This window comes from Zeugodacus cucurbitae, chromosome 4, assembly GCF_028554725.1.
Source record: "Zeugodacus cucurbitae isolate PBARC_wt_2022May chromosome 4, idZeuCucr1.2, whole genome shotgun sequence".
Lineage (NCBI taxonomy): Eukaryota > Metazoa > Arthropoda > Insecta > Diptera > Tephritidae > Zeugodacus > Zeugodacus cucurbitae.
Window position 1 is genome coordinate 24,820,231 of NC_071669.1, and position 1,153,433 is coordinate 25,973,663.

At 36.2% G+C, this 1,153,433-nt stretch overlaps 35 protein-coding genes and 5 long non-coding RNA genes across 92 annotated transcripts; 27 read left to right on the forward strand and 13 right to left on the reverse strand.

The window, feature by feature from the left end:
- The first annotated feature begins 24,493 nt into the window (after window positions 1-24,493).
- On the forward strand, window positions 24,494-26,972 carry LOC114804410 (uncharacterized). The gene is made up of 4 exons (XR_003752612.2): window positions 24,494-24,665; window positions 25,761-25,810; window positions 25,902-26,094; window positions 26,205-26,972. It is a non-coding gene; the product is annotated as an uncharacterized LOC114804410 (long non-coding RNA).
- Window positions 26,973-36,621: 9,649 nt separating this feature from the next.
- Window positions 36,622-38,180, forward strand: LOC128921502 (putative nuclease HARBI1). Of its 2 annotated transcripts, XM_054229324.1 has the most exons (3): window positions 36,622-36,866; window positions 36,936-37,309; window positions 37,375-38,180. In XM_054229324.1, exons 1-3 carry the CDS (start codon window positions 36,692-36,694, stop codon window positions 38,131-38,133), a joined length of 1,308 nt encoding a protein of 435 aa, XP_054085299.1. In that variant the 5' UTR covers window positions 36,622-36,691; the 3' UTR covers window positions 38,134-38,180. The 2 variants fall into 2 exon arrangements, with proteins under 2 accessions (XP_054085299.1, XP_054085300.1); XM_054229325.1 differs by having other exon boundaries at window positions 36,622-37,309.
- On the reverse strand, window positions 38,162-39,561 carry LOC128921503 (uncharacterized). Its single transcript, XM_054229327.1, has 3 exons — window positions 39,333-39,561; window positions 39,150-39,272; window positions 38,162-39,075 (listed from the first exon to the last, which is right to left on the reverse strand). The coding sequence occupies exons 1-3, from the start codon at window positions 39,363-39,365 to the stop codon at window positions 38,323-38,325; spliced, it is 909 nt and encodes a 302-aa protein (XP_054085302.1). The 5' UTR covers window positions 39,366-39,561; the 3' UTR covers window positions 38,162-38,322.
- A 34,613-nt stretch (window positions 39,562-74,174) lies between these two features.
- LOC105215883 (sulfotransferase 1 family member D1) lies at window positions 74,175-598,510 on the reverse strand. Of its 9 annotated transcripts, none has more exons than XM_029042669.2 (7): window positions 598,369-598,510; window positions 547,294-547,622; window positions 547,105-547,237; window positions 546,716-547,040; window positions 546,583-546,652; window positions 546,374-546,514; window positions 74,175-74,185 (listed from the first exon to the last, which is right to left on the reverse strand). In XM_029042669.2, exons 1-6 carry the CDS (start codon window positions 598,390-598,392, stop codon window positions 546,379-546,381), a joined length of 1,017 nt encoding a protein of 338 aa, XP_028898502.2. In that variant the 5' UTR covers window positions 598,393-598,510; the 3' UTR covers window positions 74,175-74,185; window positions 546,374-546,378. The 9 variants fall into 9 exon arrangements, with proteins under 9 accessions (XP_028898502.2, XP_054085116.1, XP_054085115.1 ...); XM_054229141.1 differs by lacking the exon at window positions 598,369-598,510 and adding an exon at window positions 597,479-597,906; XM_054229140.1 differs by lacking the exon at window positions 598,369-598,510 and adding an exon at window positions 553,764-553,790.
- LOC128921431 (uncharacterized) lies at window positions 184,429-186,522 on the forward strand. 2 transcript variants are annotated; one of them, XM_054229148.1, is made up of 5 exons: window positions 184,429-185,277; window positions 185,333-185,415; window positions 185,481-185,567; window positions 185,639-185,851; window positions 185,915-186,522. In XM_054229148.1, exons 2-5 carry the CDS (start codon window positions 185,389-185,391, stop codon window positions 186,038-186,040), a joined length of 453 nt encoding a protein of 150 aa, XP_054085123.1. In that variant the 5' UTR covers window positions 184,429-185,277; window positions 185,333-185,388; the 3' UTR covers window positions 186,041-186,522. The 2 variants fall into 2 exon arrangements, with proteins under 2 accessions (XP_054085123.1, XP_054085122.1); XM_054229147.1 differs by having other exon boundaries at window positions 184,430-185,415.
- LOC128921432 (uncharacterized) lies at window positions 222,746-225,200 on the forward strand. Its single transcript, XM_054229149.1, has 2 exons — window positions 222,746-224,024; window positions 224,095-225,200. The coding sequence occupies exons 1-2, from the start codon at window positions 223,757-223,759 to the stop codon at window positions 224,193-224,195; spliced, it is 369 nt and encodes a 122-aa protein (XP_054085124.1). The 5' UTR covers window positions 222,746-223,756; the 3' UTR covers window positions 224,196-225,200.
- Window positions 247,806-256,377, forward strand: LOC105215894 (tyrosine-protein phosphatase non-receptor type 23). 2 transcript variants are annotated; one of them, XM_011190085.3, is made up of 12 exons: window positions 247,806-248,012; window positions 248,554-249,303; window positions 249,373-250,594; window positions 250,658-251,613; window positions 251,674-252,291; window positions 252,358-252,957; window positions 253,012-253,605; window positions 253,671-253,799; window positions 253,876-254,057; window positions 254,118-254,305; window positions 254,374-254,493; window positions 255,637-256,377. In XM_011190085.3, the coding sequence occupies exons 1-12, from the start codon at window positions 247,929-247,931 to the stop codon at window positions 255,747-255,749; spliced, it is 5,556 nt and encodes a 1,851-aa protein (XP_011188387.2). In that variant the 5' UTR covers window positions 247,806-247,928; the 3' UTR covers window positions 255,750-256,377. The 2 variants fall into 2 exon arrangements, with proteins under 2 accessions (XP_011188387.2, XP_028898486.2); XM_029042653.2 differs by having other exon boundaries at window positions 253,024-253,605.
- On the reverse strand, window positions 258,814-263,576 carry LOC105215893 (alpha-1,3-mannosyl-glycoprotein 4-beta-N-acetylglucosaminyltransferase B). 7 transcript variants are annotated; one of them, XM_054229132.1, is made up of 4 exons: window positions 263,427-263,576; window positions 263,189-263,315; window positions 260,789-262,214; window positions 258,814-260,625 (listed from the first exon to the last, which is right to left on the reverse strand). In XM_054229132.1, the coding sequence occupies exons 3-4, from the start codon at window positions 261,723-261,725 to the stop codon at window positions 259,712-259,714; spliced, it is 1,851 nt and encodes a 616-aa protein (XP_054085107.1). In that variant the 5' UTR covers window positions 261,726-262,214; window positions 263,189-263,315; window positions 263,427-263,576; the 3' UTR covers window positions 258,814-259,711. The 7 variants fall into 7 exon arrangements, with proteins under 7 accessions (XP_054085107.1, XP_028898490.1, XP_011188383.1 ...); XM_029042657.2 differs by having other exon boundaries at window positions 260,789-262,225; XM_011190081.3 differs by having other exon boundaries at window positions 260,789-262,225; window positions 263,114-263,315.
- On the forward strand, window positions 263,949-266,189 carry LOC105215892 (arylalkylamine N-acetyltransferase-like 2). The gene is made up of 2 exons (XM_011190079.3): window positions 263,949-265,564; window positions 266,033-266,189. Exon 1 carries the CDS (start codon window positions 264,638-264,640, stop codon window positions 265,418-265,420), a length of 783 nt encoding a protein of 260 aa, XP_011188381.2. The 5' UTR covers window positions 263,949-264,637; the 3' UTR covers window positions 265,421-265,564; window positions 266,033-266,189.
- Window positions 266,331-275,159, forward strand: LOC105215891 (uncharacterized). Of its 2 annotated transcripts, none has more exons than XM_011190076.3 (5): window positions 266,331-267,318; window positions 267,391-268,043; window positions 268,188-268,406; window positions 268,497-269,390; window positions 270,844-275,159. In XM_011190076.3, the coding sequence occupies exons 1-5, from the start codon at window positions 267,129-267,131 to the stop codon at window positions 271,660-271,662; spliced, it is 2,775 nt and encodes a 924-aa protein (XP_011188378.2). In that variant the 5' UTR covers window positions 266,331-267,128; the 3' UTR covers window positions 271,663-275,159. The 2 variants fall into 2 exon arrangements, with proteins under 2 accessions (XP_011188378.2, XP_011188379.2); XM_011190077.3 differs by having other exon boundaries at window positions 266,331-267,303.
- On the reverse strand, window positions 278,522-279,553 carry LOC105215890 (pyridoxal phosphate phosphatase PHOSPHO2). Its single transcript, XM_011190075.3, has one exon. It carries the CDS (start codon window positions 279,385-279,387, stop codon window positions 278,644-278,646), a length of 744 nt encoding a protein of 247 aa, XP_011188377.2. The 5' UTR covers window positions 279,388-279,553; the 3' UTR covers window positions 278,522-278,643.
- On the reverse strand, window positions 281,046-291,593 carry LOC105215888 (calcium channel flower). Of its 2 annotated transcripts, none has more exons than XM_011190073.3 (5): window positions 291,433-291,591; window positions 291,065-291,188; window positions 287,836-288,043; window positions 287,623-287,730; window positions 281,046-282,400 (listed from the first exon to the last, which is right to left on the reverse strand). In XM_011190073.3, the coding sequence occupies exons 1-5, from the start codon at window positions 291,433-291,435 to the stop codon at window positions 282,250-282,252; spliced, it is 594 nt and encodes a 197-aa protein (XP_011188375.1). In that variant the 5' UTR covers window positions 291,436-291,591; the 3' UTR covers window positions 281,046-282,249. The 2 variants fall into 2 exon arrangements, with proteins under 2 accessions (XP_011188375.1, XP_011188376.1); XM_011190074.3 differs by lacking the exon at window positions 281,046-282,400 and adding an exon at window positions 286,243-286,988 and having other exon boundaries at window positions 291,433-291,593.
- On the forward strand, window positions 291,656-295,076 carry LOC105215887 (zinc finger protein Xfin). Its single transcript, XM_011190072.3, has 5 exons — window positions 291,656-292,146; window positions 292,204-292,576; window positions 292,641-293,317; window positions 293,373-293,519; window positions 293,587-295,076. The coding sequence occupies exons 1-5, from the start codon at window positions 292,000-292,002 to the stop codon at window positions 294,631-294,633; spliced, it is 2,391 nt and encodes a 796-aa protein (XP_011188374.2). The 5' UTR covers window positions 291,656-291,999; the 3' UTR covers window positions 294,634-295,076.
- On the forward strand, window positions 425,560-426,647 carry LOC128921434 (uncharacterized). The gene is made up of 3 exons (XR_008470892.1): window positions 425,560-426,075; window positions 426,132-426,412; window positions 426,470-426,647. It is a non-coding gene; the product is annotated as an uncharacterized LOC128921434 (long non-coding RNA).
- On the forward strand, window positions 467,868-476,716 carry LOC105215885 (protein commissureless 1). The gene is made up of 2 exons (XM_011190071.3): window positions 467,868-469,028; window positions 475,700-476,716. Exons 1-2 carry the CDS (start codon window positions 468,449-468,451, stop codon window positions 476,383-476,385), a joined length of 1,266 nt encoding a protein of 421 aa, XP_011188373.2. The 5' UTR covers window positions 467,868-468,448; the 3' UTR covers window positions 476,386-476,716.
- Window positions 511,821-517,017, forward strand: LOC105215884 (protein commissureless 2). Its single transcript, XM_011190070.3, has 2 exons — window positions 511,821-512,731; window positions 516,156-517,017. The coding sequence occupies exons 1-2, from the start codon at window positions 512,239-512,241 to the stop codon at window positions 516,740-516,742; spliced, it is 1,080 nt and encodes a 359-aa protein (XP_011188372.2). The 5' UTR covers window positions 511,821-512,238; the 3' UTR covers window positions 516,743-517,017.
- LOC105215898 (glycoprotein-N-acetylgalactosamine 3-beta-galactosyltransferase 1) lies at window positions 530,515-536,798 on the forward strand. Of its 2 annotated transcripts, none has more exons than XM_054229145.1 (4): window positions 530,515-531,207; window positions 536,006-536,102; window positions 536,172-536,447; window positions 536,512-536,798. In XM_054229145.1, the coding sequence occupies exons 1-4, from the start codon at window positions 530,783-530,785 to the stop codon at window positions 536,680-536,682; spliced, it is 969 nt and encodes a 322-aa protein (XP_054085120.1). In that variant the 5' UTR covers window positions 530,515-530,782; the 3' UTR covers window positions 536,683-536,798. The 2 variants fall into 2 exon arrangements, with proteins under 2 accessions (XP_054085120.1, XP_028898498.2); XM_029042665.2 differs by lacking the exon at window positions 530,515-531,207 and adding an exon at window positions 534,574-535,115 and having other exon boundaries at window positions 536,512-536,770.
- LOC105215897 (polypeptide N-acetylgalactosaminyltransferase 8) lies at window positions 539,770-542,610 on the reverse strand. The gene is made up of 3 exons (XM_029042662.2): window positions 541,988-542,610; window positions 541,162-541,930; window positions 539,770-541,094 (listed from the first exon to the last, which is right to left on the reverse strand). Exons 1-3 carry the CDS (start codon window positions 542,350-542,352, stop codon window positions 540,420-540,422), a joined length of 1,809 nt encoding a protein of 602 aa, XP_028898495.2. The 5' UTR covers window positions 542,353-542,610; the 3' UTR covers window positions 539,770-540,419.
- Window positions 587,228-587,839, forward strand: LOC105215881 (uncharacterized). Its single transcript, XM_011190065.3, has 3 exons — window positions 587,228-587,371; window positions 587,445-587,657; window positions 587,724-587,839. The coding sequence occupies exons 1-3, from the start codon at window positions 587,338-587,340 to the stop codon at window positions 587,780-587,782; spliced, it is 306 nt and encodes a 101-aa protein (XP_011188367.2). The 5' UTR covers window positions 587,228-587,337; the 3' UTR covers window positions 587,783-587,839.
- Window positions 594,859-595,768, forward strand: LOC105215882 (uncharacterized). The gene is made up of 3 exons (XM_011190066.3): window positions 594,859-595,222; window positions 595,296-595,508; window positions 595,598-595,768. Exons 1-3 carry the CDS (start codon window positions 595,189-595,191, stop codon window positions 595,654-595,656), a joined length of 306 nt encoding a protein of 101 aa, XP_011188368.1. The 5' UTR covers window positions 594,859-595,188; the 3' UTR covers window positions 595,657-595,768.
- On the forward strand, window positions 598,394-675,385 carry LOC105215879 (uncharacterized). 6 transcript variants are annotated; one of them, XM_011190059.3, is made up of 3 exons: window positions 634,789-635,131; window positions 643,053-643,716; window positions 674,440-675,385. In XM_011190059.3, the coding sequence occupies exons 2-3, from the start codon at window positions 643,314-643,316 to the stop codon at window positions 675,093-675,095; spliced, it is 1,059 nt and encodes a 352-aa protein (XP_011188361.1). In that variant the 5' UTR covers window positions 634,789-635,131; window positions 643,053-643,313; the 3' UTR covers window positions 675,096-675,385. The 6 variants fall into 6 exon arrangements, with proteins under 6 accessions (XP_011188365.2, XP_011188361.1, XP_011188360.1 ...); XM_011190058.3 differs by having other exon boundaries at window positions 634,789-635,024; XM_054229134.1 differs by lacking the exon at window positions 634,789-635,131 and adding an exon at window positions 635,178-635,402.
- LOC128921433 (uncharacterized) lies at window positions 598,795-608,170 on the forward strand. The gene is made up of 2 exons (XR_008470891.1): window positions 598,795-607,736; window positions 607,804-608,170. It is a non-coding gene; the product is annotated as an uncharacterized LOC128921433 (long non-coding RNA).
- On the reverse strand, window positions 659,518-664,810 carry LOC105215878 (uncharacterized). Its single transcript, XM_011190057.3, has 3 exons — window positions 662,701-664,810; window positions 661,527-662,592; window positions 659,518-661,458 (listed from the first exon to the last, which is right to left on the reverse strand). Exons 1-3 carry the CDS (start codon window positions 664,399-664,401, stop codon window positions 660,881-660,883), a joined length of 3,345 nt encoding a protein of 1,114 aa, XP_011188359.1. The 5' UTR covers window positions 664,402-664,810; the 3' UTR covers window positions 659,518-660,880.
- Window positions 675,386-678,796: 3,411 nt separating the features above from the next.
- Window positions 678,797-700,383, reverse strand: LOC105215877 (CTP synthase). Of its 4 annotated transcripts, none has more exons than XM_011190051.3 (4): window positions 699,818-700,383; window positions 681,463-681,633; window positions 680,899-681,400; window positions 678,797-680,719 (listed from the first exon to the last, which is right to left on the reverse strand). In XM_011190051.3, exons 1-4 carry the CDS (start codon window positions 699,981-699,983, stop codon window positions 679,609-679,611), a joined length of 1,950 nt encoding a protein of 649 aa, XP_011188353.1. In that variant the 5' UTR covers window positions 699,984-700,383; the 3' UTR covers window positions 678,797-679,608. The 4 variants fall into 4 exon arrangements, with proteins under 4 accessions (XP_011188353.1, XP_028898485.1, XP_011188356.1 ...); XM_029042652.2 differs by lacking the exons at window positions 678,797-680,719; window positions 680,899-681,400; window positions 681,463-681,633; window positions 699,818-700,383 and adding exons at window positions 681,731-683,260; window positions 683,513-683,662; window positions 683,825-684,039; window positions 687,316-688,871; XM_011190054.3 differs by lacking the exons at window positions 678,797-680,719; window positions 680,899-681,400; window positions 681,463-681,633; window positions 699,818-700,383 and adding exons at window positions 681,732-683,260; window positions 683,513-683,662; window positions 683,825-684,039; window positions 690,385-690,574.
- Window positions 700,384-701,908: 1,525 nt separating this feature from the next.
- On the reverse strand, window positions 701,909-704,553 carry LOC105215873 (glycine--tRNA ligase). Of its 3 annotated transcripts, none has more exons than XM_054229127.1 (2): window positions 704,423-704,553; window positions 701,909-704,340 (listed from the first exon to the last, which is right to left on the reverse strand). In XM_054229127.1, exon 2 carries the CDS (start codon window positions 704,092-704,094, stop codon window positions 702,055-702,057), a length of 2,040 nt encoding a protein of 679 aa, XP_054085102.1. In that variant the 5' UTR covers window positions 704,095-704,340; window positions 704,423-704,553; the 3' UTR covers window positions 701,909-702,054. The 3 variants fall into 3 exon arrangements, with proteins under 3 accessions (XP_054085102.1, XP_011188345.1, XP_054085101.1); XM_011190043.3 differs by having other exon boundaries at window positions 701,909-704,361; window positions 704,423-704,547; XM_054229126.1 differs by having other exon boundaries at window positions 701,909-704,364; window positions 704,423-704,532.
- A 232-nt stretch (window positions 704,554-704,785) lies between these two features.
- On the forward strand, window positions 704,786-709,722 carry LOC105215874 (putative uncharacterized protein DDB_G0271606). Its single transcript, XM_011190044.3, has 3 exons — window positions 704,786-705,062; window positions 705,193-705,468; window positions 706,258-709,722. Exon 3 carries the CDS (start codon window positions 706,399-706,401, stop codon window positions 708,871-708,873), a length of 2,475 nt encoding a protein of 824 aa, XP_011188346.1. The 5' UTR covers window positions 704,786-705,062; window positions 705,193-705,468; window positions 706,258-706,398; the 3' UTR covers window positions 708,874-709,722.
- Window positions 709,723-714,431: 4,709 nt separating this feature from the next.
- LOC105215875 (trichohyalin) lies at window positions 714,432-761,518 on the forward strand. 8 transcript variants are annotated; one of them, XM_029042649.2, is made up of 16 exons: window positions 714,432-714,520; window positions 725,963-728,710; window positions 728,771-729,477; window positions 729,550-729,772; window positions 729,834-729,974; window positions 730,983-731,321; window positions 744,644-744,769; window positions 745,705-746,898; window positions 747,189-747,356; window positions 749,429-749,623; window positions 749,724-749,906; window positions 750,381-750,725; window positions 756,187-756,897; window positions 756,957-759,355; window positions 759,433-759,543; window positions 760,623-761,518. In XM_029042649.2, exons 1-16 carry the CDS (start codon window positions 714,494-714,496, stop codon window positions 760,858-760,860), a joined length of 9,855 nt encoding a protein of 3,284 aa, XP_028898482.1. In that variant the 5' UTR covers window positions 714,432-714,493; the 3' UTR covers window positions 760,861-761,518. The 8 variants fall into 8 exon arrangements, with proteins under 8 accessions (XP_028898482.1, XP_011188347.1, XP_011188349.1 ...); XM_011190045.3 differs by having other exon boundaries at window positions 714,433-714,520; window positions 756,178-756,897; XM_011190046.3 differs by lacking the exon at window positions 714,432-714,520 and adding an exon at window positions 716,447-717,468 and having other exon boundaries at window positions 756,178-756,897.
- LOC128921435 (uncharacterized) lies at window positions 761,135-764,877 on the reverse strand. The gene is made up of 2 exons (XR_008470893.1): window positions 763,447-764,877; window positions 761,135-762,030 (listed from the first exon to the last, which is right to left on the reverse strand). It is a non-coding gene; the product is annotated as an uncharacterized LOC128921435 (long non-coding RNA).
- A 5,695-nt stretch (window positions 764,878-770,572) lies between these two features.
- LOC105215872 (synaptotagmin-5) lies at window positions 770,573-915,647 on the forward strand. Of its 3 annotated transcripts, none has more exons than XM_054229158.1 (9): window positions 770,573-771,033; window positions 815,783-816,214; window positions 911,776-911,994; window positions 912,060-912,146; window positions 912,210-912,606; window positions 912,668-912,948; window positions 913,011-913,160; window positions 913,231-913,371; window positions 915,460-915,647. In XM_054229158.1, exons 2-9 carry the CDS (start codon window positions 816,041-816,043, stop codon window positions 915,604-915,606), a joined length of 1,596 nt encoding a protein of 531 aa, XP_054085133.1. In that variant the 5' UTR covers window positions 770,573-771,033; window positions 815,783-816,040; the 3' UTR covers window positions 915,607-915,647. The 3 variants fall into 3 exon arrangements, with proteins under 3 accessions (XP_054085133.1, XP_028898494.1, XP_028898493.1); XM_029042661.2 differs by lacking the exons at window positions 770,573-771,033; window positions 815,783-816,214 and adding an exon at window positions 911,210-911,702 and having other exon boundaries at window positions 912,210-912,360; window positions 912,427-912,606; XM_029042660.2 differs by lacking the exons at window positions 770,573-771,033; window positions 815,783-816,214 and adding an exon at window positions 911,211-911,702.
- LOC114804409 (homeobox protein Hox-A4) lies at window positions 839,720-841,483 on the forward strand. Its single transcript, XM_029042664.2, has one exon. The coding sequence runs from the start codon at window positions 840,248-840,250 to the stop codon at window positions 841,409-841,411; it is 1,164 nt and encodes a 387-aa protein (XP_028898497.1). The 5' UTR covers window positions 839,720-840,247; the 3' UTR covers window positions 841,412-841,483.
- Window positions 915,648-954,149: 38,502 nt separating the features above from the next.
- On the reverse strand, window positions 954,150-955,248 carry LOC105219351 (uncharacterized). Its single transcript, XM_011195421.3, has 3 exons — window positions 954,968-955,248; window positions 954,785-954,908; window positions 954,150-954,718 (listed from the first exon to the last, which is right to left on the reverse strand). Exons 1-3 carry the CDS (start codon window positions 955,107-955,109, stop codon window positions 954,184-954,186), a joined length of 801 nt encoding a protein of 266 aa, XP_011193723.2. The 5' UTR covers window positions 955,110-955,248; the 3' UTR covers window positions 954,150-954,183.
- Window positions 955,249-956,229: 981 nt separating this feature from the next.
- Window positions 956,230-958,415, forward strand: LOC128921366 (uncharacterized). Its single transcript, XM_054228773.1, has 2 exons — window positions 956,230-956,459; window positions 956,622-958,415. The coding sequence occupies exons 1-2, from the start codon at window positions 956,244-956,246 to the stop codon at window positions 957,624-957,626; spliced, it is 1,221 nt and encodes a 406-aa protein (XP_054084748.1). The 5' UTR covers window positions 956,230-956,243; the 3' UTR covers window positions 957,627-958,415.
- On the forward strand, window positions 958,153-959,803 carry LOC105219350 (uncharacterized). The gene has a single exon (XM_011195420.3). The coding sequence runs from the start codon at window positions 958,332-958,334 to the stop codon at window positions 959,349-959,351; it is 1,020 nt and encodes a 339-aa protein (XP_011193722.1). The 5' UTR covers window positions 958,153-958,331; the 3' UTR covers window positions 959,352-959,803.
- A 112-nt stretch (window positions 959,804-959,915) lies between these two features.
- LOC105219349 (syntaxin-7A) lies at window positions 959,916-962,133 on the reverse strand. The gene is made up of 3 exons (XM_011195419.3): window positions 961,993-962,133; window positions 960,443-960,876; window positions 959,916-960,384 (listed from the first exon to the last, which is right to left on the reverse strand). The coding sequence occupies exons 2-3, from the start codon at window positions 960,782-960,784 to the stop codon at window positions 960,139-960,141; spliced, it is 588 nt and encodes a 195-aa protein (XP_011193721.2). The 5' UTR covers window positions 960,785-960,876; window positions 961,993-962,133; the 3' UTR covers window positions 959,916-960,138.
- On the forward strand, window positions 961,365-1,030,079 carry LOC105219347 (formin-like protein). Of its 9 annotated transcripts, none has more exons than XM_011195413.3 (10): window positions 961,365-961,524; window positions 962,628-963,279; window positions 1,007,439-1,007,522; window positions 1,019,057-1,019,143; window positions 1,021,752-1,023,479; window positions 1,023,547-1,023,760; window positions 1,023,839-1,024,131; window positions 1,024,194-1,024,748; window positions 1,025,772-1,025,891; window positions 1,029,316-1,030,079. In XM_011195413.3, exons 2-10 carry the CDS (start codon window positions 962,998-963,000, stop codon window positions 1,029,553-1,029,555), a joined length of 3,603 nt encoding a protein of 1,200 aa, XP_011193715.2. In that variant the 5' UTR covers window positions 961,365-961,524; window positions 962,628-962,997; the 3' UTR covers window positions 1,029,556-1,030,079. The 9 variants fall into 9 exon arrangements, 7 of the variants coding, with proteins under 7 accessions (XP_011193715.2, XP_011193712.2, XP_011193714.2 ...); XM_011195410.3 differs by having other exon boundaries at window positions 961,384-961,795; XR_008470810.1 differs by lacking the exon at window positions 961,365-961,524 and adding an exon at window positions 1,026,108-1,026,255 and having other exon boundaries at window positions 962,280-963,279; window positions 1,029,343-1,029,534.
- On the reverse strand, window positions 1,026,286-1,028,331 carry LOC128921367 (uncharacterized). Its single transcript, XR_008470812.1, has 2 exons — window positions 1,028,056-1,028,331; window positions 1,026,286-1,027,990 (listed from the first exon to the last, which is right to left on the reverse strand). It is a non-coding gene; the product is annotated as an uncharacterized LOC128921367 (long non-coding RNA).
- Window positions 1,030,080-1,034,113: 4,034 nt separating the features above from the next.
- LOC105219345 (autophagy-related protein 2 homolog A) lies at window positions 1,034,114-1,040,810 on the forward strand. Its single transcript, XM_054228769.1, has one exon. The coding sequence runs from the start codon at window positions 1,034,226-1,034,228 to the stop codon at window positions 1,040,121-1,040,123; it is 5,898 nt and encodes a 1,965-aa protein (XP_054084744.1). The 5' UTR covers window positions 1,034,114-1,034,225; the 3' UTR covers window positions 1,040,124-1,040,810.
- Window positions 1,040,811-1,041,545: 735 nt separating this feature from the next.
- Window positions 1,041,546-1,087,788, forward strand: LOC105219344 (uncharacterized). 3 transcript variants are annotated; one of them, XR_008470811.1, is made up of 15 exons: window positions 1,041,546-1,041,699; window positions 1,041,794-1,041,991; window positions 1,042,132-1,042,252; window positions 1,042,912-1,043,015; window positions 1,043,596-1,043,710; window positions 1,043,771-1,044,814; window positions 1,044,873-1,044,988; window positions 1,045,052-1,045,508; window positions 1,045,588-1,045,784; window positions 1,045,853-1,046,052; window positions 1,053,525-1,053,948; window positions 1,074,165-1,074,268; window positions 1,074,333-1,074,438; window positions 1,074,664-1,074,872; window positions 1,086,978-1,087,788. XR_008470811.1 is itself a non-coding variant. In XM_011195407.3 (13 exons), exons 2-13 carry the CDS (start codon window positions 1,041,899-1,041,901, stop codon window positions 1,074,403-1,074,405), a joined length of 3,048 nt encoding a protein of 1,015 aa, XP_011193709.1. In that variant the 5' UTR covers window positions 1,041,546-1,041,699; window positions 1,041,794-1,041,898; the 3' UTR covers window positions 1,074,406-1,074,615. The 3 variants fall into 3 exon arrangements, 2 of the variants coding, with proteins under 2 accessions (XP_011193709.1, XP_054084747.1); XM_011195407.3 differs by lacking the exons at window positions 1,074,664-1,074,872; window positions 1,086,978-1,087,788 and having other exon boundaries at window positions 1,074,333-1,074,615; XM_054228772.1 differs by lacking the exons at window positions 1,041,546-1,041,699; window positions 1,074,664-1,074,872; window positions 1,086,978-1,087,788 and having other exon boundaries at window positions 1,041,706-1,041,991; window positions 1,074,333-1,074,615.
- Window positions 1,053,959-1,073,521, forward strand: LOC105219343 (fibroblast growth factor receptor homolog 1). 4 transcript variants are annotated; one of them, XM_011195406.3, is made up of 3 exons: window positions 1,053,959-1,064,338; window positions 1,069,110-1,072,288; window positions 1,072,370-1,073,521. In XM_011195406.3, the coding sequence occupies exons 2-3, from the start codon at window positions 1,069,442-1,069,444 to the stop codon at window positions 1,072,946-1,072,948; spliced, it is 3,426 nt and encodes a 1,141-aa protein (XP_011193708.1). In that variant the 5' UTR covers window positions 1,053,959-1,064,338; window positions 1,069,110-1,069,441; the 3' UTR covers window positions 1,072,949-1,073,521. The 4 variants fall into 4 exon arrangements, with proteins under 4 accessions (XP_011193708.1, XP_011193707.1, XP_054084746.1 ...); XM_011195405.3 differs by having other exon boundaries at window positions 1,069,131-1,072,288; XM_054228771.1 differs by lacking the exon at window positions 1,053,959-1,064,338 and adding an exon at window positions 1,064,658-1,064,745 and having other exon boundaries at window positions 1,068,519-1,072,288.
- LOC105219342 (uncharacterized) lies at window positions 1,087,671-1,099,526 on the forward strand. Its single transcript, XM_054229159.1, has 7 exons — window positions 1,087,671-1,087,814; window positions 1,087,894-1,088,036; window positions 1,088,121-1,088,958; window positions 1,089,046-1,091,630; window positions 1,095,828-1,095,942; window positions 1,095,999-1,096,165; window positions 1,096,230-1,099,526. Exons 1-7 carry the CDS (start codon window positions 1,087,706-1,087,708, stop codon window positions 1,099,416-1,099,418), a joined length of 7,146 nt encoding a protein of 2,381 aa, XP_054085134.1. The 5' UTR covers window positions 1,087,671-1,087,705; the 3' UTR covers window positions 1,099,419-1,099,526.
- Window positions 1,099,527-1,153,433: the final 53,907 nt, after the last annotated feature.

Consider the following 1,153,433-nt stretch of genomic DNA (forward strand, 5'->3'; position numbering starts at 1 on the left):
AAATGTAGAAATAAGATAATACTTTCCAGATAGGTGACGTACTTTTATGAATTACTGTGTTTACTTTGCAAAACTATTTAACCTTAAATATATATAATAAGTAAAGCTATTTGGTATATTATTTTAAAAGGATATTCAAAATACAACATATGACAAAGTAAAAATAAAAACATATAAAAAACATATTGCATGCAGTAAAAATATTTTCATAAGTTTTAACTTCAAGTCAATACAATGGAATGGCAACAAAATTGAATACATTGCGCGTTTATCAACAAATATCGCTTATGAAAACCACCAGCAAACAGCAGAGTAATCAAATTCTGGCAACTTTGTATCATTTTTTGCACATAAAGTAACGGCAAGTGTGCAAAAAATAAACGCTTTTTAACGCAATTCAAATGACAATGTATGCGAAAAATTTACGTCGCATTTATGTGTGTGTGTTGATATTTGAATGGTGTTTGTCGCAATTTTTATGGCATTCCGCTGATGATGACACATCTTGCATATCCGGCACATTCGACGCATTCGACGCATCCAACGACACAAACAACAAATGTTACCAGCAACAGTTGCACAACAACAAAAACAAGAAGCGGGTGAATGCCAACAACGGGAAGCCATAACTTGCCGGCGACACGCAATTTTTTATATCCTTCCCTCTTTTTTGTACAAATAACCTTCTTTGTATTTGTGGCGCTGTGGTCTCTACAACTAAGTTGCCATTTTTATGATTGATTACAACTTATAGATAAGTGAGTTAACCGCAATGGGCAGCACGTTGCCCCGACTGGCGCGGCTGGTCGTGGAACACGAAAAGGTTATGGGGCTAAAAAGAAACGCATTTAATTTGTCATAAAAGTCCAGAGTTGGCTGCCACACAGAAGGTGGCAAGTGGAAAAAGTAATAAAATCTCTAGTAATGAAAATGAAGTTGACAGCAGAAATTCCAATAACGAAATGAAGCAGAAATAACACGTTACAAGCGAATTCGCTTAGCATGCAAAATAACGAAAATACTAAGCATTAAGACAGACAAATAACGCTCTAAAATATAAAACATCGATTGCCGCACATACATGCATGGACAGTGGAAATACTGTGTCTGAAGCAGCGCTTAAAGCCACTTAGAGCCATCAATCATTAAATAAAAGGCATATCCATACAGCCTGTCATATCATATTTTACTTTATTTTGTACACGTGTGTGTTTGAGGCTGAAGACACTGCTGCCGGAAGCGAAATATATAAGTATATCCGTTATCCTTACCGTTTCGGTTTTGTGTTTTTATAGTCCTTTAGTCACGCTTGCCATACGTCTTCATGCATTTCTTACGTGCAAATGTCAATTAAATTGGCAACAAATTCAATATTTCAATATCAATATTTTTACTGCCACTCCACAGCACAACACAGCCGTCAAAACACCCATACACATACATTTGTATATACACGTATTTGTGGCATGTATATGGCAGTCATGGCTGCTGGCGCAAAAGGTAGACCGGATGTGACGCAGCCTTAAGTAAATGGGATAAGTAGAATGCCTGTCAGACGGTTGACATCCCTTCGCACTCGCATATTGACAAAGTAGTGACAAAGGACCATTATAATGTCAATTTGAATGCTTGTTTTCCGACCGCATGTTGTATTGTTCACTCTCTCTCATTTGATTTGATTAGGTTATGTTATTTTCGGGCCAAAGCTAAATGTAATAAATGTGTCGGAATTATTGAGTCTAATGCATTTTTTTTTTGCAAAAATATTGAATAACGTGAACAAAAGGAAATGGGCGCTTGAGTGGGGGGTAATAATTCACATAACTGTTTTTTGTAACACCCTAAGATAATCGAGATAGATTTAAAGCTATTTATACATCTCAGAATTTACAAAATTTTAAGACAAATACAATAATCTTTTTTAAAATTTAATCCTCAGGTTCATATCTCAAAACCTCTTATGTTTCCAAAACTCTTGATCTTGACTCTTAATTAAAGCAAAATTTGGAAATAAATAAACTCGAACGACAACCATATATACTTTCTTTGTCAGTGAACTCCAAATACTATATTCCTTGGAGAGAGTGTAAGTAAATTGTATTTATATATTTTTCTGAGACGAAGTCCTGATTATCCTGATATTACCCGTGGAAATGGGCGAACTATAATGGAATAAAACTTTACACAAATACTGTATTCGAGCTGTGGCATCACTTATAGAAAAATACATATAATTTTTCAAGGCCACGGATATCGAACAGGAAGGTTAATTTTCGGTAAAGCTCTGAGATATTTTAATGTAATTCAGAGAGATTTTTTTTGCTAATAGTTTGTTGGTTAAAATCTAGTCATAACTTCCCCTAGTTCCTAATTATATATTTCATGTTTCTCAAAAATACAAATTAGTGAGCATATAGTCTTGGATATCTTGTAATCCAATCGTAAATAGTTGCTTGTTTATTGTACCAGGATTGTAACAGTTTTGGCTTTTCTCAATGATATATTCCAAATCGTAGATACCATAGTAAATTCTTCTGTTTTCAAACTTTGGCTAAAACAATTCCACAATAAAGAAACCTGCCTTGTGTATATAAATTACAACAACTTCAACTGATTTCTCTTGAGATACACTCCGATAGCGTCCTAACATAATCTCTGATTCTTCTATTGTACATATTTATGTATTGTCGTTTATTCTTATATGGTTCATAACGCGGTGGTTAATTGGTGTTAGGAAATGTTCCCGACCATTTCCAACATTTGAACAACAGCTCATCTTTTTCTAATACTTTTTCATAATTTGAAAGTAATTTTTTTCATTTTTGTCTACAGCATACATATGTATATTCACAATATTCTCTCTTCCTGGACATTATAATCAAAACGTATAATTAAAATTCATACTCAGTTTCCTTTCCAAAGTCTATATGCTAATTTCCTTCATTAATTTACGAAAACTCTTCGCCTTGACTTGGTCATTGGATATTTAATTCTAAAGGTGGGATAATTTCGGCTGATATATAACTGAAATCAGATGTATTGCCGCTTTGAGAATTATATAATATATTTATTATAACTAGATGTCGGCTACATTGAAGTGAAAAAAGTATTAAAAATTTACATATTTATTTCTCCGAATTGTATAATATTAAAGAAGCGCTTTCATAAAGTACTTCCAACGACCTTTCGACTGAACAGCAATCGGGTCTACGTAACTGCAACGAACCTGGATTCATATGTAATGGAAATGTTTCCTGCCGTTACAACACCAGCATCCCCTTTATATCTGAAATACCTGCAGTTGCAACGCCGCAGTTAAACTATTATTCAACGGACTACCGACTGTTTTGGCAAATGAACCACCGACATTTGAAATTTCCACCATTTGCTTTGTGCTTAAATGGGATTTCGGCTTCGCACGTCCAATTAATTTCAGCAAACGTCTTCCATTATAACTGTTTAAAATGCCAAAAGATATTATTCTGTGTTAATTGATTCCTTTTGGTGCCCATTTGTTATTATAAGCGCTTGACGTGAAATTGATTTTAATGAACACGCATGCAAATGACGTGTATTAAATGTAAATAATGCCTATATTTGTAATATTAAATTAAAGTCATTCGTCGCATGTGCAAGCTTATCGCAATATTATTCTGTCCATATTACTTAATTTATAATAAGGTAACCGAACTATTTAAATGGAGAGTAATTGCAGTGTGTCCGTAACAGTATAAAGACAAGGAAATTCGAAATTGTAAACAGCTCGGTAAACTGAATACGAGATTGGAAAAGTAAAATCAATTACATTAATAAGACCTGATATCCTGAACCAACTCATTTCTAATTCAAATAAATCAGAGTATATCCTCTCGAAGTTAGACTTCAGTACATACACCCTTTAGAAGTGAATGTTTTTTTTTTTTTATAGTAGGGGGAAGCATCGAAAGCCGGAGTGCGGAACTTTAATCCGCTAAACCTAACCTACTCCCAACTCAAGACTCTCCCACGGAACCACCGGATTAAGTATTACTTCGTGGGAGTGACAAGACAATTTTATGTCTCCTCTATGGCACGGACAGACAGACGCCTAACCTGTTGTACATGTCTCATTTCTGTCATAATTGAAGCTGCCGCTTCGCTAACAGCTTTCCACTTATTTGGGGACTGGCACATAAGTGCAGTCAAGTTTTCCACCGTAAAACTACCCCCAAGTGCAGTTTCCAGCCTGTCCCTTACGTTCAAAAATCGAGGGCAGTGAAAAAGTACGTGATCGGAGTCTTCTATGGACTCCGTACACATCGGACAATACGGACTATCGTCGTGATGGAATTTGTGGAGATAGCTTCTAAAGCACCCATGACCACTTAATATTTGGGTCAAATGAAAGTTCAAGTCCCCATGCGGTCTATTTATCCATGACTGGATGTCAGGGATAAGTCTGTGTATGGTGAAGATATGTAGGATATGTGGAGGATAATATCTCAATATATGTCGAAGAGTACAAAATGGACTATGGCATACAAAACGCCTCATTGAATAACTTAGAGAAGATATAGAAAGCAACATATACACAGATAGGCAGGCAGTGCTGGATATGTCGTCGCCAAAGATTAATTAGATTAGTCAATAATTAATTATAATTATTATAAAGGTTTTGAGCACACTGACAGATAAACTTCACTTGTCCAAAATCTGGGTTCCCGCCCACAGTAACATATTCGGTACAATAATTTGACAAAGTCAGGAGCCGAGACAGAGTTCAAACCATGCCCTATTCTTTAGCACAGATGGAAATATATAACTAAATGCAAGATAATGATTCAAGTATGGCAACACGAGAACCCTAAGGACTAACAGACTTTGAGCTACTATAACGGAGCATCGGAGAATATGCGCCGAACACTTTTCAGGCTGTATACAACAAGCATCATGGATATAAGTAATTTTATTGAACGCATCAAATGGTTTTACGATAGTGAATCGAAATGTGTATCTACCACTTATTGAGCCGGAAGGATTGCATTCACACTTACTTAATATGGGATACGTCAATTTTAATGTTTGGCTGCGATATTTGTTAACTGATTCGTTAGACATACTTTAAAAACCTTAGTTAATTTCTAATAGTCGTTCAATTAACTCTTTATGCCGAAGATATAGTACCCTCTGAGTACACTAGAAAGTATTCCCAAGTTTCCTTAATAATGATATAATCACTCCACTCAGAACTCTGATGTTACGCTAGACTATATTGTTCAAGTAAACATGGCTACTTATTTTCAATACAATTGCGAAGAAATCTTCAATGTAAATATAATAAAGGCAACAGGAAAAGTCTAAATCATTATATCGGATATATTGATGCTGACGAAAGGTCTGGCCTCACTTCATTGACTTTGAGTATTAAGTAAAATATTATATATTATAATGTACCACCCAATTGTGTTAAGATAACTCACACATTTACTAGTAACGAACATAACTAAAGGCGAATACAGTCGCCGAAGAAATAAGGATTTAGTCAGAGGCCCACTACAAATGGCTTAACGAACATGTCAAGAAGGAGGTGAGAAATCTCTATGACACACGCCTCTCTATTCGATTATGGAGACCCCATAATTAAGTTGGAAGCTTAAATATATATATATATATATATATATTATACATATTTCTTTATTTATTGAATCTGCTCTGTTTAAAGCCTAACAATAACTAATAAAATCTTAAATCTATTGACAACTAAAAAAGCTAGGTAGATCTCTAATTTTTAAACGTGTTTGATTGCAGGAATGTACGAAGGCATTAGCCATTTGATTTAGATGTTCACGAAGTTTAGAAACATATTTCTTTCTGCTGTCCTCTACCTCTTTCTTTACCATAGGAATATTAAGATCTTTATGGATATTTTCGTTACGCTTGTACCATGGTGAACCCATGATTGTTCTAAGCATTTTAGATTGGAATCTCTGAATTATATCAGCTTAAATATAAAGGAATTTATTAAATACCATATGTGAATATTATATAATAATTAATTTCTATGTTATTTGCTTGTAAGTTATTCAAATCAGTCAGTTATTGTTTTAAAAATGTTTGTAATAAAGAAAACAAATTGTGTTTAAATTTTAAACTTTCTAATCATATGAGTAGTATACTCTCTAGCACTTTTTAAATCCAGTATTTCACAATATCGTTTAAACCTTAAATTCTTCCATTTTCAACACACTTCACACATGTACGTATGTGTGCAAATAATCGGAAACCAAATGCTTGTCAGCAACAAACAAATATTTTAGGCCATTTAAAAGGAAATTTCGCACGCAAGCGCTGGTAAAAAGCTTCGTGCCGTGAGTGAAAGTGATTGTCTGCCGACAGTTGGTGTTTACATGCCGCACTGTGATTGTTTGTGCTTTTCGCGTGTCGCATTAGACATCCAAGTCGCAGATGCAGCCAAACAGCAGAGTGGCAAAGCAGCCATGCGAGCATGCGCAATGCAGCAAGAAACCTCGGTAAACGACGCTCCTGCAGGCAGCCGTCACAGCAGGTGTCTATTTCAAGCGTGGCATTTGCAGCACGGCAACCTCCATCATGTTCCTGTGTTTGTATGTGTGTAGAACAAATAAACAGAAATGTTGATGGCGTGAAGCCACGGACGGATGTGCCGTGCAGCTGGAGTTGGTGGCTGACATTGAACCACGAAGACTGCAACTGCATATTCGCCAGCGCGCAGAGTGGCAACGTCAATAATCAAACAAACAAGACGTGACACATTCGCTTCGTCTGATTGCCTCACTGCGTCATTCTATTTGTCTCCGGCAAATGCTAATGTGCGTGCGCATCACTGATAACGCCGCTGCAGCTGCTGCCAATGTGGCGCGTTCTATTACCCTCAACATGGCACCACAACAAATTGACAATAAAGCTGCTTCTGTCGAAGAATAGACACTGTCATGGCGTGAACATGCAATTGTCTTTGACTGCAAGGAGGAATATCTTTCGCATTTTTGCATTGCTTTATACATTTTTTAAAGACATACTCGTATTGTTATTAGTATTAATGTGGGTTAAAAATATGTAGAAATATTAGAGAATTGGTTAAATAAATTAAATCGCTGCACATGTGTACACGATATCATACATTTTATTGCTTTGAAATAGTTGTTCGGTTGGCAACTCTGCACCAAATTACTTTCAACTGAGACATATCTTAAAATTCTTCAATTTTTTACTCATATTATAAACGTTTTTTATCTTTATCAATTTTATTGAAGTCAATTTATTAAATAAATGGTAATTCCTCGTAAATATTTTACTATTATTTAGATTTGTAAGCTCTGTAAATAAAAAACTCCAAAGACTGGTAACACTATGAAGCTTTCAATTTTGAATTAGATTGTTATACTAAGTAACACAAATTCAATGACGCCGCCCTAAAAAACGATATTAATACTTCTTCTTTATTTGCCAATTCATATTCGAAAATTGGTGATCATGTACCATTAGTATATATATTTACAATATTTATAGCATTAATAATAGAATGTGTATGAGTGTGTATGATATGTGTTTTTGCACATTAGTAAATGGCAACACACTCCCAACGTTTTGTATTCCTGTCCATTGTCGAATGTTCCGAACTCATAAAAATTATTTCCGACCATTACCCCTTTTTCCATCAATTTTTCCATGGATAATTAATTGTAGGAGCTCGTATTTAGGGTGCCTCAGAAATATCCTAGGAAAGTATTTATGTCTCTCTATTGCGGTTCACTCCTCTCAAAACTTCACTGTTAGTGACTCTGTCTGTCCTATCGTGAACATTTTCGTGCGATCATTTTTCACAACTTTCGACGTGGATTATCGCGACAAGAGTGCATCGATGAACTAAAATCTTTGTATGGCTATGAAGCACAATCCTATAGCACTGTGAAAAACTGGTACAACGAATTCAATCGTGGCCGACGCTCGCTCAAAGACGAATTCCGTGAAGGTCGTCCAAAAACAGGCGTTGTGTTTATTGCATAAACACCTGGCCGTAAAAATGGTTTGTTTTCGTTGGATCCCGCACAATTTGACAATCGCTCAAAAAAAGGCTCAAAAAAAGTGCTTCGAAAATTGGTTTGAGCGCATGCAAAAGTGTATAAATCTTGATGGAGAATATTTTGAAAAACAATAAAACCATTTTCGTTGATAAATATTCCTATTTTCATTATTAGGCCGGAAATATATATAGCAGCCCTCGTATTTGTTTGGAACAATTTCAATTTTCATTGATCTAACAACCAAAGCACTTGAAATTTATAACTTTTTCGATGGCCATATTGTTAATCATAAAGTTGGTGTCATTGTATACATTTTTCCAACTAGCAATCATGTACTTTGTCTTGTATATGTTAATACGTAGGCTGTATTCTTCACTACGGAAGTTATCTCTGTTCACAAGTTCTTGTGTAGTCTAAACTATCGACCATAACGATGGTATCATCTGCATAGCATATATTATTGAAAATATTGATAAATAGAATGCATCCGTCTTTAACACCTAGTGAAATAAATATATCTTCGGTTATATCATCACTGATGCTTAGTTCGTTTGTTGTCAATATATATTTCTTATCCAACGAATCTCTTTGTCATCTATCCCCATAGAATGAAGAATATCTATAAGTTTATCGTGTTTAATGATATCGAAAACTCTCATAGTCTATAAAATAGAGAAATACATCGTTTTTGGACATCCGTGGAGTATTGAAACAAAACATGCATACAGACCAACGCAACGTTCCAAGACCTCCTCTGAAACCAAATTGCGTCTTGCCTTTGAGTCTTCACATTTTCTATATATTCTATATATTGCTTCGCATTATTTCATTATTATAGATTTTAACCAACCTTTGAATATTGACCCTTGTCATTAATTTTAAAATGGCAGCTCATTCGAACCTGTTGCTCTGTTAATTTTCATAGATAATTTATAACTCTCACTAATTCGTCTTTTATAATATAAATATTGCGAAATAAATAATTCCTATTTCGTAATTATGGTTTTTTTTTTTTGGAAAGCACAACATCATTAATATTTGGAACTTGCTAGTTCATTGTCACAAACCAATATTATTCATTCTTGTCTTAGTCAAAATCAAAAGAGTTTTAAAGCACTTTCAATTGCAGTGAGATGAACAATGCTTTAATTTTACTACTACTACTACACTTTTATTACACGCAAATATTTTTTTGTCGAATCCCATATAGAATCCTTAATTAAATTGACTGTTCCCCACCGGTAGTACATAATTATATATATATTTTTTCTCTTTTAGATACTCACATGTACTATATACATTTATTGCACTCCCATAATCGGATTCCCTTCAACATAATCAACTCTGCTAATAAAACTCCAAAAAATGTATACGTCAAGTAAAGCGCACTGGGGCGTATAAGTAACATTGGCCAAATAGTGCAGACAATTGCATTACTTAAGAACATAAGAAAACAATAACTCACTCTCGTATTGCACAGAACTAGACAGTCAAACAGTTCAGCAGTCAAAAGCACACAATAATTCGGAGACTTTATCGGCTATGCAATTTATATTAAAACTATAACATTGAGCACATTTTCGGTGAAGACAGTTGAAAATAGTTAGATATAACTGTATATTTGTATACCACATATGTATGTATATTACAAAGTTCCAACATACTGGTGGTATAAAGTAAGAAATCAAATGCATCGTACAGTTTGGCTGTTATAAAGGGTGTTATTTGAGAAGGAGCGAATACTAATGTCAAAGTAACCAAATGTTTTTGACAGTTATAAATTGACAATTAGTTTATGAAAATGAAAAATTTCAAAAAATTCAGGTTGTTTTAAACTAAAACTTCCTGTTTTTAGAGAACATAATTTCGGGAGGGTGCGCCCAGTGAGCATGATTATCAAGTATATTTTAAATATCTCAATTTTTACTGTACAATGTCTTTACTTTGTATAAGAAACCACATTTTGAATACCAAAATCTCAGTGCACGTGCATTAACGGTACTAAATTTTAGTAAAGCCCCAGAACTGACATTTGCCATCAATGCAGCACTGTTGCTAATACTATACTACTTGCCACCGACTTTAAAGTTATCCGCTGAGTAGCATATTCTTACATAGTATACATAATTCGACGAGTGTGTGCATAGAAAGCGTACATTTCTTTAGTGGATATTAACCCTTCCGAAAAGCGCAATGGCGCGACTTTCATGGGAGCATGTAAATCAATGTTGAACTTTTATTGCAATCATCAGTAGTTACTATCAATAGAGCCAGCAACAACCGGAGTACCATAAAAGAATAAAAAAGCAACAACAACTGGAATGCTTTTAGTTGAGAGATAGTACTGTCATGCTGCCTTGCAACATGCCACAAAATGTGTCCGTTACATGCACACAATGTCGATATAAAAGGGGAGCAAATACGCACAAAAAATTCACAAAATCGTGATAGAAAAGTTTAAAGCACAGTTTGAGTAAAATATTGGGCGGTACGCGAAAAATCATCAGGCGCCATTCACACTCTCCTGCTGGTGGGGAGTGCGAGTTGCAGAGTTGATGTAAACTTGAAGTTTGCGTATCACCTCACCTTAAGGGGTTATATACAGTTAGACGGCCGAAAAAAGTGAATTTTCCAGAATTTTTTGTGAGAAAACTTTTTAATTTATTGATCCAAATATTTATACACATATTATGGTATCTTTTAACTGTATTTTAAGACTTAGTACTAGTAAAAATATTTATTTGAAAAAGAGCTACAGCTGATCTCCAGGAGCTCCTCTCAAAAAAGACGTTTTGCGGTGACCACTATATCTCGGAACTGGATCATCCGAAATTAAAAAACCAAACAGATTTCGTTAAAATAATGTTAAATCTAGTAATTAATCGAAGGAATAAGCAAAATAAAATTTTTTGACAAAATGGCGGTTTCTCAAAAAAAAAAAATCGATTCTTCACCGAAATTTCGGCCTTAAATTGTTTATAAAAAAACAAAAATATTTATCGGAGAGAACAAATCTACGATTAATTACTAAAAAATATATTTAAGAAGGTCGTGTTAAAATTTGAGACTAATCGGTCTAGCCGTTTTCGAGTACTGTTGGTCACCCACTTTGAAAACACCATTTTGAGAAAAACGCGTTTAAAGTTTGGACCTTGTACTTCCAAGCAACTGAAACGCCTTTTCAAATTTGCTTGTAACTTTGAAAATATTCACCGGAACGATTTGAAATTTTCTGTGTATATTCTTAAATATATGTACATTAAGAAAATTAAATAAAAAAAATTCTAACTGTATATAACCCCTTAAGTACATCTGAAACTTCTTTGTTGCACACACTTACGCATTTATCGTATGTATATTTACTGCTATTGTGAATGAGTGCGCACACATAAAGAAATACGTATATCAATGTTTTCCAAAAAGTAAATCAGATAAAGCTGAGCCGAACTAGTTCACTTTCAAGACAAATGTATATTTAATATTTAAGTAAGTTGGGCTGTTGCCAAAAGGTTAAGGGAATTAGAAATTGTGATAGATTAAGGTCTATTTTTCTGGTCGAAGAACTGTTCGAAATTCTCTCAGTTACTACCACAAGATTGATTGAAATATCAACTCAATACATTCGATACGTTAAACCTTGGTGAGTAACGCATCAATTCCAGAATATGATTGTGATTTCAATTCGAGATATGGATGGACTGTCCAACCAAAGCATTTATTTCGACATATTCATCTTCTTTCAGATGGTCTCTTAATGTAGTCAATTAGCAAATTCTTTTCATATGAAACCCACAACAATCATCAGTTAACAATTGGTATGACAGATTGGTGTTCGCTATTATATACCCATTGTTCACTACACTAATTAACATGCTAATTAACGAAAAAGGTTCTTAAGCAATAATGGGTTTTGATACCAAACATATTGTTTACCAAACCTTTCAGATTTCGAAGGATATGCATTTGTTATAATTGTTTGCCTCTGTACCAAAAATGGCAAAATCAGGTCAATAGTTGGTAATATGTGAGATATCAAAATTAAGTGAGCATATACTCTTGGATATAACGTAGCTTGGTGACCAAAATAGTTAAAAATGGTTTAGAAATTACCCCAGTTTCAACAGACTATATATTATGAGCTTCGGTATTGTAAAGGACTTTTTGCGGAATATTTGTGTCAAATTGTGTGTTATCTTAATGAAATTAAATAAATAAATTTGGAGAGTATAAAATGTACGGTTACACCCTAACTTAACCCTTCGTTGTTTATAATAAACTCTATATTTTCGTGTAATACTTCATGCTAATCACCAAAATGGCCAGTAAGCTCGAACTTTAGCTGCATCATGAAAGCATTTTACATATTTTCCCCTGTATTTTTAGCTAATCTGCATATCTTCATTGCCATCGATTTGTACATTTACTCATGCAATCACCGAGCTCATTCACCCGTATTTTGTACATTCAGGTAAACACAACCGCAGACAATAACAAACATAGTCTTCAACACTTTTAAGCACACATGTATCCAATGTTATATGCTTACGATTGTAGCTTCTACAAGATGCAGGAGTGCTGAGTACGCAATGTACGAATTATCTAAACGAGTGGAAAAAAGTTTACTTCTCAAGTGGTACAATTTAAGAGTCTTAGCAATAATAGTTTGTACACACAGCTGGATGGACAATCAAAATTGCAATCTTAAACTTTCCAATCAATATGCAACAACAAGCAGGATGTGGTATTGCAAAATCGGATGCATACAATTTGTTTTTAATTTTATGTTGCGCTTAAATGAATATATATATGCAACACTATGTAAGCGAATAAACACAAATATTTATGCAATTTTTATACTCTCGCAACAAAAGTTGCTAAGAAAGTATTATAGTTTTGTTCACATAACGGTTGTTTGTAAGTCATAAAACTAAACGAGTTAGATATAGGGTTATATATATCAAAATGATCAGGGTGACGAGACGACTCAAAATCCGAATGTCTGTCTGTCCGTCCGTCTGTCCGTGCAACGGATAACTTGAGTAAATATTGAGATATCTTAACGAAACTTGGAACACGTATTCTTTGGCATCCTGAGGAGGTTGCTTTCGAAAATGGGCAAAATCAGACCATTGCCACGCCCACAAAATGGCTAAAACAAAAAACCTATAAAGTGTCATAACTAAGCCATAAATAAAGTTATAAAAGTAAAATTTGGAATAAAGGATGGCACCATGAAGGAGCATATGTGGATGTAATTTTTTTGGGGAAGTGGGCGTGGCCCCGCCCCCAAATCGGTTATTTGTATATATCTCGCAAACCAATAATGCTATATATACCAAACTTTCTGCAGTCGGTTCTCCTACGCACCCCACCACACACCATGAAAATAGTTGAAATCGGATAATAACCACGCCCACCTCCCATACAAAGGTTAGGTTGAAAATTACTAAAAGTGAGTTAACTCACTAAAGAAAAACGTTAGAAACACTAAATTTCACATAAATAATAGCAGAAGGAAGCTGCACTGAGATTTTTTTACAAAATGGAAAATGGGCGTGGCATCGCCCATTTATGAGTCAAAAACCATATCTTAGGAACTACTCGACCGATTCGAATGAAATTCGGTATGTAATATTTTCTTGACACCCTCATGACACGTGTTTAAAATGGACAAAATCGGTTCACAACCACGACAACTTCCCATATAACTAATTTTTGAATTCCATCTGATTCCTTCACTTTATAATATATACATTAGGAACCAATGAAGATAGCGAAATAAAACTTTACACAAACACTGTATATGATCTGTGGCATCATTTGTAAAAAAATTGTCGAAATGGGACTATAACTTTTCAATGCCCCGGATATCGAATATGAAGAACTCAGTGCCCCAAGGTAACTTTTCTCCGAAAATTTCGGTAAAGCTCTTAGGTATTTTAATTTAATTCAGAGGAAATATTTTTCTTCTAATAGTGTGTCTCTGTACCAGAAAAGCATAAAATCGGGTCATAACTTTCCTTATATATGAATATATGAGAATACCTAATTATAGGATTTTCAAAAATACTATGAGCTTAATAGCTTATAAATCGGTTAATATGCGAAATATATTTATGCCGAATATATGGGTCAAATTGTGTGTTTTCTTAATAAAAATATAGCAATAAATTGCGAGAGTATAAAATGTTCGGTTGCATCCGAACTTAGCCTTTCCTTACTTGTTTTGTTATTTTTTTAATCACTAAGAAAATCAATTACTTACTTTATGGATTATTCTCTAGCATCTCGTAAAACATAACACAAATTCATCTAAATAAACCCCAAGTGACAAGATACTGTTTTTTTAAGAAACAAAGATAAATAGATTCTGCTCAGATGGAAAAATTTATATTAGGCACCTAAATCGAAACGAGCTGGACCTTAGCATGGTGGCGGCGATATAATTCTGGAGTGGTTTCAAGACAATTTGTTCTTAGAGTTCAGATTTTAGCCCTATATAAAACCTTTGATCTCAACAGATAGCACAATTTGACCCATATATTTATGTCGAATATAGTCCACTAGAACAACGAAAATCATCATAAATAGTATATGAGGGCTGAGGTAATTCCTGAACTGATTTCATTTTTACCACCAAAGTGCACTATACCCAAGACTATATGCTCGCTTAATTTTGCTAAGGTATCTCACATTTCAATACATCGTATTTTTGAAATCCGGGCCTTGAAAAGTTATAGTCCGATTTCGACATTTTTTTCACAATGATGCCAAAGTTTTATTTCGCTATATTTATTGGTTCCTGATGTACATATATATTATAAAGTGAATCAGATGTAATTCAAAATTGAGTTATATGGGAAGTAGACGTGGTGGTGAACCGATTTCACCCTATTTCCATCGGTAATATCAGGATGGCAAAACAAATATTTTGTACCAAATTTCATTGAAATCGTTCAAGTGGTTTCTGAGGTATAATTTTTGACTCATAAGTGGGCCACGTTACGCCCATTTTCCATTTAAATAAAAAATCTGAGCTCAATTTTATTCTGCAATTTCTCTTGTAAACGTTAGTGTTTTTGACGTTTCCACTATATTTCATAGGCGACTTTTATGCATTTATTCATTTTGATGCAATTTCGAAAGTTTGGCAACGATTTTATATAAACACTAGCAGACCCGGCGAACTTCGTACCGCCTTAGCGTAAATTTAGTGGTAAATTTTCAGGCATTTTTTTCTCTCCGTAAGAAACATCCTCAAACCCCCTGGAATACACACAAAAAAGAATCAGCCAAATCGGTCAAGCCGGTTTCATGCTATGTCGTGACAACGGAAAACGGGTTTAATTTTTCGTTTTTGTGGCTAAGGTATACATTAAATTTGTAAATTTTTCAATGCAGAGAAAAAATTCTTACGCATAAAGACGAAAACGTTATACCTTCTTCAAAGTCGAGGTTGATTTATGTTTAGCAGCATGATAACAACTCACACTACTTTTAATTGCAAGTGAGTGGGGATAATCCAGCAATTTTAAATAGTCTGTGAGATAATTGAAAACGTCATCCTGGTTTGTAGCTGTGTCAACTCTCCTGAAATTCTTAATTGTCGCATTAAGATCGAAGAGATTCTTGTTTTTTTACCACCAATATAGGTCATTCAAGCAGTCATTTATGGTTATCATATTGTGGTTTCATGTCAGGAAAAACACGATGAATAAGCTTCTTCTTTGAGTCAATGAAGTGACAGAAATATGTTGGAAATGTTATTAATCCATTGAGGTGTCAACTGGGACCCTACTATTTCCAACTGCTTCTACAATCGCATATTGATATTGTTGCAAAATTAGTGGTATGTTAGTTGTTTATTGGCGAATCTTTATGTGTCGCCATAAAGTAGATGATTTTAATCATGCGATTATCCAGGAATAATTGGAAGAGTCTGGCGTAAATCACCTGCCAACAGAATCATGGCTCCACCAAAAAAGTTTTGGTTGTCGCGTAAATCTTTTGAAGTCCTTCGCAGTGCCTCCAGCGACTTCATGAATATCTGGAAAATCTTCGCTATAGCGCTACTTTTGACGATTTTGCAGACTGGTATTCCTTCGATTTGCAATTTAGGAATAATTTCAAGGCCGAATGTGACGTTGGTTTGCCTACTAACAGTTGCCAAGTTGCCCCTATTCCCGTTAACATTAGTGGAGAAAATGAGAGAAATTGGTTCAGGAATTACATCAGCCCTCATATACTTTATATGATGATTTTATATTGGACTTTATGCCGAATATATGGGTCAAATTGTGTGTTTTCTTAAAAAAATTAATGTTCGGTTGCACTTAGCCTTTCCTTATTTGTTACAAATTGTTTAGGGCTATCGACACAACCTTATACAGTTAAACACTGACAAAAATATTTCAACAAAGCAACAATGACAACCTTCAAAATGTTATTATTTTTTGTTTTCTTTTTTTCATATTTTTGTTGTCAATTCAAATAAAATGCTCTTTGTATTATCTTCCTCGTAATTTTTCCATATTTACTTTATTTCTAAACCTTTCCTTCCCTTCCCTGAATATTTCAAGACTTCAATTAGCCAGATCGGTTTGGCCGTTCTCGACTTTTTGCGAGACTAACGAACAGCAATTCATTTTTATATCTATAGATTAGAAATTGTTTGTATGAGAATTTAAAAAAGTATGGATTTTAGACTTTTTCAGGACCTTATACTTCAAGGAATATTGCAAAAAAAGAATTAGCGAAATCGGTTCAGCTGTTCTCGAGATATGCGCTTAGCAATACATTTTCCGATTCATTTTTAATTAATTTTTCTTAAATGCGTTTTTTAATACTTCACTATTTAATTTTTTATAATTTTCCAACATACAAACCTTGTCCTAACAATAAAGAATTCATAAAACCAAGAATCATCGGATTTGGTGCAATCGTTCGAAAGTTATGGGCGTACATACATTTCGAAGATCCATTTTTATTTATATAGAAGAAGAAGATAGATGTGTTTTGTTAGAAAAAAGTACAAAGACAATAAGAAAAGCAAATCAAGCAACGGTGCGTTGCTGCAAAATAAGTAACTGTAAAACAGAGTAAATATAGTTGACACTGTATTTACATATCTACATGCATACATACGGCAATTTATGCGAGAATTTGATTGTGCTGTTTAGCGTTATTTCACTTGTTCTGCGATCATTTATATATGCACACTTTTTTGCTTTGTACTTTACTTCAATAAGTTATGTAGTAAAAGATGCGAGAGATGGAAGAGAGAGAGTGCATACATATGTATGTACTTTACTTCATTACGTTATGCTGGAAAAGATGTGCAGAGATGGAAGAGAGAGAGAGTGCGTGCCGCAAACGATAAAGAGCACACGCACACACACAAAGCGCGCTTCGCTGTAGACTGCGTTTGGTGAACGAAAAACCTTATGCTTGCAATATTTTTGATTTTTCAAAAACTTCAACCCGAAAGAAAAAGGATTTGATTTCGGAAAATTAAAAAAATAAGTATGCCACTCGCGAGCCTAAAGCAAATGCTTTATTTAAAAAAAAATTATAAAAATCGCTTCAGAACTTTAGGAGATTAGCCGTTACAAACATTTTTCATATAAGCGATTTTATATAATTAGTATAGATATGCAACAACAAAACTAAATACCGCAAACTGAAAAAAACACGATTATTCATCCGCGGAAAACTATAAAAATGTCTTTAGTTTGCGCCGAAAACCACAATGGCAAAGCGTAATAAATTTAAAGTTTTCCTTTTTGTTGCCTTAATATGGTGCAGCATTAAAACAAAACTCCGAAACACAACAGCAACGAGGAAAGAACAGCTCTGTGAATAATGCAAAGGGAGATAAATACACAGAAGGGTACATGGAGTAGAGGAGCTGCGACTGCTTCCGAGCGCGCTGTGGGCCTCATAAATTTCGTAAATATCAACTTTTCTTTTAATTTGCGCACTAATTATCTACCAAACACCATCTTCGCTGTTGACAATAAATTCATGGCAACAACAAAACAACAACAAAGCATCCAAGAAAGCCGTGGTATCGGCAGGAATGCACAGCGACAAGACACCAACGACAAGTTTCACAGCTGCGAACCAACACACACGCACGCAATCGATGTCAGCTGCTGTTGCCACATACTAAGTTTTCCAACAACAATAATACCAACAACAACAGTTGAATATGTTGCAATAAATAGGAGCATAAAGAATGCGGCAGAAGTTTATCTGCCTTGTGGCAAAAGTGCAGCAAGATCAGTTATGCTCATGTGCGCCCGTGTGTGTGTGTGCTGGTGAAATTATTGCACAGCAACAAATTGAAACAATAATAATAACAACTATGCAACACTTAATATACACTTATAAGAACAACTAGGAAGTGGTAGTGAAGTTTCACGCTCATTGCTGCTGCTGCTTAAAATAACGGCGCATATTCATCTTTCAGCGCTGCCCGAGTGTGTACGTGTGAGTGATTTTTAGTACGTTGCACACAATAATAAAGACATTTTAAACACAATGTGCTCGACACAATATTTTTCAGAACATTTTGGGGGTAGAACGGGTTTTTCATTGCAATCATAATGTTCGCCAAGTGCGATTATTTCAAAGCTTCGTTTTTATTTATCAATATCGAATCACAAATATACCTACTTTCCATATATTTTAGTTTATAATAGATCAGTTTTTTCTAATCCATGTAACAACATCAAAGAAATGAAAATATAAAACAAGTAAGAAAGGGAAGGTAAAGTGAAGATCCTAATGTAAGGTATATGCGAACTAGGGAAAGTAATTACCCAATTTAGTCACAGACTTTGAGGTCCTCATGTGCAATTTTTCCGATTTCGAGAATATTTAGATGAGCAATGTGCTGACCTCCATTTACGGAAAATGTTTTTCTAGCATATATTTGCCCTTACAATGGATTTATCGAACAAAATGTGTGGAGAGTTAAATATTTAATTTTACCATAATAATATCATCCGAATTCAAACCAATTTTTTTAACCCTAACCATGTATGTTCTATGTAATTGGTGTAGGCACCGCTTAATCAATTATAGCCGAATCAATAAAAGCGCCATTCGTTTCACCTTCTTTTAGTTTGGTGCCAAGCGATACCAGGTCGCTCACCACTTGATCCTTCCAAACGAGTTGAGGTCTCTTCCACAAGCAGGTATTGCATCGAACACATTCGCCAGCGTACTCACTGTCTTTTTATTCGCTGAACTATGTCTATGTCGTCAAATAACTGATACAACTCATCAGTGTTATTTGTTATGATGTTCTGCATCAATTCGTAGATATAGCGCATAACAGAAGTAAATACATTCAAATCAATATGTAGGAAACTACGCGCAATCTTAACGTAGTACGTACTGAAACCGTGCAAATGCAATAGATTAAAGAACGTTTAAAGATTATTCCTCAAAATTACGAATAATTATGATGATTCTCGAAAAAATCTGGATAAAATTATCTAAATGAAATTATGTATCCAAGAGATTTATCAGCATAGATCAGTTTGAAAAACAATTTTATTCGTTACCTTAAGATTGATACCACGCATACTATACGTAATCCGTTTGTATAAACTGTATAGTTAAATTTACGACGTATGTATATCTCTGATGAGAAATTACATAACCGTTCATAGCTTCGTAAAAGAGTATTAAAATAAAAGTAATATGTTAAATTGATCTAAAACTTCTTTTAGGATTGTGCCCTCTACTCAAAGTTCGAATTAAATATGTCTCTGAAATATATTTTAACTTGTTCTTTTCTTACTTTTACATCAAATTGGTTCTCTTAAGAATATGTAAACTCTGTATAAAGTTCTAAATTTACATGAAAAGCATTAAAAAATCTAAAAGACACACAAAAATAAATTTTGTTTTTTTTAAACGAAAATAGTTACAATCTTCCATAAATTAAACTAACTGCTGAGCCGCACTTTCTCAGTACGGCTATTTTTGAATACGAAACCACTCCGGCTGAGCGCAAGTGTCCTCACCAATAGACTGCTGCCCTCCATTGTTTATTTAAAATTGTTCTACACTTTACTGCTTACCGAAAATAAAATGCTGCAAGAGCCGAAATAAAGCTGCTTAAAAACATCGTCAAAAGAGAGATTGAATAATTCCATTGTGGAAAGTACGCTGCTAACACGACGAAGTGCATAAGATCAACACCGCGATTACAAAGCGCACAAGCACTGCCTGAGAGGGAGGCTTGGTGAACTGTACGCAAGAGAGGTCTGCCGATGGGTAAGCTTTAAATTACACTTGCGAGCACTTCGGTCGATGCCAGCAATCCCGCTCGGGATGCAAAGCTGTCAGAGGCGCCATGGTGATCATTCTTGCATTCCCGCATTGTTTAAATTGCAACGCTTATCCGCTCCTGCTGCACACACAACACCCACCCATCGGGGGTCTGGCCGACCGCGCACTCCACCGCCAGCGGCGTTGATGTTTGCCAGTTATTGCCATCATCGCCTTCGGCGCGGCACTTTTGACGATGCAGCCTACGCGCCACCGTGCGCTTTGCTCAATACGGCTCGCCGTGCGGCGCCCAAGACGCGTCCGTTGGCTAGGCTAATGTGGCCGTTGTAGGGTGCCGCAGCGCGCCGTAATGTTGATGGAAAGTACGTGCATTGTTTTCGCGCTTTCAGAAATTTCGGAATTTTAATTAAAATCGCATTGTCCAAGCGCCTGTGGGGCAACCGCTTCAGACCCACGCTCAGACACACACACGCATGGTAGGTGCTTGAAATCGAGTGGAACGGCAGCGCGCGCCTTTAAATATGCAATGAGGAGAGTCGCACGGAGACAATGTCGAAGCCATCGCCGAACAGTTGGCCAATTCATTGCCTAGCTGTTGAAGTGCTCGACCGAAAACAAAAAAACAACAAAGAAACAAAACGAACGCGATATGCAACGGTACTACGCGGCATGGCACGCTGCTTAAGATTGCATTTAAATAAATTTCAGACCATTGTATTACTTGCTTTTGTTTGCACTGCATCAATGGGTGTATTTATGAGTGAATATGTGTGTATGAGTGTATGAGTGTGGGAGTGTGCGTGGACTTATGTTCTTTGCTGTCATCTCTTCTGCTTCATGTTTGAGGTCGCCCAATGCACGTTCCGCACATTTTACACCGGTAGTGTAAATGCATTCGCCATTCTCTGGGGATTTCTCAGCTGCGAATTAATAAAACACCGGGCGCCAAGCGTTATGTTGATGCCAGTGCTGATTTAACATGATTATTAAAATTTAAATTCCGTTCAATATCAACGAGGCTAACAAAGAAATACGCGTGTAATTTATCAAAGTAAGACCACATAAAAGGCATCTGTTATAGGCATGTGTGTTGTGTGCATATATAATATATATGCAGATAAGAGTGTTTATCTCACACAGAAATCAATAACTGAAAGTTATCATTTTGTGATACTCAAAGATGACTAATTTTGTTTGTAAAGGGTCTGTTGTAAAGGGTCTTTCTACCGCACAGCGAATTGTAAAAGGTCTGGGCAACTTCCTGCAGAGCAAGGACATTCTCACTTTTTATTCATACAGCGAGAGTAACTGGTATCGAAATTGAACCCCTTAAAACATTTGCGATTAACTCCAGGTGATATACATATAAGGGTAAACGCGTTCTCTCAATCTATAAACACAACAACTAAACTAACCTAATTTGCAAAGGTTCATGAACTAAAAATGCTTCACTCCAAGGACGATCTCTTTAGCCCTTAACAACATACACCCTTTTGCAACATATTATTAGAAAGGCATTGCAGAAGGCATCATATCAATATGTCGTTGTCACAATTCAATCCGTCAGTTATACTGCTACTACTTTGCTTAATCTCTCACCGTTTTATATAGCCAGTTCAAATAACTTCGAAGACCGATAGTCTCCAAACGAGGATGTTGTAGTCTGTTTGGTGAGATTTGACCCTTTCCGTTTATTTTGATCTTTTGGTCGACAATACCACTGTTAATTCTGAAGTGTATTGTGATCAGCTGGAGAAATTGAGTGATGGACTCAAACAGATCTATGATCCTACTATACTATACGTAAATAATACGATCGATATTCGAAGACACATTTTATATATAACTTAAATACTAATTTATTAGCAATTGTATACGAGTATACACAATATATATTTTGGCCCAATCTTTGATTTATATTAAGTCTTTAAAGTGTCCATTGGCTCCATCCATCCATTTTTAATATTTTTATTTTTTTAAACTCTCGTAACAAAGTTGCTAAGAGTCAGAAAAAGTCATAAAACTAAACGAGTTAGATATAGGATTATATATATCAAAATGTTCAGAATAGCGAGACGAGTTGAAATCCGGATGTCTGTCTGTCCGTCCATCCGTGTATCTTTGCAACGGATAACTTGAGTAAAAATTAAGATATCTTGACGAAACGTGGAACACATGTTCCTTGGGACCGTGGGAGGGTTGCTTTTGAAAATGGAATCGGAATCGGACTTATAAAGGTTCATAACTAAGCCATAAATAAAGCTATACAAGTAAAATTTGGTACAAAGGATCGCATTAGGAAGGGACATATTTGGATGTATTTTTTTAAGTGGGACTGACCACGCTACTTAGCGTTTGGTATATATCTCGTGAAATAATAAAGCTATATCAGCAAACTCTCTACAGTTGTTTTATTTAGGTACTTCCATTTACAGTCCGAAAATGGAGGAAATCTGATTATAACCACACCCACCTCCCATACAAGTTTATGTTGAAAATTATTAAAAGTGCGTTAACTCACTAATAAAAAACGTTAGAAACGCTAAAGTTTACAGAAATGGCAGAAATCAGCTGCACTCGGATTAAAAAAAGGAAAATTGGCGTTGCCCAATTATTTAATTATTTAAGAAAAATAAGATAAAATTATATAGTTATTAAAAGAAGTAAATCCCTATATACACATAATATTATAAGACACTATATTCGATCTTTTCTAAACTAAAGTCGTTTAGGTCAAAATATTTCCGAGACAATTATTTTTGGTATGCAATGGAGATTTGAATAACAAGTATTCCCAGAAACAGAAGCTCAAAGTTTTACAAAAGCTGGTTTAGTTAGTCCAACAAAAATGCAGCTTTGTCACTCAAATGTACTTAATTATGCTTTTTCATAAAATTAAGGTAAATATAAAAAAGTGTCATTTAAAAAATGTTTAAGACTTCATCCAACTACTTCATCTACTACTAATCAAAACAGTTCGAAAAACAAACAATATTTTTGTGTGAGAAGCTTTGTCGAGATGTCGAGTGCGTGCTTTCCAAATCCCAAATAATTTCGTTTCATTCAAACAGCAGAATCAGATACATATGTATGTGGGTTGATTTGGAGTGTGGCTATGATTGGCGGCAACAAATCTCATGCAAATGAACTGCGATTGTGCCGACATCAATAAGAAATGGCAATATGCAAAACAACAACAATAACAGCGCTGCTTATGATTGAACACAGCTAGACGGCAATAGTGCGAAACGGCAATGAACCATGCAACTGCAATGGTCGCACCACAAACACACTAACAACAACAATACAGCAATCGCTGGGATCAATCGCCAAAATATGCGAGTGAGTGCGGGAGAGTCTCTTTATAATACACCCACCAAACACACCCACAAATGCGCTTAAGTCTCCGTATGCATGCGTGATTGCGAATTTTGTGTTTATGCGTTTCGGCACAGATTCATGGCAGTGCGAATTTATAGATTTCAACAGATACTTTTTCACACCAGTCACATATGCACTCGCGTTGCGTGTATGTATGTATGTATGAGTGTTGCAATCGGTAACAAACGCCGCTGCGTGCCAATTGCCGTTGTCGTTATTGTGGCAATTTGAATTCTGTGCGCCGCTTGCCGTTGCTCGTTGCACATGCACATTTGTTGCACGCTTGGAAGCCGCCGCTCACGCCTCAGCACTTCAGCGAATGCATTCAATGGCACTTCCGCTGCGAGTTCACACTTCACGGCGTTGCCGTTTCGCTTAACCTTGGAAGTTTTCAATACGTTTTCAAAATTATGCACACAAGCTGCAACGGTATTTGCAGGCATGTATTTAGTAGGTATGCGAGTGTGTTTGAATATTTTTGAAAATGCATACACATATATGAAAGCAAATGACCATATTTCACATTTTTGCTATTTTCAGATTGGAATGCTTTGCAGGTTGTTGTTTCCTCTGGAAATATGGTATAAATAAAATAACAATCAGCTGATGAATCTTACTAACTGCATATGAGCAAACATTTCTAACAGCTGATCGTTTATCTAGTAGCCGGCAGTGCGAAAAGCAAAAACTGGTTTCTAATTATTATCTTAATGCATTAAATTAATTTGGCTGTGTGAAAATTGTATATGACATGAATTATTTACAATTGATATGCACGTTGAATTGACTGAACATATATTTTCAATCGAATGCATCACTGTTACTTGGAATCTATAGTCAGAATTGTACTTAATTGAAGTTTCCAAAAATGTCTAACATCAGTTTTCACTTAGTTAGTCAATATCGTAAAGTTATTTAATATTGACATACAAATATGTAAGATATCGTATATTATTGGTTAAATATTTAACCCTTTATAGCATCATGTTACAGATATGTTACAAACCCTTTTAGAGGGTACAAAACATAGGAAAAATAATATTTCCCATTTTAGTATGATATAGAAGCACTGTCACACTCCGTATTTTTCAATTTTAAAATTCTTTGGTTTTTTATGTATTGGATCACTTATAAAACGGTACTTTCTTTTTGGCTGTGGTAAAGTTAGTGAATGCACGTGCTTGCAATTACCGAAAAGATAAAAATAAGAAAATTTTCAGTGTTTTAATAAAATATTTAGTGGAAAAGTCCAGGTAAGTTCACTATTATGTTTAATTTCTATAAGATAATACGAAAAATGTTCACTAATACAATATATAGTGAAGTTTAGGTTTGTACCATTTCTGTAACATTGAGTAATAAGGTAATAAGCAAGCGATGGCACGTTCGTCTATTTTATCACTTTTTAGACCTTGCAGTGTCTATTGCTTGGCTCTTATACAAAGGAGTTCATAAAGAAAAAAATTAGAGGGCAATCAGTTGTCATCTGCTGATTTTCGTTTAGATGTTGCCACGGTGTTGTGCAAATTGGGTACAAAGTCCCCTATGAAACGAAGAGGAATTGAAGCGGAGAGACAATCTAAAAAGCATAAGGGCCCAGCCCTTCCTCCTATGGCAGTTAGGCAAGATCAAGTTAGACACTTGCCGGTATGGGCAGAAAAACGAATTCGTTGCAAGCGTCCAGGATGTGTTGGAGTATCACAAACGGTATGTGAAAAATGTGTTGTGGCTTTATGCTACAACAAGCAAAACAACTGCATCAAAGAATTTCACACTTTTTAAAAAACATGTAAATATTCACGAAATACAAATATTATTATTTAATGAACTTAGAGATGTTGTTACATAACGTGACATATCTGTCACATACCCTTTTTTGTTGTTTTTCACCCAAATAAAAAAAAAATTGTTTAAACTATAAAACACGTATTTCATTTCTATCCGAAATCTATTAGAAACGATACAGTTTTTCCGTTTTTACTTAGTTGAGTTATAAAGGGTTAAATACAAATTTTATTTGTCAAATTTCAGCTTTTGTTTCAAAATGCTATCTTCATGGGTTTGATTGATGGATTGATTTGGTTGGTAGATAAAAAATTATAAGAAGTCTGGCAATATTTTCTTTAACTTTTTTTTGCTTTAAATTATTCATTAATCATTGTACGTTTTTAGTTATTTTAACCGAACAAAAACTTTAAATTTTTAACACAAATTTCCAAAGAAAAATAAATTAAGCAAAGATTGAAATCAAAATGAAAAGTCAACAAACCGCAGACCATTAAACAGTCGAGAGCAAATGCTGCACAACTACTCGGAAACAAATCAAGAATTGCCACATTTGGTCTGCTCAACGTCGTGCATAAATGTATGTATAGTATATATGAAAAGGTATATTCCATGTCTTCTTGCAACAGCCACCTAAATATATTTTTTGTCAATTTTCTATTTCTTCTACAAATTTACAACTATTTCAAGACAGTGGTCTCGGCTAGGGCAAGTGCCAGCTGGAAGCTGTCAACGCACTGATTTATTATTTATTAACCGAAAACAAGTTGAAAGTTGCAAAAAGCAAACCGAAAAGCTGCGGTAGACGAATAGAGATGGATGGCAAACGTGCAGAGAGTGTCGAGTGTGCGAGAGCAGATGAGCTAGGCGGCGTTTCGCTTGGTTACGAGTACTATACCGAAACAATCAATCAATTATGTAGCATTACTCAAAACAGCAACAAAATTACCAGCACGAAAACAAAAACAATAACAAATTTATTGATTTAAAGTATTTTGAAATGTTCGTTGCGAAATAAACCCAAAGTGGACACACTGACAGCTGTCAATTTGATAAACAAGCCAGTTGTGATAGAGCAGAGTGAAATTGTTGGATGAAAAATTACTCGGACATAAAAAGATTTGATTTGTCTCAAGTTCGGCTGCAGAGATTGCTCCAGCCCGAATAGTTTGTTTGATAATTGAGCAAGGAATTTTGTAAGACGCTCGTTTGTACCCGAAAAGGGTTAACACTAGAGGTTATTTTGAGAAAGGTTACATATACGAAATATGTCACTAACATACCAAGAAACCGACAACGCAACGAGATTTGTATTTGATGAGTAAAAATAGTAACCTTTTGCTGGCATTTGAACCGTTTTAAAATGCATTTGTCACCGAATGAAAAAAGTCAAAATTAATCAAAGATATTTAAGCCCATTTGCTGTCCGTTTGGAATTTTTAATTTATCACTACTTTTGTGTGTGTGTTTGTGCGCACATATAAGCAGTCCTCAGCTTGTGCGCCTAAAAGCACACTTCATGCTCCATTACTCCGTTGTACGGTCCTGTGTGCGTCCGTGTGAAACTGTGTCTAATTGAGCGGTTTTAAATTAAATACTTTTCCTCTCGACTTGGCCGTTAGCGGAGCATTAAGGCAAACATTTACTTAGCAACGTGGCATACCATAAGTAATAATATTCCATTTGCTTAGGTTCAACAATGACCTTTTTTTAAGACTCCTGAAAAGCATAAGTTTCAACTCGGTGATAATATCTGGTATTAAGCGCAGTATTTGTCACATTGGTTGCGTGTTTTAATATAACTAAGAGAGTTGAATTGCTTATAAAGAAACTTGGAGACTTCTTAATTTGAAGCAAAACATCAGTTTATCCCTCCAACCAAAACCAACGAAGATGATGATGTAGTTCGATACATCTTATAGTCAGCTGATATAGTATCCAATATTGGTAAATGATTTACCTTATAACCATCACTTCTATTGCATGTATTAGGGAATAATTAATTCTTGCGGTCAGAGCATCAATAGACCTTCAATACGGTGATCGTCCAGGTATTCGAGAAAACACTTCTCCATAACACTCGTTACTGAGGGAAATACATATATGGAGGAGTTTTTAGAATTAAGGGTCGATTATGTGTCCTAAAGGTCACCAAAACCATGTTGACAAAATGTCCAATATATAAATGTTAAGTTTGAAAATACTAGCAAGGAGGAAGATGATGTTCTATAGGGCTTGGCCAGTATAGAGAGCGGTACGTCAATGGACGAGTTTGAATCCAGAATGAATGGACTTTTCGATGGGGAGCGTGACGTATGCAGCCCGAGCGCTTTTGGAGAAAACGCACGGTGAGCTTCTTCAGATGGGTCGAAGTTGGCAGCGAAGGTAGATAGAGGAGTTTACTGTCGGGAATTTCTTATCAACTCTAGTTTCAAGCTTAACAACTATTGTAGCACTTTTGAAGTGAAAGTCGCTACTATAAAAATAGCAGTGGATTTCCGGAGCACAGCAGCCTTCAGAGAAATGATGATTCACTCTTATAGTAAATCGTTGATACTAGCCTTGAGTTCGTTGATTGTGCGCTCAAGGCTATTGATGGAATGCTTATCTTCACTATCAGTAACAACGAGCTACTTCATGAACAATTAGACTAGTTTGGATACCAGCGGAATGAGCTCGACACGTAGGTCTCACCTACATATAATAGAATGGGAACAAGTAGAAGCACCGCTATCATATTGTCGTATTATATCTCTGGGATGATGGAATGGGATACCTTTGCAAGACCAAGGCAACAAGTTCTCGGATCTCACTTTTTTGAACAACCGCGCAAACTAGTGGATATAGAAGTGAAAAAGCTATGTATATTTATAGTAGCTTCAAGGCACTTTGTCGAATACCAATCTCCAATGAAGGTGTGTAATCTTGGCTTCACAAAGGGCCGTCTCTTATAGTCTTAATTTGGTTCCACCGCTATACAAACTAACCTAAATACAAGGGACTCTAGAGAAATGACGTCCTCGAAATCAAACGTAGCATGATTCAAATTACCGACTACCACTTTGGACAGTTACACAACTAAATAGCATTTTAGAATCATGGATGAATAAAGTCGAGATGACTATTAAAGTACTGAAATGAATCACGAATTAAGAAAATAAATATCCCATATGCTGAAATGATGAGCTCTCTTAAATGCAGTAACAGCAGTTAGTAAAGAAAAGACGGTACTTATCTGATCCCTTTATTTAAATTAACCAACTACCAAAAATTAATTTACTTTAGATTTGATTATATTTTTATGAATATATCTCAAATTTATTAAAACTAATATATTGGCATGGCTCTGTTGTGCCGTCTCCCTATTTGTTGCCACATAAACCATCATACAAACAAACTAAATTATTTTAATCGGACGCTGCTGCAGACAAATGTCATTTACAATAATTCTGCAATCGAAAAAGTTTCTCATTTCATAGCACGTTGCATTCGGCTACTGACCCAATTAAATTTGCATTTCCATTGCTTAATTATCTCGGCGCACGGCACAACTTTCTAATTGCGGCAGACATGAACACAAGCACAAACCTTGAGCTGTCAGTTGAGCGCAGCCTGCAAATAAACAACACACAGACACATCTACGGTACGGAGCTGTGCGCACGGACAGCAAACAACACCTGAGTTGACAGGTAAACACAACAGCCAAGCAATAGAGAGAAAGGAAGAGAGGCACGCCGCCAGCTGCAATTCATTGTTGGCTTATAATTTGCACGAAAAACTTACACACCTCCACTTAGCTCGTCTTGCAGTGATGATTGCTCCGGCAGCATTGGCACTGTGCGAATTAAAAATTACTTAAGTCTCAACAAAATGCCAACACCACTTGTTCATATCGTCCGATTCGGAATGCACACACACACACCCAACTCGTACAGAGTGGCAAATGAAGTGCGAAACAATGAAAAAACTTTTTGCAGCAAGTATTGTAAGAAAATTGTTGTTCTCGTTTTCAGCACCCGAAACTAGACAATGGAAAATGTTCGAGGCCAACACCAATAACAGCAAGCAGATGCACAGTGTCGCTATAAGTTACAATTACTATTTTTCAAAATTTTAATGGATCGAGTTGAAAATGTAAGGATTAAGGCTCTTAATATTTTAGATCTAATTATGAGCAAGCGGTATCATCGGGATTTTTTTCTATGTTCTAAAAAATTATACACCAAGAGTTGTGATTGAAGTGAAAAATAATTATAAGCATTTGGACTTGTGATGTCTAATATTGCGTCTATGTTAAGAAACAAACATGAGAGTTGCATTGCTAAAACATACATCTGTGGAAGATTTCTTTGAGAAACTGCTGACTATTACTAATGGCCGAGTGCCTATCGATCATTTCTTCCGAATTTCTGTATCTTTGTCTAATCGAAAAACGTACTCATCAGTAAACTATTCTCAAGCATCTCTACTAAACACAAAGATATGGTTGAGTGAGCGAGCAATTTTGATGTAGACGACTTGAACTACATAACTCGGAATGAAATCATTCGTACACTTCATTCAATCAAATCTATCGACTGTCTAATAGATGAAGATTACAATTTTTACCTTTCGCTATAGGTCACTTACATTGGGATTTAAGATTAAATCTTCCTCCTTATACAAGTCGTTTAAAACTCGAGTGTCGCGAAAGGCTCTTTCTCTTTGAACATGTCTCCGAGCGGTCAATACATGTATTCATACTGAAAAGTTTGATCAAACAAAATCAGACTAGACGTTCGAGTGTGCACGAAAACTTCTGAATGGTTCAGTTTGCAGTTCATTCCTTTTGTCAGATATTCAGTTTAATTTCCCATTTCGTTCTTCTAGGCAGTTTAGACCATTACTTTTAAATCTTCTAGAAAAAGTTTTGAGTTAAACGAACCATTTCGCCGAATATGTCATGATTTTAATTCTCATTCCAGCTCATTTGATCTATCTGACTTAATCTTAACATCAAAAAAAATATATTTTTTTTAACTCCTTAGAAGTTCATTGAAGTTTTTTTAGATTATACTAATAAAAAATTAACTTAGTAAAATCTAAAATCTGCTGATTTATCCGCTTAGGCGTATCGACGAAACGCGTTGAGCCTATCCTAAACCTGTTGGGGCTCCTAATTTTGATTCTAGCTAGTTCGATCAATTGGTCGAAAGTATGACTATCAAGATATTACGACCTCAGTATAGAGAAAACGAAACAGCCAAAGATAAAATCTGAGAATGAGACTACCGCGCCTTCTTACAGACAACTTTGACAGTTGGCGCGGTCACAGTGTTTTGTCTCCACTTAAAACCGCTTTAATTGCGATGGACCTTACTTTGCAATAAAATGATTTGTCAGCCACACAGCCCTCACAGTGTTCAGTTATCCCGCTATGATCGACCCCTTCTTGGCTATTCATAACTTTTTGTCCAGAGTAAAAAGATAAAAGATAAAAACCGTTTCCCTTTGTATTGAGCAGTTTTAGAGATTCCCAATTTTTGCTCTCTACAAAACACTGTGCTTTAGGTGAGCGACAATGTGAGTTGTGGATCATCAGTGCGAAGGCCAGCGCTGCCTTAGCGGTTGGACAGATTGGTTGTTAGCAGTTGGTGGTCTGTACGCCTGACTCGTCCCTCATCACCGGCAATTGTTGCAGCTGGCGTGCTAATGCCTTGCAACTTTTCGTGCATTTCTGGTGTTGTTCGCCAAAGTGTGGCACAAGTTGCATGCAAACTTTTCACTCATTTTTCAGCAGGCAACCTTTGCACACACATGTACACACAAGGAAGATTTTTATTTAGAACATTAATGCTTATGTTGTTGTTGTTGCACAATTGTCGGTGTTTGTTGTACGTTTTCAGTTCATTACGCTTCTGAGGAATGCAACTGTTTCGTCAGTTTCCAACTTCCGCTGTAGCAACACATGTTGCAACACTTCATACATGCATACATACAGATGTACCGTACATGCTACCGTTTGACGTTGCAGGATCATGTATGAGGTGTGTATGCTGCTGCAAATGCATATGGCGACAGCGCATGAAGAAGTGTCCGCATACTCAGTGTATTTTACAGTTGCAAGTACTGTTTATTTTGCGAAACTTTACGGTGCATTTTTGTTGAGGCAATAGCTCTTTTTTATACGAACACACAAACGCATACACATATACATAGTACATGTGGCAGTGTGACAGTGTGGCAGCTGCGTCCTGATGTGGCCACGTGAATGCTGCCGGCTACTTTTGTGATTATTTTCTTGTTGTTTGCCATTTTGACATTGTTATTATTGTTGTTTTGACTTTTTGTTTAGCTACTCATTTATCTGGACAAATGTTGCTGACATCTGCTTCGTTGCTGCTGTTGCTGCTGCCTTTGTTTACGACTGCCATGCAATGCTATGTCAACACACTTATGTGCATATGTGCGCTCACACGCATCTACATATTTATAACGGTAAATATTTGTATGAAAAAAGAACATAAAATGCAGTTGCTGCCACTTTGGCCACCTGTTCCCTGTTCCAGGGCGTTGCATAAGTTTTATGAAAAATGGTTCGTTGCTAGTTTCGCCCATTTGAAGTCTTTTAGTTGGCGATAACAAATTCCTTGCGTTGCATCTAGTGGAACATTGCAATCATTTTTATAGTCAGCACTTATTTTCATTCACCTTCATCAAATTTTCACATTCTTTTAAGACGTTGTTGACTAAAAGTTTTACATGCATTAAACGCACTTAAAGCGCATACAAAATTTAACAACTTTGATGGCAAAAAATGCATCATAAAAGCAGCTTCTTTTAATTTTTGTTGCTTCTTTTAGTATGAAATATATCTCTATATTTGTAAGAAGTTCGATAAATTGTTTCTTTATTTCATTTTTTTAATAATTAATTATAAACATTTTGACATCTCTTTTGAAGAATTGTACTCGTAATGTAGCATCCCATCTTATTTTCAAAAATTATCTCAACATTTTTCTTACATATTGCTCATACTTCCTGACACACTTATTATAAGACTCTTTGAAAAAAGTAACACAAAAGTTCACCCCGGAGAACAAGACCGACACTAACAGGTTAAGAATAGCAAGACATTCTGAGAAACAAGTTTGTAAAGGCTACGTTCGGGTGCAACCGAACATTTTATACTCTCGCAATTTATAGAAGAAATTTTATTAAGATAACACACAAATTTACCCATAAATTCCACATAAAATTTAATAGAATAACGAAAATCGACATATATAGATATGAGGGCTGAGGTAATTCCTAAAGCGTTTTCATTCATTTTCACCAGCAAGGTGCACTATATCCAAGACTTACTAAATTTTGCTAAGATATCTGACATATTAACCAATACATATATACGGAATAAAGCCCACCGTTTTCGCCCATTTTCATCCGTGTTATCTGGGTGTCAAGATAATATTATATACCGAATTTCATTGCAATCTGTAGAGTAGTTCCTGAGACATGGTTTTTGACTTGTAAGAGTGCAGCTTCTTTCTGCTATTTCTTCTGTAAAATTTAGTGTTTCTGATGTTTTTCGTTAGTGAGTTAACACACTTTTAGTAATTTTCAACCAAACCTTTGTATGGGAGGTGGGCGTGGTTATTATCTGATTTCAACTATTTTCATGGTGTGTGGTGGGGTACGTAAGAGAACCGACAGCAGAAAGTATGGTTCATATAGCTTTATTGGTTTGCGAGATATATACAAAAAACAGATTTGGGGGGCCACGCCCACTCCCTCAGAAAAATTACATACAAATGTGGCCCTTACTAGGACGATCCTTTGTACCAATTTTTACTTTTATAACTTTATTAATGGCTTAGTTATGACACTTTATGTATTTTCGGTTTTCGCCATTTTGTAGGCGTGTCAATAGTCCAATTTTGCCCATTTTCGAAAGCAATCCTCTCACGGTCTCAAGGAATATGTGTTCCAAGTTTCGTCAACATATCTCCATATTTACTCAAGTTATCTGTTGCACGGACAGACAGACATTCGAATTTTGACTCGTCTCGTCACCCTGATCATTTTGATATACATAACCCTATATCTAACTCGTTTAGTTTTATGACTTACAAATAACCGCTATGTGAACAAAACTGTAATACTCTCTTAGCAACTTTTGTTGCCAGAGTATTAAAATGTGTTGCGGTGTCTGCCGAATAACTCAAGGATAAGATGATAAGAAACCCTATATTTCGTGAGAGACCCGTCAAAGTATATATTTTTAATATTATAAATCAGTAGTATTACTTCAAAAAGCCCATTATTCTTTTACATAAGAAATATATGTATGTACATACATATATAATTTTGTATCAACAGAAATATATTTTGTATTTAAAAGCGAAGAATTTTGAAATTTTTTTGTCCAAGTTCCCTAATTTGTCATTGCCATAAACCTTATCTTACCTACCACTACAACTTTGGACAAGTTCAATTAGTTCAATAGATCACGATAGAGCAGACTTTAAGTTTCAAAAGATCCAGAAAATATAGAACACGAAGGATTGTATATCTAATATAATATTACTATATATGTATTCAGCTTACGCTCTTTACGTAAGACCTTTTTGAGTTATTAAAAAAAAAATTACATTTACATCCGCAAAATATCAAAATAGCATAGAAATTGATACCAGATCAATATGCAAATGTTGGATATGTTCAGCTGCTCTACCAACCCTAATGTCAGACAGATTCTCATCACAGTAGATATTCCATTTATGTTAAGATGTAGAATCAGTTTTACCTAATCAAGAAGCCAGAAATTATGCAAAGGTCAAGGTTTTGATTTTTTTAAATTATTTATCGTTACTGAACATCTCTGAAACATATTTTATTGACTCAATTAGTTCGTGTTTAGAAACAAAAACTGAATTCCTTCCAGACAGTGTTTCTGTCGTAATGTTAAGAATTAAACGACAAACTTTGTCTATCCCCGTCATTATACTCTCGCAACATGTTGCACAGAGTTTTATATTTTTGTTCACATAACGGTTGTTTGTATCACAAAGAAAACAAAGAGTTAGATATGGGGTTATATATTAGGAATAAACCAAACTTTCAACAGTCGTTTCTTTTAGAAACGGATAATAACCACGCCTACCTTCCATACAAAGGTTATGTTGAAAATTACTAAAAGTGAGTTAACTCACTAACGAAAAACGTCAGAAACACTAACTTTTGCATAAGAAATGGCAGAAGGAAGCTGCACTAAGATTTTTTTACAAAATGGAAAATGGGCGTGGCGTCGCCCACTTATGGGTCAAAAACCATATCTCAAGAACTACTCAACAGATTTCAATGAAATTCGGTATATAATATTTTCTTGACACCCTGAAGACACTGGTGGAATATGGGCGAAATCGGTTCACAGCACGCCAACTTCCCACCCATATAACTCAATTTTGAATTACATCTGATTCGTTCACTTTATAATATTATATACAAAAGGAACCGTTGAAGATAACTTTACACAAATACTGTATATCATCTGTGTGTTCTAGCTGTACCCTACCTTTACTGCATACATTTCCTAAACGAATACGATACATAATTTATACATTTTCAAATAGACTTACTCGTAAAGGGTTAGGTGGATTTCAAAATTTCAAAAATTATCCAAAACTATCAAATCAATCCGAGTAAAATTCTAAGAAATAGATCCTTGAGAAATACCGCCCATCAGGCCACGTCAGTTTGAATGTAAAACTTTAAACGCGTTTATCTCAAAACTCAATTTTTTAAATCGGTGGACACGATATCTCGAAAATTTATGAAGCTATTTTGCACACATCTTTGAAATAACATTATCTAGCAAAGATTTATTTAAGAAATCAAATCAAATCAAAATCTGTCGAAATTTCAACCAATGAACCAATAATGAGTTATGCTGTCCACGGCAAGACCTTTTTTCGGACATGTCATGGGACCAACGGCTGAGTTTTTTATATTTTTCATTAAATGCGAGTATATTTAGTATACATTACATCTCGTTATGTTTTATTTACACAGTGCTTGCGTATTCTTACATATGCCGAAATAATTCGGCCAATTTGTTATCGCACTCACTTTCATTCATTTAATGCCTCTTCACACACCAAATACTCGTATATTTCCCAGCTTATGTCAAGAAGACTCTAAACGTCTGAACCATACATACAAACGGACACGTGTAGAAACTTACAGATACACATGTATGCATTTGAACGAAGGATTCGAGGGGAATTGCCCACAGGTGACATTATTTAATTGTTGGACAACATTCGAGTAGGCAGAGTCCACTCGCTGAGTTTTGGGTTTGCGGAAACACGACTTTTAAGTTATCACAACTGGACATAACTAACTTAGCACTGTGTATGTGTGTGTGCGGGCGTAATTTGTGGTTATTGCTGTCAATGTCTACTTAATTGTGACCCTTAACCAAGTCGCATACACCTGTGCAGCTGGTCTAACAAATGTTTTTGCGGACGGTCTGGCAACAGCTTGAATCCCAACGTCTGCCTAACGTGGCTTTATTTCGTTGCGAACATAGCAAAAAGTATTAAAAACGTAAACATTTGGTGTTTGAGCAAAAAGCTTCTCAAAAACTCTTGAAATATACATATATTTATACATTATTGTAACTGTATATGTGTCTATGCATATATATGTATACACAAAGCATCTCTGCGCTGCAGGGCAATAATATCGCACTTCTGCCAAACTTTTGCTTTTAACAAAAATAGTTTTGTCTAACCGCAAATACATATGTATGTATGTATATGTGTTTGTATGTTTGCGTGTGAGTACATGCATACACAAGTACATTTTAGACAACAAATGACCTCAACAAGTGATTATGTGTAGGGAAGCAAGTTCGGAGTGCTCTTAATGACTCGGAGGAGAATTCATGATCCGGGCCCAACTAATGTTGCAACAACAATTAGAGTGTTAGCAAAAACAATATGAAACCAACTGTTTATTACCATAATAATACAAATAGCAATTAGTAAAGCAGGAAGTTATCTTACACAGCGTTACCCACAGATGTACAGACATAAATGCATTCGAGTTTACATATGAATATATATTAAGGGTATTCGTTTAAACGTGTAATGTTACCCATCGCATAAATTTATGCAAATACGCAGTGTGTTACATGAACGCACTTCAAATTCTTTGTGTAAATGCCACTTATTTATGTATTAAACAGCTGTTTGGGTGTCAAAATATTAAAATGCCGAAAGTTAGCGAAAAAGCAAAATTTATTCAACTTTGCGAAAAATCACTAGTATTTGATTTGTTAATGTTGGAGCTGTTTGGAAAACATGACGGTAATTGTTTTGCGTCAATGCTACATTTTTTAAAGGCGCATATATACATAAATATATAAATGATTTCAGAAATCCAACGCAAAAAGGAAGATGAAATTATGGAAGACTTTAGCTTTGCATTGGCAGCTGCTGCATATTTTAGATATGGATCTACATTTGTTCATCATTCTGTCCCAAAATCACCCAACTTTTTAATAGATGTATTACCGCATTTGGATGAAAACAGGTTTCGAGAAATTGTGCGAGTCAGCAAAACCACATTTGATTTTATCATTGATCTGATAAAGGATGACGAAGTGTTCAATGGTCCACGTTCATGTAAACAGTTTCCTATCCAAATTCAATTGGCTGTAGTAATGTACCGACTGGGTTCATGTGGAGAAGGAGCAACAATTACTAAAATTGCTAGTTTGTTTGGTATTAGCGATGGTGGAGTAATACAGGTGAGCTATTTACATATGTATCGGTTAAAATTTGTGTTTCAGCTGTATTTTAAATTTCTCAATAGGTCATGACCAACAGGGTATTTGATGCAATTATTAAAAGGAAAACTCAGTTTCTGTTTTGGCCGGACCCTGTAGAGCGTAGAGCTTTAGTTGTTCAAACACTCAGTGAGCTACCACATTGTGTTGGCTACGTAGATGGAACGGAGATAAAATTGGCGGAAAAACCCACTGTAGATTGCGAAGCATATTTTTCTCGCAAGCATATATATTCACTTAAGGCTCAATGTGTGTGTGACCACAAACTAGTAATTCGTCATATGGTATTGGGGTATCCCGGTAGTGTTCACGACGCTAGGATATACAACAATTGCGAGCTATCCACAAACGCCACTGAAATGCTAACAGGATCAGAGTGGTTAGCTGCAGACAGTGCATATAAATTAACTTCGACCCTTATTACTCCTTTTAGAATAAACGCAACGGAAGGCACCTTGAATCAACGAATTCTGTTCAACAGAACGTTCAGCCAGTACCGAATTAGAATTGAGCATTGCTTTGGTTTATTGAAAGAACGTTTTAATAGCTTGAAAGAACTCAAAATTCAAATAAAGAGTGATAATTCGGTAAAGTTTGCATGCCGGTGGATATTAGTTTGTGCGATATTGCACAATATTATATTAAAAGAAAACGACGGTGGTTTTGATGTTGACGAAGAAAGCATTAGTGAAAACAGTGAAGTCGACGAGCCTGGGGATCAAAACTTACCAACAGTTGAAGGTGCATCTAAGCGCCTTTCATTGTTATCACTAATGGAAACTTAAAAATAAAGTATTGAAACTCATGTTTACATATCTTTAAAATCCATTAATATATGCTTTTATTTACAGAAAAATAAAAAGTGCTTCTGTGCCTATTAACATTTAGTTACATTCAAATATACATGTATTTTGCTATGAGATCTTTTAAATTTGCGAAAAAAGTACCATGTGAAATCTCTTAAAGTTTCACATTTATTTTGATTTTAACTTTAACTCTATTTCAAACATTTTAATGCGTTCTTCACTAGCAAGTTTCAGTTTTTCAATTTCCAGTTTGGTTTCTTTTTCTGATTCAGTTTCAATTCTTTTCATTTCTAATTGATTATTCAGTTCAATTCTTTTCAACTCGACCTCATTCTTTTCTTTTTCTTTTTCTAATTCTATTTTCTTAACTTCTAATTCCAACCTTTTCTCCTGAATAAAAATCAATTTATTGAACGGGGCTTCACTCTTTCTTTTTGGTTTTTTTGTTGAACTTCTAAAGTCCAACGAACTTTGTGGTGTAGAAGTTGCCGCGGCGGCGGCACTGCAATCGCTACTTATACTTATAGGTAATATTGGGTCAACTAAATCCTCACAATCGAGCGCACACAAGTCGTAGGAATCGATGGTATCGTTTAACGAACTATCAGCACAAGGGGAATCAGCCAGTACTTCAATGCTGTCAGTGCTTTCAAAAATTACTCCGGGATTTACATTTTTGCGTTGCCCGAAGATAACTTCCAGTAAGTCAAAGTTGGGACAAATTTTGTTGACATGCGCTGATACGCTTGACTCGTCACCATTAGCGAGTAGTCCAGACCCAGTTTTGTTTTTCCAGGCTGCCGCGGCAACGTACAACGCTTTGAGATACCTCATTTTGCTTTTCATAGCTACGCAAACGACAGATTGAAGTGCCGGTGTATTTTGCTGCAATTTTTCGTAAAACCTTTGGGAGGTCGGTTTCTGGAAGATATGCGTAAATTCGTGTTAAAACAAACATATGTACCTAAACATTTTCACTTTTCTAAAACCCTTACCTCAAAAGATTCTGGACTATCTTTAATTGCGTCGGATACTGCTTGCAACAGCTGCAGGGACTGCGACTCTGTCCAGCGATGGGACGGTTTCAGCCGTAGACGCTTTTGCTTTAACTTTTTATCCTGAAATATAAAACAATTGCAACAATTAAATAAAATTTATGTTCCGAGTTTCATTCTTACCTTTTCCATTTTAATTTTCACAATAATATTCATCAGCTGGTCGTTTGGTAGGGTTGCTTTTGCAATATCGTAAATTTACAAGTGTTCTTTACACACTGACATTGGTGCGTAATGTGTTTAAATGAATTTCCATATAAGTTGCTGCCAGATTTTTACGCATTCGTAAATATACACGGTTTAAGAGGTTTACGGGGCTTTTACACGTTTAAACGAATACCCTTATTATATGGATGTATAAACATGGGTATGTATACCAAGTGAAGCTTAGCTTTTACATAATAATTTCCAAAGCGAACTGACATTATATACACATTGCTAACCGTTAGCTTTACCGTTAACCATGTGTATACTGCTTGCTCGTTAACTTTATTTGAATATGTGTACAAATGGACATTTCTTATTTACACTGAAGTCTCAAATTTGGATCTCAAGCTTTCCCAAGAGCTTTAGTATTATTTAAAAAACCTATGATTTAGGCTAAAATATTTTATCGACAAAACCTTTTTTAAAATTTTCTCATTATGTATTTTTGGCGCGATATTTCTTTGTTCATTGATGAAGGAGCTGAGGTCACTCTGAATGTTGGAAAGTAGATCAAAATTTCAGAACAATTTACTTAGATATCTGCGAGTACTAACTCTGCCCTGTAGCTTTAAACTAGTCACTTGTACTTGTTTACAAACACAAAAGCCTGCCTCAAATACAGTTTCATAAATAAACATCAAATTTCAGACTAATAAAAATGGATTATTTTATCTTCTACACAATCCCACTTAGAAGTTCTATGCCTATTTTTTTAACTGTTTGAAGTTTTCTTTTTCTGACAGAAATCTGAAACATAAAAGTCGGTTGTAGGAAAAATAACAGTCGCCTGTTCAGTTAGACTTGCGGAGACTACTATAACTACTATAACAAAGTAGTTTATAACTAGTTATTCGCCCACATACATACATTATATAAGCATTTGAGGTCAAACAATCTTGTTGTCATGTTGTTATCCATCATACACTTCAAAACACAATATCGAAGACAAGTTGGTTATATATATAACATATAAGTAATATACGTGTATACGTGTATACTACATTCACACCTAGGCGGTTCCCACGCCAATTACATTCATACATCCACGGCACTTCAAGTATCACTTTATAAACAAAATCAAAAGTGAATAACAGTTGGTCAGTTTGTTTGCCATTTTAAAGTAGTATAAATGAAAATGGAGCATTCGAATATTCATATGGATTATGTTTCAAATAAAGGATCGCTTGGACATTTATGTACATAAATAAAATTTTAATATAATATATTGTAGTTGGTATCTTTAAAATTCCGCTTTAAATTTAAAAATAGAAGATTGGCTTAAAAACTATAGAAAACATACAATACTAACAAACACGATTAGGACCAGGGTACATATTAGCCTGGCCATTTTTGTAACATCATATGATATCAATAAGCGCCGGCCCCAAAAAATATCTTTTTCATCTAAAAACGCCACCAGCAAAGTTTGAAGTTGATCTGTGAATAATTGATGGACCCAAAAATTGATTTAAATTAGATAATGCAAATTTTATTTTGTGTTTTTTTTAATTTCTTCACAAGAAAGTTTCCTTTATGTATGTATAAATATAGTTGAATAATTATTTTAATCAATAACTTATATTTGGTAATTATAATATTGATTAAATTACAAAAACAAAATTCTGTTCGATTTTGGAATAGATTTCCTAAAGGATAGACTCGCATGCGATTTCCAAATTGGAGTCAATTCCTGGATCGATCGCTTAAGAGAATCGTGTTCCAACCAACTGTCACTATTTCTGTCAAAAGACATTGTAAATTCGGATATCTTCGGAAGTATTCGTGCACAATCGTAGAGAGGCTGCCAAATAGTGTCATTAGCCTTTCAAGATATTTACGAGTTTGTTGTTAAAGAATCTTATATCACTATATCTCCCTTTCTCTTGTGATTTGATCTCGTGTTTAACAGGTAATATATTCGAAATTGACGTTATCTTACTTTGAAAATGGCGAAAGTATCGGATTTATCAGATATGTCGGTGAAAACACGTAAAACCGATGAAAAACAATGACAAATTGCTTTTATTGGGCATGTATCACATGAAATTGTGGGAGCTAAGTAACAGTCAAATAGGCAAGTTTTGGAAGTGTTTTTATACAATATGCGTTTTGTAAAACTAACCTCGAAAGAAAGTGCAAGACTAACGATTGACGCTGTTTTTATATTTTGGCAACAAGCTCATATACCAACTCGAGATTCTCATAAATGTGCGGAAAAGCTACTTAAATTGTACGAAGATTGGAAAAACTTCAATAAAGTGAGAGTGGAGAAAATGAAAGCTGGAATGAAAAAATTGATGTTTTCGTGGATACGTTAGACGATTTTTTTGATATTGCGGTTGCTGATATTTTAACGATGATGAGGAATGAGGAAGATAAGGTACCAACGATCGTTTAGTGGTTCACTGGGACGGAAAAAATTTACCCGATTAAGTCGGCAGATCAAATGTGGATCGTAAAGCAGTTCTCGTGAGCTACAGTGGAACGGCGAAGTTTCTACATGCTCCCAAAATCGAATCAGGCACCGAAAAAAAACATCGCTGAAGCTGTTCACAATACTTTATTAGAATGGGAAATTTCTGAAAAAGTTGTAGCCTCGAGCTTTGATACTACATCATCAAATACTGGCCTTGAAAAAGGTGCTTGTATTCTTTTGGATGACCTTCTAGGTCAAAACTCATCAATCTTGCATTACGTCATCAAATCTATGAAATTCTCCTGAAAAATGTCTTTGAGAAGAAGTACGGTAAAAGCAGTTAACCAGAAACTCTCATTTTCAACAGGATCGCTGACTCATGGGGCAACATGAAACGAGATCCATTCAGTAGTGGCCTCGATGATCCAATTGTTAAAGTGAAAATTTCCGCCGATGAATGCGAGCAGATCAAAAAGTTTTTTCGAAATCAGCTCAAACAGATTCAGATACGTGGTGATTATGAAGAACTCTTGGAGCATACGATTACATTCCTTGGTGATAATGGTGGCGCTTTTCGCACATGGGAACCGTTTAACAGCGAAGGTTCCTGCTATAAATTTTATCAAATACCATACATGTCCAAATTTACAGGATATGTTGGCTTGTGACTTATTCGATGTTGTCTCGTATAAAGCAAAGAGTCTTTTGATCAATTTCGAACTTCAGACTGACTTTTTTGATTTAGACCCAGCTGTGGGGAAGGACAATGAGGAATATCAAACTGATATATTTGTTGTTAATGATGCTGGAGAACGTGGAGTTAAATTTATGAAAGATCCGCATTTTAACACGCCATGAAGAAGAAGCTCAGTTTATATTGCAGGTTATCGAGTCTTACCGAAAAAAATATCCATCACATACAAAATCATCATTGAATAAATTATCATAAAGCTTCTAATGTTTTCTAAACTTGAATCCAAATACCAAATTTACAATTCCAATAATTGTGTGTGCAATAAAAAAACATCAAAAATTTAAAATAAAATCTTTTTTGTTCACCTTTAACCAACTTTTAAGTCCATCAATTATTCTCAAATCAGCTTCAACTTTTTCAGGCATTTTATTTAGATAAAGAAAGTTTTTTAACACGGGCATATCAAATTTTGAATGCTCTCGGGCCACTAAGCAATAATATGTAAAGAAAAATATCTTCTTAGAAAGTACAAAAATACATATGATTTTCGTGGATATTTGGCTCCTGAAAGTTCTTTTTTAAGTCTCCAAGAATAATCTGGTAGCATGCCTGTGCTCTATATCTCTTGCTAGCGCTTCACGATTAAGGAAATGTTCTGATGGAACATCTCGCTTTGTTCGTCAATCACAGCACTCCAATTTTTCAGAAAGAAATCGAGTTCAGAGGCCAACACATGTATTTTTAAGGACATACTACTCCCCAAAGCTTTATATGACATTATAAGTTGATTTACGGTTTCCTAGAACAACGTTCACAAAACATTTCCAGACGATTTTTTCCTAATCATTCAGTTTTTCTTCAAATCTCTTATCCTTTATCAGTTGTCATATTTGTGAACTTACAAATATTTAATCTTTAAATTTTTAATCGCTGATTCCTAAATCCTAATTTTCTCATCGATCGATGTAGGCTAGGTATGTTAGCCGAAGTTAAGTTTCCCCTCACACATAGTATTTTCGCTTGATACAGACGTATAACCTACCAGTTTTGTGTAACATTAAAGAAAAGAGAGACAATTTAGTAATAGGTAACTCATAAAGTAATACTCTCTCCCAAGTTTAGCAAAAACAATTTTATGAATTTCATCATGGTTGAATTTTAATTTATCCATTCAATATAGCATAATTTGATTATGAAAATCCTGTGCATTTAATTTATTTATAATATTTTGATTTGATTTTATGATCTTATTAAATTTTATTTTTTTTTTTGTTTTGAATTTTTCTTATGTCATTTTATTTGACCAACAATTTTTGTTTTATTTTGAATTAAACTACGAAATTGCATTTTTAATTGAAATATTCAGCAGATGCACAAATCTACATGGCTAACACAAACACGCATAGATACCTATATACCTCAACGAAAATATAAGAATATTGCATAACAAAGAAATCCATTCAATAAATATATATTTAATCTTCGAGGACATAAGTAAACAAGAAGTTAACGAAAATATGAAATTTCGTCGGAATAAAAATATTTAAATTAAATTGAGCAGTTTGCAGTTTATCTCAAGCTTTACATGTATGTATATACAGGGTGCAGGTCAAAAAAGTCTTATAATCTCAATAATAACACGCAATATATACATACACATTCTGTATATACAGAGGTAGTTAAAATTATTTACACATCGAACGTTTTTATACAAGTTTCACACAAAAAGCACTCGCTTGTTGTTGTTGTTGTCGCAGGGTAACAAAATGCTATGTTGTTGTAAAGCTTGATCTATTCCTGAGAGAATGAAGTCAGTTTGGCAAGAATTGCTAGAAATATGGCGGAGATATAAGCAAATGAATTACATACTCGCAGTAGTCAAAAGTATTTACACACGGCGATTTAGCCTTTATCCTTGGATTTAGTTTGAGCAAAAGTAGTAATTGGATTCTTTGGCTTTTAAAACAAACTAACTCAGCCTTAAAATATAAAAATTGGTAAATAAAATGCAGAAACCAAAGGAATTAAGGATTATAACTAAATCGGAGACTGTTACTAAGTTTAAGACTGGGGTTTCGGCTTCGGATTTAATAAAAAATTTATAGAATTTAAAGGAATACTGTTTATAATGTTATTAAAAAGAAGGAGACGAACAATTGCAAGGATACTTTAAAGAGAACTGGGCAGAAACATGTGATAACTCGAAGATAATGTAGAAGATTAGTAGGAACTGTCATACAAAATCCCACAATTAGTCCTCTTAATATTGCAGCACCATCGAATCAGCATATTGCATGAACAGTCAATGATGCTACACTGCTCAGGACTTTAAAAAAATTAACATAAACGTTAATGCCTACGTTGTGCATAAAGTGGTCAATATTTCCAAAACCGATCCGATTCCTCTCATTTCACATAGATTGCATCCTAAAGCCTGTCGTGGGCAGATAAGGCTAAGTATTCTTAGTAAAAAAAAATTAGGCTAAATTTCTTTAGTAAACGTTTTATGCATTGACCACGTGAGAAGAAGAATAATGCAGTTTAGGTGCTAAACAGAGTCAGAGGTGACATTATGATTTTTTGGGGAAGTTTTCCTTACTTAAGTTCTGGTGATTTGGTATTTATTTAGGGACCCTAAATCATCCGGATTTATCAGAATTCACATGACCATGCCATTGTGGTAATTAGTCGGCCTTTTCCAACTATTGACCACATTTTACAACAGGACAATGCTCCATTTCATAAAGGATCGTTACCAACAAAACTTTTAAGTGAAGCAAAGTTGACCTCCGCAGAGCCCCGACCTAAACTTTATTGAAAATATTTGGGGTTTCGTTAAATATCAGAGATCAATTGATATAATAACCGAAAACGCCGAAATTATCGACATTTGGTCTAATTTAACAGTTAGCTTAGCGCCCAAATGTGTTGAATCAATTCGGACCATAAAATAGGCTGTTATTGATGCCAAAGACGATGTAACCAATTATGAATTTATCGTCTTAGAATAGTAACTTAGACTAAACATTAAAAATAAAATAATTATCATTAAAAAATAATAGGATAATTCATTTCAAGTTGTATTTAAATACTTTTGACGCAAAAAAAATCTATGTAAATATTTTTGACTACTGCGAGTCTTCAGTTGATTTGCTTATATCTCCGCCAAATTTCTAGCTATTCTGACTTCATTCGCTCCGGAATAGATCAAGGTTTACAACAACATAGCATTTTGTTACCCTGCGACAACAACAACAACAAGCGAAAGCTTTTTGTGTGAAACATGTAAAAAAACGCCCGATGTGTAAATAATTTTGACTACCTCTGTGTGTATATTATATGAAGAACTGGTGACTGTATCCAAGCCGACTTCGCTATCGAGTGCAAAACTGTGTTTATATTGTAAAGTAAATGATTTAGAATTTTCATAACTATACATACACTTATATACGTATGATATGGATTTGTGCGCATATACCTTTATTAAATGGTATTTATAAGTATATAAAGAACTTATGAAAGAATTTAAATTAATATTATGCTTATACATTGTTTAAGGCTTATTTACATTGCAAAGAATTCACATTCGCTTTGTTCGAAATGCCATTCCTTAGATACGTAAGCGAATAAACTACCACAAAGAAACGGGCCATTAATTTCAAGTTTAACGTGTAGGTTAAACGATAACTATAGCAAATTTTTTTTTATTTTGTATGTAGATACTTGTAGAGTTTTCTTAGCTGTTATTAAACTGTTGTCTTATTATATAACAACATTCAAATTTGTCTGCCCACGTAAAGGATAGAAGAAATGCCATATTTTGGTCAAAAAAGAAAAATTTATTAGTAATAGATTCAAGTTGTAAGGAAACAGATTGATTTTGCAAATTGACTTAATAGGACTATTGTTAATTGGGCAATTGTGGCTTTCAAGCAGATATTACAAAAAAATCACAAACAGTGCAATTACTCAGCTCTGATTTTGACGATATGTGGCCAATTCTGTTCAGTGAATTGGGTATACAAAACTGACATTTTAACTTTCAATCTCACGCCTACTTTCAATATATCACGCCAAATATATATTATTTCCGTGCTCCATTCTTAATTTTTTGTAAATTTAAGGCTTTACAAAAATGTTATTCAAAATATTGGCCGTCGCTAGCTACTACTTTTGACCATCTTTCTGGCAGCATGCGTATTCCGTGCAAATGTCGAGAATTCGGCTCACAAAGTGACATTTTCAGTTTTGAGAATATTTTTGGGATGCAAACAGATCTCTACAAATATTTTGTTGGGTTAATGTTGACACAAATGTCCAAGATCGATAATCAATTTAGTCGACCAGTGCTTGACCCTAGACACATCTATTGGAAAACAGCGGAAGCAAAGTTGCTTTCCAATAACCTGACAAATTCATTGTAAACAACTCTACAAATAAATTAAACACTCGTAACTTGAGACCCTATGCTCCTTGCAGGAGTAACAGGAACAAATATATAACTTAGCACATTACTTGAAATTCGAAATCATTAAATGCATATAGAATATGACGGCTGGGGTAAAATTCCTAGACCGGTTCCTTTTCCCTACAAAGCTATACCTTATCCAAGGTTACACGTTCACTTTTTGAGATATCTCATATATTTACCCGACATATACAGTATTAAGCCCATCCGAAGTTGAAAAACCATAATATAGGGTATATGGGAACTAGGGCCAGCAATTTTTAATACATTTACCGATATTTTCAGTAAAAAGAATTAGCCACAAGCACTATGCCCTCTGTTCCATCTAGGAACTATGGGAAAAAAACATATATAATATTAATACCTAAGTCGTCATGCTCGGTATCTTGGCATTGTCCGATAATTATTGTCCGATTTTGACAATTTTAAATATGGAAATGCATTGAAGGTGATTTTTTAAAGAAATTTTAATTACGAAAACTTCATTGGTTATTCAATGGTTTGTGTATTGTAAAGTGTAAGAATCAGACGGAATTCACATTTGTATTATATGGGACGTAGGCGTGGTTGTTAACCGATTTCGACCAATTATCATTTGTAACATCTGGGCATGAAGAGAATAGTCTATACCATATTTCCTTGATTCACTCTCTTAGCTTAACTCTTAAAGCTTAACCCAACTGTGACAAAACCTTAGTGGTTTGCCTTTGAGATCAAAATGGGTTCAAAGTAGCACACTTATAATGGTAAGTAACTCATTCATGTTGCAGGAATACATTTCTTCCTTGCCAATCATAATTTGTGGAGTACTTGGCGTATTGCAAAGAAAGGAGCTAAACATACATTACTCTCCGCCTTAATACTCTTCTTCAATTTCTCCGCCTTTCCGGCGCTTTGCTTGCAACAACTGCGCGTCAGCCGCTCATAACACCTTTTCTGTGTGTGTGCGCAAATTCCCATTTGGGGCTGTGCAATTTCCTCTAAACTCTCGGATCGCTTGCCTCTCAGTTGGCTTGCTGCGTTTTTTCGCCAAACATTGCACATAGTTGCCATTTGCCCGCGGCTTCACTGGAAAATTTCGAAATTGTCAGTGACACATTTTGCAAAGAATACAAATACAAAGAACTGCCAAAAAAAGAAGCCGAAGAACAAACGAAACTTTGCCTGCCGCAAAAGTTGCAAGTTGCGCGCGGCATGCAGCAGGTCGCACGAGTTTTTGACTGGAGCGTACGCTGAGCCGTTTGCGCCTTTTTTATTTTTCGAGTGCCGCCGTGAGTTTGTTGGTTTTTACGGTTTCCCGTGTGTTGACTATTGCACACCTTTAGGCGTTTTCGCGGCTCTTGCGAATGCAGAACTTTGTGGCACCCGTTCGTTACCCAACCGAAATGAACTCGCCGCATAAGACAAACTTATAATTTTTCCTACCATCCATGCATATATTTATACTATTAGTCGAAAGCATAAGTGCAACAACTTCGCTCTGCTGTTTGCTGGCGGCATAAGATTGTTATCGTCTTGCCTCCTCCGCCACCCGCCATCCGGCGTCAATTTGAAAGTGTTTACCGAAGTGCGCTGCGCATGCCCACAGTGACTTTTGTACAGCGTGCAGCATGCAGGTGTGTGTGTGCACAGCCTTGCCACCTTTTGCGTCTACTTTGCGAAATTGCACAACTTACTCAATCACACAACTTGCCTCGCTTTGAGCTGAGTTGAATTCCCTCACTGCATTACGCTGATGATTTTCATTTGCTGCCATTTTTTTCTTTCGCTCGTTTTGTTCAAATTTTGCTTAAAAGTTCATCTAATTAGCAGGTTGGGGAAGTATGCTTAATTTCGGATGTTTAGTTTACACTTTTAAGCTAATTTGTGTATGACACTTTTACTTTGAAACCGAAATTTTAATAACAACGGTACTCGTTAAGTAAAGACCAGGTTGAGTTGAGCTTATTGACATGACATATTAATTAAAAAACGGCGATAAACTTGAGTTTGACAAATCAAAGCTATGTCATAAACTTAGATTAGATGGGATTAGATGGAGAGTTGCGAATGGACTACTTTTTCCGCACTAGTATTTTATGTCCTCCACTCTTTCCACTACTTCATTCAGGAATGAAAATTGTTTGGTGTATAATCGACAAAAAAGTTCTCTTTGTGCACATTTCGTCCTCGAAATTTCTTTTTAGAAATTCTTTTGATAAAAACTTTCGTTTGTTCAAGATGGAATGAACCTTTTTGCCTACAATTCCTATAAAACTACCTTTCAACTATGACGAAAGATATTGCATTGTTTGTACTAAAAACCCACCCTTTTCCGTGAACCACATCTGCTGGAATTTCAATACCTTGTGTTCATAATTTATCTACAATAGTCTTCCTTCTATCTTGTCAACGTCAATTTATATTCTATTACTCACACAATTTCATCCAATGATTTCGCCGATTTCTATTATATGCTCAGCACGCTTGTAAAGGGTGATTTTCGAGGTTCCTTACTTTTTTAAAGAAGAAACCACATAAAATTTAAATTTAATGGGGAATCAATCGAAAAAACATTCTTTGGCATTTATTGTTTTAAGATTCTCACTTTCAAATGTTGGCCACGGTTACGTCTCAGATGGTCCATCCGCTAAGTCCAATTTCGATTACAGCGGTCGAGCATTTCGACTGGTATCTGACGAATAACATGCGGGATATTTTGCTTCAAGGCCTGAATCGATCGGGATTGTCTGCAAACATTTAGTTTTAAATATGTATCCCAACAGGAAAAAGTCTAACGATATGATATCTCACGATCTTTGTGGCCAATCGACTGGCCCAAAACGTGAAATTATCTGCTCACCGAAGTGTTCTCTCCATAAATCCAAGTGGCACCGTTTTGCTCAAACCAAATGCTGCCGAGATCATGTGCTTCATTTTCAGGCATCAAATAGTTGATTATCATGTCGCTATTGACGGTTACGTTCTCACCGGCATCATTTTTGAAGAAATTTGCAGCCATGATTCCAACGGCCCACAAACCACATGGAATGCAGCTCTTGAATCTCTTCAGGTTGCTCTTCGTCCCAAATACGGCATTGAGCCTCATGGCTGAATATAATTGAGCTCGAAAACTTCGGAATTCTTGGTTCTAGCGCAAGCTGTATTTTGAACGCTTCCAATTTAAGATCTCGACGTGAAATGCGACAAGTCGTTCCATACGTCAGTCCGAGTTGCTGCGAACGGCGCCGAATCGACTCCACACGGTCTTCGTGTACACTCTCAGCTACGGCTGCTATATTCTCTTCACTGCGTACTGGATGGGGTATATTCGGTTGAATATTATTCAATAACGAATGAGGGGTCTCAAAATGGGTGATGGTGTTGCGAATGGTACGCTCAGTAGGCCAATTATGTTGACAATAAGTTGAGCGAAGCGCTCGAAATACAACCTTTAGATTAGGTTAGGTTAGTCGGCAGATCTCTGTAAAAACAGAAGATCTCACTTAGACAGCCTTGGCGCTGTCCATTGTGGTACCAATAAAACTCCCTGTGGATCAAAGACCTTTAGGATTCAGCAAAACGCTTTGAATCCGATACAAATTTCTTAAGACGGCTAAAATCGATTCTAGCCAATTCGCTAGGATCGCCGAAAAAGGGCCTTCCGAGGTGTTTCAACCTCAGTCTGGCAAAAGCTGGACAATGAAGAAGGAAATGCTTAGATGATTCCATCTCGCCTTCCTCCATACAGCTTTGGCAACTTGCATCTGTCACGATCCCAAGTGTCACCGCATGGGTACCCATTGGACAGTGTCCAGTAAGCACACCCATGATGACGCTAAGATGGACCCTGTCCAGAGAAAGCAGTTGAAAGGACAGCTTACGTTCCACAGAGGGCCAAAAGGACCTCGCCACTGCACAAGTACTGGTAGTTGACCAGCGTTTGACGAGCTCATGCGTAGTCTGCATGTCCAGCGCTCTTGCGCAGGTGGACCATGGACTACCAATACGCTCCCATTCCGACGTCAATGTAGCTAGGGTACCCTCCCTGGCAAGCTTGTCCACTATACAGTTACCAACGATCCCGCGGTGTCCGGGTACCCACACTAGTCGGATCTCAAAATAGCTAGAAGCTATTGATAAGGATTTAAGACACTCCTTAACTAGCACAGAGCGTACCGTCATCGAATCCAATGCCAGTATTGCCGCCCTGCCGTCGGAGTGAATACATACCTCTCTAAAAGAGGTCACCATACGGAGCAGTGCGTCCACTGCCACTATAATCGCAGCGACCTCTGCTAAATACAACCTTTACAGGACAAGCATTTTTATACTCTCGCAACAAAGTTGGTAAAGAGAGTTTTATAGTTTTGTTCACATAACGGTTGTTTGTAACACCCAAAACTAAACGAGTTAGATATATGGTATAAGTGATCAGGGTGAAGAGTGGAGTTCAAATCCGAATGTCTGTCTGTCCGTCCGTCCGTCCGTCCGTCTGAGCAAGTTGTAACTTGAGTAAAAAGTAAGATATCTTGATGAAACTTGGCACCATAGGAAGGTTGCTTTCGAAAAGGAGTAAAATCGGACCACTGCCACGCCCACAAAATGACGATGAAAACCCAAAACACGTAAAGTGCCATAACTAAGCCATAAATAAAGCTATGAATATAACATTCGGTATGAAGGATCGCACTATGAAGGGGCATTTTTTTGGGGAGGAGGGCGTGGCCCCGCCCCCAAATAGACTTTATAAACCAAACTTTCTGCAGTCGTTTTTTTTTTAGCCACTTCTTAATACAGTCCAAAAATGAAAGTAATCGGATAATAACCACGCCCACCTCCCATACAAAGGTTAGGTTGAAAATTACTAAAAGTGGGTTAATTCTCTAACGAACAACGTCAGAAACACTAAATTTCACATAAGAAATGGCAGATGGAAGTTGCACTCAGCTTTTTTTTACAAAATGGAAAATAGGCGTGGCGTCGCCCACTTATGGGTCAAAAACCATATCTCAGGAACTACTCGACCGCTTCAAATCGCTTCACAACCACGCCTACTTCCTATATACCAGAACTTTGAAGACGATCTGAATCGTTTACTTTATAATATATAAAGTAAGCACTAGTGAAGATATCGGTGCAGAACTTTGCACAAATACCATGTTTATAGTGTGGCAGCCCCATTCTAACAAATCGCCGAAATTGGACCATAGGTTTTTAAGGCCCCATATATATTGAACACGAGGACTAAAATATCTAACATTTCTCTCTCTTTCTCTTTCTACTTAACTTGTGTAGGTCTTAGCGAAGATTCAGTATGTCAACGAAATTTTCACAAATCAAAGTACATATTTCCAAAAAGTATCTTCAAAAAAAATCTAAAATTTAGTTCCCAAATAACCCCTCCCTGACGGTATATAGGACATTTGTTTACTGTTGTTAAAAACATCTAAATGACGTAAACAGCTCAAACATTTAAATATAATCACATCTAGAAAGCACATCAAATGCATGCTCAGTATTTTGGGATAACTGAGCTTATAACGATGAGAGCCGCCGTTGGGATTAAGTCAACAAGGACATACGTAGTAGGCCCCACACTCATACATTCACACTCCATTACGCCGATACTCAGGTACGCATGAGGTGTCTACTAGGCCGTCGCCATCATCAACAAACCGACAACACGTCTGCCCAACCCAGTCCAAACTGGCTTTTCGGCCCCCGACAGCACGCCGTTAAGTGCAAATAGTGCTGGCAAACAGCAACCGCAGCCGCAGCTAAAGAAGCAGTCACTTTTCAGCGACTCAGCCGCTCACGCGCTCAACTGCCGATGCGAGTGGTTGGCGGTTGAAGTGGTAGTGCACCGGAAATGACTTCATTATTCCGCTCAGCCGCCCATTTGCGTTCGCGTCAAGGAGGGCAACGAAAATACACACGCGTTCACAAAAGCGTGAGTTGGAGCAAATGAGGTTGCAGCCAAAGTAGTTGCGGTTTGTGTCTATGACGAGAGGAGAGAAGATTGCAGTAGCGCCAGGGGTACCGTTTGAAGTGCAGCTGTTACCACCTGCCTAACCGAAAGAATCTCCACTTCACACTCTTTCACTCTCTCTGCCGCGCTCAAAATCACACACACTCTCGCTCAAACATAAACAATTTTAATTAAGGTAAACATTTTAAAACGAAAATTAAAATCACAAAATGAGGGAATGAGAGTGGAAGTGGAGAGTGCAGAGTGAAGAGAGTGTTGCTAGTTAATTGGAGCGAAGTGAAATATAAATAATGAACATACGCCGCAGAAGCAGTTGGGCGTGAGCACCTGCGTGACAGCTGTCTGGCTGTGTGGCACGCAAGTGGGTACGGGTACACACATATATTTGCTGTCAAACAGCAGCGGATATGTGGCAAGGAGAGCGGTTCGCTTAGCTGCCGGATATTATAAATACAATTAGTGAAGTTTGCGGTTAAATGAGTGAATTCGCATTATATAAACTTAGCATTTGTGTGTGCAAGTGGTTGGAAATAAATGTATTACATATCAATTGACACCATTAACAGTTATGTTCTGTTTTTTTTTACTCTCACATTTGCTCGCTTTTATACTCGCTTCTCCTCTTCTTTTCTTTAGAAACTCAATTAATTCTCGTTTTATTTGCATATGATTAACACGTCTCTTTAATTTGCCATAAAATTCTTCAAATCAAATGATTCACTCAAGGAATCAAGGAAAGTATGGCAAAGCAAAAGTCAATTATACACAAAATTTCACAAGCTTGAACAATTTCTACAACTTGATTTTCATGCTTGCCTGAACAAACACATGTGTATATGTATATGGTTTTATCCATACTTTGAGGCATATTCAAATTTGTTGGTAACTCATTGAGTTTGCTTCTGTATAAAACTGTATACTAAGGTAGTTAGGAAATTGCTAGTATTTTAAGTGAAATTGACGTAGATGCACCCAGTAGCATTCTAATTTCGGCTCCAACCACTTATCTGTCAACTATCACACTCTTAGCGTATTCCTAAAGTTCTAAACATGTTCAATTAATGTAACATTCATCAATCAGAATTGTAACGGAATTATAATAACCTAAGGATCTAATTCAAGTCGAGGTAAGTCAAAACAAATTTAATTTAATTATTTTATTATCTCGACAATTATCATCCGGAGAAAGTTCGCAATTTACAATCGTTGCAACATGAAGCTAAAGAGTGTTCCTGACACCATAGTTTGAATAAGGTCCAACTTACTTTAAATATCAAGCATTTCGAATTCGTTGAAATACCATACCTCAAAATTATAGACTTCAAATGGGTCACACATTCCTACAGGGTAGCTAAACAGTATAATATTCATAAGTTTTTGTATCCTTTCTTCGAGATTTTATTCATTGTAATAAAGTATGGAACATCTATAAAAAATATTTTGACATTACAAAAACAATAAAATTTGAGTTCAACTAACCTTACTTAAGATTATGTGCAAGAAACCCGAATTTTGCACTGCAACAACTGCAACTATTATGGTAGGCTTCTCCCTTATTACATACCTATTGACATTCTGGTGGGGTTTTCAATAGTTACATTCTAACTTTTGCATAAAATTTTTAAAGTTATAACTGATATAATAAAGAGCCAAAGATAAAAAAGTTGAAGCTGAAAAACAAAAATAGTTGAAAATAACGGATTTCCCAGAACTGCCGATATTCTTGAGAAAAGCCAAGAAGAGTTGTGAATCGAAGAAACTATAGCTGTTCAAAAAGAGTAAGAGTACTTAAATGGCCTAAATTTTTTTGGGATTTTTAAGAAGTTTTTTCGACAACCAGTAAATAAATAGATCTTTAAGCTTACCTACCTATCCATATTCTACATAACCTTTGTATGGGAGGTGGATGTGGTTAAAATCCGATTTCTTCCATTTTTGAACTGTGTAAGGAAGTGGCTAAAAGAAACGACTATATAATATCCAAATATGCTCTTCCTAGTGCGATTCTTTGTGCTAAATTTATAGCTTAGTTATGGCACTTTATATGTGTACGATTTTCGTCATTTTGTGAGCATGGCAATAGTCCATTTCTCCAACAATACCAACTTTCTCATGGTGTCAATTAATATATGTACCAAGTTTCATTGAGACATCACAATTTTTACTCCAGTTATCGCTTATACGGACAGACGGATCCTTTAAATACATATATATTTATTTATATTCATAAATTATATTTTTATTCAAGTCTTGAGTTTTTAACAAATTTTATCTTATAATTTGTATCAATCATTTCCCATTTTAGAAATTTATAGCGGAAAACAAAAAATTTATATTTACTAAAACAGTTTGACCTTCCCAATGTCTAAAATACTTTTAATAGGTGACCTTTCATATTAGCTCTTGATGAATCCTGTCGTTAATTTTGTGTATTAGGAATTGTCACGAACTTTAGATAGCAACGGATTGACCTCAATTTCCAAGTGTAAGTTAACAAATAGATTTGACCAATTTATTGGGATTCGAAGCCAAATATTACATTCAACAGACCAGGACAAATGAAAAAACTTACAGCAGCTGTAAGTAGCTCTTTGAGGTCTTTACTCTGCATTTAAATGTTTTCATATAAGTAATATATGTACATATGTACGTGTCTAAAATGTTCTTCCAATTTATTATACATTTTTACATATTTTATTTGTATTCTTCAAATTAAAGCCAATAAATATAGAAGCTATTTATTGCTTCAACACTTAAATTACTGCAAAATAAATTTATGTGTATTCGGTCTTAAACTTTGCACGTCCATCCAATGGGCCCTCATTAAAAGCATTAAATTTGTGAAATAAATTTGCCGGCAACTGGCTTGTCGACAATTTCGACGTACCCCTCTCTTGTCTATCAAAACAACTCAAATTTCAGAAAGCCTAATATAATTTCACCCAACCGTACATACAAATTTACACACACACAGTGGCAAATTTGTAACTGTCCTGCAGCTGGAGCAAGAGCAAAGCTTAGTTATTTACTTTCACTTAAATCTTAACAAATCGCACTGGAGGTCCTCGTTAGACAACTATTTAGGCGGAAGTTCTGCACCTCATCACGCACATAATACATACATACACACATTGTTATGTATATTTGTATCGAGGGACATTGCCTAGGAAATTTACTTGCAGTGATTTTTCATCGGCCTTACATTGTTCAGCTGTGCTCCGGCGAGCGCTGCAGGCGAACTTGTGCTTTGTCGGCTCTGTCAGCTCTGTTGGGTTTGCTGAAAGGCCGAAAGGCTGTTGGCATCAATGCAATGCTCCCACTGCTGCAAAGTCAACATCCTTAAAATATCATTTTAACAAGGGCCTTCCCAGCAGATTCACCACGTGCTGGGGGTATATAAGCGAGCCGTTCGCGTTTACCAGCTGCCTCTTTCACTTGTGTAAACATAGCTGTAACAAGGCAAATATTCATCTTGCCGGTAGTTTGTCGCTTCAAAGACACACTTCTGTGTCGAGCATGTCGAGACGTTTAAGATGCGAGACGGTGTGGAGAGCTGCTGCTCCGTTGGCCAACAACTTGGCATATCAATCATAATTGCGCTTCTGATAGCGGAGCAGAGGCGATGGATACTTATGCAGTTGTTGTTGCCAGGCGTGGCAGTTAAGTTACAAGCCTTTTTCAGACACTTTTGGCCCCTTTTTAACTCTTTTGTCATTTGTTCGTTGTATTTAGTACTTATTTAGTGCAATCATTGTGGACGTTTGTTTTGCTTTGATCGTATCAATTGTAACTTTGCTTCACTTAACTCGCAGATTTTGACTGCCCGTGGGATTCTTTGTAATACTTCTCCCCGGATTGAAGAGATAATGCGTAGCGAGTGAATATGATCCTTCAGCGCATGATCGCCATGTCTAGCTAATACAGTCGCCCATTACAACCATCCTGGATTTGATTGACCAATGTCAAAAGATTTTCTTAGCAGTATACCGTGACAGACAAGGCAATTATATTTTAAAATCATCCTATTTCCATCAAAGTATGTACTACAAAGACATTAAAGACTCAGCCAAGCAAAAACGGATTAAACGTCAATGATATAGAATATCAAAACAGTTAGAAAAAGAAAAAAATATTGAACTACATCTTTTTGAAGTTAACAAAATCGAGCTTCAAGCGAGAGCTTCATAGTTTGTTAGTACTGAAAATTTGTAGTTAGTACAAATGTTTCCAAATGAACTTTACTAGATAATGTTAATGTTTTCTAACTCTAGTTTTCAGTAGGCAGCAACTATTGAAAAACTACCCGAATTTATATTCAAACGGAAAGATCGAATAACATTTTTTCGCTATACTTAATTTTATTGGAATACATATTCTTGGAGGATGGGATCATGTGTAACGTAAGTGAGGAAAGTTTTTGATTGTCATTCACTTGGGAGTGGCCAGAAACAATTCTTCTCTGATAAGGTGCATGCATCAGCTTCTTTGCAGAATATGGTCGGAAGAAAGCATGCCTGACGATCTCAGTGTGCTCTGCCCAATCCATAAAAAGGGAGATCCCACAATCTGTGCCAATTACCGTGGGATAATCCTCCTAAATATCGCCTATACGGTTCTATCGAGCGAACTGTGTGAAAGACTAAAGCCCACTGTCAACAAACTGATTGGACCTTATCAGTGTTGCTTTAGACCTGGAAAATGCACAACTGACCACAAGACCCGTGAGCAGAGGATCGGCCTACATCACCTTTTTATCAATTTTAAGGCTACTTTCGACAGCACGAAAAGGAGCTGCCTTTATGCCGCAATGTCTGAATTTGGTATCCCCGCAAAACTAATACGGCTGTGTAAGTTGACGTTGAGCAACACCAAAAGCTCCGTCATGATTGGGAAGGACCTCTCGATACCAAATGAGGTTTCAGACAAGGTGACTCACTATCGAATGACTTCTTTAACTTGATGCTGGAAAAAATAATACGAGCTGCAGAGCTAAATAGAGAAGGTACAACCTTCTATAAGAGTGTACAGCTCCTGGCACATATCGGTAGTAACAACCGCGCCATTAATTCTGCGCCAATATATTTGCGGGAGCGTAGCTCAAATGCACTTGTTGCTAAATTGAGTGAAATTGTAGGTACTAATAATTTTCGTATAGTGCCTTTGAAAAAAGGCAATATAGATGAAACTAAAATACAGTCGTACACTGAGAAAAGTTTCATGGACATATTTGTCAAACAAAAATAAGAACTATTATTCTTATCAACTGAAGAGTTCTAAAGGCCTAGTCATTGTAATTAAAGGTATAGAGTCTTCCGTAGATTCAAGCGAAGTCAAAGAAGCTCCTGAGGAATGTGGCTTTGAAATTAAAACTGTTGTAAATATCTTCAACAGAAACAAAGTACCACAACCCATGTTTAGAATTGAACTGATGCCGAATTCTAACCAGCTTAGAAAGAACGAAGTGCATCCAACATACAATTTAAAATATTTGCTGCACCGTAGAGTAACCGTTGAAGAACCACACAAAAGAAATGGTCCGGTACAATGCACCAATTGCCAAGAATATGGGCATACCAAATCCTATTGCACTCTACGCAGTGTTTGTGTGGTATGTGGAGATTTACATTCCACCTCCAAATGCACCATTAAGAAAGAGAATTTAAATAAAAAATGCAGCAATTGTGGAGGAAATCACACTGCCAACTACAGGGGTTGTCCTATTTATAAAGATTTAAAATTAAAGCTGTCACAGGGAATTCAAGCACGTCGTAACCAAATGTTACATACTCCCCATAATGACATTATAGATATCACAGACCATATTCCAAAACCTATTAATATTAAAAATAATACTGAACAAGGGAGCTATGCCCATGTTGTAAAAGGTAACATTGTACAAATGCAACCACCGCAAAATCCCCCAAATGGTAGTATTGAAACCATGATTATAAATCTTACGCAATGTATGACGCAATTTATGTCCACTATCTAAAATATGATACAAGATTTAACAAAATCGCAACACCAAATGCTGCAAACTTTATTAAGTAAAAAATGAGCGTACTAAATATCTGTATATGGAATGCTAACGGTGTTAACCAACATAAACTAGAGATTATTAGATTTCTGTCTGAAAAAATATAGATGTAATGCTAATATCAGAAACTCATCTGAGAAACAAAAATAACTTCAATATACCCGGATTTAGACACTATGTTACAAATCACCCGGATGGAAAAGCGCACGGTGGAACGGCAGTATTGGTTAGAAATCGGCTTAACCACTATGCTCTAGAATATCATGCTACAGCCCAGTTACAAGCTACAACAATATCATTAAAAAATCGGGGTTGTGATTTAAATCTTTTTTTTTATATTACATCCATTTATTTACAATCTGTCGAATGACAATAAGTAAATACAATTATATCTAAAGATTGACACTGATGCTAAATTGCAATTTGTCCATTAAATACATTAAAGGCATGTGATTTGTACTATATGTTACTATTATCAATAACTTAGTTTTCTATTATATTTTCCAACTTATTGAGTAAAGTTAAACTTAAGATCTAAATGGTAAGTCTATGGGATGCAGCCTTTGCAGCCGTCGAGTATCTTCACTGTTGTCAAGTAGGTTAATGGCGTGTATGTTAGGGTGACAGTTCAATCGGTTAACATATCTAGAACTGAGTTTTTGAATCTCGCACTTTATCATATCTACTTCGAGATCTTTGTGTAAATGAATATTTTTGATATATCATGGAGCGTTTGCAATCAGCCGCAGTGCTTTCGACTGGTATCGTTGAATTATTTTTATATTCGATTTGCTTGCAGTTCCCCAGATTTGGATTCCGTAAGCCCAAACCGGTTTTAAAATGGATTTATATAGAAGCATCTTATTTTTAAGACTAAGTTTAGATTTAGGACCAAGTAACCAGTACATTTTTCTGGTCTTTATTTTAAGTTGTTCACGTTTTGCTTTTATATGGTGCTGCCAAGTCAGTCTTCTATCTAAGTGCATCCCGAGGTATTTAGCGCTATTGCATTTTGGTATGATTGTTTGATTGAGATTGACACTAGGACAATCTCCTAATTTCATTGTGAAGGTGACATGCGCTGATTTTGTTGTATTCACCATGATGTTCCAATTACGAAGCCATGATTCTACTTCGTTTAGTTGTTTTTGAACAGTTTCAGAAGCCTCCATAGCGGAAAAGGCTGAAGCAAGAATGGCGGTGTCATCGGCATATATAGCAACAGTTAAATTTTCATCATTTATTACTGGCATATCAGCTGTAAAAATTGTATACAGTGTTGGCCCAAGTACGCTGCCTTGAGGAACACCAGCTTTAACTTCGTAAATGTCAGATGTGTCATCATTAATTTTCACGTAAAAATGTCTGTAATCTAAGTATGTTCTAAGAAATAGGTAAAGTGGTGCTGGAAGTGCCTTTTTTATTTTAAATAACAACCCCGCGTGCCAAACTCTGTCAAAAGCCTGTTGAATGTCTAAGAAAACTGCCGAACAGTACAGTTTCTCTTCCAGACTTCTTAATATGGTTTTAACGATTCGATGGCATTGTTCCGGAGTTCCATGTAGTTGCCTGAATCCAAATTGATGGTCTGGGATAATAGATATAGATTCCAAAATTGGCAATAATCGTCGAAGAAATATTCTTTCGAGTATTTTTGAGAATATTGTTAGCAAACTTATTGGTCTATAAGATGATAATTCATTTTCTGGTTTATTTGGCTTTAAAATCATTATAACTTCGGCGCATCTCCATTGCGTAGGAAAGTGAGTTAGCCTAAAGCTACAGTTAAAGATTAACACTAAGAATATCAGACATTTTTTGGCAGTTGTTTGATTGTCCAAGCATCAATATTATCTAGGCCTGGTGATTTGGAATTTTTTAGGCGCGACACTTCTTCTTGCACTTCCGACAGTTTTACGTAGGGCATTGGTTTATCCATTTGACATGGACAGACAAGATAAGCTTCAACACACTGACGCTGGTGGTCACTATTAAGGGCAAACGGCTTGAAAATATTCTTAAGATGATTGCCAAAAGCGTCGGCTTTGTTTTTGTCGGATCTACACCATGAATTGTTAACATCTTTCACTGGTACTTGTCGCTTCGGAGGACATTTTAAATATTTTGTTGCTCTCCATAGATTACAGTCATCATTTTTATTTTGATCGGCATTCTTAAGAAATTCTGCTATCGATTCTTCTTTCAGCTCTGCTAATTTAGATTTTAATTCTTTGATTGCTTTGTTCAGTCTACTCTTGTCAATCGGATTTCTACCATTCTGCCAGATTCTTCGAAGTCGTCTTTTATTGTGTACCATTTCAGCCACTTCATCTGAATATGGCACTTTGTTCCTAACGAGAGGATTGGATAAATAAGTAGGAGAAGCTAGCGAAGCGGCTTCATGTATTTTTTGGGTGAAGTTTTCCACAGCGTCGTCTAAATCCCTGTTATTATTTATTTCCATATTTAAATTTACGTTAGATTCAAGCCAAGATTGAAAAAATTTTATGTTCGACCTTTTATTTAAAATACGCAGCTTACGAGAAGTGACTAAAACTGGCATATTCATATTGATAATAAGAGCAGAATGATCAGAATTCAAATCTTCATTGTTAAAAATTTCTAAACGATTAGGATCAATGCCGTTGTAAATTGCGAAGTCAATAAGATCTGGAATTTTGTTAGGATCGGACGGCCAGTATGTGGGGCTGCCAGTAGACAAAACGTTAAAGTTGCATTGAGAAACACATTTGTACAACCTTTAGGATTCGTGAGACGTGATCCCCACCATGGATGCTTGGCATTGAAGTCACCTCCAACTAAAAATCTGGAACCCATTTTGTCGAAGAATGCTTTGAAAGTTTGTTTGTTTATGTTGAATCGGGGTGGGAGATATAGTGAAGTTATAATAATCTCACCGTTGATTGTCGGGATTTTCAAAGAAGCAGCTTGAATTGATGGTACTGAAACTGGCTCTGAAACAACGTATTTTAGTGATGATTTTATAAGAATTGCCGAACCACCATGTGCTTTACCGTCAGGATGATTTGAAGTGATGAGATCGTATCCATTTATTCTAAAGTATGACTTATCGGTAAAGTGGGTTTCTGAGACCAGTAAAATATCTACATTATTAGTTTTTATAAAATACTCAACTTCTAGTCTATGATTACTCAGTCCGTTGGCGTTCCAAAGCGCTATTTTCAGACTTAATTGCATAGCTTCGTTAAGAGAGAAGACATCATTTTTATTAATGTTGAGGTTAATTCGATTTGTTTGGCAATCATTTCTTCAAGTTTATCTAATTTTCCATTATTTTCGTTATTTGTAGTAGAACTAAGTTGTCCTCTTGTTATATCTGCATAGCTGACGTTTTTATTGAATGGCCGTTGATCAAAATTCGAATGATTTGTTGAAATGGGCTTTGCCTTATTATAAACCGACTCTCTTTTAGATATTAACTCTTGATAAACTCTACAACCTTTATAATTAGAGGTGTGATTTTGTAGACAATGGAAGCATTTTGGTGGAGTTTCTTTATTCTTTTGACAAAGTGACGTTGGGTGATCTTGTCCACATTTTACGCATCTAAAAGGTTTTTTGCAGTATTGTTTGGTATAGCCGAATTCGTGACAGCGATGACATTGTACCAGATCATTAAATTTTCTAGGTGGCTCAATCTTTACGACAGCATTACACAAGCGATTTACATCGTATACCCTTTTGTTGTTTATTGAAGGTTCAAGGTCAACAAAAAATATTGACATCGGCAACTTGGAAATTTTGCTTTTAGCATTCACAATATTTCGAACAGTATGCCCTTTTTTTGCTATGCCATTTTTAATATCATCTATGGGCGTTGAGAAGTGAATATTTTTTAAAACTATTCGATATGGCGTATCGTCTTTTAACTGATATGTATGAAAAACAAAACCATTTGAATCTAAATAGTTTACAAGTTTTCTGTAGCTTTCACTATTTGATCCTGACTTGTACGTGAAATTTTCTTTACCGATAATAGCTGAAAAGCTACTCAACATCCTGTTAATGTCACTCACTTGTGGTACAAAAATCGGTGGTGGTTTATGCGAAATTACAGCAGTTGTGGGAGAGTCTTCCTTTTCGTTAGAGTTGTGGTCATCAATTTGCACATACAAATCCAGTACTGAAAACCGGTTTGAGTTGTTTGGAGCTTCATTCATCCTTTGTTGTTTTTTTGATAATTTGGGAGAATCAATGTTCGCACGCTTTGTTGCTTTAGGCTGGTATGTGGTTTACCAGCCTTCGCTGTCCACACACGTCCCATTGACTTCAATATCATTAAGCATGAATTGAATATATAGTTATTTATTTATTTTTTTTTTTTTAATTCTATTTCACACTATTAGTCCATAAATATTACACTAGTAATATATAAATTATATATTACAATAGTTCACACTATTAGTTCACAAATATTACACCAGGTTTAAATAAATTCACCCAGAGCTAAGTAGCTGCGACTGCACTCACTAAGCACACATTAGGAACTTGTGATTTAAATCTAACGGCTATATACTGCCCACCTCGTTTTAAAACACAGATAGTGAATTTAAAGACGTTTTTGGAACACTAGGTCATAGATTTCTAGCAGGTGGAGATTACAATGCAAAAGACATGTACTGGGGATCTCGTCTAATTAACCCTAAAGGAAGACAGCTGTACAACACAATTATGAATAAGCACCATAATCTTGATATAATATCTCCTGGCAAGCCGACATATTGTCCCAGTGATCGTAACAAAATACCAGATCTAATTGATTTCGCAGTAATCAAAAATATAGATAGATCGCTTATGACAGCTGATACATGTACAGACTTATCTTCTGATCATTCACCTGTACTAATAAAGTTGTGTGAACAACCCATATTCGTTGATCCAAAAGTGGGTCTAACATCTTATAAAATGAACTGGTTAAAATATAAGAAATACGTGAGTAGCCACATTAATAGTGAGTACAAAATAAATACAGGAAGGGATATTGACGAAAGCATAAGAGAACTCAATGATATAATAACTAACGCAGCTGTCTTAGCAACACCAAACAGAAACTATGAGCCACTTGGTCTCCGAAAAACCACTAATAGAGAAATAGAAAAGCTTGTAAATGAAAAAAGGCGTGCTAGACGAGAATGGCAGATAAATCGCTCCCCTTCCACTCAGCTTCAATTGAAATCTGCAGTACGAAAATTAAAGAAAGCGCTTAAACGCTAGGAAGAATTCAACAATGAAATGTATATAAAGAAGCTATGTCCAAACTCAAGAAAGCAAAATTCCCTGTGGAAAGCCCAAAAGTCCATGAAGCCTCCAGTCGACTCCAACATGCCTATACGAGACTTGGGTGAAAATTGGGCTCGAAGTGACGAGGAAAAGGCTAATTGTTTTGCAAATCACCTGGAAAAGGTATTTCAACCTAATTGCCCAAAGAACAACTTTAAGTTGCCAATCTTAACTAACACAGCAAATGAGTCGCTCGAGTATTTTAAGACTTCACCTTCTGAAATTGCATCATAAAAGAACTAAATCAAAAAAAGTCGCCAGGACATGATAATATCACCCCAAAAATGCTAATAGAGTTACCAAATATTGCTGTAGAGGTGCTCTCTTTGCTCTTTAATGCGATTTTAAGTTTTGGATACTATCCGATTTCATGGAAAAAGTCGCAGATTATCCTGATAGATAAACCTGGGAAAGACCTGACAGAGCCGTCTTCATACAGACCAATCAGTCTTCTACCCTGTATTTCTGAAATATTTGAAAAGGTGTTACTATCAAAGATGTCTCCTTTCCTCCACGAACATAATGTAGTACCAGCGCATCAATTCGGGTTTCGTGCAAAACATAGCACGATAGAGCAAGTAAGTAGAATAACTAACGAAATAAGAAAAGCATTTGAGCACAGAGAGTACTGTTCAGCTATATTTCTAGATGTTGCTCAGGCATTTGATAAGGTGTGGCATGAAGGGCTTTTATATAAGATCAAAAACATTCTACCTTTAGAATTGTATAAAATATTGGAGTCTTAATTAAATAATAGGCAATTTATGGTTAAAGTAGGAGACTTCATATCTGATGAACGACAAATAAGGGCTGGTGTACCACAAGGCAGTGTTTTAGGGCCAACTCTGTACATCATATATACTGCTGATCTTCCAACAGCTAATAATGTTTTGACATCAACTTTCGCGGATGACACAGCTTTAGTGAGTCGTAACAAATGCCACATTATAGCATCAAGAATATTAGCGGAGCACTTAAGATCTGTCGAAGAATGGCTAGCCAACTGGCGTATAAATGTGAATGAACAAAAGTGTAAGCACGTCACATTTTCTCTAAGACCAAAATGTGTCCGGCAGTAAAAATGAACAATATTTTGGTGCCCCAAGCGAATGAAGTTACCTATCTTGGTATTCACCTAGATAGAAGGCTTACGTGGAGAAAACATATATCTAGTAAAATAACGCGCATGAAGATAAGAGCTGCAAATTTAAATTGGCTTTTAAATAAAAACTCTAAACTTAGCCTAGACAACAAACTGCTTTTATACAATGCGGTCATAAAGCCGATTTGGATGTATGGCATTCAACTGTGGGGTACGACCTATGCAACTAATATTGATATAATACAAAGGTTCCAATCGAAAATGCTTAAAACAATCACGTGCTCACCATGGTACATGAGCAATGATAATATCCATAAAGATCTTGGTATCCCTATGGTAAAGAAAGAAGTAGAGGACAGCAGATTGACATATATATCTAAACTCCGTGATCACCCAAACCCATTGGCTAATGCTTTAGTACAATCCTGTTATCAATCACGTCTAAAAAGAAGAGATATGCCTGCATACTAAGGAGCAACGTTTCACCAAAACAACTCAATCACCTGGTTGAGCTTGTCTAGTTTTAATTAGTTTTAAGATTTTATAACTTATTGTTAGGCTTTAAAGAGCATATTCAGTAAATAAATGCATATTGAAAAAAAAATTAATTAATTCTGCTTTTCCCGCCGGGATAAGGAAGCGAAGCGAATGGGTATGGAGGTGAATGAGGACATGACGAAATATCTCCAGTCATCAGACAAACAGTCAGCGCACTCGCGTCTTATTTCCCACGTCACTGTTGACAGTTCTTCTCGAAGTTGTAGATAATTTCGTATACCTGGGAACCAGCATCAACAACACCAACAATGTCAGCCTCGAAATCCAGCGCAGATTTACTCTTGCCAACAGGCGCTACTTTGGACTGAGTAGGCAATTGAACAGTTAAGTCCTCTCTCGACGAACCAAAATCAAACTCTACAAGTCGCTTATCATTCCCGTACGATGTCAACATCAGATGAGACGACACTAGGAGTTTTCGAGAGGAAAATTTGGCGCAAGATTCATGGTCCGCAGAAAATTGGCAACGGCGAATACCGCAGACGATGAAACGATGAGCTGTGCAATTTATGCGACGACATTGACATAGTTCAGCGAATAAAAAGACAGCGGCTACGCTGGCTAGGCCATGTTGTACGAATGGATGAAAACACTCCAGCTCTGAAAGTGTTCGATGCAGTACCCGCCGGACGAAGCCGAGGAAGGGGAAGGCCTCCAATCCATTGGAGTGACCAGGTGGAGAGCGACCTGATTACACCTGGAATCTCCAACTGGCGCCGAACTGCGAAGGATAGAGAGAAGTGGCGCGCCTTGGGACCGTGGGAGGGTTGCTACCGAAAACCTATAAATTGTAATAAAGGATAGCACTAGGAAGGAACATATATGAATGTAATTTTTTGGCTAAGTGAGCGTGGTCCATCCCCAATAAGTTTTTTTTACATTTCTCGTAAACTACTAAAGTTATATAAACAAAACTTTCTGCAGTCACTTCCCCGTATCCCATTATACACCAGTGGTGAAATTGGATAACAACCACGCCCACCTCCCATAGAAAGGTTTTGTTGAAATTTACTGAAAGTGCGTTAACTCACTAACGAAACACGTCAGAAACACTAAATTTTACAGAAGAAATAGGGTTTATGGGTCAAAAACCGTATCTAAGGAAGTACTCGACAGATTTCAATGAAATTCAATATTTAATATTTTCTTGAGACCCTGATGACACGTGTGGAAAATGGACGAAATCGGTTCACAACCACGACAACTTCCTATATAACACAATTTTGAATTCCATCTGATTCCTTCACTTTATAATATATACATAAGAAACCAATGAAGATAGCGAAATAAAACTTTACACAAATACTGTATATGATCTGTGGCATCACTTGTGAAAATATTTTCAGATATCATGACAGATAATCAGACCATAATTTTTCATGTCCCATGGTATTTTTTCACCGAAAATTTCGGTAAATCTCTCAGGTATCTTAGTTTAATTCAGAGGGAGAGATAATCTTTTTCTTCTAATAGTGTGTCTCTGTACCAGAAATGGTTAAAATCTGGTAATAACTTCCCCTAACGCTCATATGGGGCATTCTCTGGAAAAAAAGCCACTTGAAAAAAAAAAGTTCTTTATTTTCTTTGGCAATTATATATCTTATAGTACATGTAAAACCTAAAATAAAACATATGGTTTTAGGTCTGTGTAACGCGGGGTTGCCATATTATAAGGGGCCAAAGTTTTTTGTAAAAAAATTTTCGAACCGCCATAACTTTAAAACTAATGAACAGATTTTAAAACACCATGTGACTTTTTTGTACAGAATTTCTCAAACTTTGAAACTGTATATCGTAAAAATTTTTAAAATTAATAAAGGGTGATTTTTTAAGAGCTCGATAACTTTTTAAAAAAAAAAACGCATAAAATTTGCAAAATCTCATCGGTTCTTTATTTGAAACGTTAGATTGGTTCATGACATTTACTTTTTGAAGATAATTTCATTTAAATGTTGACCGCGGCTGCGTCTTAGGTGGTCCATTCGGAAAGTCCAATTTTGGGCAACTTTTTCGAGCATTTCGGCCGGAATAGCCCGAATTTCTTCGGAAATGTTGTCTTCCAAAGCTGGAATAGTTGCTGGCTTATTTCTGTAGACTTTAGACTTGACGTAGCCCCACAAAAAATAGTCTAAAGGCGTTAAATCGCATGATCTTGGTGGCCAACTTACGGGTCCATTTCTTGAGATGAATTGTTCTCCGAAGTTTTCCCTCAAAATGGCCATAGAATCGCGAGCTGTGTGGCATGTAGCGCCATCTTGTTGAAACCACATGTCAACCAAGTTCAGTTCTTCCATTTTTGGCAACAAAAAGTTTGTTAGCATCGAACGATAGCGATCGCCATTCACCGTAACGTTGCGTCCAACAGCATCTTTGAAAAAATACGGTCCAATGATTCCACCAGCGTACAAACCACACCAAACAGTGCATTTTTCGGGATGCATGGGCAGTTCTTGAACGGCTTCTGGTTGCTCTTCACCCCAAATGCGGCAATTTTGCTTATTTACGTAGCCATTCAACCAGAAATGAGCCTCATCGCTGAACAAAATTTGTCGATAAAAAAGCGGATTTCACATTTCGAACCGAACACTGATTTTGGTAATAAAATTCAATGATTTGCAAGCGTTGCTCGTTAGTAAGTCTATTCATGATGAAATGTCAAAGCATACTGAGCATCTTTCTCTTTGACACCATGTCTGAAATCCCACGTGATCTGTCAAATACTAATGCATGAAAATCCTAACCTCAAAAAAATCACCCGTTATTTCATAGCAAAAAATTAAAAAAAAAAAAGAATTTTTTTTGAAATTTTTAACAACTTATGCCCCCCTTCGAATTTTTTCGAAAATATCTTAAAATGTTCCTTATTTCATCACCTTTTTACCCCCCAAAGGGAATTTTGGGACAGCAATATTTGTATGAGCTACAAATAAAAAACCAACTCAGAACATGATGAAAAATCATTGATTTATGCACTATTATTATCAGAATTTAGCGTAACCCAGGATTAACGGCAGACATTTAATCCCTTTTTGATTTTTTTTATTTTTTAATATTTTTTTTTTAATTTTTTTGTATTTTTCAAATTTTTAATTTTTTTTTTGTTTGTTTTGATGTTGGTGGTGAAAATGATTAAAATCAATTCAAGAATTACATCAGCCAATATACTAAATATGATGATTTTCGTTTTTCTATTGGACTTTATGCCGAATATATGGGTCAAATTTTGTGTTATCTTAATAAAAATATAGCAATAAATTGCGAGAGTATGAAATGTTCGTTTGCACCCGAACTTAGCCTTTCCTTACTTGTTTATAAAGTGCGATTATACTCCACTGCTAGTGAGTTTTTCTATATTTCATTGTAATTCCTATGAGCATGTAGTGGTGATTGTGCACTTATATATGAACGTCTGTCTGTCTGCGGGCATATAATAATTTAGTTTACATTGTCTGACAATGAAGAGACATTTTAATTGGCTTTTCATACTTACCACATGATGTTGCATGGGTATATGCATATGAGCAAACGGTCCTGCACACACTTCCAGATACATGTGGATGCCTGTGAAAGGCGCCTCTGACGTATGCTTAACAATCGCTCTTTTAAATAGCCATAATACAGAATAACATATGCAAGCCATTGCATTAAAGCGCATATACCCCACACACACACACATGTCTCCATGAGTGTTGGTATGTGAGCTCACATGGGATTATCGCGATGGTTGTCAATACAAGTTCTTGTATGGCTATTTTGGCGCGAATCGATTTCGACCACGGACATGCTCATACATACTCGTATATGCACATAAGTAAAAGTAGAAATATACGAGCGCCATCTGGTCCGGTACATATTTATGAAGGCATGCGAACAATTGTGACACATAAAGTATCGCTGAATGGCTGGGATTAACAATAGTGTCCTAACAGGATATGCGATAGCATGCAAATTGATATTGCAGCGTTGATAATACAGTAATGATGCCAACGGCACAATGACAATACATCGTCGCCAGTCATACACTTATACGGACATACACATGAGTGTGTAAATAGGTGTGTACATTGCATTCCCAATGTGGATATGACACGATCCCGGTATTGCGAAAAGTCATTGTTGGCAAGAAACGTTTAATGGAAGCGAGGTGTCATACAATTATTCAAAATATCAAAAGAGAAAGATATTAATAAATACAGTAATCCCCGCTTAAGTGCCTCTTCTTAACATGCAAGACTTTTGAGATACTTAAGCGGGAAAGGCACTTAAATAAATTCCGCTTAAGTGCCTCGAGGTATTTACCAAGCTTTCTAATATTTTTTTTCTTTTAGAATGAAAGTCAAATTTATTTCTTATTAGTAACAATAAATATTAAAAAAAAACATTCCAAAAATATGTATATGTTTTCCTTTTGACAATACTCAGCGCATGTCAAAAATATTAAGAGGCTCTTAAAAGAGGAAAATTGCAAACAATTTTGTTTTTGTGGCTTAAATATTACAGGCATTTAAGCGGGAAAGGCTCTTAAGCGGGGAATATTATATTTAAATTTATTAAAAAAAAAAACAACGATGCTGCAAAATATTGTCACTTAAGCTGGAAAGGCACTTAAACGGGGGGCACTTAACCGGCGATCACTGTAAATGTAAAAATGTATTCATATAATATAATAAATCAATCGTCCATATATTTCTAGATTCATTTGGAATGTGAGTTAATCTTCTTAGTCTATCCATATATTTCCAATAAGGATTGTGAGCTTTTAACTAATTTGATGCATCTGGACTGGGAGGCATATTAAGATTAATTAATGTCGTGACCATGACATAGAAAGATGTGTTATGGCAGTTTAGTCCCGATACCTAATACGGTAAAAATAAAGAGAAGTATAATAATGTCCACAGACCACATTCCGACAAAGCACATACTTTCGTCGGAGTTCACACCAACACAATTCCCTAATTTGACCTTAATTGTTACTAGAAGACTAACTACAATTCTACAAATGAGATCCAAAAAATCTTTTCCAAAAGAAAGTGATGAACGATTCCACATCCGCTAAGATTTTTAATCTGACAGCGTGAATCTTGATGCGACAATGGAAGCCTATGACTAGGGAAAGATAAAATTTGGTACGACAAAGTTCTCCGTAGACCTCTTGCGATGCACCTTAGGCCAGAAGGATAAAACGACTGCCCAAGTACGAGCTGGTCAATGCGTTTGCCCAGCTCAGCTGAGACCCAGTAGAACTACTTCTTCCCATGGTTCTGTTGATGAAACCTGCAAGTGATGACGAGTCCAATCCTAAAGTAGCACAACTACTGATAATGAAGATAAGTTTTCCTTAACTTCCTAGTCTGATACTAAAGATGATAAGCAATTTCCGACAGAAATTCGTCCACCTAGCATACCGTGCTTTCATCGACTCCTTCCTACCGAAACCTCAATCGAAAGAATAAGATAAGAGCAGTTGAATAAAAGGGCTAGTCTCGGCGACATGGTGATGGTCCAATAACCCCGGGATGAAATCGAAGTGTGCGAAGATTCTTGTATGCCCCGGCACGTCCCAGTCGAAGAGCCCAGCTTCCCTGAGTCTGATAGCAGTTTTCGTGACAATACACCTTCCTGCTATGTCCAGGAGTGTTCTGTGCAACATTGAGTGTCAAAATTTATGGGGTCCGAAGGGCGCAGCACATACTAATAGTAACCACTCGTAGAACGATTACTAGCTTTTTATTTTTACTATGTCGTGCTCAATTTAATAAAAAATTATAGTCGCGCAGCGTTGGAAGAAATAGTTCTGAGACATGTATAAGGCCATGCCCTCAATTCAACTCAACATCATGTATCTCTGCTCTTTAAGCCACATGATTGCATGAGAGATTTCAGTGCTTCAATCCCTATCCCAAAACGGTAACAAGATCTCATTCAATATTAAACGAGCCATCTTCATAATGGACTGATTTGGTGAAATAGGTTTTCTTTGCCGCGAGTGAATAGGTTTTCTTATTATTGTTCTTTGATTTAAGAATTGATCTCGAACATACTGTTTTTTTCGTTCCATTAGATAAGAATTCTTTTCAATACCCTCAAATTGATCATTGATTGAAATGTAAATTAATTTTTGGTTCACCCTGTATAACAGTTGAGTAGTCTAATGAAGAAAAAATATGAATTACAGGACAGGACATAAATATACATCTTTTCACTTGTCAAAGTTGTGCGAAGATGACAGAATGCAAATGGTCGCTGAAGTGTTAGCGCGCCGCCGTCTCGTTAAGCCACAGTTATGTATATTTAAATATGTATGTACACATGTAAATACGCTTACAAATGTCGATATGTAAATGCGACGTCTGTCATGTCAGTGTTAAGCCATAAATCGACGTATTTGGCAAATATCGCATGTAACTCTGCCCGCTCTGCGTCCCTTCATTACACTTCACTGCACTTAACCTCACTTTATGCGTAACGCCTTGCACTCTTCGGCACACTAGATACTGCAACTCGTTTATCTGCGCAAATCCGCGTTCTTTGGGCCCCCTCCTATGCAGCGATGCAAACAAAAGCCGACAGGAACTGCCATATGTTCGCACACATGTAATGCCGCCACTTTACATAAGCACACACGCATATAAATACACATAGAGATGTATGTATGTATGGGTGTGCAGTGCGAGTTCAGTCAGACATATCAATATGCATTTTATGTAATGCAGTGCAAATATTCTCTGTTCACTTTGCAAACGTCCAATTCTCGTTAAGCGCAAAAAAACATATGTTCGATGTGGATAAATGTCAGAGCAACGGCGACAAGCCGCTTACCAAATGAAATGCGCCAGTGACATTTGTGGAAAGCTTAACGGAAAATACTACAATTCAAATTCACACATACAATGAAACACACATGCAATGTGCTCTCAAGTGAAAAATAATCGAATTTCTAACTGCTAAATTGAAATTAGAACAATTGTTCAAATGCGACTTCATAACTACGGACAAAGCCCTTACATGACTAAAAGAACCATTAAACATCGGAAATATACAATGTCAATAGCATTTAGAAAATCATTACAAATAGATGTCTATCCAACATTCACGGTTGAATTTTCATTGATAAGTTGCTTATAAAATACGCGAAAGCTTGTCAACTCTTACATATACTGTTATTTTTCGATCTTTCATTATGGCGATATCCTCATAAAGAGCGTACAGCCTATCATTTTATCGGATGTAAAAATCATCACCGCACCGATATTTCATTTCCACAATTGATCTCTTTAAACTGACCTATACGATATTTTCATCTTATCAGCTTAAACATAAAGAAGCAATATTCCCATATGAAGTACACTGAAGATCCATTTCAGAATATTTACATCCACCAGAGTTCCCTGTCTTCCATATCAAGGACTTATGAATCCATACTTTTTAAACAAATTTTTAAGGTCAAATAAGCCAGATAGATCATATGATTTGATCCTGTTGAATTCATTTTTTGGGAGTACATTCAATTGTTTGGATGTCATAAATTGCTTATAAAGCATATGAATCATTTTGTTTGATTTTTCATTTGAAATAAATCTATACCAGCACAATAAAGAGTTAGTTATTCTTAGACCCTTGCCAAATCTAAATCAAATTGCATGTTGTTATATTATTTCCTTAGAGTACTTCCCGATCAGAGTGACCTCTTACTTGCTCTACAAAATAGTGCCAAAAGTCTCGGAATACCCAATTACGTTATGTATCATATAATCAAATGATGCTGTTTCTGATTGAAGTAAATAGCAATTCCCAAGTACAAAATCGTTCATAAGAAATTTATTGAAAATAAATTAATTTTACGTGCAATTTCAACTAATACTATTCCGATACTAACAACAATAACGGATTTGCCGAATGAATTTATATCGGAAATTGAGATCGGACACAATCGAAAGTCTAAGCTATCATATTATGTATCAATTTCTGCCCAATATAAACAGTTATTATTATCAAAAATTTTGATCTCTGTACATTTCGTCTTAGTGGTCTCTAATAGACATATCAATTTATATATACTACCTTTAAATAAGTTTTCATGGATGTACATACATATGTATTATATATTGTATATAACGTACAAAAACTGTTTCAACTTAAACTACTAAATTCGATTTTATTTTTTATTTACGAAATGATATTTCCTCACGCTCCATTGATAGCACCCGTAATTTATAGTAATGTAAACGAGATTTCAATTATCACACAGTGATTGATGGATGCAAAGCGACTTTTTTCAATTAAAACGGGTTTTTATTAAGCATTTTACTCATTTATTTGGATCGGTTTTTTACGCAGCCGTAAATTCGCATGTGTCCAGTGAACACTCTGCTTCCAGCCTCAACAGTTGCCACTTGGCAATAAATCACAGTCGAGTAGTGATAAATTCCCGAAATCATGTTGACAAAAAAGTTGCTGGAAATCGCCGAAGTGCTGAAATTATGCTCTTACTCGAATTTTCTAAATCTCAGCAATGGGTCTGAATTTAAAATTCTCGATGAGTTATTGTCTGTTTAAGAAATTGTAAAATCTCAGATTTATTATTGTAGCTATATCCAAAGCCACCAATGAAGCGTAATGTTTCGATGGTATAAATCCAGAAGAAGGTAAGTTTCTGTTGTCCAAACCATAGGCCAGTTGAACGGGTATTTTCGCAAATGGAATATGTTTATTTTTCAGAGTTTATTTCTCCTCTTTTCCCTAGTGCGGCCTAAGAGTGACTATTTTGATTTTTTTTCCTTGCTCCCAGAAGAAGCAAAGTTTTGCCTATTTTGAGGGCTCCATACAAGCCTAACCCTTTAATGCTTTCAAAATTTAGTAGTTTCTATAATTATGTTATTAATGTTAATTCATTTTACTACAAGTTTACTATTTAGTATTGATAATATAAGAAGTCCTCTCAACGAATCTCATACGACCTTACTTATATGCGTACCGTTAATTTGTTCAAAGTCATTGTTTCTGAAATGAAGGTAATATGCCGAATTAAAGGACTAATTTCGTGCGGCAATAGTGTTATGCTTTTAACCACAAAATAAACATGAATTGTTTGAATAACAGCACATACACATAACAAACACACACATCCATACGTAAATTTACAAATTGTTTTGATTAAAGCCTGTGTGAGTGGTTGTACATGGTTTTCTAATTTGAATTGAAAAGTGGCTTTCAAAAGTGAATTGCTGCAAAATGCTCATGGGCAAAATACAATTGCCGGCATGAAATTACAGATTTCAATCATTTAGTTATTTGTATTCGCATTTTCAACTTTTCAAAATGATTTTCCATTTGTTTGTTTATTTTAATTAACAGCGTTTAATTAAATTTTATAATCACCCGGAAATTTGCGGGTAAATATATACCTAAAGCCATATGCCATATATATATATATAATATTACAAGTTATTCGGAATGGCAATGCAGGCATTAATAAATAAATGCAAGCAAATGTTAATTATATGTGATTTGCCGTGAATTATTATTATTTAGTTTCGTCGCTTTGCGGAGCTTTTAAATTCATTTAGAAAAAGTTAATAACACATTCATAATTAATTTAAGCATATTCCTTTGAGTGCTCTTTTTCTTGTTGTTGCACACATTTTTGATTTGATTAAATACAAAATCATACTGTGTGTTAAAATATGATTGAAAAAAGCTCGATAAGCCATTGCAAATAAAAAAAATAATATTAATTACTTTCTCTCTAACAACCCGCTGCGTTTGAAAAATAAACCATAATCTAATCAAATGTGTGGTGGCCGCTGTAATACAGTGTACACACATGTGTGTGTGTTAGGCCAGTTAAAGAGCTTCCAAGTGCCAGCAGAGGCTTTAAAATTAGTACAAATCAACAGCACTTGCGATCAATGAGATTAAAAGAGAGACAAGTTAATAACAAAATATTTCATTAAATTCCTAATATTCAGGCAGCTTTTGTGCAAAAAGAATTGTTCAATGCAATTTTTTAAATTTTTATAATCATTTAAATTTGAAGGAAAAAACTCCTCCGAGAACAAATATCATCAGAACTTTGCGTCTGTGAAGTAATCTTTCGTTAGAGGCTAGGGGCTACCAGCCACATAAACACCGAAGACAATAAGCCCAGTAGAAATATAATATAAACAATCGGTGAGACTGAGCAGAAAATCGACGCACTACAGATATTGAAAAATTGAAAGAAACAGTATTATTTGTTCATCAGTCCGCTTTCTTGAAACAAACTTCTACAGTAATCAGAACAAATCAGTCTTCGACTATCTCTCTTATTGAGCGGACGTGTTTTCTAGACTGCGATCTTCTTTTCCCTGTGTTTCGCTTTCGTAATCCATCGTGCATATATAAAAGTACACGTGCTTTAATTACCTTGATACGTTGGCAGTGAATAAGAACAGTGAACTCGTGTTTAATTTGTGTTAAAGATGGCCCCAGGGCCCCCTAATCTTGGGGACAATAGGTTTGCTTTGCTTGCCTCTAGTCCCAACCCAAAAAGGAAAAAACTGTCATATAAACCTTTCGAAAACTTTCCAGAACTTCCCCAAGTGAAAAATGACAACCCTAAGTTTGTTACAATATCTGCATCAGATCCAAACAAAACTCTTTCTAAATACTCTTGTTTCGCTGTACACAAAAGCTTAGAAACCATAAGCAAAGATATTTTATCAATCACTGAATTACGAGATGGTAACTTGCTTTTACTTGCTAAAAGCCAAAAAATCGCAGAAAAATTTCTAACAACAAAAAAACTACACGGTATTTGTGATATCACTGTGAAATTACATGACAATTTGAATTGTTCTAAAGGTACAATTTACGCTCCATTCCTGAACGATGTCTCAGAACAAGAAATTATTGATAATTTAAAAGGTCAGGGTGTTACATCTATTTACAAATTTACAAAAACCGTGGAAGGTATTCAAAAACCTAGTGGAGTGGTCCTTCTTTCATTTGACCTCTACAAACTTCCAGAGAAAATCGAAATCACATGGCGTACAATGCGGATTAGAGCTTACTACCCAAATCCCATGAGGTGCAAAAATTGCCAACGTTTAGGTCACACAACTAAACGCTACAATAACAATTCAGTCTGTGACACTTGCAATCTCCCTCCACATCTTCCTTCACCATGTAACCGCACCTATTGTGGAAATTGTTCTGGCGATCATCCTTCCTCTTCACGCACTTGTCCTAAATACCTACAATCAAAAAATATTCTAAAACTAAAAACAGAAAGAAAATGCACAATGCGCGAAGCAATAAGACTGCATAAGGAACAATTACCCCCTACACCCACAAACACTTCTTTCGCAGCTATAACAAAAGATAACTCAAGCAAAAATATAACTAATGTGATTAACCATCAACTACCACCTTCCCCCCCAATACCCTCTACAGACATTGCACAAAAATCCTCATCAAATGATCTTTCCCTATCACAAAATCCAAAAATGAACAAAACCCACTTTCTAAATACTAATACCATCCCAAACACTCCAAATGAAATTACGAAAGAAACAAATAAAAGTACTCAAAGTTTAACACTTCCTGAATCAAACTCAATGCAAATAAGTACTCCACTCAATCCTAACATATCCATAACCGGTTTTCTAAACAGTCAAACTCATTCTCGCACTACAGACAAATATTATCTCTCTCCACCTAATTACACTGCCAATACTTCTACTCACGCAAATATCACTTCTGAAGATGATGATCAATAACTTCCACAATTTTATCACTAAGTTATGTTTAAATTTTTGCAATGGAATATGAATGGTTTCTACAACAACTACATCGATCTAGAAGTTCTCATTAAAGAGCAAATACCAAGTGTCATATCATTACAAGAGACACACCTCCACTTTAACATATCAGCTTCTGTTCCTAAACAATACGCTGCCTATTTTTCGAACTTACCACAAAACCGTACAAGCAAACAAGGAATTGCTACCCTAATAAAAAAGGATATCCCACACAAACTTATACCCGCAAATTTTAATATTGCTACAATAGCAGTGGAAATTTTTATTGGATTTAAGTTAACCATCTTAACAATATATATTCCACCACATCAAAATTTCAATACCAAAGAATTACGCGATATAATCCAACATTTTCAAACACCCGTAATTATACTTGGTGATTTCAATGCCTGGAGTCCTCTTTGGGGTTCCACATGTACAAACCAAAGAGGCAAAATCCTAGAAGATATTATATTAGTGGAAAATTTAACAATTTTAAACGACGGTTCTCCTACGCACTTTTCAACACATAATTCGTTTACGAATGTAGACCTTGTTCTTTGTTCTTCTAATATTGCCCCTAAATTAAATAGCCAAACATTAACTTATTTATATAACAGTGATCATTTTCCCATTGTTACTCATTTATCGACACCTTTATCGAATAAAGGTTCGGCGAAGCCCAAATTCCTATTAGACAAGGCTGACTGGTTAAAATTTCAACAACTCTGCGAGAGTTATTCTGCTGAAAATACTTCAGTCGATAATATAAATAAAGAAACAGCTATCATTACTAAAGTAATAAGAACAGCTGCTCACTTCGCGATCCCCCAAACCGGTAAAAAAATGTTTAAGAGTCATGTGCCATATTGGTCTACTGAGCTTTCGAAACTCAGAGAAAAAAACAGTTACTTTGGGTAATGTACAAAAGATCCCGCTCTATCCACAATCTGATAGCATATAAAAAAGCGAATGCTTTATTTTGTAAAAATGCCAAAGAATCTAAAAGAGCTTGCCTACAAAAACTTACTGAATCTATTACCTCGTTAACAAACCCCAAGAAACTATGGGCTGACATAAAAATGCTCTCTGGCTCTTATTCTCCAGTCAATCTTAAATGTATAAATAGCCCGAATGGTCCCATTTTCGACTCAAAAGACATAGCTAACCATTTCGCCTCTGTTTGGTCTGATTACTCTAGTGACTCGAACTTTCACACCTCATTTATCTCAAATAAAAAAGAATTCCTCAGTAGAAGGTACAAGAAAAACAACTTATCCCTAGATATTACCGAATCTGAGATAACCGTCGCTGAATTCGATTATACTCTTGAATCAATGTCAGGTCACACCCCCGGTGCAGACAGAATCTCATATCCCATGTTGAAAAATTCACCCCCAAACATTAAAAATAGAATCATTAAATTGTACAACAATATTATTTATCAAGGTATCTATCCCCAAAGCTGGAAAAATAAAAATGCAATGGTAATTGCCATTCCTAAATCCGATAGTCCTTCTACTGAGGTGCTTGAGTACAGGCCTATATCACTACTCTGCTGCATTGGTAAATTATTAGAAAAAATTATATCGAAACGAATCTCGCGATTCGCTTTAAGCAAAAACCTGCTCAGTCCAAACCAAGTATCATTTAAAGAAGGGCAAGGTACTATGGACGCTTTACTATTATTATTATTAACCCAAACGATTACCCTCCTCCCGCCCAACCGACGCGTGGGGCGCAGTCCGCATACGAGCGGAATTTGCCGAGTCTAGAAAGGCAAGAGATTTTTAAGCGTCCGGTTCTCAAACTGCTCAGCTACAGAAAGAAACATTTCAACAGCTGAGATTTAAAAATTTATAAAAACAAAAAGTTAAAAATTTCTGAATATTATTTATTAAGAGAAGACAAAATAGTTTTTTTGATGCTAAATATTGAGTCAGATGGATCAAATGTGCTGGAATGCGAATTAAAATCATGACATATTCGGCAGAATGGTTCATTTAACTCAAAATTTGTTCTAGAAGATTTTAGAAATAATGGTCTAAACTGCCTGGATGAACGCAATGGGACATTAAACTTAATATCAGACAAAAGGAATGAACTACAAACTAAACCATTCAGAAGTTTTACTAGAAAAATTATACCTAGCATTTCTCTGCGACTAGTGAGTGTGGGAAGATTTATAAGTTTTAAACGACTAGTATACGGGGGAAGATTCAATCTTGAATCCCAATGTAAGTGGCCTAAAGCAAAAAGTAAAAATTTCGAAGATTTCGCCAAAACGGCTTTAACAAAAAGAAATCATGTATCCACTTTGAGTTTGGATTTCGAAAAAGCCTTCGACAGAGTCGGTGCTCACATAATTTTACAACAACTTCAGCAATGGCAGATTGGTGAAAAAATATTTATTTTTGTTAGATCATTCTTAGTCAATCGTAAAATCAATGCCAAAATTAACAACACTTTTTCGAATACGTACAACATGTACAAGGATCACCATTATCTGTTATACTATTCGTAATCGCATTTAACGAAATTAGTTCTATAATTTCTAAACATAATTCTATATCCCATATCATTTATGCTGATGATGTACTGCTTTTTTCCAAAGAAAAAAAATTAAATTATGTCAAACAAACTTTTTTAAACATTCTAACTAAAATATCTAATTGGTCCAATTGTTCAGGTGCAAATATCTCTATAAATCTTGTAAATACTATTAGCCTTAAATTTTTAGGTTTAATATTTGATAAAAGACTTACTTTCAAAGATCATTGTGTACATCTTCGTAAACAACTAGCTGCTAGGCTTAATATAATTAAGTATTTATCATCCAAACACTGTCTAATACATATCTCATCGCTTATCAACATCACAAGAGCTTTAATTTTAGCTAAGATAGATTATGGTCTTCCTATCTACGGCAATTGTGCGAAAAGCAATATAAAACAAATCTGTGCACCATATCATGCAGCTGTAAGAAGAAGTATTCGAGCATTTCCAACTTCACCGATAAAATTCATGTTAACAGAAGCTGGCCTTCCATCTGTTGAAGAAAGGGTTACACATACTACCCACAAACTTATTTCAAAGCTACTGTTGTGCAATAATATGATCTTACATGAGATAGTAAAAACTAAACGGACCGATGTGGCATACTCCAATGGTTCTTCCACGATATCTAGATGCATCAAACTGGCTAAAGATTTAGACATCGCATCTGCACCCGTAGTAAAATCCAATACATTTACACCATCATGGATGCTAAAAGAATCATCGTTCGAGTTACATCTCCAAGATCATCAAAAAAAGAACACTAACTCGCGGGTTTACCAAAGTTTATTCAAAGAACTCTTAGTGCAACATTATGTAGATTGGAAACTTATTTTTACCGACGCTTCTAAAAACGAATTCCACACGTCTTTTGCTATTATTGACGACATTGGCAACACGTTAAAGGTTGGGCAGTTACCCAATTACTGTTCAGTATATACTGCTGAGGCAGCAGCCATATATAATGCAGAAACTCTTGCTCAAAGCTGCAATATAAAAACATTAATTTGCACAGATAGCAAATCAACGGTCTCTGCTCTGCAGAATACGTCCAACAAGTCCTACCTCATTTCGCAAATTCGAGACATACTTATTGGTAACATAAATATAAAAATTATGTGGGTCCCAGGACACACTGGCATTACCGGTAATGAACGTGCCGATCAGATTGCTAAATGCGCTACAAAACAGCCATTGATTATGTTTGAATATATCGAAAAAAATGATATACTTCGTCTAATCGCTGCATAGCAAAAAATTGTAAAATATAATGCTTGGAAAAATGAGGTACATCATTACGCCTTCTGCAACGAAGATGGGAAAAAAGCTATTTATCCACCCTCAGGACGCTGTCACGACATCAAGGCTTTTGTACGTCTTCGCTTAGGCCATACAGCAATAACACATTCTCATTTATTGACTGGTCACAGATTACAATCTTGCCCATACTGCAACTCATCTTCCTTTTCCACAACTCACTTATTAGAAGTTTGTTCCTATTTTAACTTAACTAGAACCATTATAACTATTTCATAATACTAAAGCTCTTGATCTTTTAAAATCGACATCTATTCAAAAGATTACTAAGATATCTGAATTTTTATCTTGTACAAATTTAAAAAAGTTTATTTAAGATATTCTGTCCTTTTCTAAATTTATTTATAACATATACTTTTATTGCGTAAAAATATTGATTGTAAATAACTTTAATACGATAGAATACAACTTTTATTATTTAAGCCTAACTTAATTGTAACTGCGAGCTGAAAGCCTCTGCAGCTAGTGCTCCTTAAATTTTGTATAATAATAATTGTATTATTATTTTTCATTTAATAAATAAATAAATAAAAAAATCAGAACAAATATCTTCAAAAAACAATAATATATTTATATTACAAATATTTTCATGCCAGACACAGAAAGAAAGAGTTCGCAAATGAGAATTTAGAGACTATAAAAATTTCGTATGTTCTGATTGTAAGTGTAGCAGTAGTGCTAAACAATAAGATAAACAAAGACATAATAAAATTCGACAGCCGTCAATGTCGGTTTCAATTGACGTGTTTCCATGTTCTACTTCTTAGATCTTTGTTAACGGAATTTGTTTAAACTATTACATGGGTTTGAGGGCTTCGAAAATACTTTTTTACTGTCATCTCTATCATCTCTTATCAATTTCAGGTTAACTGCGCTCAGCACGACAAAGCTTTAAGCGCGCTTTTTCTTAAAATAAATTTTCTTTGGTATATCATAATCGCTTCCAAAAAGTTGGGTATAGCTAACATTTTTGCTATATCACTATAGTTCCCAATAGAGGTCATCCACTTTTATGCAAAATAATTATAAATGAGTTTTTCCACATTGCCGAAATTCACCTTGTTAAAAAGATAAGGACTTGTTAACTGCTGATAGAAATTGATTGATTGATTTATATTTCATCGCGGATGGAAATCTATAAATCTTGCGTTTGGAGTTAATGAAACCATAAAACAATTTCGGATTACGCAAGATATTATTATACTCTCGCAACTTGGTTTGTAATAGTTTACTTACATCGCAATGATATTTTGTGAAAATAAGCCAAATCGGTTCACAACCACGCCTACTTCCTATATACCAGAACTTTGAAGACGATCTGGATCGTTTACTTAACAATATATAAAGTAAGTACTAGTGAAGATATCGGTGCAGAACTTTGCATAAATACTATGTTAATAGTGTGGCAGCCCCATTCTAAAAATCGCCGAAATCGGACCATAGGTTTTCAAGGCCCCATATATCGAACATGAAGACCTCGGTGCTTCTAACCTAATATTATGGTTTCCAACTTTCAATGGACTTTATACAATATATATGACGAATATGTGGGTCAAATTGTGTATTATATAATATAAATAAATAAATTGCGAGAGTATAAAATGTTTGGTTACACCCGAACTTAGCCCTTCCTTACTTGTTTTTCCCTGTCTTTTATACCTTTTACCACATTTTTTGTTAAGTTCCGCTAACTGTCGACGCAATTTAGAATGGTTTGAATAGTCAACAACTACTCCAGTTTTTTTAGTTTAAAACACAAGTTTTTATATAATTTAATTTACATAACTTTTTCGAAAACTACAACTTTGAACTTTTTCTTATATATTAAAAATAAGTTTATGACAGTGTGATACATTGATACAACATAAATTATTTTTTAGGGTTGTAACTATGTATACTTTTTTTTTGAAGACTGAAAAGAGAAGAAACAATTTTACATACTTTCTTTTGGTGTTGTTTTTTTGTGATCAAACAAAAACCGTTCTTTTCGGCGGCGCATGTAATTTCCGCTCACTGAAACATCAGAAACCAAAGGGATTAGAAGGAATACATATTTGGCTCTGTTATGAACTAGGATTATTAATTTCGCACAAAAATTAACAAAACGGCGAACCTTTGAAACATTTTTTTAAATCGTCTTTACTTCAGCCATAAATCACGTTGAAAAGTAAAGAAGATCTTCACCGATTTCCTAATTCATACCATAGCTATATATGTATAGAATAACGTATTAAAATGTGGAACCGAGTTCACAATTAATCTTTTTAAAATTAGCTTTCGCAAAGTTGAACCGACAACAAAGGTACTATTTATAATAAACAAGTAATTTTGCTGTGATTCCAAAGTAGGATGATAAGAGTCCTCTGGCAAAACTAATGGATCAGACCGGACAATGAATATTGAAGTATTGTCAACATCAACCGAATCTAAGATCTTAGCAAATTTGTTCGAAATTAAATTAATTTGGTTAAGACCCAACTCAGATATTTCTTCCAAGAACTCATCAAAGCATAAAGCGTTAAAGAGTTATAAGTTTTTACACACTTATGCACACTCCCCGAGACATATCTATGTACTTTCCCGTTTCTTACTTAGGTTCATTTTAAAAAAATAAAATGAGGAAAATTCGAACATGAAATTATATTTTATTTGCAATTAGCTAAAACTTGATTACGACCTCTAGTCTTTGGTGTCCGTTGTCTTTCTCTCTGTTTATGAAGGCATTGGGAACGCTCAGAGTTCGACGCCTTAGTGCGAGCTTGTATATTTCTAATATTTTGTTCTTCAAGCCGCTGCAGACGCTCCGTACTCAATTCTTAAGCGCGTACTTGGGAGATTTTGAAATTTTGTTCAGCAAGCAGCACTCGTTACTTGACTCTCTGCCACGCGATTGCGATGCGAAGAGAATGATTTGCAAGACGATTTCTAGTTTCAGATTGAGATTCTCCACTGGTCTTTTTGATACCCTCACCTGGGAACTATTTCCAGAAAGTTGAGATTCTAGCAATAATTATAGTCTATGTTACTCGGGGTGAATGGGATTTTTGAAATCGGCACATTAGTTTTTGGGTTTATTCATTACAAACATACATACAAATCTTTCCTCTTTATAATAGTAGTATAGATTTACAGAATTAATGATAGAGTTTGATTTGATCTAATTCGTCATTAAAACAAGTTCAATATATACTTACTAAATCTGCTAATTTAAAGCCTAAGAATAAGGTAAAAAATCTTAATTATATTTAAAACCAGACAAGCTCAAGGCAGTGCTTGAGTTGTTTTGATGGATCGTGTTTGATTGATGTAACAACTCATTGGTCAGAGGGTTGGGACTATCTCGGAAATATACTTCTTTCTGTTGACCTTTACTTCCTTCTTTCCTATAGGGATACCAAGATCTTTATAGATATGGTGAACACGTGATTGCTCTAAGCATTTTTGATTGGAACCTTTGTCTTATATCAACATTAGCTGCACAAAGCGGAGCCCACGGTTGAGTACCATACATCTTAATTGGTTTTATGACCGCGTTATATAGCAAAACTTTATTGTCAAGGCAAGGTTTTTTATTTAAAAGCCTATTTAATTGTGCTACTCTTACTTATCCATGCTAAATTTACTAATACTCGCAATATTCTGCCTTCAAAACAGAATCTAACAATAATGAATAATTTTGAAATAAGACATAATGATACAGATAATTACATTATATTCCATTTGAATTCAACTGCTTAGCATAAATCCTCATTGTGGATATTATGTCTTCATTCGTCACAAGCTCACATCTGCATGGTATACCATGGCGTATGAGCGACATTTAATTGCTCACAGACAATTAAATGCGGCGCATGTTTGCACTAAATATTTGCACACACACACACGCTGACAACACGACAAATGTGCATTAACTCAAATGAAACTAAAATTTATCACAACAAACTAACGGTACATGCCAACAAATAACGGTTAAATGTGTGCTGGCAAGCAAACAAAGCAAAGCATATACAAATGTTTGTGCGGTTGCATGTGTCTGCGCTGCCAGCAACAATAATAAACAGCTGATGTTGCAACTAAAACGGCGCACAGCAAATTTATTTCATTATTATGCGACAATGTTGCTTCGGCGGATTGAGGCTTGGCGGTCAAAGGAGGCTGGCGATCACGCGGCCTTAATGCCCCAACGTTTTGTCATTCCTCTATGGCCAACAACAACGAGAACAACAACAACAACAATTGTGAAAGTGAGTGACACATTGCCGACACATAGACACACACACACACAAATTTATCACGTACTAGTGTGGCAAGTGGCAACCATTTGTACGCCATTATGTTGACAATTCGCTGCTTATAAGAGCTAACAAACCTTCTACGAGTCGTTGTTGTTGTTGTGTGGCCCATGAAGTTATGGCCGTTCGCTTTGCACTCAAGCTTTCAATGCACACATTGCACTACCAACCACTTTCCACTTCGGTTTGGTCATTTTGTTATGCTTGCGGTGTTGCATGCCGTATGTTTTTGTGGGCTCTTCATCTTTATCGTTTAGTCCAGTAGGCACCATCAACACCACTGCGGCCACTTGGGCTGGCAAATTTATCTTCATCTCATGCGGCTTTCATTGCAACTTCCACCTATCGTTAAGTTGTTGTTGTTGTTTTTCGCATTGGTTGCATTGGAAGCAAAGGGCTGGCTGACTGGGTCCTCAAATGCAATTCTGCGCTCAGCTCGCTTCTAAGGCCATCGCCAGGCATACGTTGTCAATGACTAGTCTCTCGCTTTCCACAATTTGAACTCGCCTTCTCACTTTCCCCTCCACTTCCTCACTCATAGACACCGACACACACACACATGTTTAGAGTGGTTAAATTGTCGCAATGCCACTAAACTTTGATGCAGTCCGGGCTAACATCGCATGCTTCAATTCAGTTCGGATCAGTTCGGTGCGGTCTGTTGACTAAATGACAGCACTAAAAGACGAAAGGACGGCAAAGCGCAAAGCGCAACGTAACAGCGCCGAGGACATTGAAGGCAGTGACGACGACTCATCGAGTTCTTTTCTGTACAGTCGCAACTGCAGTGCAAAGCGCACTTGACGCCCCTCTCTCCTCTAACTCTGCTCGCCTCCACTCTGTAAGACCTTTATGGCTGATATTCTGCCTGAATTGTCCGTCCTGGCAACTGTGCGCTCGTTGCAGTGCATTCATAATTCTGCCTGAATTTATGTACACTAAACTGTTATTTACGAGGCGCTCCGGGCATTTTGGTCACTCGCAAGTGGTTGCACACACACGTGGACACGCGGACGCACGGACTCATGTCTTTATGGCCACATACACTCGTTCTGTGTGTGCCTTTGTGTGTGTCCTTTGTGCGCGATGAAGTAATCAAATTGAATGAATGCAGCAAAATTCTTTAGAAATAAACTGCATTACGTTGTCTGCATGCTCAGCTTCTTGGGCATCTTATCATTTTTCCTTACCTTGTCAGCTCTTTATGCCTTCAAATTGCTCTACTTTCTTTGAATCTCCACAATTATTACCTAATAAGGTATTTCTTTTACAGCCAGTTACAATTTTGCCGCATGAGCGACATGCATACGGTTCTTTGACAGCAAAGCATGGGGGCACAATTAGATCTTCTAGCTTATTTGGCAATATTTATAAGGGCAATCAGCAAAACTAAATTGAAAAAAATTTGCTTCGCTTATGCGAAATGAGTATATACTCACAATTATGTACTGTTTTAAAATTTAATCTATTGACTTTAGCAGGTTTTCCTATAGGCTCGTAGAACAATAAATAATTTCCAAAGGACACTATAGAAACTACATTTGATGGCGCTCATGCACAGAAATCACTCAAAAATAGTGTTGAATTGATATAATCGAATAAAAGGAATGCACATCTCTCTTCTATCGACCACTTTTCCTGACCAATATTACTCTTCAACAAATTCCCTTAATATCTTAAAGTAACGGGTGATTTTTTTGAGGTTAGGATTTTCATGCATTAGTATTTGACAGATCACGTGGGATTTCAGACATGGTGTCAAAGAGAAAGATGCTCAGTATGCTTTGACATTTCATCATGAATAGACTTACTAACGAGCAACGCTTGCAAATCATTGAATTTTATTACCAAAATCAGTGTTCGGTTCGAAATGTGTTTATCGACAAATTTTGTTCAGCGATGAGGCTCATTTCTGGTTGAATGGCTACGTAAATAAGCAAAATTGCCGCATTTGGGGTGAAGAGCAACCAGAAGCCGTTCAAGAACTGCCCATGCATCCCGAAAAATGCACTGTTTGGTGTGGTTTGTACGCTGGTGGAATCATTGGACCGTATTTTTTCAAAGATGCTGTTGGACGCAACGTTACGGTGAATGGCGATCGCTATCGTTCGATGCTAACAAACTTTTTGTTGCCAAAAATGGAAGAACTGAACTTGGTTGACATGTGGTTTCAACAAGATGGCGCTACATGCCACACAGCTCGCGATTCTATGGCCATTTTGAGGGAAAACTTCGGAGAACAATTCATCTCAAGAAATGGACCCGTAAGTTGGCCACCAAGATCATGCGATTTAACGCCTTTAGACTATTTTTTGTGGGGCTACGTCAAGTCTAAAGTCTACAGAAATAAGCCAGCAACTATTCCAGCTTTGGAAGACAACATTTCCGAAGAAATTCGGGCTATTCCGGCCGAAATGCTCGAAAAAGTTGCCCAAAATTGGACTTTCCGAATGGACCACCTAAGACGCAGCCGCGGTCAACATTTAAATGAAATTATCTTCAAAAAGTAAATGTCATGAACCAATCTAACGTTTCAAATGCGTTTTATGCGTTTTTTTTTTTTAAAAAGTTATCAAGCTCTTAAAAAATCACCCTTTACAATAAATTTGTTCAAGACCCGAAAAAAAGTTTCTATCCACATCCTAAGCAAGTAAAGAGCTTATGAAACCTTTGCACTTTAGAGATCTCCAGTTTATAAACTTTTTCTTTATTCGATAACTTTTATCCCATTTTGAGTATATTTTCATAATCCCGCTCTCATAGAAACCCTCGTCCCTTTTTACAAAAAACTGAGACAGTCGATTTTCACAAACTTCACTTGAGCCGAATTCTTTACCAGCAAAATCAGTCGCCATAGACATAAACAGGTAGTAATTGCTTAGATCCGGATCTTCTGATATGTCACTATCGATATGTAGGGCCTGGCCTGCCTGCCTGTAATTGCTTCCTTCAGACGATCCAAATATTGACAGTACAGCCGGAGTTCATAGCATATGATTATCTGCCAGTCCCAAAAACCGCATAAAAAAACTTCGGTTGGACGTCGGCCAATGAGTTTCTTCTAGAATGCCTCGTCTTCGTTATTTTGCCAAAAATTTTGTGAATCTTAGTCTTTTGAACTCCTTCAAGAACTAGCCGATGTAGAAGTCAAAAAATATCAAAATTCGTACTAGGTTCATAGCACTTTGTGTTTACAAAGGATAGTCTAAGACATAAAAATTGTTTAACAATTTTTTCCTGCACAACTAGTTTTGACTTTCAATATACTTGTTTCTAAAAAAATGCAAATATTATATGGTCGCCGATGTTCCTCATTACCTACTTCCTCTCCCGTATACATTTTATGTCCATATTTTAACTGGAAATATTCTTCCCTTCATCCGAAATGTGGATGCAATATAAGCCGCTAATTAAATACGTGGTTAGCAAAATGTCTAATCATATAACCATGCATCAAAATAATATTCTACTAAACATAATATCGAGCAGCTAACAAACAAGACAGCCCACTCCGAAAACTGTGTACAATGGTCGTTTTAGAAAGCATCGAAATATATACATACATTCATATATATAAATTCATTGGACAACACCTTGCAGGAAAAATAAATTTTTCGCAGATTTCTCGTAAATATTAAGTTGATCAACTTCGAAAGAACTAGAACTAGATAGTAACTTCTGCTCACCTACGGAGAAATAAGAAATGAAAATGAAATAAAAATAGACTCCATTACTACAAAAACCACTTTTGGAATCTGTCTAATGGAGAAAACCAAGGATGTACACAAAATCCGAACATGAATCAGAACCCCAGACGAACCATTGTTCATATGTGCTTCATATGCACTTCAAGTAAAGAGAGAAAGCTAATTACGAAACGAAGAGATAACTGTCGAAATATAACTAATGGTTCACATCTTCACATACGTTTGTAAGAATAATAAAATTCTGTAGAAATATACAAACATTCACTCTCTACGAACTAGTATCAACTAAAGCAGCTCTTCACCAATTCATTTCAAATGAATCTAATATTCCCAATAAACCTAAGATCCATTAACTAATTATTTCCTCTCAGGCCTACAAGGAAGGCATTTGATTTCAATGCCTCTTAACGCATTATCCTTTGTCCGAGATAGGCCAATGTCGGACTCTTGTACTCACAAACACACAAACGAGTAAGTTTGGACGCAGAACACGAGTAATGGCGTTGGCGAATCTTGTATGTCGATTTGTATGTACGAAGAGCAACCTGCAACACGAAGGTTACATAGACCAAGTTGCAATCATAAGGCCGTAGTCGAATCACAAGGCTCTTCAATATGCAAATTCATGTTAATTTTACTGAAATGTTTGCAAAACAAGCTGCAACAAGCCCACTATAAATACGCTCAACGCCCAAGTAGCGTTGTTCTGCGAAACAGGAAGTTGCGTTGGCATTGTCTGCACAGCTGTGGCAATAAGGTTGTTGCTGGAAACCGTAAGCTCTAAGTTGCCAAATATTATTATAATGCTTACGCACTCGTATGACGCAAGAGACACATTAACTGAAAATGCAACATGCGCAACTGTGTATGTGTGAGTATGTGCGCACAAATATTGTTATATGTTAAATATATTTAATGTATTTCCAGTATCAATTCCTCAATTACCAAGGACTACGGACGCTTTGATTGAATTTGAAACATATACTAACACACATATACATACACACTACTTAGTAGTTATCGATAATTAACGCATTGATACTGGAAATACGAAATTCCGTTGCATTTTTTGCTATTAATTTATTGTGTTTACTAATTTTCCACAATAAATTCAAGCTTTTAATTTACAAACTTATAAAAATAATTACTATGGTCGTGGGAGTTAGCATAGAAAGAATTTGTTTAAGGTTAGGAATTTTTCTCATTGGTAATGACAGATACCAATATAAGCGATTTGAATATATTTAATGTCATTTTGCTGGCGGTGATAGGAAAGCAAGAAGTAAACTTGCTGTTTTGAAATGACAGCAAAATGCTAAGCTAAGGAACGACTCTTGTGCTTTTTTAAGCTCTGTCTCACATTACATATGTATTTCTGTTCTAGATTTTCCACAGGCATAATAATCTTAAACCATCTGATGAAATAATTATAAATAAAATTGTGTAAATTTATTTCAATTTAAATCTTAAAAGTGTTTCAAAATTTCCAAATCAAACTTGCAAAAATTAAAAATTAAAGTTAGCGTATGAGAAAAATCATCAAATGTGACCGATTTCTCTTTATACCACCCAAGTTATTGTAATTGTAATGTAACGTAACATTTCGAATAAAAATAACCCATCAGGAAAATTAATAAGATAGCTGATTCGATATTGATTTTTTGTTATGCAAAATATTTTTACACTTTTTAGTGAACATACACTTTTATTATATTATATTTATGTCTATTGTATCTATTATGACATTATAGAGCAACTATCGGAAAGATTGAATAAGCTAAACCACATACCAACTTCTACCGAATGACCGAATGCAAATCGAAATGGTATGACTCAATTATATTGTGTGGTGGAGATGTGTTTCGCGGAAGATTTATGGTCCTTTGAACTTTGACAACGGCGAATACCGCAGACGATGGAACTATACAAGTTATTCGTCGAGATTGACAAAGTTCTGCGAATAAAAACCTGCGGCTACTCTGGCTAGATCTTGTTGTTTAAACGGTCGAAAGCTCTTCAGCTTTGGAAGTGATCGATGCAATACCCACCGGTGGAAGCAGATAAAGAGGAAGATCTTCACTCCGATGAAAAGATGTGGAGAGTGACATGATTTCTCTCGGTGTTTCCAATTGGCGCCAAATTGCAATAAAAAGAGACGAATAAGGTAAGGCTATAATAGTGTAAAGCGGTGCCACTTTGTACATCCACATATATTGTTACATTTTCTATTCAGATATATGCGATATAAACTTCATCAAATAATACTTAATATCACATTATATTATATTTGAAAAATTGAAACAGAAGGGGAAAAATCTACCTATCTACAAGAAGCTAGGTCTATACTTTAAAAGATGTTTCCACGAAATTATATTAATATAAATCATAATTTCACCAATATACTCGTCATCATACAATTATAATGGGAATTTTTGTAGTCGTGTGGTTTTCAATGAGGCAATACTTTTTTACGGCGTTTGTCTTTTTAACAGCTGTTTTAAAATCATATACTCGTATTAACTTCATTATAAAGCTAAATTCATAAAAGTCATAACATTAAATTATATGCAAATTATTTCTTCGTAAAAACCATATGTTTATAAAAACAACATCAATTTTGGGGCTTGAAACCAAACTCACCCATTTCACACGATGCGGTCACTGATCAAAAGCAGCACGTACATTTGATCTTTACGACGCTCTTTAAATAAAATATTTCTTTTGACTCCTTAAATTTCTGTGCCATATTCTCTAACTCTGACCACAAACTGTAGTCCAATGGATTCAACGGATCTGTACTCCCAAACGGCCAATCATCTGTAGATATGAAAGCACAAATATTGCATTTAAGTCACTGATCTTTCCTTGTGTGCTAGACCAGAGTCTTGTGGAAAGATCCAATGCTTAGCATAGAAGAGAATATTGCTGAACTACTTTACAAGCCTTTATGTTGTAATTCAAGGCAAATGAGAGTCATATCGTTGTATTGGTTTTGGAAACCACGACCATTTTATGCAAAATCTTCTGAGCATTACTTTTTAATTGAATTTTATTCGACTTGAAAATGAAATGCGACTCTGGGACAAAGACCGTATTTGAATTATATATACGTTCTTTGTCTACGAGTTTGTTTGTTCCTGCTACAAGACGGTAGATGGCGCTGCTGATGAAACTTACCAACTTCAAAGGAAAAACATAACCAAAAATGTTTTAGAGCTGATCGGTTGTCGAGTAGCCGACAGTGTGAAGAGCAAAAACTGGTTTCTCAATCAAAATTTTAATTGATCAATTTATTTGGCTGTGTGAAAAGGCTATTAGATGCTGCTTCATTATTAACAGGACTTTTTGTGAGATTTTGTACGACAGGCTCCATTAACCTTTTATATGTTCTTTGCATTATCACAGGTTTCCGTCCAGTTCTCTTTAAATTGTCAATACAATTGTTCGTTTAGACTAACTCCCAACACCGAAACACCACTCTTAACCTTAGTAACAGTCTCCGATCTACTTATAATCGATAATTCCTTCGTTTTCTGCATAGTATTTATTAATTTTTATTTTTAAGGCAAAGATAGTTTGTTATGAATACAATAGAATCCAACCATACTCTTACTCAAACCAAATCCAAGGATAAAGGCTTAAACCCGGTGAGTAAATACTGCTAGTCATCAGTTCATTTGCTTAGTTCTCTGTCATATAATTCTCTGTATATAAATAAATTACGGATATATGTACTTAATTAAATATTCAGGAATCTTCAGGAATTAACTTTAAAATTCAAAAAAAAAAAAGTTAACAAAGCTCTCAGATGTAGCATATTGTATGCATCTAAATATAAATTCATATCTTATATAGTATTTCACGACTACAAAGCTCAAGAGCCCTTATCGTTATCGTTTCAAATAATTGTGCATTAATACAAATGTATGTATGTAGGTATACATTTGCACAGTTAACATGCTCATATTACTCAAATTGGCTTGTAACCTGGTGGCCAATGTGTGCGCTTGCGGGTATTGCGCCACCTGCTGGCGTCAATATTTCAATAAAATCAAACTCCCACGCTGCAATGTAAACTTCGGTAACAAGAAATTACGGCATATCTATCGAAATATTAATACATACCGACAGAATTATCGGCGCACATACTTTTGCAAAATCCTATCGCATTCCGAACGATACAAGCACACACACATATGTATTCACAGCGGTGTGTGTGTGTGTTAAAGATTGTTAGCTTAATTGATATTGAATCTGCTGTTGCACACCTTCCCTTCCCCTCTCCCGTTGCGGCCGCCTACACAAAGTACAATTTAGTCCATGCCGATATTTGCTGATTACATCGGTCCGCTCGCTCTAAGTAGCAGCGTGTTTGAGCGGCATTAGCTCTTGCCGTCACCGCCCGCCACCTTTCGCCTCCAGGGCGAATTCTCCGTTACTTAGCCCCGACTGAATAGATTTCAGAGATAAATTGGTTTGCAGTCTGCATGTGTAATGTTTGCTTTGCACAGAAATGCCAGCATTTGGGCATTCACATATATGAGAATGTCTATGTGTGAGTGCCAGTGGGTGTGTGCGTGTATGTGAACCGCATTGACACTAGCGCCGCATCATTAATAAATTAATATGGATAGGTGCCATTCAAGTGTGAGTCATATGCAATTTTTTTAGTCTAATGCTGCTTCTATTTATTTAGAATTGTTTGTTTTGTATTTGTAACGCACATATTTGCCATTTTCATTAGCTTCATTTAATTGCAATGCTTGACAATTTGCAATTAAAATTCATTTCTTTTTTCGTTTCCTTTTCAATTTCAGCGATAATTGCATTTGATAGTCTTACCTTTTGTTGGGCGATCAATTTACGCAGCGCCCCCAGGGTATACCACGCATTATGGAATGCCAGTGTGTATGAATAAGTGAGTATGTTGCCACACCATAAATAAGGTTAACTGCTGTTCCACATAACTGACACAATTCACAATATATTTCAACTAGTTTAACTCAGCAAAAGTGTTCAAATGGACCGATCCACTACTCTGTTCAGGGACTTTAAATTGTTCTATTTATTTAACTAGCCATAAGCGAAGGCTAAAGGAAGAGAAGACTAAATAGAGTAAATCACTTGACATTTTTATAACATTAATTATGACACAATTATTTATGTCCAACACTTTTCTTCCACTCTCCGAAATTTGTTGAATCGCGAATTTTGAATGCAACGGAACAGATACCGATCGAGATTTCTTCTCTTCTGATACTAAAAGTAATTCCTTGCTGCTTATGTATAGCGAACCAAGCAAATTAGAGCATAAAAGTTCTATTCAGACCTCATCAAGATAAGCTCTAAAAGAGTTAGATTTGGCTCTACAGCTCTTTGTGAGTTTTGGCCTGCTGAACAATACGCCTCCAAGTTACTCTGTCTTGTGCTGTCTCCCTCCAGTTTTCCGGTAGAAGTTTCTTCAGATCATCGTTTAATTCATCCATCCATCTTGATATTGGCCTCCCTCTTGCTTTGGCGGTGAATGCTTTCACGTCCATTACCTTCTTCCATTCTTGTAACATGACATAACGATCTTTTCGTTATGTTTTAATAAATCCATATTTTCACCATGAATTAGTTGGTCAGGTTCGTTATTCCATCTTATCCTCTAGACCTATCGTCATCATCGTTACAATTGTCATCATGACGTTGTCTGTTGTAACCAAGGATATATTATATGTATGTGAAACCTATCGCTGCCAACCAATATTTTTTAAGTTTAATTCTTTCTAGTGTTTGCGTGTTTTTTGCTTTGCACATGCGCATTATAAGTATACATACATATATTGACTCTAAATTCTTGAATATGATAAACACTTCCGAATTTTTTGGAGTAAAATGTCTATAAATTCCGCACTCAAATTCTTTGACGTGAAGAATTTCGCTTACTTCAGTGAAAAAATATTATACAGTTGAAATTCCATTACTCGAACTCTCTCATTGGCAATAGCATTTAGAAGTCAAATTTCATAAAAATTGTCTTCCATAAATCGAACTTTTAAATTGGCACGTGATTCTAATAGCAAACTACTTCCGAAAGGCTGGATTTGATCAATATCTCGCTTGGGACATACCTTTAAATTTTTGCAAAACATTGACAATAATCAAAAATTTATGGAAACTGTGAATTATGAATGAGAAATAGTAATACTAATATTCCTTTAAATGTCTCTATTATAGATTAGACTGAAGTGGGCAAAGAGATATGCTCACCCGGATTTGTAACTGATAATTGTAGAACAGAAAACAACAAAAATACAACAAAAAATATATGTTCAGCCAAAAATAAAAAAAAAATGTTTTAACTTATGTACGTAAGCAAAAACCCTTATTGTGAAGTAAATAAATAAAAGTGTGTATAAATGCATGCTGTAAAATATAGATTTTTAAAAAATCATTTGTTTTAATGAAAACTTCAATAACTCTAAGTCTCTCTAACTCAAAGTGTTTTTGTAGAATATGGTGATGCGAGTTAGGGAAATTCAATCTATATATAAATCTCGTAAACGTGATTCAATGAAGTTTGGACTCATCGCCAAATTCAAGCACTAACCACTCCGAACTGCTTCAAGACCTCGTCTGAATCTACTAATACTAGCATAATCGAATTGTCAAAATCTATCATATATTTTCCAGTCCAGTTCAGTTTTACACCAAACACCCTAAACATCTAACAGTCTACTAGATTTTTAGAAAGGTGAAAGGACCTTTAAGTGAGTACAAATAGGATGCAAACACCCTAACTCGTATAGGGTTTAAATTCGGCATTTAATAGTCTTCTTCTTTATTAGAAAAACTTACTTCCAAAACAATTACTCAACAAACTGATGCTGTATTATAACTTGATTCCCAATCTTTATTGGTCATTAAGACCGAAAAGCTCGATTTTCAAAATTTTTTCGAGGATTGCAACGTTCAAATGCACACCGTATGCCATCCGATGTTCTTTCAATGTGCTTTAGGATACTAAATCCGGAAAAGCAAATTCGTTTCTGATTGTGTGTTACAATTGAATAAATATTAGTGAGCTTGCACTTAGAGTTACATCTCAGAGTGCGCCCTAACTAACTAGTTTCGAAATAGTCCTTTCATGAGTAATATACTCTAAAAGTCACTGCTGGGAAGCGCTTCAAGAGAAAGCAGTGTGGGTAATGTTAATCTTTGTTTGTATATAATTATGAACAAGAGCAAATAGAATCAACAAAAAAGGCAAATGTGTATTACATTGCTATTACAGCAAAGTAAACATATCGACAATTAATGAGTGGCAAGTGTCTACTAATTAAAATTCAAATGTGAATTTGTTGCAATAACACAAAAGTGAAAAAAACTACTGCTGCAACAACAAAAGCAACTTAAAACCAGCGCAATCAGAAAAAGCTGATAATTTAAAGCAATTTAGTTTGTTTCATTAATAACAAAAACGATTTTTCTATGTTTCGTAATTGGAAAACAATTTAATTATGCTCGTAAATTATGCAAACCCAAGCTTAATGCGCTGTACGCCATTTAAAATTAGTATGTTACAGCGATTTTTTAGGCATTATTATTTGCAATTAACTCAAAAGCATTTGCAGTTGCACAATTCCGCGCACAAAAGTATGCATGTAATAACATGTTTTTGCTGTAGTATTTTTTTTGTGATTGATAAAACCAGATGATGTTGCATATGGTGCCATAATGGATTTTCATAATTATAAATTCAATTGTAAATACAAATATAAACAAATAATTTACTGCAATAAATTAACGCAGTTTCCGGCAATTCAAACGTTTTTTTCTTTCTAGTGCAGTTATCAATACTGCTATGTATAAATAAAATAGAAATTGTGTATGCGTGCTTTCGACTCCGTCAATCTTAAACATTTTTTCGAGAGCTCTAAGGAAGCGTTAGTCTAAAGAAGTTATATATATGCGGTGCGTAGGCACCTCTTATGCGATTGTAGCCGAATCTATAAGAGCGCGCCATTCATTTCTCCTTCTTGCAATTTGGCACCTATTGGAAACGAACTCCACCTGGTCTTTCCAAATTAACCTAGTCTTATTTAGTACTTGTAGTCTTCTTCTGATTGATTGATAGTGTGGTCGACTGAGGGTATTTGACAAAATCATCCGAATGTGATTTATTCACAGTTTTACGCCTATTTGAAACCCTGAATCTCCATTTAACCTTTCCGCCTGTTTCCTGGAGTATTAAGTAGAATTTTCATTTTGCTGATTATATATTAGTTTATTCTCTTTTAACTAGAAAGTCCATTAAAACTCTCTAGTTACGTGCTTGCCTGAGAAATATAGACGGTATTTCTATAATTCGTATTGATGTGATGTTATACTATATATTCCACAGAAACGATGAAGTAGAATAACTGTCACTAGTTTTATGTCATCATTACTGTAAAACTTACTTAATAATAACCCTCTATATATATTTCTGGAAGGCGACTCGTGTTGCATCATTTATCATAAAATCCATTTGTAGTCGGCCGTTTATGTCGGTTTAGATATCTCAAAATATAGAAAGATAGCTTTAAGTCCTAAATGCCACTGGGTGTTCCGGCAAGCTGCAAGTTTTTAAAAACCGAAGTCTTCACACTCATATGGGCTGAAATTCTCAAAAGAAAATGTGGCTCGGGCATAACACGAGATCCATATACAATCACCCAGAACCTATCGACTTGTATCTACAAGATAGACGAAGAAAATTCCAACCCGTTCTAATCTGGACAAGAAATTTGGACATCGAAATATCTAAGTTGGAGTTAAATCAAGAAGCTAGAACAAGATCGTAATAAATCTAGGAATCTCATTGTGGCCCTTAAAATAAATATAAATAAAGAAGATTTCGTGTTTCGATCTGACAGCATTCCCGAAATGAAGGAACTTTGGCTTTGCGTAAACCTCTTAATAGAATACAGACTCTATCGAAAATAAAAAAGTCAGTCTAATATTAGAAAGCTTATTATTCAATTAGACGATAGGAGTGCTTATATTTAACTGCATATACCTACGATACGCGAAAATGGCCTTAGCATAAATCTTTCCCTCCCCTTTACTGTTCCAATTGGGGTATCGGTTTAACCCAATAAATTCATTTAAATTGCAAATATATCAAAATAAAATAGTTAGTGAAGCTGTTCATGTGCAAGACACGCTATTGGCGACAGAGCACATCTGCAGCTGCAGCATACGTAAAATATCTGCAGTAGCCTAAGCCGAAGGGATCTCCAATATTCACTACTAACTACTTACTACTGTAAAAATGCTGGTACTATGCATTAGAGTGGACACGTTTCCGATTTTATGTAAGTAAGGAAAACCTACAAAATGTTCACTGATTGTAATTTTCATAGTTAGGTTCAACCCACACCGAATTAGTCAAAAACGTATTTGACTAATAAGACACAAAAAAGTATTTTGCTCTAACCCACACCAAGCGAACATGTCTCGTCTTGTTCGATGTGGGTTGTCACATATGTAGCCATGGGATGTTGTCGTATCAGACAAGAAAAGACGTCTTGACTAATCCGGCTTTGGTTGAAGCTTAAACACATATCTACCTACACAGGTTAAGCATCAGTAGAACTCTTCCCCGCTATTAACGTCAGATTATTATCTAAAGTATAACATTTTTTGGATTAGACACCAAGGGTTTTGTCGTCTCAAATGTTTTTTGAGATATCATGTTGTTTTTTGAGATTATGTTATTCGCGTCGATGGCGATTCACGAATTTAGCGATCTTCTTAATATTATTTGAAAAACGATTTGTCTTTTTTTCCAAAATAGGACTCTGTGACGATGAATACCTATTCACTGGACAGGACTTCCATATACAATATACAAGGACTTAAATGAAGGACTTATTAAAAAAATTATGCAAATTTTTCCAAATTTTTTTCGTAATCCAATTTTCACTTCAATAATGGTTTTCCGCCGTCCAAGTTCTAGTTTAAAGTCTTAACTACCAAATTTTCCACTTCAGATGCTCCTACTAGACGGCATGATGGCCGGAAATGACATCTTAGTGACGGAGTTATTAATGTTTTGCTTCAAAAATAAGTATCTTTTAGACACTAAAAATTGTAAACATTTTTTATATCATACACAATAAAATTTAGATAAAATATTCATAATTTTAAAATCATTGAAAAGCTACTCCGCTCTAGTGGGCATTTAATAGAATATACATATGTGTAGATACATATGTCTTATTAAATATGTGGATGACTGTAAAGGCTCCAGTATCGCCTTATTGCCCGGCTTGAGACGCAATTGCATGTGCTGAATGTATTAAACACGTCTAGACTATAAAAACGAAACGGAACGCTGCAGATACGAGTACTTACTCCATAAAGTTACACACATCCACACGAATACATTCAAACATAAGGATATTATATTCGCCACACACACACACACACAAACATAAGTGTATCCGTTAGTATATGAATATATTTATGTAAAGGTAATATGGCGTACCTATAAAAAATAAGTGCTGAAACTAAATAAAATGCGCTCGCATGCACTCCAAAAGTAATCAAAAGCAGTTATTTAACACTCATAGATAACTCAAAACTACGAGTATTTAAAGTGTTGGTAAAGTAGTAAAACAGCTGCTTTTATGAACGCGTTGCTGCACGAAGCATACGAAACGGACATAAAAAAGAAGAAACAGCAAAAAACAAGAGAAAAAAAAACAAGTGAATTAAATTAATTCAATAAGTATATAACTCGTAGACGCAGCATATTGGTTGCAAGTACTTAGGCACTTTACTGCGATGGAACTACATGGGTATTTATTTAAATAATGCGCCGAGATTTTTATGAGCCCACAACACGCACATCCAATCATTTTTATGTGGCCCACAAATACTACACATGCGTTTATGAAAGGATATATGTATGTCTTTGCAACTACAGCCACCGCTTCCTTGCCTTCAGCGTCCCCTCTACAAGGAGCGGGAATAAGACCCATATGGCCACTTGCTGCAACAATGGCTTTAAAGTGCGTCGCGTGGGCGGGGTAAATCTTTGCTGACCAATTTTGCAGTTGAATGTATTTAAGTAAATTGAAAACAATGCCACAAAATATACCACAAATTACACCATACCGAAAGGACAAAACGAAAGGACAATGAAGAAAAAGGTTGCCGCTTACAACAAAAGCAACAGCAATGGTCAAACGAATGCTCATGCCAAATTGCAAAATTTCAGTTACAAGTAAATATATATAATATCTATATATACTATATATATGTATGTCGGTATGTAATCACGAAAACCGCCTTCAAGTTTATCTCCAATGTAATCATCATTTCAATTTTGCTCCTTATGACTTTAGACCGCAACATCACACATAAATATGTTTGAATATATGTATTTATATGTATTTGAGAAGTCCTTGATATATCCTTCAGCGCCGTAAACAATGGCTGCTGTGTGGGCGCTGTGCGAAACAATGCGAAATACAAAATGATTTCGTGCCTTTTTATGCGTTAAAAGCTTTCAAATTCAAACAACTCGTTTGCCTATTTTATAGCTCGGCACACACACACAAAGATATACTATAAAAGCCAGCGTGTTTGCTTGTTTACAATATGTAAATTTGCATGTAAATTCTTATATTATACAGTGAACGGTCCATATGAGCAATAAGCAACGTGCCAATAACACTGATAACTTTTTTGATTAAGCACATTGACGAACAAAATGATTGTGTCCATCACAAACAGTCGCATAAAACATGGCATGCACACATACATACATACGTGATTATATACTCACATTTACTTTTGTATATATGTATACTGTCAGCAGCCGTCTAATAAATTTTACTAGGTTGAAGCTGTCGTGGATGTAGTCAAATATGGAGCAGTGCTGATCCGGTCAACTAACCTTTATAGACTTGATAGTATCGCAACTTTCAAATACGTTAGTGGTTCGGGTATAAATTTCAATCGTTTGTTAACCTAGGGCTGCTTGCAAATATAACTGTATAAATTTTTTTAACCTATGAGGATGTCGATTACTTTTATTTCAATTTCGATTAGTTTTATTTCATTTCAATTTTTCAAAATGCAGAAGGACTTCTTCTCCGTTCCTTACTATCCGCTAATACCGAATAGAATACATTCAAAGGTGTGGGAGAATTAGCTGGAATGGATCCCTTCATTACCAATACGGTCTCGCTAAACTATAAAGTTAATTTTTTTAAAGCTCAATCCCAATGTTTATGAAAATTTGTAGGTATATAGTTTGGCGGGGACGTATTCTGTTCAAGCGCTAGGAACATTACTTTTCCACTGGGAACAACATTTGACTTCTCTCTGTATCCACCTCGCTCATCACATGTTTGGACCGACTACTATTTTATATGCCGTTATGCGTTTTGTGGTGGCAAATAAGCACGAACACAAAGTGAGATAAACATAGAAAATATTCGCATTCAGTCACAAACACAACGCTCGCAACGACTCACAACAATCGAATGCAAATGAACTTTACTAAATATTCTTCTCAATACAGTCTAATAAATGGCGTTTGATTGAAACTATTGTCTTTGCCAACACAATTCTTTTTTCTTTTGACCAGTATTTTCATAGTGCTAATTTTCTATGGCCGGCACTCGATATACTATTATGTATCGACATGCATTGATAGAGACATTGACCATATTAGTCTAGGTCGTAGAGTGAAGTTGACTCAACTCCGTCATTTAACTTTAGAATCTTCAAAAATGTTGGGGAATATTTAAAAAGATTCGTCCCTACCGAATAACTAAGTAAAACTATAAAAATAATATTTTCTTTTATATCATTATATATTAAGAGATATTTATTAAATCATTGGAAACAATTATAAACTTTTCATAAAACTAAAATATCCCTTTGTGATGTATTTACAAAAACCTATATCACCATTTGATAATGGTTGGAGAATCAATATAATCCAAAGTTTCTCTCTCAAAATAACTCCCTCCTTTTAACAACCTCCTGGCGAAAAATTTTTCAATAATATGAGGACTGACCCGGCCTAATATATCCTCACATAATTGTTAATAGGGAACATATACTTTCCATTAAATTTTATTACTGTTTCATGAAAATAGATGGAGAATTTTCATGCTAAAAGAACATTACTCGTATATTTTGCCGATTTTTATAGTACTATGGGAAACTAAATTTGTTACATACATTAAATTTCTAGTAATCATTAAAACATATTTATTCACAAAGTAACTTCTTAGGTTGCATTCGAATTAGGGAGGGTAATTAATTGTCTAATATAGATATTTGTGAGCCTTAAAACGGCAACAATCCAAACTTTAAATCGAATACAAATATTTCGATTTTGGAGGCTAACTTCGTTTTCTACGTTCAATCTCCCAGAAAAAGTGTGATCCAATAGCTAGCCGAGTATTGTACAGTGTAGTTATTAGATTTGAATAATACCGGAACACCGAAATCTTCGATAATTACTCAGTTTCGAACTCGTATAACTAAATGTGTGATTTATCACCTCGAATAATACGATAATCGATAAACAATATGACTCATCATTTAATTGTTTGTATCTCAAGCCAACTTTCGATACGACCGCTAAATTCAGGAAATTAAGCTACTATGAACTAATCAATCCTCTGTATTCTCCAGATTTGGTCCCAGTAACTGTTTCTCTTAGCCAGACCCAAATAGAGGTTCCCTGAAAACAGATTTCACTCAAATTAAACACGCAAGGTGGAAACAAATGCTTCAAATCATCGAACCGGCGTAGAAATGTTGGAGGCTCATTGCAACAAATGCGTTATTATATACTATCCCACAAAAAGTACTCTGGTGAAGTCATACGACCTAGTTGGCCATTTCTCGAAATATTTTACAAAATTTTAAAAGGTTGTATTTATTTTCAATCGACTTTCATAGTTCTCTAGCTAACAACCTAAAAATTCTACCTCCTATAATAAAAAACATCAAGTATAAACAAATCAGAAAGAATAAGGTTCTAGTCTAATATAACGGATTCAATCAAAGCGCTGCTTACTATTAAAGCGATTTCGGTTACTTTAATTATATATATAAAATTTATTACTTACGTTTCACAAACTCGCAAAATATTCTCGAAAGCCGAAATGTCACAAATAATAGGTGCACACTCCCATTAAAGGTAATATGCGATTGTATGACCAGTGAATACCTAAAAGCGTTTTCCAGCTGTAACGTACTATTTTCTTAGCTGTGTGAGTATTTATTAAAATAACTTTGCCATGTGCGGAATATACTCGAAATCTGCACATACAGATGCACCCAAGTATGTATTTATGTGTATTTTCGAATGCGAATGAGCATCTCTAGAGATTTTTCATTTTTATGGTTCGGTAAATCTGTGCGCTCTACTTAAACCATATTTAAATTTTCTCACCAATACTTATAAGATACGTTTCCCGCACCAGTGATTCCTATATGATATATATACCATTTTTTGTTGGAGGCAATAATGCCCTGTAGGAATTAGGAATTGTAGGTATAGTTATTTAGAAAAGTATGTCCTCCATATGTATCTTCGAAAGCTGGACAGAGAAATATAACATTATTTCAAATAAGTCTTTATATTTGGATTTAATCATAATTTGCTCAAAAAGGGTCATCCCGATTTACACACAAATTCCTCAAATTATTCTTCAACATATCTCATATAAATATTTATTTAAAATAGCCTCAACTAACTACGTGTACAGAGTCCTTTCAAGAGTTTTAGATGTAAATTCTTTACAGATCTATAAACTATTTTCGACAACATGAAATCATCAACTAAATTCCGAAGAACTATTTAGAAGCTTTGGTATTAAGGATGTCTTCATTTGGTCCCACTTACTGAAGAAAAAAAGTAATTTCACCAGAAGATCTATGGTAATAATCTCGAGTCGACAAGAGAAAGCTCCCACGTCATTGCTGGTAAATAAATATTATTTCTTGTCTGAGAAGAGGAATTAATATTTGAGCATTCTGTACGTTGATGTCCCCTCTTGATTAATACAAATCCGCGAAAATCCTCATAGAAAAGCTCAAAGAAACGAATAAAAGTATAATCAGTAAATGCATTCCAACCGGGGTTGTCACCAATCAAAATATATATGTGTAAATATGTGTCTGCTAAAATGGTACACATGCTCGTAAAAATGGATATGACATTCGCATATGCGACGGTATTTCCTTGTTACTTACCTCGCACATCCCTCAAAAATTGCAAAAATCTGCGGAAAGCTCTACGAAGCTCATGGCGCTAGCGATTGCGGTTGTGATGGCGATGGCGTTAACGCTGCCAGTGGTAGAAGTAGCGATATCTTCGTTACGTTTCAAAATTTGCATAAAGAAATCTCTATTTTCCTACAAACGCATTCACGTGGCTATTCTACTCACTCGCGCAGAGCTATTGTTTTAGTGTTTGAGTTAGATTTACTTGTTTCCCTATATAAATACACAATACATATGATTAAACACATATGTATGTATGTACGATATATATATACGTTTGCCGTTTGTATCAGTGAATTTTATTTTGTAGAAATGCTCGAACAGACCCTGATGGAAGAAAATTTTAACATCTGTTTGGTGAATGAGTGAATGTCCAAGTCTCGGTGAACGAAATAAGATTTATTCCAAGATACAAGGAATTTATAATTAATTGAGGAATTGTAAATATTTTATTTTTATATTGTAATACGGGACATTATAATATACTTCCCGAATCACAATCAATTATACCTAAATATTACCTTCCCCTCTAGAGGGGAGTGAGATAGGGGTGAGGTAGATAAAGGCACAGAGATAAGTATCCATACGGATGGATCCAAACTAGAAAACCTAGTGGAAGGTGGAGTATTTTCAGCAAAATTAAATACCAGAATTGCCATCCAACTATCAGATCACTGCAATGTCATTAAGCGGAGATCACTGTAATCAAAGAAGCAGACAAACGTAAGCTGTATGGAATAAGCAACATATATGTCAACTATTGAAATTTAGAATAAATAAGTGTTAAAAGGTCACCATCGACTATTTAAATTTAGAATAAATAAGTGTTAAAAGGTCACCATCTGATTGGAAGAGACGCCAGCAGATTGGAAATAACTTTCAATGATTTCTGTAGAAGCTGCCAAGAAGTAGAAGACGAGGAGACTGTAGAACATCTTCTATGAAGATGTATCGGCGGATGTTTATCAAGCCCGCAGAATGGTTTAGAGGAGGAAATGATAACGTAGAGTTCGACCGATTAATCGGCCTTGGCATCGACATCGGCCAGTATCGGCCACAAAATTCAGCATCGGCATTGTCCATATTTGCCGGATTCTTAGCCGATTCTTTCTACTTCTTTTGAATTACACTTACATTCATTTTTTTTGGAAAAAATCATGAACAGTCATCCCAAAACCGCAAGAAGAATGATCAGAGAAGCTGATTTCAATGGCCGCACAGCCCGAAATAAACCATATATCAATGCAATAACTCGAAGTGCAAGGTTATAGGTTGCAAACGAAAAGTTATATAAGCCTGAAAGCTTCTGGAGTACCGTAATTTTTGCAGATGAGAGTAATTTCAACCCGTTATGATCGGATAGAAATAGATATCTATGGAGTCCATACTACGTACAAAATCTACGTAGTGCCGTAAAACATGATGGAGTGCATGTAATGGTGAGGGGATGCATGCCTTCTTCTGGTGTCGGGAATTTAGAATTCGTCGATTATACTATGTACAAGACTGTGTATCTGAACAATTGAAATGAAATTTGTTACAAAATGCTGCAAACTTATATACTTTTGATAACTTTCGGTGCTATCGAGATAAAGATCTGAAGCAAAAATTAGGAGTTGCGCAAATCAGCGCAATCTTCAGATTTGAATGCAATGGAGAATCTGTAGTCAGTTGTGGAACCAGACATGCGAAAATACCAAATTAGAAATACTCCCTGCAAACAGAACGGGATAAAATTGGTGGAAACTATACAAATAAATTGGTAGAATCCATGCTGAAACGTATGAAAGCAGTTATTGATAGTAAGGGGCAACCCACAAAGTACTACTCGACCTAAAAATTTAGTTATGTCCTTAAAAAATTGAAATAAATTTTGTTTTTTTTTTGTTACTGCATCATTATCGCTGTGAGTTGCAATAATATACTGTTGTTTGTTTTTATTGTATATAAATAAAATAACTATAAAATTTAATTTTTTAAAACATAAATTTAATATGTATATCTGCCGCTGTTAAGTGGTAAAAAAGTTGCTAAAGAGAGTATTATAGTTTTGTTCACATAACGGTTGTTTGTAAGTCCTAAAACTAAACGAGTTAGATATAGGGTTATATATACCAAAGTGATCAGGGTGCCGAGTAAAGTTCAAATCCGGATGTCTGTCTGTCCGTCCGTCTGTCCGTCCTTGCAAGCTGTAACTTGAGTAAAAATTGAGATATCCTTGGCACCATAAGAAGGTTAAGTTCGAAAATGAGCGGAATCGGACCACTGCCGCGCCTACAAAATGGTGATAACCAAAAACACATAAAGAGCTATAACTATAAATAAATAAATAAAGTTATGATAAAAAAATTTGGAACATAGGATCGAATTAGGAAGGGCCACATTTGGATGTAATTTTTTTGGAAAAGTGGACCCCGCCCCCAAATAGGTTTTTTGTATATATCTTGCAAACCAATAAACCTATATAAACCAAACTTTCTGAATTCGTTTCTCTTAGCCGTTTCCTTATACAGTGCAAAAATGAAAGAAATCGGATAATAACCACGCCCACCTCCCATACAAAGGTTAGGTTGAAAATGACTAAAAGTGCGTTAACTCACTAACGAGAAACGTCAGAAACACCAAATTTTACGTAAGAAATGGCAGAAGGAAGCTGTACTCAGATTTTTTTTACAAAATGGAAAGTGGGAGTAGCGTCGCCCACTTATGGGTCAAAAACCATATCTAAAGAACTACTCGACAGATTTCAATGAAATTCGGCATATAATATTTTCTTGACACCCTGATGACACTGGTGGAATATGGGTGAAATCGGTTCACAACTACGCCTACTTCCAATATAACTCAATTTTGAATTTCATCTAATTCCTTCACTTTATAAGATATACATAAGGAACCAATGAAGATAGCGAAATAAAACTTTACACAAATACTGTATTTGAGCTGTGACATCACTTGTGGAAAAATTTTCAAAATCGGACCATGACTTTTCAAGGCCCCTGATATCAAACATGAAGAACTCAGTGCCTAAGGGCACTAAATATAGGCAAATCTCTAAATAAATTGCGAGAGTATAAAATGTTCGGTTGCACCCGAACTTAGCATTTCCTTACTTGTTTACTTAATAAATTTGTTCATGTAAGAATCGGCATCGGCTTCGGGCAAAAATTGGGCATCGGTCGGGCATTATGATAGCGTAATGGCATGAAACCGCGTTGGTTTCACAATGGGCCTCCTAAAGACCTAGTTGCGTCCTCAGACATCAAACATGGCACATACCTACTTATGAAGTTGGTGGTTTGCTACCAATGTCCTTCAATCGATCTATGTATATCAACCGTCACACTGTCAAACCGTCATATACACAGCAAGGAAATCGTATTAGTGCGAAAGTTGTTTCGCAGCTAATCAAGTTACTAGTAATCTAAAATTGTTATCTATTTAAGTAACTGATCCCATAAAAATATTTCTATTTACATCAAAAGGTTCTCAAAAACATGTTATTTCATATTTCAACTGAAATATTTGTTTTAAGTCTGCGAATCTTCGATTTTTTCCTTTACAGTGCGTATCTTTCGGGATCATCGTTTCTCGTACGCAAAACTTTATTCTGAAAAGTTTGAATTAGTTTTATAATTGAATCAGCTAAACTGCCCCAGATTTTAATGTTATATGTCCAGAGCCTAAGAGTACCTGAAGAGTGGACGCTCAAAGCCGAGCCGAGCGCAACGCTGATGAATGCGAGATATAAGCTTCCACAAGTAGCGCAAAGTGGACACTGACCGAAGGCGAGCGTAAAGTTGATTTTTAGTTTAAATACCTTTCTGCAGATACCCTAAGTATTAACTTATAAATTAACAACTTGTTCATTAGACTGATATTTGCCTTAGAAGCCAGTATAGCTGCGCCATCTTAAATCAGAGCTGATTTTTCCGCTCATAACAATAATATCTTTCAAACGGATTATTATATAATATTATGTTTCCTTTAGTTTAATTCAGTTCAGCATTCAGTACCATTTCCTTCAGGGTCCTCGGTTCATAAGTGTGAGTCTTGCCTTTAGGTTCAAATTCGCCGCAATGTGTGCCTCTTGCAACAATACATTTCGATGCCCACATGTATGGAAAAATTCTATAATATCGCGAGGGAATTAATTTACTACCATATGCATGAACGTATTCAATGGCGGAGGAAGAGACACATAAGTACTGTGTATATACAAAAGCGGATATTCGAATACTAACGAGTAAATAGAAGCGGAACTAAGCGCACGTACTGTGATTTCAACGGGTAAGCTCTTTCCGCGACTTTCCAATGAAATTGTAAAATTATTAATCCCACTGCGTACAAATTATAGCTCAAATTTAATTTGTGTCAGAAGCATATGTATTGCCAGCAGTATCAAGCGCATGACATTTAATGCATTCCTAAGTGCTGGAGAATATGAGCGTGAACAATTATGAGGAAGTGTCTACTTATTCTAATCATATATATAGCAAAATGATTTATCATCAATATATTAGAGGACAATTGAATTTAAATAATCCAACCTGACCACTGCACAGTGGTTCGGCTTGTATGAAGGTGAGGTCATATATACTTACCGTTGAGATGTCGCTTTGAAATTTTCACCAAAAATCTATAAAATTATTTTAAATATATAGTAAAAAAATTGGCCCCATCGGACTACTAGGTCCTATAGCTCCCATAGAACTGTAATTGCCATTATATGGCAATCATGCCCAAAAATACTTCTCATGGTCATGGTCGGAACGTCAAAACTTTCAGTAAGGCTTTGTAAAAACATTTAAGAAAACGATAAAAAAGCTGAACATGATTTGTCGTTATAGTTTCCCCCATCCAACCCCCACATTCAACCTGTAAGAATAATATCATTAAACAAATCATGTAGGAAAAAAGCAAATTATCAACCAATTTAATACAGTTCATTTCTTCACCGCCATTCAACAGTCATTATAATTAGAACAAAAACTTACAATGCATCCTCTAGTAAACCGTACATAGATTGAAATAAAGATGGTTTATCCTTCTTTCCAAGCTTTTTTAGTCCAATTATAATGAGTTTGAACTTAAAAATAGTTAATTCAAAGGCCATTATTATTTTGACGGTTACTTCTACATCTGCAAATTTCCTCACCTAACTTTAACACTTTTATTACCTTAAGACTCTGGTAAAGACAATGTAAAATAAATCCAACGGGGGATCGCAACAAAAACTTTATGTAAACACATTGAAGACGCAGAAAAAAGGTTAAAAAATAGGTGATATAAAACACTAATTTCACACAAAATAAAAATCACGTTAGTCTTAATTAATTTCACAAGTTAAAATAAATACCTTTAGATTCAAAAGCCATTAAAAATAATCTTGATTCGTTAACATGAACAATTACCAGAACAATTTGATTCGGTTTACATTTTGTCAAAAAATGGAGAGATGGATTTTTTGATTTTAGGCATACGGCGGAACCACTGAACAATTGAAATCTTACAACGATTGTATTTAGTCCAATAAGCAATAATATTTTTGCATATGTAACCAATACAAATGTTAAGCTTTCTCATCTCTACTGCGTAGCCTTTGTTTTTAATGCTTTGTTCTACCAAACCAAATTTGAGCAACAGTAAGTAAGTTTATTCACATTCGTGCACATATGGGCAAATATCGGCTGCTACAGCTAACATTTGTATTACCTTAAAACATTGACAGATACACTGATAACACTCATAAAGGGGGGATCGTGGGGTAACATAACTAAATGTCTATTTAAACATGAAAATTACGTTAAAAAAATACATAAAAAGAGTATAATCAATCAAAAATACACAAAAAATAATAAATCAATAAAATTAATTTCACAAGATGAATTTATTAAAGTAAATACCTGCAACAATAAAATTCATTTTAAATAATCAAATTCGGAACTCTCTAGCAAACGTTTGACCACTTTGAAATTCAATTTTGTTTTCAAAAAAAGCTAACTTAGCGCAGTTTCGCTGCAAAATTGAACAGTTGATCACTCTTTACATTCTATTTTTAGAATGTCCCGTTAGATTTGCAGTAAAAACCGGTTTGCCATGAAGAAGCTTGGACATTTTAGAGACTATTTGGTAACTTTTCGCAAATTTTTGTTGTTATGAATTTTTTGAATTTTGTCCTCTGGGCGCAACCACTGTGCACTGTTCTGCTGATCACAGGAAACCAAAACACTCTCAAGAATCACGTTCGTCGGCAATTCTCCTGTGCCGTCAACCAGCTGGCAGATGTGTGAACTTTATACTCACAGTGACCATCTGGCTAATATGCTAAAAGTCGGATTATCAGCACAGACTCGAAAGAGTGCGTCTACTAAAAGAGTAGGTACAAACGAAGGGTTAGAAGGTATTCAAGCTTTCGCTAGATGATAATCTGATACGTGCAAATGATATAGACCGACAGGCCGAGTTGTTAGTAAAACGCGTTAGCAAAGCATGCGATGCCTCTATGTACAGGTGGAAGAATAGTGCCTATAGAAAACCCGCCTACTGGTGGAATAAAGAAATTGAAATCCTAAGGAGTGAATGCCACAAAGCGAGAAGAGAGTACCAAAGGAATCGGTAATCGACGGAGCATTCGAGACTACACGAATGCTTTAAAAGAAAACGCAATGATCTTAAAAAATCGATCAAAAAGAAATTGACGAAATACATGGGGTAACGCCTATAGGATAGTATTGTCGAAACTCAAAGGTGGTAAAGGTACCAACCTGCCCAACGGTATTGAAAACAACTATTTTCCCCTCAGACTTAGCTGAAATAAATCTACCGATAATCACGGACGTGGAGGAGATTCATATAACGCCTATAACTCGGCATATTGGCCTCATATTATAGACGCTTAGGACGTAAGATTGTTGCCAGTTACCTGTCTGATCGATTGTTGTTACACGATACTGAAGAAGGGCCGAGAAAATATACAGTAACAAGAGGTGTGCCGCATGGTTCAGTGCTAGGATGACTTCTGTGGAGTGTATTGTATAAGGCGGTGTTGCGTCTCCCGCTTCCAAGGGAGGTAAATATCATTGGATATGCTGATGATATCGCAGTAACCGTAGTAGCAAAACTTGACAAAATTGAGAACCTATGTAATTATACGGTAGCAAAAATCAAGGACTGGCTCACATCAACAAATCTGCAGCTTGCTGTTAAAAAAACTGAGCCGTTGCTGATCACAAGCAGGAAAAAGCTGAAAGATATCACGATATGGGGGCCAGCTCTACAACACAAAACGTTGGAACTCAAGAAAGTATATGATAGAACCAAAATCATGACAGACGTCTAACAGCTGAGGAGCGGAAGAAGGAATGACAAGTGAGTCTCAACGAAAGGCAACAACGATGGGAAGCGACAACGACGGCGGGATAGGCTCACAGGCTGATCAGAAGCGTACCCACGTGGATAGAGAGAGAACATGGAGAAATTAATTTCTATCTGACCCATTTTTTGACGTGTCACGGATGTTTTAGATATATAAAATAGATATAAATACGGACATGATGACGAGCCAAATTGTTCTTTTTGCGGCAATTCTTACGAAATTTGTCGAATAGTTTCCGAGATATTGTTTTTGGCCCATAAATGGCTTAGTTGTAACACTATAGGTTTTCAGTTTTAGCCATTTTGTGCGGCAGTGGTCCGATTTCGCCCACCTTCGGAAGCAATCTTCCAAGCAATCTGCCAAGAAACACGTGCACTAAGTATCATTGATATATCTCAATATACTGAAGTTACAGCTTGTACAGACAGACATTTGTTGACCCTGGCGGACAAGATAAACATTATAATAAGAGCCGTTAGCGCGCTTATTTCATTCTTGTCTCGTTTCGAAATGAATCGCAAATTAAATCTTACTCCGCGCAATTTTTTTATTCTCCACGTGGAAAGGAATGTTTCAAAATATAACATTTGAAAAAAAATTAGTATTGACAGACCAAAAGTAAAACCTTTGAGCGCCATGAACATTCGTTGAGTGGAAACGAGTTATCTGGTCAGTCGGATCAATTTTCAATTCCAGTTCGAAAAGACAACCTTATCATAGTGAATCTGGCAACACGTCAAACTGTGAAGTTTAATTTTTTCTCGGTTCTTGAAGTTGTGCTTAAATTTATTAATATAATTGAAGAAAGTTTTTACTTTTAATAAGTGTAATCTAAAGCTAAGTATTTGTGCTAATTTGCTTTTGTGTTATATTTAAATTTTAATTGTATTTTAACTATTTTCTTAAATTCTGGTGCCGAGTCTTTTAAATCATTTGTTGTTGTTATCAATTATCAATTTTATTTCCTACTTTGCAATTGTTTGTGCGATTGCATATTGTTTTTGTTTTAATTTGCTCTTTTTCTTTTGATTCGTCTTTTTTTTCTTTCATTTTTGCTCACAGCTGTTTGCGTGTTATTTTTAAGTGGCTCAGTGCTTCTCAAACTGCTCACTATTATATTGGTTGTGATCTCGGCTAATTCAGTATAACTATTATTGTTTTTCTATTTACTATTATATCATATTTTAATTTTTATTATTATTTACTATTCTGTTTTTTCCTTCAATTTAATTTTTTTTTTTTTCATAATGACTTGCAATTTTCCGAATTGTACTATTAAAGGCGATTTTGATCGTTTTGTTTCTTGTTGGCTTTGTGACGGGCTTGCCCATCTTAAATGTGCTGGATTGACAGGTAGAATCTTAGATTCTATTCTCGATGGAAAGGGTCTGCGCTGGTCGTGCTTAAAGTGTAGACCGACAGATATTGAATTATTTTAAGTTTTTAAACAGGCGCGCAATAATTTTAAAGAAATCGGTCGAGAACTCCGAAAACAAATAACGATAACCTTAAGCGGAAAACTATTCAGGATCCGCCTCCTATTAACTCTGAGTTTGTGGCAAAAAATTTGGTAGTAATACCTCAACGAAAATCAATTTTCGTTTCGAGATTCGCTTCGGATACCACAATCGAAGATATAAAGTTTTACATCTCGTCGAAATTAAAAATTAACGATATTGATATTGATGTCAGAAAATTTAACTTTAAATACGAAAGAAACATATCTTCTTTCAAGATTGGCGTTTCAGCTGTTAATTTTCAATTGCTACTTGATGAATCATTTTGGTGATTGAAATTAAAGTCATCGCTTTTACTGAAACTTGGCTTAAACCTCATATCTTTGATAACGAAATATTAAATAGTGAATTTCAAATCTTTAGATGCGATCGACTGAACAGAGTCGGGGGGGTGTACTATTTGCTGTGCATTCTTCAATTCCATCTGAAGAAGTAGAAGTTCCTCATGCGGACTTTATTGAATTTAAGTGCATACGAATTTGTATTAATAAATGTTCTATTTATCTAACTTTATCTTATATTCCGCCTCAATCGGACTTATCTGTATATACGCAGCATGCTTCTTTAATAAATAATGTTTTTTCAATTGCTAAGAATACTGATTACATAATTGTTCTAGGCGATTTCAATTTACCGTGTGTATCTTGGAAATCTGTTGACGATTGCATTACCCCTTTTTGCACTCGTTTAAGCTTTAATGAGTTTTTGGAAGAAATGTCTGGGATGGGTCTTAACCAAATTAACTTAATTCCGAACAAGTTTGGTAAATTCTTAGATTTGGTCTATGTTGATAATTCTTCAACAGTTTCTGTGGTCCGATCTGATCCTTTAGTTTTGCCAGAGGACTCTTATCACCCTGCCTTGGAAATTAATATCGAAATCATAGACGAATTACTTGTATGCAACAAACAGGACCTTTGTTCTCGGTTCAACTTTGCGAAAGCTAACTTCAAAAAGATTAATTGTGAACTTTCTAAATTGACTTGGCCTGATTATAGTGGTAATATTGAATTAAATGTATCACATTTTAATGAAACAATTTATAATATTTTTGAAAGATTTGTTCCGAAATGTTTTATTATCAAAAGAAAAAGTTCAAATTTGTGGTATTCGAATGAGGTATGTAAATTAAAAAATAAAAAAGCTCGTGCTTTTAAACTTTATAAAAGAACTGGAGCTCTTGTTGACTATTTAAAATATTCTAAATTGCGTCGTCAGTTTGAGGAACTTAACAAAAAATGTTATAAAAACTACATAATCAAAGTAAAAAATAATATTATTCGTAATCCGAAATTGTTTTATGGTTTCGTTAACTCCAAACGCAGGATTTCAAATTTTCCGTCCGCGATGAAATATAAATCAACAATGTCATGTGACAATTATATTATTTCTAATATGTTTGCAGAATTCTTCAAATCCAATTATTGTTCAAACTACCCTATGAATGTGCCATATCATCAAGTGTTATGTCCGAGTACTGTAATTAATACACCAATTATTTCTGAAACAGATGTCTTAAATTATTTAGTTACGTTAAAAAATTCGTTTAAATATGGCCCTGATATGATTCCCTCAAGCTTTCTTAAAAATTGCGCAAAATATATCTATCTGCCCTTAACTAAGCTTTTTAACCTATCTTTTAAACAAGGTATTTTTCCGTCAATGTGGAAAAACTCTTTTATATTACCTTTGCATAAAAGTGGAGTTAGATCATCTGTTGAGAACTATAGGGGGATAGCTAAAATGTCAGCTATACCCAAACTTTTTGAAGCTATTGTCACTGACCAAATAACTTTCTTAATCTCTCCTTTAATTTCATTCTCTCAGCATGGATTTTGTAAAGGGAAATCTACAGTAACTAACTTGCTTGAATTTGTAAACCATGTGTCAATGGGTTTTAGGGATAATAAGAATACTGGTGTTATATATACAGACTTTAGTAAAGCATTCGATAGAGTAAACCACTCAATTCTTTTGCAAAAACTGAATCTTCTTGGTTTTCAACCAAGACTTCTTGAATGGGTATCCTCATATCTTACTAACAGAAAACAACAAGTTTTATTTAATAATACGTTATCCGATTCAATTAGTGTCACTTCAGGGGTTCCACAGGGTAGTCATCTCGGCCCGATTCTGTTCTTGTTGTTCATCAATGATATACCTTCAGTAATTAAGTTTTCAGAAATTTTATTATATGCGGATGATGTAAAACTTTTTAAATCATATACTTCTCATAAAGAAAGGACTGAGTTGCAATCGGATTTAAATAATTTAGTTACTTGGTGTCACAAAAATGATATGCCACTGAATCTTAAAAAATGTAAAACGATGTGCTTTTCCCGTAGAACTGTTGATCATTCCCCCGATGTAATAAATAACTTCAGTTTAGAGCAAGTTTTTAGCTTTGTTGATTTAGGAGTTAATATGGACCCTAAACTAAATTTTAATTCTCATGTAAATTCAATTGTCTTAAAAGCTAAAGGTGCTCTTAGCTTTGTTAAACGTTGGTCTAAAGAATTTAGTGATCCGTATATTACTAAAATTCTTTTTACAACATTGGTAAGGCCTATATTGGAGTATGGTTCTGTGGTATGGAATCCTAGCTATCAATCCCATTCTGATAAGCTTGAGTCCGTTCAAAAACAATTTTTACTTTTTGCTTTAGGCCACTTACATTGGGATTCAAGATTGAATCTTCCCCCCCCCATACTAGTCGTTTAAAACTTATAAGTCTTCCCACACTCACTAGTCGCAGAGAAATGCTAGGTATAATTTTTCTAGTAAAACTTCTGAATGGTTTAGTTTGTAGTTCATTTCTTTTGTCTGATATTAAGTTTAATGTCCCATTGCGTTCATCCAGGCAGTTTAGACCATTATTTCTAAAATCTTCTAGAACAAATTTTGAGTTAAATGAACCATTCTGCCGAATATGTCATGATTTTAATTCGCATTCCAGCACATTTGATCCATCTGACTCAATATTTAGCATCAAAAAAACTATTTTGTCTTCTCTTAATAAATAATATTCAGAAATTTTTAACTTTTTGTTTTTATATATTTTTAAATCTCAGCTGTTGAAATGTTTCTTTCTGTAGCTGAGCAGTTTGAGAACCGGACGCTTAAAAATCTCTTGCCTTTCTAGACTCGGCAAATTCCGCTCGTATGCGGACTGCGCCCCACGTAAAAAGTAATACTATGGGAAAAAAGGTAAAATTCTTAAAAAAAAATACTTGCAACTGCCTAAGCAGATACCACAAGGCAACAATTCCAACAGCTCCCTCCTAGTGAACGACGTTTTTGGAGTCAAACCACCACCCATTGCAGACAACAGCTATAGTTCCCTCGTGAAATAAAAGTAACCCTGGCGCAACTTACTTCAGGATATAATAGTAGATTAAACCCTTACTTATCCAGACTCCGACATACCAAACATATCTTCTGCATTCAACGGTGGCAATCCTCAACTAAAGAAGGTGGACTTGCAGATTTTATATTTTATTTTCATTGATATATGTGCATAGCCTCATCACATGTCTTGCTCGCTGCGAAGTTAAAAGGCATCTGACCTAACAATTGAACGGCGTGCAATGAACTGCCGGTCGCTGCTGTATGCAAATGGAATTAAATAATATTTTCATCTTCAGAATCAGTGTCAGTTGAATTCACAATTGTTGTGAACCAAGATCAAACATTTTTACCAAGTTCAATTTAAATTGGTCGAGTAGTTGTTAAGATATGAACTACCCCAAACGTTAAAAAACTGGAAGTTCGAAATTCATTAAATAAGGAATATAGGGGCTAGGGAAATGCTGATCCCAGTTTCTTAACTCAGATCCTAACTCAAAACATCCGTGAGTTAGGTTAGGTTGTATGACTGTTCCCCAGAGAAAAAACACACCAAGATTATTAAAGATAGTCCTTTGTGAAGTAAAATTCTTCGAATAGTTTTATATCTCATCAGTGTTTTCATTATCTATACCGCTATACTGGTACTTATTATAGTAGTTACTGTTTTTACCGACAAACAATGTCACAATGAAAAGTATCTGCTGACTACAGAGGAGAAAATTCATCAGCTGTTTGGAGACTTTTGTGGCACCACAAAATACATTCAGATGTATATAATGTGTTTTTCGATAAGACGCTACAAAAGTAGACCGATAGGGAGCGTTGGACGCCAATTTTTCCGCTCTTTTGTCTTCAGTAAGGATTGGCACTTCATCGTGGAAAGACATACAAACCAACAACGAGTCGAAATTATTACAATTTACTACCGAAATTCGGAGTCTTTAAGAGCGCTACGTCCATTTAAGGCCGGCCCACTTCTGGCTGAATGGCTTCATCAATCCACTCGTACTCCATGAGTCGACGGCGTCATTGGGCCGTACTTCTTGCGTGATGATCACGACCGGTTTGTTACTGTGAATGGGAAGCGAATTGGATGATATGGACTTGGACAATATGTGGTTCCAATAGGACGGCGCCACAAGGCAAATGTGACAATCGATTTATTCAAAAAAACTAAAATCTTCGCCTAAATGTATATCTTTTGACAAAAACATAAAATCCCAGTCTAAATATATATATACATATATATTCATATACCTTTTGATCAAAAATAAAATCTTAACCTAAAAGTATACATATATATTTTCCCATAGTTCCTAGATGGAACATAGGGCTTCAATTTAAATTGCTATTCGCAATTAAATTGTTTTAAAAGAGAAAGAGGCGCGCGACAAAAAGGTTTTAAACAGCACAATATTTTTAAAACATCAAAAAACATATAGATAGCAATCTCAAGTTGAGAATGAAACCATGCCGAATGCGTCAATCGACGATAATAATCCAGAGTTACTAGAACAACATTTCAAGGACTTACTTTCGGTCCTAAAAAATATTAAAAATGATGTTTTTTAAACACAACCGCTTGATTAATATGCCTTTCCGTCGAACGCTGGAGCGTTACTTTTCGGATATTCTCAAGCATTTGAATGAAGAAAATGATTAAGTGGAATTGCTAGAAATACGCGAACAGCTATGACGTTTAGAAACACTCACTATTCTTGATCCCCACGAGGTCAATTGGGAATAGTCGAAATTCGTATGTCATGCAAATCTTACTAAAATGATTATAGCATTGTTTAAAACCGATATGTTATCTACATTTTTGATTTGGCAGCGTCACACCAACGCAATTATGAAACATTCAAAAGAAGCCGAACTACGGCAACTACTCACACTTATACCGAATCACACGGAACCCTTTCACGTATTGCAACGGCTGCGCCTATTAGTGCCTACCGTCATAGTAATACACATCCCTAGTTAACACCTTACTTTGCGGAAAGGTGAATAAAAAAGACGCGTACATTACAATATGCTGACCATTGGACAGAGATTGGTTTGGAATTGAGTGCGCTTTAATTGTACTAAAGTGTTCGCCGGTGCCTGGGCCAAATACTATTAAAGCAATACTAGATTTATTTTTCCTTCAAATATGCGCATCACACGACTTACTCGTTCCAAAGACAGCAAGCAAGCTGAACTAACGATATATACGGCGTGCAATGGACTGCCGATCACTGCTCTACGCAAGTCGAATAAATAACATATAATTTCATTTTCGCAATCAGTGGCACTTGTCTAAATCGAATTAAATGCAAAAAAATATATTATTAGCAATAATTATACAGAATATTATTTAATTTGCCAGGTTGTGATGTGCTACAAATTCTTGGTTCCCTAGAAGTATGTTCATCCTGAAATGTTAACGATTCACTGATCTCATTTTTTTAAATGAAACTGTAACTTAAAACACATTGTATTTGGTTAGGTTGTATGGCTGTTCCACAGAGAGAAAACACATGTATTCGCAGCACCTATTCCCGACAGTAAACTCTCCCACCTATCTTTTCCGCCAGCTTCGACCCATCCGTGAAAAACTCACCGCGCCTCTCCTCACGCGACTCTATTCCACCCAAACCTCACTCGAAGGAAAAGGAGATGAGAAGTTGTTCCCAGGGTTAGATTCGGCGAGTGTCCAGGCACGTATTTTTTTAAATCACAAATTTTCAGAGTCTGATAGCAGCCATGCACCAGCTTTCCAACTAAGTCAATCGTATATTCCAAGTAGAGGTACTTTTTTCAATAGTCTTCTTTGTTCAGTTTTGTTTGGCACTTCATCATGGAAAATGCCACGCATGAAAAACGTTTCCAAATTTTACAAATTTATTATGACTTTCCACAAAGAATGTGTGTTCGCGCGCTTCGCTCAGCTTATGGTCAACCCATCTTGAGACCCAGCATTCATTATTGGATAATATTTGACCGCATATACCACGTCCAGTACGCAGTGAAGAAAATTTAGCATCCATTAGCACGAAGACCGTGGATAGTCGATTCGGCGCCGTTCGCAGCAACTCCGACTGACGACTTGACGCATTTTTCGTCGAGATCTTAAATTGAAAGCGTACAAAATACGACTTGTGCAAGAACTGAAGTCCTGTTCGATTTCCAAACGACAACGCTTCGCTCTATGAGCTCTTCAAAATTTCCAACGCCAATTTCTGGATCAATGGGAATGTAAACAAGAAAAATTGCCGCATTTGGAACGAAGAGCAACCTAAATAGATTCAAAAGCTCTAATTTCAACCAGAAAAAACAATAGTTTGGTGTGATATGTGGGCCGGGGTCCATATTTCTTCAAAAATGGTGCCGGTAAGAACGTAACCGTCAATGGCGACCGTTATTGCGCCATGATAACTAATTGACTATCTAATGCCTGAAATTGAAGCTCGTGATCTCGGTGATATTTGGTTTCAAAAAGACTCCACTTCCCACACAACGCATCAATCAATGGATTTATTGAGAGAACACTTCGGTGAGCAGATAATTTCATGTTTTGGGCCAGTCGACTGACCACCAAGATCGTGTGATATCACACCGTTAGACTTTTTCCTGTGGGGACATGTAAAGCCTAAAGTCTATGCGGACAATCCCGCTTCGATGCAGACCTTATTATCAGGCCAGTTACCAGTCGAAATACTCGAACGAGACATCGAAAATTGCACTCAACGAATGGACCATCTGAGACACAGCCGCGGCCAACATTCGAAAGAGATAATATTTAACAAGTAAGGAAAGGCTAAGTTCGGGTGTAACCGAACATTTTATACTCTCGCAATTTATTTATTTAACTTTATTTATATTATATAATACACAATTTGAAACACATATTAATCATATATATTGTATAACGTCTATTGAAAGTTGGAATCCCTAATATTAGGTTAGAAGTACCGAGGTCCTCATGTTCGATACATGGGGCCTTGAAAACCTATGGTCCGATTTCGGGGATTTTTAGAATGGTAGTAGGTAGTATTTGTGCAAAGTTCCGCATCGATATCTTCACTAGTGCTTCCTTTATATATCGTAAAGTTAACGATTCAGATCGTCTTCAAAATTCTGGTATATAGGAAGTTGGCGTGGTTGTGAAGCGATTTGGTCTATTTTCACAACATATCATTAAGATGTAAGAAAACTATTACAAACCTAGTTTCATTGAAATCGGTCGAGTAGTTCCTGAGATATGGTTTTTGACCCATAAGTGGGCGATGCCACGCCCATTTTCCATTTTGTAAAAAAATCTGAGTGCAGCTTCTATCTGCCATTTCTTATGTGAAATTTAGTGTTTCTGGCGTTTTTCGTTACTGAGTTAACTCACTTTTAGTAAGTTTCAACCTAACCTTTGTATGGGAGGTGGGCGTGGTTATTATCCGATTTCAACTATTTTCATGGTGTGGTGGTGTACGTAAGAGAACTGACTGCAGAAAGTTTGGTTTATATAGCTTTATTGGTTTGCGAGTTATATACAAATAACCGATATGGGGGCGGCGCCACGCCCACTTTCCCAAAAAAATTACATCCAAATATGCCCCTTCCTAGTGCGACTCTCTATTCCAAATTTTACTTTTATAACTTTATTTATGGCTTAGTTATGATACTTTATGTGTTTTCGGTTTTCGCCATTTTGTGGGCGTGGCAGCGGTCCGATTTTGCCCATTTTCGAAAGCAACCCTCTCACGGTCCCAAGGAACGTGTGTTCCAAGTTTCTTCAAGATATCTCAATTTTTACTCAAGTTATCCGTTGCACGGACGGACAGACAGACATTCGGATTTTGACTCGTCTCGTCACCCTGATCATTTTGATATATATAACCCTATATCTAACTCGTTTAGTTTTATGACTTACAAACAACCGTTATGTGGACAAAACTTTAATACTCTCTTTAGCAACTTTTGTTGAGAGAGTATAAAAAGTAAATGCAAAGGAAAGATCTTTCGAATGATAACAAACATTCCCCATTAAATTTGAATTTTGTGTGTGTTTCTTTAAAAAAGTAGAGAACCGCGAAATAGGTCACCCTTTATATGTAACCCGTGTGTACTTCATTTAATTAACTTCAAAGGCTAACAACATTCAAAGACATATTTTCTCGCATTCCTTTTGGATATATCGATGTTTAATACAGTTTCAGGAGCTCCTTTTTTCAATCGCAAGAGTTTAAAATGGTCAAAGTGCCTTAAAAAATTGCAGTAACTCGGATTTTCCATTAGTTAACAATTGTAACGGCAAATCGCTCATAATCCCAAAGCGGATTTCTATGCCATTACCATTTGTCACTTACGAGTACAACCAAAGTCGACCGAGATGCGCACGGAGTTCACTGAATCACTGAGTTCTTCAGCTTCTTTAAAGTGCATATTTCATTTTAACTCCGTTGTTGATACTGCGCCGATGAAGTAAAAAAGAGCACATAGAGAATTATAAAAAAATGTGACTGCCTAAAAGTATGCTGCCAGGCTAACGACAACAAATCCTCACCGCCTTTTACAACACAAATAGAAAGAAACAAGTAAGGAAGGGCTAAGTTCGGGTGTAACCGAACATTTTATACTCTCGCAATTTATTGATGTAATTTTATAAAGACAACACAATTCGACCCATATTTTCGGCATAAAGTTCAATAGAATAACGAAAATCATCATAAATAGTATATGGGGACTGAGGTAATTCCTAAACCGATTTCACTCGTTTTCACCACCAAGATACAACGTATCGAAGACTATACGCTCACTTAATTTAATATTACTTATAATTAGGTATATGGGATCTGGGGGAAGTTATGACCCAATTTTTACCATTTCAGGTACAGAGAGAAACTGTTATAAGAAAAAAATTCAGAGGGAATGAATTACATTAAAATATCTGAGGGATTTACCTATATTTTTCAAACTGAGTTCTTCATGTTTGATATCAGGGGCCTTGAAAAGTCATGGTTCGATTTTGACAATTTTTCCACAAGTGATGTCACAGCTCAAATACAGTATTTGTGTAAAGTTTTATTCCGCTAGCTTCATTGGTTCCTTATGAATACATTATAAAGTGAACGAATCAGATGGAATTCAAAATTGGGTTATATGGGAAGTAGACGTAGTTGTGAACCGATTTCGCCCATATTCCACCCGTGTCATCAGGGTGTCAAGAAAGTGTTATGTACCGAATTTCATTGAAATCGGTCGAATAGTTCTTGAGATATGGTTTTTGACCCATAAGTGGGCGACGCCACGCCCATTTTCCATTTTGTAAAAAAATCTCAGTGCAGCTTTCTTCTGCCTTTTCTTATGTAAAATTTGGTGTTTCTGACGTTTTTCGTTAGGGAGTTAACCCACTTTCAATTTTCAACCTAACCTTTGTATGGGAGGTGGGCGTGGTTATTATCCGATTTCTTTCATTTTTGGACTGTATAAGGAAATGGCTAAAAGAAACGACTGCAGAAAGTTTGGCTTATATAGCTTTATTGGTTTGCGAGTTATATACAAAAAACCTATTTGGGGGCGGGGTCACGCCCACTTTTCCAAAAAAATTACATCCAAATGTGCCCCTCCTTAATGGGATCCTATGTTCCAAATTTCATTTTCATAACTTTATTTATGGCTTAGTTATGACACTGTATAGGTTTTCGGTTTCCTTCATTTTGTGGGCGTGGCAGTGGACCGATTTTGCCCATTTTCGAAAGCAATCTCCTCAGGGTGCCAAGGAACATGTGTTCCAAGTTTCATTAAGATATCTTAATTTTTACTCAAGTTATCGCTTGCACGGACAGACGGGGACAGACATCCGGATTTCAAATCTACTCGTCATCCTGATCATTTATGTATATATAACCCCATATCTAACTCTTATATTTCTTGGTGACACAAACAACCGTTATGTGAACAAAACTATGATACTCTGTGCAACAGGTTGCGAGAGTATAATGAAGAAGGCTGCGACTGGTTACAGTTATCAATGCATATGGCAAATTTCACATTCGCAAAGTTGAAAAACACAAATCGAAGCATGCAAAAAAAAGAGCGAGCACTTAACAACAACAAATAGACGCTATAAAAACTTACAGATACTAAGAAGGTTAAGTAAGTGAAGCAAGGGAGCAAAAAATAGCTAAAACTCCGACTGTAAGTACTTAGCACAAAGAGGCACCAAAATTGCAATTCAATTGCCTACCATTTTACGATTTGCCACACGCACACATACACATATACACATGCGAAGGAACAGACGCAGACGATGACGGCGACGCACCCTTCTCATAAGAACAACAATAAGTGGAGATTGCAAAAACGGCACTTTTCGTTTGTTTGCATTTCGATGACATCTTCAAAGCAGCGGAAAACAGCAAAAGCAAACAAAAAAGTGCAAAAGTTGCAACGCAACGAAGTGAGTCGCATACCCTCGGGCTTGCTGGAGGAGAGAGAGGGATTAAGGATGGAAAGCTGAAACTTTCAAACGCACATTTCCCATATGCGAAGAACTTTTCACTCAGCCGATGTGCTCATAGGAAGATCAATGCGTGTGTGTTGCATGCATATGAAGCGGTTTGGCTGCTCGTATTTGCCAGCTACAAACTTTTTCCATTAAGATGCTTAAATATCCTGCATTGCACTCGGTAAACAGCCAAAAGTGCAGACTTTTTCCCCAACACCAACACACACATATATACTATGTATGTCTCTCTGTTTGTGCCTTGGCGAATAGGCGCGTCCTTCGATTATCCTCTAAGCAGTCACATAGCGGCAATGGCATTGCAACACCTTGGCGAGCTGGCGACAAACTTGGCTCAACTTGCCACTGCCAAAGCTGGGCGGCAACTGCAACCGCAACACCCAACCACTGTACTTGACTTACTAAGGCGTCGTGCATATGTGACGCTAGTTGCCTGCCACGCCCATCAAATAATGCCTAGCACCAAGCGTTTGCTGCGAAGTTCCTTGCAAGATTCGGTTGCATTTGTTGTTGCTTTTGCAGTTTGTGGCGTGCCGCACGCGTTCACACACATTTCCTATAAATCATCATGCTCGTCATTACCATCGTCATTATCGTCATACGCAAGTGCTAGGCGAGCACCGCCGGCGCGTAACTTAGCCACAGTGGAATATGATAAGTTACAGTTACCACAATTGCGGTAATAATAACACCAGTTGCAGGTTGCAAGTCTAAAGTTGTAACATAGTTTTTAGTTGGTTGGGGCTGGGCTCCTAGGCTTCCCTTCCCAAACAGTTTAGTTAGAAGTTTTCACAGTTTCGCACCTGCAGGTGTGAAGCCAATGTGGGTGTCGCTGTTGTGCTTTACAGTTAGATAGTGGTTAAAGCACTTTAAAAAGGTGTATGCTGCATATTGCAGGATTTGAAATACTCAAAGTTTTCGAGATTTTACTAATTATTATTATTAAAGAACTCTAGTTTACGATATTTCGAAAAGCGAAGTACCGCAAAGTGATTTAGTTTTTCTCCTTCTGAGCTCACAGCGAAGGTTTCTATTAAACTTAGGCTTTTGGCTTCAACCCTTCCTCCATGTACTCGTACACTTTGTTCGTAGTCTCGATTTACCAAAAATATTTTAGGGAGTCCTCTTTAAGTAAATAAATTGTAAAAAAAAAACAAAGCTAAAGTGGTATGAAATTTTCCTAAAAAAGGAGTTCTCAATATAATTGCTTCTGCTTCCCGCAGTGGTATGAAATTTTCCTGAAAAAGGAGTTCTCAATATAATTGCTTCTGCTTCCCGCAGACTAATCTAATACAGGTACTTAGTACTGATGTAAACAAGATTATTGTAAAATGGAATGATTAGGACCTGGTTTTATTGTGATATCTCAACTAATGTCTGACTTATTTATTTTAAACGTATTTTGTAGGGACTCTGTGGAAGAATTATGTGAGATTATGGCACGATTTCATCCTCATAAAGTATTAAGGGCAATAATGAGTGTTAAAACAACAAAATAACAAAGACTCTATTTTTGACACTCAAGTACTAAACTCATCTAGCTTGATAATTACTATCAAAATATAGTATTTGGTTTACAACCACGCACATAGGGTTTTCCGTGGCTGAAATTCAAAAATGGCATGTTGTCTGATTTGAATGAAAATTTCACAGTTTGTTACCAACTATCTATACATTATTTTCCCAAAGTATTAGGATTCTATCTGCATTAGTTTTTTTGTCCAGAACTGCCCAAAGTTGGTGAATGTGGAGAACATCAAAATTAGCAAAAAATTTACTCAAAAGTCAAATCATTGATACAATAAAACAACTATTGAAATTTAACTTTATTATTATTTTTCATTTATAATATGTATCAAAGAAAAAATTTGCATCAAAATCCATTGAAAAAAATAAGGCATAAAAATTTAGTGAAACAACATAATTTGGACGTCAAAATTTCAATGTTCTTCAAATTCAAAGTGGTGCATCTTTTTAGCGCTGTCTACCGCTGTCGACATACATATACCAAATTAAAGCCTGAAGTCTCAGTTAAACGATAAAAAAATTCAGCTGCCCCAAATTACCCTCCTTGAAAAAAAACAATGAGATACTCTAAAATGGCAAGTTACCTCCCAAAAGTATGCAATATATAGCGTACTTTATAAACGTTTGCCTTTGAATGCAATTGTTTTTGGCTCTGATTTCTTAACATTTTGTTGATATGGTAATGAAAATGGCACCAGAACAAACTAGAATTGACAATCGAAATCGATAACTTGCCAGATCTATCTTGACATCGATATTCGTAGTTGCCAGAATGTTCGAGTGACGATAACATGCTAGCAATCTATATAGTCGAGGGCTGCCGGGCTGGCAGCAAGACACAGTTCTAATAAGAGTGTTGTCGAGTGAGGACAATTCTAAGGAGAGAGTTGTCGAGCAAAGTGTAAACAAGTTATAAGTTAGAGTTGTAAATTAGAGTATTGAGTAATAAAATGTTAAGTTTTAAGGAATTGGAAATAAAGATTAGTGAATAGCCATTAAAGTGTGACTTTTATTTGACAATCCAGTGATCGAATTCAGGGTAGAGTTTTAGAGTAAACGATTTATTTTGGAAATCCGTTACAATATTTTTACCGTAATATTGAATATTGTTGAACAACAATATTGATCAAATTACATTAATTTGCGAAGTGTGAAAGTGATTAGAGGTCAAGTGATATCAAGTGCTGCAATGGAAAGTTTTAAAATTTCTTATTTAAGAATATGTGAACTTTTAATGGATACCAATAGTGATATTGACATAGTTGTTGAAATTATTGCGACTAATAATAGAAACATGACTCATGACTGAAGATGTGATGCAACACTTATTAATGTCTTCGGATCCGTACATAAACATTTTTCGTACTAAAATAAAATTAAAAAAATTAGAATGTCACGAAGAAGTAAAAAAGTTGCTAAAAGAGACTTGATAAAAGAGAATTTAGTTGTATGGGAGGTGGGCGTAAAAGTGGGCGGATATTATTGAAATTTAACACCAACATATATAATGTCATAAAAATGCTATGTACCAAAAATCAGTGCTGTAGGTCAAAAATTAAGTTTCACCTTATATGGGTGGTGGGCGTAAAATAGGGGGCGTGATTTTGATTTTTTTCATTTTTTTCTTGATTGGAATCCAAAACAATGATGTACCAAATGTCATTGTCGCAGTATGCACTAGCAGAAACCTATGAGCCACGCCTACTTCCCATATAAATCAATTTTGAATTCCATCTGATTTCTTCACTTTATAATACTCGTATATACATTAGGAACTAATGAAGATAGCATAATAAAACTTTACACAAATTCTGTATATGATGTGAGGCATCACTTGTTGGAAAATTGTCGAAATCGGACTATAGCTTTTCAGTGTCCCTAATATCGAACATGAAGAACTCAGGGTCATAACTTCCCGTAGCTTGGATATACCTAATTACAGGATTTTCAAAAATATATCTTAGCAAAATTAAGTGAGTGTATAGTCCTGGATATAGTGCACCTTGGTAGTGAAAATGAGTGAAATCGGTTCAGGAATTACCTCAGCCCTCATACACTATATATGATGATTTTCGATATTCTATTGGACTTTATGCCGAATATATGGGTCAAATTGTATGTTATCTTAATAAAACTATATCAATAAATTGCGAGAGTATAAAATGTTCGGTTGCACTCGAACTTAGCCTTTCCTTTCTTGTTAAAGTTCCATTGCTTAATTTTTAACATCCATAACTCGAAATTCTTCATAACTCAACTCATGAATTAGCAATAGATGTCACATTTCATAAAAATTATCTTCCAAAACTCGAAGTCGCTCTAACACGAAGTTTTTTTTGTGGATTATGGTGTTTCGAGTTAGGGAAATTATATATTATAAAACTAACGCTAGTGGTGTGCAATTGCAAACCATTGATACCATCGATCGTTTTGCAGCTCAACTCTCCAGATACTCTTGTATCCTGAAAAGTTACACTTGAAAAGTCGCGTGATTTCATCCTGAAGGTTTTATTGCTCCATATTTTGTTATCTGAAGATGGAACCAACGTTACGATCAATGGAGTCCTCTGCGGGCAGTCCGTTAAGTTAGTTTTTGTAGAGGTCAACAAATCAATGATTCTTGTTGATAAAACAGCTGCAACAGAACAGTTGAAAACCTACAAAGGCGAGAAAAGTCTTGTTGTACGAATGTGGATCACTGAGATGTTCTCCATAAAACACAGTCCCATTAATCATGTGAACTGTAAAATAATAAGATTTGGGAATCAATAATGCCAAATAATTGGTTATTTTATAATTCTGTGCTCATTCATTTTTCCATTCAAATTAATGTTCCGTATCTGTTCCTTATTCTTTGTTTAACTAATCATGTTTTCAAATAAGGCAAATTATAGAAGTAATTTAAATATTTTTAAAACGCATACCTGTTAATATAATTTGTTAATGCTGCAAAACTAAATCACTAAAAACCATTTCACCAGCATAATTTGAAATTCCAATGTCATCAGGAATTTAAATACCGTTACGCATAACCGGAATGCCGCTTTGCATTAGTCACGCGCAATTAAGCGATTACCGGCGCTTACAGGTATTGAATACGAATATTATAAAAGTTGTATTCAAATCAATGATTTGCAACAAAATCAACGTTGCAACAAGCGCCATGACGTTGCATTAATTTGAAATATGCATAAGAGTAGATCCGTTAACATGATGTCAATGGAAGGTGAATTCCAGTGAAAAAACTGAACTGTATTGCGATGTTTTAGTTTAGAATCTAGATTCGACTTTTAAATAAAATACCCAATTCAAAATTAAAATATATACATATATAAATTGCAATTGAGAAATTAGAATGTTAGTATGCCCATATTCTGCAATTATTTATTGTGCAAATACAATTTTAAGCGTTTTCAAAAATATATCAAACTCACTCCTTTATATGTATATCGGTATGCATATTTACATCTCTTGTTTGCCACAGCTAACTACTTCCTACACCCTCCGCAATTGCCTCTTCAGGTCAATGTGTTCGTAATTCAAACGAAATTGTAAAATTTTTAAATTCTGATTTTCAACTATAAATGTCGCATGCCTCACTCGGTTACTATGTACTCGGCTATTGCTTCTTACCACATCCAGGCGTGCTGTAGTGCCTGAAACGTGCAAATGTCCTGAACCCATTTTTAAAGTGCCACTTCTCAATAGTAAGCTCGTTGAAAATGCGACAATGCGTTCAATAGTTTTTACTAGCAAGAGAAAAATAAGGAAAAATCGATGAATTGACGCTTTTCAAAGGATTTCATAAATAATGAAACGCGAAATTGTTAGTGGATTAAGAGAGAGTGGCCAATCGACAAGCGGTTATACTTAAACTAACGTTTAATCAGGCTAAACACATGCCTTGCGTTCTGTAGATATCTCTCTACCTATATCTTGATCCCAATCTTCTAAATTCAACTGAAAAATTTGTTATTGAAAAGTTAGATGTGTCGAAATGATATAGTTGTAATATTTGTAATATATAGCTTTAAAGAACAAGCGATCATGCCACATAGGATGTTGGGCCGATCTTAGTATGATCAGCAGCTTCCTGTCAAATAAGAATGGCGCTTTTGAAGTCAAATAACCCATTGCAAACACCGACTCGTTTTGCCTCGCGAAACTAGATTGATCCTCGCCCAACTTCCTTTTGAATAATGAAATAGTTTAAACTCCTACTTATCCAGACTGAACCCCGACATACCTAATTTATGTCCTGCTTATAAAGAGTCCCCGCATCACACTAACCAATTAATCCCACCCATCTTTAGATCTGATCAAGATCTCTTAGGTCCGATCCAGCCGAAAAAGCTCATTTGCTGGGCCTCACGTTAGATAACTTCCATGACTATTGACTTATGCTTACCGGTTCAGGCATGTTTAGGTAACGATTGCAACAACAACAACATAAAATAGGCCAGTCTAATAAATTTATTAGATTGTAATTTCCATCGTAGTATATTCATATTGTGGTAAAGGTTAAAGACACCGATAACTACTCGTATACGAACGATCGATGAAAATACACGAGTTACGAGTTAACTAGAAACACAGATTGCATAGCTTAAAATGGATTTTCTGCCTTTCTTTTGCTCAACTATTAATAACAGTGTTTCCATATTTTTTAGCCTTCTCGACGCTTTTGTCATTTAATCAGCATGAGACAAAACTTCGGCAAGAGAGACTTCAACGAATGAACGACAACGCTGTATTCTGTCATTTTGCGGTTGAATGCAATTCAACAGTCACCAACCGAACGGTGGCGGTTCGGACAAGCCAGGCATGCCAACCTGGTTGTATCAACGGTACCATTAGCGGGGGTAGTAGTACCAACGCCAGCAACAACAACTCGCACAAGCAATGAAATATAAAACGAAGCGCGATAAAGCGCGTGAATGCCACATGCAACCGAAGTTAATTACAAGGAAAGATATAGCCGCAATCAACAGCAACGCCACTGGTGACTCCTTCCAATCGTCGATGCATGCAACATCATGTGACAGAGCCGACTTTTGAACTTTTTGTTTAATTTTCTGCTGTGGTTTTGTGCCGTTATGTTTTTGTTGATTAAATTGCTGATGCCGCTATTAAGTTTAAGTTTCGTCTGAACCCATTGCATTGAATGAATTCACTTTCAAATGTATATATTTTACTATCGAGTTTTTCTTTGAATATATTTCGGGTAAGCGAGGCGGATAACTATTTAAAAACATTGGACTTGTTGGAAATTTAACCATAAAGTTAATACAGCTATAAGAATTCGTTACCATAGTATCGGGTTTAAGTCTAAGGAGTTTAATCATTGCATGGAACCCATTCATTTGCCATTCTATTCTTCTAAATACCTTTTTATTCTAAAAACCAATTTTCATACTTATCCACATCCATATGCATCTATCTGACCCCATGCAATTAATTTTAGTTTTATCGGACCGAGTGACTTTTATCCAATCATCGGATTTTAGGCCTTACGATGTTTAAGTGAATCACTTTTATTTTTTTTTTTTGCTTTTTATACTCTCGCAACAAAAGTTGCTAAAGAGAGTATAATAGTTTTGTCCACATAACGGTTGTTTGTAAGTCCTAAAACTAAACGAGTTAGATATAAGGTTATATATACCAAAGTGATCAGGGTGACGAGTAAAGTTCAAATCCGGATGTCTGTCAAGGCCTTTTCAAGGCCCCAGATATCGAACATGTTGAACTCAGCGCCTAAGGTTAAATTTTAACCGAAAATATGGGTAAATCTCTTAACTAATTTAATGTAATTCAGAGGAAATTGATTTCTTCAAATAGTGTGTCTCTGTTCCAAAAATTATTAAAATCGGGTCACAACATCTCCTAGCTCCCATATACCTAATTAAAGGTTTTTCAAAAATTCGTTGGGCTATATTACGCATATATGTATTGGTTAATATGTGATATATCTTAGCAAAATTAAGTAAGCGTATAGTATTGGATATAGTGTACCTTGCTGGCGAAATTGAATGAAATCGGTTCAGGAATTACCTCAGCCCTCATATACTATATATGACGATTTTCATTATTCTATTAAACTTTATGCCGAATTTATGGGTAAATTTGTGCGTTATCTTAATAAAATTTCTTCAATAAAATGCGAGAGTATAAAATGTTCGGTTACACCCGAACTTAGCCTTTCCTTACTTGTTTTTTGCACAGGTCGTACCCCACAGTTGAATACCATACATCCAAATCGGTTTTATGATTGCATTGTATAAAAGGACTTTGTTGTCTAGGCTAAGTTTAGAATTTTTTTTTAAAAGCCAATTTAAATTTGCTACTCTTAACTTCTTGCAGGTTATTTTACTCGCTTTATGTTTCCGCCACGTGATCCTTCGATCCAGGTGAATCAAAAGATAAGTTACTTCCTTCCCTTGGGGTACTAGCACATTGTTTATTTTAACTGTCCGACATGTTTCCAATCTTAGCGAGAATGTAACATGCTTGCATTTTTGCTCATTAATATTTATGCGCCAGTTGGCTAGCCATTCTTCGACAAAACGTAAGTGCTCCCCTAATACTTGTTACGGCTTACTAGAGCTGTGTCATCCGCAAAAGTGGATGTCAATACGTTATTAGCTGTTGGAATTTTGGCACTCAAGTACTAAACTCATCTAGCTTGATAATTACTATCAAAATACAACCACGCCTACTTCCCATATAAATCAATTTTGAATTCCATCTGATTCATTCACTTTATAATATATACATTAGGAACTAATGATGATAGCGTAATAAAACTTTATACAAATACTGTATTTGATGTGAGGCATCACTTGTTGAAAAATTGTCGAAATCGGACTATAACTTTTCAGAGTCCCTAATATCGAACATGAAGAACTCAGGGTCATAACGGTGGGTCTTATTCCGCATATATCGGTTAATATGTAAGATATTTTAACAAAATTATGTGAGCGTACAGTGCTGGATATAGTGTACCTTGGTAGTGAAACTGAGTGAAATCGGTTCAGGAATTACCTCAGCCTTCATACATTATATATAATGATTTTCGTTACTCTATTGGACTTTATGCCTAATATATGTGTCAAATTGTATGTTATCTTAATAAAACTATATCAATAAATTGCGAGAGTATAAAATGTTCGGTTGCACCCGAACTTAGCTTTTTCTTTCTTGTTTTATTATCGATCTTGCCTTCAGGCAGTCGTTTCTTAGGAATTTTCGAATCGTCTTGTGACAGACCTCAACTTCATGGATCTCCTTAATACGTTTATTAGTTTCCATCGCGATGTTTGTAGCACCTGATAGAATGAATCAATTACTTGTAAGAAAACAGTGTTATGGCACAATTATTAAAACTAAGTGTATACATTTTGATTTAATAAAATGTATAAATCAAAAACCCATGCATGCATCAGCTTATTTGCAAAATATGGTCAGAAGAAAGTATGCCTGACGATTGGAATCTTAGTGTGCTCTGCCCAATCCCTAAAAAGGGAGATCCCACAATCTGTGCCAATTACCGTGGGTTAAGCCTCCTAAATATCGCCTATAAGGCTCTATCGAGCGAACTGTGTGAATGACTAAAACCCACCGTCAACAAACTGATTGGACCTTATCTATCTAAAATCTACAATGGACCAGATATTTACCATGCGCCAAATCTTGGAGAAGACCCGTGAAAAGAGGATCGACACACACCACCTTTTTGTCGATTTTAAAGCTGCTTTCGACAGAACGAAAAGGAGCTGCATTTACGCCGCGATGTCTGAATTTGGTATCCCCGAAGGACGAATACGGCTGTGTAACTTGACGTTGAGCAACACCAAAAGCTCCGTCATGATTGAGAAGGACCTCTTCGAGCCGTTCGATACCAAACGAAGTTTCAGACAAGGTGACTCACTATCGTGTGACTTCTTTAACTTGATTCTGGAAAAAATTATACGAGCTGCATTACTAAATAGAGAAGGTACAATCTTCTATAATAGTGTACAGCTGCTGGCGTACGCCGATGATATTGATATCATCGGAAGCAACAACCGTGCCGTTTGTTCTGCTTTTTCCCGCATAAGGAGGCGAAGCGAATGGGTCTGGAGATGAATGAGACAAGACGAAATCCAGCGTAGAATCACTCTTGCCAACAGGTGCTACTTTGGACTGAGTAGGCAATTGAAAAGTAAAGTCCTCTCTCGACGAACCGAAATCAAACTTTACTAACTTACTTTATTAAGTCGCTTATCATTCCCGTCCTGCTTTATGGTGCAGAAGCTTGGACGATGTCAACATCAGATGAGACGACACTAGGAGTTTTCGAGAGGAAAATTTTGCGCAATATTTATGGTCCTCAGAACATTGGCAACGGCGAATACCGCAGACGATGGAACGATGAGCTGTACGAGTTATACGACGACATTGACATATGTAGTTCAGCGAATAAAAAGACAGCGGCTACGCTGGCTAGGTCATGTTGACCGAATGGACGAAAGCACTCCAGCTCTGAAAGTTCCCGCCGGAGGAAGCCGAGGAAAGGGAAGGCATCCACCCCGATGGAGGGTCCAGGTGGAGAGCGACCGAAGTAAATATTATTTGAGCAATAACAGATCCACTTAAAACACCAGATCTTATATGACCTCTGATCATTCGCCTATATATTTAACACTACACGAACATTTTATACTCTCGCAATTTATTTATTTAATATTTTTAAAATAGCTCATTTTTATCACGGAGACATATTATTAAAAGAAAGATATTCCCTCTGAATTACTTCAAAATACCTGAGAGACTTACATATATTTTCGGCAAAAAAAAAAATATTAGAAGCACTGGGGTCCTCATGTTCGATATATGGTGCCTTGAAAACTTAGGGTTTTAATTTGATGATTTTTAGAAGAGTGGTGCCACACTATATGCAAAGTTTTGTTCCTGGTGCCCGATCTTCACTGATGCTTACTTAATATATTGCAAAACGATTCAGATCGACTTCAAAGATCAGGTATATAAGAAGTAGGCGTGGTTGCGAACCGGGTTGACCTATTTTTACTACAGATCATTGGGATGCAAGGAAAATATTACAAACTAAATTTCATTGAAATTGGTCGAGTAGTTTCGGATATATGGTTTTTGACCCATAAGTGGGCGGAGCCACACCCATTTAAAAATTTCTGTACCTATTTGAGTGCAACCGTACCTTCTTTATAATGAAATTTAAGCTATCTGGTGTTTTCCCTTACTGAATTAAAGCATTTTTAGTAGTTTTCAACATAACCGTCAATCCCGGCTTGACCACTGATCCATTTTTCGTCACCAGTCACCATCCGCTTCAAAAATGGGTCGAGTTCGATCCGTTTCAGCAGCATATCGCAGGCGTTGATTCGGTCCAGAAGGTTTTTTTTTGCGTCAAATCATGGCTGGCTTATCTAATGTGTCGTTTTCACACGCTCTGAATCGTCGAAACCATTCCTCCGCAGTTCGAAGTGATAGAGTACATCTCCCAAAACACCATTAATCTGACGGAACGTTTCTCGAGCGGATTTGCCTTTAACTAAGGAAAACTTTAAAATAGCGCGAATTTCGGCGTTAGTGAACTCCATGTTTACACGTCTATAACTGTTGAACGCAATAACCAAATTAATCATGCATAGCGTCGTTTTGTAGGTTATGTAAATATAAAATATATGCCACTGTAAATTAACGGTGTACAAATGCCATATCACAATACAAAACTTAGATGGAGTGCACATGTAAAGAAAAACAAAAAGTAGAAATCAAATTCAGACACATGTACATATTGGCTATTAGGAAGAAACTTATGGCATTCAACTTTAGGGCTGCTCAAGTCCCAGCATTGTTGCACAAATTCAGCGATTCCAAAAAAGTTCTAAGAGGCGCGCCGTCAATGAACGCGAATCTCGGAATTGGCTCAGTTGCCACAACAATCCATAAATATGGTAAATCTCACATGGAAAGACTTTCTCACCATGTGAACACTTAAGCATTACGATTTACATTATAAAGTTAACATATTTTCTTTAAAAAAATTCAATGGATATTAAAATATAGTTTTTTCTGATTTTAACATTTCTGTGTACTTTCAAGTGTTGAAAGTAATATAAAGTATTAAGAAACGGCAACTCAGCTGCTTGTCATATTCGCAGACAGCCACCCATAATATACTATGATTGTATGGTTGTCTGTTGGTGACTATACTCGGTTTATTATAGATACGGATTAAAGGTGTTAATGTCGACACGAAATTAAAGGAATACGTAGTAGGTTTTTAACAATGAAGTGTGACAAATCCTATAGATAATGAAATTTGATTGTATAAAATAAACAAACGCAGGAGGCAACTTGTATAATCAAATAGAGTTAGAAGTTACAAATGTTATACAACTGTCATAAGATGTTGACATGGGGTCTTCAGATTAATTCAGTTCGATAACCTTGTAAATTTTTCGACATGAGAGCAGAGCATAGTGATGTAATTTAAAGAGAAATAATGAGAACACATATATTCGAAAATAACATTCTTGGGTATTTGACCATGAAAACACCACGAATTGTTGACAACGCTTCCCTTAGTAATTCCTTAATTAATATGCAAGCAATATTCTGCGTTTAGAATGCGCTCTAAGTAAATATTTGAGTGCACTTACGTGACGAATATGCTGTATAAATTCGCATAAAAGCAATATCGTCATATAAATAAACCTTTAATTATGCAATTTTTAAAATGCAAAATGCAAAATGCGAACTAACAAAGGAAGAACATGTTAGGAAAATGCGAAAAATGCAATAATAAAAGACGGAGAAATGTGTATAATAATTTTTATACGCGCAAACGTCCTTCAACGCTCGCATACTTCGTTTGGGTATCACATCAAAAGCTTAAGTGTTTTGCCAAACACACACCAATACATACAACCCACACCTACGGCCAATGCAAGCGCTATAAGTTGGCATATTTGTTGATACGCTTATACACACACACACGCATGCTTGTATGTGAAGGGCTGCCGCGTGAGTGTGTGTGTGTTTACACAGGTGCTGGCAACAACAGCGACGGGTGTGAAGGGGCACAAATACTTACGAATGTATGTGTTGCAGGATGCTCAAGCCACTTTTGCCAACGCCTCTTAGTGTCGTTGTTGGTGTTGTTGTTGTTGAAGTTGCTATTCAAAGTGAGCTGCTGCTTTTTTCATAGCCGCCGCGGTGGCAGCAGCAGTCGCCGGTTTTTCTATTTTAATTGAAACTAAACAAGCATAAAAAGTGATTTTAACGTTTTCCTCTCTTTTGCAACAGCTGACACACCGCTCGAGGCACAAGCGCTGCCACCTTGCCACACACCGCTATGCACGTCATTCATATATGTGTGCACCTTTCGCTCGTATGCATTTGCTTACTTTGCATCTACTGAAGTTCAGTTTGCTGCTGCTGCCGTCGTCACCTCTGCCACTGCCACCGTCGCCTCTGCAGCCGTTGTTACTCATGTCTCTGCTTGCAACATTTGCTCTTTGCATTATGCATGCTGCACTTTTTCCACCCACGACACACTACAGGCCGCCATCACCTGGCTCCTCCCTCTTTGCCGCCTTGGGTTGCTGCTGCTGCAATGCTCACTTCACAGCTTCTGCTGCATTTTTATGGAAGAAATTTGTTTTTAATTAATGTGCACACTTTATACCTTTTCCTTCGGCTCATTGCCGACATTTTCCAACCAACCGTTTCCTTTCATTCGAATTTTCAATTTTCTCGTTTTTCATTTCGCCCCCACACCGCCTTTCACATTTCACAATTTCATTTAGCTGCGCTCATGTACTTAGCTTTCTCTTTTAATGCTTAGGCCACTTGCTTCTGGGAGTGTGTGTGCGTGTATTATTGAAAGCTTCAGCGTATTCATGTGTCGCATGAGTGACATTAATTAGGCATGGCATTGCTCTAAAAGCGTCTGCACACGTTAACGCCAGCCAGCCAGTCTTGTATAGTTGTCCGTCCTTAAATATTTGCAAAATGATTAAAGTAGGAATGTTGACAACTTTCCTCAAGCACATCAGATTATTCTTTTGAAAATATTCTGTTAATTTTACTTATGAAACGTAGTAATGCATTAATGTTGCAAAAGATCTTTGGCATTCACTTGAGTGGCACCACTATTTCATTTGATGTAATCGACCAATGCTGATAGCATTTGAAGGTAAGTAATTTTTTTAAAATTTGCTAAGAAATATAAGGTAGTCATGCAAAGGTGGTGCTTAAGTCACCATAATAAATCAAGTGAATTTTAAGTCGACCAAGTACTACTGAAAGACTAAGACTAAGAAGACTTGACGTGGACAGTGTCACACCCTTTTTGGAAAAATATCAAAACCACATATTCTATTCTAGTACAAAAATAATGAGCTTACCTCAAAACGAAATCGTATTTCCGGCAAACCCTTCGGTATAGAGTAGATGATACACTATATCCCTGGAGACCCCAACCATTTTTAATCTAAATTACACCGATGGCAAGCGTTGGGTGCGATGGACCATCCCTAAAGAAAAACTAAAGAAGCAACAACCCGAGCTCAGAGGAAGTTCAATAATCTGGGACTGGAAGTGGGTCTTAAAAGATATAGAAAGTTATCAACAACTACCAAAATAGTCAGAATATACCCCCAAACTTAAGAACACAACAATCTCATTTTGTGTGTGCAAGTTATTGTAGTAAGGGTTCACTTTGCCGAAGAAATAAATATTTGAGTACAAAAATTTGGTTAAAGAAATGTGAATTTTCTGTAAAAAAGTGATGTGAATTCTATTCGGAGACGGAAGTTTAGATGTTAGGAGACTCTGAAAGAGAGGTGCAGCAAGTTTTTTATAGATTGTATACTAACTATCAAAGGCACGAAAATGATAAGAATAGTGTGCATACCAGAGAACTGCAATTATTCTCTTTTTTAAGTCATTAGTTGAGTAACACAAAAAATAGTATTAGTGGCTAGAAGTAAAAAACATCGTCCACTAATATGCACTAAAACACATTTACGCACAGCACCCGAAGCGAGAGTATGAATAATGAGTCAGTTTCTCTTGATACGAACAAGAAGTGAAGTGCTCAATTCTCTCACGAGTCAATAATTAAACAGGAATAACTCACAGCACCAAGAAACACCAATAGTATAATTGAATGACTTTAGTGGCGTGAGTCTTTTCGTTTAGTTTTCTTGTTACTTCTTTCGCTTCTCATACACAGCACGAAGGTCGTTTCAATTTGATGTAAGCATGATGTTTTTTTTTTGAGTTCAACAATACTTTTGTTCATATGTGTACATCAACAAAAATTTAAACCAAAAATGCAACTAGATAATAATTTTTTCAATGGTTTATATTTGAATAAATAACAAAATGAGATCATCCTTGTTTAAGAAAAGCTTAAATTAATAGAATTCACATTATTGATATTAAAATATATGTATGTATGCACTTGTACTTAAACAACGAATAATTCTAAATCAAAGTTACATAAAAAAGCAAATAAGTTTATGTTTATGATAATATTTTATAATTGTTTGTTGTAAATTGAATTTACAAAAGGAATGCTGTCCACTGTCTTTGGAGCTATTCTGTTCCGCTTTTCAATAATAATGTTGCTGGAAGTGAAAACACTCTCACTGACGCTGCACTGCTAGCAGGAATGGCTAAAACTTTTTCCGCTAGTTTGGACAACCTCGGATAAGGTTTATTATTATTTAGCCACCACTGCATAACATCAAAATTTTCAGAAAATTCTATATCTTCTGCAGAATAGCGACGTATTTCATCTGAAACATTTTCAGCTTCTGTTAAAGAGCTACTCGCACGTAAATGTATGTTAGGGGAAAAGAAACTATATTCGCTATTCGAATTAGCTGTTAATTGATGTATTGGAGATGAATTATCTTCTAGTGGTAGTAAATTTTGTGATGTATACGATTCTTGCGTACATGATTCCGATACTCCATTGACACTTGCTATTTCAGCATTGCAAAACATTTCCATTTCCTTTAATTGGCTTGCTTGGAGACACAACGCCGGTGGATGTAAATAATAAGCCACTTTGTGCCAGGCGTTCAAATTTGGAATCCAAGTTCACTCTAAACCTTCCAAAATCTTTAATTTGAAGACAGAACTCATTTTCATCGAATTTGCATATTTCTTTTATGCGGTTAATTGCAGGAAATATTGTCGTCTGTAGTACTAGATTCCAGCATAAGAAAATCCATCAAGCTACTTGGCTGTCCCCGGATCGAATCACTCGCAACCAGATCGGTCATGTTGTGATAGATGGACGACATGTCTCCAGTGTTTTTGATGTGCATACGCTTCGTGGTCCCAACATCGACTCGGACCACTATCTTGTAGCAGCTAAGATACGCACCCGCTGTGTAGAAAAGGAAGGTTCGACATCGAGAAGCTGCAATCACAACCGACAACCGAACGATTTTCTACTCGACTTGCACTCCTGCTCTCTGAGAGCACTCATCAGCATCTCGGTATAAGGGAGCTGTGGGACGGCATATCAAACTCCTTACGTACAGCTGCAACCGAAACCATTGGTTTTCGGAAAAGTAAAAAAAACAGCTGAATTTTACGAAAAGATCCGGCGACTAACTGAAGGTTTCAAGACCGGAGCACACTCCTGTAGGACCCCCAGAGGTGATCTAGTTATTGATGACCAGATTATACTGAGTTTGTGGAGGAACATTTCTCCAGCCTGCTGAATGGCAGTGAAAGCACAACAACAGGAGATGGCGAACCCGATTCCCCAATCGACGACGATGGAATAGATGTTCCATTACCCGACCATGAAGAAATTCGAATAGCAATTACCCCCTTGAAGAACAACAAAGCGGCGGGGGCCGATGGATTACCGGCCGAGCTATTCAAATACGGCGGCGAAGAGCTGATAAGGTGCATGCATCAGCTTCTTTGCAGAATATGGTCGGAAGAAAGCATGCCTGACGATTGGAATCTCAGTTTACTCTGCACAATTTGCGCCAATTACCGTGGGATAAGCCTCCTCAACATCGCGTATAAGGTTCTGTCGAGCGTATTGTGTGAAAGACTAAAGCCCACCGTCAACAAACTGATTGGACCTTATCAGTGTGGATTTAGACCTGGAAAATCAACAACAGACCAGATATTCACCATGCGCCAAATTTTGGAGAAGACCCGTGAAAATAGGATCCATCTCTTTGTCGACTTTCGCTGCTTTCGACAGCACGAAAAGGAGCTGCCTTTATGCCGCGATGTCTGAATTTGGTATCCCCGCAAAACTAATACGGCTGTGTAAGCTGAAGTTGAGCAACACCAAAAGCTCCGTCAGGATCGGGAAGGACCTCTCCGAGCCGTTCGATACCAAACGAAGTTTCAGACATGGTGACTCACTCTCGTGTGATTTCTTTAACCTGATGCTGGAGAAAATAATACGAGCTGCAGAGCTAAATAGAGAAGGTACAATCTTCTATAAGAGTGTACAGCTACTGGCGTACGCCGATGATATCGATATCATTGGAAACAACACCCGCGCCGTTGGTTCTGCTTTTTCCAGACTGGATAAGGAAGCGAAGCGTATGGGTCTGGTGGTGAACGAGGACAAGACGAAATATCTCCTGTCATCAAACAAACAGTCAGCGCATTCGCGTCTTGGCTCCCACGTCACTGTTGACAGTCATAACTTCGAGGTCGTAGATAATTTCGTCTACCTGGGAACCAGCATTAACAGCAATAACAATGTCAGCCTGGAAATCCAACGCAGAATCACTCTTGCCAACAGGTGCTACTATGGACTAAGTAGGCAATTGAAAAGTAAAGTCCTCTCTCGACGAACAAAAACCAAACTCTACAAGTCGCTTATCATTCCCGTCCTATTTTACGGTGCAGAAGCGTGGACGATGTCAACATCCGATGAGACGGCATTAGGAGTTTTCGAGAGAAAGGTTTTGCGGAAGATTTATGGTCCCTTAAACATTGGCAACGGCGAATACCGCAGACGATGGAACGATGAGCTGTATGTGTTATTCGACGACATAGACATAGTCCAGCGAATAAAAAAACAGCGGCTACGCTGGCTAGGTCATGTTGTTCGAATGGATGAAAGTGCTCCAGCTCTGAAAGTATTCGATGCAGTACCCGCTGGTGGAAGCCGAGGAAGAGGGAGACCTCCACTCCAATGGAAAGACCAGGTGGAGAGGGACCTGGCTTCGCTTGGTATAACCAATTGGCGCCAAACTGCCAGAAGAAGGGATACGTTGCGCGCTGTTTTGGACTCGGCTATAACCGCGTAAGCGGTGTCTACGCCAGTCAAGAAGAAGAAGGTTAATTGCAGGAATTACTTAGCACAATGAAGGTTTGGAAAATTATTTCAAAATCGATATATTTAAATTAGACAGCCTATTCATTTCTGCACTATTGGACAAAATTTCATTGATTTTCAACCAATTATTTGTAATAGATTTTAGCATAAAAAAATGAGAATTCCATCGAGTTGGGCAATGCGTTTTAATGATGTCTGCAGGATATGTTGCATACCCGATTTTTTTAAATATTTAACAAGTTTCTTGCAGGATAATATGATCTCTTTAAGTTTTTCGGTAGACTCCACACTCGATTCTAAAACATTGGAGAAAAGGTGACTTGAACAATTAAGCCTCTTATTATTTTCCAATGCCTTTTTTACATTACTTCCTCTGTCTGTTACGAATATTGTGCTCTCTAAAGTGTTAATGTCGAACTCTACAAATATATCCTGCAGCTTTCTCTTAATATTAAGGCCAGTAACTTGCGTATAATCCATGGACTTTATGACAAGTACAATATCACATAGTTGGAAGTCCTTCGCGAAATGAAGTGTGGCACATAAAAAATCACGTTTAACAAAGTCATCTTTCCACAAATCAATTGTGGCAGATGCGTGTCCTGATTCTACATATTTCCTTACTTCAAATGAAATCTCTTCTTTTTTCTTTCGCTTTTTTTCCTACGTTGCGCGAAATGGTTGTTGGGTCTGGAAGTAAATCGTCTACATCTATATGTTTCCCATATTTCGTGCCAATAGCCACAAAAAATTTTACTAGCTTTCTAAATCCCGAACCCTCCACGGAAGAAAACGGACGACAATCCTCAATTATCCAATCCGCACAAGCTTCTAATGCTAATTTTCTATCATCCTCGCTTACTTTCTGCTTAGACAGTTCACAGGCATGCAAGGTAAAGCATTTATGTCTGCTCAGATTGGAAGTCTGCATGCCACGGCATTTATAAACTGTTTTGCAATTACGACAACATACCAAATCGAGTAAAATACTTCCGTCATGTTTTATTATGTCACAAAACAAGCCCCATATAGGACTTCTGCTCTTTCGTGTTTCGTCGAGCTTATAAGTACCTGAAGCTATTTTCCCCACTATCTCCTCGTTAGTCTTCATTGTATATCAAGTAAAGAAAATTTCATATTTCATATACATATATACATATATCAATATATTTGCTATTAATTTTACACAATATAATAGCTTACAATTATTAATCGAAAATTATAAATATCAAAACACGTTCAGAAACACACAATAGCAGAACAGCAATTTAGCGCACGAAACCACATTCTCACGTTTTGCACATATGCAAAAATAACTCAGTAATACCGAACCATTCACATTTATTTTCGCTCTCTCCAATGAACAAGTGAGTAAAATCAAATTGTTAGTATGCACTAGTTTGAGTCATAAATTGACGGCACATATTAGTGTAGAAATACTATGAGTTTTTTTTTAGTTTGGTGAGAATTTTTTTTTTTTATAGTAGGAGAAGCATCGAAATCCGGAGTGCGGAACTTTAATCCGCTAAACCTAACCTACTCCCAACTCAAGACTCTCCCACGGAACCACCGGATTAAGTATTACTTCGTGGAAGTGACAAACCAAATTTAGGTCTCCTCTATGGCACGGACAGACAGACGCCTAACCTGTTGTACATGTCTCAGTTCTGTCATAATTGAAGCTGCCGTTTCGCTAACAGCTTTCCACTTATTAGGGGACTGGCACATAAATGCACTCAAGTTTTCCAAAGTAAAACTACCCCCAAGTGCAGTTTTCAGCCTGTCCCTTACGTTCAAAAAACGAGGGCAGTCGTGATGGAATTTGTGGAGATAGCTTCTAAGGCACCCATGTCCACTTAATATTTGAGTCAAATGAAAGTTCAGGTCCCCATGCTGTCTATTTATCGATGACTAGATGTCAGGGATAAGTCTGTGAGTCCACCGTCCTTTGGTTGAGGTTTGCCACCGCTGCTGCCACATTGTTATACTCTTAATTCTCTCTTCTCTCTTTTTTGATACTGTGGGTTTTGATAGTTCGCTTAATCTTGCGAATTCATCACCCTGGATATCTATGGGCGGCATATTTGCCAATACTTCAGCTGCTTCGCTGGATATAGTTCTGAAAGCACTTATTACTCTTATTGCTGATAGTCGATGTACCACATAAATTGGTCTAGCGTCTAGGCCCATATTGGGACCGCATACAATATTACGGATCTCATAGCTTTTGCAATTAGAAATCGCCGGCTGGAACGCACGCAGCCTTTATTTGCCATCATTCTTGATAGGGCGTTATAAATCTTATTTGCTTTATTTGATGTGTACGCCAAGTGCTCCTTGAATTTAAGCTTAGAGTCTATTATTCCCCCTAGATACTTCAACTGTACTCACAATCCCCAGTAGTTAGGGTTATTCTTTTTTCAATTTTTCTGGTGCTTATGAGCAATACTTCCGTTTTGTGCTCAGCCAGTTGCAAACTCATGGAAGAGAACCATTGTCTTAGACCATTTATACATTCATTGCATTTGATGCGGAGGTCAGCTATGTACTTAGCCACTGCTACTACTATAAGGTCGTCGGCATATGCGATTAATTTCACAGTTTTTGGTTGTTGTATTTTCAGAACCCCATCATACATTAGATTCCATAAAAGGGGGCCTAAAACCGATACTTGCGGTACTCCGGCCGTAACACAGTAGCTCTTCGCGCCTTCGTCCGTGTTGAATATCAGTGTCGAGTTATTTTCAAAATAACTCATTATTATTTTTATGAGGTATTGGGGGGCGCGTATATCATATAAGGCTTTTATTTTGTTTGCCCATTTCGCTGAGTTGAAAGCATTCTTCACATCCAGGGTATTCAGCGCGCAATATCTTTTTGTCCCACCTTTCCATCGTTTGCCACTTACCGCACATTTAGCTGTGTCGACGACTTCTTTCAATGCGTCAATATTGGACTTCTGTTTTATAAAGCCGTATTGTGTTTCTGAAAGTCCGCCGGCTTTTTGGATTGCTGAATCCAAGCGGTTTCTTATTATATTTTCGAACACATTTCCCATTGTATCGAGCATGCACAGTGGTCGATATGATGAAGGATCTTCTGGTGGTTTCTTCGGTTTAGGAAGTAGAACCAAGCGCTGAACTTTCCAAGGGTCGGGGAACACCCCTTCTTTTATACATGCGTTATACATTTTGACAAAAAGGGCAGGTCTTGAAGTTATAGCTTCCTTTAGAGCCCTGTTAGGTATGCCGTCTATCCCAGGTGCTTTGTAGCTCTTAATTTTTTTCGTTATGACCAATATTTCTTCTTCCGTAATTAAGGGCGGTGATTCGGCCGCTTCGTTTTGTCGTTCAATGTATAAAATCGGCTCGTGCTTCGGAAATAACGTTTCGACGACTTTTCTCATAAAAGCTGCGCTTTTAGGTTGCTGTGTCTTGTTTTTAAACTTTGACATACATGTTTTATAAGCAGTTCCCCATGGGTCTATATTTGCTTCTTCGCAGAGCTTTTCAAAGCAAGAATTTTTACTGCGAGTAATGGCTGATTTCAGGAGTTTCTTGTTGGTTTTAAATGCTTCTCTGAGGCTGTATTCGACATCTCTATCCCGGTTGCGCTGTAGGCGACGTCTAGCTGAGTGACAGAGCTTCCTCAGCGTGGCAATTTCATCGTTCCACCAATATACTGGGCGTCGTTTGTTGTGGTACTTCGTTCTTCTCATTGTTGCGTCGTATGCTGCGACCAGTTCCTTACGCATTGCGGATACTAAATGAGTGACTTCAGTGTCAAACTATTATTTATATTTTTAAATCTGAATAGCTTGTCTCTAATGAGTACTTCACTCTCAGCTTGGTAAATGTAGAGGTTTTTACTGATCATTATATAATCTGTGTCCACGCTGTAAAGTTTAAAATCTTTTCGGAAGCCGGTCCAAGCTGTTTGAAAGACGACGAGTTAGTTGCATCTCACTCACTGCAGAAATTCAGATGAATTGACAGAACTTGAAAAAGCCAAAATATTCAACTACAGGAGTTTTAATACTGCACAAAGGGATTGTCTTTAGCTAACCTAGTAAGATCCAAATCTCTGGAATCCATGAAAATTAACATAACCAAAGAATTACCAAATTGACCAATTCCAACAACTATGTATGTAGGTCATTGAGTTTTGGGCTCCTCATGACACCCTGGCGAAATACTAACTCGTCGAATCAGAGAGCATATATATAGTTCCTGATACTCTTAAGGAAGTCCAAAGGAATTGGGAATTGTTTAAATCCCGCTTGATTGCGCTGAATTTAAGTAATAGCCGAAAAATATTGCGCATATCATATTTCTTCAATGTAAACTGTCATCGAGTGTCCTAATGCATAAAACTACAAGCATATATGTATATTAGGGTGTCCCTTATATGACGAAATTTTTTTTTTTTAGAAATTCAAAACGCATACCCTATATATTTTTTATAAATGTAAATATATACTCAAATATAAATTTTCATCTTTCGACGACGAGTGCAACTCGTGCCGACCAACCCCCCCGCTATTAAATAAATAGTAGTAGTTAGGTTAGACAAATATTTATTAAAAGAACCTTAAAATTAAGCAGGATAACTTCTTTTTAGGGTATTTTTTTTACAATCTGCCTATGTTCCTGGACACATCGTAATAAAAATTGTTTTTGCTCTTCTTCGGCTGTGATTAGTCCGTTAAAGTCTTGCATTAATTTAACGGCCCTTTCAGCAGTGTCATTTACGACTTTTAACTGGCTTTCTTTTCGTAAAGCATCCTGAAAAGCAGCATTACCTTCCCAAGCAATTACCTCGACGTGGAAAAAGCTTGCATCTATTTGAAATCTTGAAAAAAAATGGATGCTCCGCATAGAAACAAAATCATCCCGAGTTTTATCTGAAACAAAACAAAAATATATTAAATTTTAAATAACAAAAATAATATACATACGATCTATAAAAATTAGACTTACCAAACAACGTATTAGATATTTCTAGCGTCGATGGAATGTAGCGCTTTCCAATATTCGGACTTTCCTCTCTGTTTAAGTTGGCAATGATTTTCCATTAGTCTCATTATCAACTTTATTATCAAAAAGTGATAAACTAACAGTTTCTTCACAAAGGTACCATAAATGCTGACTAAACTTGCTTATGGAAGCTTTAGATATAGCTGCATCAACTTTTTCATACGCTTTCAATGCTTTCAAAAAGCACAAATCTTGGTTTGGTGCTTTAGTCGCCACCGAGCATTGAAGCCTTGGTTTAACATACAATGTTACAATAAACAAACAAACATCTTGCAGAGCCTTTTTATCATTGGCGTTCATACGAAATTGAGACTGCAGTAAACATATTTTCAGTGAATATATTGCTCTTGACATCCATCTGGCCTGGTGCATAGCTCCTGGAGGTCTGATTTTTATTTTACGTTCTTTATCTCCTCCCAAAAATACTACACATAGCTCTACCAATTCCCGATAGCAGGGACCGTAACTCTTATGACTTTTATCAAAAAATAAGAGTTATTTTTGATTTTTATATATTTAGATCAAAAATAAGGATTATTTTTGATTTTTATATATTTAGATCAAAAAATAAGAATTATTTTTGATTTTTATATTTTTAAATCAATAATAAAAATCAATTCAAAATTTTTATTTATTTATTTATGCCGTATGTATTACAACATGCTGCATGATTCCAATTTTTATATATGAATATATGCGTTCTATCCATTATCAAGTTCAAGTCCATAACATTTTGTTGTTATTATAACCGTATACCTTAGTTTTACTTTAAAGCTTAACAGAGATTAAGAAACATATTATGTTACAAATTTTGAATTGATTTTTTTTATTGATTTAAAAATATAAAAATCAAAAATAATTCTTATTTTTTGATCTAAAAAAAATAAAAATCAAAAATAACTTTTATTTTTGATCTAAAAAAAATAAAAATCAAAAATAACTTTTATTTTTCATCTAAAAATATGAAAATCAAAAATAACTTTAATTTTTGATCTAAATATATAAAAATCAAAATTTAAAAATCATACAATATTTCGCATATAGTTCACCTAAAAATCATGATGGTGTAATCAAAACTTTTCTACGATGTTCCTTTATGTATGATTTTTTTTTATTAAAAATTGTAAAATAACTCTTATTTCCGGTCCCTGACCGATAGTCATCTCTTACAAAAGATTTGTCTAGTTCTGCCTTAAAATACATCAACAAGGACGTAATATCAGTCTCAACAGTATAATTCTGTATGAAATCAAGGCAGAGTTCAATATTATTAGAATCGATGTTTTTCCAATTATCTCTAAACTTTTTGAAGAAGGGAATGTCAGGACTATTAGTTACTTGTTTCAGTTTGATTTCAAAGACAGATTTTAAGACCAGCTCATAAATATGATGGCGACAAGCAAATAGCAGCAACTCTCTCTCTAAAATCTGCTCTAGAAAAACACAAGCTCCACTGAAACGGCCGGTATTAGAAGCAGTTGTATCGCAGCACATTATTTGTACTTTTTCAATAAGATTCCAATCGGGGAGAGCGATTGAAACGGCATTGGATTGATCCTTACCAGAAGAACTGTCTAGTTTTGGTACTGCGAGAAGCTGTTCTCTATTGTCAAATGAAGCAATAATTGGTAAACGTTCTTCTTTTGAACTTCGCACGTCCAACCCAGGTAAAAGTTTCCCCTCCCAATGAACTGTTACTACATCAGGTATATTGTTCTGAAAGTCAGCTTATATTGCTTCTCCTCTGGATTTTCTAGGCTGAGTACGAATTCGCTGAATTGAGGACTTGTTGATGGTGAAATCATCGCTACTTAGACCAAGTGCCTCTACGACTGCATGAAGAATGTAAACAGAGTCTCTTATGCTGAGTTGACATCGATCCAATGTCGCAACAAGTTTAGGTGTTACAATATTTTTTCGACCTCTTTTTTAGTGCATGGAGCCTCTTCTGGTACTGCGTTTTGTGTATCCAAAATCTCTTCTTCCCCTAAATCATCTGAGTTTATTACATTAATGGCTGTTGAAATTGATAGGACTGCCAATAACTCCCTATGTCTGACATTTCTATCCTCTTCTCCTATCTGTCTTTGTTTAGCTCCTTCTTCTATATCCGCTAACTTTCTGTCCACACCACCAAGACATCCTGGTCGACCTGGCTTCCGTTGTTTCATCAGAAATAGTTTGTCTTCAAAAGCATTAGCATGTGCGATATCAAATAAGTTATCAAGATTATTCTTAAAATCATTTTCACGATTTTTAAACGTAACTTGAGTTTTTTGATATTTTTTTGCAGTTCTCTCCATGAATGATATTGGTCTATTAGTTTCTTTACGCAGTTGGGAAATGCTTTTGTGGGAATTCTTGCCTTTTCCCAATATATGATACACTCCCTAATCACTAAATTTGCACTTTCACTGACAATCAATTTTACTTCTCTTGTCGATTTTAGGCAAACCGATAAGGAAAATATTTTGTTTATCATTTCGTAATTCAACCGACATCTTTATGCATTAAACAATTGCACTCTAATGACCTGAAACATAAATACGAAATGGCAATTGCAACCCGTCGCTACAGGTTGCAGCGCTCAGTTGCGCGGTTCTTGTATGAACAAGTTTCAATCGCAAGTTATCGTTGATAAAACGAGCTGATATTTTTTTTTTAAATAGTATTATGCTAAAGCAAAACTTTTAAGAAGGTATGCATAAAAAATTAAACACTTCGAAATTTAAGGGACACCCTAATGTATAGCAGTATCAACCTTTGGAAAGTCATTTTTACCACGTCAAATCTCAAATAATCCAGTATTTAATATTGCATTATTACCGCGGGATAAATGCATACATATATGTACATCGCCTTATACATATATATGGTATTTACGAATGCATGTATAGTGAAGTGAGTGGTTTGTGTGCACAACCGTTATGCATGCACTGCTCATTCGCAACTACGTTCCTTGTACAACAAATCTGTGCTCCAGCAACCACGAAATCTTATTAGCAGTTACCGAGCGACCGACCGAGGTCACAGGTTGTAAAATTTGATTTACCACATTGCACCGACCCCACCCAACCTCTTTCCAACCACCCACAGCCAACTTCAATCTTCTTTCCTTACTAGTATTTCCAACTTTACTCCCGCCGAGTCGTCGAAAGCGTGCAATATTGTTGTGGTTGTTAGCGGTCGGTTGTCGCTGGTGAACTTGCCGCGCTGCCTTCGCTTTGATTCAATTTGGCTTTGATTTTGGTGTACACACTATACATATATACGGTACTAATGTCTATATGTATGTGGGTGGGGGTGTGTGTGTAAGAAGTTATGGATACACGTACGTTTATATGTATAATAGCCAGCTTTCTGGTTTGTTTGTATTCGTTTTAATACAATTCAGTCAAGTTCAGTAGAATTCAGTTAAGCTGCAGCATCCTTGCATCCTCACCAGGATATATTATATATATATATATATGTAGATGTATATATATAGATATATGTATATATATATTTGTGTATGTTTGTTACACGCTGTACTTCGCATTCTTGCATTGTTGCCGGGGTTAGCGGTGTCACAGTCAGTGAAGCGCATTGGCTGTTTGTTGGTTTTGTTTTCGTTGTTGTGTATGTGTTTTTGGTTTTTTTGCTTTATTTGCACGTAGCAGTCAGTTTTGCAGTTTGCAGTTGTGGTTTTAATGTTATTGCTCCAGTTACCTTGGCTTAATTCATTTGATTTATACGCCACCACTATCCACGCCATCACTGCTCCACCGCTACATTTCAAATCGGTCGTGCTTTCGCCAACTTCCTTTTAATGCATCTTGTAATCATTTCAATATATATTTTCTCAACGTCATTTCTTGCATGCGGATCACATGCCATGATGAATGTAGCATAATAAATATGTTTTTAAATAATCCCATATATGGATTTGAGTTACTTTTTTCACCGTTAAATACAAAAAGTGAAATGAAATAGCGCGCTTTCACGTTATGAATTCGCAATGCATTCAATTTTTACTTGGAAAAGTAATAGGTGAAGTAAGTTATTATGTTATCTTTAAACTCACTAAATATTGATGGTAAGAAATGCCTTAGAGTTATTGTTGAAAATAGTTTTTGAAGTGCTGTAAAGTGAATTTTCTAATTAAAAGTATGAATATCACGATTTAATAATAACTTTGTTAAATCTTTCTTATACATATCATTAATGTATAGGCAACTTCGAAAAAGACTTTCGAATATAAAATATGTTAATTCGATCACTCGCTTCAAATAAAATACATACCATGGATTCCAACAAAGGTAAGATGAACTTTTTTTTCAGTATATTCCCCTTAACAAAACAACTCCAGTAGACTTTTGGAAGCAAAAACATTTCAGTTTAAATTAATTTCCCTTTTAAATATTAATGAAAAACGCTTAAAATTTAATATTTCTTATAACTGAATTTGTACTCCTCTAATTTGATTTCATCCAGATTCCAAAATATCCGAATAGAAAGAAAGAAGACCCTTACGTATCGCCAAAGCGCTTTGAGCCTATCACAAATTAAAAAAAAAAATTTGAATCTAATGTATATTCCGGCAAGCTCGCCGGGTTCGCCAAAAATATAGGTGGTGTTTCCACCTCGCGTTTGACCACATAGCTATGTCAGTTTGTGTCCGACAGTATTCCTAACCACCTATTCCGCAGTGTTTTCATTGAATGTAGTTCCGCCCACCTCTTGGGTTCCGCTTTGAGCCAATAGGATTTTGCAACCGAGCAGGTTTTAATTGTTAATCAGCATTAATCCAGTGAAATAGCTAGGCTCTGCTATCGGAATGGAATGGAGCAATTCATCTATCGCTACCTTAGGTGCGTAGAGATGCAGACGCCTTAACTTGAAATATACTACAGTGGGCTGGTAATTTTATAAACAACTCCCCCTTCAACCTTACCCCCACATTCCGATATATCCGTGAAAATGCTACCCGATGCTCTTTTCTATCGGCTTCGTCCTGACCACAAGTCCCTCGGGAAGTGAACTGAGCACGAGCCGAAAATTATAGGCGCTGCGACACAATGTTCGATATTTTCGGGGTGCAGATAAAGTTTTAGAGAATTTCGAAATACCCTACCCGGATTCCCTGAGTCTAATAGCAGCTTTTGTTATTAAAACAGTATTGGCTTAACCAAGGTTTCGTAGAGCCACCGCCTTTGGTGAGGGAACCGATGCCTTCCTTACCCTCTTCTTTCTTTCTTTTACTTTCAAAGCAACTTCCTGTCCAGGATGAAGCCAAGTAGTTCAACCTGTTAGCAGAGAGCCCCCAATGGACGGGGGAATGGGATTTTATAACTCTTAGTAAGTAATACCAATTCGGTTTTACTTATGTTGACGGCCAGACCACTTCTCAACGCCCAGCTGGCAACCACTTTAAGGTACCCTTGAGTTAACTCGTACACGGTATCCAGAAATTTTCCAGTTCGTTTGTGATAGCTCCAGTAGTTTTTTGCATTAGCGAAACAGAATGGACTGTCTCAGTGATTCTCGTTTTTTACAAAATACTACTGTATCTGGCATGGATGGATATGTTAACATATCAGTGTATTGAAATTGACCACAACAGTGTTATTAGAACATATTAAATGTAACACATCCTAAAGGTCCATCATGATCATGAATCCATAGACATTATGTAATGTATAATATAATAAAATTAAAATAATTGCATAAATCAATTTATTGTTTAAATTCAATGAACACGCACAAAATCGGAAGAGTTCCACAAGAAATGTCATGCCTCATTTAGTATTAATGCAATCATCACCTCTATATTACATAAGTGAGTATATGCCCACCATTCCAGCCAATCTATGCTCATTCCAGCCTGGTGCACTATTATACACAAGCTGACTTGTACTTATGTATGAATGTTATGTGTGTTTATTAATCAAAATTTCAATTTCAATTAATTTGCCAGGCTTTACATTTTCAATTTATTTACGATTATGTCCTGTTATAAACAAGATTAAAATCGAAATTCTCGATTTATTGTACTTCAAATAACATCAAAACATCTTATCACAAATGTCGTACAACAATTTATTTGCTGCACACACAAACACACGCACACACATGCAGATAATGCATTTTGCTGCCGAATACAGTCATAGTCAGGGCTAAAAGGATCAAAAAGCAATTAAAGATATGAACGCCTACCTGACACACTAGTGGCAAATATAATATGTGGTATCTCAGTATTATGTAATAGGTCTAAAAAAACAACCAATATTCTTTCTGTCCTTCTTTTGTTTGCATGTATGAACTAATAAAATCTAGGGAGCAATTAATTTTTGCACTAACTATATTTTACCATACACCATAGATTATTTTATTCAGGAAAATTATAAAACAAAAATCCTTCTTTATTTCATTTTGGGGAATTGATGTTGCAGAAAAAAGTAGAAAATATTGTTGAAATTGAATTCGTATTTTTTGTAGTTAAATTTTATGTAGTAATCAGGGACCGTAAATAATGATTATCGTTGCATTTTTAAGTAAAAAAATCAATCACTTACAATCGCCACACAAACAAAAGGATAATGTCATTGTACTCCTTTTTGGACGATCTATCCATTTCCACAATGATTTTTTAATTACAGATTTTTATGATTTTCTTCACAGATAATGATTAATTTTGAGTAATTTGTAAAAAATCAAAAATAATCATAATTTTTGGGCAAAAAAATAGAAATCATAAATATTCATTATTTTTGAGCAAAAAAAATAAAAATCATAAATAATCATTATGTTTGATTTTTATATTTTTTGCTCAAAATAAAACTCACTTTTGGATTACATGTTTGTTATTAAGTTTTTTGGTACTATTTTTTCATGTCCATGTCCGGCTATAACCGGCTAAACGGTTGCAACGCCAATCACATACATACTTTAGAATGACATGAAAATATTGGAATGGCATCAAAATATCATGGACCAAATTTCATTAATATTGGTCCAGTAGTTCCTGAGATATGATTTTTGACTCATTTAGGCAGTGGCAAAATCATATCTTAAATTTGATTCTTCAGCTATGTTCTAAAAGGACATGAAAAAATAGTACCAAAAAACTTAATAACAACATGTAATCCAAAAGTGAGTTTTATTTCGAGCAAAAAATATAAAAATCAAATATAATGATTATTTATGATTTTTATTTTTTTTGCTCAAAAAAGATGATTATTTATGATTTTTTACAAATTAACAAAATCGGACCACTGCCACGCCCACAAAATGGCGAAAACCGAAAACACATAAAGTCCATAACTAAGGATAATAACCACGCCCCCCTCCCATACAAAGGTTAGGTTGAAAATTACTAAAAGTGGGTTAACTCACTAACGAAAAACGCCAGAAACACTAAATTTCACATAAGAAATGGAAATCTAGCAATGCTACAATCAGATTTTTTTACAAAATGGAAAATGGGCCTGGCGTCGCCCACTTATGGGTCAAAAACCATATCTCAAGAACTACTCGACCGATTTCAATGAAACTTGGTTTGTAATAGTTTCCTTACATCCCAATGATATGTTGTGAAAATAGGCCAAATCGCTTCACAACCTACTTCCTATATACCAGAACTTTGAAGACGATCTGAATCGCTTACTTTACAATATATAAAGTAAGCACTAGTGAAGATATCGAAATTGCGAGAGTATAAAATGTTCGGTTACACCCGAACTTAGCCCTTCCCTACTTGTTTTTTTTTTTTTTGTTTTTTGACAATAATGAATTTCTGGAAGAATTGATGGGCATTATTTCGTAAAAGATTTAAGATTAAATTATATCGTTGAACAAAATGAATGATGGCAAGAGATTTGTACGTAAGCTAAAGGAAAGGATCGTCGTTTTATAAGCATACCAGAAATCGCTGAAAGATCTAAAGGCTATTCCAAAAATCGAGTTTGAGAAATGTCTCGACGATTGGATGAATTGCAATAAGTGCTTAATATCGAATGGGTACTATTTTAAAGGCAACAACATTAATGTCGACGAATGAATAAATATTTTTTTCAAAACACAAAAATTTTCGTTATTTTTATACTCTCGCAACAAAGTTGCTACGAGAGTATTATAGTTTTGTCCACATAACGGTTGGTTGTAAGTCCTAAAACTAAACGAGTTAGATATAGGGTTATATATATCAAAATGATCAGGATGACGAGAAAAGTTCAAATCCGGATGTCTGTCTGTCCGTCCGTCTGTGCAAGCTGTAACTTGAGTAAAAATTGAGATATCTTGATAAAACTTGGAAGACGTATTTCTTGGCACTATAGGAAGGCTAAGTTGGAAAATGGGCGTAATCGGACCACTGCCACGCCCACAAAATGGCGAAAACCGAAAACACTTAAAGTCCCATAACTAAGCTATAAATAAAGCTATGGAAGTAAAATTTAGTATGAAGGATCGCACTATGAAGGGGCATATGTGGATGTAATTTTTTGGGGGAAGTGGGCGTGGCCCCGCCCCCTACTAAGTTTTTTGTACATATCTCGCAAACTACTAAAGCTGTATCAAGGAAACTTTCTAGAGTCGTTTATTTTATGTACTACCTTATACAGTCCACAAACGGAGGAAATCGGATTGTAACCACGCCCACCTCCCATACAAAGGTTATGTTGAAAACTACTAAAAGTGGATTAACTCACAAACGAAAAACGCCAGAAACACTAAATTTCACATAAGAAATGGCAGATGAAAGCTGCACTCAGATTTTTTTACAAAATGGAAAATGGGCGTGTCATCGCCCACTTATGGATCAAAAACCATATCTCAGGAACTACTCGACCGATTTCAATGGAACTGGGTTTGTGATAGTTTCCTTACATCCCAATGAGATGTTGTGAAAATAGGCCAAATCGCTTTACAACAGAGGTGGGCACTCACTCATATTGTTACATTTATACACGCATACTATTACTGTTTGTGTGTGAAGCAGCGAAAGCACGAAGTTGAGCATGTCGTTCGGCACAACAACAGTGTACACTGAGTCTTGCAAGTTAACGTACAAATGTGCTATTCATGATTATTATTTATTGTTATTACTTTTTATTCTTATTATCTATTATATTATATTATTATATTATTATCATTATTATATTATATTATTATCTTCTTATTATTATTATTATTTAATAAGACTATCTATGTCTATTTCTCCTTCGTAGGTCTTAATCCGGAGGAGGTCTGCTAAATGCTGGTCCGTCATTCGATTTCTTTGTTTGTTAAGTATAAGTTTCATCGACGAAAAGGCAGATTCACAGTTGTATGTCGATCCAAACATAGAATACAGTCTGTAAATCTGATCCTTTGTCTTTGGATACTTCTTTTCGTCGATTGCCCTCCAAAATTGTTCGCCAGTTAGCAACGGAATTGAGAAATCTTGTCTCATGTTAACTAACTCTGGTTGCAGGGTCTTGCTTTTCAATATCGCAGATAAGGGTATTTTCGTGCAGATCTATTATATTCTTTATAATTTCAAAATCTTTAAATCTTAAATGATAATCTGTGTATAAGTTTTCTAATATGTTGCAGTATTCTATATTCTTATGAAATGTTTTAAATTGGCTATAGATTTCTGTTACTTTTTTCAAATTTAAAAGATTTCCATTTTTTATTTCATTTATTAGAATTTGAATTTTCCGGCTGAAATGGTGTACTGTGGTTACTAATTGTGTTATTATCTTGTGTTTTCCTTGAAGCTGTAAATTTAATTCATTGAATAATTCTGTTATGTCGCACAAAAAGGCTAGATCATACAAAAAATTTTTGTTTTTTAGTTCTAAAACGAAATCCCCATTATCTACAGACATATTTTGTTCAAAAAATGTTAAGATTTCATTCCGTAAATCGAACAGGCGCTGAAGGCTTCTCCCACGGCTTAGCCAACGAACCTCAGTATATAATAGTGCGTCACCGTATTCCGCTTTTAGATCCTCAAGAAGCGTTTCGAATTTTCGGTGGTTTAAAGAGTTGTGGCCCCCTTTAATTTTATTTATAATTTTTATTGATATATTCATTGTCTTTTTCAAATAATCCCCTTTTGCGAATAACGCTTGCTGGTGGATTATACAATGGAAAAAAAGAACCTTGAAATGATTGTTTAATAATTGCCCTACTAAGCCCTTTTTCGATCCCACCATTACTTTGGCCCCGTCCGTACAAATTCCGGCTAATTTATTTTTATCAACGAAACAGAAGACTTTCTCAACCAAAACATTGTATAAAATTTCACCGGTTACATTGCTATGCAAAGCAATAACATCAAAAATTTCTTCGAAAGTTTGAAAGTTTTGATCGACAGTTTTTACACAAATTATTAGTTGACAAATACTATTTAGAACAGTACTCTCATCCAAACTGAGAGAAAAATATTTGCAATTTAGCAATCTATTTTTAGTCTCAGAGTGGATGAATTTGCTTATATCAGTCCTACGTATGACGGTACGACGAGATAAAGGTACTTTTTCTATAATCTTCAAAACTTCTTGTCCTTTTCACCAAAACATTTCAAAACTTTTGAAGACAAATTTAAGAAAAAAAGGCCATCTTCAAATGGGCGACACTGCTTTGCCAAAGCCAACGCAACAGAAAAAGATGCCTTTATTAAAGGCAAATCAATATCTTTATTATTATTTTTACCATTATCAGTTTCAGTACTAATTAATTAATACTGAAATTATTATTATCATTTGCAATGAATTTTAAAAAAAATTCTGCTTGCTTCCGCTCACCTCCAGTAAAAAATTTAAAATTTGTATGGCAAGAGAAATAATGTCGGCTTAAACAAAATTTTGAATTGCGAATAAGACATTACAAATAAGACATTGTGCTCTTCCATCCAAATTTTCTATAAAGAAAAAATCGTCTTCCCATTCGCGCATAAACATTGTTAGCTCTCACTGTATATTTGAAATAGCGCAGCGTGGTGTTACTTGAACAAGTGTTTGCATGCGACTGTTTTGCTTTCCCATAGCCACTGGTATAATAGCATTCAGTCTTCATTGTGCCGAGGGCTACCGATCGTTCGTTCGTTCGTTCGTTACGCTATAAATAGCGCAATATTTTGTGCTGCTCGTTGCAGCAGAGGCCCTATGCACGCGTGCATAGGAAAATCAACTTGTGCCCACCTCTGCTTTACAACCACGCCTACTTCCTATATACCGGAACTTTGAAGACGATCTGAATCGTTTACTTTACAATATATAAAGTAAGCACTAGTGAAGATATCGATGTAGAACTTTGCACAAATACTACGTTTATAGTGCGGCAGCCCCATTCTAAAAATCGCCGAAATCGGACCATAGGTTTTCAAGGCCCCATATATCGAACATTAGGACCTCGGTGCTTCTAACTTAATATTATGGTTTCAATGGACTTTATACAATATATATGACGAATATGTGGGTCAAATTGTGTATTTATATTAATAAAGTGAAATAAATAAATTGCGAGAGTATAAAATGTTCGGTTACACCCGAACTTAGCCATTCCTTACTTGTTTAACTTGCCTTGTATTTCTTTAATTTTCGCCACCAGTGTCACTTCATGTTTACTTAGAAGCTATTATAAGGGCAACAAATGTTGTTGTTTGTTTACTGCAACAAATTAAAAAAAAAATAAAAAAAAAACAAGTTAACATATACTAATATAGTTTTACAGCAACTGCGGATCTTGTGTAAATCAAAAGAAAACCAATATCCCTTTGAAAGTTCAATCGGAAGCAATAAATTCCTGCATTGACGCAAGCGAACACTATGCCTATCTATCTACATATGTATGTATGTATGCAAATAGTGACACACAAGTAGCGTAGATAACGGTTGTACACAAGTGAGCAGCGCATCGGAATGTTTTCGAAACCCTGGCCCAATTTCAGAGTAAAATCAAGACAAGGTCAAAACAAGCACACGCCACCAAAGCGCTTAGAAACGGCAGAGATAAGTGCGAGTATTGAGGGCGCGGCACTGAAATAACTGAAATTCCAGCAATCAGGGACACCTGCACACAAATAAAATGGCATTAAACGAATGCGAACAAAAGAATTATGGCAACAGCACAGCAAATACATGCGTCAAATGCTTAATAAACACGCTGCCAGCAGGACAGACAAACACACACACACTCACTCAAAGGTACAGGCAGCCAGAGGCGTTCAGAGGAGTGAGAGTGCCAGCGTGTGTGTGAGTGTAAATAAATTGCGTCAATTGCCATAATTCATTGGCACGCAGGGCGCAACCGAATTCAGCAGTACTTTGCACCCGAAAATCGAAGTGAATTATGAACTTGCAACAGCAACAGCAACAACAACAACACAGCTACAGCAATAGCCAGCATGCAACGGCCACATGCAAGTTCTACTAACTCACACACACACATAAACATACGATAAACTATGTGACGAATGCACGCTCATAGTCGTACACGAACGACTACTTTCGTACTGCCGTAGCACGAGTGTCCACAGATACATTGATGCAGTGCAATTTCCCTTTTTGTTGCTTCGTTTCCGTTTCCTCGTGTTGCTGCTGCCAATGCCATGCGCTCCGCCCGCCTGCAGGGCCGCCCTTCGTGGAGGACTGCAGTAAAAACGGCAAAGAAACTGCCACACTTGGTTGCAATTTTATGAGCATAATCGAGTGTGGCATGCAAGGCCGGCCCAGTCCAAGCGAGTCCAAGGAGCAGTTAAGGAATTTAAATGTTTTCAGGAATTTTATTCCTCGCTCGGGCCAAGCGCCCAAGCAGCTAACCAACTATCGATTTAATATTCTAACGTCCTTCTATTGAGCTGCAGCACACACGCGTCGTGTAGATGAAGCTATTGCAGTGGGTCTTTTGTTCTCTTTCGCTTCTTCTTCTTCTGGTGTTGTCGTAATTCTCGCATGTTAAGTGGCGTTCATAAATATTTATGCTGAAAAATATAAATTTGTATAGATTATAAGTTATTCCACTATAAATTCGGAGTAAAGTGCTTCATAGCTTTACACAGCAAGTCTAGCATGTCTTCAGCAAAACGCTTCATGTAAGTCGGCAAACGCTCACACATACATACACTCGTGTACATGGTTGGATTCGATAATTGATGATTTATGCAAACATTCATAAATTTTTGTTATACATAATCGCAAACACTTAATGTAGACATTAAGCAAGTTTGGGTGTGGACTGGGCGATTGGTTAGCACCATCAAAGCTTAGGCTTCAAAAGAATAGTACATGGTACAGTACATATTCACCTTGAAGCTCTAATATAAGTAGCATGAAGTTTAAAGATTAATATTCTAATTTAATAAATGGTGAGGGTGTTGGTGGCCACGATCGCAAGGAAGGTAGTCTCATTCTTCAGATTACAATTAGGAGCCCTTTTCTTGAATCTCGGCTCTTATGCGATACCAATAGAGTGGAATATAATCATTGGATACTTTTAAGATGTGTTGCACAGGGATCAAAGTTCAGATATCTCAATTAATAATCCGACACATCTGAACAACAAGGCGTTTACTCTTACAAACAATAAACATTTTGATCAGTAGATCTCAGATCAGAATGCAAAATTCACATAAAAACAAGTAGGGAAAGGCTAAGATCGGATGCACCCGAAAATTGTATACTAATTTTCACCACCAAGGTACACTATATCCAAGACTACACGATCAGTTAATTTTGCTAAGATCACATATTAACCGATATATGCGGAATTAAGCCCACCGGAAGTTTGATAATCCGTATATAAGGTATATGGTTGCTAGGAAAAGTTATGACCTGATTTTAATAATTTTTGGAACAGAGACACACTTAGAATAAACAAATTTCCTCTGAATTACATTAAATTATCTGAAAGATTTAATAATAATGTAATATGTAGTGTTACTGGGGTTTTCCGTTAGTGAGTTAACGCGCATTTAGTAGTTTTCAACATGCTGCCTCTTTATATTTCAACATTATACACACAAAAAAATTCAACTAATTATGCTGGCCAACTCTCACCCAGAGTACAGGGTAGAATGAAACGTTTCAAGTGTTTTCATGAAAAACATCACTGATTATACAAAATAGTAGGTTGATAAGTATTCTTAGTAATCTACATCAGGCGTTAGTGATTTGCTGAATTTAGTGCAAGCTATATGAGAAAGGCGGAAGCTGTTATCGAAAAAGAATTAAAAAATTCACAAACTGAGTTTAGATGACGTAAAATGAAGTTTACCCAGATAGCTGCTACTCTAAAAATATCAAAAATGCCTTCTCAATTTAAGCTTGCGAAAGATCTGAACATTGTGGTTGTCGCATAGATTCACCATACCCCAAAACCAGCAACTAGCTGATAATTAGAAACAATGTTTGGAGCTTTTCACTGGTAATAAATGTGAATTGTGTCAATATGTAACAATTAGAGCGACATGGTTCGTTCAACTAACAATCATCCGACGGGTTTATACGTGACTTTTTTCTGTTTAGAGACGACAAAGGTTGCCGGCTTGAAAGAAATTTAGCTACAATGAAGATGTAATAGTCAATACTACGTCCAATTATCAAAACAAAATATAAATTTTACTGCAAAATTCCAATTGTTAACTATAATAAAACAATAATTCAACCAATATTTAGTCAGATAGGTTTTGCTCCGGAGACCGACGACACTTCTTCAGTAAACATTTTCCATTAGACCAGTGGTACCCAAACTTATTTTGTCTACTGCCCACTTTGAGAATAAATATTTGTGAGCGCCCCCATTTTTTCACCTATTAAAAAACCATTTAAAATTAAATTAATTCATTATTGTGACCTATATACATATGTATATTAACGAAGAATTCTAAACTAAACTTTTACTATAACCCACAACTTGAAACCTTGTTAAAACATGATAGATATCTACGAGTACTAATAACTATTAAAATGCGAAAGTGTGTCTGTTGCCTTTTTATTTGTTTGTTTGTGTCTACTTTCACTATGAAACGGAGCGACCGATTGATATGATTTTCAATTTTTCTATATTCAATAAAATAGGACAGATATACATATGAACTACGCGGAGGGAAATATAGAACCGAATTTGAGCAATCTTTTAATTCATATTAGTTGATGTTCACAAGTTGTTGTTGAGAGTCGAGAGCTCATGCAGTCGTTGTCTTAGAGGCCTCCTAGCTAAATAAAATTACAAATCACCACTTTAAAGACCAATTTTTTGGAAACTTTTTCCTCTGCAACTGACCTCTTCTACTATATCAATATTTTTTAGATAACCTATATTGCCTTGAATAATACTGTTATTCTTAACAGTGTACAGAAGCATATTAGAACAGATTTTAGGATCAGAGAAAGGAGCAATAACCTTCATGAAATATTATAACCTGAAAACTGCGTATAACACAATTTTAGGTGAAATTTCTATAGCAAATAGATCAGGGTTTTGCATTAAAGCATGTAGCAAATGACACTACTAATTCAATGAACGCAACTGTTTATGTGTGTGTTAATGCATGACACACCGGAATCTTCTAATTAATTGAAAGGGCTTTAGAGTGAAACCATATTAAAAGGCATTGCATTACCACTGACGTTGTGGTGTCTATTGCATTTAACCTTTAGCTGACACTTTCAATACCCACAAAGCAACAGGATTAAATCCTGCTGAACAAAAGTCTCCCGCATAGCCACAGACAAATAGATAGACAAAATTGTTAATGTACAAGTATTTAGGATTTTTGGCAACCACTTCTTAGCTGCTAAGCCAGCCGACAATTAATATGCTGTTCGCATGAACTGCGCCAGGCAGGTGCAACCAGGCAAGTACACACACACGCACGCACACACATAAGGCACAGTCACTTGTGGCATTTAAATCTCCGATTTCAAATTAATGTTGTTTATGTTGATAAATTTATTTAAAATAAATGAGATGCAAATATTTTGTGGTCAAATCACTTTGTCATCTAGATAATTGAATGTGTGCAAATTAGATTTGTCTGCTTCCTACTTGTTGCTGTTGTTGTTAGTGGGAATTATAAACATTTGTTCCACACATAGTTTCATGTCTATACTGTATTTGAAATATTTTATTGATTTTCGAATTAATTTTTTTTATTAAATGCTTATATGAATATGTATATGTGACATAAAGTAATAATAATAATAATATTGCTCACACATTAATGAATGATTTTCAAGTAGTTTAATTAAAAGTGTCAAAATGCCTTGCAGAAATAGTCTTAAGTGTCACATGCATCCGAAATTCTAGTTTGAGGCTTTAAAAAGGCATCTGAAATAAGATGAAGCATTAAAGTGCCTTAAAATAATAAAGCCTATCACAAACTCGTTTTGTGTAGTATTCACTAAGGTTGAAAGCATGGGGTATGAGAAGATCCGTTTTTGAAGAGAGTCATTGAAGATAAATTTTGTTTTCTAATAAAGAAACAATTTACAATGTCAATTTTTATACTTTCGCAATAAAGTTGTTAAAGAGAGTATTATAGTTTTGTTCACATAACGGTTGTTTGTGTCACCAAGAATCAAAAGAGTTAGATATGGGGTTATATATATTTAAATGATCAGGATGACGAGTGGAGTTGAAATCCGGATGTCTGTCCGTCTGTCCGTCCGTCTGTCCGTGCAAACGATAACTTGAGTAAAAATTTAGATATCTTAATGAAACTTGGTACACATATTCCTTGGGGCCGTGAGAGGGTTGCTTTCGAAAATAGGCAAATTCGGTCCACTGCCACGCCCACAAAATGGAGAACACCAAAAACACATGATGTGTCATAACTAAGCCATAAATAAAGTTATAACAGTAAAATTTGGAATATAGGATCACACTAGAAAGCGGCATATTTGGATGTAATTTTTTTGGGAAAGTGGGCGTTATTTGTATATATCTCCCAAACCAATGAAGCTATATAAACCAAACTTTCTGCAGTCGATTCTCTTATCGACCCCACCACACACCATGAAAATAGTTGAAATCGGTTATAACCACACCCACTCCCATACAAAGGTTAGGTTGAAAATTACTAAAAGTGGGTCAACTCACTAACGAAAAACGTCAAAAACACGTGGCATCGCCCACTTTTGGGTCAAAAACCATATCTCTGGAACTAGTCGACAGATTTCAATGAAATTCGGTATATAATATTTTCTTGAAACCCTGATAACACGGACAAAAAATGGGCGAAATCGCTTCACAACCACGACTACTTTCCTTATAACTCAATTTTGAATTTCATCTTATTCCTTCACTTCATAGTATTTAGATAAGGAACCAATGAAGATAGCGAAATAAAACTTTACACAAATAGTGTATATCATCTCTGGGTTCATTTGTGAAAAAATTGTCGAAAACAGACTATAACTTTCAAGGACCCAGATATCGAACATGTCGAAAGCAACCCGCTCACGGTCCCAAGAAACATGTGTTCTAAGTTCATTAAGATATCACAATTTTTACTCAAGTTAGCGCTTGCACGGACAGATCCGGATTTCAACTCCATTCGTCATCCTGATCATTTATATATATATATATATAACCTCATATCGAATTATTTTATTTCTTGGTGACACAAACAACCGTTATGTGAACAAAACTATAATACTCTCTTTAGCAACTTTATTGCGAAAGTATAAAAATACTAAAGGAGAGGAAAAAACTTCACACTGTCAAACATAGCAAAGAGACTGGGAAGTCTACAACTGACCAGATATTCACCATGAGCTAAATTTTGGAAAAGACCTCTCCGCATCGTTCGATACAAGACGAAATATATTCTGGCTCTCGCGTAATTGTTGACAGTAATTGTAGATAATATCGTCTACCTTGGAAACAGCATCGACAACACGAACAATACTGACATTGTCGAGGCTGAATCGAACCCAACGCAGAACAACTCTTGCCAACGGGTGCTAATTTGGACTGAGTAGGCAATTGAAAAGTAAAGTCCTCTCTCGACGAACAAAAACCAAACTCTACAAATCCTCATCATTCCGATGAGATGGCACTAGGGCGACATTAACAAAGTTCAGCGAATAAAAAGACGTGGGCTACGCTGGCTTGGTCATGTTGTTCGAGTGGACGAAAGCGCTCCAACTTTGAAAGTGTTCAATATAGTACACGCTGGTGGAAGCCGAGAAAGAGAACGACCTCCACTCCTTTGGAAAGACCGGATGGAGAAGGACCTGGATGCACTTGTATCAGCAAGAAAAACGCTTCACTTTTTATCGATAGCGTTCGGGTTTAGAATATCGTAATACAGCACGCCCTTAGGATCAATCAAATACAGAACATTTCAATGGCGTTGTAGGTATTCGAATTTGCCGTTGATTTAACTGGTTGACATATGATTGTTTGCACATGGGCTTGGTTCTTTTTATAGTATTTATGCTGCACTTCTGACATACAAAATTGTCTTTCATCATCTCTTGGTTTCAGTTCATATACAACCCAATTTCCTTTTTTGAAATTGCTGCTTGAGTGACTCCCAAAGACTCTGCGAGTTCGTCTTATGTTTGTCAACAACATCGAGTAACGAAACCATTCCAACCATTCCTCATTTTCAGGATGTTCTTCGTCTTGCAAGCCAAAATCATCACTTTTAAATAGAGACTGAATTCGAAATATCTTAGACATCGGGTCTCAAGTGTGAAACAAACTATATCAGAGGTATATTTTAACAGCTGCATGTGAATTTGTCGTTATATTAAAGAGCGCATAATCTCTTGCAGCACTACAAATGCAACTAACTTTAAACGCCGGCGCATGAACTCGTAATTATGCTCCAATGCCAAGCAAAGTATTAAAAATTCTTTCTTTTATTAATCCCGTCGTCATTCTTTAAGCGTTGGAGTATATCAGATGAGCTCAAATGTTGACAAAGTATTTAATTCAATGTTAATTTGTCAGAGCAACGCAATTTGTCTTTTGATGCTGCACTCACATTTATGTGGCATTTTACTCGTGAACACTTACGGAACGCTTTCGTCTGTTTGTTGTTGTTGCAAATTTGTGCCGCTGCACAAAAAATGTGAAAATGTAGCAATTGTGCAACAAAGTTGACTTTTATGAGCAACATTAACTTATGCACATGCAACGATAATTCACTAGTTGCCACATGCCACATGCCACCTACAATTCATTTTGAATATTAGAGGGAATCGCTTTTTTTCTATTCTATTATTTTTAGAGTCATTGCGGATTCTATAAGTAAGTTAACTCCTTTTAAGTGTGTTTCGTTTCAGAAACTAAGTGCTATTTTCTGCTCCTGCTTTTGGTGTTTTTGTTGTAGACGTTGTAATCTTTTTTTTTGCCCGCGAGCATTTTGCTTGCCGTCGTCTTGTGCCACTCCCATGCTAACTTGTTACATGACACGCCCACTCGGCACTCTTTACGACTGGCAACATGATGTTTATGCCTTGTGCAACACTATTATTAATTTCATAATGTAATTTTTACTGCTTTAAACACAGTTTTTTTTTGTTTTTGTTTTTCATACATGTTTTTACACCGCTTCAACAATCGGCGGTTTGCCACGAGTGCAAGCAAGCGCTAATGCGACTCTATTGCACTTGGGTGTGTGTGCGCCCAGTCATCGAACATGCATTCGTACATACCGTTATAGCAGCATACATATATGCATATTATGCGAAAAGACCGTGTGTGTTTTCCACTTGGCTGTTATGTCGCCTGCCCGTGCTGTGGCTGTCAAGGAGTGCATCGCACTCATACCGCCGGATATTAAAAGCAACCGCCAGTGGCATGAAGTTCGTTTAAGTGTGCATAATAAATGAAAAATGGAATAAAAGTCATAAAAATGTGAGTGAATCGCAAAAAATGTGCAAAAGCAAAACGAGAAATTGAATTTATTACTACCCATACGAGGGTTTCTGTGGAGCAGTATGTTGTGCAAACGTTGTACCCGCACTCTTTTCCTCTCTTCCCTCTCACTAACCCTAGTAAAACCGTTGCTAATGTGATACGAAGAAAAATACCTTCTTATTCGTACATTTGTACTTACTTAAAGTACTCACTAAAGTATGAAAACAAACACCCTGTGTCAAATATTAGAATTGGTAAACATTCTCTATAATAATAATTACATATCTATAGATATAGATAATAAATTGTGCAAGAACTGTCGCCGCACGTTCTTCCCAAACGGCATCGCTTCGCTCGATAGGGTCTTGAAAAATTACGAAAAGATCCGACATTTCCGATGCCAAATTCTGTTCAGCGATGAGACCCATTTCTGGCTCATTTGGTATGTACATAAACACAAGAAAAATTGCAGCATTTGGGACAAAGAGCAACCTGTAGAGATTCAAGAGCAGCCATTTTATTCAGAAAAAAACAAAGGTTTGGTATGATTTGTGGTATTACTTCAAAAGAGATGCCGGTGAGAACGTAATCGTCAATGGCGACCGTTATCGCGCCATAAAAATCGACTATTCTTCTCTCACTTCGGCGAGCAGATAATTTCACGTTTTGGACCGGTATATTGGCCAACAAGATCGTGTGATATCACACCGCTAGACTTTTTCTTGTGGGGATATGTAAAGTCTAAAGTCTATGCTGACAATCCCACTTCAATTCAGGCCTTGGAGCAAAACATCACTCATGTCATTCGCCAGTTACCAGTCGAAATGCTCGAACGAGTCATCGAAAATTGAATTCAACGGATGGACCATCTAAGACGTAGGCGCGGTCAACATTTGAAAGCTATAATCTTAAAAAAAATAAATGCCCAATGATTTTCTTTCGAATTCGAATTTTTCGATAGTAACCATTTCCAATTAAATTTGAGTTTTCTGTGTTTTATTCTTAAAAAAAGTAGGGAACTCAAAATGGATCACATTTTAGTAATTGAAGATAGGCTTCTTACGTTTTCCAAAATAATGTTCAGAAAATAAAACAATTACTAGTAGACTTTCTATTAAACCTACTGAACTAGCTATACTATAAATGGACGTGAATTGAGGTTTTTTAGAAATTTTAAATAGTTTTAAGGATTTCTGACTGAGAGAACTGTATTTGGTCAAATATAAATGAATTTATGTATGAGTTTCACAAGTCCAACTAAATGTAAGAATGGATCGATTGAGTCCATGAAACTGTTTCAGGTTCTGATTAACTCTACATAATATGTATATTTCTTTTATGTTTACAAAAGATTTTCTAGGATATTCCCAAGATTTTGAAACTTCTGTGAGCTCAAATCACACTCAGAGAAGCTGATGCATTATTATGGAACCTAGAATAACTTTTACCATATAGATTTTCTTGTCGTGCGAGGTAATTTTATAGTCTGATTGCCACTTCTTCCGAAGTCATTATTATGCCGCTACAAGTACTATAGAAATTATTCGTATCTTCTGGTGTTTTTATGGACCTTCTGGTTTTCGTTTTAATTTTATTAACGCATCATTAAAAGAAAAGTTTCGTTATGTTTTTTTTTTTATTGATTTCAAGTCATTTCGTTTTTCCTTACATTAACTGAATAATAACGTGAGCTATAAAAATGACATTTTTTAACGATGCGAGCACTAAATTATCGGTGGAAAGTATTTAGTATACATTTGTACATACGTGCAAAGCCATACAGTCGCATGCAAAAGTTTTTAACACTCACTCGATGTGGGATTTTTTAAAATGTTAGATGAGTGGAGTTTTGAGTATTTGCTTTCAAGCTAATCATAAAAAGCAGTTTTGCCGTAACAGTGATGAAACATAATAAACTCAGACAGACATATATGGGAAATATTCTTTTGATGATATAATACAATATCTATATAATAAAATGGATTTACATCAGTGTAGACACTTAGAATCGTAAATTTGGGATTTGCTTACAAATATATCGTTATAACTAATTATTTACCAAACATTATACTTTATATCTAATCGTTAGGCATAACAATAACCTCTCCCACAAATATGTATGTATGTATGTGATTGGCGTAGAAACCGTTTTGTCGGTCATAGCCGAATAGATGATAGCGCGTCACTCCTCTCCATCCCTCGCAGTCCGGCGACAGTTGGAGATCCCAAGTGTAACCAGGTTGCTCTTCACTTGATCACCAACGGAGTGGAGGCCTTCCCCCTCCTCGGCTTCCTCCGGCGGGTACTACATCGAACACTTTCAGAGCTGGAGCACTTTCGTCCATTCGAACAACATGACCTAGCCAGCGTAGCCGCTGTTTTCTTATTCGCTGAACTATGTCTATGTCGTCGAATAACACGTACAGCTCATCATTCCATCGTCTGCGGTATTTGCCGTTGCGAATGTTCTGAGGACCATAAATCTTGCGCAAAATTTTCCTCTCGAAAACTCCTAGTGTCGTCTCATCTGATGTTGACATCGTCCAAGCTTCTGCACCATAAAGCAGGACGGGAATGATAAGCGACTTGTAGAGTTTGATTTTGGTTCGTCGAGAGAGGACTTTACTGTTCAATTGACAATCCACAAAAAGGGAGACCCCACAATATACGCCAATAAGCCTGGCGTGGGATAAGCCTCCTTAACATCGTTTATAAGGTACAGTACACTGTGTGAAAGACTAAAGCCCACCGTCAACAAACTTATTGGACCTTATCAGTGTGGCTTTAAACCTGGAAAATCTACATCTGACCAGATATTTACCATGCGCCAAATCTTGGAGAAGACCCGAGAAAAGAGGATCGACACACACCATCTCTTTGTCGATTTTAAAGCTGCTTTCGACAGCACGCAAATCAGCTGCCTTTATGACGCGATGTCTGAATTTGGTATCCCCGAAACTAATACGGCTGTGTAAGCTGACGTTGAGCAACACCAAAAGCTCCGTCAGGATCGGGAAGGACCTCTCCGAGCCGTTCGATACCAAACGCGGTTTCAGACAAGGTGACTCACTATCGTGCGACTTCTTTAATCTATTACTGGAAAAAATAATACGAGCTGCAGAGCTAAATAGAGAAGGTACAATCTTCTACAAGAGTGTGCAGCTTCTGGCGTATGCCGATGATATTGACATCATCGGAAGCAACAACCGCGCCGTTTGTTCTGCTTTTTCCAGACTAGATAAAGAAGCGAAGCGTATGGGTCTGGTGGTGAATGAGGACAAGACGATATATCTCCTGTCATCAAACAAACAGTCAGCGCATTCGTGTCTTGGCTCCCACGTCACTGTTGACAGTAACTTAGCCTTTCCTTATTTGTTACAAATTGTTTTGGGCTATCGACACAACCTTGTACAATTGAACTATAACAAAAACATTTTAACAAAGCAACAATGATAACCTTCAAAATATTATTTTATTGTTTTCTCTTTTTATATTTTTCTTGTCAACTCGAATAAAATTATCTTCAATTCAAAATTATCTTCCTCGCAATTTTTCCATATTTACTCACTTTCTAATCTTTTTATGGCCTTCCACGAATATTTCAAGACTAAAATTAGCCAGATCGGTTTGGCCGTTCTCGTTTTTTTGCGGCACAAACGAACAGCAATTCATTTTTATATCATATTATTATCAAGCGACAATTATTTTTAATTCCGCATACGGCCATTCAGTAGGGAGCCGACCGCGCGAGTGATCTTAACACTTACGGACGCCTACAACTCTACAACGCATAGTTAGCCGCCGAGCGGCTTTTCAAAATTTTTAACGCGTGATATCTTTTGAATGGAATGTCAGAATCTAATAATTCAAAAAGTTATATAAAGGTTTTGAAGCGATCTTAAATAATAAATCATTTATAAGGATTAATACTAAGGTATAAATAAAGAGCCTTTTCAAGTAGTGGTATTTAAATTAATTTTTTTTTATAAAATCGCTTTTTGTGACAAAGCTATAATAGTTAGAGATATGATGTCCGGATAATGATAAGTTCTACAAAGTTGTAGTACATCACTTTGTTATATCTTCAATCGTTTTCGCAGCATTCGCGATTAAAGAAAGTTTTTTGGTATTTTTTTTACATTATCGGAGTTTTGATAAGGAACCCTATTTTTTTTTTTGAAACTAAATATAGCCTATGTCATTCAGGGATAGTATAGCTTTCCAACGGTGAAAGAATTTATCAAAACGGTTCAGTAGTTTCGGACCCTATTCGAGACAAACAAACAAAAAAACAAACATTTCCTCTTTATAATATTAGTATAGATATTCCTATAAAAGTGAAATTTGGCTCCGGAGACCTTTAACAAGTTCATCAAAAGTTGAATTTTCATGGGCCTGCTAGTTTTGACTAGTATTTGTAATAGAAACTATTATAATATTGGGGGTTTTAATAGTCCAGATAGTTCTTTAAGCTTTACAGTAGTATTTTTAATTTTACGTATGGCGTCCTTTTGAGATCGGTTGCACATTACAGAAGTGTACTCAACTTTTAAAGTGCACACTGCAAAAAATTCCAAACGCTTAAAAAAACTAGTTCAATTTCATTCAACTGTTTGTGTGTTCTATATTTTGCTGACCACATAAATGCAATTTAAATCATAAGTGTGTATGAAAGCATATTTTTCGCACGTTAATAAATACTTTTTGTGGCACCTTGTTCGCTTACATACATACATTTTTTCGATGATGTGAAAACCGCCGAAGCTTGTTTACGCGCAGTGAGATTTTTACACAATAGTTGCAAAGGATTGCACGTTAATTTAATCAATGGCACATAAAGTATTCATAAACATAAAGCTATATACATTACATAATTCATATATATAAACGCACATATGTATGTACGTATAAAGTATAGCTTATAAAATCAGCCTACAGTGGGGTGTTTATTATCGAACGCCAACTAAATTTAGTGATGCTCTGATCCTGATAAAACTTCTCCATTAAATTAACTGTAGAGAAAGTCCAGAGAAAGTTTTTGTTCCATTAACCGATTTTCACCTTGTAATTACGCAATCTTTTGTTATTTTACTTCGCTGCCATTTTCTGGAGATTTTTTCAACTTTCAAGTATTATCGCTGCAAATTTCGCGTTGCCTTACCGCGCAAATAAGTGCCGTTATGCCAGATAAGCTTCATGAAATATGTGGTCTGGCTGCACGCACACATATATGTACTTATGTATTACTACTGTATATAAATATAAATATGTATATACATAAATATATATATAAATGTGTTTGTCGCAGCGCATTTTTTCATTTGCATTAAGTGGCGCGAAAATTTGTTGCAAATTGTTATTTATGGTTGCATGCAGATGCGCTTTCATTACAATGCAATGAAAAAAAAATATACTCAAGCACAAAGCCACATACATACATATTTATATATAACATAAGCAATCGGTTTCAAGTCGGCCCGCTTGCAGTCTGTTTATTTGTATTTTATGAATGTTTTTAAATTTATGCGCCTATATGTATGCTTATTAGGGTATTTCGAGTTTGTGGCAATATTTAAATTTATTAAACTAAATCCGAAGCTGACTTTTAAGTTGGAAGTTGGAGTTTACTGTCTGAACGATAAGGAGTTTCCTTGGGCGGTTAAAAATCCGGCTTCGTCCCAGTTACAAGACAATATTATCACGGGAACAGAACTGTCTATGTTCTTCTCTTCTTGTCCTCCCTGTACGCTGAATAAATTTAGTAAACATAAAACTAACAGTAAACCTGGTGTGGAACGACCTACTGAAGGAACTTGAAAAGCAAGGCTGTCGTGCGATAGCTTATGCTGAAGATTTAAGCCTTGTGATAATAGAAAAATTCCTAAATACCGTCCATATCAGATGACCCAAGGATACCTAAATGTGGTAACCTCCTGAGTGCACAGAAGTGGCTAAGTCATAAATCGGAACTAATACTATTCACAAGGAATTAAAAAATCCCTAACCCCACTCTCTACTCACTGGGAGGCAGTCCACAACCCGTGGACAAGGTGAAATACCTGAGGCTTATCATAGATAGGAAGCTCTCGTGGAAACCAATCATTGAGGAGAGAGTGAGAAAGGATTAGGCAAACCTTCCCTCTGTAAAGGAGCTATTGCGGAGCTGAGCTCTCTCACCAAATATCCAAAATCTACTTTGCTCTCCGACTTGTGTGGGTGTCTAGAATTTTGGAATATTCCACGCGCTTTGCCGAATCATGAGGGTCTTTCTGATCCATTAAAAGTTTTTTGGTATCACAAAGAGCAGTGCCCATGACTGTCCAAGGGAGATCTTCCGGCATATGCAGAGATCTGCTTAATAGTCTAACCTAACTTCAGCTAACAGTAATATATGCTATACATATACATATAAGGTAACGAGGTAATTTTGGCGAATTACAGACAAAAACATGGAACTCTAAATATGACAAACACTCATCTCTCGATTCTAGTTGCTATAATTACATAGTATGTACGCTTCCCTATTAAAACTCGTGTTGCTCACAATAATTTGAGCACAATAATTTCAAAAGTGTTGACGGTATCGAGGATGATGTATTCCAAATTATCTTTTTTGAATTAGCTAAGATTTGGTTTTATAATTAAAACCCACTTCATAATATGAAGATATGGTGAAGTTAAAAGCCTCAGCTGCATGTTAACTTTAGGCAAAAGAAATTTGCCATGTTATTTTTCCGTGGTTATTTGGAATGTCCTAATACTCTATTGCCTTTCATTTAATTGTTTACTATATTACTTACTTGCATACTTTACATATATACATATAAGGGCATGCAGAGTAAATACTCTTAAAAATATTAAAATTTCTGTTTTAAATTGCTGATTCAGTTAAATTGATACTTATTCGGGACAAATTTGCTTTAAAGGATCCCAGTGATCTCTCTGCAGTCTGAAGTACATTTCGTTTAGTTTAAATTAAAAAGTGAAATTAAAAATATATTTATTGTTATTTAAAGTGAGGTTCAGTTGAGGATGAACCTTTGAAATTTTGTTACACTCTGACCATTATTTAAGACCTCCATTGTGCTTTTGAATAGTTTGCCACGAAACAACTCACAAAATACTGACGATTTAGGATGAAAATAGTGATTAGATACGACGAAGTTCTGTGTGGAGAACAGAAACTATATAATAGATGCATGGAATTTTAGAAAACGTTTAGAAAACACGTAATAGTCAATGAAAAGCAACGGCTTTTTGACTCCAGATTTGAGCGTATGCTAGTAATTCTTCGACATATGATGAGCTCAAGGCATATATTTTGCCCATCTAATCTATACCTCCCAAGCTGATTTAAGAAAAGTAAAATAAAACGTAGGAAATACATTATCATTAGCAATATGATTGATTGATATAAAAGGAGTTTTCAAAAGGGAACTACAAAAGTAGACCGTTAAGGACAGCAACGACGCCAAATTGTTTCCCAGAGGTCAAAGAATATCTTCCCCACTTTGAATTTTGAAAATACCACGAGATGAAAACGCATTCGTTATGGTTTCATTCTCAACTTGAGATTGCTCATAATTACACCACATTCTGTATAGTTTTTGCTGATTTGATAATATTATACTGCTTTAAACTTTTATGCCGCTCGCTTAGCAATTTAAATTGAGCCCCTATGATCCATCTAGGTACTATGGGAAAATATATATGTATACTTTTAGGCTAAAATTTTATTATGTGGCGCCAGAGTAGTCTCCATACGACTGATGATCTCGGTAAAAACACTAACTAAAATAATAAATACCTGCATATCGGTATAGATAATGAGATCACTGCTGAGGTATAAAACTTCCTAGAATCGCCTTGCCAGATGAGCCTGGCTATAAGAAGAATGTCAATTAAGGAAATAACAACTGAGATAAAGTAAATTTAAAAAATTTACTGGATTTGATAAAATTGAAGGGCAATTAGAAGGGCCATTGAACTCCAGAACAATGCTACGAGTGCTTAAGTAAGCGCAAGAGGTTTTACCCAACATAAATTGGAGCTTATTCGATTTCTGAATGAAAATAATATGTATTGCCATTGTCAGAAGTTCATCTTAGAACGTTTAGAACCGCATGTTACAACGCATTTACAAGCTACAACAATATCTAGAACAGATCGCTGCGGGAACTTAAACCTGGATATATACTATCCACCTCGTTTTGAAATTACAGATAACGGATTCAAAGACTTATTTGGAACGTTAGACCACAGATTTCTAACAGATGGAGATTACAATGCAAAACAAATCTATTTGGGCTCACAACAAATTAATCCGAAAGGACGACAGTTATTTCACACTATTTTTATATAAATAGGCACAATAACTTTGACATAATATCTCCTGGTAAGCCGACATAGTGTCCTAATGATAGTAACAAAATAATAGATTTAATTGACTTTGCTGTAATCAAAAATATAGATAAATCGCAGATAGCAGATCACTCTTCTGTACTAATAAAGCTATGTGAACAACCCATATTCGTTGATCCAAAAGAGGGTCTATCATCTTATAAAACGAACCGATTAAAATATAAAAAATACCTGAGAAGCCATATTAATATTGAGTACAAAATAAAACCAGGAAAGATATTGACGAAGCCTTAAGAGAACTCAATGATATAATAACTGACGAAACTGTCTTAGCCACACCAAACAAAAACTATAAGCCACTTGGTTTCAGAAAAATCACTAATAGAGAACTAGAAAAGCTGGTATATGAAAAATGGCGTGCTAGACGACAATGACAAATAAATCGCTCTCCTTCCACACAGCTTCAATTGAAATCTACTGTATTCAAACTCAAGTAAGCAAAATTCCCTATGTAAAGCCCAAAAATCCATGAAGCCACTAGTCGACTCCAACATACCCATACGAGACTTGGGTGGAAATTGGGCTCGACAAGTAACAAGGAAAAGTCTAATTATTTTGCAAATCACCTAGAATTTCAACCTAATTGACCAAATAACAACTTTAAACTGTCAATCTTACCCAACACAGCTAACAAGTCGCTCGAGTCCTTTAAAAATTCACCTTCTGAAATTATTAAGATCATAAAAGTACTTAATCAAAAAAAGTCGCCAAGATAGGATAATATTACCCTAAAAATGCTTGGTTCCCAAATATTGCTGCAGAGGTGCTGTCTTGCTCTTCAATGAAATTCTTAGTTTTGGAGACTATCCAATTCAACAGTGACAGATAATCATGATAATTAGACCTGAAAAAGGCTTATCACAGCCGTCTTCATACAGACCAATCAGTCTTCTATCTTGTCTTTCTAAAATATTTGAAAAGGTGTAACTATCAAAGATGTCTTCTTTCCTTCATGAAAATTATGATAATAACATTTTAGTGCCTTTTTTTTTTTTATAGTAGGAGGAAGCATCGAAAGCCGAAGTGCGGAACTTTAATCCGCTAAACCTAACCTACTCCCAACCCTGGGCTCTCCCACGGAACCACCGGATTAAGTATTACTTCGTGGGAGTGCCTAGACATTTTAAGTCTCCTCTAAGAAACGGACGGACTGACGTCTACCCTGTTGTAAATGTCTCAGTTGTGTCATAATTAAAGCTGCTGCTTCGCTAACAGCGCGCCATTTATCGGAGGACTGGCACATAAGTGCAGTCAAATTTTCCACCCGTAAACTACCTCCTAAGGTAATTCTCAGCTTATCCCGTATACTTAAAAAACGAGGGCAATGAAAAAATACATGTTCACAGTCTTCTAATGACTCTGTGCACATCGGACAGTACGGACTAGTGTTATGACGGAATTTGTACAGGTAGCTTCTGAAGCACCCGTGACCACTTAATATTTGGGTCAGGTGGAAATCAAGGTCTCCATGCAGTCTATTTATCCACGAATGGATGTCGGGTATTAGTCTGTGGGTCCACCGTCCTTTGGTTGAGGTTTCCCACCGTTGCTGCCACATTGTAATGCTCCTGTTTCTCTCCTCGAGTTTTCTTGTATAAGAGTGGGGCGCTGGTGATTCATGCATTCGCGCGAATTCTTTTCCCTGGATGTCTATGGGCGGCATACTAGCTAGTACTTCAGCTGCTTCGCTGGATATCGTTCGGAAGGCACTTGTTACTCTTATTGCTGAGAGTCTGTGCACTGCGTTTATCGACTTGGCATACGCTTTTATGTCTAGCGCCTGGATCCATATTGGAGCCGCATACAGGATTACAGAGCTCATTGCTTTTGCAATTATAAATCTTCGGCTGGAACGCAAACAACCTTTATTTGCCATCATTCTAGATAAAGCGTTATGCACCTTATTTGCTTTTCTGGAAGTGTACGCTAAGTGCTCTTTGAATTTGAGTTTTGAGTCCAATATTACCCCTAGGTACGTCAGCTGTGGCTGTGAGGTAATCTCACAGTCCCCTATAGTGATGGTTATTCTTTCTTCAATTTTTCTAGTGCTTATGAGCAATACCTCCGTTTTGTGCTCAGCCAATTTCAAACTCATGGAAGAAAACCATTGACGCAGGCCATTTACGCATTCATTGCATTTGCTGCGGAGGTCATCTATGTGCTTAGCCACTGCTACCACTATAAGGTCGTCAGCATATGCGATTAATTTCACTGCTTTTGGTTGTTGTATTTTTAGCACTCCATCATACATCAGGTTCCATAGAAGGGGACCTAAAACCGACCCTTGCGGAACTCCACTCGAAATAGAGTAGCTCTTTGTGCCTTCGTCCGTGTCGAATATCAGCCTTCTGTTTTTAAAATAACTAATTATTATTTTTATTAGGTATTGAGGGGCGCGTATGTCATATAGGGATTTTATTATGTTTGCCCACTTCGCTGAGTTGAATGCGTTCTTCACATCCAGGGTAATCAGCGCGCAGTATTTTTTTGTACCACCTTTCCATCGTTTGCCACTTACCGCACACTTTGCGGTGACGACAACTTCTTTTAATGCGTCGATGGTTGACCTCTGCTTTATAAAGCCGTATTGACTCTTTGATAGTCCGCCGAAATCTTGGATTGCAATTTCCAAGCGGTTTCTTATTATACTTTCGTAAACTTTTCCCATTGTATCAAGCATGCACAGTGGTCGGTATGATGAAGGTTCTTCTGGAGGTTTCTTCGGTTTTGGAAGTAGAACCAGGCGCTGGACTTTCCAGAGATCGGGGAACACCCCTTCTTGTAAGCATGCGTTATACATTTTGACAAACAGGGCAGGTCTTGAAATAATAGCTTTTCAAAGCACGATTTTTTGCTGCGGGTAATGGCTGATTTCAGATGCTTTTTATTCATTTTAAATGCTTCTCTGAGGCTGTATTCGATTTCTCTATCCCGGTTGCGCTGTAGGCGTCGTCTAGCTGAATGACAGAGCTTCCGCAGCGTGGCAATTTCATCATTCCACCAATATACTGGGCGTTGCTTGTTATGGTATTTCGTTCTTCTCATTGTTGCGTCGCATGCTGCGACCAGTTCCTTACGCAGTGCGGATACTAAGTGGGTGGCATCATCGCCTGTTGCCTTTGCTGTACTCCAGACTATATTAAAGACTTCAGGGTCGAACTCTTTTTGCCTCCAGCTTCGCTTTTGAGGAGTGTTTCTCCTCGAGAGCGCCGTGTTTCGAGAGAACAATACTTCCGCAATGATTGCCATGTGATCACTATTTGTGTACATGTCTGAGACCTCCCACTTAATCAGCCTGGTAAGTGCGTCATTTGCAAACATAAGGTCTATTATCGAACCTTTATTTCCTTTTTGGTAGGTGTTTTTTGTGCCACTATTTATCAACGCAAGGTTTGTTTGGCTAAGAAATTCTTGAATTATACGCCCGCGGTGGTTTGTACATTTACTACCCCAAGCATTTTAGTGCCTAAAGCGAATGAAGTGCCTTATCTTAGAAGACTTACGTGGAAAAAATATACATATATCTAGTAAAATAACTCGTATGAAGATAACTGTTGCAAATTGAAATTGGCTTTTAAATAAAATCTCTAAACTTAGCCTAGACAATAAAGTGCTTTTATACAATGCGATCATAAAGCCGATTAGGATGTATGGTATTCAACTATGGAGTAATATTAGAAGAAAAAGATCATCTGAATTACATTAAAACTCTGCGAGATTTACCGAATTTCGAAAATTTTTCCACAAGAGATGCCACAGAACTAATACAGTATTTTTTCAAATTTAATTTCGCTCTTCATCGGTTCCTAATGTACTATATACATATACTATAAAGTGAAGGAATCAGATGGAATTCAAAATTGAGTTATATGGGAAGTAGTCGGGGTTGTGAACCGATTTCATCCATTTTCCACACGTGTCATCAGAGTATCAAGAAAATATCGAGTAGTTCCTAAGATGTGGTTTTTGACCCAAAAGTGGGCGATGCCACGCCAATTTTCCATTTTGTAAAAAAATCTTTGTGCAGCTTGCTTCTGCTATTTCTGTTGTAAAATTTAGTGTTTCTGATGTATTTCGTTAGTGAGTTAACGCACTTTTAGTAGTTTTCAACCTAACCTTTGTATGCAAGGTGGGCGTAGTTATTATCTTTACAGTGTGGCATCGCCCTTCTAAAAATCGCCAAAATCGGACCATAAGTATTCAAGGCCCTGAATATATATCGAATATAAGGACCTCAGAGCTTCGAATAAATTTTTTACCGGAAATACAGGTAAGTCAGATATTTTGAAGAAATTCAGAGGGAATATGTTTCTTCTAATAATATGTGTCCGTGCCTAAAATGTGTGAAATCGGGTCATAACTTCACCTATCTTCCATATACCTAATATTATGGTTTCCAACATTGAATGGACTTTATATCATATACATATATACCGAATATGTGGGTCATATTGTTTGCAATTTATTAATAAAATTAAATAAATAAATTGCGAGAGTATAAAATGTTCGGTGACACCCGAACTTAGCCCTTCATTACTTGTTCTTTTATAACTTTATTTATGTCTTAGTTATGACACTTTATGTGTTTTCGGGTTTCGCCATTTTGTGGGCGTGTCAGTTTGGCCATCTTCGGAAGCAACCCTCCCAAGGAACAAGTGTACCAAGTTTCGTCAAGACATCTCATTTTTACTCAAGTTATCCCTTGCACTGACGGACGGACAGACATTCGGATTTTGACTCGTCTTGATGTCATTTTATTAAGATAACACACAATTTGATCCATGTATTCGGCATAATGTCCAATAGAAAAACGAAAATCATCATATATAGTACATAGGCTGAATTCCTGAACCGATTTCACTTATTTTCTCCACCAAAGTACACTAATTAAGACTATAAGGTCACTTAATTTGGCTAAAATATTTCATATACAATATTAACCGATTTATAAGGTACAAAGTAACTAAGGATAGCCGGACGGCCTGTAGTAGAAGTTAGTTGCGAAATAAGTTTAAACGAATAAGCAATCTCCGACGATGAGCGACAGGAGCGGAGGAAGCGCTAAAAAGACAGCAAACCGAAGATGTTCCTGTGGCAGAGGCGAACCGACACCGCCTCTTAGAAATAGGTGGTTCCCATGGGCATGTTGAGTAATACAAAAATCCACCGGCCCATATTGGGCCGTTTCCTGGTTTCCGATACACTGCGCGGCGCATTGGGAGTTCCTTGAAGTCTTGACAGCGACGTCTCCACTGGAGAGATTAAAAGGATGTTGTGAGCTTGCTCTGCCAAGATGTCAGGGAGTGTGTATTGGACGCAGGAGTAGTAGTGTGCGTTGCTCCGGGCAAGCGCCGGTCCGTCCGTGTTTTCCGGGAATGGTAAAGCGAAGGACAGGCCTCAGGGAACTGGTGTAGGAGCATTTTCTACGAGAGTATACCCGCCCCTCTACACACGATGCGCTGAAAAAACACAAAGAATGGAGAATGAACTGAGAATAAACAGCAGCTAGTAATAGTATAACGAGTAGTGGCACTCAGAGTTCTGGTAATGGTGACAAAATGTCAGAAGTGGAACTGCCCAGGAGAACGCCAAGCACTAGTGGAGTTAGCGCTGAAGCTGACTCCTTCAAACGTACATCAAGATTTGTGCGAAAAGCTTGTCCTCTTAGACTCAATTCAAGACTTGTCCTCTTAGACTCACATCGGTGGATTCGACCCCGCGAGGATGAGCTGCAGAGGCGAAGGACGCCATCTAAGAAAAAAGCAAGCCAAGGGGAAGAGCTAAAGATGGTCAAGGTGAGCAAAGAAAAGGAAAACAACTCTTCCGTAAATGGGAAGAAAGACACGGAAAAGGATAATGTATGGACGCAGGGCAAGCGCAAAACCGCATGCAATAGTTATTGCGCGAATTAGAAACATGTCATTTAACGATATACTCAAAGAGAGTTGCGAGAGGTTCTGGAGAATGGTTAAATCTATACTTTTAAAAATAATGGTCATAGATATCACTTTCGCTAGCAGCACGTTAGTTAGAAGAGCAAGTTGGAATATGTGAGACTTTTATACTCATAGTGACCATCATGTCATTATGGTAGAAATCGGTACGCGAACACATACGCGAGCCAGTCTGAAGAAACACCAAAAAAGAGGATGGAAGATAGAAACGTTAGACGAGAAAATATTTGAATTCATGTTGGATGGGAATCCAGGTATCGTGAACGACTTAGATCGACAAACTGAATTGCTTGTAAAGCATGTGAACAAAGCCAGTGATGTTGCCATGTGCAGGAAAAAAATCAGGCACATCTCGAACGTCCGCATACTGGTAGAACGAAGAGGTTAGCGTTCTAAGAAGTGAATGCCATAAGTTGCGACGTCTCTCTCAAAGAAACCAAGGTAGGCCAGAGTACACAAGAATATGCGAATTGTTTAAGAAAAAACGTAAAGAATTCAAGAAGAAGAAGAAGCAAGTCATCTAGTTTCAAAGAACTGTGTGAGAAGGTGGACGAAAATCGGTGGGGTAACGCATATAAAATTGTCATGACAAAGGTCAGAGGGGTAGAAGCCAAGCACCAACATGCCATGCGCTCCTAGAAAAGGTGGTGAAAACTCTCTTCCCTAGGCAAGAGCTACAATCGCGTAGAAGGTTATCCGCAGTGGTGGAAGCTATGACAATCGACGAGAAACGCAACGCAAAGGCGACTGGACTTGATGGCATCCCGAACAAGGCACTCAAAATCGATAAATATAAAAGAATGTTCACCGAGTTGTATACACGGTGCTTAAACGAAGGACAGGTGGAGTACCGCAAGGCTCCGTATTGGGTCCGTTATTATGGAATGTATTATGGTATCTTGCATTTTGTCCAAATTAATGGATAATTATTATTTTGTAAATAACCTTAGTAGGTACATGATTATAAGTACGCATCTAGTGCATTGTTCCCAAAATCTGTTTACTGCATACATACATTTCATCTGTGTTTTATTTATAGATGATAATGATAGATATATGAATAAAAAAGATTTTTCTTTCTTGTAGTATATTTCTCCAAATCACCTTGCAGTGAAACATTTAAAAAAAATATCAACTGTTCATACCAAATGAACACATCCCTGCATTTTCCTCTAAACTGGTCGAAAGACGAATTAGAGGACAATGCAAAAGTCACCAACTGCACCAACTTAACAAGCAAGTCAAATTCTTATAAGAATAGACACAAGAATGAAGTGAAAATCAGCAGACGAACAACTGAGAACACGCATACACACATTGTATATATGTACATTATACCCCATACGTAAATACAAAAATTGTGAATTAACATTAAAAACCCAATATCTCTTTTTATTTGGCAAGCCGTCTAATTCGAGGTCGCATAACTCGACAACAATCTTAAATTAAATTTTTTTAAATATTTAATACATACATACATGCATATATCAAAATGAGTAAAAAGACAATATCCAATCTCTGAGTAAAGAAAAAGCGAAATTTGAAGCTTCGGTGTCAAAATTTCGTAAACTTTGCGATCTTTCTAAAGAAATTGGAAATATGCCAAGTAGTAGCAGTAGCGTAGATTTAATTATTTCAGACAACGACAAGTACCAGTAAAGGTGTTGTCAGTTTAAAGACAGGGAACGAAGTTGAAGATGCTACTGACTCTGAAAATCAGTATCTCTTTGAATGCACAGATGACATTGAACTGTTAGACTATTCTGAGTTAACAGAAAATAAAAGGAACTTAAGGCATGGGCAATTAGGAATAAATTGGCTTTACAGAAAATCAGTGTAAATGGTTTACCTTAATCATTAAAAACTCTAAATAACATACAAGGAGGAGAGTTTTTGTATTTAGCAATTCAAAATCATTTACAAACTGAAAGTTTTAATTTTTTGGAAAATGTGTCTAAAATAGAAATCGATGTGGCGGTTGATGGACTACAAGTTACGAAATCGTCCAAAAGTTGTGTGTGGCCTATAATAGGAGCAATAGTGATATTAGAATAACATTTCAGTGTTCGATACTTTACTTGTGACTCACCTACTCGTGTCGTGTTATGTAGGAATCATGAAAAAGTTACTCAAATTCATTATTTAAAAAAAAACGAAAAGCTATGTATTGTGGCAAAATTCGTGCCGTCCGAATTTTGTAGAATTACAAGAGATTTTACTGAATCAAATAATTGGAAATCCACAGAATTCCGAAAATTTTTGTTATATAGTGGAATATTTGAAGGGATGTGTTCATGAACATTTTTACTACCACTTCCTTTTATTGCAATGCCGGAATTCGACTTCTGACTTGTGAGAGGTCATCTAATATAGTAGGTATTAAAATAGAAGAAGAAATTTTGAAGCATTTCGTAAAATTGTTTTCAGAATTACATGGTAATCATTTGATTAGTTTTAATGTTCATGGTCTACTTCATTTAGGCGAGTGTGTGAGACAGTATGGTCCGTTAGATAATTTGTCAGCCCATAAGTTTGAAAATTATATGCCACTATTGAAAAAGGTTATTAGAAAACCGGATAAAATTTTGCAAAAAAATAAAAATAGATATTTAGAAAAATAGATATTTGTATTAAAATTCATATATTTATATGATATTCGTCCTGTCCTTGTCAAAATATTAGAGGATATTGAAGTGTGTCAAATGAGCGATGTAGATCTGAAATAATGCTGAGAGTATTGTCCTGCTGTGTGATTTTTATTCCAACCAACAAATGAGAAAATATACATACAATCGTAAATATATTCAAACACTTGCGGTAATGTAAAAATATACAAAGCCAACTACAGAAAAAGTATACACGTACTGACAAATTTTATCTACACACACAATCGAACATATATTGAAAATGAAATATTTTTATGAAAAAAACAGACATATATACACACACGTATAAATGAATATACAAATGCATAAATATGTATCCAAAAGCGCTAAAAAAACTAAGACAAACCACAAACTAACGTACAAATATTCAAATGAATGTACTTACATCCAAATCATATAAACTTCAAACAACGCATTTTCATTTAATGTTTTTAGCAAGTGGCAGCTTTTGTTATGACAGCCTAAATCCATGAAAATTTAAAAAGAAATGTAGCGCCATCTACTGTAACATAGCGCACTTAGCGCCACCAACTGGTGGATAGCTCTTTGCTAATAATAAACAAATAATTTGCAATAAATAAATAATGCGACTATAAGGAGAGTTATAAACTATCCTATCTTTCAAGTTGGACCAAACTGCACACAGTGTTAAAAATTTCATTAAAATCGGTTCAGTAGTTTAGGAGTCCATCGAAAACAAACAACGTGACACGTGATTTTTATATATTAAGATTTTTAGATGGAGGACATATTTGAGATGTCAGAAGTTGCCTCAAACGCTGTCATCATGGAAGGTAATAAATTGTATTAAAATTTTAGGTAAAAAAGGTACACATATTTTATTTGCAGAGACTGTATAGAAAGGCGTTGTTTTTCGACTACTCGCGACCCAGGCAATATATGAAATGAAGTATCCCCAAACAATGAACAAGGTATACATACATATACAAACAAATATTATTCTGATATGATATATTTAAATAAATTATTTTTATAGTTATCGAGAGATATTAAAACAATAAGGGATACTGTTTTAAAAATGGACTCCCGTCTAAATTCAATTGAAAATGTCCTTGCGAATAAGGTAATTTTTATATTATAAACATTTTATTCCTTTTTTCATTCATCCAAATTAAAATCTTTTTGTTATTTCAGATGCCCGAAAAATCTGAGTTCCTGGCCCAGAGCAGATTATTACGGAAGTACAAAGTGCTCACGGCCAGAACCCAAAAGACCATTGGGCGCATCACCGGTGACATAGAAGATGAGGAGTATTTAGTACTATCTGCCAAACTCCCTATGTCATCGGAGGAAGCATTAAGCTCTGTAGCAACCGTAATACAGACGAGGTTCAGTGCAGATGCTCTGGTAGATATTGTGATACCTATAAATTTATTGTTATAAAAACAATTTATTTATTTTAATATGAAGATGCGGCTTTTGGTTAAGGCAAAGGGGCATAAAGGCAATGTCGACGGAGTCTTGCGTTCATTGTTTGGGGACACCCTAATAAATGGCTATAATTTAGAGGGAAGAAGGGAAAGCAGCCGCTGTTAAAATTCAAATGCATTGATCTTCTTTTTGGTAAGCTATATAAAATTTTATATACAAAATTCGTTATAACATTACTTACTAATTTATTTCAGATGTATTTTTCAGATATTCCAAAGGAGCAGATGATAAGGCATTATGTAGCCTTAAGCCATAACAGATTGAAGCAACAAAAATACAAGTTAAAAAAAATAGTTTTAAGTTGTAAATATTTTAGTTGTAAGATGTACACATTAGTCCTAAGTTGTAAATACCTTAGATTTGGTCCTTTATTACTACACGTCTAGGCGACGTGATAACCAAAATCCAACTGATGTTGAATAGCTTAGCGTTAGTTAATTTATAGTAAGGTAACGGTGATCGACAAGCATCAGGTGATGATGCTGTTAATATGTTTACTTACAATGTATTGATATTAATATAATAGTAATTGCTTAATTACTATGTGTAATAGAGATAACAATAGTGTTACTCTTCGGATAACAAGGTATAGTAGAATAAGGTGAAGTGAAATGTAGGATAACTTAATATTTAGTTGTGCTAATGTAAATGATCTTAATATTAACCTGTAAGTGATCGCTTTATTTAAATTTAATGAAATGTTAAATGTGAGTATCGCCACATATATGTATATATATATGGGTGATTCTACGATAAGAGGTAACTTGTGCGGCAATCAGCTTAAAGTATTGTTTTTGTCCTTTATGTTGCTATTTTTTTAAATGAATCACATCATATTGATGTAGTATATTAAATAACATTACAATTTACTGCATAATTAACACATTTTTTTTCTGAAATTCATTACAAAGTCTAAAAAAGTCTCTCCACTGGCTTGTCCCTTGCAACATAATTTATTTTAAAAATGTGCCGAAAGAGCAGCTCATTAGAGACACAAGGCATTATATGGCGTTAAGTCAAAACATATTTAAGCAGCAAAAATATAAATTAAAAAAAATAGTTTTAAGTTGTAAATATTTTAAATTTAAGCTGTATATGTAAATATGAGAAATAGAACAATTATTTTTTTATAATAATAATTTTATTTTTGCTGTTAAAATTTTCTTTTAATTTTTATTTATGTACTTAATATAATATATATATATATATATATATATATACGTTTATTTTTAGCATTAATTATATATTATTTATCCACTTTTAACAGGTTTGTTCTACGAATATGGATATTTTAATTATTTCTAACCAACTATAAATATTTTTCAGGCATCGGATGATGTGCAACAAATTACATCGGACTTTTGAGATAGCAGTTTCACCACTTATTTTCGACGTGCTAAACACAGTGTCTCCTATGATGCCCTTGGATCTACACAATGGATAGTTAACAATTAACAGAGCTCAAACAACAACATTGAGGTGCCGAAGTTGTTCATCTTGCTTCTGATTTGATTATGATGGAATTATTAGGCTGAACTTACAATTTATCATTTTCAATATTATGATTGTTAATTTATGTTTAATATTTAAAAAAAAATTATATAGCGATTATTTTTACCGATTCGAAGTAGTCGGTCGAGTAGTTCCTGAGATACGGTTTTTGACCCATAAGTGGGCGACGCAACGCCCCTTTTCCATTTTGTAAAAGAATCTGAGTAAAGCTTCCTTCTGCAATTTTTTCTGTCAAATTTAGTGTTTCTGACGTTTTTCGTTAGTTAGTTAACCCACTTGTAGTAATTTCCAACCTAACCTTTCTATGGGAGGTGGGCGTGGTTATTATTTGATTTAAACTATTTTCATGGCGTGTGGTGGGGTATGTAAGAGAACCGACTGCAGAAAGTTTGGTTACTATAGCTTTACTGGTTTGTGAGATATATACAAATAACCGATATGGGGGCGGGACCACGCCCACTTCCCAAAAACATGCCTCTTCCCAGTGCGATCTTTATACCAAATTTTACTTTTATAACTTTATTTATGGCTTAGTAATGACACTTTGTAGGTTTTTGCCTTTTTGTGGGCGTGACAATGGTCCGATTTCGCCCATTTTCAATACCAACCTCCTCAGGGTGCCAAGGAATCCAAGTTTCGTTAAGATATTTTAATTTTTACTCAAGGTTTTCGTTGCACGGTCAGACGGACGGACGGACAGACAGACATCCGAATTTCAACTCGTCTCGTCATCCTGATCATTTTGATATATGTATATAACCCTATATTTAACTCGTTTAGTTTTATGGCTTACAAACAACCGTTATGTGAACAAAACTATAATACTCTCTTTAGCAACTTTGTTGCGAGACTATAAAAATGTAGTATGAGAAAGAACAGCTCAAGAAGTAATCCATTTCATTTAATTACTTCCAACATCCAGAAGTATTCCATATATTTAATCAAAATAAGTGAATATTAAAAAAAGTATGTCATCTGTCCAGGAAGAGCCTACTTCTGGGGGAAGGCTGGCAAATTAAACAATATTCTGTATAATTATTGTTAACAATATAATTTATTTATATTTTTTTTTAATTTAATTGGAGTTAGTCAACTGACACTGATTCCGAAGATGAAAATATGAGTTATTTTTTTTCTTTGCACAAAGCAGTGATCGGCAGTCCATTGCACGAGGTTCAGTCATTAGTTTAGTTGCTTGCTGTCTTCGCAATCAGCAAGATGTGTGATAAGCATATTTGAATGAAAATAAAATGTAATATTTCTTCAATATTTAATTTTGCATGATATATGAATTTCGACTATTCCGAATAGACGGTATGAGGTCTCAAAAATAGTGAGCGTCTCTAAGCGTCGTAGCTGTTCGCGTATTTCTACCAAATCCACTTCAACATTTTCTTCATTCAAATGCTTGAGAATAGTGTCCGACCGATACCAAATTTTTGGCCAATGCCGAAAATATGAATCAGAAATATAGCTTTTCTTCTTTAAAGACAAATATGAGCATTAAGGACAATATTCGACAATAGTAGGTCTAGTAAAAAGAATCCGTTTTTTTTTTCAAAGAGATGACTTTTGTAAATTATAACTCGCATTGTGAAGGCGTCGATAGTGACTCGAGTGATAGTGACTCGATAGAAACTTTGGAAGCTTGTTTGAGAGGTTCTTTTGCATGCAACTTGTAGTCCAGGCCAGCACCAAGTGAATATTACGTGATCCCGTCTATGGCAAACTTTAAAAAATAGACTCTATTGTTGTTGCTGTTGTAGCGGTTATCTATCCCTGCCTGAAAAGAAGAGCATAAATCTAGTTGTCGTCGAAATCATCTAAAGGGAGGCTCAAGAAACGTGCTGTTTCGACAGGGTTGGACAAAAGGGAAAGGGGTGTTAGATGAGTAGGGTTCGTTGGGCATGCAAAGAGGTGGTTAGTATCATGCGGGGACTCATGGCATGCGGGACATGTATTTTGTATGTCGGGGTTCAGTCTGGATAAGTAGGAGTTTAACCTGCTACAATATCCAGATCGAAGTTGCGCAAGGGTCATTCTGGTTTCACCTGGCAACTCGAGCTCTTCTTCTGCTATAGATGGTGGTTTGGTTCCAAGGACGCCATGGACTGGAAGTCAATGAAGGTGTTGATAGCTCCACTGTGAATGGCGTTTAGAACGAGTCTAAAACTGTTTGCGTCCGCAGTCTGGTCGGTATATGGATTGAGTTCGTCGACGTGTTGTAGGAATGATCTCTTGATGCACCTAGGGGGCGGTTTTGCTTCCAGCAAGTGACTACATGGGTGATTTCTACGAAAACCACCAAGTAGGAACTGCTTGGTAAGCAGTTCGTTTTGCTCCTTAATAGGCAGCATAATGGCCTCACTGTGAAGATGTGTCATTGGTGACATCAAGAGACATCCTGCAGCTGTTCGGAGTGCGGTGTTTTGACACGTCTGTAGCTTCCTCTGCTGCGTGTCACTGTATCCAGGCGACCATACCGGTGCTGCGTAATTTACGACCGGCCGGCCGATAGCTTTGTCCTATCCGCGAGTGCTACCGGCTAGCGACTTGAGGATTTTGTTGCGGCTCTGTTTAGTGACTATCGCAGTCGTGTGTGGAGTGAAGGAGTGCAGACTGTCAAATGTGACTCCCAAAACCTTGGGATTGTTCACTGTCGGAATTGGTGTGCCATCGATGTGAATATTAAGACTTAGTCTGTACTCCTTCGTCCAATTGGTAAAAAGGGTCGCCGTGGATTTAGTGGGTGCGAGTGCCAGGCTACTCGCAGAGAAGAAGCGAGAAAGTTCGGGGAGGTAGCTGTTCACTTTCGAACACATGTCATCGATGCCAGTGCCCGACGTCATTATCGTACAATCATCTGCGTAGGAGGTAACAGAAATTCCCTCTGGTGGTTGAGGGAGTTTAGAGATATAGAAATTAAACAGTAACGGGGAGAGGACACAGCCCTGTGGAACCCCTTGTTTAATTTTCCTAAGTTTCGATGTTTTACCTCGAAATAATACAGATGATTGTCGACCGCTCAGGTAGTTCATAATCCATCTCTTCAGCCCCGGAGAAAGTGTTGTTTGTTGAATGTCTTCTAGTAGCGGTGTTAAGTTGACCGTGTCAAAAGCTTTTGAGGGGTCAAAAGCCAAAAGCCAACGCTACTAGGACGGTTCTCTTACAGGGAGGTTTTTGATTAAGACCATGACCTATCTGGGCGTTTATGACGCTAAGTGCTGTGGTGGTACTGTGCAATTTACGGAAACCAAGTTGATGTTCTGCTAGGTTCAGGTGATATGTGAGTGTCGGGAGCAGTAAGGCCCCTAGGTTGGCGGGTTTCCCAGGTTTCAGTAGAGGAACCGCTCTTCCGATTTTCCACATATCGGGTATTTTAAGAGTGGTTAGCGACAGATTAAGTACCTTGGCGAGATATCGATATCCTAATTACTCAACAAGTTGTTAAACAAAACTGTGAATATTTGAAATAAATCGAATTTTTCGAGTAACTCTGGATTATTATCGCCTTTTGCCTCATAAAGTGGTTGAAGGCACAAGTCAAACTGCTTGCCGAAACTCGCAGCTTTATCTAAAAGTCCTTTTGATATAAGTTTCTTAAAACGTTCACTAGTATGTGTTTCGGCGACCAAAATCATTTCTATTTCATTTGGTATGCTGCATTTAAAAGATGGATACTCCACAAACTTTATAAGGCGATCACTTCGTCTTTTCAAGCTTGACTTGCCCAGCACAAGCAACTCGATAGTCTCATCATTGTATTCTAGAATGATTAATTAATCATCAATAAGAAGTACGTTATCGTTTTGCATTTTTGGAAAATGTTAAATTTTGGTTTTGGCACAAAATTCTATTAGATGACCGGAGTAAGTTAAAAGTAAAATATAATTCTCTAAATTGAAAATACGTTTTTCACCATTGAAATGTGCGTGTAAAATAACTTTAGAAATACAAATTCGTACGATTTGTGCAGAAAACAGCGTCCAGGTCCAGGCAGGTCCACGTACTGCTATATAAAGCGGTAAAGCTGTTCAGCAACTGTTTCGAAACTGCTCGGCGCTATCAACACTGTTGACGCCAAATCGTTTAAATCATGTCCATCACACAGGTTTTTTCTAATAGCAATGGCTTCGAACATACTTTCATCAAAAGTTACTATGCCATTTTCTCTCACTGTTATATTTCGATTTCCTTCGAGTGGCGATTCGTCGATGTCACTGAGTTGATAAACACTTCCATTTGTACAATTCTTATAAAACTTCCCATCCAGTTGTTGTATACCCACAAAAGTGTGTCCCGTTAAATGCACGTATTCAGTATTCACAGTTAAAATAAATAGCAGTAATTCTCTAATAAATGTGCCGTGTATTTCGTTGTTACGCAAATCGACCAAAATTATATAACCCGTTATAGAATTTGCATCAATATGGTCATTGGAGTTCAGAAAACTGCACTTGGCCTCCAATTCGGATTCTTGCAATATTTAGCATTTATCCACATAAGAATCTTTTTAGTTTGCAATGATGCAAGCACTTGCGGATATTCTTTGACCACTTCCCCACTTTAAATTTTGAAAATATTAGGAGATGAAAACGCATTCGATATGCTTTCATCCTCAACTTAAGATTGCTCATAATTACACTAAAATCTACATGTTTTTTGCTGTTTTATAAATATTGTGCTGTTTTAAACTTTTATGTCGCGCGCCTGTTACTCTTTTAAGCCATTTAAATAGAGGTCCTAGGTTCCATCTAGGAAATATATATAGATATAGGTATACTTTTAGGCTAAAAAGTTTGTGGGGAAAATAAAAGGGTTTTCAATAGGACGCTACAAAAGGGACCGATAGGGGCAGCAAACGATGCCATATTTTTCAGTAAGGTTTGCCATTTCATCATCAAAAGATATACGATCCAACGACGAGTCGAAATGATGAAAATTTACTACCGAAATTCAGTCAGAAGTCAGTTGCCTCAACTCCGAACAGCAGGTATTGAATCAATAAACCAATAACGCCACGTTTGTTTTTAAAAGTTTTTAAAAAGTTATGGAAATGCTAAGGAATGTCCCTTGTTGCCCATGAAACAAAGGGTTGGTTCATAGCGCAGTTAGCTAAAGAGAACCCTCGTCGGCAAGTCTGAAGCTAGATTGTAAGCAAAAGTTAGTTTCAGAACCTCAATTTTATACTTTAGGACAAAATTTTGGTATAATAAAGTAACAAAAAATTTAATACCTTAAAGATCCTCTTCGACCCATTTAATAATAAAAGTGGTTTCGGTTTCACTCTAGTGATATACCCAACCTAATTACAGCGTGTTTGCATTGCTTAACCTAAGGAAACCCTGTTGGGAATTTCAATTCAGTAAATATTGTGTCGGATAATAATAATGTTAACAAGTAAGGAAAGGCTAAGTTCGGGTGCAACCGAACATTTTATACTCTCGCACTTTATTGAAGAAATTTAACCAATACATATATGCGGAATAAAGCTCACCGTATTTTTGAAAAACCTATAATTAGGTATATGGGAGCTAGGAGAAGATACTTTTGAAAAACCAATGAGGTATATGGAAATATTATGACCCGATTTTAATAATTTTTGGAACAGAGACACACTATTAGAAGAAAACAATTTCCTCTGAATTACATTAAATTAGCTGAGAGATTTACCCATATTTTCGGTTAAAATTTATCTTTTATTTAGACGCTGAGTTCAACATGTTCGATATCTGGGGCCTTGAAAAGTTATGGTCCGTTTTCGACAATTTTTTCACAAGTGAAGCCAGAGATGATATGCACTAATTGTGTAAAGTTTTATTCCGTTATCTTCATTAGTTCCTTATGTTTACATTATAAAGTGAAGGAAAAATATGGATTTCAAATTGAGATTGAGTTATAAGGAAAATAGAAGTGGTTGTGAACCGATTTCGCCCATTTTTTGTCCGTGTTCTCGGGGTGTCAAGAAATTATTACATACCGAATTTCATTCGAATCGGTCGAGTAGTTCCTGAGATATGGTTTTTGACCCATAAATGGGCGATGCCACGCCCATTTTCCATTTTGTAAAAAAATCTGAGTACAGTTCCCTTCTGATATTTTTTCTGCAAAATTTAGTGTTTCTGACGTTTTTCGTTAGTTAGTTAACTTTTTAGTAATTTTCAACCTAACCTTTGTATGGGAGGTGGGCGTGGTTATAATCCGATTTCAACTATTTTCATGGTATGTGGTGGGGTATGTAAGAGAACCGACTGCAGAAAGTTGGTTAATATAGCTTTATTAGTTTGCGAGATATATACAAATAACCGATTTGTGGACGGGGCCACGCCCACTTCCCCAAAAAAATTACATCCCAATATGCCCCCTCCTAGTGCGATCCTTTATTCCAAATTTTACTTTTATATCTTTATTTATGGCTTAGTTATGACACTTTATGTGTTTTTCGTTTTCGCCATTTTGTGGGCGTGGCAATGGTCCGATTCTGCCCATTTTCGAACTTGATCTTATTATGGTGCCAAGGAATATTTGTGCCAAGTTTCGTCACGATATCTTAATTTTTACTCAAGTTACAGCTTGCACAGACGGACAGACGGACGGACGGACAGACATCCGGATTTCAAATCTACTCGTCACCCTGATCACTTTGGTATATATGACTCTATATCTAACTCTTTTAGTTTTAGGTGTTACAAACAACCGTTATGTGAACAAAACTATAATACTCTCTTTAGCAACTTTTGTTCCGAGAGTATAAAAATTCTTATAAAGAAATAAACGCAACTTTAAATATATAAATTTCAGCAATATTACTTAAATATGTAACTTTGAATATTATTTTACATGGCTTCATCAATATGTACTCCTTCCTGGTCATGTTTTCCATATGAATATGCACTTACATAGGGAGTAGCGCTCTTTTAGGTTCTTTATACGGCTACAGTAGCGAGCTTTTGGCGAAAAGGAACGCCACGTTTTTCTAGCGTTTGCCATGTATTTGCCAAAATATCGAATTTACGGATTTTTATGCTTTTTATCGCCTTTCTTCACAGCGTGGATAAGATTGCAACACGCATTTGTTGTTTTGGCATTTTCTTTTATCGTTCAAAACAGACGCATTTTTTATGCTGATGAAGCTATTCGCGGATATTGATTGGGTTCATGTTGATATTCTGCCAATAAAGGCAGAGTTCAACATTTTTCTTCTTTACATGCAATTTTGCTTTTAACTTTTTAGTGTTTGCTCCGGAAAAGGGGATATTTAAAAATATTTTATAACGTTGCACTAAACCGCGAAATTGCATTCTTAAGATAGTTGATATAGAAGAAAGGAGAATTACATATAATTAACTTGTTTATTTGTAAATACAGTCAAGAAGTTAGGTGGGTTTCAGAGGCTAAAAACAAGCCATAAATAAAGTTATGAAAGTAGTATTTAGTACAGATGATCACAGTAGGGGCATATTTATATGACATTTTTTTGGGGAAGTAGGCGTTTCCCCTCCCCAAATAGGTTTTTTAGGCGTTTGACCGTTTAGCCGGTTATAGCCGAATCGATGACAGCGCGCCACTCCTCTCTTTCCTTCGCTGTTCGGCGCCAGTTGGAGATTGCAAGTGTAACCACCACAAAGCAGGACGGGAATGATAAGCGACTTGTAGAGTTTGATTTTTTTTTTCGCCGAGAGAGGACTTTACTTTTCATTTGCCTACTCAGTCCAAAGTAGCACTTGTTGGCAAAAGTGATTCTGCGCTAGATTTCGAGGCTGACATTGTTGGAGTTGTTGATACTGGTTCCCAGGTATACGAAATTATCTACGACTTCGAAGTTATGATTGTCAACAGTAACGTGGGAGCCAAGACGCGAATGCGCTGACTGTTTGCTCGATGACAGGAGATATTTCGTCTTGTTCTCATTCACCTCCAGACCCATTCGCTTCGCCTCCTTATCCATGCGGGAAAAAGCAGAACAAACGGCGCGGTTGTTGCTTCGGCGTACGCCAGCAGCTGTACACTCTTATAGAAGATTGTACTTTCTCTATTTAGCTCTGCTATTCTATTTTTTCCAGCATCAGGTTAAAGAAGTCACACGATAGCGAGTCACCTTGTCTGAAACCTCGTGTGGTATCGAACGGCTCGAAGAGGTCTTTCCCAATCATGACGGAGCCTTTGGTGTTACTCAACGGCAGCTTACATAGCCGTATTAGTAAAAGGTGGTGTGTGTCGAGATTTGGCTCGTGGTGAATATTTGGTCAGTTGTCGATTTTCCAGGTCTAAAGCCACACTGATAAGGTCCAATCAGTTTGTTGATGGTGGGCTTTAGTCTTTCACACAGTACGCTCGATAGAACCTTATAAGTGATGTTAAGGAGGCTTATCCCACGGTAATTGACGCAGATTGTGGGATCTCCCTTTTTATGGATTGGGCAGAGCACACTGAGATTCCAATCGTCAGGCATGCTTTCTTCCGACCATATTCTGCAAAGAAGCTGATGCATGCACCTTATCAGTTCTTCGCCGCCGTATTTGAATAGTTCTGCCGGTAATCTATCGGCCCGCCGCTTTGTTGTTCTTCAGGCGGGTAATTGCTATTCGAATTTCTTCCTGGTCGGGTAATGGAACATCTGTTCCATCGTCATCGATTGGGGAATCGGGTTCGTCATCTTCTGGTGTTGTATTTTCACTGCCATTCAGCAGGTCGGAGAAGTGTTCCCTCCATAATCCCAGTATGCACTGGATATCGTTTACCAGATTACCACCTTGGTCTCTACATGAAGATGCTCTGGTCTTGAAACCTTCGTTAAGTCGCTTAATTTTTTCATAAAATATTCGAGCATTACCTCTGTCTGCCAGCTTCTCAAGCTCTTCGTACTCACGCATTTCGGCCTCTTTCTTTTTTTGTCTGCAGATGCGTCTCGCTTCCCTCTTCAGCTCTCGGTATCTATCCCATCCCGCACGTGTTGTGGTCGTTTGCAACTTTGCGAGCTGGCAGTCTGTTTTCCTTCCGCTGAGGCAGTCCTCATCGTACCAGCTCGTTTTTTGTCGTTGCCGAAATCCAATTGTTTCGGCTGCAGCGGTACGCAATGACTTGGAGCCAAGACATGCCGTTCCACAGTTCCCTTATACCGAGATGCTGATGAGTTCTCTCACAGAGCAGAAGTACAAGTCGAGTAGAGTATTTCGTGGCTGTCTGTTGAGATTGCAGCTTTTCGACGTCGAACCTTTCTTGTGTTTGTTGACGGGCGTTTTTTGCTGCACAGAGGCGAATGCGTATCTTTGCTGCTACTAGATAATGGTCCGAATCTATATTTGGTCCTCGGAGCGTACACACGCCTAAAACACAGGAGACATATCTTTCGTCTATCACAACGTGATCGATTTCGTTACGCAAAACCAAATTTGCGCGCCTTTATATGGCCGCTGTAGTAGATGTCACAAGGACCCACCTTCTTCCGTCCTCGTCCCGGCCATCGCACTTCTTGGATGGCGGTGATATCAGCCTTTAGTCGTATGAGGACATCTACCAGCTGGGCATAGGCACCTTCCCAATTAAGGGTCCGGATATTCCAGGTGCATGCCCTTAAATCATTATCCTTAAAACGTTTGCAGGGGTCGTCATCAATAGGGGGGTGTCTCATCCGAGGCTTTCGTAGATTTTTCATTGGTACTTATTTTTTATGTGGTGGGTCCCAAACCCTACGCCCAAACGCAGAAGCGGGTTCGCCTTCTCACTTTAGCTCGCCTTCAAACGTACGTTTGTTAGCTACGCAGAGGATACTTGGTCTAAAACCGTAAGTCGTGAGCTGCTTGAATCATGTGGAGAAGAATCGTTTCTGGCCACTCCCAAGTGAATGACAATCAAAAACTTTCCTCACTTACGTGAACTTCTACACATGATCCTATCCTCCTCCGGACACAAATACAAAAATATATATGTATGTGTGCATTTTTTATTATATAACCTCTTGATACATTTGGGCAATTGCTTGTGTGCGTTTGAAATAACCCCTTATCGTGCAACATATAAAATATATTTACATATAGCCATACACACATACACATATAATTAGTTACTTACGATGTCTTCAAAATTGTATTTAAGCGATGACAAAGGGAAAATAAAATTAGAATGAATTAAATTCTCACCAAGACTAGACTATAAGAGATATTTGACACAGCTAGTCTTATACAGTAAAGTAAACGATTCAGATCGACTTCAAAGTTCTGGTATATAAGAAGTAGGCCTGGTGGTGAGCCGATTTTGGCCTATTTTCAGAACATGCCATTCGGATAACAAGAAAATATTATGAACCATTTCATTGAAATTTGCTAAGTTGTTTCGGAGATATGGTTTTTACCCATAAGTGGGCGGAGCCACGCCCACTTAAAGTTTTGTATACCAATTTGGGTGGAACCTTTCTGTACCTTCTTTATAATGAGTCATAAGATTTCTGGTGTTTTCCCTTACTGAATTAAATCATTTTTAGTAGTTTTCAACATAACCTTTTTATGGGAGGTAGGCGTTGTTATAATCCGATTTCTTCAATTTTTATACTGTATAAGGTAGCAAGTTGCTAAGGAACATGCATACCAAGTTTCATCTAGATATCTCGGACGGACAAACAGACATCCGGATTTCAACTTTACTCGTCGCTCTTATCAGTTTGGTATATATGTATAACTCTATATCTAATTCTCTTAGCAACTTGTTGTGAGAGTATAAAAATAATTTTGGTTACTAGGCGATACTAGATCACCTCTCGAAACATTTCTCATGACTCCGTATCCAGCTGCTTAAAATGAAACTCCAGATAGTAGATAGATTAGAATTAAAATTCAGATGTTTATCCTCCGAAAGAGGCTGCATTACATACCCGAAAAAGCAACGGCAATTATCAATTAATGTAGTGCTATTTATAATATCGGACGACGTTTCGATTCGAATTTTGCAGAAAATGGCATTAACGACTATAGTGGAGAGATTGATATAATGCAGAATTCGAACCCATCATAACTAATCGACTTGCTCAGGAAATAATTTAATGAATTACTTTATCTAATAATGTTTTAATTTTATGAAATAGAAAATAAAGACCTCATTTTCAATGCAAAAAATCGTAAATATCGTATCTATTTTGTCCATTTATTAAATAGAAAACAAAAATATCACATTATTTTGAAAAATCATTAATATTTAACTTCTAAGGCTAAGATACAAATACAAATAAATTTAAAAAAAATTATGAAAATTATTAAGAAACAAACCACAAAATATTCTTAAAATATAAAACAAAACTTAAGAAAACACTAAACACTTTCAATATACGTATGTACATATACTATGTTCAGTTATACACATTGCTTAGTTGAAAATCTAACCTTTGAATTTTTTCTTTTTTAATTCAATTTCCCAAATCCAACTTTTCCTTCCTTAAATTATATGATTTTTCGGCATATTTTCCCAACTTGTACAATGGACATGTTCCTTGCCATTTTTTTAGCATACCGTCAAGTGCTTATTATTATGCGTTTGCAATCGCAGCATTTCTACCTTCTTTTCTTCTTAGATCTTCCGTTTTTTTCCTGCACGCACATATGGCAAAGCAACACTTCCCGAAGGCTAAAACTCCAACATTTCCTCTGCTCCAAAGCTACTGCCAGAAGGATTAACAACTGATTTTGTGTGTAGTATTTCGGAAACAGTTTGCTCAAAAGCAGATAAGGTTAACTCATACGAGGGTCCTCCTCCTTTGCCCTCAAATAGATCGAGTTCGCTGAAAGGTTTTTCTTTGCTTTCGCCATGTAGTTTATCAATACCTACAGAAATAGATAAAAATTTATAAATTGCTTGAACTTATTATATCAATAAAACATTACCCTCTGTCATTGCTTTCCAGTCCTATGCGGTGGATATTTATGTATTTCTGTTACAAAACTGTCCCATTTTCACTTCACCAGTTGTTTATTCTATCCAAATGTTCGCGTTCCTCTTGCAATTTCCGGACGGTTTTGCATTCAATGCACCAACCGTTCGAATTGTTTGCTATCTGTAACTTTTCTTAAAAAACGTTTATTATAATTATATGTAAATGTAAATTCATATTTTATTAGTAGTTACAATTTTTCCGCCATCTCTAAATATGTACTGCTTTACTTAAAACCACAAACTGTAATGAAGAAACTGATCTTGAGCAGTAGCCAGATTCTGACTTTTTTGTATACTATAATAAGGGTTGATAGTAATAGATAATATGTCAGTTGCTTGTGATTCGCAGGTAGCCTCTCTTAATGTATTTTTCGGTCTACCGTAGCCTGTAGACGACTAGACTCTGACTATTGTAGATACATAATAGATCTGTAAAGCTTATCATTAATTCATATGATCTGATTGAGTCCCCGTTCCCACGACGTGCGTATAACCCGCACGAACCCAGATATTTATCCGACCAAGGACTGTCAACTCCGCAGTATTACTCAAACCTATTTGGAAAAGTGTTCGTGTTGCTATAACAACGAAATCAGCAATACCAGCTTTAGCCTCTGAGAAGCAAATGTGCGAAGTATCAGCAACACATTTTCGAGCACTCTTATAGGTTTTTAGTGGCGCTACACAATACAATAAAATGAAAAAAAGGCTGATTGCGTTCTCTGTGACAAAGGATACCAGCCACCAGCGTGGTACTTAGGTGAGTTGGTAAGTTAATTGTGCACATGTTCTCACACGTTAACCAGAGGACTCTCTAAGCGTTACGCTTGTTTAACAGAAGTACTCGCCAACAATAGTGGGAAAGCAAAATCAACGGCGAATACTGGCGCAGCTGTACTGCAAGTGCATGGTCTAAAATCACAATACCATCATCAAGTGGCAGGTGTCACGCGGTTTGCCAGCGCAATTGTATTGTTGGTGAACATGAGTTCATGGCGACCCTATAGAAAATAGCTGACGAAGGCACTCTTAATCTGAATTCCAGTTATTAGACAACAATTAATGAAGGTTAGGCGGTGTAAAAAACTAGTCGAAGTGGTTCCCAAAGGGAGTATTAACTATAATGTTTAGATACCAAAGTTGCATAAACTGAATTCTATGACCTGTACCTGTCTCATTTCCCGCTGGGTGAGTTCGTATCTCGTCGTTTTAACTCGCACGTAAAATCGTCGTAGTGTATCCAATAGTCGGGAAAATCGACAGTTTGCCATTCAGCAAATTGAACATTCAAATGTCGAGACTTAATTTTCATGAAGCCACAAGCTGTCGCAGTCTAGTGTTTGCGAACTTGATTTGCACAAATGTCAATGAAGTGGTAACACACATATCCATATAAAAAAGGATAGACCCTTGTGAGCATACCTTTTTACATTTCCTTAATGATGACGATGTGAGTGTGGGTGTGTTTACATTAGGATAATTCACTTACACATTTGTACACTTTTGCTAATTTTCTTCGTTTTAATGCCACAGTTAGCTAAGGGAAAAAGTGAAGAGGGAAATCGAATAATTTCAGTTTGCACTGATGGAATTAATATTTATATCCAAGAGTTTCTAAACAGCTTAATTGATAAGGAGACCCAGAAAAAGTATATTAGGTTAGGTTGAGTTAGTCTGGTAGGCCCATAAGAATAAGCCACAAATAGACCAGTTTTGGTCCTTTGTGATACCATATGGAGTGGTCGTCACGTAGTGACTGTGATTGAAAAAATTTTGTAAATAGCAGTGAATTACAATCGCAAGGGAGTTCAATAATTTGAGTTCGATCACAGTGGCTATGGAGAATATCAGTGCGATCACAGTACAAATAAATAGGAGTTCAGTAATTATAATTCGATCACTGTAGCAATAGCAGTTCAGTACTATTAGCAGTTCGGAAAGTAGTAATCACAGCATAAGCATGTGTCGCCACCAAACAGTAAAAATTCCAACCATGCCCCTACAGTTGCCCCGGTATACCACTGGATATCTAAAATCAAACAAAATAGTGACTCTGCAAACAAAATTTGATCAGAGAGATTCCATTTTTTACGTTTTGTTGGCAGATCGATCACTTAAATATACTGTTTCTAGGATAATATACTGATTTTGAGTTTGAGAATGGCCAGTTAGAACTCCTATGACTATGGAAAGATTGTGCTCACTGAGGGCGAAGAGTTCCCTTGACCTCTTGCGATTTAGTTTAGGCCAGAAGGATCTAGCGATAGAACATGTGCTAGTGACTGTCCAGCGCTTGGTCAGTTCAGCTGCGACACATTAATCCAAAAGCAAATTGCCAAAGGATAGTGGTGTTCCTATGATGTTCCCATTCCACTATAGGTGAGACCGACGTGCCTAACCTAGCAAGCTCATCACCCTTTCAATTTCCTGCGATTCCGCTCACCTAAACTAGTCTGATTGCGAAGTGATCCGATGCAACTGATAGCAGAGATAAAGAGATGTACAACTCTCATACCACTGGAAGTGAGAGCGCAATATTAAACGTCAAAACCACCTAAACTTTGACAGTTTGTCGAGATGAGGAGGTTTTGACGTTTCGCAATTGGGAAATTGGAAAGGCCAGATTGAAATATTGCCAAAAAAAATAATGCGATGGAGACATTTTTAGCCGTCTTGCAAGATCACTAATAAGAACTTAAAACAATAAATATAAATGAAAACTCGTAATTTAAAAGTGGTTTAAGAATATTTTTGTGAATTGCAGCATCGAGAAACTAATTTTTCATGGAAAATTATAAAAGAAATTGATTTATTTTCAGTTGACACTTAATAATTGACCTTATTTATTACTGAAACTTCGAAACCCGGCTATTTTAATATACTGTTTAATCGCTAAATGAAATTGAAATAAGTTATTTTATATTAAACATTTAGTATATAATAATTTTTAACCATAATAAATGTTGGGTATTTTAATTTAAATGCCCAAAAATTAGTATTTTGTCTGATCTGGTAATAATGCAAAATGTTATAAAAAACGCAAATTTTGAGGCGCTCTCACACTGGAATAAGTTGAACATCCCTTTATCCCTGCTGATAGCGAGAACTGCCGCCTTACATTTATAAGTTAACATCAACCAATAGAATATGATATAGAACACAGCTCTAAGAGAAGATCATCCCTTTCGATAGGTCTCTCGATAGCTCTCTTCGATTCATCATCCGTTAGAGAGCCTATACATGCTGTTAGATATCCACATATTCTTCTTTAACGAATTTAACTCGTTAGCTTTATTATTGCTTCTGCATGCAACATTTTAGAAGAAAACAGCATACAAGGGTAGTGAGCAAAGAGTTGGTGATCGAAGACGTCTGAATGAGTAAAAATAATATGTTTAGTACTCTTCATAAAGTTTACCATCTAGTTAATAAAATAACTCGTTAATCTGAACTTAAAAATAGTGAACTGTTATCTTGAAATATTGGGAACTTGTAGTTTATGTAACATTTTTGGAATACCATATTTGATTGAATCACCCTATCATACTTATACATATACGTATATATTCATACTCATACACCTGCACTAAAGGAAGTAAGGAAGGAAAGCAGGAAGGATAAATTGACTTTCACTTTGGCGCTTAATTGAATGGCATTTGTGTAGCAAAACCTGACTCCCCGTCGCTACTCTTTTGCTGCCACCTTTAGATTCACCGCAAAATACCTTCTTTGCTAACAACAACTCGCATAACGGCAGCAGTATTGTCGGTGGCAATAGGCTTTAGAGGTTTAGCGATATAATAAACGTGCAACAGCGCGCATTTGCAACACATTCGACTTTTAGTCACTATGGTGGCGTTATTCTTGGCAACAGCGCACTTGCAACGGAGTAACTCAGCGCGCCACCAAGTTAATGAAATTTGTTGCCTTATTTGCGTATTTGCAACCAACCAGCTGCACTCACTCTACGAAAGTATAAATGGCTTTGTGAGCCCACCCTTTTTCCCGCCGCTGCGGCTTACTGTATTGAAATTTGCAAAGAAAAGTGAGCAAATTTTGTGGCAACATCTTGTGCATTCGCTTACATGCCGCGACTGCATTTGCCTGGGAAATGACGTATTTGTTTTTGCTAATTGGATTAATGTACAGCAGCGAGCGAACGTTCACAACATACTTGCGTTAATGTGCAACTTTGTTGCGCGTTGCGGCGTCGAGGGAAGCGCAAACTTTCCCGCTTATGAAGATTGAGTTCAAAAGTCTACAACTCGTGCACAATACGCATCTAATGCGCCTATTGAGGAAACTTTCAATTGAATCAGCCAACTCATCGGCTCACACATCGAAAATGGTTCTGCAACATCGAATTTGCTACGCGCACCACATATACACATTTATATAAATCCTCATATGTGTGCGCGTATGTGTGCTTGAAGGAATAATATGAAAACTTGGCTTTTGCACCCACGGCATTTGCACTTTGCTTTAACGATTTCCCTCGCAGTTGCGGTTTATGCCGAATAGACTGCGAATATTTAGTAAAGACAACGCTGTCTGTGGAGAGGAAGCAATAAGCACGCATTTCCAGAAATTACTAAATTACTTTTGATTATATTCATGCAACCATGTGGAAGGGATCGGGATCTTGTGAAAACTCAACATAATGATCTGTTATATGCTGCAGCCTACGCTTTTTCTTCATGAAATGTTGTGTGGAAAACTGTTACTTCTTAGATTTATATTACCATGGTAACACTGTCAGCTGCATTGGCTTTGGTGTCGGCCAAATTTGACGAATCTTAGCTGATTTTTTCTACTTCTTTTGAATTATATATATATATATATTTGGCGTAGGAACAGCTTTAAGCGATTATAGCCGAATCCACCAGAGCGCGCCACTCATTCCTCCTTTTTGCTTTTTGGCGCCAGGTCACTTTGCACTTGGTCTTTCCACCGAAGTGGAGGTCGTCCTCTTCCGTGAATTACACTTACATTAATATTAAGTCTTCTGTTCACCTGTTATGTTTTATAACAGTTTGATCCATATTTGCCTGAACCAATCATTCCTCACGATTATGTTATTACATCTAGTATAAAGAACTTCATTATTATACTCTCGCAACAAATGTTGCTAAGCGAGTATTATAGTTTTGTTCACATAACGGTTGGTTGCAAGTCCTAATATCAATATGATCAGGGGAAGAGTAAAGTTCAAATCCGTATGTCTGTCTGTCCGTCCGTCTGTGCGGTCCGTGCAAGCTGTAACTTGAGTAAAAATTGAGATTTCTTGATGATACTTGGAAAATACGTCTTGGCGTAATCGGACCACTGCCACGCCCAAAAAATGGCAATAACCAAAAACATATAAAGTGCTATAACTAAGCCATAAATTAAGGTATTAAAATTTGATATAAAGGATCGCAATTAGAAGGGGCATATATGGAAAATCACCAGAAGCCTTAAATTGCATTATAAAGATGGTACAGAAGTGCTGCACTCAAAATAGTATACAAAATTTTAAATGGGCGTGGTCCGCCCACTTTTGGGTCAAAATCCATATCTCCGAAACTACTCGACTAAATTAAATAAAATTCAGTTCATAATAACTTCTTAGCTTCCCAATGATATGTTGTGTAATAGACCAAATCGGTTCACAACCAAGCCTATTTACCATATACCAGAACTGTGAAATAGGCCTGAATAGTTTACTTTGCTATATATAAAGTAATCACTAGTGAAGATATCGGAACAGAACTTTGCAAAACTACTGCATTTAAAGAGTGGCATCGCCTTCTGCCAAAAATGATTGAAATCGGATCATAACTTCCCTAATACCTAATATTATGGTTTCCAACATTGAATGGACTTTATACCATATACATATATGCCGAATATGTGAGTCAAATAGTATGTTATATTAATAAAATTAAATAAATAAATTGCGAGAGTATAAAATGTTCATATTTACATATAAGCTGATGTTTTACTTATGTATTTTGTGCATCGACATCGGCAAAAATTGGGTATCGGTCGGGCACTAACTGTCGCATAATTCCATCTAAACCTTTGTAGTCCTTGAATTTCGTTCCCGCAAAGATTCTATTGGTGCCTGATAACAGTAAAATGACACTGAGCGCCAGCTCCGAGGAATAAAGTGTAATAATTCTTGAAAGCTTGCCTTGTAACACGGTTGTCTTCAAGAAACAGCATTTTCTTCTCCAAATGGGGCCGGTTTTACGCGAGGTTTTTGTCTTTTTAAGATAGTCGATGAAAATTATGTCATGCGCATTCCAAAATATAGTTGCAATAACTTCAAAATTTGTTCGAATGACTGTCGTTTAAGGCTCTTTAGTGAAATAATGGAGCTTGATTTCGGGTTTCTTTCGACTTTCATTCTCAAGGAAGCAGCTCCAAATTGAAGTAGCATCCAAAGGGATGAACACAGGGGCAAGGGGACGTATTTTTTGTGCGATCTTAGGATTTCTGAAAGATAATCCTAGTTTTCGTCAACAACAACGCTATATTTTACACCACAGCTTTCGGGAAACTGGAATTTTTAAGGGGACACTAAATCTAACGAAATATATAAGTTCATGAGGACAAGTTGTTGGCGAAATTGAGGTATCCACCGTTGCTGGATCAGCAAAAATTAGTGAATCTATCGAGCATGCAAACAAATCTGTAACCGCAGACGTAGTTCAAAACAGAGAAATCAACTTAAAACAAAAAAGAGAAGAAAAATGGGAACTGCCAAAGATGGAATTACAAAAATTCTCAGGTGAATTCAGAGAATGGCAATCATTTAAAGCTCTTCGAAGAGTATGTCCATAATAATAATAAGGACATTAGAGACTCCAAAAAGCTGAGTTATATTATATCATGTCTGCAAGGTGATGCCAGACTAATGGTTACTCGCCTGGGTGTTACTAACACGCAAGCATAAACAGTTCAGTGCTAATCAAGAAAAAAAGAACATTAGAGGAGTGTTAGCACAGCTTCACTTAAAAAAAACATCATACCATCCCATTTATATAAATGGTGCACCTATACCACATCACAATAATGCTATGGAGCTCAACTATGGGGTTGCTCAAGTAAAAGCTGTATTGCCTGCATTCAGCGCTTCCAAAATAAGGTACTAAGAAGTATAGTTAATGCTCCTTGGTATGTTAGATCTGTTGACCTTCACCGTGATCTTGATGTGGATTCGGTAGTAAACGAAATAACCAAACTTGCAAAGACTCACGAAATGAGGCTTAGACAGCATGTAAATTGTGAGGCATCCAGACTCATCGGAACTGCTGAACGAGAAAACCGACTGAAACGTAAGAGGCCTTCAGACTTAGCAAGGCAACTGTAGCAGCAAATGATAATTATTTTTTTAACTTATTAGAATTTAATTGTTGTTAGTATTTAATCATTGTATACTAGGTACAATTGTATAAAAAAAAATTCGTGAACTGAAACAAGCAAACAAGCAGGAAAGATAAGTTCTCGACAAAATTGTAATATCGTCAAATATGACCCAGCAGAAAGCAGAAGAAACATTGTTAGCAACCGCAACCATAAATGTGGGAACCCCAAAAGGAGCTTTGGACCGAACTAGCTACAGAAGGCGTATATATGGAAAAATAAATTACTTGCGGATCCAAATTCCAACAAACCAATTCACATTAATGTGGTCATTGGAGTTGATTTGTATTAAAAGATAATATATAGGAGATACCTAGCAAAAGTGCAATATATCTGGAGGAAATTGGGGTAGTTGATATAGAGATATCTACGTAGAATTTATAAATTCAATTGCAGTTAGTTTAAGATGCAGTTCCACAGTTCCCTTATATCTTCGCTGCACTGACTATAGACTTCCAAGTGCTTTTTTGTTTGAGTAATTTGAAAAACACATTTCGAGATCATACAGGAGAAGGAATCGTCCATCTCGATAGTATCGAACATTTTTTAAGCACTAAAAAGACCAAGTCAAAAATTACATTACATTAAACTTAATTTTATTTTAGTACATAAAAATAACATTCTATAACAAAACAAATACTAAATAAAAACTATTAATTTATGAGATCACAGATAAGTTTTTTTAACTAACAAATCCAGATTTTTGGATTAAAGTGAAGCAGCTTAGCATACCTTTAGACCAATGTAATATCTTCTGATTATTTGGTTCTTAACTTACAGCTACTTTACTATTTTTTCAAAATCACATGTGATGATTTTCTTTTATTTTTGGCCTAAAAATGTGCTTTTTGGTCATCAGGTTAGCATCTGAAGAGGGAAGCGAGACGCATTTGCAGACAAAAAAGAAAGAGGCCGAAATGCGTGAGTATGAAGAGCTTGACAAGCTGGCCGATAGGGGTAATGCTCGAAAATTTTACGAAAAGATCCGGCGACTAACTGAAGGTTTCAAGACCGGAGCACACTCCTGTAGGACCCCCAGAGGTGATCTAGTTGTTGATGACCAGAGTATACTGTGTTTGTGGAGGGAACACTTCTCCAGCCTGCTGAATGGCAGTGAAAGTACAACACAAGGAGATGGCGAACCCGATTCCCCAATCGACGACGATGGAGCAGATGCCCCATTGCCCGACCGTGAAGAAATTCGAATAGCAATTACCCGCCTGAAGAACAATAAGGCGGCGGGGCCGATGGATTACCGGCCGAGCTATTCAAATACGGCCGCGAAGAGCTGATAAGGTGCTTGCATCAGCTTCTTCGCAGAATATGGTCGGAAGAAAGCAAGCCTGACGATTGGAATCTCAGTGAACTCTGCCCAACACACAAAAAGGGAGACCCCACAATTTGCGCCAATTACCGTGGGATAAGCCTCCTCAACATCGCGTATAAGGTTATGTCGAGCGTCTTGTGTGAAAGACTAAAGCCCACCGTCAACAAACTGATTGGACCTTATCTGTGTGGATTTAGACCTGGAAAATCAACAACAGACCAGATATTCACCATGCGCCAAATTTTGGAGAAGACCAGTGAAAATAGGATCTACACACACCATCTCTTTGTCGACTTTAAAGCTGCTTTCGACAGCACGAAAAGGAGCTGCCTTTATGCCGCGATGTCTGAATTTGGTATCCCCGCAAAACTAATACGGCTATGTAAGCTGACGTTGAGCAACACCAAAAGCTCCGTCAGGATCGTGAAGGACCTCTCCGAGCTGTTCGATGCCAGACGAGGTTTCAGACAAGGTGACTCACTCTCGTGTGATTTCTTTAACCTGATGCTGGAGAAAATAATACGAGCTGCAGAGCTAAATAGAGAAGATACAATCTTCTACAAGAGTGTACAGCTACTGGCGTACGTCGGTGATATCGATATCATTGGAAACAACACCCGCCCCGTTAGTTCTGCTTTTTCCAGACTGGATAAGGAAGCGAAGCGTATGGGTCTGGTGGTGAACGAGGACAAGACGAAATATCTCCTGTCGTCAAACAAACAGTCAGCGCATTCGCGTCTTGGCTCCCACGTCACTGTTGACAGTCATAACTTTGAAGTTGTAGATAATTTCGTCTACCTGGGAACCAGCATTAACAGCAATAACAATGTCAGCCTGGAAATCCAACGCAGAATCACTCTTGCCAACAGGTGCTACTTTGGACTGAGTAGGCAATTGAAAAGTAAAGTCCTCTCTCGACGAACAAAAACCAACCTCTACAATAGACATAGTCCAGCGAATAAAAAGACAGCGGCTACGCTGGCTAGGTCATGTTGTTCGAATGGAGGAAAGTGCTCCAGCTCTGAAAGTATTCGATGCAGTACCCGCTGGTGGAAGCCGAGGAAGAGGGAGACCTCCACTCCGATGGAAGGACCAGGTGGAGAGGGACCTGGCTTCGCTTGGTATAACCAATTGGCGCCAAACTGCCAGAAGGAGGGAGACGTGGCGCGCTGTTTTGGACTCGACTATAACCGCGTAAACGGTGTCTACGCAAGCCAAGAAGAAGAAGGTTAACATATGCGATTTGTATTTGATTTATTTTCGGAGTTTAAATATGTATTGACACTAAATATTTCGCAAATGCTCTATTTTCTTGAATATGGGTAAAATAAATTTGCTATCAATTAAAGAGAAATCAATAAGGCAAAGTGTCTCTATCTTAAATAAACTGGAAACAGGCTTTTCTTATTTTAAATTTTTTTTAGACATTTGCTATTATATTTCCATCATAATAATGTACCTATGCTTAATGAAGCAAGCAGTAGCAGCTGCGATCGGAATTGCCGTTCGCCAATGAACGGGTATTGCGTTGAAGGTGCTCTCAGTAAATTCTGTGAAGCCGACCCAGTTAGCTTTTTTAAAGTTAACGAAGGTACGGTTATCCACAGAAATAAAGTCAGGAGGTTTTTCGATCGAGACAATTATGGGCAAATGGTCTGATTAGCATAGCATATCTCGTGGTTTAGTGCTGTTTTCTGAGCATGGTTTCCTAGCAACATGAATTTTTACTCTTCTGGACAGGTTCAGTGAAATATTCATAGAAATATTCATGAAATATTCATATTCATGGTCTTTTTGAAAATTATCACAGGAATCTCTAGTCCACCTCCATGGTCCATCCACACACTGGATGCTCCGTTCGGTCGGCATCCCATATAAGGAAGCAGTGGTCTTGGTGGGAGAAGTTTAGAAGGGGTTGAACCTCGAAGCGGTGGCTAAACTGGACACTTCACTATTTTCATTATTAAAAAACAGACGATGTACGATAAGCGATTTCTATTCAGAATATTGCAGAAAGACTCCTCGAAGAGTCGATTATACTTGATTGTTTTCGGAAGAATACATCACAATTATGAATATTTAAGTATATTATTAAAAAATATATCGCCTAATGAGACAAGCTAAAACCACAATGTTTAAATACTTTTGCAATAATAATACCCAAACTTTTGCGAACATTAAACAAGAAAACAACTTTAAAACAATTTTTGCTTTTTTAATGTTCCAGTTGAACACCGCAACGCCGCTTAAATGATGACATTGATAAGAACTTCCAAATTACACCGAGTTCATTGTTTCACTTCGATGCCGACAAAACCTAACAAATTGCTATTGCCGCTGTGTTAATGGGCGACAATGCCGTTATTATTCTATTTGTTCGGCTGATTAAAGGCAGCATGAGTTTGGGTAGACATTTGGTGGGATTTCTTGTTATTAATTATCAAGTGAACTTTTCAAATTGTTCCCTGAGTCCGTACAGTTTCACCACATTTTTGTTGCCCTTGCTGCTTACAACAATTGAAAATACAGAACGCATTGGTTGTTGAATGTTTGGGCGGTCGCTAATATTCACCCACTGCTAGACATCGGGAAAAAATCAAAAAGAACGTATACATATATGTAAGAGTATGTTTTAAACGACAAAAATTCTATTGTAGTCAATAAGAGAGTTCTACTTCGTATGTATGTTTGGTGGTTCGTATATATATCTATATCGGTATTTATGTACATTTGTAACTTTTGCTGGCACTGTTGGTGTCATTCAGAGAAATTGCGATGGATTTTAATGACTTTACGCTTTTTCTGTTGGCATTTTCAAAGAGATAGTGTTTTCAATGACTGAACTTTTGCTCCCACAGTTACAATAGAATAAATTCGATATGGGAACGAATGTATGAACACGACATACATATATATATATATACAAATTAATACCACCAACAACATGAACATGCAGTCCGTTAAATGGACACATGCTACATATATTCGATTGTAAGATTAATATTTGTATTTGATCTTAATAATTAGAATATGTATATAAAGAATAAAAAATAAAGATAAGCCAGTCAGTCGGGAAGTTAATTGGCGATTGGCCCTGCCAGGTGACTTTCTGCGCAACGTCGGAATGATTAATTTACATCCATATATCCGAACAATAATAATAGTTACCCAGCAAATATTCTTCTAGAACTAGCCACTAAAATCGATTACGGAGGTTTTTTGGATTGCAATGAGTTTTAAAGTCAAAGACGGTCCAAATCTTGGTCTGATCTTATTTATGACTTACACAAAAATTTTCTTCTCCTATTAATATATAAATATATCAATTGATATATATATAAAATATTCTAAAGACATTAAGTGATACAAATGTATTATCTTCGGCATAATCTGATTTACTGTAAATTACAAAAGTCGAGCTGCAGCTGATAAAGCTTCAGACTTGTCAAAATTATGGACGATTTTAGGTTTTATTCTATTCCTTTGATTATTCACTGTTTGACTTCTTCTTCTTGACTGACATAGACACCGCTTAAGCGGTTATAGCCGAGTCCACAACAGCGCGCCACGCATCTCTCCATTTGGCAGTTTGGCGCCAATTGGTAATACCAAGTGAAGACCGGTCCTTCTCCACCTATTCCTTCCAACGGAATGGAGGCCTCCCTCTTCCTCGGCTTCAACCAGCGGGTAGTGCACCGATCACTATCAGACCTGGGGCACTTTCGTCCATGGAGGATGGAGAAGTTCACGTAAGTGAGGAAAGTTTCTGACTGCCATGCACTTGGGAGTGGCAAGGAACGATTCTTTTATATGTGGCTCAAGCAGCAAACGACTTCCGGTCTTAAACCAAGTATCCTCTGGGTAGAGCAATATTTTATGGCAGCAAAATAAATTGATTTCCAAGATCTCCGACCCGCGATAGACCAACATTCAGCTGGCCATGAGTAACACATTATGTTCGTAGGTCAATCCCTACTAATTCGAAAGTTTGCCTCTGACAGTTAGAGCAAAATATGTTTTCACAGGAAATTCTTCTTCTTGACTGGCGTAGACACCGCTTACGCGGTTATAGCCGAGTCCAAAACAGCGCGCCACGTATCCCTCCTTCTGGCAGTCTGACGCCAATTGGTTATTCCAAGCGAAGCCAGGTCCCTCTCCACCTGGTACTTCCATCGGAGTGGAGGTCTCCCTCTTCCTCGTCTTCCACCAGCGGGTACTGCATCGAATACTTTCAGAACTGGAGCACTTTCCTCCATTCGAACAACATGACCTAGCCAGCGTAGTCGCTGGACTATGTCTATGTCGTCGAATAACACATACAGCCCATCGTTCCATCGTCTGCGGTATACGCCGTTGCCAATTCTTAAGGGACCATAAATCTTCCGCAAAACCTTTCTCTCGAAAACTCCTAGTGCCGTCTCATCGGATGTTGACACCGCTTCTGCACCGTAAAGTGGGACGGGAATGATGAGAGACTTGTAGAGTTTGGTTTTTGTTCGTCGAGAGAGGACTTTACTTTTCAATTGCGTACTTAGTCCATAGTAGCACCTGTTGGCAAGAGTGATTCTGCGTTGGATTTCCAGGCTGACATTGTTATTGCTGTTAATGCTGATTCACAGAAAATTGAAGCCGTTTAAATGGGATTGGCAGATCACTTGGGATCATCGGTATATGAGCTAGTTGACCAGCTGCTGGGCCGATGATAATGGTTGCCGCAATTAAATTGTCCTTCAATTCCTTAATCAGCAGTCTCGTTCCGCTACACATGCTTGGATGCCTTAAATTTCTCAGAAGCATAACTGGAATTCCAAATTTTAAAGTCAATTCATGTGGTAACAGTTTTAATGAATTTATAAACTCCTGAGGATAATTGACTGCGTCTTCGATATTAGTCACGGTGTCTATCGATTTGTCTTTTTTTTTCTCAGGGAACTTTTTGAATAATTATAATTATTTTAAATTTGCAAGAAACTTTTTGCCAGTACCACCTGGAGCAGTAAAAAAATGTTTTTGTAATTATTCACGCTATCGGCTATAATTTCAAAAGCATATTTTTGATCTGGGACTAATTTTGGCAGATTTTCATTGACAGCGGTCAAATTTTTTGTATTATAGTGATTTATAATTATGTTTGTATCTCTGTTTTCTGAAGTGAACTGAATAAGGTAGTTCAAAATCGTTTAGGTTTTTATCATTTAGTTGCAATAATGTATTTTATATTTGTATCAAGCCTTTGTTACAAATGTCCTCTATGTATGGTAAGGTGAAATCTTGATTTTGCTGTTGTGCTATGTATAATATCTTGACATAAATCGTCTTTGAATATTTCCAATAATTTTAATGGTTCCGATGACTGACAGCATAAAAGTATGACGACAAACAACTCTCTCAGTTTAACTGGTCAATGCAAAATTGACGCTTCTCTCAGCGTATTTTCCCAACGATCAACGTTTTCAAGTAAACCTCTGGCACGGCAAGCTGCTTGATAGGTCCTTTTGAGAACTCCGTCAACGATTTTTAAGTAGTCAAATGTGGTTGGGCCGCGTATGTGATGTGATAACATCCTAAGGTAAAAACATTCTACTTAAAACGGCTTCTTTTTTATGGCAAGTCCATGGTTCCTTCCTGTAAATTTATTATTAAACCATGTGTAGTATCGGAGGTTTAAAGGAAATACCCTTGAAATTATATTCTGACGTTGAAAGGCCATATTTTATTCCACTCGGAGTTATACGTAAAAGTAACAAATAAGTCTGCTCTCTCATAATTTCGGACATAAGTCATCGCATCTTGGATTTTTTATTTTCATGCAGATAAAGTTTAGAACGTCTCTGAGATGAATGTATTGATCAGCTCTTAAACTTTGTTAACTACGACATACATATGTAAGTCAATCTTTCTGATATCATTTTTGCCATCATATCGACAATATGATGTAAATCTCTGTAATACTGTAATGGATTGGATTAAAACGACGTCATTTGAAAAAGGCAATTGTAGGATGACATCGCAGTAACCGTAGTGGCAAAGGAGCTTGAGCTAATAGAGAATCTGGGTAAAAGTAAAGCATTAAATGAGCTATGTAAATTAAAAAATAAAAAAGCTCGTGCTTTTAAACTTTATAAAAGAACTGGAGCTCTTGTTGACTATTTAAAATATTCTAAATTGCGTCGTCAGTTTGAGGAACTTAACAAAAAATGTTATAAAAACTACATAATCAAAGTAAAAAATATTATTATTCGTAATCCGAAATTGTTTTATGGTTTCGTTAACTCCAAACGCAGGATTTCAAATTTTCCGTCCGCGATGAAATATAAATCAACAATGTCATGTGACAATTATATTATTTCTAATATGTTTGCAGAATTCTTCAAATCCAATTATTGTTCAAACTACCCTATGAATGTGCCATATCATCAAGTGTTATGTCCGAGTACTGTAATTAATACACCAATTATTTCTGAAACAGATGTCTTAAATTATTTAGTTACGTTAAAAAATTCGTTTAAATATGGCCCTGATATGATTCCCTCAAGCTTTCTTAAAAATTGCGCAAAATATATCTATCTGCCCTTAACTAAGCTTTTTAACCTATCTCTTAAACAAGGTATTTTTCCGTCAATGTGGAAAAACTCTTTTATATTACCTTTGCATAAAAGTGGAGTTAGATCATCTGTTGAGAACTATAGGGGGATAGCTAAAATGTCAGCTATACCCAAACTTTTTGAAGCTATTGTCACTGACCAAATAACTTTCTTAATCTCTCCTTTAATTTCATTCTCTCAGCATGGATTTTGTAAAGGGAAATCTACAGTAACTAACTTGCTTGAATTTGTAAACCATGTGTCAATGGGTTTTAGGGATAATAAGAATACTGATGTTATATATAGAGACTTTAGTAAAGCATTCGATAGAGTAAACCACTCAATTCTTTTGCAAAAACTGAATCTTCTTGGTTTTCAACCAAGACTTCTTGAATGGGTATCCTCTTATCTTACTAACAGAAAACAACAAGTTTTATTTAATAATACATTATCCGATTCAATTAGTGTCACTTCAGGGGTTCCACAGGGTAGTCATCTCGGCCCGATTCTGTTCTTGTTGTTCATCAATGATATACCTTCAGTAATTAAGTTTTCAGAAATTTTATTATATGCGGATGATGTAAAACTTTTTAAATCATATACTTCTCATAACGAAAGGACTGAGTTGCAATCGGATTTAAATAATTTAGTTACTTGGTGTCACAAAAATGATATGCCACTGAATCTTAAAAAATGTAAAACGATGTGCTTTTCCCGTAGAACTGTTGATCTTTCCCCCTATGTAATAAATAACTTCAGTTTAGAGCAAGTTTTTAGCTTTGTTGATTTAGGAGTTAATATGGACCCTAAACTAAATTTTAATTCTCATGTAAATTCAATTGTCTTAAAAGCTAAAGGTGCTCTTAGCTTTGTTAAACGTTGGTCTAAAGAATTTAGTGATCCGTATATTACTAAAATTCTTTTTACAACATTGGTAAGGCCTATATTGGAGTATGGTTCTGTGGTATGGAATCCTAGCTATCAATCCCATTCTGATAAGCTTGAGTCCGTTCAAAAACAATTTTTACTTTTTGCTTTAGGCCACTTACATTGGGATTCAAGATTGAATCTTCCCCCGTATACTAGTCGTTTAAAACTTATAAGTCTTCCCACACTCACTAGTCGCAGAGAAATGCTAGGTATAATTTTTCTAGTAAAACTTCTGAATGGTTTAGTTTGTAGTTCATTCCTTTTGTCTGATATTAAGTTTAATGTCCCATTGCGTTCATCCAGGCAGTTTAGACCATTATTTCTAAAATCTTCTAGAACAAATTTTGAGTTAAATGAACCATTCTGCCGAATATGTCATGATTTTAATTCGCATTCCAGCACATTTGATCCATCTGACTCAATATTTAGCATCAAAAAAACTATTTTGTCTTCTCTTAATAAATAATATTCAGAAATTTTTAACTTTTTGTTTTTATATATTTTTAAATCTCAGCTGTTGAAATGTTTCTTTCTGTAGCTGAGCAGTTTGAGAACCGGACGCTTAAAAATCTCTTGCCTTTCTAGACTCGGCAAATTCCGCTCGTATGCGGACTGCGCCCCACGCGTCGGTTGGGCGGGAGGAGGGTAATCGTTTGGGTTAATGATGATTACAAATTAAGAATTGATTCACTGCAATAAATCTCCAGCCTGCTGTCCGCAAATCGAAGCGGTATTAATAACAAGTAGGAAGAATCTTGAAGATGTCACACTAAATAATGACGAGCATAACATCACGACACAGAAGTCACTGAAGTATTTAGAAGTTCTGATTAATCCGAGACTCTGCTGTAAAATGCAGATTGACATTGTTTGTGAAAAAGCGGACGCGTAACGCTAGGATAATCGCCTACATTAGTGGACCAAGTCACAACAGGCGAACATTATTGCCCAAGATGAGCGTATCGACACTGATGTATGTGGCACCCTTGGGGACCAACCCTGTTGCCCAATACATACGCCAAGAAAGTAAAGTCGGTAACTCGGCTCAGTGCTATCAGAGTCGCTAGAGCCACCCGAACTGTATCGCATGAAGCAATTGAGATTATTGCTCGCATCATTCCGCCAGACATAATGGCGATGTAACTGAAAATAATATTTGACAAATGCAAAAGTATTGGTAGACCACTCCCAGCGCAGGAGCGAAAATACAAAAGACAAGAGAGTCTCAATGAATTGCAAAGGTGATGGGACACACCGACTCATGGGAAGTTACAAGCATTTTGAGGACATGCGAAGATTGGGGTACGAGTTAAACACAGTTGGCTGAAGAATGCGCGACCCCACTGGCCATAACCACCATTTTTTTTTTTTTTTTTTTCATATAATTCTTTATTTATTGAATCTGCTCTTTGGAGCCTAACAATAAGTTATAAAATCTTAATTCTAATTAAAACTAGACAAGCTCAACCAATTGATTGAGTTGTTTTGGTGAAACGTTGCTCCTCAGTGTGCTGGCATATCTCTTCTTTTTAGACGTGATTGATTACAAGAATGTAATAAAGCATTAGCCAATGGGTTTGGGTGATCGCGGAGTTTGGATAAATATTTGTGTCTGCTGTTCTCTACTTCTTTCTTTACCATGAGAATACCAAGATCTTTATGGATATTTTCATTACGCATATACCATGGTGAGCACGTGATTGTTCTAAGCATTTTTGATTGGAATCTCTGAATTATATCGATATTGGTTGCACAGGTCGTACCCCACAGTTGAATGCCGTACATCCAAATCGGTTTTATTATCGCGTTATATAACAGAACTTTGTTGTCTAGGCTAAGTTTTGATTTTTTGTTTAGAAGCCAATTTAAATTTGCAGGTTATTTTGCACGATATGTGTTTTCTCCACGTGAGCCTTCTATCCAAGTGAATACCAAGATATGTTACTTCAGTCGCTTGGGGTACTAAAATATTGTTCATTTTAACTGCCGGACACGTTTTTGGTCTTAGAGAAAATGTAACATGCTTGCACTTCTGTTCGTTTACATTTATACGCCAGTTTGCTAGCCATTCTTCGACAAAAATCAAATGCGCTCCTAATACTTTTGATGCTATAATTGGGCATTTGTTTCGGCTCACTAAAGCTGTGTCATCCGCAAAAGTTGATGTCAAAATATTACTAGCTGTTGGAAGGTCTGCTGTATATATTATGTATAGAGTTGGCCATAAAACACTGCCCTGAGGTACACCAGCTTTTATTGGTCGTTCTTCAGATATGAAGTCTCCTACTTTGACAGTAAACTTTCTATTTTTTAAATAAGACTCCAAGGTTTTATGCATTTCGAGAGGTAAGCTTTTTTTAATCTTATATAAAAGCCCGTCATGCCACACTTTATCGAACGCCTGAGCCACATCTAGAAATATAGCAGAACAGTACTCTCTATACTCGAACGCCCTTCTGATTTCGTTAGTAATTCTATTTACTTGTTCTACAGTGCCATGTTTTGCACGGAAACCGAATTGGTGCGTTGGTATTACATTATTTTCAAGGAGGAAAGGAGACATTTTTGATAGTAACACTTTTTCAAATATTTTAAAAAGACAGGGTAGAAGACTGATTGGTCTGTATGAAGACGGCTGTGTCAAGTCTTTACCTGTTTTCTCTATCATGATGATCTGCGACTTTTTCCATGAACTTGGATAGTACCCGAAACTGAGAATAGCGTTAAAGAGCAAGGAGAGTACTGTTAAAGCAATATTTGGTAACTCAATTAGCATTTTTGGAGTAATTTTATCGTGTCCTGCCGACTTTTTAGGATTCAGCTCTTTTATGATTTTAATAATTTCAGAAGATGACGTTTGAATAGACCCAAGCGACTCGTTAGCGCTATTGGAGATGATTGGCAGCTTAAAGCTGTTCTTTGGGCAATTAGGTTGAAATACCTTTTCTAGGTGATTTGCGAAACAATTTGCCTTATCCTCGTCACTTCTTGCCCAGTTTCCACCCAAGCCTCTTATAGGCAAGTTGGAGTCGACTGGAGGCTTCATTGACTTTTGGGCTTTCCAAAGAGAATTTCCTTTGTTTGAATTTGGACACAGTTTCTTTATATAATTGTGAGTGTGGTATTCTTCCTCACGTTTAAGCGCTGTTTTTAGTTTTCGTACAGCATATTTTAGTTGCAGCTGAGTAGAAGGGGAGCGATTCAACTGCCATTCACGTCTAGCTCGCCTTTTTTCATTTACAAGCTTTTCTATTTCATCATTAGTGAGTTTTCTGCGGATAATCGTTTTCAATATTAATGTGGCTACTCACATATTTTTTGTATTTTAACCAGTTCGTTTTGTGAGATGTTAGACCCACCTTTGGCTCAACGAATATGGGTTCTTCACACAACTTTATTAGTACAGGTGAATGATCTGAAGATAAGTCTGTACATGTATCAACTGTCACAAGTGATCTATCTATATTTTTGGTTACAGCGAAATCAATTAAATCTGGTATTTTGTTACGATCACTGGGCCAGTATGTAGGCTTACCAGGAGATATTATATCAAGGTTATTGTGGTTCATAATGGTTTGGTACAACTGGCGTCCTTTCGGATTATTAAGACGTGACCCCCAGTACATGTGTTTTGCATTATAATCTCCACCTGCTAGAAATCTATGACCTAGCGTTCCAAAGAAGTCTTTAAATTCGCTATCTGTAATTTTAAAACGAGGTGGGCAGTATAAAGCCGATAGATTTAAATCACAACCACGATTTTTTAACGACATTTTTGTAGCTTGTAACTGTGCTGTAGCATGAGAACCCAGAGTAAAGTGGTTTAACCGATTTCTAACCAATACTGCCGTTCCGCCATGTGCTTTTCCATCCGGGTGATTTGTAACATACAGTCTAAATCCCGGTATTTTAAAATTGTTTTTGTTTGTCAGATGAGTCTCTGATATTAACATTACATCTATATTTTTTTCAGACAGAAATCTAATTATCTCTAGTTTATGTTGGTTAACACCGTTAGCGTTCCATATACAAATGTTTAGTATGCTCATTTTTTACTTAATAAGGTTTGCAGCATTTGGTTTTGTGATTTTATTAAATCTTGGATCATGTTTTGCATCGTAGACATGAATTGTGTCATACATTGAGTCAGATTTAGAATCATATTTTCAATACCACTATTTGGAGGATTTTGCGGTGGTTGCATTTGTACATTGTTGCCTTTTACAACATTGGCATAGCTCCCTTGTACAGTATTATTTTTAATATTACTAGATTTAGGAATATGGTCTGTGATATCTATAATGTCAGTACGGGGAGTATGTAACATTTGGTTACGTCGTGCTTGAATTCCCTGTGACAACTTCGATTTCAAATCTTTATAAACAGGACAACCCCTGTAGTTGGCAGTGTGACTTCCTCCACAGTTGCTGCATTTTTTGTTTAAATCCTCTTTCTTGAGGATACATTTTGAAGTGGGATGTAAATCTCCACATACCACACAAACACTGCGTAGAGTGCAATAAGATTTGGTATGCCCATACTCTTGGCAGTTGGTGCATTGTACCGGACCGTTTCTTTTGTGTGGTTCTTCTACGGTTACTCTACGGTGCAGCAAATATTTTAAATTATATATTGGATGCACTTCGTTCTTTTTAAGCTGGTTAGAATTCGGCATCAATTCAATTCTACACATTGGTTGTGGTACTTTGTTTCTGTTAAAGATGTTTACGACAGTTTTAACTTCAAAGCCACATTCTTCAAGAGCTTCTTTGATTTCACTAGAGTCTACAGATGACTCTATACCTTTAATTACTACAGCTAGGCCCTTTGAGCTCTTCAACTGATAGGAATAATAATTTTTGTTTTTATCCGACAAAAACTTGACAACATCCATAAAACTTTTCTCAGTGTATGTCTGTATTTTCGTTTCATCTATATTGCCTTTTTTTAAAGGCACTATATGAAAGTTTTTTGTACCTACAATTTCGCTTAATTTAGCAACAAGAGTATTTGAGCTACGCTCGCGCAAATATATTGGGGGCGGTTTGGCATACGCGACTGTGGTGGTACCCTTCGCATCATCATCAGAACCATTGCTTAGTACGGCAAATCTGTTGCCATTTAAAACGTCAGGTTTATTCTTGGTTGGCGTGCCGCCTAGAAATTTTTTAGGATTAACCGCTGACTTCACAGGACTTAATTTCCTTTTAATATTGACGTAGCGGTCAATGCCAATCTGAACAGATGGACCTTTTTTGATTTGTGCATTCTCACCTTGCGTTTTCTTCGCTGTCTGCTCGCTTGCAGGTACCTGCTTATATGTTGATGCGTTCGTGTTTGTTGCTGGCCGTTGTTGGCTGCCGTTCTCTGCTACTATTGGTTTGCTAAGCTCTGCTTAGGGTGCTGCTCCGTTGATCGCTGAGATGTCTCATCCTTCTCGCCTTTGCCTTGTTTGTTGGTAGGAGCTGGTTTTGCAGGCTCGACAAAGCTAAAGTAGGCATTCAGAGAATGCCTACGGCCTTGTTGGTGAGGCTGCGCAGCGCTCATGTTATTGTTTATTGTTAATTTTCTCGCACTTAGAATTTGTTATTTTGTATTTATTATTGTTTGTACACTTTTATTTTTGTGATTTTTTTTAGTTTTGCTAACAATTTCGGCGTTATTGACTAACGCTTTGCTTAATGCACTGTTTAAGTTGTTTTGTTTTTTACTTATTTTATTTTAATTTTAGGTTTTAGAGAATAATCACGGAGCGCATAAAATACACGTCCGTATAGGTTGAAAGCTCTCTCTCTCTAACCACTCTAACCACCATTTAAACAAGTAAGGAAAGGCTAAGTTCGGGTGCAACCGAACATTTTATACTCTCGCCACTTATTGAAGAAATTTTATTAAGATAACACACAAATTTACCTATAAATTCGGCATAAAGTTTAATAAAAGAACGAAAATCGTCCTATATAATGTATGAGGACTGAGGTAATTCCTGAACCGATTTCATTCATTTTCACCAGCAAGGTACACTATATCCAAGACTATACACCCACTTAATTTCGCTGAGATATCTCACATATTAACCAATACGTACATGTATGCAGATTAAAGCACACCGCATTTTTGAAAAACATATATGGGAGCTAGGAGATGTTATTATCCGATTTTAATAATTTTTGGAACAGAGACACACTATTAGAAGAAAAAAATTTCCTCTGAATTACATTAAATTATCAGAGAGATTTATCCATATTTTCGGTTAAAATTTACCCTTAGACGCGAAGTTCAACATGTTCGATAACAGGGGCCTTGAAAAGTTATAGTCCGTTTTCGACAATTTTTTCTCAAGTGAAGCCAGAGATGATATGCACTATTTGTGTAAAGTTTTATTCCGCTGTCTTCATTGGTTCCTTATGTATACATTATAAAGTGAAGGAAGCAGATGTAACTCAAAATTTAGTTATATGGGAAGTTGTCGTGGTTATGAACCGATTTTTCCATTTTTCACATGTGTCATCAGGGTGTCAAGAAAGTATTAAATATCGAATTTCATTGAAATCTGTCGAGTAGTTCCTGAGATATGGTTTTAGATCCCTACGTGGGCGATGCCACGCCCATTTTTAATTTTGTAAAAAAATCTGAGTGCAGCTTCCTTCTGCTATTTCTTCTGTAAAATTTAGTGTTTCTGACGTTTCTCGTTAGTAAGTTAACCCACTTTTAGTCATTTTCAACCTAACCTTTGTATGGTATGTACCTCTGTTCCAAATTATACTTTTATATCTTTATTTATGGCTTAGTTATGACACTTTATAGGTTTTTCGTTTTCGATATTTTGTGGGCGTGGCAATGGTCCGATTTTGACCATTTTCAAAAGCAACCTCCTCAGGGTGCCAAGGAATACGTGTTCCAAGTTTCGTTAAGATATCTCAATTTTTACTCAAGTTATCCGTTGCACGGACAGACGGACGGACGGACAGACAGACATCCGGATTTCAACCTGTCTCGTCATCCTATATAAACCTATATCTAACTCGTTTAGTTTTATGACTTACAAACAACCGCTATGCAAACAAAACTATAATACTCTCTTAGCAACTTTTGTTGCGAGAGTATAAAAATTGCATTTTTCTATTGGCATTGCATGTAAAATCAGAGAAATTATGATCCCTATTGCCGAAGGGATGGACATGGACTCCTGAGGCAGATCTGATAAAACTAAAAACTCCTTTAGTATGGTAAATTGGAAGATAGACAGAAATAATTTGTTGTATATGTCAGACAAGCTATCCATATACATTTGTGCACTCTTAGGCTAGCAGAAAACCCGTTGGAAATTTGGAACGATTTAGAAAAACAATTTACTGAATTACAAAAAGTAGCTTTCAAATACAAAAGTAACTTAATTTGCGGTTTTAATATTTTTAAACCAATGCATCATATCGAATGAAACATCAAAGTTTTTGTTAATGTACATCCCTAATATGTATGTAAGTATATCTGGCAGTATTTGATTACTTTTTCAGAGTAAATGCAATGTCCATAAATGATGTTTGCTTATTTGCATACAGTTAAATGAAGACTTTTTAAAATAGCTACGTTGCATTCAATAACAAAGAATGTGTGACTTCACCAATACTGATTTTCTATCCAATTATAAACCTTTGACAAAGCTTGATTATAGGAGTTAACATTTATACATTTATTTACTCGCTTTCTTGTTTATACTAAGATAAACAGTTATAAGAGTATTACACGGTTTGCGCTAAGGTCGCTTTTATACAGAAATTTATTGCAATTTGTTTATATTGTTTATGCGGACATAAAAAATGCAGCTTCAACAAGTACAAATAAGCGTCCACTCCCTCTCTCTCTCTCGAATGCTGCCATCTCTTGACTTCATATGATTGTTTAGGATGGGAAACATTCATACAAATATATGTACATATGTATGTGGGTTTGAGTACTCATAGGAAAAGTAAAATAATAATGCCCGGTTTCACAGTCCATACTTAAGTTACGCGCAAATAAAATCTTAGCTAAGCATTGTTGCAGACTGAGTAGTCGTTTGCGTTTTACAGTCAATGCTTAATTTCTATAAAATTTTATGTTGATATATGACAACGTTATGGGAAACGTTGACGTCGCATGGAAGCGCAAGCATGGAATTCACAGTGTCCATCTGGCTGCCATCGCAGTGAAAAAACATTGAAGAAAAAGTATCTTACTCTGAAAAGAGAGGTTAAAAAGCGAGCTGCAGATGATAAAAGATCTCTTTATTTAACTGGAGGAGGACCACCATCAAAGAAAATGTTAACTGAATTTGATGAAAAGCTTTTGAATGTGTTGAATGAGAAGCAAGTTAGTGGCATGCAGAGTGTGTATGACAATGATGTAATTGCAGTAAATATTGATAGTTAGTTTATACACTTGATTTTATTTGCATTATATTTCAAATGTATGATTTTATCAATTCTCTAAAATAGAATCCGTGATATTGGAGGCAGATACATTAGAAAGCATAGTGGATTTCGAAAACACGACTGAAGTGGAAATTGATAAAGAAATAAATGGTAAAGAATGTTAAAGTAAAAAATTACCAGAAACATTACAAAGAAATATATCTTTTAGAATCCGACAACGTTGCATTAAACGTTGAATCAAGCCAGCGTTGGAGCAAATATGATCCAAGCAATTTGAAAGCAGCAAAAAATGTAAAACTAAAATTTGAAGAAAAACCACAAAGATCTGCGAAAAATGTTTGGACAAAGTTATCAGATATGAAAGCAAAATGGACGGAAGAAAAATATAAAGCGGAAATAAAAATAATATATGCGGAGCACGAACAAAGAATGAAGTTATTAGAAGAAAGCAACAACTTATCAACAAAGTTGATGAAAGAAAAACATGATTTGGAAATGAAAATTTTAGCAGTAGATTTGGAACTGAAAAAAAGGAGCTGGAAGGGTGAAATAAAACATAAATCTATGTAAAATTATAAACGTATTTATTAAATTACAATAAACTGAAGTAACTATCTATTAAACATTTTCTGATAACATTATTTATTGTATGACTTTCAGCAGTGCGATTATTGGGTATATTAATCATATTGTTTACAACATCTTCAATTTCATTTGAAAGTGCCGGAGCCACTATATCGCGATTATTGCAGCAGATGTTGTGTAATACTGCTGTTGCAACAATAATGCTTTGAGTTTTTGCTAGGTGCAAGCGCAAGCCCAGTGATAATACCGGAAACCTACGCTTCCAGACTCCATATGACATATCACATAACGTCTGGACGTTGATGGAAAATATACCTTTTATATTACGAAACAGCTCTGCATCTTCCCCACCTGTATATAAAAAGGTTTTGAGAGATTTGCTGCAAACACGCTAAGAAATTTAGCTAATTTAAAAAAGTCTCTTTAGGACTTTTTCAGATCTCTTTCCGTTTTTGGCATATAAATGTGATGGGTCTTTAAATTGGGCTATGTGGTGCGAAACTACTGTTATAACTCTTGATACCGTACTTTTAGATACTCCAAATAAATCTCCTACTGTCCTCAACATACTTCCCGTAGCATAAAAGCGCAATGTACGCAAAAACATTTGTTCTGGCGATAGTGCATGATTCCTAAAAGAAATGTATACATAATTGAGTCGTATAAGGCAAGATGTTATGTCGTATAATTAGATGTACCACTTGGTTTTGTGCTCAATTTGTAGTCGAATACAATCGAGCACATTCTAGGCTGTTTCTTTGCTAATCCGAAATCTGCCGCGGAAGTCCTTATCATCATATAGCTTGAAGAATTTTTGGCCGATTTTTGTCTCCCATTTGCAGTACTTAAGTATAACTTAAGTATGAACTGTAAAACACTATTTCCCTATTTTATCTTAGGCACAACTTAAGTATGGACTGTGAAACCGGGCATAAAAGTTTTATTGTTTTTTTAAATTAAATAAAAAAGAGTTTTAAATTAAATAAAAGAGAGTCCCTACGCGCGAATGAAGTTATACTTCTTAGTGATATTCCAAGAAATGCATATCATTTTGTATGAAAGAAAACTAGCGAGAGACACTTTCTTAAATTCACATTTTATAAATTTATTATGCACATATTATAAACCAAAGTCCAAATTAATTATCATTTCTGGGTTCTGACGGATTGATATCTATACTTTTACAATTGGATTGTTGTTGTTGTTGTTGTTGACTGGCGTAGACACCGCTTGCGCGGTTATAGCCGAGTCCAAAACAGTACGTATCCCACCTTCTGGCAGTTTGGCGCCAATTGGTTATACCAAGCGAAGACAGGTCCCTCTCCACCTGGTCCTTCCATCGGAGTGAAGGTCTCCCTCTTCCTCGACTTCCACCAGCGGGTACGGCATCAAATACTTTCAGAGCTGGAGCACTTTCATCCATTAGAACAACATGACCTAGCCAGCGTAGCCGCTGTTGTTTTATTCGCTGGACTATGTCTATGTCGTCGAATAACACATACAGCTCATCGTTCCATCGTCTGCGGTATTCGCCGTTGCCAATGTTTAAGGGACCATAAATCTTCCGCAAAACCTTTCTCTCGAAAACTCCTAGTGCCGTCTCATCGGATGTTGACATCGTCCACGCTTCTGCACCGTAAAGTAGGACGGGAATGATGAGGGACTTGTAGAGTTTAGTTTTTGTTCGTCGAGAGAGGACTTTACTTTTCAATTGCCTACTCAGTCCATAGTAGCACCTGTTGGCAAGAGTGATTCTGCGTTGGATTTCAAGGCTGACATTATTATCGGTGTTAATGTTGGTTCCTAGGTATACGAAATTATCTACAACTTCAAAGTTATGACTGTCAACAGTGACGTGGGAGCCAAGACGCGAATGCGCTGACTGTTTGTTTGATGACAGGAGATATTTCGTCTTGTCCTCGTTCACCACCAGACCCATTCGCTTCGCTTCCTTATCCAGGCGGGAAAAAGCAGAACTAACGGCGCGGGTGTTGTTTCCGATGATATCAATATCATCGGCGTACGCCAGGAGCTGTACACTCTTGTAGAAGATTGTACCTTCTCTATTTAGCTCTGCAGCTCGTAGAATTTTTTCCAGCACCAAGTTAAAGAAGTCACACGATAGTGAGTCACCTTGTCTGAAACCTCGTCTGGCATCGAACGGCTCGGAGAGGTCCTTCACGATCCTGACGGAGCTTTTGGTGTTGCTCAACGTCAGCTTACACAGCCGTATTAGTTTTGCGGAGATACCAAATTCAGACATCGCGGCATAAAGGCAGCTCCTTTTCGTGCTGTCGAAAGCAACTTTAAAGTCGACAAAGAGATGGTGTGTGTCGATCCTATTTTCACGGGTCTTCTCCAAAATTTGGCGCATGGTGAATATCTGGTCCGTTGTTGATTTTCCAGGTCTAAAGCCACACTGATAAGGTCCAATCAGTTTGTTGACGGTGGGCTTTAGTCTTTCACACAATACGCTCGACAGAACCTTATACGCGATGTTGAGGAGGCTTATCCCACGGTAATTGGCGCAAATTGTGGGGTCTCCCTTTTTGTGTATTGGGCAGAGTACACTGAGATTCCAATCGTCAGGCATGCTTTCTTCCGACCATATTCTGCAAAGAAGCTGATGCATGCACCTTATCAGCTCTTCGCCGCCGTATTTGAATAGCTCGGCCGGTAATCCATCGGCCCCCGCCACCTTATTGTTCTTCAAGCGGGTAATTGCCATTCGAATTTCTTCACGGTGGGGCAATGGAATATCTGCTCCAACGTCGTCGATTGGGGAATCAGGTTCGCCATCTCCTGGTGTTGAACTTTCACTGCCATTCAGCAGGCTGGAGAAGTGTTCCCTCCACAAACTCAGTATACTCTGGTCATCAATAACTAGATCACCTCTGGGGGTCCTACAGGAGTGTGCTCCGGTCTTGAAACCTTCAGTTAGTCGCCGAATCTTTTCGTAAAATTTTCGAGCATTACCCCTGTCGGCCAGCTTGTCAAGCTCTTCATACTCACGCATTTCGGCCTCTTTCTTTTTTTGTCTGCAAATGCGTCTCGCTTCCCTCTTTAGCTCTCGGTATCTTTCCCATCCCGCTCGTGTTGCGGTCCATCGCAACATTGCGAGGTAGGCAGTCTGCTTTCTCTCCACTGCGAGACGACAATCCTCATCATACCAGCTGTTTTTTTGACTTTTCCGAAAACCAATGGTTTCGGTTGCAGCTGTATGTAAGGAGTTTGATATGCCGTCCCACAGCTCCCTTATACCGAGATGCTGATGAGTGCTCTCAGAGAGCAGGAGTGCAAGTCGAGTAGAAAAACGTTCGGTTGTCGGTTGTGATTGCAGCTTCTCGATGTCGAACCTTCCTTGTGTTTGTTGACGTGTGCGCTTTTCTACACAGAGGCGGGTGCGTATCTTAGCTGCTACAAGATAGTGGTCCGAGTCGATGTTGGGACCACGAAGCGACCGATCTGGTTGCGAGTGATTCGATCCGGGGACAGCCAAGTAGCTTGATGGATTTTCTTATGCTGGAATCTAGTACTACAGACGACCATATTTCGGGACCCGACGAAGTCGATCAGCCTCAGACCGTTTGGTGATGTTTTGTCATGGAGGCTGAATTTTCCGACTGTTGTGCCAAAGACACCTTCTTTACCCACCCTAGCGTTGAAATCGCCAAGAACGATTTTGACATCGTGGCGGGGCAGCGCTCATAGCTACGTTCTAGGCGCTCATAGAAGGTATCTTTGATCACTTCGTCCTTCTCTTCCGTCGGGGCGTGGGCGCAAATCAGTGATATGTTGAAGAACCTCGCTTTGATGCGGATTGTGGCTAGACGTTCATCCACCGGAGTGAATGCCAGGACTCGATGACGGAGTCTCTCTCCCACCACGAATCCCACACCGAATTTGCGCTCCTTTATATGGCCGCTGTAGTAGATGTCACAAGGACCCACCTTCTTCCGTCCTTGTCCCGTCCATCGCATTTCTTGAATTGCGGTGATGTCAGCCTTTACTCTTACGAGGACATCAACCAGCTGGGCAGAGGCACCTTCCCAATTAAGGGTCCGGACATTCCAGGTGCATGCCCTTAATTCGTAGTCCGTTAAACGTTTGCAGTGGTCGTCATCAAAATTGGGGTCTCTCATCCGAGGCTGTTTTTTTCTTTTCATTGGGGGGTGTTTTTATGTGGTGGGTCCCAAACCCTACGCACAACCGCATAAGCGGGTTTCGCCTCCAAACGGATGTCTGTTGGCTACCCAGAGGATACTTGGTCTAAGACCGGAAGTCGTGAGCTGCTTGAGCCACATGTAAAAGAATCGTTCCTGGCCACTCCCAAGTGAATGACAGTTAGAAACTTTCCTCACTTACGTGAACTTCTACATATGACTCCATCCTCATTGGATTATGATAACTAAAATACGATATGAAATGTCTTACATCTATTTTATCTATTTTTCTCGCAAATACCGCATCAATAGTCGTACCTCCTTTTGTCGTAGGATCATTTCTTCTTGTTGTTTTTGTAGAACATTGCTTTAGATTTTTGGTGGTTGACAAACTTACGTGAACGCATATACAAATGTAAGTTTATGTGTTTGTTCAATGACGTACATATGTATGTTTATGCATAATGTTGCTGTTGCGCAACAATTATCGCAACTGTTCCGAACTCGTATAAGGGTATAACTTCAAAAAAATATAAAAATAAAAAATTAACAAGTAAGGAAGGGCTAAGTTCGGGTGTAACCGAACATTTTATACTCTCGCAATTTATTGATGTAATTTTATAAAGACAACACAATTCGACCCATATATTCGGCATAAAGTTCAATAGAATAACGAAAATCATCATAAATAGTATATGGGGACTGAGGTAATTCCTAAACCAATTTCACTCGTTTTCACCACCAAGATACAACGTATCGAAGACTATACGCTCACTTAATTTAATATTACTTATAATTAGGTATATGGGATCTGGGGGAAGTTATGACCCAATTTTTACCATTTCAGGTACAGAGAGAAACTGTTATAAGAAAAAAATTCAGAGGGAATGAATTACATTAAAATAACTGAGGCATTTACCTATATTTTCGGTGAAAAATTAACCTTAGGCACAGAGTTCTTCATGTTTGATATCAGGGGCCTTGAAAAGTCATGATTCGATTTTGACAATTTTTCCACAAGTGATGTCACAGCTCAAATACAGTATTTGTGTAAAGTTTTATTCCGCTAGCTTCATTGGTTCCTTATGAATACATTATAAAGTGAACGAATCAGATGGAATTCAAAATTGGGTTATATGGGAAGTAGACGTAGTTGTGAACCGATTTCGCCCATATTCCACCCGTGTCATCAGGGTGTCAAGAAAGTGTTATGTACCGAATTTCATTGAAATCGGTCGAATAGTTCTTGAGATATGGTTTTTGACCCATAAGTAGGCGACGCCACGCCCATTTTCCATTTTGTAAAAAAATCTCAGTGCAGCTTTCTTCTGCCTTTTCTTATGTAAAATTTGGTGTTTCTGACGTGTTTCGTTAGGGAGTTAACCCACTTTTAGTAATTTTCAACCTAACCTTTGTATGGGAGGTGGGCGTGGTTATTATCCGATTTCTTTCATTTTTGGACTGTATAAGGAAATGGCTAAAAGAAACGACTGCAGAAAGTTTGGCTTATATAGCTTTATTGGTTTGCGAGTTATATACAAAAAACCTATTTGGGGGCGGGGTCACGCCCACTTTTCCAAAAAAATTACATCCAAATGTGCCCCTCCCTAATGGGATCCTATGTTCCAAATTTCATTTTCATAACTTTATTTATGGCTTAGTTATGACACTGTATAGGTTTTCGGTTTCCTCCATTTTGTGGGCGTGGCAGTGGACCGATTTTGCCCATTTTCGAAAGCAACCTCCTCAGGGTGCCAAGGAACATGTGTTCCAAGTTTCATTAAGATATCTTAATTTTTACTCAAGTTATCGCTTGCACGGACAGACGGACAGACGGACGGACAGACATCCGGATTTCAAATCTACTCGTCATCCTGATCATTTATGTATATATAACCCCATATCTAACTCTTATATTTCTTGGTGACACAAACAACCGTTATGTGAACAAAACTATGATACTCTGTGCAACAGGTTGCGAGAGTATAAAAATTTTGGGTTCACCTAATTAATATTATATATAACTTAATATATATCACAGGAATATACCATCAGTGTGCTTATTCATATTATTATCAGAAATTTAAGCGACAAGTTCTGCTAATGCAAAAATAATCTCCCGCTCATTTCCCATGACTCTTTTTTCGACTTGTGCTTGCATTTTGCAAACAATTACTTGACAAACTATATCTATATGGGAATTATGTAAAATCAAATACGTTTTACGTTACGAATAGAATGGCTAGCCAACTTAATGAGCAAAAATGTAAGCATGTTACATTTTCACTCAGATCAGAAATATGTCGGAAAGTTAAAATGAACAATGTGCTAGTACCCCATGCGAATTAAGTAACTTATCTTGGGATTCACTTGGATCGACGGCTCACATGTAAACAGCTTTAAGATCAAAAAAGCAGATCCAATAAATAAAGAAATATTGAAGAAATAAACTAACCTGGATTTAAATTTAAAATGACAAACGCAAGTAATCATAAATTGTTCGTCGAGACGATAAGCTAAGTTTAGTATTTGGACTGATACATCATAAGTTAGTAAAAAAATTATAAAAAAAATAGAAACAATTTGTTGAATATGTCAGACGAGCTATCCATATATTTGCAAAGTTCAGTTGGAGGGCTAGTAAAAAATCCAATGGTAATTTTTAAGTTTTGAATCTGCCACTTTGCCCGTAAAGAGTATATCCCCTGTAAAAATAGACCTAATTAATCTCTCCTCTCATTGTCCTCAAGGAGAGAAGCCTTCATCATCAAAAGTGCATAATCCATCGAAAATAATTACTGATAACCTTAAACGGAAAACTACTCAGGATCCGCCTCCTATTAACTCTGAGTTTGTGGCAAAAAATTTGTTCGTAATACCACAAAGAAAATCAATTTTCGTTTCGCGATTTGCGAAATATAAAGTTTTACATATCGTCGAAATTGAAAACGAAGAAAATCTAACTTTAAATACGAAAGGAATATACCATCTTTTAAGATTGACGTATCTGCTAATAATTTTCAAATGCTACTTGATACATCATTTTAGCCACCCGGTGTTTTCGTGCGCGAATTCGAGCATAAGCAACAAAATCCAACTGTAATTACTCAAATTCCAAAAAAGCCGCGGAATCAAAAAACTAATTATTAATAATTCATTCCAAATTTACAATCAAACTGTAAGGGGTCTCAAAACAAAATTAACAGAATTGCAATTGAATTTAAATGCATACGAATTTGCATTAATAGTGGTTATACTTACATAACGTTATCTTATATACCTCCTCAATCTGACTTATCTGTATACATATATGCAGCATTTTCCTGCTTTGGAAATTAATATCGAAATCAAATCCGATCTTGATTACAATAAACAGGACCATTGTTTTCGTTTCAACTTTGAGAAAGCTAACTTTAAAAAGATTAATCTGGAACTTTCTAAATTGACTTGGCCTGATTATAGTGGTAATATCGAATTTAATGTATCACATTTTAATGAAACTATTTTTAATTTATTTGAAAGGTTTGTTCCGAAATGTTTTGTTTCCCAAAGTAAAAACTCGAATTTGTGGATTTCGTAAAAGCTAAGTAAACTAAAAAATAGAAAAGCTCGTGTTTTTAAGCTTTATAAAAAAACTGGAATGCTTGGTGACTATTTAAAATATTCTAAGTTACGCCGAGAGTTTGTGGACCTTAACAAAAAATGTTATAAACATTACATAAACAAAGTTAACAATTTACAAACATACTTTCCTAAATTGTCGCTACATCAGTTCCTACATCAGTTTTCGAAAGACATCCAAACAGTGAGCAATCAAAGAAATTGAATAAAACCTAAAAGGTTAAATAAAGTTTCATTTTTGCAAAGCTTAGGAAAAGTATTCTGGTTTGTTAAAACTAACTAAATTTTAAGCCAATCGAACAAACTTTCCAAATTACCATACAAACTGGCAGCACTGAAGTCGAATTGTATATACTTGGTCGCACTGAACTCTTCAACCACCGTCTATGTCTAACGTTTTCTGCAACAAATTTAATTTTTATTAAAGTTTTTTATTCAATAAATTCAATACAAAAATACTAACGATTTTGCTTCGCCTGCCCTTTTCAATTTCAAATTTGTGTATAACAATTTTTATAATTTTGACAGTAATTTGTCCTTTGAGCCGTTCACAATAGTAAAATGGTTCTAAAATGAATAAAACAAAACTTGGTAGCACTCAGCAAGCGACTATTGAAATTTTAATGAGGTATTCGCATACTCTCCAGCACGAATTCAACTAGATATCTTTGTTGTTGCTTTCACATGTAAAATTTTTGACAGGCGAGCAGCGCCCAAAGATAGCGAGCAGAGAAGTGACCAATCGATGGCAGCTTTTATAAACTTAAACTATTGAATAACATAATTTATTATACTTTAATGAAAATGGTTATAGTAATATTTCAGAACTTAATTTACAGTTCAATTTTTCAGCAATTTTTAATAACTTTCGGTAAAAGTAATAAATTTTCGATGCATCGATGTCAAAAGCATCGAAATATCGATGCCAACGTATTCAACACATAAAGTGCCATAACTAAGCCATAAATAAAGCTATGGAAATAAAATTTGGTATGAAGGATCGCACTATGAAGGGGCATATTTGGAAACCCCCCGCCCCCAAATAGGTTTTTTGTATATATCTCGGAAACCAATAGAGCTATATAAACCAAACTTTCTGCTGTCGTTTTAGCCACTTCTTAATACAGTCCAAAAATGAAAATGAAATCGGATAATAACCACGCCCACCTCCCATACAAAGGTTAGGTTAAAAATTACTAAAAGTGGGTTAACTCACTAAGGAAAAACGTCAGAAACACTAAATTTCACAAAAGAAATGGCAGATGGAAGCTGCACTCAGATTTTTTTACAAAATGGAAAATGGGCGTGGCGTCGCCCACTTATGGGTCAAAAACCATATCTCAGGAACTACTCGACTGATTTCAATGAAACTTGGTTTATAATAGTTTCCTTACACCCCAATAATATGTTGTGAAAATAGGCCAAATAGCTTCACAACCACGCCTACTTCCTATATACCAGAACTTTGAAGACGATCTGAATCGTTTACTTTCTTCTTCTTCTTCTTAACTGGCGTAGAAACCGCTTACGCGGTTATAGCCGAGTCCACAACAGTGCGCCACGCATCTCTCCTTTTGGCGGTTTGGCGCCAATTGGTAATACCAAGTGAAGACAGGTCCTTCTCCACCTGGTCCTTCCACCGGAGTGGAAGTCTCCCTCTTCCTCGGCTTTCACCAGCGGGTACTGCATCGAAAACTTTCAGAGCTGGGGCACTTTCATCCATTCGAACAACATGACCCAGCCAGCGTAGCCGCTGTCTTTTTATTCGCTGGACTATGTCTATGTCGTCGAACAACACATACAGCTCATCATTCCATCTTCTGCGGTATTCGCCGTTGCCAATGTTTAAGGGACCGTAAATCTTCCGCAAAACCTTTCTCTCGAAAACTCCTAGTGCCGTCTCATCGGATGTTGACACCGTCCACGCTTCTGCACCATAAAGTAGGACGGGAATGATGAGGGACTTGTAGAGTTTAGTTTTTGTTCGTCGAGAGAGGACTTTACTTTTCAATTGCCTACTCAGTCCATAGTAGCACCTGTTGGCAAGAGTGATTCTGCGTTGGATTTCAAGGCTGACATTATTATCGGTGTTAATGTTGGTTCCTAGGTATACGAAATTATCTACAACTTCAAAGTTATGACTGTCAACAGTGACGTGGGAGCCAAGACGCGAATGCGCTGACTGTTTGTTTGATGACAGGAGATATTTCGTCTTGTCCTCGTTCACCACCAGACCCATTCGCTTCGCTTCCTTATCCAGGCGGGAAAAAGCAGAACTAACGGCGCGGGTGTTGTTTCCGATGATATCAATATCATCGGCGTACGCCAGGAGCTGTACACTCTTGTAGAAGATTGTACCTTCTCTATTTAGCTCTGCAGCTCTTATAATTTTCTCCAGCATCAAGTTAAAGAAGTCGCACGATAGCGAGTCACCTTGTCTGAAACCTCGTTTGGTATCGAACGGCTCGGAGAGGTCCTTCCCGATCCTGACGGAGCTTTTGGTGTTGCTCAACGTCAACTTACACAGCCGTATTAGTTTTGCGGGGATACCAAATTCAGACATCGCGGCATAAAGGCAGCTCCTTTTCGTGCTGTCGAAAGCAGCTTTAAAGTCGACAAATAGATGGTGTGTGTCGATCCTTTTTTCACGGGTCTTCTCCAAGATTTGGCCCATGGTGAATATCTGGTCAGTTGTTGATTTTCCAGGTCTAAAGCCACACTGATAAGGTCCAATCAGTTTGTTGACGGTGGGCTTTAGTCTTTCACACAGTACGCTCGATAGAACCTTATAAGCGATGTTAAGGAGGCTTATCCCACGATAGTTGGCGCAGATTGTGGGGTCTCCCTTTTTGTGGATTGGGCAGAGTACACTGAGATTCCAATCGTCGGGCATGCTTTCTTCCGACCATATTTCGCAAAGAAGCTGATGCATGCACCTTATCAGCTCTTCGCCGCCGTATTTGAATAGCTCGGCCGGCAATCCATCGGCCCCCGCCGCCTTGTTGTTCTTCAAGCGGGTAATTGCTATTCTAATTTCTTCACGGTCGGGCAATGGAACATCTGTTCCATCGTCGTCGATTGGGGAATCGGGTTCGCCATCTCCTGGTGTTGTACTTTCACTGCCATTCAGCAGGCTGGAGAAGTGTTCCCTCCACAAACACAGTATACTCTGGTCATCAACCACTAGATCACCGCTGGGGGTCCTACAGGAGTGTGCTCCGGTCTTGAAACCTTCAGTTAGTCGCCGGATCTTTTCGTAAAATTTTCGAGCATTACCCCTGTCGGCCAGCTTGTCAAGCTCTTCATACTCACGCATTTCTGCCTCTTTCTTTCTTTTTCTGCAAATGCGTCTCGCTTCCCTCTTCAGCTCTCGGTATCTTTCCCATCCCGCTCGTGTTGCGGTCGATCGCAACATTGCGAGGTAGGCAGTCTGTTTTCTCTCCACTGCGAGACGACAATCCTCATCATACCAGCTGTTTTTTTGGCTTTTCCGAAAGCCAATGGTTTCGGTTGCAGCTGTACGTAAGGAGTTTGATATGCCGTCCCACAGCTCCCTTATACCGAGATGCTGATGAGTGCTCTCAGAGAGCAGGAGTGCAAGTCGAGTAGAAAATCGTTCGGCTGTCGGTTGTGATTGCAGCTTCTCGATGTCGAACCTTCCTTGTGTTTGTTGACGTGTGCGCTTTTCTACACAGAGGCGGGTGCGTATCTTAGCTGCTACAAGATAGTGGTCCGAGTCGATGTTGGGACCACGAAGCGTACGCACATCAAAAACACTGGAGACATGTCGTCCATCTATCACAACATGATCGATCTGGTTGCGAGTGATTCGATCCGGGGACAGCCAAGTAGCTTGATGGATTTTCTTATGCTGGAATCTAGTGCTACAGATGACCATATTTCGGGCCCCGGCGAAGTCGATCAGCCTCAGACCGTTTGGTGTGTTTCGTCATGGAGGCTGAATTTTCCGACTGTTGTACAGATGACCATATTTCGGGCCCCGGCGAAGTCGATCAGCCTCAGACCGTTTGGATGTTTCGTCATGGAGGCTGAATTTTCCGACTGTTGTGCCAAAGACACCTTCTTTACCCACCCTAGCGTTGAAATCGCCAAGCACGATTTTGACATCGTGGCGGGGGCAGCGCTCATAGGTACGTTCTAGGCGCTCATAGAAGGTATCTTTGGTCACATCGTCCTTCTCTTCCGTCGGGGCGTGGGCGCAAATCAGCGATATGTTGAAGAACCTCGCTTTGATGCGGATTGTGGCTAGACGTTCATCCACCGGAGTGAATGCCAGGACTCGACGACGGAGTCTCTCTCCCACCACGAATCCCACACCGAATTTGCGCTCCTTTATATGGCCGCTGTAGTAGATGTCACAAGGACCCACCTTCTTCCGTCCTTGTCCCGTCCATCGCATTTCTTGGATTGCGGTGATGTCAGCCTTTACTCTTACGAGGACATCAACCAGCTGGGCAGAGGCACCTTAAGGGTCCGGACATTCCAGGTGCATGCCCTTAAATCATAGTCCTTTATACGTTTGCCGTGGTCGTCATCAAAAGGGGGGTTTCTCATCCGAGGCCTGTGTTTCTTATTCACTGGTTATTCGTTTTTATGTGGTGGGTCCCAAGCCCTACGCACAACCGCATAAGCGGGGTTCGCCTTCTCACTTTAGCTCGCTTCCAGACGGATGTCTGTTGGCTACCCAGAGGATACTTGGTCTAAGACCGGAAGTTGTGAGCTGCTTGAGCCACATGTAAAAGAATCGTTCCTGGCCACTCCCAAGTGAATGGCAGTCAGAAACTTTCCTCACTTACGTGAACTTCTACATATGACTCCATCGTTTACTTTACAATATATAAAGTAAGCACTAGTGAAGATATCGGTGCAGAACTTTGCACAAATACTATGTTTATAGTGTGGCAGCACCATTCTAAAAATCGCCGAAATCGGACCATAGGTTTTTAAGGCCCCATATATCGAACACGAGGACCTCGGTGCTTCTAACCTAATATTATGGTTTCCAATTTTCAATGGACTTTATACAATATATATGACGAATATGTGGGTCAAATTGTGTATTATATAATATAAATAAAGTTAAATAAATAAATTGCGAGAGTATAAAATGTTCGGTTACATCCGAACTTAGCCCTTCCTTACTTGTTTCTTTAACGGTTGTCAAATACTTTTGTCCTAAAAAATTATTATAAGAAAAGGAATAAATAAATTGTTTCATTTCTTAACAAAATTAAAATCAAAGAAGTTCCTTTTCCTCTGTGTTTCTTTTCCGCTATTTATTTCAGTATTTTTTTACTTACTATGTCAATAACTTCTGATTTTGTAATCGATTGTGTATGTATAGATGGATTATCTGCAATTCCAACTTTTCTTAAGTATAAAATTAATTTGTATTTTAAATAATTAAATTAAATACTATTTAAGTACTACATCACAGTTGGACTCTCCCACCTAAATTGAATATGCTGATCTAAAAATTGAAGTACCGAGAAGCACCATAACTTCGGAAAATATGGATCATTAATACCAACTCCAAACTCCCTTAAAACTTGGTAATTGGTTGGTAAACACGTCTATTGTTTAATTCAAAAAATAATATATAGTATATTTAGTTCTTCTTCATTTTAATTAAAATCTTGAGCTTTGCGTTATGGTCTAAATATACCGGTTCTTATATATTTGAAATAAGCGTTTTACTCTTGGAATCAGAATGACAAGATTTTGCAAGAAAGTACAATAGAGTGGACACCCTCCAGTCATCTTCAAAGAGACTATCTCTTTGTTCAGTTCTGAGTTTCCCCATAAAGTGTGCCTCGCGTTGGCATCACCCCCTATTGAGACATCTTCCTTTTTGTTTTCCTCGATAAGTCTTTCGATTGATGCAGGGAGTGCATCCGTGCCATGAGCCATATATGCTGAGACCAAAAAGAAATGTTTAACCTCTTGCTCCACCTTTACCACCGTGGTATCTGCTGTAATTTGGATAAAGGAATGGATTTATATTTTTATAATACTTTTATAAGAATGCATGCCCTTGGATTACCTTCGTTACGTAAGTATATAATTGCTACTGTGTAGCCCTTTGATGGTGTCTCCATTAATACAGGGCTCCTGTATAAGGCTGATGTCGGTGCCCCTCTGATTTTTGAGGGTTATAAGATTCGCTGCACCTGCAGGTTTATTTGCATACATCTAAAACAATTGTTCGTTTGTGCTCTCTTTGATGTCCACGTTCCTTAGCAACTGGCTGGAGCTGATTTTGTTGTCAGTTTTCGTAAGAGCCTCTAGGGACTCATCGGATATGGACACTAGTATTGGTCTGCTGGCTTTATTTGGTTTCTCCTCCTTTATCAGCTGCCACTCATCTATGCCTAGTGTAGACTTATTTTACGGTTTGATGCACCTGAGGAGTTTTTTGCCTGATTTCTACAATTTCCTTATGATCTTTGGCTACCTTTCCTAGTACAAAGACTGCCCTCTGCTACCGGGTGTTCCTCAGTTGATTTTGGGACTTGTTCAGTTTCTTACGTTGGTTGTCTCCTTTAGCTGCTAATGCACTTTGGTTGGTGCTCATGGCAGCTTTGGAGGTGAAAGCTTCCACATCTGATTTGAGTGTTTCTGCTACTGTCACTACCGCCGTACTATGCGTAATACATCCGGTTAGTTTTTGAACTAAGCCCTTCCTTTCTTGTTGAATTTAATATACACTGTAAAACAACAACCATTCGCTTTAACAATCCAATAACTACTCAACAGGCTCTAAGTGTTGCGTTAGCGAACGGTACAAAAATTTGAGAAAGTTATTTGTAATAGATTGACAGAATAATCCGCACCCTAACCCGATCAGATACCGCTGATCTTTGCAAAATAGTTATAAGCGATATTTTCTCAAATTATTATTAGATTTTCGAAAACTGCTGGGAAAAGCAGTAGGATCTTCTCACTCCAATAACAACCGGATTCAATACTCGATGCACTTGTAGTTGAGCAGCTCGATGAGCGTTCGGGCTCTCGCAAACACTTCCTCACACTCCTTTCACAGACTTCACAGCCTTTTGGCACATAGACCATTTTATTTTCTCGTTCTCCCTCCATGAGGTAATAAAAATTATAACTGCCACATTTTGCAGATCACATACGCCGGCTGTCATAAAAACCGTTTAGTGCAAATGAATAACATAAATAAGGAAACAACAAAGGCAACAGCATGCCAAAACAATAATGCCAATGAGCAAAAAGTTTATGAGAAAGTAAACAAATGAACGAATTTCACACATTAATATGCGGACAATGACTGCACAGTGCATGCATACACACACATGTGTGTACGGTGAAATTGACAATACATCGTCTTTAAAGTGGAAGTGGCCATAAAACAAAACGCCAGCAAACAATGGACAAATGATGGTCATGATTATGGGCAGTATAATTCTCGTAAATATCCTGCAAAAATACAATTCATACATATACATATGTATGTACATAAGACTGAGTATGTGAAGATCCATCAGTACTGGAGAGAATTGAGGATTGGTTGTATGGAAGAATTAACATAACTTGAAAATGTTTGGATATTTTATTGAAAATAACATACTAAACTAATTTGTAAAACATAAAAATCAAAATGAATAACACAAGATATCTTTTCAAAATTTATTTAACGCATTAGAAAGTGGCTGACGGCTAAGGCATTCCGATAGCAGTTATTCTCACCATCTGATGACGCACGTAACGCAGAGTGCACTTCGATTCTTGAATGCTTCTCCTTCGATAACAGCCGTCAAAAATTGGAATTCGCCAATTTCAACGTTGCGCATAACCAAGTCCAGGGGCTCCGAAAAATGCTACCATGAAGGATATTGTACAAGAAAGCTGAGGCAGTAAGCACCTCAAAAAACTATATAGTAAGTCATATCCATATCGAAACATTGGACATGAGAAAGCTGCCTACCAGATAGATGCTGTGTTTGTCCACACCGGACAACAAACGCTATCGAAAGGCGTAGTCTTCACCGGTGGCCCTACTCCGAGAAAGGCGTCTTCGAAATGAAATTGGTCGAATTAGGTTCCGAACTGTTGTCCCTTCCAAAATAACCTCCAGTTTCCAAAGAAATTTCTTTTTGTTTCCAAATTTAAAAAAAGTCTCTCTTCGGATAGTGCAAATCTTCAAAAATATAATTTTTAAGACGAGTTAAGGAGGTTGGAGCATTCCTTGGTCAACTTATGTATGGGACTGCCTTCGTATAAAAAATATGGTTCGGAAGTATATACCTCCGATTATAAGAAATCCTTCAGAAACTGTGGCGAATCAATATTTATATCATTGGTTTATGTCATTTTATAGAGAGAAGTGTATAAAGATTTAAAGTCCTTTAACAACAACTTGCTTGGAACACTACCGATTGCAACTATTCGCATATGCAAATACCTTGGAAAAGACACAGAGGAAATATCGTTTCGGCACTCCCAAATAATTTCATTAATTTCCAATGTTCAAAGGTCCATAAATCTTTCGCAAAACCATTAACGCGAAAACTCCTAGTATCGTCTCATCGGATGTTGACATGGTCCATGATTCTGCATTATGAAGTAGGACAGGAAAGATGAGCGACTACTAGAGTTTGATTTTTGTTTGCTTTACTTTACTTTTCAGTTGCCTACTTAGTCCAAAGTAGCACGTGTTGGTAAGAGTGATTCTGCATTGGATTTAAAGGCTGGCATTGTTATTGCTGTTAATGCTGATTCCAAGATACACGAAATTATCTACAACTTCAACAGTGGATGTAGGAACCAAGACGCAAATGCGCTGACTGTGTGTTTGATGACAGGAGATATTTCGTCTTGTGCTCATTCACCACCAGACCCATTCTCATCACTTTTTTACCTAATCTGAAAAAGGCAGACCCATATGATTACCTATTATATTTATGAGCAATTCCGTCACAGCCGTCAAGCTTTAACAAATTTTATTACCCATTTCCATAGCAATTGTATTATTACAGCAATTATTACTGTGTTGCTTCTATTTGCTTTTGTTTCTTTTTTCATTCGTTCATTATTTTTATTTTCACATAACGGAACCTGCGTCCGGTTTCTGTGTAATGTTACCGTTTATTACAAATATTTGGACCACAATTGCATTTCACGTAGCCATGTGTGCGCTCGGTGGCAGCACGTGAACTCGGATTAAGGGCTTTGGATCATTTTAATGAAGTAAATTACTGCTTTTTGAATGAGAATTTCGCTAGAACAGGAAACATGTGTAACTAATGTGTCCACAGTTAGAATTTTTAATTAATTTTATCTTTCCAACACATACATATACATACATACGAGTACATAAGTATAGATAAAGAATAGTTGGTGAAGAGCGAGACTTCCGAAAATTGCTCGTATTAAAAATTTGTAAATTAGCGCTTGCACTAAATGAGGGCATCTCTATTTTATTTTCTACTCTTGTTCACAAACTTTAATCCAGCTCATATCCTTGCATAATGTGGCACACTTTTTGCGCAAAGTGCCACAAGATATCCGATAGCAGCACCGCTACTTCACCCCTAATCGTGTATCGTTTGCTTTAAATCCTATTAAAAACTTTCTAGCATCAACATGCCCCGCGCCGCACTGCAAGAGCATAATTAACTAACTACTTCCAGTAAAATTGCAACCCTGTATGGTCAGCATTATAAAGTTTTAATTTTAATTTCTGCATTTTACCCACTACCAAAGATGCCGCATTTTTTCCTTTATGCTTCAAACTTGATGCCACTGTTCCTTGCCTTTGTAGCGCAACTCGACAGTTTTAAAACTGTAATGACGATGATGATGAGCTTGGTCTTCTCGGTTCCCGCTTCACGAAGTTTGGAAATGAAGTATTGTAAACGAAGAGATTTATTAGCGAAATATTAGAAGCTTACAAACATAGTTGTGTTAATAAATAAAGTTTTCGAATATTCGTCGATCTATGTATATAGGTCAACACAACACAAGCGACTTAGTGTTACCATATTGGAGGATTGCGATACAGAATTAATTTTTGTGATAAGATCACTAGAAAGAACATTCTTTGGCATTTATTTTTATACTCTCGCAACCTGTTGCACAGAGTATTATCGTTTTGTTCACCTAACGGTTGTTTGTGTCACCAAGAAATATAAGAGTTAGATTTGGGGTTATATATACATAAATGATCAGGATGACGAGTGGATTTGAAATCCGGATGTCTGTCCGTCCATCTGTCCGTTTGTCCGTCTGTCCGTCAGTCCGTCTGTCCGTGCAAGCGATAACTTGAGTAAAAATTAAGATATCTTAATGAAACTTGGAACACATGTTGCTTGGCACCCTGAGGAGATTGCTTTCGAAAATGGGCAAAATCGGTCCACTGCCACGCCCACAAAATGGTGGAAACCGAAAACCTATACAGTGTCATAACTAAGCCATAAATAAAGTTATGAAAATGAAATTTGGAACATAGGATACCATTAGGGAGGGGCACATTTGGATGGAAAAGTGGGCGTGACACCGCCCCCAAATAGGTTTTTTGTATATAACTCGCAAACCAATAAAGCTATATAAACCAAACTTTCTGCAGTCGTTTATTTTAGCCATTTCCTTATAGTCCAAAAATGAAAGAAATCGGATAATAACCACGCCCACCTCCCATACAAAGGTTAAGTTGAAAATTACTAAAAGTGGGTTAACTCAATAACGAAAAACGTCAGAAACACCAAATTTTACATAAGAAATAGCAGAAGGAAGCTGCACTGAGATTTTTTACAAAATGGCAAATGGTCGTGGCGTCGCCCACTTATGGGTCAAAAACCATATCTCAAGAACTACTCAACAGATTTCAATGAAACTCGGTATATAACACTTTCTTGACACCCTGATGACACGGATGGAATATGGACGAAATCGGCACACAACTACATCTACTTCCCACATAACTCAATTTTGAATTCTTTTGATTTGTTCACTTTATAATACATATATACATTAGGAACAAATGAAGATAGCGGAATAAAACATTACATATATAGTGTATTTGAGCTGTGACATCACTTGTGGAAAAATTGTCAAAATCGAACCCTGACTTTTCCAGGCCCCTGATATCGAACATGAAGAACCAGTGCCTAAGGGTAATTTTTCACCGAAAATATAGGTAAATCCCTCAGATATGTTAATGTAATTCATTCCCTCTGAATTTTTTTCTTATATCAGTTTCTCTCTGTACCTGAAATGGTAAAAATCGGGTCATAACTTCCCCCAGATCCGATATACCTAATTATAAGTAATATTAAATTAAGTGATCGTATGGTCTTCGATACATTGTATCTTGGTGGTGAAAACGAGTGAAATCGGTTTAGGAATTACCTCAGTCTCCATATACTATTTATGATGATATTCGTTATTCTATTGAACTTTATACCGAATATATGGGTCGAATTGTGTTATCTTTATAAAATTACATTAATAAATTGCGAGAGTATAAAATGTTCGGTTACACCCGAACTTAGCCCTTCCTTACTTGTTTAAAGATTATTTCATTCAAATGTTGGCCACGGCTACGTCTCAGATGGTCCATCCGTTGAGCATAACTTTCGATGGCTCGTTCGACACGCGTGATGTTTTGATCCAAGGTCTGAATCGAAGCGGGATTGTCCGCATATACTTTAGGTTTTACATATCCCCACAGCAAAAAGTCTTGGACCGATCATTCCACCAGCCCACAAACCTTTAGACCATTGTTTTTTTCTGAATGAAATGGCAGCTCTTGAATCTCTTCAGGTTGTTTACATACCCATTGAGCCAGAAATGGTTCTCATCGCTGAAGCAATTTTGGCTCGAACACGCCATTGGGAGCCCATAGAGCGAAGGGATGTCGCTTGAGAAGGTCGAGTGGCTTCAGTTCTTGCATAAGCTGTATTTTGTACGCTTCCAATTTAAGGTATCGACGTATAATTGCGCCACGTCGTCCCATACGCCAGTCCAAGTTGCTGTGAACACCGCCGCATCGACTCTCCCAATGCGACTCTCCGAATACACTCTCAGATACGTCTGCTATATTTTCTAATTTTGACGAGCTCTCACGCTGGAATAAGTTGAACATCCCCTTATCCCTGGCTTAATACATCAAATTATTCCATAATAAGACGTCACATTGTCTGACCTCAAAAGAATCAGCGGAATCTGTATATCACTCTAACGTTATCAAACTAGGAACGTTTATCTTCTTGTGATCCGTCATAGAGGTCTGATCTTCGCGTGAGCTCGGTGATCACTGAGCCACAAGCTGCACTTACGCCGTTGCGAGATCCTTAAGACTTAGCCTTCGCTAAATTGAGATTGTAATATCTTGAATACCATGCTTTCCGTCCTCTTCGGTGTGCGAATGTAAGATTTCACAACGTCAATCAGTGTTTCGTCATTTAAGGACAGGACATATCTAGTCCAAGGGTTTCAAATTTATTAAAATTACCCAAATAAAGCGGTCACTACTATTCCATCGTCTTAAGTTTTCACCCAATCAGCTAATTCACGTTGTCCAGGGTTCGCAAATATAGCCATAACATGGTCCATCCATTGTACCAATAATTCATATAACATTTCCGGGGTTGATCAGACCGCGATTTCTACTTTTTACAATACAAAGGAGTAGGGGTAAGTAAATGATACGCAAGCGAAATAAGTTTGGTAAATAGTACATACTCGTATCATCAAAAATCGAAAAGAAACTGTAATAAAGAAATGGAATGATATGAGTCTCATTCCTTTTCAACTGTAAGAAAAAATTTCACTCCAAAGAAACTTCATTTATTTGCCCCAACCAATTCGTTTCCTTTGTATTTGTAATGTTTTACTCTGCTACCACCGTTATTCACCTTTATTACGCCATCGTGTAACATTTTCACGGATTAAATACTGGCTTTTCACTTCAATTTCGTGTCAATACTGCCAAATACTCATTCACTTCATACTTCATTTGGAAAGCAGCACACAGGCGCGGGAGGGATGCGATGCAGCTACTCCATTTTTAACGGTCACTTTTTTTATTTTACGTCATTTTTTTGTGGCGCCTGCACTTAAAACCTGTTCACTTAATAGTTCAGCGCTTCCCACCCCGCCAGCAGCCCATAGGGCTTTCTTTGTCGCCACACGCCCGCTCCTTTTGTTCTTAACTAACTCCATTGGTGCCTTTGAAGTGTAGCCTCAATGTCAATTCGCTAATTGACAGAAGAATGTTACAAAGTGAACAGGAAACATGTAAGTGAGGACCAAGTTCTGATGCAGCCGATTCAATTACATACATGAAGAATGTTGCACTTTAAATATGTACCTTTATGGACATTGACAAATATTATTTTGACAGTGACAGCAAAAAAACTTGGAAAGCTCGCTTAGGTTTTTAAACATTTGGTAGTAATCCGTGGAGGTCCGATGTTACGCGATTAATCCCTTCGATATAATTTCACGCTTCGTGAATAAGGTGAACATGGGTCAATAATAGCTCTACACCTTTGGCAGTCATGAAAATACAGTTAAATGAATAAAGTTATGACAACTTTGAACTAAAAATTGTGTTGGGGTATAATAACCGTAACACTCCGTGAATGTTCGCGTGTAGAAATAAATGAGAGCAGTAAAATATGGAGCTTCGGGTACAAAAAACACAGCAGCGAAGTGCAGGGCAAGAGCAACAAAAACATTGACCATCATTACTTCATTGCTGTAATTGAAGTGCTTCGTGTGAATTTCATTGGTGGATAAAGTCACGTGTCGATTTTATTACTTCCCAACGATTCATTGTCGCATTTCACACATGGTTCACACAGTTCCCGTCACTTAAAAACCTTTTGTAAAGCATTTTTGTTTTTTTGTTTTAATTTTTTTTTAATAGGACCGTTTTTTTTAAACACACCTACTGGTTAAAACATTTTTTGGATTTGCAACGTAAGAAATTCACTTCATAAAGTTATAATGGCATCTGCTTGAGTCGTACTTCTTTGTTTCCTGTGTACTGCTTGATAACACAATCTAATTAAACTACAATCAATTAACCTAGAATCTGTTAGCTAAAATAAATATTCTTTTAAATTCAGGTCTCACATTAATGTGAATATCCAAGAAATAATTTCAGAACCGTAAAATTTTAAGATTTGTAGCTCCGTACCTAACGTACTCATATGTATTTGATGTAATCATCATCTGGGCCGTCCTGATCGTTTGGATATATATCACACTTTATCTGTCTGAAGTGATAAACTTTATATCAAATTGCTTTATTGTTGCAAACTATCGTCAAATAAACTTTCACATTCACATTAAATTATATTATAATTGAAAACTTTAAAACTATTGTAAATATTTTGTTGTCATCTATTTCTGAAACTTTGCACTAGGTATCGATAGATGTCGCTGTGATTCAGTGCTCTGTCGGTTAGTAGCCGAGTGCTACAGTCTCTACCGGCATTTTGAGTTCGCCGACAGACTGTGCTAATTTGCAATATTAATTTTATAACACGGACATGAACCATAAACGTTCATATACAACAACTCCACACATACATACATTTTCAAAAAGTTGCAAAATATAGATTTACTCACAATTTTATTTATTTTATTCGCATACAGTTTTATGTACAGTCATTAAAACACGTATTGTGTAATTTTGATTGTGTAATTTTGCTATTATTTGGCTATTGAAGTCTCATGGCTATTGGAGCTATCCCATGCCTTTGTTACATGATTTAAGCAATCCATAAGTGTAAAATCTTTTCGCCTCCATACGATATAGAGGGACTCTTAAAATTGTGGCTAGATAGTAAAATTAAAAACTTTGTATTGTGTCCCCGTCGAAAAGTTCGATTTATGGAAGGAAATTTTTATGAAATTTTACTTCTATTGCCAATTTAAAAGTTCGAGTTATGGAGAACTTCGAGTTATAGAAGTTTGAGTTAAGGAAGCAAATTTGTATGAAATTTGATTTCTAAACGCTATTTCCAATTCAAAAGTTCGAGTTATGTATATCTTCGAGTTATAGAAGTTCGTGTTATGGAAGTTCCACTGTATTAATCAAACAATTTTAGAATGTGAAAATATATTTTCTTATCAGCTGTACTCTTTATGAAAAATATTCTTATCAATAATAAAAAAGAAAAAACATTTCTAAACAATAATCAATTGTATATTAGTTTTAGTAAGGCATGCTGATTATCGCCTAATTTAAAAAATTGTAAACCATATATTGTATTTAAATCCATTGAATATAAATATTATAAATATTTAATGTTGCGGAAGATATTTGTAATATTAATTAATTTTTAATTTTGTATAATACTATGCACATGCAACCCTGATTTGTCCAAAATTCAACCCGGTTAAAATTGCATTTTCACTGCAGTCATTATTTGCTAATTGTCAGCTTATCGAAAATTTGTTAATATAGAGTTTAGTGCAGAAATTTCTAAGTATTATTGTTAAATCCGAAGAAAATTATATTATTTAATAATGGAGGCTGTGCCGCGTCTTCATATGCTATGGTTTGTGCTAAAATCCAGTCCAACTGGCACCTCCTTCGCTAATCTGAAAAAGGTGAGCAAATTTAGGTGGATGAATGGGTGTTTAACAATTTATTGTTGAAAATTTGATAAAAGTTGGGCAATAATTTGAATGTTGAAGTAATCCAGAAGTTGGAGTATTATTCCCAAAACACGTAATTACATACATAGTTTTAGTATTTGCAGGCAATATAGTTAATTTTCGGACAAACGAGTATGGAATTTTATGGTGGGGTGGTGCATAAAGAAAATTGTCGAAATGCTAAAAGGACTGAGTCATACAAGTTAAATACGTTTTATTATTGTTCTGCAAAGCATTATCTATTGCTTAAGTCGTATTTGCGATAACTTATTTAACGACATTTCAATAAACAATGCATATACGTAAAGCATTTTCTGTTTTTGTGGTAGATTTTGACTGCCTTAATAAAATTTGTAATGATAAACTTAAATATAAATATTACAAAATCCGGAAACCATCCGGCAAACGAAATATTATGTAAAATAAATTAAGCAGTTAAAATAATTGTATTGTATACAATTAATGATATAAATTTGTTATTTTTATATTTTAGTATATAGCGGAATTTTACCAAGAAGATCCAGAAGCGTACTTCAAAGAAGTTTCTGCTTTGGAAACACTTCGAAATCAAGCTTTACATCCTGGAAAAGACAAATGTGCGATTCTTAAGCGTTACTATTGTCAACTACATTCACTACAAAACCGATTTCCCCAATTGATGGAACGTAGCATGTTCACTTTCACTTGGAAAGATCTGTACCAAAGTAATGTAAGCGAATTTACGGAATTGCGCTATGAGATGGCCGCTGTGCTCTTCAATATCGCAGCATCTCACACACAAATGGGTGCATCAGTGACGCGTGGCGACGTGGATGGTATGAAATTGGCTTGTACACATTTCCAATGTGCTGCTTGGGCATTTGGAGAGCTGCGTGAGCGTTATAGCAACTTAAACGGCGGTGGAGATTTCATGACGAACGAATTGCTGGTGTTTATGCAACAAGTGTCATTTGCTCAAGCGCAAGAGTGTATTTTAGAAAAATCGCTGATAGACAATCGTAAGCCGAATATTGTGGCAAAGGTTACAGCACAAATCGTTGTTTACTATGGCGCAGCATTAGCCGCACTACTAACAGGCGGTGATGATGGACCAGTAGCACAAGTTGTTGATAGTTCTGTGTTTAAACTTTGGAAAAAATATGTGCGCTTTAAAATATCCTATCTCAACTGCATATTATATTTGTATCAAGGACAGCATGCAGAAGAGCAGCAGAAAATGGGCGAAAGAGTAACTCTTTATCAGGTAATTTTTCGTGAATATATTGTAATCACTAATAAATAAATCACAAATAAATGTATTGTGTATGTATAGGCTGCTGCGGATAAGTTGGAAGAAGCGCGCAAAGAGTCGAAAGGATTACCTGATCAAAAGGAAATTAACGAATCTCTTATATTCACCGCTGATGTTGTAGAAGGAAAACGAAAAAACGCTAAGAATGAAAACGAGTTTATTTATCACGAAGCAGTGCCGGAACTGTCTTCAATAACCGCAATACAGGGTGCAAATTTAGTGAACGGCACAAGTTTCAGTGTCACCGACCCAGAGGTAGCTGGAGAAGATATCTTCGCACGTCTTGTGCCGATGAAAGCCCACGTAGCTAGTTCGTTGTATAGTGAAGAAAAAGCTAAATTGTTGCGAAAATTTGGTTCCAATATAGAGGAGAAAGATGCTGAACTGGCAAGTTTCATGAGTTCGCTCAACTTGGATAACCTTAATATTAATGAGGAGAAAGCCAACAAAATTCCACAAGGAATTGTCGATCGCTGTGCAGAGTTAAATGCAAATAAAACCGCAATACCGGATCTAATTTCCGCCATGTCCCAATTGGCTGAGATATGTACTGATGTCGAATCGAATCTGAAAGAGATCTCCACCATTTTAGCCGAAGAGGAGAATCAAGAAAAAGAATTTCAAAAGCTTATTGGCGTGCAACGTACACCTAATCCGCACATAACCGAACTGACGCGTGAATTTCAAAAATATACCGAAGCGCATGCACGCGCTGGCGAGTCCAATGACACACTGCGTAAAGCAATGGAGTTGCACGTTAATAATTTAAAAATATTATCGCGTCCTCTTAATGAGATACAACAATCCGTACCGAAGCTAAGTGCGGAGCTAAACACCACGGAACTTTTTAAAGATGTGAAATTAATTTTAAACAAAGCAAATGAAATGAAAGCGCAACGTTCACAATTCCATGCTGATTTACGAATTGCAGTGAATGACGATGATATTACGGCTAAAGTGATTGCACATGGCAGCGATGAGGGGCTGCAGTTACTCTTCGATCGTGAGTTGGCCAAACATGAGCGTCTAACGCAATTATTGGATCAAAACATGTTGGCCCAAGCGAATATTCTACAAGCGCTAACAGAAGCCTACGCCAAAGCGGCGCCAGTGCTAAAAACTCTCACTGATGTCAAGCATAAACGTGAGGCATTCTTCTCTTCTCTAGCCGCTTCATACGATGTGTACGAGGATTTGTTAGCCAAATCGGCTAAGGGTTTAGAATTCTATAAAAAGTTATCAGGTTATTTATACTCTCGTTTTTTAATAAATGCAGCGTTGCTAACTAATTTCGTTTTTGTTACAGGCAATGTTCAAAAATTATTGACCAGATTGAAGGCCGCACGTGATGTGCAATCAGAGGAACGCCAGCAACGTTTGAAAAACCAACATGCAACAACTAATCCACCCGCTAATACGGCAAAGCCAGCCACACCAATTAGTACGTCTACTACAACAATATCGACTACTCCAAAATTGCGTGATTATCTGAAATCTAAAAATACCACCGCCAGTAGCATTGCTTCAGCCGGCATGTCTGATGGTATAACAAGTAATACAGCACCACAAACCTCTCAATACATTCCGCCAGTTCGCCCCAATCCTTTAGGTTCTGAAAATCCTACACAAGCTGTCTGTTCCTCTGGCAATCCTTATGCTACGCACGTAATGAACGCTAGCGGCGCAGTACCCACGGTGGCACCTAACGAACCGCCACCGCCTTACAGTTTGCAACAACAACAGTATTATGATCCTAATATTGCGGGCTATACAAATCCCATGTACCAGCAACAACAGCAAAACATTGCTCCACCAGCTTACAAGCTGCAAGCATCACCAAACTCCCAATTTGCTAATGTAAATGCAAACGTAGCAAATCTAACGGGTACTGGTTACAATAATACCGCCAATGATACGCTCGTACAGCAACAACAGCTTATGCAGCTACATCAACAACAGCAACAACAATTGATGATGCAGCAAGCTGTCGGTGGCACTGCTTCATATACGCAACAGCCAACAGCTCTGAATCCTATGACAGGTTATGGAACAAATGCAACGCAGCAACCTCTAATGGCTGGTTCGAACATTCCTCAGGCAGTTGGCGCCACCAGCAATGCTTATTCGTATAATGCTAACACGGATGCAACAAAGGCCTTTCCGGCACAATCGACGCCACAGGCAACCTTTTCGCCGCCACCAACTGGTGTAAATTCAACGACGCCTCAGCAGACAAATAATTACCCCAATCAAATGAATAACGTATGAATTTCGAAAAAGTTAAACATTGAGTATCTATATTATACTCTCGTCCCTTTTCAGTACCAGCAACCTTATTCCCAAGTGGCAGCAGGCAACTTTAGTACACCAACATCGCGTCCCTTATATGTATCAACTGCGCAAACTGATAGTGCCCAAGCAACCGCCGGCACCGCACCACTTTCACTGCAAGCGCCTTATGTGGTCAATACTTGGCAGCAAACGGCAAACAGCGCTGCGGCAGGTGCTCAATATCAGCCGAACAATGCTTTCCAGCAACAGCAACAACAGCCGTATATTCAACAACAACAACTACAGCAGTCACAGCACTATCAACCACAGACGCAACAACCACAGCAGCCTACTTATACTGTAGGTAGCACAATTGTAGCTGCCAATAGTGAAATCCATGCAACTGCTTCGCCTGCTCAGCCGGGAGTTCAGTTGACATCTACTCCGCCAAACGTTGCAACTAACAGTCAACCTTACTCCACGGCCACTAAACACCCTGGCTATAGCTATAATCCGCAAACAGGTCAATATGAATACGGCAGTGGCTATCAACAGGCAAACAATAAGTATTACGGTAAATATACATCGTCCAACACATCGCAATCAGTCACCGTCGGCACCACCGATTCGGAGAATGCGAATAAGATGAATGTAGCCACTGGCTTTGATGTAAGTTAAATTAGTGAATTACAAGAAACCTCACATTCACTCAAATCATTACATTTACATTTTTAGTCACCCGTGGTTTCTCACACTAAACAAACAGTGACACAGTCTGTTGCACCAGCAACCGACGCGCCGCACACTGAAGAAACGTCTAATTTAAGTTACTACTCGGCACCGTATGGATATCAGAGTCAAGGTATTGCCTCGCCCTACGCCTTGCAATTGCAGCAGCAACAACAACAACATCAACAGCAGGCACTAGCAGCGGCACAACAACAGCAACAACACCAAAAGCCGCAACAGACTAATTACCAACAACAACATTCCACATATATACAAAGCGGTGCTGCGTCCATAGCGCCCACACAAACAACAAAGAGCGCCGCCGAGTACTCCTACGGTGCAACGACACCTAAAGTAGAGGTGGCTCCCGCAACCACAAAAGATGTAAAATCCGGCGCGGCTGCAGCTCAGCCAAATGTTGAAGCGAAACCCGCTGCAAAACCCGTTAAGAAGTCAACCAATATTGATTTGTTGACTGATATAGACTTCTCAGGCGCTGGCCTAGCTGTGCCACCGCCCATATTGCCGCAGCCTGTGTTGAAGCCAGAAATTGTAGCGAGTCCGCCTGCGAGTCAAGTGGCTGTTGAAGTAAAGTCAAAAGAAGAGGTAACTTGTAACTTGTTGCCACACTTACATAACAATTCTCACTTAGACTTTTAGGTTTCTGAGCAGAAACAGACCGCAACCACATTAGCGGCGCCATTAACGCCAGCCAGCCACACGGCGGTGCCAACAACTCCAAACGCACCGCTTTCACCGCCGCTAACAAATGTAAAAGCCGGCGCATCGCCCATAAATTCGCCGGCTACACGCAAACCCAGTTTCGATAATCTTTCCATATGCTCCGAACTGAGTTCGCTGGATACGAACTTCGACTGGGACTCGGTTTCTGTGCGTAACGAACAGCCAACAGATAAACATTCCAATTTGTCCACAAATTCCACAACTTTTCAATTAAAACCTTACGATCCATTCAACGATGACAAAACTTTAAAGTACTTCCACAAAGAGGTGGAACGTTACGAGAAGATAATCGAGAGTCTCAATGTGAAAATGCTTAATGGCAATACACAATTATCGGCCAAATGGAAGGAGCTACACGAACTACTCGCTAAGGAGCCCAATAAACGTACAACAACCATTGCTAAATTGTTTCCGGAGAAAAATCGTACGCTAGACTGCATTCCATACGATCATGCACGCGTCAAATTGGATAAAGACACTGACGACTACATAAATGCCGCATACATCAAGGTGAAGCTTTGAAACTTGAAATTGTCTGCTTAAGCATATGTATATCTAACGGTAACTGCTTTTAGAACCTTGGTACCGGCTGTCCCAATCTGATTATAGCTCAAACGCCGCAACAGAACACCATCAATGATTTCTGGTCAATGATTTGGTCACAAAAAGCGCGTACTGTCTGTTGCTTGCACACGCCAAATGAGGTGAGTAGTATAGTAGGGTGAAAACCGTTATTTTCTGTAATTATTTATTGAACAAAATTTACTTACACATTTCCAGATGTTGGATCCTTACTGGCCGCAGGAGTGTGAGATTGAAAACCATTACGATGATTTTACTGTTAAGTGTGTTAAAGTGACAATGTTGTCGCATTGCGTCGAATATAATCTCAAATTGTCGATGCATGGTGCGGATGCAATAATCGGTTTGTCAGTGCTGCAGATCAAAGCTTGGACCAAAAGGTAGATAAACTCATATCCTCTGAGGTTGAGGTGATCTATACTAATTCTGCCCTTCTATAGCTTACCGTCGCAAACCATAGGCATAGCACGCAACGCTTTGCAGGCGCATCAACAACGCTGCCTGGAGTTTAACACACCAACCTCGCCGTTAATAATGAATTGCTTAAACGGTTCTGAACGTTCAGAACTCATTGCCATAGCAATTTGTGCTAATCTTGCACTACAAACGGCGCGACCCGTACTAATAAGTATGTGTTTTGGAAATATTAAACATAAAAAGTTATATACTATACTCACTATTTGTATAATCTTGCAGATGTTGTGGATATTTGGTATCGTATATGCATGCAGCGACAGAATGCTTTGCGCGACATGGAGACTTTGGAGCAATCAATGCAAATTGTGCTAAATCAAGCACACGATGTGCTGAATAAACGTAAGTATGCTGTAGATGTTTATCTATATGAGTACAGTAGAATCCCGATTAACGAGTTTCCGATTATCCAAACGAACGGCAACAAACCTATATAGACTTGGTAAAAATTTCAAAGCGCGCTAGAAGGATCTAGTGGGATGCAAAACCACAAAAGTTATATGTACTCGGCATACTCACGATAAATTAACAGTACGATACTCTGAGAGAGATATCGTTAGTGAAACCACATAATTTTTTGAAATTCTGTTTATCAATTGGACCTCTCAAAGATTTTAAAGAAATAACTGAAGCAATAACAAATCTTAGCATTGGGGAAGGTTACGATGAAGATTATATTAAGGAGTTCAAAAGCATGAGAACCTTGCATTCCAAATATTAACTGATGAAGAAAAAACAAGTTGTTTCGACAGGATCGGTCCAAAGGTCGTTAGATGAGTTGGGTTTAGGGGGCATGCAAAGAGGTGGTTAGGGTCATGCGGGAACTCTTTGCGTGCATGACATAAATTTAGTATGTTGGGTTATAGTCTGAATAGGTAGGAGTTTAGCCTGCTACATTATCCAGAATGAAGTTGCGCGACGGTCACCCTAGTTTCGGGAGGAAACTCGAGCTCTGTGTCTGCGAAAGGGGGTGTTGTATCTCTTAATACACCATTCACGGGGAAGGAGTCGATGAAGGTGTTAATGGCTCCTCGGTGAATGACGTTCAGTGCTAGTCGAAAGGCTGTCGCGCCCAAAGTCCAGTCGGTATAGTCCTGTCTGTCCTGGATGTTTTTCTGGAAGGTACTCTTGATGGCTGTGGGAGTCGGCTCGGCTTCTAGCTTGCAATGATGATTTCTACAAAAGCACCCCAACAGAAGCTGTCTAAAGAGTATTTCGTTATGCTCCTTCATAGGAAGAATACAGGCTTCATTGTGTAGGAGCTCGACCGGAGCCATCAGGAGGCTTGGCCGCAATGAAAAAATGTGATTCATTACGTTTATTAAAAGTAAAATATTGTTTGATTTGCTTTGAAATCTATTATCCGGATTTCCGATTATCTTTATTTGATCCGGATAATCGGGATTCTACTGTATATGCATTAATCGCTATATAATATAATAATAATATTGTGGTACTGACCACACTCTCTGTCAAACATTGCAGGCGGCATCATGACTTCTTATCAAATGAAAATTGCACCGCAGATTGCTTCGAAGGAGAAAGAAGAAATTAAGGATCCACTAAATGAGCTCGATCCGCTATGGAAAATGAAGTAAGCACACCTGCTGCATTAGCCAGACAGACGCCGCTTTGACTGATTGTGGCAAGCTTTTAGAAGGCTTTACACTTCTTTACACTTTGCGCATGCGATTCAATCGTTTAGAACTGAACAAAGAAAAAAGTAAATAATTGAAACGGAAAGCAAAAACAACACACGAAAAATCACTGTTTAAAACCAAGTATTTTTATTAAAAACAACAAAAACAAAAACATAAACAAATTAATTAATTATAATCGAAGTTATTAAACATCAAATGTTACACTTCAAATTACATAAACTTTAAAACGATTTACTATTATTATTATACATACATACATATATATTTATTAGATATTCGACGAATGCAAAATAAATTTAAATATAATAAAACGTATAATGGATATTGATGACACAATTAGAAGGTCGCATTTTCAATATTTCACAATTTAATTTTTGTACAAGTGTACGGCCCTCATCTTGTTCAGAATAAAAGACATGCTTGTGGGGTTTTCTAACAATCATTATTGTATTGTATTTATTTATTAATTGTTTAATTCTTTGCGGCGTATATTCCTAGTATATTATACACATCGAAAGCTGTTTGGTTTCTCCGTAAAAAGTTTGAATCACATATACATATTAAACTGTACTCAAGTGGTTTTTGGTACATTAACTCGAAACTCAACGACAACAACACCTTAATTACACAGTTGCTAAAAGCGAAACGCAATTTTGTGCAAAAAAACATTTTGCCTATTTTCGCAACTTTAGTTAGGGAATAAGTTTCGAGTTGTTGCTGCACCACCATACAGCGTATGACACAAGTTATATATTTACAATGATTTTAATAATTTTTATGATTTTTTTTTTAATTAAATATCAGCAGTAAAGCTTTTAAGTGATAATAAATGATCATACAAAAAGTTTAAATTTTTTTGTTATAATAAATTTTCAAAAAATAAATATCTATAGTTATATATTTTTAATTAGTTTCTGTTTTTTTATTCATATATGAGACGAGCATTTCCGTAGTTGAAACTCTACACACGAGTTATGCAACAAGCAAATCCATTTTCATAATTACAAATATTTATTTACGCTTTATTACTATATTACTATCGTACTATTACATAAGTAATGTAAGCTTTCGTTGCCAAATGTTTGAGTAAAACTACAACAGTGTTACTAGCCTCACTTCGTATTGAATGCATGCATTAAAAAAAATTAAAAATATACATTTTAAATAAATAATTATGTAATTTTATACAAAAGCGAATATTTTTATATTCTTCCATATTGGCTATTTCCATTTTTAATGCGCTTATTTTAAGTATTCGAGTACGTTTTTGTATTTCATTAATATCAGGCAAATCTCTTAATTTTAACATTTATAGCACAACTGTTAAATTGTACTATTCTGGCTATTATGTAAGTAGTCTAGTACTAGTCTGTAGTAGTAGAAGGACAACGCTATCACTTGTGTTTGATTTCATTCGTAATTCATTTTTATAATTTTAGCAAATTTATTTAAAATTTGCTTTCAAAAAGGCAGCACACTGTAATTGCAATAGAAATGAAGATAACTTTCTCCATGTGGAAGTATGACGTTATTCGAAAACGTTAATAATAGGTAGTTACTTTAGAAATAGATACCGGACAACTGGTTTTCCAGATAACAAACATATTTTTGAAATGCAATGGTTATATCGGACCTACGAATCCCACTTCTCAATTTTCGAAATATACAAGTTTTTGTATTTGATTATAATTTTACAATGCTCTAAATTGTGATTTCAAAACCAAACGATAAAGAAACTCTAGTATTGGGACCGAATCAAGAATAATAGAAGACAGACTGAATATTATGGAAATTTAACTTGAGCTAATGAGTTAATAATTAACTTGAGTAATGGAATTACAAATGGAAGTGATAACTTATCCACTTAAAAATGTTGGAATGGAAAATAAAATACAATTAATGTGATAGTTTTTGGAAAAAAAATGAGAAAATATTTCTTACTGATATTTGTGTATTTCATTGTTGATTAAAGAGTTGAAATCACATATGTATATACATATATATATAATATATAAAAACTTAAAAGTTTTGAGGACGCAAAAAACGAGTTAGTAAACATATATTAAGCTTAGTGACGCTTCACTCTTAGAAATAATAATTCGAAAACCAAACGTGGTGTTTATTTATTAAAAAAAGTGAACTCATATATGATTTAAACGGGAATTATATTATTAGATACATGTGTACTTGCCCTGGGAGAAATATAACATTTTCATACGGTTTTTTAACTTTTTTTCTGATCATATAAATGCATATTAATACATAAACCAACGCTAGAAACTGCCCGCTTTATTAATATAAAACTTTTATGTTGAGAATTATCAGTAATGTTGAGAATATTGAGTTAAATTAAATGTTTTATATGCGAGTATGTTTAAATGTATGTTACTAATTCACTAATAACAAACAATTTCATACGGGCAATTCAGAATCGTTATAGAAATCTCCTAAAAATTTTATTTTTATAAAACAAATAATATTTAATTCCGCTGTATATAAAATATTTCATGATTACTATAATGAAATCAGAACGATTTTAGAAAACAGTTAAATCTTTCTTTTAATAAAAAAATTATATTTTTTTATTTTTTTATTCCTCTGTATATAAACTCTTTAATGATTTCTATAAATTATAATTTATTTTGTATCACTTTTTGCCTCATCGATTTATGAAAAATTTCAATTATTTTCATATTAAAAGCTTGTTAACGTGAAATGCGAACATATGGACCCTCATAACGATTTCTATTAAGCTTTGAAGTCTCAACTTTCATCAGTTTTGATATTTATTTTTAATTGTGTATTAATTGCCTACATTTACGTATGCAGTTTAATTCAATGTTTTGTTCGTATTTTAGTATTAATTTCGGCTAAAAAAATCTCAACAGAATCTAAATTATTTTCGCAACTTCATGTTTTAATGTAGAAGGAAATACTGACGCATATACATATGTGCATATGTGCAAAGTAATAGTTGTGCTACATATAATTTATTTATTTATATTTTTTTTTTTTTTTTTTGATATAGCTTAGCACATGCTATTGCAATTTCATAAGTGATAAGTGTGAAGCAATCAAAATAATATATTTTTTTTGTTTAAAAAAATATTCGAAAAAATTAAGAATTCGGTTATTTTGGTGTATGTCGCTTTTTTCAACTATGGGACGAGCAAGCCCTACAGTTCCGATATTCGATCTTTTGGCATGGAAATAAACAAATTCACATCAAATAGATTCTCATTTTCGAAATCAAGGCTTTGAGCTAATTTCAATTCCTGCAAATGCAAACGAACCGAAATTCACTATATAATATTAAGTTTAAAATAATCAATTCGCAGAGTTTAAATAAATATTTCGAGTTCAGAGAGTGAGAAAAAATTTTCAAGTTAAAAATAAATGAAGTAACTAATTTCTATAGGGTTTATAAATATCACGAATTTGTTACGGCTTAGCAACTAAGTAAATTAATATCAAATTAATTATTAACAACAGCGAAATTAAGGTCACACGTTACGCAAAATAAGTGAGAATATGACATACATAGTTATATATACTATGTGTATTCCAACAAGTATTACAATCGTTGTTGTATTATTTTACGCATTAATTAATTAGCATATTTTATGCTCTATTTGGACATAACATTTTTTCCTTCAATCATTTATGTCTGTAGCTATACATACATCAATTAATTTCGTATTCACCATCAGTGCAGTAGTAATCAATATTTTTGGTTTCATGCCTTTCGTTTCGTTTCTCATGTTTTCTTACATACCATTTCGCTTGGTGGAAGTTCGTTTAACTAAGCCTATCTAAGAAGAGATACTTTGAAATGTCACCTTTTAGCTCGGATTCGTTTGTATGTTTCCCGCGATGGTATAGCTCCGATGTTGTAACAATCAGCTGTTCGTGTAAGACGTATCGCCAACGCCGGCCACACCGCTATTCGTCTCCAAATCGATCTCACTCAAAAGCGCCCAATTCTCGCTGTCGCCGTGGACATGCAAACGTATCTCTTTGATGGCGCCAATTCTTGCATCGATTGCGCCCTCTGCGACACCGAAACCATCGAATGCACCCACTATGAGAAATTCATCCGTTGTGGTATTGTACGCACTCCACACGGATGAATTTTCGCTCAAAGTATCGGCAGGTAACACTTCAACGGTAGTGTTGTAGAACCGATCCGATGGATGTTCACTATTGCCGCTACGAAAGAGATACCGTCGTAGTAGTGTTGGCTTATCAAATATGAAGCGCACCAAATCGCCCGGTTGCGGCAGTAAACCCCAAAAGTATGTTTCCCCGCGATACGCACGCTTTAGCAAATAATTCTTGTAGGCGACAATATTCGAACGCACGCGTGCCGGTGGATTATGCATGTGCGGATGGAATGCGGGCACCTTGGAGCCGAACTGTTTATCCTTCAATTTTTGTACCTTGCCCTTCAGCGAGGAGCTGGTGCCGATGTGTTGGAAAAGCGATGGGCGATAGTGCAACCAATATTTGGCACGTTCCGAATTGCAGTGCTTTTGATCTTTATCGGAGCGGCAGACTTTCGACTCGACGAAATAGTGTAGCAACCAATCGACCGGCTTGTCATTGTAGAACATTTGGAAATATGTAATCAGGTATGGCAATTCGGCCGATTTGAACATTTTACCAATAAAGCCCAACTGGCAGAAGTCCAACAGAAACCATGAAGGCTGATCGGGTTTCGTTAGTGCGCTCTTTGTTATAGCAAACTTTTTCATGGTCGTAATAAAATGTGATTTTGCCAATATGTCGTCTTCCAATTGGACATAGAATGTGCCTAAAAGGTAAAAGAAACATTATTTCCGCTACTGTAAATTGAACCACGATCCTAAGCGAAACGAAATCCTAACCGACAAAGAAATGTCAAACAAATTTTACAATCACTGGAACCACAACAACATCAAAAACATCACTAAATTGCACTTTTTTTGGGCGCTTACCTTTGGATTGTGCATACGACATCAAGTATGCAAAGTCTAAATTTTGCTTACTACGCCATTTCACGCGCTCCAAGGAGTCCTGCAATGTTATACGTAAAGTATCGAAATTTGGGTAATACGACGGAGATGGCGCTATAATATCGATGAGACCACACTCCACATATGGTTCGAAGTTCAACTCGACTTGTTTGGCGATTGCGTGCACCGCTTCCTCTTCCGATTCGCCAATAAATACAATAATCAAAGTTTCATTTTGCTCCTCTTCATTCATGTTTTCAATGAGGTTCTGCAACGTGCTTACCAGATAAGACTGCTTCTCACGCCGCACCGTCGGTATGCCCAGAACAATGCTAACATCTGTGCGACCCTTTGAACGTATATATGCCGGACGCAGCGATGCCGCATCATCTAGCAAATGTGGTAGAAAGTTGTAAGCCGTAGGCAGACGTATGACAGCGGAGGAACTGAAGCGCTGCGTTGTGTGCGAGTGGGTGGCGTTTTTAATTAATTGCCTTGCTTCTGGGCTCAACGATTTCAGTAGCGTAGGTAAACCTGACGCCGATGGCATTGCCGATGTGCTCGTGTTCAAGTCATTTATCGGCGGCAATGGCGCTACAGACGCCAGAGTCATTTTGGTAGCATTACTAAGATGTAAATATTGTGAGAGTATAGCTACATCTTCCTGACGCGAACGATACATCGACTCAAGATATTGCAGACGGAAGCGACATTCGGCCAATTGTTGTGACAATGACTGTTCGGTGGATAGTTCTGGACCCATTATAAATAGGATGATAAGACAAGGAGTTAGCACCAGCACGGCGATCGCTAGTATACAGTTCCGTTCACGTAATTTGAACATTTTCGTTGTGATTTTACGAGTGCGCGTCGGTAAGAGTAGTGGTATAAGATCTGCACGTTTGCCACCGTTAACCATTAGACATTTGTGTCTTACACGTAAGGCTTAGGCTTATACGCAAATCGTTTTATTCACATTGACAGAAAACTCACATACAATCGCTACTGCAATTTATTTTAGTAGTTTTCGGAGAGTTAAATCAATTCGTATAGTGCGTTATATGAATGTAGACACCGTTCAACAGCGCATATCATAAACTTAACTTTTAATATATTCAAATACAGTTATAAGACAGTTCAGTTTGCTTTAATTTCCAATTTGTTGAGTATAAAAATTTCCAAGTCATCCACTGGGCGCTGTTGCATGCTTTTTTTAGTTTTAATGAGTATTCGTTGCTTGAAATATTAAATGTGTTTTATAGTAGATTTGCAGTTCGCACGCCGACTTTTGTCTCACTTTAGTTAACGTTAAATACAGCTGTGTTTATTCTCATATGCCCCCTTGCGTTGATTACCCAATCGAACGTAGCTGTATGGATGTGTATATGCGCATATTTCGTTTGAAATTCTGCAATGAACCTTAAGAAAATTAGCAGTAATTAGATAATAACACTAAAAACTTGCAAAATGCATATTTTAAGATATGTTGGAATTGCAAATGAAAGTGATAACTTATCCACTTAAAAATGTTGAAATGGAAATTAAAATACATTAATGTGATAGTTTTTGGGAAAAAAATATGAGAAAATATTTCTTCCTGATATTTGTGTATTTTATTGGTGATTTAAGAGTTGAAATCACATATGCATATATATATAATATATATAAAATCTTAAAAGTTTTGACGACGCAAAAAACGCATTTTTGCGAAATGCATTTTTTAAGATATGTTGTTCTGTTACATTGGAATTTTATTATTAAATTACATATGTGTATGTATAAATACATAATATATAACACAAGTAACGTAATGCATGGGGAGCCTCTATGTGTTGCTACAGTGACCCGACCAATATCGCTTAAGCTCATGATCGCGCGGGTGCTGATTGAACTCACACTTAAAGAAAAGAGCTACTTCGAGTGGCGGTATGGGGTGGTGGTGCTTGAACTCCCACTTAAAACAAATTGTTACTTCGAGTGGAGGTAGGCACCACATACAGCAACAGTACAATTTGCGGATATATGATCCCTTGAATTTCGTCCTGCAATCGCTGTGTATTTGAATATCTGAACGCCTCACAACCACCGTGTGCATTATTGCATATGGTGGCTAAGTCTTCATTGAAAAGCTATACAAACGTACAATGTTAGTACAGCCTACTACGCTCCCTTTTTAATCTATACGTATTGTACTTGGTATAAAAAGGTTAATATGTCTGCGTTCAATACTTTTAATATTCTCAAATGGGATTTTTGATTTATTTTAAAATTTAATATATAGTTATCTATATATGTATATTTGTATACCTTTCATTTGTTGACTCCAAACACTGTGTGTGAATGACGGAGAAATAACACTAATGCAACATATGCCCTCTGTACCTTTACATTTCCAATCCGAATACTTCAGGAAAATTGAATAAACGCGACAAGTTAAATAGGAACTTCTTTTTGGTTTTGATGGTCATCACTTGGATTTAGTATCGTACATTCACGCCAAGTATACCTGCTAATTTTCTCATTTAATTACAAGACAATTCCAGAGATCTGCACAATTAATTATAAAATATTTGCATAGTTTCACATTGTATATACTTTTAAGATAACAATTATTAATTACCAGAATTTATGTTTAAAAAGTTATAATGAAATTTTAGATCGAATGAGTAAAACCAATCATACACTATTGCAAATCGCAGGTTGCAGTAAAAACATTGCCATTGTTGTCGTATCAAAATTTTGGGAAATCCACTGTTTACAAAAAATTAAAGAATCATGAAGACAAAACGTTAGACAAATATTTGTATTTACTATTTATAGAAGCTTATGATTTATTAATAAAATTGTAAAGTACATATCTGATTTTATATGAAATAGGTTTCAAAATATGTTAATAAACATTTATTAAAAGTGTGGCAACTCGTTTTTGATAGTGTTTGATTTTGTCAAATTTGTAATCAAATCTTTACACGAAACATTTTTTGAAAGTGCTTATACCAAGAAGAAAAGGTATTCTTATTGAGATAGAGTAGATACACTGGGTAATGTTAATACATATCGCTCATTTACATGAATAGTATCATAACTCAAAAAACACAATTTTTCAGTTGAGTATGCAGAAATATGCGCAATTTCATCATCCATATTATATAAAAAATACATTCTGATGCGTAGAAAAATTACCCGTGAAATAAGAATGTGACGTTATTCAACTTGTTATATTGCATTATTTTTTTAACTACGACTACGACAAATTTCAGTGGTGCAAGAATTAGACATGTTTTTTTTTCAGAAAGAACGACATATTTTGTGTTACAACACATATTGTCATATGGTGAAGTTGGTTTTCTTACAGAACGAACGACATATTTTGTATTAGAACGATATTGGTGAAAAGGTAATTAAATTTTCCACGTTACTTTTTTCCGCAAAAAAGACACATTTCAACTTATGACACCGAAATTGATGTATATTTCTCACAAATAACGACATAATTCAAAAGGGGTCACGTTTATGCCTAAGACAAATCCTTAGTATACTCTTTTTAGTCCACTTATGCTCGGCATTTTATTAACTATATTACATTCCACTAGTTTATTCAATAAATTTATTGCGTTTTTCTATATTCGCTAGATAAGAGTCAATTGAAAACTTTAAACCGCTCTCCTGCAAAATCTACTTTTTTGAGTTGTGACACTATTCATGTAAATGATCGATATGTTTATATATGAAGAGACTATGTTGTTTATGTACTTAGTGTATGATTCGTGAAACCCCCTGAAATTTATAAGTATGTATGTTTGTTATCAATGGTGATTCGATAATAAACATATGGTACGATGGAAATATCTTTTCATAGCAACACGTTTTGCCAGTACTACAGTTAAAGACATAAGACAAAAGACATCTTTAAATATGGCAGGGGACCAAATACAAGAAAATATATCTGTAAGCATAGATAAAAGTTCACTATCCAAATCGGACTGTATACAAATTCAGGTAATACAATTATGTGACCGGGACAAAGTACTAGATTTCCTACGATCGCATTACTATCAGGAAGAACCTTTGACCATTGGTAGTGAACCAAAAGAACAAGATCCGGAAGATGAAAAATTTAACATGTCACAGATTACACACGGAACATGTTTAATGGCATTGAGTGGAGAATATATTGTAGGAGTATTAATTTCGGGACCAAAAAGTAGTAACGAAGCGGAACATCTATTCGAAGATGCCGCGCGATTCGGACCTACTAAATGGGGTGCAGCTCTAACAATCTTGGCATGCGCAGAAAGAGACTCCAATGTCTATAAACGTTATAACATTGCGAAAGCTTTGCATATTCATATATTAGCTGTCGACGCAAAACTTCGTGGTCGTGCGATTGGCTCACGCCTCATAGGAGAGGTTAAAAATCTTGGCCGACAATTGAGTTATCCATTGTTGACTTTGGACTGCACCAGTTACTATTCAGCAAGACTTTGCGAGCGTCTGAATATGGACTGTGTGAATGTTATAAAATATGAAGATTATCTGGATGAAGAAGGCAAGCCTATTTTTAAACCGCCACCTCCGCATGAATTCCTTAAAACATTTGCAACGATATTATAAGTGTTAAAATAATATACAACTTTCGCAGTTACTACGAGCACAAATATAAATTTTGATTTGATATCACACAGCTGATAAAGTATTACATATTGAAAACAAGTAAGGGAACACGTATGTGGGCGGAGCCGGTCATTGATTCGAAATGTAAGTTAATAAAATATAATAAGCAGAAGATATTTTGCAACTAAAATAATATATTATTAAGGTATATTTGCTTCCGAACACGGAATTTTAAATTAAATAGAATTACTTAGATTTAATTTACACGATCGAAAGCAGAATTAATTTAATTTATTTTAAATACTTTTGTACTGCATTATGTGCTGGGTAACACTATAAAACTGAGTGATAATAAAAGCACTATTATAAATATATCGATATATTTATAACGATGTTCTGAAATGTTCGATTGTTCCAATGGTTAATTTAATTACTTTTCTTAAGTTTTAATATGTTTTAGAATTCGCAAAAAGTAAATCAAAAACAATTGCTCTAAAAACTTTATACATATAAATATTGTTTCGATCGATCGAAGTATTTTGCATTTCTTTGTATTATTTTTATGTATTCAAACACATGCCATAATATTATATGTTTTGTTAATTTTTTCAGGTTAAAAATGGAGGGCTCGAAATAATAAATAAACTTTTTATAAATAGATGCCGAACTACAACGAATGGTTGCAAATCCTTACGAAATTGTTTAATATTGTTTTTGTATTTCTGTTCACCTTATAATAATAAAAAAGTGATTACGAGTTATTAGTAAACTTATTTATTTTTTGTGTTAATAATGATTTTTATATATGTGTTTTGTGGATATCATAGGACGGCAACATTGGCAGGTTTAAAAAATTAAATTCCAGTGGCAGCATCGTTTCCAAAGTTTAGTTTTCAGTCGACGACACGCAGTTATAACAACGGGAAAGTGAATTTAAAGCAACTGAAAAGTTTGATATTTGAGTAGGAAACAAAATATTGAGAAGCTTAGTTGTAAATATAGGAAGCTGTGCTACAGAGTGGATAAAAACGAAATACAATATAATAATATACTTCTGTGGGTTCGAAGAAAAAATTTTGTTCCCTGGGTCGCCATTTAGAAAGTGTATAAATATACCAATACTAAAGCAGTGCTTATATTAGTGGAGAGTGTGGAATGTAAGGGTGTGAAGGAGTTGCCATACTCATAGACAAGATACATTTTGGAGATTTGTTTCAACCCTGTATTATGGATAGCTCTCCACAAAATTGGCTCTGAAAGAAAATAAAAAACATAGAAAATAAAAACAAATTGAAATTACTGAAATATCCCATCAAGCCCAACAAGCAGTGAAGTGGATCGGTTGTGTATGTTTAAGTTTGATACTTTTTTTCGGCTACATCGTTCTAAGTGTAGATACTAATAAATTTTTAAAGAAGTTGTGGTGCGTAAAAGAATTAAAATAATATTCAAATCTGGAATTTCAAAGGAAAAACGTAGTTGTATTATCACCTCTACTCGTTTCTTACAAAAATTATAATCGTCGGGTCAAATTAACTCGCTGATATTTTGACGAGAAGCTAATCGGGAAAAATTGCGTTTTTTGTTTTGTTGTTCGGGAAGTTTTTAGCAACAATTTTGCGCGAATTCAACAAGCATTTAGAAAACAAGTCAAAACAATTAAGCTGAAAACCAGAAAAAAGGAAAAATAAGTAGATCTGGACAAGTTATGGAAGTAGCATTAAATTCGGTTGTTGCGTCTTCGACGCATAAGTATACCTTGTTGGATGGAAGATATCCGACATTGTTGGAAAGTAATAATAGTATTTGCAACAAAAAAATTAATATAGCAAATAACGGCGTCAGTCAAAGCATTTTAAATTTTTTTGGGTCACCTCAGAAATGTAGGTATAATGGAGGTAATTACAGTTTAGTAAATGTCTTATACAACAGTAAATAATTTATCATGTATATATTTTTGTATATTTCAGGTTTAACATCTAATGATGCGTATACATTAGAGTCACTAATGCTTAAAAACGCACTGAATATGAATAACAACAATGACGACGTAATCGATGTTCACCAATTGATTGAAAACCAAAAAAGTCAATATAAATTACTCCAGTGCAATAATACTGATCTGCAGCCTAAAACTCTCCTAACAACTACAACTGACTTATTGGCTGCTTTAAAAATAACAAATACAACTAACAAAATAATTAAAAATAGACACAACAGTTCAAATGCATCGAACTTTTCGACATCACCACCATCAACGCCGTTATCAACATCGTTAACTGTAGATACATTATCAACAACGAATTCTTCAATAAGTTCAACATTGAAAGCAGTCTCAACTGGAACACCACCAAGCAACAACTCTGTGGTTAATAAAGTCACCAAGAATGGTTTACAAATTCCGTCCGACATACTTGATGATTTGGCAAGTCGTTTTATTATCAATAATCCTGATATGGAATTGAGCAATTTTATTCGGATTTGCTTTCAAATTGAGTTAGCGCATTGGTTTTACTTGGATTTCTTTTGTGCTGCGGTTGGAGATCAGCCCCACCATGAAGAATTAAGAAAGCGGAAATTACCAACATGTGGTATGAAGCAGTTCGCGATACAGATATTTCAGGTATATATTGAATTAACCCATTAATTCTTCCATTGTACTCTTAGGTACAGAAAACCAATTCTATTTTTTTCTGTACCCAAGGGAGGGAATGGGTTAATATTTTATAGTAAATTTTGTCTACTTTTTTTTATCTTTTCCTTACAGCATATTCCATTTCTACGAGAACACGTATCGTCTATCGATCAAATATTAGATGATTGGAAGAATTATAAACTCGCAGTTCCCACATTTGGGGCTATCTTAATATCTGAGGATCTCAATTATTGCCTTTTAGTGCAATCATATTTTGCAAAATGTTCATGGGGCTTTCCGAAAGGTAAAGTCAATGAGAACGAAGATCCGGTACATTGTGCCACAAGAGAAGTAAGTTTCATATACATACATACAAAAAAGTTAACGGTTATATTAAATGGTATAATTATATGTATGTTTTAATTGTTTTTAAAATAAAAGGTATATGAAGAGACTGGCTACGATATTACGAAATTAATAGTACCAAATGACTACATTGAGGCTGTTATCAATTATCAATATACACGCTTGTATATAGTGCGCGACGTATCACTTGATACGCAATTCTCACCGCGAACTCGCAATGAGATAAAATGCTGTGATTGGTTTCCGATTGACTCGCTACCTATCAATAAAAATGATGCCATATCAAAAGCCAAATTGGGTATAAACGCCAATTCATTTTTTATGATAATACCATTTGTTAAACGGCTTAAGAAGTGGGTGAATGACAAGCGCGCGGGAATCGAGACTAGACGTAAATTTTCAGGTGGTGGCAGAAGCACCTCGCCCGAATCAATGAATTCACCAACATCGCAGTTGACAACATTAACGGCAGCCGCCGGCACTACAGTAGGTGGAAGCAATCAAAATAGTTATAACCAAAAGCAAACAAATGTGAATAATAGCAGTAAGAAGAATAAACAACATACAAATAATAATAATGATGATAAGCATAAAGCTTCAAATAACAATGGTGGCAATAACCATGGCGTAAATGCCACACCAACAAGTACCAATAAAAACAATAGTAATCGTTCAAAAAGACAACGCCATAAATCTATGGGGGATTTGGATTGTAATTCAAATAACAATTTTAAAAATTCAACTCACGCAACAGCTGTTTCCGATGACGTTGAATCGTCGACCGAATTAACAGTAAAGGTCGGAGACTCCGGCAACTGCAGAACGGTATCCAACCACAAACGCAATGGTAACCCAGCAAAACATCTTGCTGCCGGCAGCAACAATAACAACGGTGCAGGCTGCACTTCATCAAAACGCCAATTGTTTCACAGTCAAAGTCAAAATGGCAACAACCAAAGTGGAGAAAAGGTAAATTATATTTATACGATCACAACATGTTGCTCTCAGGAACTACTCCAGCAATTTCAATGAATATGTGTATAATATTTCCTTGTCATCCTGATGTTATACCTTGTCGAAACCAGTTTACAATCACTCCAACTTTCACTACAAGAAAGTTTTAAATTTCAACTGAAACTGAACACACTATCCAATATATAAGATATCCAATATATAAGCGCTAATGAAGATATCAGAATAAATTTCCTTGCTTTCTTTCCTTTCAGCAGGGCTTGCTAATAGTTGATTTTGAGGTATGCACTGCGACCTATGGTCTATTGTGGCCTCCTGATATCTACATCGACTCCACTACACTCCGACAAATTCGCGGATATAGCGGAGTTTCAGCCTAAATGTCACAGAAGCGGCATATTTCCCATGAGTAAATAGTATAGGTGTTTTTACGTTGGATTGTGTTAATTCCATCAGTATCCTTAGTTTACTCCTTGAAAGGTTAATTATACTTGTTTTGCTCGAAGTAGAGCTGCTGTGCGTCGCCAGTGTCCTTCTCTGTATTTCCTTTTCTCCGTACGGAACGTAACCTTTTGTTGGGATCCGCTAATAAAAACTATGGACCAAGTAGTTTTGTAAGTTCGTTACCTGATATATCATTGTGTTCAGACACCCAGATGAGGTGTACACTGTTGTCCATTGATAGCTTGTTAAGTTTGCCGATGTACCCTCTAACTAAGCGTGACTTTGTCTCATGTGTAAAGATGACTTTAAGTGCTGCTTGGTTATCACTTATAATGACAATTCGTTTATTACGATAGTTGCGCTGGAGATTTGGCTCGGCGCACCGGTTTATCACATCTACCTCTGCCTCGAACAAATTAGGAAATGTACCCATTGGCACAATGTTTAGTAGGCGGGGCAGAAGCAATGCCGTCCGGTATTTTAGATTCATCAATGGAAGAAAGACCTTGTCAGTAGCAGCCCGAATGCTGAACTGTCAGAATCATCTATATTGCCTATGGTGACTTTTCTGATAAATTTTGTTGAGCAGAACTATAGGAAGCCTCTCGTTTATCTCCAACGTATTTTGGGTTGATATCGTTTACCCTTTCATGGACCTATATATCTAATAGATATTGTCTATATATTATGATTTTCGTTATTCGGGTGGACTATTTGCCTAATATATGTTCAAATTGTATGCAATTAATATAAAATTCCATGAGAACAGGTTCATGAGTATAGTTCTTCCCTAACTCTTTTATATTCAAGCCAGTCCCCCAAAAATTTATTATATAAAATTTTTCCAAGATTTGACAATGTTTCCATATCATTGAACATTGTGGGAGTAAAAGAAATGTTTGGTTACACCCGAACTTAGCCCTTCCTTGCTTGTTTATTTTTTTATGTTTTTATTATTCATTTTTACTAAGAGAATACTAATGGATTCATTGCATATTGCTTGCAGATTGTCAGCTCCTTCGATTTGATACGCAAAGAGAAACAACAGCAATTGAAAGCAGCTGCTCAAGCTGAAAAAGCGGCAAAAGCACAAAAACAACAACAACAACAACAGCAACAACAACAGCAACAATCGCAGGGCAATGCCAATTGTAATAATAGTGGACGGGTACGTGCCAAATCGCAGGGAGATAAAATGTGCGTACAACAACAACAACAGCACCAACAAAATACGAATAAAAATAATAACACCAACAATAATAATGGTGGCAACAACAAACATCGTGTACAAAAACAACTTTCAATGATTATTGTCAACTCAAATGCAACAGCCAATAATGATAACAACAAGAGCAATCATAACAACAACAATGCCACCCACAACACTGCCACCCAAAGCACTAGAGTTGCAACAACCAGCCAAACAACACCAACGGCAACCTGCTCTGGCGTAGAGCTATTGGCATTTGCTGCAAAATCAGCAGCAGCTCCCAGTATGACCGCAGCGACGCATTCGGCTCAGAAGCCCCGTCCGGCATCAGTAAATTTGCATTTCGCCACATCCCCAACACCGGTGACCGGACAAGCCACACAACAATTGCAACGCATGGCTTCGGGTACGAATCTGCGCATACTGAACCGCAGCACATCCCATCAACCACAGACGGAGCAGCAAAACTCGCAGACAAAGGCAAAGCAGTCACAACAATTCGACAACAATCAAGTGCAACGCCAGCAGCAAGCACAGTTGAAATTCACACCAAGTTTCAATTCCTGGACGAATTTTTCATTTACAAAGAATTTGATTGCAAACGTATTTTGTTAGAAGCACACAACAACAAGTCAATCTAGTGTGTAGAAGCATTACTGATTGATTGATTGAGTGAAGGACGAGTGAGAGGTGAAAGCGGAATTGTATGCATGATTTTTTAGGTTAAGTATGCCGAGCGGGTGTCCCATTGGTGGGGGGAGCATAAGAAGTTAAAATTCTTGTATTTGATAACGAAATTTTTACGATATTTTTACAACGAATATGAGGAAAATTTTCAAAAATATTGAAACGCATGTTATTGAATAGCGATTTTATGCGATGCATGGTGATATCTGCGATATGCGGCAACAATATGTATATAATGTACCAGAAATTGAACGGACATTACTCACATTGAATGAAGCACACTTATTTGAAATATGCTGCAGTGAATTTTAGCTTTTTATGTTTTACCGCGCCAACACTACACTACGTGGCTGTAGCAGTTTTTTTTCAACTAAGTGTACCTACTACAAAACTACTACTTTATTTATATTGATTTTTTTCTCAACTAATTTGATAATTTTTCTCTTCATTTTTCATTTTGTAAAACTGAAGCATACAGACGAAATTCAAGCTTGATTTCTAATTTCTAATTTTAGTTTACTTACTTTACTTTATAATTACAAAAATACTTTACTTTTCTTGCTATTTTTGGGAGAATTACGATTTTCCAATACTCATACACATATGTATGTGTGTGAAACCTTAACATGTAGTACATTGTGAAATTTAAGTTAATTTCCAATGCAGAAATTTTAGGATAATTATAAATCAGTTGTTGAAAATGCCACCTACAAATAGTGAGAAACCGCTAGACGACTAATTAATAGGTAGGCCTAAGCGTATATATGTGTAGCCATAAATTGATGGTGTATATGTAATAATCAACCAACCAACTCAACCATCATTTTCATTCCATCAACGCGCTCTACCAACGCCTTGTGATAGTACAATAAATTTTACTTTTAGTTTTAATGATAAATCATGTATGTACTGAAATGTAAACAAAAAGTGCAAAGTAACTTGTCGTATGCAGAAATGAAATGCCTATTTTTGTCGCTCTAAATATGAACAAAAAGAAAAATGCTCTTATTAAGCTCTTCCATTAGCAATAATGAAGTTTAATTTCAGTACAAATTTTCTTGCTGTTTTCATGTGGCATTTTTGAGCGCAAAATATTAATAATTGTACAAATGTACCTCGAGTTGATTGCATTTTTTACTACTACTAAATATTACTCATATGATTATGTGCAACAAATTTCCATGAACAAGAAACACATATTTTTTGTTTGTGCTTTGTAATAATATTCAGCTTTTACAGTTGTGAGTTCCTTTCCTTTCTAGTTTTTTAACTTTCGACATGAGTTTAAAGTGCAAAATTACTTAGAATACAAATAAATATTGTATAGAAAATGAATGAAACGACGAACACAGCGTAGGCATGTACATACGAGTAATGCGAGCATGAAGTTTAATTACTGTATAGTTTGAAGTCACCCTTTACACGAACACTTGAGTTGGCTTTAAGTTGAATGCAAACATTTTCACACTTGATACAATTTCAATCTTAATTTTAGTTTTAGTTTTAAATTCAACATTTTTTAGTATCATTTTCTACACTTTTAAGTTAAAGAAGTGCGAATATTTTTTGTTATAACATTTATATTCGCCAAAACAAAACCAAATTTAAATTTTATAAATTTGGCGGTAGAAGTCAGGAGGGCGACGGGGTCGGTATCAAATGTGTTTACACTTTTTATTATTTTACACCCGAGTGCAAATTGTTTATTTTTTATGCAATGAATTTTAATCGTTTTGACACGCATGCGCGCAAATGAACGCATGTGCTACTGTTACAACCAAACATAAGTTTTTAAGTATATAGACTGGCTAAGGATAAGGAAGTTTTTTATGGAAATTTTCTCTACAAAAAACAAACTTTATTATAATTGAATTCTACTTTTATCATTTTAGTTTGAAAATGCAATAATACTATCTAATTTTATTTTGTGTATATTTTACTGTTAATGCTAAAAAGTGCAAGCACACTTGATACCAAAATGCGCCAAATACCATGTGTCGGTTGTGGAGAACATTCAAACATTTCACATGCAAAACATATCGTTTGTTAATGCTATGCAATAACACCTGTGTTTATAAGACTACATTTTAAGATTTAGTTTTATAAAAGATTTTAATTACAAATAACATATAGAATGTGAACGTGGTCGCTACAACTGGCACACGTTGATTTGGCGTAAAAAAAAAAAACTAAAAAATCCAAAAAAAAATATGCTCACTCCACACAATTCAAATAGTACGTAAAATAAAACAGTCCACTCATTAAACCATTGGCCAAACTAAAAACCAAAAATCCCACATTTCGCAATAGTTTCATAGTGAGCAAAATCCGACACGACAAAACGAACATTAAAGCAATAGAAAAAATTTGACAAAGTACAAAATAAAAGACGAATTTGTTACATACTTTAATAATTGACTGACGCTTTTTTAAATTCAACTAACAAAATATTCAAATAAATTTGCAGCCAACTTTAAATTCGAAAAATAGTTTTTTTTAAATAATTTCATTAATATTTTGTGCAATTACAAGTACTTAGATATTCAAAGCTTTTAATACTCTTATTAGCAACCTTTTGCCTTTTCAATTAATTTCAATTAATCATGTAAATTAGCAGCAGTGCAAATTTAGTTGTCACCTGTGTGCGTAGAAGGAGTAAATGCTTTAATATTTTTTTAGGTTAAAAATACGCGGAAATATTTCAGTAACACCAACACCTTGTTAACAACAAACACATTACATTGTATATCTAACAGCTATGCGTTAAAATTGCTTTAAGTACGTTTATTTAATAGTGAATTGTTGTTATTGAGCGTAATTACATGCAATGATGTGATAAGCCCAAAGAGCTAATACTTACTATTACTAAATTTAGAAATTATTAAACTCAAATTAGTTATACATACCTATATACATACATATATATATATATGAAAATTTAAATTTTAAAGTTTACATTGATACACACAACAAACAACAACAACAACTATTCAAAATTGCCAGTCACTATTACAAAAATGCTCTAATAAGTTACATACAACTACTTTATAAGAATTGTTCCCCACTATCGGCTTCATTTATTCATTTATACCACTAAAATACCGTTTATGTCTGTAATAATAAGTTATTAGCAACCAGCAACTGAAATATTATGTAAGTTAACTACAACGCCATGAAGCCATGTAAAATTACTTTCCAAAAGTATTTAGACTTTGTTCCTTTTTTTAACGTACAAAAAAATATGTTTATGTGTAAAAAAAATTGTATGTATATATAAACTGTTTTGAGGAGATTGTATTATTGTGACACTAAACTAAACATTGTAAACCATTTCGAAAAAATTCTAAATCATCTGTGTTAATAAAAGTCCTTTTTTATTTTGTACTTTCGATAACCAAAAAAACAACAACCAACCACCTAAATAACTGTTTAAATTTTTATTGGGTGGGGTTGCTCATGAATACTATAATGGGCACACAATTTTAGTGGGAAATTATCAACGTCGTTTGTTTAATCTTCGCTTTTATATCGTTTTAGAGAAGTTACTAAAGCAGCAATACTTCTAGTCTCAGACGCCGTGCAGATCACATCGAGAGAAGTTTGAAGTTTGTAAAATTCTTCCGTAGCAGTAAGCTCGAATATGACTTGGGAGTACGAAATAAATACTCCTTTTGCGGCTTACAACTCTAGCCAGTTTAATTAAATCGCATAATAAGGAAACTGTTTTAGGCAAAGATCCGGTTTTATATTAACCAAACTGGATGAATTCGGATTTAATCACTCGGATTAGTTTATTTTGGAATATATAAATCGAGAACCAATAAAGTTATCGGGTTAAAATATTGTACAAATACTGTGTTGGAGGTGTGAAAATGCTCATTTACTTTTCAAGTCCAATTAACTTTTCAAGGGTCTCTATATGTGAGATATCTTAGCAGGATTAAGAGGATGTCCTGGATTAGGAGGTGGTAGCTTTTGGTTACCGTATAAACGTCCTATCACATGGCGGGTGTGTGTCCGGTTAAGCCTCTGCACCAACATCAACGTGCATACTATTCTCTGCGATGGGACCAAGAGGTCAATTCGGTTTTATTAATAGGGAGCCTTCCTAATACTGGGCCGCCTTGGGAAGTGGCCTTACCGCGCTGGCGCGGCGGAACACAACAACGACAAGACCCTTAATGGCAAGGGAAACGGGCACGACAAGGAATCTACAAACCCTGACTAAAGAGGCACCAAAAGGGGAAGCCATCCGAACACCAGAAACGGCTGATTCCTAAAATAGTTTATAGGATGGCTAACATCTGAGGAGAGAGCTCTATTAGAGGAACACGCTAAGGAGGATGAGCTACCTGCATCCGAAAAAAGGCGGGGTAGCGGACGTATCATCGGACGTATCATGAGGACGGTGGCTGCTACTTCAACGCCCTCAATTCTTAAACGTTCCAAGCATCCTTACTTACTACATCCTAGCTGAGACTGCCACCAAAGCGATGATGATGCCCGAATATACTGCGATGAATGGACACCATTATTTAATAATTTATTAATTAATTTAAAAAAACCTACATATTTCCAAAAATTAAGTTAAGTGAAATTATAAAATACAGTGAAGTGTAAAGAAAACTTCTAAAATTGAAAATAATCGAAAACAAGTAAAGAAGGGCAAAGTTCGGGTGTAACCGAACATTTATACTCTCGCAATTTATTTATTTAATTTTATTAATATAATACACAATTTGTCCCACATATTCATCATATATACATAAATATGGAAATCCTAATATTAGGTATATAGGAGCTAGGAGTAGTTATTACCCGATTTCACCCATTTTTTGCAGGGAGACATATTATTAGAAGAAAAATATTCCCTACAAATGTCATCAAAATATCTGAGAGACTTACCTATATTTTTGGTAAAAAAAATGATTAGAAGCACTGAAGTCCTCATGCTAGATATATGAGGCAATAACGTTTAGAAACCAAATTTCATACAAATTTCCTTCCCTAACTTGAATTTCTATAACTCGAAGTTCTCCATAACTCGAACTCTTGAAGTGGCAATAGAAGTCAAATTTTAGACAAATTTCCTTCCATAAATCGAACTTTTCGACCAGGACATTATACAAATTTAAAAATTTTACTATCAGGGAACAATTTTAATAGAGGCTTTCTATATCCTATGGGGGCAAACAAAAAATATGATTTTATACATATAGATTTCCTAAATCGTGTAACAAAGGAATGAGATATAGACGTCAAGAGCCAAACAATAGCAAACTGCAACAAACAAAATTACAAAATACATGTATTAACGTATGAACATAAAACTCTATGCAATGTAAATAACTAAAACTGTGGGTAAATCAATATTTTACAAAAATTTATGTTTTAATGAACATTCCAATAACTCGAAGTCTCTCTAACTCGAAGTTTTTTTGTGGATCATGGCAATTCGAGTTAAAGAAGTTCCACTGTATATTGTAAAGTAAACGATTCAGATCGACTTCAGAGTTCTGGTATATAGGAAGTAGGCGTGGTTGTGAACCTATTTTCACAACATATCATTGGGATGCAAGGAAAATATTACAAACCGAAGTTCACTGAAATTGGTCGAGAAGTTTCGGAGTTATGGTTTTTTACCCATAAGTGGGCGGAACCATGCCTGTTTCAAATTGTGAATACCAATTTGAATGCAGCTCTTCTGTACCTTCTTTATTATGAAATTTAAAGTTTCTGGTGTTTTTCCTTGCTGAATTAAAGCATTCTTAGACATCATCCTAGATACATCCAAATATGCCCCTTCCTAGAGCGATCCTTTATTCCAAATTCTACTGTTATAACTTTATTTATGACTTAGTTATGACACTTTATGTGTTTTTGGTTTTCGCCATTTTGTGGGCGTGGTAATGGCTTGCACGAACAGACGGACGGTCAGACATCCGGATTTCAACTCCACTCGCCATCCTGATCATTTATATATATAACCCCATATCTAACTCTTTTAGTTCTAGGCGACACAAACAACCGTTTTGTGAACAAACTATAATACTCTTTTTAGCAACTTTGTAGCGAGAGTATAATTAAATAACTTATTGAAATCCAAAATTTTGGGGATTCGTGAGTAGTTTAAGTAAGTAACCATTGGCCCTGAGGACTCCCCGACAATGTAAAAGCAGGGTGATAGCACCCGGAAATTGTGAAAGGAACGGGTAGTAGGAATCGCTACTGGCTGGAATTGCAGAGACTTCCCTACTGCAAATTGTTCCTTGGGGCCACAACCAGAAAAGGTTTATAATCAATGGGGCCATCTGCCCAAACTCGGGATCTGCTCATCAGATCAACGTCGATTCTGCGACCTAGCAGAGACACCTAAGCATGTACTCCTCGATTGTCCTGCGATTGCGAGGAAAAGTAATCAGACAATGGGAAACTTTTATCACCAAAGTGATAGTACCACGTCCATTAGTTCTGGAACAATACTAAACTATCTTTAGTAAAATTGTGTGTAATTGTAAGGAGAGTATAAAATGTTCGGTTACACACGGAACTTCCATACCTATTAATATAAGGTTTTGTCAACACCTGAAAATATTTCAGAATACTAAATTGATACTAAATTAATTTCTTTAATATTAACAGAAGTTATGAAGTGTATCGAATTTTATAAATAACTACCTTAGAGATCAGAAATATAAAACCTTCTTGCAATGGATTACTCAGACATTTCTAAAAAATATGAGGCATAAAACCCTTGTTCAATAATAATAATAACAATAATAATGAGTAATTTTTATGTAATCTTATTTATCCGCATAAAAATAGAAACTTTAATCATTTGCACAACATTTATTTATACCGAGTTGAGTTTTGTTGTCCGTCAAACTTTAGCAGTGGGGTTTTGATTTCTTAATTTTTTTTTAAATTACCAATATCGTTCCTTTGGTCCAATTTGGCAATTATCTCATATCCACTAGCCCATAAATAAATCTCCGGTTTTATCTTCAGCTTTTTACGATTTTGTTCAATCTTTTCGGCCAGTATATCGTCTTTGCGTGCGCACACCAGATCACGTGGTCCCAAACTCAAAGTAGGACAAAAGTCACCGCTACCATTACCGATGTACACCACGCGATCGTAGTTTATTTGCAGACTTTTCTGCATCTTAATGAATTCTTCCATCACACGCCGCTTGCACATGTTCTGTGGACTGTACGGACATTCAGTGCAATGATAACCGCTCACAGTCACCTCTCCGCTGTCATTGATCTGAGATGGATTACAATAAATACCGGTGAAACAGTGGAAGAGTCCATGGTGCTCCAACCAATCGGCGATTATGATGCGATAGCCGTCGCTGATCAAGATCAAGTCATATGTGGGTTCACAAGAATTCGACAGGTAGTGAATCAGTTTCACCATACCGGGAATGGGCGGCACTGCACGTATAAATTGGCACATTGTACTCGTCTGGTAGCCCATGAAATGGAGCTCCTTAAGTGCTTTGTTACAATAGTCGACCCAACCCTTTTTCTGCGTGTCATACATGTGAGGTCGCCGGTAATTTGGTATGAATTGGAGCAGTTGACGCATGGAATTTACACTTATGATGGTCTCGTCAAAATCGAAAATAATTAATTGGCGTGAAGGCATTTTTCGTAGTTTTCGTATAGGTTTTAAGAAGTAGATTAATAAAAGTAAAAAAAAGCACTAAAGAAAATGAGGAAAGAGTTTTACGTAAATTTTGAAATTACAAAAAATTTAATTGTTTTTATTTATGTTTTATGAATTCCATATCTTGACATATGACATGATTGAATCAATCACTGCACCCATATTGATCAAATCGATATTAGAATTCTCCAAAGAGTTAGTAGTAATAATGTTAGTAGAAATGTTTGAATGGCGAGTCGTGTGCGATGTTGGTCAATCCTCGGATCTTCTGTAATTTCTGGTTCCGTTGGAAAGATTTACGATCTCAGAAATCTGTAATACTATAGTAGTGATTTTAATGCAATCCATAAAATAACCTTAACCTTAACAAAAATAAGATTTTATTCACTTTTCAATGATAATAAAAAACCAAGTTCTAGTTTATCTCTTATCACAACATCCAGAACAGTGTAAAAAAGTAAAGGCGACGAGACAAATCAGACGTCTATGATAATTGTTTCTGCATGCAGTGGAACTTCCATAACTCGAACTTTTGAATTGGCAATTGCGTTTAGAAATCAAATTTCATACTAATTTCCTTCCATAACTTAAACTTCCTTAACTCGAAGTTCTCCATAACTCGAACTCTTGCATTGGCAATAGAAGTCAAATTGCATACAAATTTCCTTCCCTAAATCGAACTTTTCGACCACGGCGTAATACAAAATTTAAAGTTTTACTATCGAGGCAGGATTTTATAAGAGCCCCTGTATTATATGGAGGTGAACAAAATATGATATTAAACTTATGGATTTCACATACTCTGTCCAATACATAAAAAGGACGATTGCCCACAATCTGCGTCAATTGTCATGGAATAAGGCTCCTTAATATTGGATATAAAGTTCTGTCAAACGTATTGTGTGAAAAACTAAAGGCCACTGTCAACGACCTGGAACCTGGAAAATCCACCATGAACCAGATATTCACCATGCGCCAAAACTTCGAATAGACCCATGAAAAGAATGTCGGCACACACCACCTTTTCATCGGTTTTAAAAGTACAATCGATTCGTCTTTGTAAATTGATGAGAAGGATCTATCTGTGCTGTTCGATACCAAACGAGGTTTCAGACAAAGCCCTATCGTGTGGCTTTTTTATCCTGAAGCTCGGAAAAAATAATATGAGTTGAAAAGCTAAATAGTGAAGGTACAATCTTTTTAAATAGTGAACAGCTGCTGGCGTACGCCGATGAAATTGATATAATTTTACTAGACTAGATAAAGCTCCCACGTCACTACAGTTGACAGTTATAACTTTATAGTTAACAGGTGGGAACGGCGAATATCGCAGACGATGAAACGATGAGCTGTACGAGTTATTCGACAACATTGATATAGTTCAGCGATGCATGTACCTATGTGTGGTTCTAATCGTATTGAAAATTATCAAAGCTTGTTGTGGTGTATATTTTATAGTTTCAATTTTATTAATTTTTAATTTCAGGTTTTTGTTTTAGATAGTTTAATTTTATAGTATTTATACCTTTAATATGTCTCTATTCATATTTATATATACTTAATAATGATTATTATATGTATAAGGATATTTATTTCATGTCAGTTTTATACTTTTATTTTAATTTTGTTTTTGTGTATTTTTTATTTTTTTTTTGTTTAATAAAATATTACATTTATTTAACTATATATGACTAATATTAAGATAATACAATTCATAGATGCGCTGACTTTTTTGTTTTGTTTTTGTTTCTTAGCTTGCCTATTATATTGTATGAAGATTTTTATTTAGTTTGATCAACATTTAGTTATTTTTTTTATAGTTGTTTACGAACAAGCGAATATTTTAAACACACAAATTTCGGAAATATTCAACTAGATTTTTGCGCGTAAAATATTTTTTATTAAGTTAGCATGAAACGTGAAAAGTACGTTGATGAATTTCACTACGAAGACACATGAAATATTTAATTTGATATAGTTTAAGTAACTTAAGTCAATTTCAACACGTAAGATAGAAGAATAAAACACTTTCGTTAATAAACATTGCAATTTAAAAGACATTTTCCGTAGTTTAGACACAAATTGTCAAATTCTTGCCAGACTTCGCTGCTCTCAAACTTAAGAAGATTTTCACTTGCACAAATGGAATGCAAAAATTTCGTTACGAGTACAATAGGATAACAGCTTACGCAATTATTGGCAAAATGAACAGATTAGAAATATTTTTTTTTTAACAAAACAAAAAATAATATCTAAATATGTATAAATGTGTGATTAAAGCGTATGCGCATGTATGTGTGCAGAGTTTGTATGAAGCGCTTAAAATGTAGATTGTCAAAATGTAAACAATAAACATTAGAGTAATAAACAAATAGAAATTAAGTATGCATTTATATTTAGGAAATTAGCAACAAAGCAATTTTCAAGTTTAACCATCCTCATTACTTTAAACATCCGAAAAGTTATATATTTAGCAAGCTAACAGTTAACAATGTAATGCAGTAAAACCAATGAAGGTGTTTTCAAACGGAGTTGGCAGAGATCTTTCACGCGAATTCCACAAATCATTTCAGCGCCAGGAATGTCACAGCATACTTGCACTACACCTGCAAGGTCGCCACTTAGATTTCGGAGTTATGCAACATAGTCCGGGGCGCACATACATATCTAGTGTGAAGTGAGCAGCGTTTGAGCGGCAGGACAATCCTGGTTTTGTCTGTTCTTATTTTTACTTTTTCATTTTTGTTTGGCATTTGTCAACTTTTTTCTCTCTACAACGCTTCCAATGGTTTGCATTTTGCTTTGTTTTTTGTTTTTGCTTTTGCAGTCATTTCTACGCTATCACACATTGCTGTCTGTGCCCACGGCGCCGGTGAAGGAGAACGGTTGTGCGTTGTTCACAATGCTGGCGCGATCGTTCGTTGTGGCGCCCGTGGGTGTGCCCGCCAGGCCAGATTGTACAGCAGCTTGACGCATTTCATCGGCGGAAGCCCTAAGGAATGAGAAAATGCAATTAGTTATAAGTTCAAAATGCATGAATTAAAAAAAAAAAACTAAAAAATTAAATGTATTAAAATTATTATTAATAAACTAATTAAATGTATAAAATAAAACATGCACGCAGTTGTAGAAGTTTTATAAGGAAAATATTACAATGTTTACTAAACACTAAAACACTATTTACTAACACTTTTACGAAAAAACTGAAAGTCTGCAAAATTATAACTGATATTTATAGAGGAAAACGCTATAGTACAGTACAATATCCGTAACTCGATGACACATTCATCTTCATCATCATCTTCTTTTTATGTATTTGACTTTTTTTTGTGTATATATTTAAGGCAATGGAAGAATTTAATAATAATAATAATAATGAATAAACCTAACCTCTAATAATCTACATAAAATTTTTGATTTCGAATAAATGCAGTATTTATGAATTTATGAAATCTACTCCATCAGTTTATAATATTTAAAGGATTAAAAATCTTTCCCTAACACTTAAAAAATATTGTTTTTTTTATGTAGTTTTTTGATAAAAGATAAAAACATTTGCTAAAAATATTTGGCGACAGTTTTTTTTTTGTCGCTTTAAAATGCTAATATTTGGTTTTGTGATTTTGATTGAGAAAAATATAAAAATAATATTAATTTGGACTTAACACTTGTAATCTAAAATTTTCTAATGATTTTTCGAGCTAAATTCAAGTTTCGAGTTTCCCAGGTTTCAAAAATTCCACTTACCTACGTGTATGATTTTGTTAATCAATTCCTCCCTTCCAATTCTAGAATTAATTTATTTTTTATTTTATCAAATCGGACTATTATTATTATTGTATTGTACGATGTCTTACATGATATTTCAAGCAATTAGGAACAACAATTTAAAGTATTTTTTTTTTTGTTGGGACAAACTGGAATTAATATATAATTGGTTTGAAGACTTAGTACGCGGAGTAGCGACATCCAATTATAAAACATTTCCCAAACAAATTTACTACTATTTACTGGTGAATATAAATTATTCTCTAATCCAGCTGAAGACACGGAAATTTCATTCAAATCGATCCAGCCGTTTATGAAGAGTTTAGTGTACAGAAGAATTTTATATATACATATATAATAACAATAAGCAACAATCGATATATGTATATTACTCGTATATAACTTTCAAAGGCGATATTGCTCACTAGTGGCTAGACCACTTAATTAATCAAATTCCATATATTTAATGGTAGACCGCTAAAGTACAGAGTATAAATCGAGTACAGTATTTTGACACGTTACTTCATAAACGGCACCAATGTTTATTATTATTATTATTAGCTTATTTAATAATAGCTTTCTTCCTAGTTTGTTCATAACATCATGTACCAATGATTGTTCTCCACTCCAAATAAGTAATGGAACTAAACCTTTTATCAAAACAATAATTTAACAGTAATCTCTAGTTTTATAATTTTTGTAAAGTACACATTTGATATTGTAAAAACAAAGGGCGTGCAAAAAAAGTTTCTATTATCTATATAAATAAATATTAATGGTACTGATAATTCAATCATAAATTATTATGTATCGAAAAACACTTATAAAACTATCAATCACAGCTAATGAACAAAGTTGAAAGGAATAAAAAGAGTACAGTGCTGAGCAATAAATTAGTACTGTGTGAAACTACAAACAAATTAACACGAAATACCACACAATTATTTGGGAAATCATTTCTGCCACTACAACAATAAAAACTAAACTGTTTATATTAAAAAAAAATGCGATAGTTGCCTTTTATTCTGACACTCTGTGGACCGTTACGTGGTTATCGCTGACAACTTCAATTGATGATTTCTTGTAATGTTTTTGTATTTACGTGTTGTTTTTGTGGTGTGGTGTAAATTTGGCAGTATATTTAACATCTCAGTGTACCGCCAGCTTTCTTTTTGCCTACCAAGTGCTCTGTCTTTGTGTTCTTCAGGGTTGCTGCATGCTGACGACTTTCGAGGACGTATTCGAATCTTAATACTTTTTTTTTTTGCTGCCAATGAGCAACATTAATATACACCATGCTCATAAGCTTGCGTATTTCGAGTATGTATGTCAAAGCGATTCTTAAAACACCTAAATTAATACCTACGCACTAACTGTTTTGTTGCATAGTATTTAATTGTTATATTAAGAAACTTATTTTATGCCCATTTGAGTAAACACAACTAGATATTTGTCTAAACAGTACCTGAAACACACAAACGAAATTTATAAATTTGATACCTAATTTCGGACAAGGATGAAAACGCGTATTCACATTTTAAAGTACATAAAATCAAGCGATAAATACAAATAAAATAAAATTATAAACTACAAATTTCTTGAATAATACACCGTTGCAAATTTTTGGAACACTCAGTTTGGTTATGGCGCACTTAGCCATAGTTTTTCCGAATGTGATTATTTCGGTTTAACTGAAATTTACATACATATGTAAAGGGTTTTTCAAAAGGGACGCTACAAAAGTAGACAGGGACAGCAAACGTCGCCATATTTTTCACGCTCTTTTAACATTACTCTTCAGTAAGGTTTGCCATTTCATCATGGAAAAACGATACGATCCAACAACGAGTCGAAATTATTAAAATTTACTACAGAAATTCAAAGTCAATGGCTTCAACTATAAGAGCTCTACGTCCAATTTATGGTCGTTATAATCGTCCTGTCAGATGAACAATTGAGAAAGACCCAAATCAGCGTCATTGGGCCATTCTTCATCCGTGATGATCAAGACCGGCACGTTACTGTAAATGGGGATCGCTACCGGTCACTGATAACCAAATATTTTTGGACCGAATTGGATGATATGGATTTGGAAAATATGTGGTCCCAACAGGACGGCGCCACAAGCCACACAGCGAATGTCACAATCTTATTGAAAACCAAATTTGGTGAACGTGTTATCTCACGAAATTACACAGTCTATTGGCCCCCTCGGTCGTCCGATTTGTAGCCGTTAGACTATTTCCGGTGAGGCTACCTCAAGTCTTTGTACTATGCCAACAAGCCAGCAACGATCGATAAACCACGTACGAATATCGAACGTAAAATTGCATCAGTATCGGACGATTTATGATTGAAAACCGTTGAATGGTTTGAAAACCATGAAAGAAAAAGAACCCAAGACCATTCAGCTGCCTTCCTGCTTAACAGTTCTTTAAACACATTCGTCCTTGAGCCGTTCACCAGTTCTCCTCTTTATGTAGGAATTTTATTGATATCCCAAACAATTTGCGTTTTATAAAAACATTTGTAGCGTTTTTATTGAAAAACCTTTTATATGCAGTTAGAGAAAAGTCTCAGAAAAAAATTTAATTTTAAAATAATAAAAAAAGAAATTTTTAGGTGTACATATAACCTAACTCGCACATAATAGTACCGTTAAATACTTTTCTAGAGCTTGTCCGCCTCTAATAGTGTTTGCATTTAATCATATACAATTTTATTCACCACCTTACATACTTATATTCGAATATAAAGGTATGGCCTGCAAGCATAACGGCATCGTTTAAAATTTTTCACGAAATTAACACAATTTAGATTTAAAAAATATACCCCTACTTAAAAACATTCGCAAATAGAATTCAAATAATATTTTTCTAACTCACATTAACTGTATTTTTTCACTTTTAAGTTATATATAAATTACAATATTTCAATATTTACTTGTATCGATAAGTTTATGAACATCACACCAAAACCTTAAAACGCTTTTCTAAGTAACGATGCAACTTTCTAGCACTATTATATTACTATTAATATTTCTCTTTACATACATATTTGCTTTGTTTTCAAATTTTCTTCCACATTGTTTGCTTATATGTACTTATGTATGTACAGCATAATTCTATATGTACGCATTTATTGCTGCTTACGGAGATCATTTATTTAGTAGGCGCAGATATAGCAATAACAACAACAATTTTTTTTTATTTATTTCAATTGATCTTCCTTCAACTTTTGTAAATATGTTTATATAACAATTACTATTTATAAATGGAATGTTGTTGTCAACTGAGTATCTTGTTTAAGGTAATAATGGTCTTTTATTAACTACAAATGTACATACATATTTATATTGATATATATATGTATATTATATGCTTGTGTGTTTGTATCGCTTAACTTGCAATGAACGGAACAGAAAAAAATCTTATTCAGTTTATGCTGTTGTACATTAGTTTTATACCGCTACGCTACACTACCCTTTAATTTAAGATTTTGTTTATCTGGTGGGGCAAGCGACTATTTGAATTTCTAAACTCCTGCTCTCAATGAAAGAAAGCACCACAATTATATTGGCAAACTAAATGAAATATTTTTTGGGACTGATTTGCTATGTATGCATAACTACAGCAGCGTGCACTAATGAGCATTTCTTAATTTAGTTGCTACGAATTGCTTATGTGGGACGCCAGACGTCTGGATCTTCCATTAATGTGATATGTTGATCGGTGCCCATTGGCATTTGGCCACCGTCCGGTGGCATTTGTGTGGGCGATGTTGCGGCTGCAGCCATATCCTCGCGCGATGCTCTAAAGCGCATGCGTAGTTGCATATATAAAAATCGATAATTGAGCAATATTTGAAAGTAAGGCGTATAAGGACGAGGAACGAATCGGTTGTGACAAAAAAATAAAACAAGGACAGTTAAGAGGAGAAAGTATAGAGAATAAAGAGAAACATACATGTGATTAGTTGATTAGCGTTTAACAATTTGTTTAAAAGAGTGTGTGTGTGGAACCTAATACAGCGGGCTTAAGCAGTACGTTACATTTCAGTTTAACCTTTCACCTATTATTTTGGTTACTATGTTTTACGCTAAACATACATAATACATTTTTATTTTGTAATTATTTGCTTTTTTCAAGTTTGGAATTGTAATCAGAATAAAAAACACGATAAGTTAAAGATCATATACAAACTAGAAGATATGACAAAATGCCACAAATACAGCGAAAAGTTTAACATGAGCTTACACAAAATGAAGAAAAATGTAATAAAAATAATCAAAGAATGTTGAAATTAAATTATATTTTAGAAAAATGTTACAATTCCAAACTTGTACTACCTAACATTTAGCTGCACCCTGTACAATAATACTGCTATAACACTTACAACACACACATTTTATTTAAGTTTTTTATATTAAAAATTTGCACTACTTACTTTCTGCCTAATCCCATGAGGCCATATATCACGCCAGTGCCAAATATAAGACCACATGCGAAAATACTACCTAGGCCAGGGCACAAAATTATTGGCGGAAGTGCGATGCTGTTGGGAAACAAATTATATGATAAATTTACAGACAAAATTAGAGAGTAAAATATTACAATAATGCATAATTCATTTGCATACAACTTGTAGGTAAATACTTACGCGCAATAGAAGGCGGCACGATTCCATAAGGGGCGTGCTTCCACTTTATTGGATATATCATTTACATATTCTATGCAGAAGAAGCAACAGGGCGCTTCCAGTGCCATCACTACAAACCCAACCACCATTTGTATGATGCCCGAGATGAGGCAGGAAACGTTGAGCAGGAGTATGCCGACGACATTCCACAGACCAAATAGTATGCAGACTAAAATGGAAAATCTCATGTTCATATCAACTGATTCAAAATTATGAAAACTATTTACTAAGAAATTGCAGGTGAACAAAAGAAATCGCTTCTCTGCACTTTCCGTTTCTTTCTTCTTTTTACTTTTAAATAACAACAAATTAAGCAGAAATCAAAAACACTCTCTTCGTTAAAAATTTCAAATTTCTAAGCTGTTAAAAATGACATACTAAAATTGAGTTAACACTAAGCAACCATGGCGTGACTCATTTATTTGCTGTGTGGTTGATAGTGAAACGATCGTAATGAACTATTATTTACGGTGCTGATTTTATGTCACTTTGACATTTTAAGACAGTAACGGTGCATGTAACAGCTAACTATTTGTGGCGTTGATGAAGAAGTTGCATTTGATTTACCGACTTATTAGGCTCACATACTCCCTACACACTACACCAATACAACAACATAAAAGAAAACTAAAACAAGAACGCCAAGCAATGGTAACACACCAGCTAAATAGACGCATCGCCGTACGAATGAACAAACTCACCGGCGATATTAAGAGCTTACTTAGTAGTGGAGCAATTGAACCGGTTTACTGCATGTTGTTTATCGCCTATGACTCGCTATTGCTACCGCTTGTTGTTCAAGCTTTGAGCAGAGTAAAACAAGTCTCACTGATAAAACTAAAATCAAATGCCGGCTACATGGTCACCCCCCCTCCCCCCAATAGTAATGAGGCGTAAGTCAAAGTATTTGTTCGCATATATTTAATGCAAGTACGCGTGAATGTTTGTTACCCAGAAGCCTTACAATAGCTCAATGGTAGATTAGGTAGCAATATGATGTACAAATTATAAAAAAAATTTAAAGATATGCACATTTAATGCGAAATAAGATGAGTCAGCGCACAAATACAAGAAATCAGCTAATTTCTTGTTTAAATGTATGAACAAATGTTACGGATTAGACATTTCTAGCGCATACTTGTTGTAATCATTGATAATTATTTTGTTATCAGCACACTTTGCGTACATACATATTTAAACCCATTATATTACTCCATCTTTTTTGCTTTGGTTCGTTAAAAGTAAAGAAGATTCGTTTTTGATAAGGTAAAAATATATAACGTGAGTAAAAGTCGTGCATTAACGTACACAAATATATGCATATTTAACTCTGAAAGCAATTTTAATTTGTGTATGAAGTTGGCAGAAACAGTAGTTACATACATATATATATATACACTTTGTTGGTTTAATTATATATTAGAAAGAAGTTTAGAAGATGACGGGCACTTCACAATTAAGTACAAATATTGTTGTTGTTATAGTATAAAACATTCCCCAAATAATTTGAAGAATGCTGCCGATTGGACAGTTCTTTGCCGGATTAAAATCCGGGTCCGTCGCGGTTATGTAGAACCAACTGTCGTTTGCGTAAGTTTTCTGGTTATATTCATAGTTAATTTAACTTGAAAGCACTAGTTGCAATGGTTAAGCATTATTTTCACGTTATTTTAGTGTTAAATCTCGACACAAACTAATTACAAAAACATTTTAATCCTGGCTCAATATTTATGAATTTCAGTATATGAATAATAATAATTTCTCAGCACAATTTACGACTTTACTTTAGCACTTTTTTAGATAACACATTAATGTTCCTCCTAATCAATTGCACAGGTCGATGATCGGTTGATTAAAACATTCATTTCAATCTGCGATGTTGAAAAATATATGGTTAAGTTTGCAAACTACTTACAATAGATACTTTTTCCATATATATGTCACATACATATATCGAAGGAGTCAGACGCATTTGCTCTAACATACTACAATTGTCATAACAAAGGCGCTTAATTTAATGAAATACACAATAACATTTTACATGTTCGTATGTATGAACGGAATTAGAAATACCATTTCTCTTAACTTTATTATTTACGTATCAGTACTGAGTAATATTGCATTTATACTATTACTAAAAATTTATGATCATGCATTCGTGATAATAAAGTTATATTATACAATATAAAAAAGGAATATTTAAAATACAATATCGCAATGGCATTCATAACGTATTTCAATATTGTATGTAAGTTAAATATGTTTCAATTGAGTAATTATGTAAAAGTGAACCAACTTCATTTCGAATATGAATTTAGTTATTATTTCCAAACTATTCGATTGATCAAAACAATTAAATTATTCACATGGCAATTTCCAAGTCGAGTCTTCGGTACATATATATGTATGTATTGAGTGATTAACAACTGGAAAACATCTTACATTTCATTCGTAGGCGATAATATTTCTAGATTTACATCGGATGCAAATGATTACACCTACGTATACACATACATACGTGTATGTATATCATACACGCATACTCAGTATATTCCATAATTTTTATTAGTGAATTAAAAAATAAATAAAAATAAAGCAAGCTCATCGTTTTGCTGTAGCATACAATATTAATTCTTTGTATAATATTTGTCGCAAACTTGACACCAAATATATGATAAAATGTCAGTTTAATACACCACATATTTTGTTTCTATTGATACAGGTTATTTTATCAGTGCCAGTATGTCTCTTGTAGCGGATAAATATGTGCGTATAGAGATGAATACATACATAATTATGTATGTAAGGAATACGTATTGAAATTCTTAGCTCTAGGTGGAGGTGGCGGCAGCAACATAAGTAGGTAGGGGATGCACAATCAACTCCCCAGTTTTGTAATTTTAAGTGCTACAAGCATACACATGAGGCTATGCAAATAAGAAACGTATAAAGATAACGGTAAATAATTGTATACAGCTGTATCTATTGAGTGTGAACTGCTTTGAAAAATCGATTAGAACACTACACATTCTGACATTATTTGTGACATCAAAAAGCGCAACATAACGACATAGGAAACAGCTGGGTTAGTTAAATACGCCCCCATAAGTCTCATATTTTTCAATACTACTTGTGCAGTCTTGAAGCATAAAATTAATAAAATTACACGTGTGTTCAATGCTGTACTTACAGAAAGCGCCAACGATACCCAATAATCGTCCACCATACTTCATGTACCATGGCGCATCTATGCCGCCCATTTGTTCTGCTTGATTCGGCCGCGCCAGCAAACCTGTGATTTTCTCCGCAAAGGACTGCATGTACAATTTGGTTAAGTGTTATGAAATAAGAAGTAAAATGTATCTAAGCTAGTGTCAACAAGATTTATATAAAAGATATGCGAGGAAAACAGTGCGAACATTTTTCCAAACAAATGCGAAGTATTATTATTGCATCGACTTTTCCAATTGGACTATTCGTTCGGTCTTCATTGGTGCAAATTAACAAAGTTCGTTTTCCTGTACGCAGTTTTTCTACTCGCATTCTTTATTTAATTACCATTTTGTTTGGTTTATATGTCACACACTATCTAAAGGCTTTCGAAAATTAACATACAGTTCCGTTTTAAAAAAACACTTATCGCAATTGCATACGAATACAATAAACTTTTTCTCAGACGATGAACAAAAACTGTTTCTTTCTGCCAACAGTCACAAAAGTAGCGAGTTCTTTGACACATCAAAAATATGTAACGAATAAAAAATGACTGACAGTAAAATAACGAGTGAAAGGAATTGTCAGAAATTGACAGAGTTGTCGGACTTAATTTAAATTTGGATTAGAATCAAGCCAATATTTAAACAAAAAAATTTAAATTAAATGTGTTTTTATTTATAATAAGATGCTATAACATAAGGAATATTATTTAAGAATAATGTAATAGTAAAACATAGGGAAAGTTTGTTCATGAATTAAGAAAGCTACAATATCAGAGTATTTGTAGCAGGCTGCTGGGTTGACACTACTAACAACAAACGGCGAACAGGAATAATAGTAATCAGCTGTTATAGTTCATAATTTGTTTTGTTTATTTCAATTGTAAATAATTCAATACATTGCTGTAAAATGGAAGTTAATGAAATTACTGCAAAGAATGGGAAAGTTTGCCGTCTTTGTGGTGAGGTGCAGCACAACGTCATAGAACTCTCTGGAAAGAAAAATGAAGAAATTACATCTTTAGTTGGACGCATTCTGAGCTGTTTGAATATAAAGGTAAGAATTATGCCATTGTTTATACATTTAATGAATATGCTTGCTTTATTCATTTAGTATGAACAAAATGACTACTTTCCAAATCTGTTATGCGTCGCTTGCCATTTGGATGCTGAATCGACAGATAAATTCCTACAAATGGTAGAAGAGGGACAGAGGAAATTGTTGCAAAAGTTAAGAAAATACGAGGCACACAAAAATATAGATCACCCACAGGTGAAAGATAAGAATTCATGTAAGATGGCAAATGAAAAAAACCATACATTGACTGAAGGAGAAAATGTTGTTGAAAAATTTGAAACTCCAACTCAAAACTTAACGAGCAACACTATTTCCTGTAAAAACGCTAAGCGCGTAAGAAAGAAGAAAAAACTTTTTCCATGTGACCCTATCCCTTATCTTGATGATGAACAGAATGACGTCGATTTAGGTAAATTGTTTAACATCATTTTCAAAGTATAACACTATAGTCAATTTAATTTTTTCGCCAATAGAAACAAACTCTGACAATTGTTCCGAGATAAATACAGGCACACTCATCACTATACAACCAATTGCTGAATTACGAGCTGCAAATGGTTCTTCTTTGGCAGAAATAATTTCAGTTGGCTCCGATGCCCGCATGCATCGCACAACACGTGCTGCTTCAGAGATACGTTTGATTTGCGAATACTGTAAAGAGGTTTTTACGAAACAACATTTATTTCTAAAACATTTACGCACTCATAATGAATCAGTTTATAAATGTGCCGAGTGTATATCAAAGTTCGACACACTAGCTGACTTAAAGAAACATCAAAAGATTGCTGCTCATAAAGGCACAACACTGCTGGCCAAAAGTGACACTGAAAGCAATAAAATAATTGAGGAAAAACATTCGTCAGATAAAAAAGCTGAAACCACCATTAACATAGTTGTAGACGATGCAGGACATATCACGTCTATTGATTCGGAATTAAATTCTAAAGAGATTGATGACACTGCTAATGCAACGGAAAACGTTGCTGAGGATATACTGGAAGTACAATCAGACTCTGCAAAAATAAGCACGTTTAAGTGTTTGAAGTGCAACAAATCATATAAAACACACTATTCGGTGTTGCGTCATCACAAACAAGTGCATGTGGGAACGCGTCCATACAAGTGCCAACATTGCACGGCCAGCTTTAAGGTAAAACAGCAGCATACACATTTTCCTATAACAAAAATAATAATATCTTTTATAGCACACCACCAATCTGGCTTACCACATGGCGAAACACACGGGCATACGAAACTTTAAATGCAATACATGCGCCAAGGCGTTTGTACATAAAAGCGAACTGACTTTGCACATGCGCACGCACACCGGCGACAAGCCCTACGTCTGCAAGGTAAGTAAACAGTTATTCTACACAATTGCGGCGAGGAATTCATTATATGCTTTATACTTACATCTAGCACTGTCCCAAAGCGTTTGCGCATCGCTCCAATATGGTCACCCATATGCGTTTGCATTCGGGTCAGCTACCGTTTAAGTGTGAAACTTGCGGCGCCAATTTCAACAGTAGTTCCCACTGGAAACTGCACAAACAAATGCATCTAAAACATGCGCAGCGCGCAGTACTCGCGCGTTTGCAGAATAATAAAGCAGAGAATGAAAAGGCACTCGAAAAAGAGCAGCTTACTGTTGCTGTCCCAACAGCACAGCCAAATAACTCGGACCAAAAATCGGATGCGAATATGTCTTTGCTGCGTTCAAAAGCTACAAACGTAAAATCCGTTGAGGTATTGCCACCGCTCAAAAAACTGCCCGCACCAAACTCTGTTATAAGTAAAGACGAATTGAAAACGCTGATGCTTACAAATATGCATGCGAATGTGGGCGTAGCTTCCGAAACTACGCAACTACGTTATAAATGCGATCAGTGCTTGCAACGTTTCAAATTGAAGTCAGCTTTGACGAAGCACATGCGCACACACACGGGTGAAAGGCCGTATAAGTGTCCATTATGTCCGCGTACCTTCGCTGATGCATCGAACTTTAAACGTCACAAGACGCTACATAAAACTGCCACCGAAGAGTTGCAAAATGTCAGCAAAAAATATAAGCATTCTGATTTGTTGCACGAATTTCAGCGTGATAGAAGAAAAACACTTCCTATTGGAGGAAGTGTCTCGCCAACGCATAGTGTAGCATCCGACCCCGACCCAGATGGTTTGGAGGCGCTCCAATTAACAAACGTTGGTTCGCCCAAAAGCGTTTCAGATATCAGTGATGATGATGATAATGATGATGATGTTAATACCGTGTTTGACATGCTGCATAGCATAGCTGTCGAAAGAAAGCGAGAGTTAACAAGTGGTAATGACAACTTCAACAGTACAAAGGCGCATAATGTTTTACATAGAACCGCAACTCCCAAATCTCCTCAAAGGCTAATTTGTATTTCTTATCCGAATCCTGCGAATCCTAATGATAATAAAATGACCACATTTTATGTTTAAATAAAGATTTTCAGTTCTAAAGAGATATTCTATATGTATATATATGGAAAAGTTGTGTACAAGTGTAAGACAAAACTGTAGTATAGCAGTTGTAAGGGCTTAGGATTTGACACTCATTAACTTTTGTAAGAAATACATACATTCCACTGAAAATGTTAGATGCAAAGCCTCTACCAGGAGATCCTAGTTGATTAACCCTACTCATTGTCAAGGTATATCTATAACTATTTGTACAAAGAAGAAGTTGTAGTTCAGGAAATTGCCTATAAGCTTAAAAAGTCAAGTTCCACAACCATTGAAATTAATATAATTAATTTTAATCAAAAGAGAAATCAAGAAATTATTGTCTTGGAAATTTGTTAAAGAAATCATTTTGAGTATATTTTTAAGCTAATTTTTCCTTACAATAACAACAATAACAATAAAAATTTTAGCGGAAAAGATGGAAACTACGTTTTTATTACATTGCCTCCAACATTTGTAACTACATAATTAGAAAATTCCATGGAAAATAAAACAATCTTCCAACTCTATTTTATTACCTCATACAAATATTTATATGTGCATTTTTGTTATTGTTTATATTTCTTGTTCAATGTTATTTTTTGGAATTTCGGTAAATGTAGAATAAAAGGTTGATAAGTTGCTGTTACTATGCAACGAAAATTCGTTCGTACTTTTCTCGTGCGTTGTACCGTTACATTAAGAATGTCCTTGTGAATTGGGTATTGCATAGTAAATATTTATATGTGCAAAATCAGTTTAGCTGATCATTATTGCTGATAGTGTAGCGGCAAAATCTTTTTGTGTGAAAATTTGTTTTTAAAACTATTGTAGGTGTATTAATTTAATGAACTATTAAAGAGTTGATACTCACTAATTATGGTACAGTGCGACGCAGGGAGCGGAAAACAACATTGATGATCGGTGCAAAAGGATGAAAGCATATTTGAGGTTTGCAAATAAATACGAGTTCGGGGCCGATAAGTGATAGCAAATAGTCTTTAGTGACGAAAAAAAAAATTTGTATTGATTATTATATTATAAATTTGGTCGGCCCAGATCATTGCAAGAAATATTGGAGAGATTCTGCTACAAGCGATGTTTTGGAAGCGGTACCCTGATTTCATGGGCTGCTGTTGTTGTTGTAACGATTATCTATCCCTGCCGAAACGGAAAGCATAAATCTAGTTGTCGAGGTCATCTAACGAGAGGCCCAGTAAACATGCTGTTTCGACGGGGTTGGACCAAAGCGAAAGGGGTGTTAGATGAGTAAGGTTCGTTGGGCATGCAAAAATGTGGTTAGTGTCATGCGGGGACTCATTGCATGCATGCAGGTTCTGATCTAACCCTTCATGGGCTGCATTTTGATGCAGTGGAAAGACATCTATGTACATCAGTGGCGAACGCAGGAAAAAAATTAGGGGGTGGGGGGGGGGCGGGGTTTTTAGGTAAAAAGACAATGTTTCATTATTTTATTCACAAATTGAAGTCTAATCTTCTTTTATTTTGGGCCATAACATTTAAAATCTCTTCCTCCGTCACGTCTATATTTCTATGGATATTCAAGAGAGCCATTCCGTTCAGGCGTGCTTTTCCAGTTTTATTTCTTAAATACGCGAAGTGAGGAAAACGAGCGTTCACTTGAAGCGACAGATATAGGGATTGTTGCCCAATCTTTAAAAAACGATACAATGTTTTGAAAATTTTTACATCGCAACAATTCAACGCGTCTAAAAAAGTTTTGGATCTCTTTGTTTGATTTAACCAGTTCCTGAAAATATATTCAAAATTTTAGTTAGAATATATAATCTGAAGAAAAGATTTTTAACCTTTTCCACATTCTAAATTCAGCAACGAAATCATCGGGATCTTCTACATCAGCGGACCATTGCTTTTCTAAAACACGAACAGTCTCCTCCATCTCAATAACGTCAAGATTTATGCATTTATTTGGCAAAATGTTTTCAATTTTGGAAAGCAGCTCTCGAAGTTTTACAAATCGTTCATTAATTTGGTCCAAAAAATTATCTAAAAACGGTATATAAATTGCTCTGCGGTAATATTCTTCCGGTTCGCCTTCATAATTGTCGCGATTAGTTTGCCGTTTCGCCAAACGCGGAATTTTGATTTCTAAATCTAATTCTGCGGCTATTGTTTTAACTGATTCAAAAATTAGTTTAAACGATTGTACAGAATCCTTACGCATTTCACTAATTTCAGCATACAAATTATTTGCATAAGCAACGCAGCTGCTCAAATCACAGTATATTTGCTGCAAACATAGGCTTATGTGTTTTGATAATAAATCACTTCTTAATTTTCAGTATCAAGCTCTTCCAACGCTGTACAGATCAATGGGAATAAATCGTTAAATAAAGAAAGAGATTCTAAATGCTCCACCCAACGTGTTTCGCAGAATTTAAGTAACCTCACTTGCTTTGAGTTTGGAAAGGAGTCAAGAATAAGATTTTTGAGCAGTGACATCCGATAAAGACTTACTGTCTCTTTCATGAAACCAATACAATTTCTTATAGCAGGTATTTTGCAAGTCGTTGCGATGGCTAAATTTAAGCTGTGATTAGCACAGTGCACATAAAGAGCCGTTGGATATAAATTTTGGATGACAAAACCTGAAAGTCATAATAAATGAGTTTTTATTTTTAACACCCCAAAACCCCTTCCTGCGTTCGCCCCTGATGTACATATTTTATATCCACTCAAATGAATGCTAATATTTATGTAGGTCTTTTGGACAACGAGTTAATCAAATTTGCTGAAAATATTTATGGCATAAAACTGGACAAATCAGCAGGATAACGTTTCAATCCACATGAAGAACATCTTTTTAACGACCGGAAAACCGTATTACAATCTGCAGCATTCGTTTCGAACCTAAATCCTATTGAGGATCTCTGGGCATCCTCTCTGCTACTGTTTTCAAAAAAGGAAAGCAGTTTGAGACAGTACGTACGCCATAGAACCAGAATTTGCCAATATTTACATAACTATTCTACAGTCATTAGTTAATTCTCTGATTAAGCGGCCTAATTTAGTTTTAAAATATAAGGGCAATGCTACTGACTATTAAAATAAAAATTTCTTTCAGTTAAACTGAAATGTATAGGATTTACTGGTAAAAATAGTAAAATGCACATATAAATATTTACTATTAGCCTAAACTTAAATTCTGTTTTAAACTTAAAAAATAATGTTTAATTTGTTAATTTTTTGTTTTTTTATATCGTATATAATAGTAGTAACAAACTTGCATACTCAGAAACATTTTGCAATCTTGTAATCTTTTAGGTTTTTTGCAACAAGTTCATGCACATAATTATTTCTATGAGGTACATATTCTACTCCTAAAAGTATGCAATGCGATAGGTATTTTTTGGAATTAATTTTCATTTGAAGCGAAGACCGTATGGAGAGAGAACGTAAAAGGATGAGAAGGCAGAGACCGTAAACAAATTTAGCGAATGTAAATTTGTTGTAATAACGGGTGTTTTTTTTGTTGACTTGTGGTTGCTTACTTTTATTTGGAGTTGGGTTTTTTGACAGCTGCTACTTGATTTATACTCAGTTCGGTTTGCCTTTTCATAATAAACATAATTGTTGTTGCTTTAACGATTATCCAGCCCTGCTGGAAGGGGAAAAATACATAAGTTTCGACAGGGTCGGACAATATGGAGAAGGGTGTTAGATGAGTCGGATTCGTTGGGCGTTAGAGGTGACTAGTATCATGCGGGAACTCATTGCATTGTAGGAAATATACATATATTGTGTGTCGGGGTTCAGTGGTCTCCTTTCACTCCATATCCTGATCAATTTAATCGGCCTAAGTCACTAAGTCGGCCTCTCTCGACGAACCAAAATAAAACTCTATAAGTGGCTCATTATTCCCGTCCTGATGTATGGCGCTGAAGCGTGGGCGATGACAACATCCGATGAGACGACTCTTGGGGTTTTCGAGAGAAAGGTTTTGCGCAAGATTTATGGTCCTCTAAACATTGGCAACGGCGAATACCGCAGACGATGGAACGATGAGCTGTACGATTTATACGACGACATTGCCATAGTTCAGCGAATAAAAAGACAACGGCTACGCTGGCTAGGTCATGTTGTACGGATAGAAGAAAACACTTCAGCTCTGAAAGTATTCGATGCAGTACCCGCTGGAGGAAGCCGCGGAAGAGGACGACCTCCACTCCGGTGGAAAGACCAAGTGCAAAGTGACCTGGCTTCACTTGGTGTTTCCAGTTGGCGCCAAAAAGCAAAAAGGAGGAATGAGTGGCGCGCTCTGGTGGATTCGAGTATAATCGCTTAAAGCGGTTCCTACCCCAAATATATATGTATATATACGTCACTGAAAAAGTAAAGGTATATTAAAAAAAGTTCACAAAATTACAAAATTAAATAAAATAATTATTTGTTCAATGCGCAATTATTATATATTAATAAGGTTTGCAGTCACCTCGTTTTTTTATAATTTGATTGCAACGGGATGTATGTTTACGACTAATTTTATAGCATATGACTGTTTTAAATTTTGTCATATTGCCCTAATATTCCGTTTTAATTAATTCTTTTGAATGGAAAATTTTCCGCGGAGTTTCATCTTTATTAGTGACCAAACGATGGCTACTATGAGGGCCAATCTAATGAAGCTATCCCGTTTTCTTCTTTCCAGTTGCTGCTCAAGCGACCTCGATATTTTGGGTCTTTGTCCTCTTTACGAACCAATCGCGGTTTCTTGCCTTAAACAATATACATGTCTGTTGGCTAATTTATTCGAGAACATGATTAACTTACCAAATCCTATTGGAAAATTACGCTCCTAAAAAGGTATTTGCACTTAGTCAGGTATATTCGGTATGTACATATACTCGTGTTGCTTCGCCATATGGTTAATCCTTTTATGAATTATATTGGTTCATAAAAGTCTTTCCGGTTTAAAAATATTAAATGTCAGTTACTTCCTAATAAGACTTAATACGATATGAGTATGTATATCTAATACAGTTATTTTTTGTTGTTCGAGGAACAGTTGGTAATTTGCTCTTCCGCTCTTATTTTCCTCTTCAATGCACCAGCTCCTTAGGTTGATTGTGCATTTTGCACAGCTGTTCTTCATCCTCGCCAAGTGTTTGCTTTCTTTGTGAATTTATTTACCGGTAGCTTGACCCTTGGCCAGCAGTTCGCAAAAATGTTTGCTCTTTTAACTTGACTAATCCGTTTTTTTTACCTTCGAAATCTATACCAACATGTATGTATGTACAAAAAGTGTAATTAACAGATGGTTATTTTCGATTTTTTACAGTTTTATAATATTCATTTGATATTTCCTTGAAATGATACCTTGATATATGTGTGTAAGTAAGTATGGTTGAGTGTATGTTATGGAGCTTAGTTTTGATATCAGTTTCATTGATTTACTCATATAGGAAGTAATTAGATGAACAAGTATTATAACATTGTTCGAATCAAAATCTTCTGAGTGCGAAAATATGAGAAATCTATTGTATATCATGTTAAATTAAATTTAAAAGAGACATTACCTGTTATAATCAAATAGATATACAATCACAAGTGGATATTGCCGTAGCCTTTTATAGTATGTTTGCTTTGAAAGAAAATATAAAGAGAGCTTTGTTCAAATACAGGTAATAGGAGGCGAATCGAAGGCAACGATTTTTTAATGAAGAACAAATGAATAATGCAAATTTTAAAAATTGATAACAAAGTCAGATTTTATAGAGCTTATTTAAACTAGCAGTTTTCCGCTACGAAGTTTGCGTAGAAATAGAGTTTGCTTATGATGGTTGTCCAAAGGTTTGGTTAATATCAAATGTAGAATAAATAAATAAAGAGACTGAATAATTTATTTTTTGGTAAAGGTAAGAGTTTCCACCAATTAACACTGAACACAAAATGGCGATAACCGAAAACCTATAAACACCTGTAACTAAACTATAAATTAAGTTATGAAAACAAAATTTGGTACGGAAGATCATGCTAGGGAAGGGGATATTTGGACGATTTTTTCTTCGGTTACTAAAGCTATATTAAAACTTTCATTTCATTAAGATATCGGAACAGAATATAAATACTGAATCGAATCTACCCAACTAAAATTCCCCGAAATCGGCCTAATACGAGGCCTATATAACTTTTCAAGGCCCCATATATCGAACATTAGGACCTAAATGCAAATAGCTAGTATTTTGCCGAAAATATCTATAAATCTTTCAGTAGAATTAAGTGAACATGTCTTGGATGTGATGTAGGTGGGTAGTGAAAATTAGTAAAAACGGTCAAGGAATTATCCTGGCCCCATATACCATATACAGTGATTTTCGTTATTATAGTGGACTTTATGCCGAATATATGGGTCGTATTGTGTGTTAGAAGGACGGGATCATGTGTAGAAGTTCACGCAAGTGAGGAAAGTTTTTGATTGTCATTCACTTGGGAGGGGCCAGAAACGATTCTTCTCCGCATGGTTCAAGCAGCTCACGACTTCCGGTTTTAGACCAAGTATCCTCTGGATAGCCAACAGACATCCGTTTGAAGGCGAGCTAAAGTGAGAAGGCGAACCCCGCTTATGCGGTTGTGCGTAGGGCTTGGGACCCACCACTTAAAAACGAAGTACCAATGAAAAATCTACGAAAGCCTCGGATGAGACAACCCCCATTTTGATGACGACCCCTGCAAACGTTTTAAGGATAATGATATAAGGGCATGCACCTGGAATGTCCGGACCCTTAATTGGGAAGGTGCCTCTGCCCAGCTGGTTGATGTCCTCATACGACATCAAGGCTGACATCACCGCCATCCAAGAAGTGCGATGGAGCGGCCATATAAAGGAGCGCAAATTCGGTGTTGGATTTGTGGTGGGAGAGAGACTACGTCGCCGAGTCCTGGCATTCACCCCGGTGGATGAACGTCTTGCCACAATCCGCATCAAAGCGAGGTTCTTCAACATATCGCTGATTTGTGCCCACGCCCCAACGGAAGAGAAGGACGATGTGACCAAAGATGCTTTCTATGAGCGCCTAGAACGCACCTATGAGCGCTGCCCCCGCCACGATGTAAAAGTCGTGCTTGGCGATTTTAACGCCAGGGTGGGTAAAGAAGGTGTCTTTGGCACAACAGTCGGAAAATTCAGCCTCCATGACGAAACATCGCCAAACGGCCTGAGGCTGATCGACTTCGCTGGGGCCCGAAATATGGTCGTCTGTGTACCAGATTCCAGCATAAGAAAATACATCAAGCTTCTTGGCTGTCTCCTAATCGAAACACGCGGAACCAAATCGATCACGTTGTGATAGACGGAAGACATGTCTCCTGTGTTTTAGACGTGCGTACGCTCCGAGGACCAAATATAGACTCGGACCATTATCTGGTCGCAGCGAAGATACACACCCGCCTCTGTGCAGCAAAGAACGCCCGTCAACAAACACAAGGAAGGTTCGACGTCGAAAAGCTGCAATCGCAACAGACAGCCACGAAATACTCTACTCGACTTGCACTCCTGCTCTCTGAGAGCACTCATCTGCATCTCGGTATAAGGGAACTGTGGAACGGCATCTCAAACTCACTGCGTACCGCTGCACCCGAAACAATTGGTTTTCGGCAACGATAAAAACAAGCTGGTACGATGAGGATTGCCGTCTCGCAGCGGAGAGAAAACAGAAAGAAAGAGGCCGAAATGCGTGAGTACGAAGAGCTTGAGAAGCTGGCAGACAGAGGTAATGCTCGAAAATTTTATGAAAATATGAAGCGACTTAACGAAGGTTTCAGACCGGAGCATCCTCATGTAGAGACCAAGGTGGTAATCTGGTAACCGATGTCCAGAGCATACTGGGATTATGGAGGGAACACTTCTCCGACCTGCTAAATGGCAGTGAGAGTACAACACCAGGAGATGGCGAACCCGATCCCACAATCGATGACGATGGAACAGATGTTCCATTACCCGACCATGAAGAAATCCGAATAGCAATTACCCGCTTGAAGAACAACAAAGCAGCGGGGCCGATAGATTACCGGCAGAACTATTCAAATACGGCGGCGAAGAACTGATAAGGTGCATGCATCAGCTTCTTTGCAAAATATGGTCGGAAGAAAGCATGCCTGACGATTGGAATCTCAGTGTGCTCTGCCCAATTCATAAAAAGTGAGATCCCACAATCTGCGCCAATTACCGTGGGATCAGCCTCCTAAATATCGCATACAAGGTTCTATCGAGCGTACTGTGTGAAAGACTAAAGCCCACCGTCAACAAACTGATTGGACCTTATCAGTGTGGCTTTAGACCTGGAAAATCGACAACTGACTAGATATTCACCATGCGCCAATTTTTGGAGAAGACCCGTGAAAAGAGGATCGATACACACCACCTTTTAGTCGATTTTAAAGCTGCTTTCGACAGCACGAAAAGGAGCTGCCTTTATGCCGCGATGTCTGAATTTGGTATCCCCGCAAAACTAATACGGCTGTGTAAGTTGACGTTGAGCAACACCAAAAGCTCCGTCATGATTGGAAAGGACCTCTCCGAGCCGTTCGATACCAAACGAGGTTTGAGACAAGGTGACTCACTATCGTGCGATTTCTTTAACTTGATGCTGGAAAAAATTATAAGAGCTGCAGAGCTAAATAGAGAAGGTACAATCTTCTACAAAAGTGTACAGCTCCTGGCGTACGCCGATGATATTGATATCATCGGAAGCAACAACCGCGCCGTTTGTTCTGCTTTTTCCCGATTGGATAAGGAGGCGAAGCGAATGGGTCTGGAGGTGAATGAGGACAAGACGAAATATCTCCTGTCATCAAGCAAACAGTCGGCGCATTCGCGGCTTGGCTCCAACGTCACTGTTGACAGTCATAACTTCGAGGTCGTAGATAATTTCATATACCTGGGAACCAGCATCAACAACACGAACAATGTCAGCCTCGAAATCCAGCGCAGAATAACTCTTGCCAACAGGTGCTACTTTGGACTAAGTAGGCAATTGAACAGTAAAGTCCTCTCTCGACGAACCAAAATCAAGCTCTACAAGCCGCTTATCATTCCCGTCCTGCTTTATGGTGCAGAAGTTTGGACGATGGCAACATCAGATGAGACGACACTAGGAGTTTTCGAGAGGAAAATTTTGCGCAAGATTTATGGTCTTCAGAACATTGGCAACGGCGAATACCGCAGACGGAACGATGGAACGATGAGCTGTACGAGTTATACGACGACATTGACATAGTTCAGCGAATAAAAAGACAGCGGCTACGCTGGCTAGGTCATGTTGTCCGAATGGACGAAAACACTCCAGCCCTGAAAGTGTTCGATGCAGTACCCGCCGGGGGATGCCGAGGAAGGGGAAGGCCTCCACTCCGTTGGAGGGACCAGGTGGAGAGCGACCTGGTTACACTTGGGATCTCCAAATGGCGCCGAACTGCGAAGGAGAGAGAGAGGTGGCGCACTATCGTCGATTCGGCTATAAGCGGCTAAACGGTTGCAATGCCACTCACATACATACATTGTGTGTTATTTTATAACAATCTAATAGTAAATAAATAACCTGTATTAGATCTCGGACTACTTGTATTAATTTCTATAGTTTTTTTTAAGATTTAGCAAGAGAATGAAAGAATTTAAAAATAATGATCCAAACAAATCGTAATAATATAATATAAAATAATGAAATCGGGTACAAAAACGAACCCATGTGAAAAAGGTTGAAAAAATTGAAAAGAGTTCAAAATATGAATATACGACAATATTTGATTTTTGTCCGTGGTAATTTTTTTCGATCCAGAATTAATTTTAAATTTTAGTGAAGAGATTATCGCAATACTGAGTCTAATTTTCAAGGAGAAGACAAAGTGCTTTTTCATAAAGTAAATTTTCTTATAAAAATTGACTTTTCTTTAAAACGAAATGGGATCTTAAAAATAATAGATACATAATAAAAGAATCAAATTGTCAACGACTAAAATGCCACGTGGGTCACGTGGTCTCTACTCTCGGGCTACGATTCGAGGGGGGTTTTGTGCGGTAAACGGTATAACCAGATCTGTGAGGACCAATATGAGATTTGTATGGAAATTTATAGTAAGGTATCCTAAAAGTGTGTATTTTTTTGTTTTAGGAAAAAAATGAAACTATGGAAATAATTGTTTATTAAGTTAAGTTTAAATGAAAATTGTATAAATAAGAGCTATAGGTAACAGAACAGATACTATACATACATATATAACTTTAAAGCAGAAGTACATGAATGATGTTTGCCTCGTACAATTGACTTTTTTTCATATGCTGAACAAAATGATCAACATATATTGTTCAACTAAATCCATACAATTTTTTACCAGTATAAAGCTCTTCAATTATCAGAGCACATGCGATCTTCGCACTACTTCGTACTTGCCGAAAACCATAAAACCCCATTTAATAACAAGGTTCTAGACACTGCAAGTGAAGATGATTACTATGAAGGACTTAAACATCTTATGTCCACAAGTGTTTTAAAAATCAGCAGAAAATAGTTTCTTGAAGTCGAGGTCGTCTGTTGGAATTGAAGGTCAAATGCCATGGTACAAGATCATCATGTGGTCTTCCATGTGGCGACCATTAACTATTTGCATGAGTTAGCTATGGTTCCATTGCAATTTCACGATTTGTTGGTGCTAATCTGTGACACAGCGGGTTTATAGAGTTGAAAGGGCACGAAGCAGCAGAGCGAAGTTGTAGGTTTGGTGATATGTATAATATGGATGGAGAGGATATATATATGTATATGTATATCCTATATACTATGTGTGACAGTCATTCGTTTACACAGTATATTATACATATTTATGTTCCATGTTCATAAAGGTGTGCATTTCTAACTCATAATTTTTCTTTTCTTTTATTATTTTTAAGTTATTTTTTATTGATTTTTTCCCTCCGTCCCGGAAACATAATCTATCCATACATTTGGTAGTATTGTATGCTAAATTGAGCCAGCATATCGGCTTATTTATATTTTTACAATAAAAATGGGAAAATAGGCTTTGTCTTCAACGGAAGAAACATCTGTATCCTTATTGAGTAAGCAAATATTGGATAAAAAAGAAAGAAGAGAAGCAAGCAATTGGCAGAAGTAAGACGACAGGCAACAAATTAATCAGTAAATCGTAGGCAAACACAACGAAACAGGCAAACAAAACAAACAAAGCAAGCAAAGCGGGACAATTACAAGGATGTATTGCGCATGCGCAACATTACGAGCATTCGCAATGCCTAAAGATGACAAACAGCACAAAGTAAACAATATGGTTGCAATGTAAGAAAACAACACAAAGCCAAATAAAGATTCCTTAGAAGGCAAAAGGCCAACACAAAAGCGAGATTTTCTACAAAAACAAAAAATATCAAATTTGACGAAAGGTCTGCGCTCGCACCAACCGACAACTCAATAAATGCTTGCCTCTGTGTGTATGTGTGAGTTTAGTTGGCGATCACGAGGCATTGTTTGGTAGGCGAACGGACAATGGACCAAGTGATTATGGCAAATGTTTAGTGTGATCATTGTGGCTGCCTTAAATTGCGCTTTTCATGGTCGATCAACGGCAATCAGCAACAACAATGGAGCTCAGCGAAATCGAGATGATTGAAAAGGCCTAAGAGAATACGAGCTCCTCATAGGAGTTTTTGGCCAGCTAAAGTAGGATTTTTCCTTGAAAGCATGCACTGCTTGGCATTGTCTACGTTCCTTTGTGCAAATCTTCAAAACAGTATATTTGTTTTTGCATTCACAGCTAACAAGGGTCCTGTTCAAATGTATGTACATGCACCTCCATTGTCAGCCGGCTACAATTCAATTAATTTCGTGCCTTTGCTGTCTTTTGCTTTTTGCACAAAGGCAAAAAAAAATTAAAATGAAGAACCCTCGCTGCATGTTCTTTTCGCAGTTGCAGTTGCCGTTAAGCGGAGCGCGCAGTAAAAGTAGCGATGATCTACTGTAAAATGGTGATTTCATGCTGGACACTTTTCGTCGGTGAGTTCGGGCATAATGGCAGTTGCAATGTCCTGCGGTGTGTCGCCACATGCCACGGCTGATACTGTTATGTCCTGTTGCGTTGTGCCGTCACTGCGCATGGGCTGCTCATCTAATCGTAGGCTAGTCGTACAAATTAGGCAATTGCAACTTTATCTTGCTTTGTTGCTCTGAAGCAGATTGGCCATATTTTATGTGCGCAGTTTTACGATTGTCTTTATACAGTTTTTTCGTCGCACACCGAAGGAGGTCCAATCGGTGGCTGGGTGTCTGCTGCATTGCTTATCTGCACCGCCTTTTATTGGGAATTGCTTGGTTTCAGCATTTTGGCCGGCCACTGGTTTGGGTCCGCTTTCGTTTGGCAGCTGCAGCGTTCGGCGTTCTTCACTTTTGATGTCTTATTTTGTATCTTTTCGCCTAATTTTTCCTTTCTCTTGCTGATTGCCGCTCCGGACGGTGGCATTAGCAGCTTCTTTGGTAGCCTATACGGTACGCCTGTAAGCCGTTTATTTGTTTTTGTGCTAAATGCTCAACTATTGTTGTTTTTTCGGGTGGTTACTAATTGGGTTATTGTAGAAAATAAAATTATAATGTGGATGCGCTTCGGTAAGGATGCAGCTGCAGCTTGTACATCTGTAATAGTGTCGCGCCGGAGCAATAAAATCGAACACTTTGCTAGATATGATAAATTTAGTTAACCTACTAATTACCTTAATTCGACTCCACACATCGTTTTATATTTAGTAAGATTTGGTTGGGTTGGTTCGTAAACGACCGGACATAAACCATCATTAGGGCAATTGTGCTCCCAAGGCGTCCCTAATAAGTATCAATTTTACATTTTTGATATAACTTATCAGTTTTTTTTCATTCTAGCTGTCCAATTTCCCTTAGATTGGAATATTGGGAGCTGTAGTAGGTATCTCTTCTTAACACCCTGAAGGCTGGGCATTCGCAAAGATATTGTTCCAGCGTATCATCATCCTCCACGCACTCCCTACATCCGGCCGATTCTTCTATACCAAGTTTCCGCAGGTGAATTCTTCGTGGTAAGTGCCCCATGTTGACCGATACGATTGCGCTTAGTACTCTCTTTCTTTGAAGTAGTCATAATGAGTTTTTAAGGAATACCACTGTAAAACTGAAAATATTTATTTATCTATACTAATATTATAAAGAGGAAAGGTTTGTTTTTTTGTCTCGAATAGGCTCCGAAACTACTGAACCGATTTGAAAAATTCTTTCACCGTTGGAAAGCTATACTATCCCTGAGAGACATAGGCTATATTTAGTTAAAAAAAATAGGGTTCCTTACCAAAACTCCGATAATGTAAAAAAAATACCAAAAAACTTTCTTTAATCGCGAATGCAGCGAAAACGATTGAAGATATAACAAAGTGATGTACTACAATTTTGTAGAACTTATCATTATCTACCTCATACCTCTAACTATACCTCTAACTATTATAGTTTTGTCACAATAAGCGATTTTATATAAAAAAATTGATTAAAATGTGAAAAGGCTCTTTATTTGTACCTTAGTATTAATCTTTATAATCCTTATCGAAATAAATGATTTATTATTTAAGATCGCTTCAAAACCTTTATATAACTTTTTGAATTATTAGATTCTGGGGTACGGGATGGGGCTTAAGACCACTCGCGCGGTCGGCTCCCTACTGAATGGTCGTGTGCGGAATTAAAACAAATTGTCGCTTAATAATAATATAATATAAAAAAAGAGAAAACAAAAAAATAATATTTTGAAGGTTATCATTGTTGCTTTGTTAAAATATTTCTGTTATTGTTCAATTGTATAAGATTGTGTCGATAGCCTAAAACAATTTGTAACAAATAAGGTAAGGCTAAGTTCGGGTCCAACCGAACATTTTATAGTCTCGCAATTTATTGATGTAATTTTATTAAGATAACACACAATTTGACCTATATATTCGGCATAAAGTCCAATGGAAAATCATGATATATAGTATATGAGGGCTGATGTAATTCCAGAACCAATTTCACTCATTTTCACCACCAAGATTATCGGTAATAGGGGCAACTTGGCACCTGTTAGTAGGCAAACAAACGGCACATTCGGCCTTGAAATTACTCCTAAATTGCAAATGAACGAAACACCAGTCGGCAAAATCGCCAAAAATAGCGCTATAATGAAGATTTTCCAAATATTCAAGAAGTCGCTGGAGGTACTGCACAGGACTTTAAATGATCTTGATTGTCGATGAACGTTTTTGGTGGAGCCAGGATTCTATTAGCAGGTGATTTACGCCAGACTCTTCCAATTATTCCTGGATCAACTGTTACTGACGGGCTAATCGCATGCCTAAAGTCATTTAATTTGTGGCGACACATAAAGAATCGCCAATTAACAACTAACATATGAGTGTTTTTGCAACAATATCAAATTGCGATTGTAGAAGCAGTTGGAAATGGTAGGGTCGCAGTTGACACCTCGATGGATTAATAGCATTTCCAACAGATTTCTGTCACTTCATTGACTCGAAAGAGAAGTTTTCCTGACATGAAACCCCAATATGATAACCATAAATGACTGATTGAATGACCTATATTGGTGGTAAAAAAAAGATATAGATGAACTTAATGCGACAATTTAGAATTTCGGTCCAAGAGAGTTGACACAGCTACAAACCAGGATTACGTAGTCAATTATCCCAAGCTATTTAAAATTTTCGGTACTATCACCACTCACTTTGCAATTAAAAGTAGTGTGAGTTGTCATCATGCTGCGTATTATAAATCAACCTCGAGTAATCATATCGTCGTCGAAGCCAAGAATGGACCAACTTAATTTAATGTATACCTTAGCCACAAAAACGTGTGGACGGGTCTGCTAGTTTATTAAAAAAACCCACCAAGAACTATAAAACAGTTCCAGTTTAGATTAGAAAACAAACCTGCGCTTCAGATTGGGATCATAGAGACTGCATAACATAAATATATAACTTGTTTCTTATATGATTGAGTGATTTATTAACAAATAACGGAACTTATAAGACGGTGGATTGTTAATAAAATAAAAACTATTACTATAAAGTAGATTTACAAATTAGGATGTAATACATTAGTTTTAAACATTAAATTAGAATTACTTATATTTGGCTCGAACTTGCGAATATTTCCATTCTTTCGAGGTCTGAGAATAGTTTAAGTTGATAGATCCTTGATCCAGAGATGATGTGGAAGCAATTTCGCCATCGTGTTCATTGTTTTGTGACACGGTGCATTGTCTCGATCGTAAGATCGCGCTTTACATGAAAGATCACGTCTAAATATTCAAGAACGATGTGTCGAAGGTATTTCATAGACATCTTTAGAAAGTCGGCTATCACGGTCAACTTCATTTTACGGTCCTCTAAAACTATTTGGGGACTTTTTGATGCCTTTATCAGTGGACTTCTTTGAAGGGCTCATTGTGGTGTTTGGTGTTCCTAGATAACTACGGAATTTGCTAACAGCTGATGAATGATTGCTGCTGATGAGCACAAATACTCGTAATACTCATCAAGATAAAAAGTATATCAGCAGCATTTATCTTTAATTAAATAATTGTTTTTAGCACATGAAACTCCTTTTTCAAATTCCAAAGCTTGCGTCATTCAAAAATATTTCACAATTAACAGATTCCAATTAAAAGATCCATTTAATTCTATTAGTCCATGAACTTTGTTGCAGATCTAGTTTTGATGAATGGGAACTAATTTTGATAAAAACCGCTTCTGTGTAACGATTATTTGAAAATAATTGAATACCCTTAACAGTAAGTTTAGAGCAACAAAGGTCAGTTCATTATTATTGGGTCCACAGTAAGGACAGTTCTTTGTTTTTTATCAATTTTCTATATGGTAGAAACTCCACACGCCTAAGCATTTTAAACCAAAACATTTCTAATTATCACGAATCATATGAGTATGTTTTATTACATCCTGATATCGCCAGTAATCTTAAGAAACATTTATTGAATATGAATTAGAGTAAATGCGCGCGTATTTAATGTCCAGAAAATAATAATTTTACTGCTGTCGAGTGCGCACAATTAACAAGGCACTTCGAACAAGCAAGGCTCAATTGTTGGTAATAAAAATTCGAGAGCCGCAATATGAAGCCAGACAAAATTATTAATTAAATATGTGATAATAAAATGAGATTTACATAATAATAGCGGCAAACACTGTGGCTGTCGCCGACCATTTCCTAAATTGACTTTTCTAGGAAATCCAAATGCGAGGGTGCTTTAGCCGCTTGCTTAACAAGTCTTCTCGGCTAAGTTTCGGATTTGTACGCAGTCGGAAGGTGCTGTTGATAGCCGAAGATAATTCATAAATTAATGCATAATTTGATGTAATTCAGAAGAAGCATTGTTGCATAGCTGACGCCAACATAAAACTGTCATAACTCCACATAGTCTTAACCGTCCCCTCTGTCTTTATGCCCCCTAACAGTGCGTGTAAAGGCTCTAAATGCTATAGAGCTATAATATATGCATTTTCCAAGTTAACTTACCTTTTCACATGTGTACTTGCGTTGTTGTGATTACCAAACTGCTCACGTCTCCCTCCTATCGCTTGCATCTACAAGTCTTAGCATGTGGCGCCCAGGCACTGATGCACTAACTCGCTGCGCATACGAATTTCTTCTCGCCTTTCGCCTTTTTCGGTGCATTTCCCTGGTCGTTCACTTGGGTCCTCTGCGCTCTTAATGTGCGTTAATTTTATTTGGTTTTAGTTAAATTAAAAACATGTTTTCCCTCAATTAACAAGAAATATTAACATAAATTTTCACAGCAATGGCAGCAATGTCTGCATTGGATTACTTTTTTATGTGCGGGGAAGACTGTCTTTATGGTATGCAGGTATGTAGGTACAAGTACATTCTTGGGACTTGTGTGCTTGGTACGTGTGCAAAGTGATGCCACACAGAATATCAACCGGGCAGAAGGCGTGCTTAGGGACATTCACGGCATATTAGTGAAGAAACACTATTTTGTGAGTTCTGCATGGGATTGGATTAAATGAAATGGGATGGATTCAATCTAGGCTCGTACCAATTTCAAATTGTCACTTGTGTCATAGAATGACACTTCTGTTTTTGCATGCCATTTAATAATAAAAAGCGCCTCTCAGAACTACTCTCTTCTGAGGACACCTTGAGCTAAATTTTTTTAAAGGGCTTTGTTATGTAGAATGTAGAATTAAATACAAATTTCCATCCATAAATTGAATGTTGCAGAATAGCCGAAAAAATATGATATTGCACTTATTGATGGCATAAATCATGTAACAAAGGCATTGGATGCAAACGTGAAGAGCCCAACAATATCAAACTTTCCGAAAGGTTGGATTTGGTCAACATTCCGCTTGGGGCGCTGAATTTCATTTTTTTTGCAAAACATTGATGATCAAAAATTGATGCAACCTGATTTCGAATTATGGATGAGGAATAAATAGTAATAAAAATATCCCTTCAAATGTTACTATTAAATATTATATTGAGGTGGACAATGAAATTTGCGCAGCCGGATTTTTAACAGATGATCGATATTGCAGAAACGCAGATTGTAGAAGAAATTATTCAAATCCCTATTTAAATACGATTATTAATAGAACTGACGATAACTACAAAGCACTGAACAGATTAGAATATCTTTTCACTCAACAAATAAAAGTATTTTTAAGTATTATATGAGGTGTTATTTAAATGGTTAATTTTTTGTCATTCTTATTACAAGTTTCAGAAATTTTTTTTTTTTTTTTTCAAATATAATTTTTGTCCACAGTTGTCCCAAGCAGTCACTTCAGTATACATTTAATATATGTATGTATAATTTATTATTATTATTTATGCGCCTTAAAGACCCGCCATATTTTAGAAAATATGACAGTAGCCTGAAAAGGGCGGCAACCTGTTGACAAGCGTTTCGTTGTAGGACAGATGCTGAAAGTTATTAAAATTTGATTTACTCTCTTGGGGAGATGTGATAAAATCAATGAGGCGAGTGTAAGTATGTATGAGTATGCGGAGGGTATGAATATTGATCTCAAATGTAGATAAAGTAAGCATGAAGCCATGAAGATGCTAAGAACCCAAATTCGATGTTGGGGAAGTGTGTATGTATGTATCTTGAGATGTATGTATTTGGGTTTCTTTATATACCTTGGGGTTAATTTTGAATTCGGTACCCGTAAGCAAAGCAAAACTTTGATTTTTTGAAAAGGGTCAAACATTTTGCTGTAGACACTTACAACAATAAGACTGTGTCTATATTGTGATTATTGTATTTTTTGTTAACGGTGTTAATGTATGTATACAAGTGTTAACGTATACTTATTCAAAATATATATGATTTAAACATTGAAGAATGGGCTACAAAAAATTAGGGAATCTTAAACTGAAAGAGCTTCCACTTTGTAGAAAACCAAATCATCCAAATGTATGGCATAGATCAGAGCAGAATTGGTCTTTGAAACACAGACTAATGTTTTCACAAAGGAATCAAGAACAGGGTTCAAATGTAATTCCGCTTCTTTAGGACCATAGAACCTAGTGTAACCTAAATATTCCCCGCTTTCAGCATTACATGGACATGCAGTCATCTGAGGATTTATAAACCTAACACTATTAGAGCTGGCTTTAAAGTAGGATGAGTGGTGATTAAACTAAAAAATATGGTTTTGTTGAGTTTCCACGCGAAATAGTCCAAAATAATATATGTGTGGGTATAGTTAAATTAAATATTTATATTGGAACTTCCATTATTTCAATATATTTTATAGAGTAGCATATATATTTGTTTGTATGCGAGTATACATTTATATACAAATACACTTATGCATGTACTTTGGAATATACATATATCACTTATGAAGCAAACCATAATTTAATGGCTCCATCCTAAGTCTACAAACGATTTGCTTTCCAATGGAGGGCAATAATTTTCCACTACTATTATTTCATTTCGACCGCATTTACGACCACATTAACACGATAACGTATATTTACACATATGTGCCACACATACACATACATATATGTACTTATATTCGTACTGGTGTACATGATTGCCTCTAGCCGCATTATTGCTTAGCTAACATGCTAACCTTTTATCTCAATCAATTCAGGCAGAAATAGCAACAAATACGACCATTAACTACAGTTATTGAGTACTAAATGCTGCCTCCGTGGACGGGTACTTATACATAGAATGGTTTATAGGAAATATCTTTAAAGCATTTCAGGCACATGAGACACCAAGTATTATTCATTCATATTATGTGTTACCGCTACCCAAAGGTACATAGTTTGATGGGAGTCAAGTCTTCGATTGGCAAACGGTGGATTCTTAGTTATAGATCCGCAAGCTTAGATGAAAAGTTTTCAAAAATCATTGTACGGGACATTCATTCCTTCCGTCAAATAACTTCAATATCGGTTATCTCACCGACATCATTTTTGAAAAAGTATGGACCGATGATTCCATCGACCCACAAACCACATCAACTCGTTTTTTTTCTGGATGAAATTGAAGCTCTTGAATCTGTTCAGGCCCTACATCCCAAATGCGGCAATTTTGCTTTTTTACATACCTATGAGCCAGAATGGGCCTCATCGCTAAACAGAATTTGGTTCAAAAACGTCGGATCTTCTTGGAACTTGGAAAGAGCCCATAGAGCAAAGTGATGTTGCTCGAGAAGGGCGAGCGATTTCTGTTCTTGCACAAGCTGTATTTCCTACGCTTCCAATTTAATATCTCGATCTGTTCGTGTTGCTGAGAACGACGCTGAATACAGTCTCCACGACCTTCGTGTACACTCTCAGCGACGGCTGCTATATTTTCTTCACTGCGGGCTAAATAGACACACAGGGATAATGTTCAGACTAAGTTATTTGTTTATGTTAGATTAGATAATGACACTGATGCTCTTATAAATGCAAAAAAAAGTATTTAAGCAAAAATTATTAGATCAAAGGGTTCGAAAGAGACCCTACAAAATGTGCTCATTATGATACCCGAAAGGCCAAAAAAATGATAAAAACGAAATATACATAAATAAGTGCACATAATTTTTCTCACAGGGTCTCGCTACGCACTTATATTATATATGCTATATATCAGTATTAGCACAGGACCTTGGAGTCCTGCCTCCTATACGTAATGCGTACAATCATAAGACACAGTCGGGCAATATTCGAGCAAAATTGATTATGCGCCTTTGAGTGGTTTTGTTCGATTTGTGTGTCGCGGTTTCGGCGATTGCTCTGCAATATTGCTAAATGGTAAGCAAACAATGGAAAAATATAATATAAAGAAAACAAGCGTCGAAAAAAACAGTTAGTGCAAAGAAAAGCCTACTAAGTGTTAGGGAAGAGTGATGGGGTGGACAAGAATTCAATTTGCTTGCTTTTTCAATTCGAACTCTATTGTTTTACTCCTACGCCACCTACGATTGTTAATATGTATTTCTTTATGTACTCGTGTGTATGTATGTATGGACGTGAAAGCGTTTAGGTGAGCATTGTTTGTTGGCAATTCATTGTGCCGTTGGTGCTTTTTTTGCGAAATGTTTACATTTCATGTTTCCTCCTTGAATTACCTCGACCTAAATATATTATCAAAATAGCGTAGATGCTGTTGTTTGTTTTATTCGAGTTAACATTCCTCAGCTTGGGGCAAAACAACAAACACCCATCCTTAGTGATGCAATAAATTGAACATCATTGTTGTTGTTGTTCACATAATGGAATTGAAATTGAATTTGCGCCTGTTCAGCAACAAAAGCTCTTAACTACAAACCATTCCAACAACAACGACATTATCATCATCACTGACACGGCGGTAATTATTGAGGGACAAATACTTCGGTTGAAAATGGGCAGTGGTTCTCTGTAGTGGGACTGTTGCGGCTTGGGGATATTGGTGGAGACGTTGTTTTTTTTTACAAAATTATCGTAGTAAGCTTCAACAGTTTCTCGAAAAAATCCCTGGGGTAGTTTCTTTAAGAAGTTTTCTAAATTTTATTGATCCACAGTCTTGGTAAACAACAGCCAACTACATCTTATTTCCATGGGAAATTATTTAAGGAAAAATGTTTCTTGGTTCCCTTTAGGGAATATTGGACTTAACTTCAGAAAGAAGATATTGATTATTTCTCTTCCTAGGCTTCCACCACCGGGACCTGCATCGAAAACTTTCAAAGCTGGAGTGTTTTCGTCCATTTGGACAACATAACTTAGATAACGTAGCTGCTGTGCTGTTGTTGTTGTAGCGGTTACCCAGGCCTGCTTGAAACGACAAGCCTAGTCATCTAACGGGAGGCCCAGGAAACGAGCTGTTTCGATAGGGCTGGACCGAAGGAAAAGGAGTCAATGTAGGTGTTAATAGCTCCTCTGTGAATGGCATTCAGTGCTTGCGTGTAGTTAGTCGCGTCCGAAGTTCTGTCGGTGCTCGACCGGAGACATCAAGAGGCAGCCTGTGGCTGTTCGGAGGGCGGTATTTTAGCAAGTCTGAAGCTTCACCATCTGCGTCCTACTGCATCCAGGCGACCATATTGGGGCTGCGTAGTTAAGGACCGGCCGGCCGATTGCCTGGTTAGTTGCCAACAACGTTCCTTTGTCCTTACCCCAGGTGCTGCCGGCTAGCGACTTGAGGATTTTGCTGCGGCTCTGTACCTTGGTTGTGTGGGAAGTGAAGGAGTACAGGTTATCTAATGTGACAACCAAAATTTTGGGATTATTGGCCGTAGGAATTCTAATGCCATCGAGTGAAATGTTCAGGTCTATACTGTACTACTTCGTCCAATTAGTAAATAGGGTCGATGAGGACTTGATAGAGGAGAGTGTTAGAAAGAGAAAAGTCGAGGAGGTAGCTGTTTACACATGCCATCGATTCCATACAATCCCCACAACAGCCGGTTCTACGTTACACCCGGGATTGACTCGAATTTTCGGACCCGACCAAGGGCTGTTATTTCGGCGACCCAGACCTATCTGGATCGGTAAGCTCTATTCTAAGATGTAGCTACTGTCTTTTTATTCGCTGAACTATGTCTATGTCATGGTAAAACTCATACAGCTCATAATTCCATTATCTGCGGTATTCGCCATTACCAATGTGCAAAGTACCATAAATCTTTCGCAAAACTTTTCTCTTGAAAACTCAAATCTTCTCATCGGATGTCGGCATCGTCTATGCTTCTGCATTATAAAGCAAACGGGGGCGATAAGGGACTTGTAGAGTTTGGTTTTTGTTCATCGAGAGAGGACTTTACTTTTCAATTGCCTTTTCAGTCCATAGTAGCACCTGTTGACAAGATTGATTCTGCGTTGGATTTCAAGGCTGACATTATTGATGCTGGTTCCAAGATAGACCAGAGATAAATAATCTATAATTTTAATGTTCCTTATTACGATTGCAGTGACCGTTATCAAAAGTGAGGTTTCTCATCCCAAGCTGCTGTTTCCTTTACATTGGGGATGTCTCGTTATGGGGTGGGTTCCAAACCCTAGTTACAACCGCGCTTATGAAGGCTTTGCCTTCTGACTTTAGCTCGCCTCCAAACGGATGTATTTTGGTTATCCAGAAGATACTTGGTCTAAGGCCGGTAGTCGTGAGCTGCTTGAGCTTGAGCCACATGCAAAAGAATCGTTCCTGGACACTCTTAAGTGAACGGCAATCAGGTACTTTCTTCACCTAAGTGAGCTTCTACACATGATCGCATCCTCCGGACAAAGCGGACTTTAGATTCTATGAACTTCATTTGTGTTCAAATGCTTTAACAAGTCAAGTAACAAGTTAGAGGTCATCCTAATTTGAGAACAAAAAAGTCCAAACCACTTGTTTGGAGTTGTACAAAGCTTTTCATCCATGGTTGTTATTTTGTGTAATTTGATATTATAATATTTTTTCCTATACATACACATAGAGATAGAAAGGTAATTTGACAGCTTGCATTCCTCAAAATCCCAGACTGTATTGATCATTTGAAACTCTACTGCATATTTATTAAATTCAATTTCACTCTTCGCACATTATGATTTTCTATTTTTTTTTCCCGATAGAAAGGTGAAAATCGAAAGTAAACATATCGACTAGTGTTACTCTTGCACTTACCAATAAATGAATCTAGAAATGTGAGCCACCAACAATTCATCACTTTTCTCCCACTGAAATTTATTTTATTAAACAATTTCTGCATCCTAAACCTTTCCACATCTTCGTTTCACAGCGTCAATTATTTGCTTGTTTGTTTATTTACTTGCTGCACACCGCAACAACAATGGCGGCAACCCTTTTGCGACGCCTCCAGCCAGCAATCACAGCTCCCAACACACAAAACAAAATATTCATATTTATGTTGCTAGCAATATCATTCCAGCGCACCTAACCAAATATCCTCGGGCTTAATTTGCTATATTGTCCTGAAATTGAATATGTGCACCTAACATACGTGTAGTTGTAACCGTCCTGGGGTAACCGCATTTCACTGTGGAAATAACTGATTTTTCCCAGTCGCTCATGAATTCGACATTTACTTGGTTCATACATATATATATATATATATATATCTATATAGATATACTCCTATATTTGTACCACTTCACGAATTGTTATTTTAGAATTATTGTGAGAATCGTTTGCTCTTATATTTACAATTCTCTTCTCTTCCGTAATTGGCCCTCTCGGCAATGCTGCGAGTGTGTCTTCTTCGATTCGTGGTAAACGTTTTGATTTTCAATCAAACCTTTTGAATTATTCAACGAGGCTTAACGTACATATATACATTCAGTTTAATCATATATACATACATGTATATATATTTATATATATATACATATTTGGAGTAGGAACCGCTTTAAGCGATTATAGCCGAATCCACCAGAGCGCGCCACTCGTTTCTCCTTTTTGCTTTTTGGCGCCAACTGGAAACACCAAGTGAAGCCAGGTCACTTTCCACTTGTCCTTGTTGTCGTCCTTCCTCCAGCGGGTACTGCATCGAACACTTTCAGAGCTGGAGTGTTTTCATCCATTCGTACAACATGACCTAGCCAGCGTAGCCTCTGTCATTTTATTCGCTGAACTATGTCAATGTCGTCGTGTAAATCGTACAGCTCATCGTCAACATCAACCTTATACAAATTGCTATTAGATATTTCCTGCTTTTTTACTAAGAAATCTTCCACATTACCGGATATATATACGATTAAAACCCATCGTATATTTGAAAAACTTAATATTAGGTATATGGGAGCTACGGAAAATAATGTGCCGATTTTATCTATTTTTGGCAGAGTACATTATTAAAGCGGAATATTCCATCTGTCTTTGTAAAGATATCAGAAATTTTTATAAGAAATTATCCCTTAACTTGGGGTTTTTGACGTTTTTTGTAATAATATAATAGTAATACTAACTTTTTTTCTGATACACTCTAATGATACTAAAAGACCTTCCGACTGGCATAAATATTATAAAATGAAATGGAGTAGACCTGGTTGCTATTGTGGTAGGTGTAATTGTGCTGCTGTGTTGACAGTTCTTGACAGGGTACGTTTCCTCACATCTACGTTAGTGGGAACGGACCGAATAGTAACTGGATCATAAAACGGATCAGCCGATGAAACAATTATTTGCTTAGAAGCTGTTATCTTTCACTTGCTTGTTACAGTGTTAGAAGTATTTTGAGTGTCGAATATTAAAGATTCTGTAAAACACTGTTTGTTGGTCTACTTCAACACGGACTTTAGAGAACGAAGAAAAAAATATGGAACGTTATAAAAATGACTTGAAATCAAAATTCCTATTGGTATACAAATTTCCCCAATGCTCCATGTTGGTGGCGAAAAAACTGTAAGTATCTTCAGAGCATCTTATGAAGTTACGATACATCGCTTTAGTATCCTAATAAGCTAATATTATGCGTCAATTATGCGACATTTAGCAGCGTATACATTTTCGCAAACATTTTGCCTCCTTCTACGTCTGCCGAAGCTTCGTTTCGTCTGCGTTTCTTGTCAGCAACTCAGCTGAACTCTGGCGGAACTTGTGGCTTTGCGCAGGGAAGCGGCTCAAAATGTAAACATTTTAGCACTAAATTTACATAAGCAGATGAAAATGAAAATAAAAGCGACGCAAAACGCTCGAATTCCATCTTGTCGTTAAGAGTCTGACAATAAGAGCCATCAACTAAGTGTGCGCTCGGAGAGTTGTAGGGTAGCTATGCCTTAGTAAATCCCTGACACAGCGGCGAGGAACATAAGGACAACAACGGAAAATAACAACAATGTTAGCATAAACATTAGCAAAGCAAATTTGAGGATTTTATTTGTTGTTTTTTCAAAACTTTTTATGTTCTATTTTAGGTTTACGCTGAGACGCTACATTGTGTGTGTGTGTGTAGAAATGTGTAACAACAAATATTTGCAATAAATTGGGATGTTGTGGTGGCACTCAGGAAAACAGTGTTTCCTTCTCACGGGCAGATTGAAACAAGTGAAGAGGTAAGGTGTCTTAATACAAGGCGAGGGGCACATCCCAAAAATGTGCGTGCAAACAAACATACGAACTTACAACGTTATGTCAGGCACGTACGACGGACGTGCGATAAAGAGATCGAAGTTTCAGTTAGTGTGTTAAGTTGGCGTCAACTTTTTTGGTTACCTGGTGCAGAAATTGTGAAAGCTTTCGGGCAGGTGCCAGTACCCTCAGCTTAGTGCTAAAGAACGGAAACGCGTTTCGGTATTTTGTGGTGTTTATCAATTGGAGAAGAAGTAGCGCTTCCAATTATCACATAGTATTGCATAAACACAGCGCGCCCAACTCCCTCTCATGCATTAGTGGGAGTGGAAGACAAGCAAATAACCTTAGCGCGAGTAAAAATTGATGCAAATGAGCGTTTTATTGAATTTAATGCGTCGTTTAGTACATTGAATGAGTGTGAATTTGGTTTCACTGAGATTATATTACCTTGAAGACATGACAAGATATGGTTAAGGAGTCAAACTCTGCAAAGTAACTGGAAAGGAACTTTGTATTGTACTCTGATATGAAATCAGTAGTTTTATATTGATATGAAGCATGGAATATGACATCATGTGCCCTATAAACATTGCAATCCCTTTTTAACCGCAGTTTCCTCAAGATTATGCGGATATTTCACAAGCTGATCTTTGGGCTGTTACTAAACAAACACCTTACACCATTGAAATCCGTTGCCGTAAATGGAGATAGATCGGCCCAAGTCCCAAGAGAGAGTCGTGGACGAGAGAGGATAGCCAATACATGGAGACGGCAAGTTGAAGCAGATATGAAAAAATTAATGAAAATGATAGTTAAGCCTCGAAGGCTCAACCTCACGTGCGTTCAAAACCACAAGCGTATCAATTTACGCCGTTGATCAGCGCCCTGACTTGCTATGTACTTTCAGTACCAATTGGCGTGTGGTATGGACACACTTGGTAGGGCCGAGACTCATCTAATATCTCTGCCGTGCTTTGGATCCGACACCCGGTTGTCATGCAACTCCACACCGAGTAACCAAAGGTCCTCTGTCTGCGTTTAGGTTTTGAAACCACAGATCTGTGTGTTTATTTTAATTATTAATTATCTATGGCGAACCATAGCTTTAAAGTTTTATGCAATTCGTATATATTTTTTTAATAACACTGTCCAACAGCATTTTGGAACAGAATAGCGACCCTATAATTCAGAAAGGGTATGTTGAGTAGATCATTTTTGTAGAACAAACTTATGGTCCAGCACGTCTGAGTTTTTTTTACAGTGGGTCAAAGTTTTCATTTTTTGGTCGAAGGGAGCATTATACTATATGAAAAAAATGTTGTAAGTTAATGTCTGAGAGAATTCTTATGGTCAGAGTTGTATTGTGGAATTGTCTGAGGATTATTTTTGTGGAAGATTTTAACCCTCTAACTGGTTTCTTTATGGGTAAATTTGACCCTTTTTTCGAGAAAATCAAAAAATATCCTTTAAAAAAGGACATTTAAGGATTAAAATATTCTACGAAAATGTTTGGCGGAAAATTTCAGTGGGGGTCACCAAAGACACCATTGTTGTAAATAAAGCTCTTTACGATTGATAAAAAAATTATAATTTGGTTTTAATAGTGGTTTATTATAGTATGTACATATTTATTTTTTTGCTTCAGCAGTAGTAAGACAATGGATTAAAGATTAAACTTAGTATGCTTTCCTGTATTTAGCTTGACGTGAATGTTCCGATGTGACAAGGTTTCTGTACAAGCCCCATACGTATTCAGCAAGCATTACAGTTTGGGATTTCCTTTTGAATCTTTCTTCCAATACCTTTATATCCTGATGAAACCTTTCACCGTGTTCATCTGAAACCGCTCCAAGGTTTTCTTTAAAAAAATTGAGATGAGAGTGCAGAAAATGCAGTTTTAGTGACATCTTAACACCAATATTGTTAAAACCGATTAGCATGCTTTCAATATTTTCTGCATAGTTTTGTGCTTTTGAGTTTCCAAGGGATTCTGATATAACCAGCTGCGTAAAGTCAAATGCTGACTTTTGCATATCCGACAGATGACCATAAAATTCTTCATCTTGTAATAATTTGCTTATATCGGGTCCAACGAGCATTCCTAGAAAAGGTAGTTTACATTAAATGAAATAAATTATTTCTTAAAACCGTATTTTACCTTCTTTTAATTTTGCTGCAGATAATTGCAGAATTGTTTGAATGCGTTTGAAAGCATATCCTTGTGTATTTAGCTTTTAATAAAATTTTTCACCACGCCCAACTTAATATGCAGCGGTTGAAGTATAACCTTATCTTTTGGGACAAGAGATTCATGGATTACATTTAAGTCACCAATAATATTTTCTTTACGTTCTTCGAAATATTTAATATGATAATGGCTGCTGGTAGCACGTGAATCCCATTTACAAAGAAAGCACATATATTTTGTGTATCCTGTTTGCATTCCAGTCAATATTGCAATCATTTTGAAGTCTGCGCATACTTCCCATTTATATTTATAGTATTCAATTTTATTTAACAGATTTGAAATATTTGCGTATGTTTCCTCCTTTTTTGTGGAATACGCAACCGGTATTGATGGATGCTGATTTCCATTGTGCAGTAAAACTGCTTTTAAGCTGTGTTTTGAACTATCTATAAATAGTCGCCAGGCGGAAGAGTCCAGTGGAAGCTTTAGATATTTTAGAACCTCTTCAATACTGCAACAGTATACAAGTTCTTCAGATTTTTTAAAATAACTTTCCAAATCGGCGTGTCTTTTTCTTGGCGATGTAACTTTTACATCGGCTTTTATCAAATTCCTGTTTTTCAATCTGGAACATAATATTTCAGCTTTCTCTTTTGTTAGTCCTAAATCTCTTACAAGATCTTCAAAATAAGCTTGTTCTATCAAATTAGGACATATGTTTAAACCACCAGGAGGCAAGTAACTTACATATATCTGATATGTTTTCAACCGCCGCTGTTATTTCTGTATTGGCATATGTCATATTGGCCGAAAATGTATGTTTAGGCGGTTGAGGCACCGGAACACCTTCACAGCGCACTTCTGGTAAAATGACATTATTTGTTGCTACGTATGTCATTATCGCGTAGTGCCTTTGGCTTCTACCAAATTTGCAATTTACGTAGAAATATCATGTATCTGATTTGTGATTTTCAGGTTCAATCCACATAATAGGCGCAGAAAATGGCAGCGCCTTAGTACCGCCTTTCGCAAGTAGTACATACAGTTTTTGGTATCCAAGCTTCACATGAAAATCGTATTCCAAAGAAAAGAAAATATGGTTCTTCAATTGTAGGGAATATCTTTCTTCTGCTTTGAAGGTGCGTAAAATGTCCACAAATAAAACAAAACCAATCTCTTAATTTACAAACAGAATCCGCTATGCTTATTTAAGCTTTAATTGTTCTTTTCTTATATTAATTTTAGTAAAAATCACACCCGATATGTACTGCTTAGTAAGTCAATTATGCTTAATTTTATCACACCCGATTTGTAAGTCACAGCTGACTAGACGCGAGAACTCAGTGTTGACGACGTTTTCACCTACTTTGTATATGTTGGCGTGTAATTTTGCCAATTAATCGTAAAGAGCTTTATTTACAATAGTGGTGTCTTTGGTGACCCCCACTGAAATTTTCCGCCAAACATTTTCGTAGAATATTTTAATCCTTAAATGTCCTTTTTTAAAGGATATTTTTTGATTTTCTCAAAAAAAGGGTCAAATTGACCCATAAAGAAACCAGTTAGGGGGTTAAGATCTTCCACAAAAATAATCCTCATACAATTCCACAATACAACTCTGACCATAAGAATTCTATCAGACATTAACTTACAACATTTTTTTCATATAGTATAATGCTCCCTTCGACCAAAACATGAAAACTTTGACCCACTGTAAAAAAAAACTCAGACGTGCTGGACCATAAGTTTGTTCTACAGAAATTATCTACTCAACATACCCTTTCAGAATTATAGGGTCGCTATTCTGTTCCATTCAAAAATTCTTCATTTGTTGGACAGTGTAATTTACTATAATTTGAAATTTATATTTTTTTGTTTTAGAAAATATATTTATAATTATAAAATAAATAAAGTATATTTATATGTCGGGAAGTCAAGAAGAGCGGTGGTCAATCATTGGAAATACATCGATGTTGCCGATCGGTCTAGGAACGTATCTCAAATAACTTTATACATATTTGATAAGAAAAACAAATTGTGTTTTGCCAAAATTCGATTTGATTATTCAATATAGCTTTTATCGAGTTCGGTAGTCAGATTGTGAGTCATTTTGTGAGGAAGTATCCGAGTTCGTAATGAGATAAGAGTTGGGAAATATAGCTCAGCTATTTTGTGATATTTGCTCTAGAAACGTTGAAAATTATAATATGCCTTTAAATTTTGATCGTTGATTAGAGGATAAGCGATGTTGAGAATCTCCATGGTTTATTGAGCTCTTATACAACTTGAGGTGCAATCGAAGGGGCTGATACTACTTAGGACTGTTTTATCACTTCTATATATTGCTAAGAGAATGGTGTTGGAAGGACGACACAAATTAAAAGCTGCAATGAAAGTGATTAATGTAAATAATTGTAGAAGCCCTTAGAGTCAATGATCTCATTTACTAAACCACAAAGTTAAATCAGGGTGTCAAAGTAATTAATCAAATTAGAAAGTGACCTATCTTATAAACAGAAAAAAGTACATTTAACTGTTTAATTGTTGCAAAAATTTAGCGTACTCCCATATATGTACATACATACATTCATGTCCATCTGACCCATTGTGTGGGCGCAAGCAAAAAGTGTGAATGAGCAGCTGCAAAATATTTGACTCAACAGAGTGTCAAAAGGTTGGCAACAGTTTAATACACCGTAAAACAGGCGAGTGCCCAACTCATTGTGTGGCCCATGCGGCTTGTAAGGGTGAAATCGGCAAAGCGTTACCACAGCCGCAAAGCAACCGTGCAACGGAGACAATGTAGGCCCAGCAAAATTGGTTCTACAGCAGCCCAAACGGAATTGGTGCTGAGCACTCTGTGTAAGATATAAGCCCCTCCGTCTGCACGCGCTCTTCGACAATTATGCACACGATTAAACACGTCCCTTTTTTCTGCCTCGATTTTTTCCAGTCTTTTATTCGACAAACACCAAAGAGTCAGCGAAGCGGCAGAAAAGCTGGTAGGCTACCATGGCAGCGAACGGACTTACATACATATATATGTATATGTATACTCATCTTAGGTGAGGTAGGTGCACATACTTAGTTAGTTGGAGAGTCAATGTTGTGGCTTTTAAGTGCGTCGACTTTATCAGCTGCCGAACAGTTGACAGAAGTGGTAATAGTGAAGGTTGTCTGAGCCCAGCCAGCTCAACCATTGCGACGGGTTGGTGGCGAAAGGATAAATTATTGTTTGGAAGTGTTCAGCGGTGCTGATGTTGAGCCAGAAAAATTGAAGTAACCAGCGAATTGGAGCAGACAATAGGGGTTATGCGCACAAAGCACTGTAGGGTCGCGCCAATGTCGGCCTAGGAAATGAGCTGAAAACAAATTGCATTGATCAAATACAACACAATTGTGGTGGGGGTAACCGTAAGCAATAAAGCGAAAAATAGCAAAACATAACATGGTGATAAGGAACAAGGCAAATATACACTCTCATTTTGGTTAGAAAGTGGTTTCAATGATGGGTAACAAATCGTTTAACGACTGATTAAACAACTTGACAAGACCACACTTGTTTACATATTTAAATTCAATATTTTGGTACATTAAGATAATATAGTTGTAGGGATTATTTGAAAAGTTTGCATTTTAGTTAAAATATGAGGGGCATTTTGTTTACCATTAGAGACCAACCTTAATGAAAAAATTGAACTGGTATTTTAGATTATGTTGATTCCTGTTCTAGTGCTATAGCTCCATGGCATGAAGACATGTTTGTTGTCTATGTTTTATATTATTCTCACCAAATTTCTCTTGAAGAGTTATGCGACTCTAAACGAAACTTCTTGAGCTCAGCAAGGTTTGTGTCTAAAACTTCAATTAGTTTTAGGGGATTGAACTGATTAGGATTAGTAATAATTGGATAAGGCTAAAATACAGACTATTGTTATTGATAAGATGAACCAAGTAGGAGTTGGAGCTTCCGTCTATAGACGTTAGCTTGGCTTAATAAATTGAATATTTGGTCAACAGTCTTGATACTTTACGAAATACCCATCCCAGATCCAATACTTTCATAAATACAGTGGTACTCCAATATAACGAAAGATATAATGTTGGGACCGTTCGTTGAACTGAAATATTCGTTATATCGGAAACGAAAACTAAATTAATATTAGTACATATATGTTTAAAAATAACTATTTATTCATGAATTCATAAGCATTGGTTGAAATAAATACATATACAATGGAAACGGAAAATGCATACAATAAAATTAATAAAAGTTGAATTTTATAACAATAATATGAGCATGAATAATGCTGAAACTGAAAAGAAATTTGTTATGCTCATTTGCCTTTGTGGGAGAGAAATTTTGAGATCCTGTGCCTTTTGATGTAGGCTTTTCAATAAAAATATTTTTTCCTGTTCCATGTTGTTTTCTTCAGACCATTTGATACACTTCTCAAAGCAGTCGATGGCATCAGTATGCTTTATTGGCGGCACAGCTACAAATGCACCTCACCTCACCTTCCTCCTCTTCCGAAATGTCTATAGCTAGTTCATTTTCAGCACTAGGGTTCTCTTCTACAAGCCAATTGTCTACACTGTTCCATGCTTCCAAATCATCTGTGTTGAAATTTGTCTAAAATTTTATTTGAATATTAATTTAAATTATTTCTACAAATGCATAAGTTAAACCGTACCTGGGGAAACATTGTATGGATAAGAGAAAGTGTGCTCTCCATAACGGAAAGGTCTTCTCTGAATCGCAACTCATCAACTTGTCCTCATCATCTTCATCGTCAGGTGTGGTTTTATTAAAACAACCCCTGAAACTTTTTCCCAAGCTGCAGCAATAAGTTGAACTGCATTGAAAAGCGTGAGGTCCTTTAACGCTGTGTTTATTTTTTCTTTTTGCACTACACTGCTCAGTAAAGAATTTCGGTAAAATAATTTGGTGAGGCGAAACGCGTTCTGGTTCATCGGTTGAATTAGAGCCGTTACATTCGGTGGCATAAACACTGTTCATATTTTTCCATCTGGAGTCACCAAATCTTCTTCTGGTGGATGACTAGGAGTGTTATCCAGGAGTAATATTGCTCGCTTTGGTAGATTTCGACTTTCAAGAAAATCTTCAACCTATAATTAAAAGTATTATTAAGGAGTATTGAAGTGAAAATTGTTGTAATATACAAACCTGAAGCACGAATTTACTAAAAAACCAGTTTTTAAAAATTTCGATATTCATCCACGCGGATTTTGAGTGCGCATAGTCCACGGCAAGTGTTTTGTTTTTAAAGGAACGAGGGTTTTTTGATTTTTCTATTACAAGAGGCTTTAATTTCATTGTTCCCGTTGCATTTGAGCAGGCAAGAATTGTAACTCGTTCCTTGGATATCTTTCGGCCAGATGATCTGTCTTCATTAGCGTGAACTAGAGTTTGGTTCGGCAACATCTTCCAGTAAAGTCCAGTTGCATCAGCGTTGAAAACTTCATCAAACTTATGTCATTTTTTACGATAATTTCATTTAATTTTTCTTTGAACGGTGCCACTAAATCAGCTTGGGAGGACAGTTTTTCGCCAGATTCTTTTAAAATTCGGAACCCAAACCGTTTTATAAATTTACAAAACCAACCATTACTTGCCTTAAAATTTTCATTGGGGTATTTTGTATTATGGTGCAAATAGCTTTGGCTTTTAAAATATTGCTGTTAATAGGTACGTGCTTTTCACGCTGGGAGACAAACCACTTATATAAAGCCTTTTCCATCCTATGATATTCGCCTTTCTTTAACGATTGTCGTATCAATGTGCCAGCATGTGTACCTTTAACACTTCTTATCACTTTCCGGCAATTTTTTGTAAATTGTGCAAACACTCGATTTTGGAATACCATATTTTAAAGAGATTTCTTTCAGGGTTTTCCCCAAGCAAAGCCGTTTTCGAATTGAAGGCATTTTTAAATAATTTATGCGATATCCTCACTTTACCACTATGAACTCACAACTAATATTTCTCGCAATGAAGCGTGCATAAATAAATAAATAGAATTCTATAAAAAAAATAGCTCAATAATAACAAGAACTAACGGGCATTTAACTGCCTGCATTGTTTTTTGTTGTAATACAACCAAAACCAAATACAAACGCCATACATTCGTAATATCGAGTTCATCCAATTTCCAGCTTTCGTTATATAGAGTCATCAATGTATTGAAAAACAGCGTTCGTTATATTGAACATTCGTTATATCGACGTTCGTTATGCTGGAGCACCACTGTACTCTTATATAATGGAAGGGAGGGCGAGATGTTTAGAAATTCTGTATTTCATATCTACATATAATGAAGGAAAGTCATCAAAAGAAGTTGAGCTCATTTTATTACAATGTGTAGATATAATAAATTTATGAAGTTTGATTCGATTATGGAAGATAAACAAGATGAACTACTATCTAATACCAGGCAAATACCCTTCTACGGTGTATAATGAAAAATATTCAGACAATTTAAAAATCTCATGGTCAGATATCTTATAATTGTCGGTAAAACCAGTGAATGATGCCCAGAGTATACTGAATTTGTGGAGGGAACTGTCTATATTATACAGTCTGCTGAATGGCAGTGAAAGCATGGAGATGGCGCACCCGATTCCCCAATTGATGACGATGGAACAAATATTCCATTACTTGACCATGAAGAAATTTCAATAGCAATTACCCTTTTGAAGAACAATAAAGCTTGAGGGCTGATGGATTGCCTGCCGAGCTATTCAGACGGCGAAGAACTGATAAGTTGCATGCATCGGCTTGTTTGCACGACGATTGGAATTTAAGTGTACTCTGCCACCTTAAAGGGAGACCCCACAATCTGCGCCAAGATCAGTGTGACGTCAACAAACTGATTGGTCCTTATCAATGTGGCTTTAGACCTGGAAAGTTTTTTTAAAGAGGATCGACACTACCACCTTTTCGTCGATTTTAAAGCTTCTTTTGACAGCAGTAAAGGATCTTCTTTATTAATACGGCTGATGTATGGCGATGAAGCTTGGGCGATATCAACATCCGATGATACACTACGAGTTTTCGAGTGAGTTCCAGGTGGAGAATGATCTTGGTTCTACCAATTGGCGACAAACAGCGAAAAAGAAGAATGAATTGTATGCTGTTGTTAACTCTGCTATAATCGCGTAGGCGCTGTCTCCGCCAGTATAGAAAAAAACACCGTGTTTATGTGAAGAAGACTCTAAACTCTGCACTCTCTTTTACAGAGATACATATACTTTGTCAAATTTTATAAAAATTGGAAAGTCACTAGTACTAGTAGTTGCTGTCAAATAACACATTAACTACTTTTGACATACAAATTATTGTGGCCAGAGTATGGAAAACTTGTAAAAGATTAAATAATCTGTACTTGGCACGCACACTCCACTAAGAATGCTAAGCAAACATGCACATTCTATACATATGTAAATATGGTAAGTAAAATTTTATAATGATATTATGCAGTAAAGCAATGTCGCCCATGATTCATGGGATTACTCGCACAACAGCGCGGCACTCGGGTGTCAGCAACTCATATTTCCTGCTGAAACTGGCCTCGCCTGCGTCTGCCTCTTCAGCGCTGCGATACGCCTGGCGATTGTGTCCTACCGTTAATGGTTGCATGCAAATGACACATGTCGTGCGGATCAGCGAGGGCGAGAGGGGGGCGTGGAAGCACTTTTTGTGCATTCCACTTTATTTACTCACTTTTTCTGCTATTAAGTTTTAATTTAGCAGAAATGTGGGCAGTGACAAGAATTTTCTAAGGATTCACATTGTGTGCAGCTCGATTACAAACACACCAAAGAAAAAAATCCCAGTAAAGGACAGATAATGTGTTTGTGGCAATGGAGGAAATTTGAGTATATGCGAGTCAGACACACATACATACCTACATATATATGTATGTAGATATGTGTCATGTTTTATATAGTTTTTGTTGCAACTTTGCATGCGAAGCAAACATATGGAAATCGTTTTTGTGTTATCGTTGCAGGCGCCTTCGATATATTCCTTTGTCCAGCGCTAGTGTTGACCCCATTGCGGTTGGGTTTGCGGTTATGGTCCGCTTGCGGAACATTTATACATTCTTATGGTTGCCACCCCTGGAATTTGAATACTGCTGTAGTTTGATTTAACTTTGAGTGGGTGTTGACTTGTTTAATGTTTCATTGCTTCGTTTCATTTTCTGCATAAACTAAGAATTTAATAGCGACCAAGTTTACATATGGTACTAAGTGAAATAATAAACTAACTGTAATTAATAATAAACTCTCATTTGCTATCTTAAATATCCTCTTATCTATATTGCAACACATTTTTCTTGACTTGTTCGGAACAATCCCTTCCCCATCACAATCTCATATACGGCAGATACAAATCTACATGATAAGCACATGTGCATTACTATTTTTAGATTTTTCCATTTTAAAACATACATTTGTTATACCACAGACTACAATATTGCTGCCTTAAAGCAAAGTGTTAAGAATGTGATTATTTTTAATCCTTTCCACTTGAGACACTGACAACTAAAACTGTCATTAGTCGTTTTGACACTTCAATTAGGCGCACGCAAATGTCAATAGCACTTCTGATTGACAGCTCAAGCAACTCAAGCAGCCACAACTGTCATTAATCACAAGTCAATATACTCATTAAAAAGTAGCAAAGATTGGGAGCAATTAAGAAATCTTGAAATTAAGCAGAACACTTTAGTATTGATTCTTTTTATTCAATCCTCATATACGATGATATATTTGAATGCACTTCGTGGTAATAATAGGAGTATGAAATATATGTTCTTCTACTCTTTGAAATAAAATTATTTCTTAGAAAGTTCATGATCATATTTAATTAATATTCTTGATTCTACACATTTCATGTGAACGATAATTAATACTGCATTTTAGTTTTATAAAGGCAAATTTCAGTTTCAGATAACACGAAAATAGTATTATTATTACCACTTTTAAAAGTGGGTATATTTTATTGTTGGTTCTGGCTAGCGGTAATGGTATGAAAGTAGTATTTGGTATAGAGGATCACAGTGGGGAGGACATATTCGGATGCAATTTTTTTTAAGTGGGCGTAATCCCGCCCCAAAATATGTTTTTTGTATATACCTCGCAAACTATTTAAACTATAGATACCAAACTTATTACTCACATTTCCCCATTAGTACCTCATCACATACTACGAAAACAAATGAAATCGGATAATGACCACACCCATCTTCCGTACAAAGGTTATGTTGAAAAAAACTAAAAGTGCGTTAACTCACTACCGGAAAATATCGGAAACACCGAATTTGACAGTAAAAATTACAGAAAGAGCTGCACTAAGATTTAAAAGAAAATGGTAAATGGGCGTGGCGTCGCACACTTATAGGTCAAAAACCATATCTCAAGAACTACTTAACCAATTTTAATGAAATTCGGTACATAATATTTTTATCACATTCTGCTATTACCGATGAATCACAATTACGACTACTTCCCATATAACTCAATTTTGAGTTCCATCTGCTTCGTTCACTTTATAATATATGTATGAATCAAGATCCAATGAAGATAGCGGAATATAACATTACACAAATACTGTATTTAAGCTGGGGCATCACTTATGGAAAAAATGTTAAAATCGGACTATAAGGATATCAAACAAGAAGAACTTAGTGACTAAGGTAAATTTTTCACAGAAAATATCGGTAAATCTCTTAAATTTGATTTTAATTCAGAGGGAATCTTTTTCTTCTAATTGTGTATCTCTATACCGAAAATGGTTAAAATCGGGTCATAACTTCCCTTAGCTTCAATATACCCCTTGTAAATCGGTTAATATGTGAGATATAATTAATTAAATGAGCATAGCCTTGGATTTGGTGTACCTTGCTGGTGAATATGAGTGAAATCGGTTCAGGAATTTCATAAGTCCTCATATGGAATATAATGATTTTTGTTATTCTAATGGAGTTTATGTCAAATATATAGGTCAAATTAATAACAGTAAACCAATAAATTGAGAGAATATTAGGTTGCAACCGAACTTAGCCCTTCCTTTCTTGTTTTTATTTATCTTTTTGAATGCTATTCGTGTTAAAATGGTAATAGGTCTTCAGGCTGTACACAGTGATCTTACTTTTGTTTTCAAATCGGAGACCCCATATTATTTCCATAAATATTGTGTGCTGAATGCAGCATTGGGCTTCAAATCAAAGAGACTTCAATGCTTACTATGCATATAATGCGTTCGCGTTTTATAGGCTGAACAAATACGTGTGACTCTTCGGGGTCTACAAGAAAAGTTTATGAAGAAATGTCTTAAAGATTTTTTTTAATCAATTAATTGAAATGTATTTTTTGAAAGTTTTTCATATAATCCCATTTTTCCAAATCCTTATTGTGCGATATATTTTATTTGTGCATATGTTAAAGATGTTCACTGGCATTGATGTAGGTCTCGCACCCACTGCGGTCCATTTAGTGCAAATGTTCTAATTTTGTAATCACATTTGAGCAGCGTTGGAAAAATGCTAGTATTTGTTGGATTTCGCAACTTTTTCACCTAAAACAATAGCGGGCGCGCCGTTAGCCAACCAATCTGGGCCATGCCACTTTTACTTTAGTTGCTGTAGAGGCAACGGCGGCGCAGCTCAGTTCGGCAAGCAAACAACTCAATTAAATTCCCTCGAAACTATTCGCATTACAATGCCATTCGAGCTGCCGATGCTCGGAGCTGATCAGTGCTTTGTGCGCCGACATGCAATTTACAATGCGTTCATATAATTCGCACATCAGCACGAAAATCCTTTGAGCATCATCACCAGCTCCGAGTACAACCAGCAACCAACACAAACAAATAAACACAAGCGTGTGTGTGTCTTGCTCGGCAAGTGGGTGAGTGGCGACAGAGTGGCTGAGCGGACGAGTGGGCGAGAGACAAGGGAAACACATGTTACCAATGCAATTTCCCATTAGGAAAAGTGCTTGCAAATGTTCATCAAACAGTCACTCACATACTAACACTTGCTTTCTACATCGCTTAACGGTGTAGGTGAACTCCTCGTCGAGTTGTGGGTGCGAGCCTGTGTAGTCATGGAAATCCGTGACATTGTTACACACACACACACTTAGAGACTATCAGCTATCGTACCGATGTTGCTATTGTTGTTGGCATTATTGGTGTTAGTTGCAAACTCGCAAAGTGTGAAGCAGAGTAAGCAGTAACTAAGGCTAGAAATCAGGTCATCAGCACAATTTCCGCTCACTCCAGTGGCACTTGGCGAACGCATATTACATACAACAACAACAACGTTGTGGAAATCCTCTCGTTTTCCGCGAGAAAAATCGAACATATTCGATAAAGTAGAAATGTAAACAAAATTAGATTGTAAGTGTTGATGCAGTCGAGGGCGGGGTGGATGGCTGCAAAGGGAGAGCAGCGAGTGTGCGGCATTGATTATGCAGCATGCAGAGATTTAGTTCGCTGTCAATATGGTAAACTGCATTTATGTTTATGGTCGGATTACTTGAATGGTGAAACGGAGAAACTGCACTTGTGTGTAACAAGCTACAACAACTATATGGTAAGTCAGTGAATGTTCCGGGAGTTTTAGTTAACTAATAGCAAGCCGCTGTTGAATTCATCGATTTACCTTTTTATACTCTCGCAGCAAATGTTGCTAAAGAGAGTATTATAGTTTTGTTCACATAACGGTTGTTTGTAACACCCAAAACTAAACGAGTTAGATATAGGGTTATACATATATACCAAAGTGATCAGGGTGAAGAGTGGAGTTCAAATCCGAATGTCTGTCTGTCCGTCCGTCCGTCCGTCCGTCCGTCTGTGCAAGCTGTAACTTGAGTAAAAATTAAGATATCTTGATGAAACTTGGCACATTTATTTCTTGGCACCATAGGAAGGTTGCTTTCGAAAATGAGCAAAATCGGACCACTGCCACGCCCACAAAATGGCGAAAACCGAAAACACATAAAGTGCCATAACTAAGCCATAAATAACGCTATGGAAATAAAATTTGGTATGAAGGATCGCACTATGAAGGGGCATATTTGGATGTAATTTTTTTGGGGAAGTGGGCGTGGCCCCGCCCCCTACTAAGTTTTTTGTACATATCTCGCAAACCAATAGAGCTATATAAACCAAACTTTCTGCAGTCTTTTTTTTTAGTCACTTCCTAATACAGTTCAAAAATGAAAGAAATCGGATAATAACCACGCCCACCTCCCATACAAAAGTTTGGTTGAAAATTACTAAAAGTGGGTTAACTCACTAACGAAAAACGTCAGAAACACTAAATTTCACATAAGAAATGGCAGATAAAAGCTGCACTCAGATTTTTGTACAAAATGGAAAATGGGCGTGTCGTCGCCCACTTATGGGTCAAAAACCATATCTCAGGAACTACTCGACCGATTTCAATGAAACTTGGTTTGTAATAGTTTCCTTCCAATGATATGTTGTGAAAATGGGCCAAATCGCTTCACAACCACGCCTACTTCCTATATACCAGAACTTTGAAGATGATTTGAATCGTTTACATTACAATAGATAAAGTAAGTACTAGTGAAGATATCGGTACAGAACTTTGCACAAATACTATGTTAATAGTGTGGCAGCCCCATTCTAAAAATCGCCGAAATCGGACCATAGGTTTATAAGGCCCCATATATCGAACACGAGGACCTCGGTGCTTCTAACCAAATATTATGGTTTCCAACTTTCAATGGACTTTATGCACTATATATGACGAATATGTGGGTCAAATTGTGTATTATATAATATAAATAAAGCTAAATAAATAAATTGCGAGAGTATAAAATGTTCGGTTACACCCGAACTTAGCCCTTCCTTACTTGTTTTCCAAAGATTTTATATTACTTTTTACTGATTCGACTTAAGTTTGTTAAGTTGTATGAATTATTATTCATACTATATCATAATTGGGGATACTAGAATCAGAGTTCGACCTCTTCCGAATCTGAAGAATTCTGATCCGTAAGGTTTATCGAATAATTTTATCTAATATCAGGGGTTGCCTATCGGTAAGAGATATTGAACCAAGGTAACTGCCTGTGAGTCTCTCCATTTTTCCAACACTCAGTATAGAAAAACTCAGGGTCAACATTTTTTTTTAAGTTGTTCCCGTCTAAACCTCCTCAGCTGTGCAGATAAATACATAGAGGAAAAGCTACCTACTTTTCCATAGAGCTACATAAATCATTCCAAGGTACTGAATCCTTTTCAATTTGTAGGGTATTGCTCCGGATCGTCCACCAATCTCAGCACGAAATAATTATGCAGATCGTTCCATATGTAGTACCAAAGTCTGGGGACTATACTAAATGTGAGAGTTTCATTCTTCCAACTTATATTGCATTTTTGCTGGAAACTGAACGACGTTCTTGATGAAGTGGCAGCCGGGTGTGTTAAGGTCGAATATGACATATGATATAGACCTATTCTGTAAGCAGAAATCATTGAAAGAATCTTCCCTACTAATCAGTTGCAATAAGGGACATTCAAATATGCTCAAAAATTTCCCGTTTCTACCAATTATCACGGACTTTCGTAATCTTTAAGAAGTGAATCTAAATTCGGCCTTTGGTATAGCCTTCCCCTCTAGACACGAGTGCACAGTAGTTCATAGCCAAAAATCGATTACAAAATATGTTGACAAAATATAAACGATTTGCCTCTAAAATTGCCAAATTGGTATATGGCAATTCAGTTTAATCTGGAAATCTAACGGGACTTTCTAAAAATAGAATCGAAGACGTGAGCACATGTTAATTTTCAATACTTCCCAACTAAGGTGGAAACTCAAAAGGGTCCATCGTTCACGAATTTGAATGATTTTAAATGTATTTTTAAGTGAAAGGCATATATATTTTATGTTCCAAAATTAATAAAATCTAATTTGTGTTGTATTTTTTTTCAATTATTATCATTCAAGCGGAACCACTGTGGAGTGAGAAAGGGCGAGATTAACACAGATTCAGAGATAAGTATATATATAGACGGATACAACCTAGACAAATGAGTGGTAAATGGTAGGGCTTTTCAGAAAAATTAGATACCAGAATCGCCTTCAGGCTACCGGATCACTGTAGCGTATTCCAAGCGTAGATTAGTACAATAAAGAAAGACTTCTTTTTGTTTTTTTTTTCGTTTTGTCAAAAATAGTGTTAACGACAAGAAATATATGTATTTATATTTACAGATAGCTAAACGGGTTTAAAAACACTAAAGTCTCTTAGGAACTCATCGAAAACAATGAAAGAATGCCTGGAGCTATTAGTGTCACTAACATCAATCAATGGGTTCCAGGAAATGGTGAAGCAAATGAACTTGCCAGACTGAGCACCATCTTACAGTTAGATGCCAATAAAGTCCTCTGGCTACATGTAGATATTTAATCCTGTAGCCTTGGTGTAAACAATCCCTGACTTGCTCAATAAGTAAGCATATTATGTGGTTGGAAATGAGAAAGCAGATTCCATCCAGCGTTAACGTATGATATATGAGATGTTAGAACGAGATTTTACATTATAACTGTGAATAACGAAGCCAGTAAAGTCTTAAGACGTTTGAAGCTTGTAGTCGCATCAGCAATAGGTTATCAGGCGAACCGAATTTTTGGATAGATAAATCCAGGTCTACTAGATTAGGTTAGGTTAGTCTGGTTGGCCAAAGCCACACATGGACCATTTTTCATATTCAACCAAGGACTGGGCTAAATATGAACTTTTTTGTGAAAAAGGCATATTGACTCAATCTCTATTCCAGATTAACTAAGCTCTAGTATACAATATTTATATAGAGCCAATGAGAATTGCTATCTATATCAGCGGTATATTTAAGAAACTGAATTGGTCAATATTGTTTTATTTCGTAATCACCCATTGTTGGCGTCTCTTCAGTAACTAAGTGCTGGCATGTCAACAGTCCAAATGGGGACACTAAAAAGTACCAGATGGAATACAAGTAAAAAGTCAACCAATCACTCAGTGTTCAGTGGCACTCCTTATTGTTCTTGTTGTTTTTGTTGTTGCATACATCACTCAATGAATTGTTGTGCCTTCTGTTCCAGTTGTCATTGCAGTGCATTTTACCCATTTCATTGTTTGACAATTTGGCAAATTTAATTGCGTTCACTTTATAATGCCGCGCTCCGCAATTCACCGTTAGTCACTTTTGCCATTTACACTCTTATTGTTACAGCTTTTAAGGTTGAGTTTTAGCGAAAGCAAAAGCAAAAAGGTCGCAATAAGTTTTAATGGGTTTAGCACACAATGACAAGCGCAACACAAATACACAAAAACACACACATACATATATACAAGCGCTTTGCACTAAAATTCATAGAAACAAATTTGTACAGCCATTTGAGTCAATTAAAAGGTTGGCACTTTCCGTTTTCCGCTCACTCACTCGCTGGCGTCGGAAAAAATTTGCACATATGCAAAAAGCAGTACGAACAACGAGACCATCGAAAAGGACAATGAGGACGGAAAGGACGAAAGGACATTGGACAGCAAGCGAGTGCGTCGGTCAACAAAGGACGGACGGTGTAGCATGAAATTTACACAAAGGCTCACCGAAAAGAGCAAATCCACACACATTGTATTTGTCACTCAGCATAGTTGTTGTTGTTTTGTTGTTGCTATGAACCATGAAACCGTCCGACAGCATCGTAGCTGCTACTTAAATCGTATGTATACTGTGTGTCATGCCCTTTGACAATTCCACTAATTGTCAACTGTCAAACGGCATTAAATTTGTCGTATTATCCTCACTCGTTTACGAGGTTCAGAGATTTAACGAACATATTTGGATGTGTGTGTTGACTGAGAGTTGAAAAATGCATGATTCTATTGTAGTTTCTAACCTCATTCGTTTGCGGGCGTAGGAGCGCTCTGATTTGATTAATAAAATACCCGTTTCTTTGTATTTGTGTTATCTTCAATCCGTTTCCCTTTCCCCCGCGCTATTGTTTGTGACATTTGTAAAGAAGTTAAACAGTTCTGAAAGGATTAGAATTACATGCAAATTGAAATTTTACACTTGGTTGCTTCGAATTTTAATCCGTCAAAGGTGAGCTAGAAGTAGAAGAATGCTCCGCACCTGAAAATGTATTGATTATTGGAAAATTGGATTGATCAACTCGAACAATTACAATGGAATTCAATGGCTTTAAAAGAACTGTATAAGCAGATGTACATATATGTAGTATAGTATAAACAAATATAACACAATGAAGATGTATGTATATGAATGGTTTAAAAAAAATTGACTGAAAATGGGATTAATAATAAACAAATTAGGAAGGGTAAAGCTCGGGTGTAATCGTACATGTTTTGGCGTTTTCACGTGTTTACTTTTAGTAGTTTTAAACATAACCTTTGTATGAGAAATACACACATATATTAATTTCCATGTTACACAATAAAGTATCTAAATGCCGCCAGGAAGTTTGGTTGATATGGCTTTAGTAGTTTTTGTGATATTTACAAAAAAAGGCGAGTCACGCCTACTTTCTCAAAAAATTGTCATCCAAATATGCCTCTCCGTCATTATTATACTATGTTGACCTCTCAACAGCGTTGCGAGAGTATACAAATTATTAGGTAAATAATAAAAGTAAGAAAAACTTTCGGATGGAGATCGGGTGAAATAGTAAATATATTAGTTCCCATCAGTGTGTCATCACCGTAAGTCTGTTAGTGTCTGGAGTATAGTTAAATCCATCTCATGACTTTTTTGTCAAAATGTAAACCGTCAAAATGTTTGGGTTAACGGTACTTTCTTGAAATAGAGTTAAATGCATGACATACACAAAGTTTAAACTGTCGCAATCATCGCAATATAAGTGTAATTATTGTGCTATATGAGCTATAGGACCAAGTAGTCCAATGTGGACAATTTTTTGATAATATAGTATTTAGAATATTTTTCTAGATTTTTGGTGAAAATTTCATAGCGATATCTCAACGGGAAGTAGTTATGACCGCACCTTCATACACGCCGAACCACTGTACTACGTATCGCCGAAGTGTTCTGAGCCAGTCACAAATTTTATGAGGCGGCTAATGTCTAATCCGGCAAGTTCACATGGTTCGCCTAAAGTACGGCTACCGAGATGTTTCAATCTCGGTGTTGCGAACGCTGGGCTGTGAGAAGGAAACGACTTGTTGTTTCCACCTCGCCTTCCACCATACAGCTATGGCAGTTTGCGTCCGGCAGGATTACTAGCCTCATCGCATATATATCTATTCCGCAGTGTTCGGCGAGAACTCCCACTATTTCGACAAGGTGAATATTTTTGAGTGTACGTAGTTCCGCACTCCATTCCTGGTCAAACGGATCTCGCAACCCAACATGTTATGGTTGTTGACCAGCGCGTACCACGCTCGCGATAGGTCCAGCGATCTATTGCTAGAGCACAAGAAGACAAGAGTGCACCAAACTCGTTCTAATAATGGTGACATAGCACGATGGGTGCTCCTTCTTACGAGCCAGCGTTTCCACTGTGACCCGGCACCCACACGAGTCTAATAGTGAAATAGCTTGACGCAAACGTCAATGACACCCCTTAATTAGCTTTGTCGCTCTACTATCAGAGTGGATGCTCACCTCCCTAAAGGAGAGCCTGCAGTTCATCTAGCGCTACCTTAAGTACAGCCACCTCTGCGTGAAAGAAACTACAGTGGTCTGGTAACCTGAAAGTAAGATTCATAGAAAGCTTCTGGATCAGAGTAATAGTTAATTTTACTATTCTAATAATAACAAAATCAATTATTTTAAAGGATTTAATAATAATTCTAAACGCTAAATTAAATTACATTCGCTTTTGACAACATTTAAAAGTTTTCATTATAAATTCACACATATTTAATTTACAGCTATTTGAAATTGGTTCATGTGAGTAAACCATTTTCTGACCGCGTTTTTCAACACTCACCTCTATGGCTGTGTAAAAATTTTAATAAAACACAGAGTTGCAGCAATTCAGCTTCATACCAAAGTAGAACTCTAACCACCAACAACGACAACAACAACAACTACATGTATAAAGTACAAAAGGCAAATGCATGAAGCCGCCTAGAGCAGGTGACGGCAGTCGCGTTTAGCGCAAAACTCTGTGGTGTTGGCAGCACTTGAAGCACTTAACCTCAAAATATGCACAATTTCATTTTGCAAGCCAACGCCTTACATAACGAAGTTGCGGCGCGCCCACGCTTTCTACCTCGCTGGCTTGTGCTGACTTCCGACGAGGTGCTTTGCTTCGTTAACGTTTTACTGTTTTACTGGGTGAAGTAGCTTTGAAACAGTTGTGAGTATTCATTTTTCGTTGCACTTATCCGGAAAGCGTTTATGACTGCTGGAGGAGGGGGGGGCGTATAATGCTCAGCATATGAGGAATTAAGAATTTTTAATTTTCTAGCGCAAGCGAGTAAACCATATTCCCGGCTTTGGCGTTTAAGTGCGCGTATATAACCTCAAAATTTGCAACGTAACCTCAAAAGCTAAAATACCGGAAGCAGTTCTTGCATTGCTGTTAGCAACCAGAGATTGCAACTTTAAGTTAACAGCGATTTAAGAGTTTTAGATTAAATATAAATATGACGGAATTTTATGAGATCGTACCATAATTTTTTTTTTGTTCGAAATAGTAATACATTCGGGGGAATCCGAAACTAGTTTTGAATTTATTAAATTTAATTTGTTATTTACGTGACGTGTTCCAAGACCAGATCATAGCAAGAGCTAGAAGTTTACTTATCCTCCAGATCTATGTACCTCGTTAGGTTCTGCTAAATAGTGCTTTTCGGCGGTTCCGCAGGTCCAAATAAAGGGTGATGCAATTCGAGGTTCCCTACTTTTTTAAAGAAAAAACACAGACAATTTAAAATTAATGGGGGATGTTTATTAGCATTATAAAGAACTTTCTTTGGCATTTATTTTTTAAAGATTATCATTGTCAATTGTCTACGACGCAGATGGTCCATTAGTTGAGTCCAATTTTCGATGACTCGTTCGGGGATTTCGACTGGTAACTGGCGAATGACACGCGTGATGTTTTGCTCCATGGCCTGAATCGAAACAGGATTGTCCGCATAGACTTTAGACTTTAAATATCCCCACAGGAAAAAGTCTAACAGTGTAATATCACACGATATTGGTCACCGAAGTGTTCTCTCAAAAAATCCATTGAGTGATGCGATGTGTGGAAAGTGACGTCGTTTTGTTGAAACTTATATGCCTATGTTTAAGGCGAAACTTTTTCTCGAAGAATTTTCTACACCCAATTCTCTTTGGATAGCCACAGAGGACTGGTAAGGATCGCGAAACAGTATGCTTACGTACAAGGCGAAGCTAAACAGTTTTCGATGAAATTTCTATACTCTTAGTATCGAAGGCATAAAGTTTCGCGATCCTTTCCAGTCCCCTGTTGCTATCCAAAGAGAATTGGGTGTAGATATTTGCGCTTCGCCATGTAGAAAATAATCTATTCGGAAGTTTGTCTCGGAGAGGCCCAATTTTGACAAAAAGACAACGGACAATTCGATAGCTTTTACTTCAGCGCATATTAATTGAGCGGATCGGATCCTTTGATCCGATGATGAAAAGTTTGGATTCGCCGTCCGAAGAATGCTGAAATGAATCATTACAACACGAAAGTGGACTATTATCACGACCTTAGAATTTATAATATGTAATGCTTCCTTATGCTGAATAGAACATGCCTTCAGTTTGGCAGTAGGCCGAAGCATACCGTGGGTGTAATGAGATTTGGCTACAGGATCAAGAAATCGATGTTATGACATGACCAGTGCAATCTCTGTATTTAAATCCTATAGAAAACCTGTGGAAGATTGTAAAGGAAAACTCAGGACCCATTAAACCACCAAATAAGGAGGTGCTATGGGAACAGAGTCAAGATATTTAATACCGAATTCAGTCTGTGAAGCTCTAGTGAAATCTACACCGAAAAGGAGCGCTGTCGTACTCGAAATTAAAGGTTTTGCAAGAAAATTCCAAACCGAAAGTATTTTTTAGTTATAAAATTCTACTAGTTACGATTTCTGGTTCCATGATTATCTCATATTGTCAATTGAAGTTTCTTACAGTTTCTTTAAAAGTTGTCTGCTGAAAATACTTAAATTTATATCAAGTTATTTTTGATTTTAAAATGTTTAAAATACATTTTATTAACCGTTAAAAATTATTTTTTTCTAAGAACTGTGATAACACCTTTTTTGCAAACGGTTGTGAATAAAAAAATTATTTTATTTTATTGTCCATAAATGTATGTAAAAATGTTGAATCCGTATCTCCAGTCCAATGTGAGGGAATTAATGTTCTATAATCCGATTATGAGGAAGCTTTTGAAAATAACTAAGATACAGGCACCGATGGAGTCATTAAAAAACGAAAATGAAAGAAAATAGAAGGATCATATAAATATTCCTAAATAATGATCAGAGTAAGACTAAAATTTTAAGGATACGATCTTTGACAATTTAAAATGGTACCACCTTGACTTTTAAGATTCAATTATTTAAGCAAGAGTGCATAGAGTATTGGATGGGACGAACTTTTAACGAAGTCAACGTATTGCAAAGGACATTTCGCACATTTCGCCTCAGCATTTATTGTTCTTTAAATAAATAAATTGGTGTATTTATCCAATATATGACGTCAAACAAAAGGTTTACTTCAATTACTCGACCTATTTGCAACGAAACGTTAGCCTCTGCCGGGCTATTGACAAAGAAATGCCTTTCAGAAGCCCCATATGATATCGCTAGGCTTGACTAGTCTCTTTTTTCAGTTGTTAGTTCTATTTCTCATGGCTTCAAAAGTATACATATATTGAGTGTTAGAAATATGAAGTAGAGATAGACTCAGCTTAACTTTTGTTACGAACTGGCGCCAACTTTTGAAGACAATGACACGACTGCCACAGATTGCTGACTCGGTCAAAATAGCTTAGGTGGTTTAAGACGAACCCAATAGGGGAAGATTCGTAAATAAGCAAGTAGTTACGCGTTATTTATATAAAAGTGAAAAAATGTAAAACAAATTGAGTGAATTTCCACGGAACCTGAATATTAAAAGCAAAAGCCATAAATTGCCACAAACAAAACGAGTCATACCTGTAACAAAATAAAAATCTTTGTTCGCATGCCTGTTTTTGTGGTAATATTCATTACATTTTATGGAACAAAGACCTCGCGCCCCAAAACAAAACCATAATGTCTCTATGCATTCAAGCCATTTCTATGGTGTCTTGCCGAGCAGTCGCCCGCCACTAACGATTTGTTTTTTGTTGAGAAATTCTCATGCACAATTCTTCAATGCACTCCCTTTTACTTTAATTTGGTTTAGTGGAAAAGGATCATAAATGTATGAAGGTGTTGTACAATGCGTGCGCATGCCCCGTAAATATTAAAAAAGTCGAACAAAAGCCCTTAAATTGAACAATGGTCGTAGCATCGCCACCTCAGACACAAACACGAATGTGGAAAACACAACGATTAACATTTCGCCGTAACAAGTGTTGGACCAGCGTTGAACTGCGTTTTGTATAGTGGAAACTAAGTAATGGTGGAAAGGCTAACAAATGACTTAGACCGCATGTGGTTGAATTATTAGGAAGAACAAAACCGATAAAAACTGATAATAATGGGCTCATAGTAATATTTTATACTCGTAAGTGTAAATATTTAATAGAATTACTTTTACCTTGAAAATGGTGTGACTTTTATTGCTTTGGGCTGCTAACCTCTTTATAAGAAAATTAATAAATATTTTATTCCATAGCAAGTTCGTAGGAAAAGAAAGTGAGTTTATGAATTTGTGTTCATTTTACTTTTAGTCTTACTTAGTTTTTACCATCTTTAAATAGTGTAGTTTAATATAATAAAGTTGATGCATAATAAGTACAATATTTGCTAAGGCAAAACAATAAGGAATTGATCCATATTGAGAATATATATATATGTATAGAACATAGGGCCGCAATAAACAAATTATTATTTTTTTATTTAAAGCTAGGAATTTAATTTCTCTCCAAGAATATCCGCTTCTCTGTGCTTCTGCTTCGACTTCTCCGCCTTGAAGGTTTAAATCTAGCGCTGGTTTACTAATGTCGTCGTGAGGCTTTCACAAAGTGTGGCCGAACCACTTCCATTTACGACGTCGATTTTCGATATGGTTTGATAGCTGTTTGGTTATGGTCCAGAGGGTAGCATTACTAATAACGTTGGGTCAGAGAATATCCGCATAATCTTTCGAAGACATCGATTAACAAATGATTGCAGCATCTCTGTAGGATTGGCGTATCGGTATTATATATTACCTACCCTTAAAAAACGTATAACGTAGCGTATTTGAGTAGCTACTTTGGTCCGAGTTCAAAACTACCGCCAAGTCTTCATCTTCTGCGAATATAAATTCACATCCGCGCTAATCATTTGATGAACCGAATAGATGGAAAGATAAATTAGGTATTGATTTCTTAAATCTTAAAAAAAGTAATTTCCGGCTCTTCAGCGCCATACATCAGGAGGGGAATAATAAGCGATTTGTAAAGTTTGATTTTGGTTTGTCGAGAGAGGACTTTTCTTTTCAATTGCCTACACAGTCCAAAGTAGCACCTGTTGGCAAGAGTGATTCTGCGTTGGATTTCGAGGCTAACATTGTTTGTGTTGGTAACGTTGGTTCCCAAGTAGACGAGCTTCATTACTGGTCATTAAAAAGGGGTTTTGAGCAATGTTTAACTTCTACTCAATCGAAACAGCGTCAAGTAAGTGCTGTTCGATTCTCGAAGATTGACTCGGATTCGATTATTGTCATTAATTCGTTTGCATTTTCGACAATTGGTCTTGCAGAGCGTGGTCATCTTTGACCCATAAACAATAATTTATTAATTTTTAAGCGGTTGGGTTATGTTTGTTATCTCAAAACTGTCTAAACATTTTTTAGTACGAAACCTATGTCATTTATGCGACGCGAAATAAAAATTACTGAAGCTATATCTTGACAAAGTAATTATTTTTTACTGAACTTATTGTGTATGTATGTATGATATTGGCTTTCAACCGTTTAGCCGGTTATAGCCGAATCAATGAGAGCGCGCCACTCTTCTCTTTCCTTCGCAGTTCGGCGCCAGTTGGAGATTCCAAGTGTAACCAGGTCGCTCTCCACCAGGCCCCTCCAATGGAGTGGAGGCCTTCCCCTTCCTCAGCTTCAATGTCAATGTCGTCGTATAACTCGTACAGCTCATAGTTCCATCGTCTGCGGTATTCGCCGTTGCCAATGTTCTGAGGACCATAAATCTTGCGCAAAAATTTCATCACGAAAAGTCCTAGTGTCGTCTCATCTGATGTTGACATCGTCCAAGCTTCTGCACCATAAAGCAGGACGGAAATGATAAGCGACTTGTAGAGTTTGATTTTGGTTCGTCGAGAGAGGACTTTACTGTTCAATTGCTTACTCAGTCCAAAGTAGCACCTGTTGGCAAGAGTGATTCTGCGCTGGATTTCGAGGCTGACATTGTTCGTGTTGTTGATGCTGGTTCCCTGGTATACGAAATTATCTACGACTTGGAAGTTATGACTGTCAACAGTGACGTGGGAGCCAAGACGCGAGTGCGCTGACTGTTTGCTTGATGACAGGAGATATTTCGTCTTGTCCTCATTCACCTCCAGACCCATTCGCTTCGCCTCCTTACCCATGCGGGAAAAAGCAGAACAAACGGCGCGGTTGTTGCTTCCGATGATATCAATATCATCGGCGTACGCCAGGAGCTGTACACTCTTGTAGAAGATTGTACCTTCTCTATTTAGCTCTGCAGCTCGTATTATTTTTTCCAACATCAAGTTAAAGAAGTCGTACGATAGTGAGTCACCTTGTCTGAAACCTCGTTTGGTATCAAACGGCTCGGAGAGGTCCTTCCCAATCATGACGGTGCTTTTGGTGTTGCTCAACGTCAGTTTACGAAAGCAGCTTTAAAATCGACAAAAAGGTGGTGTGTGTCGATCCTATTTTACGGGTCTTTTCCAAGATTTGGCACATGGTGAATATCTGGTCGGTTGTTGATTTTCCAGGTCAATCAGTTTGTTGACGGTGGCTTAAGTCTTTCACACAGTACGCTCGATAGAATCTTATAGGCGATATTTAGGAGGCTTATCCCACGGTAATTGGCACAGTTTGTGGGATCTCCCATTTTATGAATTGGGCAGAGCACACTGAGATTCCAATCGTCGGGGATGCTTTCTTTCGACCATATTTTGCAAAGAAGCTGATGCATGCACCTTATCAGTTCTTCGCCGCCGTATTTGAATAGCTCAGCCGTTAATCTATCGGCCCCTGCCGCTTTGTTGTTCTTCAGGCGGGTAATTGCTGTTCGAATTTCTTCATGGTCGGGTAATGAAATATCTATTCCATCGTCATCGATTGGGGTATCGGGTTCGCCATCTCCTGGTGTTGTACTTTCACTGCCATTCAGCAGGTTGGCGAAGTGTTCCCTCCATAATCCTAGTATGCCGTGGACAACGGTTACCATATTACCATCTTGGTCTCTACATGAGGATGCTCTGGTCTTGAAACCTTCGTTAAGTCGCTTCATTTTTTCATAAAATTTTCGAGCATTCCCTCTGTCTGCCAGCTTCTCAAGCTCTTCGTACTCACGCATTTCGGCCTCTTTCTTTTTTGTCTGCAGATGCGTCTCGCTTCCCTCTTCAGGAACTGAACACTGAACTTATTATTTATATAAATATGTATGTTCATCTAATTTTGGCGTTCTAATTTCTTGAACTTACTTAGTAGTACGTATAGCTTTGGCTCCTTTCAATAAATTTTTTGCTGTAAGATTTAACCCCCAACACTGTGGCCTAATTTATTTACTAGCATTTGAAATTCCCTAGTTTTGTATAAAAAATATCCCCTTCACTACAGTTTTCCTATGCATGCACATTCACGATTATTATTGTAGAACAAGAAAGGGCATTACCTGCCTCCATTCCCGAAAGTATGCTATAAAGCTCATGAATGGCATATTGGCACATTACCCCGGCTTACTTACCTACTATGCAAATGGCTCAGTGCGCTTTTCTCTGTTTTCCACTCTTATATTCAACAAATGACTCCTTTATCTCTAAGCTTTGGTTCCATTTGCTCGCTTATCGCTTGCTTTCTGCTTGTGCCATTCACTGCCGTAGCAGGTGAGTTAGAAAGAATTTGCATTTGCTTACACGCCAACGAAGAAAGCCGAAAACAAAGAGTTGCACACAGGCCACAGTGGCAAAGAGCCGAGCACTAAAAGAAATAATATCAATGGAAGCAAGCAACAAACGGCAAACTAACTGTCCATTCACCTATAGTTTTCATGCCCATTTGGCATTCACCTCCGACCAAAATTATTTGCATATACTATGTGTATGTGTGGCAAACTTAAGCTCTGGGCTCTGGGCTCTGAGCTCTGAGCTCTGAGTTGGCAGTTGCATTAGTCCGCTTCCGGTTGAAGAAAAGAATACAAGTTAGAAAGAAAAAGAAATGTTGTTCAGCATGAAACTTACTAAATTGTTCGAATGACTTTAGTTTTTATGAGTTTGTTTATATCGTTTTATACCCAAAATAGTCGTAGGTTTGCTATATACTCGACTCTAAATTAGTCAAATTCGAAAGAAAAAAATGTCTTAAAGATTTAAAAGTTAAAAGTTTAGAATTGGAGACTGAATATGAAATATCTTTGCTTTAATTTTAGATTTCATACATCAGGAAGAACTATCAAGATCATGAAGAGGAATCCAATGGATGATTGTGAATTACTGAACTCTGTCCTTCTAAAATGTTAGTGAAAGTAATGTTCTACAAATTTCATTATTCATAAATGAATGAGAGTATCGATCCAATAGGGATATTTTATGTTTACATGTTTACGTAGTTCTACAGCTCTAAAAGGCCTAACTTTTATATATTTTTATATATTTATTTGAGAGTTTTAATATTTCTTTTTAGTTTTACCTTTTCCAGCAGTTCTTTGCCTCATACAATCTGATTCATATTAAAAAACCAATCGTAGTCTATATAAGATAGTTTTCCATAATCTTTACGACAAATTACGGAATACTATATAAAGCTTCAAATTGTACTTTAAGCAAAAAAATATATTCATGTTTTTAAAATCATAGATTGACTTATATTATACTAATATATTAACATCGAATAAAAATAAATTTTGGAACGAGTTAGGTTAGGTTAGGTTGTAAGCAGATCTCTGCATATGCAGGAAGATCTCACTTGGACAATTTCGATCGCTGTTCTTTGTGATACCAATAACCTCCTAGTGGATCAAATCTGATACAAACATGTCGAGACGGCTAATGTCAATTCCAGCCAATTCGCTAGGTTCGCCGAAGGTAAGACTTCCAAGGTGTTTCAACCTCAGTCTGGCAAAAGCTGGACGTTGAAGGAGGAAATTCTTAGATGATTCCACTTCGCATTTTTTCAAACAGCTTTGGCAACATGCATCTGCCATGATTCCGAGCCTCAGGGTATGCGTGCGTATCGGACAATATCCAGTAAGTACAGCAATATTTGCGCCGAGATGGACCTTGCTGAGAGAAAACAGTTGAAGGGTCTTTTACGCTATACTGCTAGTTGGAACGAGTTAGTATTATTAGATGTTTCGTCACTGGAATTGGAATAAGGCTAACGAAATCTAGTTAAGATATTCTATAAGTATATTAGAATTTCCTCGGAAGGTTGTACTAAACCGCTGGAAGTGACGCCGAGTCAATTTGACCTGAAAGTATTGGATTAATTTGCTTATAATGTAAATTCACGGATCGATCCGGGTATTTGAAACAACAAGCATAACTGAAATAATATCATTAAACTAAATTCGATTTTTGAATATCTTAAACGCACTCTAGCACCACTTTCATGTATTTCTACATTAAATATGTGAAATAGCTTCTGATTAGCAACTCTTGGGGTTAATACTCTAATAATAATTGTGGAGCACTCTAAAGCATGTATCGTGTAGTTTACATACATATATGTTCGTATATATGTATGTATGTGCTTAAAATTGCTATGGATTTTGATAGCCAGAGGTGATTCTGGCAAATCCTCTAATTTATTGCAATATTTCAGATATGCACGCAATTTGCATTACTTCCGTGTCAATTTGGGTCAACAAGGATTTGCATACCGAAACAGTTTGTTAATGTTGTGTGGTAAAATTCATTGCATGAAATATTTCATAATTTACATTGCATGCAATCGGACCGAAGGTGCCCAAAGGATTTTGGGTTACTTATGCCACAATGATATTGGTGAGATTAGTTTATGCAAATACTTATGAATATGGCCATTAAATCTCATTCGAGGATTGAGTTCCCAGAGTGGAGTAGAGAAACTTAAATAAATTAAAACTTAAAAAAAAATAAGTTAAAATCATTTCTAAGTGGAGGGATCTAAAACTATTAGGCCGATTCCGAACAACTAAAGGCTTTTTAAAAGAAAATGTTTCAAGTTCGGATGTTTAACACTTCTACCGAGGTCGCTATCAGAAAAATAGTTTATCGAACTAGAAAAAATCATTAAATATTATGAGTAAACTCACAATATTAAAACTTTTAATTAGACAGATATTTTAGTTTAACTAATCTCACCGATATCAAACTAAACTTTGATGATAAGAAGAATGTCTTGTGACCTACAATAACTTGGGCACTGCTATAATACCTTTACCTACGTACACACAACGCCTTAGGCCATACTCTGCCTGGGTCATAGTTATAATACTGCTTAATTTGGTTGCGTCACAAAATATGATGTCATTCCAATATCCATCGGATGATTGATGATCGATATAGCGAATGTGTACCGTTTTTCCACATTAACTGGAGAAGTGGTTTATTCCGAACAACACTTGATGTCTACTTATGTCTCAGAGGCTCGTGTGACACAACCACGTCACATTATTGCTAAGCTGCTGTGCAATAGTTCTCACCGATATTTGAATGTTTTGGACCACTTTCCTCCAGATTAGGCCGCTCTGCTCGTTCGCCAACTTTTCTTTAACGACCACCTCCACCGTTTGCCTCGAGTCTACCCTCGTTTTCTGCGCGACTTATGACGTTGTAAACTGTCTTTCGTGATACAGAAAACATATTAACTAACTCCGCAATAGTTTTGCCCAACTTCTATTTCTACGCAGCAAAATATCACAACCAAATAAAATTAAATTCAAAGAGAGTATTCCAATCCACAGGTTAAATAACCATTTCTCCTTAAAATGAAAGCAAAACACAATTATCAAACGGAACGTGTAAATAGTTTCTTGACAGTGTCAAAAAAATATTTTTTGTTGATATTAACTCATACATTTTGTTAAATAGTTTAAAAAAAAATTCTTTAAATTAAACAAAAGTTTATGATTTTCTCATTTATAGTCAACATTTTTTAATCTTATTTCAGTATGTAAAGTGTTTCTTTACAAACTGTATACTATCTGTATCACTTTTATGAAATGGTTATACCACATCGATTCATATTCGTCCAGAAAATACACACACATACTTTCATAGTACATATTTTAGTAAGTCCATTTGAGTCCAGTGCTACGGGGGTGTGCGAATTTTTATTAAGTATAGGCAAATGCTGTTTGAAAGTTTCCGCTAATTTTAGCTTATAGTCGGTGGGATCAATCGGGACTCGATGAGTTGGTATACATACTGGAACAACCTAACGGCCAGAGGAATAGATGAGAACGATTAATATTTTCTTTTCTCTTATGTATATCGAATATACTAATTTCTGTTCGTTCAATAGATATTTATGCGAAATGTGTTCACAAAATTATGGTAGGTCAGAAAACTAAAAGTCCGTTTCTTGCAGAAATTTATGAAACCGTAGCCACGTAGAGTTATATCGCCAATAGAGCATATAACAAGCGAATCCGGCCGGTCCTTTTTCTTATATTACAATACCTTTTTGCGTTCGCTTTACTTCCGGCAGCTTTTTCCAAAATCGTTCATTCATTCAATTTTAGCACAAAGCGATTTGTGTTATTGTTTTCATTCGTTTCTAGGGTGTGTTAAAAATAAAAACAAAAAGCTGCTTTACGATGTTTTTCCCTTGCCGGCGGCCACAAATTGGCTGATTTCGTGTTTAATTTATGCAAGCAATTTGCAAACCTCTTCTCTCCTTCCACGTCTGTGGGCCGGCAAAAGCTTTTCTCGTTTCAAATTTCTCGTTTACCTTTGGCAATTGCAAATTACGCGTTCATTGGACCGGCGACTGTCAAAATGCCAACACACTCAGGTCGCACTGAAATTGTGTTTAATATGCTTTTCTGGGCGTGGCTTGCAGCAGTAGGCGGCACAGCGCAGCGTTAACGGTAAGTGACAGTTCGCGTGCCGTTCAGCTGTTGATTTTGGTGTGAAATAGGCGTGTCGGCCGTGGCGGTTGGAAAGGTTCGGGCGTGTTGAGGACGGGTAACAATAAAACAATAAGTCTCGAAAATGGCAAACGCAAATTATACTGCGGCAAATAATACTAAATGAATGGGTTGGTTCAGATTGCTACTGCGGAATATTTGCATTTGGGGAACTTTATGGATGGAGGAGCTCTAAGTGCTGATTTAATAGATGTGAAACTTAGTGAATGTAAATTAAAATAATTGTATTGTATGTGAAAAATATACAAAAAATTAGGGCAACGTGTTGAGAATTATCAGAAGAGTTCAGAGTTCGTTGATCTCGGCAAAAAATGTATTATTTTTTTTAAATATTTTGAGTTCACTTGTGTTAAGAGTGATAGAAACAGAAATTACGAGAGATTCGGCTCATTCTTTACCAAAGTACTATTCTTGATCTAATGGGATATATACAAGTTACGTATATCTGACAGCTTAAAGATTTCTAAAACCGGAGACCAACCCTTTTATCGCTTGGTTAAAGGTCTTGGACCACTGGGAACATGGAATCATACTAGTTCATCATAGATGCCACAGAACTCGGACTAGAATGGTCTTGCGATTGGGAAACTGAGAGCGTTGATGAGATAAACTCGACGTTTTCTTTTCCCATCAGAGAAAAATACATCAATGATACTATTATCGATAGTACCAATGGTGGAAGCTATGTATTCCCCGACGGATCGAAAGGTGGAACAGGTAACGGAACTGGCTTCTTCTGAAAACTACAATTCGGTCTTTCAGGTTGTCGGACTAAGTGAAGTCGCTTGCACCCTAACCAGCAGGTTCATCAATTTTCTTGTGGATAGCCTAGGCTATCCGCTGCGATAACACGAAGTCTCACTGTGTAAGATCATGCAAAGAAGCAGTCAATATACTAGCAGGAGCAAACACTGTTAATATCAATAAAATAACCGGTCATTTAGATGTATAAGGAAATGAAAAAGACGGATGAGTTGGTCCACTCAGGGCCCTAGACCCTTCAACTACCTGAAACCCTGCCTAAGGGAACACTTGCAACACGGGCCGCATCACAAAATTACTATGAGGTAATGTTGATAATGAACAGTCGAAAAACTTATATTTTTGAATAAGAGAGAATTAAGTAGTATCACAGGGATCATCACGGGGTGCTCACCACAGAGAGGACCTGGTATAGTAGAATCAGTAGAATCGGTAGAATGATGATACCCTAGAACATTATCTTTGCGAATGCCCAATCTTCAGTCTGTTAAGAAGGGATACCTTCTACGGCTCCCAATACTCTAATATAACTGAAGAAACTGGGCAGCTGGGATGGAAAAAAGGTGAGAAGTTTCGTCAAATCGACTGAGTTGTTTATGTCACTCTTCTTAGGGTACCTTTGGGAAGCCATAAGGGCCTAAGTGCGTCCGCTTGTGGTCAGGGTCTCTCCTTCAAGCAACCAACTTCGCTAACAGATAAAAACCCAAATTCTAAAATTAGGTGGACTTTATGTAGCAATAAATACGAAAATAGGTTATTTTCATTTAGAAGAACACCACTGCCAGAAATATAACACCACTCATCGATTTCTCACATCTTGAATGGAGCTACAAACATATAAAAATACATAGTATAACAGAAATGTGTTGCCCTCAACCCCTTTCATTTATGTGGTTTGAGTGATGTGTCAATATTTTTCTAATTTTAAGTCAATCCGGCATTGAAGACTCCCTGCCGTCGAAGTGTTTATGTGGGTTGAGGTGAGACATTTTCCCACAGCTCGTTCGCACTACAGCGCAGTGATAAATAATGAAAATGCGAGAAAGTAAGGCACATAATATAGCCCCAGATGTCAAGTCATAAAAGAAAACATAAGATTTCTGCAAGAAAATAAAGTTTCCAAATGCTTTATATACATGCATACATACTTATATACAAATATAGAGGCTCCACACGGCAGAGTGCCAGAGGAGGGATTTTGAGCAAAAAGATTTATTTCTCTTCTGTTGCAGTAATTCATAACGAATAGTGAGCCTCTCGGGAGGCACACTTAAACAAAGACAGAGTTATACGAAAACAAGCATTTGAAGAGGGAGGAAGAGCGTGCGAAGTGGTGCAAGTGAATGTTTGAATTGTTGCTGGATTTATTTGTGTATTGAGATTTATTTGTTTATTAGACACAAATATCTGTAAGTTTGTATGTATTTATTGGTGCGAAACTGAAGCTTGAATTTAGCTGAAGTGGAGCAATATGTAAATTCCCACACTTGAATTAGTCATAAACAGTCTATAAACATGTATTTGAATCCTGTGGAGAGTTGTAATTCAGAGAGGGAATTCGGTAATCAACATTACACGCAAACGTATTTGGTGTAAGTACTCATATAGATATTATTTGAGTGTGGGTGTATTGGAATATAATATCATCTCACATGACTTTTGTATTTGGGAGCAAATTAAGTATGAAACGTTTTAAGATCTATCACGTCAAAGAATACTGTCAAAGTTATATGACTTTTCATATCATCATTGTCAAGTTGTTGGTATAAATGTGTCGTTACCTGTGCCATTTTTGTTTACAGTGGAAACAGACAGTTTTGTTTCGATAAACCATTTTACATTGCGCTTTAAATTAACTAGGTCCCATTTGAACTAAGTTCCCATCCACTGTATAAATCAAATTTAGTCCCCAGCAAATATTACTCTTTTCACGAACTCAACAAATAGTTCGCTGTAAAAGGATTCCACTCAAATGAACAGATTAAGAGGGAAACCGCGGTATATTTTAGCAGTCTCAAAGCAACACACTATTGAATGGGTAATGGAATGTTTGAGAATCAATACAGATCAATATCGCATATAAGGTTTTATTGAGTGTACTGTGTGAAGGATGAAAGTCCACCGTCAACGAACTGATTGGACCTTAACTGTGTGGCTTTAGACCAGGAAACCTGGCTGGACAAAGAAGCTAAGCGAATGGGTCTGATGGTCATCAAACAAACAATCAGCGCATTCGCGTCTTGGCTCCCACTACTCTGTTGACAGTTACAATTTAGAAGTTGTAGATAGTATCTATCGTGGAACCAGCATCAACAACACGAGCAATGTCAGCATCGAAATCCAAAGCAGAATCACTCTTGCCAACACGTGCTACTTTGGACTGAGTAGGCAATTGAAAAGTAAAGTCCTCTCGATGAACCAAAGCGCACTTTATTTCACATTCAAGTAGGTAAACATAGAGGACGCACGGAAGTCAATAATATCATTCTAACTCAATCTTACTGAAGAATAAATTAACCTCTAATAATTATATATTTTATGAACAGAATTCTGTCATGTTGTTAGTAATATCTACTACCTGCATATAGTAAGGTAGTAAGGGTTGAATCCTCGCTTTCACACACAATCCTTTAGTAACGAGTGGAAACATAAGGTTACATAATATCATGCATTAATTTATTTATAATTCCATATTTTTATCTTTCCGTTTTTTTGGCCCTTTAGAAAATTATCACAATTATAAAGAGTAGCTGTATTTGAAATATAAATAAATACACACTTTAGCAATAAGTACTCATCCCGAACATCCGTTGATAAGGATAATTGAGCCACCACTTATGCACGCAAACCGACCTACATCGCCTCATGAGTGTAGTGTATGAGAAGATAGTGAAAGTGAATGCAGAGCACACAGTGGAGTGAGGGATGTTGAAAAAGTACTCAGCTTAAGTTGTTAATAGGCGTGGGAATTACAAATAAAACAATGACAATTTTTTTCCGCCTGACTTGTTACCTCACGACACGATTGGGGTTGAGCCATGTCTGGGGTCGCCGCTGATCAATTTTCAAGGGGTGATGCGCATAAAATTCATATAAATGTTTGGTTATTAAATACAAATATGTAATTTTAATGAGAGATGGTTTTTTCCTCATCTAAAGTAAGAAAAAAATTATTTCAGTATCGGATGTTATGGTAACTCATAATATTACGAATCAATATTTCCGTTTGTTGTTTATGATAGAGGGATAGTCATATAATCGTTGGTATTAAAAAATATAGATCTTTTGAGTATAGTAACAATAATAGTACTCTTATAAAATTGTATATGTATATGTATGTATGTTAATGTTATGTCAATAGAGTTCTTAAGAGATATATTCTTGAACCAAGATTATTCATACATGCATACATAGTTAACAAAACTTTAATACAAATATTTAAGACGTCGAAAAATCTCGAGTTTTCCTTCATTATCTGAATGAATAATTTTATATCTGATATGAAAACAGATTTCATTATGATTTTATCACGACCCTTATGTGTTCTACTATCTCAAAATATTGAAAAAGTATATAGAGCATCGTTAAACTTTTTGATTAGACTGGTCTGGTTTCCTGGAAACAGCGGAATCGCGTGAAATTGTAAGGTTGAATAGCTTACAAGGTCAGGTACGTCTGTGGAATCATCTCATAACTTTCTTCTGGCATGTCTCGCCGTTGCGAAATGAAGAAAAATATTTCTCGGATTCCACTTTTTTGAACAACCGAGCGAAAAATCAGATATAGAAGTTAAAAACCTCTGGAGATTTGTAGTAGGTTCAAGGCGCTTTGTCGAATCCTAATACCTAATCAAGCGGAAGATTCTGGTTTCACAAAGGACTGTCTCATAGTCTATGTGTGTTTCCCTCTGGGGAACAGCTATACAACCTAACCTAACCTAACAAACAATATTTTATTATATTAATTGTTTCTAGTTTTTCTAAAGAATCTTTGCATAGTCATGATCTGGTGGGGTATTGGTTATAGTGTTAACTAGTGCTAGTTAAACGCATGTGCGATCCATACATTCAGTAGTAAGCCGCAAAACGGTAGCGCAGTCCCATTTGCTTCGGTTCTGTTTGTAAATGGTGATCCAACACAGAAAAATCCAATTTAATAGGTAATATTTATTATCATTCGAAAGAACATTCTTTGGAATTCATTTCAACTGGAATGCATTTCGACTGGTTACTCTCGTGATGTTTTGCTCCAAGGTCTGAAGCGGGATTGTCCGTATAGACTTTAGACTTTATCTATGTCTACAGAAAAAAGTCTAACGGTGTGATATTATCTACTCACCGAAGTGTGCTCTCAATAAATCCATTGATCGATGCGATGTATGGGAAGTGGCGTAGAATCGACTCTCCGCGGTCTTCTTGTATACTCTCAGCTACGGCTGCTATATTTTCTTCACTGCCTGCTGGACATGGTCTGTTCGGACGAATGTTATCCAATATTGAATGCTGGGTCTCAAGGTGGGTTGACCATTAGTTGAGTGACACGCGCGAAACACATTCTTTACAGGACGTGATTTTTCGTAATAAAATTGAACAATTTGTAAACGTTGTTGAGGCATAAGTCTTTCCATGATGAAATCTTTATAAGTTCCAGCGATTTCGTAGTTGCCCGTGCTTACCTTAAGACGAAATACCTCGATGATAGTGATAATGAGGAGATGCATTCCTGGAAAAATCTCAAGTTCATGGTCAATGATATTGCTATCGGAATGTATGCTCATTTCTCTGAATATTACTCTAATGATAACCATCACTGCTTGCAAAAAGCTACAAGATTTTAGTTCAGTTCTCGAATTCTCCATAACTCTTTGACCTATCCGTAAAACAAATTGTTGCCGGCAGTGAATAAAATTTTTCAAGAAGGTAAATAAGATTTTCAGCAAACAACAATATTACAACGACCTCACTCTCATAAATAGTTCGTAGCACACATTTCTACTCAACATCACATATGCACACGATTAGCTTGCGTGCGAGCTTTCACTTGCAAATTAGTTACAAGTTCCTACAAAACGCGACATGACAATTTCACAGTAGGATAATAGCTCACAGAGTCATTAGAAGAATTAACACAAAATAGAGTTCTTAAAGCACGCACTTTCACTTTTAAAGAGCTTTCATAATATTTGCATTTATAGAGAAATTCATGAAAAGAGTTTAAGCTCAGGTAAGGTACATCAAGAGGAGACTTCACAAAAACTCGAAACAACACGAACGCAGTCAAAAATCGTTTCTTTGTTTCTGAGGACTAAAGCCACCTGCTACTCGAAATCGTAAACAAATAAGCCCGACAAAAACAAATTATGACAAATTCGGCAGATTAAGTAAGAGCAAAACTACTCCCACTCGGCTGGCTGGGTGCCGCTCTGCGTTGCCGAAGTACTTAAAATGCTTTAAATTTCAATTTGTTGCCATGGCTGGGAGCCAACGAAGGCGAATTTGGCATAAATAAAATTTCAAAAGCAAAACAGAAAATCTCAGCCACCGCAGCAAAAGGCCACAACAGGTGAAAGCGGTAGGCGGGAGCAACAGGAAATGCGTACAAATTCGGCAAGTTAAGTACAGTTAAAAATGAAAATGCCTTGCTGGCAATACTAAGCGGAAAACGAATATGTGAAGCTCTATATTTTAGAAGACTGCCAGGTTTGGAGTTGAAAAAATTGAAGGCACTGAGTTTATCAGCGAGTTGAAAGGCAGTCAAAGCCACGGTCGAACATATTTTCTCATTTCGCCTTTGTTCTGGCTGCCGAGTTGGGCTAATTTTTCAGACTCCGTTGCGTTTGTTGCTGCCTGTTCTGTTATGTATTTTAAATACCGTGAAAAAATCGTTGTTACTTCATGCATAAGTGGAGGAATTTTTTTGCAGGAGCCACTGCGGCGCTGCTGTAATGAAATGGAAAATAAGTAGGGAGCAGTGTGGGATGTGGGTAAGCAACTGAGATGGAAAATACTTGAGGGAAGCATGTTAAGGAATTACCACAAGCTTGAAAAATTACGGTAGTTATTAATAAAGATTTCTTTTGTTGTGTATGGGTGTCTCCAACTCTGTTTGCATGTATGTTTTCTCAGCCCCAAGCTCTAAAGTCATGGCAACAAATTGAATTTTTTACAAAATGCACTCAGTAAGCGTTTAGCTATTCGTTGGCAAGAAAATTCATATGATGTTTGTATGGAGAACTCTAATTTATTACACAAATATATTATTAACTTATTTAAGTATGAATAAGTAGGGCAACCAAATTATTTTAAGCGCTCTCAATTTGCAACGGTAAGCGATAACGGTAAGTCATAAAACGTCGTGGAAGAGAACAATTTGCAGTTAGAAAAGCATTGTTCTTCGTCTTTTTTAAAATCACCGTAATCGTTGAACTATTTGTATAAATTCCTCTGATTATAGTTTAAGTTTTAAGCGGTGGGAAGCACAAACTAGTATACTCTAGTTAAAGTAGGACAACTAAATTATTTTATTGTTGGAAATGTCTAAAATCAGTTGAAAATTACTAAGTTAAAGTCCATAAGTTACGTTTTTCCCTATACTTTTTGTGAAGGTTAATTGAGTCATTGAAAGTATATAAAATATATGGGAAAAGAGGGATTTCGTCCGTGCTGGGATCGTATCTTAATACGGATGCTACCAGTAAGATAGATCATAAAGCGGACGTCCCGTATGATCACATCACAATTTGCGGCCAATATTAGTTTAGATTAAGAATTGAGGAAGGCACTGCGACGTATGGTCTATTGTGCCCTCTCTTATTATTACAATAAAGAAAGCTTAATAGTGTTCCGGGGTTGATGTACGCGATACTGTCTACGTCTCCTCGCTATCGGGCGTTACTAGATCACAGAATCGGCATTGATTCGACGAGCAGATTCCTAGTATGGGCAGATGGCACCTTAATCTGCAGTCGCCGCTGCAATGTGCCATTAGTTGTCTCAGTTTAGTTCTTGGGAGCGCTATTAGTTGTTTAAATCTTTTCTGGTTATCACTCCCGAGTAACAGTTTGAAGTGGCGAAGTGCAACCAGCCGTGGTTCGACCTATGAATAGTTCCGGCCCTACAAGCCTGGCAGTCGCGGAGTTTTTTGTCAGTTGGTCCGCACGTTCGTTGTCTTGTATACCTTTATGTCATAGTACTCAGAAGTAGGTTATGCTGTTGTTTTTACAAACCATTTTAAATTTTTCAATAGAGTCCAGAACCAGCCCCAATTTCTATTTCAAAATATGAAATATTGCCTGGAGAGCCAGTTAATCAATAATGAAATGATAAATTCTGAGATATTCTCTTGTGAGCTAAAATTATATCTACCAAAATACCTGTGGCGCAACTTACACTAAACCGGGATAGCTAAGTCAACAGCCGTTGAAATATGAACGTTGTAGTCTCAAGCTCCGCCAACAAAATTGCATTCCTCGAATGTAGTTTAATTATATAGATTTGTGTTGACCTGGTATAAAATAATATAAATAACGCCACAAAGTACTGTAAAGAAATCTTATTTTTCAAATAAATTATCTACACGAAATTTCCGTATTCTGAACAAAAAAATAAAGTATTTTAATACCAGTGCAGTCTCAATACCTAATACATATTTATATTCACATAATTGTTATTTTCAGAACGATACGTCTATTCTTCGCTTTATTTCATTTGCAGGCTTCCACTTTTTCAACTAAAGTTAAATCACGTGAAAATAATCCTGTTTTTAATAAAATTTCTCTAAATTCAATTTCTTAAGTTGATCAATTTAGCTCCAAACGAAAATCTGAAATAATAAACAATTTTCAAGATGATTCGATTTGCTTTCTACTGGTTGTTCTTGCGTTCTTCAAAGAAAACACTACATACTTATTCATATGCCTAGATTATATTTCGTTTCACCCCTCTTTTGATGTGAGGCTTACCTCCAATCTGTTTTGTTTTCTATTGTTTGTAAGTATATCAATTCTGGTGTATGATCTGAATGTAATGTACTCTATGCATTCACCTTCGTTGCGGTTTCCAACCAATGTGACATGGCTCAGCGGTGGTCGCCGCACGGTTGCACAGCCGTCGGCCATCTGAATGATGGACAGTCGGCCAAACAGTTGGGCATCGGGTTATGGGCGTTTCGTCGTGTTGGCGGCTCTAAGAAGTCAACTGTTAGATGGATGGTTTTCAATCAAAAATATGGTTCTTCTCCGCTAGTGGAGTGTGTAGCCAATCTTCGGAAGCAGAAGGCTAAGCTGCGTAGAAAATATTTAATTAATGGTTTCCGAAAGTGAGTAAATACAATTGAAAATATTAACATATTTTTACAAGGACTCCATCATTACGGTTTAAATGTTGTATATATTGCTGAAGTGCGCAACGAAATGGATGATAAATGCTCGAATGATTATAAGTACCCGCATATGTAATCGTGTGTACTCGTATATGGTTTATAATAATTATCCAAGAAAATAAATGTGGAATTTTTATCATTGGCTTAATTGACCTTCATGCGTAAATGTACAGATGTAAATTTGAAAAAGAAAAAAACAGGTGGTTTTGAAGGTAAAAATCAATCATATAGGTTTAGATGGGAGTCGAAAGTTCAAAATTAATTAATTTTATAAAGTCGTCGTCAGAGTATGGTCTTATGAAAACTTTTTGTTCTAAAATATGAAATCTAGAGAATATTTAAATAGATTATTTAAATTTAACTTTTATGAACATATTAATTTATTTCTGTTGATACTGCCTTAAGGGGGTTTCAAAGGTTGAAAACAAGGATATATAATTTTTTTATTATATAAACAATCATGTATTTCAATTAAACGCTTCAGTATATCAACTATACATATTTAAATAGTATTTTTTGAAATTTTTATTGACAGATTCCGAAAACTCAGCCGTTGTGATCAAAAAACTACCCTTTCCGTGGACATTATGAAATCAATAAACCAAAAATATTACGATAGTACATGGATAAATCTAGTTAATGAACGAAAGAATAAAATGTTAAAATTTGAATTAGTGATACAATTTTATAATAACAAAAAAAAATTATTTTTATGGTAAAATTTTCGATGAATATTGGCTGTAATAAATATAGAAAACCCCTTCGTTCATTAACTAGATAATGTTATTATTTTCTATTTTATTCATGATTCAGTCTTGCAAACAACTTGATTTGGTCCAATGCCTAAAGGGCCGTCGACTAACCCAAAAATGTCGTTTGAGAAGTGTTCCAGTGATTGGAAGAAGCATAAGGCGCCAGTGCATAACCCGAGAAACAAAGTTATGCTAGTTTGGACCATTTGATGCAATCTTAATACAGTATACTCTCGAAAAGTAAATCGATTGGTATATTGGGTAATTTACTTCTTCGAATAATTTACTTTTCCAAATATATACATAAATTATCTGTTTTTATAATATTAAATGCATTTTTAAACTTAAAAAATTCATTCATTTATTTGCTTCAATAAAACATATGGATTCACATGAAAAACATATTTACATTTACATACATACATATGTATTTACTATGAAGAGAAAAAATCTTGAATATTCTTTTATTTTTTTTTTCTTTTGCAATATATTTTCTGACCATTTTTATACGACAATTCAAAAAGTCTGACACCTGATTTGCATCGTTTTCATTTTTAAACCAGTGGATCAAGTAGGAGAGTTTATTTACTAAAAAGACGCGATAAACAAGAGAGTAAATGTTTTTGCAACATCATAAAAAACGCTGCTGGCTTCGTTTCGAATTTTTGATCACACTCCCTGAAAAGTAAATTAAAAAATTTAAAAAAATTTACTTTTTCAAGGTGCATGTGTAATCTTAAAGGTGATTAACTTTTCCGCGATTATTTACTTTCTGAGAATTTACTTTTCGAGAGAATACTATAGTTTTACTGAGCCGAGGACACTGGTACAACTCTTAGGTATAGTGTTGGGTAAGCTAAGTAATAATATAAATTAGGTTTTTTAATTATAAAAAACATTTTTTTTATTGGAGCATATGTAGCTCCTTTATTGAGGTGTAAATTACAACTGAACTACTTAATTCTAATTTTTCTTAAAATTAGGCTTAAACTCTAAAGCAACGCTGACACTGTTGGAAACGGTTAACATTTTGTTCCACAGGATTACACTAGATTTGTCAGCACTTGTTGCAGGTGCAATATAGCTTATTGGCAAAAATAAAAAGGGTTATGTTGCCACTTATAACTAATTAAAAAATAATTATGTTTAGTGTGGGGTAGCTTAATTGGTGTTAACTCCTCCACCCTTAAAATCGAACGTCCTCGTTCGACGTCTTTACAATTTTTGTATTTTTAATTGCCAAATTCATTCGATTTGTTTTCGGTTACATTAGTATTAATTTAATTTTCTTTTCTTAATCATTACTACTACCAAATTATAATTTGAAAATTTTACAATATCTTTTTCAAGAAGTACATTTTTTTGTTTTTAGAAAATAGTAAATGAATAGTTTGAATAATTTGAATATAGGTTTTAATAACAGTATTTCTTATCATTTAAGATATTTTAATGGTAGTTGCAATATTGTTGGTAGTGACATTTTTGTTATTCACTATGGTTAGGATTTCATTCTATTTATTCCCATGCGGCATCCATAAAATTTAGTGTTGGTTTATAAATGTTTTTTTTTGTTTTTTTTTTTTTTAATTTTGTAATGAAATAATAATAAAGAGGTTATGGAATAGGATAAAGATATTGAATAGGTTAATTAACATTATTTTTTTTTTATTATTATTGTTTATAATGTATTATTGTAATGTATTGCAATTTTTCTGTTGTTGCCGCAGCAAACAATCTCAAAAGATTAGAATTAGTGTTTTGTTCTATATTTTTTCAATTTGTCTTTTATTTTTTTATAAGGCTTTTGTGAATTATTTTGCCCGTTTGAGTTACCACTGTAGAATTATGATTTTCTTTTACTATTTCTTTTCTATATCTTGAAGTCAGTTTATTGCCGTATCTTTTTTTAATTTTGATGTAAATGGTTTCTCCAACGTTATATGCTTTAAATGGTTTTCTGTTTTTATTGTGAAAAATTAAGTCTTTGAATGTTATTCTGTCTTGCTTTTTCATATTGTTCAGGGTTGGTATATATTCTGCGTCCAAAAAATGATTCGATAGGTTTTTGTCTCGTAGTTGAATGTATGGAGTAGTTGTATTCGTAAACTGCTCTGTCGAGAAGCTCTGAAAAGGATCTTTCAGTATTTTCTGATTTTAAACATCTTATTATTTCTGATAAAGTGGAGTGGAAACGTTCAACTTGTCCATTAGCTGTGCTGGTGTGTGGAGGTATTCTATGTATTTTAATCCTAAGTTGATCATTTAACATAAAAATTATTGAATGGGCGTTTAAAGATTTTTCGTTATCTATTATGATATTCTGAGGTACTCCGACATTGAAAATTATTTGTCTAAGTGGTTCCCGTATGTCTTCAAAAGATCTTGAATTTATTAATTTTGCTTGTGCGTATTTGGAAAATTTGTCAACTGCTGTTAATATTAAATGTTTATCGGCTATATATATATCGATATGTACTATTTGCCCTGGATATTTTGGAATTGGAGTTGCTTGAATTTCTGGATTATAAGGATGTCTATCGTATTTGTTTTCTGCGCAAATGCTGCACTGTTTAACTATTGATTTAATTTTTTGTAACATTTTTGGAAAATAAAATTTTTCTAAAATTTGTTTTTTGTTTTCAATTGCATTTCGGTGTGCTCTTTTATGTTCTATAAGTATTTGGTTTTCCTGTTCTTCATTCGATTCTAAATCCTTAACCTTCGTTTGGGTGTGTCTAACTTTGTAATTACAAAAATGTATTGGATAAATTTCTTGAATTCTGCCTTATATTTCTTCTGAGGTAAATATTCCATTTATTACTGAAGGGTTAAGTCGCCTTTTTAAAATTGATAATAAATCTTCTGCTGAGTAACTTGGTTTGATTATTATATGTCTGTGATTTGAACTATTGTTTAAGAATGATTGAATTATGTTTTTTCCGTCTGTCTGTTGTATTTGAGTTACGATGTTTTTTATTAAGTTATTTAGTTCGGGAGACACTTGGGTTGTAGGATTAGAAGTTGTTGGTTGGGTTGGTGTAGGATTATTACTTAGTAATGATGGTCTAATTATATTGTGTGGGTTAGTCATTTTGATGGAATTTTACTTTCAAATATATGCCAAAATTCTTTATTATTATTTAATTTCAATAAATTTTCAATATATTTTTTTGTTAATAATTTCAAACTAATGAAATGTGTGAAAAACGGTATTAACAATTGCATACATTGCATTTAACAAAAGTTTCGATTTCAACACCATATTTCGATCCGCTACTGTACGCAAATTTAATCGAATGAAAATCACCACGACTTCCAATAATTTTATAAAACTATTTCCAATACGCAATTTGATTTTTTTGTTTTTTTAGCTTTCAGCTACAACTTTTTGAAATGTGATGGTAAATTAATAATCTCTGGAGGGTCCCGTTTTTGGTGAATCGCAGAGTTATATGAATATTATAATATATATATATATATATCGTTTTTATGTAATGTTATAGACTGTACAAGTCTCTTTTTAAATATAATTTTCGTTTTTAATAAATTTTAATAATCTCTGGAGGGTCCCGTTTGTGGTGAATCGCACAGTTATATAGATGTTATAAATTTTTTGCTAATTTTATAGACTGTACGAGTCTCTTTTTATATATATTTTACGTTTTTTAATAAATTTTAATAATCTCTGGAGGGTTCCGTTTGTGGTGAATCGCAGAGTTATATTAATGTTATATACTGGAGGGTTCCCCCGTAGGTGGTGAATCGCAGTATGATTTTTTCTTATTATAGGGGTGTGTATTTTAAATACTAATATAAATAAATATATACATATAATAATAAATCTTAATATTTATTTCAATTATAATTTTTTTTTTTTTATTCTAAGTCTTACGATAACAGTTTGGTGAGGCGGCTGACGCTCCTTGGTTGGTCGTCGTCCTTTTCGTCCTTTCTCCAGGGTTACTGAGGGGCCTCCTTCCTCACACGGTTTGAAGCAAGCGATTCGGGTTTTCCAATTTTATATTTTATATTTTTTATTTTTTTTTATTCAAATTATTTTATTTTTACGTTCCTTTCTGTTTTTTGAAAGTGTGAAACTTTTCCACGTGGATAATTTTTGGTATCACCACGTTTAATTTAAATTTAAGGTTGTGCCTAAAGCTCTGCACACGTTCGCCGCCAGAATTAAAAAGGAATGTTTAAGTACACGTCAGCAACAGGTCAGGTCAGCATAACTGTAATCGTCTTGCTTTTACGTTACGTTTCTTTCAGCACGTAAGCACGTTGCTGATGTGCTGACATGACGTTGCTATGTTGTGTCATTTTGTGCCAATATAATTTGAGTTGGTCTCAAATTTTTACTTATGTTTTATAATTATTATTTAATTTTTTTTTTTTTTAAGTATTAAATTCTTTGTTGCACTTTTTTCCTTTTTTCCATGGACCTCTCTTCGAAAAAATGCCGAATCGCTTGACTTTTATAAAATTTAGCTCGGGTGCCAATTAGGTTTTTTAATTATAAAAAACATTTTTTTTTATTGGAGCATATGTAGCTCCTTAATTGAGGTGTAAATTACAACTGAACTACTTAATTCTAATTTTTCTTAAAATTAGGCTTAAACTCTAAAGCAACGCTGACACTGTTGGAAACGGTTAACATTTTGTTCCACAGGATTACACTAGATTTGTCAGCACTTGTTGCAGGTGCAATATAGCTTATTGGCAAAAATAAAAAGGGTTATGTTGCCACTTATAACTAATTAAAAAATAATTATGTTTAGTGTGGGGTAGCTTAATTGGTGTTAACTTATAACTACAACGGTGCGTTTCAATTTATAAAGACCATAGGCATCACGAAGTTAGCTTAAAAATTAATTTAATTCGGTGTAATATGGAAATTTAAAAATAAAATTAATGACAAAGAAATGAGAGCTGTGTTTTATTACCGAATTTAAGAACGGGCGCCATTCATTATTTAGCCGTTTTGATATTTTATGAAGTGCTCAGAGCCACCTCATGCTGTGAAGACCTAACGTCAGCTGTATTTTGATTTATGAAATTTCTTTTACGCTTTCCATAGCAGAAGTAGAAGTTACGAACGTCTATTTTAATTATTATTGTCAATATGTCAATCAAATGCATTAAATAAACAACAACAACAACAACAAAGAAGAGGAGCGCATTACAACTATTTTAAAGAGGGTTAATTCGATTGCTTTTAGAGATAGAAACATATGGAGCTATATATATAGATGTTTGTGAATAATCCGATTTTAAATGATGAAATACGTTAGATTCATACAAAAGCATTTGCTCTCATACACACACAAACATTTAATATGTAGCCTTGTATATCCATTTATTTGCTTTAAATATGTATAAAGTACTCAATTTTTGATATTTTTCTTCGTAGCTAATTAAAATTTATATTGCGCTGTTAAGATTATGTTAGCCATTTTATTACAAATTAAAAATTGAATGTTTTTCGATATATCTCGATGCATATGGGCTGCACAACAGAAAAGTGGCGGTTACTTTCTCCCGCCACTTCTCTGGTAGCAACAAATGAAATACAATAATTGATGAACGACGTGGAATTTCTTTTTATGGTTGAATAAAAACGTACTAAGTATTAATACTACGTACATGTGTCGTAGCAATTGCCAAACAAAAAGTCTTGTAATTATGTGGAAATTAGTAATTCGAGCAGTTCGTTAGACAATAGAGGTTTTTGATGCCGAGAATCAGTTCTATGCTAAGAACCTTGCTTAATGTTTCATATTTTAACTCATCAATTTTCTTCTCTACGAGTTATGTTCACAAAATAACGGTTATTTTGGTTTTTTGAAAAAATTAAAAAAATTAATTCGTCTTAAATAAGTATTACATATGGTGTAATGGCTTAAGGTGTATATCTATTAATTATTCTTAGAATATGGATTGTTAGTCTGTCATAATGAATCTAAGTCTAGTTGTTCTATTTGTGAGTAGGACAACTCATTTCAGTATTCTTAATTTAGCTAATATAGTCTTCGCTTCGAATTTGGCAATAAAGCAAATTAGATTTAATTTTGACACTTGATTAGCAGCATCTAGTTAAGTTTGTCAGGCTGTAGATTTTTTTCAAGGATTCCAGTATTTACATACTCATACTCATTCATATCAAAAATGTATTCACTTTCTAAGGGGATATATGAATGTATCTACAAATCTTCATGCCACATACGAGTACTTCAATTTACGAAATTATATGCTGTCAGAAAACTTATCCAACAAACATCTGACAATGAAAAAATAAACGAAGAGATGGTGTAGGGATACCGAAGTCATCACATCAAACTCTAATTTAGTACACTCATACATACATCATTCGACATAAATTTATAGTCGCTATAGACAGAGAGGCAGCAATTGCTAAGTGCCAAATGCGGCGAATGCGTGCCTCAATCACATAAACATTGCGCTGTTGCTTAAATAAATGGGTCACTGCTATCTCATATATGTATGTATGTAAATAGCTTTCCCTCGCTTCAATGTTCAAGGTCTGTATTGAGACTTTGCTACTCGAGTAAATAGCCCCAATTTTAGTATTCGCAAAGAAATGGGAGTTTGTGGTTAGCGGTAACTATGTGCTGGTGGGTAACAATGTGTGATTGCATCTAGTAGTTTTGCAAAATTGTTCAAGGATGCCATTAGTATGAATGTATGGGTGTGTATACTTCATGTGTCAATCGCATGCATCCTTATGGTTGACTATCAAATCATTATCGGTGTGGGATGCTAAACTCGTTTCTTAGATTATCACTTTCTTCTTTTCTTATGTTCTGGCTATTTTATGGACTGTCCGTCTTTGTCATAAAGATTTACTATAAAATAAGAATATATTGAGTTAGAACATGGTTTAGTGACTTGTGAATTTATGGGATCCCATTTAACTTTGAGTGGTACCACTTTAAGTGTTTAAGGATTTAGAGAGGAGAAAAAAATTCATTTTCAAAAATTCTAATTATTAAAGGTTTTTGAAAGAAGATCTGCCAATTTTTGCCTGTATTACGACATATCTTGGAGCCTTTCTCTCATTTACAAGAAATAGAGTGTTTTAAAGCTTCTTAGCCTTCTTAAAGAGATTTCGAACTAATAGATCAATTCATAAATTACAACCGATATTAATAAATTTGATTTAATTTTACAAATCTATATTAGATATTCTTCTCTAACTTCCAATCAAAATGTTTAGCACAATTTAAATCTTTCTCGGAAAATCTAGAAAGTGTCTATCACAGAAGAGCACGAGTAACATGACACTTTCTTGGCAATAAATAATACAATCACTCACATGAATGTTCCCTCACACGAGTGTTTCATTACTTATTCAACATCCTTACGAAGAATATCAAATTATTCACTCCTAATTGTGTCCATACAATGGGTTTCTTAATTGTAATTTGAATATTGGTCAGCGTAATTGATTTATTGCCAAATGATGTAAATTTGATCTGGCTATAATTAGAGTACTAAAGGCTTTTATAAGTGCTTTGATTTGTTCGTTCTACAGTGCGCTGCTCATCGGCCTGCGATTGGCTGCAATGAATTAAGATTGACGAGCATTTATTGCGGTAATTAGCAGTGGGCTACAACAGCTCTCATCCACACATTCAATTGCAATCAACTCATTTATAGCAAATCATCCAGCCATTGAGACACACTCGTGCATATTTACGAATCTTCGTGAGCGTGTACTTGCTGGCTGCTGTTGGACTGGTTACCCCGATCGCCTACTGTACTCGAATGGTAGTATGTACGTTCGTCAGTTGACGGCTACTTTTTACGAGTTTATGGTTCTGCTGTCGTCACAATTAATTAAAAATGAATTGTTCGAGTTTTGATTCGTGAGAAAATCGCCGAATGCACAAAATATGCACGATTTTTGATTTATCATTGCGCGTTTATCACTTCACACGAATACACACAAAGACGGCCGTCAAACGGCTTTTTGACACAATACAATAATTTGTCGGCTGATATGGCGTCGATAATGACACTGCTTATGACATTTATGGGAATTTATTATGACATTTGGCTGAATGGCTTGGAAAAGTAGAGTACAATAATTGTTAATCGGTTAATGAGACTACAAATGAAATGTCATCATTGACGAAATTGCCCTCGTAAATATTTCGTTTTATTATTTCTGCAGCGATAAATTAAATCTACAAATATCGGAGTTATTTATGGTTGATTTGACGAGCCCTTCCGAGATTATGAAACATGCTAATTAGTTGGAAAGACTGGATGTTTGATAACTTCTTTTTTCTAACACTTGTCAGATGAGTACCGAAAAGAGGTAGAAATAGATGCTCCTCGTCCAGATCTCGAGGGAAAATTGTATTCACCAGATTTGAGAATTTTTTATATAATTTAGTTAGTTTAGGAGTCATTAACCTTTTGACTTTTGACAGAATATTTTACGGATTTAATATAGTTAAGTCATTAAGTTTATTTCTGCAACTTATATGTATATACATAAGTACTAAATTGTGCCAGTGACAGGAGCTGTCATTTCGTTCTCTAAAAAGTTTGGAGATATTATTAAAAAGATCTCGCAGAGGTACCCCGTAGTCAAACCTATACGGTTTTACGGAGTATTAGTCTGTCACTTGCTAAGAAGTTAGAACATGAAGAAGAGCATCATAAGCATATGCGGGGAACTAAGGATTACACCGACACTGGCACCCAATGCCATTCAATGCATAGCACCTGTTGATATTGCGGATAGGCGCATCGGCGCGAAAGTGGCTATTCGATTCTGAGAAACTGAGTGTACGAGCTGCTATATATATTTCGGGCTAAGGGAAAACTAAGAGTTGCCAGGTGCAATCTGACATTTCCCTTGGAAAGTTTGACATTTTTTAGTGATGTTATATCACTCAGAACGTTTTGTCATTTAATCGTGAATTGTTTTATTTACAGGGTATTAAAAAAATCTAGGCCAAAAAATGGAATTAACTCGTGAACATTTTCGTGTGATCATTTTTCACAACTTTCGACGTGGATTATCGCGACAAAAGTGCATCGATGAACTAAAATCTTTGTATGACTATAAAGCACCATCTTATAGCACTGTGAAAAACTGGTACAACGAATTCAATCGTGGCCGACGCTCGCTCAAAGACGAATTCCGTGAAGGTCGTCCAAAAACAGCCGTTGTGCCAGAAAACATCGATGCCGCACGTGAACTGATAATGCAAGACCGTCATGTAACATACCTTCAGATAGAGGCATGCCTATGCATTTCTCCCACCAGCATACATTCGATATTGCATGAACACCTGACCGTAAAAAAGGTTTGTTTTCGTTGGATCCCGCACAATTTGACAATCGCTCAAAAAAATGCTTCGAAAATTGGTTTGAGTGCATGCAAAAGTGTATAAATCTTGATGCAGAATATTTTGAAAAACAATAAAACCATTCTCGTTGATAAATATTCCTATTTTCATTATTAGGCCAGAAATATATATAGCAGCCCTCGTATATTGATCACTTGGACTGTAAATCTGGATGATTATGTTGCGGAGCCTAATCCTCACGGCTCTTTTCCTACTAAAGAGATGTGGGCGGGACATGGAGAAGAGTCGCGTTGACCTTTTTCGAGGATGGATCTAAGTTCAGTGGGAAGGTTGGAGGAGGAGTATTCTGCAAGCAACGTGGCATCAAATACAGCTTTAGATTGTCAGATTACTGCAGCGTTTTTCAAGCGGAGTTGGCATCTGTCAGGAAGGTGAGCATCCACTCGGATAGTAGAGCCGCAATCCTAGCCATGAAGAAGAGGAGATTGAGACATCGAAGACATCTTCATTGTCCAGCTTTCGCTTGACTGCAGCTGAAACATCTTGCTGAACTTCGGAGAACCAGTTGAACTACCCCGATTACAAATTAGTAGCCTCAAAAATTCGTAAAAAACTCAAAACGCTTTGTCGTTAGAAGATAATCTTCTTACCAAAAGTGTCACTGGACTTCCAACATCAGTGCAATAAGGACATTGAAAATATGTATATTTTTATTAATATGGGCTTGGATGAATATGGGTAGTACCTAAGCCAAATTAGGTGATGTGATATAAATGATTAAACCTTTAACTGTTCATGCTCCGAACATAGAATTCAATATACTACGTAAAGATAGCCTAGTGAAACCAGTTGTATAAATATGATCATTCTAATTCCAAGAATCAGGCAATCAATATCCTCGTAATCTTGAACTTTGCAATATAAAATCACTTTTTTCATCTTTCCTCAGTTCTAAATATGTGATTGGCGTTGCAACCGTTTAGCCGGTTATAGCCGAATCGACGATAGTGCGCCACCTGTCTCTCTCCTTCGCAGTTCGGCGCCAGTTGGAGATCCCAAGTGTAACCAGGTCGCTCTCCACCTGGTCCCTCCAACGGAGTGGAGGCCTTCCCCTTCCTCGGCTTCCTCCGGCGGGTACTGCATCGAACACTTTCAGGGCTGGAGTGTTTTCGTCCATTCGGACAACATGACCTAGCCAGCGTAGCCGCTGTCTTTTTATTCGCTGAACTATGTCAATGTCGTCGTATAACTCGTACAGCTCATCGTTCCATCGTCTGCGGTATTCGCCGTTGCCAATGTTCTGAGGACCATAAATCTTGCGCAAAATTTTCCTCTCGAAAACTCCTAGTGTCGTCTCATCTGATGTTGACATCGTCCAAGCTTCTGCACCGTAAAGCAGGACGGGAATGATAAGCGACTTGTAGAGCTTGATTTTGGTTCGTCGAGAGAGGACTTTACTGTTCAATTGCCTACTCAGTCCAAAGTAGCACCTGTTGGCAAGAGTTATTCTGCGCTGGATTTCGAGGCTGACATTGTTCGTGTTGTTGATGCTGGTTCCCAGGTATACGAAATTATCTACGACCTCGAAGTTATGACTGTCAACAGTGACGTGGGAGCCAAGACGCGAATGCGCCGACTGTTTGTTTGATGACAGGAGATATTTCGTCTTGTCCTCATTCACCTCCAGACCCATTCGCTTCGCCTCCTTATCCATGCGGGAAAAAGCAGAACAAACGGCGCGGTTGTTGCTTCCGATGATATCAATATCATCGGCGTACGCCAGGAGCTGTACACTCTTGTAGAAGATTGTACCTTCTCGGTTTAGCTCTGCAGCTCTTATAATTTTTTCCAGCATCAGGTTAAAGAAGTCGCACGATAGTGAGTCACCTTGTCTGAAACCTCGTTTGGTATCGAACGGCTCGGAGAGGTCCTTCCCAATCATGACGGAGCTTTTGGTGTTGCTCAACGTCAATTTACACAGCCGTATTAGTTTTGCGGGGATACCAAATTCAGACATCGCGGCGTAAAGGCAACTCCTTTTCGTGCTGTCGAAAGCAGCTTTAAAATCGACAAAAAGGTGGTGTGTGTCGATCCTCTTTTCTCGGGTCTTTTCCAAGATTTGGCGCATGGTGAATATCTGGTCAGTTGTTGATTTTCCAGGTCTAAAGCCACACTGATAAGGTCCAATCAGTTTGTTGACGGTGGGCTTTAGTCTTTCACACAATACGCTCGATAGAACCTTGTATGCGATATTTAGGAGGCTGATCCCACGGTAATTGGCGCAGATTGTGGGATCTCCCTTTTTATGGATTGGGCAGAGCACACTGAGATTCCAATCGTCAGGCATGCTTTCTTCCGACCATATTCTGCAAAGAAGCTGATGCATGCACCTTATCAGCTCTTCGCCGCCGTATTTGAATAGTTCTGCCGGTAATCTATCGGCCCCCGCTGCTTTGTTGTTCTTCAAGCGGGTAATTGCTATTCGAATTTCTTCATGGTCGGGTAATGGAACATCTGTTCCATCGTCATCGATTGGGGGATCGGGTTCGCCATCTCCTGGTGTTGTACTCTCACTGCCATTCAGCAGGTCGGAGAAGTGTTCCCTCCATAATCCCAGTATGCCCTGGACATCGGTTACCAGATTACCACCTTGGTCTCTACATGAGGATGCTCCGGTCTTGAAACCTTCGTTAAGTCGCTTCATTTTTTCATAAAATTTTCGAGCATTCCCTCTGTCTGCCAGCTTCTCAAGCTCTTCGTACTCACGCATTTCGGCCTCTTTCTTTTTTTGTCTGCAAATGCGTCTCGCTTCCCTCTTCAGCTCTCGGTATCTATCCCATCCCGCACGTGTTGTGGTCGTTTGCAATGTTGCGAGGTAGGCAGTCTGTTTTCTCTCCGCTGCGAGACGGCACTCCTCATCGTACCAGCTTGTTTTTTGTCGTTGCCGAAAACCAATTGTTTCGGCTGCAGCGGTACGCAGTGAGTTTGAGATGCCGTTCCACAGTTCCCTTATACCGAGATGCTGATGAGTGCTCTCAGAGAGCAGGAGTGCAAGTCGAGTAGAGTATTTCGTGGCTGTCTGTTGCGATTGCAGCTTTTCGACGTCGAACCTTCCTTGTGTTTGTTGACGGGCATTCTTTGCTGCACAGAGGCGGGTGCGTATCTTTGCTGCGACCAGATAATGGTCCGAGTGTATATTTGGTCCTCGGAGCGTACGCACGTCTAAAACACAGGAGACATGTCTTCCGTCTATCACAACGTGATCGATTTGGTTCCGCGTGTTTCGATCAGGAGACAGCCAAGTAGCTTGATGTATTTTCTTATGCTGGAATCTGGTACTACAGACGACCATATTTCGGGCCCCAGCGAAGTCGATCAGCCTCAGGCCGTTTGGCGATGTTTCGTCATGGAGGCTGAATTTTCCGACTGTTGTGCCAAAGACACCTTCTTTACCCACCCTGGCGTTAAAATCACCAAGCACGACTTTTACATCGTGGCGGGGGCAGCGCTCATAGGTGCGTTCTAGGCGCTCATAGAAAGCATCTTTGGTCACATCGTCCTTCTCTTCCGTTGGGGCGTGGGCGCAAATCAGCGATATGTTGAAGAACCTCGCTTTGATGCGGATTGTGGCTAGACGTTCATCCACCGGGGTGAATGCCAGGACTCTGCGACGGAGTCTCTCTCCCACCACAAATCCAACACCAAATTTGCGCTCCTTTATATGGCCGCTGTAGTAGATGTCACAAGGACCCACCTTCTTCCGTCCTTGTCCCGTCCATCGCACTTCTTGGATGGCGGTGATGTCAGCCTTAAGTCGTATGAGGACATCAACCAGCTGGGCAGAGGCACCTTCCCAATTAAGGGTCCGGACATTCCAGGTGCATGCCCTTATATCATTATCCTTAAAACGTTTGCAGGGGTCGTCATCAAAAGGGGGGTGTCTCATCCGAGGCTTTCGTAGATTTTTCATTGGGGGGTGTTTTTATGTGGTGGGTCCCAAACCCTACGCACAACCGCATAAGCGGGCTTCGCCTTCTCACTTTAGCTCGCCTTCAAACGGATGTCTGTTGGCTACCCAGAGGATACTTGGTCTAAAACCGGAAGTCGTGAGCTGCTTGAACCATGTGGAGAAGAATCGTTTCTGGCCACTCCCAAGTGAGTGACAATCAAAAACTTTCCTCACTTGCGTGAACTTCTACACATGATCCCATCCTCCCAATTCTAAATATACATAAGTCTAAAAATCTTAAATAAATAAGAAAGTCGTTCTCATTTTGGCTAATGGCAGCATTATATGGAATTAGGCTAAAGTGGCAACCAAACTCAGCCCCGCAGCAAAGGTGTGAGCAGCAAATTATTATTATTATCATTATTATTACATCTAATTATATAAATATTTGTTATCTCTGAATTATGAACAGTTAACCCGCATAAATATTCGTTGATTTTTACACAGCATATATATAAATATGTATTTAATTGCGCCATAAAAGCATAACAATCGAAACGCGCCTCGAAAATGTTTTCGAAAAAATTTCCCATGAATTTCATGTTTATGCTATTTTCCTACTTGCGCGTCTAATTTTCGCTTATCTCCAATGATAACTCCGCACAGACACACTCACACCCACACACGCAAACGCAAATGAGGTTTCCTCAAGTGATTGTATAATGACTTAACTTTGAGACTCACGCACCTAATGGCCGCAAAACAAATCACGAGAACTCAACGCAAACGCGTAGTAAACGCGAAATTGCTGAAGTGAAAGCGGAAATGTGTGCTCGAACACGCAAACACACGATTAATGCGGGATATACGCGGATAAATAGGACACACACTATCCTGCAGTGGTTAGACAATGGAATGTCCGCGCCTTAATTTAGCGCCATATGCACGCAGGCAATCGGTCCGAGCAGCGCCATTTCAACGCATTGCACTCACGCCGATTGATAGCACAGAAAAAAATGTGGAAAAAAAAGCAAATGTGGCGCAAACAAACAAACTGGACACGTCCGAACAAATGGCGAACTAAACTTGGCAGCAAATTACTCCCGTAACTACGAGCGAGGAGCAATACATGCGTGAGCTGTCCATCAAGCGTGCGAGTGCGAGTATGTGACGGTGGTATCAGCACTATTTTGCTACATTTCCGCTGTCCTGGCCGCGGCGGCTAAACGCCATCGTATATCCATATGTGTGAGTTCGGTTGGCGTTACAATGTTGTGTAGTGTGGCCGCGTCAATTGCTCGGGGAGTGAACGAGCTCCCAAAAGTCACACGAAAGTCATAGACGTCGTGCCGCACTTCCCTCCGCAGCACACGTTTATCTTTCCGCACTGACTTTGTGGTTTTTGTGGGCACTTTTCCGCAACTTTGTGGATTTTACGACTCACATGCTCGTAAGCTCGTGTGTTGAGTGCTCGGTTTGTGGAGTGGTCAATAAAAATTGACGTTAGCCACTTTGTTATGCGTCGAGTTTCTTGGCTATTCGCGCTGAAGAAACTCGCACAATTTTACGCTCGCATGTTGCGGTCGTCGGCAGTGCGCGTATTCAATGTGGTCCGATATATGGCTACATGTGTAAATAAAACGTTGCCCGCAGCAGCGAAAAACTAAACTTTATTGCTCGATTTAATGGCCACTCGACATGCGAATGCGTGGTCAGTAGTTTGAGAAACACTAAACGGGATTTACTCGTGGTAAAATTGTAATTGTTAACACAAACATCCCCCTATAACCTATAACTTAGTTGTTCTAGTGTAATAAGTCATTGGATTTTAAAGCCGTTGAGTTCTGGTTGAAAGTTGTATGAAATAGAAGTTGTTTCTAGGAAAAGAAATCTCAAAGAGCTGAGCATAACGAATAATATTATCATAAAGTGCAATTAATGTGAAAATAATCGTTAATCTACTTTTGATTTTCAATTGAAATGGAACTTGGAAAAGTGCGACATACTGCTGAAGAAAACTTACAATGAGGTGATTGGCAGCGACATTCGATTCAACTTGACGAGGCTTTCAGATGGCCTTTGAATTAGACACACTTCAAGTTTTTTGTCTGGAGTAAAATTAAGTAAAATTATTTTGATTAATAAAAAACTTAAAATAAAGAAATCAATGGCTTTTGGGGAACACAAACAAAAATGGGAAAAGCTAATGTTTTTAGCGTATTAAAACGTCTAAAAATATACTCCTTGCACTCACAAAGACTGTGGATTCGAATTATTGTCTAACAAATAAAGCGCTGTTTATTTATCGCGCTGCGCTGCGGATTTATCGTTGATCTCTGCAGGCACCTCGTAAATAAGTTGTCGTGCGGTGACCAGCCTACAGCATCACTGGATCATCCGAAACCAAAAAATCAAAATGCTATCTTTAGTTCATTAGTTAATCTTTCAACTGACGTCGAGTTTTTTTTTAATTTTTCAATTTTTAAATTTTTGGTACCATTTTCAAGCCAAAATGACGATTTTAGACGAAAAATCGACCTATTTGTTATCGTAAAATTGTTAGTATTTAAAATGCATTCGATAGATACATATATGTAGAATATTTTTTCGAAATTTCAAGACGATCGATGCAGTAGTTTTTTCTGTAGGCTGGTCACCGACTTTAAAAATGACATAGTTGGGAAAATCGATTCAAAGTTTTGTACACTCAGCGCAGGTAGCTGGAGGTACCATTGTTCAACCTGCTGTAACTTCCTTAGTTTTTCTCGGAATGACCTAAAATTTTAACACAATATTCTTCAGTGTTGATGGTTCAGAAAAAAAATAAAAAAAAAGTTGTCAAAACTTTGGGACAGGCTAATACAAATTCTTTCTATTATTCTAGTGACCAAGATTAATTAGGCCCTAATTTTAAGTACTCTAAGGAAATGCTCTGTGGAATACACAATATTGTTAAATTTTTTAATCTATTCAGTATTATCCCTAAAGTATTATTTAATAACTAAGTCATATGAATTTTATTTTATTTAATTCGAGATAAAAGTTATTAGATGAATACTATTTTTAGTACGAGTACATCTAACCTTTTGACCTTAATTGACGAGGAGTGTACTACAACTACAAAAAAAAACGAAACTATTTTGGGATCACAAGAATATGAAATAAATGTTTCTAAATTATTTTGTTTTGACTAAATTTAGTTGAAAGGATGTGAAACGCGGCTGCATTCCTTTAATGTTATTACAAAATTATATTAATTAAATATGAGACACTCTAATACCGGAAATTTACAACAATTCGTTAACAACAAAAACAAAAAAATCCAAAAATTGTATTTATTTATGAAACTTAATCATAAATTATCGTTTGCTTATGATTGGTATGTAATAAATAAAAATTTATCTAAGGTAATTCATTTCTTATCAGCAGGCAATCTCAAAACAAAACTAACAAACTCTTCATAACTGTGTATGTAACTGCAGGCTTCTTATAAATACAGAAAAATTAAGCGTGCACCCCAAGCAATGGTGCTTGCCATTATCAGCTGCACCGGTTAAGTTAATAAATTAACCAAATAAAGCAATAAATTCAGCGAAAACAAGTCATTAATAACACTTTGGCCAGCGCTGCTGGGTGTAGGGTCGTCTAACGGGACACGCACCTCGACGGTCATTTAGCTAAAACACAAAAACAACACGAGTAAACATTACATATGCTAAACTACTATGAATGTGTGTGGAGTGTCAGTTGGGCTCGGGAAATGCAACCCTGGCTAGCGGCAAATGTGACAAACAATCGCAAATGACGGAATTCCTGGAAATTTGACAATAAATATCAGATATACAGTAGTTACGCGTATCTAGTAATTTCTCTAAAGCGTTGAATGGAAATTAGAAAAGAATTGAAAAAGTGTGTTTAATGTGTGTTTGCCGATGGCAATTTGTCGCGCTTCGTTGATTTTTCGCTGGAAATGAGGATGTTGTTAGACAATTTAAATGCCCACAATGAGAAAAAATTTTGAATTTTTCAAAAGCTGAGTTTAAATAAAAACTCAAAAGTTTTACGAATTTTATTTATTCAAAATGAGCCGCCAATAAAGTGTAGAGTTAGCGCTCAACAGGCAACGCGATTACCAGCTCAACTAAGCGCGACAAATTTCCGCTTATTCGTCCGCCATAAAATAGATAATTTCCACCGGGGCGTCCAAAATGCCCATTATTTACTAATCTATTATGATTGTATTGACAATTTGACAATTTGTTTGTAATTCGAGTGCGTTTTTGGGCTTTGATTGCCACAGACATTGCTGGCGGGCCGTGGAGTGTGGCTGCCACACGCGCCGCTGATAATGTTCATAATTGAAAAGTCGTAAAATTTAAATTGTTTTCAATTGCTGTGTCTTTATGTATGTGTGTTTATGGAATTTTATGCGCTTTTTATGACTACCAAAAATGCACATCAGCGCATTTTCAATTTGTTTGGATGCCGATTCGTACGCTTTGCTCTGTCGATCGTATTAAAATTTTAATTGATTACGCAACTTTTTATCGACATATCATTACTATAGTTTTTGTTATTGTTACATACTGCACATACTAAGAGGGCACTCTTGCACCGTTATTTACCCGATCAGTTCGGCCGGAGATATCGTACTTTTTACGACCCATCCATTTGTGATAGTTGATTCTTTTGTTTATTGCATAAAATAACCGTTTATTAATTAAAAATACTGTAAAGTTCAATTGAATGTCTTTGATTTATGAATTGTTGGGCAGTTTAGAAATTATGATTTACACAAAATGGAAGTCGAATTGACTGAAATAAAATGTGAGGTTAGAAGTAGAAGCTCCGTTGTTCTATGCATTTGAATAAAACTGAGATAGCTTTTGATCGACGAGAAGGTAGATGAAGCTGTTATATGTTGGAAAAAGTAAGCCGTTGTAATGGAGCTTATGTCCAGTAGAAAAGTATACCTATATTTTCATGGCTTAATATACGAAAATATAAAACTGGCATAAGAAGTTTATGAAAATAGTATCTTATCTTTCTGAAAGCAACATGAACGAAAATATTCACGTTCCCAAAAGATGTTTATAGGCCTATAGAGCCGGAGAGGATTTGGGATTTTATCGGACTATCAACTCGTTATTATCTTTCGGATGAGAATAAATTTATTACGAAAGTCCAGCATTACGGAGGGGCATATTTGGATGTAATTTTTTTTGTGGAAGTGGGCTTGGCCCCGCCCCCAAACATGTTTTTTGTATATATCTCAAACCAATAAAGCTATATAAACCAAACTTCCTGCAGTCGGTTCCCTTACGTACCACATCACACAATGAAAATAGTTGAAATCGGATAATAACCACGCCCACCTCTTATACAAAAGAAAAACATCAGAAAAATTAAATTTTACAGAAGAATTAGCGTAAGTAAGCTGCACACTTATGGGTCAAAAACCATACCTCAGGAACTACTCGACCGATTTCAATGAAATTCGGTATATAATATTTTCTTGACACCCTGATGACACGTGTTGAAAATGGATGAAATTGGTTTACAACTACAACTTCCCATAAAACTCAATTTTGAATTCCATCTGATTCCTTCACTTTATAAGATATTCCTAATGTAGATAGCGAAATGGAGATGGCGAACCCGATTCCCCAATCGACGACGATGGAACAGATGTTCCATTGCCCGACCGTGAAGAAATTAGAATAGCAATTACCCGCTTGAAGAACAACAAGGCGGCGGGGGCCGATGGATTACCGGCCGAGCTATTCAAATACGGCGGCGAAGAGCTGATAAGGTGCATGCATCAGCTTCTTTGCGAAATATGGTAGGAAGAAAGCATGCCCGACGATTGGAATCTCAGTGTATTCTGCCCAATCCACAAAAAGGGAGACCCCACAATCTGCGCCAACTATCGTGGGATAAGCCTCCTTAACATCGCTTATAAGGTTCTATCGAGCGTACTGTGTGAAAGACTAAAGCCCACCGTCAACAAACTGATTGGACCTTATCAGTGTGGCTTTAGACCTGGAAAATCAACAACTGACCAGATATTCACCATGCGCCAAATCTTGGAGAAGACCCGTGAAAAAAGGATCGACACACACCATCTATTGGTCGACTTTAAAGCTGCTTTCGACAGCACGAAAAGGAGCTGCCTTTATGCCGCGATGTCTGAATTTGGTATCTCCGCAAAACTAATACGGCTGTGTAAGTTGACGTTGAGCAACACCAAAAGCTCCGTCAGGATCGGGAAGGACCTCTCCGAGCCGTTCGATACCAAACGAGGTTTCAGACAAGGTGACTCGCTATCGTGCGACTTCTTTAACTTGATGCTGGAGAAAATTATAAGAGCTGCAGAGCTAAATAGAGAAGGTACAATCTTCTACAAGAGTGTACAGTAACTGGCGTACGCCGATGATATCGATATCATTGGAAACAACACCCGCGCCGTTAGTTCTGCTTTTTCCCGCCTGGATAAGGAAGCGAAGCGAATGGGTCTGGTGGTGAACGAGGACAAGACGAAATATCTCCTGTCATCAAACAAACAGTCAGCGCATTCGCGTCTTGGCTCCCACGTCACTGTTGACAGTCATAACTTTGAAGTTGTAGATAATTTCGTATACCTAGGAACCAACATTAACACCGATAATAATGTCAGCCTTGAAATCCAACGCAGAATCACTCTTGCCAACAGGTGCTACTATGGACTGAGTAGGCAATTGAAAAGTAAAGTCCTCTCTCGACGAACAAAAACTAAACTCTACAAGTCCCTCATCATTCCCGTCCTACTTTATGGTGCAGAAGCGTGGACGGTGTCAACATCCGATGAGACGGCACTAGGAGTTTTCGAGAGAAAGGTTTTGCGGAAGATTTACGGTCCCTTAAACATTGGCAACGGCGAATACCGCAGAAGATGGAATGATGAGCTGTATGTGTTGTTCGACGACAAAGACATAGTCCAGCGGCTACGCTGGCTGGGTCATGTTATTCGAATGGATGAAAGTGCCCAGCTCTGAAAGTTTTCGATGCAGTACCCGCTGGTGGAAGCCGAGGAAGAGGTCTCCCTCCACTCCGGTGGAAGGACCAGGTGGAGAAGGACCTGTCTTCACTTGGTATTACCAATTGGCGCCAAACCGCCAAAAGGAGAGATGCGTGGCGCACTGTTGTGGTCTCGGCTATAACCGCGTAAGCGGTTTCTACGCCAGTTAAGAAGAAGAAGAAGAGATAGCGAAATATAAGTTTACACAAATACTGTATATGATCCGTGGCATCACTTGTGAAAAAATTGTCGAAATCGGACTATAACTTTTCAATGCCCCGGATATCCAACATGAAGAACTGAATGCATAAGAGTAATTTTTCACCGAAAATATCGATAAACCTCTTAGATATCTTAATTTAATTCAGAGGAAATCTTTTTCTTCTAATATTGCGTCTCTGTTCCAAACATTATTAAAATCGGGTCATAACTTCTCCTAGCTCCCATATACTTAATTATAGGTTTTTCAAAAATACGGTGGGCTTAATTCCGCATACATATATTAGTTAATATGTGAGATATCTTAGCAAAATTAAGTGAGCGTATAGTCCTGAAAATAGTGTACCTTGGTACTGTAAATTAGTGAAATCAGTTCAGGAATTACCTCAGCTCTCATTTACTATATATTTTTTTTAGACATGAGGCCTTGATGTTTTAAAAAATTTGTCATCCGATGATTCTTAAAGCTTTAAGTTGTTCAGTGCAGTACTAATGGGTGGCAGTAAAGTAAGAGAGGGACCGTGCCAGCAGCTGAGTTGGAAATACGCAATGGAGGAGGACTTCATTTCAGTTGACCTTTCCAGTTAGCGCCAGCTTAACAAAGCGAAGAATTCGTCACGAATTATATATAGCAAATATAAATTACTTATTGTTTACTATTATGTGCGTTTATTTACTAAGTTGTACACATTTCGGCTCCATCATGACATCATAGTTTAGTTAATAACTTTGTTTGGACGAAGATAAGAGAGTTTGGGTTTCTTCTTAGAAAACAAAGCATAGCTGGTAAATAAAAACAATAGCATACGCGTTTTAGTATGGCTGCAGTTAGGTACTTTTGCCTAAACAATCACACTATGGAAAATGACAACTAGGAACCTGATAAGAATATTTACGCAAACGATTTTAGAGACAAACTTTATGCCGGCGTTGCAGACAAACAATATGAAGTGCTTGACTTTGCGGTTGTCGTTGCGGTACACAAAGACGATGCAGAATTTGTTTACTCTACTTGTTGTTTTTGCCCGTGAAGAACTCACGTGTTTAGTCTGCTGCGGCTGCTGCACATGTCAATGCCACTTGCCATTGTTTACGAAGTCAAGCGGTGCCGCTGAGCACTGAAAACACACAAAACAACAAAAAACAAAGCAAAGATATATATGTTTTGAGTAGACAAATAGAATGCGATAGAAACTTTTTTACTCGAAAAAATCAACTAAACATCAATACACACACACACACGAGGATCCAAAGACCCAGCGTATTTCACCGGCGTGACACCCAACTTGAAAGTGATGCCACTTTCAATTATTTATTCGTGCGCTTGTTGCATGTGGCAATAAATTAAATACAAGTATAGCACGGCGCTGTTTGATTCCCTCGGTTCGCTTTTTTTTCTTCCGTCCAAATTCTATTTTTATCAAGTCTCAGTTTTGTGTTTTATTTACAGTGTCGTTTTGTGTTTTTGTATTTACCGCTCGAGGGTGCAAGTTGATATTAAACAGCTTATTTAGCGCGAGCGTGTTGTTGTAGGTGTCAGACAGGTCGTGAACTTGCTTATAAAGGGTGATTTTTTAAGAGCTTGATAACTTTTTTTAAAAAAAAACGCATAAAATTTGCAAAATCTCATCGGTTCTTTATTTGAAACGTTAGATTGGTTCATGACATTTACTTTTTGAAGATAATTTCATTTAAATGTTGACCGCGGCTGCGTCTTAGGTGGTCCATTCGGAAAGTCCAATTTTGGGCAACTTTTTCGAGCATTTCGGCCGGAATAGCCCGAATTTCTTCGGAAATGTTGTCTTCCAAAGCTGGAATAGTTGCTGGCTTATTTCTGTAGACTTTAGACTTGACGTAGCCCCACAAAAAATAGTCTAAAGGCGTTAAATCGCATGATCTTGGTGGCCAACTTACGGGTCCATTTCTTGAGATGAATTGTTCTCCGAAGTTTTCCCTCAAAATGGCCATAGAATCGCGAGCTGTGTGGCATGTAGCGCCATCTTGTTGAAACCACATGTCAACCAAGTTCAGTTCTTCCATTTTTGGCAACAAAAAGTTTGTTAGCATCGAACGATAGCGATCGCCATTCACCGTAACGTTGCGTCCAACAGCATCTTTGAAAAAATACGGTCCAATGATTCCACCAGCGTACAAACCACACCAAACAGTGCATTTTTCGGGATGCATGGGCAGTTCTTGAACGGCTTCTGGTTGCTCTTCACCCCAAATGCGGCAATTTTGCTTATTTACGTAGCCATTCAACCAGAAATGAGCCTCATCGCTGAACAAAATTTGTCGATAAAAAAGCGGATTTCACATTTCGAACCGAACACTGATTTTGGTAATAAAATTCAATGATTTGCAAGCGTTGCTCGTTAGTAAGTCTATTCATGATGAAATGTCAAAGCATACTGAGCATCTTTCTCTTTGACACCATGTCTGAAATCCCACGTGATCTGTCAAATACTAATGCATGAAAATCCTAACCTCAAAAAAATCACCCGTTACATACATTAACTTAACGAGACAAAGACAGTATACTTACAGTACTTACTTAATATTTATTTATTTAAAAATTTCTTTAAAGAGCGCAATTAGTTCCAGTATAATCACCCCTAAATTTGAACAGAAAACCATTTACCATTGTGACACTTCTAAAATGTTAAAGATTTGAAGGTGGAATAAAATTCTTAAATTCTTATGCAAAGTTATATTTTATTTGCGTAGCACCTTATTAGACTAAAAACAACAACTTATTTCTTTGAGAATAATATAATATTGTTGAATGTGTACTTTCGATTTTTTCAGATACAGTCGAGTTTTCTCTCAGAGTACATTTTAGTAGAGTCCGACCGATTAATCGGCCTTGTCATCACATAAATCATATTTTCAATTTCTTCAAAGTTTAAAATGTGAATACTTCTGTTTACCATATAAAACACAGTTTGATTCATATTTGACTGAACCAATCATTTCCCGCGATAATAAGATCAAATTTATTAATATGAAATCCATAACTTTTCATTAAAATGAAGGTTTTATTTAACACAGTTAGAATGATCCGCATTGTGTCATATGTATTTACACAGTTTTATTCAATAATTTGTTGAGATTTGGAAGATAATTTCATAATGCCACTCTTATAGAAACTTTCGTTGCCTTGGCAAAAAGCTGGGTAGTCGATTTTTAAACGATTTTAAAATTTCCAAAAAAGCTCTGAAGCACTATCAGTATGCGTGACTGTAACAATGTAAACAGAAACAGCTGATTTCTGTCCAATTATATTGAATTGAATTGAAAAATTTATTTGAATTATTCTATAAAGTACGTTTTCACATGCATTTCAAGATTTGTTGCAAAATAGTTAGTAATTTAACTTAAATTTCAAAATAAATCATTTGCTCTTGGTCTAGACGTGAAGCTTCTGAGAGTGCTCAAATATTCCATGCTCCGAATCTGGTCCTATTTTTCATGCATTAGGTAGTTATTTGGATGAGTGTTTGTTTTAACCGAGCCTTCTTCATTGTGGCTTCATTAATAAATTTAGTTTACGATTGACCGGTTATCAGCCTATCTATCCGATTCTGATGTCGAGATATCGACTGAAGCCTCCTCAAAGTATTTGGTTTGGTTTTACAACCCCATTTACTCTATATAGATGATATGGTTATACCGCCTTTACTCGGTCGCCAGAGCCTCGTTAGCCTCCCTAACCAAAAAGGGGGTGCCACGCGTAAATGAGGCAGAAGCTATTCGCTTTTCTATCCCAGATCCCCCCCTAGTCTTTTGCTCCCCCGCAAAGCCATAAAATACTACGTAATATAATTCATATACATATGTCCTTTATAATATATTTAAAAGTATTTGGAATGCAATTTTGATTTAGTTCGTGCTTATATTTAGCTTCAGAAAAGTTTCTTGGGGACTACGAAATGTTTGTTCATTATTGGTAAAAATTTGCTAAGATGTAATCGTATCTAATACACAGAAAAAAAATGTTCTCAAAGTTACCCTCATTATCTTCCTTTTTTATACAAAAAAGGGAAAAATTAACTTCTTAATATAACGCGGGCTCAATAACGCGAGCCATCAACATGTTCATATTTTTCCTATTTGTATAGAAATAACGACAAAAGTAAAATATCTCCATTGCAACAAATTCACTTTCACAGCTAGATATTTTATTTGTCAAGAGCATTTTACTTCTTTACAACTTATAAAGAAAAAAGCTTTTTATTTTAGACACAGAATACGAAATGCTTGATAAATTTCAAATTTTTACAAATTAGAAATTTGTTGAATTTGTAAAGTGCACAGAATATGGCTGATAGTATGTATATTCACACATTCGAATTTATGAACTGAGTTTTTACTTATTTTGTGTTGTTATTTTTATACTCTCGCAACAAATTTGCTAAAGAGATATTATAGTTTTGTTCACATAACGGTTGTTTGTAACACCTAAAACTAAACCTGATCAGGGTGACGAGTAGAATTGAAATCCGAATGTCTGTCTGTCCGTCCTTCCGTTTAAGCGATAACTTGAGTAAAAATTTAGGTAACTTGATAAAACTTGGAGCACATGCTTCTTGTCACCTTGCCATATGTCATAACTAAGCCATAAACAAAGTTATAAAAGTAAAATTTTGTACAAAGGACTGCAGAAAGAAGTGGCATATTTGGATGTAATTTGTTTGGCAAAGTGGCTACAGCCCCCTAATAAGTTTTTTGTACATATCATGTAAATTGCAAAAGACACACAAGCTTCCTAGAGTCGTTTCTTTTAGGCACTTCCTTATATAGTCTAAAAATGGAAGAAATCGGATTATAACCACGTCCACCTTCCATACAAAGGTTATTTTTTAAAACTACTAAAAATGTTTTAATTGAGTAAGGAAAAACACCTCAAACCTTAAATTTCATGGTGTAGACTGCAAAACTGCAAAAAAACTGCACTCAAATTGGTATACAATATTTTAAATGGATGTGGCTCCGCCTACTTATGGGTCAAAAAACATTTCTCCGAAACCACTCGACCAATTTCAATTTATTTTACAATACAAAAAGTAAGCACTAGTGAAGATATCGGAACAGAACTTTGCACAAATACCACATTTATAGTGTGGCATCTAAGTTTTCAAGGCCCCATGTATCGAACATGCGAACCTCAGTGCTTCTAACAAATTTTTTCCGAAAATATGGGTAAGTCTCTCAGATATTTTGAAGAAATTCAGAGGGAATATGTTTCTTCTAATAATATATGTCCGTGACAAAAGTGGATGAAAGCGGGTCATAACTTCACCTTGCTCCCAAATACCTAATATTAGGGTTTCCAACTTTCAATGGACTTTATAGCAGATACATATGTATACTCGTATGGCGAATATGTGGGTCAAATTGTGTGTTATATTAAAAAAATTAAATAAATAAATTATGAGCGTATAAAATGTTCGGTTACACCCGAACTTAGTCCTTCCTTACTTGTTTTTGTTTTCTGTTGTTAGCTATACATTAAAACTAAACTAGTCTAAATAAATTTGTTAATGAACAAACGTCCGAAATCAGTGTCGGCTAAAAAATTACATAATGGACAAAAATTAGGAATCGGTCGGATATACCTTTTACTGTCTCCCAATTCTGGGAGGATCTCATTTGCGCCAACTTTGATCAATCTCTTTAAAAAATGTTGCTGCTCTCAATTTCTCAATGACTAGAATATTGTCATCGATCCAAAGTCAGTAGATACAATTTTATTTAAAAAAAAACCGGATCAATGAACGGACTCATGATCCACTTGATGACAATACACTTCAGATATAAACGTGGTATTGTCGGTCAAAGCTCAAAATAAATGTTCCCTTTTGAGAACTCCCCAAACAAACAACATAATCTTTATTGGTGAACATCAACATTGAAAGTGATTTGAGCTGGTTCATCTTTTTTAGACTACGCAATTTGTTTTTACATAAGAGCCTTACTATATCACCTGTTCAAATATATATATAACGATAATGCGGTTAAGTATGAAATTTTCTGTAAAAAAATCGATAAGATCAGCTGTGTGTGTTTATTTAGTGAACGACCATGGATTGATGATTAGTCAGGCGCATGTGTACATGTAGATATATATGTACATATATAGAAATAAGCTTTCTCAAAGGCATAAATATTAGCTGTCATCGATTGGCTATGCGTTATAGAGAAGCCAATGGAACACATTATCCAGTAATTCAAACAAACAGGCAGCATTTGCAATGCAACCCTGAGCTAAAATGTCCTCTGAATCACGCGCCATGGTGTTGCACCATTTTATTTGGTGGAAAAAACTTAAATCTGTGAAAACAAAAAAATGTTTACCACTTCGTTTCTAGCTGCGTCAATGCCTTACGTTTTACTTAATCAATTATAATTTAGATCAAGTTAAAAAAATATATTTGTATTGTTTTGTTTTTTGAAAATAAGTTGTCATTTGAGCAATTTTTACCATTGTGAACTGCATAAATATGTAAAACAAAGCAATCAGCAAGTGGCGATAGAATTTTTAATGAGGTATCCGCATACTCTCCTGCACGAATTCAACTGGATAACTTTATTGTTGTTTTCACATGTAAAATTTTTGACATACGAGCAGCGCTCACAGATAGCGAGCAGAGAAGTGACCAATCGATGAAAGCTATTGTTTCAGTGTTATAGCAATGCGCGCAAATTCTTTTGTGGATTCTGGTCATTTATGTTCTTACAACAGCAGAAGACATTCCCAAAACAAATTGAAAAAACTACCAGTTCTTGAACGGACTTCCGTCTGTTTGTTTACTGAATTCATTGTTGAATAATTTTATGGATGCTTCATCACCAAAAGTATAATCTTGAAACCGGGTTGAGAACTAGAATATTTGAAACTGATATTTGATTCTGTTAGCAAAAGTACAAAATTCAAACAACATATAACGAAACCTCCGATTGTTTAATGGTCGTTTTGGTTACTCCTTTCACAAAGGGTAATAAGTAATATACAGAGAAGAAAAAATATATAGAAAAAAAATATGTATGTAAATCGGTACAGGTACACTAAAACATATGTTTGAGAATGTACAGATAATGCATATATAAAATAGAAACCGCAAGATGTCACTTTCAATTAATATCAACTGAAAATCGTCCATACATTCGGTATGTTTGCCTTCGTACAAAGAGTTTGAGCACTCGTCTGTTTATCACATTTTATGATCTGCTGAGAAAAATCAACGAAACGGAAGTGATTGACTGTGCCTCATCTCAGGGACTCTAAAGGGTACACATTATGGCAGCGGTAAGTTTATTTCTTTGCGTATGTATGTATATTTGTTTGAAAAGGCGGCAGAGTGTTATTTCTAAGTGAGTGAGTTTTGTTCTCACTGCGGTAAAATGTCAACGCGATAACTTGATCATGCGTCAATGTGAAATATCATTATGTGTCATGTTGACATGTGAATGTGAGGCGGTGTTTCTCTGCTCCTTACTCAGTCACACACTCATACACTTGGTTGTATTATTGATTGCGGTTTGACGGTGTTGCGGTTGTCAGTCAAAGATACCACAGCGTCTTTCTCTATTTGACGAACAACGATTGTGAAAGAGGTGAGCAAAGTGAGAAACATGTGAATTGGTAGGGAGATTCTAAGAAATATTTTAGGGGTGTGGTCTCTTTTACAAAGGTTAAACGAAAGTAAGTGAAGTTATCTGTTAGATTGTTATAAAATATGAAAAATAATATGAGTTTATGGTGTCTGTAGATGTACATTCTGTATATACATATATAAAGACACTAGTTCCAATAATGAAATATAGTCAGGTAAATGCTTATGATACATCGTCACGATCGTTAATTTAAAATTTGTTTACTTTTGTACCCGCACATGCCGAGCGTTGAAACAGCGTACGAGGTACGCAAGGTCATAAATATCGCGTTGACAGTAATAATTTCCAGAAGCGATCGGGCTTGCGCTAATTATAAACAGGAAGATCGTAATGACAGGGCGCAGAGATATACAAAATACACTCTCACACATATGTACATATATACCGATCGCCGGCAAACAGGAGACACACAAAAAAAATGTGAACACAATAAAAATAATGAAAAATACACATGTTTGTACTAATGAGAAAAATATGACAAAGACATTAAGTGCAATAATTGCGCGGAGACTACAGTCGATAAAAAAGTACACACCAACAGTTGTAATTAATGCCTCTATACATACCTATGTACATACTTATTCATTTGGGATAATAATTAAATAGGACCTGCTTTTCCTTTCGAATTGAAATTGTTGTATTTGGTGTTGTATTTGCCGGTCATAAAACAAAATAGATGAGCATGAACTATTTTTTGTGGGTTTGTTGTACACGAGATAATTCTTGCGACGTCTGCTCGCACTAATTTACAACTACACACCGTGCACTTGCAACAGCTGATAGAAAGTCATGTTGTAAGAATTTAAAAATTTTCGTTTTTTTTTCTTTGGTAATTTTTACTAAGGATATAAAATATGACAGGATATGGTTTGGTATTTATGTGCGTACACGGTGGTTAGTAGTAATTATTGCTCTACCCAGCAGATTTTAGGATGATCGTTTGAAACCTCCTGGATTAATCCTTTAGGAGATATCCTATACTCCCTATTACTCCTAATACTCGTATGTAAATACACGTAAAATTGTATACTCGTTTTTAACATTGCATGTCATTGGAACGCGAGTACTCCTTTTAACCTCCTAATGGAGATCTCTATGATTACTACTATAGGAGATCTCTATGATAAATCCTATATTATTTTCAACCTGCAATTATTTTAACAAAAACAATTTATTATAATATTATTTTTTATTAAAGTTTTTTAATTAAAAGAATGTACATGAAATCTATTATTTTTTTTATTAAAAGTGTTCCTGTAGAACTGAGCCTTACATTTGAAAAACGCCTTTTTGATCTTTGCCTCAAAATCATGATATGAGTAATCATCTTTTAAGACCTCTAAAAATTAAACTTGTTAAAAAAATAGATGACATGAATTGAAATTATGTATTACCGTAAAGAAATTTATTGAAAAGTGCATAATTCTTCAATGCAACTTTTTTTTGGCTCCATCCCAATTCACTTTTAAGAGCAGGGACTCCGCAATCACCTCATCCAAAATTTTTGATAGGGGTCTCTTTAAAAATTTTTGCTTCAGATACGCCACCTATAATAAACTCAAACTGTTTAGTAACATCTTATCAAATGGATTTTATCATACTCACAATTTCTGCCTCAGGCTTATTCAAAAGCAAGGATTCTGTAGATGCTAAATCATTCATGTTTTTAATAGGAAATCATTAATCCGCTCCAGGAGTATAATGTTCTGCGCCGATATTTCCTCTAGCTTCCGTATTCTTTGTTACATGTTTTTCAATTTCATTAACACTTTCCACATCATTTTCATTTTGTGTATTATTATTTTGTTTTTTATATAAATTATTTAATTTGTTATTCCCTAGGCGTCCTTTATTGCTCCTAAAGGAGGACAAAAGGAGATCAATACTGAAATGAAGTAAAAAAATCACAATAGAAGTATAAAATCTCCTTTTTTGCTCCTAAAAGATGACAAAAAGAGGTCAACACTAAAATAAAATATTAAAAAAAAAACACAATATAAGAACAAAATTAACAAATCTCCCTTACTGTTCCTAAAAGAGGTTAATAGGAGGACTCCTTCATTCCTCCTTTCAGGAGATCTCGCTTTTAAATCTGCTGTGTAATATTACTCACAAACACTGATACATTCGAATTGCTGTTGTAAAACTTTGGTGAGTGACGAATTGAACAAACAACTGGTATAAAGATAATTAAATACCAATAATTATTTGGTGGTGAATGGAAGCTGGCTTGTGTTTAATTCTATTATCCGAATATCTATTGATTATTAACTAGTGTAATTTATTGTAGGGCTGAAGGAGTTACACTTAATGTCCGCTTCTAGCCGCTTTAGCATGGAAACTAAATCCTTACTTTTCGACTCTTTTTTTGGAGATGTGGTACATGTTCTTCTAATTTTTTTTCATATTTTAAATAGGCGTGGTCCGCCCACTTATGGGTCAAAAACGATATCCTCTGAAATTACCCGAACAATATGCAACGAAATTCCGTTCGAACCTTTTCCTTGGCATCCCAATAGCATATTTTGAAAATGGGCCAAAACAATACACAACCACGCTTACTTTCACTATACTACAATTTTGACGTCCATCGATTCGTCCACTTTACGATATATAAGTTAAGGACCAGTGAAAATATCGGAACAAAACTTTGTACAAATACTGCATTTATAGTGTGGCATAACCCGTATAAAAATTACCGAAATCGGACTCTAAGTTTTCAAGGCGTCATAAGCTTGCGGCTATATCGGTTAAAATGTGAGATATCCTAGCTAAATTAAGTGATTGTAAAATTATGAATTTAATGTAGCCTGGTGGCAAAAATAGTTGAAATCGATCCAGGAAAGTATAATGATTTTACTTATTCTAATGGACTTTAGCCAAATTTGTGGGTCAAAGTGTGGGATATCTTAATTGAGTTAAAAAAAAATAAATTGCAGGAGTATATAACGTTCGGTTACACCCTTCCTTACTTACTGGTGAGAGGTTGAGAAAAAAATTCAGTTGAAAGTCCTTCATCGTTCCCGCTCTGCTATATGGTGCAGTGGCGTGGACAACGACAACAGCAGAGGAGTCAGCGTTAAGAGTTTTCGAGAATAATATTTGGCGAACGATGAGCTGTACGAGTTATACGACGATATTGACATAGTACGGCTGCTACGCTGGCTAGGTTATGTGGTACCGATGGATAAGAGCACCATTGGAAAGACCAGGTGGAGAAAGACCTGGTATAACAAATTGGCTACAGATAGCGAAAAGAAAAAATTAATGGCGCTTTTGTTAACTCGACTATATTTGGGTAAGCGGTGTCTAGAAGTTTGTCTTTTCATTTTAACTTTCTGACTCTGTGATTCAGAACCATATAATTTAGTTTTTTAAATCCAATATTGGACAAAATATAAACTCTGCTAAATAGTTATCGTAAACTAGTACTTGTTCTATCATTTCGGTTACATTGCGTTCTCACTGGGAGAGTCTACATTCGATTCATTTCTTTTTGAATGCAAATTCAAAATATAAATAAAGTATTACTTCAGTAATATGGAATAAAAATGCATACACACGCATTTATTTAAATGTATGCACGTACTCTAGAAATGCACAAACGTCCATGTGCACATGAAAACACGCCTCCTTTGAATTAATGTAACAAACATTCGAAATTGTGCCAAGAACACCTGCAAAACATCTGCTCCCTCGCTACGAGATATTTTCAACGAGCACATGAATTATGAATTTTGAAATATGAATTATGAATAAATTATAAACAGTTGCAGTTGTAGTTGTAGCTCGGTACTTGACCGTATTCACTGCACGAGAACAAAGGCGAAGTTTAAACGGCCAACAATTGCATTCCTACTTCACTACGACTACTACTACTTGTAAGTTGCAGTTTTCTATCATATGTACATATTATATATTTATGAACTCATTCTGATCCTCATTTCGCCTGCCCTTACTTTGAGCTTGCATTCAGTTTGTTTGAAACTCACTGAAGCAGAAAGTGACAATGCAATTCCTGATTGTTGCAAGGCGTCACGATTTATAGCATTTTCTCACCTTCATTGTATAATTCAAAATTTACATATTTTTACATTAATAATGCATGATTTATAATTACACGCGAATGCATAAGTATATATCTGACCTATATTGGAAATGACAGGTAGAATGAGTACTTCCAGTAGCAGATAAGATTATTCTGGCAATTCTAATGGTAAAATGCGGTTTATATTTAAAATAGTTTATTGATATAATTAAAACAATGTGGACTGAATGTCTAACAATAAAAACAAAGTTATAATATGTGGTTATAAGAATCCAGAGCATCCCTGCGAATTCTTAATTCTTCGGGTTTTTCCTATATTTCTGATATATTTATTGTAAGGATTTCGTCTTTATCATTTAATAAATATTTTTCAAAATCTGGATAGGCCAATTTAAGATACATTCTACTATTGTGGGATAAAGATTAATTGGTTTTTTGACATGCCATATAAATTCGAATCTGTCAATGAACTATAGTGAATATAATATTTTTGATTATCAATTTTAATTAATATTTAACTTCAATATATTCACCATTGAAATTTAAGTGATATATCAACTCTTCAGAGTCTAAATTTCCGTTAAGTCAAGTTAGATAAAATCTAATACATTTAAATTTTCGGTTTCAACCTCTCCCTAATTTGCGGCTCAACATATCGTAATCTTACTCTACAATTATCAGGAAAACCTTGCAACATAGATCTTCAAGAGTATGTGGAATACATGCCGAATGTAGTGTCTTTAAGAAATTTCTCCAAACATCACTTCTTTAATAAAAGTAATTATTATTTGACAAAAGTTTAGTGTATTCTATTTGTAAATATAGACTTTGTGGCCTGAATCGACTTATACCTTTTTTTCTAAGCAGGACGTTAGCTTTTCGTCAACAAACTGGTCAGTCTGAGTTGGTTTATCATCTCAGACCATATTTACCTGTTACGCTCAGTTCTACAGAAGTGAGGACTAATAGTTCGTCATTAAATTTAAGTCAATTTACCAGAGTATTATATACTAAAAGCAAATAGGATAGCTGTTTAATAAGATAATCTATATTAAGAAATTTGCGTTCTCGATAAAGTAGACTCTACACCAACCGGGGTCAAATCTTCTCTAAATACCAACATTCAGAACTATCTTTCCTCTATGAAAAAGTTTCTTATCGTTTTGGGTTCGTCTTAAATTTTGTTTATGAATAACTGATGGAACAAGTATGAAATGAATTGCTAATTGCTAATGAGAGTTGGAAAGTTTAGAGTAGTCGAATGCCGCTACCCCTATTTAAAACCATTATATTCGGACACCTTTTGGCATACGTGCCATACACACATAGTAAAATGTTGAGGCAGGCCCAGCGATGTTAACATTGCGGTTTGTTTTGCTAAATAAGAGAATCCCAACTGAATTTCATATTAGATACAATTTATGTGTGGGAAAACCGCAAGTCTATTTAATACTGAAACTGTAAAGCGAATATTTTGGGAAAAATAAAATAATAGGTGCGAATTGGCTGGCGAGTGCGAGTATAGCAGTTAGACAGTTAGGGTGGGCATTCGGCGGTAGGAGAGCACAATCAATAAATTGCTTATTACTTACCCATGACAAATTTAATTGCGAAAACATTTTGTGAAATATTGATGAGCGAATCACTCTTCGTGGCGTTTTCGGATTTTCGCAATGGATATGTGATTAATTTCATATTTAGGGTAGAAGAGCAGCCGCAACAGTTTAGCGCTTAATATGGACAATAATTGCGGATTCACGCTGAATCTGAACACTTTTTGGGTGAAAACGAAAATTTTATGAATGAAAATTTTGGCATTTTTGAAAACCAATGGAGTGTGTGAAACTGCGTTGTACATTGTTGCAGTCACCGCGACTCTTCAATTGTGTAGAATAGTGCCAAAACAAAAGAAGCGCGACCTTTTGACTAATGCGCCTACTCACATGACTGCACTTCTAATTACCCTACGAACATGTTCTACTACAAACTCTGTGAGGAACCCTTAGTCAGTACACGCAGTTGTGCGTTTAGTAAGAATATAAGGCAGGCGGTCGAGACAAGCGCGGAAGAATAATTTGAACCAGTGTATGGAATGCGTTTAGGCATGCGTGGGAGAGTGCCTTTCTGACAGTTACAAATTGGCATTAGCATTGACCTTTCTATGTGGCATGCTTCGTCAACTCATTCTCAATGAATGGCAGAGTTGCATAATTGAGGGAAGTTCGTAGGAATATGAGTTAGCAGTCCTATTTTATAGATGAATACAAATTCTTTTAAAATTAAAGAACGTGTTTTTTGTAGATCTCTTCTGTGACATATTCATCTAAAGAGCTTAACATTGGTATTCAGAGAAATCATTCGTTTCAGTAAGTCTCGAGCAAACATGCCATTTCCTTACTGGATAAACCTAGTCTCTATGTCTTCAAATTCTAAGGTATTCCAAGGTGTTTGCATTTAATTTCGGTATGGGGTCTGACTCCGATCCTTCATATTCACGACCTTTACAACCGAAATGAACTACGTACGAGTATAGTATGTATCCTATTAGAAATTAAATTTATACTCTAGAGTCAAACAAACACGTTTTATTTTCTCTTCAAAATACACTAATCCACGAACCGCAAAGTTAACTGTTAATTTACACACATTGCCACCAGGTGAGCTTCTACTCGCACTCGGGCGCTTATCTGATGGCAAACATTAACCCACTACCGCGGCATTCAATTATATGAGATATAGAATAGTTTATGTGCATATTTACAAAACTGTTATCGGTCAATTATCTTTGCGTTCCTCACCCTTAGCACACCAGCGAGTTCGAACTTCTGTTTTATTTACTTGTTTACCATCAAAGGTACAGTGTTGACATGCGACGATGAATGAACCGCTACTTATGACACAAGCGAAAAAAATAACCATTGATAATACAATTTATTTAAATATACATAACACTTTGGAGAGCAAACTGTAAGACCGAAAGGCACCGAATAACAAATATTTTCTTTATTAACTGTTGTTAGCGCGGAGGTGCGGAGTAACCCTTTCCGAATTTGGAATACACACTGGAACACACATACGCATACATTTGGTAGTTAGTAGTCAATCGTATTGCAGCTGCTCATTTGTGCTGCTTCTTTGCTCTTTTAACGCCTTTAATCCTTTCCAAGTTATCCTACTAAATAGTAGGGCATTGCTCTCAAAATTTGTTGAAACAGTGTTTATGAGTGAGTTATTTATATGTTTGAAGGAGCATTTCGAAATTTGTTATTTGTAGAATATACAGGTTTTATTCAATTATTTTTCGGAAAGCAACTAAATTCCGATTATGAAGGGCGCTATTGTGGAATTAAGAACCTTGAGGTTCTCTCATTAAAAGTTATTGAATAGTTTATGATTTTAGATTTTAAATACGATTTTCGTTTTTTATAAAGATATGTATTTACTTTTGACCAGAAATTTGACAATACTTGTTGCTCTAACATAATTATTAATATGTTTCTCCTGTGATTTATATAGTGTCTTATATTTGTTAAAGTGTGATTTATATTTGTCTCAACCGATATATCGAAGGTTTGCTAAATGATCATTATACTCTCGCAACAAAAGTTGCTGAAGAGAGTATCATAGTTTTGTTCACATAACGGTTGTTTGTGTCACCAAGAAATAAAAGAGTTAGATATGGGGTTATATATATATAAATGATCAGGATGACGAGTGGAGTTGAAATCCGGATGTCTGTCCGTCCGTCTGTCCGTCCGTCCGTCCGTCCGTCCGTGCAAGCTGTAACTTGGGTAAAAATTGAGATCTCATAATGAAACTTTGAACACCTGTTCCATGGGACCGTGAGAGGGTTGCTTTCGAAAATGGGCAAAATCGGTCCACTGCCACGCCCACAAAATGGCGAAAACCAAAAACACAAAAAGTGTCATAACTAAGCCATAAATAAAGTTATAATAGTAAAATTTAGAATAAAGGATCGCACCAGGAAGGGGCATATCTGGATGTAATTGTTTTGGGGAAGTGGGCGTGGTCCCGCCCCCAAATCGGTTATTTATATATATCTCGCAAACCAATGAAGCTATATAAACCAAACTTCCTGCAGTCGTTTTTTTTAGCCACTTCTTAATACAGTCCAAAAATGAAAGAAATCGGATAATAACCACGCCCACCTCCCATACAAAGGTTAGGTTGAAAATTACTAAAAGTGGGTTAACTCACTAACGAAAAACGCCAGAAACACTAAATTTCACATAAGGAATGGCAGATGGAAGCTGCACTTTGATTTTTTTACAAAATGGAAAATGGGCGTGGCGTCGCCCACTTATGGGTCAAAAACCATATCTCAGGAACTACTCGACCGATTTCAATGAAACTTGGTTTGTAATAGTTTCCTTACCTCCCAATAATATGTTGTGAAAATTGGCCAAATCGCTTCACAACCACGCCTACTTCCTATATACCAGAACTTAGAAGATGATCGCAATCGTTTACTTTACAATATATAAAGTAAGCACTAGTGAAGATATCGGTGTAAAACTTTGCACAAGTACTGTATTTATAGTGTGGCAGCCCATTTCTAAAAATCCCCGAAATCGGACCATAGGTTTTCAAGGCCCCATATATCGAACATGAGGACCTCGGTGCTTCTAACCTAATATTAGGGTTTCCAACTTTCAATGGACTTTATACAATATATATGACGAATATGTAGGTCAAATTGTGTATTATATAATATTAATTAAGTTAAATAAATAAAGTGCGAGAGTATAAAATGTTCGGTTACACTCGAACTTAGACCTTCCTTACTTGTTTTATGATTGCATTACTGACTGACATAATTTTTATTTAAAATCCTCAGGACAAACAAATTTAGGACCCATTTTAGTTGGAATAAATGAATCGGTCAACGCCTTTATATCATCAAACCATTGGAAAATATCAGAAAATATCCAGGAGTATTGTACAAAAAGCCCGTATATATAAATTCGAAAATTATCTATTAAAACAATTATTAGTTTTGTAATCTTTAGTTTAGTGACCTTAGATGTGAATGAAAACGATATTAGAATAGTCTATACAGTTTTGAAATATACTCTTTTAACCCCACATTTTAGGTAATATCAGTGGATGAACAAGTATATGCTTTATTTAACTAATATAGATATTGCCGCTTTGAAGCACGAGCTGGTAGACTTATTGTTCGAAAATTGAAGAAAATATTCATTAATATTATCTCATGAGAGACCCAGACCATTTCGAGAGGGTCGACCGTAACTAAAGTGGTGTTAGATAAGACTTTAGTAAGCATAGAGGAGATTATTATCATGTGGAAATTATTTTCATGCAATATACATAATTCTTTCGTATCGGCTCTATTTGCCAATTTAAAAATGTTTTGACGGCACAACGAGACATCTTACGATAAGTGTTGTGGAATCGCAAATATCATAATGGGCATAGAATAAATTATTAAAATTAACTCTATCTGTTGCATCATTTCAAAGGAACTACGATTTTAAAGAAATAACAGAAGTAATGAAAATTCCTAGCATTGATGAAGACTGCGATGAAAAGAATAGTAAAGAGTGGCGGAACTGCATTAACGAAGACCCTGGATTCCTAATATTAATGAAAAAATCATTGACGATTTGAACAGTAAGGAGAGAGAATATGATGAAGATACTGAAGCTGGGGATTTATGTCAAGTGCCATCTCACACAGATACTTTTGAAGCTCTAAATGTTGCTTTTAAGTCGTTTGAAATATAGGATGAATTGGATCACATACAGTTGAAGCGCATCAGGTACTTGGACGCAATGAAATGATCCATTACATCAAAGATCAATCACAATTTATTTTCAACTTATTTAAACGACGCATGTAAAACCAATTATATAATACAAATTAAACTCCTGCAACGATTCACTCATTTGGCATTTCAAGCCACTCGTAAAAAACCATACGACTTGATCGGCATAACGTTAACTCAGCATCTGAGTTGAAGAGCTTGTAAACAAAGAGCGAGAGTACGCACACTGCACTGCACTGGAGAGAAGTGTAAGTTTGCTCTTTCAGTTCAGTTCACTCATAACTTGAAAGGCAATTGATCCGAAAGACAATTGATTCGAAAGGCAATAGTCTCAATTGTATGTGCATATGTATGCATGTAATTAAAAGGAATAGCTTCTAGTGAATGATATGTTCATCGATATTGTTGTTGGATGTTACATTTCCTTCCATTGTAGAAACTTTATTTTCTTAACAAAGGCAGAAAGCAAATAACTGTTCAAATGATTCAATTGATTCGCTTCATTTTTTACGTTGTCATGTGTTAAATCGGTCATCACTCAAAAGGCTCGAAAGGCAATTGAAATGGACGTATGACAAATCACTCATGCTTCGAAATAGAAGTTCGAACTTCCCTGCTAATCAACTCATGCGAGCATTTCGTGTTGAGTGAATGTTGTTCGCTTGCTCAAACGAATCAAGCATAACATCGGCAATTGTACCGAATCACACTGTGTGCAAAGAAAAGCGAATCAACTTGTGCAGGCCTTTAATACAAATTTATTAAACATAAAATATTGTTTGATTTGCTTTGAAATCGGTTCTGCGGAATACGAATGATTTTATTTGATCCGGATAATCGGGATGATAATCTGTGGAAGGTGTCTTACAAGGAAGAATTATCATATATCAGGAATGTTAAAGGGAAATAGTTAGTTTGAAATTGTTAGGAAGATTGCTGAAAGAAACGTCGAGCCCTTGAATAAAGCAGAACATCATCTTCAAATTGGAAAAACGTTCTCTTGTGATATAAAAATACAACTAAAACTATTCAACGTTCGGACCGGAAGGATCACCTTGAATATATAACAAAGAATGCGCAAAATATTTTTTGTTTACTTATATTTCTTTCTTCCTTTGTATTTTCTTCTTGCAATTTTCACACAATCCTTTCAAGTAGTGCGCTTGAAACATGGAAACCTTGTAGTGTGTACAGTCAGAGGGTACTGCTTCTCGAGAGTCTTGTTTTTATGTGTTTTTGTTCACGCTTTTCAGCGGACAACACCCGTTTGCGTCAAATATTTCACGGAATTTCAATTATACACACTAAAGATGCCTTTTGTGTGGCAACATTGGCGCTGCTGTCATTGCTACTGTCTGCGCCGGTGGCGAACGCCTGATACTTGATCTCATCATCCTGTCAATTGAATGCTGCACTTGAAGTGTGAAGTGGATTTGCGTTGACAACTCCGCCACTTCACCAATGTGGCATTTGAAAGTCTCCCCTTTCACGTTAGCGCTGTCACAGTTAATGAGCGCACTGGAGCTGCAGCTACAACGTGAAGACCATTATTTGTTTATTTAGACTCCTGCCGCAGAATGGTCTGTCTGTTCGCTCACAGCTCTTAATTCTTGACATTCAAAAATTCATAAAACAGAAAAAAGCCAAAAAAAAAAAAACAAAAACATTCAGTAGCATGGAAATTTGTTGTTAATTAGTAAAGCAGCCACAAACAATTCACTTGTCGCCCGGCGAGCTCAGGTCATCTGTTATAACTGGATTTTACATAATCTCACACACACATATATAAAACACACCACACAAATGTTTGTGCGCTCATTCTGAGAGGATGTTGGGTTGTGTTGTTGTTTTTATTGTTGTGTGTGTCTGTTGTTTTGCTTATTTAACCAAATGTGCTTGAGGCCCATTGACTTTTGTGCATTTTTTGTTGCGTTTGTCTGGTTCTTTTGGTCCTGTGTGACGTTGTTCTTGCTCTGCCTTGCGTCATTTAGCTGCCACGCCGAGGCAAATGCGAGTATTTTACCTTCTCACACACTCACACACTCACACTCATCACATATTTGTTTTGGTGACCGCGTCACTGTGTGTGTGTATGTGCATGGCAGTCTGCTTGTTGTTTTTACTTACAGTTACTTTTGTTTAACTTATTTTAGTTTTTGTGTGTGCTCACTTTTGGGGATTAGCATGTTGCTACTCAACTGTTGAACTGTGAGCCACTCACTTACACTGCAGTGTGTACTCGGGTTTTAGTCATAACATTTAATAAACAAACTTTAACCAAACTTTTGCTGTATTTAGTTTTGAGATTTTCTTGTTCAAATAGTTAGTGAAGTAGATTTATTGAGTTCATTCAAATCAAAACAACCGAATTTAAACATACATACATACCTACATGTACATATGTATGTAAAATCTTATATGTGGACTTCATGTTAAGTCCCGTTTGCTTTATTTACTCTCTCTTCAGCTGAACAACTGAAGTTATTTTAATCAAATCAAAGAGTTTATAAAAATTCACAAACAATTCAAGTCTTATGTGATTTTTGTTAATTTTCTCTGTTTCCGAAGTATACCATTAAACGTTCTCTTATTCCTCTGTAAAACAGATATTATGGAAGTTAATAATAATGAATAAATTCATATATATTTTACTAGGCATACAATCTTAACTTGAGGAGTTTTTACCTTCGTTTCATATTTAATTCTTATTAAAACTCAGCATTAGCGAAACATAGTGCTAACTAATAAATTAATCTAAAAATGAAACAACTTCTGCAGATTACTTATTGCCACATCTTCAATGATCGAATTATCATTAATAATAAAACTTTAAGTATGAAAAAACAAGAAGCGACTTCAATTAATTAATTGATTAAATTATTATTAGTTTAAATATTATATGCTCTCTCAATTTTAACTGAATTATATGTCGGAAAGTAATATACTCGTTATATAGATACTTCTGTCTTAGCTTAAGACAAGCATAGTAAAGTGAAAAGGTTAGTCGGAAACTATTATATAAGGTACATATATGGAATTTTGAGGAAGATATATTTCTAATTTCACAATTTTATGAAGAAAGTCACTAAATAAAGGTAGCTTCAAGCTCATAAAAACACGTCTAACTTTAGTGGCTGCTACAGACAAAGTAAGAATGAATGCAGTTGAAAATTTGATCCAGACTATATAAAAAAATAAAAAAATAACATTTGGACTTTATATTATGTTAGGTTAGGTAAGGTAAAAAGGCAGATCTCAGCAATTGCAGAAGATCTCACATGGACAGTTATGAATACTGACCTTTGTGGTACCAAAGAAAAATCTCTAAATAACACCAAAAGGTTCGAACGATCCTAAATGAACAGAAAGATTCGACAAAGCGCTTGGAATCCATTGCAAAATTCTTGAGTCGACTCATGTCAATTCTAGCTAATTCACTACGTTCGCCGAAGGTGTGCCTACCAATGTGCCTCAACCTCACTCTGGTAAATGCTGGGCAAGATCCCAAGTGTCACCGTATGTGTACCTATCGGACAGTGTCCAGTGAACACAGCTATGATAGCGCTGAGATGGATCTTTCTAAGAGAAAGCAGTTCAAAGGACCGCGTCGGGAGTGCAACTGCACAGGTGTTGGTTGTTGTCCAGCCCTTGGCGAGCTCATGCGATATCTGTAAGTCCAGCGCTCGTGCTCAAGTGAACCATTGACTGCCAACTCGCTCCCATTCCGGTACTAATGTTGCTATCTATTGCAAGCTTGTCCGTCTTGCAGTTTCCAACGATCCCGCAGTGACCGGGTACCCATACAAAGTGGATACCAAAGTAACTAGAAGCTATTGATAAGGAAGTTAAACAATCCTTAATTAGCCTGGAGCCCAATGTCATCGATTTCAATATTTGATGTTCTACTTTCGGAGTAAATAAATACATCTCTGAATGAGACACCTCTACTGATACCTTGATCACATCCACTTCTGCCTGGAAGGCACTGCAGTGCTCTGATAGTCTAAGTCTGATGTTGATTGAGAGTTCCCTGCAGTAAATACACTCCAAATAATATAATCACAAACCTTTATTGACGAATAAATGATATTAAGATTAAAATGAAAATGAAGTTGACGCAAAAAATATGCTTTAAACCAGCTCGTAATTAAGTTCGTCTTGGGTTAACCAAAAAATATAACTTCACTTCCACTTTTCAAAGGCTGTTTTTAGAGTTATCCACAACTAGTTCACATTTGATCAAATGAAAATTTATTGTATAAGTAGGAGTAGAGAATATTAAGACAAAGGTAACCAAGTTGAAAAAGAACACTTCGACGGTTCGATTCGAGCTAATGCCAAATATTGGTTCCCACAATCCCTATTGTCTAGTTTCGTTTGTTTTCGATGAGTGGGAAATAACTGGACATATCGTGAAGTTACTTGTGGTCCTCAAATTTTGCACCTGACTTTTTCGCTATAGTGCATCATATTTATATAGTGCAATCGGTTGTCATTACCCAACTAATGTTCATGTTTTTTTGTAAATTTGTAATATTGCCTAGTGATTTTGTTGGTCAGGTAAATACAAAGTTATAATGCACATTAAATTTTTTTCTCCATGGGTTGTCATTATGATGATTTTTTGTTGTTATATTTACTTAGGGTCACTCATGGAAATGTTTCAATTATATAAGATTTATAATTTGAACAAAATTCACTTGGTAAACACTTCCGCTCAACCGAAGTACCAATTTTCTTTTCAATTTGTGTGTGTGTGCCAAGTCAAAACAGGTAGGCACAGAAGTATTTATTTTGGTTTATTGCTTTATAAATACATCCGCAAGCCTAAGGGTTTTCCAAATGCAATGAGCTATAAAAAATCTCTCTCTCTATCTTATGAATAAATCAGCTTATTAACTGGCAGCAAGATAATTGTCGTATTTTTGTTAAAGAAAATTTTAGCACACACACACAGATAAGTGGGCAGAGGCTGCAATAGAGACATGCCTGACTGACATCTGTCATGTCATCACCAAATGCCAGTGGCTGCAATATTTAATGCCGCCACATATTTGTGAGTGTGTGAGCACAGAATGGTAACGACAACAGCCGCTGGTCACTTCCAGTTCGAAATCAGCCTTCATTGATGTCTCTATCGTGCCTTTTGCGTTGAAAACAGCAGACACAATCACTCGGTACCTCATAAGGCTTGTATGTATGTTTGTATGTCTTTGATATTTAATTTTGTTTAATCCAAAAAGGTGCACTTCCTGTGCTGCTGCTCATTCTTGCTGTAATTAGACGCGTTTTGAGGAAGACCAAAAAATGCCATAATTTCGAAATGCACAATCCGAACGCATACAAACAAACAATTCTGTACGAAGCAAGAGGCATTTTGACTTATTACCTTCATTTTTCTTCTGACCCAGTCTGGAATGTTGAGCCAATTTGTTTTATTTGGTTTGCGTTGTGCTCTTATGTTTTCCGTGTCTTTTCAAAGTCACAGAATATTTTAGAATAATAAAAAATGTATATGTTTGCGCATGCGTGTTGCCATAATCGCTCTGTAAGTACTTTGCTCACACCAAGCTTTCTAATTTTTCCTACATTTTCCGTCATGTTTCTCTAGGTAATTACTAAATTATAGGGTTAACCTCGGCAACTTATTAGACTCATTTACAAAACTCATCATTCGGTTTCTTCTTACGACAATATTTCATGATCAGCAGATATGATCTATAATTTTAGTTTTTTTTTATTTTTTCGTTTTGCTTTCGTGGCTAATTACACAGTTGGAGTTTTGAATGACGCCTGATTTATTACACGAAGTTCGGTTGGCATAAGTTCGTGCATTGCATGAGTCAGCTGGAAGGAATCCCCGTAAAGCGACTAGTGCTATAGAGAACTGTGAGTTTGAGTTATGCATAAACATAAATAAGTTTTCTGTAAAACATTTAAGTTATGTTGTTGTTACTATTATGCTATAGTAATCAACGACATCTCGTGTGGCCTTCAACGGTCATTCACCTTAAGAAATTACTAAAGTTTAGCTAAATGTATTTTGGTGATATTAGCACTTAGTACGAGGTGTGTTCAAAAAATTCCGGGAATTTTAAAATTTCATATTGTCGAAAGACATATCTCCGTTCAACTTTTTCCCATTTGCAAAAATTCAGTGAACCCTAAAAAGCTTTCGTTTTACTGACATACGAAAAATCGTAGAAAGTGCCAAAGTCTATCCCAAAATCGGGTTTGAAAAGTGTTTCGGCGATTGGAGAAGAAGTGCAGGCATAAGAGCATAATTTTGAATGGTGACTATTTTGAAGACGACAATATAAATATAGACGAATGAATAAAATTGTTTTCAATTGTTTCCCGTCTAAGAAGTATTGCTTCAGACAGCCTGGAGTCCTTCAGCATACTGTGTAGTGTTTTTTATCGGTACTTTTAAAAATCAGATTTTAGAATGATGTTATAAATATTTTTATACTCTCGCAACCTGTTGCACAGAGTATTATAGTTTTGTTCACATAACGGTTGTTTGTGTCACCAAGAAATAAAAGAGTTAGATATGGGGTTATATATATATAAATAATCAGGATGACGAGTGGAGTTGAAATCCGGATGTCTGTCCGTCCGTCTGTCCGTCTGTCCATCTGTCCGTTCGTCCGTCTGTCCATCCGTCCGTCCGTGCAATCTGTAACTTGAGTAAAAATTTAGATATCTTAATGAAACTTGGAACACATGTTCCTTGGGACCAATGAGCAAAATCGGACCACTGCCACGCCCAAAAAATGGTGAAAACCAAAAACATATAAAGTGTCATAACTAAGCCATAAATAAAGTTATAACAGTAAAATTTGAAATAAAGGATCGCACTAGGAAGGGGCATATTTGGATGTAATTTTTTTGGGGAAGTGGGCTTGGCCCCGCCCCCAAATCGGTTATTTGTATATATCTTGCAAACCAATGAAGCTATATAAACCAAACTTTCTGCAGTCGATTCTCTTACCACCACACACCATGAAAATAGTTGAAATCGGATAATAACCACGCCCGCCTCCCATACAAAAGTTAGGTTGAAAATTACTAAAAGTGGGTTAACTCACTAACGAAAAACGTCAGAAACACTAAATTTCACATAAGAAATGGCAGATGGAAGCTGCACTAAGATTTTTTTTACAAAATGGAAAATGGGCGTGGCGTCGCCCACTTATGGGTCAAAAACCATATCTCAGGAACTACTCCACCGATTTCAATGAAACTTGGTTTGTAATAGTTTCCTTACCTTCCAATAATATGTTGTGAAAATTGGCCAATCGCTTCACAGCCACGCCTACTTCCTATATACCAGAACTTTGAAGACGATCTGAATTGTTTACTTTACAATATATAAAGTAAGCACTAGTGAAGATATCGGTGCAGAACTTTGCACACATACTACGTTTATAGTTTGGCAGCCCCATTCTAAAAATCGGACCATATGTTTTCAAGGCCCCATATATCGAACATGAGGGTTTCCAACTTTCAATGGACTTTATATAACATATATAACGAATATGTGGGTCAAATTGTGTATTATATAATATTAATTAAGTTAAATAAATAAATTGCGAGAGTATAAAATGTTCGGTTATACCCGAACTTAGCCCTTCCTTACTTGTTAACATTATTTATGAGATCTTGGATTATAGTGTGGACAATCTAGGCAATTTTTTTGCATATCCATGATTTGATATCCTAGGTAAGGTCACTCTTGCCAACAAGTTATATTTGGTTTACGATATAACACTCTTTCTTTTCGCGACGAATAATACTATCATTTTATGAAAAATGGATGGCATCTAACGAGGTGGCTCTTTCGGTCCCGTGTTGGATCGAAGGCTCAACTCGCCGCAATCATTATTGTGTCTACTGGTCCAATATGCAGACTTGCGATGAGTTTAGGGATCAAGCCAGACTCAACTGGTCAAAGCTGCTTGGTGGAAGGCGAAGAGGAATCATCCAAGCACTTTCTCATTTAATGTCCAGAATTCGCCAGGTTAAAGCACTACGTAGACACACTATGTTTTGGGTGTCACAAAAGACAGTAAAATCTGTCTAAGTAAGACTCTACCCATTGACCTAACCTAACCTAACTAGAGAAGAGATTGTAAACAAGGTTATTAAACGATAAGAAATAATTCAAATATGTATCATACAGTTCCGTACAATAATAATTGCCATTTTCGATTCCATTTTATATATGTAGACCACATTTTTCTAAGGAAATTACGTTCTCTAAATCTCATTGAGATACCTATATCAGACAATGGCCTACAAGTAAATTTCGATTTCGACAATTTTTAGAAGAACAGTGCCATACCGTAAAGGTTCTATGCAAATATTTATTCTGATAACTTCACTAGTGGATACTTATCTTTATAAAGTGAACTATAGATTACTCTATTTTGAAATTATCGTGAAAGTGAAATGAGAGTTTTTTAAAACCTTTAAAAGTAGTTTCCTGTTAATTATTAAGACAAGCGACTTGTTTGTATGAAATTGAAGATTGAAGCGAATATTGATCACCATTAGTGTAATTAAATTAATTTATCGAACAGGTACTTCCATAAATATTTACCAAAAGCGCTTAAGTGACGATTAAGCATTCCTGTGGAAATGCAGGTTACACAATTAACAGCAAATTGTAGGATTTGGTAAAAAACAAAAAATATTCGCTTATCATAGGCATATATAATATTCCACTAAATACCATTTGGGTGTGTCAAGGGCATTATTCCCAAAAAAAAATACACATTCAGATAGACACAGACATACACTCACACAAATCAATTGCTCTCCCTCCGCAATGCGCGCACTTATCATTCGGTGTATTTTAGTTGCGGCTTTTGGTTGAGTTGTCTGGATTTATTTGACATGCACTCATCCTGTTATGTCATTTTTCATGCGCGAATAAATAAAACAATAACACAGATTACATATTGAGGGTGTTTCAGCGGCTTTGCCGACAGTTCCCTGTCTTATTTTCGTATTGACATTTGGCTCACCTCCACTTTGGACGGCTACTATGTAATACGCAAGCTTTTAGTTGAATTAGAATTATTTACTTTTTGGCGCCTAGTTAGTCATTCTCGAAATCCCACCTTTAATAACCAAATTTATTAATTTATTTTCAATCAAAAAATGCCTAGAATGTGTTTGATGAATTTATTATTCACCTGCGCCAGTTTTGTCTCGTTAAATTTATGTGCTCATTCAATGAAAGTTAATAAAAAGATATGAATTTAATTAAATAAGTGTCATGCTCAAGGCCTAGCTGATTTGTGAAGCGATCCAAATATGAATATAATTGAATGCATGAAATTAGCATTTTGTTATTTTTGAGGGCTACATTGTATGTTTCATGAAGTGGCGAGGTAATCAATAGAATTCCGATAATGCAGTGACTCCAAATCGAAAAATTCAATAAATTTCTTTTTCTGAATATTCTGCTCGCTCTCTCTCTCTCTCTTTTTCTCCCACGTACCTTTAATTGCAGTTCTGTATCGATATGATGATATGATTGATGTGATACCAAAAAAAATACCAATGGATCAGAAAAGTTTGGAATCTATTACAAAATTCTTGAGTCGGTTAATGTCAAATCTAGTCAATTCTACCTCTAAAATTCTGCCACTTCGCTTTCTTCCAAACAGCTTTGGCAACTTGCTTCTACCAGGACCCCTAGTCTCACCGTACATATGTGTAACTATCTGACAGTGTCCAGTATGCACACCTATGATAATGTCGATCTGAATCTTGCTAAGAGAAATCAATTTAAAGGACGTATTACGCACCACTGCTGGTCCAAAGGACAGTCGGGTCGGGTAGCTAAATAGCTAGAAGTTATTGATAAGGAAGGAAGTAATTAGCCTGAATCGTACTGACATCGATTTCAATAAAAGTACTGCTGCTCTAATGTCGCAGAATGGATACACAGCTCTTTGCTAAGGGAGGCCACACTACGAAGCAGTGTATCCACTGCTACCTTCTGTATGAAAGACACTGCAGTGGTTTGGTAGTCTAGAACTGGTGTTATATACCATTTCTTCTTCTTCTTCTTCTTGACTGGCGTAGACACCGCTTACGCAGTTATAGCCGAGTCCAAAACAGCGCACCACGTATCCCTCCTTCTGGCAGTTTGGCGCCAATTGGTTATACCAAGCGAAGCCAGGTCCCTCTCCACCTGCTCCTTCCATCGGAGTGGAGGTCTCCCTCTTCCTCGGCTTGCATCAGCGGGTACTGCATCGAATACTTTCAGAGCTGGAGCACTTTCATCCATTCGAACAACATGACCTAGCCAGCGTAGCCGCTGTTTTCTTTATTCGCTGGACTATGTCTATGTCGTCGAATAACACATACAGCTCATCGTTCCATCGTCTGCGGTATTCGCCGTTGCCAATGTTTAAGGTAAGGTTCAATGTTCATAAATCTTCCGCAAAACCTTTCTCTCGAAAACTCCTAGTGCCGTCTCATCGGATGTTGACATCGTCCACGCTTCTGCACCGTAAAGTAGGACGGGAATGATGAGGGACTTATAGAGTTTGGTTTTTGTTCGTCGAGAGAGGACTTTACTTTTCAATTGCCTACTTAGTCCATAGTAGCACCTGTTGGCAAGAGTGATTCTGCGTTGGATTTCAAGGCTGACATTGTTATTACTGTTAATGCTGGTTCCCAGGTAGACGAAATTAACTACAACTTCAAAGTTATGACTGTCAACAGTGACGTGGGAGCCAAGACGCGAATGCGCTGACTGTTTGTTTGATGACAGGAGATATTTCGTCTAGTCCTCGTTCACCACCAGACCCATACGCTTCGCTTCCTTATCCAGTCTGGAAAAAGCAAAACTAACGGCGCGGGTGTTGTTTCCAATGATATCGATATCTCTTGCAGAAGATTGTACCTTCTCTATTTACCTCTGCAGCTCTTATAATTTTTTCCCGCATCAAGTTAAAGAAGCCGCACGATAGTGAGTCACCTTGTCTGAAATCTCGTCTGGTATCGAACGGCTCGGAGATGTCCTTCCCGATCCTGACGGAGCTTTTGGTGTCGCTCAACGTCAGCTTACACAGTCGTATTAGTTTTGCGGGAATCCCAATTTCAGACATCGCGGCATAAAGGCAACTCCTTTTCGTGCTGTCGAAAGCAGCTTTAAAATCGACAAAAAGGTGATGTGTGTCGATCCTATTTTCACGGGTCTTTTCCAAGATTTGGCGCATGGTGAATATCTGGTCGGTTGTTGATTTTCCAGGTCTAAAGCCACACTGATAAGGTCCAATCAGTTTGTTGACGGTGGGCTTTAGTCTTTCACACAATACGCTCGACGGAACCTTATACGCGATGTTGAGGAGGCTTATCTCACGGTAATTGGCGCAAATTGTGGGGTCTCCCTTTTTGTGTATTGGGCAGAGTACATTGAGATTCCAATCGTCAGGCATGCTTTCTTCCGACCATATTCTGCAAAGAAGCTGATGCAAGCACCTTATCAGCTCTTCGCCGCCGTATTTGAATAGCTCGGCTGGTAATCCATCGGCCCCCGCCGCCTTATTGTTCTTCAAGCGGGTAATTGCTATTCGAATTTCTTCACGGTCGGGCAATGGAACATCTGCTCCATCGTCGTCGATTGGGGAATCGGGTTCGCCATCTCCTGTTGTTGTACTTTCACTGCCATTCAGCAGGCTGGAGAAGTGTTGCCTCCACAAACTCAGTATACTCTGGTCATCAATAACTAGATCACCTCTGGGGGTCCTACAGGAGTGTGCTCCGGTATTGAAACCTTCAGTTAGTCGTCGGATCTTTTCGTAAAATTTTCGAGCATTACCCCTGTCGGCCAGCTTGTCAAGCTCTTCATACTCACGCATTTCGACCTCTTTCCTTTTTTTGTCTGCAAATGCGTCTCGCTTCCCTCTTCAGCTCTCGGTATCTTTCCCATCCCGCTCGTGTTGCGGTCGATCGCAACATTGCGAGGTAGGCAGTCTGTTTTCTCTCCACTGCGAGACGACAATCCTCATCATACCAGCTGTTTTTTTGGCTTTTCCGAAAACCAATGGTTTCGGTTGCAGCTGTACGTAAGGAGTTTGATATTCCGTCCCACAGCTCCCTTATACCGAGATGCTGATGAGTGCGCTCAGAGAGCAGGAGTGCAAGTCGAGTAGAAAATCGTTCGGCTGTCGGTTGTGATTGCAGCTTCTCGATGTCGAACCTTCCTTGTGTTTGTTGACGTGTGCGCTTTTCTACACAGAGACGGGTGCGTATTTTAGCTGCTACAAGATAGTGGTCCGAGTCGATGTTGCGACCACGAAGCGTACGCACATCAGAAACACTGGAGACATGTCGTCCATCTATCACAACATGATCGATCTGGTTGCGAGTGATTCGATCCGGGGACAGCCAAGTAGCTTGATGGATTTTCTTATGCTGGAATCTAGTACTACAGACGACCATATTTCGGGCCCCGGCGAAGTCGATCAGCCTCAGACCGTTTGGTGATGTTTCGTCATGGAGGCTGAATTTTTCGACTGTTGTGCCAAAGACACCTTCTTTACCCACCCTAGCGTTGAAATCGCCAAGCACGATTTTGACATCGTGGCGGGGGCAGCGCTCATAGGTACGTTCTAGACGCTCATAGAAGGTATCTTTGATCACTTCGTCCTTCTCTTCCGTCGGGGCGTGGGCGCAAATCAGTGATATGTTGAAGAACCTCGCTTTGATGCGGATTGTGGCTAGACGTTCATCCACCGGAGTGAATGCCAGGACTCGACGACGGAGTCTCTCTCCCACCACGAATACCACACCGAATTTGCGCTCCTTTATATGGCCGCTGTAGTAGATGTCACAAGGACCCACCTTCTTCCGTCCTTGTCCCGTCCATCGCATTTCTTGGATTGCGGTGATGTCAGCCTTTACTCTTACGAGGACATCAACCAGCTGGGCGGAGGAACCTTCCCAATTAAGGGTCCGGACATTCCAGGTGCATGCCCTTAAATCGTAGTCCTTTAAACGTTTGCAGTGGTCGTCATCAAAATCGGGGTCTCTCATCCGAGGCTGTTTCGTCGTTTTCATTGGGGGGTGTTTTTATGTGGTGGGTCCCAAACCCTACGCACAACCGCATAAGCGGGTTTCGCCTTCTCACTTTAGCTCGCCTCCAAACGGATGTCTGTTGTCTACCCAGAGGATACTTGGTGTAAGACCGGAAGTCGTGAGCTATTTGAGCCACATGATATATATACCATTTCACCTGGAAATAAATGCTGGTGTGAGTGATAGAGTTATAGCTAACGGAGTTACTAAATTTATAATTAAGTGTAGTAAAGTAAGTAGTCCCATATCCTTCCGTCGAACTTTTTCCATCAACACTTTTTCCTGTATTCAACAGGACGGCAGGTGCAGCTAGAACTGTCACATAGCAAAGCGAGCTGTCACAGATTGACAAAAAGCCTGCGTGTCAGAAATTCAACATAAAAATGTCATAGAAAAGGCAGCAACAACAATAGCAGACAAAGCTTAAGCGCATAAAAGTGACGAGAAATGTTACCCAATCCATTTTTTCTGAGTGAATGAAGGGAATAAATAAATACATATACATACAAACGTATATGTATATATGTATATGTGCGTCATTTACATTAAACACTTAAATGCTTAAGTCCACATTTACTGCTGAGGCTCTCGCGCTTTTAGTAGCGAAATTTACGGCTATTTATAGGAACAATATATACATATGTATGTCCATAGATCATAAAACCAGAGGCTATAACACTCCCACAAATACCGACACTTGCACTTAATGCCGTTATTTGGTGGATATTCGCCACTGTTGGAGCTTGTGTGTCAAAATGAGATTTGTCTACTTTGCTGTCGATGCATGTTCACTCTCGTAATTTTTTAAATGACGGAATTAGAGTGCTTTCAATGAGCATTTAGGTACTCATTTAGCCGCTTTTACCTTATGGTCATCCTGCTGGCTAAGTCGCTTTTGTTGTACATGGCTGACTCGACAGGTTTTCGAGGCCATTCGTTGATGTACGGATTTATGTTTAGATGTTGCTGCTATTTACAGCTTTCAATACTTGCATACGCTTTAATGTTTGAGTAGATTTTATTTGACAACAATTCCTTTTCCTGTTTACGGTGAATATTCGTAACTTTAACGCTTTAATTTAAATAAAAAGACATTTATTCAACTTAAGGCTTACAGGACTTACACTGTTGGACAACTGATATTAACGTAAGGTCCACAAACCGACCCAAATTTCTTAAAGTTGCAGTCATAAGCTTAATATTGTAACCGATACCTCATATTCGCTTTAAATATAATATTCAAGAAAATAATAAAAACTGTTTTCCAGCAACAATGTTCAACTAATAAATGTCAATGTAAAATGTGAATTAATAAAATTTCAAATTTATGAGTGTGCCCAAATCATAAGCCAGTTTTTCTGTCCGTCCCGCCCCTTAAACGCGTGATATTTGAATATTTTAACAGAGAAAGCGGCGCCCACCGGAAAAATGCGTTGCAGTGATCCACATCACAACACCGCCCAACGTTTCTGACCCGCAATGACACGGCAACCACATCCCTCTCACATACACTTCACTCTTCAAGTTCACACATCTGGTATTTTGTACGCACAAAACGAAGGGTTTGCTTCCTCATTTGCTCCATTTAACGATCAGCCAGCGTTCTACATTGTAGTGTTGCACATTTTGCCTGGATCTCGCTGAGATCTCGATATCTCCATTTAGCCATTCATCGGCGCATTTTCGCCTGTTGCTCATCCAATTATAGTCGCTCTTTATTGGCATTGTTATATTTATTTTTGGTTTTCAATTTGGTTATGTGTTTATGTGTCGGCTGTCATATTTGGGAGATTTACGCGCTCATCAAGTGACAATTTAAACGAAAACATTTTTATGGGCGTTGCTGTAATTTTGGATTTATGTGCCACAAGCAGATGTTGAAGATGATGTTGTGTGAAATATATTTAATTTTAAATGAAGGAAACTACAAATGCATATGCATTTATCTGTTTGGAAATTTGGGCTTTATGCACAATCAACTTCATATGATTATAATCCATCAGCTATGTCGTTTCGTCGACCATAATACTTTATAGAGCTCTAAAGTCAGTTTTGTATAACTACATCTTAATATCATAAAAATTAAATTTTGATTTTTAATATCCTATTTCCCATTGTTGGATATCGAGGTAAACTAATACTAATTCACCACATCTTAAAAATTGTCGGAATCGGCCTATAACTATTCAAGGCCTCATATGATAACCGTAGTACTTATTGATAAATTTTTACCGGAAATACCGCTAAATCTCTCAGAAATTGTATAGAAATTCAAACGAGATCTATTGCTTCTAAGTATGTACGTTCCTTTGTGTCAGAAATGCGTAAAATTTGGTAATTACTTCCTCTATCTCCTATATATCTAATATTAGGTTGCTTGATTGAATAAATCACAAATTATTTAAATTTTTTCATTTACTTTGAATTATGTCTAAATAATAACACATTTTATGGATAAATATACTTTATATTATATTTTAGAACTTTTTATCAAAGGAGCGGTTTGACGAACATACTTGAGTAATTGCAAAATATACCACATGGTTTAATAACTAAAGGACAAACGTATCGTCAATCGAACTATTTTAACTCAGTAACCACACCTCAGTTGTTGCAACTAACGGTTATTATTAAAACATTACTATAATCACATATTGAACCGCCGACGCCAAGCCAGACATTTCCTTTAAATGTTCAGCATGCATCATTCTTAAACACTTACATACGAGTATATCCATATTATTGTCATTTAATGCAGTGGCGCAACTCTATAATTTAGCCATTCCCATTGAACAAATCCAATTTTATTGTCATTTTTCCCACTTCCGCACTGGCGCGTCACTCCTAATTCCAAGCGAGACACTCTGCCCGCTTTGGTTCCCTGCTACTACGCCAATTCCATTCGTTTCATGAATTCTTTATTTAGTGGAAGAATTGCATTGTTGCATAAATTTGCACTTGCAACGAGCAATATGTTGCGTGACCATGCAACTAACTCATACTTATTGGAATTTGCTCGAGGTCCACCACCAGCGAATTTTCGTTTCTCGTTTTGCTTCTCGGCGCTGGCCCTGCGCTGGCGCTTGTTCGACTATCCGAGGCGTTATAATTTATTTATGATAGTCTCGACGAAATGTGCGTCCGACTGTCTGCTTCTCGACTCTATCAGCCTGGTTCGCAGAGACACATGTGTTTGTTTTACCATTTGTCTGTTTGTTTCTTTTGGATTACTTTTGCTTCAATAAACGCATATAAATCTACTTTAAAAGCTTATGTGTTCAGTCGTAAAATTTTTATATGAAATTTATAAGAATTTGAGGAAGCTATGTCTTCTTTTCAGATTCAATACTTTCTTGGAAGCCTGTGTGTGAAGCCTTAATATGGGAATGCAATTGCTATTAAATTCTTTTATTTGTATGTACATATGTATTGTAAAGTCTCAAAAATATTCAACATTCCGGGATATAGAATTTGATTAAATACATTGTGTATCATTGTGAGTACGACTGGTAATCATGAGTTAACTTTTGGGGTTGCTGGGAATGAGACTATTAACAAGATTTGGCATTTATTTATTTAAAATAGTAAATGGATTTTGTACTTATTTATGTTAATTTGCCCCTGAACAATAATAATTATACATATTAGTAAAACACTGATAATAATTAGAAAAGTTAATTAATAAAGAAGAAACTTTTCTTTCTGAATATTGTTAAGATTTCTGGAATTAAGATTTGTAATGAACTTGTTTAGTCTAAATATAATAAATTGTTGGGTAATATCGTTAGGTTTTCATTACAAATCATCATCATATTTATCTTTTCCAAGCAACCGCTTCATAGTGGGAAAAAAATCAACATGAATGTGTTTTTTAGAGTACTTCGAGGTACTTTTGGATTTTGAGGTTATGAGAGGATTCGAGGAAGCCAACTGAGCGTGCATTAAGTCTTCCATGGTGTATAGTCTCGAGGTTTTCCGAATTAAAACATCTTGGTTCTCATACCTTCGGCGATCTCCACATTCGCCGTCGAGGTACTCAATCTCAGTGCCTTCTAAACTGCCTTTTCTTTTTATGAGCCCATGTACTGCGCCGTTGCAGCTATCCACCGCTATATTTCCTATCGGGTACTTTAGTAGGATTCGTTTCTGCCCAAATTCCACTAGTATTTTGTTCCCTGTTTGGGACGACAGAGGTAGTAGTAGTAGTAGGCTTGCCTACCCTGCCGCTGCTCGTAGAGGGTACGTCGTTGTCTCTCGTGCATGCTCCTCGAACAACGAACGCTTCTCTGCCATTAGGACATCCAGGAAGCGTGGTCTTCTCCCTGAGCTGGGGTACCCTTGTCGCTGTTGGTTTGTTTGTGTTATATGTTTCGTAGACGATCGGCTTAGAATACGATCGGCTTAGAATACGAGTGAATTTGTTTAGCGTGAGTACCTGCCTATAAAGGCCTAACCTCACGTGTATTCAAAAACACAAGCGGATCAATACGATGCGTTGATCAGCGTCCTCAGTTTGCTATGCACCACCAGTACCAATTGGCGTGTGGTATGGACACACTTATGCCACCTTCGTAGGGCCGAGGCCCATCTAAAACCTCTGCCCACACCGAGTAACCAAATACCCTCTGCCTGCATTTAGGTTTAAAAACCACAGCCACCACAAAACTCCCCGAAGGGTCGTAACCCAACGAGCAGGCGGAAGCAAAGCCGCCATTAGCATCAGTCTAATTATCTATTTGTGCATGTTTGGATTTTAGTCGCCTCTTACGACAGGCATACCCTACCTCGGGCATATCCTGGACCCAAATCCGCAGGGTCATGTATTTTAGTCGCCTCTTACGACAGGCATACCTTACCTCGGGCATATTCTCGACCCAAACCCGCAGGGCTTAGAATACAATCGGATTTTCCTCCTGTCAGCAAACTTTTCAATGGGCACGCCAGTCGCATAACGGTCTGGATTAGGTGGCAGCTCTTGGTCATCCCTTGACCTCCCACGGACAACGTCAGATTCGCTATAAAGCGCTTGATGGTACTATCATGACGGTCTGGCGGTGGTCCGCTCAGGTGCGACTAAGCCTCAACACCGCGTCAAGGTGCCTGACGTTCGCAAGAGAACGTTAAACCATTTCCAAATGGAAGTCTGTCTATTCCACTTAACTATTGTCTATTTTGGTAGATGTCAGATGATATGATATTACATATTAAAACACTCATTATTTGAGATAAATTTCCGATAAAGTTTTCAAAATGAACAATTTCGACAATGTTAATAAATATATATATATATATATATATATATTGGCGTAGGAACCGCTTTAAGCGATTATATCCGAATCCACCAGAGCGCGCCACTCATTCCTCCTTTTTGCTTTTTGGCGCCAACTGGAAACACCAAGTGAAGCCAGGTCACTTTGCACTTGTCCTTGTTGTCGTCCTTCCTCCAGCGGGTACTGCATCGAATACTTTCAGAGCTGGAGTGTTTTCTTCCATCCGTACAACATGACCTAGCCAGCGTAGCCGCTGTCTTTTTATTCGCTGAACTATGTCAATGTCGTCGTATAAATCGTACAGCTCATCGTTCCATCGTCTGCGGTATTCGCCGTTGCCAATGTTTAGAGGACCATAAATCTTGCGCAAAACCTTTCTCTCGAAAACCCCAAGAGTCGTCTCATCGGATGTTGTCATCGTCCACGCTTCAGCGCCATACATCAGGACGGGAATAATGAGCGACTTATAGAGTTTGATTTTGGTTCGTCGAGAGAGAACTTTACTTTTCCATTGCCTACTCAGTCCAAAGTAGCACCTGTTGGCAAGAGTGATTCTGCGTTGGATTTCAAGACTGACATTGTTGGTGTTGTTAATGCTGGTTCCCAGATAAACGAAATTATCTACAACTTCAAAGTTATGACTGTCAACAGTGACGTGGGAGCCAAGACGCGAGTGCGCTGACTGTTTGTTTGATGACAGGAGATATTTCGTCTTGTCCTCATTCACCACCAGACCCATACGCTTCGCTTCTTTATCTAGTCTGGAAAACGCAGAACAAACGGCGCGGTTGTTGCTTCCGATGATATCAATATCATCGGCATACGCCAGGAGCTGTACACTCTTATAGAAGATTGTACCCTCTCTATTTAGTTCTGCAGCTCGTATTATTTTTTCCAGCAATAGATTGAAGAAGTCGCACGATAGTGAGTCACCCTGTCTGAAGCCTCGTTTGGTATCGAACGGCTCGGAGAGGTCCTTCCCGATCCTGACGGAGCTTTTGGTGTTGCTCAACGTCAGCTTACATAGCCGTATTAGTTTTGCAGGGATACCAAATTCAGACATCGCGGCATAAAGGCAGCTCCTTGTCGTGCTATCGAAGGTGAGTATCGATTCTTCTCTCTCGGGTCTTTTCCAAGATTTGGCGCATTGTGAATATCTGGTCAGTTGTCGATTTTCCAGGTCTAAAGCCACACTGATAAGGTCCAATCAGTTCGTTGACGGTGGGCTTTAGTCTTTCACACAATACGCTCGACAAAACCTTATATGCGATATTGAGGAGACTTATACCACGGTAGTTGGCTCAGATTGTGAGGTCTCCCTTCTTATGGATTGGGCAGAGCACACTAAGATTCCAATCGTCAGGCATGCTTTCTTCCGACCATATTCTACAAAGAAGCTGATGCATGCACCTTATCAGTTCTTCGCCGCCGTATTTGAATAGCTCGGCCGGTAATCCATCGGCCCCCGCCGCTTTGTTGTTCTTCAAGCGGGTAATTGCTATTCGAATTTCTTCATGGTCGGGTAATGGAACATCTATTCCATCGTCATCGATTGGGGAATCGGGTTCGCCATCTCCTGGTGTTGTACTTTCACTGCCATTGAGAAGGTCGGAGAAGTGTTCCTTCCATAATCCCAGTGTGCTCTAGACATCCGTTACCAGATTACCTTCTCGGTCCCTACATGATAATGCTCCGGTCTTGAAACCTTCTGTAAATCGCCTCATCTTTTCATAAAATTTTCGAGCATTACCCATGTCGGCCAGCTTTTCAAGCTTTTTATACTCACGCATTTCGGCCTCTTTCTTTTTATGTCTGCAAATGTGTCTCGCTTCCCTCTTCAGTTCTCGATATCTATCCCACCCCGAACGTGTTGTGGTCGATCGCAACGTTGCGAGGTAGGCAGTCTGTTTTCTCTCCACTGCGGAACGACAATTCTCATCGTACCAACTGGTTTTTTGGCGTTGCCGGAGACCAATTGTTTCGGCTGCAGCGGTATGCAATGAGTTTGAGATGCCGTTCCACAGCTCCCTTATATCGAGATGCTGATGAGTGCTCTCAGAGAGCAGGAGTGCAAGTCGAGTAGAAAATCGTTCGGCTGTCGGTTGTGATTGCAGCTTTTCGACGTCGAACCTTCCTTGTGTTTGTTGACGGGCGTTCTTTGCTGCACAGAGGCGAGTGCGTATCTTTGCTGCTACTAGATAATGGTCCGAGTCAATGTTTGGTCCTCGGAGCGTACGCACGTCTAAAACACTGGAGACATGTCTTCCGTCTATCACAACGTTATCGATTTGATTGCGCGTGTTTCGATCAGGGGACAGCCACGTTGCTTGATGAATTTTTTTATGCTGGAATCTGGTACTACAGACAACCATATTTCGGGCCCCAGCGAAGTCGATCAGCCTCAGGCCGTTTGGCGATGTTTCGTCATGGAGGCTGAATTTTCCGACTGTTGTGCCAAAGACACCTTCTTTACCCACCCTGGCGTTAAAATCGCCAAGCACGATTTTGACATCGTGGCGGGGGCAGCGCTCATAGGTGCGTTCTAGGCGCTCATAGAAAGCATCTTTGGTCACATCGTCCTTCTCTTCCGTTGGGGCGTGGGCGCAAATCAGCGATATGTTGAAGAACCTCGCTTTGATGCGGATTGTGGCAAGACGTTCATCCACCGGGGTGAATGCCAGGACTCAGCGACGTAGTCTCTCTCCCACCACAAATCCAACACCGAATTTGCGCTCCTTTATATGGCCGCTGTAGTAGATGTCACAAGGACCCACCTTCTTCCGTCCTTGTCCCGTCCATCGCACTTCTTGGACGGCGGTGATGTCAGCCTTTAGTTGTATGAGGACATCAACCAGCTGGGCAGAGGCACCTTCCCAATTAAGAGTCCGGACATTCCAGGTGCATGCCCTCAAATCATGATCCTTAGTACGTTTGCAGGGGTCGTCATCAAAAGGGGGGTTTCTCATCCGAGGCTCGGTGTTTGTTTTCATTGGGGAGATTTTTTTTATGTGGTGGGTCCAAAGCCCTACGCACAACCGCAGAAGCGGGCTTCGCCTTCTCACTTTAGCTCGCCTCCAAACGGATGTCTGTTAGCTACCCAGAGGATACTTGGTCTAAAACCGGAAGTCGTGAGCTGCTTGAGTCATATGCATAATTATTTATATTATCGTAAATTCTTTGAATGGGTGAATTGTTTCTCTTTTAAAATAGCTGTGATGAGCCATCTCAAACCACAAGCGGCAACACTGCCGAATGCAATTTCGGATGGGTGAAATATACTTTCCATCAACACCAAAATGGTAATAACAATAAATGAAATGAGAACGTAACGGACAATAAACATGCGCGAGTGAGCTGACGAACGGGAAGCTGGGAGAATCGAAGGCTGGGAATATGTAAAACAGATGATGGCAACGCGCTCGAACGAATTCACTGTCCAAGTTGGGTGCTAAACTGCTGTAAGTGTTTTTGTTGCCCGCCATTGTTGTCATTGCCATTATTTCGCATTTCCAGTTCGTGTTTAATGACAGACGCGGCAGCGAGAATTCTGACAGCTTTAGACGGCGCAAATAAATGTTTCATCTTCGGCATTTATCGCCACCACAAAGCGAGTGAAAAAACATAGTGATTTCGAGTGAATGTAATAAAATTGCTATGGCGCGCAAAGTTGCAACATGTTGCAATAATAATGTGCCACAGACACACCCACACGCACTCCGAAGAACTCGGCGCTGACGGTACTCACTTGTCAAGGGTTTGACAATATGGAGTACACATCAAACTTCGCACCAACAAAGTGTTGCTGTCATCAAGTGTCACTGCTGACGTTTTATTGCAGCACTTGCCGCTAATGTGTGGCAACGGCAGCAGCAGCAGCAACAGGAAAAATGCGTTCATACAATGTTTTGCCTATGAATGTCTGCGGAAAGAAGAAAATGAGAGAGAAGGTCTGGATGTAACCGAACTTTTTACATGTCCTTTTGCTGCAGCTTTAATGGAGAAATTATGGTCGTTGTTTCACCTCTCAGCTGACCACATGGACATACACATATGCCAGATTTATGACCAGTAAACGGTGACAGCCTGAATTGTTGTAGAGCTCTGTGTCGAAGATTTGAAAAGCTTTCTTTTTTGATGCAGAGCTATTTCTTAAGTAAAAAATATCTTTTAAGGACTTACTCGTACGTCTTTCGTTACAATTTCAATTTGAAAAATTGAAAGAATTTAGTTTAAGTTAAAGAAATATTATAAATTAGTTGAAAGTATGGGTATAAGAGTACTGTTTGAATATATTGAAAAAAAATTATTTAGTATTAATCTTAGCAATCCATAAATCCCATTTTTCACTTCAACTACACAAGGTAGAAAAGTTGTATATACGCCGAATATCCCTATATGATGGCAAAAGAACAAACAAGTGGTATAAACTGGCATATTCATTAGACAAAAGTTCAAACGTGGTTAGTCGAGATTTGGTAAAGCAGAGGGTCTAACACTATTCTATGTTGGTTTTTAAGTTATAATGGACCCTAACCGCTAATATCCTAGTGACCAAATCTAATCTGGTAAGTTAGAGTTCGTTCAGAAAGACTTTTTAGTGTTTATCATAGAACCGATAGAATTATTAGCTAAATGTTCCTCCGTATCACGAGCATTCTTAAGTCAATTAACCCATTACCGTCCGTCTTCAAATAGCGATATCTGTATCTTAAACAATAATAATGTCATTATTATAATTTAGAGATTGCACAAAGTATAATTTCTAGCGCTTTAAAGTTAGAGATTTCGACGAGGGTTCTTGTGGAGTATATATTTACTTGCATTGTAAGTGATGAAGAGGAGGTCAATGAAGACGATTTGATATGCTTTACCATGCCAAATGATGTGACTGGAAGAATTGAGGTATATTCACGTCGGAATGAAAGTGTTGAAGATATATAAGCGCAAGCGCAAAAGAGTTGATCAATCCAATTTGGCGAACCAGTTTGGATACGGATTTCATCTAATTATAGTATTAAATATGACTCCGCTGATTCGGTTCAATAATGAGTAGATAGCTTAATAAGTTATCGGATCCCCACGGGTTTGTTTGGGAAAATTATTTACATCGATGTTCTTTTGCTTGCTATGATTGCTGAAAATAGCGTTACGCCAATAGAAATAGCAGACATAATTTTGGCACTTGCTATGCGATCTAAAACAGTTGGGTTACAGAGCTATTGGAACAATACAAGATAATACAACAAAAAAATGGACACCCTCATAAAAGACATGAATAAAACAAGTTTTTGAGCAGAATGTGATTATTATTTTGACACTGAAAACAATTTCCTAACACCATATTTGATTTAGGCCTAAATGGGATAAGTAAAACTAAGATCTTGCTAAAATTAGTTTAAATTAGATCTCATTACATGGTCCACTATTATTAATTTTAAGTAGTTTAAGTGTGTGTTTTTATGTAAATATCGATGATCGATAATATTTCCCCAGTGTTACGGCATTGTGTTGCCAAATTTGCTGCTGTTGACTTCGCAGCCGTCGCTGTTTGCTGTTGCCACCTCCGATTTGGATTGACATTTGCGCCTATATTCCTTCGTTTACAAGCCGCCACTGGCGCAAACTCTCATACATTTGGCGACCACGCATTTGCCTCGATTGCCTTCGCGGCGGCACGTCAAGTACACAATTGTCGGCGCTCAAATGCCGCGGGCGTTCGGCGCATTTTGCATCATCCACATTTGTGGCAATGTTGCAACACCACTAAATTCTTTACATACTCGCCGTTATTATTTTTTGCCAACTCAAACTGTTGTCGACGTCATGAGTCATGGCTGTGTGTGTGTTGACGCTTTTAATAACTTCATTTTTGACACATGACGCGCGGATGAGCGCGCAGGCGAGCGGAAATGTGCGAAGTGAAATGGTGCGAGAAGCGGCAATGCAATAATGTGCGCCAGTTGGCCAATTGCTATTTCGTCTTGTTTTTGTCGCCATGTCGCGCCTGTTGGTGGCTTTTAACTAATTGCCGCTCGGAACTGTCATTCATTACGGAGTTTTTACACTCTGGTTGTTGTCCACTTTTTGTTGCCTTTGCTGTCAACAATAATAAAATAGCCATACACATTTCTCGAAATTTTTTTCGAACATTAAAAAGTGTTTCTGAAGAGAGGGAAATGCTTGCATGATATATAAAAAGTGAACGCAATTTATGCAATTAGCGGTAATATTAAAGAAGTTTTTTTATCGACAAATTTATAGGCGGCCCGTCTCAACGCCTGTTCAAAATATTATGATTTTTATGTCCATGTTGATATTTATCACATGTCTACATGTACCATGGATAAGTTTGAGGCTTTATCGAACCTCTTCCAGAAATTAGATTTTTAATCAATTCCTAAGGCTACCACAGTTCCATTGGTTACCATTTAATACGTCTGAGCCTGTCACCCTCAATATGTATTTGCTTAGAGAAAAAGAGGTAATTCTAGACAGATTGTTTTGCGAATTTGTTAGCTGAAAGCACCTTGTATTTACTATATATACTAACTAACATTCTCAAGATCATAATTTATGCACATACATATATACATATAGTAATTTGTACAAATGAAGAAAAACCCTGCGAAAAAATTATTATTTTTTTTTTCAAAAATATGTACGATATAAGACAGTATAATTTATTGCATACAGACTCGAATTACTACCGGATTTTCTGGCAGATATCTTGAAATACTCTCAGTTGTCATGTTTTTGCAAACACAGTTTAGATCACATCGTGACTTTCTTATTTTAATTTTGTAAAATGGTCGCAAAAGAATACAGTGGAATTTCTATATCTCGAATCACCATAATCCACAAAAAACTTCGAATCAGAGATACTTCGAATTATACACAGTTTTATTAATTTTCTTCGCAAAAAGTTTCATTTTCATATATACATATGTAAGTTTAAAAATGTATTCTGTAATTTTGTTTGATGCAGTTTGCTACTGTTTGGCTCTTGATGTATTTATTCCATGCCTTTGTTGCATAATTTGTGCAATCCATAAGTGTAATAAAATATTTTTTGTCCACCTCCATACGATATAGAGGGAAGCTTTTAAAATTATGCCTCGATAGTAAAATTTTAAATTTTGTCCTGGTCGAAGTTTGAGTTTTGGAATTTCCACTGTATATTATTTCATTTCAAAAATATGGTATGGTAACCTAATTGTTTGATTTCTTAAAGTTTTTCAAACGAAGCATAATAATTTTACTTACTGCTTTCCCTAAATAAAAGCGTCGAGCGGAACGTTTTTTATCGCACAGGGTTAAGTTTACATCAAAAGTTGACACTGTTTACTTCAATTGTGATTTTCTTATTGTGAAAAGAAGGAAGGTGTCAAAATAATTTACTTGAATTGTGATTTTAAACTTTCATTTTTTTAAGAAAAAAACGTGATATAAAAATAATAATTTCAAATTATGGATGACATTGATGATCTTGAGGATTTATTACTATTGAATATGATTGCACGTGGACAGCGCAGTGGAAATCAAGAGATTTTCAGAACACGTAAAAATCATGGATTTTACTCAAGCGGTGTTAATTAAAAAAAACCCAGAGCTATTTGTAAAATCAACAAGATTTACTCATGAGCAGTTCAAAGTATTATTAAATTTGGTTGAACCATGGTTACGAAAGAATGACAAAAGTACTCGCGCAGTAGTCCCATTGAATCAGAGCAGAGATTGTACATAATCTTGCAGTAAGTACGAATAAGAAAAGTTGTTTAAATTATTGTTTACTTTATGTTATTTCTAGTTTCTTGGCTGATGGCAGCCATGTTACCTATGAAGTTTCGAATTGGACTAGAGACAGCCAGGTCCGTCGTTTTAGAAAAGTGTGAAGTATTGTGGCGAATATTGGCAAGTAGTTATGTTAGTCCACCTACTAATGCGGAATGGAAACAAATTTCGGAGGATTTTTGGAATGCAACCAAATTACCACATTGTTTAGGGACAATATATGGTAAACACGTGCAAATAAATTGCCCGCCTAATTCAGGATCAGAATATTTTAATTATTAACAATTTAATAGCATCGTAAGTACATAAGTGAATGACCAAAAAGCAAACTAAATAAAAATTTTGCACATATAGGTTTTACTTGCAGCTTGCGACAGCAATTATTCTTTTAAGTTTGTGACGTTGGCGCGTATGGCAGTCAAAGCGATGGCGATGTGTTTAGGAATTCTCAGTTTGAAAAATTATTTCAAATAAATCTATAAATCAGTTCCCAGTTGCAACAAATTTGCCCAACTCAGAAATAATATTTCCATACTACTTCGTGGCTGACGCCGCATTCCCTTTAAAGGAAAACATAATGAAGCCATATGCAACAGTTACTGATGTCAATAAAGAAGTGTTCAACAAAAGTTTGGGTAGTGCTAGAATACGAATTGAGATTGCTTTTGGTAAAAAAACTATTCCTTACAGACATGGAAGTATGTTGCATAATTTTTACAAATTTGTTGCCTTTAAGGTATACTAACTTCTCGATGGAGAGTTTTGAGAATATTCATATCCTTTTCGCCGGTAAAGATAATACAATTTTGTTTCTATATTTTCAGGTTGTATTAAGCAACAAAAGTGCTTTATAATGCCCTTATTTTCGGTAAGGTCAATGGTACTGCTGCAGACGAAACAAACAATTACAATTTGACAAGACAGACACGATTTACTAACAGCCAATACATCGATTCAATCAGCTCTTAATATTTTAAGAGTTAATATTTTTCTTAAATTTTTATACTCTCGCAACAAAGTTGCTACGAGAGTATTATAGTTTTGTTCACATAACAGTTGTTTGTAAGTCTTAAAACTAAACGAGTTAGATATAGGGTTATATATATCAAAACAAGTAAGGAAAGGCTAAGTTCGGGTGCAACCGAACATTTTATACTCTCGCAATTTATAGCTATATTTTTATTAACAAAACATACAATTTGACCCATATATTCGCATTAATATATATTTCACATATTAACCGAAAACACATAAAGTGTAATAACTAAGCCATAAATAAAGTTAAAATTTGGAACAAATGATCGCACTAGGAAGGGGCATATTTCGATGTAATTATTTTGGGAAAGTGGGAGTGGCCCCGCCCCCAAATCGGTTATTTGTATATATCTCGCAAACCAATAAAGCTATATAAACCAAACTTTCTGCAGTCGGTTCTCTTACGTACCCCACCACACACCATGAAGTTAGTTGAAATCGGATAATAACCACGCCCACCTCCCATACAAAGGTTAGGTTGAAAATTACCTAAATTGAGTTTATTCAGTAACAAAAAACGCCAGAAACACTAAATTTCACATGAGAAATGGCAGATAGGAGCTGCACTCAGTTTTTTTTTACAAAATGGTAAATGGGCGTGGTATCGCTCACTTATGGGTCAAAAACCATATCTCAGGAACTACTCGATCGATTTCAATGAAACTTGGTTTGTAATAGTTTCCTTACATCCCAATGATATTTTGTGAAAATAGCCTCACGCCTACTTCCTATATACCGGAACTTTGAAGATGATCTGAACCGTTTACTTTACAATATATAAAGTAAGTACTAGTGAAGAAATCGGTGCAGAACTTTGCACAAACACTACGTTTATCGTATGGCAGCCCCATTATAAACATCGCCGAAATCGGACCATAGGTTTTTAAGGCCCCATATATCGAACACGAGGGCCTCGGTGCTTCTAACCTAATATTATGGTTTCCAACTTTCAATGGACTTTATACAATATATATAACGAATATGTGGGTCAAATTGTGTATTATATAATATGAATAAAGTTAAATAAATAAATTGCGAGAGTATAAAATGTTCGGTTACACCCGAACTTAGCCCTTCCTTACTTGTTTATAATTGATTTTATTTAAAAATATTTCAAATAAAAATTTACTTTAAATGTGTAACAAAATATTTTATTAATATTTAGATAAAATAAACAAATATTTACAGATTTAATATTTAATAAGTAGGGAATTATTAATTTTTAGTTATTTTCCTGTTAATTAAATTTAAAATTTCAATTTTAACATCGTCTACTTCACCTTCTGTGAGCCTATCTAATTTGCTCCTCAGCATACCAAAAAAGTGTTGGTACTTACTTATCTATTGTTGTTGTTGTTGTTGGTTCTTCGTACTTCCTCTTCATAGCCATAACTACTTCCGTGCACAGACCATCGCTGCTACGTTTTCTATTTTTGCTGGTGCTTGCGCGACATTTCACTATTACGGACCATTCAATGCTTGGTCCAAATCAGCGGAAACGTTGCTGGTTGTACTAAAAATTAAGAGTTAATATTTTTCTTAATTTTTTTACATAATTATATGAATAACAATTTTTAATATCTGGCAGGTTCCATAGATTCCATAGAAAATTCCATGCTTGCCGCATACTTCCATGCAGGTCCAAGCTTTTGTTGAGATCCGAAGGGAAGATTTTCGCAATTTTTTATTTTTCTATATTTATCGACTCTTCCACTTTATTTTGCATTCCTTAGCTAAATAAAACATTTTATTAGTGATTCCCAAACTATTTTTTTTTTTTAAATACCTTACCCAATATATTTATTTATTTCGAAATTTCTTCCCAAACTCTCTCTTTGTATTTTACTTCCTTTTATTTTGGGTTTCTTTTGTCAAAAAGACAAGGATTACCGTGAACAAATTCAATAATTCTTTCACAAGAATTCTAAAATTGTTACAAAATGAAATGTTTACACTTGCACGAATTAAATTATTAATAGTACTTACATCCATTTGACACAATTAACTTCGCAAGTTAACTAATATGTGAATATATATAATTTTTCGCTTTTTTGGACAAACAAATTGCAGGAAATAAGAGAAATGGCAATTATTCCGTTTTCGCAGCCAACTTTACTTCTTAACGTGCTGTCAAAATATAATTTACGCTATACAAATTGTATGGACGTGAGGATTTTTTGACGGTAATTTGCCGCTGCCGCTTTTATTTAGGGAAAAAGTGACTTTATTTGCAGAGACCACTCAGTTCATTGCATGGAAGAATGGATATATCGGCGAGATCCATGACAAGACTTATTCCAGATCATTGCCACATAAAAGGCTACCGTCGATCAACTGTTCATCATCTGACAACACTTTTGACAAATTTAAGCTCAAACAAGTAAGGAAGGGCTAAGTTCGGGTGTAACCGAACATTTGATACTCTCGCAATTTATTTATTTAACTTTATTTATATTAAATAATACACAATTTGACCCACATATTCGTCATATATATTGTATAAAGTCCATTGAAAGTTGGAAACCATAATATTAGGTTAGAAGCACCGAGGTCCTCGTGTTCGATATATGGGGCCTTAAAAACCGATGGTCCGATTTCGGCGATTTTTAGAATGGGGCTGCCACACTATTAACATAGTATTTGTGCAAAGTTCTGCTTCGATATCTTCACTAGTAGTTACTTTATATATTGTAAAGTAAACGATTCAGATTGTCTTCAAAGTTCTGGTATATAGGAAGTAGGCGTGGTTATGAAGCGATTTGGCCTATTTTCACAACATATCATTGGGATGTAAGGAAGCTATTAGATTATTATTATATGAGATATGGTTTTTGACCCATAAGTGGGCGACGCCACGCCCATTTTCCATTTTGTAAAAAACTCTGAGTGCAGCTTTCATCTGCCATTTCTTATGTGAAATTTAGTGTTTCTGACGTTTTTCGTTAGTGAGTTAATCCACTTTTAGTAATTTTCAACCTAACTTTTGTATGGAAGGTGGGCGTGGTTATGATCCGATTTCTTTCATTTTTGGACTATATTAGGAAGTGGCTAAAAAACACGACTGCAGAAAGTTTAGCTTATATAGCTCTATTGGTTTGCGAGATATGTACAAAAAACTGAGTAGGGGGCGGGGCCACGCCCACTTCCCCAAAAAAATTACATCCAAATATGTCCCTTCATAGTGCGATCCTTCATACCAAATTTTATTTCCATAGCTTTATTTATGGCTTAGTTATGGCACTTTATGTGTTTTCGGTTTTCGCCTTTTTGTGGGCGTGGCAGTGGTCCGATTTTGCTCATTTTCGAAAGCATCCTTCCTATGGTGCCAAGAAATAAATGTGCCAAGTTTCATCAAGATATCTTAATTTTTACTCAAGTTACAGCTTGCACAGACGGACGGACGGACAGACAGACAGACATTCGGATTTGAATTCCACTCTTCACCCTGATCACTTTGGTATATATAACCCTATATCTAACTCGTTTAATTTTGGGTGTTACAAACAACCGTTATGTGAACAAAACTATAATACTCTCTTTAGCAACATTTGTTGCGAGAGTATAAAGATACAAGTGGCTACTTCAGTGGCAAGAGTTGTCGATACGATCAACCACTCTTTTGTCCACTGTCAAGTCACCGACAGACTCAGTTCGCCGCTGCGTCGTTTTTCATATGTTTCATCGTTTCTGTCTCTAACGGTTGTTCCCGATCGTATTGTAACGCATCATTCGTGGTGGCTTTTGTGGCATCATCCCAAAGAGAGTTGTGGTAGGGATGGAAAGAGCGCGAGCGGAATCGATTTTTGATTTCGGAATTGACTTCTAGTTTTTCGATTCTGGAAGTCAATTAATCAATCCCGATAGTCGACTTTTGTGACTTAAGTTGACTTTTTATAAATTAAGCAACTCGTACACGAAATTCGTTAGATATATCAATATTTTATTAAATATTTTTTTAGTTTTTAACATATAAAAAGTATTTTATGATTTCATTGCATACATTTTGGTATTGGATAATAAAATTGCTTTTTTTAATTAATAAACAAAAAATTTAAAAATAAATAACTACGAAAACCACATTTCTTCGCCGATTGATCTTAAAAATATTAGCTCATTAATGTGCTGAGGTGATAAGCGACTCCTCAACTGATTTGCGATAAGTCCTGCATGTGAAAATAATCGCTCACAGGGTACAGACGTTGCAACTATTGGCAAGTACTTTTTAGCTACATTCCAAAGATACGGATATTCATATTTCATACTTTCCCACACAGTGAACGGATTAGGATTTTGTTTCCAATTGACAGCCGGGCGTGTCAAATATTGTCGTAATTGTATTGGTAATCCTCCAGCCTCATCAGAATCTGCAAGATTGGAACTACAACTCACAGTGTTATCAAAATAAGACCATAAATCATCATTGTCATCGTTCGTTTTCTGAGATTCCGGACCTTGTACAGCTAATATCTCATCTTGAGGGTTAATATTTGCCACCGTTGCTGCCAATGCTAATTTTCGTTCTGTCTTGACAAGATCAGCTACACAAAAAATTATATTAAGATTAAACTAAACCATAGAAATAATCAAATAATGTTTGCATAATCAACCTACCGACATTAGTTACCGCTCGTGCAGAATCCCGAATACTTTGAAAACCAAACTTTTTATAACGAGGATCAACCAATGTTGCACAAGCGTTCAGTTTTACAGATTCAATATTGCCGTATTTTGTTTCGATGTCTTGAACCATTCTCTTTTTCAAATGTCGCCCAATTAAAGTTTCTGGCGTTAACTCTTCAATTTTCTGGAAAATATAAAATCAATTCATTCAATAAAAATTCAAAACAAGATAATATTGCAATAGCTTTGCTAGTTTAATAATGGAAACTTACTTTTCTAAGACTTGAAATCAAAGGAATGCACTTGCTCAATGTTACACATTTCTCAAAACAAACTTCTTGAGTTATTTGCAAGAGAGGTTTTAAGATGTCACGAACTTCTACTAACGCATCGATTTCCTCACCTGTGATCATGTTAGGTGGCTTAGCTTTCGAAGATTTGTCCATCTTCACTTGTAAAAGCACTTTACTGACATGATCAGCAAGCACAATGAAACGGTCAACCATTTCAAAACAGGAGTTCCATCTCGTTCGCACTTCCTGAATTAATTTCAGACGAGAATTTTCAGGCTTGTCCTTCTGTAATTTCAGCAGCTCTGTAGTCGCTCTTTCACTTTGTCGAAAGAATGTGACAATTTGTTTAACTTTTGACAATAGCTCACGCAATGACGATTGCTCAGTATGATCTGTAATTAAGTCTTCAAGATTGTCAATAGCATCATTTTCATCAGCGGGTAAGTCGGAAACTTGATTTCGAGATTCAGATGCAGGTGGAGTAATATTAACTTCGATAAGGCGCTGACCAATATTATTTATTACATGTCCAAAACATGAAATATGTTTCCCATCGCCGAACTCACTTTTAATAGCTCCTTTGATGTTTGCGCCCCCGTCTGAAACGAATGCTGCTATTTTACTATCATCAAGACCTCAGTCATTGCATATATTTCTTAATTTCAAGCTCAAATTTTCTATTGTTTTCCTCTTTTCCATGAGATAAGCGCCCAGCTCAACAGTCTTCATCTCAGTTTCTGTGAAGAAAGGTTAATATGTCAATAAAGTTAGATATTTGAAGATAAAACTGAATGTAATGATTTTTGAAAATAAAATCAGTAACTGACCTTTCAGATAGTGAACTGTTAAGCCAAGATAGCTTTTCATTGTGTGTTGGTGACTACAGATATCAGTAGTAATACACACAGATTCAGTCTGTCGCAGTTCAAGTTTTATTTTATTCGACAAATCTTGATATTTACGACTCATAGCATTAGTTATAGTTGGCTCACAGGGTATGTGATACAACGGTTGCAGTGTTTTAATAAATTTTGTGAATCCTGGTCTTTCTGTGGTACACAGAGGCATATTATCAACAGCGATCATTCGTAAAAGAGCTGTGGTAGCTTGATCATATCTACGTCCACCAGCTAGGAAACAATGAAAATGCATGATAGAAGAAATTAATAAGATTAACGTTGTTTCCTAATTTAAGTCAATACTACCTGAAAAAGAATTAGCATTGTTGATACAACGATCCATAGGACCTTGGACCTGAGATTGTACTGTGGTATTTTCTTGAACAGATGATTTAGTTTGAGGTACCAAAGCAACCGATGGAACAGATGATTCGACAGCGACTAAAACCTAAGAACAGACATGATTAAGTTAAGTATCAATATAAAAAATGAAATTGTCTGTGGAGAGGAATAATTTATGCACAAACTTTAAAAAGTTCTTCAAAAGCTCTTACTTTTTTAGGCTGAACTTCGAAATCATTGTGACTGTCATTCAATCTTTTCTGAGTTTGTTTTTCATTACTTGACGGAGGAGCAATCTTGTGAGCACATTGTAAGTGCATCATTGTTGATGTGCTTTTATTAAACAAAAACTGTTTATGACATAAATCACACTTAACTTTACTGCCATTGTTAACTTTTGTGCAATAGGCCCATATCAAACTGGGAACCAATCAGAATATCAGAAAGAGGCTATTTATAAGGAAACGCTTCGATTGGTACTTTGTATTGTGCTTTTAAAAGGAATCTTATAGTGATTATCTTAATTCGTCAACTGTCAAAGTCATCGAGTAAAGGCCGATTTTAATCGATTCAAGACAGGCTTGAATCGATCCAAAAAAGTCTATTATTTCTAATAAAAGATCGATTTTCGGCTAAAGTCAGAGTCGATTTTTCCATCCCTAAGTTGAGGTGTTAACACACGCGGTCAACGGCCATGAAATTATCCTTTTTACGGTTGAAAAAAGTTTCACTTTTCAAGAAGTTTTTAAGAAGCAAAATGGAAAAAACTACTCAGAAGCTTCCGAGGACGTAAACAATGTTATTCTAGGGGGTTCAACGCGGTCACCATCCTATTTTGATACTGGGACTTAAATATGTTTGGAAAATGCGTGGAAAAGCAGTTAAGTAATAATCTCTTCGATGTTGAGCCTTGAATATACCCGTCATATTCTGCTCCAGCACACAAGGGAATGTCACCCAACATTGGCTTAAAATCAATTTTGCGGTTTTTGCTTTGAATCCAGTGGACTAAAGATTGTGGTCAGAGCTTTTATAAGATAACTGAAACAAACTTAAAAATAACGACCTTCATCGATAGTACATTCGTCGTTCAGAATTCTCGTAAATAAATTCTTATCTAATTCATGTCAATTTGCAGTTCGCATTAAACGCCAATTGCACATTTTGTGAAAATGCACGTGCTGCTCTCTCTTTCTCTTGGCTGAAAATCGTGCGTATTTCATTGTTGTAAGTGCTTAAGTACGGTTTGGCTGACATTTGAGTGCATTCGAGAGCATTAAAAATTGCAGTCACGCGTGTCATTAATGGTAAACCTGAAAAACGTATTGCAGCTGCTGACTGATGAAATCATGACCCACAGCGCGTTTTACTTTCGACCCACAAAATATCGCGGAGCGGAGCAGAGTATCATTTGCTACAACAAAGGAGAGTTATCGGCGGGTTGCACTCGAATGTTTATTAGATTGAAAATCGATAAATGTGCAATTTGCTAATGAAGGACTTATATTGTGTTCACATCACATGGATTTGTTGCTAGAGTAATTGCAAATTAATGTTTTTTAAGGCGGTTGGAAAAATTTTATTATATTTTTTTAAACCAGAAACGATTTAACAAGAGAAAAGAGATCTTAAAATATTTTATTAAATGTCAAGGCGATTTTAAATTTTTGTAGAAAATTATATAATTATGTTTAAAATCGTTAATCGAGCGTACTAGACTCGCTTAAGCCATGCTGCGTCCATCGCAGCTTACGCAAATATTCGGTGTGATTAAATTTCACTTGAATTTCACGTAAACATTTTCAATTAAATTAAAATCGTGCGGTTTGAAGCGTTTTGTGCGCAAACTGAGCAGCTGCAACGCGGATGCTGGCGCCTGGAGCCACTAACGTCACTGCTTAAATGGAATATTTTGCCACGTGCCTGAGGTGCTTTTCGTCACGCGGACGAATGCTCGCAGCACGTGTCACATCCCACACCTGCACATTTAGCTTTGAATGCGATTCACCTACAAATACAAGTGCCAAACAATGCCGCGGCAAGTGGGTGGCTATAATTGACGTGGAAAATAATTAAAAGCTATTATATTGGAGTGCAGCAGAGTGTACAAGCAGGACGAATTAAATACATTAGTATTATTTTTTCCTTATAAAATTGGAAGATTTTATTGAATTGATGATTACACTTGCCACAAAAAATATTATAAGTAGTCCAAATGTCCTTCTCTTCAAACATTTTTGATTAGACTGATTATATGTTTCGAGGATGAAAATGATAACTGTGGGAGAATGATAATATATACTTTTAAGAAAGTGTGTGTAACTGAGCTCTTATGAAATACAAACAAAGTTGGATTTTTATGTGCCGAAGAGGTGAAGCTAAAGCCAGTCCTTTGTGAAGCCTTTGTGAAACTCCTCAAAATTGATGCCCGTGACACTCAGGTGGCGATAAAGCGCTTTGAGCCTTTTACCAATTTGTACAGACTGCTAAGGACTTCTATCATTACGGCGAACCTTACTGAAAGCACATAAGATAGCAACTTGGGTGCCCTTACACAAAAGCTATTCGGCTTTACAGTTCCCAGCGATACCGCTATGACCTGAGACCAAAAAGAGTTTTAAATTAAAATAGCTAGAAGCTATTGATAGAGAGGCTAAGCACTACTTGACTAGCTTTGAGCGAACAGTCAGCCGGCACATATCCAGGATAGGATTGCCCCTCAACTATCCGAGTGAATACTCACCTCCCTGATAGACATATCACTTCTGAGTAATCTATAAGCTACTACCTTTATGGCAGCCAAATCCACTTAAAAACGCTGCATTAATCTGGCACGTAAAGCTGTACTTGTTGCCCAGCTCCTTTCAGAAAGCTCCTCCAAATTTTTTTCTGAACTTACATCCATCCGTTAAAAGGTCACCGCGCCTCTTCTCCACCGGCTACGACCCGCCCACATCTCTTCTTTAGGAATTCAAGCAGAGAACGAGCCGCGAGGATTAGACTCCGCAACACAGTAATTGTAGTAAAAATCGGTATTTTTTTTAATTATCAATAGAGTACTTAATACACCTAATACTTACAAGAACTTCAAACATTCAAAAAGGAACCTCTTAATTGGAGACAAGACATTAAGATAAATTTTTATGAATCTACTTCAAAGAGTTTATTTCGGGTAGACGAAAGCTTTTCAAGTCGTATCTATAAGAGAGCTCCGCTGAAATGAATGCATATGTTTTGAAGTTAGACCTGTGACAATGTCTGAATCATGGCCCGATCAATTCATACTAAATTCTAATTAAGTTCAAGGGGACTACAATAAACCCTATCGAGATCTGAACCACAGAGATTTTTTTTTTTTTCAAACAAATATTATGTATATACAATTCATACCTTATATTCTATGTATTCCCAACTTGAATATCCTTAAATTACTTCCAACTCTTCAGGTACAGGGTACCTTCTACAGTATAGTCAATTGCCATAAATAATCGCAATGGGAATCGAAATGAGATTCACACTCATATTTGTCTATTATCGTCAGTTCGTCTGCTGTCGTGTGCTACGAACGTGATACTGGATGTTTCCAGAGGATTATAAATTCGCACGCACCCAATGGAGTGCACAAATAACCCTTTGTGGCCGGCAAACACTCAAGGCGCACTACTGTACTCGTGCACTCGTATTCGCATGTAATCATTTGCCATATGCAAATTAAGGCACGAGACTCGGCTCTTAGGGCCCTTCACCCCTTTTCGAAACTCCTTCCACCTCCTCCTGTAATAAACTCCCCGGCGGCAGGTACTCACTCGTGTGCACTCGCAATATGTTTTGTTGCTGTTGTCAAACAGTAAATAATATGTGTGTTCCTCGGTGTTGTTGTTATTTTGGCTTAAGCGCATAATGAGATTAAATTTGAGTAAAAAGTTGTCGACTACATGTTTGTACAAGCGTGTGCTCCACCGAAAGGCTTGTGAGCGGCATTAACAAGTGGGTGGGGGTTTCCTTTCTACTTAAGGGGGTCTGGGTGTCTGGGCAAGCGTCGCACTAAATAGTATGTAGGTTAAAAGCGGCTTTTGTTCGAATGAAATGGGTTTAATTGTACCAAGCGAGAGTTGCGCTGAGGGCGTGTAAATTCGCGCGATTTGAGTACGTTTTATTTACATTTGTTATTGTTGGTTTTCCTATGTCCGTTTTACTCGTATTACAATTGCTTTTCGCTTTTGACATGCTCTTGTTAGCTTATTGTTTTTGTTAGCTTTGTTGTTGTCGCGGTGTAACCCCTTTTCAAATAATTTTAATTCGTTGGTTTTCTTTGTCCTTCCGCTCAAGCAGAGCGCTCTGCTTCTCATGCTACTCACTGTAAATGCTTTAAAATTTAATTAATTACATTCGTGCCATTTTCCGTCTTTTTGTGCTTTTGTTGACTTTAGCGATTAACACGGTTAAATGTTAGGCATACATACATACACATGTAATATAAGATGTGGTTTTGGATAGTAAAATATTAAATGCACACATTTGTGAAGTGAAATTTCATGTACTGAACTTTTATAGTTTCTGAATCGCCACCTTGTATTGGAAGCAGTGAAAATATTTAATTTTTTATCGAAGGAAGTTGGTTCAAACCACAAGGTTACCTCTCAACAACGACATATCAATGGTTATTTACATGGGCTGAAAAGCACTTGGCCTAATAAAGAAGGAACGATTTTTTATAAGAATAAACATTGTAATCTTAAAATCGATTTCTGTTTCAAAACCCAGCGACCTATTTTTTCTGAATAAGAGAGAATTGCCGCTAGAGGACAAATTTACGAATTTTTGCCATGTGTTCTATGGCGTTACTGCCTCTTATGACCTCTTTAAAAGTATTCTAGTAAAGATTAGACCATAATTTAGGCGAATCATGCGAACTTTCCGTATTGTAAATTAGAATCCTAATAAAATTTGTGGTAGGTTTAAAACGTTTCGGCGATAGGCAGGATATTCTTCTTTGCGATCTATACTTGTAGTCTTTGGACATCGGAACAGACATAACTTGAAATTACTCAGAGTCCTTCCGTCCGATAATTTGACTGACTACTGAGCTATGTGTAACTCTTCTTCTTCTTGACTGGCGTAGAAACCGCTTACGCGGTTATAGCCGAGTCCACAACAGCCCGCCACGCGTCTCTCCTTTTGGCAGTTTGGCGCCAATTGGTAATACCAAGTGAAGACAGGTCCTTCTCCATCTGGTCCTTCCATCGGAGTGGAGGTCTCCCTCTTCCTCTGCTTCCACCAGCGGGTACTGCATCGAAAACTTTCAGAGCTGGGGCACTTTCGTCCATTCGAACAACATGACCCAGCCAGCGTAGCCGCTGTCTTTTTATTCGCTGGACTATGTCGTCGAACAACACATACAGCTCATCATTCCATCTTCTGCGGTATTCGCCGTTGCCAAAGTTTAAGGGACCATAAAACTTCCGCAAAACCTTTTTCTCTAAAACTCCTAGTGCCGTCTCATCGGATGTTGACACCGTCCACGCTTCTGCACCATAAAGTAGGACGGAAATAATAAGTGACTTTAGACGTTTGGTTTTTGTTCGAGAGACTTTACTTTTCAATTGCCTACTCAGTCTAAAGTAGCACCTGTTGGCAAGAGTGATTCTGCGTTGGATTTCAAGGCTGACATTATTATCGGTGTTGATGCTGGTTCCTAGGTATATGAAATTATCTACACCTTCAAAGTTATGACTGTCAACAGTGACGTGGGAGCCAAGACGCGAGTGCGCTGACTGTTTGTTTGATGACAGGAGATATTTCGTCTTGTCCTCATTCACCTCCAGACCCATACGCTTGGCTTCTTTATCTAGTCTGGAAAAAACAGAACAAACGGCGCGGTTGTTGCTTCGGATGATATCAATATCATCGGCATACGCCAGCAGCTGTACATTCTTGTATAAGGTTGTACCTTCTCTATTTAGCTCTACAGCTCGTATTATTTTTTCCAGTAATAGATTGTAGAAGTCGCACGATAGTGAGTCACCCTGTCTGAAGCCTCCTTCCCGACCCTGACTGAGCTTTTGGTGTTGCTCAACGTTAGTTTACATAGCCGTATTAGTTTTGCAGGGATACCAAATTCAGACATCGCGGCATAAAGGCAGCTCCTTTTCGTGCTATCGAAGGCAGCTTTAAAATCGATGAAAAGATGGTGAGTATCGATTCTTCTCTCTCGGGTCTTTTCTAAGATTTGGCGCATGGTGAATATTTGGTCGGTTGTTGATTTTCCAGGTCTAAAGCCACACTGATAAGGTCCAATCAGTTTGTTGACGATGGGCTTAAGTCTTTCACACAGTACGCTCGATAGAACCTTATAGGCGATATTTAGGAGGCTTATCCCACGGTAATTGGCACAGTTTGTGGGATCTCCCTTTTTATGGATTGGGCAGAGCACACTGAGATTCCAATCACTTTCTTCCGACCGTATTCCGCAAAGAACCTGATGCATGCACCTTATCAGCTCTTCGCCGCCGTATTTGAATAGCTCGGCCGGCAATCCAGAACATTGTTGTTCTTCAAGCGGCTAATTATTCTAATTTCTTCGCGGTCGGGCAATGGAACATCTGTTTCATCGTCGTCGAGTGGGGAATCGGGTTCGCCATCTCCTGGTGTTGTACTTTCACTGCCATTCAGCAGGCTGGAGAAGTGTTCCCTCCACAAACACATCATACTCTGGTCATCAACAACTAGATCACCTCTGGGGGTCCTACAGGAGTGTGCTCCGGTCTTGAAACCTTCAGTTAGTCGCCGGATCTTTTCGTAACATTTTCGAGCATTACCCCTGTCGGCCAGCTTGTCAAGCTCTTCATACTCACGCATTTCGGCCTCTTTCTATTTTTGTCTGCAATGGCGTCTCGCTTCCCTCTTCAGCTCTCGGTATCTTTCCCATCCCGCTCGTGTTGCGGTCGATCGCATCTATGTGTAACTCTACCAAAAGTTTATATGCATTGTTGAAACTGGATCTACAAGCTTGGGCGGATGATTACACTGATTTAATCAGGTGTGCAAAAATTAACAAAATTGTTTCTTAAATACAGCTATACATACTATATATAATAAATAAATGGGTGAGACACATACAAATGTACATATATCAAGAAAATAATTTCTTAAACCCTCCATATAATGCATATTGTGATTTGTGTTCGTCTATATGACATTGAACGAGTATCTCGGGAAATTACTGCGAGAAGCCAATAATTGGCTATACTTTCAGAAAACAATACATTGAAGATTTGAAAACATTACATCAAATTCCTACTTTACTTTCTAAGATTATTTATGTACTTCTATCGACTGTTGAAAATTCTAGAAAATCTCATCTTTCGAATGAGCCGCACTCGAACCTCATCATTCTATTAGTAAAATGAAAATAAGCGAAATGGCAGTCATTATATACTACACTCAGGTGTAATTACATTTACTCACAAAGATTCCATAAACCCGAAATAGACTAGAAAGTATTTTATTGTGTGGCCTGAGGAAGCACCAAATGTGCTTGTGTTTGCTTATCAGATTACACTTTGCATTAACACGCAGTGAAGCGGCTTTTATGCGTTTAGCCATTTTGCATGCATAAATGACAGAAATTAATGTTGACAGTGGATTTCAGCATTTAAATGAAATTTAATGAACTTCATGCACTCAAAGTGGAAATTAATGGGGTAAGCATAGACGAAACAACCACCATGACAGCAATGACAGTATTGGGAAAATGAGATGGCGAATATTAAGTAGTACCAATGCACATCTACACAATTTTGAAATTTTCTGTTTTATTAAAATTTATTTTGAAAAGAGTTTCTATGAGAGGTGGTTTTCTACAAGAGTGATTTCTCCAGTGTGATCCTCATGATATACACCTAGGAAATCAGCCTAATCCTCATAACAGAATTTGAAATTCAAATAAACTTTTTCACATATCCACCTAGTTTATCAAGTCTATTCCACACTCTTTTCTCCAGAGCGAACCAAAATAATAAGACAACTATTGTAATTCGAATCAAATTGTCAACGCTTTGTAAACAAACGATGACAGAAGTCCAACCAAAAAAAGTCGGTTCACTTTAATAGCATCCCAGTTGAACAAATCACAAAAGGTTCCCATATTGCAGCACAAAAGACACACTAGCTTGTAACTTAGGTGGTCAGATTGCAGAGGGCCGGCTAGAGGTTCGGCGCGCACAGGTGGCCAGCTAAGCGTGAATAATGAGATCGCAGCGCCACGGCGTGCATAATTACAACGAAACACAAAACAAAGCAAACAAAAAAGCGAAATAATAAACAAAAAGAAACAACAATAGTAAATATAGTAAACAAGCATAAAAGACTAACAACAACAGTAATAAAAGGGGTGACCAAACGAGGAGCAACACTGACAGCAACAGCCCAACAAGCACATGTGAGCACCACATGCAGCGCAGAGTTGAGAGCGGGGTCAGGTCAGCGAATACTTAATTATGCATCGTTATTCACTCCCCTTGCCACTATTTTTGAATAATTTTGATAGGAAAGCGAGATCTTGATAAAATTAGAAAATGACCAACATTAGCATTGGAATTGGACAAGGTACGCAGCGAGAACTCACCTTCTTTGAGCTTGATGACGAAAAGTGAAATAGGAGAGAAAGAGCGTGGGAAGAATTCAGGCCTCTGCGTGGTTCACTTTGCCTAAATTGTCATCTTTGAAGTGCATGTAATTGCAATTAGAAACCAGTTAAAACTGCGGGAGATGAGTTGCTAACTGTTGCACGAAGTCACTGTGACAGCACGAAGTTTTATAGCTTTCGTTGACCCTTGGTTGCTTCGAATCCATTTGCGAGGTTTCAGTGACTAAGTTACAGACTATTTTTATTTTTATATTTTTTTTGACAGATCACGCGTGAGTCGCGTTAAGCAATCATTCAGTATTTGATGATATTCGATCGGATAGACCATGTCCAGCACGCAGTGAAGAAAATATAGTAGCCGTAACTGAGAGTGTACTCGAAGACGGTGTAGAGTCGATTCGACGCCATTCGCATCATTTCGGACTGACGTATGATGCGGCTTGGCGCATTTTACGTCGAGATCTTCCTCCTTCCACATGACCCCCCTAAGCGACATCGCTTCTCTCTATGGGCTCCTGAAAAGTTCCAAGAATATCCGACGATTTCGATCCAAATTCTGTTCAACGGCTCCACTTCCCACTCGCATCAATCAATGGATTTATTGAGAGAACACTTCGGTAATAATTTATGTTTTGGGCCGGTCGATTGGCCATCAAGATCGTATGATATTACACCGTTAGACTTTTTCCTGTGGTGATATGTAAAGTCCGAAATCTATGAGGAGAGTCCCGCTTGGATTCAGGCCTTGGAGCAAAACATCACGTGTGTCATTCGCCAATTACCATTCGAAATGTTCGAACGAGTCGTCGACAATTGGACTCAACGGATGGACCATCTGAGAAGTAGTCTAGGTCAATATTTAAAAGAGATAATCTTTAATAAATAAATGCCAAAGACAGTTCTTTAGAATGCTAATAAACATTCCACATTAAATTTGAATTTTCTGTTTTTTTTCTTTAAAAAAGTAGGGAACCTCAAAATGGATCACCCTTTATATACAAAAACCTCAATGCTCTTATTCACCCGTTCTTATTCAATTTGTTAGTTTATAAAGAGAACATTGAGGTAATTAGAAAATGTGATTTTGACACAGTCTCTTTCTATTGGAAAAGAACGGGTGTTTCGAAATTTTGTTTGGTCTCTCATTGATCTTAGATGTCGCCTTCGGCAAACAGAACACTTAGAAACTCAACTATTTCTTCCAAATATACATAGTTCTCTCATTCAAACTATTTTAAAATTCCTCTTCATTAAGCGCCCAGAAGTATACTTCTCCCTCTATCAAATTCTTGAATATTTATGCACAATAGCACAGTTATATTTATAGCCACCACTTTTCATCTGATAATTGGAATTTTATTAGCTACGAGTATTTGTTAGTATAAAGGTGTCTTTTTGTTCGAGCGCTCGAGCATTAGTTAATTTTTACGACTTTGCTTTTACATTTTGTAGTTAAATTCTGTTTTATATGCTTTCTACAATATAATTCATTTCACTTCATTTCAATTGCTTGCATTGTCATGCCGTTAACTACAAAACAACAGCAACAAAAATTAACGAAAGCATAAATACAGGCTTATTATGCGACAGGTCCTTACTATTTTCCATATTATTTCAAGTTTATGATCCATAAACTCAATTAAACTCAGTTAAATGCGTGAAATTTGCGTAAAACAAACAGAAAGTAATATACATTTAAATTATGTACTTGGCAAGCACATATTTTTTCAAGTTGCTTATGCAAGTGTTTCCTCCCCATCATACTTTTTCCAATTTGGGTTTTTAGAGCGGAAATTGGGGCACAACTTTTGGGAAGGAAGCGAAGTATGCTGCCAGCTGCCATTTATTATAAACAAAGGCATTTTAGTTGTACAATTATGTATGTTTTAGTATATTTTCAAGAAATGTGGAACTTGTTCCAGTTATTTTTTAACTTAACTCAACTTGTTAATTTGAAGTTGGAGTGAATGACTTCATGATCCTTCGCCAATTGTGGATATTAATATTTCCATTAATAAGTTAAGATATTAAGATTTCTCTGAAACAACTCTCGTTAGAGAAGTCGGCCATTAGAAGGAGGTTTATAGTAAATAAACTTGGATTATATTGATTAATACTAACTCATACTGTAAAAGGGTTTTCCAGCAAAAGAGGTTGGTACGAGGCCAAGACAAAGTGCGTGGAAGCAACACACAAAGATTCTTTGTGACATGGATTCTATCTTATTGTTGGCAGCTATATATAAAGTGAAAGAATGTATCCATCTCGGAAACAGCATAAACACCAGCAACAATCTAAGACTGGAGGCCAAGCGCAGAATAAATATTGTCACCAGGTGCTACAATTTAGAAGCAGATCCCTCTCTCGACGAACCAATTTTACGCTCTATATGCCTCTCATCATTCCCGTCCTATTCTACGGCGCAGAAACATGGGCATAGATGACATAGATGACCGAGATGAGAAGGTACTTGGAGTATATGAGAGAAGATATTTGGAGCCGATCGCTTAAACGAGGAGTTCCGAAGAAGATGAATTGTATGAGTATAAGTTCTAGAACAACATGAATATAGTTAAGCGTATACAAAACCAAACAATGCGATGGTTCGGCCATGTCGTACGTATGTAAAACGATGCTCCAGCCGAAATACAGCCGAAATATTAGTGCCCATGCATTCAATGGTAGGATCAAGTGTATAGGCAACTGTCTGCAATTGGAGTTTTGTGTTCTCGGCTTACACCGACCCAGTGTTGTGCCATAATGAACGAAAGAAATATAATGATTTATTTACAATATTTATGAAAGAGTAACAGTACGGTTCGTTTATAATGTAATGTGTCGCAATCTAGTTCCTATCATACTTGGATACTCAGAAATGCAGATTCATAATAAGTTATGGAAAGTTCAAATTGTCAGATATGAGATACTTTCTGGCAAAAAATCTATATCGAACACAGGTAGAATTTAGTTCGAGCTACATTGAACTATTTTATCACTTTTGTAGAATATTACGTTTAGATAAAAATATCAGAACATAATAATATGGCATATCGTCCAATTTTAAACTAAACATTGTATTCAAAAAATTTACGAAACGTTTCAAGACATATATAAGTTATATTTAAATTCACTTTCTCTCAGACATAATCATACATGATAGCAGAAATAGATAATATCTACATATGTATGCCTGTCTAATTGGCTGTGATCAATGTGCCTAATTACGAGAGAAACATGGCTAAAACAAAAAAGAAACTTACGCCGTGGCACAATCAAAAATATATAAAAAACCCACACAATTTTTCAGCATTCTTGAATTGAGCCCAAGCAACTTTTGTAACATAAAACGGCTAACCAAAAATCGTTTAAATTCACATTAGATGCGCATTGGGTGTTCTATGCCGGAACGCGACACATCTTACAAGTGCCATAAAGTAGCTGCAGTGCTTACGATTGGCTTGCCAGAAAATGCATATAAATTTGGCTAGATTTCATTAGGAGCGTTTAAATGAAATCAAAACCCTGTCTAAATGCATTTAATTTGCATTTTATACACATTTTTGTTGTTGTATATGCGAGTGTATCCGGCAGTCCATGTGTGTTTTTAAGAAGTTTGTGATGTTTGATAGACATTGAAAAATGATTGCAACCGAGACGAAAGTTGTAAACACAACATAAAAGTGGGCAATCACAACAACTGATGAATATTTCTTTCTTCGATGAGATATTTATCGGCTTCTAAATCTGTATTTACATATGTATGTATAATTGTGTGTGTTTCTTGCCGTGCGTGTGTGTGTGTCGAGAAAGTGGGAGCCGAAAACGAGTAGGAGAAAATTAGTAAAGGTCAAATGATGCAGATAATGATAATGAGAATCGATACAAAATGAATTTCAGGCCATTTGGTAGATAAGATAAAGAAGACAATAAGAAGCATAAGACATGTGTTATTGGGAATAGTATGGAGTAAAGAGGTGGATATTAAAACAATTTGTGGCTAGTTGATAAGCTTATGATTATTTTCTTTTCATTTATTATTTTACTCAGCTGTTAAAGATACAACATATTTTACTTTTAGTTTGGTTTAAAGTGTTAGATGGGTTTCAGGGTTTCAATAGAAGATTTTTACAATTTTTTTTAATATATATAATCAAATACTTCATTTAAGCAATTCAGTATACCAAAGATAAATTTTTTAACGGTATTTTGTGAAATTTGCAGAACTCATTACTGGTTAGTCCAAAATCAATAAGCCAAAATAATGTCGATAGTACATGGATAAATCTTGTTAATGAACGGAGGAAAAATAAAATATTCGAATTTGAGTTTTTGACCGGAAAAAACTAAATTATTTTTTTCAAATTTTCGCCATATATTGACTGGAAGAAAAATAGTTGTAATAAAAATAAAAAACCATTGTTTATTAACTATGCAATTTTATTTCAAAGATGTGTGCAAAATATGAAAAAACCGCTTCATAACTTTTCGAGAAATTTTGAGTTTAAGTTTCAAATTGTAACTGAGTGGCCTGATGGGAGGAACTTACAAAGGGTCTATCTCGTAAAATGTACTCGAATCGATTCGTTATTTTTGTATAATATTTTAAACTATTATAATGTACTATTACTAAGTAATTTCATATTTTAAAATTTTGAAACCCTACCAACTTCTTAAGGGACTTCGTCTGAATTTATTGTGGATCATCAGTTGATTTTTCTCGTGGTAAGTATGTACCAAGATAAGAACCAAGTTCTTTTTACCATAGCGTATCGAGCCCATCAATCCCAGTTCGCATGGATGACATAAGGTAAAAGATCAAAATTTCTAACTTAAAAGAATAATTCCGAAGATGTTCCGAGTTTATTTTATCCATCTTTTTTCAGAAAATTCTTCTCTGATTATTGAATATTTTTATTGCGACTCAAAGAGATTTTCAAATACTGAAATACTTAAAAACACCCTTTCTTTGATCAAAGAACGGAGGCCTTCGGACCGGACCAACTTTTTTTTAACAATTTCACAGCAAGTGGTTCATAAGCAATTAATCCTTTTTTCAGCTGCGCATTATTACACTTTGTTCATACTCAACTTCTTACCCCTCCCAAGACGATAAGTAATTGCAGTTTAATGCAAAAGAAGCCCAACAAAAAGGGTTTATGTATTAGCACACACAAGAAATTCGAGGCAAAAAAGTATTCAGACTATAAAAGAATTGCAAAGCTATAAAAATACAAAACACTCTAAAATGATGCTTTTAACGCGCGAAGGTGAACACCTGAACCATAATTAATATGCGCACACACGTGCCAACCAAATTTCCAAACACACACACACATACATATATACACAAACATCTGCATTTACAGTTAACACTAATGGATCACATAAATATGTCTGACTTTGAGGAGCAAAAACTTTGTCTGCCAACTGAATAAACTCTTTAACTCGCAACAAAATTCAATTGTGGCAAGCGTTTGAAGAAGTTCACTCGAACATTTCTGAAGCGTGGCTCAAGTGTTTGATCGAAACGAAATGCCATTTGCGCAAAGCGAAATGCAGAAGAACCGAAATTCGTTTGTACATTAAAAGAATTTGCTTTTGAGCGAAAGCAGTTGAAAAGACAGTTGTGTGTGGCAGTTGAAAAAGGTGGCCAGACATAGCAAACGTGACTTCGCAGCAATCCGTTTGCTTACGCCAAATCGTTGTCTCGCTGTAATGCAGCAATCCGTGGCAAATAGCAGAAAGAAGTTGACACAGACTCTCATACAAATACAATAATCTCAATACACTCGCATTTAATTCCAGATGTGTTAGATGAAATGACCTTTTGTGGCACATTTGTTGAATTAAGTACTATTAGTGGGTAGCAAATGCGCTTATTGACAGCTGTTAAGCATGCACTGGTAAGCTATTTGCCAAGTATTTAAGGGCATAAGTGAGTGTCAACTGAGAAATCATAGATTCCGTGTTGTGGAGACAGAATTCAATGTAGCTGCAACAAAGTCAATATTAAACAATCCAATCTTCAATTCGCAAGTTGAACGGCCTAAAAAGCTGGATGTTGCGGATACACCTCAGTACTGGTTTAATGAATTTTGACCTAACATACAGTACCTGCATCCCGTTAAAGTACGTAACAACGGACCAGAAAGTATCGTAAAAATTGTGTTGGTTAACCAAAGAATTATGTACGAAGAGTCTTCCATTCGTCGAATTAATAAGATTTGGCATTCAGCAGCTAAAGGGTGATTTTTTAAGAGCTTGATAACTTTTTAAAAAAAAAAAACGCATAAAATTTGCAAAATCTCATCGGTTCTTTATTTGAAACGTTAGATTGGTTCATGACATTTACTTTTTGAAGATAATTTCATTTAAATGTTGACCGCGGCTGCGTCTTAGGTGGTCCATTCGGAAAGTCCAATTTTGGGCAACTTTTTCGAGCATTTCGGCCGGAATAGCCCGAATTTCTTCGGAAATGTTGTCTTCCAAAGCTGGAATAGTTGCTGGCTTATTTCTGTAGACTTTAGACTTGACGTAGCCCCACAAAAAATAGTCTAAAGGCGTTAAATCGCATGATCTTGGTGGCCAACTTACGGGTCCATTTCTTGAGATGAATTGTTCTCCGAAGTTTTCCCTCAAAATGGCCATAGAATCGCGAGCTGTGTGGCATGTAGCGCCATCTTGTTGAAACCACATGTCAACCAAGTTCAGTTCTTCCATTTTTGGCAACAAAAAGTTTGTTAGCATCGAACGATAGCGATCGCCATTCACCGTAACGTTGCGTCCAACAGCATCTTTGAAAAAATACGGTCCAATGATTCCACCAGCGTACAAACCACACCAAACAGTGCATTTTTCGGGATGCATGGGCAGTTCTTGAACGGCTTCTGGTTGCTCTTCACCCCAAATGCGGCAATTTTGCTTATTTACGTAGCCATTCAACCAGAAATGAGCCTCATCGCTGAACAAAATTTGTCGATAAAAAAGCGGATTTCACATTTCGAACCGAACACTGATTTTGGTAATAAAATTCAATGATTTGCAAGCGTTGCTCGTTAGTAAGTCTATTCATGATGAAATGTCAAAGCATACTGAGCATCTTTCTCTTTGACACCATGTCTGAAATCCCACGTGATCTGTCAAATACTAATGCATGAAAATCCTAACCTCAAAAAAATCACCCTTTATTTTCTTTTTCGCAGAGTCAGAGGGAATAATACTATGACGACTCCCCAGGCTCCATATTCGCCAGACCAAAAATCGAAAAATCGAGTTTGAGAAGTGTTTCGACGATTGGAAAAAACGCTGGCATAAGTGTATAATATCGAATGAAAAGTATTTTCAATGCTGTATTCCTCAATTCGCTGTGCTTCGAGGTGGTCGATTATTAAGAAAGACAAATCTATATGTACGTACAGGAAAAAATATATGGGTGATTCTACGATAAGAGGTAACTTGTGCGGCAATCAGCTTAAAGTAATGTTTTTGTCATTTATGTTGCAATTTTTTTAAATGAATGTCATCATATTAATGTAGTGTATTAAATAACATTACAACTTACTGCATAATTAACGCAATTTTTTCTGAAATTCCTTACAATGTATAAAAAAGTCTCTCCCCTGGCTTGTCCCCTTGCTACTTTTTATGACAATACATATACATATATTGTTTTTATGAGATGCTAAGCCTAAACTAAGTTCAATCGCACGAAAAATAATTAAAATTAAGTATTCAAAATTATTTTGTTTATTTTATATAATTTTTTAAATAATTAATTAATAAAATTAATTTGTCCCGATTTTTTTTTGTATCTACCCCGCCAAATTTTGTTCCGTTTGTACGACATAAATTCAAATTCGGTCGCATTGAAAAAAGTTCTCATGGGTCCATTTCAGCTTGAAATTAACAATAATCGTGAAATACGTTTGAGCGCTGTAGTTTTTTAGTTATTGTGGCCCGATCGTGTACTGGATTCGAAAACTGATTTTGTCTCTCCCCTGGCAATTTATATAACGTTTACTATTAATTTAATTTATTTGTCTTTATTGTCCTAAGTTACTAATACTGTGATAATTAAAGTGAAATAAATCATTAACCTAAAAAATAATTCCGTCAATTAAAACAATCAAATTTTTAATAAAAACGTCTCTCCCCTGGCGTATTTCCCCTGGCAAAATAACTGCCAAGGGAGAGAGATAGAGATCAGAGGAGTTACTATTCATCATGACACCCGGACCGGAAGTCGTGAGCTGCTTGAGTCTTGATACTTACTTTGGACTGAATGGACATTTGAATGTTAAAGTCCTCTCTCGATGAACCAAAACTAAACTCTACAAGTCCCTTATCATCCCCGTTCTGATTTATGGTGCAGAAGCATGGACGAAGTCAACATCCGATGAGACGGCACTAGGAGTTTTCGAGAAAAATGACGCTGGCTATGTCATGTTGTTCGAATGGACGAAAGCGCTTCAGCTTGAAAAATGTTCGATACAGTACCCGCTTGTGGAAACAGTAAGCTCTCCATTCCGTTGGAAAAACCAGGTAAAAAGTGACCTGGTTTCTATTGGTATTTCAAATTGGCGCCAAACAGCAAAAAGGAGAGGTGACTAGCGCGCTCAAATAGATCCACATATAATCGCATAAGCGGTGCATACACCAAATATGTATATATGTATATATAAATAAGATCAGGTTGGACACACTCTCCCCATGCCAAATCCTCTTTTGAAAGGGCAGAGGATATATTACTTCTTTAAAAAGTCAGAAATGTTAAGATTTTATATTTATTATTTGTTTCGTTTATTTATGATAAAGAGTGAATTTATGGATTTGGTTTTTTCATCTAGGAAAGAGAGAACCTTTAAATTGTAACACTATTTTAAATTTAAAAAAAATTTAGCTTTTGATAAAATAATTATCTACCATAAACTTTACGTCTCTCCCCTGGCCGATGTATTTACCCTGGTCGTCGAAAAAGTAATAAAATATGTGTTAAGTGACTTGCCCTTACGTGAGAAGATAAATAAAAGAGAAACAAGTAAGGAAGGGCTAAGTTCGGGTGTAACCGAACATTTTATATTCTCGCAATTTATTTATTTAAATGTATGAATATAACTAAATATTTGACTCACATATTCGGCATATATGTATGTGGTATAAAGTCCATTGAAAGTTTGAAAACCCTAATATGGGAGCTAGGGGAAGTTATGACCCGATTTCACTTAATTTTTGGCACGGTGACATATTATTGGAAGAAATATTCCCTCAAAATTTTTACAAAATATCTGAGGTTACCATAATTTCGGTAAAAAATTTGTTAGAAACACTGAGGTCCTCATATTCGATATATAGGGTCTTGAAAACTTATAGAGCTATATATATAAACAAACTTTCTGCAGCCGTTTTTTAGCCACTTCCTAATACAGTCCAAAAATGAAAGAAATCGGATCATAACCACGTCCACCTCCCATACAAAGGTTAGGTTGAAAATTACTAAAAGTGGGTTAACTCACTAACGAAAAACGTCAGAAACACCAAATTTCACATAAGAAATGGCAGATGAAAGCTGCACTCAGATTTTTTTTACAAAATGGAAAATGGGCGTGGCGTCGCCCACTTATGGGTCAAAAACCATATCTCAGGAACTACTCAACCGATTTCAATGAAACTTGGTTTGTAATAGTTTCCTTACATCCCAATGATATGTTGTGAAAATAGGCCAAATCGCTTCACAACCACGCCTACTTCCTATATACCAAAACTTTGAAGACGATCTGAATCTTATAATATATAAAGTAAGCACTAGTGTATATATCGGTGCAAAACTTTGCACAAATACTATGTTCATAGTTACACCCGAACTTAGCCCTTCCTTACTTGTTTTATTTACAATTAAAAATGTGGCTATCACCCTAAATCAGTGCATTTTGAAAAGTCGTATCAGCAAATGTGGGAGTAAATTTATATATTACAAACATTTTATAATATTTTTGGCTCTATGCAGCCCTTACAGTCCCATTAGCAAAAACAATAACAGAATCACTGCTTTCCACTACTTTATGCAAAAAGTGCTACAAAAGTCCTTGAAACTTCGCGAATGAAATTATACTGCAAACAACCGAAAAATTTAACACTTACAACAACACATACAACACAAAAAGGAATATTACAGAGAGTAAAGCACTTTTCACGATTTCTAATTAACACTATAAAGTTGCTAAAGTGCCTTGAAACTTTTCGGGGGCTGGTGGCAAAAGCTGCACATAGCAATAATTCCCCAAAACGTTTAAAATTTCGACACATTTCGCGGGCTTGCCGATATGAGTCATATAAATATGATATATGTGTGTATACGTCATATTAACGGTACATTGAATTGATTAAATTTATAATATTTTAGAGCTTTTTTTTCGGTACTAACGAAGTAAGCAAAACCACCAAAGCCGCACAACTGTCGAAAGGGTCATTTTCATTATTGATGGTAAATATATATATACATATGTATATTCGTAATGTATATGTAACAATATGTGCACTGTAACTGGATATGAGTAATTGCGGCGGTTACATCACGACCTGAACGCCACCAATTTAATGACAACAATCACTTGAGCAACAACAACGACAATTGCAATGCAACAAATTATGAGTGCGTTTAATAAAATTTGTCATGAGCACATGCCAACACCGCCGCCGCCGGCCACAACCATTAGTTACATATGCCCGGCCAGCTCGTATGCAGATATGTATGTATTTATGTATTATATATAGGCATTTCTGCATATGAATATAAGGCTGTATGTGTGCCAATTTGTGTGTTCGCTGTGACAGTTTTTGATGTGCGGGAAACCACAAAACTGTTTCGCTGCTTTGGTGTTTTGGTGTCTCCTTACCAAAATGTCAGCTGTGCTCAGTGTTGTTGTAATCATTTTCAGTCATCGTTTCTGGTTAAAATCATTTGGCCAACTAATGTATGAAGAACGGGAAGGGAGCTTTAGTAGGGTAGAACCCCACTATGGTTTACTGAAGTCTAAAGAGTTCTGCATTAGTCCCTTTTGAGAAGCCGCTGGGTGTCTGTTTTGGTTCACCAGAGGCTCACTTTATACATTTTTTTGATGTTGAATTGAACGCTTACCGATCTGATTTTAACTAACATGAAGATTTCTAGATCATGATGTCAAAATTGAGCTTGGCGTATTAAACTTCAGGATGAAAAAGAGAAAGGGTGAGTCTATCTTTAAACCGAAAACCTAAAACCATAAAAGAAAAGAATACTCGGTGATTACAAGAAATTCATACGAAAAAACAAAGCCACCGAAATACTTAATAAAATGTTAGCGCAACAAGCAGAAGAAGGTTTCGAACACAGTTAGATGAAGGAATCCGACGTAGAGCTATGGCAAATGAAATGCACTCATGGTCTGAGGAGTTTTTGGCCTAACAATCAAATGCTGTTTTTTAATGAAAATAAGAATTTGTTCATCGACATAATCTCCATCTAGTGTAATGCATTTGTTGTAACGGTTGTCGATACCGGTTAGAAAGTCTGGAGCTTTGGTGCCTTCAAAATAGGCCTCGAAGTAATCTGAAATGTTGATTTTCTGTCTAATTAGGACTGTAGAAAGTGGTGCTAAAGGAACAAATAAAACATATACATATGTAGATAGTGTTTGAAATGAATGTATTTGAGCAGTGTTAGCAAAATATCAAAAAAAGGACCTGCCACTTTTAGAAGTTGAATTTTAGTTTTGTTTTTGCTTTTAAGTAACTTAATTATTATATTGTGTTACTATTATTTGTATGTCCTTGTGAAACACATTGCTTTCAGTCATGGAAAGAAAGTGGAGGAAATCATCAAAGCATATACTAGAATAGTTCGCGAGCCAACATTTCCAAAAAATAAAATTGAGCGGGGTTCACACCCAACACACACTTACAAATATATTTAGGTGTTGCAGAAGTGTTACAACTTTCTCCTGCATTTCATGCCAAGAACTTTTACTCAAGTCCTTGCAACTTTCGTAGTAGCAAGTGAACGCGGCGGCGTGTTCGAATTGCAACAAAGTGTTGCAGTGCCATTAAAATGAAGAGGAAAGTATGCCAAAGCAAAAATATTTGCCAAATGCAAAATGTGCGAAACTATGCTGTAGCTAAAATCGGACATGCGGCGTTAAGTTATGCTGCAGCAACAACAAAAGTATGATCTTCTGCATGGAATTTCCTTTACCACTCGCTTTAAATACTTTGAAATGATTATATTTCAAGTTGAATAGTTGAAACAGTTTATTGGGTCACGCGAAGCAGTCGAAGTAGCGGAAGCTGAGCACTTGGTCTTTGCTGCTGGCTCACGCTAAAGTCCAGTGCAAATCAAAGATTATAATTAAAAATAAGCATTAAAATTTGCTTTATTGCGCTTAAGCGCCACGCGCGCGAACATTTGGTTTAAAATTGCATGCCAGCCGTGGTAATACGTGGCAATACGCGGCACTTGGCAACGCGCCAGAAGGCAAACCGTCATATTTTACCACATAATTGCCAGTGCTGACGTTGGCAGTTGGCGCAAGCAAAGCCACAGGCGAGAAAGCTACAAGTTCAACACCGCAAATTGCCACAATACAGATTCCGGAACGTCGGGCTCACAACATGATGCGGCTTGCCGGTCGTAGGAGCGAAGGAACGAACTTTGAGCCACACATTTATATACAAGTATATATCTACAGTTTCGACGTCCGACTCTTCAGTGACTCGACGCTCGCGGCTACACGCCTTTTGGCTGTCATTATCCTCATAATCGCTATCATCTTCATTTTCATCTGCTTCATTACGATTAGTAACTTTTAGACAAGTCGCCTCGCATGTCGACACCATCAGTTGCTTCAAGACTTCAAGAGTTGCCAACTTGTTTAACGGATGGCGCTAATCAGTCGGAATGTAAGAAGCAAGTAGCCTTACAGTATTCCTGTATGTACTTGTTTATATCTATATATTCGTTAGAGAGAGTGTGTGCCGCAAAATTCTGCGGTTCTCAGCGTGAACTGGTGTGGCTTCGCATTATTGATATTAAATGTTTTACTGCATGAATCTGTAGAGAGATTATTGCGACTGCTGTGGAGGCTTTAGTAATTCATAAATTTTGCGATGCTATTTATTTAAGGAATTTTGGAGTTATATAAAGCGTGATCCATTTCGTGGTTCCATACTATTTTAAAGAAAAAACACAGAAAATTCAAATTTAATGAGAATGTTTATTAGCATTCTAAAGAATTTTCCAATCGGCCCAAAACCTAGAATTATCTGCTCGACGAAGTGTTCTCTCAATAAATCTATTGATTGATGCGATATGTGGGTGTCCGTTATTTTTTCTGCATGAAATGGCAGCTCTTGAATCTTTTCAGGTTGATCTTTGTACCAAATGCGGTTATTTTGTTTGTTAACATTAACACATTGAGCCATTCTGAGACAGTTCAAACAAGTAGAATCATGTGAATGGTAATATGGAATACTTGCCGATATATCAAAGGAATTGATTTCCTAAAAAATCTTGTATTAATTCAAATATTAAGATGTTGTGCAAAAGTAGTTATATCTTAGGCATAGTGATTAATGAACTCTTTCTCTCTCTTTTCCAAACTAAAATTCTACATTTTTGACAACAATCTTTAAATCACTCTACACCGAAATCGTGTTACGCATTTGTGCCACGTCAGCAAACATACGAAACGCTCTTAAAAGTTAAAGTGTTCAACAATTTGATGACAATGTAATAATTAAATCCGGAATTATGAGGATTTGCTTACGCAATTCGATTTTTCTTGTCCGCGCGCGTTCGCTTGGCAACAGTCCTTACGGCAACGGCTGAATACAGTTAACTTGGCCTACAATCAAAGTCTTGTGATTACGAGTATAATAACAACAACCGCCTACTCATTTGCCTCTAAGCTACTTCTCAACTAGGCTACCCACTTTAACCAACCAAGCAATCTTCGCTGCTACTTCGTGGCTTTCAGTTTCTTTATAGGGCAATTCAAGTAATTAACGCGAGAATTTCAAAAGTCGCCAAGTTCGTAATTATATTGAATAAATTAGATTAACAGCAGCTATTCGGGGGAGACAGCTGGAGTCGGCGTGGCAGCGGCAGCAGGTCCGACGGCAAGAGACACCACTCAAAGATTGAGCACAAGCTGAGTGCTGGGTGGCGTCAAATTGAAAGTGAAACGAAAGCCGGGAGCTCTTGAAGGGGCGTATAGTGGAGTGGGAGTAGCATAGAAATGTTGCCATTTAGTACATTTTTTTGTTGATTTAAGCAGAAATTGTGGAAATTGTTAATTGCAGTGCGGCCATCATCTGTGAAGAAAATTTATTGGCGAAATTTCTTTATGAGCTAATTATTTGGTTTTATTGAGTTTCGGAATTACCAAGCTGAAAGGAAAAATTGAATAGGATAATAAATTTCAAATTGACTCAGTGCTTTAGTGAAATCTTAATTACATCTACATACATACACGTTTCGCATGTTTTCATTACAGTTGGCGAATTGCTGAAGGTCGTTGGATACGAGAAGAGATTTAAGGTTGTTCTAATTGAGGATATATAGTATCAATAAATCGATGTATCAGCTATTTTATAAAGCTTTAACGAAAGGCTGATATTAACTTATTAATAATAATATACTTAACTATTGGAAGGCAAATTGTTTTTGGCTGAGACCAATATCTTAACCTCCATTAGTTAAGATTTATAGAAACATTAATTGTATGATTATCCTGAATCTTATAATATTTTTTACGAGTAGTCAGTATAATTCCTTTATTGAGAAAGTGTATTCAAAAATACAAAAGTGAGAATTAAATTATGAAATATTCGACGGAATATTGTTTTTGGATTATAAATTGACTTTACTTTAATTGAAACGGTTGTTTTTTTAAACGTATGGTTTTCAATGAGTCTATACTTTTACGGAGTTGGTCGTTTTGACAGCTGTTACTTGATTTTTGATGACCATGAAGAAATTCGAATAGCAATTACCCGCTTGAAGAACAACAAGGCGGCTGCAGCCTTTGAAGAATGGACGAAAGCATGCCCGATGATTGGAAACTAAGTGTGCTCTGCCCAATCCATAAAAAGCGAATTCGAGCGTATTGTGTGAAAGACGAAAGCCCACCGTCAACGAACTGATTGGATTGATTATCAGTGTGGCCTTAGACCTGGAAAACCAACCATGGATCAGATATTCACCATGCGACAAATCTTGGAAAAGACCCGCGTGAAAAGTATCTACACACACTAGCTTTTCATCGATTTTAAAGCTGCCTTCGATAGTACGAAAAAGAACCGCTTTGTTTGAATTTGGTATTCCCGCAAAACTGATACGGCTGCGTAAGCCGACGTTGAGCAACACCAAAAGCTCCGTCAGGATCGGGAAGGTCCTCTTCGAGCCGTTCGATACCAAAGGAGGTTTCAGACAGGGTGACTCTTTAGCTAATTGGTTTGGTGATGAATGAAGACAAGACGAAATATCTTCTGTCATCAAACAAACATTCAGCGCATTTTCACTGTTGACAGTCATATCTTTGAAGTCGAATATAGTTTCGTCTACCTTGGAACCAGCGTTAACAACACCAACAACAATTACACTTGGCAACAGGTGCTACTTTGGACTGAGTAGGCAATTGAAAAGTAAAGTCTTCTCTCGAACAAAAACCAAACTCTAAAGTCACTTATTATTTCCGTCCTACTTTATGGTGCAGAAGCGTGGACGATGACGACATCCGAGGAGACGACTCCGGTTTACGAGAGAAAAGTTTTGCGCACGATTTATAGTCGTTTGAACATTAGCAACGGCGAATACCACAGACGATGGAACGATGAGCTGTATGAGTTATACGATGTAATTGGCATAGTTCAGTGAATAAAAAGATAGCGGCTTCGCTGGCTAGGTCATGTTGTTCGATTGGACGAAAACACTCCATCATTGAAAGTGTTCGATGCAGCACCCGCCGGTGGAAGCAGAGGAAGAGGGAAAACCTCCACCTGGTTTCACTTGAGAATTCCAACTGGCGTCGAATATCGAGGGAAAGAGAAGAATGGCACATTTTTATCGATTCGGCCATAATTGAATAAACGGTTCCGTAGACGAATTGATTCGATCTGTCATGGCCGGAAACGGAAACTCCATGAGCTGTTTCGGAATTTAAAGCTCCTTTAAAAGCCGATAGAAGCTATGGATATACAGTATACTCTCGAAAAGTAAATCGATTGGTATTTTGGGTAATTTACTTTTTCGAATAATTTACTTTTCCAAATACATACCTAAATTATCTGTTTTTATTTATTTGCTTCAATAAAACGTATGGATTTACATGAAAAACATATTTACATTTACATGCATACATATGTATTTACTATGAAGAGAAAAAATTTTGAATATTCTTTTGTTTTTTTCTTTTTCAATATATTTTCTGACCATTTTTATACGACAATTCAAAAAGTCTGACATCTGATTTGCATCGTTTTAATTTTTAAACCAGTGGATCTAGTAGGAGAGTTTATTTACTAAGAAGATGCGATAAACAAGAGAGTAAGTGTTTTTGCAACACACACACTCTCTGAAAAGTAAATTAAAAAATTTACTTTTTGCATGCATGGTGCATGTGTAATCTTAAAGGTGATTAACTTTTCCGCGATTATTTACTTTCTGAGAATTTACTTTTCGAGAGTATACTGTAATAGTAATCCTCATCCTTTCGGGTTGTGTAGATGGTAGATGATAAAAAAAAGTTACATATATTTTATTTAGCATAAAAACTCCTAAATTTTAAACTTCAGATGGTTGGAACTGAATCCCAATACTCGTTGATCATAATAAACAATTCTCCGTTTTATTCGTTCTCAGAGAAAAAATTATGTACAAGTTTGTTATTCCGTAATGAAATGCATTCATGACATCAGGCCTTTAGTTCAGATCGCATTTGGAGTGGAGTTAAGCGGACAAGAAGAGAACAGCATGATTAGAAGTGACTTTTGGCAAAAAAAAGAACAATACTCTTTAAATACTTTCGTCTATCTAAGAAAAAAAGGGGGGGATTTAAAATGGTCTTAAATTTATCAGTAATTCTTTATACTGATATTGGGTTCACACGTTTCCCTTTTTGTAGGCATCCAACACGACAAAATCAATAGCACTTGTAATTTATGAAGTCAAATTTGGAACTTGTAAACCACATATGCATGTATGTATGTATGTACATGAGTAAAATTATAACACTTGAGCACAGAAAGCATAACCTGAACAGCTTTACTACACTTTGCTCTTTCTTTTGCACAAATGTAATTTACCTTCTTAGGAAATAGGGCGAAAATGGCATGTTTGTGCACTGAATGCTGCTTCGTGCAAATTTTCCTCTCCATCCCCTCTTCGTTTCGTTTCTTTGCAACTGAGTGTGGTAATCTAGTGTTGCACGCTACATTAGGCAATGCAGCAAAAACAAAGCAAAGCGGAGTGAAGAAACAATAATAATATTTTATAAGAAAGCAACTTTTGTGTGTGTTTTTGTTTTTTTTTTATTTGATGTAACTGTAACAACAACGACAACCAAAGCGACATATGCAACATTATGTTGCATGCAAACACCATGCGGCAAGTTGAAATGCACACAGCAGCAAATGCTCACACATACAAACATACAAATATACACAAACAGTAAATATCATTAGGTGCACAGCTTGGCTATTAAGGCAACTAGGGTACTGGGGGACTTGCTTATGATGTGTCTGTATATTTATGGATGCTCTCGTAAGCATTTGCTACTTGCAAATTGGGTCAAAACTAAAACTGTAAATTGTTATGTCTTGCAAGGCAAAGCTAGTTATTTAAGTAATTGTTACCGTTACAACAATTTTAATATATTATTTTATGATATTTTATTGATTTCAAAGAGTCTTTGAATGTCTATGTGAATATGATTTGAGCTTCTATGAATGGTTCAAACCTTGAAGAGTCCAGAATATGCGGAATCGAGCAAACTGGTATAATTCAAATACAGAATAGAAGGCGGACAAGGGAAATTTCCCGAAAAGTTACTCAGTTCAAAGTAGCACAAAAAAAGTGAATCAACGTTAGATTTCAAAGCTGACGATATTTTTGTTGTTGATGCTGGTTCCAAGGTAGACGAAATTATGTTCAACTTCAAAGTGGGTGTCAAATGTGGGAGTCAAGACACGAATGCGCTGACTATCTGTCCTCATTTACTACATCATCAATAGTTCGAAAAGCCACAGAAGTATATGCAGGAATAATTACACTAATTACTAATCACTACAGTGATGACGTGCACCAAAGTCAGTAGTACCCCATCAACCTCGTGTCTCGACTTTTAAGTATTTATAAAATTTGAAGAATCAGACCTTCTTGATATTTAGAAGATGTGGTATCCCATAAAGTAACAAATGATCTTGATTAAGTAGTGATTTGGTAAGTGAAAAGGACTATTTTTAATTTAAGAAGCTTATGTTCTATGTACAAATTCACTTAAGAGTGGTTATGCTGGCCTATGGTGCTCACCATTAAATTAAACCACCACTAAACAGATATATCCAATTATGAGGCGACCAAGTATACTAGATGAAAGACTTTAAATTAAAGTCGATTCAAGATAAATTGTTGCCATCACCGTTAGTGGGCCTTGAACTCGCTCTAAGATTTTGGTATTGAACTCTGACGGTATTATTGGAACTGTCCGTGGCAACCAGATACGATTTTGTACCGTTGCATAATCGAGTTGGATTCAAATATCGCCGGAGAATAATAGGAGGACCAATCTTCAACCGAAAATTATATGTTGGCATCCCGCTATATCGAGAAAATTTAGAAAAATCGTTTGGAGAATTTAATCTTACGTTTTCACTAACAGTGTAAATTGATTTAAAAGACATTAGATCTCTTGGCAAAAACTATTGTATCTTGAAATTAATTACGTCAACATCAACATTTTTTGTTGCCAAAAAAGCCCGATTACTGAACGAGTTATGATATTATCCAAGTAATTTTGTATGTTCGGAAAATTATTCTCCATTAATAAATTTTTTCGTGAAAAATCGGTCAGATATTATCTAACATTTTATTGTATTGAGTATTTGCTTACAGTTCTATTTAACCGTTCCAATTATTTAGCAATGTTAGGAATCACCAGCAAAGCCTATCGGAAATCACCAGGGAGTAGTAAAACCGCACCACCGATATCTGTTAAAATCTTATTATACTTAGAGATAATTTTTACACATTTTTATAAAATGTGAAATCATATTGCACTGATCCCGTACTTATTAAGTAGTTGCAGTAGTCCGATTTTTATCATACCAACCTTCTCATAGTGCAAAGGGTTAATGGTACCATGTTTTATTAAAAAATATATTTTGATTTTTAATCAAGTTCTTAATTGACTGATTGGCCAAATGGTGAGACGGATAACATTGCTACTAATATTAGAAAGATAAACTATACTATCTCTCAAGTCGAATCAAACTACACATAATGTGAAAAAATTAACTAAAACCGGTACAGTGACGTGGAATTTTAACCTATATACATATATTTCCCACGGGAACCTATATCCTTCTTCTAAGCTAGTTCCTCACCAAATTTCAGCCAAATCGGTTCAACCGTTCTTGAGTTATGAATAGTGTAACTAAGACGATTTTCTTTTTTAGACTAAATATATAGATTAAGCTGGCCATATGCTTATAAACTTTTATTTTTGATCATCGATATCGAAATTCACTTTTGTGTCGAATATTTTTAATACCTTTAGAACCCGACAATTAAAAAGTCTTCATTTATTTATGAAATACTTTTCTTAGGTTTTAACTAGTTAAATACTTGGTATATGGTATGTGTGTTCTGAGGCTTCTGATTGTACATTTAACGTAAATCTATTTCGAAACCGGCTTAAGTATTTTTGTATTCCAATAGGTATAAGATTTCTAAATAACTCAGGACAATTAGTGTTTGATATTTTTTCCCTTTTTATTCTTGTTGTAGTTAATACTTCCTTTCTACATTTCTTAACATAGATAATTCCTTTTATTATCATCGGAAAGTATTCATTTCAGTAGCCAATCTGCAGCGCAACGAATTTCAATTGCCTGCACTCGCACTCGAACTATTCGAATTACTCCATCTGCCCGCACATTTGCACATGCTCAATGCAAATATTTGATTTTTAAATACTTTTGGTAAATTTTACCACAACACAAAAATGCAGTAGTTGTGTAATTGATTTATTTATTTATTCGAATTGCATGCCATCTTTACATCTATTTATTTACATTGAAATTAACAAAATGCTACAACAAAAACAACAACACAAATGCTCCGCAACATGCCACAAACAGACTGAATAGACAAACACAGAGAGAAAATGTCTCTCCACTCACGGATGCATTGCATGCCCGTCTTATCTAACGACGCACGTGAATGTGTAGGTGTGTGTGTGCGACACGGCTGTGTTTGTAGTGGTATGTATGTATGTAGATATTTGCTTTTCAATGCCCGCACATTTGGTCCTTTTTTCCTTGGACAATGGCATTTTCAAAACAAAAGACTCGAAGAAATGCGCAAATGTGTCGCTGTGTTTGTTTCATTGTGTTTGTGTATGTGTACGTGCGTTGGCATGCGTTGTCTGTTTAGGAGGGAAGGCCTGTCCATGGAGGGAAGCATGCCAGCGAAAGTGAGCTATCAATTGCTGGACGGTTGTCTCAATAAACCGTGCTGGTATGTCTCCAATGTAAACTGAAAATTTGCCTTTGAGAATTCAGATTACTTGGCTTTTATATACTCATATGTGCTGTAGTAGTATGTAAGTATGTATGTTGGCTGATGTATTAGACAAGCATATTATGATTAAATCGATATGAGTCAGTTAATGCATGTTTCACTGTTATACCAGATGAAGGCAACTTTTTCCTAACCACTTTAGATTTCACCTCCGTATCGATTTGAGTCCGCGATCCACAAACTGTTATTTCGAAAATATATTTAGAAAATTAAGTTCAACAGAACTAATAATGAAACTGTTTTTATTAAAAAGTATACTGGACTGGCTGTTTGAAGATACTTTTTGTATTAATGGTTTTCTCAATGTAAAGAGACTTAAAATGTTTCTGATTACCTAATTATTAATGAAAATCATTGTTAAATCTTATAGTTGATTTGAATAGTTGGTGATACTAATAAAATAATTAAGTTATAGCTTTCTCAAATAAGTCGAAGCTACATATGTATGTCTCCCGAACCTTTCAAGCACGGTTCTTTCAAAACGATGTAATTGGATTATGCATATAAAATAAATATATATCTATTTAGTTCAAATAAAAAAACCATCTGGAGCCATCTGGAAAAGGTGCATTCTCGTTGACTTTATAACTCTCAGAAAGATCATCGGAAGTACAATAAAAATCCATACAATTGCTTAGTTAAGACTTTAAACTAGAACTTGGCCGAAGCGAAAAAAAATTAAAGTTTTATATTTGGTAACGGTTGTACAGAAAAAAATTGCTAAAATTTCCATTTCTTTGGTAGTATAAAAAAATCCTTCATTCAAGGTCTTGTTAAATGTTCTCGAAGGTTCGTCTGAAATTTCATTCAGTCGTTTGAAAAGTTCTTCAGAAACCTTCACAACCGACTTTGAAAACATAGTTTAGCGAAAATCCGTTTACAGTTGTGAGTGATAATAAGGCTACCCTGGGGTGCACATCTTCTAGAGATTGTATCTCCAAAATTTTAGGACAAAATTCTAGATATATTGGTTTTTTAATACTAGTATCCATCAAAATTCAGATAACCTCAGTAAGCTTAAGAGATTAGGTTTCAGAGGCTGAAAACAAGGTTTAAAAAAATGTATATATGCAATCATATATTATATGTAAACAATTCAGCATATCAAAGATACTGTACTTTGTGAAATTTGTATCGAAAAATTTCGGAAACTCAATCGTTGGTACCTCATCTCCAATGACGTGTCAAAAAAAGGTCTTGCGGTGCACATTATAACTCATAATTGATTCATCTAAAAACAATAAACCAAAAAAATTTCGAGAATAAATGAATAAATCTAGTTAATGCACGAACGTGTCCACCAACTAAAAAAATTAAGTTTTGAAATAAATGGTTTTAAATTGACACTAAAGTGGTCGATATCTTAGAACTTTACTCGGACTGATTTGAAATTTTTGGAGATTATTTCAAACTTATTGTACTATTTAATAAACAAAATGTTTCAATTTTTGAAAATTTGAAACCCACCTAACCGCTAAAATCACTTCTCTTTACAAACTTGAATTCTAGGCAGGAGTAGTGCCATTACATTGTTGCATAATGAGCTTTCCTATTAAACAGATTTTGAGAAAGAAGAGTGTAACAAATAAGCTGCCTATGGTGGAATACACGAGAGACGAAGTCGACATAAGGGGTTAGGGGTAGTCAGGATTTTCAAAAAATCAATTTTATTTTTGCATATTCGTTAAGTGTAATATCTTAAATAAAAATATTCTCTGAAAATTTGAAGATGATCCGATAATTACTTTTCGAGTTATTCAACAAATAACAAAGAGCGCTCGGCTCTTTTCATGACTTTAAGTCAAAACATTGTATAATATTGCCATATTATTACTTTTGTAAAATAACATGATTTAATAGCAAAAAATTACTGAAAATTCTCATTTTTTCGTGTCTCTGACTCCCCCTAACCCCATAAACCATGTTTGCCACACTGATAAAATATTTAGCGAGATGTTATTCTAAATGGTAGAATTTAATAGGCATACATACATATTCACTATATTTCTCAAAGTAATGTGTAAAAGTTTCCTACAATAAGGGAATTTATTGGCTAATTGCATTTGAAAAAAGAAAATTCTAAAATTTAATCACAGCAAGAAAATTGTAAATGTTTGCAAGGACTCATATTTGTCTGTAATAATAAATGTATGTATGGATGTACATACATAAATCTAACAAAACTTTTGTTGTTTCTAAATAAATATATAAATATTACTTCAAAAGAAAATTGTAGCAAAAACAAGTAAAAAATTGTTCGTACATTTTTATTAATATGTAAAATTTAAACATTTGCTAAAGTAAATTTTGTGTGTGAAATTTTTTACCAAAAACTCAAAAATTTCACAATAGGCTAAAAATACATGTAACTACATACATACATACATACAAATGTATGTACATCCATGTCCATAAAGCTTGTAAAAATGCTCATAATAAAATTTTTATTTTCTTGCACTATGGGAGTCTTCTGCAAGCCAGCTCGACATTTCATATTTTCACATAATGCTGAAAGTTGTCGGTCTACCATACGGACGGCAGGCGGCAGCTTGGTTTAAGTGTGGCTTGGTGTGGCAGCATGACATGCTGTTGCTGCGGCTATTGTTATGCTACACTCTTTCACGTTCTCGTTGTTGTTGTTGCTGCTTTTGTTTTTTGTTGTTGCAGTCAGCTGTCAAGCTATTTTATTATGTTACTATGTCATATGGTGACATGCTGACATGCCAAAAAGCGTGTTTTACAGTTTCGCTGATTGACTAACTGACGGCCCAGCCTGTCAGGCTACTACATAGCTTCGCCGCTGTTGCGGCACAAGTTGCACATAAGCGACGTTTAGTAGCAAAGTGCTGGGACATAAAGTCTCATGTATGTATGTATGTAAATATAGACGCATGTATGTGTGGCTGTAAGTTTATAAAAGGGCATAACGACTAAAGGCAAGTGCAACTTTAGTAAAGCAATTGAATAACTGCATAATTGGAGCACTGGGTACTCATTACCGGTAATAGTGGATTAAAAGAATACTTTAAAATTAATATAAGCATTTTTAAGTTATAGTACCAGTAACAACTTGAAACAATAGAAAGTCCTAAAAATGTTTAATTCAATTAAAATTTCTTTAATTTCAAAATTTACGCAATTTTCATCAAGCGAGAATGAAAACATTAAAAACACCTAACAACTGACCTTTACCCTCAACAGTCAGAATTGCAACTGCTTGTGGCATATTCAAGCGTAGAATTTTCACACAACCAACTGCTTCTCTCTTGCTGCACAAAATAAAACCCAAGAGCTCGAAAAAAGGGAAATTTTCTCAGTACTCTTGAGTTCGAAACTAAATTTGAGCATTTCTATCGCACACTCAGTATAATTTGATTGAGTATAAACTCATTTGTGGCATAACATATGTAGCATAACGTTAACACAAATACTGCACTTAGTTAGTATTGATTTAAATGGAGTTCGAGTGAGCGCAAAATTGTAGTAGATTCTCCCACAGAGTAACAATAGCATTATGGTTCACTCAATGTTTTTACTTTTTGTTCAATATTTTTTACTGCAATATAAATTGAGTGAATTATGTGCACGCGTAGTTCATTTTTATTGCACTCATAAAATGATAAGAACGTAAGCGCATTTGCGATATGGAGTTCTTTGGCGAATGTTTTAAATGAGGCAGCTAAGCTGTGTCAAAAATGTTATGTCTTGCTATGCTATGTTATGCTAAGCTATTGAAATAAAAAAAAATTATATTTGTTGAAAATATGTTAGGTGCTTTGGAGTTATAAACTGTTTTTGGGTTAATGTCATAAAATCTTACTTCTTTAAAAAATAAAATATAAAAATTAAGTTCTATTGGGTTCTAAAAAGTTTGAATTGATTGTTGAACAAGTAAAAAATATTTAAAAGAAACATTTTGGTCACATATTACTGTCCTTAATATATAATTGTCTATTGAGATGAGAATAGATAATGAATATTTTGATATTTCTGATCTGCAAATGTTCAGAAATCATTAACAAAATAATCTTCTTGAACTCTCGAATGAAGGTTTAATGTTTGATCACTACTTCTACGTCTTCTATCCAACATATTGAGGCAGGTGTTCAAAGGTCTGGATTAAGTATTATTTTTCTTTTGAGGAAACGGATTTCTACCTCTGAGTTAGTAGTAGTAGTTTTTATGGACCAAAATAATTTTAGCACTGCCTTTATTATTGATTTCAAGGATCATCCGAATCGATTAAATTCCATTTCAGCCTATGTAAATTGAATCGAATGGGAACTACAAACCATTCCCGACTCCAGCTGAAGACACACAAAAAATTCATTCAAATCAATCCAGCTGTTTAGGAGGAGTTCAGTGTGATACTAGCGAACAGAAAAATTTTATATATTAAGACAATTATAAGTTTCGAAAGCACTGAGAGAATATCACTCATAATATTGAGAGTCACCACCATGCTCGAATAAAATGAAAAAAAATCTTATATCATAATATGTTATTTTGGTAAATCGATGCAGAATTCTAGAAATTACAAATTTAATTTCAATTCCACTTATTCATGCCACGTACACACCCCCACACAGAATGTTTTTAAAATACACCAAATACCGAGTAATAAGCCAAATAGTAGTAATTAGATTTTTAACTTGTGATCCTTCAGCACACTAAAAACCAGCAAAAACGAACTTTCGGCAAGAGAAACAACAACAACTGCAACAGCAATGCAGTGTTTCGACGTCGCTTCGTCGTTTGTAGTTGCTGTGAAATTGGGTCAGTAGCATATCCTGCCGATTGCAGCGCCAAACGACGAAGCAATACACATACATAAGTGTATGAATACACACACACACGAGTATTTATGTGTTCGGGCACAAACTATGCCACTCGTCTCAATAACTCCTTCTGACCATTATTTTGTTATTTTCGCAAACTAACACCCACTCAACGGCTCAACCGAACTCCACACAAACACACGCATAGTAGTTGGATGTGTCTTTCTGTTGTTGTTGTGTGCATGGTATAAAGTTGCAGCAATGCTGTTGCAAGCATTAGTTTACGACTGCTGGCTGCGCTAAGTGCAATTGTGATCAGGTAAACGGTAAACGGCGTTGAGTGCAAGACCAATTCATTTGTGGGTGAGGGCCGAGTGAGCTGCGCGGGTGTTAGAGGGCGAGAGAGCAAGCAAACGAGTGAGAGACTACGAACGAAATTTCCCTTTGGCGCGCAACATACCCTTAACGCAGCCTGCCTACTGAGCGCCATAGAAACGGCCGCTTGGCTACCTACTAATCGGCTGGCTGGTGACTTTTCTGGTGGCAAGTGACTTCTGTTGCATGCAGCGGCACACAATTCAGTTCGACTTGGACGGGCAACGCGTGCAGACGTAGCAATCAAGACGCGTTGTTGTTTGGCGTGTATTTTAGCCAAGAGTGAAGAAAAGCGTGTTTGAGAACGCGAGCGTGAAACTGCAAAGATAAACAAAACGAAAACTTCAATGTGACATGCTTGTGTGAATCAGAAGAAATAAAAAAACGAAAGAAGTTAAAGAAAAAACAAGAGAGTGAATACTAAAATATTTTCTTTAAAAAAATATAAATTTGTGTAGTGCAAAATTTTATTAAAAGCCATTAGCATAAAAAGTGCATAACTCAACTCAACAACATGGAGGACACCACAACAATGGATTATTTGTATGACACCACAACCTACGCACCGGAGACCACCGACTACAGCGACACACCGTTCCTGAATTTGGCGGCTGTCACACCGGACGGCGTTGTCGACCGACTGCTGCACTCCGGCGAACAGTTGTCGCACAACCAAATCACCTTCGAGATACCAACGCATCACGATCTCGAGCACATCAATAAATTGCACACATTCAACACGCTGCTGCAGCGCATCGGCAATGTGGCCTACGACACTGTGGCCTCCGCCGCCAGCGCGCACAGTGTGGAGGAGCAACACGCGCTCCGTCCCTTTGGCGTCGATGCGACCGGTCAGCGTATCACCAGCGAGCAGATCTCCAAGAGCGCGGTGTTGAATTTGGCCGAACTGAAGAACGGTGTCAGCGGCAGTGTGGGTGGCAGCTTCTTGGAGGATTTCTTCGGCGATGCCGACATGCATGCGGTCATCAATTATTTGTGGATTGGCGTGGTCACCGCATTGGTGGTGCTCTCCGTCATTTTCATACTCTTCTCCTGCTACTTTTACCGCAAATTTCGGCAATGGAAGAAATGCAGTAAGTACACAGTTAAATTGGTTAAAATAATATGGTTCATAGGAGTTGGAAGAAGTTGAGTTGTTAGGGATTGTTAGATTCATGAGAGCAGCTGTGTGTGTATATGTAAAAAGTGGTTTAAAAAAGCTGTTGAATCAACTTTTAAAGCTAACTACAAATTTTAGGCAGTGAAAAATCTGTTTAAGTCAAAATGTTAAAACAACACACGGACTTCTAAAAAATGTTTTCGTCACTTTTCTTAATCAGCCGAATACTATAAATTTTCATTAAGGTCAAAATAATATTACGTGCCATTTGACAATTTCAAAAATCTTAATTTCATACTTTATTTTTTGAAATCGTTAAGTAACTCAGAGGTATGCTAAGCATAGTCAACTAATTGATCTAAAATCACGTCGAAGTCTACTAAAAAATATGTGACCTAACAACCGTTACTTTTGTATAACCTTACTCAAAACATTCGATTGCCTATTTTATCAATTTTGTTTTGGCCCCTAACCTCTAGGATGTTACTGTTGTAATAAAATTATGTGTCATAAATCACAGTCCCTTTTTAAACTGTAACAAATCTCAACCCACTTGAGCAAATTCCCTTCGAGGCGCTGTTTTTTTAGTACAGTGCATTACCGTTAAAAGCGGAATTTAACTCTTTTGTGCTCACGAGGCGGCCTTTTATTCTCAACGGAATACGGATGAGATAACAAAAGCGGTATCAAATTTGCACCAGTTTAACGGCAAATGTTTTTTGTGAAGGCTGGTAGGGGTACTACATTTATTATCAGCCAAATGCTAGCAAATAACGGGTTAAATAAAGAAAGCTTAACAAAATAAAAATTCGTATACGTATGAACTTAAGGTGCAGAGACTTTAAAGTTTATCTAACAAATCTACAATAAGAGGGCCGGGACTTAACTTAATAACTTTTCAATAACTAGAGAGGTAGTTTGGGGCGCACTTATGATAATACTTTCAATATACTCTATAATACAATAAATTTTTGCTGTTTTAAATGCAATAATTTGACATTATTAGCACTAACTTTATACAATTTAAAATTAAAAAAAAATATGTATGGAATTTTATGACCCCTTAAAATCTCCTTTTTACTCCCACTTCACAACCCACCCGCACCTGTTGCTTATTTTTAGCACCTACAACCTCAAGTTCAGCCCACATTTGAGGCAACTTGTAAATCATTTAACGCAGAGCCCATATAATACCAGCAAACTGTCAAAGTAATTTAAGCTAGCGCCTAAAAACGTGCTATCAGTGCGAGTGCCGTTACTCCCATTTCCTGCGGCAGCTGCTCTACGCACAACTTTTTGCGGCCTTTATTGGCAATTCGTGCTACTTGCTGCTCAATTAGTTTGTATATTTTGTGCTTTGCGCCTAAAAGCAGCCAAGTAATATATATTTATTTATGAAGCTATTACTAATAAGGCACAACTTTTTTGCGCCGTGCAAGTTGAGCCGCGCTGTCAATGTGTCAATTTAGCTAAGGAGTATTAAAAACTTTTGCCGCAAAACACACACTGGATATTACATATATATTTACGTAAGCCACACACCACACCTTTAGCTGTCAGTTAATGAAATTGCGAGTTCAATGGCGCAGCAGTTCGAAGTGAGAGATCTATCATATTAATTGTTTACTTTGTGGCTTCGTTTGAACTCACTCAAGCTTGCATACGTGTATGCGTGTCTAAATATTTACCAAGGGCCTATATCTGCTTGTCTAAGTAGTTGGCTAGTGACGTGTTTACTTTCCTGTGTTGCCTACATTTAGGCGCCTAACCATTAACAGCTTAATTAGCACAGTTAGTTGAATTAGTTGCGTTCGTGCGTTGCCTACAGTTTGCCTTAGCTGTCCATTACTTGTTCTCAGCCTCCAACTCACTTCAGACGCGCTCGCTCGTAAGCCATTTCACCGCTTCCCTTGTCCATTGCGCACCTGCTGGACATGCGTCATTTATAATTTAGTGCCTTTTTGTGCAGAGGTAAGTTTCGAGTTTTTGGGTCAGCTATCTTAAGTTCGTTATCTCACATGCGGATGTCAACTGTTCTGCTCCTAAAAGTATGCTACATTTTTTCTATTTTCTGCTTTATTCATTTGTTTTGGTCAGCTTTTTGGCAGTAGGCGCTTGCTTAGTGTTTAGGCGTCAAAATATATACACTTACCGTTACTTTTTGTGTACTATATACCATAAATACTTAAGCAGCTTTGCGTATAAGGTAGTAAATTTGCGCATTATCCGCATTTGTTAAGCTGTCAGTGCGACCAAAATGCATGGCAACTCTGACATTTCGCAGCTTATCACTGCCATGAGCTCTACACAACGGTATATAGCACAGTTACTTGGCTACATTTATACGCTACCGAGCTTGCCTTTGTATTGTTTTGTTGTTGTATAAATAAGTTGTGTGTGTCTACTTACTCGCAATCAATTAGCGACTTGATGCGCTACAATTTCAATACGCAAACAAAGCGCGCAGCACGTACATCTGTATTCGCTAGAGAGTGTGTGTGTGTTTGGAATACGCAATATTGCCACGTACTTACGCTAAAATTTATTGCCTGTCGCATTGTTGTTGTCTGCTTTGTTACAAACAACTTGAGTGTGTCCGTGCTTCCTCAATTTAGTAGGTGTCTTTGTTGTAGGCGTAGGCTTGTACGCCTTAAAGGCTGCTTTGAATAATTTACACTTGTTGCTGTTGCGAAGTAATTAAACGCACGGTGTTGTTGTTGTTGTTGCTTTTAGTTTACTGTACAACTGACAGTGAAGTACGCAGTTAATTATTAATGAATTTAGCATACTTTCGCCTTGTACTCCGTGATTGTGCAATAAATTAGCTATGCGAGGAGGCCGGAGGGGTTGAAGAACAGCTTTAATTAGGACATTATTGTGCTGAAGACAATTGCGACGAGCTTTTGCTCTGGCTTATAAAAATGCTATATTTAAAAGAAATAATAGAATAAAAAATTTACAAGCTTGCGAATGCAGTAAATTAATCATAAAATTTAAAAATTTTTTAATAATTTTTAATTTGGAATATATTTTAAATTTTTACTGAAACTAAAAATATTAAGACTTCCATGACATATTTTAACTCATAAATCAGCAGCATGCAATTCTGTAAAATTTCAGGCATTTATTAAAGCCAGAATCCATTTTGTGGTTTATTTTATTTTTATTTTTTTTCCAGTTTCTGTGTTTGTTTTAAAGTTAGCAATAAATTGCAAAAGCTGCCACATCAAATCTCTATATGCTTTCACTTAATTGCTTAGAGCGCTCTAAAAACCGCAGAATATTGAAAAAGTTACAACTCAAAATCGCACAAAACGACGCAAGGTTCTACAAACAAACGCACAAAAAGAATATAAAAAATTACAAAAACAACGCACAAGAATTTCAATAAAAACAGAAACCCGTGTGAGGCGTCAAAAAACTGACCTAAAATTCGTGTTCAAGCGCAAATAAAATTGTATGCATATTTAAATGCATAAATTTAATGGAAACCCGTTGGTTGTTCTTGCCACATAAAACAATAAAAAAATAAAAAGTGCTAGCGCATTGAAAAAATATAATTTTTTATGTTTACAATAAAATTCGTTTTTATATTTACATAAAAATTCATCATCATCATCAACAGCACACGGCAAAAGTGGTAACGCTAAAGGCAACACTTGCGCGATATTTCACGATTAATTGCCGCGCGTAAATTAAAAATGCAGTTTTTACATATCTATGTATATATAGATATTTATATAAATACATATGTATATGTAAGTAAATAGCCATGCAGGCGTCGAGTTGTAAAATTGACACAGCATTCGACATGCCAGCGTGTTTGCATACTTTATGGCGCGCAAATAGCGACAGCTTGGTAAAAAAAATCGCGTTGAATTTGTGACAGCGCCCACGCGCGACCCCAGCATGCCGCCAGCGTGGCTATGTGGTGCAAAAATACTAAAAATAACACAGCAGCGTAGCATACATTTGGGCGCATATGTTGCGCTCTATTTGAGTAGTTGGCTTTTTATGACTGTGTGTGTGTGTGGCATATGAAAAATCACATAAATTTTACAACGCATATAAATTTTGTATGACTTTTCCAAATTTGTTTTTGGCGTCACATGTGGTCGGCAGTCATGTTTGCTCTCCGCTCTCCATCGCTGGCCATTTTAGTTTAATGAAACTGCAAGCTGTGCTATCAAAAAGGCAACAAAAACTTTCCACGTTTATACAGTTATACAAATGTGTGTCTCTCTTGCACTGCTAAAACCGTTGATTGCAGTCTACATTTAGGCGCACTGAAGCGCACTAATCGCAATCAATTTACATGCGCTTTCGCAATTAAAATATTAAACGTTTGCACTTCAGCAAATAAATGTGTTGCACTTAGTTTTATTACACCTGTTGCATAATTCAGCGCGCTATTACGTGTACAGTTAGCGTGTGTGGCAGCTGGCAAGCTATTGAAGTTTAAAGATTTATTGAAAGCAATGAATTTCAATTGACTTGCTTTTGTGTAGTTATGATGGCGGTTGTGTTTCTGTTTTTATGCGAAAGCATTTTCGAGTTTTTTCGTAGCTTTGCATTTTTCATGCAGCGGCGCGCATGTGTGAGTGAGTGGAGTTGTGTGTCTGTGTGATGAAATTTGTGTCTGTGTGTTTTTTTGCTATGAGGTAATGGTTAAATGTCAGCGATTTCCGACGCACAGCTCTACATGTTTTTCGCTCGTTTCCATTAAAATTGCATGCACAAACGTGTATGGAACAGAAACGTTGTTGCGCCTAAAAGCAGACATTGTCTTTTATTTTTTTTTTCATTGCACTGCAATTTAAATTTAATGGTCTGTTGCGCTGCTTGTTATACATGTTGTTGTTGTTGTTTTTTTTTTAAATAAAAAAATGCCATCAACTGGGAATTCTTATATATTTTCGTTTATCTGCTTTTGGTTGCTGCTTCAGTGCGCTTTTTCTTACTCAATAGTGACAGCGCTTGCCAAATTGAGAGTGAAAAAATGTAAATAACTCGAATTCTTAGCGATATTAAAAATATTAAATTTCTTTAAATATTAAAATATTAATTATTTTTTGGTAAACATTTTCTAGTAATTTTCTTTTATTAAATTTTTTTTTATAATCATTATTAAGATTATCACATTTTTTTAATACAAATTACATTTACGTACTTAAATTTGTATAATTACTTTTAAAGACGCTTCAAAAACACTTTCAAAACCACTTCATGTCACTTGCACAACACTCAACTGTCAACAGATTTTGTTCTCCACTTTCTATTATTTAAATGTCTTCTCATTGACAGCTACCAACTGTGTATATCATAGTGTAAATATACTCTATATATAGGCAGCAAACTGCTACAACACTTGTTTGTTGCTCTTGTTGGCAACGCTTGAATCGAAAGCTTGCAGTTGTAGAAACATACAAAAGAATTGCAGCGGCATTTATTTACATATACACAGCAACAACATATGCACAAGAAAAATAAAAATAAAAAAAAAATATAGCACCCACACAGCTGTATTAATGAGCAACTGGGCTTAAGGAATTAGTTTTGTAACTACTTTTGTAACCAGTCTTAATATGATATATGTATGGAAATCTTTATTAAAATTGCTTTACACTTTAATTTTGCTTATATAGCAATCGTATTGCAATGTAAACCAGTACTGCTTCCAAAACTATCAATTTCCGACCAGTCACTGCATTTAATTTTAACTATGTTTTTATTCTTGCATATTATGCACGCTCACCCCCACCAAGTGCAGCAAGTGAAACCAATTATTATTGAATTGAGCAACCATTTACGGCATTCAATGCCACAAACAAGTGTTTCCTATCAATGACAGACCGACAGCAGAAGAAGGCATTTGACAGCGCCTACGTATGGAGCGAGTAACTAGAAATGTGTGTAAAAGCTGAAAAACAATGCAGTTTGTATGCTACAACAACAAATGTGTTCTTTTTTCATACATATTTCTTTATTTTTATTTTTTTGTGTGTCCCACATTTTCCGTTTTCTCCAACTCCTTCTGTATTGCTGTACGCACTTGTCACACTTTGACAGCTGAAATATTGATGTTCTTGTAGGCTATGCGCTGGTTGTGGCAACATTTCTTGCCACTCTTTGCTACCGCTGCATCCCTGTCTGGCAGTGTGGAAGACATTAAGTGCTTAAGTTGCTATGTTTTCACTTTTTTATTGATTATCAATTAAAGTAGATCCTTCTTCAAGCAGTCTGTTTGCTTCTTTTGCTGCTTGTTTATTTGTTGCTTAAGACTACCGAAGAGCTGTGGGAATGCAATCCTGCGACAATCCCAGTGACGCCTTGTCATAATTATTAAGCACCTTTGATTGACAGTTATGCCAGTGGCTCAACTTGCTTGCCTGCACATTTTGCGGTTGCCTTGGACCTAAGCTGTTTAGAGGGATTTAAAGGATTTACTTGGTTCATACTCACACATACACCGTGCAATCGATTACAACACTGTATAAATATTTCAATTTTATTTTTTATTTTAAACACAGCTGCTCCTCAATTAAGCGCTTACCATTAGCTTTAAACTCCAACTACTGCTTTTATAAACTCATATCATGCAACACAGTGACTAACCACTATTTTCTCTCTTCTCTCCACTTGCAGATAAGGACATACGCAATCACTTGAGCAACGACTTGTACACCGATGGCCATCTTGTCGTTTGCGACCGTTTAATGGACGCCCACGGCCAACATACGGCAACAGCTGCCACCGCCGCCTACTACCAACAACTGGAATCACCGCCCTGCTACACCATCGCCACCGGCCTACCGACCTACGACGAGGCATTGCATCATCATCAACAACACTTCTCCTACGGCATGAAGTTCATGTATCCCACAATTACGGCCGTGCATCATCATCCCGCCATTGCTGGTGTCTACAGCAGCCAGTGCAACAACAACAAACAGCAGTTTGACATGCAGGAGGAACAAATGAAGCAGAAATCATACAAAGTGTCGTCCGGCGCGTTGGAGGACGAAGCCGCACTGGAAGTGGTCGTGCCCGCCAGCTACGATATCGCGGAACTTCATGGACTCAATTTGTCGGCGGCCGGCATGAGTGTGACCGCGCCATTGCTGGGTGTCAATGTCGGCGCAGCGAAGTCGACAGCGGCGTCGTCGTCGCTGGAGGAGGTGATTACCATACGGCTGGATGAAATGACACCCACAGCAGCGCTGCCCGTCGCAGGAGCAACGACGCGCCGTCCAGCTATGTTTTACAATGAACTGCGTCGCGAGCGCTGTGTGGGTGCGGAGCAACAGTGCAGCGCGGTGACGATAGCGTGAGCGCATTAAGCACGCTGCAAGGCGTCGAACGCGCTGAAGCTTCGATGCCCGGTCAACCAACTGTAAATATGTATGTTCTGTAAATATGCCGTAAGATAGCTGCGCCACAGATGAGCTGCCCGCTGCTACATGTTAAATCTCACATTCGAACAAAGCGACTAATTAACGTAATGACATTTCGAATGAGTCCGTAACTCGGCACATTCATTAGTTACTACTTGAAACTTAGCTGAACTTATTTATGTTTTCATTTGAGTAGGTACTTTCTTGGTTCGTAACTGTAAATGACTGCAAGCAGAGTTGCTTTCAAAAGCATTATTTTGTAAAATATTATTTATTTCTTGTTTAATCTAATTTAATTTAAAGATCAAAGGCGCATTTCTTTGAGTAAGACTGATTGTTCATTATATAGTTGAATAAATCTATATTTTTTAATTGCATGTAAATATTTCTAAGTCCATAGTTAGCGCGCAAATGCAAGTAGCGAATTGTAAAACTAGTTAAGCATTTTATCAAATAAGTAAACGAAAAGAAATATTAAATTCGAAAATTACACAAAATTTAAATATTTGGTTGTTTTTATTTTAATTTACATTATTTTCTTGATGATTTCTGCATACAATTCCATACTTTTTCAGTTGGTAATGAGTTGCATTGAAATTTTGTTTTTCACATCCATTACATCTACATACATTTTGCATACACTCACACCACTCACTTGCTTACACGAAATATTTGCAGAGAAGCTTACACCGTTAGCACGGCTCGTTTGGGCTTTTTGCGCTTTCGAATAGTGCATGAAAGCTCAAAACAAACGTAGCCTTGGAAACCTAGTACACATTGTAGCGCGAGAGAAGCGAGTTTTGCAGTAGTGAAAGCCCAAAAGGAAAGCCGAACGAACAATGAAGGACGTGAACTAGTTAACTGGAAAGGGATTACTACTTGAATTCTAAACAAATACATACAAACACTTCTTTTTTGCACTTTTTATTGGTATTTGTTAAACAAATAGTAATGTTTTGTAAAATATTTTTATATACCTACTATTTGAATTATCAATTAATCCAAAATTATTGCTAATTAAATTACAGAAATATCGGAATCATTAAAATGTTTGAAATTTTTATTCTTTAAGTGGCGAGGTGGGTTTCAAATATGTTTAAAATATTATCCAAAAATATCAAAACAATCCGATTAAAATTCTAAGAGACAGCCCCTTTGGAAGTTTCGCCCATCAGTCCATATCAGTTTGAATGTAATATTGAAATTTGCGTACATCTTAGAAATAACATTATCTAAAGACTGATCCATTTCAAGGCTCCCTATTTCTTTTTTTAACGAAAAAACATAGAAAATTCAAATTCGTTCGAGCATTTCGACTGGTGATTGGCGAATGACATGCGTGCTGTTTTGCTCCAAGACCTGAATCGAAGAGCGAAAAGTCTAACAGTGTGATATCACACGATCTTAACTGGCCCAAAACGTAAAATTATCGTTTTACCGAAGTGTTCTCTCAGTAAATCCATTGATTGATGCGCTGTGTAGGAAGTGGCGCCGTTTTGTGGAAACCAAATGTCGCCGAGATCACGAGATTCAATTTCAGCCATCAAATAGTTGGTTATCATGGCGTGATAACCTGTTTTTTCTGGATGAAATGGTAGCCCTTGAATCCCAAATGCGCCAATTTTGCTTGCTTACATACCCATTGAGCCAGAAATGGGCCTTAGCGCTGAACATTTTGCTCGAAATCGTCGGATCTCTTGAACTCTTGCAGCGATGTAGCTTGGGAAGGTCGAGCGGCTTCAGTTCTTACACAAACTATATTTTGTATGCTTTCAATTAAAGATCTCAGCGTCCAATGGGGAAAGTCAATCCGTTATAAGTCCGAGATGATGCGAACGGCTCCGAATCTTCACGGCATTCGTGTACACTCTCAGCTACGGCTGCTATATTTTCTAGTAGTAGTCTATTTGGTCGAATATTATCCAATAATTAATGCTGGGTCGCACGATGTAATGGTGTTGCGAATAATACGCACAGAAGGCAGATTTTGTTGACCATAAGTTGAGCGAAGTGCGCGAAACACATTCTTTACAGAACGTATATTTTCATAAAGGGATTATTTACAAATTATTCAACACATGTTTTTCAGTTTACAGAAGAATAATTATTAAAAAATATGGACACAATTTCTCAAAACACCGCAAAAACTCTTTAAACTTTTGTATAAAATTTTCGAGTTTCTGATTTACATTTCATACCCACACTATTTCCCTAGTAAGGCACCACAATTACAAAATATACGCTAACTACCGTAAGAATCTTCAAAATCACTGTTACTGTCACTAATACAAATAAAGAAAGTTTAAATATAAATCTAATGAAACGAGCTCAGTAAGGGTTTCAAAACTGATTTTGTACTTATAAAAAAACGCCGCTAAAAAGAATGTGCAGCAAAATATCGGTTTCACGATAACATCTAGGTTCTAACTAACTAAATTAAATCTTCAAGAAAAAAACATTAAAAGATATATATTTAATTTTTCAGAAGAGCTTTTATGAAGGTTCGAATTACTATTCTAAACAACAAATTCCTTTAATTCCGAATTATTGTACCACTGAGTCCCTTTGTACATAAAAATATTTAAGAAACTTTAGTATATACTTACATATGTATAAGATAATGTATATAGAACACAACCGAGCACTATTGAATAATTGCACCACAAAATACACAAGACAACAACAACACTGGTGTTGCTATGACGAATGACTAACTAGAACACCAAAATCACGAAACAGCATAAAAATGGAGTCTGAATACGACTGATATTCGATAAAAAATATAATATTCAAAATATAAAAAAAAACGTTAAAGATTTACGAAATATCTGCCAGCACTTTTCGTGCTGCTGATCTGCACGATTTAAAAATAATTAAAATAATTAAATGCTTTAACTGTTAGTTACGTCTAGACAAATAAGAAATCGGTTAACTTTATAAAAATAAATAATATTTATCAAACATTTAAGTTGCGCTCATTAAGGCTTATTCAGGTACATAGGTAAGTATGTAAACCACGAAGTCGAACCAAATTCATATACATAAGTTCAACGAACAATCTCAGTAATTCCAAATATAAAAAATAACAATCTTTATTAATCTCATATCGTCTATTTTTGAATTATTATTATTATCTATCCGAGGTACGATTGGAATCTCAGTGTGCTCTGCCCTATCCTTAAAAAGGGAGACCCAACAAACTGCGCCAATTATCGTGGGATAAGCCTCCATACCGCATGTAAGGTCCGGTCGAACTGACTTATTAGTGTGGCTTTAGACCTGGAAAATCCAATGTGGATCAGATATCTTGGATCGAGCCGAGCCTTCCGATTCGAAATGAGATTTAAGACAGCGCGACTCTTAGCTAATGGGATTTGTGATGAATTCGCAGGTTGGCTCTGACGTCACTGTGGACAGTCATAACTTTGAAGTTGTAGATAATTTCGTCTACCTTGGAGCCAGTATCAACAACACCAACAATGTCAGCCTTGAAATTCAGCGCAGAATCACTCTTGCCAACAGGTGCTACTTTGGACTGAATAGGCAATTTTAAAGTAAAGTTCCGTTTCGACGAACTATAACAAAACTCTATAAGTCGCTCATTATTACCGTCCTGCTTTATAATTCAAAAACGTAGACGATGTCGCATTCCGATAAGAGGGCACTAAGAGTTTTCGAGACAAAGGTTTTTTTGCGGTCCTTTGACATTTTCAAATGTCGCCAAATTGCGAGAAGGAGAGACCAATGGCGTGTTATTATTGATTCAGCTGTAATCTAGTAAGCGATGCCTACGCCAATTACATACATCGTATGTTCATCCAAACCTGATTGGACCAAACTACGTTAGACTATTCTCCTTTAAATTAACGGGATATATTTATGACTTAAATTTGCGTAAAAATGTACATATATACTACGTAAGTGCCTCTTTTATTATATATGAAGGAACCGGTAGCGCTCTGAGCGTTTTAACGATCGTTTATCAATTTGTGCTTAAAATTTGTAATGAGATCGGAGTATATTTTACAGATTTGTTTTCCGTACTGGCTTCAAATGTCTTCTTCTTGATGCCGTATTTTTGTATTCTGACAGCAAGCGAAATGCCGTCAGTCGACTTGAACTACTGCCAAAAGCATTCTCGGCTGATAAACACATGTCCAAAGCGAATACAAAGCGTCACCTATTTCAATGAAGTCTGTCTGTCTGTCTGTAAGTCAATGGAGACGCAAGCCGCTAACTATCGCTCGCACGCTTCACTCTGAGCTGCCGCTTCAGTTATGTTTTGCATGCAAATTACTCGGTCGCGCGTCAATAGTTTGTTTTGTTGCGTCGTGCTTCCTTTGTTGTTGTTACTTATAGCGTTTAAGAATTGCTACTGTGCATTTTGCTGCTCATTAAGGCTTCTTTTCCTTTCGCCCCGAACTCTTTGCTTTATTTGCGTAGTTTTTGTTTTGTTTTGGCTTATTTTGTTGCTTTTCTTCATTTAATTTTCCACTGTTGTTGACGTAGTCTTCATTTACTTGCGTTTTCGTGACTTTTACGACGAGCGACAACAACAAAACTCCATTACGCCGCGCCGTAATCATTAGTACATTTGCACGCATTTAAGCATCGGAGCACGTACCAAGTAGATATGTATCTACACGCATACATATGTGTGTATTCGAAATTAATTACGTTTATAGTTTTTCGAAATGACATTGCTTTAGAAATTTAAAGGTCAGCCTTTCGCTGGCGTTGCGTTAAGCTCAGGTGTTACCAACTGCCAAATGCAGAAAATCTATAATGTCACTTTCGATTGCCATTATATTTTAAAATTCCATGAATTTAAAATTATTTATTTTATCCGGAGCGTTATTACTGACACTTGCGTCAAGTGGAATCATTTCCCAGATCCTGCCGAAGAGTTCTTCGAAACCTTACTGACAAGACTATGGATTAAACTATTGTCAATTACAGAGCTATACTCAAAATCAGATTTTACTTGTTCAAAGCGCAACATGCTTCAGCATCGAAAAGCCTGAAATTATGACTCTCACTGTCCACAAGTTAACAGCGCAAGCGGGTTTGGGATTGTATGAGGAGAGATCCGTTTTCCCTCTCTTTACAAGGGAATACAATTCCCTCCATGGAGGCTCCCCTTGCTAAATGGAACGGAACTCTCGTCGAAGGACCGTACTAAGTACATACATAGGTGTAGTCTTGGACAGCAAACTACTGTGGACGTACAATGTGGAAGTAAGGGTAAGAAAAGCCTGTAATGCCTGTTGCATGTAGGCAAATGCCTTGAACTACCTGATGGCTTTATCCCTTCCACAAGCACTGGTGATACATAGCAATAGTTAGACCGAGTCTGCTTTATGGCGCTATTGTGCGGAGGGCAGGCATACGGAAATTAACTATCGGAAGGTAGTGAAAAGCTCGCAGTGCTTTGTATAACGGAAGCTCTAAGGACTAGAGTAGACGCGGACTGAGGTGTAAGCAGCCTTGCTATTGCTACTAGGAAAACTGCAGAGCTAGACTCCAATGCAACAACCGGCTACTCTAAAGTTAATATCTACGTAGACTACCAAGCAGCAATTTAGGCAATAACCTCGTTCAGCATCTCGGCCAAAAGTATTTTAAATGCCAACGTGGCAGTAGACTTTTATACTGGGTGTCAGGCCACAAAAGCATTGAGGACAACGAGATTGCCTATAGTAGTGTACAATTGTCATCTGAAAACGTCCCAATCAACATTGGCAAACATATGCATGGTCATCACGATGATACTATAAACAGGAGCATGGCAAGGTAGATCATAACGCGTTGGAACTGTAAGAGCATGGTTGGAATTCTCACTGGCCGCTGTCAAGAGCGAGATACCAGAGAAACAATGGAGCATCAATAGATGCGCTTGTTCTAGTTGCATCAAGTGATAACTACTCCTCATTGACTACGTCACGGCACTCCAGTTGGTATCGCAAAGGTTCAAACTTGGTCTATGTGTGGCATATTGCCCTACCAGACTAACCTAACCTAACATTTTAGCAACAAAATTGTCATCGGGCGTTTAACCACCTCTCACAGCAAGGCAAGTTGCTTCGATAAACCAGAGGTATTTTAACCATCTCTTTGATTTTTTCCGATATATTGTCGGAGCTTCTACTACTACGTAAGTTTACGGAACGAAGTAGATAAGTATCTGCAGTATTTGGTATGGTTTGGGGATCCCTCACTGTTCCCCGATTACATGAGAATAATAGAAGAAGCATTCCAAAGTTGATATGACAGCTTGTAGAACTTTGTAGAAGATTCTCAAAAGGCATTATAAAAACTCTAAAGTCCAATAATTATATGTAAATAATTTAAAATCTTTCAAGACATTTTATGGATCACGAACTAAATGTTTGTTTATTAATAATATAGGACATGTGTATTCTAATATTTATACCAACTCGCCTAAGGAATCTTCTGAAAACACAAAAGGAAGCGTGTGCGGCATTTGCTTTGTGGTGGTCAACTGCTGTACCCTGACTAAGTAATAAAATTGATAAGAACAACTAAGCGGTCTATAACAAAAAAGAACAACAACTAATAAACTGGAAAATTAATAAAAACAACAAGTGCGTCAACCGAGAACACAAGAAACGTGACAAAAAAAAACAAATTTACCTCTTAGCAATAGAAGTTTTTGTTGTTTTTTGTTGTGGAATGTGTGAGTCATGGGTCACACGCGACCACCAAGAAGCTTCAAGTAACTGTCCGCTACGGACAACAAATTATTCTGGAGAGTGATAACGAACTAGCTTCGCTGCCTAGTTGTGATTCGTTGCAAGCGGCGCGAAGAACTCGCATTTAGGAAATTACCTTCGCTCACAAGTAATGGGAAGCAATTAGTGATAACAGTGTTTGAGAGATTAGCGCGGAAGTGCTTCTAACTAACACATTAGTATTCGAGTAATGGCACTAGTGTTTTGTTTGTGGTTCAAGATCGTTTGAGATGAGCGCAAATCCACTTCAGTGGCGACTACTCTGTCAGCTGAGGCGTCTACCGCATGCGGCGCTTTCGTGTTTTAGCGCGATAAGACCGGGGGACACACTTTCATATTCTGACTTCATACATGCGTCTAACTACTGTGTCATTTAAGACGTCACTAGCAGAACAACTAGACTAGGCAGACAAATAAATGTGATTATTTTGTACTTGTCTGTATGTAAATTTTTATATTGATATGACGAAACGCCCTGGTTATCTGCTGCAGAATATTATGAAATTCAGACATACAAATATTTGCGTATAACGGTAATTATGCCAGAGTGTACTGCAGAAGGAAATAATGAGATAATTTTGATAAGCAAAGCGCTACAACTAATTTGCTTGCCAAACATCAACTGAAGGTCTTGTCCCCAATAAAAGTGATGGCGATTAAATATAATAATTTTTGAATTGTTTGATTGTAAATCAGGTCGAGGATGTCAAGTGCACTGATCGTTTTGAAGTGAGATAAATGTTTGGATGCACTTTTCGACATGATGACTCGACTACTTTATTAAAAAAATTATAGGAAGATGTCTTTAATTGATTAAATATTACTAGTTTTGTTCAATATCATTTGACGGACTATATTATATTATTGATTTTTCAGGTATCTTAAGTTATAAATATGAACATTTTATCACGTTATAAGATTAGCTGTTTAGACACATCATAAAATTTGTAGAAACTTCCAAGATGGAAGAAGAGCTCAAGAAGTTTTCCATCCATAGATCTATGCTAACGGGCCTTTAGTCGGAAACTCAGAAATGAATCTACTGATTTAAGGGGTACCTGAGTTTCGCCCCCTATTTCCAATAATTTTATGAAACATAAAAAAAAATATTATTTTAAAGATTAACATTTAATGAGATATTACTAAAGTTTGGAAGAAAATTTTTAAAATCTCCGTGACTGTGGTGTCATTTTCATTACGCCCTCAAGGAACTTGGTCAAAGGAAAAAATAATGAAAAATTTCATTTTTGGTAGAGGTTGGCTAAAATTTCGCCGCACATTTTAATAATTGTAAGCATAAGAAAATACATCAAGCTACTTGGCTGTTGTGATAGACGGAAGACATGTTTCCAGTGTTTTAGACGTGCGTACGCTCCGAGGATCAAATATAGACTCGGACCATTATCTGGTTGCAGCGAAGATACGCACCCGCCTCTGTGCAGCAAAGAACGCCCGTTAACAAACACAAGGAACGTTCGACGTCGAAAAGCGACTTGCACTCCTGCTCTCTGAGAGCACTCATCAGCATCTCGGTATAAGGGATCTGTGGGACGGCATCTCAAACTCACTGCGTACCGCTGCAACCGAAACCATTGGCTTTCGGAAAAGTAAAAAAACAGCTGGTACGATGAGGAATGCCGTCTCGCAGCGGAGAGAAAACAGACTGCCTACCTCGCAACGTTGCAAACAACCACAACACGTGCGGGATGGGATAGATACCGAGAGCTGAAGAGGGAAGCGAGACGCATTTGCAGACAAAAAAAGAAAGAGGCCGAAATGCGTGAGTACGAAGAGCTTGAGAAGCTGGCAGACAGAGGTAATGCTCGAAAATTTTATGAAAAAATGAAGCGCTTAACGAAGGTTTCAAGACCGGAGCATCCTCATGTAGAGACTCAGGTGGTAATCTGGTAACCGATGTCCAGGGCATACTGGGATTATGGAGGGAACAATTCTCCGACCTGCTGAATGGAAGTGAAAGTACAACACCAGGAGTTGGCGAACCCGATTCCCAAATCGATGACGATGGAATAGATGTTCCATTACCCGACCATGAAGAAATTCGAATAGCAATTACCCGCCTGAAGAACAACAAAGCGGCAGGGGCCGATAGATTACCGGCTGAGCTATTCAAATACGGCGGCGAAGAACTGATAAGGTGTATGCATCAGCTTCTTTGCAACATATGGTCGGAAGAAAGCATGCCTGACGATTGGAATCTCAGTGTGCTCTGCCCAATCCATAAAAAGGGAGATCCCACAAACTGTGCTAATTGCCGTGGGATAAGCCTCCTAAATATCGCCCATAAGGTTCTATCGAGCGTACTGTGTGAAAGACTTAAGCCCACCGTCAACAAACTGATTGGACCTTATCAGTGTGTCTTTAGACCTGGAAAGTCCACCATGCGTCAAATCTTGGAGAAGACCCGTGAAAAGAGGATCGACACACACCACCTTTTTGTCGATTTCAAAGCTGCTTTCGACAGCACGAAAAGGAGCTGCCTTTATGCAGCGATGTCTGAATTTGGTATCCCCGCAAAACTAATACGGCTATGTAAGTTTACGTTGAGCAACACCAAAAGCTCCGTCATGATTGGGAAGGACCTCTCCGAGCCGTTCGATACCAAACGAGGTTTCAGACAAGGTGACTCACTATCGTGCGACTTCTTTAACTTGATGTTGGAAAAAATAATACGAGCTGCAGAGCTAAATAGAGAAGGTACAATCTTCTACAAGAGTGTACAGCTGCTGGCGTACGCCGATGATATTGATATCATCGGAAGCAACAACCGCACCGTTTGTTCTGCTTTTTCCCGCATGGATAAAGAGGCGAAGCGAATGGGTCTGGAGATTAATGAGGACAAGACGAAATATCTCCTGTCATCAAACAAACAGTCGGCGCACTCGCGTCTTGGCTCCCACGTCACTGTTGACAGTCATAACTTTAAAGTTGTAGATAATTTCGTATACCTGGGAACCAGTATCAAAAACACCAACAATGTCAGCCTCGAAAGCCAGCGCAGAATCACTCTTGCCAACAGGTGCTACTTTAGACTGAGTAGGCAATTGAACAGTAAAGTCCACTCTCGACGAACCAAAATCAAACTCTACAAGTCGCTTATCATTCCCGTCCGGCTTTATGGTGCAGAAGCTTGGACGATGTCAACATCAGATGAGACGACACTAGGAGTTATCGAGAGGAAAATTTTGCGCAAGATTTACGGACCTCAGAACATTGGCAACGGCGAATACCGCAGACGATGGAACGATGAGCTGTACGAGTTATACGACGACATTGACATAGTTCAGCGAATAAAAAGACAGCGGCTACGCTGGCTAGGTCATGTTGTCCGAATGGACGAAAACACTCCAGCCCTGAAAGTGTTCGATGCAGTACCCGCCGGAGGAAGCCGAGGAAGGGGAAGGCCTCCACTCCGTTGGAGGGACCAGGTGGAGAGCGACCTGGTTACACTTGGAATCTCCAACTGGCGCCGAACTGCGAAGGAGAGAGAGAGGTGGCGCACTATCGTCGATTCGGCTATAACCGGCTAAACGGTTGCAACGCCAATCACATACATACAAGAGCATCGAGATCAGTTGAGTAGTTCTGCAGGAATCTTTGCAATCGACTTTGAAAACACAGCTCAAAACTGCTCAAACAAAAGCGTTTAAAGTTTAGGGCAACAATGAAGATAAGCTATTACTCGAATCCACTTTTTTGAAATATCCTAGAGATGTAAGTAGATGGTTAAATGAGCATAAGTACCCCAAACTTTGTTGTGCTCTTACAAGATCCAATTTAACAGTCCTCACTTCAGGACATTTTCAGACTGGAGCACCTATTCTGGCCAAAACTGTGCCAGGCGTGGAGTCGCAATCCTTATTAAACAAATTTGACAGTCCTCACTCCAGGACATTTTTATACATGAGCGTCCATTCTGACTAAAACTGAGCCAGGCGTGAAGCCGCTATCCTTATTAAACAGATGCAAAGGATTACATTTAAACATCGTAATCTCAGCCGCCGATGAAAAAAAGAATATTTAAAGGTCCTCCAGAGAAGATACCTATGGAAAACTCCATAAGAGTCGACAAATCTTGGAGACTGAGTCCTAATCCAAATAATAAAAATATAAATTTACTCAACAAATAGGTTAAAAAACAATAATGCGATAAGTATTAAACCACAAATACCAATAAAACTGCTCTTATAGAGTCAATCAAATATCGACCAATTCATGCCACATAACGTTGGAGCAACGTCCATATATATCATATGCAACAAGTTTAAAAACTACAACAGGTAAAATTGGACGTAGAAAATATCCAACCATTCTTCCATTCTTACTTCAAAAGTAGCACCTCGAGCATATTCATACAACAATCACATCATTTACTAGACTTAATAGTCGCCTAGGGAGGGCAGGATGTTTAAATGAGACTCAATGCTCTACCCCTCGAAACACCCTATCCATTGACGCCCCACTAGGATCCAACACTGAAACATGTAAATCATCGTAGACACCCACCTATCAACACATCTAACTACACATCACTAATACACTACATTCATCACTTTACTTCACTTCACGAGCCACCACAAATACAACACCCACAAGAACACCACACATGAGGACAAAACACAAAAGGGAATAAAAAAGATTGCCAAATAAACCAACGACTTTGTCCCTTTTCGTCTGTCAACCCGATCTTCACTTTTTTTCCAACGTATCCGCGATCGAGGTAATACTCCGTCCGCAGCAGTCCGTATATTCCCTAACGAACGATCCGGAACCATATTTAATCTTTTCAACTTTTCTATATTTGTTAATAAATTATTGGAAAAATCACTACAATTTGTTAAACGCGCATTTTCATTTGGTGTGTATGTTGAGTGCTCCGAATAAATTGGGTATTCTTTTATTCAATATAATTTAAGGCAATAGGAAAGTCCTAAAATCCAAGTAACTTGTTGAAATGGTTTACTTTATGTGGTTTACTATTGAACGTCTGACTATAGCTGTGGTCGGTAAGTGCATGCGCGGTTGCCAGGTTCTTCTGGTCTAGAACAAATCAAAAAAGGTACTTTAAACTACTCAGCAAAGTAAAAATTTCGTCAGTTTTATGGATTCTGACTGATCAGGCTTATGAATGATACCAGTTATCGAAGTTATTTAGAACAGGGCAAAGTTGAAACACTTTACATCTCATATCTTTTGTTATCCACAAAAGAAATAATTGTGATTAATTTGTGATAGGTTTAATGCGACGCGCTGCGGCTTAGATTTATCTTACGGAGTTTTATACCACAAAAGACCTGACAAAAATTCGCAGTGATCACTTTTAAAACCTAATATAAATTACATGTCCTTCCTTCCAAGTACGCCCTCAGTAATATTAACCTGAAAGTGAGTGCAGGCAAATGAAGAAAAGTTAACGTCACTAAGTAAATGGTCATCAAATTGTCATAAAATTTGGTACGCGTCTTAACTGTTAGCCTGAAAGCATTATTGGACAGAAATTTGTTTGTATATATATGATAGAAAGTCTGACAATGTTGAGCATTGAACATTACTGCCTGAAGCGTAGTGAAAAACACACCGAATTTTATGTCAGTCATTTAAGATTACACAAGGTCGTCCAACAGGATTCTGTCACGTATCGCAGTCATATCGATTTTGATGTAAGGTCACTGCTAATATGTATTTTAACAGTACTTTCGCGTTGACCGTCATTTCAAGTTTGTGGCTTAACACATTATTGGAAAATGCTGTTATGCTCTTGATTTTGACATTGGTTAGAGATTCCATGAATAGTCACACGTTTTAATTTTTGTTGGCATGACATTTTCCATTATTGCAGGCGTAAACAGTTGTGTTAGTTTATTTATGATTTTATAGACATTTTTGTTTAGGCTGAAATACCGTTCATTATTGCATAAATTAAATAGAACGGATAGCTGACCTTATGAAATACTTTATCAAGTTTCAATAGGTAAATGATGCTCACTTAGGAACATCACATGTAAAAAGCAACAATCAAAATTATATTTTAAAACTTGCGGAACTGACAGCCGTTGTCCTGCTTGATATTTCAAGCTGTTAGAATATTAATATGAAATGAAACACGCATAATACAATAATTATAATCAATATATAATTGAGTTGAAGACTTGGTTCACCCATAGTAGCGACATCCTATTATAAAAATTTGCCAAAGCAAATTTGTATATCTTTAGGCGGTTTCTACATACACAATAACAAAGGTGCAATTTATTTGGTAAATATAAAAAATTATAAATTTAAATTTAGTTAAATACACTATTTAAATTGGACCGAATGGTGACGACGAACTATTCTCGAATCCAGTTGAAGGCACACAATAAATTTAATTCAAATCAGTCCTGCTATTTAGCAGGAGTTCAGAAGAATTTTCTATATAAAGATGAAGTCCAGTACCGATATTCGAATAGTTGAGATGTTCAGAAATACTTGTTTAAAATGTAAATATTTCCGAACAAAAGACATTAATTATGAACCCACAATCCACATTTGTATGAACGAAAATTCTCCTTATTTATAGAGTTATAGAAAATAATAATGTAAATCATCGAGTTGATTATCACTTGCGCAGTCGCCAGATTCTTCTGAATCGCAAGTGGTCTACCGAGCTCTTCACCTCTCCTTAGTCGTGGTGGTTCTAACTGGTCATTGTCTCATTAGGATCCACACTGCAAGGTTAAATATCTTACCGAATACTTGCTGTAGAAGCTACATGGATGAGGACGAGGTGGAATCATTTCATCACTTTCTTCTAGAATGTCCCGCCTTTTAGATTTGTTGTTTATTTCAGGGCGCTTTATCAACTCATAAGAGCTAATCAACGGCGGATCCTGACTTCACAAAGGACTGTCTTCCATAGTCTAAGTGTGTTTCCCTCTGGGGAATTTTCGAATTTTGTGACGATTATAATGAATTGGAACAAAAAATCTGAAAGAGGTAAGCTTTAGTATCTCCTAAATCATAATTGTTAAATCTGCAGTAATTCCAATACCTTCTAAAGAACTGACTTGTCACACTATTAAGACCTAGAAAAACAACAAAAACAAAAACACAATCACTACAAGCCAGCTGTTGGACACTAGACGATAGCGAAAAAAATTAAATCCAATTAAAATCGTACCACTTGTGGCATCATTGGAGCTTGCAAGTATGTATGGGTGTAGACGACAAGTGAAACGTTGCACCAAAAGCACTTTTCGCCGTTCAAATGGAGCATAGAATGGTGTTTGTGCTTGCACTTGTTTTGTTGTTCGGTCTGTTGTTCACGAACGAATTGCATGCCAGTGCACTTCGCACGTCCACTTGGCGCGCTGCCGCACGCGGCGATACTCCAACACCGCCCACCACGACACCTTGTACTACTTGTAGCGTCAGCCAAGAGTGAAGTCATAATTAAGTTGGCTCTACTCTGTACCACGGAATTCACATTTGCACACTGACAGCTGCTCCAGTGACATGGTGTGGCTGGCAGTGGCAGCAGCATTTTACTATCTACTAGCTGGTGAGCAAGTGTGTGTGTATGTGTGTAAGTGGTTACAATAACGCCCGCGAGGAGCATGTGTTCTTTCCATTTCTAAACAAGTCGCGCTCGCATAAGTATGATAAAATTCACGCGACCGCATGCTCCTCCAACATGGCATCGTGAATACTCTCGTGTATGGCTGCTTGACGCTGCTGACCCAGTTCGCCGGCTTGAACTATCTACGCGACAAGTTGTGACACTTGTGTTATAATGGAGTACGCGAGCCCCACATGGTTCTCAACGGTGTGCACTCGAATGTTCGTGTAGATACAGTGATGTACTAAGTGGTTTTGGATCCATCCTGCATTAGAAACAATTTAATAATAATTATTATAATTAAGTTTAAGTTATATTATGAAAACCACGTTAGTCCAAGTTGTAATAAAAATGCCAGTGAATTTGATTGATCCTTGGCGAAGATCGTAGAGAACATTATCAATCTAGGTCAATGTAGGACCCATCGTAAAAATCAACTATGAGTTAGCCTCGGAATCAACCTGAGAATCACTCTTGCCAACAGGTGCTATAACGGGATCAGCCCGTCCCTATAAAAGCCACTCATCATACCCGTCCTAATGTATGGTGTGGAAACTTGGACGAAGACTAACAATGATGTACGTTCCTTAGAAGCGTTCGAGAGAAAAGTTCTCCGAAGGATTTTTAGCCCTATGCGTGGGTGAAAGGGTGTACCTGATCCGATAGAATGAAGAGCTCTCTCCAGAGATATCGAATATTGCGGCGCATACGAATACAGCGGCTGTGCTACCTTGAGAATAAAGCCCGAATGGAAGAAACACTCACTTAAAATGTACGAATGGAAGGATCAAGTGGATGTAGACCTGGCGAAGCTTGAAATTCCCAGATGGCGCCGTGATGCGCATTGCAGAGATGACTGGCGAAGACTTATTGAAGCTGCAAAAACCGACACTCGAACAAATCCTCTTATGATACCTTCGACTAGTACTACAAGTATCACCAGTTATAATGTTATATTTTAAAACGTGCTGAATCGCAATTGACACGCCGTAGCGCACTTCTCTTACTTTGTATTAAAGGCGTCGTAGTTGAACCGCTTATTATTTCCAAATAGACTCCAATTGCTACACCCTCACCCGTTTCGACGAAGGCGAGTATGGCAAACAGCGTTGTTATTGGTGTTTTCGCTTTTGCCGCTCGATTGCACTACATGTAAGCTTGCCACATACTTAGCTTGCATCATTTGCGACATCAGTTTCGCGATAGCTTTGTACTGAGTCCGCGCTCAACTGGTTTTACAACAATTTCGCACCTACTTTTCACAATACATTTAGCAAATGGTTTTAAGTATATCTTTTTTCTTTACATTTAACTGTTTAACTTCATGTTCAGCGCTATGTATGACTGTGTAAGTGCAAAAGTATACATTGTGATATATGTACAGCTTAGTCTGGCTGTTGGCTTGGTTTTATGAAAATCGCTATTTATTTATTTTTCCATTGTTTTCTACTTTCAATCGCATTTTTCGACACACAAAGTGCTTCGAAATTGTTTTGGCCCATTTTATTTATTTACACTTATGACCATATGGAGGCAAAGCTTTGTCTTATTTATCGCGGCAAATTACTTTATGCTTCGGGGGAAGGCATAGACAGATTACTTTGTTGCACGGAAAATGAAAATCACTGGATGTAGATTTCGATTAAAGCTGGATACATACTATTATTGGATTTTAAATCTTTTTGTGTGTATCTTTCCATTAAGCCAGAAGTAGTGCTTCAAAGGAACCCAGGAATGTGAAGCTCCGGTTTTGAATATTCTAGCCGCGCATATTCGAATATTAGAGAGGTTCCCAGTTTAAGCAATAAATTCAACCCCCAGACTCTTTTTAAACTGTTCGCGAAATTTCTTGAGATGTTATTAGTCATTAGTCTTAAAGTCAAGGGGTAGATCTACGTAACTACAGAAAGTCTCACTTAGACAGCTTCGATTGTCCTTTGTGACACCGAAATACTCCTGATCGCCAAGACCCTTATGATTCATTGACAATATTATAAAGTTCTTAAGTTAGCTAATGCCGATTCTAGTCATTTCGCTGGGTTTACCGAAGATGTACCTACCTAGGTGTTTTAGCCTAAGTCTGGCGAATGCTGGATTATTCCTCTTCATATTCCTCCAAGCAGCTTTGACAACTAGTGGCTGGTTTGTTCCCTACCACCGACCTACGAACTCACCGCACGTTTGCCTATTGGACAGTGACCAGTAAGAATACCAATGATTGTGGCGATATGAGCATTCTTAAGCGTCAACAGCTGGAAGGACCTTTTCCAATCTACCGCGGATCGGTGTTCAGAACTCACTACTGCACAGTTGCTGGTTGTTGTCCTGCGTTTGGCGAGCGCTCTAGCGCAAGTGGACAGACTACTCACCCGATTCCACTCCGACGTCAATGCTAGGGTACCCTCTCTTTGTAGTTTTCAGCGATCTCGATATTTGATAACAGTCTCAGCTAATAAATATCCACTAACATCAAACAGTCAGCACATTCACATCTTGGCCTCCATGTCTCTAGCGGTAATCACAACTTTTATGTTGTTGGTAATTTCGTTAACCTTGGAACTAGCATCAACAACACCAATAACAATGTCAGCCTCGAAATCTAACTAAGAATCACTATTGCCAGGAGGTGCTATTTTGGATTAAGTAGGCAATTGAAAAGAAAAATTCTCTCTCGGCGAACCAAAACAAAACTCTACAAATCGCTCATTATTCCCGCCCAGCTTTATGACTCAGAAGCGTGGACGATGACAACATCTGATAAGACGACTTTAGGAGTTTTTGAGAGAATAGTTTTACGAAAGATCTATGGTAATTTGAACACTGGCAACGGCGAATTCCGCGAATAAAAACGAAGCGGCCACGCTGGTTAGGTCATGTTGTCCTAATGAATGAAAGCACTCCAGCTTTGAAAGTGTTCGATGCAGTACCCGCTGGTGGAAGCCAAGGAAGAATAAGACCTCTACTCCGTTGGAAAGACTAGGTGGTGAAGGACTTGGTTTAGCCTCGTTTTTTTTAATTGGTGCCACATTCTATAGAAACGCTAGATGTTATTCAATTTAAAAACAAAGTAAAAGTTTCTTATAGAGAAAACATTCCCAGTCCGATTTCAGTAGTGTAGTTCATCTGCTAATTTACTTACACTCTCATTAGTTAGTTAGTTTTTTAACATGTTGCTTTGGGTATTGCTTAACCTCTTCAGGACAATGAATTACTTTTTATTCTAGAATTTCCATGTGTGCTGCTTGTTTGTTTAGGCTAACCACGCCTACAAACTCTCGTATAATTGAAAGAATTCCCGAAAAAACTCATTTTGTATGTTTATTTAAGTGGTTACTCACTTTTCTCGTAACACAAGAAGGGGCAAAGAATTAAGAATGCATTTATGTAGACTCAAGCGCGCTTAGGTACTTAAGTACTTAAGCACATACTTGTTCAATATTTGCCAGTAGATGCGCACGTATACCGGGACACACTTCTCATATTAACACTATTCCTGCAACACTTACATCATCCAAGCAGTCTTCCAAACGCTCTGCCTGTCATTTGATGATCTTACAAATTCTTAAACAAATTTCTCAAATTACACTTTGTACACTTCGCACTGCACTTAGAGGATTATCACGTGTCTTTTGCGTAACAAGCGGACATGTGCGGACGGTTTTCGCTGAATGGCATCGAGTGGCATTGAGAGTCTGCCATTGTTTCTTGGTTGGATCTGGTGACAGGAACTACATTTTCTCAATACATTCTGAGCGAAAAAAATGCTTCCTGCACTTCGTCACCTGCTTCGCTGCCACACAATGTTGCGAAAGTGCTGTGAGACACCTTTTCGTAATCTCCGATCAAATATCAACGCGATAAAGACTGGTGACACCAGTCACTGTGATCTTTTCGTCAAAGAATTTGAAGAATGCAAGTATTTTGAAGTTGGTTTTGTTGTTTCATGCTCTAATCTCGCGTATTTGCATTCGTAATATCACACGAGCATTGGTTAATCATTATTTAAAAATAGTTCGGTGAGTGTGAACTGAAAAAATTCACGAAATCACAAATGAATCTAAAAAGATAAGGAACTGGCATATATAAATATAGATAAAGACGCACAGCTGTATCATGTAAGTGATTTGCAAATCTTATGCAAATAGCTGCGCATTATACAGCACTTGTTCTTAATCTTTTCCTGCTGAAATAATTATTCATGAGCAAAGTGTCTCTTATCTATTTGGGAAGCACATTCATTTCACAGGTATTTGTCACTAAGCGCGAAAGATACACTCATAAATGCTGATTGTCAAGATCTTCGCTCTGAAAGGGCGGTCCAAATGTTGATTGATTGTGAAATCTCTGATGCTTTCAATATTGTCACCTCCATTCCGCTACAAAGCTTCACTAAATATTTGCAATTATATCAAATTATAGCTGAGACGTCCAAATCTAAGAGTTTCAATTCATAGAGTTCCAAATTCAGATCATGTGAAACCCATCAGCTTCTATCTAAAAGATTGTACATAAAGCAAGATTCCTTTTATTTCCTGAAGCAAACGATCAAACCTAACACTGAAGCGTCAATATTTTGAGCATACGTTTCAAATGAAAGGTCTCATATCACGTTTCTTCGCGACCAAAATTTACGTCAGAACAGTGCAGAATCATCTAATTGTGGAACCCTATTCCGATTGCGTTTTCGACATTATAATCTATAATATAGAATTAATACGGCTAATAAATTATTTTCGAGGAAGATTTAATGTTCTTCGAAAGAACCAAGTTCCAGAGTATTTTTCAAATTCATTTTGGAAATTTGCTGGATTACCAAATTCAAAGATAAAGAAAACAAGAATGGTTATTTGAATCATCCAGAGTGATCCGTCTTACTCTCTGTAAAGGTTGAGAGCACCATGTCAAAACCTACAGTTGACGCTTCAGAAATATTTCTTCGAAATCTTCCAAAGGATTCTTTATAGAAATGTTTAAGAATAAATGCACTTCACATAACTGTGTACTGTTACAATATTTATGACACGATGAAAGGTGTTTGACAATTACTCACATTAGCGAGAAACCTCTGCCAAATTTTACACATGAAAAATTAATAATGCAAACCCATAACGATACACTTGTGTAAATATTGCAGTGCAAATATAATGTGTACAGGTTTGTGCACATTTTATATATTCCAAAAAATAAAAATGTATTCTCTAGAAAAGTAATAAAGATGTATCTATTCGCCACCGAAGAATTGCAATTTTTTGTGTTGTTTTGTTGTTTGTGTGTCGATTGTGTCCAACATTTCCTTTGAGGAAATGAACGTGTCAAAAGGAGCAATGTAAACAAACAAATGCATGAAAACATCCACAGGAAGTCGGAAATCGCACGGACAATAAATGTCCAGAGGTAATAATTTCCGAAAGCAGTGAATAGCTCGCAGGTGTAAACAATTATTTATTTATTTATAAATTTATGGCATTTCGTCGCAAATACTTGCAACAATTGCAATTGAGATTTGTGCTGCCGATTCTTGAAGGAGCGGGAATGAATGAGTTAGCACTCGTGTAGTGTACATAGACATATAAATGTATATAAATATTGTAGAGAATATATTTGAAATAATAACATTAAATTAGTATACATAGAAGACATGCATTTAACGCTAACATTTTCAAACTTGAAGATAGCATAGAAGAAAATGTGGCAGATTTTATATGAGGAGTATTCATCACTAATAAAAAGATACTTTCCTCTTACTACTCGCTTTGGAGTATTTGACCTCCTTCCGTCAACTATTTACAAGAGAACAGATCAAGAGTTGCATATCAGAGGACCTTTCACTAGAAATCATTTATTATTTTTTACTCTCAAATCTACAATGTTTTGTGGTAACCACCACATCACCAGGATAGGGCCGGTCATTATTTGATCATGTACTTGTACAATACATAAATCGATTAGGAAGATCTAGTCAATATTAGGAGATATCTCAGCATTCTGGCAATTCCGCTATGTTTGAGATGTTGAGATCACAAGGGTGGTGCCTTGTACCCTAACTTATTACTCAGTTTTCACTTTCCTAAAATAAAAGCTCTATGGTATATCTTCCAATCACACTATCATATAGTAATTTCCCTGTATTAGTGGTGATTCAAGAAGTAAAGTTGATTCTTCTAAAATACATTGCTTCAAGGATAGTCCTGAAAAGCCGAGCGAACGAAAATTTTTATACAAATGAACAAATTAAATTACTTTACTCACTTTTATTCACAAATCTATACGGATTTATTCTGCGTTCCCAGATTCAAACCTTAGATAATAAACCAAAATATTAAATTATTAAATCATACTGAAAATATAACAACAATTGACAGTTTATCATTTTTGAAAATAAAAAACTTGTTTGATGTTACTGGACTGTTTTATTTATTAATATCGTTATCTCTAGTATTCATTCATCAGATTTCTATTTCGTAACAGAAATTCGTTCGTCTTGAAAAATCATCTTAAAGATGACGTTCGCAAAATGAACTAAAGTTCCATGTCGTGCCTGCATTCCATTTATAATTTTGAAACATATTTGTTTAGCCCTTTTGACAATCCAGGACATTCGGCGTTGAGGAATGATTTGTACTTTTGCATTATAAATATATATGTAGGCATATATATGTATGATATATTTGTATGCCCATATGATTTCTGTGTGTTAAGGAGTATACGCATTGTTGGGATTTCACCTTTAAGTGCGATGACGTGCAAAAAATGTGAATTAAAAGCATTTGAAAATCCTGTAAATAATGGCACTCAACAAGGCAGCCCATACGCTCTTCAATGTAATATGTTTAGAAAATGATATGTATGTAGAAAGTTATTTTCTTGGAAATTGCAGTTGGATTTTATTTTGAAGTAATAATTTTTGCTACAATTGGGCTTGTAACTCCGGGGTGGTATTATCAAGACTCAATTATAAGATCAAACGTCAACAAAGTAATTTCTGATCCTGATTTGTGGAAACCTCTTTTAAACTTGAAGCTGCACGATTTTCGTAGCCGAAAAATTCTTTAAGAGTAAAAATTTGTTGCTTAACTTTTAGTAAAAAAAAGTAAACCCTATAACTTAAAGCAAATGATATAGGTTATATTGAAAACGAAGGAAGGAATACAGAGTAGAAAGTAAGACGAAATGCTGAAATATCTTGTATAGTCTACAATCAACTCTTATGAGCCCACTTAAATTTTTCAATATTCGTTTCAACTTATACTATGCTAGGTTATGGTCTAAACTCGGAGATCACGAGATCATACTTTGCCATTTGAAACACTGGTATTTTACGATGTCAAAAACTCTTAGGCCTGAATTGAGAATCTTTAATGTAACAATAAAACGGTTAGAGTCTCTCAAAAATCATGCGTCACGCTGTTTGGATGCCTATTAAAAATCTGTTGAGGTGAAAATTAAAATAGTATATTATTTCATTTTTACAACTTTTTTGTGGTGGACTTTTGATTTTCTTATAGCCACATACTCTCTACTTATGGGTTTTCTTATGCGTTTTCCTCGTATCGCTTTGCTGATCTTTTCCAAAGTTGAATAAATTTCCTGTTTTATAATTTTTGGAATATACTCTACTCACATAACCAATTAAATTACACAATATTAATGTACAACTTCTTTTGCAGCGTACTTAGTTTAGAGTTAGCAACAATATTGAGGGCATCCAATTGTCGATATTCCCTTCTCATTCAAACCAGAAATGTGTTAAATGCATTCTGCCCCTAAACTGGTTTCCAATCAAATGTTATAAACATTTTTTGAAATTGTCATAAACCGTTTAGATCTCAGAGTACTTGTAGTTCTAAGCCAAATATTTTTAAAATTAGAACGCCTCCAATTAAAAGCTTCCAAAGTTATTATTATATTCATTGTTGTTGTCCTCGAGCTTCTAAATAAGTGAATATTATTCAATACTTGGTACCTTTAGTTCAACAATGTTTGAACTGGTTCAATGTCCACCTACATTTTGAGGGGATATATAATTAAAAAAATTGATATTTTGCAATATTTTATATTTTACAGTGCCTAGGAGTGCTCAACTTATATCACAAAATATCAACTATCTACATTGGACCTCAAATCTATATACATATATTCTTTTGTCAATGTATTTTCTTAATTAGATGAATAGTTCAGCTAGTAGTAGCTCTTCGACTATTTAGCTCGAAACGCATACTAACCTTTAACCAATTTTTTTACACATCTCGTATACCAAGAAGATGCTTCATTGTGGTACCCTGAGATAAAGAATGAAATTTTAAAATAATAAATCTACCGAGTTGAATCTAAAGCAATGATTTTCTGGATTATGCAACATGGTTTCCATGGTTATCATTTCGATATTAAGATCACACCCAGACTCGACATATTTCCCATAAAGTATAAAATGCTATTACTCTTCCAGAACTCGCCCGGAAACCAAGAAAACAAACACCATTATAAATTTGCTTCACCACATCCCATTAATTATTATTTTTTCATTAAATTATAATTACGAAATACGAAAATGCATAATTATATAACAGTATATAACCAAATGATATGCAGCGAATATAAGACCCCTATTTACCTTTACCCTTCAGAACAAAAACAACTAGAGCAGTCGAATTCGATGGAAATTCTTACGCAGTTCGCAAACTTGGAAGACAAATAAAGTGAGACATACAAACACTTATGCGAAATACTCTTGCATGTTTCTCACGGACGATTTCCTTTCAAAGCAGACGAACAATAGAATTCTGCGTAGCAATTGTGGGCTCATAATTGCACTCACGCTTCCAAATCAAATGGGTAGACGCATTTCTTTTGTGCATTTGCAGGCCTTCAGCGAGGGGTAACAGGGTAAGGTAGTTCAATTGAAAGAATGCAAGTTGGTACCTGAGTTTTTTCTTCCTTTGCTTCATGCTTTGTGTTGCAGTTCTTGCTAGGCCGCCGTTGCATGCCGTGTGCGCAACAATAAGATCAAGAAATTCCGAGTTGGAAGGAAGCTGTTTGCAGATCGAAGATGGAAAAATTGCAAGTGATGCATAGAAATGCATAGCCATACATAGAGACTCATAAGTAGATATGCAACTCACACAGCACGCAGTGCGTTTGTAATTTGCGCAGCAGGATATCGAATACTCGATGGCACAGCGTGCCGCACTTGGCCGGCGCACACCGGTGTTGGGCTGCCGGACAGGCCTGCTGCTCAGTTAGTGTCTTATTCATTGAGTCAATATGTCTACCCGGACGGCTTAGTAGTGATTTTTATGGCAAAATGCATACTGTTCGCTTCATTATGCGGCGCAACATTTCAATTTGCAGCGAGCGAACAATGCGAAAACCAGACGAAGCTGAGACTGAGGCTGAGGCTGCCAATAGACTGGAACTGCTTGCCAACCAAAGACTAAGAAGAAGAAGTGGTAAGCAAGAAGCAGGCAGTAAATGCGACTCACAGCATTTTGTTAGCGCGCAGCAGTGGCTCAAGAGTCGGACTCGCCGGGAAGGACTCAACAGCAGTGCCATTTTAGTGCATATTTTAGTATGTCATATGAGTGCATAGAAATTTCATACGCGTTTGAAAGCGGTTGTTGGCACATTTTCCCGCCGCATGCTGCGTCCACGCATGCCGTGTGGCACAGTGTGAAACGTGAATTCTCAAAGTCACTGTAAGATTTGCAGAAAATGACTTCTTTAAATTTTACAATTGATTTTTATTTCAACACAATGGCAATCTTTTTCAACGAATCGAAAACCATTTTTTGTTGTTTTTTTAGTTTTTGTGACTCAATCATTGCCCGCTGTCAGCAGCAGGAAATAGAAATCTCAAGTGTGATGTTGTAATTGTTGTCAGCCCAAAAGTAAACGCTGGTAATAGTTCGCCTCTAATCTCTAAATTATAGTAGTCGACTTCCTGTGGCTGCATTCATGCACTTGTTTGTTTACTTTACGATTGCTCTATGCCTTTATACCGAACCTAAGGATGTGCAGGATATTGTGAATAATGAAGAAATCAATTCATAAAAATTACAAATCTCTAGTGAATTTCAATGTTTAGAAATGCATTTGTTATATAAATTGTATATATAGAAATTCATATAAGCACATATACATATATATATGCATTCTCCAACACACTGTGAAAAGTCTTTGTAGAACCCTCATTTCATTTGTTGAAATAATAATCGTTTGTAAGTAATATTTCCAGCGAAGAAAGGATTCCGAGAGTACCAAAAATAGTATGTTCATATATTTATTCCATATTTATATATACATGCATATATATATATATATATATATTACATATTAATCAGCCTATTTAGATGTTGATTGAATCGTTCTATTTGATATTTAAACACCCTCAATTTATCTGAAACAATTATTAACAACTAAGTGTTGGTTCAATTTTGTTTAGACGGTTTAAGCGAATTTTATGACTAACAGTGATCAAAGATGGAAGAAGAAATAACGAAATTGAGTACTAATTTGAAATAGTTTAATTAAATTAAGACCTTGTGCGTCAATTCGTAAATTAAATTAATAATTAATAAATACACATAAATTGACATATTTAGGCCGTATGTTTTGAAATTCTCATTAACAAATTTTGAAAACTCAGCCGTTGGTACCTAATATTCCATGACGTGTCCAAAAACAAAGCTCTTCCCGACTCGAAAAAAATAGTTGTAATAAAAATAAAAAAAATCCTTCGTTCAATAACTAGATAACGTTTTTTCAAAGACGTGTACACAATTTTAACATAATTATTTTATAACTTTTCGAGAAATCGTGTCCACCAACTTAAAATTTTGAGTTTTGAGATGTACGCGTTTAAAGTTTTACATTTAAACCGACGTGACCTGTTGTGGAGAATTTCCAAAGGGAATGGAATAAGTTTTCTGAGCTAGGCGATTTTCGTTTGTTAAAAGCTCATACTTCGTTGCTTGTTCGTGAACTCTGGGCCAAAAGCAATGCTGTCACGATGTCCCAGCCTACATATTCGCCATCACATGACTCCGTGTGACTATTTTCTATTACAAAAATAAACAACCTTAACTCTGGATGATTATATTTATTTTACATACACCAAGAAACACAGGCGGTGTGTCGTTGATTCGACGAATGTATAATCGTCCAGGGTTAAAAGGCCGTCGTTTTACAAGCATACAAGAAATCGCTCAAAGACCGAAAGGATATCCCAAGTATTGAGTTCGAGAAGTACATATTTATACGATTTGAGGAACAGCGCTGACATAATTGATTGAAATTTTAACTCCAGATAACAGGGTCAAAGATACAGTCGCAACCAAGATCGTATGAACCTCACGCCTCTAGCTTTATCTTTTTATGATTTGAAATTTATCATACATGTTCAATTAAATTTCGATTCTCCCAGTTTTCGGGAAAGACACAGTGTTGTTTGACAAGTAAAACAGGACACATGCATAGTTTGTACCATGCTGGCAAAAAAATTTTTTAGTTTTTTATGCTTTAATTGAAATGTCTAAATATTAATATTTCGCCAGATCTGGCAACAATTCGAATTGTTATAAAAAATGCTAATTTTGAAGAGCTGTCACACTGGAATAAGTTTACCTTTATCTCTAGTTTGTACCTTCCATTAGACACCAAAACCACTGTCACTCCCCGAGAAGTAATACTTAATTCTGTGGTTCAAAGACAAATTCACGAGTTGAGAGTAGTTTAAATTTAGTGGATTAAAGGCTCAATGTTTGCCCTACTATAAAATGTTCCTCTCTTCGAGCCTTAACACAAACCATATACCTTGTGGTAATCCCACTGAGTATAAAAGTGGACATTTTTAGCAAGTTCAGTTGCGGGTTAATTAGAGAAGGAGTTTTTATAAATATACTAAAAGTGTAAGCCAAACTCTCAGATGATCTTCGAAGTGTTTCAATATTTTAAAGTTTTATTCATCGTAAGAGTTATTAACATGTTCACCAAAAAACTCTTTGTAATGCTGCCGAATTGGATTCCTGGAGCTCTGGAGGGCTGTATATCTACTGCGTAGAATATAGGATTATGTTTTTTGAGAGCTTGCTTGAACAATTAGTTTATCATATTCCTGTATATACATAGGAACTCAGAGACAGCTTTCAATTAAAATTAATTACAAAAAATATCGACGAATTACTTTGAGGAACGTATAGTAACTTAATATCCGACACGTTGCAATAATCACATCAAACGCAGTCGACTTCAAATAATCCCAATAATTTTGGCGTCGTTCCGCTGACCTATTTATGGCAATGGATCGCTGAAACCCCCGAAAAATTAATCAATAATTTCAAAATATGAATTTAGTGGGAACAGCTGCAAATACATACATACATACACGTGCAGTGGTGAACGAAAAAAGTGAAGAGTTCGTTAAAAGAAAACTGTCAAATCTTCAATCAAATAAAGCCAATTTGCGAGCGGCATCGGAGAATTCAAAAAATTCCAACAAACGGTAATACATCAACGGCACAGCGCCAGCATTAATCCTTCAAATGGCTAGACAAAGACTTATATTTATACATAATTTCCCTTAATTTCTTCCGCATTATTTTATTGATGATTCCATTGGAGCGTGCGCGTCTGCCGTTTGAAAGCGCAAAGCAGAATTCCGCTTTATTTGGTGATCAATAAATTTGGTAAATGTTTGTATGTCTACAAAGCGTACCTGAGTTTTATATGATAAGCAGCAAACTACACGCCGATATTTTTCAATTCCCCCACGCTGTTTACATGCGTTGAAGTTTATTTCTGGCATAACGAGCTGCGTTGATTGAACCGAGCCATTTACAAGTAGTTGGCAACACTCGCACACCGCGCGCCATTTGAAGCTCCATGTATCTTGGTCTGTATTTATGTTTGTACATTTGTGGTTTTATAGACGACGCACGTGGAGTGGGCAAATGGGGCGCAAGGTGCTTTTATGGGCCCTCCCAAACAAAAAGTGTGGCCATATACACAGTTATCATCGCTCTGTGAGCCTTGCGTATGTGTGTGTTTACATAGTTCGTGTGTGTATTTCGAGTGTGGGTCTGCGAGATATCAGCTCGTGCGGTCACAGCAAATTGGATTAAGCTATCAATCAATCAGAAGTGGCTGCATTGTGCCGCATGCAACAAACAAATATGCAACACACTTCGTGTCTTTCACTGCTCTGTGTTGAATTTTCTATTTCTTATCAAACGCATTTTTTACTCTTGCTGGGGTAGATTATCCACTTTGCTTATTCGAAGTAAACGATAGCTCAATAACGGTTTAGTGGCAGTTTGATTACTCTTCGGATGGTCGAATATACAACATTGTCGAGTGAGTTTTTTTGTTTGAAAGTTCAACATTGATATTTATAGAACGTGAAAATTTTGATGGAGGTTAAACTTTTAGAGAGTTCAATAACCTAAAGGTAGTCGAATAGTGCAAGAACTTACGCTCGACCTTCGCAAGCGACATTACTTCTCTCTATGGGCTCTTGAAAAATTTTCGAGTCAATCTCTGTTCAGCGATGAGGGCCAGTTCTGGCTCAATGGGTATGAAAACGAGCAGAATTTCGGCAATTGGCACGAAGAGCAACCGGAAGAAATTCAAGAGCTCTCATTTCATCCAGAAAAAGCAAAGGTTTGGTATGGTTTGTAGGCCGGTGGATCATCGGTCCATATTTCTTCAAAAATGATGTCTTCAAAAAAAATATCACGCCATTCGGTGATCAGATAATTTCAGGTTTTGGGCCGGTCGATTGACCACCAAGATCGTGTGATATCACACCGTTAGACTTTTAGAGTTACCAGTCGAATTGTTCAAACGAGTCATTACAAATTGGACCAAACGGATGCGCAACAACACAACATTTTAAAGAGATAATCTTTAAAAAATAAGTGCTAAAGAATGTTCTTTCGAATGACAATAAATATTATGAATATTATTATATATAAATATTATATGGATCACCCTTTATAAACCCCGGCTGAAACATAGACGCGGTAGTGCTTTTAAACTACAAAAGAAGTATTTTTAGAATACTATATAGTATACATTATGATTGAATTCGTGTGAATAAATATCTTAAGAATATCTCGAATACCTTATGCTCATCACCAACCTCATCAAAAAATAATAAAAAACCAGCTGAGCAATTCAAACCCGATATTCAATCACTGAGAGTGAATACTATTGTCTGCTAATGAGAAAGCTGGATTACAATATTTACACGAACGATGAGTAGAATATACAATAAACAAAAATCGAGTTTAATATTCTAAAATATAGAAGAAAGACAACAATGTATGCTTAAAAGATAATCTTTTTTCTCTATTAACAACAAATAAGATCAACCCTTTTCAAATCAAATTAAATATGCAGAAGAGCGATAATCCGTAGGTAAGCACTATTTTGGCATTATCAAGTGAAAGGATCTTGGTAAAACTTTCTCTTAAGAATGTCAAATGAAGCGCAGCGCAAAGAGTATGTTGTCTTCATTTGTCATGCTGTTGTTGAATGCCAAAAGGATAATGAATGCTTCACTGATGGAAAGGATCAAATGACTAGAGTTTTTGTATGAAGTAAGGATGCTCTCATTTATATATCGAAGATAGGCATCACGCACACAGTATGTGACAGTCTCAAGATAAGCAAGGTTCAGCATGAATAAGCAAGTTGGAATGTCATTTGTTTGCGCTCTAAATTTTGGCAAATAGAGAATCAGATAAGAACTGTATGCGACGGCGGGACGAACTAATGATCCATTGGTGTCTCTTTTATTTATGAGTTTGAAGAACGAGATTAAATGATGATGTCAAATGCTTATATCTGTGTCTCAAAGAATTTCTCTAATTAAAATTTAGTAACCTTAATAATCAAATCGAATGTTCTTAGTAATCCTCATTCCAATAAGAATCTAAAATTACGACGACAAACAGTTGCTTCGACCGATCGAGGCTTAATTGGAAGCCGATTAAATTCATAAGGCGCTCCTGTCTATGCCGCTATGGAATATGTAAATTTTTATACAGTCGTGGGCAATCTAAATTTTGAATGACAGATGTATGAATAATTTCAGAATTTCTTTATTCATAAGAGCAAGTTACTAATAGCGCTATTTGGAAATATCAGGTCACTTTCTACTTAGTTTTTCCAAAGGAGTGGAGGTCTCCCTCTTCCACGGCTTCCACCGGGGGTACTGCATGGAACACTTTAAAGCTAGACTGTTTTCGTCCATTCGGACAACATGACCTAGCCATCGTGGCAGCTGTCTTTTTATTCGCTGAACTATGTCAATGTCGTCGAATACCTCGTACAGCTCATCGTTCCATAGTTTGCGGTATTCACCGTTGCCAATGTTCAAAGGACCATACATTTTTGGCAAAAACTTTCTCTCGAAAACTCCTAGTGCCGTCTCATCGGATGTCAACATGTGGGCAATGTATAGAAGTTCACTCAAGTGAGGAAAGTTTTTGACTCTTTTCCTTACCACATGCCTCAAGCAGCTCACCACTTCCGTTTGGAAGTGAGCAAAAGTGAGACACTTTCCCAATTCTACAATATTTTTTAAGATCGAAAAGGTTGGTATTTTTTAGGAATTATCGTTTGCTTCCTTCTTTTATCATCGATTATTGTCCTTTGGTAATCTGTGAATATTTGATAAACTTAAATTTAGAAAAAAATAGCAATTAGTTGAAATGATTTTTTATCTATACCGTACCTATTTAATGTCTGCAACTGTAGATGCAAGCGCAACAACACATGTACGAGGTTAGTCCAATAGGATTTAAGCAGTTTAACTTAATCAGCTTTCAAGTTCGTTGCCACCTTTTGTGATCAGCGCTGCACAGTCATTGTAGACCTTTTCTACACAAAACCATATAAGTCTCTGTACACACACACCCACTTAGCGAATGGTTTATGCAGCACTTCTCCTACAAGAAGATCTCACAAAAAATGCTTAGCGAAAGAGAAACGAAAACGCCTTAAGTTCATTTTTATCGCTGACACAAATTCGACTTATTGCATTTGGAAGCTGCTGGCGGCAACTCTTTTCCTCGCTGCACACTATGGCATAGTGCATCCATTAAAGCGCTTTGAAACAAAGGCCATTTTTTTTAATTACGGCTACTGTTTTACTTGCCGCTGCGCTGTCGGTTATTGCCTAGCTGAAGCTGCCAAATCTGTAGAACTCTTTTTTTCATTTTCAGAAATTAATGAGATTTTCTCCGCGCTACGCCTCTGCCCCGCAACCTTACATGCTCTAAGCTTTAAAGCGGCATAGGCGGGTGTGCATTTAATGAGCGCCTAAGTATTCCCGTTTGTGTTGGCATTGAAAGGGGGGGATTTTCTCGCTCTGTCATTAGTCAAAGCGAGGCTGAAATAAAATATTTATATATTCAACAAAGTGTCAAATTATGATGCACTTTAATTTTTCAATATCACATATTTACATGCGTGCAACAATACAAATTTACATATGTGAATATGTGCGCGCTCATAATGTATCTCTTTATTGGATTAAGTTGGTATTAAGGCATTCAAAAGCTTTGAACGCGCTAATTTTGACAAATCACTTTGAATAATTTATGTTTAATATTTCTACGTCTTATGAGAACATTCTCTATATTAGTTAAAAAGAGAAAATATCAATATATTACTTTTAATGAACACCGTCCGATCCAATGGATTTTACTGCTTGTTCCCAAACATCAAATGAGAAAGTCTAACTTAGCCTGAAAATAAGATGATAGGTACTACTATTTTTACAAGACCCAGGCGGCCTTGAAATCACAAAAGTATCTTAGACTCTCATCGAAGACAGTGAAAGAATACCTTCAGCTATTAATGGAAACGGTCACGACAACAATTGGTCTCGATTTTCTTGACAATGTCTCCAAAGTTGCACTAATAAAACTTGTTGAACTGAACAACCAAGACCACAGGATGGTTCAGAGAGGACATGGTGGTGTGACGGGATTCTAGTCCCGGTGGAGTCACAATAGGCCTCCTAAAGGCCTAAGGGCGGCGTACGACATCCACTTTACCTACCTACCTTTGCCTTGCGATCGTCGTATTAGAATATGTTAAATAAGATACCTTATTTAGTTCTTATAACATCAAGCGGTTAAACGTTCTCCCCTTTAAATTAACAGTTCATAAACAAGTTCGTAAAGATATAGAAGTGCGTTAAACTTGTAATACACTTAATTTAAGACGAGGGATGTGATGATGATGTTCATTAGAAACCTGCAATGATAATCATACGGACGAGGTGCTTTAACAACTTGATTTTTGCACCTATTTAATTACAAATGAGATCGGTACGACGATAACAAAGAAAAGTATAAGAAGCTGGAAATAGGCCACATATTTTTCTCTTCAAATAAAGTGCTGGTTCTCATTCGACCTCTTGACCAAAATATACGTCCAAAGCTACACCCTTTCCCTCGAAAGTCGGTTGTACCTAACCGGTACGGACTCGAATTCTTATCCGACCCAAGACTATCAAATCGGCAGCGTTCCTTAAAATTATTATGCGTCTTCTATCGACGAACAAAGACCAAGCTCTACAAGTCCCTCAACATTCCCGTCTTGCTTTATGGTGTAGAAGCATGGACGACGTCCACATACGATGAGACGACACTTAGACATAGTTCAACGAATAAAACGACGGTGGCTACGCTGGTTAGGACATGTTGTCCTATTGAATGAAAGCACTCCAGCTTTGAAAGTGTTCGATGCAGTGCCCATTGTTGAAAGCCAAGGATAAGAAAGACCACCACTCCGTTGGAAAGATCAGTTGGAGAGCGACGTGGTTCAACATAAAATTTAATTAACCAAAGCTAGGATATTAAAAGAGGTGTTGGCGAATGTTGGTGAGTAATTTTATTACAATTGTTCTCTTCAACTTTTTCGCTAAAACTAAAAGACTTTAATTGCATCAGCACCGTTAATATCCTGTGAACAAACATATTTTTATTGCCTCACATAGAATTTCCCACAGCTCTCCATCGTTTGTTGTCACAGTGGTCATTAAGCGCAAGAATTTGAGCAGCGCAATTACACGCACTTGTTCCCACCGATAAATTGCAGAACCAAAGCATTTTTGTCTTGCATAATTATTATATTTTCGTTTTTATGGTGTGTTTCCAGCAAACAGTTCTCTTTTTGGGCCAACGCGTTCTTTTTTTCTCATAATTTATTTTTTTGTTTTTATTTCTTAAGAAATTGCAGACGCAACCGCAGGCTTCCCTGCAAGGCGGCACACAGCGTGACCGGTCCGTGTAGGTAACAAGTGCACTGTCTACAGTAATTGTCTTTTGTTATTTCAACCCTCGCCAAGTTAGCTCCGATTGCATGCCTCCGCGCTGGAAAACTCAGTTGCACACAAAATATAGTTTTCAAAATTTTCTTTATTTTCTTTCGTTTTTGGAAAAAGTCATTGCACTACCTTATGCATTTCTGCTTTACTGATCTTCTTATTTGCTTTCTTATGCTTCTCAGCTTGTTTTCATACGTTTTTATCTCTGTTTATTTGGTTACTCGCTTTTTGTTGTTGTTACTACACTTCTTATCAGCCAACGACATCCTTCGCACAGCGAAATAACCTTTACTTTCAATGCAATCCTCCAGCGCCCTGAATGCTTTTAGTTGGCTTCTTTTTTAGTGGTGTTTGTATGTTTTGCTTGTTTTTCGATATATGAATTTATGACATCACCGTTACCACTTGAGTCTGTGTCATCATAACCATAATTGATCAATTGTGCAAACACTTCGAGCACAATCGATTTGATGTTGGACTCCAAATAGTGTACTAAAGGTCTATTATTAAAATAAATGTTTGCTTCCATACCTTTTGACTTGTGTCCACATTCATACCTACTGAGTTATTGAAGAGATAAACTTATGGAAATATATATATTAAAGAAGAAGAAAATAAATAAGTAAAAATTTTGACGGAGCAGCATTTTGGAGAAATGTGTACAGTTGTTCTAAAACTAATAGGAATAAAGATTACGACGATTTTAACAAGATACTTTTTTGGTGGGCAATTGAAAAGTAAAGTGCTCTCTCGACGAACAAAAACCAAACTCTACAAGTCTCTTATCATCCCGGTCCTGATCTATGGTGTCAAAGCATGGACGATGTCAACATCCGATGAGACGGATTTGGAGCTTTCGAGAGAAAGGTTTTGCCGAAGATTTATGGACATTTGAACATTGGCAATACCGCAGACGATGGAACGATGAGCTGTATGAATTATACGACGACATTGACATAGTTCAGCGAATAAAAAGGTATCGGATACGCTGGCTAGGTAATGTTGTCTGAATGGTCGAAAGCTTTCTACCTTTGAAAGTGTCCGACGCAGTACCCGTTGGTGGAAGCCGAGGAAGAGGAAGACCTCCATTCCATTGGAAAGATTAGGTGGAGAGCGACCTGGTTTCGCTTGGTATTTCCAGTTGGTGTGGTTCGTTGTTTCTTTTCAGTTTAAAGACTATTTTCCAGACGATCGGGAGATCTTCTAGTTCGTGTCATGGCAGGGAATGTAAACCATTCAGACTTTGATGTGAACTACCCAGGATGGATCAGCTGCATTGTAAATAGATGCTTATATCTCATACAAAATAAATCGCTATGCAGATTAGGTGAGAATGTACGACGACAACACAAATCATATTTAACAGACAGGTTGAAAACATAAAACTTGCACACATGAGCGAGTAGTTGAGTAGTTGAGCAGTTGGAGCAACACAAATATATGTAAATGTTTGTAAGTAGTGCAGCAAACTCCGAAAAAATAATAAATTATTGAGCCGCTGTCAGAAATTCAAAACCTGTCTCCATATTACTCGTCAAAACAGATTCCGCAGCACTTGGAGCACCGAAGCGCTGAGCGTGAGACGCACAAAGCAATCCGATGATGAATACGGTTGCAATGTCATTTGATAGTGTTGTTGGAGAAAAGTGTTGCTGCAAACCAAAATAAAGACGACATGACGACGGAAAAGAAGAAGAACCATTTTGGTCTGTCTGTCAGGCTCTAAATTGTTTTGTAACGCCAATTATGGGCCACATAATTTGAATCTATTGTAGTGTTTGAAACTATTCTTCCCTTGTGCATGCCACAACAATAAACCAGACACACACACATATGTATCTGGAGGTTTCAATACAAACAGAGACATTTCAAAAAAGTTGAAAAGAACACGAATTATGTTTGAGCATAGGATCGTTTTATGCTGCCACACGAACATAATGCCAGACAACACAGCATAATGTTCATGTTTTCGGCTGCGTGTGTGCAAAGAAACGGCCTAGTGAAACATTTCCCAGCCAACCAACCATCCATCTTTGAAGAAATGTTAGAAGAACAGTCGAAGAATGGAAAGATGTGCCTAGTTGTTGTTTGTTGATGCGTAACCGAGCGTCAAATGAGCAAGAACAGACAGACACAGTGCGGCCCTAAGCAGATCGATCGTTCTGGGGATGCGGGTATGCACGTCGCACAGCGGAAAGAGCAGTTAAACTGACAGAAATCCATTTCCAGAAGAAAATTAGGTCTTTGTTGTAATTTCACCGGCACAAAGTAGTGGAAGAAAAAAAGAAGTAAAGCCATGGCAAAGAGGCACAGCAGAACTGGTGAGAAAAGCAGCAGAATTGACGAAGAACAGGTAGCCGGTTTGACGTGCTGAGCGCTCAGCTGAAAGTAATGCAAGCGTTGAGAAAGAGAGGGAGAGCGTACGAGTGATCTTGTGAGATCTTAGTTTTCCTGTAATCTATTACAATTCACGCTGCAACTCGTAATGAAAAAATAATACTCAAACTGCTGTGAGAGACACACGGCTTTGGAGTCTTCGCTGTGCCTACATTTGGTAGATCGCTTGAGAATATACCAGCGTTGCGGAGAGCTGTACTTTAACCAGGGTGAGAGCAAAGGTAGTATTGAGGAGGTTATCTCTTAACGCTAGTGCGGCGTATCTTATGTCTGAGTAACTGCGCTACGGTCAACAGTTTAAACAGAGATTGCGTTAGCGACGGACGTACTAGACGTACTGCTAACCGCTTCTAAAACGCGACGAAAAAATAAAAAAGTGTGCTAAAAGTCGTAAAGTGTAGCAACTCACCTCTGCGTCTTAACAAAGAAACGCAAATTGAATAAAGCGTGTCAGAGATAAAAAGAAATCGCAAAGTACTGCGGGAGAAAGTTAAAAGAAAACCACACTGATAAAGTATAATTACACATGAGGCACAATTTATAGATCGCAAAAAAACATTAAAAAAATAAATAAACAGTCGCTACAAATCATTGCTCTTTGTGCAAAAGCAAAGACACTGCAAAGTCGGCGACCTAAGTGAAGTGATATCGCACCTTCGTTTCAAGCGTAACGCCGTATAAACGCCAGCATGGAAGGTCTTGCACGTTCATTGAATTTCGAGCTGTCACACGAACTGCCACCCTTGGACCGGTACGCGCAACAAATACTTGAGAATAGCAAAACCATTATAGTGCCTGCCACGCCTACAGCGCCCACAGTAAATCTAACCACAACGACGATCAGCACATCCAGTGATTTTTTGCAACGGATCGGCGCGACGCTACTCAATTCGATCAAATTGAAAAAATACATTAAAATCGACAGTTCACCGGTTGTGGGCGCATCGCTGGGTGGAGCAGTAGACGATATGGATATGTTCGGCATGCCGCCGCCACCGAATCATGTGTCGATCGATTCGTCCGGCTTTGACGCCGTCGATGAGCTGCAACGCCAACTGGAGTACGACAAGTTCATGAACGAGGTGTGGATCGGCATTGTGCTCACACTCATACTCACCTCGATGGTGTTTTGCGTCTGCTCCTGCTTCCTCTACCATCAGTTCCGCACGTGGAAGCGAAATTGTAAGTAACAGTTATAGTTAAAACTAATTCTGTGAACATAAGCTGTGAAGAGTAGTTTTATTTACATTGTGTATTTTTTTGTTGACTTCGAAAAGTTAATTATTTGTGTGTTAAGTTAAGTGGAAGTGTGAATTTGTTGCTTCTGTTCTGTTGAGGCTTAAATCGACTTTATGATCACGAAATTAAAGTAGACATAAACAGTTTGGCAGATATTCTAATTGTAATGACTGCAATTATTTCCTAATATTATAAATAATTATATTTTCACTTTGTTTGCTGAAATAAGTGCTTAGAAATATATATGTACATATATACTTCTGCGGTGATTCATTAAAGTAGCTAAATCGCACACAAATTGAATTATAGTAGCCAATTTTTCCGAGTCTCGTTATTATTTCTTATCTCAAATATGATCCTATAAGAATGAGTAGTTTCGAATCACAATTAAATATTGAAAATTATATTTCTAGTTTTATACTAACAAAAACTTATTTCGATTTAGGTTATTTTACCATATTTTTTCTCTTGTGTTTCTTCAAAATTTTGGTTTAATTAATATTTATTTTTCTTCACTTAAATTTCGTATTATTCTAACCAATTTTATAAATTAAATAATATTTAAACTAAATAAAGATTTAAACGCATATATATTTTTTTACTATTTAAATATACATAATATTTTTTAAACTTAAATTCTATTTCTATAAAATCATCAGTATATTCTTTGATTTTTTAAACTTTAATTGATTAATTGTGATTAAATTTTTTTTATAAGTTTTGTTTGACTATTAAAATTTTTTAGTTTTTATAATATTTTTGACGATCAACATTTTATTTTTAATTGTTATAATATTTTTTTCACAATTAAATTTTTTAATTTTTATAATATTTTTTTGGACAATTAACACTTTTAAAATTGTTAACAATTACAAAAAATAAATATTTTTTATGATAAACTAATTTCCAATTTATAAAAATTTTTCAAGTTGTTTATACTTTTGTTAAAGTATTTTTTTGACAGTTAACTTTATTTTTTAATTTTTACAAATTATTTTTAATTAAAAATTTCAATAGCATCTGCAAGACCGCCTTGTATAAAAATACCGCATATTTAGTTTAAAATCGGTGGCATTTATTTATGCGTGTGTACTTACCAATTTGTACTCAGTTTAATTGCAAGTCCGTCTGTCACCTTGGGTTTAAAACTCAACAACAAATCGCCTATGCTCATTATAGTTGTACCACTTAAGCATATATAAGTGTATATATATCTACGTATATAGGTATATGCATAATGTATCAATATTTGCCCAACTGCAATAGGCATCGATAAATCCAATATTTATGTTTACAATCGACGGTTAGCTGCTTGCAGTTTACTCACACACGCACATACATACATATATAGCAGTATATATAAAGTATGTATTTGCTTAGAGCCATAGTTGGCAAGCGCCTTAAAGCCAATATATGCCGCTTGTTGCGGTGTCCACACAGGTGCGGCTATTTGCTAAAGATTTCTCAATATGCTTCCAGTGTGCATATATATGTATACATTATGTGCTTGCCATTTATTATGCACACTCAATTGGCTATAGGCCATGTCCAAATACAAACAAACATAACTAAGTATGCCCAATAAGGCCAAACATGCAAATGCGTACTGCGTTTCGCCATTGAACGCATATGCGTAGTACGTAGTAAAAACGCGAACTTCTTTTGCACAAATGGCCAAAAGTGAAATTAATTGTAGTATGATTAATGCCTTCGAGCGAACGTTTTGTCCAAAGTGTGCGACGTGCCTTCGTAGAAGTTCTTAAGCGAAAGTCAATATAAAAATAAAAATATAAAAATAAAATGTGTCAATTACTTTTGTTTATAACACTTCAATGTGTTTACCAACTTGCGTTCGCTATTTTTATTGGCACAAAAACACACACACACACACATACATACAAGTATGTACATATGTCAACATTTTATTTGAGCATTTCGCATCATTTATGTTGTTTATGATTCAGATTTCTGATAACTTTCATTTGATTAGAATTTCCTGCTCTTGCGCTTATCAGTTTTGTTTAGTTGAGTTCGTATTTTTAGATTTCTGTCGAATAGCAGACTGCATACTGTAGGCACGTAGGCGCGCAAAAAACTGTGTTAGCCGGGTTGGGAAAGACAAGTCTCGCAATCTGTGTACATCTGTATATAGTTGAAGGGCATTTAGTGATTGTTTTTACAAATTTTTTGTTATTTATTTTCAAAATAATTATAAATTATGTTCATACGGTATACGTTTGTAGAAGTTTCACTTCAAAATAAACAATAATATATTATAGCGAATGTGTCATGTCCTTAAACATTTTTGATCAGAACATTTTTAATATATTAATGAATTTTTATTTTTAACAATACTTATGTTTTTTTAATTTTGTTTTAAATTGAATAAAACTGATTTCTGTTTTTAATTTTATTAAGTTTTATTTAATTTAATTTTATTTTATTTTATTTTATTTAAAATGATAAATGAAACAATCACAACTCAAAACAGCAATTATCGCAAATCCAAAAAACTACCCAATATTCAGTACACTCATAAATCTCCACGCATCATAAATCTTACCGCTCAAACAGACAGACACAGTGCAACCAATGAGTTTAAAGTTAATGTAGGTTTATTACGGCATATATAGTTATATACAGACAAATATTCACACATATTTAGTGAAAGAGCCGTTTCATATGCAGTTATTTATCCATTAGGTAGTAAAGGGTTATTGAAACATATTTCCACATTTTTTAATTGCTGCAATAATATTGTGCTGTAATCTGCGCATTCATTCATATTTATTTTATTTATTTGCATGAAAGCAGAAAATTTAAACACTTTCAATTATATTTATTTTGTTGGTGTATACTACATATAAAACCTTTTTGTTTGTTTAAATACAAAATATTTTATTTCAAATAAATGTAGATTTAAGAACAGTTCATAAATTCATATTTTTTGGCTTGATATTAAAATCAGCTTAAATGGACTTATGTTAATAGCAATAATTTGAGTTTTACTGAATAACTTGTGTGAGATATTCGACATTATTTGTCTTAAATATTAAATTGAAATTGGTAGCTCCAGATTATGCTAAAAAAGCAAGGAAGCATACGCACAGAGCTCTACTAGCAAATAATTTAACAACCTTAGCTTAAATCGACTTAAGGCCTTTTAACGAAAATCCATTGAACATTCGTTTTAACTCGTATACTAAACAAGTCACAAATTAAGTATTCAATCTTTAAAATTAGTGTAATTGCGATTACTTCTTAAAGTCACAGTTTTCATTATTTACTAGAATAACCAGATTATATTTATAAAATTCGCTTATTCTTCATCACTAACTATTCGTTTTCTTCCTCTATCCACTTTCAGATCGCAACACTGTCGCACAATCACGCAATGGACACGAAAGTGAAATCACGAAATTGCATCCCGACATTGACGATCCCGTGCCCGAGTACACGCTCGTCTCCGGCTTGCCCTCGTATGAAGCTGCGCTGGAGCTGCTCAACAAGTCACCACAATCCTGTCTCATTGTGCATCCAAGCGTCTTTAGCGTGTTCCATGTTAATGAGAAAGCAACAACTAATGAGCAACAACAACAAACGCCACCAACAACGCCACAATCTCAGCTCGTTGAAGTGACAACGCCACTGTTGCCAACAATAAATGCCGCACAACAACAGCATGTAGCGGTAGCTACAACAACAACACCAACTTCAAGCATAGTGAGAGCCGGTAGAGCCTACGCTGTTCTGCCAACTTACGAGGAGGCCAATAGCCCACACAACTTGTTGCATGCAACGACTGTCACTTTGACAACTGTCAATGAGAAGGCGGGGAACGCAGCCGCGGGGAAAGCGCGTGAAAAGCAGACAGCCCTTCCTATGCCTGTAACAACAACAGCAACAGTAGCAACAACAATATCCAGTGACGTCAGTGTGACGCATAAAAACTAACGGCATAATGTCACGGCCAAGTTCCGCCGTTGTCACTAGTGACACTTGAGTGTAGAAGTTTGACAGCTGTCAGTTGGACTGCGCACAACTACACTACTACACCGCAACTGTGATATTGTTTACCTTAACTGTTTGTTGTTTTGTACTTAGTTCCAGTGGTTATTTTTTTATTGTATGTAGGTAATAACCCTTTGTTCAACGCGAAAATGCAATTTTTGCTGGAGATTTGTCAATGTCATAAATAGGTAAATAGTTTTCTCCAAACGACTGTGATGCACTCACACAAATCTTGGTTAGACTCGAGATTTAGTTAAGCACGATTACCAATTTCCACGAAAGGTTTCAATACTTTTGTTAATTGTATTTTATTTATTTATAAGCGATTTTTATATTTTAAATCGAAAGTAGGCACGATACGTTTTAAACTCATTCAAAACCATCCTAAGTAATTATTTATTTTAATAGTTAGAGAAGAAATATGTGAATTATTTAAATAAAAGAATTAAACAATTTTTTCAAAAAGATATTGTGTCATTATTTCAATAAATAGATAATAAATATTTCATTTTTCAGCTGTGGATTCGTTACTGAATTAATACCAAAGTTGAAATTGAAAAAAAAATAAGAGAAGATAAATGGAGTTCACCGTTCCCCTTTTGAAAAGTCATTTACGCACCTCTGTCACGATACATCGCAAGCTAAAGATTATTTTTGTTTATTAAGAATCTTTCGAAAAATTTTAGAAAAATATTGAAAATTATTTTATGTGTATTTGAACTCTTCTGCTAAGACTTTTCAAATTTCATAACACCGTACAATACTCGGCTGGATGTTGAACCAAACTTATTTTTTCTGGGAGATTGAGACATGAGTAAATAATTGCATTCTCCGATTTTCGAAGTTAGGCTAAAAAATTGAAATATTTGGTTTCGAAGTTCTGAAACAGGGATACCAAATGTAGGCATGGCGTCCTCCCAAACCCAGCTACCTCAGTTAAGGGTCGGGATTTTAGTAATCACGTTTGTATAACAATCCGTTTTATCCTCCTGGTGGATAGACTTTGTTACCTTGTTGAGTCCGAAACAAGGCTCACTTTCTCTTATTCGTGACTGATTTGGTTATCTCATCGCTCTCTGGGTAACTCACGGAGCCCAAGCATACTATGGAAGGACCAAGTGCATTGGGACCTATCTGCACTTGAGATGTGCAACTGCCGTGACTTCGCAAAAAATAGAGACAACTGACGAAACTTTGTGTTCTCGGCCTAGATCTACCAACGGTTGTAGTGCCAAAGGAGAAGAAGAAGGGTGTGATTCTTACTACGACTTCTAAAACTCTTCAAATCTAGCCAATAAAATTTCTGACTGATTTCTCTTTTATTAGATTTAAAATCCATATTAATATTATAAATGCGAAAGTAACTGTGTCTGTCTGTTACTCTTTCACGCCTAAACGGCTGAACGGATTTTGATGAAATTTGGTATGGGATAACCTAGTCATAGGCTATAAATAATCACGCCATCGTTCTTAGGGGGTAGGCAGTAGGCAGATAACTAAATTGAGTTAGTGATTTTTAGTCGTTTTTGTTGGGACTTTTGCTTTACTTTTTAAACGGCTGAACGGATTTTGATGAAATTTGGTAAGGTAATAGATGGTTACCTAAAAACGGATATAAGATCAAAAAGATCCCGTCATCGTACTTAGGGGGTAGGAAGTAGGCAGAAAACTGAATTGAGTTAGTGATTTTTTATGGTTTTTGCTGGGAGTTTTGCTCTATCATGCCCAAACGGCTGAACGGATTTTAATGAAATTTAGTTAGGAGATATTAATAATTAACATTTTGTTTTACTTCTAATTTACAGTTACATAAATATAATATAAACATGAATTGCTGTTCGTTAGTCTCGCAAAAAGTCGAGAACGGCCAAACCGATCTGGCTAATTTTAGTCTTGAAATATTCGTGGAAGGCCGGGAAAAGATTAGAGAGTGAGTAAATATGGAAAAATTGCGAGGAAGATAATAATAAGAGAATTTTATTCGAGTTGACAAGAAAAATATAAAAAGAGAAAACAAATATTCAAGAAGTCGCTGGAGGTACTGCACAGGACTTTAAAAGATATTGATTGTCGATGAACGTCTATGGTGATTTAATCCAGACTCTTCCAATTATTCCTGGATCAACTGTTACTGACGGGCTAATCGCATGCCTAAAATCATTTAATTTGTGGTCACACATAAAGAATCGCCAATTAACAACTAACATATGAGTGTTTTTGCAACAATATCAAATTGCGATTGGAGAAGCAGTTGGCTGTTGACACCTCGATGGATTAATAGCATTTCCAACAGATTTCTGTCACTTCATTGACTCGAAGGAGAAGTTTTCCTGACATGAAACCTCAATATGATAACCACAAATGACTGATTGAATGGCCTATATTAGTGGTAAAAAAAGATATCGATGATCTTAATGCGACAATTTAGAATTTCGGACCAAGAGAGTTTACACAGCTACAAACCAGGATGACGTAGTCAATTATCCCAAACTATTTAAAATTGCCTGTACTATCAACACTCACTTTGCAATTAAAAGCAGTGTGAGTTGTCATCATGCTACGTAACATAAATCGACCTCGAGTAATCAATATCGTCACCGAAGCCAAGATTGGACGAACTTAATTTAATTCATACCTTGCCACAAAAACGTGTGGCCGGGTCTGCTAGTTGAGTAATATAAACTGATACTCTGTTTTCAAAAAAGTTAACACTCAAAGAAAACGTGCTTAGTATTATCGTCATACCACTCCCCAAGCATCTTGATACAAGTAGTTCCTACGTCTAGTGATCCTTTTTTCGACAGTTTCGCAAGTTCCAACGCGGTCAGTTAGATATAACTTATTGACTTCGTATATAGAAAAAAGATTTTATATCCTTATTTGACAGTATGGCTTCGGAGCACAGTTTCCAGACCAATCAGAGCTAACTGATTTGAAAGTAAAATCTCAAGATCCTAACCTAAATATTTTGTTCGACCCAGGGAAGACTCGCCAATTAAATATAGTGACGAACAATTTTTTCATTTCATTCTATAGAATAGTCTAACTGTTTTATTATTATTTATCATGCCATCTGCTACCGTGCTTAAAAAAGAAAAGTTGAGAATCTTCAATAGCTTCGCTCCATACAATCCAATTGAGTTATTACTAACGAAGAAGTTTAACTGAGGTCACTTGTGTCTAATAATGTCGTCGAATACAAAATTGAAGATAAATGTTTATTAATCCACGACTTTGTGTTTCACGTTTCAACACGCCAACTAGTTCATGATTAAATTATAGCCAACTTCATTTGAATAATCACTGCTATGATTACAAAAACATCAAAACGAGCGCATTCAAATCTTTTATGCCGTTTTCAACACATGCAACGCGAATTTGCATATGTGTGCGTAGGAATTTGCATAATTACTCAACAGAGAGATAAAGTTGAAGTTTAAGGTGAATATATCATCGCGCTATCGAAATATCAAAACGACAAAGCAAATGAAGAGCTTGACCCAGAGACAGTGTGTGTGGCAGAGACTACCTCAACAAGTGATCACAGCCATAGGCATATTTACATGTCTGTATGTCTGATATTCAAATGTCAGACGGATCGTTCTGGAAGTGGAATTTTTGTTACTCCAAAAGTGGCCAGACTTGATGGCGATCTGTCAAGGCTGATTATGTTTACTACGCTTAAGCAATTATCAGGTATTTAATTGAAATGTGATCGTCAACAACAAATCTGCACTTACATACATATCTACCTTCGCATATATATAAAAATTTATATGGCGATTAGTAAACAAAGGCGTTGGTAAACAAACGTGATCGAAACGAGTAAGTACATTTAAACCGCTATAGTGTGACGTATCGAACGTTTTTGAACGACTGCATATTTTTCCATATACTCGTACGGTCCAAAGCATAGCAGCATTAGCTTCTGTAAAATGTAATTCAAATGTTAAAACTGGTTTCGTACATACTAATTGAGTTTAATAAATTGAAAAATTTACAGCCGATTAATTTATTCATTAATAATTTAGAGAACCACATTTTTGTTCTGCTTCAGAGTGGCAAGTGCATAACATCTAACTCGGCAAACCCACCTTCAGAAACGTTATAGACAAAGAATCGATGGGAGCAAATTATTCTAGACTAGACTATAAAAATCTATCTAAAGAAAATTTATTTTTCTTCCGTAGTAAAACCCATTGATAGTAAACCAATAAGTTTACATTAAAACATAATCCCATGGAAGGTTGCCAGCTTTTTAAAACAGACGTAAATTAATATCAACCTCCTACGGTTCCCTATAATTCAACCGAATGGAAATTTGACAGCTAGTATGGAAAAATTAAGAATTTTCGTCAAATAGACACAGTTGTTTAGTCAGGCTCTTTTGCCTCCCTTTTCAGCTAGCCAATATCACACTGAAGAGCTTTAATAAAGCTTATGTAGCCATATATGTTTAAAAATCACACTTGAGTTATCATAAACCACCGCTCGAATATGATACTAGAAGTTTAGTTGTGTAATCGTTCAATTCTGATATACAGTGACCAAAAAAGTTTACGTACAAATCGTTTTCAAGCATATAGTCTGAAAATCCAACTAAAACAAATCGTAATCGAAATTTTTTTTCATACAATGTTCAAGATTAAGATTAAATATTTGGCGTAATAATACCCTTTTAATAACATAATAATAATGCGTTTTTCGGAGAAATCTAACGGGAATAAATTATTTGTGTTTAAAACTATTCAATTGCTTAAATGATGTCTCAGGAGAATTCTAATTTTGTGTCGAACGTCAAAGTGTAAAGTAAAAATGGGTTAGGGTCGTGAAATTTCATTTGAGAGTTCTGGGTGTAGCGTACATCATCAAAGCATTCGAAATGTACTTCACACGAATGGGTACTATGTGTACAAAAACTATTAATACCTCGGGCGAATCGAGAAAAGAAGCTTGCATTTCTAAGCAAATACCCTGATAAACCAAACTCGTTTTGTAATTTTTTTATAATTTGGGTTCGGTTTTTGAGTTTTTTTATATAAAGGAAATAATATATTTAATTGAGTTTCTTCCAAAAAACAACATGTACGTAAACTTTTTTTGCCCACTGTAGTTTTTTTATACAGTGAGAATATGTGCTTTACATTATAAATGCACAGCTGATGAAAAAAAATTTAAAAATAATAAACAGGATTTAGAGTATATTTATTTACGTATAGTAATGTTAGTACATTTTGAAATGCATAGCATAAATTAAATTCTTCAGATTGTGATTGTTTAAAGCTATTAGTACATTTAACAAGCTGGTTCATGCAATCACGTGTCTATCTCTGGCGACAACAATTACTATGTGTACAACATGTAGTAAATAATTTTATTCTACTAACGCGTTTCGCAAAAATGATATTGGATATAGACTAATGTATGTATGTGATTGGCGTTGCAAATGTTTAGCCGGTTACCACTTCTCTCTCTCCTTCGTAGTTCGGCGCCAGTTGGAGATCCCAAGTGTAACCAGGTCGGTCTCCACCTGGTCCCTCCAACGGAGTGGAGGCCTTCCCCTTCCTCGGCTTCCTCCGGCGAGTACTGCATCGAACACTTTCAGGGCTGGAGAGTTTTCGTCCATTCGGACAACATGACCTAGCCAGCGTAGCCGCTGTCTTTCCATCGTCTGCGGTACTCGCCGTTGCCAATGTTCTGAGGACTATAAATCTTGCGCATAATTTTCCTCATGAAAACTCCTAGTGTCGTCTCATCTGATGTTGACATCGTCCAAGCTTCTGCACCATAAAGCAGGACGGGAATGATAAGCGACTTGTAGAGTTTGATTTTGGTTTTTCGAGAGAGGACTTTACTGTTCAATTGCCTACTCAGTCCAAAGTAGCACCTGTTGGCAAGAGTGATTCGGCGCTGGATTTCAAGGCTGACATTGTTGGTGTTGTTAATGCTGGTTCTCAGATATACGAAACTATCTACTACTTCAAAGTTATGGCTGTCAACAGTGTTGCGAGTGCGCTGACTGTTTGTTTGATGACAGACTAATAGTCCCACATAAATATGTATAAAATATTTTGAGCTGAGAATGAAGCTTATTTAATCAAGTCTGTCCGTTTGGTGGACCCACAGTCTGCTGAATAAAATAAAACTTGTTGAGTGCGCAACGGTCATAGAGGCGGGTTTAAATACTGAGGAAGACAGAACTCAAATTGAAAAGAAAGGAAATCAATGTTTCAAAAGATCGTATCAATTGCTGTTAGAATGGATGTTCGACCGAAGCAGTCTTATACTTGCACTTTGATATATGGCTTTGATACTTTAATCAGGGAAGTGGCCATCGATTACAACTATAGTCAATTAAAGTAAAGTTATATTTTTTTTTTTCCATAAACCAGAAATCCCACCATAATGATAGAGATTTTGCTGAGCAACTGAAGAACGGAAGTCTAACTATACTTGTATTTACGATCGAAATAAATAAAATAACAACTAAAAGTACTTTCAGTAAACTCACCAATGATTACGGTGAGATGATGCTTCCTATGAGACAGCAGCTGGAAGGACCACCAGTGCTTTTGCAGTTTCTAGCGATTCACACAAAACAGATTGCAAAGCAGTTCGAAGCTACTGATAAATCCTTTCCTTATCGAACCCAAGGTCAGTGTTCCCGCTCTGCTGTCGGAGTGAATACTCACCTCGCTAAAGGAAACCGCACTTCGGAGCTGTTTGTTTACTGTTACCTTTAAAGAGCCACCTCTGCCTGCAATACGCTGTAATGGTCTGGCAGCCGAAAACTGTTAATTGACAACTTCCTGCAGAAGGCTCCCCCTCCCACCTTCCCCGTGAGCTTCGATACATCCGTGAAAATCCACACTGCGCCTCTGCTCCATCGGGAATGAATCTAATATTCGACAGTTTTTTATTGCGGGTAGAAAAAACTCCACAGTTATTAATTTACTTAGATTTCGTAGAGCTTTCTGAAATAACATTACCCCCGAGAAGTCATGCCAAACGCTTCCGAACAGATTTATCGACACCTTCTTAAGACATCTGATTACATAGATCCACAATCTCAGCTGCGAAACTGAAAGTAAAACCAAAAAAAACAAAAAAAAAAACATCCAATCAGCAAATAAATAATCGAAATGGAAATAAAAAACGTAAATTGTATTTATATTAATTCGATGGCGTTTCAATAATTCGAATTCACGCTCGCGCAATCAGCAGTGCCTCCCATCGATTTCCACACCAAACCAGCGCGCAAATCACCGTAATTTGCATCGGCTTAGAGTCAGCTCGAAGCGAGTTTTCAAAAAGTGGGTCAACAGCGAAGTCGTTGTCGACGCGTCGGTGACGTACAATGCGTCACGCCACAGCAAAATTAACTCGTTCGTAGCCACTGAAACCATTGAAGCCATGGAAGCCGTTGCAAAGCGACGTTGTCTTAGTCGTTTAATAACGCGCGGGAAACCGGTTTCACTTTCATGGTGCGGGTCACATATGGTCTGCCTTACAATTGGATATACAAGAATTCATTCACTCACTTGTTTGTACAAATGTACATATGTACATATAAATATTTACAACTTCGAATCGATATGAGATATGTTGAGCGAAGATGCTGATAGCAATGGAGATGGAGATGCAGATGAGACGCCTTGGCGGCCACGCGTGACAAACTGTAACTGCTGCACGTACACAAATACATTAATGTATATATTCAAGCACATACCCCATTGTGAAATGAACTGGTTACAAAGTAACTGAAAACTAGTTTGAAGCAAAACCCCAATAGTCGGCCGACAATATTTTACTACCTACAATCAGTAAGTTATCAGGCCTTTGTTTCAAAATATGACTCAGTCTCAGAAATTTCTTTCCAGCGTTCATATATTTAAAGTCTGAAAAGCGGTAAAACTCGCTGAGGGTCCTGAGCATATCCAAAAATAATAGTTTGTTTCCGGTTTTATACGATTTTGAGTCGGTCCATTGCATTCAGTCCATTCGGATATGTGTATATCTCAAAATATAAAAATGTGTTTCTGTTTTGGTGGCCATGGAAATATGGATAGAAATCTGTAGGTAGATATCAATAAAAAAAATCAGGTTTCCTAAAATTGATCAGGTCCAAGCAATGCTTAGAATCTCCAATTCGTTGTTACTCTTGGTCAATTAAGATCTTGTGCAGCACCCACTTTGCACTGAACTGAAATTGAAATTTCATATACCCAAATATCCAAGACCGATCTGCCCTACAAATGCATTCTTTTGACATCTTCAGATACTGACTGTCAAATATCTCAATCAACCTTATTCTACGTTCATCCAAAATAATTTGAAAATTGAAATTCGTTTAGAAAGTTAGGTCTAACTACAAAGAGATATATGAAACTAATTTATATTGTATAATTTCTGCGCATCTGGCATTTACGAACCACTTCGGTACGAAAATCGTGGTCATAAACTATTATTTTTCAGACTAGTTAATTTCAGTCTACACGCAAACTAGTCTTTTCGTTGAGTATTTTCATATTGCACCACCTGTTAGCTGTTCATAGTTACTTTTGGCATCGTGCGTCTATCAGAAAATTAAAAGGCTTTAATGACTTGTTGCTGCCGAAACATCGTAAATTCCCCATTGTTTGGGAGACTCGTTGGCGTGAAGCTTTTGTTCAATAAATCGTTAACTTCGTTCAGCAGATAGCTTAACAAGAGATCAAAAAGATCGAGCACAGTAATCAGCCGACACACACATATTCGTTAACACATATTCGTTAACACACACATTCGTTAACTAAAGCTTACAAAACGCACAACGCTCTGAGACGGAGCATGGCGCATTTGTTGACGGCACTTTCACTTGGCAACCGTGAATTTACGAATTTACGCCCAACTCTTGACTTTGACTTTTCTCTCTCTTTGACTGCTATTGAATTGTGCATTTTTTTGCTGTTTTTGTTTTGACGGCGTGTTTTCGTTTTTCAACTCCAATAAGTCATTACACTTCCACTCATATGACATTTGTTATTTTGTTGTTTTGTTATTGTTGTCATATTTATTGTTTATCTTGTATGTGATTATTCGTTAACAAATACGCGCTTGAAGCTTTCCGGTAATCACTGTCAAATATTTTGGGCATTTTGCTCATTTCGGATTATGACCATTGTAAAATCCATCGACGGCGATTTCTTTTCTTAATTAAATAATGCAGCCAATTGAATTCAATGATTTTGCTGAAATTTATGAATGCATAAATTAAAGAATTTAATTCATATTTCTGGGTTTTCATCGATTTCGATTTCACATTGTTGAAGAAAGTAAAAAAATTTAAGATTTTCTCCAAGGTTAACAAGCGATAAGAAAGTGCGGCATGTGTCAAACTCTCTACACTGAGTTACAAAAGAACACCCTACCGCCGGTGAAACGTATGGGAAGCGTTTAAAATTGCGCTGAATTGAGTTACGACCACGCCCATATCAATATAATTTCGTATATTATGATTCGACTAATATCTAAAATGTTGTAGTGAAATTGGAAGTACATATTTTCTTGAAATTTTTTTGGGTTGATATCACAAAAGGGTAGAATCGATTAACAACTTTCTCTAGACCCATACATGTGCACTTGTATGGACACATTATCTTATCTTCTTTTATAACTACATCTATATTACATCTCCTAATTACTTACTATTCCGTCCGGAATTCATTAGTAAATTAAAATACATATATACATACATGAATGATATTATTGTAGATATCTCCTTTTAGATTAGCGCTATAACCGTCTAATCTATTTCGGCCGAGTTGGCAACAGTGTATAATAGTTTTATTCACATATCGGTTGTTCGTGTCACCTTAAACTAAAAGATCTAACTCTTTAGGGTTATATATACCAAAGTGATCAGGATGACGGGAGGAGTTGAAATCCAGATATCTGTCTGTCCGTCCGTCTGTTCGCGCAACCGATAACTTGAGTAAAAATAGAGATATTATATACATCTTAATATATATATATAGATGTATATAATATATATATATATAATATAAAAATCCAGTGTCCGTGTGTATGTTCCGAATGAACTCGAAAACGAGTTAACTGATATTCATGAAAGTTGGCATATAAATACATGTAATTTGGTCGAACTTAGATGATAGGATAGTTATTATTCAAATTAATCGTCTCCACAATTAATAATTAACATTTGTTTTTACTTCTAATTTACAGTTACATATGTAAATATAATACGAGGGCTGCTATATATATTTCTGACCTAGGCAACACTAAGTGTTGCCAGGTGCAATCTGACATTTCCATTGGAAATTTGACATTTTTTAGCATAACATCACTCAGAACGGTTTGTCATTTAATCGTGAATTGTTTTATTTACAGGGAATTAAAAAATTCATCTCGGCCAAAAAATGGAATTAACTCGTGAACATTTTCGTGCGATCCTTTTTCACAACTTTCGACGTGGATTATCGCGACAAGAGTGCATCGATGAACTATAATCTTTATATGGCTATGAAGCACCGTCCTATAGCACTGTGAAAAACTGGTACAACGAATTCAATCGTGGCCGACGCTCGTTCAAAGACGAATTCCGTGAAGGTCGTCCAAAAACAGCCGTTGTGCCAGAAAACATCGATGCAGTACGTGAACTGATAATGCAAGACCGTCATGTAACATATCTTCAGATAGAGGCATGCCTATGCATTTCTCCCACCAGTATACATTCGATATTGCATGAACACCTGGCCGTAAAAAAGGTTTGTTCTCGTTGGAGCACGCACAATTTGACAATCGCTCAAAAAAAGACTCAAAAAAAGTGCTTCGAAAATTGGTTTGAGCGCATGCAAAAGTGTATAAATCTTGATGGAGAATATTTTGAAAAACAATAAAACCATTTTCGTTGATAAACATTCCTATTTTCATTATTAGGCCAGAAATATATATAGCAGCCCTCGTATAAAAATGAATTTCTGTTCGTTAGTCTCGCAAAAAGTCGAGAACGGCCAAACCGATCTGTCTAATTTTAATCTTGAAATATTCGTGGAAGGCCAGGAAAAGATTAGAGAGTGAGTAAATATGGAAAAATTGCGCCACCAAGTTCTGCTTAAGTACTGAAAATGGAAGACTTAAGCAGTGCTTAGGTAACAGCTGATTTTTGTTTTGAAAATTGACTTATGTGTCAAAAAAATAAAATAAAAATTATTAGCTGATAATTTTTTTGGAATTGCTTGCATTCAATGACGGTTATATGCCCTCCTGCGTGTTGCATTAGCTGCCCCCACTCGCTTGCGGTGAGATTCGGTGTCCTTTTATTGTTTCCATCCATTTCCCAGATTCTAAATTTATTCGTCGCAAAGTTATTTTTCATCAACAATAATTTCAATTTGTCAGATGGTACAACAATGCTTAGCTAAGATTTTATTTGGGCACAACTTAAGTACGAACTGTGAAACCGCAAATTCTCAACCGCTTTCTCTGCAACAAACAGTTGACTCCGCCTTGAAAACTTTTAGGGCTAATTTTTGGTTCTATATGAACCATATAACCATTGGTCTTCATAAAGGTTCTGAATCTTTCAATTAAACAAACATGACCAGCTCAACAGGTGCTGCCGTCGTTCACACTACCGTGACATATACATATATTTCAGAATGATTGTGATAATACCTCCAAATTGCTTAATCAGACTGAAGTAGCACTAGACTATAGTAATTTGTAATCTTTGCTTATTAAAAGAAACCAATAACCTCTCATTAGCTATGCAAACGAACGTAAGTACCCGTGAAAAGCAATGAAGTGCAACAACCGCGATAACAAATTCGTCACCGACTTAAAAATACGCTATAGAAAATTATCAACAATGTTTCAATGCATTTTGTTAGACGCCCACCTGTGAGTCTGGGAGCGTGTGTTTGTAATTGTAAAAACGTGCGCCCGTTTATTGCAGCTCCCGCAAATTGCGCTTCAAAAGTCAACTGTCAATGAATCTAGAGCAGAACATTTGCTGGCACATGCCATAACCAGACAAATACCATAAAATATTTGCTTAAGTCGCTAACTGTTTGTATTAGCAGCCAACACGTGGACGTCGCATTTGTCTCTATGAGTAAATACTTCTCTACCGCTGAGGTGGTGAGTTGACTCATTTCTCAAAGGTAATTATAAAATTTTCTTTTAAACTGAGAATTCAAAAATTTTCTATTTGTTGATGATCGAAGTTTTTTATAATTAACGATGCTCTCAAAGTCTCTGAGCCTCAAAAGACGATCATTCAAAAAAACATTCTTTGGTATTTATTTGTTAAAGATTATCTCTTTTAAATGTAGGTCATGGCTACTTCTCAGATGGTCCACCCGTTGAGTCGTCAAATATTTGATGACTCGGTCGATCATTTCACTGGTAACTGGGTAAATGACACGCGTGATGTTTTTCTCCAAAGCTTGAATCGAAGCGGTCCGCATAGACTTTAGACTTTACATATCCCCACAGGAAAAAGTCTAACAATGTGATATCACACAATCTTAGTGGCCAATCGATCGGCCCAAAACGTAAAATTATCTGCTCACCGAAGTGTTCTCTCAATAAATCTATTGATTGATGCGATGTGTGGGAAGTGGCGCCGTCTTTTTGAAACCAAATATTGCCGAGATCACGAACTTCTATTTTAGGCATCGAATAGTCGGATATCATGACACGATAACGGTCCCCATTGACGGTTACGTTCACACTGGCATAACTTTTCAAAAAATATGGACTGAAACAAATCACTCTAAATATTTAGTTGTTTTTTCTGGATGAAATGACAACTCTTGAATCTCTTCAGGTTGTTCTTCGTCTCAAATGCGGTAATTTTGCATAGAGCGCAGTGATGTCGTTTGGTAAAGTCGAGCGAATATTATCCAATAATTAATGCTGGCGCTCAAAATTGATGATGGTGTTGCGAATAGTATGCTCAGTAGGCCGATTAAATTTGCCATAGGTTGAGCGAAGCGCGCGAAACACATTATTTTCAGAATGTGAATTTTCGTAATAAAGTTGAACAATTTGTAAACGTTATTCAGGCATAAGTCTTTCCATGATGAAATGCTAAAAAATACTAAACAAAAATCATGTGACAGTTGTGTGAAAACTCACGAGTGCTCTGTCAAAAAAAAGGCAATTGATAAAAATACCTCAACATAGATCACCCGTTACATAATCGATGACCTGAAAAGTATATTCCATTTTAATTTTCTCGACTTTAATATTCAATATACATTGTTTCTGTAGAACAATTGGTTTTTAGCATCGGTGACTTCTTTTCAGCGAACAATCTCCTGAGGTTTAAGAAATACAGCAGCAATTCAAAACCACTTATCCCATTTGCGATATCGTTTTCAGTCATTTTTTACTCGACCAACACATATTTTTAAAAATAATTCCATAACCTAAATTTTCAAGATATATACGTCCGACACATTTCTTTGCTCTCTTTTGATTGTCAGCTATTCCAATCAACCACATTTGATGGGTTATTAAAAACATTCATTCATTGATTATTTTAGGTTTGCGTCTAAAAAGGAGTCTTTGGAAGTCCACTACCTGTCAGATTTTAGCAACCCCATTAACAAACCAAATCAATTGTATTTTTTCATTAAAAATTTTTTCATTATCTACGAAATTTGTTTTTCTGACATCATTGAGTGACATTCAGCGTCGAAAGAGTACAACAGATACTCCAAAAACTTTAACTGACTCTCTTAAGATGGCGATTTGTAGAACTTCTGACATACTCATGCTTGCTTGACTTAAGAATGCCTGAAATGTGGAAGATGTGCCGAAAAATTATCAATGAGAACATAATCTTTCTCTGTACAACACCGTTATCTAACTCCCAACAGTATACCAATTACTCGATTTATAGGTATTCAGTATTGAAGATTGCAGAACAGAATTAAGTCCATTTAGTAGTATTCTAAAGTAGTTCATGCGAAGATGTCATTACCAAGAGATATTTTACAAAAATATTCAAAATTTATTTATTTACCGTTAATCTGCCTAATCGCGTTAACAACAATATATTTCGTACAAAGTGAACAAAAGCGCTTATGCAATGAAATCCTAAAACTCAGATCAGCTAAAGAAATTTTCAATGAAAAACCGTTAATATTTTGTCTAATTGTGCTCGTTTATCCAGCTGACCCGAGCATAGCGCTGAAAGTCAAAAGAACCTGGTCCACGCACTGCAGTCGCGTGCTATTCGTTAGCCAGCATCAGCACGAAGTGCTTGAACCGTTGGTCATACTCCAGCCGAAGACTACGCGGGAACATAAATGGCAGCGTTTACGTTTGGCGCTGCGCTATCTCTATGAGAACCACTTCGACGAAGCCGACTGGCTGCTCATCGCCGACGAAACCAAGTAAGTGACGTTGAATGACATTTAATGTGAGTTTTTTGAATTTTATTCAAAGCGCTTCTCTAATCACAATGCAACGATTCGGCTGCAATCAAGTGGCTCTTAGCGTTATTTATATGCCATAAATAGTCGCCTAATCCAAACAAGCCATAAAAATTTCAATATGAATAAAACAATTATAATTGTCGCTATTTATGCCGCGTAAATAATGCGCGTGAGACACAAGTGTACGGTTGTATGTACGAGTATTACATACGCTCGTGAGAAATTGTGCGAGTTGGAGCCAAAGCACGCCAGCGCTGTGACTCTTCCCTTCTTTATTACAGGTCTAAGTCAAAGTCAATTATGGGCATTTAATTCAGTGTACTTCCATTTAAACTTTATTGGGAGTAATAATCTGTAATAAATTCTTTCTATACGTATACACATTGCTTGTGGCTTTCATTATCACGAACGCCAACCATCATACATTGTCGCGACGTTCAAAACTTTCATTTACTGTGTAGACTTTTTTGATATGAGCTCGTATTTTTTTTGCCGATAAAGTTATCAATTGACATGATGTTGCTTTTAGGAAATTACTCTCTGCAGCGCTAGAAATAATATGCAATACCAAATGATGCAATATATAGTTACAAAGTTGTGATGAACCAAATATTCGATAACTTCACCATTTTTCATAAGTTTGAAAATACATATAAAGTTATATTCGTATTGAAGTAATCTATCGTTGTATTGAACGATTGTATAATTTACCTATAGTACTTAATTCTTATTTTATTTATATTTTGGGTATCACAAAGGACAGTCGAAACAGTCTTAGTGAGATTTTCTGTTTCTGTTCTGCTCTGTTCTTGACCTAAACTAACCCTTTCTATTAAGCTTACTTCTCTCCCAAACTACTTAAACTAGATCATTGAAACTTATGGGAAACATATCTCTCTAACGTTTCTTAATACAATATGAAATCGGTTAAATTGAATCAGATTCTGAAGTACATTTGATTTAACACCACGAGTTCCGAGCGACTATATAAAGTAAATTCGCCATCGAAAAAGTAAATCTTGACATCTCCCTGGCGATTAGACATTTGATCGTTATTTGGAGATGTGTTAAGAGTAATTCCTTCTCTGATTATAGCATAGATGTTTACATCGTATTTATTCTAGAAAACTATCTACAACTAATGCTCTTACGATCCTCGGAACTTATATTTAAAAAAAGTTTTGAATGAATTTTTGAACGTGAATAACTTGCAGCAGTTCTTGACTACATGTCGTGGGCTTTAATTCTTCGCGAAGATTTGAAGGTGCTAATTTCTGGTGTATACAATCAGTTTCGGTTACCGCAATTTGATCCGCTAAACAAGCTAAATTGTGTATATACATATGTAAATCTGCTTATATGTACAGTGGAACTTCTATAACTCGAACTTCTATAAGTCGAAGATCGCCATATCTCGAACTTTTGAATTTGCAATAGCGTTTAGAAATCAAATTTCCTTCCATAAATCGAACTTCTGTAACTCGAAGTTCTCCATAACTCGAACTCTTGACATGACAATAGAAGTAAAATTACATACAAAATTCATTCTATAAATCGAACTTCGACCAGGGGATAATACAAAATATAAAATTGTACTATCGAGGCAGTATTTTAAAAGAGTCTCTCTATATCGTATGGAGGATAAGAAAAAAGTGATATTATACTTAGGGATTGCATAAATTATGTAACAAAGGCATGGGATACAGACTTCAATAGCCGATCAATAGCAAACTGCAACGAACAAAATTACAGAATAGATTTTATAAAGTTTTATGTACGATGTAAATAAAAAAAAATGTGAATAAATCTATATTTTACAGCTTTTAAAAAAATTATGTTTAAATGGAAATTTCTATAACTCGAAGTTTTTTTTGGTGATTATGGTGATTCGAGTTAGAGAAGTTCCACTGTATATAAATACGTTTGTGTCGTCAAATATTGAATTCTTGAAATGTTTGTTAGTTTTTATTATAAACTGCACGAGCTTGTGAATGGAGAACTGATGTCGAACGGTGTCAATCAGTATTCAAACATACGCTCCACTATTTAAATATTTACGCGTAAAATTAATTTATGCTGCGAGGTGTTAATTATTATTAGCAAATTATCTCCCACTCTATTCATTAGATAAAGTAGTATATACCATGTTGTTAGTGTAGAGTTATTAAGCATTTTCAATTCAGTGATATTGACAAGGTTCGTGGTTCGTCCAGAGTCGTTATTGTCAAATATCGTCATCGAAGTATTTGATAAATTTTTGACGAATGTTCATAGAAATTTCGGGATTCCACCTATGTATCTAATAGTCGAACAACTTAAATACTGCGAAGTGTTCGGTATTGCTATATGTAAGAATTAGAAAATTCTCAACTGTGTTCTATTTCGCCGCCAGTTGTAACTAGCGCTATCTATGCGAATACTTAGTTCAAATGGTAAAGGAATACTACCCACCCTTTGGTTCGAACTATTTTATAAAAAAATCGAATCCAAGGATCACTTGGCAGGACAGGTTTAAAACTCGTTTTCTGGAATATCCTTTGAAAGTCAGAAAAATATCTGACTTATATGCCTTTTTCAGTGCTTATAGTTTAAGCTAAATATGTATTTTATAAATAATATATCCATGCAATAATGTCTTGTGTAAGGTAACTCATCTAAGACTCGATATAATTTACTGAACATAACACTTTCACCAAACTTAATTGAATAGAAAACTTAGGCCTAGACAAATACATATAAAGATCGTTTGAATAAGTTATGGAATCAAATCTTATTCTATTCTACTTATTTACAAATATAGTATACTGACTGATCAATCTATGGGGTCTGGACAAGAAGAATTTACGGATTTGTACCATGTTTTGGAAAAGAGTTGTCTCTCTATCCTCTGAGATCTGTTGTACCTCCAGAAGAGGATCAAGATTTGTAAATGATTACGGAGTTATCGTTTGCTTAATCTGTTCATTATATTAATCTCCATTATTTAAGGAAATGTTAACTCCACAAAAATTTTATACTCCAGTGCAACATGTTTCGATGGTATAAATACGGGCCACATCGAACAATAACGGCTAAGAACATCTCCCAACAATGTAGGTACTTTTTAAACGAATTTGAAATATAAGAAAGATAAGAAATGTCTGAAAATAATTTGATGGAAAATTGCACTTGGTGATATTCGTTGATAATTTTAAAAATGTAACCAATACATTAAGTACTTATTTTAGCGAAACATATGTACACCACACCATTATACATATGTAGATTTACTAGCAACATTTCCGATAAGGAATGATGTGATATGATCACGTCTTTGTTTGGCAAAACGCCCCACACAAGTTTACATTCCCTCAACGGTAACTAGCGGTTACAGTGCGACGACAGATCTCATTACTCTAACGGCAACCACGTGTGTTGGATATGGAAAAAGAGTGTACGGTGTCGAGCGAGTCCACATGGAGGTCGTACATCGTCGACTTGTATGAAAGTTTTAAGATTTTAGTGAAACTTTTACTAATATTCTTGCTGTGCTTTAATTGTTCTCAAACCGATTACACGCGCTTGCTAAACCTTAAGTCAGATTTAAATGACTCCGTAGCGGTGGTGCCAAATGTTACGCGAACGCGCATCTTTTGCTTAATCTTCACCAATGACTATGGAAACGACTATATTGCTATACACGGCCACGCCACTTGGATTAAGAATTGTGATCGCTATTTATTCGTAAGCAATGAGGTGCATGCCGTACTTGAACCGTTGCTTGTTAAATATCGAGATCGTTGGGACACCCTGAAGGTCAGCTTATTTCATGTGCATCAATATTATGCCGCTGACTTAGATTGGTTGCTGATAGTAAATGATAACAAGTAAGAGAAACAGGAAAAGTAGTATAAAATTGCGATAGATCGATACAGCTTAATCTGTTAAAAACTCTAGAATCACCATATATCAAATTCACATATTGATCAATATAAAGGTTAATCCATTTTGAGGTTCCCTACTTTTTAGAAGACACATATAAACAAAAAACAGAAAATTCAAAATTTAATGTATAATGTTTATTATCATTAGAAAGAACATTATTTGGCATTTATTTTTGTACTCTCGCAACAAGTTGCTAAGAAAGTATAATAGTATTGTTCATCTAAAAGTTGGTTGTAAATCCTAAAACCAAACGAGTTAGATATAGGGTTATGTATACCAAAGTCATTGAGATATCCTGATGAAACTTGGTACACACGTTCCTTGGTACCATAAGAAGGTTGCTTTCGTAATTTCTCGACGTAAATATCGCCTAGTCGTTTCATACGTCAGTCCGGGTTGTTACAAAAGTCGACGACTCTCCACGATCTTCGTGTACACTCTCAGATCCGGTTGCTGCATTTTCTTCACTGCGTGCTGGATGTGGTCTATTCGGTCGAATATTTCCAATAATGAATGCTGGGTCTCAAGATGGGTGATGATGTTGCAATTTGTTGGAGCAATGAATCTTATCAGCACGATCTTGAGTTTTACACTGTAAAAATATAAAGAAGAAACGCAAAACCGTTTTCGAATAAAACGCACAAGTTGTTTCCGAAGGACCTTACTTAAAATTATATATTTCTACTCGAACTTTTGTAATGAGTGTTTGTAATGAGATCCTTGAATTAAGGTCGAAGAATAGTTGCGCTCTGACATCATGATTCAAAATTGCTTTAATAAATATTTAAAGTTACAACATTAAATTGATAATCTTTTTTATTATTATTGACAGCTATGTGGTTTTGGAAAATTTGCGCAAATTGTTAAAACCATATTCCCCCGATGAGCCCATTAACTTTGGCTGTAAAATGAAGGATACCGACAACCAGGTAAATATAAATGTAAATTTATAATCAAAACGCAAACTATATTTGAGTTATTTAATATTCATCTCACAGACATATATGCGTGGCGGCATAGTGCTCAGCCATGAGGCTTTGCGACGTCTGGTCGTCGAGGGTTTCACCAACGCCAGCCTTTGTAGAGCAAATGATACCCCATACGCCACTGAAGAAATGGGCAAATGTCTAAAAAATTTAGGCGTTGTTGATGGTGACAGTCGTGATGCCATGGGACGTCAGCGTTTTATACCTTTCCCTCCGGAAGATTATCTAGCCAACTTGTCACCGGAAGTGGAGGAATGGTTTGCAAAACGATCATTCTATGAAATCAATGTAAATACAATTTATTTGTAAATAACACTGAAAGTACGTTACAATTTCATTTGTGCTCTTTCAGGCCACCACGAGACAATTGTCACCCGAAGTTATTTCGTTTTCGGATGTTTCTCCAAGCACAATGGTGACTCTGCATTATTATATTTACAAGTTGAGAATATTTGGCAGAAAGGTGCTCCCTCAAGCTCAAAATGTTACGAATCATTTGGAAAACGACACATTGCTTTCTTAATTTAATTGATAGAGAATTTTTTAATTTAATTTATTTTACTTTACACCATTTCTGGAAAAAATTGTAGAATCTAGATGTATTTTATATATAAGAAATTAGAAATATAATATTCGAAGATTTCTAAAAAATATGACATTTTAAGCGATTGAACTCTTCTTTTTTTATTATCCTATACATATATATATATACAGAGGTAGTCAAAATTATTTACACATCGGACGATTTTTTACATGTTTCACAGAAAAAGCTTTTGCTTGTTGTTGTTGTCTCGGGGTAATAAAATCCTATGTTTTATAAACCTTGATCTATTCCTGAGCGAATGAAGTAAGTTTGGCTAGAATAGCTAGAACTATGGCGGAGAAATAAGCAAGTGCACTGAAGGCTCGCTGTAGTCAAAAGTATTTACACACCGCGATTTAGCCTTTATTCTTGGATTTGGTTTAAGAAAAAGTAGTGATTGGTTTCATAACTAACTAACTCAGCTTTAAATTATAAAAATTGGTAAATAACATGCAGAAAACGAAGGAATTATGGATTATAACTAGATCGGAGACTGTTACAAATTTTAAGACTGGTATTTCGACTCCGGAGTTAACAAAAATTTGTAGAATTTAAAAGATTACTGTTTGTAATGTCATTAAAAAGAAGGAGACGAACAATTGAAAGGATAATTTAAAGGGAACTGGTCAGAAACCTGTGATAACTCAAGGAAAATGTAGAAGATTAGTGGAAAGTGTCATACAAAACCCGCAATTAGTCCTCTTAATATTGTAGCACCATCGAATCAGCATATTTTGCTGAAAATTCAATGATGCTACACTGTTAAGAATATTTAAAAATAGTAACATAAATACCTATGTTGTGCATAAAGCTCACCTTTTCCGAAACCAAAAAATCTTTATTTCCGAAACCAAAAAAGCGATATGCCTCTCATTTGCCATAGATTGCGTCCTAAAGCCTGTCGTGGGCAGATAAGGCTAAATTATAGTTCCAGGGCTTCTTTAGTAAACGCTTTATGCATTTACCTCGTGAGAAGATTAATATTGCAGTTGAGGTGCTAAACAGAGTCGGAGGTGACATTATGATTTTTTGGGGATGTTTTCCTTACTTAAGTTCTGGAGATTTGGTACTACTTTAGGGACCCTAAATCAATATAATACCGAATATATCAGTATTCACATGGCCATGCCATTGTAGTGCTTAGTCGGCCTTTTCCAACTATTTACTACATTTTACAACAGGACAATGCTGCATTTCATAAAGGATCGTTACTAACAAAACTTTTAAGTGAAGCAAATCAAGTTGACCTCCACAGAGTCCCGACCTAATCTTTATTGCAAATATTTCATTCGCTCAGGAATAGATCAATGTTTACAACAACATAGCAATTTGTTACCATGCGACAACAACAACAACAAACAGCAAAGGTTTTTGTGTGAAACTAGTAAAAAAACGTTCGATGTGTAAATAATTTTGACTACCTCTGTATATATGTAATATATACTATATATACAGTGGAACTTCCATAACTCGAACTTTTGAATTGGCAAGATTAGAAATCAAATATTTATACAAATTTCCTTCCATAATTTAACCTCCTTTACTCGAAGTTCTCCATAACTTGAACTCTTGAATTGATAATAGAAATAAAATTTTATACAAATATCCTTCCATAAACCGAATTTTTCGATCAGGACATAATACAAAATTTAAAATTTTACCATCGAGGCAGAATATGATATTATACATATGGATTGCATAAATCATGTAACAAAGGCATATGACACAGACGTCAAGAGCCAAACAATACCAAACTGCAACAAACAAACTTTTTGCGAAGTAGATAAATAAAACTGGGTATAAATCTATATTTTACAACTTTTTCAAAAATGTATGTTTTAATGGAAATTTCTATAACTCGAAGTTTTTTTGTGGATTATAGTGATTCGAGTTAGAGAGGTTCCACTGTATATGTAAACAGGTCACTTATATTATAAAAATAATCAAAAAGTAAAGTGTTGGAAATTGAGATTCAGGAGAATATGAATTTTGGATTTCTGACAAAAGAAAAAGGTCCATAATAAAAAGACATACGTATATAATATTGAGGGAACCCTTGTAAATAAAAATGTGAATTTTTCTTATTTAATTATATTTGTATACTGTAAAATGAAAGATCACTTTCGAACAAATTTAAAAGTACAGTTGAACTTCCATAACTCGAACTACTCCATGGCAAACGAAAGTATTGCCCCATCTTTTAAAAATTTATAAATAATTCGACATTTTTAATGTAGAAGAAACGGGATTGTTTTTCAAATGCTAACCAGACCAAACTTTGACTTTTAAAAACGAGAAATGGAATGGCGGCAAACACGAACGAAAAATTTTAAATTCTTCTTATTGGCAAAAGTTAGAACCCTCTGCTTTCGTTGTCTTAAATGGTTGTCTGTCGATTACAAGCTTAATTCCAAAGCAAGCATTTTTACATGCAGGACTTGTGAATTAAACACCCATTGGATGTTTTTCTCTGATAATTCACTTTGTAAGCGATGACAACCCGAACACTCCGGTGTATCCCATGGCTTTTCGGTCGGCGCCAACGAAATTCTTTCCATTGTCTGATCTAATTCTTATGGGCACACCACGTCGATTCACAAAGTTACGTATGGCAATAATACAGGAGTCTGTACTCAAATCGTGAGACAGCTCAAGATGCACAGTACTCACAGTAAGACACGTAAAGAGTGCAACCAATCTCTTCTGAGTACTAATCCGAACAGTGATAGTTACTGGTCCAAAGTAATCGAGTCCAGTGTAGCTAAACGAGCGCACGTAAGGAGTGAGTCTGTCTGATGGAAGTGGTCCCATCCATGGCGCTGATGGAGTAGCTTTATTCAAGCGGCGCACATCGCAACTGGCAATGACGTTGCGGCGAAGGCATTCTCATTGCACCATTTCTGAAATAGAAACGAGGTACGGCATATTTGACAACCTCTGGTAATTGTTTGCGCCACTTCACCCATGCGACTTATCTACATAAGCAACAAAATTTGTATACGAAGTAGATAAATAAAACTGTGTATGAATCTAGAATGTACATATGTATGTATATTTTAAAACTTTTTGGAAATATTTATGTTTTTACATCTACAACTCGAAGTTCGTTTTGGGATTCTGGTGATTCGAGTTATGGAAGTTCAACTGTATTTCAAATTAACATATTTACGAAAAATATAACAAATTGGTAATAATGACAATTTAAAATGGATCCAAATTAGGGAGGTGTTACTTTCACTTAACTGCAGTCTTTCAGCTCAGTGTCGTCGGAATAACATACAACCGTTATTTCTAAATAATGTGATTTTTTGCAAATATCTTGTAACCCCACTTTTACTTTTATAATAATTTATACTAATGTGATCAATTCAATATATATATATACATATATATATATATATATACTTAAAGGGCAAATTGCATTATAGGAACTATTCTTCAATTATAATTTCCTCCTCTTGAAAACATTATAAACAAATATTGAATTGATCACATTAGTATAAATTATTATAAAAGTAAAAGTGGGGTTACAAGATATTTGCAAAAAATCACAATATATATATATCTTCGATTTAGATAGGATTACATATGTAGATTATATAACTACCTATTTTTGCTTAATATATATGTATGTATGGGCTTAGAAGAGCGAACCTCGCCTCGATGACTCTGTTATGTCATCGCATCGCATCGTCTGCTTTTAAATCCTTAAAGAAGTTAGCCATCAATGTGTGATTCACAAAACCAAAGTTCCATTTCATATTCACATTACCGGAATCACAGATATTCATGTAAGCCCGCCGTGTAGTGACATTCGCTTCCAAGCACCTGCGCTCACTCCAGGGTTCGCCTTGCATCAATAACTGTGTTTGCTGATCGTAAAACCAAAACTGATTGCCGCCCTCGTAATGACATGGCCACAGCCAAACGGAAGCGTTCGGCTCCCTTGATTGTAGTTCTAGGCAGTTGTTGTTTGCCGTTTGTAGATCGCGATGGAAGGTAAGTTGCCAGTTTTGTGAGGCAACTGGCTGTTTGAGATTCGAGGAGCAAGAACGTAAATCACCCATCGGTTGTTTTGCAGGAAGCTGCAATGTATCCAAACAAAGATGGGGCGCAGCAAAGCTCTGTATGGCACCAAACGCAAAATCGGGCGGTACGACTGGTGGATACATCTGCATCAAATCTGGCGCTATGGTGTCGAGAAACCATTTAAAAGACTTGCAGTGAAGCTGTTCGCGCAAAGCGCGTCTGGCGCTCATATCACCCACGTCGAGTTTGCGAAGCTCTGGGTTATGCTTATATAGTACATCTTGGTATTCATCTAACCAAACTGATGCAACGCGCTTGAAATTCTGTGTTGGTGAGAAATAAAATATTACTTGGTGTGTAACAATAGTTTTGCGTAGCATTTTTGCATACCTTCTCCTGATAATTTTGAGTACCATTTGTGTATTTCACTTCAAATTTTTCGTCTCGATAGAGATGACCAAATCTCGAACAAGGCACTTCCAATAAACGACCACCACACATCCATATCTTAAAGCTAAGCTCAAATTGCTCTGCACCCCATACTTCCAAGCCTTCGTCGTAAGCGCCTAAATGCCAGAAGAACCTCGCACCTATGGCGAAGAGCCCACCATTCATCACGGGATTATTGTGAGGTGTTGGCAGACTCGCCTGCTCCTCAGCCAACAGTGGCAATTCCACATAAACGAAATTCCAATTGAAGCCACCACGAGCAGGCGCCCCCTCTATATACTCGAATGTGCCGTAATCGATAATGTCTATCATCGGCGTGGTGCTCGTTTGTGGATCGTCCACAATCGGTTGTAGTAATGGCGGCAACCAATTGTGTGCGGCCTCCACATGTGCGTCCAGAAATACGAACGCCTCACCGGTCGCCATACGCGCGCCGGCAACACGCGCTCTTATCAAGCCCTCATGTGTCGTAAGTTTCAGTATTTTCAGCTTCGTGCCGAATTTCGCTAACAGTTGCCGCTCGAACGGCGTCTCAAAGCGCGGCGCTGTGCTGCAATCGTCCACTAAAATAATCTCGTGCAATAGCTCGTGTGGCGTGCGGTTCCAGAGGCTGTGCAGCGTGCGCTGCACCACCGTTGGGTGTTCGTCGTGATGCACTATAATTATGCTGGTTGTGGGTAGCACTTTGCGGTAGGTTAGGCTGCGACAACTGTTGGATAAGACAGAATTGGTAAGTAGAACACGTTTAATTATGACTCAGACTCACCGCAAGTGCCGGAAGTCAGGCACCGCGCGCTCGGCTGAAATTTGCTCTGAGAGCAAAGCGTTGAAGCCGTAGGTATGCCAGCTTGCAGCGGCCGCCTCTTTGTTATGGCCACTTGGTAAAACCGCCGGTCGACCTTGCTCACCTAATCCCTCCCGCTCGGCATCACGTGTTATGGCTGCATAATCGTGCCAATCACGGCATTCTTCAAGCTCTTCATTGTCTTTCTTCAACTGCGTTTCTTCTACTCTTTTTCGATGCGTGTAAAGCTGGTGAATGGCAATGAAAATTATGCATATCAAGATAATCTCCAGAAGTGTTCGCTTCCTCCTGAGTCTTAGGTGTAGACCAGACAATGTAATGTACATTACGTCGGTACGTCGGCAAAGCTTTCAAGCAACTACTTGAATAGAATATTAAGATTCTTATTTCTTGCTTAATTACTATATTTATACATGTATGTTGTTTCAGCTTGAACTATTTACATAACAGCTATACTTAAATACTGTAACCATTTCAAGAAAATCAATTCTAAAATTAATACTCTTGTGCCTATGCACGACAAATATTGGGCGATCAGGTGTGGTGAATAAGTCGAGAGCTTTCGGTGTATACTTGAAAGCTTTCATAAAGCTTGCCTGCTTTTAGGCAGTTTTAAATATAAAGTTTTGTTTTGTTACAGATAAATGAATTAATTATTATTTAAAAATAAAGTCAACTTAAAGTTGGTGTTTTTTGTTTTTTATAAAAGTTTTTAAGGCTATTTAAAGTGTGAAAGTATTAGGGTGGAGCGTTTATTATGTAGATTTTAAAAATTATTTTTTCAATGGATTACATTTAAACATTTATTACGAAAATATTCTTTTACATTACTTAAAATACTATTTAAACATCAAACTGTTATTTTTTATTGAAATAAGGTATAACAGTCTTGTCTTAATGAAACCATCTCTTTTATTTGCCCCACAAACTTCACACAATACAAACCAAAGTCTCATCCTTCCTTCCGTCAAAATACAAATCACGTAGTATTTTATTGCAGTCCGCTTTTTGTTAAGATGATCTCGCCTTATTTCTTTCACGGCGCAACTTTGAACGTTCAATGGCACTACTTGGATCGTTTGATGAAATAATATCAACGTCTTTTAAGATGCTAGCGCCTCTATCGGAGACTCCAGTACGATCACAGGCAAGTGCTAATGACGGTAAATTTAATCTCAGAGGTGGTGATAATTTTCCCCTAACCTGTTCTTTTTTTTCAATATTTGTTTATTTATTGAATCTGCTCTTTGGAGCCTAACAATAAGTTATTAAATCTTAATTCTAATTAAAACTAGACAAGCTCAACCAAGTGATTGAGTTGTTTTGGTGAAACGTTGCTCATCAGTGTGCTGGCATATCTCTTCTTTTTAGACGTGATTGATTGCAAGAATGTACTAAAGCGTTAGCCAATGGGTTTGGGTGATCTCGGAGTTTGGATAAATATTTGTGTCTGCTGTTCTCCACTTCTTTCTTTACCATGAGAATACCAAGATCTTTATGGATATTTTCATTACGCATGTACCATGGTGAGCATGTGATTGTTCTAAGCATTTTTGATTGAAATCTCTGAATCATATCGATATTGGTTGCACAGGTCGTACCCCACAGTTGAATGCCGTACATCCAAATCGGTTTTATTATCGCGTTATATAACAGAACTTTGTTGTCTAGGCTAAGTTTTGATTTTTTGTTTAGAAGCCAATTTAAATTTGCAGCTCTTATCTTCATGCAGGTTATTTTGCTCGATATGTGTTTTCTCCACGTGAGCCTTCTATCTAAGTGAATACCAAGATATGTTACTTCAGTCGCTTGGGGCACTAAAATATTGTTCATTTTAACTGCCGGGCACGTTTTTGGTCTTAGGGAAAATGTAACATGCTTGCACTTTTGTTCGTTTACATTTATACGCCAGTTGGTTAGCCATTCTTCGACAAAAATCAAATGATCTTCTAATACTCTTGATGCTATAATTGGGCATTTGTTTCGGCTCACTAAAGCTGTGTCATCCGCAAAAGTTGATGTCAAAACATTACTAGCTGTTGGAAGGTCAGCTGTATATATTATGTATAGAGTTGGCCCTAAAACACTGCCCTGAGGTACACCAGCTCTTATTGGTCGTTCTTCAGATATGAAGTCTCCTACTTTGACAGTAAACTTTCTATTTTTTAAATAAGACTCCAAGGTTTTATGCATTTCGAGATGTAAGCTTTTTTTAATCGTATATAAAAGCCCGTCATGCCACACTTTATCGAACGCCTGAGCCACATCTAGAAATATAGCAGAACAGTACTCTCTATACTCGAACGCCCTTCTGATTTCGTTAGTAATTCTATGTACTTGTTCTACAGTGCCATGTTTTGCACGAAAACCGAATTGGTTACATTATTTTCATGGAGGAAAGGAGACATCTTTGATATTAACACTTTTTCAAATATTTTAGAAAGACAGGGTAGAAGACTGATTGGTCTGTATGAAGACGGCTGTGTCAAGTCTTTACCTGGTTTCTCTATCATGATTATCTGCGAATTTTTCCATGAAATTGGGTAGTACCCGAAACTGAAAGTAGCGTTAAAGAGCAAGGAGAGCACTGTTAAAGCAATATTTGGTAACTCAATTAGCATTTTTGGAGTAATTTTATCGTGTCCTGCCGACTTTTTTGGATTCAGCTCTTTTATGGTTTTAATAATTTCAGAAGATGACGTTTGAATAGACCCAAGCGACTCGTTAGCGCTATTGGAGATGATTGGCAGCTTAAAGCTGTTCTTTGGGCAATTTGGTTGAAATACCTTTTCTAGGTGATTTGCAAAACAATTTGACTTATCCTCGTCGCTTCGTGCCCAGTTTCCACCCAAGCCTCTTATAGGCAAATTGGAGTCGACTGGAGGCTTCATTGACTTTTGGGCTTTCCAAAGAGAATTTCGTTTGTTTGAGTTTGGACACAGTTTCTTTATATAATTGTGAGTGTGGTATTCTTCCTCACGTTTAAGCGCTGTTTTTAATATTCGCAATATATACAGCATATTTTAGTTGAAGCTGAGTAGAAGGGGAGCGATTTAACTGCCATTCACGTCTAGCTCGCCTTTTTTCATTTACAAGCTTTTCTATTTCATTATTAGTGATTTTTCTTCGGCTAATTGGTTTATTATTTCTGTTTGGTGTCGCTATGACAGCTGCATTTGATATTACATCATTAAATTCTCGTATGCTTTCATCAATATCTCTTTCTGTATCTATTTTTAAATCAATATTAATGTGGCTACTAACATATTTTTTATATTTTAACCAGTTCGTTTTGTGAGATGTCAGACCCACTTTTGGCTCAACGAATATGGGTTGTTCACACAACTTTATTAGTACAGGTGAATGGTCAGAAGATAAGTCTGTACATGTATCAACTGTCACAAGTGATCTATCTATATTTTTGGTTACAGCGAAATCAATTAAATCTGGTAGTTTGTTGAGATCACTGGGCCAGTATGTGGGCTTGCCAGGAGATATTATATCAATGTTATTGTGGTTCATAATGGTTTGGTACAGCTGGCGTCCTTTCGGATTAATAAGACGTGAACCCCAGTACATGTGTTTTGCATTATAATCTCCACCTGCTAGAAATCTATGACCTAGCGTTCCAAAAAAGTCTTTAAATTCGCTATCTGTAATTTTAAAACGAGGTGGGCAGTATATAGCCGTTAGATTTAAATCAGAATTCCTATTTTTTAAGGATATTGTTGTAGCTTGTAACTGGGCTGTAACATGAGATTCCTAACCTGTTCTGGGTCGTTTTTTTTTAGGGTAGCATCTAGCCCAATGCAAAAGCTACAATTCCCGATATCTTTGCACTTACAACTTCAGATAACAAATAATCTATGGGACTCTGATATATGTATATATAGAGAGCAACACTCTGGAGAATTACTTGAAATTGTAGTAAGAGACCTTTTTTCACCACCAATAAGCAACCGCATCGGAAATTGATCTATTTTGTTTTGATTCAGCATCAATTCGCAGTTAGAAATCAGGTCCATAATTTTTTTTTCGTTGACTCGTATGAATATAAAGTGAGAGATACAGATTACAAAAGCCATCTATAGGAAAAATAATAGTTTCTAGATTTTTTTGGAAATAACAAGTTATCGTCTTAATATAAAATATGTAAAATGAAACACCTGAACAATAAAAATTACCCATTTTCACTCAACCAATATAATTGCGTCTCTTTGGCTCATTATAACATGTTTTATTTATTATTATTATAAAATTTTTTTTATAAAATTAGGTTAAACTGTTTATATTTCAAATAATAATGCTAAATAATTCCCTTGACATTTGTCAAAATAATCACGTCGTAATCGCTAAATATCGCCAAAAATATCAGTCATACTAACATTAAATTGACCTAGGAACTGCTCTGACCACTCGTTGATGCGACGCTGATCTTCTTCGGACAATTCATCTTTGTAGCTGCCAACTATACCACGGCGCATAAATCTATATTTCAATGAAATTTTTAGTTTGAGAAATATTATATTCTCACATTCTCTGCGGCCAATACTTACTCGAAGTCAGAAGCAACAATTCTCTTACCAGAGTTTTTAATTAATTCTGTTGGATTCGCTTGCTGATTTGCTACGGATGTGAATAATAATTAACGGTATATATAATATTTAAATAAAGACTTTACACCATTACCTTTCATGTTTTCGAATGAAAGATGCTTCAATAGCTTCTCCATCTGCGCTTCAGTTAAAGCGGGTTTCTCTAAAAACACAGCCAATCGCTCCAAAACTCCGCGCAGATTACTCTTCATTTCCTCAAAGGTGATGAAAAAAACTTCAGGCTCTGCACGCATTTGCCACATGGTGAAAACGTGTGGCCAGTAAGGTGTATAAGTGATATTGGCATTTAAGAAATCATCGACGAACTCTTTCGCATTACCTCGGTAGGCGCCCTTTCCGCGTAGAAAGTGACTGAAGGAGACCAGTACATCTTTCGGGTTTCGAGCACAGTAAATCAGCTGACAAGATATAAATATATATATATGCGATCAGCTGCTTGTGTTGCCAATCTTCAATACTCACTTTCACTTTCTTTTGCCAAATTTGGCGCGGCAACAAATGCGGTGGCAAATGAGATTTGATGCAGCGCGGCGATTTCAACTCCGCAGCCATTGCGATACTGTCATTCCCGCCCATTTCATATAGTATACTGATGCTATAAATATTGTTTTTTTTTTTTTGTTACAATATATAATTAAGACATTTTCTTACTCCATATAGACGCTGCGCTTAAGCACATGTGACCTACTCGCCTCTTCATAGTCCAAGTTATTTAGCAGTAACCAAGCGGCTTCCTGCATCCAAGTGGTACCACATTTCGGAAAGGTGACTATGAAGACATCATCTTCTTTCACTTCAAAATCGTAAATTCTCTTATAAATGTCCTTGAATATAACGGGTACTGTTAACCAAGTTTCAGCCCAATTCCACTTCAACGGTATAAAATCGCCATCAGTAGACACCCTAATTACTTGCTGGCTTTTTGTAGGTTGTCCTGTATTGTCGGGTATATTTTTTGTTGGTGCGATGTGCAACATTATCTAAAAGAAAAAAGTTACATAATCTATAATAAATAGCAATTTTAATTTAATTTGTAAGGATTTTCCAGCTTAACGCGATATCAAATTATACCGAGCTCTTTCTGATGGTGTGAACCGTTGATAGTTGTATGTCTAGTGTAATCGCTTTTGTGGCAAAATAAGCTGGGATATTTGTCTGAGATCGAACCAGTGTTCAATTCGTTAAAGATAGACGACGTAGTAGCATCTATTAGGGAGACACTTTCAGGACAGGAAGAATAATTTTCAGGTCCGAATTAGATAAAACTGTTATGCGTAGTGGTCTATCTCAGCATAAAATTAAAATTTCCTTTTAAGAAATACCAAACTATTCGCCAACCATCTTTGAAAAAAATTAAACTGTAGAAACTCGGCTGGACAAACTATGTTTCTCCGGGAGATTCAGTCATAAGTAAAAAAGGGTATTTTCCGATTTTCGATGTTCGCCTCTAAAATTACAAAATTACAGAATACATGTTTTAACGTTTTTAAATACAATTTATCCGAAGTAAATATCTAAAACCAGGGACCGTAACTCTTATGACTTTTATCAAAAAAATTATTAAGTTAAGAAAAAAATCAAAAAATAAGAGTTATTTTTGATTTTATAACTTTAAAAAAATAACTTTTATTTTTGATCTAAAAAAATAAGAATCGAAAAATAACTTTTATTTTTGATCTAAATATATAAAAATAAAAATTTAAAAATCATACAATATTTCGCATATAGTTCACCTAAAAATCATGATGGTGTAATCATAACTTTTCTACGATGTTCCTTTATGTATGATTTTTTTTTATTAAAAAATGTAAAATAACTCTTATTTCCGGTCCCTGTCTAAAACTGTGTATAAATCTATTATAGTATATATTTTACAGCTTTTTGAAAATGTTATGTTTTAAGGAAAATTCTATAACTCGAAATCTCTAACTCGAAGTTTTATATGGCTTATAGAGATTTGAATTAGAGAGTTCCACTGTATTTGTTGGAAATTCGAACAAAATGCGTTTTTAATAAAAATTATTATTAATTACAGTTATTAAAAAATTCATAAAATCGACATTTTCCTCTTAATTCGATGATGTATAAAACTTTTCGATCAAGCTTACTATATAACAGATGTTTGGTCCAATACCCAGAAGAAAAGCCGATTTTGTGGTATAATATTAACAATGCCGAACATTTGATGGTCGGTTAGATATCAAATGGAACGTTTACGCATTTGCAAACCATGCTTTCTTAATGGCTGCTACTTCGTCTTGAGAACCACTGCAAATATACTTTTACCAACCAGTTTCGAATAATGCATACAGGAATTTCATATTATATTCCACGTTATTAAAACATTCTACTAATACATCACTCGATGAGATTGGCCTGATTGCAACCTTAGGGATATACAGTCATACAGTCATCATATTTCATCGTACGGCACTCTAAAATCAAATTTTCCGTTTTTAATCCATTTAAATGAAAAAAGTTCTTCTATGAACTGATCAAAATAAAAAACAAAATATATTTCATATTCCAGTTATAAAAATTCTTTGCAAACTAAATGTAAAAACTCAAAAATTGGCCTAATGTTCAAAGTTGGTGCGTCATAATTCATCTTACGGCATTGTTTATCCTTACTTTTAAGAGTTTCTTGTTATAATTTTAAAACAAAATAGCTTCAACATAGAAGTGGAATCAGTTTATCACGTGCTGTGAAGTGGACCAGTGGTTATTTCCTATTTTGACAATAATGAAGAAAAGATATGAAACTTCTTCAGATTTTAGAGAAATTGTGATATAATAACGAAAAGAAGCAAATTCAATGAGAGAAATTGATAAAACTACCTCTAAATATAAGTTTACAATACAGCACATACTAGATTTGTTAATAAAAATAATAATAGAGAATAAAAAAAATGGATCGAGAGGCGCGCGAACACTTAATGAATGACATAATTAGGGATATGGCACGAAAAAATGGCCGTGTGAGCTGTTCAGAAATATGTAGTGAAGTGGAAAAAGCTTCAGAAATGTGGTTGAGCAAGTATACAACTCAGAAAACATTTTGGCGTAATGGTTATCTTCAAATTATCGTCACCAACAGCGCGACGAGCTCCGCCTATATCTGAATTGAACAGTCAAAAACGTATAACTTTCGCAAATCAGCACTTGAAGAAGGGTATTGACATTTGACAGACAGTGCTTCTCACAGCCGAAAGCATATTTATTCTTTTCGGCGATGATGGACCATAAAAAGTTTAGTGAAAACAGGACACAACGCTGCTTACTAAAAATTTGCGAAGTACTGTCAAATATGGTTTAAGAAACTTGATTGTTAGGGATGTATGACAGTTTCTGGAGTTGGAAAGCTGATCTTTATTAGAAGAAAAATTTACAATGAACAATATTTAGAAATTTTGAAGCAAAATTTAAAGCAGTCAGTTGAAAAAAATGGGCTTAACTGATGCTTATGTTTTAAAACAAAACAACGACGCAAAGCACACTGCATATTTGGTTCGCGAATGGATGCTATATAATACGCGAAACAGCTTCACACCTCTCCACAAGGCCCGGACCTCAATCCCATTGAATACTTAAGCGATTATATGAAAAAGAATCTTTAAAAACATACAATTTCGTATGTGTTACTTCAAAAAAGGGCTTAATAGAAGAGTGGAACAAAATACCGACTACTTTTACAGCTACACTCATTTCTTCGATGCTAAATAGAATGAAAGACCCACAAACTACTATATTTTAAGTTTCTAAACAAATGTATCGCGTATAACATAATAGTAAAGATATTGATTACATAAATGTGTAACGTACGATAAAATATGACGCAAAAAATTTGTTCTGTTTAAGTTTTTTTAATTTATCATTTTTATTTTGAAATATATTCAACCAATTTGCATATAAATTATAATATTTCCAAGCTTTCTTTTATCTATAGAAGAACTTTTTTCATTTGAGTGGATTAAAAACCAAAACTTTCATTTTAGAGTACCGTACGATGAAATATGACGCTGACTGTATTTCAATATCTCATTGAAATTTTATTTGATTAATTTTAATTCGCGCTATTAACATTATCTTTTCTTATAATTGATTTGTTTACAGTTTTTTAAAGGCCTGTATTTTGCATTAATCACACGCTATTTCACACTCACTTGAAAGACACTCCTCTTTTTGTATGCTTTTATTATTTTTTAAGAATGTACTAATAAGTTTAATGCAATACACTAGAGTGATAGTTGCGCGAAATGTCATACCATTGGAATAGTCGATAAGAAACTAAATAATAGATTTGCAAGTAACTTGTGCTCGGCCTAGATTCTTGATTCGCAAAAGCTTTAAAAATAATAAATTACAAGATTAAAAAGCTGAGCTTTTTAATGGGTTCTAAAGTAGGTTCGGTTAAAATCAAATAAACAAATCACTCTAATTGCTAGGAAATTTATTGTAGAAAGTTAATTGTCAATAATTCAAACCTTCGTTCTGCATTTCAAATCGATTAAATTTTTCAATGATCGAGATGATTTAATACGCTTTATTGTAATACTGTTAACTCTTTTTGATTTCGAAACGGTTTTTCAGTACAACAGAATCAAGTATTTTAACCTTTGAAACTGAATTGTAATACTGAAAAAGACAGAATTGAAAATCAGTTCAATAGTTTTACTCTTCACAATCCATAGAATGATTGAGTAACTGCCAATATTAGAACAGTTTGTCTGAAGAGGTTACGAATGCATTTCGGACAATCAAATAATCTATTTCAAGTTTACTTTTAATTTAAATAAACATCCTCTTGTATTTCAAAAGTAATTTATTTTTATTTCTACAAATGTATCCGCTCTTCCTGACGCACCCATTATCGTTTGTTTATCAATAGTATTATGAATGCACATGTAAATATGTCAACAGAGATGAGATCGCCATTGTTTAATAACATAAGTATTTGATTACCAGCTGATGTTATAATTTTTAAACTGTCAACATAAGGAGATATATTTGCATGTATGATTGAAGCGATATTCGCTACATGGTGCTTAAGGGGTTAGGTGGGTATCAAAATTTCAAACGAAAGAAATTTATCGATTTATCAAATCAATTCGAGTAAAATTCTAAGATATAGACCATTGGAAAGTTTCGCCCCTCAGGCCAAGTCAGTTCGAATTGAAAACTTCAAGCGCGTTTATCTCCAAAAACAATTTTTCAAGTTTGTGGATATGATTTCTCGAAGAGTTATGAAGCGATTTTGTTATAATTTGCCACACATCTTTGAAATAACAATATCTAGTTAAAGAACGAAAGAATATTTTTTTATCTATTTTTATTACAACTATTTTTTCGAGCCAATAATATATTTTACCAAGAAAGTGAGTTTTTTGGTTAAAATTGTGTCAAAAATTCAAATTTCAATATTTTCTTTTATCCTTCGTTTATTAACTAGATTTATCTCTGGCTTATTGTTTTTAGATAAAGCAATCATGAGTTATGATGTCCACGGCAAGACCTTTTTTGATCACGCCATGCGATATGAGCTGACCGAAAACTTTTAAATACCACTGAATTAAGAGGAACATTTAGACAATACCTTTATTTCAGTAACTTTATCCTGTAATTAATAATAATTTTTTTAAAAGTCCTTTTATCTTAGAAATTCGGAGCATACACTTTTTATACTTATGACTCAATCTCCGGAAAAAATATTATAGTTTGATCCGATACCCAGAAAATCGATTAATGATCGATGCCGTATAGTGGTATAGATTGAAATTAATTTAATACCTTTAAAAACAGACAACATGTGTGTATACTATAGTGAAACTTCTATAACTCGAATCACCATAATCCACAAAAAACTTCAAGTTAGAGAGCCTTCGAGTTATAGAAATTATCATTAAAATATAAAATTGTCAAAAAAGCTGTAAAATACAGATTTATACTCAATTTTATTTACTTACTTCGCAAAAATATGGACACACATAGTACGCTCAAAGATGTATTCTGTAATTTTGTTTGTTGCAATTTGCTATTTTTTGGCTCTTGACGTCTGTATCCCATGCCTTTGTTACATGAATTATGCAATCCATAAGTGCAATAACATATTTTTTGTTCGCCTCCTTTAAAATTGTTCCTTGATAGCAAAATTTTAAATTTTGTATTATGCCCTCGCCGAAAAGTTCGATTTATGGAAGAAAATTTGTATGTAATTTTACTTCAATTGCCAATTCAAAAGTTCGAGTTATAGAGTTAGAGATATGGAAGTTGCACTGTACTTGCATCGACGACTGTTATTGGACATTATCTGACTTAATCAATTGATTGAGTATAAAAAATGCAAGCTCGACTCTTATGTATGTTTGTATATTACGTACATTTATTTTTGTATACAGTACTATTTAAAAGAGTGATCATTTAAAATGCGAGATTTATTACGCGATTGGTCTGATTGGCAATGCGGCATGCTATGAAAAAAAGTTTGAAAGCAGAGCAAAGGTTATTCGAATCAAAGTTATTAAAAATAATACGTAAATTTTTAAATTCCAGGAGAGATAAGAGACCATAGTGTATTTTCACTTCTCAAGCACATAGTTTAATATATTCGTTTGCTCACCGTGTGGTCGCCCCACGGAAGGTGAGGTTTACCACAATTTAGATTACGATTCAATTTTTGGTTTACAAAATGCATCAAAATGTTTTTCTACATATATTATGATTATAGTGTTTTGGGTCTAATCTTATCCAATATTTGTTTCCAAACTTTTTTAGAACTTCTCCTTAAAATGCAGGACCAGTAAGTCACATCATATTTTGAAAAACTCTTTGAACAATAAACATATTGTAAATTTAGTCTAAGCTGTGCAGTATAGCACTCTTCTACCCTCTTCGATCGAAGTATGTAATTTTTTAGAATATTCAATTATTCAAGTATATCTATGGTTATTCAGTTTTGACCAGTTCTCCACAGCTTCACTACCTCTTCACATATTTATTGTTATGCTCCGAACTTGTACTACATCAAGCAATTTATTTCTAATTACCACAACAAAGCAGTTAATTAGAGCAATTCTTAACGCTACAGAAAGTTAGAAATCAAACCAAGAATGAAATGCATTTACTTGTACGCTCATTTCCGTTTAAATTTGGGCTACAATCTTTTGCTCTTGTTCTAATTTATTTTTTTTATTTAGTATCGAAAAACCTCAAGTCACTGATTTACACATTCTTCATTATATAACTAAATTGCTATCATTTTGGCTACTGAGGAGGCACTGCAGCCGCACCGCACAAATCCGACTACTCATGCGGCGGCACGTAAACAAGGCGCACAGCGAACGATTAATGTGTTGCAATTAATCACATTAGCAACACTGTACGCTGTACCACTATGCTTGCTAGGTGGCTGCAGCGATGCAGTAAAGCCGGTTGCATAAGATGCAACTAGAGAAATGCATATGTGTATGCATTTGAAATCTATGCCCTGTAGGAAAATACACTCAATATAGTTTTCTTTCGTTTGTTGGCGATAAATGGTTTTAACTTCGGAACATTTATGTCAACAGACACAATATATATTATATATTTTTACTATAATATTACGATAATCTGGACAGGAGCATGACAAGATCATAACGCGTTGGAAAAGTATACCGGGATGAAAAACCGATAGAGCCATGTGTAAAACGGTAGACCAAGAATACACAACATTCCTAATGTTACTCTATAGACGAGACTATAGGAGTATGGATTCAATGCTCCCGCCCACAGTCTGGTGGCGGCACACGTATATAAGATGCGGCAGACGGATCGAGATGACTTCAGAAAAGAAACTAGATAAAGTATAGATCATCTCTTCTATACGTGTCCTGCATTGCTAAGGCAACGGTTCCAGCATTTGGGGACCCCACAGTATGAGAATCTGGAAGAGGTATCGATAGTGAAGCCACATAACCTTTAAAAATTCGCTTCAGGATGACTACTCTTCATGGACTACGTGACGGCACTTCATCTAGAATCGCAAAGGACCAAAACTGATCTGGGTTGGCCTACCAGACTAACCTAACTTACTATTACATAGTTCTAAAGTAGTGTGGAATTTTCCGAAACTCAAAAGTTAAATAATACAGATGCCACAGGCAATGTACCTATTAGGTTAGAGGTTAAATATCCGAATTTTGAGCATAGTAGACCAAAGGTAGAGGTACATATCATAGCCTTTCAGCGGTCAATTACCGTTATATCAGGTGATACAAGTACTTTTTTCAATAGCCTTTTTTTGACAGATCAGCCGTGAGTTGTCGCGCCGTCAATGGCAACCCTTATCGTTTCATTATAACGGACTATTTGATACCTAAAATTGAAGCTCGTGATCTCGATGACATTTAGTTTCAACTAGACGGCACCACTTCCTACACATCGCATCAATGAATGGATTTATTGGGAGAACTTTCGAATCAGAATAAACATTGCCCATTAAATTTAAATTTCCTGTGTTTTTTTTCTAAAAAAAAAGTCGGGAAACTCGAAATGGATCACCCTTTAGTTTTAGATTTGGTCTCATTAAAGATTTTGATTCATAGATCAATATCCTCTCGGTAAAAATCGAAATATCAAAATACTTCCTACAAACGATGTAAATTTACCGAAAACCCCCAGTTCCGGACTAAAAATTTGTCTGTCTGACACTTCCCTGCAGGGGCTTAAATTCCAATCATGTCATGTAGACAGATAGATCATAGTCATTATTCTAAGCCACAAACGTAGTACTGTCTGATGTAGGCTCCTGCTTCTCCGTTGAGGTGTGCGGCCATTCGCCACACAGCGTGTGGTTCGCAAGATTCGAAGACGAACGTGTGTGTTGCTTTATTTTAATTTTCATATTTTGTCGACTCATTGTTGCTATCAAACAGACTATTAAACAGCAGAACTCATGTAGTCTTTCATAATTTTCATCAAATAATAGGAATGATTTCGCAGCACAAAGATTGTGGCATGTGACGCGTATTTTCCGAAAGTACCGAAATACATGGATATTTCCATGTACTTACACCACCTTGCAGCAGGGTGTTCTACACATGAGTCACCACAAAATTCCTTACTTCACCCTCACCTTGGAAGTGTTTTCTTCAAATGTGAATATGCTTAAACGCCCCTTACACTCAGAAGCATACCCGAAGGCAATGAACATCTTTAAGGCGTTTTGATGGATGTTGCTACATGCGGCGTGGCGAGAAACTACATGTAATCAGTTCGGCTTGAAAATGCAACATATGCGTCTTTGGCGGCTTGCGACTTGAACATGAAGGTTGTGAATATGGTGAGCAGCGATGTACATGTTTACGTTTGATGCCACAAAGGGACACGACACTGCGAAGTTTTCTTCTAGTTTGCGGGGGGATTCATTTGCTGCAGTTGGAGGACGACGTGCTGTGGCCCATGTCGAACTAATCCTCAGCAATCACCTCAAAAGTCATCAAACATCATCAATTTAATCATTGCAATCAGCGGTGGACGGAGTAACGGTTGTTAGAGTGGAGTGATTGGACGGGATTGACGGGGGTTGTCGTGCAGCCATAACGGCAAGTGAGCCAAAATTCTTCTGCTGCATATGTATGTGTGTGGTGTTGGACTAGGTGGTGGCAGTTTCGCCCACACATGCACTGGTCAGTGGTTGGAGCCATGTCAAATGTGCTGCAAAATTGCAAGTCAATTCCAATAAGGCAAACAAGTGTTGTTGCACATAAATACATACATATGCAAGTATGTGCTGAATATGTAAGCATGTGGGTGAGTGTGAGCTGAGTTTGTAACCCCGTTTCACCTAGTTGACTCTCATCGTACAGCGGCAAGCCGTCAAAGCGAGTGGGGACAGAAAAATAATTAAGCAACGCGACACAACCGGCAGCCACCCAACTCATTACACACACATACATGCATGCTTCGACTTACTAATACATATTCATACAGCGAGTGAAGCGCTTTTGTTGACGTTCGAAAGCGAAATGCTGCTGAGCTTAAAATACGTGAGTGGCATAAATTGCTTGGCGACCTTCCTCCTCTATGATGACAAGCACTAGATGACCGCCTTAGAGCGAAAAACGCGTACTTAATCGAATTTACAGCTATTTCTTATTAATATTTTTGCCACAACAAATTCTATATTCAACACAGCTTGGTATGCTCTTTCTATCGGATTCTTTTCTTTTGTTTTGCAAATACCAAAGTAGTTGTTGGTGACATTTGCAATTAATTCGCCGTTGTTTAAGAGGTCGACCACACTATGGAATGGAAAATATGAACTGATTAACAGCTATAAGTGATATATTTGAAAGCAGCGAAATTTTTTGTCAAACCTATGTCTCTAACAATATCAAGGACACAGAATTTATAACTTAACACGATACGAAGAAATCTTCTTCGGATTCTAATAATTATTATATTTTCTCTAAAAGTGATAGGAGAGTGTTTAACAGTATTTTTGACCAGATAAATAGTATATCACCTTAAAACAAATAACCATGTCAAAATAATCAAAATTAGATTCAATCATAATTTGTATAATACTTATGAGATACTTGAATCTTGCGAAAAACATATTTATCTTGGGGTACTAAGTATTGTTGATACTACGCTCAATCGGTTAATAGTTTCCCTCCACAAAGAAAAAATGCAAGGATATTTCAACTGCCATAGCATTGTAAATGATTTTGTAAGAAATTTATACAATTTATAGAATAAATTATAACAAATTTTAAAGTTGTAATATTGAACGTGGTTGCGCCAAATGTTATATTGAATATAGCTTAGTATCTCTAAAATAAATAAAAAAACATCGCCTTATCGCTTAGCATAGTCAAACAGCACGACGCAAATTGTGGCCAAGCAAAGAGTGACCGGAAGTTTCTTTTTATTTATTAGGTGGCTTTGGCAGAAAATAATTTACTTTGACTTACCTCCTATAGTCAAACTTAAATCAAACCTATACTGCCAACAGGGGAAGGATTTTATTTCATCAGCACAACACTGGGCCACATATGTCCGGTTCTTTTGCAAGTCCCTTATAGTTAATCAAAAAATAAAAGACAAAACATTGATTTAAGTGAGAAGCGAAAATACATGGAATTGGCTAAGAATGGACCGATGCCAATGCTGATTTGGACTTTTTTATATATAATATTAGGTTGTCAAATAAGCGTCTGGCCATATGGTAGCAGCTCATAGTGGATGATTCCCTTCCAATCCCACCAAACACACAGCAAAACCTTACTGGCCGTCAATCCCGGCTTGGTCATTGTTTGGGACGATTCGACCTTCGACCACGACCGTTTTCGCTTGATACATATTGTCGTATGTGATCCATTTTTCGTCGCCAGTCACCATCCGCTTCAAAAATGGGTCGAGTTCTTTTCGTTTCAGCAGCATATCGCAGGCGTTAATTCGGTCCAGAATTGTTTTTTGCGTCAAATCATGCGACACCCATACATCAAGCTTATTTGTGTATTCAGCCTTCTGCAGATGGTTTAAAATGGTTTGGTAACCAACTCCCATCTCCTGAGCGATGTCACGAGATGACACATGTCGGTCTAACTCGATATTTTCCATGATTTGATCGGTATTCGTCGTCACAGGCCTTTCGCCGCCTGGCTTATCCATTGTGTCGTTTTCACCCGCTCTGAATCGTCGAAACCATTCCTCCGCAGTTCGAAGTGGTAGAGTACCATTAACCAAATCTCTAACGGTTTTGCTTTTAACGAAGGAAAACTTTAAAATAGCGCGAATTTCGGCGTTAACTGTTGAACGCAATATCCAAACTAATCATGCATAGCGTCGTTTTGTAGGTCATGTTAACCTTTCAAAGATGTATAGTAATGCCAGATTTGCCACGCTCAGGACGTCTTTCGACTTCTTCAACTGAAGAATACGTCGACAAAATAAAGGAAATGGAGCTCGAAAATCGTTACTATACTTTGCGAGAGATAGCCCAAAAAATGGACATGTTTCTTGAGACCGCTCGTCATATTACCACTTCGTGGAACCCGTTGTGAGAGCATTGAAGACATCAAAACTAATTCGCAACTGAACTGAACTGAAGGCCATCCCAGGATATAGCTTTAAAAAGTGTTTCGATGATTGGATTGTTCGTTGGAAGAAGTGTATTGTCTCAGAAGGGGCCTATTTTAAAGAGGATATAATAAATTTAGATGATTAATAAGTTGTTTGAGTTTTATTTAAAATTTCAGGGTACTTATTTGACAGCATTTATTGTACCTAACTCCTTAAGTGTTGAGCGCTTGCTCAAGCCTTTGGATGCCTTTTAATCTGAAATTTTACTACCTTTTAGTAAAAAGAGAGAATTATAACAAGAGAGTTACAAACAATATGTTATCAGAGTTAACATAAATAAGCCTATGTATGTTCAGCTTAGTAAATTTGTGGACTATATTGGTGAATAAGGTGAGGATCGTTATATGACATAAAACCAAAGTCGAAATAGAGGACAGAGCAACGAGATTTATTTGAACACAAAATGTATTAATGTGATTGAATTTTCCGTTTATTATGTTAACAAAAAACCTACTTTGGTACAAACCTAAAATGTTATTAAATCCTGGAGTTTTTCAAGAAAGTGACATTAGAAGAAAAAAATACTTGGTACATGGTATTTTTATGTACCTACGAACATATTCCTTACATAAACTGATTTTTGCATTGAACTGAAAAATACACGCCACAAGCTTTACATATATACATACATAATTAATTGATAAAAGGATTATTTTATATTTACCGTAAAAAACTATTAGTTAAAAGCACACTAAACACATCCTACACAAGCAAATAGCATACGAGTACATGCCGAACACCCCGCGGGGATGCTGACGGCGAACTCTGCGCTTAACGGTTAGAAAAGTATCTGCACACATTCAATTTCCGGTTAATTGTGCTGTCTGCAACTAACGAGTCTGATGTCTGTGCGTGGCTGCATCCGCTTCCGTTTCCGGTGCTTTGAGCAGCAAATCGACTAACTCTTAACTTTTCATTCAACTCTTTTTGCCTGCAATTCCACATTCCACATTCGTTTACTCAAATCAGCACACGACAGGTAGCTGAGATTATATTGATGTATGTATGGGAGTGGGGAGAGGAAGAAAAACTAAAAATAACTTTAGCAGAGGAGCAGCGTACAACACAGATGAAGTGGAATTGTGTTGGCAAATATTGAAAAATCCCTTTAAACTAAAATACTTGTATATTTCTTTAGTTTTAATATTTCAATACAAAAATGACAGTCTCTATACTCAAATTCTCTATGAGTTCTAACTATTAAAAAGGAATACAGTGTTTGAATTGGAAGTTCAAGTTTTAAACTCAAGTTTTAAAAATACCATAGATCCATATACATAAACTCTAAAACCCTAGAATATGAAGTATTTCTTTACAGAGAGAGCGTCCTCTTCAGTTCTGAGTCGCTGTGGGTCAGATTCAAAAATACGGTGGATGCGGAACCAATTCGAAGACCTTTATGCTTGAGTGACCGGCTCTTCGTGAGGCCTTGGATCAACTGATTTGAATTGATCTGTTGTATATAGGGTCACATTCACTGACTGTGATCCTACTTCTATGTACTCTAACTACAATTTTTTATTGATGACGTAAAAAAGAAGTAGGAGAGACGCCATCGAACCAAGGTAAATTTTAAATAATTTGTCCTTTGTAAAAATCACATTATTGATTCTCAAGAACTGTAGTCAAAACAAATAACGGTACTACTAACAACTTTATAACGTATCCCATTCATTTATATGATGTGATTTCATCATATGTACTTATTTGAGTGAGTCATTTTAATCAAATCAATGTTGCTTTTTATACAAATTAAATAAACAAACCCGCAGCTGCGTTAAAGCGGTCTTAAATAATCTCGGCGCACTCAATAATCGAAATCAGCACGCCAATCCACCCATAATAATGGCCACTTATCAAGGCGATCAACAAAGCCAAGTGTTTTGAGGCGCAATGCTCCAGGGCCACTCAGCAGCCCTCTCCACACAATGTGGGCCGTTTTAATCGTTTAAGCAAACACATTAAAATGAAATTTTTAGTTGCCCCTGAGCAGAAGCAGGGAGCCAGGAAGGAGGGCTCTTAGCGACAACACCAACCCCAAGAGCACGCTTACCCCCAAACACAACTCAGAGACACACTCAGCACAAAGCACTCATACAAATGTGAAGGCAAACAAATGGCGAACGCATTTTTCATTGACATTTTATTTGTTTGTGTTGCATATCATGACGCGAATTTTCGACTGCTCCGCTGGAGTTTGAAAATCGCATTTTATACCCCCCGTCAGTGTTGAGCCCAGTGTTTTGCCCAAAGGGGTCGTTTACGCGCTTGTTATTGGAACGGGCGAGAATCCGTTAGCAAATACTTGCACTCATGGAGATACATATATGTATATAAATATACATTGGAATGCAGAGTTGCGATTGCCTGTTATATTTTTCAGTATTTATTGGCAGTTTTTAAAGAACTATGCACTAGTGTATTTTGTCAATGAAATAAAAGGTTCGGTATTAATTTCTGAAGACGTCTTCCAATACAACCAAAGGTCATTTGATTTAATAAACTCAAAAGAGTTTTAATACAAAAATTTCACATGTTAAATATACTCCAAACTAACAGTGTAACTTCCTCTTCACAGCATATCTAAATGATTTTCAGACTATTATTCAAGAAAAATAAGCTCTTACTAACTTTATGCTATGTCCGAACTTCTAGTGGAATTTATAAACCGTTTCTTGATGTCCGAAATATATCTATTTGAATAATCTGTTACTACAGTAGAAACAACAACAGTTTTAACAAAACAAACTGTTTTAGGTGAAAACAGCGCTAAGGTGGCTTAAGAACAACAAAGTTCCAGAGGCCGATGGATTACCATCTGTTAAAGACGGCGCCGAGGATTTGGTCGGTTGTATACATGCACAACGATTGTCTGCGCTAATTATGGGATCAACTTTTTTAACATTGGATATAATGTCATTCAGACAGTGCTGTGTGAAAAACCCATTGTAAATAAATAGATTGGACCTTATAAGTTTGGCTTTAGACCTGTCATATTCACCATAGAGCAGATTTTTACAATACGTAAAATCCTGGAAAAGACCCTCGACAACCATCACCTTTCTGTCAACTTTGAGGCCGCTCTAGATTGCACTGCATGGAGCTGCCGCTTTCGATTATATAGAATGACGTTCAGCACAACTATCCATCAAAGTCGGGAAGGACATCTCCAAGCCGTTTCATACCAGACGAGGTTTTAGACAGGGTGATTCCATCTCGTGCATCTTCTTCGATATATGTATTACTGGAAAAAGTGAGATGCGCTAAGCAGCTGTGGCACTATCTATTCTAAAAGGATAATGCTGCTGGTATATGTAGATGACTTTGACATCATAGGCATTACCCACAGAACGTTAAGGACTTTGCTTATTTCGGAGCTTAGATTGTTGGTAGCATAACAATCTAAGTCTGGAGATCAAGCGCCGAATAATTCTTGCCAACATGTGTTACTTTAGGATCTGTAAGCAATTGAGAAGCAGATCCCTCTTTCAATGAACAAAAATTATAAGTCTCTCATCATTCCCGTCCCATTATACGGCTTAGAAACATGGACGATAAGAAACCAATATGAGAAAGTAGTTTGAAACAAGGAGTAGCGTAGAAGATGAAACCATGAACTGTATGGGCACTACGGCAAAATTGGTATACATAGTGAAGCGCATAAAAATCGAACGAATGCGCTGGTTGGGCTATGGGTCTTCACCCGAGACCCATGAGTAGACAACGTAAGTAACCATCCAACGGAAGTAACAAGTGCATAGGGACCTGTCTTCACTTGGAATATACAACTGGTATAATTTAATGTTCTCGGCCCAGACCGAGTTCCAAAGAAGAAGTTGAAGAATTAAGTCCAAGATTCCAGTAAAAGTTTTTCAGAAAATTGGGTTTTAAAAGCTTATAGGTGAACGACCACTACTTAGAACTAGGTTTGATCACTTCCTTTACATTTGTCAGACCACTTCTCTGTCGATTAACGATCTCTTTTAAATATTATAGCCATATCTAACTGAAGGAGTTAGGTATATCAAATTACAACAAAGATAAGAGCACATATATTCTTGTGCGACAAACTTGTGGAAAATTGTTTGCTATTATTCTGTAAAGATTCTTAAACGCAAGAGCAAATACTTTAAGAATATGCCAAAAGCAGAACTTCCTTCACATGTAGAGGGTGATGAAAATAACACTTAATCCTCCAAATGTTGCCAAACTTCAATTTATAGTTCAACACCCTCGGCGCACTGAATGTAGACAGTCAAACCACATCAGAATCATAAACAATCGTTTCATTGTCGTAACATTGGCATCAGGTGGGGTGCAGAGTGGGTGGCGCCGCAGAAATTCGCAATAACCTTGAAAACTGTACACCAAAGTGGCCACGCACGGAGGGCGTTCGAACAAATGCCGGTGACGTGGACAGAAAGCATAAAAATTATTAAAGTGAACTACTAAAACGGAGAAAACTTTTTTCGGCACATAAAACTGACTGCGCGCCGGCATGTAGGCAATGAATTTTATTTTACGTCCGAAACTTTTTGTAATTCCTTAAACGATTTTCTTAAACAGAGGAAAAATAAAGGAAATTCGGTATTCCTTTGGGGATTACGCGCAGCTTATGCAATTGTTGAACATGTATCACTCGTACCAGCCACACCGAGCCCTGCAACAACCCTCTGCTGAATTGCCTCAATTTATGCAATGCTCTCACAGTTTGCTGGCACTTATGAAACAAGCGACAGGCGTCGCAGCTGCATTGACTAGCGGCACGTACGAGCTGTTGAAAAGCCGACGCACACAATTCGAACCGAACATCGGCCGCAGTGGCGGTATCAACGCCGGCTTTGTGGGAATTTTGCATGGACATTTTTTTACTTCAACTCACATGCCGTCGAAGGTGGCTGTGAGCTTGGCAGAGCCACCAAAACCACCACCCACTTCGGTACGCTGCGCAAATAAACCTTCGCCTGCTTTGGTATTTGTACCTCGCGGCTTTTTTGCATTCGGTTGTTTAAGGGCTGCTTTTCAGCACAACCCCTCCGCTCAAGCCGGCAGCCGCTTGGAGTGGGTCACAATCACAATTTGGACTCCCTTTGGGTTTAACCGAAAATGAAATTGCGCCCATAACGCCACATGTTCGTCTTCAGCGGCCAATGCAAATGCATCTCCCCCCAAATGGTTATAGAGGTTTCGGCTCTGAGCTTTCCTCATTTTCGTTCGCTTGGGGTTAGTTGTATTAGAATCTCGACACTCGGCGTTTAACCCCAAAAAAGATGTACCACTCGGTATTTACGCATAGATTCGTATCTATTCTATTGTGCGAATGCATTAATCTCGTTTGATGAGGCGCAAAGTTGTGGAATTTATTGCGTTGCTTTTCGAAAAAGTTAAGTGGATTTGAAGAAAATTAATGACTTCAAATGATTGCATTACAATTTGACTGCCGAAGGTGGATAGCCTGTAATTATTCGAAATCCCCACCCTTGCCTTGGCTGACTTGAGGCAGCGTAATTTCAAAATTAAACAAAATTTATGGATAAAGCCAATACGCTGAAAGGTGACAGAACAAAACGCTAACAAAAAGTCAGTTATTGAGATTCTAATGCAATATTATTGTATGCATTATACGCACTTAAGGGATCACTGTACTTGGAAATATCTAAGAATGAGCCGATACTCCACCTATTCATCGCCCTTGGTATTTCCAAGAAAATATGCTTCTTCAACTACTGACATCAGAACGAATCGGAACCTTTTTGGGGTTGAGACCATTCGAAAGATATTGATGTAGGAGCAGTTGGATTTTAAATATCCACTGATAGTATTTATATGAAAATGTGATCAAATCTTTCGAAAATCATGTATCATATACATTATAAAAGCAGATGAATTATTATAATAGTATAGTATAATTATAATTTTAATCGACTTTGAATGGAATTTAACTTTTCAGGGTTCCAGTGCAGCACTTATCTCTGCAAAAGTTATGATTGCAAGGTAGCTTTTAGAACAGTAGTTACTTAACGAACATCACTTAAATCCACAAAGACCACTTCTTAGTGCTTCACTGAACTAAACAATATCTATAACCTTGTTCCATTCCAAAAACATGGAGTTTGAAGAACTTAGGAGGTAATGGATCAAGCGCAATACGGTATTGACACTGTCATCAGCGCCTTCCCTTTTACCGAAATCTTTTTCACCTCGGGTAACTACTAGTAATTAATTTTTTGGATTTCTATATCAGTATACTCTCTTAAGATCACACAATCAGTTAAATATCCATCATATTTTAAGGAATAATGTAATGCAAACATAATTGTCTAATTCTGAAATAGCCCAAGGCCACGACAAGTCGCCAGAGAAAATATATTTTAACAGTAGTCTCCACACAACACGTTAAACTGACAGCAAAAGTCTCTTCTGACCACGTCAGAATTTTCAGTAACATTAATTTATTGTTCGAAATTTTAATCTTGTTCTAGTCATTTCGACATATTCTAAAAAAAAGAATTTCTTAAATTATACAGAGTCCGAGAAGAATTTTACTTAATCTTTTTAGCTTGAAAACCATAATATATTTTTTTATTATTTGAATATAGTAAATAGGTGGCAACTTTCTCAAAATAATTTTTTAATTGCTAAGCCACTTCATTTCGATATCCATAATGCGGTGTTTATCATATTATAAATTTTTGACCTGAAAAAAATGTATACATATTTAAACTGAGAATGTAATTACAAAAGCAAATTAAATAAAGACCGAATTTAAAAGGTAGAACCTTCAGATCATTTGTATTCAATGTCAATGTCATAAGTACTAATGTTTACCGATTATATACTATCTTTCTGTGAGTAAAACTGACATTTTTACTTCTTGGAGTGCGATCCTTCTAATGATATTGCAACACTCATATATTATACTCATAGAAGTATGTAGGTAAAATTCGCAAACGAAGGAAAAATGCAAAAGAGCATTCAAGTACAAAATAACTTCCTATTACTTATGGGCCTGCTGAGTGCAATTGATAAACATAACAATATAGTCTTTATGCAATTATTCAACGCGCCTTCAACAACTTCTACGCCTAAACGCCTATAAATGTTGCTATACTCGTAAGTAGTATGTGCGAATGTTTTGCCATAAATTAAGGCGCCCCGACTAATTACAGCAAATACTTTGGGCAGAAAAATGCCAGTGACTGCAAATTACTATTGCGAACCACCGCCAAATGATGGTAGGCAGACAGCAAACAAGACAAGAGTTGCTCCGTAGTGACGGCAAAAAAATATCCAGTAAATTATTGCAAGTGCAAGTACATTAATCATAAGGAATTAGCAGGTGAAAGTGTCTATGAGGCACTTATAAGAAGTTTGCTGACAGCACGGCGCCGCCTGTCTGGCGCTGATATTCTTGACTCGCATGGAGAGCGTATTTAGTAATTGATAATTAAATGAGAATGAGGAAAGAAAGGTTATAGGAATTTTAGTTATTATGACTTATACTATACGGGTCTATGGGTTTATCTTTTAATAAGAAAATATAAATTCATAAAAAAAATTTCATAAAATAGTTCTCTCCGACCTTCGGTTCCACTCAACATATTTAGTAATGCCAATCGCACAATCTTTTCCAAAACAAATATGCTAGAAAAATTATTATTAACGGGCCACGACTTCAAGAATGTTGTTCTTCAAATTAAAGATTTTCAGTTAGTATGTATGTAGAATCAATATTCAGATTATTATTCGCTAAAGCTCAAGGCAGTATCTGAGAAAATACAGCCTGCAGAAATATGTACTTTTGTAAGCAATAGTTTATTATACACTCGCAACAAAAGAGTAATCTAGTTTTGTTCACATAACGGTTATTTGTAAGTCATAAAACTAAACGAGTTAGATATAGGGTTATATATATCAAAATCAGGGTGACGAGTCAAATTCCGAATGTCTGTCTGTCCGTCTGTCCGTCCGTCCGTCCGTCTGTGCAAGCTGTAACTTGAGTAAAAATTAAGATATCTTAACGAAACTTGGAACACATGACCACTACCACGCCACAAAATGGCGAAAACCGAAAACACAGCCTATATAGTATATATGATGATTTTCGTTTTTTATACTCGCGCAACCTGTTGCACAGAGTATCATAGTTTTGTTCACATAACGGTTGTTTGTGTCACCAAGAAATATAAGAGTTAGATATGGGGTTATAAAGGGTGATTTTTTAAGAGCTTGATAACTTTTTAAAAAAAAAAAACGCATAAAATTTGCAAAATCTCATCGGTTCTTTATTTGAAACGTTAGATTGGTTCATGACATTTACTTTTTGAAGATAATTTCATTTAAATGTTGACCGCGGCTGCGTCTTAGGTGGTCCATTCGGAAAGTCCAATTTTGGGCAACTTTTTCGAGCATTTCGGCCGGAATAGCCCGAATTTCTTCGGAAATGTTGTCTTCCAAAGCTGGAATAGTTGCTGGCTTATTTCTGTAGACTTTAGACTTGACGTAGCCCCACAAAAAATAGTCTAAAGGCGTTAAATCGCATGATCTTGGTGGCCAACTTACGGGTCCATTTCTTGAGATGAATTGTTCTCCGAAGTTTTCCCTCAAAATGGCCATAGAATCGCGAGCTGTGTGGCATGTAGCGCCATCTTGTTGAAACCACATGTCAACCAAGTTCAGTTCTTCCATTTTTGGCAACAAAAAGTTTGTTAGCATCGAACGATAGCGATCGCCATTCACCGTAACGTTGCGTCCAACAGCATCTTTGAAAAAATACGGTCCAATGATTCCACCAGCGTACAAACCACACCAAACAGTGCATTTTTCGGGATGCATGGGCAGTTCTTGAACGGCTTCTGGTTGCTCTTCACCCCAAATGCGGCAATTTTGCTTATTTACGTAGCCATTCAACCAGAAATGAGCCTCATCGCTGAACAAAATTTGTCGATAAAAAAGCGGATTTTCTGCCAACTTTTCTAGGGCCCATTCACTGAAAATTCGACGTTAGCTCGTTAGTAAGTCTATTCATGATGAAATGTCAAAGCATACTGAGCATCTTTCTCTTTGACACCATGTCTGAAATCCCACGTGATCTGTCAAATACTAATGCATGAAAATCCTAACCTCAAAAAAATCACCCGTTATATACATAAATGATCAGGATGACTAGTAGATTTGAAATCCGGATGTCTGTCCGTCCGTCTGTCCGTGCAAGCGATAACTTGAGTAAAAATTAAGATATCTTAATGAAACTTGGAACACATGTTCCTTGGCACCCTGAGGAGGTTGCTTTCGAAAATGGGCAAAATCGGTCAACTGCCACGCCCACAAAATGGAGGAAACCGAAAACCCATACAGTGTCATAACTAAGCCATAAATAAAGTTATGAAAATGAAATTTGGAACATAGGATCCCATTAGGGAGGGGCACATTTGGATGTAATTTTTTTGGAAAAGTGGGCGTGACCCCGCCCTCAAATAAGTTTTTTTGTATATAACTCGCAAACCAATAAAGCTATATAAGCCAAACTTTATGCAGTCGTTTCTTTTAGCCATTTCCTTATACAGTCCAAAAATGAAAGAAATCGGATAATAACCACGCCCACCTCCCATACAAAGGTTAGGTTGAAAATTACGAAAAGTGGGTTAACTCCCTAACGAAAAACGTCAGAAACACCAAATTTTACATAAGAAATGGCAGAAGAAAGCTGCACTGAGATTTTTTTACAAAATGGAAAATGGGCGTGGCGTCGCCGACTTATGGGTCAAAAACCATATCTCAAGAACTATTCGACCGATTTCAATGAAGTTCGGTATATAACACTTTCTTGACACCCTGATGACACGGGTGGAATATGGGCGAAATCGGTTCACAACTACGTCTACTTCCCATATAACCCAATTTTGAATTCCATCTGATTCGTTCACTTTATAATGTATTCATAAGGAACCAATGAAGCTAGCGGAATAAAACTTTACACAAATACTGTATTTGAGCTGTGACATCACTTGTGGAAAAATTGTCAAAATCGGACCATGACTTTTCAAGGCCCCTGATATCAAACATGAAGAACTCAGTGCCTAAGGTTAATTTTTCACCGAAAATATAGGTAAATCCCTCAGATATTTTAATGTAATTCATTCCCTCTGAATTTTTTTCTTATAACAGTTTCTCTCTGTACCTGAAATGGTAAAAATCGGGTCATAACTTCCCCCAGATCCTATATACCTAATTATAAGTAATATTAAATTAAGTGATCGTATAGTCTTCGATACATTGTATCTTGGTGGTGAAAACGAGTGAAATCGGTTTAGGAATTACCTCAGTCCCCATATACTATTTATGATGATTTTCGTTATTCTATTGAACTTTATGCCGAATATATGGGTCGAATTGTGTTGTCTTTATAAAATTACATCAATAAATTGCGAGAGTATAAAATGTTCGGTTACACCCGAACTTAGCCCTTCCTTACTTGTTTTATTGGACTTTATACCGAATATATCGGTAAAATTTTGTGTTATCTTAATAAAAATATAGCAATAAATTGGGAGAGTATGATGAACTTAGACTTTCCTTACTTGTTTTTAAATAATTTTTATTTCATTCACAAAAAACATTGTAAATAAAAACATCCAGTTTACATTCGCTTTTTGAAATAGAACTTTCCAGAAGAAATAATCATGGTATTGTTGTCCTTATTCTAAAAAATATTCATATATTATTAAGAGAATCACCGTCCTTCTGATTGAATTCATATCTTGGGCACTTTTAAAACGAAATAAGAACGTCTATGTGGAATTCCTATTGGCGTTATCGCCATTTATCGAAAATAAATTTTGATTCCCCTGTATGAAACGAGTATAGCAAACAGTAATAGAAAAAGTTATACCTTGCCGTTTGTAATAATTGAGAACGAGAAAAAAACAAGCGCGGATATTTAAAAGAAAGAAAGAATTTAAGATGAAATTTACAAATCAGAAACAATTTCAAATTTTATTTTATTAAATGGAAAAATTCTTGAATATGTCAAGTTTTAAAAAAGGGGATAAAAGGGGATGGAGGGATATTTCCAAAAAAACTAAATCCATTCTGCCATCGCGACGGAGACGGTAAGTTAAATTGTGTTTTTTATCTAAGAAGTTATGTACATAACTATATATTTAAGGTATGGAAGTATTTAAAATACAAAACCAAGAGTAAACTAGTTCACAACAAGTTCGAGTTAGAGTAACAGTAGGAGGAATTAGTAATCAGATACCACTTACTTCTTTGGAAGAAGCTATTGCGAGTTTGATGCAGTTCAATAATCAGTTGGATCCACCAGTTAGAGTGGTCGGATTAACCGGAAGCGAGGAGAATCAAAATGAGATGCTGGAAGTATCACATATTTTATAAGAAAGTTTGGAAATATGTCGGCAATACTTCTTCCGGTATACACGATATATGTATAATCGCACCAACGTGTCCAAAAAAAAAAATAAAAAAATAACAGATGTAATTGTTGGGTAAACATACGGAAGTGCAACAAATACAGTGCCCGTGTTTACGTAGAGTCATTAAGGACTAATTTAAAGATGAGTCTCAATTCACAAGAAAGAATATTTTATTGGAAGAAAAGGTACTATATAAAATATAAATAAAAAATTTCGATTACTATTCTTTGGCGTTACGACATATGTACTTCAAGAATACGAATTTAAGAGCAAAACGAACAACGACAACAACTTGGTAATTGCAGTTAAAACGACAACGACAGCTGGAATAGGGCCGAATATGTCTCTATACCAAAATTGGTACAGTCGGTCTAACAAATCAGTATTAAATTCAATATAGGGATTTCCAAGTTGCAAGAGTATATATTACTTACTTAGTCAAAACAATTGTATACGTCCCTTATGGAAAGAAACATGTCACGTATATCCTCATCCTGCAACATAAATTAATCCAAATGTGGACCATTCGCGCAATAAGTGATGTTCTATCGATCTCGCATTACACATCAGTTAGTAAAATACATTATACGATACCACCATCATTATCAGCAAAACAAATAAAATGCAGGTGAAGGACGAAGGTGCAGTCGTTACCGTAACCTAAAGAGGATATTACTTTGTCTAATGCAAATGCGAAATGATGAGTGATATTCCAAAAATATCACTTTATAGCAGTCAATCAATCATATGCTTGAGAGTTGAAATCCAAACTGTCCATATTACTTATTATAAGATAAATCATATTTTTCCAACCAACCATAACACCTTCAACGCACTCCTTTGTACATCGTGATACATAAAACCCCTGATCAAATATATTGAGCAACATTGTAGCGCATTGGCTAAGCCAGCTGCTGCAATTTACTCGATTAACGTCACTCAAAAAGGCGCAGACGCAGGCGCGGCCAAGTGTAAGCTGATCCTTTAAACACCACTGATCCGAAATCGACACTGATCGTCAACAATTTTGCCTGCGCATTGCCCAACCTGTCGTCATCAATTTTCGAATTTACAATTCTAAAAAAACCACTGAAAAAATAACTGGCCCGCCCATGGAAATGCAAAGAAGGCATAAAGAAAACAAAACGAGACAATAGGAATGACTAACGAAGCAACCAAAAAGAAAACGATGATGAGCACATGGCAGATGCGCCAATAACGAGCGCATATATTATGGGTTGCGTGCGCTCGTAGCCACTTAAGACGCTGGTCAAAAGTCAGCTGTCCGCGGCAGTATTGGAAACATTGGAGCTCAACTGCCGAATGCGAAGGTGATCGAAGCGCCGAAAAAAATCACTAAATACTTGAAACATATTTGCCCAAAATTCTTTTCCACTCACTTTCGGTTGGGCGACGCGCTGAGGGCGTAATCCAACGTTTTATAGAGAAACAACAAAAAACGTTGGCAGTAACAAACTCGAGAACTCGCTGCATGAAGGATCACTTGAGTCAGACAATCGAGGGAAATGTGGCGAACGAACGGAGCGATCCGGACAGGTAGACTGCTTGCTTGATTGCAGCAACAACAGCGACCACTGCTACGATTTCAGCTGAGGACAGGTGCTTTTCGCTTGGACCCTTGCAGATGCGCCTTTATTTTGAATTATGAAATTACTTGTATTTGATATTCATATTGTTTAGCGAACAGACGCAGCTTGTTGGCGATCGTTTGTATGTTATTGTTGGAGCACACTCGAGTGCAGCCTCCTCCACTCATAATAATTATTATGCTCATTGTGATGATTGTTTCGGCGAACGTGCGCCTTCGTTCTTCATAAAATGCACTGAGACCCATACGATTTGTTGTTATTTATTACAAAAACATGTATATGCACGTACATACCCCGCGACTTCTCGCTGACCACAGATCGTTCGTGGTCACAAAAGGGTGCATTGTTACGACAGTGTGGAACTTACAAGATCTTTATCAGCTACTTGGTATCAAAAAATCAAATTGACTGTTCCTCTGCTCATCTTGTAGAACGTGTAATTACATAGTTTGAAGGATGGTTATCGCATTGTTTTCGTTTAAAACGTTCGATTGAGTGTCGATGCTTCGATTCTTCTGTTGTTTTCCAATGAAATCCCTTAATTTGATTTGATCACATGCGCAGCATCTGTTGACTGCTTACGCCAACAACTGGCTTCTACGGTGTTTCGGGGAACTAAGCGCAGCTTCAAACCTCAATTTGACTTTCTTATACAAACATATGTATCCCTTCATAAAGGGGAGCCTGTCGTTGGCGTTTTAACAAGCAGCTATTTAACTTTGAAATTTATTAGCTGTCAGTTGGCGGTGTGTGGCGAGGAATGCACCTATGCTTACATAGCTCTACGTATCAGCATCTGTTATGCTAGTTAACATAGTCCAAACACACTCGTTTCGAGGACACAAACTTTGTGGTGGTAATGTTATTCACGCTTGATCAAATTACTGCCGCTGGAATTTGTATTAAATTTTATTTTAATGCCATTAAGTAACTTTACGATTTTGAAAATGTGCTTACTTTAATTATAAATGGTCAAATTGTTATTTGTTCTTGGAGAAATGTCTCCAACAAACTCATTTCGAATTCGTAACGGCTTTATTATTAGCATTATTTATATAGATTTTAATTTGAAAAATATTTTGAGATTATTACTTTGATAGTTGCTTGGCTATTGCTTTCCTAATAGCAAACACCTCTGCCTGAAATATACTGCAGTGGTTCGGCAATTTAAAAGGTGGATTTATGTCTAACTCAGGACAGTATATCCCAGCTCCATCATCCATTTTCGAGCCATCCGTATAGATACGAGTATTTAAGGTGTTGTATGTAGTTGCAGTGCCCTTACACTAACCATCCCTTCCCATGATTACTTTTAACCTTCTTTCCCAGATGAATGGGATCCAATAGTTGTTGTCTGACAAACTGCCATTAACAACCGAGCTGTGTCTGAAGGAACTAAGTTTTCGGCAAAGTGATCTATAGATGGCAGGTTTAATATTAGTTCAAGAGCCGCCGTTAGGGTGTTTCTTAGGGCCCTCGTTATACATATCGCTGCAAGCCGCTGAACCTTTTCCATCGACTTCCGATATGTATGTCCACCACAACAAAACCCCTTAGCGCAGAATACGTCTCACTATTGCAGGTGTAGCTCCAGAATATGGAATGTAGACCAAGAAACAAAAATCCTACATTAGATTCGGTTCCACAATTGATCAATGATCTGGTCGACATAGAACATTCTGAGATCTCAAAAACAGGAGATTTAGAGAAATTCTTGGCAAAAAACAGATATTCAAAAGATGTATCTCGTAGCCCAACTCAAGTATAGCATTGGCTTAATCCCTTTAACCACTGCTAATTTTAACAACAGAACATTTCGTAGAAGATTTTCAAGCCGCTAGCTACATTTGTCCAAAGATATTTTATCATCAGCCACTTTAAAAATGCGTTCAACTGACGAACTTTCATAGTGATTGTAAACACTGTGCCTTATGACGTCATAAATCAAACAATTAATTTTTCAAACGTTCAGAAACAAAGTAATAAACGATTGCTCCATTTTCTTTAACTCTTCTGACTGTCTACTGACTTCCAACCAAGTTACAAAAACAAGTCATGGTGCAGGATATCTCATCGTCACTTTCATTTTGGCATTATAATAAGAATAAATCACATTGTGGAACTATCTAAAACATATGTCCTATAGGACCTAGTTTCGCGGTATGTAAAATGATCAGTATCTCCATGTTGTCCATAAATTTAGTTCGTACCATTCATATTTATAGCATTTGTAAATATAGGTGTTGCCGTATAAATCCCGGGATACCTTCCAAAATAAGTATAAATGGTAAGAAGAAGCGACATGTAATTCGTAGGCGTATTCTTGCTGTTGACCTTATGTATTGTGTTACGCAAAATCGCAACAAAAGAAAGTGACCGAAATCTTTTTATGTGACCACAAAATAAATGCACTAAGGATCAGGTTAAATCAGTGCAACGCCTACAATGAGATGCGCTGCACTTGTCAAGCGAATATAAGAGACAAGTGCAACAGGCCAACAGGTTCCTTTGAACATCGCTAACGGCGTTCTCAGAATCGGAGTGTGCACACATGCATGAAGAGTGGTGGGAACACCAAAATAGGGGCAGGAGAACAAAAAGAAGAATGCAGGCGAAAAAGGACAGGCACGCGGCGGGACACCATGAAGCGGTGAGTTCTACGAGCAAAGAGATACAAACGGTGCCGACTTGAAGAATTCAAATGTCAAACACATATGAGCAGAAATCTACCTACTCACATATGGCGGTGTTGCTAAATCTTCAAAGAAACTGTGAATTGACATCGATTGAGCGGCGAACAAAATGATAAAACCTTTTTAGGATGTATTTATTTTCCATTTCAAAAGAAATCAGCAAACTACTATTGACTTGCGGCGGTTATGTGTAGGTGTTGCTGTTAGAGGCCGCCATCCAAAATATGTCAAGATGAAACGAAAATATCAAGATAAGCCATTTGATGGCAACTCCCAAATTAAGTAAACGATCAATTGTTAAACGGACCGTCATTAGGAACATGGTATTTAAAGATAAATACAGATAAAAGTAATTATAACATTCAAGCTGAAAATTGCAATTTAGTCGGGACATCAATGATTTTTTGATGGTAGCCAGATACAGACACCAATGTGACCACAGACTCATTCGGACTCAAATAGTTGAACTTGGATTTTTAACTAGCATACATTTCCCTATTTTAAAAATCTTCTTTCTTAATTCGAATATGAGTTTTAAATCTATCAATGTTTTAGAATGGAAAAGAAGTCAAATATTTTTAACAATTTAATGCTGATTTCTCAGATATCCTACTTATTACCCAATACGTGATTGAAGTTAATAGTTTTTTTCCTTCCTTTTTTGAACTGTTCGTTTAAAGTCTAATAATTAGTATTAAAATCTGAAATTTATTTAAAACTAAACAGGCGCAAAAATTTGGTTGAGCTGTTTTGATAGAATGTTGCTCTATAACAGGCGGGCAGATCTCTTCTTTTTAAGCGTGTTTGATGCAAGAATGTACCAAAGCATTGGCTAATCCTTCTTTACAATAGGGATATCAAGATCTGTGTGGATATTTTCATTACGTATTTACCATGATAAACCCGTTATTGTTTTAAGCATTCTAGTTCGGAACCTCTGTATTATATCAATATTAGTTGCCTAGATCGTACCCCACAGTTGAATACCATAAATACAAATCTGCTTTATGACGCATTGTATAACAAGACTTTGTTGTCTATCGTATGTTTTCTCATTAATAATTCTTCGACAAAAATTAAATGCTCTCTCTCAAGGCTATATGGGGCATTTAATACGGTGCACTAAAATTGTGTCATCCGCAAAAGTAGATGACAAAACGTTTTTAGCTGTTGGAATGTTCGCTTTATTTGTATTATGATAGAGTTGGTCCTAGTACACTCCCCTGCTCGTTTTTTTGATATGAAATATTCTAATTTAACTGTAAATTTACTGTTTCTTAAATATGACCCCAATTTTTTTTACAATTCAAAATTAGGAAAGCTTTGAAGAGCAGAGAGGACTTGTCGTTTTATCTTATTTTGATCTTCCATAAAATGTATTCATGCCAGAGCTTATCGAGCTACATACATCCAGAAAAAGTCCTCTCTGCTCTCGAAAGCTTTCCTAATTTCGTTAGTAATTATATTTACTAGTTCTGCAGTACCAGGCTTTGCACCAATTGGTGTGTTGGTATTATATTATTCTCGTGGTGGAAAGGAGACATTTTTGATAATAACACTTTTTCAAAGATTTTAGAAAGGCAGCGTAAGATACTTATTGGTCTGTAAGAAGACGGTTATGTTAAGTCTTCACGAATCCCATCCGACACTCAAATTAAGTAAATAGTGGCAACGGAAACTATTTCGTTATGTGGGGTTAGAACTGTGATTATGAAGACCTTCTTTGTGGGCCTTTTCTTATATGATCGCTATCACACCAAGAGATTACTACATAAGTGTAATATATTTCATGAATATCCTTGCTAATGCTGAAGTTATCATATTACACCTCTTAAGGTCTGATTTATATATAATATTTTAAAACATACTCATTGCAAACTTGCAGAATTTCGTGAGAGCCTCCTATGTACGCGTAGGATCAACTATCACTATAAACAAATTTCGGCAAATCCAGTCACTATTAAACATCTGTGATTTCCTCCTCTGATATATTATTATTTATTTGCTCTCCATTCCTGTTTTGGAGAATATGGCGGCTTGCGTTGTTTATCCCTTATAGGAATCTTTATGAATCTAAAATAATGATTTAGTACTTTTTTAGAAAAAAAATAAAATTGTGCATTGATATAAGCAAGTATTTGAATTTATTTCCTTTATTTCGGTAACAAACTACGCAAACCCCCTTGTTTTAATTCCCTAAGCTAATTTCATAAATTTCCACTTCAACGCCTTCCCCGGTTGCCAAAGCTGTCATATTACAAATTACTTTATTTGTCAGTTCACCAAAAATATGGCATCAGCCACAAACCCTTTTATGGACCACAGCACATTGCGTTTCTCATATTTGTATGCGCGCAAGCCGCGTCTTTATTTCGTTTCGTCCCCATAGCAATAACATCATAAACGCATGAAACGACCAAAGGCAAATATTGCGGCAAGCAGGCACTTACAAAATTAAAAACAACTGCCACAGACGTCAACGACACCGCAGCCCTGCCACCACAAATTTCAAAATATTGGCATGAGCCACTTCATTGCTGTTTACCCCCCTCCACGCCCACGCGCGATCTGCTCAGCCGATGCGAATGCTGTGGCTATAAAAGAAATAAAAACTAATAATTCTGCACAACTTGGCCACGGCTAAAGTGGACGACGGAGGATGGAAATATTGCAATATTGCAACAGAAAATAAATGGCGAATGGCAACAACAACAGCAATAGCGTAAGTAATTCATTGAAACCCAGCTCATGCAAGTCGGCGAGCGATTGGCAACACTTACGCCTGACTACTCGCCGCCAACCACCCCCACAAATCAAACACACATCGTACGTGTGCGTGTGTGAGTGTTCGAGCAACACTGCGAAGTAATTGCAATCAAAGAGAAATTATACGGAAGTCCCAGCGTTCCTCCCCCCGATCGAACAAATATTGTTCGAGAAGCAAGTGCAAGTGCCTGATTTGGGGCGAAGGGTGTATAGAGCGTGTTGTGTCGTTACTTTTTCGAAGTGTGGCGAATGCTGTTGTCCCTTACCACCTAGACTGCATCGCAATATGCAGCACTTCGGCGGGTTTTTGGGGGGCGCGTCATAAAACAGACGTTGTGACGCTGGCTTAGGGCGTTGGATGCATTGATATATGAGGCGTAATTAAACCCAAATAATCTGCGGCTTTAGTTGTGGGGGAGGATATGACTGGCTTACCGCGTTGCATGCTTCCCCATCTTCACCGAAAAACTGTTGAGGATAACGGGCGCGTATGAGTGATTGAACAATACATGTGTAGACATTGTGGTAGTGCTGGTATTTTTAATATAAATGTAAATTTTATGTGAAGCTCATTATTTTGCCAATAACCTTACATGGCGGGAATTATACAATGTCATAAATTGCTACAAGCTGCACAATAGTAAAGATCGTGTTACTAGGTTCATATGTGACGAAGCATCTTTTAATTATAAAAAAAATTAAACTTACTTTTATTTTTCATTAATATATAATAGAAATTTATTTTCCATTAAAATTTCGGAAAGTTTAGACCAATCGATCATCTAAGACCGATTCTCCGATGTAGGAGTCGGCTTCTCCAAATTTACGGTTTGTCAATATGTTAATATCATTTATAGATGTGGTCATCCATCTGCCCGGCTCTCATTTCCCCATCTTCGTTACCAAGCTTATATAGAATCTATATTTAGTTGTTCAATGGCGGTCTTGTTATTCTGACCAATCTTACACCCAGTTTTATCCATTTGTTAGCACTAGCATTGTGTGAGTCAAGCCATATTTGCGTCCGTATCATGACTTGATTCAGCTCTCTTCGGGCTAATTCTGTGTCTCAAACACTGATCTGTGATGTTGTCTGCGTAGCCCATTATATATGATTCCTCTGACATTTCAAGTCTTAGTATATCGTCATAGCAAATTTCCAAAGTCTGGTCCCAAAATGGTTCCTTGAGCTGCTCCTGACGTAACCGTTTGTCTTGACCCTCTCTTGCCTGGTATAACAGTTTCTTATTACTGAGATAGCTTCGCAAAACTGCAAGCACTATCGTTCGTTCTGTGGTGATTTTGTAAGTATTTCTGCTGGGCTCCCGTCTGGGCCGAGTGATTAGTTAGTCTAGAGCTTGCCAGCGCTAGTTGCCATTCTTCAACTATAAATTTGAGGATTGCCAGTAGTCTTATTGCCTGTCATGATTCACTGCTCCTTTTTTCGTGTGTAGAGCAGAGAACACTTAGGATAGAATCCATTTGGCAGTGCTTCCAATCAAAAGTCTGCCGCTATTTAAACTCGAGTGTTTCTTGAGAAATTGTTAAAGATGGAATGCCAAAGTGAACCTTATTGATCTTGTTAGATCAGGTCTATATGAACTATGATTATCTGAAAGAACTGAAGTAATATTAATATTTTGGCGAGTTTGTTGCATGCTATTACATATGAACTCAAGCCTGGATATAAGCGGTTCGTGTGGTCCCATGCGGCCAGCGGTTCATATCCAGGCCAATAACGAATGTTTGAGAGTTTCAAAACCAAAAATTTAGTTGGAAATGTATCTGGCTCTCCAAAGATCGACAACAACTATTAGGATTTTTAACATTCTTCTTTTATATAAACCTGCTCTCCAACTTTTTCTCTGAAAATTAATTTTTATTCTCGTTAATGGCAACAAAATCAGATAAACTGGTATAATTATCCTGGACACATGGAAGACATATACATGCTATGTAGTCACATCCCGTTCCATCAAACCGCACTTCCACAGTCCTAGTTCAAATTTCGATAATGAGACACGTGCCAACAGGATAATAGAATTCTCCAACTACCACGCTGGAAGCACACACTTCTCATTACCGAACGGAAGGGAATAGATTTCGGGAAATGTTTGCATGCACCAAAATAAGTACGAACACCCCGGTTACTTATGACACTTGTTACGACAAAATCTCGCTTCCGCTATGGCACCGTGTTGGCATTGCCACCGACAACGAAGCTGGTGAGGATATGGTAACACGCGCACAAATCGACGGCACTGACACATGTCAGAGATCTTGATAACCGCCTAAGGAAGGTGGCAAAAGTGCTGTCAATGAGGAATGCGCATAGAAGGCACTCTCTTCAACAAAGAGGACCATCGTACAAGCAAAGCTGTCAAAAGTCAAGCTGCCAGCTTTTGCGATAAAAACTTTAAATAAGTATATATTTAATAATGTGTTGTTAATAAAGTTACCGTTTCCACTTTGACATATGAAAATGTCAACAGTTTCTGATTAGTTAGCTGACAATTTATATTTGACAGCAAAGATGGGCACCGTTAGTTTTTTGTAGAGCAATCGGACGTCTATTCTGCGCAGCTGAGGTCTTCGAAGAGAAGAGCAGCACATAAACGGCAGGATGTGTGACCTTCATCAATCAGCAGTTGTCGTGTGGCAGAGTAAAAAAGCACATCGAGTTGCATATGTGAATAAGAAGAGCTAACAAAATGGCGTCAAAGTTTGCCCTTTGCAAGCTTATAGAAACGCAGAGAAAACTTCCAAGGCTGTGAGTGAGTGGGTTGCCCGCAATTGGAAGGTTGACGAGACAGTTTGCTTTTAAACGAGCTGTGTTTGCATAAAATGTGTGCAAATGACAAAATTGCCAAAGGTTGTCTAAGTAAATATGTTAACAGAGAAAGTAATTCGCAAAAAGAGAAAAAAAAAAAACAAAAAAGGTGAAAGGTGAAAGGTAAACGTTGCGTCCAAATCTAACACCTGGCTTTGGGAGATTGGAATGGATCTCCTTCGTAGTTTAATGTAAAGGTGTATTGCTTTGAATGAATTTAGTCTCGTTAGCAGCTTTTGATTGTGTACAAAACTTTCAATATAGACGACAGTGGTGGTTTACCAAAAATTTTAAAAATAGTAAAATAAATAAACGGTAGAAACATAAAGTAAATCTGAATCTTCCACTTTTTTCTACAAGTTAATTTTCATATTTCATCCAGTTCTCTCTCGTATATATAACGATTTCAAATAGGTCTTATATTAACATCTAAAATTCAATACAATTTGTATATTTTATATACTCAAACTATCATTGAAACTAATCCTGTGCATTGAGAAACTATAATCAGAAGAATATTTAAGGAGTGTATTTTCCAAAGAAGATATCTACGTCTTAACTTTTTTCACAAAATAAGAAAACGTTATAATGGACATATCCATCTCTACTGGGAAATAGTATTTGTATTTAGGAATTAATATGATATTACATTGTTCTAACTACACAATTTGACATTTAGAGCTACAGAATTCTAAAAAAACAGAATATCTCATTTTGACACGAAACTTTAATAATATGCCTATTTGTTATACACTTTTTTTGTAAATATTCCCCCTTTTGCAATTTGTATAGAAGAAAGAAAGAAAAGTTTATTAATCACAACAAAAATATAATAATAAAATAAATATTAACTTAAATCCTGATTTGTGTAATATTAAGTGTCAGACTTCTGTTCGTCAGACCTGCATTTCTGATTGATAATGATTAATTTTTTATACCACTTTAGTTCATCTAAACTGTTTCTTGAATAAATTTTAAATATTTTTTTCTTGCATTCTCTCAGCGGACGTTGTACTACATCCAAATTAAGTAATTACAAAGGTTATTCTGTACCAGATTCAAATCTATGGTTTTATAAGTCTTAAATTTGACAGTGAATAAACCATGGACCAATTTCTTAAAAAGAAAAATTCTCTTCAATTGAATACTAACCAGTCTCTTGTATTTCTCTTGCTGATAACTTCGAATAGTAGGATACGATCTACATGAATTTTTTCGGTACGAGAACTGAAGTATTATAGATGATACGGGAAGTCTTAGTGATAATACTGAACCCAATAATTAAGGAATACTGTACGGACACGTTAGAAATAGTAACTTAAATTTACAATTTTTTATCTTATCGCAAATAGAAGAGAGTAAAAATAGAGCAATTCGCATGATGATACCATCTATTGGTGCCTCTTACCAAAACTAAAATTTCCGTTATTATAACAGTGTGGCAACAATGGCGTCAAAGTTTGAAATCGATTTTATTGTAATCAGGTGTCAGTTCTCTATTAAACCTAATTCCTTACTACCCGTAGAACCCCGCTAAATCTATACTAGTCGATAATTTGATAATGGATTTAATCTTGTGTAAATTCTCTGTTAAATTAATTATGACAAAGGAAATAAATGTCGGGCATTTGTCGTCTGTCAATCCGTACCAAATTATTAATCATAGTGTATAATATGGTCAAACCGTTGATTACTCATGAGTTGGGAATAGGTTAGGTTTAGTGGATTGAAGTACCGCACTGAAGCCTTCAGATACCGATAAAAGCCAAACCTTATAAGGAATTAGAATACGTTTCAAAATATCTCGTAATATTTAAAACATTGTGCATATGTTCAAACTTGTGAGATTGTTCTTTTTTCTTGTTAAATATCTCAAGAACCACAATCACAGATCTAATCTAGAGGTATTAAACATATTCGAATATAAGGTTCATCCCAATATTGCGTCATACACTAAATTCAAATGCATACACACATACATATATTTTTCGTATTTCATTATTGAAATTAATATCCATTATACCATATTCCTCCCTTTCTGAGATACTTGAAAAATGTCATAAATGTAGAAAAATGTGTACTTTACAATGAAAACACATGTTCGTGCATGTCTCAAGTTCCTCCACCCACCAAAGGCATTTGTCCCAAACAAATTCCAATAACTTCTAAGTGCATAAAAACAAACTTTACCAGCGATTTCAAAAATTCCATTTTAGAATTCGTTCCGAAATTTCACGCCACCGTCTGTGACAAAATTTTCATTTTTCGTAAAACCTCGAAATGGAATGAAAAATTCACCAAACAACCCCAACTCGCAGGCAACGCTGAGTTACCAATCGTGTGGTAAGGGAAAGTGAGGTTAGCGGAGGGGGTTGTATGTACATGTACGGCAAGCAATATAAATACGTGACTATAGAACACTATGTGCAGTTCCATAATATGCGCGACAAGTGTTGCAATTCACCAGAAAATGCCAGGTCGCACAAAGCTACACACGCGCCTCGGCATTCAAATGCGAGTCCAACGGCGGCGACGCTCATTGTTCCAACGCTTGGACAGCAAGCGCTATGCTATGCTATTTTAAAATATGACGGCCCTGATGGTGTGTATGTATATAACGGTATATAACGGTATATTGGTATGTTGTGCTTTAAAAAATTTCATTAAAACCATCCGCAATTCCACCCCGAACCACCGGCGTTGTGCGGGGAGTGTGTTTTGTATTGAAATTCGAATTGTACACGCATAATTTACGGATCAGGGATCTTTACATTCTTCTACCGCTGACACGGCGCTGTGCATCGCTGTGTCGGGTGGGTGGCACCGTAATTCTGGGGCTCACAGCTTTGGTTGCATTTCTATAGACTTTTCGCACATTACGCGCGGATTAGCATTTTTGATAGATGACAAGTGCAAATGGGATAGTGGTGCTGTCGGTGGTGGATGGTGGCATTCCGGGGTTACTGTAGTATTTCGTATATTTGCTGAGAGGGTTGAAATATAATTAGATTGGGTTTTGCTTCTATTGCCGAAAATTTGAGGTTAAATAAATTGTAAGGCTAATAATAAAGCTTCGCATATGCTAAGTCGTAATTACAAATAAATATGCAAGCGTATTTTGTGAAGTATTCATAATATAGCCGTTTATCATAGTGCCCAAGATCCTAAAGACAGTTATTAATCAGTCCAACACAATCTGAATACTTCTTGATCTAAAGAGCATGCATCTGGACGAAGCTATTGTTATTGTGGTTGAGAAAATATCTTTGAAGAATGACACCGATTTGACCGTCCTTGTAGGGGTATAATTGCGGTACCATTCCGGTTACGTAGGCTTGACTGTCCTGTGAAGAGTTTCGGACGACATCAGCTGCTGGTTTTCAATGAGTTAAACTGTGCTGATATTTTCATAAAGTCCGTACATTTCTTGGTTCTATAAAAAAACAAAAACAATAATAAATCATGTACAATGGGAGCAAGATCTGTAATTCCCTTAAGTGCAATCAGGGTTATAACGGCATTCCTCACAGTACCGCTTGAAGTCATAGCGGACATCATGCCGCCAGATATAATTACAATGGAAATCAAAAGAGTTTACGGAAAGTTCAGAGATACTGGATGACAACTCACAAAAGAACAGCGGAACGAAGAAAGACTGAAGAGTATATATGAATGGCTCTTATAAACGGAGTGACCCCAGTAAATATTGTGCACTACGTGATAAAATTTAAACACTTATGGAGTAAGGTGAAAATATGGTCCGCAGAAGTAGAAGTAGTTGATCTTGAAGAGCCAACTTTGGCTGAGCTTGGTCCTCTGAAGAAATGCCTAACAGCGGTCTAGTTTGACGGTATCTATGTATGTAAGATTTCTTCTTAAAAAAAGCGGTATACACGAAACCAGCGTGTACAGATCCATAATATTTAGTATCTTTCGAATATCATAAGAAGCACCTTCAAATGTTACCATGGTGCTTATTTCTCTCCAAATAATACGACAAAATCGCAAAACAAAAACACTTCCCAAAACCTTCCAAACGAATAACTGGCATAAGCAAATATACTCGCTTCACCAAATAGAAATAGATTAATTCCACTTGAAAGAGATAATTTTTCAATATTGTCTCAATTCCTGTCGTTATATCCGAGTTTCTTTCACTATTTGATTCGTTCACTTTACAACTTTTTATTCTAATAATGAACCTAAGTATTAATATTAGAAATTAGAATCGGGGTCTTTATGTTATGTGGCTCAAATTGTTGGTTCTTGAGTGTAGACCTTTCCGATGGCAATATACTTGCAGTGATGAAATCGGTCTAGACCTTCGTCTAGTCCCCATAAAACTATTATAAAATCGTTTTACCAATACCTGTATAATAGTTTTGTTCACATAACGGTTGTTTGTGTCACCAAGAAATAAAAGAGTTAGATATGGGGTTATATATACATATATGATCAGGATGACGAGTGGATTTGAAATCCGGATGTCTGTCCATCCGTCTGTCCGTCCATCCGTCTGTCCGTCCGTCCGTCTGTCCGTCTGTCCGTGCAAGCGATAACTTGAGTAAAAATTAAGATATCTTAATGAAACTTGGAACACATGTTCCTTGGCACCCTGAGGAGGTTACTTTCGAAAATGGGCAAAATCGTTCCACTGCCACGCCCACAAAATGGCGGAAACCGAAAACCTATACAGTGTCATAACTAAGCCATAAATAAAGTTATGAAAATAAAATTTGGAACATAGGATCCCATTAGGAAGGGGCACATTTGGATGTAAAATCTTTGGGGAGGTGGCCGTGGTCCCGCCCTCAAATTGGTTTTTTGTACATATCTCGGAAACCAATAGAGCTATATAAACCAAACTTTCTGCAGTCGTTTTGTTTAGACACTTCTTAGTACAGTCCAAAAATGAATGAAAAAATCGGGTAATAACCACGCCCACCTCCCATACAAAGGTTAGGTTGAAAATTACTAAAAGTGCGTTAACTAACTAACGAAAAACATCAGAAACACTAAATTTCACATAAGAAATGGCAGACTTTTTTACAAAATGGAAAATGGGCGTGGCGTCGCCCATTTATGGGTTAAAAACCATATCTCAGGAACTACTCGACCGATTTCAATGAAACTTGGTTTGTAATAGTTTCCTTACACCCCAATGATATGTTGTAAAATAGGCCAAATCGCTTCACAACCACGCCTACTTCCTATATACCAGAATTTTGAAGACGATCTGAATCGTTTACATTACAATATATAAAGTAAGCACTAGTGAAGATATCGGTGCAGAACTTTGCACAAATACTATGTTTATAGTGTGGCAGCCCCATTCTAAAAATCGCCTAAATCGGACCATAGATTTTTAAGGCCCCATATATCGAACACGAGGACCTCGGTGCTTCTAGTCTAATATTACGGTTTCCAACTTTCAATGGACTTTATACAATACTAGCTGACTCCGCAGTCGTTGCACTGCGTGAAATTATTTGTTTTGAAAACAAAGTTGAATTTGTATAGTGTTGGAAAACATTTATTTGCGATTTTTCTAATTTTTTTTTTTCAATGTAGCGCAGCTTAATAAACAAAATTTTTTGTTTTCTGTTCCGGTGCGTAAATGTACAGAGAAGATGATTTTTTCAACTCGTGAATGAAATTTATGCCACACACCTCCAGCGACTGTCTTTGAGACCTGTTGATTGTCATCCCAAATGCAAGTCTCATTGTAAACTGAATACGTTTGAACTGAAATGGCAAATCATTGGAACTCAAAGAAATTCTTGGAATCAAGCATTCTGCCCCCTTGTAAGTAAAAAATTCTTGCAACTATTACAGGAATTTAGAAATTTCACTGGATAATTCACAGCTTCGTCTTCATTTTCAGCATGATCGATCGATGTGTATGAACACAAATCTTCAGGAAGTTGACTTTAAGTCGCTTAGATTAAGTCATCATACTTGTGGCGGCGAGTTGTTCGTTGAAATTAAGTGTCGTCAAAAACAATTTTATTCAGAATTAAATACTCTTAACCAACAACACATTTATTTGGATAAAGATTAATATTATTATTTTAATACAACTCTAACAAATAATTTCGACCAAATTAGTTATCACAAAAACGGTACTCACGGACTTTTTTTTAGATAATTAAAAGAGAAATAATTCTTTCATACATAACTTTTGTGTATCTTGAACCGCTTTCGAAGCGCAAGGAACGGAAGCCCTCAAAGATAAATAATTTCCCCCGTTTTTTACACATTTACCACTGTTTCTGTCGCAGCGTGATCAATTCGAACCAGTAGTTTCGGAGATTAGCGCGTTCAAACAAACAAACAAACTCTTCACCTTTATAATATTAGTATAGATATATGACGAATATGTGGGCCAAATTGTGTATTATATAATATAAATAAAGTCAAAAAAATAAATTGCGAGAGTATAAAATGTTCGGTTATACCCGAACTTAGCCCTTCCTTACTTGTTTTAGCTTTGACTTATGTAGCTTAATTGTAGTAATGAAATTTGAATCTTTTGAGAAATGGATGTAGTTTGGCAATCTTAGATACAATATGTTTTTCTTTCTTAATACAATATATAAATAACCTGTATAAGAGTTTCCAAGGCATCACATCGTCTTCAATCCTTACTTTTGGGCTTTACTTTAGCTAGATTTCTTTTGATATGACTTAATTAATACTTTGAAAATCCTCTCTTAAGTTCTTTTTGTGATAACAGGAAACTAATTAAGGTAATATTATACTGTTTGTGTTTTTTTATAGATAGATCTTGACATATTATCTGCTCTCTTGGAGCTTTGTGAGGAAATCAATGTTCATCATTCGTCTTTAATATAAAATATAATATTATAGTGCTGTCAAAAGTTTTAAATGGCCTAGTTTTACCTGACATACTGTCTAGCCTATACTATAACCTTCAACACTGAATATATAGTCTAGAACTTTCCATTCAATTCGTAACCTTCAATATAAGACAAAAGCGCCAGATGCATGGGAAGAGAGTGTGAGGAAATGACAACAATGCTTATAAATGCATATATTCGAGTACAAAAGTTGGAGTCCCATTAAAACAATGTAAAATATTTTTACGGCAGCAAAAGGAAACAGCTGTGATCCAAATCGCTTAAAAAATAATCAAAAAAAGTTCCAATCAAATTGGAAAATATATTTAAATAAATAGCGCATTTATCCGAGGCATTCTTAAACGGATATTCAAAATGAAAACACAATTTTTAGTGCTGTCTTTCTTAGGTGAATTTTGGTCTCTCGGTTCACACTTTTGGAGCAAAAGTTTTAACTTCATCTTTCTTTCTCTTGTCAACAGTGTTTTTTCTGATCACCACAGAAGCCTGTAACACGGATCAGGATCGTGAGATTTGTGCGAACATGTTAAGGCGCTGCCTGGACACCGAAGGCAGCAGACCCACTCCAAACCCAGAAGAGAGCTTGACCGCTTTTAACATACAATGCCGAACCTTAATTGGTTCCGATTGGCGCGATGTGACCCGTTGCGGTTTGGTGCGCGCAATCTGTGAACGTAAGTGATTCAATCTTCAAAAATAGCTCTTTTTAATTTCTCTAAATTCTTTGCACTTAATTACAGTTACTATTGTGCGTTGCCAGAAAGTCTCTTGTCGCAGTGTTCTGGCCCTCAATCCGTAGAACTCATGCAACTTGAAGATTATCTCATGAATATAATTTCGGAGCATTTTACGAGAGATCTTAATGTTTTTCTTCTTTAATTTAATTTAATAAATGTTTGTTTTCTTTAATCTTACTTGTTTTTAATCTTTGAGGTACTAAATCATTGGAAAACACTTTCCAACACTTTTGTATATATATATATATATATATATTTGGCGTAGGAACCGCTTTAAGCGATTATAGCCGAATCCACCAGAGCGCGCCACTCATTCCTCCTTTTTGCTTTTTGGCGCCAACTGGAAACACCAAGTGAAGCCAGGTCACTTTGCACTTGGTCTTTCCACCGGAGTGGAGGTCGTCCTCTTCCGCGGCTTCCTCCAGCGGGTACTGCATCGAATACTTTCAGAGCTGGAGTGTTTTCTTCCATCCGTACAACATGACCTAGCCAGCGTAGCCGCTGTCTTTTTATTCGCTGAACTATGTCAATGTCGTCGTATAAATCGTACAGCTCATCGTTCCATCGTCTGCGGTATTCGCCGTTGCCAATGTTTAGAGGACCATAAGTCTTACGCAAAACCTTTCTCTCGAAAACCCCAAGAGTCGTCTCATCGGATGTTGTCATCGTCCACGCTTGAGCGCCATACATCAGGACGGGAATAATGAGCGACTTATAGAGTTTGATTTTGGTTCGTCGAGAGAGGACTTTACTTTTCAATTGCCTACTCAGTCCAAAGTAGCACCTGTTGGCAAGAGTGATTCTGCGTTGGATTTCAAGGCTGACATTATTGGTGTTGTTAATGCTGGTTCCCAGATAAACGAAATTATCTACAACTTCAAAGTTATGACTGTCAACAGTGACGTGGGAGCCAAGACGCGAGTGCGCTGACTGTTTGTTTGATGACAGGAGATATTTCGTCTTGTGCTCATTCACCACCAGACCCATACGCTTCGCTTCTTTATCTAGTCTGGAAAACGCAGAACAAACGGCGCGGTTGTTGCTACCGATGATATCAATATCATCGGCATACGCCAGGAGCTGTACACTCTTGTAGAAGATTGTACCCTCTCTATTTAGTTCTGCAGCTCGTATTATTTTTTCAAGCAATAGATTGAAGAAGTCGCACGATAATGAGTCACCCTGTCTGAAGCTTCGTTTGGTATCGAACGGCTCGGAGAGGTCCTTCCCGATCCTGACGGAGCTTTTGGTGTTGCTCAACGTCAGCTTACATAGCCGTATTAGTTTTGCAGGAATACCAAATTCAGACATCGCGGCATAAAGGCAGCTCCTTGTCGTGCTATCGAAGGCAGCTTTAAAATCGATAAAAAGATGGTGAGTATCGATTCTTCTCTCTCGGGTCTTTTCCAAGATTTGGCGCATGGTGAATATCTGGTCCATTGTAGATTTTCCAGGTCTAAAGCCACACTGATAAGGTCCAATCAGTTCGTTGACGGTGGGCTTTAGTCTTTCACACAATACGCTCGACAAAACCTTATATGCGATATTGAGGAGACTTATACCACGGTAGTTGGCGCAGATTGTGGGGTCTCCCTTCTTATGGATTGGGCAGAGCACACCAAGATTCCAATCGTCAGGCATGCTTTCTTCCGACCATATTCTACAAAGAAGCTGATGCATGCACCTTATCAGTTCTTCGCCGCCGTATTTGAATAGCTCGGCCGGTAATCCATCGGCCCCCGCCGCTTTGTTGTTCTTCAAGCGGGTAATTGCTATTCGAATTTCTTCATGGTCGGGTAATGGAACATCTATTCCATCGTCATCGATTGGGGAATCGGGTTCGCCATCTCCTGGTGTTGTACTTTCACTGCCATTGAGCAGGTCGGAGAAGTGTTCCCTCCATAATCCCAGTATGCTCTGGACATCCGTTACCAGATTACCTCCTCGGTCCCTACATGATAATGCTCCTGTCTTGAAACCTTCTGTAAATCGCCTCATCTTTTCATAAAATTTTCGAGCATTACCCATGTCGGCCAGCTTTTCAAGCTTTTCATACTCACGCATTTCGGCCTCTTTCTTTTTACGTCTGCAAATGCGTCTCGCTTCCCTCTTTAGTTCTCGATATCTATCCCACCCCGAACGTGTTGTGGTCGATCGCAACGTTGCGAGGTAGGCAGTCTGTTTTCTCTCCACTGCGGAACGACAATTCTCATCATACCAACTGGCTTTTTGGCGTTGCCGGAGACCAATTGTTTCGGCTGCAGCGGTATGCAATGAGTTTGAGATGCCGTTCCACAGCTCCCTTATATCGAGATGCTGATGAGTGCTCTCAGAGAGCAGGAGTGCAAGTCGAGTAGAAAATCGTTCGGCTGTCGGTTGTGATTGCAGCTTTTCGACGTCGAACCTTCCTTGTGTTTGTTGACGGGCGTTCTTTGCTGCACAGAGGCGAGTGCGTATCTTTGCTGCTACTAGATAATGGTCCGAGTCAATGTTTGGTCCTCGGAGCGTACGCACGTCTAAAACACTGGAGACATGTCTTCCGTCTATCACAACGTGATCGATTTGATTGCGCGTGTTTCGATCAGGGGACAGCCACGTTGCTTGATGAATTTTTTTTATGCTGGAATCTGGTACTACAGACAACCATATTTCGGGCCCCAGCGAAGTCGATCAGCCTCAGGCCGTTTGGCGATGTTTCGTCATGGAGGCTGAATTTTCCGACTGTTGTGCCAAAGACACCTTCTTTACCCACCCTGGCGTTAAAATCGCCAAGCACGATTTTGACATCGTGGCGGGGTAGCGCTCATAGGTGCGTTCTAGGCGCTCATAGAAAGCGTCTTTGGTCACATCGTCTTTCTCTTCCGTTGGGGCGTGGGCGCAAATCAGCGATATGTTGAAGAACCTCGCTTTTATGCGGATTGTGGCTAGACGTTCATCCACCGGGGTGAATGCCAGGACTCTGCGACGTAGTCTCTCTCCCACCACAAATCCAACACCAAATTTGCGCTCCTTTATATGGCCGCTGTAGTAGATGTCACAAGGACCCACCTTCTTCCGTCCTTGTCCCGTCCATCGCACTTCTTGGACGGCGCTGATGTCAGCCTTTAGTTGTATGAGGACATCAACCAGCTGGGCAGAAGCACCTTCCCAATTAAGGGTCCGGACATTCCAGGTGCATGCCCTTAAATCTTTATCCTTAAAACGTGTTGTATAAGTTTAGTCTCAAAAATTTGCAACATTTCTTTTAAATCAAGGTAACTTATGAAAATAAAACATTACTTCATTACTTCGGGAACATCCTAAGCATGAACTAATCTTATCTCTTAAGAACACTTAATAGTTTGAACAAATAAATGAGTGAGTATAAGATTCTTAAGTGTAGGGTTTAAGATATTTAAAGAGTATTTGAAATGAGAAAGTGAATTATGAAATAATCCAACACAAAGTACACACTCAATTGTGTAATGGTTACATATATTACACAAACGAGTAAAAAAAACTAAAAGCGGGTGACAAAGGTTTGTTACAACTTAGACCATATCAATGAACCAAAAATTAACTTAATTTCAGAAATCATGACGGATGGCGCTCCTCTCCAATAATACATATAAGAAGAAAAACCTAGAGAATTCAAATATCGTTTTAGACAATCTTCGAAAAAGAATTTTGAGAAAGCATTTAAGTTGATAATAATTAGATTAAAATAAATAAAATGCCGTTAAGTGAAAAATTTTTAAATGCTATAACTATGACATCTAGTAATAGAATTTTTTGGGGAAGTGGACATGGCCCCGATTACTAGAAAGTTTTATGTATATATCGAACAAATTGCAAGCGACTTACTAATGCCCTTTGATACTTAATTGTATGCTGTGAAAATGGGTGCACTCGGATAATAATCACGCTCATCCCCCATACAAATGTTTTGTTGAAAACTACTAAACTGACTAAGGAAGAACACCTGAAGTACTAACAAGAAGCAAATACATATGTAGATGTACTGAAATTGCCATAAAGAAGTGAGCGGTGGGTCACCTACTTTTTCGTCAAAACTCAAGAACCTGTGAAGATATCGGAATAAAACTTTAACACGAGTACTGTATTGGATGTGTGACATCGCTCATCTAATAGTAGATATCGGACTATAGCCTGTGTCTATAGGATAGAGTGTTTTTTTTTAGCGCAAATATCGGTATATTTCTCAAACATTCAATATATCGCTCATTTACTTGAATAGTGTCACAACTCGATTTAAAGTTTTCAATTGTCTCTTATTTAGCAAATATAGAAAAATTCCATCAGTTTATTAACAAATCTATTGGCCTGTAATATTTTAAATACAATGTTGAGCATAAATCGACCAAATAGAGTGCATTAATGTTTTTTCTTGGGCATAAACGTGATCTATTTTGAATTATGTCGTTATTTGTGAAAAATATAAATCAATTTCGCCGTCATAAGTCAAATGTGTCGTTTTTGCTGAAAAAAAGAAATATGGAAAATTTAATTAATTTTCACCAATATCATTCCAACACAAAATATGTCGTTCTTTCTGAAAAGAAAACCAACTTCATCTTATGACAATATGTGTTGTAACACAAAATATGTCGTTGTTTCGTAAAAAAAAGTATAACTAATTCTGGCACAACTGAGAAGTGTCGTTATTGTGGTTAAAAAATTTTGCAACATAACAAGTTTAATTTTTATACAATATGGACGCTGAAATTGCGCACATTTCTGCATACTCAACTCAAAAATCGTGTTTTTTGAGTTGTGACACTATTCAAGTAAATGAACGATATGACGATATGATATAATTAAGTGAACGTATAATCTTGGATGTAATTTAGTGGCGAAAATGGCTGAAATAAGGCCAGGAATTACTCCAGCCCTCCTATACTAGATAAAATGATTTTCATTATTCTAATGGATTTTACAGAATATTCTTCTCGAGAGTGCAAATAAGTAAAGAAAGAAACATTTATTTCAAGATTTGAAAACCCTAATATTAAGTACATGGGAGATAGATGAAATTATGACCCGATTTCACTAATTTTTGCCACAGAAGAAGCATATTCCCTCTGAATTTCTTCAAAATATTTGAAAGACTACCTATATTTTCGGTAAAAAATTTGTTAGAAGCACTGAGGTCCTCATATTCGATATATAGGGTCTTGAAAACTTATGGACCGATTTCGACGATTTTTAGAAAGGCGATGCCACTCTTGAAATGCAGTATTTTTTAAAAGTTTTGTTCCGATATCTTGAGTAATGCTTACTTTATATATTGTAAAGTTAACGATTCAAAGTTCTGGTATATGGGAAGTAGGTGTGGTTGTGAACCGATTTGGAATATTTTTACAACATATCTTTGGGAAGCTAGGAAGATATTATGAACCGAATATTTTTTTATTTTTATAATCTCGCAACAAAGTTGCCAAAGACAATATAATAGTAATATAATAGTTTTGTTCACATAACTGTTGTTTGTAACACCTAAAACTAAACGAGTTAGATATAGGGTTATATATATACCGAAGTGATCAAAGTGACGAGTAGATATCAAATCTGGATGTCTGTCCGTCCGTCTGTGCAAGCGATAATTTAATTAAAAATGATGGAGATGTCTTAATGAAACTTGGTACACATATTCCTTCGCACCATGAGACGGTTGGTATTGAAAATGGGCGAAATCGAACCATTGCCACGCCCACAAAATGGCGAAAACATGATTATTTTAGTATTTACATATTATTCAGTACTTTTAAAATGTAACCCCAGTGTGTCATTCGTCTGAAGTAAATAAAGGGTGATTTTTTAAGAGCTTGATAACTTTTTTAAAAAAAAAAACGCATAAAATTTGCAAAATCTCATCGGTTCTTTATTTGAAACGTTAGATTGGTTCATGACATTTACTTTTTGAAGATAATTTCATTTAAATGTTGACCGCGGCTGCGTCTTAGGTGGTCCATTCGGAAAGTCCAATTTTGGGCAACTTTTTCGAGCATTTCGGCCGGAATAGCCCGAATTTCTTCGGAAATGTTGTCTTCCAAAGCTGGAATAGTTGCTGGCTTATTTCTGTAGACTTTAGACTTGACGTAGCCCCACAAAAAATAGTCTAAAGGCGTTAAATCGCATGATCTTGGTGGCCAACTTACGGGTCCATTTCTTGAGATGAATTGTTCTCCGAAGTTTTCCCTCAAAATGGCCATAGAATCGCGAGCTGTGTGGCATGTAGCGCCATCTTGTTGAAACCACATGTCAACCAAATTCAGTTCTTCCATTTTTGGCAACAAAAAGTTTGTTAGCATCGAACGATAGCGATCGCCATTCACCGTAACGTTGCGTCCAACAGCATCTTTGAAAAAATACGGTCCAATGATTCCACCAGCGTACAAACCACACCAAACAGTGCATTTTTCGGGATGCATGGGCAGTTCTTGAACGGCTTCTGGTTGCTCTTCACCCCAAATGCGGCAATTTTGCTTATTTACGTAGCCATTCAACCAGAAATGAGCCTCATCGCTGAACAAAATTTGTCGATAAAAAAGCGGATTTTCTGCCAACTTTTCTAGGGCCCATTCACTGAAAATTCGACGTTGTGGCAGATCGTTCGGCTTCAGTTCTTGCACGAGCTGTATTTTATACGGTTTTACACCAAGATCTTTGCGTAAAATCTTCCATGTGGTCGAATAACACAAACCCAATTGCTGCGAACGGCGACGAATCGACATTTCACGGTCTTCAGCCACACTCTCAGAAACAGACGCAATATTCTCTTCTGTACGCACTGTACGCATTCGTGTGGTTGGTTTAATGTCCAATAAAGTAAACTGAGTGCGAAACTTGGTCACAATCGCATTAATTGTTTGCTCACTTGGTCGATTATGTAGACCATAAATCGGACGTAAAGCGCGAAACACATTTCGAACCGAACACTGATTTTGGTAATAAAATTCAATGATTTGCAAGCGTTGCTCGTTAGTAAGTCTATTCATGATGAAATGTCAAAGCATACTGAGCATCTTTCTCTTTGACACCATGTCTGAAATCCCACGTGATCTGTCAAATACTAATGCATGAAAATCCTAACCTCAAAAAAATCACCCGTTATATTTAAAAAAATTAATTTAACTTTTTAATTTAAACGACCTAGATTTACTTGTTCAACTATAACCTTTAACATTCATCATATAAACGAATTGTACAACTTTCCTTTCAATTGATAACCTTCAATGTGAGATAAAAGCACCAAATCCATGAGTGAAATATGAATATATGTCTGTATATGCGAGTACAAAAGTTGGAGTTCCGTTAAAACAATGCAGAGTATTTTATATTCATCAAAAGCAAACAGCTGTGACCCAAATCGCTTAAAAATTAATCAAAAAGAGTTCCAATAAAATTGGAAAATATATTTAAATAAATAGCGCATTTATCACGATGCATTCTTAAACGGATATTCAAAATGAAAACACAATTTTTAGTGCTGTCTTTCTTAGGTAAATTTCGGCGGCGCGTTTCTTATTTTTCGAAAAACAGTTGCAATAACATCGTTCTCTATCTCGTCCACAGTGTTATTTCTGCTCACCACTGAAGCCTGCAATACGGATCAGGATCGTGCGATTTGTGCGAATACGCTAAGCCGCTGCCTGGAAACTGAAGGTAGCAGACCCACTCCAAACCCAGAAGAGACCGTAATCGCTTTCAACACTCAGTGTCGTGCTAGAATTGGTTCCGCCTGGCGCGATGTGACCCGTTGCGGTTTGTTGCGCGCTATCTGCGAAAGTAAGTGACGCGATCTTCGGAAAGCGCTCGACGCTTTTGTAATTAATTTTGATTTTGCTACTAATTTATTTATTTTCACTGAATTACAGTTACTATTGTGCGTTGCCAGAAAGTCTCTTGCCGCAGTGTTCTGGCGCTCAATCCGTAGAACTTATGCAACTTGAAGATTATCTTATGATTATGACTTCGGTTCACTTTACAAGCGATGTTAATGTTTTTCTTTTTTAATTCCATGTAATAAATGTTTTTTTGACTTCCAATTGTGGCTTTGACTTTTTTGTGACGCACTTAGTGCACGTTAAATAAGTCCGTGGAAAACACTTTTCCACAAAATGTTGTTCACGTGATGCATTTTAAAGGAATTACACGCGCATTAAAGTCGCCACAAAACATTGCAGACGTTAAAATAACAAGCGAGCCATAAGGAGAATGCACAGAGAAAGGTCAAACGTGATGTAATAAAATTTTATTTTACGATATTATTATTACAACACAACAGAAACCGAAATGACCACGCTGATATTACGTAGTAGATGGGAGTAGATAAACATTGGTGTTTGAGTGTGAGCGTGTTCTCTCTCTGCTGCAACACTTCACCAAGAGGTCACGCAATAAACACGGATCGGCGTTAGAGTCAAGTGGATGGTTTCGCTGGAAGAACATGCTCGCGTCAAGAGTTTGTGGGAAGACGACGGCGTTAGTTGTTTGTATAAAGTACGCGATTCTTGGAAGCTTGTGGCTCAACAACCGGGTTTGTTTTGTTATTTCGTAAAACAAATACCAAAACGTTTGTGGACTTGTGGCCTTATGTGTGTTTATAAATTTGGATTAGAGTGCAATGTTTATATTTCGGATTTGATTTGGTCAATATTATGCTTACTCTACTGACCTCAGGCCTTGTTGTCCAACATTGTTTTATGGACTGCCAAATCACCACCTTACATTTTATGAAATAATTTCAGAAATTCTAACTCCAAAGGTTAACCAATATTAATTCAATTTGTTACACCTATTTGAGTAATTATAGCTTGAAAGCCTAATCGTTTAAACTAATACATCACCTTAAAATCAAAGAAATATTTGTTAGCTTGCAAGCTATCCACATGATAAAACATAATTTAAATGGCGAAACATTTCTAAAATGTCTGGCTTCATTGCTTTACTCAAATGACCACTACTTTTGCCAAAAGGGACTTAAAAATGATGTACGTCCATCAATTTGACGACCAGTTGGACTAAAAATTAGCTCGCGGACAATCTGGCGTCGTTTAGGGAACAGGAGCGATTCCACTGGAGGTGAGATATTTTGCTATTTTTATATAAGAGAGTATTACAGTTTTGTTCACATAACGATTGTTTGTAAGTCATAAAACTAAACGATTTAGAAAAATGGTTTGTATATTTCACAATGATCAGGATGACGAGACGAGTTAAAATTTGGACGTCTGTCTGTCCGTCCGTCCGTGCAACGGATAACTTGAGTAAAAATTGAGATATCTTGGCACACATGTCCTTTGGAGCGTGGGAGGGTTGCTATTGAAAATGGTCGTAATCGAACCATTACCAGAAATGACAGAAGAAAGCTGTACTCAGATTTTTTTTAAAAAGGAAAAATGGGAGTGGCGTCCCCCATTTATGATTCGAAAAACTTCATAAAACTTTACACAAATAATGTATTTCATCTGTGGCATCGCATGTGAAAAAATGGTCGAAATCGGACTATAACTTTCCAAGACCCCGGATATCGAACAAGAAGAACTCAGTGCCTAAAGGTAATTTTTCACCGAAAATATCGGTAAATCTCTCAGATATCTTAATGTAATTCAGAGGAAATTTTTTTCTTCTCTCTGTTTCAAAAATTATTAAAATCGGGTCATAACTTCCCCTAGCTCCATAGACCTAATTATAGGTTTTTCAAAAATTCGATTCAAAGCGTGAAGAAGCAATAGAACTTTTAGAAAACATCTTACCATTTAGTGTAGAAATCCTCCAACTTGATACAAAATTTTTGTTAGAAACTATTAATGGGGCAAAGTCGACAAATCACTTATTTCACTTATTCACTTATTTTCTGAACTTAGGGTACCGATCTATACAACTTTTGCTTCACTTATTTCTCTGATTATTTATCATATTTAACATTAACTACAATAAAAAGCATTTTTTTACTTTCCGTGTATTAGAGTATCCGATGCCCTTGAATATATCGGGTGCTTTTTAGAAGTCGTTATGTACGTAAAACATATACAAACTATGCTGTCGACGTCGCATTCAAAAGTGAAACAATTCTACGAATTCGAAAAGCGGGGAAGAATATGTATATCACAGTAGCTATCAGTTAGCATATAGCAATTTATTGAAGCAGTATTTAAAATGCACTATGAGGTGTTGAAAGATTTAAAATAATTTCACGGTCGTCGATTAACAAATTCACCAAACCTGTAACCTGCAAATTCACACCTACATACACACACCAATTGTCGAGTGGAACAAAAGCTCAGCGATATGCAGCAAAGCTCTTGTACTCCACTCCAACTCACTTGTTGTTGTTAGCCCATGCACTTCAGCACGATCGCGCTCTCCGTGCCAGCCCATGGCTCGCGTGTAAACAAACGACTGTATATCAGTTTAAACACTTGATCGTAAAGATAGACAGATGAATAATAAGATCTCAGCAATCGCGTAGGCTAGAGGCCAAGACAATCGCTGTAGGCCAAATAATAGCGCAAGTGAAAACAAAGTGACAAAGTTGATTTCCATTTTACGGTGCATCCAAACGAAAGTGTTTTTCACAATAAAATAATAATAAACTACTCCACGAAAGTCATTGTTGATACGGCTCGTGCGGTCGAGTGCTTACCCTTACAGCATACCGATCAGCCATAATGCAGACGATCGAGATCTCATTGGATGAGAACTCGCGCAGCTACGTGACACTTGGTCCACAGTTCTCCACCGCGCTGGCGGGCGAGACCGCGCTCATAATCGATGTGGAGGAGGCAGCAACACTAAATGCAAGTTTTGCACAATTTCGAAATACCTCCGACTCCGTGCTGGTGCTGATGAGAGATGAGAACTATGTCACGGCGTATAACAATCGTCCGACTTCCGTGATAATCACTTGTATGATTTGCGCTTGGATTTTGCTAATAATCAGCGTGACGATTTGTTGTTTTTCGCAATGCGGCGTTATGAAGCGTGCAAAGTCAATTCTACATGGCGCTGCGCCTGCTACTGGCCAACAACAAAGCGGTCGTCGCGGTGCCCAACAACACAGCGGTGAGTACATACTAGATATATAACATAGTACTTGAGTTTGTCGTGGAGTGTAAGCAGCGGTTATATGACCAGACTGCAAGACAACAAATAGAGCATTGTGTCAAGTCGCACTCGATAAATGCATTCAAAATTGTAATTATGAATGAGTAACTATTTGCATTCGGGAGAATTGTGTTTTTATGATTCGCTCAGAAAAAGCTTTCGTTGAATTGATGCAGTGTGGTGAAAGCAAATTATTGCATAATTTGAGGCGCCATTAATTAAAAGCTTATTTGTGTTGGTTTCTATGGCAAATTAAAAAAAATTTAGATTTTGAAATATTCAAATGTGGTGAACTATTTAAACGCTTGTCGTCTCCAACTCATTTCACTGTATTTTGGATTTGGGCTCCATGTTTATTCATCTTCTGAGTCCCTTCTGGATCAGTTTGTAATTTAATGGAAAAAAGGTCAAAGAAGGTTATTGAAACGGTGGTAAAATCCCCCTACAGCTAATTTTGCCACGGCAAATTTTCGAAAGTCACTACATCTCGTGATCCATACTTAGAAAAAAATGTCAAGGAAAACTATAGGGTTGAGCACCTTACGCCAATCTTAGAGTCGAGAGAGGAGGAGAGTCAATTACGTACTCGGTCCAAAATAGCACCTGTTGGCAAGAGTGATTGTACATTTGATTTCAAGGATGATATTATTGGGTTGTTGATACTGGTTCCAAAATAGACGAAACTTCAAAGTTATGACTGTCAACTGTAACGTGAGAGCCAAAACAGAATATACATATTTCGTCTTCTCCTCGGCACAACCAGTGCCGAAAGTTTGGAGTAAAGCAGAACTTAAATTTAGAAAAAGCAGAACTTAACGGCGGTGGATAGAGACCAATGATATCATATCATGGCCCGTTATAGATTTCAAAGTTAAATCCACACTTATAAGAAATAAGATAATCAAAATGGCATATCAACTGCCCCAAGTGAAAGGGAAATACAATAGGTTGCATAATCGTCAAATTCATAAAGCTGCAATGACATTAGTGTCACCGCTCCAATACTGAAACTACTTAGTTGTCTTTCAAAAATCCTGAAGAATAAAGCGAATATAAATGATAAAGGTTCACCATCCTTTGATATGCTTTTAAAACAACTCGAGTCAAGATCGCCTATGAAGAACATTGAAACAGATGCAAAACGTAAGCAAATCACAATTCTTTCATTAGACAAAGGAATGCAGTCACTTTTGAGAAATACACCAACATTCATCCATCGCGTTGCAATGATATTCAACGATGATCTTCATCAGCTCAAAAAAACTCAGTACGACTATGCAGCCGGTTTTATATTGATCCAAGAATGCATATATGCTTAAGATTTCAGTTACAGAGAATTATAAAATACGTTCAATGAGAATTACACCATCGCGATCATAAAAATAAAGAATAATACGAACTCCTCCTTGACTAATCCATTAGCTTTTGAACAAAATACTACTATTTTCATCGGATGGAGTCGACAGTCCTCCAGCTGATGAAATAAAGAAGTATAATACTGAAATATTTAAATGAGAGAGTAAATATAAAAGTCTAAATATATTCGGATTATAGAAATCTATTCCTCTTTACCTTAATGCAGTAAATCGGAAATCCTTTTAAGACTTTACAAAAATATATAGACCTTGCCTTCACTTCATTCAAATACTTGCTTGTACAGCAATCCAACTAATCTTCTCAACCACCACTACAACGAAGCCAACTTGTTTACATAAACACAGAAGGCGGTTAGTAGCAACCAGTAGACGCATGAATGCGCACTGCGATAATCCTTTCAAAGCCGAAAAACTGCATTTAACGCAGTAATAATTCAACACCAGACGCCATTCATCATCACGTCATACCGCTTGCCCCCATCTCCCGCCGCACTGCACTCCAATGCTGGCTGAACCTGCCATTGTTAGTAGCCATCTGCTCCACTCAGTTGCCCAAGCAGACGCAATGCTCGCTCGGACAAATGCCGAGCTTAAACTTTGCGCTTAGATAAATGATAGAATGGCTCAGCTTGAATGTGTTTGGTCATGTTGCAAGGGAATCCACTACCGAAGCGTATGAATGCATGAATGTGTGTGTGTGTGTGCGGAGAAAATTTCAACTGCATTGCGGAGTAAGGTTGAGAATCATGAAAAGCACCATGACAGCAACAACAACTACGTTAAAGACATTAATTTGATGTTCGAATAAATGAGTGAAATATTCGCAATTCACTGGAAAGTAGGTCAGGTAATGCTAATAAAGTCTTACAAATGTTTTCAGACTGCATTCAGGATATTAAATTTAAAATTACTTCATAGAAGGCAAACTGACTGAATCAATTCTTTAAATTTCTACAATTTATCACCATCGTCAGAGGAAATTGTGATATTAATGGTATTAAAATTATGGTTGCTTACAGCTTTTCTGTACTTTTCTTCACAGCAACAAAGTGTTTCAAAGTCATTTCTTAACGGGAGAACTCGGTCTCCTTTAAAGTATTTCTAGGTTTTTATGATAAGCTTCTTTAAATTCGAATTATTCTACTGAAATCTGAATATCTGATGAACTCTATAAGAAATAACTTCAGAAGGGCTTATATATACAAATTTGTTTTAAAAGTTATACATTTGGGGTCAATAGGGAGATCAGACCTCAACCCCATCTACATCCCTAATGACGCCGTTTTGAGCTCATCAGTTCATTCAACTTTTAATTAAAAAAGATAAAAAAATCAATAAACCAAAAACATTTCGATAAATAAAATTGTACTTTTTAATAAACCAAAAAATACCAAATTTTGAAATATTGAAACCCACCTAGCTCCTTAAAGGTTAGGTTCTTGTGTTAAGCTTCGTTAGGTTCGAAATACTTATGAAACCTACATAAACACCCCTATTCTGGGAACTTTATAAATTCGACATGTTTCTTATTTGTCAAAATTTGAAATGATCAAGCAATTCGTATTCTGTGTCTAAAATCTAATCACTTCTCTTGATATTATAAATTGTTAAGAAGCCAAATCCTCTGTACAAATAAATTATCCGGATATGAATAGTTGTGACAGAGAAATTTTTGCAATGAAAAATATTTTTTTACAAAGAGTAAATTTGTGAGCATTTTTATTTGCAATTTTTAATATTATATTATGTATCAAACGGCATCTCAAACTCACTGCGCAGCCGAAACAATTGGATTTCGGCGACGACAAAAAACAAGCTGGTACGATGAGGAATGCCGTCTCGCAGCGGAGAGAAAACAGACTGCCTACCTCGCAACGTTGCAAACAACCACAACACGTGCGGGCTGGGATAGATACCGAGAGCTGAAGAGGGAAGCGAGACGCATCTGCAGACAAAAAAAGAAAGAGGCCGAAATGCGTGAGTACGAAGAGCTTGAGAAGCTGGCAGACAGAGGTAATGCTCGAAAATTTTACGAAAAAATGAAGCGACTTAACGAAGGTTTCAAGACCGGAGCATCCTCATGTAGAGACCAAGGTAACCGATGTCCAGAGCATATTGGGATTATGGAGGGAACACTTCTCCGACCTGCTGAATGGCAGTGAAAGTGCAACGCCAGGAGATGGCGAACCCGATTCCCCAATCGATGACGATGGAATAGATATTCCATTACCCGACCATGAAGAAATTCGAATAGCAATTACCAGCTTGAAGAACAACAAAGCGGCAGGGGCCGATAGATTAACGGCTGAGCTTATTAAATACGGCGGCGAAGAACTGATAAGGTGCATGCATCAGCTTCTTTGCAAAATATGTTCCGAAGAAAGCATGCCCGACGATTGGAATCTCAGTGTGCTCTGCCCAATTCATAAAAAGGGAGATCCCACAAGTTATGCCAATTACCGTGGGATAAGCCTCCTAAATATCGCCTATAAGGTTCTATCGAGCGTACTGTGTGAAAACTAGAGCCCACCGTCAACAAACTGATTGGACCTTATCAGTGTTGCTTTAGACCTGGAAAATCGACAACTGACCAGATATTCACCATGCGCCAAACTTTGGAGAAGACCCGTGAAAAGAGGATCGACACACACCATATTTTTGTCGATTTTAAAGCTGCTTTCGACAGCACGAAAAGGAGCTGTCTTTATGCCGCGATGTCTGAATTTGGTATCCCCGCAAAACTAATACGGCTATGTAAGCTGACGTTGAGCAACACCAAAAGCTCCGTCAGGATCGGGAAGGACCTCTCCGAGCCGTTCGATACCAAACGAAGTTTCAGACAAGGTGACTCACTATCGTGCGATTTCTTTAACTTTATGTTGGAAAAAATAATACGAGCTGCAGAGCTAAATAGAGAAGGTATAATCTTCTACAAGAGTGTACAGCTCCTGGCGTACGCCGATGATATTGATATCATCGGAAGTAACAACCGCGCCGTTTTTTCTGCTTTTTCCCGCATGGATAAGGAGGCGAAGCGAATGGGTCTGGAGGTGAATGAGGACAAGACGAAATATCTCCTGTCATCAAGCAAACAGTCAGCGCACTCGCGTCTTGGCTCCCACGTCACTGTTGACAGTCATAACTTCGAAGTCGTAGATAATTTCGTATACCTGGGAGCCAGTATCAACAACACCAACAATGTCAGCCTCGATATTCAGCGCAGAATCACTCTTGCCAACAGGTGCTACTTTGGACTGAGTAGGCAATTGAACAGTAAAGTCCTCTCTCGACGAACCAAAATCAAACTCTACAAGTCGCTTATCATTCCCGTCCTGCTTTATGGAGCAGAAGCTTGGACGATGTCAACATCCGATGAGACGACACTAGGAGTTTTCGAGAGGAAAATTTTGCGCAAGATTTATGGTCCTCAGAACATTGGCAACGGCGAATACCGCAGACGATGGAACGATTAGCTGTATGAGTTATACGACGACATTGACAAAGTTCAGCGAATAAAAAGACAGCGGCTACGCTGGATAGGTCATGTTGTCCGAATGGACGAAAACACTCCAGCCCTGAAAGTGTTCGATGCAGTACCCGCCGGAGGAAGCCGAGGAAGGGGAGGGCCTCCACTCCGTTGGAGGGGCCAGGCGGAGGGCGACCTGGTTACACTTGGAATCTCCAACTGGCGCCGAACTGCGAAGATAAGAGAAGAGTGGCGCGCTCTCATCGATTCGGCTATAACCGGCTAAACGGTTGAACGCCAATAACATGCATACATTATGTATAATAAATTAAGATAAGGAAGGTAACTGTGTCGAAATTGTTTTCCATATATTGCATACGATTATAATTTAGCAAATTTTTGGCAATAAATGACAAAGTTTAGATATTCATAGTTCCCAAGGAACTTTTCTGAAGCTAAACATAACAACCCACTAAATTAAAATTACATTCCAAATAGTTTTAAATATATTATAAAGGACATATATGTATTATATTGTGAAGTATTCTATGGCTGTGCGGGGGAGCAAAAGACTCCGGGGGATGTGGAATCGAAAAGCGAATATATAGTCCCTGCCATCTCGTTATCAACCTAATCTACGCGCGGCACTCCCTGTTTGGTTAGGGAGATTAACGAGGCTCTGGCGACCGAGTAAAGGCGGAATAACCGTGTCATCTATATAAACCAAACCAAATAATTTGCATCAGGTCTGAAAGGATTCAGTCGATATCTCGACATCAGAATCGGATAGAAAGGCTGATAACTCTTTGGTCAATCGTAAACCAAACTTATCAACGAAGCCACAATGAAGAAGGCTCGGTTAAAACAAACACTCATCCAAAAACGACCTTTTTCGTGAAAAATAGGGCTAGATTCGGAGCATGGAATATTTGTGCACTCTCAGAAACGTCTAGACCAAAAGCAAAGGATTTATTGTGAAATTGAAGTTAAATTATTAGCTATTTTGCAACAAATATTGAAATGTATTGAAAATGAAATGACAACCCTTCTGCGTTAGCAAAACAAAAATGTTTTTTTCGAAATATCTTGAAGAAATTGCTCAAAATCTTGTATATAGTAGCAGATTTTACCAATACAAGGGGTAGGCAATACTGTTTCATTTATATTTGTTTTTTTTTTTTTAATTTTTTTTATTGACATTTGATTTTTGCATTGCGCAAACGGAAAAATTGTTTGATAAAATGAAATGTTTTAGTAAAAATCTTTTAGCCGCTTCGGTATTATTCTTATTCAATTGCATATATCGAGATGCTCATCTCTTTATTTGACTAAATTAATTTAAAACATGTCCGATTCCAGAAAAACTAATAAAACTAATCAATAGTCCAAAGATATTCCAGTCGATGGTCCAGGATGGACTCTGACAATGACCAATGTGACAGCGAGTTAATTTCAAATAGAAGGCAGAAAACTTATGATACAATTATAAGAAAGTTAAAAGGGCATATTATAGCAAGAACGTGTTTAAAAATAGTGTTTGTACATCTTTGTTTTCACAATTGTTTATTTCATAGAAGGAAATTGGGACTATATCCTACACTCTATCTGTTTTTGTAACTCTCTCGATGAAAGATTATGTAATCAATCAATGTTATTTATCCATTGTTAGAATCTTCCTAGCGCTTCAATTGAAGCGAAAGCATAATAGTAGGTCAACTTCTGCCAGACTAATCTGTTCGTAGGTGTCTGATGATTTATTATAAATTGTTAATACTAATTTCCGAAAATAAAATTAAATGTTTGTTTCATAGAGAACAATTTTAAATATTATATTTTCTTTGACTATTAATATTAAATAGATATTAATTCTCTGCACTGGACGTGTCTTACCTATACAAAAAATAAAAATTCAAACCATTATTAGAAGAAAATCGGACATATTTTCATGCTACTTATTAATTTTGAATCGAGAATAGTAGTATATTTTACACTACGTAATATATATTTTTAACTACGTTCACAAAAAAACTAATCATTTTTTCCCTTTTTCCTTCCCTTCGCAAATACAACCTTTTGTAACGCAGCGTCAAGTCTTAGCTGTGACTACTTACCAAACCTTTTATAATTGAATCATGTTTGAAAACTTACGTTAAAAAATAATTTAATTCGAATATAATTGGACAGAATCAGCTGTTTCTGTTTACATTATTTTGTTTCCCACCCGTGTGGGGAAAAGCTTTTTATTTTATAACAAGTAAGGAAAATCTAAGTTCGGGTGCAACCGAACATTTTATACTCTCGCAATTTATTGAAGAAATTTTATTAAGATAACATACAAATTAACCCATAAATCGTCATATATAGTATATGAGGGCTGAGATAATTCCTGAACCGATTTCATTCATTTTCATCAGCACTCACTCACTTAATTTTGCTCAGATAGCTCACATATTAACCAATACATATATGCGGAATAAAGCTCACCGTATTTTTGAAAAACCTACAATGAGGTATGCAGATGTTATGACCCGATTTTAATAATTTTTGGAAAAGAGACACACTATTAGAAGAAAACAATTTCCTCCGAATTAAATTGAGATATCTGAGAGATTTACCCATATTTTCGGTTAAAATTTATCCTTAGGCGCTGAGTTCAACATGTTCGATATCTGGGGCATTGAAAAGTTATGATCCGTTTTCGACAATTTTTTTCGCAACTGAGATATGGTTTTTCACCCATAAGTGGGCGATGCCACGCCCATTTTCCATTTTGTAAAAAAATCTGAGTACAGCTCCCTTCTGCTATTTCTTCTGCAAAATTTAGTGTTTCTGACGTTTTTCGTTAGTTAGTTAACCCACTTTTAGTAATTTTCAACCTAACCTTTGTATGGGAGGTGGGCGTGGTTATTATCCGATTTCAACTATTCTCATGGTGTGTGGTGGGGTACATAAGAGAACCGACTGCAGAAAGTTTGGTTTATATAGCTTTATTGGTTTGCGAGTTAAATACAAATAACCGATTTGTGGGCGGGACCACGCCCGCTTCCCCAAAAAAATTACATCCAAATATGCCCCCTCCTAGTGTGATCCTTTGTTCCAAATTTTACTTTTATAACTTCATTTATGGCTTAGTTATGACCCTTTATGTGTTTTTGGTTTTCGCCATTTTGTGGCCATTTTGGGCGTGGCAATGGTCCGATTCTGCCCATTTTCGAACTTGATCTTCTTATGGTGCCAAGGAATATTTGTGCCAAGTTTCGTCAAGATATCTTAATTTTTACTCAAGTTACAGCTTGCACAGACGGACGGACGGACAGACATCCGGATTTCAAATCTACTCGTCACCCTGATCACTTTGGTATATATGACTCTATATCTAACTCGTTTAGTTTTGGGTGTTACAAACAACCGTTATGTGAACAAAACTATAATACTCTCTAGCAACTTTGTTGTTGCGAGAGTATAAAAATTGTCACAGAATACCAAAAAATTACTTACTTGATAAAAATCTGAAAAAAATTTCAATTTTTTTGTTATTTTGTAAAGTGCACAGAATAGGGCTGTAAATTCAATTGTTTAATTCAATTCGAATATAATAGGCTGTTTTTTTTATTTTTAAGATGTCAAATGCTTTTGACAATGCTTCATATTCTTGTAAAAATTAATTTGTAGCAATGGAAGATATTTTACTTTTGTTATTATTGTTAAACGAAGATGGAAATTGTGAAAATAGGGATCGCGAGCGGATCCATCTTCGTCGATCGAGAATACCTTTGTGCAAAATTTTCGAATAACGCGTGAAATTTCCCGTCACCAAATTGATGAACTGGCCCCATACGATAATCAGAAAACGTCACTACCTTCGGCTGTGAGGGTTCAGGCAGATTTGAACTTCTTTAGACACAGCTCATACCAGAAATGTGTAGGCCACAATGTCAACTTTTCCATGAATCAGTCGTCGCTTTCGAGAAGTGTGCGGACTGTAGCAAAACGTAGTGCGAAAGTGAAGGGAGGAAAAATAAAGTTTCCCAGTTCAACAGAGACAGAAACTTTTATAAAAACGGGGTATGTACTATTGTAATACAAATAATAATACAATAATTGAAACCAATTTATTTGTAATATATTCCAGATTTTTTAGAAAATTTAGGAGCAATTGACTGCACACATATTATTATTGTTGCTTCACCATCAAATAGTGTTGAACGTCCTCTTAATTTATATTTAAATAGAAAATGTAAGGCACTCAATATGAATAGCATCGGAGAGAATCTTGGCTTATTGGCGATCAAGGTTATCCTATAGAGCCGTGGCTTTTAACATCATTAACCATATAGAGAAAGAAAAAATATAACAAATTACATGGTTCTGCAAGAAACTGCATAGAGAGGGCGTTATACGAAAGTGAAAGAACGAGATCAAGAAATATATCAACTCTTTAGTTATTTATGTATATTAGTCAGAAGTCAATCCAGAAATATAATTATTCAATATATCAAGGTGCTGATAAGCTTGTTCCGAGCCCCTCGTGATAGCTGTGATACATATTTTAATCATACCTGATTTTCCAAACTTATTGATCGGCATGCAGATGATGCCGATGGTTCACTGATTATCTGGCTTTCCCGCTGTCCATAGTTTGAATATATTGCGCTGTCTAATGGCAGAGGACTTGCTACAAAGCTTTAAATGTCTTTCACTCCATCGACATCAGCCGAACCAAATGTGGCTAACGCCTTTTCTTCAAAATCTCCCATTGGGTTTAAGCTTGACAGTCCGTCAGTCAGTATCTTACTCATTTTCAAACGCCTTGCCCGCGTGCGCAGTAGGCTTTTCCAAACACCCAACGTCTACAAATAAACAAGCAAATACACAACATATCACATAAACTAATATAAAACTCTTACTTCTTTCCATTTTGCTGCTGTTCATGTTGTCCATCTACACGAATTTAATATCTCCGCCAATTCTTGTCACAATTCACGCATTTTTGTAGGCGTCTTTGGCGATTTTTTTCCTGTGGCCATTTCACCGGACACAGGACACATGCGCATCTAGTTGCTCATGAGTAGCGCTATCGTGCTTTGCTTTGCTATCATATTAAAGTTAGTTAACTAACTTATTTTTCAATAAATATAGAAACAGCCCTATTCTGTGCACTTGACAAAATAACAAAAATTTCAAAATATTTTCAGGTTTATCTCAAGTAAGAAATTTTTTGGTATTCTGTGACAATTTTGATAAAATAAAAGCATCAGTACGCATAGCTTTTCCCCACACGTGTGGGAAACAAAATAATGTAAATAGAAACAGCTGATTTCTGTCCAATTATATTCGAATTGAAATGAAAAATTTAATTAAATTATTCTATAAAGTACGTTTTCACATGCATTTCAATATTTGTTGCAAAATAGTTTATAATAATTTAACTTCAATTTCAGAATATATTATTCGTTCTTGGTCAAAACGAGAAGTTGCTGAGAGTGCGCAAATATTTCATGCTCCGAATCTGGCCCTATTTTTCATGCATAAGATCGTTATTTGGATGAGTGTTTGTTTTAACAGAGCCTTCTTTATTGTGGCTTCATTAATAAGTTTGGTTTACGATTGACCGGTTATCAGCCTATCTATCCGATTCTGATATAGAGATATCGACTGAAGCCTCCCAGACCTGATGCAAAGTATTTGGTTTGGTTTTACAACCCTATTTATTCTATATAGATGATAAGGTTATACCGTCTTTACTCGATCGCCAGAGCTTCTACATATACATAGGTCTTTTGTAATGGATTTAAAATTTTTTGGAATGCAATTTTGATTTAGTTGATTGTTATGTTTAGCTTCAGAAAACTTCCTTGGGGACTACCATATATAGAAAACAATTTCATCACTATCTTCATTTTTTTATACAAAAAAGGCAAAACTAAACTTCTTAATATTAAAACGGCTCAATAACGCGAGCCATCAACGTATTCATATTTTTCCTCTTTGTATAGAAAAGTAAAATATCTCCATTGCAAAAAATGCACATTCACAACTATCCGCAGCAAGATATTTTATTTGTCAAGAGCATTTTACTTCTTAACAACTTAGAAAGAAAAAAGCTTTTTATTTTAGACACAGAATACGAAATGCTTGATAAATTTCAATTATTTACAAATTAGAAATTTGTTGAATTTGTAAAGTGCACAGAATAGGGCTGAAAATATGTGAAAACTTACGTTGTAGAAGAATACATTTGTAACGAATTAATAATTTCAACAGAACTATCAGCTGTTTCTGTTTACATTATTTTGTTCATCACAGACAGTGTGGGGAAAAGCTCTGCGTACTGAAGCTTGGTATTTTATCAAAATTATCACAGAATATCAAAAAATGTCTTTCTTGATAATTTTTTTTTTTTTTCAATATTTCTTTATTTATTGAATCTGCTTATTTTTAAGCCTACCAACAAGTTATAAAATCTTAAATCTATTTAAAACTAGACAAGCTCAACCAAGTGATTGAGCTGTATTGGTGAAACGTTGCTCTTTAGTACGCAGGCATATCCCTTCTTTTTAGGCGTGTTTGATCGCAGGAATGTACTAAAGCATTAGCCAATGGGTTTGGGTAATCACAGAGTTTAGATAAATATTTCAATCTGCTGTCCTATACTTCTTTCTTTACCATAGGGATACCAAGATCTTTATGGATATTTTCATTGCGCATGTACCATGGTGAGCACATGATTGATCTAAGCATTTTCGATTGGAACCTTTGTATTATATCAATATTAGTTGCACAGGTCGTACCCCACAGTTGAATGCCATACATCCAAATCGGCTTTATGACCGCATTGTATAAAAGCACTATGTTGTCTAAGCTAAGTTTAGAGTTTTTATTTAAAAGCCAATTTAAATTTGCAGCTCTTATCGTCATGCTAGTTATTTTACTAGATATAAGTTTTCTCCACGTAAGCCTTCTATCTAGATGAATACCAAGATAGGTAACTTAATTCGCTTGAGGCACTATAATATTGTTCATTTTTACTGCCGGGCACATTTTTGGTCTTAGGGAAAATGTAACATGCTTGCACTTTTGTTCATTTACATTTATACGCCAGTTTGCTAGCCATTCTTCGACAGAACTTAAGTGCTTCGCTAATATTCTTGATGCTATAATGGGGCATTTGTTACGACTCACTAAAGCTGTGTCATCCGCAAAAGTTGATGTCAAAACATTATTAGCAGTTGGAAGATCAGCAGTATATATGATGTATAGAGTTGGGCCTAAAACACTGCCCTGAGGTACTCCAGCCCTTATTGAACGTTCATCAGATATAAAATCACCTACTTTTACAGCAAATTTTCTATTTTTTAAATAGGACTCCAAGGTTTTATGCAATTGGAAAGGTAAACTTTTTTTAATCTTATACAAAAGTCCTTCATGCCACACTTTATCAAACGCCTGAGCCACATCTAGAAATATAGCAGAACAGTACTCTCTATGCTCGAATGCCTTCCTAATTTCGTTAGTTATTCTATTTACTTGCTCTACAGTGCCATGTTTTGCACGAAAACCGAATTGGTGCGTTGGTATTACATTATTTTCATGAAGGAAAGGAGACATCTTTGATAGTAACACTTTTTCAAATATTTTAGAAAGACAGGGTAGAAGACTGATTGGTCTGTATGAAGACGGCTGTGTCAGGTCTTTCCCCGGTTTATCTATCATGATTATCTGCGACTTTTTCCATGAAATAGGATAGTATCCGAAACTAAAAATTGCATTAAAGAGCAAGGAGAGCACTGTTAAAGCAATATTTGGTAACTCAATTAGCATTTTTGGAGTAATATTATCGTGGCCTGACGATTTTTTTGGATTAAGCTCTTTTATGATACTAACAATTTCAGTAGTTGAAGTCTTAATAGACCCAAGCGACTCGGTTGTGGTATTGTGGAAGATTGGCAACTTAAAATTGTTCTTTGGGCAATTTGATTGAAATACCTTTTCTAGGTGATTTGCAAAACAATTTGTCTTATCTTCGTCACTTCGTGCCCAATTACCATTTGACTGTCTTATAGGCATGTTGGAATCTACCGGTGGCTTAAAAGACTTTTGGGCTTTCAAAGAGAGTTTTGCTTGGTTGAATTGGACACAGCTTCTTTATATATATTTCATTGTTGAGTTCTTCCTCGCGTTTAAGCGCTTTTTTTAATTTACGTACAGCAGATTTTAGTTGAAACTGAGTAGAAGGAGAGCGATGTATCTGCCATTCGCGTCTAGCTCGCCTTTTTTCGTTCACAAGCTTTTCTATTTCAATATTAGACACGTTTCTAAAAACCTTAACGTTTCTTTTTGGTGTTGCTAAGACAGCTGCATTAGTTACTACATCATTAAATTCTTCTATACTGTTATCAATATCTCTTCCTGTGTTTATTTTTAAATCTATGTTAATGTGGCTACTGATATATTTTCTCTATTTCAACCAGTTTGTTTTATGAGTTGTTAGAGAAACTTTCGACTCAACTGTTATGGGCTGTTCGCATAACTTTATTAGTACAGGAGAATGATCTGAAGATAAGTCAGTACATTTATCTGCTGTTATTAGCGATCTATCTATATTTTTGACTACAGCAAAATCTATTAAGTCTGGTATTTTGTTTCTATCACTGGGCCAGAATGTCGGCTTACCAGGAGATATTATATCAAGGTTATTGTGCTTGTTTATAATAGTGTAGTACAGCTGCCGTCCTTTCGGATTAATAAGACGTGAGCCCCAGTACATGTGTTTTGCATGTACTCTCCACCTTATGTGCATAAATGAAGGACAGAATTTTCACATTTCATTACGTATTTAAATTTCCCACACAAAATCTTTATGACGCCAATAAAGCATCAGCTATCAAAAACGTAAAACAACCGTTACATTGGCAAAAACATATAAACATATATGTATGTATTTGAGTAAATTGATGTACGTAGGAGCCTCCATTACCTTGGCACTCAATTCATCAGAGATATCCGTAGAGCGTTGTTGGCATAAAATTGGCGCTTTGATTGCTCATTTTACACATTTATGCTCCCTGTTTGCCCTTTAGCGGCACTTTCGCATAAATATTTTGTATTTTCTACGGTTACAACCATCATAAATTGTCATCTAAAATATTCATCGAACGTACGTGCGTGCTACATGGCCGTACGACCGAAGAGGATAGACTCGTTGTGTGTTTTAAGTACCGTTTAAAAATTTATACGGCCATCCATTGCGGAACATTGAAATTATTGCGACCAACAAGAGCCCAAGGCCGCTCGGTTGATTTTGAGCTCCTGTCTTCACCTTCGCTATGGCGAGCAAATTTGTAGCAAATTGTTGTTTGTTACGATTTTACTTAAATGCTGAATATCCCATTGAGGATAGCAGATGAAATCCACTTGCTGCTGGCAGCATTTAACAAGCATTTGTTGACATCCTTCCCATAGAAATATGTTCATTTTGTTGGCACATTTGCATTTCAAATCAAATTAGGATCATAGGTTCAAAAGCGTTTAGTACAGGTGATGACAATTTTAGTCATATGTATTTGAGTAAATTGTTGTTGTGTGAAGAACACAAATTTCGGAATTATTATGCTATCGAGACGTATTTGGTCGATTTGATCCCACAAACACATATTAGTTCCCGTTGCAATTTTGGGATCCCCATTCCTTTTAGTGACATACATACATGCATATAATTTGTAATACTTTGGGTAAAGCAAATCCAAATCCGAACTGTTGGTGTTTAACGATTTACTTACTTTTGATCTTCTGTAATTACCCTGTATTATACTAAACCCTTTTATCTTATACCAGAAAAAAGTATCCAACTTTGCTAGAAGTCTGACAATAGTAGTTCTCGATGATTTTCTTAGTAGATCTATTAACATCTACAAACATTTTCTTTGTAAAACAGAAAACCATTGATCCAATTTTAAACCATCTTTGGAAATAAAATTGTTTCAACCGCGGGGTTATAAAGCTGTTACAGACACCGGGCAACCAATCGAATTAGTTCAATCGATAATTGAAAATTATTGAGATCGCGAGATTATATTCTGTTAGACAGTACTGTCAAAGACCTTCTTTAAAGAGCAAACAAAATTCCCGCTTTCATCAATATATAATACAACCCTATCTCTAATTTATTTTCAATTCGTTCTCAATTTGTTTCTCAACTTTTTGACAGAATATTTCTTGATACGATTCGACCATCAAAAGTTCTTTCTAATAAAGGGTTTCATGCCGTAACGAAGTCATAATTAGACGATTGATATTGATATAGGCCCCCAAATATACCGAATTGCTTATATGTTGCGCTTACCATCGGCGGTAGGCCCTTTGTAACATCATCGGGACTGAAATCCCCTCACACTATTATGTCCTCCCTGAACCACCCTGTGGTCATCATAAAATTAAATAATTCACACAGTTTGATATGTGTAACTTCCGCCACATCATCGAGGAAACCGCATCGGATAGTTGCGATTTTTTTCCTATGTTGCGCCTATGCTGGGTGGTCTTCTTCTACTTCTTGGCAGCTTCTGCAGTTATGATTGAAAGATATCATCAGTTGAGCTAGTCTGAGATTGTTTGAGATATGATTTTAGAGTCACTAATCGCTTAAAAAATTCTTTCACAATCTTCTATGGGTTCCTTAGAGACTTAGTGATTTTAAAGCCGATCGGCTATCTGTAAATATAAATATATTTTTGGTCGTTAACATTCTTTTTGGCAGAATGAGAAGACTCATATTTCTAGGAAAGTGTTGTAACACAAAATATATCTTTCTTCCATGCCTAATTCTGGCACAACTTAAATGTGCCGTTGTTGTGGTTAAAAAATAATGCAACATAACAAATTTAATAACGGCACATTCTTATTTCACGGTTTATTTTTCTACGCATCGGAATGAATTTTTTTTACAATATGGACGCTGAAATTGCGCACACAACTCAAAAATCGTGGTTTTTGAGTTATGACACTATTCATGTAAATGAGCGATATGTTCTATAAGTTTCACGAGGAATTCCGAGATGTCCAGTTCTTTAAGCAAGTTGATTATAAACTTAGTTTGGATGCTATTGAAAGCGTTTTCTATAGCACCAACATCACCGCCGACTGTAATATCGACATTGTTTTTAGCTTTAAATTTTTTTGGGCAGATAATGCAAGCCACTCCATATTGCAACTCTCTTCGGTATATTTCACATTCCAAATACCGATATTTTGCTTATTTGTGCACTCGTAAGCCATATTTATACAATAAAATATATCTCATAATGATCCAAGACCTTTTGCAATATATAGTAAAATAATACTTTAACCCAGGAATATATACATAAATCTAATATATTTCTTACCATTTAACGGTTTTTCACATAACTGACCTAGTATCGTCTCTATAGATATTTATGTATATTCAAGTACTATATAATTATATACTTATTACATACTCTATATACTTATTAGAATGTTCAAGCATGAATATTGCATGAGTATTCTGACAAGAGCAACAAAAACGCAGCACAATGATGAGCTTCCAATATAATGTGCCCGGTATTGGCGCACACACACACACACACAACCGCATCAAGAGCACCATAATCGAATTCTTGTGATAAGGATAACATATGCAAGGATAACAATATGTGAAAACATTATTTTGCCATTATGCTTGTGCATTGGGAATTTATCTCATGAATTCTGCGCCAGAGTCTTCAATGCAAAGGAAGTCTTTTTTGTTGTACTCATATCTATTGTTGTTGCATCGTACGAGTATATAAATGCACTCATGGAAATCAACGCTCAGCATCCGTGAAAGCAGAAAAGCATTTTCCTTGCGCTGTGAAATTGCATTAAATAAGATAATCTTTCGAGAAATATGGCATTGCATGCGTTCAGCTGCTGCATGCGAATTATTTACACTGCGAAATTTGTCGGATCAATCGCATTTGCCACGTCGGAGAGCATCCGACAGCCGCATGTATACTAGCTCCTAGCAAAGCATTCAATTGCAATACACAATCAAATATTTATTTATTGCTGAGAATTCCATTAGATATTTCTAAGCGATAATACCTTTCACATGCAATTTGTGGCATCTGCCAACGGCCGCACAAATCGACAAGCTAGTGCTCACGCTTGTAGCTGTTGCTGTAGTTGTTGTAGTAGTGGTTTAAGCCAATTTGTAAACCATTAAATCGCGTTAAATGTCTTTTCCGCCGCTGCCGCACCGGCAATTGAAGGCATTTATATCAAAGGTAATCAAAAGATTCAGGTATTCCTGCTTCACGGCACTCAGCGAGCTCACCTTCACGCATACGAACGGAAGCAGAACGCTACACGAATCGGCGCGGAAATCGGCAATTACATAAAGGAGCAGCAACGCACTTGGTCCTTTTGTACAATAGTATTCGTAGGCATTTGTGTGGCAACAAATTAGTAAGATATGAAGAAACAGGTACACCGAGTAGATATGTATGAAAATATCCAGCCGAAGACGCTTCACACAACATCAAAGTGAACGGTGTCTAAAAGGATTGTCATCCCCTGTGCGCTTTATCAGTGCTCGCTTCCTTTTTGTCAACCACACAGCAATATTGGGTGCCGAGAATCCAATATTGTTCAATTCAATGCAACATTTATGTTGTTATTGTGTTACATCTGTGATTCCTCTTCCGTTGCGCTATCTAGTGTATTATTCCTTAATGGACCAATTTCTTTTCACCGCTTTCGTGTGAACGGAAATCGATAAGTGCTGATACAAACGGTATTTAACTGTAGGCTGTAAAAGGTTGCACAATGAGTACCTTGATATCTTTGTGCGGATATAGTATGTATGGACTCTATCTGTGTATGTGTCATTAAATAAAGTCTTAAGCTTACCGTTAAGCGATATTTATAATTTAAAGTTTGTTTCATTGAATATTATTATACATTCTGATTATAATACTATATAAAACTGAAGAGATCATAAAATAGCGCGGACTAAGCTCGTATGTTCATAGTAGTGAGCTAATTTGGGAGATCCGAATATTTTTTACTTTTTACTTTTGAGAAAATAAACCATCCTAAGGACGAAGTTAGAAGTTTCATTTAAAATGTTTTTGTGAAATATGCTCTGCAGCTTTATATTCTAATCTTATTTCAGTCATTCTTAAGGTCCAAAATAATTACTTTACATACATATATCGTAAATAGTGGAGCTATCTGAACCAAGCTCTTTGATTTTTACGAAAAAACGGACCATAGTCACCTCTAAAAAAATTATAGATTTATACTATAAGTACGATATCTCCGATAATTATGAGACTAGGAAAATTAAATGTATAATATTGGATAATATTAAGCTTATAAATGAATCAGTTCCGAAATGACAATGGTATATTCTTCTTCTATTTTTACCAGACGGATTTGAATTAGAGGTTAACATTATCACAATTGCCCTTAACCATGATCTTTATTGTTCAACGTTATGTGAAATCCAGAAGTATATTTTTTCTTTTACCCCGATTCGATTGACTTCGATACGTCGAAATTCCAAGATAAATGTAAACTTTACCCTCTTAGATAATAAATCTTCACCTTATAAGACAAACTTGTTCAATAATTTTCTAGATGAAATTGCCTTATTTGCGTCTTCACAGGCACTGTTAGCAGTGGTTCATTTGCTCATTTTGATAGATTTTGAAAACCTATTTTCAATGCTCTAAATACACGCCTTATAACAAATCTCTAAGGATATCCCGACAGACAATAACATACCCGTCCATCTGGAGTTAGATTATTATAAATCCAATTAACATAAGGGTCTATCAATTACAATATTATAATAATTATAAAGGCCTACTCTGTGCCCGTTTTCAACAGTCGGTTTAATCCTTGAAATTAATGCAACAGCTATGGTCCGCTCTGAGCTTTTTATGTGGTTTCTATCTAGATACTTTATTATACGCGCCAAAAAAATGTAAATGATCGCATGCTCATGGAATCTTATTTGTTTTACGCACCGTTCGTTTGTATATCATGGTCCTCATACCCTCCTATTGCTCCAGGTATATAATAAATAAATAAAGATTTTTAGAGGATAAAATTGTTCAAAATCTTTATTTTAATCGATTAATGAAAGAAGATATTATTTCTTAGTAGAACCTGATGTTCATTCTACTCATGTTTTCTCGATCATATTCGTTTTAATATATAATCTACAAATCTGCAGTAATGCTTCCATATTAGCAAGCCATTGAACTACATATGTTAGTCTCTCATTCTAAGATATCCCGGATGTTGAAAGGGTGTAAACTAGAATTTTTAAATTGATCCCATACAATCTCAAATTTTTCTTCGTATAATTTTATGAAATTTTTCCTACCACCATGCTTTCCTGAATATATTCTAGTTTTGAATGCAACAGTTGCTTACCTTAATATGCATAAAATTACCATGACTCACCCGTAATTCAATTCCAAAATTCTTTTTGGTCGACTTCTGAACTTCCGAGGCGGAAATTTGACAATGCACTATTTTTTATCTTACAACAGAAAGGCAGAAAACGAAAATAGAAAAAAAAGTAATTGTTCTGATATTAAGTAGCCATATAAAATGGGATGAAACCAGTAGCCAAGCGGAGAGCCGAACAAACGTCGAGGCGACAATGGCAGTGACAAATAAATAGTAACAATAACAATGCGTAATTTACGACCGCCAACCAATGGCACAAAGGAGAGGCAAACATAAAGTTACACACTCGCCAGCGCCGAAGGAGTGCACACACTCACAAAAATGCATACATTTTGTGCGTCCAGTGAAATGCGGTGTTAATAAACCGTGAAGGGCTAAAAAAGTCAGATTGATGCGCCTAAAAAGTGATCGGTGGTACTTCATTGTGTTGATAGTTCGGTGTGATGAAAGAGGGAGAGAGAGAGAGCGTAACGGGCAATAAAATTATTGAAAATTGCAGTGAAACTAATGATGCGTCGCACACTTCCGTTTTGACCGGAATGAGCTTAGAACACCTAGCTCTTTAGCTGTTATTAAGACCGAATTACATGGGTTATTTTTACTCTACGCGTACAATTAGTGTGGAAGCACGGTGGGAAATCGCATCAAGCAAATGTGAGAAAAAGGTCAAATACCAAGAGATAAATACAGTTTATAATTTCATAAATAATAGTTTATTCAACGGAACGAACATGGCATGGAAGTGGGAAGTGAAGCTTAATTCTTTTCTCCTTCTATAAATCAGGCGGCTAGAATACTAAACAGATATTGAGTATGAAATATTGCTTTTGACTTCAGAGTCAATCAAATCGCATGAAGTATTTCATTAAAAATAAGATGATGAAAAAATTTATATCACAGTCTAAATCGAAGATTAGTTACTGTATTAGAATTATAAGCATAATGAGAGAAAATCACTTTTTGATCGATGCATATATTGCATAAACTCTACCGGAAAGTAAAAAATATCTTTAATTATAGTATAGATGTTTTATTTGATTTAATATTGCTCACGACTATTCCGAGGCCGAATTTTCTCCAACCCGTGAAACATGCTTCGGATCATTGTCTTGTTGAAATCTTCAAACCACTGGTAAATTCTCTACCGCATTCCGCAGCATTACATTTTGTAGTATCGAAACGTATTTTGTTGAATCCATATTATCCTCAATACGTTGAATAGGATGCACAGTGTAGTATGAAAAGCAGCGTCACACCATTATTGAGCATCTCTTTGAACTTTACAATTGGTGGTTTGGCAGTTGGTACGTGGAGACGAACTTTGCAAATGATGTACATATTGACCGCCGCACGTACTTTCTAACATCTGGGCCAACTATATTTATATTTGTTTTCCCCCTGAATAAAATGTAACGCACGATCCGTGTTCTTGAGCAAATGCAACACAACGCTTTCCTTGCGTATTCGTTACCAATGATCTTCTAATGGATGTGCAACTGTTTCTTTTGTTATTGGCTTTTCTAGGTGAACAGATATTTCTCGGAGGATGCTTGTAGCACTCCTCTTTAGGACCTGTTTTGACAACCTAATGATTACCCGGTTAATGGTTAGAAGTTGTTCAAGCTTTTTTCACACAGTGGGGTATAGGACCCCCAAAACGGAGATTAATTCAGGGAAGTCGCAATTTTAAAATATTATAATAATTTATTATTTGTTTTTTTGGTAATTTAATTTTGCTCATCGGAGCTCAGTAGAAACCTGTTTAAAATGTCTTCATTGATTTCTCACGGCTACATTTACGTGAAAAGTGTTCCCTATAGCATTTAAAGTCCTTGTTTCTAGCTTCTTGGGCTTCCTCTGAAAGTTGTCCGATTGGTAGAAGTGCATGCATACAATTTCAGGGCCATGAATAAAATATTTGTGCAAAGTGGTAGGCATTTTATACCATGGATACATTTTAACAAAATGTCTGGCAGTGTTGTGACAAAAATGTCTGAATTTTTCAGAATGTATTTCATAACCCGAAGAAACAGTTATTAGTATCACGTGCATTTTGATGATCAGTTCTAAATCGATTTTAGTGATATCTGCAGAAACTTCAGCGTCTTCAAAAAATCTTCTGGCTGTATTACCATCGTTAGAATTTCCGAAGCCAGGCTTTGGTTGGTCGATAATCAATCCGGTTTTGACTCTAAATTCATTTTGAATGCGGGCTTTAGTAGAATCTATAATTTGTTTATCATTATCCGATGTAGCTTTCCACTTTTTTATAGGTAATTTGTAAGACAAGTGTATAATACACTCAAAAAATCGAATCCATCCATGTAATATAGACAAACCAAATTCCAAAGTTTCTGTCTTAACAGGATTCGCTATCATTTTTTCAGTAGAGTTAAACTCTTTAGAAGTGGAATTACAAATATAACACCTTTGGGATGATGTAGTTTCTGTGATTGCATTGCAAACTTTTCCGTCGATCATTACTAAGATTAGTTTATGGCTTACTTTCACGAACCTTTCTCCTACTGGCACAACAGACTTTACCAGATCGTTTGCTTCCTTGTCAACTCGTTCTTTTTCTCTTACCAATATACTCGCTGCCAAATGATTTTATCATTATATACTAATCTCAGTGGAACAATGGACGTTATGAAAACAGAAGAGTCACTAGCGCCTGGGCCATGAAAAGCTTGTTTATATGAGCTATGCCCAGAGCTTCCATCAAACCCCCACTTAGTAATTAAAGTTAAATTGCCTATATTACAAACATAAATAACAATAAAAACAATATATGATGATGATAACGAAAGCGAAAACAAAACAAAAACTACAGCAACGGTTCTTCTCTCACTTTAGACGACATGCGTTTTTTTTACAATATTTGTTAAAAATCGAATTGGCGCAACAACGCGCAAGATGCTTTTGTTTATTATATTAGTATAATTCCTAAGCTTTAAAAATATATAAATTTCAGAACACGAAGTTGTCTAGTACCATCTTAAAACTCTACATACTTCTCAATAATGGCTAAAATTTAGACCTTTTTCCATAAATTATTAAAAATAGTTATACAGCGTAAATGTCGACTTGCAACTGCTTTTTTTTGTTCGAAATTACCTGGCAAAAATACAAAAACTTGCACTTGAAAATACAAAAAATTCACTTTTTGCAAAAACGCGAAAAAATCGAAAAAAAATTACGAACTTTGAGACAACACAAAAATTTAATTAAGCAACATATGTTATCGATTCCTTTACCTAATGAAGGAGAATTTTGTCTTCAATAATCGAGTATAAAATACCCCAACGTGCGTCAATGTTTGGTTTAAATTGATCAAGCAGCAGCTAAGGTATGAAATTTCAACTAAAATTCCTTTCCTTTCCATATTCTTAAAATTTTTTAATTATAAATGTACAGAATATTGACTGACTCAACCATACGAACTTTAAGTTTTATCTACATATTTTTGGCACCAAACCACATTCTTGAATGCACTTAATTCTTTAAATAAAAAAGTTTTCATTTTTATAGATTCGAACTTAACTGTTAAATGGGAGATAGGGATTATTATCACCCGATTAGCATTAAAGATGAATCGAAATACTATCACCGAGTGTAGCCAGCTTCAGTAGTTTACGATATAATAGTATTATTAGAAATAGTAGTATGGACTGCTTCATATCCGTAATACAACCACGAGGTATTAAAATGTTTATTGTAAAAGTATGAAAAATGGGCTTCGAAAAATATTTCTAGAATATTTTTTTAAAGGTTTGCAAATATTCTTCCGCCTTGCACATTTTCTAATCAACGATTTCAAATGTAACTACTTATCTATGTTATTTTATGTTCATATGTACTTATGCCCTCAAAGCGCTCAGATTTGATAACAAATTCAGGAAATATGATAACTAAAACTCTTTGGAACTCGTCATAGTCTAAACTAAAGTTCTGTTCCTCTAGTATTTGATCCCTCCTTACGTCGTATGTTCTAATAAAGGCCATCCATAATAGATAGGCCTAAAAAGATTAATGTACATAGCTCATAAGCTATATCTCAAAAAGCACAAGCACTTCTGTGGGAATGTATGCTATATCTATATAAGTTATAATTAATGTGCTCGGTCGAAACTATTAACACTTTCATGCCAAATGTTGCCTATAGGCAACATTGTACTTACCGGATTCTAACTCTCGTTATTTAAATATTTTTGACCAGCGGTTTTTTCAATTATGTAGACTTATGTGTTGTGCAAGCTTACAGTTACATTTTTTGTAATGAGCTGTGCACGTATTCATTCAGTAGGTCTTCTCCGCAGAGTGGAATTGTCAAAATCGGTTTCGCGAAAAAGTTATACTGAAGTGTTTATACAAAAAGTGCTCAAAAACATAAAAAAATTGTTCTATTTTAAAACAAAGTGAACTATATAAATAAGTAAAGATAAGAGAGTTATTTAAAAAAAAAAAAATTCACGAGAAAAGTGTTTAGTTTTTTTATAATAATCTAATTTGTGCCTATAAGCAACATCCTGTAACTAATGAACCAGGATACATAGGACTTTGAAATTTTTATCACTTCATATTTGAGTTAAGACTAATATATATCTGTCCTAAAAAAAATGTTAGCTCCGCCCATTTTAATTGTGACATGAGAGGGTTAAATTAATTCCGTGTGAAATAGCACGTCGTTAACACATACATACGCATACTTATACATTAAGGTGGAGCGATAATATATGGAGTAAAAATTTTGTTTTCGTTTCTTAAGGGCATAGCTATGAAAAGTTGCCTTTTAATAATTACAACAAACATCCAGAATATCAAAAAGATGACTTAATGTTTTGAAGTGCCCCAATACAGTTGAAAATTCAAAAAATTGACATTTTAAACATTTATTAAGAAACATTTTCTTTCTTTCTTTTTTTTTGGTCAGTTTAACTACCATACAATCCTAGAATTCGATTAGCTATTGTTAGCCATCTAGAATAGTTAAGAATTTCAAATTCTATATTAACTAAGTCAAAAGAAAATATACGAGTACTCCGCTATCAGTACGTATGTACGTGATTAAGTCGTATAAATAATTTTGGTCGGTACAAAGCTCGACCCTAGTTATTTCAGGTAATATTGTAGGTATAATGGTAAATTCGACTATCGGCATTGTTTGACAAATTTGTAACTGAGATCCCATGGCGCCCGAAAAGCATTAAGCCTGTAGTTTTCTCATGTAAATGTATTAAGAGATGACGTAGTGGTAAATCATTTGAATGCAATCGACAGATAAACAACTGTGATGGCCTATAGAATTCCTCCTCAATCAGACGAATAACACCACCTTTGAAACCCGTATTCACTATAGTTCCATCGCACCCAACAAAAACAGCTAATTCACTCAGCTTTACCGACTTATACTATGTTTACATATAACGAGATTATCTCCATTTACGAGCTTAACTCGATAATCTGTAATTAAGAAACGACATATCCCATACAAAATTTCTCTCTGGATAATCCGAGATTATAAAACTATCTCGTTTTATGCAACTAGATTTTCGGTGTTATTCCTAGGTTTATCAATAATTTTGCGAAGAAAAGGAAAAATGTCAAATGAAAATGTAAACAACAATGGCCGACAGCGAGAGAAATATGTGTAATACAACAACAAATGCAACACATTTGACAATTGATAATCTCATTTGGCTATATGTAAACGGTTAGATTATTGAACGAGCTTAGAACGAGATTATTTTCATTTGTAAACATACGATTAGATTTCAAATGTAATAATATAGTGTCTTTAAGATTTTTAGCAGTCTCGGACTCACAGGTGACATGTCCAAAATAACTGCTTCCTTGTTCCGATCAAATCACATAATGATTTCCATCTGTCATTTTCTGTAAAATTTCCCTTGTTTATCAATACGAACCAAAGACTTATCCTTCTTTCAGTCAAACCACGAAGTATTTTATTGCAGTCCGCTTCTTCTAAGCCAGAAGAAGCTATAATGGCAGCGGGTCTGTCGGAGACTCCAGTACGATCACACTCAAGGGCTGATGGTGGTAAATTTAATATATTTTTTGCAGAGACCATTTCATTAGGTATTTGAGAAGCAGGTAACTTCTCCGGTAAACCAAAGACAGGACAGCTCGTCGTTTGTCGTGCTTGAACTTGAAACATATTTCTGCTATTAATACATGTAATATGTATTAATTACAGTTGTAAACAAAGGTACAAGCATCATATGTACATGAAAATATACTACTATTACAGTAAATATCCCGATTCCAGCTGTAAAAATCGATGTAACAAATAAATGAACGGCGAACAAGAGAACAGCTGCAAACGCGCGAAAACTGTAAAAGTCACTATCACTCTATCGGTGGGTATAAATTAAGTAATACCCCCCTCCCCTGATACGTAACTCGCATGTTTTAAGTTAATTTATTTCTATCTTACTCTAACATAGGATCGTTAAGAACATTAAAAAAATGTTTGCGAATTTATGAGTATTTGAAATAAATTTTCGATGTCGATGGGGGCACCTCTAAACATAGCACGATATGCTGCTTTTTCTTGTGTTAATTTTTTTCCTAAAACACCAACTTTCTACAAGTATGCCGAAGCAAAAATCAAAAAAAGTAAAATCGCTTCACCCTAATATACATACATAGGCTTATAAATAAGTATGTATGTACCCATAAAATATATAACAGTAATATAAGTTAACTTATCTGACTGTTTCCTGTATATTTATCTTATTGAAATGGAGTGATCTCTCCAATGATTAATTGTTATGACTTTACGAATAGATAAGAAAGAATTGGACAAATATGGACAAACACTTCAATTGAAGTAGGTCGTTTTGACAACAGATGACGCCATGGCTAGTAGGCTTTCCAATTGGCTTTCTGATTTTACAAGCGTTGAATTGGAATATTTATTGTAGTTCTAATTAGATTTTAAGTGCTCATTTATCTCATAAACGCGCATGACATATGTATTTAGAATATGTGTGTGTATGCATGTTTACAAAGTCCGTTTGGAATTTTTCTTACAATCACAGGAACGTGAAAGGTACTTAATTTGGGGCAACTCCGATTCAGGAAGAGGCAACATTTCATGGAGTAAAATTATAAAAAAAAACATATTTTTTTGTACATATTTTCAAAGTATAGTAGTTTTCCGAAATAACGAATATTCGTTTTAACGAAAACCGCTTATAACGAACAAGCGAATTTGTTACATTGAGTACCTTAAATAACGAACATCGAGATTTGTAAGTACTCGGTTTAACGAACAACATGAAGAAGACATATGAAGAAAGAGAAACAAAATCAAATAACATCGAACCAGAATTAAAAATAAAACTTAAAAAAATTAAAAGAAATGTGCAAATTGAAAAAATGTTGAATTTTATAAAAAAGCTTAAAATTATTGATCAGTACTAAATGGAAGTATAAGTGAAGAATTTATTGGATTTCAATAGTTTTGTTATGATTTTTCATTTTTTAACAAATAATTAATAAAACAATTTATTAAAATGCAATTTACGGATATTTAACTCATTTTTATTGAAAAACATACCTCTAAGTGAGTACACGAATTAACGAAAAATTTGATAATACAGGCCTGACAATTAATGTGTTCGTTATTTCGGAAAACTACTGTATGTATAAATATTAAAGAATATATCTAAGAAACGATATTTCAAAATCCAAATTATATTCGGAGATAGAGGTTTTCCTGGAGCGGTATCCATACTGGCTTTCGACACGAAGGGAAAACTCGTTTTTTCACGAAACTGTCTTTTAAAAAACGATACTTGCGATTTCTCATGTTGTACTGTATCGATTTACCTGAAGGTGGATATTGGAGATACTAGCCTCTACGATAAGCTGCTATCCAGCGTTTGGCGAATCGTGTTCGATTAACTTTATTTTCGATTATTTTTTCTTAACTCATCCTCAAGTATAAATTAGTTATTGTTAAGATCCCCACTCCTCCTCGATAACGATCCATCGATTCCATCACTTTGTTTGAAAAATGTTTTGGCACATATGGCTTGTTATAAACCTTGATCTATTCCTGAGTGAATGAAATCAAGAATAGCTAGAAATATGGCGGAGATATAAGCATACTCGCAGTAGCCAAAAGTATTTACACATTCGATTTAGGCTTTATCCTTGGATTTGGTTTGAGCAATAGTAGTAATTGGATTCTATTGCAATCATAACAAACTAACTCAGCCTTAAAATATAAAAAATGGTAAATTAAATGCATCGGAGACTGTTACTAAGTTTAAGACTGGGGTTTCGGCTTCGGAGTTAGTAAAAATTTATAGAATTTAAAGGAATACTGTTTATAATGTTATTAAAAATAAGGAGACGAACAATTGCAAGGATACTTTAAAGAGAACTGGACGGAAATCTGTGATAACTCAAAGATAATGTAGAAGATTAGTAGGAACTGTCATACAAAATCCCACAATTAGTCCTCTTAATATTGCAGCACCATCGAATCAGCATATTGCATGAACAGTTAATGATGCTCCACTGCTTAGGGCATTAAAAAAAGTTAACATAAATGACTACGTTGTGCATAAAGTGGTCAATATTTCCGAAACCGATCCGATTCCGAAAAATCGATATGCCTCTCCTAAAGCATCCTAAAGCCTGTCGTGGGCAGATAAAGCTAAATTTTAGTTCCAGGGCTTCTTTGGTAAACGCTTTATGCATTTACCACGTGCGAAGAAGAATAATGCAGTTTAGACGCTAAATAGAGTCGGAGGTGACATTATGACATTTGGTCTAAATTAACAGTTAACTTAGCGCGCAATTGTGTTGAATCAATTCGGACCATAAAGCAGGCTGTTAATGATGCCAAAGGCGGTGTAACCAATTATGAATTTATCGCCTTAGAAAAGTAACATAGACTAAACATTAATATTAAAAAAATATAATTAAATAAGAACAGCCATATTTCTAACATAACAACATGACATTTTGTTACCCTGCCATAACAACAAGCAAAAGCTTTTTCTGTGAAACTTGTAAAAAAACGTTCGATGTGTAAATAATTTTGACTACCTCTGTATATTTACTATTTACTTTATATGTATAATGTAATGCTATTCGCTTATATAAATTATTCTCACTTCAATCCTTAATTAACCACAATCTTCAATTAAACGCAAGTTCAAAAACAACAAACTTTAAATAACTATAATAAACATTACATCATCCCATGTACTAGGAATATGCCAATAATAAGAGTAAAATAAATTGCCTATGACATAAAAATCCACTTCGGACTATTATATCACATATTACAAATGATGGCTTGTGCCGCGAGTACATCAAGCGTTCGTGTTGATAACAGTAAAAGATTGCTTCACTTCGATACTACTCTTAAATTTCTTCAACTTCATTACCTATAGTAGGTTAGAGCGCTTATGATAAACGTGAGTTATTCGCACATCTCACGTTTTTTGTGTATTCTTAAAGTTACTTGTGAATTTTCACTAATTCATGACTAAATAGCGATACGAATTTAATGGTTCTCAATGAAATCATATGCATAGTTAGTTAAGTGCAAACGAAAATCGTTTAAAAATACCACGTGACAACGTGTCAGCTGTTTTTTCCATATGTATACATAAAGATATATTTTCATATACATATACATATACTTAAACGCTAATTAAAAACAAATTCGAGTTAACAAATTGCTGAAACGAATTCAGCCGAAACTTTAACTGATGCGTTTAATATTAGTGTTTCCAAATTCAATACAAGTTTCGTTAACTGTTTACATTAGTATTTCTTATATAGTAACAAGTTACTGATTTAAACGCGTTACTGTAAATTAACTACTTACATAATACAAGGAAATAACAGAACTTTCTTCGAACTAATTGCATTCTTTTATTTCCGAGGTCTACTTCAAGATTCACAATATAGATGTTTCCACATAGAAGTGTTTCCAAATAGAAGTGTTTCCACATAGAAGTTTTCATGTCGTACAACTTCCGTGTGCGAACTCTTTGTCCAGACTTATTTGTCGCCTATTACGGTATGTGCTCATTGCTTAAAGCAATGTAAAGCGTAAAGCAAAAAAATATCGGTGCGATAACTGCGCTAAAGATTGAGTCATCGTAGAAAATATCAGTGCTCCTAAGGTTTCGAAAAGTAAAAGCGGTTTCGCAAAGGTAAAAGGTAACGGACACACCCATAAAGCGGTGTCGTTTCAAAATACGATAAGCCAAACAATGAAAAAAAATATTAATTATCATATATCGCCACCATAATTGCTGTTCATAAAATGCATGAAATGATTTGGAATGATAACAATATCAAAGTATATTAAGTGGTGAGGGTCTATCACTAAATTTTTAAAGCGAAAAATCAATCACAATAAACTTTTGAATTACAAAGCGTAGTGGCAGTTCCATATATGAATCTAACTAAACATAAAGCTATAAAACATGCCTTTTTGCTCCACAGGTTTACTATATAACAATTACTTTTTAATACGTATTTATTCAAAAGCCTTAGATCACTATGTTCGCCTTCGAATGAAAGATTTTAAGCATGTTTTAAACTTGTTTATTAAACCACATGATTTTAATGAGATCACTACACAGCTTTATGGTTGTTTTTGAGGGATTAGGTGTTTTAGAGATTGAAAATAAGGCTACTTATAATTTTTTTTTTAATATTTACAATCATATAATTCATTTATATAACTCAGCATATCAAAGATACCTATTTAAACAGTATTTTGTGAAATTTGTATTTAAAAATTCCGAAAACTCAGCCGTTAGTACCTCAACTTACATACGTGTACAAAAAAAGTTATTGCCGTGGACAGCATAACTAATTATTGTACATTGATCATCCAAAATCAATAAACCAGAAATATTTCAATAGTTCTTGGATAAATCTTTTAAATGAACGAAGGAAAAGAGAAAATATTAAATTTGAATTTTTGTCAGAACATTAACAAAAAAGCGCCACGTTATTTAGAAAATTTTCCGCCTTATATTAGTCCATCCATTAACTTGAAAACATTGTTCCAAAGATGTGTGCAAAATTTGAATAAAACAGTTTATAACTTTTCGAGAAATCGTCTCCCCGACTTGATAAATTTAGTTTTGGGATAAACGCGTTTAAAGTTTTAAATTGAAACTGACGTGACCCGATGAGCGAAACTACCAAACAATTTCACTCGAATAAATTTTTAAAGAATCTTTTAAACATATTGTACTACTTAATAAAATAAACAATTTTTTTTTTTTTTAATTTTGTGAGAGAGAGAGAGAAAGCGACCAGTTCAAAATCAGCAATGTTCCGAAGCCTTACTTCCCAATAATTTAAATCAACCAAACATATTCATAATATAGAATATAGTCTCGAATATATTCAAGATTCTGAGTAAATTCGCATTCATATTCAAACTTATATATGTACATAAAAAAGTAAATGGCCGCAACTCAATTTATTTACCATAAACCAACTGGTTCTTCGAAAATCTCATTAAAAATGCGATAATTGGCATAAGAAACTATTTTTAGTGACTTACGTAAGATTAAGTAAACAGTAATTCATTACATTTAAATTACTCATTTCGTACAGCAAGTATGCTTGAATGACTAAAACTCAAAATACTGAAAAATTGTGCTTCATATATTTAAGGTTTTATTTGCGCTCATATATCTCATTAAATTCATAGGAAAATAATTATTTAATAATATTACAGGTGTATATACATATGTAAGTGTTAACATTCCAAAAGCGTTGATAATAAAAAGAAATATTTGTATACATTTTGCACGCATCTTATCTGCAATATATTCTTTCTTCCATGGACTTACATACATATCTGCGTAACCATTAATGTGGTTCCATATTTTTAAATACAAAGAGCTTTTTTAATCGCAAATCGCATTAAAATAATTTTAAGATGGTTCATGTTCTCTGTAGTAAGCTAAGTTGTAACCATATAGGGTGTGCCAATTTGAATTGATATAATTAAATATCATCATTACAAAATGGCTCATCATTATTGTCGGAGTAGTGGGTGACTAACTAAAGGTGCCATGCAATCATGTAGAACTCATAACTACTTTACTTTGTGTTTCCTTGGTGTGGAATTTTACGGTCATTTCATTGTTTAAATAAATAAAACGTCATAAATATTTTACAAACAAAAGGTTCGATAATATTAACATAACAAATTTACAATTTGAATAAATATGCAGACATAAATACATATGGTAGATATGTACATGTGTACGTGTTTGCGTCGTACGGAAGCTTATTGACAAGGTCCATACAATTTGTTGATGCATATGCTCTTACATAGATAAATATGTACAAATATGTATATATATGTATGTACACAGCGTCTGTCAAATATGGCAGACCTTACAAAAGCATACAAATAAATATAAATATTTAGATTATTATGACCTGTTGGGTGCAATAGCCTACGGTTTATCTAGTATATTATCTTTCCTTAAAACAAAGGCCGTACCAGTCACCACTCCAAGACTAGTCCACCTTACTTATGGCTACCTTATGTTATTTAACAACCTATATTTTCTCTTAAACTGGGTACCAAATGAGTTCTTGAACTTTTAGGTAAAAAGCAAAGGACCTTTTTATGAAGTGCTCAAATTATTTCTTATAGAGAACGGTACCCTCCTAAAATATAACTTATCCATATATTCAACATAAATATTCTCTTGAAATTCTGAATCTTTTTGGAGGGCGTTAACATCTCTGGTTTAAATTTCGTTGTATTTTTCCACGCTCGCAACATGTTGCACAGAGAGTATAATAATAGTTTTGTTCACATAGTGGTTGTTTGTATCTCATAAAACTCAATTAGATGTGGAGTTATATATAACAAAGTGCTATGACTTGAGTAAACTAAGAGAATCTCAATTAAACTTGATACACATATTTACTGGAACTATTTTAAAAACTAAATATAGAAAAGTCGGACTATAACTTCTCAAGGCCTCAGTACCTATACATAATTTTTATCCGAAAAATTCGGTAAATCTCTTAGATATATAATATAAAGACTGTGAAACTTCCTGTGGGCTTTATGACGTACATATATGTTTATCAGTAAATATGTCAGATATCTTGTAAAATTAAGTGAATATATTGCCTTGAATATAAAGTAACTTGATGCCGAAAGTGAAAGAAAAAGGACCAGGAATGGCCCCAGCTCTCATATACATTATGTCATGATTTTAATTCTGTGGATTTTATTCCGACTATATGGTTTAATTATATTGTAATAAAATTAAATTTTTTTCTTTTTTTTTTTCAAAACTCTATGGTTCAATTAAAGTCGTTTCTACTTGATATTTCCAATGTATGTATATACTAGGTAACAGAGGAACCACCCGCTAATATCGCATTGAATAATATCAGAACCAGCCACTGATTTTCGCTTTTGGTTTTTAATTCGCTGAGCTATGTAATAGCGTCATAATGCTTTTAAACCTTGCCATTCCCCTTTTGACTATATCACATTTATCAAGTTGTAAGAGTCTCTAAATATTTGTCAGAATTTTTCTGCCTAACACCCAAAGAACCGCCAAATCGAATCTTGTTATTGTACAAGTTTCTGTATAGTAGTTTTGTACTTCAGTATTTCTACTCAATTCGGAACTGTTTACAACTTCAAATTTATGACTCTCTCACCGTAGAGGGTTGGTTTTTTTTTAATATTTATCACTCCTTTCAGACTTAATCAGCTTCTTGTCATTTTTATTGCCAAGGAACATAAATGATACACCGATTATAGTGACGTTCCAACTTTTCGATACCATTCTTGTTCTTCTGCTACGAAATAGGCCAAAGCCTCTGCGGTTACCACTACATTATTACTAAATTACATTTCATTTTCTCAAATCTAAGGATAGGAAAATGTCACTGGAAGCCAAGCTAGGCTCAATTGGGTCGAATTTCAAACCGTTTTCATTGATTTGTGCCACAGTTAATCGGTCGAGATTGTGAGACATGCAGAATCCAATTTTCACAGTACTGGGTCTATTCTAATATATATTATAATATATTATAAAATATATATTTTCATTTCATAGGCCTAATTCATGTCAATTTTGACAAAGTTTTAAAATAAAACAATTTTTTAAACACTTTTACATAAAAATTATAGTAGCTAATAGTCAACTACATGTACCTACATAGTCTAGTTAGTCCTAATATTTTATGTACACTTTAAGGAGTATGATAACGAAAAAATGAACTGCGGATACGTGCGGATAAGGAGCAAAGATAGCTATGAACGGTTGTTGTGACAACGGGCGTAATTCATAAACTTCACATATTGATAATTTAAAGTATCGTTTGTGTAATTTCGAAATTCGTTGTGTAATAAAAACCTAACAATGTGATTTGCATAATCTACAATATACTAACGCCATTTTTTTTCTTCAATATCAAATTTGCCTTATAAAGTTCTATAAAGTTATGAAAACAAAATTTGATACAAAGGATCATATTAGGCAAATTAATATTTGTAAAAACTTTTTTTTGGGAAAGTGGGCGTAACCGCGCCCATTTATGTTTTTTGTGCATATCTCGTAAACTGCTAAAGCTAAAATAAATTCGCGAAATCGGTTTACAACATTTACATCATAGTTTTCAAGTTCATCTCATACAAATACTACATTTAGAGTGTGGCATCGCGCGCAGGTGTAGAAATCGCCGAAATCAGATTATAACTTTTCAAGGCCCCAGATATAGAACATGAAGGCCTCAGTGTTTTTGGCTAATTCGGTAAATCTCTCAGATACTATTATAGCAAACTTTTTTGTTAAATATCTGATTATAATGTCTTATTAACAATATGTATATACTATATTTATTTATATATTTAAATGTCTTATGAAGAATCTATATATGTATATATGTAAAGAAGAGGGCGGGCGGGAGTGAACCACGCCTTTTTTCTTTCCATATATTAAGATCTCTGTTATTACAATAAATTGACAAAGTTTAAAACCGAAAATAACAAAATTATTATAACTTGTCCCGATCGTTCCTATGGGAGCTATAGGATATAGTCGCTCGATGTGGCTAATTTTTTTATAATATATTTAGAATATTTTTTTAGATTTTTGGTGAAAATTTCATAGCGATATCTCAACGGGAACTATTTATAGCCGCGGCTTCATACAAGCGAACCCACTGTGCGACGGCCCAATTTTCATTAACACGTTTGCATGCTATTTTAGGGTATTTTGTGAAATATTTATAAAATATCTATCCGTTCTTATGGAAGTCGAACGTTTACGAATCGTTGAGACACCTGGCACAGAACACGGATAGTATTCATCCAAATTCTTTGTTATCAGCTTTTAGTTGAGCGAAGTGTGTTGTGACTCAATACGCGTCGGAAAGCTGTGAACGACTTATTGGATTGAACTTACGTTTCCTTCATTGCATTTGCGTTTTTAGCGATGTTGGCTGTGGTTGTTTGAATATATGTATGTAAAGACTTTGTAGTCATTCCTTTCTAGCCGTTATATTTATATTGAAGTCTATAAAATGACGAATTTGTTTTTTGTTATTGTAGATATTTTATAAATCGTTATTCTTACCCTCTTTAAACATTACTCACAACGCCTGTGCGTTTCAAGAATATGTTATTTAAAAATTATTTTTAGAACATTTTAAAAATATGAATGTGGAGAGAATTAAATTCACTCCAACGCACACACCTACAATCAAAAGACTGAATATGAAATTTGCGTATCAATATAAACTACATATACATTTACATATATAAATGACTAAATATACATGCATATATACAAATATGTATATATATACTGTCCAAAGAATATTTTAAAATATATGTGTGCTGATATGAAAAACAGTGTTACACATTAATATTCCGTTCAGTTTGAAGTTACATACATACAGTCTATGTAAATATTAATATATATGGATGTATGTTCATTGCCGGGGAATTGAACCTTCGAGCTATCTGACTTAATGGCCTGCAATCACTGCTCTTCAGTGTCTCATCAAAACAGTGACGCAAAATGGCAAATGCCACAGTGATAAAGCGCAAAACGAAAAAACTTAAATTTTCTAGGCAAAAGATTTCATAAAAAATCGCGTATAACGGTAAAACAAATAGCGCGTGCTCGCACTAACGCCCTCCAATGCGACATGCTTCCCCACCGATCGCCATTGAATGACACTCCATAGATTTGAACTGATTTCGTTTTATTTTCATTTTTTTGTTTTTATTTTATTTTATTTGTTTTTTCTTGCGCTTGGCAGTGTCACCAGCCAAGAGCCGCCGCCCCTGCCGCCGCGCCAGGGGACGCTTGTATATTTCCCTCCGCGCGCGCATGCATCGCGACAATCCGCGCGTCTTCGTCGTTTATCTCAGCACTTGAGTTCAGCACTTGAGCAATTCTCGTTCCAGTGCTACCCTGCCTCTGATTGCGGGTCGTTTCTTCGCCTTCGGCGCGTCTGTTGTTCGTCTTTGTTTGTTTTGATTGGAATGCTTTTTTGCTTTTGTTGTTCTCATTCATACGTAAGTATGTATATACACACACACACACCCCCTCGTGCCTACATATGCGCATACGTCGCGGCCCGCCGATCAGCTGTATAAAATAAAATTAATATGTACATAAGTCGGCTGGTTGAATTCGCCAAGCGACACAGTTAATTGTTGCAAACATTATAGGCAAACGAGCGAACGAGCGCGCTTCTCCGCCACGTTAGCCGCCCGATTTATTTTCCTTTCCATTAGTTCTTGCATTTGGAACGTGCTGGTCGCCGCAGTTTGATCGAGCATCCGCCCAATCGGTAGGTGAACGAGTACAGTGTTTCGTCCGCGGTGTCCACCGGGCCACACACGCCCCAAAATAAACCGTCTGCAGTCGTCGCCATCTCCGATCATACTAACAAAAATTGTAATTGTGATTGCCGCTGTTGGTGCGTTTCCTTGCCTTTGGCTGTCGGTGCTGCTGCTGACAGTTGTTTGTTGTGTTAAAGTTTCGCGCGCGCGCTAAACAAGTTTGGACGTTTTCGATTTGGCTTGACGTCGAGCGGCACACGTGACGTGGACCTTGACGCGGGCGGGGGCTCGAGCCCTGCATTGCGCGTTCTTTGTTTTGCTTTTTCTCCACATTTGTGTTTTGGTATTTGTGTTATGCTGTGCCGTTTCGCTTGTGCTGTGAATTAGTAAGACGCGCCGTGACGCTGGGTTGTTTACGAAAATCGAACAGAAAAATAAGCGCAAAACGCGTTGACAATTTTTTGATTTTCAAACAACAACAGCCAGCTAACCGTGCTGTAACCAGACAAAGTACTCCTTACCACTTGACAACTGGAAGTCCATAAAGTCTAAAAAGTGTTACGCGAAGGCACTCGTCTTAATAATCAGCCGCATTAAGTGTATTAAATAATTTTCATGCGAAACCCGCAAGAAATTTTATCGAAAACTCAGAAAACGCGTGTGAGTCACCGAGTTGCTTGGAAATCCCCAAAATTATAATATAGTACAAGTGTTATAATTTAATTTATCTAAATTCGTACATTATTATACAAATATATATGTATGTCTATATATACATACCCATCGCGCTCTACATATGTATTTCCATATGTTAGTTCATGTGTACCCAGTTGGACAAACGCGCCGTTCAAGAAAACGTCCAGTTGAGAAACAATTAATTATATTATGTGCAAATTTAACTCGCAATTCCTTCAATTCACATTAATTTATCATGACAGCTGTCCGGCAGCTTCGTTGATTTTTGTTTACAAACGATTGCATTGATTGAGAGTTTTGAGATTTTTAATTTTGTATAGCTTCTTCGACGAAAATTGTGAAATTTTGAATTTTGTTTAATAAAATAAAAAAAAAGTTTCGTGTTTCCTTAGAAAGTAGTGTTGAAGTACGATCACCACACTCCCATATTTATCATCTATACTAATTGATGAGCATTACCATTTATTACTTGTTATGAATAGTTAAAAAATATACAGTGGCAGACAAATGTCTACATACAGACCCTATTTTCGTTGGTGTGAAAATACAAAAGTTTTTTAGTAAAATGCGTTGATACAATTATATTCTAATCTCCTTCCCAATCACAATAACTAAAAAATATCCATTTGTTTAAAACTATTAAAGAAGTAAAAAAAGAAAAACTCAAATAATCTGTGGAAACTCAAAAAATCGAATGCACAAATTTTACTTAATTATAGATATTATTTGGATTTAGTATTATATTTAGTTGGGACACCGTTGACACCTATTACCATTTAAAGCAGCCATTATTACTAAATTTACCAACTCTACAGATGTAATGCTGTTCCAAGTGTATATTCTCCGGTTTTTGAGTATAAAAGCGATAACAATCTGTTTATTGCAAAGTTCAGCTGGGCTGCTTCCCAATTAAGGGACCGGACATTGCAGGTGCATGCCATTAAATCATCGTTTGTAGTGGCCGTCATCAAAATTAGAGTCTCTCATTTTTTCTTTTTCATTGGGGAGGTTTATTTATGCAATGGGTTCGAAATCCTGCGCACAACCTCAGGAGCGGACTTCAATTTCTCACTTTTGCTCGCCTCCAAACGGATGTCTGTTGGCTACCCGGAGTATACTTGATCTAAGACAGGAAGTCGTGAGCTGCTTAAGCTATATGAAAAATAATCGTTTCTGGTCACTCCCAAGTGAATGGCAGTCAGAAACTTTCCTCATTTACGTGAATTTCTATACACGACTAGGAGAATGTGGAAATGAATTTAAAGCTCCAAAATGTGAAAAATATATTTACATAATTTTATGTATACCTTGGTTCGTACTTAACTGGTACCTCTCCAGTCTCCTGTGAGTTCTGCTCTTCTGCAACAGAATTTATGTCGGTTTTCGAATCGCCACATCCTGTTCGATATAACGAATCGAAGACAGTATAAATAAATTTTTATTCATGAATGTATATAAGTATATTTTCTGTCAATAAATTCGTATTTTCTTTAATTAATTAACCTTGTCGCATAATGTTTGTGCGCCTTCCTAACTGTTTTTTCACAGCCGTAGCCAAATTTTAGGGATAATTTAACCCTTTGCATACAGATCCTGCGAATTGATAGTGCTTGAATTTTAAGCTGCTTTTATTTCTTTATCCATAGATGGTCCTTCGATTTCAAATGTCTTAGCATCATTTTACGTTTCAACAAATTAGTTACTTAAAATCTACTCTCGAATGCAAATACTATATGTATAGGAAATATTCAGTTCTTCTCACTCTTAAATCATCCGACAATAACAACTTGACACCTTGAATCAATAAGCAAAACTTCGTCTCAATTCTTTTGGAACTAAGAGATCCAATAAAACAAGTAAGGAAGGGCTAAGTTCGGGTGTAACCGAACATTTTATACTCTCGCAATTTATTTATTTAATATTATATAATACACAATTTGACCTACATATTCGTCATGTATATTGTATAAAATCCATTGATAGTTGGAAACCCTAATATTTGGTTAGAAGCACCGAGGTCCTCATGTTCGATATATGGGGCCTTGAAAACCTATGGTCCGACTTCGGCGATTTTTAGAAATGGGCTGCCACACTATAAATACAGTATTTTTGCAAAGTTTTGCACCGATATCTTCACTAGTGCTTACTTTAAATATTGTAAAATAAACGATTCAGATCATCTTTTAAGTTCTGGTATATAGGAAGTAGGCGTGGTTGTGAAGCGATTTGGCCAATTTTCACAACATATTATTGGGAGGTAAGGAAACTATTACAAACCAATTTTCATTGAAATCGGTCGCCCATTTTCCGTTTTGTAAAAAAATCTGAGTGCAGCTTCCATCTGCCATTTCTTATGTGAAATTTAGTGTTTCTGACGTTTTTCGTTAGTGAGTTAACCCACTTTTAGTAATTTTTAACCTAACCTTTGTATGGGAGGTGGGCGTGGTTATTATCCGATTTCTTTCATTTTTGGACTGTATTAAGAAGTGGCTAAAAAAAAAGACTGCAGAAAGTTTGGTTTATATAGCTTCATTGGTTTGCGAGATATATATAAATAACCGATTTGGGGGCGGGACCACGCCCACTTCCCAAAAAAAATTACATCCAAATATGCCTCTTCCTGGTGCGATCCTTTATTCGAAATTTTATTTCCATAACTTTATTTATGGCTTAGTTATGACACTTTATGTGTTTTTGGTTTTCGCCATTTTGTGGGCGTGGCACACAAAGTGTGAAGATGAAAACAATACAAAATGTATAACAATCACGAGTTTGAGACCATTCTATATTGAAATAAGATAGGCAATTTCTACCAATAATGCTTATATTTATAAGAGGAGGTCGGCCTTTTAAAACTTTGACATTTAATGCAAATCCAACATCTATATGGAAACATTTTAAAATATTTTTTTCTCATATGATCTCAAACCGTTGTGCAAGATCAAGCGGCCCAATTTAAATAGTGCATTTAATTAATTTTAAAGTTTATAAATTTTTTTGATGTTTGCCGATTTTACTCATTTTCGAAAGCAACCCTCTCACGGTCCCAAGGAACATGTGTTTCAAGTTTCATTAAGATATCTCAATTTTTACTCAAGTTACAGCTTGCACGGACGGACGGACGGACAGACGGACAGACATCCGGATTTCAACTCGACTCGTCATCCTGATCATTTATATATATATAACCCCATATCTAACTCTTTTATTTCTTGGTGACACAAACAACCGTTATGTGAACAAAACTATTATACTCTGTGCAACAGGTTGCGAGAGTATAAAAATGCAAAGCCGTATGCGAAATCAACTCTCAAACCTTGAAAGTAATTGTAAGCTTTGCCCTATTTCGTTAATGATGTCTCAAAACCAATGTATTGTTTTTTCAAAAGAACTTGGAATTGTTCTAACCCCTATTCTATTATTCTGAAAATTCTAATTTGATTGAGCACAGAATATTAATGCTGATATACTTGAGAGAAATATCTATATATATAGAATAGTGGTAGGTGTGAATCATATGAATCAAACAAACCGATCTAAATGAATATAAGTACTTCCAGTCAGAGGTAAATATCATATTTGTAATTCTGTCTCTTTTGCATATCACCCGGATATTGTTGTTCTGATACTTATTTATTAATTTCTTTATTTCTTAAATAAACTTTGAGATTATTGCTGAGATGATAATCTTAGACAGGTAATTGTAAGCTGCTACAAAGATATCATAAATGCCCTAATAAAGAGATTCCCACTTCTGTGAAATACAGCCGCCCATCATATTCAGACACCCTTTAATCCAGCATCATTTATTTCTAGTTGCAATTAGCGCGGTAAACCAAAATATTCTGGTTAAAGAATGCACAATAAGTAATATGCAACAGCAGTTCATGCAAAAACAACAAAAAAAAAATTTCGAAATAATCAAAACATGGATTAATGGTAAACACATTAAGGCATGAGAAATGTAAACAAATAGCTAACTTATTAGATAAGCCACATAGACACACATACATGTACACATATTTACGTACAGGTGTGTGTGTGTGTTTGTAAACAACTACTGCAAATATTTTCTTTGGATTTCGACTCGGTGCATACGAGCTGTGTTGCATACAAACATATATAAGTATATACATATGCTTTCACAAATTTATTTGCATATTTTAGCACTTTTCTTAACCAAAATCTGGTTTAATATCAACACGAAAATTTGGCATACGACCTTGAAAATTTAGTCAGCACCCTACATTCGTGTTTTTGAATGAATGTAGCAGAAAGGCGATGGCCTCTCTGATTTAAGTCAGTTATTAATTTGGACCCGAAAGGAAGCATGTGGCAAAAAATGTCTGTGTGGGACACAATCCCGCTATCTACCATGTGCTGAGTATTATCCTAACTTTGCTTCAGGTAAAACAATCATTCTTAACTTTTGAGTCATCGCCGATGATCCGTACACCAAAATTTAACAAAGTTATGTATAAGTATTATTTAATTAATCAGTAGTGATTGTATTTATAATAAGGAAATCAAGGTTTTGATACCTTCGAAGAACCTTGACCGTTTAAACAAAATCCAACAGCCTTTTTTAAAATAAGTAGTTAGATTAGGTTAGGCTAGTTCGAAAAGTCTGCAGAGAATCTCATTTAGACAGCTTCGACTGCCCTTGGTGGCACCCAAATAATCCTAACGGATCGCTAAGATCCTCATTACTTGCACTTAGGCTCTATCGATTTCGGCTAATGTCGATTTCAGTCACTTCGCTGGGTTTGGTGTACCGAGCCGAAGTTGTACCGAGGTGTTTTAACTTTAGTCTGACGTAAGCTGGGCATTGAAGTAAGAAGTGAAGTGATTAGATAATTCCAACTTGCGTGTGGCTTCATTCCCAATCTCACCACATGTGTATCTATTGGCCAGTTTTTGATCTTTGTTCTGAATTTTCGCTCCATTTTCATTGTATCTTAACACTTCTGCTGATGTGTATATCGCAATAAACATCGAAAGTAAACAAAATGAGTTAGTGATGTTGATTGTTATTAATACTCAGTGTGAAGATGAAAACAATACAAAATGTATAACAATCACGAGTTTGAGACCATTCTATATTGAAATAAGATAGGCAATTTCTACCAATAATGCTTATATTTATAAGAGGAGGTCGGCCTTTTAAAACTTTGACATTTAATGCAAATCCAACATCTATATGGAAACATTTTAAAATATTTTTTTCTCATATGATCTCAAACCGTTGTGCAAGATCAAGCGGCCCAATTTAAATAGTGCATTTAATTAATTTTAAAGATTATAAATTTTTTTGATGTTTGCCAAAAATAGATGGGGCCATTGTTACTGTATAGAAACCGCCTAACGGTACATAATATTGGTTTTGATTGGGAAATCTTTTATAACTGGATGTCACTATTGCCGGTGCACCAAATCTTCAATCGAATTATGTATTAATTCCATTTATTTTATTATGTGTTTTTTATTTCATACTTTGTTTAATATCCTAATATAAATTTCTATTGGCGCTCGATAGAAGCAAATGTAGGAATATGATCGGCATACTCACTGGTCACTGTCTTGTGGCGGCGCACGCCTACAAGATGGGGCTGATAGATCGTGAAGGCTGCAGGAAATGTCAAGAGCAAGGCACCAGAGAAACAATGGAACACCTTCTCTGTGAATGTCCTGCATTATCAAGACAACGGCTTCAACATTTGGGGGCTGCACAGTACGATAATCTGGAGGAGATTTCGTTGGTAAAGCCACAAAGCCTTTTGAAATTCACAACAAGCGCTGGCATCCTAAAGGATGACTACTCCTCATTAACCAAGTGACGACACTCCATCTGGTTTCACAAAGGACCAAAACTGGTCTATGTGTGGCGTTGTAGCCTGCCAGAGTAACCTAACCTAACCTAATATCCTAATAGCTTGAAATATCATGCGGGACAATGTGTGTCGAGTTCGTTAGATTTTGATAAAATTATTTGTTAACATCTCGCACAATTTCGTCCAATTACTTCTTTTCTGATTATGCATGACAAAAAAATACATTGTTGGTGGAGTTCATCAACGAAAGAAGGTTAAAAATTTGTTAAAAATTTCCATGAAAGTTTCTCATTTCGTTTAATTTACTGATACAATATTCTCTTGACATTATTGTAAATCGATGTATGTAGCACATTCTTCCAATTATCCCAATTTTCGATTCCATATACATGCATAATCTTATAGCTATTCTTAGATATTGTTTTTGTGGCAAATTAAAAATTATTCTGCTTTAAACAAAAACAAAAAACAGATCTCCCTCGAAGTGTTGTCAGCTTCTCCTATTATAAAACATGGGTAACCAGTATATTCGCGTGGCTTTTATAATACATTTTAATGACTCTTGATAAGTAGAGGAATTTATAAGACTCTTCATTAACCCCCAGTGTATTTATAGCGTATTAATAAAATATCTAAGTAATGCAAATATGTACATAAAATATGTGGTATTTTGAAGAAGCTTTCAAAGATAAATCTGTCTAAATTTAGGCATTTAATGCAAACTACTTAACGAGTTGCCAAAAGTGGTATAAAACACATAGCGCGCCCCCAACACGCCCGCAAAGGAGAGTGTATCGACTGAGAAATGCTCAAGAAAGGGTGTGTGTGCTGCTGATCGCGTAGGCGTCATGCTAACCATTGGCCACATTTCTAACGCAAAGTAATAGCAAATATTTGGAAATTATTATTTTTTATGCTCGTAACGACCTCTTAGTAACACCCTTTTATCGGTTAAGCGAGTACCTACAACAAAAGCATACTTTGTTGGAATTTTGCTGGACTCGTAGTATTTGAGTATAGACAAAATTGCGAACAAATATTTGTAAGGCAAATTAACTTGAACATATTCACACCGATTTACAAACAGTAATATACACAAATCAACGATTTAGGAATCGCATGCTAAATTTAAGAGACTTCGCCAGGCAGATGGAACATATGTAACATATATACATATGTATATGTAAATATATTGTATATTTTTGTATCTATATATATGTATGCACATGCGTGTAACCGCTGGGGAAGCTCTTAGAATTGTTTTGATTTAAAATTATTAACCCAAATTATTAACATAAAAGTGTTAATCAAAATTTGAATGGAACACTTGCAAATGCGCAATTGCGCACGCGTTCCCGCGCTTTCGCAGCGAACCGCCGAACGCGTCGATCGGCAACGATTGTATATGTGACGACAACAGCGGCAATCACAAGGTGGCCCAATGGCGGCGGCTAAAACTTTCAAAACTCTGCTAAAATCTTGCCATTTTACACCTTCGCATATTTTCAGTTGCGACATGAAGCTGCGCGAATAAAGTCGATACAATCGATAAAAGCACTCTGCCAGAAAATCCAATCAAAAAACAATTAATGGAACTCAGTGATAATATTTACAATACAAAAACATAAGAAAAAAACAAAAACACGTTAAAAAATCAACAACTTCACTAAGCTAACTGTGAACTTAATAACAACTACATAAATATACACAAACATACGCGCCATACATATATAAATCAGTACAAACAAAAGCAAAACAGTAGACAACAGCATGTCCGAGCTACAAGTGATCACCACAAATTACACAACCACTTCCAAAGACACACTGGAGCTGTTCGAGCTGCCACAGAATTATTCCGTACTCATTAATAAGTTGGAGCGTCTGGCGCTGGGCCTGGACTCTGCCTTGGGTAATCTCTCGTTGGATCGCAAAGAAATCGAAGTGGCTGTGAGTGGCTCAAATGAGTTTCTGGACCCGTACAGTGGTCCAACGGCGACAGCTGGACATCCACAGCCGCCACACCGCAACAGTTTCAACCATCATGAGAGCGAAATACCGTTTGTGGTCAGTGACATCTGGATCGGTGTCATACTTACGCTGCTCATAGTATCGGTGATATTCTTCATTTGTTCCTGCTTTTTATACCACAAATTCCAACAGTGGAAGAATTCATGTAAGTAACTCGTTTTTGACTATTCTCTTAAAAGTCTCTCTGGATATTCGAGATCTAAGTGGTCAGTTTCCATAGATTTCGTTAATATAAATATTTTTTGTAAATTTTAAAAGTTTATTTTTTCAAACGATCACTTAAAACTTCACAGCCGCTCAGCCATCCAGTTCCAGTTCTCGATTCGTGATTTGATATTTCATCGATTCTCCAATAGTAATTCATAATATGATAAAATATAAGAGAGCGTTTATAGAACTTTAGTGAGTTATCCACATAACTTTCTTGTATCGAATTCAACTCCGTACATGTGTATTATTTTAAAAGAGAGCCACGCTCAAAATTAACAATCAGAGAAATTGCGAATCGAATATGGCTACTACAAAGTAATCCCACAGATTTTAACTGTATACTTGATATGTTCCAAATTTAGTTCGAAAACATAAAATAAGTTCTTACAATTATCATTATCTCCAAATACTATTTTTAAAGTGCTATGTGACTCTAAAGGACTCTAAAGGTGTTTGATCGTTGGTCCAACGAATAGCTCTAAAGACCAAGTAGTTGAAGAAGAATTTTTTCTGTTGAAAAAACTTAAAAAATAAATATATTATTCCAAGGTCCAATTTCTCGTGGGGATACTCATAATGTTTTTATTTTTATAAAAATAATCTAAGCAGCGTAAAATGAAGAGTTATACTCTATCGACGGAGTTCAGAGTCATAACTCAAACGGATTCTAAATTTCTAAAATTCTTTGAGGACAACTTGGCCATCGTCTAAGTTCTAAGTTCTTATTCAACGAACCGTGCTCAAGATTTGTCATACCTCTTACAAAATAAAAATAAATAAAAACAAAATATAATATAAAATATAAATTCATATAACCAAACCATAACCATAAACCATAAAACTAAATATTTCTACTCAAATTCAAATTGCATTCACATAAGAGGCAATACGAGCTACTTTTTATAGAGCACAGAGTTGACAGTTTCAAATTCCATAACAACTTTTTATATACATATTTATGCCCTAAACTTAATGTTTATTATTTTATATAATGGGAACTTACTCTAATTAAATAATGCAATAATACCTACGATCTTGAAATATAATAACAATGTTTAAATATTCATATTCTATTCTATTTGCTTTAGAAATGCAAATAAATCTCGATATTGTCATATCATTACCTTTATTACCGTCACGTTCACTCCTAATTTGACACACCCACAGCGCTGCTTTTGTGTGATTTAGTAGTGCAAATAGACGAATTATACTTACTTACGCCGTCGCACACATAAAATGTCTAAGGGGGTTATGCCCACTGATATTTGAATAGAACTGAACTACATTCTGCAAAAATTTTCAAAGCACTCAACAATTTTTTCCCAAACTGAATGCTTTATGTTCAATATAGAAATATTTAGAGCATTGAGATATTAACCCTTATGTTTACCAATATATCATGATAGTAAATTGTCAAACAAAAATAACAGTTTTCGTATAGCTTCGTACACTGTTTCCAAATTCAAGGTAATATTGTAGAGATTTTAGAAGTAAAGATTGGGCACGAAAAAATATTTCAAAAAATATAAATTTGCACTGGGAATCTGTAAAATAACATAGCTATATATTTAATAACTATATATTTAATCGACAAATACATCATAGACAAAGTCGAGTCTCGGTGGAAACAATCCCTGACTTGCTCAACAAGCAGTCAAACGCGTGGCAAGAATGGAATAAGAGCAACATGCTGTTTGTTCAAACGAAAAAAAACCACTTAAGAACTAGAGTTCTTGTGAGTTAACAGGTCAGTAGAACATCTTCTACATGGATGCAAGGCTTTGCACAGGAAAAGGAAGACAACGATCAGTCCCGATTTTCTTGAAGATGTCTCCGAAGTTGCACTAATAAAACTTGATGAATTGAACAGCTATATCAAGACCACAGTATGGTTAAGAGATGGCATGGTAGTGTGAGAGGATTGTAGACCCGATAGAGTCACAATGGCCTAGGAGCGATGTACGACATCCACTTTACCCACCCTATAACTAATATATGCAGTTAAAAAGGGAAACAGTAACAGTTGGATACTAAATATATGTAATATAGCAGTTTTCAAACATATTCGATCAAAATTCATATGTATGGATAGAAACTAAACCTTCTAACCAAGAAAAGAGTTTGTTTTCAAGAATTTGTTGTTGTTGTTTTGCAAAGAATTTTGCTGGGACACACCTTGTCTCTGGTATTTTGTTTGACTATATCGATTATTTGGCTATGTCGATATCTCCTGTTATCAAACAAACAGTTAACGCATTCGCGTCTTGGCTCACACGTCACTGTTGACAGTCATAACATTGGAGTTGTTCATCTATCTTTGAACCAGCGTTAACACCAATAACAATGTTAGCCAGGAAATCAAACGCAGATTCACTCTTGCCAACTGGTGTTACTTTGGACTGAGTAGGCAATTGAAAAGTTAAGTCCACTTTCGACGAATAAAAACCAAAGTCACCTATCTTTCCCGGCCTGCTTTATAGTGCGGAAGCGTGAACGATGTCAACAACCGATGAGAAGAAACTAGGAGTTTTTGAGAGAAAGGTTTGGAGGAAAATTTACGGTCCATTAAACATTGGCAATGGCGAATACTGCAGACGATGAAACGATGAGCTATATGAGGTATTCGACGACATAGACATAGTTCAGCGAATAAAAAGACAGCGGCTGCGCTGGCTAGGTCATGTTGTTCGAATGGACGAAAGCGCTCCAGCTTTGAAAGTGTTCGATGCAGTACCCGCTGGTGGAAGCCTAAGAAGAGGAAGGCCTCCACTCCGTTGGAAGGACCAGATGGTAAGGATCTGGCTTAACTTGGAATCACCAATTGGCGCCAAAAAAGATAAGGAAAAACGAATGGCGCGTTGTTGTAATCTCGGCTATAACCGCGTAATGGTTGTTTACGCCAGTAAAGAATAACATATGGTCTCGAAGAATGATAGTGATAAGTTTGGAACATGCTACGTCAGAAACGACGCCACGAACATTCCAAAAAATAAAATAATGGAACAAAACTGTCATAAAATTTATTTCTATAATACTTAACAGACGTAGAGACTATTATTTTAATATATACATATGTACATACACATATCTATAACTAAATGAAGTCTATATTCCGGTGGAAGAACAACATAACTCCGTTGTCAATAGACGTCGGAAACGTTCTTGAGATTTTGCAAAAATTTCCATATCACGGCTTGAGCCCCCAAAGTCCCATCGCAAATATGTAGCTATTTGCTAAATAAGTAAAAGGTCCTCTACTCGTTTATACATATATTTACATATTACAGTGCATATATTTGTCTATAGATATGTATGTATATGTATGTATACATTGTAAATTAGTAACGCGCATTGTCACGTTGTTGTTTATCGTTCATTAGACTCGGCTCGTAGTTGCTGCTGGCGACCCATCTTAATTGCCATTTTAATAACTCGATAAATAAACAGACGTCGAACACAGATCGTGATAGTAATAATACGCTTGAATTACAATCGTACAAGCGCGAAGTGTTGTAGTATTTCGCGCTGTTTGCTCATCGTTGTTGTTGTACAGTTGTATATTTGTATGCGCAAACTTAACTGTTATCTGACATCGTAAAAGGTGTAAATTAAAATTGGAGCAACGATTCGCGAGTATTTTAATAAATGGATGGGGAAGGTAGCGTAAGTTAGCCTACACTTGTCTACAAGACAATTTGCATACATACATACATACATAAATATTTACATGTATGTATGACATAGTCTCTTACAAGTATTGCTTGCATGTGGATAATAATTAATTTTCTAGGCGAAAAGTTGATTGTAAACAGAAGACAGTGCAATGCAAATAGCCGCAAGTTGAATCTCAAGCCAAGCAATGCTCAGAGTGTCGATGCAATCATATGAGCGCGCATATAATCACAGATAAAGAGCAAGGCTGTTGGAAGCGCTCGAGTTTGTTTTGATTCTGATGGCAGTGGCACTTGAAAAATTCTACGTATACACAAGTGCACATGGGAGTGAGTAGGAAGATTTCGCCTGAACACCCATTAACACAAACAACTAAATGTGTCTATTTACATACATACACATACATACATACATACGAGTGTATATGTGCAAGTATTTGTAGTTTTATCAGAACAATCACTTTTGCGTCAATATTGCAATAAAAACATTTAAACGAACCGAATCGCACTGAAGTGAAGTGTCCGTCCGTCCGTCCGTCCATGCGGCGCTGCCTAGCACTTGTCACTTGACGAATTGTCACACATGTGCGTCTTTATCAAAGTGCGAATTAAGCCATACAATATACCAATGTATGTACATATGTATGTGTGTGTGAATCTCGGTATACTCAGCGCATACAAAATTTAACAAACGCAAATGGAATTTATTTTCGTACTCATACATTAAATTTAAGTGTACACTTTTAATAAAAATTTTGATTACCAACAATATTGCTAAACACACACGCACACACACCCTTACATTCGCGCAGATTGAAGTATTTTTCCATGATAAGCACAATTAGTTGCTTATTTCTATTTTAGTCACAATTCGGAAATATTTCAATATCAAATTGTTTGCATATTTACAGTGCTAACGGGCAACACTTTGAAAGTATATATTTAATTTAATTATAAGTATAAGAACATACACCTACATACATACATATTTACTCATATATATGAATATTTTTAGCTATAAAATCATGGAAACCATGATTCCATGTGTCGACTTCTCGGTTATCTAGCCCTGCTCGAAATGGTAAATATATGTAAATCAATTGGCATCGTAGTCATCCAATGGGAGGTCAAAGAAACGCGCTGTTTCGATAGGGTTAGACCAAAAAGAAAGGGGTGTTAGATAGGTGGGATTGATTTCATGCAAATAGGTGATTATTGTCATGCGGACTCTCTTTGCATGCGGGACATATGCAAGAATTTAAGCTACTACAATATATATAATAAAGTTGCCCCAGAGTCATTCTAGTTTCGCGGTCGTATGAGAAGTTAAAGAATATAGGACACATCCAATGTAACACCCAACATTTTTTGATTGCTCACAGAATTTTAAAGCCAACGACAGAAATATTTAGGTAAAGGATGACATGACCGTTATCCAAGAAATGCGATGGACGGGACAAGGACGGAAGAAGGTGGGTCTTTGTGACATCTACTACAGCGGCCATATAAAGGAGCGCAAATTCGGTGTAGGATTCGTGGTGGGAGAGAGACTTCGCGGTCGAGTCCTGGTGGATGAACGTCTAGTCACACTCCGCAACAAAACGAGGTTCTTCAACTTGGACATCCGATGAGACGGCACTAGGAAATTTCTAGAGAAATGTTTTGCGCAAGATTTATGGTCCCTTAATCATTGGCAATGGCGAATACCGCAGAAGATGGAATGATGAGCTGTATGTGTTATAAAGTGCTCCATTTCTGAAAGTGTTCGATGTTGTACCCGCTGGTGGTAGGCGAGGAAGAGGGAGGCCTCCACTCTGATGGAAGGACCAGGTGAAGAAGGACCTGTCATCACATGTCATCGATTCCATTGCCTAATGTCAATATCGTATAATCGTCAACGAAAGAGGTGACTGAGACTATCGCTGGTTGGGAGAATATAGACATTAAACAGAAGAGGAGAGAGGACACTAACCTGCGGACTCCTTGTTTAATTTTTCTAAGTTTTGAAATTTTTCTTCGAAATATTACAGATGACTGACGGCCGCTCAGATAATTCATGGTCCAACTTCAATGTCTTATAGCAGCTTTGTGTGATCGGCTGTGACAAAGGCTTTTGACAAGAAACACTGTAGAATCCTCCTCTGACAGGGAGTTTTTGAGTTAGGCTATGAGTTATCTGGACGTTTATAACCCTAAGTGCTGTGGTGGTACTGCGTACTGCGTGCATTAAGAGCGATCAGCGACAGATTGAGGACCTTAGTGAAATCTGGATATGTTATATACTATATGGTTTATGCATATAGTTATTGTGTCTAATAGACTTCACATTGCTTTGAAGATTCATATGCTGTGGTGGATATCTTCAACTCTATTTCTCATTGTTGTCTCATTGTAAATTACCCAACCCTTTTCTCTCTTGACTTATCTTGTTTTACTATCATATTCAGTACACTTTCCTCTATTTTTTTCTTGCTGTCAATCAAATTATATACTGATATACATTCCATATGTATATAAGTGAGTAATTAATTTCAAATTAGTTATTTTTAGCACAAATTCTTATACTTTAAATTCTGCTATCATCGCAATTAATCTTGTCAAGAACACTTTACTTTGCTTTGCTTCTTGTCGCCTTAATGAATTATTCTGTTAACAAGCATGCGCATTTAATTTGAAATTTATTAACCCGTGATTTAGGATGAGCGCTTTTAGCACGTACTAAATTCTGAGAGTCTCTCGAAGAGTGGCAATCGCATTTCCGTTTCACACAACACGAAACAGTTGAGTGAAGGTACTTCATTTTTTATTTACGACATTTTCAAACGTTTCTCATATTGATTTACAGAAATCGGCAATTTAATAATTCTTGAAGTAGTTAAAAAGATTATATAAAAATATCTATTCCTTTCCCGTTAATCAGTATTTTCATATTTCTTTAAGGTCTCACTTAGGTTTAGTTATTTTGGACTCAAAAATCTTTGAATTTTATTTTTATTTGATGTTGATCGGATTGTGGGGAAATATAATGAGCTTCGAACCCACGGCAAATGATATACTATCATGCGCTAATATAATAGACGCCAGCACCGTAAATCATTGATTTTGTAGATAACGGCAGAAATTAGAAAATGATTGACATCTTCTGGAACTGCGTAATAAATAAGAACACGTTTGATAAGAGTATTGTTTTTAAACATTAATTTATTATAAAAGAGCTAATTGATATCAATGAATTTGCTTTAAGCAAGTAAACAAATACGATAGTGCGCCACCGTTTTCCGCTTAAGTACCCCAAAAAATAATACTTTTATTAAATGAAATTAAAATATAATAAAATTTCTCAATTAAATATCGTATGCGTTTTATTTATACTGAGGGAAAATAGTAGGATCAGATCATATGAGGCTTATAGCCTTTTCGCACAGGACTTAATTGATCAACTAACCGGTATTTGACTGATTTAGATCAATTTGCCATACAAAAGAAAAGTGTTATTTTACCAAATAACTTTTGAATCGAATCCGGGTGTAACCGAACATCTTATACTCTCACAATTTATTTATTTAATTTTATTAAGATTACACTCAATTCAAACCACATATTCGGCAAAACTCCACTAGAATAACATATCATATATAGTACATGACAGCTGAGGTAATTCCTGGACCGTTTTCAACTATTTTTGTCATCAAGCATATACTTACATATATGTATATATTTGACTATGATATGTCACAATTAACCGATATCTACGGTATAAAGTCCACCGTACGTTTGCAAATACGTATATGAATTATGTGCGGACTAGAGGAAATATTGACCAAATTTTCGGCAGGGTGGCACACCATAAAAAATCACCTTCGAATTTCTTTAGAATATCTGAGAGATTTACCGATATTGCGGGAAAATATTAGCCCCAAGCACTTAGGTCTTCATGATCGAATTATCATACCTTCAAAAGTTATAGTCCGGTTTCGGTTATTTTTATACTGGCATGCCATAATAGAAATGCTGTTGTGCAAAGTTTTGTTCGGACATCTTCACTGGTGCTTAATTTATAGATTTCTAAATGAACGAATCGGATGGTCTTCATAATTGTGTTATCAGGAAAGTAGGCGTGGTTGTTACCCGATTTCGCCTTTTTTCAAGATATACAATTGGGATGCCAAGAAAGTGTCATTGATTGAATTTCGCAGAAATTGGTTGAGTAATTCCTGACACTTTTTACCAATAAGTAAACGGGGTCACGCACATTTTTAATTTGTTATACCAATATGGGTGCAGACCTTCTTTGCCATCTTTTCTATACAATTCAGGGTCTCTGGGGTTTTACCTTACACTTTTAGTAGTTTTCAACATAACCTCTGTGTGGGATTTAGGCGTGGTTACAATCAAATTTCCTCCATTTTTGTACTGGATAATGAACTGCCTGTAGGAAGTTTGGTTGATACAGCTTTAGTAACCTATTAGAGGGCGGGGCCATCCTTTGTTACCAAAAAAATTCCATTCAAATATACTCATCTCTAATAAGATCCTATGTACCAAATATTTCTTTATTTGCTTTATTTATGGCTTATTTATAGAACGTTATAGCTTTTTGATTATCGCCATTTCATGGGCATGGGCTGAGGAACGCGTGTATCAGCAAAATATTCTAAGTTTTACTCAAATTCCGTAACGATGTCAATTGTTGCGTATACGCCGTGTATAATTTCTTTCAAAACACCACATACTTAGCTTTTAAGTTGAGTTATGAATATTTTTTTGTTCACTGCGTAATAAAGTTTCAACAAAACATGGAGAGACAACTGTGTGCTAATTTAATAACAGATATGTTAACACCTAATTGCTCGTAACCAACTCTTCTTGTTTTTTAAATCGTTTATTTTTATTTTATATGAATCGTATCCTAAAAATAATTCTGTTAACCGTCTAAAGTTTATGGTGATTCCTTTTTAAACCCTTGAATTAGTAAAAAAATCTGAATTCTATAGATTTAATTAATTTTTGTTTTCTATAAGAGATAAAATTAAAGTTTTTTCTCTCGTTTAAAAGAAATTTAAGTTATCTTCAGATGATACTATCTATATATATCTGTCGATATCGAAATATTTAGTATTTTATTTTTGTACCCTAACAAGTGAAATGATGAGTGGAGTCACTAAAGCTAGAAAAAGCCTAAACTCTAAGAATAATCAGTTATTAAAAATTATTAAAAATCAGAGTTTTATTACAAAATCGAATTTAACACATAAAATGTTAATACTTAGAATATGCAACATACAGTTATGGGCATGCACACACCTGTGACACAACAGCACGTACAATTTCACCTCGCAGTAGTTGCAATTAATTTAATTAGCTCGCGTCATTAAAATGAACGCGAATCGGCTGCCGGCTCAACCAAGCGTTGGTTTGACTGATTAAATCACTGAGCATTCATGTTTCAATGCTTTCGGTGCATTCGTGTGCACCGTTTATCAGTCACAGGAATAAATCCGACGCATTTTATTGACAATTCCATGGATGGAGGAGTGATTGCTGCAATAAAGTGAGCAATATTTGTCGGCCATCATCTCCACTATCGCCATTCAATTTTTGATTATTTCACTTAAATTTCCAATGCAACCGTTGCGTACAGAAACAATGTGTTGCATGCATCGAAAAGTAGCTGTAATTTGCGATTCTCTACAATCGAATGCGCTGCAACTTAACTCGTACCTCGTTGCTTCATGAAGCGCCATGATCATTATGGATTTCAATTAATTCATGCTTCCCGCAGATGATTTCGCCTTTGTCTCGTTCATTGCATTTATACATCGACATACACACATTTGCATATATAAATATTGCAACATGTCAAATTAATCTTAATATATTTATGTATTTCAAACAAATTTGTTGCTGTTGCTATTGGCAATTATGGATGTCTAGTCCATTGATTGAGGCAATCGCATGTCAAACAAGTTGCACAATTTGAATTACGAAATCAAGTTGAAGCTCAAAGCGGATATTATTTAAAAGATTGAAACGAGGTTAAGTTGCGATAAAATGCATTTCATTTCAGTTTTGGTTTAGCCGCTTTCTTGATACATTGCTCCTTGGCAGATTAATAGTTTTCTGCTTTTGTGAAAGGATCGCATTGGGGCATTGACAAGTGGGTTTAAGTAATTGTTGAGATTGGATGTGCTCTACTTTTTTTTTCTAAGGTCCTGCTCAGAAATACATATTTTTAATTGTAAAGTTTCATAATCATACTCTCGCAACATGTTACAAAGAGAGTATAATAGTTTGGTTCACATAACGGTTGTTTGTATGTAAGTCATAAAACTAAACGAGTGAGGTTAAGGGTGAAATGGGATCATCCACAAAATGACGACGATCACAATGATGAGGGACATGTTTACATGTAATTTTTTTTTTTCAAAAAGGGGACGTGTACCTGCCTCCAAATTGATTTTTGTATACATCTACTTACAAGGGTCAACGTCAGAAACACTAATTTTACAGAATAAATTTAATTGAAAAAAATTTAAAAAATGGCGTTAGAAACGTGTCGATTAACAACGACACCTACTTCCCATATGATACAATTTTGAAGTCCATCTGATTCGTTCACTTTACAATATATACTTCAAGAACCAAGGGAGAGAACATTATACAAACGCTGTATTTGAGATGTATAATCAGTAATTTTAAAATTGTCGAAATCGGATCACACATTTTCAAGGCTCCAGATATCGAACAAGAACACAGTGCTTACCGAAAATATCGATAAATCTCACAGATAATTTAATGTTATTCAGAGGAATTCGTTTTCTTCTAATAGTGTGTCGGGCCATAACTTCCCCTAGCTCCCAAATACCTAATCTTAGGGCTAGGGTATATTATCAAAAGTAAGTAAGTTGAAATCGATCCAGAAATGACCCCAGGTTCCATATACTATACATATATAAATAATTTCGTTATTCTAGTGGATTGTGGGACGAATTGTTTGTTATTTTATTAACATTAAATAAATAAATTGCGAGAGTATAAAAGGTTCGGTTACACCCGAACTTAGGAAATCTTTTCTTGTTTTTTTTTATATACATACATATTTAGTTTCTTTATAAATGTATAATAAAATTTATTATAGGGAGGAAGTCAAAATAAAATGAAAAAAATCATGTTAAAAAAATAAAATTAGATTTTAAAATTCAAAACTATTTTTATAAAATTTTTTATTTAAAAAAAAAATTATTAGACTTCGATGTAGGCTTTTTAAGCTTAAGCTATTTGGATAGAAAAACAAAGCTTTCAACCATAAAAGCTCATATATTATGTGAACATTACTTTCAGAAATAAGTTTAACTTAAGTAAATGTTAATGAAAAAGATAATTAATAAATCAATTGATGCCAAAATAGGAAGAAAAAAATTGATTTAATACCCATTAAATATTTTGAATTTGATGACTGCCGTTGAGTTGCAGTTTTAAATGCAATTTCGAATTGCGTGAACTTCGCGCCAAACGAACAGCAAACGCTAGCCCATAAGCAAAGCGTCAAAGCAAAACAAAGACAACTGGCTCTGAGCAACGCGAAGCGCCGTCGAATGTGTGAAAAAGAGCGCAAAACAGTGCGAGGCGCGTTTGAATTTTCAAAAGAATGAATGAGCGCGAATACGAATACGTTCCACAAAAGAAAAGAAGTGATGAAGCCAAGTGAATAGCACAAACAACGACGCAAACAATGGTAGGAAGAAGAAGAAGCGCCAAAGCAGATTAAACAAAACCATTGGTCAAAGTTAACGACCGCAAAGAATGTACAAAAATAAAAAATAATAAAAAAACAAAAACAAGGTGAAATGAAAGAAGCAGTAAAGTCACGCTATATGCAAACAATTATGCTTATGGGTGTACATGTATGTCTGTATATCTGTATGTATGTATGGATGAGTGTGTGTAAAGAACGCGACTTGTGGCTGTGTGGCACAAGCTGGTTTTGTAGAATTCTACGCCGCGAAAAGTTAGTGAAGTGAGCTAATTTCAATGCGCACTGATGAAATCTCAACGGAGAGTTGCGTTGCTTGTGCCAACACATACAGACATATATGCAGTTATAAAGACATATAGACCGCTCTTGAAGGCGCACCTGATCACAAGCACATCTCACACTCAGCAAAACACACACACGCGCGCGTGCCTGAGTATAAAGCAACAAAGCAAAGCGTGTGCAGTAGTCGCGACTCGTCACCAACGGCGCTGACGAACCACACTGTCGTCAGGGCGTATACGCGATGTTTTTTCTGCCAACACACACACGCACACACACAAACAGACATTTGCTGTTAGTCGTACGTTCCACTTGATTTCACAGTTGTTTGTGACTTGCGGCCGTTTCCTCTCTCCACCTTATTCGCGTTCAATTAGCCTACTGCTTTTCTTTTTTCACACACTCATAAGCGCGTTGGCATTAATTGCGTTTTACATTCACACACACACACACAATCAGACATACAAATAGGCATAGATGTGTATACATTTCAAGCGCGAGTCCATTAGCAAACACACACACACGCGCTCATAGCGCGAAGCGACAAGTGAAAACAAACAGCGACACCTTGAAGTAGCCTCTATCGTATTGACAGCTGCACAACGCGACGTATGCGCAACTTGAAAAGCGAATTGTGCTTTGGGTACCCCTTGTGGGCCTGCTGTAGTATGAGCGACTACACGAAAGCGTTGAAGAAGCGCTGCTTGCATTGCTATGAATCGAGTACTCGAGTTCTAAGTGTCACTATCTGGTGTTGTGCGCATTGTTTGCTTATGTATTTCGTTGATTTCTTTCATTTATTTTGAAGCATTTCATTCATGCATTGTTGTTTTTGTTAAAAATCAAAAGTTCAATGTTCAATAGTTTGTATATATGTGTATGTGTATGATGTCATTTAATGCCTACGCAATCATAAGCACCCAAGCTGCCAAATGTCGCATTGGCTGGCTGAAAGGCGGACATGAGTGCATACATACAAACATACACAAATACATACATACAAATGTGTGCGTAGACCATATACAAATATATAAATTATGTTTATATAATTATGTACATATAAACCATCTGCTGTACATATGTACATTTGTTAGTTTGTATATGCTTTTATGTATTTTTGTATGTACATATATAACTCAATGCTACCAAAGTGTAAGTTTGTTTGCTTATAAATTGCTCAGCGCAGCAGTTTTCGTATGAGCAACGCTTGCATAATTATCGCAAAACTCAAAATAATATGCTTTAAATATTGTCATTCTGCAACTTGCTTAGCGAAGAGGTCATGCAATGAAAATGAAATTACTGTATTATAAATATGTACATAAAATATAAATAAAATATATAAGAATTTTGAAATTATGAAAAAAATATTTCGGACTCAAATCGTTCAAGACTTTTCTTAGTGAGTTAGGTGTGTTTGTCTTATTAAATAGTACAAAATGTTTAAAATATTCTCCAAAACAATTAAAAACGATCCGAGTAAAGTTTTAATAGATATACGCCAATCAGGCCACGTCAGTCAAAATTCAATTCTTTAATTAAGTAATTAAACGATTTTGTTCACATTTTGCACACATCTTAGAAGAGCCAATAATAGCGAATTTTACCAAAAAATTTCACAAAATACTATTAAAAAACGTGTATTTGATCTGCTAATATGTTTAAAAAAAAATATGACTGCATATTAAAAAAAATTAAAAATACACTGGTTTTCAACCTCTGAAACCCACCTAACCCCTTAACACTAATCATACCAAGACTTAATATATACCTATGTATTTCTACCATAGCGGGTCAAATGACCCGACTGTATGCAACTCCCACAGCAGCCGGTTCTACGCACCGAAGTTGACCCGGATTTTATCCGGTCAAGGGCTGCCCTTTCGGCGATCTAACCCTGTTTGGATCGATTAGTTTTAAGTTTAGTTGTACGTCATTGGAGCAACGCCTTGCTTTCTCGAAAGTCGGCGCTAAGTTCTTCTGCTAGCTTGAGTAAAAAATCTTGTCTCGAGATATTTTGTCCTGTCGTTTGCTTGTACAAAATCCAGGCATTTATGCCAGCTAAATCAAGGATATTGAAAAAAACTTGGAGAGACTGACTTTTTTATCAAAACGAATAAATCTAAGAATTTCGGTAAAATTATTTCTGCTCATAGTTTCAATCTAAAATTTGATATTTTCTTGAAATTATTCTGAGCTATTTTCGTTGAACTACTTTACGCAACAGTCTTTAGAAGAATGTACAACTTACTGACTACAAATATGACTCTATAATCTCATAAAACAGAAAAATTCTCTCCGGGTCAAATGACCCGTTGTGGTAGATATCGGTATACAACAAGGATTACTCAGAATAAACAATTAAAAACAAAACAAAAATATGTTTGTAACTGTACATTAATTACTTAGAAAAAGTCATGAAGTCAAATGTACAATCGCAATAAAATTATACGTGCATTTTCAATGCAAAAGTTCAAAATGGGCCATTTGACCCGTAATGGTATGTTTAGTGTTAAGCAGTTTAAATCTATCATTCAAGAAAATTCAATTCAACTCGATACGAAGTGAGTTTTCTACATTCAAATTTTCCTCTGCCTAAAAAATATTATTATTAATATTATTTAAAATATTTATATATGTAAATTTCAATTAGTGTTGACAACTCCTTAAAACTTGAAAAAATAAACCGAAATTGATAAAAAAGCGATCAAATATTACAACATGGGTATCGAATCAAATATATCTATGAATGCTTTGAGGAAATGTGTGTTCGAACAATTATTATAATATAATAAGTAAGTCGCATCCATTACAAAAGTTTATAAAATTTTGATCTCACTATAAAATTATTCTTATATGCTAACATTAAATTAACAAATCCACACCTGTTCAAAAAATAAAGTGAATTTAAATTTTCGCGGATTATGTACCCTTAACAGAACTCCTAAAGATTTATCAATCTTTCTTCAACAATTGGAGTATATATAGTGTATCTGTATATATATTACTCAGAGCCTATATCTAAAATTTACTAAATTAGTATTAATTAATTTTTAAACAAATATTTTCGAGACTATATTTCTGCTATCACGACATTCCATTTAAATTGCGATGATTATCCGCTGATAATTAATAATAATCTCATTTTTTATAATTCTTTTTTTCGTTCGGTCTCTTATTTGGCTCGCTCGAAATTTTTCAGATAATTTCATAAAAATTAGTGATTTTTTTAATACCAAATATTTTTTAACGCAACAGACTTGTTATTTATTTTGAATTACCACTAAAATACTGCTTATAAAAAAAGTAGTTACTCATCTCGTCGGCAGAAAACATTCCACAAAAAAATGTTAAAAAAGTGTTAAAATGCAGAGTTGACAAACCATGGTTGCGAACACATTCCGCTTATGTATATTCCCTTGTTGAGGACGAATCCAACAGGCTTCAATTTGAAGGGTTTGCAATTTAATTCTTCAAAATTCTTAACATAGAAACAGTATTTTTTAATTAGTCGCGTATAGCCAAGCCTAACTTAATATTAAGTCGCTATGTTATAAATTGATTCGAAATCCATAAGATAACTCAGAAGAATCAAAGACTTTTGGTTATTGTTGTTGTATTGGTTAAAAATTCGCAATTACTTTTCGGCAATGCAGTCCAGTTACGCTATTCATGTTGTTGTTGTTACAGCGGTATAAAATATTTCTCAAGTTATTTAGTTGTTGTAGCGACATAAAACATTCTCTGAACAATTTGGAGGAATGCATCCGATTCGACAGTCCTTAGCCGGATAAAAATTCAAGTGCGCTCCACCGACTGTTGTGAGAGCGGCAATTAGAGTAATAATAACTGCCTAGTTGGCAAACCTTGTCCAAACATTGTTGTTGTTGTAGCGGCATTAAACATTCCTCGATTATGCATATCTCTAATTTAGAATACAAGCCACTTTTCGAAAAAAGTTCCCACATTTACTTATTTACATACATATATGTATGTATGTATATGAAGATTATAAAGAAAACACCGAGCATTACAAATCATACGAGTTTATTAAATTTTAAATTAATGATAACTACAAACTAAACGCGTATTAAGCATTGAAAAAGTAATGTGTAAATGTAATTAAATCAAAACTTAATTGTTTACACACACACACAGCAATTAGTTACCGAACACGGCACGGCAAAAATACAGTGAGTATACATATGAGTGTGTGAATTTGTTGGGGTTGAAGTGAGCATTTCCTTACAAACAGCTGCGTCAGGGAGTGAGTGAGTGAGGTAGCGCCTCAGCCACAATCAAACACCTTTTTTGCCTCTGCAGCTGTCAACGAGGAAACGGACATTTGCAAACTAGCAACAACAAAAGCATATACATCAATATATACAATGCATAGGACATACACACACATATATATATACCAACCAATTTCGAAATCTGAGGCAATCAATTTCTGCCGAAACTCACATCGAACCGTAGAGCGCTTGTGTAGTGCATTCGTTTTGTCTTTTAAGTTTAACTGCGACCAACTTAATTTAAGTCTACAAAGAATGCATTGAAATTATTAAATATATAATTTGTAAGCAAATAAATCCATAAATTCAGCGTTTAATTGTATGCGCTCTCTCTTAAAAAAAAAAAATAATAATAATAATTAAAACTATGTATGTATGTATGCGTTATAATTAAACTGCGCCAGCCGCTAAAGCCGCCGCTTGAGTGTATAAATTAAGCGCTAAAATTAAACCAAACTTAGGAATATCATTTTAGTTTAATGAGTATAATATAAATGGTATGCATCGTAAGTGTGTGCAGTGTAGCACTCTTCAAGTTGACTTTTACGCTTTAAGTAACTTAAAAGAAGTGAGTTGCAACATAAGAAGTTGAAGTAAATTGAATAAATTATTGTATGCGTTTATGGATTTGTTCGTGGAATAACGTTGGCACTGCAACAAATTGTTTTGTGTTAAATCAAATAATATCAGCAAAAATGTGTGTTTGTAATAAATTATGAAAATCGCAAAGCGGCCAATTAGGAAACACACTAAGTAGTAGTTAAATTTTGAAAATTTTATGTATATGCTCAACAGTAATTTTAACAGTTTCAACAGTTCAAATTTCTTGTCAACAGTTTAGGCGAGGTCTTTCAGTTGTATTGTTTCGTGTTTCCAACATAACTACACACATGTGTTTGAAGACAGTGCCGCCTTTTATATGATATATGATATACTATAACCTATTTTATGTATAAATATATTATTGGAGAATTCTATATATCTAATGTTGTCTTAGATAATTGTGTGTATGTGTATCGCTTACGCCTAATTAACCACTATAAAAAGTGTAAAATAATATTCTGCGTTTTTTTAGTTCCATTTGAAATGTGCAAGTCTTTAGATTTCTGTTTTTTGTCCCAACACAGTGAAATAACTCGATATTTTACGCTCACTCTTTGTGCTCTTGCTTAGTGGTGCTGAGACCCCACCCACCAGCGTCGAGGCGTTCTCTTTCTCAGGCATCGGTTCATTGTCCTGCACTTGCATTGACACCATTACGGATACCTGTTGCACGCCCATCGTTTGTGCCTGATGGGGTGTATGCGCGGGCATATCGTTGTCAACGCCGTTCTTTAGTGCCGGCGATGTTCGGGGTGTTGATTTTCGCCGTTTCTGCTTTTTTATTTCAGCAGCTTTCACAATAGTCGTTGTTGCTGTTGCTGTGGCTGGCAACTCCTCATCATCTAAATCGTCGGTTTTTAAACACTGCAATATTTGTTCTTGTATTTCATCAATTAACTGTTGTTCCTTCACAATTTCGTCCGTTGCAGTTACTTTTGTCTTACGTTCGGCTTTCTTGCGTTCGGGTTTTGTGTCACCACCATTTTCGACATGTTCACGTTGTATGTGTGCGCGCACATGAGCACGCGAAGAGTAACACCGTCCACAAATTTCGCATTTAAATGGTCTTTCACCTGAAACAGCAAACAATAGAAATTAATATTTGATGTTTTTGTAGGAAATTAGAATTTGCTGCACTTACCTGTATGCGTGCGATGGTGCACCTTGCGGTCGATATTACGCATAAAGCGTTTGTCGCAATAATCGCATTTATAATTCTTCTCGCCCATGTGTGAACGCCGATGCACAAGGAGATTCTGGTTGGCCCGAAATGTTTTCTGGCAAATTTCACAAACGAACGGCTTCTCACCCGTGTGCACACGTCTATGTATTTTCAAATCGGAGCTGCGCACAAAGGCTTTCGAACAGTCAGGGCAATTATAACGCCTATCATTGGTGTGATGGCGTTGATGTAGTCTGAGGTCTTGTTTGGTAGCCACCGGCATGCCACAGGTTTCACACTTATATGCCTTCACTTTGAGATGACGCATTTTATGCTCACTTAGACGTCTTTTAATGCGGAAAGTTTTGCCACATTCTTCGCAACTGAACGGCTTCTCGCCTGTGTGTAAACGCTTGTGTTCGGCCAGACGTGGTGACTTACTGAACGATTTTGGACACTGATTACAAGCGTAGCGTAGCTTATGAGTTTCGGAGTAGCATGTTGTGCGCATGGGATGTGCGACTGGTTTACTGGCCGCCAATGTTGCATCCAATGCCAAATCGAGTTCAGGCGAAGATTTGCCTGAGAATTCAGGCGACGAAGATTTGGAGGCGGTAGCACTTTTAGACGGTAAAACTGATTCTTCGTTTTCAACGGTAAGATTTTTATTTTTGCGAGTTCGCTTGGCAGTCGGCTTTGCGTGGATTTTTATTTTTTCTGCGCTTTCTTTCTTTTCTTTAGCTTTTTGTTTTTTAATTTCATTAGCGTTTATAGGGGCAGCTATATCTGAAACAACATCTTGCACTAAATTAGTCAAAGTTTTGACATCCGTTTCGGTGAAATCTGTTTCCATCGGTGTTTCTTCGGCAATGGGGGCCAAGTGGACGTCATTAACCATTTTAGCGGGTTCTGCAACAGATATAGTGGCTGGAGGGAATGCAATTGCGCCATCAGTGTTGCTTTCGTCATTATTTTCAGTTTGTTGTGCATTTGCAGCTTTTGTTGTTGCAGCTCGTTTCTTTGGCGGCGAACGTTTCGAAAAAACCTGCAATTTATAAAAATTTGTATTAAAATAATAATAAATATATATATTTTTTAATGTTCAAAAAAAACTCGAAAAATATATTTTATGAATGTCTAGCTGTTCTCTTACCGATCGGCGCTTTCTTTTGCGTTTTGCTGCAGGTTTCTGTTCTTCCGCATTGTTTGTGTGTTCGACATCTTCAATAGTTTCTCCAAGAGAATTGTGTGCTTTTTCACTTACAAACTTTACTGTAGCAGGCACCTGTTGCGTCGTTTCCAACTGCGCATGCTCCTCAACCCTTGGCGGTATTTCATTATCATCCACCTCTTCATTTGCTACTTCGCAGACTGCTTCACTCATAACTGTTTTCTCAGACAATGCTTCGTGTTTGTTGGACGTATTTATTGTTGTCGCTTCCACTGTCTTGTCTTCTTCAGGGGGTGGCGTTTCTGGCGCTTGCACTGCAACAGTTGCTGGCAAGATGTCATTGTTGTCCACATTTTGTGACACTGGCAACACTACCATCACAGGCGAAGCTGACATTGCTTCGATGCTAGCTTTTCGCTGTTTATCAATTGCCATAGCTGCTGCATTCATTTTCGTTAGCTGCCCTACTTCATCGCACGGCTCAAGCTTAATTTCACACTTGGGTAATACATCTATTTCCTTTACCGGTCCGGAGAATAATTGATGTTGTTGCCTCAAATGTTTATGGAATAAATCCAATGTGGCATATTTGCACTCACAGTGTCCACAAATTAAGAAAAGCTTTTTGCCATTTAAAATAAATACATTTCCACATGACTCCAGTGTTGCATCACCAGGAATTGGTGACATTGAGTGTGCACTTGAGCTATCATCACCAATTTCTTCAGGGTATGGGTCTATCTCCGTCTTAATTACCACCTTCAGTTTGTTATCCTGCGCCTGCGCTTTATTTTCAGCCTGTTGCTTCGTTAGTGTGCGTGGACTTTTACGCGCTACTTTTGTGGTGGTCACATCTTCATCCTCCTGAAACAGTTTATGTGCATCATGTAAATGTTTTGCGAACGACGACATATCGCCATAACGTAAGTCGCAAAAGCTACAATTAAATATAAGTTTTTGCTGCTCCTCGTACACATAAATATTTCCACAAGATTCCGTTTGACATGAAGGCGTGACTAGCGATGATGCTACAGAGCAAGTGGAGGGAACACGACTACGAAGTGGACGTTTATATGTTGCAGCAATATCATCATGCTCGGCTTCTGATTCAGTACTGGTACCTTTTTCCACATTTCTCCGTGCAACTGTCTTTTTAACCTTAGAATCTGACTTTTGTTTTTGCTTTGGTACATCACTCTGCTTCGAACGTTTGCTGTTTGCAGCTGATGAGGCAGATGAGCAAGAAGCTACGGAAGTTTTACTGCTGACACTAGCACAACTCGAAACACTGCGACCACGTAGTTTCTTCGCAGATTTTGTCTTTTTACCACCTTTAAGTGCATCGTTTTTGGAAACAGTTGGTAAATGCAAGTTTTTCCCTATTATTTCATGGAATCGTATACGTTGGGCTTCCAGCTCTGCTTCTTCATCGCTGCTAATCGGTACTAATGTCGCATCATCATCCTCCTCCAGTAGATCCGTTTCAGAATCATCCTCGTCAGTGTCTTCGTCGTCCTCTTCATCATCTTCACCGCTAACATCTTCATCCACGACTACATTCTTACCATTCATTTTCACAATTTTGTTTTTCTGTTTGCTATTGTTTTCTGCGTCTCCCTCGTCGCCATTATCCGGCGCTTCCAGTTTTATGGGTACATGCTCTAGCAGTGTGTTGATCATCATGTTAGCGTTTATTTAACACACTCACTTACGGTTCCACTACTCTAACTTACTCCTTAGCGCTTATATTATCATTAAATATAAATTTTATATATTTTTGCAAATTTTATATATGTTTTTATGTCGAATTTATTAACAACTTTAGCGCAACACACTAATTTCTCGCACACAGCAATATATTCTACTGACGCCGCTTCTTTTCCACAAAGCTGTCAACTTTTTGCCTCGATTGCTCTTTTGTTGTTGCTTCTCTTATCCACTTTGCTTTGCTCACTATTCGCTGGCGCGCAGCTCATTCGTGCAAACAGCCCAACTCTGTTATTATAAATTTTTTGCAAACCTTTGTTATGTTCATTTGCGCAATACAAGTGTGAGCGAGATGGCTGTTGAGTGTGCAAAGAGCCGTTGGTTGACACAATGAATTTGTGGAACGCAAATTGTGGATGATTTTGACAAATGGAATGAATGATCTCAATGGAATGAACAATACACAGAGGGCGCATTCGGTGAATATGTGGAAAAGAAAACTCAAAAATTAACTGAAAGTGAACACACACACAATAAAAAATTATAAAGAAATTAAATAAGTGCTACAAAGCAAACAATGATGAATTTAATTTTAGCTTGTGTACAGATATGTATGTACATATGTACATATATTGTTTACATATCTACTATCCCTTCTTCAAGACACAACCTGGTTCTACCTGGCCGTTTCTTTAGCAAAAAATGAGGATGGATTCTAAAGTAAACCGGTTCATAGTACGTTTTAGAGATAAAGCCATTCTACATGAATACGCAAATTATATGTGCATGTGTGTGTGGGACAATCGAGTTTTTAGTGAAATTCTGTACACCATACGCACAGTAGAGCAGCGCAACATGTGTTTTGTAGGATTTTGCTTAACATGGCATTGCAAATCATATGGAACAGGTAGATTTATTGCTTATGCCGTTAGCCTGAGCAGTCTAGTACACATTTTTGTATGCTAACGTATAGGATAATACAATAGCATTAATGGTATATAGCGAGCAATTATATCAGCTTTAGCTAGTGCAAAAAACAAGTGTTGTATATTACGTATACGCCCGGCACTACACTGTTGAGCTTATGGGTGATGGGTTATATTCTCAAGCTAACCTAATATTATTTAATATTTATATAATTAAAGCAAAGCAATTTTCATTGCGAATAGTTAGTTAGTTAATAATAAATATAATTAAAAATACAAATAACGAAAATTAATTTTCAACATTTTTAATTTAAAAAATAATATTTTTTCAAATACTTAATCATAAATTAAATTATTTATTTATTAAAATATCAGAATGCAATTTAAAGAAAAATAATCAAATATGGAAGATCATCTGAGTACACACATATTAATTCACAGTTATAAACAAAACAATATCGTCACTCATTCAGATTTTGCAAAGGTCAATATATAAGTAACTAACTAGAATAATAATATTAATTATTTAAAATATTGTAATCCATCTCTATCATTTTCAATTTCAATGCAAATGAAATAAGCTTCTCACATAACATATAAAAATTTAAAGGGTTCCCTCTCGTCAGCACGTCATCGGAAATAGAAATAGAGCCAAAGTCAGCACAGTTGTTTCAACTAAAAAAATTATGTTTTAAATATGTCAAATATATATATATATTTGGCGTAGGAACCGCTTTAAGCGATTATAGCCGAATCCACCAGAGCGCGCCACTCATTCCTCCTTTTTGCTTTTTGGCGCCAATTGGAAACACCAAGTGAAGCCAGGTCACTTTGCACTTGGTCTTTCCACCGGAGTGGAGGTCGTCCTCTTCCGCGGCTTCCTCCAGCGGGTACTGCATCGAATACTTTCAGAGCTGGAGTGTTTTCTTCCATCCGTACAACATGACCTAGCCAGCGTAGCCGCTGTCTTTTTATTCGCTGAACTATGTCAATGTCGTCGTATAAATCGTACAGCTCATCGTTCCATCGCCTGCGGTATTCGCCGTTGCCAATGTTTAGAGGACCAAAAATCTTGCGCAAAACCTTTCTCTCGAAAACCCCAAGAGTCGTCTCATCGGATGTTGTCATCGTCCACGCTTCAGCGCCATACATCAGGACGGGAATAATGAGCGACTTATAGAGTTTGATTTTGGTTCGTCGAGAGAGGACTTTACTTTTCAATTGCCTACTCAGTCCAAAGTAGCACCTGTTGGCAAGAGTGATTCTGCGTTGGATTTCAAGGCTGACATTGTTGGTGTTGTTAATGCTGGTTCCCAGATAAACGAAATTATCTACAACTTCAAAGTTATGACTGTCAACAGTGACGTGGGAGCCAAGACGCGAGTGCGCCGACTGTTTGTTTGATGACAGGAGATATTTCGTCTTGTCCTCATTCACCACCAGACCCATACGCTTCGCTTCTTTATCTAGTCTGGAAAACGCAGAACAAACGGCGCGGTTGTTGCTTCCGATGATATCAATATCATCGGCATACGCCAGGAGCTGTACACTCTTGTAGAAGATTGTACCCTCTCTATTTAGTTCTGCAGCTCGTATTATTTTTTCCAGCAATAGATTGAAGAAGTCGCACGATAGTGAGTCACCCTGTCTGAAGCCTCGTTTGGTATCGAACGGCTCGGAGAGGTCCTTCCCGATCCTGACGGAGCTTTTGGTGTTGCTCAACGTCAGCTTACATAGCCGTATTAGTTTTGCAGGGATACCAAATTCAGACATCGCGGCATAAAGGCAGCTCCTTTTCGTGCTATCGAAGGCAGCTTTAAAATCGATAAAAAGATGGTGAGTATCGATTCTTCTCTCTCGGGTCTTTTCCAAGATTTGGCGCATGGTGAATATCTGGTCCATTGTGGATTTTCCAGGTCTAAAGCCACACTGATAAGGTCCAATCAGTTCGTTGACGGTGGGCTTTAGTCTTTCACACAATACGCTCGACAAAACCTTATATGCGATATTGAGGAGACTTATACCACGGTAGTTGGCGCAGATTGTGGGGTCTCCCTTCTTATGGATTGGGCAGAGCACACTAAGATTCCAATCGTCAGGCATGCTTTCTTCCGACCATATTCTACAAAGAAGCTGATGCATGCACCTTATCAGTTCTTCGCCGCCGTATTTGAATAGCTCGGCCGGTAATCCATCGGCCCCCGCCGCTTTGTTGTTCTTCAAGCGGGTAATTGCTATTCGAATTTCTTCATGGTCGGGTAATGGAACATCTATTCCATCGTCATCGATTGGGGAATCGGGTTCGCCATCTCCTGGTGTTGTACTTTCACTGCCATTGAGCAGGTCGGAGAAGTGTTCCCTCCATAATCCCAGTGTGCTCTGGACATCCGCTACCAGATTACCTTCTCGGTCCCTACATGATAATGCTCCGGTCTTGAAACCTTCTGTTAATCGCCTCATCTTTTCATAAAATTTTCGAGCATTACCCATGTCGGCCAGCTTTTCAAGCTTTTCATACTCACGCATTTCGGCCTCTTTCTTTTTACGTCTGCAAATGCGTCTCGCTTCCCTCTTCAGTTCTCGATATCTATCCCACCCCGAACGTGTTGTGGTCGATCGCAACGTTGCGAGGTAGGCAGTCTGTTTAAATTGTCAAATATAATTAAATATAATTGATTAATATTAATTACTTTACATTACATTTGATTACTTAAGATTTTTATAAATTAAATATGTTCTTAAATTAATATCGTTTCGGTAATCATTACAGTTTGTAATCATTATTTAACCGTTTTCTATTTTAAACGAAATTTTAGTGCAGTACTGTTGTGTTCCAAAAGTAAAAGAAAAACATTGCTTACAAAATCACATTGTAATTCCGACTAAATAAATCATGCGCGCACCCACAAATGTAGTTGACAATGTTTGAAAAATGACAACAGGAACACGAGAAAATGAACAGGAACGGGAAACGTTGTCATGTGGAATATTATCGTTGAGGAAATTAGAATGGAAAGTTTTCTATACTCGTACCATATATGTATGTAGCTTATTAAGGTAAATTATAACATCGCCGACGAACGAAGAGGTAAAAATGTATGCATGAGCATTCGCAGAGTCTTTATACATATATTTGAATATACATACATATAGAATATGTATATCTATATATGGATATATGAATATGAAAACAGGACAATTTATGATAATACAATTTAAAATTATAAAAGAAAGATAAATGATGTCTCATTATCATTTTGCTTGTTATTAGAATGCCTATCAACTAGCATCTTTCCACTCTTAAATGAGAAATAGCTAATTTTAATGACCTAAAAAGTCTTGGGATCCTTTAGAGAAATGTATGAGCTGACGATGGCTCTCTTGAATTAAAAAAAAAGTAAATTCACACATGGATACTAGAAATACTTTTTGAAATCTTAAAAAAGAAAACTAAAGAAATCGATCTAAAATATACGCAATTTTATCAGGCAGTATTGCCATTAAGATAAATTCGCTTTCCAATTCCGAAGTGTCTATCTCAGAAGTAGATCGAAAAACTATAAATCTCACTCGCTTTTAATTCGACTCAGCTATATAAAGGCATGAACTCAAATCCGCAAGAAAAACTATTTTTTTTACAATAAATCATAAGCTAGTGAAGAGAGACAACTATCGACAGCCAATTTACTGAAATCTACTTTACTCACAACTAATATGGCTTAGAGGTAAGAAAGCTAACCATTGCCATTTGCTCCTCAACTATACCAATAAAACCTGGGGCGAAAAAACCTTCACTTAAAGAGTCTTCGCTCGCTTCAAAATGCACAAGAAATATTCCTAAGCTGAAGGAGCAGATTTCATCCATACAAATACTTTGTATGTATATATAAAGGCACATACACACATACTTATGCCAAGCACTTGGGTACGTGGGGAGCTCCACTGTGTCGGGCTTTAAAAATACGTTTGGGGCTAATTTTCACCGCATCCCCTAACTGTAAATATGTTTGACTTGAGTACGCTTGTATGTATGTACCAAGGTCGTTTCACAGTTGTGCTTTTGTCAATGCTTGCTGCATATCTTATATTGGGGAGCATGACTAAATCCCCCAAAGTTCCTTGTCTGTGTGGGAAGGAAACAGAGAAGAAAATATGTATTTGTTATTATTGCTGTGAAAGTGTATATTTTTTTACTTATTTCTTGGTCTCCTTCAGAGCTAATCCCCCAAGAAAACAACAACAACTGGGCATAAACCGTAAAATCCCGCCATAAAATACTAAAAACGTGTGACCTTCGCATTGTGTCTGTGTATCTGTGCATGCGATTTTTATTTTATTTTTGTTTTTGCAAAGTTGCTATGTGTATTTTAGGAGGTTTTAGGTCTTCCCCAAGTATGTTTTCGTTGCCGTAGTTTCAAAATATTGACTTGTAGCCAAGCTTATCAGCTTATCGCAAGTAAAACGTGCTCGCATACACATACATGCATACGTGTGTCTAGTGCATTAGTGCGTGAATAATCCAATATTCGAAATATTCATTTTATTGGAAATAGTAAAACTTAGCAACGCAGTTGAGTGTGGATGCAGTGGATTTTGGTTCATGAGATCATTTCCAATCTCTTTATATTTACCATTTCGTTTTACTTATTTTTCTTATCACATCAGCCACTCTCTGTCACTTGTCACACACACATACATACGCACTTACTCATAGAAAACTACATAAATTGTTAAATTCTTCTTCGGTGTGTACCAATGCATTTGATCCCGGCCCTAATTCGGTGCGCTTATCAGTGAATCGATCGTGGCCTAATTTTCGTAAACTCGGTGCAATGAACTCGATTTCTAGTGCCACAGCTTCACAGCAATGCATCAATTCATAAGCGGATCTTCATTGCATTTTCATGAAACATTCAAACTTGGACTAATGAGAGTATTTCATAAATACTGATAAAGTACTGCATTGTAAACAAATCGTAACATCCGATCGATATCGATACCTTGATAAAAACACTAAATTTTTGAGAATTCTTAGTGGAGATGTAATAGAAAAAAATTCGGAAAGAAACTATCTTTCATTCATAGACAAAATTATAAGCGCAATTTAATATTTGCAATAACTTATTCTGCTATAAACTTTTTATTTATAGTAGTTGAATAGAATTAAAAAAAAAGTTGTTCTCTTTGAAAAATAATCGAGCAAAATTCAGCAAAACAAGTTATTATCCTCTACTGGCGTAGATACCGCTTACACGATTATAGTCGAGTCTTTACAACACAGAGGAGGTCTTCCTCTTCCTCTGCTTCCACCAGCGGGTACTGAATGGAAGACTTTCAACTGCTTCCAAGATCCTAACCAGCGCAACCGATGTCATTTCATTCGCTAAACTCTGTCAATGGTGTCAAGTCGCACAGCTCATCGTTCCACCATCTGCGGTGTTCGCCGCAAAACTTTTTTCTACGAAGAACGATCTTTTTACGTCGGAGAATAGCAAAGCTGTGAACATTTCTGGCATGAAACTTATTGTTGATTATGTATATAAGTATGTATATATGTTATTTTCGAAGGGTTCAATTATACCAGATATGTATCGAGTCTAAGTTAGATTAGGTTAAAGGGCTGATCCTTGCGCCACAGGAGATCCCACTTGGACAACTAACGTCAGTCCATCCTCAAAATGGATGGCCGTAAATAACATAATATCGGTTTTACTAGGATTAACGGCTAAGCCGATTTTTGTCGCCCAGTTGGCAACCACCTGCAGATATCCTTGGGTTATTTCATAAACGGTGTCCAGAAAAGCCATTTTAAATATATTATATTATATATATATATATATATAATATATATAATATATTTGAACATATCGTCCATGTGATAAATATTTGTGTAAGTGAACGATATTCACAAAATAGGTACTGTACAAGCTCACTATCGATGCAAGACTTGAGACACGTTATTTGTTTTCATACATTATTTGCAAAATCTTTAGATTCTTCTGAGGTTAATCTTGTCGAAGGATTACATTTTATCTTTTCTTTTATCTGTTAAATGATATTAACACGGCACGGCCAGAACTTTTTACGTTTCAGAGTTTTCTGAAATGAAATACACCTACGTATTTTGAGAAGTTAGCAGTTTTATAGTGAAATTTTCAAGTTATTTATGAAAATATAGGTATAAATTTTGCGTTACCATATGGTAATCGTGGATTAATTCGGGTTAAAGTGAAGCAATTTTTGAGAAGATGTAACTTCAAATTTAATCAAAGTTCACTAAAATCAGTCACTGCTACTTTCAATAAAAGTTAAAAAAGAATTGTTTTGGTTGCAATAACCAACAGCCTCCGCAAACAACCAGCATGCCGTTTTACAAGCGCCCATTTCGATTAAACTTCACTTTCATTTGTGTGTGAGGCGGAAATCATCCCTGCAAATGCAAGGAGTGTGTTACATTCAAATAATCCACAGCCACACTTTTTGGTTACAATAAAGTTTTTTTTACAATTTAACGGCAGGACTGCGCTTCGCTTGCATGCTAAATTAAAGCAATTTTTTTCGCAGTCATGCTGAAGGTGATTGTTGTTGGGAAATCCCCAATAATGGGAATTCCCCAGCGCCGGCAACTATGACTCATACAATTGGTAGCGAGCAATGAATGAAAACAGCTTCGTACAGACGTTAACGGTATTTTGGCTCGTTTTCGGAGATTAGTTTCATGCTGACTACGCCATCTAGCATACTTTGAGGCGTATAAGAGCGCACATTACACTGTTTTTGGGGGTGTGCGTTGGTAGGCAGGTGCCGGGCACATGGTGGTGGTGGGGAGACGCGGTTAGCGGCGTGTAAATGTTGCAAGTTAAAAATGAGCAACTCCAAAACTCATTGGGTCTGCTTCGTTTCACACCCTTTTGTTTGTTTTACGCATTCAATTGAGTGGGTGCAACACGGTTGTCTCCGGGTCGGAAAGCACCCCGTTTTTTAAGTGTTGCTACCGGCTGTGGGGAGCAGCAGCATATGGCATAAGGCACCTTTGTATTTGTGTATTCGTGTAATATATTCGCGAGTGTATGTGTGTTCGGTTGCTATGTGCTGTCGTGTGCCACCTTTTTACGTCACTTCACTGGGGTCGTCCTTGCGGTGTGTGGTGTGGGGCGTTTGAAATTGATGATATTCTAAAATGTACATTTATTACTATTTTTATTGTGACGTGCGCGTCATGCTGTCAAGTCTAGTTGAGGGGAAAGTAATGATTTGGCGGTAAGCAATGTTACGCAGTTGCAAAAGAACTGGTCGCAAACTTTGGTCCATTGGAAGTCTCCAACCGAATACAGCAATACTGAATTTGAGTATGCACGTATATACTATGAAAGGTAGGGGTTCCAAAATGGCCATCTGGTCAATTTTAAAATATACATATATACATTTTCCATATTTCTTACATCACAAAAAACTTAAGTACTATTTTCTAAAGGTTTTTTAATTCGTATGATATTCCAAGTGTAGCTCAATATGAGTATATACCATGGACATACATATGTATATTTTTTAGTATCTCCCAGTGTGTCTTGTATCTCTTTTGTATTCCGCTTAATCTTCAGTTGACTTTTCTTAATTATGGGGTGGATTTAGTTTATTTATAGCAAACATAATTTCAAAACATTAAAAAGGCAATTGGCGATCAACCCTTTCATTTATTCTGTTATATGATTAAAATGATTAGTTAGAGGTGTGAATCTGCTCATGAAGGCAGTGAAACGGATGTTATTTAAATAATGACAAAACACGAGTTTCCAAATGTTGCTGGATAACCTTTAAGTGAATATAGAGAGGTTTCTTTTTTGTAATTTTGAGAAAAGAAGGCGATTTGTTTACTATATCTCCTTATAGTCCACAGTCTTATTGTCCTAAAATTGTCTATTGTTTTTTGCTAATAAAGTCCCCCGTTTCTAATTCATTACAAAATTAAAAAAAAAAAATCAATTTATAGAGAATTGAATAATACTTCAAATGATGCAGAGATGATTTTTTACTCATATATTCCCTATTTCACGCGGTTGTTCGAACAAGTGAGATCCGAGAAATCTTTGTCTTGATCTCGCAAAGGCGAAACATTCGAGAAGAAAGTGATGAGATAATTCAACCTAGTCCTCCTCCATGCAGCTTTTACAGCTAGCGTTCGGTAAGATTTTTAACGTTACAGCGTAGTTGCCAATGGGACAATGGCCAGTGAGAACCCCTACGACTAAGAAGAAGTAAGCTTTACTGATGGTAGACCTCCTGCGATTCACCTTAGGTTAGAAGGAATTGGCAAATGCGCAAGTGCTTGTGTCAACGCATGTCCAGCTCAGCCGAGGCCCATCTATCCAATAGTAAACTATAATATCACAATAGTGCTCCTACATGTTTCCACGCTACTAATAGTGGAACTGACGTTCCTGACCTTGCAAGCTCCCCTCCTTACAATTTTCCGCGATTCTGCTGTGGCCAGGAACCTAGACCAGTCTAATCGAAAAGTATAATGATGCCACTGATAGTGAAGATAAGCATTCCTTAACAAGTCTGGAGCGCATAATCAGCGAACCCAAGGCTAGTATCGCCGCTCTATTATCAGAATGGATCGTCATCTCTCTAAAGGTTGCTGGATACTCAAGAATCTCGTACGGAGTTGGGGCAAAATGAAATCTGTAGTAGTAACTCTTTAAGTTTAAGATGTATTTTTAACAATTACGAATTCGTAGCTAATACTGTTCTGAATTCATCGTTAGTAATCAAGATCTCTACATCAAAGTCTCACAGTTGTTATGGAACCTTGTTCTGAGTTCTAAAGTGTTATCCCACTCACGTAGTTCCTGACTGATATTAGTCTCTTCCAATATAATGGTAAATGTGTAACGAGTGCAGCTTTCTCAAATAGTGTTTTCCTGATATGAATAATTTTATCATAAAATATACCAGTCGTTCGGAGCTTAATATTTTAGTGTCCTTTTTAGATCAAATTTACCTATACACTCTACTTTGCTGTATATGAAACCAGCATGAAGTCAAAAAGTTACTTATATAAATCGTATATCCATTTTCTTTGCAGATCGCACAAATCCCGAACCCGTGGAGATATGTCGTCACTTCCCACCAGATTACGAGGTGGAATCTCTTCCATCGTATACAATTGTCTCAGGGCTGCCAACTTACGATGACGCTTTGGAAGAGTTCCGTAAAGCTGGCATAATTCTAACTCCCCCCATGCCAGTGGTTAAGATATTTGAGAAAGATCCCGCAGCCGCTGGCAGCACAGGCAAGGAAAATCAAATCTTCAACATGGAAAACGGCATAAGCAACGACAACGACAACATCTCCGTCACTTCGACTTGCACCTGTGGCGCAGCGAACAATGCCAATTCTAATAATCCAAATTCGATATACACCGTGCCCTCGCCCTTGGCACCACAAGTCATAGAACTGTCGCCGGAACAATTGGCCGCATTGTCGCAGAAACGTCTCTCGTTACAAATCACATTCAACAATACGGCGCGTCGCAATTCACGGCCTCGTGGTATCGATCTCTATCGCCAGGTGAACCGCAACAATTTGCTACGCTCACAAGCTGTTGCCGCCGCCGCTGCCGCCCGCGATGGATTCCCACAAATTCACCGCTCCTCGTCGACGCTGACCCTATCCAATGAGCCGAATATGCTGGACCGTCATCTGATGCAACACCTGCAGCACCGAGGTTCTCTTTATTAAGCCGCTGGGGTGGACTGCAAAGAAAACACCGTTATTAACTATACTTATACGAATATAAATCATTGTTGAACTGTTGAATCAACTTACTTGTGTCCATACACATACTCGTACATACATATGTACGTGAAATGTGAAAAATTCTCTTACGATTAGTATTTTAAATGTAGGTATGTACTATAATTAGTTTAAAGCAATTGTAAAAACATACGCACATAATTATTTAGATGTAAAAATGTAAAAAAGATCAACATCAATTAATAAAAAGAATATCATATATAGTTGTAAGCATATCCATAGTTGTCACTTATTTTGATAGACTGGTGTTATCTCAGAAAAACTGCTCTGTCTCTGTCTCTGTCTGTCATTCTCCTCCAGACCCACTCGCTCGCTTCCTTATCCAGTCTGGAAAAAGCAGAACTAACGGAGCGGTTGTTGCTTCCAACGATATCAATATCATCGGCGTACACAATCAGCTGTACAGTTATATAAGAGATTGTACCTTCTCTATTTAGCTCTGCAGTTCGTATTGTTTTCAACAGTCACCTTATCTGAAGACTCGTTTGGTATCGAACGGCTTGGAGAGCTTCTTTTCGATCCTGACGGAGCTTTTGATGTTGCTCAACGTCAGGTGTGTAAGCCGTATTAGTTTTGCCAAATTCAGCCATAACGGCATAGAGGCAGCTCCTTTTCGTGTAGTCGAAGGCAGCTTTAAAATCGACAAGGAGATGGTCTGTGTCGATCCTCTTTTCATGGGTCTTTTCCAATATTGGGCGCATGGTGAAGATCTGGTCAGTTGTAGGAAGATGGAGTTATATGTAAAGGACCAATCAGTTTGTTGACGGTAGACTTTAGTCTTTCACACAGTACGCTCGATAGGTCCTTATATGAGATATTGAGGAGACTTATCCCACGGTAATTGGCGCAGATTGTGGAGTTTCCCTTTTTATCGATTGGGAAGAGCACACTAAGATTCCAATCGTCGGGCATGCTTCCGTTCGACCATATTCTATAAATAAGCTGATGTTGTTTGGTTTGATGTTCCTCAAGCGGGTAGTTGATATTCGAATTTCTTCATGGTCGTGCAATGGAACATCTGTTTCATATTCATCGACTGGGGAATCGGATTCGACCTCTCCTGGTGTTAGACTTTCCCTTCACAAATTCAGTATACTCTGGGCATCAACAGCTAGATCACCTCTGAGCGTCCTACAAGAGAATGCTCCGGCTTTGAAACCTTCAGTTAGTTGCCTCATATTTTTATAGAATTTTTGAGCATTTCCCATGTCAACCAGCATCTGAAGCATAACACTAAACAGTACATAACTACTAAACCAAGGAACTGTCCGTGACATTTTTTTAAATCCACAAGTTTGTTATAATGAAGTGACACATTGTTTTTATGAAAAAAATTACAAAAGACGGATTCCATAAAAGGTCCTAAAAGTCAGTAAACATGTTCATAAGAAAAATATACGAATTTCAACTGAATCTGCCTTTAAATTTAATAAATAAATAAGTTAATTTATTGAAGGCACTAAGCTCCAACGAAATGTAAAAGCTCTGTGTACTTGAGAGAATACGCATGCTCCTGAAACAAATTCTACGGAACGGAAGGGTTTTGTCTTTGGTGCATATCCTTTCCAATACATTCACCATTCACTCATTTAGAATATATGTTCTAAAATGTGAATTTTGTGAGAAGGATGTTTTAGAACTTTACGTAGAAACTACAACAGCAGGCACAGGAAGGTAATAAATGTAATTTTGATTCAAAACTGATTAATACGACTATTTCAGGATTTCAGATTTTTTTTTTTTTTAGTTTATGTGATTCTAAACCTATAAATACACTCGATATTTTATTTGAGCTCATTTGAAAATTTTTAACAGTCAAAGTAAAGTAATAAAAATATTAAGGATATAAAAATAGTCTCTTCTATAATACAATGAATATCATTAATATAATAGAAATGTTTAAAACCAGTCGGTATTTATATGAAGATTATCGGATTGGTTTCAATTCAGATGGCTCTTTTTGAAATCAGCATCTTAATATTAACATAAATAAAATAAATTAGCTTTCGTTTTCTATATGAAATAGAAGCAGGGATGAAATCTAACTCTCTATTTAATTATTCCATCAGAAACAAATTAATTCCCTTTAATTTTTCATAGAAAAATATATATTAACTATTTTGTCCAAATAATATTTAATTCATTCGTTATTCACATGAATGACCCTGTTATGTGTCAATCTAACAAGTTATAATAATTAAACCTAATATTAGCATTTTAACTTAAATATTCGGTTGAGTTGAAAGAGTTTTTAACATTGAAAATAATTGCAGACCAATATACTATTTAATAAAAAAATACGACCTTGCTTTCGTGAAATGATCGGCAACATGGAATTTCTCAAATTCACCAGACTAATGTTTGTAATATTATGAAATATTGTAGCACCAGAGAATATAAAATAAATCACTTTATGTTTTCTGCTAGTATCTAGGTTTAGTCGAAATAATATTGGTCGAAATTTCAATAATTGCGAAATAAATAAAATTTTTTTATTTGTTACAACACTATTCCTCTTGGTGCACTTATTTTATATTTAGCACTTTAGTATTTATTTATTTAAAAATAGAGGATAGAGGTAACTAAAAAGCAGTGTTGCATACTTGTAGGCGCCATATCATAGTTCAAATATACATATTTAGCAGATTCTATTCCGTAATCATCACACTCTTAAAGTTCAAATTAAATTGAGTTGATATAAATTTCACGTATTTGTAATTATGTATTTGCTTATGTTTATCAAATCACTTATTATTTGCGAAGAAATGTGACAACAATCTTCTTTGAATTAGCGCTTAAGTATACAACTTTACGAATACAGGCGCGTGCATATACATATGTATAAAATATACACGCAGTTACTGAACTTTAGGGAGACTCATGAATAGAGCGTTGTTAATACCGTAATCAAATAATTACAATCAAGCGTTTGTTTCCTTCGTTCACCTTCATTTTATTTCGAATTCTTTTGTAGACACAGTACTAAAATATATTTATTATATAATATTTCTTAAATACAAAATCAATAAGTCTTTAAATTGGGCGCCAATTAATTCTACAGCTACGACTGCGCGAATAATTCAATCCAAATAAAAACTAATTCATTTTGCTCTTACGTTTATTATTTTAACTTAATATATTACTAAAAACCTAGTGTCATAGGTTTAATTATAATTTTAAATTACAATTCAGTGTAGATTTCATAGAAAAAGTAACGAGATTTTTATAAATGAGCCAATCTTCAATTCATTTTCTAGTTATACTCGCCTCATTTAGGCACACGGGAAGCATTAGAATTTCTTTTTAATAATTTTTAATAAAAAACATAGTTTTATATATATAAACTGGCACACTTTTAACATATATAATCCTTATAAGCTAACAAACTAACAAAACACGTGTTCGCAATCTTTTTATCCTACTTCAAACTTTAAATAATATTGTGAAAGCATACAAATTTTGCATTAAAAAATAAGAGGTAAAATATATATTTCTTTGATTGCAACCTTACAGTCTAACTAGACTTGTAATTTGAAAGCAATAGAAATTAAATTGTATTTAAAACGAAAAAATACGTGTTCTAGTTGCTGAACTCAACTTAAACTTTCGAATGTCGAATATAATACTTTAGTAAAAAAAAAAAATAAAAATATTTTCCCCGAGTTACTGGCACTAATTACACGTCTGTACATAAATAACAGTATTTAGAATGTCAAAAATGTATGCAAGTAAACAAAACTTAAAAACTGACGTTTAAGGATTCAATTTTTCGCTAATTAATAATAAATAATCAAGAAATTGTCTACATTCAAGTTAGACTGTAAGGTCTTTGCCAAACTGTATACACTTTTGCTAGACGATAATTACATTAACGTTATTTCAGCAGTACAATTTTTCAATTTGAAATCTTAAAAATAAGTATACAAAAATAAATTCGCGATAACGTAGTTTTGGAATTGTTATACGCGTAAATCTCAGTATTCAGAAATATATTAGCAGCATACAAAGAGATATGTATTATATATTTTCGTGTTTTTTTTATTTTGATTGCTGGTGTGAGCGCTTCAGGTGGCGGGTGGTTTATAAATAGTGCGCAGGTTGACGTCTAGCTCAGCCTCAATCAAAGACAGGGAGCGCGCGAGCGAGTGAGTGCGTGGGTGGGTAGGTAGAAGTAATTTCAAAATCGGGCCCGCCAACACACGCTCACACCAGTAACACAAAATGAATGTACACACGCAAATGTTTTTGCGGAGCTAGATATTTAATTGAATGCTACTAATTGAAAAAAATGTGGGAAGTTTTATAAACGTGTAACTCATGTATGCAATTGAATATAAACTAATAAAATTAAGTTTTTTAAATATTTCACCAATTGAATTATCGCTATCTAACCATTTCTTATATTTTATGGAAAACCGCTCCTATGCTATATTCATGTTTAACGCGCATTGCCATTACTGCTGTAACCATTGGTAGCTGACGTAGGCGTGTTAACTTTCGCGTCACCATTCAACTGCTTTTCCTCCGTTGCTGCTGCTTTGCTATTCGGTTTGTCCTCCTTAGCGCGCCCATTTGGAAGACGCGTGGGAGTTGCTGGCGATAGATAACCATTCAATTGCAATGGTTTCACAGCATTGACGAGTTTCTCGCACTCCTCCGCAGAGAGCTCTTCATCGGATGATGCATCGGAGAGCTGACGTGGTGACAAACGACAACCACGTGCCAAATAATTACCCAACCGCTTCTTCGAAGCCAATATGAGTCCAAGGAATGGTGGTGATGGCTTGAGCGGTCGCGACAAGTATTCTGGATGGTATTGTGTGGCAACAAAATAAGGATGATCACGCAACTCAATCACTTCCATGCGCCGTTTCTCATCATCGTAGCCGACAAAACGCATACCATGCTCCTCCAATGCGGGCACATATTTGGGATTTACTTCGTAACGATGTCGATGGCGCTCATCAATGGTTTTCGGATTGCCATAGAGCATTTTTATAACGCTTTTCTCATCCGAAAAAGTGGTTCTACGTTTACCCAAACGCATTGTACCGCCCATCTGGCCAGTGTGATGCTCAGGCATATCAATCACGAGCGGATTGCCAACCTTGGCGTCGATTTCCGTTGTGTTGGCATCTTTTAGGCCGAGCACATTTCGTGCAAACTCAATAACAGCCGCTTGTAGACCTAAGCAAATGCCCAGCATGGGCTTCTGTTTTTCGCGACACCAATTGCATGCAACTATCTTGCCTTCCATGCCACGTGAACCAAAGCCGCCTGGCACCACAACGCCATCGCTGTCGCAAAGCTGCATCCAAGCCTCATGGTATTTAGTAGGATCCTTGTCACGCGTGCCAGTCTCCAAGTGGCAGGCTTCAATGAATTTCAAGTTCAATTTAAAGCCAGCAGCAAGTGAGGCGTGTTGGAGCGCCTTCACCACAGATGCGTATGAATCTTCTAAGCGCGTATATTTACCCACAATGGCAATATTCACTTCCTCACGGAGCGTCTCATAGCGACGTGCTAAGTCTTTCCATTGCTGTAAGCATCTGTAACGGAAAATATATATTCGAATTAATGTCGTTACATTATAAAAGTAAAATATTCTTCGTAATCAGGACTTTAGAATTATATATGTGGCTTTTATTTAATTGTGATTACTTCTTTATAATAATTTTTCACAATAAACTTCTACATTTAATAATCAAGTTAATACACATTCACTTACTTATCACGTTTTGACGACTCGATTTTCAGCTGCAGACGGTCATTGAGAAACTCGATGACACCGTTCTGTTCCATCAATAACGGTACGTGGTATATTGAGCTCAGATCGTGTATGCAAATAACTTGATCTGGCGCAACATGACAGAAATTACTGATTTTCTCCTTCACTTCGAGACCAATTGGTTTCTCCGAACGACAAACTATTAAATCTGGACTCAAACCAAAACCACGCAACTCACGCACAGAACTTTGTGTTGGTTTGGTTTTCGGTTCACCCGTCGAACGTGGCGAGGGTACAAGTGAAACGTGCGCAACACAGAAATTTTCACGTTTTACGCGAAATTGAAATTGACGAAAAGCTTCCACGAAAGGCATACCCTCAATGTCACCGATCGTGCCACCCAATTCAATGATACACACTTGCGGCTGGGAGTTTCCTTGCACTGGTCGCTGAGACACGCGTTCAACCCACTCTTGAATGGCGTCCGTAATATGGGGAACCACTAGAAATATAGCAAATAATTCAGTTTACAATTTTATAATTTAAAATCTTAAATCATTTTACCTTGCACAGTTTTGCCCAAATATTCACCAGTACGCTCCTTCTCAATAACTTTCTGATAAATCTTACCAGTTGTTATGTTGTTGTCGCGGTGCAAAGTTATATCCAAAAACCGTTCATAATTGCCCAAATCCAAGTCGACCTCACCGCCATCATCCAGCACATATACTTCACCTGGGAAATATAATAAAAAAAATTCTTTATCAGTTGCGCCAACAATATTAATTATAAAAAATATGAAAATAAGATTATTTAATTGTTTATGTATATAAATACATATATTCCATAGGCATCATTTAATAAATACAATCTTATTGATTGAAATTGGCTATCGCTGAAATCGATAATCGATAAAAAGTTTATCGCGCACTACTTACCTCACAAAAAGACTATAAATTGCTGTTTGATTTGCGTAAATATTTAAAACTACACATTTCCTTAGCACAAATTCATGTTTTATTTCTGACTTAAGCAATAATAACGTTCGGAAACGTTCAAACTAGATTTTCATATTCAATTGTCCATTGTGGGCGTACCAAACAGTGTACTGTTATATTTGTATTTATGTATGTACGTATGCTTACAACTAGGTAATACATCCAAGTATGCATATATATGTATGTATATTTATATACTATTATATATAATATATATATATGTATATGTACAGTCTTATATAGTGAGCTTTAGAGTTACAAAACTAAAGAGAGAAAGAAGTTGTCTTCACAATTTTCAATTAAATGAGCAACTAATTCTATTATAACTATAAACAACAACGCTACAATTTATTTGGTTTCTTCCAAATCCTCTTTGTAGAGTTCCTTGAATATTAGTTTTTGAATTTTGGTGCGAATTCGCAGCTTTTGCGCCGCTGTCAGCTGCTTCATATATGGATGCAAACTAAGCAGGTAGTGGTAGTCGTCATCCTCCGGCACAATCGGAGCAGTGTTGTCCATCGTGGATGAACCATTAAAATTGCTGTCCTCCGACAAGCGCGGACGTTTCAACTTTAGCGCCGGTATTAAGCCATTCGCATACGAGTGTTTGGTGAAATTCAAGTGCTCGTGGCTACCGTGCAAACAACTGCTGTTGCCATTTAAAGCGAATTCATCACGTTCATTATTAAGTGCTGCGGCCACGGCTGTTGTTAGCGCCGTGGCGGCGGCCGTAGTTGTAGGCGGCGGATGGTGTGCTTTATTGTACAGTGGTGGCGGTGAAACAGAGCGTTTCTTGTGTTGCTGTGTTGCGGCTGCCATCGAATTCGACGCCACACTTGCTGCGCTGACTATGCTGGTAATGGGTGTTGAGGGTGGTGTGATGGATGTGGTTGTTTGTGCGATGGTGGTAATGATGTTGCCCATGCAAGCGCTCAGTAAAGGAGAAGCGCCGTTGCTTAAGAACGTAGTATTGTTGCCATTTTTATTCACATTACTGTTATTATTGTTGGCTTCCATGGATTTCTTGGACAAATCTTGTGCCTCCTTCTCGCCATCGTCATCGTCTATAAGGTGTGCAGCTCGTAGTAGTACGCCAGCGTTTTTCAGTATTGAGCGTGCATCCTCTGTTTTGATGGAAGTCACCGACTGTGTATGAGCAGCTGGTGGTGTTGGTATTGCCATGTCATCATCATCCTCATCAACATCGTCCTCATCGAACTCTTCATCGCTGTCCTGCATGCGACGAATGAGCCCATTGGTGAGGTCCGGTTCAACCACAGTCTTCTCACAATCTTGACTCTGCTGCGTGAAGTAGTAGGACTGATCCGGCTCGCTTTTAGGCATGCGATGACGCATATGATCAGCTGTAATAGTAAATTACTTTTGAGCATGTGCACACATGTACATAAATAGAGACGAGAACAGAAAAGCAGCACTAAGCAGCAGGCGTTTGTGGACTCAGTCGTTTCTTTGACAAATATGATTTCAAAAGCTTTTTATTCGCAGAAATTTTAAGATAAATAAAAAATTTACGTTTACTCTTATACTGCTTAATACTGTTCCTCTCTGTTGTTAGCACAAAACAAAATTCACTTTCGGTTATTGCAAAAACTCACTCAAAAACAACAACGCATAATAATGCAGCCATTTCGATTCGAATGTTGCCGGTTCCACTAAGAAATCGCCTTGCTCCGAGCGTGGAATGCGTTTGTATTCTACACGAAAATTATCACGCAGACCCTTCCATTTAGCCTTAAGCACCACTTCTATAGTAGCGACGAGCCGGTCATTGAAGAAGCCACACAAGACGTGAAACAAACAAAACAAAAGCAAATGAGTGAGCAAAGAAATTGAGTCGAAAAGTCGCAAACCAAAACAAGCATAGAAAAATGTGCTTATTCGGCGGCGTATGGTAACCAAGTACTCACTGGGTAGCTTGTGTGCGGAGGACAGCTCGTCCCACATTTGTTCTAGAAATGCTTTGTTGCAATGGAAATTACGATTCCAAATGGCGGGCCGTTCTTGAACGTCGCGTATGAATTGTTCAACGTTCAGGACAATCGTAGACTTCTTTGGTGCCATGTGTGAAGGGCCGCTTTGTGACGCCAGTTTTATATGTTGATTACTTTTGCAGTGCACAATCCTACAAATCAAGTAAAGCGAATGTTAAGCGTTATATACTCGTACTAACAAGTATGTTGAGAAGCGCGCGCGTCGATTCGTTTATTACTGCTGACTGATTGAAACGTTCACATCCGACTGATTGCGGAGCAGCCTAACTGCCGCTCTGAACGGCCAGTTAGCTAGCAGGCTGGATGGCGCAACGGCATATAGGATCGATGTAGTGGAGTGGCTTGGAGTGTGGGGTGAAGCATTGTGCATGACTGAGCAGTGAGCAGTGAGCGTGTGAGCGCAGCGACGTCAATGATGAACAACTACCACGAAGGCTACGAACTGCTCGCTGCTAGCTGCTAACTACCTCACGGCCGCAGGCAATGCGTACGACGAATTGGAAGCGAAATGTCGGCAGCGATTTTTCAAAAACAAAATCAAGTGGGAAAAGAAATAAAAAATAAAATAAAAAAACAAAGCCTTTCCAACCAACCAATCAACCAACCTGCGAACAGCACAACGCAGGAAAGAAGGACCGTACACAAGCAAGACAAAGTAGCAGTAAACGCCGCCAGACGGGCACACACAAGCCGACAATATACATATAAGCGAAATGCTGACGAAAGCGGCAGGGGAGCCAAAGCCGCTTAGGTCGCTGAAACGCTAACTGTCTGCCGGTTGGACAGACGTGCACCGACAAACGGAGGTTTTGCAAAGCAATACGAATTATATCGGCTGGCCGGCCACACAGCAGTCAAACAGCCAGACGGTTGGCGAGCGAAGATAACACTTACATACATAGCTATGGCTTGGCGTATGGCAAACAGCACGATGGTGCGAACGACAAGCCTACACACATAATGACACCATTCTTGAACGTTTACACACATACACATTGGATGTGTGTGTTCGCACACAACGAAAAATTAGAGTACCAGCCGCCGCGTCGCGAAGAGAAAAAAAGAAACGGTGAATCGGACGTCGGAACTGAGGACGGCGTTGATGGGGATGACGATGATGTTCACCATGAGCATGATAATGACGTTTACTGAGCGCCGAGCGCCAAGAAAGTGACTGCGTCGACGTTAACGACGTCTAGTTGCGCGCCAAACAACAGATGCAGCTGGCGGATAATTTGACACGTTCGTCGCGATGTAGGCGACGAATGCGTTGTTGATTAAGAAGGCGATGCGGAGGTGAGGGCAGCCACAACAAAAGCGCACACGACACGCTTCAATGCAGAGAATCGACAAAGCCTAAAACGAATATGTGAATGGCGGCCCAGGAGGGATAGGTAGAAGGAAGGAATTGGAACAGGACAACGATTGACTGTTGGGTGGACCACATTTGAAAAAGTAATTTCGTAGCAGAAGATGGAGCCCAAGGACAGCGAAGAAATATGTATATGTATTAGCATAGCTCATCTGACAAGCGCAAATAACTTAAAACGCTTACTTGAAGTATCACTAAAAAAGAAATCGTTGTGAAACACAAAATTCTTGATTTACTTCAAATAATATCTAATGTTGTTGTTGTTGTGGTTACCCAAACCTGCCTGAACTGGTAAGCCTAAATTAGAGAAAAGTGTATTAGAGGAGTGGGGTTTATGGGGGCATGCAAAGGTGTGGTTAGTGTATTGCGGCGACATTTTGCATAGAGGACATAATTGAATATGTCGGGGTTCAGTCTGGATAAGTAGGAGTTAAAGTTGTGCGAGGGCCACTCTGGTTTCGCGATGCAACTCGAAATAGGTGTCTGCGATGGGTGGTGTTTTATCCCCAAGTACTCCATTCACAGGGAAGGAGTCGATGAAGGTGTTAATGGCTCCTCTGTGAAAGGGGTTCAGTGCTTGTCGAAAGTCTGTCGCATCCGAAGTTCGGTTGGTATAGACTCTTGATGGCTGTGGTAGGCGGCTCGGCTCCGGAGACATCAAGAGGCAACCTGTGGCTGTCCGGAGATCGATATTCTGGCAAGTCTGAAGCTTTCCCCAGCTGCGTCCTACCGCACTCATGCGACCATATAGGTATATATATAGGTTACTCGGATTTTATTCGACCAAGTTCTGTTATTTCAGCAATCTAAACCTATTTGGTTCAGTAAGTTTTAAATTTTTCGATAATTTCTCATCTCACGCTACTAACTTTTACACAGTTTTACTTTCGCTTTTTAAGCAACGCAAATAAGGGCGTTATGTATGAAGCAAGTAATCTTTCTGATTTAGTGTACATATGTATGTATGATGTCTGTACTAAGGTGTCAGGCCAGCTCACGAAAGACAAGGCAACCAGGACGCACACGATAACCAATCTTAGTTGACATTACCTTGGCGATTTGTAATTACTTCTGAGCGTAAAACTGTACAACGTTAATATGTGCATATATGTATATGTTAGCATGCACATCGAGTAAGAACTTAAGATGTACCGACCACCTCACCTTCCTTTATTTGTACAAACAAGTGTAGTAGTACACATACAGACATATGCTTGTGTGTATGTACGCACATGTGAATATATTCCATTAGGCGACAGAAACCAGCGAGACGGCAGAAATCAGGAGGGTGCCGAATAAGCAAGCAAAATCATTCCTCATTCTTCAACTATATCCATGCACATACATACATATGTATGTATCCGACTATATACCCGCAGCTGTACATTTTACTCGCTCGCTGGAGACAAGCAATGCCGCCAACAACGAACACATCATCGTCACCAACCAACCAGACTACTGACGGTGATGCTAAAAGCAATATCAACAGCGTAACTACCACGACCGCCACCAACATCCGCTGCCCCTCTAAAGAAAACAGAAAACAACATCAAGGCTAGCGAAGCGTCAAAGCCAATGCAGCATAGTGAATGTGAATGGTCTCCCGTTATTGGCGACGAAGGCTTCAAACAGCAGTAATTGCAGCTGTCGCGTTCCTGCGGCCCAACAACACAGACACATTCAAGTTAGCTAGTCGATCGAAGCGCCGCATGTGTCTGCATGATGTGCCCCCTCACACGCTCAGGCCTCCATCCACTTCCTCCATCCATCTACATATGCAAGTATGTATGTATGTACGAGTGTGTGCTCAGTGCTATCCAAAGTTAGCGTTATGCGTTGCACGCGCTTTCTGACCGTTGTTGCTTTTGTTATGTTGCCGTCGTTATTGCTTTTGTTGGGATTCGTGTCTGCTTTTGATGGGTTTTGCTGTCGTTAGTCGTTGTTGAGTTTATGTGCCGCGTTTCTGACTGCTCGCTGCTGACTCAGTTGGCACTATTCAACGCTCCTTTGCGCTACTGTCACTTTTGTTACTTACTTTATGTTTTACGTATTATGGTGGCTGTTGGCGGTGGCGGTGTAGTCGCGCTTTGCTGTATTCCGCACTTCATGCGCGATTCGCAAATTTTCCATGCCCTTTTGCAATATTCTTACCCCACCTTTCGTCACGTGTCCCCGAGGACGACTGACACCACAACCACCAATACCACCACCATCGCACTTCCGTCTACCGCGCTACACTTCGCTTTTCTTCAATTTCCTTCGCTTTCTGGTCGCTCTGTCCACGCAATGTCGCGGCGTCAGTTGGCACTTTGTTTGGTAGCTTTGTGGATGATGAAGGCGGCGGCGTTGATGGCATGTGTTGTTGCTGACACTGGCGCTGGCGGCTTTACGTGCCGTGAACAAAAGTTCACTGCGATTGCCAGATTGCCGTTGTCGTTATATTATTGTTGTTGTTGTTGCTGTTGCTGTTCTCGTCTCGTCGCCATCACCTTCGCCTTTGTCGTTGTCGTTTTTATTGTTATTGTTTATTTTTGTGACTTTTATTTCTCGCGCTATAGCGACAGCAGGAAATACCTCGCCGCTTTCACACTCGTTCGCATCCAAACACACAACAACAACAGCAGCAACAACGACGCATACGCTGTCGCTTCGCCTTTATGGCGGCTCAACAAGCAAATGGATATGTGCAAAAAACACAAGCGCGCAAAACTCAAAAGCGAAAATAAGCTGAAAACGCAGAGCACAGAAAAAGACGAAAAAAGAATTAAAGCAGAAATGCCGCAGTCTGGCACTGGAGGCGCATACTGAAATCAAACCAAAGTAAATTGCTCCCGGCATGACGCAGCCACACAGTGAAGTATAGCTAAGGCACCTGCATACATACATACATGAGCAGTTGTGTTGTAGAAAAGTGTGGGAGCATGCGATAACACAGCGCAAACTGAAAGGAAACCAAAGGTAGCGACGTATAGGTAATTCGCGGACAAACAAGTACTCAAGTTGGCAACGCGTTCATTTGGGCATTCACGGCGGAATGTGCTAACAAAAACAACCAGAACAACGACGTCAACGGCTGTGACCAAACGCCCAGCAAGTAATAAGTAGATATTGCGTCGCAATGCCGACAAAAAAGTTTAGCATGTTCTTTCTACACAACATTTCATCAACCGAGTGACTTAAAAACTAACAAGACAAACAACACAAACACAATGCGAACACATAATAACGCTCACAACAACGAAAAAGGAAACGCAACAAAATTCTACAAAGTTGCAACAGTTGCAAATTAGCGCATGGTGCACATTGTAAATAAAAATACAAGAATAAAAATATTCAAAAAATTATCTGTAAATACAATTAAAAGGATATTAAAAGATATCCCTCCACAAATTTACACGAAACGTAAAGGAAATTGAAATTACTAGGCGCACTACGCGAGTATTGCTTACGCTTAGCGACAACATAACGAAAGTGTAATCCAACATTTGGTTAATTCGTGTAAAATATAATATAATACGTTATATAGCTTGAGGTAATTTAAAATTTAATTGTAAATAAATATTTGACATCGTTGTAAATTAATAACATAAAAGTATCGTTACAAATAATATCGGTAGCTCACAATTTGATACCAAACTGTGATACCAAAGACTAAAAATAATTAATTTCTAATTCAATAATACTTTAATTCTCCAAAAATATCCCAATTAGATGAAAAAAAAACCTATAATTCTATAAAAAGTGACATTACGATCTTAACAAATTTAAATAATATTTCTAACCTCGAGAATCTTAACAGAATTTAAGTTGACATAGTATAGTGTTAAAATCCAAGTTATACACTTTGCAGAACGATTTCACTTAAAGGCTAAGGGATGATGAGATGAGCATATTGCCTAAGAGTTAGCTGTGGTTACTGTTTGACGGACCACGCAAATAATGGTTTAAACGCTTCAGAGATAATGATTTTGATGTGAGAAATTAAGAACATGGAAGTCCACTAAAAAAATGGTGTGGCTCCTAAAACCTTGTGAAACTGTTTATACTAATCGCTACAGACAACAAATGTTCAATTTGAAACATGCATTGTTCGAAAAAGCGAGCAGATTGGACCAGAAGATTCGGCAAACACACAAAGCTAAATCGGCTAAGAATACAATCAAAGTACTTGTATCACCCGTAAAGTTAAATAACTGACGTTGTTTTGATGGCCGGTTCTTCGTCTCCTGGGTCTCCTATACAAATATTTCGGAATTGAAGAACAACAATAACAACATACTATAATTAAGCATAAATAAAACCCCGGAGCTGGAGTGTTATATGTAGATATGTACATATAATATGATAAGTTGTGAATGATTTCTTTCGAACTAGGTTATTTCTTAACGGAAGGTCTCTTTATCCTTAGAATTGTGAAATAGCAAATCAACCAGACCAATGTAAATACATACAAGTGTATGTAAACACCATTAATAAGCGCGAAAATTAAAACGAACTATAAAGTAATCATAGAAACAATATTATGGCAAACCCATACTAAGCAGTAGTTAAGAGGAGGTGCAGTTAAACAATTGTAGTAATCAGCGGCGGCGCTATATAGCAAAAGGGGGACCACGAACAATAGGCAGGAAAGATACATACATACATATGTACATATGTAGACATATATAAACCATATATCATACATATGAATGTATATGTGCATATATGAGTCCTTATATACTGGCATATATAGCGAAATGAAGTCAGGCTATCCAACAGGCAGGTAGGTGGTTGCGGGGTGTACACGGTCGCCTGGTGGCGGTTATGCAGACGTCGCATGAAATATAAAATCAATAAAACACACGCGCGCAGCAGACAAATGCAAAAGGACCCGCCAGTACCACGAGCGACTGGCAAACTAATAGTAGCCCTTACTACAATACCAATCAACTGGCTGATGACGATGATAAAAGTGTTGGCAACGGGTGACAGCATGACTTTGGAACAGGTGATGGTGCACACACACACACACAATGTAGGTGTCTATGTTGGGGACGCGCAACGCCTCAATCAAGTCAGCTAACTAACGAATCAGTACGCAAACAAATGACTGGATACCAACCAATGAATATATTCCTATGAATTCGCGTTGTAACTCTGAACGTTGTAGTGACGTTAACGATGGTCACACGCTCACACGCGCAAACAAACGCACGCCAATATGTACATATATAGAAAACACAAAACAGACTTGAATCGCGCGTTCACGTTCGCGTTATCACGTGTTAAAATATACACACTTCCACTGCTGATTGCAGTCGGCTCACAACTGAATTGAAAATTCAGCAGAGCAGAGTCACACACCAGCCAGCCAGCCAGCCAGCAAGGCAGCCAACACATTCGGCCATGCCGCTGCAGGCAGAAAGTCAGCGAGGCAGTTGGGCAGGCGTTGAATTAGCAGCAAACAGCGAGCAGTAGCGTGTGGAAGCGCATTTGTGAAACGCAAAGGCAAACGCTTTTGCCTCCTCCTTGCGCGCCAGCAACCAGCACCAACGCTACCAACGTCAGCTCTCCAGCCAGACAGTCAACAGCCGCCATAAGGCTACGACGCCACCAAAATCAAACCTTCCGCTTGCCGATGACGACAATGATGATGATGATGATGACGATGTCGACTAGTGAGAGGTGAAGCCCGCGGCGCGACATGTTGAGAAGGGTAGACGCGAATGGCGTGTATTCGCGCGCTTTGAACGCTAGGCTTGTGAGCATACAATTTGGGCTGTTCAAGTGGAGCGCACACCACATACATACACACATGTGTACAACGACAGCGGTGCCAACAACAATGACGAGCATAACAAAACCGCAGCACACGGCTCACCGCGGATTGCACACAGCGACACAGCACCAGCCGCAACGGTGTGCCTTATGTTTGTTGTTGTAGTTGTTTTAGCCACTGCCTTTACACTGCTGCTGCTGCTACTGCTACTGCTCACGACGACGATAATGATGATGATTATGATGACGCTAACGCGTTGAGGATGGATGGCTGATGACTGGCTGTTTGGCTGCACGGCATGCAGAGCGAGGTGACAGTGGCAGACGAAAAGCGACGAAATACAACAACAACTATTCAAACAGGAGACGCTACCGACTGACTGGCAAAACGTGCGGCTGTTCGTCAGGCCAAACCGAGGCCGTGCCGTGAGGGGTAGAACTCGGCCACCGTGTGTGTGCGTTCGCTGAAATTCGCCAAGCGCAAATTTCAAAAGCGAATGAAATGGAAGCAAAACAAAGTGAAAACAAGCAACCGCCAGCAATGGAGGCAAGCATGAAAAAATTCGAAAAAAAATCGAAAAAAAAAAACACAAAAAGCAGTTGGCGCGACGACGCAGCACGCTCTGGCTGGATGGCTGGCTAGCTGGTTGCATGGCTCGTTGGTTGGTTGGCTGACAAAATCATTCCAAATGACGGTTGGCAGGCTGGCACTGGCGAGCGAAAAATAAACTCAGCAAAGCAAAAAAAAGAAATGAAGTGCCGCAGCGCACCACCGCAACGCAATAGCAGACAAAAACAAAAACAGAAACAGACAACTAAAAACTCACAATGGAAACGGAAAAAATCAGCAAGCAAAGTAAGCGAGCAGGCTGAAAGGTAAGCAAAAAATGTTACGAGCAAGTGTGTGGCGCTGTGCTAGGGTAGGTGCGCACCAATGTGTCGTAAAAGCGAAAAGCTAAAGGTAAAAAAAAAAAACAAACAAATGCAGTGAAGTGACAAAAAACAAAAACAAAAAAGAAACAAACACAAGTACGCAGAAAAGGAAAAACGCGGGAGACAGCAAAATTAAAACGCTTTGGCGACTGGTAGGCAGCTAACTAACTGCCGGAGTTGGCAATCATCAACAAGCGAGCTAGTGGCGTTTTTCGTGACGTTATCGACATACACACGCATCCACCCAAATGGTGGAGAATTTATATGCGATTCAACGAAACGAAGAAGAAGCACAAGCAAAAGGAAATTACTACGACGTCGCCGCCGACAATAGCGAGAGGTGACGGTGACGGCGACGAATCAACGCGAAAATTGCCCAGCAAGCCGACTGACTGCCCATTAGGCAAATAAGAAATAAAATTAAAAAAGAGCAACCAACGCATATGGCCTAGCTGAATGGATGACTGCTTGGCTGGCACGCTGGTGGCTTGGTGGCCGGCTGACTGGTTCATTGGCAGTCACAGCCAGAGCATGCAAGCGACGACGACGACTTCAATGGCACATTATTCTTATTTGCCAATAAGCGACTGAATGTAAATAAGAATGTCGGTGTATCCACAGCCCATGTGCATTTGTATGTGCAAATGCCACACATTTAATGACTGGCCGACTGGCTGGCAGGCAGTCAGAAGAGCAGTGGCGGCTACTTGAATGTGGCAGCGTTCGCGATGGTGGCGGCGTTGATGATGACAATGACGATGGTAAATAACGCTTGGCAACGCACGGCAACTGAAACAAAAACAACAACAAGCGAATGTACAATAACAAACATACCGAGTCTGCTGCGACAGCTTGTTGGCAAAGCCATCTGAAAGCAACAGAGCGCCGACACGGCACGTATTTTCGCCAGCGCAAGCAAGCAGTCAGGCGAAGGAAGTTCGAGTGTGCAGTGTGTGTGCCAACGCGAGGGGGCTTGCATGGCACATGAAAGAACGACAACCAAAAGCGTTGTGAAAAAAAAACAGAAAACAGAAAACGAAAAGCATTTCGCAGGCAAATGGAGGAGCGGGCACAACACATGGCCACATGGGCATGTGACGAACGGGCAGACGGATAAACAGCATGTGGGCAAGAAGGCGCACGGCATGGCAACTTGGCCACAGTGTGGCAGCCGCAGTCACGGCGTGCAAATTACGCCTGGCGACGGCACAGCAATAATCACAGCAACACCGTCCCAAGCAGGGTGATCTAAGCTAAGCTGCGTTGGCCGCCGAGGGACACGAGAGCTGTAGAGCGCAATCATTGAAGCCTAACCGCGCAGAAATGTTGCTGCCGACGACCGATGGTGGTGGCTATGACTGGAGCTGGGGCTGGTGGTGGCTAGTGCCATTCTGGCCGCAATGTTGCCAAATGGATGGCAGTAAATATGCGTCGAGTATGGCTGTTGAGCAGAGCAAAACGGGGCGCATAAAATCGCAAAACGCAATTCAGTTTGTTTCACTCTTTTTGTATTTTTTTATTGTTATTATCGTTTTTTCGACTTAAACATTCCCTTTTCGCACACATATGTTACAGCTGGCATTCTCGCGCAACAGAATCGACAGCAGCCGGGCGCGTTATTGATAAACCTGTGGGGGAACATATAACGAAAGCGTGTTACACACGACCAAGCCACATATGTATGTATGTATGTATGCGTTGAAAATGCATACACGCAATATTAAAATAGCACTCGCAGCAGAAGCCAACCAACCAGCCATTAAGAGCGAAACGAAGCAAAAATGCTATAGCTGTGAGGCATGAGGTGGAATGGAGTGACCGGTCAGCTTGTCGCTGGATGAAAGTAGAGACTAATGGGTGTTGTTTTTATTGTAATCGGACATTGTATATTACTGACTGCAACGTAATGATGGTGATGACGATGACGATGATGATGATGATGATGTACCAGCCATGGTCGGTATTAGTTGGCTTGTGGTATGGTGCGTTCTCCAGCACACAACTGCCTGACGAACAGCAAAATGAGTCGTGAAGTCAGACACTCCTTCAACACGTTTTATGACGAAGCTGGTGCACATATACTAGTACATTCATAACACATGCCAATATAACGCAGCTCATGTGCCCATAAAATTAATAGGCCTCCGTGGAGCGCGCACATGGGTCAGTGTGAGGTAGCGGACGTTGTGACTAGCGTCGGTCGGCGTTTCGGCAGACCGACTGTGCAGATACGAGCCGTTACGTTCGGTCAACACGTAACACTCACCACACAAATTTGCCAATAGTTGTGGTTAGGCGGATAGGAGACGCGACATAACGGCAACCCGACTGACGTTTCAAACTTACTGCCTGCATGAGTGCACTGGGGGCTTTGTGGAGCATGCAGATGCTGTTGCTGTGGTCGCTACTGTTATTGCTGCAAACGGAAGTGGACGCATTGAAGAGTGTGTTGCTTTCCAGCATAATGAAGTATGACAGATTTGCACGGAATGAGTAGGTAAATGTGTATGCATCGACTACCACATATTTACTCACATGAATTTATATGTATCTCCGTTAATTCATTCAGATTAATCATATTTTAATTGAATGGAATATTCATATAGAAAGGAATGTAATGAAATAATGTTTATATATATATATATTTGGCGTAGGAACCGCTTTAAGCGATTATAGCCGAATCCACCAGAGCGCGCCACTCATTCCTCCTTTTTGCTTTTTGGCGCCAACTGGAAACACCAAGTGAAGCCAGGTCACTTTGCACTTGGTCTTTCCACCGGAGTGGAGGTCGTCCTCTTCCGCGGCTTCCTCCAGCGGGTACTGCATCGAATACTTTCAGAGCTGGAGTGTTTTCTTCCATCCGTACAACATGACCTAGCCAGCGTAGCCGCTGTCTTTTTATTCGCTGAACTATGTCAATGTCGTCGTATAAATCGTACAGCTCATCGTTCCATCGTCTGCGGTATTCGCCGTTGCCAATGTTTAGAGGACCATAAATCTTGCGCAAAACCTTTCTCTCGAAAACCCCAAGAGTCGTCTCATCGGATGTTGTCATCGTCCACGCTTCAGCGCCATACATCAGGACGGGAATAATGAGCGACTTATAGAGTTTGATTTTGGTTCGTCGAGAGAGGACTTTACTTTTCAATTGCCTACTCAGTCCAAAGTAGCACCTGTTGGCAAGAGTGATTCTGCGTTGGATTTCAAGGCTGACATTGTTGGTGTTGTTAATGCTGGTTCCCAGATAAACGAAATTATCTACAACTTCAAAGTTATGACTGTCAACAGTGACGTGGGAGCCAAGACGCGAGTGCGCTGACTGTTTGTTTGATGACAGGAGATATTTCGTCTTGTCCTCATTCACCACCAGACCCATACGCTTCGCTTCTTTATCTAGTCTGGAAAACGCAGAACAAACGGCGCGGTTGTTGCTTCCGATGATATCAATATCATCGGCATACGCCAGGAGCTGTACACTCTTGTAGAAGATTGTACCCTCTCTATTTAGTTCTGCAGCTCGTATTATTTTTTCCAGCAATAGATTGAAGAAGTCGCACGATAGTGAGTCACCCTGTCTGAAGCCTCCTTTGGTATCGAACGGCTCGGAGAGGTCCTTCCCGATCCTGACGGAGCTTTTGGTGTTGCTCAACGTCAGCTTACATAGCCGTATTAGTTTTGCAGGGATACCAAATTCAGACATCGCGGCATAAAGGCAGCTCCTTTTCGTGCTATCGAAGGCAGCTTTAAAATCGATAAAAAGATGGTGGGTATCGATTCTTCTCTCTCGGGTCTTTTCCAAGATTTGGCGCATGGTGAATATCTGGTCCATTGTAGATTTTCCAGGTCTAAAGCCACACTGATAAGGTCCAATCAGTTCGTTGACGGTGGGCTTTAGTCTTTCACACAATACGCTCGACAAAACCTTATATGCGATATTGAGGAGACTTATACCACGGTAGTTGGCGCAGATTGTGGGGTCTCCCTTCTTATGGATAATGTTTACACTTATTTAAAGTTGCGTATGTTTTATGATATCTTTCCGGAACCCAAACAAAAGTGTTGATAATAATTCTATCTGACAATAAAACTGAGCTCGGTGGTAACTATTATTAACTTTAAGAAGTTACAATAGGCGTTGTTTTCTTAACAGCTAGTAGCTGCTAGCTATCTGGTAAAACTGTGCTAAAATTAACAATAAAATCTCAAAAAGAACGAGTAAAAAAAGTAATGCTAGCAGCTGTTGACTCTTTGGGAGAGGAAGAGTGCCAAAAATGACAAGTTACCTCACAGTGAAAGTAAGGAAACGTAAAAGTAGCTTCTGCTGGCTTAATTTCTATTAGCAGATAGACACCTGAATGCTGTTTTTGGCAATTACGTTGTATTACATCTAAAAAATAATTCAATATTACTAAACTAAACTAAAGTAAATGAATGACAGTGAAAATTAAATTAACTTGTATAATATAAAAATCAATTAATTATTTTATTTAAATTTTTAATAATTTTAAACATTCAAAATATGTGTTTTCATCATTATTTAATGAAAATTTAATTTCAATTTTATTAAACAAAAATTAATAAAATTCATTCAAAAGCTGTTTTTACATCTGACGACTGCTAGGTGCTGCTAGCGAAAAATTCACCGACAAAAACCAGCAGATCTCATGCGATCAGCTGACGCTTTCTTCTGCTAGTTTTTTGAGTTAAGAAACGCTTTTATAGCAGAAACTTGACTAGTCATCGCTAGCTAGCAGTACGTATACACATTTAATTTGTGAATGGGTTCACCAGCTGTTTCCACATAGGACAGCACCTAAATTCTGCTTTCAAAAGTCTCACTAGCAGGGTTTTTTTTTAATCCGTGCAATTGTACAACAACAAACGGTTTCTACAAAGCCGATTTTTTTTTATTTTTATCCGGCCAAGGAGTGTTAAATCGGAAGTATTCCTTAAAATTATTTGGGAAGTGTTTTATGCTGTTACAACAACAACAACACGCAAAATTAAATAACCAAAGGCTTCAAAACATGCTACATCAAAGCTCATGTTAAGCTTCAAGCAATGATTAGTAGCAAAACGATTGCAATCCTATGTCTGTTGTCATATTAAAAATGCACACATATGTACAAACATATACACATTTAGCTGATTGATTGATTTGTGCTGTGTGTGTACTCGGATTTTTGCAGTTCGTGCAATCTTGTAAGAATCACTCTATTGTTTTATAGTAGTGAACCTCTAGCCATAATAATATGTTGTCAAATATCTCCCTTCCGCCTTTTTGTCTTTTGAACTTCGCGGTTATGTATGAAGCGCTACGGAGCTCGTAGCTGGCAATACTATACATCTTTGAAAGGTCTTGACATAACCTACGAAACGACGCTATGCATTTTGTTTTGCATATTGCGTTTTCTTTTTAATTTTTTAGTTTGAATATTGCGTTCAGCAGTTATAGCCGTGTAAACATGGAGTTCGCTAACGCCGAAATTCGCGCTATTTTAAAGTTTTTTTTTTTTGTTAAAGGCAAACCCGCTAGAAAAACGTTCCATGAGATTAATGGCGTTTTGGGGGATGGTACTCTATCACTGCGAACTGCGAAGAAAGGGTTTCGACGATTCAGAGCGGGTGAAAATGACACCATCAATAAGCCAGCCGGCAGAAGACCTGTGACGACGAATACCGATCAAATCATGGTACACATCGAGTTAGACCGATATGTGGCATCTCGTGACATCGTCCAGGAGATGTGAGTTTGGCTACACATACAACGCCTGCGATATGCTGCTGACCCGGAACGAACTCGACCAATTTTTGAAATGGATGGTGACTGTCGACGAAAAATGAATCACATACCGACAATATCAAGCGAAAACGGTCGTGGTCGAAGGCCGGTGAATCGTCCCAAACAGTGGCCAATACGGGATTGACGGCCAGGAAGGCTTTGCTGTGTGTTTGGTGGGATTGGAAGGGAATCATCCACTATGAGCTGCCCCCATATGCCCCAAGGCTAAGTTCGGGTGCAACCGAACATTTTATACACTCGCCAATTTGAAAATCCTATAATTAGGTATATGAGAGCTAGGGAAAGTTATGACCCTATCTTAACCATAACTGGTACAGAGACACACTATTAGAAGAAAAATATTTCCTCTAAATTAAATTAAGATACCTGAGAGATTTAGCGGTGAAAAGTTACCTTGGGGCACTGAGTTCTTCATATTCGATATCCGGGGCATTGAAAAGTTATAATCCGATTTCGACAATTTTTTCACAAGTGATGCCAAAGATCATATACAGTATTTGTGTAAAGTTTTATTTCGCTATCTTCATTGGTTCCTTATGTATATATTACAAAGTGAAAGAATAAGATAGAATTCAAAATTGAGTTACATGGGAAGTTGTCGTGGTTGTGAACCGATTTAATCCTTGTTTCACACGTGTTATCAGGGTGTCAAGAAAATATTACATACCGAATTTCATTCGAATCGGTGGAGTAGTTCCTGAGATATGGTTTTTGACCCATAAGTGGGCGATGTCATGCCCATTTTCCATTTTGTAAAAAAATCTGAGTGCAGATTCCTTCTGCAATTTCTTCTGTAAAATTTAGTGTTTCTGACGTTTTTCGTTAGTGAGTTAACCCAGTTTTAGTAATTTTCAACCTAACCTTTGTATGGGAAGTGGGCGTGGTTTTTATCCGATATCCCTATATCTAACTCGTTAGTTTTATTACTTACAAACAACCGTTATGTGAACAAAACTATAATACTGTCTTAGCAACTGTTGTTGCGAGAGTATAAAAATATGAGAAATATTTGACAACCTAATATAGAACTGTATAATTGAGATTGACTCCATTTTAAATTGTCATTTTCTAAACTAATAAAACCCAGCTGTTTTGTTGTGATGAATAACGAAAATATTCCTGATACTTTTTAAATGAAGCACACAAACTATTGCATATCTAATTAGATTTATGGTATTACTTTCTCAACGTGTTTTTTGTTGGCTAATTTATTTTTTTTTGTTTTGAATTTCAAGTAAATATTGTTCTCGTAAAATAAGTCGAAAAATCATTATTATATCAGAAAATTGCAGGTACTTGAAACTGAGAATACATTTTGTCCGATAATTAAATTAAAACATATGTTTATATGGTAATAAAAATATATATATTTAGATTTATATATTTAGAAAAGTAAATTATTCGAATAAGTAAATTACCCAAAATACCAATCGATTTACTTTTCGAGAGTATACTGTACACATATTATACACAAAAATTTACAATCTACACTACAAAAGCAAAAAGTGTTTTTATTTTTCACAACATTATAAGTATTTATGTATTAAGTAGTTTGCACGTGGACCTGTTAAACAACTTAATCACAAATCCGTCAGTATATGAGTTCCAGTATATTTATGTACATGTAGATTATGATTATACCGTAGCGAAATCACTCATAAAAATGTATATATGCATCAATTATTTTAAAATAAATTACGTTACATTTTCTAAAACAAGTGCATAATAATCACAAAAATTGTTCACAGATTTTCTTTAGTTGCGATATCTACCACGTGTAACATTCAATGCAACAAATGGTGCTAAATTTGGAGTTTATAAATGGCGACAAAAAATCTTAAAAATCTACGCAAATTTATTTTGAATGCTTGCCAATTCACATACAAATGTACATGAATATACATATTTGGTCTATCATGATGACGTTTCCGCAGCATTCAATTTTCTGTGATTTTTCACAAATAAAATCTTGACAACATCATAATTATTTAAAAGTAATGCTAAGTAGTAATTGATGTATAAGGAGTATTCTTTCACTTACCATGCTCATAAGGTGAAAATGTTCCTGCATCGATATTGATGTATGGATCTATTTTAATTGACGTTACATTAAGACCACATGATTTTAACAATGTTCCGAAGGATGATGCGATAACACCCTTACCGACACCACTGATAACACCACCAGTTACTAAAATGTATTTCATCTTTTCAAAAGTAACAAATCTACACTTTCAGTGGGAAAAAGTTCAAAAGGAGCACAATACGTTTTATCTACAATCTTTCGATAAATGAACTTGACAACAACTGTGATGGTGTGCTTTTTGGCCAACCAAGCACGCGGTTACAAAGTTTGCAGTGATTTGGCCTTTTAATGATTTTCCGCTTTATGTTCACTAACTTTGTAGTTATTGTCGCATTCAACGCGCTAAAATCAACTTAAAAGCATCAAACAATTAATTGCGTCTTTCAGAAACTTTTCTTAGCAATATACCACATGTTTTAACAGAAATTCTTGCACACAATACAAATAAGAACACACTTATGTCAAACTTATTTATTGCAAGATTGATTTTGTATTACAAGCGCACGCCAAATGCCCAATTCGCGTAGAATCCATATGGAAGTATGCCAGACTGAAAAGATGTATCATTTTATTTGTCCACATAATGAGCGCGTTGGATAAAGATATTTTAGATATTTACTAAAACTAAAGTAAATTATTTAAATCATCATAATTATTATTAATAATACATAAAGTAACAAATGTATGCTAAGAAATGAGTTGGATTCCAATTACATTTGTATGTGGCAACTCCAATTTGAACCACATGTTTTCGCATCTCTTTTGTTGTTATTGTTGTAGTAACGATTATCTATCCCTGCCGGAAAGGAAAGGTCTAATCATCTCATCTCTCATAAAGCATCTTTTTTCGATATCAGCTGTCAAAACGCCATATGTTTGCAAGTTGCTTTTGTAATTTTTATTCGATAATTTGACTTTGTAACACTTTGTGGCTGAATGGATGGAATTATGGTTCAAATAAATTTACATAAATGATGATCAATATTTCTAAAAATATTTGGCAATTTTCTTTTAAAATAAAATTTCTGTAAAAGAACTTTACTTACAGCAAGGATTAGTTTTTAATCTTAGTTAACATATGATCAAATATTTCGTTACACATACAAAGAACAAATTAATTAAAATGTGGAAGTCCTAAATTTTTTATATAAATAAAGAATAATCAACCAATGCTACTATGCATGCCAAAATATTCCTTATATAATTTTGAGAAATGGTGCCGATTGAAACCTCAGTGTTCCGGTTACATAGAACCCACTGTGCCTACCATAGTGTAAGGCGCTTGGTACACGTTCAATATTTATCATGATACTTCCTGTATCGTGATATTTATTGAACGTTTAGCATTCAATATTGATGGGTTTCGATCCATATATCACAAATAATTTAAATATTTTGAAATTTTGATCGTGGATCGCTTGATAAATATTGAAATGTAGCATATTTTGTGATTTACAAGTCCTAATTGGCGAAATGAAATAAAGCCAAAATTTTAAAATCAACAATTAATTTTTATTATTTATTTAATTTTATTATTCATATAATTCACGTTTACAGTAGAATATTTGCCAGAGCTGTGCAACTCATCTTGGAAGCTTATAATGAATTACTGTAGGAGCAAGAACACGATTTTCTTCGGTTTTCCTCCGACATTTTATAAAAAAATGTACGAAAAAATAAACATATACATTTTTTTAAATATTTTTCTTTGTGAAAACACAACTAGCATCGTATAAATTTTTTTTCATTTTATTAGAATAAAGTTGATTTTAAAATTTTGGCACTGTTGTATTTCACCAATTCGGTCTTGTAAATCACAAAATATGGTACACGTTCAATTTATCTCGCGATCCACTATCCGTGAGCTGGATTTCAAAATATTTAAATTATTTGTAATATGGATCACTATTCATCAATATTGCATACTAAACGTTCAATAAATATCGCGATACAGGAAATATCTCGATAAATACTGAACGTGTAGCAGGCTCTTAAGACCCAACTGAAATTACAAAATTAAACATTTTAATAAAATAAACTCAGCACTTTGAATATTCGTATTAAAGCGGTTTCAAATTTATATTTATGCTTTAAGCTTGATTTGGATAATATTATAACATAAGTTTCTAAAATTAAAAAAAATCGAAAACTTTACAAATGTTTATATTTATTGTTCAAATGCATGACTTTATTTACTTTGTAGCTTCTTGTTGTTCGAATACGGGGTATTTTTCCATAATTTGAGACCAAAGTACTTTTCCAGTAGACAGATCTTTGACCACATCTATAACTTCGTTAATTCCAATACGTACTTGCTTAAGAGAGTCGCGATCTCTTAAAGTTACAGTGTGAGGTTCCTTTAGCGTATCAAAGTCAATGGTGATGCCAAATGGAATGGCTATTTCATCAGTACGCGCGTACCGACGGCCAATAGATCCGCTTGAATCGTCCACTTTATGGGAAAGCTCTGCCTTGGTTAACGCAAGTGATAACTGACGTATAAATGGATTGAAATCAGCATTATTAGACAACGGCAAAATTGAACATTTTAAAGGCGCAACCACGGATGGCAGAGTGAAATAACAACGCTGTTCATCACCTTCGCGACATAGGAAATTCTGCTCAAGCAAAGCATACATAATGCGCCCAATGCCGAAAGATGGCTCAATGACACTTGGTGTAATTTCCTCGACATGCACAGTTTTAGTGCTGTGTTTGACGGATATAATATCAGCAGTCAGTTTGAACTCACTACCATTTTGCAGAGAGAGCACATATACTTGCTTTTCTTTCAAATTTTGTTCCACTTCGTTCACATCACTCAAAGAAAGTTTGGACAAAGCATCTGTAATTGATTTCGCGTCTTTTTTAAACGTTTTTCCCAAAGTTTGTTTGTTCGGTACGATTTCAGATACTTCAATTGTTTTGGGTTCAGGCAAACGCTTCTCGGCCACCAGCCTTACGCCAGTCGCTTGAGTATGCTGACCCAAATCATAAGCGGATCTATCGGCACAGCCAACGCATTCTACCCAGCCATAGCTGGTAAGACATTCCGCATCCCAGCAATCGCAAGCGTAATGGGCCATTTCATTGTTCATATGTTGTCGGAAACGTAGACATTCTGGTTTTATACCAATTGTCAAAAGAAATTGGTGAATTCTTGTCATGTAATAACCCAATGTTTCATTCGCCACCAAATTGTTCCTTACAGCCTCTCCAATTGATATTTGTTGTGCCGATTTGCCATCCATTTGATTGCATGCCGAATACAGTGTCAAACGTGTGTCGGCAATACTTTCGAATTTTGGATGATTTTTAAGGGTGGGATCACAAAAGTGTTCAATTTCCGCCATTGTGAACTCACGAACACGAATAAGTCCGGAGCGTGGTGATATTTCGTTACGGAATGAATTACCAATTTGAGCAACAGCAAATGGTAATTTTCCTGAATTAAATTCAAGTAAACGCTTGAAATTTACAAAAATACCTTGTGCCGTTTCTGGACGTAAGAAGCCTTTCACTAAACCAGTAGGACCAATTTGCGTAGCAAACATTAAATTGAATTCAATGGGTTCAGTCAAATCATTGCCAGTTAATGGTGACTTGATGTTGTACTTTGCAAGCACGTCAGACATCTCTTGCTTATTCATGCCATCAAGTTTAATAACAATATCTTCGCACTCGGCTTTTACTTCTGGTGTTGCAGTTTTCTCCTTTGATAATTTTTCCAAAGCATTCTTTATCAAATGATCAAGACGGAAACACTCACCAGTTTTAACGTCTTTCACCATCAAATCGGCAAATCGATCCACATGTCCAGAAGCTTTCAAAACGGGTTCTGGTGTTAATATTGAACAATCTACTTCAAGCATTTGCTCCTCTAAGACAAAAAATTGACGCCACAATGAGAGAATGTTCGACTTCAGCGCACAGCCCATTGGACCAAAATCATATTGGCCTGTGATACCACCGTAAATTGCAAAACTTTGATCATAAAAGAAACGACGTTTAAGCAAGTCCTCCATTTTCGAACGATCAAAAGTTACGACACTTGGTGTAAGTTCCAGCTCACGGTCCTCCAATATCTTTTTACGAGCTTTTAATTCGGCGACAGCACGTTTAACGTCGATCTCTGGCGCACCTTTAACTTTTAGTTCGCGCACCAAATTACCTTGCTCCAACACCGCAGCACGCAATGGTGCTAGCTTTGCTTCAATCTCTGGATTACTCATGATGTCGGTAAAGCGTAACCTTACTTTTCGTTTATTTTTCTTTGTGCCCCAATTGGAATTTAAAGTTGACCCTTTTGCACTTGAAGTATTTGTATCAGATTTGAGAATTGGATCTGCAGTATTGTGTTGGAAACTAAATGGTGCTTTGTTGGCAATGTTCAATATGCAGTCGCTAATGCAATACTTCCCATTCGATTTCCACAATAGCGCTGAAGCGGAGCGTAGTGGTGTAAATGCTCTAAATACCTGCAACGACATTAATATATTCTTCTTTTACAACACCATTTTAATTGAATTTTATATCACAGAATTTTTTCCAGAGACCCACCGTTTATGTGAAAGGATTTTACACGCGTGCAAATAATTTTATCGGTATGTATGTTCACAACAAATCTTTCTGATGACATTCGTATCAGGGCTGTAGGTAATGCCATTACACAGCGTTTGGACAATCTGATGTTAAAATTAGATTGATATGTTTTAGTAATTAAAACTAAATTGATAAATTTAACGCATTTTAAATCACTTTTTATCTTACATAATTAAAGTAATATAAATTAAAAGCGCATGAACTAATCGAGATAATTTCCTTCTACTTTGATTGACTACAAATATTGCAACAATAACTTATTTTATTATTGTGGCAACACTGTTTGCTTCTCCTTTGTTTTCTCATTTCTTTTAGGAGATTTTTCAGTTTTTCCGTTTCTTCCACTACTCTTATACGCTTATTGGGTTCAAATTAATTCTAATAAATAATATTGCATGGAAAAGATTTCAAATAATTTAAATTATGTTACAATTTATTAAATAATTAAGTTACTTTTGTAAAATCATATGTAAGTGACTAATATAGAGATACGAGAAAATCTAAAGAGTGCAGTGAAGTAAAGTGCAAACAAAGTTTGGTGTTCAGCGTTGTCAATGCAAAGGCAACAATTTGAAAGAGGCAACTGCAGCGGCTAAAGGTGCTTAATGATAAATATAATTACATGTTTTAAGTTAGTTAGTCATTATAGTTAAATAATGAAAGAAAAAGTATTTGCATTACGTTTATGCATACAATTTTTCAATAAAAACTTTGTTTTTGCTTTTCAGATTCGAAATGATGTCAGTGATCTCATTTACATTTTCATGTTGAAATATGTACATCTTTGTTGTTATGCGCGAAATACTTTGTTAGTAATCATTATTTTAAACTTTACCTTACTTGGATTTTCTTCGCACATTGCACACAAGTTGGTTGTTGCTGTATTGATGATGATTCCAAATTCGAGCTTAGTCACATTTCTATTCGCCAATACACTTTAAACCAATAATTCTTTTTTGTGTGTAAAAAGTTACTTCAACGTTAAAGGATTTTTTTCATAAGAGGTAAGCAAATATTTAAGATAATTTTAAAACTTTTAATAAACATGAATTTATTGATTTGATCTTATAAGATAAGGGCTTTCTTGAAACAATTTTATTGAAAACATTTGTAATTTTTATTCCAAATGAGGCAAAATTATGAAGTATTCACCAATATTAATACAACTTCTTTATACACTTTAATTCCGATGTGTAAGCTTCTATTGTTTTTATTTTCACTTTCTGTTAGTGAAACTTGGCTTTTATTTTAACAGAAGGAGTTAATCTCTTTAGTGCAAACTCTACTGAACCCTGCGGTTTTTGAGACCATGATAGGTGCTAGTAAAATCTTGAATATATTTTTTTGAGAAACTACCCCCTCATATGTCTATAAATATGCGCTATATGTCTGGTCTAAACTTACTTAATATTTATATTTTAATATTAAATATTGGTAGGAAAATAGATTAGTGTATGCCTCACATTTGAATAAGCACAGTTTATATGTGCTCAAAAACTTTTTTTCATCTAAATATTTGTATTTCGAAAAAAAAAACTACACTAGCCAAATGAAAATGAATAAACTCACTCATATCCAAACAATTTAAAAAATATATATGATTGTTGCACTCAATGATTTTCGGTATGTAAATAGTTTGTTATTGATGTTGGAAAAGTGATTTACGTTTAATCGGTTGTGGTAAAAATTATAAATTAAATAAAAAAAATTGTTTATTAACTAACAAAAAAAAAAAACAACAACTAAAGTGTCAAGAGATTTTGCTGAACCACTCCCCTTGTGTTCTCTTTTAGGAGAAGCGGTATGCGGAAGATACGGAATTTAAGAGCATTAAATAATAATTTGCGAGAGAAAGCGTTTCAAGCTATAAATTTGTGAATGATATTAAGTAATGTTCAAGTCAAGAAATAGTAATATCAACAACAATATCATAAATGCACCTAAAGCCCGCAACAGTAGGAACGTTAAAATCTATCGGTTCAGGAAATTTTGATGACAGGACACTGCGGCAAGCAGAGCAAAGAACGAATATGGCTGCCACTACCAGAAGCAATGCAAATGATGAAAATCCACAGGGCGGGGGGAGTGGTACAAGAGCGAACAATAGCAATAACAATAACAACAATAACAATGAAGATAGTTCGAGCAATAATCAACAGGTTATGGATGATGCAGAATTAAAATTGAAACGCCAAACACTCGAGCAGCGTAAACAAGAATTGGAGAGGGTGTTGAGTGAAAAGAATTGGTTGCTACAGCAAATACAAAAGCAAGAAACACAAATATTAAATGGTAACTATGAATATTTGAATGTGAACGAGATATTTGCGATGTTGGCACGGCAGTATAAAAAGGAGCATGGCGGTGGTGGAGGTAGTGACAGTGGAAGTACAGCAGTGCTGCGGCGAAAAACAATTGGCGGTAGTAGTTGCAAGGAAAATCAGTTGAACCATAATAATAATAATAACACTGCCAATAGACAGTCGGAAATTTCAAATCGTTCATCCGAGTATGACAACTATCCCGGAGGCAGTGCTAACAATGGTGAATGCAATACACCAGCTTTTAATGCCGGCGCAACACAAATGCAGCTAACCAAGTCGCAGTCGTTGAGGAAGCGAGGCACCACAACACCTACAGTGCAAACGTTAGGTGGTAATTACAATTATTTGCAAGTGCAACAAAGGCAACAACAACAACAACAATTGATGCAACAACAGATGTTGCATAATCAGCTGCAATACGCGGCCATGATGCAACATCAGCACTATCATCAACAGCAACAACAGTTGCATCAGCAACAAACGCAAGACGAACAGCAACTAATACACCAGCAACAACAACAATACAATCAGCAAATATCGCCATCACAATCGCATCTTTGCCAGTACCCCGTAGATGCCGTTTCCTTATACTCGGTCAATTCAGCCAGTGTCGCTACTTTACGTCAACAACACATATCACCTCAACAGCAACCGATTGTGGTGCAATGTGACCGTTACTATCTATCACCAACGCACCAGAACTATACCGACGGTGGTTTTATTAAGTCCAGTCAGAATATTAAGAAGTATATATCGCCACAACCATCACCCACACATCACGGTGTTGCAACAACGCAACTGCATCCACATTTACAACAAACACATGCTTATCAGCAAGATTTACTAATGGCAACTGCAGCAACGGCCGAACAAAAGTATATGCAGCTGCAACAGCAACAGCAACAACAATCCCCACAACAACAGCAACACTTTTTGACACTGCAACAATTGCAACCGGTCAATTTATTGCACCCGCATGCGCAACAACAACACATATCCAGTAGGCAACTAGACGCCATTTCGCTAGCACCCTCATACATTTCTGTTGACGTGGATGGTGTCGCAGCGCATAACCTACGTTGGCGTTCACAAAGCAATCTGCCACCAGCCTCGCCACACACTCCACCGCACAAGGGAATGCCATACAATTCAACCCAAATGGCAGCGGACAACAAATCGCACTCGAGTGATATGTTGTCAAGCAATGCGTATTATAATACTTCTGCGGCACTGCCAGCAGCGTCCATCAAATCTTTGACTAAGCCACTCGATGAAATCTCCATTTCGTCGTTTAATAGTGAAACGCAAAAATCCAAACCACCCAAGCCAAAACAATGGTTAGAATCCTCTTTGGATGGACCCGTTGTACGTCAGTCACCAGCTAATAGCAACACACACGGACCCGACACATACCATAACACGACACACAGCTCTGCACGTTTACCAACGAATAAAATGCATACCGTTACGTCTGGTGCTGGTGTTAGCACGGGTGTTGTTGGCGCCAACCGTGAACGCACAAAACTATCATCACAATCCATGTCAGGTGCGACACGTCATTACTCCATGTCGGCGGCATCACACAAGCACCCGTATGCGCAAACTAAAATGCTGCAAGATGACGACGGGCGCTGTGCCAAACTTAGCCAGTCCACTTCTTATCTGAATAGCAGGGAGTCGCCTTCAATATCGGCCGCCTATCCACTGGACGGTAAGACCAACAGCACCACCATTGAGTTGCCAACTCCCACAACGGCATTCAAGTATTTACCGCCAAAACCGGGAACTGCAGCTAGCACACCATCTCAGCAGCTGACACCACCACCACCCCCGCGTCCGCCACCAATGGGCGAGAAGTTGATCGGTGTAAATAGTGGTAGCACAATTGTTGGCATTGCGTCGGTACCCAGTGCGCTGGCACCCACAGATATACGCATTGAGTCACCCAAAAATATAACTGTCGTAAAGCCGGCCACCTTCCGTCCCTATCAGGAGGAGACCAAACCATTTGAAATGTCCGATTTCTATAAATATTCCACAAAGTTTCGACAGAAGGAATCGGCGACGACGAATGCCGAACACTAAAGTGGTTGCAGCGGTACAAAGTATTTCATAAATATACACAAACATCACATTTACAAGAACTTCACATTTGTCTAGCAAACAAGTAAATTTTTTTTTGCGTTTTGTGTTACACATAATAAATATAAATTAGATTTATTATAGATTATACGTTGTTAATAATTTCAAAGTTTGTTTACATTCGTATATAACGGACTTATTATGCACGTCAATTTGCATTAAGCACGTTATATAATACGCCGTCTACACGATGCAACTTAATATGCCTTACTAAATAAGAATCCTTAACACCAAGTGCGACTATACCCAACGAAACGTTTGTTTGTTAAAGACTTGCTAAAATATTTAATTAGGAGACTTGTTCAATATTGATATTTATAGATTTTATACACAAAAAAAAAAATCTAAAAAAAAAAACAAAAAAGCACCAAGATTGCCCTCTGAAAAAGTTATAATGTTTGTTGAGAATACGCGAATTATGCAATAGTTATACTAATTACTTATTCACTCATTTTAGTTGATATTTTTGATATTTCAATTATTAGTAACTTATACAACTTGTCTTTACTTCACAACGACTATGTGCTGATCATTGCCAAATTGATATATATACATACATTTTATAGCGACAATAAATATATACATAATAAATATTTTTATACGTATTAAAATTGTTAAATTTTTCATAGTTAGTGAGTATGCTAGTAATTCGCATTAAAACGTATACTTATGTAACATACATATGTACAAGTACATAAGTACTTTATATGAAATGTAGTCATTGATTCAATTGTATTTTGATTATTTACCAAGTAAAATATTAAATAAATTAACCGAGAAACAAATTAAGTGTTTATACTTGCAATCTAACAGATGTCAGATGATATTATTTATATCTATCGCTTCACAAATCAACCAAAAGTTTTGAATTCCAACCTACTTTTTAATTTACTGTCCTTTTCATTAAAATTGTGTCATTAAATTTCGATTCGTCGCTTTTCTGATCTGATGAATGATCAAAATGCTACTTCTTTGACTTTAGAACGCTTAGTAAATAATTTTCTGATCGAACAACTTATTACTATACTGAAACCGGAAGTGAAAAACTTCTACACGTGGAGCATAAGTAAAGCATTCCACGTTCAATTGGATTTGAATACATTTTATAGAATTAGTCAAAACAAATATGAATGAAATTAACGAACAATAAAAATTGAACAGTTTACGGTTTTTAAAGTATGGTTAGATTAGATTAGATTTAGAATTGAGGAACGCACTGCGAGACCTAAGGTCAACTCCGTCGCGTTAAGAAAGTTTAATAGTGTTCCAAAGCTGATGGACTCGATGCTGTCTCTTTGGGGATACAGAGCGCTCATTACCTGACTCCTATACTGGTTGAGCCTATCTGTGTTTCCGCAATACTTGTGCCAAGAACTGCATCCACTGATCTTATGATCGTTGGGTCGATTCGCCTCCTACTCAGGAGTCGGGTTCAGTTATTGGAACAAGCTTTATATTTTTTTTTAAGAACTTACGAACGACTGATGGACCTTATGTCAAGTTTCTATCCGAAATGCTACAACTAACTGAGTGGAATTAACGGTTTATTGTTCATGTTGAGGGACATTTCCAAAACAAATTTAAGGAATTCATATAAAACACCGAAATATACTCATAAATAACTTTTCAGCGCATTTGTAGCGTATCTTGTGCACCGCCAACTCCTAAAGAACTTGAGTGTAAATTGATGCTTCCTCAATTGTATCCAGCAGCAGTTCTAGTTGAAGATATATACATATATCAGTTCGTGTATACCACACACTTACCATGTCGCCTTCAACACAATAAACTATTTTTAGTCACTGAATTGCTCGTAAAATGAACATGCATTCTCAGCAACGATGCGGAAATGGGAGCGTTCTACACAATTCCTATGAACTCGCTCCGCTCCCAAAAGCGGCTGATATTTCATAAGCGCTACGAGTGCCATGCAGCGCGGCCACAACTTTTTGGGTGTCAAAAAAATTCTCCATATTCCCCACAAATAACAATGTCTTTCGCTCGCCCGCCCGCTAAGCGTGTTGACGATTAAATAATTTCAGCGTTGTTTAGAGTTTTGAGTTTCGAGTTTTCAGTTCTCCGTTGACTGCCGCCACTTCACTTTCGTTGAGCGTTTGAGAATTTTCGAAAACCATTTTCGGGAGTTCACAAATTAGTACATTTGTTCAAGTTCGCTGCATTGCGTCTCGCTTCAATGATTTGTCTACCGCTGGCGACAGTGAATCTGTGGCCGAGCTAGAAATCAATAGCCCTTGTGTGCGGCAGTTGGCGCGTGCTTCTGTGCGCCTTCGTATCGGCGCGCGTCGAGCGATTGTTTTGATTCGTTTGGCAAAGAAAATTAATTAAGACACAGCGTCAGACTTTGTGCCATAAGTGGGGGAGAATCAAAAAATAATGCTGCAATAATTGATCAGCCACTGGACTGCAGTTGTGGTGTTTGTGCCTTCGTCGATTTCATAATTTTACGGTTCGTGTTTCATAAGTTTTGGAAATTTCAGTTCGCGTTTCTTCTCTTCTCATTTTGTGCGTGCGAAATTTACGTAAAAAGTGTACTGTGAACTTAACCTGTAAAAAGTGTTCTCGCGTGCAATTTGTATGTTTTTTGTCTGCCACTAGAGTCAGCTGCTGGTGATTTAAAGATGAATGGGAAAGATATAGTTTGAATATTTTGGCATTTACTTTATTTTTTTTTATATAACAACATCATTCAATTTTATCTCAAAAATTGTCGAAGAAAGAAGTGCAAACCAATTTAGTGGAATTAAATTTAAATTTATACTTGACTACCTAGTGATAGCAATGAAATTACCTAGTGACAGAAGTATTTATTATTTAACTTTCGATTCTTATCGAGTATACTAATCCACACGTATACATTATGAGCTTTGGTACTCAGAGATGTATTATATTAAAAAATGTTGAATATATATTTAATAAGACATTCCTGCTCAGCTGGAAACGTTTTGAAATTAGGTTAGAGGACGTCTTCTGTGCCACAAGGGATCCCACTTGGACAGCTAACGCCAGTCCTTTGTGATGCCAGGAACACCTCAAAATGGATGCCCAAGACACTCATGCGACGACAAAGCGGTTTGAGCCTTTCACCAATTTGTACAGGCCACTAATTTGTAATCGGGACAGTTCAGCTGGTACTCCGAAATTTTTCCTGCCAAGACGTTTTGGCCCTAGTCTAGCGAAAGCTGGACAATGAAGGAAAATGTGTCCCGATGTTTCAATCTCTCCTTCTTTCATGCAACTTTGGCATGTAGCCCCATCGGGCAGTGGAGTCTTTTCATTACGGCGAGCTGAATTTTACTAAGAATAAATAGCACAGGGGATCTCCTGCGATCCACCTTACGCTAGATTGATATCGCAGTCGCACAGGTACTGGTCGTTGTCCAACGCCTACTGTGTTCATTCGATGACAACTGATACAACGCAGAGAAGCAGGAGGATCCAAATGCGTCTTATATTAAAGTAGCTGAAAGTTATTGATTCTCTATCAATAAACATAACAATAAAGGCTATACACTCTTTGATCAGTTTTGAGTGAACAATCAGTGAACACATGGCCATGATTGTCGCTCTACTATTCGAGTGAATGCTCAGCTCGCTGCCAGAAGTGGCACTTCTGAGCAATCTATCAGATGCTGCCTTGAAAAACGCTGCAGTAATCTGGCAGCCTAAAGCTGTACTTCACGCCAAGCTCCTTGCAGAAAACTCCTCCTTCAACTATCCCTCTGAACTTAGATCCATCCGTAAAAAAGGAATAGGAAAAAGGTCTATTTTCCACCGGTTACTTCGCGCCCACCTCTCTTTTGTAGGAATGCGGACAGAGAAGGAGCCGTGAGGATTAGGGTCCGCAACACAGTAATCAAGATTTCCAGGGAAGCAGTCTAAGTGATCGAGAATTTCGGAATGTCCCGTTTTGGAACCTTTAATAGGTTAGAAGGTTAAAGTAAGCACATTTTCTCCTACTTCCAGCTTCCAAAAGGGTTTGACAATAGTTTAAAGTAGAGTACTAAATTATATTGCATAATCTGCCATTTCGAAAAGCCTTCTACTCATTTGGAAATGATATGCAGAGTTGATCCTTCCTATGTATATGTGAGTTAAAAGAGTGATATATTGGAAATATACCAATCATCTGGAAGTACAATTCAATAATGGTTGTAGTGATTTCATAAATAGTTCTTTCAGCATTAAAATTGGCCTCATTTGCATTAAAAATGGGTTCGAAAAGTCACATTAAACTTCTCGCATATGTTAATGGCAAAGCATCATCTGTAGTTTGTTTAAATTTTTGTATAAATCTATATGTACATATGCCAGAGCTGTCAATGAACAAGCAATCATTGTAAATTGAATTTTCACGTCCAATGTTCGTACGTACCCAAGATAATATTCCCATCAGCCTGTGCAATTAATATGAAAGTGGTCTAATTTGGTGTAGTAGTAGTCCATACATGTTTTCTAAAAACTGATATAAGCTACTTATGCTCAATATTATATGATATGACTAAAAAATAGTCAGTTCAGTCAGCAAAATTATTTTTATTATAATATTATTTAAAAAATCCGTCTATATCCGTATAAATATATATTATTTTAATACAGTTAGCTCTCTTTACTTTTAGTTAGGAAACAAACTATCATATATTGAGAGCTACTTTGTTTAGAAGAGTCATATCAAAATCTGCGAGGAAGATTTACATTTTCTAAAATTAACCCAAAACCTTCAAAGTTTTTAATAGTTCCATGAAACTTACTTCATTATATGTATTTCTTTGTTCTGACTTTATAGAAGACTAAGAACGAATCAAATTATAGATACATATAATAAGAACTAAGTTGTAAGTAATTGAGATATCCGTTCATTAAACATGAACTCATACTCTCTCAATATGTATAGATTAGTTTGGAACCAATCTCATTTACTTCTGGGTTTGTAAGCAATTTAAATGCATTTATACATACACACATGCGTAAATGTCTACAATTATATATGTATCAATACAAACTCAAAAGTTTGACCGACTAACGAATGCTGACGGTGTGTCGTGCGCTCGGAGCAATGGCCGTCAGGCGTTCGCGCACTTGAATCACTTCTGTAAATGCCAAAAATGTTTAACTTAGAAACGACTTGCGATCGCAGCTATGCTTCCCATTCACCTGTCGCGTGGAATGAGCCAGAGTAATGAAACTATTCCAAATTATATATAGGGTCTGTGTTTGTATTCACCCACTCCGTGTCTGCTTGCGGAGAGGCGTGCAATCGGCACACTTTTGATTGGGTCCCCATCCACTCGTATATACAGTTATATGCATAAATGTGTATAAGTGAATATTCGAAACAATATGGCTTTTGGGAACACACCGAACACTGTGATGTGTTTCTATTGAAAGCTGCTGCACATGTGCATCCATTAACCACAGGCCCACAGCGAAGCGCTCTAATGTTGCACTTTGTGGATGCTGTTTAACAGATTTGTCGAAGAGCGCGGGAGAGCAATGCTTGTGAGAAACTGATAACAGTGCGCATGGCTTATAAACTTTAACAGCGATGGATCTTTTTACACTCTACGATTGGGTATGTATGAATTCAGTGCAGAGCAAATATTTCAGGTACAATTTTGGAAAAGTCAGTCGGAAGTGTCTTATAAGAGGTTTTCGACAGTGTGGTTTTACTTTTATGCATTTTCTTTTTTTCAGTGATTTCCCTCACCAATTTTTAATACTAATTAATAATAACTGGTGCACAAACGCTTCTGTTTAAATTTAAATTCTGTTTTAATTTAAAATATTAAAATTTGTGTTTAACGTATATTGTATTTTTGGCAGAAAACAAAAAAACTCACTTTTTTGGTCAAATTTTCTTTTTTTTTTTTTAGTATATATATATATGTATATAGCTCGAAAAAAAGTAGTTGTAACAAAAATGAATAAAACCTTCGTTCATTAACTAGATAATGTTATATATTTCAAAAATCTGTGCAAAATTTGAACAAAATCGGTTAATAACTTTTCGAGAAATCGTGTCCAATGACTTGAAAAAATGAAAATTTTAGAATATTACTCGGATTGATTTGGATAATATTTTTAACATATTGCAATATTTAAAAAGACAATTAAAAAAAAATTTAAAATTTTATTATTTTGAAACCCATCTCACACTTTAAAAAATGTGCATTATTTACTCTAATCTTTTTTTGGTGAGCCTTTTTTACAATATTACATCTACGCTGTGTTTTTTCTTTGTACGTACCAGTGTGTTAAATTGATCCGGAGTTATAATCCTTTATAATAGTCGCAAAGTAGCTTTATTCGATGTTCTCTTAATAATACCCATTTGATACACTATAGAGTTTAAGTTCGGACTCTGAGAAGACCACTCGAAACACTGGATATGGTTCGTCGCAAGTCAGTCGTTAACAACACTGAAGCAGTGCTTCGGGTCATTATTATGCTAAAAGATCCAAGCTGTTAAAATGTCTTTGTACATACGTTAGTCATTTTATCCTCAATTTTCACAGGTGGCCATATCCCGCATGAGATGAGGCACTCCCATATCATAACTGGTAATCCACCATGCTTAATATATATTTTTGTATAATCAACTCTTGTAATTCTTGTTGCCTGACATAGGATCTACACCATCATTCCAATAGTCATTAAACATCGATAATTCACTCCATACCACTAGATCTCAGAATTTGGAGTTCTTTTACTGGTATACTCTTGTAAACGCTATTCTTCGATTTATTTTCTTTTTCCATACGTTTGGTTTGCGTCGTGCAATTCACCCATTTAGGAATTTGCAATTTATGGCGGATACTGTGTGTTAATACACTTACACTATATCTGTGTTTCATTTGAGCTCTAACTTTATCTGATTAAAAAAGGATCCACCTTAGTCATTTGTCATAATTACCTCGCAAGGTATTGTCTTTGTCGGTTTTTTACTGGACACATTTTCAAAAATTCTATGTTTTCTAAAATATGGCAAAGCACATTGGACCCTTCTCTAGAAAAAGTCAAATATTCCGTTACTTTCGAAATGTATTTGAATTTTTGGAGTATTTTTTCCTTCGCAAGAAGTAAAGCTCTTATTTTTACCAAACAAAAACTTTTCAATAAAATGTCTACACATATAACGGTAAGTTTTAAACCCAGTGGTTTAATCATGTGAGCACAAGTGTATGGATCAATAATGAAAATCTGTTTCGAAAATGTTTTCAAAATACGTAAAAAAAATCGAAGAAGCTTTAAATTGTCCCTCGATAACCGCAAGATTAGTAATTTTATTCTCAAATCATTTCTCCTACGTTGTAAGAAGAACTTACAGCGGGTGGTCCTGATATAAGAAATCATTCGGAAGTTATAGTTTTCAAAAAATAAAAAGAACCATGTCCCGCATATACGTTTTGTCTGCTTAATTGAGATTTCTTTAGAAATATGTATCACTATTCTCCTGTTTATTTTATAAACTCTACTCTACTACTGATTTTCATAATATAAGATTGCTTATTGCAACGAGAATATGAAATAATCACGCGTTATCAAGCACATGGTCACACGCTTCTTTCCCGCAATACCGATAACCGAAAATACCTAAACACAAGCACACAACCACATACACGAAATGTGCTCCCAGTACTCACATACGTTCCACATGTAGATTATAAATAAGTAAACGGTGCACGGAACCGCTTGGAACCGCTGAAGCTGCTTCGGTTATCGCCGCGACGACTGCCTGCCACTCACAGCGCAACGCTTACAGCTTGCCACTCGCGGCTACAAAGTCAAGGAGTCAGTGCGATAGACAAACCAAACGGCACATAAATATACACTTGCCACCGCGCGGCTATCAACAATCCATTGGTTGTCTTGCCGCGCTCACAGCGTTATTGCTCGCTGCCGCGCTCGCTCAGCTTTTCCGACTGCCAGCGCGCCTCTTTGGTTGTTCCAACGCCTCGCTTCCTCGATACGGTCTTTATCTGCTTGCAAAATTTCAATGTGCGCCTTAGCAGTGTTTGCGGCCTGAGCAATCTGACAGTATAGTTTATGATGTTGCTGCTGCCGTTGCTGCCTCTATTGTTGCTGTTGATGTCGTCGATGTCGGTGGCGCTGAGTTGGTGCAACTCGTGTGTTTATTTATAATAAAACATTCGCTTTCGACCGTCGCGCTTTGGCTGGTGGTGGTCGTTGGTGCGTTCGCTTATCGTGCCTACTGGTGACGTGACGTGCCGCAACGACGAATTGCAGTAGATTACAAAAACTAAAAACCGCTACGAACAAAAAAAAAACGCAATTCGCAAAGAAAGCGATTAAACTGTAATTAATTAAAAGGAAGTTGTATAAGTTTTATTAATTTGGGTGCTTTGGCTTCACCAGTTACCTAACTGAGGAAAAAACAACGAGTGGAAGTGAAAAGACGACCATAAAACAGTTTAATTAATAAAACAATATATTTATAATGTAATATACTTAAATATTAATCCATGGATTGTGTGTATCGTTAAAATGCCAAAAATACATGTGAGTTCAAAATATGTGCAGCTAACAAGTTTTCTTCAAATTTTACTTTTTAATGAAGGATATTTGAACTATTAATTAATTAATTAATTAGTATCGTATTAGAAATGAATTTACAGTGTTGTGGAAATGTATGTTGTGTATTTCGAATTCTTAATTTAAAAGTCCTTTGTATACTTTAGTAAGGAGAATAAATATATTTCACTAGCACACTTTAAAACAATATTCTGAAATATATTCTTTACTTATCGTTATCGGCATTAGCACGTTTGTCGAACGCTATTATTTTTTTATATTGAATTTCTAAATTAATAAATATGGAAGCTTTTCGTCGAGCAGTTAAAGTTAAACCATGCATTTATCATATGCGATACCACCTATCGAAACTTTATTACCAATACAGTTCCATTTCCCTTGCAAAATCTATATCTCGTCACGAATCGGACTATTATTAATTTTTTAAACTCTAGTGATCTTTTAAGAGATTTTGTTATACTTTTAATAAAGGGTTATGTCAAATGTCAAAAAAAAAAAAATGTGTCACAAAACAAAAAATAAAGAAAAATGTTTATATATACAGTAGCGGGCCCGGCAGAATTTGTCCTGTGTGGTAAATCAAGCTATTCGGATATGAAAGATAGTGTGGAATTAAACACACATAATAAAATAATTGGAATTATTATATAATTGGATTGAAGATTTGGTACACCGACAGTATCGACATTATAAAACATTTATAGGTTATTATCCTTTACTATGGGTATTTTAATTCCTTTCAACCTAATTTAGTTGTTGCTTGAGTAAATGAGTTTTTTTCTTCGCTTCAAAACTGATTCATAACTTTGGATTAAAAGGATATACATATTTGTTAAAAAGGAATGATTTATATTTTCTATTTAGACTATCAAGGCAAGGTTTTCCAAATATACAGTCGTTTTTACTCAGAATTTCTTCACTTTCCAAACCTTTTAAAGGCGTCACCCCATGTGATTTTTGTTAAGAATTTTTTAGAAACATTTTTTACATATATTTCTTCAATATTGTGCAGAATAGTTACAGCGTTCGAAACACCGCCGCTTTGAAAAATGGGCTCTCTCTACCTACACTATTCCGGCTAATTGGGTTTAAAACGACTTCGAATTAAAAAAATCACTTTCCTGCCGTATTCTAGACATGTTAAGAAAACAATTTATGAAAAAAAAAAATCGATTTTTTGAGCACATCTGTATTTTTTACATTTATGGCATCGCAATGGTCTTGACTCGAAATAATAGTTGTTAAAAGTTAGTGTTCGGAAGCTCTTGGCTTTTATATACGATTTTCGATATGAATCACCGTCGAAGATCGATAGTCATAATAGGGTCTCTGATTTCACATGCCGTGCTTATATTTTAGGTTTCATTTGCAACCGCCTCTTCTATTAGCATTATCTCATACATTTTTTCTATCGAATTCTTCTTATCCTCCGAATAAACATGAAATCAACTAGGGAACTATTTAAAAAAAAAAACATATTTTTAACGTTTGAGAGGAGTTCAGTTCAAAATTTTCAGAGTTTATTTCAAATGTTTATTTCTGTCGATCATGCGAAAATTCTGAAACTATCTATAACAAATATCGAAGAAGTTCCATAAACAAAAAAGCACATCCGCACTTAGTATTATACATATGTATGTATGTTTTACATATCGGGCTAATAGTTTAAAATCCGCTCGACTTCAAATTCCACTCGCATGTTTGCCTCAAGTTATCACTGAAAGTGTGCCAGGCATAGGGAATTAAATGTCGTATACCCGTCCCGTTATCATTAACAGTGCCTTTGGGTGCAATCACCTACATTTCACATTTTCAATTACAATAAGGAAGTGAGGAATTTTCGTGCACGAAGGAGTGCCAACAATTGCAGGTCGAAGGTAATCGAAACGAATGAAAGTGAAATCTGCACATGTCACCGTTATGTCGATGTAGTTTGTCGTTGAAGGTGGAGGTTTAAATTCTGCTTTGTACTAATATTTGTCATAAATAATATATGTATGTGAGTATATATTTCTCCGCAATTAATTGTAACTAGCTCACGAAATGTATGCTAAAGTATATACATATTTTATTTATTTTGGCTATCTTTTTTATTATTTTTTTACCAACTTCTCTGGCTGTTATTTTTCTCAGTTGCCATGGCTGCTTACATAGATAGATATGTACATGCTGTAGTCTACGGTTACTTTGTTTACTTAGTGGTAGGAGGTTGTTTACGGTGGCTGACAAGTTCAAGGACGTTCGTTAGCGCAGTTACTTTCGCTCCAAACGTTACATTAATTTTTGTTTTTGCCTATTCACGAACTGCATAAATGCGAGTGTTTTTTTGTGATTTGACTACGGTGCCTGAACCTTTAATCTGTTTTCTTTTTGTTCGAATTGAAAGTGAAAAATTTTAGTCACACCAAAAATCTCAAATTTGTATGTTTTTCTAGCTGAGAATTGCTGAGTGTGCGTAACGCAATTTGTTGCGCTGGCTAGGAAAAAATTTCAAAATTTTTAAAATTACATAAACTAAAAAACGAATACGAGAACTGAACTATTTGGCTAGCAAATCTCGGACTGCGACACTTTTGTTTGGCTGATTGTTGCTTTACTAAGTCGGCCAAGTTGTAGCATTGCTCAGTTGTGATTGTTTGTTCTTCAAATTTGATTTTTATGTAAATTCGTTTTTTGTGGCACAAGTTCCCTTCTCGGTTTATGTTTGTGTTTACGCTCATAATCGTCGCTTTTTATTGAGCAATGCACTTGTCTGCACATTTTTAATTCTGACAATGCGTTGCTCTTGTTTGGTGACATCATTTCGAACGCGTCCAAATAATGTGAGATGCGAATGTTGTCATTTTCGGGTCATGTGTGAATGCTGATAATTATATATGAAGTTTACGCAATATATGAACACTAGAATGGCAGTTCCGAGTCTTAAAGATTTACTTAGGTGTGTTTTTATTTGATTTTAGGTAGTGATTCCTCTGGATTAGTGTAAATTGCATTACACTAGTTCTGTATGGAGCTCTGGTCTGGTGGCCAGCATTAAACATACAATATAACATGAAGAAGTTAAATGGAATACAGAGAGCAGCCTGTGCAGGGGCTACTGGGTCGTTTAAGTCATGTTCGTCTAACGCGCTTAATGTACTCCTGTACAACTGCCCATAGACGTCTTCATCCGAAAGGTAGCAGCTTTTTCTATAATAATAAAGGTGGTTTAAACCGAAAGGGTTATGGGCATAGCGGTACTCTGAACCAGTTCATAAACAATCTAAACAAATGAGATTATATCCCCCAAAAGTTGGACTACAATAGTGCCTTTCAGGTGAGAATACCCTCTAGATGTGAATGGAGAAGAAGTTTCGTAAGAGAGGAGGATACTCTTTCAAACTAAACCGACACGGAGTAGGTACAGGGGTATACTACAAGTCCATTGGCTTTATCGTCGACAGAGATTAATTCCTGTGTAGTCAACAACTGCAGGAAGACTTGAATTCGACCTGTTCATAGTAAATAGATCCAGAAAAAGTATATACCGACTCACAGCCACCATAACGGGCATTGGCCAATTGAGGAACATGCGTTCAAAATTGGTCTGCTCTATAACGGCATATGTATATCGTTCCTGCAAATTAGAAGTAAGCGGTCTTTCACTTTCTTTGTGAATATCTAGCCCTATCGGGCTTCAGAAGTGTTTCGAAGATTGGAAGAAGCACTGAAGTGCATAATATCAAATGGGGATTATTTTGAAGGCGATAACATTATTGTCGACGAATGAATTAAGATTTTTTTCCAAACGTGAAAATCCCCGTTATTTTTTGAACACACCTTAAGTTCGGATGTGACCGTAGACTCTCGTAATAGGCTACGATCAAAAGCGAGAAAATATTTACAGGTGTTGGTAAAACTGTATATACCACACAGGAAAAGTTAAGTTTGGTAGAATGGATCAAAATTTAATACGTCGGATTATGTTAATGTTTTCTTAAGTTATCGGAAAGACAAACATTGGATTTCAACCCGTCTCCTTATCCCGTTTATTTTGCGCCTCTACATTTAACTCGTTTAGTTTTGGGTGTTACAAACAACCGTTATGTGAACAAAACTATAATACACTCTTAGCAATTTGCGAGAGTATAAAAATTATTTTACTCTGTGCGGAACAAATCGAGAGCAAAGGTTAAAAGGAAAGTAGAGTGAAACTAATTTTTTGCTAAAGCAATAGAGTATTTTTGAAGAATGATCGATCTTTCGATACCAAGCTGAAGTCCTTACTTTGGTCTATTACTATTAAAGCCTACTTTTTAGGACCCCCAAAATGGGTTAAATTAAAAACAGTTGATATTGTAATTAATTTGTAACAATTAAAAAGAAGATTAAATGGTTCAGAAAGTTTAGACTCTAGACAAGTAAGAAATGCAATTCGATTGCCAAATTTATCCAATTTTCCCTAGCCATAAATCATATAGAAGTAGGTTCGTTTGTATGCACGAGTATTCCTCAGCAGAGTATGCTTCAGTCTGGCGGTAATTAAAATTTAGCTAAAAATAGTTGCGTCGAATTTGAGGTAAGCAGGTATTCTGCTTATTTCAAAGACGTCGGTTTGTTAATCATACCAAAAATTTATCCAAAAACCGAATATATTTTGTTGTAAGTATATATGTACACATACTCGTGATCTATACAATTGAAGCACAAATCTGGCAGTAAGATTATTCAAGTGTTTCAGTTTCTGCCATTTGTTCTTTTTGTGCTCAGCACAGTTGTGATTCATCTATTTTTCAACCATTTGGATTGTTGTTTGTTTATTGGAATTCACTCATCTATTGGAAAATGTGGAATTTATTTTACTTCACTTTGCGAACTTAAGTAGTGAATGCTTTTAATTACGGCTAAAAGATGATTAAAAAATTTGTATTCCTTCTCGGCGGAATTAGGTCACTTTAATAAAAATGCATTTGCTTTCAATTACTTGCATTATTTTGTTGGTTTAGGTGCTATTAGCATTGCAAAAAGTTTGCTTTCTAATTTTCCTTTTTACACACAGTAATAATATGCACATCTGTGATGTGTGCAATTGCGAAAATAGTTGCTGAATTTAATTTTCCTATAAAAGTCACTCATAATGTCTGTAATAAGAGCAAACGGCAGAGGTCAATTAGTAAATTTTACTTGTGAGAACACAGTGCCTGCGTTTTAAGTAATATCTAATAACTGCTATACATACAGAGACAGATTTTTACAAATTGATTTTTGTATGTATCGGTGTGTTGTCGCAGTAATAATAATGAAAAACGAGTAAAAATTTACAAAATTGCCACCAAAAGAAGCTGTTGGCAAAGATAGGTAACAAGGTGGATACAGAGTGATGTTTGAAGAGTGAAATTGAATTCTCTATATCTGGCTGAGCTGAATCGAACAAATGCTAAATATAACTATCTAGTACATTCAACTGATTATCCGTGTATATCGAGCAATATCAATTTTGTCGAACAAAATACGAAGATTAATGCAATATGTTTCCAAAGCAATGTTTATACTCTCGCAACCTGTTGCACAGAGTATAATAGTTTTGTTCACATAACGGTTGTTTGTGTCACCAAGAAATATAAGAGTTAGATATGGGGTTATATATACATAAATGATCAGGATGACGAGTAGATTTGAAATCCGGATGTCTGTCCGTCCGTCTGTCCCTCTGTCTGTGCAAGCGATAACTTGAGTAAAAATTAAGATATCTTAATGAAACTTGGAACACATGTTCCTGGCACCCTGAGGAGGTTGCTTTTAAAAATGGGCAAAATCGGTCCACTGTCACGCCCACAAAATGGCGAAAACCGAAAGCCTATACAGTGTCATAACTAAGCCATAAATAAAGTTATGAAAATGAAATTTGGAACATAGGATCCCATTAGGGAGGGGCACATTTGGTTGTAATTTTTTTGGAAAAGTGGGCGTGACCCCGCCCCCAAATAGGTTTTTTGTATATAACTCGCAAACCAATAAAGCTATATAAGCCAAACTTTCTGCAGCCATTTCCTTATACAGTCCAAAAATGAAAGAAATCGGATAATAACCACGCCCACCTCCCATACAAAGGTTAGGTTGAAAATTACTAAAAGTGGGTTAACTCCCTAACGAAAAACGTCAGAAACACCAAATTTTACACAAGAAATGGCAGAAGGAGGCTGCACTGAGATTTTTTTACAAAATGGAAAATGGGCGTGGCGTCGCCCATTTATGGGTCAAAAACCATATCTCAAGAACTATGACCGATTTCAATGAAATTCGGTATATAACACTTTCTTGACACCCTGATGACAAGGGTGGAATATGGGCGAAATCGGTTCACAACTACGTCTACTTCCCATATAACTCAATTTTGAATACCATCAGATTCGTTCCCTTTATAATGTATTCAAAAGGAATAAATGAAGCTAGCGGAATAAAACTTTACACAAATACTGTATTTGAGCTGTGACATCACTTGTGGAAAAATTGTCAAAATCGGACCATGACTTTTCACGGCCCCTGATATCGAACATGAAGAACTCAGTGCCTAAGGTTAATTTTTCACCAAAAATATAGGTAAATTCCTCAGACATTTTAATGTAATTCATTCCCTCTGAATTTTTTTCTTATAACAGTTTCTCTCTGTACCTGAAATGGTAAAAATCGGGTCATAATTTCCCCAAATCCCATATACCTAATTATAAGTAATATTAAATTAAGTGAGCGTATAGTCTTCGATACATTGTATCTTGGTGGTGAAAACGAGTAAAATCGGTTTAGGAATTACCTCAGTCCCCATATACTATTTATGATGATTTTCGTTATTCTATTGAACTTTATACCAAATATATGGGTCGCCTTGTGTTATCTTTATAAAATTACATCAATAAATTGCGAGAGTATAAAATGTTCGGTTTCACCCGAAATTAGCCCTTCCTTACTTGTTTTTGCATATATGTATTTCACTAACTGCTATATAAACAAAAGTGCGTTAACTCTCTTACCAAATACGTGAGAAGCACTCGCTATATAATAATTTCTTGCCATCCTAATATTACAGCTTAATCGGTTAACAACCACGCCTACTTCCCATTTAAAACAAATTGGGATTCCATATGATTCTTTCACTTTATAAAAATTCAGAGCGAATCATTTCTTCTAACAATGTACTGCTGTGCCAAAAATTGGTCAAATAGGGTCATTACTTCGAGCACTCATATGCCTATTATTAGCAAATTTAAGTAAATATATAATCTTTGATATAATGTAGCTTAGTGCCTAAAATGAGTGAAATCAGTGCACGAATTACTTCAGCCCTCGTGTCTTTTTGTAGGGGTGAAGTTATGTCTTATTCTTCTTCTTCGCGCGCCATTCGTTCTTTCTTCTCGCTGTTTGGCGCCAATTGGAAATCCTAAGTGCAGCCTGGTCCTTCTCCACCTGGTCTTTCCAGCGAAGTGGAGGTCTTCCTCGGCTTGTACCAACGTATATATATATATATATATATTTGGCATAGGAACCGCTTTAAGCGATTATAGCCAAATCCACCAGGGGCGCCACTCGTTCCTCTTTTTTGATTGTTGGAGTCAACAGGAAACACCAAGTGAAGCCAGATCACTTTCCACTTGATCCTTCCATCGGAGTGGAGGTAGTCCTCTTCCGCGGCTTCCTCCAGCGGGTACTCATCGAACACTTTTCTTTTTATTCGCTGAACTATGTCAATGTCGTCGTATAAATCGTACAGTTCATCGTTCCATCGTCTGCGGTATTCGCCGTTGCCAATGTTTAGAGGACCATAAATTTTGCGAAAAACTTTTCTCTCGAAAACCCCAAGAGTCGTCTCATCGGATGTTGTCATCGTCCACGGTTCAGCGTTTATCAACAACTTCAAAGTTATGACTGTCAACAGTGACATGGGAGCCAAGACGCGAATAATAATTAAAGTTATTTGTGATATACATATATGTATATGAAACCATATAGTAGTTGTTTTCATATAATCCTTAAACTAAACTAAATCTTATGAAGACTTAGCTAACTGAAGATCGATTTATTCCTATAATTTTCATATCACATTCATCCTGTGCATGACCACTCTTTGAATTTTTAACTAGACTATCGACAAGCCTATTATTTTTCTCATAGATATTTAAAAAAACTAATCCATATTTATAAGAACCTTCCAATCAAAATCCCGGAGCTTCTGGCGAGTCACTATAGATGCGTGAAGCCTGATGTTGTCCTAATGGAACACAATTTCTTTCATATTGGCCAATGCTGGCCCCTTCTGAGTGATGGCTACTGCTTTAAACGTGTTTATAGCACGAAATCTTATATTTTTAACGGCTTATAGCGAACCCGATCTCGCTTATGTACATGTTTGTACAAATTACTAAAGTCATCTATTAGTTTTTTTGTACTAGACCGAGGTTAATCAAAAATTGTTTCCTATCTTTTACAGATCACTTCTCTGCTTCGACCTCGCGGTCATTTGAAGCCGATTGAGGATAAGCCGTCAGCACTATCGGAAACTGCCACCGAGGAGACAGCTGAAGCAACAGATTGCAGTACTACACCTACCGACTCGTCGCAACAATTGGAGACGGGTATACCACAGACAAGAAGTGTAGAATTCATACCGACATTAGATTTCGTGATACATGAACCTGTTGCCACAGAGCTCGACGTGCAACATGTCGTCGATATACTGTCACAGCTAGAACTCGATACATTCAACGTCAACACTACAAATAACTCGGCAAACGACGATGATGACAACAGTGATATTCACTCCGGACATACATATGTAATTAATCGTATTAGTAGTGCAGAAATATATAGCGGCGACAGCACCAAAACTGAGGAATTGCTGCGACAGCAGATCATCCCTTGCAACTCCACAGACACTACGACGGAATCTTCACTTGTCTACGAGCAAACTAGCTCAATATCTATCGAAATGAACAATTTAGAAAAGAGTGCAACAACAGCCACAACGGCGACTACAACAACTACACCGACAACGACAGATGAAGTGCCTGAGACGTCAGCCACGACGTCTCGTAAGAATAGTAACCCAAGTGCCATCACCACAGCCACAACGTCCAGCAGTGGTGAGCAAAGCATAGAAGAGGAGATTGAAGAGGCCATTGAAATTAGTGAAGAAGATGCAGCAGAGTTGTCAGGAGTTCGTACGTTGGACTCATCCAAATCAGCGGACTATATAAGGCCAATTTCAACAAAGAAGCAACAAATACAAACTGATCAACATTTCGGAGAGGAAGAAAGTTTCCTACGGCCAATAAGGAATGTGAATAAAATAAATGCTAGCATAGAAGAAGACGAACAATTCAAAATTGATGATGATCAATTGTCCGGTGGAAATATAGCACAGCATTTTGTATTAGACGAAGATGATGACGATGATGATGAACAAATTAAACTAGTAGACAAGGTACAAGTACACTCACGGCATGAAACGTCCAGTGAAGCCAGTGTGCCGCTTAGCAAAACTGCTGCTAGTGATTCAGCGGAAGTTGATTTTGATGATTTGGATGTAAGCCTACCACTGGAGAAACGTGTGGTGCATTCTCCTCACGATGCGCCGGTGCTAAGTAACCAGGAAGCTGAACCACGGGAGCTGAGTTTAAGCAATGAGAGTACAGCGAATGATGTGTCAGATTTTGTAGAAGAACCAAGACAAGGTGAAGACTCACTGAAGAGTGAAGAATTATTAGTAGCAGAACCGGATGAGACACAAACATCTTGTGATAACGCTGAAAATGAAGTCAACGCATCTTTGAGTAAATCTCTGGCTTCGAAAAACTTACAAATTAGTGCAACTTCACAAACACTTCAAGCTGATGGCCAGTCTCCATTGCTGGCGCAGCAAGAGTCAATTATATCGCCCGCACGCAGTGAACAAGACCACTCAATAGAAGAGATTGTGGAAAGAAACCATAGTTTGGAATACACATTGGATGATCGGGACTTGAGCTCTCTCAATCCAAGTTTTATTTTGCACAATGAAACGCTTGTGAATCGCCTGCTGACAGACACAGTGGAAGAACAACCGGAAAATTTAATAAAAGTCAGCAATATGAGTGCCAATTTGACAAAACCCGAAAATGAAGTACTTCCTACCGACTTGGAACACCAAAATTTAGACTCTAGACGTATAGTTACCGACTTGGATGCTGTTCAGATTGAAGCAACAAGACGTGTAGCTACGCTAGAAGGTACAAAACAGACAGGAATCTTTTTAGCGGGAGCGGCCCAAAATGCCAACTCAAAAGAGACTGAATTCACACTTAATATTTTACCTGAAACTACTCAACGTATTGAAAACTTACAAAATGTGCCATCACTTGAGACCAAATTTATAGAAAGGAAGCTAGCGGTTATCTCCGAAACCTTACAGCTGCAGGGCATGGCCGACATTGAGGTGGAGACCTTGGAGACCGTTGTGGAGCAAGTAGAAGACGATGAATCATCGACATGTGATATTAATTCAGCCACGAATGCTTTACGCGACATTCTAAACGATTTGCTTGGTGCTAAAAATCAGGTGACCAGTGTTTCACCTGAGCTTGAGGTTGGCGCTACTGAAGACGATGATGATGATGATACATCTTTGGAACTAATGAAATTACGTATACTCGCCATGAAACATCAGACTAGAGAACAACTGAACAATATTTCCCATAGTGAAGTGGAAGCTGGGAGTGCCAACGTGAGTGGCGATGTGCAGATTATTAAACCAATGGAGCGTGTTCCCTTAAGTGAGTACACAAAAGATGTATTGGAAGACATCACTGAAGAGAGCGAGCGAAACTCACTCTCTACCGCAGAGGAGCATCGTTCATTGTCGATGGAACGTTCTGCGTCGACAACCGATGGTAAAGAAGAGAATAAAACTATACATGCTGAAGTGGAGGCACAAACGACAGATTTGACCAACACCACGACTAGTATAGTAAGTTTGAATATGCTGCAAATGTTGGAGAACAAAGTGACTGAACTGCAGGATATGGTGTCTGGCAAGGACGCCTGTTTAGCTGCGCTAAACTTGCAGCTGGAAACGGCACAGCGGCGTGAATCGAGTGGCGCATTTTCTGCAGAACAACTTGGCTCAGGCAGAGACACTAACAGCTCGCTGGTGACAAGCTCGACGGAGTATCGCACATTTCAAGAAGAATTCGGTGGACCGGTAAGTAACAATTTCAGTCGTTTACCTTTAATAGATTTTTAACAATAAAATATTTTACAGACGATGGATATTTACATGGAAGTATCGAAGCGTGACGAATTGATTGCCAAATTAACGGATTCGCTACAGCAATCAATGAATGTACGTGAAAATCTGCAAATGGAAAGCGACAAACTCGCCAATGAGGTACAACTGCTCCGCAAGCAGCTAACCGATGCGCTGGACACTTTGCGTCGACCGAACTGGCCGCGCACCGATTTGGACAGCAATTATGGTCAACGCATATCGGAGATTTCAATGGATTTAATAAGCGAGAGTGACGATGATTTAGAGCGGCATTTCTTCACAGACAATGAGGATAAATATTCACGTAACTCACGCGAGCGTCAGCTCTCGGTGCCTCGTCAAACGACGGAGATGTACGGTAGTGTTGGCGGCGATATGGCCGCATCTGAGTGGTCACAACCACCTTTTAGCAAACAAATCGAACATTTTCAGAAATATCTCAACCCGAATGAGGTACGCCTCTTCTTTATGGTGCAGAAAAAGTTCGATGATTATTTGTGTCAAGAGTTGGAGAAGTGTAAAATAAAATGTGAACATGAGCAAAGGGATATAATTGAGAAACTTGAGACGGAGCAACAAAGCCAAGCTGCTGAAATGAAGAGACTAATAAATTTTCGCGAAGAGCAGGATAAGAAGCATGCAAAAGAAGTAGAAGAGTTGCGCAAATACTTTGAAACCAAATGTGCCGAATTGGAGAAACAGTGAGTTTGTAGCTTTTAATTTTAATTTTTTTTTTTTATTTTGGCATTAACAACGCAATATCTTCCCTGCAGGTTTTCCGATGATGTTTTTTCGCAAAAATCACAACACCACCCCGGTGACACATCTTCATCCGAAGGCTCAGATCAGGAGCAATTGCCCGAGGATCGTGCCGCAGCAGCCAATCTAGCCAAAAAGGAGATTTCGCCACGTAAACGCGCACGCGCAGCTCTTTTGCTTAGTCCAAGTCATCGTCAAATTACGCCCATCACGGATGCATTTAATGAAGATGTCAATGTAAATACCCAATATCTCAATTATATCGGTTCCATTTTAATTCGTCTTTTATCTATTTCAGAACGCTAAAGAAATCACGGAGTTGAAGGCTTTCTATCAGCAAAAGTTACAAGATTTACAGCGCACAAATGAAGAGCAACTCCGCAACCTCACCGAGAAACTGAAGTATTATGAGGTCCGTTATCCAGATGACGAATTTTTGGTAAGTTTATTTTTATTAATTTTTCGTTTCGTATTTCATATAATGGTTTATTTTTGTTATATCACCATAAAATGCTGTTGTGATGACAATACCTGGTTGTAAAACCGATTTTATTGGGTTCACTAAGTTAGAGTTTGCATTCTTAGAAAGGAGCGAAGGAAAATCACAAATTGAGAGACCAAATTGAACAGTAATTCTAGAATCTCACAGAATTGGTTTTCAAAAGGTTGTTGTTGTAGCGGTTAACCAAGTCTGCCTGAACCGGCAAGCCTAAATCAATTGTCCTCGAATCTAACGGAAGGTACCAGAAACGAGCTGTTTCGACAGGGTCGGACCAAAGTGACATAGATTTTAGATGAATTTAGATATAAGATTTTATCTTGAGTATGTTGGTATTGAGTCTGGTTAGGTAGGAGTTTAATCAGCTACAATGTCCAGAACGAAGTTGCGTGAGTGTCACGATAGTTTCTCATGGCAACTCGAGCTCGGTGTCTGCTATAGATGGTGATTTATCTCCAAGTAAGCCATTCATGAGGAGTGAGGTTCTCAAAAGGTCTACATCGTTAGTATGTATTACCAAAATAATATATTTTTACTGGTCTTAAATGTGTTGATTTTGAATTTGAATTTGAATTTGAATTTGAATAGTTTAAATAACTTTAATTTCGGAAAAAATAACTGAATTCTGAACGAGTTTCCGGAACTCGCCACGTCAAATGTTTAAAATTGGGTGGCTAGTATATAATTACTCAATATGTCTATATTCTTATTGTATTCTGGCTTACTCATAAGTATACTATTTACATATATATTTTAAATACTGTACTTACTAATCATAAATATTGTCACGTGTAAACTCTAACCGCATGTATTTTTTGCATCCTTTTTTTGTGTTTTAACCCCATCAAACGAACACATCCACGCATACATACATACCTACATATATACATATGTATATATACATCCCCACAAACAAATGCAACAACAAACATACATACATATACGCAGTCGGTCAATAAAACAACAACTACTTCGCCCGCACATGATGTTAACGCTAGAAATATGTTTAACAAAACAACAACTAACATGACAACAAACAATTTAAAGTCAACAAACGACGGCGAAATGAAACCACAAAACACCAACAAGATTGCCAGTCAGGAGACAGTAACATTACAAGTACACGATTCCAATACTTCGTTGATTATCATCGACCAGGATGAGCTGAACCTGCACAACGAATCACAAGTGATACAAAAGATAATCGAAGAGTACGAAAAACGCTTGCAGGAGCAATTGACTTTGGCTCGCGAAGACATTGTGCGTGAGTTGGAGACACAGATACAGGTAGGTTTTTCAAGGAAATTAATTACATATGTACATATATATTCCAAATTTGGCGCTTTAATATCAAATGTAATGCATTGCCTTGTGTTACTCGTCAGCAACTAATTTAAGTGCATAATAATATATTTTTATAGCCGTATTTGATAATATAATTCAATTATGACACAAACGTCATTTAATAATAAGCAAATAAAATAGATGCAAATAATAATTACAGCTTTAATTAAATTATTAAAGTAAAATGTTTGCTTGAGTAATCATTTGATTCAAAATCATTTAAAGAAATATTTTAACTTCCACTAATTAAGTTCGAAAACTTCATTGTTCATTCATTACGATGTACAACACTCGGCTGCGTTTTGGACCAAAGGGGTCCAGTATTTTTCGATATATAATTTTTTTATATAATTTTTTGAAATCAAACTTAATTTTTGTTTTAAAAGTCCTTTTTTCGAACTTCGAATCCATATATTTCGATTATGGAGACTAACTTCGAAAATCTGATAATACATTCTATTTTACTTATGACTCAATCTCTTGGATTAAATTAGTTTGGTTCGATACCTAGAAAAAAAGCCGATTTCGCCGCTTATTGCAGCTTATTAAAGACACATATTTGAAAAATATTGTTTGACATTTTTATTTAAAAATACCGAAAACTCAGCCGTTGGTACCTCATCTCCCATGATGTGTCAAAAAAAAAGCTCTTGCCGTGGACAACATAACCTATTATTGACTCAACCAAAATCAATAAACCAAACAGCTTTCGATAGTACATGGAGTTAATCTAGTTAATGAACGAAGCTGAAAAGATAATATTAAAAATTGAGTTTTTGACAGACATTTTTTTATAAACACTTTCACTTTTATGGTAAAATCTTCACTACATATTGGCTCTAAAAAATCCTTCATTAACTAGTTAGTGTTTTGTCAAAGTTGTGCGCAAAATTTTAACAAAATTGCTTCTTAACTTTTTGAGAAATCATGTCCACTGGCTTAAAAAATGAGTTTTGAGATCAACGCGTTGAAAGTTTTTCATTCGCACCAACATGGCTTGATGGGCGGAACTTCCAAAGGGTCTATCTCTTAGAATGTTACTCGGTTCGATTTGATATTTTTGGATAATATTTTAAACATATTGCACTATTTAATAAGATGAAAAAATTAACTTTTGAAATGCCCCTAACGCCTTAAAACTGATTTGAAATATTTTTTTATATATGCATTTCGTTAACTTTTTACTTTACTTACAAGTATTTTTAAATGTTTTTCTATTTTATTATATTTTATTTCTATTTTTTTCAAAATTTGTTCTTTTTTTATCATATTTCATGAGTCATCGATTCTGTTCTTGCATGCAACGGCATCTTGCTTTTGATGTACCCATTTTACCTTGCATCCCCAACTTTCATGTTTCTTTTTTATGCTTCAACTAACATGCATATTCACTTCTTCATGTACCTTCTTTGCTTTCACACATATTTTACATTTAGCTGTTCAGGTTTATTTATTGGAGTGCGTGAAAAATGGTGCGTCGCGGTGCCATTTAACGCATTTATTTGATGTGTTGCCAAAAAGTGTTACGCTACACGCGGTAATATTGTTTGTCGAATTAGAGTCCGGCAGTAGCACTGGAATTCCATATGACAAAAAATGATAATTATTTATTTTTTTTTATTTTATCATTAGTGATAGGAATCATTGATTTTGTATTAAAAAAATTACATAAATTGTAATTTCATAAAAAATTACAAAAAATATAATTTATTTAGCGATGTTATTTTCAATTCGTATGGTTTAAGATCGACTTATAATCTATCAATGTTGATCAATATATGAAGTGAGAGGGTTCAATGTTTTACTTATCGACCTTTGAAATTATAAAACTGTAATTTTAAATCTCAAATGTTACCGAAAAATCAATTCACTTCAAATATGTATAACATAGGATTTTCCTCCCCACAGAACGTACTACAGTCAGAACATTGCTCTAAAACGTTTCCAGAAAAAAATCAGTAAATAAATTCATAGGAATTGGAGATGAAAGAGTCAAATGCAAGCGACCATGGACCGGAAGTTTATAACCATAAATATTACATATTCTTCGTACTTGCCTTGTGAAATAATTCAAAATATTTGAAGAAAATGTGGCACTTGCTTCTGCACATCAGTCAAAAAATTTTATCAAGAGAATACTGTTTCAATTCATTAAAATTTAATGTTGATTATATGTCCATTATGAGCTATTATTCCACAAAACGATAAATAATTGCCAAACTTTTGACGGCAGATTTCATTTCTAAAAAAATAAGATCTTATTAAAATCCGATTAAACTTTCATCTGTTTTAAATCTCCAAAAATTGTTCTTAAACTATCTGATTTCGATGCCAGAGCTTATCAATTTGTTAGAGTCTGTTCCCTGGTGCTTTAGGACACAAATTGGATGTTTTTCATTAGTATCAGAACTCAAACCCATTTTTATTGAGGATTCGGACGTCTAAACGCTCGTTACAGGTAGGCCGTCCACTTGTACTCGTGACTCTGTCCACTTATAAAATCGCTTGAGTGACTTGTAGAACTCTAAAGTACCGGCAAACTCTACTTACTTACTATATTTTTAGCTGTTTATATTGTATTGCCTTAAGCACAAAAACAGTAATGTTGCAAACAACTAAATTGCTTTTATTTTCTATCATCGATTTTCGTGTACTTTTCCTACCCTTCTTCCATGTTTACCAAATAAGTTGCACTTTAGTGGCTCTCTGGATGCATACGAAAGTACAAAGGTATTCATGTGAATGCATTTATTTATTTTCTTACACGGCTTTCAAAGCAAACATCTACGTTGAGTATGCCTATATTTTGCCCTGCACATATGTATAGACATACAAACATCCATGGTTTTATTTTCATCTTCAAGAGTGGCACATACTTCCTCTTTTCTACTAATTTTAGAGTCTATTTTGGTGTGCGAGTGCCCACGTGTTTCTTCGTCATTTATTTCACATTGTAAACATGTCACCACAGTCGTCGTCATTGTTATTACGTATTATAATATACTATTTATTTTGCTTACTATAATATGGAGTTTTCACACCACTTTCCTTTCAAAGGATTGATTTTTCAACTTCATTCAACGCAGCCACATCATATTTTATTTTGTATGTAATTTTTTTGGGAAAGTGAGTGTGGGGATCCCGCCCCTACTAAGTTTTTGACATATATAAAACCAAATTTTTTGGAGTAATTTTCACTAGCCATTTTATTATGTAGTATGAAAATTGATGAAATCGGATCCCCCCATCCCACCTATGGACCATGTGTATGATACCACTTACTTATGGGTCTAAAACCATATCTCAGAAACTGCACCACCAATTTCAACGAAATTCGGTTCGCAATATTTTCTTGGCATCCCAATAGCATAGTTTGAAAATGGGAGAAATCGGTTCACAATCACCTCTACTTTCCTTATACCACAATTTAAAATGTGAATTTACATGCCACATGGTACCGTTATGAAGCTTATTATGAATCTGCACAAAAATACCATTAACATTAGAGAGTAAGTTTTTGTATGTGGCAATTTTTTTGCTTATAGCGTTGATTTGAGGTGTATTTTTTAATTTTGTGCTAGTTCTGTCGTGTTATTAATTTTATTTTTCGAATCAATGAAAATGTCTTCGATATTTTGTCAAAATGGGTTGGGGCATACATTGAACACCGGAAAAGAGAGCGCTTATATGCGCTATGAGGAAAAAATCAAAACCTCCTGCCGAAATTCACGAAATAATTATTTTCCATCGAAAAATGTTATTTAATGCTATAATTGCAACAAAAAATACCCATCTTGTTTAAAAAATAGGTTCCAAGAAAACCCAGACCACTTAAAAACGATATTAGTGTGGACGAAATCTTAGTAAAGCAAGCCATCCACAGTCGAATTTTTTCGTCGTGGATGGGCCGCTTAAGAAAGATCAAATTATGATTTTAAGTAATAAAGATATATCTAGAAATCTTTTAGAAGACCACCAGTGAAGATATCAGAACAAAACTCTTTAACACTCAAATGACCGAAATCGAACAATAAAGTTTAAAGGCCCAGATATCTTTTATGAAGACCTCAGTGCCAATCGAAATTTTTTTTACCGAAAATATCTCTCAGATATTTTAAAGAGAATTAAAAGAGGAATTCTTTATCTTATAATAATGGACCAAAAAAGATTTAAATCGGGTCATAACTTCATATGGGCGCTAATGCCCATATACCAAAATTTTAATTTCAATCATCCGGTGGGCTTTAAACTGTATATATCGGTTAATATATGAGAAATCATAGCAAAATTAAGTGAGCGAATAGTTTTGTTTAATGTAGATTGTATAATGTATACATAATGACTTTCGCTATTCTAGTGGACTTTATGCCGAATATATGGGTCAAATCTTAAAGTTCGGTTACAACCGACGTTAACCCTTCTTTACTTGTTTTTACAATATTTCTCCGATAATCAAATATTAAATATTCTTTATCCATTCGGTGACTTAGTAATGCAATTACATTTAGGCGGGATAAGTCTACTTTACTACTAAACTAGTCTATTAATGAACTTTATCTGGTTATTTTGGTTAATGTTATCCGGTAGTAATGTCAATATTTAAGATATTTCAGTTAAATCATGCCAACATGGGTGTGTTTAGGTTTGCACCAGAAATGATGTTATTACTTCATCACAAAGAAAATTTGAAAAAATATATAAAAAATTATTATTTGCCATACTTAACCTTGATAGAGTTTATTATGTAAAAAACACTACTTATTTAATGCCATTGAACTTCTTGTGTCATTATATTTAGCACATAATTACAAACAACAAATATATAAAAGTTGTTGTTGTCGAATGCTAGACATTGTACTACATTGTCCCTCAGCCATCGATTTTCTATCAGCATTATACTCATACTAATGATCATTGCAGTGATAATTTCATTTCGTTGGTCGAGATCTCTACACTCATACTCAAATTTCTCCTGCTTGCTCTAACTCTCCACTTTCGCTCTCTGTTATCATCCAGTGAAGACGCTTTCAACATTTCCTCTCTCTCGCGCTGCATGCTTCAATAATAAAAGTTTTCGATTTGCCAGCAGACAGCATCAGTACTTCGTGAGATTTGTTTGCGTGCGTTCGTTTAGAAAACGTTCTAGTGTTATGCTAGAATTCTATGTTCAACGAAATAGAGGACAACAAATCGTGTCTATGTCATTTAAATGTGCTTAAAAGACGTTTTTATTTAATTTTAAAAAGAACGCGTGTGGTGAAAAGTGAAGTGTTTTGTGAAAACAAATATATTTTATACAACAAATAATGCCATATAGGCCTGATCAAAAGTACAATAAATATCAGCAATTGACCTGTGTAAAAAGTGTATCTAGTAGTGAGTGACAACGAGATTCTTATAAATAAATTTTCAAATAATTTTTAACTTGTGTGTGGAAAATTGTTGGTGACAGTTCTATAAATATAATCAAGTGCCTGCCGGCAGATTCAAAATTTGACGCTGTGTGTCGTTGTATGCTGATTAACGGTGATATTTTGGCAGTTCTTGGTAATATAAAATTGTTCTTTTTATTATAAATTTTATATAAAGAGACACATTTGCATTAATATAAATGAAATTAGTGCGGTCGACATTTCCTGCAGAGAATTAATTTACTCGATTTTTAGACTAGGCTGTCTGTTTCTCATGCACACAACGGTCATATTTTGGTTAAGAAATATAACAGACTTGTTAGTTCAAAAAATATTAAAATGTCTGCTTCAATTATGGTGCAAAACTATTAGTTTCGGTCTAAAGAAGAAAGAAAAATGTTATTTATAAAATTTAAATATTTAAATACGTTCTTTTCTACTAGTTACATTTCAGACGAAAATCATCGGTTAAGAATTTGTTATGAGGGATGAAAACGATATTTAAATAATTTTTAATTCTTGTCTTTGACGTATCTTCGTTTATTCAGGTTAGTCGGAACTACTACTGTCGTGTGAACGACATCTAACTTAATGCATTTTTTGTAACGCTGCTCCAAAATTGCGATGGCAGTTCTGATCCATCGAAATCTTCAAATTAGTTCAATTGTTTCTATTTGCCTTGCACGTGTAAGTTAAATATTTTTCAGATAGCCAACTTTTAAGTCCGAGAGGTTACATTACTTTGAGACCAATAACTTCAAAATGACTGGATGAAATGTCATGAAATATATACCCTTGGGATCTAAATTTGTCGGATAACAAAAATTCACAAATATATGAGAAAGGTTCTTAATCCTACGATGTTAATCTTAGATCATTAAATTCACAGCAAGTAGTAGTGATCTAATTCATTAAGATTTTGTAGTATTATCTTGCCCAGCTATCTTTAGATAAGCATTATTCGAAAAATTAACAGTTATTTGATTTTTCTTTAGGTCTGTTTCCAAAAATAATTAAAATCGACAAGCAAAGCCCTCATTTCACTGAATTTAAATTATTTTACACATTTGTATGTAGTATTCTTTCTGTACCTTATGTTGTAAAGATGCTTCCCAGAGCGAAACCCACGTAGACTACGAAAGATAGTATTTTGTGAAGCTAGGATCCACCCTTGATTAGGTAGGTATTAGGAATAAACAAAGCGCTCTGAATCTATTACAAATCTGATTTTTTTACTTCTACATTCGCTATTTCGTGCAGTTGTTCGAAAAGATGGGATCCGAGAAATATTTTTTTTTGATCTCGCAAAGGCGGGAAATTCCAGTAGAAAGTGATGAGATGATTCCACCTCGTCGTCCTCCAGGCAGCTTCTACAGTTTGAATTCGGTGAGATTTTTAATCTTACAGTGTGTATCTCGATGGAACAATGACAAGTTAGAATTCCTACCACTAAGGAAAGGTGAACTTTACCGAGGGCGAAAAGCTCGGTAGACCTCTTGTGATTCACCTTAGGCCAGTAGGATCTGGCGACTGCACACTGTGGCCAGGAACGCATACCAGTCTAATCGAAAAGTATAACGATGCCACTGATAGTGAAGATAAGCATTTATTAACCAACCTGGAGCGCATAGTCAGCGAACTCAAGGCTGGTATCGCCGCTCTACTATCAGAGTGGATCGTCACCAGGTTGTGTGATTTGCCAATCAGCTGTTTAATATAATATTATAAATGGGTTAAAATAACTTCCGCAACTTTCATTGATAACATGTTTAATTATAATAACTTCAATATCGTTTAACGAACTCATTCAATGATTCATACGAGCATAAGCGAATTGCGCCAAAAAAATTTTAAAAGTACAGCACGGCACTGCACCACATACGATGTTTTGGGCAAAAAGTCGTTGCCAAAAACACTCAAAAATTATCTCCACTGCAAAAGTATTGCGTGTGTGTCCAGCTATAAATAAAGCAACAACAACATAAAAAAATGCAATGACTGCATCTACATCACTACATATGCACATATTTATGTTGCATGCATCTTGATGTGTGTGTATGTACAAGTATATGTGTTAAAAAACTCTAGGCATACCGCAAATATTTATGCTGCCGGTAAAAATAAATGTTGCTGCAGCTATTTCGTGCATTTGGTGTACTCTCCAAAGTTCATGCAATTTTCCGACCATTTCCAAAGCAACAATGTGTGGCAATTGTGTTTAGTCGGTGACTAAAGCGAGCATTTATGCGTTTTCTTAATCGCAATCTATTGATGATTCGTAATTAACAAAGCAAATGGGCGTACACAAAAATAGCAATTGGCGATAAGTAGTAGGAAAGACAACAAAAAAACCCAAAAAAACTGTGTGCGCATAACTAGCACGTTGCACATGTGTGGACTTCTGTACTTACATACATACATATTTTATATGTATGATTGTGTGTTGTAGCAGTTGTGTCTTAATTTGCAAGCGAAAACAAAAAGCTTCATTGCTGATTGATGCACAATTCATTAGTGCTGTAATCACACCAGGATTTGGCCTTTGATCTATCATTGATTTCCCACTTAAATAAGCGAAGCGAATGAAGTTGAGCGTTCTCAAAACTAAAAGTAAGCGATTAAATGCGTTGATGTGCAGCGTTCAGTTGGAGTATAACTGTTAATATACTTATTTACTTTTATGTATTTTTCAATTATTGAGGAGGATAAAATGAACGAAAGTGATAAGACAATTAACGTGAAGCTTGTTGGATTGTTTGAGATCTCGTCGTGTAGTGTTGCTTGTTGTTTGAATAAAATTGGAATATGCTCGATTTTTATCGTAAAAATTTATTTAAAAAACAATTATTGTATCATCGGTTGTATTATGATAGTTATTTTGTTTAATTCGCCAATCGTCGAGTTTTGTCAATCGAAGCACCTAATTTTATTTTTTATAACTATATTTATTTACAATTAATTAACAAAACAATTTAATATATGTAGATTACGTGATTATATGAACGTGTTATTAGATCATCCAATTATTGTACATACAGTGTTGGACAAAAGAATAAGAACAGTTCCTGTTAAAAACAATAACCTTAAAAAATGTATCCTAACCAATGGAAATTTGAAACACTATGTATTTTTTAGGTCCATTAAAATTTAAATTTTATTAAAAAAATCAAAAACTTTTCACACATGTATCCAGGGATATGGAATACTTTAATTTTTCAATATTTTTTTTACTATTTCGCGCAGTTAATCTATTAAATTTGTTTTCGTTCATCTCTATTAATGCTAATCAATACAAATAAGAAATACATTTTTTCGTATTATATCCCAAACAACTTTGGTTCTGTTCTCATTGTCCACCTTCACATGCCTCACATTGACAATAGTAGGGTAATTTTCAAAAACCGATTTAGCTATGGAGTTGCATGATATGCCACTTTATATTTGATCAAAACAGTTTAACCAAAACGATGCATTTAAAAAATCAATTCAATTTAATATTTTGGGATTTAGTGTTCTTATTTTCTTGTCTGACACTGTAAAATCACTTCGATGTGTTTGTTTATCATACCATAAACACTTCAGGCTTACCAGTGCCTTCATTCATTCAAGAAGCAAGCATAAAAACAACAACAGTCTAAACGATTATTTTGTTTATTGTGTCACAAGAGGTGTGAAAGGAAATTAACATTTACCTGTGGACAAATCCATTCAAATTTTACAATAATAAACAAATGTGTAGAATAACACAAACACAAACAACAACAAGTGCACCTCCTTCAGGGTCCTTCGGTGCTCCGTTGATGTTGAGAAGCATGCGCTGACATGCACGAAGGCGCACAGAAGACAATTATTGATGTGTTTATTCAGTGGCACGAGGGCGGAGCACGGTTAAAACGGTGGACGGATTTGTTATTTTTGTAGTGTTGAAATACATAAGTGCATGCACCAAATGACTGCATGCTATTGCTGTATACAAATGTCAATGGTGTTGTCACTTCTCTTTGTAAACTACCGAAGTTGCCGAAGTTCTCATTCACGGTAATAGAAACATGAAAAGTCTTATAGAAAAGACAGTCTTATAAATCGGATGATGGATACAAATAAAATTGCTGTGGGGATTTTTTTCATTCGAATTCAAAGGATGAAATTTGCTATTTGATAATTTTTTAGTACTATTCAAGCGATCAATCTTACCAAAATAGTCGGATTATTATGTGTGATGTGATTACTATAGAGTAATTGTACTTCCACACAATTGCCTACACACGTGTTATATGCCAATATTCATATATGTATAATGCTATACCTATATCTTTATATACATGCTTTCATATTTACTAGGCCATAAATTCATCAATCTCCGTAATGCCTTGATGCCTTCCACTTTTGTAGGTCATTGCTGCTATTCTGCCTCAGCTGTTGTCGTCAATCTTCTATTCATTCTAAATTTAAGTCAAATACATAAATATTTAAATTATTATCCGCTGCTAACACCCTGTGCCTAAAGTTGTGTGGAGTCAAATTGAAATTTAACGGACGCTTCGGTCGCCATTGTCATTTAACTATTAGTTATTTATGCGCTTATTAAAATATTTACATGTATGTCTGTATGCATGTATGTATGTGTGGTGACTTTAATTTGATTTATATCTGACCGTTAGAAGCCAATTATTGGTCGGCAACTGCCGGTTTATTTGTTATGTATACACTTATATGAAGATATTTGTACCTAACAGAGTTGAGTACAAACATATGCTACAAATGTTCATATTGATGTATAAATGTGTAATTGAATGTAAGATCAGCATTTGTATGTATGTATGTATGTATATACTTATCTAGTCATGTGTTCATTGCGTGAATTTGCGGCTAATTTAGATTTTTGTATTGAAGTTCAAAATATTAGAAAAAAGTCGCAAACTACTTACAGTAATTACACTACTCTTCAATAGGTTAAAAGCACCCGTACTTACAATATTATCCAACTTAGAACTTTTATTTTGGATTCAATTATATAAAAGTTGGTACCAAAAATCCGTCCTTGAATGGTTGTACTGCTTCCCTTCATAAACTTTCCATATAAGCCAGCCCAAAAGTGTTCAATGATGTTAAGATCAGGAGAATAAGGTGGTCTTGACTCAACTGATTGAGCGTTATGAATCGGAGCATTATCTTGTTGAACAATCAATGGGATGGACCCGAAGTGATCTCTTAATATCAATCTGGCTTTAATGTTGTTTTGAAGCGCTTACCGTTCATTTTATGATCAATAAAAATAAAATTAATTGTTCTATAAAACGTGATGACATCCCGTACCATATTACCACATATGATGGCGGCATAAACACACTTTTTCTTTGCCTAAATCATGAAAACCCCTTTAAAGGTTTTTTTATATTCATCTATACCTTTTAAATATCTATCAACAGTTCTAGAGCAGCACTTTATTTTTTTTTGGTTAATATTTCAATTCAATAGTCCTTGTGAGTGAAAGAAGTATACTTTTTGGCGTTTCAACAGGCTCAAAACATTAGCTTTTCTTTCAGATATTGCTAAAACACAATTGATTTCTTAATATTAAGTTTTTTATTTTTTTAAATAATTGCTCTTTTTTTTACCCAAGACTAGTCTAAGTCTAATTCAAAGATCATCCAAATCCTACGTGGATACATCGAAGATTCTAAAGTCTACCAATGCGCAGTTATGCTTTCACAAGCCAAGCAACTATGAGCAGTTACTAGAATCTACACATTACTAGAATCTACACATCCTAATCTGTTTAATAACTTGTATTAAGTTTTATACTATAGCGCATTAAGACACCAAATCCAAGTAAATGTTGCTCCTATATAATCCTGATGCTATATCAAAATAAGTTAAAGCATTACCATGAAAACTTATTTTATGTCTAGGATTGGAAGATTACATGTTTATTTTTTTATTTTTTATTTTGTGTTTTATTTTTTTTCTTGTGGGGGAATACATTTTGGGCTATTTAGAACATCTACTGTCTCTCCCCCTAAAATTAGCATTGTTGTCGATCCTTTAGCAATTAAAAAAAAACATTTTTTTATTTTTTTTTGTGATTTTGAAAGTACATCTCATTAAATTATTTGTTGTTTGTTTATATACCGAAGTCTAATCATAATTTGCAGAAAATAAATTTTGTGTATTTTAACATTTTATATATAATATATGGTATATAAATTTAAGTACGCAAGTTAACTGAAGTGTATTGAAAATTGAAAACATTAGCTTTTCGAATGCGCAATTTCCTTTATACATACATACATACATATATATGTACATACAACACAATATAAATATATAAACGATTTACGATTTACATATTATATCTATAAACTCAAATGTTTTCCATTACCAGCCGCTGTTTGCTTATTTTCATTAAAGAAAGGGATATACATAAATGTATTCTGCAGACACCGAAATACGCAAATTTTGGTGAATTAATTCAATGAATCGTTCCTTTACGAACGTCATCGGTATATAATACACACACTCGTGTTATAAGTTGATTTTTTATTGTAGCACGTGCCAGATTATTTGTATATAATTTTTTCAGATATCTCCCTAGCTATATATGTAAATATGGAAATGTGTATATTGTATATAATATATATTCTTTATTTCATTCAAAATTATTTCTACATATAATTCATTAACATAATTAAATTTTAAGACTTGTTATAATATGAAATTATCTTATCCCTTCGATTCGTGAAATGATGTATAGTATTGAATCGAACAAACAACTGGTATATATCAAATAGAGATAAAATACAAATATACCTTTTTGAAGATGGATTCACATACTCTCTGATATTAAATTTAACTTGATCACCTTTTAGTTGCTTTCGCATCTTTTTCATAACATCGCCGAGCATTTTGTGAGTAGATAAGTGAGAATCGAATACGCAAATTCAAATCAAAAGACTTCACGAAGTCTTTCAGAACGATTTTCATAGTATCGTTTGCATTATGACCCATATTTGAAGCTTTCTTTTTGTCAAAATTCAATACAGTGCCTTTGGTTTGGTGAACTGTTTACTCCTCCTTGACACCCGTTGAAATTGAAATGTTCCGTGTAAACTTTCCATTAAGACGCATGTAAACAGGCTGCCATTCCATCTGTCCGTATGCTAGCCCTCTGTCAACAAAGCGAACTTTTGATTCAACTATATAACTTGAAAGGGGGAACTACGCGTAGCACATTTAACAAAGGGAAATTTGCGGGCCAATTACGAAATGCATGCAGCGTCACGCACACACGGCCGCCAAAGTAAAAGTGTAACTTTCATTGTTCTGCATTCAAACAACAATGTACCAACGAATCTCGCCGCCCATGTAAACGCTTGATGATGAATGAAGGCATTAGAAAATGAAAAGTGTTTTTTTTTTTTTATTTTTTTTATGGGCGCCTAGACATCAATTAGTTTCCTTGCAGTGTAAACACTGTGCCACATTGGTATACATTCAAACGCTCATGTGTGGCTGCTGTAACTTGAGTTATTTATAATTACATACTGTATATGAATTAATGTATGGCTTCATGTTGGAAGTTGAACTTTTACACCAATCTATTAGAGATCAGCAATTCATAAAGCTTCAACGTTATTTTCCATTGAAAATGCTTAAAATTTCAATATTAGAGTGTTATCATTTCGACGAGTATCACCACTTTATGTGTACGATCCGTTAATACATTCTCCAAGTCCATTTCGAAAACAGATTATTCTTAATAATTTTGCTTTAAATGCATTTCCGTTCGATTCTAAATTGAACAACTCAAAATTGAAATCTTAATTTTACATTTTTTGTTTTTTTTTCTTGCAGACTTTACTGTCGGAAACAACAACGGACGATCAACATTGGCCGCCGGAACTGATTTTATTGCGCGAGAAATTCACCGCTAAGAGTCAATTAAAAATCGCGCAACTGCAAATCAAACATGAAGAGGAGGTAAGTGTTTTAAATACGTGTATTCTCACTGTACAATTTCAAATTTTTTTGTCAATATTTTATGCATCGCGAATTGTTTGTTTATATGTACATATGCCTAAATATAGATATCCGCAAAGTTTTTGTTTTCAAAAAAATACTTTAAAATATCCGTAATTCTTGAATCGTGGATGTCGTATAACGGACTTAGGCCTTTAGGAGGCCCATTTTGACTTCACCGGGACTAGTATCCCTTCACACTACTATGTCCTCTTTGATCTAGCCTGTGGTCTGGATAAACTCCTGAACTCCCTTGTTTCTGTAGAGACTTCCAGTTATTTTTAGTAGTAACAGATTTTATGTTCTTGATCCACCGTTTCGTTTTCAACATGCCATTACTTCTGCTGAACACACAAGGAATCGAATTAAAGACTCGCAATGGGATCATATCGGTCTGCACAAAGGATTTTCTCATTATTGATATTCTATTCACAGGTCTCTGCGACTAACAATAGAAAAAGAAAATTGACAATTCTGACGGTATATGGTTATACGTTTATAAAATAAGGTCGGTTTTATACGTCCAAATTCAGGCTATTTGCTCTTCTGAAGTTTGTTTTTATTGAGTCCAACATGGGGGACTATGTAATGTAAGACTCCTTATAAAACTTGCAGTTTTTAGAGCTGCATTAAGACCTGCTGTGGACTTATGTCAGATAGGGGTAATACACTCCTGTGCAATCTGGAGGAGCTCCATCGGACAATATGTCTTCTAATATGTAACATCCATTCTCATAGCTATGTTTCTAATGACCATTAAGCCTACCGTTAGGCGAGGCTACACACAGACCAAATCTTGTAGAATTCCACAATTTATATTCCCTCATATTTTGCAATTTTAATTCTATTTCACGGATTGTGTTAAACTTACAACCTCTTTTTTACGAATTTCACAGATGTCGCGCCTAAAAATGGAATATGAAAAGCAGCTGAATCGGAAGAATAAGCGCAATTCAACGTTCGATTCAGCACGCAATTTTGAACAGATAATTACGGATCGTGACAATTTGCGCGATCTGTGCAAAACTTTCCGCAGTGTCCTAGCCGAACTCGCCAAATGCGTCGTAAACTGCGAAGAGGACATAAACACAACGCTCTTGCAAGAGGTGCAGCGCCTAATGGGCGCACACAACCGCACCTTGGACGAGCCACAAACGACAGAGCTGGATATGAATATTTCCTTCTTGAATGCATCACTTTCGTCCAATAAGCAGTCGCGTTGCATACCGGACGTACACAATTTACTCGAGTTAGTAGAAGATCCCAGTTTGGTGGATTTTGTCACCAGCAAAAGTGGTGATGAAGATTTCGATTTGCGCGATTGCCTGGAGCGTTTAAATGCCGAAGCATTGTACCTGCTGCATTTATCTGAAGAACTGAGCAAGCGTCAAAGGAGACGCTTGTCCAGCTTATCAAGCGGGCTGGAGAAAATCGATAGTTGCTGTGAAGGCGATAGCGATGGCGAGAAATCACCATCCATAAGCGAGCAGATACAACGTTTCGTGCGCACCTCATCGCTAAATGAGCAAAACTTACCGACCTACAAGGAGCACATAAAACACCAGCAAGCACAGTTACTTAATTCGCTGCCGCCCGATTTGAATCGGCTACGCAACGAGCATTCTATGAATAACAATGTTGAGCTCTTCTCCACACCCGGTGGCAATGCGTCCGAACTGAATTTCCAAGTGCATGAATTGAAAAATCGTCTAGTGAAATCGGAGACCGATCGCGTTAAACTGCAGGAGGAACTGGAGCATACAATCCAACGAAATTCCGAATTGGGACAGGAACTGCAGGCGCTACGTGATCAATTGTCGCAACTGAACTCACTCAACAACACCGATTACGCTGAGGGCTATGGGCACGGCTCGCTTCGAAGTCCGCCACGTGCCGCCGGCTTGGACCGCTCATCGAGCAGTTTTACACAATTGCAGGAGAAGGCGCGCAATATACTCTCATCGCCCATGCAGCAAAAATCCAACAATGATGCCACCGTTGTGTTGCTGCAGATGATCGAAGACTTTTGCCGCGAAGGCGAGAAGGTGATGGAATGCGGCAAGAAGGATCGCGACGATCTGCAGTCACAGGTGAGTGCAGTAATGTCTTAGCATAATTGATTGATTAGCTGTGCTTACTGCGATGGTGAAATATACCGTATGTATATATGTATTTCGCATGCCATATTTATTTTACAGCAATTACTAAATTTTATTACAGTTATAATTTCTCACAATTAGGCATGTGAGTGATTAATTTACGTTTAATATAAAAATATTTATATATATATATATTTAGTTATTGTATATATAATAATAGCGATTTATCTTAAAATAAATATTAAAAATAACTATATGGCAACTCAATGCACAATATGCAGATTGACGCGGCGGATAAACAACTGAAGGCAACCCGTCATTTCCTCGAAGAGCAGGCTGCCGAGCGCGAGCAGGAACGCGATGAGTTTCAGCGCGAAATTGAACGTCTGAAGACGCAGCTACGCGATAAAGAGAAGGAGCGCAATGTATTTGAGAATGCCTCCAAGGAGGTGAGTGGCATATGCACACATTCTACTGTCTGCCTTTCAACGGCGTTATTTCCATTGGATTTATTGATTTGACTTGGTGTTTTGGTGCTTCATTCATTTAATTAGAATTTTTCTCTGTTGCTGCTGTTGTTGCAATTATTTATTTTAAATTTTTGTTTATGAAATTTGCACAAGGGAAATGTTTTCAAAAGTGCACATTTTATTTTCTCACACACTTTTTGTTTTGCAAATTTAAACTAACAATTTATTTTGCATTTCTATTTCTAGTACTATGAATGGGATTATGAATTTATTTTCTAAACGGAAATGTTAAAATAAATACTATTAATAACGCACATTATCATAACTCGCAGTAACAAATTGTTTCCATTATTTTTCGTTGTTTACTAACTGTTACTTTTACTAACAATTTGTTATAATTTTTGTTAAAATGCATAAATTAATTGATTTGTTTAATAAATACGAAAATTGCATGTCTTATCACTAAAATATTGTTAATTATAGTAAGTTATTATAAAATTAATCTATATACAGTAAAACTATGCTTTTGCGACTAAAATACGGTCTGAACTGATAAGAATGTAGACATTACATTATAGTATTTAAAATTTATAGATAAAAGCTGTGATCAGTTCAGCTAAAATTGGAGTGTGGTGAATCGAACAAAAAACTGGCATAAATAAAAATTTTTGGTATAATCAAATATAGCTTAAATATCGAGCTCTTATGCAGTTATAATAAGTTATTCACAAACTTCGAGATTGGCGAATCGAACAAAAAACTGGCATAAATATATATTTATGTAATTAAGTAGAGTTATATGAAGAGATTATGCCACTATTAAAAGGTATTTCCACTCTCCTGCATTAAGGGGTTAGGTGGGTTTCAGAGGTTAAAAAAATGATATTTTTACAATATTTTTATTACATACAATCATATATTCCATTTAAACAATTTAGCATATCAAAGGTAAACAGTTTTTTGTGAAATTTGTGTTTAAAAAATCCGAAAACTCAGCCGTTGGTACCTCATCTACCACGTGTCCAAACAAAAATGATGAAGTACCCCCTCTGGTATAAAAAAGTAAATTATTATTTAAAAAAATTAAATTCAGACCAAACTGAAATTATTTTCTGTAAGTCTATAAATTTATTAATGGTTGTCGAAATTCTATGCGAAATTTCAAAATAACTAACAAACAAATATTGTACTGCTTGCACAAGTCCGCCGGGTGATGTTAATAAAAGTATTGAAAATCTGAAATCTGAAATCTGCTCTAGTAAATTAGCAAAAACTTAGCGGAGCGTTATTACACATTTACGTAAAATTATATACATATGTACTACTATTTATTTACTTATCGCCCATATAGTACTTTAAGCATGTAAACAAATTTGAAGCTGTTGAAGATAACTTAACAGCTAATCGAATTTTATGGCACCCAGCCATTGACGCGGACTGTAGTCGTGTGGCGGCAGCTGAGGAAAAGGAAAGTTGGACAATTTTCCGCACAACGCACGACAGTCCAAGGGCAAATATATATACATATGTATGTGTAGTATGTATATTTATATATAATTACGCATTTATCTTTGTAAACGCTTGTGGCGCATAAAAACATTTAAATATACACACATACTATGTATAATGTTTATAGTATTTATTTGAGTAGAAAATAGAATATTTCATCATTACAAAATTAAGTAACATCAGCCATAAATTTCAGAATAAATGATCTCCTTGAAAATTGCTGTACGCAAAACAAAAAAAAAAACTTGTGTAAAAAGCACTGACCTTTATTTGTGGAACTTTTCCTATATTTATATTTATTATTATATATTATTTATGTCTATGCAGATTATATACTTATATTTAATATTTTTAAGATGGCTTGGTTGATTTTTCGCTTAAAACAATAAAAAAACTAACTTTACTTTATTGAATGTTTAATTATTTATATAGGTTTTTAATTAAATTTTCTAATTTATTCACTTTCATATATACATATACTTTTTTTTAAATTTTTTGTAGTACGAAATTTTATTAATTCTTTTTCCCTTTTTACAACGCAGGCGGAGCAATTGGAGACTCAAATTCGTGAACTCACCCACAAACTCAACGAGTCGAATGCGAAACGTGAGAAATTCGAAGTGGAGTTGAAAGCTTCGATTGATAAAATCTTCGTCTTGCGTGAAATTATTACCGAATTAGAAACCCAAGTGGAGCACAAGGCACTCAATGAGCATGTCTTGAGTGAAAAGAATAAGGTGTGGACAACGGATTAACTTCTTATTATTTCTAATATTATATAATAACATCGGAAACCTTTGTCCTTAATATATTTACTATTTTTTTGTTCAATTGCAGCAATTGGAGGATTATATAAACACCCAAACGCGTTCAAACGAAACACTGCAGCATGAGGTGCAGAGTTTGAAAGTGGAAATCGGTGCGGGTTACCAGGAGCGTATACGTTTTCTGGAAGAGAAATTGCAAAACATGCGTCCGTCCGCAGAGCAAAGCATGGTGTTGGATCAAGTTGTGGAGCAGGTGAGTTTTAATTAGAAATTAGAATATAATTAAAAAACAATTTAAATTGTAATATTTTTTAAATTTCTATTAAATTATAATGTAAAAATAAAGAAAAATAAATTGTAATATTTTTCTATTTTTTATTATTTTGAAGATTTAATTTTAAATAATAAGTATAATTGTCATATAATTCGAATAATAAAAAAAAATAAGTATTCTGTATGATTTTAGAAAATTATGAGCTTACAAATATTAAAAAAAAATTTAAAACAAAAATATAAACAAATTGTAGTTTGAACACTAATTTATTAGAAGTAATATTGAAGTATTTTTTTATTTTTTTATGTTATTTCTTTATGGATCATATTATTTTATCTCAACATAGTATTGCCAAATTTTTTATACTTCAATTACATTAAATTAAATATTTTTTAATCAATTAAGTCCATTTTGATTTAATTCAATTTAATTCAATTTTAATTCCATTTTCAGCTCCGCGACATTGAGAACACACTCGATCAGAAAACGAAAACGCTCGAATCTGTGCATCATTCGATATCTTCGAATACAAATAGTGCCACCGAGGATGTCTCTGTGAATGGTGCAGCTCCCCCCACCAACACAGCGCCCCAAACAGGTGTTGCAGACAATCCAGCAACAACGGCACAAACACCAGGATCTCCACTGCATCCCTCGCCACGTCAGCATTCGCTCACCATGGAGGGCGTACAACGCATTGCCGACAAAGTTGCTAAACACACACGTGTCGAGGAGGCGGCCGTCAAACGCATTCGTGATCTGGAAATGCAAGTGACGCAGATGCGTGATGCCTGTGTGGTGAGTAACGGAACTTTTACATAATTTTGTTTGTATTTTGAGTGGGGGAAAGCTCTGTTAACGCTAAAACCTACAGTTGCGTTTGAAATTTGAAAACACACAGCGCTTTTGTTCAAGTTAACATTGGTGTGTATAGTTAAATCCGCTGCGGAAAGCATTTTATTTCATTGAACGAAAGTGAAAGCACAGTTCTGTGTATTGTGCGCTTTTAAGTATGAGGAGCCCGCCGTTGTTGTTTATTCTCCAATCGCTGCCGCTGCGATCTCTGCAGTCTCGTTGCCCATTAATTCGGCAGCGCAGCACACACTTGCTACGCACACGTAGGAGGGTGCATATGCGCGCTCTCAATTGGGGTGTCTGCCGCAGCGTGGACCATTAGCGGAGACGAACTGTGTGCGCGCCATTTAGTTTCCTTGCTATTGTGTTGCTGAGTACGCGTCTGTTTTGCACAAATTCTCGCGGTGCCTTGAGCAGTGTTATTGAAATATATATATTTTGTTTTTTTTTTTGCTTCGTTCACATTCAATTTGTTTTTTAATTAAAATTCGCGCGCAATGAAATTAATTTCTAAAATCTAACAAACAGTTTTGATAAGAACTAATCAACTGCTGAGTTATGTTCAATAAGCACAACAAAGGCGTCGTTGGCTTCAAATTGAGTCCGATGAGGGTAAGGTAGTGAAAAGATTACAATAACAAATAACAACAAAAACTAAATAATTGTACAATATTTTTGTAAATATGAATATATACGTTTAAATCTCTTTAGATCCATTAATATTTGGCAACTGTTTGTGTTTTTTTTTGCTTTCAATTCTATATCATTAAGTTCGCGATCTTCTGTTTCTTCGTGTTTTCGGTTTTATTTACTAAAGGCAAATGTGTCTTTGATATTTTCTAGCTTTTGTTTCTGGCACGCATAATATATAATATATTAATACAAGAATCGCATTACACTATGTAATATAAGTTTTCAGACCGTTTCTAAACAATTAAGAAAATTATATACATTTTTTTTAAATTTTATTTTTGGTTTTTAAGTTATCAGACCACTTCTTAACAATTAATTAATTATTAAGAAAATTAAATTTTTAAATATTTTTTTATTTTTGTATTTTATTATATATTATTTTTGCAATATTTAAATTTTATGTTTTGTCATTTGGTCCACATTATAATTCACGTGAGCTTACTTTTTTGTTTTCGCCAATGACAATTTGTTCATTTTGTCAGTTGTCTCATGCTAATTTATGTTCGCTTGTTGATAAACTCTCTTATATTTGAGTTTATGCAAAATTTGTGCGACGCATTTCCGTGTTATTCGAAATTTAATTTTAGCAAAACGGAGCAAATGCATACAATTATATCGCGCGAAGTGCTTACGTGTGTGTGGAAGATGCATTTATGAGCTCGTAGACACTTAGATTTAGTCCCAAAATAGAAAATGTTACTCCCTCGAAAAACCCACTTGCAAAATGTATGGCTTTTTTCGAAAAAATGTGGAACTTTTATTATGAATGTTTGAAAAATTTATGTGGAATATAGTCACATATAAAAGATGAATTTAAGTTCTGAAGTGGGTAGTTCTAGGCTATAATGGTGTTGTATGTATTCATTATTTTAAGAGTGAGTGCCCCAAGCACCAATAATAGTTATTTCCAGTTAGGATAGGTTTACATTCCATCCAGCATTATTGCAATAGCCGACTAATAGAAACGAAAATGTAGTAAATGTAACTGATAGGTTAAAGCTTTTGCTTCACATCCGTTCTGAATTAGATGTAAATTCGGGTCTATTCTGAATACGTAAGTCCGACTATGTGGAATTATGGTAAAAAGCATAGTATTATTTAATTTAAGGGTTAATTTAGGGTTAGGTTAGGGGTTTTCTGAAAACTCAGTCCTTGGTACCACATCTCCCATGAGTCTAAAAAAAGATTATTGTCGTGGACAGCTCATCTAAAAACAGTAAATCAAAAATAATTCGATAGTACATGGATGAATCTGGTTACAGAACGAAGGAAAAAAAGAGAACATTAAAATTTGTATTTTTGACAGAATTTCAACCCAAAAACTAACTTTTTTGGTTAAATTTTCGCCATACAGTTGTAATAAAAATAAACAAATTCTTCGTTCTAGATAGATAATGTTGTTGCAAAGATGTGTGCAAAATTTGAACAAAATCGCTTCATAACTTTTCGAGAAATCGTGTTCACCGATTTGAAATTTTGAGTTTTGAAATAAACGCGTCTAAAGTTTTGCATTCAAACGTGACGTGGCCTGATGGGCGGAACTTCTAAAGGGTATAACTTTTAGAATTTTATTCGGATCAATTTGATATTTATGGATAATAATTTATTAATAATTTTATCACACATCATTGTATTATTTACCTTCAATTCTTTAAACCTGATACGTTTCTGTTGCCTACATTTCGGCGCAACGACTATATGTGTAAAAAAAAGCTATACAGGTTCGATTTCAGCAAAACTAGACTAACATTGAGTTTCAATTGCAGGCTTCATTCAATTCAATCATAAGATTCCTTCAATTTCTTTAACTATTAAATTAAAAATTTGTAGATCTTCTTAGTATAGCAACTGGTGGAAATTTGATATTAATTTTGTTCATGTTTTAATAAAATATAATTACACTTTTTCATATAGAAAATATGTAAAAAACATACAGTTGGCCCTCCATAACTTGAATTTCTATAAACTCAATTTCTCCATACCTCGAGCTTTTGACTTGGCAATGGGAGTCTCTCTCTCTAGTTCAACATATATATTAGGAAATCTTATTTTTATTAGTTTTCGAAAAACAATTTCGTGTTCCTTTAAAGTCACATATTTAAAATACATAATTTATGTATTACTATAAATCTTTACTACAATATTAATACGTTTAAGATTATAAACATAATACCGAAATACATATGCCATATTTTAAAATACTCATTTCAATAATGGGACACTTCGAAGACATTCCAATCCGTGGACATAAAAGCCCAGCGCATGCTGAGAGAAGTTGTTTAATATTTACTACGAATAGGTCGGTGAACTGCCTAATACTATCAATTAGACGCAACACAAGAGTGTCTGCTTGACTGTGTTGATATTCGAACGCCAGCACCATTCTTCCATTGGTGTAGCGAGAAAATAAGGTCAGCTAGTCTAATGTTTTTGTTTACATTTGCAACTTGCATTTCCAGCGCTAAATGATGCAACCGAGCAGCTGAAGAAGGAAGTGGGTCTCCGATTAGACGTGCGTCACACATCAAATGCCGTGCAAAGCAATTTACTGCTTGTGTTTACATTCGTTTGCTGCGCTCACTTCACTTTCTGCGGTTGCTGATTTATTGCCATCGGGAATCTTTGGTGTGAGTCTTTTACTTCAGCATTTCATCTGGCATTTGCTTGCCATCACTTAACACGGAAGTAGCGAAGCAACCAAAAAGCGCCCAGTACCTTGGTTAGTTGCTTGCATTGTTTGTGCTCGCACTAGCATGGAAATTTTCAATTTCATCTCAACAGATTTGTGGCATGAATGCGGGTCATTTATGTTGCTGCAATTGTGGTTACTCTCTTAATCACAACTGCGATTGTATCCGATAACTCAGAGCAACCACCCCGCTTCACAAGGGGCGACACACGACTATTCATACATAAGTACTCTTATTCACTTGTATGTGCATATGTTGTATGCATAGTTCAGCTTCCTGTATTTGCACTGTTGTGGCATCACTTGGATAAATTGATATACAAATGTTATGTTGTACATATGTATGCACATAATCAAGCACATAATTAGCGTTCAGTTAGTGTCACAGCGTACACTTCATAAGTACACACACACTTACACTCAGCCACCACTCAGCATCTCTTTAATGGCCTCAACGACCTCATTGAACGTTCTGGCACCGTGTTTGGTTTCGCTTTGAGCTACGCATGTGATGAACAACGACCTTATGCCTTGTGTGTGTGGCTATATGTGCTGGAGATATGTCACTTTGTTGCAACTCTCTGTTATTACTGCCTCGCACTTTTACACTTAAAACAAAACACTTAACATTGTTTCAATCGGTGTCGGCAATCGGTGTAAATAATACTTTTGCATATATGGCGCGTAGAAGTCTGTGTCAGATGACGCACAGTGGTACTGCCACATACAGTTTTTTGAGCAATTTTGTAGTAACGGTCTCCAAGTTTTTGTAAGTAATGTTCTTAAACCTATCGTAGAAAAATAACACTCCAACATAACCCCAAAAAATTTATGAAAATTGGATAAATGAGTGAAGTATTGCGTACACTCAAACAAAGCTAACCTCAAAAGCACTTTTTTGTATTTTTTTGTTGAAAAATTCAGTTGGTGGTCTTCTATTAGCTTTTTTTCGTTAGCAAATAAAAGGAAGCTTCAGGTTACAATCGCTTTTCTCTTTACTTTACTTTCTGAAAAAAAAAATAGCTAATATGTCCTATTACTCATTGGTATATGCTCAAAGATGTTTCTACCTCGTCCTCCTCCAGGCAGCTTCTACAGCTAGCATCTGGTAAGATTTTTAACCTTATTACTTAAATCCCCATGGGAAAATGGTCAGTTAGCGGCCCTACGACTAAGGTGAGGTAAACTTTACAGAGGGCGAAGAGATAGGGCAGGAGGTCTGCGATCCAACTTAGGCCAGAAGGATCTGGCGACTGCGCAAGTGCTAGTGACTGACCAGCGCTTGCTCAGTTCAGCTGAGTGCCACCTTTCCAGTAGTGAACTGTACCTAAATTCTTCCATGCTACTACAGACATACCTGACTTTGCAAGCTCATCAGCCTTACAATCGAAAAGCGTCCGTTTAAAAAATATGACACTCAAGGATGAAAATATTTTATGGAGTGATCTAAAGGCATGATTCTTCCCTCGAATTGGATAAGCTTATGAATATTCATTGCTTCGAAGGTTTGGCTTTCAATGACTACCATCCGTATTTTGAAACTTAGCTCTCAATAATTTTTATTATTTTAATTTTTGCACTTCCCTTTACCGTTGTGGGGGAACGAAAATGCGCTGCTACAAGTGTTGTTCATTGAACTTGTATGGAATGATGCGCGGTGGCTTATTTAAAATTCTTCCATTAACCACTTGAGTAGTTGGCAAACTCAATCCTATCAATTGAATGTATCAATTTTCTGCGTTTCTTTGTGTATTGAATCAATTAAGATGCAAATTTCAATGGTTGCAATGAAACGACATTGTACTATTAGTTGACTCTAGAGTGCATTTCAAGCGCTCAGTTGATTTTAGCGCTTTGTCAGTTACTTGAAAAATGCTATTATTATTTAAGAAACTCAACTTTACTATTCTTCTACTACTATTATAGAGCCAACAGGTTCAATATATACACATAACAGAATAGTATTTAGTTTTATAACAAATATCTTCTCTTTCTGATTCCGTTTCTGTTTAGGAACTCCAGCATGATCGGGAGACCCTACAAGAGCGCATGTCCGAGCAAAATCAACGCATTTCCACACTGCAATCGCGCCTGGAAGAGCAACGGAAGCGTGCGATGGAGCTGCAGCGTGCGGGTTCTGTGGACTTCAATGTACGCATTCATGATCTCCAAACCGAGGTACACAATCTGCGCGAAACCGTCTCCGTGCGTGACAAGCAGATAGCAACAATGAAACAGCAATTGGAGAAGAGTAAGCTTGCTATGGATCGCCTCGAAGCAGAATTGGCTGTGGAACACCAACCGGATCGTAGTGCGGTGGAGCGACTGGAGACGGAGTTGAAGCAGAAAAATTCCGCCATACAATTGCTGAAGGAGAAAATCAAGAATGAAATGATAAACAAACTGGCTTTGCCCGACTTAATGGAAACAATGCTGGCTGATAAGAATGAAGAGATAGATCATCTCCGCGAACAATTGGATTCGAAGGATAAGGAAATACAGGAGCTCAACTCGAGCCAGGCTTCCAGTTTAGGTGGCGGTGTTGTGGCTGGGAAAAGCATTGGTGCCGGTAAAGATGAAATGAGCACGAAATTGAGTGCACACACGCTGAGTGACATAGTGTCAATCAGCGAGTTCGATGAACCCGATCTAATGCGTCGTGCAGCTGTGTTACAAGAGGCGACTCCAATACAGCTGGCAGACGGTAATCGCGCGTTCGGACTGAAATCAATGGTAAGTGAAAATAAAGATCGAAAATTATATGAACTTAATATACGATTTATTGTTTTTAGGACACTTCAAAGCAAGCTGTGGCGAATTTAACGCACAAACGCAGTGAGGACTTGTCTGGATTTGCCACATTACGTCCAGTAAATACTTTTGATAACCCACATTACTTTCAAGATCCCAATGTGCTAACAATGACGGGGCAGTCAGCGGCAACGGCCACGCCACCGATTGTGCCACGTCAAATTAACTTCTCTGCACTGACAGAGGACTCAAAACTGAAGACGCCCGTTTTGGAAATGTCAGCAGTGAACAGAAGGCTAGCAGAGGAGAAGGAAATGTACCAGAAGCTGGAACAGGAGGTGCAACAGTTGAAGGAGAAACTGACAAACATCTCCACTGAGAAGGAGCAAACTATACGCGAAAAGGATCAAGAAATGCAAGCTATGGAGGAAGAGCTGGTAGCCACGCAGGTACGCTTGGGTGGTCTACAGCATGAATTAGAGCAACACCAAACCGAAATCAGCGAGTTGAAAAAGGAGGCACAAAAATGCATAGTTCTCCAAACGGAAATTGCTGAAAAGACGGCCGAAATTGAATTGCTACTAAGCTCACAAGAACGCCTCACTAAAGAGAATAAGGAACAGCAAGAACGCTTGTCCAAAGGCGAGAAGGAGCTGCTTAACTATAAGGAAAATGAACAGCGGCTGCAAAAACGCATTACCGAATTGCAAGAGAAAATGTTGCAAGCTACCGAACATGAAGTGAATGAGCGCGAGAGTTTGCGCAAGGAGTTGAGAGCCGTGAGTGAAATACACGAACAGTGTAAGAATACGGTGCGTGAATTGGAGACGCGCAAATTGGACATCGTACACCTAAACGAGCAGCTGAAAGCCAAGGAACAGCGGCTACAGATGCTTACGAATAAATTAGTGCAAGCCGATGAAAATGCCACCGAGCTGCAGCATAAGATTTCCACACTGGAGGAGGAGGTGGAGCGTTTGCGGCAACAACCAAACAGCGACAACAGCTCGAAACAATACTCAGTCGATGAAATAGCGCAACAGGTGGAAAAGGAACTGAACTATTCCGTGCAACTGGACTCGAATATACTACAAGCTATCGAGAGTGAAGAGGAGAACAACTTGGATCGCAAGAGTCGCGATAAGGCATCGCAAGAACCCAATAAGACTGAAGCACAAGGCACAGACGACGAGAATTTTACAGGCGAACGCGAGCTGTTGAACCAATTGGAGGCCCTCAAGGCGCAAATTGCCGTGGAACGCGAACAAAATGAAGATATACGCCAGGATTTGCTCATTGAGAAGCAGCACTCGCAGGAAATACAAGAGCAAGATGTAGTCATTATTGAGGCAATGCGCAAGCGCCTCGAGACTGCGCTGGAGAAAGAGGATGAGCTGCACAAATTGTTGGATATTGAACGCGAGCGTTGTGAACGCGTGCAAACACAACTGACCGCCATGCAGCGTGCCGAGTCCCGTCGCAATTCACTGTTGCTTAAATCACCCAGCGATTCACCGCGCAAATCGCCGCGCGCACTCAGCAACGATTTCGAGTCGGAGTTGGCTGAGCGGCTGCGGAGTGAAATCAAATTGCTAACGGCGCAAAATGAGCGCGAACGCGAACGCTGTGTCGATGTGCAACGCTCCAGCGAACGCGAGCGGCAGCGCTACGAAAATGAGTTGCAGGAACGCGTCGATTATTGTGAGAAACTAAAGCGTGAAATGGAGAAATTAGCGCGCGACAAAGATTTAGCCGAACAAGAGTGCGAACACTTGCAAGAACGTTTAACGCTGCAAACGCAGGAGATAGAAAGTTTAGAGGCCCGACTTGCAACACTGCAGGAGGCCGAAACGCGGCGTACCACAAGGCGGGATCGACAGCAAAAAGAAAGCGTCCAACTGCTCGGCGAAATACAGGAAGTGAAGTCACTGCTGCTAGCTACCGAAGCGGAGCGCGACAATCTACTCAAGAGCATTACGCAACTGCGCTTCGACATGGAGCGCGCTGCTCAACGCGAGGCCAAACTCGCCGAAGCGCTCTCCAATGCCAATATGAGCGCAGCTGAGGCTTCAGTGCCGCAACAGTTTTTGCAAAAAATGAAAGAGATAAACGCTTTGCTAGCGGAGAATACGCAAGAGAATCGTCAAATGGCCGAAACCGTGCAATTTCTTGTGGAAGAGCGTCGCCAATTGCAGAAAAAGTGTGAAGAACTCGAGTCGCAGCTCGGCGGCACAGCTAACGTGTCAGAGCTAGAAGAGCGCTGCAATCAGCTGTTAGGGCGCTACTTGCGCTTGGAATCGCACCGCAAAGCACTTGTCTATCAGAAACGTTATTTGAAAATTTCACTGCAGAGCTACCAAGAGAGCGAACAGCGCGCGCTCGCGGCACTCAATGGCGGACACATGATGCAGCCGCAACGCAACAAAAAGAAGCTGTTCAAGTAAGTAACGCGCAGTCGGCTTTTTATATTATTTACGATGTAAACTGATTGTTTTTTTTTTCTTTTTCCCGTTGCAGAACTGTTGCTCTGGCCGTTGTAGCGATTCAGCGCATAAAGTATATTGGCCGTACTTGGCGCACAGGCAAGCGCATCGTTTCCAAATCAGTTTTTACAATAACACAACAAAAGTAAGTTGAGCGTAAGCGTATCATACTATGGAATTGCTTGGAAATAATAGTTGTCTAGTGTTGTAAAGTGTATGCTGTTTATAAAGGGTGATCCATTTCGAGGTTCCCTACTTTTTTAAAGAAAGAAACACAGAAAATTCAAACTTAATGGGGAATGTGTATTACCATTCGAAAAAACATTGTTTGGCATTTATTTTTTAAAGATTATTTCTTTCAAATGTTGGCCGCGGCTATGCCTCAGATGGTCCATCCGTTGAGTTCAATTTTCGATGTTTTGCTCCAAGGCCTGACTCGAAGAGAGATTGTTCGCATTGACTTTAGACTTTATATATCCCCACAGAAAAGTCTAACGTTGTGATATCACACGATCTTGGTGGCCAATCGATCGGCCTAAAACGTGAAATTATCTGCTCACCGAACTGTTCTCTCAATAAATACATTGATTGATGCGATGTGTGGGAAGTGGCGCAGTCTTGTTGAAACCAAATGTCGCCGCGATTACGAGCTTCAATCAAATAGTCGGTTATCATGCAGCGATAACGGTCACCATTGACAGTTACGTTCTCACGGTCATAATTTTTTAAGAAATATGGACACGACTCGTGCGTGATCTGTCAAAAAATGCGATTGAAAAAGTACCTATATTTGGATCACCCGTTATATTAAACATATTTTAAACTTTTTACTAATAGATCCTCTTCCTATTTTCTAATGTATTTTTTATCTCCCTAAGTGCTGATAATCATAAAATACCCTCTGTGACTGTTAACCTACAAGTTAAACTTAGCAAAAAACCCAAAGATAACTCGCAAATGTAGTTTTAAGTGAGTAATTCCAATTTACTGCGCACTTCTGTTAAACTGAGTAGTTAGCCATTCAGTATTTGTAGTTAGCCTCGAGCGCATAAGCGTAGTAACTTGCGCACGTCATTCTCATCTCTTATGAATTCACTGTTTCCTTTTCACTTTGAAGCTGACACTCACATAATTACCGTTATTATACTGATTTGCAGTTAAATGCCTTATTTATTACTTTAAAAACACAATTTATTGAAACATAATTTTCTCTTCCATATTTAGACCTCCACAACCGCCAACGCTCACATGTGCCGGCGCCAACAATTCATCTTGTCCAAAATCACCACCAACAATGAGCTTTCCACGCCCCAGAGAACGTCAATACCAATCGTTGAAGTCACCAGCGCTTGTGCATGATTATTTGAATGGCGGAGGTATCGATGACGGTGTTACATCAACAACAAATATGAATACCGTGCCAATATTCGATTGGCCACGTCTGCAGACCTTTCAACAGTAGCATTTGCTACGACCAGAGCCCTGACACTACCCATTAAGTACATAACTAACTGTTAATGCTCAAATAAGATCCTTAACATAACGGAAATATCGCTGTTAATAGCCGTGAAGTCAAGTGCATTTCTACTTTTCTTGTGTATCATAGGAATAAGAAAATGTCTACATACATATAAGCATAAAATAAGCAGTTTTTGACCGAGTGACCGAGTAACCGACAACACCAAAATGTTCTTGGTCATTTGTATTTGGTCGCCACTGTAACAAATGAACTCTAGTTTTAAGATGTGTAAAATTTAGTCATACTCGTAAGTTTAAGTCTAGTCGTTAACGTGTTTATATTCTTATTGTCCATATCATATGCGCGCAACTGTTATGCGTCTACAAATTGTAATGTTTTATGTATAATTATCCAGTATTTTACTTGAACTACTTCTAAACTAATGGACTCTAATGCATGTTTCACTAATTTAACAAATTTCATTTTAACACATTTCTTTAATTAACTCAAATTAGTTTTACGTTTGATGCCTCAAATATTATTTTTAATTTACTCGTATTATTATTATTAATATTATTACAATTATTATGTTATCAACTTTCTTGTCAATTGTCACATAATATTTTTTTTGAATTAAAGTGAATTGTTTATTATACAAATATTTTTGCTGTTTTGTTACTTTTTTCACGCATTGGTAGTTTCTTCTGTTCCAAATTTGGCTTTTATTTTTGTTGAGACCACAACCACTTCCACAGAATCAAAGTGCCTTAAATCGTTTTTATTACAAAAGGAATGAAAATATTTTAATAATATTTATGTACTATATAAGTATTTTTAACTAGAAGAAAATTAAAAATGTTGCAATTACAATTGAAGTATTTTAAATAAATGCAAAGGAACAGAAAATAAAAACAATTAAAAATTTATAATTTAATGTTCTTATTACACTTAAAATTACCGACTGTGTGACTGTGATTCGGTTTAGCAAACGTTCTACAATCACTCAACACAAAATTCTTGATGAGTTGATTAGTAATGATGTTAGATGAATGATTTTAAATTGCTGCCTCTTTCAAATGGTTGAAGATACGAGTGTGTTGAAGTTCTCGGAATTTATCGTATCAACCGTCGCGATAGATGAATCTCACGTTAATGTTCCAGCATTGTTGCAGCCTCATCGAGGCAGATATAAAATTAATAAGAAACAAGAAAAAACGTTAAGCTATATTAGCTTCTTCTTAGCCCTTCACAGGTACATTTCTTTTAGTAACTATGTGTTTAAGCAAATCTATACACGTAAGAAAAAGTAAATAAAAACAAGTAAGGAAGGGCTAAGTTCGGGTGTAACCGAACATTTTTTACTCTCGCAATTTATTTATTTAGTTTTATTTATATTACATAATACACAATTTGACCCACATATTCGTCATATATATATTGTATAAAGTCCGTTGAAAGTTGGAAACCATAATATTAGGTTAGAAGCACCGAGGTCCTTGTGTTCGATATATGGGGCCTTAAAAACCTATGGTCCGATTTCGGCAATTTTTAGAATTGGGCTGCCACACTATTCACATAGTATTTGAGCAAAGTTCTGCACTGATGTTTTCACTAGTGCTTACTTTATATATTGTAAAGTAAACGATTCAGATCATTTTCTAAGTTCTGGTATATAGGAAGTAGGCGTGGTTGTGAAGCGATTTGGCCAATTTTCATAACATATTATTGGAAGGAAACTATTACAAACCAAGTTTCATTGAAATCGGTCGAGTAGTTCCTGAGATATGGTTTTTGACCCATAAGTGGGCGATGCCACGCCCATTTTCCATTTTGTAAAAAAATCTGAGTGCAGCTTTCATCTGCTATTTCTTATGTGAAATTTAGTGTTTCTGACGCTTTTCGTTAGTGAGTTAACCCACTTTTAGTAATTTTCAACCTAACTTTAGTATGGGAGATGGGCGTGGTTATTATCTGATTTCTTTCATTTTTGGACTGTATTAGGAAGTGTCTAAAAAAATGATTGCAGAAAGTTTGGTTTATATAGCTCTATTGGTTTGCGAGATATGTACAAAAAACTTAGTAGAGGGCGGGGCCACGCCCACTTCCGCGATCCTTCATACCAAATTTTATTTCCATAGCTTTATTTATGGCTAGTTATGGCACTTTATGTGTTTTCGATTTTCGCCATTTTGTGGGCGTGGCAGTGGTCCGATTTTGCTCATCGAAAGCAACTTTTCTATGGTGCCAAGAAATAAGTGTGCCAAGTTTCATCAAGATATCTTAATTTTTACTCAAGTTACAGCTTGCACAGACGGACGGACGGACGGGCAGACAGACATTCGGATTTGAACTGCACTCTTCGCCCTGATCACTTTGGTATATATAACCCTTTATCTACCTCGTTTAGTTTTGGGTCTAACAAACAACCGTTATGTGAACAAAACTATAATACTCTCTTTAGCAACTTTTGTTGCGAGAGTATAAAAAGAAAACATTTTATTAATACTTTTTAGCCGGGTTGTTTGCTAGAAGCATTAAGGTTATATAGTTAACCGATCTGAACAATTTCTTCGGAGATTATATTATTACCTTAAGCAGTAATCCATGTCAAATTTCGTGAAGATATGTAGTAAAATGCGGAAGTTTTCCATTCAAGCCCTTGATTCCGATCGTTCAGTTTGTATGGCAGCTATATGATATAGTGGTCCGATATCGACAGTTCCGACAAATGAGCAGCTTATTGAAGAGAAAATAACATCTGCAAAATTTCAAAACGATGTCTTAAAAACTGAAGGACTAGTTCGTATATATACAGACGGACAGACAGACGGACATGGCTAAATCGACTCAGCTCAACATACTGATCATTTATATATGTACTTTATAGGGTCTCCGGTGGAGAGCGACCTGGTTACACTTGGGATCTCCAACTGGCGCCGAACTGCGAAGGAGAGAGAGAGGTGGCGCACTATCGTCGATTCGGCTATAACCGGCTAAACGGTTGCAACGCCAATCAAATACATACATAGGGTCTCCGACGCTTCCTTCTGGGTGTTACAAACATCGTGACAAACTTAATATACCCTGTCTGTTCAGGGTATAACACGTAAGAAATGGCTATGTTCGGATGCAACCGAACATTTCATTCTCTCGCAATTTATTGATGAAATTTGATCCATATATTCGGCACAAGTCCAAACCGATTTCACTCACTTTCACCACCAAGGTAATTTAATTTCAGCCAATATTTGAACAGATAATTTCATAAAAACGTCCTATGTTAGTCTGACTGTCCACTACCTGAAAAAGACGATGTTGTCCATCGTTTATTAGAACTGTTTGCGTTTAAAGGAGAAAGCTACAAAATATATCATATATAATATTAAACGTCGATTCTTCCTTGCGCTTGTTGACGCGCCAATATTTGGTATTCGAAACGAATGCTCGACATGCGAAGACTGGAAATTTGTATTGAATTTATCACAACATGTTCGATTTTGTTGTGAATTTTTGGATCAGGAGACAGCTTGACTTAATGAATTTTCCTGTGATGGAGTCTGGTACTGCTGGAATAGACGTACATAATTTTGACATCGAGGCTGGAGGTGCATCATCTTTGGCCACATCGTCTCTTCCGTCGGAGCAAGCCAGCGATATGTTGAAAAATAAATCCCTATCATCTTAAATCGAACACTCATCTTCGTCATCACCAGGGGGTTCCTCATACGAAGTTTTGCTTGACTTTTCTTTGGGAAATTTTTTTATGTGGTGGATCCCAACCCATGGAGAGAGGAGATCCGCCTTCTCCATTTAGCTCGCCTCCAAACGGTTGTTTTGCCCCATACCCAACCTATCCATGAATCCATTGAAAGAAACTTGTACAAGAAGTGAAATTTGTTCAACTTTTATAAGTCGATTTTAAGAATATCTAAAGTAGTTCTTTGACATCGTTGTCTTGGAGAACCTTATTTTGCTGCATGCTGTATTTTTGTCTCCTCCAACGAACAAGTTAGGAGGTCGAAAAAAAGGCATTTTTCAAGAATTTTTTCTAAGCAAACGATTTGGTTTATTGATTTGAAACTTGGCAGGTATATTATGACAACTTTAAACTATATTCACATATTTTTTATTGCCAAAAATAATTCGAACAGCCCATGATAGTTGAGCCAAAAGTATCTCTAACATCTTTTAAAACTAACTGGTTGAAATATAGAAAATATATCAGTAGCCACATTAATATCGATTTAAAAATAAGTACAGGAAGAGACATTGATGAAAGCGTAATGGAATTCAATGATGTAATAACAAATGCAGCTGTCTTGGCAACACCTAAAAGAAAAGTTAAGGTTTTTAGAAACATGACTAATAATGAAATAGAAAAGCTTGTAAATGAGAAAAGGCAAGCGAGACGTGAATGGCAGTTAAGTCGTTCCCCTTCTACTCTGCGTCAACTGAAATCGGCTGCACGTAAGTTAAAAAAAGCACTTAAACGCGATGAAGAATACAATACTGAAAATTATATAAAGCACCTGTGTCCAAATTCTAGCAAGAAAAACTCCCTTTGGAAAGCCCAAAAGTATTTTAAGCCTCCAGTAGATTCCAAGATGCCTATAAGACAGTCGAATGGTAATTGGGCGCGCAGTAATGAGGAAAAGGCAAATTGCTTTGCAAATCACCTTGAAAAGGTATTTCAACCCAATGTACCAAAAAACAACTTTAAGTTGTCAACTTTGCCCAATATTGCAAACGAGTCAAGCGTGTCTATTAGGACGTCTACTTATGAAATTATCAAGATCCTAAAAGAGCTAAATCCGAAAAAGTCTTCAGGACACGATAATATTACTCCAAAAATGTTAATTGAGTTGCCAAATATTGCTATATCAGTGCTCTCTTTGCTCTTTAATGCAATTCTTGGTTTCGGGTACTATCCAACTTCGTGGAAAAAGTCGCAGATCATCATGATAGATAAACCTGGAAAAGACTTAACACAACCATCTTCCTACAGACCAATAAGTCTCTTACCATGTCTTTCCAAAATATTCGAAAAAGTTTTACTATCAAAAATGTCTCCTTTCCTCCACGAAAATAATATAATACCAACCCATCAATTCGGGTTTCGTGCTAAACATGGCACAGTAGAGCAAGTGAATAGAATTACAAACGAAATCAGGAAAGCATTCGAGCACAGAGAGTACTGTTCAGCTATTTTTCTCGATGTAGCTCAGGCGTTCGATAAGGTCTGGCATGAAGGCCTTTTATGGAAAATCAAAAACGTTTTACCTTACGAATTGCATAAAACATTGGAGTCATATTTAAGAAATAGGAAATTTACGGTTAAAGTAGCAGATTTTATATCAGAAGAACGAGCAATAAGGGCCGGTGTACCTCAGGGCAGTGTATTAGGCCCCACTCTGTACATAATATATACAGCAGACCTTCCAATAGCTAACAACGTATTGACATCCACTTTTGCGGATGACACAGCCATAGTAAGCCGAAACAAATGCCCCATTAGAGCATCAAGAGTATTAGAGGAGCACTTAACTTGTGTCGAAGAATGGCTAGCCAACTGGCGTATAAAAATTAATGAGCAAAAATGCAAGCATGTTACATTTTCTCTGAGGCCTGAAACATGTCGGACAATTAAAATAAACAATGTGGGAGTATCCCAAGCGAATGAAGTAACTTATCTTGGGATTCACCTGGATCGAAGGCTTACGTGGCGGAAACATATAGCGAGTAGAGTAACTTGCATGAAGTTAAGAGCAGCAAATTTAAATTGGCTTCTAAACAAAAATTCTAAACTTAGCCTAGACAACAAAGTCCTGTTATACAATGCAATCATAAAACCGATTTGGATGTATGGTATTCAACTGTGGGGTACGACCTGTGCAACCAACATTGATATAATTCAGAGATTCCAATCTAAAATGCTTAGAACAATAACGGGTTCACCATGGTACATGCGTAATGAAAATATCCATAAGGATCTTGATATTCCTATGGTAAAGAAGGAAATAGAGGACAGTAGAAAGAAATATATTTCTAAACTTCGTGAACATCCAAACCCATTGGCAAACGCCTTGGTACATTCCAATCAAACTCGTTTAAAAAGAAGAGATCTACCTGCCTACTAAAGAGCAACGTTCTGCCAAAAAGCTCAAACACATTCTTGAGCTTACTTAGTTGTAAATAGATTTAAGATTTTAATACTTATTGTTAGGCTTTAAACAAAGCAGATTCAATAAATAAAGAAATATTGAAAAAAAAAAATAATAATAATTATCGGGAACGTTGATATTGCCAATTTTGCAGAGGTCAGCAAAAAAAGGTCTCTTGCGGTGAGCACGATATCTCTGGACTGGATCATCTAAATTGCAAAAACCAAATAAATTTCATTAATATAATAAATAATCTAGTGATTGATCGAAGGAATTAGCAAAAAAAAAATTTTAACAAAATGGCGGCTACTCAAAGCAAAATGATCGATTTTCCACCAAAATTCGGGTCTTTAATTGTTTATAAAAATAAGAAATATTCATCGGATGGGGAAATCCTTCGATTAATTACTAAAAAATATAGTTAATAGTATGTTTACATATGAAAATAATCTCGTTCTAAGCTCGTTCAATAATCTAACCGTTTACATATAGCCAAATGAGATTATCAATTGTCAAAGGTGTTGCATTTGTTGTTGTATTACACATATTTCTCTCGCTGTCGGCCATTGTTGTTTACATTTCCATTTGACATTTCTCCTTTTCTTCGCAAAATTATCGATAAACCTAGGAATAACACCGAAAATCTAGTTGTATAAAACGAGATAATTTTATAATTTCGGATTATCCAGAGAGGAATTTTGTATGGGAAATCTCGTTTCTTAATTACAGATTATCGAGTTAAGCTCGTAAATGGAGACAATCTCGTTATATGTAAACATAGTATAAGACTCTTGTGTAAAAATTTCAGACCGATCGGTTCATCCGTTTCTGAGAAATCTTGATCACCGACTTTGAAAACACCGTTTCGAGAAATACGAGTTTAAAGTTTTGAAAGCACAAGAAAACGAAAAAAAATCGATTTTTTGAAAATCCTAACTGTATATAACCCCTTAATATCCTTCAACGAAAGTGATAAACGTCTCATTTAAAGTGAAAGCAAATCTCTAATGTCATGTTACATCAGTGAGGTGGATGTCATCAGCAAATCGATCAGTCAAACACCTCTAACTCTTTTAGTGTTTATCACGTTTTTTGTTTATATGGAGGGTGGATCTGGTTATTAGCCGATTTCACTAAAAGGAAATGTTTCTAGAAAGTCTGCTTTATAAAGGTTTGGTAATTTGAGAGTTACAAATTGTAAAAATTGTATCCGTTGTTTTGTGGGCGTGACAATCGGACGATTTCATCCATCTGCAAGCAATTCCAAGTTTCATTAAGATATCTCAATTTTTATTATTTTTTTATGACATCTGGTGATACTCAGTTCAGATCATCAACTAACTACTGTAAAGTTATAAAGTGATCCGCAACGTCATAAACGAAACGAACTATGAAATTGCCATAGTAAGACCTTTACAATGTCGTTAACTATATTATCATAGAGAGAATGGAAACTTTAATTTACACTATTATTCACTAGACCATCTCAATTAATGCAGAAAGCCGAATTCTTCTGTTAATGAGGTCAGTTTGATGAATTCTATCCACTACAGCACTCAGCTGAATACAAGGAAAAGGAAATGTGCTGAAATGAGGCGGATGTGGCGGCGGCGGTAAGCAAATGAACTTGAAATCAATTTATCACCACTGCACCTGTTTGTCACGATTAGCTCTGCTGCAATCGCGTTCATAAGCACTCAAAGATGAGTCCTTGCGGACATATTCCTACTCCTACATTGTTGGTAAATATGCACGTGTACATACAAGTGTGTGTGTACAACAAACGGAGCGGATAGATAAACAGAAAAAGCATTGAGGTACATAAGACTAATGTTGCCTGCGTGCCATATGCCAAAGTAAACAGCACACAGCTGCCGCTGATGGTCAGTGGTCCTTCAACTTGACGCACGGCACTGCACGGCCCGGCACGAGTTACTAGTTAGTTACGTGCCCGCAACGCCGAAGACAGCGAGCAAAAAGTAAAAACTGACGACTGCCGACAGACAACGCGCTGCAAGAGGAAGAGGATGCGCAGTGTCCCATCCAATGAAAATGAATCACAACAAAAAATGAACGCTTTTAAATTAAATTTGCATGCAATTTATAAAGAAGTATGGAGAAAAGAATGTTAGGAGATATTTCACGTGGAAAACGCAACTATGATGGCCAACAAGTTTCGAAATAACGGGTTTACATCGAACAAAATTTAGTACTAGGAAGGTGAACAATATCTTTAATTTGCATTTGGAGCTTATTTTATTTTAAATATAAAAACCGAGTAAGTTCTCCAAAAAAGAAACTATTTACAATGTTGATCTAGTCGATAATATCAATATTGGTTGGTTAGTTGAAAAAGGAGGCAAATTGAGCTTGACCGCAAGCGGCCGCACTTAGGCCATAATTAAGCAGATTGAGCTTCCCACAGGTACCCTGATAAGCGTCACTTAAATGACTCGGTTGATTTGATGATACTTCTAAGTTTTTTCATACCTGCTGTCCACTTTCTCTTAGGTTAGAGTATTGGGAACCGTGGAAAGTGAACCGACTGAAGGCTGGGAATTGGCAAAGATGGTCTAGGATCTCATCATCCCCCACACACGCCTTGCATTCTGCCGGTTCTGCTATACCAAATCTCTGTAGGTGGCTTAGTTCTCTTCAGCCATAATTGCCTATCCATAAAAATATTAATGGACCTGTTGAATAGTATCGTTTGTCCATTCTTCTCTTCACGGTCTCAGTTTCCCGGTCACTAAACCAATATATTCCGAGTTCTATGACAAGATCTAGTATGATACCATGCCCACATTGGTGCAGAGTTTGAGTCCTGTGAAAATCTTTAGCCGATTATCTGTGAGCGCTGCATCATACTTCACTTGAATGTGTATTGACCGGATATCTGGGATAACCTCTAGAGCCTTTGTCGAAGTTGTTTTTTTAACACCTTCGTCAGGAAAATGGATGTCAATTTTTAGTCTCTGAGGTTAGCCATGGCGAATGTCTTGAAATGTTTTTAGTGCTTGAACTTTTGGATTTATAATGTTGGTCATTAATAATTGTTTTCGAACACATCCGACTTTTCCAAAAAGGCATGAAAAGGTTTTTAAAATGTTTTTAGTTTAGATCTACTAAGATCGAACTTTACAACTGATTGCCCACTTAGTACAAGCATAGTGAAGGCCTACGACTGTAACGAAACTTATTCTATACCACTGCTGTTACGCGTGAAAATGGCGCGCTTTGTCTAGCGATTGTTTAGGAAAAGTTTTCCACGCAACTAAGACAGCAAACATTCCACATATCGCGAAGGCAGTCGTTGCACATCAAGTGATAACACGCTCGTAGCAATTCGCCCACTAACTGATAAGACGATGCCCGAGTGACAAGCAGAGCTTTTCATTTGTGGCTGCAAATTGCGTGGAGCTTTTTCAAGCGAAGTATAAAAGTAAAAATAAATACCGTGCAACCATATGTTCGATGTCGTCGCTAACTGTTTATTTGGTTGGCTGCATGCTAACGGGACTTTGCCGACACATTTGTTGTCCTGCTGTCAACCAACGCTGGTGTTAACCTGCTGCTACATTCGGAATAAATGTGCGCATTTGCTACAAATAAATTATTTCATTTATATTTATTGAGATAAAAGTAAATTAATGAAAAAATATATAATAATTTTAAAAATTTAGTGAAATTTTTTAGAAACAATATTAATGATAAAATTTCATACGGAATTACATATTGCTTGAAATATAATACTTGAATACAGTGTATGGTGTGCATAACGGCATGAATAATTAATAAAGTATTTAAAATTAATAAAAAATGAAACATAGTACATATTAAAATATAATACATTTTTGAAGTGTTTTGTGAATAAAAATATTTTCACGCTGCATGTGTTGGCGAAATGATTTGACTTAACTAATTTACCAACAACTACTTGCGCCTAAAATAACAACAATATTATTTGAAAAACTACATTATTGTGGACGGTTTTTGAAAACTTTTGCCAAATTTGGTAAGTAAGCAGCTCACTTATGTATTTAAAGCATTTAATTTGTTATAACTGTTGCAATATCGTAGAAATATTGAACTGTTGCCGTTTCCGTTTCTGTTTCTGTAAGCGAATATTCCAAATTCAAATCTATTCTGTGTTGAAACGCTGGAAATAATTCGTAGCAAAAGCTAATAATATCGTGCTATATTTCGCCAATAACTGGCAGCTGATAACCGCTAAAACAACCCCTCCGCCAACCCTTTCACCACAATTCGAGTGCATTAACTACAACTAAGCGAAATGCGTAAGCAATTAAATTTACATACTCACAATATATATATACATATATATATAAGCGAATTAGTGTGTATTTGTATGAACATATGTGTACATATATAATTAGCTATATATGTATTTACATTTGAATATGTTGTTTGAAATAGGAAACGATAATAAATGGGAGCGAAGTGAGTGCTATCTCTATACGCCCAGAAGTAGGCAGTAAAAATCAGACTGTGAACAAGCAGCGCTAGCACCCAGCAGGTAATACCTTGTCACTTGAAGAATTCAGTTGCAGTCTAACATGCGTGCTTCTCGCTGGTGACTAATTCCTGAGTTGTTTTAAAGTACTTGTACATAAGTTGTTATAAACAGCAAACTCACTAATTATAATAAAAAACCACTTGGAAAAATGTTTATTCAGCAGAACAACAACAACAACGTTTACATCTCCTTAGTCATAGGGGTTCCAATTGGAATTCTCCCATCGGTATCCGCGCTGTAAGGTTAAAAATCTTACCGGATGCTAGCTGTAGAAGTTGCATGGAAGAGTACGAGGTGGAATCATCTCGTCACTTTCTTCTGGAATTTCCCGCCTTTGCGAGATCAAGAAAAATATTTGTCGGATTTCACTCTATCGAACAACTGCGCGAAATAGCGTATATAGAATTCCAAAACCTCTGCAGTATGTAGTATGTTCAGAACGCTTTCTCGAATCCTAATTCCTAATCTAGGGGAGATCATTTTTTTAGTGTTTAGTGTAGTGTAGTGTGTCTGTGCAATAATTTGTTTACCCTTTAGTTTGGAGCTGTGTCGTTCGTTTTCTTTAATCCATTAGAATTAATTTATAGTTAAAAGCATTAAAAAAATACATTTGTATTGTTCTTTCCTTCAATAACCTGTCCTCTGAGTGGTTTTTACGAGCGATGAATATTTAAAAAAACGTCGATGTTTAATTCGATATTATGTTTGTCAGGCAATTGTTTATAAAATGCAAATTGACAAATCTACTTTGACGTGAATTTTTATTAGCAAAGACCCTGTTTTGTATGATTTGTATTGTACAGTATTATTATAACACATAATTATTAATGGAGAATGTTAAACAAAAACATAAGTTCGGCTTCGAAAAAGCAGAAAAAAACAAAAATCCAGCTGTCTATTAATTGTTTGCAAAATTCAATCACACGTCGAACAGAGATTCATAAGAAATTAACGGAACATTCTTTAAAAAAATCTACACGTGCCCTTCTGCGACTATTCTGGCCTATTTTTATTCATTCCAATTTTTGTTTAGAATTATACAGATTTAATTGGAAATACTCCTCTTCGAAAATGTCAGGCAATTAAGTTGAAGAAAATTTCAACCAATTGATTTATTTTCATAAATTTAAAGAAGAAATGCAAAAGAGTTGTACGAAATGTTTGTTTCTGGGGGCAAACAAGAAAATATACTGTGTTTGAAGAATTCTGGAGGTAAACCATCAGAGCTTTCACGTCGTGATTATTAAAAAAATTTAAAATAAATAGTAGAAAATCAAAGAACAAAAATAGCCTGAGATAGTTGGGGCGAAATATTAAAAAATATTGCAACAACAATATTAATCATGAGACTAAGAGAAGAGTGTTGCATCTCCCCCAGTACTCGTTCCATGTAGCTAGGAGATAGTCACCGCTATCTGCCAATAAGATTGAAAAACATATACATCTATTTCGCTATAGCTGGTGTTAATAGGCGAATACTAGAATGACGTTATTTTTTGTGAAGAGACAAAGATAATGATTTATATATTATCAAGAACAAGACTCATGGGTGTTTGGCGGAAATTATACTTCCAGTACTTTGTTGGCCTATTATAGTTATCTATAGCGAAGTTGACACGTTTTTCTCTGGAAACAGAACCTTTTTTAATTCATGTTAGATTTGATTTTTCATGTTTATTTACATTTTGCAAACAATTACTTGACAAACTGTATTTCAGTATCTAATATAAATATATTTGACATTATGATTTAGAGTACAAAACTAATGATCCAAATCCCAACAATAATAATATTTAAGGACTTTATATACATATGTATATATTATTTATACTACTTATATTGTCACTTAGTTAACTAAAAGACATCTGCAATTATCTTGAATAGTCGATATAAAATCGATTACAGATATATGTACAGATAAGCAATTAATATTGTAGGTTTTCATTGCTGGGTATTTACTCCACTATATCCGCGCATAATGATAATAAAACAACACAAACTTACATACTTACATACATACGTACTCGTATGTACTCACACGTACTCTGCCCGTATTTGCTCATGGGGCTGTCTAGTTCGGCATTACACTTCTTGACAATAAGGACTTTAGCAGCGCACGGAGATTAACACATTTTTCTGCATTTACACTAGTTAACCAAACACACACACATACACCCATACATAAATATTTGCTAACTAATACGAATGTAACACGAGTGTGTACGAGTATGTGTATATGGACTATAATCATAGTCACTGCTGATGGCTGATGAAGTTGTTGACGTGCTCAACGGGGTTTAAAATTGCTCGCTTGTCAGTCACGTTGAACGTTGTTATTTTCGGGCGATGGCACAGTGGGCCAGAATGCGTACATAACTGTATACTCGCACATACTAAATATGTATGAGTCTTATTTTGAGCGGTTAATTGCTTGCGCTTTTTATCGCTCTCGAGTGATTTCTTATAAATATGTTTATACATAGTTAATTGTTTTTGTAAATTTCTTAATTTTATTCACTATGTGACATTTTGAGCGCATTTTAACATTCAAGTTTCTTTAGTCGTTCTACATATTTGGTCGCTCATTAAGTGATTCCGATTTTTTTTATACCCTGAACAGACAGGGTCTATTAAGTTTGTCACGAAGTTTGTAACACCCAGAAGGAAGCGTCGGAGGCCCTATAAAGTATATAGTATGTTGAACTGAGTCGATTTAGCCATGCCCGTCTGTCTGTCTGTCCGTCAGTCTGTCTGTCTGTCTGACCTTCTGTCTGTCCTTCAGTTTTTAAAATATCGTTTTGAAATTTTGCAGATGTTATTTTCTTCAAGAAGCTGCTCATTTGTCGGAACTGCCGATATCGGACCACTATACCATATAGCTGCCATACAAACTGAACGATCGGAATCAAGGGTTTGTATGGAAAACTTCCGCATTTTACTACATATCTTCACGAAATTTGGTGTGAGTTATTGTTCATAGAAATAATTTAATCTCCGAAAAAATTGTTCAGATCGGTTAACTATATAACCTTAATGTTTCTAGCAAACAACCCGGCTAAAAAGTATCAGTAAAATGTTTTCTTTTTTTTACTTACTTTTTCTTACGTCTTTAGATTTGCTTAAACACATAGTTACTAAAAGAAATGCACCTGAGAAGGGTAATTTAGCTTCGGTACAGCCGAAGTTAACGTTTTTTCTTGTTTTAATTTAAGCACGATTTTTTATTGTGTAAAACATTTTATGAAATTATATATTCTTCATTGTGATCCAATACATTTTGCCCTCCCTCCTTGTAGACGAAAAACTAGTCCAGGTGGTTTTTCATGTGAAGTCTCCCCCATCCAAAATCTACACAAACCACAACAAGTAATAGTCCGAAGGTTCAAAGTTTGTAGAAGATGGTGGATAGGTAGCAGACGCCATTCAAGCTGCAAAAGCTTTTGTCGAGTCATCAAAATTGTATAAGGTCTCGCATTATCCTGGTGGAACAATACACCTTTACTATTGATCAATTCTGGCTCTTCTGTTTGCGTACATTACTCAATTTGTCCAGTTGATCATAATACACTTTAGAAATAAATGTGGTATTGTTATAAAGCTCTAAAACAATCCTTTTGAAAACACACCAAAAAAACAAAATAACCTTTTTTGGTGATTATTCGCCTTAGAAGTGGTTTGAAGTGGTTCATCCTTTTTAAACCAATATTTTTTATGCTTTACATTCTTGTAAACAATCCAATTTTTGCCACCAGTAACAATGCTCTTCCAAAATAGATCACTTCTTCGAAGTTTGGTAAGCAAATCACAGTCGTTAATGCGACAAAGCAAATTTCGTCCTGTAAGAACGTGAGACACGCATTTGTCAAGGTTCGATTTGAATCCTAGACGTTTCATTTGCTTCTGAATGGTCGGCTTAGATACATTTAATCTCTCAGCAATCTCTTGAGTTGTTATTCGATTATTTGCATCAGAACCAGACTAAAAGAACCACTCAAAAAGATTCAGAACTTTATCTGTGAGAATCACATTAACCCTTAGTGAAAATTTGACTGCCCAAAACTTCAATTACTACTTAACCCTTTTGAACCCGACGTTTTTTCGTCCTTTGTGTATTAAATGAGGATGTGTAATCAATCACAATATGTGTGCGTTGCTTATGTATGGAAGATGATCCAATTGGAAATAGCAAAGGTTGGAGCGCACAGGAAAAAAGTATTTGGAGATTCCTAGGCCTACTGTTGTCGCATCCTATAATAAGCACATGAGAGGAATTGATCTTTCAAACAATGAGGTGGAATCGTATAAAGTAAACTTTCGCTCAAATTAGTGGTGGTATATGAGTCTCTAAATATCGCCTATAAGGTTCTATCGAGCGTACTGTGTGAAAGACTAAAGCCCACCGTCAACATACTGATTGGATATTATCAGTGTGGTTTCAATAATACGAGCTGCAGAGCTAAATAGAGAAGGTACAATTTTCTATAAGGGTGTACAGCTGTTGGCGTACACCGATGATATTGATATCATCGGAAGCAACAACCGCGCCGTTAGTTCTGCTTTTTGCCGCCTGGATAAGGAAGCAAAGCAAATGGGTCTGGAGGTGAATGAGGACAAGACGAAATATCTCCTGTCATCCAACAAACAGTCAGTGCATTCGCGGCTTGGCTCCCACGTCACTGTTGACAGTCATAACTTTGAAGTCGGAGATAATTTCGTATACCTGGGAACCAGTATCAACAACACCAACAATGTCAGCCTCGAAATCCAGCGCAGAATCAGATGGAGGGACCAGGTGGAGAGCGACCTGGTTACACTTGGGATCTCCAACTGGAGCCGAACTGCGAGGGAAAGAGAGGAGTGGCGCGCTATCATCGATTCGGCTATAACCGGCTAAACGGTTTCAACGCCAATCACATACATATGAGACTATTTTACAAATATGACTATTGTATTAATTCCTGGCTACTTTATAGCAATCATTTGAGTGTACTTCAACCAAAACTAAAGCACACTCCACTCACTAAACTTCAATTTTATGTCGCGAATTCCCTGATGACTTCTAGTGCTACATTCCCCGAGTCAACCAACAGAAAAGGAGGTCGCCCCTCATCAGCAATAGAATCTCCACATGATTGATCCTAGGAACTCAACAAGCAGTCTACAAGTTTATTCCTACACATGTTAATGCAAAACGTTACGATCAAAATGGGTACTAACCAAGCAGATTTTAGGATGATCGCTTGAGACCTCTTGGATTAATCCTTTAGGAGATATCCTATACTCCCTATTACTCCTAATACTCGTGTGTAAATACACGTAAAATTGTATACTCGTTTTTAACATTGCATGTCATTGGAACGCGAGTACTCCTTTTAACCTCCTAATGGAGATCTCTATGATTACTGCTATAGGAGATCTCTATGATTAATCCTAAAGGGGATCTCTATGATTACTACTATATTATTTTCAACCTTCAATTACTTTAACAAAAACAAATTTTTATAATTTTATTTTTTATTAAAGTTTTTTAATTAAATGAATGTACATGAAATCTATTTTTTTTGATATTATAAGTGTTCCTGTAGAACTGAGAATTACATTTGAGAAACGCCTTTTTGATCTTTGCCTCAAAATCAGGGTATGAGTAATCATCTTTTAAGGCCTCTAAAAATTAAACTTGTTAAAAAAATATATGACATGAATTGAAATTATGTATTACCGTAAAGAAATTTATTGAAAAGTGCATAATTCTTCAATGCAACTTTTTTTTTGGCTCCATCCCAATTCACTTTTAAGAGCAGGGACTCCGCAATCACCTCATCCAAAATTTTTGATAGGGGTCTCTTTAAAAATTTTTGCTTCAGATACGCCACCTATAATAAACTCAAACTGTTTAGTAACATCTTATCAAATGGATTTTATCATACTCACAATTTCTGCCTCAGGCTTATTCAAAAGCAAGGATTCTGTAGATGCTAAATCATTCATGTTTTTAATAGGAAATATCATTAATTCAATCTTCATCGGTGGAAATATGTCAATAATCCGCTCCAGGAGTATAGTGTTCTGCGCCGATATTTCCTCTAGCTTCCGTATTCTTTGTTCCATGTTTCTTTCTTTCCACATCATTTTCATTTTCACTTTCACTTTCCACATCATTTTCATCTTGTGTATTATTATTTTGTTTTTTTTTTTTATATAAATTATTTAATTTTTTATTCACTAGGCGTTTTAAATGCCTTTTAGAGTACATTTAATTATCAATTTAAAATATTTAATACTCAATAGATATAAAACACTTACGTCTGCACGCTTTAAAAAACACAGTTGAAATGAACAATTGCTTGAAGACAAAAATTAACAGTTATTATTTCCCGTTAAATTGTTTTGAATCAAAAGTACGATTTTTAAGCTACGAAAAATTAAAAAATCTCCTTTATTGCTCCTAAAAGATGACAAAAGGAGGTCAACACTAAAATAAAATATAAAAAAAAAACTCAATATAAGAACAAAATTAAAAAATCTCCTTTACTGCTCCTAAAAGAGGCCAATAGGAGGACTCCTTCATTCCTCCTTTCAGGAGATCTCGCTTTTAAATCTGCTGGGAAGTTATGTTTGGTGAAAAAGGATGTTGTAGACTATACCAAACTAGGAATTCATTGACTAAATGACTCAAATCTGGTGTTCCTCTTTGCTGCAAAAACAACAAAAACTGTTATTTTTAATTTTTTGCACATAAATTATAATACTTTAAAGTTTTTTAACACTTCGTACATATAACAACCATACATAAAACCATTTAAGTAAGACATTTTTTCATGAAATCAAAATCTTCGTTTTATGCTTTTTGTATACCACCATGGCCCTTGTTGCTCACAAGCAATTTTCTGTAGCGCACATATTAAATGGCGTGACAACGTGACATTTTGTTTGTAATATCTTTTTGGCATTTTAAAAGAGTCACTTAATTTAGTTCTAGAATCTAGATTAGTATTTCACTCTATTTACTTTACTGTTCTGTTCTCTATCCTGTTTTATTAGCTTCAAGCTTACATCTTCAGTCATGGTGGTTAAGAGAACTGTACAAATTTTAAACTTTTCGGAGATATACAAACATACGTATATGTACATATATACAAACCTATTCCTACACATTGCTCATTTACTTGAATAGTGTCACAACTCAAAAAACACGATTTTTGAGTTGAGTATGCAGAAGTGTGCGCAATTTCAGCGTCCATATTGTATAAAAATTTCGTTCCGATGCGTAGAAAAATAAACCGTGAAATAAGAATGCTGTGATTAAACTTGTTATGTTGCATTATTTTTTAACCACAATAACGACACTTCTCAGTTGTGCCAAAATTAGGCATGGATTTTTTTCTGAAAGAGAGACATATTTTGTGTTACAACACATATTATCATAGAGTGAATTTGGTTTTCTTTTCAGAAAGAACGACATATTTTGTTTTACAACGATATTGGTGATTGATTTTTTTCAACAAAAACGACACATTTGACTTATGGCGGCGAAATCGAATTCTTTTTTTCACAAATAACGACACAATTCAAATTGGGTCATGTTTATGCCCAAGAAAAAGCATTAGTACACTCTAATTGGTCCATTTATGCTCAACATTGTATTTAAAATATTACACGCCACTAGATTTGTTAATAAACTTATGGAATTTTTCAATATTTGCTAAATAAGAGACAATTGAAAACTTTAAATCGCTCTCCTGAAAAATCGACTTTTTTGAGTTGTGACACTATTCAAGTAAATGAGCGATATATTTATATTCTATTTAGTGAAACTAATATTTTCAATTAAAACATGAGGGGAATGTCCAGATGTGAGCGAAGGGCCTTTACGATATTTTACTAGTAGAGTACTGATTTATATATGCTTTAGTCTTCACAATAGATATTCAACCTTCATATATATAATATGTAGTAGTAAAAATTAAACTTACAGTGGAAGAATTGTTTTTTAAATAGTTCATTAAGTTATGAAATCATGACACTTATCTCAACATACGGACTATTATTATTATTCCCATTTTTTACAATATATGCCTATGTACTTATGCTTATTTTTAATTTCTTCTATGTTAGTCTATTTAAATTTACACTGCTATTTTTATTCAAGCTGTTGACATAAATGCAAATATGAATTAAATTACGTGTGAAGCCCAAACAGTTGGAACCCCACTTCACGATGATGGTAGTTTAGTTAGTGCTTTTGACATTAACCTATTTATTTACTTGCATATGGATTGATAGTATACACAAAGGTGCACTCATATATTTCTTTTAAACATTTGTATTCAATAAATCAAGTAAGGAAGGTTCAGTTATAACCGAAAATTTTATATACTAGCAATATGCAAGGATCAGATTTGGTATCTTCTTAATTATACTAAAGGGAACAGACACACTTATTCCGACATACATACGAGGGCTGCTATATATATTTCTGGCCTAGGCAACACTAAGTGTTGCCAGTTGCAATCTGACATTTCCATTGGAAAGTTTGACATTTTTTAGCATAACATCACTCAGAACATTTTGTCATTTAATCGTGAATGGTTTTATTTACAGGGAATTAAAAAATTCATCTCGGCCAAAAAATGGAATTAACTCGTGAACATTTTCGTGCGATCATTTTTCACAACTTTCGACGTGGATTATCGCGACAAGAGTGCATCGATGAACTAAAATCTTTGTATGGCTATGAAGCACCATCCTATAGCACTGTGAAAAACTGGTACAACGAATTCAATCGTGGCCGACACACGCTCAAACACGAATTCCGTGAAGGTCGTCCAAAAACAGCCGGTAGTTGAAAACATCGATGCCGTACGTGAACTGATAATGCAAGACCGTCATGTAACATACCTTCAGATAGAGGCATGCCTATGCATTTCTCCCACCAGCATACATTCGATATTGCATGAACACCTGGCAGTAAAAAAGGTTTATTCCCGTTGGATCCCGCACAATTTGACAATCGCTCAAAAAAAGGCTCAAAAAAGTGTTTCGAAAATTGGTTTGAGCGCATGCAAAAGTGTATAAATCTTGATGGAGAATATTTTGAAAAACAATAAAATCATTTTCGTTGATAAATATTCCTATTTTAATTATTAGGCCAGAAATATGTATATATAGCAGCCCTCGTATTTATATTGAAATCAATAGCAGATAATAAGTTTATTATAAATAACCGTGGTCACTTGAAGAGAGGATTAAGTTTAGTTTCAAAAAATATTAGTTGATAGCAATAATAATGGTCTATACGCTAAAACATTTAAATTGTTGGATGCAATAAATTTTGAAATTAAATTCTTAAAGGTTTATTTTCATTTAAACCTCTTCTTCTTCTGTTTGCAGATTCATTAAGCTTCCTTAACCTTTCATAAACATTTACATTTTTATGGTGCATGCAATTTAGATTTCATCGCAGTGATTTCAATTTTATTCCTTTGCTTTTTCATTTGGTGCATTGAGCGGGTCTGTGATTCTGTCCGACTGCTTTCTGCTCCCTTTACTTATTTTGCAGCGTAATGCAATAAACCCTATTTCACTCTTATAAAGGTATATCTATATTTGTATACATATGAGGGTATAGCCCATATTTATATATAATATATAAATATGTTCAAATAATTTCAATCGATTGTATTCGTATAAAGACATCTTTTGAATTAGACGTGATTTTACTGCGAAATTATTTTTACTTTTTGCAAAAGGATTAACTAAACAAAGAAATTATTTATAAATATATATGTGTATGTAAATATATATGTATACAAATATACAAATATATACATAATATATGGTAGTGGTGCTACTCTTATATGGTCCTCGCTTCATATCCTTTTGCATCACGAAGGTCACGTTTGAGTTTTAAATAAAATATTTTTTCTCAAAACCAGACCTAATTTTATTTTATTCATATGGTTTTAAAAAATATATTAATTAAAGAACAAAAAATTGCTGGCACCATTGATATGGAGTATATCCCATATACACAGATATGATATAACAAATATCGGACAAATTCAAAAAAAAAATTGTTTCAGTGGATTTTATATGTCGAAATTAATTTGGCACTCATGTGCTGTACGACATTCATATAAAATGCGCTCTGCCACAGCTCGCCCCGCAGTGTTACTTTAAATATTCACCAATTCAGCAGGCAAAAATTTAACGCGGAAAGCGAAAAGCTATTAGCATATAAATGAAGCAGATTAGAGTTAGCTTAGGTTAGTCACAGCGTATAAAGCCATAAAAAATAGAATAAGTATACGAAGAGTACGCCAAAATGTTAAAAGCGCGTTCATTTCCGTTTTTAGAGAGGCCACCTAGTTTTTCGTGTGCGCATTATTTGTTAGTTGTAAAAGTCGTGCTTTGATTGCTTCCTTATGTATATCTTATGAAGGAAGGAATCAGATGGAATACAAAATTGAGTTATATGGGAAGTTGTCGTGGTTGTGAACCGATTTATCCATTTATCCACACGTGTCATCAGGGCGTCAAGAAAGTATTATATACCGAATTTCATTGAAATCTGTCGAGTAGTTCCTGAGATATGGTTTTTGACCCATAAGTGTGAGATGCCACACCGATTTTCCATTTTGTAAAAAAATATGAGTGCAGCTTCCATCTGCCATTTCTTATCTAAAATTTTAGTGTTTCTGACGTGTTTCGTTAGTGAGTTAACGCACTTTTATTAATTTTCAACCTAACCTTTGTATGGGAGGTGGGCGTGGTTATTATCCGATTTCAACTATTTTCATTGTGTATGGTGGGATACGAAAGGGAACCGACTGCAGGAAGTTTGGTTTACATAGCTTTATTGGTTTGCGAGATATCTACAAAAAACCTATTTGGGGGCGGGGCCACGCCCACTTTCACAAAAAAATTACATCCAAATATGGCCCTTACTAGGACTGTACCAAATGAAAACACTTTTGTGTTTTCGGTTCTCGCGATTTTTTTTTAATTGCCTACTGAGTTCGTGTATCACCTATCGACAAGAGTGATTCCCCGATTGATTTCGTTCCTGACGTCATTGTTGGATGCTAGTTAGACGAAATCTTTCATAACCACGACGTTATAACTGTCAACAGTCAATTGATTGTGCCAGTGCGGTTAAGATCTGCAGAACGAATTATCTTCTCAAGCATTAAATTTCCGGTCGGTTTCCTTCTCTAGAAATTCGTTTGTTCTCGAACGGCTCGGAGAGGTCCTTCCCTATTTCAACAGTTCTGGTGGTAGCGCCCAACGTTATTTTGTATAGCCGTATAAGTTTTGTGGGTAGCCCAAAATCAGACATTGCGGCATAAAGGCGATCCCTTTTCGTGGTATCGAAAGCTGCTTGGAAATCTACAAGATGATGGTACTTGCTGATCTGTTTTCTTGGGTAAATGGTTATTTTACCACACCGAAAGTCCAGTTTGTTGACCATGGGCTTCAGTCTTTAACGTTATAATACGCTCGTTAAGACCTTATACGCGATATTTAATATACTTGTGTCTTTGTTGTTTTTAAGCCGATCAATTGTCATTTGAACTTCATAAAGGTCAGATTATAATTCCATGCTGTCAATCAAATATAATTTATATGTAGGGTATGGATACCCGATATATTCTGTATAAGTTCAACCGGAAGATTGAAAAACTTGATATTGGGCATATAGGACTAAGGTGGTTAAGTTTAGGTCGTATATATTCTAAAAGGATAGAATCTGCCAAAGATTAATAAGAGAAAGGTCAAAATAAGCATCCGGACATTTTGCTGAACATATTTCTCACAGTCTTCTCCTAAACATTTAAGACCTATTTTGGATTTTTTTTCAAATAACGTCTATTATTTACTTTTTGTCTCAGTAATACATATTTTGGCATCTTGCCATCTCAAAATACAATTTTCTTTTTGCCCTTTGTTACACAGTAGTGTGAGACACTAAAATACGAAAAATAAATATTGATTCTCCATTATTTTTGAAATAAAGGAAATTAGGAAATGATGGGTTTAGTAAATTTTGTTTTTAGTATCAGTATAATTACTTTTAAAATAAAAAAGTGCTTCAATTAGAGAGTGACTACTGTATATATGTACAACACATGCATAAAATATAATTCAAATTAATGAACCTTAGAATATTTTAGCCGCAAGAGACTGAGAGTGAAATGCGATTATGTTATTCGACACATAAATTCCATCATTATAATCATGTTACAGCGCCTAAAAATAGGCAGCGATTACAGTTGATGTTTGCTTTTTACAAAACACTTCCACATTACTTGAATTCCAAATGCGTATAGAATGTTGTTGTTGTTCCATGATTCCATGATGCGACAGTGACAACATAATCTAATCGCTCGATTTATCGCCTAAAACAAATGTAAATGACACGCATACACTCACATAAGCGTGTACAAAGGCGCTTAATACTTGTATGCCTATGCATATATGTAAACTCGTATATAAATGTAGATAAGCGTGCTCATCAAATGGATAGTTAGGGAAGTGATGTGCGAAAGTCTAACCAAATGGACATTTTCCAGCACCATATGGTGTATTTGGGCCTCGCAGTCGAGGGAGGCGCGTGTTGTGAATGCTAAAAGTGAAATGTAATCAACATTTCATTCAGTCACTAATACATTAACGAGCGGCGAAGTAACGCGGTGAAAGTATTTCAAGCGTTCATAAAATTCATTTTTTTCTGTTTTTGTTTTGCTACATTGCCACATCATCAGTTCGCCGGCAGTGCTGCCAGCAGCTGTTAAGGTGCTCAACAGCTTGAATATTTCGCGTAATTGATTTTGAGTGAAAGGTGAACAAATTCTTTTTGTTTTTTATTGTAACCTTTTATTGGGTGTTTGCTTTTTTATTTATGCTAATTTTTAAAATAAGCTTGAGCGGTTTTCAAGTTAATTTTTTATATTTTTTGTTTTTTACTTTTTGTTAAGGGGTTCAAATAAGAAACAAATTCTTAGAAAATTATATACGGTAATAAATAACAAAGTATCGCCCACTTGCCACAGTAGGCTTGAAACGGCATTTCGGGTGAATAAAAATAATCCATTAGCAAATTTTTTTCAATTAAATTATTTAAATTAAACTAAATATAGGTTAGGTTAGTCTGGTAGGCCAATAAGTCCCACATAGACCAGCGATACCGATATATTTTTCCAACGCGTTTCTTCATTTTCCTGTCTAGATTATCGTATAGACAGTGCATGGTTGGTTGCAAATATCGGTCAGGAAGATCTGTTTAGTAAATGATACTACATAAATATGTATGTAGTTATGCGGAAATGATAGTACATACTGAATGTCTGGTGTTCAAATGACCTTAACAAGGTTCTTCTGGATGGAGGTTAATGGTTGCCTAGCGTCCTACCTGATACCAGCTGCAGCACTTATATTTTAGAAGACGAGGAGTCATATCTGCAGATTCTTCTTGACTTCTCCGACTATGCAAGTTCAGGTTGAATGTCTAACCAACTGAGATCCAAAACCTTCAGCCATTTAGGTAATGAAAATGAAAAAACAAAATCTAACATTTGTGATTGGTTCAAAGTTATTTCAGGTCAAGGAGTACATCTCCGCAAATACAGATAGTCTCACTTAAGACAGCATCAACGGTCCTTAGCGACACCCAAATACCAAATCGCTTGGACAGTTCTTAAGTCGATTCCAGTCACTTCGCTGGGTTCCCCGACGGTGTGCCCACCGAGGTGTTTTAACCTTAGTCTGTCTAATGCTGGAAATTGAAAGATGAAATGTTTGGATGATTCCTCTTCCCCTTCCTCCAACCAGCTTTGGCAACTAGTTGCTGGAATGACCGCTAATCTTATCGTATGTGGGGCTTTTGGACAGGTTGTGCCGAGATGTGCCTTTCTAAACGACAGCAACTTTGGTCCGTCGTGGGTCAGCCATGTGACTTAACGTAAGGAGTTCGTTCGTACGGCCAATACGAGGGTAACTTTGCATAAACTGGTACAACTTCTATTCAACTCTGCAGAAAATGTTGACCAGATATTTGAGGTTTTCTCCCATTGTCCAACATGGCTGTCCATGCGATTACTCTTCACTTCTGCCAGCTGCCAAATGATAGATACAACGTCACTTGTTGATTCACGAAACTAGCGCTAAGGGACGCGGTACTTATGACTGTAGCCGATTTCTTGGCGCCAAGGTTATGGGGCTTTGCGCATCGTTTGCATTGGAAATCATAAAAAATGTGTGAAACATACGGACAACAGAGAGCGGGTAGGAAAAAAACAACAGTACACAGCGGTGCGCTAACTACGCCTTTCAGCCAACACAGGCACGCGCCCTACACAGCTACAAGCACAGCGTAGTGTTAGACCCATATTGAACACTATTTCCTTAGGGAAATTCCAACGGAACGGCGCACACATGCACGCTTAGACGAGTGAGAGATCAAATAAAAAGTAGCAACAGAATGTCACGCTTATCAAATATGTATGCAGGCATACATATACATACACACACGCATTGCGTACGTGGGTGTATGCGTGTGCTTCAGCTGCGAAATTATAACAAATTGAAAGAATAAGTAAATAAGTAAGAAAAATCGTAGAACTGCAAGTAACGATCAACAAAATGTAAATTACCACAGCGCGCTAATGCAAATTATGACACACATACACACACAAAGAGTGGAGATACATACATATATATATATACAGTGGCAAGAACAAGCAGTATCCACAGTGAATTCGAAATTTGTTGCGCCTAGCTGGAATTCTTGTCCATATGTGCTGCTGGTATTAGTGCTGGAGCAACAACAATAAACAAAACAAAAAAAATAGTAGCAACTCGTGAGCGCCTTGTGGGCGTGAACGTTATGACAAGTAAAATAAATAAGATTTGCGTAGCATAATTTAAGGCGCGTGTAGAAAATTCAATTGTTGACATTGATAAATACTCAGTGCTTTCATACACTAGAGCCCTCGCACAACAAATTTGTTTATGAAAAAATTGTTGGAATTACACTGCTGTACGTCGACCGCTCAAATTTGGTCACGTCCATTTGCCGAAATCATCAAACTTATCAGCGCTATCGAGCTAATACCCTCGTTTGTTATTGTTGCGGCCTTTTGTTTTCACAGCAAACTAAGTAGCAGCAGCAAGCAGCTGTCCGCATTCGAAAGCTATTTGCGTTAGATTCGAGTGCGTATTAGGTGCAGAAACTTTGTAACCTCCCATGCGCTCAATTTAAACTCGAAAATTTTTATTTTTTACAATTTTTTTTTTTAATTTTTTTGATTTTTATTATGTCATGATTATAACGATTATTATTCATTCTAAAATGTGAACCCTGTTGTGCGAGCAGACCTGGCACAGCTTTGATTAATTGCTGAGTATTAAACGCGAATTCACAATGAGGTTGTGTTTCGCTCAGTTCGCTATGAACAAATGGTTGTTCTGGTGTATTAGAACTTATAAGTTGTCTACAGAAATCCATAACAATAGAAGGCTTTTGTTTAATATAAATAATGATGATATATGTACATGTATTTGTACATAGGTCAGGATAGGTTATACTGGTAGGCCAATAAGCGACACATAAACCAGTTTTAGTCCTTTGCGTCAGGTGGTCCACGAGGAGTAGTCTTGCTTTAGGAATGCATTTGTGGCCTGGCACCCAGTAGAAGTGTAGCCATTTGCAACTCAGTATACTGCCATCCTGGTACTCAAAACACTTTTGACCGAGATGCAAAACAAGGTTAGATATTAACTTTAGAGAAGCCTGCTGTTGATTTGGAGGCTAGCTTTGCTGCTTTCCCAATAGAAAACACCTGAACACTTAACACCGGTCAGTATATCCCCGCGCCTACTCCGTCCTCCATTTTCGAGCCATGCGCATACATAGATGTTTAATGTGTTGCGTGTAGATGTCATACCTTTGCTCCAATCATATTTTTCTATGTTTACTCGGAACCTTCTTTCCCAGTTGAAAAATGGGATCAATTAGACGGTAGCTGCTAGACCGCCCTTTGCCACCGAGATATGCTCAAAGGCAAAAGTTGCATTGATTTTCTTGTAGTGCGAGTGTAAAGAGAAGCATATCGTTATTCTCAACATTCAATCCCAGACCCGCTTGATTCCTCCACTTGTGCACAGTATTGAGAGTGATGGTCATTATGTTGATAATAGTATGCAGACACTTTCCCGTTATTATGATGGCATAGTCGTCCGCATATGATACTATCTAGATTCTTTAACAAATTATTCACCATCAGTGTCCATAGGAGCGGACATATCACTCTTAAGGAGAGCCTCTACAGACCTCCTTAGTTGTTCTGGCATCGTTCCTTTTTGCTATTAACCTTCTAGAGATCAATAGGCTTTCGATCCATCTATAGCCGCACTTTCAAATTAGGTTATTGTTGAGCCTTTCAATTTGCAGTGCCATATTCAACATGCTGAGGGCATATAAAAATAGAACTTGTAGAATATGAAAAATTGCAGCACTTAAATACACACCGCACATAAATATTTAAGTAGTTGTCACAAACTATATAAGAATAAATCCGTTTATATTTTATGTTGCCTACCTCAAGGTGCGTTAAATTGTCTGCTTAAACAACTCGCCTGTTATTTTCACGTTCGCTACATCCTCTGCAAATTGTCTGCACACATTCTATTCCTCGGTAAGACACTACTGCCTTTCAAAATGCCATTTTATACGCTGACAGCGACGCGGCGACTCTTCACTGCTTACTCAGTATTCTCCTGTGTTTGGTGTCAGTTGTGTCGTTATGACAAATCTATACTGCGAGGCGACGGTTTTAATTTGATTTGATTCCGGCACGGTACCGCATATGCGTAATAAATATATTTATGGCATTTTCACATGCATTCGTTATACGCTTCACTCGTATTATTATGGCCTTGTGGTGGTTTGCTGTTGGCCTCAAGGCGGCGCATACACATTTGGCGCTTCTCACCAAGTGGATTTGCTTTAATAGTCTGGTGCATGGAAACCACGTACTCCTGTCGGTGATCAATTTTGCATGAAGATTAAAAAGCAATATATGAAAACGATAAACTGCACTTTAAAAATGATTGTTTAGGATGAACATTGACTCTTCTATAGTTATTAGGCATTTCATTTGATATTAGTATTCTTTTATAATTTGTTAATTGATTTTAACTAATCCAGATTACGTGAATTATATAACGTCTCACTTTATAGATCGATATCGATCTAACTGTTTGTTACTTGATCTTTGTACTTTGCACAATCTACGCTAGACTCGTTTAGATTACTTACAGTTCTCAAATATCTACTGCTTTCATCAATTACCATCATAACCTCATTACTAAGAATTGGTACTATGTTTACAGTCCCCGAAAGATTAAAATATTAATGAAAAGACTTATCTTTATAATATGTTTATTAGAACAAGTTTTATATAGCAAAGTGAAAATGGTGACAGTTGAGTTCATATCCGGATGTCTGTCCGTCCGTCCGTCTGTGCAAGCTGTAACTTGAGTAAATATTTAGATATCTTGGTATACATGGAAGGTTGCTTTCGTAAAATCGGACCACTGCTACGCCCACAAAATGGCGAAAACCGAAAAACATATAGTATCATAACTACGCCATAAATAAAGTTATGAAAGTAAAATTTGGTACAAAGGATCGCTCTAGGAAGGAACATATTTGGATGTAAGTTTGTTTTGTTTTTTGGGTCCACCCACTTATGGGGCAACAACCAGTTCTTACCATTTCCTGGACATCCCAATAGCATAGTTTAAAAATGGGCGAAATCGGTTGACAACTGATTAGTTTACTTATCAATATATATCCGTTAACGTGTGTGAATTATAGCAAAATTAAATGGAGGAACCGAGTAAAAATGGTCTAGTAATTATTCCAGCCCCCATATGCTATATACATATCTATGTTGTGATTCTCGTTATTGTAGTGGACTTTATGCTGAATAAATGGGTCGAATTGTGTGTTTTTGTGGTTAATAACAATAAATAAATATTAGATAATATAAAATGTTTGGTTGCACCCGAACTTAGCACTTCCATACTTCTTTTTATTTAATGTTATTGTAGTCAAAAAAATCAACTTCCTTAGCGAGAAGCTTGACCACTGTCTCTCATTAAAGTGTGAAGTAAGATTGGATCTTGCTGGAATGAAGTGGCTGACGTCTGGTCCATAACTCGTCGCAAATGAAATAAAATTTTCTACATTACGACACGTTACACTATAAACTAAAAACTAAAAAAAAGAACTTTAAAAATTTTTCCTACCCACATTTATGACGTCTCGACTACATATGTATATGTTTGTGTCAAGCGCACTTCATAAAAGTAACGGGACGTAACCGTCGTAAACTCGATTTATGCCATTCTTGGTAAGCGTGAGAAAAAAGAACTGAAACCAAAATTAACGCTGTTACTTCGGTATGTAACAATATTGACAATATCTCTTCTGCCAAAAAAAATTATCATTTATTGCATATTGAAAACTGAAACTGAATGAATAACTCTGGCGAGTTGAGTAAATTGTTAATATAATATAATAATTAAAAGTTGAGTAATTGTCGTTATTTTGGGACCAAATTCTCAAAAGAAAATGGAGCTGGCTCTGGAGGAATCTCTTTGTGGTGCTTTACTCCCCCGCGATTTTTTTACTCTTCAACATTACATTTAAGTATAATTTTTAATCAACCGTGTTGAACTCCCATAAATGATGATCCGATGATAAATATATTCTTGTCATTCATGAAAAATCTACGAAAGCTTCGGATGAGACACCCCCCTTTTGATGACGACCCCTGCAAACGTTTTAAGGATTATGATATAAGGGCATGCACCTGGAATGTCCGGACCCTTAATTGGGAAGGTGCCTCTGCCCAGCTGGTTGATGTCCTCATACGAATCAAGGCTGACATCACCGCCATCCAAGAAGTGCGATGGACGGGACAAGGACGGAAGAAGGTGGGTCTTTGTGACATCTACTGCAGCGGCCATATAAAGGAGCGCAAATTTGGTGTTGGATTTGTGGTGGGAGAGAGACTCCGTCGCAGAGTCCTGGCTTTCACCCCGGTGGATGAACGTCTTGCCACAATCCGCATCAAAGCGAGGTTCTTCAACATATCGCTGATTTGCGCCCACGCCCCAACGGAAGAGAAGGACGATGTGACCAAAGATGCTTTCTATGAGCGCCTAGAACGCACCTATGAGCGCTGCCCCCGCCACGAAGTAAAAGTCGTGCTTGGCGATTTTAACGCCAGGGTGGGTAAAGAAGGTGTAGCTGTAGTACCAGATTCCAGCAAATACATCAAGCTACTTGGCTGTCTCCTGATCGAAACACGCGGAACCAAATCGATCACGTTGTGATAGACGGAAGACATGTCTCCAGTGTTTTAGACGTGCGTACGCTCCGAGGACCAAATATAGACTCGGACCATTATCTGGTCGCAGCGAAGACACGCACCCGCCTCTGTGCAGCAAAGAATGCCCGTCAACAAACACAAGGAAGGTTCGACGTCGAAAAGCTGCAATCGCAACAGACAGCCACGAAATACTCTACTCGACTTGCACTCCTGCTCTCTGAGAGCACTCATCAGCATCTCGGTATAAGGGAACTGTGGAACGGCATCTCAAACTCACTGCGTACCGCTGCAGCCGAAACAATTGGTTTTCGGCAACGACAAAAAACAAGCTGGTACGATGAGGAGTGCCGTCTCGCAGCGGAGAGAAAACAGACTGCCTACCTCGCAACATTGCAAACGACCACAACACGTGCGGGATGGGATAGATACCGAGAGCTGAAGAGGGAAGCGAGACGCATTTGCAGACAAAAAAAGAAAGAGGCCGAAATGCGTGAGTACGAAGAGCTTGAGAAGCTGGCAGACAGAGGGAATGCTCGAAAATTTTATGAAAAAATGAAGCGACTTAACGAAGGTTTCAAGACCGGAGCATCCTCATGTAGAGACCAAGGTGGTAATCTGGTAACCGATGTCCAGGGCATACTGGGATTATGGAGGGAACACTTCTCCGACCTGCTGAATGGCAGTGAGAGTACAACACCAGGAGATGGCGAACCCGATCCCCCAATCGATGACGATGGAACAGATGTTCCATTACCCGACCATGAAGAAATTCGAATAGCAATTACCCGCTTGAAGAACAACAAAGCAGCGGGGGCCGATAGATTACCGGCAGAACTATTCAAATACGGCGGCGAAGAACTGATAAGGTGCATGCATCAGCTTCTTTGCAGAATATGGTCGGAAGAAAGCATGCCTGACGATTGGAATCTCAGTGTGCTCTGGCCAATCCATAAAAAGGGAGATCCCACAATCTGCGCCAATTACCGTGGGATCAGCCTCCTAAATATCGCATACAAGGTTCTATCGAGCGTATTGTGTGAAAGACTAAACCACCGTCAACAAACTGATTGGACCTTATCAGTGTGGCTTTAGACCTGGAAAATCGACAACTGACCAGATATTCACCATGCGCCAAATCTTGGAAAAGACCCGAGAAAAGAGGATCGACACACACCACCTTTTTGTCGATTTTAAAGCTGCTTTCGACAGCACGAAAAGGAGTTGCCTTTACGCCGCGATGTCTGAATTTGGTATCCCCGCAAGACTAATACGGCTGTGTAAATTGACGTTGAGCAACACCAAAAGCTCCGTCATGATTGGGAAGGACCTCTCCGAGCCGTTCGATACCAAACGAGGTTTCAGACAAGGTGACTCACTATCGTGCGACTTCTTTAACCTGATGCTGGAAAAAATTATAAGAGCTGCAGAGCTGAACCGAGAAGGTACAATCTTCTACAAGAGTGTACAGCTGCTGGCGTACGCCGATGATATTGATATCATCGGAAGCAACAACCGCGCCGTTTGTTCTGCTTTTTCCCGCATGGATAAGGAGGCGAAGTGAATGGGTCTGGAGGTGAATGAGGACAAGACGAAATATCTCCTGTCATCAAACCAACAGTCGGCGCATTCGCGTCTTGGCTCCCACGTCACTGTTGACAGTCATAACTTCGAGGTCGTAGATAATTTCGTATACCTGGGAACCAGCATCAACAACACGAACAATGTCAGCCTCGAAATCCAGCGCAGAATAACTCTTGCCAACAGGTGCTACTTTGGACTGAGTAGGCAATTGAACAGTAAAGTCCTCTCTCGACGAACCAAAATCAAGCTCTACAAGTCGCTTATCATTCCCGTCCTGCTTTACGGTGCAGAAGCTTGGACGATGTCAACATCAGATGAGACGACACTAGGAGTTTTCGAGAGGAAAATTTTGCGTAAGATTTATGGTCCTCAGAACATTGGCAACGGCGAATACCGCAGACGATGGAACGATGAGCTGTACGAGTTATACGACGACATTGACATAGTTCAGCGAATAAAAAGACAGCGGCTACGCTGGCTAGGTCATGTTGTCCGAATGGACGAAAACACTCCAGCCCTGAAAGTGTTCGATGCAGTACCCGCCGGAGGAAGCCGAGGAAGGGGAAGGCCTCCACTCCGTTGGAGGGACCAGGTGGAGAGCGACCTGGTTACACTTGGGATCTCCAACTGGCGCCGAACTGCGAAGGAGAGAGAGAGGTGGCGCACTATCGTCGATTCGGCTATAACCGGCTAAACGGTTGCAACGCCAATCACACACACACACATTCTATTTTATAGACACGTACTTATTCGTATTTCATCTAACAATCCAACATATGGCGCCAATTGAAAAAGGAACTATGTAGGGCTTCTTTACAGAGTTTTATGTATTCTCTGCGTTTGTGAACTTTGTTTGTATTGCTTATTGGCTTCATCATAATCAAAAACTTATTATTTGTTGCGTTGCTTTTGTTTTTGTCAAGATAGATACTCTTGATGTATGGCAATAGGTTCTTCTTAACGATATTACACTGTAATTATGTCAATAATGGTAAAATTAGGCAAACACATTAGCTAACAGGTACACGTACTGCTAACTTTTTCTGAATACATATTGCCATATTTATACATAGGCACAGTTAAATGGGCTACAATAGTTTACATGTTTACCACTTTTTCACATTTCTCCAGCGTTTTTTTTTTTTGATCACCTTGGTGAAACTCAAATATTTTTTCATTTTGTTTGTAATCGCCTTTTATGTACTCAGCTGATTATGAAATCGTATTTTGCATACATATGTAAGAACAGTTATCTAGATCAGTAGTGAAAGAGTTATAATTTACAACCGAACCGGTTTTTGAACTGAACCGCCTTTTTTTACGGGCCTTGAGCCGAACCATTTGTATTTTAAAATGCGAAAATCGGACCGAAAAATAACTCAAAAAAATAGTTTGACTTGGTTTTAAATTAAATAATGCCTGGCTTGCTTAAAAATTCTATAAATTTGCTTGATGTCTACGCCATTATTTGTAATTTTTTATTGTAATTTAAGAAATATTTTTGTAATTGACACAGCAAAGTTTTGATAAATATTGTACATAGATCCAAATTACAAAGCCTTTAATTTTATTTTTTTTTATCTTTTTTCATGCCAAAAAACTGAACCATTTGAACCGAACCGAACAGCAGATCAGAGAACTATTGTACCGGGCCGCAACGGGTTTTGCAGTTATTGCATCGGTTATATTAAAGGGTGATTTTTTAAGAGCTTGATAACTTTTTTAAAAAAAAAAACGCATAAAATTTGCAAAATCTCATCGGTTCTTTATTTGAAACGTTAGATTGGTTCATGACATTTACTTTTTGAAGATAATTTCATTTAAATGTTGACCGCGGCTGCGTCTTAGGTGGTCCATTCGGAAAGTCCAATTTTGGGCAACTTTTTCGAGCATTTCGGCCGGAATAGCCCGAATTTCTTCGGAAATGTTGTCTTCCAAAGCTGGAATAGTTGCTGGCTTATTTCTGTAGACTTTAGACTTGACGTAGCCCCACAAAAAATAGTCTAAAGGCGTTAAATCGCATGATCTTGGTGGCCAACTTACGGGTCCATTTCTTGAGATGAATTGTTCTCCGAAGTTTTCCCTCAAAATGGCCATAGAATCGCGAGCTGTGTGGCATGTAGCGCCATCTTGTTGAAACCACATGTCAACCAAGTTCAGTTCTTCCATTTTTGGCAACAAAAAGTTTGTTAGCATCGAACGATAGCGATCGCCATTCACCGTAACGTTGCGTCCAACAGCATCTTTGAAAAAATACGGTCCAATGATTCCACCAGCGTACAAACCACACCAAACAGTGCATTTTTCGGGATGCATGGGCAGTTCTTGAACGGCTTCTGGTTGCTCTTCACCCCAAATGCGGCAATTTTGCTTATTTACGTAGCCATTCAACCAGAAATGAGCCTCATCGCTGAACAAAATTTGTCGATAAAAAAGCGGATTTTCTGCCAACTTTTCTAGGGCCCATTCACTGAAAATTCGACGTTGTGGCAGATCGTTCGGCTTCAGTTCTTGCACGAGCTGTATTTTATACGGTTTTACACCAAGATCTTTGCGTAAAATCTTCCATGTGGTCGAATAACACAAACCCAATTGCTGCGAACGGCGACGAATCGACATTTCACGGTCTTCAGCCACACTCTCAGAAACAGACGCAATATTCTCTTCTGTACGCACTGTACGCATTCGTGTGGTTGGTTTAATGTCCAATAAAGTAAACTGAGTGCGAAACTTGGTCACAATCGCATTAATTGTTTGCTCACTTGGTCGATTATGTAGACCATAAATCGGACGTAAAGCGCGAAACACATTTCGAACCGAACACTGATTTTGGTAATAAAATTCAATGATTTGCAAGCGTTGCTCGTTAGTAAGTCTATTCATGATGAAATGTCAAAGCATACTGAGCATCTTTCTCTTTGACACCATGTCTGAAATCCCACGTGATCTGTCAAATACTAATGCATGAAAATCCTAACCTCAAAAAAATCACCCGTTAGTATATTCCTGTTATTTACATTAACTAAGCACGAGACTTCTTAAATTTCTTCCATTTGATTCCGGTAATTTAAAATTAAGGTTATCTGTTCAAATGGTGTACCCACCCTTCAAAACATGGTTAAGTAATAATATGTTTAAGATACAAAAAACTTAGTAGGGAACGGGGCTATGCCAACTTTTCCGAAGAAATTTCATACAATTATCGTCGCTATGAAATTTTACTTATGGCTTAGTTACAGCAGCTTATAGCTTTTCGGTTAACGATATTTAGCTGTGGTATGGTGACTCAATCTGAGATATCCAATTTTTACTCAAGTACACCTGTTATTGCCTTGTTCTTTGTGGTGCAGAGTTCTATTTCCACAGATGAAATTAGCTGTTGAGAATGTTCCTATTATGTCCATCATAATTAAAGGTATTTTATGATAAAGGGTCGAGGATCATTTCTATGAGTGTGTGGAAAAAGATTGTTCGACGTAAATATTTACTCATAAATTATGTAACTAGAGTGAGGAAACTGAAAACCTGTAGTCCTTACAGTTTGAGAGTTTTGGCTGACAAACAGCACTTACTTACTTAATTTACTTATTTTTGCAGGTTCACACTCACAATGAGGAGGATTTAAGGTATTGAGCTGGTTCGGTTTCACGTGATTAAGTTTGATTTGGCGGAGTTTGAAATTTTAATATTTTAAACTGAATATTCTCTGTCAATTTTCTAGCTTTCAGTAATTCGCACAGTAATTATGTTAAATTAAATGCATTCCGTTACTTTAAACTCGTTCGCAGCACACAAATAAATATAATATATGTCTGTACAGATAGAAGTAATAGTGACAGCTTTTCAGAAGCGTTGCATGAATTGCGTGCGCTTAATCACTGAATTTGCATTTATTTACTATACAAATCTGCTACAAATATTTACAATACTAGAGACATACTTAAAGTGGCTTATCCAGTCAAGTAAATTTGATGCTTCGCGTATTTGGCGTTTGAACGACTTTAACCTCTTGCTGATAATTTTATTTATATTCCTGATTAAGTGCCTGCCGTTGCCACCGTGAAGGTAGACAATGAAATCTACTACGAGTACAACAACATTGTCAAGAATAATAAGATGCAGAAGACATGAAGGAATGGTGAATAATGTGTCTGTGTGTCGCTAATACTTCCATTCTTAAGGTTGTTTTAGGTTGCTCTTTAGTGAATTTTATAGTCATGAGAACACTTATATCAACTCCTACTAACTTACTAAATACATTCATTAGTGTACTATAAAAGGGTGAAATGTGTGCACATACATATATAATACGAGTATTTTAAATTGATTTGGATATTTTAATCAAAGAGATATTTTCTCTATAATAAGCAAGTGTCAAATGAAAATGGGTATGCCCTACAGTAACATCTGCCGCGGCTGCGAACTATTAGGGAACAAGGAAACAATTTTCCACTTTCTCTGTGAATGCCCAGCCTTATCGCAGATACGACACAGAACACTTGGAATCCATCAGGCATCAAATCTTAAATGGATGCCTACAAAAAGCATATCGAACAAAATGGCACAGCTAGTGCTAATTGTGCCCGAAATAAAACAGGGCTGCACTCCTACCCATCTACCTACCTATAATAAGTGTGATTTCTATATCTTTCCCAAACTGAGACCCATTTGTTGGAATGTTAAAAAACATTTCGTTTGTTTACGTTGTGTCTCTCAAAATCAAAAATATAAGTACATACTGCGCGTCATCAGGTTAGCCTCCTCGCAAGCATGCTGAGTTGATAACAAATATAATATTATATCCGAATCTACTAGAGCGCACCATTCATTCCGGCTTCTTGCTATTTGGCGCCATTTGGAAATTCCAAGTGCAGCCAGGTCACTTACCACCTAGTCTTTCCAACGGATTGGAGTCCTTACTCTTAATCTACTTCCACCAGCGGGTAGCGCTTTCGTCCCTTCGAACAACATAACTCGTTGCCAATGTTCAAAGGACTATAAATCTTTCGCAAAATCTTTTTATCGAAAACTCCTAGTGTCGTCACATCGGATGTTGACATCGACCTGCACCATAAAGCAGGACGGGAATGACAAGGGACTTGTAGAGTTTGGTTTTGGTTCGTCGAGAGAGGACTTCACTATTCAATTGCCTACTCAGTCCAAAGTAGCAACTGTTGGCAAAAGTGGTTCTGCGTTGGATTTTGATTTTTTGGCTGGCATTGTTATTGGTGTTGTTGATGCTGCTTCCAAGATAGACGAAATTATCTACATACCTTTTTTCTAATATACTTAACTTTAAGCATTTCCCAAAGCAGGCCCATTTGTTGGAATGTTAAAACAAGAAAGGAAGAGTTAAGTTCGGGTGTAACTGTACATTTAACACTTTCGAAATTTATTTATTTATAAGGCATAAAGCCCACCGTATTTTTGAAAAACTTTAATTCGTATATGGAAGCTGCGGGAACCGATTTTAACCATTTTTGGTACAGAGACACACTATTAGAAGAAAAAGATTCCCTCTGAATTGCATTAAAATATATGAGGGATTTACCGATATTTTCGGTAAAAAACTGCTCTTACTCCATTTTCCATCGGTAATATCAGGATGTCAAAAAAATAATATGTAGACTGTAGCATGTATGTATGACTGTAGTAGCAAATTAATTTCTTTTATATTATATATTGCTTTTAAATATTTTTTTTTACTTTATTAAAATTAAATCGTTTGTTAGTATTTAATTTTAAAAATAAAAATATTTTTTAGAAAGCAAAAAATGCTAAAAAATGAAATTGTAGAAGCGCGACTACTTATAAATAAATCATTTAGTTTTTTGGCTCATGTCGCCCGTTCACTGTTTAACTCCTCTTCAAAAGTGAGAGCTTACATTATACCCTTAACTAGACCTTTAATTTTATACTCGTGGAAAATTAATATGAACACAATTGTCAACCCAAAAAGGTTCATTCTATTAAAATTACCATCGACCAGTGCGGATATTGATTGAACGTGTTCCAAAGCTCCATGTGATTAATTGTTAACATTCATGCTCGTATGTATATATAGAATAAATACATATATATTTTTATATGGGTATGTACGATTGTGGTGAGTGCCAGTCACATCGATCAATAAAGTCAATTAGAGTTGCGTTATTAAGCTGTAATATTTAGTTGTATACAAGTGCACAATATGCTAGGTATTACTCTATAGGCTAACTTGATATATAAGATAAATATGAGATCATCAATTCTGAAAATATATTTATAGATAACAGTTCATACTCATATATACTATTATTTTTGGACATGTCTTATATACAGCGAAGTTAACAATATATAGATGGAGGTACATACATACGTGTACTTGGGTATTTTATTTAACAGTAAATTTTGATTTTAGTTTTAGATCAAATATTGTTACATTTACATTTTATTTTCTCACTAAATATACATATCAGTATTTCACTATGATACCTTAGTAGAAGGTGACAAGGCTTCAACGTTTGCATTCAGGGTCTACAACTGAGTCTTCGAGATTATTTTATTGGTATGCTTCGTTCAACTGCATATTTTCGACCGACGAGAATTTGGTGATCAACCTGCTCAAAGCATTCTTTATTAAAAAAGAATAAATCTAGAGATTTTTAACAAAAATTCACTTTTTTGGTAAAATTTAAGCCATGTATTGGTTCGAAAAAAATTATTGTGATAAGGATACAAAAAAATCATTCTTTCATTAACTAGATAATGTTATTCTAACGATGTGTGCAAAATTTGAACAATATCTGTTAATAACCCTTCGAGAAATCATATCCACCGACTTAAAATTTTAAGTTTTGAAATAAACGCGTTTAAAAATTTACATTCACACTAAATTGGCCTGATGGGCGGAACTTCCAAAGGGTATACCTCATAGAATAATACAGAGATTGATTTAATATTTTGTATAATACTTTAATCATATTGTTCTATTAAATTAGAATTCATATTCTGAAATTTTCAAACCGACCTAAACCCTTAAGAAATGTCATGTTTATAGTCATAGCAACCGTTACGTCTGTTAAATAACCAAAAAACAAAAACAACGTCGGTAGCCGTGAACCATAGTACAAATTATGACAATAGAAACACTGTGGCATCAAGTTCACCTGTTTAGTTCTATTTTCTTTTGTGCAAACGACCATTAACGAAAATAATCATCGTAGTATCTCAAATTCTATATTTACACAATTGTTTTTATTTCACCTTCTATTATTTCCGTATATTTCTTTTACTCGAAATAAGTGGTTGAATTTGCTATTTATTTATGAAATAGGTTAAGGTGAAAGTAAAAAAATGCTTCAAAGTTTTATAATTTTTTAACTAATTAGAATATGTATGTGATTGGCGTTGCAACCGTTTAGCCGGTTATAGCCGAATCGACGATAGTACGCCACCTGTCTCTCTCCTTCGCAGTTCGGCGCCAGTTGGAGATCCCAAGTGTAACCAGGTCGCTCTCCACCTGGTCCCTCCAACGGAGTGGAGGCCTTCCCCTTCCTCGGCTTCCTCCGGCGGGTACTGCATCGAACACTTTCAGGGCTGGAGTGTTTTCGTCCATTCGGACAACATGACCTAGCCAGCGTAGCCGCTGTCTTTTTATTCGCTGAACTATGTCAATGTCGTCGTATAACTCGTACAGCTCATCGTTCCATCGTCTGCGGTATTCGCCGTTGCCAATGTTCTGAGGACCATAAATCTTGCGCAAAATTTTCCTCTCGAAAACTCCTAGTGTCGTCTCATCTGATGTTGACATCGTCCAAGCTTCTGCACCGTAAAGCAGGACGGGAATGATAAGCGACTTGTAGAGCTTGATTTTGGTTCGTCGAGAGAGGACTTTACTGTTCAATTGCCTACTCAGTCCAAAGTAGCACCTGTTGGCAAGAGTTATTCTGCGCTGGATTTCGAGGCTGACATTGTTCGTGTTGTTGATGCTGGTTCCCAGGTATACGAAATTATCTACGACCTCGAAGTTATGACTGTCAACAGTGACGTGGGAGCCAAGACGCGAATGCGCCGACTGTTTGTTTGATGACAGGAGATATTTCGTCTTGTCCTCATTCACCTCCAGACCCATTCGCTTCGCCTCCTTATCCATGCGGGAAAAAGCAGAACAAACGGCGCGGTTGTTGCTTCCGATGATATCAATATCATCGGCGTACGCCAGGAGCTGTACACTCTTGTAGAAGATTGTACCTTCTCGGTTTAGCTCTGCAGCTCTTATAATTTTTTCCAGCATCAGGTTAAAGAAGTCGCATGATAGTGAGTCACCTTGTCTGAAACCTCGTTTGGTATCGAACGGCTCGGAGAGGTCCTTCCCAATCATGACGGAGCTTTTGGTGTTGCTCAACGTCAATTTACACAGCCGTATTAGTTTTGCGGGGATACCAAATTCAGACATCGCGGCGTAAAGGCAACTCCTTTTCGTGCTGTCGAAAGCAGCTTTAAAATCGACAAAAAGGTGGTGTGTGTCGATCCTCTTTTCTCGGGTCTTTTCCAAGATTTGGCGCATGGTGAATATCTGGTCAGTTGTCGATTTTCCAGGTCTAAAGCCACACTGATAAGGTCCAATCAGTTTGTTGACGGTGGTTTAGTCTTTCACACAATACGCTCGATAGAACCTTGTATGCGATATTTAGGAGGCTGATCCCACGGTAATTGGCGCAGATTGTGGGATCTCCCTTTTTATGGATTGGCCAGAGCACACTGAGATTCCAATCGTCAGGCATGCTTTCTTCCGACCATATTCTGCAAAGAAGCTGATGCATGCACCTTATCAGTTCTTCGCCGCCGTATTTGAATAGTTCTGCCGGTAATCTATCGGCCCCCGCTGCTTTGTTGTTCTTCAAGCGGGTAATTGCTATTCGAATTTCTTCATGGTCGGGTAATGGAACATCTGTTCCATCGTCATCGATTGGGGGATCGGGTTCGCCATCTCCTGGTGTTGTACTCTCACTGCCATTCAGCAGGTCGGAGAAGTGTTCCCTCCATAATCCCAGTATGCCCTGGACATCGGTTACCAGATTACCACCTTGGTCTCTACATGAGGATGCTCCGGTCTTGAAACCTTCGTTAAGTCGCTTCATTTTTTCATAAAATTTTCGAGCATTCCCTCTGTCTGCCAGCTTCTCAAGCTCTTCGTACTCACGCATTTCGGCCTCTTTCTTTTTTTGTCTGCAAATGCGTCTCGCTTCCCTCTTCAGCTCTCGGTATCTATCCCATCCCGCACGTGTTGTGGTCGTTTGCAATGTTGCGAGGTAGGCAGTCTGTTTTCTCTCCGCTGCGAGACGGCACTCCTCATCGTAGCAGCTTGTTTTTTGTCGTTGCCGAAAACCAATTGTTTCGGCTGCAGCGGTACGCAGTGAGTTTGAGATGCCGTTCCACAGTTCCCTTATACCGAGATGCTGATGAGTGCTCTCAGAGAGCAGGAGTGCAAGTCGAGTAGAGTATTTCGTGGCTGTCTGTTGCGATTTCAGCTTTTCGACGTCGAACCTTCCTTGTGTTTGTTGACGGGCATTCTTTGCTGCACAGAGGCGGGTGCGTATCTTCGCTGCGACCAGATAATGGTCCGAGTCTATATTTGGTCCTCGGAGCGTACGCACGTCTAAAACACAGGAGACATGTCTTCCGTCTATCACAACGTGATCGATTTGGTTCCGCGTGTTTCGATCAGGAGACAGCCAAGTAGCTTGATGTATTTTCTTATGCTGGAATCTGGTACTACAGACGACCATATTTCGGGCCCCAGCGAAGTCGATCAGCCTCAGGCCGTTTGGCGATCTTTCGTCATGGAGGCTGAATTTTCCGACTGTTGTGCCAAAGACACCTTCTTTACCCACCCTGGCGTTAAAATCACCAAGCACGACTTTTACATCGTGGCGGGGGCAGCGCTCATAGGTGCGTTCTAGGCGCTCATAGAAAGCATCTTTGGTCACATCGTCCTTCTCTTCCGTTGGGGCGTGGGCGCAAAACAGCGATATGTTGAAGAACCTCGCTTTGATGCGGATTGTGGCTAGACGTTCATCCACCGGGTGAATGCCAGGACTCTCTCCCACCACAAATCCAACACCAAATTTGCGCTCCTTTATATGGCCGCTGTAGTAGATGTCACAAAGACGCACCTTCTTCCGTCCTTGTCCCGTCCATCGCACTTCTTGGATGGCGGTGATGTCAGCCTTGATTCGTATGAGGACATCAACCAGCTGGGCAGAGGCACCTTCCCAATTAAGGGTCCGGACATTCCAGGTGCATGCCCTTATATCATTATCCTTAAAACGTTTGCAGGGGTCGTCATCAAAAAGGGGGTGTCTCATCCGAGGCTTTCGTAGATTTTTAGAGTATATGCATTTTAAAAATATAAAATGGGAAATCGAGTCATAACTTCATCTATCTCCCATATACTTAATATTAGGGTTTTCAAACTTTTAATGGATATATGGTATATATGACGAATATGTGAGACAAATTGTTTTTTTATATTAATAAAATTAAATAAAAAAATTGCGAGGGTATAAAATGTTCGGTGACACCCGAACTTAGCCCTTCCTTACTTGTTGTATCTGAAAACAGCGCAAAAACATCAAAGCAGAAAATTGTTGTAAGAGATTTCAGTTTTCAATAATTTTAGGTAAATTTGGGTTATTTTTTTAGTTTTATTGTATAAAAATGAGTTCATGGCAACTCCGTTGGTTAATAAACTTAGAACAAAACTATATATAAGTAAATGGCAAAGAACTTACGTGTTCTTTCAAAACAGCTGTGTTCACAGACACCACATAAGTCAACACAAAAAACTGTTTTGTAGTATTTCATCATTCCTATTTTGCACATCTATTTATCTATGTCCAAATACCGTTATTGTTTTATCTTATTGTATAACTAAATATCGGGTTTTGCCGGTTTTATTGTTCCACGGAGCACCAAACCCTAACAAATATTTGTTTATATAAATAACTGTCAAATTTTTAAGTTCGTTATGAAATCGTAATGGATGGAACTGCCAGTATCGTGTACAACTCAATGATCCTCATATGTTTGTTGGATAAATATTATATTATATGCCTTTATCTGACCTATATGACTGTATCTGAAAAACAAGTAAGGTAGGGCTAAGTTCGGGTGTAACCGAACATTTTATGCTCTTACAATTTATTTATTTAACTTTACACAATTTGACCCACATATTCGTCATATACATATGTTTATGGTATAAAGTCCATTGAAGGTTGGAAACCCTAATATTAGATAAATGGAAGCTAGTTGAAGTTATGAACCGATTTCACCCATTTTTGGTACGGAGGCATATTATTAGAAGAAGAATATTCCCTCTGAATTTCTTTAAAATATCTGAGAGACTTATCTAAATTTTCGGTAAAAAAAAAGATTAGAAGCACTGAGGTCCTCATGTTCGATACATGGGGCCTTGAAAATTTATGGTCCGATTTCGACGATTTTTAGAAGAGCGATGCCACACTATAAGTGCAGTATTTATGCAAAGTTCTGATCCGATATCTTCACTAATGCTAACTTTATATATTGTAAAGTAAACGAATCAGATTGACTTCAAAGTTCTGATATATAGGAAGTAGGCGTGGTTTTGTACCGATTTGGCCTATTTTCACAACATATCATGGGATGCAAAGAAAATATCAGAAACCGGATTTCAGTGAAATTGGTCGAGTAGTTTCGGAGATATGTTTTTTGACCCATAAGTTGGCGGAGCCACACTCATTTAAAATTTTGATTACCAATTGTGTAGCCCTTCCGTACCTTCTTTATGATCAAATTTAAGGTTTCTGGTGCCTTTTCTTACTGAAATAAAGTAGTTTTAGTAGGTTTCAAGATAATCTTTGTATGGGAGATGGGCGTGGTTATAATCCGATTTCCTCCATTTTCAGACTGTATAAGGTAGTACCTAAAAGAAACGACTGTAGAGAGTTTGGTTGATATAGCTTTAGTATTTTACGAGAGTAGAGGGCGGGGCTACGCCCACTTCCGCAAAAAAAAATTAAATCCACATATGCCCCTTCATAATGTGATCCTTCATACCAAGTTTTAGTTCCATAGCTTAATTTTTGGCTTAATTATAGCTATTTATATGTTTTCGGTTATTGCTCTTTTTATTGGTCCGATTTGGCTAATTTTCAAGGAATATGTGTACCAATTTTCGTCAAGATATCTTAGTTATCCGGACGGTCGGACAGACAAACATCCGGAGTTCAACTCGTCTCGTCTTCCAGAGTACACAAATATCTTCATATCGGCACTTCCTACTTTTTACCTAATAAAATACCAGATAAATATTATTCAAAAATAATTGGGTAGGAAATATAAGAATAATATAGTTCAGCGAGTAAAATTTAAGAAATGTATATTCTCTTTTCCAAATTCTCTCAGATGACATTCCAAATGTTTCACCCATAGTTTTGTAAAAGTTGAACAGTCTAGAACAAATAGCGGAGATGCTTCTATCAGCCCTCTTCCAGACAAATTCGGCAATTACGCAATAACCGGTTAAAACCTCTACAACTAGAGCAAGCAGAACTTTGCTGATGACAAGTAGTTTAATGCACCTCTTACGGACTTCTATGGACCAGGACTATCTCTCGAACGCGATAGTTCTGGTTGTTGATCAGCGAAGTCCGATATCCGTGTGATATTGGGACGAGAGTTCTCTGTGCTTTCAATATCCTACGTTTCCGTTATTATTTGACACCCATACAATTTAATTTATGTATTTTAATATTTTATTTTAAACTTGATGTTGCTTGATACAGTTATTAATGAGGGTAAACGCTCCTTGACAAGTTTTCAGCTACTGACAAAAAGACAAAGTCATTTGAATTTTGTGAAGATCTCTAAAAATATATAATCGTAGTCTAAGGTTTGCATTTTCTACTGATGTTATTATATAACACAACACTAGCGGTTTATATTTTTCAAAACATATGTATGTACGCCTATTATCTCGAGTACATCTAATACTCGTAGTACAGCAGTTGATGAAGTACTCCAAAAATATAAGAATTTGCTATTTGCTTACCAGTTTAAAAATTTCTGTATTATTATATTGTTGTTGTTTTATATTTTTTGTGTCAAGCCTCTATGTTTATTCGCATTCGCAAATACAGAAGTTTTTTTCTTTGAAAATCACTTAAGTCAACAAACACCAAATTCTATGGAAATGTATAAAAGGCGACCAACTGAATGTTACTTATTCATTAATAAGTTTACTACACAAATTGTTAGAAAAAGTTATACTAAAAAAACCAAATAAAATAAAAATGCGCGCATTCGTTATTTTCGCACTTCTCGGTCTCATCGTGGCCGTAGCAGCCGCACCAGCACCAGCGGCCGAAGAGCAAAGCGGTGAGGAAGGAGCATACGATGATGGTGAAGAATATGAATACTATGAAGATGAGGAAGGCGCAGAAGGTGGCGAAGAGGGTGGCGAAGAGGGTGGTGAAGAAGGCAGTGAGGAAGGAAGCGAAGAAGGTGAGGAAGAATACGAAGATGAGCCAGAATATGAAGAAGATGGTGAGGAATCCGACGAAGGACCTGCTGCAGCATAAATGACTCGAACTTTGTACAATTCTAAAATAAATTCCATTTAAGCCATAAGATAATCATGAACTATTTTATTTGTGTATTCTGGAAACTAAAGAACATCAAAAGGTGTTAAGCTTTGACGGAACACAAAGTAGGCAAAATATAAGGGGGATTTTTAACTTGACTTACAATTTTTGACTTTACCATTATCTCAGAATGCTGATACTTCGAAGAAATTTTACATTGCTGGAATCAGCATTGGTATGTCCTTACAAAACAGATAAGAGATTTTTTGTGATTTGTATTAACGTAGAGTTTTGCAATTGAATAATTAAGGGTTTGCAATTACATATAATGATCCTGAGTATTCGCGTGTCCAAAATAATGCTAGAAAATGTTATTTCAAATGTATGCCAAATTTGAACAGAATCGCTTCATAACTTTTCGCGAAATCTTGTCCACCGACTAGAAAAATTGAGTTTTGAGGTAAACACATTTAAAGTTGTACATTAAAACTGAAGTGGCCTGAAGGGCGACAACAAAGGGGACCTCTTAGAATTTTACTCGGATCGATTTAAAATAAATTTATTTAATTTGAGAATATTTAAACATATTGTACTATTTAATAAGGCAAACAAATTCCACATTTTATTATTTTAAAGTTCACCTAACCCATAAGGTAGATTAAGGGCGTCGATAAGTGTTCTTCGGATGTTCAATAATTGGCTTATGTTCTATTTCGTGTCACTTGCTGATATTCCAAGTCTAAGCCAGATATATCTTTGCAACTTTACTCAAAACGCTCATTAAATGTCAATCATTTGGCGGCTTTGGCTTAGTGCTTATCGTATCGCTCTCGTAAGCATGAAACGTAAATAAGCAAGTTTTTTATATTAACTATATTTTCAAGACATTGCATTTAACTGGCAACCTGTGGTGTCAGTGATGAGCAACTAGCTTCTAGTCGACACACCATTTAAAGATCCGCGGGAGATAACAACCAAAATTTTCACGAAATATATATTTGTGTGTAATAATTAAAATTCACGGCCACACACTTTCGCTTCTGACTAAAGTTTTCTTGCTGCGTTTGTTATCTCACGTTGTAGAATTTCTCTAACGAGTCAACCGAAGACTTTAAAAACAAACTACAGTTATGTGGTGCAAATGAAGGCAAACACTTTTTCCCAGTACAATTTAAAGCCTTGTACGAGTATATATACATACGTTGTTGATTAACATACACATGCTGTTAATGACAACATCCTAATTTAAAGTTTTCGTAAGTGGCACTATGACACCGTTAGAGCGACTGTCATTTGATATGTTATGTACCATGAGGCCTGCCTCATAAGGGAAGGCTATATTCGTGTGCAACTGATAACTATGTATGAACTTCTGAAATATGTTGTATGTTTGAAATACTTCAAGGTGCCTGCAGAACTTTGTTGGATTATGTAGTTTTAGCAATATATGAGTAAACTACTTTCAATATATTAAATATTGATCACTTTTGATTAAAAAATTTATTTAGTAACTTAACTGTTGAATGAATTATGTTGTCTGAAGTTTTTTAGATTAAAGTTTACGATTTACCTATATTTTCGGTTAAAAATTATCATTTGGCACTGAGTTCTTCATCTTCGATATCCGGGGCATTGAAAAGTTATAGTCCGATTTCGACAATTTTGCCACAAGTGATGCCACACCTCAAATACATTACAAAGTTTTAACTAACTTTGTTTATGGCTTAGTTATGACACTTTATAGGTTTTCGGTTTTCCCCCTTTTTATTGGTCCGAATTGGCTTATTTTCAAGGAAAATGTGTACCAAGTTTCGTCAAGATATCACGACGGACGGATGGACGGACGGACAAACAAACATCCGGAGTTCAACGCGTTTCGTCTTCCTGAGTATACAGATATCTTCATATCGGCATTGCCTGCTTTTTACCTAATACAATACCAAAAGTATAGTGGGTATGTTAAGCGAGTAAAATTTAGGAAATGTATCCATATGTTAACCCAACTCTTCTTCTTCTTGACTGGCGTAGACAACGCTTACGCGGTTATAGCCGAGCCCACAACAGCGCGCCACGTATCCCTCCTTCTGGCAGTTTGGCGCCAATTGGTTATACCAAGCGAAGCCAGGCCCCTCTCCAGCTGATCCTTCCATCGGAGTGGAGGTCTCCCTCTTCCTCGGCTTCCACCAGCGGGTACTGCATCGAATACTTTCAGAGCTGGAGCACTTTCATCCATTCGAACAACACGACCTAGCCAGCGTAGCCGCTGTCTTTTTATTCGTTGGACTCTGTCTATGTCGTCGAATAACACATACAGATCGTCGTTCCATCGTCTGCGGTATTCGCCGTTGCCAATTCATAAGGGACCATAAATCTTCCGCAAAACCTTTTCCTCGAAAACTCCTAGTGCCGTCTCATCGGATGTTGACATCGTCCACGCTTCTGCACCGTAAAGTAGGACGGGAATGATGAGAGACTTGTAGAGTTTGGTTTTTGTTCGTTGAGAGAGGACTTTACTTTTCAATTGCCTACTTAGTCCATAGTAGCACCTGTTGGCAAGAGTGATTCTGCGTTGGATTTCTAGGCTGACATTGTTATTGCTGTTAATGCTGGTTCCCAGGTAAACGAAATTATCTACAACTTCAAAGTTATGACTGTCAACAGTGACGTGGGAGCCAAGACGCGAATGCGCTGACTGTTTGTTTGACGACAGGAGATATTTCGTCTTGTCCTCGTTCACCACCAGACCCATACGCTTCGCTTCCTTATCCAGTCTGGAAAAAACAGAACTAACGGCGCGGGTGTTGTTTCCAATGATATCGATATCATCGGCGTACGTCAGCAGCTGTACACTCTTATAGAAGATCATACTAGCTGTTTTTTTGACTTTTCCGAAAGCCAATGGTTTCGGTTGCAGCTGTACTTAAGGAGTTTGATATGCCGTCCCACAGTTCCATTATACCGAGATGCTGATGAGTGCTCTCAGAGAGCAGGAGTGCAAGTCGAGTAGAAAATCGTTCGGCTGTCGGTTATGATTGCAGCTTCTCGATGTCGAACCTTCCTTGTATTTGTTGACGTGTGCGCTTTTCTACACAGAGGCGGGTGCGTATCTTAGCTGCTACAAGATAGTGGTCCGAGTCGATGTAGGGACCACGAAGCGTACGCACATCAAAGACACTGGAGACATGTCGTCCATCTATCACAACATGATCGATCTGGTTGCGAGTGATTCTCTCCGGGGGCAGCCAAGTAGCTTGATGCTTGATTTTCTTATGCTGGAATCTAGTACTACAGATGACCATATTTCGGACCCCGGCGAAGTCGATCAGCCTCAGACCGTTTGGCGATGTTTCGTCATAGAGGCTGAATTTTCCGACTGTTGTGCCAAAGACACCTTCTTTACCCACCCTAGCGTTGAAATCGCCAATCACGATTTTGGCGGGGGCAGCGCTCAAAGGTACGTTCTAGGCGCTCATAGAAGGTATCTTTGATCACTTCGTCCTTCTCTTCCGTCGGGGCGTGAGCGCAAATCAGCGATATGTTGAAGAACCTCGCTTTGATGTGGATTGTGGCTAGACGTTCACCCACCGGAGTGAATGCCAGGACTCGACGACGGAGTCTCTCTCCCACTACTAATCCCACACCGAATTTGCGCTCCTTTATATGGCCGCTGTTCCTAAAAACAGTATTCAATCAGTCAGTCAGTCGATTTGAAAGCGCTTTTCTCGAGAGCATTTTCAAATCGGACTATCGTACGTATCCATTTGAAATTTTAATGTTAACTTCAGTGTAACATTATATGTATATTAAACTAAATAATGATTTGATGTTATTATTACAATCTTATTATATACAACTTAGTGCTAAAATTCTCAGTAAACATTTAGAAGCACCCTCGCCGGTACAGGATCTTTTGAAGAAGGAGATTCCGAATAGCCGTTATTTCATACACTCAAATACCTTTTAATAAAAGCAAAACCTAAACCGAAGGCTCAACCGAAGGCCCTTCGAGTGTTGTTACATTATAAATAATTCTATTTCCCTTCGATTTAAATTTTCACAGAACAAATTGTCTTAAACATCTTTAACCTGATAACAATATATGCAATTAATGGTTTCACAAATAAATTTAATATATTTAAATGTTTAAACTCGTCCTGAGTCTCTTCCAACAAATATTTTCATACACGAAGCTCTTTCGAAACTTATATTGTAGTCTTGCCTTCCTTAAAGTGTTAGGTGCGTTTCAGAAGTTGAAAGCAACGGTATTTTTATACTCTCGCAACAAAGTTGCTAGAGAGTATTATAGTTTTGTTCACATAACGGTTGTTTGTAACACCCAAAACTAAACGAGTTAGATATAGGGTTATATATACCAAAGTGATAAGGGTGAAGAGTGGAGTTCAAATCCGTCCGTCCGTCTGTGCAACCTGTAACTTGAGTAAAAATTAAGATATCTTAATGAAACTTGGCACACTCTTGGCACCATAGGAAGGTTGCTTTCGAAAATGAGCAAAATCGGACCACTGCCACGCCCACAAAGTGGCGAAAACCGAAAACACATAAAGTGCCATAACTAAGCCATAAATAAAGCTATAAAATTTGGTATGAAGGATCGCATTATGAAGGGGCCTATTTGGATGTAATTTTTTTGTGGCCCCGCCCCCAAATATATTTTTAATACATATCTCGGAAACCAATAGAGCTATATAAACCAAACTTTCTGCAGTCGTTTTTTTAGCCACTTCTTAATACAGTCCAAAAATTAAAGAAATTAGATAATAACCACGCCCACTCCCATACAAAGGTTAGGTTGAAAATTACGAAAAGTGGGTTAACTCACTAACGAAAAAGTCAGAAACACTAAATTTCACATAAGAAATGGCAGATGGAAGCTGCACTCAGATTTTTTTACAAAATGGAAAATGGGCGTGGCGTCGCTCACTTATGGGTCAAAAACCATATCTCAGGAACTACTCTACCGATTTCAATGAAACTTGGTTTGTAATAGTTTCCTTACATCCCAATGATATGTTGTGAAAATAGGCCAAATCGCTTCACAACCACGCCTACTTCCTATATACCAGAACTTTGAAGACGATCTGAATCGTTTACTTTACAATATATAAAGAAAGCACTAGTGAAGATATCGGTACAGAACTTTGCACAAATACTATGTTTATAGTGTGGCAGCAAAATTCTAAAAATCGCCGAAATCGGACCATAGGTTTTTAAGGCCCCATATATCGAACACGAGGACCTCGGTGCTTCTAACCTAATATTATGGTTTCCAACTTTCAATGGACTTTATACAATATATATAACGAATATGTGGGTCAAATTGTGTATGTATTGTGTAAACATAAATAAAGTTAAATAAATAAATTGCGAGAGTATAAAATGTTCGGTTACACCCGAACTTAGCCCTTCCTTACTTGTTATATATAAAATCAAATATTTCATTTAAACAATTATTCATATCGAAGAATCATATTTAAACAGTATTTTGTTAAATTTTCATTTTTAAATCCCGAAAAGTCAGCAGTTGGTACCTCATCTCCCATGTCCAAAAAAATGCTCGTGGGCAGGATAACCCATTATTGGTTCATCCAAAATCAATAAACCAAAAATATTTCGACAGTAAAAGGATAAAATAAACGAAGGAACAAAGAAAAATTTTTAAATAAACAAAACAATATATTTTTTGTAAATTTTTGCCATATACATATGTACTGGCTCGAAAAAAATAGTTGAAATATAAGATATTATAATAGATAATGTTATTCCAAAAATGAGTGTGTGATTTGAACAAACTTCATAACTTTGCAAGAAATCGTTGCCATCGGGTTTAGTTTTAAGATAAATGCAGGAATTGTACTCGGATTGATTTGAGCTTTTTGGATAATGTTTTAAACATCTTGTACTATTTAATACGAAAATTTCTTAAATTGACATTTTTAAATGCACATAACTCTTTAATGGTCAGTTGTTGGTTTTCGCTAAGTATTTCTGGCAATATTATAACTCTTTTTTCGCGTTGGAGACGCTCTATTGGCATGATTGACATATTTTGAAAAAAAAAACTTAAATTACTAATATTTTACCTGACAGCGTTTTAAACTTCTTAAATAAGAAAGCTGTAGAAAATTAGACCTTGGGATGAGAAGAAAGTAAATTCTAATATATATATGTGTGTATACTTATGTACGTTCATATGTACAAATGTGTGTATGTATGGTAATGGTTCTGCTTCAATTCCTAATTTGCTTACAATTTCTTTCTTAAACACTTCTTTGTAGCCTAACCAACCTTGAACAGTGTAAATACGAAATTGGAAAATCTATGTTTAAAATTTGGTTTTATATTTCTTCTCTTTGGATATTACGTTTCAACATTGCTTTTGCAAAATTTAAAATGGGGAAATCGCTGAAAAAGTTCTAAGTAATTTAAGCTAGGCAAATCTTTCTTTCAGCTTGCTTTTACAACCAATAGCGAGAGGTTATCGCAACACACACACACATACATACGAGTATTTTACACTAACATACATATATGTATGTGTATTTTGCAATGATTGAAATTGGAGTGCCATTTTATTGAGGGACACCATCTAAGGACTGCCAAGCTACTTTCAGTGGGTGTTTTCATTATCACCATACCATCGTATTTACATACATACATATGTAACCTGCCTTTATAATATACATATGTATGTATGTAATAATTTCCATTTCTGTTAGTAGAAGTAGTAGAGAATGTGGGTGGCGTTACTCCCTAAGGCATATGTGGATGCTTTGTTTCGGGGAAAAAGTTGAGTTTAATTTAAATATTTTAATGTTATAAATTTCTCGCTAAACCCATTGTTTTATTTTAGTGTTTAGTGTTTAATTTAATGCCCATATTTGTTCCCGTTACTTTAAATATTCTGCTAAAGAACTATATTTATCATAAATGGACACAAAAATAAAGTTGGGTGAATTAGTTGAAGATGTGACTAGGGTCATTGCACCTCTAAATCGCCCTCAAATATATATATTCTTCATTTTGATAGTTTTTTAAGCGAATGTTGTGTTACGAGTACAATCGACATTTTTGAATCATATTTGTCAGAGTGTAAGCTGAGAACAGGGCGCATTACTTTATGCATAACCTCATTTACACTCAGATATCTTGAGAAAGCAATACCTATAGAACCGTTCTCCAGTTTTATAATATCGATCTCATCAGTATACATAAGTATGTCAGAAGTTGTATGGTTCTATCACAGTTCAAAACATTAGTGAACCATAGTCAGAGCCACCGGAACTAGTAATTTTTACAGACTGACATTTAAATCATGTTTTTGCCTTTTACTTTTTGATTTCTTAAGAAAATTCTTCCGTTCACCTTATAAAACACATTTATATTTGACTGAAGCAATTAATCCTAGTGAGTATAAAAAAATAATTTAAATTGAAAGTTTTATTTAGCATTCATTTAGAATCATTCGATTTTGATTTGCTCGACAACTTATTGAGATTGTGAAGACAATTTCATAATGCCGTTGCTAATTGCAAAAAACTTGCACAGACAATTTGTAAAGGTTTCTTCGAATGCAAATTTTTCATAAGACACCATTCACCATAGACAGGAACTTGGTGCCAGGCGCCAACTACAAGGGGGTTACAAAAGAACAAAAAAATATTTATTAATTATAATATCAAAGCACCTATTTGCCCTTGAAAAAACGAAAGTATTGCTATACAGCTGACGTAGCAATTTGAAGAAAACGCCAGTAACTACTTTTTTCTACCTATATATATTAAAAAAATAAAATATTAATTAAATGCAAACTCATATATATATGTACATATATATGCATATACATAGGGTGATTCGCCCTTTCGTATTTTAATTTGCTAAATAAATTTGTTTATGAAAAAATCGCCCAACGATTAATCGGTATCGGCCAAAAATTGGAAACCGGTCGGAAACTATTACTTTACAAGTCGATAATGAATTGAACTTTGGTTGCAAGTTATTTTTATACTCTCTATAAGTTGCAAGTTAACGAGTTAGATATGTGGTTATATATGGTTATATAGCGTGGTTCCGCCCACTTATGGGTCAAAAATCATATCTCCGAAGCTACTCGACCAATTTCAATGAAACTTGGTTTGTAATATTTTCCTTGCATCCAATGATATGTTGTGAAAATAGTCCAAATCTGTTAACAACCACGCCTACTTCCCATATACCAGAACTTTGATGACGATCTGAATAGTTTACTTTACAATATATAAAGTTAGCATTAGTGAAGATATCGGAACAGAACTTTATCTATCTCTTATTAGTGATGAGCGATATTGCTATTTTTTAATCACTGTGATTTCAGTGATTGCTATTTTTAAATCACTGTGATTTTATATTGCTATTGCGATCACAACAAAAAAAAAAAACGAATTTATGAGAATTTATACTCCACATTTTTTTTTAATTTTTTACATTTACATTTTTATTAATTTTAACAATACCTAAAAATTAACCTGCTTTTGTAATCACAATTATTTAATTAATAAATTTTAGGTACATTTAACTGTTTTTGTAATCACCGTATCCAAAATTATCAAAATCACAACTAAAATTTCTGATCTGATAAAATGTTATCACTAAACAGTGATTGCTCCTTTCGAACTGATATTGGTACTGAACAGTGATTGCTACTTTCGAACTGATATTGGTACTGAACTGTGATTGCTACTTTCGAACTGGTATTGCTACTGAACTGTGATTGTTACTTTTCGAACTGCTATTGCTACAGTGATCGAATTAGAATCACTGAACTGATACTGTTACAGTAATCGAATTAGAATTACTGAACTCGTAAATGTACTGTGATCGAACAAAAATACAGAACTTCTCTATAGCTACTGTGATCGAACTCAAATTACTGAACAGCTATTGTAAATCACTGATATTTACAAAAATTGATCACAGTTGCTATATGTGATTTTTCAATCACAGTGATAAAATCACCGGTAGTGAAATATCGCTCATCACTATCTCTCATATACTTAATATTAGGGTTTTCAAACTTTCAAGGGACTTTATATGTGTGTCAAATTGTTTGTTATATTAATAAAATTAAATAAATAAATTGCGAGAGTATAAAATGTTCGGTGACACCCGAACTTAGCCCTTCCTTACTTGTTTTATTTTTAATTTTAATAGTTTGATCATTTAGTGTAGTTTCTTAACAATTTCAAGAACCGCTCTTCATTGTATACTTTATTTCGCCGAAGAATTGCATTCGGAATGTTTGAAATTTCTTATTTAAGGAGACCGCTTTTATAAATATCTATGTGTGACTTAGTCGCTCTTTGAAGTATGAAATGTTTCGAAACACCCCTTTCTCTGATTACAATTTCCGATTCGTTTATTGCTCCCCATTTTACTTGAACTTAACCGTTTCAAATGCAAGCAATAATCCTATGACCTTGAAAATGCCGTTTTGTGCGCAAAGAGCTCCAATTTTACGGTAAAATTTGTAAATGTATCGTAAATTCAATTTCATAGACCTAAAAGCTGTACATTAAATTATATTTCACGACAAGTGACGACCTATTTTCATTGAAATTTCTCTTTTTTGTTTCTTTACAGTTAACAACAGCGGCACTTTTTGGCAGCGATAAATAAACAACAAAGACAGCAAATAGAAATAAAATAAAAAGGTGACTTCGTCAACTCTTCTTTGTAGTTGTGTTGTCGCGTGCGTGCAAAAAGTGAATTGTAATAAAATATTGCGCCAAAAGGACTGGAAAGCTCGAAAAGCCACCATCACATCCGCACACCCGCACATCCTTATCGCGCAACCGGTGGCCCCTTCTTCAGTTACCATTGCTGTTGCGTCAATAGGCTATGGTTATGGTGAGTTCGGCGGTTTTAGGCGCCGCCACGGGCACCGGCCTGGCCCTGTTGCTTGCGGTCACAATTGTTATGTACCGTTACTATTTGTTGCGTAAACGCGGCAAAGAATGGGACGAACTGGATCGTTGGGAAGAGACGCGCATCATGCGGAAACTCCAATTGAAGGTAAGCGGCGGGTGGGTAGGGGCCAAGGGGAAAGAAAAGTGTGTGCGAGAATAATGTGTGCCTCACAACGTGTATATTTGGTGAATGCAACAACTATTGCGGATTGCATGGGAAGAAATAGCAGCAACAAGTGTGTTCGACATGTGTTTCAATTGGCGTCCTGCTGAGCGTGCAGCGAATTCACAAATACTACCCGCGAATAGATTTGTTTCCGATATAAAAATAATCTAAAATATAAGAGTTTCTATCGTGAGAAAATGTTCGCAACGGTATGAAAATAATAGCACATACTCGTATGTACGAGTGTATATATATGTAGGTACATACATTTGACTGGCTTTGTCATATGTAGAGGAAATGAAAATAGCTTATGTCAGTTGCAAAACCATTCCTATTTTAGCTCAACTACATAAATTGTTAAAAATAACGGCTCAATCATTCAATATTACAGTTATTTGCGTTAACTCAACTCGTCACTAGCAGTCAATTGCAGTGGCATCGTCAGAAAAGAAAAGTATGGAATTTCAAACTCTACCCGAATAGATCATAAGCACACCAATAACGATATAACGTGACTAATAACTGTAACGCCACTGATATAACACAAAAGTAGGGTTAGAAAGTGTTGGCGAGAGTTCAGAAATTTGAAAAAGTTTTCCAAAATCAACAATAAAACAGACCAGCACATAACAGAAATAAGTTCGAAACTCTAATAAAATCATAATATCCCCAATTTCACTAGCCCAATGACCAAAATAACATTAATGAATGCAGACATATTTCAAATACGGGTGTTCACATCAGCTTTGTTAATTCGTTAGTCGTTAATCGGTAGTTTTTACGTGCTTTTTGTTTTTGTAAAATTAACAATTTTGCGTTCTACTAAGTAACGAAGCACCAGTCTGACAAGTTTGTTAATTTTTTCGTTACTTGGTAACATTTCATTTTTTTTTTTTAATTTTAAAATTTTCCATACTACTGAGATAGAGCTCAAAGTATATTCACAGTTAAGGGCTTCAACGAAGTATCAACTAATTAATTACCAGATTTACAGGCGTCTGAATATCCCTGATATTTCACATAATATATGTAACTAGCAGTCACAAGCTAAAATGCCCATTTTTTAGGCAGTGGCCCATTACTCCGAATAATATAGTAGGGTGTTCAGAAGACCTCAAATACTCTACTACTCCCCCAACACTGTTTGTGTGTTCTGGATTTTTATCCGCATAAGAACTGTCAACACGGTAGCTTTCCTCACAATATGTACCCATATATGTACTAGACTTATATACATATACATACGTTCATACATGTGTCTCAATGGCAATATAATCACCGTTATATGAAAACGAAAGCTACTTCATAATTTCTCTGAAACCCATTACCGCTCCTATTCGTGATTTTAAAAATATATAATATTTTTCGTATTTCAGTGTTATACTGCAGGAGGGAAACTGTTATACTTAAGAACACTTGTCCCAAAGAAAAAATTGCTTAACAGTTTTAAAGGCACTGCATACCAAACGGGTTGTTGTCTTTGCTAAACAGGGATATTTTGAGAGAACGTATTATACGCTCTTTACAAAGTCATTACAAACATTTTTGGTATTTATGTTGGTACATATATTTTTTATCAGTATGCAAATGCCATGTACAGTAGTTTTCCGAAATAACGAACACATTAATTGTCAGGCCTGTTCGTTATATCGAATTTTTCGTTAATTCGGGTACTAACTTAGTGGTATGTTTTTCAATAAAAATGAGTTAAATATCCGTAAAATGTAGTTTATTAAATTATTTTATTAATTTTTTGTTAAAAAATCAAAAACCATAACAAAACAATTCAAATCCAATATATTCTTCCAAAATGGATCAATTCTGACATTTATTCTATACTTCTGTTTGGTGCTGATCGATAATTTTAAGTTTTTTTATAAAATTCAACATTTTCTCAATTTGCACATTTCTTTTGAATTTTTTCAAGTTTTATTTTTAATTCTGGTTCGATGTTATTTGATTTTTGTCTCTTTCTTCATATGTCTTCTTCGTGTTGTTCGTTAAACCGAGTACTTACAAATCACCGATGTTCGTTATTTAAGGTACTCAATGTAACAAATTTGCTAGTTCGTTATAAGCGGTTTTCGTTAAAACGAATATTCGTTATTTCGGAAAACTACAGTATATAAAACAAGTAAGGAAGGGCTAAGTTCGGGTGTAACCGAACATTTTATACTCTCGCAATTTATTTATTTAACTTTATTTATATTATATAATACACAATTTGACCCACATATTCGTCATATATATTGTATAAAGTCCATTGAAAGTTGGAAACCATAATATTAGGTTAGAAGCACCGAGGTCCTCGTGTTCGATATATGGGGCCTTAAAAATCTATGGTCCGATTTCGGCGATTTTTAGAATGGGGCTGCCACACTATTAACATAGTATTTGTGCAAAGTTCTGCTCCGATATCTTCACTAGTACTTACTTTATATATTGTAAAGTAAACGATTTTGATTGTCTTCAAAGTTCTGGTATATAGGAAGTAGGCGTGGTTGTGAACCGATTTGGCCTATTTTCACAACATATCATTGAGATGTAAGGAAACTATTACAAACCAAGTTTCATTGAAATCGGTAGAGTAGTTCCTGAGATATGGTTTTTGACCCATAAGTGGGCGACGCCACGCCCATTTTCCATTTTGTAAAAAAATCTGAGTGCAGCTTCCATCTGCCATTTCTTATGTGAAATGTAGTGTTTCTGACGTTTTTCGTTAGTGAGTTAACCCACTTTTAGTAATTTTCAACCTAACTTTTGTATGGGAGGTGGGCGTGGTTATAATCCGATTTCTTTCATTTTTGGACTGCATTAGGAATTGACTAAAAAAAAACGACTGCAGAAAGTTTGGTTTATATAGCTCTATTGGTTTGCGAGATATATACAAAAAACTTAGTAGGGGGCGGGGCCACGCCCACTTCCCCAAAAAAATTACATCCAAATATGCCCCTTAATAGTACGATCCTTCATACCAAATTTTATTTCCATAGCTTTATTTATGGCTTAGTTATGGCACTTTATGTGTTTTCGGTTTTCGCCATTTTGTGGGCGTGGCAGTGAGCCGATTTTGCTCATTTTCGAAAGCAACCTTCCTATGGTGCCAAGAAATAAGTGTGCCAAGTTTCGTCAAGATATCTTAATTTTTACTCAAGTTACAGCTTGCACAGACGGACGGACGGACCGACGGACGGACAGACAGACATTCGGATTTGAACTCCACTCTTCACCCTGATCACTTTGGTATATATAACCCTATATCTAACTCGTTTAGTTTTGGGTGTTACAAACAACCATTATGTGAACAAAACTATAATACTCTCGTAGCAACTTTGTTGCGAGAGTATAAAAATAATAAAATTTGTTTACTTATTTTATTATCCATATAGGTAAATGTATATAACAAATAATTCTAGAGCGTTTAAAATAAAATGGTAACCAAATAGTAGGTAGAGCTCCGCGAAAAGGAAGAATTATTTTTTAATAACAAATGAAACATGCAACATTTAAATTCTAGATAATATAATATTGTTCAAATTTTAAACCAATCAGCAAAGAAGTGAGAGTAAAATATTTTTGGGAAAACCCCGTTTCAACTTTTATAACTATAACGTTATTTTTTTAATACAAACACTATAAAATATCCATCTTATAAAAAATGTTGTATCTTATGTTTAAGGCCCTTAGGAAGATTCTAACCGATATATGTATGTATGTATACTGATTTTTTGTAGTTTTTAGTGTGATGTAATAAAAAACTTAAACACAATCAAAATATAAGTGGAGTTAGTGGACACAAATTGAACTGGAACTTCGAATAAACATTTTCTATAGTCATTGTCGCTGTATATACGAGTACATATCTTATTAGTAATGTTAGAAAAATGCACCATTGTTTGATACGTAGAAGTCGTTTGATGATTAGTGGTTAATTTAATGTAATCGATATTATTTAAATAATTAAATGTATGTATGTATATTATACGATCATTTAGATACATGCAACTAAGCTTTAAATGTTATTAATTTTAGATAATCTAAAAGATCTCCTTAAAGAAAACGTTTACAAAAATCTAATACACTTTAGATACGTAACCATGTATAAAATCAAAGTAAAATTTTTCGAAAACTGATTGCAAGTACATGAAACGAAACTCCATATGGACGGTCATTTTGTGAAAAGTCTTGGTTACCACTTCGAGTATTCTCATTGCTAGCATTTATATCATTTCACTTCCAAATATTTATTTGTATTTGAATAAAAGGAGATTTTCCTCATAAATAGCTAATATGAAATTTTTTTTTAAGAATTTTATAGGAGCTATACAAACTTTTCAGTCCGCCGGTGAACTTCAAATTCCATGACCAAGAGATATACACCGCGTGCCATCAGGATAGCGCCCATTCAAGCATGCAATTATCAATTATCGTTTTTTAATAAAATCTGGTGTAATGTTGACCAAATTATCATCGATTTGTCGGTTTTGGTCGTATATTGCTAACCACCCTCATACACCTTTCTAACCAACCATCCCTAGACGTTATCTATAATATTTAAGTCTGGGGAGTATGGCGGCCACTCCAGAACACCGACATATTGGCTTTGTATCCATGTTTTTACAGACCGGGCAAGCTTCAAATTCAGCTGTCGTGCTGTAAATACCATTCTAGATTGCCAAAAATATTAAAAAAAAAACTGGAAATCCACTTTTTCAAATTCGATTAAATTTATTTGCATTCCTAGGTCGTTGTTAAAAATTGCAATTGCGGGTATCATAATATAATATGGCTCTTTATTCCGTTACATCTTTGATCTGAGGATATTTCCGATTCTAATGGGGTCCATCCATGGCGCAAGTCATGAAAATAAAAACTTTTTTCATCTGGGCTTTCATAAATAAATGTATTCTCATCCGAAAATATGAGATGATGCCACTACTTAAAAGGTTAAACGTGTTCGATCAATAATTAGGCGTATTTCTTTTCGCAACTTATTAAGTAGTGGATTTTTCTTTAGTTTCTGCCTTATTAATACTATGGAAAATATTTGTTATCAACCAAGCAAGCTGATAGCGCCCCCCCATCCTGATGACGCGCAGTATATGCGGCCTTGACACTTATCGTACCCAGTTTTATTGCAATGGAAGGCCCACTTTCCCTCCACAAAAATTAATAAATTAACAGACATGTTCATATACATAGAGAAATAATATGTATATATAGCCCATTCAAGTATTAAACAAAAAAATCGAACGTTAACCAATAATCATCATTTACAACAACCACTCGCTGTCAGCGCATGACTTTAATCGATATTATAACAATTAACAATGGCAACACTCTTTCAATCAACAAATCAAAAAATGAATGTCAACATTTGTTCAGCTATTAAATGCAATAAATTAAGTACCAAACACTCGTATGCACATATCTATGAACAAATGCAAGAATCTACATACAAATGTATGTGTGTGTGTTGCCGCCACGAGTGCACTCAACATAAAGAAGAAGAAGAAAATTTGTCAACAAAACCGAATGCTAAGGACCAATGGAAGGGATGCGACAACAATGCGAGTCGTTGGTGCTTGGAAAAACAACAAAAATTAGGGGGAGAAAAACATATGTATGGAAATATTGTGTAATTGCCAAAAGGTTGGTTTATTGTAGATTCATTGATTTCAATTCAAAAGATTCGAGATATGTGTGTACTTATGAATTTATAGTTAGTGAGGTTACAATGTTGCCTTCAAGAGCAGCTGATAACGCTGGTAGCACCATAGCACCGTAGCACCACGCGCCATTTGTCGTGCACCAACAACGGATGCTACCTTTTCATCTGCATGCACATATATATGTATATACGTATGTATATATATGTTCATATATGTTCATATATGTATGTATAAGGTAGTTTCATTGCAACAAAAATCAAATAAATCGTGGTTAAAACAGAGTTAAAAATATAATTTGAAAAAAATTCAAAAGAAATGTGCCAATTGAAAAAATGAGTACGAGAGAAATATTGAATTTAATAGAAAAACTTAAAATTATTGTGTCGGAATTATGTAAAAAAATTCATTTAAAGTGTCCACCGATTTAACTTCAGGAAGGAGCCATCAAATATAATCTTCGTATTCCAACGAAGCAAACGACGATTAATCAGTTTTTAAATAGCTGTCAGAAATGACGAGTATTACTAAAGAAAAAATATTTTGACGACATATAACGTTAATTTGCTTTTTCAGCACATTACTTCGTTTATCTCAACATTTGAATTTTTCTGTTACGGTTTTATTTTTTTTTTAATAAATAATGCAATTTACGGATATTAATTGAAAAAGCTAATTCTAAGTGTGTACTCGAATTAACGAAAAATTCGATGTAACGAACAGGCTGACAATTAAAGTTTTCGTTATTTCGGAAAACTACTGTATTTACTTATAGAATATATTTGTGCCTTAATACGAAATCATTATTTATAATTAAAAAAAAATTATATTAAGGTAAATAATAATGTCATTACTCGTTCAACGTTCAAAATTTGAGACATGAAATGCGAGCAAAATATTTGGATACATATCTGCATAATCTCATTATAAAAATCTTATTCATAACATAAATAAGTGTTATTAAGTGACTTGATATTTAGGATGATATTAGTGTATAATATATCCAACGCGCATACATACTTTCATTGACATATCTCGCACACAAACTGGTATATACACCATTAAGTCATAAATTATAAAATTGTGTCTATGAGAGATAGGAGAAGGTATTGACATGACTTATTTCATTCGTATTTCCCGATAAATCAAAGTGTCAACAAAGAGTCTAAGCTAATTAATTAACAAGTAAGGAAGGGCTAAGTTCGGGTGTAACCGAACATTTTATACTCTCGCAATTTATTGATGTAATTTTATAAAGATAACACAATTCGACTCATATATTGGGTATAAAGTTCAATAGAATAACGAAAATCATCATAAATAGTATATGGAGACTGAGGTAATTCCTAAACCGATTTCACTCGTTTTCACCACCAAGATACAATATATCGAAGACTATATATATATATATATTTGGCGTAGGAACCGCTTTAAGCGATTATAGCCGAATCCACCAGAGCGCGCCACTCATTCCTCCTTTTTGCTTTTTGGCGCCAACTGGAAACACCAAGTGAAGCCAGGTCACTTTGCACTTGGTCTTTCCACCGGAGTGGAGGTCGTCCTCTTCCGCGGCTTCCTCCAGCGGGTACTGCATCGAATACTTTCAGAGCTGGATTGTTTTCTTCCATCCGTACAACATGACCTAGCCAGCGTAGCCGCTGTCTTTTTATTCGCTGAACTATGTCAATGTCGTCGTATAAATCGTACAGCTCATCGTTCCATCGTCTGCGGTATTCGCCGTTGCCAATGTTTAGAGGACCATAAATCTTGCGCAAAACCTTTCTCTCGAAAACCCCAAGAGTCGTCTCATCGGATGTTGTCATCGTCCACGCTTCAGCGCCATACATCAGGACGGGAATAATGAGCGACTTATAGAGTTTGATTTTGGTTCGTCGAGAGAGGACTTTACTTTTCAATTGCCTACTCAGTCCAAAGTAGCACCTGTTGGCAAGAGTGATTCTGCGTTGGATTTCAAGGCTGACATTGTTGGTGTTGTTAATGCTGGTTCCCAGATAAACGAAATTATCTACAACTTCAAAGTTATGACTGTCAACAGTGACGTGGGAGCCAAGACGCGAGTGCGCTGACTGTTTGTTTGATGACAGGAGATATTTCGTCTTGTCCTCATTCACCACCAGACCCATACGCTTCGCTTCTTTATCTAGTCTGGAAAACGCAGAACAAACGGCGCGGTTGTTGCTTCCGATGATATCAATATCATCGGCATACGCCAGGAGCTGTACACTCTTGTAGAAGATTGTACCCTCTCTATTTAGTTCTGCAGCTCGTATTATTTTTTCCAGCAATAGATTGAAGAAGTCGCACGATAGTGAGTCACCCTGTCTGAAGCCTCGTTTGGTATCGAACGGCTCGGAGAGGTCCTTCCCGATCCTGACGGAGCTTTTGGTGTTGCTCAACGTCAGCTTACATAGCCGTATTAGTTTTGCAGGGATACCAAATTCAGACATCGCGGCATAAAGGCAGCTCCTTTTCGTGCTATCGAAGGCAGCTTTAAAATCGATAAAAAGATGGTGAGTATCGATTCTTCTCTCTCGGGTCTTTTCCAAGATTTGGCGCATGGTGAATATCTGGTCCATTGTGGATTTTCCAGGTCTAAAGCCACACTGATAAGGTCCAATCAGTTCGTTGACGGTGGGCTTTAGTCTTTCACACAATACGCTCGACAAAACCTTATATGCGATATTGAGGAGACTTATACCACGGTAGTTGGCGCAGATTGTGGGGTCTCCCTTCTTATGGATTGGGCAGAGCACACTAAGATTCCAATCGTCAGGCATGCTTTCTTCCGACCATATTCTACAAAGAAGCTGATGCATGCACCTTATCAGTTCTTCGCCGCCGTATTTGAATAGCTCGGCCGGTAATCCATCGGCCCCCGCCGCTTTGTTGTTCTTCAAGCGGGCAATTGCTATTCGAATTTCTTCATGGTCGGGTAATGGAACATCTATTCCATCGTCATCGATTGGGGAATCGGGTTCGCCATCTCCTGGTGTTGTACTTTCACTGCCATTGAGCAGGTCGGAGAAGTGTTCCCTCCATAATCCCAGTGTGCTCTGGACATCCGCTACCAGATTACCTTCTCGGTCCCTACATGATAATGCTCCGGTCTTGAAACCTTCTGTTAATCGCCTCATCTTTTCATAAAATTTTCGAGCATTACCCATGTCGGCCAGCTTTTCAAGCTTTTCATACTCACGCATTTCGGCCTCTTTCTTTTTACGTCTGCAAATGCGTCTCGCTTCCCTCTTCAGTTCTCGATATCTATCCCACCCCGAACGTGTTGTGGTCGATCGCAACGTTGCGAGGTAGGCAGTCTGTTTTCTCTCCACTGCGGAACGACAATTCTCATCGTACCAACTGGTTTTTTGGCGTTGCCGTAGACCAATTGTTTCGGCTGCAGCGGTATGCAATGAGTTTGAGATGCCGTTCCACAGCTCCCTTATATCGAGATGCTGATGAGTGCTCTCAGAGAGCAGGAGTGCAAGTCGAGTAGAAAATCGTTCGGCTGTCGGTTGTGATTGCAGCTTTTCGACGGCGAACCTTCCTTGTGTTTGTTGACGGGCGTTCTTTGCTGCACAGAGGCGAGTGCGTATCTTTGCTGCTACTAGATAATGGTCCGAGTCAATGTTTGGTCCTCGGAGCGTACGCACGTCTAAAACACTGGAGACATGTCTTCCGTCTATCACAACGTGATCGATTTGGTTGCGCGTGTTTCGATCAGGGGACAGCCACGTTGCTTGATGAATTTTTTTATGCTGGAATCTGGTACTACAGACAACCATATTTCGGGCCCCAGCGAAGTCGATCAGCCTCAGGCCGTTTGGCGATGTTTCGTCATGGAGGCTGAATTTTCCGACTGTTGTGCCAAAGACACCTTCTTTACCCACCCTGGCGTTAAAATCGCCAAGCACGATTTTGACATCGTGGCGGGGGCAGCGCTCATAGGTGCGTTCTAGGCGCTCATAGAAAGCGTCTTTGGTCACATCGTCCTTCTCTTCCGTTGGGGCGTGGGCGCAAATCAGCGATACGTTGAAGAACCTCGCTTTTATGCGGATTGTGGCTAGACGTTCATCCACCGGGGTGAATGCCAGGACTCGGCGACGGAGTCTCTCTCCCACCACAAATCCAACACCAAATTTGCGCTCCTTTATATGGCCGCTGTAGTAGATGTCACAAGGACCCACCTTCTTCCGTCCTTGTCCCGTCCATCGCACTTCTTGGACGGCGGTGATGTCAGCCTTTAGTTGTATGAGGACATCAACCAGCTGGGCAGAGGCACCTTCCCAATTAAGAGTCCGGACATTCCAGGTGCATGCCCTCAAATCATGATCCTTAGTACGTTTGCAGGGGTCGTCATCAAAAGGGGGGTTTCTCATCCGAGGCTCGGTGTTTGTTTTCATTGGGGAGATTTTTTTATGTGGTGGGTCCCAAGCCCTACGCACAACCGCACAAGCGGGCTTCGCCTTCTCACTTTAGCTCGCCTCCAAACGGATGTCTGTTAGCTACCCAGGGGATACTTGGTCTAAAACCGGAAGTCGTGAGCTGCTTGAGTCATATGCAAAAGAATCGTTCCTGGCCACTCCCAAGTGAATGGCAATCAGAAACTTTCCTCACTTGCGTGAACTTCTACATATGACCCCATCCCCCAAGACTATACGCTCACTTAATTTAATATTACTTATTATTAGATATATGGGATCTGGGGGAAGTTATGACCCGATTTTTACCATTTCAGGTACAGAGAGAAACTGTTATAAGAAAAAAATTCAGAGGGAATGAATTACATTAAAATATCTGAGGGATTTACCTAAGTATATTTTCGGGGAAAAATTACCCTTAGGCACTGAGTTCTTCATGTTCGATATCAGGGGCCTTGAAAAGTCATGGTTCGATTTTGACAATTTTTTTCACAAGTGATGCAAAAGATCATATACAGTGTATGTGTAAAGTTTTATTTCGCTATCTTCATTGGTTCCTAATGTATATATTATAAAGTAAAGGAATAAGATGAAATTCAAAAATGAGTTATATGGGAAGTTGTCGTGGTTGTAAACCAATTTCGTCCATTTTTCACACGTGTCATCAGGGTGTCAAGAAAATATTATATACCGAATTTCATTGAAATCTGTCTAGTAGTTCCTTAGATATGGTTTTTGACCCATAAGGGGGCGACGCCACCCCTATTTTCCATTTTGTAAAAAAATCTCAGTGAAGCTTCCTTCTGCCATTTCTTATGTAAAATTTCTGACGTTTTTCGTTAGTAATTTTCAACCTAACCTTTGTATGGGAGGTGAGGGTGGTTATTATCCGATTTCTTTAATTTTTGGACTGTATAAGGAAATGGCTAAAATAAACGACTGCATAAAGTTTGGTTTATATAGCTTTATTGGTTTGCGAGTTATATACAAAAAACATATTTGGGGGTGGGGTCACGCCCACTTTTCCAAAAAAAATACATCCAAATGTGCCCCTCCCTATTGGGATCCTATGTTCCAAATTTCATTCTCATAACTTTATTTATGGCTTAGTTATGACATTGTATAGGTTTTCGGTTTCCGCCATTTTGTGGGGGTGGCAGTGGACCGATTTTGCCAATTTTCGAAAGCAACCTCCTCAGGGTGCCAAGGAACATATGTTCCAAGTTTCATTAAGATATCTTAATTTTTACTTAAGTTATCGCTTGCACGGACAGACGGACAGACGAACAGACGGACGGACAGACATCCGGATTTCAAATCCACTCGTCATCCTGATCATTTATGTATATATAACCCCATATCTAACTCTTATATTTCTTGGTGACACAAACAACCGTTAGGTGAACAAAACTATTATACTCTGTGCAACAGGTTGCGAGAGTATAAAAATTAATTATCTTAAAACATTCACCATTGACCCCTTATAACATCTGTCACATAAGCTTGTTCGAAAATTGTTATATATCATTGAAATAATAGGAAAAGGTGGTTTATATCCATATTTTTGATTGTTTAGTAAACGCATTCAGTAACTAATAAAAATAATTTTCATTAAGCCTATTTTCGAAATTCGAAGACAAATATTTCGATTTGAAGACTAACTTCCAAAAAAGGAGAATATATCTTATCTACTAAAGACTCAATCTCCCGGAAAAAAAATATTAGTCCAATACCCAGTCGAGTGTTGTACAGTCTAAAAAACCCCCCGTTATATACATAGGTATAAAATAAAACCCATAGTATTTCTAAAAAGGTTTCAAAATTCCACATTTAATGCGCTCGAAACCAGGAAGAGACTAAAGATAGAGACTAAGACGAAAATATCAAATTCAGTTTAAAAAAAGTAGTAAAAGAATAAATAGAAATTTTATAATTTTTCCTCTGTCTTATGTCTAAAAAATGCTCTTGGACGGCATAAATCATGATTGCTTCATCTAAACTCAATTTCAACATCTGTGCAAAATTCTTCCATAAAATTTTTTTTCGATAAATCGTGTCCATCGACTTAAAAAATTGAATTTTGAAATAAACGCGTTGAAATTAACGTAGGCTGATTGGCGGAACATCCAAAGAGTCTATCTCCTAGAATATTAATTGACCCTTAAGCAACAAGCAAGTACAGTAGATAGAGATAACATATATTTTTTAATAACATATATGTATATCTGTCTTTCCTAATATATTACTCTTCCATCCCTAAGATTAAGATTATCGAAAACCACTTAAACGTCAATAAGACTTTTTCTTCTATTTTATATTCAAATAATAATTAATTAAGAGGTAACAAAAAGTCCAAAGCACAACTGCTGAAGTCCTGTTATTATTATTCATAAAAAAGAAGTAACGAATGAATAAATAATAGACAAATAACACACGCGCTGCAGAGATTTAGAATAACAAAAAGGGAGTTCGCTCAAACATGAGATTGTTCTCTTTTATGTTTCTATGTATGTTTGTGTGTAAAATGCGACTTCAAAACCGAAAAATATAAAATAAATCCCTTTAATATGCAACAATGGCAGCTTACTATATATGTATGTATGAATTTCATACTACAAACCTAGAAACATATATGTATATATGTATATACATACAATGGAGCTTAAACTGCAACAACAATGTAAACAAACTATAACAACAAATAGTACGAACAACAATGGTAATCAGTCAAATGCAAATGTCATTGCCAATTAATGTCAATAAATGACTGCTACAGCAACAAAGCAACAAAACCAAATACAAGCAAACCTAAGTAGCAACAACGCGTAACAACAACAACACGTCGAACAGTAGCAAAGGCCATATAGTGGCGGTAAAGTAAGCCACAAGCAAACATTAAGTGACGGTGAAGGGGCGAAGAACGAACGAACAAACGTACGGTCGCACAAATTCTCCTCATATGCTCGACGACACTTTGCCAATGCGAAGAATAGCTCACGGCAACAAACCCTTCCCTTCCTTTCCCATACATCCTTCCGCTATTTCGTATTCACTTTCGAGTGCGTTGCTACCCTCCTCCGAATGGTTGTGCTGCATTTGATCCCAGCCGCGAGCGCCGCATTCGCTACAGTATCATTTGTTCACATTTTATGGCCGATCAGTTCACAATTAAATTAAAATTGCACGCTTCCTTGCGCCTCAACCAGTTTGCGCGGCCATCGTACTTGACGACTGATTATCATTTCATAGCCTCACAATAGGAATTTATGTGATTTGTATCTGTTTGTCGCTGAGATAAATTGGAAATTCTAATATTGTTCACAATGGGTGTGGTTGTACTTGGAGTTGCATGAGAAGACTCGCTACACAAGCTGCTCTTCATCGTTTAGTATTCAATATGTTGAAAGAATACACGAGTGATGCTCGAATTGGGGTAGGAAGTTCTAATCAGTGTCCATACACATTTGGATGAATATTGAGAGCATATCGGCGCCATTTTATAAACGAAAATTATTCATAACGGTTTGCTAATATATTTTTGATAGTCTTATCAGCAGAATAAATTTTCGAGTTAATTTTAAATATATTTTGACAAGTTGAATTCATAACATGCTTTTAACAGCTTGTTGACACAATTCCCTCTTATTGTTAATTTTATACAGTATATTTTGGAAAATATATGAATATCTTATTGAAAATATGTGTACATTAATATGACATTTCTCGTAGAGTCAAAAGGCCAATATTTTATTTTTCGCCAATGTAAATAATGACAGAAATTGCGAAATTATGTAATTACGTCCACTAGCTCCCATATACCATATATTAAGTGAACTTTATTTCATATACATATATCTTATCAAGATTAAGTGAATGTATATTCTTGGATATAATTTAGATTGGTGGAGAAAATGAGTTCAGATATACCTTATGTCGAATAGATAAGTCAAGTTGTATATCATTTTAATAATAGATTATGTTGCGAGAGTATAAAATGTTCGATTACACCCGAACTTAGCCCATACTTCTTTTAACCTTATTACTACTCTCTGCCACATAGACTGTTTCCAAGAGTTTTTGTTAGAGTTGAGCCTAGTTGATCATATATGGATTGTATAAAAATTGTAATATATTCGAATCTTTCTTCGACAAATTTGAATTTATTTTATAATGATAATATATACATATATTGAAACAAACACGGGAAAAAGCTAGCTTACTTATTAATAGTTTATAGATTTATATAAATCTCTAAACGATGATCGATCGGTAAGAGGCTCGCGGGACTACTACTCTTGATAAGATCGAAATATGTACATTGCTTTTACGATTTATTATCACACTCATTGAGTTCATGTATAGAATGTTTATGGGATTGTTGTGAAGGTCTCAACATTAGGGATATGAAGATTCGAAAATATATAAAAATAGGTTGTATCTAATTGTTTTCTATTGTACATTGTGCATATATTTTATAGTTTGCTCTTTTTGAAAACTAAGAAAACATTTGTTAAATGTATTCTTTATATAATATTATACTTATATATAGAAGAGATAAATTTGATTCTTATGGGTGTGCTTCGATCATTTATTACATTTCACCTGTCACAATGCTCTGAAATTATTTTTATTTACCCAACACTCTTGTACAAACCTTAAACACAAGCAACGTAACCTCAAAATGACCACAATAAAAAACAGTCAGTGTATTCTTTAGCACTGAAAATAATGTTTGAATGCAAAAATTACAAAAAAAACATAAATAAATAAATAGGTCCCATGTAATCTCTGCGGTCAGTTTCTCCCACAATGGCCGCTATAAAATCGTGTCGTTGTCTCCTGAGCCGCGCTCAATGAAACCGAAAATAGGACGAATTTCACAGTTGGCTACCTGCACACCTGGACGAAGTGATCACGTGTGCTTGTCGTACTGTAGTGACCTTTTATCGATTGAATGAATGAAACTTCTTGAATGAAAACTAAGAATTGATTTTTGTGGAAAATACTGCGTGTCATTGAACATTATGAAAAACTAACGAAATGTTTTTTACCTTTCTAATCATGTGAGTACTTATTGTTTAGTTTAGTTTTTGGAGCTGTCGGCGTTATGCCTTTGATGTTTTGCTGAATAATTCGAAAGTTTACTGGTACCGGCTTTATTGTACTCGTTACTTTGATCGACTTAAAAAATTAAATAGTTGATATTTTTACTCTCCTTCCATACCATAGTTTCGAATTTGGAAATTTATTTTATCTGACAGTGATAATATGTATATACCGCAAATTCGATATTAAAATAACATAATTTTCCCGTAATAATATATATTTTTTTGTTACTTTTATAATTACACACAAAACCTATTCCACAGAGCCAACATGCCAATGTCTCCTGAAACTATTTTTCCGTCTGTCATCAATTTATTAGTCAATGGATCTCTCTTTTAGATGTAACTTTCGTTACCGGCAGTCTGTGAAAAACTCGAGGCCTACGCTACTGCTCATATATAATATTACTATCGTCTCACGTTAATTTTGTACATACACCTAAAGGAGGAGTTTTCTATCGATCACTACGGAATCGTTGGTAACTACAAAGCGGATAATCTTGCAAGAGAGGGTACCTTAACAACATTAACATTGGAATGGGTGAGGATTGGCAGTCCATGGTCCACTTGCGTCTTGAAACACCTTGGAAGGCTGATCTTCGGCGAATATAGCTCATTGGCTAGAATTAACATTAGCCGACTCAAAAAGTTTGTAACAGATTCCAAACGCTTTGCTGGATCATAAGGGTCTTTTTGATCTATTAAAATAATCTATTAATATAAAAGACATCACTCAAAACACTACAAGTCTGTCCAACTCTGCATATGCAGAGATCCGCCTACTAACCTAACCTAATTTAAAGATTTCTGTGCAGCACACAATTTACTCACCAAGGTGTTACACATGCGTATTTCATCGAAGTTTAGTATCTAGTGTAAGGCTTACATACTTGATTTCGTTGAGCGCACCTATTTCCCTACTTCAAATTTTGAATCCCACCTGGTTACACAATCTCTTTGCCAACCTCAAAACTCTTGGCAATATAGCGAGGCATATTTTCGAATTACCAATGGTGTGTAATATTGGTACTGTTAATATCGGATCCATTTCTTGAGGGTAGACTCTCGTGGTCGAATCTTTCTGTCTCTTATTCTTATAAGTTTTGAGAACCAATATTAATTTTCTCTAGTGCCTTGTAACACTTGTGTGTAATATTTACGTTGTCAAAATCTCCTCTATTGACCAGAAAGGTGCCGAATATGACCTCTACATTCGCAAAAGAGCTCTGGAGGTTATGCAGGTGAACCTATTTGGTCTACACTACTATAAAAATACTACACCAAAATTATAAAATGGTTATGGGTATACACTAGGAGAAATATTATAGTTGCATACAAAAAGTAGTAGGGAAGAAATTTGGATGAAAAATATCCGACTTTAAACGGTGATAAGCATTATTGCTCTAGATATTAAATTATAAAATACTTCGGTCAATAATTTAATTAAATCTTTTTAACTCGTTCCCGGAGACTCAAACAGACACAACCAGACGCAAGTCGAAGTTATCAAAATAATAATAAGTGCGTACTAAAAGACGAAAAAATATTTAAGAAGTGATCGTTAAAGTAGCCCAAAATTATGGCGCTGCAAATTGGCTTGCAGATATACTTCATAGAACAAAAACACCTACAACAATGACAATTACTTATAGCATTCATTGCCACTTTACGCTAATACTACAGGCCCTTACACCATACATAATTGATTTTTTCCATTTAATACCAACACCATAACTCCACAGGGACCAATTTGATTCATTACACGAATTTTCTTAGACAAACAACAAATACATACCGCACATAACCGAAGCGACACAGACGAACTGATGCGCGCTCTCGGTTTACAATTGGCCAATGTCTCCTCGTTTACTGATCGATTTGTGAAACGAGATTTTTTTGTAATTTTTGGAGTTTTTCGTAACATTTTGTCAAAAATTTTATTGCTATTATGCGTTGTAGTTTGTCAAAATCGAAGTCAGCGTCACAACGGTACAACGTAGCTTTTGTTTGCCCTCTCACACTTTCATTCATGCATTTCATTCATCGATCACTGAGCACTTCAGTCGATGCTACAAACTACTTTGTTTTTCTTGTGTAGCGAGGATCTCGGTGTATGCATTAAGAGTATGCGCACAATGGGGCGAGTCAGCTATGTCGTCGGTTTGGCTGGCGTTGTTCTGATGACAATCCTTGATATTCTTCGAAAACCGAAAATTCTTACATAAAACTCCGATAGATAATAGCATTTAAGGATTATGAATTGTCCTTTTTATTGGCTTGCTCTCTTTTCAACTAGAGACTGGAGGCAACGCTGTGCGCTTTTGTTAATGATCGAGCGATTGTCCGTGCGATCGGTTGGCCGAGCGTATGAATGAATGAATGAGCGTTAATGCCGATGTGTGATCGTGTTCGTTCAGTGTAAACTGTTCGTGTTGGGCAGCAACGCACACAGTGGTGGTCCATTGTATTTTGATAATATTTTATCACATGTTAAGTGGCTATAAAATGTCAAAAAGTCACCACCGAACCCAGCAGCTCTTCAAACTGTCTGCATGTAGCATGGATCCATTGTTGTACCTATAAGTATTTGTGTCGGCCCGGCAATTTGGCGTTAATTGTGTAATTCGACAATATTACAATATTGCAATTTTCTTTGGAGGTGGTTTCTTCGAGCGAGAGCCGTATCTGCTACCAATGCAACCAGCGCTCGTGCGTTGACCATTTTGTGCCCTTTGCGCCCATTTGTTTTCGGTTTCTGTCTAATTGCCATTGAAATTTGTGTACCGTTCCATTTCTGTTGAATAAAATTGCAGTAAATCGGACTTCTGTGGAAATTTTCGCAAGTTTTTTTTAAGTCATTGAAACGATCAATTTTATTGTTCGTATGCTTGCGCCTTTTCTTTACCCGGTTTAAAAAAAGTGTTGGTTGTTTTGTGTGTTTTCACCTTACAGCTGCATTTTGGCGATTTTTATTTAATTTTTTTTGCGAAATTCAGCTTCTTTCTATTAGATCAGCATCTGTTGTTGGGGCGTCTGCTGGTCTCGTGCGTTCTTCTGGCTTTGACTTGGCCGTTTTCCATTTGTGTGTTTGTTTTTTTTTTTTATTTTCTGCAAACGACCACTTGAGTTAATTCATAAGATTCTTTTAGGTTTTTTTCTGTTTCTGTTAAGTAGTTTTTTGTCTTGTGCGTTTCGGCCACTTCCGTTATGGTGCCTATTGCTCTTTTTCTGCTTAATTAATTTTCTTTGTACTCTCCACAATAGATTAAACACATTCGTGTGCATGTGAAATTGATCCTCTCTAAGTCATGAACACGAGTAGAAAGTACACGTGTGCATATTCCTTAAGATTTTCATTGTTCATTCAGAGAGGTGAAAATGGTTTAGTAGCAGTTCGTAATAGGGAAAATCTCAATTGATAGAAAAATTTAATTTGCATATACAATGTATTTAAGTAAAGCCAATACTCGGGTATTTACCTCCACATTCAAAAACAACGAAATCTTTAAATATTCATATTTTGCTATGTATTCAGGATCGGTCGGAAATCCGGTTTTGCAACGATTACTAGTTTACCAATGTATTGCCAATCAGAGGCGAGGGCAGCAAAAAATGGGAATGAAGTTAGTGCTTAAATAGTTCACAGGTGCTTCTAAAAGGACAAGCTACCAAAATGAATAGCTACAAAACTTCCAACTTTGTTGAGTATAAGGTAAATCTTTGCTTTGAAACCATTTAGATTGGCTAGGACCTGAGGAAAAAAAGAAAAATTGGAAAAATGGAGATATTAAACCAGTAAGGAAGGGTTAAGTTAAGAAATTTATTTATTTAATTTTATTAATATAACACACAATTAGACTCACATATTTGGCATATTCACATCTTTCTATAATATAAAAATGAATCGCAAAATGTGTTGCTAAGCGCATAACTCGAGAACCGCTAAACCGATTTCACAAATTCTTTTTTTTAGAATGTTTCTAGAGGTACCGGGATGAATCTTACGGAGAGAAAAATTTTAAAAATTGCCTGAAAAAGTCTTAAATCCACAATTTTCTAATCTCCCATACAAACAATTTGTGTCGTTAGTCTCGCAAAAAGTATAGAAGGGCCAAACCGATCTGGCTAATTTTAGTTTAGAAATATTTATGGAAGGCCAGGGAAAGATTAGAAAGAAAGTAAATATGGAAAAATTGTGAGGAAGATAACAAGAAGATGATTTTATTTGAATTGACAACAAAATTATAAAAAAATAAAACAAAAAATAATATTATTTTCAAAGTTGTCATTGTTGATTTGTTAAAATATTTCTATCATTATTCAATTGTATAATGCTGTATTGATAGACCAAAACAATTTGTAACAAGTAGGGAAAGGCAACCAAACATTTTATACTCTCGCAATTTATTGATGTAATTTTATTACACACAATTTGAAATAAAGTCCAATAGAATAACGAAAATCAGCATATATAGTACATGAGGGTTGAGGTAATTCCTAACCGATTTCACTCATATTCAACGCCCAGTTATAATGGGAATAGGGGCAACTTGGCGCCTGTTAGTAGGCCGACAAACGGCAATTCGGCCTTGAAATTACTCCTAAATTGCAAATCAACGAAACACCAGTCTGCAAAATCGCCAAAAAAAGAGCATAAAGAAGATTTTCCAGATATTCAAGTCGCTAAAGGTACTGCACAGGACTTTAAAAGATTTACGCGACAACGAAAATATTTTTGGTGAAGTCATGATTCTGCTGGCAGGTGATTTTCGCCAGACTATTCCTGGATCAACTGTTGCTGACGAACTAATCACATTCCTAAAATCATCTAATTTGTGGCGACACATAAAGAATCGCCAATTAACAAATAAAATACGAGTGTTTTTCCAAAAATATCATACTGCGATTGTAGAAATAGTTGAAAATGGTAGCGACGCAGTTGACACCTCGATGGATTAATAACATTTTTAACGGGTTTCTGTCACTTCATGGCCTCGAAAGTGGAGCTTATTCATCCTTTTTCCTGACATGAAACCATAATATATAACCATATAACCATATAATATAATATAATATATTGGTGGTAAAACACAAGGATCTCTTTGATCTTAATGCGACAATTTAGAATTTCGTTAAAGGAGAGTTGACACAGCTACAAACCAGGATGACGTATTCAATTAGCCCACAGACTAATTTAATTTAACTATGAAATTTGGTCATTTGTTACTTTCTCCAATATACGATTAAAAAATCAAAGTTTTACAAATTATGATGATTTACGCTTAACACAGATCTACAATAATGTCTATCAATCATTTTAAAATTTATCGGCTATAACGTTTTCGTCTTTATGCGTAAGAATTTTTTCTCTGCATTGAAAGATTTACTAATTTAATGTATACCTTAGCCACAAAAACGTGTGGCCGGGTCTGCTAGTATGGTATACAATTCATTGAAAGTTTCAAAACCCTAATATTTGGTACATATATGGGAGCTTATGACCCGATTTCACTCATTTTTGGCACGGAGACATATTATTAGAAGAAAAATATTCCCTCTGAATTTCTTCAAAATATCTGAGAAACTTACCTATATTTTCGGAAAAAATATATTAGCCCTTCTATGCAAAGTTCTGTTCCGATATCTTCACTAGTACAAACTTTATATATTGTAAAGTAAACGATTCGGATCGACTTCAAAGTCCTTATTTATGGGAGTAGGCGTTGTTGTGAACCGATTTGGCCTATTTTCACAAAATATCATTGGGATGCAAGGAAAATATCACAAACCGAATTTCATTGAAATAGGTCGTGCAGTTTCGAAGATATGGTTTTTGACCCATAAATCGGCGGAACCACGCCCATTTAAAATTTTGTATACCATTTTGAGTGTAGCTCTTCTGTACCTTTTTTATAATGAAATTGAAGATTTCTGCTGGCATTTTTAGTAGTTTTCAACATAACCTTGTATGGGAGGTGAGCGTGGTTATAATCAGACTTCCTATATCCATTTTTGGACTATATAAGGATATGTCTGTAGAAAACGACTCCTGAGAGTTTCGTTGATATAGCTTTAGTAGTTTACGAGATATGTGCTTTCCCACAAAAATTACATCCAAATATGGCCCTTCCTGGAACAATTTTTTGTACCAAATTGCACTTTCATTGCTGTATTTATGGCTAGTTTAGTTATCCCTGATCTAACTCGTTTAGACAACCGTTCAATGAACAAAACTGTTATACTCATTCTTTCCATTTGGTCGACGTACACTTCTTTCACAATCGCTTGTATCATAATTTATTTTTCTATAGTAAATGTCTCATCATTGGTGTACCTATTATTTTGAGCAGGCTGATTTAGGCTATGTAACATGTTTAGATCCACATTTCTTTGTTTTGCTTTATTCAAACGTGAAGTTTTTTTTTAATTTACTTGTAAATATCTAATGAATAGAATTGCGTCTGCACTTTTCTTCAAATTTGATTAAAAATTATTTTTGATGTGGTCTGCTTGCCAAAGTTTGGTGTACCTATTATTTTGAGCAGGTCTGTATATGTGGGATAGAGGAAATAATCGTTGGGGGAGAGTGAGGTACGAAAATATTGCTTAATTCTTTGAATTTATCAAACTATCACAAGTTGGATGAGTCGAAGAGTTGTTTTGATGAAAGAGCAATATTGTCGACGTCCCATCGATCCAATAGCTTACATTAGTATTATTTGTTTATTGCTTTACTGCATTCGAGAAACAACTTACCAAAACCTTGCCAGCCGATTCTGTGCTTTCGGACGTTTTGTACAACTTTCACCACACATTAACTATTCAGCGATCGGACTACCGATTGGAATCAGATGAATGTATGACGATTTCATCTATTGTTTCTCTTTCTTCTTGAGTTTAATCAGTGTAAATTTTCCTTTGGAAGTCGAAAAGGCTTGCCTCTTTGATCAATGTGCAAAAACATGGACAAGTTTTTGTTCGTGACGCAATCTTAAGTTCATAAGTAGTTAGAAGAATTTGATTGAATTCAAATAATTGTTTCTATATATAAAATTAAACGAGTAAGATATGGGGTTATTCCGGAGACATTTATTGTACTTCATTATGCGGTATGAAAATGAGCGAAATCTGATAATAACCACGCCCAAAAAATAGATTTTATCTTGATAAATAGTACAAAATGTTTGAAATATTCTCCAAAAATTGAAAATCTGTACGAGTATAGTTCTAAGTGATAAACCCTTTGGAAGATCCGCCAATCAGACTATGTCAGTTTCAATTTAAAACTTTAAACGCGTTTACTTCAAAACTCAATTTTTAAAGTTGGTGAACATGATTTCTCGATAAGTTTGCACACATCTTTCAAATTACATTATCTAGTTATTTTATGGTGTTTTTCTTTTTACTAGATTTTTATTTGATATTTTCAAATAGCACAAACGAAAATTTGACAAAAAAAAATGTGTGTTTGTTCAAAGTCTCTCAAAAATTCAAATTTATTTATTTTTTCTTCGTCAAATAACGGTTATTAACAAAATATGTTTGATTTATTGATTTTATATGAAGCTATCCACGGCGACTTGCTACTTTGAACTGAGTACGCAATTGATAAGTAAAGTCCACACTCGACGAACCAAAATCAAACTGTATAAGTTGCTCATTATTCCCGTCCTGAGGTATGGCGCAGAAGCGTGGACGATGACAACATCCGATGAGAGGAGTTTTCGAGAGAAAGATTTTGCGGAAGATTTATGGTCCCTTAAACATTGGCAACGGCGAATACCCCAGAAGATGGACAATTTTTGATAAGTGAGTTAGCTTACCTTCTTGAACTGGCTATTCTTCAGACTTCTTCTTGTTCTATCCTTCCTAATATCAATTTTTGTTATTTAAAATACTTTAAAACATTCAAATAAATTTAAAGCTGGTTTTCGGTCGAACAGTTATCTAAGATATCGCAAATTAAAATGAAGTATTATTCTATTATATTCGTCTTCCAACTATTACTTCTTAAAATTTTCAAATTCAATTCGTTGCTTCTTCAAAAGTTGTAAGAAATCACCCAAATCGAATGCAAGACTTACATCTGCTTAGCGTAAGCCAAACTCGTTCATATTTCTAATTAAAGTACATACATATGTACATATGCATACAACTTTCGACTTGAGGCCATGGCAGCACGTACCTGACATCTGCTTGAATCAGAAACGCTTGCCATGGAACACCCTAAGATATTACTAAACAATCTATTGAGCAGCAAAGAAAGGGCGGAGCATAAACGGCAACAATTACAAACTATTAACAAGTACGGCTTACAAACATACATATGTACAAACTCCATTGTGACCAACAACAAATTTACACAAATAAAATACACATCTATAATTTGTCAATTGGCGCTGGGTTTTAGAAACTCTAAATGGTCACAACAGCAACGAAAGAGTCCACGACGAGCCTGATGAGAGACGAGAGCGATAACTACCCTCAAATGATAATTTGTTGTGGTAGGAAAGAAGACAGTTTTGTTGTAACAACATGGCCGCATAGCTAGCCATAGTATTTGCTAGCATACCAAGGGTAGTTTCTCTTCCAATCCAAACCACCCTTACCGGAACCGCTTGGTATATAAAGCAGGATCACTCGCCAGATAAGAGCACAGTTACAATCTGAGAGTGATCGTGTACGGTTAATACCACAACTTCTAATTCTACGATTTTTTAAATATTTCCGTGTGTTGCGAAAGACTGATTTGTAGTCACAATGTCGCGTTCATTTTTAATGGATTCTCTGCTGAGCGATGTACCGCTATCTAAAAAGGATACTTTAGGTTCACCAACTGCCGCGTCTTTTACGTCGGGAGCATCAACGCCACCAAATATGGGAGCGGCAGCAGCTGCGGCGGCTGCAGCGGCAGCGGCCATATTACCCAGTATTCCAATGTTCCCATATCCCGCTAGTTATGTTGGCAGTTATCTATTTTCTTTGGGCATCCAGCAACAACAACAACAGCAGCAACATCATCATAAGCAACAGCAAGCAGCAGCAGCGGCGGCAGCAGTTGCAGCGGCAACCTCCTTGCATCATCACTCCAATTCTCAAGCTACGGCATCGCATTCCGCACTCTTACACCCGTACACCGCATCGCTTCTATCGCAAAAAAGAAAATCTCTGGGCTTTGAGCATTATTCTAGTGCGTCGCAATTGCCTTACAACACTCCCACATTGTCACACAGCGATGCCTTTTGTACATCACCATCAGCATCTTCAACGGGATCTACTATCGAATACGGCAGCTATGGTGATGAGACGCCGTCGGCAAAACGTTTCAAACAAGACTCCGCTTCATGTTCGCCTGTCAGTTCTCCAAACAAAAGTTGCGCCATACAACCAGTCAGTGTCGTCAACTCCTTTCCGAGTAACCAATGTTCGGTGTCCACGACTTCAAATACCGCATACTCAAACTCCAACATCTCCGTCACCTCGTGTGGACGTAGCATGCAACTGGATATTACACCAGTGATTACCGATTACGCGGACTCCAGTAAACGCATTCGCACCGCCTTCACCAGCACTCAACTACTAGAGCTCGAGCGTGAATTCTCCCTCAACGCATATTTATCTCGCCTGCGACGCATTGAGATCGCCAATCGATTACGTCTATCGGAGAAACAAGTGAAGATTTGGTTCCAGAATCGTCGCGTAAAACAAAAGAAGGGTTCGGAAAGTCCTACATTCAATTTTGCCGCCGGCAGCATGAGTCCCACATCATCATCGGGTGACAAGCAGTCACAAAGTCCTGCCACATCACCAGTCCGCACCAGCCAACATTGCTGTTGTGCGAAGAATTTGAAACTTGAAGCGCGACAGGACGACGATTCTCCCACTCATTGTGGCAACCGATCCTGTGGACTAGCGGAAATTTAAGTACTATATTTTGTAGGTTAAGCGAATAGTCCCGGTGTAAAATGTAAATATTCTGTTGATAGTTATGATAGATAGCGGTGTTAAGAAATTTGTAAACTAAACGTATGTTTAAGAAGACTTTTAAATATAAAAAATTAATGAAAATTAAAAAATGGTCTCTTATGTTTGATATATCACATGGCTTAGATAAGTAGGTAAAGTGCTTAGGCCTTTAGGGTTGTTTCCATTGCGACACCACCAGGTGTATAATCTACTAGCACTGCTACATATATCTTCTCTGAACCATCCTGTGGTCTTGATAAAGTTATTCAATTCAAGCAGTTTTATAAGTGTAACTTCGGATACATTGTACAGAAAAGAATGGCCGATTGTTGTCCTTATCCTGTGCAAAGCTTTACATCCACATAGAAGATGTTCTACAGCCTCCTCCGCTTCTACTTTTTACTACACTTCTACTAGAGTTCTTAAATTGTTCCTTTTAAATTTCAATAAACAGCATGTGCGGCCCTTATTCCATTAAGGCCACGTTTGTTTGCTTGTTGGCCATGTCAGGGATTGTTTCCATCGAGACTATGTCTATGACATATGTATTTGTCGATTAAAATTCTACAAGTGGCCTCTATATGGAAATTTTGTTGTAAGGCGGTACCTAGTCTTCGAATCTTCTATCGATTCACAGTTTCCTGGAATGTCACTGTATGAGGCAATATTGAGGGACGAATATCGATTTATTTCTGACGGATTACGATAGTTCGTGATGTTTGGTTGAAGCGGGAACTTGATAAGTCTATTAAGGTTTCCTTTATTATAGGTAACTAGAAGGGAAGATTCCTTCTGTGGAAGTGCTGCCTTCGCTGCCACTTGCTGGCAGAACAAGTCTATAAGCAGAAGGTCTGACTTGGTGCTGTTCTAAAAGCTTCACTGATGCATATACTAGTCTTTCCATACGTTTTACCGCGCATTTCTTATCAATTATCTGGTAAGGATTGTTTACAAACTAATAAACCGTATGTCATAATCGATCTTAATACTGTCGTGTATAGCCAATTAGTAACATTATGGGTTGGTCCCCATTTAGGTCTTTTCTGCAAGCCTATCCTATCAGGAGTCGTTGAAGATAAAGGATACACGTTTTAGGTTTCACCGCAGTACTCAAAAACGATCCACTAAAAATAAATATGATAAAAATAATGCCCAGGCATTTCGCTCAAAAAATTAACTCGAATTCAAATCAAATTCGTACAAAATGCAACATATCAAATAAGCACCAGTATCGGTTTTTTTGATTACATATTCATAGTCGGAAATGTTCGTAATTTCTATGCTTGTCAGCTTATGTCACAATTCACCACACTGCGCTATTTACACATAAAAACGGTTATCCATTCATTTCCCATAGGATATTCATACAAATATGTGTGGATGCTATTGAAATGTGTGAAAATTTAATCTGACAAATTTTCGCATTCTTCCCAACTTATTCAGTTTGCATTCAAACATTGATGTTAGTAATTTGCTCATTTTTCGCTTAGACAGGATTACGATTCTGGTCTACTGTGCTGAATGAGAGCACTAGCAGTGGTTAACTATAAGCACACCCAGAATACATAGGCTCAACGTTCGAGTTCTAATACGCATGTCTTCCGATTTCTGTTAGCGCTTCCATAGTCGTACATGTCAATTGAGGCAATAGAACTGCTTTACGAGTTAATTCGTTTCATTACAATGGAGATACAAAACCTTTATGAGATACAAAAACCTTTATGCTAAAATTTTCCAAACCCTTGTGTGATGTTATTCTAATATGCAAATCCTATTACTCAGTCGTCTAAAACAAATTGTTAATGCATTTAAAGTAATTGCGTTTTCAGTTATTTCAGCTTCCGGTTTGTTTGTTTCCTTAACAATATTTTTAATTTGAAATGAAAATTGTAATTGTTTTAGGAACAAGAATCAGTGCCATCCATACCTACTCTTTGATTTTTTCCATTCTCATACTCTCGCAACAAGTTGCAAAGTGAGTAAAATAGATTTGTTCACATAATGGTTGTTTGTGTCACATAAAACTTAACTACTTAGATATCGGGTTATGCTCAAATATCGAAATTATCAGCATTTCGAGTTGAAATCCGGATGTTTGTCTGTCTGTCCGTTCGTGCAAGCGATAGCTTGAGTAAAACTTGAGATTTCTCATTGAAACCAAACTATCTCAAAAACTACTACCAATATATATCCAATCCCTCAAAATGCCGTTAAAAAAATATAAAATGCTATAACTTCTTCTTCTTGACTGGCGTAGACACAGCTTACGCGGTTATAGCCGAGCACAACAGCGCGCCACGCATCTCTCCTTTTGGCAGTTTGGCGCCAATTGGTAACACCAAGTGAGGCCAGGTCCTTATCCACCTGTTCCTTCCATCGGAGTGGAGGTCTCCTTCTTCCTCGGCTTCCACCAGCGGGTAATGCATCGAACACTTTCAGAGCTAGAGCACTTTCGTCCATTTGAACAACGTGACCTAGCCAGAGTAGCCGCTGTTTTTATTCGCTGAACTATGTTTATGTCGTCGAATAACACATACAGCTCATCATTTCATCGTCTGCGGTATTCGCCGTTGCCAATGTTTAAGGGTTCATAAATCTTCCGCGAAACCTTTCTCTCTAAAACTCCTAGTGCCGTCTCATCGGATGTTGACATCGTCCACGCTTCTGCACCGTGTAGTAGGACGGGAATGATGAGGGACTTGTTTTGAGTTTGGTTTTTGTTCGTCGAGAGAGAACTTTACTTTTCAATTGCCTACTCAGTCCATAGTAGTACCTGTTGGCAAGCGTGATTCTGTGTTGGATTTCCAGGCTGAAATTGTTATTACTGTTAATGCTAGTTCTCGGATAGACGAAATTATCTACAACATCAAAGTTATGACTATTAACGCGAATGCGCTGACTGTTTGTTTGCTGACAGGAGATATTTCGTCTAGTCCTCGTTCACCACCAGACCCATTCGCTTCGCTTCCGCATCCAGTCTGGAAAAAGCAGAACTGACGGCGTGGGTGTTGTTTCCAATGATATCGATATCATCGGCATACGCCAGCTGAACACTCTTATAGGAGATTGTACCTTATTCTGACGGAGTTTTTGGTGTTGCTCAACGTCAGCTTACACAGCCATATTAGTTTAGCAGAGATGCCAAATTCAGACATCGCGGCATAGAGGCGGATTTTTTTCTGGAAAAATGGGCGTAGTGGATCAACTAATTGATCACCATTTTATAAAAAATTATATATTATAAAAAATTTCTTTGATTTTCTTACTTTTTTCAATGAATATGTTTATTGATGTTGTAATTAAGAAAATACAACAAAAAATATTTGTGTGCACACCAATAGTTGACCTTTGAACCAAAATAGTTTTATTTAATGGCGTGATCGTCTTTGTCATCTAACAATACATGGAGCCTTCGGGGTATGCTCTCGACAAGATTTTGGCATAGATCTGGAGATATATTGGAGCCTCCCCAGGGCTCCAGGTCTAATCCATTATTGACCCCACATAATTTTTTGAAAGAGACTTCGCTTTAAATGGCCCAGTGATTCTGAAAGGTTTAAAGATTAGGGCAGTCAAGGATATTAAAAATATTTGCGGACACCCGCTTTCTTGCTATTTCGACGTATGCTTAGAGTAGCTATCGTATTGGAGTGTAACGTCTAAGAGCACTGTTTGCAATAAATTTAAGTTAAAGCTTTAAACCACTATTCCAATATACTGACATGTTGAGGATGCTGTCATCGACTTTCACAAGTTTTCTAAAGTGGTTTTCAATTTTGCACCACCATTATAACAATTTTTGGAAACTATTTTCCGGATCGTCACATTATTTTCAAATCTTGATTCCCTCGGTTTTTTGACTTAATTGCAACGTTTCTCTTAGTATTTATTTTTGTATATTGTTGGTGTAAATACTAATAGAAAAGAAACTCTTGTCTAAAATATTTGGCATATAAACTAACACTTTTAAATGTGATCAATTAGTTGAGTCACCGAATTTCAAAAACTAGTAAAACTATATGAATCAAACTTTCTGTCATGTTTTTCCTTTATACCACATATGCCTCCACCTACTCTGTTTCGATTAACGGTATTAAATATAGGTACTGCTTACAATATTTATAACATAAATGAAACGAAATCGGAAAATCTTCAAAATACTCCAAGCAACTCAGACATTAGGACCCCAGGTAACACTTTAATTTCAAGTATCCAATTCAAGTGCCCACTTCAGTGCAGTCAACAATTTGAAAACATGTGACAAATACGTATTGATGCGATCGGTGAATCGTTGAATACGAGTTTATATCCAACAACGCTTCGTTTTGTAAAGAACTGCAGGAGTTTTATGGTCAGAGTTCTAGTACAACAAATACGCCACTGTAAGAAAGAGTCATGCCAGGCATTTTTACCTGTGGAAATTCCTTTTAAACCGCCGACGGTGTTTTTCATTACGAATAACAACAAAAAACTGTGATGAATCGAGCAATAGAACTGTGAATGAATGCAGAAGAAACGAGGAGAGACACAGAAGACACTGACTTGGGATGACAATTGGAATGACGGGGCGTAGAATCATTACAATTGGCAATCGTTTTTGGCCAGTTGGCAATATACGCACATACATATATACCTTCAAATGTATCGAAAGCATTGTCAACTGCAAGCAACACAAACAAAAGGTCAATTTTCGAATTTTCAAATCACAATTTCCAATTCTTTATTTTGTTTTCAAATTACAAACACCAAAATCACTGAATTGTTATTTTACTCGATTTCAATTCAACCATTGTAATTCGCAAAGAATTCGGGTATTCTTCTCGCTCAAGTGTAGGCACTTGAAGTATTCGTGTGCGTCGGAGCATGGACATGTCGAATTGTTTTTTTCTCTTTTTTCTTCGTTGCATGATTTTGCAGGTTCTTTCGGCAAACTGCTAACTTTTCGATAGTTATCGCTCGCTTATCTTTTCTTGATCGCTAATTGATTGTGTTAAAATGTAATTTTGCGTCATCATTTGTGCGCTAAAAATCATAAATTGCTGTGAGCGTAATTTGCCAATTACCAATGGACCCGTAAGTGTCGTGGGAATCCACGAATATTATTTGTTAAATAATTCTTTTCACGTTGATTTTTTTACGGTTTTCGAAGTGATTAATTATATGTATTATGATTAGGCAGATTTTCAAGTGACATTTATTCCATTATGTAATATCATCGATGAGAATATTTAGAATATTCGCAAGAAATCTGTTAGTGAAAAATTAATTTCACTTGCTTTACTGGAATAAGCTCTCGATTACACTCTTGACTACAGTGCCTATAAATTCAGTTATATACTACTATTATAAAGAGGAAAGATTTGTATGTATAATATGTTTGTAACGAATAAACTCAAAAACTAAAGTGCCGATTTCAAAAATTCTTTCACCATTGAAAAGCTACATTCACCCCGAGTAACATAGGCTATATTTATTGCTAGAATCTCAACTTTCTGGAAATAGTTCCCAGGAGACGGTATCAAAATGGCTCCGTGATGGAGAATCTTAATCTGAAACTGAAAATCGTCTTGCAAGTCACTCTCTTCGCATCGCAATCGTGTGCCAAAGAGTCGAGTAAAGAGCGCTCGCAACTGCTTGCTGAACAAAATTTCAAAACCTCCCAAGTACGCGGTTGAGAGTCGAGTAAGGGGCATGTGCTGCGGCTTGAAGAACAAAATATTAGAAATATACAAGCTCGCACTAGGGCTTCGAACTCTGAGCGTTCATAATCAGAGAGAAAGACGCCACAGACTAGAGATCGTAATCAAGTTTTAGCTCATTGCAAATAAAATATAATCTCATGTTCGAATTTTCCTCGTTTTACTTTTGAAAAAAGAGACCACGCATGAAAGGGCATAGTATTGCTGATCCTCTCTGAATTAAAATATTTTAGTTCTTTTCAACAGTACTACTATTTTATTCGTAATGCTTATTTTCCCAGAGGTCTATTTCTCCATTATAAAAGAGATTACCACATCGTAATGTGTAGCATCATGTTCTGCGATAATAATTAAGGAGCTAAGTGGTTGGATCCAAAAGAATTATGGACATAGTGGTATCCTGGAGCAACTCAATAAATCATACTACTTTCTCCCAAAGTTGGATTTCTATAGTTATTTCCGGGTGAGGATACAGTTTAAAAGAGAATGAAGAAGGGGCTTAATAGGAGAGGAAGATACCATCTCAGTCTATACCGACGGGTCCAAAGTGGATTCCGGAGTAGGCACGGGAGTATATTACGATGATCTTGACATTTTCTTCTCTATTTGCAGCTCTATTAAATAACAACGATACATAATGCAACAATATACACAGATAGCCACGCGGCACTCCTGACCTTGTCGTCGCCCATGACTAATTCCAGCACAGCCTAAATTACAAGAAGGCATTAAGCTCACTGTATGAGAAACCCCACCCTGATCTGGGTTGCAGACCAAAGGAACATTTTCGGTGACTAAAAAGCAGACGAGTTGGCACAGGCAGGATCCTTTCTAATTGAATCCAGGGCAGAGGTAATATCATGCTCGTTAAGATCGATAATGAGAGCGCAATACACAATTTCAATTAGCCGAATGTAAAATAACTAAACAAATATGGCCAAAATACGACAAGATCAGAACCAGGGCCTTATTAAATAGGTCTAGGAAAAGTATTTTCAGACTAACAGCTACTATAACAGGGCATTGGCCATTTGGAGAACGTGCGTTGAAAATGGGTATGACCTACAAGAACATTTGTCACCGCTGACACTGAATATTTGGAATCCATCAGGCATCTTTCTTGAATGGATGTCTACTAGAAGCATATTGTAGCTTCATCGAAAGCACAAAACTGTGTTAACGAAAAAATTAAATGTAATCTTTATGAAATATCAGATATTTATGCAAGTAGCCACTTGTTGCAGCTTTTCAGACAAATTTCTTATGATTAGGTGTAATATCAAAATGTGCAATAGGAGATAAATAGGAGGAAGTTTAGTGAAATGAAAATTCTCAGATTGTTACAATTCCGAACTATACTACATATTTATAATATTTGACAAAGTAGTAATACATTTGAACAGTATAAAGTCAACTTAAACACATGTATTAATCACAAGTAACATTCCAAATGCAATTTGCATATTTTCATTGGCATATGCACGAATGACGCTCCCGTTATTGTTGCACCCTAACCAAAATTGGTACAGTCAAGTCTTAACAGCAACAAAATGCCTATTTTCACTTCTGCCAGGTGTGCAATTTTCTATGCCTGCAATGGCATTTCGCTCAGACGTATACTCCCCACAGCATGTGATCACACCCACCTGCAGCGAATGCGCACCCGCAGTTTAGCACAAGGCGAGGCACTCCATAACAACACTTCGGTGCAGCGACGATCACTTCATGAATGAATGGCGAGTAAACGATGCAAAAATGCGAGTGCTACAAGTGCCTCTTCAGCTCAAGTGCATACCTGCGTAGTTTCAACAGGCCAAGTCGACAGTCGATAGTCGGCATGAATGAGCCCACTTGGCAGCGCTACAGGCATGAATGAAGTAAGCGAAGAGAGCACGAAGGTCAAGCAGCGTAGACAATAGCTCAGATAGTAAGCGATACACATTGTGATTCGGATGATTTGCCAATGTAATGGCATAGGTATTGCTCGACAATGTTTGAAATCTATTTAAAAAATCATTAGACGACGAAACATTTGGATTTCCCTTCATTGTTATTTTCAATTGTTTTGTGTAGGCCTTCGTATTGTGTTAACACTTGTAGGTTCTTCGGAATTTCCATAGAATCCGCCATGGCTGAGAGTATGCAAGACGGTATCGACTTCTTATTGTTTTAATTCATGACTTTTCAAATACACATTGCGATTGTATTTTGAAAACCATCGGTCTAGACGTCTGATAGCATTTCTTTTGTTTTCAGTTTCTACTGCCAGACTGTATGTCGCCAAAATGTTGGTTATTACAGAAAATTTGGCGACAGTATGTCTGGCTTGTTCGGTGGACAGTTGCGCGGTCAGTATTTTACAGAGAGTACCTGTCTCTCCTGGGAAACATTCAATTTGAATTGATTGGCTGTTATTGAGTACTATTTGAGCGAGATGGCGAAAATGCACGAAGAACTCTTACGAAGAATCGGTAGATGGTATACAAAGTCAATAAGTACAGTGTAGTTGTAATTAAATATTAAATAATATTTTTTTGTTGTGGTTGTGGATATCAAGGAGAAATTAAACGCATTTAATTTAATGTTATGGCCAATAATTTAACTTATTATAAATAAAAGGATTGACCATTATGTTTTAAAAACAATTTCTGGTAATTGCCCATCGCGGCTAGATAAAATAAATTCCAGTCAAGAGTCTAACTTTTGTACCACTTTTTGAACCAAAGAGGGCCGTATTTTATTAATAAACGTTGTTCCGCACTAGGCCTGTTCATTATGAAATGGCAAACCAAATCGAGTATAAATCAAGTAACAGCTGACAGAAAAGTAACTCCGAAAAGCCACAAAGCCAAAAACTTTTTGGCCACATGTCTGAAAAACACCCGTTATTATAAATCTTCTTCATCTTGACTGGCGTAGACACCGCTTACGCGGTTATAGCTGAGTCCACAACAGCGCGCCACGCATCTCTCCTTTTGGCAGTTTGGCGCCAATTAGTAATACCAAGCGAAGCCTGGTCCTTCCATCGGAGTGAAGGTCTCCCTCTTCCGACGGGAATGACGAGGGACTTGTAGTGTTTGGTTTTTGTTCGTCGAGAGAGGACTTAACTTTTCAATTGCCTACTCAGTCCATAGTAGCACCTGTTGGCAAGAGTGACTCTGCGTTGGATTTCCAGGCTGACATTGTTATTGCTGTTAATGCTGGTTCCCAGATAGACGAAATTATCTACAACTTCAATGTTATGACTGTCAACAGTGACGTGAGTGGGATGTTGAAGAGACTTATCCCACGGTAATTGGGTTTGTGTATTCGGCATGCATGATTCCAATCGTCAGACATGCTTTCTTCCGACCATATTCCGCAAAGAAGCTGATGCATGCACCTTATCAGCTTTTCGCCGCCGTATTTGAAAAGCTCGGCCGGTAATCCATCGGCCCCCGCCGCCTTGTTGTTCTTCAAGCGGGTAATTGCTATTCGAATTTCTTCACAGTCGGGCATGGAAAATCTGCTCCATCGTCGTCGATTGGGGAACCGGTTCGCCATCTTGTTGTTTTGTACTTTGACTGCCATTCAGCAGGCTGGAAAAGTGTTCCCTCCACAAACTCAGTATACTCTGGTCATCAATAACTAGATCACCTCTGGGGGTTCTACAGGAGTGTGCTCCGGTCTTGAAACCTTCAGTTAGTCGCCGGGTCTTTTCGTAGAATTTTCGAGCATTACCCCTGCTTGTCAAGCTCTTCGAGTAGAAAATAGTTCGGCTGTCGGTTATGATTGCAGCTTCTCGATGTCGACCCTTCCTTGTGTTGTTGTGTTTACACAGAGTCGGGTGCGTATTTTAACTGCTACAAGATAGTGGTCCGAGTCGATGTTTGGACCACGGGGCGTATGCACATCTAAAAAACACTGGAGAGATGTAGTCCATCTATCACAATATGATCGATCTGGTTTCGCGTGATGCGATCGGGGGACAGCCAAGTAGCTTGATACATTTCCTTATGCTGGAATCTAGTACTACAGACGACCATATTTCGGGCCCCAGCGAAGTCGATCAGCCTCAGACCGTTTGGCGATGTTTCGTCATGGAGGCTAATTTTCCGACTGTTGTGCCAAAGACACCTTCTTTACCCACCCTAGCGTTAAAATCGCCAAGTACGATTTTGACTACGTGGCGCTCATAGGTTCGTTCCAGGCGCTCATTGTAAGTATCTTTGGTCACATCGTCCTTCTCTTCCGCCGGGGAGTGGGCGAAAATAAGCGATATGTTGTAGAACCTCGCTTTGATGCGGATTGTGGCTAGACGTTCATCCACCCATGCCAGGACTCGACGACGGAGTCTCTCTACCTCCACAAATCCAACACCAAATTTGCACTCCTTTATATGGCCGCTGTAGTAGATGTCACAAGGACCCGTCCATCGCATTTTTTGCATGGCGGTGATGTCAGCCTTTACTTTTACGAGGTCATCAACCAGCTGTGCAGAGGCACCTTCCCAATTAAGGGTCCGGACATTCCAGGTGCATGCTCTTAATTCGTAATCCTTTATACGTTTGCAGTGGTCGTCATACAAATTGTGGTCTCTCATCCGAAATGGGTCCCAAACCTTACGCACAACCGCATAAGCGGGTTTCGCCTTCTCACTTTAGCTCGCCTCCAAACGGATGTCTGTTGGCTACCCAGAGGTTTCTTGGTCTAAAACATGAAGTCGTGAGCTGCTTGAGCCACATGCAAAAGAATCGTTCCTGGCCACTCCCAAATGAATGACAGTCAGAAACTTTCCTCACTTTCGTGAACTTCTACATATGACTCCATCCTCCACTCTATATAATTAAATATATGTATGCTTTACATATATGTATAACTGCATTCAAAATTGCTTTGAAGCATTGCAATGATGCTTTATTATATAGAGCTTTATTTTAAGTATCTTTGAAGCTTTTTTAGTCAGTCAAAAGCTTTTATGGCAAACCCCATAAAACATGCCATAATACATACATTGTACATATTTACATACATATAGCCAATAATAATGTATGACAAAGTGTGTATATATTAAATAAAAATTAATGGAGTCTATAAGGTGCACTGTGAAAATATCGTTAAAAAAATTTGAATTAATAACATACAAAAGTATTACAAAGCTTAGAAAGGTTGAATGGTTAAAAGATAAGACGAAGGAATAATAAATAAATTATTCAACGAATTATCATTTAATTTAGTTGATAAATCCAATTATTCGTAGAGTAAAGCTTCAAACAAAGTGAAATTTAAGAAACCGGCTGGAGAAGCTTCAGAAAAGGGCTACCATTGGTTTTCAACTTTTAACGTGATTTAGTTGAGAAATTAAATTAAATAGGGTTTCATATATAATCAATTTAAATAGGTGCAAATCAGTGATCAAATAAATAGGATATATTATATAATAAGTGAATCTGACTAAACAGGAAACAGGACTAAAGCACCTATAGAATGAAATAGAGAAATTATTGAGATTGATAGCCACCCACTAAACAATTTCCATATCTTTTATTTTATAATTAACATTTAATAGAAATTATAATATGGGCTTCAAACTAAACAGAAACAAATGTTGTACTGAATTTATGATCATAAGTCTGTGGGGTAGAAGTACATAACAGAGAGACAATGATTACAGGATGAGTAGTCAAATTATAATTGTTGTGATCTCAAAGCATTTGAAAATCATTGTATTTAAGTTGAAATAATTGATAATCCTAGTAACTAATCCATATATACATTTGTATGTATATGGATAAGCGATGTTACCTTATAAAAGCATATTCTAACACATTTAATATTTATAAATATACTCGAACAACTGTGATATGAAATATTCAGGATACAAATAGTCGGTTACAACCGTTTATGACTTCGTTGAAAGAGACACATATGACATATTTTGCACCTGTTACGCAACCAAATATATATGTACACATGTATGCACTTCTTCTTGTACTCGTCTATCTCTGCACATCCATGTGGACACATTTTTTTTGCTTTTATTGTACCCATCAGTGACATTTAATGTCTGGCGCAACACCATATGCAGCCACTATTACTATTACGTAATAGAAGTGGCACCGAATAACCCAACCTGGGGGATATGTACAAGTAAATTAATGTTTATCTACTAAACATGGCAATATCATTGACATCATTCTGTATGGGTATATGGAAACCTTTTTTGCACTGTTTCGTAAATGAAAAAATAGTTAAGTGGGTTGGGTTTTGTGGGGTAGAAAAGGCCTATTTTCAATATTTTTTCCTATGTAAAAAATTATTTGCGTAATTCAAACTTTTTTCTGCCTTATAGATACATGTTTAAAGAATAATTTCTGAAATTTTCAAAAAAAAAAGAATTAAAACTCCTCCATTTCCGGTTTTTCCCTCGGAATAAAGGTGCGTCCGCGTTGTCAGCATAACTCCTGACAGGATCATTTAAAAAAAAAAAATAAGTGGTTTAGTTAAGACCATAAACTCGTGCTTGAACGAAGGAAAGACAAGACAAAGGAAAAATAAAAATTTGAATTTTGGCAGATATTTTCCAAAAAAAATAAAAATGACGGTCAAATTTTCTTGACTTTTTTTTTAATAGTTGTAATTTAAAAAAAGAAATCCTTCGTTCAGACACTAGTAAATTGTATCTCGAGCACCTGTGCAAAATTTCATCAAGGTCGGTTGAGTAGTTTTCAAGAACATTTGACAACCGACTTTGAAAACACGGTTGCGAGAAAAACTGACTTGGAGCACATACCTTCCAAAGGCTGTATCTCCGAAATTATTATTCTGATCGACTTGAATATTTAGGATAATATTATTGGGATGTTGTAGAAATTAATAAGCCAAAAAATTTTTTTGAACCCACGAAACCTATGTAACCCCTTAAATGAACGATTACTAGTACCGATAATAAAGTGGCACAACAGGAATTATTTTTCATTACTTTTTCTAAAATACACATATTATTTGCATTGCTTTAAATATCTGCTCTTTCCATTACTCATGTCGCTATAAACTCAATGAGAACCAATGACTGAAAGAACATTGCTCATTTAATTCTTAAGGACCACCCTAATATAAGAATTTGCAATAAATATGTACAATATTTTCCTTGTTAAATTCCTTCAAAATGTTTAGAAAAGGAAATAAATGATCACTAATCCTAAGCGAGTCCAAATCTTCTCTAAATTCAAAGTCCAAGAGCCTCTTAAACAGTAAAAACCGAAAATGTTTCCTTAAATGAGCAAACATTTCGCATATTTCAAAACTCCAAGAGCCTTTTAAACAGTAAAAACCGAAAATGTTTCCTTAAATGAGCAAACATTTTGCATATTTCAATGCGTAAATGCCATTACACTAAAATTCCGATTTTCCGAACGAACTCTAATTCTTTGATTAAACCGCATGAAAATTCTCAGCATCGGTGAAGGGTGCGATGAAGAAAATATTAAGGACTGTCTGTACTGCGATAATGAAAACGCTGGATTCCAAATTATAACTAATGATGAAGATACTGAAACTGGGGATATATGTCAAGTATAAACTCACGCAGAAGATTTTGGAGCTCTAGATGCTTTTAAGTGTTTTGAAAGACAGGACGTATTGGATCCCATTGAGTTCTTACAATTACATCAAGGACTTGGACTTGAAGAGATGTGACTCATTCCGACACAGATTAATCACAAGTTACTTTCAACCAAATTTTTAAATTACATATGTATTATGTAGTTCATTATTGTTATAGCTCGTGTTTTAGATATCGCATTAGATAATAAAAATATATTAAAATTAAAATAATGTGCTGATTGGCTTTGAAATCGATTATCCAGATTATCCAGTTTATCTGGAATATTATTTGATCCGGATAATCGGGATTCTACTGTACTTTGCTTTTAATGCCATCATTGTAGTGAATATTGGAGAGGTGACAAACTGAATGTCGCTTTAAACAATGCATGTTCGCGTTACCCGTTGAAGTAACACCAAACGGTAACCCGAGCAAGAGCGCGCCAAGCGAGTTCTGAAGGAGTATATTTACGACAAGCTTTGTTTCTCTTTTGTTATGTGTGTCCGTTTGCTAAGTCTAACTGCTTGGTTGTTGGATCATATAACGCAAGAAATTAAAATTACCAAAAAACACGAGATTTATTGTGGCCGATGTGAGTTCTTTGCGGAATGCCACAGGTTGAGGGTCTCCTCCCACCTACCGGTGTTAATTTATTGCTGTTCCAATACACTTACTAAGTACTAACGTAAATTAGCGCTTTGTGGAATATTTTTAACATAATTATGGTGATTTTTATGATGCAATAAAAACAAGTTCCTTGGCTATGATTTAACTACATAAAGAAATAAATTAAATTCGCGCGAACTCGGGCTGCATAGTTTTTACTGTGTGTGGTAAAAGGGTCGTAATTGGAGCCAAAAATGTGGCGGTAACACGAGCAAAGTGTTTTGTTTTAACTCTTTCGGAGATCTAGAAATGTCTACATTTACTGTTATCAAGAAATAAGCACGCGCGTATATTAATTTACGCGACACTTTTTGGTTGAGTTTGACTGAATAATAAATTTTTTCGATTGCGGGTGCTCATGGGCCTTACGTAACTGGGAATAATTTTGAAGAGCGAGTTATGGAGCCATCTTGTGTAGTTTTCTTAACAGGCTATATAAATAGTTTCGATTTCAAAACAAGACCTTCCTCTAATTTCTATGGTGTTATTAACCTGTACCATATTTTAATATATAAGATAGTATATCTCAAATTTCAATATAATCTGTTCCTAGATATATGGATAGCATACGGTATCATGCGGCAACTTATCAGGTGAAATCAACTTTTTATGCTCATATTCACGTTTTCAAAAACAAAAAAATGAAAAATAAGTTATGTCAATACATAGCCTTTCGTTGGCACTCTAATTAAGTGTACATACCTATATATTATATAAATTCTATTTGTATGTATGTATTCTACAATTCTCGACCACTCTGACTTTTGAACTCAATCATGCGTACTCAAAATCACATTCCCCAAGGATTGTTTGGACAAACTCTCTCTCGCGCGCTCTCAAGCTTAATTCATACTTCTATTACAAGCGGATGTTGTAAAAATTTCATATTCATGCAACTTGGAACACTCGATTACACTTGAACTTATGTCATATGTATATTTGTCTGTATATATGTATATTGCTAAATGTAAGTATACAGTTAACTCTATACATTTATTTGTTGTAATAGTATAGCATATGTTTGTACGAGCACATCAACGTTAAACTTCTGTGTATAAACAGAGAAAGCTTTTTGGAACGCCTACGTAAATGCTTTGGAGCTTTTTCGAAGTCTCGCCTGTTGTAAAAATAAAAACGAAAAAAAAAACAACAATAGCAAAAACAAAAAACCTCATTCAGTTCATGCAAGGGTGGGGAAGTGCACTCTTTAACAATTGATTTGCTATATCTATTTTTCTACATGTTGAATGCCAAAAACATATAGTTCAATTAAAGTTCAAGGACATTCATGTACATACATACTGACTAAGTATATACACAAATGCACATAATATATTTACATATTTACAAAGATTGCATAAAACGGGAAAAAGTAATTATGTCTCCTTAATTTAAATCATACACATATGTACATACTTATTTATGTACATATGTATATACATGCAATAATTGTGTATTTTAAAGAAGCGAGCTCGTTTCGACACTTAATCCAAAATCCTTAATCCAAAGCTCCGAGTAGATCCCATAGATTTAATTAGATTGCTATTTGATTAATTTTTGGACCACACTAGATTTGGATACCTCAATTTCTGTCTGCAACAAAGGAATATAGGCTATTTTTAAAGAAACATAATTTTCTCGTGGTATAGTAAAATACTTACAGAAGGTTTCGAGACAGGAGCATTATCATATAGGAACCAAGGTAGTAATCTGGTCACTGCGAAGAAGTGATAAGGTGCATGCATCAGCTTCTTTGCAAAATATGGTCGGACGAAAGCATGCCCGATGATTGGAATCTCATTTTGCTCTGCCTAATCCACAAAAAGGTAGACTCCACAGTTTCTGCCAATTTCAATTACCGTGTTATAAGCCTTATCCATATCGCATACAAGGTCCTATCGAGCGTAATGTGTGAAATACTAAAACCCACCGTCAACATACTGATTGGATCTATGCAAAACTAATACGGCTGTGTAAACTGATTCGTGCAACACCAAAAGCTCCGTCAGTATCCGCAAAGACCTCTCCGAACCGTTCCACATTAAACAAAATTTGAGACATGATGACTATCGTCATCAATCTATTGCTGGATAAAATAATAAGAGCAGGAGAACGAAATAGAGAAGGTACAATCTTCTATAAAGTAATGACGAAATATCTCCTGACATAAAACAAACAGTCAGCGCATTCGCCTCTTGAAATTGTAGATAATTTCGTATACCTCGGAACCATCATCAACAACACAAACATTGTCAGCCTTAAGCGCCCAATACACTACGATTTTGATATTTTTCAGATTGCACAAGCATGCTGACGTACTTTATTGCGAATTCACCGTATTTAATTGGAATTTTCAAAAATGTTTTGGGGAGAATTTATTGATTTATGTGAATCAATGCCGAGCTTATGTAAATTATAGCTGTGAAATAAAATACAAGTGCTATAAGATAATGATTGCTAAATTAAAAGAAATAGATTCTTAGGCCAACAGTGATATAGTTGTGAAGAAATAAACTAATTTTGTATCTCTATCCATAACGACCTTTTCCATGTAAAATTTGTAAAAAAATGAATATTGCATCAACATGCTGCTGTGGTGTATGCTTCAAGCTTGTTGGCACCATCAGTTGATTGCACCAGCATGTTGGTGTAGTTTATTGGCCAATTTAAAATCCAAAGCAGAATTACTCTTGCCAACAAATGCTACTTTGGACTGGATAGGCAATTGAAAAGTAATGCTCCCTTTCGACGAAACAAAAATCTACAAGTCGCTCATCCTGCGTTATGGCGCCAAAGCGTGGACGAGGTCAACATCCGATGAGACGGCACTAGGAGTTTTCGAGAGAAAGGTTTTAATATTGACAATGGCGAATATCGCAAAAGATGGAATGATGAGCTGTATGTGTTGTTCGACGACATAGACATAGTCCAGCGAATAAAAAGACAGCGGCTACGCTGGCTAGGTCATGTTGTTTGGATGGAAGAAAAGGCTCCAGCTTTGAGAGTGTTCGATGCCGTACCCGCTGGTGGATCTCAGGAAGAGGAAGGCCTCCACTTCGTTGGAAAGATAAGGTGGAGAGTAAGAAGGGGGAGTGAATGGCGCGCTCGATCTTCAACGACGATCCTGAATTTGAGTTTGGTTTTTCAGTTTATTTGGTCACTAGATTTGAGTATTTCAGGGTCGGCAAAAATTCCTCTTGGCTATATCCTCCGCACCGATGACGACTGGGCAATGGATGGCGCGACCTGCATTACTGTGGTCTCAAGCAGACAGTGGCTGGCTAAGTCATGGCAGTACAGGCAGGCCCCATCTAGTTAAGGCTGGGTGTACAGCTGTCACCAGGAAACATAATCGGGCAAACACATGCATTGTCTATACGATGACTTCGACAGGTGCATAATGAAAAGAATCAAAGCGCGATGGAAGAATTTACCGGGTTGTAAAACCGCTAAGGTCATATGCAAAGCGGTAGATCAGATACATATATACATGTTTACTACTAGCACACGATACAAAGGACTGTAGGACCATGGTTGCCATAATGGTCACACCCTAGATTATAAGATGGGACTGTCAGATCAGAAGGAATGCAGGAAGTGTCAAGAGCAGGACACCAAAGAAACAGATGTCTTGAGGCCGCACAGTAAGATAAGTTGAAGGAAATGTCGTTAGTGAGGCCTCATAACCTATCAAAATTCGCGTCAAGCTCTTGCATCCTAACCGATGACTACTACTCATTGAATAAGTGATGGAACTCCATCCGGTATTATGGTATCGCGAAGGACCAAAACTGGTCTATGCGGGGCCTGCTGGCAAGTGGGTCATCGGTATCATATATGGACATGTCTATGTACATACACACATATGTATGAGCTTCTATTGAGTATCGCTGAAAATCCGTTGCTATCGATGGCTTAAATCAATGCGTATCCACTTCTGTTAGCCACTGTGGCAGACAGAAGTATGTGTATCAGACCCACATACTACAAACACGGGTCTACATGTCTACCCATAGATGTGCGTAAATGTGTTGCATATTTAGATTATGGATTTTAGAAAAGTAGTTTTGTTTAACTTTCTCGAAATGTGAGCGTGTAAATATTACTCTATACAATATTTAACTAATGCAAACAGTTCTGAGGTAAATATGTACATATATATATGTATATATATTTTTACGAGAATTTTACGCTCATCCACCTCCAACCCGCAGTTGCTCTCGCGTAACGGTTTACACGAGTATGCAACAGCTGTTTTCGACAATCGCTCCATGCGTCTGCTCCGAAAGTGGCAACAAGTTGCGAAAAAGCTCCGTTCCACCCCACTCCACATGCTGATGCCTCTCTTCTTTGTTAGCGCCAAACCATGCTAACGGTACACGGTGTTTGTGTGTGTATGTGTCTGTATACCGTTGTGTGTTTATTCGTGCGTCGACGTGAAATTTCAATGCCAACTTTGCGTAAAGCTTTCGAATGTGCTCACAGAGGCGAAATTTTTGCAACTTGTTGGTGGAGTCCTTGCCAAAAGGATATCGGGCCATCAGTTGTCGGTGCGCGTCTACAGCGATTTGAACGTTCAAAGCGGATAGTGATTAGATACGGCGGTCATATTAGAACTCCAAAGTAATTTTCTGAAAATACGGTGCGGGGGTACGACCGTGACGACGTTATTGTGTCTGTGGCTGTGTTAGTGTCCGTGCGAAGTAACGGTGTTCTAACGGTACATGCGTACATACCTAAGGTGTGCGAGCCGTAGCCATAGTGTATCAAGTGCTTTCAAGTACGTGTCTGTGTGTGTAAAGTATTTAATGAAATACGCAGTTACCAAGACAATTCTTGTCTCTGGTTCCATTTAAATGCGTCTGTATGTGTGAGTGTTTGCAGCACGAAATGAAATATTTGGTGAATTTTAGACTTTGAATAAAAGTTACCCAAACGAAAATATGTCTACATCAATAACTAATATGCGAAAGATATTGACAGAAGTCAAAGCTGGAGGGGTAGGGTTTTCGGGATAACAGCACATTTTCCAATGCGCAAGTATAACATAAAGTTAATATTCTTCAATAAACAAAAAGAGATTCATTGCACTAATATTAGAAACAAATAAGGAAGGGCTAAGTTCGGGTGTAACCGAACGTTTTATACTCTCGCAATTTATTTATTTTACTTTATTTTATTATATAATACACAATTTGACCCACATATTCGTCATATATATTGTATAAAGTCCATTGAAAGTTGGAAACCATATTATTAGGTTAGAAGCACCGAGGTCCTCGTGTTCGATATATGGGGTCTTAAAAACCTATGGTCCGATTTCGGCGATTTTTAGAATGGGGCTGCCACACTATTAACATAATATTTGTGCAAAGTTCTGCATCGATAAATAAATAAATAAATTCTGGTATATAGGAAGTAGGCGTGGTAGTGAAGCGATTTGGCCTATTTTCACAACATATCATTGGGATGTAAGGAAACTATTACAAGCCAAGTTTCATTGAAATCGGTCGAGTAGTTCCTGAGGTATGGTTTTTGACCCATAAATGGGCGACGCCACGCCCATTTTCCATTTTGTAAAAAAGTCTGAGTGCAGCTTTCATCTGCCATTTCTTATGTGAAATTTAGTGTTTGTGACGTTTTTCGTTAGTGAGTTAACCCACTTTTAGTAATTTTCAACCTAACTTTTGTATGGGAGGTGGGCGTGGTTATTAACCGATTTCTTTCATTTTTGAACTGTATTAGGAAGTGGCTAAAAAAAAACGAATGCAGAAAGTTTGGTTTATATAGCTTTATTGGTTTGTGAGATATGTACAAAAAACTTAGTAGGGGGCGGGGCCACGCCCACTTCCCCAAAAAAATTACATTCAAATATGCCCCTTCATAGTGCGATCCTTCATACCAAATTTTATTTCCATAGCTTTATTTATGGTTTAGTTATGGCACTTTATGTGTTTTCGGTTTTCGCCACTTTGTGGGCGTGGCAGTGGTCCGATTTTGCTCATTTTCGAAAGCAACCTTCCTATGGTGCCAAGAGTGTGCCAAGTTTCATTAAGATATCTTAATTTTTACTCAAGTTACAGCTTGCACAGACGGACGGACGGATTTGAACTCCACTCTTCACCCTTATCACTTTGGTATATATAACCCTATATCTAACTCGTTTAGTTTTGGGTGTTACAAACAACCGTTATGTGAACAAAACTATAATACTCTCTTTAACAACATTTGTTGCGAGAGTATAAAAATAAAACGATATACAAGGAACTTCTCTAACTCGAATCACCATAATCCACAAAAAAAAACTTTGAGTTAGAGAGACTTCGAGTTATAGAAATTTTCATGAAAACATGAATTTTTCAAAAAGCTGTAAAATATAGATTTACCCACAGTTTTAGTTAGTTACTTCGCTAAAAGTTCTCTTTAAATACATTAAATAATGTATTCGGTAAATTTGGTTGTTGCACTTTGCTATTGTTTGACTCTTGACATCTGTATCTCATGCCTTTGTTACACGATTTATGAATCTATAACTGTAATATAATTTTTTTTTTATTCGCCTCCATACGAATATAGGGACACCTTCAAAAATTGTTCCTTGATAGTAAAATTTTAAATTTTGTATTATGCCCTAGTCGAAAAGTTCGATTTATGGAAGGAAATTTGTATGAAATTTTACTTCTATTGCCCATTCAAGATTTCGAGTTATGGAGATCTTCGAGTTATAGAAGTTTGAGTTATGGAAGGAAATTTGTGTGAAATTTGATTTCTACACGCAATTGCCAATTCAAAAGTTCGAGTTAGGGAGATTTTCTACTTATAGAAGTTCGAGTTATGGAAGTTCCACTGTATTATTTTTGTATATATGTACATACGTATATACATAGATATCTTAGGGGAAAGCTTAGAGTTTTGTAACATGTTAAAGAAGAACTTGACTTATTTTATATCAATTAGAAATATCAAATACAAAAATCATTTATAAAAGACGGTTTAATATGTGCAAATTCAGACGACAACCAATCTACCGAAAATGGATTATTAGGACTATTGCCAAGTGTTAACTATCTTCGTCCTGGATTGTTGTATATATAAACCAAACTTTCTGTAGTCACTTCTCTAACGTACCTCATTTCACACCATGAAAGTAGGTGGAATCGGATAATAACCACGCCAACCTCCCATACAAAAGTTATGGTGAAAATTGCTAACGAAAAACTTCAGAAACATTAAAATTCATAGAATAAATGGCAGAAAGAACCTGCACTCTGATAAAAAAAAGGTAATTTGGCGTGGCATCGCCCACTTTTGGGTCAAAAACTAAATCTCTGGCACTACCCGAGCAATTTTAATGAAATAAATAACTTGCGAGAATACAAAATGTTCGGTTCCACCCGAACTTAGCTCTTCTTTACTTGTTATGGATAATTTTTTTGTTACTTACGAAAAATTTTTTAATGGTTTTTACGATATAAACTGTAGAGTGATGAAAAACATTATTACTCTGGTAAAGTTGGTACGAAGCCTCAATAATAATCAGATATTTGGGTCATAACGGTATTTTTGGTAGATCAGTTTTCATGTATCATTTACTGTCCAGAAAAAATTTTGAAAATGCACTTCAGATGTTTTCAGGATGTGTGGAAGGCTCATACATCAACCCACAATCAATGTCATGTTTGAGAATATTCCTTACTCCTTCTTCCATATTAAAATATCCTAAGCATCAATCATTATTTCTTTTACTTTTTACTATCATTTCTGTAATTTGTCCTTCAAGTAGATGGGACCACAAGTCTTGTAAAATGTTACTTTAGCAACTAATACTCTTAATGTAAACTCACCAACTAAACTAAAACTCGCCGTAAACTTTGATTTAAAAACTTACTTGATTTACTAGTAATTGCAGCAAGGAAATTATGCTTGCATCTATATATCTATAGATAACATAAGTAGATATATACTTACACATATGTACTTACAGATATTTATTATACATATATAGATATAAAAAGCAGATTGTGTCTAAAGTAGAAGTAAACTGAAAGTCGGAATTTCAAAGCGGAAGGAGAGCTTAAAAAAAAACTTAAGTAAAAGTTTGTCAATACAAACATACAAGTATATATATAAATGCATGTTTCGATGTAAACAAATCCTATTAGCCAATATTCAGTTCTTCTTGTCGCAATTTCTATTAATTTGATGAATTTGTATGGCTGCATTGAAATGAGAATCCTCCTTACGTAAAACAATTTCAGAAATTGACAACAGGACTTTCACTACTTTGAGTGACATGGAACAAATAACGATATCCACTTTTTCTTTAAAGAATAAACATGTTCTTAAACAAAACTTTCTTCAGCAACTATTGTAAATGCAATCTCAAAACGGTTTGCAATTAGCAACATCAAATAAGATATTGTAAAGCTAGCTAGATAGGTAGGTATAATGACTGTCGGACACCTAGGCCTTAGGAGCCCCATTGTGACACCACCGAGACTGGAATCAGCTCACACCTTATGCTCTCAGAATCAGTCAGTGGCCATGATGGAATTAATCTGACAAAAATGGCGCAACGTACTTTGGCTATCCAAGAATTTAACCATAACCTACAAATTTTAGAAACGGAGTGTTATTTTGTCCTCAACTAGTTATTGATTACTTAACAAAGACCATTCTTTGATAGCAAAAAAGAACCTCACTTTTATTAAAGGGGAAAATTGCTCCTTTAATCAAAAACGTCTGCGGTATTTTATGTTTTAAATCAAAAAGACATGATTCGAAAAGTTTTGGTCAAACTAATACCAAGGTCACAAGAGAAAAAGCAAAACTTATCCGTGAACGGATTTATTCGATATGCGAGGTCTGTTTAAAAAAGCATGTGATACATTCGATTATAGATTGCATCCAATTTTGTGTGAAAAGGTGGAATTAAGTACTCAAAAATACTTGAAATGTTGACAATTTAAAAAATCGAATAAAATAGTTCTGGAGAATCGTCGAAACACTATTAGAAAAGTTGCTGAAACTATCGGCGTATCGGTTGGCTCAAGCCTTGCAATTTCTTCGGAAATTTTGTGCATGAAGGGTTTAACAACGAAGTTCTTCCCAAAATTATTGAATTTTGAACAAATCAACCGTAGCATTAGCATCGCTCAGGAATTTTTGAATAACGTCAACGGTGATCCAGATATGCTTAAAGGGGTCATAACTGGTGACGACTCATGGGCATATGGTTATGACATCGAAAGCAAAGTTCAATCGTTCCAATGGAAGGGCCCAGGAAATTCTTTGATCCATATTTTCGAAAGCAGGAAATCGCCGAACACGATTCTATAGCTCTATATATATTCGTATACCTCTCACAAACAAAATATATATGCTATATACATGAGTGACGGTTGTTTGTAAGTCCTAAAACTAAACGACTTAGATATAGGGTTATATATATCAAAATGATCAGGGTGAAGAGTAAAGTTCAAATCCGGATGTCTGTCTGTCCGTCCGTCTGTGCAAGCTGTAAACACGTGTTCCTTGGCACCATAAGAAGGTTAAGTTCGAAGATGGGCAGAATCGGCCAACAAAATGGCGATAACCGAAAACACATAAAGAGCTATAACTAAGCCTTAAATAAGCTATGAACTTAAAATTTGGTACAAACGATTGTTCCAGGAAGGGTCATATTTGAATGTAATTTTTTTGGGAAAGTGGACGTGGCCCCGCCCCCCACTAAGTTTTTTGTACATATCTCGTAAACTACTAAAGCTATTATATATCAACGAAACTTATGGTCGTTTTTTTCAAGTATTTCCTTATATAGTACAAAAATGGAGAAACTCGAATTATACCGCGCCAACCACCATACAAAGGTTACGTTGAAAACAACTAAAAATGCTTTAATTCAGTAAGGAAAACGAACAGAAGCCTTAAATTTCATTATAAAGAAGGCACAGAAGAGCTATATTCAAAATTGTATACAAAATTTTAAATAGGCGTGATTCCGCCCTTTTTTGGGTCAAAAACCATATCTCCGAAACTACTCGACCAATTTCATTGAGAAAATAGGCCAAACCGCTTCACAACCACGCCTATTTCCCATATACCAGAACTTTGAAGTCGATCTGAACCGTTTACTTTACAATATATAAAGTAAGCACTAGTGAAGATATCGGAACAGAACTTTGCACAAATACTACATTTACAGTGTGGCAGCGCCCTTCTAAAAATCGTCGAAATCGGACCATAAATTTTCAAGGCCCCATGTATCGAACATGATAAGGTCCTCATGGTCTTCCAACTTTTTTCTTACCGAAAATATGGGTAAGTCTCTCAGATATTTAAATTCGGAGGGAATATCTTTCTCTTAATAATATGTCTCCGTGCCTAAAATATGTACCTGAAATCGGGTCATAACTTCACCTAACTCCCATACTATATAACTAATATCAGGTTTTCCAACATTCAACAGACTTTATATCATATATATGACGAATATGTGTGTCAAATTGTGGGTTTGTTATTAAAATTAAATAGATAAATTGAAGGGTATAAAATGTTCGGTTACATCCGAACTTAGCTCTTCCTTACTTGTTTTCAAAGTAATTGTTCCCAAGCACTCGATCTTTCGGTTCGTCATACTTATCAAGGCCAACTGAGAAGAATTTCGAATAGAAATGTGAGTTAAAGGATTCATTCTACTTTTCATAATCATAATTTTATCATATGTTTACCTTCCCTAGATTTATTTCTCTGATCTCTGTCCTTCGTCTCCTTGTTGCCATATAATGACAGTTATGTAATGAATACATACTAAATAGAATTTTGGTGATATTTATCGGTGTCTTTCAAGGACATTGAAAAGTAAATAACATGTTTAGAGCTCATAAAGAATCTGTTATCTCCCCGCCTGTTAATAAAACTGGTATGCTATCCAACTTTTTTCGGTTTACTACTGTTCCCGTATCAAATTAAATGTCAACAAGCAGCCATCACTGAGTTATCTAATAGCAATTTTCTCCATGGCCTCCAACACGCTTCTACACGTATTATACGAGCTCGCTTAGAAGAGAGCATAAACAAAGTGCCCTTTAGGAAAATTAAATTTAGCTTTAGAAATTTTTGAAGAAGGCCTGAAAATTGTAGAGACTTCGATGTGGAACATATTGGACCGAGAAGTGGCGAATCGAAGACGATACTTAATATTATTTAATCTGAACTAGGTGCATTCATCAATAGGAAAAGGCTGAAAGTATTACTGATTGTAGCCTTAGGGGGTGTGCACACTCGTGAGTCGGTGTAAGTAGAAATGTACGTGTGCGTGTGTGTGCGAGTGCGTTGATGCGTGTGCGCTGGCTTTCAACTAAATTGAAATAATCCATAAAATGTCAAAACCAGAAGTTGACGTTGAAACAACGCGCTCCACCGCATATTACAAGCAGCAACAACAACAACGCAAAGCACAAACAAATAACATTGATAACAACAACAAAAGCCCGCAAAACCAATATTACTTGTTTTTGTAAATACACACACACATATATATGTACGAGTATGTATGTTTTTATGCTCTATACACACCGAACATCTAATGGAGTGACCCATGTGAATCTGCCATCAAGCAAAAGTTAACGGTCACCAGCGCAACAGACGAATGAACAAATTTACGTCGATATAACGGACTTATAGACAGTTGCGATGACAAAATGCGAAACGGCCCGATGGGAAGTGGGGCAGCGATAGGCATATTCTTAGGCGCCAAGGCCGGCGGCGTACTTTTGTTGTTGTTATTGTGTGGACAACACGACTGAATGAACAAATAAACAGTGTAATATTCAGGAAAGCAATCTGCACAGCGATATCGATGGTGTAGATCTGCGAGTGTGGTGCACAGATAGATAGTCAAATAGGCATTAAATGGGTGCGAATGGAAGGTGAACAGCTCCTTATACATATTACGGTCTTTGTGCAAATATATATATGTGTGAATGTGTCTGTATTAATGTGGTATATTTTTGAATAAGCAAGTTCTTTGTTCCTGTGGTTATGTAATACAGTAACGATACAATTTTTAAAAACTAACACGATATAGGAATATGAAAACATTTTTTGTCTTATTGTATGTCTCGTTAGGTGGCGCTGTAGCCATAAATTTTAAAAATTATATTCAACTAGTACTAGAGGAAAGATAAATGGTTCTAATGTAATGTTTCAATGCTAATAAAATTTGTCTTAATTTCACTGAGGTTAGATTCGATTTAGAAGAAATAGTTCCACATATTATTTTTGGGTATAATTCTTCATAAAATTAAAAGTTATGAAATGAACCCATGCACAGTGGTTCAGCTTGTATGAAGGCGCGGTCATAAATACTTCCCGTTGAGATATCGCTATGAAATTTTCACCAAAAATCTAGAAAATTATTTTAAATATATAGTAAAAAAATTGGCCCCATCGGACTACTAGGTCCTATAGCTCCCATAGAAGAGTAATTGGCATTATATGGCAATGTTGTGCAAAAATATTTCTCATGGCCATGGTTGAAGCGTCAAAACTTTCAGTAAGGCTTTGGAAAAAAGTTAAGAAAGCGAGAAAAAAGCTGAACATGATTTATCGTTATAGTTTCCCCCATCCAACCCTCATATTCCACCTATAAGAATAATATATAAAAAATTAATGTAGGGAAAAGGCAAATTATCAACCAATTTAGTACAGTTCATTTTTTCACTGCCATTCAACAGCCATTATAATTAGAACAAAAACTTATAATGTATCCTCTAGTAAACTGTACACAGATTGAAATAAAGACGATTTATCCTTCTTTCCAAGCTTCCTTAGCCCAATTATGATGAGTTTGAACTTGAAAATAGTTAATTCAAAGGCCATTATTATTTCGACGATTGCAAATACATCTGCAACTTTCCGCACCCAACATTAGCACTTTTATTACCTTAAGACTCTGCTAAATACTATATAAAATACAATTAAAGGGGGATCGAGGGGGAACACAATTAAAACTTTATGTAAACACATTGAAGACGCAGAAAAAAGATCCAAAAAAATATAGGTGATATAAAACACTAATTTCACAAAAAATACAAATATCGTTAGTCTTAATTAATTTCACAAGTTAAAGTAAATACCTTTAGCTTCAAAATCCATTAAAAATAATCTTGATTCGTTAACCTGAACAATTACCAGAACAAATGGAAGTCCTTTGTTTCTGCGAAATTAAAAAAAAAATTGTAATGTGCTTTAAAAAAAAATTCGGTTGTTCATGCATTTAACTCTATTTTTAGAAAGTACCGTTAGATTTTTAGGAAAACCCGGTTTGCAAATAGGAAGTGTGGACAATTTAGAGGCCATCGGTATACATTTGTCGAAAAATCGTGAGATGGATTTTTTGATTTTTGGCCTATGGCGGAACCACTGTGCCATGTGAGCAAAACTTGTCGATTTTGTTGAACGAAAAATTATTAATTCGTATTACAAAAAATGGAATTAAATTTTGAAATTGCAAAGGAAAATTTGTGAAACATTAAAACGTCCCCCCTCGAATAACACCGGAAAGTACTACTTATTTTCAGAATGAATAACAGGGAATGCTGTTCTTCTTTCATATTAAATGATTAGTAGATTCAAAAGAATTATGAAGAAAGCATATTGGAAATATCCGACGGCGGAAACACACATAGACTTTTAAGGACAGTTCAGTATATATATCGCTTTATTTAATTGTACATATATAGGTCTAATGACGACCGTGTACATCCACATAATTATATTCGGTTTAAGCCTCAAGTTCCTGCTGACGATTATCTTGCATGTGTAGGAGGCCATATAATACGATTTCTTTTGCTCTTTTTTTCAATATTCATATTTTTTTCGTTCAGTATGGTGTCAATCTCAACTCCTAATTATTTAACTGTGGGGACAGAGAGAGAGTTGTACCATTGAGTACGGGAAGATGAAACTGGGGTATTTGTGTTCTGTTTTGGTTCTTTATTTGGATTAGTAACAATTCTGTTTTATTAGAGTTAACACCTAGTCCGTTGTTCGATGCCCATATGTTAAAACTTCGTAGAGCCCTTTCCATAATCTATTGGAGGTAAACAATATATCATGCAACAAATCAGCCCATATATTACGCCAAATTCATTATTTTTCGAAGCGATTTGGTATTTCTGAACAGACTTTAAAATAGAGGAAATGGAAATTTAGCAATTGAAAGAAAAATATTGCAAGAAGAGACGAGATTTGAAATGTTGTTTAAATTTACCAAATCAAATCAAAGTCCACACCGAAGTTAATGCTTCAATTAGTATTCGACAAATATTTCAGTTTATTGATCTTAAAATGTTTCCATTATTTTTAAACATCAAATATGTTTTTAATGTATAAATATAAGTTTAATTGTTAGACGCCATGAAACTCGCCGTCGCATAGCCATTCTGGTGATTGCGTTTATTATTTATGCTGTGCCGCGCAACACGCAAGTATAGCACTTTCCGTTGCTCCATTTCATAAAACTTCCTCTAACGGCAACTTACGGCGACACCATTAATGGTTTCCTGATGTGCTATAACCATTACGGGAATTTGAAAGAAGCATAAAAACAGTTGAATACTTTTCAAGAACGAAAAATTTATACCCAATGCACCGACATTTGGCCGACAGCAATATTTAAAGACAAACTTAACGAATTTTATTCTGGCAATGAATGCTGAGTTTTTATTTATTACTGTTAAAAGTTATGATAATTTAATACTATTCATTATTTAACTTTTAATAAAATGCTGTTCTTTCTTGTACATACATTTAAAATTTGAATCAAAAACTGTATTTACTTTCCACTTTATCGTTTTGCTATTATTTTGCTTTTATTTTGTACGTGTACTGCTTTTAGTAGCTTTCACCACTTTTACCACCATTTACTTCTTTTATTGCACTATCCATTTAGTCGTCTCCGTCACAATTGCCCATTGCACTCGCAGCAAGTCCGTTTTTTGTTAGTGTTTCATTATTAAATCAAATTAGCGCTCAGCCCACTTAAGATCGAAACTTCGTCTTCGTGACGGGTAACGTACGTACAAGTACATATTTTCACCCATTTCCTAGTTTCCATAATATGTATGAGCCATTTCGTGCCATTTACGCATTTGCCACAAATTCAATGCCATTTTCTTATTATCACAACGTTTCAAAGAAATTCCGTTCAAATATTAGTTTACAATTCTCACCTTCATTCGTCTTCTATACATTTTTCGCCCTTTAATTGTGTGGGTCACTAGGTTAATAATTCAATGAGTTTCATTAACACTTTTCTTTGAGTGGAAAACGAACTGTGGACGTTGCCTTTAGAGATAGTTAAAACTGCATCTACATAGAAGAAGAACTAAATATCTGCGCCGACTGACTACAACAGAGAGTGGCAACTTAGTCGAAATATCTCCATCCGATTCGGTTCACACAATACTGTTTGTACATTTAAAACCGTAAAAAATATCGCCTTGGCATTTTCAATCAACTTAATTTTTTTATGTGGATCAACTTACGATTAGATGAAGGGAACAAACACATATATCGTTGCCTGTCGAAAGGCGTAGAACGTGTTTGTAAGATTTCCAGATTGACTTTTCGCCGAAAAATGCATCAAAAGGTTCACGATCAAAATCAAATCATAATTATGCCACCGCAATTTAAATCAAGCAAAGCTATATAAAAGAATTTTACTCACTATTAAGAAGTATTCTACACTTGGTCTTTCAAAAGGAGTGGAGGTGGCTTCCACCAGCGGGTACTGCGAACACTTTCAGAGCTGGAGTTGTTTCGTTTATTCGGACAACATGATCTAGCCACCGTAGCCGCTGTCCCTTTATTCGCTGAACTATGTCTATGTCGTCGAATAACTCGTACAGCTCTTCATTCCATCGCCTGCGGAATTCGCCGTTGCCTTTTTACATTGGTCATAAATCTTCCGTAAAACCTATCTCTCGAAAACTCCTAGTGTCGTCTCATTGGATGTTGATAAAACAAAATGGAAACGATAATGTAGTGTTTAGTTTTTGTTCGTCGAGAGAGGACTTTACTTTTTCATTGCCTGTTCAGTCCAAAGCAGCACCTGTTGGCAAACATGATTCTACATTTGATTTCAAGGCTGATATAATTGGTGTTTTTGATGATGGTTCCAAGGTTCTATTTAATTTTAAATTGGTTCTTTTTTTATTAAAATTTCGATTTTTAATTAATACATATAATATTTTTAATTATTTATTTTATTATTAGACATTTTTATTGAAAATACTTTTTTCTTCCTGATAGCAAGCAATGTAAAAAAAAGATACACAGTGTTGAAAATAAATTATAGAATCAATTTAAAAAAAGGAAGCCACTGGTTGTTGCCTTCCTTTTTTTAGTCTAGTCCGCTTCTGCACGATAAAGTAGGACGGGAATGATGAGGGACTTGTAGAGTTTAGTTTTTGTTCGTCGAGAGAGGACTTTACTTTTCAATTGCCTACTCAGTCCATAGTATCACCTGTTGAAAAGAGTGATTCTGCGTTGAATTTCAAGGCTGACATTATTATCGGTGTTGATGCTGGTGTCCACTCTTATAAAAAACTGTACCTTCTCTGTTTAACTCTGCGGCTCGAACTATTTTTTCCAGCATCAAGTTAAAGAAGTCACACGATAGCGAGTCACCTTGTCTGAAACCTCGTTTGGTATCGAACGGCTCGGAGAGGTCCTTCGCGATCCTGACGGAGCTTTTGGTGTTGCTTAACGTCAGCTTACACAGCCGTATTAGTTTTGCGGGTATACCAAATTTAGACATCGCGGCATAAAGGCAGCTACTTTTCGTGCTGTCGAAAACAGCTTTAAAGTCGACAAATAGATGGTGTGTGTCGATCCTCTTTTCACGGGTCTTCTCCAAGATTTGGCGCATGGTGAATATCTGGTCATTTGTTGACTTTCCAGATCTAAAGCCACTTCACGGTCGGGCAATGGAACATCTGTTCCATCGTCGTCGATTGGGTAATCGGGTTCGCCATCTCCTGGGTTTGTACTTTCTTTACCATTCAGGAGGCTGGATAAGGGTTACCTCCACAAACACAGTACACTCTGGTCATCAACAACTAGAGACGACAATCCTCATCATACCAGCAGTTTTTTCCTTACTTTTCCGAAAGCCAGTGGTTTCGGTTGTAGCTGTACGTAAAGAGTTTGATATGCCATCCCACAGTTCCCCTATACCGAGATTCTGATGAGTGCTCTCAGAGAGCAGGAGTGCAAGTCGAGTAGAAAATCGTTCGGCTGTCGGTTGTGATTGCAGCTTCTCGATGAATTTTCCGACTGTTGTGCCTAAGACACCTTTTTTACCCACCCTAGCGTTGAAATCGCCAAGCACGATTTTGACATCGTGGCGGGGGCAGCGCTCATAGGTACGTTCAAGGACTTCCGTCGAGGAGTGGGCGCAAATCAGCGATGTGTTGAAGAACCTCGCTTTGATGCGGATTGTGGCTAGACGTTCATCCACCGGCGTGAATGCCAGGACTCGACGACGGAGTCTCTCTTCCACCACGAATCCCACACCGAATTTGCGCTCCTTAATATGGCCGTTGAAGTAGATTTCACAAGGACCCACCTTCTTCCGTCCTTGTCCCGTCCATCGCATTTCTTGGAATGCGGTGATGTCAGCCTTTACTCTTACGAGGACATCAACCAGCTGGGCAGAGGCACCTTCCCAATTAAGGGTCCGGACATTCCAGGTGCATGCCCTTAATTCGTAGTCCTTTAAACGTTTGCAGTGGTCCTCATCAAAATTGGGGTCTCTCATCCGAGGCAATTGCTTCCTATTCATTGGTTATTCGTTTTTATATGGTGGGTCCCAAACCCTACGCACAACCGCCTTCTCACTTTAGCTCGCCTCCAAACGGATGTCTGTTGGCTACCCAGAGGATACTTGGTCTAAGAGCTACTTGAGCCGCATGCAAAAGAATCGTTCCTATCCACTCCCAAGTGAATGGCAGTCAGAAACTTCACAAAAGGCACTGGTTGTTGCCTTCCTTTTTTTAGTCTAGTTCGTTTTTTTATTTTTACAGTATCTTGTGATCTTATAATTTACCATGAGTTTCAGCTGGAAAGAAAATAGAAACAAGCCGGAATTTACACAATATTTCTCTTTATGGACACATCAGTGAAACGGGGATGAAAACGAGCTAAGTATAAGGACCTTTTGGTCCAAAATCAAAACAAATATGTTTTTCGTCGAAAGACCTCAAGAATACATTGCAGGCATCGGTGCCAAGACGAGGAAGAAAAGAAAGTGCTTGCAGGATAATGAACCAAACATGTTCAAAACTTGTTAAGAAATGATTCCACTATGAAAATATTAATGTAATCGAGTAAGATGTATTGTAAACGAAATATATACATATGTAACATAAAGAACCGAGAAGGGTTACAAGTCATTCTTACATCTACGTAGTCACATAACGCTTGTGAGCTTGTGAGACACCATGTTTCATTGGAAAATGTTTAACCACATCCAACATTCTTTATCAAACAAAAATCAAGGCAAACATGAGACTTTTGTAAGTGGATCAGGCGACGTACGCACATCTCCCTGGCATAGAATTTCACTTCATTGGCATAGAATATAAATTAATGATTTACACTGGTTGGCAATTTGCAAAAATTATTTAGAACCAACAACGAAATCTGTGCAAAATAACAAAGTAAACAATCAGTTATGTATATATGTACATTTCAAGTAAAGAATACATAATATGCGAGTATATGTAATTATATACTTTAGATATGTATGTATGTATGTGTGTGTATAACAGAATTCAATAAACACCATCAAACCGCAACCGCCACCACAGACACATTCCACCCGCCACCCGCCTACACACATTCCGCTCAAAACTCGAATTCTTGTGAAAGTGGCACCCAAACACACACCAACGCGGGATGACATGGCAACGTACTCGTATCCATGAAATTCGACCTTCTAACATTGTTAATGTTGAAGTTCGAGGTGCGTTGTCTGCGAAAGGGGGGAGGGGGGCAAAATCAATAAAGCGACTGTCGCAACAACAATTTCGATTTGTGGCTGTTTTTAATAAATTCTAAAATATGCAAAAATTTTGACAAAATTTACTATTAGCGAGTGTTGGCATACGAACATACACACACATAAATATATATGTATATGTATGCATGAATATGTATTGTGTTTATTTTAGTTGAGTTGTATGAATATGGGTCGCCGTTAAAAAGAAGCCCTCCCAGTTAAAGAAGCCAAATACAAATACTATTTTCTGCACCATCCACACGCGCCTCGAGGTAGGAAATTTACTTGTTGTCCTTCGGCAGCAGCACAATTACACACGTTCGAGATGTTTTTCAATGTGAGAAAGTTATTTTGCTGTTGTTTACAACAGTATGTTGAGTAATACGACATACAATTTTTTTTGCTTTCTTTCCTTTCCCCCAGCCCTCTGGAAGATTCCTAGAGGTTTTGTGTTACATGTCTTTTGTTGATTTGTCGAAATTTGCGCAATTTTGAAATCAGCGGAATATTTGTATTTTTTTTTTCACTTTATTTACTGCTTCTTAACATTACGTAAGCTAATATGTGATACAGGAGCACTGTGTTTGGGAATACAATCACTGTTTTCTGTAGAGGCTTTATATATATATTTAAGAACCATTGCAAATGACAGCAAAAATAGAACAATAAAATTTTTAACCCTTCTCTCATAGAAAGAAAACATGAACGAAACTGCAGACGATTAGGAACTTATTTAAATGGGAAGGTCTGAACTGATTATCATTTAATTTAAATATAAACTAAATACTATTTAGAAAACAATTACAAGCGACTTTAGAAAAAGAGCTCTTAGATTGACCGATATTTTCGGCATAAAGTCAATTAAACAAAGTAAGGTATATTCATAAGCCGTTTCGTATTCATTATACACCTTCTGATTTTCATTAACATCTCTCAGGGATTGACCAACATTTTTGGTCGGTTGAGGTCCCCATATTCGACATCTGAGGCCTTGAATAGTTGTGGTTCATTTTAAAATGAGATGTGGCATACTTCGGAGTTTAGTTGGTATAACCTTGGTGGTTTGTGAGATATTGGCGTGGCCATTCTCCCTTTTTAAAATTGATATCACTTCTTATAGTCTTTTCGCACAGCCTAATTTATTTAATTCATTAAGATTATAATTGAGAAACAAGTTTTTGCCCCTTCGCACTGCCGGTTGTTCGATAAACGATCAGTTGCTATACAAGTTTATTTTTTCTGTTTATAAGTTGGTAAGTTTCGTCAGCTGATTGCTATTTTATCAAGAACCCCAACTAAATTTCCAACGCGGGCAACATCCCGAAGAGTTGCATTACAGTTTCAACTCGATGTATATTCAATTCAAAATTAATGTAGAAAAATAAGATTTTTCGTTTGTTTGGTAAATCGATCTAAACCAGGGCTTTAATCGAACAAAGGCCGGTTAATTGTTCAATTAACTCCTGTGCGAAAAGGCCACAAAAATCTTCTGTTCAAAATTATATAGCTTAACTGGCAGACCCGGCCACACGTTGTTGTGGCTAAGGTATACATTAAATTAAGTTGATCCAATCTTGGCTTCGGCGACGATATTGATTACTCGAGGTCGATTTATGTTACGCAGCATGATGACAACTCACACTACTTGTAATTGCAAAGTGAGTGGTGAGGGCAATATTAAATAGTTTGGGATAATTGACTACGTCATCCTGGTTTGCACCTGTGTCAACTCTCTTGGACCGAAATTCTAAATTGTCGCATTAAGATCATCGATATTTTTTTTTTTACCACCAATCAGTCATTTATGGTTATCATATTGAGGTTTCATGTCAGGAAAACTTCTCTTTCAAGTCATTGGAGTGACAGAAATCTGTTGGAAATGCTATTAATCCATCGAGGTGTCAACTGTGACCCTACCATTTCCAACTGCTTCTACAATCGCAATTTGATATTGTTGCAAAAACACTCATATGTTAGTTGTTAATTGGCGATACTTTATGTGTCGCCACAAATTAAATGACTTTAGGCATGCGATTAGCCCGTCAGTAACAGTTGATCCAGGAATAATTGGAAGAGTCTGGCGTAAATCACCTGTTAACAGAATCCTGGCAGAAACGTTTATCGACAATCAAGATCTTTTAAAGTCCTGTGCAGTACCTCCAGCGACCTCTTGAATATTTGGAAAATCTACTTTATAGCGCTATTTTTGGCGATTTTGCCGACTGGTGTTTCGTTCATTTGCAATTTAGGAGTAATTTCAAGGCCGAATGAAATCATCGCAATTTGTCCATATTTACTCACTTTCTAATCTTTTTCTGGCCTTCCACGAATATTTCAAGACTAAAATTAGCCAGATCGGTTTGAACTTCAACAACCAATAACTTCCCTATTTTAGAAAATTTTTAATTTTCTTCGCGGAAAGTTAAAAAAATTTAGGGGTGGACCACCCTTAACATTTAGGAGGATGAAAAATAGATGTTGTCCGATTCTCCACCCTAGCCGATATGCACGCTAAGATTCACGAAAATCGGTCGAACGGTTTCAGAGGAGTTCAATAACGTACACCGTGACACGAGAATTTTATATATAAGATTACAGTTATACTTTAATTATAGCACTTAAAAAGTGTACGAAGTTTCGTTAACATATCTCAATTTGCTTCCTCGGACAGAGACATTCAGGTTATCATTCATAGGTTATGTACATTCAACATTAGGTATATCCAACTCGTGTACTAATCTAATTTGATATCCACGATAAACGAAAAACTTTCGTGTGCTGTGTATTTTAAAATTATCTCTGAGCGCTAGTGACACACACACGTGTTCAATGTTATCAACAATTCCTGTTGTTCTATATTTTTTGCACGTCCATGAAGTTGAATATCTCGCACGGGTGCACGAGTGCTGGCTCATTTGGTATTCAGAGCACGTACAGGATTCGCGCCGGTAAGTGATGTGCTGGAATGCTCATTCCAAATGCAAGCATTTAAAAATGTTTATTAACAGCAACTTGTTGCAAAAACAAACTACCAATGTACCCATGTGTTGCAAAGCCATTCCAACTTATGCACTCAACCGAACATAGACAACATACTCGTACATACGTGGTGAAAGAAATTGCATACCATATGGTATTAATCTATTTTAGTTGAAATAATTTTCTGTGCTAATTGGTATATGACACAGAAGTTGCAAATTAAAAATGCATCAATGTCATGCAACACTGACACTCTGCTCAGTCATAGTTATTTGCATAAATGCATAAATTATATAAACGACCATATGTACGAGTACTTGCGTTCCGGACTTTTCTACTATATTCAGTATTAAACAAAACTAATATCGAATATATGTAGGTATGTACGTACAGCATTATTATTACATTTAACTTGAACGATGATTCGCAGTCATTTCTTGGGAGTAAAAGAATCTGAAAGATTATTATTATCGACTTGGATAATTCTGTAAGTCTCCAATACCAAAAAATCCACCCTACTCTAGGAAATGAAATATAGCAGTACTATTATCATATATTGGTACAGGAACTAGTTAATGTTGTTGCATAGTGCCGTCCAAATAGAGAGTTTAAGATCGCGATCGCAACACTCAGGTCCCCAGCGGACAATGGCATCATACCTGTAGAACTTCAATGCTTATTTAGGTGTCATACAGCTATCGGGCTTTAATCTAATGCAAATTGTATAAGATTTGCACACCGTATTTTGAAATTTAGGTATAACTGGGCTTGGCAGGAAATGAACAAGCCCACGAGTTAGTCCGACGCTGGGTCCTGATTAGAGATAGGCAAAAATATTACTTTAAGGATACAATACCAAAAGATTTAAGAATCTAACAAAACCCCTCAAGGAATAAACTCCGGATACTCGTGGGACTCTATACAGGATATTGTGAGCTGAAAAAACCCTATATAAGTTGTGCATAGTCTCATCGGAAGGAAATGCATATCACAACTTATATCTATCTATCTATGTAGGTATAACTTCCAAAGGCATCTCTTGAATTCCAGATCATCCAATTCTCATAGAAACAATACGAACGTTTCGTCCTGCCTGCCAGTAGTACCAATTTTAAAATAATAATAAAAATACATACATATTTTTTCAGTTAATCAGAATGCAATAACATGGAACGTATTAATCTTCTGAACAAAATAAGCTCTTTTGATGGGCCACAGTAATCGCAATGCTACGAGTGTTGTGACAAGCTTCCTTCTTTTGAACAGCACGTAAAATCAATTTATCAAAGAGAATATGAACTAAATTAAATACAATGAAACTCCTCATAACTGGACACCCAACGTCGTGATGTTTTTGTCCGGTTATGGTAGCTGAGCACTTATGGGGCGTGTGATTAAAATTTATTTTGAAGCTTTGAAAAAATAAGAGAAATTATATATATATAATATATATATTTATAATATATATTTATGTCAAGAAGAAGAAGTATTCTACTTATGTGATTATCATCGCATACTTAAGTTGAACACATGTCTACCTTTGATTATTTTATATATGAATATATCAATATAATTCACGTAGGAAGCTCTTTAAGCGATTATTGCCTATATTTTAAATATGCAGATAACTTTAATTTCAACTATAGGAAAATGCTTAAGCAGTAATAAGTTCATTTTCAAAATGTGTCTGTACATTCTTTAATTGAATAAATGCTATAAATAACTGTAAGCTTGTTTTCACATTCGATTTCAATAATGTAATGAAAATTTATCAATTTAAAAAATCATCAAAACTATGAAGGCTCCACCGATCCATAATCTGAGTTCCCGTCCACAGGAACATTATCGAAAACGAAAAAGCAGACGAGTTAGCAAAATCTAGAGCCTCTCTAGATGAATCCGAATCGGAGCGAATACCATGCCCATCAGAATCTATCAAGGGAGGGCTACACACGCATTTTCAAATAAAACAGATGGAAATCTACATATAACCAAATGTAGAATAACAAAGCAGATATGATCTACATATGTATGATAGGATAAAACTAAGGGCTTATTAGATAGAACCATGAAAATCTTGGAGGACGTGCGTTAAAAATGGGTCTACCCTATAACGACAAATATCATTCCTGCAAACTAGAAGGATACAAGGAAACAGTCTTTCACTTTTTTTGTGAATGTCAGGCCCTATCACAAACTAGTCATAGAACACTTGGAATTTATCTGGTATCAAACCATAGAAAGAATAACGGAAATAAGTAGCTTGGGAACATCAAATGGTTCGAGCATAGAGATGAAGCGTGATGGCAGCATTACAAAGGCCTTACAATAGCGCGACAAAATGGCGCATCTAGCGCTAATTGAAGCCGGAAAAGCTGCACTCCTACCTGCCTAACTATGTGATAGAAGACATATTTTTTAAATTTCTGTAGGTGGCCATTGCTATGTACATATATCATCCTCAGCAACGAAATTGATTCAATGTGATGGTTTCTGAAAAATCAGCTTTAAAAGTTTCATTGCGTTTTTTCGTTGCGGCTTTAACTTTATTCCAAGCGACTTTAATAAAGATGAAACCTTCAACAACGTTAACCGGTTTTGTCAACTCTAATGTCGGACCCGCTTTTGACCACAATGCAAAATAACTTGAATGTGACATATGGTATGAATATCTAAATTTGTATTAAAATGAGAATCACCAATTTCATATGAATATCATACTGCATATTACTAAGAATTAAAAAAAAAAAACCCAAATTGTACACGTCTGTGCAAGTTTAATAAATATTTTGCCATTTATTACAGATAATTTGAATGAAATATTGGCAAATTCAGTGTCCGTGTCCAGTCATTGGAGCGTAAATGGAAATTGTTTTTATATGAAAATGTTAATAAAATTTTTTCCGATTATGGGAGCTGTCCGGTTATGAGGACTGCCCTTTGTGGGGAATTTCAATGTACATATATTCAAAGCAAAAGTGTTGCTCTGCAATTGAGGTTTTAAAAGTTGAGGATATATGAATTTCGAAAAAAATATTTTGTTTGATTTAACCGAACTTTACAAATTTATTCTGAAATTATTCAATGTTCTTACTTTTTCATATACAAACAAATATATTTTGTTGTTTTATTGGGTTTTATCATCAAATGTGTATTTATGGATTGCTTATTAACTAAATGGGTTGTTGCAACATAAAAGTATGTAATTGTATAAAAATATCTTAGAACTTCTGAACTCAATACACTACACTTTGTATACTCCTTTGACTCTAATTAAATGCATTTTGAACGCATACTTCGATTTCAGCAGTCATTGTCATTGCGATTGACATTTAATTGGGGCAAATTCTTGCATGTTTCGTACAATATCAACTGTATTGACATATAGCATATTACATATATATATATATATATATATTCACTGGCATATTTAAGAGAAATAATATAAAAATTAGCATGAGAGATGCTTCCATACATACATAAATTACATTTGCATTTACTGGTGACCCTCATCGACGACTCTCTATGAAACTCTGCGATGCGTAGAAATTCCGCAAATTGTCAGAAATGAATTATCTAACGCAATTCGCGTTAATATTTCAAATAAAAAGACTAAAATCCGCATCAATATGATTATTGCGCACACATAACGATACTCATATCTATCTCGCATAAGGACATATCGACATACAAGCTAAGTTTTTTTTCTTCAAATAACTCATTTACGCATTTTTTCGCGAAGTACGTGACACAAACACACAAATACATCTACATATCATATATATATTGCGCATTAATCAAGTGTGCGAGTGTAATTAAGTCTCATCATTCAACGAAGTAATTCGCTGGCTATGCTTTATGCTGTCATTCGATCACTTCGCATCGCTACTCATTCATCAGCTAAAAGGGCCGAACACATACGCATAACAGTAAATTATTTGATTCTTCAGCAGTATACTGCAGTTCCTTATGGTACCATATTCGTTTGAAGGCGTATGTCAGGGCGTATGCGCAACATTAATATGGTTTGAATTTGAGTTGTACACTCAGCACTCCAGCATCAAAAGCAAATACGAGGAAACAATCAGCCATATGAGCTTATCACAGTGAAAAGAGCTCACTAACGATAAATTAGTAAGAAATATAATCGGGGAAAAATGCCATGAAATGTAATTTGGTTCATTTATACGCAGTCAAGGAATGTCAAGACTTATTCCACGAATTTGCATTAACTCAATATATTCTGGAAATTTTTGACCTTTAAATTTTTATTTAATTTCACTTTGTACAAATGTATTAATTATTGTATATTTTTTAAATCAAATTTGCGTCCTCATATTATTTTTAGTTTGTCCTTGATTGCCTTTGTTACTTTTTTATATCATTTTAAATTATGTACGGTATTTTTTATAGAAATATATGCAAATATATTAGGGTGGGTTGCACTTTACATTGTTAATTGTAAATTTTACTCACTTTAAGAGGATGGGTGGTATAGTTAATTTAAGCAATGCAGCAGGTCAAAGATACGTATTTAAATAGTATGTTGTGAAATTTTTATTTGAAAATTCCGAAAACTCAGTTGATACCTCATCCCTCATGACGTGTCAAAAAAAGTGGTCTTGTCTTGAACAGCATAACTCATTATTGGTTCTCTAAAATCAATAAACCAAAAATATTTCTATAATACATGGATAAATCTAGTTAGAGAACGTAGGAAAAAGAAAATTATTGCAATTTGTATTTTTGACAGTTTTTAACAAAAAACTCACTTCTTTGGTTAAATTTTCGCCATATAGTGGGCCGAATAAAATAGTTGTAATATAAATAAAAAATAAACCTTTGTCCATTAACTGGATCCACCGACTTAAAGAATTAATTTCTGAGATAAACGCGTTCAAAGTTTTCAATTGTAACTGACGTGGCATAATGGGCGGAAATTATATTTTTAGAAAAAAAAATTAATTAATTAATTACTATTTAATAAAAAAAAATCGAAATTTTGATACCCGTTAAGTTGGTTCCCTTAAAGGGAACTCTTGTCATATCATCAATTTGAAGTTAAATAATATTGAAATTAAAGAGATATTCTTGCACATATATGAATTAAATACATTTATAATAATTTTTTATTTTTTATATAAATTATTTCAACAATCACAAAAAAAATAGTTTTATAAAAATTGGTACCACCCTAATGTACCACGCAATTCACATGGCAGCCCATAACACACAGCTGGGTGTTAAGCAAGCCAACAACACTCTCACATATTGTACGCGTTGTTGGCCATTGAATTGACGGAATATGAAGAAAAACAGTTTATATTTAGTTCGCATTTTACGACTTTTTGTTTTTCGAATGTCGTAAATCTGCAGCAAGTCTCGTTTTTATGGCCCGAAAACAAATGTCAAGTGCCATTTATCATGCGAGTTTTATAGTTTTGATAAAAAAAAAAACTCATTTACGTACAAATGTAACTATTCATAACTCAGAATATGTATGGACTTGGTACACACATATATACAACTCTAAGCATTTAATCGATGGTATCGGATTATATTACTTTGTAGCTGAAATCATAAAGTTATTATTTTTATTTAATAAATGATTTACATATACTTACATATAGCAAATATATTTTTTTATACATCGTTGGCGCAGAGTTCCGGATAAAATCTCAAGAGGTCAAGTGAGCGCCTTATCCTCTGCTATTTTCTTCTTTACTTAGTTGCAGGGTTTCTAATCGATTACCACCCAAGGCACATCTATGTGGTTGTGGGCAAAAAATTCCAGCAAATAAAATTTCTATTTCAAGGTTCTGCTGATTGAACAATCCGACCATTGCAGAACTTTAAATTCTGGCATCTTACTGGTATATTTTAAAAATTGGCGAAATCGGTTCACAACCACGCCTATTTTCCTTATACCCCAATTTAGAAGTCCATCTGATTCGGTCACTTTACAATATATAAATTAAATACCAGTAAAGTTAGGTTCTGGTGTGACATCACCGGTCTAAAAATCGAAAAACCAAAATCGGACTATAACTTTTCAAGGCCCATAAATTTCTAAAATTCTGGTGGACTTTATCTATACTTCTATACTAATATTATAAAGAGGAAAGGTTTGTTTTTTTGTTTGTTTGTCTCGAATAGGCTCCGAAACTACTGAACCGATTTGAAAAATTCTTTCACCGTTGGAAAGCTATACTATCCCTGATTGAGTATTTAGTTTAAAAAAAAATAGGGTTCCTTACCAAAACTCCGATCTACAAAAAAAATATCTCTAACTATTATAGTTTTGTCACTATAAGCGATTTTATATAAAAAAATTAATTAAAATACCACTACTTGAAAAGGCTCTTTATTTATACCTTAGTATAAATCCATATCGAAATAAATGATTTATTATTTAAGATCGCTTCAAAACCTTTATATAACTTTTTGAATTATTAGATTCTGACATTCCATTCAAAAGATATCACGAGTTAAAAATTTTGAAAAGCCGCTCGGCGGCTAACTATGCGTTGTAGAGTTGTAGGCGTCACTCGGGCACGGTGGTACGGGAATGGTCCTGTGCGGAATTAAAAAAATTGTCGCTTGATAATAATATAATATAAAAATGAATTGCTGTTCGTTTGTGCCGCAAAAAAACGAGAACGGTCAAACCGATCTGGCTAATTTTAGTCTTGAAATATTCGTGGAAGGCCATAAAAAGATTGGAAAGTGAGTAAATATGGAAAAATAGCGAGGAAGATAATAATAAGAGAATTTATTCAAATTGACACCTCGATAGATTAATAGCATTTCCAACAGATTTCTGTCACTTCATTCACACGAAAGAGAAGTTTTCCTGACATGAAACCTCAATATGATAACCATAAATGACTGATTGAATGACCTATATTGGTGGTAAAAAAAACAAAAATATCGATGATCTTAATGCGACAATTTAGAATTTCGGTCCAAGAGAGTTGACACAGCTAAAAACTAGGATGACGTAGTCAATTATCCCAAACTATAAAAAATTGCCTGTACTTCACCACTCACTTTGAAATTGAAAGTAGTGTGAGTTGTCATCATGCTGCGTAACATAAATCAACCTCGAGTAATCAATATCGTCGCGGAAGCCAAGATTGGACCAAATTAATTTAATGTATACCTTAGCCACAAAAACGTGTGGCCGGGTCTGCTATACTATATATAGTGTATAGTGTGAGTGTATAATCTTGGATATAATTTAGCTTGGTGGAAAAAATAGTTGAAATTAGTGATGGGCGATATTGTTATTTTTGAATCACTGTGATTTCAGTGATTGCCATTTTTAAATCACTGTGATTTTATATTGCTATTGCGATCGCAACAAAAAAACGAATTTATAAGAATTAGTACTCCACATTTTTATTAATTTTAACAATATCCAAAATTTAACTGCTTTTGTAATCACCGTACCCAAAATTATAGAAATCGCAGTAAAAATTGCTAATGTGATCACTGAACCGTGATTGCTTACTGCTTTCGAACTGCTATTGCTACTGAACTGTGATTGCTTGCTATTTTCGAACTGGTATTGCTACTGAACTGTGATTGCTACTTTCGAACTGCTATTGCTACAGTGATCGAATAAGAATTACTAAACTCTTAAATGTACTATGTATGATCAAACAAAAGCACTGAACTTCTCTATAGCTACTGTGATCGAACTCAAATTACTGAACTTCAAATGCGATTGTAGTTGTAGTTGCTATATGCGATTTTTCAATCACAGTGAAAAAATCACCGGTAATGAAATAACGATCATCACTACTTGAAATCGATCCAGGAATTACACCAGCTTCCATATACTGTATACGGATTTGATCGTAGAAAAGTTAAAACCTCGACAGAAAGTTGTCAGCTCATGAAATAGTAGAAATGAATTTAGCTTCAACAATGTGGGACAGAGCCTATGCGATATTGACCTTTTCATCGACAAGCTTCTTCGATATTATTAAGAACATTGTCATTGTTCAGCGCATTATGGAGGTGTGCAAAAAAGTTTCGCCAAAAACAGTCAAGTTACGAAATGTTTACCTATAAAATCATGGAAATATATGTATCTTACATATGAGAAATTTGAACTTAGAATTTAAAAAAATATTAGTATTTATATGTATATTATATGCAATATATATTTCTGGCCTAATAATGAAAATAGGAATATTTATCAACGAAAATGATTTTATTGTTTTTCAAAATATTCTCCATCAAGATTTATATTTGCATGCGCTCAAACCAATTTTCGCAGCACTTTTTTGAGCCAAATTGTGCGGGATCCAACCAGAACAAACCTTTTTTACGGCCAGGTGTTCATGCAATATCGAATGTATGCTGTTGGGAGAAATGCATAGGCATGCCTCTATCTGAAGGTATGTTATATGACGATCTTGCATTTGCAGATCACGTCCGTCATCGATGTTTTCTGGCACAACGGCTGTTTTTGGACGACCTTCACAGAATTCGTCTTTGAGCGAGCGTCGGCCACGATTGAATTCGTTGTACCAGTTTTTCACAGTGCTATAGGATGGTGCTTCATAGCCATACAAAGATTTTAGTTCATCGATGCACTCTTGTCGCGATAATCCACGTCGAAAGTTGTGAAAAATGATCGCACGAAAATGTTCACGAGTTAATTCTATTTTTTGGCCGAGATGAATTTTTTAATTCCCTGTAAATAAAACAATTCACGATTAAATGACAAAACGTTCTGAGTGTCAAACTTTCCAATGGAAATGTCAGATTGCACCTGGCAACACTTAGTGTTGCCTAGGCCAGAAATGTATATAGCAGCCCTCGTATATGCGCAATATAAATGAATAATGTATAGCACAGTTTAAAAAATTCATACATATGGTTACTGCAAGTACAGAAATTATAAGTTTGTACCATGTACGTATACGTATGGGCATATAAGTAGACCTCACTACTTCACTATTTATTAATTTTCGCATTATTGCTGGCATTGAGCCAAGGACAGGGCAAAGTTTATACTAATAATAAAGAGAAAGCAGTGGAGCAGCGAGCGAGGTCCACTTATATTACGACGTCAAGATGCCTGGGTATTGTGCTTATAAATATACTCATGCCTTAAACACACAACCGAGTACATTTGTGCATATATGCCATATGCAGTGAGTATGTGCTATATTTGAGTGTTTTTGTTTGTAAATTGCAATTACGTTGAAGTGCTTTAGTTAATTAAGTATCTGGTTCAGCATGCTGAAGCTATTCACTTCGCACGCAGCGCCACTGACATCATCGGCGGCAATTTTGTAAAACTACTGAAAAACACTTTGGTGAAAAGTCGAAGTTAATAGTTATTTTATCTGCTATAAACAAGTTTTACGTCATATTAAATGTGTTTGGATGCAATTTAAGGAATTATTAAATTAATCGAGCCTGCAATTGCGGCATTACTATCATCTTATTTTTTTCAAGATAAGAATCTATAGAATTCCACCCAAGTTCATAACTGAATGTCGATATATATGACCTTTTTTGTAAATTGAATTCACTAAACTATCAGATCTGAATTATTATTTCAACCTCGAATTCCTCCATACAGCTTTGGCAGTGGACCGTTTTAGGTGCAAGTTGCTCAGCCGATCCCCTGCGTTAAATTCTGGGCCGAAAAGATCCAGCAAACGAGCACGTTCTGGTTGTAAACCACCACAGCTCGCGAGAGGTCCAGTGATCCAGCACTAGAGCGCAAGAGTACAACGAAGTCCCAACACTTTCCCAACATGGTGAAATAAGACAACGGGTGCTCTTTCTTGTAGCTTCCAGCTTTCTGCAGTTCTCAGCAGAGAAATATCTTAGCGCTATGGATAGTGCCTCAAACATTTCTTGACTATCTTTGAGCACATATTCAGCGAGTTGAGGGCCATAATTGCCGCTCTACTATCAGAATGGATACTCACCCCATTGAAGAAATCTACACTTCGAAGCAGTTTATCTACAGCTACCTTAATTGCAGACACCTCTGCTTGAAATACACTACAGTGGTCTGGTAAGCTGAAACTAAGCTTTATGGAAAGCTTCTTACAGAAAACGCCCTCTCCAATCTTCTCCCCACTTTTCGATCCATCCGTTAAAATGCTTGCAGCGCGGCTTCGTCTTGACCACATATCCCTCGGTGGAATGTAAACTGAGGAGGAGCAGAGGATTTACGAATCGAATATTTCATGTTGTTCCATTCTCAATTGGGCATAGTCTATATATGATATATGGTCAAACTAGTAATTATAACATTTTCATACTAGAATTACTCAAACGTGGAGACGTTCAACTCTATAGACCTCTAGAGAAAATAGCATGAAGATTCACATAAGTTTGTACGGGTGCATTTGCCTTGGGTGCCATAAGTTAAGTCTATTCATCATTAATCGGCCGTTCACTTTATTTTTACTTTATATTCACAGAAGACTTTTCATATGTTTTCCATGTGAGTATTTCAATACATTTAAGAATATCTCCCGTACATACACACATAAAATGCGTATGCCTATGACCACACTGGAGAACATCGTATACATATTTAATCTGTTAATCCAGTCACAATAAAACGACCATAAAAGAACTGTGTGGTAGGCAGATATCGATGAGGAAACCACCCTGAAGCGAGCGAATCAGGGAATCATAGAATCGAAATCACAAACCAACAAGTGAAATTTTAAAGGGAAGAAAAATAAAAAACACTTTTATTCAAAAGGAAAAGAGAATAAATGCAAGCATGTTTGTGTTAATATGTAGGTATGTATATACATATGTTTGCATGTAAATCCAAAAAATATTTCCTTTTAATAAATTGATACTCGATGTGGTTTTCTAATATATCCTAACATATTTACAATTCTTACATACATACATGTAGGCTTATGGGTGCGATATATTCATGAGTAGAAATATCAAAAGAATTGCGTGAAAATAATAAAAATTCAGGACAAGAACGAAAACATGTGGCAAAAAAGTAATCCACACGAAGATCAATCTATGTTCGTGCATATGTATGTACAGCAGTACTATGTGCTATAGTATTACATAGCTTTACATAACCTTGACGTTTTCTCTACATTTTTGAATCTAAGAAATGTAAGGAAATTTTGAGTTTGTCAGTTGTAGAGTTAAAACTGAAATTAATAGTAAATATGCAAAGTAAACACTTGTAGAATTAAACTGTATTTTCGTTATGGACTTTCATTATTTTGGACTTGCATAACCGACAATAGAACAACCCAAAAATTAAATTTTAGTAAATCTACTACAAGCAACAAGACTTACTAAATGTAATTTTCATCTCTAGAAGCATCAATGGAACCTCACCTAACCTAAAAGATTGCTATTTGATTAATGCTAATTCCATTATGGATTACTCTAAAAACCTCCAATCCTCGAATAAGGGAATTCTTAATTGTTTTAAAAACATATTCCTAATTTCTTTCTTGTCTTCCTTTAAAGGAAAAAGTTCTACGAAATATGTTTGGAAACTTTCCAACTCTCTTACTATATATGTATATTATAATATTTCAAAAATACTTGCTAAATATTTTTAGAATTTTGTTTTAGTTAACTTTTGATTATGTAATGTAAAACATTTAATAGTAACCACGGCAACACACTCTTTAAGCACTCAGAAAGTCAATGTTTTTCAACAATGAGAGGCATGCAAAAAGAGTACGAGCAAATGACGTCAATACATTCTTGGCTGAAGAAGGGAAACGATTACAACAAGGAAATGCTTCTAGGCGAATAGCTATTGTGGCGGACGTGGGTGCACGCCGCCATTTGGGAAAGTCAATTGTCTTCAGTAAGTGCGTTAAAATGTTAAAGATACACTCTCGTTACACACTTACGAAGGAGTGCACAACGATGCAGACGATGCGGTACTGGCCAAAGGTATTTTCAAGGACACTCATCGTCTTTTTAATTAACTCCAACATTCCGTTGCAAAAATATGTTGGTGAGAATACGAATAATTGAAAAACGCTGTTTTTTTTTTCAAATAATTGAAGTTCCCTACTTTTTTAAAGAATTTTTTAATTAAAATTTAATGGAGAATGTTTATTATCATTCGAAAGAACAATCTTTCGCATTTATTTCTTAAAGACTATCTCTTCCAACGTTGGCCGCGGCTACATCTCAGATGGTCCAAAAAACGTTGAGTCCAATTTTCGATGACTCCTTCGAGCATTTCGAATGGTAACTTGCGAATGATACGCGTGATGTTTTGCTCCTAGGCCTGAATCGAAGCGGGATTGTCCGCATACACTTTAGTCTTTATATATCCCCACAAGAACAAGTCTAACGGTGTGATATCAAAAATCTTGCCGACCCAAAACGCGAAATTATCTGCTCACCGAAGAAATGGCGCCGTCTTGTTGAAACCAAATGTTGGCGAGATTTCGAGCTTCAGCGCCTTTAGCTCTTACACAAGCTATATTTTATATGCTTTCTACTTAAGATTTCGACATAAAATGCGCCAAGTCGTTCATACGAAAGTTCGAGTTGCTGAGAACGTCGCCGAATTGACTCTCCACGGTCTTTGTGCACACTCTCAGCCACGGCTGCAATATGTTCTTCACTGCGTGCTGGACATGGTCTATTCGATCGAATAGTAGCCAATAATGAATACTGGGTCTCAGGTTGAAACACATTCACAGAACGTGAATTTTCGTAATACTATAAAATAGCACAATTTGTTAACGTCGTCTTTCAACGATGAAATGCAGAACAATACTCAACAAAAATGACGTGACAAATTGACACGACGATCACTCGATATATATGTAAGTTTTTGCTCTTTTCAATACCCACTTATTGTTACAATATCGTTCCTGATCTCAATTAAGGAAGGTTTTCTTGAATATCTCAGGATCAAAAATAAGAACTTTTGAAGTCGTTTTTCGGGCGGCTTGCTGGGTCGTCCAAATTATAAGAGGTCGGACATAAACATTTCACCTTTGTCTATAAATACTTTTCAGAACATCGAATATTGCAATGTATGTATGTTATTGGCGTTCAACCGTTTAGCCGGTTATAGCCGAATCGATGAGAGGGCGCCACTCTTCTCTTTCCTTCGCAGTTCGGCGCCAGTTGGAGATTCCAAGTGTAACCAGGTCGCTCTCCACCTGGTCCCTCCAACGGAGTGGAGGCCTTCCCCTTCCTCGGCTTCCTCCGGCGGGTACTGCATCGAATATTGCAATAGAATGAGAAAACTCAATCCAATTTATTATTTTAATAATAACCTGTAGTTAACCTGTATTTCGTTTCGATCATATATTTGTTGTCTAAATCACAAAGGAATCATACAGTTAGCGATCTTCGGGAGCACTTGTTCTCATCCTTATTAATCCTTAAACAAGACGTCTTATTATATAATTCTGATTGATTTCAGAATGAAACGGATGCAATATTTTTACAATTTACAATTAGAGTTCCTAGGTCATCTGGTTTTCCCATCGTTTTCTTATAAACACTCCTCCAGGCATACGCTTACGATTACTAACAATCTCTCTTACTGAAACACATTCCAATACTTGTGCGAATCTAGAGCTTGCAAAATGGTGCATTATCAATTTCATAGGTGAATTTCACATCAGCGAAAACATATCAATGACGCATAATCACTGCTCGCGGCATCAAAACACAGAATCCGAATGTGAATGACAAATAATTCACCCAAATTAAAGGATAATGCACCCTAAAGGGATAACGAGTAAATCGGCTCACATACACACACATTCACAAAGAAATTGGCAACTATCGAAATTGCAATTTTTGAAAACAGAACAACAATTACAGCAATAAACAACAATGTACATAAGCAAACAAAGAAATCAAACGAAGGCGACGGCACAAACAACAACAACCAACTGCCAACTGATTGACTGCATAGAGACGAACGAACAGGGCGCAGGGCGAACGATGCATGTGGCCCCGGGCACAAAAGGGTTAAATGCCGCTATTGTAAGTGGCGGCAAACATCCTATCGGCACTCGGATTAGAAGCGCAATTGATGTGCCAGCCGCCGGGCACCAGTCAATACATTCGTTCGATTACTGAATGGACTCGAGAAATTCGCACATCGTTTCTGCACATTAGCAAGACGCACCTTCAGCACATGCGTCCCGATGCGTCCATTGATATGTGCGCCGACATTGCAGCTTAGTCGGTTTGTATTGGCGAAATAATTCACCTTTGAATGGAACTGCACAATATCATTCATTTCTTTTCGCATTCTCTTTATTGTGTTTGTTATTAATCCGAGCGCTTATTTTTGATCTCAACCGCAAACATTGTCATTATATTCTTTGGGTAACACAATGCTTGGTATTCGCATATAAAAAATGTAAAAATTGTTTATTACGAATTTTGGGTTCTATACAGGTAATGCAAAGAATTCACCAAAATTCTCCTATTCTCTAAAAGGGAACTTTGTTATTTAAAGTCAGGGGCGCAATAGAAAAGTAGCTGTTTAAATATAGTCTCTCGTTTAATAAACTCAGGTCAGGAAACGTCAAGCTACTAAGTTAGTTTCTAAAATAAAAAGGCCACAGTTCGGAACTGGTACTAGATAAAAAGAAGAAGAACTTTGAGGCAGTGCAAAGTCGTGACTTATTATGAAGTCAAAGGATACCATTTTTAACTAATTGTTCGCTATCAATACATTTCCATTCTTATGTGCGGTTTTCATTACGTCAAAATCAATTGCAGCCAAAGTCAAACCTAGTCAAATGGTAGTAAATTCAATTGTATAGCATTTGCTGCGAAATGTCACCACAATTGAATCATTTCACTGGAAATTGTACTATTGTCGAATGTCATGGATTCTGACATAACATACTCGTAAAACAGGTTTCGATTTTGAAGTCGGGAATTGTCACGACGGTGAAATTTTTGAATAGAAATTATTATACACTCGCAACATGTTGCATAGAAAATGGGCGATTTCGGTTAACATCTTCTCCTACTTCTCATATAGTTAATACCATTCTGAAGACTCTCTTATTCATTCACATTGTAAACCAATGAAGATGACGGAACAAAACTTTATACAAACAATGAAATTGAGTTATGCATGACTCATTTAAAAATTGTTAAAATCGGACCATAAATTTTCAAGACATGAAAAATCCAATACCAATGGATAATTTTTAATGAAATTCAAATGGAATTTTTTTTCTTCTAATAACGTGTCTCATAGTTCATAACTTGCTATTGCTCCCATATACCTAGGGATGCAAACGATGTATCGATGTTTTTGAAACATCGATGTTTTCGTCAATAAGCATCGATGTCAGCCATCGATGTCTCGAATCTAAAAACATCGATGCATCGATGTCACTTTCAACGATGTTTTATGTCGATGTTGTGTATAAAAATTTTACTTCACACCTTCACACTTTTTCGGGTATTAACCCGAGACCCTCTATTTGGATACGCTTTATTACATTGGAATTAGATTTTTGTAAAATACGGAGAATTCGTTAAGGGAATGTGCGCTTGGACCTGCGGTTACTTTTATGATTTATTTATACAATTTACATAATTCTGGCGTAGGATACTGCGTTTGATCAGAGATTCAAATTACTTAATTTTAAAGATGATAGGGCTAAAGGCTAATCACGCTGATACAACGGAATCTTCGGATGAGTGTGAAACAGAATACTTGTTTGATGTTTGGAACCAGAATAAACATTTGGTCCACAAAAAGGTGAAATGTATGCTGTCAAATTTATCTACAATTACAGGGACGGAAGGTTGAGGAGAAAGTGTATCTCGGCTGTTACCCTTACCAATCAGAAGCCAATAGAGTTTGGGTTGACATGAATACTGTGTTTCCGGAGTTGTATAAATAGGCTTATTAATATTTACACATTGTAGCCTCTTCTGTGCCGAGTAAACGAGGTTTTTCTAAACCCAGGGCAACTATCACACAGAAGTAAAATCGAAAAGAAATGACAGTGAAAAAATTTTCCATATCGCTGTTTTGAAATTCTGTTATTTATTGAGAAAAAACTTTAACAGACATATAATGCTAAGTGAAATAAAATGTATCAACTTAAGGCGTACTACATTTCAATTATTTATGCTTCTGCTTCTGTATCCCTTAGCTTTTCACACTAAATTTAAAATAAGTTAAAAAAGTTCAAAAATACATCGATGTTTCGATGTATCGATGTTTTAATGGCCGATGTTTTTGATTTCGGTGGGTTTTGAAGAAACATCGATACATCGAACCATCGATGTTTCATTTTACGATGTTTGCATCCCTACATATACCTAATAAAAGGGTTATTAAACATGCGGTGGGGTTTATACCGTATATCGGTTAATATGTAATATATTTTATGTTAATTAAGTGAGCAATAGTCTTGGATATAATGTAGCTTAGTAACAAAAATAATTAAAATCGGTTCAAGAATTATCCCAGCTTCGACATTCTATGTATGTATAATGATTTCCCTATTTTAGAGGACTTACCTCAATGAGTATAAATGGTTCGGTTATACCCAAACTTAGTCCTTCCTTATATGTTACATTCATATTGTAATTGCTATGAAGAAATGCGATTGTTATGTTACACATAAATGAAAATAAGAAGATAATTATGTACGAGTAAGCACTGTCAACATAAGAAAATAGCAGACAATGCAAATATCAATATAACAGTCCATTTTCAGGTTGATTTACTTCATGATTGGACAAAACTTTCTGCCAGCATTTAGAAGCTTAGAAAATCGAACTTGCGTCCTTGTGCTCAGAGAATATACGTTTGTACATATGTATGTCAATATCTTTATAAGGATATGTGGACAAAATTAAACATATATCGATCTATGGTCATGTGACCAAATGATCTTAAATGATAAAAATTATAAAAATAAGTAAACGTTACATTTCTATTCCGAATATAGTACTATAGTGTGTTTTTTAGAACTATATACATATATTTTTGTAGAATCCGTATGAGACTGGCATCCAAAGACCATCAGTTGATTAGTTGAGCTTATGCTAGTTGTGAAGTAGTTTATAATCAGTTGATGATTTCATTGCATGGAATACTCAGCTACTGAAGCAAACACAAAATTTTTTAATTTTAAATTCCAATATTTTATCTTCGTAAATTCCCTTTATTTACCTTCATTGGTACTTACCGAAATGTAAAATTCTCCCAACAAAGCATTTTCATATTAAAGGCATCTGGAAAAAGAAAGTAATAAAAGTCTGCAATAAGTGCCGATATACATATTTCATCTGTAAATAGTTGTTGAAAAGATTACAAAAACCAACTGCAACACATTGTTGCAATGTACGGAGTGCACGTTGCACGCTGATCCAATATTAAAAGACATTAACCGAACTATAATAAAAATTGATAGGAAATGCATGCGCACTGAAGGCGAACATTGTATGTCGAGTAAACGCCACGTAGCATAAATGCTGTCATTAAAAACACGCCTTTTATCGCCAGTTCACACTCGTTAATAAAATTTCAGCTCGGTAAAGCAGCTTTTCAGTGTTCTTTGGGGAAACTTAGAATTTTTAAGGCTGCAACGAGATTCTGTTGCTGTCGCCATCCAAAATTATTCCCAAAAAATGTTGAGAAGTACTTCCAGTTAAGAGTCCTTATTATACGATTACGAGTACTATTAATACGGATCTTTCGTTGAAACGGTCGGTTGTGATTATTTAATGAGTCAGAGAAACAACGCAGTATAAAATGTAGTTCGTAATTTTATTTTCACATTTTCATATTATATAGATTAAGTAGTCCAAATGGCTACCAGTGGTCATGGACGCCGTATGTCTAAAACTGGTTTCTTGTTGTATTGTAAAATTTTTTATCTGGACTGTCACACATCGATGACCCATACATGAAAATTGGCTTACTTATTAGTTGTATATATTGTAAAATAGCCGTTGACGTTTTTGTTCGAATAAGTTTTTACCAACCACTTTATTTTTCAAAAAATAAACTCTCTTATGCACTAATGGAAAAAAGTGGAATGCCAAAATTTGTGTGAAAATAGTGCTTGGGAAGTCTTGAGTGTGGTGCGCCAGATGTTTTTGAAAGGATTAAGTATGCAAATTACGTAGGTAACCAGAGTTTATCAATGGAGAAGCACTTAAAGAAGGTAAATAATAAAATGAACACCTTGAAAGCTGCCAAATCATATGCAGGTGACCATATGGGGGTACGCCTACATAAATACATATAGTAAAAGCTTGGTTATCTTTAATATATATACGGTTTTGAAATCAATTCCAATAAATTGTGTTAAATTGTAATCAGTTTAGCAAAATTGCTCGGCCTGCGTCACAAAATGACAAATCCATAGTTGTATTGACATTCGCATATGAATACATTGACGTTTACGCAAATTTGCCTACGTCAATTACGCATATGGGGCATTCTCTGGAAAAAACCACTTGAAAAAAAGTTCTTTATTTTCTTTGGCAATGATATATCTTATAGTACATGTAAAACCTAAAATAAAACATACGGTTTTAGGTCTGTGTAACGCGAGGTTGCCATATTATAAGGGGCCAAAGTTTTTTGTAAAAAAATGTTCGAACCGACATAACTTTAAAACTAATGAACAGATTTTAAAACACCATGTGACTTTTTTGTACAGAATTTCTCAAACTTTAAAACTGTGTATCGTAAAAATTTTTAAAATTAATATTTCATAGCAAAAAAAGAAAATTTTTTTTTTTAATTTTTAACAATTTATGCCCCCTTCGATTTTTTTCGAAAATATCTTAAAATGTTCCTTATTTCATCACCTTTTTACCCCCCAAAGGGAATTTTGGGACAGCAATATTTGTATGAGCTACAAATAAAAAACCAACTCAGAACATGATGAAAAATCATTGATTTATGCACTATTATTATCAGAATTTAGCGTAACACAGGATTAGGGACGTGGACGTAGCAGACATTTAATCCCGTTTTGTTTTTTTTTATTTTTTAATATTTTTTTTTATTTTTTTTTTTTTGTATTTTTCAAATCTTTAATTTTTTTTTATTGGGTCAAATTGTGTGTGATCTTAATAAAAATATAGCAATAAATTGCGAGAGTATAAAATGTTCGGTTGCACCCGAAATTAGCCTTTCCTTACTTGTTTAAGGTTTGGTGGGTTTCAAAGGCTGAAAACAAGGGTATTTTTATATTTTTTAATATATACAATCATATATTTTATTTAAACAATTCAGCATCAAAAAGACATATAAACAATATTTTGTGAAATACTTATTTAAAAATTCAGAAAACTCTTGTACAAAAACAGTCTTGGACATCATAACTCATTATTGGTTGATCTAAAATCAATAAACCAAAAATCTTTCCATAGTACATGGATACAACTAGTTAATGAACGAAGGAAGACAGAAAGTATTAAAATTTACATTTTAGACGAAAAAAAATTTTAACAAAAAAAACTCACTTCTTTAGACAATTTTTCGCCATATATTGGCTCAAAAAATAGTTGTAATAAACATAAGAAAATATCCTTCGTTCATTAACTAGATGAAGTTATTTCAAAAATTAGTTCAAAATTTGAACAAAATCGGTTCATAATCGGCCTGATGGATGGAACTTCACCAGGGTCTATCTCTTAAAATCGGATCGTTTTGATATTTTTGGATAAAATTTTAAACTTTTTGTACTATTTAGTAAGAGAAATATTGGTAATCTCTTCCACTTGTTCTTTGGGCGCTTTGATATTCCCTGAAAAGATAGTTGATCCATTATGGCCTGGAAGAGCTTACAGATTTCTTCATATATAGAATTTATCAGAGAAAAACCTTTAATCTTAATCTATATTACCTAATTACGTGATTTTCACAGGTTGTACCCTGATTTGATAACCTACCAAATTCAAACTCCATCATACGAGGCTCTCAAACGGTATAACTTAAAGGTATTTTAATTGAACTTCAATAGGAGAATTATAAATTCATGAACATATACTGAAAACTTCAATAAAAAGCTTTAAATCTTATTTTCCAAACTTTAGTTTCTAAAAAAATTTAACCCAATTAAAGATATATGTAGTATGAAATGCAATGCTCTTACCACTATCTGTATAGACCCATAGCCATTAGGGGTGTTCTGGTGTAGAGGCATTAATTTCAAATCATTTATGAAGTGTCTTTAAAACTATTTTCTAACTATTATCTAGAATAATGTCGCTATTGTTGAAACTACGGAAAACTTGAAAACATATTGATAGAAGATCTTCTTGACTGTTACTTTTTAGAAGCGTATCTTACAATTACCTCTGCCTATTACATAATTTCAAATAAATTTTTGTTTCATAAGGAAAATTAATATTTGAAAATAAAACATATTTTTATAAGGATCCATGTTTCTGAAAATAAAAAAAAAAGTGTTATCGGATCACCCTATATACATATGTAGTTTGCACATATGCTTTAAATAAAGTGCATACTTATTGCTTATGCAAAAGACTCCAAGATTTGTTGTTGGCTTTGGATGAGCATGTGCGTTTATATATACATACTCGTATATGTACATATGTATAAATCTTATACATATGTGTGTGCATGCGTTCTTCGTGGCAACGAAAGCGGAAACAATTTTAAATTTAATTTAAAAGGTATTTTCCGGAAATTTCAAAGTGAGATGGAAACTTAATTATTGAAAATTTAAATGTGTCAGCAGGAACAAGGCTGACGTAAAACAATACAACGATTTGCAGAACTTTAATGACCTTATGGCGGAGAAAAAAGAGTCTTAATTAATTTCAATGCGATTCAAAGAGAAACTTTGCCTTCATTATTTGTGATAGAACATTTTTTTTTATTCTTCATATGATATTTTGCTAACAGAAACTATTTGCTTTACTTATATTTATATATCGCTCATTTACATGAATAGTGTCATAACTCAAAAAACACGAGTTTTGAGTTAAGTATGCAGAAGTGTCTCCATATTGTATAAATATTTCATTCTGAAGCGTAGAAAAATAAACCGTGAAATAAGCATATGCCGCTATTCAACTTGTTATGTTGCATTATTTTTTAACCACAAGATCGACACACCTCAGTTGTGCTAGAATTAGGATTGATTTTCTTTTCAGAAAGAGTGACATATTTCGTGTTAAAACGATATTTGTGAAAAGGGAATTAAATTTTTCATCCTGCTTTTTTCATCAATAACGACACATTTAACTTATGACAGCGAAATTGATTTATATATTTCACAAATAACTAAAGCTTCAATATACTCTTTTTAGTCCACTTATGCTCAGCATTTCATTAAATATATTACATGTCATCAGTTTATGCAATACACCTATGACATTTTTCTATATTTGATAATTAAGAGACAATTGAAAACTTTAAACCGCTCCCCTGAAAAATCGACTTTTTTGAGTTGTGACACTTTTCCAAGTAAAATGAAATTGAAAACTTTTTCTTTCCTTCTTTATTTCTTTATATACTCGTGGAAGTGTAAAATCTCCAATTCTGATGTCTATGGTTTCAATGGTTGAATTTCAGAAACTACTGCAATTATAGATTAGGCATTGCTATTTACCGTACATTGACATCCAAGGATGACAAAAAATGGACTTTGGGCAAATATCCACGCCGTGTGAAAAACAAAAAGTACATTAACTCCATAACTAACAACCACAACCTTGAATCCTCTAACATTATTAGGTCCCAGCTTAAAATTTCATTGGACTATGGGTGCATGAACTCAAACTTTTACTAGAATTAGAATTCAATATTAAACAGACATACATACATATTGCAAATATTCGCATATTTCTTGCACAGTTCGCAATAACTTGGCATGTGTTTATGGTATCTCACTTCCTTTTCATCGAAGTGTATTTAAGCTACTTTTTGTGTTCATTTCATTACTTCGACAATATGATCTTATTCAAATAACTGCAAAAAGTATTCAAGAGGCACGCAATGCGTAAATGGATAAAAGCCAAAAGAAATATTGAAAATATACCGGAAATTAGCCAAGAAAATTAAAGACTAGTTCACACTTAACTGAATATAAGCAGAGAGGAAGTAACCACTTTAGTAACGGAATAAATGAACATAGTGAAATTTTGTATATTTGAGAATGAAGTACAAAAGTCAGTTGGTATTAATGAATGGTATGGGTCTGGTGGTGAATTAGGACGAAATATCGCCTGTCATCAAACAAACAGTCAGTGCACTCGCGTCTTGGCTCCCACGTCACTGTTGACAGTCATAACTTCGAAGTCGTAGATAATTTCGTATACCTGGGAACCAGCATCAACAACACCAACAATGTCAGCCTCGAAATCCAACGCAGAATCACTCTTGCCAACAGGTGCTACTTTGGACTGAGTGGGCAATTGATAATTAAAGTCCTCTCTGGACGAAGCAAAATCAAACTCTATAGGTCGCTCATTATTTCGGTCCTGATGTATGGCGCTGAAGCGTGGACAACGACAACGACTCTTGGGGCAACGGCAAATACCGCAGACGATGGAACGATAAGCTGTACGATTTAGACGATATTGACATAGTTCAGCGAATAAAAAGACAGCGGCTACGCTGGCTGGGTCATGTTGTACGGATGGATGAAAACACTCCAGCTCTGAAAGTGTTCCATACAGTACCCGCTGGACTATATATATATATATATATATATATATATGAAATCATGGGTCTGCGTCTGCGTTTTTTATGACATGACGCACCGTAACCCTTGTTAAACAGTTTTGAAAAAGCTTTCCAGGATCTGGAATTGAGACTTAATAATTAACTTCTGCTTGCGATCTGTTAGCAACGCCGGGATCGCCCCTTTGGTAATATATATTGTAATTGTTAATTAATTTTTTGGATAGTGTAGTGGTCTCTTCTAAATAGAGCACCATTTTCTCTGTAAGATTTCCACTTTTAGAAATGTTTTAGACTTTTTTCCGCTCTTTCTGATGAAATAATGTTAGAAAACTAGATGAATCGAAAAACGGTGGCGAAACTCTGGGAGTGGTACTAACCAGAGCCAATAATGGTGATCACCGGATGTTTGTGGTTACACAAAACACAATTTAATTGGTTGCTGTAGTTAAGGCATGGATCGATACCGGAAATAGTTGTATGCACTAGTAATTTAACCTTAAAGACGACGAGACGAGCAGTTGCGAAATCCAATCCATGCCAAGCATATTTTTCTTCTTCACTTCAATAATCAACTCACAATTAATCTAGCGCATGCAACAACAACTTACAAATTGAAGAATTAAGTGCAATAGACAATATTTGGCAGAACATGTGAAAATCGCATTAAGCGTGAGATGACCAGCACCTGTTAACTGTCTGGCAGGGAATCCATTGAAATGTCAAACACGCAGCTATCACCTTTTAGGCTCAAGTCAGACAGCAGATAAATAAACAAACAAGGATTATGCAAAAATACAGCAACGCAAAGCAGAAGAAACATTCTCCATTCTGGCAGAAGTCGGAAAACATAAGAATTTCCGAAATCTTAGGCGCTTATTATTTTGTTGTCCTTGTCCTTGTGTGTGAGGGGATTTAAACTTATCAACAAATAGATTCACATATGCCACGTGCAGGTATTTGGATGTAAATATGTACGTGCATGGGATTTAGAGAGTAAAAGTGACAAATCGGACTCACGATCACATCCGCATTTAACTATGTATGTATATACATATGTGTGAACAACATTTAATGTCATGTCCCGTAGCAAAATTAAAAGCAACACAAATTAACGTGCCGTTATTTCGCCTACATTTGATGTCACTCTCCGCCTACTGTTCCATCTAAATTTTACTACTCATAAAATAACTCATACACGTACTCATACTCATACTCGACCAGCGCAATCAAATATTCAATGACTACGAATACTCAATTTAGCAACATTTATCGACATCATTCAGGTTTCACCATGTAACCGTTTATGTGCATTATTCATTCTTTGCCTCTTATCCGACTTTATTATTTCTGGAATAGGGATTAATGTAACGAAAACAAGTAAGGAAGGGCTAAGTTCGGGTGTAACCGAACATTTTATACTCTCGCAATTTATTGATGTAATTTTATAAAGATAACACAATTCGACCCATATATTGGGTATAAAGTTCAAAAGAATAACGAAAATCATCATAAATAGTATATGGGGACTGAGGTAACTCCTAAACCGATTTCACTCGTTTTCACCACCAAGATACAATGTATCGAAGACTATACGCCCACTTAATTTAATATTACTTATATAGTATATGTGATCTGGGGGAAGTTATGATCCGATTTTTACCATTTCAGGTACAGAGAGGAACTGTTATAAGAAAAAAATTCAGAGGGAATGAATCACATTAAAATATCTTAGAGATTTACCTAAGTATATTTTCGGGGAAAAATTACACTTGGGCACTGAGTTCTTCATGTTCGATATCAGGGGCCTTGAAAAGTCATGGTTCGATTTTGAAAATTTTTTCACAAGTGATGCAACAGATCATATACAGTGTTTGTGTAAAGAAGTAATAAGATGGAATTCGAAAATGAGTTATATGGGAAGTTGTCGTGGTTGTGAACTGATTTCGTCCATTTTCCACACGTGTCATCAGGGTGTCAAGAAAATGTTATATACCGAATTTCATTGAAATCTGTCTAGTAGTTCCTGAGATATGGTTTTTGACCCATAAGTGGGCGACGCCATGCCCATTTTCCATTTTATAAAAAAATCTCAGTGCAGCTTCCTTCTGCCATTTCTTATGTAAAATTTGCTGCTTCTGACGTTTTTGGATAGTGAGTTAACGCATTTTTAGTAATTTTCAACCTAACCTTTGTATGGGAGGTGGGCGTGGTTATTATCCGATTTCTTTCATTTTTGGACTGTATAAGGAAATAGCTAAAATAAACGACTGCAGAAAGTTTGGTTCATATAGCTTGATTGGTTTGCGAGTTATATACAAAAAACCTATTTGGGGGTGGGGTCACGCCCACTTTTACAAAATGGGCCCCTCCCTGATGGGATCCTATGTTCCAAATTTCATTTTCATAACTTTATTTATGGCTTAGTTATGACACTATATAGGTTTTCGGTTTCCGCCATTTTGTGGGCGTGGCAGTGGAGCAACCTCCTCAGGGTGCCAAGGAACATATGTTCCAAGTTTCATTAAGATATCTTAATTTTTACTCAAGTTATCGCTTGCACGGACAGACGGACGGACAGACATCCGGATTTCAAATCCACTCGTCATCCTGATCATTTATGTATATATAACCCCATATCTAACTCTTTTATTTCTTGGTGACACAAGCAACCGTTAGGTGAACAAAACTCGTATACTCTGTGCAACAGGTTGCGAGAGTATAAAAAGTATTGTATTATTTAATAAAGTATAAAGTTGACAAATGCGCTAAATTTGGATATATTAAGTGTGGTCCATATAGTGGCACGTTTTCTCAACTTGGCAGAAATTCAGTTTCATATATTCACGTGACGAAATGAAGATTTAACAGTTGTAGAAATGCTCGTTCCAGCATTTCGACTGGTAACTGGCGAATGACACGCAGGATGTTTGCTCCAAGACTTGAATCGAAGTGTGATTGTCCGCATAGACTTTGAAATGTCGCCGATACCACGAGCTTCGATTTCAAGCAACAAATGGTCGGTTATAATGTCGCGATAACGGCCGCCATTTACGGTTACGTTCACACCGGCATCATTTTTGAAAAAATATGGATCGATGATTCCACTGGCTCACAAAACCACTCCAAACCGTCGTTTCTTCATCGCTGCACAAAATTAGCTTCGAAAACGTCGGATCAGAACGTGAATTGTCATAATAAAGTTGAACAATTTATAAACCTTGTACTGGCGTAAGTCTTTTGATCTGTCAAAAAAGGCTATTGTAAAAAGGACATCTGCTTGGATCACCCGATATTTCTTTCTGCTGTCCCCTACTTCCTTCTTTACCATAGGGATATGAAGATTTTTGTGGAACCCGTAATTGCTCTAAGCATTTTTGATTAAAACCTTGGTTAATGGTTAATGTTTGCTAAAAGGCTGGTGAATTAACTGACGCCCTTTAAAATGACTGGAATTGGATGTAAATATTAAGTACAACAAAATTTCAATTAACATGTATGTACATACATATGTATATGTAGGTATGCCCTATATGACATTTGTAAACCATGTCGCATAGAAACCCGCATTCTAATAATTTTCTCGTTTACAATCTCCCATTTATTTTGAATTTTCCAAGATACTAAATGGCTATATAACTTAAAGAGGTTTATCATTAAGTAAGAGCATGCAAATTGCTATTGGTATCTAACCTCACCCCCTCGAAAGCTCCAATTCTCTCCTCTAACAATTTGTTGCCGTTTGGTATAAACAAATTCCTCATTAACATAAGAACTGAGTTGCTTATTTAAATTTTAAGCATCACTGGACCCTCAACAATATATACGAGTATGTACATATGTACATGTATGTATGTATATGTACATACCTAGATAGACATCTATATGAGCATCATTTTTCCATCAGTGCACATAATTTGTTTTCTCTGGTGCAAAAGTTGACATATTCATATGGAAAGAGTAAATCATTTGTCTGTTTAAATTCGAAAATTCACTTTATATAAACATCAAAACAAATTTGCATTAATATAAAGTTTTCTTTAAATACCACACAGTATGTCTTCATAAAATGCATCAACAGTTAGCAACTAGAATTTGTTAGACCTTTAAATTTTTTAGAATAAATGAGATCTATTAAATAGTGTTTTTGCAGCAGGTGGGTATTATATTACACCAATCACTCCAGGTTTTATGAAACAATTTCGATATAGTATTTAACAGTGATTTTGAGTAAATTTCAAATAAATTTATTAAAAAAGACAAATATGTATCTGACTGACCAAAAATACCAACAATAGAGAGTTTATGTTTTATGTACAGCTTACAACATATGTATCTGGTAGTGCGAACGAGAAATATTTATTAAGAGAAAAATATCATTGCCAATAGCAACCCTGATTAATCTCCAACCCTCAATTATATTATTTGTTTTTGAATCGCTATTATTAGCATCCCGCATTGATTATCCACTATTTTTACAACAAAATCTGAATTATTTTCCCAAAAATCTGTATAGTTTTAAATACGCGAAGTAACCCCTGGATGAGTGACAGTTTATCTTCATAGAGAAGAGGCGTGACTGTGTGATGCACTTAGCTATTAATGGTCACGGATATGTGTCCAAATTAAGGCGATATTTATTTATGTGTGTATGTATGTATGTATATAATGACAATATTGTTGAAATCTAAAATAATTACGAAGTAAAATATAATTAGGAAATTATGTGCTTATAGACAACTGCATATAAATACAGCGTATAGTTCATAGTTCTGGTATAGATGTGTGTACATTCTTGTACGTATGATTACGGATGATCAAAATTTTGTTCATTAAAAGAAACAATTTGTTTAAAAATTATGGTGTATTTTTATAATTGGTCTAAAACTTTTTTGATCAAATCAATATTTTGACAATTTTATCGTAGGCAAGGGTGATCCAAGTAGACGTACTTTTTTCAATCGCCTTTTTTCGGCAGATTACGTGTGATTACGCGTGTCAAGCTGTCATGTTATTTTGGTTCAGCATTGCTAGTCATTTCATCATAGAAAGACTTACGTCTAAACAACGTTTATAAATTGTTCAACTTTATTTCGTAAATTTACGTTCTGTAAAAAATGTGTAATCGGCCTACTGAGCGTACCAAAATATAGCAGCCATAGCTGAGAATGTACACGAAGACCGTTGAGTGTCGATTCGGCGACTTTGCAGCAACTCGGACTGACGTGTGGAATAATTTGGTGCATTTTATGTCGAAATCTTAAATTGAAAGCGTACAAAATACAGCTTGTGCAAGTATTGAAGCCGCTCGACCTTCCCAAACGGCATCGCGTCGATCTATGGGTTCTTGAAAAGCTCCGTTTTCGAACAAAATTCTGTTCAGCAATGAGGTCCATTTCTGGCTCAATGGGTATGTAAACAAGAAAAATTGCCGCATTTGGGACGACGGGCAACCTGAAGACATTCCAGAGCTGTCATTTTATGCAGAAAAAACACCGGTTTTGTGGGATCATCGGTCCGTATTTCTTCAAAAATGCTGCAGGTGAGAACGTAACCGTAAATGGCGACCGTTGCCACGCCATGTTAACCGACTACTTGATGCCTGAAATTGAAGGCCATGATCTCGGCGACATTTGGTTTCAACAAGACGGCGCTGCTTCCCACACAATCAATCAATTAATTTATTGAGAGAACACTTCGGTGAGCAGGTAATTTCACGTTCAGGGCTGGTCGATTGATCACCAAGATCGTATGAAATCACTCCATTAGACTTTCCCCTGTGTGGAAATGTAAAGTCTAAAGTCTATGGGGACAATCCCGCTTCGATTCAGGTCTTTGAGAAAAACATCACGCGTGTCATTCGCCAGTTATCAGTCGAAAAGCTCGAACGAGTCATCGAAAATTGGACTCACAGGATGGACCATCTGAGATGTAGCCAAGACCAACATTTGAAAGAGATAATCTTTTAAAATAAATGCCGAAGAATTCGTTTCGAATGATAATAAACATTCCCCATCAAATTTTTTTATTTTGATTTTTAAGAAGAGAACCTCGAATTGGATCACCAAAATCCTATTATTACATTCAATTCCTTGGGAAATTCTATGAATTCCGAATTCAGTCTAATATTCAACACTATTCAAGAACATATTCAATTGGCAAACACTTCTAGAGTTAAAGTATGGTAAACACATTTTGTATTCATTCCTATTTCATTGCTACTATACATTTACTAAAGTCCCCAATGTGCATCCCAACGGCCTTGTCATATTGTCTGTGCAACAGTCAGGTATACAATTTTCCAAAACATTAAACAAATGCAAAAAGCGTATAAAATGTCACTTTTTTGAAGATTTTTCCTATAAATAAAAATTAATTTCGTAACAGTTACGCCTCTTGCGAAATCCTGGTTGCAGTAAGCCCCTTCCCAGCCACCACTTCGCCTGGTGCGGCTATGATTTTCGCACTAGAATACAATTCGAAAATGAGCGAATACAAAAAGGACCAACAAGGCATTTACCATCTATTAAATAAATTAAATCTAAACGACAAATTGGTGGCAAATGAGGTGAGGCATAAAAGCGCGTGGAACGAATGATCGGCAAGCAAAAACATAAAATGGGTGAGCGGCGCTGAAAATGCCAACGCTGTGACGGGCCGGGTGTTTCAAGCAGCGATTCGTGCAGTGGTGCAGCAAACCAACCCTCACTATTGCACTAAACTTGAGTGGTGTGTGTCTCTTTTGACAAGTACCCATTTGAGTGGTGCAGTTATTTGTTTTTGGTTTGTGGGTTGTTGCTGTAATATTTAATGCAACAACTTAGCACCTTCGCCCAGCATACACCCTAGCATGTAGACAAAAGAGTCTTCGCTCTCTCCCTACGTAAAAGTTGCTCTATGCATTTTTCGCATACATTTCTATGTGTGGCTTTGAGTGCATCTCTCTCACTGCATTGTCATTGTACATTGCACAAACTGTGTTTCACTTTTTTGTGTCCATTAGAAGTATTTATATTTTATTTGCTCTAATGCGACACTCGAAACTCTACAGGGAAATCAAATGAAAATTTATTGTCAACCACTTTTAACTGACAACTGGAAGTAATTGCGTAAGTGAACGGTATTCGATTGTCCCCTTCTGCATTCCTCTCTTTCCCTCAAACTATCACTTTGTTTTTTTTTTCAGTTGTACTGAGATATTGTAAATACTTTTAATTTAGCGTTAAATTTCAATCTATACTTAGTGCAAGGGTCCCATAGTGGGATTCTTGTAAAAAAAATATTGTTTCCGAACAGATTTGTACTTGATTTCACACAGATAATTATTCAAGTATTTAAATCCTAACCATCGATATTAAAATATGTGCGTGACAGAAAGTGTGATTTTCATGTTACTATTTTTAAAGGGCAATAGTAGTAGATATGTTCTTAAAGTTCCAATCATTTTTGAAATAGATGTCTTAAATAATTTAATTACATTAAAAAATTCGTTTAAATATGGGCTAGTATCATATATGTAATTCCCTCATGCTTCCTTAAAAATTGTGCAAAATATATACATATATCTGCCCTTAACAAAGATTTTCAACTTATCTCTAAAACAAGGTATTTTCCCGTCAATGTGGTAAAACTCTTTTATAATAGGCAGGAGAATAGCAGAAATGTCAGCTATAACCAAACTTTTTGTTCTTCTCTAATTTTCTCTTCTTTAATTTTCTCAGCATGGATTTTGTAAAGGGGGATCTACATTAACAAATTTACTTGAATTTGTAAACCATGCGTCCATTGGTTTTAGGGACAATAAGAATACTGTTTTTATTTATACAGACTTTAGTAAAGCAGTCGATAGAGTAAACTACTCAATTGCAAAAAATGGATCTTCTTGGTTTTCAACCAAGACTTCTTCAATGGGTATCTACATATTTTACAGTTCCAGGACATAACACATTATATTTAATGGCACTTTTTCACCGGGTAGTCATCTTGGTCCGATTCTGTTCTTATTGTTTATTAATGATAATAATTATTATTAAAAAAATTTGTTATAACGTTAGAATTTTGATTGAATTTTTTTTTTTTTAATTTTTGATTCGTATATTACTAAAATTCTTTTGACAACAGCGGTCAGGCCACACCACAGAATTATAGCATGGATAAAGAGATGGACAACTCTCATATCATTGAAAGTGACAGCGCAATATCTAACGTCAAAACCTCCTCGAATTTGACAGTTGACTGGATTGAGGTGGTTTCTCTGATGTGGAATCATAGTTACCATACATATTATGATAATCTAGAGTCCATGGAAATGATGTATATTACCGGGCCGGCCTCAGTAGAATGCTCAAAAATATTATACTATAACTCAAGCATCACTAAAGATATAAAGGATATTTCAAGAACACCCACCACAAATCCACTTTTGAACAAAATATCTTAATAAAACTAATTGCACTGAGTGCAACATATGATAACATAATGTGATTTGGTACATAATATGAGTACAATCTGGAATCTACATCGCCTGATACCTCAATAGAGAATATATCGATATAAGTGGACCGATTTTCTGTCGGCATGTTTAATATCTCTATATTCGCGAAGTTTTCGAGAATTTGGGGGCTAAAATGTGTTTATGTCTCAACAGACTCAATTATTTAAATATCTTCAATCCAATTGCAAAGATTATGCACAGCTTTGTAGTTGCAACGCACCATATAATTATATATACTTAGCATAGCATTCGACATAACATTAGCATATCATATTAACGACATAATATATAAGTAGATACGTATAATAATGTATGGATATTTTGTGACGCTTCGAGTGGTCCTTTATACTCGAGTTCGAAATAATTAATGTCATTGAAGGCATAGCCAAATCTCTGCTGACTATGCAGGCACACACACATATACACATCTGTATATAGCGTATTGTTTGCCATGTTAATTAATCCACTCAAATGACGCCAACACATCCTCGAATTTTACCCGGTTATCTATGTCGACCATACACGTAGCTGCGACATGTCGTCTATTTGTCTATTTGTTCGTATATTTGTCGCAAATAGAGTAGGGCTAGAGTAGGGAAGCACAGCAATGCCGGCTTTAAATTTACCTTCGATAATCCTCTGCTAATCCCCCTGCAATGTGATACACAAATGACGTATGCACACATTTTGTCGCACGCCGCGTGGCGATCGCACTCCTTCAACGGCTTGACACGGAGGTGTTCGCACGCAAAACCACTATTCCGGAATGAGGCTAATTAATGCTTTCAGTCTGCATGTATGTATATATGTATGTATCTATTGGTTCCTACACAGCGCAAAGTCTGTGCATGTCTGTCAAATGGAAATTTCGCACTGACCAGTCTTAACGAGTTTGTGGCCAAATGAAAACCAAGGCCGCGAGGTCTTACATGCATGACTATACATATACTCGCATATTAGGGTTGTGTTTTTGATTGATTTAAAAACTTTTACTAACTGAAATATGGGGTCATATGTAGAAGTTCACCCAAGTGAGGAAAGTTTCTGATTGCCATTCACTTGGGAGTGGCCAGGAACAATTCTTTTGTAAATGACTCAAGCAGATCACGACTTCCGGTTTTAAACCAAGTATCCTGGGTAGCCAACAGGCATCCGTTTGAAAGCGAGCTAAAGTGAGTAAAGCGAAGCCCCGCCTCTGCGGTTGTGCGTAGTGTTTGGGACCCACCAGCATCAGTTTCTTTGTAGAATATGGTCGGAAGAAAGCATGCCTGACGATTGGAATCTCAGTATGCTCTGCCCAATCCATAAAAAAGGAGACCCCACAATCTGCTCAAATTACCGTGGGATAAGCCTCCTCAACTTTGCATACAAGGTCCTATCGAACGTATTGTGTGAAAGACTAAAGCCCACCGTGAATTTGTTATCCCCTCAAAACTTATACGGCTATGTAAACTGACGTTGAGCAACACCAAAAGCTCCGTCAGGATCGGGAAGGACCTCTCCGAGCCGTTCGATACCAAACGAGGTTTCAGACAGGGTGACTCACTATCAAGCGACTTCTTCAAGCTATTGCTGGAAAAAATAATACTAGCTGCAGAGTGTACAGCTGCTGGTGTACGCCGATGGTATTGACAACATCGGCAGCTATAACCACTCCCTTTGTTCTGCTTTTTCCAGACTTTATAAGGAAGCGAAGCGTATGGGTCTGGTGTTGAATGAGGACAAGACGAAAAATCTCCTGTCATCAAGCAAACAGTCAGCGCACTCGCGTTTTGGCTCACACGTCACTGTTGACAGTCATAACTTTGAAGTTGTAGATAATTTCCTAAACCTAGGAACCAGCATGAACACCGATAATAATGTCAGCCGTGAAATCCAACGCAGAATCACTCTTACCAACAGGTACTGCTTTGGACTGAGTTGGCAATTAAAAGTAAAGTCCTCTCTCGACGAACCAAAATTAAACTCTACAAATCGCTATGAACTCTTTATCTTGACTAGGTATTTAGCGAGTTTATTACAACTTTATACAGTTCATAGATTTTTATAAAAGGCATTATAAGAACTGATTAGCATTTACGCCTAGATCTTAAGATTTCGTTTCACCAAGACTACGCCACTACCCACATATCGCATCAAACAATGAATTTATTGAGAAAACACATATATGCGGACAATCCCACTTAGATTCAGGCCTTGGAGCAAAACATCATGCGTGTCATTCGCCAGTGACCAGTCGAAATGCTCGAACGAGTCATCTAAAATTGGACTCAAAGGATGGACCACCTAAAACGTAGATATTCTTAAAAATATAAATGTCAAAAAATGTTCTTTTGAATGATAATAAACATTCCCCTATTAAATTTGAATTTTCTGGGTATTTTTTTTGTCTTTAAAAAAGAACCTCGCTATGGATCACCCTTTATATATGTAGGTAGAACTCCAATCATATTGCGTAAATTGGGGTGGAGTTGTAATGATTTATCTTAACGGAATCTCAAACAGACCGATGGCTTTAGGTACTTTAAATGAACTTCGATTATTTCATATTGTATTGTACACATATTTTCGTTCTTTATAAATGGACAGCCTTAATAGAGAAGTTTATATAAATTAATTTCATCTGTAAAAAAACACAGTGTTTTGAACTAAATAGAAATCTAGTATTATTATCCACGTGAAAATGTTGCTGCTAAATTAAGAGAGTGCCAAAAAACTAGCAAATCAAAAAGTGACAATTCCTACTGAACAAATTTAATATTCATTGCCAACAAAAATATCCGCCATCAGCCTATTCGAGAAAATGAGCGGTCTCGGACCCGCCGCATGCTGGCTTGCCCACAAACGTATTGAATCGTGGTCACGTATGGCCAAGGAGCGTGTAGGTGCCGTGCGCCGCGTAACTCTCGATCGCAATTCGGAAGATAATAACGGAGCGACGACATCTACTTCTTCGACACCACCACCACCGCCAATGACGCCACCTCCGTCCGCTTCGTCGGTGACATCGACTACGAGTGGTATTGGCAGTGGTGCGGGCAGCGTCAGCGATAGTTGTGATTTGCCAACGGACTCTGAGGTCTCAACACACACGACTCTTATAAATAACTTTTATATCATATTAGATACTTACTTTTGCTCTCATTTTGTAGGAAGTTAACGTGGTTAAAGAGACCCAACCCATACAACCGCCAGCGACTTTTGGCGGTTCAGCGCATATTGTAAATGCAGACGTGTTGCGTGGACCTGCAGAGGTACTCCACAGTCCGTTACACTTACATCATCAGAGTCGCTCTTTTCCACCGCGTCTACAGCGCACACCATCTATTTCCAGTCAGTCGAGTATTGACAGCGCGCCATCCAGACATTCAGTAAGTAACAATATGTTTATTTCCTACTGGTTATCAAGCTAATTATGTTTCGTTATCTCTTCCAGGGACACCGTGGCTCTTCGCCTCAGATTCGTACATTTGGACCCGATGGTCGAAGTTCTCTACCCGCCGACCCAGGCTTTCCTCATCATGTAGGTCTAATTTGCATTTCCTTCCAGTTCAAGTTGTATGGTAAATTGTAATTTTCTTCATAGTTGGCACGCTCACCAAGTCCAATGCGCACCATTTCGTTGGATGCCCGTTGCGGTAGCCCCGCTTCGACTGATGTCAGTGACTTGCGTACGCCCAGTCCATCACAGAGTAGCCTCGCCTCAATAGCCGGTGGTTCGGTGGTCTCGAATATAAGTATGAACTCTGCAAAAGTAGGTCGCTGCCTTTCCCCACTACTAATACCGCCACGTACACCTGCAGGTGTGGACCCTGCCATTGGACCGGCATCACCGCTGGGCGCTTTGCAGCCAGATTTATATCGTGTACCGGATGGTCCAATATATTTGACAGCACCTGAATCCAGTCCAGCCTTAGGACGTTTGCATTTGCGTGTAAAATATGACTATCACCTTTTCGATTTGACCGTGCACCTGATTGAAGGTGTGTATGACTTTTACTTTTGAATACAATTGATACAGTTTTGTTTATTTTTCCCATGCAGCTCACAACCTTTGCCCAATTGAGGAGGGTGGCTTTCGCGATCCCTATGTACGCCTAATGCTTGAACCTGAGGTAGACAATCGAAAACGCCAAACACACATACATCGCGGAGAATCAAATCCTTACTTTGATCAACATTTCAAATTCCCCGTTTCACGCGATCAACTACAAGGCAAAGAACTCAAATTACAGGTGCTCGACTATGATCGCTACTCCCACAATGATATAATCGGAGAAGTACGTATCTCTGTCGATGAGCTGGATCTTTCAAAATCCGTGGAGGTGAAATTATATTGAGTTTTGGTGAAGTTTAAAAAGTTTTAATAAGTATTTCATTACTTTAGATTTGGGGAGATTTATTACGTGTAAAAAAACCACAAGAGAATCGACCGGAGCTCTTATGTTCACTGAATTATTTGCCTCAGGCCGAACGACTGACAGTTGTCATCATGAAAGCAAAGAACTTGGACACAATACAAGAACCATATGTAAAGGTAAAATGGTTCTCAAGATACCATTTAAATATAGATTAAATTTAATTGGTTTCTGCGTGGTTTTCTTTAGATTTATCTAATTCAAAATGGTAAACGTGTAAAAAAGAAGAAGACTAGCATTAGCAAATCTGATGATCCCGCCAATCCAATCTGGAACGAAGCGTTCACATTTAATCTGCAATCTGCCTATCTGCACAATGCAGCAGTAGAGGTGAGTATGTTAAGACTCTTTGAAACTGATTTTCGTCATAGTCATCCTGATACCTTTTTGGCCCATACAACTAAATCACCGAACAAAACTATTAACTACCTATGCAACATGTTGCGAGTTTAATCCCTCCAAATAGCAACATCAACATCAGTATTTAAAGGCATTTAAGCCAATCCAAAAGAGTTTCTGAGTCGATTCGTTACTGAACGAAAGCATACGCTGGTACAAATCAGATACCAAGGAGCATTCGAAAGAAAGCGGAGGCTGTCCTATAGAGCTAGGAACTAATTCAGAACTCTCGAATACTGTCTATCTCCTTTTTGTTGGTGTCCGTAATTTTCAATTTGTTTATGATATTCCAAACATAATAGAAGAACTTGAAAGTTACTTTAATATTTTGAACCATGATTTTCTTAAAAAGTCGCACCTTTTCAATGTTGACAATCTGGAATTCAGAAAACACGAATTTGAATGATTAAAAATTCATGTATGCACATTAGGGTGGCCCTTATTTTCCAAAGTATTCCGATTCTCGATCGCTCCCCCTAGAAATATGCGAATAGCCCAAAAACTAGTATATACAAAATTTTGGGTCAATCAAAAAAGGTTTAGAGGTTGCGCAAGGAGCTTGAAATCCTAAAAAATTAAGAATTTTTGCCATTTTTATGTCTCCATATTTCAAAGTCACACTATCTGGTTTCCATAACGTAATAAGATCTGCATTTTATTACCTTTCCAAAATTACCACAATCTTAAAAATCGGTCGATTGACAAGCGTCACATGCTCGTGATATACCGTTATAACGGTTCTAATGTTATTCTTATTATCTTATTACGGTATGGAAAACCAGTAAGGGATAGTGTGACTTTGAAATATGGAAGTCTGAGACATAAAAATGGCAAAAATTCTTTTTTTTCAGGATTTCAAGCTCCTTGCGCAACCTCTAAACCTTTTTTGATTGACCCAAAACTTTGTATATACTAGTTTTAAGGCTATTCGCATATTTCTAGGGGGTGCGATCGAGAATCCAGAAACTTTTTTTATCCTCCATACAACTAAGGGCCACCCTAATGCACATATGCAATTGACGTCAATTGAAAATTCCAAGAGAAACCAGGTCGCTTTCCACCTGACCTTTCCAACGGAGTGGAAGTCGTCCTTTACCTCTGCTTCCTCCGGCGATTACTTTACCGAACACTCTCAAAGCTAGAAAGCTTTCATCCTTTCGAACAACATGACCTAGCCAGCGCAGCCGCTGTCTTTTCATTCGCTGGACTATGTCAATTTCGCCATATAACTCGTACAGCTCATCGTTCCATCGTCTGGGGTATTGGTCATTTGCAATGTTCAAAGCACTGAAATCTTTCGCAAAACCTTTGTCCCGAAAACTCCTAGTGCTGTCTCATCAGACGTCGTCATTGTACACGCTTCTGCACCATACATCAGGACGGGAACAATGAGCGACTTGTAAAGTTTGGTTTTAGTTCGTCGAGAGAGGACTTTACATTTCAATTGCCAACTCAGTCCAAGATAGCACCTGTTGGCAAGAGTGATTCTGCGTTGGATTTCTAGGCTGACATTATTGGTGTTGTTGTTGCTGTTTCCAAGATAGACGAAGTTATCTACAACTTTAAAATTATGATAAGACATTGACCGGGAACCTCAATTTTTGCTACCGGAGATAATAGAAATCGACTTCAGCAAAGTGAATAATTGATATTTTGATCAACATCCTTCGGCAGATTAATCGATTTGTGAGAATTTCACTAAAATATTTCCAAGAATTCATTTCAATAAGGATATTGAATAGAATTTAACTCAGTTCGGTTACATGTATGCAAACTTGAAACCACTTACGAAATAACGTTGTTATTCATGAAACATGTATTAATTAGTATGTAGACTAACACACAACTGGAGTTTAGTTCACATTAAGTTGAAGGCTCTGATGCGTTCAAATTGAACTAAAATCGGCTGCAGTAATATCCTTAAAACATTCATAAATCATGTGTTTCTCAAATATTAATTTTAAAATTATATAAGTACTTATGTCTAAATTTATGTATATTTATATTTAATTATTGCAGATATACGTAGTTGGATCCGGTGGTGAGGCCACAGAGATTGGCAGTTGCGGTCTAGGGCCGCAAGAAATCGGTACTGGCTGCCAGCACTGGCATGACATGATAAATAATGCGCGCAAACCGACAGCAATGTGGCACTTTATACGCTAAGGTGTATGTACACTCCTTAAATGCATGTATTTATGTACATATACGAGTATGTATATATATATATATATATATATATATATATATATATATATATAAATAAACACATACTATACATATGTATTTTATATATTTAAGTATTTATAAATGCAAACATTCGAACACGGGTGCATGTGTACATAAGAATGGCTAGAGTAAGCACTTATGAATTTGAAAAATGGCTGCATTTTATATAATTTAAAATATTAAATAAATTAATTTAAATTGCTACTAAATATTTTAAAGTAAAGGTAAACTAAAAAACTGTAAAATACAAACAAGAGTTGGTTTGTATGTAAAATGTAATGATTACCTTTAAATAATTATGTATACAAGTTCGTAGTAATCAAATACGCCCACACTGAGAAGCATTTTAATGGATATAGTACATACTTGCCATACTATTTGATTTACTTTAATATGTAATATAAAGAATTACTATTCATACCTACATATACATTACTGTAAAACTTAAACAAGAAATGCTTTGATAAGAGCTTTGCTAGGATTATTATATGTATTGTACATGGTTATAAGAACATAAAACAAATCGAAAAACTTAAATCTTACTGAATGGATAATAAATACGATTACAAACTATTATAGTTAAACAGATAAAAATAACTTTCTGACATATGCAAGAAGAACTATAGAACTAAATTTATTTAAAAAATAATTATTTATTCCAATTTTAATTTTTATTATAGAAATTCTTACACTTGTCAAAGCACATACCTCTTACAATTTATTCATTCCAAATTATTTATTTTTTAATATTATTAAGGTAATACACAATTCGACCTATATATTCGCGACAAAGCCCACTGAATCAAGAAAATCAATGGGGTAATTCCTGGGATAATTTCTGTTTTCCACTAACTGTGGTCCATGTTCGGTATCTAAAGTCAAAACTTGGTAGCATTGAAGATAGCGTCGATACCACTTTAATGAGGAATCATTATATTACTATGAAAAGCCATTCAGACATGGCTGGGGTATGGAGAAAATTCAAAATTATCACAATGTCTCGACAGGTCCCTGAAAGATACTAACGATAATACCAGGCTTTTCAGCTGAGCTCTACTGTCTGGTGTTTCAGACAAACATTACCCGTCAATTCACATGCGATATATAGTAAAATGCAATTGTATAAAGATACACAATATACATACATATTTGGCTAACAAAGATGAATTAATAAAAAGTATCTACCGAGATCCCTCTTCAGCTCTCGGTATCTATCCCATCCCGCACGTGTTGTGGTCGTTTGCAATGTTGCGAGGTAGGCAGTCTGTTTTCTCTCCGCTGCGAGACGGCACTCCTCATCGTACCAGCTTGTTTTTTGTCGTTGCCGAAAACCAATTGTTTCGGCTGCAGCGGTACGCAGTGAGTTTGAGATGACGTTCCACAGTTCCCTTATACCGAGATGCTGATGAGTGCTCTCAGAGAGCAGGAGTGCAAGTCGAGTAGAGTATTTCGTGGCTGTCTGTTGCGATTGCAGCTTTTCGACGTCGAACCTTCCTTGTGTTTGTTGACGGGCATTCTTTGCTGCACAGAGGCGGGTGCGTATCTTCGCTGCGACCAGATAATGGTCCGAGTCTATATTTGGTCCTCGGAGCGTACGCACGTCTAAAACACAGGAGACATGTCTTCCGTCTATCACAACGTGATCGATTTGGTTCCGCGTGTTTCGATCAGGAGACAGCCAAGTAGCTTGATGTATTTTCTTATGCTGGAATCTGGTACTACAGACGACCATATTTCGGGCCCCAGCGAAGTCGATCAGCCTCAGGCCGTTTGGCGATGTTTCGTCATGGAGGCTGAATTTTCCGACTGTTGTGCCAAAGACACCTTCTTTACCCACCCTGGCGTTAAAATCACCAAGCACGACTTTTACATCGTGGCGGGGGCAGCGCTCATAGGTGCGTTCTAGGCGCTCATAGAAAGCATCTTTGGTCACATCGTCCTTCTCTTCCGTTGGGGCGTGGGCGCAAATCAGCGATATGTTGAAGAACCTCGCTTTGATGCGGATTGTGGCTAGACGTTCATCCACCGGGGTGAATGCCAGGACTCTGCGACGAAGTCTCTCTCCCACCACAAATCCAACACCAAATTTGCGCTCCTTTATATGGCCGCTGTAGTAGATGTCACAAGGACCCACCTTCTTCCGTCCTTGTCCCGTCCATCGCACTTCTTGGATGGCGGTGATGTCAGCCTTAAGTCGTATGAGGACATCAACCAGCTGGGCAGAGGCACCTTCCCAATTAAGGGTCCGGACATTCCAGGTGCATGCCCTTATATCATTATCCTTAAAACGTTTGCAGGGGTCGTCATCAAAAGGGGGGTGTCTCATCCGAGGCTTTCGTAGATTTTTCATTGGGGGGTGTTTTTATGTGGTGGGTCCCAAACCCTACGCACAACCGCATAAGCGGGCTTCGCCTTCTCACTTTAGCTCGCCTTCAAACGGATGTCTGTTGGCTACCCAGAGGATACTTGGTCTAAAACCGGAAGTCGTGAGCTGCTTGAACCATGTGGAGAAGAATCGTTTCTGGCCACTCCCAAGTGAGTGACAATCAAAAACTTTCCTCACTTGCGTGAACTTCTACACATGATCCCATCCACGTGCGGGATGGGATAGATACCGAGAGCTGAAGAGGGAAGCGAGACGCATTTGCAGACAAAAAAAGAAAGAGGCCGAAATGCGTGAGTACGAAGAGCTTGAGAAGCTGGCAGACAGAGGGAATGCTCGAAAATTTTATGAAAAAATGAAGCGACTTAACGAAGGTTTCAAGACCGGAGCATCCTCATGTAGAGACCAAGGTGGTAATCTGGTAACCGATGTCCAGGGCATACTGGGATTATGGAGGGAACACTTCTCCGACCTGCTGAATGGCAGTGAGAGTACAACACCAGGAGATGGCGAACCCGATCCCCCAATCGATGACGATGGAACAGATGTTCCATTACCCGACCATGAAGAAATTCGAATAGCAATTACCCGCTTGAAGAACAACAAAGCAGCGGGGGCCGATAGATTACCGGCAGAACTATTCAAATACGGCGGCGAAGAACTGATAAGGTGCATGCATCAGCTTCTTTGCAGAATATGGTCGGAAGAAAGCATGCCTGACGATTGGAATCTCAGTGTGCTCTGCCCAATCCATAAAAAGGGAGATCCCACAATCTGCGCCAATTACCGTGGGATCAGCCTCCTAAATATCGCATACAAGGTTCTATCGAGCGTATTGTGTGAAAGACTAAAGCCCACCGTCAACAAACTGATTGGACCTTATCAGTGTGGCTTTAGACCTGGAAAATCGACAACTGACCAGATATTCACCATGCGCCAAATCTTGGTAAAGACCCGAGAAAAGAGGATCGACACACACCACCTTTTTGTCGATTTTAAAGCTGCTTTCGACAGCACGAAAAGGAGTTGCCTTTACGCCGCGATGTCTGAATTTGGTATCCCCGCAAAACTAATACGGCTGTGTAAATTGACGTTGAGCAACACCAAAAGCTCCGTCATGATTGGGAAGGACCTCTCCGAGCCGTTCGATACCAAACGAGGTTTCAGACAAGGTGACTCACTATCGTGCGACTTCTTTAACCTGATGCTGGAAAAAATTATAAGAGCTGCAGAGCTAAACCGAGAAGGTACAATCTTCTACAAGAGTGTACAGCTCCTGGCGTACGCCGATGATATTGATATCATCGGAAGCAACAACCGCGCCGTTTGTTCTGCTTTTTCCCGCATGGATAAGGAGGCAAAGCGAATGGGTCTGGAGGTGAATGAGGACAAGACGAAATATCTCCTGTCATCAAACAAACAGTCGGCGCATTCGCGTCTTGGCTCCCACGTCACTGTTGACAGTCATAACTTCGAGGTCGTAGATAATTTCGTATACCTGGGAACCAGCATCAACAACACGAACAATGTCAGCCTCGAAATCCAGCGCAGAATAACTCTTGCCAACAGGTGCTACTTTGGACTGAGTAGGCAATTGAACAGTAAAGTCCTCTCTCGACGAACCAAAATCAAGCTCTACAAGTCGCTTATCATTCCCGTCCTGCTTTACGGTGCAGAAGCTTGGACGATGTCAACATCAGATGAGACGACACTAGGAGTTTTCGAGAGGAAAATTTTGCGCAAGATTTATGGTCCTCAGAACATTGGCAACGGCGAATACCGCAGACGATGGAACGATGAGCTGTACGAGTTATACGACGACATTGACATAGTTCAGCGAATAAAAAGACAGCGGCTACGCTGGCTAGGTCATGTTATCCGAATGGACGAAAACACTCCAGCCCTGAAAGTGTTCGATGCAGTACCCGCCGGAGGAAGCCGAGGAAGGGGAAGGCCTCCACTCCGTTGGAGGGACCAGGTGGAGAGCGACCTGGTTACACTTGGGATCTCCAACTGGCGCCGAACTGCGAAGGAGAGAGACAGGTGGCGCACTATCGTCGATTCGGCTATAACCGGCTAAACGGTTGCAACGCCAATCACATACATCTACCGAGATTTGTGATAAATAGGCGAACTATTTTTGCAACACAAATTAAGATATTACTGCAATCAATTACAAAATACAACATATAATGCCTAATAATGGCAATACATTCAAATCTATTGACAATGTTCTTCATCTTGAAGAAGTTGTCAACTTCTGAAGAGTTTTTAAATTCATTGGAACAACATTCTTAAAACCACTCGTTTGAGTATAAAATTTCAGAATGATTAACATATATACAACTTCATGTTTTTTTTTTTAATAGGGTAGCTAGTAGCTACCAGGGATAAAGGGATGTTCAACTTATTCCAGTGTGAGAGCGCCTCAAAATTTGCGGTTTTTATAACATTTTGCATTGTTACCAGATCAGACAAAATACAAATTTTTGGATATTTAAATTAAAATACCCAACATTTACTACGGTTAATAATTTTTATATACTTAACGATTAATAAAATAATAGCAATTTAAATCTCGGTTAGCGATATTATGGTATATTAAAGCAACCGGTTTTCGAACTTTCAGTGATAAATAAAGTGAATTAATACGTATCAACTGGCAATTAATGCATTTTTATATTATTTTCCAAGGAAAATTAAAATCCCGATTTACCAAAATTTCTTCAAATACTTTAAAATTTCGCGTTTCCATTTATATTCATTGTTTTAAGTTCTTATAAGTGATCTTACACGGCTGTTAAAAATGCCTCTGTCGTATAATTTTTTTGGCAACTTTTCAATCTTGCCCTTCCAGTTTCCCAATTGCGAAACGTCAAAACCTACTAATCTATTCCAACAGTCAAAAGATTAGTAGGTTTTGACTTTTGGCATTGCGCTCTCACTTACAGTGAGATAAGAGTTGTATATCTCTTAATCTCTGGTGGCTACTAAAGTAAACCGATAGGGACGGCAAACGACGCGGCATCAACTTTAAGAGCGCCACGTCCTACGTAGCGATGAGTCTCATTTCTGGCTGAATGGCTTCGTCAATAAGCAAAATATGCGTTATTGGCCAGACAGCAATCCACACTTACTTCATCAGTCACCGGAAAAAATTACGGTTACGAATTGGATGATTGGATTAGCAATCAGCTAATGAAACTTACCAACTTCTTAGGAATATCAAAAAAATGTATAACAGCTGACCGTTAATCGAGTACTCTGCTGCGCGAAAAGCAAAAACTGGTTTCTCAATTCTAGTCTTAATGTACAGTACTTTTCGCTTTATTACCACTAATTTTATGAACGAATTTCAAAATCAATAATTGGTTATGCGATCACGACAAGAACCTTTTCTTTTTACAAGCCATGGGAGATGAGGTACCAACGGCTGAGCTTTCGGAATTTGAAAAAAAATTACACAAAATACCTTTTAAATATGTATCTTTGATATGCTGAATTGTTTAAATGAAATATATGATTGTATAATTAAAAAAATGTAAAAATACTCAAGTTTTCAACCTCTAAAACCCACCTAACTCCTTAAAGGAAAATGTATACATATGTACACTTAAAGTTTTTCAAATATTTGAATATTTTTTTACCCTTAATGGAAAAAATACAATAACAGAGACAATTTTTCATAGGTATCTATTTATGTACATATGTATTTGGTTTTCAAATATATTATTTAACAAGTAAGGAAGGGCTAAGTTCGGGTGTAACCGAACATTTTATACTCTCGCAATTTATTTATTTAACTTTATTTATATTATATAATACACAATTTGACCCACATATTCGTCATATAAAAGTCCATTGAAAGTTGGAAACCATAATATTAGGTTAGAAGCAACGAGGTCCTCGTGTTCGATATATGGGGCCTTGAAAACCTATGGTCCGATTTCGGCGATTTTTAGAATGGGGCTGCCACACTATAAACATAGTATTTGTGCAAAGTTCTGTACCGATATCTTCACTAGTTCTTATTTTATATATTGTAAAGTAAACAATTCAGATTGCCTTCAAAGTTCTAGTATATAGGAAGTAGGCGTGGTTGTGAAGCGATTTGGCCTATTTTCACAACATATCATTGGGATGTAAGGAAACTATTACAAACCAAGTTTCATTGAAATCGGTCAAGTAGTTCCTGAGATATGGTTTTTGACCCATAAGTGGGCGACGCCACGCCCATTTTCCATTTTATAAAAAAATCTGAGTGCAGTTTCCATCTACCATTTCTTATGTAAAATTTTGTGTTTCTGGCGTTTTTCGTTAGTAAGTTACCCCACTTTTAGTAATTTTCAACCAAACCTTTGTATGGGAGGTGGGCGTGGTTATTATCCGATTTCTTTCATTTTTGGAAACGTCTGCAGAAAATTTGGTTTATATAGCTCTATTGGTTTCCGAGATATGTACAAAAAACCTATTTGGGGGCGGGGCCACGCCCACTTCCTCAAAACAATTACATCCACATATGCCCCTTCATAGTGTGATCCTTCATACCAAATTTTATTGCCATAGCTTTATTAATGGCTTAGTTATGGCACTTTATGTGTTTTCGGTTTTCGCCATTTTGTGGGCGTGGCAGTGGTCCGATTTTGCTCATTTTCGAAAGCAACCTTCCTATGGTGCCAAGAAATAAGTGTTACAAGTTTCATTAACATATCTTAATTTTTACTCAAGTTACAGCTTGCAAGACGGACGGACGGACGGACGGACAGACAGACATTCGGATTTGAACTCCACTCTTCACCCTGATCACTTTGGTATATATAACCCTATATCTAACTCGTTTAGTTTTGCGTGTTACAAACAACCGTTATGTGAACAAAACTATAATACTCTCTTTAGCAACTTTGTTGCGAGAGTATAAAAAATACATATTAGAGCTCTTGGTATTCGACTAATCGACTAACCGAATAGGGCATTATTCAAATAATAATATTCGGTTTGCACTATTCGGATAATCGTCAGTCATCGACTATTCGATTAACCGCTCATTTTCGACTATTCGGTTAACCGTTCGTTGTCGACTATTCGAATAATGAAAGTTCATTAAATTTCTATGTTTATTGAAAAATATGAGACTCATGAAAAATGCGAACAATTGACATTTTCACAAATAAAAACAAACAAAAATCAAAGGCTGCTTGGATTTCAAACAATTTTCATTTATTCAAATGCTCCCACTATTCGAATAGTCGCAGCGGAACAACTATTCGGACAACCGTAGTAGAGCGATTATTCGAATAGTCGGGACATTGCGACTAATCAAACGAACTGTTACAAACCGAATATTCGAATAATCGGTTTTCAGGTTAATCGAATAATTTTAAGAGCCCTATATGTATAATCAATTAACCGGCTTCAACTATCCGAGGAGATTTACGTGTGCTTTCATATGCTATATATTTTTGTCCGTTCACGCGGTTCAATTAAACGGGGAAACCAATTAACCATAGGGTCAAAAGGAAAAGTACTGTACTTAATTTATTGGAGGTTTATTTTTGCAATCAACAAAAAATCCTTAAAATTATAATTACATATACGAGTAAAATATAGAGTAATATAAACTGGCACTTGAAGGCACTGCACCAATTGATTGCCAGCCAGGTTTACTCAAAGCATTTTAATTCAATGACTCCGTTATTAAGATTTTATTTATTAGTTTTTCAACAAATCTGCATGAAGTACTGAAGAATAACCGTCAACGTGGTTAATTCCTTCACATGTCACAGAGGTTTAACAAAGTACCACTTAACCAAATAATTGTGCATTTCTTATGATTTCTTTGAACATTGAAAAGAACAAACACACGCAATTTCGATTGTGATTTCTATAAAGCCATTGACTTTTGTGTTTTCATCACTTGACATTTTTCCATAGCCTCTCGCCGATTATAATTCTTGTTTCTGTCAAATGTCAAGCGATACATCAATTAGCGAAAATCTCTACAAAAGCATGCCTACATACATATGTACATACAAGCGTATGTGTCCGTGTATTCACGTGCCGGTATTTTTGCTTTTTTCCTGAATAAGTGCCGTTATGTCAACGAGTATGTCAAGTCGAGCACCCATTCATGTGCATTTGCTTAAGAATCGCCTGCCGCACCCTCATTATACATTATGTATGTGTTATATAATTTATTCATAATTTTCCATAATTTGTCATCCATCATCCTTAGAAGGACAATAAAGCAACATGACTGCAAGGAGTCAAGGAATTTGTTCAGCGGTTGAGTGAAATGAGAAAGTGAGCAAAAAAAGAGGTTATACTTATGTACATACATGTGTACGTATGTATGTACATTTAAACTGTTATATTCAGAAAATTTAATTAAAAAGTTTGCTCAGCCCTTCCGCAAGCAATTACAGCAATTGTGAAGGCCGTATATTCAGGTATCTAAGAATCTTAGAATCTAGAATTCATCCAAAAAATATAATGAACTTACACGAAAAGAACCTTCAGCAATTTTGATAAATAATTTTTTTTTTCATAATTAATTCAATTGAAATAAATGGGAATTAAATTGTCAGTAGTATTGTATATTTATGTTATATATTTGTGCAAAACTTAAAGTCCTTAAATTAATGATCAAGAAATAAACCCGAAGTAGATTTGAAATACTTCTTGACTGGCGTAGACACCGCTTACGTGGTTATAGCCGAGTCCACAACAACGCGTCACGCATCTCTCCTTTTGGCAGTTTGGCGCCAAATGGAAATACCAAATGAAGACAGGTCCTTCTCCACCTCGTCCTTTCATCGGAGTGGAGGTCTCCCTCTTCTTCGGCTTCCACCAGCGGGTACTGCATCGAAAACTTTCAGAGCTGGAGCACTTTCGTCCATTCGTACAACATGACCTAGCCAGCGTAGCCGCTGTCTTTTTATTCGCTGGACTATGTCTATGTCGTCGAATAACACATACAGCTCATCATTCCATCGCCTACGGTATTCGCCGTTGCCAATTTTTAAGGGACCATAAATCTTCCGCAAAAAACGCAAAAGCAGCTCCTTTTCTTGCTGTCGAAAGCAGCTTTAAAGTCGACAAATAGATGGTGTGTGTCGATCCTCTTTTCACGGGTCTCTACAAGATAGATTTATAATATAATTTTCGACAAATTCACAATCTATAAAGTAAAATAATGTAACATAATATAACACTTAAGCAAGCACACAACTATTGTAGATATCTATTTATAAACAGTTTCGGACAAAAAATAAGAGCCCAGTAATACTCGATTGGAAGTTATTTTTCAATGACATCGATTTTGCTAAATTTTTTTGTTTGAAGATATGATGACATATCATGCACAAAAAAGTATCTGTGGGGACTTCGCAGCTTAATCGTTAAAAAAGGCCTAATGAAATGAATAACGTTTAAAATATTGACTATGAAAAAAAATATTGAATACGTACACAATTTTGCGTTCCGATATCGATTACGCAGCCACACAAAAAAAGTTTTGTCATGACCTAGGGGTCTTACTACGATTGTTGATTACGAACCCGGTGTTGTTTTTTCAAAATTCAAAATGGCGGTTGCAATATGGCGAATTTTTAAAATGTGTCCACTATATTGGTTCGCTATTTTCAATTTTTGAAAAGTACCGTCAAATTCGTAATCAGTAACCCCGAGAACCCCCGAGTAACGAGTTTCGAGCGATTCCTATAATTTTGTGTGGTTGTGTTATTAATTATTTAAAGTGTTGTTAATGGTTTGCCCTTTTCGAATGTGATCAGACCACCAGACCACCAGACCACGTCAGTTTCAATTGAAAACTTTAAACGCGTTTATCTCAAAGCTGTAATTTAAGTCGGTGGACACGATTTCTCGAAAAGTTATCAACAGATCTTTTCAAAATTTTCCAAATATTTTTCAAGTAAAAGTATCTATTGAATTAATGAAGGATATATATTGTCTGATATACTGTCACCCGGATATAAAAATGTTAGATATGGGGTTATATATATATATATATAATCAGAATGACGAGTGGATTTAAAATCCGAATGTCTGTCTGTCTGTCTGTCTGTCTGTCCGTATAAGTGATAACTTGAGTAAAAATTGAACCTATAAAGTGTCATAACTTAGCCATAAATAAAGCTTTAAAATTTGGTATAAAGGATTGCATTAGGAGGGGCATATCTGGATGTATTTTCTTAAGTGGGCGTCGCCCCGCCCCTTAATAAATTTTTTGTTAATATTTGCCAAACCAAACTTTCTGCAGTTGTGTTCCTTACATACTCCATTACACACCATAAAATAATAACCACGCCTACCTCCAAAGGTTATGTTGAAAATTACTAAAAGTGCGTTAACGGAAATCGTCATAAACACGAAATTTTAGAAAAGAAATGGCAGAGGAGAGGTGCACTGGAAAATGGGCGTGGCGTCGCACACTTATGGGTCAGAAACCATATCTCAAAAACTACTCTACTTTCTGGACACCCTGATGACACGGATGGAAAATGGGAAATGGGAGATTCACAACCACGACTACTTCCCATAAAACTCAATTTTGAATTCCATCTGATTCATTCACTTTATAATATATACATTAGGAACCGATGAAGACAGCGGAATGAAAGTTTACACAAATACTGCATCTGCGGCTTCACTTGTGGGAAAATTGTCGAAATCGGATTATAACTTTTCAAGGTCCCTGATATCACACATGGAGAACTCAGCGCCCAAGGGTAAATTTTAACCGAAAATGTGGGTAAATCTCTCAAATATTTTAATGTAATTCAGAGGAAATATTTTTCTTCTAATAGTGTATCTCTCGAAAGATGATTAAAATCGGGTCATAACTTCCCCTAGCTCCCATATACCTAATTATAGGTTTTTCAAAAATACTGTGGGCTTTATTCCGTATATATTGGTTAATATGTGAGATATCTTAGGAAAATTAAGCAAGCGTATAGTCTTGGATATAGTGTATCCTGCTGGTGAAAATGAGTGAAACCGGTTCAGGAATTACCTCAACTATCAATATACTATTTATGATGATTTTCGTTATTCTACTGGACTTTATGCCGAATATATGGGTGTGTGTGGGTATATTGTGTGTTATCTTAATAAAACTATAACATTAAATTGCGAGAGCAATATAAAAAAAATTTACCACAAAAGTAAGTGTCTTCGAATACCCAAAAAGAATAAGTTAATATACGTTTATACATTTAAATTTCACATTTTATTGTTGATCCATATACATACATTTTTTTTACTTAAGGGATATGATAGAAAATGTATGAATAAATATATATGTTTCGAACATAACCACCCGATAGAGACTGTTCTTATTTTTTCGTCCAACGCTGTACATATGTTTCTAAAATTCTGCATTTTTTTATTTTTTAATGTTACTTTATCAAAAGATGCAACCAAGTTTTTTATGTCGGTATACATATATAGCTTGACTTTCTCATTTATATTTAAACATGGAATTTAGCAAAAATACAGTTGAGTACACTCCACTGTATGAATTTACTGAATTTCAACAAATAAATTTTTTGTTTGAACACATTTTTTTTATTTCATGGTGTGATTGTAAATAGTTCTACTTATTGAATAAAAGTTCCTCACAGTTTAACTTATGCGTCCATTTTTTAAATATATAAAAAATATATGGATACACTTTATTGAAACTATTTTAACTAGATTTAACCAGAGGTCACAAAACAAAAACACAAATTTTTCGCATTTCGACCAACGACTATACATTTACAAGGCTATTGCATAAAAAATACAAATATAACTTTTCTTACAATTCAACAAAACGTTCCAAAAAAATCCACCTAAACTTTTGCTGAAGAAAAATACAAACAAAAACCAAAAACAAACATTCAAGGTTTCAAAATGCAAATTTTGTTCCAAAATTAAACTCTTATGTACCTACAGAAATATTTATACATATGTAAATATATAATAAAATACAAAATATTGTTATATACATAAATACTATATATATATTTATTGATATGAGATTGTTGCAAAAATTATATCTCCAACCAGAAATGTTAACAGAATTAGGAAAATAAGTCTAAATATGCAGTGACAAAATATGTAATTGCATTATTAATGAAATCGTAATGTTTTAAGATGAGTCATTTCAAAAATATATGTATGTATGTCTGAAAAGTAAATGATGTAAAATTATATTTAGATAGCTATAACATATTTAAACAAGTACATATATACTTACATATAAACTTAACGCATCTTGATGTATTGCTCTTACTAACTAGCTAAATAAACCAACATAAACTAGTGTAAACATGTCTTATTCCAAGTTCCCAATATTTTATAAAAAATGCAAACTACATATTTGTATAATATAAAAAAATGTACGTAGTATGTTTGTATGTATGTATTTGATTTATATTTTAGAATATAATGAAGAATACAAATTTACTTTGAAGTTTGCTGAGAACTTAAAAGTGACCAAATGACATTTTAGGGGAAATTGTGCAACAATTTGAATAAAGAGGACTTACATATTTACATATATGTATACTTATGTATATAAATATACTAATGTTACTAATATATACCGTTTGTATTGAAACTTTTTTAAAATTCGTTACATATATCAATGAATTATTGTAAGCTTACCTAATTATTTTATTCCTTTAACTTCCTTTTTCTTTCCTTTACAAATGACAGTATACAGTTCCCTAAATAAAAATTTAGAAAAATAAACTCTCTGGTAATTATATCAACTGAAATATTTGAATATTTGAAATACCTTGAATATAAACTTGTCAACTTTTGTTGTCCTTTATTGGTGACATTCTTCGTTTCGCACTTGAATAATAGAATTAGAGAGTGTGACAACTTCAGTTTCTTGGTTCAAGTTTAATAAAAATTATGTTCTAAATGAAAGATATTCATTGATATTAACCTCAATTTAAAATCAGATGACTACTTTTTATACTTCACTGAATTCACAATTATTTTGATCATAATCTAAATAATATTCCCTCTTCTTTCTCTTTCCACTTGTTTCGAACTCGCTGTACTTCTCCTTCTACAAACTTCAAGTTGCTGTGCCTGAACATTGCCTTAGGTGCGATTCCTGACTAATTTAAAGGACTCATTCAAAATAGCGCAGTTTATTATGATTCCGAATATTATTATTATTGTTATTATTTAAGAAGTCGGGTATATTAAAATATGTCTAAAATTAAATTTCTATTGCTTCATAATAAAATTAAATAAGCACAATGTTAAAATAATGATAATAAATGTTATAACATACCCTGGTTGCAACACTTGACTATGTACAAGTGCATATGTATGTAAATGACATAATATGATTAAAAAAATACTTAAAACTTAGTCAACATACTTTCTAGTATTTAATACTTAGCTCAACTAGTTAATAATAGTTGGGTGTCATGCTTTCAATCTGTGGCTCAACCAACTAACCAATAACCTCTAATAATAAATATAATTTCAATTAATTTAGTACGATGCAAGCAAAATATTTAAAAATAATTAAGAAATGAAGCCAAGAAACAACCATAATAGGACCATTGTTTTTGTGAGAAATTAAAGTAACATCTAATAAACATATTTAGTTTAAAATATATAATTATGCTGATTAAATGTAAAACATACTGAAAAATAAATACACATATATATATAGTATAATAAATAAATATAGATTTTTTCTTTTCTTTTGGTAAGGGGATCTGCATTAATTGAAACAATACAGTAAGTAAAGTACACATACAGTAAGTAAAGTGGTTTTCTATTCAAATTAAAAAACAAAACATACAGTTTTACCTCGATTCTTGTAACAAAGAAATATTTTACATTATGTACTCAGTACTTGCGACACTTTACCTCGACACTTGCGAAAATCCATGGTTATTGTGAAAATCCAAGCTCAAAGTGCTTGGATGTCTTTGGATTTATTTGAAGACTGGTTTCGCAAATGGCAATTTTAGTTATTGATAATGTTCCCTGCCAACCCAAAGTAGAATAGTTCAACTGTTGGCCAAATATTGGTAATGTGCCTTCCTCCGTACTATATTGCTGTTATAAAATTAAAATTTGGGTAATTTCGTTCAACGAGGAAAAACATACGGTGTTCTGCAAAGTTTTTACGTAATGCGCGAGATGCCGTTAAGGTATCTTCAATTCGATCATCATTTCAAAGATTATCTGACGTGACAACCGAATTGGATAATGAAGACGAGTTTCAAGATTCAAGAAGTAGAACCATTGTAGCAAGTATCCCATTCTGAAATTGTGCAATGGATTGTTGAACCTACTTTGGAGTCTTTCGTACAAAATGAAGTTCACTCTGCCGATGATGATAACCCTACTGATGGTGAAGAAACAAACTTCGTGATTCTCAATACGAAGAAAGTTACGTCTACTATACGGAGACTATATCAGCAATCAATATTTATTCTCCTTAGACAATGATATGACATTCCAGAAACTTAGAAGCAACGTTGTACTGAACAAGCGAGCCTAAATAAACATTTTAAAGTTTTTTTAATTCCACATAAAATATATTTACATATATCCACATTTATACACATATATTAAAATATTGAATTTAAGGGTTTTTGAATTGAAATTCTTCTTCTTCTTGACTGGCGTAGACACCGCTTACGCGGTTATAGCCGAGTCCAAAACAGCGCGCCACGTATCCCTCCTTCTGGCAGTTTGGCGCCAATTGGTTATTCCAAGCGAAGCCAGGTCCCTCTCCACCTAGTCCTTCCATCGGAGTGGAGGTCTCCCTCTTCCTCTGCTTCCACCAGCGGGTACTGCATCGAATACTTTCAGAGCTGAAGCACCTTCATCCATTCGAACAACCTGTCCTAGCCAGCGTAGCCGCTGTTTTTTTATTCGCTGGACTATGTCTATGTCGTCGAATAACACATACAGCTCATCGTTCCATCGTCTGCGGTATTCGCCGTTGCCAATTCTTAAGGGACCATAAATTTACCTTTCTCTCGAAAACTCCTAGTGCCGTCTCATCGGATGTTGACATCGTCCACGCTTCTGCACCGTAAAGTAGGACGGGAATGATGAGAGACTTGTAGAGTTTGGTTTTTGTTCGTCGAGAGAGGACTTTACTTTTCAATTGCCTACTTAGTCCATAGTAGCACCTGTTGGCAAGAGTGATTCTGGATTTCCAGGCTGACATTGTTATTGCTGTTAATGCTGGTTCCCAGGTAGACGAAATTATCTACAACTTCAAAGTTATGACTGTCAACATTGACGTGGGAGCCAAGACGCGAATGCGCTGACTGTTTGTTTGACGATAGGAGATATTTCGTCTTGTCCTCGTTCACCACCAGACCCATACGCTTCGCTTCCTTATCCAGTCTGGAGAAAGCAGAACTAACGGCGCGGGTGTTGTTTCCAATGATATCGATATCATCGGCGTACGCCAGTAGCTGTACACTCTTATAGAATATTGTACCTTCTCTGTTTAGCTCTGCAGCTCGTATTATTTTCTCCAGCATCAGGTTAAAGAAATCACACGAGAGTGAGTCACCTTGTCTGAAACCTCGTCTGGTATCGAACGGCTCGGAGAGGTCCTTCCCGATCCTGACGGAGCTTTTGGTGTTGCTCAACGTCAGCTTATACAGCCGTATTAGTTTTGCGGGGATACCAAATTCAGACATCGCGGCATAATGGCAGCTCCTTTTCGTGCTGTCGAAAGCAGCTTTAAAGTCGACAAAGAGATGGTGTGTGTCGATCCTATTTTCACGGGTCTTCTCCAAAATTTGGCGCATGGTGAATATCTGGTCTGTTGTTGATTTTCCAGGTCTCAAGCCACACTGATAAGGTCCAATCAGTTTGTTGACGGTGGTCTTTTGTCATTCACACAATACGCTCGACAGAACCTTATACGCGATGTTGAGGAGGCTTATCCCACGGTAATTGGCGCAAATTGTGGGGTCTCCCTTTTTGTGTATTGGGCAGAGCACACTGAGATTCCAATCGTCAGGCATGCTTTCTTCCGACCATATTCTGCAAAGAAGCTGATGCATGCACCTTATCAGTTCTTCGCTGCCGTATTTGAATAGCTCGGCCGGTAATCCATCGGCACCCGCCGCCTTATTGTTCTTCAAGCGGGTAATTGCTATTAAAATTTCTTCACGTTCGGGCAATGGAACATCTGCTCCATCGTCGTCGATTGGGGAATCGGGTTCGCCATCTCCTGGTGTTGTACTTTCACTGCTATTCAGCAGGCTGGAGAAGTGTTCCCTCCACAAACTCAGTATACTCTGGTCATCAATAACTAGATCACCTCTGGGGTCCTACAGGAGTGTGCTCCGGTCTTGAAACCTTCAGTTAGTCGCCGGATCTGTTCGTAAAATTTTCGAGCATTACCCCTGTCGGCCAGCTTGTCAAGCTCTTCATACTCACGCATTTCGGCCTCTTTCTTTTTTTGTCTGCAAATGCGTCTCGCTTCCCTCTTCAGCGCTCGGTATCTTTCCCATCCCGCTCGTGTTGCGGTCGATCGCAACATTGCGAGGTAGGCAGTCTGTTTTCTCTCCACTGCGAGACGACAATCCTCATCATACCAGCTGTTTTTTTTTACATTTCCGAAAGCCAATTGTTTCGGTTGCTGCTGTACGTAAGGAGCTTGATATGCCGTCCCACAATTCCCTTATACCGAGATGCTGATGAGTGCTCTCAGAGAGCAGGAGTGCAAGTCGAGTAGAAAATCGTTCGGCTGTCGGTTGTGATTGCAGCTTCTCGATGTCGAACCTTCCTTGTATTTGTTGACGTGTGCGCTTTTCTACACAGAGGCGGGTGCGTATCTTAGCTGCTACAAGATAGTGGTCCGAGTCGAGGTAGGGACCACGAAGCGTACGCACATCAAAAACACTGGAGACATGTCGTCCATCTATCACAACATGATCGATCTGGTTGCGAGTGATTCGATCCGGGGACAGCCAAGTAGCTTGATGGATTTTCTTATGCTGAAATCTAGTACTACAGACGACCATATTTCGGGCCCCGGCGAAGTCGATCAGCCTCAGACCGTTTGGTGATGTTTCGTCATGGATGCTGAATTTTCCGACTGTTGTGCCAAAGACACCTTCTTTACCCACCCTAGCGTTGAAATCGCCAAGCACGATTTTGACATCGTGGCGGGGGCAGCGCTCATAGGTACGTTCTAGGCGCTCATAGAAGGTATCTTTGATCGCTTCGTCCTTCTCTTCCGTTGGAGCGTGGGCGCAAATCAGCGATATGTTGAAGAACCTCGCTTTGATGCGGATTGTGGCTAGACGTTCATCCACCGGAGTGAATGCCAGGACTCGACGATGGAGTCTCTCTCTCACCACGAATCCCACACCGAATTTGCGCTCCTTTATATGGCCGCTGTAGTAGATGTCACAAGGACCCACCTTCTTCCGTCCTTGTCCCGTCCATCGCATTTCTTGGATTGCGGTGATGTCAGCCTTTACTCTTACGAGGACATCAACCAGCTGGGCAGAGGCACCTTCCCAATTAAGGGTCCGGACATTCCAGGTGCATGCCCTTATTTCGTAGTCCTTTAAAGGTTTGCAGTGGTCGTCAACAAAATTGGGGTCTCTCATCCGAGGCTGTTTTTTCTTTTTCATTGGGGGGTGTTTTTATGTGGTGGGTCCCAAACCCTACGCACAACCGCATAGGCGGGTTTCGCCTTCTCACTTTAGCTCGCCTCCAAACGGATGTCTGTTGGCTACCAAGAGGATACTTGGTCTAAGACCGGAAGTCGTGAGCTGCTTGAGCCACATGTAAAAGAATCGTTCCTGGCCACTCCCAAGTGAATGACAGTCAGAAACTTTCCTCACTTACGTGAACTTCTACATATGACTCCATCCTCCCATATGAATTGATATACACTTTAAAAATAATTAATTAATAATTATATTTTTTTTATTTTATATGAAAAAAAGATACTCGGTACTGGCGATATCCTCAATACCTGCACCGAGCTCGGTTTTCATTAGCACTGTAATTAACCAAATTATTTATTACGAAGATTAAACAAATTCTCCAACAATGAAATAAGTGTCACACATTGGGCATTCTTCGGCGGACATATTAGTTTACACCGGATGTACTGCCAGTTTATTTGAAGATCGGGAATAGTTTTTTTTATTCGTCCGCAGTTTATTTTATTATTTAAAATGAATTCTAAAGACTGAATACAAAATACTTCTTAAGCCTAAATTAAACCTATGTTATTTGCTGGTCACGTTGATGTTTGTCCCGAATTGCCAATATGCTGATGGGGAGTCAGCATTTGGACGGATGCGTGTGCGGAGTCAATAACTGATGCGGCGTCAGCAGTTCATCGATTGCGGGTGAAAGTTATTGACCTATGTTGGCGAATTTCATTATTGGGGTTCAACCGTTTAGCCGGTTATAGCCGAATCGATGAGAGCGCGCCACTCTTCTCTTTCCTTCGCAGTTCGGCGCCAGTTGGAGATTCCAAGTGTAACCAGGTCGCTCTCCACCTGGTCCCTCCAGCGGAGTGGAGGCCTTCCCCTTCCTCGGCTTCCTCCGGCAGGTACTGCATCGAACACTTTCAGAGTTGGAGTGTTTTCGTCCATTCGGACAACATGACCTAGCCAGCGTAGCCGCTGTCTTTTTATTCGCTGAACTATGTCAATGTCCTCGGATAACTCGTACAGCTCATCGTTTGCGGTATTCGCCGTTGCCAATGTTTTGAGGACCATAAATCTTGCGCAAAATTGTCCTCTCGAAAACTCCTAGTGTCGTCTCATCTGATGTTGACATCGTCCAAGCTTCTGCACCATAAAGCAGGACCGGAAAGATAAGCGACTTGTAGAGTTTGATTTTGGTTCGTCGAGAGGGGACTTTACTGTTCAATTGCCTACTCAGTCCAAAGTAGCACCTGTTGGCAAGAGTGATTCTGCGCTGGATTTCGAGGCTGACATTGTTGGTGTTGTTGATACTGGTTCCCAGGTATACGAAATTATCTACAACTTCAAAGTTATGACTGTCAACAGTGACGTGGGAGCCAAGACGCGAGTGCGCCGACTGTTTGCTTGATGACAGGAGATATTTCGTCTTGTCTTCATTCACCTCCAGACCCATTCGCTTCGCCTCCTTATCCATGCTGGAAAAAGCAGAACAAACGGCGCGGTTGTTGCGTCCGATGATATCAATATCATCGGCGTACGCCAGGAGCTGTACACTCTTGTAGAAGATTGTACCTTCTCTATTTAGTTCTGCAGCTCGTATTATTTTATCCAACAACAAGTTAAAGAAGTCGCACGATAGTGAGTCACCTTGTCTGAAACCTCGTTTGGTATCGAACGGCTCTGAGAGGTCCTTCCCAATCATGACAGAGCTTTTGGTGTTGCTCAACGTCAACTTACACAGCCATATCAGTTTTGCGGGGATACCAAATTCAGACATCGCGGCATAAAAGCTTTAAAATCGACAAAAAGGTGGTGTGTGTCGATTGGGGGATCGGGCTCGCCATCTCCTGGTGTTGTAAAGGGTGATTTTTTAAGAGCTTGATAACTTTTTTTAAAAAAAAAACGCATAAAAATCTCATCGGTTCTTTATTTGAAACGTTAGATTGGTTCATGACATTTACTTTTTGAAGATAATTTCATTTAAATGTTGACCGCGGCTGCGTCTTAGGTGGTCCATTCGGAAAGTCCAATTTTGGGCAACTTTTTCGAGCATTTCGGCCGGAATAGCCCGAATTTCTTCGGAAATGTTGTCTTCCAAAGCTGGAATAGTTGCTGGCTTATTTCTGTAGACTTTAGACTTGACGTAGCCCCACAAAAAATAGTCTAAAGGCGTTAAATCGCATGATCTTGGTGGCCAACTTACGGGTCCATTTCTTGAGATGAATTGTTCTCCGAAGTTTTCCCTCAAAATGGCCATAGAATCGCGAGCTGTGTGGCATGTAGCGCCATCTTGTTGAAACCACATGTCAACCAAGTTCAGTTCTTCCATTTTTGGCAACAAAAAGTTTGTTAGCATCGAACGATAGCGATCGCCATTCACCGTAACGTTGCGTCCAACAGCATCTTTGAAAAAATACGGTCCAATGATTCCACCAGCGTACAAACCACACCAAACAGTGCATTTTTCGGGATGCATGGGCAGTTCTTGAACGGCTTCTGGTTGCTCTTCACCCCAAATGCGGCAATTTTGCTTATTTACGTAGCCATTCAACCAGAAATGAGCCTCATCGCTGAACAAAATTTGTCGATAAAAAAGCGGATTTTCTGCCAACTTTTCTAGGGCCCATTCACTGAAAATTCGACGTTGTGGCAGATCGTTCGGCTTCAGTTCTTGCACGAGCTGTATTTTATACGGTTTTACACCAAGATCTTTGCGTAAAATCTTCCATGTGGTCGAATAACACAAACCCAATTGCTGCGAACGGCGACGAATCGACATTTCACGGTCTTCAGCCACACTCTCAGAAACAGACGCAATATTCTCTTCTGTACGCACTGTACGCATTCGTGTGGTTGGTTTAATGTCCAATAAAGTAAACTGAGTGCGAAACTTGGTCACAATCGCATTAATTGTTTGCTCACTTGGTCGATTATGTAGACCATAAATCGGACGTAAAGCGCGAAACACATTTCGAACCGAACACTGATTTTGGTAATAAAATTCAATGATTTGCAAGCGTTGCTCGTTAGTAAGTCTATTCATGATGAAATGTCAAAGCATACTGAGCATCTTTCTCTTTGACACCATGTCTGAAATCCCACGTGATCTGTCAAATACTAATACATGAAAATCCTAACCTCAAAAAAATCACCCGTTACTTTCACTGCCATTCAGCAGGTCGGAGAAGTGTTCCCTCCATAATCCCAGTATGCCCTGGACATCGGTTACCAGATTACCATCTTGAAATCCAATTGTTTCGGCTGCAGCGGTACGCAGTGAATTTGAGATGCCGTTCCATAGTTCCCTTATACCGAGATGCTGATGAGTGCTCTCAGAGAGCAGTAATGCAAGTCGAGTAGAGTATTTCGTGACTGTCTGTTGCGATTGCAGCTTTTCGACGTCGAACCTTCCCTGTGTTTGTTGACGGGTTAGTTGATTTTTTTAATAATAATAATAATAATAAACCCAAACGATTACTCTCCTCCCGCCCAACCGACGCGTGGGACGCAGTCCGCATACGAGCGGAATTTTCCGAGTCTAGAAAGGCAAGAGATTTTTAAGCGTCCGGTTCTCAAACTGCTCAGCAACAGAAATAAACATTTCAACAGCTGTGATTTAAAAATTTATGAAAACAAAAAGTTAAAAATTTCTGAATATTACTTATTAAGAGAAGACAAAATAGTTTTTTTGATGCTAAATACTGAGTCAGATGGATCAAATGTGCTGGAATGTGAATTAAAATCATGACATATTCGGACTTGAACCATTACGTCATTTAACTCAAAATTTGTTCTAGAAGATTTTAGAAGTAATGGTCTAAACTGCCTAGATGAACGAAATAGGACATTAAACTTAATATCAGACAAAAGGAATGAACTACAAACTAAACCATTCAGAAGTTTTACTAGAAAAATTATACCTAGCATTTCTCTGCGACTAGTGAGTGTGGGAAGATTTATAAGTTTTAAACGACTAGTATACGGGGGAAGATTCAATCTTGAATCCCAATGTAAGTGGCCTAAAGCAAAAATAAGAAATTGTTTTTGAACGGACTCAAGCTTGTCAGAATGGGATTGATAGCAAGGATTCCATACCACAGAACCATACTCCAATATAGGCCTTACCAATGTTGTAAAAAGAATTTTAGTAATATACGGATCACTAAATTCTTTAGACCAACGTTTAACAAAGCTAAGAGCAACTTTAGCTTTTAAGACAATTGAATTTACATGAGAATTAAAATTGAGTTTAGGGTCCATAGTAACTCCTAAATCAACAAAGCTAAAATTTAAAGCTTGCTCTAAACCGAAGTTATTTATTACATAGGGAGAAAGATCAACAGTTCTACGGGATCGTTTTACATTTTTTAAGATTCAGTGGCATATCATATTATTTAAATCCGATTGCAACTCAGTCCTTTCGTTATGAGAAGTATATGATTTAAAAAGTTTTACATCATCCGCATATAATAAAATTTCTGAAAACTTAATTACAGAAGGTATATCATTGATGAACAACAAGAACAGAATCGGGCCGAGATGTTTACCCTGTGGAACCCCTGAAGTGACACTAATCGAATTATGAAATAAAACTTGTTGTTTTCTGTTAGTAAGATATGAGGATACCCATTCAAGAAGCCTTGGTTGAAAACCAAGAAGATCCAGTTTTTGCAAAAGAATTGAGTGGTTTACTCTATCGAATGCTTTACTAAAGTCTGTATATATAACATCAGTATTCTTATTATCCCTAAAACCCATCGACACATGGTTTACGAATTTAAGCAAGTTTGTTACTGTAGATTTCCCTTTACAAAATCCATGCTGAGAAAATGAAATTAAAGGAGAGATTAAGAAAGTTATTTAGTCAGTGACAATAGCTTCACAAAGTTTGGGCATAGCTGACATTTTAGCTATCCCCCTATAGTTCTCATCAGATAATCTAACTCCACTTTTATGCAAAGGTATTATAAAAGAGTTTTTCCACATTGACGGATATATTTTGCACAATTTTTAAGAAAGCTTGAGGGAGTCATATCAGGGCCATATTTAAACGAATTGTTTAACGTAACTAAATAATTTAAGACATCTGTTTCAAAAATAATTGGTGTATTAATTACAGTACTCGGACATAACACTTGATGATATGGCACATTCATAGGGGAGTTTGAACAATAATTGGATTTGAAGAATTTTACAAACACACATGACATTGTTGATTTATATTTCATCGCGGACGGAAAATTAGATATCATACGTTTGGAGTTAACGAAACCATAGAACAATTTCGGATTGCGAATAATATTATTTTTATACTCTCGCAACAAAGTTGCTACGAGAGTATTATAGTTTTGTCCACATAACGATTGGTTGTTAGTCCCTAAACTAAACGAGTTAGATATAGGGTTATTTTTATCAAAATGATCAGGGTGACGAGACGAGTCAAAATCCGAATGTCTGTCTGTCCGTCTGTGCAAGCTGTAACTTGAGTAAAACTTGAGATATCTTGATGAAACTTGGCACACTTATTTCTTGGCACCATAGGAAGGTTGCTTTCGAAAATGAGCAAAATCGGACCTCTGCCACGCTCACAAAATGGCGAAAACCGAAAACACTTAAAGTGCCATAAGTAAGCTATAAATAAAGCTATGGAAGTAAAATTTGGTATGAAGGATCGCACTATGAAGGGGCATATTTGGATGTAATTTTTTTGGGAAAGTGGGCGTGGCCCCGCCCCCTACTAAGATTTTTGTACATATCTCGCAAACTACTAAAGCTATATCAAGGAAACTTTCTAGAGTCGTTTATTTTAGGTACTACCTTATACAGTCCAAAAATGGAGGAAATCGGATAATAACCACGTCCACCTCCCATACAAAGGTTATGTTGAAAACTACTAAAAGTGGGTTAACTCACTAACTAAAAACGCCAGAAACACAAACTTTCACATAAGAAATGGCAGATGGAAGCTACACTCAGATTTTTTTACAAAATGGAAAATGGGCGTGGCATCGCCTACTTATGGGTCAAAAACTATATCTCAGGAACTACTCGACCGATTTCACTGAAACTTGGTTTGTAATAGTTTTCATCTCAATGATATGTTGTGAAAATAGGCCAAATCGCACAACCACGCCTACTTCCTATATACCAGAACTTTGAAGACGATCTGAATCGTTTACTTTACAATATATAAAGTAAGCACTAGTGAAGATATCGATGCAGAACTACGTTTATAGTGTAGCAGCCCCATTGTAAAAATCGCCGAAATCGGACCATAGGTTTTCAAGGGCCCATATATCGAACATTAGGACCTCGGTACTTCTAACCTAATATTAGGGTTTCCAACTTTCAATGGACTTTATACAATATATATGACGAATATGTGGGTCAAATTGTGTATTATATTAATAAAGTTAAATAAATAAATTGCGAGAGTATAAAATGTTCGGTTACACCCGAACTTAGCCCTTCCTTACTTGTTTACTTTGATTATGTAGTTTTTATAACATTTTTTGTTAAGTTCCGCAAACTGTCGACGCAATTTTGAATATTTTAAATAGTCAACAAGAGCTCCAGTTTTTTTATAAAGTTTAAAAGCTCGAGCTTTTTTATTTTTTAATTTACATAGCTCATTCGAATACCACAAATTTGAACTTTTTCTTTTGGTAATAAAACATTTCGGAACAAATCTTTCAAAAATATTTAAAATTGTTTCATTAAAATGTGTTACATTTAATTCAATATTACCACTGTAATCAGGATGGTACATATGTACGTATGTATGTTTCAAATTTTTCTTTTGGTGCTGTAACTTCTGGACTTGTACTTGATTCTATTATTCTTTCTCAACATAGTGGTTTTCTAAGGACCCCTTTTTGAAGAAGATAATAAGTATGATGATTATGGAAAAAATTGCTGTTAGTATGCTTCCATAGGACAATGTTGGCTTTTTAAGGAAGTTGATACGCTGTATATTATTTATATGTAAATCCTTTAGAGCTTCTAATGAGAGTAACTCTATGTTGGCCTTCTCTGATGGGGTTAACTGTAGTGCTGCGGGGATTGTTTCGATCCTTTTTACTTCAAAATTATTAAATGTCTGGTTGTTGATTTTAATTGTGGAATTGTTGAATATTACCACTTGCGTTCCATTGATGTCATATAATGTCGTGTCGGCTTCTAGTTTACCGTTGAATTGATTTAATAAAAGTACTCCTGGTTTTATTTCTTCTATGATGGGAACTTGGTGACCATTTGTTGTTTGGCATGTTGAATTTAAACTATTTATTATTCTTGTTAAACATAAATCTTTACTTATATCTATCAAATTGGTTTCTTTGCAAATTGTTAAATCATTGTAGCTTTCACATTCATTTTTAATTCCGTAAGATACATTTTTTCCTTTTAGTATTTCTTTATAATTTGTTTTAATTATAACATTATTAATTCTTTTTACTGGTCTTATAATAATTCTTTTAAATGTTTCTTCTAGTGTTAGTGATATTTTGACCATATATAAAATTTCTGTACCTTTACTTAACACATTTATTATCAGGGTCCGTAAATAATGATTATCGTTCCGATTTTTAAGTAAAAAAATCAATCACAAACAAAAGGATAACGTCATTGTAATCCTTTTTGGACGATCTATCCATTTCCACCATGATTTTTTAAATACATATTTTTATGATTTTCATCACCATTCATGATTAATTCTGAGTAATTTTGTAAAAAATCATACATAATCATTATTTTTGAGCAAAAAAAAATAAAAATCATAAATAAGTATATTTGATTTTTTATATTTTTTGCTCAAAATAAAACTCACTTTTGAATTATATGTTTGTTATTTACGTACCAATGTTCCGTCTTGTATTTTTGCTTCCCCATTGTCTATTGTCACTAACTGTGCCTTACTGTAGTCTAAGATTTTTACGTCCGATATGGAGTTGGATATTAATGTGCAAACAATTAATAGTCGAAAATGGTCCATTTTCCTGAAAGAAGATTGTTCCGGTTTTTATTAGACTTTTATGAATGATTCGATCGGATGTTGTTTTTATAGTTGTCCTATTTTTTTCGGGTACTCATTCTTTCTTGTATTTTGGAGTAAGTTTTGAGCCAATTCTCTTATTTATTTTGGCATAAATGAAATCCCTTGGAGAATAGTTTCGAAATATTTCGTTTCTTTTCTTGTTGTGATAGGTTAGGTCTATTTCTTGTTTTTTCCTGAGGAAGGCAATGTTTTCTTGCCTTTTTTGTTCTAGCTGTTGAAGGTTAATAAAAATTATATTTGAAAACAAGTAAGGAAAGGCTAAGTTCGGGTGCAACCGAACATTTTATACTCTCGCAATTTATTCCTATATTTTTATTAAGATAACACACATTTTGACCCATATATGCGGCATAAATATATTTCACATATTAACCGATTTATAAGCTAATAAGCTCATCGTATTTTTGAAAATCTTATAATTAGGTATTCTCATTTATTCATATATAAGGGAAGTTATGACCCGATTTTAACCTTTTCTGGTACAGAGACACACTATTAGAAGAAAAATATTTCCTCTGAATTAAATTTAGATACCTGAGAGATTTACCGAAATTTTCGATGAAGAGTTACCTTGGGGCACTGAGTTCTTCATATTCGATATCAGGGGCATTGAAAAGTTATAGTCCGATTTCCACAATTTTTTCACACATCATATACAGTATTTGTGGAAAGTTGTATTTCGCTATCTTCATTGGTTCCTTATGTATATATTATAAAGTGAAGGAATAAGATGGAATTCAAAAATGAGTTATATGGGAAGTTGTCGTGGTTGTGAACCGATTTCGTCCATTTTCCACACGTCAGGGTGTCAAGAAAATATTATATACCAAATTTCATTGATATCTGTCGAATACTTCCAGAGATATGGCTTTTAACCCATAAGTGGGCGATGCCACGCCCATTTTCCATTTTGTAAAAAAAATCTCAGTGCAGCTTCCTTCTGCTATTATTTCTGTGAAATTTAGTGTTTCTGACGTTTTTCGTTAGTGAGTTAACTCACTTTTAGTAATTTTCAAACTAACCATTGTATGGGAGGCGGGCGTGGTTATTATCCGATTTCAACTATTTTCATGGTGTGTGGTGGGGTACGTAGGAGAACCGACTGCAGAAAGTTTGGTTTATATAGTTTTATTGGTTTGCGAGATATATATAAATAACCGATTTGGCGGCGGGGCCACGCCCACTTTTCAAAAAAAATTACATCCAAATATGCCCCTTCATAGAGCGATCCTTTATTCCAAATTTTACTTTTATAACTTTATTTGTGGCTTAGTTATGACCCTTTATAGGTTTTTGGTTTTCGCCATTTTGTGGGCGTGGCAATGGTCCGATTTTGCCCATTTTCGAAAGCAACCTCCTCAGGATGCCAAAGAATACGTGTTCCAAGTTTCGTTAAGATATCTCACTTTTTACTCAAGTTATCCGTTGCACGGACAGACGGAAGGACGGACGGACAGGCAGACATCCGGATTTCAACTCGTCTCGTCATCCTGATCATTTTGATATATATAACCCTATATCTAACTCGTTTAGTTTTATGACTTACAAACAACCGTTATGTGAACAAAACTATAATACTCTCTTAGCAACTTTTGTTGCGAGAGTATAAAAAATGAGTCTATGGGCTTATTTTTTGTTGTCGAATGGATAGAATAATTATATTCCTGCACTGATTTGAATAGTAGTTCTTCAAATGTCAATCCTACACATGTTGCTTTTACGCATCTCATTATTTCGGATAGCGTACTATGGAATCTTTCAATGTGTCCTTTGCTTGTGCTACTATAAGGAGGTGTGGTATAAATATTGATAGACATTTGATCATTAAGTAAAGATGATATGGTAGCAGAATTAAGGGATTTTTTGTTGTCTACTATTACGAGTTTTGGTATCCCGAAGGCTATCATTAACTCTCTTATTGGGACTTTAATGTGTTCTATTGCTTTGCTTTGTATTATTTTTACTTGTGCGTATTTCGAAAATGTATCAAAGGCTGTGAGGATTAGCTTCTTTTCTGTTGTATAAATGTCCATATGTACAATGTCTCCTGGGAATTAGGGAATGGGGGTTTCTTGTATTTGAGGCTTAGGAGGGTGTCTGTCGTATTTCTGTTCATGGCTTGTGGAGCATTGTCTGACTGTTTTTTCGATTTTGGAATGCATACTTGGAAAATAAAACGTCTGTAAAATTTGTACAGTAGTTTTCCGAAATAACGAACACATTAATTGTCAGGCCTATTCGTTACATAGAATTTTTCGTTATTTCGAGTAGAGAGGTATGTTTTTTTTCAATAATTTTAAGCTTTTTTATAAAACTCAACATATACTACGTTTAAGCTTCATTTCTACACGGTTATATTATACACGGTTATACAAGTTCAACCCACATGCATAAACACTTTTTCACCACGAGTTAAATGATCTACTCGGATGGAATATACACATTTTCTTTACCTATGTAGACGAGTTAACTCGGATGCATAAACGGATTTAGAGTTAAGTTGAAGGTCAAATCAGCTGATTTTTTGTGCCGGTGTATATTGTTTTGACAAATTGCATAAACAGGCTTCCCGTATTGCCAATGTTTCGCTAAAAACCCCTACCCCACTTACTACCGAATTTTTGCGGCAAACGCCTGGTACTGTGTAGCACTACAGTAACCGGTTATTGGTTACTTTTTGGCACCGGTTTTTTTGTGACCCACCCGTGGCACTGTGGGTAATCGGATGGTGTAGCGAAAACCGTTTTTTTGCAACAACTTCGACGAATGGGACATATTTATAATACGTGGCAGCCCTCAATTTAATTCAATTCAGAATTTACCTCGAGTAGAGTATTTGCCGTTTATGCTTATAGGCTTTACCCATGTAGAGTTTAACCGTGTAAAAATGAAGCATAAACGTTGTAATATTTTCAATTTGCACATTTCTTTTGAATTTTTTTTAGTTATATTTTTAATTATGGTTCGATGTTATCTGATTTTTTTCTCTTTCTTCATATGTCTTCTTCATGTTGTTCGTTAAACCGAGTACTTACAAATATCCGATGTTCGTTATTTAAGGAACTCAATGTAACAAATTTGGTTTTTCGTTATAAACGGTTTTCGTTAAAACGAATATTCGCTATTTCGGAAAACTACTGTACTTCAATGTATATTGCACAGCTCTGTGCAATACATGCGAGAGCTGTAGCACATGCAAATTTTCATTAGCTCTGCTGTGCTACCGCTCTCAATTTTTACTACCGCTACGCCAGAGCATAGCGCAGAATTTAATTTTTTGCTCTCGCTCCAGCTATAGTTTTTTACCTAACAAAACTCGGAGCAGAGTAGAGCACGTACTTTTACATTGTTATGCTAGGCAATACTGTGGCTCTCGACAAAGTGAGAGCGGTAGCGATAGCAAAGCAATAATTCTAGAAATTTTGCTGCTACAGAGTAGTAAATGAGAACCCTGCTTTGTATCAAAGCAGTTTAAGCTAGATCTCAACTTTCTGGAAATAGTTCCCAGGGGAGGGTATTAAAGAGGACTTGGTGGTGGAAAATCTTAATCTGGAACTGAAAATCGTTTTGCAAGTCATTCTCTTCGAATCGCAATCGCGAGTACGCACTTGAGAGTCGAGTACGGAGCGTGTGCAGCGGCTTGAAGAACAAAATATTAGAAATATAAAAGCTCGCACTAGGAAGTCGGAACTCTGAGCGTTCCAAACGCCTTCATAATCAGAAAGAAAGGTAAAGGACATCAAAGACTAGAGGTCGTAATCAAGTATTAGCTCATTACAAAAAAATATAATTTCATGTTCGAATTTTCCTCATTTTACTTTTTTAAATTACATCACGCAAGAAACGGGAAGTACACACATATGTATGGGAGAGTGTGTATATGTGCGTAAAACTATTAACTTTTGAAATGTTTGTTTGTCTGCTAGTGTATAATAACTTTATACTTTTGTGGCTTATATCCCTGATAGACGGCGGCGTTAATTCGGATTAACTGTTCTAATCGGGGTTCATTCGAGAGTTATCTCAGTAAGAGATATGGGCATTTCCGCTAGAAGGTACACCACAGACAAAATATTAAACATTATTAGAATTAAAAAATTTTGGCATATTTTCATAGGGAAATATTTAAATTTATTTATATTAAATTAATTCATAACCTATTATGAGATATACGAAACCCAAGTCGCATAAGAACTACTTTTTTCATTTCGATATTTCTACAGCATTTCGTTTTTTTTATAAAATTATTAAGGGAACATATTATGAATTGGTCTGTGTAAAACCTTTATAAGGGTATAAAGTATGCGATTGCAAATAACTGTAAGTTTTTGCTCTCTTATTATCCTATATTTTAAAATTCCGTGCGACATTAAAAAGTAACACTTGTTATTTGTTGTTAATTTGTTATACACTGCACTCGCGAAAACTTGAACACACGATAACTCGAACGTTCGGAAACTAAACGTTCGAATAAACTAGTTATGAATCACTAAACATCAAACCACATTCTAATAATTTGAGTTATGCAAGAAAAATATAACACTCGAAAACTGGAATAATACGTTAACTCGAACAGGTGCGGTTTCCATTAGTTCGAGTTTTCGCGATTTGTAATTCTGGTAACTACTTAAAATTGGTCACGTGCGACATCGTAGGTCTTGTCTTATAAAATTGACTTACATACTTTACATTACATTATTTAATTACACATGAGCAAAAACCGCACTTTAAATTCCACTGAAACAGCTGTTCAAATAGGTTTTGGCGAAAATTATAGGCTTAAAAATCAAAATAAGAGTGCTCATTTTAACAAGGTTGTCAGGAGAAAATCGTTTGTTGTTATAAGTGATAAGTTAATGCATACATATATTTATACTCTCGCAACAAATGTTGCTAAGGAGAGTATTATAGTTTTGTTCACATAACGGTTGTTTGTAACACCCAAAACTAAACGAGTTAGATATAGGGTTATATATACCAAAGTGATCAGGGTGAAGAGTGGAGTTCAAATCCGAATGTCTGTCTGTCCGTCCGTCCGTCCGTCCGTCTGTGCAAGCTGTAACTTGAGTAAAAATTAAGATATCTTGATGAAACTTGGCACACTTATTTCTTGGCACCATAGGAAGGTTGCTTTCGAAAATGAGCAAAATCGGACCACTGCCACGCCCACAAAATGGCGAAAACCGAAAACACATAAAGTGCCATAACTAAGCCATAAATAAAGCTATGGAAATAAAATTTGGTATGAAGGATCTCACTATGAAGGGGCATATTTGGATGTAATTTTTTGTGGAAGTGGGCGTGGCCCCGCCCCCTACTAAGTTTTTTGTACATATCTCGGAAACCAATAGAGCTATATAAACCAAACTTTCTGCAGTCGTTTTTTTAGCCACTTTCGAACGCAGTCCAAAAATGAAAGAAATCGGATCATAAACACGCCCACCTCCCACAGAAAAGTTAGGTTGAAAATTACTAAAAGTGAGTTAACTCATTAACGAAAAACGTCAGAAACACTAATTTTACATAAGAAATGGCGGATGAAAGCTGCACTCAGATTTTTTTACAAAATGGAAAATGGGCGTGGCGTCGCCTACTTATGGGTCAAAAACCATATCTCAGGAACTACTCGACCGATTTCAATGAAACTTGGTTTGTAATAGTTTCCTTACATCCCAATGATATGTTGTGAAAATAGGCCACATCGCTTCACAACCACGCCTACTTCCTATATACCAGAACTTTGAAGACGATATGAATCGTTTACTTTACAATTTATAAAGTAAGCACTAGTTAAGATATCGGTGCAGAACTTTGCACAAATACTATGTTAATAGTGTGGCAGCCCCATTCTAAAAATCGCCGAAATCGGACCATAGGTTTTTAAGGCCCCATATATCGAACACGAGGACCTCGGTGCTTCTAATCTAATATTATGGTTTCCAACTTTCAATGGACTTTATACAATATACAGTATACTCTCGAAAAGTAAATCGATTGGTATTTTGGGTAATTTATCCATATTATGGTATCTTTTAACTTGCATTTTAAGACTTAGTACTAGTAAAAATATTCATTCTTCACCGAAATTTAGACCTTAAATTGTTTATAAAAAAAAATATTTATCGGAGAGAAAAAATCTTTGATCAATTACTAAAAAATATATTTAAGAAGGTCGTGTTAAAATTTGAGACTAATCGGTCTAGCCGTTTTCGAGTAATGTTGGTCACCGACTTTGAAAACACCATTTTGAGAAAAACGCGCTGCCGCTCGGACCTTGTACTTCCAAGCACTCTGAAACACCTTTTCAAATTTGCTGGTAACTTTAAAAATATTCACCGGAACGATATGAAATTTTCTGTGTGTATTCTTAAATATATGTTCATTAAGAAAATGAAATAAACAAAAATCGATTTTTTGAAAATTCTAACTGTATATAACCCCTTAAAGGTGATTAACTTTTCCGCGATTATTTACTTTCTGAGAATTTACTTTTCGAGAGTATACTGTATATGACGAATATGTGGGTCAAATTGTGTATTATATAATATAAATAAAGTTAAATATATAAATTGCGAGAATATAAAATGTTCGGTTACACCCGAACTTAGCCCTTCCTTACTTGTTTATATAAATATCTTAACTAAAATTAAGAAATCCTTTAGTTGCTTTTCTTAAATATTTATTTTTTTATGGTAACTGCTCTCAGTTAAAAAAACAAAATTATATTATCAAGACTGGTTGATTTTATAAAATAATTAAAATGTTCTTCATAAAATTTTTTTTTTGCAAGGAGCCGTCTATGGAGTGGGAGCAGTTATCAAAAAAAAGTCTGGCAGATAACGATATCCAAAAATTTTGTATACCCGATGCATTTTCATTTCATCAATGTGCACAAAATAGTTCAGATTGTATATTGATAGTATAGATTGAAAATCATATCTTATAATATAATTTCGATAAAAAAATAGTTAAATGTATTCCAGGTATGCATGCAGTTGTATTTCTTTTGTTGCGATGGTCAAGAAGTAAAAACTGCTGCTATTCATAATACAGTATGTATGTATGTATGTGATTGCCGTTCAACCGTTTAGCCGGTTATAGCCGAATCGATGAGAGCGCACCACTCCTCTCTTTCCTTCGCAGTTCGGCGCCAGTTGGAGATCCCAAGTTTAACCAGGTCGCTCTCCACCTGGTCCCTCCAACGGAGTGGAGGCCTTCCCCTTCCTCGGCTTCCTCCGGCGGGTACTGCATCGAACACTTTCAGTGCTGGAGTGTTTTCGTCCATTCGGACAACATGACCTAGCCAGCGTAGCCGCAGTCTTTTTATTCGCTGAACTATGTCAATGTCGACGTATAACTCGTACAGCTCATCGTTCCATCGTCTGCGGTATTCTCCGTTGCCAATGTTCTGAGGTCCATAAATCTTGCTCAAAATTTTCCCCTCGAACTGATGTTGACTGATGTTGACATCGTCCAAACTTCTGCACCATAAAGCAGGAATTTTTATAAAATTCAACATTTTTTCAATTTGCACATTTCTTGTGAATTTTTTTCAAGTTATATTTTTAATTATGGTTCGATGATATTTGATTTTTTCCTCTTTCTTCATATGTCTTCTTCATGTCGTTCGTTAAACCGAGTACTTACAAATCCCCGATGTTCGTTATTTAAGGTACTCAATGTAACAAACTTGCTTGTTCGTTATAAGCGGCTTTCGTTAAAACGAATATTCGTTATTTACTGTTTACTACTGTTTTTTGTTTTCGCGACTATTTCTGTGAGCTCTTTGATGTTCTTTAATTATTATTTCTTCTTGTTCTGTTTCTGTTGTGACATCCTGGAGTAGGGTTTGTGTGAATCGAATTTTAAAATTGTCAAAGGATATGGATAGTATTTAGTGTATACTGGGGTTTCAGAAGAAGTTCTAATTTCTCCTACTACGGCGGTGGTTAAGTAAGTTTTTCATCTGGTTCGGTAAAAAGATTAAGATATTTTGTAGTTAGATGGTTTATGTATTGTTTTTGTATAGCTGTCATATGATCAGTCCTTACGTCTAACACGCATTTCTTTATGGCTATCACTTCCAATTATGCCGTCGAAAGAATTTAATGTAGGGAGAAGGAAGAATTTCAAAGTAGTGTCTTTACTGCCGAATAAATTTATGGTTGTATAGTGAGTAATTTTCATCTGTCCTGCAATAGATTTTGCGAAAAATGGTTCGTCATTTAGTATTTATTTTGCTACGTAGCAGGGCTGTATATAAAATTTTTACTTGAGCCTGTATCGATTAACATTTTTAGAATTTTTCCGTTCTTCGTTTTGAACTCTACGTAAGGCAACGAAGAACTGCTCATTCTAAAAAATTGATATCGATATAATCTTGAGTTTCAGGCATTGAATTTTCTTCTACAGAAGCCTGGTCTGGCTGTTCAATTTCGTCAGTAGTCAGTGTATTTTCATATTCTAGAGGAGTGGGTGTCCACTCATATTGGTAGTGTTGGTCTTATTGCGTTTCCTGTTGAGTAGCTGATTCAATATGGAAATTTCTTTGCTGTTTTAGGGGTATTTGTTGGGAAAAATTAGATGGTCTTTTTCCGGTGTTATTAATTTGGGGTCTATTCATGTAATTGACTGCTCGACATGTAATTGAGCGGTCGACATCCATTGAATAAAATCTTGATGTTTCCTAATTTGGTTATTATTGATTAGCGCGTAGTGCGAACTATAGTTTTCATTTTCAAGTTTTAAGCATAAGTGAAGTGCTTGACGGAGATCAACTGGTTCTCTCATACCAAGAAGTCTTGGCAACTGACCTTTTAATCCCCGAATAAATGTATCGAGAGCTTTGTCTCGGTAAGTGCGTGTAAGTAGATGCATAGATGCTGGACCAACTTCCACACATCCGATTTTGTTTAGAATGAGAGATAAGTGCGAATACACTCTCTAGTAGAATTCTTGTATGGTGTGGTTACCTTGCACCAAAAAAATCATTTGGTACTCAAGGGTACCTAAATCTCGCTTATCAGCGTAGTGGAGAGTAAGGCATCTTGAAATTGCCTTCCAGTCCAATGGTGTGTTATAAGATTCGAGGGCCATATCGGCATTTCCTACGACTTTCTTTGTATTTCTTATAACATAGAGGATGCCGTAATATTTTGGCGTTCCTCTCAGAGGTTCATAGATCTGAAGGATTCGATCCACACTTTTTCCAAGAGTTAAACTCTCCTGGATTACCTGAGAAATTGCGAAGGCATCTTACAACGTCTGGTATTTTATCAAGTTCAGTTATATTGTTAGAAAGGTTTGTGTCAATGGTTACGTCAGTAATGTTTGAAAAATTAGCATTTCCTTCTTGTTTTAATATGTTATTAACAACTCCAGTTAGGATCGTAGTTAACTGGTCCATATTAAAATTATTTTTTATGTATTTATATTAAGTGTCCTTTTACTCTGGAGGGTCCCTTGGGTGGTCAATCACAGAGTTGAACTTTAATTATAAAGAACCAGAAGTTCCCCCCGAAGGTGGTGGATCGCGGCTCTTGAATTTATATTAAGTTATTGGCTGTACAAGCCTATGTATAATTCTATTTAAGATTTATAATTCTCTGGAGGGTCCCCCCGAAGGTGGTGAATCGCAGAGAATTTTGTTTTTTTATTGGCTGTACGAGCCCGTTTCATGTATTTGTCATAATGTTAATTAAGGTTAGTAAATATACAATTAAAATTTTAAATGTAGATAAATGTTTCTAAAAAATTTTTCTTAAAAATATTTTTTAAATATTTTCTTAAAAATAATGATTTATATGCTTTCTTTCTTTTTGTTAATTCTTACGTATGTATTTCTTTGTTGTATTTCTCTAATTAATATTTTTGTTTAATTTTTTTTATTTTTCTTTTTTAATTCTTTAAAATCTATTTGTTTTTCTTTCTACTTTTTTTATTATTTAAAAAAATCCCTTTTTTATCAAATCTTAAGCTTATTAATTTGCTTTCTTCCTTTTAATTTCCTTATTATTTTTTTGATGTTTCTTTTTTTTATTTCATCAAATTTTTAATTTGTAAAATTTTCTTTTTTTTATATCTTTAATTTTTTTTGAAGTTTTATTTTTTCTTTCACAAAATTTTCTTACTTACTAGCCTCTCGGCGCCTAGGGTGTCCTCTCGTTTGGTTAGTACCTACTAAAGCTCCCACGGTGCGCACGTTTAGAGGGTGCGTCTCCTTCCTATAGGATTCTGACGCGTCTTGGGTATTGGACCAGTTCGTCCAGTCAAGTGTTTCCGATCGTCCTCTACGGATTTGAGATAGTATTACTACGTTGCTTCGGCGTCTTTTCACTGGCGATTGATGTAGTATTATTATGTTGCTTTTTCAGCCGTTTTTTCCACGGGTGATTTTATATGTTGCGTTTCGGCCGTTTTTTCACGGGCGATTTTATCACTAAGTACACTTGAACTAAACTTCAGCTGGTCCCTGCTCGGGCGTCAGTTAAGTTTTTTCATTAAAACTTTATTTTTTTTAATTAGCGGACTTGCGTCCGCAGTTTATTTTATTATTTAAAATGAGTTCTAGAGACTGTCCATTAAAGACTGCAACTAAAAGCTGTTGTCGACTCAAGACTCTCTACTAAAGACTGAATACAAAATACCTCTTAAAACTAAATTAAACCTACATATGTTATTTGCTGGTCACGTTGATGTTTGTCCCCAATTGCCAATATGCTGATGCGGAGTCAGCATTTGGACGGATGCGTATGCGGAGTCAATAACTGATGCGGCGTCAGCAGTTCATCTATTGCGGGTGAAAGTTATTGACCGATGTTGGCGAATTTCATAATCTGACTGAATGAATTATGATATACATATACAGTAGTTTTCCGAAATAACGAATATTCATTTTAACGAAAACCGCTTACACGAACAAGCAAATTGTTAACATTGAGTACCTTAAATAACGAACATCGGGGATTTGTAAGTACTCGGTTTAACGAACAACATGAAGAAGACATATGAAGAAAGAGATAAAAATTATATAAAATCGTGTTAAAAACATTAAAAAAAATATCTTGAAAAAATTCAAAACGAGAAAAATATTGCATTTGATAGAAAAGCTTAAAATTATTGATTAGTTTCGACTATATTGGTAAAACATTCGAAAAATATGAGCTGCGAGTACAACAACTCGTAGTGGTGAATTTGCTGAATTGGTCCATTTTGGAAGAGTTTAGCTGATAACATGCATACATATATGTATACTCTGCAGAGCGCTAGGGAGAAAATTATTTAAGGAAGGAGTGACTGTTAATATAAGTGGCACAAAGGAGAACAATATCAATTTTTCAAAAGTTATTGTATCGATTGAACTTCAGGAAGGAACCATCAAATATAATCTTTGTATTCCAACGAATTAATCAAGTTTTTAAATAGCTATAGAAATTTATGAGTATTACTAATGAAAAATATTTTGATCTCGTATATTCTGCATTTGCTAAATAATCACATTACTTGTTTTAAGGAAACATTTGAATTGTCTGTTATGGTTTTTCTTTTTTGAACAAATATTTTATTAAACTACAATTTACGGATATTTAACTTATTTTTATTGAAACATATACCTCTAAGTGAGTACTCGAAATGACGAAAAATTCGATGTAACGAACAGGTCTGACAATTAATGTGTTCGTTATTTCGGAAAAGTAGTGTATGTACTTACATATTGTTCGTTAAATATCGCATTGTCATACTGGCCATTTCGATATACATAACACGTTATCTATCTCGATTGTTTTTGTTGTTAAAAACCACCAAAACTATTATATTCAGATACATATGTACATATGCAGGTATTGTCACTATTAATTCAAATTCAAACAAAAATCATCGACTACCGCCCACCTGATGAATAGCGTGAAACCATCTTTAGCAGAACGAGAACTATTCTGGATACTGCAGTAGACTAAACTCCTATTTATCGAAAATAGAGTCCGACATATTGAATTTAAGACCCGCATGCAAAGTCCACGCATAGTCATTGTCTTTAAAAAGCGATGTCCTAATTTGTAGTCACTAATAAGCGATAAATGTGGTCGTAAGACAAATTGCTTCCATCATTGTAGAGAGTGAAGTTTGATCTTCCTGTAAGTTTCAGTTTCAGTATCGAAAGGTTTCAAAGATCCAATCTCACCACAAATGTTACAATTTCGATTTTGTTTTTGCCGCACTTTAGGAAAGGCATCCATTGGGTTGATTGTACTCATGTGGTATACATATATATAAAGGTAAGTAGTAACATTGAGATCAGGAGTTTTTTATATGTTTATATGAGTTTTCAGACGGCAATAAAAGTAATTCATTCAGTTTTAAAAGAAATCTTTATTTTCATCAATTCAGTTTCCTTCAAACAATTCCAATTCTGCCTCATCCATAATATCTGCGATTTTTCGTTTAGTTTGCAGTTGCAGCCGTAATGGCATTCGTTGCAATACCTTAGCATAACCGAGAAATATAAGTTCCAGTGAAGACAGGTTTGTGAATCCACTGGGAGCGCTTGCGTCACCACTCGAATTATTAGCTGTCTGTGCATTAGTTGTTGTTGTAACAGTATTTGTTGTATTTTCCGTACTAACCGTGTTAGTTTCCTTCGGCTTACTTAATATTTTATTTTCTGTATCTTCGCTTTTCACATCTTTGGTTTCATAATGTTTTTCTGTATTTTTAAGAGAGGAATTCAAGTTTATGTTGTTTGTTTTACATAATTCATTTCCTTGTTCTTTGCTCTGGGTAGGATTCTTTAAGACTTCATTGCACATATCATTCCTAATATAATGTTTTTTAATATCAGTTGGACACTCCTCATATATGTTGAGTACTTTTTTTAATTCTACCTCGTCAATATCCGAGTCAGATTGTGCATCGTCTAATCTAAGAAAGTCATAGTAAAATTATTTAATTATTTGTAGAGTTTATTACGAATGATTGAAAGCTTACCCAGCACCAAGAAGTGGCATCTGCATAAATTGCATTTCCCGTTCAAACGGGAAATGTGTGCCATACATTAGAAAAGATACATATTTCGAAATTAGTTGGCGCCATTTCAACTCTGCTGCGGCACCTACACAGAAAAAAATGTAATTCAAAAAATCACAAAGCACTTATCTATATTAGTCTCACCACTTTTGAAGTTATTCTCTCGCGCGAATTGCGACCATAACGACTTAATATTCTTTTCGCCATCTTTATCATCACCTTTATAAGCCTTATAAAGATCGGGATATAACTTGATTGCCAAAATAAAATCTTTGTCCGCCAGCATAACAAAAGTAAAAATATTTTTCGGTACCTTCTCTACTGAATTGTTTACAATTTCAACTAGTTATATTGATCGTAATTTTTACGTTCCTTCTCGTATAGCTACTAAAATGAATGCCATATCTTTTTTAAATTACAATTACCACATTTTGAAAGCCACTGTATTTAAAATTATCAAACCACAAGAAGTTATATATATATATTTTAGTCACATCATTTTAAAGTTTTTTTAATCATAAATTATTTATATAAAATTTTTTTGAATTTATATTACAACAGTATTATATCATCTTAATGTAACGAAAATGGCACCAGAACAAACTAGAATCGACAATCGAAATCGATAACTTACCGGACATCGATATTCGTAGTTGCCAGAATGTTCGAGTGACGATAACATGCTAGCAATCGACTATATAAGGGCTGCCGGGCTGGCAGCAAGACACAGTTCTGATAAGAGAGTTGTCGAGTGAGGACAATTCTAAGGAGAGAGTTGTCGAGCAAAGTGTAAACAAGTTATAAGTTAGAGTTGTAAAGTAGAGTATTGAGTACTAAAGTGTTAAGTTATAAGGAATTAGAAATAAAGATTAGTGTATAGCCATTAAAGTGTGACTTTTATTTGACAATCCAGTGATCGAACTCAGGGTAGAGTTTTGGAGTAAACGACAGATTTTGGAAATCCATTACAATTGGTGTCAGAAGTGGGATTGACAAATAAAATTCCATAGGAGATAATGGTTAAGTTCAAAGATTTAAAGATGCCACAACTCAAAAAGGAGTTGGAACAACGAGGCCTAGCAACGAATGGGTTGAAAGCTGAGTTACAAGCTCGTTTGCGAGAGGCGATGGAAGAAGAAAACATCAACGTGGACGAATTTGTTTTTGAATCGCTGTTAGAGGAATCAACAACGAAAATTGAGGAAAAGGAAGAGATTCCATGTTCATCAGGGGTACTGGACATGAACAAACTTTTGTCTGTAATATCGTCACAGTTCCAGGCGCAGTCATTAGAGATGAAAGCCCAGCAGTTGTCATTGTTTGAAGACCAGGACACACGCTTAACAACAAAGTTGTCCCAACAAATAAAGGAGGGGCGAATGGGGTATCTTCAGAGTTAGGAAAGCAGAAGGAAGAATCAATGGACGAGACTTCAAATAAAGCGGATGTGTCAATACAGCTGGAAACACAAGACGAGTTGTTAACACAGACCGAAGCGAATGATGCGTGTATGTCAAGGACTTTGGAAGCGCATGGGCAGATTTTGTCAACACAGTCGGAAGCGAATAGGGTATCCTCACAGTTGGAAAAAGAGGAGGAGGATGAGCCAATGGATGTGACTTCAAAAGGAGTAGAAGTGTTAACACAGCTGGAAGCGCACGAGGAAGCGAATGAGGCGCGATTGTCAAGACCTTTGGAAGCGTATGGAGAGATTTTGTTATCACAATTGGAAGTGAAGGGGGTGTCCTCACAGCTGAAAGAGGAGGAGTCGATGGAGATGACCTTACAAAGAGAAGAGGTGTCAACACAGCTGGAAGTGCATGGAGAGGGTATACCATCGCAGGTTTCAGCACAGGTGTCGACACAGTTGAAGGAACAGGAGGTGCATAAATCGACGCAGGTGATCCCAGAGAAGACAGACGTGTCATGGACAAAAGATTGTGATATGAAGGAACAAGAATCTCAAGATGAAGCTCCAGTTGTGAAACATCCAAAGAATGAAGAAATGTCTGCAGAACCTCTATTCTCAAAGGCACAGTGGAACAGTTTCAAGTTGGCCGCTGGTTGCTTATATCGAGTGTGGAAAGGCAAAGGAGGATACTGCTCCCGATCTCTCGTGGTTGTTCGAAATGAAAGATCGCCTAAAGTTTGCTACGAGATTCGCAAAGGTCCAAGTGAAGAGCACATAAGAATCACGGAAACCTTGGGAAAGTTGAGGAATCAGTTTTGTTGGGTTGGTTGTTGTCAATCAATGAGAGATTGCATTGCAAATGAGATGTCGAGTTCCAAGAGACATGGTCAGATGAAGCAGTACAGTTTGGGAACGCCATTGGAGCAATTTGCCATGGTTGTAGCTGGTCAATTATCTACCAGCAAATCAGGAAACAGGAGTGGTTTGATGGCTAGGACGGAGAAATACCCAGTTCTAAGCCAAGAGACTGACGAAATGGTGGACGTAGACATCAAAAGTTGGGAGATGTGCCAGAAGCAAAGTGTCCGAAAAATATTTGAAGCTGCATCACATCCACGATCCGATATCATGGTGGAAAGATTCATCCGAAATTTGGAAGAGCATTTTAGAAAGCTGGTGGACAGGTATCGTCATAGATACAGAGGATCTCCATATATCCATGTTCCTGGAATCAACGGCGTAGACCACTGCGAGTATAATTTTTGGTTACGGAATGATTTAAAATTTAGTATTAATGCCAATGGAGAAAGGAATGTTAAGGAGGACGACAGTGTCCTAGAAGACGAATTAGGGGAAGAAATGCTAAGCGTTTGGTTCTGGAAGTATGTCTAATCGGGACGATCAGACTTAAGTGGAGGGCAGTGTAACGAAAATGGCACCAGAACAAACTAGAATTGACAATCGAAATCGATAACTTGCCAGACATCGATATTCGTAGTTGCCAGAATGTTCGAGTGACGATAACATGCTAGCAATCGACTATATAAGGGCCGCCGGGCTGGCAGCAAGACACAGTTCTGATAAGAGAGTTGTCGAGTGAGGACAATTCTAAGAAGAGAGTTGTCGAGCAAAGTGTAAACAAGTTATAAGTTAGAGTTGTAAAGTAGTGTATTGAGTACTAAAGTGTTAAGTTATAAGGAATTAGAAATAAAGATTAGTGTATAGCCATTAAAGTGTGACTTTTATTTGATCGAACTCAGGGTAGAGTTTTGGAGTAAACGACAGATTTTGGAAATCCGTTACATTAATAACAGCGCAGACAAATCTGTTCAATGATTTGTGGCAACCTCTTTGCAATGTTATCGTAAATATAGAAATTGAAAGCATATGTGTTTTGATTGAGCTGTCAAATTTCACATACTTTCTGCTTTCAGTTTAACTTTAGTTTTTTAGTTTAGCTTTTATAAAAAAGAAAAAAACTGAAAACTAAAAAAAACTTACAAAACAGCTATTACTAAAATTTCAAAAGTGCCCAAGGAAATAACACCAAAATTCTAAAACAAAATAAAATAACGAACCGTGGCGTGAGGTACACAAATGCAAGCAATGTCCCAACACCATCCTAATCCACAACAAAAAAGTAATCAACATGCAAATGTTGGCACCAATAAGAAAAAAGAAGAAACAAGACGAAAATTAGAGCAACAAAATCTTAAAACCAAACTTATTGAAGTGGAAGGTGCAGGCGATGGGGGAACCGTAAAACCGAATCACCAGCATGATCACTCCAATTGTCAGCTATTAAAGTCAAAGAGCCCCCTACAAGCAACAACTGGTATATATAATCAGACGAAACATAAGGGGTCAATTACGAGTATGGATCAGCTGCAGCAACAAATGCAATCAATTTTATTATGTAGTGAAGCGAATGAAAAACCGCAAAACTGTCAACATCGAAAGAATTCAGGTTCCCGTCGTAATTCCTTGGATCAAGAACTAGAACCTGCACAACAACACCCCAATTCTGAAAACAACCGACCACTAAGCAAATCCGCGCGTTTACGACAAAGACGTAAAGCTGCGCAAAGAAACAAATATGTTGCCATGGATTGTGAAATGGTTGGCGTGGGTCACAACGGCCAAGACGACATGTTGGCACGCGTATCTATCGTAAATAAACAGGGTGAAGTTTTGTTAGATAAATTTGTTAAACCATGGATCAAGGTCACTGATTATAGAACAAGTGTATCTGGTATCAGACCAAAGGACATTGAAAACGGGGAAGATTTTCATTTGGTGCAGGATGAAGTTGTTGAACTGCTTCATGGTAAAATTCTTGTTGGTCATGCCATACGCAACGATTTGGCTGTGTTATACATCAAACACCCGTACAAAAATATACGCGACACTGCCCGATATAAGCCATTATGCCGCCTCGTTTCAAACGGACGCACACCGAGCCTTAAACTACTAAGCCAGGCAATTTTAGGTTTAGAAATACAAACAGGGGAGCATAATTCCGTTGAGGATGCTCGCGCTGCTATGAAAATTTATAACTGTCTAAGCGGAGACTGGGAAAAATATATACAAAAGCAACAACATAATCACCATAAATAGTAAAGCAACTTGTGTTCTCAAAACCCATAAGCCACTTTCATATTTTTCTACTTGTAATCTATGAGATGATTAAGTGATTTAGACTTAAGTTGCTAATAACGCACCTCACGTCATGACATAAATATAAAACAAAGAATTCCAAATGTTTTGCATGGAAGAGAAAAAAATACAAATTTAAAAATCATAACAACAATTTAGTAAACTTTTACAATTAACACATCTATAATAATTTCCGAGCAAAAAATTCTGTAATTTTCAGAAGCGAAACTTCGTTGATCTTAACTAGCAGAATTTGAGCCAGTAGCAGTTGTGTAGTGCGTTTTATGTTACTTATATTAATGTAAATGTAATTGCTAGTAAAGGAAGACTAATAATTATTGTTAAAGCCAACAATACAAAATGTTAAGAACCATTCAACATAATTTTAATTAAAAATGATTGTTTTACACATATGAGCGCATTTAAATATTTGGTTGGGCTATCTAGAAAATTGAAAAGAGTTTTACAATAGTTATTCCAGCAAAAGCCGTATCAGTCTCAGAAAGTTAATGAAAATGTTATACATCTGTGAAAACGTAATTTAATTTTTTATTTAGTTTTTTAACTAATAAAGTAAAAATTACGGATTTTAATCAAATTATTAACACTTATTTAAGTTTAAAACATAATTTGTATAAATTAATATTTTTTTAAATTTAGTCACTCTTAGTTATTACACTCAATTAAATCTTTTTTCTTTTTTAGTTATGTTCACTCAATTATTTTTTTATCGTTTGAAGTTTTAGTGTTACGGACTCCCTGTAACATTTTTGCTTTCATTAACAGCGTTATGCATATCTGTATCCTCGCTTTCGCTTTCTTCCGTGCTTGCGGAATTTGTAGTTTGTTCACTTTGTTTGGCGGGTGTTGACAGGTTAATCTCACTACGTTTAATTGCATCTCTTCTTTCCATTAAATCCTTCCAGGGATCTTCCAGCATGGACTGATGCACATATGCCGTTACATCCTTAACTTTATTATTAAAAGATTGTCTCTAAAAATTAAATTTTGGATTAGCATGAAAACAAATATGTTATTTATTTGTTACTCACATTGTTCCTTTGTCTGTGTCCACCACCACCTCGCCACTGCCACTCTCCCGAATCACAGTTTCGTGGTGTCTGCTGCTGTTGCCATTGCATTCCATATCCGCCATTGTTGTGTCGATTGTTTGGCCAGCCTCCGGAGAACCGATTTTGTTGTCCTCCACGACCCCTTTGCCTATTCTGATAAAAGTTTCCACCGCTGCCTTTATTGTTCAGGTTGCTGTAATGCGGTCGTGCGGGTGTAGAACACTTACCTGGACCGCCAACTTCTAATGATATGTAATCCCCAGATTGTGAAGGGTATTGGTGTAGTGGCTTAGCATAAGGAGATGTATAATTTCGGGACATTATATATTTTGCACGATTTAGTGATAAAAATTTAATTGACAAATTTCAATGATAAAATTTACACGCGCGAATATGTGTGTAATGACAGAGTTCTGAAAAATAATGGCAACAAAACCGATGAAAAGTATAATGTAAACTTTTGTGAATGAATATGTACACAGGGTTGCAATGTAATAGTGTTGCCACAGGTAGAAAAAAATAATAAAAATATCCCTTAAAGAAATAAATATCGTACACACTTGAAATAGCTCGTTCTTTTATTTTTCATTTAACTTATAAAATGTATCTTCTTATTCAGTCATGTTCAATAGAATAATATATTTCTGTAATTTATTAGTATTGTAATGTAATTGTATTAGCAGGTATGAAACTAACTTTAGGTGTTAACACCTCGCGTAAATAATGGAGCAGACTTTTTACATTACTTCAAAAAAATTAATTAAACATGATCAAAGTAATATAATGTTTGTAATGTATTCACAATGAGTTGAATTTAAAGGAACCATTCACAATTATCGAAGCGACGAAGTAATTACAAATTCACCACGAACCAACAAAGGTTTTTGACAATTGTGACGCGAACGAAATTTCAATTGAATTTTCCAATCCAATTGTCAGTGCATGTTTTGTGACGGAGTGTTGAAGTAACTTATTTTCGTGGAATAGTAGTGAAATAGTGGTTATTGTTTGTTGTTGGTGTCCATAAGGGAAAAAATAAATAAAACAAAAAGGAAAAAGTGGTAATAAATGCCGGGACGCGTTCTCTTATGCAAAGATATGCTGAAATAAGCATTCAATAAATATGTTTTAATTTGATGAGAACATGCAAAATATGTGAATGTAAATTGCAAAAGAAGCACAACGACGATAGCGAATTACATTCGAAGTATATTTAATATAGTGGGGAATTTAAGTGTATTGAATGTGCTTAATTTAGTGGTATATATTTTTGAGTGGTTGTGACAAATTAATGTGCGTGTGTAAACCGAGTCCATCGCTCCAACGAATTCGGTAATTCCTCATTTTACATACAAATATATGTATTTTACTTCGTTTAGCTGATGCACATCAGCACAAAAGCCAGACAGCGGTTTTGCGAGATACATAAAGGCGATGCATTCAATGTACTTATAACCCATAGTCTGTTGTCTGGTAGTGGTGTATGCAACGGCCGGCGTTTTCTACAAAAAAGGGGAATGTATACTTACAACATTCGCTGCGCGACAATTGGGAATGCTTATCATCGAAATTCTGGATTTTTCAATTTTCTTGCAATCATTGTCAAATTTAATATAAAACCTTTTGTTGATATTTTTGAAAGAAATGTATTTGCAATATCAGTGTGTACAGCAGTTAAATATATGAATGCGAATGTGTACAAATGAAGTATATAAATACTTATTTTCTATATCATTGAATAATTAATCAAAAGAATAAAACTAGAAAAGGTTTTGCATATAGATATGTATATTTAAAGTTTTTACATATATTTAAGTTATATTCAGTTACCAACACTTGCTATAAAGAAATTGAGGAAAAGAAATTGAAATTGTTATTGCATGTCAAACCTATATAAATTGGAAAATGCATTGTTATTCAAAATCATCAGTGAATTAAAGTTTTGAAAAAGCATAATTCGTGAAAATTGGCAAATGTGTAATTATATTTTCTAAAGAAATACATAAAATCAATCATCTTTTCTGAAAACGATATTATCAGAGCAAAACGAATGGCCTTTCTATTACCAAAAATTATTAAAATCTCTCATATCTAGTCTATCGCATAATAAATTAAATTAATCACAAACGGTATACTGTCGTACTAAAATAACACATGTTTGTAGCTTGCAGTTGCCACCACCATACCAACCGTACTAAAAACGAAGTAGTACTCCTGTTATATTCAACCGATAACGTTACGCGTCGCAGTAAAAATCAACGTAATTATATTTCAAAATCTGATTGTTTAAAAGATAAATTTTGGATCTGTTCAACGAACTGAAAGAGCAACTATCAAGTTGCCCCGAGAAAACTCGTGCACTGTGCCGCACTGTCCATACGACAGTGTGGGGTGCTGTTGTATCCTCATTAAACGCTGCGCTTGGCGGTGGTGGGGGTGGTGCAGTAACATCATCGGCGGATAGCAGTGGTGGCTCCGGCGTATCCGGACCAGGACCCGGTGGCGGCGCGAGCGTTAGTCGCTTCGCATCTATAATGGGTGCAGTCAGCTCACGCCACATCTCTACCAGTGATGCGCTGGTAGAAGAAGGCGGTGGAGCAGGTAACAATCATGATCATGGCAACGGGAATTGTTCAATATCACATAAAAATGGCATAACCACAGCTACTGGTGGCTTTCTGCAAAAACAAGATTTACATTATGACATCGGTCCGAGTTCTCAGTATCACCATGTGCGTCAACCAAGTGTTCGCAGTAGAAGTCAGCAACCGATGCCAACCACAGATGAATTGGATAGGCGTTTCGCAAAAGTTTTGGTAAGTCACAAGTAATTTTTGTTTACAAATAAAGATTGGTTCATAAATACAACGGGGGGAATTATAAAACCATTAATAACAAATATAATAATATACATATATACTGAAAAAATTGGGGTGATATAAGAAATGTTGATTAAAATAGAAAAAAACATTTCATCTATTTCTTAAAAATTTCCATTTAGTTGTAATTATGATTTGAACATAAACCATAGATGTCCATTAGGTCGCCTAGGAATGTTGTGCTTCGATTTGACCCAGGCAAATCATAACTAGTTTACTTATTGGCATTTTGTAGTTGATAAAGTATTATAATTTATTTTTTTTTTAATACATCCAACGGCTTTAGAGTACATTTTAAAAAAATCACATTTGCAAAGCAAGTTCTCATGACTTCAAAGTGTCCTGTTGAGTTTTGGACATACCGTATTTTATACATATTTCTCGTAAGAATTCGATTTCTTTCTTGTCTTCACCATATTCTTTTAATTTTCGATTTACCTACGATTAAAAAGTAGATTTTCGTGCATTCCACTTCATTTCTAGGTAGCAAGAAATCAAAGAATTTAAATATGTTTTATTTTGGTCACACATTCGTACAATACGAATTGCTTGTACATTCTTTTGGTGCATTCAATACACATCCAAACGCATGTTTTATACTCTTTTACATGGGCTTGTGCCGCTTTGTTGTTTTACGAACGCATGACAATATTTTCATTTGACAGATTAGGTCGTTGCCTTTGTCTGGGCTCGGTTGAGGAATTAGCGCTTGGGATGTATCTATTTTTAGTTAGTTTTATATAAATATCATAAATAGTTGAAATTAAGGATTCCCCCACTACATACAAATTAATGCTAAAGTTAATTAACTAATAAAATATTTTTTTATTGATTAATTTTCCATTGACAATAATATTTTATATCGTAATTAGATTTCTAATGTTACTAAGATATATTTTTACGATTTTATTTTATTTCTCAAATAAATGATATTTTAACTGGTAATACATACATTTTTATCTGGATAATGCTTGAATTTTAAAAACTGTGTTAAAGTACTTGTTATGTTTGTTTAAAAATATATAAGAACGCGTACTAAAAGAATACAAATATAATATATGTATGTATATTAAACTGATTGCCTTTGAGCGCTAATGTGGGTTTAAGCGTTAAGTACTTAGTCAGCGCATATAAAAATAAGTGCTGACATCATCTCCAGACTTACACACTTATTCAGTAGATTAATACAGCCGGTCAAGCAATTTGTAGATTTCGAAAATTCTAAAACAAATATATTTGTAAACGAGCTTGAACTGTGATAAGGAACACTGGGAGGCAGCTTCGCCATTAAGAATGAATACAACAAGTGTGTTTACAAAGAAAATTTGTGTTCTGTTTTCAACAGAGAATATGAATGAAAAAAGATTATACGCTAATCCACTATCAAATAATGATAACACCAAACTGAAATGTATAAAACCGTGTAGTAGTAAGTGCATATGTACTGTAGCCTATATGGATTGTTTTATAGAGAAAACCTAGGTTTATACTTAACCAGGGATTATACTTAACTCTCTTCTCTATACATAACATGTATTTATAACTATAGATTGTAAGGAATTGTTTAAAATAAATCAAAATGTCGATGATTGAGTCTTGAATGACTGAATCGGCATGGTTTCAAATAAAAATTTCAAATTAAGTCAACTCAAGCTACTTTTGTTTGTTGTCAAAGGCATACATATTTATTTCCTGAAATCTCAATAAAACAATTTCACTTTCATTTCGCATGCGGTTTTCATGAAGAGTATGACTAATTGTCAATTGAGCATTTTGAGTGCTCCGCATCACCGCAACGTTGTGACTAGCGAACCAAATTTAAAAGTGCTGGGATGCTGAGCCCCTTTGCAGAACGCAAAATAAGCGATTACTTCACTTTGAATTTTTTTATGCATTTTTTTATCGTGAAACGCTTGCCCTATGAAACGTAATTTGCTTTGTTTAAATTTTTAATTATTATTTATGTTAAGGTTATACATCAGCGTTTGCTTTGTGGCACAAAAAGACGCATCACATTACGCTACAATGAGTAAGTCATTAGTGATTGTGAGCTCTTTCAGGAATTGCACACATGTTGAAGATGTGAGAGAACGTACTCGATAATAATCGTACAAATTTCTTTAATTTACTTTCAAGGTTTTCAAATCTTATCTCTGATTGCTTTGAATACTTGCATTTTCAAATAAAGGAATTAGTGATAGAAATCGTGGAAGAATGATCTTCAGTTAGGATGAAGTAAGACTGTGGCGAAATAGCAGACGTAAGAGTGGAATGTTGTTGTTGTAACTGTTATGGTGGCTAATCTAGGAGGGTATTGTCCTCGTCATACAAATTTTTTACAAATAATTTTATTTGTGAAAACAAAAATGCAATGTAATGTATGTAAGTCTGTTTTTTACTGTGCCACCCTAAAGTTATATGCAAATAGTTAAGTTTTTTAAACACAATACACATTTTCGAATTATCCCTGCTTGTCATGTGTTAATGAAGGGCGTGCTTAAGGCGTGACTATTATATTTCCATGTTTTGATTTCGTTTTCGCAATAAGCCTTCAATTAAACTTAAATTGATTGAGTCAGTCATTCCACAATGTGGAGGTCAACGCATTAATTCATTGTTGTAACTCATTGTTGATTTTATAAATTTTTTAAACGAAATGATAAAGGACTTGTTAGGCAATAATATGACGAAGGTCTTTGTGTACTTGCAAAATAAATGCAAAGTATTCAAATGCAATTAATGCTTATACTTATACTCTATGTGTGGGGTATATTCCTTTAAAGAAACTGTGGAATCTTCTACCGTTTTAACAGTTGCAGTTTTATTCGCTTCAGCTACACTTCATTAGTTCAAAATTTTTCAAGTTAAGGCGGCAGACTTTGTGTTATTTATAATATTATATATAATCGACTATTTTTTAAATCTTTTATCGTAATTAAAAAAAATTGAACGGATTATTGGAAAAAAAATATATTTAAGGCAAACGTGTAAAATTATGAACGAAAATTCAATAGTTCAGCTCGAATTAATTTGTGATTTTTTTATAAAGTGTGTATAAAGTGTGCGCGGTTACAATTTTTTTCTGTCGAACAGAAATTGGTGTACCCTCTTCTTCTTCTTAACTGGCGTAGAAACCGCTTACGCGGTTATAGCCGAGTCCACAACAGTGCGCCACGCATCTCTCCTTTTGGCGGTTTGGCGCCAATTGGTAATACCAAGTGAAGACAGGTCCTTCTCCACCTGGTCCTTCCACCGGAGTGGAGGTCTCCCTCTTCCTCGGCTTCCACCAGCGGGTACTGCATCGAAAACTTTCAGAGCTGGGGCACTTTCATCCATTCGAACAACATGACCCAGCCAGCGTAGCCGCTGTCTTTTTATTCGCTGGACTATGTCTATGTCGTCGAACAACACATACAGCTCATCATTCCATCTTCTGCGGTATTCGCCGTTGCCAATGTTTAAGGGACCGTAAATCTTCCGCAAAACTTTTCTCTCGAAAACTCCTAGTGCCGTCTCATCGGATGTTGACACCGTCCACGCTTCTGCACCATAAAGTAGGACGGGAATGATGAGGGACTTGTAGAGTTTAGTTTTTGTTCGTCGAGAGAGGACTTTACTTTTCAATTGCTTACTCAGTCCATAGTAGCACCTGTTGGCAAGAGTGATTCTGCGTTGGATTTCAAGGCTGACATTATTATCGGTGTTAATGTTGGTTCCTAGGTATACGAAATTATCTACAACTTCAAAGTTATGACTGTCAACAGTGACGTGGGAGCCAAGACGCGAATGCGCTGACTGTTTGTTTGATGACAGGAGATATTTCGTCTTGTCCTCGTTCACCAGACCCATTCGCTTCGCTTCCTTATCCAGGCGGGAAAAAGCAGAACTAACGGCGCGGGTGTTGTTTCCAATGATATCAATATCATCGGCGTACGCCAGTAGCTGTACTCTCTTGTAGAAGATTGTTCCTTCTCTATTTAGCTCTGCAGCTCTTATAATTTTCTCCAGCATCAAGTTAAAGAAGTCGCACGATAGCGAGTCACCTTGTCTGAAACCTCGTTTGGTATCGAACGGCTCGGAGAGGTCCTTCCCGATCCTGACGGAGCTTTTGGTGTTGCTCAACGTCAACTTACACAGCCGTATTAGTTTTGCGGGGATACCAAATTCAGACATCGCGGCATAAAGGCAGCTCCTTTTCGTGCTGTCGAAAGCAGCTTTAAAGTCGACAAATAGATGGTGTGTGTCGATCCTTTTTTCACGGGTCTTCTCCAAGATTTGGCGCATGGTGAATATCTGGTCAGATGTAGATTTTCGAGATCTAAAGCCATACTGATAAGGTCCAATCAGTTTGTTAACGGTGGGCTTTAGTCTTTCACACAATACGCTCGATTGAACCTTATAAGCGATGTCCTTAACATCCCACGGTAATTGGCGCAGAATGTGGGGTCATCGGCCCCCGCCGCCTTGTTGTTCTTCAAGCGGGTAATTGCTATTCTAATTTCTTCACGGTCGGGCAATGAAACATCTGTTCCATCATCGATTGGGGAATCGGGTTCGCCATCTCCTGGTGTTGTACTTTCACTGCCATTCAGCAGGCTGGAGAAGTGTTCCCTCCACAAACACAGTATACTCTGGTCATCAACCACTAGATCACCGCTGGGGGTCCTACAGGAGTGTGCTCCGGTCTTGAAACCTTCAGTTAGTCGCCGGATCTTTTCGTAAAATTTTCGAGCATTACCCCTGTCGGCCAGCTTGTCAAGCTCTTCATACTTACGCATTTCTGCCTCTTTCTTTCTTTTTCTGCAAATGCGTCTCGCTTCCCTCTTCAGCTCTCGGTATCTTTCCCATACCGCTCGTGTTGCGGTCGATCGCAACATTGCGAGGTAGGCAGTCTGTTTTCTCTCCACTGCGAGACGACAATCCTCATCATACCAGCTGTTTTTTTGGCTTTTCCGAAAGCCAATGGTTTCGGTTGCAGCTCTACGTAAGGAGTTTGATATGCCGTCCCACAGCTCCCTTATACCGAGATGCTGATGAGTGCTCTCAGAGAGCAGGAGTGCAAGTCGAGTAGAAAATCGTTCGGCTGTCGGTTGTGATTGCAGCTTCTCGATGTCGAACCTTCCTTGTGTTTGTTGACGTGTGCGCTTTTCTACACAGAGGCGGGTGCGTATCTTAGCTGCTACAAGATAGTGGTCCGAGTCGATGTTGGGACCACGAAGCGTACGCACATCAAAAACACTGGAGACATGTCGTCCATCTATCACAACATGATCGATCTGGTTGCGAGTGATTCGATCCGGGGACAGCCAAGTAGCTTGATGGATTTTCTTATGCTGGAATCTAGTACTACAGATGACCATATTTCGGGCCCCGGCGAAGTCGATCAGCCTCAGACCGTTTGGTGATGTTTCGTCATGGAGGCTGAATTTTCCGACTGTTGTGCCAAAGACACCTTCTTTACCCACCCTAGCGTTGAAATCGCCAAGCACGATTTTGACATCGTGGCGGGGGCAGCGCTCATAGGTACGTTCTAGGCGCTCATAGAAGGTATCTTTGATCACTTCGTCCTTCTCTTCCGTCGGGGCGTGGGCGCAAATCAGCGATATGTTGAAGAACCTCGCTTTGATGCGGATTGTGGCTAGACGTTCATCCACCGGAGTGAATGCAAGGACTCGACGACGGAGTCTCTCTCCCACCACGAATCCCACACCGAATTTGCGCTCCTTTATATGGCCGCTGTAGTAGATGTCACAAGGACCCACCTTCTTCCGCCTTGTCCCGTCCATCGCATTTCTTGGATTGCGGTGATGTCAGCCTTTACTCTTACGAGGACATCAACCAGCTGGGCAGAGGCACCTTCCCATTTAAGGGTCCGGACATTCCAGGTGCATGCCCTTAAATCATAGTCCTTTATACGTTTGCCGTGGTCGTCATCAAAAGGGGGGTTTCTCATCCGAGGCCTGTGTTTCTTATTCACTGGTTATTCGTTTTTATGTGGTGGGTCCCAAGCCCTACGCACAACCGCATAAGCGGGATTCGCCTTCTCACTTTAGCTCGCTTCCAGACGGATGTCTGTTGGCTACCCAGAGGATACTTGGTCTAAGACCGGAAGTTGTGAGCTGCTTGAGCCACATGTAAAAGAATCGTTCCTGGCCACTCCCAAGTGAATGGCAGTCAGAAACTTTCCTCACTTACGTGAACTTCTACGTATGACTCCATCTTCCAATGAAAATAATTTATGAATCTGCAACAAATATTAAAAAGCCACAATAGCCATATACAACATTGACATACTTAGTGCTTGGAAGCTTCAATGGATTCGAATGATCACGAATCTTTTCTATATACGTAGCATATTCCTTTGGGCAAATAAAATCTTGTTTGTTTTAAACTTTCAATGTATTTTTTTAAACTTTCGTTTAAAATATGTCAATTTTTTTTTTAAGTTGGCAATGCTTATCAAGCTTCAACTAAAATTAGTTTAAATTCGAAATACCAAATTTTGTTAGGAAACTATAAGTTTCTGTTCTCACTAAAATAGGGGCACGTGTCTAAATTGCGATTCCATTTATTCAACTTAAGGCAGCGCTTTTAAACTCAGTCTAATTGTTAAAAAATAGCGCGATTACCAAAACCATTGGAAGGAACCGAAAAAAGAAGAGACCACACTGGCGGCAGCAAGAGGCGCGCTTTCAAAACACAAACAACGAGCATACAGCAAGCAATTAGATATGATCGGCGTTCCACTGACGCTTGAATGCATTCAATCATGGGGAAATTAGTCGCTATTTAATTTGTAAATTAGACGCAAATGTTGGACAACGATGTGGCAGAAAAGGCAGCACTTAAGAAGCATTAGTAGCCACCGTGATCAACGCGGCGCATTGGATTACGTTGGCTGGCTATGAGCTAAGCGTAAACGGAACCAGTTTTTCAAATGCAACACGGCATCCGTGAAACCCAACCAACCAGTCAGCTCTAGTCAATAATCCAATCAACCAACAGCGCTAACGACAACAATAACAACACCTTGATTTGTAAGAAATGCTTACGCTGATATGCGGTTGCCGATGTGTGTTTATGTGTGGTTGGAGGCAAGATGAAATCCGAAAACCGCAACACGTCTCTCAGATTTTTCTACTCTGGAAATCAAACTCACACACATAATTTTTTGTTAGCTCGAAATTGGTTGTGGTTGTTGTTATTGTTGCTGTAGTGCTTTACATTACAAATTTTTACAAAATTCAAAGTTTGCTCACTACTCCAACTTCGTGTTGCCGACAACCGCTGTTGCTTTGGAGAAGAAAAAAATACGAAGGTGACCAATAAGTATTTGCTTATCGTAGTAGTAGTTGTTTTTGTTGCTGCCTTTGTGGATTCCTGTTGCTGTTGTCAGGTCTTGTGGTGCCATAACTGGTGTTGGCGTTGACACTGATGCTGACTTTGTTTTTGCTGCGGTGCATAAAACCAAAGTCTTAGAATAGTTGATTGAATGTGTAAGCATGTGGTGATAATAGGCGTTAGAGTGACCAGAGGTGGAACAGTTCGTGGCCTAAAAAGGCATGTGAATGCTCGTTGCGTATGGAATAAGTTTAAAAAATGTTCTTACAATATTTTGTGTTGCTTCAAGTTCACTTATACATTGAAGCACGTGGGGCTCAGTAAGTGCTTGCCCAACTTGTAACCTTTTCTACCTTACTAACTACGAATTTTTTTCCTACGGTGTATTAAATTAACGTTCAAATAATTTTTTGGGTCTTAACGCATTTAGTCTCTAACGCATATTTGTAACCTGCTTTTTATCCCCTTGATTTGTTTTGGTATTTTTTTCGTATACTCTGCTCTCTTCGTTTGTAATGTAAATTTCTCTTTGTAGTATTCATTACAAAATATCGGTTGATCAAATAGAAGAAGAAGAAGAAATCCAACATGTTACTGGGTGGGTGTTGTGCCACCAACTAAGTGGGTCACATACCAGTTTCATACACATATACACATATGTTTGTTTGGCTGTTGTGCCACAGTAAACAGTTTTGAGATGCAGTTTAAGCATAACAAGTACGGATAGTGGTGTTTTCCCCTTATTAGCATAAACATGATCACAAATCTACAATTCTATTTTATTAGTTTACTTAAATGCTTAACACTGTAGAATACTTGCAATAACAACTTTTGAACAGTTATAAAATAAAGGGGTTACGATCTATAACTTACTTTCTTACCTAAAAAAATTATATAAAAACCGACAAAAAATATTTTATAAATTTAAAATTTTTTTCCAGAACTGTTTATTGGATGTGTTGATCGAAGTGTTGTTTGATAAGTAATATCAATTCAATATTTTAATAATTCATCAATTTTACTCCCTACTGTCATAAATTGCTATAAAATGAAGGACAAACCTTTTCATTAGTGTAACTGTCATTTATATAATTTTTTTTGGCGAAGGATATCGGGCCTATTTTGTATTTCACATTTTGGAATAGTAATAGTTTCTTAAAATGTTTGAATAATGATTTGTTTATTTCATAATTAAATTAGCGTTAATTACTAAATTACGTTCGCTATATTTTTCTGTCTTCTAGCGTGTTGTAACAACAGTGGACATAGCTTTGTCTTATGAAAGTCATTTAGCACTTAACACGTTCTTTCTTCCTTTGGGGTTTCCCTTTTTTACGCTACTCAGAAGTCTCCCTCCTACCATTCCTTAACATCTGGTGATTGCCTACAATGTACCCTCATACCTACATGTTCTTGTATGTGCATATGTATGTGTTTTATATACATGTATATATTTCTACGCACATATGCTTTCAAATGTGTTTAAGAAAGTTGCTTATAAACATATTCTTTGATGTTTTTAATTGTGGTGTTGCCTTTTCCAAAATGTTTGCTTATTTAAGGAAGTGTAGGGATGGACGTTATAAAAAAGCGACAGAAATGTTCAAGATTGCGTGCACAGCTGATTTCGTTTATTTTTACTTTCATTTTTGTTGTAGTTTGTGTAGTGTTTTATATTTCGTGGGGCGATAGCTAGCACTAAATAAATGAAAATGTTTTCATGACAGTATTCTAGGTGTGTTTGACATTATAAATAAACTTAAAAGCTTTGGCACTAATGATTTCAGTTTAATTGCAATTCATGCTTACTTTATGCAACGCCAATATGTACGTACATATGCACATAAGTATATATATTCCTTGTATATATTTATATAGCGCTATGTTTTTTATACTCTCGTAACATGTTACACAGAGTATTATAGTTTTGTCCAAATAACGGTTGTTTGTATCACCCAGAAATAAAAGAGTTAGACATGGGGTTATATATATATAAATGATCAGGATGACGAGTGTAGTTGAAATCCGGATGTCTGTCCGTCCATCTGTCTGTCCGTGCAAGCGATAAGTTGAGTAAAAATTGAGATATCTTAATGAAACTTGGAACACGTATTCCTTGGCACCCGAAAACTTATAAAACGTCATAACTAAGCCATAAATGAAGTTATGAAAGTATTTAGAATTTGGCTCAAAAAGTGACATTTTCAGTTGAGAAAAAGTTTGGGATGCAAACAGATCTCTACAAATATTTTGTTGCGTTAATGTTGACAAAAATGTCAAGATCGATATAAAAAAAATCGATTTAATCGACAAGTGATTGACCCTAGAGACATACATATGTATATTGGAAAACGACGGAATAAAATAATAAAATTTCGTACAGAGGATCACATTAGGGAGGTACATATTTGTGTGTAATTTTTTTGTGAAGTGGGCGTGGCCCCGCTTCCAAATAGGTTTTTTGTATATATCTCGAAAACCAGTAAAGCTATATAAACCAAACCTTCTGCAGTCGTTTATTTTAGCTACTTCTTAATAAGTCCAAAAGTGAGTTAACTCACGTCAGAAACACTAAACTTTTTTCGGTTCACAAGTACGGCTACTTCCCATATAACTAATTTTTTTTCTATCTGTACATTTTTATACTCTCGCAACCTGTTGCACAGAGTATCATAGTTTTGTTCACATAACGGTTGTTTGTGTCACCAAGAAATATAAGAGTTAGATATGGGGTTATATATACATAAATGATCAGGATGACGAGTAGATTTGAAATCCGGATGTCTGTCTGTCCGTCTGTCCGTGCAAGCGATAACTTGAGTAAAAATTAAGATATCTTAATGAAACTTGGAACACATGTTCCTTGGCACCCGGAGGAGGTTGCTTTCGAAAATGGGCAAAATCGGTCCACTGCCACGCCCACAAAATGGAGGAAACCGAAAACCTATACAGTGTCATAACTAAGCCATAAATAAAGTTATGAAAATGAAATTTGGAACATAGGATCCCATTAGGGAGGGGCACATTTGGATGTAATTTTTTTGGAAAAGTGGGCGTTACCCCGCCCTCAAATAAGTTTTTTTGTATATAACTCGCAAACCAATAAAGCTATATAAGCCAAACTTTCTGCAGTCGTTTCTTTTAGCCATTTCCTTATACAGTCCAAAAATGAAAGAAATCGGATAATAACCACGCCCACCTCCCATACAAAAGTTAGCTTGAAAATTACGAAAAGTGGGTTAACTCCCTAACGAAAAACGCCAGAAACACCAAATTTTACATTAGAAATGGCAGAAGAAAGCTGCACTGAGATTTTTTTACAAAATGGAAAATGGGCGTGGCGTCGCCCACTTATGGGTCAAAAACCATATCTCAAGAACTATTCGACCGATTTCAACGAAATTCGGTATATAACACTTTCTTGACACCCTGATGACACGGGTGGAATATGGGCGAAATCGGTTCACAACTACGTCTACTTCCCATATAACCCAATTTTGAATTCCATCTGATTCGTTCACTTTATAATGTATTCATAAGGAACCAATGAAGCTAGCGGAATAAAACTTTACACAAATACTGTATTTGAGCTGTGACATCACTTGTGGAAAAATTGTCAAAATCGGACCATGACTTTTCAAGGCCCCTGATATCAAACATGAAGAACTCAGTGCCTAAGCTTAATTTTTCACCGAAAATATAGGTAAATCCCTCAGATATTTTAATGTAATTCATTCCCTCTGAATTTTTTTCTTATAACAGTTTCTCTCTGTACCTGAAATGGTAAAAATCGGGTCATAACTTCCCCCAGATCCTATATACCTAATTATAAGTAATATTAAATGAAGTGATCGTATAGTCTTCGATACATTGTATCTTGGTGGTGAAAACGAGTGAAATCGGTTTAGGAATTACCTCAGTCCCCATATACTATTTATGATGATTTTCGTTATTCTATTGAACTTTATGCCGAATATATGGGTCGAATTGTGTTGTCTTTATAAAATTACATCAATAAATTGCGAGAGTATAAAATGTTCGGTTACACCCGAACTTAGCCCTTCCTTACTTGTTTTCTATATATACATTAGGAACCAATGAAGATAGGGGAATAAAACTTTACACAAATACTGTTAATCATCTGTGGCTTAACTTGTGGAAAAATTTTCGAAATCGGACTATAACTTTTCCAGGCCCCGGATATCGAACATGAAGAACTCAGTGAATAAGGTTAATTATCCACCGAAAATATAGGTAAATCTCTCAGATATTTTAATGTAATTCAGAGAGAATATTTTTCTTATAATAGTTCGTCTCTGTACCAAAAATGGTTAAAATCGGGTCATAATTTTTCCTAGATGCCCTATTCCTAATTATTGGTTTTTCAAAAATACGATGGACTTTATAAATCGTTTAATATGCGACAAAGAATCGAAATTATTAAAGTTCACGAATTTAGGAGTCAGTGGCCTCAACTTTAAGAGCGCTACGTCCAATCTATGGTCGTCATAATCGTCCTATCAGATCAACAATTGAGCGTCCAGTGGAAAAATTTGATTCCACAAGCACAGTACAAAATTTATTTTTTATTGGTCAGGCAGCAATCAAATCTATAGTCTATGCCAACAATCCAGCGACGAGATATGAACTTCGTATGAATATCGAACGTGATATTGCAGCAGTATCTACCGAGTTGCGCTTGAAAACAGTCGACTTCTGCAAGCGTGCTCGTGATGCTCATAAAAAAGAAATCGAGTTCCGCACTTAATGGCATCGAATGTACTTTCACAGAAATAAAGAATTTCATTGATATCCCAAACTCTTCTATTTCTTCATGTTCTTCTACCAGCGTCCCGTTTACTTATGTTTCTCCAAACATAAATTAATTTTTTTTCTCATCGTTTATATAAAATTAGATTTTTTTATTTGGTTCGTGATCCGTTCTCTTTTTAATAGATCCCTTTTAACAAGAATACGAATATACAAATGTATATGAGAATGTACTAACGCTTTGTTGCAACATTTGTTACTAGAAACTAAAGCGAATGACTTGCTTTTTACTTATAAATATGACATTTTGTATTCGTTTAAGTTTTGTTTCGCAACTTTAAAATAAACAGTATGAATGACAACGAATGCCTTATTGTACGTACACACATCTAGTATAATCGCACATATGCAGATGCAAATTGTCAATCTCAGAAGGCGCCTTCCACTTGAAAGTGTCATACATGGCTACTTCTTGCGGCGCTTCACCACTCGTCCGTCCCACTCATTGCCATCACGCTGTCGTTAACTCCATTGCTGTAAGCTCGCCAGCCTTCAGCGCCAATGCCAAGTGGCTTTTACAATACTTACGAAAACTTCAACTGTATTGTAGTGGTCGCCTCGCAAACAGTCACCACATTGAAGACGCACAGTACGCGAAGTCGGCAAAGCCATCCCACTCAGCTGAGCTTAGTTTCAATGCTAGTGTCAGCTTAAGCATTGTCTACAAATATTTTACGAGTATGACAGTTCGGAAATCGTATTCAGCTCTGTCGTGCCAACACAGGAATCTATTAAAGGATGACAGTCACGTCTCAAGCCAAACAAATGCAGGCGGTTTGCACTCTCACCCCACCGCCAGATCTCCTAAACCTCGGGGTTTCTCGCATGTAGTCTACATGCAAGTAGAAGTTCGGCTGCAAGGGCAAGGGCACCATAAAGAACATGCATGTGATAGAAAGAAGTAAGGAACCAGCACAAAACGTAAGTAGAATGAAAATTGAAATGAAAACAACAATGCACCGGGAACTGGTTACGACATCAACAAAAAACAACAACAACTCTTGCCGTGGAATGTAATAAAATAATAAAAGAACATAAAATGTTAAAAATACTCCACAATAACAACAACAAATCTAATAATAATGATAAAAGCAGAAATAACAATTACAACAACAGTGGCGGCAACTTTATCTAGGCGTTCATTAAAACGAAACTAAAGAAAACGAAATGGCAATGGTAGCGTTGCATTGCGCAGTGTAAAGGAGCCAGCAGAGAAAGCCCTAGCAAGTGTGCACATACATATACTTATATAGTACATAATTACATATACATATATGTATGCAACATACCATTTTGCTTTGTTTTCTGTTACTAAGCTATTGGGTGTGGTGGCGCACTATCGATGAGTGACAGACGACGGAAATGATGTAGAGGGTGTTTATGCAGCTAGTGAGCATGTTGCAGTTATTATTGTCGAGGGCGGACACTTGCCTTTGACTGATCGACTTGGTCGGCTGTTGGTGCGTGATTGTGATTGTCAAGTTCAACGCTGTGGAATATGCTGTTCATTGCCCACAGTTTAAGCGCATTCTCGCATATATTTTATTCGACTTTGGCTGTTGTAGATTTTCGAAGACTGCGATGCCGTTTTTATGTACACGCCTATGTATTTCTATATTAAAAATACGTTTTTGTAGAGCCTGAAGGTTATTCTCAGTGGAGCGGAATTATTCAAAACATAGTACCAATACTTGGGTATCTTGTCAAATGCAGCACATTAATAAAATCAATCCCCTAAAATATCTTTTATGTACTATGTATGCGTATCTGTATGCTTAGTTCACCGAGTGTTTCAATGAAATGTTAGTATTATTTTTGTCAAAGACAGAATTTTTAGCAGAGTGTAAAATATATTTTTATTCATTTAATGACTGCGTTGTGATAAAATGAACGAACTGCCTTAGTGCCGATTAACGTAGTTTAAGAATTTTGTTAATGTATGAAAGTTGGAAATCCATTAAAAAAATGTTTTATTTTATTATAAAAATTTAATATACAAAAATAAAGACAATTAACATACATACATACATATTTGACACTGACTCTGAGCTTTTGTAAAAGAATTACTTCAGAAAGAAATGGGGATCATCGAAATTTGTTTTCTCTGCTCTCATGTGAGCATAACTAAAAGTTAAAGTTGGGAAATATTGTTTCCATGCAGATGTGTGTCGAACTGCATTTCTGTAGTAATAAAGTAAAGTGACATACATATATAAAAGAAAACAAAATTATTTTAAATGGAAGGAGTGCGAGTTACATATATTAGATTTTCAAAATAGTATTTTGTACACGTATAGTGTATACATACATCATACATGCCCACAATAAGATAGATAATAAAGTTATTTTAAATGTGCAAGTAGATTTATTTTAAAATTTATTTAAACGCAGCGGTACGCGTAAACAAAATGTGAGATAAATGCTTAACATTGATTGACGTCATTCAGCATTGTAGTATAATATAAAATAATCTTGTTTACTCTGTTAAAATATAGCATAGCTTTATGTAAAAATTATAAATTGTTTATAATCTTAATACCAGATGAATGCTTTAATGCTTGAAAGATAATTCATATGTATATCATCCATTATTAGTAGTAATGCAAAAGTCAGAGTTTATTACGTTATACAATTTCATTTAAGTATTGTAAACAGAAGCATTATGGTTGTTGGCAGAATTTTTCTAAGTACTTACGCGAATGGACTGTAAGAAATAAAGAATGCGACTTGCTTGTACTTCAGCGGTTTAATCAGGAGTGAATTAAGAAAGTTCATCTTCAAATAGAACTATATGTACATACATATATAGTGTATTCATAAAATATATATAGCTATCTTATTCATATTATTACTTTACAAGAAAGAAAGTCCTTATGAGAAATATTTGACTTGTAACATAAGCATATAATTTCAACACTCTTTCTCAAGTGAAATATTTCTTAACATTAATATTTAAGACCAAGCATATCTACAAACTTTACATGTTTTTGTTTTTGCAAATTTTTAGTAAAAATATCAGATACATTATCATTTGTGGAAACATACTCTAATTCAATTTCTTTACGTTCTACTACATCACGAATGTAATGATATTTTATTTCTATATGCTTAGTTCTCTTATGAAATACAGGATTCTTCGAAATTTGTATAGCGCTCATATTGTCGCCTTTCAATAAAATCGGATCTTCGGAACTGCAACCCATTTCCTTCAGTAAGCGACGAAGATACACTGCTTCTTTTGCTGCTGTACTCAAGGCAATGTATTCTGCCTCAGTGCTACTTAAAGCGACGACATCTTGCTTCTTGGATTGCCAAGAAAATGCGCTGCCGGCTATAAAGAACGAATAGCCGGTGTATGACTTTCTATCTGTATTGTTGTTAGCCCAATCTGCATCCGCATAGCCTTTTACCGGTTTACCATTTTTACAATAATGAAGCTTTAGATCTACGGTTTTTGATAAGTACCGCAGAACATGCTTTGCGCCAGCTTCATGTTCGGAATGAGGATCTTGGTTTCTTTGCGCCAATAAGCTTACTGCATGCATTATGTCAGGACGCGTCGAAATGGCCAAGTACATTAAAGACCCTATTAATGACTGATAGTTTGTTACGTCCACCTTGGAGCAGTTCTTATCTTTGCAACTGATTTGAAAGCCAGTATCGAGGGGTGTGCTTACTGGACGACATGAGGTTATACCGTATACGCTCAACAACTCCTTGATATATGTTTTCTGACACACAGAAATCGCACCTGTTTTGCCCTCACGTTCTACTTCGAAACCAAGAAAGAACTTAAGTGTGTTGCCATCTTGCAACTTAAACTTTGACGATAGTTTGCGTTTTATGTTTGTAACCTCTTCTTCACTAGGACATGCTAATATTAGGTCATCAACATAAACTGCTATGTAGCTATAAACTTTGTCTCGCTCTTTGACATACAAACATGGCTCGCTTTTGCACGGATTGAAACCAAAATTCTTCAATGCTATATCGAGTGTACTATTCCACTCTCTACCTGACTGGTTAAGGCCATAAATAGCTTTGTTTAATTTTAGCACTTTGTCCGGATTTTTACTATCTATAAAACCTTCCGGCTGTCTTATATAAACTTCTTCAGTTAGATCGCTATTTAGATATGCATTTGAGATATCTATTTGATGTAAATGCAACTCTTTCTCAACAGCGATTGCAAGTAGCATACGAATCGTTTCATATCGAATTACTGGCGAAAATTTAAACCCAGCTGTTGACTACAGCCTTTTGCTACTAATCTCGACTTGAATTTCTCGATATTTCCATCTGGATTACGTTTTATACGAAAAACCCACTTTGACCCAATCACCTTTTGGCCCCTCGGCAGGTCTACTGCTGACCAAGTGTTGTTTGCTACCAATGCCGCATACTCATTTTTCATAGATTTCTCCCACTCAAAGGAGTATTCGCTTGCTAATGCTTCTTTGACTGTATGTGGCGTTTCTATATCACCATACTGAAGAGAATTCAACTTTTGATACTCTTTTCTGGGACGACCAACCTTCCCAGTATGAACAAATTTTGGTCTACCAGGTCCACGACGCATTTCACTATCTGAGTCATGTGAATCATTTTGAGGTTCATTTTCAACTTCATCGTCTTCACCATCAGTGAAGCTTACGAAACTTTCAACTTGTTCTGTTTCTTCATTGCAATTGTTAAAACTTACAATTATTCTTGCCAAATCGTCGTTGATTTTTGTACTGTTTTTACATTCACACATACCGAGACCTTCATTGTTTTCTATAAATTTTACATCGCGTCGAATTATCACTTGCCTCGTTTCTCTGTCATATAGACGATAGGCTTTTGAAATTTCAGAGTACCCTACAAACACGTATTCTTTGCCTTTTGCACTAAATTTACCACGATGCGTTTTGTCCAATGAAAAAGCTCGTGCACCAAAAACTCTTAAATGTTTCACCGACGGCTTTTTATTGTACCATACTTCGTACGGCGTAGTATGTTTTAATAACTTTGTAGGAGCGCGATTACGTATGTACACTGCTGTATGGACAGCCTCACCCCACAATTCTTCTTTTAAATTAGCATGTACCAATAAGCTTCTAGCCATTTCAACGATTGTGCGGTTAACTCTTTCTGCCACCCCATTTTGTTGTGGTGTATATGGCACAGTCAATTGTCTTTTAATTCCGCATTCTTTTAAAAATTCACTAAACTTATTATTGGTGTATTCCGTACCATTGTCACTACGCAACTTTTTAATTGTTTTTTGCGTTTGATTTTCCACCATATTTTTGAATGTTTTAAACTTTTCAAACACTTCGCTCTTTTCTTTTATGGAATATATAAAAATCATTCTCGAAAAATCGTCTATGAAAGTAAGAAAGTAACGTGCACCACCCACTGATTTCACATTGATCGGTCCACAAACGTCTGTGTGCACTAGTTCAAGTATTTGTTTTGTTTCTCTTTCACACTTCTTAGGAAAAGGCACTGCACATATTTTCGATTTATTGCATGTATCGCAATTTGTTTTAGAATTAATGTCTATTTTATTTAATCCACGAACCAAATTATTGTCGACGATTTGCTTCAAACTTTCAAAGTTTATGTGGCCATATCGATTATGCCACATCATATTGTGTAACATATTTTCTGGAACATTCATTTGAGCATAAAAAATGAACAACTTATCTTGTAACTGGGCTCTCAATAGAGTTGACCCTTTCGTGTTTTTTATTTCAACACAAAAATCTTTGAATAATACTGTATGTCTATATTTCATCGCTTTGCTCACTGAATAAAAGTTCATTTTGAGTGAAGGTACAAATAAAACATCACGCAATTCTAAGGCACATTCTGTTGTCCTTATTTTTACCGTACCGACACCTTGTGAGTAAGTGAAATTATCCGCTGCTAACATTATTTTTTCTTGTTTTTTAATAAACGAAATAAACATATTTTTGTCGCAGCACATATGAGTGGTCGCACCACTATCGACACACCAAGCATGCTTGTCCTTTTTAACTCCCACTGTTGCTGCATACACAGCATACGAAAGTTCATTATCTCCTTCATACAGTTTAACACTTTGATTGGTTTGCTGTTTTGCTTTTCGCTTACACTGCGCTATTGTATGTCCTCTCATACCACAACCGAAACACTTTCCTTTGAATTCATTTGATTTCGTATTATGTTTTGCATTTCCGAATGCTTTGTTGCTACTATGCGCAGATTCTTTAACACGTGCGTAGACTGCTTGCGATGGCTCCTGATTCATTTGCTGTTCCCTTCTGGCACCTTCTTCTAAAAGCTTGACTTTTAGTACATTAAACGTCGGTAATTTGTCACGAGTCTCGATGGCTATTACGAAGTTCTCATACTCTGCAGGCAAACTGGACAGCAATATGATAACTTTTAGCTCTTCGTTTAATTCGATATTCAGTTCCGCTAATTTATCTACCAATTCGACAAACGAAGTGAGATAACACGACATGCTTTGATTTGCAGACATACTGCATCCAAGCAACTTCTTATATAACGAAACTTTTTGTAATGGCCCACATGGCATATGTACTTCTCGAAGTTTCTTCCATGCCTCCGCCGATGTTTTACACGATTTTATGTTCGTAATTTCTGTTGGTTTAACACACAGAATTATGTTTGCCAGGGCTTTTTGGTCATCATAGTCCCATTTATCTGCGTTTTCAGCACAACGCTTTATATCACCATTAACCATTAGCCATTGATCTGTATTGATCAATATGCTTCTCATTTGTATACTCCACACGTCATAATTCTCGTTGTCGAGTTTTTCAATTAGGAAATTTGAATTCATTTTTTTTTTTTTAATTTTTCTTTAGCGAACAACGAACTATTTTTTCTTTATAACTTTCACACGCGATAAGGGCCCATAACCCTTGTTGGCAGAATTTTTCTAAGTACTTACGCGAATGGACTGTAAGAAATAAAGAATGCGACTTGCTTGTACTTCAGCGGTTTAATCAGGAGTGAATTAAGAAAGTTCATCTTCAAATAGAACTATATGTACATACATATATAGTGTATTCATAAAATATATATAGCTATCTTATTCATATTATTACTTTACAAGAAAGAAAGTCCTTATGAGAAATATTTGACTTGTAACATAAGCATATAATTTCAACAATGGTCAACTAATGCATCAATTGCAACCAATTTTATCAATCTAATCGAATTTAACAACACTATTAATATCCGGGCTCCTGAACATATGTATGTTTCATTTTGTTTATTTGTTGCTAATTTTTCCTGCAGTTTTTTTCAATTTCCAATCTCTTGCTAACTTCCACATCCGTCAAGTTTGTGTATTTGCTTTGCAATATTACCAAAAAAACTACTTAATTAAATACTTGTAGAATCTTCTGAAATCAGTTAGACAAAGGAAGACAACTGAATAAAGTTTCTTCGAACTTACATATAGTACAGGAAAGAAACAGCAAAATGAAGCAGCACATATGTTTCCCATCTTATGGCCACTGATGCATAAGCATGAACAACATTCACTGTGTCTGTATCACTGTGAAGAACAGAAAAGAGTGGTAAACAAACATGCAACATTTGCAGAACAGAACACTCTGAACAGCAGCAACATTTGCTGCAAACCAACACATGCAACATTTGATGCTGCGTGAGTAACAGGCTTCCAGAAAGCGATTGTTGGTTCACTTGCGCGGGCTAATGGAGTCGACGACGATGATGGTGAAGATGAACCCCAGGCTGCATGCGAAGACGTAGGCGAAGTCCATGGCCAAGACGAAAGCGACAAAAATCTAGGGGACGATGAGGAAACATTTGCCGAGTTGCAAACGATGTAGAGGAGAAGAACAAGTACAAATAAAACTGCATTATTGCAATAAATATGTATGTATATACGCTTGCATATGGGTGCGTGCTCTTGTCTGCGCATAAAATTGTACAAAACAAGTGTGTAAATAAATAAAAATAAATACTCGAACAGGATAAAAACCAGAAACGGCAAGAACGTTTTCTTCTGTGCTTCGCATTCTTGGTGTTAGTGGAAATGCGAAAGATGACGTTTGATATGGTTGGGCATTCAGCGCTAGCAGTTGGTTTCGACAATTTCAGTGCAGAGAAGTTTTCATGAGTTATGAGTCATTTGTAGAACATGTTTATTTTCATACATATATACATGGTTATTACATACAAATTATGTACATATATAAAGTGTAAAATTTGTTTCGATAATTCATATCTGTTTTGTTTTCTTTTACGATATGGTTAGTTAGAAAGCTTTAAATTGGATAACTGCTTTACATGATAGAAAATTTGGAATAGGTATTTCGTTTGTTCTGCGTTTCTACTAATTTATTATTGGAAAGACATAAATTATAAATCATATGGATTCTTCCTCTACCAGTACAGTTACTACTGGAGTTAGCTCGTTTATGTCTCGACATTAAAAATAGTAAATAATAGTAATAGCAAAATGTAAAATATTGTTACTACAACAAAGAATATATTCTCTCTCTACTTCTTGGTTGGTAAATAATTATAGGTGTGTTCATAAATTGATTTTGTGACTTTATTATTATTTCATGCTAAAATATAATATTTAATTTATTTTATCATGATTTAATATTCTCTCATTTTGTGGAGTTTTAATGAAAATAACACAGATTTTGAAAAATGGTAGATGTTGATAAAATGAGCGTGTTGAATTCATGTTGGTCAGTGTAATTAAAGAATTCACCAATTTAAAATAATATGAATCCAAAGAAGGTCAAACCAAAGATGTGCACAATGAGAAACTGTGACTATCATATAATAGATGGCGCTGCAACAGTCCTGTAGGATTGAAAACTATATTTTCAAAATATAGAACCATAAGAAGCATGTAATTTTCAGTATGACAAATCTGCGATGTATCGACAAAATTCTAATAAGACTGTTGATATAAAGGTCTAATGAAATCGCTTCAATACTCATTTGCGATGTGGCAGTTCCAGTTCAATTTTAGGCCGAAAATATTTTAAGTTAATGAAATAATCTTAATTTTTTTCTTTCTTTCTATTCTGAACCTTTGTAAAAACAGCTTAACTAAATACTCATATTTCTGCCTATCAAGGGTCAATATTTTTATTACATTTGTGGTACTCAATGGAAAATGTATCAGCGTGTCCTCCTTTTAACCCTGCAATTTGACACCACAACATTAAATGAACGGTTCTTACAAAAATGACTTTGTTTCCTTATGATTTGAGGATAAGCCAATTGGAAATTATTTTTCAAGAAGTTGAAATTGATAATAGAATTATTGTTAAGGAGTAATGTAATTAATGTGTTTCAATTAAAAGTTTGGTAACAGATCCAGTATTTTCCCAGAAAACCTGAGAACCTGTATTTTGAAATACAGCCAAAATATTAAAATCTTACTTAGAACGTAACACAGGTGTTATTCCCGTTTTTTAAATAAATATTTACTACCAATATACATATGGCTTTAATGACTCTAGAAATGAATGACTGAATTTTACTTAGTTTCAAAAGGTTGTATTTGAAAACCGTTTACTATATTTAGAAAAAAAAAATAATTATGTACCAATGGGAACTTTATTTACGCAATTACTTATATCTGCAGAGCTTAAAATAGTCATTGTACGTTTGCAAATGATATCTTCCTTTTGTTTATATACTTGCATATTGTATAAATTATACAATTGAGAACTTATACTATAAGCGTTGATTGTCTTTAGCATTACATATGGAAACATTTTTTATTCCTATTTTATTTGGATAAGAAATATGCTTGCCATGTAGTTGAGAAGCCTAATTACCATTTCTCTGCGTAAATAGGTTTGACATTTCTTTACAAAGAAAATAACATTGAAACCGATTTACAAAATTATTCGCTATTGAATCAGAGAGGTCGCATGCGAATGCACAAAGAAAAAAAAAACAAACTTGAACTTGACATTTATTTGTTGTGTTTATTTTATTATATTTACTCTTTAGATACTAACAAGATTTAAGATGATTTGTTTACGTTGTGACCCAAAGTTAACACGCATCTACCACAATTGTGCGCCATTCCATACAAAACACTTCGTGTCGACACAATTACAAAGCATTTAACTCTTTGTGAACATTAGAGGTTTCTCTGCGTCTTCCACTTCCTTCGCTTTTTGCTTTCAGTTTATTTGTATTTTAAATTTGCTAAGTAATTTTTGCACCACACTATAACAAATTCATATGAGCGCATGCCTGCTTATATTTGTATGCGCGCGGAATTCAGCAATAAAAATGAAATTGCGCAATTGTGGAAAAGGCTAAAATAATAAAGTAACAAAGTAAAGCGAATTTTCAACACATAAAGATCGCTGTTGGACATTCATTTGAACTTGTTTTGAAGGTCAGCGCTTAATTGTGGCCTGTCTCAAATACTAAACAACAACTAATATACATACTAAGCAGTAAAGTAAGCAAAACATTAAAGGCTGTGCATTCATATGCACTTATGTAAATAATATTTACTCGTATGCATGTACTTTGTCTCTTTTTGCAGTTATCAACTGTTTTTTTTTTCATTGCAAATAAAGTGACTCCAGTTGGAAACCGTAACTTTTATGAGTCTCTAATTAATGTTTTCTTTTAACATTCATATGTGTTGTTTTTATTTCGAAATATGTAGATTATATAGACTCTACTCAGACTAGAGCAAAAAATTAGTAAAGTCTACAGGTTTAAGATCTGTTTCTGAACTTTACACATACATATATGTACTACAGAAAACTATTCAGAATGTGTAGACCCGGATTGTTGCTCCAAAGCCACAGTTTCATATCGTCAAAAAATTATTAAAAGTTAATAAAACCATTTCATTAATTCTCAAATTATGTATCAAGTTTAATTATTAATTTGCCAAATCAAAAATTAAATAAATAAATATTTATTATTACAGTGGAACTTCCATAACCCGAAGATCTCCATAACTCGAACTTTTGAATTGCCAATAGCGTTTAGAAATCAATCATTTTGTGGATTATGTTGATTGGAGTTAGAGAAGTTCCACTGTATTATATTTGGCTATTTTAGTTGTAAAGTTCATTGTCTGGTATTTATTAACATATGTATATGCATTTTCTTCATCATTACTAACATTTTTTTTCTTTTCTTTGCAGGTAAGTCTTTGTAATGCCTTTGTATCTAATATTTAATGAAAACCGGAATTTGGTAAGCTTCTTAAGTTACTTTAAAGCCTCTATGCAGATATAATTTCAAAATTAGAAAGTGAATGTAATTGACTAATGCCCATAATATTGTGGAAGTCATAACTCGAACTTCTATAACTCGAAGATCTCCATAACTCGAACTTTTGTATTGGCAATAGAAGTCAAATTTCATACAAATCTCCTTCCATAAATCGATATTTTCGACCAGGACATAATACAAAATTTAAACTTTGACTATCGAAACAGAATTGTGAAAGAGTCCCTCTATATCGTATGGAGGAGAACAAAAAATAAGATATTACTCTAATGGATTTATAAATCATGTAACAAAAACATGGGATACATCCGTCAACAGCCGAACAATAGCAAAGTGCAACAAACAAAATTAGAAAATACAAGTTTTAACGCATTTAAATAAAACGTTATGCGAATAAATAATTAAAACTGAAAAAAAACTATATTTCACAGCTTTCTAAAAATTTATGTTTTAATGAAAATTTCTATAACTCGAAGTCTCTCTAACTCGAAGTTTTTTGTGGATTATGGTGATTCGAGTTAGAGAAGTTCCACTGTAATAAGAAATTCGTTCCGATAAGTATTTTGATACAGGGTGAATCTTGCAAAAGAAATTAGTACTGTAGAGTTTTTGATTACTTGTACTAAAAATGCTATTATACTGGGAAACATACTATGTATATACGAAATTGTATATACAAAAAATTGGAAGGTTAGAATTTTTAGTAAATAAAATTACATCCAAAGTCATTTCTAGCAACTACATAATATTTCAAATCGTCTATATAGCAAATCTAAATTCACCAATTGCTCGTTTTACTACCATAATACGATTTCACCATACTAAAAATCGAATTAATAAAATCTAATCAGATTTTTTTGTTAGTTTATTAAACCATACGGAATTTAGTATGGTATGGTAGTATAGAAATGTATGTATCATGTAAGCATCCAATTGGATTGCCTTAATTACATCAAACATCTAATTGGACTTGTTATTGGTTTCACTGGTAATTTAATTCGAAAGTGATTTTTTCTGATGTGCCAATTTTCACCTAAGATTGAAACATTATTTCAAACGTCATCTTATGACTTATTTTCCTCACATTCAATTCTGATTACTGGAATTTTAAATAACCTGAGAGGTGTAATTAATTTTTAATTATCCTGAACTAATTACGAATTTACTAATTAATGAATTTATTTCTTTCTTTATTAATACCCTTCACTAACATGTAATTCAGTTCTAATATTAAAGTGTAGACACCCTGTACTGTGTTATGTGCGACAAGATGTAATACAGAGAACAAGTCGTTTTGCATAAACATAAAAGGAAAATTATGAAGTATAATGAATGAGAAATTATAAACTCCAGATTTCATTAAAAACTTTGATTTTTAAAACCTATAGTTATTTTACAATCACCATATGAATGTTTAAATATTAAAGATTAAAATAGTTTCTTTCATTTAAAATGATAAGATCAAAAACTTGAATATAACACTTTTTCCAAAAATGTTTACTATTTTCCCTTTGTGTTGTTTCATATTGTCAGTTAAAACTCGCGACCACAGCCAATTTCGAGATATTATTTTGTTTCGTCTGCATAATTTAAGTATTTACTGCCGCGCAGCGTCACTAGTTAATTGACAGCTCATTAACTGCATCATCTGTCATCATTACAAACACTGCATATACATATTTGCTGTGAGATTATATAAACATGATTGAAGTGAAAGTTGGCATTTCAATGGCTTCCAATAGTAATAAAATCATTGTCTTTTAACTAATATTGTGCATCTCACATTTATTAAATTATAACATCACATTTTTTAAATATAACTCGCTTTTCTTTCAATTGCTACATTAGAGAATTTAAGAAAGCGACGGCGTGTTTTGCTTATTTGAGATGAGTGTCGTTTACCAGCAGTATTCTCAAATTTCTGCGTTTCTCGACATCAATTCCCCACGCTCATTTTTGGAACGTTTAGTAGAGGTTCGTCAGAACCATAAAAGCTCAGATTAAGAGTCGCTAAAAGGTTGTGATTTGGTCTGATGTTTCCATCTTGATGTGATATTATGTTAAAGAAAACTTACATTTTGGGCGCTAAGAATGTCATAGAAACTCAAAAAACACTAAAATTGAGCAAATACAATAGATCGTCAGATAATGAAAGATGTTGGAAGTAAAAACTTGATAACACACAGTAGAAAGCATTCACTCTGATAATACACAGAAGAAATGATGACTGATACCATTGAAGAGACCTACAATTATTCAAGATCTCGTACTGTTCCAAATTCTTGAATTCATTCATCCGTATAACTGTACTCTTATATATGTATGTATAGAGTAAGTATGAGGAACGTGACAATTCATAAATTACACCTATTATCACATTCTCAACATTCAAGACACAGATTACCAACACCCTTAAGAATTTATCTTGGGTCCATGCACTCTGATGACGAGTGAACATACACTTTTGTTGCGAGTACGTTGATTAGCGCATGCCGCAAATGTGCACGCACATGAATAAGTTCTTCTTTTCATAACTCCATTCTAAAAGACACGCCAAGGAAATGAATGCAGGATGAAAACAATGCATTTCTTGTAGGCCGAAAGAAAAGCAAATATGCGGCAGGTATGCACACAATTGAGTACTACAAAACGAAGGAACTACCTGAAGACGTAGAAAACACGAACAAATGTATGAGGATGTATGGATTAGTTTTTAGGTGTTATGAAATGACGCTGAAAAACTTTTGGTTTGTATTTGGTATGTGCAAAGAAATTTAAGAACACTGTGGTGCAAAAAGTGTCATAGGCGTGTCAGGCGAAGGCAACAGGCAGATCAAGGGTGACAAAGCAGCAGACGGATGAACATATACATACAAACCTTGATGCGTATTTTTTCGCTTCACGTGAACTAAACCGGTTCAATGTTTGTTTAGGCATTCCGTTGATTTCCTTTATTCGTTCGTTTGTCTGCCTGTCCTAATAGGTACATATGAATGCGGTGCAATATTTTAGCATGACTGTTGGTACTAAACCCCACTGTGTTTGTATTACCTATCGCAGCTATATTTGTCCTTTCCGTTATCTTTTCGTTTCGAAAAGTAAATATACTATGTATGTACATATATGTATCGCGAATGTATCTGTGTATGAATTTGTGTGCATATCCCAGTAGTGAAATGAACTAGTTTGTAACTAGTACGAATCACAAGTTGAACTAATTACTCAACTTTCTTTATCTATGCGCAAAATGTGTAATGTTTTGTTTAAAATATTTTTCAGTAAAATTGAATGTTTATAAAATAAAAATGTTTAAACTAAATTTAACAAATAAAGTGCATATATAGTATTGTCTTTAAATAATTTGTAAATTCACAAGTTAATTTCTTTAAATTCACTAAAACTTATATCTCTAATAATCTTAAATTTTTACACTGCTTTTTTTGCAAAATTTCATATAATTCAAGTACGAAACTATTCGATGAGAACGCAATGAAGTGGCACTATTGTACTAATGGGAATGGGAAAATTTTGCTAGATTGAGTAGATAAGTAATTTAATGCGACAATAACTTAGATTACGTGATTAATTATGGAAATGAAAGCGATTTTAAATGCAAAATAATGTAATATCACTTTTCATAATTTAATTTATAGAAACGAAAAACAATATAAACAAACAAACAACTAGTGAGAAAAAGCAATTTAAATTACGAATTGGAATATATTTTAGATAAATACAAATGTATGTAATTTGTCATGTCATAGAATAGAGAAAATTATCATTTATTGTATATGAGGGCCGATGTAATTTCTGAATCGATCTCACTCATTTTCACCACCAAGGTACACTATATCCAAGACTATATGCTTACTTAATTCGACTAAGATATTTTAAATATTATATTAACACTAAATCTTCCGACACATATTATATATCGTTGGCTTAATATAGAAAAGGCGTATCTACATTTTTTTTTCGAAATCGCATTTTTAATGAATTCTGGTAGACCACTGTCAAATACTCCTCCCCTTAAAAAATTAGTGGGCTATGATCGTAAATAACGGATTTATAGTCATATAAAAAAAAGTCCTAACTCATTCGAAGTTACAATAACAACATAAAGCCCTATCTCAAATAACTTCAAAGAAATTAAAAATAATAACAAAATTATACCACAATTGAATTTGTTACCTGTTTTGAATAAAAATTGCAATAGAAATGTTTTTTGCATCTTAAGTTTTTAAGGTTTTATTCAGTTTTTTCCTTCTCCTGAAAAGTAACGAAAAGTGTAGATACGCCTTTTCTATATTAAGCGGTGGCGGTCAAATTACTACTTTTGAAATAAAAGTTATACTATTTTCTCGTTGATTGTAATTAATACAGATTTTAGCATAAACAATAAACACAAAATTATTGTCATATAATAATTAATAATTATATTTTCAGTTGACCGCTCTGGTAGGTTTAGTGTTAACCGCTTTATAAGGTATAAAACCCATCGTATTTTTGGTATATGGGATCTAGGGGAAGTTATGGTCCGATTTTAACAGACACACTATTAGAAGAAATAATTCCTCCTGAATTACATTAAAATATCTGATAAATTTGCCGATATTTTCGGTAAAAGTAGAAAGTTTGGTTTATATAGCTTTATTGGTTTGCGAGATATATACTAAAAATCTATTTGGGGGCTTAAAAAAATACAAATACTACATTCATAATTTCATTTATGGTTTAGTTATGACACTTTATAGGTTTTGTGAGCGTGCCAATGGACCGATTTCACCCATTTCCAATAGCAACCCTTCCAGGAACATGTGTACCAAGTTTCGTTGAGATATCTTAATTTTTGCTCAAGTCATCCGTTAGTCTGTCCGGGGACGGACGGACGGACAGACAGACAGCCGAACGTCAACACGTCTTGTCATCCTGATCATTTATATATCGTGCCCTCAATATAACAATAGCGTATGTGCTCATACGCCATTATTTTTTTATTGCATATTTAGAATCTCCATCATTGATTCTATGTCTGGTCAAAATTTCGTCAAATTCTACTTCCACAAAGTGGGTCAAAATGTCATTGGAAAAAAAGGTGTATAATTTCATGTTCATGTTTTTTGTTCATGTTTTCTGATTTGACAAAAACTTTAAACTCGATTTTCTCAAAACCAAAAAAAAATTATACGCTATTGTTATATTGAGGTGACGATATATATATGTATGTATCCCTATATCCCATTCGTTTAGCTTAATGACTTCAAAAAACCGTTATGTGAACAAAACTAATATATTCTCTTAGCAACGTTGTTGCGAGAGTATAAAAATGTATTTATAATATAAACTTAAATTAAAAAAAAAAATTCTCAAATTTAATCAATCGTTGAAGTAAAAAATGTCATAATCCCATCTTCGATTGGTACAAGTCTGTTAACTGTTAACCACTCGATTTCAGTCCTGTCATTCTAGTTATTAACTAGCATTTTTGAAACCAGTTCAAATTGTTGTTTTCCCATTATTTTGCTTAAGAAAAATTATAGAGCATACAGGTTACCTAATAATGAATAATGGCTATGTAGTAAATCTATATTTTTAGTATTTAAACAAAGTGATATCTTAAAATTGAAATTTTATTATTTTATTTTATTTATAAATTAAATTTGTCGTGACACTATGAAGATTTGCCTTTTGTTGGAATAACACTTCTGACCGTAAATTCTGATTCGTAAATTTTGTCATAGTTAAATCAAATTCCGGAGGAAGCATTGGATGTATTTGTGATATGAATAGTATATTCACGCCTTTGAAGCTTACAACTTGCAGAGAACCTGCACTTATCGGATAGAATTGTTTATTTACATTAATTGCTTCAGACATTTCATTTAATTTGTTTTCAATGTCTAAGGATTGTATCCCTACTATGGCGCACCCAATAAATTATATGTATAAACCTAAACTTACATTTTGTGTGTGTTTTGTTTTTATTTCGTGTTCAACAACTATTAGGCCAAAAGAAAAGAAATATTTTGATAAAATCATGTACATACACACATACGCGGAAAGTAATTATAAAATTAGCCTTATATGTGCATTTGTATTACTTGCATTCGGACAATTGAATCACTAATTGCTTCCATTATTTAGCTTTAAAATCAATTATTTTCTATGCTAAAGCGAGTATTTCGAAGTGCTGTTCCCTCAAAGCTTTAATTTTACGGTTTTGTTGAAATTTATTGTAGTCATACCATTTTAAATTTAATGTGTGGCAAAATGTAGGGTGCCATAAGGGCTAAGTCCTCCTCCCCCCTATGACAAACTGGTTTCAATAAAAAAACGCAAAAAATTAGCAATTGTCCTCCAATTAAGTAGGTAGTCATCCAACAATGCATCCACACCGTCTGGAGCCGGCCAGTCAAATAGTCAATCATTCAATCAAATGGCACCAACAGTGGAGCTGGAACGGCGCGTTGACAGGCTAGTGGGGGACAAAGGTGATATTCGCAAACAATTATGAGGAATAAATAGTAAATTATCATATAGACGTATGTGGCTACCATTTGTCCAGGGCACTTCTACTATGCATTAACTATTTGCAGCACGCGTACATTATTTGCTTCTACAAGTGCTGGCATTGTGTATTTTTAGATTTCCTGGATTCTGAAAAAATATTGTAGACAATATAAATCGAAGAACTCTTTGTAATCGCGCTTAGGCTGAACGTACTTATGTGTGTATGTACGTATTTGTGTGTATGTATGTATGTGCTTTAAACTTTACACCGGAAGTCGAGATTGCTCGGTGGTTTGCAATTTTTTCTTGCTTTGTTTTTTAATTGGTTACTTCAATTTACATGTCTTGTTGTTATAAATTTAAATAAATATGTATCCCAAGAACAATAGAATTATACATATGTATATATGTACGCTCCTCATCGATAGGTTAGATGCATCCGTACTTACAATAGTATTCAGCTTAGAACATTATTTTGGATTCAATTAAATAAAAGTTAATATGGGCATTTCCGCCAGAAGGTCTACCACAGACAAAATATTAAACATTATTAGAATTACAAAGTTTTTGCATATTTTCATAGGAAAATATTTAAATGTATTCATAACCAATTACGAGATATACGAAAGCCAAGTCGCATAGGAGCTACTTTTCTCATTTCGATTTTTCTACTACATTTGTTTTTTCGTCAAAATTGTTAAAGAAACATATCATGTATAATTTTTCGCTTTGTGTAAAACCTTTATAAGGATACAAAGAGCAAAATAAAATGCATAAGAAAGCATGCGATTGCAAATAACTTTAATTTTTGCTCTCTTATTATCCTATATTTCAATGTCCCGTGAAAAAATAGGTTTTTGGTGATTGTCGCGCTCCCGGTGATCGTAGAGTGATGGTGGATGCACCAAAAGTTAGTGCTCGGTAGCACTAACATGTATAAATAGGATTATTTTTAACATCTACCAACAGTTCTGGAACGGCACTTCATTTGTTTGGCAATATTTCAATTCAATAGTCGTGTGAGTGAAGAAGTCTATTTTTAGGCGTTGGAATAGGCTCAAACATTAGCTATTCTTTTTTTTTTCAAATATTGCTAACAAAATAATTGATTTCTTAATATTACGTTTTTTATTAATGAAAATAATTGTTTCTTTTTTTGCACAAGACAAGGAATCGTGACGTGCGTCTAATTCAATGATCAACTGAAAACAGCTGAATACATCGATGATTCTAAAGACCTCGAATAAGGATTTTTTATTCATAGGGCAGAACCTAAGACACTCTTGATAATTCTTAGTGTAGTGTGTAAAGTAGTGTATGTCATTGACAAAAACATGTGTTTAATAGATTCACAAATAAATGGATTTCCCCTAACGTATCTAAGTAAAGAACTACAATCCAATCCAATCCAAAGTGCATTTTTTTAAATATTTTGATACACTTCAAAGGCGGAAGTGATATCGGTGTTGAATATGGCGAATTTCTTAAGAATTACTGCAGCACTCTGAAAGCATAAAGCGAAAACCATATGTGCGCAAATGGGTTGGAAATTCTCATCACTATAATAACAGACACATATGCAGAGCCATTAGCCTATCCAGAACGATTCAAATAATTTCGCTCGCGAGTGTGTAAACGCATTTTTGTTTACACACGCATTTCCATGTACATTTGACTATGGATGTATGTATGTATGTATGTATATACGCTTACAATTCCACTTACATACTTAGATTGTGTTGCCATTACAACATTCTAACAGCGTCTGTCATTAGCGTAGCTCTTGGCGTTGTATGCCTGGTATCTTAATAGAGTGTTGTTGTTATTGTTAGTTTTGCTGTTTGGCGTGCCTTCTGCTGCAAATGAATGCAATGACCTTTGTTAGACTGACCGCGCGGCCCTTCCATTACCAATGCCGCCGACTCGAGCTGTGATATTTTGCAATTCTAAGGATTCATTTTACTCCAAGTCCATGACTGCGCAAATGTTAAGGCTCTCTTGTTGCATACGCATGTTGTCTATACACATATACATCTGTAGATACTTATGTACATACATGTACATGTATATGCTTTTGCAGACAGTGTGTTTTCTTGGCTGTCCGTTTTGATTGTCTCAAATTACATAGCTGCATTTCTGGCACACTTGGGACAGGTCAAGAACATGGCAAAGCAACAGGAAGGCACAAAGTTCGTTGAAGAGCACACAAATGTGTGTATGACGCATTTATACCTGTGCTCGATAAGTTCATGACGGTTCTTAAAGCAAAGCAGAAAAAACAAGAGAAAGCAACAAGCATTAGCATATGTAAATTCAACTTGGTTGCTTTTTGAGTGCAATACACAATCTTTCAGTTCACATCAGCTAAATTGCGGTATATAAAGGGTGATACAATTCTAAGTTACCTACTTTTTTAATAAAAAACACAGCAAATTCAAATTTAATGGAGAATGTTTATTAAATATGGATTGATGTTTCTACCGGCCCATACAGCACACCAAACCGTTGTTTTTTCTGGATGAAATGGAAGATCTTGAATCTCTTTAAGTTGCTCTTCGTACCAAATGCGGCAATTTTGCTTATTTACATACCCATTAAGCCAAGGCCTCATCGCTGAACAGAATTTGGCTCGAAAACGTCGGATCTTCTTGGAACTTGTTTGGAGCCCATAGAGCGAAGCGATGTCGCTTGGAAAGGGCGAGCTGCTTCAGTTCTTGACAGAGGTAAATCGCAAAAGGTTTAGCGAGGACGAAGCACCAAGAAGTTATACAATTTTATTTGGAAGAAGGCGATGTACCATCATCTCAACATTCGGTTTCTCACTATCTCTTAAATAAATTAATGGTAAACCATTATGAATTTAACACATTCCCCGATCCAGGTTAACTGGCATTTGTTAAAATGTCTAAGCGTTTTTTTTTGACTCGAGAAAAAACCCCCTAGCGACAACTAATGACACTTTCTCTTAATATAACATTTTTTTGTCGATATACTAGATTTAAATTATTAAAAATATTAATTCAAATAAATGCATGATACTAATAATTTTAGCCGTCTCAAACATTTTGCGCGCCGTTAGAAATAAATATCCATATGTATAAACCTACAAATGCAAAAGCATCCATACCAAACGCATCTAATGAGAACGGACGCTATGCTGCTGTTGATTGTAGAAAAATGAATTTTATTGTTGATCTGAAAAGGCATTGAAACACATGTTGAGTTCAAAACTTGGGCCACTGTCTGCATTCAGTGGTGTTGTTGCAGAAGCATAGCAGTAAAGGGTTATGCACTGATTACACTGAGAAACATAAACCATAAAATTATAAATACAAACAAACATACATTCATATGTAGACATAATCATCACAAATGGGTATGGCCGCTATTTCGATTGTTGGTAGAGTTTGCACTTTTTCACTCGCTTGGTTGATTTGCAGATGTTGATGATTTGTAAGCCAGCTGAAAACGTATTATTTCGTTGTAGGCGCTTTATGATTTTTGTTCTGCTATTAATTTTGTACTCTCTTTTTTATTTAATGTACATTTATAATTAAATATGTATATTATATATGCATGCATTATTTGAGGTTATTTTTCGTTGCCTCTGCTTGACGCCGATTTTAGCTTCATGTTTTTTGTAATAGGTGTTCGAGGCATTTCGGTAGATAATTAGTGAATATCAGCAAGTAGGCAATAAGTTTACTTTGTATCTATTGCAACATTTTGACCGTATATTATACGCAACAAAATTTCTTGTTATTATGGTGTATTGTTTGGGATATACAATATGAGGTCAATTAGATATAAGAGTTGCTTACTTCAAACCTAAAGTGCATATGCACAGTTATGTTCACAATAACAGCAGTTTTTTGGAATGTAATTTTTTATTTTCTATTTAAAAGCTATCTCGATTTGGCGACTGTTGGAAATACCAAGTGAAACCAGGTCGCTCTCCACCTAATCTTTCCAACGGAGTGGTGGTCTTCCTAAAAATTGGAGTGCTTTCGTCCATTCGGAAAGCATGAGGTAACCAGCGTAGCCGCTGTCTTTTTATTCGCTGAACTATGTCAATGTCGTGGTATAACTTGCGGTATTCGCCGTTGCCAATGTTTAAGGGACCATAAATCTTCCGCAAAACCTTTCGTAGTTCCGTCTCTTCGGATGTTGATATCGTCCACGATTCCGCACCATTGGATTGGTTTTTGCTCGTCGAGAGAGGACTTTACTTTTCAATGGCCTACTCAGTCCAAAGTGAGCCACCCTGTCCGATAAGGTCCAATCAGTTCGTTAACAGTGGGCTTTAGTTTTTCACACAATACACTCGACAGGGCCCTATATGCGATATTGAGGAGACTTATCCCACGGTAATTGGCGCAGATTGTGGGGTCTTTATTAGGATTGCCATTATATTTATTAATTCTTAAGTTTGGTAAAAAATCTTAGAAACGGTTATACAGTTAGTCAAAGTTAGTAAAAAGGCTTTCTTGTCAAAAATTGGTTACAGAAGACACTAACTCACTATATCAAATGTGTTATACATATGTAAGTATAATTATGAATAATAACTCTTTGATTACTTTAGAGAGCTTGTCAATGGTTATTTCTTAAGAACTGATGCACCTTACTGTGTATTGTGTTGTAGTATTTTCAACGGCCATAAAGCACCAAGTGACTCATTGCCAAGCGTGAAACAGCCGATGCCTAACAAGCGTTCTCCCCCATTCTCTTATATATCTCTCTCTTCCTTCTCATCAACTTCCAGCGTGCCACTCATATAACCTCAATTACAAACAACTATACACGCGTTTTTCGCCCACCAAGAGTAGATAGAATAATCGTGTGCTCATTGTATTGAAATTATTTAATTTATTTCTATGCCATTCATTCCTTTATTCAATAAATTCAAATGGACACGTCCGGTGGGTTTGTACGGTTGGTGTCATTGTTATGCTTTGTTGTTATTACTCATTTTTTATTTTTGTTTTATTTTCTTTTTTTTTTTTTTTTTTGCAAATTTATACACAACACTCCTGTTCGGCTTTGATGCGTGGGGTTATTATTATGTTATTACGTGTGTATGTGTGTATGTGTATGCAAACGGGTTATGTGTCACGAGCTGTAGCCGCGGTTTTGATTCATACTTAAAAAGGAGGACAAATCAACAAAATATCTGCCGACCATAAAAACTCAAACTCCAACTTTTTATGTCAGTTTACTACAAAGTTTTACTCGAAACTGAAAAATATTGAAAACAAGTTTATAAATGAGATTCGGTCTGGACTTACGCAAATGGAGCTCTTCAACTTACATATTTAGGTATTTACGTATGTGTATACATACATACATGTCTCTACGAAACGAAAATTATCTAATTGAGCGTTAAAAATTAACAACACTCACACGCACAAATATTAACCGAAAAACAGGAAATTGTTATATTATTTTTTGTCCATATTTTTGCCTAAAATACAAACGAAATTACAATGCAAATTAGTCTACACCGGTACGTACTTATATTTTATGAATACGGTTAGAAGTTAAAAAAAGTTACCAAATTTAGGTACTAATTACCTGAGGTCAGACACCCGATGAAGTGTTTTATTTTTAGAAAGAATAATAATACAATATGACTGTTAAAAATACACGAAATTATTCTACATTTTAGAAATACCGCATAAGGTAGACTTTCTGTTCGTCTCATTCACCGCTAGACCCATTCGAATTTATTTTTTAGCCAGATTAGAGAAATAAATTTTTGAAATTTGTTTAGGTGAGCTGATTTATGATCCTATAAAAACATTTCATCAGAGTAATTTATTAACTCGACACATGTTCTCCAATATTATCTAGATACATTTGAATTGCGTTAGGGATGTGCTCTATTTGCTAGGATAATGAATACATGCTTCCTGGATTTTCCTCATTAGGTATTAGGTAGAATATGCCATATTTCAAATCATTAGGAAAGTTTTCCTTCGTTTCTTATCGTTTACGAAATATTAGCCGGTAATTTGATATATTCCCAAGTATTCGTACTCGAATTTCGTCATGGAGTCTTGAAACAAAGTATCGGGTTTAACGTATTCCGTTCATTTTTCACTTAATCTCCACTCAACTAGTCTGAGTTATAATTCATATTTATACATACATGTATTTACAAAACATCTCTTTTCGAAAGATATTTTTTCACGTACTCTATTTCGGACTCCCTTTCGTTCAGCAAATATGTTAGTCTTCAGTGTAGATTACAGATTTTAAGGATATCTATTATTATTTTTGGTCATAAAAAAATTATCGATATGAAAATTTAATTATGAGATAAAAATTAATCCAAGAAAAAAAGTGAAAATTAGAGTTTGTTTGGATTTGTAATAAGTAAAAAAATAAATTATTAGTCAAAACATGTTAGTGTTCATTTTTTAAGGGGGGGATGTTTTTCCACATTTGGTATTACAATTAGAAATATTCAACAATATTGATCACCAAATTCATAGTAATATTACAATGTTTTTTTTTTGCCATTTTGCCTAAATGACCTTGAAGAGGTGTACTTCAAAAGAACAAATGCTTCTGTGCCTAAATAATCGCAAACAGATTTTCGATAGGGTTTAAATTGGGGTCAGGCCACGCAAACTGTTTTGTTTCTATTTCATAAAATCGCGAACCTACAAAGAAAAAAACAAAGGAGAATATCAAAATTTCTGATGAATGGGATTGATAACACTATACGACAAAATCGACTTTTTTTCTGGGTATTGGACCAAACTAATTTTTGCCAGGAGATTGAGTCATAAGTAAAAAAAATTGTATTCTCCGATTTTCGAAGTTAGACTCCAAAATCAAAATTTTTGGATTTGAAATTCGAAAAAATTACATTAAAAAAAAATATTATTAATTACAGTATAGCTGCTAAAATTCTATATAAAGATAATATACATTTTCTTCTTAGTTCAATGGCATATAAATAAAAATTTTCGTCAATTTTACATATATGACAGAAAATCATCGTAAAAATTGTTTGGTCCAACTACCCAGCCAAGTATTGTACAGTGTAATAGGTAGTCGGATTGAAAAAGAAATATTACTAACGATGTTGGTCCTGTGACCTGACGCAGAGTCGTCCTGAAAGGTTACTTTATTTTGGTGTTGAAACAGTTCTTCGATGCAAGGTATCAAATTGGTTTCCAGATTTTTTATATGCCTCACCCTTCACTCTACTTTCAATTAAATAAATTGCTTCCATCCTACTTTCTAGCTGGTGTACTGTTGTTTGTAGGCATTATCCGCAAACAGTTCGCTTGACTTTTTCCATAGATGGCGGATCCAAGTGATCCAAAGAAATTAAACCGAGAAAATTACGGTCTGCCACAGATCCATCGACCAATTTCCTTGCTCTTTCGGTCATACGTACCACTTTTTCCTCATTCATTGGCTCAAAAACGTTTTATTTAAGGACGTCAGTCTGGCTGTCCTGCCTCTCTGGAGAATCGTTGATACATCACTCCTCACGCATTTCTCTCACCGGAACGATTTTTTATGCCCAGCACAGTATATTTAAGTCCAAGACAATTTTCAAGACCGCGATCAAAACGTACTTCGTACTGACAAAAACGGAGCCTATAGGCCTGATTTTCTCTCTATATAATAATATAAGCCTGATTTTCTCTCTATACAATACTAATTTCTTAATAACGGAGATCAAAATAAATTTTTAAAACGCTTTACCTAGCTACCGTTAGACTTAAAATGTTGATGAAAATGTGCACAAATAAGATCGTTGATGTTGCAAGTTGAAACCCTACTCCTACGCTTCATAATCATGCTTCCTTCACAACGTGAAATGGAGTGCCATTTGAAGTTGAAGTGAAGACAATAACAATAACAACGAATTGTGCTCGAAGGAAAATGAAAGGAAAAACATATCTTAAATATACATAAGTGTGACACTATAAGCGCTCTAGGTGCACATAATAAAACCTAAACCACTTGGAGTAGTTGTAGCTTTAAAACTGCCGGAAGAGGTGCGCAAGTGTTGAAAGATTCCATTGTTTCGTTTCTTTCACTTAATTAAGCTGTCGTTACTCTATGCGCTTATGTAACCCGAATAAAGTTAGGTAAGATTGCTTGTTGACATACATACAGACATTTTACGTCGCCGCAATCAACAAGCTGTTGAAATGAAAATTCTTTTCGATGAAGTTGTCGTATATATGTACATTGTGAATAATATATAATAATGTATATAGACTGTGTCGTGTTTTTGTCTTTTTGTGTCAATTAAGTGGCGTTTGTAGATTTTCTTGTTAACTAGCTTATCAACATTCTTTTCTGACACAATAACAACGAAGTGGGTAAAGTGACGTAAAGGAACGACGAGCATCACGAGTTGAGGGAAGTGAAATAAAATACGTGCGTGTTTCAATTAACGGCCTTGCTTACCGCACCACTGCTCCAGCTAAAACCTTGAAGAGTTTCTACGCTCCGTTTCAACACCAGCGCTGTTCTTATGAATAACATGCGAAAAGAAATTTGAAAGCCTTACACGCACATAATATTGCTACGCGGTGTATCTAATTGCAGCAGATGCCAATAATTGAGATGAGTTATTCGAGAGAACTTGGCGCAATAAGCATCTGCCTGAAACAAAAGGCTTTAATTTCGCATTCCTAAGCCATCTCCTTCATGTGTTTCATTGATGAGAATGCACAACTTTGACTTTTATTCGTCCCCTCATTCGTGCTTCGTTCGATTGCATTATCGACATGTGCATTCAGCAATATTCATACTCACCTAAATATACATGTATACATATGTACGTACATAGATGGAAGTCTGTCATTTTCCGGCGCTGCATACATACATTCTTATGTGGAACGAGTTATCTGTTTTCTTCAGAGTAGCATAATAAAAACAAAGCAAGCGATGTGTTGAAGGCGAAAATAAAGAAAGAAACACTTGTTACTTTCGATATTTCTGCTGATAATTCAATTTATTCGAACGCTTTATTGGTGTCAAGGAATGAGCTGCACGCTACAGATTGGAATAAATACTATATTGAGTAAAATTAGTAATATAAGTATTTATACCATTATTTGTATTACATTACATATTTCTTGGGCTAATCAATATTATTGTAGTTTTTATTTAAATACCTTGAGACGGTTTAATAATGAAGAGCACCACGTGGATCAAGACAAATTGAATTTTATTAGTGAATGGCAGATTGTCAACAGCGAATATTATATAGCGTTATTGGTATCTGAAGGATGAATTTCCGAATTTCCAAAAAAATTTAAGTAAGGAAAGGAAGGGCTGAGTTCGGTTGTAACCGAACATTATATACTCTCGCATCTATTAATGTAATTTTATAATATACAATATAATAATAATAAAGATGACACACAATTTGACTCATATTGAAAAACCAACAATTAGGTATATGAGAGCTGGAGGAAGTTATGACCCAATTTTAACCATTTTTGGAACAGAGACACACTATTAGAAGAAAAGCATTCCATCTGAATTACATTAAAATATCAGAGATTTACCGATATTTTTGGTAAAAAATTACTCTTACGTTTTGAGATCTTGTTAGATATCCGGGTCCTTGAAAAGTTATAGTGAGATTTCGACAATTTTTCCATAAGTTAGGGAACGGGGCCACGCCCACTTTCCCAAACAATTTTCAATCAAATATGCCCCTACCTTGGCAGTGGCCCGATTTCCCCCCATTTACAATACCGAACTTCTTATAGTATCATGGTGGTGTACCAAGTGGACAGAGATCCGATTTTGAACTCTACTCGTCACCCTGATTACTTTGGTATACATATCTAACTCGTTAAATTTTAGGTGTTACAAACAGCTGTTATGTGAAGAAAACATTACATATATTATCTATGCAAAATGTTGCGGAAGTATAAAAAGGCGAAGAAAGTGTTGTTTCATAAAGCCATTGCGCCGTATTCATCGGATCTAGCTTAGCAACTTTTTCCTTTTCTCAAGATAATGCTCGCTGAAGAGGAATTTAAGAGGACTTTAGACTTATAGTTATTCAAAAATGCTTTAAAAATTCACCGATCTATCGTCTCGATAGTTCTGTGAGAGAATATGAGCTCATCTTGTACATGAGATAAATTAATTTTAACCCAATAATTATACCAAAATTTAGGTAAAATATCATTAACATACTTACCTTTACATACTATACCTTTAATAATCACAGTGCTTAATGCTATTCAAATGCGTGTTCAGTTATTTGAATAACTGTAGGCTCACTCATGCATACCTACATATGTACATATCACACGAAAGCTTTGGTAAAGTACTTCCGCTACAATCATAAATTGCCCATAAAAATATGAATGATTTTACATAGAACCCTTAATACTCGTACAGATAATGCATAAGTAAGTATGTATGGATGTATGTAAATGTGAGTACACATAAAGCAAACATATTAAAAAAGCGATGAGTTTAAATGCATTTACTTTTCAATAAAATGAGATTGTTTGATATTGTGGATCATTCACATCAAAATGTATACATACATATGTATAGATGAAACCATACACACATTGATAGAGATTTGTATGTATGTGGGTGTGCGTGAAACAACAGATGAACACATTTGCTTATAAACAAATAATATTAAGGCAAACAACGAAAAGTGTATAAAAACAAAAAAGCAAAATAATAAGAAAAGTAAAAAAAAACATAGCGACGCGTCGCTAAAAGCTTTTTCTACACTTTATGACAACAAACGCAATAAATAATCCACAAAACAAATAAAAAGCAGAGAAGCGCTTGGTGATGAGTCCAGTCGTCTTTGCCTTTTTCGGCTTTTCAGTGTACAGCTTTGTAGAAGTTCTGAGTTTGTTTTTGTTTTGTATGCAGTAGAATTTCGTTGTCTATGTGTTGTTGGGGGGAGTGGAGCAGGAGATAGCGAAAGCTATTTAGACACTCATACTGATGACGCGATTCAATGGATGTACTTACATACATACATAAGTACTTATGTATGTATAATGATGAGTACTGGAAATAGTATGAGTCAGCATATCTAATATTTTGCGGGAAGTTCATGGCATAGATACATACATTTATATGTGTGTATTAAAAACGATGGTTTTTAATGCTTTCAAATATTTTCGGAGTTTAAACCGCAGAATTTGTTTCCAGAAAGAAGAAAACTCGAAAACTTCTAACCAGGATAATAGGATTGTCAAAATAGGACCCGAGGAGAAGTGCTTCAGGCATCTATGTGAGGCTGCTTTTGAGGGTAATATGGATTCAGCAAAGTACGTTTTGATCCTCCAAAATGTAATGCTGTCAGATTCGGAAGATCACTGATTTTATGATTTCAACAAAATAATCCGAAACATACTTATCCGGTTGCAGAAAAGTTTATTGAAGATAACCTCTCACTGTTATGGCCTAAGAATCGTCGAGAGCAGAAATCCAATATAACATTTTGAAACGACTTAAAAAAACACTTAATACGCAAAATATTACAAATATGGTTCAACTGTTTCAAAATTCATGATAGCATGGGAGTCTAATCCTGTCGAACGTTATAAAAGTTTATTAATGGCAGGGCAAAGACGATGCGTATCAGTAATAGAGCAAACAAACAAACTGACTTTGCACTTGTAATTTGTCTGTTTTAACCGTTATTTTGCTCCGGTCTTAAGTATTTTTCACAACTGAATTGAGCATTTGTTATCTTTTCCATATGTTTTTAAGAAAACTTTATTATTATATGCTGAAGACATCTTCAGTTTATGAAATGAAGCTTTTTTTATCCTAGGCATTTAAGCGTTTTTTATTAGAAATAGTCTTTAATGGCAAGAAATCAACATCGTTCTTAAGTATTTTTCAACAACTGTATATATTCCATAATTGTAACTTTTTGAAGAAAGGACCATTAAATCTTCGCAGACGATTCAACCTAAGTTCAAAAGTATCCTGGCCATAGACTACATACATATATTGCTGAAGAGAATCCGTAAATTTACAAGCCAGTCTATGAAAATATTCAACAAATTTACTATTTGCAGTTGGAAACGTTTCAGTATGAAATGATCGTCATCCAAAACGAAAAGTTCACAAAAACTAATCAATGACAAAATAGTGAAACGTTATGGTTAGGCGATGTTTATCCTGGTATGGGGTGTGGCAATTAAAAACCTTTGATTAGTATTTTTTATTATTTGTATCTACTTAAATACATATATGTAGGAACAAATGGCGGTCTTTAAGTATCTCACCAATATGTCTAATATGACTCTAATAAAATAGGTTTTCACCAAGACGAAGAACATATCAATATAACAACATAACTTTCATGTAGGCCTCTGTATAAAGTTTAAAAATGCTTTTTTATATATTTTTTTACTTCATTTTCATAATATCTTATGTACACTTATATATGAAACTATGTATGTAAGAACATATAGTTAAACAACCCGTCAACAAACTTTATTACCCTGTTCTTATTAGGATTTTGTATAGATTTCTCTTAATTCATTTTCATCTATGAGTTTGTTCACTTGAATCGTGTCTGTCACATTCGACATATTTACATAATCAGAAAATCAAATAGTTCCGCGACACTGTGGATAATAGGCTTGGCTTGCATTACTGCTGCATTACGCGACGACGTTCAAACGAAATGATATTGCTATAACCTGAAATTAAGAACTGGTTGGAAGAAATTGGCTCATAATGTTGTCATTGCCGGCGATGAGGTAATGGTCAGTGTAGACATCGACTGCCGACTGCCGACTCCAGACGTGTAAATACGTTAAATAAATTCATACTTATATGTCACTTTATGTTGTCTCCATCAAGTGCTTTGTTAACACTACGATGTCCAGGACGTGCTACGAGTATGAGGAGTGCTTGATTAGTGGGAATTTTACGCGTGAGATATTCGAAATAGTTTGTATTCTTCATTGTTTGAAAAAGCAATCCACACAATGTATACGCACAGGCGTTCATAAGTGAAAATGTGTTTCTAACAGCAATATATGTACGAGCCTAAATCCCCAATAAATATTTTATTTAGAATATTTTAGTGATTACACTTTAAAGTACCGAAAAAATTAAGAACATTTGGTGTTAAATAATCATGTCTCCTCACGAGATATTGATTTCCATATTTCAAATTTGCTGTCATAAATGACGTCTTATCTTGTCACGAGCACCTAAGTCTTGCTTCCACATTTAGCACTAAATTAATTCGCAAATTTCGCGTTCTTCAGTTACTTATAACTATTAAATCTTATGACAAGTACTTCGGTCGACTTATTTCACATTCCTTTAAGATTTTTTATCTGTTTACTATTACAAACATTTTCATAAATCTGTTATTAAAAACGTAAGTATCTTGGCATTTACTTCATACCGGTTTTGTCGACAACTAAAAACTATAAATTGACTAATATGGTATATCGCTGAAACATTCAGAGTCATTTAGAACCTGTTTATGCAGCTTTAAGAAAAATCCACAATTTCAAGTGTGTTTGTTTGAAAGTAATTAACATTGTCGGCACAATCAACATTAATACCTAGTATTCATTACAGTAAATATTTATTTTTGCATACTAACATGCAAAATACCTTACGGTACTGTTGTTTGAATATGCAAATGTATTTAAATAAATATCGCTTTTTAATTCTTTTATGGCAGCAAAAGAATTTTTGAGTTATTCTTTACATAGTTGATATACAAGCATTTCTATATGTACTGAATATAACGGTAACTATGCAAGGCAATAACAATCTCTCGACAAAGCATATTTTATAGCCACGACTATTTATAATTTTTGTACAATATATGTATAGACATACATACGTAAAGATAAACGTACATACGTACAAGAATGTAATAAAAATAAATTGCAACTAAACTGAGTATAGTCGAAGACATTTTTTATTTCCAAAAACCAAAAAATGTACCGAGTTTTATTATTATACTTTTTGTCATTTAAAATTACATAACATCGGATGAAAAACTATGTCATAATAACGGTTAATTTATTTATTTTTATTTTATGTTAAAATGTTATTTTTTTAATTCCACAATTATATTTGATCCATATTTTAAATTAAAAATATTAATACAATTTTTCCATTTTCAGGCTTCCATGGACTTACCACCAGACAAAGCGAAACTACTCAAGAATTATGATGATGAAAAGAAATGGGACATAATATGTGATCAGGTCAGTAGAAAATAACAATTTGTGATTAATCTTTTGTTTTTTTCAGAAATAATATTTATCTTAAATTTAAATCTGATTCTGTGCCAATCAGACCAACACCACTTTATATTAAATGTCATTGTGTGGAATGGAATGTTCCCATTTGTTTCATTATGATTTCTAATGGTCTGCTTTTATTACATATTGGAAGTAATCGACAAATCTGTATGTAAATGTTTAAGATTTTTTTCTGATCCATATGATAAGAAGGGTAATTTAATTGGTGTAATTAGTTTTAAGAAATCTAATCGAATATAAAGATGTCTATCCTCCATTCGTACCTGTAAAGTAAATATTGAGACTGACCTCCAATAACCGTTTGGGAGCAATTGTGACTAATTTTTCTGGACCTATTTAATAAGTCCCGAGTTCTTTTCTTATTATATTTTGTCTTAAACAGTTGTCTGATACTTATTTACAAATTCCTTAATTTTAATTATGAAACTTAAACCTTTTTGTTTTCTACTTTTATTATAAGAAATTCCTATAAATAATTCTATAGTTGTAATCTAAAAAAGTGATTTTACTATAGTTCGTCACCCGAGATTTTCGAAAAGTTTATGTAGAACTTTACTTCAATTTCCCGGAGAGATTGTTTATATACACTCATTTTCTTAATAAATTGCAGTTGTTGTTTTTGTACTAAAGCGTAGTCATCGCTTTGGTTACTGTACTTTTAACTTAACTGCTGCACGTACTTCGGTGAACGTGATCGAATCTTTTGGCTGAATCCCTATATGCAATGCTCCTCAATTTGCACTTGTATCGAAATGTGTTCAGTAAGCAACTCACTTTCTGCCATGCGCCTATGGCAGCGCTCATAAGCAGTCAAATATGTAACACAAACCCCATTTGCAGCACTGAATTCAGACATAAGTGGCAACAAGCGGCGAGCGTATGAGCTGAATCGCAAATTTGAATTACGCTCGGCTTCCACTGCTTGTTCTACTCGTCATTGTGGTTGCACGTGCTTCGCAGCCACATTTATGCATATACTTTTACAAACTGTGCATTATGTAAGTGTAACTCCATGGTCGGCAAATTTTCCTGATAAAAATGCAATGCACTCAGTAGTACTTGCGAAGCAAAGTTGCATGGAACCACACCACCACTCCATGCGATAGTGGAATAAATCAAATAAAGCAACTTGTTGGCAGCGACATCGTCGCCTTTGCGAGCAATCGTCATCGATCGCGGTGGCGCACATTAGTCACCCTCGATCGATCGTGGCAATAAGCAATTGCATAAACTCTTGCAACAGCCGCCCGTCAACAGAAGAGTGTAGAAAGCTTCGACCATTCTGAAAGTTACCAAGAACCAAGTAACACTACAAGTATACTATACATACATATATACTCGTAGATACCCGGGCTTTCCAAACTATCGTCAGCTTTGAATGGTTTGTCATTGCTTATCGTCATTACTTATCAGTTAGCGATTTGTAATTGCAACTGTTTGTACAAAATTCTCTGGTGTATTAGTATATGTAGTAGTCATTGGCCGCTTGTTATGACCCTTATCTGCCGGCAAACAAATTTACATTGTGTATTGAAATACGTATAAATATTGTGCAAATGCGTTCCGGGGCTGTGAATCAAAGATTGGACTAGACGAGTTGATAATATAATTCTTTTGCTGAACGATTTGTTGTACATTAATAAGTTGTATGTTGCTACTTATAGACTCAATCTTGAGTTGAAGCTCTCCATTTGTTAAATTAATTCAATATCAGTCTTTCGTTCAAAAATATTCCAAAAATTTAATGAAAGTTTTGCTAATTTTGCAAAATGCTTTCGGCATTAAGTCATACTTCATTATTTATTTCAAACGCTTTGGATAATTTTTTTTTTTTTTTTTATTTGTCTAATTCATTAACTTAAGTCACGAATTAGCCTCCGCCTTTACTGACATATTCTTGACATTTTGTAGTATTGTTGGAGAATTGAAAAATGTTTTGCCTTACGGCAAAAAAGGAAATAAAATGAACTCAACTACTACAACTACTTTAATTCCTATGGCAATATGAGAAATTAAGAGATCTCCACAAAATTAAAATAATTTGCTGCTTTCGAACGAATTAAATGTAGTATTTTTTAACATTTTTATAAATGGGATTTGATTTTTTCTCAAAAATTGTATTGGTTAAAAATGCTTATTCGAATCGCCACTGATAGAGTTTGGGTTGCCTTGAACTTGAAAAAATCCTATTATACTACCGAGACTAAAATCTCAGCTAACTTAAGTTACTACTAAAGTGAAGTCTTGGGTTTTAGTTATACGGGTTTCCTCCTGGAAAAACGCCCTATATTTAAATATAAAAAAATAAATGTTTAATACAAACTTTTTATTGCATTAAAGATGCACAATGGGGTATTACCGAAATACTTAGTTTTATTTCTCGAGATTTATATCGGAATAAATCTCAAAAATATCTCTATATAAATTATATTAGTGCGGTGTTAATCATATGGGGTTACGGTAATTCCAGAATCGATTTCACCAATTTACGCCACCAAAATACTTTTTATCCAAAATTTACCTAATTTTACTAATATATCTCACATATTAAAAAATATATGCTTTGAAAAGTGTCTGGAAATTTGAAAATTTTAATATTAGTCGAATATCGACAATTTTCAGATGAGCGACGTCACACTTCATTGTCGTATTTATACCATGTTTTATTTCGATAACTTCACTGTTGCTTGATTTATATATTGTAAAGTAAACGAATCAGATAGACTTCAAAATTTTGTCATGTGTAAAGTAGGCGTGTTTGTGTTATTTACAGTGGATTTCAGAATGTGGAGGAAATAATATATGTCAAATCAGGTTGAAATTGGTTGAATGTAATGGTTGGATGGATAAGTTTTTTGTTACAATTAATGAAAAAAAAATCCCATAAATATTTATATACGTTTAAAGTTAATATGTATTGTTTTATTATGTCAAAGCGAGTATTTTATAATTTTATCACCCACATATGAACGTTAGAATAAACAAAAAAATTATGAATTTTTAGATTGATCATATTAAAAATATTTTTATTTTACCACAAATGTTTTCGAATTACTTCTAAAATGTACTATACACTTATTTTTTCTTCTTTTGTGCTATCCAAAACCAAATAATTTTAGCACTTAAAAATAATACTATTATCGTGTCGCAGAATTCAAGGCCAGTGCAGCACACGATAAAATGTATTTCCTTCCAAACGTAAACCGCAAAATACAAAATATATATTATAAGTTATTGTTTACACAGCAGATTTTAAAATTATTATCAAATATAGCGAAACCACATTAGCGCTTAATCATGTGATACATTCCTGAGAAAATGGCGATTTCCTGTTTATACACGATGAGTATAGAATTCACCTATGGATAACAATTGTATTTTTTGTAAATTATATTATAGAAATATTCAAAGAATGTGAATATGCAATTTTTAATACCAAATTTTTATTTAAATATTAAAAATTTGTATTTGATTTTTAATAAAGTCTATATCCTCTTTCCCATTCTTAAGAAGTGGCTCACTGTAAAAAGATTTCGCATATTTTGAAGGATACGGAGAATCATACTGTCAAATAGGTAATGAAATAGGTCAAAAAGGTATCGAAACGTTTAAAGACCATTACAGAAAATCGATTATAGTGCTCTAGATGGAGACTTTTCAGCCTAAGTTGAAATACTAATCTGATCTACTATATTCACAAACACACTGTCCCTATTGGAATTACCTAGTTATTGTATACTAGTACATATGTACATATGAATATGAGAAGATGTGCTAATAATAGTACAATTGTGTTGACCGAACTCATTACTTGCATCGCTTGCCTTTCTCTCCATGAAAGCGCTTGTTTTGCAATGCCATTTTCCTGCTGAGAAGCAGCCTAACTAAATCATACATTTTTGACTCGTTCGTTTTTTGTGTGAATAATTTAAATGATTGCCTTCTGTGGAGCGTTAATTTACGAGCGAGTGCATCAGACTCATCACCAGCAGGCTTTTAATTCGTAATGACCTTCTACGGCTGGAAATGATGTAAACGATGATGTTATGCTAACAAACGAACGATTTTTACAAATAAGCATATAGCATATACATATACATGTATATACATATGTAGAAAATCATTAAGTATTTATTTATTATGCATAGCGTACAGATGGAGCAGTTCGTCGTCGTGCGACATACCCAAAATTCTTTATGTGACACAGAAATGATCTGACACGACACGAGTGATTCATGCATTATCTGTATACATATGTACATAAGTAAGTAGTATGCTCGTATATACATATGTTTGTTTGTATATTCATTTAAATTTGTTGATCGTCTCCCAAATGTATGCATGTTTTCCATTATTTTGCTTTGCATAGTATTCTTCTCGTACTGTCGTCAAGCTTCACTGGCTGAAAATTTGGTTTTGCCGAAACCGGTTAAATGAGTATTTCCACTGATTTTCGATAGATTATCCACATCGGTGCAACACCACTCCTCTTCGTTATGCCGTTAGTTTCCATTTTAGGCATGTTATGAAGCATTTAATTAGTGAATTCTAAAATAACTTTACACCAAGCCTATAAAATATTTTCGTTAAGGCTTCACGCATATCATGTCCAAAAACGGCATCGAAATATGTTTTTTTATGGTTTTCACTACACAAGCATAGAAATTAAGCAAATAAGTTTAAAAAATGTCGAATATTACTTTCAATAATTTTGTCTTAAAATTGACGATCATTCTAAACGCCATTATACCCAAAGCTCTAATGGAAATAGTAAGTGTGTATATTGCTGCGAAAGTTTCTATTAGACACAGGGTGGTTTAGTATTAGGGAGCCCTAAGAGTGGCACTCTGAAATGCTCTACTTCTTCGATTTCATCGCTGAAAACTTGGATCATTGCATTGCAGTCTACTCCTTGAGGTTGTATCTTTTTATAGATACCTGCGTGGGATATGTGGGCGAAATGAGGCGCTAGAAAAGAGGCGCAGAGAGCCTTTTTACGGATGGGTCGGTGCTCAGAAGGATGGTCGGAGGTGGAGTCTTTTGTGAGGACTCGTTGTCAATGATATGTTCAGGCTACCAAAGCATTCAGTGTTAACTGATTAATGATTATAATTCAAAGATTTATTCTTGTCTTAAATTTGAACGTCCATATCAGATAAATATAAATCTTCACTACAGAGATTCTGTAATAAAATATAAAGAAAAGTTCATGGAAAAAAATTTATTAAATACGATAGATCTATAGGATCCACCACGACCTGGAAGGACTCTTGAAGCCGATGTGGATAATATAAAAGGTTGGTCGATGCAAATCGTCGAATAACAACTCGAGAGATTGCTGAAAGATTAAATATGTCTAACGCGAGCGTTCACAAGAACAAGAGATCATGGTCTATAAAGGATGAACCAGCTCAAACCACTTCGAAGGCCCAAATCCTTGAAAAAAACTTTATGTTGTCTGTTTGATGGGATTTCAAAGGGATCGGCTAATATTAAAATATAACCTCCATATAATATTAACATTTAATATTGACTCAGTTATATTTTAAATTACTGTAAAGTTACTTATTAGGCAAATCACTTCTTATCAAACTCGAACTCAAACTACTTATTACTTGAAGCATATACTCAGGTATTATCTTCTACAACTGAATCGTAAAAGTACTACCTAGTACTTGCCCAACTTCAGCGTGAAGTGTAATTGGGTCAACAAATTGGACATCAAAGCGATCGGCAACTGAAGGTGCATTGTAAATATTTATATTTCCATCTAAGTATTCTATATGCATATACATAGTATTTGATATTTGCCAAGCAGTGCAAAAATCGTAAAAATACAATAAAACAGTATGGCAAGTTATGCAGAGCTTTTGATTGCACTGCGATTGTGTTCTACACCTACAGGCGAGAATAAAGTCACACAGGCGCGCAAAACGCAAAACAGGACAAACAGGTTTGCCTTATCATAACATCAACTAATTGTTGGCAATGCACAAAAGCAAAAGCACATGACTGTTGTACGTACATTCATATGTATGTATGTATTTGAAAGTGTGTGCTTAAAGTAATAACTAAGAGTTTTGTATATGCATCGACGCATGCGCTTTGTTATGGAACAATGTGTGGTGATTACATATGACACACTACTTTTTAACAGACATAAATATATCCGTTAATATTTATATGTTTGATGCTGTTTTATGATTTCATTCAGTCTCACACCTCGATATCCGAAGACACATTTTGGCTGTATGTGAAGATTGAAAGCGGGTGGTCTGCCAAAAACTTTTTTCTTTGTATGAATGTTTTGTTTTATTTGAAGATTTGCCACAAAGTACGTAATCGATTTATTGTTAATTGAACATGCATGGGCCAGCGAAGAATGGACACTCTTTGAATTTAAATCTAGATTTTTTAGCGTCGGTCATAATTACATAGTTTTATATACATATTAGCTAAGAATTAAGATTTTTTCCGTCCGTGTTTGCTACCTATTTATATATATAGTATTGAAAATGCAGTATCCTTATTACTCGAGTTGGCGGGCAAAGTGGATAACCCACGCGCTTGCGAAGCCCACACTACTGCAACTTTTAGTATATATTATATGTTGTAAATACAAATAATAATTAAATAAAATGAGCAATTTACATACATATGTATGTATGTATTTACATAAGTGTATTGTCAGTAAATCGTTCTGTACATTACCAAAGCATGCCGGACATTGGTACCATTTAAATTTTTGCCTACAATGAAAAATCGTTGATTACGCAAATATAGAATAATTATAAACTTTTAAAATTCATCTTTACAACAACAACAAATCAAATAGAAAATTAAAAATATGAAAATTAAATTACTTGGCAGATCATGACTGAATAGTTTTAGGAGTCAAGATGGCAAGGTGCACTGTGCAGGTTATAATCAACCTTAAGTGGGTTAAACAACAACTGACACAAACAGAAGAACAAATTTTATAACCTGACAATTATAAGGTTAAGTGGCAGGGTCACTTAGTCGTACATATGTATATGTGCATCAAATAAAGACATTGTGTTTTTTATATAGATATGTATATAAAAGAAGGGCAAATTGCATACAATTGTACACACTCATTTACATAAAAAATGTGTACTTACATATATTCTTTAAATTAGGTTTATACTCGTTGAATATTTGTTACACCATATTCCGTCTTAAGTTGCCAAAGAATTATTTTTTCATATACGTTTTTAGTTCTATTGATATTACAAAATGTGAAATATAATAATTTTTTATATAAAATAGCCGTACAATAAAAGTTTAAATTTTATGACAATTTTTTCATGCCGTCGAATTATATTATCTATATTTTGGTAGGCTATAGAAAACGCGATCTAATACCTAAGACAGACATATGGTTTCCATACTATAATATGTACTACAATAAAAGCTCTAGAAACCATGAACCAGCATAGTGACACACATGTAGTATATTGTACTATGTTTACATTCATCAGCTGATACAAATAAATTCAAGCAGGAAAATTGATCCTGACTTAGTTTTAACTTCAAGCAATCTTAAAATATTATTGTCCGATATAATTATTACATATTACATATTATTACATACATATTACATATTTTTCACATATTTTTTTCCAAATTTTGTTTTTTGATTTCAATTAATTTTGAATTTAATTTATTTTCTGTATGTCAAAATGTCAGAAAACATATGATTGTGGCAGAAGAGCTTAAAGCTTTCGGTGTGTTCAATGCAATTGTAGTACATTTCACAACATCACAAAATTTCAATGGTTCCTAGAACTCTATTATAGTACGGAACACCATTTGCTTTCAAACAAAATTCGGAAAACCGGTGATACACATACATATGGTTTCTGAAGCCTACTACAATGTATACTACATGTCTGTGTCAGGTATAATGGATGCTGTGGAACATTTTAAAATATTGTTTGAATTTGTTCCTATAAAAAGAGCAAACACAAATACTTTTTCTAATAGATCATTCACGATACTTCGAAAGCTGGCAGTATGTACATAAATGTAAAAAAATATGGAACCAAATTTTTATGAGCTCAGTTGCATGACTATCAGAACCTGTACTATTTTCTTCGAGTATAACATCCAACTCGAAATCTATATTTTCGGCGCATGTGTTATTATCTATTGCGATAAAGTCATCCGACCTAGACTCTCCGAGGAATTTTGATAATGAAAAAATTGCAGCTAATGTTGCTAACGACAAATCATCTTCAGGCTCGAACTCAGGTGTTACATTGCTATATTTGTCAAACCCTACTTTTTGGAGCAATTTTTTATGGTTTCCGGTTGAACCTTCTCCTAGGCTTCAAATTAATTTTATTAATTGTTTATTTTCTCCTCTAAGGTTAGGTTTAACTGTGCCATTAGTGAAGAGGGTCGCATCCGCTCAGTGGAGGTTTTTTGTCCAATGTTATAGTAAATAATTGTCCAAGTAGGCCCAAAAGAGAGTCCGCCTAAAAGAAGGTAATTTATTCTAAAAATTGAACTTAAAGCTAGCTTGGTGCATCAAGGGAGGTGTCCGTTTAGATAGGTTCCTCTGTATATTTCATGAAATAACAGAAATGTATATCTAATGTCTTCAACCATAACGAACTAAAATTAATATGTACAACAATATAATTAGGTACGTAATTTTACGACGTACAATGAATTGAATATTTGTTCCGCCATTTTGTTTTAAGTTACAACCAATTCAAAAAATTAAACATTAATTAAAATATACAACAATTATTATGCCATAAAAACTTCAACGAAATAAATCCGTAGCCGAAAAATTAAAAACTAATGACTTTACGATTATTACGAAAGTGGAAACAAAACGTAATAGCAATACATACATACAATGCAACACTCAAAAATAACAGATCTTCGGCAATAATTGGCAGCAGCAAAATCACAAACCGTTGAATTATTGCAATGAACTCAACGACTGTTAGACAAGAAACAGACTTGCAACGAAAAACAAGCACCAACCGAAACATTCAAACTTCAACAAAACCAACAACACCAATGACGAAAAGCGATGTATGGCAACGTGATAAATAAATAAATTGTAATATTTGCGGGCCAACAGCTCCAACAAAAAAAAAACGAAATTTAGCTCATGCCAACTATTATTGAAAGCAATGAGCGTAAACGCACGCCGTCATCGCTTAGCGGGCTTAATGCCATAAACACAGAAACAATAATAACGCCAGTGATAAATAGGATGAAAATGTTATGAATCGTAGAAAAAAAGTTATTTAACCAAAACAACAAATGTTCAACTCGAAATAAAACAACGAAAACAACACTATAATATATATGGCTGCATTCGATTGACTCTTGTGAAATAAAAAATAAAATGGAATCAGTGGGGAAGTTACCCATGCAGTAGGCCAAACTGCAATTCGTTGTCATCATTACATAAAAATTGTGAGATAAAATATAAACTAAATGAAAATCTTTCAAATATACCATAATTTCGGTATAATGTAATGGACTACATCTAAATCATTAGAATCTCAATTTTTAGGACACATGTATAAAAAAATTATGCTAATGACATTCTGTATATTATAGCGTGTTACACTTCTTGTCTTTTTATATTCTTGGAATATCTTTAATAGACTATTGATATTGCTTTCTCCACCTAAAGGTTTTTTATAACACCTAACACTAATCAAAAGCTTTTATAATAAAAAAACCAATCCATTAATGCAGAGATAATCGATACACTACTTAGCACATGGCTTCTGGCAACTCTACTTCAAATGATCAAAATCGGTGTTAATCTTACCCAAATGTATCAAATCGGAAGAATGGGGGTCCAATGCGAGTCTTATCGCCCGATAGCTCTTCTTACCCCAGTAGTGAAGACAGTTGACAATTTCCCCTGGGCTGAAGTGATGGACTATAAATTACCTGAGCGGTCGGCAATCATCCGTATTATTTCGAGAAAAAACATCCAAGTTAAGGAAAATTAAAGAGGTTCCACAATGTTACTGTTTCCTCTCCATGTTACTGTTTAATTGCTATATTTCCAAACTCAGTTACCACATTCACAAATGATTGCACGATTACCACCTTGAATTTTCTCGCTTCTTCTCTCCGAGCTTCTCTTCGCCATAATGGCCAATGTCGCTAGCCGACAGCACTTGGGAAAAGACAAAGAAACAATCAAAGCAATCTTCGTGGGCGGTCGTCGATTACGCAGCACCGGTATAGTCGCCTAGGTGCCGTGGGCGCAGCAGTGGAAGATACAGGCGCGTCATATACCGCACTCCGGACAGTCACAGGATGCCTGTTGATGTCTCCTGAAGAATATTTACACAACGACGCCGTTATGCCACCTGTAAAGTCGGGTCCGACCAGATTGCGTACGCGGACAGCTTTAGACACGCCTTAAACGCCATTCAGAGCGGAGGTATTAACACCTTCCTTGGTCCCTCCCAGTGAAAGGTGTCCTTGAAGTCAAACCACCACCAATAGCAGATGAGCTCGAGTTGTCTCGTGAAACCAAAGTGACTCTTACGCATCTTCAGGATACTGTAGCGGGTTAAACTCCTGTATACCGATATACAGAATATATGTCCTGAATGCAACGAGTCCCCGTTAGATAACCTCGACGACAACTATACTTATACTTTCCGGTTCTGCAGGGCTGGTAACTATTTAACTGTGTTATTTGTCATGATTTCACTCTTACAATAGAATTGGCTTGAACCAAAACATTTGTTATTTTATCATATGAACGAATATACATACTTATGTAAGTGCATATAAGTTTGTTGAAAAACGCTTGCAAGTGATAAAACTTGTATTCTAAATTTCCGCAAAAGTTCATAAAACCGATCGGAAAGCGAACTTAATGTGCCATTTTCTTATCTTTATCAATTTCCATTTTAAAGTAGGACTTTAAATGAGTAAAAGAGTTTATTGCTCTCAGTGCTCTGATAGACGACCCTTTGTCGCTTCACAATGGACCATATCTTGCAATATGCCAAGATGTTGCTGTGTTTCATGCATTTCATATTCGCTGTGTCATTGTGTGGGTGTGCACTAGCGCAATTATAGTCTTGTTGTGTATCCGCCGGATAAAAGCTTTTCATATAAATATGTATATAGATATGGCCGGAACATAGATATAGTACATATTTATTATAAACTCATTTCGAGCTATGGGTTCTTTCACGGCATCAATTTTTAATTCAAATGGACTCGAGATGTTTTTGTTTTTAGAAACAATTTATATAATATAATATTAAGGGTTCGATCAAGCAATGTACAGAGTTTTCTTTTCTCGAAAAAATGTGAATTTTTTACAAGGTGTAATAGAGCAATTATATAATGCTAGATAGTTTCCCGTAGCATTCACTAATTTAAGTATATATTGTTGTCTTTATACTTTCATAAATTAATTATAAAAATCATGATTTTTCTAATTACAGGATATGGTGCAAGCGAAGGACCCACCAGCTCATTATTTGAACAAATTGCGCACATATCTGGACCCAAAGGCCTCTCGCAGCCATCGGGTAAGTTTGCTTTTAAACTCACATACATATGTATGTACATTTGTATATATTCGTAGTAACTGTAATGTTGTTTTTTTCGTGAACGTATTGTAGTTGCAGTTGGTTGAAAGAGTATTTGTCCATTGTTTGTAGTTTAGTAGCATTTCTTGTTTCCCTTTTGTGTTTTTTGATTTTAACGTTTCTTAATTTTTGTAAATTTTTATTTTTCTACCTAAAACGAATGTAAATTTGTGAAAAATTATTTATCTATATTTTTTATAATGGCTTTTGGGTAACTTACTATTATACCTTAACGCTCCAAAATGTTTTTCTTTAGTGAATAAGCTATTTTAAAACAACAAATACAGTACATATTTGATTAAGGAAATATTTAGTTTAGTTTACATAAAGTTTGAACGTAATTAGGAAATTGATTGTAAATGGTTACGAATGTAATGTTAATCAGTATTTGAGCTATTTGTATTTAGCTTAGCCTGGAGATTAACTTTTTTCGTGTAAGTAATGATCATACATTAGAAAACTTTTATAAGTAATTCGTCATTGTCATCGTTATTAGGCTCATTATGCTTCCAAGTGCTTCTTGCTAAGCGCTATTATACAGCTCTCTGAATTTGAAAAAAAATCGTAAGTTTTTTTCACCCAATTTCGAAAGCTGCATGTTCTGCATTTCAATTCTATTATATTCCTGCACAGGTGGTTCTCTAACAACAACTGTTTTTGTCAGAAGTGAATAACGCCATACCATCCGCGGTTGTATGTTGCTCTTGATCTAGCAACATTGCAATCTCAAATAGTTTTATTTTTAACTGACCTAACACCAAACAATTATAATAATATTAACATATCTAATAAAACGTAGATATAAAGTTCATAACGGGTGTTTTCTTTTTGAACTTGTGACTTTCAATGAGCAATGGTTCTTACTTTCAGAGTTAGTCTTTTTAACAGCTAAATCATTTTGGTTTGCCATTTCATAATGAACAAACCTACCCCGGATCAACATTTATTGCTGATATACGTCCCCTTGTCGAAAATTTGATCTCTCGCCCAAAAGCTAAATTTGTGGCCATAATATTATATGCGTTTTATTTATTATTGAAAATCAAATGTCTTAAAAAATCAGCCCTTATGATCTTTGCAAATGGTATCACTTAAAAACAGTTGAACCGATCTTCATGGCAGTTCAACGGTTGTATTTTCAGTTAGCACACCTTTTGCTGTCCGATAAGTAGAACCAAAGCTATGATCATAAAACAACAAAAAAATACATAAGTTTAGGACACTTCTTCTTCTTTACTGGCGTCGACACCGCTTAAGCTATTATAGTCGAATCAATAATAGATCGCCAAACAATTTTTCTCTTCGCTGTTTGGCGCCAATTGGTGATACCAAGTGCAGCTAGATATTCTCCACTTGGTCCTTCCAACGGAGTGGAGGTCTCCCTCTTCCTTGGCTTCCAACAAGGTGGTACTGCATCAAACACTCTCAAAGCTGGAGCGCTTTCGTCCATTCGATTAACATGGCCTAGCCAGAGTAGCCGCTGTCTTTTTATTCGCTGAACTACGTGAATTTCTCATCGTTCCATCGTCTGTTATTGGTGTTTTGGAACGCTACATGGAAAAAGCCAAATTTACAATGTGGAAATGGGATTCCACTTCATGAAGAAAAATGTTTCAAATAATCGAATTATAGGTCAAATCCATATATTTTTCTAAAGCGGACATGAATTAGTAGTAATTGTTGAATGTATCGTAGAGGTGTTTTTTTTATTACCCGAGTCGGGTAATCGAAAATAAAAGCCATTTTATAACTTTATTTTTTCTTTTTCTGTTTGGCATAAAACTAAAATGTTTAATTTATTATAAATATTAAGTAGAGAGTTTCTATTAAAGTTAGTTCTGCCTTGTTGTAGTAACTAATTTATTAGAGATACCTAAAAGCCATTACAAAAAGTAGAGAATATCAGAAATTTCCTAGGACTACCGTCTGTAGCTATTTTGTTGTTTGTGGTACCTTGGATGTAATCTTTATGTATTGAAGAGTTATTTACTACAAGCTCCTTGGCTTGGGCTCTAATCGACCTATCTGCTGCTATCCATACATTTGCGGTTTAAATGAAACCTTTTAATTTCTGTATGTAGTCAAATTAAATTTCTCTTAAAAATACTGAAAATTAATGCAAACTTTTCGTTTTCTCTACTTACACACTCACACACTTACACTATAACTTGTTTTTGTTATTTTGTTTTTTAATTTCTTTTCATGCTTCTTAAAACTTACAACATAATTTACTTCCTACACTTTTCAACGTCACCAATTCCCACACATCTCAAACTTTCATCATTCACTTGTTCACGTAATATGCAATTTTGTTTTTGTTTTCGGTTCGCTTTTGTGCACACCTCACCTGTCCCAAAAATACATATACCTATAACTACACCCTGTATATCCCAACAAACTTTCCGCCTGTTGTGTTTTTGTTCGTAATAACTATTAATTACGAATTCCTTCCCAATGTTCATGATCCATACCTAATCCATTTGCCACCCTTGAAACCTGTACCTTGCTTCCCTCCCCTCCTGCCCGGGACAATTTTGTACACTTACAGCTATTCTTCCTCTACTTTCTTTGTCAGAAACGCAAAATTGTCGGTGAGTCCACATCGACGCAGGTGCTGCGCGATCTAGAAATCTCTCTACGCACCAACCACATTGAATGGGTGAAAGAGTTTCTTGACGACACGAATCAGGGACTCGACGCACTTGTCGATTACCTAAGTTTTCGGCTACAAATGATGCGACACGAGCAGCGTGTCGAAGAAGCACTCTCCGATTCTGACGAGCGTTTGAATATGACAAGCAGTCAGACAGTGGGAGGAGGCGGCACCGGTTCGGGATCAGCAGATGGTCTTGGCAGCACATCGGTGGGAGTAAGTTCACCATTGAGTGGTAGCATCAACTTGGATGGTACGCGGAATCACCAACACTCACACACGGGACACTCGGGTGGCAGTCTAAACGGATTTTTACGTCCCTCGCTGGCCGAGGTGCTTGACAGTCCCAGCATTAGAAGACGCTCCAGACATATAGCTAAATTGAATATGGGCGCATCTACAGATGATATACACGTGTGTATAATGTGCTTGCGCGCCATAATGAACAACAAATATGGATTCAACATGGTAATACAACATCGTGAGGCCATCAATTGCATTGCGCTGAGTCTGATACACAAGTCGCTGCGTACCAAGGCGCTAGTGCTGGAGCTTTTGGCAGCCATTTGCTTGGTGAAGGGTGGTCACGAGATCATTTTGTCGTCGTTCGATAACTTCAAGGATGTGTGTCAGGAGAAGCGACGTTTTCAAACACTTATGGAATACTTCATGAATTTTGAAGCCTTCAACATTGACTTCATGGTAGCGTGCATGCAGTTTATGAACATTGTTGTACACTCTGTGGAGGACATGAATTATCGCGTCCATCTGCAATACGAATTCACAGCTCTTGGTCTTGACAAATATCTGGAAAAACTACGTATGACTGAATCGGAAGAGCTAAAGGTGCAAATTTCAGCTTACTTGGATAATGTTTTCGACGTGGCGGGTCTAATGGAGGATTCCGAAACGAAGACTGCAGCGTTAGAACGCGTGCAGGAGCTTGAGGATCAATTGGAACGTGAAGTGGATCGTAACTCTGAATTCATGTATAAACTAGCTGAGCTGGAGACAGAGGTGGCTGTATTGAAAGCAGAACGGGAAGACTTAATGACGACAAAACTGAAATTTGACGAAGAAGTCACAACGTTGCGTCGCATACTCAAACAGAATGAACAAGAACTGAAGAAGCGTGAATCTCTGCTTCAAAGCAAAAATCTCGAATTACAAACGTTGACTCGTTCATTGCCACGTTCTGGTTCGAATAGTGAAACGTCCCTGCAAAATGGTGGAGCATCACCAGATAAATGCATGTCTCCTCCACTGCCACCGCCGCCACCACCACTGCCATCTGCCATGTCACCTGCCAGTTCGGCGCCTCCACCGCCACCTCCGCCCGCGCCACCTGCACCACCACCACCGCCAATAGCGCACGGTGGTGCCATAAGCAACGGCGGTACACTATCACCTACAATGTCGACAAACGGCGGTTCGATAGGTTCACGTTCACCACCATATGGCTCTGGTCCAAATGGTGGACCCATAATGTGTGCGTTCCAACCGCCACCACCACCAGTGGCCGGTTTCATGCCCGCTCCAGACGGTGCCATGACAATCAAACGTAAAGTACCGACAAAATATAAACTGCCCACGCTTAACTGGATAGCTTTAAAGCCAAATCAGGTGAGTTGAGCATGAGAGTAATGTCTAGCACGTTAATAAACGGATATAATCAATTTGTATTGCCTAGGTTCGAGGAACAATTTTCAATGAGTTGGATGACGAGAAAATCTTCAAACACATTGATTTCAACGAGTTCGAAGAGCGTTTCAAAATTGGTATTGGTGGCTCATTGACAAATGGCAACAACACTGAAGTGGATGGTCTGCATTCATATCCCAGCAGGCGTTTCAAGAAACCGGACAATGTGTCGTTATTGGAACACACGAGATTACGAAACATTGGTAGGTTTTCACTTACTTTTTTTTTAATTCTATAATTGTATATGTTTAGAATTTCATATTTTGATCTTTCTTCACTAGCAATATCTCGTCGCAAATTGGATATGCCCATCGATGAGGTTATCGCCGCCATACACAGTTTAGATTTGAAGAAGCTCTCACTTGAAAATGTGGAATTACTGCAGAAGATGGTGCCCACTGATGTTGAGGTCAAATCTTATAAGGAATACATAGCCGAGCGTAAAGACCAAAATTTACTCACCGAAGAAGATAAATTCATGTTGCAATTATCGCGTGTAGAACGCATATCATCAAAGCTTTCGATAATGAATTACATGGGGAATTTCTTTGATTGTCTTCATCTGATCAGTCCAGTGAGTTTTAAAATCAGTTTTTTTTTTTTCAAATATATGTCTGATACATTTTTCGCTTACAGCAAATACAAGCTATCACAACAGCCTCAAATTCGCTCAAGAAATCGATGAAATTCAAAAATGTGCTCGAAATTGTCTTAGCATTTGGCAATTACCTAAACAGTAGTAAACGGGGCCCCGCCTATGGATTCAAATTACAATCGCTTGATACGCTAATCGACACCAAGTCAACGGACAAACGCTCGTCGCTATTGCATTATATTGTAGCGACCATCAGGCAAAAGTTTCCCGATCTGCTCAATTTTGACACAGAGTTGTATTGCACTGATAAAGCGTCACAAGTGTCGCTGGAAAATATCGTGACAGATGTGCATGACCTTGAAAAGGGCATGGAACTGGTAAAGAAAGAAGCCGAACAGCGTGTCAAAGGCACACAAACGCATATTCTACGAGATTTTCTCAATAACTCTGAGGATAAATTGAAGAAGATCAAAATGGAATTGAAGAATGCTCAAGATGCATTCAAAGAATGTGTTGAGTATTTCGGCGAATCATCGCGGAACGCTGATGCAGCTGCTTTCTTTGCGCTAATCGTGCGATTCACGCGTGCTTTCAAGGTGAGTAAATAATATACATACGCATTTATAATAATTATATTACTTTATCATTATTTCAATTCCTCGACAATTGAAACAGCTATTGAAAGCTTATTTTAATTTTAGTGCCGAACATGTTATTTAAGTTAAATACTTACATATAGTGGCGTACAAAAAAATTAGAACAGGTCTTGTTAAGAACAAAAACCTTTAAAAAATGTCTATCCTAACCAATGACAAATTAAAGCAATATGTATTATTATAGGTTCACTTAGTAAAAAACAAAATCGTTTAGTTGTAAAATGTACTCTTAAATGGCATATTGAATAACATTGGGAGAGAACATAAAAATAAGAATTCTTCACAAATTGATATCTATGATTAAAACTGAAGATTGTTGAATAGTTATTTATTGTTTTTCAGCATCACCTGGCATCTTTTTGGCATTTTTAACCACTTGCCAGTGTTTAGCATCACTTCCAACTAATTTTACCTAGCTTTCGTCTGTTTATAGTGTGTTACGATTTTTTTTACATTTATTGATCGATTCTATTTCACATGGGTTTTAGGAAACTCGTTACAACAGCTTCGTTCTCTGTATATACATCGGAGTCTTACAAGATATTCTTCCATAACGTGTATTTAAAACCAGACATCTCAGAAATGACTGAGCACAAATTCGAACTCCTTGTACCCCCCCTAATTGCAACAGATGATTTAATACAATTCCGATGAAATTATGGCATGCTCTTGATCCACAAACAACCGATTTTATCTTATTTTATTGTCCACCTTCACAAACTTCGCATTGACAATAGCCGGGGAAGTCCCAAAAACGATTTTTCTGCGGAGTTCCCGAACATTTTTTTTTTGTTAATGATTTGACACTTATACGTACTCAACCTAAAAAAGGTTAACAAACCGAAGCCGTTAAAAAATAATTTTCAATCGAATATTATTGCGTTAGGTGTTTTTATTTTTTTGTCTGACACTGTATATAGTACATAGTTATTATGGAAAATTTTTAAATAATTTTTTTCTCAGATTCACGATCAGGAAAACGAACAACGTCGACGCTTAGAACAAGCTGCGGCACAGGCTGCCACCAAAAAGGAAAGCGATCAAGTGTTAATGCGCAACAAAATGAACCAGAAGAAGCAACAGGTAAGCGCGTGCGCTGAAATATTACTTCTTTCCTACTTTTAGAACATCAACTACTTCTTATCAACACTAAGGCTTCTTAATTGTAATAAAGAAAAGTACGCAATGATTTGCATTTTTTGGCTAAGGCGCTTCATAATTTATCATTTGTTTGGTAATAGTGTTGGTTGCAGTTGTTATTGTTTTTTGTTTTTTCTTCATTAATTCGTCCACATACAGAAACTGGGTTGCGTGACTATGGAAAGCAGTTTACTACACAAAGCGCTTATTAATTCTGCGTGAAAAGACAAAGCAAACTGTTGCAGATAAATAAATAAATAAATAAAGCGAAATTTTAACGGAATAGAAAAATCCAAAATAATGTACAGTTAAGCAAAACATATATGAATTGTGCTTAGTCGTAATCGTTATGTAATTGTAATTTGTAACGTGGCGTGTGAATGTTTGGCAAAAAATAATATTGTTAAATTAGCTGCAAAAGGTGTTTGGCTTATGTTAAATTGAAAAATAATCATAAGAATTATATGTTTTGTTGGTGTTGGTGTGCTATTGCAGCTAAAATGCATTAAACAAGGTTCAAGTCGAGGATGCGAGCGTAACAAGCAACGCGTAAGACATTTTACTCAATTTCTGATGTCCATATTTGTAATACATGTACATACATATCAGTATTTCCGCTGCCTAGCTAAATTTATATGCGGACGTTAAACATGCTTAATACCACCACTACACGAGGACATATATACATACATCAACACAACTCCATAGCACATTTAACTCACTTACATGCATACATATACCGTGTATTATTATTATTGTATTCACATATAAAGATACAGCTTAGTTTACATAATCTGAAACAAAAACCAAAATTAGCCAAATAGCATAAGGAGGAAGTGAAGTGCCTTAAAGTTTATTAATATTTACCATCATCATGACGTTAATCATCACCACTACAACCATTACCAAAAACAAAAAATGCATCGCTCCCACGATGACTAAGATTATCACAACCACCACCACCACCACTACCACCACAACCACCACAACCACAATTACCATGCTTCCTGATAAACGATAAGGAGCTCGCACTTGGTAACACATAGAACATTAATTAAAGATCTGGTTTAAGTCATTACGTTACACCGTCCGTTTGTAGGATGAAAAATGAGTAAGTGATATTATAAACCAAAACTTCAGTTGCTTCGTAGAGAAATATATACTTACATATAAATATATAGCAATAGTTGCCCTAAATACCTACAATACATACATATTCATACTTGTTTACGTTCTCCTTTTTGTGTGTTCTCAATTTGTTTGTCTATTTGTGTTCTATATTTGGTTTATTAATATTGTTTAATAATTTGTGAAATCCTCCTACTCACCCTTATCGTAACATTTAATAGTTAAAGCTAAACACATTTTTTACATAACATATAACACATTTTATGTGAAACTAACAAATGTAATCAAGGTTCGCTAAACACCCACACATTTATGTAAAAACTCGATTCCTGGAAGGGAATTTGACTTATATTGCCAATTCAAGAGTTCGAGTTATGAAAGTTCAACTGCATATTATTTAGGAAGACGAAAAAACAATTTTCCAAAATTTTGAAACCTACCTAAACCCTTAAATCGAACCAAATTTGAGACGCGTGTTTGATATTATTTACAGCCCTATTCTGTGCACTTTACAAATTCAACATATTTCTAATTTATAAAGATTTTGATTCAGCATTGCAAATTTTAGTCAATAAACGACAAAGTTTAGTTTTTCATAGTATGCAAGGTACTTTTCTGACAACATACTTGAAATCTATTATAAAAGACCATGTATGTACATACATATATGCATTATATAATATAATATTCTATGGCTCCGCGGGGGAGCAAAAGACTCCGGGGTTGTGGGATCGAAAAGCGATTATATAGCTTCTGTCATCCGATTATCAATCCCATCTTCGCGCGGCACCCCTTATCTACGAAGCCACAATAAAAAATGCTCGGTTAAAACAAACACTAATCAAGATAACCTTTAGCATGACCTTTTGCGCATTCTCATAAACTTCCCATCTAGCTCAAGAGCAAAGGAATTACTGTAAATTAATGTTAAATTATTAACAATTTTAGAACAAATATTGAAATGCATTTGAAAACTTACATTACAGAATAATTCAATTAAATTTTTCAATTCAATTCGAATGTAATTGGACAGAAATCAGATGTTTCTGTTTACATTTACATTTACATTTCCCACACGTGTGGGGAAAAGCTAACCGTACTGAAGCTTTCTATTTTAAAAAGATTGTCACAGAGTACCAATAAATTTCTTACTTGATAAAAATCGGAATAAATTTTCAATTTATTTTTTATTATTATCCAATGCACAGAATAGGTCCTTTAAAATATATTAAAAATGTTGATGATTTTACATATATAATTGCTTCTAGACAAATGAAATAAAGTTTTATTTCTGTTAGTTTTGATGTAAGTCTGTTTGAATAAGTTTTGACATATTTTTATATTGTTTTGTGTTCGTGGCTCTCTGTCAGTTTTAGTATTATTGTATTATGTAATGATATTTTGGATCATTTTTAACTGGCCAAAAGGTTATAGTTTTTTTTTTAGAACAAGCTAAGTTATAGTGTTTCATACTAGCATTTAATTAATACTTCGTGTTAGTTTTAAATTTTAAATGTTTTATATATATGAACTATATTGACATTACTTAGTTTCAGAGCCACCCCAATTGATATGCATCCAAAATAAAAATGATCAACAAATAATAGAATTTTAAAGATAAATAAAAAAAATTATAATAATTGGGCTATTGGATTTCAGAATGTTGAAAAATGATGAACAAAGTTGTACGAGTAATTAACACTTCCGAATACGACTAAAATCAACTGAAAATCAACTGAAAATCAGAAAAAAACTATTTACCTACATATTATAAATAATTAATGCTAATTAATTTCCCGAAATATTTCACCCAATGTACCGCTTTAATGTGTTGTCTTAAACAAAATCTGTCAATTTGAATAACATAAATTAAATTAAACATTCCAAAGTCATGCAACATATTTTTTTTTAATACTGAAAGTATTAACTGACATAATTAGTGCTCATCATGCTCATCTGTCTATCATTTACATTTTACTATTTCATTTAGTTTAAGTAAGCTTTAAAAGTACAACGAAGATACATATGTATGTGTGTATGTGCGATATACCTGGTGACGGTCCAAACTAACAAACTTTTTTTATTTATCCTTTCTCCTATTTTCATGCATCCTAAATGCGCTTGCGCTTACTGGTTTACTGTGGTGATGCGCTTATTTTCCTTTTGTTTGCCGCTTTCGTTTGAATGTGCCACGACGCTTATCCAAAATTTTCACCATATCACATTGTACTGATAACAGGTGCCCGCTTGTGGTTTCTCCTTACAGGATGCTGTCATAAACGAGCTGAAGAGCAAAGCGAATTCGGTGCGTGAGAAGAAGTTATTGCAGCAGGATGAAGTCTATAACGGTGCGCTGGAGGACATATTGCTCGGTTTGAAGAGCGAACCCTATCGGCGGGCCGATGCAGTGCGACGCAGTCAACGCAGACGCATCGATAATAATCGTTTATCACGCACACTCGAAGAATTAGATGTCTAAAGCGAAAGTCGAAAAATTATACGAAAACTAGTAGAATGAAAATTGAAACAAAATTTATTAGAGATAATGTATGTACGTCATGTACAACAACATATATACATTTAATGTTTTATAAGCGACAAATTAGATTGTATTTTCTACAATAGCATAAAATGCCAAGCGAAAACTAGAATTTTGGATACAATTTTTCATAATACATACATACATACATATAAGTATGCATAGAATTGCCATACTCGAATACATAAGTAATTTACTTACATACATTCATAATGCATAGGTCATAACCGTTTTTGGCACAATTTAGAAATACATACATATACATACATATATACTAAACGAAAAATGAGCAATGCTTACAATTTAATAAAGCTTAAGTACATTCCTTTCAGTGTTGTCGAAATTTCTAAGTTTGCGGCATGCAAAAGTCCAGGCTATGGCTTGTGGCATGTCAAGTAGTTAAGTATTGCATTATTGTATGAAATGTTCGAATAAAAGAAATTCAACAGTCAGTAAAATATAAATATATGAAAGCATTTTTAAGAATCTCGTACTGCTGCATGTATATATATATATATATTAATGTATATATAAATGTGCTTATGTAATTGCGTTTTGAAATTTTTTCAATGTTTTTTTTAGTTTTTTAATTTTGTATACACCAAACTTATGTAACATATTGTCTCTATTTGTATTTTTTTTTTTTGCATATTTGTATATACATATATTCTTTCGTATAATATATATTTTATTGTTAACTAATTTTCTATAATCTGTAAATATATTGCAAAAATTGAATACATACAAGTGCATTGAAATTGTTGATTGTAAAAGGTTAAGCTTGAATATTTAGTGATGTGGTTGGTTTTTAATGTATAATACATGTAGAACGGAATAGTCGTTACTATTTCGCCAACAATTCGTGCAAATAAAGCAATTCCAATTATTGCACGTCTAAAAAGCCGTTACACATTTTTAGTTAATTACAAATTAAAAAAAAAAACAACAACAACATTATTATTAACGCTTATTTTATGCAAAATATATGCAGACATTTATATTTGTTTTATTGCCCAAGCGCATATGTATAAATATATTTATACGAAACTTATATACATATTTAAGTTCTCACATTTAAATTATTAAATAAACACAAAAGCAATTATTTGAAATTTTCTTTGTTTAATTTTGTTTTTATTATTTTTCATTGTTGGGTTGCGGCGTTTGTCATTTAGTCTGTTTTTGTGTCACTAAGTTGCACAGATTTGAATTGTCTTAATTTCCGTGAAGGCCAGGCTCCGGCATCTGCGCGCATAGCTTAGATGTGTTGTTTCAGCATTTCTATTGCGCAGTAGAAAGGAGCATGCACCAAATGATATTTCACAGAGATTTGTGTGTAACCTTGAAATGTAATTTTAATTTTGTATTCGGTAAATGTGCTGAGGATACAAAAACACATATGTGGATTACAGATTTAGAAACTACGTTCAAATACTTTAAACCGAAGAGGTTTTTGAAACGGTCACTATGAATAAACATGTGTACATGCTATTTTAGTTTCTACCTGCTAGCAGGCTAATTTAAAACAGACGATTTAAGTACCAAAATCGTTAATCTGCCATGACTAAACCGCTCGGCGGCGAACACCGACAATCCTGAAAACTAGTTGCTGTATGTTTTCTGTCTGTCGCTACAACAACAACGACCGTCCTACTTATTTTGGGTTGTAGTATTACAAATAGACTTCAAAAGAAAATAAAAAAAAACGCAACTAGATGTCTATATTTGCATTTCAAAATTATGTTTTTGCTACCATACAGATTTTAAAATTTTAAATACTGATTATCAAGGGTTATTTAATTTCGAAAACGCTGTCGAAATGAATGCTCTAACAAGCAACCAAAACGTAATTCTCTCGGAAACTCAAGATGGCATTCCCAAAAGTTATCAGAACTAGAATACATTTTTTTAATAAATCCAAATCCACAAAGTCTATCTTTTTTTACACTGGATAACTAATTTTTGAACGTAATGTATCGACATTTGTGGATCATATAAATACAAAAGACAGTCGAAAACATATTTTTTGTACAAAATATTATTTATTATAACACTAGTTTGCTTTTCAGAAACATTGAAATACCACAATGTAACCAATAGCTTAAATATCCAAACCAGCATTTGTTTCTTTTATTAGTTATATTCAACTAATTCCAGCAAATACTACATACATACATATATATGTAGTTATATGCATGTCATACAGAAATATTCTGAAATATGAGAAAGCAGACTCAAACGCAACATTACAAAGAGACTATACTTTGCAGGTACTCCAGGAAATAATATTTTCCAAAAAAAAATTAAATATTTATAGCATTTGATCATTTACTAGTTCTACTGGGGCATTTATAGAAAGGGATTTTTAAATATTAGTATATAGAGTATACATATAGACATATAATACATAGATATAGTCTCTTTATCACAAAAATTAAAAAAAAATATACATATACTGCAACTGCTTTTAAAAAAAGGAATACGGCATACATTTATAGCAATTAATTGTAAATATTCGTACCGTAAGCTTTTTATACAGTTTTAAAATTATATACATTTACCTAATATTACGCGAAAATACCCATACGATATACATACATACATATATTATGCACAAATTATGTAGATTTATAGAGCATAGGATTTAACAACTTATTTTATATTCGATGATGGCCTTAGGTCGATCGCAATTTAACGAGCTTTTTAGATAAAATCTTGATTAAAAAACAATGTTTTAAATTCCATTAGTTTACATAAAACTATAAGACAATTAAATTTTTATTAATGTTAGATTAACATTTATATATTATATATAATCGGTTTTTTATTATTTCAAAGAGGTATGTAACTCATAATAATTAATTGAAAATGTTTAAAATAAATTATAATTAAATATCAAAGCTGAATTCGGTATTTTTTAAATAATTTGCTTAGTTATAATTTCATTAAATTTGTTGTAAAAAACCAATTTGTTAAATAAATATTTAATATACTGGTAGCGTTAAATTTGGTTGAGAAACATGTTACTGCAATCTCTTCATGCCCAGTGAATAATAAAATGAAATATAATCGTATACACCACTTACATGTTTTTATTTAATATTTCTTTGACAGGTGATCATTATAAAATAATTTACAGGAAACTTTCTAGTGCTTGCATATGTCTATGCTTTTTGCGCTTACATCTTGTTATTTATTACAATATTTATTCAAATGCTTGGTAACAATAGAATAAAGGGAAGACAGGGAACTTTTGATGATAATTTAAGCTTATCTTTTACTTTTTAAATAAAACTTATATTTGAGGAAAATGTAAGAATGGTTAAATAATTAAATCGAAGAACTCAATTATATATATGTGTCTACTTAAATTCAAACAAAAAGTAATTTTCAACTAAAAAGTTAAAATGTTAAAGTTATAACATTGATAAAAATAGAAAATTTCAAAAAACAAGGTATCTCCAAATATATTATTGACTTCACTTTGTTTTGATCTGGCACCACCGTGAATAAATAGATGCGAAAGCGAAACAAAACAAATGAAAAGTTAATTAACATTGCCATGCCTCTGATTCGCATCTCAGCTGGTTCCGTTTATGAACAGTGATACCCATAAAACACTCGAACAAAACAAAACAATTGCGTTAATTTTATATGGTAATATTATTTACCAAGAATAATTGGGAACAAATACAATACAACTATATACAGTTGAACTCCCAAAACTCGAAGTTTTTGGTTCTTTACGACCAGGATATAACACAATATTTTAAATTTCCCTATCGAGGCATAAAAGAATACCTATAACGTATGGAGGCGAATAAAAATATGATATTATAAATCATATAACAAAGGTATGGGATACAGACGTCAAGAGGCAAACTTCAACAAACAAAATTACAGAATTACTTCTCTTAACGTATATTATGCGATGTAAATAAATTAATCTGTGTATAAAGCTGTTTAAAAAATTATATGTTTTAATGAAAGCTTTTAAAACTCGAAGTTTTTTGTGGATTACGTTGATTCGAGTTGGGGAAATTCAACTGAACATGAGATTATGTATTAAAAAACATTTTTATATTCACAAGTTATATATTATAAACTGTATTAAAAAAATATATATTATATAGAATACATGATAAATTCCATATTATTTATTAGAAAATATTGCTGTCTACTACTGCTCTTTGTGTTGAACAATTAAGGCTTCTAAAAAATTTAGTTACAATTCGAATTGTAAATGCAAAATTTGTAAGGAATAGTCCTATTCTAAATATTCCTAGCTGTGCCTAACTTGTTCTTATAACTTTATTACTTTATTTTATTAAAAGATTACAACGATACTTTGAAAATTAATGGTAGCAATATTTACATTTTAAGAGCTTTATTTAGGAAGCGGCGATTTATTTAGCTCGCCACTTTAACTATTTTTATTACCAATAAAATCGAACACATTATTGCATATGGTGATGTTATTTTTGTTGATTGGGTAACACTGGCCACAGATGTAAAGCAAATATTTACTGAAACGAAGTTGTTCGACGCAAAAGTATAAAGTAACAAAGCATTGTGAAAAATATTAGTTTGTGAGCAATTGATTAAGAAGGATGTCTTGGTTCAAAGTTTGGACTGGGATCAAAAGTAAAACATGCAGGTATTTACTGCAACGGTATTTGGGTCAGTTTTTGGAAGATAAACTAGACTTGAAGCAATTTAATGTGGATTTGTACAACGGGAAAGCTACAGTGAAAAATGTATCGTTAAATGCAAAAGCGTTAAACGCAATTTTGGAAGCTCAAGGATGGGCTATAGAAATCATAAGTGGCCATATTGGCGTTCTCACAGTTTCAGTGCCATGGAACGCATTAATGTCGAATAGCAGCTCTATTGAAGTTTCAGACGTAGTTATTTCGGTAAGACCTGTGCAAAGAAAAAATAATGGAACGTCCATGCTGGAATCAATGTGGTCGTCAGCAAGCAATTCTATGCAGTTAGCTGAAGAATGTATGAAGCAAGATGATGAAGATAATGAAGAAAACTATCAAATAGATGCAAAATCAATTCCAGGATTGGAGAAATTTGCAGAAACTATTGATAGCATTTTAAACAGAATTAAAGCTACATTTACAAATACGTTTATAGAACTGCAATATCATTCAGCAGATAATTCAAAAGCCATATCATTGTGCTTTAAAATAGATGAGTTAATATACGAAAATGTCACGGGCTGCATGCAAGAACAAAAACAGGAATCCCACAGGTTCCAAACCAGCAATCAGGGAGCTACCGACGAGAATAAATATCTGCTGCCTATGTTTGCGAAACATAATATCAGTGTATGTGGTTTAACTATAAGTACTGAAGAGTTGAAGACAATGAGCGAAAGTTCAATATATGCTCATACAGATTTTCCTCAATCCAGTGCTATTCCTATCATGGAAGTAAGAGAAGCAATACATTTCCGAATCAAAATGAAACAATCGGAAAATATAAATGGACCTAAAATAATAATTGATTCCGATATCGGTTCGATTTACACTCTTATTACGCCAAGACAAATACACTTGATTTTAAAACTTATACAAGCATTTCAAAATGATAATTGTGATAAACAAGACGTTGAATATTTCGAAGAAAAGCCTTATAATGATAATTATATGTATCAGAATACCAATGAAACGGTTAAATTGGGTAATTGGATAGATTGCGAAACCGGCCCCTCAGTTGGAGACCCCCTACATCGCATAAATTTGGATCGTTTAAAAGACTTGTCGATTGGATATTCGCCACCTAGCAGCTCCATGAGCTCTAGCACCACACTAACTGGCTTGTCAAAGTGGCAACGTAAAACAACAAGTTTGGAGTACTCCGGTGACATTTTAAGTTTTTCGGTGAAAATATCGGCATTTGTGTCCATAATACTTTTGGAAGACGTATTGGTAGAAAGCATCACAAATAATCAGAGTCCTCTAAATAGAACAAGCGAACAAAATATGATTGAGTTTTCTAAACAATTTTTCGATCATGTTCATCAAGCGAGTAAAGAGAAAATCGATTCCGTGGCATTAACATGTGGTAAAAACCATTTGTTCTTTTCTATATCACCAATAAATTGTGAAGGAAGTCAGCACAGGATAAAACAAATGATATTGTCGAAAATTAACTTCGTAGCACAAAAGATTGACCTTTACGAAGTATTGAATTCGAAACAATCTGAGTTAATAACATTTGACCACAGCGAAAATTACAACACAGCCGATGTTTCTGTACATATTAAATCGGACGTTAATTCAAAAAGTGTAGATATCGTATTGCAAAACTGCCGTATAGAACTAGATATATCCATATACGATCGCCTCAGTGCTATTTTTGCAGCCTCACCTTTTACTGCGTTCTCATCTAAGCACACCCCCTCTTCATTCTTGAAGCAAGAAGCACCAAAATCAACATTAACTACAAATTTGACATCGACATCAGTGGAGTTGATATTACGTTTTCCAATTTACGATGCTAGACCAATACACGATCCAAATCGAGTGCCATGGTGGCAACAAAATGTACGACCTGATTATATGATTATTTCACTTGACTATGTTCGTATGAAGTTTGCTGGCGGAATATTTGAGCTATTGACAAATGAATTAAATGCTTACTATGTTGAAAAAGACAGAAGTGAAAAAGTTTGGTTACTCAAAACAAATTCAACGAAATCAAACGCAGAGGTTATCGATTATGTTAAAGTCTCGGTCACAATACCAGATGATTATTACTGGAGAAATATAAAGAATGTCTACTCAGATGGCAATTTCTATGAAAATATAAAAACAAATATAGACAGTTTACCATTTAGTGCGAAACGTGTTTGTAGGGAAAGCGATACCCTACATAACAAAACTGACTGTATGGAGTCCGAAACTATATTGCTGCCTGGCGAAACGGAAGAACTAGTTGAGTTTCGTAGAGCTACAATGCGCACTTCCAGAATACAAGTTGAAGTGACTACACCAAACTTACACCTCGTGCTGGAATCAAAAAAATTGTACGAAGTTATCTATAACCGCTTCAACACGGACCTTTTCATGTGGGAACCGAGTTCACCTATTTTGAACTCAATGAACACGATTTGTCTTGAAAATAAGCAAAGTATATATAATATACCACATTCGTCAGAGCCGCAATACAGGGGTTTCAATGAGTTTGATTTATCCGATTCTGAAGAAAGCGGCTCATACACAAATCAGAATATAAACCTTAAAAATATCTCTATGACAGAGAGTATATATTTTTCGATACATGATTCGCACAATGTAGAGGAGAGCTATAGAGAAGAGTTTAACATAAAGAAAAGCCAATTCTCCATTAATCTTTCAATACAAAATGGAATGGTGGAATTATTTACTTCAATAAGAGACGCAGAAAACCAAATAATACCTAAAGATTTGGGTAAAATAGAAATCAGTGTGAATGAGCTCAATATATTTTCCGTAAATGGTTACAATGATAATAAACATTTATGTTATTTATGCATACAAATTGGTGATATTAAAATGGATCATTGTGGACTATTGCAACGAACGTCCACAAAACTTTCCACTGAGACTGAGCGGATGATGCAGAAAACGTTCTATAAAACACCAACAGGCTTGTTGAAGTCTAATCAAACAAGTATGAAAGAAAGGGAAATGCTCTCTCTGGTCATCGAAACGAAACGTGTGCCAGACCAACGTGTGAAGAGAATCGTGGTGACTACCGGTATCCAGCAGGCAACATTGGGATACCATCCCTCTGTAACAAATCAGTTTTGGCTGAATCAACTTATTGATTTTCTTGATGTGGTCGACTACCCCATAGAAGGGTATGTACCATTTGGCATAGTGACGGAAATGCAGCTGCATTTGTGGAACTGCGCAATTGATTACAGGCCAACAAACTTTGATTATCGTGCCATAGTTGAATTGGGTGCTTTCACAATAAGCAGTAACGTTATATCCTCTGTAACGGGATGTAATTTACGTTTCATCATTGAAGATTTTATTCTATCTATCGCGCCCAATAAAGTAAACAAGACAAGTCCAAAAGCTGGCAAAAAAGAGACAATTGATTCAAAGTATCTGGTACCCGTACTTGATATCGGTTTAGTCGACATATCACTAAGGCTAAACGAGAACTCAGAAAAACATCCGAAATTTGATTTACGTTGTTCTGTGCATGATGCACATTTGCGCACATGCAGTGATTCGGGCAAAGCACTAGCGCAACTCATCGAACACCTCGCAAATGATGGCGACACCGTAGATAATGAACAAAATATTTCATCTACAACATTGCAGCAATCTGGACTAGATATCAGCGAAACGTCTACATTGGATGGACATAAGCGAAAAGACAGCTTAACTGAACAACAAGAATGGCAACAAGAACGTGTAAACGTAATGATGGCAGAAGCCCTCAGAGAAACGGAGGCATTGAGTGTAGTGCCCTCAACCTCAAAGAACGCAAAAATGGTTGGTTATGGCATTGAACCATTCTATTTCCCGGATGAGCAGCAACTGGGCACATTAGACGACGATTACGATTGTGGCGATGACTTATCCGCAATTGTAAATTTTGAGCATCACGTTATGACTACATCTTTTTGTCCTACAGAACCGAGTGTAGAGGTGTTACCACAGATTAAATCCGATTTGGGCGATGTTAATAATGAGCGTAGATACAGCATGCAAAAGCGTCAGCCACGCGAGGATGAATATTGTGTTATATCCGAAGATGAGCGCCGAAAGGTTTCGCAATGTGGCGTACGCGAGGTGAAATTATGCGAAGACCCTATACGCATAGTGGACAACCACTTCTTCTTACCCACTAATAAGTTGGATTTACTTCAACCTCCGGATGATTTCCCAATGCCTGTATCGCGTTACACACTTTGTGAAATGACATTCACATGGCATCTTTATGGTGGCAGAGATTTTCAAACGACAACCGATGATAATACTGCGAAAGATGATACAGGTCCCTTCCGTATGTCTGATGCCTACAAACATGGTGTGTCGTACTCAAAAGGCAGCAATAGTGTTTGCGGTGCAAAAAAAGCGAAAGACCTATCGTGGAAAACAATTGGAGGTGTGCAGCGCAATCACGAAGTACTTGTGGAAATACAGTTAACCAAAGTACGTTTGTCACATGAAATGTATCCAAACCATCTAACCCAGGCCTCGCGACAAGTTCTAGTAATCCATGATATGGAAATTCGAGACCGTTTGAAATCTTCCGAAATTAATAAATTTTTATACAATCCTAATTCTAAGACTACATCACAGAAATGCCCACAACAAATGCTTGTGGTAAAGGCTTTGCATGTCAGACCGAAGCCCACAATTAACTCGACACAAGAGTGCTCATTGAGGGTTTCTCTTTTGCCAATGCGGCTTAACATCGATCAAGATACACTAATTTTCTTGGCAGATTATTTTACAAATATTAGCAGTAACATGAAAGAGACAAATCCATCGGACAATAATCAACCGGCCGAAGCACAAGCACCTATTATGGATGTGGAGCTGTCTGAAGATGACGAAGACTTGCAGGCAAGAAATCTCATATCGACAAATCTTGAGTTACTCGAAAATGAAGTAACCGACAAAACGGACAAACAAATACAAACAGATGAGTTGGAAAAGTCATCTCCAATATACTTCCGTGAAGTTATATTTGGTCCAGACGTATCAATACGTTTCGACTATCATGGTCGTCGTGTGGAACTTTCGCGCGGTCCCATAGCAGGACTGCTTATGGGGCTAGGTCAATTGCAGTGCTCCGAAATTAAATTAAAAAAGATCATATACCGTCGGGGCTTCTTAGGGGTGGACAAGCTAATAGCATACTTGTGTCGAGAGTGGCTCAAAGACATTAAGCGGAATCAGCTACCAAAAATTTTGAAAGGTGTCGGGCCAACTTATTCATTCGTGCAATTTATACAAGGTGTAATCGATCTATTCCGTTTGCCAATTGAACAATATCAACGCGATGGACGTTTAATTCGCGGACTTCAACTGGGCGCACAAAGTTTTACGGCAAGAACAGCGCTAGCAGCGCTGGAAATAACTTCACGTGTTATACAGATTTTACAATTTACAGCTGAGACAGCATTTGATATGGTGTCTTCTGGACCCTCTATACGAACAGTGCGCCGACATCGTAGAGATAGAAAGAAACGTTCGAATAGGCCGAAAGACATGCGTGAAGGTGTGACGAATGCGTACCTGATAGTGAAGGAGGGATTTAACGATTCAGCCGCCACACTTATAGAGACAGCCGTTGCAGAGCACGACCAGAAGGGATATACTGGGGCGGTGGGGGCTGTGATGAGACAGATACCACAATTAGTTGTTTGTCCGGCAGTTTTGGCTACTCAGGCTACAACCAACATCTTGGGCGGAGTCAAAAGCTCTCTTGTACCTGACGCCAAAGTTGAAGCGCGTGAAAAATGGAAAACCGATATTGACTAAATATTCGTTTTATATAACTAAACTATATACATATATATATATATATAACTAGTTAAGTGTGATGTACTATAACAAATAGATTTTATACGTTCAATTGAAATTATAATTAATTCTATGTACTGTTTAAATGCAATGAATGAGCCTAAAGCGATAAGTAAGTATATACATATATATGTATGTATGCACTTTGTTATTTTCAATGAATTTCGAGATTACTTGGCTAATAATTTTCTATATGACACATTTGATAAATCACTAAACATTAATTGCGTAGTATATTCTGCGTGTAAGGATTTACGAAAATAAATGAATGTTGAGCATAAGCCTTTTTTTATATTATTGAGTAACATTTAATACTATTATACTATACTCCTTTATCAACACGCCTTGAATTCATGTGTCTGCATACACATGTGAACATTTCCAGCTTTTGTTCTTTTAAAAATTGAAATGCACAAGGTCAACTAATGTATAATTTACATATCAAATATAACCATACATATATAAAATGTACATATGTTCATGCATATTTCCGTGTGTGTGTTGTTTTGAATCAATTGGGGTTTGAGTCGGTTTATAAAATGATAAGCTTTACTATAATTATAAATTAAGTGCAAGTGCATGTAAATTTTTACTACTCTGCACTAAAAGTTTTGTTTTATATAAAACTTGGCTGGAAACGGTCATCTTACAAAGTCCATCAAGAAATCGGATAAAAACATATTGAACTATTTGAATGCAATCCAAGAAAGGATTTCTGCGGAAATAATAATGAGTTTGAATGTTCAAATATGTTTCTTAGTGGAGTTGATTACTGTTTTCAGAAGCAAACTGTTCGTACCCAAAATACTTCCTCTTACCGACTTTCTCGAACTTAACGGATCTTCGTTATAAGAGGTATGCATCCGTCGGGAAAACTTCTAACGTTAAAAGAAAAGTAAAAACTAAACTAAGTAAAAACTTTTCTGAAGATGTTGTTTTATATAGAATTTGATATCAAATTTGGAGTTTACCTTACTCGCCTGTATCCAAACAATCCCTTTCGAATACAAGAGTTTTGCTTTATGAGTAAAATTTTGAAACAATTAAATGATCGATTTGGTTTATATAAAAAATTAACCTGGCAATGATGGATTTTTAATTATGAAATAAGGGATCAAAACAAAAATATGAATATTACCATTTTTGTTTTGGCTCTCCTTCTTTCAGCTGATTTTGTCTTCCAAATTTCATAACAAAACAAGCCTTGCCGTACGCACCCCACATGATTATTTTCCTTCACTTGAGGCTGTCGTACTAGGGTTCAAACACGTTTTAAAAACGAACATATAACTTGTATGTTTATATAATGTTTTATTAATTTTGTTTATTTTAATAACTTTATTGGTTTTAACTTATATTTACAGTTATAAATTCCAAATATTGCCGCTTTTAAATGTGAAAAATTCTTCATATTGTTTTCAACGTTTGTGCTATCTCGCACTGTGGCAACTCTTTGACAGGGTTGAATGTGGTAAAGAATGAATGCAGTCTTTCAAAGTACAAAAGTTCAAATTTCGGCCACTGAATAGTGAATGTTAGTATTTGGTTTAGTGCTACAAAATCGAATTCATATTTTTTGTATAATTTTAAATTCATATATTGAATTCCAATTAAAAACCTATTTGCAGTGGATAATGTGACAAGAACCTATATTATACGATAGTATAGTGGAATACCAATTCTCAATGCAGTCACAAGTATAGTACAGTACCAAGGAATCCAGTTAAAATAAAATGTTTAAACGTACATTCAAAGTTGTCTTTCGTCCAACTAAAAGCAATTTTCTATTGCTACCTGAAAATTATTACGGCGTGGTATCAACATATGTGAGTAAAGGTTTCATATAGATAAAAATATGATTCTTATTTGATAAGATTAGCTTTGCTTTTTTATAATCATTTACTTCAAGAGATAAAAATAAATCTCCCTTTTACATGCATACAACGCCGACATCTACATAATTTAGGATACTGGCTGTCTAAGTTTGCAATACAGCGGGCACACACACTACGCGTCGTGGGCGCCACATGCTGGCGCAGTGAAAGACACCGAAATTGGGATCAATGCCAGGGTGGCGAAAGAAATTGGTAATAAATTAAACGCATAAGAAATGGCGAAAATTTCTTTTATCATTAATTACTCACTATATCCCCGTCATATCACAAGTAATACATATGTACGCTAATACCATTGAAGATGCTGCCAACAAAGTACATTTTCACAAGTTTACTATTGGCTAGGGCGGCTCTAAATGTAACCGGTCTGATATCAAATTGTGTACGCACCGGTATATTAAACTCTCAAAGTTTGGTGACTGTGTTTGCATAGAAGCAAAATAAGTGAATTATTTTTAGTAATTTATAAATTTCGTTCTAGACGGAACGAAGTTTAACTTATAGATTTTGAAATCAGATCGGCTACCACTGTTCTCTTCAGTAAGTTATTATTTTTATTAGAATTATTATAATTAGAAAGAATACTTTAATATAAAAATTGTAATAATTCAAAAATAAATAAAATAAAATAACATATATTGTATTTTGTATAAAAATTACTTGATATAATATTGGTAATTTATATGTAAAATCAATTTATGTTGATACTAATACTGTACTAATTATATGATAATAAAAAAACGTACGCATATTATTTATAGCTACTTAAACACGCATATCATTATGTGATTCCAAAAATATTGCAATATTTATTAATAATCATGATATATTCAATAATTCACATTCACTAGGTTTGAGCGAAAACGATTTGGTGAAATGTTCACTCATAGCAGACGTTTTGACATTGAAGAGTGTTTTTGTGACACCGGTGTCGGCCAAGGACTGGGAAATAATTGTGAGTGAAAGTTATTTATAGTACAAAATTAAAAAACTACGCAAGTTGTCTTTACCATTGGCTGCAAGTAGACCACAATGCACAGGCTAAAGCAAGAATTCATGAATGAAACTCAAATATTTATTTTCATAGTATTTTTAGTGTGCATATATTTATTTATTTATTGTTGTTATAAACGGATTTTGCAAGTGTTGCAAGATTAAATGATTTGTTAGTTTTATGTTGTCATTTATCATTAAAACATATGCTGAAAGGAAAATTTAATGGTTGTTTTCAAATAAAATGCAAGTGTGCATGTGTAATGTAGTATGTAATACATATATAATTACTGTTACAATTTACTTACATTTTGAATATTTAAAGCTTTTAAATTTAAAATTTAAATTAATATAATTAATATTTGTATGTTAAATTGAGTCTACCTAATTATAATAAGAAATTATTATTGATTTAGGTTACGGAAAATTTTTCGAATGAATAAAAAATCGCTTATTTAATTAAAATTCGGTTAGATTAATCTAAATCTATATGTTCATTTCGTCTAAACATATATTTTTTACTTGGGTTTTGCATTTTTTAGGAATTAAGTGGTGAAAAGATCTCGAGTAGCGTCTTGGAACAAACTCGTATTGTTAATGCTACACAAATTCTTATAATATGGATAAACAAATCAATGCAAGTGGCCTTAACAGTAGGTGAGTAAAACACAGATTCAAACTTCTAACCCACAAATAACTTTTTGAAATATTTTTAAGATCGTCTGCGACCAATTGTCTCGTATGGTCGGCTTGACCATAACACAGAGCTGGTTATAGCGCCGAACCTGTACAAAGATATTACGAATGGCGGTAGCAATGGCTTTTCGCATGACACCAGCGATTCAAATGCAAATACCCAAAGCCAATTGAGTCGCAGTCGCACCAGCGCACGTATACGCAACTCGACCGAAGACAATAACGAATCACATTTGATGCGTTCTACAACAACTGCCAATTTGAAAAAATTAACGCGCACAGAGTCAATAGCGAAGACTAGTCGTAATGATAAAATGATACGTTTGAAGAAGGACTTGCGTCGTGAAAGTACGCACACTTTTGAATTTCGCGCTATTAGCGTTGGATGGAAGGAGAAATCACAAATTTCTGACGTATATCTGAGCAAAAGCAACTGGCCTGAATTTATGGAATTGAACAACGTCTATTGCATGCAAACACCCAGTGAGCAGGAATATTATGTAAAAGTGTGTGTTTTGGCTGATGAGGAGCTAGAGCACACCGCTCACACTTGTCTGCAAGTGAATTTGAACCTTATGCGAAAATTGAATTTGAAAGAAATGGAGAAAGTAGTGCTTAAGCAAAAGGCGGCTGTTGTAAATTTTGTAGAGAAGATAGAATTGTTCGCACAAAAGAAAACGCATTATAAGATTATTGAAAATGCTTTTAAACGTTATGTCATAGAGAAAACCAATAAAGCAGCAATGCTTTTGAATCAGGACGAAGTTGTGCGCTTGGAAGAGGATCTAATTGTGACCGTTGGCATTTTGCCCGAACATTTTCGTTATTGTGTTATAGATGCGCAGTTTTTAAAAGAGTCGAAAATCTATGCTGCCGATTTGGTGCGCAAAATTGACGAGTTAGTTGACGTACAACCGCCAGTGAAGTCGCCGTTAAGCGTTAAAGATTTGATAAAACTGCCAGCATTTGATGAAATCGTTACGAATTTAGTGAATGAATTGAAAATGAATTTGTGCTTGGATGCAAACAATGCAATACTGCGACAAGGGAATATTCTTATAGCAGGTAAATTTGCACGAACACACTCATTTAGTTAAAACTATTTAGCATGCTCATACTTCAGGCGCATCTGGTACGGGTAAAACTGTGGTGGTGGAGAGGATATTGGATGCGTTGGTGCAGAAGCCTTACTTCTGTTTCTTCGATATATTTTACTGTTCGAGAAGTAAAGGAAGAAAGGTTTGACTTTTTACTTTTTAATGAACAAAAAGTTTTAATTTATTAAGATTTCCTAATTTACAGGCTGAATCGATACAAAAAGACTTGCGTAGCATATTCACAACCTGCTTGCAAAATGCACCCTCCATAGTGGTGCTGGAAAATCTCGATGTACTAGCACATGCGGCGGGCGATCAAGCGACGCAGGATAGCGAATACTACAACCGCATCGCCGATACTGTACATCAATTGATTGTGCAATATACTAGTAACAATCCCATTTCAGTGATTGCGACAGTAAGTGAGCTTCAAGCTTTAAATAAACGTTTATACTCGCCACGCGGACGCCATCTTTTTCAAAATGTCACTAAACTGCCTAGCCTGGAGCGTGAGGGACGCGAATTGATACTTCAAGAGCTTTGTAGCCATATTGAATCGGAGAAATTAGATTTGTGCAAATTCGCAAACCTAACTGAAGGCTACAATAAAGGAGATCTAGTACAGTTTGTTGAGCGTGCTATATTTTACGCGTATAGAATAAGTTAGTTAACTCATTAATATGATATATTCTAATACATTTTATATGTACTTAAACTTCTAATTTATATGTTTGCCAACAGGTAAAACGCATCCGATTCTCACAAACGAGCTCTTGATCGATTCGCTGGCGAATACGAATTCTTATTGTCTGCAAGGTATTGAAAACCATCAGAAAATTAACGACGACGAAAATCTTGAGGAGTTGGCGGTTGAAGAAGTGCCAGGCTTAGAGACAGTTGTCACTGTATTGGAGGAAGTGCTGATGTGGCCATCCAGAGTAAGTTGAAAAATTGTACCCCTGCAATCAAATTGTGTAGTTTTATTTATTTAAACACTTTTTTGTAGTTTCCAAACATTTTCCAACATTCTCCGCTTCGCAATCAGGCTGGCGTTTTACTGTACGGTCCCCCGGGTACCGGTAAAACGTTCCTTGTATCGAAAATTGCAACTTCCTGGAATTTGCGCACTATATCCGTTAAGGGGCCCGAATTGTTGGCTAAATATATTGGACAAAGTGAAGAGAACGTGCGAAACTTATTTAATCGGTAAGCTTTTCTTTTATTTGTATACTCTCGCAACAAAGTTGCTAAAGAGAGTATTATAGTTTTGTTCACATAACGGTTGTTTGTAACACCCAAAACTAAACGAGTTAGATATAGGTTTATATACATATCCCAAAGTGATCAGGGTGAAGAGTGGAGTTCAAATCCGAATGTCTGTCTGTTCGTCCGTCCGTCTGTGCAAGCTGTAACTTGAGTAAAAATTAAGATATCTTGATGAAACTTGGCACACTTATTTCTTGGCACCATGGGAAGATTGCTTTCGAAAATGAGCAAAATCGGATCACTGCCACGCCCACAAAAAGCGAAAATTTGGTATGAAGGATCGCACTATGAAGGGGCATATTTGGATGAAATTTTTTTGGGGAAGTGGGCGTGGCCCGCCCTCTACTAAGTTTTTTGTACATATCTCGCAAACCCATAGAGAATGAAACAAACGTTCTGCAGTCGTTTTTTAGCCACTTCTTAATACAGTCCAAAAATGAAAGAAATCGGATAATAACCACGCCCACCTCCCATACAAAGGTTAGGTTGAAAATTAGTAAAAGTGGGTTAACTCACTAACGAAAAACGTCAGAAACACTACTTTTCACATAAGAAATGGCAGATGGAAGCTGCACTCAGATTTTTTTACAAAATGGAAAATGGGCGTGGCCTCACCCACGTATGGGTCAAAAACCATAACTCAGGAACTACTCGACCGATTTCAATGAAACTTGGTTTGTAATAGTTTCCTTACATCCCAATGATATGTTGTGAAAATTGGCCAAATCGCTTTACAACCACGCCTACTTCCTATATACCAGAACTTAAAAGATGATCTGAATCGTTTACTTTACAATATATATAGTAAGCACTAGTGAAGATATCGGTGCAAAACTTTGCACAAATACTGTATTTATAGTGTGGCACCCCATCAGCAACCGAAATCGGACCATAGGTTTTCAAGGCACCATATATCGAACATGAGGACCTCGGTGCTTCTAACCTAATATTAGGGTTTCCAACTTTCAATGGACTTTATACAATATATATGACGAATATGTGGGTCAAATTGTGTATTATATAATATTAATAAAGTTAAATAAATAAATTGCGAGAGTATAAAATGTTTGGTTACACCCGAACTTGGCCCTTCCTTACTTGTTATGTAAATATTTAAAATACATATATACATATCTTTGCTGTGAGAATTATCAGACTTTCGCTAGTTATGCAAAAATGGTATTAAAGCATTCTTGTGTGTTCATTTTGGTGTGAATATCTTCCTACTATTTCACAAATGTTCACTTTAATTTATCGGACATTACACATAATATAATAAATGTGGTGCTTAAAACTTTATAGCAATCGTACTTTCTCGTGAGTTGCAGTTTTTAAGAAATTATGAAGTATGTCGAAACGTGCTGTTTAGGTATTTAATATTGAGATTGAGTCATAAGTAAAAAACGAGTATTCTCCGGCTTATTGAAAAGCATTATAATTAATCCTTTTTCCGAACTTTGAATACAAACATTTGGATTTCGGAGGCTAACTTCTAAATTCGGAGAGCAAACATTTAACTCGAATCTCCCGGAAAAAGTATGAATTTTGTCGCAATGAATCAGAAAAAATTAAATTTATCTACAGAAAACTGCATCAACATATTTTTTTTGTGGTCATCGTTGACTGAAAAGATTTATCGTAATTCTGATAAATTAACCAAATGGATGAGTGTTAATCATAATCAAAACATTTTGATTGTGCATAAAAATGTTTCGTCTTATTATTTGTTATTGGTTTAGTTCCATCGTTTTTGGAACATCAAAGAAATTGGATACCTCATTTGTTTGTTAATTGCTTTAATCTTATTTTTTTACCTCGAAGCTATATTCAAAATTTCCAAATTCTACATTTCATAGTCTTTTTACAGTCCATTTAACCCCTTATCTGGCGCTGTGACAGTTACGTTGCAAACCGTTCTATTCAGGGGTGTTGTGAAATCCAAGGTAGATTTGTAAATTGTCAGAATAGCAAACGAATTCTGATTTTCAATGGTGTCACAGAATCTGATTAGATTTTCATCTTCGAATATACATGAGCAAAACCGATCTCCGAATCAGCTGTGCCACTCTTTATTCATGGGGTAAAATTGAAAATAATTTTTTTTTGGAATTTTAATCACATAATTACATCAAACTATTCTTTAAACCCGTTAATAGAATTGAAATGAGAAGTTATTTCAGTTTAAATTTTATAGCGCAAATGCGAAAAGGACAATTTTAGGGAACAACAGTAATTCGCAGTTATGCTCAAGGGGAGTCAAAGGTGGTATTTATATTTATGTAAAAAATTACATATTTCCGTGGACATATGTATATGCTGTTTAATTTTTATGTAAAAAGTTAGAGATTTCCATGATCTCATCTAAATTTTCTATATTATGAAGTTTTTAGAATATTTTAATTTTTTCCGTTAAATTTAATAATTCAATTAGCGATCTCTTTAATAAAAAATGTATTTTTCCAAACCGATAACCAATAAAATTTCTGATTCGGACATCAAACCATTAATATCAGAATTCCTGACATCAACCAGAGTCTTTTGTCGGTTTGAATTCTTATTCCGACAACTATCAAATTCCATAACAACCCTGATTTACTCAATTTCTGTTTTAGGGTTAAGAAAACTGTGCGCATCAAGTTTGCATTCTAAATTTTATCGACAGTGTAAGAAGTGGTAAAATTTACTTACTAAAAAGGATTAAATATCGCAAGAATCCGAATCTGTTTTGCTTTTAGAACATTGTTTAATTTTTATTTTTTTTCGTTTTTCGGACAATGTAAGAAAGGATATTTTTTACTATAAAGGACTTAAATACGTTTACAATTAAAAAGGTGTTTTTTATTTAACAGTACCTTTTTAAAAATACAAGTTTAAAAATATTCTTCTTCTTCTTGACTGGCGTAGACACCGCTTACGCGGTTATAGCCGAGTCCAAAACAGCGCGCCACGCATCTCTCCTTCTGGCAGTTTGGCGCCAATTGGTTATTCCAAGCGAAGCCAGGTCCCTCTCCACCTGGTCCTTCCATCGGAGTGGAGGTCTCCCTCTTCCTCTGCTTCCACCAGCGGGTACTGCATCGAATACTTTCAGAGCTGGAGCACCTTCATCCATTCGAACAACATGTCCTAGCCAGCGTAGCCGCTGTTTTTTTATTCGGTGGACTATGTCTATGTCGTCGAATAACACATACAGCTCATCGTTCCATCGTCTGCGGTATTCGCCGTTGCCAATTCTTAAGGGACCATAAATCTTCCGCAAAACCTTTCTCTCGAAAACTCCTAGTGCCGTCTCATCGGATGTTGACATCGTCCACGCTTCTGCACCGTAAAGTAGGACGGGAATGATGAGAGACTTGTAGAGTTTAGTTTTTGTTCGTCGAGACAGGACTTTACTTTTCAATTGCCTACTTAGTCCATAGTAGCACCTGTTGGCAAGAGTGATTCTGCGTTGGATTTCCAGGCTGACATTGTTATTGCTGTTAATGCTGGTTCCCAGGTAGACGAAATTATCTACAACTTCAAAGTTATGACTGTCAACAGTGACGTGGGAGCCAAGACGCGAATGCGCTGACTGTTTGTTTGACGACAGGAGATATTTCGTCTTGTCCTCGTTCACCACCAGACCCATACGTTTCGCTTCCTTATCCAGTCTGGAGAAAGCAGAACTAACGGCGCGGGTGTTGTTTCCAATGATATCGATATCATCGGCGTACGCCAGTAGCTGTACACTCTTATAGAAGATTGTACCTTCTCTGTTTAGCTCTGCAGCTCGTATTATTTTCTCCAGCATCAGGTTAAAGAAATCACACGAGAGTGAGTCACCTTGTCTGAAACCTCGTCTGGTATCGAACGGCTCGGAGAGGTCCTTCCCGATCCTGACGGAGCTTTTGGTGTTGCTCAACGTCAGCTTACACAGCCGTATTAGTTTTGCGGGGATACCAAATTCAGACATCGCGGCATAAAGGCAGCTCCTTTTCGTGCTGTCGAAAGCAGCTTTAAAGTCGACAAAGAGATGGTGTGTATCGATCCTATTTTCTGGGTCTTCTCCAAAATTTGGCGCATGGTGAATATCTGGTCCGTTGTTGATTTTCCAGGTCTAAAGCCACACTGATAAGGTCCAATCAGTTTGTTGACGGTGGGCTTTAGTCTTTCACACAATACGCTCGACAGAACCTTATACGCGATGTTGAGGAGGCTTATCCCACGGTAATTGGCGCAAATTGTGGGGTCTCTCTTTTTGTGTATTGGGCAGAGTACACTGAGATTCCAATCGTCAGGCATGCTTTCTTCCGACCATATTCTGCAAAGAAGCTGATGCAAGCACCTTATCAGCTCTTCGCCGCCGTATTTGAATAGCTCGGCCGGTAATCCATCGGCACCCGCCGCCTTATTGTTCTTCAAGCGGGTAATTGCTATTCTAATTTCTTCACAGTCGGGCAATGGAACATCTGCTCCATCGTCGTCGATTGGGGAATCGGGTTCGCCATCTCCTGGTGTTGTACTTTCACTGCCATTCAGCAGGCTGGAGAAGTGTTCCCTCCACAAACTCAGTATACTCTGGTCATCAATAACTAGATCACCTCTGGGGGTCCTACAGGAGTGCGCTCCGGTCTTGAAACCTTCAGTTAGTCGCCGGATCTTTTCGTAAAATTTTCGAGCATTACCCCTGTCGGCCAGCTTGTCAAGCTCTTCATACTCACGCATTTCGGACTCTTTTTTTTTTTGTCTGCAAATGCGTCTCGCTTCCCAGCTTCAGCTCTCGGTATCTTTCCCATCCCGCTCGTGTTGCGGTCGATCGCAACATTGCGAGGTAGGCAGTCTGTTTTCTCTCCACTGCGAGACGACAATCCTCATCATTCCAGCTGTTTTTTTTTTGACTTTTCCGAAAACCAATGGTTTCGGTTGCAGCTGTACGTAAGGAGTTTGATATGCCGTCCCACAGCTCCCTTATACCGAGATGCTGATGAGTGCTCTCAGAGAGCAGGAGTGCAAGTCGAGTAGAAAATCGCTCGGCTGTCGGTTGTGATTACAGCTTCTCGATGTCGAACCTTCCTTGTGTTTGTTGACGTGTACGCTTTTCTACACAGAGGCGGGTGCGTATCTTAGATGCAACAAGATAGTGGTCCGAGTCGATGTTGGGACCACGAAGCGTACGCACATCAAAAACACTGGAGACATGTCGTCCATCTATCACAACATGATCGATCTGGTTGCGAGTGATTCGATCCGGGGACAGCCAAGTAGCTTGATGGATTTTCTTATGCTGGAATCTAGTACTACAGATGACCATATTTCGGGCCCCGGCGAAGTCGATCAGCCTCAGACCGTTTGGTGATGTTTCGTCATGGAGGCTGAATTTTCCGACTGTTGTGCCAAAGACACCTTCTTTACCCACCCTAGCGTTGAAATCGCCAAGCACGATTTTGACATCGTGGCGGGGACAGTGCTCATAGGTACGTTATAGGCGCTCATAGAAGGTATCTTTGATCACTTCGTCCTTCTCTTCCGTCGGGGCGTGGGCGCAAATCAGCGATATGTTGAAGAACCTCGCTTTGATGCGGATTGTGGCTAGACGTTCATCCACCGGAGTGAATGCCAGGACTCGACGACGGAGTCTCTCTCCCACCACGAATCCCACACCGAATTTGCGCTCCTTTATATGGCCGCTGTAGTAGATGTCACAAGGACCCACCTTCTTCCGTCCTTGTCCCGTCCATCGCATTTCTTGGATTGCGGTGATGTCAGCCTTTACTCTTACGAGGACATCAACCAGCTGGGCAGAGGCACCTTCCCAATTAAGGGTCCGGACATTCCAGGTGCATGCCCTTATTTCGTAGTCCTTTAACGTTTGCAGTGGTCGTCATCAAAATTGGGGTCTCTCATCCGAGGCTGTTTTTTCTTTTTCATTGGGGGGTGTTTTTATGTGGTGGGTCCCAAACCCTACGCACAACCGCATAGGCGGGTTTCGCCTTCTCACTTTAGCTCGCCTCCAAACGGATGTCTGTTGGCTACCCAGAGGATACTTGGTCTAAGACCGGAAGTCGTGAGCTGCTTGAGCCACATGTAAAAGAATCGTTCCTGGCCACTCCCAAGTGAATGACAGTCAGAAACTTTCCTCACTTACGTGAACTTCTACATATGACTCCATCCTCCAAATATATTGTCTTGCCCTATAAAAGGTCAATTGCTAAATTAAGGGTTAGTCAGAGGCACAAAAAAACGAGATTTTTTTTGCTTTTAAATCATGTTATTTTACAAAAGTAATAATATGGCATTATTACATTTCCGAAAATTCGGAAAAAAATATATAATTTCCAAAGTTATAGCCCAGTTTCAAAAAAAGGCCCTTGCGGTGACTATCATAAGTCTTGGAGATTCATCTAAAATCAATCGGATAAGAAAAATTAGTTTTATAAATAGATAATGAAATTAAAAAAAAAATAGATAATCAATTTCAAAAATTAACAAAATGGAGGCCCTAGTAAATTATTTCTAGATTTTCGGTAAAAATAAACAGTTAATTGGTTTAAAAAATCGAGATTTTTGAAAAAAAAATTCTTCGATCAGCTCAGAGTTTATTATGTATTCTTAAAGCTGTATAAATTTCAATAAAATCAACTGAGAGGTTTTCGAGTTACAGTTGTAACCGGTTCAAAAAACATTGTTTTGAGAAAAATACATTTAAAATTTAACACTAGCGTGTTGGAGTGCCCGAGCGCTCTTTTGTATTTGTCGAATAACTCGAAAAGTAATTATCGGATCAACTTCAAATTTTCAGAAAATACACTTAAAGAAAATGCAAAAAAAAAATGATTTTTTGAAAATCCTGACTACCCTAACCCATTAACAGCCTTTTCTCTATGTGCTGATTTAGGCCGGTTTACAATACAAAAGAAAAATCTTATATAAATCGAGTTGAAACAGGAATGAATACTGGGTGTTGTTGTCCACACAGTAAATTTGGCTGTGGTTATTGATAAAATGTATAACAGCTGATCGTTAATCGAGTAGCCGGCTGTGCGAAAGACAAAACCTGGTTTCTCAATTACAATCTAAATGAATTATAAGTCGACATTCTCACACTCATTGTTCATCTTGTTATTGCACTTTTAATTTTTAGCATCAACCCATGCCCTCTATTTGAAAAAATTGTCCACCAATCTCGGTAAATTAGGGGTGTTTTTTTATTATTTTTATTTATTATCATAATAAAAATTGTCACTATCATTACAATTGTTTATTACCATTAATGTCAACATTCCATTGGATTGCTATTACGTCACTACAATCGACCCATAAATGGGCAGCTGAATTCTATAGAAATATGTTTTAGGTGCTACTGTATTTTTATTGTATGGAGGACGTGTTCAAGTATTATCAATAAAAATATAAAATATTTTGGTTTTTGTTTTCAGTGCTCGCAGTGCCAAACCTTGTGTACTATTTTTTGACGAATTTGACAGTTTGGCACCGAAACGTGGACACGATTCGACGGGCGTTACAGATCGCGTAGTAAATCAACTGCTAACTGAATTAGACGGTGTTGAGAGTCTGCAAGGAGTTACCGTAATAGCGGCCACTTCACGCCCCGAACTGCTTGATCCGGCGCTACTGCGTTCAGGACGAATCGATCGTCTTGTTGAGTGTGGTCTGCCCGACGCTGTGGCGCGAGTGCGCATCTTCGAAGCACTATCAGCTTCTCTGAATTTAGATGACTCCGTTGATTTTGACTATTTCGCCAGCCGCACGCAAAACTACACAGGCGCTGATATACAGAGCATACTAACCTCGGCTAACATGATATCGGTGAAAGAGGCGTTGTCCCAATACGGACATGAGGTGAGTCGCATATGAAAACGCTATATTGAAAGCCAACAGTGTGAATGAAACCTAATGAAGTGTGGGAATGTCTGCATAACCTTGAGTCTTGTTACCTTTAAACTCGTTTTCCCAGAGCAATTCTCGAATTCTTTTTTTCTAACAAATAACGAATCCATGAATCGGAAATTGTAATGTAAGCGCATTCGTGTAAGCGGCCCATAACGGAAATTGAAACAAATTTCCATCCCTTGAACTCTGCGACATGTAGGCACGTACATATGAAAGAGAAGCAAGAAACTAGAAATTTTAATTTACACATGTAGTTTGTGCTTCGCATATTAAGAGAAACATAATGGCAACAGCTCTACAGAATATTTCTACTTATAATCGGTACTTTATACAAGTGAGATTCGTTACCTGAACATTGTAAAGTCACAAAACTATTTATATACAAGAACATTAACAAGTGTTGTATTAGGAGAAAGCCCATTGGGACATTGTGCAATTTTAATGATACGCTGTGTAATATATAAAATCACTGAGAGCAAGTGGCCTGTTTGTGTGAGATCAAGGCGTATGACACAAATATAAATATATCGTTCGATATATCTCTATCTATATATAGATCTGACATTTCTAACATCTGAATATTAATTCTTAGCATTTTGTAAGTTGCTCCAAAATAAAGTGCAAAATATCTCTTTTTTTCGAATAAAATTTTCATTTAAAGTTGATGGTAACATAATTTTAGTTAACAAATTACAAATAAAGGACAGAGATCTTTATGCTTACCGACTTTTTTATTGAAGAGGTAAAGGATTTATTGGAGCGAGATCGTGCTGGTGGAGGAAAATATAAAGAAGGAAAATATGAAACATAAAGAGTTAGGAAGAATACAAAGTTAAAAAAATATGTGGACAGAAACGGAAAATTAATATTCAGGATGAACAAAAACACAAAAAATTTCCATTAAATTTTGGTACGGAAATAAAAGATATTAAATACAGAAATGTAAGATATTAAAAAAAAGAGTCAACAGATATTAAAAACGGCGAAATTGGGCACAAATTTAAAGAGTTTAAAAAATACATAAACAAAATTCTTTGAGTTCTCTAAGAGATTGTAACCAAAAAATATTTCACACAGAAAAAAAGCCTGGAGTTGGTCCTCTCATAGCCTGGGATTGCTTTTCATCATCAGGAGTTGCAAAACTGGTTAAAATTGACTGCTAGTTGACTAATGAGCTCATGACATGATGACATATTAAAGGGAACGCTTTCGCAAAGTACTGAGGAAATGAGTTTGAGTAATTATATATTTCAACAGGATAATGATCTCAAGCACAAGAGCAGGATAGCACAGCTGTTTTTTATGAAATTAAGAACAATTGCTTTATAAAGCACTTTATTTTGTCCAATGTAAGAAATAAGGGCGGCCAATGACTTAATTCTTGTGTACAGTTTAAGAAATTAGTTAATATAAATATTTATTTTAAATTCTTTCGAAATTAAGTAAAAATTGTCAATTCACTTTGAAGATATCTTTATATATTTACAATGCCTCACAATAGTACGAGAGCTAGCAACGTCAAAAAAACAAGAATTTCAGGTAGGCCAGTTTTTAGATATACTGTCTCTCTCACTCCCCCGGACTTCATACAGGCTATCTGGCTGGCGGTAGCGGTTGCGTTCATCAGTGCGCATCGTTCCTATACAGGTAAAATATTATAATTTCAAATCATTTTAAGAAGTTTTTTTTTTAATATTTTTATTAAACAATTCTCAACATAAACTTATTATTGCCAGATATTTTTGATGTTGTTTAAACGGTGCCAAACGCCTACGTTAGGTTGAAAATTACTAAAAGTGGGTTAACTAACTAACGAAAAACGTCAGAAACACTAAATTTTGCAGAAGAAATAGCAGAAGGGAGCTGTACTCAGATTTTTTTACAAAATGGCAAATGGGCGTGGCATCGCCCACTTATGGGTCAAAAACCATATCTCAGGAACTACTCGACCGATTCGAATGAAATTCGGTATATAATATTTTCTTGACACCCTGATAACACTGACAACGAAATCGGTTCACACCCACTACTACTTTCCTTATAACTCAATTTTGAATTCCATCTTATTCCTTAACTTTATAATTTAAACATAAGGAACCAATGAAGATAACGGAATAAAACTTTACACAAATAGTGCATATTATCTTTGGCTTCACTTGTGAAAAAATTGTCGAAAACGGACCATAACTTTTCAAGGCCCCAGATATCGAACATGTTGAACTCAGCGCCTAAGGATAAATTTTAACCGAAAATATGGGTAAATCTCTCAGATATCTCAATTTAATTCAGAGGAAATTGTTTTCTTCTAATAGTGTGTCTCTGTTCCAAAAATTATTAAAATCGGGTCATAACATTTCCATATACCTCATTGTAGGTTTTTCAAAAATACGGTGAGCTTTATTCCGCATATATGTATGTATTGGTTAAATTTCTTCAATAAATTGCGAGAGTATAAAATGTTCGGTAGTGTCCGACCGATACCAAAATTTTGGCCGATGCCGATGCCGATGCCGATTAATCGGCCAGTTGGCAAAGAATCGGCCGATGCCGAAGCCGATGCCGATTCTTTCATCAACAACATTATTTAGTAAATTAGTATGGTAACAAAATAAAAACAAAGACACATAACATCACAAAATAGGTAAACAACTCAATTCATATGTAAATATGAAGTTGTTTAATGATTTAATTAATATTCAAAACTAAATAAATTAGTATTATAAGATATATGTTGATGGAACAAATAAGTTATTTGCGTTTTCTCAAAGCGAATCTGCAATCAGCAATATCGCTTTTTTCCTTTAAGGGGGTATACCGGTGTGACATTTTCAAAAAATCGATTTTTTATTTTTTGCTTATTCGAAAGTTTATAATTTCAAAAATATTCTGTGAAAGGTAAGGTCGTATCTTGAATAGTTTTTGAATGGCAGCGTTCTAAAGAGCAATCGCTCACATGTATTAGCCGCTATAGTCGAAACTTTAAACGCGTTTTTCTCGAAACGACTTTTCACAAAATTACTGACATCATAACTCAACGAGATATTGACCGATCAACTTCAAATTTAAACTGAATGTTCTTGAATATATTTACTATACAATGACCTACGATCTTTTTGATTTGTTGAAAATTGTCAATTTGGCAATTAAAAAACGACCATTTTTTACCTAAAAATCGATTTTTTTCAGAACTACGCCATTTTGTTAATGTTTGATATCTTTCAATAATCGTAGATCATTGTATAGGGAATATATTCAACTTTAATAACCTTTTTAAATTTTTGTGTTTCAGTTACTCATTCGGCCGGAATCATGTCAGCAGTAGGGGAACTTTTTTTTTGGCACCTCCCAAGACAACCCATAACTCCTTTATTTTTTCAAAATTTTTGTAAAATAAAAATTTTAAAATATAGTTGAAAGTACACCTTATTATGTCCAAAAAAATTCGAAACATTCGACCGAGTACTTTCTTTAAAAAAATTAACTAAAATCTTCCATTTTTCATGGGCTACACTGGGTTACCCCTTAAGGACAAATATGAGCATTAAGGCCAATATTCGAAAATAGTAGGTCTAGTAAAAAGAATCCGTTATTTTCAAAGAGATGACATTTGTCATTTACATCTCACATTGTGAAAGGCGGCAAATAGTAATAGTGACTCAATAGAAACTTCGGAAGCTTATTTGGGAGGTTCTTTTCCATGCACCTTATAGTCCAGGCCAGCACCAAGTGATTATTACGAAACTTTTAAAAATAAATTAACCTAGTTACGAATGCTTCTATAATATCAAAAACTTTAACACTAAACATACATACGTCGGTTGTATACCGACATCTACCACAACGGGTCATTTGACCCGGAGAGAATTTTTCTGTTTTATGAGATTATCGAGTCATATTTGTAATCAGTAAGTTGCACATTCTTCCAAAGACTGTTGCGTAAAGTAGTTCAACGAAAATAGCTCAGAATAATTTCAAGAAAATATCAAATTTTAGATTGAAACTATGAGCAGAAATAGTTTTACCGAAATTCTTAGATTTATTCGTTTTGATAAAAAAGTCAGTCTCTCCAAGTTTTTTTCAACATCCTTGATTTAGCTGTCATAAATGCCTGGATTTTGTACAAGCAAACGATAGGAGAAAATATCTCGGGAAAAGATTTTTGACTCAAGCTAGCAGAAGAACTTAGCGCCGATTTTCGAGAAGCCCGTGAACAACCAAAACAAGAAAAAAATACGAAAGGATCGTTGCCTAAGTCTACTACAGATGCTTATAAACGTATGAGATGTCAAATAGGATAATGTAAAGAAAATAAAACTAACAAAATTTTCTCTAAATGTAAAAAATATGTTTGCGGAAAATGTACAATGGAAACACTTTATGTAAAAAATGCGATGAACTATGAATTAAAATTTTTTATTTTTTGCTTTTGTAATAGAAATGCTCAACATACTATTCTGTTTAATTATAATAAATTTAATTTATATTTTTATTTCCTTCCTAACATCCATATTCTCATACATTCAAGCATGAAACATACAGTCGGGTCATTTGACCCGCTATATATTAAGTCTTGGTTTGATTAGTGTTAAACAAAACTGTGCATATTTGACATACATCGAATGTTTCTAGCAGTACTAAATAAAACCTTTCATTAATGAAAAATTATTGAATTTCTTTATACTAGACTTAAAATATCACCATGATGAAAGAAGTAGAAAGAATCGGCTAAGAATCGGCCAAATATGGCCGATGCCGATGGTTAATTTTGTGGCCGATACTGGCCGATGCCGATACCAAGGTCGATTAATCGGTCGGTCTCTAATGTTCGGTTGCACCCGAACATAGCCTTTCCTTACTTGTTTGAAATAATTTTTATTGACTACAAGCAGCTGTTGTCGTTTAATAAAAAATAGGCGTTTGGCACCGTTTAAACAACATCAAAAATATCTGGCAATAATAAGTTTTTGTTGAGAATTGTTTAATAAAAATATAAAAAAAAAACTTCTTAAAATGATGCGCACTGATGAACGCAACCGCTACCGCCAGCCAGATAGCCTGTATGATGTCCGGGGGAGTGAGAGAGATAGCATATCTAAAAACTGGCCTACCTGAAATTCTTGCTCAAAAACGTTGCTAGCTCTTAGACTACAATATGAGAGTCTGGAAGAGGTATCAAAAGTGAAGCCACAAAAACTTTTAAAATTCGCGTCAATCGCAGGCATCCTAAAGGATGACTACTCCTCGTGGACAACGTGACGGCACTCCATCTGGTATCGCAAAGGACCTAAATAGGTCTATGTGAGGCCTACCAGTATAACCTAACCTATATATTTACAAATTTACAAGCACATAATATTGGTGCTTACGCTTTGCACTATTATTTCCGATAGTGTACATACATCCATAATACGTACGTAAATTTTCTGTGCGTCAGAAAAGTTTATGTCTCAATTAAAAGTAAGTTCAGAAATTAAATAAAAAAGGAAGAAAATCTAATCAATATTACCCATCAATATAGTATTATTTGACAACAATATTGAACGCTGTCTCTAATTATAATGGTGCTTCAAATTTACAGAAAGTTCTTTAAAATCCTTCACTGTAACATTTTTATTCTGAGTTTATCTTTCTAAGTTCATCGTTCAGACCTACACACCCTTTCATTAATTTTAGCGGCTGTTTTATGTTGCGGAGATAATCACAATTGATTCTTACTTATTATGTATATTCGTATATACTAAAAATTCGAAAACTAACCATTGTGCACCTTTTCTATTGTTGTTCAATCAACTTTCCGTCATGTTTTGGAGATGTTTTTCTGCAGCTGGAGTAGGAAAACTTTATCCCATCACTGAAATATTAAATACCAGGAAATTCAGTGATATTTTAAGAAAAAAAAATTGTCAAAGTGCAGATAATCTTGGGTTTGGGGATCAATATCTGTTTCACCAAGATAATGACCCCAAATATTTAGCGGTGGATACTCGTCTTTGGATCTTCTACTACTGTCCATTTTACCTAAAACCAACCCCGCAAAGCCCAGATTTAATCCCAATTGAAAATTTATGGTCTATCGTTAAAATTGGTTGAAAATTTACAATGTCTGCCATCGATTGGTTAACTGCTATAGACAAGCCAATCGAACAAACTTTCAAAATTTGCATACGAACTGGCAGCATTAACTCTTCTAACACCGTCAATGTCTTACGTTTTCTGCAACAAATTGAATTTTTATTAAAGTTTTTTATTCAATAAATTCAATACAAAAATACTTACGATTTATCTTCGCCAATTTTTATTATTTTGACAGTAATTTGTCCTTGGAGCCGTTCACAATAGTAAAATATAGTTAAATGGTTCTAAAATGTGTAAAACAAAACTTGGTAGCACTCAGCAAGCGGCGAAAGAATTTTTAATGAGGCTACGCTACATACGCTCCTGCACGAATTCAACTAGATAACTTTGTTGTTCCTTTCACATGTAAAATTTTTTACAGGCGAGCAGCGCTCAAAGATAGCGAGCAGAGAAGTGACCAATTGATGGCAGCTAATATTAGGAACGGGAACAACTTTGTATAGGAAGTGGCAGAAGTTATCCCCCAAACTTACGAAAAAGTTGTAGAAATCAATGCAAAGGCAATTGTACGAAATTATTAAACAGAAATTATATCTCACTAAGTATTAATTTTAATTTATGCTATTGATTATAGGTATCAGTTAGGGGTGTACGTTACGGATTTTGCGTGGGTTTATGCTATATTTTGGTTTTTTTGTGGAAATATTATTTACTTTTATATAAAAATCAATACATTTGGCATTCTGCAGTCATTTTTCTTCCGAATCTAGTTTTTTATTTTCAAAATTGTTTTGAAAATGTATATTTTCGCTGAAAAAATAGGGTGTACGAATATGGATTTTGCATACTGTATGTTCGTTGCATACAAACATATATACAGATTTGTAAATAATTTTATATTTACGTATGTAAGTATGTATGCACATAAGCGCATCTCCTAGTGGCGTCATAAACATCTCGATGAAATAAAAAATACGTGAGCAGAAATTTTGATAGCGAATAAACGCAAATGCAATGAATACTTGGAAAATTTACTTGTTTGTGATCGAGAAGCACTTCAACTCATTTTTTGAATGAGAAGATGAAGAATACATACTACAAAACAAGACAAAAGGATTTTTGCTGAACATGTTTCTATGATCTTGGAGAAATTTGAGCGCATCGAAGCAAGAATGGCAATGCAGCATTTAATAGTTAGATGCGGGCGTACTGTTGCACCGTTAGTGCACACTTGCACTTACAGACTTATCTAAGATATTACAAAGTTACACTGAATTTTCCACAAAGGCATTCTGGCATTAGAGACAGCATAAAACAGAGCCACATTCAATCCGTGATATGCTCATTTATATGTATGTACATATGCCTAAAAATCGGAAAGAACTATAGAACTGTTGTCGAAAGCGATCGCACAAAAGAAAGGTATGCACGAGTCACGTAACGGATATTTCCCAATTGATATTCGATAATCGCATACACATGCCCAGCACTTGTACACACCCACACACACACACACTCGTCTCACCTGCATATGCATAGTTGTTGTTGGTTCGATCGCGCAAAAACAAAGCAGCAATGAAAACATTAAAAATGGAAAGCCAATGCACACAATGAAAATGTCACTGGAAGTCAGTCAGTCGAAGGAGAAGCATAATGTAACCAAAAATAAATACAACAATTGAGGTGTGGGTGAGCAAGCGTACGCGTGTGTGTGTTTGTGTTGAGGTGTACTACGAGTATGTAAATAATGATGGTCGTCGGATAGTAAGTACCGCAGATTTGACTCTACAATAAATATCAAAGAACTCTTGACTATTCCATCGACAACTTTGTATTACCCCCGATCTTATGCCATACATATGTATGTACATATAATATGATAGTGTTTGTGTGTAGTTCTGCTTGTTGTAAGCGGTGATTATTTGGCCTGCACTTGGCTTGTTGCGCACGCGCATGCGCATAAATTAAGACGAATAGCAAACGAAGGAAATCAATACAAACAAACATTTGATGAGCACTTATTTACACACATACATAGATATGTACATATTACCAGCCAGTAACAAACTTAAGTTGACAGCGTGCATTAAGAAGACAAAAGGCGCATTGATAGCAAAGATAAACTATAAAAACTTACAAATTGCATGCAACATACATATGCACATATGTATGTACATAAGTATGTATGCAAATACATATGCATTTTTCTTACACTATTCGGAAAATATCAAATATTACGCGTGTTATGCATGTGCTTATGTGTGTATGTCTGTGAATACCTGTATTTAAAACCGTAATTCCAATGGTTTTGAACTTTGTCCGCATAGTCGGTACATCTATACGATTGATAACTACATAAATTCGTACAATGTGTTTGAATAATTTTTTATGTTAATATACGATCGTAGATAAAACCGATCAAAAAAGTTGAAGTTTTGATTCCCTCTAAAAAATGTGTTTTCTACAATTTCTGTGTTTATAATTGAATGTTTAATTTATTAAATGTTTGTATATCTACCACTACAAATAACTTACGACATTTTTTTAAACTAATTTTAAAATGTATTACACTTAATAACATACAGTGGAACTTCCATAACTCGAACTTTGGAATTATAGCGTTTAGAAATCAAATTTCATACTAATTTCCTTCCATAACTTAAACTTCGCTAACTCGAAGTTTTCCATAACTCGAACTCTTAAATTGGCAATAGAAGTTAAATTTCATACAAATTTCCTTCCATAAATCGAACTTTTCGACCAGGTCATAATACAAAATTTAAAATTTTACTATATATCGTATTGAGGCGAACAAAAAATACTATATTACTCTTATGGATTGCATAAATCATGTAACAAAGGCATGGGATGCAGACGTCAAGAGCCTAACAACAGCAAACTGCAACAAACAAAATCACATAAATACATATTTTAAGGTACATATGTACACAAAACTTTATGCGAAATAAATTTTTTTAGATTTGTTTTAATTTACACCCGAAGTCTCAAACTCGAAGTTTTTTGTGGATTAAGGTGAGTCGAGTTAGGAAAGTTCAACTGCATGTTTTAAGAGAAATGGGATTATAAAACTCAAGATCAAATTTATCCAATATTTTTCGAAATAAATGGTGATCCATTTCGAGGTTTTTAAAGGAAGAAAATTCAAATTTAATGGGGAATGTTTATTATGATTTTAAGTAACATTCTTAGGCATTTATTTTTGAAAGATTTTCTCTTTCAAATGTTGGCGGCGGATACGTCTCAGATGGTCCATCCGTTGAGTTCAATTTTTGATTTTCGTTTGAGCATTTCGACCGGTAACTGGCGAATGACACGGGTGCTCCAAGACCTGATTCCACCGGCCCAAAAACCATATCAAACCGTTGTTTTTTCTCGATGAAATGACAGTTCTTGAATCTCTTCACGTTGCTCTTGTTTTAAATGGACCTCTTATGTTCACCATAAGTTGGGCGAACCGCGGAAAACATATTCTTTACAGAACTCGAATTTTCGTAATAAAGTTGAAAAAAGCGTATGTCTTTCCATGATGAAATGCCCAATATATGCAATTTAATTGGCGTTTAAGTTTCTTCTTCGGTTTTGAATTTCAGTAAACTATTTACTGCATGAACTATGTATAACTTAGATTATATTATACTCAGTTTAAACCACAAACATAGAACAGCTAAGGCTCCAGCCGCCAATCAATACAAAATATAAAAAATAGCACGTACAAGGATAACCAAATCCGCAGAAGGAGCATATTTCAAATTATACAGAAATGTCCGTGCACGGAATTACAATTACTTAAGGACTGTGAGAAGATCACGAACACATCTATACTCTCACTCGTTTGAATGCGAGCATGTGTGTAAGTGAGTTTTTCCGGCTGAGAGCGAGCAACGTCTGTTGTGCGGGAGTAGTTGTATTGAAGCGTGGTAACAACCAATAGCGTTACTATATAACCATTGAAATACTTGTTGTTGTTGGTTTATAACTATCAACAACAAGTGCTTTTGGTCTGTTTTTATATGTTGCGTTGCATTATTCCTTTTATTTTTTTTTTTTTGCTGTTCCAACAGTGAGTTTCATACGATTTATACGAATTTCAAAGTTTTGTCGTTGTCGTTTGAGCGCACTTAAAGCGATTCATACTGAGCGATCAGTTGAGTTTCAGCATTGGCAACGGTCAGACGCAAATTGTCGATTCGAATGCCCAATGATCGTTAAAGTGAATTGCTGGCGGTGATTAATTTTCAAATCGGTGTGTACCTGACTAGTTCTTATGTGTAGTTATATATATGAATATGTGGCGACGCGGCGCTCACTTTCGCAGCACGGGTGGTACGCGTTCGTGAAGCGGAAACAGTTTGCGGAAGCGGCTATAAACGTTTGATTCGTTATTTCGTCGTTCGTGTGTATCCAAAAACAAAAAACAAGAATTGCTAATGATGTTTACGACACTATTCCATAATTCGTGAACTTTTTAATTTTTTGGGTGTTCTTACGATGCGTGTATGAAACCGCAATAAAATGTGCTCGACAAAGATTTACGACTTTTTGCAAAAACGAAAAGTAAAACAAAAAAATAAATACAAATTAAGTTAAATAAGTGCCTATAAAGAGTGTGGCATTTAGTGCGTGTTAAAAATTTAAAACCTTTTGAATTCCGTACGTGATCCAACAACAACACCAACAGTATTTTAAACGACAATACAAGTTCATAACCAAGCGGAATATATTTGAGGAACGAATTTCATGAAACTACAGTGACTTTGAGGATTAGAAATTTTGAATTTTGAAATTAAATTGTTTCAATCTTTGATTAGCTTCTACTTCATGAAATCTTCTGCAATTCAGATGTCTTGTGTTACGATTGAAATCCTTTTTATAAGGTATTCCCAAAGGACTAACCTGCTATACGAAGAGCCGGTTAGGAGAAATTAACAGAGTTTTGTGCTTCCTTACATCTAGTGTTAATTTTCAATGATAGAGAAAAGAATTTATAAAAACATTTTTCATTAATTTTCCTTAATATATTTGTGTATGTACAGTTATATGGAAAATAATAAGGACCGTTGCCTACAGTTAATGAAGTTAACGTGCATCCAGAAATGTGGGGAAATCAAAGACAACTAACTAAGCAAGTTTATTATAATAAACTCTTGTTTTTTTTTAATTTTTGCAATAATTTGTCGTTTTTAACATGTGACAAATAATGACACATCTAATTTTACTAAAAACATTACAATATTAAATAAGAAAGAGAAACCAGTTTTACTTAATTGCTTATTCAACTATTGCTTTGAAATTTTAAATTATATTTGCTATTTTCGCTATATTCGTTATTATTTTGGAACGACACGCTGTCCTTATTAAAACGCGCACCCTTATATTGACGTTGTTATGGCTGGTTACGAAATGTATGCAAATGCTTTACATTTTTCTAACTGAACTGACTGTTTTTATAAATAATTAGTGATAAAAAAATGCCCTTAACTGCCAACAATTTCCATGCCTTAGTAGAATCATAGTTTTAAGTTTTTTTAAGTAGTTTTATTAAGTTTACTTTTTATCCATCCCTTTCCCATCCTTATTATTAATCACATAACTGTATATACATCACTACATTATTAGAATAAAGCCTCCTACATACTACTGCTGATGAAGTCATTAGTGAATGAAAATAGTTTTGCATTCTATGACATCAATACTGATTAGCTCATTATGAAGATTCATTCAGTGTTCAATTTTGCGACTTCAAAGATATAGAATTTACTCTCAGAATTATTCTATTTGAACAATTTTTCATAAAATTAAGTAAAATCATTTTGAATAGATGGTTAGTAGACTTGTATTAATTGTAAATTATTTTCTAAAGGGTTGGAAGAGGTTCCCTAATTTTTTTAAAGAAAAAGCACAGAAAATTCAGCTTTAATGGGAATGTTTATTCTCATTCGAATGAACATTCTTTGACATTTATTTTTTAAAGATTATCTCTTTCAAATGTTGGCCGCGGCTACGTCTCAGATCGCCCGTCCTTTGAGCCCAAATTTTCGATTACTCGTTCGAGCATTTCGGCTGGTAATTGGCAAATGACACGCTCCAAGGTCTGAATCGAAGCGGGATTATCCGCATAGACTTTAGACTTTAGGTATCCTCACAGGAAAAAGTCTAACGGTGCGATATCACACAATCTTGATGGCCAATCGGCAGGCCTAAAACTTGAAATTATCTGCTCACCGTAGTCTTTTCTCAATATCAGTATCGCCGAGATCACGAGTTTCAATTTTAGACATCAAATAGTCGGTTATCATGTCGCGATAACGGTCGCCATTGCGGTTACATTCTCACCGGCTACATTTTTGCAAAAATATGGACCGATGATTCCACCGTCCCATCACAAAAATAACATGACAGCTTGACACGACTAAAGCGTGATCTGTCAAAAAAAGGCTACTGCAAAATTAACTCGACTTGGATCACCCGTTTTTTACTATTGGTTTAAGATATAGAGCATAACTTAAATTTTTTGTTTAAACACCTCCACTAAACTAAACATATTTCGAACCTCATTACCGTTAGATACGCAAACATAATAATAACGGAACATTGTTAGCCATTTTCGGCGAACACGAAAATGTAGAGCGGCACAGAGAAAATAAACTGCAAAACTTAAAATGTTAAGGTCAAGAAAGAAATACTTTGGCAGTTTCGATATGAAAAAGGAACTAGAATCGTTAAACGGTTAAGAGAGAGTGAAATTCAATACAGCTTGTTGTAGGCCAATAAAATGTTAACAACTTCCGCACCAAACCAAATACGTTTTCGTACTTATAAATAGCAATGAAAAAAATTCAAAAATTCTTCAAGTAACGCTATGTGGAAATGATTGAAGTGCACTTGTCAGTGTAAATTAGGTGCTAATGCTTTTGCAACATGTACACATACATACGATAGACACAAATGCATATGTATGTGCATTCCTTAAATATCTATACTTTAAACAATGAGCCCACCTGTAGAAATATACTTGAGTGTGTGTGTGTGTGCCATTTTGCCGCTCAATTTGTAAGCTTTGCGGTCTTACCACAAACTGTAATGAAGTAATTGTATTCAATGCGAATTCATAATAGAATAATATAATAGCATATACATTTCATTAACCGTTTGAAGTTTATCCAACATTTACATTCATAAATATTAAGAATCGTTTGCCCCTTAAAAACCAACAAAATTACTATCAAATCGGTAACAACCAAGCCTTAAAAAGGCTTACTAACAACAACAACTACTATAACAATTCTATAATTGGCATAGACTCCAATTATACCCGCACGTTCAAGTAATTCTACAAAAGTAGAAAGAGAAAGAAGCATAAAATATTACTGTACCACAACAATATCTCTCAGATGCACCCGGTAGGACATATTAGTTATTTATATTGGACTTCAAATAGGAATGAACAAAATAGCATCAGCTCGAGAAAATTGCAATAAAAAAACCTATAATTAGGTATATGGGAGCTAAGATTATGACCCGTTTTTCACCAGTTTAGGTGTATCTTAGGGATTTACCTATGTTTACGATAAAAAATTACCCTTAAGCATTGAGTTCTTCATATTCGATATCCGGGGTCTTGAAACGTTATAGTCCGATTTCGACGATTTTTCCATAAATACAGTATTTGTGTATAGTTTTATTCCGCTATCTTCATTGGTTTTTGATTTATGTATTACAAAGTGAACGAATAGATGGAATTCAAAATTGCATTATATGGGAAGTAGGCGTGTTTATGCACGAATTTTCCCTATTTTCCATCGGTAATATTAGGATGTCAAAAAAATACTATGTGCCGAATTTCATTGCAATTTGTAGATTAGTTCCTGAGATATGGTTTTTGACTCAAATGTGGGCACGCCCATTTTCCATTAAAAAAAAATCTTTTTCTGCCATTTTTTCTGTAAAATTTAGTTTGTCATGTTTTTAGTTATTGAGTTAACGGACTTTTACTTCTTTACTAATTTTCAACACAACCAATCCAATTTCACCAATTGTCATGGTGTGTAATTACTAAAGTTTAAAAGGAAATGAGACTACTACTCTTGATTTATATAGATTAAGTAGTTTGCTAGATATATACAAAAAACTTATTTGGGGGCGGGGCCACGCCCACTTAAACAAAAAATTACATCCAACTATGGCATAGTAAATACATTCAGAATATTTTTTATTTCTCGGTGGGTATTTTCAGGAATATCTACATATACATACATATGTATGGACAAGCTATAGAAGCGTTAGGAAAACTGGAAAAAGTGTGCAATTATAACTATTATCTGAACCGCATTCACCATATTTTTATAGTCGTTCGAAATGCTGTTGTTGTTGTTGGCGCTTTCGCAATTCAATCCTATGCGCTTAAGTAAAACTCCGTCAAGCAGGTCGATTTGATTCGCGCATTCAAATACGCATGCCGGCTAAATTGGGATCATCCGTCCGCGCGGCCACCCAATAAACACACACACATATACATACATATTATATATACATACATACCATACATGTGTGCTGTTAACCAAGTTAGGCGACGCGTCGCGCAAATACCAGCCAGCAAAGTGATTGAAATATTCAAGTAAAATAAAATATATGTATAAAAAAAAAAAAACAAATTATAAAGACAAAAACAAAAAAAAGAGAAAACTCATTATGAAATCAATGCACATAGTTTTTTATTTTCAATCTTTTCCTTTTAATCGTTTCGCCTGTGCGCTCCCCACAGTCTGTGCAGTGACTGCCTATCGCCTAGCTTCGGTCTCTCTGCTGCTCGGTACACTCGTGCGCGTTCGTATACTTAAATAAATCAGTGGTCAAGCGATGGCTCAAACTGAGACAGTGGATTAAAAAGTGTAGAAGAAGCAGTGTGTGCGTGCGGCTTTGAGGGGAGCGCCGGCAGTTATCACAAATAATAATTTTCAACGCTCACCACTTGAGCTTAAGAATAACACAGACAACGTCATTTTAATATTTAATAGCATTACGTTGTATTTATGTAGTTATAAAAGCTGTCAACAACCTGAGGAGTAACCGCTTGGTGCCAATATGAATTTTAATTACTAAAAAGCGAACTAAGAGCGCGCTCAAAGGACTGAGAAGAGACGTGGCGTGTGTGTGTGTTATGATAAACGCTTGTGTTTTGTGTGCGTAAAAAATATCAAATATAACAAAGTAAGCAGCAGACGCTCTAACTACCGAACGGCCGGCCGTGAGTCGTAGTTAAATCGTAGGCACGCGCATTCGCGCCAATTCTTTACATAATCCGCCGCGACAATTCCATTCCGTATACGCCAAATACAACACTACAAAGATGTCCAAAATCAGACTGAAAGCAATACTTCGCAGTGCGCCAAATTGGTTTTGGTTGTTGTTCGTGATCACTATCTGTGTCTGCCCGCCTTATTTGTCAATGGCCAAAAGTTTGGGTGACAGCCAAGCAGCGCCGGTTGTACGAAACGCTGAGGTGGTCAATGTTACCCTGAGCCCTAGCGTTACACTCACTAAACAGAGCGTTTTGCCAAACACAGACGTACGTCTCACCTGCCTGCTTAAGGGTGCCATTAAGTGGTACAGAGATGATGAGTTCCTCAGCGGTAATCGTCTGTTGGTACTGAAGGAGGTACAAACGAAGGATGCCGGTGTGTACAGTTGCCAGGCAGAACAAGTGTCACTCGGCCCCAAATACGTTAGTGTAGCGCTGAGTGTCATTGGACCGGAGCTGGCAACCCCACCTAACCTTGCCGAGGAAGATATAGCTGACTTTAGCAAAGTTGAAGATGAAATGGAGGCGCGTTTACGACTGGATCGCAATGATTCCGATTCTGTGGAAGATGTTGTTGAAGCGGAATTACAAACAAAAGACTCGAGGAATAACAACGCCACTGCTTTGAAAATTATACATCTTCCGAATCCAGGTCCGCCACAGTTTCAACAGAGCTCTAAACTTATCGATAGTTTACAACAACCAATTGGTAGTTTCGTTCAATTGAGCTGTCCCGCTTTGGGCAATCCATTGCCGGTCATTACTTGGTTTCATGATGCCACAAGAATAAATCTGACGCCATTGCGTTTTAGATTAAAGAAATGGTCACTTCTTATTGAGAACTTAACTACTGCGGACTCTGGCGTCTATACTTGTAAAATCAATAATAAATTCGGCGCTATTGAACATAATATGCGCTTGCAGATCGTGAGACCACAACTGCGCTCAGCCAGTCCACTCATAGTGAATAGTAAGCCAGCCAACAAAACTGCTGCGCTCAATAGCGATACACAGTTCGAGTGTCAGGTTCAATCTCCAACCGCTGTGCAGATCCGCTGGATCAAGCATCAGCAAAGACTTAACGCGGATGAGCTCTCTTCAAACTTGACAAAAAATGTAATCGACTTGACAACTAATCCTGAGAATCCAAACGTTTTAAAGTTGGAAAGAGTGCAGTTGGCGGATGAAGGTTTTTACACTTGCATTGCTACAAATGAAGCAGGGAAAGCCATGGCCACAGCTTATTTAGCAGTTATACAGCAGACGAGTACTTCGATTACAACCAAAAACAAACTCGTCTTATCAGAGAAACATGCAGCGCATTCTGCGGAAACTGCAGGCAGCACTGTGCCGGAGAAGGAAAACGAAAGACTAATTGAAGCTGTTGCGGAAAGTAAGGATGCCAACGATGTAAATGACGACACCGAAGCAGTTGAAGAAAGTCCGCCACGTTTCAAAAAAGCCGACAAATTGGTTAGAGCTTTGCATAAGCCAGCGGGTTCAACAATACAACTGGCCTGTCCCGCCATCGGTAATCCATTGCCCAACATAACGTGGACACGTAGTGCAGGGGACGCAAATTTCACTGAAATTATGCGTCACATCGGAAAAGTCACATACAAAAAGTGGTTGATGCAAATGGATGAAGTGATTGCCGAAGACTCTGGTGTCTACAAATGCACTCTCTGCAATAATTTGGGATGCATAGAGCATTCAACAAAATTGACAATAATGGATCGTCTACGTTCGCGCCCCATACATAGTGACAAGTTTCCACAAAATCAAACCGTTTTAACCAACAGCAGTGCATACTTTGAATGCCGCGTTGTTTCGGATCTGGAGCCACATATATTCTGGATAAAATATAAGCAGAAAAATGAAAGTATCGAGAATTTGGAGCGCCTTTTCACTAAAGCCAATACCAACACCAATGGTTATCAGCCAACTGCAGAAGATTTTATCAAGCTCAATGGTGATCCCGATAGACCGAACATACTACGGTTGTTGAATGTCACGCATGCCGACGAAGGCTGGTACACATGTGTAGCCGCCAATAATCTGGGCGAAGCCGTGAAAAGTGGCTATTTGCATGTTGTTGACAAGTTACCCAGTCGTGAAGTGTACATGCTGTGGCGTGCGCATCCCGTCTGGATGACAGTGGCCGCCATAGTGATTGTATTGCTCTTCCTCTTCGGTTCCATATTTATAATTTATGTGCTACGTAAACTGAAACATGAGAAATTACTGAAGCATCGTATCGAAACTGTGCATCAATGGACAAAGAAAGTCATTATATATAAGCCGTCTTCTTCGGAGGGCAGTTCATGCGATCTACAGATGCCAGTGATTAAAATTGAAAAACAACGTACCACCTTTCAAGCGTCGAATTTAGATCCGTCACAAGCCTTCAATGAGTATGAATTTCCGCTCGACTCCAACTGGGAAATACCACGCACACAACTTAATCTGGGCTCGACGCTGGGCGAAGGTGCATTCGGACGTGTTGTAATGGCAGAAGCATGCAATTTGCCACGTACCGTCAACAACTCATCCAGCATTGTTGCCGTGAAAATGGTAAAAGACGAACACACCGATGCCGATATGGCGAGCTTAGTGCGGGAAATGGAAGTGATGAAAATGATCGGCAAACATATAAACATCATCAACTTGCTTGGGTGTTGCACACAAAATGGTCCGCTATGGGTCATAGTGGAGTTCGCGCCGCATGGTAATTTAAAGGACTTTCTGAAAAAGAATAGACCACTGTTCGTTGGCAGTCCGAGCTTGCAACGCAGTAGCGATTGTTTGGAAGACATGCCCCAGTTGACAGAGAAAAATCTGGTCTCATTCGCATTTCAAATTGCACGTGGTATGGAGTACCTCGCCTCGCGTAGAGTAAGTTCCGACATTTATTAGCAATCACTTATAGCAAAACTTAAAATAATTTTCTGTTTTATTTCATTAATATTCGCACAGTGCATTCATCGCGATTTAGCGGCGCGCAATGTGCTCGTGAGTGATGACTATGTCATGAAGATAGCCGATTTCGGTCTGGCGCGCGACATACAAGACACCGAATACTACAGAAAGAATACAAATGGCCGTTTACCCATCAAGTGGATGGCGCCAGAGTCGCTGCAGGAAAAGTTTTACGATTCACAATCAGACGTGTGGTCTTTCGGTGTGCTATTGTGGGAGATAATGACATTTGGCGAGCAGCCCTATCCCAATATCATGTCTGCAGAGGAGCTCTACAGCTATCTAATAACCGGGCAACGCATGGAGAAGCCAGCACGTTGTTCACTGAATATTTATATGCTAATGCGTCAGTGCTGGCATTTTGACGCCAACGTGCGACCAACATTTGTTGAGATTGTTGAGAATTTAGACAAGATACTACAGTTGGCATCAAATCATGCCACCAATGAGGAGTATTTGGATCTATCCATGCCCATGTTGGAGACACCACCGTCGTCGAGTGACGATGAATCCGAACCGGAGACTTTTCAAGAAACTTCCCCCTTACGCTACCAATACACATACAAATTTAATTAAATACAATAGCGTTTATGTATTATACGAAGCGTATAAAGCAAAGTAAGGCTTATAATCACATATCAAATACTCTGTACATACACATTAATATATTTGTGCGGCGCAATAACAAAAGTAGTATTTAAATCCTATTACTAAGTGCAAATATGTATATGTAGTACGAGTATAAAAACGAAAAGACTTAATCTAGCGCATGTTAGCTGGTAAATTTAAGTTATCGATTGCACTGTGAGACAAATAACTCTTAAAATGCATACATACGAACGAGTGTATGTAAATTGGAAACTGTAATTTAAGTGCATGTTAAGAACCGTATTTTATGTAAACGATTATTATTTGTGTAGTATTTAAGCGTAATTTTACTTTTTCATCCAAAGTATTGTTTTAATTTTGTACAACGAAATACTTAAAAACTCAACGCTACCAAATACTATGGATAAATTGCTATCAATTAAATTATTGCAGAGATTTATACTTAAGTTGCACCTCAACCAACTCAATGCAGTAAAAGCAAATTGTTTTATTATGAGATTATATGCAATAAAGTGCCATTTGAGTACCGTTTTTTTTAAATATAAGCTCTTGTTGTAATTAGAAATTAGTTTTATGAATGCACAATACATTAAATCTACTTTATGACACCAATAACTTATCAACTGAGAATATAAAAAGGCTAAAACACCAAATGGGGCTTCGTGAAATCTTTATTAATATGCACACAATACACAAGTAGCGTTTGAAACTACAAACACGTAATCGGATCTGCTCAAATTGACAAAATATCTACTTTTTGAAGTCTCGTTTCCTTTGCTACTTATTGCATACATACGTTTTTTTTGCAAATATAATATATAAGTTGATAGGTATGTACATACTTACGCGCGTGCTAATTGAATATGAGTGTGCGTACATAAAAGCCTTCACCTCACCTGACCTTACTTCAACTTTCAACACCGTTATGCGCTTAGACTTCTTGGCTGTGTGGCTGAGCTTCCACCAGACAATTTGTCTGCATTGATATAATATTACATTGTACGATTGTTTGTCTGTATAATTGAGTACTAACCTCAACATGTAGTAGATGTGGACGTGTGAATGTTGGTATTTGGTGTTTGATTTACATAGATGGTAATTAGCAAAGTCATAAAGTTTTAATAGCTAACCGTTCGCCCTCGTTGGCGCTTCTCTGTTTGCTTTTATACCATCCCGTTTGCAGAAACTGCCGTCCAGAATTTTGGTGCGACAAAAGCATCTAATCGAAGCTTTTAACACAACGCGGCCGTCGTTGAGTGCAGCGGATATAGCCAAGTATCAGAAGACGTAAGTTGCTTTCTATTGATGCGATGTGTTGTGATGATTGCTTTTGTTTTATCATTATTTGCAGTTACGCCCGATTTACGAACAAGGAACGCGGTGGGGCACGCGATTTTGTGGCTAAGCGCGCCACTTTGGCATAGTTGAAGCTGTCTTTGAATCGGCCAACAACAGTGGTGGGTACTATTCTATAGAAGTTCGATTTTATTTTTATATTCAGGTAGTATGTGTACACCAATGTACATATATAGTGGTGTGGTATGTTACCATATATAATTGTATACATACATACTTCATTTTTTCGTTGACTTGTTTTGTTTGACAAATAAATGCAAAATGAATTTTAAATAATACATGTATGTGAGCCTATTATATAAATTTAAATTGGAAAATTATTACAGATGGTAAGACATGGAGCTAAATCAATGAGTGTGGAGTGTGTGACTACTCCTTTCCTAAGTAGCTGGAAGTAAGATAAATATAAAATTATAAAAAATATTTCGCCAACTGTGGTCTTTATTCCGAATTTCACACCATAGAATTTTTCAAGTCCTTAAACTTCAGGAAAAAATAAATAAACTTGATATAAAAATTTATGGACGATAATGAGGTAAGTACCGAAATAAAGCTGCGTTGTTTCTTACTTCAACTTAAGGGCTTAGGTGGGTTTTAAAATTTCAAAAATTAAAAAAAAATGTGTCTTATTAAATAGTATAATCATGTTTAAAATTGTATTCAACAATATCAAATCAATCTGAGTAAAATTCTAAGAGATAAACCCTTTGGAAGTTCTGCCAAGCAGGCCACGTCAGTTACAATATAACATGGTTTCTCGACAAGTTATAAACGATTTTGTTCAAATTTTACCCAAAAGAAATAATATTATCTAGTATGTGAACGAAGAATTTTTTATTTATCAACTAGTTGTTTCGAACCAATATATGACGAAAATGTGACGAAAAAGTTAGTTTTTTTCTTTAAAAATCTATCATAAATTCAAATCTTAATATAAACTTTTTCCTTCTTTCATTAACTAGATTTATCCTTGTACTATCGAAATATTTTTGGTTTATTAATGAGTTATGATGTCCACGGCAAGACCTTTTTATTGGGCACGTCGTGGAAGATGGGGTACAAACAGCTAAGCTTTCGGAATTCTTAAATAAAAATTTCACAAAATACTGTACTGTACTGTAGTACCCCTATTTAACTCAGATTAAACTTGTTAATATGGTAATTCGTTAGTTGATACTTGGTTATCGATTTAACTTGGGACATACTTGTTGCTCTATATCAGTAGTGGCGTACTTCGTCCAGCATAGAGGTGCATGCGGGCCCACAAAATCGTACGAGGAATTCAAGAAGCGACCAATTCCAACGCGATTATGCGTTAAAGTTGGAGGCTACAATAATATGATTATTCATTGGGAAATGGTCCTGTTTTGTTGAATACGTCATGTTCTTTATTAGGACGAACAAACGATAATGGCTTTTATTCCACAAAACATTTATCTTTTGAACTTTCGAAATTATAACTTCGATATTCTCTTCTTCTTCTTGACTGGCGTAAACACCGCTTACTTGGGTATAGCCGAGTCCACAACAGCGCGTCACGCATCTCTCCTTTTGGCAGTTTGGCGACAATTCGTAATACCAAGTGAAGACAAGTCCTTCTCCACCTGGTCCTTCCATCGGAGTGGAGGCCTCCCTCTTCCTCGGCTTCCACCAGCGGGTACTGCATGGAACACTTTCAGAGCTGGAGCACTTTCGTCCATTCGGATGTTGACATCGTCCACGCTTCTGCACCACAAAGTAGGACGGGAATAATGGGGGATTTGTAGAGTTTAGTTTTTGTTCATCGAGAGAGGACTTTACTTTTCAATTGCCTACTCAGACCATAGTAGCACCTGTTGGCAAGAATGATTCTGAGTTGGATTTCAAGGCTGACATTATTATCGGTGTTGATACTGGTGCATAGGTATACGAAATTATCTTCAACTTCAAAGTTATGACTGTCAACAGAGACGTGGGAGCCAAGACGCGAATGCGCTGACTGTTTGTTTGATGACAAGAGATATTTCGTCTTGTCCTCGTTCACCACCAGACCCATACGCTTAGCTTCCTTATCTAGGTGGGGGAAAACAGAACTAACGGCGCGGGTGTTGTTGCCAATGATATCGATTTCATCGGCGTACGCCAGCAGCTGTACACTCTCATAGAAAATTGTAGTCTCTATTTAGCTCTGCAGCTCGTATTATTTCCTCCAGCATCAGGTTAAAGAAGTCACAGGATAGTGAGTCACCTTGTCTGAAACCTTGTTTGGCTCGGAGAGGTCCTTCCCGATCCTGATGGAACTTTTGGTGTTGCTGAACGTCAGCTTACACAGCCGTATTAATTTTGCAGGGATACCAAATTCAAACAGCGGCATAGAGGCAACTCCTTTTCGTGCTGTCGAAAGCAGCTTTAAAATCGACAAAGAGATTTTTTGTGTCGATCCTCTTTTCACGGGTCTTTTCCAAGATTTGACGCATGGTGAATATCTGGTCAGATGTAGATTTTCGAGGTCTAAAGCCATACTGATAAGGTCCAATCAGTTTGTTAACGGTGGGCTTTAGTCTTTCACACAGTACGCTCGATTGAACCTTATAAGCGATGTCCTTAACATCCCACGGTAATTGGCGCAGAATGTGGGGTCATCGGCCCCCGCCGCCTTGTTGTTCTTCAAGCGGGTAATTGCTATTCTAATTTCTTCACAGTCGGGCAATGGAACATCAGTTCCATCGTCGTCGATTGGGGAATCGAGTTCGCCATCTCCTAGTGTTGTACTTTCACTGCCATTCAGCATACTGGAGAAGTGTTCCCCCCACATACTCAGTATACTCTGGTGATCAACAACTAGGTCACCTCTGGCGGTCCTACAGGAGTGTGCTTCGTTATTGAAACCTTCTGTTAGTCGCCGTATCTTTTCGTAAAATTTTCGAGCATTACCCCTGTCGGCCAGCTTGTCAAGCTCTTCATACTCACGCATTTCGGCCTCTTTCTTTTTTTGTCTGCTAATGTGTCTCGCTTCCCTCTTCAGCTGCTGGTATCTATCCCATCCCGCACGTGTTGCGGTCGATCGCAACATTGCGAGATAGGCTGTCTGTTTTCTCTCCACTGCGATACAACAATCCTCATCATACCAGCTGTTTTTTTTTACATTTCCGAAAGCCAATAGTTTCGGTTGCTGCTGTACGTAAGGAGCTTGATATGCCGTCCCACAATTCCCTTATACCGAGATGCTGATGAATGCTCTCAGAGAGCAGGAGTGCAAACCGAGGAGAAAATCGTTCGTCTTTCGGTTGTGATTGCAGCTTCTCGATGTCAAACTTTCCTTGTGTTTGTTGACGTGTGCGCTTTTCTACACATGGGTGGGTGCGTATCTTATCTGCTACAAGATAGTGGTCCGAATCTATGTTAGACCACGGAGCGTACGCACATCAAAAACACTGGAAACATGTCGTCCATCTATCACAACATGATCGATCTGGTTGCGAGTGATTCGATCGGGGGACAGCCAAGTAGCTTGATGTATTTCCTTATGCTTGAATCTAGTACTACAGACGACCATATTTCGGTCCCCTCGTTTGGCGATGTTTCGTCATGAAGGCTGAATTTTTGGACTGTTGTGCCAAGACACATTCTATACCCACCCTAGCGTTGAAATCGCCAATCACGATTTTGACATCGTGGCGGGGACAGTGCTCATAGATACGTTATAGGAGCTCATAGAAGGTATCTTTAATCACTTCGTCCTTCTCTTCTGACGGGGCGTGGGCGCAAATAAGCGATATGTTGTAGAACCTCGCTTTGATGCGGATTGTGGCGAGACGTTCATCTACCGGAGTGAATGCCAGGACTCGACGACGAAGTCTCTCTCCCACCACGAATTACACACCGAATTTACGCCCCTTTATATGGCCGCTTTACAAGATGTCACAAGGACCCACCTTTTTCCGTCCATCGCATTTCTTAGATGGCGGTGATATCAGCCTTTACTCTTACGTGGACATCAATCAGCTGTGCAGAGGCACCTTTCCAATTAAGGATCCGGACATATGACTTCTACATATGACGCAACCCTTACATTTGCCAACATAGGTTTGGATTTCTGATCTGCTCGCATTTAACGCACCACACCGGCCGCACCGCTGGACGTGACGTTACTGGCTAGAACGATACTTTGTTAATTAATCAAAAACAAAATACATGTAAAAAACTACCGAGTAAGGAATTAGCAGAGCTGGTCTGAATACTCCCAATATGTATCTTTGATATGAGGATTGTTTAAATGAAATATATGATAGCATATATTAAAAAAAAATTTAAAAGTACCCTTGTTTTCAACCTCTGAAACCCACCTAAACCTTTAAAATGTCGTTGTCAGCGACTATCTTAAATGTACATATTAAATTTATATTTTCGGCATGTAACAAAAATTATCAATACATCTGTACCATTTCGATTCACAACATTTCATGCACATTGATTGTTATTGAAACACAGAGAGCGTTCAAAGTACGACTAAATGAGAAGATAAGAAATTTGTCAAAATCCGATTTTACTCCACTCCACTCCACCTGAAGTTTGAAAATCCGTATATCAAATATATGGGAAGTAATTACCCGATTTTACACATTTCTGGCATAGAGGACTACTATAAAGGAAACAAATTCCCAATGACCTCAGTCATATGTATATAAATATACCTATACAGAGGTAATCAAAATTATTTACACATCGAACGTTTTTTACAAAATTCACAGAAAATGCTTCTGCTTGTTGTTGTTGTGGTCGCATGGTAACAAAATGCTATGTTGTTGCAAACCTTGATCTATTCCTGAGCGACTGAAGTCAGTTTGGTAAGAATAGCTGAAAAAATGGTGGAGAAATGGGCAAATGTACTGATGACTCGCAATTGTCAAAAGTATTTACACATATTTTTTGCGTCAAAAGTATTTACACACCGCGATTTAACCTTTATCTTTGGATTTGGTTTGAACAAGAATACTGATTGGCTTTAGATCGAGGACTTTTACTAAGTTTAAGACTGGTGTTTATTTATATTTATAGAATTTAAAGGAATACTGTTTATAATGTTATCAAAAAGAGGGAGACGAACAATTCATAGGTCAATTTAAAGAGTAATGGGCGGAACCCTGTGATAACTCAAAGATAATGTAGAAGATTAGTAGTAACTGTCATACAAAATCTCCAATATGTTCTGTTAATATTAAGCATCCTTAAATCAGCATATTGCATGGAAAATTATGAATTTATCACCTTAGAATAGTAACTTAGACAGAACATTAAAATTTATAAAAATCATTCATTAAGAACAGGATAATACAGTTTAAGTCGTATGTAAATACTTTTTTCTGTAGAATTTGTAAAAAACGTTCGATGTGTAAGTAATAGGTACTATAGGTACTATATTTTCATATGTATGTGTTGGAATTTTACTCGCTTTTTTATGTAAAATATTCACTATGATTCAACAACATATTTATGTCTATTTGTTTAGAATTCGTATAACAAATCAGTCCCTTTTCGATTTTGCTGTACACAAGTGTTTTCATATATCTATATACAAATATGTATATGTATGTACATAGTTTTCTATTGGTCCATTGAAGTGGAGTATATACTCAAGTCCGTTTGTGTTTCGTCTCTTATTTGTTGTCGCAATCACATTTCAATTAAGTGCGCTTCGCTGCCTTCAATGATTTCGCCGTCGGAGGTTGTCGTTTTTTGTCTGCGCTGCTCTTGTGCATCCTCATGGCCCCGCTGGATAAATAGCGTTTGCGTTCTTCCTTTCTCTTTTTGTTCCTCTTGCGTGGTACCGGGGTTTTGTTTGACTTTTTGTTATTTGTTGATATTCGTACAGGTACTTTTTCATACAATTGCGGGTACGTAAATATGTATATCCATTAACATTGTTATACCAATCATCATGCTGTTGCATGCCCCTGCATACTTACATTCAATCACAGTTGTGTTTTCCAGATTTCTCCCTTCAAATAAAAATTTTCATTATTTGACAAGGCGCTCGGGTACTATTACTAGACTGTGGTGTTATTTTTCAATTCAATAATTTTCCGCAGTTTTCTGGATATGTATGACTTGACTTGTGTATGACTTTATACACCTTATGTCGCCATAAAGAGCAATAGAGTGGAATACTTCCACAAAAACAAGGGTTCCAAACCTTGAACGAGATAAAAAGTAAAAACATACAAAATTAATTTTTCTAAAATCGATCGTCCTTTGGAAGACAATATTAAACCAGCAAAGGTACATATATCTGATATATAATCATTATCATGGAATCTATCAGCCGTATTCTTTATTTTATCGGATATATATCCAACCTCTATACTGCTTTTAGACTGTTGGTGGCCGCAACCGTGTCCCACCTTCGTAGTAAAGATGCGCCGTATTAAACTATAACATTATTCACCTACTTCTTTTGACACTTTAGTACTTGGTTTGACCACCCTAATTTGTATATTGTGTGTATTGAAATGAACGCCACTCCTCACTAGCCATTCATTTAACACATTCATTCTATCCACGTGGAACATCATTGAATTCTGTTGCGATTATCCCAACTCTATATGCCGGTGCTTCTTCACCTGTTTTCACTTACTGTTTCGCGAGGTTTGTGGAGACATACACTTTTTTATTTTATTTGGCCCTCCAGGCCAGTACACACAATTACAAGTGGCTACTGTCATAGTGCCACCGTATTTGCCACAATAAACAACAATTCATTGTGCCGTGAATAATACAATAAAAGCACTTGTCTATATTTGACATTTGATGTTTTACAGGCAGCCAACAAGTGTCACCCTCGGATCGTAGCGCTCTAATACACGGGCGGGTGCTGGCTATGTATAGCTACGTACTCGTAGTTATGTATGTACTTAGCTTCTGGTAACGGCGCATTGTGTGGCTTCATACAGCTCATGGGCGTTTTGGCCCAGGTGTGAAAGTCATATATTTGTTGTTATATGCTCTTGTCACATAAATGTGTGTGTGTGCATTGTTGGCTGGATATCATAATTAAGTTTGACGCGTTTGCTGGTAATTGAAAAGTAATGAAGAAGTAATTAAATAGGGATAATTAAAAGAAAATGGGAAAATATACATAAAATAGAAGAACTGGAAAATTAATCATGATTGGGAACCATTTTTACGATATCAACGTATACAATTATTGAATATAATTTAAGTTACCACAGTTCCACTACAAATGCATTTTTGTATAAAATTTGCATTCTAAAAAGACAGATCATAATACAAGAAATTGTTAAAGTTTCATGACATTTCATCAAACAAGTTCTAGTTATTGGTATACTTTTTGGCCAATGTCAATGTCATGTCGGTTAGCCAATAAGATATGAGTTGTTTTCCATCCGGACAACGATTGGCCACACATATTGATAAAGACTCGGTAGAAGCTTCGGGAGCTTGGTTGAGAGCTTCTACTGTTCGCCTTATAGTTGAGTCCAGGCACCAAGTGATTATTACCTGTTCCTGTCTATGGTAAATACTTTTACTTGTTATTATATATTTCTCCTGAAGAGAAACTTTTAAAAGTCGACTATCCCCGTTTTTTGCCAATAGCAACGAGGGTTTCTATAAGAGTGGCATTATTAGGTTATCTTCAAAAACTGTGCATAAATGGGATTCAGTTTAACTGTGCTAAATAAAAATTTTAACATTAACAGCCCTATTCTCATGCCCTCACAAAAATCACCACACTCACTATTGTGAGGTTTTTGGATTTTGTGATGATTACCTTATGCTGGAGAAAATTCAAAAGCTCAAATGCTCACAATTTTCTCAAATATCTGTGACGTGTGAAAGCAGCCATCACAATACAAAAATATTTGTGTTTGTTTTGGTTTTTAGCAATATTTGTAAACAAATGTGTAAATATTTGCGTGCTATAACGAGCATGGAGGAATTCAGTTATCGAATAATTGTGTTTAACCGAATCTGGAGCAATATGGACGTACCTTGCATTTTCATTTGTTGAGCGTGCCAACCACATCTACGATCCGATAAGGACGCATTATTTTTGTAAAGCAAAGGACACTGACGCACAGCCTCTATAGACGATGATTTACACCGAGGTTATTTTTATACTCTCGCAACAAAGTTGCTACGAGAGTATTATAGTTTTGTCCACATAACGGTTGGTTGCAAGTCCAAAACTAAACGAGTTAGATATAGGGTTATATATATCAAAATGATCAGGGTGACGAAAAAAGTTCAAATCCGGACGTCTGTCCGTCCGTCCGTGCAAGCTGTAACTTGAAGTAAAAATTGAGATATCTTGATGAAATTTGGAAGACGTATTTCTTGGCACCATAAGAAGGTTAAGTTCGAAAATGTGCGTAATCGGACCACTACCACGCCCACAAAATGGCGATAACCGAAAATTTAATACAAAGGATTGTTCTAGGAAGGGGCATATTTGGATGCATATTTGGGAATTGGGCGTGGCCCCGCCCACTACTAAGTTTTTTGAACATATCTCGCAAACTAATTAAGCTATATAAAGGGAACTTTCTAGAGTCGTTTCTTTAAGGTACTACCTTATACCGTTCAAAAATGAAAGAAATCGGGTCATAACCACGCCCACCTCCCATACAAAGGGTTTATTGAAAATTACTAAAAATGCAGTAAGTTCAGTAAAGAAAACCACCCGAAACCTTAAATTTCATTGTGAAGATGGTACAGAAGAGCTGCTCTCAAAATGGTATACAAAATTGTAAATGGGCGTGGTTCCGCCCACTTATGGGTCAAAAACCATATCTTCCTTACTTGTTTTATAATCCTTTTGTTTTTTAACTTTCGACTGAAAATACGCAATTTCATTTGCTTCATTTGTTTACAAATTTTACATCAATTTGTATTTATTTTGAATTTATTTCTTTTGAAACAACTGTTTGACAGTAAAATGCTTTTCACCTCAATTGGTGACTTTTTTAAGCTTTTTTCTTATGAGGTTCGAGCCAGAATAGACTCACAAAATATACGTCACAAGAAACCTCACAAATTTTTCCTCACAACTCAGTTATGAGGTTTTTTCAGAATAGGGCTGTTAAGGTAAAAACAATGTATTTCTTTATAGTAAATATGAATCAAATTGAGTTTTAATAGGTGAACAGAATAATTCATATTTCAAAAGTTCAAAAAAATATAAAAAAACAAATATTTATAGTTTAAATAGTTGAAACAGTGAACGACGTAAACCCGTAGACGGAGAGATAGTTCAAACAGACAAAAACGTTCCACCCGCCCGTACTTGTCGCCCGTAGCAACCAAAATTTGTCAAAAGTTATGCGAGAAGCAAAGAAAAAATGAGAAATTAATGTTGCCATAACTCAACTTGTCTAGATTGTTTTTCACACATATATGCCCGGTTTCACAATTCGTACGTAAGTTGTGCCCAAATAAAATCTTAGCTAAGCATTGTTGTTGACTGAGTAGTCATTTGCGTTTCACAGTCGATGCTTATTTTCTATAAAATTCTATTATGATATATGGCAGCACAATGAAAAACATTTGTTTACAAATACCATATGACAAATTGAAATTATTGTTGATGAAAAATAACTTTGCGACGAATAAATTTAGAATTTGGGAAATGGATGGAAACAATAAAGGGACACCGAATTTCACTGCAAGCGAGTGGGGGCACCTTTTGCAACTCGCAGGAAGCATATAACCGTCATTGAAAAGTGAAATTCCAAAAAAATTTTCAACAAATAATTTTTATTGTATTTTTTTGACAAATAAGACAATATTCAAAAGAAAAATCAGCTGTTACTTAAGCACTGCTTAAGTCTCCTATTTTCAGTACTTAAGTATGAACTGTAAAACGCAATATTTCTGTTTTATCTTAAGCACAACCTAAGCACTGACTGTGCAACCGGGCATTAGTTTTTTATTAAGCCCATCGTACTTTTGAAAAACCTATAATTAGGTATATACGAGCTAGAGGAAGTTATGAACCGATTTTAACCATTTTTGGTAGAGAGACAAACTATTAGAAGAAAAAGATTCCCTCTGTATTAAAATAAAATATCTGAGAGATTTACCGATATTTTCGGTGAAAAATTACCCGAAGGCACTGAATTCTTCATATTCGATATCCGGACAACGAAAGCTTATAGTCCGATTTTTAAAGTTCTTTCACAAGTTATCATCTGATACTGATCACGTGATCGTAGTGTGTAAAGTTTTATTACACTTCATTGGTTAGTTATGTATCTATTACAAAGTGAAGGAATGAGATGGAATTCAAAATTGAGTTATATGGAAAGTAGTCGTGGTTGTGAACCGATTTTACCCATTTTCTACACATGCCATCAAAAATGTGTCAAGAAAACGCTATATACCGAATTTCTTTAATTTCTACTTGACCGGTAGTTCCTCAGATATGGTTTTTGACCCGTAAGTGGGCGATGCCACGCCCATTTTTAATTTTGTAAAAAAATCTGAATACAGCTTCCTTCTGCCATTTCTTCTGCAAAATTTAGGGTTTCTGATGTTATTCGTTAGTGAGTTGACGCACTTTTAGTAATATTCAACATAACCTTTGTATGGGAGGTGGGCGTGGTTATTATCCGATTTCTACTATTTTCGTGGTGTATGATGGGGTACGTAAGAGAAATGTCTGCATAAAGTTTGGTTTGTTTAGCTTTATTGGTTTGCGAGATATATACAAAAAACCTATTTGTAGGCGTGGCCAAGCCCCCTTCCCAAAAAAAAATACATCCAAATATGCGCCTTCCTCATGCGATCCTTTGTACCAAAGTTTACTTTTCACCCTGATCACTTTGGTATATATGACTCTATATCTAACTCTTTTAGTTTTAGGTGTTACAAACAACCGACCAAATGTAATGAAGGTGCCCCTTAGAAGAAAAGAGTTGCTTGGCCAACAATATTTTATTTAATGTATTCAATTCTAAACGGTTTGTTAGCTTGATTTTTATTAGACTTAATTCAAAGGATTTTCGCTGGGCAGCGACTGAATTATGCGGAAGACTAAATACATTATAAGCAAAGTCGCACAAGTCTCTGAAAGATTTTACACATCTTGATTTAATGTCAAAGTAACGTGCTACCAAGGCTTTTTTGCTTGTTAGATCCGTCGTTTCATCCACCACCAACGAAAACTGTATCGTTCCTAAATCGCTCACAATGCCCTTCATAGCTTCTTTACTTAGTTCCTTTGTCAACACTGCTGACTTAATTCTGCGGCACTTTATAATATTTGCTATATTGCTATCTGAGCAACGCTCACTTAGTAAATCGGGTAAAAAATCAAATAATCGAAACGGCAGATTGTGGAAAAGCATGAACATGATTTTGCAACTTTTCACAGTCTTCGTTTACGAAACGATCCATCTTTAAATGGTTGCGTTTTCTTTTCATGTTATAGTGGTGAATTTGAATGGTGCCTTGTCGAGAGAGATGTGCGAAATAGTTCTGCAATGCTTTATCACATGCAATACAATATGGTGCACCATCTTCATTCTGATGCCAGCCAAACTGGCCTAGCCATTCTGGCCGAAATTTTCGTTTATTCACCCCGTTAATATAGTCATCACTAATAAAATTTCGATGGGCAACAGGAAGATGAATATGATTGCTTTCTTTAATGAAAAATCCCTGCCACTGAATATTATTGTAGCGATAATGAAAAAACCCTGCTCATTTATTGGATTAAGTAAATTTCCTAAAGTATTGTATTCAAAATGGACCATTTCACAAAGTGATGGACCAATGGACCAAGGGAGAAAAATGGACTAAAACGGCAACCGTGATTGTGATATTGATAAAATGAATAAAAATTAAAATGCTTATTTAAAGCAAATTTCGTAATAATTAATATAAAATAAATATGTCGAAACAAATTAGTGAAGTGTAAATATATGTAAAGTGCAAAATATATGCGATTCGGTGAGAAATGACGTTTTAAAATTGTTAATTTTTAAACTTTGACGAATATCTCGAAAACTAAAAACTCCTCTTTCGCCAATACCCATTTTAACCCCGAAATCCTGATATACTAATGTCGTCCCGCAAATATTGCTAATCTTTACGGACTGTAACTGAATAGTTAGAATATTGTCCGTAAAACATCCATACTAAAAATCATATAGCCGTTAAATCGCAGTTCCGGCTAGTCAATTCCGACCACAGAATCGGTATATACATATGTATGTATGTATTTAGATTTCCTAGTATCGCTATTGAAATTAAGTATTGTTCTAGTTCATGTATTCAATTGCCGCTTAAACGAAGGAAAAATGTATGTATAAAATTGCAATGTAGGGATCCAATAATTTTGGAATAGACAATAAACGAAAAATAAATATAAACAAATCGAGCTGGAAATTATATATACATATATATATATATACCGGGCTGTTGATACAAACACCTCTTAGGGGTACGAACTGTTGCGAACAAAATATTTCGAAATATTCCAATTCTGAAAATAAATATAGTACTAAATGGAAAATAATATTTTAAATACATCTATATTTGTGCATAAAGTTAATTGCATTGAGGAAATGAGATTTCTCTTGTCCGCTATATTAGTAATTAATTAAAAATAGGCTTAATGTTCATCTAACTGTCTATATAGTCACCACTCAACTTGGATGCAAGTTAAAATGCAACAATAAATGGAAACCGAAACGCAAAATGAGGTAGATCTAAAAAAAGTAATTGAGTAACTGCTCCTCGCTTCCGATCGCCGAAATCTGTACCCACAACTTGTTGTCGATTAAATGTTCAAAGTGCAGTCTTGAAACCAACAGTTGCTAAGCATCTGGAGAGTCAAAGACCGCTTTATTAATACTTCAGTGCACACAGATGATCCGACAACGCTGATACTCAAGCTACAATTCAAAAATAGCAAAGGGAGACTTAATGTAATTATGAACCATAAAGGATGTCTGTCACGCACGTCTTAGCAGGTTGAATATGTCTATTGGTGATAATGCCACCTTCATATGTGCAAAGTTGCGAACATACTACATACATGCATACCCACAACGGCGAATTGGACGCATGCATTTCGTTTCATAGCGATAAGACCGACCGCCTGTAAAAAGTTCATTGATTTGCCATTGTAAGTGATTCGAGGGTTAAACGAAATGAAATCAATGGCATTAATTACCAAAAAAGTATCGCAAGTTTACTGTATTGAGATAATGAAATGGACCAAGACAATGATAAAGTGACGATTGTCCCTATATAAGCCGATATTTGGCTGGAGTGTAGCACAGTTGTCTACCGGCATTGATTGGTAGAGCACAGCGGATACATTTCCATTCAACTACTTAGCGAGAGTATTTGAGAATCTTCGAGATGAGGACATTCGTAATTCTATTAAGCTGCCTTGTCTGCTGCGCCACAGCAGGACGCTATGGTTTGGCGCAGAAACTCTTGGGTCTGAACAATATACGCAAGGCGGAAGGTGAGTTACTTATGATGAAATCACTTTCGAGATTCATACATGGGCAGCTTTATTGAATTATCTGTTCACCCGATTCAAGGCTATACACCTGTGGGCACGGATCAGAGCCAGCGGCAAGAATTTCTACTTGATGTCCTACTTCAAGTCCAGAAGCCCTTGGTCAATAACCAGCTTGTACAACTTGGTCAGGAACTAGTAACGGATTCTAATATGTATTTGTCGGTGAGTTTCTAATCAATTGTCGATTTTCAAGATACGCTCTCTGCCAGCAATCAAAAATTATTTATTTGTTTCTATTTCCCTTAGCCAAACGATGTGATTTTGCAGCAGTTCATGCAACAGGCCAAAAATCGAGAGATTATCGGTCGTAATGGTGTCTACAACCCAGCCGATATCTCAAGTATCCGCCAATTAGTTGGACTTCAACGTTTCTTTGTGCTGGCTCGCGACTTCAGCGTTTTCCAAAGAAATGTTGTTTATGCACGTCTTTACTTCAACCCAGTTATGTTCGTTGATGCCCTATCTCTAGCGATACGCGACCGTCCAGACACTCAGGACCTTGTGATACCACCATTGAATGAGATTTTACCACAACAATATTATGACAACTATGTGCTCAGCTATGCGCAAAATGTTGATTATAATAGATTGATTTCACAACAAGCAGGTGCGAATATCAAACCGAGTATATTTGACATCTTCGGTCTGCGCAGAATTGGTTCACTGTTTCAATTAAGCAAATATGGACTCTACAATCCATTGCAACAGAGATATGGCGCACAGCGGTATGGTTATGGGAGATTTGGAGGCCGTCGTGTCAACAGTAAAGAAAACGGTGGTGAGTACCTCGTAGACAGCAGTTATATACAAGAAAAACTTGTTGTGCCAGTGGAGGCAAGGGACGCTACTGATTTAACAAACGATATCGATCTGAATGTTGCATGGAACAATATTATTATTGATCAATTGGTGCAAGCCTTTACTGAAAGTATACAAGGAGGTCAGCAAAGTGGTATTATCGGCAATGATCAACAGTCTTATCAAGAGCTTAAAGATGAGCAAACTTATGATTATGGTGCTGGTTATGGAGAAAGTTATCAGGCTCAAAACAACAAACAATACATCTATGAGGATCAGTCGAGAGGTTAGTTACTCAATAGACATAAATATGTTAATTGGAAAGATAAAAATCAGTTTAATATTAATGCACAACGTTTGTTTGGTCTTTTAGGTATTAATTCCAATGGTTTACCACAAGTTGATGTAAGCAACCCACGTCTACTGTATGTCGGGCGTCGCCATCGTGTAGATAATGGTGGATATTCAGCGTATGTTAATCCTTTCTATCGCCAGCAAAACCAATACGGCTACGACGACCAACAATACGATTCAGCGTACTATAACTCTTATGGTTCCCAACAAAGCCAACGAGGTAAATATACCTATGGTGATCAGACATATCCGTATGCTCGTCAACAATATCAAAGAACACAATATGGGTACATTGATCCAGCATATTCCTATGATCGTCAACAAAATCAAGGATCTCAATATGGTTACCAAGGTGCTCAATATGATTACAAGGACAACGAATACTCCTATGGTCGCCAACAGAATCAGGGATCTCAGTATGGTTACAAATCATATGGTCAACAGAATCAGGGATCTCAATATGGTTACAAGGACAACGAATATTCCTACGGTCGTCAACAGAATCAAGGATCTAAGTATAGTTACAGTCCATATGATCAACAGAATCAGGGATCTCAGTATGGTTACGGCACATATGGTCAACAATATCAGGGAGATCGATATGGTTACAAGGATAATGAATACTCCTATGGTCGTCAACAAAATCAGGGATCTCAATATGGTTACAACCCATATGGTCAACAATATCAGGGAGCTGAATATGGTTACAACTCATATGGTCAACAGACTCGGGGAGCTCAGTATGGTTACAAGGACAACGAATACTCTTACGGTCCTCAACAGAAGCGGGGATCTCAATATGGTTACGGCACAAATGGTCAACAAAATCAGGGTTCTCAATATGGTTACGGCACATATGATCAACAGAGTCAAGGATCTCAATATGGTTACAAGGACAATGAATACTCCTATGGTTCATACTATGGTATACCATATGGTCGTCAGCAGTATCAGGGAGCTCAATATGGTTACAAAGATCAGCAATACTATTATGGTGGTCAACAAAATCAGGGAGCAAAGTACAGTTACAATTACCCAGTATATAGTTCGTCTTATTACAATCCTTATGGGAGCCAACAATATTATTACAAGAACTATGAGTATCAATATGAGCCAAGAAGCCAACAACAAGAGCAATATCAAGGTCAACAACAGCAGCTGCCTTATGGACCAATTAATGACTATGTTGGAGATGACGTAGTTGTGCTTGAACGTGAAGTTCGTGACACTCGCAATCGCGAACAAGGTGGCAAACGTTATCGTAACTGTGAAGGTACACGTGTTAGTTATCGCAATACCGAACAATATCGTGAGTTGGAAAGATTACGTGAAGGTATCGTGCGTAGTATTGAAAGCACCCAGCAGTTGAGATATTCTCGACGCGGTGAGATACTTTTACAAAGCATACAAGAACTTGCTGCCAGGTTGAATATTCAGCGCATAGTGGAAACGCTTGAGGGAGGCATTTATCAGCAGCAGCAACAAGACATCCAAATTGTACAGCAGGACGTAGAACAAATAATACGGCAAATCCGTATACTCGTCGAACAAGTGCGTGAAGAGGCCGGTATTAGCGAAGGAAGCGAGCGTACACTTTACATCCTTGCCGATGTTATTGATGGTAGGCAACAACAACTATCGATCGGTGTACAGAGTACATTGCAAGAATTGCAACAACAAATACAGCGTGTCCTTGGATATCCCGTTGGTCAAGCTAATGAGTTGACTCCACTCGTTTTATTGTACGGCTCTTTACGCAGCCCAGTAACACAACAAACCATTTTATCACTTGCCCAACTGATCGATGATTACCGCCAGAAGTTGGAACCATATACCAGTAGCCAACTGAGCGGTAATGGTGACATTAGTGTTCAGAATGTTCAAATCGAACCTTTGGTCACCTACACTGAAGTAGTTGACGTTGATCTTGTCAATCTGATCGATCAGCAACTTTTGCAGTCAAACACCAACAATCTACAACAACTTGGTCAAAAGGTGGTGGTTCGCCAACAGCGTTTAAATTATCAACCATTCACCATTTCTGTAGATATTGATTCACAACGTCAACAAGAAGTTGCCATACGTATTTTGCTCGCCCCTCAAATCGACTATAACGGACGTCGCGTATCTTTGGCACAAAACCGCAACAACTTTATTCTCATCGATGCTTATGTACAACAATTGCAGGTCGGCATTAACAATATCCAGCGCAATTCACGCCAGTTCAATGGTTACAGCGGCGAAGTGTCCACTATTAGCCAAATCTATCGACAGATAATGACTGGACAGAAGCAACAACAACAATCCGGTATTATTCGTCAGCTTCCAAAACATCTCTTACTACCACGTGGAACTGCTGTTAATGGCGGTTTACCAGTACAGATTTTGGTTGTAGTGACTCCACTAAATCAACAAAGTGAATTTTACCGCCTTGAGGATGTGTATGCACAACAAATCAGTGGTTTGGGAATCGCTGCTGTTGGTGTGGATCAATTGCCACTGAATTACCCACTGGATAGGCAAATTGTTGATGAACAGCGTTTGGATGTACCCAATATTCGGCTGACCGAAACTGTTATCCAATATAACAGTCGCCGCGACGCTTGAGATACTCACAGCCGCCAGTCAAATTTGCCGAATTTGCAACACTCTTATAACTCTTATGATTTTACTCTGATTACTCACACAATTTGATTTTGTATTGTATTTTTGTCAAATTCTACTTGTGCAATTCTATTTCGTTAATACATATATGTAAAATATTTGATATTCGATAAATAAAAGTTTTAAAAACCGGAAAAAGTACACATGCGTTTCCATGAGCATTCAAACTGTTAGGCAAATTGGGAATACTGTAAAAATAATGTAATTTTTCATTGTTATCTGGGATTAACATTTTTTATACTAAAAACAAAAAAAAAAAATAGTACACGATTATTTATTGATAAAAGTAAATTCAAGATGTTTGGTTGAGAACACAGCAAGTGTAGACAATGGCCTCTAGCATATTTCATGCTTACCAATATACCGAACACCAAAACAATTACACCACTTGCCAAATCTTCATCTCACCAAAGTGGCAAACGGTCTCTTAAAGTAGCGAAATTGTAGAAATAGGAAAATAATACCAAAAAGTTGGTGGATTCTATACCACGAAGACTACATGATATCATAAAAGCTAAATGAGAAAAACAATGTATTAGTATGTATGGATATGTATTAGTATGGAGTTATATAAGTTTCGTCTCGGAAAAAAGTCCTATTTTTAATAATCCTTATAATATAAAAAAAATTAAATATTTTGTTCAAACCTTTCAATTTCCTAAATAGGGGTTATTGAATAATCAGAGATTTTGGAAATTTTCGTAGAAAAATATTTAAAACTCTGCCACTGAGACGTCACTTCCGGCGATCTTTCGGGGAATAATGTACATTCGCGTTGACAGCATAGCTCTTAGCAAAATAACCTGAAGTGAATATAATAAAAAATAGTGTTAGATAAAACTTTGACAGGCTAAAATTGTTGTAGTAATTGAAAAAAAACATACGTCCAAGTCTTTGTAAAATGTAACACCAAGACCTATCTAAAATTGCATCAATATCGGTTGATATCGAGAAAGTTATATGTGACAATAAAGCTACCCTGGAGTGTGCAGCTTCTTCGGACTGCATAACCAAAAGTAATACTCGGATCAACTTGGAATTGAAGCCATGAAAACCATGTAACCCCTTATGTTAGCTCTGAATATACATATACATTCATACATATGTATGTTCATAGAAGTGAGTTTTTGGATGTTTGATTTGATATTTTGTACTATATTGATGTTTTCAAATATATACATATGTAAATAAAATGGCATAATGTTTTAACTCTTTATACATACCCCTGAAGTCGGTAAAACTTAAAGATGTCGACAACAATACACAATATCTGACGGAATCTGATTACTGTACACCGAAATGATTCAACAGTACCAAGTCATATCCAATGTGATTTATCAAATATAATTATGATATTTACTTTTAACAAACCCGATAATAGTATTTCTCAAATTATTTACATGACACCGCCCTCTGATAGGAATTTTGTATGTATGTATCTCGTAAACTGATAAAGCTAAATGCCGCCTCAAATCGGTTTGAAACTGCTTCTACTTCCCATATAACACAATGTTGGATTCCATCTGGTAACTTCATTTTACAATATATAAATCAAACACCAGTAAAGATATCGGAATACTTCCTAAAAATGCTACATTAGAGGTGCGGCATCGTCCATCTAAAAATTGTCGAACATAACATGAGGACCTCAGTGTCTGTTACTAATACTTTTACTAAACTGAGATAGCTTAACGAAACTTGGAACACGTATTCATTCGCACCCTGAGGAGGTTGCTTTCGAAGATGGGTAAAATGGACCATTGCCACGCCCACAAAATGGTGAAAACCAAAAACACATAAAATGTCATAACTAAGCCATAAATAAAGTTATACAAGTAAAATTTGGAATAAAGCAGCAGACAGATTTCAATGAAATTTGGTATATTATATTTTCTGGATACCCTGATAACACGGATGAAAAATGGGCGAAATCGGTTCACAAGCACGCCTACTTTCCATATAATTACTTTTTTCCATCTGATTCGTTCACTTTATTATACATAAGTACATAAGGAACCAATGAACTAACGGAATAAAACTTTAAGCAAATAGTTCATATCATCTCTGGCTTCACTTGTGAAAAAAATTGTCGAAAACGGACTATAACTTTTCAAGGCCCCAGATATCCAACATGTTGAACTCAGCGCCCTAGGGTAAATTTTAACCGAAAATGTGGGTAAATCTCTCAGAAAATTTAATGTAATTCAGAGGAAATTGTTTTCTTCTAATAGTGTGTCTCTGTTTCAAAAATTATTATAACATCTCCTAGCTCCCATATACCTAATTATAGGTTTTTCAAAAATACGATGGGGTTTATTCCGCATATATGTATTGGTTAGTATGTGAGATATCTTAGCAAAGTTAAGTGAGCGTATATTGGATATAGTGTACCTTGCTGGTGAAAATGAATGAAATCGGTTCAGGAATTACCCAGCTCTCATATACTATATATGCTGATTTTAGTTATTCTATTAAACTTTTTGCCGAATTTATGGGTAAATTTGTGTGTTATCTAAATAAAATTACATCAATAAATTACGAGAGCATAAAATGTTCGGTTGCACCCGAACTTATCCTTTCCTTACTTTTTGGAAATGTATGTATGTATTTAGGGAATATTGACGTACGTTATACATACATACGTAAGCATCACTTGTGTTTAGTAGGCGCAATCATACTCTCTCCTTTGCCTTTATGGCCTCACACTTCTTATGGGAAAATGTTTCTAAATAATAAATGATAATAATTGTTGTGATTATTGGTCGGAGCTTGGGTGAACAAGGCTGCTTCAAACTATATTATTCTAATTCTTCGTTTTTTTAAATGGAAATGTCGAATGTATTTTTGTATCAAAAAGTACTGCTTTCGAGGAGTGAACAACTGATTATTTTATCTCTCAACCCTAATGAATACTTGTTTAAAAATGTGTTATGACTGCGTTAGAAGAACATTTTGCAGAGGCTTCGTTCAAATCGTTCAAGTAGTTTGTGATATTCGAACTTTATGTAATAGTGAAAAGCGAAATAGAATATTCTGCTCAGTCCGACATTTATCTATTTCTACCTCAATGTTGAAAACAAATACCCATAACAAATAGGGCAAGTCGTTGAAAGAAGATATAAAATTGATTTAGTCAAATTGAATCCAATCTTTTTTTAACTAGAATAATACTCACTTAAAAACCTGTTTTGCAAATGCCTACTGATATTGACTTTCATTTTTCTTCTCTGGTTAAACAAACAACGTTGCATACTTTTAGGCACGTATAGTAGAGGGATGAAAGATCTGCTGGGAACAGTTTCGGGGAATAACAAAGATACCGATACTGTAGTGCGTTGACATTGTATACACTTCATAAGCACATATTCCCATTACTGAACTCAACGCAAAAATGCTTATCTCTGAATTGAAGCCCAACGTTGAGAATTACTTGCCAGTCTTTAGGGTCAAATGTTGACTTTCAAAACAACAAACAATCAGTCGATGTGGGGGAACAGCTTAGTAGATTATTGGAATTTTATTTTAATTGATAACAATAATTTTTTAAAATTTGTAATCACGCATACACATATGTACGTATAAATAAATAAATGTATTAGCTTTCAACATCTTTATTCTATAGGTAAAAGTGAGATGATTAGACCCTTATTTATTTTTGTGCTATAAAAATTCGAATTTTAAGAATTACTTTCGATGAAATAGTACATATTTATATATTTTACATTTTCCATGTAGATGCCGTAATGAGGACCATTTGCTGACGACAGAAGAAAGAAAATTGCATAATTACTGTACCTCTTGTGTTTATTGATAAGAGCGTTCAGATTAACAAATAACAGCTTTTACGATCGATTATACAGAGAAAGCATGAAATTCAACCACGAAAATATTTACAAAAAAATCCGCTAGCATTTGTTTACGTCTTCCATGTGCAACTTGGCGGAAAGATAAATGTAGAAAGTCATATTCAATATGCCATATCTGTATGTATGCACATACATAGGGTGCATAGCACCCAGCAACCGACCGGCAAATTAATAAACCCATTGATTCAGTATAAAAGATCTCAGATTAACCGTTTTAATCAACACATCTCAAAGTGAAGTTAGCTTGTTGAAATCCTTAACATTTTTATAGAGCAATACTAGTGAAATGAAGATTTTCATCCTTGCGCTGATCTTGCTGATCGGCGTTGCAGCAGCCGCAGTGCTGGATAATGTGGACATCCGTAGAGTGGGAACTGGGAACATTGGTAAAGTACTGTTAAAATTCGCTACCATAATAACGGACTAATTTCCGTTTACTTAGGCACACGACGTATTTCTGAAATGAGTCCCGACGATCTGTTGCATCAGAAATTCCTGCTGGACATCCTCCGACATGTACAAGAGCCGAATGTGAGCGAACAAGAACTTCCTCAGTTGTCAAGTTTGCAACCTGTGCAGTTAGTCGACGATGAGACCCTTTACAACGGGGTAACTAATATTTTCAACACTTTAAAACTCAAACTCTTACTCTGTTTTCTTCTGCTACATCTAGGGCATCGACGATGAAATGGCTCATGTGTTAGAACTAAGTCGTAACCAAGATTTGTTGGCTAAGCATGAACTGTATAGTTTAGCCGATGACGAGCATATGCGTCAAATGATTGGGCTCTATCGGCTACTAGTACGTTCACGCGATTGGGATACACTACAAAGGAATTTACTGTATGCACGAGTTCACGTTAACGGCGTCCTATTAGTGAACTCAATGTTGCTTGCTATACGCGATCGAGATGACACTCAGAACTTGGTTATGCCAGGCATACACGAAATTTTGCCGGCGCTTTATCTGGATGAGGATCTATTACGCCGTGCCAACGAAATTCATTTGCAGTCGGGTAGCAACATTTCGTTCCAAAAACAAACTCAACGTCCGGGAATACTTGAAATGGTCGGATTAAATAAGCTGTGGAATAGGGATGCTAATAGTGTAGATACTTTAGACCGCAGACAGCTGTGGATGCCATGGCGCGAAATGCGTATGGAACTACAGGCGCGTAAAGTTGTCGGCGGGAATGCTGCTACACGTATTAGCCTACACGATGATAATCGCATTGTTTTACCGGTCACGTTGCCAACAAGTGTTTTGCGCGAGGAGAGGGAAGCTCGGCTATTAACAAATGATGTTGGCCTCCAATCATTCCTGCAGTCCTTAGTCAATGAGTTGTGCCTCATTGAAAGTGAATCAATGCAGCAAAATGAACAGCGAGCGAGGGTGGAGAAGAATCGAGCAGTGTTGGGGCGTGTCGGTTTGGAGAGAAACGTTGGGTCAGTATTGAAAAGCGAACTTAGGCGCACAGATGAGAAAGTACAAGGTCAGAATATGAGAGACGTCTACACAGTAGATTTAGATACCAATGAAGATGGTCGCGATTCTTGGATGAATCGTAACATGCTGAGCAATGCGAGACCTTCCGATCGGAGACAAGGCGCTTACATTAATGACGATTACGATAGGGACACCTCTCAAGTGGGATGGGACAATAGCCGAGTCAGCGTCCGTTTGCCAAAAACCACTGCTGATGATGAACGTTTATTGTACGTCAATCGTAAACGTCAACATGCTGCTGCCATCAATCAAATGTATTTACGAGGTGAACAACCAGGCGCAGAGACTGATTTGAACGGTCGCTGGGGTCAAACCGATGGTTATCGAGTTAACAAGCGTGACACAATTCATACTGAACGTATTGATCTTGGTGAGGGGATGCCAATGGACTGGAACCGACAAATGGCAATGCATCGTCTACAGAAAAACCGTGTGGTGGATACTCAAATTAACGACACGCCTGCACCACTAAACATTGGTTACAATAATGAAAAAACAAATAATCAGGTTCCTGTTTTACCCACAGTTGATATCACCAATGAACGTTTAGTTCACGTCGGTCGTCGTAGATTGAACCAGTGGAGAAAAGAGAATCAACCAATGGAATCTGTATTGGATGAAAGACGTAATACTGACATAAATCGAGAAGGTTGGGAAAATGTGTACGAAAACACAGATCGCAGCTGGTTGAACGCCATTCATAGAAATAGACAAGATGCTAGAAGTAAAGGTAGAGTTGCGGACGATACAAGAATTTGGACTACTGTTGCGCGTGGAATGGGAAATATCGGTATTCACGTTGGGCAGGAGGCCAACGGTGTAAATGAAATAAAGACAGATGCGCGATTGAGGAATAACATAAGTCGAAGACCGTTGAACAATGATCCCACTCATACCATCTCATCTAATGAAGGCGAACCGTCGTATGTCAAGCAACACCGTTCTCCACGTAGCCTGTATGATAATGTTGTTTTAAACCGTAAGCGTTATGTTGATCAAAAACGTGACGGAGAATTGCTTTTGCACAATCTTCAACAGTTAATGGCTCGCATCAATTTGGAACAAATTAATTTGGGCCTGGGGCATCCACTTCAATTGCTAGATGACACAATTGCTTCAAGTCGTTTTAACAATGCACGTCCTTCGAATGCTCTAGATCAACGTTTGGTTCTTCGTTTAAACAAGATGCGTCTAAACTCTCGTCGAAACAGATTACTGCTTAACCATATTACTGAAGTTGAAAGACGTTTACAAAGGATTATCGAAAATGAAATACTACGCGTTGTTGAGATTGAACAAAGAAATGATATCCGTAATAAAGGTGATGTTGATCAATTGATCGGCGACATCCTTATTGGCAAACGATCAGTCGATCAAGATGTCAATTTTTTGAATATTTTGCGTGAAATTATACTTCAAACTGAAGATATTAACGGCAGCTTCCAGAAACTTAACCAAATCTCTATGGACATTGAAAACCAAATTGTTCTCCACTTGCTGCGTCGTATAGTTCAAATCGCCGATTTACAACGTCAGCAATCTTTGGGCAGCTACCGTAACGAGGAACTTTTAATGGATGGTGTTAGCATAAATGATGTTATTGTAGGCAAGTTACGAACTTATGTTGACACCAACGATGTGGATCTCATCAATACTATCGGAGTAAGAACCTCATACACTCCTGGTCGGACTGCAGATATTTCGCAACGTACGGTTGTCGCACGTCAACAGCGTCTTAACCACCAACCTTTCACCATCAAAGTTGTTGTTTCCACAAATCGAAACAAACGTGTGATCGTCCGTACACTTCTAGTACCGCAGGCAGTCACCAGTGATCTGGGAACAACACAACTAAATCGTCTACGCCAAAACTTTATTTTATTGGATACTTACATGACCGACCTCCAGAGCGGACGTAATGTAATCACGCGTCAATCTGATGACATCAGCTGGACTGCACGAGATACAACCCCATTTACCGAAATCTACAAGCGTGTAATGAAAGCTCTCGAAAGTGATGTGGCCATTAACTGGGGTCAAGTGCGAGGTCAGAGTTGCCGTTTCCCCCATCGCTTATTGCTACCACGTGGACGCGTGGATGGACTGCCAATGCAGTTGCTTGTCATCATCACTCCAGCGGAAACTGACGGGCGACCAACAGTTCAAGAAATGGTTATGAACAACAAGATTTGCGGTATGGGTGTGAGCAGCATGAACTTAGACCAGATGCCACTCGGTTTCCCTCTAGATCGTCCAATAGAAAGTATGGAAGAAATTGGTTCACTACCCAATGCACGTTTGTTGGATGTAAAGATATTTCATAGTAAACAGTTAGTTGCTGACGACTTTTATTGAGCCAACAAAGAACTTATTTGCTGTAAAATGAAACTAAATATGCTTTTATAAATTATATTTTGTAACAATTATTATTCTCATTTTAATAAAACATTTTAAATTAGCAAATGTACGTGTATTTCAGGCCTATCAGTCTCTTCTCTTTCTTATTGAAAACTTTGGAGAGGCTGATTGATCGGTATATCAGGGGAATTATACCAGTAGATCTTTTATCTAGCGTGCAGCACGCTTACTGTAAAGGCAGGTCAGTAGACACCGCCCTACACAATGTGGTTACTTGGATAGAAAAGTCTATCGCACACAAACACTTTGCCGTGGGAACCTTTCTTGATATCGAGGGGGCTTTCAATAATGTTCTGCCGGAAGCGGTAATTGGAGCCCTGAATATGTTCGGGGTTGAATCCAACCTTAAGCATCTCGTTTTCAGTCTGCTCTGGCAACGCGCGTGTACACCGTGCCGTTAACAGGGGAACCCCCAAGGAGGAGTTCTCTCGCCTCTTCTCTGGATCATGGTCGTTAACGACCTGCTAGAGAAGCTTGCAGAGAGGGGCTGCCGGGTGGTAGCCTACGCTGACGACGTATCTCTCATGGTCGAGGGGAAATTCCTAGGCACTGTGTACGAACTTACACAAAGTTATCTTGGCGTGGTATCGAAATGGGCTGCGGAATGTGGCCTTTCTGTAAATCCAAGCAAAACTGAAATGGTTCCGTTCACAAGACAGTACAAAATATCGGAAGCGCCCTTGCCATCGATGGGTGGAGCTCGTCTCCGTCCAGCGGATAGAGTCAAGTACCTGGGGCTCATCCTGGATAGAAAGCTCTCATGGAAAGCTAATATAGAGGAGAGAGCTAAGGCCTCGGTTGCCTTATATTGCTGCAGAGGCGCCATCGGAAAAAGATGGGGTCTCTCACCTAAGGTGGTTCTTTGGCTATATGAAACTATAGTCAAACCAATAATGTTCTATGGGATACTCGTGTGGTGGAAGTCTTTGGAAAAGACTTCACTAGTCAAAAGACTAATAAGTGTTCAACGAGCGGCTCTCGTAAGTATGAGTGGCGCGCTCCGTACGACACCAACCTTGGCACTTAACGCCTTACTGCACATAGTATCCGTGGATATAGCTGGACGGTACTTGGCTGCGAAAGCGGCTGCTAGACTTGGGGAATCCGAGCTTTCAGGCGAGTGCGTGCCTGGGCACTCAAGTATCCTCACACACTTCAGCTTCATTCCGAGATCTTTGGATCACCTCCATGCCACCGAGCTCAGCCCGGGCAACAATTTCACTGCTCTTAATCCCTCAAGGGACGTTTGGGCGGGAAGGAGTCGTTGGAGGCGACGCGCGGTGAGCTTCTTCACGGATGGGTCGAAGTTGGCGGGAAAGGTTGGTGGGGGAGTTCACTGTCGTGAGCTCCGCATCAACCTTAGTTTCAGGCTTCCCGATTACTGCAGCGTTTTTCAAGCGGAAGTGGCTGCTATTGAAGCAGCGACGGACATATTGCTTCGAAGTGCAACAACCTTTATGGAGGTGGTGATCCACTCGGATAGTAGAGCGGCGATACCAGCTCTGAGTTCAGTGAACATGCGCTCAGGGTTGGTTAAGGAATGCCTATCCTCACTATCGGTGGCATCGCTATACTTTTCAATCAGACTAGTCTGGGTTCCTGGCCACTGCGGAATCGCGGGGAATTGTAAGGCTGATGAGCTTGCAAGGTCAAGGACGACGGACTCACTATTGGAAGCATGGAAGCATATAGGAGCACCACTGTCCTACTGCGGTCTGCTATTGGACAGATGGGCTTCGGCTGAGCTGGGTAGGCGCTGGTCAGCTGCCAACACATGCTTAGTCGCAAGATCCTTCTGGCCTAAGGTTGACCGCGGTAGGTCTGCTGAACTTTTCGCCCTAAGTAAACCTAACCTCTCCTTAGTCGTAGGGGTTCTTACTGGCCATTGCCCCATTGGGATCCACGCTGTAAGGTTAAAAATCTTACCGGATGCTAGCTGTAGAAGCTGCATGGAGGAGGATGAGATGGAATCGTCTCATCACTTTCTTCTGGAATGTCCCGCCTTTGCGAGATCAAGAAAGAGATTCTTGGCTCTCACTTTTTGGAGCAGGCTCGCGAAATAGCGAATATAGAGGTTAAGAATCTCTGCAGATTTGTAGTAGGTTCAGGGCGCTTTGTCGACTCCTAATTTTGTTAATCTAAGGGGGACCCAGGCTTCACAAAGGACTACATTTTAAAGTCTACGTGTGTTTCTCCATTTGGGAAACAGCCTTGCAACCTAACCTAACCTAACCTAACGTGTATAATTTCGTCTTTAGTTCTTAATATTATCACTAATTTACATATAAGATAGTACTGGATTAGAATAAATCATTACAAATTATGGATTTACAGTAGTACCTCGTCATACGAGTTTAATTCGTTCTGCAACCTTGCTCGTATCTTGAATTACTCGTACTCCAAGCAAATTTCCCCATATAAAACAATTGAACTACCATTAATCCGTTCCAACCTCCAAAATGTCACGTAAACGTATTTATAAATATCAAATATTGATTACACAAAAACAAAAAAGAGAATGTAAAGAAATAAATTAGATATCTTCACTGGTCTTTGCCTTTTTCGCTACATTTTTCTCGTTTTCACCTGTAGGCCGTTTAGAAAAAAATGTGTCCAAGGAGGTTTGTTTCTCCGTCCCTCTCAGGATGTTCCGGAAATGAGTTAGGCAAGTGTCATTAAAAAGGTCAGATGCACGACCTGTTGCATCTTTTTCTGGGTGTTTTTCTTCCACAAACTGTGAAACTCTCTCCCACATTCCTAAGATCTCCTTTATCTCACTTGTCGAAATATCCTCCTCTGACTCTGACCGAACCGGACTCATATCTCGAATTTCGCTCGTAACTAAAATCAAAAAATCACTTGCTCGTCGGCTCGTATCTCGAAAAACTCGTATGTTGGGGCACTCGTATGTCGAGGTACCACTGTACTTCCAATATAAAAATTGTCAATTCGGTCGGAAATTTGTCAGAAGAAAGTCCATAGCCAAAAAATCCTCATTATGAATTTAAGTTCAAAAATTATCCATCACGTGCAGATTTTATGGTTTCTCACGTTTTTATTCTAAAATTTCCGTAATGAAATAAAAAAAATTACTTTAACTCCTATCTGCCTTGGTATCTTTGCTCCATTGTTAAGATTTCCACACCCAAATTTTCGGGAAATTAGCTTGAATGTGAGTGAAGGTAGTGGATTTTAATGGACATGTGATAGCACATTTTGCATTTTTGCATTTTTAAATAAGTTTTAAGTAAATTCCACTGTTGTAGTTTTAAACGTAATAGCTCAGCATGGTCCTTGGACAAGTTTCATTACTAGGTTGTTTAATTCATCTTGTACTATTAAACATTTTTTTCGTTGTTTTCACGAGAATAGATAGTGTCCGTTTTTTCTGGACTGCTGAGTTCTCCTTCATCATCGTTTACCAAATCTTCTTCTTAATTTGCTGAGGGAGCTGAAGCTGGTAAGACTTCTCCGTGAGCAACAGTTTTTGTTGCTGAACGAACCTCTGGCTATTCAATATAATGTTTAATTTTCCTTGAAAAAAGACTTGTGTCAACAAAATCAAGAATCCTACGTGTTAAGAAATTTTTACTGTAATTTTCCGTTTTAGTAAATCAAAATTATTAATAAACAGTCTCTACCATCACAAACGCAAAATGAATGTAAACTGATTCATTTTCTTAATCTGATAATTAGTATTAAGATTTAAGAAACTTACTGACACTACTAATAGAAAAATACCCTTATCTCTATATTAATTTTAAATAGCAGTTATAAAAGTTAGAATTAGATCGATGAGATAAAATCGCATTACGGGAGATCGTGGCAGATTCTGCGGTGGGGTACATTCGTCAATAGCATTTTCGGTATGAAAGAGCAATTTGGCATCATCTGTTATTGGCGGAATATCACAGAAGTTATGGATTAAACATGCTTTTGTGTTTTCGCGATTGCTGCTGTAATATACACGTACTTGATTTTTGATCTTTACATTTAACTTAAAAAACAAAAAATGATTTTAACTGAAAGGCGAGAATATATTTTTTGTGGAAACGTCTAATTAACCTGAATTATTGATAAACCATAAAAAAAGGGGAAATAGAAAAATGCAATATTCGGGGTAGATACAGCGTTTTGTATTGGGGCACGTTCGGCGCTACTATATGTATGTATATACAATTCTGCCGAATTATGTTAAGTACATTTTTCCTCCGGTTTACAGATTCATATAATTATTATGTTGCTTAATTTATAAAGACTATTGGTCTCCTTTATACCAATGGCTTTCATAGTTACTACTACAACTAACTAGCATATTACATCATACTTTCAGAATGATCTTAAAATAGTGTGACACAAATTGAAGAAAAATCCATTCAAACGTCATTTCGATACATTTTGCAGTTATATGTACATATGTATGTACATCTCCCACGCATATATATAACAATATAGGTAGTTCATAACCCCAACAGTCACTCTCTCAAAAGGTAATTTTGTGTGAAGAGTTTAAAATGGAAATATAATCACCCTCATCCGTGGGCTGAACTTTGTAAATGCATAAAATATATACACGGATTAAACACTGCACCACATAAATACATATGCATACAGTAGCAAACTAAATTGTTCGAAATGTCGAGTTGAAATAAATAAATAAATCCTTTGCACTTTATTTTATGTTTTCAATGTGATTGATTTACTGTTAAACTGATCAAACGTCAAAATCTTTAGTATTTCAGTGAACATGAAGAGATGGCGCTGAGACCTTAGATAAAGCTGATTAATGTGAGTGACTCCGATCTTTAATGAAATTTCCATTAGGTACAAAATGGAATAATTCAGCAGAAATAATTTTTGACAAAAACAAAATAGTCCTTATCATGCTCGTATTGATTTAGAAGAAATATGTTTGAAAGGTAAAAGTATAAGTTTGTAAAAGAAACAGGAAAATAATATTTTATAGTTCGTTTCAATTTCAGTTAAATACAGAAATGATATAAATGGATACTGCGGCAGTTTCGTTTACAACCCAGCAGATTACAATCATGTCTCTATAAATCTGTGATTAAAGTGAGTGCATTCCAACCTCTTCTTCCAAATTCGCAATTATCCAGACTAACCACAGTAGTTGACTTATTTGTCTAATAGTGATAAGTACATATGTATATAAAAACTTTTATCGTCAAAATGAAAACTTATTTACATATCACGAAATTCTACCGGTAGATTTGGAAAATATTGGTCCGTGATGATATGACAACACATCAATTCCCTAAAAATAATTAAGATACAATGTCGTAATATTTTTGTCCACCAGTGTGTATATAAGCAAATAATGCTTATGAAAAGTGCTCATAGAACGCTTGATTAATATCAAATCAAGAGTGGCACAGTGCAAGCAACTCATTAAAATTGGTTGGTTCAATAATACTTGAGATAATTATTTGAACAAAGTACAAAATTACGTTTTGTTATAAAAAGTATAGTTGTAGTATACTATTATATTAATGTTATTTCTTAATTTTCATATAGTCATCTTAATAATGCAGTATGCTTTTTTCTATAAAATTAAAGGCGCAAATATACTTCTTGTAAAAAATGCATACTGCCCTGAATCTAAGACAAAATGTTTTTAATTAATTTAGATTCAATCGAATTACTGCAATTCAACCCGCCTGTATTAACATATTAACTAGTGAGTTTGCGTATTCGGTCACTGTGCAAGGCAGACAAAACGCTGGAGGCCCTTGTGTGGCAACATCATTTCACGCCATTCTTCTCATTGTGAGCCAGAACAGAGAAAATTGTTCTGAAATCTACTCGTACATTGTAGGTAGATTGACGCGTCCTGTCTATGCTGGTGACTTGTGTGTGGTGCATACACATCAGCCAAACTAAATTTTCATTATTTTCAAGAGTTTGCTAAAATAATGAGTTTTTGTCTGTTGAGGAAAAACGAATTTCCACTTCATTACACTTAATTCGTGAGCGTTATTATTGCAATATTCTAACATATTTATACTCTTAAATTGGTTGAACTTTTTTAAACTCTCGCAACAAATGTTGCTAAAGAGAGTATTATAGTTTGTTCACATAACGGTTGTTTGTAACACCCAAAACTAAACGAGTTAGATATAGGGTTATATATACCAAAGTGATCAGGGTGAAGAGTGGAGTTCAAATCCGAATGTCTGTCAGTCCGTCCGTCTGTGCAAGCTGGAACTTGAGTAAAAATTAAGATATCTTAATGAAACTTGGCACACTTATTTCTTGGCACCATAGGAAGGTTGCTTTCGAAAATGAGCAAAATCGGACCACTGCCACGCCCACAAAATGGCGAAAACCGAAAACACATAAAGTGCCATAACTAAGCCATAAATAAAGCTATGGAAATAAAATTTGGTATGAAGGATCGCACTATGAAGGGGCATATTTGGATGTAATTTTTTTGGGGAAGTGGGCGTGGTCCGCCCCCTACTAAGACCAATAGAGCTATATAAACCAAACTTTCTGCAGTCGTTTTTTTTAGCCACTTCCTAATACAGTCCAAAAATGAAAGAAATCGGATAATAACCACGCCCACCTCCCATACAAAAGTTAGGTTGAAAATTACTAAAAGTGGGTTAACTCACTAACGAAAAACGTCAGAAACACTAAATGTCACATAAGAAATGGCAGATGAAAGCTGCACTCAGAGTTTTTTACAAAATGGAAAATGGGCGTGACTTCGCCCACTTATGCGTCAAAAACCATATCTCAGGAACTACTCGACCGATTTCAATGAAACTTGGTTTGTAATAGTTTCCTTGCATCCCAATGATAAGTTGTGAAAATAGGCCAAATCGCTTCACAACCACGCCTACTTCCTATATACCAGAACTTTGAAGACAATCTGAATCGTTTACTTTACAATATATAAAGTAAGTACTAGTGAAGATATCGGTGCAGAACTTTGCACAAATACTATGTTAATAGTGTGGCAGCCCCATATATCGAACACGAGGACCTCGGTGCTTCTAACCTAATATTATGGTTTCCAACTTTCAATGGATTTTATACAATATAAATATATGACGAATATGTGGGTCAAATTGTGTATTATATAATATAAATAAAGTTAAATATATAAATTGCGAGAGTATAAAATGTTCGGTTGCACCCGAACTTAGCCCTTCCTTACTTGTTATATGTACTATTTGTTATACACATACTCTTATATAACTGATCCTCTGATATAAAAAGTTCTCATTAGAAATGTTCCAAGGGTTAAGAACGTTGTGTGTTTTACTATCTATTACTATTATAAACTAAATTTTGTGCACATTAATTAATAATCCGGGATTTACGAAACACAAGCAGTATCATTCAACATTTGCCATAAAATACTTGCCATTTACAACTTATAGGGCAAAAACAATTGTTTTAAATGAAATTTAGTTTAGGCGGGTCATATTATCCCCAAGGCATAATTTGCCCAAATATCACAATCCGTGACCCTAATTTCATCGGCTCCTACTGTTCTTTCTGCAGCAAAAGTTACGCCGTTTCCAATGTTCAATGAACGTATTATTTTATCCAATAGATTGCAAAAGTAACAGGATAGTGAATCACCTTTTCTGAAACCTTGTTTGGTATCGAACGGCTCAAAGAGGTCCATTCCGAACTTAACGGAGCTTTTGGTGTTGGTTAACGTCAGCTTACACAGCCGTATTAGTTTTGCGATGATGTCAAATTCAGACATAGCGGCATAGAGGCAACTCCTTTTCGTGCTGTCGAAAGCAGCTTTAAAAGCGACGATTCCTTTTTTGCAAGAATTTACGAATGCTGAATATCTGGTCTGTCGTAGGTTTTCCAGGCCTAAAGCCATACTGATAAGATCCAATCAGCTTGTTGACGGTGGGCTTTAGTCTTTCACACAATACGATGGACATATATATCCCGTATAAGGATATTGAGGAGGTTTATCCCACGGTAATTGATTGTCAAAAACTCCCCTCTAATACCAGAGACATATGGTTTCTTTACTACAATGTGTACTACACAAAAACTCACATTGAAAATCGGGCAAGCGTAAAACAAAATTTCTACTTATAATAAAAATTTATTGGAAGAAGATCTTCAACTCAAGTTTTTTATAATTATTACGCAATACCTTACTATTAAAAAATAATAAAATTACATATTCAAATTACCGTGAAAATAAGCGCATGAAACAATAGCTGTGATAAAGTCACTTATTTGCTTCACATTGAAAGTCGGGCAAACTGTGTTCCCGAAAATTTAACGTTAAAAATGTCGTTATAGGTACATATTTGAAGTTTAATGATATGAATGAACATTTGTCATATTAATAATATCAGTCAGACAGTGAAGTTCATTTAAGTATATTTTTAAAGTAGTCGCGAAATATTAAACAGTCTACTTTGGAAGAGCGAAATTTAGTCGTACATCACTTTTTACAAGGGAAAACTGAGCGAGAAATAGCAAATCTATACTAATATTATAAAGAGGAAAGGTTTGTTTTTTTGTTTGTTTGTCTCGAATAGGCTCCGAAACTACTGAACCGATTTGAAAAATTCTTTCACCGTTGGAAAGCTATACTATCCTTGAGTGACATAGGCTATATTTAGTTTAAAAAACAAATAGGGTTCCTTACCAAAACTCCGATAATGTAAAAAAAATACCAAAATACTTTTTTTAATCGCGAACGCTGCGAAGACGGTTGAAAATATAACAAAGTGATGTACTAATATTTTGTGGAACTTATCATTATCTACAAAAAACGGCGCGACATCATATCTCTAACTATTATAGTTTTGTCACAATAAGCGATTTTATATAAAAAAATTAATTAAAATACCACTACTTGAAAAGGCTCTTTATTTATACCTTAGTATTAATCCATATCGAAATAAATGATTTATTATTTAAGATCGCTTCAAAACCTTTATATAACTTTTTGAATTATTAGATTCTGACATTACATTCAAAAGATATCACGAGTTAAAAATTTTGAAAAGCCGCTCGGCGGCTAACTATGCGTTGTAGAGTTGTAGGCGTCACTCGGGCACGGTGGTACGGGAATGGTCCTGTGCGGAATTAAAAAAATTGTCGCTTGATAATAATATAATATAAAAACAAGTAAGGAAGGGCTAAGTTCGGGTGTAACCGAACATTTTATACTCTCGCAATTTATTGATGTAATTTTATAAAGACAACACAATTCGACCCATATATTCGGCATAAAGTTCAATAGAATAACGAAAATCATCATAAATAGTATATGGGGACTGAGGTAATTCCTAAACCGATTTCACTCGTTTTCACCACCAAGATACAACGTATCGAAGACTATACGCTCACTTAATTTAATATTACTTATAATTAGGTATATGGGATCTGGGGGAAGTTATGACCAAATTTTTACCATTTCAGGTACAGAGAGAAACTGTTATAAGAAAAAAATTCAGAGGGAATGAATTACATTAAAATATCTGAGGGATTTACCTATATTTTCGGTGAAAAATTAACCTTAGGCACTGAGTTCTTCATGTTTGATATCAGGGGCCTTGAAAAGTCATGGTTCGATTTTGACAATTTTTCCACAAGTGATGTCACAGCTCAAATACAGTATTTGTGTAAAGTTTTATTCCGCTAGCTTCATTGGTTCCTTATGAATACATTATAAAGTGAACGAATCAGATGGAATTCAAAATTGGGTTATATGGGAAGTAGACGTAGTTGTGAACCGATTTCGCCCATATTCCACCCGTGTCATCAGGGTGTCAAGAAAGTGTTATGTACCGAATTTCATTGAAATCGGTCGAATAGTTCTTGAGATATGGTTTTTGACCCATAAGTGGGCGACGACACGCCCATTTCCATTTTGTAAAAAATCTCAGTGCAGCTTTCTTCTGCCTTTTCTTATGTAAAATTTGGTGTTTCTGACGTTTTTCGTTAGGGAGTTAACCCACTTTTAGTAATTTTCAACCTAACCTTTGTATGAGAGGTGGGCGTGGTTATTATCCGATTTCTTTCATTTTTGGACTGTATAAGGAAATGGATAAAAGAAACGACTGCAGAAAGTTTGGCTTATATAGCTTTATTGGTTTGCGAGTTATATACAAAAAACCTATTTGGGGGCGGGGTCACGCCCACTTTTCCAAAAAAATTACATCCAAATGTGCCCCTCCCTAATGGGATCCTATGTTCCAAATTTCATAACTTTATTTATGGCTTAGTTATGACACTGTATAGGTTTTCGGTTTCCTCCATTTTGTGGGCGTGGCAGTGGACCGATTTTGCCCATTTTCGAAAGCAACCTCCTCAGGGTGCCAAGGATCATGTGTTCCAAGTTTCATTAAGATATCTTAATTTTTACTCAAGTTATCGCTTGCACGGACAGACGGACAGACATCCGGATTTCAAATCTACTCGTCATCCTGATCATTTATGTATATATAACCCCATATCTAACTCTTATATTTCTTGGTGACACAAACAACCGTTATGTGAACAAAACTATGATACTCTGTGCAACAGGTTGCGAGAGTATAATGAATTGCTGTTCGTTTGTGCCGCAAAAAAAAGAGAACGGTCAAACCGATCTGGCTAATTTTAGTCTTGAAATTTTCGTGGAAGGCCAGAAAAAGATTAGAAAGTGAGTAAATATGAAAAAATTGCGATGAAGATATCAATAAGAGAATTTTATTCGAGTTGACAAGAAAAATATAAAAAGAGAAAACAAAAAAATAATATTTTGAAGGTTTTCATTGTTGCTTTGTTAAAATATTTTTGTTATAGTTCAATTGTATAAGGTTGTGTCGATAGCCCAAAACAATTTGTAACAAATAAGGAAAGACTAAGTTCGGGTCCAACCGAACATTTTATACTCTCGTGATTTATTGATTTAATTTTATTAAGATAACACACAATTTGACCTATATATTCGAAATAAAGTCCAATAGAAAATCATCATATAGTATATGAGGGCTGATGTAATTCCAGAACCAATTTCACTCATTTTCACCACCAAGGTTAACGGGAGTAGGGGCAACTTGGCACCTATTAGTAGGCAAACAAACGGCACATTCGGCCTTGAAATTACTCCTAAATTGCAAATGAACGAAACACCAGTCGGCAAAATCGTCAAAAATAGCGCTATAACGAAGATTTTCCAAATATTCAAGAAGTCGCTGGAGGTACTGCACAGGACTTTAAAAGATCCAATTGTATAAGGTTGTGTCGATAGCCCAAAACAATTTGTAACAAATAAGGAAAGACTAAGTTCGGGTCCAACCGAACATTTTATACTCTCGTGATTTATTGATTTAATTTTATTAAGATAACACACAATTTGACCTATATATTCGAAATAAAGTCCAATAGAAAATCATCATATAGTATATGAGGGCTGATGTAATTCCAGAACCAATTTCACTCATTTTCACCACCAAGGTTAACGGGAGTAGGGGCAACTTGGCACCTATTAGTAGGCAAACAAACGGCACATTCAGCCTTGAAATTACTCCTAAATTGCAAATGAACGAAACACCAGTCGGCAAAATCGTCAAAAATAGCGCTATAACGAAGATTTTCCAAATATTCAAGAAGTCGCTGGAGGTACTGCACAGGACTTTAAAAGATCTTGATTGTCGATGAACGTTTTTGGTGGAGCCAGGATTCTGTTAACAGGTGCTGGAGGTACTGCACAGGACTTTAAAAGATCTTGATTGTCCTGGCTTGGAGCCAGGATTCTATTAACAGGTGATTTACGCCAGACTCTTCCAATTATTCCTGGATCAACTGTTACTGACGGGCTTATCGCATGCCTAAAATCATTTAATTTGTGGCGACATATAAATAATCGCCAATTAACAACTAACATATGAGTGTTTTTGCAACAATATCAAATTGCGATTGTAGAAGTAGTAGGCAGTTGACACCTCGATGGATTAATAGCATTTCCAACAGTTTTCTGTCACTTCATTGACTCGAAAGAGAAGTTTTCCTGACATTAAACCTCAATATGATAACCATAAATGACTGATTCAATGACCTATATTGGTGGTAAAAAAAATATCGATGATCTTAATGCGACAATTTAGAATTTCGGTCCAAGAGAGTTGACACAGCTACAAACCAGGATGACGTAGTCAATTATCCCAAACTATAAAAAATTGCCTGTATTATCACCACTCACTTTGCAATTAAAAGTAGTGTGAGTTGTCATCATGCTGCGTAACATAAATCAACCTCGAGTAATCAATATCGTCGCCGAAGCCAAGATTGGACCAAATTAATTTAATGTATACCTTAGCCACTTAGCCCTTGGCCGGGTCTGCTAATTCGGTTAATAAAAGTAAACCCACGATATCACGATATCATTACTAAATATAATCAAAATGGATTGGTTTCAAATAAGCAGCACGCGGCCAAATCTAAGAAGTTATCCACCAGAGATGATAACTTTAATTTAAGAAAAATAAAGCTAAAACCTTTTCCGTCTGCACGCAAACAAGTTTTTTAGGTATTACTAGCTGACCCCGCAGACGTTGCCCTGCGCGAAATTATTTGTTTTGAAAACTAAAAAAAAGTGGAACTTGTGTTGAAAATATTTATTTGCGATTTTTCTAAAATTTTTTTCAATGTAACGCAGCTTGATAAACAACAAATTTTGTTTTTTTTTTCCCTGCGTAAATGTACAGAGATGATGGTTTTCCAACTCACATGTCACATCATTCGATGGCTGCGTCACAATCAGTCTATTTCAATTACACAATTTCGGCGCATGAAGATTGCGAAGCATAGTAATGACAGATCCAACATTTAGACGCAAGAGATGCGGTGGCATGCCAGGCAAATGCAAAGAATTTAGAAATTCCACTGGATAATTCATGGCTTTGTCTTCATTTTCAACACAAATCTCCGGGTATTTGACTTGAACCGTATAATTTAAGTTATCAACATCGGTATTTTTGACAGCTAAAATTGCTCGTACACTTAACCTATCATAGTTACGATAATTTTGGTCAATGTTCGGATAAACATTCGCGATGAGTTCATCTTTCGTTGAAGTGAATTTACAAATGACAGGTGGAATTGATATCGAACCATTGGAAATATCAACCGTAATTTGCCCATTTCCAATTTTTAGCAGTTCTTTTGCTGTGCTATACTGTTTCAGGTATAATCGCATATTCATAGTCAATCGTATGGTTTGCACGTACCGCCACGTGTTCAATTCATCCGCCGCTGTTGATTTCGAAATAACAGGAAGTGTTTGTCAAAAATCGCCTGATAACTGGAGCATTACGCCACCAAAGTCATTAGCAAATTTTCTTGGAAATACAAGCCTCTATATTTTCGATGCACCAGAAGTATTAAAGCTTTTAGGGTTCTTGTACCCATTCTTTTGAAGCACATTTCGAATGGTTTGAGGATGCACGCTACATCCGGAACTTCGTAACACTTCTTTCTATATTTCTGGTGCTGATTGCCTTATGTCTGACTGTATTGCTTCCAAGATTTTACGATCACCGTGGGGTATCAACTTTTTTGGACGACCTGAACGTGGTTTAACCTGTAAAGTTCCAGACTTTTCATATGTTTGAATTATTGTCTCGATGGCGGTTTGTTAATATTTCGGCCAATTGCGCGTGCTCCATTCCCCTTTAAATACAAGCCCAGGATAATTTTTCCCGAGTCTCAAATGGAATTTCACGACTACGACCCATTTCTACTTTACACTTGTCGTGTTGCTTTTTTCAGCAATAACGACACATTTAACTTATGATAGCGAAATTGATTTACATATATTTTTCACAAATAACGACATAATTCAAAAGGGGTCACTATGCCTACAGGAAAGTTTTAGTACACTCTTTTTAGTGTACTTAGTATTTTCAATACGCTTGTGGCGTTTTTCTATATTTACTAAATAAGAGACAATTGAAAACTTTAAACCGCTCTCCTGAAAAGTCTTATTTGAGTTGTGACACCATTCATGTAAATGAGCGATATATGTATATGTACTATATCATAAGCACTGTAAATCAAATCATCAAAAATGTATGTATAAGTATTCATACTATTTCACTATTTTGTTTTATTGAACTCACCTGAATATTTCTCTTTTTAATGGGATGGTATATAGCGACTCCCCCTAAGTGCAACCAGGTGCACACTTTCTAAAAGGCACACGTTGTTACATAATAACACAATTACAGGGGAACTTCTCTAACTCGAATCACCATAATCGACAGAAAAACTTCGAGTTATAGAATTTTCATTAAAATATAAAATTTTTCAAAAAGCTGGAAAATATAGATTTAAATACAGTTATATTTAATTACTTCGCATAAAGTTTTATGTTCATACGATAAAACATCTATTTTGTAATTTTGTTGGTTGCAGTTTGCTATTGTTTGGCTCTTGACGTCTGTATCCTATGCCTTTGTTACATGATTTATGAATCCAAAAGTGTAACATCATATTTTTTGTTCGCCTAGTACGATATAGAGGGACCCTTTTAAAATTTTGCCTCGATAGTAAATTTTTAAATTTTGTATTATGCCCTGGTCGAAAGTTCGCTTAATGGAAGGAAATTGGTTTGCAATTTGACTTCTATTGCCACTTCAAGAGTTCGAGTTATGGAGAACTTCGAGTTATAGAAGTTTGAATTCTAAATACTTTATTTATGGATTAAGTACATATACATATTGTTGAATCTTGTAATTAAGAAAAACGCATGTAACGATTCCATCAGAATGTTCGAAAGAATTACACCTCGCATGTGTTTATTATAGGAAGCGAAAACAGCAGTCTTAGGAATCTCCAAATATTTTTTTCTTGTGTGCTCCAACGTCTACAATTTCCAATTGTATTTCATCTCCCATACAATGCGATAAGCAACGCGCACATACATAAGTACATATTATATTGTGATTGATTTCACATTTTTTTCAATTCAGAAGGAATTCTTAGCTTTTCAAATCTATTTATTGAGACAAAGTTTGAAATTACAATACGATTGAGGTTTGCGGAGAAAACCATTTTCAAGAGGGACAATTTTAGATCACCGAGAATTCTAATATAGCACCTTTTTAGAATTTTCACCTGTAAGATGGAATCCTGTTCCAAAATTCTGTAATTTCAAATACCTTTGACTATCATTATCTTACAGCCGGTTTCACGGAACAAATTTAAGTGAAAAATAATTAATTTCAGTTTCACCATTTGACTTTAAATATTTGCCATTTAAATATTATTTAAATACTGTCATATGTAACCATGGTTACGCATTTCTATCAGCTGAATTCCCATTTGTTTACCATTTTGACAAAGAAATACAATTTATTTGTTTACACAAATCAGCTGTTATTCTTACTAACATCCCTGCATTTTAATTTTTTGGATGCAAAATGTCAATAATGGTGAAACGCAGAAAACTTAAGTGCAAAGTTAAATAAAAATTAAAATTAAATGGAACTTAAATTTATATTAAAAACTTTCGTGAAACCGGCTGTTAGAGAATTGATATACATTTTATCAATGCTATTATTTTATTTCTATTCTTTCATTGTATGACGAATCATATCTATTCACAAATTTCTTCCAAAAGTTTTATATTTCAATGCTCTCTGGGATAAAGGGATGTCCAACTTAATTGCGTATTTTTATAACATTTTGCTCTGTTACCAGATCAGACTACATACTAATTTTTGGGCATTTAAATTAAAATACCCAACATTTATTTTAGTAAAAAATGTTATATACTGAATGTTTAATATAAAAATAGCTTATTTCAATTTCATTTAGCGATATAATGGTATATTAAAATAGGCGGTTTTCGAACTTTCAGTAATAAATAAGGTCAATTATTAAGTGTCAACTGAAAATTAATCCATTTCTTTTATAATTTTCCATGAAAAATTAGTTTCGCGATGCTGCAATTCACAAAAATATTCTTAAACCAAACATAATTGAATAAAAAAAAAGAAAAATAACAGTGCACAAATATCAATTTCCCTGAGGTATTTAGTTTTCAAGTAATACCTGCTTTAGTATTTATTGTACGGTTGCATCAATTTGTCTGTGAGCCACAGTATGTATGCACATATTTTATTAAATTATATATGTACTTAGTTGGGATCATATATTATATATAAATTTGTTTTATGTTAAAATGAAGGAAATTGATTACAATATCTGTGAAAAAAGCAATTTTGTTATTTCGACTATTTTCTGGTTTCTTTATGACAGGCTTGAGGATTATTTCATCAAACAAAAGAACACAGTTACGATCCAACACAAACATGTTTTTAATAATCTTTTTTAAAATTTTCAAAACACTGACATCTAAACTGGAAACATATCGAATTTGGCGCTAACGCTTGGTAAAGTGAAGCCTAATAGCGTTTTTAGACAGCCAAATTAATTGATGGATTAAAATTTTTATTGGGAAATGTATATTTTATTTTGTATGGTAAATCGATCTTAATAAGAGTTTTAATCGAGCAGGGTCCGGTTAATTGATCAATTACCTCATGTCTAAAAACGCTATAAATCGTCACGCATCGATGATGAAAATTTTTTTTTACCACTTCGTTTCAAACTTCGTACGTGCCTTACGTGTTATTTTCTCTATTATAATTTTATCAAGTAAAAAATATTAAAAATTAGTATTTTGTATTTGTATTGTCTTTTTGACATTAATTTGTCGCGTTCTGTCTTATAGCCTAGACAGACGGCAGAGTTAACCCCGATTAACTGCGCTTTTAATCACCCTGCAAGACGAGTAGAGTTACTTATCTTATGGAGTATTGGTTACCAGTAAAGAAAGCTTGTATTATTTTTTGGTCTCTCTTGTTCTAGCAGCAGGAAAAAAGTTACCATTTCTCCTCTTTTACGGCATATCGGTGTGATTATCTTGCTCACTCTCTCTCATTGATTTTGGTGCAAATCCTGCATATGTCTTTCTGCTCTAATTTTTCTATTGTTTTGGAAAGGCATATGTCACTCTGTGTTTAGCAGACCCCCCTGTAGTAGTTTTTTATTTAATCAGCTACCCTACAAGACAGAGCTAACTCATACACCGCTACACATGCAAATTTTTTCAGCTTTTACCAATACTTACACATTGCTAACATTTTGTAGTTAAGTGGCAATCTCGGTAGTTAGAGTAGCAAAATTCATTAACCCTAATTTTTGTATGTGTAAGAGTGAGATACAATGAACCGTTCAATAATCGCCACCATGGCCGCTGTTCATTTGAAAATAATAACAATTTAAAGTGAATGGATGTAAGTGCGTTTTAAATATTTCTTTTATTTTGTTAAGTGTTTTTGGATATTTATCCATCTTATAAATGCATTATTTGAGTTGTTTTTATTATTAGTTTTTATAATTAAAATAATTTCATTCCAGTTATACGTGCAATGGTGCAATATAGTATAACAACAACGCAGAAACAGTGGGATAATAACACTAGTCTACATCAAAATTGCCTTCTACATGAAAATATACTATATTGATTGTATTTCACTCGTTGAACATAAATATACAAGTTAAAATTCATAATTAGCTCTTATTGTGCATTTATGCCTTATAAATATAATAGAGAGTAGCGAGACAGATTTATCACATTAATGATGATAACTCAAAATATTTAGTGATTACCCGCGGAAATTTTATTATTTCACATTTGTTTGATGTGTTTAACGTTGACTGTGTTTTGTTCAACAGTTAAAACGTGAAATTGTTACCGTTTTTTTTTTGTCATTTTTAGTGAAAAATCTACAGTTTACGTTATGTCGCGTAAACGTGTCTGCACTATTTTTGCTACATTTGTGGTAAGGTGACCCTTACTAACCAAAGATGCTCAATAACACAACATTTAGAAACTGCTTACTTCCATTATTTTGGAATTAAAATTAAAAACCAAGACAAATCGTGGGTACAACATTTTAGTTGCACAACTTGCTCCACAAATCTGATTAAGTGGCTAAACAAAAAGAAACGTTCATTGCCTTTTGGTGTACCAATGATGTGGAGGGAACCTACCAATCATGCGAATGACTGTTACTTTTGCTTGACTCCACCCATCCAGCACGGTATATCACGAAAAAAGAAACGAATCGTAGTATACCCTGACGTAGCCTCTGTATCGCGACCTGTACTACATGGAATCGATTTACCTGTTCCTCGACCTCCAGAAGAATACCAGCAAGATTCTGAAGAAGCGATTAATTCAATGGAAGTTGACTACAATGAGCCTACAACCTCACAATCGCCACAGTTTGTGGGTGACAAAAATTTGGGGTGACGAACTTCATAATATTTCGCAAGATGAACTCAGCGACCTTATATGAGAATTAAATTTGCCAAAAGATAAAGCGGAATTACTAGGATCGAGACTTAAGCAATGGAATTTGCTTCAACCGGATGTCAAAATCAGTTTATACATATATTGTCAGAAGAACTTGATTTCCTATTTCAAATCCGAAAACCAGCTTGCATTCTGTAATAACGTAAGTGGCTTGATGAACGCTTTGAACATTGAATACCATCCACAGGAATGGCGGCTGTTCATAGACTCCTCAAAATTAAGTTTAAAAGCTGTTCTTCTCCATAATGGTAACACACAACCATCGATTCCGTTATGCCACGCTGTGCATACTAAAGAAACATACGAAAATATGAAATTAATTTTAGATGCCTTTTTTTTTTGATTTTTTCCCTTCTAACTGCGGTGATGTAAGTGACGAACATGGTGAACCATTCCACCAAGATATCTCGACAATGGAAAAGAGATACCAGGGCCGATGGGATGCGTCAATGTTAGCGGACTACTGCTGGAATTTGAAAAAAGATACCCCTAACAGTGATTACAAAAGACAACCGAAAAAGAAGAGAAAATCTTAATCAAATACGTTATTTTTTTTAAATTGTAATATTTCCAATTTTATATAAGTAAAAAGAAAAAAATAATAGTAAATAATTATTATAGTTTTTTTTCATAAAATGTTTTGTACTTTAACGTGTTACTAAAATCCAAATTTTGTATATTAGGTATATTTCCAAAATAAGAGCTAATTCAAAAAACATATTCTTGTTTTCCTATTCAGTATCCTCAAAGCAATATAAGAATGAAGTATTCAATTGAAAGGCACACAAAAAGTTATATTTTGTAGACCAGTGTAACATGGTAAATATAAATGCGTATATGTACATATTGAGTTAGTGCGTATTAAGATGTATATACATATGTATGTATGTACAAGAATGCATCTGTTGCATTGTGTCCAAAATATTTATTTATAATAATTTTTATTTTGATGTTAAAAAGTTGTTTATTTTTTGTTTAGTTATTACAAGCATTAATTTCTGTAGATATATATGTATATATATATACGTTTGTTTTTTAGCATTACTTATATTTTCATTATCCATTTCAGATATTGAAAACACAGAGGCCTTAGGCGTCAATTGGTCCTTCCATCGGAGTGGAGGTCTCCCTCTTCCTCGGCTTCCACCGAGTCCATTCGAACAACATGACCAAGCCCGCGTTGCCGCTGTCTTTTTTCGCTGGACTATGTCTATGTCGTCTAACAGCACATACAGCTCATCATTTCATCATCTGCGGTATTCGCCGTTGCCAATGTTTAAGGGACCATAAATCCCCAAAACCTTTCTTTCGAAAACTCCTAGTGCCGTCTCATCGGATGTTGACATCGTCCACGCTTCTGCACCATAATGTAGGACGGGAATGATGAGGGACTTGTAGAGTTTAGTTTTTGCTCATCTAGAGAGGACTTTACTTTTCAATTGCCTACTCAGACCATAAACACAATTACTAGAGGATTACAATAGCTACTACTTTTCTTAGGTTTGTACTACGAATACAAATATATTCATATTTTCTAATCGTTAACAACAATTTCTATTTCTAATATTTTTCAGGTATGATAAACAAGACAGCAACAAATCCCATCGGACATTTAGATTAGCAGTTGCACAACTTCTTTCCGACGAGCTGAACCTTTTTATGATGTACATATGTGATAGGATTGTATGGAATTGACATTCATTAGTTTCGTTGGATCCTTACAGGATAGTTATAAGGAAATCGTTCGCGTTTAGTATTAATTTATTCATTTACTAATTCATAATTTAGATGTAAAATATTATTAAATTATACAAATGAATGTTCGAATACTAATAACATTCGTAATAGTAATGGAATTTTATTTGAATTGTGTAACAACAACTACAAAAAATAAAAACGTAATACTAAATTTATATATGAAATATGTAAAAAGTAAAAATTTAATAATTAATACTAACTTTATTTTTAAAATATGTAAATTTTGTCAATGTATAAATATAAATGTATAAAAATTCAATGCAAAAACGTTTATAAAAAATTAATGTAGAAATAGCTGCAAAAACGTATGTAAAAGGTTCACTTTGTACTCAAATGCTAATATTTAAAAATTAATCTATAATGATTATTAAAAATTTAAAATATTATACAATACTAATTTATAAATGTAAATATATCATACAATTATAATAAATAAATAAAAATAAAAATAAAAAAATTTCAATTTTTCATTTTTAAACGGAAAAGTAGGTGACCTATAGAATGGAGACCAATGAACCAAATTTAAGTAACGAAACGGTGACCCAACAAATGACCAATACCTGTGATTAAAGGGTTACCCTGAAAATGATAAATCGAACAGTCTCCACTGATTGATGGCTGATTAAAAAAAAAACTACTACAGGGGGCTCTGCTAACCACAGAGTGACATATGCTTTTCCAAAACAAAGAAAAATTAGAGCAGAAAGACATATGCAGCATTGACACCAAAATCAATGAGAGAGAGCGAGCAAGATAATCACACCGACATGCCGTAAAAGAGGAGAAATGGTAACTTTTTTCCTGCTGCTAGAACAAAAGAGACCAAAATAATAATACAAGCTTTCTTTACCGGTGACCAATATTCCATAAGATAAGTAACTCTACCCGTCTTGCAGGGTATCTATCAGTGGAGACTGTTCGATTTATCATTTTCAGGATAAAATGCTGAACACAAAGACGACGACACGACACGACGTAGCGACGGCTGATCACAAATGTCGCTTTGAAGCCAGCATCTTGAACATTTTGAAGACGGCAGCGACATATCAAAAAGCAATTTCATTGTTGCCGTACTAACATCTATCACTTCAATAAAATTTACATATTTAGTTTAAAGTGAAATTATTTACGTAAAAAATGTAAAAATGGTCGATTTATTTGTTTTAAATAATCGATTGTTATTATAAATGATATATTAAAGCTACTTTACGTTTCTGCTGGCAAAATAACGTCATACTTGTGAGAACTTTGAATAATTTTACATTTCACATGTTAGTGGCAGCTCTACAGCGGCCATTGTCGTCGGCAAAATTAGAAACATTTCTAGTTTGCCGACAGCGAAGACTTCTTCCCTTTTGTGGTGAAGAACGCGTGTATTTTAATATTTGACAGATGTCGCTCGTCGCTTGTCGTCTTCTATGTGTTCAGCACATAACCCTTTAATCACAGATATTGGTCATTTGTTGGGTCGCCGTTTCGTTACTTAAATTTAGTTCATTGGGTTTCATTCTATAGGTCACCTACTTTTCCGTTTAAAAATGAAAAATTGAAATTGTTTTATTTTTATTTTTATTTATTTAATTATATGAGGTATTTACATGTATAAATTAGTATGGTATTTTACATTTTTTTTATTAAAAAAAATTTAATAATTATTATAGATTAATTTTTAAATATTAACATTTCAGTAGAAAGTAAACTTTCATTTTTACAAACGTTTTTGCGCCTATCATTTATACATTGAAAAAATTTACATATTTTACATATAAAGTTAGTATTAATTATTAAATTTTTATAATTTACAATTTCTCAAAAGTTTTAAGTATTGTTTTTTTTTGTGTTGTCATATAATACAAATTAAATTTCACTAATATTACGATTGTTACCAATATGCGTACATTCATTTGTATTGTGCTAATTTAACAATATTTCACATTTATTTTAATAAATTGAGTGCTATTGCGTACGTTAAAAATTTATAAGTTAACAATCACATTATTGAAAATGATAAATTGTAAGTTCAGCCTAATAATGCCTCCATAATCAAATCAGAAGCAAGATGAACAACTTCGGCGCCTCAATGTTGTTTTTAGAGCTCTGTTTATTGTGTAGATCAGTGGTCGGCAAATTTATACAATCAACTCTGCCAGCCAAAGGTGGTGAAAAAGCTGGTTAAACCGAAGCTTTTTAAACCCACAAAAGTGGTAAAAAAAGTGGTGAGTTTGCCAAAGGCCAGCATAGCTGGTTGTGAGTTTTTAACAACTATTCCCCTCACACGTACAAATACATGTGATCTTACATCTCTGTTGCGCTCATTATGCAGTGTCATATAATTTATATACACAAAAATCAGCTGATGCAGGCATTTTTTTCATCCCTATTTATAAATTTTCTTAAAATTTCAAACATATTTAAATTTCAAAATTACTTTTTTAAACTTTATTTATCATATAAATATATGTTAACATATTTTCATTTTATTTTTACAATTATTTATCATAATAATAATAATTTTTACAATTATTAGTATAATTAAATATTTATTATATAAAATATTTTTTGTAAAATATGTTATTGATATCTGAAAATAAAAGATAAGGTAAAAGAATAAGATTATTAATATCTGAAAAAAAGAATATTGGTTGAGAAATATATTAATTAAATATTTGTAATTATAAATTCTGAAAAAAATTAATTAATGGTGAAAAAAAATAAAATCTGAAAAAGGTTAATTAAAGCTGAAAAAATATTTATTAATAAATAATAATTATAAAATCTAAAAAGAAATCAAATCCGCTGGATCCGTGCACTGCGCAGGCACACAACACATATATGAGAATTTCCGCCACAGACAATCGATTTGTTTGTTGCATTATTTCACTGCGCAGGCAAAGATGACATGATACGAAACTCTCTCATTTTCCCTCAAACCGAATTCCCTGATCTCTCATTTTCAGTTGGTAGCAATGCGAGTTGAAGGAATTTTTGACAGCTTATGTCAGAAAAGGCGAGATGCCAGAAATAATCCCGCTAAAACTATTGAGAAAATCAGTGCGAAAGTTCACTTGACGTTGAAAGAAGCTTTTATACAATTATTTAAAAAGTCAAACGTCGGTATTACTGAAACGCTACTATATAATCTTACAAAAGAAACGGTAGTGGAATATATTATTTAGTTTGTTTATAGTGTATAATAAAGTGTACGTATATTTTCAGCAAAAATGCCTAAAGTTAGGAAGTGTGTGGTTGGATGCGAGGGCGGACAGCATTATTTCAACTTTCCCTGTAAGGAAAAGGATGAAGACAGGTTGGTCCAATTTGAAAATAATTAGTAGTTTTGATTTAAAATTTAATCAAGTAATTTTCGAATATTAATATAATTAAATAATATATATTTCAAATTTAAATTGTAATGAAATAATATAGTAGTATAATATAAAAAAAGTATTTTTCTAGCATTGAAATAGTAATTTCTTATAATATGTTATATACTAATTGAATTAATATTAATATATAAAAAATAAATATTTAGTTTTACATGTAGTATGTAGGAAACGTTTAATAGTGTTCGGATTGTAAAAATGTAATTTCAGTTTTAGATGCTAATTATTGTATTTTGAATAGAAATAATATTTTTAAAGAAATAATAATTTTCTAAAAATACGACGCGTCATTATTATTCGGTTTTTCCCCGCGATTGGAATTCACAATTGTAAAAACTAAGCTGAAAGTGGTTTTATGGAAAAATTTGTTTGAGGTATTATAAATAAACATTAATTATGCACTAGAAAGGTTTCAAATAGTTTGATTTCGAACAGAAAATTGCAATGGGACGGAAAGGAAAAAATTCTACTTTGGAGCAAATCAAGTTGGTAATTTTTCATCATAAGAATGGAGAAACCTATAAAAAAATTGCAGAAATGACCAGTATGAAAGTCAATACAGTAGGAGACATTGTTCGGCGTTACAAAAATGAAGAAAGAGAATATTTGTTGAAACAAACTGGTAAGCCAAAGAAGCTCAGTGAGAGAGAGCTAAGGCAGTGGTGCGAAAAATTAAGATTAATCCACGTTTAAGTGCACCAAAAATTGCCACTGAGATTGCGGAAGAATTTGGTAAAGCGGTTTCGTCATCTACCATTTGAAGAACTCTTAATGCCAGGGGGTATAATGGCCGCGTTGCTCGACGTAAGCCTTTGGTCCAGCTTAAAAACAGACAAGCACGTATAAAATTCGCCAAAGACCATATTTCTAAACCAACGATTTGGTGGAATGACGTTATATTTGCTGATGAGAGTAATTTCAATGTATTTGGCTCGGATGGACGTGTAAAAGTATGGCGAAAACCTAACGAAGAGCTACAACCGCAAAATGTGAGGCCTACCGTAAAGTATGGCAATGGTCACGTTATGGTGTGGGGATGTATGGGAGTAAACGGGGTCGGGAAACTAGTTTTTATAGATGGGATAATGAACAAAGAGTCGTATCTTAATATCCTAAAAAACAATTTAAAAAGTAGCGCAGAAAAACTCGGTATTTTAGAGTCATTCAAATTTTATCAAGATAACGACCCGAAACATAAATCTCGGTTAGTACAAGAGTGGCTACTTTATAATTGCCCCAAAGTACTCCATCCACCCGCCCAATTACCGGACATTAATCCCATCGAAAATCTGTGGGATGAATTGGATCGTCAAATTCGCAAACATACGATTTCGTCAGTCACCGCCCTGAAGATTAGGCTGCAACAGGAATGGGATAAAATTTCGCCGGCTTACACTGCTAAAATTGTTGAAAATATGCCAAATCGTTTGAATGAGGTGCTGAAACAAAAGGGATATCCCACCAAATTCTAATGTTTTTTGGTTTTAATTTTTCGAATAATTTTGTGCCTTAAATACCAAAAAACCGAATATTAATGAAGGCTCGTTTTATGTGTACCTGAAGTTATTTGCTTTTTTTTTCTTAAAAATGGAATTCTGTATTATTTTTTTTATGTATATTATTTACTGTTGATTTGATCTAAATAATAAAAAAAACAAAACCAAATTTTAATTTTTTGTTTAATTTTTGGAATAGTTTGAATAGACGAGTATGACAACACCGAATATTAATGACTCTGACTATAAGTGGATTCTGACAAATTTCAGGCGTTTTTGCGATTGTTTATTTATTTGTAAATATGTATTTTTATGTAAATAATAGTATTTAAGATTTTTTGTAATGTTGTAAAATTGAATTTTGTTTACGTTTACATTATATTATTGAGAAATATTTGTATATAATACATTTCTCATAAAATTGTGATATTTTACAATGAATTGGTTTGCTTTATTTTTTTGTATTTTATAATGCATTGTTATTTATTCGCCCCTATTCCCGTTGTCGTTATCGTTTTAAAACGACTTAAGAACGCCTATTTGGCATTCCCCAATTTGAAAAGACTATAGAAACGACATAGAAACAGTCGTTTTTTGTCGTTGCTATAATTGTGAGCGACGATTAGAAACGACGCGGTTGTTTGAAGGAATATTTGAAGTGAAGATGAAAATTCCAAATCGGAAACAGTTTGAAATTTTAATTTCTGAAATGGAAAAATATCCTGCATATGCCAAAGACTTTAGAAAAGGGATAAATCCTTTAAATTTCGATTTTTTGGGAGGGATATTTTTTTCTCAAAAAAAAAAAATAAATAAATCCATTCCACCGCCATCTCTCGTCGGAAATTGTTGGCATTAATAAAATTGCATAAAAAGATATGAAAGATCTTAAAATTCAAAACGAAGAAAAAAATAGTACTCCAACAAGAGGAGGAGTTAATAAACAGATACCCATGTCTCCTTTGGCTGGACCACTAGTTAGAGTAGTCGGATTAGCCAGAAGCAAGGAGCATGAGACGCTGGAAGTATAACATATTTTAGAAAAAAGTTTGGAGGACGCAGATGTCACCACTACTTCTTTTAAAATATCAAATAAAGATGGAAGACTAACATTGTTGTACTTAAGTACAATAATTACAGTGATAATGTTGTTTAGAGTCAATATAGAATAGCATAAAATCCATTAGGGACTGCTTTAAAAATGTGTCTCGTTGCATAAGAAAGAAATTTTTATATGGGAAAAGAGCTCCTTAAAGTATACTATATAAAATATGTAGACAAATTTCGATAACTTTTCTTAGGCGTTACGATATACTTCAAGAATACCAATTTAGGAACGAAACGACGATAAGAACGACAACGACTTAGAAACGACTATTAAAACGACAACGGGAATAGGGCCGATTTTTTATATTTATTTTATATCATTTTTTTTTTGTGATATTTTATTATGAATCGTTTTGTTTTTGTTTTATATATTATATAATTGCCTTATTTATTGATTTTTAATATGTATATATGTATATAGTTATATGGGTGATATAGGCCTACTGGGGAACCGAACACCCAAAAATAACATCGGTAACGCGCTAATTGCATACCTCTGTGGTAGTGTGGAAACTGCAAAACACCCAAAATTTATTTCCAAAATACCCAATCTGATTTCTACGGTAGTGGCATCACTGCCAAATGTTATAAAAAATTTGGATTTTGACAGCGCTCTCACAAAACAAAGAGTTTCGTATCATGTCATCTTTGGCGCAGGCACACAAAACATAACCATGCACTCAAATTATTTCACTGTGCAGGCACACAAAACATAAATTGTTGCACTGCGAAGGCACACAAAATATACAATTTTTTAAAGCAAAACTTACATTTTTTTGTTTGCTGCTGCTTCTATGCTATGCTGCTATGTTGCTGATTGTTGTATGCTGCTAGAATAATAACAAATTAGTTAATTTTATATAAATTATAATAAAAAATATTAACAATTCCATTGAACTCACCCTTTTAACCATATGTGCGCAAATGACTCGCGTTTTTCGGTTTTTTTATATTTCCCTTTATGGGATTTTTTTTGGCACCAATGACAATTACGTTTTCTCTTTCGCACTCATTTAATAAGAACAAGAAATGAGATAACTAGTTTTGTTCTGTTTGGGAAATTCGAAATGTATTAACCCTAGTATGATTAATTCGACTTTTGAGGAACATATTTCTAAGCATTTTAGAGGAATTATTTTTTCATCGCATTAGGGTTAAAAAACAAAACAACCCAAACGTGTGCGTTGGTGTTAGTAATTGAAGAAATATGAGGGGAAAGTGGTTAGGCCTGGCTGGCAGGGAAGCTATTTATTTTGTGAGAGTGTATGCGTGTTGAGAGCTACTCAACTGACCAAGTGTTATGTTCTACTGGTCCCGAACTTTATTAGAAGTAGTGAAATTAGGACCAATACTGGTTTCCTTACAATCGTTTTTATAGTGTACGTTAGTTTTACACATACAATCAATTGTTAATACTTCTTAGAAATGTTTATGAAAACTTTTGCAAAAAAATCGGTAGTACTATTTTGGATTAACAACACAATTATTAATTACACTGTGATAGTAAAAAAAAAGACAAGACCAAATTCGACGGTTTCCCCCTATTTCGGGTCCTACGAATCGAACTGCATCATTACTTTTTTGAGTTACAATCATGGTTTCATACAAAAATTTTTGTGGAAGTTTTTCATCAAAGTGGCCCATTGTAAGAGAAAGGGACATTTTTCTTCGGTCTCTAACTTTTTTAATGTTGACTTTTTTGGTAAACTTTCTTTGGCAAAGCTTCTCAGAATAAGTCCGTCTTTAAGTTCTTAGATGACTGTAACCCCAAAATCAATGTTTTTTGTGTCCTTATAGCCAATATGTCGAAAAAAACTGAAATTTAATCCATTTTTTTTAATGTTTTTTCCGTCACGTTTCGTCAATATTTTAATTTACCCTTTGATACTTATACATTAAGTGACATCTTGTAATAGTAAGTAACTTAAGCAAAGACAACGTTCTGAGCAAACTAACCATTACTTAACAAAATTTGTATAGGGGGAAATAGGGGGAAACCGTCGAATTTGGTCTTGTCTTTTTTTTTTGAAAAAAGCTATCACAGTGTTATTATTAACATTTTATTAAATGGCGAATGAAGTTGGAAAATTAATAGTTGTGTTTTTACGAACTGACTTGCAAAAATAATAAAAGAAATTAATAATCAAAATAGAAATAAAATAATATATAAAAACATTGTATTTTGTGTTGATACATGCATGCGTACAATCCTACCATTCGTCTTGCTCGCTGTGAAGTCAGCAAGCAACTGACCTGACATCTCTTCTATGGTGTAATAATGATTGCAAGTACGTGTGTTTCACACGTATGTACACTAAAGTGCCTTGGAGACGATCATGTGCTGAACACATAGAAGACGACAAGCGACGAGCGACATCTGTCAAATATTAAAATACACGCTTTCTCATAAGAAAGCACACACAGATTTTTTGACAACAGCACGACTTCACGACAAAAGGGTTGAAGTCTTCGCTGTCGCCAAATTAGAAATGTTTCTAATTTTGCCGACGACAATGGCCGCTGTAGAGCTGCCACTAACATGTGAAATGTAAAATTATTCAAAGTTCTCACAAGTATGACGTTATTTTGCCAGCAGAAACGTAAAATAGCTTTGATATATCATTTATAATAACAATCGATTATTTAAAACAAATAAATCGACCATTTTTACATTTTTTACGTAAATAATTTCACTTTAAACTAAATATGTAAATTTTATTGAAGTGATAGATGCATTTGCAGACAAAAAAAGAAAGACGCCGAAATGCGTGAGTATGAAGAGCTTGACAAGCTGGCCGACAGGGGTACTGCTCGAAAATTTTACGAAAAGATCCGGCGACTAACCGAAGGTTTCAAGACCGGAGCAGACTCCTGTAGGACCCCCAGAGGTGATCTAGTTATTGATGACCAGAGTATACTGAGTTTGTGGAGGGAACACTTCTCCAGCCTGCTGAATGGCAGTGAAAGTACAACACCAGGAGATGGCGAACCCGATTCCCCAATCGACGACGATGGAGCAGATGTTCCATTGCCCGACCGTGAAGAAATTCGAATAGCAATTACCCGCTTGAAGAACAATAAGGCGGCGGGTGCCGATGGATTACCGGCCGAGCTATTCAAATACGGCGGCGAAGAGCTGATAAGGTGCTTGCATCAGCTTCTTTGCAGAATATGGTCGGAAGAAAGCATGCCTGACGATTGGAATCTCAGTGTACTCTGCCCAATACACAAAAAGGGAGACCCCACAATTTGCGCCAATTGTCGTGGGATAAGCCTCCTCAACATCGCGTATAAGAGCAACACCAAAAGCTCCGTCAGGATCGGGAAAGACCTCTCCGAGCCGTTCGATACCAGACGAGGTTTCAGACAAGGTGACTCACTCTCGTGTGATTTCTTTAACCTGATGCTGGAGAAAATAATACGAGCTGCAGAGCTAAACAGAGATGGTACAATCTTCTATAAGAGTGTACAGCTACTGGCGTACGCCGATGATATCGATATCATTGGAAACAACACCCGCGCCGTTAGTTCTGCTTTCTCCAGACTGGATAAGGAAGCGAAGCGTATGGGTCTGGTGGTGAACGAGGACAAGACGAAATATCTCCTGTCGTCAAACAAACAGTCAGCGCATTCGCGTCTTGGCTCCCACGTCACTGTTGACAGTCATAACTTTGAAGTTGTAGATAATTTCGTCTACCTGGGAACCAGCATTAACAGCAATAACAATGTCAGCCTGGAAATCCAACGCAGAATCACTCTTGCCAACAGGTGCTACTATGGACTAAGTAGGCAGTTGAAAAGTAAAGTCCTCTCTCGACGAACAAAAACCAAACTCTACAAGTCTCTCATCATTCCCGTCCTACTTTACGGTGCAGAAGCGTGGTCGATGTCAACATCCGATGAGACGGCACCAGGAGTTTTCGAGAGAAAGGTTTTGCGGAAGATTTATGGTCCCTTAAGAATTGGCAACGGCGAATACCGCAGACGATGGAACGATGAGCTGTATGTGTTATTCGACGACATAGACATAGTCCAGCGAATAAAAAAACAGCGGCTACGCTGGCTAGGACATGTTGTTCGAATGGATGAAGTTGCTCCAGCTCTGAAAGTATTCGATGCAGTACCCGCTGGTGGAAGCAGAGGAAGAGGGAGACCTCCACTCCGATGGAAGGACCAGGTGGAGAGGGACCTGGCTTCGCTTGGAATAACCAATTGGCGCCAAACTGCCAGAAGGAGAGATGCGTGGCGCGCTGTTTTGGACTCGGCTATAACCGCGTAAGCGGTGTCTACGCCAGTCAAGAAGAAGAAGAAGAAGATAGATGTTAGTACGGCAACAATGAAATTGCTTTTTGATATGTCGCTGCCGTCTTCAAAATGTTCAAGACGCTGGCTTCAAAGCGACATTTGTGATCAGCCGTCGCTACGTCGTGTCGTGTCGTCGTCTTTGTGTTCAGCACTTCAAATAATTGCGTCAAACACTTTAAGTGTGTTGGTGTCGTCGGCTATCGTCGGCTACACGTACGCTACACCGACCTGTTGTCGGCTCTGTTTGATGAAAATCAAAAATTTTTGATATTTCTATTTGACGGACGATAATTTGATCGTCTCCACTCAAGTGCTGAACACATAGAAGACGACAAGCGACGAGCGACATCTGTCAAATATTAAAATACACGCTTTCTTATGGGCACATATTTTTTGACAACAGCACGACTTCACGACAAAAGGGTTGAAGTCTTCGCTGTCGCCAAATTAGAAATGTTTCTAATTTTGCCGACGACAATGGCCGCTGTAGAGCTGCCACTAACATGTGAAATGTAAAATTATTCAAAGTTCTCACAAGTATGACGTCATTTTGCCAGTAGAAACGTAAAATAACTTTGATATATCATTTATAATAACAATCGATTATTTAAAACAAGCATGAGCTCCTTTGCAGGGAAGATTTCAAGCTGAGGGGACATAGAAAAGTGAAGTGAAGCGAAACGGAAAAAAAATATAAAATAAATAAATTAAATTAAATTAAATAAAAAAAAAATAAAATAAAATAAAAAAAAATAAAATAAAAAAAATAAAAATAAAATAAAATTATTTGATCGTCTCCAGGGCACTTAAGTGTGTGCTCAGAGAGCGCTCCGCGGCCAATGGGCTGCCGATTACTGGTGTAGATCCAAGGGCATCATAGGAGACACTGTGTCTAGCACGTCGAAAATAAGCGTTGAAAGTGCTACTCCAAAAGTCCGATGTAATTTGTAGTACATCATCCGATGCCTGAAAAATATTTAAAGTTGGTTAGAAATAATTTAAATATCTATATTCGTAGAACAAACCTTGTTATTTGCCTGTTGCGTTGTGCGATTTTACTTTTATTGTGTATTACTTGAATATGTGAATATTTGAATATGTATTACTTGTTGTTACTGCTACACTTTTTACACCATTTGGCGATTATCCACCAATTGGCCAATTGGCAAAGAATCGGCCGATGCCGATGCCGATTCTTTCATCAACAACTTTATTCAGTAAATTAGTATAGTAACAAAAGGAAAACAAAGACAAATAACATCAAAAAATAAGTAAACAACTCAGTTCATACGTTAATATGAAGTTGTTTATTCATTTAATTAATATTCAAAACTAAATAAATTATTATAATAAGAAATATGCTGATAGAAAAAATTAGTTATTCGCGTTTTCTCAATATATAGATTTATTCCTTTAAGAACAAATGTAGCATTAAGGCCAACAACAAGTTGTTAAACAAAACTGTTAATATTTGACATAAATCGAATCAATAAAAGAATCGGCTCAGTATCGGCCAAATATATTCGTGGATAAAAATGTAAACAAACCAATGTCAAAGTTGATTTTTTTGTATCAATTTGCATTTTGCGAAGAATTAGTTGACGAACTGTATATTGAATATTTTTTTAATTTTATGCACTTATTATACACTTACACTTCACCACATTGTTTCTGCATATTTATAACAAGTAAGGCAAGGCTAAGTTCGGCTAAATGCAACCGAACATTTTATATTTTCGCAATTTATTGAAGAAATTTTATTAAAATAACACACAAATTTACTCATAAATTCGGCATAAAGTTTCATAAAATAACGTAAATCGTCATAACTGAACCGATTTCATTTTCACCTGCAAGGTACACTATATCCAATAAGTGCTCACCCCATTTTGCTAAGATATCTCACATATAAATCAATACATATATGCGGAATAAAGGCCACCGTATTTTTGAAAAACCTTTAATTAGGTATATGGGAGGTAGGAGACGTTATGACCCGATTTTAATAATTTTTTAAACAGAGACACACTATTAGAAGAAAACAATTAGTTGAAAAATTATAGTCCGATTTTGACCCACAGATCATATACAGTAGGGGCGTCATCATTATATCTCAATTTTTACTCAATTTATCGCTTGCACGGAAGACGGACAGACAGACATCCGGATTTCAACTTCACTCGTCATCCTGATCATTTGTATATATATATAACCCCATATCTAACTCTTTTATTTCTTGGTGACACAAACAACCGTTATGTGAACAAAACTATAATACTCTCTTAGCAACTTTAGTTGTGAGAGTATAAAAAGAAGGATTATACCCCAAATACATAAACCATAATGGTGTTATGACTAATGCATAATCTTTCGGTTTTACCTTTTCTTTGATAACCCAATGTGATGCCCCGACCAGGGTTATTTTTTTGAAGCGCAGTCGAAGGCCGCCAATGCGGATGTAGTTCTAACCGGAAAATAAATAATGTCAAAGAGGGTATATCAGTCTCCTCAACTCTTCATTTTCTATAACGGATTTACAACTACTATTGAATCAAAGTACCTTTTCTTTTTCAGACCGTTTTACTCTTTTTTCATACTTTGCCATTCAAATAGAGTTTTTGCAAATGATTATACGTGAGTTTTTAAATGTGAATATTCGTAACTTTTTCCAAGTGATTTCCGAGTTGTTTAATATATATTTCTTAAAACTATCTCTTTTTTTTAAAACGAGTGGAAGTTTAACAGGTATGTTATTATAGAATTTAATTGTTCAAAATGGTACGGAAGTCTTTTAAATAGACTGTAACGAGCCATCGACCAGCCGTGACGTAGTTAGGAAAAGTAACGTTTTGATTGCTTCGGAGGTTAAAGGGACGTGGAATACCGGAAAGATATTCCACACATTTGATACACGCGAAAAATGTATTGCTTTTGCTGAGGAGCAGGGATTGATTCCGAATAGGAAGTTATGTCGTGTGCACAAGACTACAAGACTACGGTGGGAATGGCGGCCCTGGCAAAAGAGTGCAAATTGATGAAAGTAAATTCGGAATTACAACAAAGATAATAATAAATATATTATTGATTACTTTATATAAGTACTTATTTTTGTTTTCTATTTTAGGAAGGAGAGTTGAAGGCCACTGGGTATTGGGAATAGTAGAGGACGGTAGCGATGATTTACGATTGGAAGTATGTCCGCACAACGTACGGTTCATACCTTTAATTCAAAAGCATGTCGCAATAATATGTACCGACTGCTGGAAGGCGTACGACTGCTTAATAAGTCACGGGTATGAGCACCGTCGTGTTAATCAGAGCGTTTCGAACAATCCATTTGTAGCCGATAATGGACCCCATACATAGCGCATTGAGTCCCAGTGGTGGGTCATCAAACGTTTTTTTATAAAAGATAACTATAACAATCCTGAAGATTTTGCATATTTGATAATAGAGTATATGTGGAGGAAAACCATAGCTAATAAACATGAAGATCCGTTTATAAAACTGATTGATGCAATAAAATAAACTTATATTACATAGAGTGAATATCATAAACTTTCTTTATATTATTTTTATACAATCTTTTTAGAGGCCAATACTTATTACTTGTCAAGCTGCAACCCTTTTTGTTATTGTTGAAATAAAGAGAATTGTGTAAAATATTAAATATTTATTTACGGATATTTTCGTGATAATTTTTACAAAATAAATATGCAGAAACAATGTGGTGAGTCAATATATATCGTAAAAACTCAAGATAAAAGTTGTACATATATATTCTTAATCTAGAGAACCTCTTCTTTCCAACCATGCTCACTTTATCCCCGAAAGCCTGGGATAGTATACTAAAGTTTCCCCGCGTGGACGATGACAACATCCGATGAGGCGACTCTAGGGGTTTCCGAGAATGGTTTTGCCCAAGATTTATGGTCCTCTGAACATTGGCAAAGGCGAATGCCGCAGACGATGGAACGATGAGCTGTACGATTTATACGACGACACTGACATAGTTTAACGAATAAAAAGACAGCGGCTACTCTGGCTAGGTCATGTTGTGTGGACCTGGATGAAAACACTGCAGCTCTGAATGTGTTTGATGCAGTACCCGAAAACAGAAACAACGAAAACGAAAGCAACGCTTTTGGTGCGAACAATTTTATAAAGATTTTTACTGAATTCTCATATGCCTTTAAGGGATGTTTTATTTAAATTTTTATTTAAAAATTTCGAAAACTCAGCCGTTGGTATTCATCTCCAAATGATGTGTCCAAACAAGACTCTTGCCGTGGACATTATAACTCATTATTAAAATCAATAAACCAAAAATATTTTGTCAGTAAATGGATAAATCTAATTATGATCGAAAGAAAAAATTGATATTAAAATTTAAATTTTTGACAGATTTTTAACAAAAAAAAACTAGAATTTTCGGCATATTTTGGCTGAAAAAAATAGTTGTAATAAAAAAATATATACATAAATATATAATCCTAGGTTCATTAACTAGATAATGTTATTGCAAAGAATTGTGAAAAATTTGAACAAAATCGTTTCATAAATTTTCGAAATATCGTGTCGCGCCATTATGCGTACACAACCTTCCACTGCAAAAATCAAGAAAGAATGTGATCGGTCTGCGTACCACACAATACACTTTGCTACCCGTCGCAACGACGAGCAGAATTGCAACATTTAAATTTTGTTCATACTTCTATACAGACCTAAAATTTGGTGTGCAAACCAGGCTTTATACGATGCATGTAGTACAGGCAAGTCTCCAAGTGTATTTGCCACTTAAGCCAAACCCAGTAAAAAATCCGATCATCCAAAGATTAATCTTAGAACGCTCCTTTGCGAGTAATGGATTACAATGCTCCGAGGCCAATTACTCCTTATTAACATAGCATGTTCTTACGAGGGATCACTCCTTTTGAACTCTTAATGGAGGACAAACCGAGCATAAGATATATTAATTCACTTAACAAAATTAGTTATAATAATTCAAAATAATGTTAATAGTTGGTAAATGGTAGAGGTAATTTTAATATTTACGTTGAATTGAAAGTTGGAGTAGATTTTAGTGAATAGGTCTTTCGGTTTCGATTGTAAAGTCCCCACATGATGTAAAGTTTTCTTTAACGGATTCTGGAAAATATGAAAAAAGATAAATAACATATATTAGTTATTTAAACGAAATATAAAAAAAATCAGATCTTACCGAAAAACAATAGTTTTTGTTTTTAATTAGCTTTCATATCTGGAGGCTTTGATGGACTTGAGAATAAATATACACAAATTTTTTATAAATAATTACATATATTTATACTGTAATTTATCACTTTTTACCCGCATAATAATTTTATACAAATATTCGCGACACTTGATTCACGTTGACGCATCGATTGCAAAATTCAAACTAATTTAAATTGACAAAATACGCTTTTTATAGAACATAAAAGAATTTCACAATATTTAACAGTTATGATCAGCCTTTACGCTTTATCCTCTATTCTTATATAGCTCATTTATTCCTCCAAAATGTATCAAAGAGCGAGGAAAAAAACGATTTTTGTAAAAACTAACGAAAATGCCTTTATTGCTCACTTAATGCTCGAAATGGATGAACAAATCATTACTCCTTCTTTACTCGATTTTGGTATTAATCCAAAGATTTTTTACAGGGAATATTTATATATGTATATATATTACTAGATATATCTTATAATAAAACTGTAAAATCATTAAAAACTAAACCTTTGCTATAGAAATTTCATGTCAAAGTTGATTTTTTGTATCAATTTGCATTTTGCAAAGAATTAGTTGACAAACTGTATGTGTACTATATACATATGATTATATTGTGTAAGACTGAGTATACGAAATTCAATAGCTAATATCCCAAAATCATTTTTGTTGGATTTTTTTTTATTTCTTTTTATTCTTTTAATACAAAAGTTACAATTTCCATTTGTTTATAAATATTTTGTAATTTATTTTAAACTAATATTAAGATTTAAAATAATATAAAATTTAAATAATATTAAATTTATATAATATTTACAAATTTACATATTTTACTTAATTACATATTTGCATTTAAAATAAAATATAATTAAGAGTGACTAAGTATTCTAATAATTTCAGCCAATGGGGAAGGCACTTAGCGGTTTCTGAAAACTACTGAGGGAAAACTTTTTCTGTTTTTTCTTTTAAACGGACAACGAACATTGAGATAGTGCGCATATTTACTGAAGAGCTTGACGTACCACATCCTTTGCAGTCGACACTTCGACTTCGAAGGCCCTATCATCAGGATTGACAAGCCGTAAATCGGAGACCTCCTTATAGTTTTTGGCTTTGATAAGAGCCTCCGAATAAAGGGACAAATCGCTTTGTGTCTTCTACATTGCCTTTTTGCACTTTTCGCAATGAAGCTCCCACAGAATTTTCTAGTGTATACCATAGTTAGTAATATCGCTTGATTTGGACGTCAGCTGTGTCACCCTCCTCTGCAAAATTTTCGCCAGAGATATTTAACTCGGTGGCTAATTGCACTAATTCCTGCTCGTTTTTCTGCAACTCAAGATGACGATCTTCATGGCCTACATTCCAATCTAAATTAACATCGTAATCATCCACACAATTGCTATTCTTTTTTTCAAAATTATGCCTTTACTTTGTGTTCAGCACTTAATAAATAAATTTTGGCTTAAGGCCATTTTAAGCGACTTAATTGCTAAGGACCTGAGTCGCACGCTTAACGGGCATTTTCTCAAAAAACGCTGGGGTATATATGGGGCTCGGATAATTTTGGACAAATTTTCAAATTGGTATTCGCTAGATGTATAGAGTACAGTTTTTTATTACATTAAAGCTGGCTATTCCATCAGGAGTTGAAATATCATATTCCATTAATGGGTTTCTTCCGGATATTATAAGATGGAATAGTCATAAAAAAATAAAGTAACCTAAATAAGTTAACCTTCGTGCACATAAAAAGGGTTTTCCTCGGAAATTTCAAACAAATTAAAAATGGAACATTGAATCTGAGCCCCTTCCCATGAAAAAGAAACACTTATTACCTATTTGTATGTCGTGATGGTCATTCCCATAATCTACAAGCCCATCTATTCCATTCCCTATTATAAGTTAAGTCGGTCTTCAGAACTATTTCTTAAAACAAAATTACACAATTGCGCTCTAAAACAGCTTGAAGAACTATCTGCAACTATTGCACGATCTTCCAATCCTTTATACATATTTTGTTTCTATTTTTTTTACCTCCCTCTGTAACTTTTCAATCTTTTTATTTAATTTCAGCGCATTACTTTGATAATAGCACGTCGACCTAGCAAATCGAGGGTCCTAATCCTAACCTCCTATCTTCTAAAATTGAACACTGTGCAAATTCTTTTAAATCGATATCGTCCTCTTCCGTTCCTACTTTTTGACGACTATAACTTTTGGTGATGGGTGGGCACACCCAATAAGTGTCAGCACTTGATGGGCTACGATGGTGGCTCTAATCTAAAATAAAGCCCCTGGTAAAAAATTATACATAGTCACATATTGTGACTCACAATGGTTCTGGCAGATATACATACATATAAGGCCTCGGCTACGGCGGTTCGTCGTAGCCTATTTATAAAAATATAATTTAGAAAAACTAAAAACCACTCTGTTAAACCACATCAAACTAAAAAATTAAAAATAATTCTTAACATATCGCTCATTTACTTGAATAGTGACACAACTCAAAAAAGTCAATTTTTCAGGAGAGCGGTTTAAAGTTTTCAATTCTCTCTAATTTAGCAAATATAGAAAACTGCCATCAATTTCTTGACAAATCTAGTGGCCTGTAATATATTAAATACAATGTTGAGCAGAAATGGACCAAATAGAGTGTACTAATGCTTTTTCGTGGGCATAAATGTGACCCATTTTGAATTATGTCGGTATTTGTGACAAATATAAATCAATTTCGCCGTCATAAGTCAAATGTGTCGTTTTTGCTGAAAAAAAGCAATATGAAAAATTTAATTAATTTTCACCAATATCGTTCCAACACAAATTATGTCGTTCTTTCCGAAAAGAAAACCAACTTCACCCTATGACAATATGTGTTGTTACACAAAATATGTCGTTGTTTCGTAAAAAAAGTATAATTAATTCTGGCACAACTGAGAAGTGTCGTTATTGTGGTTAAAAAATATTGCAACATATCAAGTTTAATAACGGCACATTCTTATTTCACCGCTTATTTTTCTGCCAATCGGAATGAAATTTTTATACAATATGGACGATGAAATTGCGCACATTTCTGCATACTCAACTCAAAAATCGTATTTTTTGAGTTGTGACACTATTCAAGTAAATGAGCGATATGCTGACAAAAATCATAAAAAACTTAACCTATGTTATAGAAATTTAATGACAAAGTTAATTTTTTGTATCAATTTGCATTTTGCAAAGAATTAGTACAAACTGTATATGTTATCACACATTTTGTTATGTGCGTCTTTTCATTTTAAATTCCCCGCTATATAAGTATGCACAGCTTTTCTATAAAAGTATACTGTTCTTAAGGATATGTATTTGAGTTGCATACTTTTAAGCGCATCGTATTATAGAGTTCTCCAATTTTCAAGTTACAAGTACAGTAATCTCCATCTTAACATGCAAGACATTTGAGACACTTCAGCGGGAAGTGCTTCGAAGTACTTACCAAGCTTTATCTCAAATACTTTGTTCTAATATTTTTTCTTTTAGAATGAAAGTCACATTTACATATTTCTTATTAATAACAAAAATAACATTTTAATAACAATAAATATTAAGAAAAAAACATTACAAAACTATGTATGTATGTATATACCAGGGCTGCTATATATATTTCTGGCCTAATAATGAAAATAGGAATATTTATCAACGAAAATGGTTTTATTGTTTTTCAAAATATTCTCCATCAAGATTTATACACTTTTGCATGCGCTCAAACCAATTTTCGAAGCACTTTTTTGAGCGATTGTCAAATTGTGCGGGATCCAACGAGAACAAACCTTTTTTACGACCAGGTGTTCATGCAATATCGAATGTATGCTGGTGGGAGAAATGCATAGGCATGCCTCTATCTGAAGGTTTGTTACATGACGGTTTTGCATTATCAGTTCACGTACGGCATCGATGTTTTCTGGCACAACGGCTGTTTTTGGACGACCTTCACGGAATTCGTCTTTGAGCGAGCGTCGGCCACGATTGAATTCGTTGTACGTCGTAGAATGGTGCTTCATAGCCATACAAAGATTTTAGTTCATCGATGCATTCTTGTCGCGATAATCCACGTCGAAAGTTGTGAAAAATGATCGCACGAAAATGTTCACGAGTTAATTCCATTTTTTGGCCGAGATGAATTTTTTAATTCCCTATAAATAAAACAATTCACGATTAAATGACAATGTTCTGAGTGATGTTATGCTAAAAAATGTCAAACTTTCCAATGGAAATGTCAGATTGCACCTGGCAACACTTAGTGTTGCCCAAAGTGTATTTAACAAAGTGAACTAAGTATATGACATTTGATTTTTTTACCCGTGTTTGACATGTATGCTTTCATTTATTTAACCCTTCCATTTACCCAAATATTCAAATTTTGAAAAATTTAAAATTTTGAAATTCAAAATAAAATAAAATTCAAACAAGAAACAAGACCATCCAACACCGCTACATTTTAAATATCGGCTTCGAAAATATATGTTTGGTATATATATTTAAATTATCCTTTATATTATAGTTATTTATTTAAATTGGTTTTTTTTTAGCACGGAACACCGAAAATTTAATTTTAAGGAAGATACAAAATGGCTGACTCTAGATCCGGAGCCGGAATATTTTTTAGAATATAAGAAGAAGATGAGATGAGACGAAGAACACTTTTTAAGTAACGAGCTTGACTATATTAGTAATCAAAATTTAAGTAGTTCAAGTTTGGGTTCATTTTATGAAGTTGGGCTGGAATATTTGGGTGGATTCTTAATACACAAATTAAATTTACAGGATAGGATTTCAACTGATAGTACATGGACATGGGTAGACCAGCGAGGGGGGACAGGACTTTAAAAACCGAACCAAAATTTTTTAGACCAGTTAAAACTTTTAGAAGACGTGTTCATAAATGTAAACAGCGACAAAATTAGCAGTGACAGAAATTTGAAGACATACTTTTGGATAAATGTAAAGATATTGCCCTTGAGGACAATATCAAGAAATTGTTTTTTAGGTGCAGGGTACATTTTCGAATCAAACATTTGAACAAAAATTTGAAAAATAAACAATTGCATCAAAAACATCTCAACAGCAAATGTTTTATTCACTTACATGAGAATGCACTATTAGAAACGAAACTATTCATTTAATGTTTGATGTATATGATCTTTGCTTTTTTGCGGTTAAATATCCCATAATTTGGCGGTGTACTTATAACCACTTATTGTAACTGTATACATAAATATAAAATAGTGGAATTATTTGTAAAATAAATATGAATTCATTATAACGTTGAGAACGAATATATTGGCTGTTTCTATTTCGATTACGTTTCATATAACTTCATATTCATATTGTTCCAAAAAATAGTATTATTCAAGTTCAAAAAAAAAAAAAAAACAACAAGGGTTAATGTAAACAAATACATGAATTGTTTACTATTTTATTGTCTAAAACGGGTATGTCATATACTTAGTTCACTTTGTTGAATACACTTTGGTGTTGCCTAGGTCAGAACTATATATATAGCAGCCCTCGTATATAATATACATGCTTCCAGCAAACGTCATGGCTTTCAATATATGACAATTAGTTCGTGTGATCAACTTGAAAGCAAGCGGAAGCTCTAGTGCCGTTCTTCCAACTTCTTCGAGGATTACCCCAATTCCAGTAGTTATTTTGAGATCGTATTGTTGCCAAAATTAATGATATCAGGAACGTTTTCTTAGTTCCGCTGGGCGCATCAAGAAAAAATTGTCCACTGTTTCCATCATTGACAGCCTTCAATCATTTATCATAGGCACTCACGCTTTCCGACAAATCCGAACTGTTTTTATTTTTGATAGATTGATTAGAAAACAAGTAATGAAAGTCTAAGTTCGGGAACAACCGAACATTTTATACTCTCGTAATTTATTGATGTAATTTTATAAAGATAACACACATTTTGACCCATATATTCGGCATAAAGTTCAATAGAATAACGAAAATCATCATAAGTAGTATATGGGGACTGAGGTAATTCCTGAACCCATTTCAATCGTTTTCACAACCAAGATACAATAGGCGTATTTTATTTGACCAGCAAATTAAGCTATTAGCTTATTTTGTATGGATGACTTAGCCAACATAATTATGTTGGCTTGTCATAAGCAATCATAATCGAACTTTATCCGTATTTATTTTGACAATCCCGGATACCGGAGGATAATGATTGTAGATTCCTTAAAAGATCTGAATATTGTTGAATAGCGATAAACAAAAGGAAATTTGATTTATAAATTCAACTTTTTTTTAAATATATTACAGTGGAATTTCTCTAACTCGAATCGCCATAATCCGCAAAAAACTTGAGTTATAGAAATTTTCATTAAAACATGAATTTTTCAAAAAGGTGTTAAATATAGATTTACCCACAGTTTTAGTTATTTACATATGTACTTCGCAAAAAGTTTTATTTAATTACATTTTCTATAATTTTGTTTGTTGCTCTTGACGTGTCTATCTTATGCCTTTGTTACACGATTTATGAAATCTATAAGTGTAATATCATTTCTCTTGTTCACCTCCATACGAATATAGTGACTCCTTTAAAAATTTCCCTCGATAGTAGAATTTTAAATTAGGTATTATGCCCTGGTCGAAAAGTACGATTTATGGAAGGAAATTTGTATGAAATTTAATTTCTAAACGCTATTGACAAATTCAAAAGTTCGAGTGATAGAGATCTTCGAGTTATGGAAGTTCCACTGTATATTTTAGCTGAGAGTTCGGGCCCGCATTGCCAACACAATTCGTTTTTAAGCGAAGATATGAAATAAGCTAAATGCGTTTTATTTGTCCGTGATTTAGCTATTAGCTTGTGGCGGTCAAATAAAACACGCCTAATAATTCGAAGACTATACGCTCACTTAATTTTATATTACCTATAATTAGGTATGTATATGGTATTTGGGGAATATTATGACCCGATTTTAACCATGGTATAGAGACAAACTGTTATAGGAAAAAAATTCATCAATTACATTAAAATTTCTAGAGAGATTTACCCTTAGGCACTGAGTTCATCATGTTCGATATCAGGGCCTTGAAAAGTAATGGTCCGCTTTTGAAAATTTTTCCACAAGTGATATCACAGCTCAAATACAGTATTTGTGTAAAGTTTTATTCCGCTATCTTCATTGGTTCCTAATGTATGTATTATAAAGTAAACGAATCAGAAGAATTCAAAATTGAGTTAAATGGTTATCCGATTTCTTTCATTTTTGGATCGTATAAGGAAATGGCTAAAAGAAATGTGCCCTTTCCTAATACCGTCCTTTGTGGCAAATTTTACTTTCATAACTTTATTTATGGCTTAGTTATGACACTTGATGTGTTTTCGGTTATCGCCATTTTGTGGGCGTGCCAGTGGACCGATTTTACCCATCATCGAAAGAAACCTGCTCAGGGTGCCAAGGAATATGTGTTCCAAGTTTCATTAAGATATCTAAATTTTTACTCAAGTTAGCTTGCACTGACAGACGGACGGACGGATTTCAACTTCACTGATCATTTAAATATACATATATGTACATATATAACCCCATATCTAACTCTTTTATTTCTGGGTGATACAATCAACCGTTATGTGAACAAAACTATAATACTCTGTGCAACATGTTGCAAGAGTATAAAAAATCGATTTCGGAAACCAAAAAGAAACGTGTATATATGTATATATATATTGTCCATATATATATGGGCTCTGGTAGCTTCCCAGTAAAAAATCTTTGGATTAATGCCAAAATCGAGTAATAAAGGAGTAATGACTTGTTCATCCATTTCGAGCATTAAGTGAGCAATAAAGTAATTTTCGTTGGTTTTTACAAAAATCGTTTGTTTCCCCGCTTTTTGATACATTTTGGAAGAATAAACGATGTTTATGAAAAAAAGATAAGGCGTAACGCCTATCATAACGGTTAATTGTTGTGAAATTCTTTTATGTTCTATAAAAGCGTATTTTGTCAATTTAAATTAGTTTGAATTTTGCAATCAACGCGTGAATGTGAATCAAGTGTCGCGAATATATGTAAAAAGTTATTATACGGTTAAAAACTTATTAATTATGGTATAAATGTCTGTAATAATTTATAAAAAATGTGTGAATATATTTATTCTTAAACAATTAGTGAAAAAAAAAAATTGAAAAATAGTCTACCAGTAATCGAGATGCTTCTTATGAAGAGGCGTAGAACCAAATGAAATTGTGCTAGTATGCCATTTGTATAATCAGAGTGAAATATATAGTGAAATTATAATAATTGTGCATAAAAAAATTGCATTTATAATAAATGCTGTAATGAGTTACTCGAAATTCTAAAAACTGTTGGAGAAGTTCCACCATCTAAAGAAACACTGCAAAAAATTGAGTATATTGGTCCATCAAAGCCTCCAGACGTAAGAGCTTTCATTAGCAGAAGAGCTGATTAAAAACAAAAACTTTTATTTTTCGTTAAGATCTGAGTTCTTTATATTTCGTTTCATATTCTGCAGAATCCATTAAAGAAAATTTTACATCACGTGGGGACTTTAAAATCGAAACCGTGAGATTCACTAAAATCTGCTCCTACTTTCAACGCTTCATAAATATTAAAATTACGTCTACCATTTACCCACTATTAACATTATTTTGAATTATCATAACTATTTTTGTTAAGTGAATTAGTAATTCTTATAAATTAAAAATAAAAAAAATTAATAAAAATTTTCAACTATTTACAACACTGTTTATATTTTTGAGTGTCGGATTTCTGCTCTTTTTCGTGCTCATTCTGGAGACAAAGAATATTCTCCCTCTTCTCACGTTTCGGGGGTCAAAAAGAGCTCAAAAGAATGCTAGGTTTGCCCTCCATTTGGAGTTTAAAAACAGTGATCCCTCGTAAGGACATGCTATGTTAAAAAGGAGTAATAAATGCATGGGCCTCTGAGCAATGTGGAGTAATCCACGGCTCGCAAAGGAGCGATCCTAAGATTAATCTTTGAATGATCGGATTTTTTACTGGGTTTATCTTCATATGAGGGCTAAACTCTGTGGAAGATGCGGCAGCTCTTTTTAATGTTATACAATAGCCATTCCGTAACCAATAAAGCGGAGTGCCTCGGTTCGTTATCCTGAACGAGGCAGTAACCACGATTTAAGTTAAGTTTATGTGGTTACATGTCCAAAATATTCCATGTGGCTATCGTTAAAGAGTTGGAGGAAGCTGATATTGCAAAGTCCACCTTGAAACTGTACAGAACTTCTTGCACTCACTCGATTTTAGAATATATACATCACGTAACAAGCCGCACATATCAAAGAGAAGTATTATAAAAAGTTTACTATACCAAAGAGTGGATCTAACGTGATTACAAACTTTACTTTTACTTTTTTATTTACATTCAAATAACTACTAAAACGCACTTTATCTCACTTTTGGACGCATGTCAACAACTAATTAATTTAAGAGATAAGTAACTTCAAAGTCAAAAAATGTGTGCCGAGGTACTCGACGTTGTGTTGCCAAATAAAATAAGATTATTAGTTTTTTGGTATAAAAGAAGTTTTTTTGTAAGTTGTGTGTGTGTGTATTAGTTATACATATACATATGTGACTTTAAATGCATTACATTCGCGGGTTATATTGGCGCTGTTGTGCATTTCTCCATTGTCCTCTAATTCGTATTTAGACGAGTTTAGAGGACAATACAGGGATGTGTTAATTTGGCATGAACAATTTGCCTGTACAAGCTTTCTTTGGTTCACTGTATGTATGTATGTTCACAATCATAATTATTTTCTAAAGAGATAAAAAACAAACGGAAAAAGAAAAACACAATGAACTTCATTTTTCAAAACATGTTTTTATTATTAAGTTAAAACTTTATTTTTGAGAAAATTAATACTTAGTTGGCCCTCCTTTTGCAACAATAATAGATTGAAGACGCCGACGCATGCTTCGAACTAACACTTCTGTATCTTTTTTGGCAATTTTCTCCCGTTCATCCATCAAAGCTTGTTTAAGAACAGCATATACATACATATCTTTGACGGGATTTTAGGTATGTTTAGGATTGTTATCCTGTTGAAATAGAAATGTTTTCCACTCTAACCGTAGCTGGATGCACTCTGTACGAGGTTTTCTTTCAATATGTTTAAAAAAAGGTGCTTGTCCATCGTAGAATCAATATACATATACATACATCCCCGCACCATCACTCAACTCCATACTTTCTGAGCGGCATTTGAACCAAAAATATTGAATTTTGACTCATCACTTCATACTACAATATCCAAAAACTAGTCAAGTTCATCAATGTATTTTCTTGCAAATGCAAGCCTCTTCTCTCGATTCAGCCGGGATATTTTAGGTTTTCTGCGTGCTGTTCGTGCATTGTACCCATGGAGTACATTTCGAATGATTTGAGGATGCACGCTACAACCTGAACTGCGTAATACTTTCTTCTGTATTTCTGGTGCTGATTGCCTTGGGTTTGTCTGTATAGCTCCCAGACGCTCATCGCGTGGTGTTAACTTTTTTGGACGACCTGAACATGATTTTACCTATAACATTCCATAATTTCCATATGTTTGAATTATTGTCTGCACACTCAGTGGCGGTTTTTTAATAATTCGGCCAATTGCACGTCCGACACAAAATTAAAATTTTCCTGCAACATCATTTAAGCAATTGAATAGTTTTAAACACAAATAATTTATTACCGTTAGATTTCCCCGAAAAACACGAAAAAAACAAAACAGAGAATGTATGTAAAGTTTTTTGGTGTGATTTTCAGTGCTACTTTTGTTTCTATTTTGTTTCAACTATTTCAGCTTAATTGTATCGTTGAACATTGTATGTAAAAAATTGCGATTGCGGTTTGTTTTACACATATGTACATATGTATATCACTCCTTAAGTGCCTGTGTTCACGCCTTTGTCAGTTTTGCTCTGAAAGTATTCGATGCAGTACCCGCTGGTGGAAGCAGAGGAAGAGGGAGACCTCCACTCCGATGGAAGGACCAGGTGGAGAGGGACCTGGCTTCGCTTGGAATAACCAATTGGCGCCAAACTGCCAGAAGGAGAGATGCGTGGCGCGCTGTTTTGGACTCGGCTATAACCGCGTAAGCGGTGTCTACGCCAGTCAAGAAGAAGAAGAAGAAGATAGATGTTAGTACGGCAACAATGAAATTGCTTTTTGATATGTCGCTGCCGTCTTCAAAATGTTCAAGACGCTGGCTTCAAAGCGACATTTGTGATCAGCCGTCGCTACGTCGTGTCGTGTCGTCGTCTTTGTGTTCAGCACTTCAAATAATTGCGTCAAACACTTTAAGTGTGTTGGTGTCGTCGGCTATCGTCGGCTACACGTACGCTACACCGACCTGTTGTCGGCTCTGTTTGATGAAAATCAAAAATTTTTGATATTTCTATTTGACGGACGATAATTTGATCGTCTCCACTCAAGTGCTGAACACATAGAAGACGACAAGCGACGAGCGACATCTGTCAAATATTAAAATACACGCTTTCTTATGGGCACATATTTTTTGACAACAGCACGACTTCACGACAAAAGGGTTGAAGTCTTCGCTGTCGCCAAATTAGAAATGTTTCTAATTTTGCCGACGACAATGGCCGCTGTAGAGCTGCCACTAACATGTGAAATGTAAAATTATTCAAAGTTCTCACAAGTATGACGTCATTTTGCCAGTAGAAACGTAAAATAACTTTGATATATCATTTATAATAACAATCGATTATTTAAAACAAGCATGAGCTCCTTTGCAGGGAAGATTTCAAGCTGAGAGGACATAGAAAAGTGAAGTGAAGCGAAACGGAAAAAAAATATAAAATAAATAAATTAAATTAAATTAAATAAAAAAAAAATAAAATAAAATAAAAAAAAATAAAATAAAAAAAATAAAAATAAAATAAAATTATTTGATCGTCTCCAGGGCACTTAAGTGTGTGCTCAGAGAGCGCTCCGCGGCCAATGGGCTGCCGATTACTGGTGTAGATCCAAGGGCATCATAGGAGACACTGTGTCTAGCACGTCGAAAATAAGCGTTGAAAGTGCTACTCCAAAAGTCCGATGTAATTTGTAGTACATCATCCGATGCCTGAAAAATATTTAAAGTTGGTTAGAAATAATTTAAATATCTATATTCGTAGAACAAACCTTGTTATTTGCCTGTTGCGTTGTGCGATTTTACTTTTATTGTGTATTACTTGAATATGTGAATATTTGAATATGTATTACTTGTTGTTACTGCTACACTTTTTACACCATTTGGCGATTATCCACCAATTGGCCAATTGGCAAAGAATCGGCCGATGCCGATGCCGATTCTTTCATCAACAACTTTATTCAGTAAATTAGTATAGTAACAAAAGGAAAACAAAGACAAATAACATCAAAAAATAAGTAAACAACTCAGTTCATACGTTAATATGAAGTTGTTTATTCATTTAATTAATATTCAAAACTAAATAAATTATTATAATAAGAAATATGCTGATAGAAAAAATTAGTTATTCGCGTTTTCTCAATATATAGATTTATTCCTTTAAGAACAAATGTAGCATTAAGGCCAACAACAAGTTGTTAAACAAAACTGTTAATATTTGACATAAATCGAATCAATAAAAGAATCGGCTCAGTATCGGCCAAATATATTCGTGGATAAAAATGTAAACAAACCAATGTCAAAGTTGATTTTTTTGTATCAATTTGCATTTTGCGAAGAATTAGTTGACGAACTGTATATTGAATATTTTTTTAATTTTATGCACTTATTATACACTTACACTTCACCACATTGTTTCTGCATATTTATAACAAGTAAGGCAAGGCTAAGTTCGGCTAAATGCAACCGAACATTTGTGGGAATGGTACGATCTGGCAGCACGGTAGAAGAAGAAGAAGACGTGGAATGGTAGTAATTGAAGACGACGAGTAAGACGTGTACGACGTGCGGCAGCGGGTTTTCTTAATCAACAATTTGTTTCAATTCATATACAAATCATTTAAAATGTATTACATATAATTAATTAACATTCAAATAAATCATTATAAACATTTTCGGTAATTAAAATAAAGTGAAATACATCATTCCACAAATTTGGGGGCTCAACCGAAGAGTCAAAAGAAAAAAAAATTCGCAGTGAATTCAAAATGGCAAATCTGCAAAGTTTTGGAAAAGTTCGTGAAAATTTACGTAGAATGCGAAAGGAGATCATAATCGCTTTACATAAATTTGTTTTTGAGTGCGACGGAGATAGACGGAATAGACAACGGCTGCGCGAATTTCAAGGCTTTAATTACGACGAACACGACGACGAGTATGCGCAAAAGTCCGCATACATAGCAGCAAATTTGTCTATCGCGGAGTTGGTTTCCATTTGCAACTTGCTACAACTGAGCTGCAAAGAGGAAAATGTACAGTTGCATATCTTCCAAAATCTGCAAAAGGGGAAATTGCTTGCTGCAAACAATAACGAAGAAGACGACAATGATGACGACGACGACGATGAAGACGACGATGATGAAAATAACGACGATTGCGAAGACGAACAACGCAGAGGCGAGGAAGCAGGTGGCAACACAAACGACGTTAGAAACAGAAATTGCGGCGAATTGGCGAATAATCGAACTGGACATCAACACGATCTAATTGGAAAATCGACTAGCAGACAAGAAAGAGAAAACGAAGATTGTTTTGTATCATTTTTAAACGACGAGTATGCAGTAGAAAACGAGAGCGCAACAATGACGAGAAACAGAAGAGCACAACTACCACAGTTTTCCAGGTTCGCAATGAATTTTCGCGATGTAGAAGAAACAATACGGCAATACGACGGCACAGACAATTTACCAGTAGAAGTTTGGATCAACGAATTCGAAGAGACAGCAGCTATTATGGGATGGGATGATTTTCAAAAGTATGTTTTTGCTAAAAAATCAATTAAAGGCACAGCAAAACTATTTCTGTCGAGTGAAAGGGGTATTGTCTCATGGGAAAAGTTGAAATTCGCATTGGTAAGAGAATTTCAAACACCAACGAACAGTGCAACAATACACAAACAATTAACAGAACGAAAGATAAAGAAAGACGAAAGTGTACAAGATTATTTTTTTAAAATGAGAGAAATCGCAACACGGGGAAACGTCGAGAATAGTGCTCTCATTCAATATGTGATCGATGGTATAAGGGACTTAAATATAAACAAAAGTATTTTGTATGGCGCTAATAATATGACGGAATTTAAACAAAAACTAAAAATATACGAAATGGTGCAAGCAAAAGCAAAAGATGAAGAAAAAGAAATAGTTAAGAACAAGAAAGAAACGATAAAAACAGAAGAACACGCAATAAGTAGATTTAGAAGAACAGTGAATAATAGTGAAGCAAAAGTGGATATTCGATGTTATAATTGTGGTGTAAAAGGCCATAAGAGTATTGATTGTAAAGACAGAGAAAAAGGTGTAAAATGTTTCGGGTGTAATAACTTTGGCCATATGTCCAAAAATTGTCCAAACAAAAACGCACAAAGTGACAAACGTAATTTACAAATCGTAAAGACAAGTAAAGACATAATGATGAAAGAAGTAGGAATGGCAGATAAGAAGTGGCTAGCTTTGTTTGATACAGGCAGTAAATTTAATGTTATTACATATAAAATGTATGAATGGTTAAAGAAGCCGAAGTTAATGGAATCTAAATTCTATTTAGTGGGATTTGGACAAAAATCAAACGAGAATAAAGTGAAACCAATAGGTCATTTTGAGCAAAGTGTAGAAATAGACGATAACATTTTCAATTTAACTTTTCACGTTGTACCATCAAACAATATTGACGTTAATATTATTATTGGTGAAGAATTATACACTCAAGCTGAAGTAAGAATAAATTCAAGTGGTATTTTTGTACAAAAAGTGAATACGTTCGATATATTTGAAGATCATGCGCTGATGAAAATCGATAAGTGCGTAGAAGACATAAACGTGAACCCTCTTGCTAGTATTGCTGCAAAGCAAAAAGTGTGTGATTTAATCGATTCATACAAGCCTAACAAAACCAAAACTACGAATGTACAAATGACAATAGTGTTAAAAGACGATACACCAATTTTTTCTACACCTAGAAGACTTCCATTTAGTGAAAGACAGGTCGTTGATAAGCAAATTGAACAATGGCTTGAAGATGGAATAGTTGAAAGTTCCGAGTCTGAATTTACCAGTCCAGTGGTATTAGTAAAAAAACGCGATGGCACACCCAGGTTATGCATAGACTATCGACGCATAAACAAGGTAATAATTAAAGACAGGTTTCCATTACCGTTAATTGAGGACCAGCTCGATCGACTACAAGGTTCTAAGATATTTAGTACGATTGATTTAACGAACGGGTTTTTCCATGTCGACGTCTGTGAAGCAAGTCGCAAATATACATCATTTGTCACACATGATGGTCAGTATCAGTTTCGAAAGGTTCCCTTTGGATTATCAAACTCTCCTGGCGTCTTTCAGAGGTATGTAAATGCTGTATTTCGAGAATTAACAAAAGAAGGAATTGCACTTCCTTACATCGATGACGTTATAATCCCTGCGAGCGACGAAAAAGAAGCGCTAATAAGATTAGAAAAGGTTCTAAAATTGTGTCAAGATTATGGACTTCAAATCAACAAAAAGAAATGTCAATTTTTACAAAGACGAGTTGAATTTTTAGGCCATATAATAGAAAATAACCAAGTCACTCCATCAAATGTGAAAATACAAGCGGTAATGAAGTACCCATTACCAGCAACCATGAAACAGTTAGAGAGTTTCCTCGGTCTAGCCGGTTACTTTAGAAAGTTCATACGGAACTTTGCATTAATCGCTAAACCACTGAATGATTTGAAAAAGCAAAATACTATATTTAATATGGGGAACGAACAAATAGAATCATTTAACACATTAAAAACCCTTTTAAGTCAAAAACCAGTTTTGAATATATATAATCAGACATATGAAACCCAAGTACACACAGATGCATCCATAAATGGGTACGGCGCTGTTTTATTTCAAAAATCTCCTGACGATAGCCAATGGCATCCCGTATATTATATGAGTAAAAAGACGACGGATGCTGAGCGAAAATTTAGCAGTTACGAACTTGAAGTACTCGCTGTAATAGAGGCTCTTAAAAAGTTTAAAGTTTATTTATTGGGTCTACATTTTACCATAATAACCGACTGCAACGCGTTTGCCAAAACCATAGATAAGAAAGATTTATGCACGAGAGTAGCTAGATGGATAATGCTGCTACAAGAGTATGATTATACTATCGAACACCGTTCTGGTTCCAGTATGAAGCACGTAGATGCTTTAAGTAGATATCCTATTTTAACAATTGCTATAGATGACGTTACACTAAAGATCAAAGATGCGCAAGCGCAAGACGATGAGCTACGACTAATAAAAGAAATTCTGCAAGAAAGAGAAAGTTATGAAGACTATTTTACGAAGGGTGATATTTTATACAAATTAGTAAACGACTGCGAGTTACTGGTTATTCCCAAAAGCATGCAGAAAGAAATTATACGACGTGCTCATGAAAAAGGGCATTTCGCTTTAATAAAAACTAAAGACATCATAGCTAAAGAATTTTTTATTTCAAAGTTGAATGAGAAGATCCAGAAGTATATATCCAATTGCGTTCAATGCATCGTTGCCAATCGTAAAAGAGGAAAACAAGAAGGCGAATTGCATCCACTGCATAAAATAGATACGCCGTTGCATACATATCACATCGATCATTTAGGCCCTTTAGAATCTACGAGTAAAATGTACAAACATATATTCGCTATAGTCGACGCGTTTACCAAATTCTCTTGGTTATATCCTACCAAATCAACATCAGCAAAAGAGGTCATAAGTAAACTTAAGACGCAAAGTATCAACTTTGGTAATCCCGTTAAAATTATTTCTGATAGAGGTTCGGCATTCACGTCCGACGAATTTCAAGAATACTGCCGATCTGAAAACATAAAGCACGTTAAAATAACTACAGGTCTACCACGTGCCAACGGACAAGTTGAAAGATTAAATAGCACAATAATAGCCGTTTTAACGAAATTAAGCATTGAAGATCCAAAAAAGTGGTATCGTTATGTCGAAAGAGTACAACAGGTGCTAAATTCAACATATCATCGAAGCATAAATATGACACCGTTTGAAATGATGATTGGGACCCGAATGAGATCTAAAGAAGACCTCCACATTAAAGAACTCATCGAAGAGCAATTAGTGCAACAATTCAACCAAAACAGAGACGAAATGCGCAACGACGCGAAACAACAAATTATTAAAGTTCAAGAAGAAAACAAAAAATCATACAATCTCCGACGAAAGAAAGCTCATAATTACAAATTAAATGATATCGTTGCTATAAAACGCACACAATTGGGTAGCGGTTTGAAGTTGAAACAAAAGTTTCTAGGTCCATATCGAGTTACTAACATAAAACCGAACAACACTTACGATGTCCAAAAACTGGGTAACGGCGAAGGTCCAAAAACAACAACAACGTGTGCTGAATTTATGAAAGTTTGGCTGAACACTTATGATGACGACGATTCTACTTAATTATTCGAGGCGAATATTACGCAGGATGGCCGATATGTGGGAATGGTACGATCTGGCAGCACGGTAGAAGAAGAAGAAGACGTGGAATGGTAGTAATTGAAGACGACGAGTAAGACGTGTACGACGTGCGGCAGCGGGTTTTCTTAATCAACAATTTGTTTCAATTCATATACAAATCATTTAAAATGTATTACATATAATTAATTAACATTCAAATAAATCATTATAAACATTTTCGGTAATTAAAATAAAGTGAAATACATCATTCCACACATTTTATATTTTCGCAATTTATTGAAGAAATTTTATTAAAATAACACACAAATTTACTCATAAATTCGGCATAAAGTTTCATAAAATAACGTAAATCGTCATAACTGAACCGATTTCATTTTCACCTGCAAGGTACACTATATCCAATAAGTGCTCACCCCATTTTGCTAAGATATCTCACATATAAATCAATACATATATGCGGAATAAAGGCCACCGTATTTTTGAAAAACCTTTAATTAGGTATATGGGAGGTAGGAGACGTTATGACCCGATTTTAATAATTTTTTAAACAGAGACACACTATTAGAAGAAAACAATT

Excerpts from the sequence above, each read along its gene's own strand:
- LOC128921502 (XM_054229324.1), top strand. The coding sequence starts at position 36,692 with ATGAACGCACTTCAAATTCTTTGTGTAAATGCCACTTATTTATGTATT. Across the intron at positions 36,867-36,935 it reads GCTGTTTGGAAAACATGACG|AAATCCAACGCAAAAAGGAA; the intron begins GTAATTGTTTTG and ends AAATGATTTCAG. Across the intron at positions 37,310-37,374 it reads GCGATGGTGGAGTAATACAG|GTCATGACCAACAGGGTATT; the intron begins GTGAGCTATTTA and ends ATTTCTCAATAG.
- LOC128921503 (XM_054229327.1), bottom strand. The coding sequence starts at position 39,365 with ATGAATATTATTGTGAAAATTAAAATGGAAAAG. Across the intron at positions 39,273-39,332 it reads TGAAAATTAAAATGGAAAAG|GATAAAAAGTTAAAGCAAAA; the intron begins GTAAGAATGAAA and ends TTTATATTTCAG. Across the intron at positions 39,076-39,149 it reads ATAGTCCAGAATCTTTTGAG|AAACCGACCTCCCAAAGGTT; the intron begins GTAAGGGTTTTA and ends CATATCTTCCAG.
- LOC128921431 (XM_054229148.1), top strand. The coding sequence starts at position 185,389 with ATGAAGTATCCCCAAACAATGAACAAG. Across the intron at positions 185,568-185,638 it reads AAAATGTCCTTGCGAATAAG|ATGCCCGAAAAATCTGAGTT; the intron begins GTAATTTTTATA and ends TTGTTATTTCAG. Across the intron at positions 185,852-185,914 it reads GGTTCAGTGCAGATGCTCTG|ATGCGGCTTTTGGTTAAGGC; the intron begins GTAGATATTGTG and ends TTTAATATGAAG.
- LOC128921432 (XM_054229149.1), top strand. The coding sequence starts at position 223,757 with ATGGAAGCGCAAGCATGGAATTCACAGTGTCCATCTGGCTGCCATCGC. Across the intron at positions 224,025-224,094 it reads AATTGCAGTAAATATTGATA|AATCCGTGATATTGGAGGCA; the intron begins GTTAGTTTATAC and ends TCTCTAAAATAG.
- LOC105215894 (XM_011190085.3), top strand. The coding sequence starts at position 247,929 with ATGGAGGCTGTGCCGCGTCTTCATATGCTATGGTTTGTGCTAAAATCC. Across the intron at positions 250,595-250,657 it reads ATTCTATAAAAAGTTATCAG|GCAATGTTCAAAAATTATTG; the intron begins GTTATTTATACT and ends TTTTTGTTACAG. Across the intron at positions 253,606-253,670 it reads TAAATGCCGCATACATCAAG|AACCTTGGTACCGGCTGTCC; the intron begins GTGAAGCTTTGA and ends AACTGCTTTTAG.
- LOC105215893 (XM_054229132.1), bottom strand. The coding sequence starts at position 261,725 with ATGGTTAACGGTGGCAAACGTGCAGATCTTATACCACTACTCTTACCG. Across the intron at positions 260,626-260,788 it reads GTCGTATGCACAATCCAAAG|GCACATTCTATGTCCAATTG; the intron begins GTAAGCGCCCAA and ends TTTACCTTTTAG.
- LOC105215892 (XM_011190079.3), top strand. The coding sequence starts at position 264,638 with ATGGTACGATGGAAATATCTTTTCATAGCAACACGTTTTGCCAGTACT.
- LOC105215891 (XM_011190076.3), top strand. The coding sequence starts at position 267,129 with ATGGAAGTAGCATTAAATTCGGTTGTTGCGTCTTCGACGCATAAGTAT. Across the intron at positions 268,407-268,496 it reads TACATTGTGCCACAAGAGAA|GTATATGAAGAGACTGGCTA; the intron begins GTAAGTTTCATA and ends TTAAAATAAAAG. Across the intron at positions 269,391-270,843 it reads ACAACCAAAGTGGAGAAAAG|ATTGTCAGCTCCTTCGATTT; the intron begins GTAAATTATATT and ends TATTGCTTGCAG.
- LOC105215890 (XM_011190075.3), bottom strand. The coding sequence starts at position 279,387 with ATGCCTTCACGCCAATTAATTATTTTCGATTTTGACGAGACCATCATA.
- LOC105215888 (XM_011190073.3), bottom strand. Across the intron at positions 287,731-287,835 it reads CGTGCCGCCTTCTATTGCGC|CATCGCACTTCCGCCAATAA; the intron begins GTAAGTATTTAC and ends GTTTCCCAACAG. Across the intron at positions 282,401-287,622 it reads CTCATGGGATTAGGCAGAAA|GGCTTCCGCCGATGAAATGC; the intron begins GTAAGTAGTGCA and ends CTCATTCCTTAG.
- LOC105215887 (XM_011190072.3), top strand. The coding sequence starts at position 292,000 with ATGGAAGTTAATGAAATTACTGCAAAGAATGGGAAAGTTTGCCGTCTT. Across the intron at positions 292,147-292,203 it reads TGAGCTGTTTGAATATAAAG|TATGAACAAAATGACTACTT; the intron begins GTAAGAATTATG and ends TTATTCATTTAG. Across the intron at positions 292,577-292,640 it reads ACAGAATGACGTCGATTTAG|AAACAAACTCTGACAATTGT; the intron begins GTAAATTGTTTA and ends TTTCGCCAATAG.
- LOC105215885 (XM_011190071.3), top strand. The coding sequence starts at position 468,449 with ATGGAGGACACCACAACAATGGATTATTTGTATGACACCACAACCTAC. Across the intron at positions 469,029-475,699 it reads TCGGCAATGGAAGAAATGCA|ATAAGGACATACGCAATCAC; the intron begins GTAAGTACACAG and ends CTCCACTTGCAG.
- LOC105215884 (XM_011190070.3), top strand. The coding sequence starts at position 512,239 with ATGGAAGGTCTTGCACGTTCATTGAATTTCGAGCTGTCACACGAACTG. Across the intron at positions 512,732-516,155 it reads CCGCACGTGGAAGCGAAATT|ATCGCAACACTGTCGCACAA; the intron begins GTAAGTAACAGT and ends ATCCACTTTCAG.
- LOC105215898 (XM_029042665.2), top strand. The coding sequence starts at position 534,670 with ATGGAAAAAGAGTGTACGGTGTCGAGCGAGTCCACATGGAGGTCGTAC. Across the intron at positions 535,116-536,005 it reads CTGATAGTAAATGATAACAA|CTATGTGGTTTTGGAAAATT; the intron begins GTAAGAGAAACA and ends TATTATTGACAG. Across the intron at positions 536,448-536,511 it reads GATCATTCTATGAAATCAAT|GCCACCACGAGACAATTGTC; the intron begins GTAAATACAATT and ends GTGCTCTTTCAG.
- LOC105215897 (XM_029042662.2), bottom strand. The coding sequence starts at position 542,352 with ATGTACATTACATTGTCTGGTCTACACCTAAGACTCAGGAGGAAGCGA. Across the intron at positions 541,931-541,987 it reads CCTGACTTCCGGCACTTGCG|TTGTCGCAGCCTAACCTACC; the intron begins GTGAGTCTGAGT and ends CTTATCCAACAG. Across the intron at positions 541,095-541,161 it reads CTCAAAATTATCAGGAGAAG|AATTTCAAGCGCGTTGCATC; the intron begins GTATGCAAAAAT and ends TCACCAACACAG.
- LOC105215881 (XM_011190065.3), top strand. The coding sequence starts at position 587,338 with ATGAAAACACAATTTTTAGTGCTGTCTTTCTTAG. Across the intron at positions 587,372-587,444 it reads TTTAGTGCTGTCTTTCTTAG|TGTTTTTTCTGATCACCACA; the intron begins GTGAATTTTGGT and ends TCTTGTCAACAG. Across the intron at positions 587,658-587,723 it reads GGTGCGCGCAATCTGTGAAC|TTACTATTGTGCGTTGCCAG; the intron begins GTAAGTGATTCA and ends ACTTAATTACAG.
- LOC105215882 (XM_011190066.3), top strand. The coding sequence starts at position 595,189 with ATGAAAACACAATTTTTAGTGCTGTCTTTCTTAG. Across the intron at positions 595,223-595,295 it reads TTTAGTGCTGTCTTTCTTAG|TGTTATTTCTGCTCACCACT; the intron begins GTAAATTTCGGC and ends TCTCGTCCACAG. Across the intron at positions 595,509-595,597 it reads GTTGCGCGCTATCTGCGAAA|TTACTATTGTGCGTTGCCAG; the intron begins GTAAGTGACGCG and ends ACTGAATTACAG.
- LOC105215883 (XM_029042669.2), bottom strand. The coding sequence starts at position 598,392 with ATGGCTGATCGGTATGCTGTAAGG. Across the intron at positions 547,238-547,293 it reads AAGCGCAGCGTCTATATGGA|CATCAGTATACTATATGAAA; the intron begins GTAAGAAAATGT and ends CAATATTTATAG. Across the intron at positions 546,515-546,582 it reads ATTGTTGCTTCTGACTTCGA|ATTTATGCGCCGTGGTATAG; the intron begins GTAAGTATTGGC and ends ATTGAAATATAG.
- LOC105215879 (XM_011190059.3), top strand. The coding sequence starts at position 643,314 with ATGTCCGAGCTACAAGTGATCACCACAAATTACACAACCACTTCCAAA. Across the intron at positions 643,717-674,439 it reads CCAACAGTGGAAGAATTCAT|ATCGCACAAATCCCGAACCC; the intron begins GTAAGTAACTCG and ends TTTTCTTTGCAG.
- LOC105215878 (XM_011190057.3), bottom strand. The coding sequence starts at position 664,401 with ATGATGATCAACACACTGCTAGAGCATGTACCCATAAAACTGGAAGCG. Across the intron at positions 662,593-662,700 it reads GCAAAAGAAAGCGCCGATCG|GTTTTTTCGAAACGTTCGCC; the intron begins GTAAGAGAACAG and ends TATAAATTGCAG. Across the intron at positions 661,459-661,526 it reads GCACCATCGCACGCATACAG|GTGAAAGACCATTTAAATGC; the intron begins GTAAGTGCAGCA and ends TTGCTGTTTCAG.
- LOC105215877 (XM_011190051.3), bottom strand. The coding sequence starts at position 699,983 with ATGAAATACATTTTAGTAACTGGTGGTGTTATCAGTGGTGTCGGTAAG. Across the intron at positions 681,401-681,462 it reads TTTGGGCAAAACTGTGCAAG|TGGTTCCCCATATTACGGAC; the intron begins GTAAAATGATTT and ends CTATATTTCTAG. Across the intron at positions 680,720-680,898 it reads GAGTCGTCAAAACGTGATAA|ATGCTTACAGCAATGGAAAG; the intron begins GTAAGTGAATGT and ends TTTCCGTTACAG.
- LOC105215873 (XM_011190043.3), bottom strand. The coding sequence starts at position 704,352 with ATGTCGTTGCAGGTATTTAGAGCATTTACACCACTACGCTCCGCTTCA.
- LOC105215874 (XM_011190044.3), top strand. The coding sequence starts at position 706,399 with ATGCACCTAAAGCCCGCAACAGTAGGAACGTTAAAATCTATCGGTTCA.
- LOC105215875 (XM_011190045.3), top strand. The coding sequence starts at position 714,494 with ATGGATCTTTTTACACTCTACGATTGG. Across the intron at positions 729,773-729,833 it reads CATTTAATGAAGATGTCAAT|AACGCTAAAGAAATCACGGA; the intron begins GTAAATACCCAA and ends TATCTATTTCAG. Across the intron at positions 756,898-756,956 it reads CGTTCGGACTGAAATCAATG|GACACTTCAAAGCAAGCTGT; the intron begins GTAAGTGAAAAT and ends TATTGTTTTTAG.
- LOC114804409 (XM_029042664.2), top strand. The coding sequence starts at position 840,248 with ATGTCGCGTTCATTTTTAATGGATTCTCTGCTGAGCGATGTACCGCTA.
- LOC105215872 (XM_029042660.2), top strand. The coding sequence starts at position 911,427 with ATGAGCGGTCTCGGACCCGCCGCATGCTGGCTTGCCCACAAACGTATT. Across the intron at positions 911,703-911,775 it reads ATTTGCCAACGGACTCTGAG|GAAGTTAACGTGGTTAAAGA; the intron begins GTCTCAACACAC and ends CTCATTTTGTAG. Across the intron at positions 913,161-913,230 it reads TACAAGAACCATATGTAAAG|ATTTATCTAATTCAAAATGG; the intron begins GTAAAATGGTTC and ends GGTTTTCTTTAG.
- LOC105219351 (XM_011195421.3), bottom strand. The coding sequence starts at position 955,109 with ATGCTGGCGGACAAAGATTTTATTTTGGCAATCAAGTTATATCCCGAT. Across the intron at positions 954,909-954,967 it reads AGAGAATAACTTCAAAAGTG|GTGCCGCAGCAGAGTTGAAA; the intron begins GTGAGACTAATA and ends TTTTCTGTGTAG. Across the intron at positions 954,719-954,784 it reads ATGCCACTTCTTGGTGCTGG|ATTAGACGATGCACAATCTG; the intron begins GTAAGCTTTCAA and ends TGACTTTCTTAG.
- LOC128921366 (XM_054228773.1), top strand. The coding sequence starts at position 956,244 with ATGGACGAGACTTCAAATAAAGCGGATGTGTCAATACAGCTGGAAACA. Across the intron at positions 956,460-956,621 it reads TGACTTCAAAAGGAGTAGAA|GTGTCAACACAGCTGGAAGT; the intron begins GTGTTAACACAG and ends CAAAGAGAAGAG.
- LOC105219350 (XM_011195420.3), top strand. The coding sequence starts at position 958,332 with ATGCAAGCAATGTCCCAACACCATCCTAATCCACAACAAAAAAGTAAT.
- LOC105219349 (XM_011195419.3), bottom strand. The coding sequence starts at position 960,784 with ATGTCCCGAAATTATACATCTCCTTATGCTAAGCCACTACACCAATAC. Across the intron at positions 960,385-960,442 it reads GACACAGACAAAGGAACAAT|AGACAATCTTTTAATAATAA; the intron begins GTGAGTAACAAA and ends TTTAATTTTTAG.
- LOC105219347 (XM_011195413.3), top strand. The coding sequence starts at position 962,998 with ATGGGTGCAGTCAGCTCACGCCACATCTCTACCAGTGATGCGCTGGTA. Across the intron at positions 1,007,523-1,019,056 it reads GGGACATAATATGTGATCAG|GATATGGTGCAAGCGAAGGA; the intron begins GTCAGTAGAAAA and ends TTCTAATTACAG. Across the intron at positions 1,025,892-1,029,315 it reads TGAACCAGAAGAAGCAACAG|GTGCCCGCTTGTGGTTTCTC; the intron begins GTAAGCGCGTGC and ends TACTGATAACAG.
- LOC105219345 (XM_054228769.1), top strand. The coding sequence starts at position 1,034,226 with ATGTCTTGGTTCAAAGTTTGGACTGGGATCAAAAGTAAAACATGCAGG.
- LOC105219344 (XM_011195407.3), top strand. The coding sequence starts at position 1,041,899 with ATGTTTAAACGTACATTCAAAGTTGTCTTTCGTCCAACTAAAAGCAAT. Across the intron at positions 1,045,509-1,045,587 it reads ATTTTACGCGTATAGAATAA|GTAAAACGCATCCGATTCTC; the intron begins GTTAGTTAACTC and ends GTTTGCCAACAG. Across the intron at positions 1,046,053-1,053,524 it reads GTGCGAAACTTATTTAATCG|TGCTCGCAGTGCCAAACCTT; the intron begins GTAAGCTTTTCT and ends TTTTGTTTTCAG.
- LOC105219343 (XM_011195406.3), top strand. The coding sequence starts at position 1,069,442 with ATGTCCAAAATCAGACTGAAAGCAATACTTCGCAGTGCGCCAAATTGG. Across the intron at positions 1,072,289-1,072,369 it reads AGTACCTCGCCTCGCGTAGA|TGCATTCATCGCGATTTAGC; the intron begins GTAAGTTCCGAC and ends ATATTCGCACAG.
- LOC105219342 (XM_054229159.1), top strand. The coding sequence starts at position 1,087,706 with ATGAGGACATTCGTAATTCTATTAAGCTGCCTTGTCTGCTGCGCCACA. Across the intron at positions 1,087,815-1,087,893 it reads CAATATACGCAAGGCGGAAG|GCTATACACCTGTGGGCACG; the intron begins GTGAGTTACTTA and ends ACCCGATTCAAG. Across the intron at positions 1,088,959-1,089,045 it reads CTATGAGGATCAGTCGAGAG|GTATTAATTCCAATGGTTTA; the intron begins GTTAGTTACTCA and ends TTGGTCTTTTAG.